The following is a 1,101,334-nucleotide window of genomic DNA, read 5'->3' on the forward strand; positions in this document are numbered from 1 at the left end:
TTCCAAAACAGTTGGAGCCAAATGGTATCATAAGACTCCGCCATCTCTCTGTCAAAACTGGGAAGAAGCTGCTCCTAGCTGGGGAGCATTTCAGGCTGTAAGCTGCAGTTTGCTGGTACGTATTCCAGGCAACCCATGGTCTTTGCACGGCTCTTGTAAAATTGCAGCTCATCCTGTCCTGTGGCTGCTGCACAGCTGCATTTTCAGCCCTTGCGAAGGTTTAAGACCTGAGACCCTGCTGCTGCTCCATCCCTTCTCCTTGTTGCCCGAAACAATGACTGTTTCCCTGCCCTGAGTAACCTGCGGAAGGAGAACTTGGCCAGCCAGTCGTACAGATCCCCAAATCTCAGGTGGGGAGAGGCAGCTGGAGAAATCAGGACAAGCAAAGCCATAGAGGCTGGAGGAGCTGGGGAAGGATGAAAGCTCAGTAACTTTTCAACCTTAACATGGCTTTGAGCAAACATCGCTCTCCTCCACTTAGTGTCCATCAGCAAAATCAATGGCAGATGACCCGGGCTGACTTCAGGCTGTATTAAAAAGCGTTGTGTCACTCAGTAAGGACCCAAAGGCTTAAAGGTAAGTGCACAGAGGCTACCTGTGCATCTGCTCACTAAAGCACTGAGTGCATCAGGCTTCTGCACGAGCAAGGGGTCACCAGACGTTCTGCTCATCCCAAAACAGGACAGTTGCATGCTCATGGCAACAGGGCTTGTCAGCCAGGCTTACGTTTCTGTGAATTGTCATGCACTTTAAGCATTTTTAAGAGAGGCCCATAAGGCCAAGTCAGACAGAGGTAAGCAGAGAGACGCCCACTGGGAGACTCTCAGGTTTTGTCCCAATTTTGCAAGTTCTCTTTAAAGCAACACCCCTAAGAAGATGTTATTAAATAAGAAGATTTGCCTTCATTTGAAATACAACTGTATCTAAAATCTTTGCAGTTATGGGGAGAATCTAAGCCCTGAAAGGCTCAAACAAAACATGACTATTGTTGTAAGTGTCAGCTGATCTTTTTTATGCATCTCTGCAGTGAGGAACCCCCTTTTGTGGTGCTGGTGCTTGCAAGATTAGCAGTGCTGTCCAGTTCCCACATGGGCTGGGACCTTGGTGCCTGAGACACCCGGAGGTGCAAGTAGCACATGTGGAAGTGACTGCCTGCATTTGCAGGATAACTCTTCTGGAGATTTTCATATCTCACTACAATCTGGCTGAACTTTAAATAGAAACCTCGCTGAAAAGGGGCTTCTCACTGTGTTTCACAATACCTGGCACCGACTTCTCCAAGAGTGAGCACAAACACCCTAAGAAAAACACAAGTTCAGCCATAATTTCCTGTCTCTCTGTTTCTGCTTTTCGGGGTTATGCATACCATTACCCAGAGCTTAGCAGGATTGTGAAAGACGCTAACCAAGTGCAATGACTTGGGGAATTCAGTTCACTTTAGAGTTTCCAGAAATCTTTCTGCCCCAGGAAGTTTTTCCATTTATTTTATAGGCACCAGAAGGAAAAACAGTTTGCCTGGACAGCAGCAGCGTGAACTGCTTGTGTGTTCACCCTGTCCAGCACAGAAGGCATTTGCTGGCAGCTCGCAAGCTGCGTGTGCCACAAGATGAAATCAGGGAGGCTGGGGTTCGTGTCCTCTTTCACAAGAGCATATTCCCCGCATCTGGAAACTGTATGCGCTTCGGTGGGGCGCGGGCACTGCTTGCAGCAGCAGGGGCACGGCGGCAGCCCAGGCAGGGCGTCGCAGGGAAACGCCTGCACAGGCTCCTTTGGAATCGCTCTGGGAAGGGGACAGGACCAGGTAGGGCCTGGATGGGAGACCTGGAAGGTGCTGCCAGCATGGCCTGGGAAAGGACGCATCCAAAACAAGATGCAAATTCACGGGTTTTTTTGCAAATGTCGCTTTTTTTTCATTGCAGGATCTTGATCGTTTTTTCTCTCCCTCTCCATCTTTGTCCTAGTTATGATTACTCCTCCAAAAAGCCTAAAGCCACACACACCTGGCTCTTTTTTTTTGAAGTTTGGATACAATGGTCTGTATCTGGCTCATTATGGATCTGTGCAATTACAAGATATTTACGTACCAATACATTACCAGGCTAAGGTAATACTGTAAGCCCTGCTATCAAAATCATGCCCATCTATATTTATACTAATGTCCTTCTGATGTCTGAAGAAACTCTAGAAGATTCCTCATAGTTGTTGCAAGTTGTCATAAATATTCTTAGGTTTTTGCTTCTTTTGTTAGACAGACAACTTTGATTTAGTTTCTTCAGAAGCAGACAGGCTTATTTGGGAAGCCCATTCTATTCCATAAATGATGCTAAGGTTATCCCAACCCAATCATAAAATCCATCAACAACCAAGTCAGGGAAGAAGAGAGAAACTCGTTTATTTTCACTCAGCTAAACTAGTACTTCTGTAAAAATAACTCAATGGAAGCTGACAGCTATTGAATGAAGAAAAGTACCAACATTATAATGATAACCAAATAACATGGGAATCCCTGCTTTTGTAATAGAGAAAATGAATGTCAAGGGTGATGATGATCAACATCAATAATGGGCAAAGTATGCTTCTTTTTAAAGGGAAAACATCTACTCTGTTCTGGCTTTCCCTGAACACCATGAATATTGTTGGTTTTGTCTGGGAGGCAGGAAAAGTTTTGCTCCTCTAATCATGCCCTCATTTTTCTACTGATCCCTGGGATCATTAATTGGGCTTCTTACAAAGCCAGTGTGTAGGTACATTGCATGCATAATTAGCCAGCTGGGTTCCCTGCCAAGAGTGTGTCATTTAGTATCTGTGAGTGCCAACAGGGTCAGGCACGACACATGGCACGTTTCAGGAAAGCAAACAACCTTAACATCTTGTCCGTAAAGCAGGGAACACAGTCAGGGCTGTATCGGGCTCTTTCAGCAGTTTCTCATGCATGACCAGAGGTGTGGATTTTATGTGCAGCTCATAAAGAAAACTCTCCAATTTGCGCACCACATGTGCCAGCAGGTGATGGCTCAGGGTAGCAGAGGAGGTGAAAAAAGTTTGGCAAAGCCATTAAATTGTGTGTGCATGTAAAAAATATCCCTTTCCACTTCATGCAGGTGGCAGTTGCCATGTGATGGCTTAAGGAGACAAGCATCAGATCTGAAACCTGCTCGGGAATCACTGCTTCATGTCCCTGCAGGACTGGCTCAGCCCTTTGGGAGGTCACATTTTAGCAGTCTCCTTGTAAGAGCATTTTAATTTGTGCGAAATGCGCTGGCAGGATGCACCGTCTGCTTCCAATGCCAAACGCGGGGCTTCGCACAGCTACCAGAGAGCTGGTGGTGTCCCGGCCCCAGTCCCGTGCCAGCTGCCGTCGTGGGAGCTGGCACGACGTCCTGAGTGGATTTTGCAGGAGGGTGAGCCGAAACGGACTCCAGGGATCTCTGCAGCCACTTCAAAAGCACTTACAGTAACAGAGCTGAATTAAGCTCTGCTTCTGCCTTCACTTTAAGTTATCAGTCATAGTAGGGTCTGTGACAGCGAAACACGGAGATGAATCTAGAACTGGTAAATGGAGAAACCATTTCCTGGCCACGGTGGATTAAGCTAATGCATCATTATCATACCATAGCTTCTGTCAGGTCACTCATACCTCAAATATCCGCCTTGCTTTCAATTCACTTCCTTCCAAAATCCAGAAGAGACTTTCATATGTGATAAAACATGACCCCCCTGCACAGGGAGGAGCCATCAGGCATCCTCTGCTCCAAGAGGCTTCTGTTTTTATCAGTCACCTGGGCTCTTCTGCCTGGTTAGCTCGCATTCTGCCACAAGGAGAATCATCGGCTCGTTCAAGGGTTTAACGGAGCATGTTGCCAAGTCCATTGTCATTAAATAAACATTTATTTTGATGAGGAGGACGTTCACACTTACTGTGGGAAACAGAACACTGGAAACCCTCAGAAAAGCAGCGATTAAGAAATCTGTTGGTGTTTGTACCCGAGTCGTGACAGCTCCAGAGCCAAGGCGCAGCCGTAGATCCCAGGCCACCAGCACAAGCAGTCTGGTGCTTGTTGAGTGTTCAGGTTGTACCTCCTCACTAGCTCACAAAGAACTGTGTAAACACACACACCAAATACCTGTGCATTTTCAAAGACTCAGGCAAAGGATGAGCAGGGAACATTTCAGATGCTGTCATCACCCCAGGCAGGCTGCACTGCTCCCTCCGGCCCACGCTGCTTCGCTTTACTGTGGACACTTACAGTCCACACTTATTTGTTGAGCTACGGATTCAAAATATAAAGATCTGCTAAATCAGGAACGGTGACTCTTTGCATTTGAATCCTTTAGAGCCTCATTTCCAAGCTTTCTCCACAAGTAGGAAAGCTCATGCCTTGCTTGTGTGCTTGCTTACGCAGGGTAAGTGGAAATGCCCACATGCTCTTTGATTTCAGAAGCTGGAAATTTAAGAAAAACACCCGTCACTGTGAAACTCTCAGTAGTCATAAGACTTTAATGTTTTGAGTGATGGAGTTTCCACCACTTCCACTGGAGACTATTCCATAGTCTTCCTGTTATTCCATAACAGGTTCCTGTGTAGTCATGTTGCCGTTACTCAGCAGTTTTGCATTTTCACCGCAAAACCACTCCTTTCATATCATTCTTGACATCCAATACAGAGGAAGGTCGAAGTATGGAGGTTGCTCAATTCTCCACAACAGTTGGGGATATGAGATTAATACATTTACACGGCCCACTTAAGGTTATCACATGATTGTCCTCAGGAAATGAAAGGGGCCAAAGTTTTTACACATTTTTAAGCATATACCAATAAAAATAAGTCTCCAATCTTCTTGCTTAACAAAGAAAATATTGTTTGGAAGATAGAAAATAAATTAATTTTCTACTGTGACCGCATTAAATTGGATTTATGTTCCAACCCAAAAGAATTTTAGAACAACATTAGTCTCTTGCCCTTAAATCTCCATCTATTGAAGCTGGTCTATTTATTAATTTCCCTGCCAGAAAGCATATTTTGACTGGCTGCGAGCTGAGCAGACAGTCTCTCCTCAGAAGCTCACACATGAGGGCCATTTCCTTACTCATTTCTTCTCGGCAAAGAGGGTGTTTCCAACCATATCATTTTTAATCAAAGCATTCTTGACTCAGACACAATTGTTCACGTTGACAGACAGATGGGGATTTGATCCTGACCCCAAAAAAAAACCAAACACGGAAAGGGTAGCGCCTCTCTTATCTGCAACGAATGAACAAGATCAGCCATAACCTGTTCCCGTCTCGCCACACAACAAATCCAGTGTGTGCTCTCAGCACAGCCGTAGATTCTCATCTTGTAATTTTTAATACAAGACATATACCGCCTGAGGGAACAAATTACTCTCTGTATCCAACATGCTTCAGTGCCTTCGGAGGGCTGCGCTTGAGAAAGGCACTTACTTTGCTTGGCAGGAAAAGCCTTTCCAAACAAAGGAGAAGGCTCTCTGCGATGAAAGTAGAGTTCATCCCAAAAGCAACAAAAGCAAGCAGTTTGGGAAGCTGGACGTGCTTTGGTGGAAACCTGTCAAGGCACACGTTCACTTTCTAAGCGGCACTGTGCGTCAAATTGGTTTTTCTGCACAATCCCCAAGCACTGCATTCTTATAAAAAACACAGTTCAAAATCCGCAGGACTCTGTACCCCGCGTGTGAACTTCCCCGCTAGAAGCCCTGAGGGGAGAAGGGAGAAAGGCCGAGGCCGACTCTTTCCCGTCCCACCTTCTCCCTGTCTTCTGTCAAAGCCAGCAGCTCTTCAGCGCCGGCACCTTTTCCCATGTCAATGCGCAGGAAAGTGGGATCTCAAATGCTACTGAAATAAAAACACCAATTAGAGGACGAAAAACTTGTGCGTTTCTATAAATAAAACACCCTGGGTTTGCTGCTCCTCCGCAGCTGTGTCAACTGCATGGGTATTAAATCATAGTGTAGGCCTCCACCCTCAAAACAGTGACATTAATTTAAAAATTGTGAGATTCTGAAAGTTATAAAGTTTGAGAGATTTTGTTCATTTCATTTGCTGTGCGGTAGGTTTTGAGCCTGTGAAAGCAATGGAAACTAGAAACTTATTCTATCATTAAAAAAAAGAAAGAAAACTGAGATTTTCATGTATTTGCCTGACTTCAGAAACAAAAAAAATTGCAATATTTGGCAATAGTAAATTTACCTTTACTGAGATAGGAAACTGGGGTGTCTTTTATCAGGTATTTGACAAACCACATCAAATGCTCCATTTGAATTCAGTTCCCCATACATTTGCTACATGAGGATCTCTATAGAACTGCAAGTGCCAAATACACAAAATGTTCTTATTTCTCTGACAGCTCTCTTCATTTGTTCACATTAACCAACTTATTATACTTCTTTTTTTTTTTTTTTTTTTTTTTTTGCATAAAGAACTCATTATCATTATTAGAGGAGGCCATAAGACTCAATTTTCTTCACAAGAACCTTTTCAAAAAAAAATCCAATTACAAAGATTGCAACTTTTTTTTCCAGAAAGGTTTTCAAATGCGATATAATTCTATTTCCATTTCACTTCAAAAGAAGATAAATGAAATAGTACTGCTTTATACTGAACATCATTTCAGATTTTTGAAACTGAATGATTTTGTTTCCCATCTTTGCTGGTGGGCCAGGAGGGCATCTCCCCTTTCTTCATTTTTTCCCTCATTAAAAAAAAACAGTGGCTTTTAGAGAACATGAAAAGAAAGAAAGCTGAAGAAAAGTAGTGTTGCTTTGCCTAGAGAATGTTTCCAATAAAACATTATTAAAAGTAAATGGTGTTTATTTTCCCCATTTCTCTGTTGAAAATATTTAATTTAGAAGAAATTCTCTGATAAGGATTCTTTATTTTTCCACAGAATTGAGATTTCCGTGTACATTCAAGTCCAACCTACTGTTCCATTTCCTTTTAAAAACGTAACCTAGTTCTACATGCCCCTCTTCCTAAACTGTTTTTAAAAACAGTTTTTGTTTCCTAAAAAAACTACGGTTCTGTGAACAATGGAGGCTGTATTTTTTTGGTTAGCCGGGAGCATGAATGCACAACTTCCAGGAAAGAGATCCCGGATGAAGGGTTCTGTCATCTTTCTGCACCGTGGTTGGTATAGTTGTTTGCAGGACTAAGTATGCAAAAATATATGCAGACGTTAAATGTAACTGGAGTGCATGGGCTGTTGCATGGGTAATGGTGATACTTTTGTTTGTTAGTTTATGAGCACATTTCTTTACGTGCAATATTTTTCACTCTGTTTAGAAAATCTGAATTCACCTACAAACAAGTTCGAATGTCTATCTTCCTTACTAGCGATTGTCATAACAGAGAAAAAACATATGCAAGTAGTTTACATATACAGTACCTATTTACACAGCTACACATATACCAAAAATCTTGCAAAAACTCTGTATCTGCTCCCTGCAATGAGCTGGATTTTGTCTGGTCTGTTAACTAAATTCCCCTGATACTCCACTTTTATGATGGTGTGATGTAGTGGTAAATCAGAGCCATACTGATGATCTAAATCAGAATAACTAGCATGTTTTTCATTTCAGAAGCAAAAAAAACTTTGCAAGAGAAAGTTTGCCAGTTTCAGCACTTCCTGGCCGCCAAGAACATTTACTGAAAATCAATGGTCTGTCCAAAATCTAATGTGAGCAGGAATCACAGTGCAGCTGTTCAGAATCTATACTGCTTCCTAGGCAAAGTTTCTAAGCCCTTTCAGTCCTTTAGAATAATAAAAATGATTAATGGTCTTGAACACTGTGAACCAAGTGTTTTGAAGTGTAACCTGCTACTTGTAATGCACTCAATATTTCTGGTCCGTATTGCACTGGCATAGAGGGCCTCTGAAAGTTAGCGTTAAAATGGGCCATGTTTGAAATGAATGAAGTGAGGATCATGAAATCTGACTGAAAAATCCATTTCTCCCAGACTGAGCTGTTACATGGACACTTTCTACCGGTTCACAAAGGCAAAAAATAAGCGACTGTGTATATATATACTATTTTCTATAAATATATATTCTAAGAGAGTGATGGTGATACCACGCTACATTTTTTCAGTGAAATGATCAGTCTCCTTCAGTTCAAGCATCTGCCATAAAGGGACATTGATTTGTTTTGGAGAAACAGAAATAGGTTGGATCTTCTCAGAGACGTTAGGCAGCATAAAGAGGCTTAGAAGTTTAATGGAACAATTTCTTCCACCTGGGCTTTCCCATATTTCTGCCCCTTTCGAGTATAATTGCAGTCATAAGCATGACCCTTGGAGCCAGGTTGATCTAGGTCAAGAGCTGGCAGATTTATCTAAACAAGAAAATATGTTAATTAAACTCTAGTGAGTTAATTACACTCTACAGTAAAATGCTGGTGATTAGATGTCAAATACGGGGCACTTCTTTGGTTTGCATAGAGCCCTTCTCCAGCCACCAGCATGTCTCATCCGCAGGTCCGCTCACTCCGAGCGCTGCAGTTGCACAAGCACCTTGTTCTGAAAAATTGGACTCAAGCCTAAGTTGTCAGTTGGCTCTGAGTTTATCTCAACTTGTTCACTCATGTCCAGTACCAAACTTGGGCAAATAAACTGACAAATTTGGACTTCACCTATTTCCAAATATTGTCAGGGCCCCAAATGCACCCACAGGCCTTAATTGCCCTGACCAGCCTCACCTGGAACCCTGCAGCCCCTATGCCCATGGCCCAGGAGCTCTATTTAAGCTCAGACCTGGGTACTTAGCTGTTTCCTGAGCTGTGCTGCAGGTGAACTTGTCTTCAGCTCTGCCTCTGGATGGACTCAGACCTGTGCTATAGGCAGCTTGTCTCCTGATGGGACCTCAGACCATCACTATAGGTAGCTTATTCCCTGGACACACATCTCACAGGTATGTTGTAGCTCATCTCCAGTCCTCTCTTGCCCCTTCTGCTTTTACTGCTGGACAGGCTCCCTGGAGGGACCCTTGACCTGGTTCATTGCTTGCTGTGTCTGGGGCTCTTGATGGACCTTGCTACCAGCACCCAGCTCTGCCCGCTGTGTTCAGCCCCTGCGGGATGGTGCCCCATTGGTGTGGGCACTGCCTGTCCTGGGGTCACCCTTGGCTCTGGGTTCACCTTCCCCTGGAGAGCCTCTGGCCCTCACTGGTCCTGAACAAGTATGAACTTTAAAGAAAATGTTTGCTTGAGGGAAGTGATGGGGAGGACAGTAACAAAAACAAATGGAATGGGAGAAAGCTTGACTGCCAGACTGACTCTCCAATGTTGCTTCATCATCCCTGCTGCCTATGCTTCCCCATGTGCTTTTTGGGTGTAATAGAAGTTCAGAAAAGCATTACAAGGAACACTTATTAACATTTATAGAGATGTAAAGTGCTAAGTGCTTTTATGCAACTTCTTATTCTAGGTTTACAGGCCTTATATGCAACATTATTTGGGGGACAGCATATTGTATTCATTATATATTTCAAGTGGTATAAACAAGGCAGTAGAGTACTCAAATTGCCACAAGCCAGATGGAGATCTTATCATGCTACCTCCCACAACTGGGAATGGAATAACTTCTTTCTCAAAGTCCCAAGTTGTTCTCCTTATAATACAGCAGATGAGTGAATCTCCTGGGCCAAGGAGGGGACTGTATGATATAGAGCAGATGTTTGCTTGTCCTCTCCCTCTGCTGGGGAAGGACATGGTCCAGCCCCGTCTGAGCACCCACCACACCATGGCACAGCAGTGAGTGAAGGTTGTGTGTAGGAACAAACAAACAGAGCAGAAGTTAGATCAGGAGAGCTCCCATTTTTGGAGCATAAGGGAACATTTTAGTCTAATTATCGTGAGCACAGAAAGAAAAGGAAATGTTTTACCCAAATGGGTTTTTGAAAGAATTATCCTAGGTAAATTGATCTGCAGAGAATTGCTCCCAAAACTATAAATCATGTTGATTTACTTTCTTTACACTTCTAATGGGTGACCAATGAGTTATCGGAAGGGTGCATGGAGTGCTCAGATTTGTAGATTGAGGATACGGCTTATTCTTGCCTTTAATACGGATTAGCAAGATGTCTCTGGCAAATGATCTCTCAGTTTTGATAAGCAGTGAATCACTTTTTCTCCTTGACAAAACAAAATGAGAATAGACTGTATTTATTGTTGGTTTTCTAGCACTATCTGACTAGATCTGGGTTTAAGTTTCTGTGTGCTTGCATGGCAGTTAGGAAAGAGTGTTTATTCTCTTAACTTGATGTGTATCTTTACAGCTTGGAATCACCTATGTTCATTAATCAAAAGTAGTATAATGGCACAGTGGAAGCATATTTCCTCTGGTGCTTTCCAACTCCATCATATAACATTCTGCCCTTTCATTAGTTTGTAAAACCAACTAAAAAGTCCAACCAGTGCTAATGGTGGGAAAATGGCAAAATAGATAACCAAGGATAGTGCATCTATATTTTTCTGCATTTGTTGTACAGAATTCTTAGTTTGCTTTACAGTATTAAGCATGTTTTGGATTTTTTATTTTATGTTTTTTTTTCTGATTGAGAAATTTTGAGGCAGCCAGGTTAACTCATCTGAACAGAGCAATTAGTTTGGCAGAACTGACTCATGGTCATTCCACCTGACAGCGTTCCCTTTTGTGGGAATGTAACTCTCACTGTGAAAATGTTGTACTAAGCAAGCCTTAGTTCCGCTCGTAAATCAGTTCGATGAAAGGTTTGAAAGCCTGTTTCTATGGCGTAGTTAAATTACATTCAAAGTACGACTGAATTTGTCCCTAGTTTTTCCATCAAGTATAATGTGACTTAAAGGTTACTTAAAGCAAGTGTTCAGTTTAGAAAGCCAGATGAGATTTCTTGAGTAAAAGTAAAGTAGATAGAATTTGGATAAACATTCTCCTCATTTAAAATAACACATTGAAGCACTTGTCTTTTAATTATCAGGTTTAATGTACATAATAATGAGACTTTATTCCCACCAGAGACAGGCATGTTTTAAAAGTTCAAGAGTGCCTACACTGAGTCCCAAAATCACCTCCTCCCCCCACCCACAGTCAAAATTAGATGTAAAGCTGAAAAAGTTTGGCGTTTGGTTCATGTGTGAATGAAGTCCCCAAATACTTGCCAGTTCCACAAGATTTCTGTAAATTAACCTCTGGGGAGCCGTTCTGCCCCAGGGTGCTGCTGGACTGCCGTCACAGCAGCAGCCAAAGGGACTTCCATGCTCTTGCATCAAAAGCTAACCAATGCCTAACTTGGAGCCCACCCAAAACTCTGCTTTTTTTGGCTTACTATAACATCAGCTACCTGGAGGCAGATGCAATGCTATGTGGTTTAGAAGCAACTCCAGTGATGTCCCTGAATTACATTATGCCTTATGCATGCTGCTCCAGTCATAGAGAATGGAGCCAAAAGTTGTAATTTATGAGTGGGTTTGCCAGTCTGTGGAATTCACAAGCCTTCCCCAAGGAAGAAGTTGATAGCTACAAAATATTCACTGGAAGTGTTTAAAAAAAAAAAAGAGGGGAAAAAAAGCTAGCAACCCATGAGAACGCAACTGCACAAATACCTTCTATTTTCATTCACAGTATGATCACTGCTGCATGAGTGGACCATGCATCTTCCTTTCAGACCACAAATACATCCTACTCTTCAAAGAGAAGGTTCTTTTATTAAAAATTAATACAAGGTTTCTTAATCTGACTTACAATGCACATATTGATTACAGTTGAGAATTGGCTGTTTTTCAGCCCTGCTCTAGCACAAAAACACTTGCTCACCACCTTTCCCAGTGGATCAGTGCCCAAACTCTTCCTAACGATTTTTTTTATAACTGGTAATTGAAATAACATATCAAATCTTAACTTAAAAATATTGCTCTGGCTCTGCCTCAGGTCAGGTTTTCAAATCTCTGTACTGAACTGCTTTGCTGCAATCTAATTCCTTCCACCAGCAGAGCCGTGGCCATTTCCCATGTTCAAAAAAGGGTTCATCAACTGCATGTGCCAAAGTGAGTCAGCAGCAAGCCATCAATATTTGCATATAATGCTCAGCACCTGCTAATAAGGCAGGAGAACAGAAGTTTGCTCTCTTGTTTCATTATTAAAAGAGCTCATAAAAAGCTTGTGGAGGGAGAAAATGATAAATCAACCCATATCTAAAGAAAAATATTTTTTGAAATGCTTGCAAAAAAATAATTTTGGTTTTAATACCTTTATATGCAAACTAGTTGCTGTGCCATCATGGTCTCAATTCCCAGCGTCAGCTATGGCTGCCCCCAGTAGAGTGACAGCATTCCACCCTGCAGTAAATCCTAAAATTTTGGGGTGAATGTATTTGTGAAATTTCATTGTCTTCATAGTGCAAATAATTTTTCTGCTAATATGTGAGGAAGTAGGAAGGATAGAGTCGAGAGCGCTTTTGTTTCTACAGGACAAATTCCAAGCAGAATTAGTGGGAGGGTTTAAAAAAAATTGAAAAATGTTTTTAAAATTTCAAGCCAGTAATGAAATTGATTAATAAAGCCCATCTGTAGCTGATACAAAGGGCCAAATCTTCAGCTATGTAAAATATCAAGCTTCCACTTTAATAACCAGAAAGAGGAAGGGGACATAAAACTAAAAAAAGGCATATTTGATCATTTAGTGGTGAAAAGATCAGGCACTCCTCAGTTGCAGGCTTTTATTTTTGTGCATTGTGTCAACGATTGCAAACCATATGTTTTAAGACCAGCTTCAATAGTATCAGTAGCTACAGTCCTCCTCTCAGATTACTTTTTACTGCCTGCCTAATTTTGAGCTTTAATAGCTAACATGCATTTTGTTTATCAGTTACAAATGTTCTGAATTTTGATGAAGCACCAGGCTAAACAACACATACTGGTTCATCATCAGTACCAAAGAGCCAGCTAACAATTTGTTTAACATTATGGCCTGCAGCTTTGCAGACAAGTATTTTTTTTAGGAATAAGAAAAACCTTAAAATTGACAGCTCCAGTCCTAAATGATGTGAGATGTCAGCACAGGGGTCCTTGCAAAGCTCTTGGGTTGTCCCTTGCAGAATCCATCCTACAAGGTGCTGAGTGTTTTGGCATTCAAAGTGTAAAGAGGTCTAGCACTGGGTAAGCACCCTCAAACACCTGTGTTGAACAGCCAGTCCTGCGTTAAGCACCTTGTTGCACTGAGGTCTTTGGCAGTATTAAAATTAAACCTATGCTTAAATTCTTTCCAGAATCAGACCCTTAGTACCTTGCAGGACTGAGCTCTAATTTGTGAAATAGCTTTTTTAAAGTAATTCCATTTAGTTGTATGACAGATTTAAAATAGTCTTTAGGTTGTGTTGTTTATCCTCTAACTACTTGAGGACAGGGTACCTTGCCTCTGTCTTTAAAGCACTGCGTAAATTAATGATGTTCTAACAAAACCAGCAGCAATTCAGGGCATTTACCAGAGGAAGCAACCACTAGCCCTGAGAATGAAATATCACTCTAGTCCACAAAATGTGTTGGGAAATATGGTTGCCAACTCTGGCAATTTTGTTGCAAGTATTTTAAAAAGTGGGTTTTTTTTCACAAAGCCTGAGCTCTGGCATCATGTTTTCACACAAGAGTCTTGGTTTTAATTTTAGAAGACGAGTGAGTTACCCAGCACTGTGGTTGCAAGGAGAAATTGAAAACATGAACCCAAGAACCGGAGAGCAAATAAGGGCCCTAAATGTATTGCTTTTAAAATCTTGTGATTTGTAAACCCACTTTATGACACTTGGGGTCTGTCTCAAGATGTTTGCATGCCTGAGACTAAATGTTCAATACCCCCAATGAGTCCTCTATAGGCCTTTTGAGGGCTTCTCACCTTGGTTTACACTGGAGGGAGGCAGAAGACCTTAATAGTTACAGAGGATGTTAAAATCTAATATTGGCTTCCCATTTCTTGGTTTGATAGATGGAAACGGTTGTACTCGGGTAACAATGTTTTGACTGTGAGGTGGACAGTAGAAAGTGGAAATATTTCCTCAAGGCAAACTCAGTTTCCACAGTACCTGAACTTTTGGTTTTAGCTCCTTGGGAACGTACAGGAGAAGCTGAGGTTAGTGGTGGGCTCCCCTGCCTAACCAGCAGTCCTCATCAGATCTCTCTAAGGGACCATCTTTGGGGCCCCAGGCTCCAGGAGAAGGCAGCTCCCAAAACTGCTGGGATGTAGCCTAAGGGCAGGGTAGGGGCTGCCTGCTCTGGCCTTGGGATGTCCAAGGAGCAAGGCCACTAGCTCTGCAGCCTGCCCGGGACACTGTCACCCACCCAGGTGACTGGGAGCATTTCCACCTGGTGAATATGCAAACTTTCTGCGCAGCTTCCATTTAGTATTTAATTTTACGGTACATGGGAACGAGCCCAGGGTGGCATGCTGGGGAAACCCACTTCTAAACCTGACTTACTCTTTGGCAAAAAATTCCATTACTTGGAAAAATCCCTGTTATATTGCTGAAAATGACCCTGTTCAGTGAAAGGGAGACTTTTTTCAGCTGGCTACTGGGACTTGCTCCTCCTTGCCTGGCCGGCAGCCTGGTGCTCCATCTTTCCGCCCCGGGTGGCTGTGACCTACGCTCACCCGATGGCACGGCCAGGAGCCCCGTATTCCCCTCCGCGAGGTAGAAACAATCTTGTCTCCCTGCCTGCCTTCATCACTTTTCAGACCTACAGGGATTTAGCTGTATGTGCTAAATGCTAACAATGGTGAAAAATATTTAAAACTCCTAATTGAAAAATGTCCTTTATCTTTGTGCTCTTTTCCCACTGTGCCTTTATCTGCTTTTCTAAAAATGCATACAATGTTTTTAGTACATAATAAGGATATTAGAGTAGACAAATAATGTTTACCCATCAGCTCAAGAAAGGTGTTTCTGGCACCAATTCACAAGCTACAGAAATTACTTGCCCTGAAAGGCACAAGGAGTGTCTTTTTGTGTGCCGGGTGCTGTACAAACAATGAGGTCCTGGTCTTTGGCTTTCTGTGGCATTACCACAAACAATACTAGTCCTTAAATACCTGCCTAGCTTTAAGCACTTAAGTAAATAATTGTATTGATTGTTGTAGGACTATTCACATGCATAAAACTAAGCATATATTTAAATATGTTGTGAAATCAGAGGTTGAGTAAATTTTGCATGCAAGGCATTTTTCAATGATTATATATGAACTTGTTAAGACCAGCTTCAAAAGCAGCAAATGTGGCAATTGGGTTTCTGGGTGGGGAGAGGGGGAAGGAAAAGGTTTTTTTGGAGACAGGTCCTAAGGACATAAGTGCTTGCTTATACTCAAGAGGCTCCTCACCAAAAGCAAGACTGCAGTTCAGGGCAGCAGGGAAGTCCTAGAAACCAGCGCTCTATCCCAGCTTAATGTGAGAGCGGTGTAAATTCAGACCTGCGGATAATCCGCAGGGAAATCACCGGGGTAGTGCTGAGAACTGATGGGGAATAACAACTGAAAGAGCTTTGGTTTTCCTAGGCCGGCGGGAGGTAGCTCATGCTAGGACGTTTGCCAGCTCTGGACTGATGCTCGGAGCTTTGTCTCCTTTGGACTGCAGGAGCACACTTTGCAGTCAAACTGATCTGAGAGGGTTTGATAGTAAAAACAGCTGTCCAGTTGCAATGATGTTTTTGTTCCATTGTCAAAATTTTGAGTTAAATCCATGAGTGGGCTGCAGCTTGTTCAAGCCCTGAACTCAACACCCTTTGTGCTCCTCTGGCTTCTCCCTTCCCCTGCAGTTGGTGGGGTATCGCTGTCTGGGAGAAGGGGCGAGGTGTAAGAAAACCCAGTGGGTTTTATTGGTCTCCTGGTCTCCTCAGGTGCCTCCCTGCTGTTGGGGAGATGGAAGCAGGGAAGATGCAACTGGGCTCAAACTGGTGGCAGGGGGAAACCCCGCTCTGGGTGGGTGTACTGGAGGGTCTCGGGTCTTGAGTGCACATGGGAGACGGAGCACCTCTGAGTCCCAGCTCCCTTGGGGATGTCGCTGGCCAAAGCGAGGTGGCACTGGGGGCTTCCCCTCTGCAGCTGGCGAGCCCCTGCGTTTGCGGGCACCTGGCAGCAACTCTGCGGTGCGGGTCAGAGGGAACGGCCCCAGGAAGCTGCTCTGTTAATTAATAATTACACGCTGTCGCCAGGCGGTAAGAGACCGCACGCACGGCCTGCGGCGTCCCCGGCAGCAGGAGCGGAGCCCGCGGCCGAGGCGCTTCGCGGCCGCCCAGGCTGAGCCGCCGGCAGCTGTTAAAAGTCGCGGTGCAGCGGCAGCGCGGCCGGGGACGGGGCTGCAGCGCACGCGGCGTGCAGCGCGCACCGGGCGCACCTCTGCCCGCGGCTGCCCGGCCCCGCGCCCGCGGAAGCCCCTCCTTCACCCCCCCCCCCCCCGCGGCCGCGCAGTGCGGCGGGCCGGGCCGGGCGGCCGCCACCCGCGGGGCGGCTCGGCGGCACCGCGCGAGCGGTAGGTGCGGGGCGGGCGGGGGCTGCGCTCGCCCCTGCGGAAGCAACAGGTCGCGCTAAGCGGCTCGACCCCGCGCGCTGCGCTGCGCTGCGCTGCCCCGCGGAGAGGCGCCCGGCCCGGCCCGGCGCGCAGGGGGGAGGGCGGGCGGACGGACGAGCCCCCGGCGCAGCGCGGAGCCGCCGCCCCGCTCCGCTCCCTTCCGCGGGCATGCGCGCCTGCCTCGCACATGCTCACTGCGCCCGCAGCGGGCGCGCACACTCCGCAGCGCCGCGGCTCCGCGCTGCACCTCCGGTGAGTACGGGCGCAGCGCGGCTCGCCCTCCGCGGGGACGCTGGCTTACGCGGCTTCTCCCCTCGCCGCCTCCGTGCGCGCCCGCGGAGGGGCCCGGCGGCTGCGGGCGGGCTCCGCAGCTGGGATCTGCGCGCCCGCGGCAGCGCGGAGTGCGAAACCGCCTCCCCGCGCGAGCGGAGCGGAGCGGAGCGGGGTGCTCGGCCCGAAAGCGGCCCGCGGAGGGCGGCGCTGCGGGCGCGGGGCCCTGTGCGGGCGCGGAGCGGCCCTGCGCGCCCGGCCGTGGCTCCAGGCGCAGCGGCGCTTCGGGTGCGCAGCGCGGGGCTGCAGCGCGGACTTACCTGGCGCAGTGCGAGGGCGCGGCGCGTAACTCTGCCTGAAAGCTAGCCGCGCGCCTTTGATAATCCTTATAGCAACGGAAGCGTGCGTTTAAATAAGATGAGTTAATGCGCTTTTCGCGTTTGGTCGTGTGAGGAAAACTTCTGGTGTGATTTATACGCTTTGAGCTTTTTGAGTGTTGAATTATGCTTGAGCCCGGCCAGTGGCCTCTAAAGAAAATTATTCATGGTATACAGTTGCTGGTTTTTAGATGTTTCAAATAATGATACGTTCCCTTGGATTAAATTTTAATTGCTAAAATACATATGGTTGACCAATAAACAGTTTATTGGTCTACATGAAATTTATTAGCAGGCATTTTATTCAGCGTGCTATCAAATGCACCTATCTCTTAACACTGCTCACGTCAATGGCAGGAGTAGTTTATTGTTTAATCGTTCTTACGGAGCTTGTTACTTTGCTGGGAACTGCCTGCCTCGGGAATGCTCTCTGCGGAGTGCTTTTTGCCCCAGTGCCTTGGAAAACCGTGTCAGAGTTCTGCCGCTTACATCCGCGGGTATTTGGGCTTTCTGGTTCCCAGAAGATAGACATAGACCCACGAAGTTAAATGCTCAATTAATGTTTCTTAACTCCTTTCATATATCTAGTATTGCGTTGTTGCTTGTCTATTAGATGTTGTTGCGCACAGGATAAACTTTCTTCTTTTCCTTTTTGGCTCATATCAACCTTTACTTTTCCTAAAGCTGATATTTTTTATCTGCTCTGGTATTCAAGGCCATATGATGCCTTCAATGCTACATATGCAAATAGGAAAGACAGTACAAATACCTTGAAAATAATTAGTTTGCAGCTTTGGAAACATTCCAGAGTCTCTTTAAGCAGTTCTGAAAATCCATGTGAAGTGATGTAGCATTTGATAACTTGATTTAATTACTTTATCTCTTCAAAAAACAATTTCTTGCTGCATGATTCAAAATTAAATTGTAAAGTTAAAGTCGAGTTGTCCATGCAATTCCATTGCTTCATCCTCTCGTCCCCCCTTCCTCCCCCCCCCCCCCCCCAAATAAAACCTTCAGAGCAGTTGGCTAAATAGCAAGTGGTGTATTTGTTTGCTTTTAGGCTCATGGTTTTGTTTTGCTTTGTTTAGCCCACTCCTCAGCTCATTTTCTTTTAAAGTGCTGTATAGAGACTTGGTTCCCATGACTTGCAAATCTTATCACCAGTATTTGGTTGAAATGTTTGAAATAGGCTGCTGTTTTGAATATCTTACAACCCTGGCAGTCTTAAATTTGATTAAAAGAGCTTCCTTAGGAAGAAGTAGCAACACTGTTGATAATTCTCCCTCCAACAGTAAGACCCACGTTCAGCTGCATGATGTGTCTGGGTGTACCTGGATTATATGAAGGAATTAAACTCCGGTATTCATGCCAGGAACGAGATGCTAGAATGTCACTTAATTCCCCTTGTGTTGCTGTTTTGTAGTGCTTAGGTGGGTGGTTGAACATGCTAGATTCTTCTGAAAATTAAGTAGTTCAACTATTAATCCTGCAAAAATTAGGTGCATGTTTAACTTGAAGCCTGTGAGGTGTCCCTCTGAGGTCAGTGTGATCAGCGTGCATGTGTACACGCTGCGGACAAAACAATTAAATAAGTTAGTAATTTTCTGCTGTCTTCCCAACTGTTATTTATGGTGTGTAGTAGTACAACAGCTATTCTAAAATCAGTTATCATTTTCTTCAGTAAGATTCATTTCTTCCCTGCCAAGCTTTGCAGTAAGCAGATGGTTTTAAGGTGTCTTCAGCTGGAGAACAAGCAAGAACACTGCTGAAGACTAATTACTCTTTGCAGGAAATTTCTTCTGCGATAAATTCACACGTTGTTAGACTTAATCTTAGCAATCATTTCCACAGATTACTCATGCAGTAAAAAATGTTTTTAAAATTTTGTCAAAGCTCGAAAAAAGTTCTCGGAATGCAAAGAAAATATTTTTCAATTAATTTTGCCTGGATGCTGTAACTTTTGTTAGGGATAAACTGTTAAATGAAGTTGCAAATTCAAATCCTTTCTGTATACCGTGTCACTTCACAGTTTTAATATGATGATTATAAATATATCCCGTAAGTGAAGGGTTTATTTGGTAGATTGAGTAGGGAAAGCTTGTACTGCCATTTCAATTCCATATGCATGTGATTATACATAGCAGTAGCTATATAAGCTGGATGAATACATGGCATACTTTTCTGGACTAAGTCTGATACCTTTCATTAAATTCCACCACATCAGACTATACGGGGCAGAATTAATTATACCAAAAGGGAACCAAAAAAATGCTCAAGAGATGTAAACAATGGCATGTGCAAGAGTAAACGCATTCAAATTCGAGATACCTCCTCCTTTTCAATGACTTTATTTAAAAGTACAAGAATTAAAAAAAAAAAAAAAAACTGATATAGCTATTCAAACCTCTTGGCATCGTATTCACTTTGATATGAACAGACAGAGCTGAGCAAGTCTCCTTCCCTCGCTTTTCTCCTGAAAAGCCAGAAAGACCATCCCGGCTGGTTTAAGAGGTCTAATCGGAAAACAATTGTTCGTGGCAGTCTAATTCTTAAAACAATACTTCACCTTTATTTGTAGATCTTACCTCAAGTAAGTATGTTTAACAAACACCCTGTTTTAATCTGGTGAGGATAAGCCCCTCAATTAGGGTGCAAATCATTGTAGCCACCTCTTGGTTGGGTCATTTGGGACCTGGAGCTGTTGCCATTTGCAGGTAGATTTTGTGCTACCACACGAATACTTCAAAGTATTGAAGCAGGAGGGAGGAGAGAATAAAGATACAGGATATAGGAGTGCGCAGCTGTCTTGCAAAATATTTCTGATCAAAGCATTCAAAACCAGGTCCTGTTTCCTTCCTCAGCAAGCTGTTCAGTTACTCTTGATTCAAAGCTCAAAGAAGTGTGGAAGGAAAATTGAATCTAAAATAGTGGTCACTGTATAGACAATTCCAGCAGCTGTGTCAGAGACTGAATATTTGGGTTTAAATAATGAAACCCTTTTTCGCCCGCTCTGCCCAGTTGGGACTTGATTCTCCCCTTGAATTGTTTCAGAGGGGTGTGAATTAGGAGCAGGAAGATTACGTGGGGGTAATCCTTCCCATTTAAAATTATTTGTCTGCAGCGCCTTAAGTCCTCGCCTTAGGAGTCCCATATAAACATGTTTGTTTAGCGGCAGCGTTATCTGCTGGGCCGTACATGGCTCATTAACGAGGAGAGAATACTGGTGGCCGAGCAGCGCGGCGGAGCTGCCGAGGCCGGGAGAGGCCGTCTGCCCGCAGCGGAGCGGGCCCCGTGGCTCCGCTGCCGCGCCGTCCGTCCGTCTGTCCGTCCGCCGGCCCCGCCAAGCACGGCCCCCGTGCCTCGCTGAGCGCTTGCGCGTGGAGGCTCCGCAGAAAGCCAGCGGTCTGCCACGGGCTCGCGGTAAGGTGTACGAGGAATTTTAGGAAGGTTTGTTGTAGTTTTGTGGATGCTCGGTTTAGCCGGGGTGGGGTGAGGGAGGATGGCTAGAAAGGGCGGAGGCCGGGACACCTCGTGCCCCACGCGACGTGCGCCGCTGAAATCGTGGCGTTTCACGGGGACGTGGGGTCCCAGGCTCGGGAGGTGTGAACGTTGTGTGCGCTGTTGTGTGGTGTTTTGCGGCTGTTCACGGGGCCGGTCGCGGTCGTACTTCGTGCTGTAGCTGGTGGAGCCGCTGAGCGCGGGGAGGCCGGCACCCGTGCCGGCGGGACGAGCGGCAGCCGCGGCCCTTCTGTCGCTTCCGAGCGCTGCTGGCTGCTCCTTCTCCCGCGGGCCAGGAGCCTGCGTGGGGTTTGTGCAAGTGCTAGACAGTATCGGGGACACTGGAAATAGCCTTTATAGAAATAACCGCGGCCTCAAGCTTGCAAGGCTGACTTGAAATACGTTAATGCTACTTATGTATAGCAGCTAATAGCCACGCGCTACGCGGCCTTCGGAGGAAGGGGTGCACGCACGCGCTCCCACGGTTTCGTTTGGCTTTGGAGCTCCTTAGAAGTGTTTCGAAGAGTCGGTGAATTCCTCCAGCCCGGCTTGGATCCTGGCGGGTGGGGGCTGTTCGGGATTTGTTTTGCCTCTGAGGAAAATAGGACGGAGCAGAATTTATGATCTTTTCCAATTAGAAAAATACAAAATCGAAATCTATGTTTTTGTCGAGCAAAGACCTGTAGTAGATTATAACCAAAAGGCATCAAATAAAATGAGTGTTACATTACGGATCAAGGTGGCTGTGGAAGATGCAATGTGAATGAGACCTCCTGCGAATGTGTGGACTTTTTAAAAGCAAAACGGTAAAAGTAGAAGGGATTTGAAAAAATAAACTGAACTTGTGTTGATTATAAGTTACAACTGAAATATATTGAGGGCCTGAATCTTGCTTTAAAAAAAAATAAATAAATAAAGCAAGATGGCTATTTCTAAAAAGAAAGAAAAAAATAGGTTGCCTGAGATGGGTAGAGGGGAGGACAAAAATAGGTGCTATGTTGGGGGGAAATGTCTGGTGTGGTTTTTTTTTGTTGTTGACTTATTTTCAACAAGTACTTAGTCTGTTCTGTATTTTTAAGAAATTATGTGGACAGCAATTTTGTTTCTTTACCGAGGCAGTGAAAACACCAAGAATCCTTTTTATAATTTGGAAAGAATGTCAAAAGAATGAAGTAGTTAAACCTAAGTGTATTAGATCATACGCTCTAAATGCATAAATAAGCGTAACTGCAATCACAGAAACCAATGTTAAAACCACCAGGAAAACTCACCCGCAAACCCTAATGACTTGCAGGGAATGACCTCAGCCATTGTGAAATTCGTGCCTGTTTGTCGAGTGACATTTTTGTCGAAGTGGAGGGCGTGCTGCTGCGCGGGGCTGGGGGCTTTTGTGGGCCGGGGGGCTCCTGGGAGGGGGATTTGCTGCTGCCAGGTCTGAATATGAACCCTGGAAATGGGATTCAGGTGGGAGAGCCTGGATGTGGTTTGGACCCGGGTGATTTGAAGCGCAGGTGAAGTGTTTGTTGCTGATGGACAGAGACTGGTCGAAATTGGTTGAAGTTTGCTTTTCAGATGTTGGGAACTTGCTTGCTGATAGCCCATTTCTAACATTCCCAACTGGTTTCCTCGTGAGGAAATGGAGATTTAAAGTATTTGGTTACAAATCTGCGATTTCTTCCCGTGCCTTTCTGCGCGCGAGTGCCGGGTGAGATGTCGGTGTCATTCATCTCCCTCCCCGCTTCGGGGAAGGAAATTGAGGCATGGTGAACCTCAGCTCGCCTTGCCGCAGCACCAGCTAATAACTCAGGGGATGGAAGTCTCGAATTATTTCAACAATAAAAGGCGGCTTTGGGGATGTTCAGAAATAAATCAGCGCTGCAGGCTGCAAGCCCCGTCGGAGCCGAGCGACCCTGCAGCGCCGGTGCTCTCGGCGCTGGCTGTTCCCGGCAGCGGCGCCTGCTGCCCTGTGCTGCAGTCGTTCGGGAAAGCCCAGGCTGGCTTGCTGCTGCCTCTATGTGCAGGCAGTTTTAAGAAAATTTGCAATTTTATGCTGTTTGCCTCATGCTAGGCGTTCGGTCTCATGGCGCAGAAATTCTGATTTGTCCCCCGTCCCCCCCCCCCCCCCCCCCCCTGCTTTCAAGAAGGTGAGCGGCCCAATGGACTAAATAAATAAAAATAATAATTAAAAAAAATCAAGTTGGTACTAGGTATTAACCGGTTAACTGGGCGAGAGCTGTCGCCTCGCTCCGTGCCGAAAAGGGCAGGCTTGCGGGGAAACCGAACCGGGGGAGGAAAGCGTTGTCTTTCCAAACAAAGGCGAGGGGACGCGGGGAAAATTTCTTAAACTCAGCAAAATGCCTTAAAAACTGGAAATGCCTCCAGGATTACTCAGGCACCCACAAGAAACAGTGAGGGGAAAGTGGAGCAGGCCTCTGAAAATTTTTTTGTTTTTTTTAAATAGGTTGAGTAAGCAAAGCGATCTGAGGGCGCCAGTTATTTACAGCGTAGCCTCTGCACCGCACAGAGTCGCTCATCGGCTGTCTTAAAGGCAAGTTTCACATCTATTGCAAAATTCAACCTTTAGTGGCCCTTTGAATCAGGTTTTTGCTGTGCGATAATTTTGCCTTCAAATATTTTGAAGTAACTGATCAGTTTTGAATATAAATCTCTGCTACCAGTTATGATCCCCCTTGCTGCTGCCCTTCTGTGCTCAATTACCCTGTTTCTACTTAAGTTACAACAATCTGTAAGGTTGTAGCAGCAAGTTAAAATGTATTTATTTACTGAAAGAGAGATAAAACATTTTGTGCACATTTATGATATTGAGTTAAACTTACAAAGCTGAAGTCCTGCTGTGTGAATAAGTGATTATTCCCCATTTCTATGGCTCAGACAATTCAAGAAGTTGCTAAATAGTAAACAGTTTTATTTGAAAAGTTATTGTTTTTCTTCCCTTTGAAAAGCAAAAACATTGCTTTTTATGAAACTAGACACTTCTGCAAGTGTAACATTCAAATGTTATATTGGCTGCATCCAAATATTCCCTTTTTTAGTAAGTTAACATTATTTTTCAAATTCATAAACCACTTTGGTCTGCCTGAAGCTTATTTTTATTAGCTAAAGGTTAAGTGCTGCGTTGATATTCCTGTCTGAGACACTGAGTTAGGAGTAAGTTAGCCTTAAATATTGCAGCAAAATAGAAAAAGAGAAATTTTCCCCTTTCTTGTGCTTAACTGTGGGCAAACGTTAGGCATCCAGTCCATCTCCCGTGGCAGTCCCCAGTCACTTCAGACAGAGATTGGTCTCCTTTTGAGAGGGAGCAGTTTTAAATCCTCTGCGCTTGTTGCAGAAGTGCATTTAAAGTTCGCGTTGTAGGCACCGTCTGTGCAGGTCTGCGTTGACTTCGGCGGTGTGCAAGCCTTGCAGGGCGAGAGCCTTGCTCGCGGCGCAGCAAAGGTCGCCAGCAGCAGCAGGTAGCCAAAGCGAATGCATCCCAGCACGCTGCGAGTGCGTGTAACCCTGCGCAAGGCAGGGTGAGATCTCCTGTCCGAAAACTGTGACAGACCTTTGCTATCTCTCTTTAAATGACTTCGCCCTCTTTAGTATCTCTGCACCTGAATATTTAAGCTGTAGGTTGAAAGAAGGTGTATTCCCTCTGCTATGTGAGATTTAATTTTGGCAGCCATCGTTCCCGTTTGTTACAACAGATGACTATGATTTGGGGAAGAGAAATGGATGAGGAGCAAGCTGAGTCTTCTGTGAAATACTTGAAATCTAGTTTTGCTTTTGTGCAAAACTTCTGGGCTAGAATAGTTTTGACACGCCACTGATGCCCCCCTGCAAGCTTGGGCTGGGGGGAGGGACAAACACTTGGTTTTGCATTGAAAATCAAAGTCTGCTGCTAAAAACAAGATGTGTTAATTCTGGAATTGAACTTTTTCCTTCTTAAAGACCCTGGGGCTTCCCCTTCCCCCATCTTTCCCCCCCCCTCCCCCCCGCCACAAATCAGGATTATTCAATTGTTACAGCAATTTAACCATATCTGTGGTGAAACGTGGCAGTTGCTTAACAGTTCGCAGAAGCTTTGCCTCCCAGTTTAGGACAGGAAGTGGGAAAAGAAGGTTGTTTTGAACTTGAGCTTGGCGGAGGGTGAGCAGGCAGCAGGTAGTGCTCAGCACTGCAACTCCCCCAGGATCCAGAGGGCAGCGATAGGTTGCCCTTGGTGCGGGCACCGTGGGCTCCGAAACTGCCTCCATGTGTTTAACGCTTTAGTTCTACGTTTCTGCTTTTCAATTGATCTTCTACTCAGTTTTTGCCTTGGCAAATAGAAGAACCGACGGTTGCATGTGGGCTCCCTATTCTGTGTTTATCGGTAGACCCGTTTTCCCCCAGCACCACCTAGCCCGCGGGAGAGGCAGCGCTCCCGGGTGCCTGTCCCGGTGCAAGCCTTGCCCTTATGGGATGAACTCTTTCACTTAATTGCTTAATGGGTCTATTGGACTGTGAAAAAGTGGCTTAACTGATGATTAAGCACATATAATTGTATGTGAAGTCATTTAATCAGAAGTCCTGAGTAAGGTACTTGTGTGGTATTTAGTATTAATTATAACCTATAAATGTGTTTTATCCTCATACTGAAGTAGAAAACCCCTCTGAAATGATACCAAGTCTGCATAGTTGTGAAGTTAACATTTGGGTATTAACTTTTAACAAAAGTCAACTAAAATATTACTCTTTATTACTGCTTTCTAGAAAAAATATGTAAAGGCAAAGCTCTGTGTTCACTGCATTTTCTGCCATATTCCAATGGCCTGTGAGTTCAGCCTGCTACTCTTTAAGAGTTTTTCTTTCCTGCTTTTGCTGCTGCTTTACAATTTCCTCAACAAAGAAGAATCAGATAGCACAAGATTTCACCTTTTTAACAGACTCTATGGTACCTTCTATATAGTTAAAGCACTGTTCCATATTAAATTAAATAATTAAACAAAGAAGGGAAAACATTTTTGCTAACTTTTTAAAGACGGTACTTCTGACCGTTGTAGGTATGGTTATTTTTTGGTTCCCAGAAAGGAATAACTCCTTCTTTCAAAGATAACATTTATCTTCAATATAAATATTCAAAATAAAATAAAATTAGTGTTCAGTTGCTTTACTGTAATGTCTCCCCGAACAAGTTCACAAGCATTAATTTAATCCTATATTAACACAGTTGTGGGGTTCTTTGTGTGGTGAAATTTTAAAGGTAGTAAAATTAAATCATTTTAAAACAAAATTTTGCAATGATTTATTGTAGCAGAGTAGGAAAATACCTCTGGAGATTTTAATATCTTCCACCTGGTATGAAATGAAAGGAAAATATTCTTTAGTTGGTGACTAATTTGTCACTAATGCCCAGGGGTGCCTTCATTACAATACAAAGATCTCAGTTTTAAGAGAAATGCACAGTGCAAAAACAGAGTGCAGCTTCCTGCTGCAGACACTTGGAGAAAGGAGAAAAATAAAGGTCTGGAAAGCAACTGAAGGAGTGGGAAGGAGGGTGCCGGAGCTATCAATCACGAGGGTCCGGCAAGGATTTTACCTGCAGGCTTTGGTGGAGTTCATTAGGACGTGTTCTGGGAGGAAAGTCACTCGATACCGCTCCAGAGGAGAAGCTCTGATGCCCGGTAATACCCAGGCTGGCTCTCGGCTCGCTTCCCAGCTGCACCTCCTGCCTCCTGGTAGCTGTTCGAGGGGGATCTGTCTTGTGTTTTCAGGGTTTTTTTGCTTTTTAAAGTCTCTACTTTCTCATGTCTTTCATCTTTACCACAGTGTTAGAAGAACTGGATCCAAGGCTTAGCATTGTTCAAATGAAAATGCTGCCGGAGAATATTTATATCTATTGACAGCTCCAACCTGACAATAAAGATCAGGCCTCAGTCATATCAGATGTCTTGACAAGTTACTTTTCCCAGTAGAGAGTTATTCTGGTTTCCAAGCACCTGACTCTTTAGTGTCATCACTTTGGCCTTTGTTACAATAACAAAAGCTTGACCAGGTTCCTGTCCTTCCAGCGTTGCAGTTTCATGAAAGCTCAATATGAGAAGGGGGAGCTTGAGCTGCTGTAGTACCCAGAGAGTGTGGAAGGAGGACTTAATCCACTCTTCCTTAAGAAACCACTTTGGTGCTCTTGTCTGTGAGTAGGCACAGTAAAACATTTAAGTGAGTATTGGATAGAAGACATCTGCTTATGACCTGCTTTGGAGATGGGAGCAGGCAGTTGGCCATGGCAGCAAAACACCTGCACGTGAGCTCCCTAAGCTGCTTTGCCTGTGCAGGAATCCCGAATAACTGCACTTGTTTTCACCGCGAGAGCACATGTTCCCGGCAGGAGCAGGTACCACCATCTGTCCTCCATGGTGGTACCTCCTGCGGCAGGAGCGGCAATCCTGCCTCTCCAGGGCTTCCTGCTTGCCTTTCCCTTCACCTGCCTTTTCATCCAGCCTCAAAACTCAGTTGGGAAGCCTTCGGCTGGCTTTGATTGTGCTTGTTACTTTTGTCTGTGTGTCAGGACAGCAGCGATGTTAGATTTGGGAATGGGTAGTGAATATTGCCCCAGACAATGTCCATGTTGGAAACATTGCATGATAACTTTGTGGTAAAAGTGTCTGTGTAGCAGAGGGAAGCCCTGCTGTGTCCTGCAACTCCAGGCCCTGTTAATACAGTTCTGTTTCTCACTAGAAATAATAGTTTTAATCTCATGTGTTTTATAGTTATTTGGAGAAAAGGAAGACTATGTTCTGTTGAAAGCAAGTCATCAAAAGGGGAATGATTATTGCCGTCATTCTTCTTCCTGTAATTTTAATGTATTCTTCAGTCAGAGCACTAAGGAAAAAGACATGGATGAATAAGAAACACTCTTGTATGACAAAATGAACATTTTATTAACATAAGACTGATCTGGGGAGATGGCACATCTTGTTTTGTGGGAGTAACTGCTGGTTTTAGAGCATTTCAGAACAGAGAAGAAAAGGGAAGGGTGATGCAGAAAGTTAGTCTTGCTTTTTCTCTGTCCAATCTGAAATAAGAGAGAAGTCTGATAATAAGGAGCAGTCCCTGGTCTCTGAAACATAAAATTAGATCCACCTTTTCAAAAGTCTGAGTTGATGCCAAAATGCTGTTCAAGCATCTTGTGGGCACAAATGATCATGCACAGAAAGCTGAGCTCATGGTTAACTGATGTTTAAGGACTGAATCTTTCCAAAATAATCTAATCTCAGTTGTACTGTAATATGCTGGCCGTTGAAATGTGTTGTGTTCTTGTAAAAGACTGTCTGAATGGGGTATACATTTTTCCAGGTGCAGGATATCAATTTATTAGATCTGTTTTGAGAGTGGGGTTTTTCTTAGTTTTAAGTTGTTTGTAACCTTGTAGCTGCTCTGAATATGGGAAAGGCTACTCTACTGGCCCTGTCCTCCTCCTGTTTCTCCAGAGATCAAGTCTTTTTATCTGTTTGGGGAGGTTTTGCCTGTCCTCTCAAATATTAATGTAAAGAGTCTAGAAACAGATGAGATGATCTTGTCCATCCAGTGGTGATCAACCTCTGATTTTGCTGATCTGACCGAGGCCTTAAACTTTTTAAATATTCTCCAGGGACTGGGTTTTTAGAGCATTTTAAATCACTAACCTGAAGCTTGTATGGCATAATTCTTATACCTGATTTGTCTTACAAAGGAAGTAAGACCTAGGTTCAGTTCCCCACAATTCACTTGGTGATGATGATGGCAGGTCTGTGCCTAGGAAGAGCCTAGAGTATGCAGCAGAGATCTTGTATGAGGAGGGCAAAGGATCCTGCTCTTAGTGGGAGTAGGTTTACTTTGGGGATCTTGCCAAAGACTTGCCAGTAGCTGCCAATGAGGTGGTAAGTGAAGAAGACTAGATGGTGTTAGTATTATGGCACATGTTAATGGGTTGGATACTCTGCTGGCAAATTACCGTTTTTTGGGGGGACTCCTTTTTCTCAAGACCTTACCTTTATGGTCTCTAGGATGCAAGTTAGGTTATAACTATGTGATAAACAAAACCCCCCAGTCCTGTGTTGTCCTGCTTGCAGCTGATGCAGTGTTCTGTTTTGCTCAACACCTTCTGCAGAAGTTGGTTTGAAACCCAATCCAGGTTCTGTCTCCCCAGTAAGGATACTATCGATGGCCACAGATGTTGCCTTAATGAAAGTATTTTGTTGTGCCAGCACAACTCTCTGTGCTTCCTCAAGTGGATGTTCTCTGTGCTGATGCAAATACTGTTACTAGAAGAAATAGTATGGAACCTGTGATCTTTTGGTCACTGGAACTGAAAATTGTTTAATTCTTGGCATATACTCTTAAAGGTTAATCCATACTGGGCTTTTTTTCCATAAGTTACTGAAAATAGGTATCACTTTCTTTTGTAGAGCGTCAAATGATTGTAGATAGGTTATGTGCTAATGACCTATGGAAGCACTGTTCAGATTCAAATCCACAAATAAAATCTTAGAAAAGAAAAAATAGCTGGGATGTGATTTGCGGAGATGTTTTTCAGATGGTCTCCCTTAGGCTGACGGGTGAAGTGCATTGAAGATGCAGTTGCTTATGCAAAAGAAAAGGCAGGGGTTAATTGCCAAAATTTGAATTCTTTTACTTGCAAGTTGATTGAATCCCCTAAAGTCAGCTTGAAAGTTGTGCAGCAGTTCTCAACACTAAATTTGAAGATTTCCAGGCTCTTGGGTGTTGTCAACCAAGACTTGCATTCAGTCTTATGCTTTTCTTTTTACTTTTGAAAGGCCTGAAATCATGAGTCCTTGGAAAGAAAGGTGTGTTATTGTGACCCATATTTACAAGTAACATTTGTCCCAGACTGTAAATGTCCAAAACATGCTGCTCAAATTTGGTCTGCTGAATGCTAACACATAATGGTAGAGGTAAGTGACTGTAAAGTCAAATTTCATGTTTAGTTGGATGCATGATTCACATGTTACTTATTCTTGTTCCAGTTTCTCACCAGCCTTGTATTTTTATATCCCTGTCAAGTTATGAGTTTGTATTTTAAGATAATACTTGTGGAATGATGGCCACAGGGTCTCAGCTTCCGTGGACGTAATGATTAAATATATCTTTGAATGTGGTATTTTGACTCTGTAGTCACGAGTAAGATTTTCTTTTTTTTTAAAGAGAATCTAATTGTCTTTAACAATGCATGTAATCTCAGAGGAGGAAAACTAACCTTATCCCTTAAAAAGCTCCTTAAAAGAATTAAATGGAGAGTGAACCTGTGAGGCCATTGTCTACTTAAACAGGAAGAAGCTTTTTGTGCAATGGCCACTTGTTTGACAAAAATCTGTATTTTGTCCATCCTCCTCTGTAGCTGCTAAGCTGTGGGAAGTCCAGCTGTAGCATCTAAAACATGACGCAAGTAACTTGTAGCCAGCCACTAAGTTCACTGTCACTAGACACCAGTCAGCAGTATCCCACCAGTTTTCTGATGCTATTTCATTTTCTAGTCATCTAGTAGAGCATTTTGGCTCTGTTTTCAACTATAGCAGATGGCTGCCAGGGTGTCTGCATGACAAGGAGTAAACCCTCAAATTAGTTTGATACCCTGCAAATAGGACGGTACTGCACATAGCTGAAGTAGGTGTCAAGTCAGCGTCAAAAGCCTGCGTGTGAGCATAGTTCTTGGATGGGGGGGTAGGCATAGTCCTCAAAGCCATGTTATTTTAATTTTTGTCAGTTAATATTAAAATAGTAGAAGTGGTGCCAACTTCAATTGTGTTGGAGTATTTAATTGTAATCCTGTATTTACAGCAAGGGGAAGTAAAATCACCTAAGCAATGGAGTGATTTGGCTGTATTTCTAATGCCAAGACAGCCTGCCCAACCTGGGAGCAATAGGACCTTTCTTCCAAACATTATTTTGATAGACTGAGGGTGTGGTTTCAGGACTGGATTAGGCTGACAGAGAGCTGTGTCACCCTCAGGAGTGGCCTCTCACCCTGGCTGCATGTTCCTGTCTCCTCTGTGTGGGTGCAACCAGATGTGCTACAGACGGGATCTACTCACTGATCCGGGTGAAAAGAAAACCAGGAACAAAGTCAGTTTGCTGGTCTGGCTGAAAACAGACTGGTGTGGTTGCAGGAGCTTGCAGCTGGGGTAGGGAGAGGACAAGGCTGCATTTTTGGGCGGAGGTGAGGTCTTCAGATCTTTAGTCGTTTAAAGCCAATGCAGTCCTGAGGCTGATAAGGTAATTATGCTATTACCATTGATAACTGAACTTCCAGGCAAAAATTAGGGGAAGAAGTCACCAACTTGCAAGGTGTAGTAACTTAGTTGTTGAAGATTAATCAGCCTGATGTTTTAGTTTAGGTATTTTCTCAGTTCTCTTTTATTTGATGCATTTAATGTATAAAATTCCACCCCTTGCCTGGCTTGGATTTCTTCTCTTCCAACAGCACGTGCTAAGTCCTGTCCTGTTCCTTCACCTGCTTCCCAAGGGCACTTTCTGGGAGATATTTCTGGAATGTGCCTCCTAAGCACATCTCAGGTGAGACTCTGAGCAAGACGTGAAGGTTACCGCTGCTTTCTTTTCAGCAAGCCAAAGAAGCAGGGGGAAAGTAGTGTTCATGTCTTCAGTGGTAAGAGCACTTGCCCAAGGTGTAGGAAACCCAGGAAACCCAATTCCTTCGTCTGCCTGAGGAGGCTCAAACTAGTCCAATTAATGTCTGCGATACATAGGGCAAATCCTAATTGTTGAAGGATTATGATCTTTTCATTGGAGTTTTAAGAGCTTTCTGCCTCTTCAGCTGTGCCACATGGAAAATCAACTGTTTGTGTGATCTCACTCACAGGACAGGGACTTCTTGCAGGAAGGGGTGGAACATCCATTCTACTTTTCAAAACTTTGAGTCGTTTACTGACTCTGCTTAGGCAAAGTATGACTCTAAGGTGAACCCCAAATTTTCCATCTCTGGAGAGTCCCATAATCGCAAGGACCCAGACTGTTCTAGATGGACGCAAATGTTGCCCACCCACCCTTCCTTTTGAAAGGATTTATCATTTATTAGATTGAAAGCCAAGTGCTTGTGACCCAGTGGACCGACTGGTACGCTAATGGAAGAGCTCTGCAGCCAGGAGCTGGTCCCACTGCTGGACCTGGCTGTGTGCAGCATCTTCAGCAGGTGATAATGTGCAGGGCCTGATTTCAGTTCTGCTTGGCATCTTGCCTGAAATGACTTACCCAACATTTAATACCCTGCTAGTAGCAGGCCTGCTGATGAGAATCCAGAAACCTTAATTCCCAGGTTCCCTGGTAATCAGTGCATTGACTACTTAAATGCCTCACAGAAATGAGCTATAGCAATCCCACTTTTTTTGGTTGTAATCTGTACAGCTTGGAAACTATTTTAAAGTAACAGCAACTCTCTCCAAGTGGGGTTGCTAGGATTGACTAGCTATTTTAATTACTGAATGTAGGTTACATATCTACAAGAAAAACTTCTCTCTGACAAAAGCATATTATATCTTGGCTCTTAGTAAGAGCCAACTCAACTTTAATTTCACAGCCTGCTGCCAACAGCTGCCTTACTAAGACAGAGTACTCATAATAAACGAAATTTTAAGGAAAAAGAAAAATGAAAACCTTGTTCCAGCTGGATTGAAAAGGCAGTTGGAGCATTTTTGTCCTGCATATAAAGCTGCCATCCACATAAACATTTCAGATTACTTTTTCATTTTTAGTAATCAGGATCAGACCTTCTCTTAACATTGAGGCAAACACAAGATATTAGAAACATACAATCTCATTCAAAGTCCATTAGTTATTGAATCCTATCCAAAGTTATGCATTTGAAGTGTTTTAGGAGAAACTCACCTTTGAGTTTCAGGTTTTTGATGACCTACTTGGAGGAAAATCCTGAAACGAGCAGGCTGCCCTAGTTGTGCTCGGTACCTCTTGGACGTTTGTATGCATCCGTGTATGTGTTACATCATTTGTTCCTGGAGCCGTACGTAGCTCTTGCGTCGTTGAAAGCCCTGCAGCTGATGAGCATTTGCCCAAACTACCCGTGGGGATCTCGGTTAAATTATCACAATCTCTCTGCACATGGAGGAGATTAATTTTCAGAGCCACAAACAGAATGAGCACTTTGTACCTGGTACCATAATGTTGAAATGCAGTGCCAGTAACCAACTCCTCTACCAATAAATTCATGGTTCTAATAGCCATGTGCTTTTATAGCATCCTGATCCCAGAGGATCGAAGAAATCTTGATTAGTTTAGTTTTGGGTCCCATGCCCTGTTGTTCGCTCTCCTTCCTTTGCTCCCCACAAGCTCAGAGCCATACGTGAGATGAAACCCAACTGTTGTTGTAGAGTCCACAGCAGGGAAGGACACTTTGCAAAACTGCAGAAAACATTTTTGCCAGTTGAAATGACAGAAAGTGTTGTGGGCAAGCAGAACACAAACACTAGGGCTGTTTTGGTCAAGACTTGATATCAACCTATCTAAACTTTGTCTTAAGTTTTTAGGTGACAATAAGCAGATTAAGAGTTACAGATTCAATGTCTTAAAAATAATATCATGCCTACAGCAGTACCACTTTGCTACTGTTCAGAGAAGTTCATTGAAAATATTCATTTTTTCGCATACATTATTTAGGATGTAACCAGCAGTATTAGCTAAAGATGGTGAAGTCAGACTTTGGTATGAGCATCTGATCAGGCGGGTATGCCTTACCTGCTGCAGGTGCCAGCAGCTGGTGTGTTTGGTCCTTTAATTAGGAAAAGGTGAAAAACTCACCACCCTATAGCTGAGCTTTCGGTGTTGTGATGGGGTTCCCAGGCCTCTGTAATGGCCTCTTGTCCTGTCGCTGACATGTGCTAGGACATGTAACATCCCATCTCTTGTAATTCATCCTGGGGGGCCGTTAGGATGTATACCCCAGGGGTCTGGGAGGTTAGAGAACTGGCTGATACTCCTCGTCAAAAGGCCAAGCCAATGCAGGGAGGTTTGGGAGAATGTGAGTTGTCCAAACTTTTTAGCAAGCATTATGGAAACTGCTTTACGAACGGGTGTTTTGTGGTGCAGGCAGTATTTGGTGCTGCTGTGTCAGAGCAGCAGGCAGAACTCCCGGCCCCACGGCGGGCGCAGCGAAGGCGGTGCCTGCCCCAGAGTGGTGCTGGTGACCGGGAGAAACGTGTGGGGAGACAGGGTGGATGTGAGATACAAAAATTGCTGTGATAGGGTAATTTTTTGTTACTAGGTAAACCACATTTATTTTTTGCTTCTGAATTGTACAACTTTGGGGCAGCTCAGTAATTCCTCATAGCTGAAATGTACTATTTGCAAGTCTAGAAATCCCACTTCTTACAAAACAAATTCTCTTTTTAAAAGAAGAGGCTGGTGATGTGACTCTTGCTGATTTTTAGATGTTCTTCAATCCCAGCCTAGACCAATGCAGTGAAAGAGGCATTGGTTGCATCCAGGCATATGGGTCTGTTGGAGAGCTGGAAATTGGGGAAAAGCAAACTGAAACACTAAAAGTCCCTGCCGCCAGTTGGAGAACATCCTCTTCTGGCATTCTTCCTTTGAGGTGTTTATGCTGCTGGAGTGTCTTGTCACTTCGAGCTGTGCCTTGTTTACTGCTGTCTGTGGTCTATAAAGTAGAAATTGGTGCTGGTAATTGAAGCGGCATAAGGGGGGATTTTTGCCAGCAAGAGGCAGAAAGTGTTGGGGAGGAGGGTCAGAAGGGAAAGTTTGCATTTTTGTATGCTCAAGAAAAGCAGGACATTTCTTGCTAAGATTTTTGAATGGGAAGGTCCAAAAATGTGTGCTGCAGAAATGGCATTGCCTTGTGTCTTTATAGATGGGAATGGTAGAGTTGACGTACATGTGCATGTGTTCATATATAGAGAATATATATTAGAAGAAATTAAAAATGAAAATAAGTATCTAAAACTATTCCAAACTCTATTTTCCCCCACATCCAACATATAGTGCAGACCTTTTTTGACATTTGATCTATACTGTCCGTAGCTCTTTTATATACACAGAGGGATTTACTGCTTTGTAATCAAGCTGCTGAAGAAAAACATTGTCCTTATATTCACCAGGGATGACTGTAATAAATTAGAATGGTTTCCCATTAGCCTTAGCTACTTAGCTGAACTGCTTAAAATTACTTTGGACTTTGCCCTTGTCTGACCTCCTCACCTTTGCTCAAGCGTTTCTGCTTCCAGGAGTGCCGCAGCGTTGGTCCTAGAGCCTTGCTCTTGCAAATGAAGTTACAAATCATCTGGGGCTGGAAGCAGAGCACATTCAGAGTTGAAAGAAATGTTCAGTAGTTTCTAAAAGCCTAATGCACTGCCCAGTGTGCAGGCAGCCTGTGGCCTCCCGGCTTGCTGTTAGCGTTCAGAGCTGATAGGGGCTTAATTGCATGCATGTCTTTCAGTAAGACTGTGTGCATACAAATGAAGATAGGTTGTTTGGGGTCTTTTTATTGCTTTTCTGAGGTTTCTGTGGCAATAATGGCTTTACCAGCCTCTAGACAAAACTATGGACTTGCAGCAACCAAAACTGAGGCTTGTGTAAAAACAGAAGTATGTTTGAATGAGTATATGTAAAATTTCTCTTCTCCTGCCTATTAAATGCAGCTAGAATTACTCATGTACAAAACAAACTGCAGGTTTAGGGTACCTGTTCTGTCAAACACTCATCTCTTGTTTTATGACTGATACTAATGTTAAATGCATACATATGAATCAGTTGTGCTAAAGCAAAATGAGAGTAACTATTTTTAAACAATAAGTCACTAGACAGAAATGCAGTTCAACTCTAGATTGTCATTTTTAGTTACGATATGAAAGTGAGAGCTGGATTTCGTACTGAATTCCTAAGTCTTGCGTCCTTGTGGCTGTTGCTTCTCTTTGTTCGGTTTCTAAATTCAGCTCTCGCACACCTGTAGCCTTCTAGAGATGGTGTTTGAGATGGTCCCAGTGCAGCCCCGAGAGTGCAGAGAAATGCATGGCATCGCTGGGTGGGATTCTTTGAAATATTTCAGTGAAATGAATGTATGTGAGGAATGGAGAGAGGAAGAGTGATAGGATCGAGAAGCTCTCCTTAACTATATATTTAAAAAAAAAAAAAAAAAAAAAAGCACTTGTTTACTCTTAGAAGTCTGACCAGATTAACTTGTTTCTGTGCCAAGAAAACGTGCAGCATAGTCCCAAAGCGACTCCGGTGTCGAAGGTGGTGCAAATGTCTGGCTTTTTCCCACCAGCTACTCTTGGACGTGAATGCCCAGATAGATGTCATGCGTATTAATGCTTATAAAATAATGGCTTGTTTTATGGACAATGAAGCTGGACTAAGTTCCAACTTTACCTCAGCACAGCCATATTTAGCAACAGCTAGGTGAGCTAGGGAGAGATGGCACCGCACCCTTGAAAGTCCCAGCACACTTGTGCGAAAGCAGCAAATGAAAATCCAGCTCAGATTGCCTACAGCAAAGGTATCTTACAGGAGCCTGGTTTTCTAGGAACTGATACCTAACAGCAGTCCATAGGATTGAGGAAAAGTTCCAAAAGTGTCCTATAAATCCCTGCTATTCCAATTTTGAAAAATTTTTGCTAAGCAAGGTCTAACTAGTCCGAACAGAAAAAGCAGCTGTAGGACTTTTGGCCAGTGACAGTGAAGATCTCTCATGTTAAATATTTTGAGCTATCTGTGATTATTCCACATGGGTAAAAATAACTTATCTGCATAAATTTGAATAAACACAAGGAAACCACAATCTGACTGCAAATGTTGCTTGAAGGAAAAGGTCCTGTAGGTTGTTGATGAGAGCCATCAAATCACAGCTGAGAGCAGTTTGGTGTCATGGGTGCTTTTTGACCAAGAGGACGCGGGGGCTCGGGTAGCATGTGGTGTGCGTGGTGGGGCATAGGGACTTTCTGCCTGAGAAATCTGGAAAACTACAGACATTTCTGAGACTATTTTTGGAATCTTTATTGATGCATCTCTGGCCACTGGGGTGCCAAGGGCAATAGTGTGAGCAGCTGAGAAGGGGAAACACATTGCTGAGTTTTGCAATTGCTGGTAGCCGCTGGCATCCTGGGAGAAGAGCGGAGCGTTTGCCGAGCAAGCCTTGGCCGCACTCCAAAGCAAATGCTGCCCTTTATGCATATGAGGGTACACGAGCATTCATAATCTGACCCTCTGTATTATTTGTGTGTATACATAACCTGTGATTCGTTAAAGAAATCCTTGCTGCAGCCCTGAGCTTTTTCCCTGGCTGGGGGCAATGCAGGGACCAGAATGTTCTTAACATTTGCAAGAAATTTCCTATAAACCACCAGCTTGCAGGAGCTTATCGCTGCTGAGAGAACCATCTCTGGCATTTCATAAATCATCGGTGGCACTAACGTGCTGTTTGGAGATTTGTATCATTAGCAAATTAATCATGTTCAGGAGCACTCCCGTAGCAATGTTGGATGAGACGCTGCGCTGCCTGTCTGCCAAAGAGCCTGCGGAGGTAGAGAGGGGCCGGAGGGGATGGGAGGCAGAGGAGAAGCCAGACCTTGGCTTTCATATTACCTCAGTGTTGCCCTCAATAGCGGCCTTTAAAAATATTTAAATACAATGAGAGTGGAAAGCTTCTTAGCAGCTTGACTTGTGCTGTTGGCAGAATATGAGGGTGAAGTGATTTCTGGTTCTGATGTCTTTAGTTTCCACCCTTGCAGGGAGCATCTGCCGGCTCAGGTGTCTTGCAAGCGTGTGCCATCCCTGCCGGCCCCAGCCCTGGGGTGCACAAGCTCATCCGGCTGCTCACGTGCCGTGAAGAGCGGAGGTGCTTGAAGGTTGCACAGCAATATTTGTATGGACCATGAGAGAGACCCTTTTGGAGTGAGAATTAAACCCAGACTCCTGCCCACCTGAGGACTCCTGTCTGAAACCATAGTGCTTTTCTTGGCAAGAACCCAGAGTCTTGGCCTGATTCAGGGTAGTTTTGCCAGGCTTTCTAGAATTTCATTTATACACACAATTCTTCTTCAGTTACTCTTAGATTCAGCCGGAGCTCAGGTAACTGTTTTTCCCTTGAATTTGTTGAGCTTCAATTTTGAACCCTGTTTTGAACACTAAATCTGATTTGTAGCATTTCCCACATGTTGCACACCAAAACATGTGCGTGGTGGGCTCAGATTAAAGGATAATGCTCATACCACTGCTGCTTTGATGTAATCTTCTCCTCCTTTAGAATTTAACATAACCACAGGTGAAAAGTGCTGGACTCCTGAAACGTGCTGATGTTTAACCACTGGGTATAACCTACAGATTTTGTGCTTCTCACTAAGAAGCAATGTGGCAAACTTGAGCAGCTGGGAGGGTGTATTTTAGGTGTTGCCATATATTGCATTAGGCCAGAGACCACTGCTACTTGTTTTGTGTTCTGGCATAACTGTAATCCCACTGTATAAAGCTGCTGCATTTCAAGCTGGCTGGTAGATCAGTCCTCTTGATTCTTCTCCTATGCCAGTGGGTGCCGGCAAACTCCAAACTTAAATGCTTTTTAATGCTTTGTACGACACTGGCCCCATTTTATAGAGCTGAGTATGAGATACGCTATATTGTGCTTAATAAACTTTTTAAAAATATCCATGATTCAGCTGCTTTTATGGAAAAATGTATGCTTAGCTTTTGGGAAAAATCTTAACTCTTACAGCTGTCAGGATCAGGCTATTGCTTTTAAGGCCTGGGTTCTTACGTATGCATTCAAATGTGTGCAGATGCTTTTCAAAGTATTTGTCCCACATATCTAGCGACAAAGTGGCGTCTGACGGAAGATGAAAGTTGCCTGTTTCAAATGGGTTTTCCTAATCTTTTCCCCAGCAAGCCAGCAATTAGCTAGAAATCTGAGTTCTTGTGGACAGTCCCATGATAAAGGGAAATAAATGGAGTGTAATTCTAGCAGAGCAATGCCTGGTTTGTTTACAAACACCACTGGAAGTCTTTCTGCACTGCGCGGAAGCGGCAGGGCTGTGGCTTGCAGTAGTGCTCCCCAGCGTTTCGGTGGGCTTTTCTCAGGGCCGTGTCCCGGGACCCCTTTTGACTTTGTCTCACACTTACAGTTTTGTGTCATCTTTCTCACTGTTTTTGTCTTTCAGCTTCCCCTGTTCTGCCACATGCACATACGCACTGAGAAAGTATCTCCTAGCCCAGTTTTAGAGAAGTGCTGGTACAGGCTGTCCTGTGGTGTGAAAGATTGTGTTTTGGGGTCCTTGAATAAGAATAAAGAAATAAATACTGCAGAATAAAGGACTTTATTTCTGAAAATGCACCTTAGTAACACTCAGGATCCGTGTCAGAAATGAGAGATGCAGGATTTTGAGATGTCAGATGAGCCCCAGTGCTGAATTGTGATAAGAAGCTAAAATAAGTGAAGCCGGCTCTCCAATTGTGGCATTTCAGGCCCTTGCTTCAGTTTGCAGCCAAACTGGGTAAATGCAGTTGCTGGGCTCCCAAAGAAGCCGTGTCCCCGTGGCGGGCCCACAGGCTGGCTTTGACAGCATGTAAAAGCAGCAGCTGTCCAGGGGTTGGTGGGCTGGTTATGCTCAACGCGAGCTGTGGCAGGACAAGTACTAACAGAAGATGCATGATGTATCCAGCGCCTTTTGCTCAAGGGTGAACGCTGGCCAATGGGAGCAGAATGAGGGAGAGAAGAGTTTCACAGTCAAATGTAAATTTAAAGGGAAAATTTTGCCATGCAAAAGTTGGGTGTAGGAAGGAGGGAGCGTAACGTGCTTGGGCAGAATATAGGAATTTATGAGTGTTTCCGTTCTGCATTGACAACTGCAGGCGCTGTCTACTCTCTCCAGTGGCAGAAGAGCAGAGAAGGGTTGTGAAATAATAAGAAACATCAGAAATAAGTGTCATGGCATTTCTGTGATGTTGTGGGGTGGTTCTTCTGCCTTTGGCATTTGAACAGTTTTCTCCCTCGCCCCTCGTGCTGACTCATCTGGGTGCAGCACATTATCTTCATGGCTTGGAGCTCGGCATGGCCAGAAGCAGAAAAATGCAGTTATCTGTACTTTATGGAGGATGGAAATAAGAGGTAAACCAACTAAAGATGAGTTGGTTATGTAAAATACTCAGCAACAGAAAACCTATGGCAGACAGAACCATATCCAAGTCTCCTTAATGAGGGTCCTAACCACTGGTCTGTGGCCTCAAATCTGCCATTTCCGACTAGTCTGCTTTAGAAAAATTCCTAATTACAGTTTTATTGGTGTTAGTATTTTTTAGATGACTAATAATTCAGGGAAATTCCCATAGCACTGTAAAACAGCCTGACAAGTTATCTGAGCTCCAACCCCTTTATTCCAAATTTTATTTTACTCCTGCATATGCAATAGTTTAAAAAAAAAAAAAAAAAATGGACCCAGGTGCACTGTCCTTTTTCCTTGTGCTCCCCCTGGAGCAGTTACTAAGGCTGTTCCCTCTGGGAAGAGGGAAGAGGCGAGCAGCCATGTTTTCTTTGGGGGCCAAGTAGCACTGCATTCAGATATTTTGCACTCTTGTTGACCTTTTTTTTTTTGCTGGCTCCTTGCTGCTGGCAGCGGGGGTAGGCAGAGCACCTTTGTTTGCTGCTTACGAGTGAACTGGTTGCATCTGTGTCATCCTCCAGCAATGAGAGGGAGGAAATTATTTTGATTTTTTTTCTGTTGTAGAAGTCATTCCACGGAGGCGTCAGAGGTACGTTGCAGTGACTGTGACAAGCTGAAGTGAGCCCGAAGTCGGGAAGCCCCCGGGCCGTTGAACCAGACTGCCGGGCGGTTTGGGCTGCGAGAGGGGAGTGCCTTTGAAGTCCCCTGTCCGTGGGAGGATTTTGCCCTTAAGCCAGGGATGTTACAGATCAAATCTGAGTTTCAAGTCTAAGGCAGTCACCTTCTTAATGGCATGTATAAACTTTTACTTGCAGCGGGATCTCCTGGTTGCGCAGGGAGGGAGGCTCTTTTCTTGGATCGTTTGAGTGCGCGCGAGGGAGCTGCCAGCTCGCTGTTTTTGTGAGCTGCCTCGCGGTGCCGTAAGGGAAGCTGTCGTCCCAGTTGCTGTTTCGAATCCCTGCGCTCGTCCCAGTTGCTGTTTCGAATCCCTGCGCTCGTGGTCGGCATGGTCTGCTGTGGGTCTGGGCCGGTGCTCGGGGGCGGGTGCTGCCGGCCCCCCCGAGGTGGTGGGCTGCACGGCAGAGCTGCTGCGTGGGAGCCGGGCTCGTGGCCCCGGGCAAGTGCGGTGTAACGTGATGGGAGGAGACTGCTCGCCAGGGAAACCAAGTGGGCTTTAAGATGCTAGTTTTCTTAGTGAAGTTGTAAACATCTTCCAGTAAGACATATCATAATTTGTGGTCATTTGAAGTTGTCCTCTGCTTTTAGATTTGTTGCTTTTGCTTGGAGAACCTTAAGCCATCGGGGGGAAAAAGTTGAGTCACTGATCATAGTAGTCTATATGCCTACCCATGCTACCACCGGACTGGGTCTCCCATTAGGAGTGCTTGTCCTTACTATATGAAAACTTCATGGTTATAGTGAGGATCAGATTGTGTAGCTTGAAATCTGCTGTCTGCTTTAAATGTCCTTGTAAGCTTTGCTGCTAGCCAGATTCGTGGCAGAAAGCTGCTACGGCACAACGCACTTCTGCCTCTCATCCAGATTTTGTCTACCTGGTGAGGCTGGTCCCTTGTTTGTGAGTTGGTCCTTATGGGAATCTAAAATTTAGGGGAGTTTTGGATGGAATCTGGAACTTCCCTGCTAGAGGTACCAAAATGAAAAATAAAATTAGTGACAATTGAAAAATGCTGCTATTGCGTGGCTGTCTAGCTGACTGTGTGAAAGCTGGTGGCATCTGTCCAGTTGCAAGCAGACAGATGTCCACATCCTCATACAGAGCAGAGAAAATCAGTCCACGGTCTTTCAGTTTGAGCCAGGGAAGCAACACAGTGGAGATGAAAATTTGCATTTCTCTTCATTCTGTCTACCTTTAAAAAAGAAAGATGTGTACACATCTGTTACCAGGGCACTGTTCCTGCATCATTCATTAGGGACAAATTCCCTCCCAAGAAAGCATAGCTGAAAAGTACTGGAAAGAAAAGTTTGAGACATGCATCTTGTACGCACAGGTATTTTCTACAGAGTGATCTGGTAGAACTTGCAGTTGTGCACAAAGGGTCTCCTGGCTGATAGCTACCTGGTGGGTTTTGTAGGCTCGGTTTGGTACGATGGACATAGGAAGGGCACTGTTTTGTTACACTTTAGCTCCTGCTAGTGCCCTCTGTTTTGATATGTCCTTGTAAAACCCTCTAGTTTTCCTATATGAGTAGGTGCTAGATTAAACAGTTAGCTAATGGGCATCTTTGTTTCAGTAACAAAACTGTGGTCTCTTTCAGCACCTCCATTTACTGTGCTGTATGCTGTTCATGGCAGCAGTGGCAAACCTCTGCCGTGTGTCTGCCAAATTTACTTGAAAGATCCCTGTGGTTGGTGCCAGCCTAGCTGCTCAGCACCAAGCTTGGCACCGGTGCCGGTAGCGCTGCTTTGTTGGGCTTTTACAACACTTGCTTTACATCATGGGGACAGGAGGACGAGGAATTTTAAAAAACCCAGTTATTCAGATGTACTGGTCACGGTGGGGGGGGACAGCCTGGAAACGAAACTCCTGCAGTTCAGATGTCTGTGTCCCTCTGCGCTTTGGTAAGTGGATTGAGGTCTGTGTAATATCATAAAATGGCACTTTCAGGAAGCGCTTTTCTTTATCAGATGAGACTTTGCAAAGAAAAACAAGGACTTTTGCTTGAATGGGTTTGGGTTGGGGTGTTTGTCATTAGGCTTTTTTACTTCGATTGCCGCCCCGTGGCGTTTCGGTGGCTGCGTGGCAGGGTCGCTGCAAGGGGGCTGCGCAGCTCTTCTGCGTTTGATAATATCCTCTGGTCGTGCCTGCTGAAATCCCTTCTGTGTTGAAAATAAACCAGACATGAACAGCTTTCTGATCTCAGGCCCAGGTTGGCTTTCACTCAGAGCTTCCAGCTACTGTCACGCAGCTCTGGCGAAATCGGAGCTCAACCCGCGTGAGCCCGTGAAGTGCGTCGCGCTGTTCCCGGTTTGCTGTTTCCATGCTGTCGCTTAACCTAACTCCCAAAGATCCACAGGAGTAGCTGAACTTTCAGGGCAGATGAATATTAATAGGATGAATATTAAGGAAATTGCTGCATGAATGTTTGCCCTGAGTGAATTCTTCCTCCATTTTGCTGTTTTCACGCTACTGATCAGCATGAGTGATAAAGCAGAGCAGCAGGCTAGCATTGCCGTCTTGGGTGTCTGTTTTCTCCTTGCCCCCAAGACAGGCAACAGTTAGATTACATTACTTTGTCCACTGTTTTTGCACTGTAGCTCTTGCAAATGAGAAGTTTGCACTTTTTTTGGTAAATAGTCATTGGCCAGCCTCCTGGTTCAGAGTATCCCTCCTGAAACTTCCAGGAGATACAGGAACAAAAGGTTACCATTTGTTGTTGCTGCTTCATTTCTAAACCAACTTTCACTACAGAAATAATATTTCCCAGCAGAGTAACTGCAACGCATTTCACACAGGTTCCTGAAGACCTTAGTCTAAACAGTAGCTTTCTCTTGTGATTTTAAAAGCTTGGAGCTCTGTGCTGTAAAAATGCCTACGTGGTATGCATAGGTAAGTGCCAGTGACGACAGCACAAACCTTTCTGTGTGTGCGTGGGCAGATGGAAACCTAGCACTTGCGCATGTAGATGCCCAAATTCCAGTAACCAAAAATTACGGGTGAGCAGAACCACTAGCGCCTAATTTTAAGTAAACTTTCACAGCCCCAGACTAGGGGATTGGTAGAGGTGGCACACTGTGCATGGCCACCGAGCTCGTGTCAGAGCTGGCAGTGAAAACCTTTGACTTCCTGCCTGTGACCTGTAGAAAACCCTCTTCAGATGATTTTTTTTTAAGGTGGTTATTCATGACTCTTTTTGAGATAGAGTCAAAATTTTAAAAAGATGGTTTAACTAGATCAGTGGACAAGAGGAGAGGAGGAGAGCTTTTTAAGGTTCAGTTGAGTGACCTTTTCTCTTCCGAAACCACCACGTCATCTTTTCAAATAAAGAAGAAGGTTTGTGACTAAGTTTTTAGATTTTTGGGTGGGGTGGAGGAGTTCCCACCACAATATTTACTAAATCTAGATTGGTGTCCTGACTTGTTTGAAATCACAGCAGAGAAAGCCTATCTGAGTACACTTGGCTCTCATAGTTTAGGAACAAATTAGCTGTACATTCAGGCCTTGTACTTGGAAAGACACTTCAGGGTCAAGTGGTACTAGACAACCAGCCACATGCAAAGTGATCTTGATAGCAATTGCGCTAATGCTATGCAAGCTTTGCCTGCAGCATATGTGAAGAAAGATGTGTTAAGCAGGGTTAAAAGGAGCGAGCGGCTCTTCTTACATTATTAGACTTAGCTAGTTTGACTCAGCCTAGTTGAAGATGATCCAATCAGAAATTTCTTGTTGACCACAGAATGGTCTAAATTTGTGTCTGATGTCTACATAAACATAGCACCAACAGAGCAGTTTTATTCCGAAGTCTCATGGGCTTATCTCCATCATTCCCATTTTACAGACAAGGAGAACAAGACAGGGAATCAAAGACTGGCTTTCCCTAGCAAGAACACACAGGCCTCTTGATGTCTGTAATTGGATGTGCTGTCCTGGTTTGCAGAAGTCCTTCCCACCGGGGCCATGGTAGGCGTTGGGGGCCGGGTGGGGGGGTCTGTCACTTGTCAGACTCCCCTCGAATGTGGGAATGGGATCTGCGTTCCAGTGCTTCCACAGACGTGCTCAATCAGCAATTACTTAGTAACCGCAAGTCCTGATTTAGTGATGCTTAATGAAGACCACAGTAAGGAAACCCCAGGATAAAAAAAGAGACAGTTCACCCCCCTCCCTCTGCCCTGAAAACTCCAAAAATCCATTGGGCGAAGAGAAGCAATTAGAGAAATTTGGGGGGGGGGGGGGTAGAACTTTTGTTCTCCCTCATGTGTAGTAACAAAGATCTTTTCTTAACATAAGGAGCTGAGGGATAGTTGGGAGGCTGTATAAATTCCAGACTTCAAGACCAAGCCAAAACAGTACCGGGTTTTCAGGCACATTGTTAAATTATATTGCACTGCCAGTTTCTTAAGAAAGTGCCTTCGGTTTTAAAGAGCACAGACTCTGCATTTCCTTGTGACACACAGGGCATCAGTTACCTTTAGGACTATGAGGGTGGCACTCATGTTTTCCCCTCTTAAAGTAGCTTATAAATAGATGAAACATCTTAAGTAGGGCATTCAGTGCTGCTCTTATGAGACATCTATCCTTGAGACTGGTCTTCCTTGGCTTATTGCTGCAGATGGATGAGATGGTCTTCCCTTGCTAGCAGGAAAGAAGAGAGTCTAAATCAAAGGAAGATGCTTCCAGCCCTCTGTGTGCACAGCAGACCTTCCCCTTTGCTGTCTTTCCTGGTCTCCCATTATGTAGAAACTCTTCTAGGGAGGCTTTAACCAAGGAGAGGGTCTGTCATTCCCACTCCCGCCTCACCTATACTGTTATGCTTAACTTTTCCCTTCCTTTGACTAGCTTCCATTTCAGAGGTCTTTTCCCATAGCTGCTCTTGAATTATTGTTCCCCGAATGCCAGTCCTTTGCAGGGTGAGAATCAAGGTGCTGATGCAGGCATGTTGTAAAGGGGCAGCGTCACCTTCCTCGTTGGTTTGCTGGAGCCACTGCAGGACTCTGAGAGCTGCCAGGAGTAAATCACAGGGGTGAAGAAATGCTCCTCACCTGGGCATGGAGAGCTTTGGGGCATACCCTGATGGACAGCTCTTATGCCTCACCTCTTTTTTGGCTATCTCATGTTCAGGGTTTTCATTATTCATTGGCAAAGCTATTCATAGTGCAATATTGCAACAAATTTCACTTGGAGATTTCAGAGCACTTTCCAGCCCCTAAAAAGAGCTTAATTAGCAGCTGTTACTGTGTTTCCTGATTTTGCAGAGGCCTTGACACAGTGGTGAGAAACTTGCCCAATCTGTTAGCGATGGAGCTTGGAGCGAAACCAGAATTGCAGTTTTTGGTTGCCTCCTTCAACGGCTAAACCCCGTTCTCCCGGCTGGCGTCAGACCTGGCCGTGTGAGGACGTGCACCTCGGTACTGTGTCGTTGTTGGTAGGGCGCCTGCCAGCCCTACAGCGCGCGGTGCCCCAGGCACAGGGGCGGCTTTGGCTGCCTGCAAAGCCTACGTGTTCCTCGGCAGGCAGCGGTGAGTCTGGGCTGTCCGAGACTTCAGTCTGTCTTGTTTTCCCAGGACCGTTCACATGACGTAGCTGCAAGGGTAAATAAGATACCTGGGCCAGTGCAGACTGTGGGCCAATGCATGCTTGGCTTGAGCCAGGGTTAGCACAGGGTCTTAAGATAGTGCTGAGAATTGTCCTAGTAAAGCATCATCATATGGACAGTGTGGATGCTAGTGCACTCAAGATACCCAAAGATATTTTCCTAATATCTCCCAGTATTAATGCAGTGCTGAGTGCTAGCGTGGTCCAGGCACAAGGGACAAAACAGAGCGCTTTGCAAATTGGAAGAACTTGGCAGAAGCTGCCTTGTGTTACTTTGAGATAAACTGCATCTCTCACAGAAAATTATGTATTTTTTCCATTGTTGCTGTTTATTGAGCAGCGCAATAGCGGGAGGTCCCCTTGGGAGGAGGACCCGCTTGCCTGGGTTGCCGTGAGTTGTCCGCGAGGGAGCACATGCTCCCGCGCACAGCGACCGGGGGGTTTGTTAACAGTTCTCTCCCAGCTGTTACGAGCAAGTATTTTCTGGTACGTTCCTTTTCTGTGGAAACTGCGTAAATGAGGCATCGCTCCCCTTCGACTCAGGGCTTCTCCCTCAGGAGCTGGCTGGTGTGTGTGTTTACGGGTAACCAGGCACGTTGAACCCACGGCAGCGCTAAGCCCTCCGTCTGTGCGGAAAGGCAGCCTCCGGCCCTCCGCCCCCCGGGCAAAACAGTCCCGCACTAGACTTGCCGGAAAAAGCTTCCCTCTGGCACTTGTTGTGGCTAATGGCCGAGGTTTACGGAGTGAAACGTTTCTCTTGGTGTTGGGAAGCTGCCCGGCTCCTCTGCTCCCTGACTGCTAGGCAGCAGTGGGAAGACCGGAGTTGCTGCTGCCGATCAGGTTGGAAGCAAAGCGAGGGGAAGGCTCGCGCGGGGCGGGAGCGTTCGCGCAGACGGGGGGGAATGCGGTGTGGGGGGCTCGGCTGGTGCCCGCGTCTGCTGCGGCAGCTCGCTGCGTCCGGCAGCCTCGCAACGGCGGCTGCTGCGTGGGCTTCGTGCTGCGCTTTCCCCCAAGCCCCTGCCCTTGGGGTGGCTTCACTGCCACCGCCCGCTACGCAGGCTGCACGGTTTTGCAGAAATTACCATCTCCACGTAGTTCCCCTCGGGCCGTGCTGCGGCTCGGCTGCGGGTGTTGGGGCCGGGGCGCCCCAGGCTCTGCGCGAGGGAGGAGGAGGAGGAGGAAGAGCTGCGCTTTCGCTGCAGTGTTCGCTCCTTTTTGAGACAGATGCACTTCCGTGACGGTCAGCATGGCGTTGCGTCCGCTTCGGCTTGCTGTGGTGCGAAGTCTGTAAGCGGGTGTCCAGCGCCGGCAGGCAGGATAAGCCCCTGCCCTCGCCCTGCGCGTCGGCGCTCCGGGCCCGCGAGCCAGAGCGCTCCGCGATGCTCGGCGCTGCTGAGGCCTTCGGGGAAGGAGTTGCTTCCTTTGATTTTCTTTTTTTTTCTTGGAGATAATTACTGCTCAAAGATAAAGCACAGGAATTGTAGGTGACTTAGCTTCTCCAAACTCATTTTTAATTTCAATGCTAAATCAGTGACTTGACGTAAAAGTAACGGGGCTACAAGGCAGAAAACATTCCTGCGCGCGCCAGTGACAGGAGCTGGAGTACTTCTGCGTGAATATCTGCTGTTACTGCCTCGTCTCAAATCTCCTATTTCTTCTTAAAGCACTATTACTGGAATCATTATTTTTGTTATTTAGTTTTAAATAAGTTTTTAGCCGTAAAGGGGCCTAATGGAGTTAAAAATCCTGTTAATGTCAGAGAAACACAGAAATTGAAAGATTGTACATATGTGTACACACACACACAAACAATTTTAATTGCCAAATGGCCGCAGGCTCTGAGCTCAGTGTTTCTTTACCAGCTCGGTGTCCAAGTGGTACTCGACTGTGCGCAGTGAGAGCACGGAGTGGTTTTATTCACTTTTTGGTAAATAGTAAGTTCTTTTGCAAAAACGTTGCTCAATTTAGCAAACAGGTTCAATAGAAAAAAAAAAAAAAAGGAAAGTATTTTGAAACATTTAACTTTTTCCATTTTGACTTATTCTAAGTGAAATACTAACATTGAAATTAATTAAAAAAACCAAACAAACAATGGCTCAAAGCAATCACACACATTTCCTGATTAGGCGGCCAAATTGGAAGTCCCTGGTGCAAACCCTGTTATTATCCCCCTCCAATTTTCAAGCTCTCCCTCATCCGTCAGACCGTGCCCTCCTCCCGCGCAGCAGCAGCGACGGTAGCTCGCCTTGTTTGTTTGTATGGGCCCTCGGTCCTTTTCAGGTGTTTATCCCCAGGTTTACCTGGGGCTCATCAGCCTGAAAGTGCCGATGCTTCCTCCGGCCTATCTGTCTTGGATCTCTTCCCGGGTTAATTGCAGGAAGCGCGGGGGCATCGCTCCCAGCTGTCCTCCTCTGCCTCGCTCCGCGCCGCCGCCTGGGGCGGGGAGCCTTGCTGGGAGCGGGGAGCACAGCGAGTTACCCAAAAAGAACCTGCTTTGTTTAAATCAACAGGTCCGAGGCAAGGAAAAACTGGTCTGTTTAAAAATATCTCTATTTAAGAATATATACGTATGTATATCACTGAAAAGCAGTCCGGTATAGGAGGTGATGAAGGCCGGCGAAGGAAGCCAAGGCTCCTGGAAATTCAGAGCTTGCAGAGGAACAAGGCGTGCGTGGCCCCGGCCAGTGCCAAGCGCTCCCAACTCACAAGGCAGGCTTCCCTCAAAGGGAAAAAAAGACGTGAAATTGGCTCCAACTTCATCAGGCAGGCAGGATTTTTCATCTATTTTTTACTGTCTGGTCTATGAGTTAGGGCAAGACAGAAAACTTCCAGTGCAAGTAAAATTTCTATCAAAAAGAATCTCATTTAAAAAAAAATCGTGGGGAAGGATTTTAAAGCTGTCAAAATACTCTGGGTGTTTTTAAAACAATAGTGGCTTCAGAAGCGTGACAAATGATCCGTTTTGTTATTTTCTCAGTTATTTTTCTTAAAATTATTTAGAAATTGACACATTAAGGAAGAGGAAAATGTGAAAATTTCAATGTAAACCCAAACCAAATTTATTATTTTTACATCACGGGACTCAATTTAGACTTACATGGCATTCATATAAAAAGGGAAGGGCTGGTTTTCTTTGTGGAAAATTTGTTTTTCCTTTGGTTACTGAATTAACAGGCATATTGTATTTCTTATTTGGGTGCTTGGGCCCTTAGTTCAAGCTTTTTTTGTACAGACTGAAGTGCTGCAAAGGTATCTCTTTTTTTTTTTCTTTGCTAGAATCGTAGCTTTTATTAACCACATCTCGAGTTCAGCTCTTCCAGCATGGACTAAGCAAAAGAGGAAAGTGTCAGACGCTGGACAGTGAGTGAGGTTTCACGGTGGGTGCCACCGCGTGCCGCGCTCTTGGCCGAAGCGAGCAGAAAACGCGGCTGAGCCGGCGGTTGCGAGCCGTCGGCCCCGTTGATCGAAATATCAGAAATACCATTAGTTAGTGCAAAGTCCTCAGTGAAGTGCAGGACGAAATGAAAAATGATCCCTGGCCTGAAGGGCCTCGATACAAATATGGTTTTAATAGAATCACATGCAACTCTGCGAGGGGTTAAAGGAGAAGTTAAGTGCAGGGTCCGTGCAATGAGTCCCCGTGCAGGGCGGCCGGCCCTGGGGACGCATGGGGACGTCCGCACGCAGGGCGAGGGCCGTGGAAGGAGGCCGTTTGCGAGGCGATGGGCACAGGTCAAAGCCAATGGGCTGGGGAGTGATAGATGCAGATATTTACTGCTGCTTTTATTACTTGGCTGCGTCAGCGCGAGGCAGCTCTCGGGAATACAAGCTGCCTGGGGCACGCTGCCCTGCAGGTCACCTTGGAGGTGTATCTTGTCATCGCTGCCTCGTACACGAGCATTTATGCCAGCTCGGGTTTAATTTTATGCCTGTTCAGGCCTTTCCTGCATACGTCTATCCGATGTGCTAGTGGATGAGGTAAGATGCATTATGGAAGAGCAAATAGCACGGTGGTAAGAAGCATTATGGAAGAGCAAACAGCACGGTGGCTTTCACCTGCTGAGGCATTTCTGAGTTCTTGAAGTCAAAGGAACAAAGACTCTGTTAGAAAACACCCAAGCACGCGGGGTGGGCTGTAGTGACAGAGGAAACAAAATTACTTCCCTTTACTTGGAATATGTGGATAGATGTAGCCAAAATCTTCTGTATAGGAGATTCCGAGTTCCTGTGCAACCTGGAGGGTGACCACGAGATGACAGGGTTTTTCCTACTGACAAATGATTCTTTCCATGGGGAAGAGGAGCGGGGTGAAAGGGGAGGTGTAATTTTGTAAGCAGGTAGTGCTTGGAAAGCTGGCTAAGCTGTTGTGCTTCCCAAGGAATTAAAACATCAAGGATCTTAATTTCCGATGAAAATTAATGTGACGTAGTCAGCATGTGCTTTTGAAAATTTTACCCGAGATGCTGAAAAAGGAGCAAATCTCCTGGCACTTCCTAGGAGTAAAGGAAAAAAAACTTTTTAGCATTGGGGTTGGGTTTTTTTGTTTTTGTTTTTTTTTTGGAAAAAAGGTGGGAAAGCCATCTTCTCACTTTTGTGCAGATTTTTTTTTTTAGGAATTTTTTAGGAATTCACTGCTGCAATGGACTAAGTAGAAAATGAGGCTGTCATCTCCTTTACAAGGAGAACCACTGGAGATACAAAGCTGCAACTTTCTACTTAGTGATCTATGCCAGCTTTGGAGGAGAAAAAAGGTGAAAATAGTTGATTAAATAATTAAAAACAGATAAAGTCATGAAAGCAAGACAAAAATGCTACTTTTGTAATTAGGCTGCAGTCCCCGTCTCTATTGCTCACCTTCCCAGCGAAGCTGAAGCAGAGGACTTGGCTCCTACCAGTCCTGCCTAGGGCTGTGTGTTGGCATGTGCGTATGGTTAGGAAGATCTAGTGGTTTGAGCTTGTATTTGGCCTCTAGCCAGATATTAGTACAAATTCTTGAGAAGATCCCTGAGACAAGGTTGTTGCAGAGTGAGTAATTTCTGGGTTGGCCTCTCCCCTCATGGGCAAATTTTCTGTGAATTTTGTGGTCCGCTGAAGTCTCTTGCCTTTCCCTCTGTGGGATCTGGGCAGCTTTTCCCAAGGGCTGGAATCTCTTGTTTCTCACCTGCGTCGTCCTGCAAGGCTCCTGGCTCATCGGCTCGTCCGCGGAGGGCAGATGCAGAGCTCATTCTCTTTATTTTCCTACAGCCATGTCAGCTTTTTTTCCCCATGTTATATTTTACTCATGGCATGTCCTTCCTGAACTGGACCATCAGCCTCTGGTCACTCAAATACCCTCCTGCAGACCCCTGACATTACTGGACAGATAAGCAGCTCTTCTTGCCCATATTGCCATTGAAAACTCTTCATCACTTGGCCACCAACTTTACCCCCTGGTACTACTCACCCCAGCAGTCTTATTCACTGCGAGTGCTCTGGAAGTGCTCTTTCGTTTGTGTACTTGTACCTATTGAATCCAGAGTACTGTCTTCTCACTCCGGAAATGTAATAGGGATCAGGAAAATACAGAGACCAAGTCTGTTGCCTCCAAGGCAGGGATGGAAATGCCCATGGTGCAGAGGTGATGGCTTTAGTGCTTTAAGTTATGTCTGAGGAGGAGAGGCCTAAGCGCCTTGGGGGCTGTGAGCTGTGCTGGGCAGGGTAACCATGTGGTGGCATCTGCCCACAGCACCGAGGCTGGGGTCCTGCTTCATCCTTTCAAAATATTGTCCATCCAGTTGCTCTCTGGTTCTCACCACCGTTAGCACCCAGAGCGCTCAGCGGGTCCTGCTTCAGCATTGCACTTGCACCTGTGTTTAAACGCTTCACCAAGGAGAGAGGGGATTGCTCACTGCTCTGATCTCCAGCTCATGTCTGAGTGTTTTGAGTTGGGGCCTGGAGTTGCTGCCTTCAAAAGTCTGTAGTAAAAGAAAATGTGACTGGTAGGTTACCCCAAAACCTCAATCAAAAATTTGAAACCTTAAGATGTTTAATTTAGCATTCCTAACTTCAGAATGACTGAGAAGGCTTTTCTTTTTCTTTTTTCCTTCCTAAAGTAAAGAAAAAAGTTTGTTCTTGGCAGAGATTTTTTAGGCCAACTTTGAGGGCAAAATACTGGTTTTTGTGTAGGGGATTCTAATGGAAAAGCTGAGCACCAAATTCACACAAGGTGGTTCTTAATTGTAGAAGCCAAAAGCTCTTCCAGATGTCTGTCAGCCCAACATGCTGGATGCTGCCATTGCTGGTTTTAATAAAAGCTCACGTTCAGCAAACTTTATTACTGATTTACTGTACACTACTCAAGCCAGAAAATGTTTTTGCTCTGAAAAGCTAGCAAACAAAGACCTAATAGGTTCACTGATTGCACTCCAGCATGTCATTTATTGTATTAAATGCCATCCAGGTTCCATTACTTCACGAGAGATTTTCTCTAGATTGCCATTGTTAAAGCTGGAATTTCAGAAACTCTCGTGGAGAAGTACACGAGCAAGAAATGCGCATGAACAAATGGGGAAATGGTGCGTGCAAAGCCACTAACGCGAACACATACATGATACGCACAGCCAGACAGGCATTTCTGAGGCAAGTTACCTGTTTGCACATGCAACTAATAAATACTCCAAAGTAAAATGGAAGCTGCAAAAAAGTAGGAAAAAGGTAGAGGACAAATACAGGGAAGTGTGTGATGTGACTTTGTGAATGCAAAAGTGAACAGAACAAAACCAACAGAAAAATCATCAGTCGGAGAGTAGCTAATGAAATCTCTGAACAGTGATGTAATTAGAGTACATTAATCATTATAAAAGATCATTTCCCTTTAAACATCTGCTTCCCTTCACTTGGCAGCAGTCTGGGCAGTGTCGTGAGTGATGGTCTTTTGGATTGTGCTGAAGCGCATGTGTTATCTGAGAAACGGTGTCGACCGTCCCCTGCCTGACAGGATCTGGGACGGCACTGCTTTCCTCCAGTTCAGGTAGAGCATGGAGGAAATGAGAGAGGGGGAAAAAAAGAGGTTGGACATTGCTCGCAGTGGAAGGGAAAACCTGGTTTTTAGAAAAACTGAACCCAGCCTTCTCAACAGTGCAAGCAAAATTTAATTTTGGTGCCAGAGGATCTGAACAAAGTGATTCCTCTAGGAGAAGAGCCACAGCCGGCTCAGCCCGCCGCTGCTTCCCGGGGCAGGGCAGCAGGAGCAGCCGGCGTTGCGCCTGGGGAGATCTTCCTCCTTGCCCGGCCCTGAGAAATTGGCACCACCAAATCCTTCCCGGCCCCTTTCCCTGCGGCAGCCTGGCCATGCGGGCAAGAGGGCGATGAGCCATTTTGGGAGGACACGTCTTTCGTCCGGCACTGGCGAAGCACGCAGAAGGGCCGCGACTCCCCTTCCTGCCCGTCAGCCTGGTGCTCCAAACATCTGCCACCTTCCCCTGGGCCTGGAGCTGGCTTTGAAGCAGACGCACGCGTGGTGCCGTGAAGCAGCCTGCAGCGGAGAGTTTGAAATGTTCCCATTAGAGCTGAGGAGTCCCTCTCGTGCTCACGGCCCTTTGGGGCCAGCGCTGGTCTCCAGGTCACGCTGGCTTTCCTGGAGGAGCCCATCAGACGGAGGGGACCCCGGGAAGCCTGCTGCGTCTTCGCCGTGTTTGGGAGCCGCGGAGCTTGTGCCAGCTGCCGGCATTGCCCTGCTGGAGGGGCAGCACGCTTTGACGTCCTTGCTGATCCTCCTTTCCACCCCGAGGAGCCCGGTTTGCATTTGCCTTTGAGGTCCTGCGAGTAAATATAATTGAACAGCACATGGCACCGCGGAGGTAGCCACGTGCACATGCGGAGTCACACAGGTAACGTGTAAAAACATACCTGGCTCCGTTACCCTTAGGACTGGCAGCACTGCAGCGTCAGTCCCTGGGTTTCCGGGGTAAAGTTTCTCGTGGGTTGTGTTTTATTTAGGGTGAGAGTCAGGGGTCTTGGCTTCCTCTTTGGCCATTAGATTGAGTCACTTGGGGAGGCATTTTTAAAGTCAGGAACTAGTTTTTTTTACCCACATACAAATCAGACACCACATTGTGTTTGCATGCAGTTGGTAGCATGGGCAGCGATTGCGGGCGCAGCTGGTGGTCCCTGCGCGCCTTCATTCTTGCACGTGTCTTGCTGTGCTTCAGTGTCTGAGGCTGTGGTTGGGCTGGTCTTGCAGGGACACGTTGGAAGTTAGAGTGCTTTGAGATCTCCTAGCAAGAGGGGAGCTGCAAAGCAGCACTCGCTTGTACGCTCGTTTTGTTTTCTTAACAGATTTCTAAGGCGCAGTAGTTGGGGAGCAGGGATCTGAGGAGCTCTGCGTCGCGACTCCTGTATTTCTACCGTGTTGGTCGGTTGCCGTTGCACCTGATCAGAGAGCGTTCACTAGTCTCAGACTCGAGTCCGTACAGGTGGCAAAAATTTCTGTGCTCCCACGGATTTCCAAGGGGAGCCCCCATCCCATTTGGAGACTGGAGGGGGACCGGGGCGGCGGACATCGTACGCGGTTATGCCACTTGCTCGCCCTTCTCGGCAGGTCTGCGTATTCCCGGAGGGTGGGCGGCTTCTCTGCCGGGCACGGTGCCCTCGCAGCTGGGGACCCGCGGGCGCGCTCAGCTTCGCGGCCCCGGCGAGGCGGGTAAGCGCTGTTACGAGCAGGCACGAACCAGATGAAACATTTTACCTGTGAGTGAACAGACCAGAGCTGAGCTCAGCGCAGCAGATGGCTCGGCAGCTGCAGGCGTACGGCTTGACCGGCTCTGGCCTTTGCTGCTCACTCACAGGTGAAGTATTTCGTCTGGTTGGTGCCTGCCGCCCCCACGGGGCCTGGGGTCTTCGTGGAAGTGGCTGGAGAGGGTCGGGTAAAAAGCACCCGTTTCTTATGCTCTGCTTCTCCAAGCTGGTTTCTCCAGGCTTCCCCAAGTCACGTGCCCGTGTATAAACAGAAAATCAAAGCCAGCCTTCTCACTTCTCGGAGAAGTGCCTGGGTTAGTATCGCAGAAACCCCGGGTCGAGGTTTCGGATTTGCGTGCTGTTGTCCTGTACTCTGTGCCGTTGTCGCTGTGCTGTGCTGTGCTGTGCTGTGCTGTGCGCATCGCTCCCAGCCTGCCTGCGGCTGCCCCGCCATCCGCTGCCCCCCCAGTCCCGACGGGTAGCTCCATCGCTGGCGGAGGGCAGGGGGTCCCAGCCGCGGGCGGAAAGGTGAGTCCCCGGGGGCTTCTGGAAGTAGGTCCCTGCTCCTGCTTTGCCCCGCGCCCTGGCTCCTCCCTGCACCCTGCCTCTATCCCTAGCGTGGGGGGGACTAACTGCGGGGGACAAGGTGAGGACGCACGTGATGTGGCTGCAGAAAGCCGGGGAAAAATAGCGTCTTTGAATCCTTTTCATTGTTACAGATCTGAACCAAAAGCTGCAAAATACATGGGTGTAGCCTTAGAAAATTCATGCAGGTTTCCATAGCACTGTGTGCGTGTTAAAAAAAAAAAAAAAAAAAAAAAAAAAAAAAAAAAAAAAGAAGAAGAAGAAAAAAAAATTGGCAAGTTCAGCTTCAGATTGTCTTTGGCCAGTGGGTTTTTCATGGTAGTTCAAGTTGGCTGTGTAGCGATCAAGGGCAGAACATTTGGGGGGCGAAGTTGTCCAGGAAACCTGCCTTGCATAAAAACATCGTCGTGCCTATCTGTGCGTATCTAATATAACACCAGGTTTCCTTCCAAACTTCAAACGTAGGTATGCAAATCTGCGCACTTAATGCCATGGTTTGGATCGCATCCAGAAGATCTAACGCTTCGAGCAACTCTCTTTGAAGCAGATGTCTTTGGAGCCCACTTCTGAAAAGGTGTCCCGGTGGACTTAAACACGTATATTGAATGTTGTGGTATTTAGATGAATAGATCTATTCGTTCTGCCTGTAGGGTCTGAAATAATGACACAGTTGTTTTTGGATTGCGTGGTGTAGCGTTTGTACGCTTTTGTTATTGTGCGAGTCGTGGGTGCGCACTCAAGAGAAGTGTCGTTTTCTTCAGAAACGCGAGTCCTGTATGACTTAAATCGTTCATCTGAGATTTTCACATGAGGTTATTTATACGCGAAGGACTGTCCTTGTGTCGCTGCCACCGAACGGTCAGGACGTTGTAGCTGGGATCAGTTTTCCAAGGGATTAGCCTGGACACCTAAAGCGCTCCCACCACCTGTAGGAGCTTTCTTCCAATCTTGTAAGACAGATAATGCTGTTAACTGCCCTCAACTTCATTTTCAGTCCGTGGTGCTCTGTTCTGGAGCCTCACTGGACACTTGTGTGCACAGCCTTGCTCTGATGGCATTTAAGTGATAAGGAAATTTAATTTTCTGATGGCAAAATCCAGGAAGAAAAGCAAAGCCTTACTCAGATGGGTGTAATCTCCAAGGGAACAAGTACTTCATTTTAATTCTGCGTTTCCCTTTGATGAAAACTTTAGTGAATGTTATTATGTGGAATTTATATGAAGCCTGGGTTTAGGTAATCGTTAGGTATCAAATTAATATTTATACTCTTAGGGAAAAAAAATTGAATCATTAGTAAGCATGCATAATTAATGAATAAATTATATTTTCCTTTGTTTTCCTTCAGGTATAAGGAAATGCTAGATTTAGTGATATCACCCAGCCTGACTGTAAATAGAGAGTGCCCCGACAGACTGAAGCTCAACCTTTCTAACGTTTATGCCGCGGCTCCAGATGACATAGAAGGTAGGCTGCCTCTTCTGCTTGCTGTTTATTAGCTTTAGCATAATGTATATGTACCTGTATATCTAACCAAAGGGAGCTGGCCACACGTGAGGCCTCCACTGGTGATGATTAGCTCTCCAGTGCAGTGAGCAATCTAGATCTTTATTTGCATATTTTTTGCAAGATGCGGCTGAAGCCATTAGTTCAGCAAAGCTGTGAGTAATAGAACTGAAATGTTACATATACGTGTGTGTGGTAGGTGTATACATATGCACACACATGTCCATATGCTCCTCGGGAATAGCTGCACGTATAAAACATACTTTGTGTAGAGCTGGTGGTTTTGGTTTGGACGCCGCGAGGGCAGCGGCCCCGAGGGTGGCATCGCGGTGGCCGCGGCTCGGGGATGGTGGTGGCGAGTGCCAGCGAGGGAGCGCTCGGCCAGGGCAGCCACTGGTCCCCGTCGCTCCCAGATCCTCACTGTCCTCCCCAAACAGCCCTCTGGTCCGTGCTCTGGGCTTTCGCATTTGGCAGGTACCAGGGACGAATTCTTTCAGTGGCTTGGGGAGGCTCTGATGGAAATTCATCTGCTCTTCTCCTCCTCCTCCTCCCTTTGCCCCCCCCATCATACTCTTCCAGTGAGGGAAACAGAAGAATGTTAAATCTGTTAAAAAAATTATTGGCAAGTGATGCAGCTGAACTAGTTCTTGCTAGCACAATCCCAGCTATTGTTTGCTGTGGTCGGGATCTGTCAGCCTTCCTGTTGGAGGGGAGCAAGCAGAAGGCCCCAGCTATTATGTTTTGGAGTGTGTTTAACCCTTCCTTTACAGGCCCCTAGAAGCTGTTAAGGTGTTTTGTTGCGTGTTTGCAAGGCATTAGAAATTGCGTGATTAAGGCACGTCCATCATATCTACCTGTTTACAAGAATGTGGGAAGGACAAGAATCTAAAGGAAACGTCCTTTTAATGTATGTGTTTACACAAAAGATTAGAGCTAGAAATGATTTTTAAGTGCATCATTTTGTAAACTCCTTGGTGCAGGAACTATATGTTGTTATGCTGTATAAATAAGAGCAGCACAATTGTACCGTTGGGCACCACCGTGCTAGCGCAGCTCGTGCCGAGAGATTTCTTACAGACGTTTGATACGGCAGAATCTAGTACCTGCGCTACCAGCATTATGTATTGTGTTAATTTGGAGAACAGGAGAACGCTTGTGTGATTGTCAAGTCCTAGGCCTCTAGTGCAAGAAACGCACTCAAATATGTGCTCTGTATTGCAAATAGTTTTTGCTTTATCAAGTTTAGCTGTAATACGTATGTATGTAGATGTCCACTTAGACGTCTGGCCTGCTATTTTCGTGGATGTTTGTCATGAGATGTGAAATTATATGAATGTATATCAATTTTCAAATACACGGTTTGACAGCAGTTCTGCACGTTTGGGCTGAAATGCTTGTAATTTTAACTTGCCCCTTTTTGGCAATGGCAGTAGCGCATTGCATATTCATAACTGCTAAATCCCTATTTGGCATTCTTAACAAATGCGTTTACTCTGTACTTAACTCTTTTAGAATTAAATTTGAAGATGTAATATTTTTCAACTGTAACAGAAGTTAAGCTCTGCTCAAACTGTCCATTATCCTGCAGTTTTTCAAATTTGAAAGCTGTGATAATGAAAACCAAGAAATATATTCCTACAATGCAATTGTATTTGGTAATGAGGAACAGCTTGACAGAAAAGGTATAGTTTTTTTGTTTCCACAGTCTAAAAATCTAATTTTCTTAACTGTTTTCTTTCAGGTAAGTCAAAGCAGACTTTTCCTAGGGAGTTAGACGGTGAGTCAGGTAAGCCCACCTGTGGATTTAAAGACAGTCTTTTTTCTATACCTGCTATTCCTGTACCTGCATATATAAATCTATATGTAGATTTGTATAACCTTATCCTGTTTCAGTATTTTTTTTTAAATCTTTAGAAAAAACAAACCGTTGCAGCCTCTTGCTGGGGGATTAGGTTAGTGTAACCATGTTTTTGAGGTAGAGGACCTGGGGCAGGGATGTTTGTGGGGTGTCTCAGGGATGGAAGTGCCTAGCTGGGTTTGGGGTTTTGTGGGGGTTTTTTGTTTGTTTTTTTTAGGAGCCCCCTTTAATCTTTAATCTTTGTCCAAAATTGGAGAAGGAGCCCTTGTGGCTTGGTGGCTGTCAGCACCCACGGTGCATTTGGTAGGCAGCCCAGTACACCTACTCCAGGGGGATTTTTTCCCTTGGCGGCAGTGGGAGGTAGCGCCAGCGGTGCGCAGGCAGCAGCCCCGGGCGACCCCCAGGCAGGGACCCCGGCAGACGGGTGCTCGGGAGAGGGTCGAGAGCAGCCGGCCGGTACCGAAAGGGGCCGCTTGCGTTCAGGTGCAGAAATTAGTCGTAAGCACGAACACCTCTATTTTCATGGTTTTGGTCTAGTCTAACCGAACGCGCAGTTATTATTAAGCGTTGCAATTATCAGGGAGAGTAGAGGAAGGAGTGCGTGGATATTATCTGAATTTTGTTAATTTTGAGTGAGGTTATCTGTGAACACTTCTGAGTTTGGGGGAAAAAAGAACTCCCTTTCCGTTTCAAATGTTTCCGTCTTTTAATCAGATATAATTGTTTCCTTGGAAATGGAGTTCTTTCAGTAGCATACATCTACATATAGTAGACGTTACACCAATTAACATTCTAAAAAGAGAATGATATCTCTTATTAAATATTTTTAGTTAAAAGCTCATACACCACCATTGGGGGTTTTTTTCAATAAAGAAGCAAAGATAACAATGCATCTTAAATGAAATTTAGTAAAAAAAAATTCATATCAGAGTAAGTGTCTGTTTTTTAAAAATAGTTAGGTGTACCTCCATTTTTTGACGTAAAATGATAAAGCCACATAGACTACTGCAAAAAAAGGTTGTGGAGGAAGGGGTAATTTTTAAAGAGAGTTAAACCAGGAAGAATGAACCTTTCCTGTGTGAGCATGCTTGATCATTTTGGAAATTCTCTCTAGGTTTCTGGCATACCAAGTTACTCAAACCCATAGGACTGTTTCCATATATTTAGATTGTATAGGTATTTGCATATTTCATTAAATAAAACATGCTTCAACTGTTTAATTCACCAATTTACAAACTGCTGAGCGAAGAAAGCGGTGCTGCTTTAGATGGCTTCCGATGGAGGATAATCCTTCTGCGGCGCTGGGGTTGCGCGCCGGGAGGAGCCCTGCGGATGCTCCCGCCTGCCGGGGGACCTGCCGGCTTGGGAAGGCACCGCAGAGCCTCCCTCTCCCCCCGGTCTGTGCCTGCGGTGGAGGTATCATCTCTGCCCGAGACTGGATGGTGTTTGGTGTCCCCCACAACAAATCACAGGATGGGTGCCACCAGCTGATGCTCAGGGTGGCGGTGCCATCAGCGGATGGCCTGGTACCAATGTTCTCCCTGCGTGGAGAAAGAGCATGCAATTAATCTGGTGTGCTGATTATTACAGCTAGCAGACATTATTGATGTTTCGGAGGGTATTTTGCTATTTATGCTGTTATAATAACATCTAGAGACTCCAAGCAGGACCTGAGAAACAAAATTTGGATGGCATTATGGAGGCAAGCTGTATACTACTCATGATGGCATTTAGGCACTATGTTTTCAGTACAACTTGCTTCAGACAACTTGCAAGTTTAATTTAGTTTTTTTTTTATTTTAATTAATTTAAACCTAAACTCATTTCTCAGTATAGTGGCATGCTTTTCTCCATTAGTGTTGCAGGGCACAACTGTATGGTACATTGGAAGGCACCCTGCACATTAATTTGTGTGATACATTTTCTACTGGTTTAATATTTTGATTACTGCCAGGTCGATAAGGTAGGTTATAACTAACTCCAAAAATTCAAGAGTAAGGAGAGTTACAACATTGTATTTTTTATTTCTTTTGATTTGATGTATTTTTGATAAACATGTAACTAAATTCAGTCACAGTTTACGACAGTATGAAAAAAAGGAAAAGGGCAAAAAGTGCAGTGATCTTAAGTCACCTCAGTAATCATAGTACTTGCTTTTATAGCCCGTAGTGCGTGAGCCATCCCACCAAAGCCGAGCTTCCTGATGGATACCAGTCCCACGAGAAGAAGAACCGGGTAGCTCAATCAATCAGTAGCACCCTCAGTTGAAAAATAAAGCTATATTTATTCATTGTTAAGTGGAAAATAGCTTGTAGTATCTACTTCAGCTCTTTAGAGATTCCCTGAAAAACAATGTCTCTAATTACTGTGTAAATCTTGCAAACCAGCAGTTGTAAAAACAGTGGTATCAGCTTGGCTGTAGAACAGAATACGATGGAAATCTAAGACCCTTCAATTTTGCTTTCCAGGCAACAGCAAAGCAGCACCACAGTGTCCTCTCCATCTGTACTCCACAAAGTGAGTGCTCCTGCCAAGTTCTCTAGTTTAAAAGCCTTGTTTTGCTGAACAGCCATCTTGTGGGGACTGCTGTCGCCTTAAAAAGCATGTGCCTTAGGCCCATCCACCTGTTCCCCTGCATGTCTTGGGCCCAGGGGAGTAGCCGTTTCTTAATCTTACTAGATATGGAGTGGGAGAAGGTTGGAGGTGGCAGGCGCCATATGCTCAGACCTCTGGGAATGCAAACCACTTCGAATATAGGTTTGTTTATGAGCGACCATAGTGGAATATGTTAAAATGTCAGGGGTTTCCCGTGGCACTGGTTTGTTTGGGAAACACAAAATGAAGAGTCAAAATCAGACTGTGATTTTGCACATATTTTGCACAGTCCTCAAGTCCCCATGCATTTAGGTAATTTAATCTTAATAGATCATACCAGGAGCCATATACTGAAACAAACATTTACCCTTGTCTAGTAAACTGCGAGTTCCCAAAATATTCCCCATCACACTTCGAGTATTATTTTATGCAGATGTCACTAGAAGTGTCTTACCTATGCTTTGGAAGACCATGTACGGTGACTGTTGCCTTAGACCTTCTGTTTTCTTGTTCTGAACAGGCATTATCCCCATATAGTGACAGTCCCGCCCTTCCCAGCAATGGCTACGTATGGACAGACTCAGTACAGCGCGGGACTCCAGCAAGCTGCTGCTTACACGGCCTACCCTCCTCCGGGACAGCCCTATGGGATCCCCTCCTACAGTGAGTAGTCCGACATCGTGTTGTTGAGCACATCTTCTTCCTCTTCCTCCTCGAATACGTTTGAAGCTTAATACTTTAAAATGAAGGGTCATTGCTATCTTGGCAATGATCTCTTAGGCTTAGAGGGAAACCTGAATTTGTTAAAAAATGTTAGGATTTCTCTGAACTATCCAGCAGCTTTTGATGTCTCGAGCTATGATTTTGCAAACTAAATTTGGAGGCCGTTGATAGTAGGATAGGAGGCAGCATGAGAAACTCAGGTTCAGAAGGACATACCACTGAAGAGTAGTAGCTAGTGAGGGTTCCCGCGACTCACTGCCAAGACAGTCTCTTGCAGTAAATACGATATTTAGGTAAACTACAGTTTGCATTACTTTGCCTTCATTGGTTCTTTCTTGAGTTTCAATGATTCAAGCTACTGTAAAAACCTGATTGGGTGGTATTCCAGAAAAAACAAGCCACAGAACAGAGTAAGGCATGGGTGAGATGATACAAAGTACCTTGGTTTTGGAGGACAACCCATATTTAGGTGGCCGATTGTAGGTGCAGTAAGCTTTTTTAACCGCAGTCAGCGTCGATGCCTGGTTTCATGCGCAGCCTCACCAGCAGCCGTGGGGAGACCACCGGTGCGGGGACAGCTGGGGGGATTTGGGCAGGGGGACTGGCGGAGCGGGCTCTGCTGACGCTAAGACTCCTTGCTAAGTCTTCAGAGTATCCTCAAGCTCTGTGTGGAACCACCGAGAACCAGGAAGCTCTTCCCACTCTTGAAGGCTCTCTCGGCTCTTGCCAAGCTGCAGCTCCTCGGCAGAAGGCTTTGGCTCCTCGCCCCCGGGCGATCCCGTGCGTGCTGAGCCTTGCAGCGCTAACGGGGCTTGGTAGCTCTGTTCCTGGTCACGCTCGAGCTCCAAAACACCTTTGTTTGCTCTGCAAACACGCTGTCGCTTCCCAGCAAGAAGCTTTTCTGGAGCCGTGGACAGGTCGTTCCCGAAGGGCAGGTCCCGCCATCGCTTCCAGGCTGGGGAAACGGCCTTGGCAGAGGCCGAGCGCTGCTGGCAGGGCTGGGGAGCAGTGAGCCGAGTCCCTTTGCTGGAGCTACTGGTGTGTTTGCAGCAGCTGGCTGCTTTCCAAGGCAAACTCGGAGCAGTTGTCCTGCTGGAGCAGGTGAAAGTACAGCCATTTGCTGCTGCCCAGAGTCTTTAGGGCATACATGTGTCAGGCCCATATGCTGCTTATAAATCCTGCGGGTGACCTCAGCATCCGCGAGCAGCGGTTCCCTCCCCCGGCCCGTACACCCTCGCTGCGACACCCAACACGTATGAAAGACTCCACCTGGCTGACAACCAAGAACAATGAAGCAGTATTGTTTTCCGGCACAAAAATAAAACTAGGCCAGTTTCTAGACAAAACAGAACCGTGTGTGGAAATTAATTTGGTGCTAAGTTATTTCACTGTCTGACAACAATTTTCAGGCTTCCAGAGAGGCCTGGTCGCTGCAGATTAATTGTAGCCGGGGCAGGTTGAGCGTTTGCAGGCGGCGCGCTGATGCGAGTGAAAAGCAGGGGATGTTGTGGGAAGGAGTGAAAAGCAGGGGATGTTATGGGAAACGGCTTCTCCGCGCGCTCTCGCAAATCCCCGGGCAGCCGGGCTCCCCCAGCCGCCAGGGAGCCGACCCGGGCGGGAGCACATGGCCGCTCGCTGCCCCGGTGAAGCCCCTGTGGCTCTCCGGGCCCCTCGCTGCTGACCTGGACTTCAGCTGCGTTGCAGCTAATCCCACCTGGAGCCAAAAGAAGTGATTTTAGTAGAGAGAACATTATTTGGGAGCCTTATTCCTGACGTAAGCAAATGCAGCCTTGCTGCTTTTAAGATCCGTTAAGCTAGAGGACAGCACGCTCGGTGACGGGCACGTGAATTTGGCTTGTCTTTTGGCAAGTTTGCCTAAAAGTGCTAAAAGATGGCAACAGCCTGGGAAGTGCATAAATCCAGGAGCAGAGCATCGACAGGGTCTTTGCTCAGCCTGGGCGCAGGGGGTGCGCGCCCGGCCATTTCTTGTTTTGTGCAAATACGCATGCAAAGCAGCGGAGGATCACGCCCAACGGGCTCGTAATGAGACGCACCTTTCGGCTGTTTGTTTTAAAAATACAGCTGTAGGATCTCAGCAGTGTCTCGGGATAAAATATCAACCCCCTTTCACTACCAGCAAAGGTTTCATCTTGCAATGTTTAATTCAGCTAGTGCCTCTCCCCCTGTAATTTGTCGGGAGTTTTAATTGCCTGATTTTTGTAACGAAAAGATTCTGTGGCCTCAGGATTTACCTGTTGTTCCTGAACTGCATATTACATCTAACTGAATAGGTGATAACCCTCCTGCATGACTTGCCCATAAATATTTTGTTACAAAAGCTGAAAATATAATTTAACTAAAGTGATAGCTCTGAAGTGAACAGAAGTCTTGAGGTTAGTTCACTGCAGTTCCTGTTGCTGTGTTAATCATTGCTTGCATCTGAAAATTGTTCAGAAAAATGTTCATGAGTCAATGGGTTTAATTAATTCTAAAACAAAGTTATTTGTCCAGAAATTGTTTCTGAAAACAGTATTATTCATCGTTGTTTCCCCACGCTAGCTAAAGTTATTCAGCTATGGATGCAGGATGTAGCTGACTTGAATGATTTGTGATTTAATGTATTTGGCTCTATATTATTTGAGAGAGTTGTTCGTGTAATACTGATACATTTTTAAAAAATTTTAGAAATTGTAGAAAAAATGATCATCTATTAGGCTAAAATCTAGCTGAAATATTGTGAATTCCTAAACTTGTTTTGTTACATCTTTGCGTGTCAAACCCTCACGTTCTGCTCTTGGTTCCTGCTGTCTCCTCCAAAGGCATCAAAACAGAAGACAGCCTGAGCCATTCCCCGGGACAGAGCGGGTTTCTTAGCTACGGGTCCAGCTTCAGTACGCCGACAGCCGGACAAGCCCCGTACACCTACCAGATGCACGGTGAGTACGGCCCGGTTCCCTGCCGGGTGGGCCGTGAGCAGCCAGGCTGCTACGCCCGGTCCTAGACCTGCTCCTTTTCTTCTGCTATTACAACAGAAACCGGTAAGCTACAGGCAGTCGGGGCTGTGGGAAGAGGGAGTCTTTGGGGTTGCTCATCAAGGAATTAATTCCTGGTTGAGGTACTGGATTCAGCAGCGGTGTGCCCTAGGAGAGCTTCCCATATGACCAATACAAGCTTTGCCTTTCTGCAGGAACAATGTCTTTTTTCTTTTCTTTAATGAATTTTGTGATGTCTATCAGGGACTGTTGTTGCGTGAGAGTGAATTCCTAGATTCTTAGTAGAAACAAAGCAGAGGTGCTTTTCTGCTTCATGCAAACAGCGACGCCAGTGTTATGCTTCTGCCCTAAGCTGTCCTGGGCAAACTGTTTCCTGGTAGAACTGCTGTGTATTGTCTCCACTGAAGTTTAAAAGCAAGCTAATACTATAAGAACATTTGGTTTTGTAACTATTGAGACATAAGTAATAACTGCCAAGATATATCAGCCTGTTTTAACCCCCAAAATACCAACACCGTTAAATAACTGAGGGTTACTGAGGTGAGATTCAGAACAGCAGAGCTGGAAGCAGCTGGTTTTCCCCCAAGGTTCCTGAGCTTTAGTAAGTTTAGAATAACTGTTTTACTGTTGTCAAAATAATAATTGATTATAAAATAATGAATTGAGCCCCCTTGAGGCTTCAAGGACAGTGCCTTGTGCTTTGAGCTTTATAACACGTTTTTATGTTTTGTTGTACAGCCATGAAGGTCAAAATACATTTTCTTTTTTCCTAAAAATAAGACTTGAAGCTCTTTTCTGATCATTTAATTCCAGAAGCCATATGAAACATCAGATGTCCTGAAACTCAATGCTCAGTTGCCAACTTCCTGAAAATCATGAAGGAGTTTAAATCTGAACTGACGTGAAATAAATGAAAATGGTGGAATTTTCATTCATTTTAGCCCATTTCTAGCATGGTAGAATTTGATTTATTTGAGCATTTTGGTGCTTTTGGTCAGAAACCTGAACTGCCCACAGGAGATCTTCATTATCTTGGCTGCTATTCTGCTTGCTCTTTCCTCCAGTGTTTACAGTTCCTTTGTGAATTATGTTGATTTTTTTTCTGGGATGTACTGGGTCATTAAGCATGAACTGGAGGGTCTGTCTTCACTGAAGAAAAGGAAAAGGGGAGCACTAAAATTTGGATATAACCTATGTAGTCTGAACTTAAATACACCTGTCCAGAAAATCCTGCAAGGAGTGATGACCAATTCTAATGTAATAACAGATGAGAAGAACCATAGCTGAATTAATGCTTTATCAAACACAGCCATAGCTTTATCAATCATTTTAGACCTGAGAAGGATAATGAGCTTGTTCTGAGAAGTCCCTAAAATATTGCTTCATCTCTGGCCCTCTACCTTCAGTCCAGAGGAAGGGCAGGTTCGTTCCTCATGCCCTCATGCCCTGGTTCTGCTTCAATGTTTGGACTGGACTTGACTATTAAACAGTAAGAATTAGCTTTTTGTCTCCTGCTAAATCTCAGCACATTGCATTTGAAAGTGCCTTGTGCTGCACGTGAATAGCTGTAAGTGCGTGAACTGAGCCAAGCATTGAAAGACTGATTCCAGGAGACCAACATGCGCATGTTTTTCCTGTTTCTTAGAGGCTCCCCCTTTATTACAGTGCAAGACGTGACTGCAGCTCACGCGAGCATACCCCCGGTCATTTGGAACCGGCACGTGGGAAGGGTGAGCAAGCCTGCTCGCAGCACAGCCTGTTTGGCTGTGGCTGTCCATGTCCAGATGCGCTCGTTTAAAGCCATCTCCGGTCTGGCCACAGCAGCTCTCCAGACAGCAGCAAAGGCAGTCAGTACAGCGTGCACACAAGCTCTGCCAGCGGCTGGTGCACTGGAGGAAAACCGCTTCCAGGATGCAGCTGGGAGGCAAGTGCCTCTGCTGGTAGTGCTCTGCCTTGGCGTTGTCCTTCCCTCAGAGGTCCTCGATGGGGAGGAAAACTGCAGAGGAATTACACGTCTAGCCCAAGGTCACATAGAAGCCACAGGAGGGGAGGAAGAGATCAGGTGTCTCGCTTTGCTTCTTGGTATTTTTGAGGGTCTTTTTTAAAGCCTCTAGGCTAAGTGCCTTTTGCATCATTATGAGCTATCCCCCAGGTAAGAAGGAAAGAGAAAATGCGCTTCCTCCACAACGCTGGATGTGGAAGGTAGATGGACATACCTGCTTTGATTTTCAAGTCTGAAAGCAAGCAAAATCCTGAACAGTTACGTGACTGAGAAACAAAGTGAAAACCGTTTTATTCTAGAAGTGATTTTGTAAAGCTGAGGACTGCGAGGTGACCTTCTGCTGATGCTTAGTGTGCTAGTGTTGCCAGAGCTAATGTCTCTTACTCTAAGGTGATTTTTGTGGCTTGGATCCCTAATTGGATATGTTGGAGGCAACTGGGTTGGATGTGTCACAGAATCAAAAAGTGGGGCCTGTGGTTTTCTTCACCTTGACTCCTGCAAGCTTCTTCCATCCTGCCCCTAAGAGGAGTCCAGTTTTTGGCTTCTATTTTACTCCTTGAATGTCTCCATCTTGTCCTGAAACGATGTTATGCTCAGTTAGCGATGGAAATCCTCTTTGGGAAAACTGTCACTTGCAATTACCAGCAGTTGTAGATGCTGGAGTATCATTGCTGCTTCATTTAAGATCTGCAGTGCTGTGTCTATGGGCTCTTGGAGCAACAGCAGCTGTGCCGTTTCCTGGCTAGCTACTGGATGATTAGATACTCATGGCTGTAACACCACTACTGAGAAAGTACAGGCATTTTCTATTGCTGCCTTCTAAGACTGGTATATCCCTGTCCAGGTTTCTGTTGGTTTTTGTTTCTCCCGAACTCAGGCTCCACATGTGCTTTGTGTTAGGCTGAAAGAATCTGAGCTGGTTGAGGAGGCAAACTCTTGACTCACTTGGGACTGAAGTTTTTAAGGTGGCCCCTTTGTTCAACGAAGAAGTTTAGACAAGCAAATTTTGTGCATCAGCACTTGAAAATGTTACACTTGCTGAAATTACTGACACAACAGGGCATGTTGTAAAATAGCCCGGGAGGAACTTCATGCACACGCGGATGAGCATGAATGTGCTCCAAGTGCTTCCAGATAATGTTCCCTAGGGCAATGCTATGGTATTAGGTGAAATCACTTCATTTCGTTCAGATTTTTGTGTCAGGCAGATCATTTCAGCCAGCTCTCTAAGCCCTTAATGCAAAAGAAAAACAAAGGAAAACAGTTTCTGCAAGCGGCAGGTGCTTACGCCAAGGCAAACGGAGCAGGAATAAATGTGTCTTCCTGTTGTAAACAAACATTTCCACCCTTCTCCTACTCGCTCAAGAGCAGAAGAGGCTGAAGCGCCCTGACCGTAAGGTTTATTTACCTTGCTGAGTGCTGCTGAAAGGTCTGAAGGAGAAGGCAGGAGCCTTCCTGTGCTGATTGCTACCGAGGAATGTGCGCTCGCGCGTTCCCACGCCGCAGCACCCGGCAGCAGGGAGGTGCCTGCTCGTGCTCCCCCGCGGGCCGACGAGCGAGCGGGAGCCTCGCCACGCCGCCCCGCGTGGACCCTCGCCCCGCTCACCATCGCCCTGTTGCTGACCCCAGGAAATGACTCCGGACGATGGGCTAAAACAGCTGAAAGCACAAGGTTTTGTTTATGTGTTTTTAAAAAATGAAATTTCAGGGAGACTTTAAAAGTCAGTCTTTACCACGCTTCAAGGAAAAAATGTTTATTATGTCATGTCAAAGGCGAGCAGAGATCCTGAGGACGGTGACGTGTGTGGTGGCTCAGCAAGGAAAGGTGTCTCCAGGAAGGGTGTGCTGCTCCGTTTTGTCTTTTGATGTAGGAGGAAAGATTATTTTCTCAAGCTGACTTCTGCAGGTATTGTAAGATGGTAATAGCTGAAGTACATGAGTGGAATAACTTTGCTGTTTGCCTGCATTTGGCACCAGCTCCTGAGAGCTATCTAATGAAATCATCTGCAGGCAGGAGCATTTGGTTAGACCATAAATCTTCAGCAGATTCTGCGGAGCCTCAAATCCTCACACGTCGCAGGTGTGTTATGCCGGTCGGAGGAATACATGACCTCTCGGGTGACAAATGCTTGGTCTCCCAGGACTTTGGAACAAATATTCTTCCATAAGCGCAGATGTCGTTGGTGCTGGTGGCTTTGCTTTTCCGTTTCTTTGGTTCCAGCAGAAGTTCTGGCTGAGATATGCATGTCAGGTTGAGGCCTCTCCTCCTTGGTGGCTGTTTTTGGTAATAGGACACTTTTCAGGCCAGAGTCTGCTTTCCTTTATGTCTGTTCATTTTCATGACAAAAGCAGATGGTGCAGGTGTAATCGGGTCGTGTTCAGCTTTTCATCTTTAACTCCAATTATCAATTGTATTCTGGTTCTTGAGCTGGAACAGAATCCACTGAATAGCAATCATGGGAATGGGACATTCTTTTGGTCACTGACTGGTAAACAAAAAAAACTATTTTACAGACAGCCAGAAGGGGAAATCTATTTTCATGCTTCTGTAGCATGAAAATAAATTAAATGTGGAAGGGTTTAGAAGCCAAATATCTAATGCAGATCACACACATATATAAGCATAAAAGATGAGATTGGCAAGTTCCATAGCTTACAAAAATGACGTGAAACTTTATCACAAAGGTACTGTAGACGGAAGTAATTTAATTGCCAATTTATACTCCTAACCTGTCAAAAATAATCTTACCTGAATAGTTCCATGCCTCAAAGAAAGGAAACCCTAATATTTTCTGACCAAATCTCCCTTGTGTATCTCCCTGTCTGTGGTACTATGCCTGGTAGAGCTAATCAAAAAGACTAATAAAACCACACGCTCCTGCAACTTGTGGTAATTCTTAATTTCCATCCACTTTTACCAAGCTCTAAATAGCCATTCAGGATGTGAAATGAACGTTTCAGTTAAAAATGCTTTTTTTTAGAAAACCTGAGTCCCATTATTTTTATAGCCGTCCTCAAAGACTTTGTTTTATCCATTCCCTCTGCAGCCATTGGGTTATGGCACCCTGTGCATATTAGCTTTGGTCTTATCTAATTTTACAACACTTTTCCAGGTGTATTTAACCCTGATTACTAGAGGAGGCTCTTGAGGCTGCAGACTGTTACTTTGGCGTGGTGTAGGCAGTAGGAGCTTTAAGCAGCATTTCCATCCAGTCTTGCTAGTAACTAGCCATGTCTCATCTGTCTGCTTGCCGTTCTCTGATGTTTTGATCTTCCTGTGCCTTGGTTTCGTTATGAAGAGGGGTCTAAGATTATAGTCCCATGAATGTTAGCACTTTTGGCCCTTTGTCGACTTGGAAAGAGTATTTCCAAGAAAGAGGCTTCACATTAGTATAACAGAACAGAATTTGCCTATACAAAGGGGCAAGATGGCTATCAGATGCTTAAGGAAATCATTTAATCAGCTATGTAAAATATGAGGAGAAAGCTCTGCCAGCTCATTAGCTAACGTAGAAAGCCACAGCTCTGCAGAGAGCGTACTCGCAGCCAGCGTATAGAGCGTTTCTGGTGGCTGGCTGAGCACGTGTTATCCCTTCACTGCACATCAGGCCATCCCTTCCCAGCTTGTCATTAATTCCTGGACAAGGCCCTGCTCTTCAGTCATTATTGCTAAAGTGGCAGCTGGTACGAAACTATGGAATTGCACAACAGTTAAAACTGTGGCCAAAGACCACTGCAGATACTGTCTTTGGGTAGGAAAAGATTTGACCACCATATTTTTTTTCAATATCCAAATCCATCTACCCACAAAATACTTTTTACATTACAAAGGAAAATTCGGTTACGTAACTGGGATAACTTGCATTTGCCAAGGAATTGCAAGGCAGTATTGAGTTCAGTGCAGACATAAATTTGGGGCCAAAGACCTATGCACTGAAATTCGTTGCTACTGCTGAGCATTTGTTTTCTTTGTAAAGTGCGTTTTGATCATCTGTCAGATAATGAACGAATAAAAAGCAGCATTTCTTTTGTGCAGTGCTGATTTGAAGTGGACTAATTACATATGTTGCTTATGTTTGTGGGATGAATTGCCAATGAATTGTTCTCCTTGCTTGAGAAAAGATAAGGTTGAATACTTAATTAATCAAAATGTTTTCTTATGCTGGAAAAATTTTAGCTCTTGTTAATGTCTGGATAGCATAGATTTTTTTTTTCCAAAGAGATGCCTGAATTTCTTGTAATTGTGTGCCAGTTTGTGTGCTACATATGTAAATTGAATCCATAAATATCCATTTGGCACAAGTAATTAGCTCTGCATGCATGAATTTTGCAAAGGAAGTGGCATGTTTAATTCTAAGCTTGATTCTTTAAGAACTTAGTGATGAAATGTGCAAGATGGGGAAATTTCGATTTACACTTGAGAAATGTGGATTACACTTTGGCACATTAGATAGTCAATCCATCTGAAGTCTCCGAAAACAGAGGGAGAGAATGTTCTCAGCAGACTGTCACTCAGGCACTTTGGATTGGTAAAATTAAAATCTTGGTAGAAACTGAGTAGCCCCTTTCAAAGCTTGTGCTTCACAGCTGGTTTGCATTACTTGCAGCCTAAAACCGTGGCAGCAGAGCTGTGCTCCACTCCGTGGTGAGTTCAGCGGGGAGAGGCCTCTCTTCAGGAGGGGTCAGACCTCACTTCTTACAGTGTAAATACAAGTTCCCCCAGAATAACAGCACAGTCACCCTTTCAAAGATTTCTAAACACCAGGGGCTGACCATGCTAGATTTACTTTGTTTTAAAACTAGCCATCTTACAGGAGAGGGAGCTCCTGGGGAGAGGCAAAGGTGTTGACAGCGATGCACTGTAAGCTGCAAGGATCTGTGCTACTGCTACTCAAGGAGAAAGCCCTGTGCTTAAGTTGTCCTCTTTGCTGCTTATGCAGACTTTTTTGGTGCATCCTTTCAGAAATCTTGTTGTAATTGTAATAAATAATATATTTTTAGATCCTTACTAAACCAAGATGGACATGGGAAGGGATATGCCGTGGGAAGGAATATACACCAGGGTGGACGTTCCTAGAGCTAGAGGAGCAAATGCCTGTTTACAAGAGAGGGCAACATGCCAACAAATGGTTTGTACATCTGCACTGTCAGGCTGGTCAGGGGTTTGACCAGTCAATGGCTTTGTCTCTGAGGAGCACCAGGGTTTGTGGTAAAGCTTAAAGCTGTGTGAGGACACAGGTTCTTATGGCCAAACAGTACACCTGGAAACTCGGAAGTAAAAAGTTAACTATGGAGATGGTAATGGTACAGGGAAAACTGGGAATCTGTTTTGAGACAGAGTATTCACTTAGGAGATATCTCAACTCTGCTCTCTACTGAGGTGCTCAAGAGGAGGTTTTGTCAGAGATGTGCCAAGGAGAGCTCTGCCCACACCCGTCTGCCTGCCCGGAGCTGACCTGTGCTTCATGAGTGTTCATCCTCTTAGCTGGGTTCTTAATTTCAAAGTATCTGTCCAAATCTCTATGCTAAAGAAGTATTTTTAGAAGGACAAGCTTGAGTTAAATACAAGTCATTGGCTCACTGCAGAAAGTGCTGGATAAAATTGAGGGTTGTGTTGTACAACAGGTCAGACGAGGTGTTCCAGACTTGCTGCCCATAACATCTAGCTGCCCGCCTAGCATTCACACTGAGACAAAATGCGTGAATGCTGCCCAGTAATGGTGATGATGCTGTTTGTACTTTATCACTGCAACTATGAGCCCTGCTCATGGATTAAGACAGATAAGGAGATGGGAAATGTATAAAGGAAGAAGGAGAATAACATTAATCTGCATTAAAAGCAGCATTTTGGGCATCCTGGCCTCCTGCCAGCGTGAGGAGTTTTGGAGGAATCATAGAAGAGGAGAATTCTGAAGCATTAGCTTTGCAAATATTTAGGAGAAATGCTTCTTTCAGTGTGAAGAACAGCAAGGGAGGCAGCTTGGAAGTTTTGTTTGAATGTCTACCATCTGGCTGGCATCAGGGAAATGGAAGCAGGCATGACAGTTGTGAATGAGAGAGATTCAATAAGGGGAGAATTGTGAAGGAACTGGATAAAGGAAATATGGTTTATATGTGCTGTGATGAGGAAGTGGAAGCCAGAAGAGCGATAAGAAGAAAGAAGTGACATTGTTTCTCTATTCTGCTGCTTTGACTATCTTGGGAGCAGCAGTTGAGATGTCCAGCAATGGATCAAGTTTACGTTTGTGAAGATCTGCTAGAATTCTCAAGACATGTGATAACGGGATCTTGGATGAGAGGTTAGGTGCCTGGATGGATTGAACAGACCATTTCTAAGGCAGAAAAGATCTTAGTTTTGGTAGAGCCTAGATGGCTGCAAGAGATTTACAAGGTTATGGTCCCGAGCAAGAGACAGAATAATAATGATATTCATAGTGATTAAGAAAGAAGGGTACAAGAGGTGATAATTAAAGTCTCTATTTTAGCTATTTTGAGCTTTAGTTAACGATTTGACATGTGCAAAGATGTCCAAAAGAAGAACCAAGATTCTAGTTTGGCCTAGAAAAATTGCCTCATTCCTAGTTCTGTATTCTCCTTTGTGCATATTAATACATTTATAAGCACCTGTACATTTAAAGAGATGAGGAAAAATTATGAATGATGTAACAGTCAAACTTTGCACTTAAATTGCTTCCCAGGAAGCTACGCTGAGTTTTGTGTTGAGATTTCTGTTATAGACTAAGTGGGTCCATGTATTTCACAGCAAACAATACATCTTTGCTGTGCCATCTTAAGTCATAGTTCAACCTCTCAAGTGAGCAGTAGAGCTATATAGCTAATAAGAAGTAGATGAGAAAAAAGAACGTTTTTCATGCATTAGAGGAAGTTTGGTGGCTAAGAGGTGGGCATGTGCTTGCATCAGCTTATATTTGCAATTCACATTTCAATTTTAAAGCAGCTCTGTAATGGAGGTGGCAGTAGCATATGTTAATGAATTCTGAGAACTGGCTTAATTTCTAAATGTGGAATTAAATTACACGGAACGTTTTGCTTTTCTGGAATCATCTGCAAGAAAAACGAAGGGAGCTGGAATGCAATGTGTACTACATGCCATGTAATCTATATTGCATAGAGGATGGACATCTAATTTTAAAATTGTTTATTATTCTCTTTCATATAGGTGTAACATCAGTGTAGAAAACAGTCATGTTGCAGAGATGTTTGGGGGACTTTTGGTGATTTTATTTTTATCACTTTTGTAGGCGGTAGAAAAAGCAATGAAGGATGGTAACAGCTAGGGAAATTATCAGCTTGGTCTTGGTAATTCAGCTCAAAATGAAGCTGGCAGAGAATATGCTAAAATGTTACAGGAGCTTCACTGAATACTTGGTTTGGTATACCTAATAGTGCTTTCTTGAGAATGTCTGCAAGGTACTAGAAGAGCTAGTATAAAATTACATATAAAAATCTGCATCAAGAAACATACCCTGCATAGTCAAGCACTTGAAAGTTAGGAAATGTCAGATTCTTGGTGCGGTGCAGTCTTTGTGCTTGGGTTTTTTTGTATCTCATTTCCAGGCACCGCATGAGATAATGGTCTGGTGGAAAATAGAATACAGTCATATGATCAAAGGTTGTGATAATGTTTGAATACAAGTAAGGTCTGACCCTGTTTCAGTTAGCACAGGCTGTGTAAATCAGGAGTTTCTTAGCGGATGTGCTAGCATCGGTAGCACTCTTGCATGGCTTTTTGTATATAGTTTGTAGGCAGTTTATATTGGCAGTGTTCAAACACTGAAACTTCTGCAAACACTATGATGTTTAGAACTACGAGAATACCTGCGCTGCCTGAAGAGACCACTGAGGGTTATGAAAGACAAAGAGGAGGATGTAGGCTTGGCTTAGAAGTCTCCAAGTGGCAGACTACTGGGAGCTGAGAAGGCTAACTGGGGAAAGCTCTCTCTTGTCCTGTATCTGCACCTTTCTCTGAGCATCCACTATTGGCCACTGTTTTTTTCCCTGGAGGCACTGCAGCACTGAGGCAATGCTTGGAGGGGCAAGCAAAGGCCTGGGGCAATCATCTGGGCCCGGAAAGTGTTCAGCAGGGAGTTAACTTGCTGTGCAGCGATGGGTCAAAGAGTGGAGGCCTATTGCCCAGCTTGCTCGCCTCTTATCTCCTGCGTTTGTATTTAGAAATCCTCCTTGCTCAAGGGTAAGGGAATTGCTAAATACGTGGGTATGCACAGACCAGGTTTCCGACCCCCAAGAGCGCATGACAGCAGAAGTTATGGGACTAGTTAGGTTTTAATGCTGACCTGGGAACTGGAATCTCTTAATCACTAAGCATGAGGCAGCACAGAAGGTGGCAAATCCAACTTGCCTTCACCGTGTCCTGTTACCTGTCAGTGGGTCTGACAGGTGATTGTGTCTGGGTGAAGCGGCAGCTGGAGGATTCTTTATGCCTCCATGGAGCCTTTATGCCTCCATGGAGCCTCCCAAATAAAGTCAGGTTTGCTGGTCATTTTGTCAACAAGGCACTGTACAGAAACAAACTACATTTTTCTTGTAACGTTCACTTTTTGGCACAGAATGTTTCCTTGCAATTTGTTGTTTCAGGCAATCCAGTGTGGTTTCCATCTATAGCTGCAGCATCCTTTGACAGGAGTGGTTAAAAGGAGCACTTTCTCAGAAGTAATAAAACAGAAATGCTTTCCCAGGGCTCAGATCCTGAGAATAAATATAAACCATCCCAGCGCTTTCAACACCACTGCTGAGTTGCATCGAGCTGTACAGTTGACTGGGCTCAAAAGGATGGTAAAAGCCAGGCCCTTCCAACTGCTCCGGTCATCACTTGTTAAAGCTCTTTGAGGCTCTGTGGGTTGAGTACTCCCAGAAGCAGGCAGCAGTGTAAGAGCTTTGGCTCAGAAAAATTGTGCCGTGAAATGTGTTTTATATCACCATTCAAAATACCCACAAACACCTGGTCAGGCTAGCAGGACTGAATGGGATTGCAGTGGGCGACCAATGGACATATTTTAAATGGGTAACATATCAGGGAGTATTATCTACAGAAGGGGTTCATATGCTTCTGGGAGCAATATGCATTAATAGATGCTGCTGATGTCAAATGCCATAACGCTGCAGAACCACCCTTTTTATCTGGGTTAATATAGTGTGCTCTTCCCTGTCTGAGCCCTTCCAGACAGAAATACAAGACTGTTTTTGGAGAAGGGTTCATTATGCCTAATGGCAAACAGTTGAGCAATATGCCGCAATGTACATATGGGTTGAGTTTTTCTTCTCCTTTAACAGGTCAGATAGTCTTGAAATACCTCCACAGCTGACAGCCATGCAACATTTTATGAGTTTTCTTGCCCAATAAAGGCAGGCAGATGTTGTAGGATTTGGAACCTTACAAGGCACTGGAGTATAGCTGGTGGGAGGTAGTTTTGATGAGTGCTTAACCTCTACCTAAAAAAGTAGCAGCTTGAAGAAGGCAATATTTACTGCAGGAAACATTAGCTTGTCAAAGAGCTAAAGCACTGCAAAGAGCCTTTTGAATGACCATGCAAGTCTTCAGCCAGATGTTGTTCATAGCGTAGAGTAATGCACGCTCTGCTGGGAGTTAGACTAGGGCCTTTCCTTGCATCACTCATAGCCAACATTGTTTCCTGTAGGAACAGCTTGCTAATGTAAGAATATACAAGCCATTATAGGCAGTCTTATAAAATACCATGCAATTCAACTGAACCCTGTAGGCATTTATTTTATTAGTGCTAAGTGATCAAATAATCCTTTGAGAGAACTCTCACTGGAACCACTGTATGATTCATCTACAGGTTAGAAGAAACACCTGGGTCATAGCTTCACTGTTTTATTTCAGGCATATTCAGAAGTGCCCATAGTAGACACCCACTGAATTCCCTAGCCTCAGCCCAGCTTTCCATCTTTTGGAGGTTCTTGGGCTCTCAGTTGCTGCTGGCTACCCAAGTGGCCATGAAAGTGCCTGGCTGTCCCAACCCTACTGAGACCCGGCTACCTCCTCCTCTGTTTCTTGAGTATTTCATTAAATATTGTAATGGAAATGCAAACTATCTGTTCTTCTCAGTGTAGCAGTTTGTCCTTTTTTGAGCAGCACAGGAGACTGGGAGAACACCTTTCTGATGACAGATCTCCTCTGACCTGTGAAATGCAAGGAAGGGCACAGACCTAATTTTCAGAGCTTCCTATGAGACTGGTCTGAACTATACCACAGGTCCATCCTATCTCCATAGCCACAGCTCCTCAAGACGCTGATGTTACTGTGATGCACTCTGCATTCACAAGCTGCTGCTGAAAGAAAACTCTTTTCGACAATGCCAGAGCTTAGTCCTGAAGATACTGAAAATAACCCTGAACTTTCTTTTATTTTCTTTACTTGTCTGAAAAGAGGGGGGAGAAATGCAGCCTGTTACTGCAGTGTTGGAAAGAGAGAAATGGAGAAACTGAGAGGAAGGAGAAATTGTCATGACAGGTTTTGCAGGAGTCCAGTTCCCACACCATTGAAACTGTCCTTCACAGTGGCCTAGATTACAAAATGTTTGAATTAAAAAAGGGGTTGAGGGAAAAATAGCAAATGAAATCCATCTGTTATGAAGAACAGGAATATAACATCAATCAGCTCACAAAAATTTCTCTTTAAATGTTGCCCTTAGACACTTAGAGAAGGGCTACATCTACTTAGCAGGGAAAAGCTGTGGCACTAAGTATGTACAGCATATGCACAGCCTTTATGCATGCAAGTGTGTTTGTGATATATATTCTTTACAGGAACATTTACAGTGCCGTACATCTGAAGAGCTATTCTTCTCTAGAATCCAGATTGTTTTATTACCAGCTAAATGTTCTTTAAGCTACCTGTGAATGAGGGCATTGTGACATGTAGCAACTGGTTTGATTGAACACAGATGTGAACCATATTCCATATGGAGAAGATCCAAAGGGAGAGATCCTAGGGTTGTTTCTGATTTGCAAGTAGGAGTTTGAATGCAATTGTTTGACGCTGCACTACCAGGATAGATGGAAACAAATCACTCGCTCACCCATCTACAGTAGAGCGAATGTAAAAAGCGGCTGCAGCTTGGGCTGCTGTGCTGTCTTCAGAGGGCAGCAAAAAATGCCAAAGTGTGTGAAAGCGAAAGCCCGGTGGAAATGGGCAGTATCCATTCAGAAATGGGAGGGGGCGTGTGCCTCGCTCATCTAGAGGCTCCCTAGCACTGCCCCATTTCGTATGACCACTGCTTTTCTCCTGTCATTCAAGGCCATCTCTGATTATTACAGTAAGTGCTGTTACCTGGGAAAGCATTTGAAACGAGTAGGTAAATGGCTGGAAGCAGCTGTGGGGAATAGGGATAAATTGAGAATGGCAGTGTTAGAGGGTTGTTGATCTTTTTCCAGAATTTCTTGAGTGTAAAATTTACTTATGCAGAACTGAAATTTCATGCAGCCAAATTCATTATGTTGCTGAAAAAAAGGAAACGTTTAGGGCCAGTTCTGACGCGCTCTTGAGCTGCTGAGTTCTGAGAGGCGGCTCACAGAAATTGTAACTAGCACGTTCCCCCGCGTCTTCAGCTGCTGTGGTGCCTGTTTGTTTTCCTTCTACCTGAACTGCTTGTGCATCACTGGAAAAGCGGGCTCTCCGGCAAGTCTAGCCTGTAAAGTGGAGCTGGGATTGAACTGCAGTCTCCATGAGACAGCTGTAGTCCCCGAGACAAAGGTTAATGCTGAACGTAGTTAAAATGAAATATTTCTGAGCCTGAGTCTCTCAGAACTTCCTGCTCTATGCAGGTAAGTGATTTGTTTTCTCTTAACTTTTCATCCTTATTCAGCTGGGAAGAAATTCTGAGTTTTTAGTAGCTTTGCTTGGTTTTCTAGAGTGTCCTTATCTGTATCTGTTCTGCCATAACAAGAGCGAGGTGCCAAGAGATACCGAGCTTAGCAGCGGCTCTGGAGCTCCTCCCCGGGGTTGCCTTCCTGAATGCAGTGCTGTAGGGGGGAGAAAGGTGATGGTGTTCGATCTCAGTTTTGGCAGAAGAGGCTCAGCTCATCAGGAATGTGTTTCAGAGTTTGATTGCTGGGTCAGATCCCGCCCAGCACCCCGGATAGGTAGCCTCGTGGATGTGTATTTAGTGCTGCGTCTTGCTCAAGCTGCCGACAGCTGGTGGGTCCCCATCGCCTCCGCCGAGTCCTTCCTCCGTGACCAAATACTCCCACTGGGTCAGGACACAATGACCAGAGATAGCATGTATTTGAAAAACCTGCGTTGCCAAAACCTGTACCTGCACCTGCTCTGAATTTAAGGTTTCAGAAATGCCTGTTTCACCAGTATTTAAGTAAGTGGGTAAAAAACTAGGAGTTTTGTCTCCTCACCACAGCTGCCTGGGCAGAGGGAGCTGCGCTGGAGGGGCCGGCGGGGAGACCCTCCTGGGACACGCTCGCGCTGGGGAGTCTCTGCAAAAATTTCCACAAAACTGCAGTGTAAAATGCATCATGCAGCTGGTGGCAAGTTTAGTGCAAGTTCATTCTGATATTGCAGGTCTCTTCTTTTTTTATGTAATTATCTGAAATAGTTTGGAAAAGAGGAAGCTGCAGTATCGTTTGTGGGTAGCACAGCAAAAAACATGTTCTCATCACAATTTACACATAAAGCATGAGTCCCTCGAGGTAACTCATCCCCCTCTTGACAGCTTTAATAAAGGATGATGGATTGTTTCTAAACAGCAGTTTGGGAAGATCAGAAATTCCCCTGTGTTGTTTGGAGCGCGGGTGTACAAGAGCTGCTGCGCGTGCCGCCAAAGTTGTTTGTGCCCGTAAGCAGTGGGGCTCTGCTCCTCCCCTTCACCCTGGTGAGAAATGCATAGTTACCGCAGAAACATGCTCATCTTAGTCACTTTTTGGAAGAAAAATGTGCAGAAAAGGGGAGGCTCGTGTGGGCGGGAGGGATGCTGCCCGGAGGGGCCGGCTGCTGCGCAGGCTCTCCTTCCAGGACTGCGTTTTGGGGTAGAAAGAGGAGGATGCACCACCCGCGCCTGCCTGCCGTGGCTCAGCTCCGTTTTGGAGTGAGCTGTGCCCATGAGGGCTTTGGCTTGGGATACCTGTACCCCCTCGTGTCCCCTCCATCCCCTCCCCTGTCCCCGCTCTTGGAAGGGCGCATGTGGCGGTGGATTCGGTGTGGAGGGCAGAGCCTTCCTCCTCCTCCTCCTCCTCGTTCCTCCTGGGCATGCGGTTTACTGCTGGCCGCGCGTGCTTTGTAGCCACGCTTGGCAGAGCAGAGTTTGTTCAGCTGCCCATTCCCGAGCTAATCTGGTGTCTTAAAATAAAAACAAGCAGCGGGTCTTGGGGGAAAGGATGCCACATGAAGGCACGGAGAGAGGCATCTGGCTAAAGCGGCTCTACTCAAAAGCAGTCCCGCGGTAAGAAACCAGAGAGGAAAACAGGCTCCTGCGTGCCTGATGAGGGCTCAGTCCGAGAGCACGTGGAAGCAGAGCCCATGCAAGAGCCCGCTGTGGCCACACAGCCCCCAAATTGTACCTCTTTTGCTGTACTTAGCTGTGGAAGTAGCAGGTCAGAGCACCCTCCGGAGCCTGCCGCCTTCCGCTGCCAGCGTAGCCCAGCTTTCCCCCCGTTTGTGAGCGGCAGCCCTCGAGCAAGCGCTGTGCAAACCCGGGAAGGAAACTTTTGGTGTAGCTTAGCATCGCACCACACTGGCTCCGGAGGCAAGTCCCACCTGCGGGAAGAGGGAAATTTGGAAATAGGAAACGGCAAAGGCTGGAGTTGAGTCAGGGCTAGCACTTGCCAGTGGTGCCAGATGCAGGCAATGAGAAGCCCTGAGCTCTCCCACCACTTCCCTGGTGGGAGGTGAAGGAGGCCTGTCCCTATAGATCTTCTCTAGACTTTTCCTGCTCCACCCAAAAAATCCTGGTATCTGCAGTAGTGTTTACCCCAGCTAAGGAGGCCTGGCTGGACATCGGCTGTTTTACTCAGGAGGAGTCGAGTCCTTTCCCTTTCTCGTGTCGCGGGATGAAGCAATGCTTTCGCTCCCCGCTGGCCCAGAAACCTCAGCAATACCATTCTTATCTTTGGGATAGCAACACTGGGGATCAAATTTTCAAACAACTTTCTGAAATTCACATGTGCCTGGTCCACCAGGACATACCTGTGCATGACAGTGTATGTGTGCATGCTGGGATATGTAATCTGTGGGGTCTTGTGGCATAAGAAGAGCAAAAAACCCTGTTCCGTTATTTACAGGGAAGAGGAAGGCGCTGAACTTTAAATTCAGGTTGAATCCTTGTTTTCCAGCTTTGTTTCCCAGCTCCCTAAATGGTTGTTTTTTGGTGTACGTAATGGTTGTCTTTGAATAATTTTAAGCAGACCTCAGTAATAGCCCCAAATCCTCAAAGTCTGTATTTGTCACGTGAAACACTTTTTTTTTCTAGGGTACAAATACCTCACCCACTGTTGTTGGCTCTTTATATAAATATAGTGTTACTGTGATTCCTGGTGTAGTTTATGAGCGTGATATTTTTTCTCTTAGGCACCACAGGGATTTACCAAGGAGCCAACGGCCTGGCCAATTCTGCAGGATTCGGCGCTGTGCACCAGGTACGGCTGCGCGCTTAGTGCTGGCAACCCCGCCACTTGTTTTCGGTGAGGGAGGGAGGACGGTGCCGCTGGCAGCCTCTGCTGCGTCGCTGCACGGCAGTGCCGAGAGTTTCATCCTTCTTGTGCCGTCTCACAACTATCAGAAAGGTTTCCCATCGTCTCCAGAAAGCTCGCTGGTGACTGAGGGCTAATGAAATAGCAGTGTCGCAGCCTAAGATGTAAACAGTGAGGGAGGAAAGGATCTTGCTGGCTAGCATGTATTTAATACCAGAAACTAGTTAACTTTTTTTTAAAGAAATACTTTTGTTGAAAAACAATCCCTGTAGCGTGAATACTGCTATGTGTGAAAGCAAATAGGTGGACTAGAGCAGGAGTTGTGAGCAAAAACAAACAAAAGAAATTAAACTTTTTATATTTCACTTGCCCAGAGAGAAGTTTCTAATCTATCCAGGGTCCTTCTCACAAAAAAGCACAGATAGAGAGAATGGTATAAGGTTCATGTGGGATCCTTAAAATCAAGACAAAGGGTATCACAACACCCTTTCTTGAGTTGATTCAACTACTGCACTTCAGCTCTCTGAGATCACTCGCACCTCTTGTTATTAGTTCATGTTTCTGTAGGCAAGGACGCTCATTCAGGCATTTAGTTGTTGCTGAGCTAGCTGGAAAATCTCAAGCATGAACATTTCTGCAAAACAATTATTACATTTATTTTTTCATTTTTGTAACCCATTCAAACAGCCGATCAGAAAATGTTGCTGATCATGGGAAAACGCAGCCTGTGTTGCTCCTTCCCTCACCCAGTTGTTCATTCCGGCTTCCTACTTTCTCAGGTGTAGTGTTGTCGTGGAGATGGCACGTCCCACTGCTGTCCTCCTCAAAATACAGCCCTGCTCCGCTCCTATATGAAGTTGTTGAACCCTGTAATACCAAATGCGTCAGCGGTGATAAATAAAATCCTACAGAAAAAACAGGACTTTCCTGATTTTTGACCTCTTGTTGATTCAGCTGATCTTAATAAAGCAGGAGCGTATTTGGGAGAAGCAGAAATGTAATTTCCGAAGTGACTGAAACATGGTCCTTTAGTGAAGGCGTTGGCTTGCTGCGTGCTTAGGTAACGCTGCCTTGCTGTGTGCAGTGCCTGGTGCATTTATTTATCAGATGAAAACTGTGATACGCAGAAGGTACGTGTTTCTTTTTTCCCTGAAGGAATACCCATCCTACCCAAGCTTTCCTCAGAGCCAGTACTCTCAGTATTACAGCTCTTCCTACAACTCTCCCTACGTGTCGGCAAACAGCATCAGCCCATCAGCCATCCCCACGTCCACTTACTCGCTGCAGGACTCGTCCCACAATATCACCAGCCAGAGCACAGAATCGCTCTCTGGTAGGTGCCTCTTACATTTGCTGCTGGATTTTTGTAAGTATTTTTATATTTGTTGGATTTTTGTAAGGATTAACCCAGATAAACCAAATTTCCCGGCTAAGTCTTATTACTGACACTTAACAGTTCTGCTCACGCAGCACTACACAAAGTTTAGGGAAGAGATTAGAAAATGCAGACTCTCTAAGACCAACCAGTGTTGTTTTCATGAGTGTGCGTGGTTTGATCTCCTCTATTTAAAGGTAGTACAGAAAGAAAATAATTACTTACAAAAAACAGATCAGTACTGTGTGTAGCAATGGGGAGTTCAAAACAAACGGCCATGCTCTGAAAAAGCCCCAGATGTCACCGTATGCTGACTTTGTAGCCCACATCTCCATCAAGATTTACATTTGCCTCCAACAACTACATATAATCGATGCGTTCATAAATAAGTACATGAAGAGAAAGTCTTTCTTAAAAAAACAAAAAAAAACAAACAAAAAAAAACACACAGTCCAAGTTGAAAGTTCAGTATGAACTCTATGCAGAAAAGCACCCATACCTCCAATGCTTGTGGACTCTCTTAACTCTTGAAAGTCTCAAGGCTTAAATGGCTTATGGAATTACTGACGGATTATTATCCTCCTATGTACTGTTCAAATGCAGCCTTCACATATCGTTTCCCTGCTGAAGTTTTCATTGGCATGCGGCAACATTTATGTAAAACACCACATAATTTGCGGATGAGCACAGCATACGCCCATGGCAGGTCTGCTGACTTATGGAACAAATCTGAACATCTGTGGTTGCTCTGAAAGAAAAATAAACTAATATTGGTTTTTAAAAAGAAGCGATCACAGATTGCTCTAAAAGCAGTTGGAGGATTTTCTGTTCTTGAGATCTTATCTCGGCCTTTTTGAGAAAAGGTGATTTCAAATAGGTGTCTTAGCCCCAACCCAGGCTTTTCTGAAGTAGCTTGTGGCGGTTCTGGGAGGCCGCAATTTAGCGAGGGGAAAAGAAAAATATGTTTGAAAAGGATGTGTGGTGTAAGGCAAGTGAAATCTGGGCAGGTTTATGAAACTCAAGCCAACAAAAACAGATACTTTATACAGGGAACTTCACCTTTGTTTCTTCTGGGTTATTTCTAGACTACTGTCCTCTGTGAAATGATTAATTAGGGCTGTGTATTTTTAGATAGAAATTGAGGTTGGGAATACCTTTTTAACCATGAACATTCATTAAATCAAAAAGAAATTGTTTTTTACAAAAGTTGGAGGGGTCCTAGTATTCTTTTTTTACTGTCTTTCTAATTTCTGTCTTCGAAAAGTGGGCGGAGGGGGGAATAAAATTCAAAAAGGTGCTGCTTTTAATTGAAAAATATGACAAAGTTTTTTAATGTGACATTTTGAAATTATCCGTATGTATAATCCCAGCCATTTTTGAAATTATTGTAACACAAACCTTTGAAATGAAAAATTAGATGAAATGAATGAATGAAAACGAGCGAAAAGCCGCTGAGTGGTTTCTCTAACAACGTATGCTGGCATGAATACAGTGAGTTTTTCTGAGTGTGTTTTCGTGCGTTCCTGTCGCTCTCCGCTGAGAGATCTCCTGCTTCAATTTTAACGATACAATGCAAAATTCAAGTCCGCGGTGGCATATCGTGTCTTCGCAACAGGGGAGTACACCACGACGCCAGCCAAAGAGGCGGAAGCAGAGAGGCACCACCGAGGGGCAGACGGCAAGGTACGGGCCCGCTCAAAAAGAGGCAACGATCCTTCCCCTACCGCTGACAGCGAGATCGAGGTAATGACACCGGCTCGCGTTCCCCTGGTAAATCCGGCAAAGCAGCCTGGCGCAGCAGTCGGAAAATAAGCCGCCATCAGCCTAGCGCGTCCTCCGCGCCAGAACGAAACCTCTAGCATAGCTGGGGCCTACAAACACGGCTAGTCAGACTTGTGAAACCAGGACAGTTGTTCGGTTTCTGTAGTAGTGACGTCTCAGGCGATTTGTCGCCTGTCAGCGATTTTTTCCTCCTCTGGGCTCTTTCTCGGGCTGCCGTTGTCCCCCTGCTCCGCGGCGATGGGCTCTGGGGAGATGCGCGGCGGTGGGGACAGCAGCCGGGCAGGACGGCGAGCGCCCCTGGGGCCGCGGCTCCTCGGCTCGCGCCTGCGGGAGACCTCGCTGCTCGGGGCTCCTGGTGGGTCTGACGCCTTGAAAAGCTCCAGCCCGATAATACACGTTTCCTGACTGAACCAGCTCCTGCAAATGCTTAATGTGTGCCTGTGTTTCTTTTTTTCCGGCCCCGTCCTTCATCGCAGCGTGTGTTTGTGTGGGACTTGGACGAGACGATAATTATTTTTCACTCCTTACTCACGGGAACGTTTGCATCCAGATACGGGAAGGTAAAATTTGATTTGTCTTTTTTTTTTTTAATGTTACTGCTTGTCCAGCCAAATTGCATCGGGAACTGTGGGGGCAGCTAATAAGGCAGCTTTTCAAACAGATGCCGGTTTTATTCAGACACATTCATGTAAATATGTCCTGTGGTATTTCCTCCGAACATGTGAAAATTTAATTTACTTCCCCTTCATGCTGCAAGCAGCCCCTTGTTTTTCCAAAGCTGGTATTGTCGAGGGCTGCTAGGTGGGACACCGGGATGTTCTTACACGCTCTTTCTTCTCTAAGAGCGCGCTTATCCGGCAGCCAGAAAGCAGTAACTCTAGCCCGAGTGAGGTAACGTATCTTTTTGTTAGACTGGTGATTTCATAAGAATCTCAGACAACTGTTTTTTGGAGAGTTTTTGGGCTGGTCGGTCCAGGTGGCCAGGAGGAAGAGCGGCGCTCCTTCCCACGGGGCTGCCGGAGCCCTCATGCGTAAGCGGTTTTAGGAAGACTACCTTTAGACCCCCGTCCCTCAGCTGGGGTTTTTAGGCAGCTCTGTGGCTGAACTTGGCTGCTAAGGAGAAAACGCTGGCACTTGGATTTAGTACCATGTGCTTCAGTTTCTTCCTAAGGCAGTTTTTTTTATGATAAACACTTGAGTCACTTTGAATTACAGAATGTCAAATACTTTTAAATGGGTAGGAAAAAAGACAATATCATTACCTAATTAAAGGTGGATGACTATTTGGCAGCTGTTTCCTCACATGGCTTTGAACAGTCAGCTTCATCAGGAGACTGGAAAATAAGCATGTTTCTCTTGAGAAAGTAGAAATATGATTTGACATCATTTCATGGCTTTCCCAGCTGTACTTGTTTTACGATGGTTATAACAAGCCGAATGTGTAATTAGCAAGATAGATTTATTGTTCGCTGTTAGATGTGCGCAGTTGTAAAGGATATAAAACGGTGTTTGTGGTGTGGAAGTTTACTGAGGCATTGGGAAGGCTGCTAACACGTCCAGCAGCACCCTCGGAAAACCAGGCACGTGATTCCGAGCAGGGATTTGCTTGGACCTGCGTTGTCCAGCGTAATTGACAGTTGCTTTTCCCAGGGAACGGCGCTCCCAAGACAGTCCGAGGCATATGTGTGCAAGCTCAGACCTAGCTGCCTGCATAAAATAGCAGGAATTAGGCAGGATCGGGAAACATAAACTTGTGCAACGTGGAGCTGCTACGTGGGCACCGCTGGGCTGAGCGGAGGCTGCAGCCGGCACGTGGGGAATTCCCGTCCCCGCACTGGAGGGCCGAGTCGGGCCCAGGCCAGGCTCTGCGGGAGCTGCCGGCCTCGGGCACCCGTGAGAGGGGAAAGCGGAAACTTGGGGTTTGTCTGTCGGGAGGCCTTCAGAGCTCAGAAATGACAAATTTCTCTTGGCTGATTCTTTTATACAAATGTAAAGAATGGTACAAACAGGGTTTTTTTGTTTGCTTGTTTTTGGAATGGATTATCTTTTCTAGTAAGTTGCAACAGGCTTTTTGGAGAAACTTCTGTAGAAGGATTTTTCATACTCCTTCACTTGTTTCATCAGTGTTAAATTCCTCGGGCCTTTTCTATAAGGGAAATGATTGTGTTATGAAAGTATTAGAGGCTAACAGCTTGATCCAAAGACAACCTGAGGCTTCACTGGGCTTTGGACCAGCCCTTAAACCAAGAGGGAAATGGAGCCAGCGCAGGCAGGCTGTCCTGGGAACCATCAAATACTAAACACAATTCAGAAATGTTTAAGTGAGCTCAATTATCAAGTGCAGGTGAAGCCGTGAGCCAGAGTTTCTTAGAGTTTCAGAATTTCTGACTTGAATAGTATAGGAAGAGTTAATCTCAAAGTCAAGTCTTAATATCAGGGCCTAAAATTCGTACTTTTTTTTTCCGTAATGGATTCACATGTCTCTAGTTAGACAAGTACACACTTTGAATTGAATCTCACTCGCAGAGGTCTTGGTTCCCTGCGTGTGCCTTCAGAACAAGTGCCAGCTTATGTGATCTTCACCATTCCTCCGGTGAACATTAACCTCCCTATCTCATCCTCTCTGCCGTGCTGGTGTAGCTGCTGTGCAAAGCTGATAAAGCTGAATGTTTCTAGAGTGATTTTCTGGGCAGAGGAGAGAGGAAAGAGGAAGAGTAACTGTGGCTTCAGAGATGTGGGGCTGGGTTCTTCAGCTGCAAAATCCCAGAGCTTCTGCCTGTTCTGCCTGCCTTGGTGGTCGTGGTAATAGGGAGCTTTCCAAAAAACCTTGCTTTGGGGGGAAAAAAGAAAAAATGCTGAGAAAAACTCACGAAAGGATTGTCAGCTATAGTCAGATGCTCCAGTGGATGTTTTCTGACGAGATTTCATGTGAACTTTACCTTTATTTCTGATCTAAAACTCACCATGGGGAAGCCTCTGACACAAACCTTGACCTTGCCAGAGGTCGTGGGCTCCTCAGGGCATGGACAGTTCAGCTCGAGTGTTAAGAAAATACTTTGCACACAGCATTCGTAGAAGTTAAAGCATAAGACTTACTCAAGGTTGATGCATGAGTTAATGTTCCAGCCTGGGTCGCTGCTTTTAGTCCCTTTACCCAAACTGTTTGCTCTATTCAGGGCACTTGCCCGGTCCTCCTATGCTGGGTCCTAGTACCTTTCCCATGCAGCCCCTGCGGTACAACCTTTGCGGTGGCAGGCAGAGTGGCCCGCAGCGTCCCCTCACCACTTGCTCAGCTGCACGGCTGCAGACCTGCCTGAACACCCCACGTCACGCTCGAGGTGGCCGGGGCAGCCGAGCTGTCAGGCCGGGCGAAATCTCCCCACCCGTTCATTCCTTGGCGGGAGGCCCTCTGACAAAGAAAAGGCGGGGGGGAGAAAAAAACTAAGTCCCATATCTAATTAGCCCTGGATATTATGTTCAAGAAGGTTTAGAAACCTGTTCTGCAGGCTTCCTATCACCATATGGGTGCAGAATATTTACCCTGTGCCTAGAGACCACGGCAGACATAGACCATTATTACGGCTTAATGTACTGTCCCCACAGCCCTTCTAATCCCCCGAGCCGTGCATAATAGAGCTCCCATTCAAGGGGGGGATGACTGCAATCCTTGCTGTGTCTGCGAAGAGCCGCATGTGAAATCACAAGCAAAACACAATGGGAAAAATGGGTCAAAATGCATCACGGTACTGCTAGGGTTTCACAGGAGCAGGGCGAACATCGAGGGGCTTTGGCCATTTGTTTGCGAGAGCGAGGCACAGTACAGAAGGACTTTTTTGATGGCATTAACTTCAGACACAATAAAAAGAGATTGCAAGCACTCCCGTGCCAAAGAAAATCATGAGTCTACTCCCCTTTCCCTGACTCTTGAGCAATTTGCAAGCTTGTTTCATAATCTGTGTTGTCAAAGCATTTAAAAAAATATTTCTGCATCTCTGTCAGTCAAGGAAATTTAAGCATTATATGACAGATTCAGTCTCATGCTTTTTAAAGGAGTAATATGGAGAAGAAAGGGGCACCAGGTGCGCTTTTTTCCCTTGCCAAGGGATATGTGTGAAGCTAATAGCTTTTCCCAGTATTTTGTGCGTTTCCCAGTATTTTGTGTGTTTCCCAGTACTTCCCCAGTGTGTGCATTGTTTTGTTCAGTGTTGTTACGCTTCTGAGAAAAACGTGGCCTCAAGACTTTAGTCTCAAGCTGAATTGTGATTGAAGCAAAATCTAGAGCTAAAATTCATGTGTCCATGAAACAGTTACTTTGAAATCCTGGAACCAAATGGAAAGGAATTAATTTTAGCACTGAATTAAAGAACTGAATGTGGAGGTCAGTCTAAACACTTGAATTGCGTAGAATCTTTATCAGGCCTTTGACAATGCGTGTTCATACCCAGGGCTGTGATCTCTAAAATTCCCCTTTCGATGCATAGCATCTTCTGAAATTATTCAGCATCTTGCATTGACTTGAATTTAAGACAAAAAAAAAAAAATGCCACAAAAAAGTGATAGAATACTTTATAGCCCAGTTTTAAAAAAGGGTCATGCAAAGTCATATTCCAAATACTAGTTAGCTTAACTGAAAGATTTTCCACCTGGCTGTATTGCACCGCGTCTCTGTGAGCCTTGCCAGTGCGGACGCTTGCCTCAAGCGGCTGCTCTGGCTTTTCTCAGCTGGGACTTGTTGTTGTCCACAGAGCTGCTCCACACTTGCTTGACCGGTATAGAGGCTATTTGTTTAAGATGACCATATTTTATATTGTTTTTTATTTTGTATTTTTATTTGTTTTAATTTTTTAATTGCATTTCAACATTTCCAATTGCATGAGATATACCCCAGTGCAAGCAGGCTCTGCCCCTGGGCTCCTGCAGCAGCCCAGGCACGCGGGGACGGGGGTCTCCAAGGATGGTCAGGCCTCAAGATGTTTTGAACATACTAGGGACATGACAGCTAAAGCTGCCACTTGGCCCAGGTGAGGACAGGACCTGAACGTGATTTTCCATTGTTTCTTGCAAACAGAGGTGCACATCAGCGCACTGCAAACTGGCCTGTCTTGTTCTCACCAGAAACAACGTTGTGGATGTAAGAAACCATCTCCTGCAGAAGTTTGGCTGGCAGTTGTAGATTCTCACCAATTTTCCTTTAAATGAATTATTTTCAATTAAAAAAAAAAAGAGAGAGAAGTTCCTGCTTGGCTGTACTCAAGATGCTTTTAAAATCCCAGGATTGATTTTTTTGTTTGTTTGTTCCCCCCCCCCCCCCCCCCCCCCCCCCCCCCCCCCCCGCTGTCACCGAATGCTTCAGGTAGCTCCTGCTTTTCCTGCTTTGTTCTCTCGCAGGACGCCAGAGCCGGCACCTGCCTGAAGTGCCACGGAGATTTAATCGCATCTGAGGGTGATTCATGCTTTTAATGGCCGAATCTGTCCTTTACCGCTTTACAAACTGAGAAGGCATAAAAACCCATTTTATCGCTCAGCCGTTAAAAACTATTTGTAGGAGTTGCTCAGGTTCAAACCGAACGTGCCCTCCCTCGAGAGCCCTTGGTTAGTGCCAAGTGCCATGGCGCCTCTTTTCCTCCTCTTCCCTCGCTGGAGATGTGGCCTTGTATCACTACCGCCGGTCGAACATCTGAGAGTTTTCCGTTCCTTTGACAAACATGAGCCAAAGTGCTTAAGGACATCTGTTTATTTTATTTCTTTAATGAGAAAACCTTCCAATTTCGTCCCGGCTCAGCTGTGTTTATTTACATTTTGTTAGTCAGATGTGTGGGGCACCTTGGGACGCCGCGGCGCAGCAGCCGCGCGGGCCGGGGGCTGCTGCGGCCTCCTGGGCAGAGGCAGCGTAAGCCCTTCCGAAGGAAAACACAGGCCTTGGAACGCCATAAAATAGATTTTCAAAACAAATAGAGCCTAATTCACTCAGTAGATCATGGATTAAGCCAAGATGAATACAATTTGGAAAGGATTTTCTGAGGAAGTTGGAGATTTTTTTGCCCACTGGAGGCTAACCCTTGTATTTAATGCCTTTTTAAGTTAAATTAAAAAAGCATTCAATCACCACAGGTAATAAAAAAGTCTGTTACTTTAGACATGCTGCTATATCAATTATTAGTTCGTTATTGGAGAGAGGGGAGTAAACGATGCCAGCCACCTGATTATTCCCGGCGTGTGTTTTGGGAGCAAACGTCTGTGTTCATCGCTCGTGGAGCCTGATCGGCGGCGTGGGGCCGGGCCGCGGGCACGGCGGGCAGGGAGGCACCCGGCACCCCCCTGCCTGCGCCCGTCGCCCAGCCTAGCTGAGCCCGGGGCTTCCTAGGCGCAGCGCCACGTGGCACTTGGGTGTATTAAAGGATATTTTCTGACATAAAGCGTGCGCCAGGACCGACGCTGGCTTGTCGAGCGAGCAGGGCTTGGGGGAGCTGCTCTCCAGGGTCACCGAATCATGACTTTCAAGAGAAAAAAGTTTTGAAAAGGGCACAACTTGCGTTAGGAAGTGGCTGTGCAAAGTGGGCGGTTGTGCTGCACGCCGCGACACCTTTCCAGCAAGCTTCCTGGGCGCGTGGTGTGTTTCCTCCTGCTACCGAGAGCTTGTATAGAGAAGCGATTCTCCTGGGAGCAGGGGAAGGGGGTGGAAAGGTACGTTTACATTAGCTCTCCCCCTATTTTTTTTTTGGTGTGTGTGCTCTGTATGGTAAAAAGAAAATACTTGCAGGCTTTGGGGCATGAACCTTTCATATTACTTTATAAAAATAAATTCCACTTGTACTCAAGCACCACGGCCGGGCTTTTATAAAGTATTTAAGTGCTGTATTCCCACAAGGCTGGAATCCATTTCAGAGCTGGCGGGTTCAGCTGCTGGAGAAACTAGGGCAGTCACTGCGGCTGGTCCCGGAGCATCGTTCCCGTTCGGAGGGAGGGGAGCCCTCACAACCCCGTGTGCTGCCTGGCGGGAGGCGCTGCTGCCCGGCGTGCCCGCTTGCCTACCGGGATAATTTCCGACGCACTGCTTTTGAACAGACACATGCAAGTAGAGGTAGAGCCCTGCAGCAGGCAGCACTGCAGTGGAAGTACCCCCCACGTCACGGCCCTGGCCGAGGTGAAGGGACAGCTTAAAAAGTCTTTTCTCTGTCTGGCGCAGACTTGTTGGGAAAAGTCCACGCTGTGGCGACTGTAGAAGCTGTACATTCATTCAGATTGAGTGAATTGACTGATAAACCTGAAAAATTCAATATTTAGGTAAAAGAGTATGTCTTCAATTTTTTCTGGAAAAAAAGTTTAGAGCCTGAGAATGAGAAAGCTGGGGTGTGCTATTTGGAAGGGGACAGTCCTCTCCCAAAACGCTGGAAATGTGGTCACTTCAGTGGGTTGCCTTTGAAAATGGGTTTCAGCTCCTGAGCTCCTGGGGTGCTTCAAAGAGCCGCTCTCGCGAACGCCCCCACTCCCTGCCTGGGCGAGCTCTGGGAAGCCGGCTCCCGCGGCAGCCTGGCTCAAGTGAAAAAGGTGAAAAAAATGCAAACTAAGCCACTGAAGTCTAGTAAAAGAGCTAAATGCGTGCTCCCCCTCAAGCAGACAGGGGCTTGCTTGAACTCGAACGGATGTGCACGGCTAACTTTCCATTTTTATGGAAAAGCCTTGTTCAGGTCTCAAATCCTGGTGGAGGTATAAGGCGGTAGAGGCACAGAATGGGTGTTCTCGCCCGTGGTCCTTGTCCAAACACGTGGCCCAGCCATTGGTGTCTGAGCTTTTTTATTATTATTTTTTTTATGCTACAACCAAGCTGGCCTGATTTTTCAGGAGTTTCCAAGTAATTAAACTCAATTAAACCCCTTAAGTTGGTTGCTTTGGTGACAGCGCTGTTATTAGCAGGTAGGCGCGAGGCGGCGGCTTGGCTGGGAAAGCCCGCGAGCGCGCGCTAATCCGCCGCTCACCTCTGGCTGACACCTGGGCCAGATAAACCCTGCAGAATAGGAGTCTGACGAATGCTCTTAATTAATACCTTCTTCCTTGTAGAAAAGTAATTATTTGCTCATGGCACAAACAGGTATTTGGCAGGGATTTTGAGAGACTGATTGGTTTTAAATAGTAGGGCTTTATTTTGGTTTTTTTTTTGTTTTTTGTGGACCGGCAGCGGCGTTGGGCGTTAGCAAATACGCGTCTTTTGAGTGCCCGCTTCGGGGCAGGTCGAAGCGGTTTGGGGAGACGAGGGCTGCAGGGGGGCTGCAGGTGGGAGGAGGCCGCGGGGCCCCGGCGTGCCCCGGCTGCCTCTCGCCTCCCGCTGCCGGCGGGCAGCGCAACTCCGCTTCGCCTTCGCCCCGAGTGTTCATGTCGGTAGAGCCGGGGGAGACTGCCGGTAACACCGAAACGCAAAGCGATCCGTCAGGCTCGCTGCTCGGCTTGCTCAGGGCTAAGCAGTTCTGGTTTTCCTTCCTTTTAACTACTGGTAAAGAAAAAGCTCTACTTGTGGAGTCAAAATTTTCGATAGAAAATTTTGCTATTTCAAAATTAATTTTAGGTGGGATGTTGTTAGCTTTCGGGGCGTAATTTGTCTCAAATTGTAATTTTAAAATGTAAATGACTGCAAGTCTGCAGAAATAGGTTGAGGATAACGAACAGGGCGTGCAGTTACCCAGCGTACAAGCAGTGTTGAGAACGAAGCATCAGTGATGCCGGCGGGGTGCGAAGGGAGCCATTCCTCTCGCAGGGCGGACGTTTTTGCCTTCTTTTGAAGGTGGTCCGCGGGCTCCTGTTGGCAAGGTGTTCCTCTAGCGCAGCTCCCTGTTGAAAAAGCAGCAAAACAAACTTACCCGCAAACAAGCCGATACAGAGCTGGGAGATGGAAGTGCCCCACTTCTGATGGAAATGATCTTGCAACGTGCAGGATCTGGCCGATAGCAGTGGGCAACAGCAGGTCAGTCCTCCCCAGCGAGAAGTCATGACGGGCTCCGCAGGGAGACGTGTCCGAGGTTGCTCTCTAGGGCAAATGTTTTTGATCCAAACGGTTAAAAAAAAAAGGGTTTATCTTGATCTTTGTGTCTTTTGATCAGGTAGCGCTCATGAAGGAGCGATGGGGGAGGAGGCTCCTTTCCGCTCGCAGATCGCTTGAGCCAGGCAGCGAGAGCAGGGGGTGCTGGGGAGGGGGCACGAGGAGGCAGCGCTGCCGCCCCAGCGGGTGGGAGACCCTCGGGGCGCCGGCTCCTCCGCCTCGACCCTGGGGGAGCACCACGTTAATCCGGCGTGGCGGAGGGGAGGCGTTCGGGGTGCACTGGGGTGCCGGAGGTTTTATTTGCAAAAGGAGTTTATTAGTAGTTTTCCTTCCCTGCCCCGCATTGTCCGTGTTTGCGAACGCCTGACGGGGGGATTAGCAAAGGGGTAGGACCTCGCTTTTCTGATGTTACCGAGCAAGCGCTCTGGGTTGAGTTTTTCAGCGAAGCTCTTTGCACGGCAAGCGGTGGCTGCGGGAGCAGGTTCGTTCCCCTGCAGCCCCTTCTGCGCTTGCTCCGCGTGCGGCAGGCAGATGTGCCGTGCAGCGTGCGGGGGGCACCTCTCCGTCCAAGGGAAAGGTCCTGACGGTTAGCGGGGGCCGTCAGTGGGGATGGGGCAGGCGTGCGTTGCTCTGCTAAACTGACGTTGTTCTAATGTAGGCGTTAGCCGTCCGCCGGGGCATCCCCCCGCGGCACAAAGGGCGCCCGCCGGTGGTGCGGGACTTCCGTGCTTCGGAAGACCTCTCCCTTACCACTGTCTGAAAGACTTCGTAATTCTCTTTCAAATCCTTTATAAACTGCACGGAGAATTTTGACAGCTTGTTGATTGAAAATACTCGTGTCGTTTTGTGCTTTCCCACCGGTCTGATTCTCCTGTTTATCCCGTACTTGAATTACAAGCTCGAAGCCTGTCTCTTCTCTCTGTGCCGGTGCAACCTCTGGCACGGTGGGGTTCAAGTCTGGGACTAGGGCTTGTAGATGCTGCAGTAATGCAAATAAATAACTACCAGTGGAGCCCCGACGTAGCGCCTCTCGACACCTATAGCATACTGAGAGCACTGATTTGCTTTTAACTTTATCAGCCTGTTTAAGGCTTGGAAGCATGCCTTGCTATAGAGGAAACGTCCAAACTGTGAAAGCACTGATGCCAAATCGTTTCCCCAAACGGCTTCCCCTCTGGGTGGTAAAGTGCATTTTTCTGCTTTATTTTCATTCCATCACATTCTCTATCTCAAGAGAAAGATTTTTTTCCCCTCATCTACAGTTTAATCCCCTTATTGTTTGGTTTAAGAGAAGGTAACTTCATACACTGTGGAAACATTCTCTACTCTCCATTAGTGATTAATACCAATAAAGCTAAAGACAAAATTTGGAGAATAAATGACAGATACCAACCAGTGAGACTTCCTAAAAGAGGTTTTAACAGCAAATGATCCTTGAAACGTATAAAAATAAATTGCTTCATTAAAAACTATTTTACAAAGTCGCTCCTTCCTAGCAACAGCTTTTCTCCAAAACAGCTCCCCCGTGTAACCACACCTGGGTAGTGAAACTTGATGGAGTGCTGTTTGCATGGGGCTGGAGTGGGATGCCCCGATTCCCCCGGCGTCCCCGTGCCTCGTCAGGGGAGCGCCTCTGGGCTTCAGAGGCGTATTTGGGAGGGTTAAGTGAAGGCAAAGCGTGGAGGCTCCTAGAGCAAACTAATAGGAAACACTGAGCGGGAGGACAAATGTGGAGCATGGCCCACCTGAACTTGAGTGCTGAATTACTCATCCAAGCTCCCAAGCCCCAGCAGGCCCAGGAGACCTGGTGCGCTCAAGCACGTGCCGCGCGGTGAGTGCTCGACTGAGACTTGTTCCAGCTTTGCCTGTTTCTCAGCCCCGTGCCTCGGTGTTTGGATGCGACTTTCTAAAATGGGCAGCTGTGCTTTGGGCAGGAGCTGTCACGCCAGTTGTACCTCCACAGGTCAGTACACCAGGAGTCCACGAAACGGGGCAGATACCCCTGCAGAGGGATCCCAGATACACCTCAAACCCCTTGTTACTTAGTAGTGATGTCCCAGTAGAAATATTTTTAGAAATAAATTAGTGTATGTGTTGGAAATAGACACTGTTGGTGGGAGAAGGGGTAATTTAAGCATTTTACGTTAAAATTAGAGAAGCGTTCACGGGAAGTCCGTTGAAGTTTACTTCTTGCCCAGAGGAGCAAGTGCCCTTTTTTCTAGGACACAAGCAGCATGTTTAAGCATGAGTGACAGAGCTTTTCTTTAGAGGGGTGCAGCGCTTGCAAGTTGTGCACATGGCTGCGACCGCAGCTCTTCTGCCCAAATTGCCGACCCCGACCCCAAGAACACGTAATGACGAGGTTAGCGTGCACTGCCCGTCCGTGTCAACCGCATCCACTGCAGAGGTTGATGGAAACGTCCTCATCCTCCAAACATGGTGCGCCCTGTTAGAGCTCCTCGACTAATGCGTTGCTGTCCTGCCATACAATAACGTGCCTCCGCAGAAATCTGCAGAAAATTAGAGCAAAGACTGCATATAAATCTGCCTCGTTTTAGCAGGACTTGAAACTACTGTGAAGGGGAAACCACCCACATAAACATAAAGATGAGAGGTCCCTGTCCTAATGAAGATGAATTGCAAATAAAAGCCTGTTGTGGGAACGCTCTTTTTCAAGTTGTCGGTTGTTGTTTATTTTGAACAGGCGCAATGCTTTTGCACTGGGAGTGCAGAGATTATTAACCACAGATTACTTTTGCTTGCATTTTTGAAGTATTTAACGATTAAGAAAATGTGCTGCTGGAGAGCCTGATGCAACCAGGCATGAGAGATGTGGAAAAGTGACTGAGACTCATTTAAAGCAGAGTGCACTGGGCGAGAGGCTGGTGCAGCAGGTGTCTTGGGCGTATTTCCGCGTGACGGACCTGCAGAGGGTATACGCAGCGCCCGTGTGGCAGCTCTGTAGGGCTGTGTTAACTCTGCGGCAGCTGGTTCATCCGTGACCCACGTCTCCTGCGAAGTCCTGAATTACGGTCGGGCTGCGAGTAGCGCAGTCCTATGAGGCAATTCAGCTAAGGTTTTGCCACCGGCTTTGGTAGGAGCAAAGGCGGGACGTGAGGAAGTTCACGTATGCTTAAGGGTGTGTGGAAGGCGTTTTGGAGCTGGTCGTACATCTGTTTTCACGTTCTTTTCATCAATAAAAAAGCGCATTTTGAAAACGCTGCAGGCAGCCTGCGCTGCTGCACAGCATCCTTGCAGTCCCCACGCAGGCAGCAGCTCGGTACCCTCTGGGGACGGGACGGGCCAAGCTGGACCCGCGCTCGGCCGAAGGGAGGGCTGGCGCTGCCAAAAACCCACAGAAAGGGCAAACTGTCACGCTGTCAGTGTGCCCATGTCAGACGGGCCAGACTGGCCAACCTGGCAATTTACTGAGCTGTCTTGTCTTGTGGTTTTCTTTTTTAATGCATGCAGTTATTTGGGTGCGACTGCCAGCAGGGCTGCAGTTCTGGCTCCATGAGCCTGTGTTACACTGCCGTAGAGCGGTATAACCTGTCCTGAGCGGGAACAGTCATTTCACATTAAAGATCTGTGTTAACCTGGGAAGACTGATGCCAACCTCCTATGGCAGGTTTGAAGGAGAGGGCAAGAGAAGATCACGCGCTGCATGCTCTGTTGCTCTTTTTTTTCTCTAACCACTCTCTGCTGACACTATTGGAAATCAGTTCTTGGTCCAAGCTACTGAAGCGGTTCTTTTATAGCCTCAAGTGTTTAAAGCTTCTCGTTATCCGCCTCTGAAACGTGTGGGCTATTCCTGGTCAAGAAGAGCCATATGCATCCTTGAAACAACAGAATTTGATTATCTAGGAGAGCAAAAGAAAGGGTGGGAAAATCACATTAAGACACACTTGGGAAATAAATGGCTTTAATGAATGTATCTACAGAAACAGCAATCTGTAGATCCTGTGTTTGTTCTAAGACATCCCACCTCTTCCCCCCAAAAAAGGAAAATCAAAATGATTGGAAAAAAACTGATTTTCCCCTAACAGGACACTACAACGTCTGTGCGGATAGGTCTTATGATGGAAGAAATGATCTTCAACCTTGCAGACACGCATCTGTTCTTTAATGACCTGGAGGTATGTAGCTGCTTATTTTATTTAACATCTCTCTTATTAATCATTTGCATCTGGTCTACAAACTTGTTTTTCTGGCCAAGAAACTTTCATTAGTGACCCCAAAGAAGTGGGCCTTAGCTGGCTTATTGGAAGCATACTTTACTGTGTCTCTTTGACATCTTCATTCTGTTAAGGAACTTTTTTCTAAATACAGAGTAACAATGATGGCTTTTGGCAGTTTTCCTAAATCTAATAATGAGGACATTGCTGCTGCTTCTCCTGAAATTTGCTATTTAATAATTTTATTAAGCTGAATTAGCAGAGATCCTAGGGGCAAGTAGCAATTAACTATGAGCCAGTGCAGAGGTTTTAAAACTGGTCCCTGTTCTGGCGGGAGCTCTGTTCTGCACACAGAGATGCTGAGCAGGGGGCCGCTCGTGCGCAGGAGGGAACCAGGTGAGTTTCTGCATAAAAGGCAAAGAACAAAAAGTCCTTCCCATCTGGGGCAGGGTTAGGTCTGACAGCGCCGTCTACAAAACCAAAACCTTTTTGAATGTGTGTTCAAATCCAAGCAAAGTCACACAAGCAAAGACGAGCAGCAGCTCTGTAGGGCTGATGAGGAGCCCTGTGCATTGGTAACCAGTAGAAATGGTCTGAAGCTTGTAGCACCCGAACAGCCTTTTCTTCCTCTCTCGGCTTTTTCCAAAGAAGGGCTTGGTGAGGAAGGTACAGAAAGTGCAAAGTGAAAATCTTTTTCCGACAAAAAAAGAGAGCTGCTATTTGGGTGTCCAGGGCGTTGTAGAAATAGTGATAGGATTTAACACACCTCCAGCGCTTTTCACCCATGAGATCTCAACATGTCCTGCCCAAAGCCGCCCTTCAGAAACCCTCTGCCAATTCAGACTTTTCCCCTGTTTGTAAAGGATTTAAGTGTGCAAATCATTTTAAAACAAGCTTTTTTCTGGCTTCACTTATCACTCTAAAACATGAAATAAAGCAGCAAATTGTCTGGCCTCAGTCAAATTCTGCACATTTGTCAGTCAGTGACAGCTTTGGCTTCTGGAAGCAGAGTCCTTGGGTCAGTTTTGTCTCCCAAGGCCTCTCAAGTTCTTCTTTAACCACTGGAGCAAAGCAAAGTTTTTAATTAAAAGAAGTTGGTTTGAGGTTTTTTTCTTCTGTGGTTTCTAGACATTAAGGCAGCAAAAGCTAAACAAAAATTCACTGAGAAATGGGACTTCTTATCCAGCAGGCCTAGGTAGCTGAGTAAGAACTAGTCCGGTGAAGACCTAGATTTTAGCACTGCTTCTCCAAGTAGCATTCAGAAAAATGCAAAATATCTGGGCTCCACATCTGAGAGCGGAGGAGAGCCAGGTGCTGCAGGCACATCTCTTCACCAAAATGCTAAAGGAGATCTTCTCTAAATAGATTGGGCTACAAAGACATTTCTGTTGCTAGTGCTATTTTGTGGCTACATGAGAAATAGAAGTGATTTTGCTGATTTCCTGGAATGTCTTATCAGCTTCCCTTCTTTAATTAAAAAATTGAGGAAACACAGAATGAGCAGCTGACTGGGCAGGTCAGCATGACCTTTGTGGCCTTGCCACAGGGAGTAAAGTGGCAGCACAGGCGCCTCGAGGGGAGAACATCGCCCTGCTGGATCTGGATGGTTCAAAATGATGCAAAACGTTTGAGAACGAGATAGTGCTCCATCCGGCCAGAGCACAGAGCAGCCGAGAGAGCGCCTCGTGAGACGACTTTATCTTAACTCCTGCGCTGTTTTAAATGACTCTCCTTAACAAGTATGCATTGCCCAGCTAGCTGGAAAGAGAAGAGTATTTTCTATTCAAAAATTTCAGTTTTCCCTTTTTGCCTGTGCTTGGTGGGTTTTTCAAACCAAAACCAAATGAAGGTGTTTTGTTTTTAGCTGAGTGCTTTCAATGAAAAAATGAGGGATGAGGGACAATTGAGAAGTGAATGTCCTTTGCAAAATTTTTCTTTCGAAAAAAAGGCCATTTCTGCTTTGATGAAGTTGCAGCAATGACAACAGCAAAACAGTCATCCATCTCTGTTCTCTAGCCATCCTGCACCTTCATTTTGGATGATAAATGAAAGTCTTTCAAGGTGGAGCGTTCACCGAGTGATATTTAAGGATCATATGTCACCAAGTGTTAGGTTCGAAGAAGATGCAATGAATGGTATTCTTAAAAAGAAAAAAAAAGCAGAAACAGACAAAACCCCAGCACGGTAGTTGGTGCAGTTCTCGACCCTCAGAGATTACCATATACGTTAGCACCATCATGTGGTGTAACGCTGCCCTGTACAAGCGCAACAAGCCGAGGCTGCGCGGGGCTGAAACCCTTTCCGGCCGCATCCCGGGTTCGGGCAAGTGCAGGCTGCAATGAGAAGGCGGCAGAATAGTTGCACCGTTCAAGACCAGAGCATGAGGATTCTTGCTAGGAAATATCAAACACAGCAAAACGTTTCTCTGGCACAAATCCATAGCGCTTTTGGCAGCCGGGCGGCCCGGGGAGCCCTCCCTGCCCTGCCGAGCACGGCTGGCCCTGGTCCCAACAGGCGGAGCCTGGGGGAGAGGTGTGCTGGGGGGAATAACGCTCGTCCTAACCAGAGGCATGGTGGACTAGGAAATCAGTTTTTACCTTGTTTTAGCAACAGGTGAATGGCTAAACTGTGTTGGCTGCAGTTTTCAGTGCTGTGCAAAGCAGGAGGCGCTGCCAGGGGTTGAGTCCTGTTGAAGCATTCCCTGAAAGTGCCTGATGAGGATGAAACATTTGCACATTGATGCAGCAAGATTTGCACAGCCCTATCAGCACTTGTGTGACGATCTGAAGTCCAGTGAAGATGTGACATCCTAGCAAAGTCCAGGCTCCAAAGACCAAGCGAGAAGCCCGCACTGGAATACTTCTTTTTTGTATCAAAGCCACGTGGTTCATGCCTGGTGTGGAAGCAAAGCTGTCAGGCTGTGGAGCAACGCACCAAATGAAATGTTTTGCCAAGACTGGAGAGAGCAGTAGAGTTTTCCTCTATGGCAATGCAGAGACAACTTGTCTACAAAACTGCTCTCACACTGAAAAATTAGAGAAACTAATAGGATGGATTATTGCGATGGATGCAGACTGTCAGCTCAGCAGGGGACTGGCAATTCAATAGCAGGTGTTTCCAGAGCTTGCCTCTTTAAAGCTGAAGGAAATGGGCACAGGAACCAGGCCAGTGCTACTCTGACCCTCTGTGCTCCTTCCTCCCCTGTGCCATGAACTTGCAGAGCCTCCTTGCAGCTCGCCGAGCTCGGCTGTGTTTGCTGCGCACACGGTGCCATCCTGCTACCTGGGACCTGTCAGTAGCCAGGGCTTCGCAGGCTTTCGGGATTTTCCTGGAGGGGATTCAGGCACTTGTTTCCTCCCCTTCTGGATACATTTCTCTGCTGTGCTCCAGCATGGGAATCTTGAACATACGCAACAAGGGAAATCAGCAGTCAGAAAACCTACCTCAAACCATCCTCTCGGGGTGCCGCAGCCCAGCACAGAGGCACGTTTCTTGTGCGATTCACCCCAACCCTCAGGCTAGCGCCTGGACGGGAGGCAGCTGATCCCTGTCCTCGGGGCTGCTGGTGAGTGAGGAGCCCCAAACCCGGAGACCTTCCAGCCGCTTTCGGTCTTTATTGATAAGAAAGGGATTCTCTGCGGGTGAGTTAACTCTTGAGTTGTGCAACTGAGAAGCTGGCCTGCTTTTCCAGCTGATTTGGGGCAGGGGGGAGTTAGGGTATTTTCTGTTTTTCTGTTTTTCTTCTCCTGTGCTTGTTGGAGCACGGCTTAGTGGTGTGGCTGCACAATAACCCCCCAAAAAAAGACACCAAATGTTGACACGGGCCAGCCATCGTGTTGCATTTCTAGGGCAGGCAGTGACAAAAGCTTTGCCCCGTTCTGGTTGCTTTTACCAGCACAGCCCAGGCAAGCAAGGGTCTGTGTTTGCTGAGCCATACATTCAAACCATACGTGTATGTTTTTGCCCCACTAGTTAGCCCACTCGTGTAGCGCTTACATGCCCCTCTAGCACATCATCTGTGCTTGCACTTGCAACAGTACTGGCAGATTAAATTGCTGCAGTCTGCTACAAGGTGTTTGCTGCAAAGGGCTCTGATCACACTGCCAAACAGGAGCAAATACCCCCTGGAAAAGCAGGTATTTGCACGCTCGGTTCCCCGTTGCGGGGGAGGCGCGCGAGCCTGGCTGCCCGCGGAGGCAGGCTGTGCGTCGCGGCCCGGCCCGGCAGCGTGGCCGCGCTGCAGGCAGCTCAGGTCTGCCGGCTGAGAGGTCTTACCCCTTGGCTGTGGGCTGTACGCGCCGCACGACACATAGCTCTGGCGTCCTGGGGGATCATTTTAAAAAGCCAGCAGATGTGGAGACGGGGCCGTGTCCCCCTGGCTGACTTCCGTTTGGACAAGCTGGCCCTTCGTTTCGGCAGCCCAGGTGTCCTGCCCCGACTCCCCACTCGCTGAGATTTCAAGGAAATTCTGCAAGAATGAAAAATTAGTCTCGTAACCAAGTAGTAAAACACAGTCCGCATTCTTCCTTTAAGCAGCTTCCCTGTGTTTCACCCAGTAACACGATAGGCTCAGCCGCCGGACTATGAGGTAGCGTCTCACCAAGTGTCATGGTATTTTATTAAGTCAGAAATGTGATAGCTACTGTTGTCACACTTCAGTGTACAGAACAATTCATTCACAGATGAGAAAAGCAGATCCCTCCGCAAATACCTTTCCCCTGACTTAATGCTCTGCGCTGCATGACTGCAATGGAGTGGGCTGCATCGGCATGGTCCCAGCGTGGCTCGCAACAGCGGAGGGGGGCAAAAATGATGTGCAGGAGAGAGAGAGGTGCCCAAGGAGAGCTGCTGTGCTGCCACTTGGCTCCACTCGTGCAGAATATACTCTCCGGTGATGCATTGATAAGAGGACCAAGGTAAAATTGGATGTCTTTCTGAGAATGATCTAAAATAATTGCTGCAGCAAATGTCATGTTTGCAGACAGAACAAGGTCATAGTCATCTCTGACATTGTGCCTTGTAAGTCAAGCTTGGTGGCTTGTTCGGGGGTTTTTTTTTTTTTGAAAGGGCCTAATTTAAAGCAATTCATAAACTCCTCATTGTGTAAAGCAGGTAATACAAACTGTGTAGTTTAAAGGACACTGAAAGTGGTGAAGGCAGTGGATGCTGGTTAGCATCAGTTAGGGTGGTGTTCATCAGCTTGAAGGCTTTCTGTTAGGTCCTTACCTGCAAGGGTCATGGAGAAGGAAGATTAAGGTGCTGGGGAAAGCTTCCTGATTTTTCTCTTTCTACTCATAATGTCAACTCAAGGAAAGAAACCATAGAAATAACGTCTCAAGTTTTTGAGGTAAGGCCTCCACCATTCAAACAATGAAGAATTTGGGATGATAAGATCTCAGGTACATACCTCATGCAGGCTTAGCTCCAAGGAGATACTCGGTTTAAATTTCCTGTGCACGGATTTCCTTGTTGCTACCACATATGATTTCTTAGCAGGGTCTGTGGAGTGGGGCTATGAAAGGTGCCTGCCTTAGTGCTTCAGCACATCGGAGGGTGCTCAGCGCCCTCATACGTGTTGGGAAAACACCAGCAGGATAGGTGCCTGGAAATTTCCGTCAAACAGATCTCCCCTTGAAATTGTGAGGGCACACACCTCCTGTCCAATGTGCTCTTCTCCCGGGCGAGAGGCTGCCAAATCCATGCCTTATCACGCATGCAGATTTTACAAAACAGTCTTTCTGGCTAAAACACAAGCGTCTCCCTCCTTCTTGTCTGTATAGGAAGTAGTTTCACTTACTGTGTTATTCAAGAGCTGTTGTGTCCTTAAATAACCATTGGTCACGCACACCGTTTCTGTTCGTGTTCTGCGCAAGCACTGTGTGATACTTGTTCTTAACAATTAAGTGGCCGCACAGTGCTAGGCAGTACTGGCAGTGCGTAAGGCTTTCGCTTCTCAGTATTATCCTTAAAGTCATTTTTCATGTTCTTGCAGATTTTTTTTCAAAGCACTTACTTCTTGATGTACTTTTTCTTCATATACTTCTCAGGACTGTGACCAGATCCACATAGATGACGTGTCATCTGACGATAACGGTCAAGACCTAAGGTACGGGATCTCCAGCCTGGAAGCGGCAGGTCAGGTAGTCCCCAGCTGTTTGAGAGTGGCAGGGTGTTCTCCAGCGGTGAAAAACAGCATTCTCGACCGCGTGCCCTCTCCCCTCCCTGGCTCCGTACTGTCTGCAATTATTAAGCACACAGAGCACAAAGTCCTCTTTCGCACATTGAGATGCCTGTGCCTACTGTCAAGCCCTGACCATGCTGAACTTTGAACCATCCTGGGAAATGTGTTTAAAATTAGGTTGAACTAAAGTCTGACTGCACCAGTTTCTGGTGTGATTTGGCCAGCCAGTTGGCACAGGTGTGGCCAGACCATTTCAGACTGTGCCCGAGCCTCACAGGCATGTCACATTTGTACCCTGCAGCAAGGGACTCCTGCTGCCTATGGGAAAGCAGAAAATGAACAATAGTAGCATGAAGCTAAAATAAAAGCACAATCTAACGTGAACATCGTAGTGTGATTTCAAGCCAATTTGGCAGAAACAGTCGTGTGCATTCCCAAACCAGACTGAAATGTTTACCCCTGCCCAATCTGTAATGAATGGGTTTAGTAGTAAGGGTTGGGGACCTTGCCAAGCCGGGTTGCTGTCAATGGTAGAAACTTGTACTGAAACTGCACCAAATATTATGTGTATGACTAAGATCATCATGTATACAAAAGCTACTTCTGTACAATTACATATTCCTTTCCCAAAAATGTTTTCTGCAACATCATGGTAGCTGGTGCAGGAATGAGATGTGCAGAGCTCATATAGAGCTTTATGATTTGTGTTTTTATGGATGGTAGTATAATTGGTATAAAAGTTGGTATATATAAACTGATACAGAAGCAGCATAGAAAACAACATAAGTGTTTTAGGGAAAAGACTTTTCCGTCTGCAGAGAACGTCACTTAGATTTGAGTGTACCTGAAGCGCTGGTCTGTGCTTTGCAATGCACTGAACCTGCCAGTTCCACTGGCTCCAGCAGCCTGTAAGAGGGTGAGTCTGGATATCCGTTCAGCCATGGATTAAAACAATAATTTGAGTTTTCTGTCAAATAAATCACTGTGCTTGCCCACGCTGAGTGAGTGAAAAAAGCCATTATCTAACAGCAGCTCTTAGATCCTGTGACAAACCCAGACCTAAACGGTTGCAGTCATGTCAGAAGTGCTCCTTAGCTGCTTATGGCTTGTCTGTGTGGGAAATGAAGCCAAGTTGACTGAAGTATGTTTAGCATGTTAAACTCTTATTTGAATTCTCTGATTTAGAAATAAAGTGGCCTCAGGGCTTTCTGGAAGGGGAAATTACTGTGCAGTAAATCAGGTTGTGAGTGTACAGGCACCGGCTACTCCCGCAGTAACACAGGGCGCAGCCGGCGCTGCGGGTTTGTGGGCAGAATGAGCTGAGCTCCCGTCAAGCTGCGCGGGGAAGGGCAGCCTGGGGCGCTGAGCCTTCCGCCCCGTCCCTGGCTCCGGCTCTGGCGCTTGGGGTTACTGAGATGGACTCACCGAGTTTCGCGCGGATGTTCAGCCCGGCGCTGGTCGGTCCTGGCCCGGCTGCCTGTGCCCGGAGCCGCAAGCGCCGCGTCTGCGTGGGCTGGCGGGAGCAGGATCACCCTTTTCTGCAGCAGCTCGCTCCAACGTCTGCTTAAACTGTGAAACGCTATCTTGAGGTTGTCATCCGGCAAACTTTAAGGTGCCATGAGTTGGTGCCGCCTCTCTCCATGTCCCTCTGCCGCCAGGCAGGGAACCGATCCAGCTGAAAAGCAACTTCTGTTGTTAAGCTGTACTGGAGCTGAACAGGTCCCTGAGCCGCCTCACCCCGGTGCTGAGGAAATGCTAGTGCTGGTACAGAGAAAGGGTCAGTGAGGAGGAGTGCCAGGGAGAAGGCAGCGTTGTTTCCTTCGGAAAAAAGTGCTAGTTCAGGGTGTTTGTGCAACTACCGCTTGCCCCCGCTCGCTCATAGGGGTAATTACTCGGGAGCTGCTTGGAGCTATCAATCAGCTCAGTTTTTGTTAGGAAAGCTTTACAGTCCCATGTTGCAGACAGTCAAGGCTCCCTTAGTTCACTTCTTAATTTTTTTCTTGATCTAATGTGTTCAGAGCCTATTTAACAACATGCCAGGCAGTCGGAGAGGTAACACCAGCATTTTCTCCTTTAGGATTTGAGTACTTCTGCAGTTACCTTAGGGGCCCACGTGAGAGGCAGGTGAGGTATTTCAGTGACCTGAGGGCGGTCGGGGTGTTGTTTTGTAGTCCGGAGAACCTCAGCATCGTCAGGGAGTGCTCGATAACATGCATCATATTTACATTAAAAGCGTTTTTTTAAACTGTGCTAGTAACTGTGCTGGTTGTCGTTGGTTTCAGAGATGAGGCTAAGGACTGTAGGGAACCACGGTTCTGGCAGTCCAGTTGATTTCCTAGCTATGTCAATAAATTATTCAAGTTAAAGCAAATGATAGGCCAGAATATTCCTTTCTGATCCTTTGGCTGTTCTAGTAGCACACAAAAAATTATGCACTGGAGGGTGCCGGCATTCGTCAAGATGGCACGTGCACTTCTGGGGCACGGAGGTGATGGGCAAAATATACTCCTAGGCCATTTCCACGTGTGCTTCCTTCAGCAGTCCGCCCAGGATGAAAACAAGGAGGGCCGTGCATGGGTGTAGGTGTTTACACAGATTTGGGGCTGAACTGGCTGAGGAGTCCACCCTCGCAGTGGCTTCTGTAAAATAAACCCAGTGCTCTTTCACGCGCTTGCAAATGTTCGTGTAACACTGTAAATGTTAGCAGCAAATGCCCAGGGGCCATGGAGATGAACTCTGCTTCTGTACCGTGGCGTCTGTGTCCATCTCTGCTGCCGCTTGTCGCCACGTTTCTTTCCGATTGTTGCCGCTCCCTGCTTGAACCGCGTCACCTGTAATTGCCCTGACCTCGTCCCCTTGCCTCCTCCCTCTCCCAGCACGTACAACTTCTCAGCAGACGGCTTTCACAGTTCAACGGCCAGCGCAAACCTCTGCCTGGGCTCTGGCGTTCACGGGGGAGTCGACTGGATGAGGAAATTAGCATTCCGCTACCGTCGGGTGAAAGAGATGTACAACACTTACAAAAACAACGTAGGCGGTAAGTGTCCGCTGCCGGGCACCCGGTGGGCCTTTTATCGTCCAAAATACTCCTGACCCCGTTCTGCTAGGGACGTGCTCTGGGGGAGGCACGGAGAGCAGCCAAATCAGAGTACTTCACAGTGAGCTGAGCAAGTATCTCAGCCATTAGCCTTCGGTAAGTGTTCCGTATGGGCTTTGCAGGAGGTGAGCTGACCTACCTGCTACAGTGGTTGGAGAAGGACCGAAGTCTGAGCATGGGGCTTTATTTTAGAATTTCTTCAGCAGGAAAGCAACCTTTCCCAGTTTTCCAAAATGCTTAGTAAACATGCAAACAGTCCAAAACTAAATATAGTGGCTTTTCCTCAGAAGAACTCATGGCTGATCTCTTGTTCTTGTGGCATAGCCACTTGTTTTTAACCCCCCCAAAGCAGTATCACCAGGTAACAGGATGCCCTAGGTTCCTTCTTTTCAGCTGGTTACAGCTAGTTGTTCACCAAGTTGCTCTGCTTCAGGTTCAGAACATTATTGCCAGGTCTGTGACTGGGTAGGGAAAGGACCAAAAGTAAGAATACCTCTGCAGCCTTTTTTTTTTTTTTTTTTTTTTTTAACTGGAGAAATATCCTATCCACATGACTGGAAATGGTGCACAGCTTTTCAGTAGAAGCAGCTCCTTCTTGGCTTCAAACGTCCCTCAGCTCAGGCCACAGCCCCGCCACGCTGCTCGTTAGTCCTCTGGCTCGTTTCACATACAAGCTTACCGGGAATCCCAAGAAAGGTGTTACAGCGTGGTTCTGCGGACCGCAGATAGCCAGTACCATTCACGCGGGTTTGAAGGAAGCCGAGCAGGAGAAAGTCGTTGCGGTAGCGTAGCAGGGTGCTGGGGTGGGGACCTGCCGCAGGGCAGGGCAGAGCTGTGCCCCCACGGGGCAGTGGGAAGCAGCTCCCATCCCACAAATGGGAGAAGGGCGGTGGGAAAGGCCGGACGCCGAATGCAACCAGGGGAAAACAGGAGGCCACTGGCATACAAAGCTATGCGACTCCCTTGCTGTGCACCTACAAAAGATGTTTCCTTGCTTGCAGGTTTAATAGGCGCTCCTAAGAGGGAAACCTGGCTGCAGTTGAGAGCAGAACTTGAAGCGCTGACTGATCTCTGGCTCACACATGCTCTGAAGGCTCTGAATTTGATACATTCCCGGTAAGAACAGCTTAAAGAATTGCCTACAGGCTTGATCCAGGATCTCCTTTGCTTCCCTTCTTTTCCCCCGTCTAAACAAATTGAGACACATTTATGGGACTTTGCTGGCCAAACCTGTGGGAGGCCTGTCTGCACATGTTTTGCAGACTTGTATTATCAAGGGCTGGGGTGAGCGTGAGATGATGAACTGAGCAAAAGAAAAAGCAGTCCTTTTTCCTGCCTGTCTTTGGCTACATCATTTGTGGCACACCTGTCGTGAGCAGATTTACGAGAGACTAGGAAAGGGAGAAAAGGGCCCTTCCGTGCCTGAACATGTTCATTCAAAGAACCTAGCGTGGACATTACTATGTGGTGGTTGAATTTCCACAAAATAGATCCTGGCATGCATGCAGTAAGGCTGCATCACTGCTGCTTTCTTTCATGGAGTTTTTTTCATTCCGCTAGTTTATTAAAGAGACATGACCAGTACTCAAGATGTCTGCCCTGAGCTGCAAAATCTGCAATGGCTTGGGAACTTCCTTGCAGTTGCAGGAGAGGTTTGCTTCCTGCCGTCTTTCAGCTCAGAGTAGAAGAGGGAAACACAGACTGCCACTCCTACTAACGTTTTTGTTTTCTAGGTCTAACTGTGTGAATGTGTTGGTCACCACAACTCAGCTTATACCAGCTCTTGCTAAAGTGCTTCTCTATGGACTGGGCACTGTCTTCCCCATTGAAAACATTTACAGTGCAACAAAAACAGGTAAGATCAAAGTGACTAAGGCCTCAGCCAATGATTGATTGAAGTTTTGTCCCTGAATCAGGCACATCTGTCCAACTGATTGCAACGAGCAACATATGAGCTTTATTTTTGGCACTGTTTGCACATCGCTAATTTGCAGCCTGACTGCTCATACTTAAGCTAGCACAGGCTGCAGAAAATCTAAGTCTACCCAAATGTCTCCACGGGGAAGAGAGCCTGAAAGATAACCATCCTTTGGAGCATCTGTGGCATGCAGGGATGTCCTACTGCACACAGCTAGGAGGAAGATAGTCTGGTTCAACCTGTTACAAAAGCGCAGTTGGGATGCTGTTACTAAGGGAGAGAGGGATGGAGTGTGCTGAGTTAGCTTTATGAAGAATTGTGTGAGTACTGAATATTGGTAGGACTGGTTACAACTGGAATGAACAGAAAAGGTCTCTCAAAACTGAATGCCATGACTGTCACATCACTCTACCAACTGTGGGTCTAAGCAAAGCATCAGATGTCACATAGCTTATGGAAAGCTTCCGGCAGCACTTGGAAGTTCCCAATTGATAAAGAAAGTGCTAGTAGCTGTCATGAGATGGAGAGACTCCATCTCAGATGGAGAATCAGTTAGGTTCTAATTTCAACAGAAAATGAGAAATGTAGAGGCAAGTTTAATGAGGTCCCAGCTGCAGTTCCAGCAGCTGAGTGCCAGCCCCACCTGCCATATGTGTCCAGGTAACAAATGTGTCTTCTCTTCTGTTGCTCAGGGAAAGAGAGCTGTTTTGAAAGAATAATGCAAAGGTTTGGAAGAAAAGCCGTGTATATTGTAATAGGAGATGGTGTTGAAGAGGAACAGGGAGCAAAAAAGGTACAGTCTGTGGATGCCATCCTGGATTCTTCCAAGTTTTCATTTCAGTGGCCTTTTCTTTATTTAAGCTTTTAATGAAACTCCTTCCCTTTGCAACAGTTTACAATTGGTCTCATTTCTTCATATGCAAAATACTCAACAACCTTGTGAGAAATTTCTTACTGTAAATCTCCCCACCTTGGCAGCTAGTGCAATTTTCCAGGTAGTCCCTCTACTGCCACATGTTCCAGGACTTACTCTTGCTTAATAAAGATGGCTTTGAACACATGAAAAGGAAAACTCCATGTGTGTGATCTCAGACCAGCAAGCAGGGTCAGCTTCTGATCTATACACATTACTCCTATAAATTCCAAACTCTTGGGTTTTTTTGAGTGATTTATTAAAATCTGTATGTATATACATACGCACATATACATATATGTGTGTGTATATATGACTTAGTGTGGTCACAGGGCCTAAAGTTATTAGAGTAAATACCAAAGGGACATTATAATACTGAGTTGCTGCCTTTATTAATGATTTGTGGGCCAATGCGATTGATTAATTTCACAACCAAAATGAAATAATGGAGGTACACCGAACGCAAAGTAAAGTGGAAGGCTCTGAAAGCATTATGGTCAGGAATAACAAGCCCAAAGTTTGGGTAACACTTCATGCTCACTGAACAGATGTGTCCCACTGACATTGGTAGCCTTAGAAAGAATTAAATGGACTAACCTGTGTATCCCATTGAGTCTTCCAGTCATTAGTATCCACATTCCAGTCACTGGGAAACTTGAACTGTATTTTTAGGGATCAGCTGAAGCTCCTTTGTTTTGGGTAGACTGTAAGAGGAGAGAAGCTGGAACACCAGAGCTTAGAGGAGATAAGAGCAAAATTTGAGACCAAAGGCTTTCTGATTACAGTGATTTAGTGCGAAAAGAGAGATTTGAGAGATGCGTTAGGGAATACCATCAGTCATACACCAGGGATATCAGTGTATCAGAGAAACCCAAGAATGGTAGAAGAATATGGAGAGGAAAGACCAGACTTGAAAGAAGGGAGTCAGATACATCAACTGAGTTGTAAGATGTGAGAATTGAACTGCCAAAGCTTTCAGTTCCTAATCTTTAGAATGGAAACTGCCTGGAATCTGCATTTACTTGGCTTTATTGAGACAGGAATACAATTTGTTTGTGGAAAGCATCATTTGCAGGATAGGCTGACTTTGTGCATCCTGGGTCTTGTGCTCCTGATGTGACTGCAGAAACGTGACTGAGCTGCATTTGCTCAATATGCAAAGAGTATTGCACGTAAGTTGAGATGCAGGAAGTGACTGCATGAACCTCATCTCCAGCAAACTAGTGAATTTTTTAATAGGCACCCAGATGACTTGCAGCTTTGGTGATGTACGATAATTTTAGCACAGCAACTCAGCTATGCAGCTGAACTTTGTGCTAGAGGACCTGACATGCCATTCTGAATGAGGATTCTGCAAGCACTTGCCGAGCAAGGTAGTCCCATTGGGTGCACAAGCCCAGGGAGAAAGGGATCCCAGCAAGTAAGACGGTAAGCACCTGTTCTGTTCCCCAGAATTGTATCTTTAAAGCAGCAGAAAAAGCAGCAGAAACCCTCTCTTTTATGTATCTATTTCCTCTTGCCAGTGGAAACAAGGACAGTAAAACTCCGTTTTGAGAATTAGCCAGATCTGTAGATGGTTCTCTAGTTCATGAAGGGTTAAGGAGCCCTCAGAGAAGAATCCAAAATGCCTGACTGGGAATGAAGTGGTAATAGCCTGCTGCTTTTGACAGCCCAGTGCCATACTTCAAAGGTAGTGGGTCAGTGAACATGACTGCATCAAAGGCTGCCAGGCTCTCTGGCAGTATGAAGAAGTGGGAAGGTTCAATAATCTTCTATAGGCAGGATTTCAGAATCCCTCTTGCCTGTGTCTCCTGGCCTAAGCAGCTCTCCCGTTAATGGACCACATTCTTTGCTGGGCTGTCGCCTTGTTTGATTGATGACAATCATTAGTCAAGGCTGCTACACACCTGAGCTTTATTAAAAAAAAAAAAAAAAAAGGCCAGAGAGCCTTTCACTGTTTTGCCGACAGCACTGATAATATCTCCATTTTAGTGGGTCGTTTTTCTTCACCTGTCTGAAGAGTGATAAATCTGTAAAAGGTGAACAACAGGAGTGGCTGGGAGGCCAAGTTTTCTTCTCTTTAAGGAAAGAAAAATAGATAATTTAATGGAAGGGATTTAATAACCACCAGCAAAGGGGGAGGAAGAAGGAAATAACTTTTCTCTTCTGAAGTGAACATACGGAGCAATGGATTCCAGTCACTTCAGATGTCTGTGTTTGCTTGCTGTCTCCACACACACTGATAAATAGCTTCAAGGAAATAATTGTTTACTGATAGGCAACATACCGGAGAGACGATGAGCTGTATTTAAACATTAGAGGAGTGTAAATAGACAATCTGTAAAATAAACATATGGAACCACTGGAGATTTTTTACACAGGTAGGTACACTTGGTAAAGGATCTTCCTTCAGCAGAGTCATCTATCTAGGAAATACATATTGTGTAAAGCTTTGTCCAGGCTTTTTATCTGAGGCGGTATGTTTATAGTAGAATTATTTAGTAATTTTTTTTTTTTTTTTTAAGAAATTATGCCCACACTGGAAGGCAAGTAACATCTGCTGATTATGGCTTTCTGTACCTTTATAACTGTGTACATATCAGTGACCATACAGATACCAGCTTTTTGGGAGGAGGCTAAGAAAAATCAAAATCCCAAATGTTGTTACAAATTCTATATGCAGATCAGAGCTGTGTCTTCGGAGTACTGTTTATACTGTACTAGATTACTGTGTCTATCTCAGATCCCCTGTGTCATTGAACCTCAGTAATTTCATAGCACTCACAAAAAGCTGATACTTCCTCCTCTTTCAGATGCAAGTCTTGTTTTCCAAGAGTGTATACACAATTTTCCTGAACTGAATCAAGCTACTATAAAGAAGATTTAGTAGGTCACAGACAGTTGACCTTTCCAGATTTAATCCAGACACAAGAGACATTTCAAGAGGAACTGACTGATTAGAACTTGGACATTTGCATACATGACTTCAGATTTAACATAGTAAATCTGATTTGAAAAAACAGGTAGGCTGGGGAATTACATAAGAGTACATTAGTAAGTGGGAATTAGGAGACTTCCTTTAAGATAGGTTATCATATAAGCCTATTGCACCTATCTTTGAGGCAGCAGTAGTACACTAAATGAACAACTGATCTGACTGATCACTGATACCAGTTTCTGCATTTCCAGAAGATGCAGTATGAGCTACTGTTCCATTTAATTTGGAAAGGAAATTAATTCTTAGAAAGCATTTTTGACTTTGCATGATATTACAGCTTTTGTTTATATTTCAGTAAGATTTATTTTATGATTCTTATATATACATTGTTTACTTGTTTATGAAGCACTCACAATAGCTTTCAGTAGTAGTAAATAGGCCAGCATTGGAGCATGTGTTATAGGAAAAGATTATGACACTTTCTGGAGAGTCTTTGAAGATTCTAGTACAGCTTATTACTGTAGACAAAACATCACTAAGTGGCATGGAAATTGTTTCTAGGAATGCTGTAATTCTAGACACGTTCCTAGTTAATCTAGGAAAAAAATAAGAGGGTGAAGTTTAGTAGATAGTACATTCGGAAACTCTGCCCACATCCAACATCTCTGAAGCAGGACATTCCCAAACTGTGGAGGATCTGTTTTCCTCTCTGCATAGGAGAAACTTAATCAGCAAATAGGAACTTCCCACTCCCTCCCTTCCTCTCTAAGATAAGCCTCCTTGCCTGTGATGGCGTGACAGCCTGGTGGCCCAAGTACAAAGCTCTGTTCCTGAGGGTGCGAACTAGGAAAGTTATTTTGCTCTCAGTATAAAATAAAAAAACAAACAAAAAACCCCACCTCTTTTGGTTTCACTCTAGCACAACATGCCATTCTGGAGAATCTCTTGTCATGCTGACCTGGAAGCTCTTCGGCACGCCTTGGAACTTGAATATTTGTAGCAGACCTAAACATCTTAGTACTGTGAGGGCTTCACTCAAAACTATTACATCGGTTCCACCTATTCCTCAGCATTTTCTTATTAAAAAAAAAAAAAAATCCTACAGCAACTGCAGCTTTTCTTTTTTTGAAGGAGAACCGTTTCAGTGGAAGCCTTTAAGAACTTGCAGCCAAAGAACATTATATCAAGTCTTTCTTCCTTTGAACAGAGGAAAAGTCTTCAGATAACCCACTGGGGATCCTGCAGTTCTATGGTTAAGCTGGATGCATAGAGCCGTAACTGCCTTTTTACCATCAACGACAAACACAAAAGACTAGAAATTTTGGGTCTGCTGTCAGTTTTCTCACTTTTGAAGGGGGAAGAGGACATAGTAAGGAATCTCTGAGCATGCTCTGTGCACAATACATCACATCACATGGGACCTTCTGAAAATAAGAGTGAAATTTTTTTTTTTTGTATTTTTTAATTTATGAACTAATCTCATTACTCTGGTATTAAGCTCTGTACCTGTGTTTTTAATCTGGCTTTTTGGGGCGGGTGGGTGGGGAAAGTCCTGCCATTCTAAATTAATAGTTCACTTCTCCAGGACAAACGCTGGAGAAAATCATATCGTGTACATTAATAATAATGACACATGGGATTGTTGGTAAGAACTATAGCTGTGTTTTTAAATCTTATATAGATGGTATGTGGACTGTGCATGTGTCTACACGGTGCCTTATGCTGCCATCTTGGGTTTGGGGGTTGGGGTAGGGGAAAAAATACCTTGTGATGAGTGAAAGGCATTAAATAAAAAAGTGTTTACATTTTGGGGGACTAGATTACCTGCCTTCTCTTCTCTCCAGCCACTCTTGGATCTAGTGATATATGTAGAATACATACTCCCCATTTCAAGCTGGGGTTGGACTGGAAGGACTCCGAGAGCCAGAGCCCCTCAGATGTAAAACAGTCTGTGGCCCACTGTTGTCTGTTGGTAGAGCAGTCGGCTGGCTCTGTCCACTGGGAGAGAGCATGGACAGTCAGCAAATCCTACTCATCTTGCAAAGGAAGATAAAATGCAAGCAAATATTGCAGCTGTGCATATTTATTTCTATGTAAATAAATGCATCTACAAATAAGATTCAGCTTTAGGATTTCTGCTGAGCTGGCTAGTTAATCCTTGCTGTCAAAACATTTTAACTGTCTGGGCTTGGATGAATCTCTGAGCCACTTTCAAAACTGTTCTTGCTTGCTTGCTTGCTGTGGCACCCAAATAACCTCAAACGGATCAGGGCCTCACTGGAAAAGGCATTAGAGAGAGATGTAGCAAGTAATGTAATCCCCTTGTCCATCACATGTGAATCAGGATGCAATAAGTAAGTGTTGCACAAGTTGCTGGTGTTACCTAAGTGCTACACTGTTAAACAAGCCTGAGGGATACTCCCAGGGTCTAACAACATTCACCTCAGGAAACAGATTCATTGCTAGATTTGAGAGGGATTTTCAGCAAGCCTAAAGCAAAGAATCTGATCACAATAATCTGGTCTCAGCCTTTGGCTCAAAAAAGTAGCAGCCAGGCAGCAGCTGTAAAACATGTTAGCTATACTTGTCTACAGCAGGCATGAACAAAAACATCCTTTAATTACATGCTTTGGAGGCATTTGCTTCTCTCTGGGCTGAGTACAACACAAAACAAAATCAAGTGTGTTTTTTTTCCTAGAAGAGGTGTTGCTTGTCTCAGGGCCTGCTGAGAAACAAGTCTGGCAGAATCTTTCCCCTAAAGGTTTTCCAGCTGTGTGACTGTCACAAATAATAGAAAGTTTTGCCACAGGTCAAGGAAATCAAACTCAATGGAAGATTGACAGATGTTCACAAGATAAGCACACACCCATTTATTAAAAGAACACTGAAAGAAGAACAAATGCTAGGAATGGCAAACTCCTAAGAAAGCAAAAACTTCAGTTTTTAACAGCTTGTCAATCAGTTAGTTAATTGCTCTTGCTTGAAATTGCAACACTAACACCTGCCTCATTTGAGTCAACAGCACAGATTTTTCTGAAGCTTCTTAGATTTTGCTGTCTGAACATATTTAAAGATTCTCAAGTTCTCTCATTTTTGCCTCCAAAGTTCCTGGCGGAGCTTTGGGCCTGTTCTCTGTTAGTGCCTGCCCATACTCTGCTTGTCATTGCTGGAAGTGATTTCTCCATGTTCCTCCCTGGTTTGACTCAGCTAGCGACATTTACTTCCCCATGGTAACTCTGCTGATCAGGGTGGCATAAACCAGCATTAGGAACACTTGTTTATCAGCCTTGGCATACCACCACCTTCCAATCGCAATGGTGGGTGTTCATCTCTCACCAGAGTATGAGGATTTGCTGGTCCCAGGAATCTATGATGGCCAGAAGAAGGAATCTATAACACCTATTTACTCATAAACATCTGTAAGCAGTGGGAACTGGCTGGCACGCACACCCACACCCCAGGCCTTGCTCAGCATTTTCACCTGACCATGTTTTAAGATATTTGTACACAATGTTAGAGCATAAAATCCTTTCTCAATCACATCACTAACCAGAGTACAAGAAGTATGCTGTGATGAGGTTCCCAGATAAGCGTTAGTATAGCTCAATCCAATGGTGAGCAAACCAAGCAAATCATGTTAGTAGCATCATTAAAAAAGAACAGTTGATACCAGACTGTGTTCTGCCAAAAAAAAATATTAGTAGGTTAGTACACTTCTCAACCTGCAATGTAAACATTTTGTATCTTAAATGCAATAGAGGAGGTGAGCGAGAGGTATCTGCAAACGTTTTGTATCTTAAATGCAATAGAGGAGGTGAGCGAGAGGTATCTGGTGAGATTATATTGGTGCAAGTTAGGAATGGGGCTGTAAGCATGAGGATGCTGTAGCTGCTATCATTACGACTCAGTTCTAACACGTTAAGGACCTGCAAACAAACAAACAAAAATACCCTGCACACTGACATACCACATTCATTGCATTTCCAAGGGTATCCTTTGCTCCATCATTTACCAAGTGTTAATGTTCCCATAATTTCGTGTTCAAAGCCTTTCCATGCCATGGTCTTAACAGGCTTCCTAATTCTTGTAAAAAAGCAGAGACTCTCACCTGGAAGCCAGAGGGAAGACTTCACTGCTAGTGTGAGCCCACGCCAACACTTGGGCCCCAGACATACATATTTTCTTACTGAAAAAATGGGACTTAAAATACCACCAGTCCTAGATACAGTAACAGTCCACACCTGCAATCATGTCATGAACTCCTAACAATGTTCATCCCCATTCTGCTGTATTAGAGCTTAGGAGCCACAGCAGATCCTTTTCCAGAAGGGTGAATGAGGAATGCAGTAATTCTCAAGCAGTTACAAAATAGCACAAAGCTATGGGTTAGCAGTGCGCATATAAGCCTTCCTCGCTAAGCTTCTGCATGGAGCCGCATTACCACATTAGTCAGGACTGGGTAACACCTGCTGATTAGAGCAGTTTTGTGACAAGCTACCACAGTCTCTATTTTCCTCTGTTCACATAAGCACCATGTACAGATGCTGAAGCCCATCAGAAACAGTGAAAAGCCTCTCCATTAATTTGGAAAAACTGCAATCAAGGAAAGAAACCAAGCTCTTTTTTTCCCTCAGAAGTAGGGTTTAGGGGTTTTGTTTCTTTGGGGGGGGGGGGGGGAGGAGGTTGCTTTTTGTTTTGCCGAAAGTGGAAGGCAGACTGAGAATTTTGTTGTCTTTTGTAATAGAGATTGGATTTAAGTTAACAGCAAAGGCATATACTGGAAACTTTTTAAAAAATATTTTATGGCATTTTAAAGGTATTTTTCCAAGCTGTTGCACCCTCACAGCATGTTTACTGTTTGCATTTGCAATAATTTCTAGAACAATGAAACAAAATTTGGATAACACAGGTTGCTTATTTGGGCCAGAAATTTCTCAGAAACAGGAGAAAAATTTGCTCTAGTTTAAAATAAAGGACAGCAATTCCCTTGCTGTGTACTTTAGAAAGGATGGAGTTTCAGCTGCTCATTTACTTACTGTAGGTGTGCTGCTGGATCTATTGCTGTAGGAGCAACACAAGTGCTGAAGGCCTGCTGCAGACACTTGAAACGCTGTAGTTACAGGAAGATAAATTACTTTAGACAGATTGTTATAGCCTGTTACCACAAAAGGTAGGTTCTAAGGGTCAGAGAAATTATTCCTGCTTTTCCTGGAAGTGTTTAATATTACACTATTACCTGTTCTGTCTCATGGTAGGTATATCTCCATCATCTCTTCTCTCAGTCAGGTAAGGACTCTCTGTACTTACTGTAGTTATTCTTAAGTAATATACTGTAGGCTTCATCAGAGCCAAGGTTTTACCCCTGAAGCTTTTATTAGCTTCAGTATGGCCAGCGCTTCACATCTAATACTCAAGAGACTTACAAGGTACTGTGCAAAAATTTATCACAATAATTCATAGTATCATTTGTCTTCTACTTTTCACAATGATGTTTTCCTGCATGCCAGGACTCTAAATAAGAAGATAATAGTTTGTTTTTAGCAGATACATTTTATAGAAATCATAGTATATATTAAGTAGAAAAAAAGCTGGAGATTAGTCACCTTTTCTCAAGTTGCAGTTGTTTATATATTGTTGAAAAATGAGCAAAGAGTGTAGCAAACTCAGTTGTGAAGACTTCTTGTCCTGCAAACAGGGAACACACCGAATACTTAAAAAGAGAAGTAACAAAGTAACACTTGCTGAGAAAACCTACAACCAAGACAAAGATTATTCAAAAATGGAGATAGATTAATGACCTAGGTAGCCACTGGGAACGAGGCTTCAGGGAATTCTCCCAGCAGATAGAGATGGGCTTTCTTGGGCGTGGCAGCCATTCCCTTCACCTCTAGGTCCTACAAACACTGCCTCAGATGGTAATTTAGTATGGAATTGCTACTGTTGCTCCTTTTTTCCAAGACCACCTTCTGCTCAGGACATCAAATTTCAATTCTGCCCATGCTTTGGCCTCACTTAAAGCTCAGCAAGCTACATTTCCTAGTTTAATGTGCTTTACCTGATGAGCAGTATTCATATATCCATCCATACCCTTGAGCTTCTTCCCTGTAATGACTTCCCAAACTGCACCCATTTAATGCAGTTGTCTTGTGAAAGCCTAACTCTTTGAGTTTTAAAAGCACTAATAATCCATATCATATACCTGGTTTTCCACACATCCACTTCAGATGAAGGACTGAAAGAAAAAATATTTCTCCCAGGTCGACTTCATCCTTAGAGTCTCTCCACCCATCCAATCTCAACTGCCACTTCTAGCATGTCTTTCATTTTGTGGACTGTAACACAAAGCAACCAGCTCCTAACAACCAAAACACAGCATTGAGATGAAATGTACCAAAACAGGTTATCTTCATAGGTCTCTTTTTCTTCAAACATTTAGGTAGGCAGTTAAAATAGAACCCGGATCTGAACCCATTTATGAAAACAGCTTTGGCAAAAATCGCACTTGGGCCTTGCCCAGCTGTGAATAGTTCAGATACAATAGAATAGCACTTTGTCAAATAACCAGAAAATTGCAATGAAAATAGTTGCAAAATATACTTCATTGTTGAGGACGAAAAACCACATTATGATTTTTCTGTTTTACCAGTTCCTTAAGTTGAATTTCTTTCCCTGCAGTTCTCACGTTTAACCACCTGAGGGCAGCTGGACTTCATAGTAAACCACACAATGCAGAAAGGTGGATGTACCTCCTTCCTCCTCCAGACAGTTGTGTAACAAAATCTTTGTTTAGTAAAGTCCATTTCAAAACTCTTGAGTCACAGCAGTCTTACTTGTATGTAAGCAAAAACAAATTCTCAGCATTTTGCCGTTTTCCTATGAAAGATACTAGTGGACAGACAAGGCAAGCATAGAAGAGCTGACACTTGACAGCTTGGCAAGTGCAAGAGTACAAGTGCGAGAGCACTTTCCAAAACATCTTCAATAAAGGAGCAGCTGTACAGCCATTTTAAAAACTAGGGTAGTCCTTGCCCTGCATATTCATATGAGCCACTAGCATTCGCAAAGCACAGGTGTTAGGAGAAAGAGGGAGTTTGGTCTCATGGTTCTACCCCTTTGTGTAAAGGACAAAATGGGACATGAGCCTAGACTGAGCACTGATAGCAGAATTTATAGCACTCCCTTTGAACTTATGATGTATCTGTACTGAGCCTATGGCTCTGGAAGGACTGTGTTGCACCTAACTGCTCCATGTTCCTCCACTATATAACCACTTATATTTCTGTAATTTGAATATGGAGAACCAAAATCAATTGGCAGCAGCACAAGAAGGTGACAGCACACGGAGGATGAATTCTTAAATCCTGCATTCTTAGCCTGCTCATAGTTTCAGTATGAGCATATTCACCTCTCTCCAGCCAAACCTGTCCGAAGCTAGGCTATGACTACTGCAACAGTTACAGATGTATGGACTGATCCAACTTCTGGATCAGCTGGTCTGCTGCTCACATCACTATATTAACATCAGACTTCTATTATGAAACCTTATCATGTTAAAGTTCATCCAGATCATGCTATTTTGCTACAACAAAACCTCAGAGCACCTTGAATGCAGTGTTAGCACATACTTTTTGAACAATGTAGGATTGCTAAAGTTACACTACAGCTTTTTTTCCCTCTTTGCTCAGAAACCATTGCCTACAGAGCAATCAAACCTTGAGTTCACTGGCCCAGATAAGGAATGCCAGTGTCATTCTCTCCTCCTTTCCTCACTGAAAGCCCAGGTGATAATGAAGACCATGGTATAAAGGTTTCTAAACTAGAACTCCAAGACAAGATAATTTTGTCCCCCAGAACCAAAGGAATCAGCAATAATATGTCCACAGGCCATTTAGTAGATCATAATAGAGGATGGCAAACCAGAGAGAGAGCAAGTGCCTATGGCTGAAGACATGTTTTGCCAGGATGGTATGTTGGCCAAGGCCAAAGAGGTCTACATGGATCAAAACTCCTACATCAACAAAAGAGACACCCTCCACACAGTAAGGGGATACTCTATACACAAGTGATGGATGCAGCTTATGCCTAGCCATGGTTATTTGTCCATATATTTAAAAAAGTTGTAGCCTATCTTTTAAATTTGTATCACATGCCAGTGTGTCCTCCTCTCATGTGTCCAATCCAGAGATATATTCTTGCTTCACTTTAGCTAACACTAGATAAAATATAGTAAAAACAATGTATTTCACACTGTAATCAGCTAAAATGTGAAAAACAATACAGTCACTACACTATCAAGATTCTACCTTCATCTTGACCCAATAAATCCTGTTAAAATCACAGCCTTCATTGGGATTGTGTCAACAGAAAAACAAGAAAACGACCCTATTACAGAAAAAACAATACCTGTTAAAGAAAAAAAAACCATAAATACTGAAGTAGAGGCTTCAGAAAGCATCCTGGTTTCCCATAACATTCTTTTTGACTTTTCATCTTTTTCATTTTTCCTTCTAACAGAAGATCCTATTTCAGTGATGGAGATTACAAAATCACTAACTCAACATTCATAATGCATGATTTGTGCTTCTCTCTAAAAAGCAGCAGTTGGGCACATTAATTGTAATTGTTTTACAAATGTATGTAGTAAAATAGCTACAGGAGTGAGAACTTTTAAGACAATATTCATATTAAGATTTTATAATGAGATATTTCACTAGCTCCCTGTGTTTCTTTTAACAGATAATTAAGGCACATAGCAGTCTTGCCCAATTCACGTGCTCTTAGAGGACTACAGCAGTACTCCTCATGGAATCCTCTATCTCTAACTCACAGATATAACTAACAAGACTATAAATACCAGTCCATAATGTCCAGCTTCAATCAAAGTAATCAACAAATGTTACACCATAAACACTGGATCTTTGCTGCTATTAAAAATGAGAGAAAACGAATGCTATGGAGTTTTATATATAAATGGCTTCTTATTTACAGACTGCCCATACTGCTTTGATTTTTCTCAATTTGATGGGCTTGGATTCAAAAGTCCCACACTTCTAAGACTGAACACAAATAACTATGATCTGGAGACTATGCACAAATATACATTCATCCAGACTGAAGGAAACTGGAAATCCAGGAACACAAACCATTTTTCTAAAACAGTTTAATAAAAAATTGTGAAGTTTCTTGAAAAATTGGAGAAACCCAAAGCATATTGTGTGTGTCACCTGTATCAGTCACAAAGAAACACAATCATCGAAAAAGATATTTAAGTTTAATACAAATTTTATACAAAGAAAATGTGAAAAAATACTTCCATATGCTAAAAGCAATTATGCTTCACAAATAAGGCCAGCTAGGCTATTTTTGACACAACTGCAATTCACGAATATTCTGTTCTCGCTTTTTTCTTCTAATACTTTTTTCCCTCTAATATGGGTACTAGCTGGAGACTGTACAAACCGCATTCTTTTATAAACAATGGGAGAAATCAACATGACTAAAATGTACAACAAAATGTACTGGAATGATATCATACAATTAATTTTCTCATATACATACATCACCTTTGCTTTGTTCAATGCTTTCGTTTTACACAACATACAAAATGGTACTACAGTATAAGTGTAACAGACAGCATTTTCATGGGTTACTTTCTCTCATACTGTACTGTTTCATGCTTACATAAAAACATAAATTCCATCATATAAATAATACATGCTCTGACCCAGCATCAAAAGTCCTTTGCCCATGTTTCATGATCTATATTTTTCTCCACACCTAGTTCTTGTTCCATTTGAAAAACACTTCAAAGTCCTTTTTATAGGATTTTTAAAAAAAGAAAACTGAACTGTGAAGCATAGGAAAAAGCTCTACTTTTCTTGTCTTTGATATCACTGATCAGAAATCACGCTACCAACCAGCTGGTGTTACTCTTTCCAACTTCCTGATATTAGGCTGAATGAAATTTTAATTTGTTTCCTGTAAACAATATAAATTTTAACAGTCTGGTCACTGTAAAAAACAAGGTAAGTACCCTCTTTATGTACTGGAGGTCCACAGATTGGAAATGTCATAATTTGCCTAAGACAATTAACTGAACGGATACACTTCATCATTTGGTTGCACAAAAAGAAATTCTAATAGAGTTTCAAAGTGCAGAAATTGTTCTCAATCCAAACGCAAATTAAGTTGTTCAGATTCTCCTGATTACCAAACATTAAGTGATCTGATGTGCAACTGCAATTTCCCAAGACCAGTTTTCAGTGTTAGCTTGTGATAAGGCTGTTTAAACCTTCCTTTACCAACTTCAAACACTCTTTATAAGTTAAAGTCAATACAAATATAAAAAGGAGATGGTATTCTAACTTTAATGACATCCACAAATTGTACATTATTTACAAAAGAAGCATAGATTTAACATGGATCTTACCTGTTGTCTGCTTTTTTAAGCCAGCGCTAATGCTTTACATTAATGTAGTGTAGTAAATGCTTTGTACACATATACAAAGCTAAAGTCTGAACCTTTGAGGTTAATCCAAAGAACTGTGTTTATTTTTCACATTTCTATTAGACAGATTTATTTATTCCAACAATTGTATGGACTTCTTGTTAGCAGTTAGACTCTTCGTACTTGGACTGGCATTGTGGTCTGAACATACTGAACTCCAGTTCTCATTGCCACTGTCCCAGCAGAAGGACTTACCACTACAGGAATGGTCTGTGGATTAAAACCAAGAGAAACATATTGTTATGTTAAAGGTCACATAAACATGACCACAGAAATAGAGATTTATTTTCCAGGGAAAATCCAGAGCAAGTTCTAATTTTGTGCAAGAATTAATACCTTTATTACCGCAGTATTACCTCATTCTGAGACAAAAAGTAGTGTCTTACTCACTTTCCTATAATTACAGAGGAAGGTGGTCCTATAGGTACTGTACATACTCTGCCTAGCTTGGAGAAGTAGGTTTCCATGGGTTATTAAATCCAGTTATGTATTCTCCCCAAACTAATACACAAGAAAAGCGAAAAGGGCTAAGAAAATCCTTTGTCATTTGAAAAAGAGTTTTGATGAATCAAACTGGAGTACAAAAATACCCTTATTTAAAAGTATATTCTCATTACACATTACTTAAATCCTTTTCCCCAAAAGGAACTCCTCCATGCATTCAGTTGACACAGAAGAGAACATAAAACATTTGTTTGAACAAAAAAGTACTTTAACTTTTGCACAAATCAATAACAAAACCATCAGCATTACTGGAAACTGTCTTGTACTCCCTGCAAAAATACTAATATAGAGTAAACTTTGCACTTTCATCATACAGATCATGATTTAGAAATCTTAACAATGGAAGTTTCAGGATATCTCTGTAGTAATTGATTCACTCTAGAGTAATTGAGTCTACAGATGGAGAGACAAAGGCACAAGAATGTTAAACAATCTGGTCAAGGTCACATCACTCTGGAAGATCTGGAAAAGGATTTATTGAATCTTGAGTTTGAATCTTAACCTTCCTCCAGAAACATGAGGAAGTTTAGCAATTCTATACCATACAAACTGCAAGCACGTTTTGATACAGTTCCACTGATGCACAACTGGTGATCAAACAAATGCATCCATTTCAGTTCACAACGTTTTAATGTGGGAGAAACAGGAAGTGAGACTTTGAGGAATCTGAAAGGGATGCACAGGCCTTTCCCATGATGTTAGCGTAAAATTCCAAAGAGAATATGGAAGAAGAAATACAAGTTCACTGAAGCCCAATGTTTCCCCACACTGTTTTAAGGAACTACATTAGTGTCTTGATAGCATTCAACAAAGGTTGTGAATATCCCTATGGAGATTACAGCCTAGAGTGTTTATCAGTGCCTCTGCGACACAGTCTATGTCTTCCAGAAGCCTACCATTCCATTCTCTGGAATGCAAAGATGATGAATTCATATTTTCACAATATTTTAACTGCAAAAAGAATAAAAGCCAAACATGGAATCAATTTGCTAGATAAATTCAAGATTACTGCTATTTGGTAATGTAAGGATTTCAGATGTGTAAAGAGAGTTCAATGGAAATGGTACAAAGAAGATTTACTGGAAGCTGTTCAGAGGAAGAAATTCCTAGTGGGAAACAAAGTGCAAGTTGAAGCCTAAAGAAGCCATCGTATAAGTCATTATTAGTACTACAGGTGGGGAACTTAAGGTTGCCACAGTGATCTTTTAAATATACACACTTAGACAAATGAAAAAATAAGTTTCAGTTCTTATAGTGATCAGGATATGGAATGTGCAAGACTCCTTAAATGTGTTAGGATCATTCCCTGAGAGGTAATTTTTCCACCTCTGCCAGTTTTTCACAAATGTACATTCTGCATACATATTAACATGCACTAAGGTTTAAAATTATTTAAATTGCACGTGCAATCATTAGCATACAGAGGTGTCTGTAGCTGTGCAAGACTTAGGCAAATATGTGTACAAAGTTTTAAACATGCACAAATAAAGGCTGAAACCTTTCAAACTTTCCAATTATGTTTTACATGACTCAATATGCTTCGTATTATAGAAAACTGATGAAGATAATGGCCATTTTTCTGAATATTACATGAAACCACCTTAGGATCATAAAACCTCTCAGCTATTCACAAAGAACCTAACTTGTTTGATGCTTGCTATTGATTTGAAAACACATATAAAACCTCATTGTTATAGCAACTCAGTCCAAGTAACTTAGGGCCAATCTTGTGAAGATGCACAGTGCTCTCAGTTGAGATAAAATGAGTTAAAATGCTGTTAGGAATGTGAAAAAAATCATGATACCCACTAAAAGCAGTAACATTTTTGTATGGAGTATGATGGTTATGAAATACTGTATGTACGTGTGAGTGTATGTACACAGACATATATACACATCCACATATGTATGTTGCAGCTGCCACATATGTATGTGTACATATATATATATATAAATAGTAACTTTTATAGCAAATTAGGCTTCACAATCACAGTATGAAAATTAACATAAATTATTTAACTTCAGTCAGAAAATGAACTGAAGTTACCTAAACATGGGCTTCTCCTGTTGAACCCACCATTGAGACAGGACATGCAATTCAGTTACAAGTGCAATATGAGCATTTTTCTTTTTGGAAAGAAGAATGTCAGCTCAGATCCCATGCTGCCTCTGAACTGAGCGCTGCAGAACATGACCAGTTAAAAGAATGTGATATTATGGCGCATTAAAATACAAAAATGAGCTCACTTCTGTCCCATCTCTGGTGACTGACATTAGGGAATTTATGTGTCCTTGGTTGATTTTCAATGGAAGAAAACCAGGACTGATTCCAATGCTATTTCTCATAATTTCTTAATGCTAATGTACAAGACTGCCTAGGAGATGCACTACTGATGAATGTGTACTTTCCCTCATAGTTACTGAGATGTCACAGGAATATCAAGCATAGCCCAGGATTAGTTAAATCTTTTTAGGATACCACAGACAAAAAGATACTTAAAAGATATTTAAAATGAATTCTATATATTTACATTGATGTTGTGGTCAAGTAAGTACATGAAGCGGACAAATAACTAACATAATAATGTAAAATGGAAGTCTGACTGTCCTCAGTGCCTCAGCTATACTTAATGACAACATCTGAATCTTTGTTATAATCAATGATGAAATGAAAGATATGCCAAGGTTGGAATGTTGCACAGCAAAATAAGACATTTTGCACTGCAAGTTGAGACTATACCAGTGAATTCATATCTTGATAGAACAGCAGACGGAGACAACCCCCCAGAAATACTGAGCAATTTTAATGCCAGGAACAGTGCTACTGCAGACTTTAAATGATGATGTTGTACTTACAATTGTGGGTTGAGTAGTTGGAATATAGGTGGTGGTCTGCGGTACCTGGACCAGTTTTATAGGCTGGTTGCTTGTCACACCTGTTGCTATCTGCAGAGACAGCACAGGCAACCTCAGTAGAAGTCTCAGCTTTTACATAAATTCCACCTAGTTATTATTATTATTATATGAAATTTATGTTGGATGTTTTGTTTGTGTTAAAAATTTGCATCTTAATGAATTCACAGGTTACTTCTTTGTTAATAAAACAAAATTCAAATTATGAACATGATCAATGTATACAGCATGATGTTTCAGCCTATGTGAAAGCAATTCCAGATCTGTATAACTGGAATATTCCCTGGCAGAAGTCTTGGTAATTTGACTTTCTCCAATCCCCTGTTCCCCCAGTAATACAAAGGATGTGCAGCCACAAACAATACATGTGAACACTGACGAATCCAGAGAAGTTCAATGAACTTCACCAAAGCACTCTGGTGGAACAGCACATCCTTCTTTGCCTCTTCAAATCTGTTTCCCAAGTTACTCCCTTGGAGGACATGTCACGTCCAGAGATCTAACAGCAGACAGTACCAAAAGTGCCAAGAAATGAACAGAGCTCTCTAGTTTACTATGCTTCCCAATTCTAGATGACTATCTCAATGAGACATCATGCTGGAATCACAATACTATTGAAAAACATTAGTTTGCTTTTAATATTTTAAAATACAACAAGGCTCCTACTGATGTGGGGGATCATGTGAAAGGGACTGAAAGATCAGCCCCCTGTAAAATTTTTCGTTTAATAAATCTTGCAAGGACAGAAGAAAAATGCTGCTGAAATTGGTAATAGTCAAGCCCTACCTATGAAGCAGAATCTTTTCTATAAACATTTTTCTATATATGCAATGTTAAGTCCCTTTTATTAGAGCATTTGCTCATCCTTGCCTACTGAATGCTATCAGAGTAGATGCTATGGAGGATTTCGTAACTGCACATTGCTCCGTTAACTGTAGATCCAGGTGAATTGCTGTATCAGTGTTATGGAACATTGTGGTACCCTAGTGGCAGTCTGTTGTGATAAAGTAAGTTGATTTGAATGCAGGTCTTGAGCTTGGCCTCTGAACCCCCAGGCAAGAAGGGCTTGGAAGTGCTGCAGTCAGTATTGCTTATCAGAAGGCAACTTGTATCGAAAGATCCAGACCAGAAGCTACACTGATGGGTCCTGGAGAGAGAGAGAGAAAGAGGTCCAGTCCCCCTTGGCTGGAAGGATGAGTCAAGCCAACACAAGGTTTTATTGGGAATGAGTGGAGGGGAAAGGGTGTTCCCAGAGGACAGAAGGAGTTTTTTGCCAAGATGAAGAAAAAAAAAACACAACTTCCTATCTCACTCCCCAAATCACACTTTCTGAAATATGCAAATGGTCAAGAATTCCTGGCTGATCCAGGGAAACCTTTACGGGTAGATTTAAGAGAAATCTTACATATTATTTTTGTTTTGAAGTGACTACAAAGATACTCACTGTAACACTCTCTTTGCTTTTATCGGCTGAACCTTCCTTTTCCTTGGGGGTGCTGGCTGTTTCTGTCGGTGTAGGCTGCACACTTGAACTGGGCTGGGATGATTTATTTAATGTTTCTGTGCTAATTTCAGTATCTGTTTCTTGCTGTGTTGCAGTAGCTAAAATAAAGAAAAAAAAAAGATAGAAAATAGCCACTACTCGTGTGCCAGTCCACAGTCACTCTTCTTCACAGGCACATCTGCACCCATGCAAATGAATCATTGTAAATTCCATCCACTCTAACTCCCTCAGTTGTGAAATAAACAATCCAGAGCAAGATTACCTGACTGTGTGCAGGATTTCATATGCTCAGGCCAGTGAGCTTGTTGGCAGGGATAATCACAGTAGCTGGTATTCCAACAGCAATAAAAAATGGCCTCTTTCTTGCAGTTGGCACACCACTGCTTCTTTTTAGTTTCATCCACTGCTTGCTGCTTTTCCAATTCCAGCTGCTTTTTCACCTCAGCAATCAAACGATCTCGTTCTTGTTCTAGACTCTGACGCATTTCAGCCATTGTCAGTTCTACTCAAGATACAAAGAAAGATGAGTTTGCATATTTTCCCAACAGCAATGTACAAAGCAATAATTTCTATAAGTTTAAAAGTCAATATGAAATCGCAACTAACCGCAACTTAAAAGACTCTGTGAGCTTGGGAATTTCTGATTCACACTTCCTGAACAAATGAGTCTTCCATTCCCTTTTCTTATTCTGCCACCATCATTTCTACCCTGAATCATTACCAACCATTTATTTAACACTTTATTCCTAGATGTCCTGCAAAAGATAAGAATGCAGGTGTACCAGGTGCAGCATAAACACAAAAAGCTGCTCTTAACCGACTTTGTCTTTAAAAGACCAAAATGTCTCTGCAGAGAATCATATTTCTTCTCTTTCCTTATGAATAAATAACAGCTGATCACTTCTTCCTTGTACCTTGGTTTCTTTACAAAGAAAAATACGGAAGTTGCAATAGGGACACCGATAAAGCTGTGAAAGCATACCACTATAGGAATAAAGCTGTAAATTTGAGCCTAGCTTTAGGATTGTTCTGAGGGGCACCCATTATTGATGAAGCTGTAAATGGGCACCTCAGTCATTATGAGTAAGGAGAGAAAGAGAGCTTGACATAAAACTTAAGAAAGCGGGCAAAGACGAATAAAGCATTCCAATGGCAGCTACCTTGACTTAGGATGAATCTGAGTCTTCTGAAAAACTCTGAAGCTGACATACTTCCAAAATACTATTAAAGGTGTTCATTTAAATCAGTACTGTAAGATTGGTGACCCCAAAGGATTTTAAAGGTTTTTTTTTAATGTCTGAGCACACCTAGACATCCAGTCATTCTGTGAGATGCAGCCAAGTTGTTGCCGTACCCAAGTAATTCTGATGAGTGCTATAACTGGATTGCAGAGGTGGAGAAACTGGCCTGCTGATTTGAAAGAGCAAAATGCTATGAACAAACCAAAGGCATGAGTTTGAATATGGACCTACTCAGCTGCAAAAATTCAGCCCTTGACCCCTACTTCCATTCCAGATGTGCTCTGCAAAAAAAAGGCAAAAGGTGGACTAGGATAGCATTACACAGTCCTAGGGTTGTTTGGACTGCACATAGGTTAAAGGAGACTAACTTTTTCTCACTCAATTGCAATCTTCTTCCCACAGTCAGTGTATTCAATAAATATAATTTAAGAGGAGTCTCATTTTAATCATGGTTTCACTCCCTGCCCATACAGTTCAGTGAATGTAGAGGTAAAAATCTCCCTCTTTGGAGGAATCCTATCTATTTCAGCCAGTATTTTGATCTCTTTTCACTGACAGACTGACATCAAGATTGAGTCAAGGCTGTGGAATTTCTTTAAAAATAAAATCTACTGCCAACTAGTCTGAACCACAATGTTGGCTACAAATTCCACAGATTTCAGAGGACGCATGTGATCCTGGAGGCTATACTGACAGGACCTATCCTACCGTATCCAAATCCATATTACTATGGATTTTGTTCATGTAAGAATTAGTACAAACTAATCAGCATAAAATATCTCTAACAGAGTGTCTTATAAAGACAGGTTATCCAATGATCCATGAATTAAGAAATGAGTTATTCTGTCCTAACAGAAGTCCTCTGTAGCCGAAATTCCTCTTACGGGGCTAAAGCAACATCTGTTGTTTACTAAGATGCACAGATAAAAGTAACTTTGAATACGTACTGAAAATGTGCCTATTAACATCACCATAGCACATTCTGTAACATTTTCTATCCTTCACATGGACAATTTGTAGTACCATAAGATGAAGATAATGTATACCACAGGTATTTAAATTTTCTGTTTATGACCAAGACTGACACGCTATTTTGGACTGCTGTTTTCATACCTAGATTATGCTTCATTTCTGAGAGTTCCTGTTGATGTAACCATTGAAGTTTTTCTATTTCAATCCTCAAACGACGAATCTAAATATTAAAGAGTTAAGATTTAATAATAACAGTGTGCAGTATATAATACTTAATTATTATATAAACATGCCCAAAATAAAAAGCCTGATTATCCCTTACACTAAGGCTCCTTTTCATTAGTATGAGGACAAGACCATAGTCAACCAAAACCCAAAGTCTAAAGTATTCTAAATGCCTGCTTGCTAGATTTTCCTACCATAAAAACATACAAGACTATTTGAAAACATAAAGCATTTCTATTAAACTTGGTCATGCTTCCTCTGAAATTAGTTGAGCCTCAAATTTCTCTGACTGGATTCAAAATCCATTTGAGTCTCAGGCTTTCTTTCTATTCATTTGTATGCCATTTCATATTTTTAACTAGACCAGGTTTAGGAAAGTATGTTTTTCATTCACTGTGAATATGTGAATATATGGATTGGAAACAGAAATATCATTGCTCATAATGGTAACTTTCTTATTTTGATTAAAACAAGCAAACAAACCATCAGAAACTTCTACTCTGAGCTTTCTCTTGTTCACATTTGTACATAGGTTTACACTGTATAATCAGCTTTCTCCAAGTTAAAAAAAAATTTAAAAGATACTAACTATCACCTCTGAAGAAAATGACAAGCAATGCATTTCATACTAAATGTGCAGTAAACAAAGGATGAAAACATAGTCTTTAAACTTAAGGAGAAGTATTAAAAACTATGGTCATAATTACATAACTGGATAAGCTATTACACTACAAGTAAATTAAAATCCTCTTGCTCTGGTAGATAAATACATGCTTTAAAAAATTATACTTAAAAATTACTTCATTTCTGATACCACTCTGGTAAATCCACACAGAAGGAGACACAAAAACAGATTCTCAACAGAAGCTAGACAATTAAAATATCTTTAAGGATCTGGGCTTGATGGCTTACTGCTTTTTTCTGTCTATCGTGTAGAGCCCCCATCTGATATTTTTTCACTGTATTTCTCTACCAGACTAGTCATTACTTATACAAGAGCACAGCAGCTAGGATCTCTAGACAGTCTTAACTTAGAACATTTTGCAGGTACAGATAAAAGATATGTATCTCAATTTAGTTACTGAATACAGAATTTATATATATTATTTTACAACTTTCTAAGTTAAATATAAGCAGTATTATTTTGCTTTTTTTTTTTTTTTTTAATCTTACACTAACCTCAGCTATTGTACTTCCAGTGGTATTTTTGGAAAGATCATTATATATTTCAGTCATTGTTCCTTTGATGGCATCCATCATCTGAAAGACAAAAGGAAAAAAAGCTTCTTTGATATATGTTCTTAATAGATACCCATTTTATCCTGCTTTTAACCACTCTAATATGAACTTAATATTACTATCAACAATGCCACATATACATATTTGTGTGAGTCTATTTAGAAGGTAGAAGAGAAAATTTTAGATCAGGATTCTGATTTTTAAAGTGATGCTGCCAAGACTGACTGTTGCACCACAGTCCTGAGCTGGTAAGCTGGTTTACCTTCTTCCCTCCAGGAAATGCCATTGATATAACTTCTGAACAAAAAATATAACCATAAATTTAGGGAAGAAATGCAACGCAAAAAAAAAGAAGAAAAAGAAAAAAAGACATTTACTAACAATCCTGATCACTGACAATCCCACCAAACACATATGGTTGAGGAGGATATTGAAAGTTGATAGTCGAGATTAATTCTGCTACTTTTAACTTCTGGGTACTCAAGTTAATTACCTTATATAGTATTCTCTTTGGCTTTTTAATTTTAAGATCTAAGAAAGCATACCAACAGCTAGTCTCCCTCCCCTCACTGTCACTATTCATTATAATGACACATGTATTACAATACATCTCATTTACAACTTGGCTTGTTTTAATGCATGAATACACACAAGTTACCATCTGATGAAGCTGTACAGTGTTTTAAAACAGAACTACTTTTTTGGTATGTATTACTGAACAGAAATGATGAAGTATTAATGTTTATTGAAAATTTGTCATTTTTCTAAAGGGATACTGAAGGGATCTTTACTGAAGGTAAAGGGATCTGAAGGGATATTTATCTACACCTTTAGGAGGGCATACAGAAAAGGGTCCAAAACACAGTGCAAGGTAACAAAAAAAAAAAAAGCAGGTAGGGGAACATGGCAGGCAACAGATTTAAAATATCTGGGCAACTGAAGTCTATCCTATATAAACTATGGCATACAATGGCAGCATGCAGCCAGCTGTACAACGATGGCTCAGCACTATCAGCTGATACTGCCCATCGGATATAAATCTGCCACACACAACAGCCTAATGCTTACTAGTTAGGAAATTTTTATTTCAGAATTTGAAATTTCAAAAGAAAATTTCATGAAAACCTTGCTCAAGAACTTACTTTGCTAGTATATTTAGCAATATCTGCAGCCACATCAGCTGAAGCTGTTGCTATTGGCAAGTCTGTATTAACTGAAGAAGAAAGTGTACTTGCAGATCCAGAACTGGTAACCATAGAAATAGGTTGAGTACTTGTAACCAAGGTTATGGTTGATGTGGAAGTGCTCTGGGTGATCTCTTTTTGTTGCACAGCTATGAAAAGAAAACATACAGATGATCATCAATCACATAACAAATATGAAAATGAACAGGCAAACTTCTAACTTTAATGTCTATTAAATGTATGCACACAGCCATTTCTAAGGCTTGTATTACCTATAAAATAGTGCCATTTACTCAATTATACAGCACACAGCCACTGAACACATAAATAGTTATAAGGCTTGAAAGTAACTAAGTAAATACAACTTCCAAACTTAAAATTTTTAGTCTGGCGAATACAAAAATCTCCCTTGAATCTGCATTTTTCCCAGTTTTGGACTTCTCCATTCCACTTCCTAGGAATCTATTTCCTAACCTCTCAATCTGGAAAATTCCCAACCAGTATCATACATATAAGCACAGGTTAGTCTTTGAAACTTTCATCTGTCACGGCTTTGAAGTTTATTAATGAATCATTTTCTTTTTGCTTTGAAACAAGATTTTGTGAGCCACTGTTCAAGAAACCCTGTTTTAGTCTTACTTCCTGATGTTATTTCCATAACTAATGCTATTAATATTGTTAGTTTTCTGTTGTGATATGTTTGCTATATATAAATCCAGCTCAACATTAGCCTTTGGTTGGCTGCAGAGCAAGGGATGCAAGCTTAGATTAACTCATTAAAGCAGTTTTACTCAAAATGAGAAAAGCCTCACCTTTTCATTCCTAACGAGTTATCTACCTCAGTTCTTTTTTTTTCTTTTTTTTTAAGGAAGACACATTTCAATCTATTTTTAATGATTCACATTATCAAAGGTCTCTCAGTTGCTGACATCCTCAAAACAGAATTCTTTGAAGTAAAAGAAGTTCTTCAAATTACCTGTATGCACTATTCTTTCATTTACACCAATTTAATATATAAGAAAACTATATATTTTACAGTATTTTCATCTGATATATTTCTAGCCTATAACACAGAACATAGCTATGATGCACTGAATAGTAAATATCTTTATAAAACAAACTTATATACTGAATATTTAAAGTTCAGTCCATACTATTAAACTCTTACATAAAAGTATGAATCTAGTAAAAATAAGAATTCACAGAGTTTCACATTTATTTTTCTCAATGAATATTTTGTATCAAAGTCACACAGTCTACACGAGAAAGATACTGCTTCTTATTCTTAAAGGACTGTCACAAAAGCAGTTTGGGAACAGACAGATGTCACTGATATATGTCTGTATGTGCTCCCTGTTACTTACACCTCTCTTCTGTCAGGAATTACTGCCTTGACAGCAGTGTTAGGAGAATGGAAAATACTTGCATGTATCAGGCACACCAGTCAACAGTCCAGTTTATTAACCTGAAACTACTAATAAAGCTAGATTTGCATAAAGTTGTTGGTCTGTGAAGTGAAGCAGTTAAGGCACGGGCTTACATTAGCAAGTGCCTAGTACTAGGGAAACCTCTGGCAAAGGGATGGTAAGAGAATAGCTGTGGAAACATTTCAAAATGCCATTGCTGTTTCAGTGTACTAGCAACACAGTCCTGTCAAGTTGATTATTCTCATTAGCAACAGGGATTTCAAAGACCAATGCAGCCTGGGCAATTTCTCTGTCCTCAAATTATACTCAACGAAAAACTGAACGAATCAGCTTCTGGTCGGATAAAACTAGACCCAGTTTGTAGATAATGAGATAAGAGTAGTAATCATGCAACTGGAACAGAGTTAATTATCATGTAATCTAGAAAATAATTCAGTTCGCTCTCCCAGATCTATGATGGCTGAGAATGGCAGAAATATATATACAGATACACACACAAACTTTTTGTCATTATAATAAGCAGACATGACTCTAAATACACACCAGAAGGAGCAGGTATGGTGAGTAAGTTGTTGTATTTTTAAAGTCACTTATCAGAGTAGAACCACACTTTGAGATTTTGTTTATATGGAGGAATTCCCGGTTAGGCAGCCTTGGAGCACTGAGATCACTACTGGGGAATTATGGCATCACAGGCACATTGAGTTAGAAAGTGTATACCTTTAACTGCTTGTCTTGTCTGATATCTTGTCCCTTGAGAGGACTGAGGTTGCTGTGACTGAGACTGCTGGCTCTGCTGCTGTTGCTGCTGTCTCTGCACCTTCTGCATGTGCCATTTCTGAGAAGATGTCTGAAATTTATTTGAGGAATTCCACACTACTCGCTGCACAGCAGGCGCAGTTTCCTTAGGTAGTAGAGGCCTCTGCTTTTTCACAGGGCTTCCAGTGGCTGCAGATGGAGCACTGACAGTAGAAGTAGCACTAGTAGTTGCTGTTACGCCAGCGGGCGGAGTCTGGGCTGCGGAGCGAGTAAGTACTGGAGTTTCTGGTGGAGGCTGAGAGCTTGCACTGGAAGAAGGTGGAGTTTTACCTACAACTAAACAAACGTAAAATGTAAAACGAGCTTTTCATCATCACATCTGATTCATAATTTTCCATCTTTTTTTTTTTTTTGAAAGAGTCGTATGCACCTTTCAGTCTACTCTGAATTATTTTCCTCAAAAAGTAATTGAAATTCTACCAGTAAACTCATTTCAGTGTAGTTTAAGCTAGTGGCAATTCAGAAGTATTAGCCATTAAACAAAACAAAAAGCAAAAAATTCAGAAAATCAGCCTGACCTTCTCTGGAAGGAATGTGAAAGATTAGCATCTGTTAGGATGTTTCTGAGTTACCACTAACATCTGTTATCCCAATTTCTTTAGGAAGAAAAGTCAATACGCTCAAAAGGAACAATCAGCTAAAGGGAAAATAATTTTTCTTCAAATTTAACATTGCAACCATGGCAATACCAAATAAATGAACGCACAGCATGCTAAAAACCTTCAAAACAAAGGTGAACTGGCAATGACCATCAAATATAGTGTGTTTAAGATTTCTACACTACTGTGAAGCCTTTCAGAGTTTATAGCTGACTGTTTCACATACCAGAACCCATTCCCCTGCTATGCAGCCGGGCAGGAAAACATTAACAGTGGTCAAAAAATCTCTTCACTGCAATGGCTTGTGAGTTACTTGAATGGATGTTCTTAAATATATTTTCTTGCTATGACTGCAAGTCTTCTTCTGTGAAATGGTAAAAGACAAGTAATTCTTTCAGATACCCAGCCAGCAAAGCAGCTGTTATCTTGTAACAAGTTGCATCAGCTAGATTACAACTGCTTACAGATAGACCTTAAGCAGAAGTTCTTAAACAGGCAGTGTAATCAGGCCAAGAACTGGAATATACTATCCCATCATTACCTGTTTGTCAAGTCAGGGAACAAAAAAGGCAAGAATGTTTTTAGCTATAACAAATAATAAAAAAGGTAACACCGGACACACAAAATCCTTGTGCAGTCAAAAGGAATATGCGGGAAAATTATTCACACTAGAGTTGCGACACCCATTCAGGACCTTTATCCCGTCAATAAAGCATGGCAATAGTCAAGCTTTGTTCTGTCTAGTCAACTCCTTCACCGCTGAACCATTTGCAGCTGAGAGAATCCTTACAGAGCAATTAAGTAAATTTAAAATCAATTTCTATGTCATGTACAACAAGATTCTCAAACTGGCAAAAACATGAAAATTAAATTGTTTTAAATTTAATTTTAACTTACATTTATAAGAAAAATGGCATATTCTCTAGTCAGGCAGTTGCAGGTGTAAGGTTTGACTTGGATCAGAAATGGCAAATTATTCCTCATGACTCACCACTGCCCACTCTTACTGAGGATTTATTTATCACTTGTTGAATAACTAGTATACTGGGGCCCACTGAAAGGTTTTATATACCTCAGCTCACCTTGAACATGTTAATTTATTTTCAAAATCCAGTGGCTAGAGAACCCTCTTCCCTCACATGACCAAAACACTAAGAAAACTGAGAAGCCCCCTTGCTAGAGGTCTAGAGATCTTTTCCCCCTGCCCCTGCAAAAGCCAAAAGTCGTCTATTGCCTTTACAGCATCAACAGCAAAGGGGTAATGAAGCTGGATGGTTCTCTGGGCGACCTGTCTGAGCTTGGGGCAATTGATAAAACGGGACTCTCGAGCCCACTGGCAAGCTCTAGTACATTCAGATGCCCACGAGCTAATCCTCAGGAACAATGCATTTTAAGAACTGGATGATTCTTCCTAAGCTATGGCCAGGAAGATGATGTCTGAAAGAAAGGGCTGCTGCCTTGTCAGTTTTCAAAAAAGGGGGCACAGACCTTCAGGTTTGCATGCATCAGGTCTCCTTACTGAACTGAGGGATTTTAGTATCTGAGAGTCATGCATAAAGGTATGAGCCTTGGAATAATGCATAGGACAACTTATATCTGGAGTATATTCATACAGTTTTTTATATGAATATTTAAACCCACTTTTAATTTCATTCAGAATATGTGTTATCCTTTCGCCTATGTATCAGAGTCAAATTTTAGATCTACTTACTATTTCAACCATCAGTAGTTTAGGTCACTAATTACAGATGAATCAGTGATTTGGAAATTAATACAGCTACCTTGATTAATCAGTTTTTAAATAAAACAAGAAACAGAGAAATTATAAACCTCCCCAAAATAATATTTCTACCATTTTTAGTTTAACATATATGTCTATTTTCTTGAATATCTCATAGTAATATTTATCCATTAAATTCCACTTTTTAAGATTCAAAATACAGAAGCACTACATAAGCAGTCTTCTAAGTATACTTAGCAAACTGACTGAAAACAGTATAAATGTTTTAAATAAAAATGATTGAGTCAACGTGCTATATAACATAGAAAAGAAGAGAAAATAATATGAAGAATATTTATTTTTAATCTTATAATTTCAATCTGTTTTATTTTTCTATTTTGTTTTGTCAAAAAGCTAAGATGCAGAGCACAGGTAGCAACAGCATTTTAATCAGTAGTTCAGTTCTCTTTACTTTTACTGACACATGAAAACACTACCTAAGGTACAATACATGTGATTTACCTCTTCTTGTGATTACAGTTGAGAGCATTTACATTGACTTTAACTGGACATTATACAACTTATAGTACAGATTTAATTCCAACTTCTGCTGCTGCTATGATTTTGGGAGGTCTATGGAAATGTTAAAGTTTCAGCTGAACGTCATAAAAATATGCAAAAAGAATTATAAATTGGTGTCAGAACACATTATGTATGTTTGTTTATAGTTCTATGCTGCTGGAAGGAAACTCAATGAAAGATTTTTTATTTAAATCAGAAATTACAGTGGGGACTGAAAACCTTTTCTTCATAGTCACAAAGAATGAAAAATCATCCACACAAATTATTTGTTCTGCTATAGGTCTTTTTTAATATTTTAATGCAGTAATAAAGCTAACAGCTAAGGCTTCATTTAACTTGGCTTGATAATAGTCCTAAAGGTAAGGAAAAAAAAAAAAAAAAAAAAAAAGGTGTGGGGGGACAATTTCACCCTACAATCATCTTTAAGAGGCATCTTAATGCAATAATGAAGCTAAAAGCTAAGGCATACTGTAACTTGGATTGGGTAACAGTCCTAAAGTAAAGGGGAAAGAAAAAAAAAGGAAAGGAAATATTTCACCCTACCATCTTGTTTAGAAGGTGGTTCTTTAGGTTCTTTCTTGGTTTTCCGTCCTTCACGCCCACAATGATCATCTCCTAGATCGATGACAAGTTCACTCTCAGAGTCAGAGTCCAGCCCTAGATGCACAGTTGGAGAGTCTGTTTCATCTTTACCTTTCAGTTTTTCTTTTGCAGGATGTTGCAAACATTTTCCCTTTTCAGAAAATTCTTTTTCAGTGTCTGTAATTGCCTTTTCTTTAACTGGATCATCTGTTTTCTCCACTTCTGGACTTGTGCATTTAAGTTCCTCCTTGTCTTCATTCTGAGATGGGGGCTTAGGTTTTTTTTTCAATGTCAATGATTCTTTGTCACTTCTTGCACTTTCCTTGTCTTCTCCATCTTCCTGATCATTCTTTGATTTCTGATCCTCATCGCTATATTCACTGTCACTGGTGTCAGATTTTTCAGAATCTTCAGAGTCACTGTGTTCTACTGCAGTATAAACAGCTTCAGATATTTCATTTATTCCTAATTGTGGGAAGGAAAGTACATTCCATGCTGACATCAGATTGACTGACATTACCAAAAAAATACTCTATATACTGGAATAAAGTACATACATACCATTATCTTAACTGTCAGTCCTTAAGCTATCAATACCTCCCTTAGTGCCCTATCTCAGTATCAAAATATGCAAGGATCACCTTCCACATATTCCAGATCATATTTTTATTGGATTTAACAGCCCTCCTTTCACTGCTTTTTTCTATTACCTGCAAGTTGTAGATTTGTTTAACCTAGGACCAATGCTGGAAAATATGCACAGGAATAATTCTTAAACACGAAACCACCATAAAAATCAGTAACACTATCTGATTGAGGTTACTTACATAGATGTTTGTGCATACAGTTTTAGACCCCGTAAGTTTTGTTAGAAGAAACTATAATTTTTTAGTGCCTACAAAGTCTTTAATACCTGCTAAGTGCTATACAGCACTAATGTTTTGTAACAACATCCAGCTCCTGTGCGACCAGATACATCAATAGTATGTGCAACTGAATGAGCTAGGTACAGTTCTTGAATTTTAAAAATTCAAGCAAATAGTAACACTATAATTCTGTCATACTATCTAAATCAGCATGGCACAAAATCAGATTAAAAGATGAAAGCTTTCTGACAAAAATTTGAAACATCAGGTCCTACTACGCTTTAAATTAAACTAGCTAAGTGTATTCTATTTGCCCTGAGGAGTTCGAACATCCTCTGCTCTCATTTTAATGCATAAAATATTTAAGGTTTTACAATTTGAAAACTTTTTTCAAACTCTAACTTAAAGTTTCCTCAAGTGTATCTTTCAGGTTTCCACTCTATCCTTGTAACATACTTACCGAGTTGTGCTTTACAACTCTCTATTGTCTTGTCAAGATTAAGCTGGAACCTACTACGTATCTGTCGTTTTGGTGAAATGAGTGGCACAGGGGTGGACTGTTGTTGGACTGACTCACTCAACTCTTTCAGATCCATTTCAGCTTTGCTACGATCTGAGAAAGAAAAAGGAATCAAGAAAAATATTTTACCCCCCAAAAAAGTCACTACCTGTGTAAGACAGAAATTTTACTGAGCAACAATGTAGACAATCTGAAACACATCTAATTTCTTTTATAACTATGGGCTGCAAGTCCTAAACAATAATTCTAAAATGACTTAACTACAAACAATGGTTTTCTCCTCTCAGATACTATGTATTTCACATTCAAATTGCATGCATTTGTTATGTGGAAGTTATCTCTGTTACGTGAAATTATCAAGAAAGCATCGGTCTAGGTTTGTCACTTATCTGACAATACTTCCAGTAAGCTGCTGCTGTTATTTACTGCTAGTAGTACATTTTTGCAGGGATCGAGAAATGGCAAATAGAAATCCTTATAGTCACAATTTAAAGTTCAGAAGTTCAGGGGAAGAAAAATATAAATGTGGATGGCTACACCAGAAATTAATGATTCAAACTTTCTCAATAGATGCCTGCAAAATCTTCTCTTGAGCTCTCCTATACACTTAAAAGTTTTCACTCTCAAACATACAGACTTGTCTGCAAGGAGTACAGACTAGACTGCTAAACCTAAAAATATCTTACCAACTAAGTTTCACTTTTTTGTCTCAATTTTTCCACACAGGTGATATTTCTGTTCCATAGTCCTATCCTCCACCCTTTGCTAAAACTGCTGTTTGCCTGACAGTCCATCAGTCACTCAGGGCACTAAACCAGTTTTGGGTTAGTTGCTTGTTTGGGGAGGGCATAGAGAAGGGGGAAGGACTGGAGAGAGGAATTGGGTTCTGCCAGTTTAGCTCCCTGAAATGGATCATCACAGGATCAAGTAGGAGCCAATGCCATAGGCTGGAAAAGGTGAGAGGCCATGGAGGAGAGGTGGCAAGGTAACACTGGCACAGATGTGAATTTACGCTTCTCTTAAGACTGTCACTGTACCACAGTTAAAGATGGTCAAGGTCAGTGCTGCCATTTTTTATTTTTTCATGTTTAAACATATAGGCAGGACATTTTTTGATGTGCAATTCATAGAGAATAAAAGTGAAACAAATACGAAGGGCTGAGCCAATGTTTCCTCTGGTCTGTCATTCTTTACAAGTTTGGGCTTAATATCAAGGTACCTTCCAAATTTAAAATTTAAGAGTCATAGTACAAAATGGCTCAACCTCAGCAGTGTGGGTGTCAGAGTCAGATTTTGCCACTCTCTCCTACCAGGTTGCAAACCGAATTTATGTTACAGTGAGAGCAGATAAAGAAGGAAGCATTCAAGCAGTTCACGCAGCTCTTGTTTACCGGTAAAATAACAGTTCCTCATCTCCAAGGGAAAGGCAGCAGCTTGTAGGTAGCAATCCCACAAGCCAAACACACAGGCCACAGTTCGGACCATCTTCGCTTATAATACACATGCAGTCTAGATAAACCAAGAGTCAATCATCCTTTCTAAAACCAGTGAAATGATCATAAAAGTAATGCTGAATTTCACAGGCCTCATACCACACTTCCATATTGGAAGAAACTAAACATAATACAAACTCAAGCATCACTCAGTGTGATGTAAACTTTTAAGCTTTTGATCGCTTTTGAATAAAAAAGACAAGGCTCTAACAAATTAGAACACCAAAGAAATTAAGTCAAATCACAATTGCAAATCACAGTTTAACTAAATTCTAGCTTTTCTTTAACTGTCCCAGAGAGGCTGAAATAAAAATCAAACTTCAGAGTCTAACTTCCGCCTAAACTGTCAGCAGGTAACTTTTTGCAACATACAAATTAAAGTTTCCTCAACTTCTAGGCTGGAGAGGCAAGCTATTGGTAAAGTTTAAATTTTGTTGTGATGAAAGAAATACTATAAGAATTAACTGTGTTAGTCTATTTATTTTCTAAAACTGCACATTTTAAGAAACTGCAGTGAACTGCTTTCAATGAATGTCATTAAAGTGCATGTAGCTGCAGTGCATATGCAAAAAAACTTAATGTATTTAACCGTTCCTTCCCATAGCTATTCTAGATAATGCCAGAATAATACCCTACAAATACTTACAGCACTGTCTCATACATTCTGTTCCTAAATGCTGTAAGAATGTATAGGGAGAAAGTCATCACTCTACTAAGATAATGTCCTATCCCCGAGCTGATAGCATGGAATGGAACAGAATGACATTGAGAACTCTGTAGCAAAGGACCATGGAAATTCATTTCCCTGACAAGATACACAAAATGCACCAACTGCTTAATCAGAGTTTTAGCCACGGACAGACTCTGAACTAGTCCACACCCCTCCAGAACAGAAACTGACCCTACAGAAAGGAAACCACCTGGGAAAAAGGCCAATCTTAGCACTTCACTGACATTCTGATATTCCCAGAAGCAAACTCAGGAACCGCGATCCAGGTGCCACTGTTACCAGGTGGGTGCATTGCTACAGGAGGATTACAAATCCGACTTCAATGCACTCTGTTCTAAAGCACAACTCTAGTCAACATTTTCATTCATTATTGTGATGATAAAATAGCATAAAATCTGTGGATGACACAGAAATGGAGGTTGCTCCTAATTCTTTAGAAAAGGGGTCAGAATTCAAAATGTTCTTAATAAATTGCAGGTGATTTCTGAAACCAAGAAGCTGAATTAATAGCTATAAGTGAAAAATTCAGCATTTAAGGAGTGGGGAAAAAAAAACTTTTTAAAATGAGGAGTATCTGACTAAGGAACAATACAGCAAAAAAGAGCTGACGGCCCTATAGTAAACATGAGTCAATATGATGCTACATTTCTATGGTTTTGTAATAAGCTGTTTTATTACGAGCTCGTTTTCAAAAAAATGTTCAGTTTCCTTTTAAGCATGAAAAGGACAGAATTTCAAAAGGAATGAACACTCACAATAGTTCTTATTGAAAGCATCGGAGTGGTGAATTTTTAAAAATTCTTCCACATACACACACACACACACACACACACACGTATATATATGAAAAACATTGTAGAAAGTTTTGCTGTAGAACCTGGCAAATACGGAATTACTGTTAGTTAACTACATGGCAGGATACAAATACAGGCAAAAATGGAAGAAAGTGAGGAGGATGAAGACAAGAGACACTGTAGTATTTCCCCTGGGAACCCTATATCTTGACATATGAAATAAATTTCTATCAAACCAACTAGGAGGTCTCACTGAAGACCTGGACTTCCGATTTGCCCTATTAATATCAAACTATTAGTAGAAAGAAAGCAGAGTAAAGGGCAGAGAAACCCATTGAGGAGGAATATTCAGGTTCTCATCTCCAAACTCTACATTTTCCCATCACCCATCTAAAAATTTTCACTCATTACTGTGTCAGAGTTGTTCTATCTTTTCTGCCTCTGCCATTCATACAGGGACAGGTCTTGTACCATCTGGAATATAATTTTTTTTCCAACCAATCCATGTTTAGTATAGCTTCATCATTCACACTGTCAATTTTTCACTTCTGCCAGTCTACCAGTAACTACAGCTGGCTTGCATCCATTATTTTTCTTTTCTTACTGCTGAACTGGAGGACAATCATAGGAGCCCTTCTAGTTCTCTGCCCAATATATGTAAGTGTCCTTCTATTTTGGAATTTCATTTCTGTTTCTCAGGGCAAATCCCTGTTTGCATTATGCTTGACAGTAAGACACAGTGAGTCATATCTGAAAGCCATACAATTCACAGATGAATCTGTCTGGCACAGCTGACACTCATCATCTAATGAGAACGGGCTGCCATTTTCATTCCTATTAAAAACAGCATATTTAGCAAAAGAAGCTTCCCTAAAGCTGAACAAATAACTGATATTCTATCTGAAAATGTGCTGCTATTTCACAGTGATCCTCATGAACCATCACACCAGATTTTCAGTTCCACCCCATTTATTCAAAATATTCTATGTCCCAGCTAATGTCTCCCATCTGTGATTCACGCTATTTCAGCACCACATTATTTCTTAAGATTTGTTGCAAATGAATCATACCTCAGATAACAAGACAAACAGCTGCAGTACAGCGGAAAAAATGATTCTATGGTTATGTCAAACAGCTTAACACTGAAAAAAACACTATAAGCTTGTGTCCACAGTGAAAAGATCTGTAGCTCACCAAAAATGTGAATTCAGTATTCAAGCTCAAGCCCTCCTGGATTTGTCTAAGACCCAGGGGCAGGATCCTGTCTCTTCATGAAATATCACAGGAATGTAAAATGTAGCCAGTATTCACTGAACCAGAACACAGCATGATTGAGGAAACCTATTTACATCTGTTTGGCTTTCAGAACTACTGTACCTAGTTAGGACTTACCCATCCCACCCTTCAAAATACCAGAATCCCCAAATTTACTTTTTAGGAGTTCCAAGACATCTACTAATTCCTTTCATCTATACCTCTACCAAGAGAGGGCTGGTCCAGTGAGGAAGTGATGGCAACGTTGCAAGGCAGAAGACACCGTAGTAAATCCTAAACCTAACAACCATGAGAAAACCTTGCCAACAATTCACTGAAGAGACTGAGGGCTGAAGAGTGGCAATGTTAACGTACCTACAGCCTTTAGAACCTAACCCATTATTTGGAAACAGTAGTATGCACAGTCCAAGTAAAAATCATCCCTGAACTACTTCCTTTTATCAACAAGAAGAAACAGTAACTTTCAGTTCTGCTTTAAAAAACAATAAATAGCTTATTTGATGAAACAATAATTACACACATGCTTCATTTAAAGCCATTTGTTCATTTACAGCCATATACAAGAAAGTTTGTTCATATTATCTTGTATTGACACCACTGTAATTTATTCAGCTATAACAGTATTAGACTTTCAAAGGCCAAAACTAACCAAGATTAAGATTCAGAATGCTTCCTGGAGTGGAAGTTCTTTCTTGCTTAGCAGAAATTGGTGTTGAAGCTTGAGGAGAGAAAGGTTTGGGGCTGCCTGACAAGCTCCCTGCTTGACCCGTTCTTGTTGGTGCTGGAGAAGCTGAAAAAGCACAAAATTAATAAAGACAGATTTAAAAATAATCAGAATAAAGCCACTTTCACTGGGACAAAACAGCTTTTAAACCCTGCAGAAGCAGGGAAAGGATTTTTGTTTAATAATTTCAACTTCGTATTATACCTCCATTATAAATTACAATTACTGCTTTAATATTAGTTTAATAAAAAAGAAATTGTACTGAAAATAATTGTATTGCAACTGCTTTGTCAGGCCAAATGTGTGTTTATCCTCAAAAACACTCTGTTTTAAGTTACTGAGAGTTTCTAACCTTCAAGATTTGGTTATTTTAAATATTAAAAAAGTCTTCACACACTGAATTGGCACCTTTTTATTTCATGTATGTGGGTAAACATAAAAAAAAATCCTACCCCAGTTTCTAGATACTTTAACAGAGAATTAAAAGCACAAATCAGAGCAAGCATAATGAGAACAGCTCAAAATCAGCGACCAAATCTCTCAGATAAGGTAACAGGATATTCCTATATATACACACAGTATAAGCAAAAGCCTGTGCTTTAAGTATTCAAAATATCCATGAAGTAATGCTTCAAAAACATAAAACTGGGATCAGCCAGACAGTCTACAAAAAGAAGCATCTGCAGGCTGTTACCTAAAAAAAACCCCAAAACCAAAAAAACTCCTTTCCGTCTCAGCAAGACTCATTTCTGTCTGTTTAATCTCTGCCTAACGCTTTGAATATGTAATCTTAAACTCACTACTGAACTCTCGCTCTTTCCCTGTACATAAACCATTGTCTGTATATTTTCAGATTCCTAAAAGGTAGTGATATCTGCTGTTTCCATAACTATTTCAAAGTTATTTTTTTCCTTTCACTCACACAACAGACGTCAAAACCGAATACAAACATTCCTGTTGAAGCATAGGGCAGTGACACTACTTCAATGTTTTTACAGTCAACAAGCAATTTCATTTAAATTTTACTCAGAACACACAGATTCCAGTGCTGGGGCAACTAAGTTTACACATAATGTTAAGTATTACAAAGTTAGTGTTTATAACAATATTCAGGTAGAAATGCCAGGTGAGAAACTGAATATACTAGTTAGCTGCTGTCAAGTCAAATCCAGCACTTCCATATACTATCAGAAAGGCCTCACAAAAAGTTAGAAAAAAATCCCCAGAATTACCGCGATAGTCAAGAAGCCAAAGATTAGGGTAATATCTACCACCTTCTTTTATCTTTATCTGACAAAACAGCTTTAATATGACTTTCCATGATCATGTCTACTATTATATATATAAAAAAAAGTAGTATAATAAAAGCCTTACATTTTAAGGTAAATAACACTATTTGGCAGCTACACCTTACGTATGAAAGCCATACACAAATATGTTCATGATAATTTATGTATAAAATAATATAAATTGGAAGAGTTTTTCCTGAAGCCAGTGAATAACTCAAATAATTGATGCAAGTCTAGAGATTTTCTGAGATTTTCTTTACTTTGTTACATGAAAATTTTGATGATGAATTCCTATTGACTTTGTATTTTCTACTAAGAAATCCATGTGTTTTGATATATTTAAATTTATTACACTTACCATGACATCACTTTCGTAAGAGGGACAGAAAGTTGTGCGTGCAAATTTCATATCACAAGATAATTTTTGAACCCAAAGTTAGTTTCATGTCCTATCCTTTACTGGCTAGGAAGAGTAAGATTCCCAAATGGCTACCTGTCAGGGCTAAAGCACATTCTTTTTGTTTTTTGCAGGGCTACTTGTCCATCTGGATTTTCATGTTTGTCTGTCTGTTTTTAAGAAATTGTTAAATAATACTGCAGAACAAAGGAATAAGCATGACAGTTTTATTTTTTAAGATCAGACTTATCCAAAGGCAGGTGTGGCATGCCTGTGTTTTGGCACTGATTATTCTAGCTGCAATACTAATCTCAAAAGCAAAAATTAACTAAATCTCAAGCTTACTTTTCCCAGTTTTGCTTCCCTCTTTCATATGTGCCCATCACTAAGTAATACAGGACTAAAAATCCACAAGTGTAAGCTACTGGTACCCTATACAAAAACTGAACAAATTAGTCCATGTTCCTACTGTAGAACACCACTTCCCTAAAAAGGTACATCCACTAGTTTGAAGGAGTCTTCTACAACTTCCACAGAGGTTACTTTAATATTAAACTGTCTAAAACAAAAACTCATAAGGGAAAAAAAAAGAGCTCTCTCAAGATTTATATAAATAAAGGGAAAAAGAAAAGAAATATATCATGGCTTTTTCTAAATGGATTCTTCTTTTGGGTTACAATCTCAAACAACATGAAATAAATTCTATGATGTCGTCCACATCAAACAAAGTTTAATTTAGGAAACTTTTGCTCACTGTCAGGCAAGTTGAACTAATTTTTCCAGGCTCCAGATTTTTAGATATATTCATGTATCTTTTATATGTAGTTTTTAAAAGTTTCCTCTATTCTTTCAGCTTTCAAAGTCAAGAAATTTTTGCTTCCAAAACTGCAACTCACAACAGACTGATTTAGCTTTCTTTACAAAGAAATCCTTTTATCCAAAACTGAAGTCTTATTAAGTCACATTAATGAATATATCATATCATTTTTTTCACATAGTGATGGTCATTATTTTATGGATGACAAACATAAGGCCCATTCAGATAAAGAGGTTTGCCTGAATGTCCCCAAATTAGCCAGCAGTTGATCTGGGACTACACTGTAAGTCTGTGAAGTCCAAATTCTGTATTTGTTAAACCTTTTTTCTCTTTACCTACTGCGCCTATTGCAACAGTAGTTTTGCCATATTTTAGCACTCTGTACTAAATGGGGGAACACTGTGACTGAATTAAGCTCATTGCCTTGAAAAATAGCTATCAAATTTTAAATAGAATGCTCCTAATCATGGCAATTTAAGCTTTTTAATATCTATTTCCACCCTTCATTCACTCTGACAGTCACAACTATTTCCTGTCATTTAAACTAAAGGTTTTTGGTCACTTTTCAAGAATATTTATTCCTTCTCAGTGCAACAGAAAGGACTGTTATCTCTTATGTGTGAAACTGAAAGTTAAGTTGGTCTTTTTTTCTAAAATTTCTTTGCAAAATGATTAATAATAACATCTGTCTTTCAAAAATACATGTAATAAAACTAGTGCATTAACCAAATGCAGTCAGGTCTCCCCATTTTTTTTTTACCTGTATTTTTGTCAATAAAGTCCATGGATTCTTCACTTGCGCTAAAATGACTGGAAGTTGCTTTTTTCTCCGCATCCTGTTCAACATCAGATCCAGTGTGGACTGATGAGTTTGTACTCATTGGTGACCGTGGCATATCTGTCAATGAAATCCTACGACCTGTACTACTGCTCAGCATCGGCTTGCTCATTAGAATCTTGGGTGATGCTGTCATATCAAAGTTCAGCTTGATCTTCTCTTGTTTGTCTGTTTTTGCAGTTCCAGCAGTTGGGTTTGCAGGGTCTAATAACATTTGGTATTGATTGTTGGGAGTATACGGTGTCCGGAAAGGTGCGTAGTTAAATACCCCAAACTTTCTACGAATGTTATCAACATAAACCTCCATCTCTTGCATTGCACTGTTGAAGATGCTTTTAGTCTTTTTCACAGAAAAAGGAATTTCTTTAGACATGAGGTAGCAATTATTTATTGGAACCCAGGCCCTATATATAAAACAGAAAGATAATCAAATTTAATACTGAGGATTTGACACTGGCAACTTTTCTGCACATCTAATTTATTTTATCCGAACTCTGAGGATATGCACACATCAGGTACTATCAAAGGACCATGTGCACTTTCCTTTTCTTTTAATAATTAATTGCTTAGTCTTGGTAAATAAGTAAACTGCATGTCTTAGACTACTGCTAGCTTATTTCTTCTACTCCAGTAACACATACAACACAAATGAACACTGGTCAAAAATGACAAGACATTCCTAATCAGAATATTCTGTATAACTGTAAGAAGACCACTACTAAACAATCTTTCAATCGACATGTCATAGTTAGCAGAAAAGTAGAAAAAGCAGGTCAGAAAGTTAAGACTTCCTAAGCACATTCTTAAAAACATAAAGTTTTATTTTTACACCACATGCCAAGGTGATCAAACTCCACAATACTAAGAAAATTTTTATCACCAAGTTTTGGACATATTTCATTTATTTTTCAGCCAGAGTCTAAAACCTTGCCTTCCAAGACAAGAAAATTCCAGGAACTTTGACCTAAATATGTCACGGCCATATACAGTTTTAAAGTACCTGTTTTAATAACTGTATAGATTCATATTCTTTATTCATGATAAATGAACTAGTATTCACCATGGCTACTTCCATCTAAGCAGAGCGTTGACAAGCATAGAAAACACGAACTCCTTCCTAGAGCAAAAGTAGCACTTGCAACAAGTATTACATTTTCTACTTCTCTTTCATTTTTAAAAAATACAATTCTTTGTAGCACAAAACCACAGTCACAGGAAATAACTTTTATATTAACTAAATGTTTAAATATCCTTTTTTAATCGTGTCTTTAAAAGTTTATTCTAAAAAAGCAAACAAATAGGTGAATTTAAGAATAAATGAATATAGCTTAATTGATATAAAATACGTAATTGTAAGATTATACATGTATTACTCTGGCAAATACGTGACTTGTATTCTAGAGAATTCACATAGGAGATTAAAATTATGTATGCTGAAGTATTACATAGTTTATTAGGATCAAGCTTCAAAAGACAGGACAGCAAAAACTCTCAGAGTACAGAATTACAACAACAATTTCTTAAGCACAGACAAAGATACCCTTTGGTTAAATTCCCACCTGTCATGTTGGCCAAAGAAACGGGCATCAACTTGCCCATCTTTATCCCTCAGTGCTTTAGCAGGCCAGAATGGAAAGCCTTTGAGTTTAGCCCAGACCAAAGGGTGAGGATTGCTCTGGAGGAAGAGGCAAATACACAGTAAGAAAATATAAGCAGTTTTACCTTCAAAATCAGGTATATAGCATGATTTTTAAAAATTGTATGTATTACTTAGAGTCAATCAAGACTCAACACATGCAAGGCATTTGCCAAATACAAGATATCATTTTAATATATATGTGATATATACTTAATATATAAAGAGAGAAAAAAGAATAAAAAGATTACACATAATATCTTAAGTATCTCAAATAAACACATCTTGATAGCACTTTTTTATTTTTACTTAGTCCCTTCCAAATATTTGTTTAACATAACCTAAATTAGGCCTAATCTTTCAAAATCCCTAATTTCCACTCAAGCACAAGATGATTTGACAGATTACACACTTCTGCTTAAGAATCTTAAGAAGCCTTTCCAAGTCTGGTACATTATTAAAATCAACCAACCTATTAATAGGTCATAAAACAGAATAAAGTCTAAATTCTCAGATCCACACCTACAGAAACAGACATTCGTATTTCAAAAATCTTAAGTATCACCAGGAGTAGATATCCTATATTTGAGGGCAGAGAAACTGACAACTGGGTGTTGACATCATCTGCATCTTGCTTTGTGAAAGAAAGTCGTCTGACAGCTAAACACATTGAGATGATCTTCCGACTCCACAAAATGAATGATTTGCCACCACAAGCCACTTTGTAAACTAGAGTAGCTTTCCTTGACTCAGTAACCACCACAGGTTTAAAACAATGGAGGGATAACAAATGGGAGTCAAATGGAAGTTTTAGTTTAATGTATTAGCTAGACTACCATAATCTTCAACTTACACAAGGCTCACAAAACCAATTCTCTCGTTTTTGGCAAGCAGCTAAATAACATTCCGGACATACTTCAATTTCATTCATCTGAAAAGAAAAAGTAGTTACTGAAGAGCTTAAGCACAATCAAAGGTATGATCAATAAGTATTATTATGGTAGCCTGTTCATATTACTAACATCAATTTTCCAAAAATTCATGGCTATAAATTGACCTGTGCAGAATTTTACTTCCTGTGAAATCAACAGGGTTTTGAGTGACACCAATCTTTTTCTACACAAGGCGCACATTCCAGTTAATAAATCAGTCATATTTTTGCAACCCTCTTCAGACTACACTCTGCCATTTACTCCAGTGATAAAAATACATCCTTACTTTGACAAAAATATAACCTCACTGTGGGTATTTAATTTCATAAAATTTGTGCAGAATCAAAAATATTTTATTCCTCATACTCATATTACATAAATTAGCTATGAAATGGAGCTCTAGTTATATATTTAATTTCTACCAATAAAAACTGATATATTCTCATGATTTATATGAATCATGGATATTTCTGTGTCAAGTGGGGGTCAGGAAAGCGTTTGGCATAAATAAAAAGGGTCAGATCATCGTATAAATCGTATCAACGAAATGTAGTTCAAAAATACTACACTTAAAATAGCAATTTTTTTGTAATACAAAATATTATGGAATATCACTGAAATAAAATCAGTGCAAATGATCAGTTAAAAATGGATGCAGTCATTTTTGTATTCAATAACAGGGCTTTGCATATTGTTACAGCATCTATGAACCAGAAGATCTGAGTCTCTTTTTCCAGCTCCAAATATTCATTTAGAAGGTAGTATTGCTACAGTGTCCACATCTCCTTTCTTTTTTTTCCTCACTTAAAGTCTGAATTACACATAGTGAGTATTCTAATAGAAGAGACATTAGCAATGCCCTTGCCAAAATCATTCTGAAGGACATAGTTATGCATATCTAAATGCAAGAAATACCATACAGATTATACTTATATAATACACATGATATAAAGCATTTAATATTTCATTTGAGTATCTGAAATAGAATTAATGTTTTAAAGATACAGACAGGACAATTAGGTCAACTGGGATACACATACCTCATGCTCACAGATTTTGATGATGACTTTTGCCGTTTGTGTTAATTTGTGATTTCCTGAGGGAGCAATAAAAAGAAAAAGCTTTAATCAAGAAAACTGTTATGTTAAAATTATAATTAAAAACAACAGATTTTGTTTGAAAAGAAATTTGCATTAAAGACAAAAGAGAACATCTGAAAAGACAATTTAAAACAACTATGTATAAAAGTAGTGGGTGGGTCCATCCACAGGAGCATAACACAGTAACCACTCTTTAAATGTTACTTTTTAAGTCTACTGCAGCCTGCCCACCACTGATATGCTCTTCTTAAGCGACCAACATGTTGTATCATTCATTTCCTCAGTTAAGTTTCCTATAAAGCACTGCACCATGCAAAATACCAAAATAACGCATACTTTCTATTTGAAAATTTTTAAGGTGGAATGAGCACAGACAATATTTGATCCTAGAGATACATGTAAGCCAGTTGTTAAAAAATTCATTTGTGCTTAGGAGCTACAGTAATTAGCAGGAAGATAATTTCAGCCAACTGGAAATCTACAAATTGCTCTATGACTACACTCTTTCTGAAGTTTTATATTCCAGGAAATAAGTACATATCAATATTTACCCCCATTGTAAATAATGCAGTTGTGCAAAATCCATTTGGCATCAGCCAAAAATGCTTCAGTGCAACCGTACATTTTCTTTTTAACATTCTGGAAAGAAAAAATTAAGAATATATCAGGAACCAGACGTGAATTAGAAGTGACACCTTCTTCCTGAACAGCTTTTCCTTATCAATTAGACTACTAACAGGATTACTTATGTTCAGTAAGACTTATGATTCTAAATACTGAAGAATCTGTCAAATTCAGCACATGTTTTGACTATCCCAGAACTGTAGGAACTGTCTAAAGGAATTACAAATAATAAATTATTTAAATCAGTATCTTAAACTTTTGAAAAAGTTTATGTTAGTTTCATGAAGCAGTACTCCACTCAATGTCTCTGCAGCAAACTGAGTACCTGATTTCTTCAACTGGTGTATTACTGCTTCTCAGCATTTGTATTTTTTAACTTTTCCAAGACTCAGACAAAATTATAGGCCATGTTATATATGACAGTAGGCTTGATTTACCAATCTACCCACTGGGTAAAGTAGCTTCAAGTAGACAAAATCAGTACAGTTGGCTACACCTTTATACCATAAAGGCATCAACCTCCATTGTAAAGACAGGGAAAAGGAAAACTCTTGGTATCATTTCACCTTTTCACCAGGTCCTAGCAGAACAAAACTCTGCAATGTTCTGCTCTTTATTAAAGCAGTGGAAAACGGAAAATTTTTTCATAATTTCAAACTGTTAATGTATTATTGGACTGAGAATCAAACTCCCATAGGTCAACCTCTTTACTGTTTCCCTTTTCTCCCACATCTCTGGGCACAGTGGAGATCACAGTATTTGCTGAATGATCAGTAAAATGAGTGTGGCATGGTCCCTGCATACACATGCTCAAATGTTTCTAAGACAAATTAATAGAACAACGATCCATTCACAGCTAGTAAAGATCATGGTCACACGCAAACTCTACTTAATGAAGTCTCCTCACATGATGATTACAGGAATCAGATGGATTTATACAGGTGAAGATCATCAGTGTAAGTTCGTTTGTTTTCAGGCTATTTTTACTGAGCATTTGCTACCAGTTCAGACAAAATCATGGACTCGCTCGGTTATCAAATGATTGTTTTTAAGCTATAATGGTACTAACATTTGCAATAACAAAAAACAGTATCAAAATAATTACAAGCAGTATCTCTCCCCTTCCCACCCAGAAATCTTAACAGCAGCAATTAAATTCAATGAACTTCTCTCTTTCTGCTTCGTACTAACCTTTTCTAATGTACAAAGGTCCATTGGATGAAAGATATATTCTGCATAATCTGGGTGCTGATCCAGTGAAACTGGCTTTTGAAATGGCTCTGTCTGTTTGAAGAAAAACAAAACCAAAAAATAATCAGACTGTTTATTAAAACTGAACTGTTTCACCAACCACATGGTAGTGATTCTTCTTTTAATACTACTTGCAACTGGGATGTCAGAGAAAATTCTTTGAAGGCAATTAAAAAATTTGGTAAATTAATAAAGAGGAAAAAACACAGGCAGAAAAAGAGGAACTAAATGGTCTCATTTAACAGATTTTTACATATGCTGAATGTAAAGAACTACAAAGTTCGGATTTTTGTAAAATGATTTGGTGGGGAGCGAGTATCAAATCACAGAATAGTTGAGGTTGGAAGGAACTTCTGGAGATCATCTGGCCCAACCTCCCGGCCCAGCTGGGTCAGCTAGAACAGGTTTTCCAGGACTTTATCCGGTTGCATTTTGAGTTTCTCCAAGGATGGAGACTCTACAACCTCTCTGGGCAACCTGGTCCAGTGTTCAGCCACCTGCAGTGGAGTTCACCACCAGTGAAGAAGTGTTTTCTTACACTCAGATGGAATTTCCTCTGTTGCAGTTTGTGCCCCTTGCCTCTTATCCTGTCACTGAGCACCCTTAAGAACAGTCTGCCTCTGTCTTCTTTATACTCTCCCCTCAGATATTTGTAAACATTGATAAGATCCCCCCTGAGCCTTCTCTTCCCAGGCTAAATAGTCCCAGCTCTCTCAGCTTCTCCTCATATGACAGATGCTTCAGGTCCTTAATCATCTTTGTGGCTCTATGAGACTTGAAAGATCTTAGCAGGAGGAAAACACCTCTTTAAATCTCCTGTTAACTAGGCTCACAATACCTCTTTTTCAGGCTCTCATTAGAATCATAACTTTCGTAACAATGGTGATTTGGTAATAAAAACACATGCAAACTTTTATCACGGGGAGCTCTAGATTTTATTTGCTAAAGTGGGGGGAGTGCAGTTTTCTGAAGATAATCAATTCAAGTACTCTGGTAGGAAAACAAAAGGTTATGAGTTAAGTGCCTAAAGGGCAAAAAATCTCAATAGCATTCATTAAACGTTATCTCTCTAATTGCATTTTCAAAACACCTTGATTGGGAATTCAATATAAACTAACACTGACACTTTGCTTCTGAAAAACAGCACTTAAAACTTCTAATGGCTCATTCTAATAGCACAGCATTTACCACTCCAGAGTAAAAGAATTCCAAGAGCCAAATTTTGTCAGTACTTAAGAGTATCCTTCCCTAAAGCTGCCACTATTGTTCTGCTAAAATACTTATCATAGAGAGATCAGAATTGCAAAGAGCCCATGAGTCTGTACATCTGGTTTTCCCCAACATCTTTTACGTAGCAGGCACAGAGACACTGCTTTTGCTCCCCTAACTTGAACAAGAAGGCAAGTTAATAGGAGTTAAGAGAATTTGGCACTTTATCACAAGACCATCTTTCTTCGATCTACATTTTTCTTCACACATGAAAACTAGACAAAGCTTCCATAGTGAGGAATGGGGGAAGGGAACACTTGAAATGTACAGGCATTGTGATTTTGAGGAATAAATCTAACACAGATATGAGGAGAAAGGCAGAAGTTGGATGAAAAGCTTAAGTCAATTTTGCCTTGTGATAAAAATTCATAGATCAGCAACCTCATATTGCATGAAAGCTGATGGCACAGGTCTTCAGCATAACAAGGATATTTTATTCAGTTTCACAAGTATATGGTACTTCTCAAGTGTATCGCAACTTCTGTGATAAGCACAACTTCTACTGACAAACAGAAGCTACATTTTCAACTGGTGTAACCAATAATTCAGGAATGTCTGCACCTAATCTTCCTGCCCATGTAGCCAGACTGGCAAGAGATCAAGTCTTTTCGTTCCCCTGATGCTATGCCAACAGCCCCTTGTATCAGAAAGATGGCCCTGTCCACTTTCGGTGAGTGAGAGAAAACAAGTTTCACTGGAAAGGCATATTATATTTTCACTAGACTTACTGAAATATTAACTTAAGTCCTTCAATTGCTCAGTTAATTCCAATAGCTTGTATAGGAACACTACATGACAAGAACTCAACTTCTGTTGCCTAGGATGCATACTGACATTATCACTTCCTGTGTAACCACAAGCAAATTACTTAATCTCTCAGTGCCAGTTTTTCCTATTAGAAAAGGGAAGGACATGTAAGAACATCTAAGAACAATCTACATTGTGAGGACAAATCTGTTCATACTTTAACATAGATGGACACTATTGGAATATCGGGGGAAGAGTGTAAGTAGAATAAACAAGCAGAAGAGCCATACTGCGACTACAAAGATGAGCCAAACCAGATCATAAACATTCTCCATAAGTTGCATCAAAAAACTACATTTTAAATGCACTCCAATTCAGTATATATAGTCTAAACTAATCTGTCTGTATCAGACAGGTGGCAGACAACATAGCCCACTGATTACAGATAAAGTAACCTAGGATGATGATCCACAAAACAGAGCAAAACTCAGTATCATGACATTCTAATATAAAAAAAAAAAAAGAGGAAAGAAAATGAAAAAAATTCTCCTTACCCCTGGCTGTTTCATTTTCTGTAGTGCAAACTTCAGTAAATATGATAGCTGTTCAATGGTGAGCATTGTCATAGCTTTACTCTGTGTTTCTATGCATTCTGCTACAGTGATTTTCTAAAAATTAAGTTACAAAATATTTTATTAGCAAACATTTCTAGGTGAATTCTCCTCCCTTAAAACATTCCAGCATTATTCAAATGGAGGATAGTAACTATCTCATAAGAAACACAACATTTCTGATGATGCAGCCTAAGTTCTTCAGGTATGTGTTTTATTCAATTTCAATTCTGGTTATGCTAGTCAAAAAAAAAAAAAAAGAGAGAGCGAGAGAAAAGTAGAAGAAAAAGGAAAAGAAAAATTATATCCACCTTCTAGATCACACGAACTGAATGTGTGAAATACAAAAAAATCTCAAATGCAATGCAGGTTCACAGCAATGTGAAGAACTGAGAAAGTCACCTGGGCTTTAATACAATAAATGCCCTCTCCCTCCCCCCCCCCCCCCAAAATATTAAGCAATGTTACTTTCATTAAGGATATTATGATGCTAAGTATTCGTTCCCCAAGAATCACTGGAGATGAACGGTTAAATTCTTCCTTGGCCCTACAGAAAAAAAAGTAATAATAATACCCACTTGTCTAGGTAGACCGTACAGTGCAAATTTTTTTGTGCACTGCTGCAGAGCTGATCGGCCCACTAGTAAAAGCATAAACTAAACTATTCAAAACTGCAGAATGTTTTCATAATCAGAGGTGCCTGACGAAGAGATGACCCTCTGGAATGGTGCCTTCTCTAGAGATGGGAACAAAAAGGAATGTGAAGATTCATGCTAAGAAGGCAAACACAATCTAGGCAGGCACGCACAAACACACGCGTGCACACCCATAGTAGGGAGGCAGCAACAGATGCCTCCTTTCTTGCACAAATCTTTTTGGTTCCTTTTCCCAAAAGGCAATTATAGGAATAAAATAAAAAAATCTGGGAGTTTAAAAAAGCTGCTTAAATCTCATGAACAAAAAAGGGAATCCATTCCTTATATCAAACTAACCTCACATTCTGGGCAAAACCAATCCCCCTCTGGTTCCGCTGTCAGTTTCAGACACTTAGCATGATAAACCCGAGGACAGAGTTCACAGCAGAGGACTTGGCCTTCCCGATGACAAACCCAGCAATAGAAATCATTCCGTCCATCCTGTGGTACAACATCAACAGGGTCTGTGGTGAGTGGCTGCTTCATATAGTAAAACGGACCATGTCTTAGTTCTGACTGAAATGTAGGCAAGAAAAACAGGTTTGGTTTCAAAACAAATCTGCATTTTTCAAATAATAATATTCATAATATATAAACAAAAAGCAGTTTACAGAGCTTAATTAACATTTACACAGGTAAAATATCTTACTTATTTCACAAAATCATTCATGAAGAGGTTTGTTTCATATTCAGGTGCCAAATGCTGACTTAAATTCAAGACTGAAAATAACTATGGCAAGCGAGGGCATCAAGTGCAAGACATGTAAACTAAAAAAGAAATCAGTAGATGCTTTTATATTCAAGGAAAGTGCAGCATTTAGAGGCTGCAGGTCCCAAAATTCTTAATTCCATGAGGCTCTGAAAGCTAAATGTTGCAAGATATTTTGTGGTGGCTAAGCCTGGGATAACTGAAGCAGTTAGTCAGTCCTCAAACAAGAAGCTGAGCACCTTGCAAATCTGACCTAAACTGCAGTAATTTACAACCTTGTACAATTAGGCAAGTGCTGACTTTGGTTAATAAGGCAATCTGCAAAGTAGGATGACACAGGATCGGATTAACATCCTGTTCTGCCACCTCTGCCACAGAAACAGGAACCCTTGGAGAGATATAATGTAAATGTAAATGTATTTCAGAATTTGAGACTCTCAAGGTCCATAGCTTTGCCTGCACTAGAAAACGGTGTTAACTTTTTGAAAAATTTGCACAAACTAGTCTCTTACTTGAGCCCAAAACAGCTCAAAGATGACACAGCTTATGTCAAAAAACAAGAAGCAAAGAGCATGGCACAGCCAAAATGGGTCAGCAGATTTGTAAAGTTCATTAGATCAGATTTGAAGAGCTGCTAATATTTTTTGGAAAATTGCAGGGGGGTGGATTACAAGTGAACTTGGTTTTCTGTTTGGTATTAATTATAGGGATGGTCTGCTGAGGAGGGAAAGGTGGGAAAATCCTTAGTTTTAGGCCAAGTTTATTTATTGTAATTTTTTGTATGATACAAAACCATATGCTCATGAGATTACTTGTAACTATCGAACTGGTTGCTTGTAGTTTGCAGAACTATTCTGTTTTGTTCATGGGTGATTTTGCATGCTTCCTACACCATTTACACATTTGCAGGCTCTTACACACTTGAGCTGTCACATGCCCATGAGACTCCAGAGAACAGCGCAACTATGTGCATGTTCTGTACCTTTGCAGCATCCTGTACAAAATCAGTCACACAGGGCATAAATTAGAGTCACCAGAAACCACCATTCTACCAGCTTGAACGGTGATCTTTTTAGGTATCTAAAGTTACAAAGACAAGGCCTTTCAGAAGGAAGGCTCTGTGAGATCTCGTGGAATAAGATGGACGGCATAAGGCCTTAATCACATTTCAAATTTATTACTATTCCAACCATTAAAACCTAGATAAAAAGGAATAGGTAAACCCAAAGTAGAGAATGGAAAGTTGCAATTTACAGTGAAGAAGCATGTTTTGTTTGCAGTTACGTGCACCACAGTATCTCAGTAGGGTATGCTTGGAGATGCAGCTATGGGGCATTGTCATCAACTGCAGACAAAGCAAATTACTAAGAGAATTTAGCATGTATTCTGACTTTGATGTGGGTATAAGCAGTAAGCCCACATGAACTTCCTAAAAATCAAAGATCTTGTTTTAAAACAAATATCCTATATATCTATTACACAGAAATGAGCATCATTATTTCAAAATAGACTACAAGTCTGTATTTCCTAGAAGATGAGAGGAATTAATTTTCTGTTTGAGGATGCTCACATCTTTTAGACATCTATCACCTTAATTCATCTGAGACAAGTTTAAGGACAAAACAAAGGGTTAGAAAAGAGACTCAAGAAAGACAGGAACAACAAAATTTAAGGACTAAAAATGAATGACTCGACTGCATCAAAGAACCCTTTCACTTGTTCTAATCAGAGTAAAAAGTTTGAAGAGTTTAAAAGTTAGGAAAGGAAAGCTTTTATTCCCTTCAACATTTTCACAACTATTCACTTCCAGCTAACATAGGTGGTAGCTTGTTTTTAAGTCTTTAATAAGGTTACTATGACCTTTATAACAATACAGAAAACTGAAGAAAAACACAACAGTATTGTAGTATTATTTTGGAAAAAAACCCACTACTTTTATTCAGTTCAAATTAATATTGAAGCTATGTAGGAAAACAAGCTGCCAACTTCAAGAACATGATAACTGACCAATTAAGAGTCAGATTTTCCTGACTTTTTAACCTGTCTTAGCTAAATTCTTCAATCAATAACTCTTCATTTGTTAAACACTTTAAATACCTGCTGGCACCACTCTGAAGATCTATTACTGCATCCATAACATGTAATACAAAGTATCATGCAACTATAGTTTTAGTTGACTGTATCTTGAAATACTCACATTTAGTAAGGTAGAACATTAAGGTGGACCTTTTTAGTGATATTGATGTTTTAGTGATCCACCTCAAAATGGATTTATCAGCCAATCAGAATCACAGCTAACAGCTACGTTATACCTGAAACCTAACGTGACAGCAAAGCAAGTAACTCTATGCTTAGCTCACATTTGTTCAGCAGTTTAAGAATCTCTACACATCTGTCTGTCTCAGTCTTTATAGCAACTTCTGCTACCACAAAGAGCAGCTTTTTGTACCTGCTCTAGAAACAATTATCTCCAGGCATGCCCATTTCAAACTTGACTAGACATGCAAGATGATATATAAATTAAAAGCAACTTGTGAAAGCTAGACAAAACAAAACATAATACGCTTTATTGCTAACTTAGGATAAATATAGAAAATCAAATAAGTCTGCTTTCTTTTTGTCATTAGATATACTATTTCAATCTATTCTAAACAATTTCAAATCTGAGATACCTGGAAAACAGAAAAGGATTCACTGAGGGGAATGTATGAAGTTTCAACACCTGTAATTGTCTTTTCACATATTGCCCTCTGAGATTCAATACCACTGTTCATATAATTGTCTCTACACTGCACAGTTAGAAGCTCAGATTTTCAGCAGGGCAACATCTCCCCAGTAAATGTCCAGGATATGGAGGAGTTTATACAGCCTGCACTGAAGTTCAGTAAAATCCGGCCCCATTGAACTAGTTCACTACGCATGCTATTACCAGACCTCTCAATTATCCTTAAATAAAACACTCTTGACACTGAAAGTTCTGTGGCAAGGCCTGATCTATTCACAGTCTTTGTTCTAGAATAACTACAGTAATTAGGAATCTCATTTTCTTTTTTAACCAGTGCAATTGTACCCAAATAACATTTAACATGGAAGCTATTATACTGGGAATAGGTGCCTTAAACCCAGAGAACTTAATCCTGTGTTTATATGACACCTGCAAAATGCATTGTTTTAGCGCACAGAAGTGCTTCAAACAACACACAGGCATGTCATCTACAAATCAGACTAAAAACAAATTCAGCAGGACTAGAGATTGCTTTGTATGTAACCACTTCCAGGATGACCCAGATGCTTTAGAGCATTCACTATTCTACACAATTCATAAAATCTTTTCACTCTCATCATACAATGAACCAGCAATTTTCAAAGTCTTCTGGAGTCAACTTCTTCTAAGAGCTACAAAAAATGCTATAAATTCAGTATTCAGAAGACACCAAACATAATGGTTTCAGACATAAAGAGTGAAAAAAAACACTAGCGCAACCTTCTGATTAAACTACTTTGATAGCAGCAGTAATTTTGAGGAAGGGGAGGAAAATCTATAGAGCATCAAGGAAGCAGCTGGACTTTTGTTAATAATTTGCAATAGGAATGAGTAGATATAAGATGTCCATTTTTATTATCATATCTTTCTTAATCTGGGATATCATATCCTTGAATGTTTCCTTATTAATGGTTTTAATTAATAATAGCTATTATTAAAAGTAAAACTATACATATATTCCTTAATAATCTCTTCGGTCAAAATTCCATTTACTGGTCAAAGGTATTTCATTAGCTTTATGAAATAAATCAAAAAGCACACAGGTGCTCTCTTTCTCATGCAGAACTAAAAAAAAACCCCAAAACAAATGAACGAACCCAACTTATGATGTCAACTCTGACAGCCACTGCATTCAACAAATAATACCTACTTTTTATAGTACAAATATGGAGCTTACTAGAGAAAAGAGCTCCTGTTCAGCTGTCTCTATATCCTTCATTATTACATATCCTAGCACATCAAGACTATGACTTCCTTTACCTGCTCTTTGTTATTACTGTTCAATAGACCAGGCTTCTTTTTCTTTTTTATAGGACTTGTTGATGCATCTTGTGGGGAGTGGCCATTGGAGGAATGTGGAGGGCTGGGAAACTTCCTTTTTTGTGCTGTGCGTTCAGCAGAGCCAGGATCTGTAACACATACAAACAATACAATTAACGAGTTCATAAACCAATTCCTAAATTTTTCAATGAAAAAAACATTCAGTCAAAGTTATGGTTTGTCATTCACACTCCTTCACTGAACAGACTAAAAATTCTCAATTGCCTTTTACCCAGTCACTCTCAAAACTGGAAGCAGAGAGTTGGCTGTGCAATGCTATACCTCCTCTTAAGTAAATTCTCTACAGTCATTCAGACTAAGATTAAACATTTTTTCTTTCCCCAAGGAATTCTTCCTATCCATCTCTCATTAAATTTTAGTATCTTTAAAAATACATCAACAATTAAATTCTGTAATTTAGCAGAGCACTGTTCCATGCCTTTAAAAGCAAAAAAACATTAACAATTCCTGACAGCTTCAGCTCATGGATTTAGGAACCTAACCAACAGAAGTTAAAACATGGTAAGTGATGAGGTCAGACTTTCGTTTTCCTGTATTTAAATAAGTCTACTGATATGTTAATAGAAAACTGGAATTGTCCTATACTCTGAAAATAAATATGCTACTTCAAATATTCAGCCATTTGTAGTACCTCCTTACTGGATTGTAAAAAGATAAAAATTAAGATCACATGACTCCCACTGAAGTAATAACTTCTCACAGCTAGACAGAGTAACAAACTTTAGAAAGTAAAGCAATTTTTAGTGTCCCTCACAGTCAGAGCTCTCATCCACATGCACCAAGCAACAAACTGAAGCAGTTTATTACGTCACAACTTCCATCTATGCTAGAAGTTACTACTTGCTATTAGGTAACAAAGCTGGCAGAAGAGAACATGTGTTTATGTCTCAGCTGTTCCAAGTCATAATTCAGCATCTCAGTGTAAACTTACCAGGGGGCTTAAACATACACACCACAGATTTAAGTAGCCCTGGTGTGTGCATATATTGCCTTCTGATGTTTGGTCACAGGAGCAACACCCTCTAGCAGAGAAGCAGGCAGATAGCTGGATTTGTCTACATCTTAAATCACCATGGTTACATTTGTCAGAGCTCATCTGCCACATCTCTAAGCAGCACATTTATCACTGAGTTTCAGAACCCCAATTAAAAGCAAGTGCTCTTAATCACCAGATCAAGTTCCAGAAAAGTTCATGCTACAGAAGCTCACTTTCAAGTGGCTCTGAACTGCATTTTATGGAACATGCACAAAATTTAAGAAAATTAGAAGGAAATTGAGACACAGCTCTATCAGTTGTCCCAATGGATATCTATTATGTTGATGACCACATCTGCTTCACTCCTCCAATTATCCTAAATATTTTGAGTTCTTCAAAGATTCTGAATCCATCTTTATTTTTATTTGGTCACTGTCTTGTTTCCATTAGAATACTTAGGAGGAATTTACAGGCTTAGAAGACTTAATACACTTGAAAAAGTCACTGACAAGCCTATCAGAAATATCCTAGGTAAAAGCATGAGCATTTGCAACTTCATTTCCTCAGAACAAAATTTAAATGATTCCTAATAAATATGGAAACTTCAGCTCAATTACAAAGATCTTATTGACATTTTTCAAAAGAAACAAGTATACGATCAGCTGTAAAAGACAATCAGAGACCAGTGAAACAATCTTAACATAACACAAGTGAAAACTGTTCAAGAGACTTTTAAATCTGTTTAACTTTTCCTTAAACTTGTCATACATATTAATTAAAATGACAGATAAGACCCTAGGGTGGCAGAAGTCATCACCGAAGTGAAACAACTGAATCTTCCCCAAAGTCATTCTCATATTTTCAATCCCCTACTTGTGTTATTGAGAATGTTTTCATGGCTGTGCAGTGAACGAGTAATGAATAAATCTGTCTGAAAAGTAACTTTCTTCTGAGTAATTTTTCCCATGATTCACTGCACAGCCACACAAATGCTCATAATGGCATCAGTGAAGAAGTTATGCTGGACAGGAACAAGCAGCAAAAAGGAGAAATGATGCTTTAGAAAGTAACACCACTTTGAAGGTTTTTGTGAAACTACAGCTTTTGACAGCTGTTATAAAGAAGTCAAAGTCAATCCAACTGCTGGTTGCCATGATTCTATATACCCTCTCTCCTGGATCTCCCTTCCAGGACTCACTGGACCATAGCCTGACCTGTATCAGGTTGCCAAATAACCAAAATTCATTGAAACATTTCACCTAAAGTCTCCAATGAGCATCAGAGCTAGCAGAACAACAGACTAACTGTATCAGCTTCTCAGGGGGTCTAAGAATGCATGTCTATTATCAATAGTTCTAAATTCACTCTAAAAAGGTCCACTGAAAACTACTGGAAATTCCCTATATGGAAAAATACTGAAAATCACAGAACTAGACAATTTTGCATAGGCAGTGGACAAACACCTTTTGTCCACAAATGCCTCCCAATCAGACTTTAACTGTTTATTGAATAAGGTAATTTTGTTGAGGTACGAGATAGGCCCCAGCTTTCTTTCATCCTCCCAAAAAGCACTTACTGTAACTTTATTACAAAACCTCTAAAGATGCCAAAATGCTGTAATACACTGTTGAAAATATGCAGATAATATAGATACTTTTTTTCTCTCATAATTCTTCGTATCTTTCTTTACATTCATCCCCAAATGACAAAACGACATTACCCCCATCAGAATTATCCACTTATCCCTGTGTGAGGGAGATACGCCTACATTCTACATCCACAAAGCCAAAAACCAATTTATACTTTTGTCAGCTTAACCACACCGGGCATTCTCAGCCTTCTACCCCACCTGTAGCAGATGTCTGGGAACTACAGCAGTTTTTAGCCCAGCCTATTAATCAAAGTTGGGCTGAAAACTGAGGCAGTTTGGACGCTCATTTAGAAGTGAATCAGATGTCTGCCTCAGGAGCAACAACGCTCACTAGAGGAGCTGGCAGATGGTTTTGAGTAGGTAACATTTCAGGCATCTGATTTTAATCCACTGCCACATGTTTGTCAGGGCCCTCTGTTAGCAGGCCAGACTAGTCAAGAGTCCCATCTCCTCCTAGATTTCATTCCTCTTGGGCAGCGTATGTTCCCTATTGCCTGTATTAATCCCTAGTACCTTCAGGAGTCTTTACAGAGGTACCTGAATTTGAACAGCTGTCACCCTAGACTGCCTGTATAGCCATCAGCAAGAGAGAGGTGCAGGCAGAGCATGATTTACATCTTCGGGATCTCCAGACTTACCTACTATTGTACTGGCAGTTAAGGGCCAGCATGCTCCCAATTTAGGTGCTTCAGTCAGGAAACTGAGGTTATGTGGACTGAATACAGATCTGCGAGTTTATACATATGAACCTGTATCAGCGCAAGAAGAAAAGCTTCGAGTGGCTTGTCAGAACAAATCCAATATAATTCCCTTCTACAACAGAGCAAAGGTGTATATAGCAAAGCCACAGATATCAAATAATGTGTCCCCTGACACTTTCTCTTTAGACATTCTTACGAGTGAGCTAAGAAAACACAGTTTAGCTGAAAACTCTACTCAGAATAGTTTTCTGTCAAACTGAAAAGTAAGACTGACTAGCATTCGAAAGTAAGGTAATATGTCACATGGCATCAATCTTCGAGGGTCTGTAGGCACAAAGGAGAACTGGATTAGATTTCTACATGATTTCTGTATTTTGTACATATGTGGAGGGAAAACTGTCAATAAGAAGTAAAAAACTGTTTGGAATAATCATCTGCACAAATGGAGATAAGATCAACAACCTGAGCACATTTCTCTAATTAAAAAAATGATTTGGGACAATAGGAGAGCATGAACTGACTATAAAACAGTGATTTTGTTCTGTTGTGAAAAAGGGCAAATGACACTGTGATGTAAAAATAACAGCGATAAATATGTTGTAATCTTAATGTTAACCTTGAAATGCTTGCCTATATGCTTAAGTTATTGCAAATAATATATCATGTTTAAACAGACTGAGTGGAAAAAATGAAGCAATGTCAATCTCCTACAGACACCCATGAAGCCACACAATGACTAACATAGCAAAAGTTTGAAAAAATACACTCAAAGAACCCAAAGCATCTAATTCTATTCATGATGCAAGCTCAAGAAGTGATCTAAAAGGATATTTCTAGACTAACTATATTTTAAGAGCATAGGCAATTCACATGCATGGGAGCAAATATGTAGAAAAACAGAAAAGGTGCAGCGCAAGAACTTCCTTTTGTGCAAGAAGCTGTACTGGTCCACATTGAACTGTGAAAACACCAATCTTACCTATTACAGCTAGTAATATATTCTTTTCAGAGGGGACCAGATGCATGAAAGATGTAATTGTTACCTAATCAGCTGTGAACAATAACATTTTTTTAGTTCCTGGAGCTTTTAACTTTTTTCCTCCCCCAAAATAAAGGTCTGCACAGAAAAGAGCAGTGATTTTGATTTTTTTCTATGCAATTCTAGGGAAGATTTAGTGCTATATGGTGACTTCTGATTGACCAAAAGCATAGTAACATACATCTAGCTAATGACTGAGCATCAAAAAATGATAAATATGAAAAACATCACTGATGTTTCAGAAAGCCACATGAAAAAAGATAAAGAGAGGGGGGAGAAATTTAGGAGCACTTGTCCTTCTTCAGTTTTTTTCATCCAAAATACCTGCACCACGTTAACTAAACATGTAATTTTGACAATACTAGGAAAAGTGCCTGCCAGTAGAGTTATGCAGGCACAGCTATTTCAGCTGTGTCACCTAGTAGAAATGTAGTGATGGCCATCAGAAACTTTTCTGATGACACAAGTTATAAAATCTGAAAACTTTTCATGTCATAAGTCACCTTTGCCACTAAGGAATGATTTTTTCCTCCCCCCTCTCCCTTACTAAACGTGTAGCTAAGATCTAGAATCAGCTATATTCTGTCATGTCTAGCCTGAATTAACCCAAAACATTCTGTTTGAGACCATTAGTGTTACTTGAATGACTTGTTCCAATTCAAATGAATCTGGCTCCTAGACCTTCAGGGCCAAAATTTAGATTGATTTGACAACACAATGAATTGTCAGATAAGGTACGTCACCTATAAGAGTGAAATATATCATGTCTGTGCCCTTCCTCACTGAAACAATTATGCCAACGAGAATCCTAATATAGACACAACCAGGCTGACAGAAGACTCACTTTTTCAGCTTAGCTAATCACATACAGAAGGTGGCAGAAGAACTCCTTTGGCTGGCATATGCGTCATATATTCCTAGAGAGCTGAGCCAACAGAGCTATACTAGAAGAAACATTTTAGCGTCTGTGTCAGCTAAACCAAAGCCTGCCACTAAACCAAAGTGATCAAACTGAAAACCAAAACAAGTTCTGGATTTTACTTTTTCCTCAAATTGAAACAGAGGTTCTTCAGCACAGAAACCATTTGAATTCAGAGTGATCAGCAAAAACAGCATCATGCCATATCTTTTCTCAGCTTTCCATCACCATGTGGCACAGAACAGCACATACATTATAAGTCCTTGTTTCTTCACTATAATCTGCAGTCCTCAAGAGGGACTTTCTGCACATTCCTAAGTGAAGTCATAGCTAAAATACTCTCACTGTGAAGTGCTGACCATGCCTTTAATCCCTGTTTTCCCAAAGCAGAGATCTGCAGAATTGTCTCTCTCTACTGCAAACAGCATCTTGAAAGTACTTGCAGAACCCTATTAGCCTCAGTCTCTCTCCTGCAAATCCCTCACCATAACTTGCTGAACAGACTTGAGCATTTTTTCCTTGACTGTACATATGCTGGCACAGCTTAACCCGAGAGAGTAACAGGAGAGGGCTGTTGGACTTTTCTGCCCTTTGACTTCCATTTCTTACAACCAGCCACAAAACTGCCACCAGTGCAGCAAAGCTGTTTCCTCTCAGCTGTTCAGCCTCAGATTGTGGGGATTACAAAAAAGCTGCTGTGACACTGCACGTGGTGCCTCAGCTCTGGTAGGAAAAAAGAAAACGGGATGTAAAGTTTCAGTCGTTCACCATTGGTCTGCCTCCATAATGGGACCTTTCTCCTGTTTAAATACTCTTTTTTCCTACATTAACTAATTCAGGGTCAGGTTAACAAACCGTTACTGGCTAAATCAGAACAGAACTGTGATTCAGTCACGGCTGAATCCAAACTGAAAAAAGTACCGATTCGATAGTAACTAAACCAAAGTAATAATGATCACACAGACATATGTGCTTAGTTAACTGGTTTTAAAATCTACTTGCATTCAACCAGTGTCATTTTCTTGTGTGGCTGAAACCTGAGAATACTAGAGATTTTCAGATATACTAGTGGTGATTCATAGATAACATATGAAAACAAACCTGAAATATGCATTTTTTTTCAACTGACAAGTTATTGGAATGCAAAGAAATTTTCTTGAGACAATGTAAAAAGTCACTGAAAAAAAAATTAAGGAACAGAAAGGAAAATGGCAAAGCACGGTCATTTTCTTCCAGATTTAGTTGTTCTAATTGAATAGGCTAATTCCTTTAACTATCACTGTATGTTGCCACTTTACCAATCTGTGAGGGACCTAATCATATGAACAATCTCTAAATCAGTTCAGTCAAAATCAGAACAATAACATCCACCGAAGTTGTTTAAGTTACAGTTTCCAATTCTAATGGGAATAAAGAATGTTCAAGTTCCATTTTTTTGAGAATTTCTGTCGACAGCAGTGCCCAGTTAAGCAACCTCAGCCTTTCGTTCCTCCCTGGCACTTCCAACTGCGCTAGCAGAATTCGTGTAGTTGTGCTGTGAACGAGATCAAGAAATTTATCCATATTAAAATAACCTGTGGGAAGGAAAGGTAATTTCTAACATGGATCATCAGTTCCCCAGTGCAGTTCATTTTAATACTTTTTACTTTTATAAAGTGAAACAAATCCAAGAGGAAAGAATGAAAAAGACCATCCAGTAACTTGGTGACTAGGATACTTACTTTGGAGGTAGATTCAAGTTTCTGCTCAAAAAGGAACATCAAGAATTTACGTCTCTCTCACATGTCAAGCAAATATTTTGAAAAACGTGTTTAATGAGAAAGCATGGTCTCCCTTTGGAGAGTGGTTCACCTGTGCCACTTCAGTTGATTGTCAATCAGCACATATCCCTGCAATCTCTACTGCTGCTTCTAAAAATATTCCTGTCATATACTGGACAAGTCAACCTGAACCAAACTTTTCACAAATTGGCACCAATTGTACACCCACCATTCCTAACTGAAAACATGAAATCTGACTTGCAATTACTGAGCACTCAGAAAGGCATTAATATGAAATAAAATGTCCTGTGTACTAAATGAAGGGCATTAATGAAATGATCATTTTATTATTCTTCAGTAAAGATAATATTATAAACCAATTGTACAACTGAATTAGTTTGCCAAGCAATCTTGCTGTACATATTTCTTGATTTTTTGAGTAGGTAATTTCGCCTTAACGTTATTTTAAGACTGTGTTTCCACTGCAAGTGAAAAAATAGACACTTCAAATAACCTTTTAAATTCTCATTAAAAACTACTTGCTTTTCATCACTAGTTTATTATTAATTGCTCTGTAATGTTGCCAAGGTTGTCATAAGCACTTACAGGTGCTCTCTCAAACCATCTACTGGGGAATGACAAACTAACCTGAGCTTCACGTAAAGTTTGAAATCATTGTTTCCACATGCCATCATGTGACTAAAGGATCAGTAACTACCGCTCCCATGAGACAGAATAAAGCATACTTTAACCCTAAAGCAACTTCATCTGCACACTTTATGACTATTTTAAAAGTCCAATTTCCTATGATGGTAATCCAGTTTTTAAGCAGATAAACTATGATAATGACATAATACAAGGAAATCAAGCCTATAAAAAACAAAAAAAAAATATTCATGCTGCAGCTCTGAGATCTCATCTTTCTGCATTGTATGGTCCATAAGACCATGACCGTATCTTCTACATTCTACACACTGCCAAGTACTGTACTGTATACATTCAATAACAATGATCCCTAACAGCTAATTGAGAAGCTCATCTATCTCAACAGAAGCAGGTACCAACTCAGAAAATGCCTAAAAGTAAAATGTCATTTTTCTTGCTCCTTCCATGATACTCAAATGTAACTCTTTCTGTAAGCAAGTAACACCAGCGTGCCATACTGCAAGAGAACACAGCATAAACTGCTCAGTATTGAAGATTTATTAACAGTAACATACACCTTTATTTCCAAATGCAGATACACAGAGTGCGCAAATTAAAAACAAACAAACAAAAAAACAAACAAAAACCAGTAACTTGACTATTCTAGGAATCATTATGTTGCTGCTTTTTTAATTTTAAGAACTTGCTAAAGCTAAATGCAACCCAAATTAATCCAGACTAAAATCAAAATTTAATGGTGTCCACATATAGATTTCTATGTGTCTAACTGAAACACCATAATTACACTTGCATTAGTTTCTCTGCTATTAAGGCCTTAGCTAATGAGAGCTCAGATCCACAGCAGGTTACAGAGATCTAAGTTAAGACTTCATAGTACCCCTCTACAGATGCACTTTTTTCCTCTTTCCATCCTTTAGCGCTGGTATTTGTTCAACGAAGAAGCAATATGGCTGATATGGCCAAAACAACAAAAACCACTGAAAACTGATTTCTTTTCAACTGCATCAGCATGCCAACAAGTCACAGTGTCAGTGCAAGTATAAAGGAGAAGGACAGAAACATGCGGCTGATATGAAGGAGAGCAGAAGCTGACCTAGCTCAGCTGTAATGCCTTACGGTTTGTACCCTCGGTGCAATGGATAACAAGACAGTCAGACAAAAGCTTGGGTAGATCAGTCTTATATGTCATGGTTTTCAAATTCAATCTCACAAAAAGGTCAAACAAACAAAACAAACAGTTTCCCCAAAAGTGTGGAAATTGCAGGAAAAAAGTTTTTTGTTGTGTAAAGAATTATTCTCTTTGTGATTTGATATGGAAGAGAAGAAACAAATTCGACACTTCAAAATAAAGCACTGAGAACCAAAAAAGTGTCTATCTTAACTTCATCAAATCTACTATAATTCAATGAAGAATATTAGTTATTTAAATTCCTTATCTAACTTTCTTACATCTCAAATACTACTGCTTTAAAAAATGTGCTATTTTAAAGTGACAGTATCTACTGTTTATAGAACAAAAACATTTCTCTTCTGGAAATTTTCAGAGTCAGAAGAAGGAAACCCAGAAACATGTTTGTTTAAACAGGGTGGGGTGGGAAAAGGCTTTTCAGTATGAGTGGTGATAAAGATGATAAAATTAACAGTCATTTGTTTTCCAGGTGCCAGAGACAACATCATGTTTTTTTCAATTGAATTGTTTTTTTAATCTTCCAAGAAGGATAACGGACATCTGTAAACTGAGCCTGAGCTAATTACACCAATAAAAGTTTTCTGTGGTGTAAGCAGGTCTTTGGTGTTTCAATGCAAGGGTGTCAAATATGCAAAATTCTGATTTAGGTTTCCAATTAGAAACCTAGACAATTGTTTTATATATGTTTGACATTTGGCAAAAGCATTACCGAAACAGACCTTGCCCAAGCCTACTTCTCCCAACACTCATTCCTAATCCCATGCTTTTATTATGATGACACAAATACTTGTGCCAGCACTTGGTAAACCAAATCAGTAAACTAAACTAGAACAAATGTAACTGAACAAGAAAACAAAAAATTAATGAAAACAGTTTACCAAAGAGTTCACTTCATGGCTGGAAGAAACAGCTGGACTAGCATAAAAAAGAAGGCAGCATGAGCATAGGAATCACTAGCCAAGGGTGAATAAAGACTGCTTAAGCAGTCATTATCCCACACAAATGTATGCTGAACTATGCCCACATAAAAAACAAGAAAAAAAGCAGAAAACTGCCTTCCACCTAGACTGTCATTTCTCCCTTCCTTCCTACCCCTCAAAAGGTCCTGAACTGTACATATTTTACATGGTGCGGGGGAATATCAATGAAGAATTCTGAGAGAGAAAGGGGCAACGCCAACTCCAATGTCAGTATTATTACAGTCTGATTTGATAAAACAGGTTTCAATTAACAACGTGTATGGATTCCAGAATTGTGAGATCTCCCAATTATATTAGTTTATTATCCAGAATGGTTGCTAACAGATTTATGATCTTTCAAACCCATTACCTGTTATACTGTAACGACCTCTATTATCTTCAAAAAAAATTAACAAAACCATAGATAAATCTGTCAGAAACTGTATTCAAAACTCTGAAGCATTTTAAACTTATGCCAGAATACTGAAGTATGATGCAGTTGCAACCACTAAAGCCTAGTTTACATTCAAGAAACTTCAACTGATGCAATTAACCCAATCTAGTTGCCTAATATAATAAATAACTGAAGTAAGCCATAGTTGTGTAAGTCCTAATTAACTCCTACATTACACTTTTGCACAAGTACAAAAAGACACCGTTACATGTTTCTATAATGTAGGACTCTGGAAGATACAAAATAGGAAACGCTTCCCAGCCTCTTCCAATACAAGAGAAATAAGCTGTATATAAACTACACCCCACCTTTAGGGAGACCTACTGCCCCAAGGCACTCTTGAAGACCCCCTGTCAATTATTAAGTAACAAGGACTCTTCGCTAGAGACAAAAGCCTCAGGCTATACTACTTTCCACTGGAGCATTCTCAAATTACATTTCACATTGGAGTGAGAATCTCATCTCTATGTGATTAAATACTTAGTATCACTGCACAGAGAATTGATACACAGTGTACTATTATGAAATTGTTACAAAATATGTAATTTATTCTGGAAATCCCATTTTGCAAGTCATTTTGCATTCACATTCAAAATGTCTGAACAAACATACAGCCATTTATCACTCTGACAAACCCCTAAGACCAAAACCTTCAACACAAACTTGCAGCAATGCACAAGTTGTACAAGTCAAATTCTCACCGTTAAGTAGCAGCGTCTCAGTATATGGTTTTATGATACAGCTAAAACCATCTAATGACTAGCTGTCACTGACAGGGGTAAGTCTGCTCCCAGCAATGATGTCTAACCAATTCCTTAGTAATCTAGTTCAGGGAGCTAGGCAGGTAGAAAACTGCTTCTACACACAAATCCTTAACCAACTCAGAATAGGATCGCGTAAGCACCAGCGTAGCTGCAAAGGGAGCATGAGGAATGTATGGCTGAGGACAGGAAGCAGAGTGTGAAAAAGCTCCTTTTTAGTGACAACTAATCACTAGACAGGCAAATAGTTATGGTAATAGCTGAAATCCATGAAACCTACGTGAAAGTCCGTCTTCCACCACAGCTAACTGCTGTCAGTAGGTATCTACATAAACTGGCTGAAAAATAACCTAACAAAAAAAAAATCTTCCAAGTTAATAGGCTGAGAAAGCTCAGTGAAGAGTCTACTGTTCTCTAAAGAGAACAAGTGGAAGTGAAGACAGAATTGCATCAGCCAAAAAGTAAAGCTGGCTAGGATGTGGAACCACAACCTGGAAATACTCAGAAAGTTCTCCAGAAAGACTTGCGAGCCCCATCTTGACATATTTATTAAACAAGGTTAAACGGAAGTCCATAGGGCTGGAACAGAAGCACAGCACGATGCTTCTGTCAGACTCATTAATATATCATATGCAGATGACTCAATATTATAATAATCTATCCATGGCCTTTTGCTACATAGCTATCATCTGCTGACTCTGTTTTGTGTTTTCAGACTCCTTATATTCTCTTTAAGACATCATTTCCCATTTCCAGTTCTCATATTCTTTATGCCTTCCTATTTTGATCAAAACTAGCATAATTTAAAATCTCATCTTGAGTAACGTTGCATATCTACAGCTTAAGCAGATCTAAATCACAACTGCTGTGGTTACTTGCCTTCCCCTCTTCCCTTCCTCACCCCACCAGATGTCTGTCCCCACAACTTTTTGCTGACAGGTGCTTGTGTGGAATCACATGATTAATCAGTCATGATGCAGACAAAAACTAATACTACAAAAAGTGACCTATTTTCAACTTCTCAGCTTCTTGATACAGCTTACCATGGGGCAGCAGAAGCATCAGTGCCAGCATAGGAAAGAGGTAAAAGTGTGTACCTGGAGATGAGGGTGTAGGATTGCATAGCTCTCACCTGTTGCTACAGAATCACTCTTACATAGCACATTCTAAAGCATAAGAAGACTTAGCTATGGTTTTAAGCTTTAGCTTCATTACACTTCAACTGATCTAAACGCTGGCTGCCAAAGCTCTATACTTACTGTACCCAACTGGTATGTTCCTGCCCCCTCTCTTACAGCAACTCTGGCATTCTACCAAGCCATTTCAGCACACTAAGCTAATAGAAAACTATTCACATTTTATGGCTCTGTTAGTTTCCTGCCAGCTTAGCTATGGAAGGAAGTGGATAAACCTGCAGCATCCAGCAGTTTGACCAGCTTATGCTGCTTTGAAACCACCACCTTACTTAAACCAATTCAAAAGGCTATGTTGACACCCTTATTATACATCAAACAATGCACATGACAGCTTAACTTAACTTGAGTTGGAACTGATTTATATCAATTAAAATTAAGCTGCTTATACCAAAGGAAGAATGTTCATGAAGAGGTCTGCATCAGGTTAATTGGTTTTAAAGCACTTAAACTCATTTTGGTACAACTTTCTTTAGGTGTGACCTCACATATGTGTATGAACAAACTATTACTGAGCAAGTCAGGCTATGAACTTGCAGCAGATCAGCTTTTCCATGACAAGTGTGAAGTTATACAATGCCACTGATTTATTTCCTGCACAGGCTTCTCAGACCACCAAAAAACCCAAACAAACCAAGCAGAGCTGTATGCTTCCCTTAAAGGTTTGTCTGTATAGGGTCAATTTCCTCATATACATCCTTTCTAAAAAAGCAAAATTCTGAACAAGCTTAATGCTACAAGAGGAAACAGTTTCCTATTGCACAGGTTTAGAACCTTGTTGCACTTTTTCTGCCTTATATATTGTATAACAATTGTTTCAAAATTCTGTTTTTAACTTTTGTATTACAGAAGCATTGTACTGAACTAACAGAGAAACTTACCTCAATCCAAGTTACAGAACCCCACAGAGATTCATTTTAGCTGGCCTATAATGTGACCAACTCTTGTATTAAGCAGATGATATTTCTCATCAACTGCCATTTCCTTTTATTTTATATGCAAAACTACACATTCAACTACTATAAAGTTCTACCACAAATTCATAAATTAGAGTAATACAATAAAAAAAAAAAGATGGCTTATAGGTAAGTCTCAAGGTTTCTTTACAATGTACATCACTTCTTCACTGACAAAAAACATACTTGAGAGTACTTGGGTTGGTTTGTTGTTTTTGGCCCCAAAGATGGTGCTGACGTGGGTTTTCCTCAACATACATATCAAATTTAACAAACCTATTAAAATAAATCAGTAGCTAGTTAAACAAACATCAACTCCATTATTAGCATTCCATTAATTCCACTTCTGTTAAGCTTCATCTTTACCATCATGATATTTGTCAGACAAAGACCTAAACTAACTAGCACTAAATCTAAACTAGCACTGTGGTGATTCTGCCTTTCTCTTCCAAACCACTCCCCTTTCAATTGTTACCAGGGCTTGCCTATAAGCTGGTTCAGGGAGCTGTACCGACAGTATAAAAACATGAGTCATTGTCTGTCAGGCTGACTCACCAAGGGATCAGATGAGCACCAGAACCAAACCAAAAGCAGCAGCAAGATCACATGATTGAGAGTAGGGGTGGGAAGACGAAAGACTGACCCTTTTAATGACAATGAGCTTTTAAATCAGCTCAGTGTCTTGGGAAAATTCATCTTAACTCTACAAAAAAAGCAAAAAGTCTCCTGCGGGCTTAATTCATTGAAACAGTTCACCTTGAGGTCAGACAAGCACTAGAACTGATGTAAGGGAATTGCAACCTGTTGTATAGACCATATATCTCCTTCTGAGCACAGTAAAGCAACAGTGCTAAAATGCAGCCATCTATACAAATAGGTATCAGATGCATAAATGATTTTTAGATACAGAATATCTCAGTGTGACATAAGTGATAAGTTAGCTCACTTGATATATATGAAATTCGTATTAGTACTTATATCTGGGCCAAAGTCTTTCTAAGGTGAACTGATGGTGAGATTTCACGGACAGCTAAATGAACCTAGTGATCCCTTTGTCTCTTTGATCAGGTCCTGGTACTCATCAAACTCTTTCATGAACAAACTGGTCACTAAAGCAGCTGAAGAATGTTCCAGTTTTTAAGTTGGTTAGAAAGTTCAAGTGGCTGGGATCTGACAAGCATCACAGAGGAAGTTGTGGGAGCACAAAGCTGGGAGCAGGGAGGACCAAAAATCCCCCCTTTTAGCAGCAATCATTAAAGCAACAAAAAAGCAGTTAATTTTCTGCTGGCTTAGTAAATTGAAATACGGAGACAAGTAAACATCCAAAGCAGCAGAGGGATGGAGGCTGACATACAAGACTGACATACAGAGGAGGGAGAAAAGGTCAAGAAGAAGGGAGCCACGAGGAGCAAGTCCATCTCTTTTGATCATCTAACTATGTTTTGTAACCATACCATGAGAAAAGGAGCAAGCAAATTGCTGTCCATCAGCACAGACAGGACCTAAATGTAATTTTATAACCATGTTGTCTATCCAAGCTCCTTAAATTAGAACAGTGGAATGCAGATGACCTGTGCCATGCTTTCAAGAAAATTAAATCTACACAGTCAGAGTTAACAAGACTATGACTTCTGTAGTAGAAATGTGAAGAATAAGTGTGTATGTGCCAGAATTTAAATAGAATGGTATTACTCCTTACCGTGGTTTTAAAGAAATGGCTTTTCAGGTAAACTGAGCCACAAAGTCAAGTTCAATGGGGTATGGAAAGACAGCTGGTTGCCAGTTACAATGAATTGGGGTAGACACTATTAGACACAAGTATTCTGGTTGAATGGCATTTCTGTCCCCCCCACTCCAAAAGACAGTGGGATTATTTACATTGACATAAGCAGTTATACATTAGGCTTTCTTTGTACTGAGAGATAACAGCATTTGCCTGTAGTAATTCAATCAACGGAAAACCCCAGAAACCAGAGGGAAAGAGATTCTCAGTTCCCTACAATTCCAACAACTTTAGTTTGTGTCAGGATAAGGCTGAACCCATGACAGTCCTTGAAATAAGTACTGCTCACTGGACCATTTTAGTGGAAACAGAAATGTTAATGTTCTTGTTTGTTCTTAGGGTAATTAGGATTAGTTACTGTAGGAAATGATACCTTGTTATTATTACTTTCTCCTACATTGCAAATTTAGAAGTACTTCAAAGGAAACCAGTATCGGTGAGATGATGTAAGAGGCTGACATTTTTTCAGAAACATAAACAAAGTTTGTTATTCATAAACCAGAAATAACAATGTAGTGGGGGGTGCAGGGAATTGCAGAATGTAATAAAAACTAAGCAAAAATTTAAAAACTTATTAAGATACAATAATGTTTTCCGTTAACTAGGCAAGTAGCCATTATAATACAAGTCTTTACTCCAGATTAACTTCATAGCAGATTATATATATAGTTTCACTATCCTGCTTTACACATATTCTTCTGTGTTGTAGGACATAGATGACATATTCCTTCTCACTCACCTTTGGATCGAGTAGAGATATCCATCCCCTCCACCACCTCCTGCTCTGCCTTTATTTCCTCTTCAGCCAAGCTGCAAGAATTAAAAGAATAAATTAGAAGAGTGTTGGACCATATTATTCCCGTGTCCAAATTCATATATAGAAGTTGAAAACAGCATTGTCAAACACAACTGTGTTAAGATATTTGTGATGAAAGCAAAGGTCTCTTAATTGCCAGAGCTTACACTGATCAAAACATGTAGGGAAACAGTTCTGGTCCACATGCATGCTGCATGCTACCTGTTACAAAGGTAACGTTTTCATAATAAAGAACACGTACTGAAAATTAACACAAACATAACTTCTGTTCCTCATAGTTCATAATGTAAGGCCTCCATAAGCTGTGCGGACAGATTCCTGATAATGTTCAAATGCTCACCAGCATCAGTGAACAAATTAGCAGAAGGAACGATTTATCAACACAGAACAACTTGCAAAATTAGAACCTAACATGCAATTTCAAAAACTATTAAATAAATAATTTCAAGCATTTTGAAACTAGACTGTATAACAGAAAAACAAATATTTATAACTTACTGGCAGTACAACTACACCAATTATTATCTATAATAAAGAATAAACAGAATAGAGTGGTTATCATTCAACCATCCAATTTTACACAGACAGTTTTGTTTTATTCCAGGTAGGATTAAATAACAATTAGACGGCACGCTGTCTCTGACTTGCTGATATTCTACTTTCTGCCAGTGATGCCGTTCAAGAAAATAACTCTCTGTATTTTTCTAGTTCAATAATTCTGGGGAAGGAAGAGAAAAAAAGAACTAAAGTAAGTACTGGGTTAACAGTTTTTGAGGTTTGACTATTATAGGTGAAAGATAAAGAAAATGTGTGGTTGAAGCAAGCCCAAATTCAAAATCATAGACAAATGCAGTTATGGTGCCTTAAGCAGGCATCACAGCTGTCTGTTAATACTACAAGAGCAAAACAGCCAAACAGGATGTAGACCTTTTCCTCAAAAGCGACAATTTACTGTCTAGTTTATTAATGTAAGTTGTCACAGATACCATTTACATTAATCATAGACTGTGAACTATTGCTGCTATGGGGCAGACAGAGATTCCATTCAGCCATCTCAGCTACAAGGACAGCTATTTCCAGCATAGGGGCAAAGAGAACAGCTAGAGACCTCTGATTTAGCTGCTGTGGTTAAAACTGCCTGAGATAGTTAATCAAAGCTCTGAAACAACACTGAGGACTTGGTTACACTTAAAACAGAAAAACTCTCCAGGTGGACAGTTTATATTAGCAAGAGTTTTGTATAAGTTAAAACAGTTCCCTAAACAAAGTAAAACTTACCAGCAGAAAGACTTTTTTGACTGGTATTTGTCAAAACTACTTTCAATCAGCTATCAACTACCAGGGGGATTGGGTTGCAATTGCTTTCATACTTCTAAACAGGATAGTTATGCCAGCAAAATGTATAAACATAAGTGAATCAAGTTCAATGTACAAAGACCCAGAGCTGAGAAGGCCCACTGACTCTGGAAAACATTATTCTATACTTCTCATTCATATGTATCAATAATTTACAAATTAAGCTGTTTAAAGCCATAAAACAACAAAGGGAAATTCTAGTCTACTAGTATCCAATCTCCCAGTTTGTGGGCCATGCAGTTTATTCCAGGAACAAGGAAAAGCACCCATGTGACCAGAATTCTGGTAAATGCATAGCGTAGTTGACCACACTACAATGCTCTCCAATTTACAATGCATGGGCAGATCAATTATACTCACACATTTGTTACACCATTTCCCAGAGGGCCTCCAGCAAAGAGAACCTGGCAGTGTATTGTAGACACCAAACATTTCACGCACCACTTGCCTCTGCCCATTCTCTTTCCAAGGGTTCCCAAGCAATGGAAAGAGACGGGCTTACAGGATGGGTTGATTGTTCTCTTCCCATGGTGCCTTGTTTTTTTTCTCCTCCTCCCCACTTTAAAACCTGATTTCAATATTACCACCAAACAGTAACAAAAACTATTAAAAAAAATTTGTAAATACTTAACAATACACACTATTTCTATCGACAATGACGTAAGCTAGCTGTATGCATTACCTGCTTTTAAAATATAGATACAGGTTCAGCCACAGATTACAACATACAAGTCATTACAGGACTGTTTGAAGTCTCAGGATCATTTTACACAGGTTGCTTCTAAGAGCGATGGGCTCCCCAACCCCTGACTTTATGTTCCAAAAAATCAGATGTTAATTTTAACTGAATCAGTCCTGTGATTAGCTCACTGTGCAGTCACATGAGCAGTAGCGCCATAGAGAAAAGAGGAAATGGGAGTGCACCGCCCGTGGGAAGGGGGGAGAGAGGAAAGAGAGATACCCTTTTGGCAGCAGCTCACACTTAAATTTCATCAAATCAATCATAACATTCCCGACTCATCCAAATGTATCAGGTTGTATTTTGCTGAGATCACCAAACCTCAGGGGAAGGTGATACAAGAGACAAGGATACAGTAGTTGCTACAAGTCAGTATTAAGCACAGAACTATGCAAGAGTCCTGGCTGGGAAATGTGTATGGCAGATCAATACAGCAACATAGTAGCAGAAATTGTTCATACATCCCTGACTGAGGTAGCATGGCATGTTACATAGCTGACCCAGGACGCTTTGCACCTGAGGTCCCAAATCTAGCACAGGGGGAATATTACAGGTCAGGACTCCTACACATTAGTTACAGTACCTAAGGTTTCTCCAGCTCTAAATCTGTCTCTCCCCATCTAAGTTAGGAAATTCAATCAGCTCCTTCATTACCTTCTAAAGTGTTCTTTCAATATATCTATAGCCCCCCCCCAAAAAAAAACTCACTTCATAAATAGTTCCAATATTAACAAAATATCTTAACCTGACACTTCTCTGATGTATTGTATGAAAGGCAGACATACGTGATGTCTGAAGAGAGCTTTTCCAAAGATGTTAAGTTTAAAAGAACAACCAAAAATGCATTCACCACTAGACACAAATGTTCTTCATTCCTGTTAGCAATGGTGGTACATATATCTTATACAAACATATGTACTGCTCTGCTTCACCCATAACTAAAACAAAAATCAACAAATACCTGATATATTATGAAAATTGAGCCTCAGAGAACAGATTGCATCTAGATTTTCTCTGCTACAAGTCATCTCACTCAACTGTTTAAGGGCACAAACTGTGGCCTTAAGTATGTAAGAAAATTACTGAGGTTATTCTGAAAAATTCAAAATGTTGTAGAGGGGGAGGAGTTAAATAAATGCATTAAACACTGTTATAAAAGATATTTAAAACTCACGTTGACCTTCAGAAGCATCTCCCATTGTTTTATGTGCTGTAATGTATTATGACTTGCACAACATGACATTGAATGGGGGCAGTGATGACGGTAGTGGTAATCTTAAAGACTGAAGTTTATAAATAAACGCTAGCAATTCAGAGCAAGTTTACACTAACTTTTCTAAAATTGTAAGATCTTTTCACCTCTGCACCTTCCACCAATATGAGTAACATTCTGAAAATGCTTTAAACATCACAAACTTCCAAACCCAGAAATTTCATTACCAAAAGATTTCAAGTGAAATAATTCAAGAAAAACAGGTCCTTAATGACAGCTTACTACTACCCACAACAAAATAAAAAGAAAATTAAAAAGAGGATCAAAATAAGTGCAGACATGTAGTTCTACAGAAACAGTAACTGTTTGCTCAAGTAGACCATTCTATACAGTTGCATTTGGAAGAGATTTCATTTTTGCAGGACTGAGAGCTGTTCTTTCAGTTAGGATGCATTACTATTATGCATGTGTATTATGAATGTGATGCCCTGAGGTTGCAGATCAGAAATGACACTGGTATATACTCAATTAAGTACCTAGCTGAGCTTATATCATTCTGAGAGCTACTCTTATTTCCTTATTAAAATTAATGAACACAGAGGAACATATTTTAAGAAAATAATTGAAATTTAAGCTTTGCCAGTTTCACTGTCAATTGACTAGAACACACATTAATCATTTAAAACTTCCCATACTCATATTGACAAGACTTACTAAAAAAAAAAAAATTTCGTTTCTTAATGTTAAAACTAACTTGTTTCACACAAATTATTTTAGCATGTCTGAATGAGGGGAGATGGGGTGCAGATTATTCTTTTGAGGGATATTTGGGGACAAAAAGAAAAAAAAATAAGGATTGCAAGCACAGAGGATTTATTGATCCTTAGTTAAAAAATGCAAAAGGAACTTATCTGCATGATATTTAGAATATGTTCTCTATTAATCTAAAAAGAGCTTTTTAAAATGAAATTCAGTTTTTCAAATTTCAGAGCAATAAATAAAATACTGACTTTTCTATTTAGGAAAATCATTCCTGCAGTAGTAGTACTTACCTGAAAAAATGTACATTCACAAAAATATTTAAAACTGCTCTAATCTATATTAACTATGAAGAGCAATTAAAAGTTGCAGATGAACTACTGCACCTTGACATTTAACCAAGAAAAACTGACAGATATGGAAAACCACTCAGAACAGCCAATGCCCACATACACGGACTAGATCTACATATGGGAATAAACAAATTAATTTAAATTCAAGAACTATATATTTATGGAAATATTTTTTCCTTTTAATTAATATAAAACAAAACAAAAAACATTGATTTAAGACTATAAGCACTACAACTAAATTTCATCCTTAGATAATTCCTGTCTCTCCCACATCACATTTGTGAGTAGCAAATATAAATAATGATTTCAAAAAACTGCATTCAATAAAAAATTGAAAAAAATATTTGCATGCCATTGCTGAATAAATAGCAGCTTTGTATAAGCACTCACCTATAACAGTCTCTTACTCATCGGTAGCTATGCTATTTATGCAGGATTCTTAAAATGGCGTCTGACAGCACTGCACTGCCTCATTCCTGTACTGTAGCTAAAATGGTAGCAGTTTATTCAATAACAGTATCTCTTGTTTGAACAGCAGTGCTATATTCGAAGCAAGCATCTAAATATCAGAAATGGTAAAGTATGACAAAAGGACACCTGACATCCAAATGTTTAACTAAAAAGGCACAAGACAGGGAGTTTTGTGAAGTCACAGGTTACTAAGGAAATCGCTCAATTTTAGATTCACTCTCCAGTTTGAGTCTTTCATGTTTTATGTTTCCTTTTGCAGAATCCCCTGCAAAATGCTCAATTTGTATTATGCATTTAACATACACAAAATGCTTGTTCAGCCATATACATACAGCAACGTTTAAGCTAGCCACCTCTGATAAAATGCCAAGTAAAAAAAAAAAAAATTAATTTAAAGACCACTTAGATTCTTCTTAAAACTTTATTCTTATTCAGTGTACATTTAAACTAGCTCCACAAAAAATAAATCAGGGGAGAGAGGGAAACCTTTGGTGACACACAGTCCTCTGTAGGCTATCAACTACAGAGCTGAGGCCCATGCAAGGCAACCAGAAGAGTTAAAGATTTCAGAACCTAACTTAATTTGAGAACCATCATGTCTGAAAACAAAGGTTTATACTGGCAATATTAAGGATATTAATATCCTGTTACAACATGGCTTCAATCCCACAGTATGAAACCCAGATGCCATGACAACTGGCAATAAAGGGTTAACCTCCGAATGACAGACAACCTCTATCAAATAAATAAAATTCAGCTCCTATGCAGCTATTTCTAAGTTAGACTTTAACCCATGAATACAAGACATATTTGTTAATAAATAAAGGGAAAAAAAAGTTCTAAACCCAGTTTAAAGGGCCAAGCTAGATGGCCTACTACAATGGTTTTTAATTTGTGGTTTGCAGACCCCTCAAAGTCCACAGACTACTTCTAATGGGTTTGCAAACAATAATTAAGTAAATCAAACCTATTCTAATTGGCTTAAATTCACTAGAATGGGATTCACATGCCATGGGAAAAATGTTGGGGATCCAGAAATAAGAAAAGTTGAAAACTGCTGGCCTAGTGAACAGTACTACATTCTATTTGGACAAAGGTTTATGTCCAACCTTCAAGATATTTAGGGGATCCAGATTAATAACCTGAATTCCAGACTGGGAGGAGGGGATCTTTTATTGAAATTTATACTCCTTAGCCAATTACATTGGAGTTGCACTATTACTACAGAAAATTGACTGTGACCTATTACTTTTCAGCTATTGGGTCCACATGGCCAATACACTTGAAAACAAAGAAAAAAAAATCAAGAAAAACTGATATCCCACAATGGGAGAAGGCTCAGGAAGAATAGCTAAGTGAAGTTTGTGGACACTAACATAGAGATACAAATCTATATACCAATTTCTGACTTTTTAACATGAAGTCCCTTACAGTATATGCCTCTCTAGTTTCAATTTAGGTTTTTTTATACATTTCGATATTCCTGTCTGAATGGGGGGGGTGGGGGGGATGTCACATTTGGAGTGGTTTATACTCCTCACTTTTTTCATTCTCGGTATGTTAAGTAGTGTCATTTGCTTTAAAAGTCACTCAGTTTTTCCCTAGCACTATTCAGCTTCCAACTAAAACAGTCTGCCTGTGCAAAGAATGAAAGAGGCACATAGCTTTTAAAAAGCTACTGTTTTCATCGTAATTTATAATCCAGATCACTCCTTTGTTTTTCCCCCACTGCATTCTTTGTCCAGCTAATTACAAAAGTAACTGGATGTTGGCACTAAATAATAATGGCTAATCATATTCATCCTGGGCAATTCAAATTCCTCTTTAGTAGCCAGAAAATTTAAAGTGCAATTATACGATTAACTCCTAGTTACATCAGAATAATGGCCATTTACTATAAGCTGAATAAACCTCTGCTAAATTGCTTCATACGTGTTCTGTTTAATTGTGATATTAACAAGACCCAGTCCTGTAAAATCTTGGGTAGAAAGAATACCTGCTCTTTTCTTCCCCTGCGTCTATCACTTAAACAAAACCCCACGTTCTATCTGTCCTGAACAGTAGAAAAACAGCACAGAGTGCATCTTATTATGCAATCTATGAAAGCGAGTGATAACATCATACCTTGACAAAGCACCAAAAATACATGAAATTCTTCAGCTTGGCTGAATTTGCTTTACTTAGATGGAACAAAGATGGTAGAAATTTCCAGAAGGCCTTTCTCAGTCTTGCCACTGCAATTGTCAATCTTTAACCTACCCTCTGCTTCTATTGGCTCAAGCCCTCCATGGAGCAGCGCGATTGGGCTGATCTGTAAAACAACACTGCTGTCTCTACCTTGCCTCAGACATCTTGCTGCAATGCAGACATTTATTTTTTGTGAACTATAAAAGAATTATATTTGAGTGATTAAAAATAGTGAACTTTAACAGACTCATGATGCTACATTTCATTACATGCACAAGGGCAGCTTATACAAATATGCTTCACTGTCAGGAATGTGTCTGGAGGTGCAGATTTGAAACAGATCCTAGTTTAACAAAACCTGTGGGAGCCATTTTAATACAAGCTTTTTGATTGCAGATCACTTACTCCTGCTTCCTCATATTAAACAAATATAATGTTGTGCAATATTTAAGACTCAAAAAAAACTGCTAATGTGTATGAACTGCTGCTATGAAAATTACGTCCAAATGTAATTTCTGCTTTTAGCAATTGAAAAACAAAAAACAGAGTAACTTCCTAGCTGTGTCAGCACCTTTCTCTATACTGAAAAATGCAATAATGGTGCATATAAAACTCCTATCACATGAAACTCAGTGGTACAATCCAGCAGTGTTTTAGGTTGTGAACTGAACAAGACATTCTTATTATCTAATCCTTTGGGGGGGGGGGAGAAGAAAAGTGAGATATTCAAAGAAATATATTCATCTTGGCAAACAAGTAACCAGAGGTATATGGCTAGGTTACAGAATGTTATCAAATACATGGCAACCTTCTATAAAAGTTAGCAAGTAACAGTGCCTAGTAACCGTCATTTGGAAAGCCACCTTAGATCAAAGTTCCTTCTTAAAATCATGAATGCATGTGGACTACTAAAAACTAGGCAAAAATTATATTAAAAGCAAAGAGTACCCCTGCTCTGCTTTCATAACTGTATTGGTGTTCAGTGAAAAGCGGTTTGTTAAAACAAGCATGCAAGTGTTACAATTAAAATGTCAACAGAGGGCACAAAATGTTTAAAATTAGTTATAAATCAAGCAAGTTTATCTGAGATTATATTTCGTATACTATCAAAAACACATGCTCACTAAGCGTTATTTACTTAACTGTTTAAGGTCATTTCATTGCTGAGTACTAGCACATTCATCACACCTCAAAAGCCTAAGGAACGACCAAACTGTACTATACCGTACAAGCATGGTAATTAAGGATCTATGAACAAAGAGCAAGTAGAATATTTTTCACTGGCCTTAGGTAAACAGGAAGTATAAGCTTCAAACTTTAGAAGCAAATTATCAAAAAAACAGTGCATTCAAATTAGAACAGTTTACATGAACAAGTCCCTTAAAATGGATGCTAAACAAATCTCCTAAATTTTTATATGATTAACCACTAACATTACTTCACCTACTGGACTAACTGACCCACTAAAAACAAAATGTTTGGAAAACTATTAAAAATGTTCAGAGAGTAGCATGCTGCTTACTTACCAACTGTTCAAGCACCCATCTCATTTTTCCAGTTAAGAAGATACAACAGGCTGGCAGATTTGGGAATTGATCAAAAAGGAATTCTTTGAAATAATTACGCAGCATTAAACCAAAAGTTAAAAAAAAGGCAAAAAACAAGAACGAACAACATGTACTACTGTCATGAACCACACATGATTTTATATCCTCTGGACTCCACAACACAGAACTGTGGCTGATACAGTGTAAAACAAAAAGGCACAGATAAAAGGTACATTAGTTTATTTGAACTATGTGAAAGAAGAAAGCTAACAGTTCAAAAACATTTTCCATAAAGAATCAGATTTGTAAACAGATGTATTGCTGCATTTTATTGAGCAGCAACCTATTTCCAAAATCTGCAGCATAAAAACTCCCTTTTAAAGGAACAAAATATTAACCATACATTGTCCCTCAGAAAGAGAAACACATTGTATTAATTATTCCTGCAAGAAAAAAAGTTCAATAATCATTTTAAGTTAAGATAAGCTGCATAAAAAACATGATGCAACAGCACACCACCACCTAGGCCCAATATCTACAATCTGCCATTAGCACTTTTTGCTGATGTCTAGGTTTTTAAAAATCCCATATTTTCTCAGAGATAACTTATCTTAGCTATTCCATTCACTGTTTAGAAAGGTAAACTTGCCTGTTCTTCTGTCTGCCATTATCCCTGCTTGACTCCCTGTAGGGCAGTTAAATGCATCTGCTCCCTAGCTTCCATTTTCTCTTCAGCAGGCATGTGACACAACAGACAATAGTGCTGGCAAACTGCTCAGAGAGAGAAAGCTTCTTTGGAATACCAGGATCTTGATAAACTCTAAAAACACCATCCTCCTGTGAAGAAGTAGGTATGCCAAGGTTTTGCCAGTCTGCAAAATAAAGCTGTGGCTAATGGCTACTAACCATGTGACCCAAGAAAGCAAATTTAAACAGTTTCAACTTAATAAAGTGCTGTGGTGTGAGTTTTGCACAACAAATCACAGAGAATCACACTCTCAACCCACAACTCATAGGTCTTAGAGAAAAAAAAATGTAAAAAGTAAGGCTTACCTCTGTGGATGCATTGTTAACACAGTGTTATGTCAATACTTATAAAACATGGAGGACAGGCTCTCAGTACTCAGACAGAAAGGGCTTGGCACTTCAGCTTGATGATCTGTCTTCCTAATAAAAGCTAATCCTGGATTGGCTACTTTGGTAAATCCGAATGTAAAGCTTCAGGGGATTGGCTGAAACACTTCCTGAGCGATTATCTTTGTGCAGCTCTGGCAAGCAGGAGCCATCCTGTGCATAGAGAAGACAGGCTAAGCTAGGCCCGTTTCAGCAGGAGAAACTCGAAAAGAAACCCCAAATGCGGGCTCCTCGTAGAAAACACATAGCTTTTCAAGCAGAGGGAAGTGATCACAAACTGCCTGCCTGAGCAAATGTGTTTCAACATGTCATTACTGAAGGCATTTGGATATTTTAAACCTGCAGAAGGGAGAGTTCGCCCAGGTCACAAAAGCCATTCTTTCTAAACGAAAAGCTAAATTCACTTTGCTGCAGATCTGCAGTGTGTCTCATAGAGGAAGACAGACTTTGCAAAGAAAAGAAAACACTGAAACTGAACAGCCACACAATGGACCAAAATTAAATACTGAAATTTCAGAGAGAATGCTGATACTCGAGAATTTAAATATATTAACACCTATCATAGCAACCATATACCGACAACGTAATTTCTTTAGATACTGTGATAAGCACAGTCTTAAGAAAAACTTCATGTCTGATTCCTACAAAAAACTATTATACAATTGTAATTGCATTATCAAATAGAGTGCTGGCATTCAAAGCATGCCTTCCCTGTTTATAAAAATGCTGCAGAGGGCAATCAAAAATCTCAGTATCACACCAGATACTGTATTCTCAAATTCCCCCCCCTCCCCGGCCCCCACCTTTCAGCCTGCTAAGGCTGTCAGTTAAACAAAAATCTGACTTCCGTATTAGTCGGCTGCAGCTGCAGCTTCCTGTCTTTTAACCCTGTAGGACTTGGTACTTTTTAAGACATGGGCCCTAAAAAGAACTAGATTTCTCTATATGGTACGGTATCAGTCTGCTTTCACATAAAAATTAGTATAGCTCTTTTTTGCTTTAGCTTTTATCTTCTAGTAAAATTCTGCAAACAAAACAAAATGAGAAAATGGCACATAATCTTGAATTAGAATACAATGCATATGAACAACCAGCTTGATCTTGGGCCAATTCCGAAGCATTTTATTCAAAAATGCTTTCATTTCTCTCCTCAAAACCCTGTGATTCAGTTTGTTTTCCTAATGCAGTGAAAGTGGGAGGATTTATCACTATGCCAGGAAGGAAGGAAGGCATAACTCCAGATGGATATTTTAAAGGCCAAATTTTGACAAAGGTCCCAACCAGCCTTTACATTTGTATTCAAAATTCTGCATCTGTATTAGGTAGTTAGGTATTATCATTCTACAGCCATCAACAAATTACAACGGAAGCTGTAGATGAAAAGGCTGATTTGAAGCATATTGCCTTTTATCAGAGAATTATTTACGCAAAAAAAACGAGTTGTAGAGGGAGAGATTTAATATTAAAACAATATTTAGCAAATAACAAGCTAAAATAACCAAAGCAAAATAAGCACTATTACACTACTGAAATGATCTGATGCAGAATCTAGGATAGTGCAAAAGCAGTTATAGAAAAGCATCTCCCATAAATCAAGGCCAGTCGCCAACAAAATACACACTTCACTCTAACTTTACCTGCGTGCTAATGATCCCTAAAACAATCACCACAAATAAAACTAATCCCCTCCTTTAGCTCCCACCGACACCTTTCATGATATAACTATTTTAACACACAAATCTCTTTGCTTGAGAACTGACATGACTCATATCTATGCAACTCAATAAAATTAATAATACTCTGCATTGTCCCATACTGAATTCAGATTATTTCTGAGATAGCAATCACTGTCTCAGGGAAACTGCCAAATCATCCTATCACTGTGCTTACATTTTTTGTGTACTTGCGTTTTAGTCTGCACCAGTGGATTAAGAGCCCAGAGTATAAATGTTCATCTCATAAGTAATTCTGGAGTCCCTGCTGGAAGCATTTTCCCTTTTTAGCTTTGGCACCATTTTTCAGGGCAGAGAGCAGGAAGGCTCATGGATTACACTGGCAGTTTGTTCTGTTTTAGGAATGTAGCAGAAACAGTGCTGCTATAAAGGGAATCGTACAGCCCACTACAGCAGCAAGAACACGCTGGAAATGCGTGACATTAAAGTGAACACTTGCAGCAGTTCTAACAGTTCGAACGATTCAAGACAGGTTTATTTTTTACTGTATACCTAAAACCCTATGCCACTCAGAAATACCAGCCCCCAATGCAAAAATGTCCAAATTTTGATTTGTCCATGCAGTAAATGTATGTAAGACAGGACTATCAGCCATTAACATTTACTCTCATTAATTGACTGTTCTATTCTAATATTATTCTATTCAAAAAACTAAAATCCTAATCCCTATGAAGCACAGAAAGGGAGTAAAACTAAACACACAGTATTTGTCAGTGCTTTGTGCTAACCAAGACCTGACTCTGGGAATGCAGTAATGCTGATGGTGACTGGGAACTCTGCCAAACTGACACACTTGGACCTACGGGAAAAAATCAGCATGCAGCAGACAGAAGCAGAAGCAGCTCTAGAAAAGGCCAAAGGTCCTATCGTCTTGATTCAAGAAAATGGTGGCCCGAACGCAAAACAAAGTTTACAAACCTTGAGTCATCAGTGAACAGAACAGAGACAAAAACCTAGAAAGTCTATCAGACAGAATACAGCATTTGTATTCAACCACTAGGTTACTCTGCTAAGATAAACAAAAGAATTCTATCTGCTCCTTTAGAAACAAATCAGGAGGGGAAAGCTTGAACTATCTTTCTCTTTATTTTCTTGCCCATACACATATTTTAAACAGGAGGTACAAATCCAGTAAAGCAATATACAGGTACTTCTGGAAAACTCAGTAGATTCTGTCTGTTAAGCCACAATTAGTGCATTTCCTACTGCAGCTTGAGCAATTCTTTTACATAGGAGTGGTGAATTTTTTGGAGGGGGAAGGGAAGGAAAGGAAAAGAAAACAAAGGAGAGAGAGAGGGGAAGCTAAAAAGCTTTGTTAAAGCAGAAGAGAGGGCGGAGAGATTAGATTAGCTAGTATTTGACCTTTTCAATGCTTTGGAGATGTTAAGAAACAACAGGGGTTTAGAGCAGAAAAAAGGAAAGAAAACAAGGGAAAGATGGAAAGCAAGAGTACAGTCACAAAGAAATTAAAAGACAACAACGTTAAAAGTGCAACCTACTATATTTAGGATTCTTTGCACAGAACTGCACCCACTGTGCAAAATCTCCAAAAGGTGCACTCATCAAGAATCACTGCCAAAAGACAGGCAGAAACCAATGTTATAAGGGACTATACTACTTAACATACACTGAAAAGCCCCCAAATTAAAGTAAATAAACACCACTAAGGAAAAGACCTGTCTGTGTGATAGAAGCAGGCAGTTTGGATATATGGCCTATAAAGGAACTCACGGGGTGGGGGGAAGCACCATGGGGTGAAAACATCATTGGCAAGGAGGGAACAGTAGGTGATGCACAAAAGATCAAACTTTTAAGGTTAACATTTTGAACAGATACACAAAAGGAAAAGGGGAAAGTCATATTCCCTAAGGATAACTAGAAAATGGGAAAAGAAGTTGCATTAAGGACTTGTAGCTTGGTCCCAGATTTCCAAGTCACTGAATGAGAATCCTAATTTCTAGAATGTTTCAGGTTCTTAACCTAATTCAATATCTTTCCTTTAGGGAGTTTGTCGCACCTTCTCCCCTTAATTCTGAACCTGCCAAGCTATCATTAACTGCTTAGAGTCCACAGGACACAACTACCACCTGATACAGAATCCAACAATAACTATCTAGAAGAATAGTTCTTGAATGTTTAGAATCATGCTGGATGCTGAACGTACTGACCTGCCTAAGAAGGTTGGTAATTCTGTAAATTATCAAACACTTTACTGGGGAATGTGTTTATGCCAAGTTAGCTGATTTGCCCCTAAAGCTTAAAGGCCTTTGTGGCCAGATGCAGGCATGCATTTGTCCTGGTGAACAATATCTTTGAATACTTCTGGTTTAGTTTATTTGTTCTGGCTCACACTGATCACTCATTGTCTGCAGATTGAAAAAGCTGATTTTGTTTGTAATATGCACTGAATATCTGGTATGTTATGAAAGTTTCTCTTGACAGCCATTTTTAGTACGCTGTGTAATATATTTCACGTACATTTCCTTCTAAAGGAAATCTCCATTCATGTTCTGCCAAAAATACCTTAAAAAACCAAAAGTCCCCTTGAGCCCTTTGCTTTATCAGCTGTAGCTTTTTTAAAAGAGATGCTGCAGCCAATGTCATCTTAAGGCATAAGCCCTTTCACCTCCAGTATGAAATGGTCTCTCCAAAATTCAACAGCTGGGAGCAGGGCTGTGAGATATCTTGTACAAAACAGAATTTTCTTTATTATACACTTAAATTACATGTTCTATATGAAAAACCTAACAGATACCTCATATTTCACCTGCAGCCAAATACTTTTTCAAATACCTGGAAAGCAGCTGTGGGACATATGCAGATATATTGCATGTCAAACCTAAAGCAAGTGGAATTATCATGCATTCTCTGTGATAATGTGGTAATGAGTCCAACCCACTCACTGCACATGCAGGCTTTGTGGGTATGGGGATGTAGAGATCCTGCATGAGAACTACATACAAATTCCTAAAAGTAGTCTGCATTTTAGCAAGTGATTCTAATGCCCAAGTGTGAGACATTCTGCATTCAGCACTGATTCTGACATTGTATTCTTCCCAAGAAGATAGAAGAGAGACTCTACTGTTAGGGAAGAATTATCTAGGACTGGCTACAAATAACGCTAAACCCTAGTCCCATTGTTATGGTGTCTTTTTCTCTTTTCATTTTTTCCCATTCAGGAATCACTTGGTTAATGTTTTGAATCGTAAGGTTGATTTTTTTTCTTAATTCACGACATACAAGAGACTTTTAAACAAAAGCTGATTATCTTACAGAAGACTATCAGCTAAAGCTCATGCAAAACATTTAAAGTGATGGAATTACAAAAATACTGTTACTGCAATATTTTTCCTCTCTTCTAGACTGAGAGCTCTTCACAACCCACCACTGCACATCTAGACAATATCACTCTTGTTTGTAAGCTCTTTCTGCTCCTAGACACAGTAAATTTACAGTCTGACCTCAGCTTTAAGGCTCTGCATACTCATACTCACACCTCCTTCTCCTTCCTATCTGCTATTCCCATCGCTATATTCATCTCATTTTTCTACTCTGATTTGCCTCTCACCAGTCTGTTTCTTTTTCCACCACAAAAACACAGTGCAATCACTTTCACAAAGGTTTAACCCATAGTTTCACAAACATTTCTTTTATCAAAAGTACCAGCTTAAGCATCTCGCCATTCCTTCCAGCCACAACAGCCTGCCCAGTCACACATCTAGCAGAACTGTCTGCATGGTTATGTAGAATAGGATCAGTGAATCAAACTTTTTATTTTTAATCTATTGGGTTAGCTTTAGCCCAGGACAGGCACCAATTCACAATAGTTCACATTGCTGCTGCAAAAACATTTGTAGTGGCATGACTGAGAGGGCAGAAATGAGCGGTCTGAGATAATTTAAACCATCACTAAAAGAAACTCTTGTGAAACTCCACACTCAAGCACTGCATCTACATTTCTGTTTTACAGAATCTGTCTTATTAACTCAGGGTTTATTCATGCCTAATGACACTACAGATCTGTCCTTGCCTCTTCAAACCTTGTGAAAGAGCAGGAGGAAAGAAAGAGTTTGAAATATAATCACATCTCTGAGCAGAAGCAACACTTTCCAGCTGTGGCTTTGTGTGCTAACTAGGTACACAAGTAAGTCTTAGCAGTGAGACTTATTCATTATTAAATGAACTTTAATATGTTTTTGAAAGCCACAATAACCTTGAATGACATTAGAGTGGACAGATGTCGGAGTTTACAGTATTCAACATTTCAACCACATAAGGACCTACAGAACAAAAGTAAAAGGAAAATAAATATATATTTGGGTTGAAGTCGCTATAGGTCCAAGAAGAACTCAAGCACAAATGTCAATTTACCTTTTAATAAAGCATTATTTTGACCTCATGTAAAATAGTCTTGCTTCATTCTGGCTTTTAAAGATACCCTGGAATGTAACAGTCTAGGCAGTACAATGCCTACTGAAAATGAGTTGTGATACTACTCTGCATTTCAGGTTGTCATTAGTAATTCAGGAAGTACCAAGATATTTCACAGCAGAGGAAAAAGAATTCTAAAAATGTCTCTTAAGCAATTCTATGCAACATTCATCCACAAGCTGCTCAGTGATAAAAATAGTACTGAGACCCTTGTTTTATTGTGATTCTATCCACCTCTCTGCTGTATTTCTTTTAAAATCACCTCAGATTCCACCCATGAATTTTGCACCTTTTTAATCTCATTTGTGCATTCATCTATCTATAACTATCATCACTTCTTTCAAGGGTGTCAGAATGTACTGGAAAACAACTAATCCTGGATATTAGCACTGTGCAAACTTTTTAACACAGCAAATAAACATGATTCAGGAGAAAAAGATTTGCTAGCTGATATAATTACATGATATTTAACAGTGCATTTTCCTTTATTATGGCAAAAAGTATTTAAAATACAAAATGAAAAACTATACTGACAATTCCAGCTTTAGGATGCAAACCAAAATAAAGTAGATGACCTAAATAAAGCCTGGCAAAAGAAATGTTCCCAGCTCAGCCCACCAACACAGTCCAAAGTGGATTCAATTAATTCCTTGACCACTATTGGATTTCCCATGCTTGTAAACCTTACAGAGAGGCAAACAGCCAAATATATGGAGAATAAGCTTTCTAAACTGCAAATTTATCAAAACAGGGCATTATCTTCACATATATTTAGGGCTCGTTTCTCAGATGAGCCCTCAGTATGTAATTAAACAAGATGGTTAAGTTTATACAGGAGCTTATTGCCCCTGAAAGGGGCTCTCTTATTCATCTCCTCATTCCCAGACACATATTCCCACTCCTTCCTTTGCAGTGGATTTATTATTTGTATGACCCTGCAGTGAGCCAGTTCAGCAGGCTCAATCAGCAGAAAATTAGAGGGAGGAAGGGTGCGGTTAGACCGTGCAGCCACAAATGGTAGGGGGAATGAGTGGGATTGCCCCTTTTAACAGCTAGAGCCTGTTAGATCAATTCAAATAATCTCTTCTGTCTCCTCTCCTCCCCAAAGACATTGCTACAAAAATAAAAGTACATAGAAACATTAGCCAGTTTTCTGTATTTTCTGTAGTTTAACTGCACAATGCTACAAATCTTCCTATACAGCCCCTGCCACTTATCTACAGTGTTTTGGGTGAGCGTAGTACTTTGCATTCCCGTGAGCAAAACGAACCTTTCAGTATTTGGTCTTATTTCTCTCTGTGAGAATCTGTATTAAAAACAAACAAGCAAAAAAACCCATAAAACACAAAACCTACAGTACATTTGCAGCAAACTCTTGGGTTTATTAAAATGTGTATGCATTTGTTTAGGAAAGCTTAGATCTTGATGGAAGGATAACATAGAATACCACCAGCATTTCAGATTGCACCCAGAAATCCATATTGACACTTTTTCTGACAGCCCAGAAAAGAAGAAAGGGCCATGAGTCATGAACATGAACAATGAGCCACGAACAAATACTATTCTCTTTTTAAGAACTAAATAGCATGGCTGTATAAGGCATGACCAGCAGCAGAAAACTCGAAATGCAACTGTCTGCATAATTTAAAATATAAAAAACAGGTCCTACATGACTTGTGTATAATCGTTAAAAAGATTTTCTTTAACATTGCTTCTATTTGCAAAGATTTGTAAAGCAAATGCTTTAACAAACAATTTCTAAATAGCAATTTCTTTGAAAGTTAAAGTTGTCATTCCTGCTTGGTGCCAGAATGTATTTTTAATTAGAAGTAATAATCTACATACATTTTTACATGCATTTGTTCCCCTTGTTAAAACATGATGAAAGTTTACGTAATTGTTCAATGACATTTAAATATTTGTTTTGTATAGTTTTTATAAGCACATAAAAACAATGTAAATTATTTAAAGGAAAAACAAGTTATAGTGCAAAAGAACCAGTCTTGTCCACTAACAACTTAAATTTTAAACCTGCAAGCCATTCCTTGTTTTTGTCAAAGGCCAGTTTTTAAGATTGGGGACCTAGACTAAACATCTCTGTAGCTTTGCAGATAAAGTAGTTGAACTGTTCTTCACCTGCTTTTGCTTGTAGCCTAATGAAATGGGATCCTGATTTTGATTCAGATATTGCTATAGCATAAATATTTAAAAATAAACTTCTCTCTATATAAGCATTATGGACATTTTATCCTGAAATTTATCTTAGAAAAGAATTTTAAAATGATGTATTTGTACTCACTCAGATATGCTGCAATAAAATACCCCTATTATACCAATGACCAAAAGCTGTTTTTTCCTCACTCTAGTTGTGGAAGGAAATGGTAGTGATTTCAGATTTGGTCTTCATCGTTTCCTAACTATGGTAGAAGTGTAGCACCCCCTAGTGTTCCTTTACAGGTCATTACACCGAAATAAAAAAAAATTGGTCATATAATCACATAGAAAATGCTACTCAGAACAGTTTTTGCCATAGGATTCAATATTCATTTCTGATATAGAAATTAAGATTTACATTTCAGAATTATGTGAAATGCTTACAACAAAATAAGACTCCAGTCCCCGGAAGAATCATTCACCAGTAACTGAGCTCTCTGAAAACTGCTTCTACATATTCAAATTAAGATTTTGGCACAGAGACTTCACTGATCTGCCTGATAACCACTGACAATTTGAGGGTGAAGCTTTCCTCAAGGGAAATCAGAAAACTCTCCACTGTGGCAGCATGAAGAGAAGCTATCAAAAGCATGTTTAGACCCTATACTCAAAATCGCATCTACTGGTTGGTGTCAACACCAAGACCAAGGCTGAACCAGCCCACACTGACCTGTGTGGCTCTTATGGGGGTACTCGCCATTCTGGCCCTCGCAAGGAACCCCGGCCAGCAGAGTGTTCAATGCTTTCTTGGTGAGGCAAGCTTGGAACAGTCCATCCTGTACTTTGATGGAAAGGGACAGCTCACGCACTTCTCCCTATGCTAGAGAATAATCTTCTCCTAGCCACATCAGGTGCCTCATGTGTTAATTTAATTCTGAGAAGGCAAACGAGTGTGACGCAAACAATTTTATATCATTGCTACATCTCAGTCAGGACATGTTTCTGCCAATGTAAGTTTACAGTAAAATATCTAGGACTACATAAGCAAATCTTAGTAAACATGAATTAAAAAGACAAAGGCTAGAAGCCAACTTGGAAACAAAATGGTTCTTGTACAATGCAGCAGGAGGCAGAAAGTACTCAGGCAATTAGGACTCCTCTGCCAGAATGTATCAGGCAATGAAAGAAAGCACTACCACCAGGGGACACTCACATAATCCCAATAAATATACATTCAAAACATACATACTTGTGAAAACAATTTTGAAGAACAGGAAGACATATGGGCCTTCAAAACACACCTCTAATTTCATCACAAATTATTACCAAATTTCTTCACAGACCTGTCAACACTAGATGACATTTAAAATTAGCTTCGTCTTGCACAAAACAGATCTGATTTTATGAGTTTTGATATGTCAAATTTTAATTCAGAGTTTTGCTATAAAGCTAACAAAAAAACAGACAGATGTGTCTGAGCTTTTAAATTTACATTTTTCTTTTACATTAAAAGTGAGCAATTGTGACCAGAATGTCACTCACTCTGAACAAACTGAATATATTCCCATGTATCTTAGAAAATAGAAAAAACTGTCATTCTTTCAAGCGGTATTGCAATCATGCTATTACAGTGTTACAAGTTAATTAGGAAAGGACATAATGGCTCAGTTCACAATATCTGTTTTCTCTGCAGTAACCCAACAGTCATAGAGATCTAATTCACTTAAAAATGCCATGCAGAGTATGGCTTGAGCTTAGGGATGGGAGAATCACCAATCACAAACATATTTTCTTAACCTCTGGTCTTGAAAATCTTTTAAGGACTTTTTTTCCTGGTGATGGGAGGAAGTCACCTCACTGTGATAACACTGAGCACATAATACACATCAAACTACCTCTCTGAGAAATTCTTATTGAGAAAATTCCCATACAGTACAAACACATTAGCATAATTCATACTTTTCTGGATGGCATGATGGCACTCTTTTGCCAGCTAAACTTACAGAAAATAGCTATACTGGACAAAACAGTTTTAATCAATCCATATAACTATGTAGTGCTTTAGAAATAAACCACTCCACTTCTCAATTCAGGCAGCCTGCCTAAGTAAGCTGTTCAGTTTTGTAATTAAAAGCCCAACTACTTTAATTAGTAAAAACTAACAAAATCTTCCTACTTCAAGAGAATAATTGAGACATCTAGAGAAACATCTAATGATATTGTAGATGTCCTAAGATATCCTATGTGGCCTCTAGCTGCCACTCCAGAGGGCCAAGAGTCTTTCATAAGTCCCATGTCATATCTGTCAGTTCCATGAAGACATCTCAGCTCCCAGAGAGCATTTAAAATTGCACTAGATACCTCTGTTTAGGAAGCTAAATCCCACCCTTTGAAAAACTCCTGGACTAAACATAGTTGTGGTGCTGGTTAATAGCCACCTGGAATATCAATGAATCTAGGTTTCACTCACCCTGGAGAGATGTTATGCTTGTATCACACAAGCAGTACAGAATAGTCAGAATTAAGATATCCAGGCAGACAAAAAAATTTTCAGAACTTTGCCAGCACAACATTGTTCAGAATGGATTAAACTTACAAACATAATTAAAGGAAGAAAGAGAGATAAAACAGATGCAGAGTATTTCTGCAGGACTAACAACATTATAAAATTCCTTACAAAATTCTATCATACCTATAAAGTAGAAAGCATGATGAACACATCTTGTACCAAACTTCATCAATTAATACATTTAAAATATACACATCATTAAACCACAGAAGCATAAAATTAAGTCCCTTAGCAGTACATACAATGATTTCTCCACTTACATTCCCAAGCGTGCACCTTACATTACTACCACTGAAATACTACAAGCTATACCTTTCACTGTTTTGCACAGGTGCATGATCAGGAAACATTACTACATAGGTATCTTATTTTTTCCATGTTTTCTTTTGTGGGTTTAGGTTATACAAGTTGTATTTATAAGAACATAATTTCAATGCTTCTATTTACTAATTCTCAATTTTTCTCTAGTGTTTAAATGGTGTGACCATTGCACAGAAAAGAAATGATGCTGTTATTATGAGAGAGTAAGAACAGATGCTGGTAGAGAACATATTACTGGTCAACAGCTGTGAATGAATATTCCCTCTCATAGGAGAAAATCTAACAAGCAAAAAACCCTTGTTCCTGAAAAAGAAGGGTTTCTGTGCATCTGGCAATTAGCCATTATTAGCTGCCCTGCCCAGGCTCTATTGGCAAATTGCATTTGCATGATCTCAGCCTCATAGTTTTCAATCGTCTTAAACAAACTTTCGGTTTGTAATGCGAATAGTACTTAATCATGACAATAAATCCAAGAAAAAAATTTCTCTTCTCAATTCCCTATTAAAGTTTATGTTTTATTGCACTTTTAGGAGCAATAAAGGTCAACAATGGATTTAATCTTTCTTCATTTTTTAACTCATTTTAGGCGATTTGCTCCTAGGTGTTTCCAAAGCTGAGCAATACTAATGTAATATGTTCACAGGCTACTACATAGATACTAGCTCAACTGCAGCAAAAGAAGTATTTCCAATAAAGAATTAAATGTAATTATAAATATTGATTCATTAGAATGATCTTTAGAATGTTAAGGAATAAAGGCAGCTTATCCACCCAGATAAAAGATAAATATCAGATTTTAAAAAAAGGTTTATTTCCAGGTCCAATTATTTCTAGTCATTAGTTGTTCCTTGACAGAATACTTAATGTATTAATGCATGAATGAAATATTTGTCTTTGCATTGCAGGGTCATCTATTTAAATGTCAGTTTAATAGCTCATTACATAAAACCCGAGGGTGAAATCCAGGCCCTATTATCTCCAGTGAGGCCAGAGTTTCACCCAGGACATTCATCTGCTTTTTCGATGCATGGAAATTACAGTCTTTCAAGGACAATAAAATCTGTTCTAGGCAAATTAAAAATTATTAATGTATCTAAGCCTTTCTTGTGTCTATTGAGTAAGTTCTGGAAAATAATAGTTAATAGAAATGTTAAGGTGACAGAAATGTTAGAGGTATGTGGAAGAGATTTTCCATCCACTAGTCTCATATTTTAACTTTCATTAGCCTGTTTTCTTATATTACTGTTACTGCTCTGCAATTCTCAATACTTTCTTTTTATGCAACACTCTCCAAACACTTTATAAAAGCATTACCAAGCCCATTTAATAAATGGGAAAAACAAGGAGGGGAGAATAATTTACTTTCCCCCTGCATATGACAAGGTAAATTCAATGTTATGAGTCCTGAGTGATCAAGCTGGAATATAAAAGAAGGGGAAGATCAGGTCAAAGGAAAGGGTATGCATTCTGTCTTCCCTTTGAGCTTAAACATCTAAAAGCCTCAGGGAACCGTCCAATATTTCTTCAGCTGATTTCTGTTTTTATGATTCATTGGTGAACCATAAGATGTAGGCACCTTTTCATTCCTCAGTAAAGCTACATGCTACCTTCAGGCCAAAATACTGAAGTTAGACAACACCAGTTATCAGAAGTTAAAGGGTTTGAGAGAGATTTTGAGGGATCTCAGTAAGAAGTAAGACTTCAGCTACAAGGTCCATTCTGTAATAAGCAGAACATGTTGCTTCTGCACAGTGCTATTAGCACCAGCACATACAGGCATGCATTCTGTCAGTATGAAAAAAATATTCAGCTAAATTTACTTTCATTTGACTGTTACAACAAGGTACATGCTGAACAGTGTGAACAAGACTAAATACATTAACACTGGGAAAAGGCTTCTTGGGAAATAAGGCTAACTGTAGGGAGTTCAACTATATCTAAATCATTGTAAAAACATGTCTATCAACTTAGTTATGACCTGTAACAACAGAGCTTTTTACAAGCCAGGCTGGATGGTACTTATGTACTTATTTCTGATGTACACAGGTTTTGTTGCAAAAGGTTACATTTAGGTCTTAATACAAAGTAACACATTTTTGGCTCTGTTAAAAGCCCTGCAGGCTTTCATGGGCTTCAGTCTGACAAAGGTAAACAGAGATGACTACTAACAAATGGTCATGGCTCATTCTCATTGTTCTTTATACACAGTCAATTTATGAAGGCTTGCTCAAACATTACTGCTGACTTGCTTTCTTTTTCTTAAGCTATATTCAATATGTCCCCTCATTCCACTGAAAGTCACCATACTCATTCTGACATAAAACTTATTCAAAGAAAGGACATAAAATAATAAAATAACAAAGAAGATTCTTAAGTGAAGCAGATCCCAATTTCATTGGGATCAAGTGGGAGGAAATGTCTTTATGCAGAAGAATTAAGTTTAGGAATTGGTTAGAAACTATACCACACAGGGCAAATTTAGTTATCTGAAATTTACATGCTTGAAAGGGGAAGAAAAAACATAAAATTTTAAACATTTGCATAGATTGGATTGCAAAATCCTGTTTGTTGTGCAGTCTCCATTCTTGGAGGTTTTCAAGACCAGACTGGATAAACCGATATTCAACCTGCTCTGACCTCATAACTTGACCCTGCTTTAAACAGGAGGTTGGACTAGATACCTCCCAAAGTCCCTTTCAACTCAAATTTTCCTATGATGCTATGATTTGCAAAATAGTACGTATTTCTGTTTTAAAGCTCTCTTCTTTCTACTCTACTAATACACTCTTAAACATTGTCAAAGTTAAAGTTCAAGTGAAGTAAGCCTGTAAGACAGATGTTTTTTCTAGCAATGGAAGTCGAAGAACAGGTCAGATCTGTGCTTTCCTTCCTATTTAAGTTTTGCTGATGCTTTTTAGGTGCTCACAGAGAATGTGATACAACAAAGAATTCAACTTATTTGGGGGGGCGGACAGAGAGAGAAAGAAGTTATTCACAGACTAATCATACCAATAGGATTAATGTGCAGTCTCCATAGATCGTATTGTCAATTACTCCAGACTCGCAGCCCACTTCTAGTGCAATTGTATACACTGCATTTGAAGATACTACGCTTATTCTTCCTTTATTAGCCAGCCATTTTAAAACTATGAAAACAAGTATGCTGTGCAGCTTTTTGGTTTTACTGCTATATCATTAACCTAACAGGGATGAAAAGGAAAGGGATAGACTCATATCAAATTTTGGGAAAAAGGGTTACTAAATACTTTTACAAAATAAAATGCAAATGCAAAGTGTTTTCTGGAAAATTTTTAAGAGTTTTTTATTTTAAATTTTTCCTAAAATAGTTTTTTTTAAATTAAATCTGCCCCACGCATGGACAAAATGTAAAAGCCTGAAAACATAATTCAATAATTTATTATCATTACCAAGCTGCAGAAAAAGCACGTATTACTCTGACGATACACTATTAAATAGAAGTGTTTACATTTTCTGTTTTCCAGAACGTTATTTCTGAGATTACAGTTTTTTATATAATAGTTTTAATCAGTTGGTGATCTTCAAAGCTGTTCTTCCTCTTTGAAGAACTGCCTAGTTAGAGAGACAGTCTCCATTCCAAAAGGGAATGTACGTATCTCATTACAATGGAAACAGCACATAAGTGCATAAGGATGTATGTGGAAATAAATCATCGTTACTTATGTCACTCATATGTCAATAATATCTAAGCAATTACACAGATATAAGAGACAAATGACGATATAGCTTTGTTCTGTTCTACTGTGCCCATTACTCCAGCCATCTAAAGTAGGCTCTTTTCACATCAAAACATGGATTTATACTGTATATATTACTTGATTAAATGATTACTGTTTTTCAGCAAAAATATTCATGTTGTAAAACAATGCAGTTTCAATTCCAAACAGATATATTATGAAACACACTAAATACCAAAATGGGGTTTTAAAACAAGTATAAACTAATATACAGAGTTTTTAAAATGTATAAAATGTATTAAAGTAGATTCTATTTAGACAAGAACCAACTGTATCTAGAGAATTTACTTACTACATTAAAGAGAGAAATGCTTTCAATCTCTCTATTTTTGTGCAACTATACATACCTCTGAAATAACTTAGAAAGAACAACCCACCTAATACCAACAAACAGAACCCTTGGCATAAATAAGTAAAACATAAGCAGTTAGATGGCAAAATCATCTTCATGCCATGTTACATTACTAAGATAACATTTTACAGGATCTATAAAGAACAATTTTTATCTCAAAGGTTTTACTGAAACACCAGTAAAAAATGGTATTTTTCTTGTAATCTGAAAGTTGAATCTAGCACTACTTGTTTTTAACTGTACCGTTAATACAGAACTAGAAAATAAACTAGACAAATAATTTTATACAAAAATGATAATGTGACTTTTCTAAATACAACTAACCCCCACCAAACCAATCATTCTACTTCAAATTCACCGCCTCTCCTTTTCTTCTACAAAACATCTCATGCCATAACAAAAAACTCAACAACATTTGATCTTCCAAATACAGTATTATAAACTAGTTTGTCTTCTTCATCACTTAATAGACACCCTTAAAACAAAGAAGTGACACTAGACTGCAATAGGATTTCTAGCTTGAAAGAAGAGAGCCTCAGAACAAAACAAAAGGTATTATAAAACTACAGAGATCTAGAAGCTTGTATTAGAAGTACTATCTTTTAAGAATGCACTGTGTTAATGTATGCAGCAGTTGTTCCACCTGCTCTGCAAGCAGAATATTCATTTGCTTAATAGATTCTAAATAAAAACTGCAATCAGTCGCCACAGAAATTGCACATCATTACATAAGAGCCAGTAATTGATTACCAGATGCAGACATTGAACTGGATTTCTACTTTTGTTTTTCACATAAGAGTAAGATAGCTTTTCACTCTTATATGCTACCTAAAATCTAGAGCCTGTTTCCCGCCTTTCTTAAGGCTCTACAATTACCATTCAATTACACATTATAGTTAAATGACTTCAACTACTGTCTAATTTTGAGGAGTTTTTTTGATGTATGATTCCCATTCAGCATTTTAATTATAGGGCAGAGGCACAAATCCACACTTGCTTCACTTCCCCCAGCCCAATTATATGACCTACCCTGTACATTATTAACAGTTTTCTTTTTTTGCAGAGATAACAGAGCTTCAAGAAAGAGGCAGATTGCCCTCAAATCATAGCCCAGAATATTCAGAATTCACTATCGTATTTTTAATGCCACAACAACTGCTATTCCTTTTTTGAACAATTCCATTTTTGTAAAACTGAGAAGCACTTTTACGCAATGATTAAATCTTGAATTTCAATTTTTACAAAGTAAAAGTATGCTTTGTAGTGGCTTATGAAAAGGAAAGAAAAGCAAGCAGTATCATGCAGAAACAACAATCATTCGTCTAGTTCAGAATCCTGACTCTGCAACAATGATTGGATCATATACTTCAGAGGAAGGGCCAAAACTCTATTTCCAGTTGTGAAAAATTATACTGTAATAGAAAAACTCCCTCTGAACTCAGCTAATTCTTTTATTCTACAATGGACAACGACTGATAGGCTCCCATGGACAACGATTGATAGGCTCCCATAATTTTTATTTCAGCTACTACTGTTTAAGTAGAAGCTTTTGTTTTTATTTTATTTCTGTTTTTATTTTGTGGCTGTTGCATTTTATTTTTCTTGCCATTAATTGCCAAATATTTAAAATAAGCCTGTCCTGTTCAAGTGTTTCCCTTTAGGTAAGGAATAGGTGAAAACATCAGACATACGTATCTTACAGTTTGTCATGTTTGATATCTGCCATTATCCTTCTCAAACTAAGGTGAGACCTTTCCTGCCACATAAACTTGAATTCCATTAACCTTAGGAAGATTCTGTCCAGGCAGAAAGTTTGGTGTAAAGAGAATATTTTACAAACGTATGGCCTAGAAATCCTGATCCTTTTGTACTTTGCCTTGTAAATCCTGCATACTAAGAACAGACAGAGAGCAAAACAGGCTCAAACAGATCAAGTCCTCACCCTCAAATATTCCTGGGCCCAGAACAGGTCAAAGGAAATCACCCTCATTTCAGTCACACCCAAATGATGCTTCCTCTCCTTGTGCCTTATAACTACAGCTGAAGACTGCAGAGAAAAATCACCTATAGATTCTAACCTGTAGGAGTAGCAGCAGCCAAAGCAGGCCTAAAGGTTTGCCTGAAGCTCTGTTTCTCCCTTGGTTATTTGCTCCAGTCCTTCCTTCCTAATGCTTTACCGTATGTGTGTCCCTCTTCTCTTCTGTTTTTCCCAGCTTGTCTTTTCCTGTGTAATCTTTCTCTTCCCCTGCCCCGGGAAGTCCCAGAAGAACACAATTAATGTGTTTTGATGCCATTGCACCGTTTACTGGTTATGAGGTATGGTTCTTTCTCACAGTGAACCTAGCTTGTCTATTTATATCCTAAATTCTGCTAGATATGGCCTCTGTGCTACTCTGTGCTTATAGAATGCCTAAAAAAAAAAATCCCAATCTTGGCTGGCCTTTCAACACACACCCCCACATATAAAAGGAAATCATACAGCCAATTTGAATGTATTTGCCTAGTGATTTTTAAATTGGGTTTACTCACCCCATGAAAATGACTGGATCTTTCTTCTTTTCTGATTTTACTCAAATTCTGTATTAACTCATCTTATTTAACTGAAGCATAAAATAAAGGAGTCAAGGTGGTCATTCTTAGCTACTTCAGCGTGGTCAGTCAGATCTCTGGTTGATTTCTACAGCTCTGCAAATGGCATTAATACATACAATGATAAATCTACAGAAAAGTTTAAACTGTGGGTTAAGCCTTTTTGTTTTGTTTACTTTTTTAGCAGAAAAAGCGTCTATGAAAACAAGTAAAAATGCAAAGAATATATTTCTTGGCTAAGTTAATCTGTTTAAAGCATAGGACAATGGAAATGACCCACTAGGAGCTAAAAAAAATGAAGCAACCTTACCAACCAAGTAATGGACTACCAGTATTCATAAATGCACCACAAAAGAACCTACTCTGCCCTACCAGTAAAAGGGATGAGGAGGAAAGGCTGTTGCTATGACAGTCATGTAATTTAGAAATACCGATGAGAAGATGCCCATGTATAACGCAGAATTTGCGGAATCAGAGTCAAAATACTGGGGAACTTTAAACCGGGAACTTAGAGCTACGTAACACAGACAGAATTATGAAGTAGGCAGGAAAGCAGATAGCTGAAAAAAAAATAAGTCAGTTGTTTTTACACAAGCCCACCCAGTTTTCTCAGTTTCCAAAATTATACAATCTAAATTCTGAAAAGATACCCAAGAAAAATAAGCAAATATAAGCAACAGAAGCGTGGCTTTTCCCTAGCCTCTTTTTATGCATTCATATAGTACTTTAAACAACAGAGCTTACTTACTTGCCAAAGACAGAGTTCAGCAATCTCAAGTCTTCTTGAAAAAGCACATCATACACACAGTGGAAAGAAGGGGTCACTTCACTTCATTAGCTTAACATGATGTTGCCATCAACTGCCAGAGGAGAAAAACAGAACTTGAACACAGGGTTCCACAGGGCAGGTAAAAAGGTGGTTTGCGACTTCACTTAAGTGTCTTTTTTTCCCCCCCTTGCTTCCCACACACAATGTTTTAATGCAAAAACAGGTTCAAGACTTTTGTCAATTCAAATAATCAGTTCAGACAACTGTTAGCGCCTCTTGTGCATACACAGTCCATCGATATTAGAAATTTAAGTTCATATATGTAGAAAGGCAGAAGTCACTGGATATTTCTGGACGCAGGTTTGAACTAAAATCTGAGTTTAATATTACTATAAATTATCATATCTGATTGCCTCGTGGTATCTCATTGTCCAAATCTTTTGAGTTTTATACCTAGCAAATCTGCCTCAAGATTCATTTTTCTGAGATAGTTTAACTATTAGCTTAATTATAAATCTGAAACCAAGGTAATGTATTAATGAGTTTCTTGTAAGAAAACATGCATCTATGTAAGTGAGGAATGGATGATAAAAGTTATCTGCTCCTAATTTCTTTAGTTTTGTTTCAATATGAAAAGTCAAACAATATTATTTGTAACTTAAGCAAATATATGAGAGCTGAATTTTAATACTGAAAGTGAGATTATCTACAAAGCTATAAATGTAGAAGCTATACAAATACAGAACAATTCTTAAAGCCCTACAGCTTTCTTCTTCTACAAAGTCACGTTCCCAGCCAATAAAAATCCAGACTAGCTTGCTCACTCTGATATTGGACAAAAATGATTCAAATTATAGTAAATGGATATATTCTGGGCTACAAAACCATTTTCCAAGTTTGTGTTTCTTGGAACTTAAAGTTCCCATTTCTATTTGGCATTAGTTGCCCCTATCTCTAGTATGTTTCCAGAAGAAGAAGGGAAAAAACCTGTGAATCAGTTAGTTTTCAGTTGGGGATACTTTTCTAGCTTAAGAAAAAACAGTAATTATAATAACAATTATGAAAGTCTTGCAATTTTATCAATTCATTTTCATTTAAAAAAAATCACTGTTTGTAAACAACTTACTGCAAGTACTTTTACTTAGAATCCCTCTCTTTGGCTGAGGTAAAGAACATGCATGGCTGTTGCTTCCCCAAATGTCCATACAAGCGCTCTGTAGCAATGCTTAGATTCACCTGTAAAATCCAGTTTCTGAATACCTTAGCCTGAAACTCAACATGAGTGTGGAAAAAGGAGCATGAGTATTGCCAAACTGAATAACTAGGAGAAAGTGTAACAGAGAAAATTTCAGTGACTTTCAGTTTCGGTGAGCATAAAACATTTAATAATCAACAAGCAGCAAAACTACCTTTACAAGTGAACTGAATTTTAGGTCCTATCTAGCAACTGGATCCGGATGAATCATCCCTTCACCAGAACCAGCTGACACTATACTCCCTACAGCAGGGGAGGCATCTGGCTGCAAGATGGAACATCAGTTTTATTTTCCCTTTCAACCCTCTTCTCTATGATGCCATCACCTCCTCTGGCCTTCCCTCTTTGCCTTGTCCACAGTTTTTTGATAAATTGGTCTGTTTTGCCTTGAATTCCAGGTAGAGCCTGCAAATGGCCAAATCCTCACATTTCTAGGACTTGAAAGCACCTTTTAACCCCCCTCCCTCCATGTTAGTGAAAATAACAAAAGGGGGGAGGTTTCCCGCAGTTCACCCCCTTTTGCCTAGCGGCGGTGAGTGACCACTGGCCGCCCGTAGGCGGGGAGGACGGCGAGAAGCCGCCAGGCCAATCTGAGAGTGGCACCGGCCACATGCGCAGGCAGCGCTCCGCAGACCTGTGAGGGGAGCTGGCCGCCCAGTGTGCCTCGCACCCCGCGGGCCTCGCGCGGGCAGAGCCGCCTTGCCGCCCCGAGGCTGTGGCGAGCACACCCCCCCCGCCCCACGGAGACCGGCTCAAACCGGGCCAAACCGGACTTGCCCGCTCCACAGAGCCACCGCCCGCGGGGACCGCCAGAGCGCCGCGCCCGCGAAAGCCCGCCCCCGCCACGAGCCGAGCCCCGCCCACTGATCACTGTCTGTGGGGCCTTCCGCGCAAGCCCCACCCACCCGCCCATGGGACTGGTTGGAGCTCGCGTCACTCATATCGGACCCCGACTCCCATCGTGACTGCCCAACCGCCGCTGAAACACCGCCCTCCTGGAAGCCTCTCCTCCCAGCCGCCCAGCGATTAGCTGCTAGGGCTGCTAGTTAGGGGGCTTCTTCAGCTTGATTGGCTGGAGGAGGGTAGGGGGCGGGCCCCGGGGGCCTGCGGTGTTTACTGTGCGTGAGGGAAAGTGGCCGTTGAGGGGAGAGGCGCCACTCCCCTTGGCGGGGCCGCCTGCCTCGGGCGCCGTCACCGCCATGGGGCTCCGCAGGAAAAACAGGAGCCCGGCGGTGCTGAGCCATGAGTTCGTCATCCAGAACCACGCGGACGCCGTGTCCTGCCTGGCGATGGGCCTCCTGCTGGGGCTGATGTTCGAGGTACCGGCGCGGGGTGCGGGGGCCGGTGGCTGCCGGGACGCGCAGGACCTGGCGCGGCAGCCGCGGCGCCCCGGCTTGCCTCCCCGGGGCCGCGCCCCCGCCGCTGCGGAGCGGAGCTCTGCCCCCCGCCCGGCTCCTCTTCCCTGCCGCATGGTGCCCCGAGGCCTGGCCCTGTGGCACGCTGCCCCCGCACCCCTTCCCGCGCCTCGGCTCGAGTTGCGGCTTTGCCCGCTCCCGCCTTGCTGCACTTCTTTTCCCTTCCTCGCCCGGCTTCCCGTCATCTCCGCACCTGGCTCACCCCTCGCAGCCTCCTGCAAACTCCCTTTTACCCAGTTCCGTTCCCTTGAATAAAAAAAAGTCCCTCACACCTCTTTGCTTGAAGCACATTCGTTGTGTGGCTCTTGTTCGTGTGTGAGAGTATTTACTTTTGTTTTTCCCTGTTCAGATGTCCACGTGGTAAAGCATGTAGGAGCTCCGTGGCAAAGAGGGTTTCAGGCAGCCCCTGATGCTTTGAGCAGGCTTAAACCAAATACTATCCAAAAACTGCTACCCGCCCTTGGCACCACTGCTCCCTCTGTTGCTGACTCACCTCCGTGGTAACGGATAATCTGAAGAAAAATGCGGGATTTCACAGTCTCGGACTGATTTCTGAATTCCCCCTCCCCTTTGCATTTGAAAGTTATCATAAAGTTTATATGTAAGCTGCTTATCAGTTTCTTGGGTGCCGGCTGTTCTCTTTTAGGCATCCTTTTCCCACCTTTGGGCCAAAACTCTTGTGAGTGTGTTAGGCTGGTGTTGAGCATGTGGTAGGGTTTTGTAAATGGATAGGTAACTTACATATTTTGCTGAAATATTTCAACATTTTTCCATCAGTTGCATAAGATTTAAAATCATATTATTTTAAAATAAAAATACTTTTAAATTCTGAGAGAAAATACTTCTTTGCAGGTGTCTTTTTATTTTTATCTTGACCCACTTCTGAAACTTAAGGATACTGCATAGGAACAGAGTAGAGAAAGGAGTTGCAACAGTCAGATAATTTCCTTCTAAATGTTGGACAAATCCAGTGTTGGAATATAATGAGTTGTGTCTACAGTATAAAAGTTAGCAAGTGAAATACAGAAGTCTGTCTTTGGCTAAAAAAAAATTAGCTAGGAGTTTGGCAACTAAGGTGATAAAGGCTTTTTAGTTAGCTTTGAAGGAGGAAAGTGAATGCTTGCACCTGGGATAAAACAAATTCAGTTTGGGATTCCTATATATATATAAAACTTGTTATATATCTTGTGTATGTTACTTTGTAATGAGGTTACCTCCTGTGTCTTTGCTGTTAAAAGCAAGTAAGGTTTTTGAATTTGGTCTCAAAATTCCATTTGTCTTAGCTTAGGCTTTGTATGAACACAAAAGTTGTACTTCTGTAAGTCTACCAGTATTTGGAGAGACTGCAGCTCCCCAGTGTGTTTTTGTTCTAGTGATGAAGCTTATCTCTTTCACAGGAAGAGGAGTGGATTGATATTAGTTAAACTCAAGCATCATTAGCAGAATATCTCATTTCTACTCTGAATAAATCTCAAAGTTTAAAATTCTGCAGAATATATTCCAGTGTAGCTTGTGATGTGTTTTTATTGTGCTTGTTTGACTAGACTTGTATACTTATGGTATAATTTAAACACTTTGCATGTCCTTTTTGATGCAGATGTTCTCTGTAGATTGCAACAACTTTCATTTCTTATGCAGAGGAACAGTGTTTCTATATAACAGGTGATAAATGGTTTTGTTGCTAAAATACCAGAAAAAAAGTTCTGTACAACTTTTCATTCTCTTGCCAGATTTTTTCATGTTAGACCTCTATCTCACTCACCACAGAAAAGTGTACAGTAGTTATTGAATTAAATCTATATTTCATTGTTCACTGCGTAGGCCTTATACCATATTTATTATGTGTAATTCAAACTCTACCAAGCAAACAAAACTACTGATGTTTTTGAGTATTTTTGTGACGTTTATCAGGACACAGTATTGAATGTTTCTTAAGTGTTACTAGACTTGCCTGCACAGCTGTTACCTCCATTTCCTTTTGGTCTTGATTTCCTCTCTGTATTAAAGTGAAATTATTTTTAGGTTTTGAGTTTGGGGCACTGAATGACTACTTTCTTATCAATGCTTTTCACAGCATTTTATACATACTGTGATTTTAACTGCAGCTGTCAGTGGCAGGTTTCCAAATCCGACTTGTGGTACCTTAGGTTGTACAGTAATGAACTAAAGAATGTGTAAATGAAACATTTTAGAGTTGACTGCCTCTTAAATGATTTGTTCAGGACTGTGTAGCGATATCAGTGTAAATATAGGGTTTTCTTTTGTAGGTGGCATTCAATTGCCCATATCCGTGAGGCCATCCAAAAAACAATAGGTATGTTAAAATTAAAAATGAGCATTAGTATGTCATTAATTCAATTATAAGAATTTCTTTAAAGGAAATTCTTATGTATGGTTGTTTTTCCACCTTAATTGTGCTTTTCTATACCTTAACTTTGCTTATTATTATGAGGTCTATAGATGTTTGTAATGAGACCCCCTCTGATTATAACATACTGAAAAATGGCAGTTAAATTTAGTACATAAGTGCTATTTTCTTTCTTCTTCCTTCTCTGAGAATCTTTATACAGCCTTTTGTGTGTCCAGTCTTAGTCCTTTTCTTGACAAGAGAGTAGGCTTTGTCTTCAAAAGAAACTTTGCTTTCATCGTCCACGGTTCTTTTTAAGTCACTAGTGTAAGCAGAAAAAGTTCCGCATGATTTCCTTCCTTCTCCTAGAAGAATTTCCATCATCCCTTCTGTGTATCCTGTGGTAAGGTGGCCACAGATGCCACTTAAGGGAGCTTCTGTACTTTCCGTAGAGTGGAACATTTGTAGTGTGTAGTCTGCTTCACAGACAACTGCAAAAGGTAATATCTAACCTGAGGGGCTTTAGCAAAGATACCTGCCAACTTCTTCTCTCAAAGCACGTGAAAACTAGCTTATCCTCGGGAAAGCTACTATCCCAGTATGTCTTCAGGAGATGGTTGTAGTAGATGAATTGATTCGGTTGAAGAGAGCATATGGTTTCAGTCCCTTTTTAGAATGAAATGAGACTGCAGTGAACTCGGAGAGCAACACTTTCAGGTTTTCTTTCAGAAATAATGTTTTTCTCCAGTCTTTGAAGGGCAGCCTTGTGGTAACAAACCATAAATTGAAAAATTGCCTTTCACTGCCTTTTAGCTTGACTGTAACTTCAGGTATCTTTGTGACCATATATAAATTTAACAGTTATGTGCAGTGAGCCTATATTGTAAAAGTAATCTGTACCATTCCTCTAATAATAGTAGTTGTAAGATTAACTTGCTTACAAGTTTTTGAGAATTGTTCCTATACTTAAGGAATTTATGTTAATTAAGTAATGATGAAAAGAGTATTCTGTATACTTTAATAAAGTACAGGCCTCAAGGTTATGGAGTTGTGACCAAAACTTCTGTTTAACTTATTGTCTTTGCAATTTGAGCTGTTCCGGATTTTGTAACCAGGCTTATGGCACAGCCTGCAGTCAGTCCCAATCTCAGAGAACAGCACAGTGAGGGCAGAACTGTTGACCGCTTCAGTATTGCTAAGGCTGCCAGCGAGCTCCCTTCTGGCGTGGGCAGTGACAGGGAAGAGGCATGTCCCCAATGAAAGGGTCTGCAGGACGTGCCATGCTGCTGTCTGAACGCTCTGCCATGAAGGAGACTGTTGCTGTGGGTCCTAAATCATAACTGGCTGAAAGCAAGTGTCATTGTTTTAGCAAGGTGCTCATGGCATCAATGCCCATGTAACTATCTATATTTTCCCTGTCTTCTAGAAGCAAACAGTTGGCAATGAATTCTTTGCACTCTCACTCCAAGGGGGTTTTAAGTTGGTTTTGCTACGTTGGCTGCTTGTTCTTCCCCTCAAGCAGGCACAAGAATTTGTGTAGCTGAGCAGTGCAGCAGATTCAGAAACTCATCTATGTTAAAATTAGTATTTTTTTTACTCCCTCTTGTTTTGCTAGGTCAGTTTTAACTTAGTAGTTCCCCTGTCCAGTTCACCACGCAGCTACTTGTGATGGCAAGTGTGGTACAGAGACAAGAACCAACTGGCAGTAAAGAGAAAGGCCAGATTGCTCCCCTTGATAGTAGTGCTGGTTTATACAAGCCTAGATTGTTCATGGAACTGCAGTGGCTGACAGTCAATTTTGTATGCCAGAAAAATCAGTACTTTTTTTTTCCATTAATGAGAATTCCTTTTAAAAGTGCTCTTCAATATTATGATTCCTCTACTGCTTAATTTCACAGGTGCACTCCCAAACAGTACTTAAATGATGTGCCTCCCCCCTCCCTTTTCTGTTACAGAGGATGTTCTTCCATGTTGTTGTGCCACTTGCTTACTTTGTAGCTGGTTAAATTTGTGCTTGTTTTATATGTTCCTGTATGTTCTTATTTATACTTTTAGAAATCAGGCTGTGTAACATGTGAGGAAAAATAGCTTTCTTTTTTTAGTTTACATTTCCTTGTAAGTCACCTCTATGAAGCTCAGTTTAAGAGAAAATGTAAAAGGTGTAAGAATTTATTCTCCTTTATGTTGATTTTTTTTTCAGTTGTTCCCTGTTGTCTATCTCCGATTTGTGCCCTAGATAATGGAGTGCTTGCAATCATAATAAATGTATTTGCCATTCGCAGTGTAGGATGTAGTTTCATATTGCATTTTCTGCAGCAGTGAAATCATTTTTCTCCTCCACTCACTTATTTCCATGTGTCGTAGCTTATCAGTCTTTCAGTTAATGAGCACGACTGTTTCTGAAGTCGTGAAAACCAGATCAATGAAATGTTTCCACTTAAATATGTTTACCTCTTATCACTCAGGCATAGGGTCTATAAGCCCTACTGTAAGCCAGATAATAAACAGTCCTGTTGCCATAGCTAAGGGCTAAATACACTGCATCATGGGAACGGGAAGAAGTTGTCAGGAGATACAGATGGCTGAAAACTTTTAAACTAGTTTTGCCACCAGAGAAAAAGTAGCATGGAAGTGTGCTATTGGCTACTTGGATTGTGCTGTAGTTTTTAGAAAATGTTTGCTTCTTCTTGCTTTATTTATCATACAGGGAAATTCATGGATGAGCCCTTTAGTTCTACTATTATGCTTTGAATACTCGATTTATTTATGCACACCCTTAGCCAATATGTTGTTCTTTTCAGTATCTTGCAAGATTAGGTCAAACTTTCCATCTGGATTAATTTAAAGGATCTTTTAACTTTTGAAATAAGACGTTTGCACTTCTAAATACTTAAAAATGTTATTTAGTACAACAGTGAGCAATTTGAGCCTTAGCTAAAGGGACATAAATCAAGTTCTGACCCTACACAACTAATATTAAAGGATTTGCAACATGGTGAGCCTCTGCATTTCTGGGAGCTGAATAGCACTGTTGGGACCCCTTTGATTTAAATCACGTGTGGGAGAACATTTGTTGATGGCATAATCTTCTACTTTTGGGTGTTCATAGTCTAGCTTATTTCAAATATCTGATACCTTTTTCTTGTCTCTCTTTAAATTTCAGGTCACAGCCAAGTACGTCATCATCTTTATCACTGTGCAGTACAATGTCACCTATGCCACTGGTAAGATTAAATCAAATCTATTCCGTTTCAGTGTAATGCAAGAACCCAACTATTAAAGAGTATATTTTGTTCTAAAGACTGTTATAATACATTAGTACTCTCATGTTTGCCTGCCAGCTTTTGGGTTTACTAATACTGTATTTGGTAAAACATTCTAGTGTTTTTTCTGTTGCTTGTGACTAATACTCAGCTATTTTTCCCGTAGTTAATGTTACTATAAAATCATATTTTAATGCAAGAAACTTGTTCTTTCCAGTTTTTGAGACAAACAATGGGAAGTTATTGAATAGTAAAATATTTTTTTAACTTCTAAATATCTACTGGTTATTCCTGATTTCTTATGTGCCTACTAACAGATTTTTTTAATATATATTTCAATAATATCACGTTATTATTCTTGAAGAACTGCTATAGCTGATTAAAGACATAATTTTGGATAACAGAATGAGGGAGACTAGTATGGATTTTTTTCCCCTAAATATTTTCATTTCTTCCATCTTTTGTAGCTGCTGTACTAAATACACGAGTGGTAAGCGGCTAGTGGGATTTCTCTATTTGATAACTTACATTTTCATAATAATATTAATAACCATACACTATTTCTGGAAAATCTTATATGGGCATCACTAAAATTTCAGAAATAGAAACTTAATTGATGTTTTAACCTCTTTAAAAATTAATACATGATGAATTCATTTTAGCCTCTATATACTTGTATAAATATGTATTTATAGTAGTGTTTTTTCCCCAGTCTTTTTCCTTTCACCATCATTTAAAACACACTGTCTGAACCTTATGTTGAAAAGAAACTCATAAATTTATTTCATCATAGACAATTTTCTGTGTATTCCCAGAAATTAATCTTCTCAGTGTTTTGGAAAAATAGGTGCCATGATCCACCTACTACAGATATGGAACTAAGGTTCAGATGTATTAGAAGAAACGTCATCAGGATTCTATGAATTTTGGCTTCCAAACCTGAGACCTCTGTGCTGTGACTGTTCCAGACAGTGAAGCACTTTGAATGCATTTAGTATGTTCAAAATAATGCCTTGATCAACTTCACTTACAGTTGTGAATATACATCATTTTTGCAAACTTTTCCTGAGATGCCTCATGTTGAACACTTGAGATGTGCACAGTCAGTGGACTTGTGCTTAACTGGTATTTGAGCAGCGTCAGGTAGGAATCTCATATAGCAGAGATAAAAGTAGAATTCATTTGTCAGAACAGTTACCTGTGAGCCTTCATAATGTATGGCATTTATATATGGTAGATATGATCAAAGCATAGCTTCCTTTAATTTTATAGATGTATATGAGTTCCACACAAGAAATTTTAAGGCCTCAACTTGGGCCCTCAGAAAATAATGAAAATATAACTAGTGGACACCCTTTTGAAAAACAGTGCTAGCTACCAGGCAGAAATAGCATTTGATATGCAATTACTTTTACACTGATTATGTCTCAGGCTGCTTTCAAGCATTGAAAGAGGACGTCTTACATATTTTATAATTCTACAAAAGTCCAGTGCGCTAGGACCTTAGCGTACCATTCACATTACAGGAAACAGTAATTGCTTTCTTGACATTTTCCACCATAGTTTCCTTTAGAAGAAAATGTTTTATGATGACCATATTTCTGCCGATCTGTTTTTAGGCAGCATCAACTAAGTTTGATAAAGGGTAAAAGTCTTAAAGACAACAAAATTCTTTGACATTTATGAAAATTAATAGCTGTATAGAGAAGAGACATCCAAATTAATGACCTTACTTAGGAGAAAGCAGAAGAACACAAGTCTTAGACATGTTAGCCTGCAAATCAGGATAATGTGCTTCTTGAATAGTTGTAGTACAAGTTATTTCTTTTCCATTGTGGTCTCACAGATGCATAAAGAAAAGTGCGGTTGGGTGTTTGTGGATCAAAGGTGACACATCCCGATGAAACAAGGCTTCCTGAGATCTACTTCTCCTCGTACTTGCTTTTTTAATTGAATTTCATTTGTGTGGTCTCCCACACTTCAGCGAAGTAAATGCAAACATTTGAAGTATTTCTATGACAGTAGAATTTTTTAAATTTTTTCTAACAATCTTGTTTTTAATTTATGAAAACATATTGCTAGTTCTGTAAATGTAAGATTACTTGCAACTACGCAACATCTCTTAAAAAGAGGGAAATTACTTATTCGTTATTGACCCATGATGTTGAACTACTTGGGATACTATCCGCACTGTATCATTTCTTTCTCTCTACATGTAGTCATGCTTCTTGAGATATAATTTCATTTGGTCTCTACCAAAGTATAGAGAGTAGTGGTGTTTTTGGTTTTGTTTTTTCTTCTTTTTGATGGCCTAGTTGAAAGAAATTGATAGATGCTACAGCTCAGTGTGTACTGCTCTCAACCATTCCTTCCAGGTTTGTAAGTGTATCATTATATTGAAGGAAAAGAGGATCCAGCTTATTTAATCAGGTACAAAAATCAATTTGTCACAGCCGGAAAGTTTGAATTAATACAGGATATTAGTTCTAACCTAGCTTCCAAAAACACAGGTCATTGGTGCCCTTTCTCAATTGCACAAAATACTTCTTCATAAGAAAGTAAAATATATGTTACAAGCTTTTTTTTCTTTTTCAGATGACAAGAGTGAACATGTTCATTTTTATGACTATGGTCCAAAAGACATTGCCACTATCTTCTTCTACATGCTCATAGCTATTATTCTGCATGCTGTAATCCAGGAATACATATTAGATGTAAGTTTACTACTGGGGTATAATTTACTTTTATAAACATTGCTTTTAGCTATCAGTTGCTTAGCAGGCTGTTTTTGCAGTAAAGTGTATAAGCCATAGTACAAGAAATAGCTTAGCATTTGGAAGCCCTATTATGATTGATCCTTTTGTTCTTTGACAAAAGTGCAAATAGACTTTGATATTTGCATAGTGATATTTCCTCAAATTTTCTCTATTGGTATTCAGTAGTGCTTTTTTCCATAGGCAGATGAAAAAAAAGGTGTACATACCATCCAGTTACTTCATCTCCCTAAAATACTTAATATGGTAATCGACTGACAAAAGGTCTTTTACCTCTTAGATATTTTTATATTATTTATTTTGTTTAGAAAAAAAAAAACATTTTCCTCTCAAGTGTTGTTCATTTGGATATGTTCTGACTCTTTTATGCTCTTTTGTGCATAAACACATGTGCAATCACTCGCTTGTAGTTTGCAACATAGGAAATAAATGCTACCTGTTTTTCCTAATACTGGTTTAAACAAAAAAAAAAGAGCTTCAGATTTTAGATGGTGAATTTTATCAATATTTCTCTTTTTGTGTCTTTTCTCATGCAAATAGCCAAAAAACCCACGATTTTTGCCAATAGGCCTTTCAGCTTGGACTGAGCTTTTCTTTCATTTATTATTATTGAGTTCCATTATTCTACAACAACAGATACCAAATGTTCATGTCCAAGCTCAGAATACCTGTGAATGAGGTTTGCTGCTTTAGATTTTTAATACATTTTCAGAAGATCAAAAAGGAAAATAACTGCAGTGTGACGGATTCTTATTTGTCAGCTGAGCCTCAATAACTTAATCATGTGCTGTTTTATACCAACTCAGTTGCAAAGTAAAATGAACTTGTTAAAGTCATCATGAAGACAAATTAGTATTGAATGGCCTTGGAATGACTTCACAAATAGGTCACCTGAGTCACAGAAGCGTGAATGTATTAAAGTGCACGAAGAGATTTGAAGAATTTAGCAATATGACTTTGATTCTGGAAAAAAAATACGAGTGTCTGGCTTTATTATTTAAATATTTTCCATGTTTACTTTGGCAGCAAGTTTTATTGAACCTAGTTGTCGTATATACAGATCTGTATATTCTGCAAATCAAGCTCTCATATGGTAGGAGCTATGTATTTTGATTGAGGAATGTGAGATTAGGGAAGTAAAGAATACAAGAGTGAACACTAACTGCCAAATAGTTTTCTTGTTTTAGAAATTAAATGTGCTGATCTGTTTTTTGTTTCTAGAAAATTAATAGACGTCTGCATTTGTCGAAAACAAAGCACAGCAAATTCAATGAATCCGGACAGCTAGCATTTTTCTACTTGTTTTCATTTACATGGGGAGCAAGTATTTTGACTGCAGTAAGTAAGTCACCCTAATTGCTTTTTTATTTACAGAATAGACTTAAAATATTAAGAAGGTCCTTAAATCACTGACCTTTTTCTTTAGGAAGAATTCATGATGAACCCAACCTCACTGTGGAAAAATTATCCCCATTCTCGTATGCTGTAAGTGTGTTAAAACCTGATACTTCTAATGATTCAATTTTAAACTGCCCAGAATTTTGGGGACTACTAAAAAGGTATTGACATTAGTGTGTTGCAAGAATGACAGCTAGGTGAAAATAATTTCTTCTGTTTAAAAACTGTAAGCTGTTCTATCCAAAGGTAATTTGCAATGCTTTAAACAACAATCCGGCAGATATTTGCATGTCTTTAGTTTTACCGTGGCAGCTGACTTGGAGTGAAAGTGTTTGCAAGATGGGATGTAGAATAGGACAGCTGAGGTGTTTCACACTAAAGAAACGTGTGTGGGAGGGTGAATGTTTAAATTAGGGGTGATTTATAGCTTGATTGTTATTAAGATGCCTTATGAAATTGTGTTGTTTGTCCCTTTTCCCCTCCTTCCTTTTTCCTCTTTTTCCAGTGTGTGTACATAGAGGGGGGAGGATATGCATTTTTAAGAAATGATTCCCATCGTTCAAGGGATAACCTGTTTTTGTTTTGTTTTAATACTAGTTCAAAAGGTGATTCAGAATATGCTATCAAGAAGTGTACAGATGCTAATTGAACAAACTGTCACCATAGAGTTGTTTTGTTTGCAGTTCCTATGATTTAGAAATCATAATATATAATTAGTCAGAATGAATTATTTTAAGATAGTGGATTAAAATCTTGTATCTCATGTTGAAAGACTGAAAAGTCGTGATTTTGTTTTCTTCATCTGAATTATCGTTTAGTTTTCAGGTAAAATTCTTCTATATTTGCCAGATAGCCTATTGGCTTCATGCACTGCCAGAGCTATACTTTCAAAAGACCCGAAAGGTACGGAGTGAAGTCCTCAGTACAGTTAATGAAATACATATTCTTTCCAATTATTCATATTAATATTTTTGTTTATAGTAACTATGTACATATTTATTTACACATTCATATTTATATATTCAGTTATTCATATTTTGTTAATATATTTTAATTGCTTGTATTTGCTAGCTTATTTAGTCTGTGTCAGAAAATCGCATTATCTGTAGGTGTAGAGTTGGATATGCTCCTAAGAGATGTATACAGCAGTGAGAAAAAAAATCAAGGTTAATGAATTACATGCTTTTTCTCTGGATAATATAACTAAACTGTAACAGTACATTATTTCTCTAATTCTAGGAAGATGTTCCAAGGCAGCTATGTTATATTTGCCTTTACATTGCTCATATCTCTGGTGCCTATATATTAAAGTAAGTGTTTGCACAATCATTTTGAACAGATGAATTTATTTACTTCACCATTTTATTGCACAATTCTATTTTTTCTATTTTATAGTTTGCAGCATTTGGGGCTAATTCTGATGGTACCTCACTATTTAGTGGAACTCATTTTTCATGCCTCCCGTCTTTTCTACTTCAGTGATGAAAACAAGCAAAAAGGGCAAGTCTTGCATGTATTCCTTATTATTCAGAACTTTGGGTACTGTTTGCATATAAATGTATTTGCATGTATGTAAAAATGTTCAGGTAGCAAACCTCACATGTTCTGTGCCTGATGTTACTTGCTTTGAATTCAAGCAAGTCATTGTCCCTGTACAGAGTCAAGGAAGCAAATATACTTCATAGTTATAGTAAGATTTTGTTTAGACTCTTGTTAAAGTCCCCTTTCAATTTGTGTCAGCTACTTCAGCTTCTGTAAGTTGCCTATTTGCTTTAATGTTCATAAATGTTTGTATATAGGGATGCTTGTTTTTAAAACAAGTTAACCCAAGAATAAAAGGAGCATTCCCCATAAGTTTTTGCAGGTGTTTCCTTTTTTAGTAACAGCAAAAAGGAAATAACTATACAACAGAGGAGGTAACGTCTAAAATGTGCGTAGGGGATAAAATGTCTTTAATTATGTATCTCTTGAATAAGATTTTCAACTGTTCTGAGAAGAAGGGGTATAAAAGTAATGTATCCTTCAGGAAAGGAAGGAGATACACTGAGATACTTAACTGTGAGGCATGCTAAGAATGATTGGGTACATTTCACCATCTGAATGCAAAGACTTTGGGCGGTTCTGATATGAATAAAACAGCATTGTCCCCTTTGGGTATTCTTGTCTCTTATTCGGTCTTTCTCTGCTGTGCGACTGCCCACCTGGAAGAGATTATCATGCACATCTTGCTTTCTTTCATGTAATCCCTTATATATGGGCAGCCTCCTTTGAGGCAGTCTAATGGTGCTGCTCCTTCTGATCTTTTCACAGGATCCATTTATGTCACTCCTTAAAGCTAATGATTTAAATATGTACAGTGAATGTTCTTTGCAGAAAATCAATATTTATTAATGCAAATAGGGAAAGTAGGAGAAAGCTTTTTTTTTTTTTCATGTGTGTCATACTTTTTTTTTGAGCTATGAGCTTATCTGCTTTTCATTATATGCCATCCAAATGCATCAAGGCTAAAATACTGATTAGAAGAACATCTTTTTCTGTCCTATGAAGAACATAATGGTCAGATAAGCAACTATGTCTTTCTTTGGCTGGAAAGCAGTTATCCTATATGCATCGTTGCTGCAACTTAAATAACTGGAAATTGAAATTGGACTTCATGAAAGATGATGTGCAGAAGCATTTGGGGCATTTTATTTCTCTTACAACACATAGCACTTGTAACTTTAACTGTAGAAACAATACAATTTCAAAAGCCAGGTATTCTCCTAGCCCAGCGTTTGCCGTTTCTATTTACAAGTTATACATTCAGACACTGTAGCTTTCCTCAAAATCTTGTTTTGGAGGAGGGTGGGAAGAAGGTAGCGCTCTTTTTTTTTTTTTTTTTTTTTTTTTTTTTTTTTTTTCTTTCCTAGTGGTCTTGCTTACTATACTGTGACAGATTTGAAGCATAAGTTTTCTTTAAGTTTAAAATCAGTTGAACAAGCTGGGTTTCCCCCCCTCCCTCCAGTGGAGGTTTTGAAAAGGTACTGTTTTTCACATTAGTAGAGCCTCTTTTAATCCATTAATCAGTGACGTGTTACCAAGTCTCTTGTCTGTAGAAGTCTTTATGTAATGTAGTAGTAACTACCAATATGACCATGTTCATTTTTTTTAATTAATTACTGTCAGCTTGGTAGCATTCTGTGCTTAAAGGTTCTTTGTCGCATCCTAGGGCAAAAATTTCTGGATACTGAAAATCTGTAGGATGACGTCTTGCTCTGTTAACTGTAAAGTGAAAAGGTTGTGATTCGTTATTTGTTCTTACTAGCTAACTGACCATTGTTTTTTCTCTTCTTAATCTATAAATTTCTGGCTTTTAAAAATACATCAAATAGTTGGCAGATCAAGGCAATATATATATGTGTATTATACCTTTAGGGTCATCTTTCTGGCTCTATAACATCACTGCTACTCATAAATGACTCGCAACATGAATGTCAATTTGAGACACGCCTTTTTGCTTCACTGTGCTTTCTAGTCAAAATAGTATGTAATTTTTTAATTTTCCCTCAGTGAAAACTCATTTTCTATATTGAACACTTTGAGGCAGGATTGAATGGTTTGGAGAAGACCAAGAGGTTAATTTTTTTGCAAATGTTGGTCCCTTCCTTTTCCTGTCATTGTTGAGAGAAGTTTAATGAAAAGCTCTTTGTGCACTTAACTTTATTGAAAAGAAATGGACTGAAAGGAGAAAGCACATTAATTTCATTATTTTGTTTTCAGATTTACCATTTGGGCTTTACTTTTTGTAATGGCACGTCTTTTGACCCTAACTTTATCTGTCCTCACGTTTGGATTTGGTCTGGCAAGAATAGAGAATCCAGGTTTTTCCATAGCAGACGGAAACTTCAATGTACTCACTGTGAGGTATAACAAGGCTAGTAGACATTCATGCTTTTGTATAATGTGGCATTTTAAAGTGTCTTTTAATATAAAAATGTGAGATAATGATGTGCTTTGAAGAGGTTCCTTCTCTTTGTGCCTCAGAGGTGACATTTTCCTCTGAGTTTTTAACAGGAAGGGGAATTTTATTCTTTTTTCTATCTTCTTTTCACAAAAGTAGTAGAACAGACTATATGGGAAACATAAGGCAAAAAGAGAATTTCTTTTTAATGAATTTTTGATTATTATCCAAAAACCTGGGATAATCATCTCATGGAAGTTTTTTACTTTTCCTATGTCTATTATGGACATAATATCATTTAGCAATATTAATACCATCATTTTTAAAAATAATTTTTGATTGGGGCTTTCCTAAAATATTTTTGAGTGTCTGTTATTCTTGCTTGTTCATTTTGATATCTGATTCCTTTTTCAATATAAGCTCATCACTTTAACGTTCACTCGTATAAAAATGTCTATAATCAAGCAGGTGGGAGGGATTTTTGAATCTGTATGATTTCTCATTTGTAGTTGATTTGACAGAAGGGGCCTCTATTATGCAATTTCCTATCAGCCACTGAAAGCTAAAATCGTAACTCATTGATAAACGTGATTGCTTCTATCAATATATTTGTATACAAATCCCATTTGTTTCTCATGTGGGCACATACCCTTCTGATAAGAAAGCCTTCTGATACCCCTGTTTTCCTGTGATATGAGTTGTTTTAATGGTAGACATTTGGAAAAAAAGGAAGCAGGTACTGCCTTGCAGTGTGTTCGTGGATAACTAAAGCTTTCATCTAATTGTCTCTGAATTCTCAAATCTTTTATTAGGATTAGCTGCCTGACTGCCATTTGTCTAACACAAGCCTGGATGATGTGGAAATTTATAAACTTTCAGCTGAAGAAATGGAGAGAACATATTCAGAACCAGATTCCTAAGAAAAAAATAACTAACACAAAGAGCAAACCAACAAAGAAGGAACCAAACAGAGGTCAGTAGCATAATGTTCTGAAGCTATTTCTAGACTAAATGCTTTCATAGAAGATGCATCATCTAATATCTTTCCTTTTTGTAAAAGAGCAAAAGCATCCATCTTTTGATATGTAGAAGATGTAGATAACACTACAGTTTCTTCAAAAGTTGGAAAATATTCTTCTCTAATTCCATATTACTAGCAGGACAGCACACTGCATTTAATGTTAGTGCTGAAGAATCCCGGGAGATCTTCAGGGCCAGTGCTATTTGTTGAACTCTACATTAATGTAAATGCAAGGAATGTTTCATGAAGCTGGGCTTAATGATTCCAGGCTGCTTTTCTTTTTAAAATCAGTCTTTTATAATGCCGCAAAAAATTGTTTAACTTTACCTCTACTGTATCTCATAAATTCTGTTTGTATTATGTTTCAGACCATTAAAATTTAGTTTGCTTGTTCTGTATACAAAAAGACAGAGCTTGTAAAGAAAACTATAGCCACTGAAAAAGAACTCCAAAGAAACATTGCAGTAACTGGTAAAGGACAGCTAATGGAGAAAGACCTTTTTTTAAATGACATTATATAAATTTCAAATTCAAATGTTTTATCAATTAAATGACTTAAATAGGATTTCTGAAGATTATAATCAAGAGAAATTTCATATTCCTGTTAGTAAATATATAAAACACTGGAGAGAAATATGTATGAAAGCTTTGGAATTACTTCTCATGAAATTTGGGTAGAGCTTTGAAAAACACTGGGAATTTTACCACATGCTGTCTCTGTCTTTCTCAAGTTATTCTTTATGTATTAGCTTTTACCAAGAAGCGTAGACGCTCTCTACACTCAGAGATTACTAACTCTCTGAGTCAGCATTAACTGAAATCAGTTGGAAGATTCTGGATGAACATAATGTGTCAGTGACGCTGTTTTTTCGTTATCTTTCCGGAGCCGCCTTCTGTTCTGAATATAGCTGCAGATGCATTTGTTTTCCTTCTCCGGTCTCCTAAGTCCTTCTCTCCTTTCCCAATGAATAACTTCATTGCTTTTCTGTGTTGCCATATGAAATTAGTGCAATTTTTAAGTTCCCCAGCTGATTGTGGTTTGGAATAGCGGAAGTGAAATCATAGTTTGACTTTGTTTTGCTCCGGCTGAGCAAAACAAGGAATAGCAAAGGCATTAGAGCTCTCTGATTGCATATATGGGAAGATGTTCATACACTGTTTATCAGTTAATCTTGCTTCTGATTGCAAGAGTACTCACACCTGGAGAGAAATTCTTAAGCATAGCTTGGATTCCACTGAAGCCGGTAGTTTAGTTTTAGGCATTGTCTACAAGTCATTTTCTAAGCTACTGAAGATAGTTGACTCTCCCTGTCTTCCTCCCCTTAAGATAAGAATCCAGACTCAGTTGCAGTTAATGCATCTAGTTAATGGTTAGTCATGATCTGCATAGGCTCCTAACAGTATAAAAAGAGAATACATATTTGAGGTGGTTAGGTGCGGAGAGTTCATGTAGCTGATAGTAAGACAAAATAATCAAGTTCAGATTAACTGGGAAAAGAAAGGCTAGGAGAATTAAGTATGCCATAAATCCTTCACACGCTGCTTTGTTCTGTCTGTCCTGCTCCAACTTCTGTTTGTACTATGGCCTCATCTTCTAAGCTAATGACAGAGAAGGCTAATGAGTGCGAAAGGGCATACTGTCTAGGATAGCATATTTCTTACTGGTGTAATACTAATAACACTGCATCCTGTGTTTACAACACTGTAAAACCCTAAGAAATCAGCAAAGTTGATATAAGAAACGATGAACAACTAAACTAAAATTCCAGTTAAAGAAGGATGTCACAGGAGAAGAGAGGATGTTGATTAATACTTGGTTGATTAGTAATCAGTTAAAAGATAGGAATGGTCAATTGATAATCTGCAGAGAGCTTACCAATGGGGCCTGACAAGTTTCTTTGGTGACATATTCATAAATGAACCAATGAGGTGAGAAAATGTGTAAATGAAGCAAAATTATTCCAAATTCCTGATAATAAAGAGTTGCAGAAAGATCATACAAACATGGAATAGATAAAAATTGGCAGATTTAATATGCAGTTTCTAGATTTCTAAGATACTTAAATAATGCACATTTTAAGGGGTGGGAGAAGGAAATAAATTTATATGTACACAACATTGTACTTTAAATTAGCATTTACCTGTCAGGAGAGATTTTCTAAACTCAGTATTTTTTCTGCAAACATCAGGTTGATGCTTTGCTGCAGTCAAAAAAAAAAAAAAAGAAAAAAATGGCTGGAATGTACTATTGTTTAAATCGCTCTGTGTATATACATCCTGAAAATTGGATGCACTTTTGGTGATCCCATCTGAAAAGACTTAGACTAACACCAGAAAGATGCAAAGAAAGATGACAGTAAGGGGCAAGTTTAAATACCACCTAGCTTGAAAAGAAGTGGCTCATAGGAGATATGATAGAGTTCTAAAACCTTAAGTGATTTGAGCAGGCAAATACCAAATGACTGTTTGCTATTTCTCATAGCATAAGGCTAGAGGATTTTCAATGAAACTATCAAGTCGTATGATTAAAACAAACAAAAGGAGAATATAAAACACAGAGAGATTATAGAACTCATTTCCACAGAAGCTTACGAAGGTATTAATTAAGAGATTTAATTTCTGCAGGTTCAGTCTGTCAGTAGGTATTATTAAAGCAATAGTCTAAGTGCAATTTAGACCTCGAGAGGTCCCTAACCTGTGTTGATTTTTCTGGAACTTGAGGGGAATTATGTCGGTTGAACTACTCTATTTGCACTATTTATATTGTTCCTGAAACCTCTCCTACTAGATACTTTCGGAGACAGGGCACTGGAATACAAGCGACTTTTGTCTAACCCCTGTTCTTATCAACTTTATGCAAAGTTATTAAAAATTTTATGTACCTGACTCCAAGTTAATTTGTACTGAAGCAAATACCTAAGTATTTTTGAGGTCCTAGTCTAATTTCAGGCTTTTTTTCATGTGAAGTCAAGTTGTTCTTCTGCTTACTGTAATTTAATTTTCCGTGTTTAAAATTACAGCTAACTTTGTCAATGGAGCAGCAAAATTAGAAGATGGAGCATCACCAAGAATAAGAAAATCAAAACCAGTATAAGCTAATACTAGAGGGCAACATTTGACAGAAGACTGTGACTTTAAAAAATTGATCCTGCAAAACTATTATTTGGATGTCTTATTATATAAATGGACACTATCAGGTTATATTTAAAACATTTTTGTTATTAACTCACACTTATGACAACAGATCATCTTTAATCTAGGTTAACCCAACAGCCTTCTTCAAATTTCACTTAGCTTTGACAAGGAAAGCAGATAAACGAGTTTGAATTACTGGCTCTATGACTAGAATGCGGTCAGAAATGATCACATTTCTATAATATTTGCATTAGAGACACTTCAGGATTCTATCTAAATCTAAACGATCTGTTCGTTCACTTGTTTTTGCAAAACCTAAATTCTGCACTAAAAAGATCTTACAGTGTCTGGTTTTTATTGTTTGGGTCCCCCCCCAAGACTCTTCTCTAGTTCATTCATGTTACTTGGAGTAAGAGGTATGTCTGAAATCTATCTAGCATGGTAAAAAAGCAAAAATGTTCCATACCTGATTTCTTTCTAAAGATTACAGGTTTAGAGAGAGAGCAAGATACCAAGAGCTAATTCTGACAAGACATCACTAATCTTTTAGCATAAAGGTGACTGTAATATTTAGTAAAGATGCAGATTATGTACTTTGCCATATCTGCTAGATTGCCTTTTGGAGTTAGTGGTGGATGATAGTCTTGTATGGAGGGGGAGGAAGCCAATTAATACCTGTAGTTTAATCTTGGCCCTGTTTGGGGGAAACAGGACTTCCTTGTATTTCCAAAGAGCCAGTATAGCATGCTTGCAGTCACATGTTCCAGAATTTTTTTTCCTCATCTGTTTGTTTTCTTTCTTTTGATATATATTGGCACATCTTAAAAGTCTGGAGTCTACTACTACTTTAGGAAGGTGCTCAAATAATATTGTAATGAATGTTTCACCAAGCATCATTTCAAGACTTTTTTTTCTTCTTAACCTGTAGATAATCACTTATTTTGGTCTGTGACTCAAGGTTTTATCTCTGTGAAGGCATTAACTTGGTCCTTACATGAACACTATTTTTGGGTATTATTTTAATATTAATATGCTTATATTAAAAGTGCTTGTTTGACTATAAAAAGATTAATGGTATTTTTGTAAGTAACTCTTAGATCTGAGGCTGGTATCTCAATGTTGTTTACCTTTCATGAACTCACTTTCTTATTTGCTGTAACTCTTTCCCTGTGCAAATAGACTGTAGGAATATTGCATTAATTCACATAAGCCTTTACATTTCTACTGAAAATGTTTTCCACGTAACTAGAATACATTTGTTAATATTTTTAATAAAGTTGTAAAAATGAATGCCTCATTTGGTAAAAGTATCATCTTTTGAGCCGTTTGGATGACATTTCTTAGCCTTTAAGTATGTCTCAGCATGCTGCTCACAAGACAGTGCTTTCTTTGATGCATACCTGCAACTGTAAGCCTACAGTACCTGCAGGGTTTGGACAGAGGTAGCCACAGACCAGAGATATAGAAAAAAATCTCCCTTACTAAGAAGGGAAATTGACACTAAGTTAAAGACACTGTGACTAAAGAGTGAAGAATGGTTGACTACTTTGTTTTTGTTTTTTCCCTCTACAGTGATGCAGCTCTATTCCCATCAATTTTTTTTCCCTGTCCTCACTCCAACATGCTTGAGCTCAATTTTTATTCAAAATTGGAGACTGGGCACACCCAAGTTGCCAGGTTTTCGAAAGGGAATCCAGACAGTGGCTTATTAGGTGTCAGTATCCATTTCTGGGCACCTAAAACTAGACAATTTTGAACTTAAGACTCTTTTTTACTTTTACTATTATCAGAAAGTATGTTTCTAATGTTACCAGTTGAATAAATTGATAACACTACTCCTGAATGTTCTTATTGCATGACATTCATGATGGCCTTTTCAAAGAAACTTGATGTGGATTTTTAGATTATCATTTTTATTTAAATTACTATTTTAGAAATAAGTTATTTTCAAATACTGGTATCAAATATACTAGTGTATATAGCTGCTTCTGTGTTGTGTGTACACATACACTTGAGATAGGAGCATCTTCCTTACAGCATGATGAGACTCATTTCTCTTGACAATAAAAATCACTGTCTATAATTACATTAAATATTTGGATGCTTACAATAATACCAAATGCAAGAAAATTCATTCTAGGCTTCTGCCTTATGAAGATGTTTCAGAAAACTCCATTTGCAGCAAAAAGGCTGCTTTCATTTAAAACAATGTTTCTGGGGATATCACAGTGTAATTATTTTACAGATACGAAGATGGTTCCATTGAATATACAAATAGTGAAGATTAGCAGGGCGGTAGAAGAAGTAGTTCATTGACAAAAGAAATAAGCGTATATACTTTTGGAAGTAAACTGAATTGAGTCAATTTTTGTGATTGCTCTTTTTTTTTTTTTTTTTTTATTAGCTTGCTAATATAGATTCTGTGCAAGTTCGAATGTGAAATGATTTTAAGCCAGAGGTGGGTGGTGAGGTTTCTTTTAAATCTCACATTTTTCCTTTCTGACTTAGTGGCAATGAGTTGTCAGGAAAGTAAAATCTGCATGGAAAATAATGAACTCGCAGGAGTACTTGCTTATATGTACTATAATTGACTTGTTTATTTTTTGAACTTGCAAGAATAAGGCAATTCCATACTTATCTCTGCAACTATCTGTTGTTAACTCCTTTCACACTGCTAAATTCAAACTTCTTGCTTTATTCCATGGTTAGAAAAACCTCTGTGCCACATTCAGGTATTCTTTCCATGTATTAAGCACAATATTTTATGAGGAAGATCTGAGACACAGGTCAACAACTCTGAATTCTCAAGTGCTTGCCAACTTCTTTTTAATTACAACCTTTGGGAACACTGCCAAAATGTCTAATGTCTTTGAAATGACTCTTCTCTAAGATAGTAAAACCTATTCCAAACTCCTGATGTAACAGCAAGATCCCAGGTCAATCCAAGCATCTGATTATGAAGTCAAAACAAAATACACAGTGGGAGTTGCATATAAAAGTGTTTAGCTGAATGGGATCTAGCTAAAAGGTAAACCTAAGTTGAGGGTAATGAGTAGTGCATACTGCCACTTTGTCCTTTAGTCCCATTTATGTCAAAAGTGATTTTCGGAAGTCTTAGGAACACACATCCAAAGCGGCGTGAGACAGGTCAGGAAAGCCTCTGCTCAAAGTCTAGGCTAAGGACTATGCAACATGTTAGTGGTTGAGGGGAAGGTGGGGATGTTGGGTTTTTTAGTTGTTTCTTTTTAAAGGTAGCTTTGCCAGTTTTTTTCAGACACCTGAGCTGATGGCATTTGTCATTTTCAAACAATATTACAAATGTCAAATACAGTAACAATCAAATTAGATGCTGACTCATTCCTGTTTCAACCACGTAGACTTAACTGAAGTTGCATAAAATCTCCATTAGCACAGATGTTGAGGCATGTGCCCTAGTCCTGTAATACTGCAGTGAATTATCCTATTAAGCTCTTTATATCTTTATTTTAAGACTTTAATTTATGTAAATTGTGAGACTTTTAGAGCAACTGTATGTTGTATCTTGTCACAATCTAATAGTAAATTTAATTTATGTGGTAGAAGTCCTTTGCAAGTAGTCATATATGCATCATAAAATAAAATACTACCATGCATCTGATTTTTTTGGAAACTAAAATTAGATCCTCCTATTTTTAACCCTCCTTTCTTCCTGGTGAGTATGTAAGAGTTGTTTTATCTTGTGAATTTTTTTAAAGATAAAATGGCATTGTTTAGACAGTGCAGAAAAACTTACTTTACCAATTTATATCTCAGCTTTTGAATGGTATGATACAAGTGAACAGATTGTTTCTGACAGAAATGTTACAAAAAAGTGTTCTCTAGCTGATGCATTTTTATCTCCACTTCTTAGGTTCTGAATTGACCACTTGGCGTGGAGTTGAGTGGAAGTTGTATTGTGGCATAAAGATGTGGACAATGCTGTTGCTCTTTCTCACTTCTGTTTAAGTCCAACAAACAGCTGTAATGAATCAAAGTAGGCTCTGAAATGTAGGATGTTTTCAGAACTTCATTAACTCCAGCTCCCAGGTACACATGAGAATTTCTAAATGCTCAGTATTGCACAATGCTACCTAACTCTCTGTAAATAATTAATTAGTTTCATTATGTTGAAGATAAATGGATTGGAGTGGGGGAGGCAATGTTTCATCTACATTTGTTTCTTAATATTATAAGAATGGGTTACTGCATCCACTTAAATTGAGAGAACCTATGCACAATGCCTTTCTTACACCATCTGGATGGTGACTTTCATCACAAAAGTTGCTAGTAGTTAGAGAAATGGGTAGAACAACATTGATATTGTAAGCTTAGAGGTGTAGTTTTAAACTTTTGTAGCTGAAACTGAGTTTATGGATTTATTCATCATGAGCAAGAGAGTAATGTTTACAAACTAATATGCTCGTAACATTTTTTGTTATAATTATTGCCTAAAATTCTTCTGTAGAGTTGCTGTACACTTAAACCAGCAACGTACTCCATATTACATTGATAAATGTGTGATTCAACAAATATACTGGTTTGTTTTTAATGGCTGTTAAACTGTATTTCCATTTCAGTTAATTGATTTGTCTGTCCTTTTCCAGTTAAACAATTAGAGTGTTGAAAGGCTTTTTTGCTTTTAATGCATTAGGAAAAATGAATTTGCGTAAATATCATTTCATCAATCATTGTATAAGCTAAAATTGTGCTTTAGTGAAAGGTTGCTGAAAATACTGTCAGTTATTTTTGCTGAAGCACAACAGAGTGTTTTACGTAGGTTTTGTTGTTTGGCATGTAATCCATAGCACAAGGTCTGTTTTTAATGTATGTAATTTTTGGTTGGTGGTATTCTCCCACTATGTATTTCTGATGCATCTCATTTTAGTCTAATTTTATTTAATTTCCTTTGATGACAGTAGATCATCTGTTTGATTATTATGCTAAATCAATTACTTTTGGTAGTCTGGTCAGTTAAGTAGATTAGCTACAAAAATGGCAGTCAAGGAAGAAGATACGTAGGTAGTCTGGATTTATGAAAAAAAAAATTATATTCCAGTTCTCTAATGTTTTTACTTGTTTCCCATCAACACTCGTTTTCTTTGCTTCTTATTCAATACCAGGAAGACTTTTCTGTTCAATCCCTATGATGCCTGTGCTAATTTCAAGGTCTTTCAAACACTAGATAATTCTCCCGAACTCCAATCAAGCAGTTTGCAATCAATCTGCTGCAAACTATTAGCATACAGAAAATGTATCAAAATAATACAGAAGGTAAAGCAGGTAAAAATTTTATAGTCATCAGGAAGTGCCAGTTCAGCCCCAGAAAGCCTGTGATGATGTGACAAACTAGTTCTGCTTAACCTGCTTAGTTTGGAGGACTCTAAAATAAAATTTCTTTGGTACTTGATCTTTTGAATTCACAAAGTTTTGGTGGGGATTTTGGATTTGGGGTGTGAGGGTTATTTTGTTTCTTTTGTGTTGACTATTGCTAATTATTTGGGGAAAAAGGAAGGGATGGAAAGCTGCTTTTGTCCTGGAGTAATATTGGAAAATGTTGTAGCATTGGAGAGTTATTTTCTGTGGGGATGTTCTTGCTATTTCCTTACAAAATACTTCAGCATTTAAAAAAAAATCCTATCAATAGATGGAACAGGAAAAAAGCTAAGCTCAGGTAAAACTTCATATAAAGAGTGCTTGTTGATCATGCTTAGTGTTTTTTCTATCTCTGAGTGAAAAAAAACAGGCTGAAGAAACAGGAGTTTTTGCTTGCACTAATTGTCTAAATAGAAAATGATCTTGAAAAAATCAGGAGACAAATCGGTTATTGAGAGCGATGCCCTTGTAAAAGGAAAAACATTCTTTTAGGAGAGAATAATAGCTGATAGAAAATGATGACTGACTGCATTGTGGTCACAGTAAAGACGAATGGCAACATCCAAACGATGGACTATGGGTCCTGTTTCCTTAAGGCAGTGCTTCCATTGGCCTTTTACTGACTGAGAAAGAGTTGTGATCAAATTGGATTTAATTAGCATGTTACATAAATCGAGCTTAAATTCAAGCGTGTCTCGTGGTGCATATCTTTATCTTTACATTTGTCCAGACGTATTTACAAGTTTGGCTGGATATACTACTTTAAAAAAAAATGCACCAGTAGGTGGAGCAAATAGGTGAAAATGTTAAATTATACAGTTCTACAGCTACATTTATCATCATCGGTTTTAGGACAAGTACAAATTTTTTTTCATTAATTCTTGAAGAGCATCACCTATCAATGAAAAGAGAAAGCGTTTTATCACCATATCCTTCATTGTGTAAAGTGAGAGCTGCCTTCGAAGTTAGCTTGAATTGTCCGTGTTTATAATTGCTACAAAATAAAGAAAGGTTAAAAGAAAAAACAAAGCATAAACAGTATTTGTACTGTATTCACATATGACGTTCTGGATCATCCTTGAGTCTAAAGTGTGGTAGATACAATGTAAATATCCAAAGACCTTCTGATCTAAATGGAAGAAATATGAGTAACCTGCCATTTGCCAAGCTAACATCTCTTGCAGTTTAGTTGCATTGTTTTTATCGCTGTCTTTAACCTACGCTCTCTTGCACACCCCCTGTGTTCCTTTTACATCACCCTAACAACATTAACTCTTTCCTGTTGTGATACCATGATAGGGAATCTGTCCTTATCAACTGGTTAAATTTGAATTCACAAGGACAAGCATGCATTTATAATTGATAAGGTATTGTGTAGTATCACTACAAGGTGAAATCTAAGGTGGAGCTACAGTTGCTTGTTTTTCCAGAACTAGAGGTACTTGGATTTCTTTTACCTCTGAATTGTCTTGGTTTGTAATGCTTGTTTCAGAGACAATTACAACCTCATAATATCTTATCTTAATAACTAACACTAGTTTGACTTTTAGGGGGAGAGTGGGGGAAAATTACTGGAACGTGTCCTTAATGGCTTTACTTGTCTGTTCCTCTTGAATACTAATTGTGTCCATGTTTCTGTAATGAGCTTCATATGAGTAGCTTGGCAGAACTTAAGTCCGATGCCTTACTGCAGTAAGGATCCATTGCATATTTTTGTTATTTCACACTTTCCACATTTTCAAAATGAAGAGATCATTTCTATATGGCTGCTTTATGAGTACCTAAAACTTAGGTATACTGTGTTCCCTACTTACCCAATTTTAGTCTGCAAAATTTTCAATTCTGGTTCAGAAAACACTTATGAATACAGGATTTACTCAAGCAAATTGAGGCATAAGTAGGTTATATTTTACATCTAAGGCCTTTCATTTATATCTATCTTTCATTTCCTTAGCTTACAGATGGCTAGTGAAATGGTATTATGAGATAATTTGGAAACATAGTCTTTAACATGTATCTGAGGTAAAGAATACCTGTGATATTATTAATGTTCTTTAATATTTAATACAACACAAAGAGTTTGGGATAAAACATTTACTTCAATTGAAATAGAACAAATTGTGCTTGTTTATGGCAAATCCTGCACAAGCATTAGTTAGCTTTAATTTTCACCTCAATGTTTTGATGGAGAAAAATGGGAAAAAAATATGCTTCTAGAACACAGGGAAGTAACACGACAACAGGAGTATATTCAGGTTAAAGGAGGGATTGAAGACTCTTCATTACTGAGAACATACTTTTATTTAATAATACTTACTAAGTATTATAGGTCATTTGTGAATCTTTGTTTTTTTCCCCTCTAGAGTTATTTTTTCTAGCTTGCCAATCAACTTTAAATTGTTTACAGGATGACTTCTTTTCTCAAACAACACACTTTATATCATTTCTCAAACAACACACTTTATATCATTTAGAAGATAATTACTTAATACTTTGTCCCTAACAGATGAACCAGAGTCCAAGTTGTCTTGAATTAGCTCACTGTATGGCACCAATCTAAAATTATAAATAGAAGTATTTTTAGCTGTGCAAGTTTTAATACTTGATTTATATGCTATGAGTTCTCTAGTATAAATTGTCCCAAAATCATTGTGTTGTGACTGTAATTATTATAAATTCCATTATGTAGTTAATATTGGAAACTCTGTTTCCCTTTCTTCTATGTGTGGATGCAGTTCTTAATTACATAATCATTGTGTGGGTTTTTTTAAACCTTTTATGGAGTCTTTGATTTCCTTTCATAGATGAAGGATCAAAAGTGAATTGAGTCCTTAATATCACTCAGGGAACTACTGGGAAGCTAGTTCCAAGAAAAATTAATCTTACAAAGATTTTCTCCTCTTTCTTTGCATAGTGTGGCATAAAATGGTTTTAGATTTTGCTGCCCCAACAACTGGCTTTCCTGCAGGTCTTTTTGAGGCAATGATAAATTACATTAATGGAAGATGTTTAAAAACTTGAATTGCAGCAGCACCAAACTAAGTGGAGTTTTAAAAAAAGAGAGGGATGGCAGATGTAGTATTCTTAATACAATTTCTGAGCGATTTCATGTACCAGGCAAGTCATTCAGACCTTCCCAATTTGAAAAAGGCTGCCTGGAGGTGGCACTTGTTTTTCTCTTTCGTCATGCTAGCTTTAGCTATAAATTTTCATGAATGAACGGGTAAGGCAGCTCTCCCGTCAGTGACCAGCTAAGTGACATCGCAGGCAGCGCCACTGCCTCAGCAAAGCATACGGCACCCCAAACCTCTCCTTTCGTAACAGCACCATGCCCTTTTTTTTTTTTTTTGGTTTATCCTCTTTTGGGGTTTTTTTGTTTGTTTGTTTATCTTATGGGGGGTTGGTTTATCTTTTGGGTTTTTTTGTTTATCTTTTGGTGGGGTCGGTTTATCCTCTCTTTTTTTGTTTGTTTGTTTGTTTGTTTTTACCCTCTTTCGGGATTTTTGGGGGGGTTTATCCTATTTTTGTGGGGGTTTTGGTTGTTTTTTTCCCCCCCTTCCTACTGCGTTGGATGGGACAAAACATTGAGATTGCATGGATCCGCGCCGCACCGTCACCCCTCTGGTTGTTGGGAAGGGACTGGTGGTGCGGGAGGAGGGCGGAGGTGCGCGCGGGCCGCGCCGCTGCTGCCGGGGCCGCGACTTTTAGCCCTCCGCGAAGATGAAATGCCCCTCTGTGAAAGTGATGGCGATGCGGAGCGCGGCGCTGCCGCGCTTGGCCGCGAACACGGCGAGGGCCGGTTTCGAGTTTAATCGAGGGGCCTCGGCCCCGGGAGCGGCCCCCATAACCGACCCCGTCTCGGCTCGGGGCGGGACCGGCCGCCGCCTCCCGCCCGGCCGCGACTCGCGGCGGGACACCCGCGTCCTGCCCTGCTCCGGCCGCCCGCGAGGGCCGCTGGGAGCGGCGGCCCCGAACACCCAGACTCGCGCTCCCGCGCGGCCTACAGGTACCGCGGTGCCCCGCGCGGGGGCGGGGGCGGGGGCGGGGCCGGGCCTCCGCGGACCACAGGTCCCGTGAGCGCCCGCGCGCGGCCGTACTACAGGTCCCGCAGTGCCCCGCGGCGGCTGGTGGCTCCTCTCGGGGAGGCTGGTTCCTATTTAAATCTAGCAGCGAGGAAAATGGCGGCGAGAGGCTGAGTGTGGGGGAGACGGGGAGAAGGCGACGCAGCCGAGCGTTGGCTCCTTTCCCAGGTGAGTGGGGTTTGGAGGGAGGGAGCAGCGAGCGGAGGGAGGAGAGTGCTGGTTCTTGCTCCCCCGCTTCCCGCGCCGGGGTGGGACCGGGGCGGGGAGGCAGGGCTGCCCCTCGCCGGGGCAGGGAGCAGCCCGGGGCTGGCTCCGAGGGGCGCCGCTGCCCGCTGCCCGGCGCCCCCTCCCCGCGGGGCTGTGCCTGCCCGGGGGAGGAGGAAGGGCAGCGCGGGCGGGCTGCGCGAGGCGGGGGCCGGGGGCTCCCGAGGCAGCGCGTAAATGCCGTTACCCCTCCCGGCCGTTGCAACTTCGTGGGGTCCGTGTGCGGCTGGCGGGGGCCGGCGGCGGGCACTGGGCGCGAGCCGGAGGCTCCCCCGTCGGTGCCCGGTGCGTGTGGGGGGGTGAGCTCGGGTGGAGGCGCCTCACGGAGCGCCGAGACTTGGGTTGCTCTGGATTCCCCAGCCGGTGTCCGAGTCGGCAGACCCGCCCCGCGTCTCGGCCTGGGTAGGAGGGGGTGAGGCGCCGGGGTGGCCTGCCCCCGCCCGGCCGCCCTTCCCGGGGCGGTTCCGCAGCCCGCGTTACCTGCCCTCTCCTCCTCGTCGTCCTGTAGCCGCGGTAAGTTCCGGAGGTGACTTCTCTCGTCTCCTTGTCCCTAGTAATAAGGAAATGGATGAGGAATAGTGGAAATAAAGGATGATTTCGATGCCTCTTATCCATTTCTGCCTCACAGCGGTAATGAAACTGCCGTTGAGGGATGGAGGCAAAAAGCATTTATTTATTTATTTTATTTACTGAGGTCACAGACCAGTAACTGGAAAAGGTCCTGCTGATTCTGGGGTACAAATGGGTGCATATGGGGCAGAGGGGGTATCTGAGCCTGACATAATTCCCAGCGTCCTCTTTGTGCAGTTCCGAAGTTGGTTCTGTGTGTGGTTTCTGCTCCTACTCTTCAGGGTAGTCAGGTTTTTTCCTTTCCTTTTTTTTTTCTTTTAAAGAGAAGCTTCCCGCTTTATCAGCTTATCCAGTGAACGCTGTTTAAATTTCTCTCCTTTAGTCAGGCAGCATCTCCTTCCTCTTTAACCTGTAAAGAGAAAAAAGATCTGACTTTGCCTTTAAATGGTTTATCTAAAAGTTATTACAGAAAACGCTAGGTTGGATTCTCTCCAGAATAACAAGACAAAATTGAAACAAATCTGGAAGTGTGACAGTCAGTAATGTCTAGCTATGTACTGTCTGTAACACCATTTACACAGGCGCTTTAAATAAGAAGCCTAATCCATCATCACTATTGCAAAATATTTTGTAGTAAAATATTTTCTGCTTACAGTAAACTGCTGCACATGAAATAAAGGTGTGTGCGTTCTAGACATAAATATAAGATAGCTTCATAGTAACAAGTAAACCTCAGCATTAAAGTCTGGGTTTAGAGGAAACAGACAAAACAGGGTTGCGTTTTTTAACTAGACAGTGCATGATTATATATAGTGATTGTATTTGCTGTTATGTATCATTGTAATAGGCTGTTTCTGTATTGCTCTGGTTCTGAATCTCATTCAACTCTGTTACTACAACTAACATTTGGGGATTTTTCTATGTAGCAGTTAATACCAGTGGATTTGCTGCTGTGAAATGAAGCTAGAGGTTGGGGGGGTGAGGAAGGGAAGTGATGGCAGACAGAATAAACCCAATATTCAGGCTTTTAAGTACCTTGCTTGGTAACAGACTGCTTTTATCTTGGCATACAAGTTGTGATTTTTTTTTTTTTACTTTTTAATTCTTCATTCGTAACCTCTGTTCATTCTGGGTTTTGATTCATTAACTTAGAAGTTTAGACTGTCTGCTTTTTTTTCTCTTTTTGGCATAGTATTACTCAGACTCTAATGTGTAGTTGAGACAAAATGCAGAGTAGGAAAGAGAAAGAAATTTTGTTTACAATAAAATGTTATCTTTTGATCATGTGCTTTTTTCATTAATACTGGACAAGAAATCACAGCTAAAGCCTTCAAGATGAATTTCTATACTACAGTTCCTTAGAATAGATTTTATTTTTTAAAGAACTCTGAAAAAGAAAGGGTTTCTTGGTTATGTTGTGTGCAAAATGAAGCCTCCATTGATAGCATGTAAAATGATATTGGACACTACAGTCTGACACTGGAGGCTGCTTCAACTCCTGCATTTAAATGAGCCTCCCTCTAAGATGTGATCTTGAATGACTGTATGATGCAGGATATTCTGCATTATGTTAATGGTAGCTGTTTGATTATGAGTATTTAGAAATATCTTAAATATTATTGTTCTTATTTGTTTTTATGCTGAAAAATGGAGCTGAGGGGGAGGAGACAAATAATATTTTTCTTTTTATGCTAAGGATATGAGAGGATGGAGAAGAATACCTAAACCTGAATGCCGGGGCAGGGTGCCTGTTTGCTTTTTTTGTATATGTAAATCTGTTGACACTTCTAAATGTAGCATATTAAGGAAGAGGCATTTGTGAAAGAATTTAACCACAGCTGATTAAAATCAGGGTGGAAATATATTCCACAGCAGATTTAATATGTTGTGTTTAGTTCAGTGAAGGTGCATCAAATCCTTTTTCACTCAATGTAAATGGGAGGTATACTTCAGAAAGACCCTATTACTTTTAAAAAAATACTTTTAATTTAAGGGATAATTTTTATTTTTTAATTGACAGTTATCAATAGGCTGATTATCTTTGAGGCAGAACAAAATTAACTTGACTCCAAACTGAATCTCATGAGGGATGAGGGATTTTGAGTCTTTCATATGAATTTTGTGGAATTACTGTTGAGGCTTTATGCTTCTAGATGTACATACATGTTTTTCTTCATGTTGTCTAGAGCCAGCCCTGTTTCTGATGTTGTACGGAGGTTTAAAAAAGGGGGGGGGGGGGCAGGGAGCAGTTGCTTAAGACAGCATGCTGTTTAAGTGAGAGGGAAGAGAGGGCAATGGGGCCACCAGAGGTTTTACCGCCTGTTTTGCTTATAACCTGGAAAGTCAGGCTTGCTGCTGCTAAGGAACAGCTTAGGATATGTTGAAAGACTTCTACTTCTGAGATTGAAAAGGGGTTTTCAGCAGCAGTAGTCACTGCTTTTGCAATAGGCAAGAGGAATGGAGGTGGTGAGGCCAGCTCTACAGTTACCTAGTTAACTTTGTCTTCTCCTTCCCTGTGTGGGTGTGTGGGTTTTTTTTCTTTTATCCCCTCCTACACTTGTCACCTTCCCAGTTAAATGTGAGCCAGCTCTGATCAGATATACTTAAACTGTTTGCTAAACATTCTCTGTTAGGTTATGCATCATTGCCCTCTTGGAAATCTTACTTTAAAGACTTTTTACCATCAACTTATGTTCTTTGAAAGCTATAAGCATGGATTGTGCCATGACTTCAAGCCTAAGACCACTAGAACTGCGTTTTGTGAACAAGACTGTTCTAGAAACCTCAAGTTGTAAAAGTTGTCTAGAAAATATAGTGATCATTAGGTCATGGCAAGCAATTTTTCACTAAATTGTTGCACATGTGGCTAAACTACACAGAAGTCTTGTCCTGGCTCATCAGGTGCACCTGAAAATGTGGGAGGAGAGAGAAGAAGGCCACAGTACAATACAGCTGTGTTATATTGCTGGCCACAATGCCTAGCACCTGCATTTGTGTAAGCTGAATAGTAGTCTTTTTGTCACAAAGCCTATTTTCTTTACTGTTTTCACGCTTCTGCTCATGTCAGGATGTATCGGATCCACTGAATGAGATAATCTAGTATCACAGGTATATCCAGAAGGCCTTTAGTGGCATGTTTTTGAGGTGTGTATGTACAGTTGCATGCAATATTCTGTATGTGACTCTGAGGACTTTTTTTTCTTCCAGCTGTCTGCTACATGGAAGAGAGAAAATTAATTGCTGCTTCTTGAAAAGCAGCACTGAAATGGTTTGCATGGCTAAAAATGTTACGAAGATAATACCTTTCACCTGTCTCTTGTGTAGTTGTGGACTAACACTGTTTTTTCATGGTGGTGGTGGGAGGGGGACTGAATGTTTGATAAGGAGAAGCAGAAGTACTTCACATCTCCCTGGTCTCAGGAACTGTAAGGACATTTAATGCATGGATGGAACTTGCTCATCAGGGCTTGCTGTGTTTGCCCAAAATCTCCACAGGGCTATATAGCTGTATATGTGTGCTCTTTTTCATGAGCTTTTTAGGTGGAATTAAATAGAAATGGATACAGTGGCTTTTGTTGTGATTCCAATGGGTTTCCATCAGCAAACTCAAATGGTAACAATGAAATTTTGTTGCACGTTTTATCGTTAGGCCACTCAGATATGTTTTTGAATGGTACTACAAGTGTTGAAATATTAAGTATAGACTTCAACAAATCCTTCAACAAATCCGATTTTCATATGCTTTCTAATGGAAATGCTTTGTGTTTTAAGTTCCTATACTTGGAAATACACACAGAAGAACAGTTAGTGAATGTGGAAAGGGGAGAAATAAAATGATTTTCAGGAAACCCACCTAGACGAGGAAAATGAAGCAAGCCAACAACTATTGGCTAAGACTATTTGCCTGTTGTCCTTGTTGAAGAAAACAGTTGGCAGATTTGGTGTTTGCCTGCCACTTTCAGTATATCATTATAGAAGATAGTTCATTTGATTTTAAGCTTTTCTTTTCAAATGCCAGTGTTTCTCTGGGTCATGTGCACAACAAAACTGTAATGCATTATATTTTTGGGGGGTGGAACTGTAACAAAACTGTTAATCCATATCTTGCACCCCTTCCACATGTCTTAAACACCTATTTGTTTAACTTTGGAGTTGATCACAAACTAGAAAAGACTTTAGCCCTGTCATGCTGTGTCTAGGGCAGTATCCATCTCTTGGTGTTACTGAGCCAAGTTGCAGGTGCAGTGGTGATGATACTGTGTGATGCTGTATTAAACGAATGTTTCCTTGGAGGTAAGAAGAGATTGCCTTTAGCCAACCACAGATGTCGAATGTCTTTCCTTTTTAAAATTACCTATTAATGAGTATGGAAATTTAAAGGAAAAAACTTTTACTTCCAGACCATATAATACACTTTTATAAACAAATTTAATAGTATGGAATGCTATGTTTTCTCCCTAATAGAGAGGGAGGATAGGAGCTTTAAGGCAAAGGATCTGTCATAATGCTCAATGTGAGACTCTAATTACAGTGATTATTAGTGGCTTTCCTTCACATGGAAAGCTTTATATTAAATACATTGGCTGTATCATAACTTTAGTTTAATGCTTTCAGGTAGTGTATTAAAATGCAAATTGTGCTGCCCCTTTTAGGCTTTCATAATGCTAATAATATGACATTAAATCCCTGAGGAGTTGGTGGAGATTTAGAAAATAATAATAAAAAAGGTGTGTGTGTGTGTGGGGGGGGGGGGAGGGCTGGGTTCTTGAACCTTTAAAACAAGCAGGCCTTTTCTTTATGAGCTACAGGATCCTTGAAGCTTGTTAACCAAGGCTGTGGAAACTAAATCTCAGTGTCCCCTTCCTATCAGAGAGGGCCAGAATATTAAACTGGGTTGATGTAGGCTATGCAGATGCTCTGGTCAAGATGTTCTTGTGCCCTAAAAGTTAAGGTTTGTCATCTTTGCAGTGCATCCAAACATAGGAATCGTGCAAGGTGATAACTTGGATAAAAGTTTGGTTCAGATGCATCCTTGAGCTATGAATCAGCTTTGGTCAGAGGGAATGCTGCTTGCCCTAGTGAAATAAGCCCTAAGCCAACTTGTCTTCCCTATCAAATCAGGATTAAAAACATTCAATATGTAAATGCAGCCAAAACAGGGAAAGAACAACTGTATTTCTGGGGAGGGAATGCCTGGCTTTGATCTGTGGAAAGCGGAGTAGGAAGCTCTTGAAAGGGAAGGTTTAACACATTTTGAGGAGGTAAATCAATAGTATGACCAAAGAATTTGTTTGCAGTAGTAGAATCTCTACCATGTAGTGCTGAAACTTTACTGCATGGGTTATGGTGAAACCTTTTGAACTGCCTGCTGTTTGAGCTGTGAGATTAGTTGGGGAATGACTGGTTAGTGCAACTAAGGTATTATCCTGCTTTGCTGTACTGGTGTTTGGAACTATGAGCTGTAGCTCTGAATGTTAATAGATGTCTTTAGGTCCTCATATATTGTCACATAAATCTGACATGACTTCGGCATGTTATTGTTGCAGTGTGTGAACTTTACATAAATCATATCTTTACATGGGTTTGGTATTCTGGCAACTCTCTTATAGAGAGCTCTTGTCAGACTGCTTTCTAGTTTAGCAAACACTTCAAAGATATGGCAACCTCAAACTAAATCTTCTGTAGAAAAGGAAAAGGCTTCCTCCTTGTCACTGCATCATGGAGCTGTTGACTTTTGCTGTTGTTTTGAAGGGTTTCTTTCTATATGACATTTGAAAGAAAACATGTAGAGTAGACTACATGTTAATCTTTTTATTAGTATTGTGCTTTGAGGGTGCATGTTTTTCAGGTCAGTGTAAAAGGTAACCATGAGCTGTTTTACTGAAGCTTATCTTCTTCTCCCTGGATGCAGTTAAAGACTCCTTAGTCCTGCGAAGTTTCTTCAGAAAGTGGAGAGGCATGGGAACATGATTTAGTTTTTCTGTTGGATAATTCATCAAATTGGCATGTTTCTCATCTTGTAAACTCTAAATTATTGCCTCGTAAGTATTACCTGTTTGTCATACTAGCTCTTCTGTTTTAGCTTATTCTCTTGAGTAGGCAGAAACCACTGCATAACTTCTACCCCTTCTCTCCAGTCTTGAAGGAATTCATGCAGGTGTAAAACTAGGCATGTAAAAATGATTTCCAACTCTCCTAGAGCTTGAAGGTGAAAGAGTTCATCTAAGTGAGATCTCTCTATCTTAGCAAATCAACTTTCCTTTCTTCTTGTAAATTAGCTGCTTGTCCAAATTCTAGGATTTTTCTTTGCTAACAGGGCTTACTATTTTGATACTTCTCAGTCACTTAGAGTGTTACATATATGCGAAGGGCAAAGGAAGCAATTGTGAAGTGTAGAGTATTGTCTACTGGTAAACAGTACTCTCAAAACTTAGCTTGCTAAAACTTTACTTTTTTAAAAACATGTACCAGTTAGTAGGTTTTAAGAAACTGTCTTGTTTGACTAGAAACCTTAACTTTCACAACTTCTCTGACAAATTTGAGAATTGACTTAAATATTTTTCAAAAGCTGTAACCTGCAGGTAACACTCCCAGTTGTCTTCCTCAGACTACCAGATGATGCAATATGGTAATCCAATAGCAACAGGTTGCATGGTTAAATCAAGCAGACTGTTTCTTACCCTGTGCTCTTCTGAACTGGACAAGTTGGGCATCTTCTTTTTGTAAGAGTTTACACTTCTGTAGTAGGTAAATATCTATCCTTTTGATGCTGATGAGCCACCATTTGTGTTGTCCTTGCATTAGCCATTGTACGTGGTTGTAGCCCTCTTAAAAGCCATTTTGAAGGCTCTTTAATAAAAGCTTAAAAGAACAAGAGGATGCTCTCAGGAAGGAATCTGAAAATAGTTGAAGTGATTTTGATGGTTCGCTAAGCCAAAGAATGACTTAGCAATGGAAGCTTACAAGTAGTGATACAGGGCTTTTTCTGTTTTGCTCATCCAAAAGCTTTTTTTTTTTTTTTTTCCTTTTCCCCCCTCTCCTCTAAGCAGGAGGCAGTCTGTCACTGCTCTGAGTTCTAACTAGATCACAAAGTAAGAAGTGCTGTGGCATAGTGAGACTAAGCAGCTGCTTGTACCTCACATTGGCAAATGAGTAATAAGCTCTAAGGGGGTTGCTTTGCCATTTGCTTTAAATAATTCATGGGTGAAATGTAAGTTTAGAAATCTTGTGTGGGGATAAAATCTGCCTGATACAAACAGGCTTCTTTCTTGACTTGCATAAGGAATAATTAAGTTTTTCTTTTAGACCTCTTATTATTCTTTCTCTTACTTAAAAGCATTGTCAAATATTGCTGTGGGTCTAGAGAGGACCTTAACACTGCATGGGTTTAATGCTCTGTTGCTGGTTGTTATCAGCCAAACATTGAACGCGCTTAACTCTTTATATCTAGATACTGGTGTGAAGTCTAATGCAACTTCCAGTGCTGACTCGGCATGAAACGCTTGGCAACAAGTTGGCTTATGAACTTGCTCAAAGGACATCACTCGACTCTTGTTTAACTCTTATATGACTGATCATGGCAGTTGTAAATGTTTTTCAAATGTTTTCTGGCTTAGTTAATGTGAATCTGAGGAAACTAGTTGTCAGGGAAGTCTCTAATAAAATTCAGTAAGATGTAGGTATGCATGGTAGAAACCATGCACGCCTAAGAACTTGAGACCGTAAAACAATGTGGTTGTGTTGCTCGACATATTTTCTCTATGGCTGCTTTGTGTCTCATGTCAGAATGTCCTGCCTCACTGTTTGAAACATGCCAAAGTGACAGAACAGGTAATAGAGCAGTGGATAAGGGGAAAAATGCTTTTGCTGCTGTACCTACTGGCAGAGGAGTTAAGCAGAAGGCAGAAGAAAATTCAACAATTCAGTTGTCAAAAAAACCCTCAAATGACATGTATTCTCTGCTCCGGTACTTTGAGTAAACTTTTTCTTACTGGCTCAGAGTAATCAGTCTGGAGAACTGTTTAGTATTCTTTTTGCACCAGTCTGAAGAACTGAAACCTAAAGCAACGATAGCATTTCTCTCGTTTTGTCTTGTACTCTAATTGTGCTGATCATCCTATGGAGTGTATTAGCATCTTACTGCTGCTGTTCTTGTCAAATATTCGATGGGCGTTTCCGTCAAATTCTCTGTAGGCTAGTGAGTCCCCAGAATAGGGAAACTTCTGTGCTGTATGCTTCTGGCAACTAGTATGTGTGTGAGTGGGTTGCAGCTAATGTAGTCTACTTGGACAGACTTTTCTGAAATGTCTTTGTAGACAACTGTTGGGAGTCTACATGTGTGCATGCACACACAGCCTTACTTTGTATGAGCTCTGGATCTCTTGTTTGTTGGAAGTTTATGAACAAGGAAGTAACACTTAAAATCATTTCTCTTATTCACAGTGATGTCTTTAAATTGATTATCGATTTTTTTTTTTTTTTCTAGTGGCTTGCATCTTAAGGGGATGATCTCAAAAAATTGCTACATCTTTTTGCCAGTGACTCAGATTTTTTTTTTTTTTTTTTTCAGACCTTTACTCTTCCTCTATACTTCCCTTCCTCCACCCTCAAGGCTGTACAAGAGAGGGTGGTCAAAAATAGGGAATTATGGCTCCTGTTCCTCTGCCTTTTTGTGTTCTTTCCATCTTTGCTGGAATGGACTAAAGTTCCATAGATAGCAGCATCTTTTGCAACAGTGCTGTCTTCCCCTGCCTTCCCTGCCCTTTCTGGATGCCTTTTAACATTCAGAATTGGGATGTCTGGCTCAATGGACAGACCTCAGTGTGTGGCCTACTAGAGGACCATGTTCTAAGTAATGCTGTTAGGTATATATGGCTTTTTAAAGTCATTTTAGCCAGTAAATATAAAATACCATTTGCTTGGCTCAGTTATAACTATTAAGTGTTATAAGAGAGGATCCATACAGGTAACTAAAGAAGGAAGTTTAAAAATACTTATTCAAAGTCATAGTCTGCTGTATCTTTTATTTCAACATGATTGTGTATAGCCTTTTAAACAAGAAAATGTACAAGAGCAAATGGACTGAAGACACTTAAAAATTATCTTATTTTAGTTGCTTGCTTGTTTAATGGCATGTGTTGTCATATGCATTATCTTCTCATTTTGTAAATAAATTGTGTGCATATTTAAAAGTTTTAGTTTCCCATTAAAGGCAACATAATCCATGAATATTTTACCTGCAAACTGTTCTCTTGATTAAATACAACAACAGCAGCACCTTTTTTTGACTTTGAATGTCCATTTGACACACATGTGCTTGTGCACGCACACCTGTAAGAGGAAGGCTTTTATTTTGATTGATGTAGAGAAAACTGAGAAAAGAAAACATCTGCACTGTCTGGAATGTCTTCTGAAGATGTTTTGTATTGCACTTGTGGGTTTTTTTGTTGAAACTCCTCAGTTTCTGGGTAATGCATGTTTGTAGCTCATAAATAAGACTTGTAGAAGTGAGGCATAGAACCAGTGCTAGCAGATTTGCTAGACTTGTATCGGCTGGGTTAATGACTATAAGAAGGTAGTGGTGGCAAGGAGCAGGACCCGGTGAGATGCGAAATTAGTGAAAATTTGAGGAAAATTCAAGAGCAGCCTTCATTTGATCATGTCATCCACTCTGTAATTTGCACTTGAGCAGAAAATACAAGGTAGTTTTTCCTGAACTGCTTCATCTCTTCCCTTTAGCCATGCCATCTGTAGCTGGACCTCAGATGACCTCAAAAAAGATTAGTACATAGTATGGTAATATTTCAGACTGGCCAAGCAATACCTCTGGCATCTGAATGATGGTGCCTTTTTTTGATCTTAGCACCGCTCTACTGCGTCAGTGAAACTTTTGCTTAAACTAAGGATTCTGTCTAGGCAGAAGGCTAAGGTTGTTTGGGCTATGCATTTGAGAAAGCTTTGGAAAAAAAAAACTTTTAAAGCAGTGGAAATTTCCAGGCTTCAAAAAAAAAAAAAAAATCCCACCATATGAAGTCCTGGTCTAATAACTGCTTTGCAAGAACAGAGAAATATGAAAAGGAACCGCAGACGTTCTGGATGTCAGCCTGTGAAATTTTCCACTATTTCCTTTAATAACATGCAGGCATGCTTATATTGCTGGAATTTCAGTTAGTCTCGTTCTGACTGAAACTCCAAGCCACTTGGTGAGCAAATGCTCCCTGTGAGTGAGTTGTTAGGAAAAAGAAAATTCTTGCTTGTAAGAACTTATATAAACCAATTGCTGAATATGAACTGTTACATTAATCTTGCCTCCCATTTCTGGGATTACAGTTTGCATTAACTGTTGCTTTTGCTAGTGTATAAGATGATCATCCCAAGTGACAATCCATCTTCTTTCTTTCTTCTGATAATCTAGACTAACATTTCCAATAAGGACTATGTGCTACTAAACTAGAAATCTTAATTTTCATTTTTATATACTAATCAAAGATAGACATTAGGAAACACATCCTGTACTAATCATATTCTTCTGTAAATTAACTAACTTTAAAACATATTTAATGGTTATTTATAAAATCATTGCAGTTTCAAATACACTGGTGAAAATAAAACTGAAGGGCTCTGCAAGTTCAGCCTCATTTGTGTACCTCGAAGCTGTTTTCTGCTGAATCCCTCTTGTTTACCATGAGGCGCCCTGACCTTTCTCCAAGATCTAGAGGACTCTGTACTTGGAATGTACCTTGTCTTTCTGTCACTACAGATATTCATTGTTGACTTGTGCTCTTTTGGGCCAAAGCCTAAAGAATCCTTTATATTAAGTTTTTCTACTTTGCTGAAATGCTGGGGTGGGAGCTCGGTGATATTTTGTGCAAAAGCAAGCAACATCACAACAAACTGATTCCCTTCCAGTATTAGTTGAAAAATATAGCAACAGAGTCCTCTAAATGCATTCCTGTGGAACACCGTCTTCCGGAGGCCGTGCAGTGCACTTCCCCAGCAGCTCATGCCAAGTCAGGGCTCTTGTGCTTCCTCCCTTTTACCTCCCTTCCCATTGCTGTGGAACTGGGGCTTCTGCAGTCAGCAAATGGATTCAGTTGAAAATTGACCTAGCTGAAGCAAAACCAAACCACCCAGACAACTTCTTGCCAAGTCAGCTTACCACCTGGTTGCACAAACACCAACATTGGTGCAAGGGAGGGGGTGGGGTGGGACTGGAGCATCCACAGTTTACAAAAGTTTAAGCTGCATGAAGCTCTTGCAAAACCGATCCTGAAATACGCATGTTACGGAAGAGAGCCTCAAGCAGTCCCTGGGCATAGGAGAAATTCAGCAACTTTTGTCTGCCCTGGGACTTGAAACCTAGAAGCAGTGGTGGAGTTGACAATTATGTATTATTACTGGTAGTTCCTTATCTGTTATATCTGCATTGGAAAATTAACTTCATTCAAGTCAGTAGGGAGTAAGTAGATGTATTTAGTGCCATTCTGAAAATGGGTATTAGGAAAACATCAAGTGTTTAATAGGAGTTTGTTACTAGTGTAATTCATAGGTATTGCTGAGCAGAATAACCTACTGAAAGGGGTAACTACAGCAATAATGCTAATTCAGGGTGGAATTAAGCTATCAAATGGATGGCTTCTGTAGAGACTCAGAAAATCAGCAACCTGATGGCACTGGGTTGAGTGTTGAAACATTTTTTGGCAGAACTGTGGGAATAGAGTATCTGTTGCTCTTTGTTGTGAAAGAACTCCTTGTTTCTTGTTTTTCTCCTATGCTATTGTAATTAGACAACGGTCTTTCATAGGTTACTGCCTATGGACTTCATGGTTTCTAGGTTGAGGTTAAGGACTAAGAACAGAATAAAGATCCCAAGTATTTGGTAATGCATGTTTCTAAATGAATTTGCAGAGTAGGCTGATATACTCTGCAGCATGTATTTAGCCTCGAAGTGGAACTGTCACTTAAGCTCTAGCTTTCACTTCCACAACATCAAGATTAAAACTTTCTTGTCTGAAGACTTTTACAGAGACAAAAACAGAAAGGCATGGGAGGGTGACAGTCCAGAACAATTTTTGTATACAGCTGTGTCTTATTTTCTACCAAGAGTGCCTTTTATGTCTAGGACTAGATTGCTTCCAAAGTTAACCTGCATAGCTAGGCCAAAATAAACAGCCACATGCAAAGCTGAAGACAAATTATTGTACTCTGATAAAGTATGTTTACCCTAGGAAGCTATTGCTAAATAGAAACATACTCAATGTTTATACGAACACTTGTTCGAAAGGACATCTGTCAGTGCCTGTACACAGATTGATAGGACACATGTCCATTTAGTATATAGCCATCTTGCCCGCACCTTCAGACATGCGAGAAGAAGTGGGAAGAGTGGCACACAATAGTAACTGACAAGATCATCAGTCTCAAATAGTGCTTTTTTGAGCCAAGATGGCAGTTTGCAGACCTGAAGGCAACACAGCTGAACCCTTTTGATTGGTGTTAAGTGATTGCACTACAACACACAGTTGCCAAGATAATGATGATTTCTTGGATTTAGGCCCTTGTTCAATGTCTCCTTAGTAATTCTGGAAACTTTCTACTTGTTTTCTGTCTAGCTGGTCTTTTTTTCAGGTGCGTGTTAATTTTTACTAGGCGTTTTATGACAAAATATGTATTTCTTTAGCTTTGTTAATTTTCTTTAATGCTGCAGTACCATATGAGGTAAGGTCGTAATACAATGTGTGACATTCCTGATGAAGTTACTGACTTGTGCAGGGACAACCTAATATTGATATCCTCTATTTTATGCTTTCCTTGAATTATGTTTATGTATGTAGCAGACTTAATTTCCTTGCAGGGCATTAAACAACTCTGCTGCTCATGTAAATCCAAACCTCTTATGTCTGTTACTTCCAGTGTTATCACTGTTCTCTTTTGAGTTACTGAATTGTCTGCCCTTCTTACATCAATGCTGACATCCCCCAAATTTCAGTGATGGAAAACCTCAGGTCTTAAGCTCAGCAAACCAGAGCTACCACACAACTTGATAGAAGTACATGGTCAGCTAGAAGGGGGATCTTATTAGTGCCCGCAATGTGAGAGAGGCTGCAGTGTGAGCTTGTACCTTGTTGGTTATAACATTCAGAGAGATGCTGTGAATTTCTTCACTCTAGGAAAAGCCTCAGTCAGGTGCATGACTTTTCTATTTCAGCACCTGTGTAAAGAGTATCAGAGTAGATATAAAGAGTAGATACAAATTTTATAGGCTGTTGAGATCACCTAAAGCAGACATATTTTCACCTTCCTTTTTGATATTCTCCTATCTGAAACATTTTTTTATTTTATATATTAAACTAAGTAGTTAAGATGAGCTTCACACCACTTAATTTTATCGGGGAAGGGTGTACTTTTATTCTTTCTGTAGCGTTTGTTTAAATAGGTGGCATGTTTTGAAAGGGGCACCTCAGGTAAAGAAATGTGTTCTATTAAATGTGTGATAAGCTATTATTTTGGGCGTAATAAAACCAAGAAATCTGTGAAAATGAGTTTGAGGGGAATGATAAAAGGACAATGAAGTATGGGCAATCTTATTCCGAGTGGCTGTAACTTAAATTTGATGTATTTAAAGGAACTGCTTTATGCTTTTTTGAGAAGAAAGCAAGGTTAGAGACAACTCGTATAGTTGTTGGTTTCTCTGCTTGCACAGCATTCTTATACTTTCTTATACACCCTTTCTTATACTCAAAGCCTCTGTAACTGTGCATGCTATGTGAAAGACGATAGTGTTCTTCCTGAATTTCCCCTGTAAGCTTGCCTAAACGCAAGCTTTAACATGAGCTTATCAATTAGCAAAGTGTGCAGTTTGGATGGAGACCTGGCATGTGGACTAAATATTAGACTTTCTCTTGTGTATAAAACTATTGGTGTTAGAATGTACAAAGTACATTTTTCCAAACCAAAGTAAATGCTTTATATTTTTTACGTATCTTTTAAAATCCCAAACATACAAACCTATGAATTACCTTTACCCTGCTAATGCTTTTTTTAAAACTCTGCAGGTTAAGTTCCCTACTGGGGTTTTATCACAGATAGTATTTCAGGCTTTGTGGATGTCTCTTTCTACCTTTTTCTTTTTCTTGTCCTAAGCAAAGATCGAGAGAGACACAAAAGCTAAGTGTGACTTAACGGACTTGGGCTGTAGGCTGCAGCTGACAAGTGGAGGGGCTCCTCCGTCAGCTTTCAGGGCAGGTAATAGACTGGCTAAATTGACCATGGGCCAAACTCTTTAGGTTGGAGTATTCACAGGCTTGTTTGAAAGTGTGCATCTTTGCTTCTAACTGGAATTAACTCCTAGCTGATGCACCAGTTCACACTGGTGCGGAGACTCTATGCTTGTTGTCCTTTATGATATGGGCAACATTTGAAGTGAGCTGACTTCTTCTGAGGCAAAGCAGTCCTAACTCCTGTTTCTAACTAGAATGCACCTTTTACCTATACTGGAATCTCTTGGACATCAGAACTATGAAACTTATCTGATTGGTCCTTCTAGTTTGAATTTGAGAAAAAGGTGAATCTTGCAACTGCGGTTTAGTTTTAAAGTAAATTTTTAATGTCCTAGGTTGTTATAATTGTCAAATCTGTTCATTAATCCTTTGTCTCTTAAACAGAAATGGTTCGACTGAACATTTCTCTTAACCCATGCTCTTCAGTTCCAGAGGTTTCATTTATTCACACTTCAGCAGTCATTCACCTTTTCTTCTTCTCCCAGATCTCACAAGAGCTGATCGCATCCTATGTAGAGAAAAACACTTTCAGGCTATGACTATTCCAGTTGGTGCCAAGTTAGTTTGAAACTTTATTCAAGCGCCTGAGGTTGCACAGATGAAACAGTCTTCTGGCAAGCAAAAATAATCTGTTGTGCTCCCATTTTGCATAAGTTTGACATAGTAAGGCTCCAGAAAGTTTATTTGTATCAGAGAATTTGAGAAAAGACAACAAACTTTCTCAAAAGCATGTGATACTGCAAGGCTGCTTTGGGAGACTCATTTCCTGGAGCAAGGACTGCTGTCTGGATTAACACACTTTGAGCAGCTTAAGCTTTCAGTATTGTGTGTTTTTTAAGTGTACTACAGTTAACTCTTACGCTGTGTGGACCCTTATAACCTTGGCCACTTGTATTCATACTGAAGTATCAGATGTTTCCCACAGCATAAGAGGTTTTCAAAATAACTCTAAAAAAAAAATCTAGTAACTTCCTCCTTAAATATTGAGGCACTAATACAGGATAGATGTACTTATTATAGATCTGTTGTACCAGATTGGTGGTGTCAGCTGAGGATGTACCACATTTGTGGTGGTGTTACTATGGCAACTGCCTTCTAAGAGCTGTCTCAAGGTCACTCATCAGTTGTAGCCTGGAGTGCTTGCTTCTTAAGCAAAATATCTACACCAAACAGATAATTCGGAAAATGAGCACTTTGCTTTGAAAAAACAACAATAGGGATGCAAAGCAGTATTTTATTTCTGGGTTGAGGGAAAGGAGAGTCTCTTTGATTGCTTTCTGTATATTTGTCCAGCAGCTATTTGAGGACCCTTAGAATCATGGGGGGATTTTTGTTGAAATGTAATCCATAAGTAATCTAATATTAATGATATGTAAAAACTGTTTGTCTTTAAAAAAAAAAAAAAAAACACCCCCCCCCCCCAAAAAAAAGAAAAAAAAGAGTTTTAACTTGCAGAAGCTGAAGATCTTAGCTTCAGGCTTGGTCACTAATTTCTGTCTTAAGTTACCAAAGCGGCTGCCTACATTGATGAAAATTTAGACAAGATGGTGAGAACTGTAATGCTGAGCTGAGAATTCAGTGCTTCTCATACTCAAGGTCGTCTTGTATGAGACATCCAGGTGCATCCTTGCATCTAAATCATTGTGGATGCAGTTAGAGAATGTCAAACACTCCAGCAGTGTTTTCAGTCTAATACACCCTGATTCAGAGACAAGGCTAGAGAAGGAATTGTTCATGAAGCTGATCTTACATCTGAGGTTGTAAGAGATTATATTGTAGGGCATGTATATAACATTAGACTAAAACTTGATTTGAATGAAAAAGTGCTATTTCCTTGATTCAGATAGTTAACTGACTAGTAAAATGCTACCATATTTTAGCTTTTCTTTTTCCTTTTTGCATTTAAACTCAGTTTTTTGTTTTGCCTCATTCTTTGGACTAAAATAGCTGCTTGATAGCAACATAAGCTGCCACTGGACTCAGCAGCTGGTATTATGGCTAACTGCGCTTCAAACCTCTTTTGTAAAGTGGTTAAGCTTTTTTTTTTTTCTTGAGAACTTATGCCCATCTGTTATGTCACTGTACTCTTTAGCTCTTCTCTCTTCCCAGTGCCCATTCTCATAATGCAGTCAGACAGCAGTTTAATCCCTCCTCCTTTTGCCTTTTAGACTAAACAGAGCCTGTTCTTCTGATTTGCTGTCAAGAACATGTACTGGCTGCTTGCTTGCTCTTGCACGCTTGCTCTCAGTCGCTCACACTCTCTGTATATTTTTTTTAACTTCAGATTAGTTTCTAGCTTCAGAGAATTTTGTTATTTCCTAAGAGCGTGATGTTTATATCTTGTACTAAGGAATCTCTCTCTAGAGCTGCTCCTGGAATTGTATCAGTAAACACCACTGGAGCTGTAGACCAGGATTCACTTCCTAGAGCTTGATCTAGAACTGGATCTAGTGCCATTCACTAGAACTAGGTCTAGAGCTGTCTATTGTTAAGTCTCATATTCAAGACCTTTAAGAATTTGAATTACTTGTTTGGAATTTTTATGCAAGTAGGTTTAATAGTTGTGGTCCACAGAACCCAGGTAACCTTCCATAGAGTACTACTTGAACTACACAGAAATAGCAGGTGAGTTAGTACTTCTATTGCCAGATCAGTAGGCTATACATGTATCTAAGGAGGGAATGAAAACACTTAAAAAGCTAAGGATATAAAGCTAGTAGTCTGAACAGTCTCCCTCAATAAAACATGCCTAGACCTTAGTAAGAGGGAAAGTTGTGCATTCCAACCATTTTTTCAATGAAAGGAGGGATATCCATTATCTCTACCTTAAAGTTGGTCTTGAAGGAGTATTCACACAAATGTCTAGACTTCTTTCTCCAAAGTAAGCAGTCAGTTCAACATTAACACATATTATAGAATGAAAATGTTAGTGTTTCCATTGCTATAGTGTGAGGCCATAGCAAGAGAATAACTTTCACTTGTGCCACAGAACAGAGATTTTCAGGATGTGATATATGTCATTTCTGCATAATATGAAGCAGCAGCATACACAAGCACTTCCTGGTCTGCAAAGTAAGCAGTTTTTCCACAGGCAACTTAGAAATTGCACAAAGCAAAGTATTTGCTGACAGATACTTGTGTGAGCCGCAGGGCTGGCACCTATATCACTGAGTACTCAAGGACATGCTTCTAGTTTGAGAACCATGGCAGGTACGGTCTTGTCACCCAAAGTTGTCAGTGCAACCCTGTAGCTATGCCACCATAAGATGGTTACCTTGTTGCTTTGGTTTATTAGCCTGTGTTGAGCTCCAGGACAAGTTTATCCAGGTGTTAAACTGAACTCTTGATGAATTCCACATCTTGGCTACACTGCTGATAGAAAGCAACTTCAAAGCTATTTTAGGTGTATTTGTACACATTTATTTACAAGAAACCATTGTAGAGCAGGTATCTTCAGTATCTGCTTAAGAGAAAAATCAAATTTATGGTTTTTACGTGCCCTCGAGAGGGTTTCACCAAGTAACTAAGTTAAACTTGTGGGTCAGCCTTCCACCTCCATCTCCTATATTATTGTGATTTAAGAATTCTCCAAGAGTTCCTGGGAGGAAGAATCTGATCTTCCACAGCTGTTACGTATTTCTTGGAGACACAACTAGCTGATATCTTTTGACAAAGGCAGGTGAGCTAAGATGTCCAACAGTGGCAATCTTTTATTCCAAGTATATATGCTGACATTGGGCAGAATAGGCCCAGAAGTTTAGCTACACTAATTGCCTCAGCCACTTGAAGGTTTTTTTTTTCTTTGCAGTAGCAAAGCTGTTTCAACTTTCTAATGTAATACTTTAAACAAAAGGTTGGATACTTTCCTGTAGTCGTACTCCCTTGAAAGTTTCTTCTATTATGGAGCTTTGCTATTTAGTAATTGCAGTCCAGTCTAGACTTGTTTTTTCTGGAATAATAAAAAAAATCTTGCAAGTCTTCCAGGCTTTTTTCCCTCCCCAAATAAAGTTAGCAAAGAGATTCACTAACATTGCATGCCCATTTTGGGACTCGGGGGAGGGAAGATTTTAATATACTCTGTTACTGTAAAAACAACAACCAAAAAAAACCAACAAAAAAAGTCGCTATTAGTTTGTTACTGTGCATGAAGTGGACTGTTTCTCTTCTATAGCTGTGCTGGCTCCATAGGATCAACAGTGGAATAAAGTAAGTAACCAGCAGCCCTGTAGTTTAGCCAAATCATTTAAGACTAGGGCTATTGGTTGCAGGGGGGGCCCGCAACAGAATGCCACAACAATCCCCACAAGGTAAAAGAGGCTTGTTTGAACTCGCCTAGGGTATTAAGGTAGCATTTCCAGAATTTTCAGCCTAAATTAAGGACCCCACCCCCAAACCAAGGATTGCAGCAACTGCTCCTTTCTCTGTATACTTGCATAGAAAGTCCTCATGCATTTCAGTATTGCCTTCAAGAACATGGAAGGAAGGAGGGAAGAGACAGTCAAGTAACTGCTTAAGGTCTTAATATAAGACTAGCCATCATCAGTTTTTCTGCCTAGTTTTTAGCTGATACTTCACAGTGGAGGAATTTGCATTAAGATTTGTTATGTAAAACTGTATTGTAAATATGTTTTGCAGAACAGATGAAGTGGCTTTGCAATCAAAACTTTATTACCTTTCTTGAGAGGGCAGACTTGGCCAAAACAGCAAATTTTCCAGAAAACCAGGACCAGTGGATTTTTTTTTTCCCCCTAGCTTGGAAGAAGACTACAAGGTATAAAGCTCTTCCCACACACCTAAATCAACTTAAATTTCTTTCTCTGTCATCAGTTATCTTACCAATTCTTTCCTTGTTCTAACCACAAGGATTTCTTCATGATATCTGTTAGAATGGGATCTGCCACTTTTCTTGAATATGCTTTGCTCCATGCAGTTACTTGCAGTCTTAGAACATATCCCTGTTTGTCCAAAAGCTACAGAAATAGGAGGATAAATTACAGAGCAAGAGTCAAAGCAGAGAATATGTAAGTGGTTAAATAGTTTCGGACAAGAAGAAAATACAGCTTCTAGAATTAAGGTATTTCGCCTTTTTTTCAGTTGGGATAACTTACATACCGTGGTTTTGCTGCCATGTACCCAGATGGGAGTAAACTGTCTTCAGGCCAAAGTTCCCTGCAGCATTATTCTACTGTTCTATCTGCAAAGGTATTACTGTCATGTTAGAAGCATTAAGTTCTTTATTAGTTGTAGCTTACCCCTATAGAGCAGAAACTGCAGATCTCAAAACTGGCAGAAGTTAGTTTAACTGTCTCAGAGAAAATAAGTTACTGTTTACGTGCCAGTAAAATAACTTGGAGAAGATCAACTGACTATTTTGCTAGCAGTCACCTGAAAGCTTTCAACATCTGACATAAGCATGTACCTGTGGCATGGTCTCTGCTAGTGCTAACACTGTCCCTGAGAGAAAGGGGTAGCTCTTACCTTGTAGGCTGCAGTCAGATATCGCTAATAGTACCATACTAGAAAAAAGTGTGGGATTAAGGAACTGGCTAAAGCAAAGGCAGAACTGGAAACAGTAGCTATCATGGAAGTGGTCAAGAACCAGAATGAGCATGTTCCAAACTTTCATTACCTCCCTTAGCCAGCGTAAGGCATAGTGCTGGTTTTGGCTTTAGGAATTAATCTAGAATTGGCTCCAGGACACATTCCAGAAAAAAAATATTAAAAAGGGTTCCTGAAAGCAGCATCAGCTCTAGGAGGAGTTTGAGTGATGGTTTCGGGATGTGGCTCCAGAACTGGTACCGAGGGGGACTCCCAGAGACTATTCTAGAAATGCTGCTAGCGGTGATTCTTGGAGTGCGTCTAGAATGGATCCTGAAAGTCTTCCTGCACAAGGCCCTAGAAGGGTGCCCAGGCACACACCAGATGATTCTAGGCAGGAGCCTAGGAGCAGTTCTAGAGCCAATTCTGAAACCCCTGCAGCTCTGAGTGCTTTTTACAGGTGACTAGAAAATGATTCCAGGCGAGTCTAGGTGTGGCTCTAGATCCCACTCGGGAGACAATAGCTAAGAAACAGGTTCTTAGTGCTCAAATCACCTTGTAAGTTTGCTCTGTTTTTACCGTGATTGTTACCAGCCCTTCCTGAGTTTGGCCCTTTGCTCTGAGGACTTCAGTTTTCTCTTGGTAACTAAGCAGGTGTTGGCTTCTGTTAGCAGACCTCTGAGGTCTGATTTTTTTGCTTCTCATGCATGTAAATTTTTGAATGGGTTCTGGACTCCAAGGTATATATCATGTGATAACAGACACTTGCACATATAAGTTGGTTTTTAACACTCCTGTGTTATCTCCTAAAGATAAACAGCTGCTCACACCTCTTCCCTATTTTTTAACATCCTTGAAGTGTAGAAGTGTCTCAAAGGACAGGCTTGCTTTCACAGGTTTTGTCTCTTTCATATCAGTGTTATGTATACTCTTTCCTAATAAGTCAATTAGGAGATTGTTTGCGCTGGTTTGGCCTTGTGAAATGCTTTAAGGATCTTTTACAGTTCTACAGCAGTGTCCTAAATTTCACCATTTACAAGTTATGTTAATCAAGTTGTTCCATTACTGTTAAACTACATGAATGTGAAGATTTCGTCTCCCCATGAGCTGGACCAAAGGGGGAGGCCAGAGTTTGTTTCTGAAGTTTTGAAATGAAGCCTATGTTTGTGAAGGGGCCTAATGATTATGACAAATAATGGCAAATAATTAATCACTACTTTCTAAAGCAATACGTAAGCCTTGTTTTGGTATACTGTGACAATACGAGATTTTGTAATTTGGTCAGATCTAAGTAATTAATTATTTGTTCAGCTAAAGATTGCTTTTGTAAATCGTACAAAAAAAGTTTCTGCATCAAACCAACTTGTTAGCTGCTCCTAATCACTTCTCAAATATTAAGTTACTGCTAATGAGAAGGGACTTGGCTAAGGTTAAAAATAGAACATGTTGAACTCGACATGAACCTTAATAGCTTTTCCAGCTTTTAAAAGGATTGTATTGCAAATTGTATATTGTTTAGTTTGTTTCTCACTGATTCAAAATACTGAAATGAACTGTGTTACAAAGTTGAACTGCTGTGATTGCATTGTTTACATTTTGGATATCTTATCTAAATATGTTACTCTACAAATTTGATGCAATGTTCGAGCTTGGAGAGATGAGATTTTTAATTCTTACCACCACTTACTTCTGAAGGCAGAAGTAAGTGTGTTGTGGAAGACACAGGACACAACTGAAGTGTGTTTGTTTTCAAAATGTGGGAGAAATGTGCTTTGTTTACCTGGGCTTTGGATAAAGTCAGTGTGGCAGATCAGGTATTTTCACTATATGGAGTTTTTTTCTACTACAGTCTTAAAGATGTTTCCAGTGTTCTTTGAGCTTGATCTTTACAAGGATTCTTCTTTATTCTGCTTAATGTAAATTAATTTATTGACTTAGCTGCTAAGTTCACTAGCTACTGAATAGAAACAGTATGCTGACCTTGACTAAAACACTTCTGCGAAGTTTGTTGTGTGAAGTTTTGGTAAAACTCTTAAGGAAAATAACTGCCTATGCAATACCCCTAGCTCTGGGAGGAGCTGCTGGTGGTGGCGGCTTGCTTACCTCTGATCTCTCTTATCTTTTCCCCGTTCTCCAAGGACGGTACTAGAGGTGTAGTTGCCAGATTTGTCACAGCAGCCTAGAACACGTGAGTTAAGGGAGCTTCCTTTTCTGGGTGAGTGTGTTATGTATCGCTAACTTCTGATTTAGAAGACTTTACCAGAATGGTCTTTAGGGGTGTGTTTATGTGCCACGCTCGTTTGAGGCATGCATGTGGCCTGGGTGGGTAGAATGGGCTCTGTATCTGCAATTCCTGTTTGCCTCAGTTGGAAATTTACAGTACCTCTTAAAGCAGTGGCCTTGACACATTTTGGCTTTGTGGGGGATTTTGTTTCTGACCCTTTTAGGAGCAAAGAACCCTCCCAACCTTTTGTCATGAGAATCTCTCCAGCTGTCACTCTTGTTGACTAACCTTTTCTCCCCTCTTCCTCGATGTGGTTCCCCTTTTAGACAATGTGCCATCTATGCCCTCTGCTGCTAAAGTCAACAGTGCTTTTGATTAAATATAAATCTAAACTGATTCATGAGCTCATTTTTGAGCTTCAGCGCATATGGTAAACTGGGTAGGAGGTACTTTCCTGTGTAATGGAGTTACATACTCGTCCAGCTTTCCCCTGATCCCCTTACTGTTGCACAATGCATGAGAGCAACAGGGGTGCTCTCAGGTAAGTCTGGAGATGTGATGCTTTCAAGTTGCTGTTCATCAAGCTCTGATACAAGTCTTTTAGGGGGACACTTATTAGTTGATGGGGTTTCAATGGTGTCTGGTAATAGCTGATGACACAGATGAAGCTGTGGATTGAGTGCTGTTAGCAGTCCTGTTATTCTGAGTGTGACAAAACAAGTAGTAAAGGACCTCTCATCTGAGGCTGAAGGTGACAATACTCCATGTTTTTAAGTACTCCTAGTTCAGCATTGTTCTCTTTGGGTTAGTATTAGGAAGTAAAGAGTCAGTTTTCTTGGTTATTCCAAATACAAATGTCTCACTGCTTTGACCTCATCTCATTTTCAGAGAAGTACAGAGCATCAAGGTAGCAGCATGATCACAGCTGCACTGAGCAAATCAAGATCCTGTGCATTTTTTTCAGCCCTCTAATCCTCTCCTGTTTTGGGGCAGGATTGATCAAATGCTAGTCAGTCAGCAACCAAATCATGTCCAAGAGGTGGTGCTAGCTCTGACTCTAGGGGTAGCTCTGGAAGCTCTTCTGGGCTTCTGTTCTGTGACTCTACAAAATTACTGCACAGTCCCTTCTGGAGTGGCTCTAAGGGTGGCTTTAATGCCTGACCTACAGCAGGCTCTGGATCCAGCTGTAAAGGTGGCTTTAGAAACAACTTGAGGAGTAGCTTGGTGGCTGGCTCTGGAAGTTGGCTCTAGATCCACCTCTGCATGTTGCTCAAGATATATCTAGATTCAGCTCATGGGCTGCCTGCATGTGTCTAAATCTAGCTAGCTAGATCTAGAGCAAAAAGGCAAGGAGGCTTGAGAGACTGGCTAAGAAACCTGGTGTTAGCACTCTAATCACATCAGAAGTTTACAACAATTTCATTTACAAAATCTTTGCTGCCTTCAGCCCATCTTCCTTTCTTATTTCCTCAAGAGCTCTCTATATAATAGCTTAATCTCCACAGCTTGCAGGTGTAGCCTCAGACTTAACCCCAGACATATGGTAACCTCAGATCATGAGGAGAATCATTAGCTGTTGCAGTGGTGGCATACTGTCTTGTCTGTGATCTCTATGCTTAGTGATGTATATAAGGGAGAAAACAATAGATTCCTGTCTATTTTTCTTCCACTGAATAAAAAAAATTCTTTATACATTATTCTGTGAACATGATAGATCAATGCTTAGTAATGTTGAATGTTGTGGATTATTAGCAAAGAAACAGAATGCAAAATTGAAAATGCTGTATCATTATACATTCATGTTATGCTTTCCTCTTATGTAATGAGTAATTCTAGTCCATGCCATATCAGAAAGAGTATAGTGGACTTAAAGGTGCTGAGAAAGGTAACAAGATCAAAGCTGTGGAACAATTTCTGTATGTGAGGAGAGAATAAACCAGCGCTCTTGTGCCATCTTTTTGGCTTCAGAGGACGAGACAGATCTATATGAAATAATCATGGTTGTCACGGAAGATCAACAGGAAGAAAGTGTTTTGCTCTTCAGTCATTTCGCTTATTTCCCTCCTGTTCTTTATTATCAGATGGCAAAGTTAAAAATAAACTGGTACTTTTTCAGGGTGTAGAGCTCAACTGCAGACCTTACTGTCACCGGATATTGTAGATGCTACTACTTTTCATGGGCTCAAAGTACTTTATGTAGTCTTATAGAAGAGAAATACAACTGCTGGGAAACTCAGTCCTTCTGAACTAGGAAATGCCTGAGCTGTAGCCTGTGAAGTTTGAGTATGCTGGAAGAGAATCATGCACGTACCTTGTTCTTTCTAGGTGTTCCTGCTGGCTTGCTTTGGAGGGAGAACACCGGGCTAGGTAAGTCTTCTGTTTGACTTAATTGTCCTGGACTACTTTGATTTATAAGATATGATCCACAGAAAACTTTGTCTTTTTGGTTTTTTTTCAGGGGTTGGGAGAAGGGAGGAAAGAGTTAACTTTATTTTACTTAGGGAATTGAATTTTCTTATGTTGTATATTAGCAGTGTATATAGTCTGCTCTGCTCTACCTCCCCAAAATTGAGGAAATCCATGGTATGACCTGACTTCAGTATGATGATATCTAATGCTAATAGGCTTTTGGAGATACTTGGGCCTTTAAAGGATGTTACTTTTAAAAGCTGTGGGATGGAGTGACAGCATCTTTCTATGTATATATTTGCCTTGAGTTCTTAATCCTCCATATCGCTGATACTGGAGTTTTCCTATACCTGAAGTAACCAACGATGTAAATGCTTTGCTCAGAACAGTCCTTTTGAAACAGTAGTAATGAAACAGAATTTCTTAATTAAAGCTGTTTAGGGCCCAGAGTGATATGCTAATCACCAGTTTTTAGTACTGATTTTTGTTGTAACTTGGCGGGGTAACCAAAATATAATTTAGCCTTCAGTATTCAAATAGATGAATACGTCAAGCTATACACCTATTGCTGGAGTATGAAACCAGTTGCTTGTCTGGACATCCCTTTCAGGGGGATTTTGGCCTCAGAAAAGGAAGCACTTTGTCTTTGGAGTAGTCTCTAATACTAAGATCAGCCTCCTTGCTCCACACTTTAACAAGGTGCTCTGTAATAAAATTAAAGCAAGCTGGCTTGGTCGGAAGAAGGGAAGGTTAAAGCAAAATGAGGAAAGCAAAGGGAGATAGTGCAAGAAAAAGCTTTGAAGAATGATCTCTTCTAAGCAGAGGAAAGATTACTTGAAGTGTTTTGTTTCAGATAGTTCTGCTAGTTTAAATGTTAAATGTTCCTAAGCAATGATTTGCAGGCAGATGCCACACTGAGGTAAAATAATATGTCGTGGAGAGAAATAATAAATAACTTCTGCTCTTGACTGGATGGAGGCACATGACTAAGCATGTTAGTCATAAATCTACTTGCAGTGAAAAACTAAATTACAGTGTTTATAGTCTGAAAAACAAAATTAATGATATCAGACAGAAGTTTTGTATGCTCTCTGCTTTTCTTGTATTTCCCCGTGCTATGCTGTGTGTATCCTGTTATTGTATGTATACTGTTTTTCATAGCCTTCTTCAGTAGGCTTAGAAAACTTAACAAAGTAAGCTTCCTGCTAATGGGAACCCAAGTGTAGCTAAGGTTTTGTAGCTTTCTTAATTTTTAACGTACTGTTTGGTACACTAAAAGCCTATACAGTGGGCTTTAGAAAGAAGATATTAAAGCTATGCCATACCTACAAACAGCGTTAGTAACTTTTCTACTACATCTAATTTTGACAGAGCCCAAGAATATAAGGTTCTGACAGCAGTGTACCTAAACATAATTTCTCTTTCTTAATTTTTAAGAATTCCATGTAGGACTGATGTACTGTAATAGAGGGTTACTTACCTGGACATACGTCTTATGATCTTTACTGACGAGAAAACACAGAGAATCAACTGCATTGTGTAGGTGGTATATTCCTGTTATATGGCATAAATGCATGATGACTGCTAATTGATTAGTTACCATGTTTGATGTGCTTACCAGCTGCTAATATACCTCTCTCAGGAACAGAGGTGCAGCTGGATACTGGCTTTAAAGCTTAGCATCAAGTTAGACTTTGAATTAAACTGCAAAACGATCTGGCAAAAGAGAACATGGTTTGTTTAAATTACGGTGGATACATATTGGCTGTCTTGTCTGCAGACAAATGCTGAAACAGTGGTTCCCCAGCTCAGGGTTTTACAGAATGTAAGATACAATTCAGTTGGTCTACTTGTATGGAAATTAAAGATACAGTGAATAAAAATAAATAAATAAATAAAATAAAAAAAACAGCTCCATCCTGGCATTTCCTCCAGTGTAGTTTATAAAAATACATAAAAACATAAAATTGCCTCCTAATGTTGTGAAGCTACACAACTATTTAGCCATTTATCTACAAACAAGGAAGCAACTGGATCTGGAACAAAACATTACAAATGTGTTTGGCACTTGAAGGGGAAGGATGTGATCCATTCTTCTGGTTTTGGCAATCAGTGGCCTCTTGTACTAAATTCCAGTGTAGTGTGGCTGCAGATCTTCCTAAAATTATTTGGAATTTCTATGCTAATGATGATATTTTCATTTTGGAGAATTCTTCAGATAAACATCAAAACATCAGTGTTTGAGAAGTGCTGTTTGTATAAAAGCTTTCATGAGCAAAACTGGTTTTCTGAGGGGTAAGTAGCTATTATAAATATGCCTGCTGTGGGAATCTTAGGGAGCTTAGTGTCAGACTTGTAAAGTGTTTTTTTTTTTTTTTTTTTTTTTTAATGAAAGTGAAGGTTTTGTTTCTTTAATAGAACATCAGAAAAAGTAGAAGCTAAGTTTTTGTGCAGTGAAAGTTCTTGGTAAACAGTAGAAAAGCCTGGACAAAAATATCAACAATGCGTTGTAAGCTTCATTCAATAGCATGCTGCTTTTTCTCTTAAATAAAAAAAAATCCTTGGTGGTAAGCATTCACGTTGAGGTAAGGAATATATACTTTGTGTCTGGTAAAGATGGGAATATTAATGGATTTATGCAAAGTGTAAAGAATGACAAAAAATCCAGGAGATGAATAAAACATACCCTGTTTAAATCAATAACAAAAACAATGTGGTGACGCAATCTTGAAGAAAATAAGAGTAGTGTTATTTATAACATACGCTATTATCTTAAACTCATTGACTAATGGTAGCAGTTTATCATGAGGCTGCAGTACATAATTCTCCGCTGGTATTGTGCTTATTCTAATGTTATACTGAAAATCACAGGAAACGATTCTAGCATCAATCCAAACCCTGCTAACAAAGTTAGAGCAGGCTGCTCAAGGCTTTGTTCTGTCAAGTTTTGAAAGTCTCTCAGGATGGAGATTGCACAGGCGATCTGGAACCAGTTCCAGTGCTCAGCCACTCTGTGAAAACTGAAATTTCACTTGTTGCTGGCTGTGAACGCTGCCTCTTCCCCTTCTGCTGTAGGCCTTGGAGGAGAGCCTGCAGCTCCCTGCCCTATACACATATCCTCTTTACGTGCAATTTTCCCTAGTTTGTATAGCATTGAACAAAGACACCAACCTTTATTTCTTTCTCTTATTTTTCCTATTTCAGCTTAGTTTTTAAGGAATTGATCCCTGAAATCTAAGATTTCACTGTAACATTGACATGCAAAACAGTGTTACAGCTTTCAATTTTTCTCAGTAACTTTTAGCAGATGCTCTGTGCCATAAGCATGGGTACACAAAGGATGGGGAATATTTGAAATATAACAAGATAACCTGAGTGTAGTGTGGAGGGACAAACAATTATTCTAATTTGAGAATGATTCTGACTTTTCCTGATTTGACATTATTTTGCAGTTTAGTTGAAAGTAGGCTGATAAACTTTAGTAATTCCAAACATGCCGTATAGTAAAACATACGAGAACAAGTAGAGGAAAAGAGAAAGGATAGTTTGTTTTTAACTGATGAAATCCAGATTTTGAATATTAAGTGTTAGCATTCAACTAAACAAAGGCCTCTACCATAAGTGTACTGTATTCGTGTACAGTGAAATTTAATCATAGGGATATTTTGATTACAGCACTGAGCTGGGAACATCTCCATATTTCAAGGTCAAACCGTGTTTTAGAAATGTCATGTTTTGCATTAAGTAGCTCTACTTTCCATTCTTTACAATGGAACAAATATGTGAGCACTGATAGCGTGCATGGAAAACTTAACTATTTTGGTTTCATTTCTTCAGTAACTTCCTTTGCTTTTATTCTCTGATCTTGTGCTCCCTCTTCAAGTTTCAGAGTTTAGTAACGGGCCAAAAAGTGAGATAACTTTGTTAACATGCTTTTTATTGTTATTAGATTGGAGGATAGCAAGATCTAATTTCAAAAGCAAGGGGAATATTTTTTTAAGCTATTTGAGTAACCTGATGAGGAGGAATATCAAGGAGAGTTCTTGAAAGCCCTCTAATGCATCAGGCATCTAACCATCATTGAGGTCAGTTTGTCTGACTCTGCATATCTAATCTGAAAACTCCTACTAGACAGCTGCAGGGGGGGACCCTGCCTTCTCCCCACAGCACCCAAAGACTTTTTCAAAGTATGAATCTAGGGTTTCTTCCTTTTCAGCTGTGGATTTACAAACTACAGTTCAATATTTTCTTTGTTTAAGCAAATTGAGAATTTTGCATTTTAGTCAAAATTCTGGATACATTACCATTTTAAAATGAGCTGTTTTACAGTGTTGAATAATCTATTTACTGACATTAATTGTATAACTTAGTTCTTGTGCAAACATGTGAATAAATGTCTGTATGTATTGCATCTGCTGGCTAGCAAAATGTGCCTAAGGCAAGTCAGCATGATTTACAGATTATATTTCCTCCCAGCTTGTGTGCCCCTCCAACCCTTATTGGTTGGTGTAAATATTTCCAACTGTTTAAACTGGCATTTAAATCACTGATTTAAAATGTGCTCTGAATGAATATCCTTTATCAGAAGTTGGGAGATGTCATAATGAGGGCTGAATTTTTTTACATCAGTCTTGTTTACTCCTTATATGTTAAAGTGTCCTAAGTTGAGCATCACTGAAACTCCCCATGCACCCAAGTTGGGCAAAGGCCAAGTTAGGGTGCAAGTCCCTGACAGAGCTCGGTTGTCTGTTATTAGACCAATGTCTCACTGTGTAGTAAAGCAAGCAGGGTTACTTTGCTGAGATAGTAACGCACCTTGGAGATGATAAAACAGATGCACCTAAATCTACAGTGGGCTTTTCTGGCCGCTGATGGGTGGCAGCCCCTCGCACTGCCTAATAGGCAGCGACACGGCAACGTGTGCTGGACTCCGTGTGCACAACAGGGGCTGAAGGAAGAAGCGTTAGAGTTAGGACTGTCAATCCTATCCTAAGTTTTTTGAATGACCTCCCACCCTTTCATTTTGAATGTAACTTTGTAGGGTTGTAAAAAGCACACGGAAAAATGTACAATTCGCCATAACGAAATTTCTGCTCTGTTTGCCAGCAAGGTTGTCATCCGGACTCCACAGCGCAGATTGATGCCCCTTTGGCCGCGGGGCCCGGCCTGCCTGCGCCGGGGCCTCGATGCTGCTAGAGTGGCGGCAGAGCTGAGCCCCCGGGCTGCTGTTTGTATGGCAGTCTCGAATTGGAGGGGGGGTCGGCCCCTGCTTATCTGTTGATCCTGCCGCAGCCTCCTGTTTTGTGGATGCTGTGGGAGGGTGGGGCAGCGCAGCCTAGAAAAATGTCCCTGTTTACTCGCTGCTGGGCTGCCAGGCACTTTAACTGCTTCGGAGCTGGCAGGTTATAGGCAAGCTGCGCTTGGTCTTTGTAATGCTGTGATAAAACATGTTCCATCCTGTCAGCACGGAGGAGCTGTGCAGGGACAAAGCTTACTCGGTTAGCTGAAATACTTGGGGGTTTTGGCAAGCGGTTTAAAGCAAAACTGAGCATGTGCAAGGACTTTAAAGGCACTTACCATCTGTGCAGATCTCTTCACTGGGGCAGCAGGATAAAGTTTAGCTTGTTCTAGGATTTGAGCATTTTCTCTTCTAAGGCTTTAAGTGCTCAGATTGCATAAAAGGTTATATATTTTGTTCAACAGAATTCTCTACTCTGTTTTCAAATGTGTCTCAACCAATTTTATTCAAGTCTTCCGGCAAAAGTAATCCGGGGGCGGGGAGGGAGGTGACCCGATCGCTAGAGAATGAGAACAGGGTTCCATGGTGGAAAATGTTAGGCATCCGTAACCACAGATGTAGCTGTGCCTGCGTAGGTAATGATATGCTTTAGTGTATTTTTCTATTTCAGGCAAAGATGCCCACCCTAAACTAAGAATATTCTTCTTCTAATGCACAAGTTTGTAAAAATTAACTCTTTCGGCAGATCCTCCTAATTTTAGGCTAGTATGAAACTTTAGTTGCCATGTCAGGTATATCAAGACTATTTTAAGGGTGAAATATATTAGATTTTGTGTGTTTGTAAATAAAGGCACTGCAGTGCCTTTGCTAGACAAACAGATGTCCTCCCGACCTTGCCTGTTGGTGTGTGGTTTTGAACGTTTCTCAGCAATCCCTCTTTCCCCCTGTTTAGTACTCCAAATTGAAGAGTTTTACGTGTACATACAGAAAGCAAAATAATGATCTCTTTGTTTGGTATAGATCATATTTTCATGACCTGTAAGCTTTAATTATGTCTGGGAATGGAAGAAACTACATCTGTTTGGCCTCATGCATAATGCAAATGTGGCATGTTTTTAAAATAACTTTTTAAATATCTTAGAAGTCAGCTGTGTTCACCTGTATTTTTAAACAGGTTTTGTAAACAACATGTATAGCCTTCAGAAAGTGGAAAAACACATGCTGTAGGCAGACTTCTGGAAAAAAAGCTAGCATGCTTTCCTCAAATGTATTTTTCCTAAGTGGCTTCAGAATAGGACACAGCATAGATTGGGTGGAGCCTCGCAGTCTCAGTAGGATTGAGACATGCTGTTAATTCAAGGGCAGTCTCTCATTAGCTTCATGAGCTGCATAATAAAACATACATGGCTTAAAAAAATATATACATTTTCAAGGGAATTGCATGAAGTTTAGTAAAGGGCCCTCAGAATTATTCATTTGTTACAGACGTGAGTGCATCACTGTAAATTGTTTTTGCTTGAAAACATGTGATTATACAGACTTAGACTTCAGTTAATAGGTTACTTATTATGTGGTGCTCTAGTAAACACTTCTGAATATTACGCAAGTTTTGTAATTAGTGTATTTTTGGAGACTTGGTGTTAGAAATTGCCAGTGCCGTCTTCCCATCCCCCAGCTCTGAGCTCCGAGGAGTCTGGTTTGCTCGCAGCTGCAGTGGTAGGCATCTTTCAGGAAGTGACCTTGGCTTGTATTAATCAAATTCAGAACACACAGAAAAGCTTCTTGGTAACATGCTGACTTGATGTAAAATTTTATAGCATCCATTTTCTTTTAAAATGAGGCCATCTTATAAAATGGGAATATATTTATGATATCTCTATCGAACAGAATTTTTTTCTAGAATGGCATGGTATTTAGAGAAGGTAAAATAACAAAATCAGACTGCTGTTATTGAGAGGAAAATATCCTTTGATTATATACATAATTAAGTCTAAAGTTACTCTTGGCAAAACTATTTAACCTAGCTAGGCTATGGAAATACAGCATCATTTGCTAACTTTTTCATTGGTGTTTTACATTTTTTAAACAGAGTAGAAAAGCTTGGTAATGAGGCATGATCTTAATCAGCTACAATCTTTATGCCACCCCTAGCTTGGTGCATTTTAATCACTTACCTCGTGGTATCTGTGTTAAGCTATTCTGCCTATTTGCATGATTAAGAAAAGAATATACCTGTGCCTGTGCAAGAAATCACTGTTATTTGACCTTGCCCACCAGCTGGATAATGTTTTTTATTGGCTGCTCTTAAACTGAGTGGTTGACTATTCCTGAAGCAGCTTGGAGGAGGACGTGCATGATTTCCTTCATCTTGCCCAAAACTCTTCTGTGAATTGGGTTATAAAAGTGGGGAAGGTGGCTGACAGTATCTTCAGCTGGCATAGCTGTTTGTAAGAGCGTCTGTGTACAACTCTAGCCTTCCTCAGGACCCATGCAGAGGGCTGGGACCAGAGTATCTTTCATCACTACAAGGTGCTGTGAAAGCCTTTAAGGCTTGGGGTAAGAAAATTTACCAGTTTTCAAACTGCATCTTTCTGGAGAATTAGTAATACCTGGCACCTGACTAATACTTTTTTTTCCCTGCAGGTTGTCATGTGTATTATCTCAAACAATCTAACATCTGCTTGGTTTCAGGGTATGGGAAATTGAGTTCTACCTTAACTGGTACCTTCAGCATAAGCCTCTTCTGCATTTTGGTGGCATATTTACTCATTTTTATTTCCTCACAACTGTATTCAGATTCTGTCAGTCTTTCTGCCCGTGTTAGAAATCTGAGTGTGTTAACATACACGTTCTCAAACATTTCCTGACTTGACTGCTCCAAGCTGCCTGTTTGGAATGCTTAATTCCATGGTGTCTATCCCGCAAATGTATGCAATAACTTCTCATTCTGCTCAGGATCATGCCAGAGCTGCTAATGATTCACTTTTAGATTTCTACAAAGCCCTACCCCCTTCTGCTGGATTGAATATACTCTTAGATTCCCTTGCCTACTGCGCTTACTTTCATTTTTTTTTATACCCTTCTCTTCATGCTGCCTTGTATTATATTCTATTTGTTATTGCACTAAACAGAACTCTTCACCACACCTTCCCTTTGACTGCTTTTAGTCCTCTTCCATAGTCTGCAAGGCCAATGAAGGGTGATCAAATCTGTTGCTATGCATGCTGAAGTGTAAAGTTAAAACCTGCTTTCCAAGATCAAGTGGATGCTGAAACATAATCATAGATTGTCATTCCCCTGTTACTCAGTACTTGCTGTCTTCAACATTTTCATCAATCATCCAGACAACAAAGCGGGTCACAGCCCTGATTTTGGGGCACCCCACAGCAGACTGACTTGCTGAGTTAGTAGTTCCTGTGGTTAAAATACATTACCAGAGCGATGATATCTGGACCCTGGAAAGCTTTTGTGATAATTTTGCATGTTATGACAAGCTTAAACCAGAAGTACGGGTTAGAAGACAGAACTCAGAACCAGTGATAGAGAATGGAGGCACGCAGAGGAACCCAAACCTTTTCTGCTTTCTTCCTTCTAGCTCCATGGTCCTGAAATGAGTGGAGACGAAGATGTTTTTGCATAGCAAAATAAGGAAGACAAGATCTATAACAAATGTCTGCTCAGTTTTCAAACCGTTTAGACCCTCTTACTTCTATGGCTAGGTGTTTGCTCAAAAGGTGAGAATTTATGTACTTAACGGCATGGCTGCTGCAAGAAAGCAGTTTCTATTCATGCTTAGTCATATTTGAGCTTAGAGTCCTAATAGACACTGAGAACCTGGACAGCAGAGCACAGTATTGATACACAATTATTAGTCTATTATCCACACTATCATGCAGATGTCAGGTTGCCATTTAACAATATTCTCTTCATTGCCAAGAGTTCCTTAGAATGAAATATCTTATCCACTGAGTAGGTGGTCAAATGACTTCCTGCTACCTAGGATCTTGATCTGATGGTCCTGTGTTTCTCGGAGTGTTCCCATATGCCCTGAGCTTCCCGAGTCTAGGCAACTGATTTATTTTAGCTTGTAAAGTAGGTGATTTAAACTTCACTTTCACTGTGAAATTTTGTACACTCTTCTATTTTTGCTGGGACCTTACCTGAAAGTTATTTCTAAATTGCCATCTAAACCAGCTAAGAACTCCCTATTGCAATTTCTCAGCTACGGAGGGCATGCATACACTCTTTGAAAGTTCCCTCATGACTCTGGCTGTGATTTTCAGTATCATCATATCACTGTATTCCTGTAGCCTTGTGTTTTAATGATCAAGCTACCTTTTCAGAAGAACTCTGAATGGCCACAGTGCTCTCACAGTGTTGCCAGTCATCATCAAGTATCAGGGCACGCTTAATCCGAGGAGGAGCCATCTCCTCTGGAACGCACGTTATCACACCGTGTCAGTATTAGGTATTTTGTAAACCTGCGGCAGGCATCCAGCTTGGATGCCGTAGGTGGCAATTCTTGGGAGCAGTGGACTCCATTGATCAAATGCACCCGAGGCTCCTGATTCCTGTCCCTTCCCTGCGCTGTCCGCTGGCTGCCACAGCGGTCACCTGCCCTGTGTAGTGGGGTCTGTACTGTCATAGTGTGTGACAGGATCTTGTGGGGGCAGCTGTGTATTTGAGTAGTGTGATGGAGGCTGCTTGGTTTCCTGTTGCAAGAGTGTGAAGGCCTGAAGATTTTCATGAGGAAGAACCACTGAGTCAATGTCCATCCTCCTGAGGGTGGATGTAGGGTATCTGTATGCTTTTTTTCTTTACTTTTTTTAAATGAAGTCAATGTCTTGAACCATCATAGTATTACTGATGCTAGGGAGATTCTGGCAGCGTAGGCAGCAGCACTCCTCGGGCTGCCCAGCCTCATGCCAGGGCAGTATTGATTCGTTTTTGGACAAGAAGGAAAGTAAATCATTTCAGATCTTGCCTGCGTGTTAGGAATCCTTTCCGACAATTCTGCTCTGGCTTTCCCCTCGCCCCTGTATCAAGGTCAGTCTTTCCTGTTTGCCAGGACAATCTCCCTGCTGTCACTTACAGCTCCGTGTTTCAGTGCTGCTTCGATGCTGCCCCGTATCTGCCCTGCTCCTGCGCCGACCGACCCGGTTGTCGGGGGGGGGGGGGGGCAGGGAGCCCGCTCCTACAGCTCTTAAACCCCGACTCGCCCCGCCGTACTGCTGCTACGACGCTCCTTTCCCCGTTTCTTTCCGCGCTAAAGGGACTGCGCAGGCGGCGGGGCCGGGCCGGGCAGCGGGGAGCCGCGGAGCGCCCCGGGGCCGGGCCGGGCCGCAAGGAGTTAAGGGCCGCGCTGCGGCCGCGGTCGCCTGCCGCCTCGGCGCTCCCATTGGCTGCGGAAAGGTGAAATTGAAACCACGGTAAACTTTTGACCCTGTGGCAGTCGCTGCGGAGCGCCTCCCCCTGCCCGCAGCAGCGGCCCCCCCCGCCGTCGTCCCGCGATCGTGCCGCGCCGCAGGCGGCCGCGCCGGGAGGGGCCGGGGCAGAGCACAGGCCCCGGCAAGTAGTTCGCGTGTTGAGCTAACGGTAAAGCTGGAAAACGGCTTGCTGCTAGTGCCAGCTATCTCTGAAAGCTCTGATCAGTAAACAAGTAGGAATCCGCTCTTCAGCTTCCAAGATGGTTTCTGTGCGGTTAAAAAAAGGTCCAAGCTGCTGCTGACGCTCGCGGCTAATTAGCGGGCCGGGGGGGGGGGGGTGAGTCACCGGCACGCCGACGGCCGGCTCCGCCGCTGCCTAAGGGCGCTTGCTCTCTATTTCAAGATTGAAATGGCTTCTTACTAAAACCTCGGGTAGAAATGTTGTGTTACTACTTTGTTCCCAGGCTGGTGCGTTAAATACGCTTTTACCTCGCGGACTTTTTTTCTTTGTGCCGTTTTTCTATCCTTACATGTCTTCCTTAAATAAAGGAACGCATTCGTGCAGTCTGGGGAGCGAGTGGCGCCAGCTCAACTTAACGCACAACTTGCAAAGTGTAGAAGGCTGATGGTAGCCGTGGTACTGTGCAGTGTTTTTATTTGGGTAGCGTGACTGCAGCACCTTCTGGAGCCCATTGCATACGGTGCCTGTCGGTTCCGTGCTACACTGATTCTGGCCCAAAAAAATCCAAATATCTGTGGTCAAGTACATTCACCTTCCCTCTGTAGCTTTGCCAAACCAGACGAATTAAAGCAGCATTACGTTTTCAATGGAATATGAATATAAGGTTTAGTTAATTCATGTTTCTTGCCCCTTAAGCATGTCTGTCTCTTTACTGACAAAAGAGGAGCTGCCCGGGTTACCCCGCTGCAGCGGCCCCCCGCTCGCCGCGCAGGCAGCGCCGCCGGCGTCCCGCAGCGTTGGGCGCGCTGAATGTAAAGTGCCACTTAATCAGGGGATCACTCGGCACCGTCCTTAGAGATAACATTCAAAACTCTTCCTTGACAAAGAAACTTGATTCTTGACTACTTCAGGCTGCTGTTTTCACCTCTCTAGTGGCTTGTTTTTGCAAATAGCTTTGTCGGATTTATACAGCCTGCTCATTTTCCTAATGAGATTAGGGTGGGGAGGAGCCCTCGGCTGCTATGATTTGAATTCTTAAAAATGCACTTCAGTGAGCAGCTCTTGGTTAAGAAACGTTTAATTTGCGGCAGCGTTAGCGCAGTAGGACGAGGTGGTGAGGCCTGGGTGTTGGCGTCTCTTGCAGAGTGCTCTTGTCCTGGCTGCGGGTTTCTCTGGGGACCGGGGGGGGGGGGGGAGGCCCCCGGGGCGCCGCCGACAGCCCCGAGGGAACAATGCGGATAACGTGATTAATGGCAGGTCCCCTGCCCCCCCCCCGCCCCCCCCGCCCCCGTGCGCGAGTCTCCCTGCAACAGCACAAGAAACATGCGCTCGAAATGCTGGTTGGTGGCCGCCCTGGTTGTTGCGGTGAGTGTCCCCAAGCAGCAGCGATTATACAGGTTATTGCCCCGCTCCCTGTCACGCTTCGTACCGCGCCCGTGGGCGTGTTGCCGCCCCTCGTCGCCCCGTCCCTGGCGGTTCCCCTGCCTTCCCGGTGGAGCCGCACCGCAGCAACGAATCACGCTGCGTATCGCAGCGAGACGGAGCAGATGCTCTTCTAAAGGAGAGCACAGTGGTCCAGTAACAGCTACTAGGAACTACGAATCACTTGCAAACTCCATTATTTAAGTGTCATTTAAATGTCCCTGTCTCCAAGGTTTCTCTTGCACAGTTGCCTGATTGCATTGGGGTAGCATTGGATGCACATGCGTTTTGGTATTCATCTTTGTGAATTATTCTTCTAAAAGTTTAGCTGTGCATATGCTAGAAATGGGCAATCTCTTAACACGTTCCTGCATGTGCCAGCATTGGGGAAGGACCTGGCAAAGTGAACCCTGACGCTGAAGCTAAACAAACCCCACCTTCCCTAGACTTGTAAATTCTGTAGCTTTAAAGTATCCTTTTTTCAGGAGACTGGGACCTGGCTGATTTATGGCTTTTGAAGATGATTATTGACAGCTTAAGTGTTCAACATTCAAAAATGAGTAGTGCAACCTTTATTTCTAATAAAAATAGCATGACTGGCTAGTGTCGGTGCATTTTGTAACCTAAAAGCACAGAATGAGCAGTCACAAACTGAAAATAAACTACTGAGCTCTCTCCTGTTCCACCCTGTTTATTCAGGGTAGGCTTTGAGGTTGGTTGCATCTCTTCAGTTTCCTTGTGCGAGTTGCCAGCTGCTTTGGAGGCAACAAAATGTCCTTTTAGGATTTTTTTTCCCCCAACCAAGAATTCCAAACTGTGGGAAATTCGAAATGGACAAGTTCATGCTGAGGTGTTCTCATCTACTCTAGCTGTTGTCTGGAGTGAGCGATCCCTGTTGTCCCGTTTCACCAAAGGAATGGAAGGTGCGGAAGAGGAGCTTCTAGAGCACGGCCTGTCAGCTAAGCACGTGGCTTTACATTCCAAAAATTGCCGCTAGTACTTGGCTTCTGTCGTCGGCCTCAGAGTTTCTGCAGGCTTATTCCCCTGGGCCTCCTGGCTCTGGTCAGGTAGTTGCATGGTGAGCCAGCTTCTGGGATCTGGCATTAAAGCTAGTCACCTCGCAGCCCTGCCTCCCCAAATGAGTTCCTACGTCTCAGTTCTGGCATAAATGCAGGCCTGCAGTAGTGGGGTTTTTTTTTTTTTCCTTCTCTCTTTCTAAAACACTACCAACATGTTTCTGCCTTCTCCCCTTTTATTTTCTTTCCAGTTGGAGGTGAAACTTCCTATCTGCAGTCCAGGTGCTGCTCCTGCCACAGGATTCAATAAGCAGCCTTTCCGCTGCCGCTTCCTCCATCGGCCCACGTCCCCAGGCCCCTCTGTTGCGATCCCGCTGGGCATCTCCAGTGAAGAGTGAACTCTTGTCCCTGTGGGTCCTCTGCAACAATGCTGGGTGCAGAGTTTGGGGGATGGAAATCCCTCTTTGAAGAGCTGTTAGATATGGAGAACTGCCTTTTGTAGGAAATCTAATGATCAGGACTAAAGGTCTTAAAAGCACTTTCAACCAACTTTGAAATCAGTTTTGCTCTATCCTTGGAGCAGGTTTATAAGAGCAACTTCCTGAAAGACAGTGGATAAAATCAGTGGGTGTATTCTCTTACCTTCCTTGCTAGTATCATCTTAAACTTTCTAAGTTCTCTTGCATGCCGTCAGGATGTAGCAAAATGGGTAGATGCAAAATTTAAGCTGTAGACATGTTGATTTCTTTAAGTGTATGTGTACATACCTACGATCTTGTTTCTCCAGCACTAGAGTTCAGGAATCAGTGTCTTTGAAATTTATATATATACATATATATGTTTGTGTGTGTGCATGTACACACAAAAAACCATGCAGAGCAGAGTGGTGTGATCCTAGTGAAGCAGATCTTCTCTAAATACCTGTGAACTACGTGTAGCTTTCTGCACTTGCTAGAAAAATGTGATAAATATAAGGGTTGGTTGCTATACTGAAAGGATTTTATGCTTTTCTAATCTCTGTGGGTGGTATCTGCAGGGTTGTTGCTCCTACATGTCTCTGGGTTAATATGTCCTAATAGGTCTTTTTAGGTAGAGATCTTCTCAGTCTCACAAACTGCAAGGATGGTAAATCGTAGCTTTGCTGTTGTCTTTTACTGAAGGAGCAGACCAAGATGTTTATTCTGCAATGTTTTTTGCAAAGTATGTTTTATTTCTAGTATAGCTTTAAAATCTATTTTCCGGTTGTTTGTTTGTGGGGGAGTTTCGGGGCTAGAGGCAGAACTGGGTAGGACTGCTCAAAGAAATTCCATTTGCTAATGTAGAGCTGTCCTTGTCATTTACCTCCAGCTTTTTTTTTTTTTTTTTTTTGTATTCCTGAAAGCTGCTCTTACCTATCCTAAGTGACCACCAGCACTAATTTCTCCAAGCTTCCCGTCTGATGTTTATTGAGTAAATAGCACTTGTCTTGTAGGCTGATGATCAGCATAACCCATCTGGCTCTTTCTCAAAGCAGTGCATGAAATTTAAATAATAGAGAGATTGCATCCATGAACAGATGCCAGATGGAAAACAGAAAGCTGGCTGAAATGCTCCGTAACTGTTGCATTTGCCCATTTGCGGTATGTAGCCTTCTTATGATAGTCTGTTGAAGTCGAGCGCAGGGAGGCTAAGACAACAAAAGGGATCAATTTTACGGTTTGTGGAATAAAAACTTCTCCGTGACATATCACTGCACCATGGCCATTGTTCACTCTCTCCAAACAGAAGAATGTGAGAATGCGTAGTTTTCTCCAAGATAAGTAAATTAAAAGCACAATAAAATAAGTAGTCTTTACGCTAGTCAACTTTCATTCTCCAAGTGAAATCAGAGAATGTCCTGCGAAGTCAAGAATCTGATGAAGACAAATAGATTCATGTCAAAAATGATAGGCCAGCAAAAATGATAGGCCTTTTGTCTCGCTGGCTCCAGCAGGATATTGTAGCTGCTTGGTGATGATGCTGCGAAAATAGAGGATGAATATTTTTCCTTTTGGATGTTGCTACTTGAACATACTCCTGTTTTGAGCAGTGGAACAGAGAACTGTAAACAGTCCTTTATAATAAATCTCAAGGCTATGATGTGATAGAGAATAGGAAAATTAGCTATGCTTGCTTACATTTTTTTCTAGCTATAGGCTCTGTCTGTCCTAGGGAGAAAAAAGGGCCACGTGCACAGAAGATGGAAGATTATGAAAAGAAGTTTGTTTTATTTTCAGGAAGGATTTCTTATGTCTCACAGTAGGAGAAATAATTTTGCTTTTCATTCAATGCCTATTTAACATAATTATAAATTGAGAGGGCAGAACTGAATTATCTTGGCTATGCAAATGGAGGAGGAGGAGGAAGGGGAATTGCAAGCTCTGTGTTGGTCTCTGTATCCTTTTAATTTATCTGTGATTGTTATTGTTCACAGGAAAAACTTGTGCTAATAGTGTCGTCTTCCATGTTATGTTGGTGGTAATGTCAAGAATTCTGATTTAATACTTTTAAATGGTATATGGCAAATATATAGATAACTTTATGCTTCCTCTTCACTTTCCAGCTTCTAATATTCATTAAGTGATTTGTTATGTCAAAAGCTGTCATTCCCTTTCTCCTCCCTCCAATACTGTTAGAGTAGGAAAGGTGGTTCAGTTACTATGTTTTGGATTTTTTTTTCTGTTTTCATTTTGCCTCTTTACAATCTATGTAATGTTGTTCTCCTGGGTCCTATGTCAACTTTGCTATCTCATTGTTGTGACAGTATTTGAATTGAGGATTTCAATCAGTAAGGAATCTACTGTGAAATATCTTAAAATTGAAGAAAATTCAGATCAGCATGGAAATTCCTTAAATTTGCTGTAAGAGGCAGAAAAAATGTGTGGAGAGAGTAAAAGTTTAAGATTGAGGTTTTCAGAAGCTAAATAACAGGATATGACATGTGAGAAGAATAAATTGGAGTCTTATATGTTTGCAGGGGACAGTGGGGGAATCCTGTTAAATGAAAAGTCGATACATTTAAAATTGATAAAGAAGAGAAAATTCACCTATAAACTTAGGCACATTATATTAGACAAGTTATTAATATCTTAATAAGTATTTTGCATTTTTTGGATAGGAGAATATTTATAGCTGTAGTTAGTAGAACTTATATTTAAAGGATATTCTATGGTATATATTAGTTTGCTACTAATTCCTAGAAGCTAAACCTCCCTTTGTAGACTTGTTTTCCTCCTCACCCTCTTTCCATGCTGAAGAGTACTGCGCCTCCGATAGCACATGGCATGATAAATCTTATGACCTTATGGCAAACAGCTGTTGATAATCAACACACTAGTGGTTAAGGAAATGCCCCTTCTCTTTTCCTTTTCTGTTACTTTATGGGCATGTAACATCAAATGTTAATTAGGTGTCTTTAGAAGCCCTTTCTGGTCTTTCTAAAAGTAGAGCACTCTAAAGTTGCAGTTTTCTTTGTTGCTGTGTCGCTTGCTTTTGCTGTCTGTCGTGATTAGTACATGAGTACATGACGAGTATTGTTCCATGCAGCTTTTTTTAGTAGTATACTATTCCTGATATCTTCACGGCGTACTTCAGTGGAAGGCTTCACAGAGGTGCAGGGGTAGCCCTTGAGAAACTTAGAAGGCTGTTAGTCATCCACTGCCTCAGAAAGTTAGGAAGATGCTGGCTTGCCTGGCTGTAAAAAAGCAAAATTAGTTTTTGCTTTTAGAAAACTTAATCTGATGTATTTAAAGTACAGTCATAAAAAAAAATTCACCCATCTTCTTGAGGAGTGAAAGAGGAAGGGTTTAGTGGTTTTTTAGAGTTGGGGTTTTTTTGTTTGTTTGTTCGTTTTGTCCTGTAAGGAGACCTAAGATGACCTTTTGGTAGTGTCTCAGGACCTCTGATGGGTAACTGGGGACCTGCTGCCCTGCTTGTGCTGCATGACAGCTGTTTGCCAATGCAGAACCACTGCAGTTTGCAGAATCCTGTTTTAAGACCCCACTTTCATTTTGCTGAAGATGCTCTGCTGTGACGTGTGTCACCTGAGCAGCTTGAAAAGGAGCCACTTGTCAGTGACTAGCTGGCCATGTGGGAATGGCAGGGCTGGCAGCAGCAACCCCTGCGGTTGCCCAAAAGTGGTAATAGATCCCTTCTCCTCATTCAGCAATCTTCTGCAGAGACCCTGGAGTTTGAAAGAACCTCTAGATGTAGGAAAGATGTGTAATTTCCAAAGCAGTAAGAATAACTGTCTCGTGTTTTCTGCAGAATTCCAGGACTTGTGGCTCTTTCACAATCCGAAACTGTGGTATCCTTTACAAATAGCCGAGTTTTAACTCTTTGATTACAGATGGGTGAAGTTTACCTCTCCTCCAAACTAAATTTCACTTTGGTTTCAAGAGCAAAAGATTTTGGGAAGGAAGTCACCTAGCAGTCTTCATAAAAATTGTGAGGACAAGGGGGAAATTAGAGAATATCATTTAAAGACTAAGCAAAATGTCTAAAATTTCTTCGTGAAGTATTGTATGTCTTCTGTAACATTTTGAGGCTTCAAACTGGAGTTATGACTGACATGAATGCACTGTTTCCAACTTCGCTGGGTATTTTTGCTGGTCAATGGTAGGTCCACTGTGATACTTAATTTGACATTTATTGTCATTCTTAGTATCTCTACCTTCCCTTTTGTATGCCTACATACACTAATATGTAGATACACTTAATAATCTGTCTCTTCGAAAGTAGCTGTTTTGAAATGGTGTGAGGATTATAGCATTCAGAAATATGTAATGTTGATATTGATTCATTTTAAGCAGAGCACACACACATTGCTCTTGAGAACCATACGTCATCTTGTTGGTATTAATAGTTCATCTATTTTAGGTTGCAGCCTTTTCATGAGGGTTTCTGCCTTGATTGTTCAGTACTAGCATCACACCGCCAGCGCTGGCGGCAGAGCAGTTGCAACGAACGCTGGAAACCAAATGCGAACAGGGAATTTTTCGTACTTTGCTGTTCCTTATGCTAAAAAAATCTGAAGAGCCCTTGTATACAGCTGAAACTCTAGTATTTGGTCTGATTAGTGCTTGTAATGACCTTCTTGTCAAGGGATGTCATTTTGATACTTACTTTGCTAAAGATACTGCAACTTTTGTAATAAGTCTAGTTGGTAAGTTGCCATGGTTTTCAGCAATTATTGTTTGATTTTTGCAACAGTGGTGTTCAATGCGAGTAGTGCAAGATGATTTAGATTACCTGTTACAACTATGAAAAAGTGGTCAGTTCTCCGTGTCTTTTTTAAATAAAAAATGTGAACACTGTAGGATAGATAACTATTTTTATTAGGTTATTATTGATGTTCTTACAAAACATCAAATAGACTAGAATAATGAGTTTAAATAGAAATTCAAGTTTAGACACCAGGTTTAACATAGGTCATAGTACCAAAACCTGCAGTTGAGCAAACAGATAGTTAAACTTCTTTTTTTTCTTTTTCTTTTTTTTTTTTGGCTCTGTGTGCTGTCTCTACAGCTATGTTTCTAAATAGCCTGGGAAATAACCAGTTTTCTAAATAAAATTTAGGTCTTCTAATAGGACAAAACGTATTTACTGCATCTTTCTTTTTTATGTTAATAAAAATACTCAGGTAAAAGGTCTTTTTTCCTACTGAAGATAAAATTTTGCATAAATATTACTTTTGGCCTAAGCAGTTCTGCTGGAGCCGATGACAGAATTCTCACCGAGTTCAGATGAAGCCGAGTCAGACCAGTGGTAAGTGCCTTTGAAAATCCCAGCAGAAGTATGTTAAGTTTCAGTGGATCAAAATACTTATATAAGTACAGAGATGGAAAGTGCTTGATACAACACAAGTACTTTATGGTCTCTCAACACACCGAGCTTTTAACCTGCTCAGGAAAACTAGCTTGACACTTTCATTAAAAATTCACAAAAGACTATCACAGTGCTTTAGATGTACCTGCAGAAAAAGAAACCTGCTTGTTAACATGATAATCACAGTGAAACCTTTTCAAGTACATTAGTACCAAGCCACTGCGTGGCTTGATAACGGTAGCTTAGTGATCATTTTCATATACGCAAAATGATAAATTAAATCTGGGTTCAGATGGGGGAGCGGGAGAACCACTGGGTCTTAGTTGGATTGCACCATAAATAGGAATAATTGACCTATTTATATCACATTTGAAAGTAACATTTCTTAATGGTAAGCTCTGACAGTCTGATCCCCACCACAACCTTTTCTCTGCAATTGGTGCTCCAGTGTTTCGCTCACTGCACTGTAGCTCGGCTAATTCTGCGAGGTGCGGTCAGAATTTTATCAGAAGGTGGCAGGAAGTGTTTAAGTTCATGCTGCTGAACAAGACCTTATTGGAAGACGTTTTCTTCACGATTGCTATAATCAAGTCCACAAAAAAGATTTTTTTTAAAATTATTTTGCTCTTGACTTTTTTCAACATTGTAGTTAACATCTTTCTTTAAGCTGTGACGACTTCCTCTGCTTTTGTATGTCAGTCTCATACTCATCAACACGGGAGGGAAAGTGACTGTGTTTTTATGTAGATTGTAAAAATTAACTGAAAAAAACCTACAAAAATTGGCAGTGGAAATAAGAAAAATGATTTTTTCCTCTTACAGTTTTTTTTAATTAGGTTTCATGTTGAATGTGTCTGCTTTGCTAGAGTAATGTATTAGAGTGTAATATGTAGCTTTCACCAGACATTTTGAAAATACTTGCATTAGTATCAGTGTGATGATTTTATCCATGTGGTGTTATGTTGGAAACTTGCACGGGAGGAGCCGACGGAGGGAAGACCCAGACGCTCAATATGAGTGATCAGTGTACTTCAACTTTATTAGGTGTGGTCTTTCTTTATATAGTATAGGACTAATCAGGCTCATACATATTGCAAAAGCTGAGCTCCTTATTGGTAACAGCAATTTGGTTTACCCAGCAACTTCTGCATTACATCACCCGCAAGTTCCCAGGACTAATCATTGATAACACCTTGGAGCCAAGGACAATGTGTCCTTGGCTCTAACTGTTTTTACTCTCATACGGGACTTGGCTCACATCAACTGTGTGCGATATGCACTTAGTTCTGCTTCCTTTAGTTGTTCAATCTTCACATGACCTCTGCCCTCAAGCCAGTCCTCCACAATTCCCCCGTTTTTATTTTGTGCGAGAAAGACCTTTTTAGTTAATTGTTCAAGCTTTTGTGTTAAGCAGCCAAAAATCACTCTTACAGCAATTAAAACTAATACAATTATGAATAGAATACGTAGCCCTTCTTTGATCAAGCTCAAAATCCAGGTACTCACATTACCAAACATCTTTCTAAACAGATCATCAAACCAATTATACTGTACGGTGATTCTCTGGGTGTGGTCCTTTAGCCATTTCAATTGCTCATGGATTGACTGTCCATGATCAGAAAGATTAAAACAACACATTCCTTCAAAATCCTCACACCCGTGTCCCTGTGCCAAAAGCAGAAAATCTATAGCTGCTCTATTTTGCAACACTGCATGTCTCAGGCTATCCATATCCTGTGACATTTCAGAGAGAATTTGTGTAGTAACGTTTGATTGTTTAACAGCCCAACAAGCAAGTTTATTTAGATTAGACATGGCATGCGCAACTGCAACGTTAGGAGCTAAAGCTGCGGCGAAAAACCTTTCCGCAGGCCCCCATAATTCTACATCATCAACACAATCTGAACCTAGTTTTTTCAATTCACGCTTGCCTCGACGATTCTCACTTCTTCTATGTTTGATTGCTGCAGTCAGATTTGACCAACGCTGATCATGTAAGTCAGGGGCGAAGAGTGTCCTAATGAGTTCGGCCAGCGTTGAAATTTTTTCTTGAATAGTTCGTTTTGATTGTAACGGTGGTGCTATCCATTCTAGTACAATGGGTTCCGCCAACCCTCTTTTTTCCCCCGTTTTTATTTTGTGTTGTGTAATGGCTCCCATTAGGTATTGTGGGCCACATAAAATAGTAAGATCAAGTGGCTGATTTTCCAGGCGTCGGTGCGTAGCACGCGTAGTAATTAGCGATGCAATTTCCTGGAGTACCCGTTGCTGTTCCTCTGTGAGCGTGACGGCAGCCGCTGGGTCTGTTCCCTTCAGCAAGGGGCGTAGCAGATTTAAAAGTTCATTAGGAATGCCGACAACCGGACGGATCCATTGGAGGTCTCCTAATAGTTTTTGAGCATCATTGAGTGTTCTTATGTCAGTCCTGATTGTCAATTTCTGTGGTCTGATGGTGGCATTCGAAATATGCCAGCCTAGATACTGCCAGGGGCTGGATTCTTGTACCTTTTCCGGGGCCACTACAAGTTCCTTTTTCTTTAATTGTGTGATTAGATCAAATTTTTGTTCAGGAGAAAAAGGAGGTTTTTTGTGCCAACAATATGTCGTCCATGTAGTGATATATTATGGTCTCTGGCCACTGTTGACGTAACGGTTGAAGTGCCGCATCGACATAGAGTTGACAGAGGGTTGGTGAGTTTCGCATACCCTGCGGTAGTACTGTCCATTCAAATCTTTGGTCTGGCCCCTCTCTATTGATAGCAGGGAGTGTAAATGCAAATCGCTGTTTATCATCTTCATGGAGGGCTATGGTAAAGAAACAGTCCTTTAAATCTATGATTAGCAGGTGCCAGCCTTCTGGGATCATTGCTGGGCTGGGTAACCCCGGTTGTAAAGCACCCATATCATGCATCTGTCTGTTTACAGCACGTAGATCGTGTAAAAGTCTGTATTTGCCGGATTTTTTCTTGATCACAAATATTGGGGTATTCCAAGGGCTGGTAGATAGTCTTAGATGACCTTGTTTGTACTGTTGCTTTACTAGTTCATGTGCTTGAATGAGACTTTCCCGTTTAAGCGGCCATTGCTCTACCCACACAGGCTGATCAGTCCTCCAGCTGAGTGGGATTGGGAAAGTCCAGGCAATGGCCGGTGCTATAAAGGGTGTTCCGAGGTAAGCACCATACCCATCTGGGCAAGGATATCGTGCCCTATTAAGGCTTGCACTCCTTCAGGTAGGGGTAAAATGGAAACGGAGCAATTAACCACCTTGTTCCCTATAGTCCATTGTAGCGTCGATGATTTTCGGGCGAGGGTGACCCCGCCTACTCCAGCTACCGTGGAGCTGGTCTCTCGGGTTGGCCAATGCTGGGGCCAAATCTTAGTGCTAATTATTGATACATCCGCTCCAGTGTCCAATAAGGCATTAGTGCGTATAGATTCTTCTTTATACTTTACAGTCACGGTTTGTCGGGGCCTTTGATGCATTCCGACAGTCAGTAATACTGCACTTCCAGTGGAACCAAAAGCACCATAGCCTCGTGGTTGCTCTTTCGCTGGTGCCACCCCTTCAGTCAGGTGGGGAAGCGGAATAAGTTGAGCTATTCTCGATCCTTGTGGTATGTGCATAGGTGGAAACATTGCTGAAACCACAATTTGTATTTCCCCGAAATAGTCCTTGTCGATCAGTCCTGTCAAAACTTGTAATCCTTTCATTGTAGCGGACGATCTTCCAATCAGTAAGGCACCTATCGGCTCATGATTAATAGTTACTGGTCCATAGACATTCGTCCGGATTCTTGTTGGCTTTGTATCCAATAAGGTGGCGTCTACTGCTGTTGCCAAGTCCAGTCCGAGACTCCCTCTGGTGGCTGGTCGAAGACAAAGGGGTTCATGGCGTTCGGAGTGGAGCTGGGCGCCGGCTGAGGTGGTTGTGTTAACTGCGGGGGTTGCTGAGTTGTTGTGGTGAAGGCCGCCTTTTGTGTCGTCGCGGGGCGGCTCGTCCCGCTTCTTTGGGCGTTTCCCGAACCAGCCTTCCAGCAAGCCGCTCCATCATGTTTGTTGCTTTTGCAGTTGGGACACCATACTCTACTAGCTTGGCATTCTCTGCGAAGATGACCAACAACGCCGCATCGGTAGCAGTGTGCCGATCGTCGATTAGGGGGGGTATTTCCGCCGGGGTTTTGCAAAGGAGCAAGGGCAGCGAATACCTGACTTTGATTCTGTTGCATATTATCCCGCAACGCCTGTGCTTGCTCTCTCATGCTCTCTCCTAATTGTTTCACCGCCTCTACTAGCATAGCTTGCGGTCCTACAGGTACCTGCGCCATTCTTTCTAGCCCCTCCTCAATAGTCCATGTTCCCGGGAGTGTGGCTAAAATACTACGCGTTGAAGGGTTACTATTCTGTATTGCACATTGTTTCAAGATAGTCCCTTTCAGGTAATCTGGTACCCCTGCTGCTTGTATAGCATTGGCTACTCTGTCAATAAACAAGCCGAAAGGCTCTTCCCAGCCCTGCTTTATTCCCATATAAGATGGGATACCCCCTTTTTTTTTTTTTCTTTTTTTTTCTTTTTTTTTTTCCTTTTTTTTTTCCTTTTTTTTTCTTTTTTTTTTTTTACTTTTTTCTTTTTTTTTTCTTTTTTTTTTTTTCCCTTTTTTTTTTTTTTTCCAAACTGCTTTTATTAGTGGTTTCTGACCATTAATATCATAGAGAAAAACTTATTTCACATTGATAGCCTGAGATGGGTGTCCTCAGATAACTGTGGCCAAAGGAAGAGGAGAAGGAGGAGAGGAGAAAAAGGGGGGGGGGAAAGAGGGGGGGGGGGAGAGAGAGAGGGGGGGAGAGAGAGGGGGGGAGAGAGAGGGGGGGAGAGAGAGGGGGGGGAGGGGGGGGGAGGAGGCGCTGAGGGAGGAGGGGGGATCTGCCGCATGGTCAATGTTACTCCTTTTGGCAGGCCTGTGTTCCCAGACCCTCCCTGGGCAATAGTAAAGGTTCGGATCGAGGGGGGCGATGGGTATGGGAACACAGGGGACACCTCTGCATGCGGGGGTTCCTTGAACCCATCGGGGCTTCCCAAACGCTCCGCGGCGGCGGCAGCTACTTTGTTTTTCTTTTTTTTTCTTTTTTTTTTCCTTTTTTTTTTTTTTTACTTTTTTTTCTTTTTTTTTAACTTTTTTTTTTACTTTTTTTTTCTTTTTTTTTCTTTTTTTTTCTTTTTTTTCTTTTTTTTTTCTTTTTTTTCTTTGAGGTGCGAGAGCATTAGTAACTGCCCTCCACGGCTTCATCAGCTTTTTTGCTGTCTTGTTGTCACTTATTACTTCATCAAACAACTTGTCCCCAAATTTTTTCCATTCAGTTTGTTCGAACATGGTATCTGGGTTAACAAAACACCCCTTAGCCACTCCGTAAGCTAATAGCCCTGGGAGTTCCTTATGACATTCTATTCCTTGAGTACCTCGCTTTTCTAAAAAGCATCTTAATAAATAATAAGCCGCTTGTCGCGCCGTGGTTACTCACGTACCGTTGCAACCTTTGCAAGACCTGCGGCGAGACTTTCTGGCAGGACCCCGTCTTGTCCTGGGCACGGACCCCCTTTGTTTGTGTCCTCTCCACCTCCTCTGTAGCTCTGGCACGTAGACCCCCTTTTGTGTCTCGTCGCCTTTAGCACAGCAGGACCAGCTGTCTCTAGCACTCTGTCGACTCCTGAGTTTTTAATCACCGAGTCCCTGACCGGCAGGGTCCCTGTTCGGGCGCCATTTGTTGGAAACTTGCACGGGAGGAGCCGACGGAGGGAAGACCCAGACGCTCAATATGAGTGATCAGTGTACTTCAACTTTATTAGGTGTGGTCTTTCTTTATATAGTATAGGACTAATCAGGCTCATACATATTGCAAAAGCTGAGCTCCTTATTGGTAACAGCAATTTGGTTTACCCAGCAACTTCTGCATTACATCACCCGCAAGTTCCCAGGACTAATCATTGATAACACCTTGGAGCCAAGGACAATGTGTCCTTGGCTCTAACTGTTTTTACTCTCATACGGGACTTGGCTCACATCAACTGTGTGCGATATGCACTTAGTTCTGCTTCCTTTAGTTGTTCAATCTTCACATGACCTCTGCCCTCAAGCCAGTCCTCCACAGTGTTACTCTGCTTTCATGTTTTCAAATGTTAACTTCCAAACTTTTGACCTTGGGTTGATGTTGCCATTTATAGTGCATTATATTCAGTTGGTAAAGTAAAAATTGCATTTTTTCAGGCTCTGATTTGTGGAAAAAAAATAGTGTGTATTGGGCTGCATTACCTGACAACCGATACTTAACAAGGGGAGCAGGAGGTTTACATGAGTAAAACACATTTTTAAGCAGCTTTCAAAGCTTTACATGTATATACGTGTTCAGCATGTGTCTTGCAGCTTTGAACATTTTGATGGAAAACGTTAACTCTCATTAAGATGAATCCGAAATATAAACCCATAACATTTTTTTGCATATTGAATTTAGTAACATTAACATTATGTAAACTGGCACTATAATGTAAACTCTGTAAGAGTAAAATTAAAGATTTAAAGCTGAAAAATATCATATTCCTAGCAAATGTTTTAGTGAACTTCGGAAGTGGACCAGTAAAGTATTTGTACTTTCAATACCTTGGATTGTTTTGAATGTATGATACTGTTTCATAAGTGTGCAGTTCCTAGAAAGCATGGAATTAAATACAGTAAAAATGCTATTTCTTATTATGATAAAATGCTAAAGCTTCTGTTTAACAACTTTTAAAAAATGGAGATGAATTTTCTTTCAATGATGAACAAATTGATTAAATAGCCATTTTGGTATCTCTGTAAACAATTAGTATACACTTGCTAAATAACGAAAAACTTGTTCTACTTGCTTTAAAGGTCTTAAAGAATGATGTGATTGTCTTAAAATGTTTAAAACTATGTAATTATTCTTGCTTAATAATCCCCTTAAAGTTAGCTGGAAGTAATAATCATTTTCATATTTAAAAACATTTCTGCTAGTCTGAATAGTATGCTGAGCTATTTTTAGTCTCCTAGTTTCCTGTTACTGCAGTAATTTAGTATATTGATAAATAGATCACACTGGTCTGCTGCCAGGTAACTTGAAACGGTATGTGACTCCTAAAGATAAAACGCGAGAGTATGGTTGTGATCCTCATCTTTTTAAATTCTGACCAACGGTATTAGGTACATTTCTTTCTCCCGAAGATCTTACTAACGTCCATGCTAAATACTTTCAGTTTGTCACTTACAGATGAAAGTTGTTACAGGTGACCTAAGAAATCATTTTTTTTTCTTCTTTAAATAATATCTAGATTGCTAACATCAAAAGATGAATTAAACCTTATTGTAGTGCTTTACTAATAGGGGTGTTGGAAAAAAAGTTAAGAAAAAGTGTAATTAAGTATTTTCTAAGATCTTTTTTAGGGTCATAACTAGGGATTGTATTCAATTAATGAAGATTCTACTGCAGAATGATCAGGATCACTGAGACCTTAACAAGAGTGGAATCATGCTGAAGAAAGTAAACTGCTTCTGATTTTATATTACTACTTTCTTCTTTTCCTAAACTTTGTATATAGTATTCAGCTTCCCACTGATCTTTCGATATGAGTGTTACTTCTACTGTTACTCTAACAGTAGACTTGAACATGATGGCCTCTTCATCTGTTTGTGTTCATAAACTATTAAAAATTCATAATAGTTACTGGAAATCTGAGGATGTTCATACCAATATTGTAAGTAATATTGAACTCTTTTCACTATGTGTTTCCCTAATGAAAGACTTATTTCATTAACATCCATCCTGCTTTTCAGTCAAATGTAATTTTCTCTTCAAAACAGACAAGATATGTTTTCTTTCTCTCCCTCCATCTGTAGAACAATCTCAATTTGTTTTCTTTAGTTCTTCTGTCTGATAGAAAGAAATTTCTTGGCTGATATACCAATCTAGATGTTAGCAATGAGCAGTATTGGATTCTGACAAAATATCAAGTCACCAGGATGTTTTTGTCTTGTAATGCCAGGGAAATTGCAAACAAAATATTTCACTGAGAAATCTTCAAATCCACTTATTGGGCAGGCTGAGCACTTCATATTAAAAATCCAGTATTGTTCCATATCTACCCCCCTTGCATAAGCTCATGCTGCATGTTGCAGTCTAGTTTTTAAGACAGACTTCAAAATTTCTGCTTTTGTGTCTCTAGGATTTTATGTACCTAAGGCACCTTTTTGAGTTGGGGGGCAATCACAGCCTGGGCTGTTCTGCAGAATTCCCACCCTCACCCCTGCTATTCTCTCTTTTAGCAGAACAGGAGAGAACTCTGCAAATTGTAGTACAAAGAAATACTTCATGAGTGCCATCATAGTTGAAGGCCTGAAGCCAAGCTGGAGCTTTGGTTTTTGCCAGACCAGTTTGTTGAAAAATGGAGATTCAGGATGAGATTTCTTTGCTCCAGTTTGGCGGCAGCAGGTTTTTAAACATCCGTTGATCTCAGACACTCGTGAGAGGTAGAGCAGTTTCACTGCTTATTAGTCTTGTTTTGGACTGATCTCAGCAAAAACTGTGGTGGTAATTGCAGCAACTCTTAAATTCTCCCCATTTATTTGCTGAACTTAAGTGAACTCACTTTGGTCGGATCATTTCAAGACATTATGAATGCAAAACCAGCTATTAAAAGTCATGCAGACAGCAAGTAAGTGAGAGTGAGATGGCATTAGAAAGTGTCCCTTCCTTAGAGGTTGTTGGTCTCAAAATAATCCATGGATTTTAAGTATCGTCATTAAAAGCTTTGCAAATTCATTTAAGGCAATTAATGCGTTGATTTATGACATTTTAAAATTACAAAACAAATCATAACAAGAAAAATACAATTTTATTTAGTAGCTTGAAGATCCTTGAGAACCCTAAACTGTAGTAGTAAAATTTGGCCTTGCAGGCAAAATATGCTGTATTGCATGGCAGAAAATGCCCTTTTATGAACAGAAGCAAAAAGTAGTTAGAGTAGTTGTGCCAGTATTGTTGCTTTTAATTACCTGTGAATGTCTCTGTATTACAGATAATTCAGAAGATCCATGATGTTTCATTTTTGTCTTTAGCAATTAGTGTCCTTGGTAGGATGATGGGCTACTGGATCTGTTACAGATGTTAACTTTATTCCTTATCAGATGTGTTCGTATACTTCTATCCTGTATAGTCTTCCTTCCATCCTCACTACCTCCCGCCCCGCCACATACATATGCCCAAGAAAAACCCTCTTTTGTATGTGCAAACACTTTGTTTCTGAAGAAAGCTTTTGTAATATCTTATATTTTTTTTCTTGAGATATCTTGGGTTACTATTGCTGGAAATCTGGACGATTTCTCATTGCAGTGACAAACTGTGATTTCTTTTTTTTTCCAGCTAGTACATACAATATTGTTGCAGTGATTTGAAACTTGTGTGTCGAGCTTGTTTCTTGGCTAGGCCCATTTTGGGTTGAATTACAGTCTTTATTTCACATTTGTAACACACAAACTGCCAAAGCAGAATAGGGGGAGTGGCGGCAGTGGAGGGAGTGAGAGGAGGATAACTCGAACTGCTTGATACTGTGAGGTTCCTGTAACACTGGCCTTAAAAAAGCAAGAGGAATGTGTTAGCAGGTAGAAAAATTGGTGGTGATCTGTTCAATATAGAAGAGTTGAAACAATTCAGTTTTGTGCTGTATGTGGGAGTGAAATGTTGCTGTTAAAATGGTGAAGTCTGTATGCCTGCACGGATGCCGTGTGTGTGTGTGTACATCTGTATAGTCAACATCAGTTTATGCTTTGCAAGTGCATAAAAAAGGTCTTAAAAGTGAAAACCAGGTGAGAATCTTGCTGTCGGAGTTAGATTTTAGCATACTGTCTTAATTTTGTACTTTCTGTATGTGCTCAGGTACTTGTTGGAAGAAAATACATTTCTGCCTGTAAAATTTTTATTGCTTTATTTTTTCTTTCCTTGTGAAGTAGCTGCAGGCATCATGATACAGAACCGTGGACGTTAAGAATGACTAGGGCTGTATAAAGCCTTTGCTTTAAAAAGCATTCAGTAGTAGCAAAAGTGGGAGATCAGCTTTGTTTTCATCATTGCTGGTCACTGATACTGAGCAGCAAATTCTGTAGGCTGGAGTACGGCGACATGAGCGAGCTGTGCTGAAATGCTGCGCTGTGCTGTACCGTTGCTACAGTGATTGTCTGCCGAACTCGGTTCGCAATAGAGTGAGACTCCTAAAAATACACTGCAGTACAGGTACTGCATTTGCAGTGTATTTTCTTGTTTGGTTGAGTAGTCTTAGATAACTTCTCCAGTTTCGAATGTACATTAATTCACTTACAATCAGTCTAGAAAATGGGGGAAGTGATTAGCCAGAGGTAATTTTTGAAGACCTTGGCAAGTCTGTGTGTTATTCCCTGCTTAAGGAGCCTACATGCCTATTGTACCAGTGTTTGTGTTGCCAACAAGGTAAAATGTAGGTATAAACCTGCATGTTAAACTGTATCCGTGTTACTATGCCGCTACAGTTATACTTTCATAATTATACTGCTTACAGCTTCCCAGCTGAAGGCTTGCTCAAAGTAACATAATTTATAGCATGTTAGCATGTTTTAAGTCCAGTTACTTTTATCTGAGGTATGTATAATGTAGAGATGGTATTTTATTTATATAATAATGCTAATAAGTCTTCTAATGTAAAAAAAAAAATCTTTAATTTTGAGTTTTGCAAATCCTTACTATGCATAGTTTCTCATGATGCAGTGATGGCCAAGCACCTCTTCATTCATTCTCTAAAATATTTTTTGTCTAGGTTCATTTGTTATTTTTGTTTGTTCATGACCTAAATTATTGTAATGTATCTTATCTTAAAGTAATTTTGAAGGACAATTAGAAGTTAGCTAATGTAGTATTTAATATTTTTCATAATAAAATATTTATCAGTCTGAGAAGGAAAACACAGTTGCTTTTTGTTCACATTCATATGTGTCTCTGTTGCAGATTGCAGTACTGCCGTTTTTTTCAAATCTCATTATGTTTGCTATTTCTCTTCAAACCCCAACTGTGACAATGACATGACAAGCAAGCATCTCATTTTTCATTTAAAAAGAAAAGGGTTTCCATTCCTCCAACACCGTAAAAGAGAATTTGAAAATATTGAGAGTTTACCTTGAAGTCTGGCTGAAGAAAAGGGGAAAGCAAAGAAGGCCTCTCTGCTTTTAAATGAAATTATAGGAACAGAAAAGACCTTGTGGTTTATTTACATAATAGGGGTGTCCGTTTCATAATATTTAAAAATATTCAGATTGCCATTGCTAAGATAAAACTACTAATCTGGGAATTCAGGGGTTATGCACTGGATTTCAGTTCTTCTCTAAGTGGAAATCAAAGCCCTGAATGCCATGTGAAGGCCCTTTGACTGCCTAGGTCCACATTATCTAAGAGTCTATATTACTGAGTATTGAAAGAGCTAAACTATCTTTACTTTTACCTCTAACTTTCTGAAGCAGTTTAAGGAGGGAAAAAGACAAGAATGTGAAGTTTCACGTGTATCGTGATACAGATACATGAGGAGCATAGGGAATGCTGAAACTGAGACTCTGCTTGGATAATTTCTGAGTGCTGACAAGGAAGGTGCTGAGCAGCCTGTTGTAGAGGAGAGTCTGAAAGGGACCTGTGAATCCCCTTGCTTATTGCTGAAAGTAGAAACCACTTATTTTTTGAAAAATAGGGTGAGAAATGTGAGTTTTGACTATATGTTTTTGACTATATGTATTTGTAAAGTGGAAACTACAAAAAAAATCGTGAGTTGCACAATTCCGATTTTCACTGAGCTGTTCCTCCTCCTCTCTCAGATTGGCCTTTGGCTGATAAATGCTTGAAATTAGGACTTTTAGAAAATATTAGATGTTCAGAATCATACCACCATAGTGGGATAAATGCTACTACTTTTTCTTAAGCTTAATCTCTACTAAGGAAGCTTCCTGGTAAATCTATATTAACAAACCTCTTAGTAAAATCACATTTCATACTGGCAAAGGAGTGTCTATACAAGTTCTCTGAATAAAATAGACTGTAGGTAAATACATTTTTGCCACAGCACTCAGGCAGTTCAAACATAAAATTCTTTTTACAAGTTTTAACCAATTCAGGATTTCAAGAAATGTTACAATGATCAATCCAAGGATCATACAGCTCATAAAGTGATTCTGTACAACGTTCATTCTCTTTTTCAGGGCCATTTTTTTCCCTGAAGTAAGTTTATAGAGCAAAAGAGCAAAGTTTTCTGTTTGGTGAGTAAATATTTTAAAAATATTTATGTTCAGTTGCTTAGCTGTTACCCACATTGAGGTCTGCAAAAGCCATCTTAATTCAAATCAATCGTATTCACTCTTTCAAAAATCTGTATGAAGAGTACATTCGCAATGTGGATTCGCTCTCTTTTCCATACCAGCTTCCCTCCTTACAATCAATGTAATTTTACTGAAAGATATTATTAAAACTTTCTTTTTTAATATTGCTGTGAATTTTATGTTCATTTCTACTTCAGTGTTTTGTTTTCCATATAATCCGGTTTAATTTGCAAGCACTCTTAGTGTTTCAGGAGATTTTGTTTTAAGGTATACTGAGATCTTAAAGCATTAGTTCCTTAGGTATTCTGGCAGAGTTACGACAATGTATTTTTCCATTTCTCAGTCAAAACGGGGTCAGGCCAACGCTTCATCTAGCACCATCTTCTGTTTCCCAAGAGTGGCAGTAGGAGGTAGCAGACAGGGAGAGTGTGGGAACCTAGACAGTTTGCCCAGTCCTCTCACCTCCTGCTCCTGCGGCATCCGCAGCGATTGCATTAGGGATGTTAGAGGGTAGATCTCTGCCTGTTTCCTTAAGTACCTGTTCATGAAGCTGTTGTCCCTGAATTTGTCTCGTGCTTCTAGAACCCATCCTCACCACCTCCAGTGGTCACAGGCTCTAAAGGTTCGCTATCCACAGGCTACAGAAGCACTTTCTTCATCATTTAAACCTGCTAGTGTCACCTAGTGCCCCCTAGTACTGGGACTGGGACCAGTTCCATATGTGGTTTATGCCCTGTCTTTCTGGTTTTGGAGACTTCAGTCAGCTCCACCTCAGCTTCCAGCACTCCAGACTGAAGAGTCTTTGCCTCTCCTCATAAGGTGGCTGCTCTATTGCCTAGATCTTTGTAGCTGTCCTTCCGTAGCTCCACTACCGCTGTCTTGAGATGCAGAAACCAGAACAGTGCCATCCAGTTGTGACCATGCCATGGTTTTACAGAGTGACAAGACAAAGTTTTAATCTCAGTGTTCTTCCTGATGATGCCCAGCCCTTTTTTGGCCTTTTTGTTTGCTCTTGCTAAGCACGGAGCTGATGATTGCAAGGAGTTGTTGCTGATAACACCAAAATGCCTCTCCTGGGTTGTAACTGCAAATTCTGAGTTCAAGCAGGGTTTCGATCCCTCCCAGAATTCCTGGCAATCTGTGAAGGCTTTCCCTTTTCAGAAGTCATGCCATGTTGGCTCTTCTCCTGCAGAGTTTTTTGATCCATGTGTTTAGTGATCTTATTCTTTAGGACAGCTTCTACCATATGACATGGATGGAAGTCAGACAAGGAATGAATGTCAAATTCACTGGTCCATAGTTCCCCAGGTTCCCTCCGAATTTCTTCTTGTAAATAGGAGCTGCACTGGTCCCCCCGCTTGTTCTCCGATACAGTAGCAATTTGTAGTGACAGACTATGCAGTTTGACCAGCAGTTCTGAAGATTCACATTTGAGTTCTTCTTGGATGAATGGTATCCTAGGGACTGATTAACATCTAGTATGTCTGGTTTAATACTTGCTCTGCATTTCCCTAAAATTCACCTTACTCCTGCAAGCTGTTTGCTACAAAGAACACGCTAGGTATGGGAATCGCCCAAGTATCTTCAAGAGTAAAGACCATCACAAAGAGGCCTCTGAGCTATGGCTTTGTCCTCTCCCAGTGCCCCTTTTGTGCCATTGTCATCAAGAGGTCCACTGTCCCCCAGCTGGCTTCCTGCTTTTGATGTGTTTAAACATGATTTTACCTTCAGTTAGGGAGTGTTGTGCAAGGCAGTCTGCACATTTGTTTTTAGCCCTCTGTTTCCTGTTTACATTCAACTTGCCATGCTTTATGGGCTTTCCTCTGCCCAGGTAGACAAGCTTTCCACTTTTTAATGCTGACCTTTTCCCTGTGGTAGACTTCCTAAGTTTCTTATAGAACCCTATAGGTGTTTTTGATGTCTTTATTCTCTCCTCCGGAATCCGTGTAGGCGTAGCAGCTATTATCAGAAATTCATTTAAGAGCTGGCATCTTTTTTTGTCTCTTCCTCTCTCCCTCGTCACCGTAAGCCGGGCACAGAGTGACAGTGTAATCACTTCTCCATCGTGAGTGCTGGGAGTATGCGGTGGTGTCCTCGCATATCACCAGAGATGTGGAATTTCCTATTCCACGCTGTTCCTAAGCCACATATTGTTCTTTAAACACGATTAATTTTATAGGAGAATAATATTGTCTTTGAGAATTTGTTTGATTTGTGTGCACACACATTCACTGATTAATGTGCTGGTTTCCTGTTCCTTTTTTTTTCTAGTGAAGACTGTTTAAAATATTTGGCTTTAATACTTTGGACTGGAGCTACAAAGGATGTGAAATATTGCAAAAATAAATACAATATCGTAAAGTGTTAGAAACTGTAGAATGTATATTCCATGTAGGCTGTTTGTCTTTGTTTAATGTGGGAGAGTGTTTTGGCAGCATTCTAAGTAGCTTTGAAAATTAAACCTTGACTCAGTGCATACACTTTAATTCATACTTAAATCCTAAACTTGTAAGTTTTAAATAACAGAACTTGCAGTGGCTGTAATATTGAGTATTTTTAGAGTACCTAGGAGTATTTCCAGGAAAAAAGTCTTATTATAAAAATGAAGTTATGAGATTTGAAATGCCTTTTTGCACTTACATTAGATGTATTCAAACCCAATTAATTCAATTTTAAATAGTACTCCTATAGGTCTTATAAAGATCCCCTAAATACTACTTCAAATTTGGAATTAAATTAAGAAGTCATCTGTGTTTTAATCTGTGACCGACATCTGGTGAGCTCTAGTAAGAATATGATCTTTTTTGTTTTCTGCTCTCTATTTTAGCATTTCTCTCCCGTTCTGGTCTAGTTTCCTTGATGCCCAGACAATGATGTTTCTTGAAGTTCATACAAATGCTAGACTTTATTTGTTCCATGGATATGCCCTTTCGTTTGATTGCTTTTATAAAATGTGCCCATCATACCTAGCTGGTTACTTTTTCTTCTCTTCCTGCAAAGACGCCTTGATACTTTTCCTGCTTCTCTGTGTTTTAGTCTGCTTCTCAACTTTCATCCACTGTTTTAAAAAACTGAATTTAGTTAAAAATTCAGCAAGAAGTAAGGCTAATTGAGTTATGCCACATAATGTTTCCTAGCTGCATTTTACAGAATTACTCACATCTTCATTTTGCAAACAGAGCAGGCCTGCTCCCTTCCTCCCCCGCACCCTCCCCAAAGCCTTACGAGGAGTCTCTTGTCTCTGTTTGTGCTGAGATGTCGCAGGCGTGTGTGCACACGTGTGTGCGCGTGCTCCTCGGAGCTCTCGTCTCTCCTGCAGCTCTCATGACCACTGCTCCTTTGGTTCCTTTCTCAGGCAATTTGGCACCGCCTATACAAAAAGAAATTTAGGTCCCAAATATCTTTATGTTATTCTACTTGAGCAAGAGGGAAGAGTTAGTTCAATATGTACTCGGATATGCTGTCAGCATATGGCAAAATATGGCAAAATCAATCTGATCCAACGAATATGAATTTACCATCTCAGATACTATAGGCAAAAGAATCTACAGTTTTAGTGTGAAATAAAAACATGCAGCTGAAAGAGTGTTAAGGCTATATTTATGACTTTTTTTTCTAGAGACTATAACCTGGTTCCTTGTGCTCATGTGCATCTATACTGTTCAAACATTGTATTAAGAATGAGTGGTTTTAAATAAAATAACTTTATTTTTTTATGTAGTTTTGCTTGAAAATGGGTATGACTATGTTTGTTCTCTTTTGAGAGAAGCCTGCTAGCTGCCCCTGGCACCGGATTCCCTTGCTAGCCGTCGGGACGGGGTTCAGCCCTGCAGCTCCAGACGTTGCAGGTGGCTCTCCTGGAGGGGCTGGAAGCGCCGGCGCGTGGCACCCGTTGGGTGGGCACGCGGGCCGGTGGTCGTGGGCAGGTTGTGCTTGCTTAGGGACAGCGTTAGCCACAGCTACACAGATGTTTGAGTTGAGCAGGTAGTACCAGTGGTCTTTTATTCATTCAGAATTCGTTTTCTGTAAGCAAACTAATCCTTTTTTGCATGCTCCCCAGACCTGCCGTTATGTGTAGCAAAAGCAGGCATTTACAAAAACAGGAAGCTATTTTGGGTTTTGCATTACATCTCTGAACTGTCTTATACCAGCATGCCTTTTATGGTGGGCTACTTGATTTTCCAGTTAAAATTAGTGTTGCGTTTAAAGTATGCTAGCGGGTCATGCTCTTTGCCGCTTCTGCGGGCTGAGTTTTGCATGCAGCCTGCTGCGACTTTTTAAGTTAAAATGAGTACTCAAAAGGTAAAAATTCCACCGATACAGCATAATTTCTCATTGTTTTACAGGATGCAGTGATTAAATCTAAACACGTTAGCTAAGTTATTTAAGCTGTTTCTCATTATTGTTTGTCTTTTTTGTTGGCGTTTTGTAACGACAGAGTGCTATTCCCTCAGATGCTTGTGCCCTTGAAAGTGCTGTTTATTCCAACTGGCTGCAAATTCATGGCAGCTGGCCCTGCAGTTCATGAAATGTTGTACCCCTGAAAAAAGGAGGTTTTTGTTTTGTTTTGAAGTGGGTAATCCGTGTTTCTGGCTGTCCAGCGCTGGACCCCTGGAAGAGTGGGAGGTGCTGTGCTGTGGACCTGACTTGAGTGACAGAAAATACCATGAGCATTTTGGGGTGGCTTGTATTCCAGCTTGTCTGCTGTGAACCTGGAGCACCACTGGCAAAGCTCATTTCTCCCTGTTGATTTATTTGTGCATAACTCTACTACTAATACCAAAATCCGTCTTTGATGCATTGTAAGAACTGGCACCAAAGTCTTTCATTAGACATTATATTGTGTTGTGTTCTTGGTACTCCCGCTGTAGAAGCCCTGAGAGACTGCAGTTTTCCCAAGGCTGGTATCAGAAACTATTAATTGTTTAACAACTTAGGTTCTTACAGATGCAGAACAGAATACTAGGCTTGTCTAGACACTGAAAAACTGCAGCACCTGGTGGGTACCTTATACACCTAATTTTGTGGTGTTTGTGTAAGTGAAAGGCAGACGCTTGAGATGTTCCTTTTTGTAGTCAAACCCAAAGGGGATCCTTCTCCTGGTGGCTAGGGCATTCTGTTCCAGCTTGAAGTTGGTCTGATGTAATTAATGTTCAGGAGTTGCGACTTCAGAGGTCTTTGTGCTGGGTGCAAGAACTTGCCTCACTCGCTCAGTTAGAGTGAAAGTGTTTTTTTGTAACATCAGCCTGACAAAAAATTAGATCTATTAGAAGTTTGCAGCATCTCCCAGGAGACTGTGTACAGGGACAGAAACAGTTATATTTTACTGTTCCCCAGTATTTCCACAAAGGCAAAATACAACAGAGCTTTACAGGAATACTCGCAAGCACAAGGACTGCTCTGCAAGGGTTTGCCATGGTTTCCAGCTGTGGATAAACTTCTGTGCCTGTTAATAACTTGTGATTATTGAAGCGCTAGGAAATGCAGATGAAGTGAAGAGGCTGATACACTAAATGTACGGTGGGATGATTAATGCCTGTGCTGCTCAAGGCACACAAGCATCGGCTAGATGACATCTCAGCTCCAAAGAGGAACTGTTGCCAGAAGTGGAACAGTGGAAACAAAACTCTGACTAAAGCTCAAAGATCATTATAAAAGGTCTAGGTTGCTTATAGCTTTTAATTAAGAGGCTTGCTTTTTAAACAAACAGATATAAAAAGAATAGTTAATTTTTTTTTTCAGTAATGCAACTGTAATTAAAAAATATTTTTGCCTCTGCAACTTGACGCTTGAAAGTTTTTACTTCTTCAAATAAACAAGTTTCTTGAACTCCAGCCTCCATACAGACTGGGCTGATGAATACTCTCAGTTCGCATACAAGATTCAAGGATTAAATTGGAAATACTGGGGGGGAACATCCATTATGAATAATAGCTGTAGAAAATGCCACATATTCATCTACTGTGAATGTTTTTCTGAGTAGTTTTTGTAGGGAAGCTCAGAAGCTCGCATTAAGCTTGCTGCCTACTTGACAGAGATCACATGTTAGAAACCGATAGTGTGTACAGTAAATGTTTCATTCTGACAAATAACAAGTCAGTTTTTCTCTTTGTTTGAAGGTAGGTTTTGGTCTTATTAGTTTTTGATGCAAATGTTATTTTGCAGCTGTAAAATGACTTCTGTCCCTAAATTTAAGCTTGCAGTGGGCAAGCTTTCACAAGGATATTGCTCATGTTTTGCCCAATTTTTAATTGCTGCCCTGGAGAAGTCTGATTTTGAGCTGATCTCATTCTGAACACATTTTGTATAAAACTATTGTCTCTGTAAAATGAGTGAGATTTTGGCATGATAGAGTCTGATTCAAGTACAGCAATGCTACAGAGCTGGAATGAGTTTATGCTAACTGTAATTTTGCCTTTCTCTGGAAATCCGAAAAGCAGTGTTTGCTTCCTCGAGACCCTGGTAGAGCAGAAGTGGAGAGCAAAAAAACCGCATGTATATAATATAGAAAAACGTATTTGGACACACTCAGAGTCGTAGGAAGGAGGGGGGACTTGTTGCTGACTTGGGGGGAGTTCACATATATTTAGTGAAACAAACTGAGTTTAGTTGATTACATTTCCTGTTTTCACCAAGAAATTCATGAGCACTTTCTGTTTTTTGAGTATCAGATAGGGTATGGCTACCTCCAAGGAAATGAGAATCATTGCTACTGAAAACTTGCAGACTGAGTTCTAGTGTCCTGAGACTGTCTGTCTGGAAAGTGCCTTCCCCCTTTTAAAGGAAAACTAATTCCCTAGTCATGGTTAAATTCAGGTAAGAGATCTTGTATCTTTGTCTGCTTGTGTAGGAAAATGTCTCTGTCACTGTAGTATCTTACAGGAGCCACTGTATTCTATAATAAAAAAAAAAAAACAAAACATAGTAATTGCCTAATTTACCAGAGCTTTAATTAGTGTAATGATACTAAGGATTTTGATGTTTTTCTCTAAGTATACTATTAAACATATTTTGGGAAGCGTGCGTGAATTAATAGAAGTGTGCTGTTGTATGTAACTGTCAGTGTTTCAGCAAAAACACTGGCTAACCTCTGACAACTACGTTTTGCCAGCTGGTCGCCCTTAACCTTGAGTTCTGGATGATTTGCAAACTTTCTGCTTTAATGTATAAAAAGAAATTGAGACCAAGTGGATGTTAAATTTTTCATAATCACCTCGAGTTGGATCTTAATGTTTTTTATTTAAATACTTAAATGCTTCATCTTTATACACTTCTGTATAGTAATCAAAAAGGCATATCAATCCATATTAAAATAATGAAAAAAAAAGTTTTGTAACTGTTTTGTGCCTCTTTAAATCATGAGGTTAGTTACAGTTCTCCCTTTTCCCCTCCCTCGCGCGTACCCATGAGGCCCATGTCTGCTCAGCGCTTTCCCTTCAGCATCTCGAGCCTTTGGCAGTTTGGGATCTAGTTTTCTTTTTGCGATACAGCAGGGCAGAACAAGTGCACAAGCACAACTTAAGTTTTGTGTGTGTGACCATAAACTTAGGGCATTTAGAGAGATACTGCTGGACTCTTCAGGATTTGTTTTAGATTTGGCAAGAGTGAAAGAAAAATTATTCATTGAAATTATTTCTCTCGTGTGGAGTAGTATAATTTTTTTTCTTTTTTTCTTTTTTTTTTTTTAACTTATTAAGTTAGCGAAGGGAAAAAAGCAAGTTCTGTCCTGTTTAGAACATTTAGTTCTAAATAGAGTTATATTGCAATGAATACTGCAGCCTTGTTGACTGTGTCAGTCTTCAGTACTGCTTACCATACTGTCTAGTTCCATAAACTTACAAGATCTAAATTTTCGAAGGTCTCTAGGTCTCTAGACCTCTAGAAAGTACAGAGACCCTATCTTTGTTGCTGCTAAGGATATCATGGAAATCTGAAAATCCAGGTTGCAGGGAGAAATGTCAGTGTATTGAAATTCATGACAGAGGTAAAGTGAAAGAGTTTTCTTTTTCATAATTGTATTATGAGCAGTTTTAATAAAAAAGCATTGTGGCTGAGATTTACACCATCTCTTCTAATAAATGAATTTTAATTTTAAAGCTGCATATTAATGTGATATTTACATATGGTTTTTTTCCCTTAAGATACAGTGCTCCCAATTTTGTAAGTTGTGGCATGAATCCCATCTAATACCTACTACTAGCTAGCACTTTCTGTTTGCCTCTGGTATGATTTTCTGTGAATCATCCTTCTGTCCTGTGTAACTGCAGTTGTCTGCAGTGCCTAAAGTTCACGCTGAAAAGGATGTCTCATTATTATAAAGGGTAGGGGTCAGGATTGTGCAAAAATTAAAGTCATACATTACCAAGGCATAAAATAAACTTTCATTAGGTGAGATAATGCGTCCACTTAAAAAACAAAATGTAAGAAGTTAGAAGTGGCTAATAAGTGATTAATACTTTCAGACTCAAATCATCAAACTAGTAGTTGCATGTTCTAAGGTTCTCAGTTAATGCCCACTTCTAATTTAGAGAGATCTCATAGCTTGGATTAATAATCTTAATTTAAGTAATTTTTAGCAATATGTACTTCCATCTTAGTAAATTATGTGAATTAGCTCAAACGTGGTCGCTAATGAAGTGTGGTGTAGAGATGCACTGGGCAGCTTGCGTTGTTGCCCTGCTCTGTGGATGGCGGAGCGGGTCAGGCGGCCTGCCGTCACCTGCGGGCGCAGGGCCTCCGGGACCGGACAGCGATCCCTCCTCCGTCCTGCTGTCTTGACGCTTCCGTTGTAAGCTCCAGTAAGGACATTCTGTCCTGTAAACGGAACGTGATTTTGGTAAATCTCCTACTGTTTTGGAATTTTTTTGTTTTTAGTAACTTTTTATTCAGAGCGGATAGCGCGCTGTACACGCTCCTTCCATCGGACTTGCTGCCGCTGCCCTGGGTGAAAGGGCGAAGGGTTTCTGCCTTTTGGACTTCGCTGAGCGTTAATGCAAACGCCTCGCGGACGACGTGCGCTTCAGCCTGCTGCCGCCGCTCCCCAGTTTCTTGCGCTGCTAGAGCGGCTGGCTGCACAGAGAAGCGTGCTGCTGTCTGTGGTTTCTTACCAGCTAATTTAGTTTATCAAGTCCTGTTATAGTCACCCAGGTATCACATCCTGTTTCTTTGTTCGTGGTGTCTGAGTTGGGGATTTTTTCTTTAAATACACTTATTATATCTTAAATTATTTTTTAAAGAAATGTGTACTGATTTTTCCAGATTCAAGTCTCTGAAGACTTGTCTATGTTAAAAACATTCTGAGCATGTTCTAAAGACGTTAATCGGATGCCAGCACCTCTACCGAAAGCCCGAAGTCCTCCGTGCAGTGCAGCAGCTAGGACGTGGGCTGAGGTGAAAGGCACCATCAGTGTTTGCCGGCTTTGCCAGCTCTTGTTGCCAGTGTCGCGTGGGCAGGTGGTGGTGGCAGTATCCGATCCAGCTGCCTTTTCCGCACGAGAGCTGGATCCCGACAGATGCGTTCAGCCAGCCGGGTAGGGTTCCTATGCCAGCGGGGTCCCATGGGTGCTGGATCTGGCCTGTCGCTCACCGGGCTGCGCACCCCTGATGAGACAGGCCAGCAGCCTCCCTGGCCTGCCTGCGGCAGCAGCTGGCAGGTGAGACGTTTCACAAGCGTTCTGCAGGCTCTGGCCGGGGTGTCCAGTCCTTTCCCGTGGCTGAGGTCACTAGAGCCCCTCATTGTGCCTTTTTATTTGATAGAGGAGGCTCTTATAGCTGGGACATGTAGGAAACATATTAGCACCTAATGACTTTCCAAAACCAGAGCACAGGAGTTATTTCTCGCAGGGCGGGAGATGTGCTCGGGATGTGTCCCAGCTCTGCCTGTCCTGCAGCTAGAAGTGTCCTGTCATTGTAATACATGCACAGTGAGCGCGGCTCAAGTTAATTGTCGTAGCTGAAAAGCAGCAGACTAGTGCACAGGGCTTGCTAAACACCGCAGGGGAATTGCTAAATGAAACCTGGCAAGGCCTGAAAAGCTATCATCTGCCTAAGATGGAATGTGTTTTATAAAAAGGATGTGTGCGGAGTTGAAATTATTTAACATGTTGCAACAAGGTGTGCTTTGCTGTCTCCCAGATCAGAGATAGCACCCTTTTATTTTTATTTTTTTTAACTGACAGCCCTGATTCAGTGAAGTCTGTGTCTGAGTTGGTTCTTTATCATCTAGAAAATGACTTTTTTTGGCTGACAGAGTGGGGGGGAGGAGGAAGGGAGGTAAAGAATGGTTAAATGCACCTATTTTGGAAGAGCATTTTGTTAGTACTTATTGTACTGATGGAAATGCTGTTAGGATAATGATGTATCAATACGATTAGCAATAGAGTTTTGCTTTTTCTTTCATAACGTAAGTGTAGATGCTTTAATATTAAAAGATAATTAAGCCTTTTAAGTACGAAATAGTTACCGTGCACCAAAAGTCTTTATTAACACTATGTACTTCAGTTGTGTTACCTGTTTCTGTAGTTCGTTACGTTGTATTGCCAGATTCACAGAGCTGTGGTTACCGTTCAGTGGTATTTGTTCTGTCTGCTCCACCTTTCCCTGCACAGATTTAGAAATAGGGTGTCCTAATGTACAGTAGTTTAAAGTGTAGTACTTTATATTTGATTTTCTTTTTCAAATGGCAGGTTAATTATCTGTGGAACACTTAAGGAGGATTACAGGTGTAATCCTCCTTCTTTCTTCTTTCAAAATGTTGCCCTTGTGTTTAACATACCTAGTACATTTGACTATGAATAGGTAGCATATTTTTAACATTTAAAACAGAGGAGCTTTTGTTATCACATTGTAGCTATCTGTGCCACAGGCAATAGTATGGCTTGTCAAAAAAGTCTTACCAATTTTTATTAAAATTGTATCCAAATGTACTAACTTCTCAGATTTTATTTTATTGCTGAGACTGAGGCTGATGTTTATCCTTCAGCTGATGCTGTCGCTTGTGGTTCAGGTCTGTGATAATCGTACCTTTGTGGGGGTATATTGCTCTAAGAGCAACTGTTTTCCCTTTCCATAGAAATTGGCCAAGTGATTATTGTGCATGTTGAACTTCGAATGAAATCCTAGTATATTCCAAGAGGTAACTTTTAAATCTGCTGTCATCTGAGTTTATCCATTTGATGTTTCTAACACAGGTTCTCCAGCAGGACAATGTTACTTGGCCCCTGTGACAGACACCGTGCTGTGCCCTTGTCCCCTCGCCCTCCCACCCAAAGACTAATGTAATCTCCTATGTATTTTAAACATTTTTCAGCTGGATTGAAGATTTGACAATATGTATGCTTAAATTTGAAAGCTGGGCCGTGTAGCTTGTGAGATTTGTTCCTGTGAGGTGTAAACAGAGTGTATGCGTAGCTGCTCCGGAGAGCGGGGAGATCGGTTGCAGCACGTTGAGCTCATTGAGATCAAAACGTGCCGAATGCTGTTTTGTGTGAGCTGGCTCGATCTTTGGTTGAGCCGTTTTGAGACAGGAAGCAGTGCACACGTGATGCCGGGGGTGCTGGTGTGGCGCGAGCTGCTGGGGCGGGGAAGCTTGCTGCGGGGGCACGGGCGCCAGCCGTCGTAGAGCACTGATGGCTTTGAGACTGGCAAACGCTTCCAGTATGGCTGTGCTTTAACAGAGGCATGCCAGTAGCCTAAGCTGATTCAGGTAAAGTAGACGAGAAAACAGTGTTGAAAAAATATATATATTTAAAATCTTAAGAATTTCCCTGTTATCTCTGTATTCAGAAGAGGAAGTGAGTAGCTTTAGAGTACGGATAACAGAGTTGAATCGTCAGCTTGCAGTAAGGGAGAGTATGGGCTTTAATTAGCAGGACAACACCAAGTGTAGAAAAGAGGGACATACTTTATTTTTTAAATTAAATGTCTTAGATGATAACAATGTAATGACTTACTGGGTTATATAATTTTTATATCCCATTTTACATATAGTGGTACCTTCAGGCGTAATTTACTTTTGATATATGGCAAAATTTTTACTGTACGTTTTGTTTGCTTTAGTGGATAAAGTTCTCATTTCTGTTTCAGCTTGCTTTAATTCAGTCTGGTCCATAGAAGAGCATTCAGAGCATCTGTCTTGGTTGCCCTGCCAGTTGCCAGTCCTCATAGGATGGTCCTCTGAGGTGTTCTGCTGGACTCAGTTAATGCAAATGCTACCCCAGATACTCTCCTTACCCTTCAAAGGCCTTCCTGTAGGGTCATTCCATAGGCAAAAGGTTGCTTTACTGCAGCACTTCTTTTGGAAGTTGTCTTCTGTCTTCTGCTATAGGCAGCTCAAATGTTCGCATCCATAGATTCTACTTGAGGGGAACAGAAGGGGAATATTCTAAAGCTAATTTAAATAGTGTTAAGATTTTTATACTTCTTTGAATGTTTTTAGGGTTTCTCTCCTCCCCCTTGCATTTCCAGTCCCACCGAATGCTTTTGATACTTGTGAGAACTGTTACATGGGGAAAAAAGAGCATCATTCATATGAATGTCGCTACCTTCATAAGCTCGAGCAGTTGAAAGTTTGTAACATTGAGAAAGAGTTGTGGGTCTCACATCTCCCTCATTTTAAGTGATTTTGTGATCCAGCTGTCGTGCATAGCTCAGCTTCTCAGTGGGACCCTGGTTTGCGATTATGCCAGCTCACCTCTCTGCCTGCGCAGATGTATGCACAAGTCTACCAAGCTATCGTAGAGACTTGAGGAAGGAATAGATGGGAAGAAACTGAACGCCACACCACAACACTAGCCTGTGAATTGATTTCTCAAGTGCTTGCGTGCTGGTTGGCGTGGCAGTCTAGTCCACCAAATCAGGTTTGAAATTATGGGAGATGTGTGGTTAATCTCGAATTGTCTGTATCCTTACGTTCACCATCTGAATGTAATTTATACTGCCTCTTTCTTTGATAAATTCTGTCCAGCAGAGACATCAGCAAATGGTTTTTGAAGCCCTTATGGATATAGGATCCCAGTGAAGATAGATGGCAGGCTACAACTGAGTGTAATATAGGATTGTTTTAGCATTTTTACAGAAATTAATAGCCATAAGATTTATTTTTCCATACTGTCCAAATAAACATCTCTGATCCTGCCTCCTAAGATTTTTTTTGCTTGTCGTGCCTTTGTTCTGGTTTTCATTATTAGCAGGGGTTGATTTAGCATAAAATGGTGTTATAGAAGTCTTTAATTAGGAGACAATTTACTCTTGATGCTTATTCTTACGTGACCACGTTGTCAATCAACCTTCTAATTGGTAATTCTAGTTCATACAAATAAAGCTACACTCAGTATTGTGGAAGGGATGGTTAAAACAGTAGTGAATGTATAGGCAACCAGTTGATATGAAAAGCTTCAGTTTAATTTCTTAAGAAATGAGCTACTTGAATAAAAACTCCTTTACCTGACTGCTAATGATTATCTATTAAGTTGTCTGGATAGAAGTATCAATTCTGAAACTCTCGATTTTGGATAGGACTATGGTGTGTGCTTACATGTGAATGTCTCATAAATATTTCCCAAGAGCAATTTATTTTTCTAATTAGCTTGAACAGCTTCTGCTTTACATAGTGCTTCAAGCAGTTTTTAGTAAATCAATTCAATCACACAGCTGTTGTTTGAAACTTTTCTTAAGTTACTGTAATTCTCTGCAGAGACCCAGAATCTCTCTAATTAGTACACTTAATCATACCTTGTATGAAATGCATGATAATAGGTATTAATCATTCCCAGAATTTCGTAGAAAAACAGGGTAACAGAAACCCGAGAGCATTTACAGCTTTGGGAACAGTTTGCTGTTCTCGTGTGATGGTTGTGTGCACGGCGGTGTGCTGGCGTCGCATGGCTGCGCGCTGCGTTTTTACTTCCGGATCATACCTTTGCGAAACATCTAATTTGGGGCCGCAGCTTTTTATATTTAGATCTAAAAGTGCCTGCCTGAAGTTTCTAAGAACAAACATCTCTAGTAGTTTTGATATTTCTCCAAAAGGAAGGGAAATACTCAAGTGTAGCTTTAAAATATGTTTAGTTCTTACATGAAGGAGAACCTGGCTTTCTGGTGGCGTTGGTGATGGTGCGACTCAGGCTTTTGAAGTGTTGAGCACATAGCAGCGGTGAAAATTTGTGAATGGAGCTCCATCACTGCCACAGATGACTTCCTTCGCTTTCTGTAGAGAAAATAGAGGGTAAAAGTAGAGCAAAAGCTCACTGAAATACTGTTCAAGTGTAGCATAGTGTCTGGAGCCTTCCTGATGTCTTACATTTGCTACTTATTGTAGATGAGTTTTAAACTCATTTGAGAGATTAAACTATCTGAATGTTGAGTGTTTTCTTTACTTGTTTGTAACATTATTAATATCAGGTAAAAAAATGCAAAAGCAAGCATTATTTTTCCCCCACATATACAGCCTTTTTTTTTTTTTTTTCCAGGATGTGACTTACAATGACTTCGATTCTGAGGGTCCTCTGAAAACCATGCTGGGCGTGCAGGTCTGCTAAGGACGAGTAAGTAACCGATTTCATTCTTAGACTCTGTGTACCTGAGAAGTTATTCCTGTATCATTTTTAAAGCTAGGAATTGTACATGTAAATATAGAAGCACGAAATTCTTCAAACAAACAAACAAAAATACACTTCACTACTGCCAGAAAGTGAGTTTTCCAAGTTTGTTTTCTTGTGGGTTTCCGTCCAAATAAATGGGAATATTGGTTGTTTCTGCGGTCTCTCTTATAACAAAAGAAACTTTGCATAGTTTGAATAATATTTTGAATCAGAAGTTTCACTGGAAAGCTATTATGCTGTTTATATAAGTGTTTTTGAGGGAAATATAAATTAGAAATAGCACATTTTCACTGAGAATGTGCAGTTGCTGAATCAAACGTCCTCTAGTTTTATTTACATCCAATTAAATGTAAAGATTTGGGGCTTTTTTCTAAACCAGCTAGTTTATTTCAATTTGCATCTTAAAAAGCTCTCTGAATTATGTCTTAGTTTTTAGAAAGGAGGATTGTATTTAAATCTACATAACATTCAAATATTAAAAAAATTCCCAGACATCTTCACGATCCTTTGGAAAGGACTGATTTGATTTAATTCTGCATAATTGGCTTATTCAGGGGAATGCTAAGAGCCAATTTATGCTTTTTCCCTAGTGAAAATTTCAAACAAAAAATCAGCTCAGACAAAAGAGCTTCCAACCATGGTGTTTACCATGCATACTTTTGCTGTAATAAATATGCCATGTGAGCTTATTATAGTGAAAGTTGGTATATTCATGGGACTAAAGAAGTGATGAAAATGTTTATGCAAATAGTATGAATTTTCAAATAGTTGTGATATGAAGTTTTAAAGTAGTATTTTATGGTAGTTCTTTTGGGGTTTTTTTTGTTTGTTTTGTTTTTATATGGTCAACTCTTTCAGCTAACCAAATACAAAAACTGAATCTGAAGCATCTAATTGTCTATATTTTTGGGCCCTAACAGGGCAAAGATTTCCCAGTTGTCATAACCTTTTTGGTGAATAGATCTTTCATCTACAGCTAATGAGAACATGGGCACCAGGGAATAATGCTGGAGTGGGAGGGGAAAACCAGTGTACTGAAAGGCAAAGTGAGACAAAACAATCTAGTGCATAAGAAAGGACTTCAGTCTTTTCACACCAGATACGTCAAATAAATGCTGTAGGTTAGCAGCATCCCAGTGTGTGTGAGGGTAAGAAATGGGTAAGACCAAGGAAGAAACTATTGAATCAGGCTGAAAACTTTCTGCTTAGCGTGTTTAGTGTTTCTTGCTATCCTTTCCACTTGGATGCCCTCTAGTAAGTGGCTTCAGGAACTTGCCAGATTTGAAATACACTGTATTGCTGGCATGTGCTTCCTTTCCTTGGTGGTCTACGAAATGTATTTAGAGGAATTTTTTTAGCCTTTCAAAAAACTGAAACCCTGGCAGATTGAAAAATACTGGTCTTTTAAATGCTGCCGTTTTGAACTCTGCACAAATATTGTTATAATACCTGGATTAATAATTATTAGAACTTGTTCTACCCATCACATGGAAAAAGCGTTACTTTTTTAACAATCCATCTGTAGTTTTTCACTGAGAAAAGAATAGACACAATGTGAAAAGTATGTAGTACACTGCAAAGGACATTCACATGTGTACCTTATTAATATGGGTAGATTTTTTTTTTTCTAATCCATTTACTGATGAGGTCTTTGGTTATTTTTTGTTTCCTTTTTTCTCCTTTTTGGTGAGTGAGAGTCACGTGAGTCTTTTGGAAAATTTAAGATTATATCTGAAAAGATAGAATCCTTCGATCAAACTGTAATGCAAACACATTCCTACTACTTAATATTTACAAATAATCATGAAACTTTGCAATGTTTTATCCAAACGCTGCTGCCTTAGGTTCCACTCCGCTGGTGGAGTTGGGAACATCAGCACGTACTGAGAGCTTAAGCGGGTAGGTGCTACCACCATGGGCGGAATTAAACAGTGCTAGCAATAAATCATACTTCGTGAAGAAAAATGGTGTCGTAGATGTTAAACGTGAAGTGAGGAGCATGAATCGTTATTTTGTTGATAAATTCACACAGTGTTTCAGACTGATTTTCTTAAGTCTTTTAATTTTTATTTTCTAATTTGCTGCAAGTATAAACCTTGGGAGGGCTCTGTTCATACTTCTTTCCATTCAACCCGAACGTCCTCTGTCTCTTTCAGATGCAAATGTATATCTTTGTAAATTATTTGGTGAGAGCTAGGGCTGTGTTTTTCTAAAAATCTTTTCGTTCCCTCAGAATGGCTCAAAAATGCTAAATGTTTGAAAATCACATTGGACAGAACAAAACAGTGGTTTATTCCCATCTGTTTTGAAAATAGTGTAGCATAAAACATTTTTATTTTATAAATTTTGATGTAAATGACAGTGTATTGCAATACAGCTTAGTAACGTGGGCACCTTAATTTAGAACTTAAAATTAGTTGCTGCCTCTGTTGACATCAGACTAGCAAACATTAGAATATTATTATATATGTGGGAATTATCTGTCATAAAGTACCTGATTTTAAAATTTGTCAATCCCTAGAAATTCCCTCCATAAATTATGTAAACTAGGAACAGATAAATTTGAGAAAAATCTTGTTGTTTGTTATTGGATAGAAGTTACCTTCTGCATTCTCTTTCATCCTTACATCTAGTCAATTTGTTGTAGCTTCTTGCACTTTAAGCACATATTTGCATACCAGTTTCATTAAAAAGTACATAGTAGTAGGTATTGATAGCTCAAATTCGTAATTCAGAGACCCAGTGTCAGTTAACCTTTTACGCACTAGCCTGGCTATTCACTTTTTGAACTTTTACACACAACTTTGAAGAAAACTAGCAGAATGATCAGATTTTTCATGAAAGTGGTTGTTGTCGTATCTGTCAGTTCTTCTGAGTAAAAATAGTATTGTATATTGAAAGATTATTGTTCCTGTATTTTGGGTGTTTAATACTGATCTAAAATGTAGCGTGGTTTCTTATACTTTACTGTTTTTTTATTGTAACTGAGCTATGCGTTGAATCACAGAAAGCTAGCTTGTAAATATATTTTCATTAAGCAAATTACAAGAATTTCACTGTATAATTTGTCTCTTTAAAAAGTGCTCTGCTTAGGTCAGTAAGCTGTGCAATATAACAAATAGAGACCTCTTTCTAACACCATCTTTCTAGCTAGCCTTATAGGTGCATGAGCCAGAAATAATGCCATTGCCTGTTACCTCAGTCTGCAAGGATGGCTGTGTTCAATTTTTTCATGTTATTGGTTAAAAAAAAAAAAGGCACTAAAGTTTTAACTTTTGAAAGCTATGTTTCAGAATTGACTTTTAAAATAAAGATCAACTTGAAAAACAAGTCAGTTTATTTTTGGAAAAATACTTAGCCTATTAGAAATTCCAGTTTCGTACAGTGGTTGTTTTTTCATTACCGTCTCAGTGAATAACGGCTGCTGTTGCCGGTACTTCCTGTACCAGGAATATTAGTTTGACTATTAACGATTTGTACTGTAAAGCCGTGCGTATTGGAAAACAACTTCTGTAATTTCCTTAGCTAAGCAGTTAGAGTTGTTCCAGGCTTTGCATGCTTTCTCAGCTTGTAATAATATTCTTAGAGAAAGGAAAATACATGTGCAGGGGACTCAGCAGCTCCAGGCCTGAAAAAACTACCACAAATGAGTCGGGTGTAATTGCAAGGAAACAGCCTACACGAATTACCTAATTTTCCTTCCTTCTCTAAGCTTCTATGTTCAGGCACTAAAAGGTTTTAGTAGTAGTGCTTTATTCTCGAATATGCATTATGTTTCTCAGAGAACATGTAATAATAATTTTGGTTTCCTACTTAATCATATTGTGAGTTATCCATCGATACAGGTAAATGCTCAACTGGAAGTGACATTTCCATTGTAAATAGCTTAATGCAACCATGTTACATGCAAAATTACATTAGGTTGAAGTTTGTATCCTAGCTGAAATGTTCAAGTATTTAATGAGGTTATGCCTATTTGGAGATATCCTCTTCAATAAAAGATTTTACTCTTGGCTTGTGACATTCTTGCTGTGCCCACACCCTTCCTGAGCTGTCCTCGAGTCTTATCGTATTTTAAGCTCTTCCTTTCGCTTTCCACAATAGCTCTAACTCTGCAGCATTATGCTGTGCCTGGGAATGCAGCTTCGGGGAAAAGCACCAATCCTGGATTTTGCGTGTGTCACCTCCAGAAAGACTCTTAGGATTCAGTCTTAGCTGTGAGGTCTGTAGACGTAAGACCTTGTGAGTCATACCTGCTGCTGAGCGTCAGCTCCAGATAATCAGCTGCTTTTTGCATGATCGTAGTCTGTTTATATAATTTGTTTTTGAAACTGCCTATTTGTTCAGATAAGTAGTTTTTCTTTCCAGCGATTAAGCGACAACCTATTATCCCCAGGTTCTTTTTGGTGATATATTGCCATCTAGTGGCTACTATGCCCTTAACAGTTTATTTTTCTTGGGCTCAAATAAGGCGTGCCGCTGCTTGAGCTGTATCGTATTTGAGAGTTTTGCCCTGGAGGAATATCTAGCTGAATAAAAGCCTTCAGGCTTGCTGATCTATCTCTTTGGATATTGGGTTTTGTCTTACTCATACTGTTTTCATAGCAAATAGATATAATACCAGCTTACTGTCTGTGGAGACTGTGACCATGTTTGTGTAGTTAGGTATCTTTTATAATTGTTTATTTCAAATCCAAGGTTATGTTTTACTGCTATTTTTAATTTTATTGTGATTTAAAAGGTTTATTACCCTGTTTTTGTAATGCATATCATTGGGTTGAAGGTTGGTTATATATATAATTTTATGTTAAGCATTGTAACATTCATTTAGCTACAAAGAGAACCTGTGCTTTGAAGAAATGCTGTTTTGCTTCTGAACTTTGCATACCTCTAGAATAACCCAGTGTTTGCTCCTCAGTGCAGCCCAGCAGTTCACTGTCCTGTCAAGCCTTTGAAGGTTTGTTCTGCTGCATGAAGATGTCCTTTTAAATCCTCCACCCATAGCTAACATCCTATGATAACAGTATCAGGTATTGCAAGCAACCCCCATGCTAACATAACAAGTGCTGCTTCACACAAATATGTTCTTGTGTGTCTCTGCCTTTTGCCTGAGTTGACTCAGCCTTGGAAAGAACTGAGCAGTATTACTTTTTGCCACAAAAAGCAAGTAAGCAAAGAACCCAGTCAATCAAGGTTAATACAGGAGAGACAGTCCACACACTTCAGTCTTTCCTCTTTTGACATCTTGTCCTGGAAGCGCTTAGTTGACTCAGGGTGCCTGTCTTAGGCTATACTCCATGTTTGTTCCTTCATTGTCGCAGCTGCACAGAAGCAATCCAGCTGCAAATCACGGAGTAGTATGTTGGTAGTGACCTCAGGAGGTCATCTAATCTAACTCCCTGCTCAAAGCAAGTCTAATTAGAACAAGTTGCTCAGGACATGTTCAGGGGAGTCTTGATCTATTTATAGTCTGATCATGATCTGTTTGTATAAATTTCCAAACATGGGGGTTCCACAACCTCTTTGGGTAACCTCTTCTGGTCTTTGACCACTCTTATGGTTTAAAAAAAAAAAAAAAAAAAAAAAAAAAAAAGTTTTCCTTGTATCTAATCGGAATTTTTATCCAAGATGATAAAGAGTGGCCTCGTGATGACAGCTAGACCTCCTTTGGCACCCTTGGATGTATCCCATCTGTCCCAAGGACTTGTGTATGTCTGATTGGCTTGAATGGCCCTTAACTCTGTCTTCCTCTAAATGAATGAGTGTGAATGATGCGATGAATTGGGACAGGGGTGCAATGTGGAAAGCAAGAGGAAAACACGATAGGAAATTCTACAGTTGCAGGGATTTCAGAGATAAAGAGCTCCCTGGATATCTGATCTCTTAACATAAACTTCCTTTAACTGAAAGTGTATCTGTCAGTCCCTGTGATATGTGATAACCGACTCCTAGAAATTTGGTTAGCCTGAGCCATTTTTTATAGTAATTGTAGTAATGGTGTGATTTTGCCTGTGGAGGTCCTTGAGATTTTTTTTTTCTTGAAAGATTTATTAATGCCTGGCTTCTGTGTTGGGGAGTGGTTTCTCTCCAGCTAACAAGTATAAATGTTTTACCTAAATCTTTGGGACTAGTTCCTGAAGCTGAGATGTTGCAGTATGAGGTAAAGAGCTGCAGTCTGAATTAGGTTTACATTTAATTTGGAAATTTCTGTAAAAAGGATAGAATAATGCTAAACTTCTGACTGCCCAGGTGTGCTGTATTGTTGTTAGGATACATAAACCTGAATCCAAACGATTAGATCATTTTACAGTTGTGATTATGTTCTGAAATATCTTGTCTGGGTAGGTGAGTAGCATGGATCCATTAAAAAGGTTTTTCTCCCTCAGCATGTCGTCAATTGTAACCTGGCCGGTGTAGTTGTCTTCTCTCCTTTTTGATTGTGTTCCTTTTTCCTCATGGCAGTGAGGGGAGATGAGAGTCACGGATATATAATCTCCCAGGTTTGCTAAACGTAACTGGAGTTTAACAAGGGCAACCTATTATTTTACTGGTTTGTGTCCTGATCTTTGCTGCAGAAGCAATGGAGTTGAAAGTGTGTTGCAATCTCCGCTTGCCTTGTCCCTGCAGTCTTTGAAACCTGTGTTTGTGTGGGAGGCTGTAGCAAGGGATATGAAGTTAAGGCAATAGTAACACGTTGAGTTACAAATAGTAATCATAATCTGCTGGTTATATACTAAGTAAAAAACCCTGATATAAGTCCACTGATCTGCTTCTAAGAATGACAGTTTTGTGTGGCTGCGGTCCTTAGGTTACATGAAGAGAGGAAAGGAACATACAAAAAAGGAAACTTTATTCAAAACTTCTGTATTTTCAGTGCTCTGATCACCCATCCTGCACTGCGTTAGTGTATCACTTGCCTTTTCATTAATGGTATCTAACTTTATTAATTGTATTTAACTACATTTTTGCATAATATGTTAAGTTACCACTTTATTTTGAAGTTATCTAAAATTCATTAAAACACTAAGAAATTTTATTTTCACACAGACTGGAGCTATAGGTAGATCCTAGTGTAATGGTGCAAAACTGAAAGGTGTATGTATTTCCAGTAAAAATATCAACTTGTAAGTCTGATAAAAAATGACTTATCTGGGTAGTCTTACTTTTAAATTAGATAAAGAACACTAAAAAGCAAGTTGTGGAGTTTTTACATTTTGAATTATTATTTTGAGGGGTTAGTTCGTAATCCTTATTTTATTGCCTTTAGTTGCTGATGTGTGATCAAGATGAGTGGATTGGGAGAAAACTCCTTGGACAGCTTGACCAATGAGTCCAGGAAGCGCAAGCCATTGCCCTGTGATACTCCGGGTGCAAAGTAGGTTTATACAGACTTTTCCATATTTTACGTTACGTAATTTTTTTAACATTTCAAGTTTTAATTGCAATTTAGAGTAAGTTGTAGCTAATCATTTTGTTCAGTTGAAAAATTCTTTAGGCTAGTTTCTGTTGTTGTGAAGATACAACTTTAATATTATGCATAAAGCTGCCAAAACACATGAACCACACTGGGTAATTAGACTCTTGCATAAATCTTAGTGGATTGAACATGTAAGGAATCACAGTTTGAAACTGTGATTGCAAGACAAAAGAAATAATGCTTGTTGTTTCCCCAAAATTGTAAAGGCAGCATCTTATGTCAGGTAATTCGTTTGGTGGGCCTTATATCAGGTGGTTGGGGTCAAGTGCAGAATGCTGCAATAGGCTGAGCTCTTGTTTGATTTGCCTTTCTCCAGGTTAGTTCTCTGCATGCAGACCTCAAAGCCCGGCGTTCTGTGCTGTCCTCCTGCCCTTCACCCAACTCTCCTAGAGTTTCTGTTACCTGGGGACTCTGTTTTCTGTCTCCCTCCTACCTCATTGTCTTCTGCCATGTGTTAAGGGTTCTGTGCTATCCTTTCATGTTCGTGTTCCCACACAGTATTATCCTCTTAAATTTTTCTCCAGTTTTACCAAAACACCAGATGTTACAAGTGTACTCATATGTCTCCCTTTTATATGCTTCCGCACCACCCCGTGCTAGTTTCCCCATAATGTAAGAGACTGTATAAGACATCCTCACATTCTGCCACCATATCCCAATGTCTATCTGTGTCCCTCATTCCATTTTTCCCTTTCCCTTTCTCTGATGTCTATTTGTCCATCCAGGAATTCTATTTTTCTCTTCATCACCACTCATTAGCTGTCTCCCTGCTCTGTCATATATTTGCTTTCTCCTTCTTCCACTACTGGCCCATGCTTTCTTTCCTTACTCTTTCACTTGATGTCTTCTCAAAGAATATTTATTCTTTTTTGATTTCCTTTGTATGTCCATCCTTGCCCCTTCCCTTTCTTCCGAGTCTCTCCCTTCCTCCTCTTGGCATCCTCTGTATGTGGATTTCGGGCTATGGACTGTGTATTTACTCAGCACATTAATCTATGTAGGAAGAGGAATTTCTGGGGGATACTTTATCCTGCAACATTAGATTGCTTGGGACCCTGATTTCTTGAATGTTGAGATGGTATTTTTGTCCTGACACCTAGAAATTTCTCTGAGGTATTACCTCCCATGTACATCTTGTTACAAGCAAACCAAAGATTTCTCATGGAGTGTTAAAATTCCATTTTATTTCTCTAATAAATTTATAAACAAATCTAAAGGAACTTTTAAGGTTAAAATATACTTTCTGTGTGAGTGTTACAGTTTTTTAACAGACAACTACAGTTGTCATTGAATTTGACAACAGAGAAATCACTGGAGGTTTTTTTTGGATTAATAACCATTTCATATGCTCTTAAGATAAATTCCTACTTAAGATTCTTTTTTTAAAAGAAAAAAACACCCAACACTCAAAGGCGCACACACACATAACCGTTTTTGGTTTATGTTTGCTAGGAGAGTGTCTGCTCTCTAGGCTTCATAGCCTGGATAGTGTTCAGGGTGATCTGAAGTACGTTAAAGCTCAGAGTGTGAGTGCAGCTTTTGCTTATGCTGGCGTGTATGTACATGAAATGCTGTTTCTGGTTCCCAGTCTGACCTGCAGCGGTGAGAAGCGTCGGCGTGAGCAGGAAAGCAAATACATTGAAGAACTGGCTGAGCTGATATCTGCTAATCTGAGTGACATTGACAATTTCAATGTCAAACCAGACAAATGTGCTATTTTAAAAGAAACCGTGAGACAGATTCGGCAGATAAAAGAACAAGGTATGGATTTCCCTCTTAAGACAAAAGAAATAATTTCATTTTCTTGTGGTGTCTTTCCAAAGCAGTAGTTAGTTACTTGGACAATTCAGTTGTGTTTTTTCACCTAATTCAAAAAGACTTCAGACTTTGAGTTGAATCAAATGTCTGATGTGGCTTAAATTATTTTGTGTTAAAAATTGAATAAATATGTAAACTGAGAATTGAGACTTTAAAATACTGTGTGGCCTTTCTTATCAGTTTCCTGAAAATACTGCAAGAGCTTGAGATAGTCCACAGAGAAACTGTTTTTGGAAATACAGATGGACCAACTATCCATCGGCATGAAGAATACAGACTACTGCCTTTCACTTTAAGGGGCTTTATGCTTAAAGGGACTTTAATGCTTTGAAATAAATTTCTTTAAAATACCTAGTTTCTTACAGGATACACTTCCGATCAGATATTTTGATTTTATTACTATTTTTTCCTAGTATGTTTTATGGACTTTTCTTTCTTTTCTTGTGCTGTTTAACACGTGCTTCATAAATGGTTAAGTATTGGACTCCAGTGGTGAGATTAAGTAGTTAAATAGTGTAATTGGAGGAGAAAACGGAGGAACAGCAAATGTTGATAGTTTCTTGGAGCTAGGGTAAGCCAAACTGGTACAGTAACCTTTTTTTTTAAATGAATAGGTACATGCAAAACTTGTATTTTGAAATATATGGTGAGGGGAATATTTTTTAAATGACTATAACCAGCCAAATGTATGTATTTCCTTTGGGCAGTAAATTATCTCTTGAAATAAAGTAAGCTGTGAAATAAAGTGAGTATATTTTACCTGTCATGGTAAATTTCCACATTTTTTTGAAGGCATGTTAAAACAGTTCTAAAAAATCATCTTAACTGGTGTTTTTAAGGTATTTCTAATTTAATCTAGTTCATTCTATTGTAATAATTCTGTTTCATTATAGACTTTAGTAAATGATAATGTTTTCTTAGGATGTTGTACTCCGCTTGTGGTCTGCTTAGCCGGCCAACAGGTACCACAGAGCAAAGTTTATTATTTGTTTTCTGTAATTCTGCTGCCTGATGTGGGTGCCCATCCCTCTGCCCCCTGCAATCCGATATATTTATTTAGAATATTTTGTTTCTTAAAAGCTGAAAAAAGTGGGAAAAGGCTTTTCATTCTTGGCATAAGAAATGTTTAAATACTAATGTTCAGAATGTAAAATGAGATTTTTTTTAAAAAAAATTATTTTGTATAATCATAAAGATCCAAGAAAACAGGTACAGGAGCGAGTCCACTGTCTGTGGTGTTGGTTGGTTTGGGGGTCACAGATTAAGCTAGGATTATGCAAGTTATTTTTGTCCTTGGCTGTCCACAACACCTTCTTCCTTGGAGTTTTCACCTTCGTAGCAGGTCTGGCTGAACAGGAATCTACCTATATTCCTGATTCACCACAGATTACAGCCCAACATATTAATATAAGTTGCCGTGAAATTCGGAGTGTGAACCCCTGCAGGACTGCAAAATGCACGCGTACCCTCTTTCATGCACCCTGCTGCCAAGGTAGCAATGTCCCCTGTAGACAGAAGGGCGACAGGGCAGAGGGTGCTGATGATATCTGAAGACTGTGACCAATGGGCACGAGGTAATTGAAATCAAAACAGAAAGAAGAGACATGCTTAAGGAATGTGGGTAATGGCTATTGAAAGATTCATCAGGGATTCATCAGACAGATGCTCCCAAAAGCAGTAGGAGAAATGTTGTTCACAAAACGGAGTGGTGGTAACTTTGATCCTACTTTAACTGTCAAGTCAATTTATGTGAGCAAAGGGTTTGGCATTATGTAACCGTGACATGTTTTTCTGGTCATAAGCAACCAGCAATATATGAGACTTCTGTCACGTCAGTGGGGTTTTTTTTGTTTTTTGGGGTTTTGGGTTTTTTTTTTTTTTTGCCTTTATCCCCAGGCTTCCCGGAATCTGGCTTGTAATATTAAAATGCAGTTGTCTTATGAAATTTTGCTTTTTTGAAATGTATCTTTTGCATTTCAGGAAAAGCAGTTTCTAATGATGATGATGTTCAGAAAGCTGATGTATCTTCTACGGGTCAAGGAGTTATTGATAAGGATTCGTTGGGACCTCTTTTATTACAGGCAAGTACAAATTATGTCCTAGTAAATCCCCATCGAAACAAATACTTAGGTCAGATGAAACTACTACAGTAAAGCGTCCGATCTTGTAGTAATAAATAGTATGCGAGGACTATACAGAACAACGTTTTAAAGCATCAGAAATCAGTCACATTTTCTTAATTTCCCTTAAATAGGCTTTAGAAGGGAAAAAAAGAATAGCATTTGGACTTTTCCAGTAATGTTGTGCTTTGCTTTCTTTCCTCCAGCAGTCATTACTAACGCAGTGCTTAGCAATTCAAGGAATATTTTTCCTTTGCTTTAGGGGATAACCATTACAATAAATGGATGAAGTTTTATTAAGACTAGAGGTCTTGGAAGTATGGTGGGGTTTCTGTTTCTAAAATGCAGAGCATTTTAAACAAATGTTGCCTTCAAGAAAAGTAATATAACTGTAAAAAGAGGTGTATAACAGATACTTTTTCCTTATGCCTAGAAAACCAATCCCATGCAAGTTTATTAAAACAATTTTAAAACTTACTTGTTTTAAGAATATATTGAAATGTTCTTTTAGTTAAGAAAATACAGTATTTAAAGAAGTAGGTAGCAATTCTCCTCTTATTTTGTCACTTGCTATTGGAAATGTCTTCATGTTCCTGTCTTACTACTTGTTTCCAGTGAATTTTTTCTTATTGCAATTTGCCAGGTATTGAAATAATGTTACAAGTTCATTAGCTCATGTTCAGATTGTGAAATAGCTAAGCTGTAAAACAAATGAATAGATCGATTTTTGATATTGAAATCATTCCTTAATAGAAACAATTTTTCTCACAGAAAGAACTAAAACTTCAGCTTTACCTCTACAGGAAATGCAACTGTTGCAGTTCAACATTTATCACTTGCTTGGTTTTTAAACTAAATTACATTCAGAATTATGTGATATGTTGCCATGTTACTCTTTAGGCATTGGACGGTTTCCTGTTTGTTGTAAATCGAGATGGGAACATAGTATTTGTTTCAGAAAATGTCACACAGTATCTGCAGTATAAACAAGAAGATTTAGTTAATACAAGTGTCTATGGTATATTGCATGAAGAGGACCGGAAGGACTTCCTTAAAAATTTACCAAAATCTTCAGGTAATGAAGTTTGACTTACTGCATTGTTACTAGGCTATTTAAAATCAAGCAGAGAAGAAAAACTCAACTTGTAATGGATAACCTTACAAAAAAATTAGTTTTACAAAGAAAACTTAACTTGAAAAGTAAGTTAATCTTGAAAAATCTTAGTAGGTTCATTTGAGAACATACCATTATAAATCAATGTACTGTAAATTCACACACTGTTTTCACCTTTGCAATTTGTTTGCCTGTAACTTAAAACAAGGATATTAAAGGAACAGGATTCCTAAAGCTTCAAGGATAGCTGAGATGATTTCCTGCTTTTTAGATATGGGAATGACTTTTCAGCTGTCCTGCAAGTAAGGTTGAAAGTATCTTGGAAGGGATAACGTTCTTTTACTTGCTTCTCAATACGACTATTCACAAGGTATAGAAATGGTGGTATATTGCAAAAACGTTCTTTAATCTCTGTAATCAAGTAACAGGGCATCTAATTTAAGAAACATTGCTTATGAATTGATTTTTATCTGAAAATCTTTATATATTTTTACTATGTTATTTTAAGTTAATGGAGTTGCTTGGAGCAATGAAACGCCGAGACAGAAGAGTCATACATTTAATTGCCGGATGATGGTGAAAACCTCTCACGATCTTTTGGAAGATGTAGGCAGCCACCAGGATACACGTCAGAGATATGAAACAATGCAGTGCTTTGCTTTATCTCAGCCAAGAGCTATGATGGAAGAGGGGGAAGGTAGGAAATCCTGTGCAATTCCTGTGCAGAAAAGAAATCTCTAAATAAAACTTCTTATTACTTGGTATATATTATGAAATCTGTAGTTTCTAAATGGAAACTCCATTTTTTTGAATGGAGTAGAAACAAAATGCAAAAACTTCAAATCCTTTATACTTATATTTTAACATTGCAGGACACTTGAGCTATTTTATTTAAATGCTTTTATAGCATAAAATAGGAGAGAAATGAATGCAAAACCATTCTTTTTTAAATACAGATTTGCAGTCCTGTATGATTTGTGTGGCACGTCGTATCACAACTGTAGAAAGAGTATTTCCAACAAATCCAGAGAGCTTTATTACGAGACATGACCTTTCAGGTGAGAAATGTACCCAAGATTAAGGTTTCAAATCTCTTTTGTCGTTGTGCTCTTGTTCTGTATAAAAGAAGTACTCTTGCCATTAGGGTGATGGATGATTACTGTGGTGATATTAGAGTCTTCTGAAGTTTTGCACTGTATTCATATATTGTATAGAAGTATCGGGGTAGTCATAAAGAGTTTATTTTGAGTATTGTATTTCCCGTAACAGGCAAACTTGTCAACATCGATACAAACTCGTTACGGTCTTCCATGAGACCTGGCTTTGAAGATACAATTCGTCGGTGCATTCAGAGATTCTTATGCCATAATGATGGACAGTCATGGTCAAACAAACGCCACTATCATGAAGGTAAAAATCTGTGTATAGCATTTGGCCATACTGCTTCTCTCAGTGGCTGTGTTTTTTTTCCTGAATAACAAAAATGCTGAACTCTACCTGTGTTCATTCTTTTTCATGTTTTTAGTTGGTGCTAATGCTGTGACTCATATTTACAAGCTGAAGGGATGTGACCTCTTGAGGAACAGTAATTCTGATACAGAAATTATTTTGTTTCTGTAGTATGTCCTTTTTGATAATTTTCATGGAAAATACCAGATACCTGATCCAGGAGACTGAAGAAATTTATTTTTCCACGGATGGATATAGCAGTGACAGTGACAAATTCAGCTATATTTCTGTAATGACCTCTTACCCTTGTTCAACATTAGCTTGAATTTATTTTAATTTATTTTAATAAAAGAAAGGATGACTCATTTGTTAACTAGTCTGAAGAGTAGTAATCACTGGTTAATACCTTTTTTCATGTTATTCAAGATAGAAGGCTTCAAAATATTTTCAGTATTCTAATGTTATGTATTTTTAATGCTAATTTGATCACCCTGATATTTAAAACAAAGTACAGCCAAGTCTCCATTAAGAAAGCTGTTATTTCCTGTATGTGTTAACTTTAGCTTTTTTGAAGGATTCACAGAGGAATTCAAAGTATTAAGTAAAGAAAAACTAGTACTGACAGAAAATGGAATTTCCATTCCTTTCGACTTAACTGATTAAGTTTAATCCTAAATGTACAAGAAATTTGGAACTCAGAAATTTTTTTATGAGATACAACATTCCAAAACCATTTGGTATTGACTTTGAGACACTTCAAAGAAACTTAAAAGCTGACTTAAAAACAAACCATTCATCCATATTGAAATGATTTATGTGAATTAGTTTGCCCTGAAAATTTTGACTAAAAGCAATGGTTTCCACAATTCTCTTGATAAAAAGACCTTTTTTTAAAATTAAAAACTCCATTTGAAAGCTTCCTGATTTCATTTTTATTCCATATTAATTACCTGTATATTTTAGTGCAATTGAGATTGAAGTGTTGATGAGATGTTCTCCCCGAGGAGAAGCCATGGAAACCTGCTTACCTAGCCATGCAAGTCTGTTAACAAATTTAAAGCTTTGCCAGATGTGCATGGTTAGCACAAAGTACAGCAGTGTCAAATTAATCTTGCTCGCTTTTTTTCCTCTCTGTACTATTTTAGGGAGAATATATGGGATACTTCCTTTTTCTGAATATCTATCTCGGGTGTGCTTTTCGTTTTTCATCTTGAGCAAATGAGTATTTTGTAAAAATCTATAGAGTGCTTATTAACATTTCTTGGACTTTCGAATATGCAAAATATTTGTGTATTTCTTTTACAGCTTATACACAAGGTCATGCTGAAACGCCATTGTATCGGTTTTCTTTAGCGGATGGTACTATAGTGACAGCACAAACAAAGAGTAAACTATTTCGAAATCCTGTAACTAATGACCGCCATGGATTTGTTTCTACCCACTTTCTTCAAAGGTGAAATCAGCAGCATCTGTTTGTTGTTTAAGTATCATAGCTTTTAAAAATAGATCTGATTTTGGCAATACCTGAAGCAACATTATACCAAAATACTTTATCTGGTTAAAACTAGAACAGAAGAGGAAAAACTTGGGAAGCAGAGTTGCCTAGTGTGCAAATAAATGCATGAATCTAAGAGTTTTTAGTCACCACTGCAGCCTCCCAACTTAACTCTGTGGCAGAATGATAGTCACTGTCAAAAGTGAGGTTTTCCCTCCGTACCTGCTTTTGGAGCCTGTATATCTATTCAGTTTTCTTCGGGGTTAAGATTAATAGTGACAAAACACTGGAAATAAAAGCATGTAACTAAGCATTTCTATCTTATGCTTCTTAATTACAGACCAGTAAAAAAAGACAACAAAAACCCTTAAAATGCATCATGGATGATTCAAAGTTAAATGTACTGTAAATAGCATTTCCTGTGACCTGTTCTTGTTGATGACAAGAATAATTGAAATGCCACTCTGGAGGGAATCTGCCTGCTTCTGGCATTAAAGTGCCTCCAGATGCTGATCAGTGGGTAGCTGAGATTGTTCAGGGCATCCTTAATGTGCACAGTAGAATGGTGTCGTGCGTTGGCTCAGAGAGTGAGTGTCAGAAGGAAGATATTTAAACTGATAAATCTAAATAATGGCTGGTGATAAAAGCATTTTAAAGGGGTGATCCTGTATGCACTTGTAGCTGAAATGACCTAAAGGACTAAACACTTTATAATGAATGAATGAGTGGCATGGTTTAGTTTTGCTTTTGTGGAGATACTCCAATGCTCTTTTTGAAAAATCATTTAGTAATGTTATTCTCTCTTTGTAGCACTTGATCCTGAAAAAGATTTTAATTTATTTTCTTGGGGTGTCTGGGGATGCTGTTGAATTTACAGAGAACAGAATGGATATCGACCGAATCCTAATTCAGTTGGGCAGAACATCAGAGCACCTGTGGCTGGAAGCACAAATTCTGTTGGTGGTGTTATGAACATGTCACCCGGTCAAGGCATGCCGATGCAGAACAGGAGCTACAGCATGGGAGATCCCAGCGCAGTGGGTCAGCTGAGCAGCGCTAGATATGGAGGCCCTGGTAATATGGGGCCAATGAACTCTGGACCAGGAATGCAGTCCTCCACTTACCAAAATAACAATTATGGTTTAAATATAAGTAGTCCGCCACATGGTAGTCCTGGCTTAACTTCCAACCAACAGAACCTAATGATATCTCCTAGGAATCGAGGGAGTCCAAAAATGAGTTCTCACCAGTTTTCTCCAGTTACAGGTATTTTATTTTTTTCTGTGCATTTTTTAAAGAAGTTCTCTTTTCTCACTTTTATCTGAATTGTATCTTCCATCCTTTTTCTCTATGACCTTGCATGTGTTACTTAAATATAGCATGCGCAATTTCATTGTCAAAATTTATTTTAAAGTAATTAACTCAATGCAGCAGTGCTATGTAGTCCAAAAGGAAAAGCAGCTACAGACAGCAATCTAATTGAAGTTTGATCTCTATTGTGTAATACAGGTATGCACTCTCCAATGGGATCTGCCAGCAACACCGGCAACAGCACTTTCTCTAGCAGTTCTCTTAGTGCTCTTCAAGCCATTAGTGAGGGGGTTGGAACTTCCCTTCTATCTACACTTTCTTCACCAGGTCCAAAACTGGATAATTCCCCAAACATGAGCATAGCTCAGCAAAGTAAAACGAGCACCCAGGATTCGAAAAGCCCCTCTGGTTTGTATTGTGAACAAAACCAAGTGGAAAGTTCTGTGTGCCAGTCGAACAGCAGGGAACTCCTAAGCGAAAAGGACAGTAAAGAGGGAAATCTAGAGGCATCTGAAAGTCAGAGAGGACCATCTGAAAGCAAAGGGCATAAAAAGCTGCTTCAGCTACTCACATGCTCCTCAGATGACAGAGGACATTCCACAGCATCGAACTCGCCTTTAGACTCTAATTGTAAAGAGTCTTCTACCAATGTTACCAGTCCTTCAGGAGTTTCCTCGTCAACATCTGGAGGGGTATCTTCCTCCTCAAACATGCACGGCTCGCTCCTGCAAGAGAAGCACAGGATTTTACATAAATTGTTGCAAAATGGTAATTCTCCTGCAGAGGTAGCCAAGATCACAGCTGAAGCTACTGGCAAAGACACATATCATGATGCTAGTAATACAGCCCCCTGTGGAGAAGGCACTGTCAAACAGGAACAACTGAGCCCAAAGAAGAAAGAAAACAATGCTTTACTGAGATACCTGCTAGATAAAGATGATATTAAGGACCCGCTTTCCAAAGAGTTAAAGCCTAAAGTAGAAGGCGTGGATAATAAAATGGGACAATGCAGTAGTTCAACTCTTCCTACTTCTAGTCAAGAAAAGGAGATTAAAATAAAAGCAGAACCAACAGAGGAGGTAGAGTATAATGTAAAACGATGGTAATGAACAAGCCAATATTTTCTTTTTAGAGTGAATGGATAAAAGAAAAGTACTCTTTTTTTTTCTTTCCTTTTTTTTTTTTAATGTGCGTGTAAACATTTTCAAGAAAGTTCTGTGCAAATGGTGTGAAACCATGTGCTCAGGTTTTACTTTCAATGACAAAGCACAGACAAATAGAACTACAGGATATATATAGCCAAATGTGCTGTACCGAAGTCATGTATATTCACAGATTATTATTTAAAATCAAATCTTTTAACATCTGCAATTTCACATGGCACATGTTTATTTTTATGGCTCATTAAGAAATAGAGCTGTTACCTGCCTCTAGAATTTGTTGGTAATGCAGTAGCACAAAGTAAAACTAGCAGAGATTACATAACTTCATTTTTAAAATATAAACACAGCATATGTAATATTTAAAATAGTTATAAATTCATTGGTGTTGGTACTCTTATTTTTTTAAATGAAGGAAAATGTTGTTCCAAATATATTAACTTTATATATATACACACATATACATATACATGTATGTATGCGTGTGTATATACATATATATATATATGCTATTTTCCTGTATTCTTTTGACTGTAACAAAATACATTCACAAAACTGGGAAGATGCCTTAAAGCAAAATTAACCATTGTTTATGCAATTGACTCCAAAGAAAATTATCAATTTGATTGGGGAAAAAAAGCTTTTTTTTTTTTTTTTTTTTTTTTAATCTCAACTGTTAGTGAGTTGGGATGATAAGGAAAATTTGAAAAATGTTCGAATCTGTTTCTAGCGTTGAAATGCCAAGAAATGTCATGATATTACAAACTACATGACCATGGAAATGGAACACTACTGAGATCAGTGGTACACTTGTTGGGAACAGCTGTTCTTAAAATTGTATATAATATTTCTTTTACATTTGGTACCTCGGTCACATTTGGAACTGCTACAACATAAATAACGCTGCTCAGTAGGGCAGAGTTTACGAAAAACAAGTTGATAGCTTAGAACTTGGATTTCCCAAATCACTAATAGCTATGTAAACAAGAATTTACTGTACAATTTTTTATTTAGCTAGCAGCTGACTATAAACTAAACACTTCATAACATTTTCTGAATACTATTGAGGAAACAAGTTGTTAACAACTGTGCAGTAGTGCAGGTGTGTAGTTCCACTACTTGTTGCTGAGAGCTATGAACTATATTCAGAGAAGCTTACTTTGCAAAGATATTAGTCCATTATCTATGTAGTTTTTATTCTGTTAAAACTGCATCTAATTTAAAGACAAATTTTAAAAGAAAGTTAGGGATCTTATTGGCCAGAAATGTCTGTGAGTACTTTTCATATGTTGTTGTGTTTTGCAGTGATCAATTTAAGATATTTGTAAATGCCCGATACATTATTTATTACCAAACAGTACACATTCATGATGTTACTTGCTGTCATTAGTGGTTTTGTAATTTGTGATGCCTGAAATGTTTATATTCAACGGTTATTTTCTTTTTATTTATGTATAGTATCTCCAATTTCTCCTTAAATTTTTCTGTGTCAAAATTAGCCAGGCAGAATGCTCTATTGAAAAGTAGCTAAATGATATCTGAAAATCTTTGGAAATTACGAGAAAGCCTGAGATATTATTGGTGAACTAAACCATTTATCTCTTGGTTATAGCCTTTAAGATTAGTAAGGAGCTAAATGAAAGCTGACAGATGGCAATATGATAGTAAATAACCTTGGTATTTTATTGTTTTTTTTTCAGATGAGTGGAGACTTGGATAATTTGGATGCAATTCTAGGTGATTTGACTAGTTCAGATTTTTACAATAATGCTATGTCTGCAAATGGGAATAGCCTTGGAACAAAACAAGCGTTATTTCCAGGAACTGCCCCATTGAGTAAGGCATTTCATTTAATATCACTTTCGTTTTAAAATTAGTGTTTTCTTCTTACCTGATGTAAACATAATGTATGCTCAAATTCTTAGAGAATACTTTTTTGTATTTCATACATCTTCAAGGGCAAATATAATGTAAAAAGGCTGATGATGCTTCCATAGGCTATTATATTATTAGTTTGAAGGGCAATGTTGACAGCATTTATCTACTGTACACACCCTGAATAAAGTCAACTGTCTCATTTTATGGTTTCTTCTGGGTTTGTCCAACATGGATTTCCTGCAGCATCACCAAAGGCATCAGGAAAAGTATTTTGGCAGTTGTAAATTGAAATAGAGAATTTTATTCCTTGCAGATGACTAGGGAAAGAGCATGGGATTAGTGGCAAGCTTTTGATTTCCCGCTTATTCTGTGTGAAAGTATCTTGTGCCTTGCAAAATCTAATCAATAATCCTACTCTACATTGAAAGGAATGACCTTCTGTAGTAGGAAGCTGAGCAGGAGAGAAAGATAAACTCACTAGTGGACCAGCATCATTACAGTAGACGCTCCCTTTTACAATAGGGGTCCTCTCTTGATTAGGTTGGCAATAGGTTGCTGAGTTAACCTTAAGAAGGTGAAACATGGGTAATGCAAAATGTTAATTCAACTACAAGAACATATGAGACCAGTGACATTGTTGGCTCTGCATCACAGTGATCCCTAAGATAATCAGTTCACATGGTGCAAAGTGTTCAGGAACATACTGTTTCTGGATCCAGCCCGGTTCAAGCAGAGCGCCATTTGACTTCTCTCTGCCTCCATGTCAGAGATATCCAAATGCTTGACAGTCCACTCATATATATTAATGAGACTGTAATACTAGGGTATTTCAAAGTGTTAAACGCGGGTCATTATCAAACTTAACTTAAAAGGAGCCTTTTTATGGTAGGGCCAAAGGAATTTTTGTCTTTGCCAGTGAAAAGTGTTAAGTATGTACTCAAAATGTGACCAAAGTAGTGAGAACAAACAGAATAACTATTCCTGGCCTGTTAAAGGTGAAATATATGTGCCTGTAACTAGTTCGAATTTATGTAAATAATGGATAGTACTTTCTGTTTTTAAGTTTAAAACGTACGGTTGCAAGCATCTTTTAATTCCTTAACAGGTATGAGAAGCCCACAGGCTGTGCAGACTGCCCGCCCGCCTTTCAGCAGAGCCATGTCTTTAGATAGCCCTGTGGGTTCAAGCCCTCCAGTGAGGAGTGTCAATGCATTCTCCATGTTACAAAAGCAAAACTTGATGGGTGGAAGTCCAAGAATGATTGAAAATCAGGAAAATTTTGGAGCAAATCTGGGTTTGTTGATTGTGTACAAATGTATCTCAGAAAGAAAATGCTTTAACATAGAAAAATGTTGCAATATTATAATACGAATTCTTGTCAGAAAAACTCTTAGAGTATTATCAGCACCTAAATACCTTAATTATTATTACCAGCTAAAATTATAAGAAAATAGCCATTTACCATCTCTGTATATTCCTAGGACTTTACTTTTGTTTAGTAGTTAAATATTGTTTGACTGTTATGAGTTCTGACTTAATCTATGCTTTTAATATATAGAAACAAGAACAGGTAAAGATGGCAGTCAGTCATTAGTATTTTTAAATATATTTAGATGATTATACTCTTTGGATGATATAAAGCTTGACATGGTACTCTTTATTCGCTTTTGCAAGAATTCAGTGAATTGCTCTGTCATTGGCAGTTGTTGGTAAAAGAAAAAAAAAGTAATAATTCTAAAACCAAAATACATATTAAATTCTATATGAGAAATCATTATCTTCTCTGCTCTTCATTATAGCAAGTGGGCCCAACAGAAATGTAGCTATGAATCAGCATCCGTCAGGAGACTGGGGCCTGCCAAACTCAAAGGTTAACAGACTGGAGCCAACAAGCTCTGCTTCGATGTTGAGACCAGGACCCGAGTTTAATGCCTCCCTTCCCAGAGCCGCCGTGGGCGGCTCTGTGCCTGGGTTGCCCATTCGTTCTAATAGCGTCCCTGGTACGAGACCAATGCTACAACAGCAAATGATTCACATGAGTAAGTTCTTCCTATTGTATTGAACCACTTAATGCAGCCTCGTTAGTTCCTCCGTAAGCATTCATTATAAGAATCTTTTCAGTTTTGGCAGGATGCTAGCTCTGCATCCAAAGACTAGAGGTGAAGACTGTTGCTCTTCCCTGCCTGGGGCAAGTGCCAATTAGACTGTGGGTTGCAGTGTAAGCTTAGTAACAACTGACTGTATTATATCAAGGAGTGGTGTTATTTGATGACTTACTGGTGTTCTTGCTGTTTGGTGGTATCAGTGTGTTTCATACACAGATAATTCTTGCTGTGTCTCCAGATTTTTTTGGGTAGTTCCAGTGTTTTTCTAGTTCTCAAGTGCAGTACTTCTCTGCTAAATTCCAGGAACTAAATTCCATCTATGATTACCTGAAGAGATGCTAGTATTGTGATTTATTTAATTAATTTTACATGATATCTGATTTGTTTAATGATCTTTAAACTAAATTGCTTTTTGCAGTTAACGTTTTGGTAATCAGATTTTTAGTAGGTATTTCAGAACTCTTGTTACAGGCAGTGTCCCAACTTTGTGTAAAGCCACATCGCAAATACAGGTTCTTTTTTAAATATTTGTATTTGCTTGAAGAAACCAAGCTACATGCCTGAAATGTAAAGAAAGTCTTAAAGTTCTTATTTTGAGAAGCCTGTGGTTTTTTTCTGCTCTTTATCTCTAACAAAGATTTAGCCTAGAGCTGAAATTGTCTCTACTAATGTAACAATACCGGCAGGTCCAAAGATTCACATGCCCCTAGGGCCAAGAAACACCCTGGCACTCCTTTGCTCCATTTTCATCCTGGAGCTCTACGGGGCTGTTACCGGGTGTTCCCTTACACTGACTTGCTGTTTCAGATTGACATGTGGACATAAAGCTAAATCTGGAAAAAAATCTGTGCAGTCGTTAACTGAATTACTGTTCCTCAGTAGCTTCTTGGAAATCGTTACTGTTAGGTGATTCCTACAGCTACTGGGAAACAGCGGGATGGCACCCACTGTGTAGTGCTGGCGGTCTGCAGCAGGTAACAGCGGGTGGTGTGATCTCTGGCTGCCTCAGGTCTGCTCCTGAGCCCTGGAGGCTTTGTAGGGTAGAGCATCAGGAAGGGGTGAAGAGGCAGAAGAGCCACACACCAAAAATCACTGTTATGTAGCTTACATTTCACTTGATTTTTCACTCCGCTTCAGAATGTAAAATGCCAAACACTGTTAACGTCACTATGATGACGCATATTTGCTAGTATCCAGATTTCATTGGCCAGAAAAACTCATTTGGGATGGTGTAAAGTTACTGCATTTGTCAAGTTCCTATTTTAGGGATTTAAAGATTAGCAATAGCAATTCTGTTCTAATAGGGCAACAGCTTTAGATCACTATTGTATTCAGAATCTGTAGTCTATAATATTTCTGAAAAAAGCTGAGTGTGAATTTATGTATGTATGGCGTTTAAAACATGCTAATGGAAAGCTCTCAAAGCTGTCTGATGGTTTCTATAATCATCCATAATGCTTTGTGTGAACACTCGAGAGCAAGGTGCCATCTTTTGTTTTTTTAAAAAAACAAACCTTTTACTTCACAGGGCCGAATGAGATTAACATTGGTATGGGTGGGAATCCTTACGGACAGCCAGGACCGTCTAACCAGCCAGGATCATGGCCTGATAACATGCTGTCCATGGAGCAAGCATCTCGGGGTTCACAAAACAGGTAGAAATGAGGATAGTTTTAAGATAAGTTTAAATACAACTGTTCACTGTTTAAGATGTGGAAAAATCAATGTAGCATGTACAGTGGGTATAAAGGATTGGATCATAGTCTGTTTCCATTTCTGTTGCTGTTCTGTCAACATGTGACACTGCGTATCTTTTAACCCAGTTCCACAAAAAACATTGCTAACAAAATCAAACTATGCTTGAGTTGGGAGGGAAAGCGAGATGGAAAATCCTTAAATTATATCTCTCTCACATGTGCACAAGCTAAACTTTAGATGCCAGGAGAAGTTTTAACTGGAAGCAGGAAAAGCAGAATTTAGGTGCTTGAAGGTTAGACATATCAGGACCTAAATTTGGGTCTTAAGTCTTTCTTCGGTCTTCTGGGTGGTTATAATCTTTCAGGTCGATATGCTATATAAAACTATATAGCTGTCTTTATAGTCCATAACAGCTGTAATTTTTTTTGTATTTATAGACAATTAGTTAGAAGCTCTTTGGATGACCTTTTGTGTCCAGCACCAAACGTGGAAGGGCAGAGTGATGAAAGGGCGCTTTTAGATCAGCTGCACACATTGCTCAGTAACACGGACGTCACCGGTCTGGAAGAAATCGACAGAGCATTAGGAATTCCTGATCTCGTAAACCAAGTAAGCAAACAGAGATTTTGGCCATTTATTTTTCAACAACCTATATTATCTTGGTACTTGAAAAGAAAACGAAGAGAGCCTCCTCACTCGTGTGTATCCCCTCATTTCGTTGCTTCCATTTCCCAAACCTGCCTTTGGAAGAGTCTGCTTTGAGTAGTGATTTTCATCGTAGAAGTTCAGTACTGATTAAACTTCTTGTGCATTATGAAAAGATAAAGTGACATCTTATCTATGTTTATAGAAAATGCCTTGGTATATAATTCGGGGGGGGGGCATAAATCATTGTAATTCTATCAGCAGAGAATGAGTTGGTTTTCTTTAGTTTATCTATTATCAGCAGAAATATGTTGTGAAATATGTTATTGGCAGTAACGTGCTAGCCAGGATGGCACCTCTGTCTCCTCCAATTCCAGCTTGAATTTGCTTGGCTAGCAAGTAGGAAAAAAATTCCATTCGATAATTTGGAATTTACTGGAAAACACAAAACCACACTGTCATTTGTACAAACTGCAGTTTAAAAGTGAAAAAGAACTTAAAGAACTTAAACAATGATATTAGTCCATTCATGTAAGCAGTATGCAGCAAAACTGTTTTAAAGATAAATAATTATGTTTTACCATCACTTCTGCCATTTCTTTTTTCTGGAGACAGAACTAGTAGTAATTTACCTGTACAACTTTCTACTCAAGAAACTATTCATCTTAGCGTGCTGTGTTAGTTTTGTTGTTTCTTTAGCACTTCCTACTGAAAGAACAGTGAAACCCAGCGTCTTCACTAGCAGTGTATTCTTTGTATCTGTTGAAGGGGCAAGCTTTGGAACCGAAGCAAGATTCATTCCAAGGTCAGGAATCTGCAGTCATGATTGACCAGAAGTCTTCGTTATATGGTCAGCCCTATCAGGGGCAAGGGGCAGCAATGCCAGGAGGTTTTAGTAACATTCAGGGACAACAGCCATCCTTTAATTCAGTGATGAATCAGATGAGCCAACAAAGCAATTTCCCGCTCCAGAGTATGCATCCTAGAGCAAATGTGATGAGACCTCGAACCAATACGCCAAAGCAGCTCCGAATGCAGCTCCAGCAGAGGCTTCAGGGGCAGCAGGTAATCTTTTGGTCCTGCTTTTACGTTTTTGTCTCGTTTCAGAACAGAAGGAGGTACGCGCTGAATTTTATTGGTGGAGGAATATGGGAATTGACGCGGCAGTTGATGAGCGAGTGGATGGGCCATTCATTTTAACAGTGCTTTTCACGTTGACCACCTATTACTGTAAAAGTGAAAGAACCTTTATTAGGACAAGTGTTGTTCCTTCATCAGCCTCCTTAGTTACCGATTGGACTAGTTCCTGCAGGACAGGGCATTATTAAAAAGCAATCCTATGCTACATAGCTCTGGATGATCTCATTGTCTTTGTTAAGATTTTGTGAATCTCGCTGAGATTCACAAATTTTGTGAATTTTTTCTGAATCTCACTGAGTGGGACCATTAAATGGATAGTTGCATTTTTCCTGCAGATCGATTCTTTTGTGTTCTCTAAATAACCATTTGTGTTTACTGAAATATTGCTTTGCCTTCACTTTATTAATTTGATCTCATTTTAGCTACTTTCTTCAGATGGAACGAGACAGTGCATAAAGCCACAAAGATCTTAACGCTGTCTTGAAAGCACTGCTTTAAAAAATGATCTATTACTGCATGATTTCAACATTAAATATGCTCCAGTAGAATAGAGTCATGGTATCAGTGGAGAATACAGCATACATTTTTAATATGGAAAATACTTGCTAACGAAAGGAAATGCTATGGCCATTCCGAAATACACTAGGACATGACCAAGTTTTGGATAATAGAAAATTCATAGGTAAGACACAGAAAACTAAGATGATGCTGCATAACATGGAATGGCAACGTTTAATGCTTAAGAAATAGCGTGTTTTGTCTTGGCTGTTCAGTGACACTAAATCAGCCTGTGTAGTTTTGGGGTATTACGACAGAGAGGGAAGGAGACAGAAGTTTATTATTTTAAACAAAGCTGTAGTCTGTTGTTATCCCTTCTGCCCAAAATATGATTTGGAATGAGAATTGGTCTGCTGTATATTTATTCTTAAAAAGTTTTAAGTTCAAAAAAATAAGAAAAGCCAGTTAGTACTAGACTACTTGGAGGGGGTTTCTTTTCATGTGTTTGAGCTTGCTAACAAATAGTTGGCTACTTCAGGTACATGAAACAAGGAAGAATGAGTCATTGTACTTTATAGATTCAGGAGGTTTATAAAGAATTTTTTTGAGGACTTATCATTACTTTTTTTAGATACTGATATTTTCAAGGTAATAGTGCTAAAATGTCTTTTTCTAAGTTTATGAATCAGACCCGTCAAGCGCTCGAAATGAAAATGGAAAATCCAGGCAGTGGCAGTACCTCAGTGATGAGACCAGTTATGCAGCCACAGGTGGGCTCACAGGTGAGTAATTAGGATACTAACCTGTCTGAAGCATTAATTTTTAAATAGACACATCTTTTGCAGGTCTGCTTAGAATTTGGGCCTTCTTTCATGTTTCCAGAGTGTGTATTCATGTTTTTCCCCTGTAAAACAAACAAAAATTGTAAACCTCTCCTATTCATGAGGTTTCAAAGGAATGTGTGTTAGGTCATGCTGTTGACAGAGTGTGCAAATAGCCTTTTCCATGTAGGGTATGCTAGATAGTCTACTGCATCATCCATTTAGCACTAGTGACAACTTAATGAAAACCCTTGTCTGATTTTTTAATGGTTCTTGTACTGGCTGTGGGTTTTCTTTACTTTCTGTTCTGGTAATGGTTGTGCTGGGTCTTAGAGTTAGAAAGAGTCTTTGAGATTTGATTGATTCTGACATGACTTTATTTATAAATAATGTTTTCTAATATGATTTTTTTTTCCTTTGGGGGATAGCAGCAAGGTTTTCTTAATGCACAAATGGTGGCTCAGCGTAACAGGGAGCTAATAAGTCATCATTTTAGACAACAGAGGATGGCAATGATGATGCAGCAGCAACAGCAACCTCAGGCTTTCAGTCCACCACCAAATGTGACTGCCTCAGGAAGCATGGATGGTGCTTTGACGGGCCCTCCAATGGCTCAAGTTCCTCCACAGCAATTCCCCTATCCGCCTAATTATGGTACTAGTGCTAACCTGTTGCTTTTTTTCTCTCATCTTCTTTTCTCTTTCTTCATTTATTATCAATTCCAACTACCTAAATATTGATCATTGTGAAGCATGGAAAATACTTGTACAAAAAGATGACTTTTCACCCCTCCTTTCTTTGCAAGAAGATAAACTAAAAATGCTTGGTGATGCTAACTGGAGTATATTGCCTGTCTGCTCTTTCTCCTGTAAGGACTAAGCCAACAACCTGATCCTGCATTTAGCAGGGTATCAAGTCCTCCCAACCCAATGATGCCATCAAGAATTGGAGCCTCCCAAAATCCTATGATGCAGCATCCTCAGACAGCAACAATGTACCAGTCTCCTGAGATGAAGGGCTGGCCGTCGGGAAGCATGGCCAGGAGCAGGTAAATGTTATAACTATAACCTATGACTCAACAATTTTCTTTCATTTTGGCTGAAAGCAAAAGCCATGTTAAATAGCTTGTAGGAAGAAAAGTATTTCAAAGAAGAAAAAAATAGATTATACCTCTAGTGTCTGTATTGTCCTTGATCTGCTCTCCTTTAGGAAACACACTGTGATTAAATGTATCTTATGCCTAACTCCAGTTATTTATATTGGGCCACTGCAATCATTGTAACCAGAAACAACGTTTAATCTTTGACTATTAAATAACTTGGGAGAAAGATAATTCAGAATAGTATTACAATTGAAAGGGTTGAATTGAAAAGGGTTACAGTAGGACATGCATATACATATTTCTGTATGTATGTAAAAATTAAAAATTCCTTTTGGGATGGGAACTTTTTTTTTTACATTAAACAGACAATAGGTGGAAAAATTAAATGTAAATAGTTTTATGCTTCTGGTGCTTATGTAATTTTTCTTTCATGTGTGTCACAGCTGGTGCAGGGAAGGCAATAGATCATTGAGTAGACTTCTTGGAGGTAATTCTGTTTGTCCTTTTGTGCTTCAGTTCTTTTCCACAGCAGCAGTTCAGCCATCAAGGTAATCCTGCGACTTACAGCATGATGCACATGAATGGCAGCAGTGGCCATATTGGACAGATGAACATAAATACCATGCCTATGTCAGGGATGCCTATGGGTCCAGACCAGGTAAGTTGTACCTAATGATTAATTCTGTCGTTAGACAAAATTGTAAAGATTCAACAGATCTGTCATCCTTCAAGGTCTGGATGAAAAGATCTATTGACTCATTTGACATTGAGTACAATTTGCTTCAAGCTGTTCTTCTGGCACAATCCTGTTCTCAGTTACCCTGTTTGTAATTACATCTGTGGAGCGACCTCTTGTACGTCCCAAGAGATGCCTTATTTTTGTTGATATTTAAACCAAATCCATCATGAACCTAAGCGGTGTGCTGTGATTAGCTGTTGACTTTCAAGTGTCACAGGATCAAGGCTTAAACTGCATGAGGGATGCTTAAATACTTCTGAGCCTGGAGAAACCCTAGAAAGCAAAACACAGAGACTGTGAAAATATCTGCAGGAGATGTAAAAGGTTACATATAACAGCCCTCATGAGTCAGACCAAGAATCCCAGTAACAAAGTGTCCTTCTGGCAGAAGCTAATGATGATAATTATCCTTAGGAGTGTACCTTGTGGATGTTTAGGCCTAGTGTTTAAGGGGAAAGTGAGTTAATAACAGAAAATGCAAAGAAAGCTGAAATTCTGAATATATTTTTGTTGTAATCTTTTCACAAAATACCAAGGGATGAGCAACACAATATTCAGATAAACTAACTTTACTCACGTCACCAGTACCTCACGAAATTTTGTCTAAGTTTCCTAAGAAACTAGTGAAAAAAATCTGAGGACTTTTGGGGGACAAGCCAGCTTGTGGAGGACTGGACAAAAGCAAGCATTATATAAGTCTTATAAAGAGGAATGAAAGGAAGGTGAAATGTCAGATTTTCCAGAAGCACATTCATACTGTGAAGATAACCAAATACCACCTTTAAGCAGCTCTGGGATACCATTTCTTTTCTACAAATTCATCTTCAAGGAGCACTAAACCACTATTTTTCTGCTTAGAACTTGACAATACTTTCCTGTCAAAAGCAATGTTGGCCAGTTTTTCAGCAAAGGTTTTTATTTTCTCTGATGATGCTTTCTTCTTTTCTTTAACAGAAATACTGCTGACACCTAAACCCATGATCTCCAGACAAGAATGCGCTCTATTAATGATGCACTAGTGTTACAAAGGAAAGCCGCGCATTCTTCATGGCAACTAGTACTGGCCTTATGGAAATAAGTGATTTTTCCAGCTAATCACCATGGTGTCCTAAGTTACTTCATTCGGAAGAAAAAAAATCAAAAAACTTTTTTCGTAGAAGCAGTCTCGGTATTACTGTATATTATGTTGTACAAAAAAAGGTCATAAATATTTTTGGCGCTCTGCCTCTAGAAATGTGAATTTGGCAATAGCATTGTGGTAAATATGATGGGTAGACTCCTTGTATACCATGTCTATTTACTGTAGCTATCCAAAGCCCTTTAACTACAGGCAGACAAAAGTGCCTGGAGAATTCATGGTGATAAGAATTTTCTGATTTCTCTAGTAAGAATATCTGACAGAGAATGTAGTTCCTAGCCTTGACTCTTTTATATGAATTCCTGAATATAAATGCTGCTTTGAATCTCTTACCCCCAAGAGTCAGGATTTCCCAAGCAAAGTAGCAGTGCAAAATGAATTGGCACATACTATTCCAGAATCCTGTCCATTGATGTCAAGGGGTAAAAAAAGAGAGGATAATAAATTTAAATTATTTAAACACAATTGTGACTAATATTTACATATTGATGTGCAGCTGAGTGCACTTTATAAAAGACTATATAATGGATTAATGCAATATCTTTGATAAGGACTTAATATGAAGATAGGGTGTACTCATGTTCCTTCTTGAACACAATCTCTTTAGAATTATTTGAAAAGACTGCATAATGTAATGTTTTCTGTGTTTGGAAATTAGAGCAATAATCTTTCATCTTTTTTAAAATAAACTTCAGAAAACTCAAGGCCAGGCACTGCTGTCTGAATCAGAATTTTGCAGTCTTTTTGTGAATAAATTTTGTAAATATGATCTTTAAGATATTGTATTATATATATGACTTTTGTAGATCACTAACTCATTTTTGCAGAGTTTGTGAAGCTAAATATTTAACAAAGTTGATTTCTGTAAACTAAGTGTAGTTGAGGTCCAAATAGAAAACTTTTTTTTTTTTTTAATTAAATTTAATGTCTTTGAAGCTGGGTGACTTTTGCCCACATCTCTCTCTCTCCTTTGGTCTTTGACACGTCATTTATTTTTACATCTTTAACATATAGCTTTTTATAAAAGACCAGTTGTTAAATGCTTTCTCCACCTGTGAGCACTTTGTTACATTTCTTTTTACATAAGGCAATTTTACAAAAAGGCTCTGCATTGTAAAATGTTATGACTTGTCATGACAGTCATAGCTTATATGTTGCCTTTTCAGTTGATTAACCTGGATTATGTCTTTTTTGGTCAATGTTAATGAACTCTAAATGTTCTTCAGAAGAAGTCTGTCTGTTGCAAAATATTTGTTGTTACATGACATCCAGAAATCTTGTAGGTTATCAAGTCACATTTTAACCGAATGTCTGCACCTCATTGGATTGTTCTAATAGTAATGAATGTATTTTCTAAGCAGGTTTCTCTCATATCAGTATTTAAGTTTGGTTACAAAATTATTCATGCTGCTTGCTGGTAGATGTTTTATTTCTCTGTTTCGGTTCCCTAAAATGAAGATTCTATGGCAGTTTTTCCAGTTTCAGGCAGTTGCAGCGAGTTAAACCTTGACACTTCTGTAAGGGGTGACCCCGAAACATTGACGGTGTGTGGTGCTTTAGTTCTCTTGTTCACTGTGTAATGGAAAACTGACTTCTCCCAAGTGAGTAAAGAAAAAAAACCTTTGTTCTTGATTGCTTTTTCTAGTACTGTAAGCGAGAGGTGGTTTTATTTTTCAGAATATTCAGTGATCTTCCATTTTAACAGAAATACCTTTCGCTAGAAGAGGTCTTAGAAACTTCATGCTTAGCATCCAGCCAGTTGTGTTCCAAAGGGAATGTAGATTCAGTCCATCTACTTTATGCAACCCCATTTTTGCAATTAGTACTGAGTATATAGATTAGGTGATACTATTTATTTGAAACCATCAGTCCAATTCATGTGTACTTTTTAATGCAAAACTTCTAAAAGCCTAAGGAACTTTTATCTCCTTTCTTATGTCTCAGAACACGCCTGTTTGTTGAGTAAGTGCTGCCTACCTAAGTTGAAAGGCAACAATCCCTTGTTTTTACATTAAATCAGAGTGGAACAATCTTTATAGTTTGTAGTTGTTCATTATATTGATGGAAGCTACAAACCCTGATTGCTTTCATGAGGTGAGCTCTTAGACTCTGTACTACTTTATACATTGTGCCCTTTTACCATTTTTTCAATGAGTGATTCTGTTTATACATCTATGTATAACTGACTGGTGTCATAAAGGATCATCATTTCTCATCTGTATTTAGAATGTTTGAGCTTTCCAGTACCTACTTTTTTGCTGAATCCAAAGAATTTTAGTTTAAACTTGCTTATGGGGGGGCGGAAAGGCCTTTTTAAAGTGCATTGATGAAATCCTTCTTGGCAACACTGATCCTAAATCTAGTTTGAAAAGTTTATCTACTGCAGTAAATAAAACTTTCCTTGAAATCTGTTGGCATTTAATATCTCCACCAGCTCTGTTTTGATTCTACAGCAACAGAGTTTTCTGAATGTTTCTGTAAAAAGAAAAAGACAGGCGCCTGTGTACCATTTCTCAGCAGTTAAGAGCCCAGTTAGCTAGTACAACCACCTCTGATCACTGTTGCATACTGAACATAGTTTTGCTACGTCTTTGTTATTCTTTTGATCGCAGAAACCATGTTTTTATGAAATTCACATATAGTATTTTTATCTAATCTTGTCCTAAAATTATGCTTTTAAAGTTAGGAAATCAGGACCATTTTTCAGTTATAAGACAAAACTATTTGAATGTTTTACCAATTAGCGCACATTTTATTTTAGACTTCACGTGCAGACTACCGGGTGATAGAACGCTACAGCAAGTATGAAAGCGTGTAATTCTGAGAGCAATACTTTAAAAAAAAATCTCAGGAGAAGGCATACAGTATTGAGAATTGCATTTAAGTTTAGTTTACATTAAGTTTTGCTTGGAATACCTGTATCTTTATTTTGCAAAACAGAAAACCATGGGGACTGATTTCTAAGAGCTGGTTGTAAGGTATTACTGCTCTTCTGATTTTTGTGTTTGGATGTTAATAATAATGTAAATAAAGGTTTCTATTTAAAATCAGAACTTGGTGACATACTGTAATAGCTGTCTAGTATTTTAAGGCTGATAACTGTATCTGGAAAGGTCAGAGAAAATCCTGTGCTATTACAGAAATGCTGTAGCTATGACTGAGCAAAGCTATGTATAGCGAATGATTCTTTTTTTCCTAGTTGGCTATAAAAGCTGAGCGCGTAATGACTTGGACCCTCCACCTGTGAGACATCTAACAGCTAAAGCTGTGCGTACCCTGAATGGAATTAATGTCTTTGTCAGCCTTAACCGGCACTCTTCTGCAGTGCAGGAGGGCAAAGAGTGGTAGCTTTTCCATCTAACTTGGCAACAACCTGCCTTTCATAAAATAAGTTTCTTCTTATATAACATAATAGCCCAGCAGCTCAATATTGTGCATGTATATAAAGGGACACAGTAACTTGTGCTTCTGACGGCTATGCAACAGGAGCCGTGACAGTGGCCAGGCAGGAGTCTGCTACTCCCACCCTCCCCTGGGCAAAATTTTTAGACTGAACACAGAGAAAGGTAAGTCAAAAAAAATTTTTTTTAATCTAACCTGGTATTCTTTCTGCATACTGATAGGTACTGGTAGACAGCTAGTACTTTTGTCTGGAAAGCAGTAAAAATGTGTTTCTAAAAATATGTTTTCTATACAAGTAATGTTTTTGTTTTTAAACTTTGTATTGATTCAGGCTTTCATCATCTAGCAGATGTTTCTTTGCTGCTGATCCACTAAATCTGTAACAGGTTATAAACAGAAGCTATGGTTAGATTAGGAAACACAATCAGTTATTATTTCTGTGATTAAAAAAAAAACTGTCAAAATTTTGGTAAGTATATTTGACTCATTTATGTGTGATACAAGTACAAGCTCAAGCCTAGTTTTACTGTAACACATACAATAAAAGACCCCAGTGCCACTTTTTTGCGAGGGTTTTTTGCTCAGTTTCTACATCCAGGTATATTTTTTGTGTATGGGTATGGTACCAAAGATCTCTATCTCCAGTTAAGTAATTCCACTTGAGTTTCCTAATGTGCAGAAGCAGAAGGGGGTATCAAAATCATTTCCTTGATGTATTTTTTATGCTGTGTTTCTAGAAGTGCAAGTTAAGTCTGCGTTTTGAAAAAAATGTACCTCTTAGTGTTAAGAGAAAGACTCGACCAACTGTGGCCTTTCTATTTTTTTAAATATTCACTTCAGAAAACGTAGGTACCTCTCCCAAACCACAGCAGAGAAGAACATTTCTAAAGCTGTAGGCTAGTAAAAGGAGAAGTAGTAACTTGACACAGTATCGTATGAGCTCCCTCTTGCATGGGCCTCATAACAGGTGGCCTAGTAACTGGAAAAAATTTATAAATATAAAGATCTCACTGTTAGTGCCTGTACTACAATGTGTTTAATAACCTTCTCTTTATGGAAAATACTCAAATAGACTCTGCATGCTGTGCTGCTTTAGAAGACTGGTCGTTTTTAGTCTTTACCTAAAACAATAACTCTTATTCAGAGATCTACTTTGCTGTAGGCTGAACTATAGTATTATATTTTATTGGCCACAAGAGTATTGAACTTGTTGGAGCTGCGTCTTTTAAAAATAAACATAAAAGTTACACTACTAAGAAATGTTGCTTTCTCAAAGGAATTGTTTTGGTTTTGAACATACAATATAATATTACCACATAAAAAGACTTAATACAAATCTGATTTCATTAAAATTTAAGACGTACATTTACTGAAACTTTTCAGTACTTTTAAAAATGGATGAATTCTGAAATGTACTATACGCCATTAAGTAACATTTTGAGAAATGGTATGTGGACATTCCACACTTTTTATTAACAAAATTCTTCACAACCTGAAGGAGTTTATTTTCAAACAGGATATCGATCAATATGTACATACCCCCCTCCCCGAAATCTGGCTTCCTGTTAGTCAAGATTTTCTCTAGAGTTCCTAGAGGTGTCAATAGGACGGACAAGTAGACATTGAACTAAAACGTCTCCTCAGAGGAAATTTCAGAAATACCAGGATGTTGAAACTATTCAATGCTGCTCCTTGAATTCCTGAATCTCAGTAGTTCTTTTCCGCCATTACCTACACCCCAGCTAGAAGCAGAAGTGTCCATATTTTCTCAATCTTGCTTTACAGTTATACTTGGCTTTGAAGTTTTTCTTATGACATTTGAAGATACAGCTGAACCGAAAAGCGTTTTAAGTTTCCTCCCACGGAAATGTCTTTGTGTACACTTTGCCCACTGGGATGGCAATCCTCTTTGGGATGCAGCTGCGTTTCCTCTTCTGTCGACTCCTGGAACAGTGTTAGTGGTGACTTCTTGTCAAATGCCTTGTGAAGCAGGTGAGGTATAATCCAAAGCAAAAAGCAGGTACAATAGTGGATTTCAGAGACCGGTACTCCTGACAGCAGTTCCCAAAATTTCACTGCATCTATTTAATTCACTGAACAGTGCAATCTATCTATCTATCTGAGCTTCAAAAGTTCATCCAGTCCTCCAGGCTACCGTTATAGTTCTTTCTGAAATCATACATGTTTTCATTTAGTCTGTACATGGATTCAAGTTCTGGCCAGTTCATATCCTCACTGAGGTCCAGCAGGTGGAGGAGATTAGCCCTCCCATCCTTCCCACAGTTGTCCTCTTTAAAATAAAACAAATAAATACGATTTAGTGTATAACATGCTAGCAGGAAGTGGTTGCATATAAACTTCTAATAGTTCCATGCAGGAAAAAGCAATTACAGGTGGTCCACAATGTTTCAAAAATGTAGTATATGTATCACAGAAACAATCAACTACGTTTGAAACTTTAACCTGTACAAAACTTGTATCTCATTAATTGCAGCTCCATTTGAGTTCTAAAGGTATCACTTCAACTAGGGACAAAAAATATTACAACTAAATTAGCAACTCCTCTTGGATGAGCTGAGAAAGCCAGACTGTACCTCTGGAGGTACCTGTACATATTTATTTTTTCACTATAGAATTTGAGAAAATGTCTCAACCCTCTTAAAAAGAGATTCAGAAACGGTAAGTCAAAGGCAGCCCAAGAGCCCATACTGTTTTAAGTGTCATGGTATCTTTAAATTTGTATCTCACCTTTGGGGTCTGGCAAGTTGAGAATTGACAGTACTACACAAATTAAGAATATCTTCCAAGTTTTAAAGGGCAGTAAAATAAGCAACAAGCAAATCTGGATTTTAGTATAATGTCAGAATCACCCAAAACGTACACATCTATGTACAAAGAAGTCTCCTGTATGTTCTAGCTTGCCCTCTTTGCTTACAACACGAGGCTATAGTGGGACAAATAACAAGGAAACACATGCTACTCTCTCTGCTCTGAGAAAATGACACTTACTTAACGACAGTTGTGTTACTTCTGGCTGGGGTGACAGCTAGAGAGATTCTGCAAGTTTAAATTTAGACAACACCAACATAATTGTCTCTAATTTTTAATGGCAGTTAAGCATAACCAGTTTCTTCAAGTGAGAGGTCACTTTTGCTTCAGTTTGAAGGTGCCCTGACCTTACTGCTCCCAGATTCCCACAAGGTATGTACTAAGAGGTCCTGTACAGCAGTGGTAGTCTATAATGATGGCAGTATCTTAGTGCTTGTGCAATTTAGAGGACTTCCACTTAAGCATTCCATGGGAATAGGTGATCATGTTAAAAAGGTGCTGCATGCAAAAAAGAGATGTTAGGGGAAAAAAGGTAAGTAAAAGCTAATGCTTTTCATGAACTGCTCCCAACTCACAGCGACTTGGAAGATGATGGTCTCTTCACATCTGGCCACTTTCGACGCTGAAACTGCCTAATTTTCAAGCAGCAAAAGGAGAAAAAAGTTAACCATCACCAAGAAAACCACCAGCACTACAGTCTGAAAGATGGGAAAGGAGAGAAGTTCAGCCTGAATTTTAACTAAAAAGATTAGAATGTGTTGTAACATTGAAATAGGAATAGCTACAGCGTTCCAAAGCAACTGGGATGCAAAGATCTTGCAAATGCAGTTTGAGGCCCTTTCTGTTCACTCGGTTCCCAACCTCACTCTTAGGCATGAAGGTGGTACTTAATGTTTTTTTTTTTTTTTTTTTTTTTTTTTAATATACCTGTATTGCTCGTAGCTTCCATCCTTAAGCCCTAGGTAAGGAAAAATGAACAATGTTACTAAGCATTGCCTGCAACAGAATAAGGTATCAGGTAAGGTGCAATTTTTAAAAAGTAAGAGTTACTTTAAAATATAAACAGATAACTTGTATTGTCATGATAAATGTTTGCATACATGTTCACTAGAACTTTTATTTCTGTATTTAATTCCTTATCTAGGTAAAGGGATAGGTGTCTTTTAAACTTTCCTGGAAATGATCATCAGTGGTGAATCTAAATGCAAAAACTAGTGGATTTCAAAATGTACACCTCTATGGTGCATGTACTGGATAAAACCTGAAATAATATTATGGGCTTTGGGGGACTGAGGTAGATAACAGCACTTTATTTTGGGATTTGGGGGCTTCAGGGGGCTTCAAGCTCTAAGGGCTCTAAGTCTTCTAAAATTGTGTTTCTTATCTCCCCTTAGTACAATTAAAATGACACAGACCTCAGTTCCCAAAGAAGTTGCAGCTTTCTGTTTGCTGGCTTCATTAAACATAAAAAGATCACGAATATAACTGGGATTCACTGAGTAAACCAAGAGAGAATTTATGGGATAGAAAATGACAAAGCTAATCTAGAACGAGAATAAAGACCCATTTGCTGCTTGGAATTTAAAGCCATAGTTACGAGAGCACATCTTTTAGCAGCATAATGCAGCCTGCCTCCCTCCTCAGGTGTGCTGTTACGTTACAGAGACCTCACATTAAAACAGACTGGGGAAAAATGATCAGCTTAAAAAATAGCCTCCTTTTTGTAGTTAAAGTTATTTTTAAGTCAGTTTACCACAAGGCTGCATGGGCTGCACTGTTTCTAAAAAAAATTATGCCTTCAGTTGGAATGCAAAACTAAACTGATAAACTTGTTGCCCAGAGAGGTTACGCAGGCTCCATGCCTGGACGTTTTCAAGACTAGCTGGATAAAGCCCTGAGCAACCTGGCCTGACCCTCATAGCTGACCCTGCTTTGAGCAGGGGGTCAGACAAGATGCACTCTAGGGGTCCCTGCTAGCTTGAGTTATGCCATGATTCTGTGAGCTGTATTCTGTGTGCTGTATTCTGTGTTACTGTATCCTTTTTCACCCTTTAGTTTTGTTCCTCCCTCATATCCCCCTGCCCCCCCAAACCCTTGCATTATGCTTCAATATACTACTTATGTAATGTTTCCAGAAACTGATAACACACGTTGAACAAAACCAAAAAGCTGAACATGCAGCCATCAGCCTCGACAGGACATTGCTAAAGAATTGATACAAATTCCCTCTTGGCAAGCAAGAGACCCATTCCTTTTGAGGGAGTTTTTGAGTGGAGTGGGAAGGGCACTTACCCAGATCCATGTTCCTAGTTCGTGGGTTGCACTGTTTATATCCTTTGCAGCTTCTCAGTTCCATGAGCTGGATGTGCAGTTGATTGAGAACATCTCGATCTAGCGTATTCACTGCATTAATTAGCTGGCAATAAATAGCATTCTTGTTAGAGAACAGAGATTGTTACGGGGTATGGTAACTTTCATGTATGGAATACATATGCGTTTTTTTTTCCAACAGGAAACAAGCCAAAACTTATGTTAAATGATTTATGACTCATCTACAGCTTGCACCACTACTGCACTGTGTTAATATATCATCAATAAACAGCACTGATGTGCTGTGCTACTTATAAACTACAGTTCGTAATCTTAGGACTCATCTCAGTGGGCAGCCAGGACCCTCGAGGTTTTATCAGTCGTCTTCTAAGGCAGAAATAGGCAACACAGAAAAGTTGTTTTCAAAGCAAGGTAAGCTGCCTGGGTCTAGACTACTAGGTTTGTAAAGGTTTGGGAAATTACATGATCCTTGCTCAGGCTGTGACTATAGCTAAACAGTTCTGTCAGTGATGGCTGCTAACAGTCCCCCTAGGACAGAAGAACACAAAAGGCCTGCAACATTTAAAATGTCTGGTTCGGGTCTGCTTGTGATTTTCCTTTTCATTCTTTTTTAACTGGTTTTTGAGAGACTATCTTTCTTGAACTGGGATCAATCTGTGCATCCCCATTAAGTCAATATATAGGTTATTGTTCGTGCTACAAAGACTTCTAGCAAATGCATATTTAGCAACTCAAAATAAATTTTTATTGCAGAAACATATTAGATTGTTACGTTTTGATATTTCCAGAGCTGTTTTATGATCAAATACCTGGTATGGATCGGTATTGAGATCAAAATACTCCAAAAATCCAGTAGCAAATTCACAGAACAGGAAGTTGTGGGTCTCGTTGACTGTCCTCAAACACCAGTATGTGTTGTTGTTGGCACTGGTACAGGCACAGAAAGGGCCCACTGCAAATTAAAGTTTAGGTGTCATTAAGATGCAAGACGTATGTTGCTGTTGTTAGGCACTATTAAGTATTATATCACTTTATCCACAAACAATTACTGTCTTATTCCTGAGCTCTCAGCAGAGATTGCCTTCTGGCAGTAGGTTCTCATCTACGTGTACCTAAGCCACAGGACACAGCTAACTGTATATACAGGCTGGGCTAGTTGCTTTTCCCTCTTTTTTCCACTTGGGAAACCTCCAGCTGTAGGTGAGATAATAAACATAATAGCAGGCACTATTATAACCGATATAGTATCACGTGTCATGCTACAGTTAAAGACTACTGTCCAACATCTGCTAGCTTTTATTTGCGGTCTGTTTTTGTTTGTTTTTAACTCCTCTGCCTTTTGTAGGGCGAAACTGTAATGCCAACACTGAAACACAGATTATTTAGCATGAGGAAGATTGCGTGGCTCTGGCTACCTACCTAGTGATAGTGTTACTGCCAGTAACCCAGAATCCTAGGCCGGCCTGGCCAGTACCTTGCACCCGCCTATTACTTAGTTTAGAGCATCCTTACGTGTCCACAGGGGGGCAGTTTGCCAGTGCTGGTTGTCGTGGGTGAAGCAGGTCAGCCCAGGCATGCTGCATGTGTCGTTGTTTTTTATTCTCTTAAGCAGTTTGCGCAGTTTCTTCTTTCGCCTCTGTTCTCTAAGCAGCCACAGCCTGTCTTTCTCCTGTAGGGCTTTCCTGCACACACGAAACATTAGGGTCATGCAGACTCTGTTATACTTGTACATACCTAAAAAAGGTAAGCAGCTAATAAAATAAGCTGCTTTTAGGCAAAGAAATAATTGGTATTTTTTAAATAAATGGCCTCTCTTCCAAATGGCTATGGAGAGGGCTCTCTGCAATTCCACGGTACTGGAAGGAAAGGAAGCCACTGGGGCTAAGGGCTTTGTCTGAAGTCTCCGATGTAACATTTCCCAAACTAGCAACTTGACTTCCAGAATTTACAAGCTCCGCTTGTAAAAAGCTTGGTTCCTTTCCCAGGTGCCTGGCTTCTTTTTAGTACAGGATGAATGAACTATTACTGCTTTTGCTTAGGTCATAACTTGTGTGCATGGAGCAAATGTTTACATCTTTGCATTTCCTCTTTCAAGGGCGCATGCCTTCACTTACTTGAAAGGATGAAGATGAGATCCTCTATGCCTCAGTTTGCTTTTGTGTTTCGAATGGTAACTGGGGGGGGGAGGGGGGGAAAAAAAAAAGCATTGTTGATGAGCAACAGAAGGACAATTGTGCCTGTTCATGCCACACTTTCACACTGGATTTGAAGCAGATTTAATCCAGTGTCGCTTCTTCCTGATTTACTCATTCAGGGTGTGCGAGATCATGTGCTGCTGCGCCTCGTTGTGTGCCCTGTGCCTCTTCAGCTCGTGTGTGCACAGTGTCATCAGGTGGCCTAATACTGCATTACAACGTGCATCCAAAGGGGATTTCGGCTAAAATTCGCTATTTTAGTTATCACTAGCTCTGGTTCCCCTATAGCAGGCAGATAAAAATCAATATAATGGTATTACATAATACCTTCGACAGAATATTCACTAATTTGTTCAGATAATAAGATGACAAGCTCATCCTGCTGTTTTCCTTCTAAATGAAATAATGAAATAATGTAAAGTATCAGTTACATTTCACAGTTTTTTTCCCTCCATTGTTACTAGCTGGAAGTTTCAGGAAAACTGAAACAAGAGGCATGGACCTGTCCCAGCAGTAGTGGTGTATAATACAGTCTGGATGTAAGCAAATACATACTGCGTTCTAGCTAGGTGGGTTTACAGTTTTAGATCTGTCTCCAGAAACTCTCTTGCTCTGGTTACAAAAGTTAATGCTATTCAAGATTTTGCAAAGATGCTTTCCTATATAATTTGCAAAGTTAAAGCAAAAATCAAAATAGGCCTAGTCAATGGCAATATTTTGCTGACTGATAACGTTCACTATACTTATTAGCCACCCAAATAAGCAAAGACAAATGAAGTTCAATAAATGTTATCTCCTAAATAGCACATCAGAATTGTTAGATGTCAGCCTAAAAGCCTATTCAAAACAAATATTTTAATTATGAAGAGCTGTAATAAATTTAATCCTTAAACCAAATTAACAATATAAGATTATTAAAGAACTTAAATTCAGTCATTTTTTATCTTAAACAGACACTGGGTATTTCACTAACTAATCCTAAATGCTATGTGCAATGCAATTCTGCAAATACTTAAACATGTATGATTCAGATACTTAACTTCACTGATTTCAGTGGGACTATTCATAAGAATAACTATGCACAAATTATAAGTGCTTCCTATATTTGGTCAGAAAAAGGTAAATCTAAACATTCACTAGAAAAATAACTTCCATTTTTACTGTATATGTTAAATAAACTCTGTTGTTAACATTAGTTTTGAAAGCAGTGGCTTGAAAGACTACATAAAGTTTGGGGGATTTGCCATTCGGAGTTATACTGATTTCATTTTAAGTGGGTGTCTACTTTATGCTACAGTTGCATGTATGAGTTGGCATAACCTAAGACTGATGGTCTCCTTATTTTCATGATCTGTTGGCGAAGCTGTATTGCAGAATCAATATGGGCCGCAAGGACTGTGCATCTCACGCCTGTACCTAGCGTATACTGCACCTCCAAGGATTCAAGCGTAATGCTCGAAAATTCATTCCACTGTACAACAAGACGGAGAAGCACCATCCATACCCTCTCGCAGAGGCTAGTTAGTAAAGCTGCTTTAGCTCAAGGTAGTAGCACGGCTGTCTTGTGCCTTCAGGTACATTGTTTCATGCCATTTTTTTTGTGAAACATGTATGACTACTGTCACTGTGGCTGCTGTGCTCCTGGTGCCATCTGGCTCACGGCAGCCTCAGGAGTGGCTCTGTGATCACAGCTGCTCCTGGCTCTTTGAAATAGTTATTTCTGAGCAACTTTCTCAGAGGCAAATTCTATCTGTGTTAACGTTTGATTTTGAAAGATGTTCTGATTTGCTTATTTGTTCAGCAAGAGCTCGCTTGCCCCAGAAGGTTTCAGGTGTGTTTGAGCCTTCTTTCCCTACAATCCACAGGCCTGTTTTACAGCCATTTTGCAAATATTTGACTGTATGAGAAACCAACTGTACAGAGACCTGATATCACAATCACTGTTTTGATACTTTCTATTGCACTTAAAATTCACAAATCATCTGCATCAGGAAAAAAAGATCTGGTGCACTGAAGTCAGTGATGGTTACAGAATTCCAGTTACTCTGCTCTGACTGATAAATACCTGCTTTCCCCTCCTGGCACAGCTGCTAAATATTTTATTTCTGTACCTGCAAGTTATGAGGTGATGCATTCTGGCCTTGAAAAAATGGAATGGGAGGAAAATCTCTTGTCTGATCGCTCTATTAGTCCACGTACATACTTCAGTATTAAAGGAGCTTCATGTAACACTGCAGCCCATTGATAATTTGCCCTTGTGGATGGCAGGTTTTAAGAAAAAAGCCTGCAGCTTAAAATATTAATTGCTGGTATCTATTAGCAGCAGCTTCAGTACAACAGTGTTAACTAGCAAAGTGGCTTAAAAGCCATGATGTTAGGCCTATTGCATCATCACCACTTGACACAGAAGCAATTAAACTGTTGTCTGACCAGAAAATGGGCCCTGTACCTCTACAGCAGTCCAGCTCTCCCAGACACTGTTAGCAGATGAAACATACCCAGCTTATTTTCCTGCCTAACAGAGACAGAATAGTAAGCAGACTAACACTTACAGAGTCTGATCCGTGAAGATATAAATCAGCTACAGCTGCATATTACAATTACTCAGAAGTGCACAAGACATACCTTATCTTGTTACAATCACATTCTTCAGGTCTCTTCTTCTTCAGATGACCTCTCACCTCCCTCAGGTTTTTAATTTTATTTTGCAAAGTTTCAATCTAACAAAAAGTAAAGATATGCATTAAAAAAACAGAGCATGATTTAGCCTTGTTCTAACCCTCTCCAACCCATTCTACTGCTATCAAATGCTTCCTTTTCACCACCTTCCATGACTTGCACTACTAGCAAGCATTTTTCAGCTGATCTGTTTTCACAAACACAAAACACAGGAAATCTCTAGAGGAAATTACAGCCAGGAGAAAACATTTTTGGGCACAGTTTGCCTGCTTTGATTACACAGGGTGAAAGCAGAATGTGGTGCTGGGGGAGAGGGATAGGAGGACATACAGCTTTAGGTAGACAAATGTTCCATGCTGATTTTTCTTCTTGCACAATTCACGATATTTGCAAAGGGAGAAAGGTTACTCAAAGGAAACCAAAGCCCTTAAAGTTCACCCTGTTACCAGCCTGAAAAGGGACTAGAGAGAAGGTGCTTCAAAAGTAGCAAATTTCCATCATTTTACATGACAGTCTTTAGCAACATCTGGCCATATATGCTATAGATTAGCCATTAATGTAATTGTGCCACCCACCCTGTTTATTTTTAATGCCTCCTTCTTCAGCAAATGAAACACCTGCTTTTGTTCAGGCTAGCTCATAGTCAGTCTAGCCCATCTACACTCAAATGCAGATTCCAGGCTTCCACCTTTGTTCTTTATACAGCAGAAAAAACAGAGTCACCCAGTCTGAACAAAGAAGTCACTGCAAAGCTAGCATAAGACTTCAGTGACTGTAAAACTAACGGACATCATCCATGACTGATGAACAGATAGAGAATAGGGTTCAAGGAAAATACAGAGAATCGAAACCTAGGACCCTACGTCAGAAGCACAAAAGGACAGAAATGAGCTCTCATTTTCTTTTATCCTTCAGAGGATGTAGGCTATATGAAGTGCCAAAGAGCTGGAACAGCATGGTGATATTGAAGATGTTTGGGTTCCCTTTTTTTTTTTTTTTTTTTTAAATGCTAGCAAAGCTAATAGGTTTTTCAATATCTGCCTTGTTATGTGCCAATCCGTACCATAAAGGCCAGCCAAGGAGTTCTCACATACAACTGTGCTGTGAGTTCATGGGATTTGCTAAGAGAAAAAGAGGAGGCCCTTTCCTTATGCTCTGCTTTGGCATTTGTTCCATCATTAAATGTAAAGTGTTTGAGCTTATACTCTTCAATATTATCTAAAGTTTTACAGGCAGATTTCATAGGACAGATTCTCTCCAGGTTCTGCATATCCGTAAGCCTAAGGAAAACCAATTCAACTCCCAAATACAGAAGTTAAAAATAAAGAAGTTAAAAATAAAGAAGCAAGCAAAATAAATTGTTTGAGGAGCTAATGAAGCTCAAATTTCCTTAGATTTGTTTTTTAATTCAGAGGCTTTTTTAAGAGGCATGTTGGGGAGCGGCGTTAATAAAATGTGAGACCCAGTTGAAATTTTTCCCAGGAGTGGGACACCTGTAAGTCTCTTTCACTCATCTCATGAGGTTAATGTCATTCCTAAGGTTTTTTCCAATTGCAGTTCTCCCTCCATTCAGCATCTTGTTTTCACAAACCTTGATTATCTATGAAGTCTCTACTCTGAAACCAGCCAGTGAGTTCAAAACATTCCAGTGAGGGACAAAGATACCCAGAGGCAGACAGACCTACATACAAACAGTCAGCATGATCCTATCAGCCCATAGAAACCCACACTAAAAACACACACTGCAAATGCATGACTGATAACATCACTGACCTCATGGTCAATATGAAGTTTATGGTCCTTCCAAGCTTGCAGTGACCTGTACAGATCTGTGTCACACTGAACAGTATCATTCTCCAGGATATAGCACCTGGCCACGGAAAAACAAATGCATTTATTACAGTACACAAAAAAGATCCCACCAATGCAAACAGCTGGTTTGATAATACCACTCGAGGACACATGAGAAGCCAGCTTGGAAATGACATGCAGAATTCAGAAAAACATTGTTCATTCAAGAGACTTAGAAGAGTATCCTATGAGCCAGGAAAGACGCTTGGTTTCGAGTTGCCATGGAAATTTCTCAGAAGGAGAAAAATTAAGGGGAGAAGATCCCTATAAAGTAGACCCTGTTGACTGTTTCATTTCTATATGTAGATTGTTCTGCACAGAGTTCCTGTTTATTCATTAGGCTGCTTACATAAATAATCTCTACTAACTAGCAAGCACTGAAAGCAGTGCTCAGAAGCAATTTCCCTATGTGTAATTAAATGATATGGGGGAAGGAGCAAGAAGAAAATGCTTCTTTGTAAGATGTATTACGATACCACAAAGAAAAAAAAAGGAAACCTTGCAATTTTCTGCAAAAGGGATAAAATTTTTCAAAAACATCTCCCTGACTTCAGAAGCTAAATACCCTTTGACAATATTAAGTACTTGTGTTTTACTAACTTCTAATGCAATCTAGGCTTTTAAGATTCTTTCAAAAAATTGACTCAAATACTAACTTGAGAAGTTTTTTAAGGGATGAGAAATACCATGTAGTTATTTTTGAGTTCTTGTTTAAATTAAAGTTGAGTTTTTTCATCATTATTTATTTATATATCATAATTAACTTCTTAATAAATAAGGAATATTTATTTATTCCTTTATTTTCTGTAAACCACCTCACACATGAGTGTTGTCCCATTGCTATCTTTTCCACAAGTGCTACTGGGAACTCCTCATGAATCATGTACAACCTTCCTGACTGTTCCCTGTATGGAGATGGGATTCACCCAATATGGTGAATAAGGCAGCAAAATCAATTTAACTTGCTCCAGGAAAAAAGCACAAATAGTGGTTTATGGATCCTGAACATTCGAGAGAGCTGGCATAGCTCTGCTCATGTCAGCCTAGCTATGTTTTCTCATGTTACTGAGTCTCTAACCCTGGAAACAGAAGTTAAATGGAAACCACAGGTTTTACAGCAGCTGACTGGCTGATGCATGCTTACATGAGCTAGTCGTTAAACAATTTAACACACGTAATCAATAATGACCCATATGGAGGGATCTAAACAATAAGTTTTACCAAAAGTAACACACCTCTTTTTGTAAAGCAGCCATTCAAGCAGCACTGGCTTACAGACATCTATCATGCGTACTCACCTGTGAGTCACTTTTATTAGGTTAGGGGCTGTATACTCTGCAATGCCACCAGTGCCACTGTACTCCCCCATGTCTCTATCTTCCTCTTCACGAGCAATATCCCTCTGCATCTTGTGTCTTTTGGTGATGTTCCTTGGTAAGACCGGTTGGTATCCATCCTCTAGCCCGAAGTTGTAAACCTCTCCATCCAACTCAACCGACACAGAACGGATAGAGCGATTCCGGACATAGCTTGGTTTGTACTCTGCATGGAAAAGGCAGAGAAAAGCAGAACAGGGTGAGAAACAGCATGTTACAATTTGGTCACCTTTGTGGTTCTTGGAAAAATCAACCTGTACCATGGCATTTGGAATTAAATGAATGAGAAATGGTGTTTGTTGCAGCTGTCCTCATTATCTTTTGCAAGGATGGATAGTACCTTAAAACATGAGAGCAAGGGGCTGATATAATCCAAATGCATAGGCATGGCAGGGGGGAAAAAAGAAAACATACAATATCACTTGGAGAGTAAACAGCTCTTTCAAAGAAATTCTGCTTTTCCCCCCAAAGTCAGCAGTAGATGGCAGTAAGACCTTAAAAACTAAACCTGACAGTTACCATCAGCAGGGTATTAGGTCATCTTCCAGCTAGATCTCTAATGCTCTGCAGTTTGTCCAGCAACAACTGCTCCCATGCCAGGATGCCTGCAACTCTTCCCAAGATTTGTCCCAAGTTTCACAGGGAGTATTCCCAGTGTTCAGCCTGACACTCTTCTCAATTCCATGCTCTTTCTTCAAGGTAAGGTGCTTTATTCTATGGAGAGGGGTTAATATCTGAATCTCTACCTTCATCCACTTCTGCATCTTTTCTTTGCAATTATTTTTCTCATATGCAGACTAGAGTTTCTGTACAAAGCACCACCCTCCAGTGCTATGCAGTCCCTCAGACTTTGCCTCTGCATTTGCAGTCCAAAGTCGAAATGAAACATTTGCTACCCATTATCGCTACACGGTTTGAGATGTGATGTTTTTGCCATTACTGCTTTCCAAAGTTCTCTGTCCCAGCATAAATCCCCGAAGTTCCTCTTCCATTTGTTCCGGAACTGCAAGAACATACCTTAGTTATGGGGTCTAAATCCGTATCTAAACTTCCCTAACATGGGGCAGGGTCCACCTCTGGCCACTGTTTCCTACTCGTTGTCAACAGTTGCTCAGAGTCACTCATTACATTAAGAGGCCACCACATTCCTCGAGAAGAAAGTACAACCAGACAAAATACAACAGCAGAGCCTCGCTTTTTCCACCTGCGCAACGCTCGAGTCTCTTGCTCCATATGTGTGGTTTGGAATCATCTGTGACATTACTGGAAACAAGCAGGTCTCTTGGCTCCTCTGCTCATCTCTCCTTTACACAGAGCTGAAACAGCAAATTGCACTAGAATGGGACCGACTTCTGCAATCTGATGATGAAAAAATGCCATCATTGAGCCAAATGAGAAGACCAATCTTTTTTGCAATTCCAGGCTCCATAAAATAGCCAACTTTCTCTATGGGATAATCTCCACAGCAAAACAAGCAGAGCAAAAAGCAGTGCGAGGTAGAACGCAGCCAAAACTGACAAAAGAAATATTCACATCAATCAGTGTGCTTTGGCATTGACACAGACTGACTTTTTTCAAGACCCTTTTTATGAATTCCAAACAGATCACAGTCTCAAAAGCCATTTTGAAGATTTTGGGAAGAGAAACAAACATCTCTTCCCACCTGAAACTGGTCCCAGCACTGAATTCTTGTCAGCACCACACACAGTAAGTAGAATACCAGCTGGATTGTCTGGCTCAACACATTTTCCACCTGTGGCTCAAAGTTAATTGCTGATATTAAGCCAGGTCAGTCACAGCTGAAGGGGAAAAAAAAGACAGAAAAAAAACCCAAACCAAAAAAACTTATTTCAGGTACCCATTCAGGAAATGTTTGAATAAATGAGAAGGAAACGGAAATCTTTTCAGAAGTAGGAGGAAGTTCCAAAAAGCTACACCCTAACAGTTATATTCAAAGGGTAAATTCCCATTTCTTTAATCGTTCCCTCATTTCATCTTGTCAAGCCCAACCAACTAACAACTTACCTTCCAATTCTAATATGCCAATCCAACTCAGCAAACTGCTGCAGGCAACTACAGCCTACACATGTCCCTGAAGAATGAGAGCCCAGGAGAGTTATTTCTCCCATGGAGCCAATCCTAATCCAACCTGGTAAAGAACAAACTGGTCTGCAGTGGGACAGCTCATGAAGGACTTCTTGTAGAGCTGTGATTAGTGCCAAACTCTATCATTTTCAGAGGAAATGGTTAAAATATTTAATAAGATCAATATTCACCTGTGCTCTCCCATCTACAAAGTGCACTGAAGGCATAGATTCCAGACTAATTACTTTATTCTCCCCCAGGGTTAAGCTTTGCTCTCCAGGTCATTTGCCTGCGCGCATAACCCACAAAGTAGATCCAGGGTTACTAAATATTTGGCTCAAAATACCTATACTCCCCTTCTCAAATTACCGACGTTTGGCTTTGGTCAGTTCTGTGAGTCCCTGTACTTCTTTCTCTGGTCTTGCAGAAGCCAGCTATCCTTAAAACTGAATCTGGAAGTGGAGTCTGGAGCAACTTAAGCCTAACAAAGCTAACCACTTTTCAGTGCCATAGTCATCCTGCTTTGTCTTCTTGAATCACTTGACAAGCGTGCTCGTGGTCTTTGGAGCCTGAAAGGAAGTATCCTGTTCTGATCCAGATTTCCCCAGGCAGTCTGGAGACTCACACCCACCGGATTTTACAGAGCTATTTTTTGGTAGCATCTCAGGTTTCAGCACTGGAGAAGGGAAGCATGAATTGCAGTATCTGAAATAATCATTCAATTGAATAAAGTGAGGTAATGCTTTATTATAAAACCATGAATTTCATATATGACATAAACTTGCCCAGCCTTCAAGGTTTATATTTAACTCTTCTCACATCCTCAATACTCAAGCCTTATTACTTATTTTGCAGCTGCCAAATTCATGATTAAACACTGAGATCATTCAGAAATGATAGTTCTCTCAGGGATAACTGAGAAGACCATAACCAACTGCAACCACGGTATGGCAATTCCCCCAAAGCAGAGACATGACTGCTCAGCAGAAGCATTAGCAGAAGACAGAGGACTCTTGGTCTTCCCTCTTGCCACTTATTCTGTGTAGGTGGTTTGGATCTGATGCATTTTCCAGCACCATAAATGACCATGGAATAAGCCAGTCAGCAAGGAATCTGCTGCTAAACATGTGCCACAAGGAAAAAATCCACCACTAGCCTTATGAATACCAACTTGAGATTTCCAGAATTCAGTAGAGCAGCAGCACCTTTTTTAAACAGCACCAAAGGAAAATTAGGCACTTTAAAGTTAATTTTTTAAAGATATCTCAAGTGTCTAGAAATATGGATAGAAGGATGAAGGTGATTTTTCTTCAGCATTAGGCACACAGGGACTTCAAAAAATCTTATTTTGAATCTGTGTGCTTAGATATTTCCAGCAGAAAAAGAAATCTTCTGAAATCCAGTTTCCTATAACTGCCATTAAGAATTTTACTTCATTCTCTTTAAAGTAATTGACATTCAGGTATTTTGCATAACCAATAAAGTCAGGTCTTAAAACACAGGGATTTTGCTACAACATTGAGATTACCTCAAACGAAAAACAACTACATGAAAATTGTAGTAAAAATGTACTAGCCCCTTTTCACAGACTTCTGTTTCTTGTTTACAGACCTGTGTGGCCTATCATTTCTCTACGTGCAGCTAAGTAACTCCTTTAATCGCACGCACTTGCTCATCACAGTAGGAAAAGATCAAATTCATAGCAAGAAAACATAACAGACCACAACACAGCCCACCATCAACTTTTAAACTTTCCTCCTATTGCAAAGCTTTGTTTCATTTTTCTTATAAAAACAAAAGCACACCAAAGAGGACAGAGAAATGCAAATATTGTAAAATATTCCTGACACCCAAAAGCAGATATGCCAAATCTTAATGCTTCTGGTGCTTCTAGCATGTAAAAGCTTTGCAGGTGGGTTGTGTGTTTGTACATGACCCAGAGAGTATGTTCACAGCATGACTTTGCTACTGAATTTATTCAATTTAGAAAATATTCTCGCTTGCTAAATGCACTGGTGCACCTGACCAGGCGTCTGGGCCATACCCACATTAGAAAGCAATTTGTTTATCAAAACATTTGGTGCTCAGGCCCCGCTATCTAAAATTTATGTGGCCTGTGGCAGGGTGGTAACTTTGGACTACATTTGGTCTGGTCCCCTTGGCCGTACATCCTCCCCATGCATGAGCGGTTTGAATCTTCCAAAAGACTCGTCCTCGTATGCCGTCGGGGGCTGGGACACACTTGATGCACTGCAGCAGCAGAGCTTCCAACTGAGTTTTCTGTGAGTGACTGTATATTAAAACACAGCAAAATTGCTCTGCAAATGCATCCCCTGCTGCACATGGGAAAAGGGAATGCTCAGGAGATTCCCTTCAAAATCACACTATTGCTATGAACTGAAGCATTAATGTAGACAGGGCCTATTCTAGTTTGAAACTTTAATCTTCTGTTTACTTATTGTTCAATCTGACAAAAAGCATTTGCTGGCATTCAAGCAGGGCTGCTGCATGACGCCGTGCATTCACTGGACTTCGAGTACCAGAGCCCCAAGGACTCGTTCAGAAGTGTGCAACCCAACACAGACTACACTATCTCCCATCCAGGACTCATGAAATGGGACATAAAATACCCCTACACGACATCAAAATCCAGGTCACTCTCTATTACCCTTTGCAGAACATTAACTGGATGGGCAGCAAGGCAAGGCTCCATTTTCTCTTTTGACAATCTGCAATCCCATGAGTCAGAGGCTGTTTCAAAAAAATCCCTGGTATGCTACCTTGACTTGTACTGCATGAACATGACTATGTTCATGTCCTTTCAGCATCTAATTTATTAGATAAGTGAATGTGAAAGAATAGCCAACACAAAACCAGTCTGTGTCAACAAGTCTAAGCTAACCTCTTCCACTGTATACCACACCCTGGATGTGGGCAGAGGGAAAAATAAAGCATCTGTAGTCAATTATTTTACTCAAGACACAAGCAATGGAAACATGATTGCCAAGATCCTATCCTACGCTGCTTAAGTTTATGCCTGTGGTTCAAGCAGGCACAGTGAGCTGAAGGGCACAGTACAAACTCTGCCTCTTCTGAGCAGAACCTGGGGGGAAAAGATGTTCCAACCCCTCTGCTGATGGTATCTTTGCAACCTTCACTTCTTTGCCTCAACCTCCTTCATACATAAACTAAAGGTAATTATACACTTAATCACCTCCTCTGGATGTTGTGAAAATTAGTTAATGTTTAGGAAGCACATCGCAGATGAAAAGTACTTAAATAAGTGTTAAGTATTATTAGATAGCATTATGTTGCCCTCAAATTGTTTTCCTCTTCACATTTAAGTGCCTTCGATCTACTCCTGTTATTTGACTCCCCATAACTGAACTTTCTTCTCTGTGACTTATTAAAAAAAAGTTAATCAAACTGCAACCTCTAGTGTTATTTAAAGATTATCTTCTGTGCCACATATGTAAACAGCAAGTATAGTTGAATAATTTCATCTTGGAACCAATAACTTTTTTCAACTAGAAATTAGCTTAGTAGGTACTAATCAGCTTGCAAGGCAAATATAATGGGAGAAAATCAATTTAAACTCTCGGTTTGAAGCTTGTGCCAGGTCATTATAGAGAAAGACTAATCTGCTAAATAATTAAGGCTCTGCATTCGTGGAGTGAGACGAAAGAAACATTACAAGTGAATAATAATTCTGTGCTGCCATTTGCCTCTTTAATCTATAATTAGGCTATGTACTTCAAATATAGATGTTAGCCTAAGGTTTAAAACAGAGCCAGTGGAAAGGGCTTTCTGAAAAAGCACCTGCTCTGTGCCAAGGAAACTAGAAACAGACTCATCCCCTTTGGATGTGATCTCTGGATAAAAGTCAGGCTTGGCTCTGCTGACTGAGCATAAGGAAAAGATGTTAGAAGCAAGCGGCTTCTGTAACAAAGTGCATGCACCCTTATTAAAAATAAATTACTGCAGTAATGGCCCAAAGCACCACAGTGTCTACTGAAAATCTGAGTACTTGCTATAAAACACTGTTCTTGTTTCATGGTCTACGTAAGGATGTGCTGCTTGCCACTTCAGTGTGTGTATGGCGATTCCTAGTTTCAAAAGAAATAAACATATGGCCCTATTTTCGATCACGACATTGCTCTTCCTACAAACTGAGGAGATTTTCAAGTCTGATTGTCCAGTATGAGACACCCATTTTCCTATTTAGATGCATAATAAATAGCCTGGTCTTCAATGACATCTGTAGGTGTTCAGTGTCCGTGAAAATCAGGACAATTATGGGTGCTTGAGAACAAACTCATAACAGTTTTCTAAGGCAGAAACAGAAGACGTAGTGGGTTCACTTACTCTTCTTGGAGAAGAATTTCTTTCTCCGTCCGACATGGCTCAGCTTGTATTCGTTCTCTTCACAGTTGCAGTCTTCACTATTCCTGTTGTAATACTTGGGCAAAAGGTTTGAGGTGCCTTTGCTGGTGCCTGCAGCTGCCAAGTTTGCCATTCCCTTGCACTTGTGTAGCTTGAGCTTCCCACTGGCATCTTCCACACACTGCCATTTCTGGAAGAAACATTTGGATCAATAAAACTCTGCCTCAAACGCTGTATTGTCTAATGGCCAGCTTCTGTGATCTAGCAGAAATTCCTCATTATAGTAAGCTGGAGCTTATCTATTGCCTACTACCAAAACCAATTTCTTATGATGTTCCATTCTCAGACAAAACAGGAACTCTCTGCAACACTCTTGCATTTGTTTCTGGGAGGCAGAACAATGGGAATTGCTTAATAAAATCAGTATTATAGCTAAAAACATGAAGGTGACAAGTCACAGAACACAGACCTCTAGGATGAACCAAGGAACTTCAAGACTCATCCACAGGTCTGAGAAGGATCCCCGCTTACAAACAGGGTGTTTGCCAGGCTGGCAGGAATCTATGCCACTACCATACCATTGCCCCTATCATACCACTACTGCCTTAAACAGAGCCACTACCGTTCCATGAAAACAGAGCTAGGCCTGCATGAAATCTCGGCCCCATTCCCTGCACTATAAAAAGGGAAGCAACTTTTTCTGAGGAATCTCCTATTCTTTCCTAGTTTACATGCTTGATGGTGGGACGAATTTATTCAAGTTGTAGATTCCTTTTTTTTGTAATCAGCTGATCTGAGCCAATTATCTAGACACCTACAGCCAATGGAGAGGAACAGGCAGCAGCCGGGTGCAATTCATTTCATCTTAAAGCAGATATATAAGAGAGATGAGAAAAAGACTGCCCTACAGAAGTGCCTGTTTCTCTTCCTTGACCTTAAAAGGGTCTAGATGACTGGATCAGCTACGGATGTCTGTAGTTAGATGAGATTAATTCCATCTTGAGAGTTTCTCTCAGTAGCTTTTCCCATTCAACACACTTGGGCTTGATTCAGTCTACTGTGGAGCTGAATGGGATGCCTGTAAAATGATAATCCCTCCCCTCTTTCTCTCGGACTAGAGAGAATCTCATCTCTAATCCCTGATTCCTTCTGTTACCTAAAACCTGAAGCAACTTGTTTATAACCCCCTTTTTGCTAATGTCAGAGTTGTGTTCAAGCACAAGGGAGTTAAGCCACCTTCAGTTTGGCACATAAGCATTTACCCATTTCCCAGATGCACCACAAAATAATTTTACCTACTCTTTTATTTACCGACACACTACTAGCTATTAAACTAGGATTTGGGATATATTAACACAAATCGCAGTAGCCTCAAATAGAGTCACTTGGAACCACTTCAGCTTTTTGCCAGGTCTTGAGAGGAGTTCCTCCTTTTCCCTATTACAAAAGCCTAGATCTGTGCCTCCAGGACTCACCGTGGTATTGACAATTTTCCAAACAAAAGAACAGACAGAAAAACAGCAACAGCTCTCAAGTGAGATGACACTTTACAGCCAGCGTGGAGCTCTATGAGGAAGAGCCAGACACCTCTTCCCGAAGAGAGGTGCTCCCAGGCCTGTGCAACACAGCTTACATTTTCCAGTGAAATTGGCCCCATTATTTGCATGACGGTAAAGTAAGAAAAGAGTAACACTGTGCTTGTGCTGTAGAGAATCTAATAGGAGCCAGCATTTGACTGGCCAGTTACAGTTGATTCATGTACATCCAAGGTGAGCTCCTCTCTTATTTCAAAATTTTGGAGGTTTATAGTGTGTCTACTCATTTCCTTAGAGAACTGGACACCAGGTCTCCTGAGCTATAATTATTTTAAAGATGCAGATATTATGCCAAATCTCCTCTGTGATCCATGCCTTGCGCTGGTGTAGATAAACCTGGCTAAACTTTCAGCACAAGAAATCATGAGAAATCAATGACAGACACTGACAAGCAGACATGTAAAACTACATCACTGCATGACTGTCTTCATCTGCAAAGCAGGATATATTTTCCTAGAAGGGGCATAGAACAAAAAATCTTTGAAGAACAAATTGCTAAGTCTTTTTCCTTTTTACTTTTTTATGTCCAACATGGACTGATGCAGTTTGCAGTTTGAAGTAAAAGTCATTTTACTAGAATGAGTCTTTTACAATGAAAAAAGCTGTAAAAATGTTTGTTGCTGTTTCCCATTTTGATTCATATGAAACTTGATTTGGAAAATATACAAACAAATTGCATCTTCTGCTCAGCAGAGCTCTCTGCTATAGATATCTGATATATTAATAATGAAGGCCTTTTCAACAGATTCAACAGAGAGAAAGTTACATGCCATGATGAAAAATACTGCAAATAAATGCCCTGATGTGTGGCCCAAAATATTTATTCTCCATTTCTTTCATCTCCTGTCAAAAAAGCAAGTGATGCTCCTTTTTCCCCTCCAGGGGAACTGGAAGAATTCCTTTAATTTTTTGTGCAGTTTAAATCTTTCCAAGGCAGCTGTATGCTACAGTGAAAACATCTTAAAGGTTTTGCTGGAAGGGCACGGTCCATTGCTGAATGAATGCAATGCAGAAATATGTAAACCACTTCAGAAGCAAACATTGAATACCTATGGCAAAAAGAGAGTCTCAAGCTCTTATTATTCCTCAAAATAGATACAGACGTGTGAAAACGTGTCTGGGATCCTACAACTTACCCCACTTGCTTCTAAGTACAAACACAAATTCTGTAGGTCAACATCATGGCTATATCAGATGTAGTCATTCCCACAGGATGCTTTCAAACTTTGGGAAAAGGGCAGTGGTAGAAATGGAACTGTGAAAATCCCTACTTGACTTGAAGCTTCGAGAAGTGAATTCTGGCATTTTAAATTTATATCTAATGCACAACATAACATCATGCAAAAACCTGTGTCAATCCCTGGAAGCAACTAAAGTATTTTATAAGAGGTAATCATCTAAATAATTAAGTCCCTATATAGAGAACTCTAAGTGCCCCAGAGATACTTTGGCTCACAGTCACAAATGATAACCATCCAGTAGCAAAATATAATTACATATAAATAGTGGATTAACTCAGCCAGCCAAGAAAGCAAAGTGCCCTTAGTTCACAACTTGCCCCCAACTTTTCAGGTCTTTTCTTCACTAGCCCAAAAGATATGTTCCTCATTCAGGTTCTGTGGCTCGTAATATCTCACAGGAGCTAAGTCCTGAAAGGGTGGGCAGCTGTAACACAAACTAGAGACCAGTGGAAAACACGGGCTCTCCCACAATCTCTATCCCAGCTCATGTCAAAACTCCAAAGGAAGAACCTTTCTTTCTTCCTGTGCTGACTTACAGAACAGCTACTCAAGTCATCAGATAAATGGCTTTGCAATACATTCTGAAGTCCATCAAGCTCGCATTGTGCAAAACCTTCCAGACACATTGTTTAGTCATTAAAGCTGTTCCAGCTGGAGATTTCCCACCACCTTTAGGCAAGCAGTGCCAAGGAAGTGGCTGCGCTGGTGCTTTCTGCCACCTACTGCGTTGGGCTTGTTCTAACAGTTCCACTCCATCCTCTACCTGACCTCCCACTGCAAAACATGCTACTGACAGTTATTCCTGCGTGATTCAGAAGAGCCTTGGCTCTATTTAATGGAGAAATTAGTCCTACTTAACAGAAATCTGGTTCAAAGGTACACTGTTAAGTTAAAGACAAGACAGCTTGTAAGATATGTTCCCCCAAAGCCTAAACTACCTGCTACATGTATCGACAATAGCAAATTAGGACTTCGATATCAGTGTAACATGAATTTAACAGCAGCAGTTGTACTCCAAATAGATGCCCTGCTTCTCTCCAGTAAAACGATTAACCTTGAACATGCAAATGACCCCTAATTGCAAAAGACATGTTGTATTTTTCTGTGTGTCAGAAAACCATGATTTCTCTTAACAACCTCCATCACCATCAAGTGGTTTTGCATTATTGTGCATCAGAGCCTTCTTGTCACTACAGCAATTACAGATGTTAATTCAAAGTCATTACTTGAGGCCCAATCAGAAATAAATAGCCATGACCTTCCCAGTAGGCTTTTTCATGCAATTCACTCATTTCCTCAGTGAATCTCTCTCAATCGACATTGTTTCCCTTGAGGAAAAAGGGCTAATCACACAAGTCCTGCTAAGAGAAGACAAAACACACAGATTTCAAAGCCGAGCCCTAAATCATCACATCGCGCCTCATCAACTCCTCTTTTTATTAAGGAAAAGAGATACCATTCCCTCTTACAGAGAAGTGAAAAGTGAAACTGTGTCTGATGTGCTAGCTGCTAGCAAGGCTCCCTCCCTAATGGTTTTAGGATTACAGGCTCTAGGATTGAAAGTTTCTCCAGGATAATGAAGTCCTCTGTCACTGCCAGCAATCCCACAAAATCATTTCAGCAGCATTCATCCTCTTTAGGTGGATGTTTTTTGCACCCCATTCTTGCTGCCACATTGGATGGCGAGCTCAAAACAAACTGCTGTGACTTCCAGTCTAAATTTATTTTTGAGCAGTAGGGCCACATTTTTTCTTGTATGAAAAAATAAGCTTTCTTTAGCTTTTCTCCCCTGCTGGGGTTTGCTCCTTGTGTTTTCTGGACTAATCAGGATAATACAGCGAAATCCATAGAGAGACACAAGTCCCTTCTCTACGAGAGGTAATTCCACGGCTTTGGCTGGCAGCTTGTCCTACCGCTCAGATGTTACAGGTTTCAGGAAACAGCCAACCTGAATTTCCCCTTGTCTGTCTCCTATACATTACTACTTCTCTGTTCTTGTTGACTGAAAACAATTGGCTCCTGTTTTCTTTATAGTATCTCTTAGATTCATGCAGACAGATGTCTCTCCCCTCAGCTATTTTTTTAATAGACTGAATGTGCCCAGCTCCTTAGCTGATCCTCAGAAGGCTTATTTTCTTAATCTTTTATCATTTTGGGGTTCTCTCCTCTGCACCTTCATCCAATTTATCCATCAGCAAAGGATGAATCTAGTTTCCTCTATTTCATGTCATTAGGATATAAATAGTGCTTTCTGCTGGATTTTTTTTCATTCCAACTGGACATTATTTCATTACACTGGCTCATGATTTTTGGAGAATCTGACCTCTGTGCTCCCAGCTCAAGTTCAGTTGTCAAGGACTACATATCACTCAAACCTTAAAATTACAAGAGGAATTGACAGGAAATTTGGGGACTCTCTAATGTCACAAGCTATAGCTGAAGTGAGGCAGGTGGATCAATCGGCTAGCATGCAAATGAAAATTTAGCTAAATACCTGATTTGAGGCATCATAATTTTATAACTAATTTATTATTACTGTAATAACTGTATCGTGGTATCAAACGGTACTGCAGAAGCTGAAGAGTGAGTGCATCCTGCAGCCTCACCAGGAACTGCACTAGTGGTGACGGAAGAGGCAGAAGCACCAAGAGGGGAACGGATGAATATTACGGTCTGAGGTCCCACACCAAGCCTGAACAGTTCTGAGGCTGAAGCCAGTCTCCTGACCTCCAGCTCATTGTCTTTTGAGCTAACCTACAATGCTACTCACGTCAGGATATTTTAAGCATCTGTTTTTTAGTCAATGTTGGTATCGACTTTGGCAAGGTACATACAACATCCCCTGCGGCACTGACAGGGAGTTAAAAAAAGAAAAACAAAACAACAAAACCCCTGTTAACAAGAAATGCAAATTTCTTGGTTTTCTGAAGCAACAACAAGCAAACAACCCATAAAAGTAAAACAGCCTCTGGACATCATTATAGGCTACTTCTGGCTAAAAGAGGAAACCAGTGTTGTTAATTATAATTCTTGATAAGGAATACAACCCTTGAATAACAGTCCTTAATAAATCACCGTGATTTTAATTTTCATGGTTAGTTGCCTCCTAGTATCATCAGTTAGAGGGCCGATAAAATTTTTAATGTATGAAGTTATCAACAAGTCATTTCTTGTTGTAATCGCAAATTAAGAACTGGATCCCAAAAGCTGCTGAGCACGTGCAACTTGTGCTGGAATTCAGGAACTCCAAAGATCCACTTAACGAGCTATTAAAGTTATCTGGATTCTAGCTAGTTTGACATGCTTCACTGTTATCAACAGGACCTAAATTCCTTAGTAACCTCAGGACATCTCTGCTAGCTACAACAGAACCAGAGAACCACATGAGAGGGGGAGATCTAAAACTTTCTTCCCTGTTGTTAAAGAAACTCATTATAAACCCTGATTTAGCTTTCCAGGTCTGACTAACATAAGTAGAAGCTACAGGGCCCTCAGGAAAAGAAGGAAATGTAAACCATTGTTGCTACTGCTCCACCCTTGGCACTCCACAATGGCTAATGATGATTATGGTGGCAGGAATACAATCTAGAGATACTATTTAGAAACTGCCCTAGGAAAGCACATATTAGTCACGATGATTTTCATCACTGCTATGCCATGCTATGTCAGAGAATTTGGGGGACCACGCAAGTAAGTGGCATACTTTTACTTATGCTATCTTCATATCACTTGGTCTTTCCTTACAAAAGAAAATGTCCCCTCATGATCCTGATACAGCACAAAGCAATCAGGGAAGGTTGTATAATCAACGTTTCACTTGCAGACCATGTGCAGAAAAAAAAGCAAAATTTTTGCATTTTGAATCTTCTTTGGGAGAAAATAGTCATATGAAATAAGCTTTTTAATGTTATGTACAGCAAAATTCTACTTGTATTAGATTTGCATGCAAGTAGAGCCTTGAAAAGGGTTTGAAAGGAAATAATATAAACTCAGGCAGCTATTTTTGCTGCAAATTAGAAATACTATTGTACCATACCAAGTCCCGTTAAAGACAAAAATCATATTTTTTAAATGTAGAGCACAGACTCCCTATAGCAATCAGCAGTGCTGCAGGTATCGCATATTTAACAAATATGCATAAAGTTGGCAAGTGACTTAAAGGGAGCTGTTGTGCAGCTGTTGTTATGATACTGAGGAGTTGCTGGGAATACTCTGCAGAGCAGCGCTGATATCATAATTGGCTTCCACAAAAGCACATTAATGCAGGCCGCCAGATAAAAGTGGGTCAGCTTCCACTTACCAGCCAGTTTAGAATGAAAGGCCGAACAACACTGAAGAGAAAGAATTTGTGTGCAAGCCATTAGGTACCAGGATAAATGTTTTTTATTTCATGGGGGAAGAAAGAGCTCATCTCTTTTAAATCCTTGAATATAAATGCCAAGCTGCTCTTTCATCTGAGGCTACAGTCACCCTTTGTCGGATGCAAATAACTAACACAGCCCAAACCCTACTAACTGAGAAAGAAAACATGGCAACACACACATTCCCATTGCACTCAGAAGCATTTACATACATTATGTTGCCAAAAAAATCCCACATAATGGACTATGAAACAAGGTTTTAAACAGCATGAATAACCTCATCTCCATGATCCTGGTGCGCTCTTATCAAAACTATTATAGGTCAAGGAGGGTGACAGAAATTTGCAAAGGAAGAGCATTTTGTGGCAACAGAACAGTATTCACCAACTTGCACGCTCACAGAGGGGAATTTCAAGTTCTCCATCTCACATTCATAGCTTTCTTTACCTCTCCTCTACTCAAAACTCTGTCCTTGTCTCTTCTCATTGACTCCCCTCCTGAGCCTTTGTCCTCCATTTGTGCTTCTCTTGTCTTCCTGCTCACCCTTCACATTCGCTGGCACTTCTCAGACTACTCTGTGCATGGAGCAGCAGCTTCCCCAAAACTCATCTGAATCAAGAGAGAGACTCCGAATGACTTTAGCAAGCTTTCACTAAATCCTGACCCCGACTCCTCTTCATTTTTATACCAGGATGTGAAAATTCATCTCTTGTACTAAACATTCCAGATACTGTTAAATGCATAATAATTAAGTGCCCTGCAGGGTCAGGCGACGCCTGCAAAGTAACCGCTGTATCTGTACAACGCCAACACCCCCAGGACAGTGGCACGTTATTCATCTGGGCACATTCTACTTCCTATGCAGAGCTGCGAACAGCATCAGCAAACAGAAAACAACCATTTGCCATTGTAAAAGTTATTCTTGCTTCACTTTGAAAAGACTTTTGGGTGCACCCACATTTAGGGACAATTTACCCTCAAATAAGCACATTCATTTCCCACTGTTCCTGCTGTCTAGACAAGAGTACGAGGACATATTCTCTGGAGTAAGGGTTAGATGGATTGAGACTCCCTTGAGAGCCCTTCCCAGACTCTAATTGACTTGATTGTTAGGCAATTTTTCCTGATGTCCAACTTAAATTTCTTTTTTTTGCTCAATTTCATCCTATCACTTCCAATTAGGTTTGACTGAACTGTTCAAAACAATTCTCCTCCTCCCAGTCTCCTCACAACGAGGATGCAGCACACACATCTCTTATTAGCACACCTTCACTTTGAAATTTACTGGCAATTTTAAGTACAGAGTTGACATTTTTTCCCCCCTTCTTACAGATGTCGAAGATATTTTATTTTCCACAGAAGAAAATATAAGCCTGTGCATGTGTGCAGACATTACAGGGACGTCTCCCTCTCTTCCACAACTGAGACATGTGGTAATTATAGCAAGAAAGCCTTGAATGTGGCTAAGTTGCCTTATGTAAAGAGACAGCCTCAGTGACAATATGGTCTTGGAAAGTCTCACTTCTCCTCTGTACTTACAATAATGTTTAAAATAATTGGGAAGAAAACAACGGAAGGAAGAAGCTGAAACACCCCTCAAAGAGAAAATACTGATGGAAAAAGAAAAGCTTTATTTCCCCAAACTACTTACTGGATGATGATGAAGCAGAAGGAATGACTTTTCCCCTAATTTCTAAAGAACGTGGCAAACGTAAAAAACAGTGGCTTGCTCCCACCCATCTAAAATTTCAGCTCTAGACATCTGATGACAATAAACTACTGCACAAAAGTTAGTACTTCTTTAACTTCAGTATTTTCGAGAAAAAGAGGACATGATAATCTCTTTGTCCACTAAATATGACAAAGCAGCACAGGAGGAAAAGAGTAACTGGAAAATGTTTGTGTGTATCAGTTGGATCCAAACACTTAAAGAACAACGGATTCACTTCACAGGTACACTGAATTACGTGACCTGTATAGCCAGAAGCAGGAAGAAACCACACACACAACCAAACAGACAGCTTCATGCCCCTTTATACACACAGAGACTGCCTGCAGTCAAAAACTGCGTATGTTTTCACCATATATTTTTGCTAAGAGCAGGGATATAGGAGTAACATTCTGTGAACTCAGTATGTTACACAAATCTAAATAATAATAATGAAATGAATTAAATTAAGAATTCAAAAAAAGGGAGCCACGTGCATTTGGAGTAGGCTAGTCTGTTAGGCTCACTGTAGCTTCTCATCAGTAACGAACCCCAAACCGCATTCTGTTTGGGGAATATAATGTTAAAACAGCCTAGGCTGGTCTCTCTCAGCAGTCAGAAATCAATACAGGGCCACTTGAATCAGCAATTTCTTGACTGACACTGAGTCTCATAAATGCCATACATAATACAGTTTTGAGCAAAGACCACAAAATGAACCGTTTGATTGACAAGCTGGCATTGAGAACAAAGTGAAGGGCATTGTCACAATCTGCAAGAGGTGTTAAGGTTAGCCCAGATACGACTGCTTACATTCAGTCAGGGGCTGGATGTCTTACCTGCCCAAGCTGTTCACAGGCTGTTTGATACTCAGCTCGCTGACAGAGGTCTTTCACACGCTGGTATTTGGGTAGGAAGTTTTCTTCTTGGGCATCTACTTTCTCATTCTCTCTCTTATGCAGTAGTTTACTGGAGTGGAAAAAAAACCATTTATCTGCATTAAGGTTAATTCCAAGATATACGTATTTGGTGGAAAGGCTCAGACGAGTAGGCTGACTTCCAGGATCTCCAGCACTGCTGGTGGCCAAAAACTAATAGCACAGTAGAAACTAGCACTTCTCATCTTTGATAGCACACAAGTTATTCATCTCATGCTCCAAAGCAGCATACAAAGGCATACAAAACTAGGAAGAGTACACATGTGCAGCCTCCCCGTGGGAGGGGGTATGCATATCTCGCACATACCCCCTCCCATTCCAAATTAAAAGGCAAAGCTCTGCAATTTCTGCCCTTCTATAGATACTAACACCATTCATAAAACAACGTAGTTTAGATCACCACACCAGTATGCTACACAGCTGCTGGGCAGGAGGTAACAACTGTCCATAGAAAGGGACCATATCCTCCTCAGTACTCCAGGGCTGCTTTTTGCAAACCTTTCATGTCCGCTGTTACGTACAAAGGCAAAGGCACAGAGGGAATGGCCAACAGCCAGAGAGGAAAGGTTATTCATACTCCCATGCTACATACAGGAAGGTGGAGGGCAGCAGTTAGAGCAAAACCTGATGCCTTTCCACCCCCAGTTCAAGTGTAACCCCCTGCCCCCACCCCAAAGGCACACTTACGCAGGCTATAGGCGAAGGCCATGCATTCCCCCCTATAGCACCACCATTGCCATGGGGCACACTGCAGCCCTGTCCCTGCTGGCACAGCTTTAGGCCTGCGGTAGAGTGCTGCTTTGGCTGTAGCTATTCAGCATCCTTCTATTTATAGAGTGGGCTTTGTGATTAACCCTTTTCTTACCCCCTCTCCACTAGGAATGAGTCTCTCCACACCTTCATCTTTTTCTTTAAATGGAACCTGGCAGGAGAGGAGAAGAAACAAATTTGCACAAAAATTGTAATCAAATCATGCCCCAGCTTTCTCTCCCACCCCCAATTCAGATGAGAAACATTACATTGTCCTCTCAAGGGGACACACAGCTTCATGAAGCAAGCACATATCCCTTTCCAGTGCTAAGCATGAGCAAACGTAGAACAGATTTGTTCTCGTAGGGACAGAATTTGCAACAGATCACACAGTATAACAACTATTTCAGCCTAAGCACTTTTAAGGCACAGGGGATTAACTGAATTGTCCTTGATCACAAAGGATCACAAATTAAATCAGAATTTCCTGAATCGAGTTTGGGCTCTTAACCTGCACACCATTCCCATAGTATCCTATTCTAAAGCAGCTGCTCCTGCTCCCCCTCTCCCTCCACCCAACTACTTACAAAGCAAATCTCTTTCTTTCTGTCTTCCTTTATACTAGCTGCTGATTTCCTCTACCAAGCATCCAGTCTGATTCTCTTCCTCAGCCTTTTTCTAATGAAAGTTTTGATGGAAGGTCTCAAATAATAACTGTGCAATTCTGAGTGCTAGTCTGTCTTTATATCATAGTCTGATACACAACCAACCCTTTCAACTCAATTATTCTACAGTTTATTCAATATGAAATGCTTTGCTACAAATGATGCCACAGAGACATTTCAGATCTATAACTCATACAGCTAAAAACCTTCATGTGCAGCCCACTCACTGCTACACTGATTACATTCAGTATATCCAGGAACTGTATCCCATGTAACTAATATATGAACCTGGCAAAGCAATAAATAAATAAATAAATAAATAAATGAGGTCAGTCACATATTGCTAAATAGGTCTTTAGATTTTCCTATGAATGATGCACTTATTCAGATGGTAATTTTATTACATTTTCCTTTAAGTTTAGCTGCATGTTGCTGAATACTTGGCCAATCTCCTGTCCCCTACCCTGTAAAAAAACACGCATGTTTACATGCACATTTCTATTTCTTACCTATTTACTGGTCTCTCAGAATCCAGAAGTTTTAAAATGGATTTACCGTCCATATCAGATGGAATATCCAGTCCAGCAATATCTAGAATTGTAGGTGCAAGATCAATGTTCAACACAATGTGAGGATTCCTGAAAAGACATGTATGAGAACCCAGTTTAGAGTCATCAAGCAACTACAGTAACTCCAGCTCGCCCACAAAGAGACCAGGCATCTGAAAAAGCTTATTTTGTGACATCTGCAAAGAACAAAAGACGACACATGCAGTCAGTATTAAATGGAATTAAAATGTAAAGTATCGGTAAGAAATTAGCTGCATAATTTCAAGAAGGACTAACACGAAGATTTAAACTTTAGCACAGAGCATTCTTGAGAATGTAAAGTAGTTCATAAGGCAAGGTTAGTTAATTATTGCAAAGGAGGGTTCAAAGCTCTTTCTAAACATGAGAAAGCATTTGAAAACCTCCTTGGGTGTCCTACAGAATCAAAGTTTCTGCCAAATACGCTGATAACTTTATTAAAAAGTAAATTTGGCAGGTAGCACAGGCTTTGTCTGTCTCGAAATATGGTTTAGAAATAAGTACCTCAGCACACATCATAGCAAGTGTGTTCTGAAGAGAACATGGGAAGAAGTACATTGCCAACTACTACAGCAAATAACTAAAAGTGACTGTTAATGTAGAGTGCGACCCAGAAAAAGGTAAGGGGTCAGGAAAGAAAAAGAAGGGAGACGGCAGTTACGGACAAAGCAAAAGGGAAGGTAAAGAACAGCTTTAATTCAGATAATATCAGCCTTTCCAAGTGCAGAACTATCCATTCTGCAAACACTTATAAACAGCTTTGACTCTGAAACTTCAGTGCTGTTTACCATGCTCTGTTTCTTAGCAAAGTAGTGGAATATGCTCCTCAGCCACTACCGCTAACAAGACATTTGAACTTAAACTGATTTCAAATTAAGTTAAAATATTGGTGTCAACTACAGAGCAGTAAAGACAGTTCCCATCCCAAATCCCCTTGAGCTGCCACAGCAAATATGAGAGGGTTCCTGGGTCAGAGCATCTAGTTACACAGGCCAGCATTCAGTAGCTAAAAGAATGTCCAGATTTCTAACCATGTCACTTGTCTTTACTATCAGTCCAGTTTTGTAGAAGTGCTTTCAGTTTATGTTGCACCTTACAAAATTATCTGAAATACACCTATGATGTTATTGTGTAATAACCCATAATATCACATATATACGTACTGTTTATTAGCTGCACACCATTTTTTTTTCTTATTTCTTACAAAAAATACCATGGAAGGCTGTCAATTTTTTAAAAAAAGTGGATGGGAAAAAAGCAAACATAGTGCCGTACTGACAACCTTCTACAGCACTGAGCATCAAGAACGACCCTGCTATGACTTGCAGGCACAAAGGAAGGATAGGACCAGATGGGCTGCTGTACATGCCACTGCAGAACTCCAGCTCGAGATACAGGACAGAAGCAAGCTGCTAAATTAACACTAATTAACAACACGCCATTTATAAATTACTACCTTTTTTGAGCAAGCGGGCAAACAGGCACTGACAAGAGCATGGATGATGAATTAAATCCATGTACCTAATTTGATTTTAATAACTAATAATTGTGGTGTAGCATATTTTGTAATAGAAATGAAAGCTTAATAATGACTTGCTGCAGTGACTACTATTAAATCTTTCTTGGTATCAAAAGGGAGTCACGAAAATTACTCTGCAGGAAAAGCATAAGGTTTATGCAAAACATGGATGAGTGAGGTTCTACCATGCAAAGAAATTCAGGCTGAAAGGCAGGATAAATTTAATATCTGACACGTTCCCTCTCCAAGGTATTTTATCCTGTTTTTCCTATTTGTTCTACTGCAACGGGTTCTGTCCTGTTAGGCTCTGTCAGGCTGACTCCTGCGATTCTAATAAAAATATTTTTTCATCTTCGGAAGCCACACAAAACTAAAATTCAATGGGAAGGTTTCACACGTTTTATGCCTGCCTAGGTGCAAAGATCCGTGAACTATGAGCTGGCTGGTCTCCTGCATCGCACGTTGCAGAAAAACTAGCTCAGTCCGCTCTGGTCACATTAACATGGCCTCCTCATTGAGGCCAAAAACTGCAATTGAAGGGAGAAAGAGAAATACACACACACACACATGTATAAAATAAATACATAGTATAGGCATAAATATATATCTATAACACACACACACACACACACACACGTATTTCTTTAAGAAAGAGCAAGCTCTCAGGACGCTAAGCCATCTCACTTGAAATTCTTTCTTGCTGCAGACAGACTTCTTTCAGCACCAAAGTCACCTGTTTATTTCTAGCTAAAGAGCCCCTTCCCTACAATCCAGGCTGTGGTGCAGGCAGTCCCTGATCTGATTTTCTATTAAAACAAGAGACAGCTTTGACACCGAAACACTTCTTTGTCACTTTTAACATTACAGGAAGTGACCCAAGTATACCTAAGATTTCAATAGACTCCAACCTCCTCTACCTTTCATCTCCAAATTGCAGAATTTCACAGCACTGCTTCTCAGCAGGGTACTGAAGCATCTTCTGTTTAGAACAGGTGCCAGTCACAAAGTCCCTAATGCACACAGCAGCTCCCCAGAGGTTCATCTTTCAGGCTACGCCTATTCCCCTCACTGTGTCTTTTTTATCTCCTATTCTAACCCCTATCTGCTCTACTTTTCTCAGACTCATGGCTTCAAACCTTCTCCTTATGTCACCTCACATTAGAGCAGTCTCCCACTCCTCTACAAAATACACCCCTCCTCCTTTCCCCAGTAATATTACTCACTCAGGTCTTTCTGACAAAGTCACGTGTTTCACTGAGTTGTTCAGTGCTGACTTCTACAGAGGCAAAAAATCAGATTTTTCAGTACCAAGACCTCACAACTTCAACTAAAATCAGTAAAAACTTTGGAAACCTGATACAGAAAATGAAATCATCGCGTCTCAAAATGCTTCAAATTCAGATTCTAGCAGGACTGCACTTTAGGAAGAGAGTTTATTTCACATGCATAATTGCTGCAAAGAAATTACAAATACACACTGCAATACCTACATAATTTAGTACTTTTTTTGGCTTACTGATACTATGACTAAGAATCAGTGAATTGAACCAGCAAATGGAATGACATTTTTTATAACTATTTGCTACTTACACACTATTACTCTATTACACACTAGATCTGGTCCTCTGTAGTGAAGAAAAAAAATTGTGCATTGAAGACTATACATGTTAATTATGCTAAAGCATGCACACTGATATAAAGAAAAGACAGCAAATTATGGCACTGTCCAAAATCATTACTTAAGTGCAAATATTTGATATTGAAATAATTGCTTAGAAAGTATATTTACATAATTTCTTAGCAGATCAAGGCTACCATTTTAATTAACAGTTCTATTCTGCATGCTTGTGTGTATCTGACAAACAGCTCTAACCATGTAATCACAAAGGATGAACCAAGGAGAACCTTCTGTGGATAATACTACATAAAGTATTACACACATTCTTCTTCATGAGCTGAAACAAATGACGCCACAAAATGATTTAATTAACGTCCAACAATATTATCCACTGTGCCAGTGAACATTACACAATGTAGTTTCACCTAGAAAATATATTAGTTATGGGTATTTTTTTGCATTCTTCAAAAGGGAACAAATCAGCGTTTCCTAGGTTAGACACATTTCCAAGTAACTTTTTAAACTGCATCCACAAAAGTGTAGTGACTTGGGCTGTGCAAGGAAAAGGTAGTGGCAAGAACGTTGAGTATACAGTAGCCTGAGTAGACCTACTTTGCTGCCAAAGAAGCGCAGGCAGGCAGTCAAAATGGGCAGAACTTTGTCTCTCCACTTGGATGCCAAGTCAAGATGATTTGAGATGTGAATATAATGGATTTTTCTGGTCACAACATAAACACATGCATGCACACCAGCCAAGAACTTACAAGGACCCAGCTTCCACATTTGGACCTCGGACATAGAAAGGAACTCTGATATCGAACTCATATGGCATGGACTTTCCTTTCACTAGCCCAAACTGCCCAATATGATAACCATGGTCAGCTGTGTATATTATATAGGTGTTGTCCAGTTCACCTGTTTCAACCAACGTATTATAAATCTGAAAAAAAGCAAAACAAAACAAAACATGACATTCTTTGCATTGCATGGTACTCTATATATATAGAATACTGGATACAATTTTCTGCCTATGTGTAATCCAAACATAAATAACAACACTTAAGCTTGCCACTGAGTTATCATGATGGACTATTCTGAATGACATGTAATCTCTCACACACAAAAAATTTACAACTGAAAATTGTGGTTATGCATTACAGGGCAAATTTCCATTTTCTGCATTTAGGTAAACCATTAAGATGCCAGATTTTCAAAAGCGTTTGGGTTCAGTATTTTCTCTGAGAGTTATCAAAATAGTACTATACATATACATGGTAACAAAGATGAGTTTTAGGGTGATGAGCACTTTTGAAATTCTCTCTCCACCTTTATCTGTTTTCTGTAGCAAACAATTTTAATAAAATGAAAGCATTTTAAATCTTATGCTTATTTAAGCAACACTCAGCTAACCTGCCTTCAGACAAATGAGTCCCCGTTATTCAGAATATTTGCAAAATCTCACCCAAATAAACATCACTTAGTCACACTCTCACTAGCTGGAGGACAAACATGGAGAATTAAGAGAAGCTTTAACCATACTTGTGGTTGCTTCTAGGGATTTAAATGGGAATCTTTATGTGAATGTGTGACTTGAACACCAAGGACCAGTTTTTATGTGATATTTTCACTTGCAAAGCTCCTTTCAATTTCTGTCGCACGATGTACATGCAACATCAAGACACCACACAGCAGACCTTTCCAACTGAAAAGTCATTTCCTCTCTGTTAATCCTTGTGGAGCCTGTGCTACAAAAATATAAGCATGGTTCTGCTATCATGCTGACCTGTATCAAAGGAAACTTCTTCGATAGAATTTCAGCAACATAAATTCAAGGTTACCTGTTCCACTAGTGAAAAAATACTAACTTTTGTTTTAAATTTTGAAAGACTATTAGACACACACAATTCAGTGGAAAAGATCAGACCAACTTGGGGATTACAACTAAAAAAATCACAAACCAAAACTAAAAGAAACAAACAAACAAAAAACAATTTTGTCTCCAGTGGAACATAGGCATGATAAACTCATCCAAACTGAAACCATTTTACTAAACAGAAAAATCAAAACAGTCTAGTAAAATAGCTAAGCTCCACTAATGCTGGTATCTGATCCATCTAAGCAGGCTCATTAGTATGAAGTAGAGATCATACTTGCCTGAATCAGTAATTATAAGACATTACTAACAAGCTAAAGCAATGCCATCCAGATAATCTCCTCCTTGCCTTGCAGGATTCCACTTAGTTTATGTGTTACCTTTTTGAATAAGAATGCCAACAGATAAGCAGTACACTGCAACACCTTCAAAGCTGATTTCTTGCAACTGGAAACAAATCCATTCTTTTTTGCAGCAGCTTTTAGCTAGTTCAGGCATTTCTATTCAAGATACCCAACTTGCACTGTAAGATTTCTGTAATCTCACTGTTACATAATGCAGACAAATCAAAAAAAAAACCCTCTACCTATATATTTATTTACTTTGTGTATTTAACATCCTGGACCTGTTTTACCATGGTGTTATTCCAGTTAGGACTGGTCTAGCTTCATTCTTTTTTTTTTTTTTTTTAGAGTTCTCTCAGAAAGCCACAGTGTTACAGGATCAAAATAGACCCACAGTCAGGCTATTCATTTCCAGTAGGTTATAGGATGACTTTTTACTATCAGGATATACATTTTTTAAATTTATGATTCACGATTTTTTCAGGTGACCCCTTCCCCTTCTGCCCTTAATCAATAGTGGGTCTGTGGCAAAAACCAGCTTGCTTACACCACCCAACTCAAAGTGCCTATCTTCAGATGAGGATCCTTCTATCTTGAATAGAGAGACAATATCCTCAGAGGTGAAACGACTGCATGCTGTTTAAAAACTCAAGCAGTCCTCCTCCTCCCTCTTCATCCACACATGGCACAAGCATTCTGTAGCTTAATTCAAGAAAAAAGTACCTGTTGACCTGAGAATAAAGTGACTACTAATCTTACCATCTCCATAGAGTCATCCACAGACATGAGTGTTTGAAGGCGCTTCCTCTGCAGCATGTTAGTGAACTCCATGTGTATAGGTTTCATGGGACCTGTATACCTCATTATCCAGTGCTTGTCTGGGTTTGGAGCATAGTTATAACTAGGAGTGCTAAGGAACAGATGGAAAAGCAGAATAATTTAGCAGTGCAGAAGAAAAGCCATGTATAGCAACAGTCATGTATACCAATAATTTCTATTCGATCAACCCTATAGGACTGACTCTCTGAGGTGCACAGGAAAACATTACATTTAGTTTGGAAAAGTATTATCCTTTCATGATCTATATGAAAGATGGGAGAATGAAAACAGCTCTCTGGGGAATAAAACCCATCGAAAGAGTAGACATACACTGTTTTAGCAGCGTTCAGACTAACATGGATACATTTCAAGGCCAAGAGATTAGCCTCAGAAGCCTAACACCACAACTGGGAAGTATTATTTGAATGAAGAGCATGAACTATTGAGTTCCTACTCATGTAATTGCTTTGCTTTCATTCTGTGCACATTGGCACAGAATATTATTGTGAAGGCTGTTTAACAACAACTATCAAACTTGCGGAAAAGTTACTGATAAGTAACAGCTCTTTTGAATTCAGCATGACTGGCCACTTGAATACTTTAGCACTTGTGTACCCAGAGGAGCACAGGTACCCTACCTGGTAGTATCAAACTGCATGCGAGCTCATGGCAAGCAGAAGTGGATACAAAGCCGGATTTTAAAGACCTGCCAAGAAAAGCAGGGGTGAGGGGAAATAGGACTGTATTTTGTAGATACTTTCCAGCCACCAACTCTTTTGTGATCATCAGAAACTCTCAAATTACAAATTGATGAGTTCACGCTAAAGAAAGATAATTAAAGTCACTGCCAAAACCCCAAGAGCTGGATTTGATGTCCTCCTGGAATCTCACAGCCCCTTCAAGTCCTCATGATCCTGTAACACCATTAAAGTGATGAGGATTAACATCACTGACTGTCCATTAATTCATGTTGTTGGCAGTTCCAGAGATTGCTCTTCTGTGCATAACTATATTGTTCTAGGCCAGCTAGATATAAACAAAAGATTTATTTTGGTATATCATTATCATGATGTCGACTCTTTGCATCACCAGCTCACTATAAAGTTACATTTATATCTTACATTTACAAGAAATATTACTTTTACCTACCACAAATATTTCTAAAAAGTTTGTTATTACTTAAGACTGAGAACCATTTTTGCCTGTTTCTTCATATCCTGGCTCAAGACACCCCACATGCAGATTCTAAAATATTAAAGATTACTTTTTCTAAATGATTTGTTAAGGCTTCCTTTTCTATTCAAAGTGATTAGATCAACCTATGCAAATGTGCAAGCCAAGAAGGTGACACAATAACAAAGGAAAAAATAGCAGACATACAGTTATTTTCTTCCTCCAAACACACGACCTCCTGATAAATTCAACTCATATTTGGAAAATATCTACTGTTGCTTTTACATATGCAACAGAGCAGCAGGGTAAGTTATCAAGATAAACACTAGTAATATAAATTGAAACTTCTCCTTCAAATAATGTGCATCTAATGCATCTTTGAATATGACAGGTAATCCTAAAAGTTTTAATATAAATATAATATTAATAATTTGACAGAGAAATGTTTTATGCAGAAAGCCTTTGCTGGATGCTATCTGAAAAATGTGCGTAGGCGGCAAATGGAGGATTCTTCATATAGGGAGGACAGGGCTGGTGTTTATTCTCTGTGTATTGTTAATAGCCTCTTGAATTTCAGAATGTTATTGTGGCTGAAATAATGACATTGCTCCTTTGAAAATGCTGACAGTTATGGAAACTGTTGCTATGTGATGCCTAGAATGAATCAAAAATGCTTGGCAAACTCCTTTTCAGCTTACTTTGTGATTTCCTGGCTGATTTGAAACCTCCCGCTGTTTAATCCAACCAAAGCCCATGATTTTCTTTGATTACTACAAATGTAACCCTCTTACACTTAACAGATTTGTCTGTCTTACGGACAAAACACACAAAATATAACATTCCTAGAAGCTGGGTAAGACGGCCTCTTCAAACGTACTCAGAAGTCAAGTCCTAGCCTGATTGCATTTGACCTTGGAGAAGCAGGGTGGTAAAATGTACCCTCTGCAGAAATAATATTTGTGATGCCTAGCTGTTGCATCCTCTGCAGCTATCAATACATGCAGTAAAAAAAGGAAAATCGATCATGTAGTCCAGGGATTTGCTATGCAAATGCTGGCTGATGAGGATAATTTTCAGATAAAAAAAAGACTGCAAAGCAGTGTGTCAACTAGCGTGAGCATTACAGTCACACCTTCATTTTGCTGTGTAGATGTAACTTAAGCATCAGCAGGTCCACTTTACCAATGCTCCTGCAGGAAGAGGTACAAAGACACGCTACGTGGTGTATTGCCTCCTGGTTCTGGCACCTGGCAAAGTCTGTTCAGCTACTGCTTTGGGGCAATCCATGAGCACAGAAGCGTTCTACTTGCGTACTTCTCATCATGTCCTACCCGCATCCACGAGGTATTGAAACAGCGAGAACTACCTATGGCTCATTATCGTTGACAGATTTATCTGTCACAGAGGGATTCCCTAGGATGTGGGAGCAGGGGAAAACATGGAAACCAGAGGACTAAGTTGCATATATGGTGAGGGAATGATGTGCTTCTTGCATTTTTAGTTTAAATCTTAAAACCAGGCCAATGAAAATCCTCATAGATTATTTTTACATAGCACTATGGAAAAGTGTCTGAAATCATTTAAGGCTGGCTGTTTCTTTGCACAAGATATAGATGTAAAATTCTATTTTATGTTCATATCTAAAAAAATAATACAATTCTGTAACCTAGTATGATAATTTGTTTCTTTACAAAAAGGACTTATTTCTGCAATGTGATACTTCCTGTATAATCATCCTAAGAAAGGTCACCTTCAACTAAAAATATATTTGTGCAACTGTTTTATAATCAGTAAGATAAACCTAGTTTGCATGAAAATAAAAGTTAAACTATGAGCAAAAGGAAAATAAATGCAGTTTATATTTTTCATTGCTGTCCTTCTTCCAACTCCTTGCACTCCTTTTCACTGGACTGCCATAATTAAATTGCTACAGAATGCTGTTTGATAAATGACTATCATCTCTGAGATAAGAATGCCTTCCAAAGCATTTCTAATAAGACTGAAGTCAATACTGGGTACTAGCAATAGCAGAAATTACTCATTTGGCATTTCTGTAATTTTCATTTCAAGGGAAAAAAAATGAGCACAAGATGGCAAGCAAACATGAAATACTGTATTGCTGTAGATCTAGGATACACATTCTCTTTCGAAGCGCAGCATAGAATAATGAAATATATAACTCTAAATTCTGTAATAGTTAGACAATAGAAAAAAGGAAAACATCGCTCTCGGAGTCTGTTTTAAATTGAGTGAAAAAGCTCAAATGGATTTCACCGGACTTTGGACTAGTCCTGAGCAGCCTTGGCTACCAGCTGATTATTCTTTCAATCAATTCCCAGTTCCTTCACAAATCCAAAGTAAAATGGAAAGCCCCTCGGAGAAAAAATGTGCATGTAGAAAGAAAATTATACATGTTGAACATCAGTGAAGGCACAAAGCCGGTAATTGGAAAAATCTTGGAATGTTTTCAGTTTGGCTAAAACTCAATTTGGGAGAATCATTCACACGAGCAGCATGTGAGGAGGTGTCTGAACTACACAGCGGAGCACTATGGAGGTATGCCTATAAGCAGGCTCTGTGACTATAAACAAGAACCATCTCATCACAGTGTTGCACTGGAGCTAACGCGTTAACTGGGTAACCAGGCTACAGCGTTTCCGGCATCTGAGCTGTTTTCAAGACTGTGTCAGGTGCCACGTAGAGACATGCCAACTCATTCAGAAACAGCTGAACCATCTAATTTGACACTGCAGGCCTCTATTTCCTCTCTTTCCATATATAAAATAGGAATAAAACTATTGCACACTATGAGATTTTTGGTAATACCCATAAGCTAACATAGTTTGTGCATACAGATAGGAAGATACAGTTTCTTCCCCCAAAGAGATTACAACCCAAGAACCAGATTTTGATTCCCCTGCTCAAAACAAAACTGGTTTACTTCCCAAATAGTTTGTCACAACGTCCAATGAATTACACGTACATGGAGGTACACAGTACTTTTAAACTCCTGAACCTGGAAATACGAGGGTTTTTGTTTTCCTTACATGTGTTGTGAGGCATTAGGAAAGAGATGTGAATACTGAGGGGCTGAATCTTCAGGACCATGAGGAGCAGCATGGCTTAAAACCATCAAGACAGGCCTGTGAGGATACATCTTCTTGGAGATTCTGAAGAAGGTAATACTGTCATTGGTGATCAGATCAGTTAGATAATCCTGGAAGTGGAAGGAAAAGTTTAATGAGATACTTTAACAAAAACTGCAAGTTGGGGAGTGAGATGGCAAGGGGTAGTCTGAGGTATCATAAGAAACAGGAAAAAGGAATCTACTTTGCTCAGAAAGGGAGGAGGGAATAAAATTTAGATGTTACAACTTCAAAAACTAAAATGAAATCATCCTCTCTTCACTGACTAAAAATACAAAAAGCAACAGCTTCACCTCAGAAATAAATGACACTAAAGAAGATCACCTGGAAAGCTTTATTCCCAGAGTGCATAATTAAATTATGGAGATCACAATGCTAAATACAGTGACCACATATTAATAAAGAATTGAAAATTACAAGCCAATTTCTTTGCTTTGTGGTGGTGAAATTTTTAAGGCATGTAGTCCCTCCTTACCTTATAAAAGTGCTTTGAAAATTCAAATGCGTTGGTATTCATTTTTCTTAACATCCCTCTGAAGCACTGATCACTAAAACTAAGACACTGGACTAGCTGGACCAAAAATTTCAATCACTTTACAGATACAGTGACAATCTGATAGAGATGTATGTCTAAAAAGTAAGTTCCTGGGAACCTAGAAAACTCCCTTTGGAAGACGTAGACTGTCTATCTTTCTACTTTCTAAAAAGTATCATGTACTTCTGGCACCTCCTGGAGCTAAACAGATTAAAGAGAATATTTTTAATGATATGCCACCTTCCTTTTCTCGGGCTACATTATGGGAACTGCTGCACATAAATACCCCTCACACAAGAGCAGGATGGGACACACAACATTGCAAAGCTGCTCCTTTAAAAACAAAAATAATAACTGTCATATCATAGCTGAATGTAAAATCAGACATAATGGCTGGTTCCGGTCAAGTGAACAAGTACTAAGCATGGTACACACTGGATGGCATCTCCCTTTAAGTACAGCTTTCTGTCCATGGTTCAGACACTTTCTCCTCTTTACCACTGCCAGTGTCTTTGACCTGAGAAGTCAGCTGTTATTAGTCAAAGGAAACCTTTTTCATTGACTGTATTTATCCTTTTTCCCCTAAATTATTTCCTGTATATCCCAGAACCAGGCTGGCAGCCTCCATTTACAATTTTATATATTGGTCTGCACATGAGGCATGTCTGTTATGAGACTGCCACGATTATGACTGTTACTGATACGGTATTTTCAGTCATGAAAGCAGACGTAAATAGACATAATTCCATCAAGGTTAATTGAAGGACCTCTATTCCTAATGACCTGCAGGGGACAGGAGGATGTACAATAAACCATACCAAAGTAGAAATGACTTCTGAATGTCCATGCAATAACTAAGACTCTACCTCTAGCTGAGAATAGTGGAGTGCTCTCAAAAATGCACTGACATTAAAAAAAATTTTTTAATTAAAAAAAAAATTTTTTTAAGCTGGCTGGTCAGCTTCTTAAGGATGTAACTCATCTTTGGTTTAGCCATTAAGAGAGCATAGTTTTCAAATTCCATTTCATGGATGAAGATATTCAACCTGGTCAAAACATCATTCAAATTAAATGTTGCAAAACCAAGTATTTACCAAGCCAAAAGACCGAACAAAAATATTTCCTCTAACTGATTTCTTTTTTTAAGGCTCCAGATTGTGGAGTTGGAGTTGACTGTGCTAATGCATATGGAACTAAAAATTCAATTGATATAAAAAGAAAAAAAGTGAGTAGAGTAATTCTGGCTAGAGAATCTGAAATGATTTTCAAAGTTTTGATTTTCAGAGGATAACACTTAGCAGTCACTGTGGAGCACAGAATTAGTAACGGGTTTTTCTAGTTTTCCACTGGCACATGAATTAACATATTAATTATGTCAAGTAGAAAGGGTCAAAAAATAATCTCTCTGAAGAAACTTCATTTCATTTGTTCCTTACTGGAAAACTAAGTTTTCAAGAGAAAAGAAACAAAAACAGCAGGAAGGAAAGCTATTCAGTCTCATATTTCAGCTTCTGTTTGTTCATTTGAACTCCAATATTAACATCAACATGTGCTGCTGCTCTGCACACTATCACCTGTTTATTATCATAGCACTGTATTATGCAAGAATAGGAAGATTATCAAAATGTTTACATCTTTATCAAGTTTTTTTTTATTATCAAGTTCAGTCAGAAAAACTGAACTAAATGAAAATGTTAACATTTTCAAGTATTACATATACAAAACAGAGCTGAGGACACTTGAACTTCACGTTCCCTGTTGGCCCCTTGTTACAATGGGGAACACACTGCCCTACGAAACCACTTGCCTGACACTGTTTCATTGAAGATTGACTTCTGTCAAAACATTTTTGGTAGCACGGCTGTAAAGATTAGCTCTCTCATTTTTCATAGATCAGAAGGGAAATAAAAGAGAAATAATTCTGTTCATCAGTTGCCCCTTCCCCTTTGCAGCTGGTAATAAAAAATGAAACCTCAGAAGCCTGTTAAGTTTCATCTTTCAACACAAAGCACATTAAATTAAAAAATATCAAATGGTGGGGGAAGGGGGTAAATCACACAGACACCAGTCTCACAAAGAAAAAAGTGACTGTGAACACATTGCTAATGAAGTAAAAATATGGAGGAAGGATTTATGCTCGATAAGTAGAAAAGAAACTGAATTTGTTAAACAAATACACCTTACAAATGAGTACCGTGCAAGAAAGTGAGTCAACTTTAAGTCGTACACTACATAAGCTACAGCAATTTACTGATAAATTTATCTATAATCATATTCCACAGATTGTTCAGGCTATTTGAGGAAATCACAGAAGTTGGTTACTCTGGCAAGTTCACACTTTCGGTTCAAATAAACATACCCCTGACTGCAAACATTTAACTGTTTGAGCTGTAATGTGTGTTAGAATAGTATTGCATAGGATAATGAGTATCTAGCATTTTAGTGAGTTAGGCCAGAGCAGAGCATCCTTGCAAGGAAACATATTTACCTGTAACAAAAAGTGGAAATACATATTTAATAGCTAAATTCTCCATTCATTCAGACAGTAAAGTCGGAATTATCATATAACATACCAAGATCCTATGAACTCTCCACCATATTATGGCTGCGAAACAAGTTCCTTAGATCAATGTAAAAAGGCAGGCCTAGCTGGGGGGAACGGGATTCTGATCTTCCACTGAACTCGGTTCTACACTAGGGGAGCAGATGACGATCAGACTCGGCACACAAAAATTGAAGTACCAAGCACAGAAATAGTCATCACACAGAATTTAAATTCATTTTCATGTCTTCAGCTCATAATATATATTTACAGTCTCAGGATGTTTTGTTTATATTCCCACTGCTGCTAAAAATGTTTTCAGTAACATGACTCTCCAGCAATGGAAGATAACAGAAACACCAAACATGATGCCTCTTGGGCTGCAGCTGACATTACAGGCAGCAGCTTTCAAGTTGGAAAAGAATTATTTTGTCAGACTAAAACCATAAAGTGTTTGTAGCTTTCTTGCAGCTATATACAAATGTTAAAGGATTAGAAATAAATCAGTAGGACCTACCCTGGAGTAGTCAAATCCATGCTTCTCCTTCACTCCATTTCTACAGAGTGTGTAGTTGTAAAATCGAGAGTTTTTAAGCAATCCAACCCATTCTTTCCAACCAGGAGGCACATAGGAACCATTGTATTCATTAAGGTACTTTCCGAAGAAAGCTGGAGGTAGAGAAAGCAGAAGCATGTATAGTCAGAAGGCGCAGCATAAACACCTTGAAGATACCGTATTTAACAATACTCTCATTTCTGTCTCTTTTGACTGGAGCTTTGTTTTCGTCATTCAGATACATACAAGGTAAGAGAGAAACTATGAAATAATTTGTAAAATTTGGCTTTAATTTCTTTTTATTTCTTTATTTCAGAGCTCCATAATGCAATTCTTTTGATTTTCAACTGGACTAAATAGGAGATGAACTCAACCACAATTACAACTATATTTTCCTTAGTGTATGATCGTTCAGACTTAGACAAACAAAACAGAAAACGTTTAATATAGTGCCAGTTGCCACATTATCTCACCCTATCCTGAATCACCAAATTTAGCTACACTTTTCATTTCGGTTACACCCACTTAAGCCATCTCCACCTAGTATCTGGCAGAAGCAGCAAAGCCAGTAAAAGGAGGCTGATTCGGGAGAAATGCTTACAAATGAGGACCATAAATACAATGAGATTTTAAACTTGCTGCATGAAAGAAATGCAACAGCAGCCTGTTTGGCAGAACAAGTGCAGGGAGAGCACAAGGATCCTTACAGGACACAGGGTTGGCATTTGGGCCATCCTCCCAGAAGAGCAGGCTGGCCATGCTCCTGCAGGCCACAAGTGCACAGATACAAATTACTTTGCAGAAAATGGTTAAGAAAAATGCAAAGCATTAGAATTCTATGGGAAAAACACAAATTCCCTAAGATATATGATGTACTCTGTGATGCTTTCGCACCATTCCAGTTAAAAAAGTGAATTTTTTAACAGTACATGCATTTCAGTATTAGTTTATATGTTGTCATCACTATGCAATTACAGGCTGTATCGTACTGGAAGATCCCCTTCCTCTAGCTAGTTATTTAAGGCTTAAAGGCAATATTCTGTTCTTGGGGCTGCAGAGCGATTCAGCATCTGAATTTCCATCCTCTGAGCTCTGAGATCTCAACTTCTGACTGGTCTGGTAATGCAAGTTAGCACTGCCACTACTACAGTGACTAGCTCAAAGATCATTACACTTGTTCCACTTGACGTTACACAGATTTTTAATTCAGAGGCACACAGTGCCTGAAGCAACTCACACTGACAGTCTATTAGTGAACATCTGTGCTTCTACAAGGGTGACAGAAGATCTGAGATTCCTGATCTTAGTCCTAGATTAAAGCTCATCTCAAAACATAGGGGATTTGAGCACACAATTCTCAATTCCCAGGTTCTTAAGGATTCCTTTTTAAAGCTTGCAGCCTGTAGTGTCTGATCCTGCACCCCTTTGTACTTATGTACGTACAAGGAGCAATACTGCAGAAAGAGCAGACCAGGTTTTCAGCCAGTGTAAAAAGGGCTGGCCTTATTGGAGTCAATGGACCTAAGTCTATTTTAGCAGGCTGAATATCTGTCTCAAAGTAAGAAACAAAGATACAGAACAGTATGCGAGAGAGCTCCATATCATTTACTGATCATGTTTTTCCTTTCTGCAAAAATAGGAAACATGGCATTAGTAGCATAACAGTATAATGGAATGGTATAATGGAATGGAAAAATTCTGCGGGGAGCAGGCATATCGTGCGCTGAATGTCCATAAGGTCCAACTCAAAGTGCTTATGTAGAATCCAAAAGCACTTTTTGAATCATCCTCCTGAACAAAATTGCAGTGTATTCAATTAACACGTGTTAGTTGAGCCAAGAGAAGCTGAGCAAATGTTTGACGTCTTTCTAAGCGTTTGAAAGAGATGGAAGTGCTGAGAGAATTAGGATCTGTATCACGGAAGATGAGGAGGGCAGTTCTATCGGGAGATAGTTAGTTAATAAATTATCTGAAATTACACTGTGCTTTTGAACAATTTCACAAAAGTAGGTAAGGTGTTACACTATTTTATAATGAGCCACTTACAAAAGGGTTAAGTAACTGATAAGCAGGCTGCAGAAAGGAATTTCTGTTTCCTTGTCCTAAACTCTAACTCTTGATGCCTTCTTTAATCAAGCAGAGTAAATTAGCAAAAATGAACAAAGCAAAATCTACTCCACTGCAGATAAAAACTATCACATTACTCAGGCAGGAGCTTGTACACACATTTTCAAATGAGTTTGTTCTATGAACAACTTCTAATTTTTAAAAAATGAAAGGCAATCCACAGTGATTGTGGATAATTAAACAATATAGATACACATTTTTTTCTTGGCCTGGTAACAGGGAATAATGGATTGAAACACTGACCACCATCTACAGTAGCAAATATGCACAAGCTGCTCCAAAACCTTCTATCCCTTATCAATATATTACATCCAAACAGAGATATATTTGGCATTTCTACCCACCCTGTTCATGGAAGCTGAGCTTCCAGTTTACCAGTCAGTTCCTAAAACCCTTGGCCGAGCCAGCTGAAGAACTCAGGAAAGAGGCATTCTGTTAAGAATTACTTCATTGTTATTCTGCAGAGGCATTAAAGGAAAGTCTGGCGGAAGTTCCTTCCAGCACCTTTTGCATACCCCCCATTGTACATTCAGGATGTCTTTACAATCTTTCATGGATGTCAGAGTGCTTTAAATAATTTTCTCTGCTGTTTCCAATCTTCCATTTCACATCTTTTCCTTTTCCCCCTCCTCCCTCCTCCTCAGCCCTTGAAAGGCTCATTATTTAAAAACTTCTAAACACCACTCCTCAGTACTACAAAATATTGGGTTACAACACGGCTCTCTTGATGCTGGTGAAAAATTTTGATTTTGGATTGTAAAGATTCTCTCTAACACAATTTTCCACCTCATCAGATTAGTTCACCACCAGAGACAGCTGCTCACTAGAGTACACACGCCTTCAGCACATTCAATTCCCGACCGCTCCAAGACTTCATTAACAAACATTCTCGGAGACTGCTGTTTGAGATGCTCAGCCATGTTTCTATACCCAGGCTATGAACGGATTGATTAAAACACATCCACATGGCTGTTTTTAATAAATGCAGTAGGAATGTGGTTTTCTTTTGCTTTAAATACTACACAAAGCAGTCTCTCCTAAGACTACACGAAACAGGATATACAAGAATTGAGCCCTTTGTACACTGCAACCATTTCCGCTGGAGTTCACAACCTTATAAAGGTCTTTTCTCTAAGTCTCGCCCCGATGATAAGCACCTGGAAAATTCTTTGGTTCAGACTAGAATTTTTACAAGAGGTTTTCTTTTGTTTTGTTTTTAAAGTCTTCCTGAAAGGAAAAAAACTGAACACACAAGAATTTGCCCTGTGCTACCAATTAATACAAAGGTCTGCTCTGAAAATAATGCAGTTGAGATACATGAGGTCCAAAGCTCATTGCTTAGAAAGTAATCTAGCATATTGTCAAATGTTGCATAAAAGCAAAATCAAATGAACAGACATCTCAGTCTCAAAACTGTTCCAAGAGGCTCCATTTACTGGAAAAGATCAAGCTAGTTCTACCTATACCATCTATCAAACTCTGCAAGCTTTTTTTTCTTCTTTAAACAGTAATTCTTTTTTTAATATGTCCCTAAAAAAACCTTTTGAAAATTAAATATACCCCCAAAGGATATTTATGTACCTTCACACTTAATTGGAAATTAAGAAGATAATTCAGGATGGATCAATAAAATGATGCCAGGGATCACTCACTCCTTTTTGTCCCATACAGGCTGCTCAACATTGAGAGTTATATCTGGCAGACCTTTTCTTGCTCTTGCACTTGAAGCGGTCAGAAGGAATGCTGTGGAGGTCAACAGAGATTCACCAGCATCAAGCTGGCAGATCAGAATTAGACCCAGAATTTCAGTCTTTCATTCAGTTTCCTTGATTTGGCAGTTCAGCTCCGATTCTGCTCACAGTTACTCTTCTCTTTAGACACAGCTCCGTTAATTACTGGTCGAGACCACTTACTCATTTCACTAACAGCTTGCTTAACAATACAGTCATAGTACTTATGTTCATTTTAAATAAGGTAAGATGAAATTAAGAAAAAAATGCACGAGAGGGATATTGGCAGTAACTTCCCAACAGCAATACATTCCACTCCGTTGGAAAGTAGCGAAAGCTCGATCTCCTGGGACACGTAAGGCAAGTGAGACCGTGCACTAAACAAATACACTCCAAGAAGCAATGCTGTCCTGGCTTCGGGGGGCTCAGATAGCCCTTTCAATACCTGTGAGGAGATTATCGAGAAAATGGAGCCAGGTTCCTCACAGTGGTGCATGATGAGAGGACAAGAAACTACTGGCATATATTGAAACAAGAGAGGTTTGGACTGGATCTAAAGAAAAACTTCTTCACAAAGAGGCCAGCCAAGCCCTGAAACAGGTTGCTCAGAACGACTCCTCAGCCTCCACCCCCGGAGGTTTTCAAGACCAGACTGGATAAAGCCCTCAGCAACCTGGTCTGACTTTACAGCTGACCCTGATTCAAGCAGGCGGCTGGACTAGAGACCTCCCAGGGTCCTTCCTGAATCTGAATTATCTTGTGATCCTACGATAGACTAGGTGACTTAATAGGCCCATCTTAGTCAAATTTATATGATTCCAGGATTTTTGCATTTAGGACTATATTTGTAAATATTCATACTCTCTTAATAAATACTGAAGCTGAGAAAAGCAAACTTCAGCTTTTTGCTACTGCAGGACAGTAAGCTCAGAATTTATACAACACATCTCTCCTTCTGGAGTCATCCCTTCATCTCCTTCAGGCTACTCAACTGTATCCATCTTCTGTCTTATTAGCACACCATTAAACTGCACTTAGCATCATGAATCTAAAGTTAAACTCATGTTTTAAACTCTTTAACCCCCTATATTAAGTACCTTAATTAAGTACTTAAAACACCTTTTTTTCTCATGGGTTTTTTATTTTAACAGCCATCTTTTCAGGAATCAGCTTGGGTTTTGAGTTGCCAATCTTAAAGTTACTCACAGAGGTTTGTTTACTCCTCTCAGATCTTTTGCTACTCTATTTGATACTAGTTTTTCCCATCTCATAGTTGAACAATTAGCTAAATTTGAACAATTCTTCAGTTCAGAAAGAAAAAAGCATTATTTCTGCTGTATATCTAGCAAAAATTACTTTCAGTACTTTTTCTCCTCTAAAAGACAATCAGAGGAAAGCGGGTGAGAAAGCACTCTCAGCATGGCTAAGTGCGCCTGTAATGAGCATTGAGCCCAAAGGTCATTTCAGTTCTGTGATTCTGTATTCACATCACGGCCAAACATACTCTTAAACTGACAATGTATAATGGAATCAACCCCAGCCAAATTAATGGACTTATGGCAGTATAAGTATGGGGGATCAGAGAGAAAAACCTGTAATTTAGTTTTAAATTTGGTCCCACAGGAGAAATTTTTTCCAGGAGACATCAGTTCTCATTATGTACCAAAATAACTGACCAGAGTTTCAAAAAACAGTAATCCTGAGTGCTGAAGTCACCTGAACAGAATGGTCCCAGCTGGCACCTTTCGTGACAACAGAAAACAGGACATGGCTACAAAGACTAAAAGATGTGGCATTAGTGTCAATACCTCAGTAACTGGACTAACTCTAAAGGGCTATTTAAAATATACAGTGGGTTCTTAAATGTTAGAATATTTTCAAGGAGGAAAAGTGGAGCTTAAGACCACATTTTGTTTTCAGATCCCTTCACTTCCATCAATTTCAGGATGCTAAGGCAGACTGGTCTCCAAGTGCTTTTTTGCTATTTCTTTTCTTTTGTACATCTGGAACAGTCCTTGAAATGATAAATTCATTGAAGCACTTAATCAATTAGGCTAAGAAGAGAAGTATAGAGACACACATATTTTATTTTGGTCTATTGCACATGATGCCCCAATTCTTCTCTATTCTATAGGACACTGATAACACACACTTTTCTCAAAGATCTCATGTTCCACCCACCACTGGGACATTAGAGAGTTTTAATATAGGCTCTTACGCACACCACTATTCTCTACAATCAGGATAAAAATTATTCTTATGATTCATGAAACTAGTTGTAAGAACCATATTTTACAGTGACTGGTAGCCAGTGCAATTAGAACAGCCTACAGGCTTTCTTGTTATGCCAGGAGACTAGTCTGATACCTAGCAAGAAAAAATAACCTTTATGACACCTTTGGTCCTCCTCTTGAGTTGGCATTGCACATTCCTCAGCTGTGGCCAAGGATCAGTGCAAAAATCTATTTAATGAATTGGGAATTGGCTGAAGGGGAGCAGATGCCAAATCTTGAAATGGTCAACAAGGAATCAGATAGAAGAACACTGATAATGAGCCAAGTGCTGCCCATCTTCCTCAGGCGAGCAAACTCCCAGTGGAGTCACTTGGCCAAAGGCCCCTTTCATTAATGCCTATGGCACAGCCTAGGGAAATTTAGCAGAACTAGAATCACAAGGCATAAATATCTTTCTGAACAGCTCTCACACACACACTCTGAGCGCTAATGGGAGAAAAAACACCCTTCATATCATGACTCTGTATTACCATTCGATAGGAGATGGCTTAGAGTATCACAACAGCATCGTTTCCTACCCTGGGCAGCGCGAGGGAAAGCAGGCACGCTGGCTACGTGGTTCGGAGCACTGCTCTGCAACACAGCTCAGCGCCACTCCTCAGTCTGCTCAGTCCTTGGTGGCCAGCCCTGGCCAGGCAGATTTCACCCAGAATGCTTCCCAACATCAAAACCACCACAGCAGCGAGACATTTCATTAAACATTTGCCATGGGTATCACTCCCTCCTTTCATATACCAATGGGCACGGAAACACGCTAACCTTTAGATTTATCCTCCACTCTTCATATGTAACATTTCCTTCTCCACACATAAACAATAAAAACCTCAACAGTGCATTGCCAGGCCTTTTTTAATAACAACAGCCGAAGCAAGAGCTTATCCAGCTTAATGCTGAACCTTTATTAAAATACCAAAGTCTGCACCAAGCTATTTTGTCGACTCCAAAGAATTTCATTCAGATTCATTTCGTCTATAGGATTTGAAGAAAATCCCTGATTGCCAAGTTCCAGGGAGATTCTGAGATAATGCTGTGCAAGAAGAAACATTTGCCATGTTTAACAAAGCCTGTTTTCTTCCACTTAGCAATAAACTTGGGAGAAACACTAGTAAAGGCATTAATTCATAAATAAAAACAATAAACCTTTACTGCATCTAACAGAGAGAAAACTCCAACCCCAGTTCAATCCAACCACAAAATTCCTTTCAACAAGATATTCACTGAAAGAGAAGAAATCTGGGTTCTACAGCTCCAGGTTCTTGCAGAAAGTCCTTCACTATTCTAGCTCCATTTCTATCCATCCTTGACTCTTTAGGTCACTGATTGTCCCCTAGCACACAATTATACACAGAGATCAACTTCAGTTAAGTCTTTAAACATTTCTGCAACAAAACTAGCAACCAGCAACTATAGTGAAAAACAAAATCTGCAGCAGAGAACGGATAACCTGAGAATCTTCTATGGGCATGTATCTGCAAATTAAAATCTGGTCACATATTTTTTAGGTTCATTCTTCCTTTAATAAACATTTACCAGTAGCCTTTTCTCCTCTTTCTTACAATTTAATGTTAAAATCACTTTAAAATGTCAAAGGCTTGGACAGTGAAGTGGAAAAATAATTATTTGAAGGCAGTCAGCCACTGTATCTTCTTAGTCTAATATTAATGGGAGGAAATGGAAGATTGTCACTGAATTTTAATGAATTCATTAGTTAATTATTGTAAAACCCTGTGAAAGTGCTAAGTATGATTATTACTTTTATTCCCAGGAAATTTTTTATAATGGCAGCGAGAGACCTCCCATAATGACTTTTCTCTAGGTTCAAAATATATGAATGGTGCAAAATGGCATTTATTAATTTTTTGCATAATTCAAGTATGGGCTTACCAGCAGAATGAGATATTGAGACATTACCACACAAGTAGCTTTTGCCTTGTTAATAGGTTCATTTAACTGAATGGGGTTAGCTGTACCATAGGGTACCGCTCTACAGGAATGACAATGGTAAGTTGGCCAAAATTTGGATTGCATTTGCTGCATACTGAGCCACATTAAGCCCTAATATAAATTAACAGAATTCTCACAGAAGATTTGCTGAACCAAATGCTTCCTTCTGCCAGGCTGAATTTGGCCCACCATCCCTAATTCTGTTGAATTTAATAAGATAAACATGTCTTTTCATTTCCTGACTGTAGATAAGGCTGACAAAATATTCTGGAATCAGTCCCCAGTTTTAAGGCCTAATCATTCAGACAGCCAGGCAAATGGAAGAGAGAAGCTTTTCTCATTAAGTCACGTCTATGGGAAAGTTTAAATCTGTGTTTCAATAAAACATCTCCGCATTTGTCATTGCAGGACACAAGCATGCAACAATGCACTGTGCATTTTAAAAGCCGTCTCATGGAAAGAGATGTATATATTCACAGAGAACAGCGCATTCTTTCTGTAAATGTTTACACAGGAACCTTTGGCAGAGAAATTCTCTGACATTCAGAAATGTTTGCCACCGGATCTCTTTGTTTCTCTTACATTCGGATCATCTCCTGCTCCAAGCTGAAGTGTTAGTGCCCACTGTTCCAAGCCACTGATGATTCAGATGTGGCTTACATGGACTTTCAGAATGATTAATTCATCAATTGACTTGGTATATTTGCGTAAGTTGTCCTTCTTGCATAATTTCCTGCAATGTGTAATAGGACAATGACATGAGAAGCTCTTCAAAATAGGACTGATTGTTCAACACACTGAGATCAGGAACTTGGTGTCTGCATGTACTGCCTATGCAAAGGGAACACAGCCTTTCAGTCGCTGTTCATGACACTGGCATTTTTCAGCAGCGAGACAGCTTAATGCTGAGGAAGACGTACTTGTAACACCCACAGTCTTAATGGCTTTAGTAGTAGAAGGAAAAGACAGACTTTGCACTGTCATGATATTTTCATTGACCACATAAAGTAACAGAGAGCCTTCTGCATGACGGCTGATATTCCGGCTGTTAAAAATCAATGAAAGAACTTTCCTTGAGCTCAATCTCTTATTTTCACCTCTATTTTGCCTAGTCCAGTGTCTAACACAAAGTAGATCAGACTTTTTAAAATACAAAAGTTGAAAAAATACAAAAGTGACAACTGAGGCTGCGACTGGGAAACAATTATAGGAAAGTCATACCTCTTCTTATCTCCTCTCACATTTTTTACTTTCCAAAAACCGTGCAGGAGAATCCTGCAGCATGCTGTCCCCTCCTGCCTGCATACCATTGGCACCTTTCCCAAAGGTGTCAGCAGCAGCAGCACAAATCTGGCAATCGGACAAGTCTGTACAAATCAAATCCACAAATGCCACTGTCTCGGGAAAAATACTACGATGCAGGAAGAATGGTCACAGCACAGTCCTCTTTTGCAACAGCAGCAAAACATAGGGAGGTCACGATGAGCAGAGATACAGGCAAGGAGATGCGAAATGAGGGGCAGGAAGGAGAAACTGAGGGAAGGTGAAGTGGAGTAGGATAGCAGAATTTCTTCCGTCATGTTTAAAGGAGAGTGAAAAGAGAACAAGGAGACACAAGGAGAAAGTCTGGGTTATGAATTAAGAAAAACCCAACCTCCCTCCCAAAATAATAGCTTCCTCACTCCAGAGTTGTGAACTTGCATACCAAAGCAAGCCTGAAAAGGCTTTATTTCTCATGGTCTTTTCTTAAAAAGAGCAAGAAGCTAAATTATGTTTTTGCAAGGCAAACCAATATCACTGTGGACCTCAAAAAAAAAAAAATCTACAAATGAGCTCCCGTGCTTTTTGATCTTCTTTTGTTCATTGCAATAATGTTGAGGGAGGTTCCCATCTCAGAGAAACTGTATTTGTAACATCCAAAATACTCTCCTGAGCAGATTACTTTTGAAAACTGAGAAACTGAGTGAACAAAGCTTCTAAAGTACAATTTCCTGCTGCTTCTAAAGCAGGTAATTCTGATCAGATCTTTGGAAAAAGTAGGTAAAACACACCTTCATACTGCTGACAGTTCTTTCATATCGGTAAACTCTAGACTTTAATCAGAGATCAGAAATGAACAGAAGTCTCCAATAATGTCAGCTTTCATTAAAATTTGTATAATAAAATACATTTAACTTCACGAGGATCTCATTTATACCTGAAGATTAGAAAGCCACTTTGTACTTGTAAAAGCAATATTTCTGTGTGTTCCAATACCTTTCGTTTGTAAATTAACAGTGGTAGACTGAAAATACAATACAGAGTCACTAAGATCTTGGACCTAAAATTAAATATTAAGTTAATGTAAAAAATATAAGACGTATGAATGCCAGGACACCTGCAACAGCTGTGGAAGTTAGTGGAACTTGCAGGTGCTCGAAATATAATTACTAAATATAACAATTATTACAACAGACAGATATCAGCAAACACAAAAAAAAAGCTCGATAAAGAATAAAACATTAACCTTGGTGTGATGTTTATAAGATCACTGGTATTAATGCCAGGAATAATAAATGGTGGGAAACAGCAACCAACTATCTAGGTATGTGCATTTTCCCCAGTTTATTCCTTTCCAGATTGATTCAGGTCTTTATTTTAGAAAAACAAAACAAGGAAATTACCTATTTGTTTTAAGACCAAGATTTTGCTGCAGTGACGTGCAAAGCTCACGTGAATGATTAAAAGGAAAAAACGCTAGTTAAAAATACTATTTAAGATGTATACCAGTTTTTAGAAGCCTTGCCAAGATCAAGCATCATGTACTATAAATCCAAAGCACAAACACATACTATAAATAACAATCATAATACTATGCTGTACATACTATAAATAACATCAACAGATTCAGGTTTATGCCTGTTTCTCAACATGACAAAAGGTGTCAACAGCAAAGTGACAAAAACACACTGTAATGGGCAAGGTCCTATATCTTATGTCTGAAGAACACAAGAAGAAAATGGGTGTGAAACAAATGTCCCATATTTTCTGAAATCCTTTTCACAGGATCTTTATTCCTAGAGGAGAACTGCACACAAAGAGGATCATTTGTTTCTCAGGAGTGCATTTGATCTTGCAGATTACTCCCCAGTTGTGATTTATCTTAAACACCTTTCTAGGAACAGACTCTCTAGAGAAACCAATCCAGTCGACAGCTCTGCCCCAAAGCACAGAACAAGGAGCAGACCTTTCTCTTGTATTCTTAGTTTGATTAATATATCTTCCTAACAAAAAATTCAAGTAACTAATTCCTTTCCATATTTTCCTTCTTGTCCGTTCTACTCACTTCAGGTAATTGATGGGCATATTTTACATGTGCTGTACCTTGGGTTCAATCGTATACCAAGATATTCTGTTCCTAGAGTATGTCCACTATTTTAACCTTCCCAGCCTCTGAAAAAGTCTTTTTTTTTTTTTAATTTCTACAAGTAAAAATAAAATGAAGTTAAACTTACAGGCACAGCTGAAGCTCTGGCATTCTACATTGCTACAGTCCTTTACGAGAACAAATTAAAAGGTTATAAACAATGGCCTCCGTACTGAGAGGTCTAAGGCAGCTTTCAGATAGAGCCAACCTTGATCTTACCTGTCCTGTATCCTGTGTTGTTGAGGTACACAGCAAATGTACGTATTTCATGCTGAGCCTGCCAGGACGGAGAAGAACAGTTCTCATTGTTAGTGTAAGTGTTGTGGTTGTGCACGTACTTCCCCGTAAGAATAGAGGAGCGAGATGGGCAGCACATGGGTGTTGTCACGAAGGCGTTGATGAAGTGAGCACCTCCGTGTTCCATGATCCGCCTTGTTTTATTCATCACTTGCATTGAACCTAGAAGAAGAAAACCATCTCAGAAGGATTTTCCTGTTTCAGTCACAAGACCTAAGAGCTCCCTCCTCTTAATCAAAGTTCGCCTATTGCTTTAAGAAGGCTCAAATATTGAAGTCCTAGCTTAGATTTGACTCAAACCTGTTGCCAGAGACCATGACACATATTTTTGAATGTCTTTCTCTCTCCCCAAGCTCAACATCTATCACTGTAGCCAAGACGTTACCCTGTGCAGCCTTTCTGGAGCCATTAGTACTGTTCGAGTAGCTGAAGGCAAAATGCAGCATGAACAAGGCTGAGACAGCGTGGCCTGAGGATGAAATTCACTTTGTGCAGCAAGCCTGATTAAAACTTACGTTCTCCTTAAGCATTATTTAATCTTTGGTTTGAGAAGACATCTTTTGTGCCAACCTTCTGCAAAAGGCTGAGAGTTAAAACATTCTCTTCCCTAGTATGAGACATTAGCAGGTATGGATACTCTACATCAAAGTAAAGGCAGAGCAAAGCCCTCATCAGAATTTCCCAAACTAGCCCACTGAGTTCTGTCTATCCATGCAATCAATTTTGGATCAATTTTGGTAATGGTGTTACCCAAAACTCTTTAAATTTTCTTAGGCTTGATTCTGTAAAACTGAATTTTTGGTGACTTCATTTGGGACAGATAACGCTGTGCAGTTTATAACCACCATCCTAAAGCAAACAAACGAGTTTAACTGGCAGGGACTTGGATGACTTGGGGTAATGGGACTCGGCCTTTTTGCCAGCGATTACTAAAAGTCACGCTGCTGCCAAATGGCTATTCCTTTTCCTACTTAGGACAACGCTTTGGACTCAAACTGAATCTTTAGCATAGACATCTATCCAGCAAAATCTGCCAACCATATCAGAATCTTTCTTAAACATGGAAATATCAAGGATCAGAAGAAAAAGGAGATTTAATTTCCCTCATGTATTAGAGTCTTATTGTTAAAACTGCATCAGAGTAAGCTACTCTTGATCTAGGAAGAATTTCCATTTTCCAAAGACATTATAATGATACCTGCCACCAGCATGACCTTGCAAGGGAGAGTAAACCTTTCCATCACCAACCCTCCCTTCCTGTAACGAGCCCGGAAAGCCAACAGACAACACAGCGATGAGGATATGGGTTCATGCCGGAGTTGGTGTGGGGCTAACTTACCAAGGTTGAGTTGAATTAATAGTTCAGCTTTAATCAATGCATCCTGCAACCATCTGGCACAAACTGTATGTTGTTTCTGTCAAAAATGGGTTTAGGTTTCTTCTAAGCTCTTTAGGCAGGGATTTCATTATGAAATTGCAACAGTAAGTCGGTTTGATACAGGGCACATTGATATAACCAGGAGTCAAAACCTAGAGGGAAAATGGTCATAAGCCACATACCAAATCTGACTCTCTGGCACCATGAAGAAAGGTTAATTGCCACTGTAGGTCATTTCATCTTTAAATTGCCATGGCATTAGTTTTCTTGAGATTATTTCATTTGAATGAATAAATAAAAGATCTGTTTGTGCATTTTTCAAAGCAGAACACTTCTCTGTCACATCACTTTGTCACAAGAACGAAGGCAGCTTATCATAGTGCCCCCCTAGAACTTGTTAAACTGCACATATCAAGAGGAAGTTTCTGAACAAAGCAAGATTTTTTGTTTCCCTAAATGCAGGATAGGAAAGTGCGTGTGTGGGAGCAATCTCCCTTTCCTCAAAGGCACTAACTCAATTACAGTTATAAGAGTCGGTTGTGTGAGCCTGAAAACTGTGGACATTTCCTCTGCGGTGTCTCAGGAGCTAGCCCAAGAACAAACAGGCAGACCAAAAAACTGTTTTGTCATTCCAGTATTAAAATAAAATTTAGCAAGCTCTTTAAATAACAGGGGCATCTGCGCATAAATAGCAGTATATGTTAAGTCTCCCCTTGGGGTCAGTAACCTCCTTTAATAAAACTGCTGTAACAACAAGGCCCTATATATCAACAGTCTTTAATACAAAAACATATGATCTAATCTGCTTCCCCCGTTTGAGAACTAACGCAGAGTGACAGATCAGTGAAAGGTAAGAACCCAGCACACTCTTCCGTGCAGTCTTAAATAGGCCAGCTTTAAATATTTTAAACAGTGTTAAACCAGCCAAGCAAAACTTATTTTTTTCAGCTTGCTTCCAATACAAACATGGAATCGTGAAAAAAAAGTAGGAATTGATTTTTCTGTGGCAGAAGATTAGTTATGTATTAATCAGCAACTGGAATCTCATCAAACCACCTTCTCTTGAGTTGGAAAACCTCCTGGTGCGTCATTAGCTGATGTACGAAGGGAAGTTATGCTTTGAAGTGTCAGTCTTTTATTCAGAAAATGGTCTTTTACCTGCTTAAAATCACTGATAGGAAATAAATATGACTTAGTTTAGTCTGAAATGCCTAAGTTACTCAAAAAAAAAAAAAAATCCATGGAACTACTGTGAAAAACATGCACGTTTTAACAAATTGATGCATTCAAGCTGCTCTCTGGACAAAGTGAAGCAAGGAGTAGGCTGAAACTCCATTAGGAATTTGTGTGGTATCCATAGCTTTGCTTAGTGTCTCTTCAAAGTTCACAGTAAGAATAAGATGGATATTTTGACTAATAAAATGGGGAAAACACATTAAAACGGCACATATTTTTAATGAGGTCTTGACACTGAGGAAAAGCTTACACATGTGAAGAAGCTAAAAGGTATCCAAATGCCCATGTAACCTACAGTTACCCCAAAACTGAGAGGGAAGATGGATCATGAACCTCTAATCTTCTCATTCACTGAGAATGGAGGCTGGAAGAGCCAAAGCTATCAGGACGGAAAGAAACTTCCCAGGAACCCAGAAAGTCTGAATTAAACTGACAACAGTAAATGTTTTCTTCAGTACAATCTAGATTTCAGGATATATACGGGCATTCACACGCATACTCCTATTTGAATGCACAAAACAACTTTACAGATTTTTAAATACACACTTGTCATGATTTGCAAGATGCACAATACTGCATATTGTTCATATTTCCTATTAACTAAAGAAATGCCCAATTAGATCATCATCTAATTCATCATCAGTGATAGCAGTGTGAAGCAATTTATCTTGCCCACACTTTGCAACAGATGTGTTCCTGAACTTAACTTCATGTTTTAATATATTAGAAAAAAATTCTGTGCTATAACACCGGGGAGCTGATTATATTTACAAATGTTACAAACAAAAGAATATCTAATAACGAAAAATGTTTAAATATATTCAATTCTCCAAAGGTATTCCTAGATTTCCTATATTATATAGGAAAAAGAATTATGAAAATCCAGTACTGGAATATAATTAGCTATATTACTGCAAGAACACATTATTAACTGCTCAGTATGAGGCTATAATAGAAATTTGCTAAAAAAAAAAATCCCTAATCAATTTAACAGTTATTTTAAAAAATAATATTGACTTTCTCATTAATTGTATTTTATTGTCAGATATCATGTAATTTACGTTTGTTTTAAGGAGCTCTAGTTGTTGAAGAGCTTATATTAAGCTCCGTGTGACTTAGTCTACTCTGAAGCAAAATTTTCAAAATATCCACAGGCAGATATGCTAGCTGGACCCCTGGAATGTTAATTAATACTCTCCCCTAAAGCCTATTAGCATCTTATTTGAACCTTATTAGACAGCCTTTTCACATCTTCAATTCCTCTTTTTACCTGTGTTTCATTTTAACAAAGCTCTAAGACCCTAATCTCCACGTATGATAACGCAGAAATAGTATCTTCTGTGCCACATTTGTAGTTTTTCAGTGGGACAGGTAGGAACGTATGAATCTCCTCTCACCAAGATCTCTCTATCATAGCTGAAATGCCTTCTAAATAATCAGATCTTTCTCCAGATACAACTAAATAAGCTGGTTTGTTAAACTACAGCAACATGGTAGTCAAATCTAATTAAACTGGAGATGCTGAGTCCTGCCCCTCTAATGGAGGGGAAAAGATCTTTGGTTCTAATCATTTCTTCCTCCTCATCAATATATTCCTCTTGTTCTTTATATTCCGCTTGTCGGTACAACTCTCTTGATTAGACAGTCAGCTGAGTGTGTGTTTCAGTAGTTCTTGATGTTCTCATTTGCCTTCTCCCATTTGTATCCATTACAATCTGCGCTGGCCCTCCTTCGCCCTGGAGGTTCTGCATTCCCCTCGGCAGTCCCTCACTAGGCCTTCCTGCTTTCAGGATAACTCTGGGGCTTGCTTTCCCAAGTAAAATGCATGATTAACAGCAGCACAAATAAAGAAAAGGAAGGTGAACTCCTTTCCTGAAAGGACATCTCCCTCTGGCAACCCCCACCTGCTACTGGTACATTGTTAAATCTATCCCAAATTCGCTAAAGGGAAGGCTGCTAGAGCACCTGAATTTGTGTTGCCTTCCCTTCTGCTTCAAAAGTAGCCACAGAACAAAACTAAAAGCTACAACATCCATCAGCTACAGAACATTCTTAGAAATAGCTGAAATGTTAGTTATGCAGAGCTTTCTGTACACTTCGATAGCTTCCATGTTTTCCTTAGCTTTTATTTGTAATTCACATCTTGTTTCCACCTTTCTTAAATATATTAACCACAGTCCCCACAAATGGCAATTTTGATTAACTTGGACAGCTCACCAGACAATAGACAAGAATAAAAATTACTTCAAACAAATATTGGGTCTCATGAAGCCATTAGTGGCAAATGAGGAATATCAAATCTCAGCTTCATCAAATGGATTTTCTTCAGTTAGATCCTAATTTGAGTGGACACACGCCCATTGTGCTTGAAATTGGAAAGCATCAGATTATCAGAGAAGAGAAGTATACTGCCCAAAGGACTTTGACAATTGCATCAGAAACAAACAGGCTAGCACAAAGCAGAAAATGATAAATTTTTCAGGACCACCTTCTGAGCTTGCAAGATAACGTACTTACTTTTTTTTTGATATACATTATTGAAATTGCATTTTTTTTGTATTTTGTCTTTTGTGACCAAAATAATCATTTCTCCAAAAAATAGTAACAACCAAAGAAATCCTTCTGATCTTGCTCATCTGAACTAAATTTGTATTTGTGGAGCTACTTCCGTAACAAAATTTCTCTTTGAAAAAATTGCAAAATCTACAGTATTGCAGACATGTAGTAACACTGATCAAAGGGAAGCACCTGTAAGAATATTGCCACACTGCTGTGATAAACTTCTCATTTAGAAGGATAAATGTATACATAATAAAAATTAACTAACTCTACTAGTTTGTTCCATTTTTTTTCTGCAAGGTCTGTTTTCTGATTTTTTCCACCTACAGTACAAACTTGATGTAGTGACTGGCAAAAGAAACAGACCGCGCATATACAAGCTCTCACCTTTCAGATGAATCAGGCTTTATACCCACTTAAAAGTGTATTTATAACGTAAAATTACCAATATTAAGCTGCCTTGTCTTAATCACTTCTCCTAAATACAGACAACATTGGTAAATACAAGCTTGTTTGGGAAAGAGAACAAACCCCAAACTCTGTTAATTCGTTATTCCAAATCATTAGGCAAAGTGTGTGTTTAATCTTTATCTGCTTTTTTCCACAATTAACATATTGTTGAGCAAGACAGTAGAATCTTTGCATACTCAGTGATTTTGGTCAGTAATTAACTACACATCTAAATGGACAATACCGAGAATAGCATGTATATGTTAGGTAACATTTAAGTAATTGAAATTAAAACTGTAATTGCAATGAACGTCTGCAATTACACAAAGAATTTGGGTAATTATATGGCGCAATAATCATTTATGAATTTAAATCTACTGCTTTGGCATGCAGCTTCCCAGGTTATACATGCAATTGCCAGAAGCATAGTTTAGGCATGTAGATTAACACAGATAGGCAGGAATCTCACATTTCCACAGAAACAGGAAGTTTGACATTTAAGTTGAAACTACCATTTGCTATTCTTGAATTGCATGCAACTGGGAAGCATTTTCCACATAAATGTAAGTTTTAACTTTTACTACTTGTTCTTTCTACCATATTTTCACACTGAAAATAAAAGAAAATAATTAGTTTGAAAGCAAAATCTAGTTCCAAGGAGAAGCAGTACCATAGTCGTTAGCTAAAATTCTCTTTATCTTAGCGTCTCTTACCAAGTTCTACATCCTGATCATCAGTAAGAACAAGGATGATGTTTGGACGGATGTTTCTACGGTCTCTTTGAAATCTTCCCTTCAGACGCTGATTTAACAGGAAAGCTGAACTTCCATCCAACAGCGATAAAACAGTCATCATGAATAATCCAAGGACAATGCTATGCTGTGCCATATTGTGCTGATTTAGTGTTTTCTCTGAACAAGGTGGGTTAACGTCTTCTATTTCTTTTTTGTTTGCAGAGCTGCTGCAAGGGAGAGGAAAAACGGTATTCATCTCCCCCCAAAAATCTTTAAAAAGGAACAGCAAGGTTCTCCTCAAAGAAGTAAAAATACAATATACCTAAAATAATCTAACTCCTAAGAAAAAAACCAAATGACCTGAAGTCTTATTTAGTGCCAGGCAGAAGTAGAAACTTGAAAAATTCACATTTCATAAGCTTTTACCTACATATGCCATGAAATTTTTACTCTATACTGAAATTCAGCAATAGGTTCAAGAATTTAGCAGGGCATCAAAATTTTTGCTTTGATACATGCAAAACCAACCTTCTTCCTTAAGGTTCCGGGATGTTTTGAGTTGACAGTTTTGTTTAGTGTATCAACAATGAAGATGTTGAAGAGGAAAATGTGTCTATCCACATTTTAAAATGGGACTATGGTAAAACTTACTGAGTTAACAACATGTGTAAATTCATAGAGGATCCTCAAACAGAAGGCTATTTCAGCCTTGACATGAACTGTTTTCTCTTACAGATTTCATTAGAGCGCAACGAGCTGCCTGAGTCTTAGAACTGTGGGATGATAGTGTTTGAAGTCCACTACGGCTCTGATGATACTGTAATATCCTTTCACAATACCTATTGGTTTCCATATTTTTTATTATTATTAATAAATACATTTTAAGGTCCATTCCTGCAAATTTTTAGGAATGAAGGCACTGAAACTTTTTGCAATGCCTATGACTTCTCTCCATAAATAAAATACTGCAAAATAGACTTATTTGCAAAACAGAGCACAACACTCTGATCCTGCTGTTGTCAAGAGACAATAAAAAATTCCTAGCGATTCCTACAAGGAGATCCCTAAAAATGAATAAATATATTGAAGCATTTTTGAAATCTTAGTTTGGTTGGTGATCTTCTGGTATAAAAGGATTTTCTCTTGCTTTCAGAAGTCAAAATACCAGTATGAAATTGTATTGAAAATATCAAGTGCTAATTATTTCATCAGATCCATTGATCAGTGAGTCAGTTTTTGATGAATTCCCTACTCGCTGCCTGCCTTTTCCTGGACTGGTGCCAATGATCTCTTGTAATGCAGTGGAAATCAATTAAAAATGACACAAGGGAGACTATCTGCTTTTTGTAAAGACCAGAAATGCCTTAGCAGAAAGAACCTAGCACAGGGTGCTTTACCCAAAGAAATACACTGGCTATTCTGTTCCTAAAGCCACTTGGGAAAACAGCTTTTCCTCCAGCAGATTATTCCACAGCCACATTATTACTTCATCTCTGTCAGCGTCTGTTCTTTGAGATAAACTTTGATTAAGTATGTTCTCCTGCAATAGCAAAACCTCTGGTCTGAAAAATTACACTCAGCTTCAATGCTTATTTAAAAATACATATTGAATGTTTATATAAGTCAACAGATACATCGCTATAGTATGATGCAATATTTATTAAGGCTATTTTCCGAAAACATACACTAACAGGGTTTTGAGGAAAAGAAAAATCTTTCTTCCTTACTAGTCTCTTCAATAAATTTCCTAGGTGGGTGAAATTAGCTTGCTTTATACAAAACAATTACTTTCAGAAGTTTTAGCACTTACTCCAATGGATAGGGAAAGGGGAAAAGAACAATCTCCTAAAATTATAGCTACAACTTCAGTACCTCTGCTGCTGCTCAGAGATGTGCCAGGCTACCGCAGAAGGAATACCAACAAGTCTTATCAATTTGCATTCCTCGTATCCAGAATTCCATCTGTGGCAGTGCAACTGAGAAGAATCATGTCAGATTCAGTGCGTCGCTCCTATCTAGAGTGGTCAAAAGCAGCTTGAGAGGCAAACCTAGATCTGTTTCAAAAGGAGAAGAAAAAAAAAGTTAGTTTAATAGGCACATATTCCTGGACACCAGCTTTGGAGGAGTGGCAGCAGAGCTCCTGCTCTTCAGAAATGACCGAACATGTACTTCCATAAACGAACAAAAAAATAATTAAATGGATAACATAGAGGTTTTCATTACACACACACAATTTTCTGAAGGCCTAAAGGTTGATTTTTTTTTCTGCTCTATACTAGCTAACCGCTTCTCTAAATAACAGCTTTTTACTGACTTGCAGCTTTTAGAAGACTGTCCGTTCTCATTATATGTGATCACACCTATGTTCAGTGAAGAGCACTGTGCATGCAACAGCCTTCCTCGTATTTTCCTCACTTCTTTTAAACAAATGCCTGGGAGTAACCTTGTCACCTCGCTGCCTCTCTCCCCTCAGCCTTTTTCCTTGTAGTTTATTCCCCCACCCTCCCTCCGCTGTATCTAAAAGTAGTCCCCGGCTCAGACTGCTGCTTATCTATCAATAAAATACTTAACACATTTGGGGAGGTACATAAACTGCTCTTCCACAGCTATTTTATCCACGCTTGTATATTTATGGTTAAAAGAGTTACAGTTACCTCTGCGAGAATACTGCAGATGGAAGAGGGATTTCCATGTCAAGTGCAACAGGCATCGCCTACCAAACCTGCTCCCCGCTCCTCACCGCAGATTTCTCAGCTAATCGGATGTGGTATATCCTTATCACCATCATCAGGGCAAGCACTGCTAGGAACCAGCTCGAAGCATATAATTATATGCAAAACTCATACCAATAACTAGGTAAGAAAAATTAAGGAAATTTTAGAAAATAACCTACTTTTCGTAATGTGTATTCACGTGAGATAGATATGGCACTACTAACAGCATATTTTGCAGTGAAATCTAAAAGCCAGCTTTAAATAGCTCTCAAAATAGCAGCAGAAGAGTCCCTTGCACAGACTGCCAGCAGTCAAATGTAGATTGATTTTTTTTAAACCCTAGTCTTTGGTGAACTTCAGGGAAAAAATATGACATAAGGTCTCTCTTAACAATTCTTCCCCCATGTCTGTCAAGAAGTTTAATCTGTGACTCAGCCGAAGTCAGAAGAGCTCCACGGCAATGCCCCGATCTGCCTTCGCTTCTAATAGAGCACCCTCTCCAGTGATGCATTTTGATCGAGGCAGTACAGATGGCCCATCACTTTATGTGCCTCTGCAGGCCGGCCTCCAATATTAGAGATGCTTAATCTGTAGCGGCTCTCATGAGAATTAGGTATGCCTCTTATTTTCTCCCAGCTTACATATATAAACCTGACAAGTCTGCTCACTCCTGTTTTATGTTTAGGCAAGTGCTATCAGAAATTTATGAAATGCTCTTCAGCTGGGGCATCTAGCCAAGCTTTATTAAGCTACGAAACCTTCCAGCAGGCTGCTTTAGAGAAAGTCTGGTCCTCTTATTTTCCATAGTTTACGGTTGAGTTTAACAAGTCCCCGACTCCCTTCACTGTCTAAATTAGATACAGCTGCCTCTTTTTGTCCCTAACTCCCGCTAGCATGGGGAACGAGAATAGAGACAAACTCAGCTCTCCCGCGTGCAACACAGGACATTAAGACTAACTCACATTTAAAATGCTAAGGAGATAAAACCAGATTTTACTGCATTTATTCTATTTATAAAATAATGTAGGTAAGTTCAGTTCCCAAGTAGCATTTACACCAGGGAAAGCCTTTTTCTTTTTACTACTGCCTTCAGCCATTACTGCCAGCTCCACCGTGGCACACGCAGGGTGCACGGGGATGGCTGGTGTCAGCTCTACCCCCAGATGGTCTTTTTTAACATGCTATTGATTAGCATTACTCGCCACAGATGTAACAGGCGCTGCCTGAGAAACTGTAGCAACTGGCAGTGGCCTGGACACACCAGCCCTCCCAGCCTTGCTACTGCTGGTACAGCGAAACAAGAAGTATTTCCTGAGAGTAAACCCAGTGCAACTCCACTAGCCAAATAGCTACATTAACCCAACCTAATCAGAGCAGAATCTGACTCTTGCCATAGTAGAAAGATATAAGCATTTAACAGGCTAATTACTAATCAAATATGTGAGTTATGTTTACATTAACTGAATCTTAAAAGACTAGCCTGCTACAACCCCATACCCGCAAAAAAGGCAAGGCAAGTGGAGCTGGCCCTGCAGCTACCAGGGAAGGGGAGAGCAGCAGGGCAGCCACAAAGGGAGCTGCACAGTGAAGGGAAAACAGGCTGGCAACTCGCCACTCACACCTGCTCCGAGCACGGCCGGAGCCAAAGCCAGGTGTATTATTTAAGTGGACTTAGGTGTGCCATTTGTCCAGTGTTTAAATTCATGGAAATATGTGGTGCCGGATCCATTCCCTAGCAACCAACCCAATTAAACAAGCGCTTTGCCAGTTAAATGGATTCTGAGGTGCTGCTGCTCTCTTAACTCTTGAGTCGCTGCTGTACGGCCCTGGTTCGGCTATGGTACTCCCTTTGTACTAAAACCGTTAACCATCACTTGAAACCATTAAATTGTGTTTGTGGGAGATAAAAATGACTTTAGATGCCAACTGGGAGGATTCTGGTTTGTAAGCAAAGGGGTTGCCAGGGAAGGAAGGCTAGAATCACGATATATGCTGTAACCTAACAGCGTGCTGTGTTTTCCTGTAGTTTTATACTTTCTGATTTTTCTTCCAGTCAAAAGTTTATAAGAAAGTACAAAATCAAACCCCCAGTGCTAAATGTGACTCTCAGGACTACAGCTATACCTTCTTACCGACACGAACTATGGCTGAAGTATTTTTATTTGCAGATATCTACCATTCCCTTCAGAAGCCAGGCACCCAGCCTCCAGACTTGCAAGAGCTCTAAATCACTACTTGCATGTGCTCTTTCGAACTGTTCTCCTTACGCTAGCGAATTCTACATCAAAGCTAAACGTTTATAAAGGGCAAGTTTAATTTCCTTGCAGAATCTCTTCCCTCATCTATAACTTTATTTTAAATAATTATTTAAAAATCCAATTATAATTTTCCCTAGGATTTTTAAAGAAAACTTCTTTCAATAGCATGGTATACTCTCCGTGAATCCACATGATCCTTCCTATTACACCGCTTGCGTATTGCCAGCAGAGCTTCCCAGTGATGCTTGCTTAGTCTCCTCATGTAGGTTAAATTGCTATCTGGATCCCCAACATCCATACCAATAAGCATACTTTTCTGCAATACACACAATGATGACCCAATAACAACTTGATGGAGATTGGCATTATTTCTGCATTATACATATTACCTTCATGTATTTATAAAATACAAAAAAATGTAGCTATCTTTAAAGCTCGTATAAAGTACAGCAATAACTACAGAATTTTACTTCTGAACACACCGAACTGCAGGAATGCAAGGGCTTTAAGAACAGCAGGTAAGAACAGTTCCTGTGCTGCAGACACATCGTACCCAGTAAACAGATTTTTTTATAGTTGCAGGCAGAAAAAAAAAAGATCATAGTCCGTATGCACATAAACACACACTTATAGCCATATATTACCCGGATGCACGCGAGAATTTCTGAAATGAGAAGCAAAGTGCCAAGGCATCAGTTGCCTCCGGAGAGGCAGAGCCCCGCCGCGGGCAGCCCTCAGGCGCCCGGGGCCGCTCCCCCGCCAGCGGGCCGGCCCGGCGCTGCCGCCACCCCCGGGGGGCTCAGGCACCCCGGCGGCGCGGCCCCCTCGCCCCTGCCTCCGCCGGCCGGTCCCCGGCGCCCCCCGCCCCCGCAGCCCCCGCGCCCGACTTGCCGCCCCGCCCCAGGCACCTATGCAGCAGGAGCGCGGCCGCCCTGCTCGCTGCCCTCGGCCCGGGCTCCCGGCCGCCGCAGCCCGCCCCGGCCTCCCGGAGCCCCGAGGTGGCGGCCCCGCGCCGCCCCCCGCCGCCCTCTCACCCGCGCCGCGCGCTCAGCCGTCGCGCTGCCGGCGGCGCTCCCGCCGCTCGCCCGCGGAGCCCGGCGCAGAGGCGCATCCTCCGGCCGCGGCGCCGGGCAGCGGCCGCAGCCGGTGCCAACCCGCCCCCGAGAGGAAGCGCTGTTCGCCCCGCTTCCTCCTCCCGCCGCCGCCTCCCCTCCCTGCTTTTCCCGTCTGAAAAGTTCATTCACCTCGCGAACCCTCCTCCCCGCCTGGACGCAACGCCCCGGCGGCGCGGAGGGAAACCTGTTCCGCCACCCCCGGCTCGGGCGAAGTCCAGCGGCGGCGCCGCGCGCTGCGGCTCTGCCCCCCGCTGCGGCTCTGCCCCCCGCGGCAGCAGCGGCCGGCGCAGCTCCGCGCCGCCGCGCACCGGGGGACCCTCTCCTCTCCCGGGGGAAGGGGCGGCCGCGAGCGAGGGGAGAGGCTGAGGGGGAATTAACTCATCGGCCCCGCGTAGTCCGTGCTCCTCCGGGCTGCGCTTGCTCGCCGGCTCGGTGCAGCCCCGCGCGGCTGCCGCCGGTGGCGCCGGGCCACGAGCGGGGGCTGCCGGCGGGGCAGAGCGGGGCTGCCGCTGCCCCGGGCCGGGCGAGCCCGGGCCGCTCGTGGCGCAGGGCTGGGGCTGCAGGAGACGTCAGCCAGCACGGAAAGCGCCGGGGAGTCCTCGAAGCAGGGGCTGTGGCTCCAGGAGGTGCCACCTAGAGCAGGTTAAGGTCTGCTCCTGGAACTTCATGGGGGCTGGGCTCAATGTTCAACATTAAATAGCGTTAAATAAGCAAATTCTTTAAGTCTCATATCCACCAAACATGCAGATACATTAATATGTTAAAAAAGTTTTAAATTTTCTTCAAGCAGTCCCATACCGAGATAGCATCATCACACGTAATAGAGGCTAGCTCTGAACTTACTGACACCTATATTACATCTAATACTGAACTGGCCATAGACCACAAAGTCCAGTGTGTCTGCAAGTTCCAGGATTCTGAATTTGCATCTTTAAAGCATGCATTAGAAAATATACATCCAAAAATAAAAACAACACTGCCACAATACTTTTATCATGAAATGATGCTATGGCAGAAAGGGTTTATGTGGTTAAAAATGGACAGGATATAACTTTCCTGTGCAAGAAGCACAATCAATGCAAGAAGAGGAGTAAGCACCAGATATAATTTCACAACTGAAGTCAAGACACACGTTCACTTAAACAGCTGCAGAACCAGAGGGGAAACGTGATGCTTCCTAAAAGCTCTTTAGGAAAAGGACGAGTTGGAGTTTTAAGGAGAAAAAACAGCGCAGAAGACTTACAGGAAGAATGACTGCGTTCTAGAAGTAAATATTTTGAAAAGCAATGTAGGATGTAAAAAAATTACTTCTATTCCATCTATGGTTTATTTGGATTTTTACTTCAAAGCAAATGTTATTTCCAATGAGCTAGTTCAGCCTTTCCTGGATAAGGCTAATTGTTTTGACTTTTTCCATTGCTGTTAGGCTTGGTTACGCACAGATTTGAATCTAAATCAGCAAAAACGAAACAGCACAACTCCCTGAAATAGTTGCATCTCTACTAAGGTACCAAGTATGTTCCTACAGAAGCTATAATAAACTATAGGAGCGAAGGCAGTGTGTGTCAGTACAACTGCATCCACACTAGGGGCTGCAACAGTATAACTGTATTAGGATAAATAAACCCCTCCCTTGCACACTGATTATATCAGTACGAAAGCTGCGTGTAGAACAGGGCTGCATCTGGCTAACATACTGATAAAAATTATGTTGCTTTCTAAGGTAGCATTTGACCTTCCACTAGTAACTGTCATCTCCTGAGCAATTCACAGATGACGAAGTTTTGCAGCCCCTGCGAGCGGAGCTGCTCTGATGCCGCCCGTTGCAGAGGTGAGAGACCAGGTGGCAGCTGAGTCACCCCCAGCCAAACAGATTTCGAGCAACAAGGCCAGGCACAGAAAGCGCCAGCTCCCTTCCTCTGTCCTAACCTTGCCACCTGCAACGTGTAAACTCTACAAACTCTTTCTAAAAAGTCTGCAAACAGTGACTATGAAGCAATACAACAACATTAAGTTTGCTATGCAATGGTGCACATTTTCCATTGGAGAAAAAGATGCACCATCTCCCTTTTTAAAGCATAACTCTTCTAGAGCATTGCAAATGGCATTTTCCATTGTAAGAACACGGGACCTAATAAAGCTGTGCTGTGAATTTTCATTAAAATAAAATCCAATCAACAAAGATACTAAAATTAGTATCAGTGACATCAGTATAGTAATCTAAATTTGATTTAACATCGCTGGAAAATCTGCCACAATACATCACTCATTTCAACAAAAGGTTATATGCACCTCACAGTGAGGGCATGTAATTTCCATTAATGTTAATGGGAGTTATGCAAGTGCATTAAAAGGATAACATACCCCCCGGGTTGTGACAACCCTGTCAAGTGTAAGGTGCTTCCTACTGAAGGGAATGGGGTTTCCACCTCATGTATTTCAAAAGAACTTCTTCTGGCGCCCTTACAAAAAACATCGCATAACAACTATTATACATGGTGAATAATTCCACTTGGTGAATAGTTTCCAAAGTTAAAGCATTTCAGTGATTTCAGCTGGTTTTCCCATTGCCAAAAAATTGAAGGATATAAAGGCATTTAAAACCCTGTGGTTTATTTGAGGTCTGGCGTAACAGTACCACATGAAATCACTGGTAAAATAAGCAGCTCTGAAAGCCCAGTGGTGCAAGGGAGAAGGAACCATGCAGGTATCTACTCTTTAACTACAGAAACTCTTCATTCGCTGCCTGGGAAAGGATGCCACTGCTGTACAGGGCTCATCGCATCAGATCAGGCGGTCAAAGGATCAAGGGAAGAAGCAAGTTTACTCCCTTCACTCCCACACTTTCTCAGTGTGCATCAACTACGTTTCTCACAGCAAGCCACTTAAGAGCTTGGAATTATTTTACTGTACTTCAAATACTAATAAATGTTACTGATTATCTAAATATTTTAGCCTATTATCAACTGTATATACAACTTCAAAAACCTCAGCATAACATACAGGCAACAAGACGAAAAGAATGAAATCAAGAGGGGAAATACATGTAGGAGCATAGTTTTACAAAGATGCCGCCTATGAGAAAAACGAGATTTAAAGAGTAACAGTTTTTCTAGCAGGGAAAGTCTGCATGAGATGAAAAGGAGCAAAAGGCAAAGCAAGCAAGCCAAAGAGGGAAAGACTTCACCAGCTCTGAGACTCAGGAAGACAGAGGAGAAAGGAAAGGCCGGATTTTAAAACATGTTGCAGGCAGAAAGGGTAAAACTTTGTATGACCTTCAATATAAAAGAAGTCACAAGTGCGGGTAATGTCTTTGTTTAGAAACAATAACCGAAAACAGGGAACTGAAGAAAGTTAAGATTAAAAAGACAAAAATCAGTGTTTAGAAAGAGTAACAATGAGAAATTACACGTTCTGTAGTTTCCATACGAAGCTTAGTACTGTGCTAGGACACCTCTGTGAAGACTGAGCCCTAGACAGAGGGTGGCATGGAAAGAAGCAGCAGCAATGAGGGAGGGAGAAAGGAGAGCGATTCAGGGCATCAAGTTCTGCTCCTTGCTTCACCAAACATTTTGTGACACCTTGGAAAAGAATTTTAAGAACTTAAAAAAAAATATCCCATGATATACCAATGATCTATCGAAATTAGGGGGAAACAGATGTGCAGACATTTCTTTGAATGCCATCACACACTTATCTGCATTGCTAGACACCTAAATCTCTTTAAAAACTGAGTCTACGTTTTCCCTGCACACCTTACTTTGCACCAGTGCAGCACAGATACATATCCTGAACAACGCATGCTGCAATGTTCACTAAAATATGGATTTGCACATAATGGGGAACCACTTTGAACCAGTTGAACCAGCTGGCAGACATCGGTGCTCCACACCATTATCTTTTCATCAGTTCAGAGATGACAGCTGAAACTCTGGGGTGGAACAGGAACTCCCAGGGACCTGTCCCCCTGCATGGGGCACAAGAGGAAGAACAGTGTGTCAGCAATGCAGAGATGCAGCTTCTGGGAAATGAGAAGACAGTCATAGAGAGTCCAAAGTCCTAAAAAAACCCACCAAAAAGACAAATGAAAGGCAATGCGCTGCATGAGGCATGTGTTTTTCACTGTTACCAAATAGATTGTGCTTTCAGTGCTCAGAATATTGCTTTCTTCTCATGTTACATTAAGATAGAAAAGAAGGGCTGACTTACACAGTTTAAAATATCTCAGTTAATGCCTTACAACTCTTATTCAGACTTGCTAATCTTTATCTTTGAAGTTACTCATCACATGTAAACCTCTCAAATCATTAGCAGCTTTGACTTCTCTTCTGTACTTTCTATTTTTAATATATACACACACACGTTCAGAACTGTCTTTAAAGACCTAGAAATAAAGGCAGCAACAGAACACAAGTCTGATCTCACTTGCTTTTTCTCAGTATAATCCATTACTGTAATCGCTCTACAGTTGCACTAATTACACTGGTCTGAACTTATCCCAACAGAGAGTTTAACGTTTTACTTCTTTAAACAGCTGCAGTTCAGTTGTATATAACATGTAAATACTGCTTCAACAACAAATCAGAATACTATTAGGAGGCCATAAACAGTACGACATGGGATCCAATGCTCAGCTCCCTGATCACACATACTGCATTGGTTTTCCATTGCGGACCCCAGCATCATCCTGCTAAACGTAATTTTATGGTCAATTGCTCCAATGTTATCTTTTAAAGTGAAGTTGCGCTTTCTATAAGTATGCAATCACATTACGGAGAAAATGATTTATATGTTTTGAGGCATTATGGAAATGGAAGAGAAAAACATAGCTAATGAGCAAGGGAAGGGAGAAAATTCACCTTGCTGTACTGATTCAAATGCTAAGCAAAGGAATGAATTATCCTCCTCAGCATGAAAATACGGATTAAGTATAGTATACCGTATGAAATTAAGACAACTATCTGAGTAAATGTTTACATTGTATCAAGAATCCATTAATATAATTCTAGTCTAAGATTAATCAAATACATTTTGATCATAACTCACAACAGTAAATGCAAGTCACTTAGTAAAATATTGAAGAGTAAATGAAAATCAGGCAAAGGTGGTGGGGAAGCTGTAGCCATAGCAAAAGCAATACCCCAGTGCACTGATAAAAAGTGATAATTTATCTAGTCGGATAACAAACCCAAAACAAATCTTTCCTGGAAAGCCAACAAAAATAAGTAAATGGTACTTATTAGAATGATTTTGAGGTTCACATACAAGATTAATATATGTGTACTTAGAGTTAAAATTAATAATAAGGCTCAAAGATGCATCTGAAAATCTATACAGAAGATGTAAATTCAATATAGCATTGTTGGTCATATAACCCATGTAGAGAAGAAAAGAGAACATAAAGTTAGTGAAAAAAGCCTTCCTTTTTTCCCATTTGTAAATAACCTTTAGAAGAGTTATTTGAAAGCCAGCAATGAGTTAATAAAGAACTGGACAGATATTTTTGTACATCCTCATCTAATTTTCACTTGCAGACTTTCAACACATTTCAGTAGGGTGTACACTCAGCCTCTTACTTGGATACCTGGATGCTGAAAGTCTACAGATATAAAACCATGGCACAAGAGTCAACCGAATGCATTGTTCAACCAACGATTAGCTACAATCCCGTCTCATCAGAAAGGGCTACATGGTACGAAATGGCGAAGACTCAAGTTCAAAGTTCTAATGAGAGTGAATACAACGGAGAAGTTGGTAGCCATTGCCCTTACTGAAATAACATTTCCTAAAAATAGTAAACTTTGTTATAAAAACAAACAAAGCATGCAACCACGCAATAACAACCATGCTCAGATCTGAAACTGTTAGAACACCAAAATGAATAATAAACCGATCCAGAATGGATAAAGCAGCTGGCCTCATCTTAATAGAACACCCTGGAGTTCCTCCTCTTCTCCGGCCCGCTGTGCGTTTGAAGTTAGTCAGGGACTAACATGATCTCCCCCCACAGCAGAGCACCCCAGCACTCGGGAACAGTCATCTTCATTTCCTGCCTCTGACCAGCTACCAAATTGGCGAAGATACCTGGCAGACAGCTCGCAGCTCTCTGCCACATGAACATTTGGTTTGTGGCTCTTCGGTTCAGGCGATTTTACTGCACCTGCAGCAGAGTACACGTACCTTCCCTCACGTCGACCTGCTCTGCAGGCACAAAGTCTGCAGAAAAGCAAAAGGCTGCAACTGGAATTCACTTCCATTCGAGAAGGCAAGCTACAGCTCACTGCTTACTTCCTCAGCCCATCATTAAGGCTTTTAATTATAACTGCTTAGCAGCTCCCCTTTTCTACCTACCTCAAACGCTTTTCACAGTAATACAGATATTTGGACCTGACTGAACATTCACATATTCTAATTTGGACTTTGAATGCACAACTTTAAGAAACATTAGGAGGGCACGTGTACACGCTCGCCCGCATCTCGCGCACGCAGAGGGCCAAGCCATTTTCTTGTTCAGCTGCCACAACAACGCAAGTGATGCAAACTTACGGGGGGGTGGTGGAGGGGGACCTGATAGCTTTTACTAGAGCAGCTGTTACACATGGCCAGGAGCAGACACACCTTCAGGCACACCAAGCTCTTCTTCTGGTCCAAAACAGAAGCAGCAATCCTCAAAGCTAAACTGCCAAGTTTAACTGATGCGTTAATCAAGCCATCTCAAAGAAAAGTAGCTGGTGTTTCTGACACAGCAAGGCTTGCTAGCAGGTGAAGAAGAGACCCAGCCTAACCTGTTAAAACAAAGTAACTCATCACCTCAAAAACCTGGATATACTAGAGAGGTGGGGATATAAGAGAAATCAGAAAAGAGGTTAAGAAAATTATAATACTCATAAAACCAGTATTTCTAACAAGTCTATCATTTTTACCTTCCAACTGAGTCATGAATTTTAATATTTAGGCTTATGTTTTGAAGGTGCTTTGTAGGTGTCCCTCGAGGGTCAGAAATGATTCATCAAAGAGAGAGGGGTTATTTTGTGAGAAGTATTCACTAGCCAGTCATTGGCACCTCTGATTTGCTGGTCATCTGCAAGGACCCTGCTGGCTTCTCAACTCCTACAGTTTCTGTAAGGTGATCTGGTGCATTTGGTTAGGCAGGTTATTTTCTCTGGGGACTGTGGAGACATATCAGCAAGTATATATGCAGTTTATGACTCTCAGGATAGGTAATATGAAGTTGTCTGAAAGATTCAATGCATACACTACATCTCTTTTTCTTTTCTTTTCTTTTTTTTTTTTTTTGAAATGGCTGCTTTTTAATCACAGATCAACAATTTTAATTTTTCTCTAGGTGCCAAGCGTAGAGATCTATATAATGTCTAAAGGAGACTAAATTTGTCCAAATGCTTTCAACTTCTTTAAAGATAAGGAAGTAAATACTGAAACAGAAGCATGTCCTACCTCTACTGGTGAATGCTTTACTGTAATTCCCAAAAAATTAAAAATACAGAGTTGAATCCACGTATGTGAGCTTTAACATCACTCCCTTAACTTTAGTGTTTGCCGTGTCCTATAAGGAAGCAACGATTAAGTTCTTGTCTACTAAAAAACCCACTTACCGTGACTATTAGCAATCTCCAAAATGGTTCTTGCCACCCTGTTTCCTACTATTCTCATCTTTTTTTTTTTTTTAATAAGTGAATACATTCATATAAATATGTTCAATTTTTGTTCATCTTTCAAGAATTCCAGGCTACTTTTACAGTTGTCTAAAGCATTAAAGTCTTCCCAAAGTGAAGAACTCTGTGTTCACGGTATTGTGCAATTAGATTCTCCTTTCATACTTTATAAAAGTCAGTAAGAGATTCCAGTGCCCTGATCTGACTAGCATTCTGCTCTTCTACCTAATTATCTTAGTTTCAACCTTTTATTTTCTTTCAATCATATAACTACCCATTCAAGGTGATTTATATCTAACTGTTTTCTTAATGTCCAGAGCATATTACAAGATCCAACAGAGCCGCTTTTGCTATTCAGTACTGTCACTTTGAGTTATTATTTGTAACCATAATTTCTCTTTTCATCTGCAAAAAATACTTACCTCTATATCATTTTCTCTAGATGTACAAGTAGCATCCTCTGCATTTGCCATTAAAAACAAACAAACAAACAAAACCTGTAGCTCATCGTCATTGTAGGAGCATTGCTGGCTACAATTATATTTGGCAAAGAACAAATTGGGCTCGATTGGTCCCTCTAAACATTGTTTTGATTGTGATTTCTCTCTCTCTCTTTTTCTTTTTCTTTTTTTTTTTAAAAAAGAAAAAAAACTCACAGCTGCACTTCCTGGCTTAGAATATATATTATTTTTGCTTTCAATCATTACTTGAAAATGATGGTCTGATCCTGCACTCCTAATTCAGGGAATTTTAGCACTAACTTCAGTAGAAGCAAAGCCTGTATTTTTATAACTGCAAACTCTCTGTATTACTAGTGAACAGCAAATTACACGTCAGATTTCTCCCATATGGTAAGTCCCATTTGCACACCTAAAATGGAGCGAATTGATTTTTCAGAAGTGCTTAGCACCCACTGGAAACAGTTTCAAAAAAACAGTTTCTAGCTTGCTTAGGTCAGGAAATGGTGTCTGAATTTTCTTGCTGTTTGGCAACACAACCTTTTGATTTGCACTTTAATTAGCTTTATGCTATTATTATGACTTATTACTCTCATGCTTGATTACGGTTACAATTATTGAGAAACTTGCTAGTTCCAAAGTATGACAGAGACCAGCTACGCTCCTGCCAAACAGGAGAAATACCGCGGTTTATTTCTGCAGCAATTAAGGAGGTTTCTTTTCCAAGATAGGACTGGATACTCTTAGTCGGAAAAGTTCTTGCCATGCACTATTAAAGCTGTTACTTAAACTGTAGATACAATTGTAGATGCAAATCAGTTCGTTAAAATGTGCTTTTAAATTCAAAATCCCTTTTTGAAGATTTGGCTCTTCAGTTTTCCAAAAATTAAAAAAAATAAAAAAACCAAGCAAGTTGCAATATCAGCGCATAGCTTCTGAAGTATCTACCAACGAATCACACAGATTTTTAGTAGTAATAGTGGTAAAAGCAAAAAAATATAACTGCCCTTCTTTGAGTATGAATGAATATTTGATAATCTGTCAATCAGTATTTATAGCTCAGTATAAAAATGTTTTGCATTTTATCTACTGGCAAAGAAACAGGTCAAAGCAAACTTCAAGCTTAACAATAATTTCCACATGAACCAACTAAAAGAAGGTGGAACTCTTTTTGTGAATTAAAGTGGAAGGTTTTATCTGAAAGCTCTGGTTGTGGTAACATGCAATTCCAAGGTGAATCTCCTATTCTAACAGACTTTTGGCTTGCGTATCTCTAAATGGACACAAGATCACAGGCCAAGTTTTGTTGGGATTTACATCACTTTAATACAAAGTAACTGAAATAGCCTAGCATATCTTACCAGCAAGAAAGCATTTAAACGAACAGAAAAATATTTCAGCAAAAGTAGTGTGACACACTTGCTAAATGAGATTCTATTCAAGACTCCCAGTTTTATGATTAAAAACCTCTAGAGTGCCCTAGAGCAATTTTAATTTTTTAAAAACTATCTTGGGCATAAAATTCTTGCAAAATGTGTGTCCAATATCCAAAATGGGAAAAGGAGAAATATATGCAAATAATATCCCAGTCTGAGGCTCATCAAGTCAAAAGCAAAATGAGTTATATCAGGTAGCACCTGTCTAAAATGTTTGTTTTTAAATGCTGCATAAGTTAGTAGGTGTTTGAATTTTAAAGTAGTGTGTCATTTGCCAGAAGGAAGTTGATAATACTTCAAATGCTAACAACGGTGGAAAAAACATTAAATTTTTATGGGCAGTAATGGTTCTTTATAGTAAAGTTAAATATCTCTGAAAACCATCTCTATTTGAACCGTATTAAAGTTGAATGATGAGAAGTTAAAAGCAATATTTCATCTCCCTTTCCAGTTTGTGTAGGCACTGATAAACAGCATTTACTTCAACATATTGTTTAAGCCCTACAAAGACAGTGAAAGACACTTTTCACTAACAATTAGGATAAGCAAAGAAACCTAATTTTTTCAGAGAACAGTAAGTATTCTTTAACATATGTATATATCTAGCCTAGTAAAATTCTAAACTATTAAGAGAGTCCAAATAATGTTTCAAAGTGTTGCATTATTTTTGTTTAAAATTACAATTTGTGAAGAAAAAAGTAGCATTTTGAAAGTATTCTTAGACTTCAGCTGGTGATTTGTCAAAACTAGCCTCAGAAGCATAGGGATAAATGACGTATATTCATTTCACTTGTTCAACTGAGATTTTCAAAGATAAAAAAGTTAAGTTTGGAAACTTCTGCTCCCAACTAATTCTTCCTCCTCTCCCCACCTGAAAAATCCCCCTTTCTTTTTCCATAGCTATCTGTAATAGCTACATCTAAAAACAACCCTTGCATTTGATCTCCCAATAGACAAGGCTAGAATTTGCAGCTTGCAACTTTTCTAAAAATCAGCCAATTTCATAGACTTCCAAAAAAAAAAAAAAAAAAAAAAAAAAGTTCCCATTTGGAATTCAAATCACCAAGGTTAGTATTGTTCAAGAGCTGTTTCAGGGTTTTTCTGCTATGAAGCATGAGGTTTTGATCCAAAAACTTAGTTCAGAACAAGATTTTGGGGCTGAGCCTCCTTTGTGGCTCAGTGTAAACTTGACATGTTTCAGTATACAAACTGTGCATATCAATCTTCTGGAACAAGCCCATACAGAATTACCTGGATGAATCCAAATGCTTCAAACTGAAAATCTGCAGGGGAAACAACAGCAAAGCTATCCCAGAGTTACCGCTACCGACTGCCAGATTTGAGTATAAAGCGTGAGCGACTGGCATTTCCCTGTGTATTTGACCTTCTCTTGCAATCCAAACCCTAAGCCTGTTGTTTGGCTGATACTGCAAGTCAGGAAGATGACATTTGCATCAGGACATTGTATTATCATATGGCAACATAGTTCAGATCTGAGGTCACTGAACTTTGCGGTTCATTTAAATTTGGCAACGTTTGACTTTTTCTAGATGAAAATATAGAAGTTTTAATTCCGTTAGATTTTTAGCTCAACTGGTTTAACATATCTTAGTTCTATAATAACTTTTATTTCTTACCTATTACTTTCCCTAATTGGATCTCAAAGGGTTTTACAAATGAGGCATGGATTCTTTGTTACATTGATTGAAAAACTGAGCTGTAGAAAGGTAAAGTGGCTCACTCAAGGTCAACTCAAGAGGCCAGTGACAGACCTGGGAACAGACCTCCTGGGCTCCAAACCCTTGGTCTATTTGCTAGGCTAGCAGATTCCAACTTGAAGGCTGTGGACCCTCTGCGACTCCACAGACAAGAGCAAATCTATTGGCCAGAAGGTATAAATTCGCTATACAACTTCTACACCTACACAGCGTTACCAAATTGAAAGAGATTAAAATCTCTAGGCTAAGATTAAATCTCTAGCTACACATAATCTTTAAGTACGTTTTGCTCATAATAGATTCTAAACATACATCAGAACATATTAACTATCTTGTGCTAATGGTTCTTGAAGTGCCAGCACATGGGACATATGGACATGTGCGCACATGCATGTGTTGCGTGGGCACAAAGGTATGCTCCAGCACTTACTAGAGTAAGCAACATGCACATATGTTTCTGCAGAGGTGAGCGGGGAGAGGGGTACAGGGCCCAAGGCAATAACCTTCCCCTGAAACCTGCAGACCTATATCCCTACTGGTGTTAAAAAGAACTAAAGAGGACCTTATCCTGCTGCTCAACACAACCTTAGTGAAACAGTTTGTACCTTCCAGATCTGGTACTCTAGGTTGTCTGAAGACTCAGATAGACATGTCTATATTGATGATGCGTTGCTCAAGTAGCTCAGTTGTTCAATAACCATGCAGAAAACAACTACAAAAGGAAGTTATTTTTTTAAACTACAATTCTTATATAATCACATGACTGTAGGTGACAGATCTACCTTGTTTAGAATTTATTCCAGCTCTTCTCAATTTGAGGGAAAAACAAAAGGCAATGATGAAAATACCAATGTATTTAAGATGGACAGGCACGCTTGAGGATCTCACTATACCAATCCATAGGTAGCCTGTTTACTTTGATCCACTAAGGATCAAAGATACCAGCCCAAGAACAAAAAAAAGTACGTGTGTGTAGGAGGGAGAAAATGCAGCAGAGTGCTCAAGATACGTAAGAAAATACCATGTTCCAGCTGAGCCCCTTTCATCAGTCTTTAATTGGTTTCCATTCTAAAAAGATCTGAAGAGACTAAAAAGTTTTATTAAACTTAAATATAATGCAGATTTGTCTGCTGCAGGACTGATAACAGGCAATGATGATTATTCACAAAATTTGCATACCGACATTTGTTTGTGCCTAACAACAAAATGCCTTGAGGATGCTCTGATACCCAAGAGTTGCACGTACACTTTCTTCAAATCATTGAGAGACTGCACTGCTGCTAACAGCATCTGAAGAAAGTTAGAAACCACTGCACGTATGTTTTTGCCTTGTGATCAAATTTGAATATCAGAAAAACCTCAAGTGCTTGTTTTTGACTTTTTCCTACACAGTTCTTGATCTGACCAGAAGCTTTTCCTTCCAATAGTGTATGCTTTCCTTCCTTCCCTTCTCAAAAAACTCAACAAGTTCTAATTTACCCAAATTCACTCCCAGTTGTGAGCATATGGCTACACATTTGGAGGTACAAATCTCAAGCTGAGTGACAGAAGGCTCCTTGCAGCTAGAGCCATGGCTTTGAAAAATGGTTTATCAAATTTTAGAATGGCCTGAATGGATCAAACACATAACAAAATGTCTGACTTTAAGCCATTCTGCCTGTTCAGACACATTTAAAAATGTTGTAGGGGTAACTTTATCCCAAGAGACTTTATGATAGATCAGGTATCACTTCTCCTCCCATAGTATACCAGAATAAACGATGAGTTTGGCTCAATCTGTCAAAAAGTCAGATCTAGATCTAGCTATATTTCCAAATGATCCAGTACTGCACAGATCTAATCTTAATGATCACATAAACACAGTCTGCAAATGTTAGGGAGTGGGAGTGTTAGCATTTGCCTATCAGACCTAAACACAGAGCAAAAGATGAGACAAACTCTCTAACAGGCTGTATTAGAAAGCAGGTGCTCCTCATACCTTTTACAACTGTAATCTCATAGCAATCTTCTCAGAAAATTTATAGCAGATGTTTCAAGCCCTCTTCTTCCTTCAGTTTGCAATGTGCCAATCTTTCTCCTCTCACTCTAAGTCTGACAAAAGCAAATTTGGGAAAAGACCTGCCCCAGCAACTACAATAGAGATGAACTTAGGTGAGGTAGGAGTTTGTGTTTCTTAGCAGCTTGATCAGTTTAATGGAAAGGAACAAATAAATACTGTGGCAAAAAAGAGTTATAGTGTGGATATGGATACTATTAACTGTAGCTGGATTTTTATATTGTCTAGCTTCTTTTGATTTTACTTAAGATGCCTCCCCATCTTTTTCCTGCATAAACACCCACCCCCTGTTCTCTCCTTTACATGTCACCTCTGTCAACAGAAACACCACCACTTTTACTGAAATAGAGATCATCATATAAACGGTCCAATTACACTGGTCTGAGGCAGTGTACGTGAAATCGCAGGTTATGTTTAGCAGCACTATTAAGTAAGATTAGAATAACCAAGCTCAGTAGTTTTTACAACTTGAAATGTATTGCATTTAAAAATAGTCTCATAGGTCATTCTACATCTGTGTTTATATGATGATGAATCCTTCTGCAATTTAAGCAGTGAAATACTTTGTCTCCATCCTGACACATTATCATAAAGTCTAAGGATAACAGTTAGGATGACTATTCCTAGGGGCATAATACTAGCTGCATATGAGATTGATGTTGGTAGCTACAATGAAGCATAATACCACTTTCTTTACTACAGCAGAACATTAGAAGTTCTCTTGCTGACCTATAGTTCTAAAAATAAAAACTGAGTGACATGAATGGCTTTGCAGTAGTTCCCAAGTTAAAGAGGTTGAACGATAGTAGACAAGTTACATACAGTGCTGTGAATTCTTCAAGTACAATTAAAATGTTTATAATCTGAAGCGTGCATTTTCACATGCTTTCCTACATATCAAATACTCAGACAATGCTACAATTCAATATTAAGTGAGCATATGAAGCTACATGACAAACACACATAACACTCGGGTCTCATGCTAGCTTGATTTCAATGAAGAAATAGTTTTCAGAAGTCTAGAAAACACTCCCATGCATTCAGCAACTACTAATTTTAGCTACATAAATAAACAGTGATGCATCCTCAAAAGCCTGTAAGGACTGTCCAGCATCTTTTATTTCTACAGCTTCGTTAATACTTCTTTTTAATTCCCCTGACTTAATTGTACAGACATGGCTACAGTCTTGCAATGACTTACCACAAAGATCAAGTAGGTTATTAAGTAACTAAACTCTATGGAGCTGGATGAAGTCAGAGTGGGTGCCTTAGTGAGCATCTTCAAGCAAGAAGATAAGTGTTTATTCATAATGATTTTAAATTATTGCTTCAGATTTATAAGAATGCAGGAGGCACCTTGTTCTCCCAGTCCCCCGTATTCATTTAGATTATGGTCAAAAGGCACAGAGGAGAGCAACCAGCAAACCTGCAAAACGTAACAGTAACACAAAGTCACTTTGAAAGTTGATAGCCACTAGTAACCCACAGTAGAGATAAAAGTCAAACTACTTTCATCTCCCTCTCCAAAAGCTTCCTTGAAAGAATTAGACTTGTAAGATATTTCATGCCACTGTAATGTGTACTGCCATTTAGCTCCACCACCCTCTTCCTCCTTGTCCCACCTGCTTTCCCATCATTCAGGAAGTCTTCGGGCTGCAGCCCAACTGTCTGGTACTGGACCCGCTCCTTCAGTCGGCCTATAGAGAGCAGGAACACAGCAGGCTGTAACACTGAAGGCAGGCAAATACAACAGGAAAGCTATGCTGGAAAAAGAAACGAATATTCCTTGAAAGAGTAGACAACTAGACCCAAATAAACGAAGGGAAGAAGCAGTTAGTAGCCAGAGTTTCCTCCCTCCAGTCAGCCGTGTTCCTTAACTCAGTTGACTGAAGTAAAAGTCAACACATATGATTGAAGGTTTTCTGTGAAAGGGAGAGGTTTGATGAACAGTATCAAAAATACACTATATTTAGGTACTAGATGTAAGAGAAAACAATGGACTATTAAGATGCCATACTGGCTTACGTTTGCCTATATTGCCTTACTTTGCTGCCAGCATTTCTTCATACAGCTCATGTATGGCAGAAAACACTGATACAGCCTACTCCACCCACCTGATGTGATCCTGCTGACATAACAGCTTTACATACTGGTATCTAAATAGAGATTTAACAAGTTCTGCCGTCTACAGAGCTTTTAAGGAAACACCGCTTCAGTTGAGAAGTTCATACGTAATACTACTGAATTCAATCTCCTTACCAAGGGCTTCAGGAGCAAAACAGAAAAACCTTATAAAATAAAACTTTTGAATCTCAAAATCCAAAGCTATGGTTCCTAACAGAACAATTTAAACATATAAACATGTGCAGCAGAGACTGGCCTGAAGCATTCAGGTCTGACAATTTCAAACTCTGTCTCAGAAATTGTGGAGTTCTATATACTAGTTACTTCAGAAACCTAGTTATCAACCCTGGTATTCTTGTGTTTGACTACTCTTATCCTCATTTTGTCAGTGGGGAGCCAGGGTGAAAAGGTGGCCATCTGTTCAAGATCACAGTCTTGACTCATAAACAAGCAGCAGAACTTCACCTCTACTTTGAATAGGTAAGTACTCAGTAGGGTGTAAAACATTGCACGTAATGCTGCCCATCTCATTTTACACCTGTACTAATATAAGTAATCATACCCATGCAGAGCAACAGGAAACTGTGTTCAAGAATTCCCAAGTCTTTTTTCTGACAAGACTTTTCGCTGGTGAAAAAAAATTCAAACCTCACCTCCACTAAGAACTAAGTGCATGTCAAACTTTTTTTTTTTTTAATAATAAAAAGCCCATGCTATGTATCTTTAAATCAAAAGACAAATCTACTGAAACCAAGAATTATATTGCACAGCCAATTCTCTACCTAAATGAGGGTGAACATCACAATGAATGCAGGTGACAATGGTTATTTAGGTCACCTACTACACTACTGGTGGATGCTGAAACATTATGCTGATATGAGTGGTATAAGAATTAAACAGGAATGAAATGGTTTCAACATTTGAAAAACTCACTCCAAAATCTGAAATCATTTTGGAAAATGACAAACGATCTCGTCACACCCAGGAACGGCACACCACTTGTTTGCGGCACAAAGCCTGCATCAACTCTACTTCCCCTGCTGTTCTCTCATCTCTCTCTCGCCAGGTGAAGCCCCTATCAGAATACCTTGACAGGCAAGAATTTATCTATGCTCCAGATACATACTTTCACATTTTCACCTCTATTCTTCTGTTCTGCTCCCTTTATTGTTCTCTAGCATATGTGGCACGCTGCACACACCCAGGCAGAACATGCTGAACCTATGAACTTTCACCTTTTAAAAAAAAAAAAAGTACTTGACACAGAGCCCACACTGTATAAGCTCATATTCTCCCAGTCAGGTCTTCATTCAAACTGCAGCACTTTAGGAAACCAGCTTGCAGTTTCTGCATAGTTGATTGTCACTCATGCAATATGAAAAATTGCCACTCTAAGGACCTTTACCCTTTATAAAAATACTTTTCTTTACAGTTACACGAGTATAAAACATATTTTAAATGAATCACTTCCTATAACACATGCTTTCCTCTGTATTGTTAGGAATTATGCTTCAAAACTAAGCAAATTTCAAGCCTTTGATACTGCCTGCACTGCGGCTTGAAAAAAGGCCCAACCATTTATTTTCCAAACTAAGAAGTGCATGGAAAGTAGAACTTGTAAGAGAGTGTATTTTTAGCATATAACAGATTGCAAGCAGTAAGGCTACAATTAGTATTTTATTCTAAGCTCTGTAGGATCATATCAGATGCGAAGATTAACTGCAGACAAGAAGCTACTCACCTAAACATCTGCCACTAGACAGCTGTAAAAAAGAAAGCCACCCAGCATTTATGACAGCAGCACACATGTATCATAGCACCACACTCTCCTTAGTGTGAATTTGGAAAGACAAATAAAAGTTATTGACATTTCTAACAATGAAAATTTTGAAGTTCCACTTCTGCTTACATATTTTAATTTATGCACTGGATGCAGAAAGCTTTTTACCTACGCAGGCTCCTAGGGCATACTTAACTGAACAGTGGGACCAACCAGATGGGGTCATACTGTTATTTTAAATGCTGGGCAAAACAACTGGATTTATTTCTTAAGCAGGCTGCGACAGCATCCCTTTGGTGATGATTCTCAACTGGACTACATGCTGGGCAAACACAGGTTTTTTGCTGTAAAACTAGAAAACACATCCACTACAGCCCTGTAGCATTTTTTCTTGTTTCAGTTACTATAGCTTTTCATTTAGGTCACAGGTACAATATTGTGTTTTTGGAAATGAAGGCTGTTTGCTTAGGTAGCTGGATAGTTCAACATACCTGCAGGTTACAAACATACTTTTAACTTGAAAAGCAGCTTAATTTAAGTGTGTGTGCGTGTGTGCGTGTGTGCACGTGCGTGTTTCTGTGCTGATGTAAAACAAGGAGTTAAAACGAACACAAAAAAATCCCTTGATATCCTGTACATCTCTTGCAGAAGAAAAAAAAAATCCTTAAAATCTATAAAAAGTGAATCATGGCTTGTCCTGTGAACCTCTCCAGGAACAAATGTCATCACATACTGCACTGTCTGAGGGAAAAATATGGCATCTGCAAGACTGTTTTGAGCTTTCAAAGGAAATATGCCCTGACAAGCTCAATAAATGAGCCAAAGTTTATATGTGAGACATTCTGTGAAACTGCAGCTTGGAAAATTCCAGTGCAGAAGAAATGAACCCTTTAGCAAAACTGTTCATTTCTAAAACAAATAAATGGAAAAATGGACAAGAGGGGCAAATTATAAAACAGCTAGGTGTATATGTGAGAGAAATGGGTTAAAAAACAAATTAACAATTTAAGGGGGTAAGATTTTTATTTCAAAAAAGCACTGAGTAAGTGCCAATGTTTCTTTAAAGAAATGAGCCTGTTATTGCATATTTATCAGGCACTCCAGGGATTTGTATAACAAATACATGTCAGTTATTTCACAGGGAACCTACTAATCTGTTTATACTCCTATAAACCATCCTGCTGGGAGCGGGCATAACAGTGTATAAACTGACCTTCTGAGGCAACTCTGAAGCCCTACAAGACAGACTATTTTCCATACTGACTTACATAGCAAATTCATTTTATATATTAATACCCTCTTTTTTCTTGGTATACCTGTAACGAGGGGTTTTGTTCCCTTAAAAGAGGGAACAAAACACATTGGAAACTATTTGGGGGGCTCTTATGTAGAAAGCTGCATAGAAAGCACATAATAATTCAACTTGTACTGTTTGACCTCCAGCCTCACGTGTAATGTTTATAATCAAATTAGACCAGAACAGAGGCGGCATCTTTTTATGCATTTATATGACACTTAGCATCCTGAAGCCTCAATTAAAATACAGCCTTTTTGGCTTTTCTGAAATTTGAATTCATCATTTGGAAGATAAAAATACTATAAAAATCCTAACAGCTGTAAGGCATAATGCACCTGCAAACAAAGCAACCCATTTCAAATGCCCCCTGAAATATATTGATATTTTGTTAGTGGCTTTTATGATATGCCAGGCTTGCGTTTTTGCACATACCTGTCATATCCAGCAGCATTCACTGCTACCCTAACTGAATCAACTCCTTCATTCTTTATCAAGGCACACTTTCCTCCGCCAAGTGTCAGACTGTTTTAATGATTTATTTATTTCAAGTCATTTGGTAGTAGCTGGTAAGTCAATAGGTGCATGTTAAAATGATTTTTCTTAATTATTTAAGGCTTCTGAAGATTTAAAAAATCTTAACGTGAATCAAGCATTCACTAAATAATGCTCAAAGAATCAGAACCCCTAAAGTCTTTTTAAAAATAAATATGGGACCTGACAAGCTAACTTCAAGAATAACCATCAGAATAACTAACATGCCTAGGAACAGCATGCCCCTCCACATGCAGGTTTCTACTGATGCATATTGGGTAAAATCTATTGATATTGGCACACTGACATTGACAGATAAGCAGCAATAAAGATGCATGGACACCTTCTTCTAAGCCCTTGGTGTTGAAATAACATTCATTGTGTGATTAATGGCCGCTGCATTTGTGAAAAGGTGCTGTCATCATTAAGGATTTCTGAAATAATGTCTGTTCCAACATGTTTTTAAATGCGGCTGAGGTCAGCACTAGGAGATGTCAACTAAACACTAGAAACTCCTGAAGCAGCTCCTCAAAGAGATAAACAGTGCTGAAGATACAGCTGACATTCAACAGAAAAAGGCACCTAGGAAACTATAATTTTTTTTCCTGGTTTTGAAGATGCTTGCAAATTGGTATGAGAACATAATGAACTGAAATGAAACTTGTCTTGTAAGGAGTGCACGTAGTGAAATTCTTCTAGTAAGACAAGACTGTCAATAAATAAAATGTTGTGGTTATCTTTCAGGTGGACAGAAAAGCGTAAGTTGGTCAAATGCTCATTCTGCTGTAGAGAGAAGTGTATTAATACAGAGCTTTGTCAATTTGAAGTTCCACATTTATTCCAAATGAGCAGATCAATGTTTAAAGAATGAGAAACGTCTCGCCTAACAAATTTTTCTGTTAGAAGTTTGTGTACAGCAGTACCGTTCACATATCAGCATCACTTCCTACAAAAAAAGATGCCAGCACAGACAAACGTTAACTTACTTTCCAAATCTTCATCATACATCTCTCTCATGCTTTTTCCTGCAATGCCACAGGGGACCTTGAGGAAGGAAACTTGTTTTTTACTTCATAAGAAATTTCTAAGCTGTCCTACATGCCAACTGCTGAGGGTTTAATATCTTCCTTACAGCAACAATAAGACCATGAGTCATTTTGAAAGGAGCAAGATGAACAGGATATGATTGGCAGGGTTACAACATTGTTTGAGATTTCATGAAGCCAGTCCTTCCAAATGAGCAGTAAGGCTTCCAAAGAGATGTAGAAACTATTTTCCAGTATGCGCAGACAGAACTTGCCTTGAGGAGAGAAAAAGTTGCTATAAAGCAACTTCTGCTGCAGACAAAAGACATAATATATTTTATGTGCAAGAGAGGGAAGAAAACCTGAATTTAGCTTTGATAGGTAATGATAATTATAATGGTTATTATAGTTTAACTACAATTAAGCAAGTTGAATTATTAACACCTGAGACCTAAGCGTGTCTGCCCAAGGAACATGAGCAGAACCTATGTCCATGTTTAACTGTAAATCTGCCATCATCTATGCTACAGAAAATTAACAAGACCAGACTGTTTTTACTTTTTACCACAGCTGCTAGATATCAAGACAAAACTCTCTGTAAAATGCTAGTTTCATCACGAATGTCCTCAGTGTGAATAAACACCATGCTGTGCTGCCTTTGACAGCAAAGGCTAAGGTTTGCCTCAAGTTTTAGCAAATATTCCCCTAAACTTCCCTGTGCACTTCTGAATTCAGATGAGCAAAAGCAGGGTGGAAACAGCTTCAAGATTAAGGTGGAAAAAGTTCTTCTTCCTAAGTGCATCATATTGCTTAACCCACACAGGCTCCCACCATACAGAGAAGCACGCTCTCCTTTGTGGAGTGCCATAGACTCTCGCCAGCTCCCCACACCTGACATTCAGAGCCTGCGAGTTAAAGACAACCTGCAGCGTTGTCACTGAGAACACAGAAGCACCAGTAGTACACAGGAGGCAAGCGAGTTACAGGAGTAAAACCTCTAGCCTCCTCTCTTTCTGTCCCAACTCTGTAAGTAGTAATTGCTATTCAGTGTCTCTGTGGGAAAGGTCAATTTGTACAGAATCAGTTTGTGACTTCAGGAAAAAGCCTCGTATCATTCCTGTTTCTCAGGCTCTGAAAGTAAAATACAACGAATTGTTGTTGTTGGGTTTTTTTTTTTTTTTTTTAAGAAATTTTTATTTAGCTATTGTGAGATCCTTAAAGGAAGTCTGCATAAGAAACCTTTTCTCCTACAGTGTTTGAGGGAGAAGATACTACATTTTAAGGAGTTAAAGGCCAGAGGGGCTCCTTTCTCACAGCAGTGTGCGGGTTCCCCCTGGCTATTTTCAGACAGGAAGAAGTATGCTGTCCACCCCAGCCTTGATAAATCAGAGTCACTTTCAAACATAAGAAGTGTTTTCTTACCTGTATGTCTAATCCCCTGATAGTTCAGGTGCACAGGGAATGCAGAGCTCACAGGCCTTTGGTTTGGTCACCGACTGCCTGAAGCACTCCTGATGCTTTAGGAGAGTGCAAGACCACTGAGGGGGAAAGACAGACACCTTCCTTCTGTCTGTTCAGACTCCAAGCCCTCAAAGTGAGAGTCTGTGGAGAGCAAGCCACACTGCTCCCGTATATCCCAATACTGGGTTTCACAAGTGGTCCAGGCATTTGTGAACAGTGAGATACATGGCAGAGCCTAACTGAGAGCACTTTGAAACAGCTGGTGTGAAGAGAAAAGCCCTGAAAACTTTCTTCGTGGCAGGAAGATAAAGAATCCTTTGCCCAATTTTGATGTCACTTTCTTGGCAGCACTGGTCTGTCTTTGCAGGACCCAGAGTCACAAGACTTACCTGTGCTTTAGTGAAACCTGCTTTCTGTGGGACTCCTCTTAGCCAGGTTAAGGCTCACACAACAGAGCTGCAGCTATCAGGGGAGTTCAGAGCTTCCACATCTGTCCAACTTAGAAGCCCATGCCTTCACAGTGCACTTCAGCAGGATCTGACAGCAAGAAAGAGCCTACCCTTTACTGGCCCCTGAAAGGGCCCATAGCCCCCTCTGACGTGGCTCCATGCTCCCCCAGCTTCCATGGCACTGCAGTGAGGTGCAGAGATGATACACCAGATGGAAACAGAGGACTAAAGCCCTGTTTCAGTGACGCTCCACCTCAGAGGAAAAGAGCTAGAAGCTCATATGAAGAAGTCATTACTGCAAGCGAACACACACCAGGTTAAAAGACAAAATGATCACGAGAAGTTCAGCTGGCAATCTGTTCCACTGCTGAAGGCAGAAAAGCTGATGGCCTAAGCTGAAGTGTGGGCCGTAGGCCCAAAGCCTCTAGCAAGAACACTAGTCCACCTCCAAATTCTACACCTGTGAGTGAAGAGTGATGAGACACATCAGGAGACATGATTTTCTTTTTTTTGAAATTAAGAATCTAAATTTGCTTTTATTTTTAAAAAAATTTTACATCAAAAGTAACCCTGGTGTCGGTTCACTGACTGAATAAGGTCATTCCAAGAATATAGCTGCCAGAATGTTTGCCCCAACTATGTTACAAACTGGCAGAAAGAAAGGAATAATTATGACTGATCAAAAAAAAAAAAGTCTAAGCTGTCAATATAGACAGTAAATAAACATTTTTAGATCTCTTCCCCTAAAAAAAAAAAAAAAAAAAAAAAAAAAAAAAAAAAAAAAAAAAAAGCTCTAAAAGGCAGCAAAAGCCAAAAAAGATGAGAAAGGGAGAAAGTGGTACAGAATGACAGCCAGTAAGAAACAACAGAGCACATGTAATAGAATCTAATACAGGGCAGTTTCCACTCAAACGGTGGAGCCTGATTGACCAGATCATAGATGAACTGCCCAGGAACACAGATAAAACTCCACGCTGCAGGATCAGGAAGCAAATCAGTCACAGCCCTTGTTTGTGCTGTCTCGCTTCTCTTTATTGGTGGAATATCATTCTGACAGTGCTTTTGCAAGGTCTTCAAGAAAGCTGCTCCTTGTATTTATTTCACTGTAGCCCAGTCAAGAACATTAAAGAAATAAGGGTGGGTTAGCTACTTGACAGTAATTGGGAAATACCTCAGGGTATAAATTCTGCTCTTCTAAGACAAAGGGTTAAAATTAAAATAGCTGATTTTAATGGGACTGAAAGATCAATGCCAGACCCCATGGCAAATTAACAGCATGTGTAATAAATGAAGAGAGGTTGCCCCCAGACTGCTGGGAACTGTCACTGGGCAAAGGACCTAGGGATCCAAAATGTCTGTAGGCCATGCTGTACCAGCCTTCTGAACTCACTGTGAAAGAGAATTAAAAATCAGAACCATGAGATAAAATTAGATGTAAAGCATCTCAAATTCCACAGAGAAGACCTGCATCCTCCAGAAGAGGTATGAGTAAGATAAGTGGATTCCATATAAGTCATTGGGGTGAGGGGACTACAAAAGGGTAGTAGATCAGAGTAGAAATTTCTCTGAGGAGCTATTGGGAAACACGAGGGAACACATGGGAAACACAAGGAGTGAAGAGATCTCAAAGTTAAAGGATATTTTACAGGGAAGATGCACAGAGGCAGACAGAAGAGGCACGATGGCACTAATGAAACCCTGAATGGTGACACTGCATCTGATTAAAAACACAGGAAGAATTTAAGCATCTAGAATGTAACCGTGTGACAAGGTAGTCACGCAAACAGATACCTCTGAGTTCTTAAATTCAAAATAGCTAAGGCTACCCAAGACTTCTCATGCTAAAGACAGAGTAAGGTCTAACACACCAAGTTTTAGTTTATTCAAAGGTAGAAAGAGAAAACAGGAGCTTCATCACTACTCTATTTTTCTTACCAAATGAAGAGCCTTTAGAAGTCTTCAGTTTTGCTAGGAGAGACTTCACAGGAAAGTGGTGGTTGCGGCCCCATCACTGCTGCATCTCACAGGCCTAGGGACTTTCAGACATTATCCCTGCCCTGGGAAAAGATTTCTGCACTTCCCTGAGCTTGTTCACATCCACAAACTTTTTGCAATGCAGACAGTCATAGTCCTCAATATGTAAGGATGGCTTGAAGCTATCTTAGACCCTCCTCTTTGCTCAGCTGCAAGTTCCAAACTCTTAAAAGTACAGAATTTCAGCCGATGTCCTAACACTGTTTCCTGCAAGAGCTGGGTTGTCCTGGAAGGTTTTCTTTAGAAGCATGGACTACTTTTAATTCTGAGAAGTTGCAGCTACAAATAGCCAACAACCCCCCCCCCCTTTTTTTTTAATCATGTTATATTGACACACTCTTCATTTCTTTATATTTTCTTCTTTGGGCAAAGGCAAATTGTTCTGTCTCTAGTTGGTCTTCTCCTTTGTGAAGAGACAAGCAAAGAATTAATTTAGATTCCTGGCAGTATCTAGTGCTTCTGTCACTAAATTATCCCTTAGAAGCTCTGCTAACTTTTTAATGATCATCTTTGCCGTATATCCCTGAAAAAGTGTCGGTCTTCACTTCTTAATCAATCTTCAGTTTTTCTGCGTCAGTATGTACAATCATCATCATCTCAGTCCTATTTTACAAAACTAAGCTATGTCAGTCATTTTGCATCATTTAAACATTTGAATATCGATATCCTTTTATGCACATTCATAGTAACTGATATCAGCTTTTTTTCCTCCTCTCTGCCAGTCTTAACAGCTTGGAACAGAAAGTTTTATTAATAGTCTTCCTTTAATAACTAACCATACTACACAAATATATATCAAAAAAGACTCAAAATAATTTAGTTTCAAGAATTTAAGCAGAAAATAGAATTTAATTACTTATACAGGACACAAAGCTATTTCTATAATATGCTTTCACCAAGATAACTGAGGTGGTGTGAGGTCTGAGGTCTATGACCTCTGAGCTAACCGTGTTGGCAAAAGCCCCTAGTTAGTAAGGGCTGTACCTGTACAAGCAAAAACGCAAGGTTGCCCATACTACATGCCCATGCAGTGATCAAGTTAGAATAAGCAATACTAGTAAACCAATATTTTGATCCGTAGAAACAGAAACCTGCTATGACTGCTCTGCTAATATCATACCTACTTACCAAGGTTCATAAAGTTATTTAATACTTTAACTTGACTTGAAATCTGTGAGAAGCTGGATGCTTAAATAGGAATATAAATGTGGACCTTGGCCAAATTGCTCCAAGTTCAGACATGGCCTAAATCCGGAATAAAGCCTTTGAACTATTATGTGAAATTTGGAATTTATGGTAGTGCAACCAAGGTAGAAAACCATTCCAGCTTTACTTTCTGCCAATACTTGCCATCAAAAACAAATAAATCAAAATCTCATACATATTTCAGAGTTAGATAAAAATTTGACTAAAGCACCACAGCAAGATTTAAATTTTGATTTTTTTTCCTTCTTTATTTCATCTTACACCCATGAGTTATGCTATTCTGCTGGCAGCCTACACCTTCCAAACTGTACTATGCTATCCAGACCTTCCAGAGACTTAAAGCAAAGAACAGAATTCTACCAAGTTATTAATATTTCCTCCCATATGTGATTTTATTAACTGTACTTTATAAATTAGGCATTGTATTTTAACACTGCCTACTTAGAGCTAGTTATAAGGGGAAAAACAACCACAGACTTACTGCTGTCAAATAAGAGAATAAATTTCAAGCAAAAAATTGAAAAGCTATGTTTATGTGCACAAATAATTTACTACAAAAAAAACAAAAAAAACAAAACAGCTCATCTGTAACTAGAAAGCACTTTGCCCACCAAAACAGTAATATATATGGCAGAGCTGCATAAAAAGCATCCTATTTACACTACAAAGTTTACATGCTGGTTTCCTTATGCAGCATGTATTCTGATACTACAGAATAACTGGACCACAACAGGCAAGGATGAGGAGGTAAGATTTTTTTCTCTGCATTTTAAACTGGCTGGAGCGGATGCCTTTTTTAGTCCTTGGAAGATTGATGATTCCATTATTTGTAGTACTCAGCAATAAATCTCTGAGTTTAGGCTAAAGTGAGCACTTTTCCCTACTTTGCGTCTTCCATTACACTGTTATTCATCATGTTTAATCATTCATTTACCTCTGACTGCTACTGCACTTGGGGAGGACTGGCACATTATTGATTTTTGACTTTTACCCTTTAGAAGCTGGGTAAAGGGTTTTGCGACTGCTTAATCAAAAGTGACATGACCAGGGCAGGGGAGCTGCAGACCTTGGGAAATAGGAGCTAAACAACATGCCAAGTTATGATGAAATGAAATTAAGAGTCAACAAAGAAAGCAAATTATAATAAACTGAAAATTAAAGTAGATACCCCCAGGAGACCACAGAGTACAAAGCACTGCTCTGCCTAGCAAAATACATTTCTGTGAAAAAGGAGACTGAGATTAAGTAGGGAGATTTACAACTTCAAATTCCCACAAAAAGAAAAATGCAAACCATTATCTGCTAAGGGAGTGTCAGGTAACTTAATTTGGCTGAAGTATATTCTCAGCTGCTTATAAACCCTTTTCCTCAAATAAAGAATGTCACTTCAGCACTCCACTAGCAAACATGCAACTGCAGTAACCCACAGTGACTTTTTTTTTTTTTAAATGACAGTTGTTTGGTAAAGAGAAAATAAGCTATCTAATAAAATTCAAAAAACAACTCTGCTCTTACCTGAAAAAAGTAGTTAAAATCTTAACTTCCCCTTAACTTCTACTACAACACATAACAAATTAGTCAATAAATCTATGTATAGTTACCAACTCCAAATCCACAGCATTGTAAAGTTGGTTTCACAGTATTTTACACAAAGAGATAGAAAAAAGAAAAGTGCACAAGATAGTGGTTAAAACCGTGCAGCTTCTTGCAAAACCCAATTATACACATGTTCCATCTTTACATAGGAGGAAAGGAAAGAACCTGTGAAGCTCCTGAAAGAGTTCAAGCTCCTATTACTTTTTCCTGGAATCTTCAGCATCTCTTTTTGTGGCCCTTGCCTTACATCATCATCCTTGTCATAAGTTATGTCTCTCCAGTTCCACTAACCTCAGCGCAGAATATCACACCTTATCATATCTGTTTTTCTTTTCTTTCTTTTTTTTTTTTTAAATACACATTCATTACCATTTTGCCTGTTTCACCCTCAGAACAGAAACAATAAATAAGAGTCATGGGTGACACTCTTGAACCAGATATTGCATATATATTACCCTTTTCTGCTATGGATTTTACAGAGCACCTCAAAGGTATGAAAAGAAACCTCTGCCTGTTACATAGTGGCCATGCTAAGATAAATTAGCAAAGGTCTGTTCATAAGAATGGTCCAGTACTGCAAGTCTCTTCTGTCCCTGTCAAAGTAATCTGTCCATGCAGCACCGTTTGTCTTGAGAGATGTGATTCATCATCTACTAACTCCCATTGCAAACCTATGTCTCCTGTACCGACTTCACACTTCACAGTAAGATTCCCCACTGATAATCCTGCATTTCAGATACCCATAGACATGCAGATACAGCCATGTTCACATCTATAACCTTCACCATCACAGATGATTCAGAATTGCTGTTAAAGAGCAACTATCGCAAGAAACGAGCCTTTAAGTTACTTTCTTATTTTACAAACCTTGGCTCAAATGAGCCATCTCAATGGAATTAAGACAAGTTCTAAACAAACTTGAAAAATGTCAGTCACTCATGCCAGAGAATTATCATTGCCAGCTCTTCTCTGAGCTGTATCACATACTCATTACCTGGGACTGAAATGAACTAACCCTTATTGCACATAGTACTACACGTGCTGTTATTTTGAGCCACAGTTTCCAAAATTGCTCAAACTTGGAAGAGTGATTTTGTTATTTAAATATTCTTCCTCCTGTGGAAAGCTTTTGAGTTTTTGTTGATGTAAGCTAATTGTAAGAGGTACCACTGCCTGTATAAAACATAATGGCAAGACCACCACCATAACAAGACTGAGCACAATAGAGTATTTTGGAGCTTGAATAATCGTTTAAAACTATTAAAGGACTTTAGAAAGAGATGATTAGTTTACACCACAGAGAAGACCATTAGCAGAGTCCTGTGGGAATCTGTATTGAGCCCTGCGGGAATCTGTATTGAGCCCTGCACCATAAAATATATTCACAGATGTCCTAGGAATAGATGAAAAGTGAGATGTCAAAGTTTGTTCACGAAACATAATTATTCAGGGTAGGTTAAACTTTGCAAAAAATCAGAAATAAATTTCTTAATATTGAATAACTGATAATGAAATGGCAGGTGAAATTCAAAGTCAATAATGCAAAGTAATGTATAACCAGAAAAACAAGATTAACTATTCATATACCTTGATGGGCTCTAAAGTTGCCATCAACTTTCAGCAAAGACTTCAAATCACGCCAGAGTACTGTGAAAATTCACCCCAGTGCTCAGCAATGCTGAGCAAGACAATAATGTAAGATATTAACAGGAAAAGATTACAGAACAAAACAGAAAGCGTAACTATGTCACCATATTGATTCTTAATTTGCGCGCACATCCTGAATACTGATTGCAGCTCTGTTCCCCTCCTATCTCAAAAAATGTAGCAGGAGGAGGAGTATAGAGGGAAAAAAAAAAAAGTTAACCAAATATAAGGAATGTCTTCTATAAGAGGTGAGAATTAATAAACTAGAATTTGCAGAGATGGGATATATGACAGCAGATGTAGTGGGTTTTATGACAAAAAAAATCTATAAAGGGATGGAGAAGGTGAACAGTGAATGTTTTTTCACAACTTCAAGAACCGGAATCACATGAAACTATCAACCAATGTGTTTGAACAAAGGAAAGTACTTTTTCCACATATTACATTATTAAATTGTGTAACACACATGCAAAAGATATTCTGGAGACCAAAATATAAGCAGGTTAAAAAGTGACAGGGAAAATTCATGGAAAGCCTATTAAAAGCATCTTTTAATACTGAAGTCGCAATGCCAAAAATGGCCATAAACTGTACAGGTATGGTGGGAGCATGTACCATTGCTTTCCTTGTTCTTCTATTCTTTCCTTAAACATTGGCTATAATCAGCACACCATGCTTTTGTTTGGACCTTTTAGGTCCATTCCTACATTTCTAGTATAAAACTAAAAACAAAGTAGTGAATAGAATCAAGTAATTTTGATTTATATTATACATCACACCAAACAAGCAATAAGGGAATGCAAGAAGCAGAGTTCATAAGCACTGTTCTCATCTTCGCTGTGTTTTTGGAAGGTCCCATAAAACTCCTCCGTTTTGTTGAGCACCTCTCAGGTCTCATACCTGATTACCAAAACAAACAGGGGGGTGGGGAACCCACTGACTGCAGAATATCACGAAGTATTAAAAAAAGTCTACTCTGAAGGATAAAAAAGGTACTCTTTGTTACAGGCAAGAAGTGAGAGTCATCAGTTTGCAGTCCTAAAGTCTCAGTCACGTCTCCTACGCCCGCACCACTCCTCTGTCAATGACTGTTTAGGCTGTGGTTAGTCTGCAGGAAGGAGTTCAGGTTCAGGAGTTCAGGCATGTGCCAGTGCCCACTCCAATGTCTCCATCTGGTAATTAAAATAAGATATTTAGGCAAAGGCCACTGCAGACCTTCTAGCAGGACAAATATTTTGTCATGGGGAATTGGAATACATATGAGGTATCAGCCTCAGAGTGACTGAAATCTGGCTCAAAGAATTGAGAAAAGGTAAGCAAGAGGGGCAAATCATACAGTTCTGGCATAAAAGGTGGTACTATTACAAGGGAACAAAAGGGCTGTGTTAATTAAATGGAGATCACAGATAAACTCTTCATGAAGGTGAATTTGATCTTTTAAAATGTGATAAATGACACAAGAAGCTCAAGAAGGAGGAAAAAAAAATCAATAATGATGAATCTTTAAACATAGTATACACAGCCTGCATGTGCACAAGTAAAGGGTGGGGTGACTCGCCTGGCCAGATTTTCAGATATCTGGCAACAGATACTTTCAAAAAGTGAGACTCCTTTAGAAGAAATGTGAAACTGCGTACTTAAGGACGGTACCCCCCACACAGATCACTCGCTGATTTTCAAAGCCTTGACCCGTTATACCTACGTGCTCTCCGCACTGCCAGTTTCTCACCACCTGCTGCATTAACAAAACAACTTAATAACCCAGGAAAATAAAATGACAGTGATCCTACTCCATGAAGGCCAATAAAATTTACAAGCTGTTACATGAAAACCCTTTTAAAGACAGTTAAAAATATAAAGTGAAAATGAAAACTTAGAAAATTATATTGTTTATGCCACTGTAACTCAACCTATTCATGCACAAGACACCCACTTTAACTATATGATTCAAAAGGGTTTTCACTCGTGCTTCAGCATAGAGAGAACAGTAACAAAATATAACGTATCTGTTCTGGCAGTCTTTAGAGTCCTGGCAGATCGGGGAAACTATTGCGGGAAAGGTATTCTGAGCCCCCGTTGCTGGGGCGAATCAGGTCGAGTCAATCTGAGGACAGCACATTCAAAATCAAAATTGGTCAGAAAGCAAGAACAAGAGGAAATGAAGTTTGAAGACTGCTCATGGATTTTTCCAAGAAAACTGCCAGACAGGCAAACACACCTACCGATCATAGAACCGAACCAAGCTTTTGTTAATTTTCACAAGGGAGCTAAACTGAGGGCCTGCTCCCACATCCTCCTCAAGCCAAAATGACTCCTTGCTTCATACAAAATCACTTTTCAACACATTAAAAAAATAAAAAAAATTGAAAAGACAATTTTTTCCTAACACAATTGTTCAGTCTTCCCCCAAAATTCAACACGGTCAAACTGCCAGAAAAACTCCAGAGAGACATTAATGCACTGCCAACTTAGAAGTAACCGAGAGCTCTTACTCGTAAGGCAGAGTAAGCAATGTCGTTAGGGGTGATACCACCTGCTCCCTCTACAAAAAGAGCTTGTGTTCCTTTTACCATGACGTTTCTTCACCAGAACCATAAGCCAATGTCCTGTAATGGTCATCAGCATCAAGCTTTCAGGGAACTTTAAAAAGACATGTTTTATACATGGTACAAAGACTTCACTTCGTATTTCTTTCTTCATCAGTGTTCTCAATTATTTGCAGGAGCTCTGAGCAGGAGGTCCTTCTCTTTGCTCCTACGGAAATATAGGGGGTGGGATATCTGCGATTAGCGACAACTCTGACGAGCACCTCCAAGCTCTGCCCCCTCCTCACCTGACTGCCACCAAGCCCCTTCGCGAGTTCTCTGAACCCGGCTGGAAGTTCGAGCTAGCTCATAGCAGTGCTGCGACCATCCTCAGCGCAGGGGTTTTGACAAAAGCTGAGGAAATAGCAGGTAGCTCCACAGCTGCACGCAACACTGTTAAAAGGATACTGTTCAAGAAATACTGACTGAGATGAGAGCATGCGATTTTTTTCATGATTTTTACTCCAGTTTAAAAAAAAAGTTTCTCACTGATCACTACAGCACGTCTATAAAATTTAGAGATTTCATTTTAAAAACAAAAATGTCTTTGTCATTAGAATCCTGTATTTTAGACCTCATCAATTCAGGCTCTGCGTGATTTTTAGTGCCCTCGCTGACAGAATCGTTAGCTCTGGAAACTCGCCCTGAGCCAATCCTTACCGTAACTACTGTTCTGATGCTGTGTGGCAACGCACTTCGCTTCTATTGCGATCACATCTCATGAAGTACTCTCAACCGAAATAACAGAACACATTTCCCTATTATATTTAATAATTTGGCTAAGTAGAAGCAAAACGCTCAGCGCTCACACTGTTAACAGCAGTAAATGTCAGTAAAACCAGCTTATCTGCATTGATACTTTACATTATATATATACATTTATCTATATATAAATGTATATAAAATAGTAAAGCCTTTCACATTCTCTTTTACGTGATTGATTTAATCTTGTTAAACTGCAGAAAATCTGAGCCAAGAGGAGGTAGATGAAACGGCTGAGATGATGGGTACATATTTACATATTTCCTTTCTGAATGTGTCACTGTGGTTGGGTGTTTCTTTTTTTTTTTCCCCCCCACCATTCAGCAGACTAGACCACTGTTATCCCACCGACATACAGTATGGACATACGCCACTCATCAGCTGCACCAGTCAGGAACGTCACCTGTGCTAAGCCACATCAACAGCCTCCAGAGCACAGCCAAGATTTCTGAAAACTGTTTTGTCATCACACCTTAATAACTTGCTGAGCATTCACACTGCTAAAAACAGGGGCAAGTCCCACTTCTGCACCGCAGTACTCTCCTCTATGACATCAAAAATCCCAGGAAAAAAGCTCAACAGTGGGATTTACCCAAATTGCCTCACTACCACCTAGGACAAAGCTGGGAAGCTTACACATAGCCACAGCAGATGCTTCTTTATGCAAAGAAACACTTGGGTTTATGGTCTGTTGCTGCTGTCCTAGAGAAAATAACCTGTCACCACTGCTTTTTATATATCATTATCCTACGATGGCAATCTCCGCTCGGCAGCTGAACACACCAGTGCTTTGCTGAGTCTCTGGAACTGCTATACTCCAGACGAATTCCCTTCAGAATCGACCAATTCAATCCTTTGTCTCCCTGCTGCTTCATCCTTAACTTCTTTCACTGCCCCCGTTTGAAAAGCAAGAGCCAAGCCTATTTGCATATATGATTTAAAATGAATATTCCCCATTCTGGTTCAGTTCTAATGATTGTCATGATTACAGCTCCAGCAATTGGTTCTCCATGCTGCCTAATAATCTGAAAAGAGCAGCAGCAAAAATTAATAGAAGCCAGGAATGGACTGATGGAAGCTTGCTTGTTACGTAGACCCCAGAGACCTTGAATTCCAGCGCTCCTGGTTGGTATCGTGCACTGAATCATAGAAATACCCAGCGAGCACAAAACTGATGATGAAGTACACTGCATCATACAATATCTGCCCTGACTACTAAGCAGTTAATCCAGATCAGTGCAGAGTTTTGAGAATGCAACATATAAGCAGAGTATCTAAAGCCAAAATAATAAAGCGTTCAATGTAATAAAGTGAACACATTTCAGTGGGATGCTGCTAAATCATTATACTTAGAGTAAGCAAGCTCTGTTACTACACTGAACAGAGAGATAACCTCAGAGAGAACAGGCGCAAGACAGCCTTATACAATAGTCTTTTACCACATCCCAAACCCTAAATAGCCAGAGTCATGGCACAGCTGGCTCTTGGCACCTGTAAGGATACTAACTGGTCAAAAAGGCTTATTAAAGCAACAGGTATAAGTCTAATGTAGGCAAACAGAGAGCCCCACTATTTACTAACAGAGCAGCTAATGTGTGGGTGGTTGCTCCTAGAAGAGATGTAGCTGTACATTTGCGTCGGTCTTTCAGTGGCTATACATACATGCCTTTCTTGAAACCAGTTGCACGCTGATCCAGACTTTGGCATGCAGCTTGGAAAAAGAAAATAGAAAAAAAGAAAGCACGTTTGGCAACAAGAGACCTTCCTGAAAGCACAGTAACTGAACTCTGACACTGCTCAGCTTCTCTGAATCAACAGAGGCCATTCAATTCAGCATCTGCACAGCAAAGCTAAGCACATTCTAAACTTTGGGGGTGGAGGGCGAGATGAATTAGATATCTGAATTCTTCGCAAGTAAAATGGGAAAGCATTGGTAAGTTTTGGAGAAAACAAACAAACAAACAAAATTTTCCCAACAGCCCCTTAGACCAGAAAAAATAAAAGTGGTTTGCTTGGAGTTTTAATTCTCCGCCCAGAATACATACATTCTTCCATTAGATGTCCAAACAAAAACATCACTCTCCCAAAATCTCCAGTATTTAAAGTTTACTCTGCTTTGTGAATCAACAATTAAAACTTCTCTCTTAGGAAAGAGATTTCCTTTTCAGTATTTATCCCGCATTTACAGCGCTATAAAATGGATTATTTTATGAAATAAGCAGTATTTCCAATGAGGCAAATTAGCCTGAAATAGGTGAATGCGAGAAGGTTTATGCATAATTAAGTAGCTGATATACAGCTGCATTACCACGAGCCCCTTTTTCAGATTGCCATATTTCTCAGCATGACACAGGCAAGACTTTGTTCCTGTAATATAAAGAGACTCTTAATTAAGTCTTCATTCTTTGGTATAGTTTATTTGTATTCATTATTATTATTGATCCTTCTTTATAAGAGCTCAGATTATTATATTTAACTCTGCAAAATGTTCATTTTCTGCTTAATCTGCTAGATTACTCACCATATTGCTGATGGTATTTCTTTGCAGTTCTTTGTTGTTTCTAACTCCTTTAAAATAAAAAGGCTACACATTCTTTAGGTGGAAATAAATTGCACTATCCCAGTCTTCAGAGCAGTCATGTGAAAATTACTGTTCTTGAAAAACAGTAACATTTCAATTTTAACATATTTTTAGTACATTGGAGTGATCTTAACTCCACCCGCAGAGTCATAAAACTCCACATAATTGCCCATGTCTTAATGACCTCGGGCTTTGAATACAATCGTTGTTCTTTGCACACACTCTGTCTGTCACTTTTAATGCGCGAGTATTGACATTGTATCTCTTTTAGGTTCTTTGCAGCCCTTTAATGACCATGCCAATTAATAATGCATCATTCTCTCTCCACTAGCTAATTTTAATTGCTGTAATTTATGTCCCTAGACAATACTTGCACTACAGATGCAATCTATACTACTCTGAGTTAGAAGATCGCACTCTCAAGGTCCCTAGCAGATAAACAACACAATTCCAAGTTCATGGACATCATCTACAATTGACATCAATTACTGTTCAAGGAAACAAGTCATGACATTACAGGTAACAAACAGCTCATTTTTATGTTCTGGAGCAGAGTGAACTTCACCGTCAAGGCTTTGACAATTAATTAGAGCTTCTGAGAAAGAGCTTTACTGAGATGCTTGGATACTTCAAAAAGGGAAAAATCCACCTAAAATTAGCAATAACAGAGGTTCTGCAGTTCCTGAACAGAGACCTATACTGCTGCACAGATATGCACAGAAATATATGAAAGACTCCTTCTAGGTGGTATTAGTTTGTAGCATAAACACTCCGAGTCCTTGCCTAAAGCCTGAGACAACGGTATTGCATAAGACTGGAGCTGCAGCTTTTATTAAAACATGTTTGCAATGCTCAGGGGTACAAATGAAATTGTGGAGAAAAGAAAAAAGAGGCACATAACTAACTTCTACTCAACTCTGCAGACAGCCTGAAATCCAGGGTGTAACTTTTAAGTCCATTTGCCCCATATTAGATTATTCAGTTCATCTCTTTGCCAGCATTAGGGACGCTTCACAAATCATATTCTAGTGCTTCACTCAGTCCAGCCTACTTTGACCCACAGCCCTGCTAGGTTCAGCCCCCCCCCCCTATTTTTACTGTCATCTCCTATTACTTCCAGTCTCCACTGCCAAAACCATCGAGCTCTTTGTGCCGGTTTCTCACACATCTTCCAAACACAAATATCTTTCTGGCCCAGCACAACACACCCTGGTCTCCCTAGTAATTCTCCTCAAGCACATTAGCCTGTTCATCTCTGTCCAAAGCAACAAAAGTATTAAGACAACCTGCCATCTGTATCCGGATGCATCTAACTATGAACAGTATATTCCATTTTGTTTAACTGGTAGATCCCCTCACTGTATTAGGATATAAGCCTTAGTTTAGCATTTGTGTTACCAATATAAGCACTACTTACAGTTTTACAGGATACAGAAACATTAAAATTATTACCCTCAAGCACAAAAATGACCATTATTATTATGCAACAAATACGCACAAGGGTTCCAAACAGAAGCCTGTTAAATAACCAAATAAATTTACTTGTACAAAGTGTAGCAGACAACATAATTTGTCCCAGTCATCTTTATCTGATCCTTCCTCCTCTTTAATCACAGTATTGTTTTATAACATACGGGATCACGAAACCAACAGAAATAGAATGAAGAGCAAAGCTTGTGGCTTGCGATGCATCTATCATCATTCAGCTTTCAAGTGCCTGCTAATGAAGCTTTGAAATAGTATACATCTTTAACTAGTCTCCAGTGAACTATATTCTTATATGGTATCCTCAGGCCTCATCTAAAATGCTCCATAAATTTACTGGCACAGAGCCAACATGTCACATTTCTTTAACCCGCTTCCTCTTTTCTACCAGGACCGACACTTGACTTTGCTGTTAATCACCTCTAAAAGCCAGAAGGGCTAAAGGGTGACAGACAGGCAGGTCAGGTGGAGCAGAATCTGGTGTCCTTAACCACAGCTGCAGACCTTGCTCTGGAACTGGGAAGTGAACCTAGAGCTCAGTTCCTCCTGTTCCTTTTCTGTCGGTGAACAGCTTTTGAGGCGGCTGACAGATGCACCTCAGTCCTTTCCAGCAGCTGGCCCACGCAGAGGATTAGAGCCTGTCACTATTAGCACTCACTGCACCCATCAAGCAGTATGCAATGGCGTGAAGGTTCCCACTGCTCTTCTCACAGACTGGCCTGCAGTAGTCTTCCTCACGACAGCAAAGCAAACCAAAAAAACCAAACCACCAGCCAAATGAGAACAGAACCCTCCACTACAAACAACATAGTGAACTATAAATGATCACATTAACACCTAACTATTAATGTTTCCTGTTGAATGCTCGAGGAATGGCTTAAAGCGACGCTTTTCCACAGTCAGCCAGTTCAGTTAAACCGGCCACCTTTTGCTGGGTGTTCACCTGCCTCCCGAGATGGAGAAGCACTGCACGTTGTAAACAGCAGATGAATCCAACAGGGATGGGTTTATCATAAATATGTTGTAAAATGCCATAAAAATGCCAAATCATCTAGATAAATCAATCCCCCAAATTCCTGTGCTGATCATCCAAAGCAAACAGAAACTTAACCCGAATTGCCTTAAGTCTATCTTCCCCTTCTCTGAAGTGGCGCGAGTAACAATACCTGACTTCAAATCACTCTACTCCTCACAAACTATTTAGATGCTACATTGATAGCTACCATGAAAGAACCAAAGAAGTTAATAATTCCGCATTCAGGTGTACAACTGTGTAGCACCTGATAAAACACACATCAGGACAGTAAAAAGAAATATTAAGTGGTTATCTGATGCAGTAGACTACATCTGTCCTGCATACTGAATGAAGGAAAACAAGACACGGTCACAATCAATCATAATATACCTGCACAAGGCACCGAATTAAAAGAACATTTGAGTGCTCCACTTTACAAGCATAAAATTAACTTTACATTTGTGTGTGCAAGTATTTAAACGCACCACAACCTCAGCTGTTAGAACAGCTGTGACATGTTCACAGTTGGTTCAAATTCAAACTTTCAACTCATACGGACATTTGCATCTCTTTCATCAACCTCTTCAATGTCAATCAGTTTTCACTTCTCCACCTCTCTGAGCTTAGCTTTTTTTGAAGGTAACTTATCTTTCCAGTGAATGAAGTCACGGCTTTTGAGGACCACACACCTTTGCTGTAACACAGAGTCAACATGTATCACAAGCACAATGAAAGTGAATCTGTGCTTGCAAGAGCAGCACATTTCTCAGTGAATAGCTCCTAACAACATTATTGGCTGCAGAGAAGTCAAGGATCAGAGCCAAATGTACCGCTGTCTTCCATTAAAACTTCCCATAAAAAGGGAGATAAAGCCAGGTTCCTAGGGCAGCCGAGGAAATAACCATAATAAAGATGTAGTTCTACTGAGAGCCACACACAATAGCCAGGTTCAGCAGAGTGCTGTCTCTAAGTGGCTTAGAATTAAACTTCTATCAGGTTTCTCTCTAGTAGCTCGTAGGTGAACTGCAAGGCATTTTTTTTTCTTTTTCCCCCTCTTGCCATACCATACTCAGATCAGTAATAAGTCAACCAAAGAAAATGCCTAACACTGCTTTATGCATGAAAAACAAAACAAAAAGAACACATACTAGAAAGCTCCTTCAACCTACTCTGTTGTATTCCTTTCATTTCTGAAAGATTGAGCATAGCCTCTATGTTACTGCAAAAAGCTCAAGTTGTAGCAAAGCTAAATCCTACATGCTCCAAATTCCTAAGACTGGAACAGCTATAAAGGAATTCACTGCATCTATCATTAGCAGCTGCTGGTGTTGTAAATAGTTCTATTTTAATTAGAGAGCTTTTGCAGAGTTCCTCATTATCCATATACTTAAGTACAAGCAGGCTCAAAGGCTGTGCAATTACTTTCTTGGTTACTTCCTTGGCCTACAACATAATTCAAGCTGTGCAAAATATTCACAATGAAATCTAAAAGTTTTGAAAGGTAAAGTCTCCTCATCTCTGTCCCACTTCTTGCAGTGGAAAGTTGTTTTGTTTTGTTTTGTTTAAGTAGAGTAAGAGAGTTGCACAAATGTTATGACTACACAACTGAGTTTATTTTAAAATGTCTAAAAACCAAACAAACAAAACAAAATCCCTCAACCAACAAAACATGCTACAACTGTTGATACTGAACACTACATAAGATACTACATTTTGTATTGAAATACTAGAACATAAAAGTACTGTTTTGGCAAAATTAAAACCACAGCACAATTTTCAAAACTGGTTCATCAGGCATTTCAGCACTTCTCACAGTACCAGTCAAAATGTTAAAGTTACCTACAACAGGCAATCAACCACATCTTGACATTTCCAAGGATTAAAACTATTGACAGCAGCTGACTTTGAAATACACATCCAATACCAAGAGGCATTCAGGTTCAGGTACAAACACACTAAATGTGATAAGGGTCCATTACAGAATCGTCTGAAAGGTGAATCTTACCAAATAAGGAAGGAGCAATGATGTAAATGCAAAGAAACAAGCAGCTTCAGACTGCAATGAGTTGCTTGTATGTGGTGACTCCTACAGGAGTCCCAAGGGCCTAACCTTAGATCTGTATCGCGTGCCACCAGAGCTGTGGTCTGTGAAGACACCCAAGTTAAATGTCCTGAGAACAAACAGTTGTCAAAAGTATACCCTTCCACGTGCACTTGAGTTATTCTCATCATGGCTCCAAGCTACATGACATTCAATGAATAACTAAGGTTAAAATGGATCCCTGGAGGTCATCTGGTCCTGGCTCAAAGCAGCGTCACTTCAAAGCACCTTTGGCTGCTTAGGGCCTTGATCAAAGAAGTTTTGAGCATCTTCAAGGTTGCAGCTTCCACAACTCTCTGGGCAACTTGTTTGAACATTTGATGAATTTGTCAGTTCCAAATGTTTCAATGTTTGACCAAGTTGCTCTACATGACCCATATCATAATTCAAGAGTTTGAGAAGGCTGACAGAAGAAAAAAAATATCTAGAGATAGTGAGGACTGTTGTTCAGAACTGATTTCATGGGACTGAGGGATGGTCTCAGCTGCAAAGGGAGATCAAAGCAAGATCACAAAGGAAAGAAAATAGAAAGAATGTTGCAGGACATCTCTATAGCTGTTTAGGTATTTGGATGTTGTCACCTCTTATCCAGATAAATGCTGTGTTCTGAATTCAAGATGACGTTAAGGAAAAGTTGAGTGAATTTTCAATATACAGAAACAAATTATGCTCTAAAGTGAATACTCCGGTACTCTGTAGATGTGAAACAGATTTGTCCTGGAATAAATGAAGTCAGAATCTAGCAAATATTTTATTACAATAATGGTTATTAATTTAAAGAAGGAAGCCTGTCAAAGCTATCATTCCCAGACTCCAATCCTTGCACATAAGTAAGCTCCAAGTTGAAACTGACATTTAATTTTTAATATATTCATATATTTCAATTATTAGATACTCATTTTTGCCTGCTGTTGATCTGCAGGGAAATAAGGTCTCATCCATTAATATGTCACAAATATTACTGTTTAATTATTGCTTGTATATATCTACACTACTTAAAAATAAGACACAAAAAAATACATACTCTAATTTAACAGGGTATTTTTAAATTTCTTTTGTAAATTTTTGACTATATAGGCCAAGCAATGACTTCTGAGTTAAAGTTAATTTTGTAATATAAAATGCATAAGCCTAACAAAGAATCAAGTTCAGTTAATATACTATCTTAAACATTTAAATTCCATTAGAATGGCATCGAGAAATTGTATAAATCAAGAAGACATTCATATCAATTTTTCTTCTACAGATGTGGCTTGTAACCACTTTGGCTAATTGATTTTGTCACTTCATGAGAAGATACTAGCTTTGAATCAAGTTCTTTGTAAAATGACATAAAACACTTGACAAGAGATTAATAAGGATGTATTGCTAACACCACACATTTAGTTGAAACAAAATTAGAATTCTGAAACTGATACCAAATCCAAATTGATCAATATTTTCTAATTTAAGTCTTTTCTCAGTCATGCCCTAAATTGCAGCATCACATGAAACTTACTGTACTAAAATTCCTCTGTACAAAGGATAAAGGCACATGTAAGGGCAAACGAGATGAATAAAAACCTACCTCTCATATCTCCCGAAGTCCAGATTCCCTAACACTAATGACTGGCAGTGTTTCAGCCTGGGGCACAGTTTGACCTTTCTAGATACATGCTAACACAAGGTGAAATAAGAAATGGATCCTTGTACTCATTTTGCGAGTGCAGAGCAAAGCCTCAACGGGTTCCTTGCAGAGAAGGGACAGAAAGCTACCGAACAGTTCACCTAGTCTTGCCTTACTAAGGAAGCTTCCTCTGCTCCTTCTGTGAGTATTGCCAGTTGCAGCACACTTCCAGACAGGAAAAATTGGTTGGCCAAGTCTTCAGACTGGCAATGGCACAACCCCCAAAGTAGTCACTTCCAGCAGCTGTGGTCACTGCCCTCCCCCTCTTTGCGGGCAGTCACCCTGCACCACGTTCTCCTCCGTCGTCATTGCAGCAGAGTAGAAAGCCCTTGTTGAAACTGTCACTGCAAAACAACCGCGAAGGGCGGAAAGAGAGGGCGAAGGGCGGAAAGAGAGGGCGAAGGGCGGAAAGAGAGGGCGAAGGGCGGAAAGAGAGGGCGAAGGGCGGAAAGAGAGGGCGAAGGGCGGAAAGAGAGGGCGAAGGGCGGAAAGAGAGGGCGAAGGGCGGAAAGAGAAAAACAAAAACAAGCCAAACCGAGTTTTAAGTTATTCAGAAAGCACTGCAAAAGGTGTGACAAATACAAAGGAGATCTCATAAAATACGAGCGAGAAAAAGCAAGCAGTAGAGGGAATATGAACAGCTTGTCTAAACAGAAACATCAGAGCTAATTAGCAGAAGAGCAGCACAGATGTTTGCTTCCCTGCTCCAATAAAAGGTAAATGGACTGATCTTTAAATAGGACATGCTTTAAAGATCCCATCCTGGCCAGGAGCTCAACTATAGTATTAATTACACCAATCTGTCACCGCATTTATTGTAACGGACAACATTTAGGATCACTGTACTGCAACAATTTAATCCACAATAGTTATTCTCACCGCATCTTTCTGCGAGTCAGACATTAACAGCAAGACCAACTCCCAGAATGGGCTACAGAAGAAGATGCACTAGCGCAAATAGTGAGGCTCTGACAAAAGGAAGATGGACTGTATTTTAGTTGCATCTTTCTGGTATGCACTACAGACTCTCATGGTCACAGTTTCAGCTTTGGTCCGCAAGTCTTAAACTAAGCAGGGACAGGTAGTCGTGTGAAAGCACATGCAAAAGATTGTTTTCCATATACACAGGACTGACAGTCTTCAATTTAAGGGAAACGTGACATGGTTTAAAAATGATATCTTAGCTGAAGCTGCATCTCCGAATATTGAAATCACACACCCAACAGTTTCCTTCAGCCCAGAGAGTATATTTTAGTACTCCCTGATTAAGAAGCCATATTATCAGTGAACTATATTCAGAATTTTATATCCCTCCTGACCCAAATTAAGAAACCACCAAATCAGATCATCAGTTGGCAGAAATAAATACACCTGGTAAGTTTAATGAAGCTACACTGATTAGCAATAATGATCATTTTTCCTCAGGTGTTCTCAGAAAAGTGGCAATTTCTCTGTAGATAACAAAAATCAAAAAAACCCCTTGCTTTTCATTACTTTGAAAAAGAGATTTCCCAGAAATTGTGAAAAGAAAATTATTTTTTGCATATAAAAAGGAAAGTTTGAACTATATCCCACAGGCAAAACTACTCAGTGGTTAGCAGATTTTGAACACATCTACAAAACAGCTCATGGAACATCTGGGTGAGTTTTAAGTGATGCAGAGACAAAGCAATTAAAGTAGTAGGAAAGGGTTGGGTGTTTTTTTTTTTTTTTTTTTTTTTAAACTCACAAGGTCAATAACTGTTCTTCTATAGACAAACACGAGGCAGGTAATCAAGAGTTCCAATATCAGCAGCTCTAAGATATTACCATGAACAAATTGTTAAGTGATCTGATAGCGAGCAAAATTTTGCTTTATTTTCACCTATGACTACAGGGGTTCACTTATTAAAATCAGACTTTAGCAACACATGGGCAAAGGCCATAATTTGAGATTTTCTCCAGAGATAGCATGGCAGCACAACTGCATTTGTATGTCCCCCTTTCTAAGGTACTGATTTATTCAGGACACGAAAAACAGTCCCCCACTAAACTACCAGCAGTATTTTGCATACCACCAGCAGGAGTACTTCCATGCAAGCATCAATTAACATTGGTTAAACATCGATGCAAATGATTTCTTTGGCCAAAGTGTCAGACTATCACTTTGCAAAAGTATTCATAAGCGATCTTTTCTTTCCCTTGTTTTAAAGCCAGTTCTAGACAGCTGCTTGTAACGCTGGCCTCTCACGCATTCTTTTATGCCTCAAAACTCCAGAGTACCTTTTTCGCGGCACACCAGACAAGCTGGTTGCCTGTCGCACTTTCCACCCACAAGCGCCCCGCTGGTGTTAAGCAAGGACTGATACGCCACCCTGCTCGCTTCCAAGTTCTTCTACAGCCAGTGTTGATGGGCTTTATTATTCTGTAGTGACGATACTTAGGGACCCCAAGAAGAATTCAAGTCTTACTGAACTTGTTACTACTAAAATAAGCTGAGAAACAGAGAAACACCCTTTGCCAGGACAACTTGCAGTCTCTGTCGGGCACGTGCTGTCCAGCAGGTTGCGACTCACTGACACACGCCAGCAGCACAACCGCTTTCCATCAAGGAGTTGGCCCCAAGCATGGTCTGTATTCCTTGCAATTCTGTTTCATACTAGGATAATCTCCAGATTTGGTACTGAGGTACAGTTTCTAATCTCTGCTACAGCAGCAGATAAAAGCACCAGGAATTATTTTTGATGATGCTAGTTCTAGTGTTGCATGCATAAACCCGAACAACGCAGAAAAAGGCCCCACAAGGCCACTACAGCATCAATACTTGCAACATAGCAAGTGTATCTGCATACACAGACACTACGATTTTAGCAGAGTAATTCCCAGACTGTCCTATTTTCAGAAGTGCAGAACAGTCACACCAGCAGGTAGGGAAGCAGAGTTATAAATAGTCAGCACAACAGAAAAACCCTGGATGATTAAAAACCTGTTCAATAGAGGCAATCGTGATCCCTATGATTCATCTGCTTCGGCTTAGCTTTTACGTCTAAATCAAGCCATGATAGGAATAGGTGACTCACGTAAAAAAAGAATATTTAAGACTTTTAAAATTGTTCTTAATAATTATTGTTATTCAAAAGTTACCACGCTACCAATGTTATTAATTCGCATACCAGAAGCAACAACTGAAAATCAAACAAAATATATACTGCTTGAAGGGAAAGAAGGCTGAAAAAGTGGTACTGGATTAGGAAAGCAGTATTACAAAAAGTGAACTATGTTACACACCCTAACTAAGTGTCTTGAAGTTTGTAACGTAAACCTAGAATTCTGTCTCACGCTTAAATAATTTTTGGTTAAAAGTCCAAATACAAACTTTACAATGGATTTATTTAAACAACAGTAGCTACATACAAATCTCAACTGTTTTCACTGCAGTGTCTATCACAGCAGATATGGAGGGTGATCACTATGGCTTTTTCCCTGAAAAAAGATGCAAGTGCAGGCAGTGACCACAGTTAGCTAACTACTTTCTACTAGAAAGTGGTACTTTGCAGTTGAGCACATTATGTATTTGCTAAGGAGTGCCAACGTAACTTTCAAAATGGATACTGAAAGCTTTTACCATGAAAAATTGACCTAATCTGCAGATACATATTGTGTTATTTTATAGAAGACTGTAAGTTCCCCTTTAAGCTCCTGGCTAGTGCAAATCTTCTAATATCTTATATAAAAAATAGTGGAACCAAGCCACAGTAACCTCTTCACACTTCAGGCAGTTCACGGATCCTATTTCACGGCTCATTCAAAAGGAAGATTAGAAGGACTTTTTCCATTTCATATATTAAATGGTTTAATTCACAAGGGATTCAAGTCAAAGTAAGTATCCAAAAATAGTATGCTTCCTGTATAAATTGTATTTTGTCATCCCAATTAAACCATGGTGCACCCGCACAGTCACCATTTGCCATTGCTTCTTTGCGTTTCAAAGCGTAAACCCTGCAAGTATGGAAAAACTCAGCCTAGACTTTAAAAATCGATACCTGTTTTCTAGTAAAATAATAAATACTTTATTAACGGTGACATAGTAAGTGTCTGTAGTAAGAAAAAATGGTCAGAAAAATATTAATTTACAAAGAACCTGGATCTTAAAATAATCCAAAGAATTTGCAGTTGTGTTTTCTCAGTAAGACCAGAAACTGCTTTTGCAGAAAGTGACACCAGGTAGTTCAGCAAAGAATAAAGACAGTTAAATCACATTTATACTAAGTTTTATTGAGTTTTGTGGCAACTTGTCTATCCTAGTGCAAAATACCAAAGGACCCTAAATAAGTATGACCCCCAACATCCTCTTCGTCACCCAAATGCAATTCTTTTTAGAGCCTATGATCTCAGCATGAGACTGACAAATCTGTTATTCTTGTGTCTTGAGGCGAGAGAGAGAAAAATAAATAAATAAAATCACAGGCTGAGGCAGCATAGCTGAAAAACCATAAAAAAATTAAATACTGTGCTAAGTAACTTGCCTCAGCGATCAGAGAAAGATGTAAACAGTTTACAGCTAAATTCCAGCTTTCATTTTACTTGTTCTCTCTTGACTTTATTATGTGTACTTACAGCTTTTTATGAGCAATATGGTAAATTGCACCCAGCTATTTTCTTGCACTAGTACAAAATGCATAATACACTGATTAGCCAAAAAATTCAATCTACAATTTTTGTCCAGTGATAGCGTTTTTGCTGTTTATATAGCTGTTAGTATAAGAAACAAACAAACAAAAACCACTGTAGGAAGCAAGTAGAAGACATTACACTAGATTCAAATTTTCCCCTCTGCTCTGAACACGGAAGGGACAGTCTGCAGCCGAAGTGTCCCAAGAACAGAACAAAGCAAAAGCCTGTGCTTCCTGAGAATCACCATTCCCACGTTGTCAGCAAACTTGGGACAGACTTCCAAGCAGTATGGGCATTTCATCCCCCTGCAGTGCTGGTTCTAACACAGGCTGACAATTTAATAGTTCAGTCAGCTACTTTTTTGCCCAATAGCAAAAACGTCTTAAGAGGAACTAAGTGACTTGGTCAAATAGGACACGATGCTGCAACATGCTACGTCCGACTGGGCTGATCTGTTTAGATGACACAGTGCAATGCCGTACAGTAATACGCTAGCACCAGAAACGCAAGCAGTGTGAGCACATTAACACATTATTAACACAATTAATGAACCCTGAGTCTGAGCAGGGCTAATTAATCCAATGCAAACGTTGACTGACGCTGGCTGTGTGCTCCTAATTTTCTTTGCAGAGGCAGAGGGATTTCTGGAGCTGGGATTTTTGAAAAGCTGCTGAGAACCTAGAAGCATGGCTGAAAGCAGTGCGTTTGCACTTAGAAAAGTCTGTACAACAGTGAACTAGCTCAAACTGAGCAGCCCTCCGCCTTCTGTAACAGCAGCAACGAAAATGCATAATGGCTACTTTTGATTTGTATTTTTGTCTCGGTTCACAATCTGTGAAGCATGACTCTCATCTTTTGAGTTTAAAAGGTGCACTAGGAAAGTGATTAATTCTTGTGAAGAATTACGATATCTTGTGATTGGAACGCTGGAAAATTTCCACAGGAAATTACATCTGTATTCAAGTAACCTGCTCAGCTCTCACAGGGGGGATAAGACACAAGAGAAAAACAAAACAAAAACAAAAACACCCACAGAAAGAAACCCCACAAAACGGCAACAAAAGCCCCACACCACAGACAGACTTGTTAGACCAGAGGACTGACAGTAAACTCTGTTCTTGAACTCCTCAGCTCTTTAGTGCTGGCTTCTTCAATACTGCAATAGTGTGCTTTTAACCTGTTACTTGCAAAGCTCACTAAAATGAACTTTAAGCACTTCAGTGCAGGGCATACTAAAAGCCCTGAGAACGGACAAGTCTACAGCACATTTTCAACAGTGATTTTGGCAAACAGAACTCATGTTCCTTGAGAACACATTCTACAAAGTCTCTCATATGATTTCTGCTTTTTGGAAACCCTACAGAATTGAGAGGGAGTGAAAGTTTTACACCTTGACAGTGAGAAATATTAGTTGATTAATTTGATAAGAAAAGCATAATTACATTAAAAAAAAAAAGAGGTGTCCAGACATGGCATAATAGAACTTAAGTCCAAACGTAAACACCTATTGGGTTATGGTAGCAAAAAAAGCCAAAGTAAATTAAGATCTCTCCCATACCCTGAGAAAGAAATAGGCTTGTTACAAGACGCAATTTCTTTCTGATTCCTAAGCAGCAGCTAAGGCTTTCTTCCTTATTTAGTTTTAAATTTACAGTGCTCAGAAAGCCAAGCAGTCTTTGCCTAGATTCATGTAGCATTCTGAGTTTCTACACACTTTGCAAGGAGGGTTAGCACAAAGTGATTCACATCGCTGTAACTCTGCATTCCCGATTTCAAATCCAGAAGAGAGACACTTAAAAGGTAACAGATACAAAACTGCCTAGTAGAAAATAATCAAGAAGTAGCAGAGGTCAGCGCTCTTCCCTCTTCAGAGGGCATTTTGGAAACAGAGAGAGAACACTCGTAGGAAAAAAAAAGTCTCTTTCTCAGAAGTACGGTAAAAACAAAAGCATTTATTTACAGTTGCTCAGAGATTCTCACAAACTTGTTGAGCTGCATTTTCAAGAGGCAATTGAAAAGCTTTCATCTTCCTTTCTTCCAAGACATTCTCAGGGCTATCATTGTAGCTATATTATCATCCCTCAATATCAGAAGAAAAGTTGTTACCTCAAAAAACACAGAATTTGGCTCAGAGTTAGAAAGACACAATGTTTGCAGTTTTCTCAATGCACAACTGCAGTAACATTTCACCACAGAAAGCACGTGCATGAGCAGAGGGACAGAATCAGAAACCGGCAGGATTAACGTAATGTCCTGCTTCTTGCAGATCTGATGGCACGACTTACAAATTCCAATAATCCAAGGAGTTTTCCTTAGCTTATTTTTAAAATGGAATAGGAGCTCGCTCATATGTATGCTATATTATACTCCAAAAAAGAGTGAGATTTACCACTGTTTTCATAGTTTTTACTATTTGTAGACTCTTCAGCTCATGGGTCAAAACTGCTTATTGCTTTTGTTATGCTGCTCTGGGGTAGCACAATTAGCACTGAAACAAAAAGCAGTATCTGAAAGGTTAAAAATGTCAAAAAAGAAAGAAAGAAAAAAATCCACACAAAACAAAACACCACAAAGTGGCTATACAGTCTATCTTTCTTTCTTTCCCCATGACATATTCTTCAGTTATCTAAGGCTTGAAAGACCTTTCCTATAACTATACGTGCAATGAGTTTAAAAAAAAAAAAAGAAAAAAGAAAAAGGAAAAAAAGAAGGTGCACGAGCTTCGCATCAGGAAGAATAATCACCTAAGAAACCTAAGAACAACAAACATTCTGCACAGAATTTCAGAATGACTATGAACTATGAAATCCATGGCCAAAAACTTGTAAGCAACATACTGCAGTACCTCCTGACTGAAAAGAGGTGCACACCGCATGCATAAACAGTTGAAATTCATATGCTGGATACTCACCAGGCTGCTTATAAGCAAACTATGATGGCAGCCAGCTAGCGTTAGACCAAATGCCTTCTAACAGTGAAGTCTAGAAATCTTTTTTTTGCTACTTGAACATGCATGTGAACACATACTATGATCATACACTTGCTTCCAAAACATCTAGTAGAGCTTTAAATTAAGCAGTTTGTGAGACATTACTAGCTCAGCTGATCTGAGAAGTAGCTACCTAAACTGCATACACTGGGTGCTGAGAGGATTTGCCTTGCCCACAGTGACAAATTCCCTTAGATATGCTAGTATTTGTGCAGATAGCTCAAACAGAGCTAGTCTGAGTGATAGATTTGCAATTATATTTCTGACTGTAGTACAGCTCAATCCTGAGCAGAATCTGTCTAAACTGCCCAGACTCCTATATCTACTTCACTACCCCCTTTTCTTCCTCACAGCTGGGATCGGGAAGTCAGGATGCAAGCAAGGTGCACACCCCAAACTAGGATACATTAACAAAACACACCTATTCCACAGCTCCTGGAGAACGTGGTATCTCTAGACTGCCATTAGGACTTAAATTGGCCATTCAGTTAAGTTAAGAACCATGATCACCTTGGGTGAATTTCAGGCTAGGTAATTAAGGTCCACAAGTTGTTTTCATAACAAGTTAACGTCCCTCTATTTTGCAGTATATATTGAAGAAAAAAAATGAGAAGTTAAAAACTAATAGTAGTAGCTGCCATTTTTCCTTCTTGATGTTTTATTTCCAAGTAACACTATCTGTTCATCCCTGCATCTGAGACATCTCTGATAAACACAAACATTGCAGATGATGCATGAGAGCTAAGATTGTTTGTACTGCACATCATTGGCCTTATGTACAGAAACTGCAGCTGGTCTAGGACAAGATAAAAAGGACAGTCTTCTTAGATTAATGGTTGTTTGGGGGAAAAGAAAGAAAAAAAATTGCATGTAATGTACCAGACACACGATCTACCATATATAAGCCAAGGAGACTAAATCATTCTGGCAGAAAAGAAAACAACAACTTTTCACAACACTAATTCATAACACTAATTCAGATTAGATACAAACAGGTATTTTCTTAACTAAATTTCAGTTTGTGTTCTTTAAAATACAAAAGCTAGGCAGCTAACTTCTTAAAAATATTAAATGGTTTGTAGTAAGGAACACAGGAAGCCTCAATTTTATTCTCTAACAATATTCTTTATCACAGGAAAAAGCTGCAGTCTTCAGATCTCGCCATTAACATTCAAAGAGTGTTAATGTAATTAAGTTCAGTCTCTTCTTGTTACATGCCTCTTGAGAGAGATGCTTTCTTTCGCATCTTTGAAGACATATAGAGGTGCTGTTGTATTAACATAAAATTTTCCATTTGAGGATTTAGACTGTACTTCCAAAACTTGTAAAAGGCACATACAGACAATGATCAGAGCACAAGTCTGCCGTACATTAACTGATCACAATTAGTATCAAGTTGTAAAAAGAATTTCAATAAGAAAGCTGAATAAAAAACATCCAGTAACAGAGACTAGAGAAACTGCTGCAAAAAAGCTGTAATATTTAGAATATTGCTTGCAACAAAAGGTCATCTGAAGTATACTGAGTGGCTACTCAACTTTGATTAAAAGTTTCCACCATAAAATTAATCTCTGGTTAATGAATTTTCACGTTTCCATCTTAGACCGTTTTGATGACATGCCATACAGATTAACATAAACTCAACATCTTTTCTAATGCTGCAGTGTAACAAGGCCCAATCTAAATGGGCTATGTTAAAGATCAGATAAAATGCAAACTATGTCTTGCCATTCATTTCCCACCATCCTTCAAACTGCAATTTTCAGGCATGTGGTAGGAGAGAGACCAGGAGGTCTGTCATCATCATGTTCGAGGCTATTACAGTAGGGGAGTCTTAAAATTAAGCATTCCAAGAGCAGACAGACAGAAAAAAAATTAAAAAAAAAGGTAAACGCACAAAAGTTTCCTCCTTTACACCTATTGCATACCTCTTTCAGTGTTCTGTAACCAGATTAACTGCAAGGAGGCAGACTTGGGGAGGTTAACCTCTGAGCATCTTACTTTCCAAAGGTTGGCGGCCACACATCCCTTCACACGTACAGAAACTATGCACTATAGGAAAGCTTTATAGAGACATTTTACTTTTTCTAATTTCCTTGCTATAGGATTGCAAAATAATTTTCACTAGAATGTCATTCATTATTAGTTCTAACGTTTTTTTTCATGGGCACTTGTCTATAAAGTTTCTTTCGTCCCAGATAAAAGTATTATTTATAAATAGCCTTTATAAAAACATCGCATCTTTAAGTGCAAAAGGCCCAGTTTCATTAAATTTGACATGAGAACAGCCATCATCTCCATTTTTCCAACACTGCATTACTCTTCACATTAAAATAAATGATGCAGACATCTAAACATTACCAATGCCACAGCTTGAGAATGCAGTATGCTTGCAACTAATAAACTAACTTCTACTGCAGAGAATTATTTCTGTGCTATCAAGGTGCTATTATGTTAATCTGCCTACAGTATCAAGTTTGACTGGAAAGCATTTATGAAGAAATCTTTACAAGTCTGTACATTAAAAATATGGATCCAGATACAGATTTAGCAGAACAGCTTCATAAAATTATGGCATCTTTTATGAATGAATTTTTTTGTCTAATAATTTTTATTTAACATGCAGGCCTTCATGATTTCATTCTAAATGCTATTCCTAGTTCCATGAGGCAAAGAAAGGTAAAAGGATGAAATTATTTAGGAGGTATTAGAGTAATTAGATTTTGTTTACTATGCTTCATCAAGATCTTGTCTACAAGCAGAATAAGTCTGAAGTTTGGACTCCTTTTAGCTAAGAAGTCCCAGTTTCAGTTTGTGACATCACCAACACCTAAAACATTTAAGTATTCTGCAACCTATGTAATAAAATCACATACACACATATAACTAATATGTGGTACATGAGGTCATGCAGCCCAAGACAGATCACCTCTTGATGTTGCTCAAAATTCAACTTCATCACTTCATACTGACTATATTGCATCTCTGTTTAACAGTAACATTTCAGCTATCCGTACTGCAGATGTTCTTCCTCATGAAGAAGGCATGCTACTTAGAAGGTCTCCATAAACAAGTAAAAACAGTCACGGTGAATACAGGTGTAAAAGTTTTCCCTTTTCATCCCAGGTTCTTTTTTCTAGTGCTAACTTTTTATGAAGTTCTTCATGATTTCATAAAGCTTCTCTATTTACTCTAGAAACAGGCAAAGGTGCGCTGAAGGTGTATGTGGCATACACACAATACACAGATGATCATTCTTAAATAAAACTTACATTGCATACCTACGGTATGCCAGAAGTTAATCTTAGTTTATAACAGAAAACATTCTAAAGTGGTGTTACATGTACGAAAACGTAAGTTTCTGCTAACACAGGACAAACACTAATTTCTAGTACAACTGTAGGAAGAAACATGAAAAAGCCATCTAGTTGTATTACTAAGAGACAGAAAGCTTAAGTGTTATTAAACGGTTCATCAAGTCATAGCCAACACCAGAAAGCATGCTCAAACATGGCAGTATTTTGGAATTTATGTTATTCAGGCAGGCAAGTCCTGGCTCAGCAAGATAATGAATTTCACAGGTGATCAAATTTCAAGACTGGGCTCACAACGACCATCTTTCAAAGCAGAATTTTGGGAATGGAGGTGGCTGGGCTTTTTGTTGCTGTTTGAGTGTTTGACTAGAGTGCATTAGAAGGTGTATGTGTACATATACATATATATACACACACACACACACACACACACACACACACACACACACACACTTGTCTCCATCTAGTCAAACCTCCTGCTCAAAACAGGATGGACTATGAAGTCAGGCCAGGTTACTTGGAGCTTTCCCAGTCTGGTCTTGAAAGTCTCCAATGATGATCTCCTTTCTAACCTGAATTTTCCAACAGGAGGTGTGGGGGTTGGGTATGCACGTGTGTGGGTGTGACCTTGCTTAAAGACATTTTCAAATTCAAAGTTCATTCAGAATACCCAGAGCTGCAACAGCTACTACTCATTAGCCAAATACTCAAATATGAAGCCTATTATATTTGTTATGAAGAAGTATATTTCTCCTCATTTTTGCAGAAGTCAAACTAGTCAAAACAGCACAAAGAACAACACATGATTTTCCACACTCACTAAAAAACTAATTATAACATACAGAACGAATTAAGCTGTTATAAAAGAGGAAGAATATAAGAAATGGAATGCCTACATATTATCTGTGATTGGAATAACTAATATTTTTAGCCTTTACAGAGTTACCTGACTGAGCAGCTCTTTTTCTTAGCTTATGTGAAAAAGGAATGATTAAAGTACTATTATCTTCACTGACATTATATTTTAGATAATGCACTTCTCGAATAATTCTGCCAAGGAAGGATAATTTGGACTAAGTAACATCAGAAATTCAATATTAAGAAGCATGAGGAAGTATCTGCTATAATATTAGCCCTCTTATTTATATATCCAACTTAGGATCCTGCATTCAGTGAATAACAAATGGAATAAAGTTTCTCCACAATGTAATTCAGGATCTCTAATTTGGAGCCAACTTTAAATAGAGGAAAAAGCATCATTACAGTCCAGACATATGATTTTACTAGATGCAACTTTTAGTACAAGATCACAAAGAATATTGGTAAATAATTATGCAGTTGTGTTTTCAACATCTAATAAATTGCCTAGATGCCATTGTTAACTCTGTGACATTTTGTTTCCTCAATGTTAGACTCCCACACTCCTACAGAGTACCATAATTTTTTATCCCCATGGCCACTGATAGACCATAAATTTACAGAGTAGCGCAGAATTGCTGCCTGCTTCAAAATCAGGGTTCTTTTAAGGTGCAAGCACCTTTATATTTGCAGTCATCTATTTTTGACAGTTTGCTTCATGATTTCCCCTCACTAATAAATTATCGATGACCAATAGAAACATTTTACTGACTTTCCAGCACTCATAAGAGTGGTAGAGTGTCTAACTTCCTTTTGAATGAACCTGGAAGCCACTTGCTGTGGTTTAATTTCACCACATGCTTTACAGAAGGCAAGCACATACCATTTTTAGCAGAGATGATCTAAGCAGGCAAGAAGTTACCTGAAACAAGTGCTGGTGAATTCAACCACAAACCCTTCACATATATTGATAATGAAGCTATTAATGTCAATAAACAGTTTAAGCATAAACTGCAACAAGTCTTTTGCCTAATGTGATCATAACATAAACCCCAGCTAAATATGTAACAAAAAAATTATCTAAGAAGAGGAAGTTGCCTTTGCAATAGTAATTAGAAGCAAACCAGTAAGGCTAATGAGAATCATCTTGATAAGGGTATATTACAGTGTAAAAGAGACCATCTTCCTCAGTCGAAACTGGGCTCTCTGGCCAGGGGTAACTGACTGCTGTACTTTCTCTCACTTTGTAATCCCCACATCTATTCTTAGCAACAATCACAACAAAAGGCATGGTTAATTTGAAAGAGAGGCAGATCTCTAAAGACTAAGATGAGAGTCCCAAGGAACAGGAACTGTATGTTAACCATCCACAAATTTCAGAAAATGCTATCCAAATGCACTTGTCAGCTTTCAGAACATATATAGGAAACACCACTAAGGAAGTTTACCAAGGTTGGAGGCTGATTAGGCAGCATGTAAGATACTGCACTATGCATGTTAGTTAAAATTTTTCAGTCCATATTACAGCTTTGCCTTCCTGGATTGCTGTGGTAGTTGAGGATTACACTACCAATTTAGTCAAGAAGCAATACAATAGCTTTGAGTACTGGAGACCATGAGAAGACCAAGTACCGAGAGTTAGGAATGCAACTTTTCAGAGGGAGAGTACAAGTAACTGGATTCATATTGTTTACTTTGTGGTGGGAGCTGAAAGCAAAAAAAAAAAAAAAAAAAAAATTTTACAGACCTGCATGAAATGGAATCAGTGTGTGCAACATGTGAAGAATGCCCTCTTATTTAAAAGGTTCCTTTCCATCAGCTACTGTTTAGTCATCTTGCATTACCTCAGAAGTACTAAAGAACTTACTGTTGACTCATCACTCGGGAAGGAAGTATGCTGGAGTGGCTTGGCAGACATGCAGGCAGGCAGAGACACTGCTCTTAGCTTCTGTTCCCCGACTGAGGAAGGAGTGCATGGCAGTCCCTAAAAGAAGTAAGAGGAGATGAAACCTCTTCTAGTAAGCATGGAAAGAAAGTGGGAAGGAGAGATTTTTTTGTCTTTTTTTTTTTTAATTTATAGACACACACACACACTTGCATCCTTACCCCACCCCTGGAGTTCAGGAAGCCGTTTTCTACTGTGAATTAAGATTCCTGTACATTTTGTCCACCACAGCACGGGACCATCATAATCTTTGTGAAACAGATTTACTTTGCCCTTGACCAATCCCAGGAAATTCAAATTCAAGCACACTGCTAGAATTCTGTATTTGTTCAGCAATATTTTTTGTTCAGTTTGACACCCCACACTGACATGAACCCTTGAGAAAATGTTGCTTTGAATTATAAACACCCAAATATCCTCCATTCTATTGTACAGCTCTAATATCACTGATCAGATGTCCTTCCTACAAACCTTTAGATTAGACCGAGCTTAGACAACGTTAATTAGAACTTGCTAACTTTGCTTGATTCAACCTTAGCATTAGTCAGTCATACTAAATATAATTGAGTTTTCATAAAAATGTAAACAAAAAGAGACTAAAAATAAACAAACAAGCTATCTCTTATCAGTTATCATTTCTTTACCTGCTTGCCATCTGTGACCACAGCAGTGCTTTTGGGGAGGAGGGGAAAGTATTAGAAATTGGAATTTCCAACAAATTGTGTCTTAGATGTATCCTTCATGATGTGAAAATTGCTGTTGGTTAAACATTGTTAATATTCATATCACCCCTGTGTTTCTTAAAATGAAAATACATTCATACAATCCTTTACTGCTACAGTAGATTGGTGCAAAAAAAAACTTCAAAAACATCCTATCAGTTTTCTTGCAGCTCAGAATCATAGCCTTTGATGCTGCATGTTAAATTATTGAAATTTTTGTCATTGGATTTTACTGCCTTCTCCTCGATTTGAAGAGTATACATTCCTTCTTTATGGATGGCAAGCAATTCCTATTTTCTGCCATTCCAACTAAGGCTGCCAACCAGCCATGCATCTCAGGAATCCTATTTCTTCCTACAACACACAGTGAAAAGCTTTGTCTAGCCAAAATATTGTAGCCCAGATCATTTGAAAGAAGTAGGCTTATTTTAATAATGTTTTAATGGAAATCTATACAGCACTGGAAAGTCAGGATTCATCTAGCACTGAGAAACACCTAGTCATTCACATCTCTAATTTTGTTGAAAGTTAAAATTTGATAAAACTGAAGACTACACATGAAGCAAACAGATAAAATCCAAGCTTCACTGAAATACCATGAAATCTGTGGAACAGTCAACATTTCCACAGCCAAATCCTGCCCAGTTCTGAAATAATGATGATGATGATTTGTATAAAATACCAGTATTCATCCACTTTTTCCCCAAGGGAATAGAGTCTTTTCATATTTGTTGACAACTTTAAATTCATTTTTACAAGGTATCTTTCTTTAATTCACATAAAGCAACTGCATAGCATTCTGCTTACCCACAGGTAAATGTCTCAGCTATGGAATTTGAGTAATAAAGTCTACATATATTGCTAAGTTTTGAGGAAACATTATGAAAAATTCTGCACCCAGTAACTGAACTGCTGTAGTTGATTGCTCCAGAACTACTTAGTATGGCATGCTAATTCCAAGGATAGAGTCTACACAGTACACTGTAAATTGTTTATGCAGACCACATTTATGATCAAGAGGAAAGATGCTACTAAATTTTATAACTTGGATAAGATTCGATTAAGTCTTCCCACCAGAGTAATGGGTACAGGACTAGGGAACTAAAAATAAATATTTTCCTGGCAGAACTCTTGATCGTTTTCATTTATTTGCATCATCAGGGATTCTCTGGCAAGCAAGCATGCACCTCACAGCAACTGACAGAGAATTCTGAGATTACAAACCATCTTCTACAGAAGATGTAGGTAAAAGAAGTAATTAAATGTATACTTCTGCAATTAGTTTGCAAGGAAATAAGGTAGAGATGTGACAAATATTTCTGTCATTCCTGTGGCCACAAGAGAAAAATACATTCAGATTTGGAGTCCAGCTCTGAATTATTGTTTGTACATATTCATCTCAAGATTAAAATCTCAGTAACTTTCATTTATCATTTTATAGTTTGTCAAGTGCCTTTACCCTAGAACTTCATCACAGAATATTTATGCTTACAGGATAAGTAGTCACAGCAGCATTATATACATATGAGAGAAAGTGCAAGGAAGAGAGAAGGTGCATACAAACATTTTTCTTCTTTACAAGCTGCGATATAGTCACAGCAACACAACAAATACACAATTACAAAAATTAAGCTACGCTTATTGCATTCATGCTCCATTCTGTAGTTAAACATGTGGTCCACCTGAAGAACTGATATCATCTCTATACACACATGCTGCTACTTCCTACTGTTACCATAACGGATTATTAATCACCAGACGCGTGGAACACACATTGCTCATTGCAATTATGAATGGCTGACTATAGCTGGAGTATTCCTATTACCAAACGCCAGGTTTAGAATGATTACCGTTCTGCAAATAAGACAACGTTAGAAACATCAGGAGGTAATTTTATACATCTCTGCATGACTCCACTTTTCCATTACACCAGACACAGCAGAGGAAATTCACTAATTCACATTAATGAACAAGGGGATTCCTTACAAGTTAGTTAGGGAATGTGTGACATGATAGAAATTAATCACATACATTGAATCATTGTGTGTTATGTTTGGAAAACCAGGTTTTCTTTTTAAGAAATTCTTATTAGTGTTCCATGTGTTCAGCAATTTAGCAGCTGAGGTACATCTCTAAAAAAGTAGCAAATTTGCAAAAATACAAGAGTTCTCCATGCTATTTGCTGTTTAATCTGTGATTAGACTAGAATGACAAAACTGTACCTCTACATTATGGGATTTACATCTTACAGTTTCAAAGTTCCATTACAACTCGTCTTATGAGCCATTAATTAATGTCATTTAACTATAGATTTGTCTGCTACATCCCAACACTTGGCTCCCCCAGCTCTCTCCATTCATATATTTACCTCTACACCATCACACTCTTCCTCCTCAACCACAGTCCCAGCTCTTCCTAAATTACTCAAACTACAATGAGATCAATAAGTACTACACTTGATTCCAAGCTGTTTTTGCACTCTTTGATTAATACATACGCAGACTGACAAAAACTGGCCAGTAGAAAGTTGGTTATCTCAAGCTTTTCCCCTCAAGGTTTTCTCTGGAAGAAACCACTTATTTGAACCACCCAACCACCAGTTGCTAAAAATATATCTGTTCATTGCTGATGCCTCTGTTTCTCTATAGAATTTGTTTGGATTAAGTTACAAAAATTATGGAAAAATTAGAACCCAGTTTTCAAAACATCCCCAAGGTTAGATACCATACTGTAATATATTACTAGTGGTACCAATCTTCTACTTGGGCAAGGAAACACTTATCAGTGGGTTCCATGGATACTAGTAGCAGAAGAAAAAGAAAAAAAACTTAAGATTCTTGAGTTTATGGATAAAAGTATCTGTGTCAAATAATACCTGCTTTCCTCCAATCACCCATTCTCACCCCTTTCTTTCCTCTGTTCCCCTTCTCAAGGTCATCTTGCCCTTTATCTTGTGCCTCTCTTCCATTCTTCTCTTCTGGGGAGCCTACTCTCCATTTCTCAGGCTTGTCATCCTAATCCTCTTCTTTTATGCCTTTATGAAGGCTTTGCTCCAGGCAACATTCATTCAAGACCGGTCTTCCCCAGCACCAAGTTTCGTTTCCAGTCCCTCTACAGGGCTCCTGCCTGGCCAGGTTCCAGCCTCCCAGTTCCATTACAGCACTTACCTTGAACTGAGTTCCAACAGAGCTAGAAACACAGGGACTACTATAAGGACAGGGCATGAAGTTTAGTTTTTCCCTCCTCCTTTCTTCAATTTATAATTGAAATTGCATTTTATTTATCCTGATGTAAGATCAGGAGTACTTGTCTTGAAATCTGAACTGCTACACTAGTAAGAGGAGAATCAGATCTATGTTGTATATAATAGGCTTAAAATTGTTTACTGAAATAAATGCCTTCATATATACAGTGTGTGAAATACAGAACAGCCATCATCCGGGAAACAACTCCATCAATTGGTCCCTTTAAAGACCTCATTTTTAAAAGGACAGAAGGGAGGAAATGTGCTTCTTTTTCCTTCTTAACTTGGCAGGTACTGCCATACATTTCAACAAGAGATGTAATGAACAAGTCGTTTGAAGCTTTACTACTGTTCTCCATTTCCCTCCACTTCCTTGAAGCAAAGGGTCCTGTTTAAGATATCCCTTGAAAGCAGAATATCAGTTTGAATACATCAAGTAGAGGTAGATGACAGCTGCGAATCCAGCCCAAAAGGAATAGCTACCGGGCCCACAACCTGGCACTGAACTGGAAGAGAAAAGTTAGCAAGCGTAAGCACTGGTCATAACCCCCTCCCACTCCCCAAGGGTGGAGCAGAGTGTGGGGAGATGAAGGAAGAAAGAGAGAAAACATATCTGAAACTAAAAAAGAATGAAGGAACAAAGGCTTTTTGAAGTCCCTATTTCCACAAGCACAGCTATAATATACTGCCGTACCACTGTAGAATTCAGTTACAAGAGCTAGAGAGATTGCCATGCATATTTTAAAAGTGTGCATTGTATAACTCCATTGGAGACTTAAAGTAAGCATAATTATTTATATACGTGGTACCCAATACTCTCCATTGTTCCATATAGCCTGAATTTATTTTTTACATTTATTAGAATGAAATGCTGATCATTTTTCATTTATGCAAGAAAATCCTGCTGGAAACAAAATACTGCATTGCATTCTATTGAGAAAGGCTAAGGTCAGTGCTATGTATGGACAATACTTGACACTCATGGTGCATTTTGACTTCTCAACTAATATAGGGAAGGAGAAAAAACCCACCACACACACTGAAACTTCCACTCATGACAAGGCTTTCCTGTGTCACTGCAATACTGAAGATAGATATTTCCCTTAACTGTGGAAGTATTTCAACAAATTTAGTTTAGCCATACTTCTCAAAATTACTGCTGGTGCAACAAATAGTCTAATTAATACCAATTTAAAGCAATGCAGCTATTCTTATATCTAAGAATTATTTTCAGAAATGAAAAATTTAATTGCTGATGTTTTCAATTTCTCTTTCTGCGCACTTATTTATTTCCCTTCCTTTCCCTTCCTACATGTTGTGACACATGCCATCATTCACAAGAGTTGGCTTCCCCCCTACCCCCACATTATTACCTATGATCATGCAAGGAACTATGACCTTGTACAAAAAATAAACAACTCATGAATGAGACACCCTCCAGTTCTTAAATACCCAAGAGAGTGGGCATTTGGAGGAGTAGGTGATGTACAAGCTTCTGAGAGTGACTGATGGGGTCTCTTACATGCTACCTACAGGCAAAAGAAAACATCTTTGTAAGCTTTCAATCACACTGATAAAGAGCCACTGTACTTAGCATATAACTGTAAGAAATATTATATTTGGCTATAAATCTTTCCATTACAAGGGGAAAAAAAACAAACAAACATTAATTGTGGCCTAAAGGCCTCTCAGTTTTGAAGCCATTTGTATTTTGCAAGTGTGCAGGGCACATGCTGGGCAGAGTTGTGTCAAATAAACAGTACATAAACAAAAGAAGAACAAAAGGCAGGCATCTAAAGAGACTGAAATACAACATATAGCAGCAACCAACGAAATTTTTACTGAAGCAAAACGACGACGAATACAGTTCTCACATCTAATATGAAACACTTGTTAGGTCGCTTTGGTGACTGGCTATTTTAAGTTGCCAGAAGTCACAATCCAAGCTGACCCTTTATGTCTTAAATTAGTGATTCTGTATCTAAGAGAAGCCTGCCACACAGAGACCTATGCATATATCACTCAATGCCAATCATTTTAAACAGTGCATTATGAAGTTACCAGTATCCATAATAAACACCTATAAGTAGAATTAATAACCTATGACCACAGAAAGAAATCAGAAAAAGCTAAATACACCCCAAGACAAAAAAAAAATCCTTGAGATTCCTGCTTTTAAAGTGTTACTATAGTAAGTCGATCTATTAAAAAAAGTAAGGATTTATAAACATGAAGGGTATCTGATAGATTAGATCTACACCCATTCTGCATTCTCAGTAGATATAAACAGTATGGATTTTGAGAGCTCAGGCTAGCAGCAAAAGCCTATAGGTAACAGAGCTTGAACCCTCTGGCATCAGGCAAGTTTAGTTATAACGTACTCAAAGAATAACTGTTCAGAAATCTCAGCATCTTCTCGTAATGCATGAGAAAACAAAACAGTAAAGTGTTTGCATTTCAAATGTGTTTTTCCAGGATATGGTGTACATTATTAGCACTAAATTGATTGTATATAAAGCACTTACAGGTATAAGAAAAGCAAACACCAATGAAGAGAATTTTGTTTTGGTCAGTAACGTAATTAAGCAGCACTAGGGCTATTAAATACTGTTTTATACAAATGTTAACTACACAATTCTGTTAATAGCATTGCTTAAATCAAGTTCTATCAGTATGCCAACAATACCTACTGTAATACATTGGGACCAGCACCACCAACTTAAAATGTAACCAATTTCTGGATAAACAAAACATATAAACATAGCAACATGTCAGTGGGATTGTCATCTTCTAAATCCAACCTCTATCCTACTTCTTCCAAGTGCCAAGGTACGATACTTCGGAGAAAGGTGAAACTCATTTTCTCCCCAGTAATACACTTTCAGCCGAACATGCAGATTTGCTCAGAAGGCATCTGCCACCACTTTCTGATCTCTTCCACTTATCAATTTACATCCTGCACCGTGATGTTTGCCTCAAACTACTTCAATGTTGCTATGAAATTCATCTAGAATATTTTTTTTAAAGCAACTGCATAATACATCTGATTAGCTCATAGCTAACTCATCTGCTATAGCAGTTCATGGCTAGAGTAAGTTATAAATTTCACAGTTATATTCTTATTTACCATTCTAATGTTATTTCTTTTTAATTTCGTATACCATTTTATTCTCAAGCTGGGGGCAGGCTCAGGTCTGCTCTCAGTTCTGACAGCTCCCTCTGGTTTTACCCCTGAGGCATAAAATGTGCACACATCCTGCACGTGTACATCCTCCTGTCTTACAGAAGAAGAAGAAAAAAAAAAATCTTATGCCAATCTCTACTATCTTCCTTTAACGTCACACACTCTCCCTTTATCTCCCTTCAATCTCTAATCACAAATACATGGCCGACAGCCATCCTTCTTTCAGTACTGCATCTGGGGAGAGCCAACATGTCAGGTCCAAAAAATGAACTAATAATTCCCCTTTCTCTCTGACTACAAACAACTCTCCTTCTCTTGAGTTGAAGAATTAGGATCTTTTCTTCACATGGCTACAGTCTCTGCAAACTGCTGACAACTCAGTGAGAGGCCAACTAAATAAATTATTCAAAATGAAAGAGCTGCTTAAGCTGCAAGTGACCTGAAACAGCTGGTAGATTTTTAGATGTCCACACCTCCTCTAGGCAATCAAATATTCTGCATATGTAGACAGCGACACTTCAGACCTGCTGGACAATCAGAGAACAGGGTTAAGAAGAAAGTACAGGAATTGAGAATTAGCAGGGACAATTAATTTTTCTTGAAGGACTGCCACACTGCCACTAATTTCCTTGCAGCATACAGAATGCAGAAACAGTCTCAATTAAAACTGTTCCAATCCCAACCATGCTTATCTTTTAATCACATGCTTTGCATATTGATTTTGATATCAACAGCTGTTACAGAGTGCCAAACCGTTGTTTGGAGAACCCCTAAAAAAAAATATCAGTTTTCCTCCAGGGGGAAAAGTGTTCATTATTATTCCCTGGATATTTACAGACGTCTATAAATGTCTTCTACAAGTTTTCTCAACAATAATTGTGGTTAAAGCTTAAGCAAACATTTTTTTGCCAGAACAGAAGACCTATTAGAGGTATTTTGTATGGGACACTTTGCCTGCTGTTTGTTCTTGATTTATTAGTGCAAAGTTTCAGTTTAAACTGGAATATGCTTATATTATAAAGATCGATCCTCTGAAGAGCTCCCAAAAGCTTGCTGCTAGCCTCTTTCACATAGCTATTTCATTCTGTGTCCTAGATAATGTGACATCTGAAAAGACTGATCCTTTGAAAAAACTTTCCTGAAAGAAAAGATGACACTGAATGATATTATCAAAAACATTTTTGTAAACATTTTGGGGACCACTTGAATTTTCTAGTGTTGTACAAAGAAATACAGTATTCTCTGCAATAAGCTATCAGTGAAAGGCAGCTACTTTGAAACTAACGGTGGAAGCAAAAAACTGGAACAGACAACACTGAAAAATACTATAGAAGAAGGATGGGGGGGAAGGATTCTAGCTTCTACGATCCTAATACCATCAATACATAGGCAGAACAGATTGTTTGTAACTTTTTATCTTTTGTTACCATTAAGAAACTGCTAGAACAAATCCATGTTATTTAAATAAGAAAGGACAGAGGTATGACATAGGCCAGCAGGTCAGAACAAGTAAGGACAAGCTAAGAAATACAGGGTGTAATTTTTCTTCTTCCCAAAATTCATCCCCTCTATATGAATACTAAATAGAAGAGATGTTACTCCATTCTTCAGTCTCTTGTTCCAGCCAACTATTTTCTACTATAAAACTGTTATTTTTAGCTTCCATGGTGAAATATATTTAATGGCTAAACTAGCTAAGTACAAAATGAAGCTCCAGTAAGAATGGGCTCTCACTGAACACAGCAAAAACTGAAGCAAAGCTAGTGAAGGAGAATAGGAGCTATCAAAGAAACAGCACAAATTCAAGCAAGCACAAAACAGATAAAATAATCTGCAGCCTTTGGGAAACTCTAGTCTAATCGTTACCATTGAAACTCAGACAGCCAAAACCACCTTAAGCATCTTCCTTCCAGCTACAGATGACAAGATGACTCAGTCCAATTCCTTAGAGTAGTATATAACTACCTTCCAGCCATGACAACCAAAGAGCTCACTGTACTCGTATGTTTTGCAGCCTATACTGGATTTAGATCAGCAGACTCTGTTTTTGCAGGTTCAGTACTAACTTTCAGAAGCTGACTCTACCCCACGTTAGGCCGTTACGCAGACGATGCTGATAGAAGAGCAGTGCAGTGATCTGATAAAAATAAGCAAGCTGTGACAGCACAGATCTCCACATAAGCCACGTTATCTCATCACCCTCTTTGGCTTTGGTAAGTGGGTGATATTTGCAGCACAATTCTAAAAATTGCCAAATTGTCATGTAGAGGACTTCGTTGCACAAGTGCTCTAGATTTTCTGTAGTGAGTTCTCTGTCCTTCGTGTTACGAAGGTATTCCTCTGTTGCAGTCACGCATCTGCTGCACTTTGCGCTAGCTCAGGCACCAGGGATATAGAGGGATGCCTATCTTCGTAACAGAGGCTGACTGGACGGAATTAAACAGGCCAGACAAAAATAGTACTTCAGCCCACCTCACTTGAAAGAAGACAGTCAATACTTAAGAGGAAGAGATAAGGAGCAATGAATTATGATTTAACTGTGAAGTCAGCTTTGCTTGGAAGGAGTCCTATCCAGTTTAAATTATCCCACGACAGATACAGAAGTATAGTTAAAAAGCACATACAAGATTTTAGTTTACCAGGATACCACAGAAAACCTTTTTTGTTGGTATGTACAGAGCAATACAATAAAGATTTTTTGCATGTAAAGCTACATAAATTAAAATCTTGTGCACCTTATTTCCAAACAAAATCATCGACTACCACTGACTTTAAAGCAATTTCTGCAACACTGTAAGAATGCTCAGAAGGAGCTCTGAAAAGATATGGTCTCCAAGGATAAGGCTTCTCCCATCTCTTACATTTTTATGCTGTTAATTAAGTACACCACAAGTTTGAAGCATAGTTCATTCAGACTCTCATAATTCATCATACCTGACATACATTAGGCAAGGTCTGGAGAAACGTGAAGAATTGGCACAAGAAGAATCAGAGGTTCTGACACAGACATGTAACTGCAGCTTCCTTTACTATATAGGTGCCATCACAAATTTACAGAGGGAATTTGCTTCAGGGTTTTACTAAGTAGTAGCTATTGTTCCTCTTAAGTATTTGGCTGAAACTAGAAAGGAGTATGTCATCATTTCCTACTAGAGATGAAACTCTCTGTATTTCTATGTAATCATACCAAGTACAGCAGAAGCAGAAAGAGAAATCAAAACTGTTACAACCTGATGTGATAAACAATCACAAAAAAGTCCATCTCTCAAAACCAAACAAAGCTAAATTAAAAAAGCAAACACACACACAAAATTAACATTCTTTCTCAGTAGTTGGTGCTATATTAGCAGGACAAAACTGAACCACACATGTTACTGAAGACTAACAAGTTTCTAGCTATACTATAACCAAGCACAAATATCCAACATTTGAACTTTGTGATCAGCACAGACTCTGATATGAATATTTAATTGCCACAAATATAGTCACAATTATAGTAACTTTGCAAGACAGATGGTTGTCAGAGATAATTTCACATCAAGTGACCAAAAGTCTCTACTGCATTTAGATATGTAGACAGAGTAACAACATACGCAGATTATGTACATTAAACTGTCATTCATCTATATGTAAACATGTCAGTGCTTGATCCATTGAAAAAAGAAAAAACAGGTTTTAAGAATATTCACTTAAGTTTAATTATTTTATCTTGGACATTTTAAGTTGCAGCACTGCCATACACTGTGCATAAGCTTCTTCATTAGTCTGGAAGAATTACAAAAGAAGGAGATTCAAGAGCCACATTAAAAAATACCAAATCAAAGATATGTGTAAGTATGTCTGTTCTGTGAGGTCAATGTGTGATGAGTAACCTAACCCACTGTAACTCCAAAACACTAAGCTTTTCCCTGTTCAGAGGCAAAATGCAGCATTCAGGATTTCTAGTAGTAATTATTATAGATGCTTTCTAAAGCCCTGTACAAATTTAAAATACTTTAACATGAAAAGAGCAAAAAGATCTGAGTAATCAGTTTTGCATTTTCACTTCCTCTGCTTTCACATAAAGACTGATACTAGGACATTACTACCAAGAAAATTCAGATGCACAGTACAGTATAGAGGTTTTGTCCCAAACCATTACATGCCTAAAGTGAACTGATTTGCCCAAGCATTCATACTTTTCACTGCCATCACCTCAGCCTACTTTTAACAGTTTAGTCAAAAGCCAAGTGTGGTCCTGTATTGATTTCCTTGTTTTTTGACAGCTCATCACTTCTTAACATCACTTCTCAGTGCAGGCTAGCCAGATCTGAAAAATGTTCATTTCTCTATTTAAACTTCCAAGTAAACAAAAACAAAACAAGAGAAACACACCGTATTGAGAAGGATTTGTTTCATACACAAGTCATTTATGACCAGCTGTAAACATTAAGAGTGCATCTGTTGCAATATCTAGTCCTTACAAGATCCTTCCCCATCTAATATCTGTTAACAGAAGTAACATTAAAATTCATCAACCATGCACCACATCAGAAAAGAGATTACGGTCCTGCAATCTACAGAAGCGAGAGTATCTGTCTACCACCAATTTCGGCTGATTTGGACTCAAATTCTCCTAAAATAATGTGCAGCACAAATGTAAACAAAAAGATGAAGGAAAAACTGAAGAAAACAGCCAACAAACACAAATTAGGGCTAAATTAAACATTGTTCAGAAAGGGTAAATACAGACAGCCTAGATTATTCACTTCCATTATGCCACTTTTTCAGCTCTTCAAGATGAAGCTTGTAGTATCACAAGCCAGTTTGGTGTCTATCTCTGTCTCCCCCAGCAGCTACACAGTACAAGCTTAAGGGTTATTCACTTACCTTCTGCTGCCTGGGCTGGAGATGTAGCTGGGAGAAAAAACAGATTCAAACCCAGTAAAAAGCTATTCCACCAGCCCATGAGGCAGCCAACCCACTTACACAGAGTTATGTCTGAACTTCCACACACTCTCACTTCCTCACTTTGTTACAAATGATGCAAGAAGCCAGATCCTCAGAACAAGACTTTTCATTGACTGACATCGCAGTCAACCATATTTGATAGCAAGAAAGCTTCCTTGCTGCCATTACGAAAAATACATATATATTGCTATGTTTCTGAGATGGAAGAATGAAAGCAGTTATTTCTGTTCACTGAAAACATATCTTTCACTGCTTTTCCATCACCATTTTTATTTAAGATTTTTACTGGAAAAATATTGTTTCCTCCCCACCCCTTAAGTTTTAAACTTGGATTTCTTGCACCATCTATAGGTTTTACTCATTGTAACCATGTTTGATAAATGCTAGGACACTTTCAAACACAGCTGCAACACTGTAAAAGGGAACAGTGTTAGACCCACAATGTTCTTTGCAGAGTAACTCAAAGAAAGCACATTGGGTTTCACAAACTAACATTTTTAGGACTGCCCAGGAAGCACTTCATCTATCCCATCATAATGCAAGTCTTCAAAATCAGCCCTATTCGATATCAAAACGAAACCAAGACCTGGGCGGGGAAAAGCATGAAGGTGAGAGTTGTTAGGTTAAAAGCAGTATGAGGGTGAGAGTTGTGAGGTTAAAAGCAGTATAAAATTATCTAATGCACCCCCAAATACTCAGCTGAGGTAGTAAATGTTTTAACACAGCAAGGTTTCAAATCTCAGTTCTGCCATTTTCTCCCATGCTAGGTACACAGTCTGCTATAGGCGACTGCTCAAAACCAGAAAATAGGTAAGAGCTACACTAGCATAGCCAGGTATTTCATCCTCGTAGTCAGAACCCCCCTTTTTGGCAAAAGAATACAGAAGACTGTGGCAAACTCCAATTTTTGATGTATAACATATTTATATAAAAGTATTCTCAAACAGACTTAGACATTTGACATCCTTTCCCAGTTGCATATAAAATACCATTGCAAAACCAAGTTTTATTTTCCAAATAAAGGCAAAACAGATGTTAATAAGCTACTTTAGGTGTTATTCCTGCTCATAACAGCCACAGTATAAGGAATTTGCACTGTTAGAATAATACGTTCTGGGCTTCATTCTCCCAGCATTCTCTAAAAAGCAACGGAGTGCTATGATTATAAAATAAAATCTCTAACAATCTACAACATTTACTACAGAGAAATTATATACTATTTTCTTATCAAAAAAGCAACAATTCCCCAAAACATTTTAAAGCTCAAGGAAGTTGTTATTAAAACAAGATTTATATGCTATAAACTATTCACAGTTCCATCCCTGGAGTGTGAAATTAGTGACTGAGGAAAGATTTCACAGGAACTTAATCTGAGTGCAGTGCTGTTGCAAAGGATTTGCAGTTTTGGTCTCCTTGCCAAATCCTTCATATTTGCAAGCTGCTGCAGTTATTCATGCAGAGCAACAGATAATCAGAAGCGTCTAAAGCTTTTTTACATTTATATTAAATATGGAGCTTTTTTCTCTCTATTGATGTGTACCTAATACCTTAGGCACCACCAGGTCATACCAGAAGTAAGCCCTGGGAAAGTTCCTAGTGACAGAAGTCTAAAAATCTTTCAGATTTCATGTTTTCACAAAATTCTGGAAACCTCTTTGAACTCTATTTACAGCAAACATCAGGAAAGATGCACAAGAGGGTAGAGTTAAAGCTTGAAGCTTGAGAAGTGTGCAACTGAATAATAAACATTTGCATTTTAATTGCTTATAGGCTTTGTACATTCATTTAATAACACTTCACAAATCCAAAATAGTGAATACCAAATTTCAATAACACACCTATCATCATATTGAAACCTAAGGATCCTTTGGACAAATGAACACAGCTTCAGCGACACTGGAAGACTGACATGGCTTATTTCCTTCACTGACACGCCTCTATCGAATGCCAGGAACACACACAAATTCACCTGCAGCTCATTTAAGTATCATGACTCAGTAGCTAAACAGCTAAGAGCAAAGACTTCCCAGCCCTCACATTTATACTCAGCCTCTTCTTTCCTGCACTGGTCAGAAAATTCATCAGCTGTATCTGAAACAGCATCCAAGAACAAGAGAACCCGCGTCGCGGTGCGGCAGCAAGGGAGCAGTGCATCTCCTGGACAGCTCTACGGAGGCCATACAGACAGCACATACGTTGTAGTAGAGGCCCTTCACCATAGCCCCCTATGGCTGGACGTGTGGCACACTCGCCCTTATCAAGTGGCCCAAGATTCAGGATGTGAATAAGGGGAGATCACTTTTTGTTCCCTTCATTACTCCTTTCCAGTTTTATTAACGGCAAAACAAAGCAACCCCAAAAGCCCCCACGCAAACACACATTGGAAGAGGCTTACTTGTGGTGCACACACTGATAACAGACACAGCAGAGAATATCTCTGCCAACACACCAACGTTCTGTTCTGACAAGACAGCTTCAAAGAGAAATGGTCTAAAGAGGTAGAAGTAAATACAGTTTCCCTTTATACGGAAGGATACTAGTGCAATTGTACTGGAATAAATTGAAAATTAGTATCTGGGCAAGAAGAGAATATGGCATAGGCTAAAAATTAAATTTAGTATTAAATTCATGGACTAGTGGTTATCTCCCCCCACTTCCACACCACAAATATTTTCTTGTACATCATCTTTTCCATTTTCTGAGTTTTACTTTGACAGTCAGGTGTTCTGGAAAAGTGACATTTTTCAGGCTTTGAGTCAGTTAGATGGGAAAAAAATTCAAATGATTCTATTTATATTCAAGGGCTGAAACTATGAAAACTAATTCTGTAGAATTTGATACAGTCATGCTTTACACTTTCTATAAACATTCCAAACGAGGTACTGCTTTTGCATCACTGTGCCTCAGGAAAACACTGTAGCTGGAGACAAGTTTCCTTAACCGGAGTTATCTTGGGAATCTGCACTGCCTGGAGAGGGCATCATGTCTTATTAAATCCTGCCTTGAAGAAAAGTGGCACGACGCAAATAGCTTACAGAGTGCACTCTATGTTGAAAGCTACTTGGCTAATCGATTCTGATGATGCTCACAACAAATACGGGAGTGCCAAGAGAAGACAGAGGGGAAAGAGGCAAAGTTTAATCAAAAGCTCAAGGATTCTGATTCAGAGTTTTTAGGTACTTTTTTCTTTTCTTCTTTTGGCAAAGCAAAGTAGGTTCCAATACCTTAAATATGTATGTAAGTTCCTGAGAGCGTAGTGGAATCATTATCCCTAAACAACCAACACTAACTTCCTGTAGTCCCTACCCCTAGATATATAGGGTAATTTACATTTTAACTTTTATGAAAAAAGTTTTGAAATTATATCCATCGAGTTTAGAGAGCAGATTCATGATCATCATTAACGGATCATGTACAGCCATGTTTTCAGGGTTAAATCCCTATCCTGTTTATACATATTTGTCATTAAAATAAGAATTTATTCTCAAAATAATGTAATACTGTTTCCACTGCAGTGTTTATACTATGAAGAGAAAGATTTCCAAGGTGAACCCATCTGAGATGAGCTTCTTCATATCAACACCAGTATTACAGAATACTTACACAAAGTACTTTCAATAATTTGAGACAAACTGAGACGTAGCATCTAAATTCTCCTTAAGTGTCCACATTGTAGACAATATCAGTTAAGTTTCCTGTAGGTGTCAATGTAAAAGTTCACCAAAGAAAGAAACTGAACACAAGAGTAGTGGCACTGAAAAATTTAGTCAAATATTTAAAATAAAGAACTATTAGGAAGATAATCCCTTTGAACTACTTTTGTTTATGGAAAAGACGTTATTTCTTATGATAATTATCAAGTATTAAATGAAATCTCTTGTGATTATAAGGGATTACAATATTAAAAAAACAATAAAGGTAAGTCATACTCATGGAATAACATCTCTGAAATATTACTTCAGAAGCATTTCAGCTTTTTCCCTTATCTTTCTTTTGCTTCAGTACTTTCATGTTAGGAAGCTGATCATCACTTATTGCATTGCATTGTAAAGCATGCAGGAACCACTTGTGATAGATGAAGATAGGATGTCAGACTGTCCCTTCAACAAGAGAGCAAAAGTATAGTTTTAACTAGACTTTAAAACTTAAGGAAAAAAAAAAAAAAAAAAAAAGAACTATCACACAAGAGTGCTATCCAGAGTACAGTACAATATAGTCAGTATATATTCTTACCTGCTGTTGTAGAAATTCAGGTTAGGCTTTCAATCTGAAAAAAGTTTTCCTCCTTATACTGGCTCAATAGCACTGATTTCAGATTTGTACGAATCAACAGGAACATAATATACATCTACATAAAACTAACCTCTCACTGATTTCTTTTTAAGCATAGAATAAGGATATCAATATGAGCTTAGGATTTGAAACATCTGAAGAGTATATTCCTTTTCTAACAAAAGCTTGGGATTTGGCTCCTCTCAACCACTAACCAAGAGAAGCAATTTCCTTATACATTTATGAATAAGGGAATTACACTCTGTGTAATTCCAATCTTCTCAGTCACAGTTGCTTTTTTTTCTCCTAGCAGTAGGAATACTCAGAGGTGAAATAGGGAAAGGACCCACAGAGACCACCAACAAGTCTGAAATCCTGTTAAACTGCTAACAATACCAAAACTAACAGACCCTGACAGAATAAGCTCATAAAGCGAAAAGATGAAGGACTTAGCTGTGGGGCACTGTAGCTCCCTTTGTACATAGAATTCTCTGCACTCTGTGCTGACTGTCAGAAAAAGTTTTCATTCTCCAAGACGCTCCAGCTGGTAAAGTGGGAGGGATTTAATATCTCATGACTTAGTCAAAATACAAGGAATTTTATCTTTCAAGAAACACAAAACAAGACTCACGTTGATATTCTACTTTTTCCACGCCCACAAAGAAAGAAGACTACAGAACATTTTTCATCATTTAGGTTCAGGCACAACACCACATATTAACAACATAAGAAACCACAACATCAAGAGTGTTTCTATTCTATGTATTCATGTAACATTTTTCCCTTAGGATGAGAGGAAGAGTTACCCCCTGGATATGATGTGGATCTCAGGAGAAAGAAAGTGGTTCAGTCACAGGCAGAACATATACAAAGTCCTGTTTGAATGGCACTGCTTTCAGAGCAACTGAAAAAGCTTATGCAGTCCTGTCTCAGGAATGTCTTTTCCACATTTAACAGTTTTACAAGTAACAAGGAAATGAAGACAGATAAAAGAATACCAGTTCTTCCCAGCTGGTGGATGTAGCTGGGTCCCTAACAAAACTGCAGAATATACACACATATATAACACAGAGAGAGCTTATTTTGCGTGGTGCTCCAAGCCACATGGCTGAACAAAGCAAGTTCCCAGGAATCTGTTTATGGAAAATCTTCCTCCTTCTCTGTGTTGCATATTCTTAACATAAAAAGCCCCACAATAAAACAAACAGAAATCTAACAAGTGTCTTATAGCTTAACAGAATAGCCCAAGCTTTTCCCCACCACAAAACCCAACTGTTTACATGGCCAATGCAGGAACCGTGAGTGCTGTAGAACTGTTCCCATCTGTTCTCTGCAGAGCAGCTATTTTGCAGTATAAGGCTGAGCAATCAGTGAGCTGTTTCTACCTGTTCTTATTGGTGCTGCAGGCAAAACAAAAATAATGGAGCATTTCATTCCCAATAGAAACATGTGGTAAGAACTATGAGGAACGGGCAGAGCAGAAAGGATTGGCTCTAAGACAGCTGTTTCTCAAGGCCTCAATCCATAAACCCTAGGTGTCCTACATGTCAAAAAAGGTTCAGCCGTTTTTGGACTATGCATTATTTAATAGATCCTTGACACAGACTATGCAGGAAGATACCTGGAAATGGATTAGCCCAGCTGGACAACTGCAGCCTTAGGGGACTTCTACGTATGAGTCGTTCTGGGCAAGGATCAAAGGTTCACCCAACCCAGTATTCTTGGAACACTGCTAACAGATGCTTACAGTAAAAACAAAAGAATAGGCATGAGTATGTGACTCTTTCCTTGGCATACCCTCCCATCTTCTGACAATCTCTCATTTAGAAACTTCCTTATCCAGATTTATGTCATATCATGATTAATAGTTATCAACAGACCTTCAATATATGAATTTAGATAAACCCCTTTGAATCTGCTTGTACTTTTACCTCCTAAAGGCCACTATCAACATGTGGCATTTAAGCTACAGGTGAATGTAGACACCTAAATAGATAAAAATGGACCACCAATTTAAATATCTCTATAGTTTTTGATGGAAATAAATTTCATGGTCCCCAAAATTAATCTTCCAATCAGAACCATTAAAACAATTCTGGAGTGAAAGAGTATTTACAATTTGTACAACTTGTACAGTTTTTTTGCCTGATGTTTCAAGAGTCAGGGCATTCAGTGCTGGTCTAAATTAATGTTGGCTTCTCTGTTCAAAAACAAGCAACACACACACCACCACAAAAAAACAAACAAACAAACAAAACACCCACACCCCCCCCAAAAAACAAAAACAAAAAAAAACCACACACCACAAAAAACCCACCACACCACAAAACACCAGACTGGAAGGTTTCAATTCAGATCCAAACCTTTCTTCTTCTAACAACTTTCGAATACGCACAATCTCCAGAAATTGAATTTAAGAGTAATCCAGCAACTCCAGTACAATCCTTCTCACAACAGGAGATACATGACTCTAGGCAGCCAGAACAATCATGAATCAGGGAGAGGTGTCAGGGAAACAAACCCTTTCCCTGCTATTCACTATTACATCACATCCCTATGCCAACTTCAGCAATTGCTTATGTGGCAGTGAAAATTAGATGAGTAGTTAAGTCGCATTGAATGCAGTTTAGGAGTTGAAAAGAGATCTAGTACCATGCAACTAACTAGTTCTCCATGGACTACCCTGAAATGCTCTGTGAATAACCAGTGATCTCCAGGTTGGGGGTGGCAAGGTGGAAAAATCATCACAACCTATTATGGTAGCAAGGAGGCAAAACACTAAGATCTTATTCAGGAAAAGCCAAGAATTCAACAGGAGAAGTAGATCTGGTCTGGGAAAATTTGGGACAAATATCTGCTTAGCTAATCTATAGGACAGAATCAGCATGCAACATTAGTACTGTTGTGCTGTCATACTGTCATGCAAAATTAATCTAAAGAGGCAGTAATGTAACATCTGAGGGTTCTTTCCCTCCCATCCATGATACAGAACTGATAAAATCATTTTGTTTTGCTGCCATGCAGCTCAGCATACGATGATTTCGGCATCACGGAAGGAACATGCTACTGGGAAGTAATAAACATGACTAGCCACCCACCACCCCACCTACTCTTAGCTGCTTAAGGTTCTTAAAGAATCATTATCTCACTAAACAACTACAACTGCTTCAGATTATACTGGGGATGAAACAGGGTACCATCTGAAAGGTGAGGACTCTGATGCCATCATAGCTATCCTCTCCTAGAGGGATGGGAGTAACAACACAAAAGGCCACCACCCCTGAAAGGAGGTGTTTGTAACAACTTTTCCAGGCAAGCATATGGACTGCTACTACAAATGGGAGTGGATACCTGGTAACCATCCCATCTTGTTCTGCCAGTCCTTGTATCATTAAAATTTAATTTCCTGAAAGAGAAAGTGCATTTCATCTATGAACCCACCCACTTGGAGCAGAATCCTACCTCCATCAGAGAAAAGTGTTATTCAGATCCACCCTTTGATAATATCTTTATTATTACTATATGATTATATTCTCATTTATTTACGTAACATAGTCACATAATAATAAAATCACATTTGTTGCAAACTGCCCTGCCAATATTTGCACCAGTTCTGGTTTAATTTCAGCATGCAGAAGAGGGGAGTCTGGGAAGCTGCCAACAATAATGTCCTGCACGTTAAGCAAATAGTTTGTTTCCTCCAGAGGAGACAGATCAATACTCAAGGAACAAAAACAAAACCAAGAAAAGCTAAAAGCTTAGTCATGTAAATCAAGGCGGAGGAAAAATGAAAGAAAACTCCTCATTGGCATTCTACAACTTCTACAGACCCCCATGGCCCATTAGCTAATTTCTATTAAAACACACAGCTCTAGAATAATAAATGCCAGTAGCACATTTCTAAAGGTTTGTCGCAACTGAAGTAAACATGTCCCTGTTCCCAGGACACCAAGAGACAGAAAATTAACCAGAGGTTAACTGGGTCATTAGCTAGAGCACAATATAGGTCACTGCAGATTTAATTTAGTTTGTATTCAACTAAAGAATCAAATACAGCAACCAGTTCTCACAGCAGGAAAACGAGTAACTTATCAGCATGTTAACGTATCTTGGATACCAAGGCATCAAGTCTGTCATTATGATTCATACCACTTTTTTTTTTTTTTTTTTTTTTTTTTTTACTAATTTCACATTATTTTGATGAAAAGATACAGTATGTACACACATTCCCACAATTAGAAAGGTTCTGAATGCAAATATGCAAACACACACATACAAATACAGAATATTTAACATTGCAAACACATATAAATACAGAATATTTAACATTGTATAGTCTGCTGTTAAATGTATTGCAGAGCAAAAAAAGCAAGCAGGCTTTCCCTTACAAAACAGAACTGGCAGAGTAGTAATGATACATGAATCTAATTGAAAAGAAAAAAGTTAAATAGGTTAAGTACAAAACAGAACAAAAGGTTTCAACGGGAGTTTGATCAGGACAAAAATCACACATACATACATTTTTTGCCTCAATACATTCTTTTAGTAACCCCCAAAAATAAAACAATCCCACAACAGCTGTAACAGGAGGAGCCCAATAGAAAGATCAAATATTGCAAAATTGATAATATTAAATAGATCAAACACTTAGAACTGTTTTTTATCCAGCACATCTGGTTTGCATCATTTTATGGAAGAGTCTGCACTAAAGAAGAGGATCCAGAAAGCAAGACTGCATGAAATATGATGAACGCTTTAGCTACATCGAGGTTAAATAAGTTACTACTAACTTGGTCTGCTAAAAGTACTTAAACTTCCTTAACTTCCATGACCACGTCATGTTTGTAGCTAGTATGCTGTTCTTGGTAACTGTTGTCTCTGATGCTGAAGTTGCTGCAAAAGGATGCACTATTAAATGCAAACAAAACAAAACAAAAAAAGTAGATGAGTAGTAGGGGTAAGGAGGGCAAAATTTTAATTGTAATATGTGGCACTGGTAAAAGCTTTGTGGTAAAAAGATGAACCGACTATTTTCTTCTTCAAAAAGGCTGTCAGATTAAGATCTGAAATACGACCTTTTGATTAAAGGTAGCAACCTGGTTTAAGGAGCCAACAACCACAAATTCCTACTCAGCCTAAAATCCAAAGTTAAAACAGAAAATAAGTCATCACAGGGTTTAAAGAAGTGCTAGGCCTCAGATTAAGTTTAGCAACACAGGTACTGCAGTTTGATACAGCCCAGTACCTAGTGACCCCAGCATCCACCAAACAATTCAAAATACAGTAGCAAATCACAAAGCAAGCTTTTCTTTCCCGTGAATGCCTGAGAAAGGAACAACTCTACTTCAATACTACAGCTGTATCTAATTGAATTTTTATATCTGGATGTAATTAATCAGGACTTGAATTACAGAATTAGACAGGAACAGTTTCATTTGTTCAAAAAAGATATATTTGTATATAAATACAAGCAGATCTCCTCTTGTTCAGGAAGCATTTCCAGAGAAAAATATGGAGGGGGGATCCTCTTTCCCCTTTTATATAGGGTTTTCAAGCATTTCCTTTTCAGCAGCTTTAAGAATGATTTCTGCACACCCCAGCCAAGCACTGAAACCAATATATTCAGTGGCCTGGTTCTTCCATCTCCTTGTAGCTATCTGAACAACCACTTCCATTTATTATAGCTACATTTTTCCACTTCAGCTGGGAACAGTCTCCCTGCTACCTTTCAGCTGAATATCCTAGGTAGCATGGTAGTATCTTTCCTACACTAATAGGAACTTCTTTACTGGAAATCCCCCAGTATCCTCTCTCCTATATAAGAGCTCCACATGTACACACACCGTGGAGACTTACTTACATAAATATATTGATCTCTAATCCTAGAAATTCCTGAAGTCAAACTATAGCCTCAGGTGTAGACAGGCATTGCAAGTCAGAATCTGAAGACCTGGAATGCAGTCAGCAGACAAGACTGGTGGCACTGGGAACAGTACGGACAGCAGAAAAGACCACAAGCTTCAAAGCTAAGAGGGTTTTTTTTGTTTTTTTTTTGCTCTTGGTTTCAAGTCCTTTCACCCCTCTCTCCCTTTAAAATCTTGCAAAGGCTACTTTAAAACAACTCTAGTTCCACCTCCAAAAGTTATTCTGTTTTCTTGGGTTTTAAGAGTCTTAAAACTGTGACTCCAAAGGTCTTACAGTCACTACACCATTGGGCTATGTAATATCCTCTCTATGCTACAGTCACTATCAAATTACTAGCTTGCCATTCCCCAGCATTTGCATTTCTGCACAGATCAAGTCTCAACTCAATTCCTTGCATTTCTGCTAAATTTCTTTCTAACAGGTGCAGAAGAATTTCGGCCTGAAAATTAATAAGGCACCTCACCTAATTCTTACTACAGTTAATCACAACAACGTGCAGAAAAAGCTTGGCACCATGTAGAATTTGGCCATGTTATTCTTTTTTTACTTTGAATACACTTTCTTCTTATGTAGTCCCCATCAGTTATGGATAGGGCTTCTAAGATCACATAAAGCACTATAAATAAGTAAATACATTGTAGATTTTGGGGTTTATTTTTCTTTACAGGCACAATAATACTAAAATCAAACTGCTCTGTACCTCAACTCCCTCCTTAAATTCTATTTGTCCAGCTGAATCCTAGTATGTAAGCTTGCATATGTATACACATATATAAAAACAATGATTTGATTTTTGTCTAAACTGTTCATAAGAGAAACAAGTGTAATGAATGATTTAGATATTTCTCCTGCCTTGGTAATATTGAAGTAGGCTCAGATGCATGCTTTCAGTGATAACATTTGAATCCTCAGATTAAAGATTAATAATGTATCTCACACACCCTGATGAATACATGATTCATGCTAGATACAAATGGCAGGTTCTATTTAAAGCCTTGTGTGGCCATGAATAGAACACTAAGATGTACACACTGGAAGGCAAAGAGCAAAGGTGCAATTTGCTAGAAGGAAAAAATAAAATAAGTTTTGCTTGCATGTGGATTTGAGATCATTTTTTGTAAAGCCATGTCTGGCCAGCTAATATATCAAAAACACTGCTGAAAAAAATAAAGCTGTCAAGGAACATTATTAGACACCACCCATACTTTGTGTCATAGAGATTAGCATACCATTGCAAGGGCAGACTGCATTGACATTTGGTGATTTTCTTAAAGCCCCACCTGCTAGAAATTAGAGATCTAAAAAGTTTTAATGAATCACTAGATTTTGTGGTTGCACAAATATAGAAAAAAGTTCAAAAATCTGTTCCTAAGCAGTTCAAAACACAAAAGCAAATAAGCACTACCTGGTTTTCACACTGAAGAATAATGAATTTCAAATCAAATGTGTTGATTGACTTAAAAAGATTGCTCTTAAGACCTTGGAATGGGATGAGATGGAATAAACAAATCAAAGCAAGTATTTCAAGGTTCAACAAAACCAAAGCAATTAATCTCCTTCCCCACTTCTTTGCAAAGCTACAGAAACATGGCTTAAGAGTTTGTTTCAGGCTCAAGTTGAGGCTCTGTCTGAAACTCACATCAAGAATCTAATTAAAATCAATAAAATTAGTGTTTAACTAAACTCAGTTCTATAGTACTATCCATTCTAGCTTCACAACCATGTGAAGACACACTTTCTCCAGCAGAGTGGTGCCTCGAGCAGATGATATAAAACATAACAGCATTTAAGACACCAGCATCTTCACCAACTGAATCATCACCCCCGTACAATAGTTTCCACACCGTATGCTTTAGCATCATTAACATTTGCTGTTTTTTTCTCCCCCACCTTCAACAGACATGAAATCTGCGGTAATATCTGAAATTTATAGCTAACTAAATGATGTTATGTTGCCAAGACACTTTTTTCAAATATGGTAGTAAGTTACATTTAGAAGTTAAGTTTATAAAGACTTGCTTGGAAATCACTATTAACTGCTTCAGTTCCTTGCCTGTGAAGAGATTAAAGAATGAAATGCTCACCATAGTCCAACTTGAACAAAATCATCTCTAGAAAACACCAAACACATTATTGAGCCATCAGAAGATAAGCAATTTTAATTGCCGTCCCTTCTGAAATACAAAGTTTGCAAAGGACCTGGTAATCTGGTCTAAAAATCTAGTTGTAAATTAATGACTCTAAAAATAAGTTATAAAGAAGAGTTAAGACTCTTAACTGGACACTTGCTATCTTTCAACCTGCCATTTCTGCCTAACAAATAATTTCTTCTCTTTCTCCATGGCCACCTTTTTGTTGTTCTAAATATTATTCTAGCATCTTGAAGTTACTTTCCTGCTTTTCACGTCACCTTAGTGATCCATACTCTGTGAAGGGCTCAGAACTAGGTAACACCACCCAGAAGACAGTTCCAGAAATCACTGTGAAAAAGCACAATCCAAATGCAAATGCTCAAAAAAAATGCAAACAGATTTTAGTGAAAGGTACATTTATTGAGTAAGAAAATCCATCAAGGACTATTAACTGTAATGGTATAAACACAGTGCAAGGAAGTTTAGGAACTTGCTGAGCCAGAGGGATTTCTGAATAGCATACTGAATGCACCTCTACATTTGTGTCCTTTATTTTACTCTAACATGTCTCCTGTTGGCTGCAGTTAGAGGCAAGACACTGCAGTTAGAGGCAAAAGGCTTGTCAGATCTATGTACCTGCCTCACTGTGAGAATGAGAATATTGCATCAGACTAAAGCTTTATCTATCATCAGTGCCTCCAGTATTATTTTCACTTTTGAGATTTCTAAACAGATATTTTTGAAGTTGACTAATAGTGTGACAAGTTATTTTCAAATTTACCTTGAAACAAAACAGAAGTATTCTATTGTCCAAATTATGTATCACTGCCTTTGGTATATTCACTATACTGTTGTTCATGAAACCACCATAAAAATGGAAAGTCTTGAAACACTTGTGCAACATTATTGCCCTATTTAGTAAGGCAGAAACAGATAATGTTCCCCCACCCTGCAACTGAATAAACGATACGACATGTCACAGTAACCACTTTCCGGGCTCCCTCTCTCCTTCTGCCATCATTTGAGGAGACCAGTTACTTAGACACTGTCACACAATATTACGAGTTATTCTAAAAAACCAAAGACAAATGAAGTTATGAAAGTACAAGCCTAATCCTTGATATTTCAGAAGAACTTGCAGTGAACTACATTGTACTGAAACTGATTTTGATCTCAGCCTTATATTTTCTGCAAGTTATGTGTCAATAATAGGATTACTATAATCTAGTGATCAAATCCCACTTAAGAAATAATATATGAAGCTTATATCTACAGTAAATAGTCTCATCTTATAATTCAATTTAAGGTCCCTATCACAAAGAACAGCTGGCATCTTCGTCAGAGGTTTCCACTTCAATTGTAACAACTTACGTAGCAATGGCTTCTATGGAACACATGCTTCCAAAGAAAAGAGAACAACATAGAAAAGAAATTGTTGAATTTGTTCGACAAGAGATAATATAATGGAACAAGTAAACTTGGAAGATTTCCTTGGAAACATGATGCAACACTAAAGGTACATTTAGGTAAAAGAACCCTGACAGTTATTTTTTTCCTAAGGCTACTGTAAGAGAAAGTGAAACAACGCCTGCCAAGATCTAGCAGCAGTAACCGAATCTGGGATCAAAGGTTCAAAGGAAGTTACTTCCTCGGCTACTGGTCTTTCCCTCTTTGCCAGCCAAACACAGAAGGTGAATACAACAAATAAACACTATTTTGCAGTCTTGTGGGCTGCTCTAGCTTGTAACCTCTCTAGAGATAGCTGGAGTTCAGTCTAAAGTAAATGAAGTCTAATTCTTAGAGCATAATGTTTTTGCTTTTTTCTGCACAGATGATGATTCATTTCCTTTGATTGATTCCTCTACTGGAAACATTTCTTCAGCTTGTCAGAATAGTGAAGTGCTGCATTACACAATACAATTCTCTAGGAAGCTGACAGATGCTCAGACATTTCACAGTAATTGACTAGGATTTAACAAGTTTAGTCTATATCGTGCAAAATAAAGCAAAGCTAGACAGAGCATTTCCTCCTAGTTACCAAGCAAGAGATGTTGAGTATGAGACACCAGAAGTAGAGAAATTGGTATACTGTGGTTTGATAGGTGTTTTTAAATCCTGATCTGCAAAATAGTTTAGCTAATTCTAACCAAGACCATCTCGTCGAGGGGGACAGCAGTGGAAATGAGCTGAGAGTCACCAAGACAAACCCAGAGTTCATATTACAACATGCCTTTTATCAACTTCTGGAATATATTTAAAGAGAAATCAAAAGTGTGAAAGCCATTTAACCACCTTTAAAAGAAACTGAAATAAAGGTGGAAAGATTCATAAATAAATTCAAAGGCATAACTAAAAATTCACTTTATGCTATACCCTATAACTTCTGTCTTCCTTACTGTTTGTGATATACGTGCAAGACACCAGTACCAATAGGATACTTAAGTTTTATGGCTGACAAACACATTTCTATATGGACAACCAGCAAATTGGAAAATTCAAACCTTGGTTTAGGTTTGTTTTAAGTTAGCATCACTTTTCTATAGTTTGGAATCTGTCAGATAAATGAATGAGCTTATCAGTTCACTAGACTGAACCTTGCCTGCAGTTTGATGCTTTTTAAGCCTTAGTCGCACCCTGTTCCTATTACAGACAGTACATCAAGAATTAAAAGCATGGATCACTATTCACAAAGGACAAGTAAACTAACGTTTTACTACCCTTCATTGAACAAGGGTAGCGGGGTTTCCTCAGAAAGCAGTCTAGTTTGTCGAGCTCTCCCAGACATGCTCAGCTACACCGAGCCACCCCAACACCTGTTTGTGTCACCTGTTCTTTCCTTTCTCCAACAGAGATTTCAAACCTCCTTCAGCAATCTACCCCATCTTTGCAAATAAGAAGTTTTTCCAACTATCTAGCCTAAATCTCTAGTGAAATATAAGGCCATTATTTCTTGTCTTGTTTCAAATGGATGAGGAAAATAGATTCTTTTCCCTTCCTCTTTGAAATAAGATTTGATATATCTGAAGATTCATGTCTACCCCGAGTCTCAACCTTCCTAAACTAAACACCATTTTTCAGTCTTCACTCATGGGTCGTATTTTTCAGACTTTTGAGTTTTTTGTTACTGATGCGATATCGCCATGTATGCAGAAAGGTTACCTCACCACCAGAAAAGTGGGGAAAAAAGTATTTTGCTTTTATTTCTTTCAGCATGTGAGCAACTATTGTCATCTCAAAGCTGCCGAAGAAATTATGTGATCTTCATACTGGCAGCATCACTAACTTTTAATGGAACATTTAATCATTTCTGAAACTTTTTTTTTTTTTTTTTTTTTTTTTTTTTAAACTCACACCATTAATGAAGTTGTCTCTTAAAGGTATTCACTTTTAAAAGTTAACATGTTCTTCTGGCAGTCAGTACTTCTGGTTCAGTTCCACTGCTCCTTTAGAAAACACCACCCAATCTAAAGTGTTTTCAGAATAAAATAACATCCCTGAATGAAGTGATTTGTTTCACTGGAAAAAAATCTTAAATAACTCAATAAAATATATTTGTCATACGCAATAAACATCACAACTGCTCCTACTTACTGTGCTTTGGCCCATGCTGCAGAGTTGTCTCAAAGCACACAAATAAGCCACTTCACATGAAAGTAAACTGGAAGATGTACCTCAGAGGCCTATTTAAGACCCACTAAAATGTTCATTCAGATTCAACTGAAGGAACCAGACTAGAACTGGTCTAAAGTAAAACACCCCAAAAAGCACATGGAAGGTCCTCAGCACCAGCAAGGGCTGCTTATATTGTGCTGTTCTACTTAAAATGTAGAAATAACATCTAACTACATGCTAGCAGATGAAGGATAATGAGACTTAGCATATGCCAATATGTCAATAAGAAGCGTAAGTTTAGTATTAATAAGTACTCTGCTTTTGATACATTCAGTTTCCTTGACACAAACATATGCTCCATTAAGTTTCTTCAGATATGCAATTAAAGCAAGGGAATGACCTAACTTACCTACCATATCAGTTACAGAAAACATCAGAAGCCTTGAAGGCTTCAGCTTTGCCATCTTTTCTCTCTACAGTCCATAACTAATTTTCAAATCTCTTCACACACACACCTCCTTTCAGAAATAAAGATTATGAATAGACTGAAAAGTCTGTTTCCCTTTTCACAGGCAATACCTTAAGTTATTAAAAAACATTCTTTCTATTTTGGATGTTCATCAGACTTGTTGCTTCAGCTTCTGCTTGACCGCTCATTCACAGTTTGAAAAATTCCTATGTTAAGGCAGGGTCAGCGGTTATCACAACAGTGCATTATACACTAAAAATTCATTTTTTGCTACAGTAGCAAAAAAGACCTTTTATCTTTATTTATCAGAAGACATTTAAAAATAAACTAGTTTCAAGTCAGTAGTTTCACTGTGCTTCAACAGCTTTGAGTGGTATATTTTCAGAACACTAAGGACATTATATGCATCTTCAAAACTCTTTTCAGACATTATATATAAAGATAACCATTAGGGTAGAGGGGGAGAAAAAAAATAACAAAAACAACCCCCCAAAGATACTCATGTGAAAGTGGTTTAAGTCCGAAATTCTGTTTGGATACCTAATTGGTCCAGTCTGTAGAGGTCTCAGCTTTCAGTGAAATCAATACTGCTTCACTGATATTTCAACTTCTCCTTAAGAATTTTAGCAGAGATACTCAACTATGTCTACTCACTAAGTGTAGCAAATCACATTAACCTGCTGCATAAGAGTTAATTCCAAGAGTGTGAGAATCTGCAAAATCCAGAGTATCTACTATGTCTCTGCCAACCATAGCTCAGTATAGAGATACCCACACTAGCTTTGAGTAATTTAACCACTTTAGCACTGAGGTCTGCCAAATGAGATAGGCACAGAGCTCTGCTTAGGTCACTAACACAAGTGCACTGCGTCCAGGACTTGAGGAATCTCATTTGGAGCTAGTTGAGCTGCACTGCATTATGCAGAGCAGCCAGATCTCTTGTCAGGACTCTGTGGCTACCCACTCTCAACCCCTTGCAGTTAAATATCACTGCTCCGGTAGAGCACAGTGGAGACTGGAGGGTGGGAGGGAGGAAGGACAAGAGAAAGAAGGCCAGATGGCCAAGAGTATCTGAGTAATATCAGGGATGGGGGCACAGAAAAAACAGCAAGGGGACCCATACAATGGAGAAAGGTGCTGATATGCCTCCTTCCCATTAACCGGGACTTTCTAGAAGATAGGGTCACCAAAGCACACTGCATTTTTGTCCTTTCCCCACGACACTCCAACGCATGACAAATTACAGATAAGGATTTGAGGCAGGAGATCCAGCCTGGGGAATGCTGCATCAGATCTATGCTAGAGAATTCTCTACTCAAGAGAACATTCCTTGCCTTAAAGCAAAATAGGAATGGCAGGGGACTAGAAATAGATGGGGATCTGGCCCAGAGGTAATTTAAAAAATATTCAAATAATAGAACGACCAAAAATCAGACACCTGTCACTCTTAGTTCAGTCAAGCTCTGTTGCTGGCTCTGAACCCACCCTAACAAATTCCAGTAAAAATGTCAGTGACCAGAAGAGGAAGAAAAAGCCTCACCATTCAGCATGCAGCTTAAAACAGTCAGTTCTTAGAAATAACTGGGCCTTACAGCATAGCAGAAGTGAAGACTTTAGGCAAGGAAAAAAAAAAAAAGTACCACTCTAGAAATTTCATGCCCTAATTTACAACTTAAATTGTGTTGATACTTGATGGGCAGAGGTCGTCTTGTCACTAAATCAGACAGCTAAATCCAGGTGTTAATATCTGATCATGGATGACGTTGATAAAATAGGTAGTGTGCTATGATTTTTACAAAAGAACAAATGCTAAACAATCTGATGTTTGACTGAAAGCAGAATCCAAGAATTCCATGCAAAAACAACGGAGGCAATGAGCAACTGTATGCAATTTTAAATCCTTGAGTGTACACATGCTTGTCCTTCGTGCCTTCATATTTAAGCTCTATTTCACCATGTGTAAGTTGTAGGATCTTTTCTGTTTCAAGATTTGTACGTGGCTGAACTAGAATCTTTCTGGCAACAATTCTGCATCCATAAAAGCAGAAGGCTGAAACTCACTACGGCCTTTAAGCACATACTAAGTTTTCCTGTTAATTAAGGGATTTAGGCTATTCTGCATTGAAGCATTTCTTTTATTAGCATTCAGTACCACATTTTTTAGTCCCTAGAAGGCCTTTGTTTTGGCATGTCTTTGACAACTTTATACTGATGATCCCTGCCCAGTTTGAACATCTTTGGGCTAAAACGTCAATCCAGAGTCAGGTGCTGATCTGACTCATACTAGAGTCAGATACACAACTCCTCCCTCACCCCTAGAAATAGGATGCGATAGGAAAAAAGCTGGTGAGCAAGCATCAAACTACAAAAACAGAACTGAAGAATGTTCTGTGCATAGATAACACAGGAGGTATAATCCTGAATGCAAAATACAAAATTGGTGTCTTTTCTTACGTTTCTTGCAAAGCACTTTTAGAAGTATTTTGTTAAATTCAGCAGAAACAATTTGTACTTCAACATTTCTTTATTAGCCAGCATTAGCCACTTTCTGCTCACTCCTGAACCAGCTGGCATTTGCAAAGGTGCTTTCAAAAATTATGCAAGAATGTGTAGAAGAGAGAGTATCAAACCAAGCTGTTTACTCAGTCACTCAGAGGGAAATCAGTATAGGACATTCGCATTTGGTACCATCTGACAGGACGAATACAAGCTTCTCCAGAGATGGTGACTGTTCAATAAAGCTTAGAACAGCAGGTGTTAATCTTTCCCATCTTTTAAAACAATTGCAAGATAAATCACAAAACAATATTTACAGGCAGCAGTGCTGAATAACCCTCTCAAGATTCTGAGATGCAGTATTACCAGGAAGACTGAGTATCAGTTTGGATACTTCTAACTAAAGGTTAAAAAATGAGAACAAAAGAAGTTCAAATCAGCTCCAAAAAATAAACAAACTGAGACTGTATAATACACTTAGGATTCCTTCGGGTGTTAATAGTGAGGCTAATAAAGCAACAAATATGCTTATAAAATAAGTTGTCTTTATACTTCAAAGCTCTTTCACATAAAAACAGGTCAAAGTACTTGCAGAGGGCGCACACATGTCACACAATAGCTTGATATTCAACATGCATAACCTGAACGACAGTACAAGATGAAGTCCTCATTTCATGGAAGACAAAGTGTTGTCACCAGTGAGGAGAGAGACAGCCATGATCTCAAACCCAAACATCCTACCAGTCATCTGTGCATTGGACTACACCACCTTAAGTTAGTAAATACTAATACAGTACAAATTTCTTTATGCATACAATCTCCCACTAATATACTGTGAAGCTAAACATGGTGAGAAAAGGTTATATTTCATGGAATCCTTTACAAAAAAAACAAACAAACAAAAAAGACACATATGCAACAAGAAAACTCGCATGCAACATAAGAAATTTGAACCATATCAGAAATGTTCATCTCAAGCCATTAAAATTTGCAAGCGAGTCTTGCTACAGATAAGGCCAGGAGGCAAAAAGGCTTTCAGCAGTAAAATATGGGACCTATAGCTTGGCTTTAGGTATCTTAACAGCTAATCAGAATTACCCAACAAACCCAAGAGCTTCAGATTTTGCCATTTCAGGAGGTTTTTAAATAAGCCACCATACAGGAGATATTAAATTCAATTGATAAAAAAGCAACTTTTAACATTTTTTGCATTTTCATTACAATGGTTTGTAACGAAGTCAGCTCTGTTTTCTTTCAGTCAGTTGTAATTTGACAGATACATCTGCAATAACTCCTACTTTATTCATGCAATGCATTGTGCTATGAAGACTGAAGACATACCAAAGAGGATGGGATTAGAAACATTTACCGCAGTATCTTCCGCATCGTGCCATTCTTAGAGAACATCAGCCTGCTGAGCAGTAACCTTAAATAAAAAGGGAAAGAGCATTCAGGAAACATGCATGGGGTTGCTAGCCAGCAAATGGAGAGCTTCCAGAAGAGAGTTCTGAAAGGGTGATTTTTAGATGATATGTAAAAGAAAACTGGAAGCACTGTACTCTGATCTTAAAGGTGTCAGATGATTTGCTAAAGGACCATGAAAAAGATGCTGTTTTCTCAATACTCTTCGCCTTTTTATATAAGGTTACTGCTCAGCAGGCTGACGTTCTCTAAGAATGGCAAGATGCGGAAGATACTGCGGTAAATGTTTTCAATCCCATCTTCTTTGGTGTCTTTACTTCAGTGTGATTGAGAAATTAATGGGAAGACATACAGTACAGCCATAAGAAGAAACCAATTTCAGCCCTGAGGATACAGAGACAGCATGGAAAAGTGGAGGAAAAAAGAAAAATGTCACAGTCCTTGGACAGGCAGGCTTCACAAGAGGGTGGAGGAGAAGCTAGTCTAATCACTACCACCAGTTTGGGATTTTCAAAGGAGTCCAATTCTATAAGTTAGTGACTGCCTGCTGCGGTAACTCCGAAGCAAAGACCAAGTAGATAAAGCAAAAGTAATGACTGCCATCAGAATTGAAAATATGAGTCTGAAGTTTATCACTCTCCTGAATTTGTCTACCTCAGACATCTTTTTTGTTTGAGAAACCCAATAATCCACAGCATCTAGATTTCTAAATGTAGTCTCTTTTAGAGAAAGCACACTGTCCCTGGAGGTTAGTGGCTGTCTATCTAAACATTTATGGCTCCCTTTAGTCAAGGGCTGAAAGCACTATAACCCCAGGAAAGAGATCATGCAAGCCAGGGGGTGTCCATCTGAGATTCCATTTTTGGAACTTCTTACTTGTGCCTACCCTGAATACAGAGGGGTTCAGTGGCCTAAATCCAGATCAAGTCACAAAAGGAATGGGAACTTCAGACAAATTTAAAAATTTTTGGTTTAGCTTCTCTGACTTAGGAATCATGATGTGCTAAATGTGGCTAAGAAGGCTCATTTGGTTGCTGGGAAGGTTGATCAGCTAATGTTTGAAGGGGTTTTGGACAATGAGAAGTCTCAAATATTAACTAAACAGTCTTACTTTTTATCTTGTCTAAGTCCAGCTGTTCTTCTATGCCTTATAGGTTATAAGTTCATGAACAGTTAAGTTCAGCAAGCAAATCAGCACATATTTTTAATGTTGATGACTCACCAGTCCCTATTAACTTAAAAAGCCCATCTTATTGCCTCCTGTGTTATATGTGTTTTTAAACCATTTTGTGTGCTTTACCAAGTATTCAGCTACTCAGTGGAAGGGAAAAAAACCCTTTTCTGGCAAGAGCTGGTTTTTTGAAATTAACTTTAAACATCAAGTGCCCAATAAGTTCTGGAACTCCCTAACAATATTAGGTTTATCAAAAAAGTTTTCTGACATGACTAGTGAATTTCTTAACACTTTCAGGGCAGTTGTTCGCTAAAACATACCTCAAAATATTTGTATAAATAAATACTTTAAGTTAAGAAGGATGACAGACACGAAGCATTTTGTATCTTCTAATATAAATCTATTTTCAATCTAGAGTTAGAGAAAGTGAGCAAGAAAAGAAAGAGAAAAAAAAAAAGAAAAAAAAAAAGAAAAAAAAAAAAAAAAAGCAAAACCGAGAACCAAAGAGGACTTTGTCATAGCTAAAGAAGCCATGGTATACAGCTGAAAAAACTCCCACAAGCTCTGCTAACTGGTCTAACTCTAGCATGACAGTGATGAAAGAATGGGAAATCCCAGCTAGCTACTCAAAGAGATTTTTTGTTCTAACAAATTAGAGATCCCTTTTGCCTTTCCAGTGCTCGCTCATCAATCCTGTCACAGTATTGCCTGAGAATTCACATGGAGATAAAACTCTTACAGGGTTTTAAGACCAGGCCCTGCAAGACAGGCATTAAGTTTCTAAGCATCAGTAGCTCCCAATAAGCATCTTACATATACTACAAGTGCTGTCTCATCATTGGAGATGCTGCGAAAGCAAACATGGAAGGCTAATGAAAGCAAAGACACGAGATAATGTCAGTAGCTAAGCCTTTAGCTAAGACCAAGGAGAACAGCAAAGTTCAGCACAGAGATGACGAAAGAAACACTTACAAGTCTAGCATAGCGAAAAGTTATCAACTATTAATTTTACTGCCTAGCAAGCTGATTCCATGTTGATTAAGACAAAAATAAGAAGATTCTTACACTGCAGTACAAGTAGCAGAGAATTTTCACTTGGAGATTTAAAAATGACTTTGAAACAAATAATTTATCTACAAAAAGATATATGTTTTAAGAACATTTTGAAAATTGTGAGAAGAAAAATCTTCCTTAGCAATTCCATTCTTATTTTATATACGTAAATGGAAAGAGTCAAGTAGAAGTACTGCAAATAGTTTTTTTTTTATCTGATATAGACATCTGGTATTTTTTATCTGTCTTTCAACTATTCTGTTTTGTAGATTTTAATAGATTTCCTCTACACGCATAAATAAAATTCTTCTTTTTTAGTATCACACCAAGGAAAATTTTAATGGAAGAAAACACGTAAAAGAATAACTGCATAAAGATGAGCATATATATATATATGCTGAGGGATAGGAATGGTACTAGCATCTCCTTTATAAGACATCTTTGCAATTAAGATTCAAGGCATCCCAATGCTCCAGCTTACCAAATTACCCAGAAATATCGCTTCCAGGACCTTACTACTACTGTCGCTGCTCCAATTTTAGCCTCAACTCATTTTAAACTGGCTTGCCTTGATAATATTAGCAGCATAAAAATGAACATGTGCTGTAAAACTTCTGAGAAGCCAAGTCTACTCGCAGGTGATTCTGCCATACTGATCTCTTCACCACCATAGCTGCATTGCCTCCAAGCTATGTCAGGAACATGCAACAAGAGATAGAGTCAAACAGTATCCACAGTATAAACACAGTATTCCTTGGAAGGGGACACTAATATTGAGAAATCAAAATGAATAAGCGAATTCAGTAAGAAACATAAGCCTTAAATAAGTCTTGCATAACTGGAAGAGTTTCATTAAAATGCAGAGCAGAAATATTTAAAGAGACTCAAGAAAAATACTATATAGAAAATTCTGTACAGAAATTTGATTAAGCAGGTAACTGTAGTAAAGAGCAAGTCCTAGAATTCATTTCCCTTCAAACTTAGCACTCCCTATTGCAACAATGCTGCACAGTAACGCAGGAATATGCGGTTCTAATAAATAGCTACACTTCCTAAATAACAATGTGGGAAGCCATATAGAAATACATCTCAGCAATTCAATCACGTACCACTCGACCACAGAAGGCTGATTCAAAAAAGAGGAGGGACCACTGGAGTTCATCCAGCCTATGTCTTTCCTTCAAGCAAGAAAGGAGTTATGTTTAGCTCCTATCCCTCTCTGATGCCTGTCCAACCTGTTAAACTTCTTACAAGGAGATTTCTTAACTTTCCTGGGTATTCTACTCCTGTTCTTTGAAATGCAATACAGGAGGAGACCAAGTTCACCTCACAAGTATAGACAAACGTATAGTAGATGTTTGTACTATGAGCTGTGAAGTGCTGTAAGTTTATTTTAAGAAGCTCCTGCTCATGATCACTAGAAACAAGTCACACAACACTGTCTCACAAGAGGACAGAAGAGAAATCACAGACTCTTAAAATATTAAGTCCTGGAAAAGGAAGGAATTGTGTTTGTGTTATCATCTAATTCTAGGAACATGGATATTTCCAGCATATATTAGAGTCACGCTTCTGTCCACAGCCTGCGCCAACTGACATGGAAGCGGAATTCTCTCAGTCTCAAATGTGGCAATCAATTTATGCAAGGGCACAAGAGTGATCTACCTTCAGAACAAGTATCCAAATCCTCCACCTGCCCTCCACTGCAGGAGTTGGACCATGTATAAATCACATATGTTGACATTTGGCAGCACCCAAGAATCTGGAATAAAAAACAAATCCTCTCGGTCCCTAGTAATATAGGGAAGACTTAAACGAGGAAGGTGTTTCACTTCAGGTTCAGCTTTTTGGCACTACCAGTGCCATACTGCTCTGCTCATCTCCTGGTACCAAAACATTATGGGACATACATGATGCTATCCTCCACGAGAATTGCCATATTCAGCCCTTCCTCTTCCCTCTTCTCCCTTCCTACAGTTTAAGTGTTGGTTTGCAAACCAAAGCCTTCACTTTTTGGAAGATTCTGATGTGCTGAAGAACATTTTCTTGCTTAAAGCGTGTTTCAGAATCATATTTACAAAGAAGTTTTGCCTACCGTGGTACGTCCCAGATGCATCTAAATAAGCATGAACAGATGAGATTGCATTGAGCTTTTATTATTATTGAGCTATTAACTATCTTAGTTAATATCTTACCTATACCAAATTGTATGCCTTACTAGCCTGGAAGGCACATTCTAGAAAAACTAGCAGCAACAATATGCATTCAAGAACATTCTAGGCAATGGAATTGATTGGGCCAATTTTGAAAAACTAAAATTCTCTTGCTGTTTAGAGGCCTTATAAAAGGGTTGCTATTGGCAAAGCCAGCTTTCAGGTGAAGGGAAGAAAAATACAGTTGTTACCTAATCAAAAGTTAAATCATTCAGCCATTTTTAAGTTCTTAAATTTAATTTAACAGTTACTGCAAAACTTTTTGCCAACCTTTGCAAGAACAGAGATGTTATAAGCTATTGAAATAACTGAAAATTATTTTTGTCGTTTCTAAAATGAGAATAACTAAGTCTGTCTGGCTCTTTTTAAACTGCAGTGATATTACAGGCAGATAGAAGAAGGATGAACTCACAGTTTGGTTTTATGGTTGGACAGCACAGCAATTTGAGCCATAGCTCTAAAGAGATAAACAGCAGTGGCTGAAGCAGAGCATTCAGTTACACTTCAGAACATTGCTGCAGGAGCTAGAAACTTCACCCACAAGTTGCACTACTGCAACTTTTACCACATTCTGAAGCTGGAGATGTTAATAATCTAAGCTGACACTACAAATTCTATACAGATGCAGTTGGCAAGAGTAAGAAAGTCACTTCAGATCATCTGAAACTGGATTAAGTCTTTTCTTGAAGGCATGGCAAATGCATTCATCAGTTAACATGCACGTCTGTATTTCATACAGTCATCTGATGGAAAAAGAATCAATATGTGAGACCCTAGTTTAATCTCTCGTATAAACAGCTGATAAAAAAATACAATAAAAAAATAAAGACCTAAAGCTGCTAGTAAAAAAGAAAAAAAAAAAACACATGATAAGACAGACACTAAATTATTCAGAAGATTATAGAAAGCATTAATTGAGGCTACAGTGCTCCTTTCTGCTGTGCACTGCTGGAGTACTCACTTAACAAAACCAGGACAAATCCCAATTCAAAAGCAGCGCTTGAAAGAAAAGAAGAGACATCAAGATATGTGTAAGCATGTAAAATAGTCTCTAGCACTCTTCACTGATGTGAAAAGAATATAATGAATCCTTCACTGCTTAGAAGGGAACATTTTTGTCTTACCAGAGGACAGATTTCCAAAGAATGATATTTACATTTTCCTACAACCTGTAATTTTTTTCATTTATCATTTGTCATTGCCCAAAGACCTTTTACAGCACACAGGATGTTTGCATATGTTTAATGATCCTTTTACCAAACAAATGTCACAGTCTGAATAAGGAAATTAGTTAATATCGCTGATGTTGCTAATTTAACACCATTAATGTCACACTGAACAGCTACAGAACCTACAAGGTCTTGTATCCTAGCTAGGCTCTACTGGTTGCAAGTTTGTTTCCCAGCAGACAGCACGGAGGATAAACCATGCAAATATCACATGCAAGGAAATTCAATAAAAATTTTAAAGGTAGTTCTGATTCTGTAGTTAGACTACTGGGTAAGCATGACTAGAGACAGATCTTTTGATAGATATTTAGAGCCACTAACTGGAACTCACTTATCTATACTCTTACAGCTACTTGCATACTAGCGTTTGGAGCAATCAAAAATCTGAGTGGGTCACAGAAACCATCATGGCATTTCTAGACCTACAACAAGATCCAGAGATGTGGTGAATCAAATCGATGGCAGAAGACAAATTGCAATGTTGTCTTCAGTTGCAATTATGCATTTTCATCATCCTCTATGCAAAACTGAGGTATCTTTTGTAAAGTCATTTGCTTCCTCACACACCAACTATTTAAAAACAAACAAACATCTTTCTACTAGCAAACCCATGTAACTTTTCTGGACATCACTAAGCCTACATGCTCCCCTTCCCCCTGATGTAGGGTAGCCAGATTCTTTTGAAAGTCCTTCAAAAGCTGCTGGTACTAGAACACAGGGGAAAATAAAACTTGCAGACTAAAAGGTAAATTATTTTAAAAGAGAGTTAACACAAACTCAACTACTTGTGGAATGTACCAAAAAATAAGTGTGGGGAAGGCGAGTGAAATACAATTCCTTTGCAACAGCAAGAGCTAATAAACTTCAGCATGAACAGTAAGAGTTTTCCAGTAACACATATTTCCCTTAACCTGATCAGTAACAGATACATATAATGCATTTTTGTTGCAAAACCAAGCTGATCATTCTAAATGCTACAGTCAGTAACACAACTGTTTTTTTGCTCTTTCCCTGCCTAAAGGTCTCTGCTAAAATGCAGAAACTGTATGATGGCTTCAAGACTGCAGGGGTGGTGAAAACTGGTGATGAATTTGAACCACACTGTCGTAAAGGGGGAGCGGGAGGGAAAACCACCACCACCACCACTGACAAAACCACAGAGCAGTGCTGTGGAACCAAACCTTTACAAAGGAGTGACATTCATTCAGAATGTGTCTCACTAAACTTGTTTGGACTCTTATCTGACCAAGCTGACTGAATATCTCAATAATGCAGAGCCAATTTTAATAGATTCCACCTTATTTTGCTCAGCTAAGCAGACTTGGTATACCTTTGTCATTTTTGTCATACATGCCACAGTGGACTCTCTTAATTCAAAATTACCGACTTGAACAGCTTCTTCCAAACACCCAACAATGAGGTCTGAGCCAAAGAAATCAAATACTCCATTAAGCAACCAGCTGAGTTTTGTACTAGTCTTTGCTTACCACGCACCTTTCTCTGAAAGGGACTTTTATGTTTCCTTAAGTAACAAATCTCTAGAAACACACTCCTATTCCCAAAAATTGACCCTCAAGGCACACATCACGCATCTGGCACAGTCAGGTTCGGACATCTACAGTATTAAGAGGATTTCAAATCCCAGCATAATAAAAAGAACAATCTTCCTGCCACAGCACAATTTAGAAGCCATCTGCACCTTGAGAAGCTCTCAATTTGTTTAATAATAATAATAATAAATGATAGTGAATAAAGTCCCTACTTTCTGACATACCAAAGATATTTCTTCAGGGCCCTAACATAATTTAGGCAAAAGAAACAAGACAAAACCATGGGTTTCCAAAGTGTACCCATTTTTAAGTTTCACTGGTTTTACACTAATCAATAGGCAGTTTTCCACTATATAGTAATAACAAATTACTGAACTTGACCCAGGAAATGTTAGAGATGTTACTAAATTCATCAGAAATTATTTTAGGATTATATAAGGATATTTATTCAAAATACCCATTCAAACAGTACTGGGAGAGAAATATGACTACTCATACTTCTTACAGCATTCCTTTACAAAGTCCCCTGGGGTTGCAGGCGTATGACATATCCTAACAGCACAAAGACTTTTCTTATTATTTTCTTATTATTTTCTTATTTGACAACACAGATATAAAACTATATGGTCTTGAGAAAGAGATCTTTGAGATCACATACATGCCTAAGGATATGGACTCAAACAATATTAGATATATTTACCTTAGCACTATCAATAGTTTAAACACTGTTACCAAATAATATTTATCTGAGGTACTATCAAAAATCCAAACACTATAGCACTGTCAGGTAAACAAACTTTTTTTTTTTTTGAATTTGAAGCAATCAAAGTTATTCATTGTTGTGGGGAAGGAGAAGAATTCATCCAATAACAGAACTCTAAGTACCAAATACACAAACATTTGTTCAAGAGACAACAGGCAATAACAATTTAATTGCACTGGAGAGAATATAGCAATTCAGAGACAGTTTAGAGCTAGTGAGCCAAACACTGTAAATTAATACCTGGAATTTGCTGGAAATCTTGTTCACTACCCATAAACTCAGGTTCAGATGACAAGATCTTGTAACTAGCTTTTTAGGAGGAAAAAAAAAAAAAAACCCACACACACACACCACACACATTTTATTACTACTTTTAGCTTAAGGTATCTTCGCATCCCATTTTAAAAGTTAACACTGTTATAGCACTGCAACATAATCTTCCTATTACTTTCAACTAAAGTAGGACAAAAATGCAACAATAGAAAATGAGGAAACTGAACTGAACAGCCTGTGAAGACCACAAGCCTGTTCAGTTAATGTTATCACCTTCACTCTTCCAAACAGCCCTACCAAATATTTGGTGTGGGAGATCAGAACTTTAGTTCATAGGTGTGTATTGAGCTTCATGGATTTGGTACCTCAACATTCCCTAGAGGCAAGCTGCAATTTTCTAAACAGCATATTCTACTTCTTTCACACTCACAAAAGTGGAATGTGTTGTGTAAGAATGCTTATATCAAAGCTAAAAATAAGTAAATAAAGTCATATGTGCACATCCTCATGAACTACTGTCATTTTGACCTACATTCTTCCCTTCCATTGAAGGACAAGTAACAGTGGGGTAACATGCAAGGATAATACCGCAAAGGAGAATCTGTAAAGAACTTGACGTTTTTAAACTTCAACCACATTGAGGACAGAATCCAGAGGAAAAATATTAAGTTTATTAGCAGATCTAAGAAAATCTACGCAATAGGTATGTTGATCAGGAATTGCAGAGCTCGCAAGACTGCAAGCTTTCCTCATTCAGTTTCCAGATTCTAAATGACATCAGCTTCTGATACACTTCAGCATCTTGAAGATCCTCATCTTCCTCTCCCAAATATTACTAGAAAATGCAAGTTTTAAAACACACAGAACCCATCTGCTACATTTGGTAGTCATATTCAATGACTTAATCTCAGAGATAGCCAGAATTTTCAGATCACAGCAGTACCACTAGTGATAGTACTTCCCAACTCAGCGACCAATAATCTCAGCTTTCTGCAATGGTTGCTGCCTCTCCAAGATATTCAAATCAGAAAGTCATTTCAATTGCTTTCCTTTCTTTTAGGAAAAGGTGCTGCCTATTCCTATATAGGACATGTCCTTCTGAAGCAATGCGACTTTATCCAATTTTTATGTGACCCCTTGTGAGGTATTTATATTTATAGCTGTTTCACCATGGCCACAAATTTATTACCTCACTTAGTTTTAGAGTACTATATGCAGACGAGAGACAACTCTGCAACCTGTCTAGTAGGCACCTTTCTATTTTAAGACCATCACCCAAGAATCCATTAAACAGAGCTAACTAGGACTAGTGGTTACACGTCAAAACCTGTATTTCATCACAAGCTGCTTAAACTCACTTAACCATGAGGTACTATCATGCTTTTACTGTGGAAGGTGAGCCAATGCTAGAAGATACAGGCAACAAATACAAATCAAGAATCTAAAAATACGAATAAACTCATTAAAAAATTATAACTACATAAGTCTGCTACAGCTTTCATGAAAAAAAAAGTCACTACTATAACAAAACCAGGTTAGAGATGTCAGCATGCCACTCTATATATTCTGTCTTTCTAGTTACTTCAGTTCATTGTATATAAATTTAGATCATAAAAACATTTAATATAAGAACTGTATCTATGTTATAAAGGCTGCACACACAAAATAAGGTGTTATAAAACTAAAATAAAGCCAAGGTAACTTTATGATTCTCATTCTGCTTTACAGAAAGCTCCTCCTAAACAAAGTTGTGTGTGTGTGTTGATTCTCATTCTGCTTTACAGAAAGCTCCTCCTAAACAAAGTTGGGTTTTTTTGTGTGTGTGCGTGCGTGTGCGTGCATGTACACACGTGAGTCTGGGTAGAGCTGTTGAACTACTGCATTCACTTAAACTGCCTTACCCAAACATGTATACAACTGTGTTGATACAGACAGAAAATACAAGTTTCCATTTAACTGTAGTAAGATAAGATGACCATAGGCCCTAACATACACAGGTCAGCTAAATTTGTCTGTGAGAAATCCTGGGGCAGCCATGCAAGACTGGCACACTTGTTTCATGTATTAGCTGAACACTGGAACTCAAATGCAACTCCTTACAAGAGGGATGATAAAAATTCCAGTTTACTGAGGCATTTTTACTGCCTCAGAAACAGCACTTTTTGGAGGCCGAGTCTTGCTGAAGACCTGTGTACTTTCAGCACCTGTATTTGTAGAAAGGTAGAGTTCTATCTCTTATTGAGATAGGTCTGAAGCAATATCCTAAGGAACTTAGGAATCATACATAACTGCTCTCCTTTTACAGAGGTCAGCCACTGATTAGTTGAAATCCTCCCTTACCAAACTTTAATCATCACTCTAGCATTTCTCTGTACATGCTATTTTTGGGCTGAGGGTGCAGGTGATTAGCAATGAAGAATAGTTAGAAATGCAGATGTTTTCCTGAAGTTAAACAAAAACTCCAAGTCTATGAAAGATCAATACTACTGGTAGAAAGAAAGAAGGGGGGAGGGGGGAAAGCCCACAACTGAGAAAAAAAAATAATCAGTCACTCTCATGACAGCTTTTCAGGTTTCAGATTACACTGTAGTTTGTACGGGAATGAAACCAAGATATTCTCACAAACATGAGCATATTGGAACATCCCTTTTTTATACTGAAAACATAGGCCTGTATTTCATTACCCAAAATGTCTACCCCAGCCCTGAGAAATCAGCCCAGCATATTGATAAAAAAAGAGAATGAGTTCATCTGAAAAATTTCTCACCTACAGTATCCTTAATAGAGCAGGCTGAATTTACAAGGCCCATCTTATCTACGCTTCATGGAAATCCGCAATGCCATGGAGCATTCTTCACACAATTATGATCTCACCAAAACCTTTAATCAAGGCCTTGAGCTTACTTGTGCTCTATTCTGAACTTCACAGAGAAACTACTGCTGTAGATGAGTAAGGGAAGGATGCTGAGAGAAAAAAGGAGAAAAAAACAAATATGTAAATTTAAATATATATAGTACAATTATTTGGAGCAGATTTTAATCAGTCTATGCTATCTAGGAAACAAGAAGTTAGAGCTGGTTGCAAGTCAAATTAATTATTTCTAAAGCAATTTTAAAGAGAAGAGTAAATACAAATTCACCTTCCTCCCTAAGTCGTAGGGATCTTGGAGATACCTACTATCTCTTTATTTCTATCTTATACTATAATAACAGAGTGAAGGAGAGTCAGTAAATATGGATTACGGGCCTGTGAATCTTTTTGCAATAGCTCCTCTGTAAAAGTATTTACAGTCATCTTCACTCCTGATATTTATTTTAGCATCTCAAAAATACATATCTGTCATTACGCAGCAACAGTTGCATTCAGATACATAGATCAGTTATATTTGCAAACTGAATACTGCCAATTCCTTCTGAGTTTCTTTTTTGTGGATGACTGCCTATTGTCTTTCCCACTCAGGACCCTCATGAGAGAGATACTTAAGTCAGAGCAGTGCAACACAGACTTTTTTTTTTTTTAAACACACAGAACCATAGCAAATCATCATATATTCCAGCTGAACACTTTGATTAATGAAATACTATTAGTTACTCAGAGCAACTACAATTTTTTTCTAGCCTTTTAGGAAGAATGATGGAGGACCTACTATTGAAAGACAAGACTCCAATCAAGAGGGTTTTATATAACAAGAATTTCAGCTAGAAATTACTTGAAACCACACTCCTTATAAGGAGTCTAAAGCAACAGTGTTACATACCTTAAACACAAGGAAAATGGATCTTTGCAAATAGCAAAGCCCAGGAAAAAAAAAAAGTCCATTAGATACTTTTGAGAATCACACTTTATTTTCTGACTTAGATGCAAAAATCCCAGACATGAAAACACCCTCATGCAAACCACAAAACATATATAGTAGGAAAAACCCAAAATGCCAGAAACCTTGCCTTGAATCCCAAGATTAGAGTTGAAGAGAGTCTAGAGTTCACCTGAAGTACCTAACAGAGATGAAAAATAAGTCTGGCCTATTTTCATTAATATTCTGATTTAAAAAAAAAAAAAAAAAAAAAAAAAAAACACCTTTCTCATATTCCACTTCCCAAAGATCAAATCAAGGTAAAATTGAGGAAGACAGTAGGGGGCTTTGTCTGGTTTCTAAACAGCACACTTCCGACTTTTTAAGTTTCCCTGCTGCAGGACATACTATGAAATGCAAAGATTAGTTATATTCTGTCAAGAGGAATGACTTGGAGGACTCTCATCACGTTTCAATCAAAGCAGATACCATTTTCCTCAAGTATCATCCCCACATGACTCAGTTTTGTTTCCACATAATGAGAGACTAAATAGAAACACTGAATCAACATTACTGGGGGTGTCAAAGTACAGTAATATATTTAAATTAGCTAAAATTATATTTGGAGACAAGGAGAGAGGGAATGAGAGGGAATTGCTACACATAACTAGCACTAAGTTATTGCAGTTGTGTCCTCTGGAGAACTTTATCACATTAAACCCTAGCGTGTAAGTTCTCAAAGCACAGCCCACCAACTGTCTCTCACATGCATTCCACATGCACGCACACAAACCGAAAAGCTGCTGCACTGCAGATTACTTTGGGAATGCAGCTGACACCTAACCAGTTAAGAGGCTTTCCGCAACTACTGCCCTGTGGCATAAAAAGATATTCACTGTGAATCACAGAGGAGTTACTTATTGCCAGCATGAAAGTGAAGAGAAAAAAAAAAAGGGGGGAGGGAGTCATCTTTTCACAACTTGTGTCTTCATCTACTGACCTTAACATTAGCAACAGAAAAGCAGGGGCATGCATGCGCTCATTCACTTGCCTGCAGGTCGGAGAAGGCAAAGGAAACGAGACTCCCAGGGACACTGCACCTCCGTACGGCTCCACGCGCAGAGATAACGCTTTAAAGGAGAAGAGAAAAACAAGCTGCCGAAACCTACCCACAACTCTACCACGTCTCTGCCTGGAGACCCGCAGCCCTGTGGTGCTGTTCAACAGCCCAGCACAGAACCAGACACCAAAAGTTTCTCAGCACAGCACATTATTTCCCAGCTCCGCCACTGCCTCACTGCGTGACCTTGGGCAAGCCGCTTCCCCCGCATCTCGGCTACCCACCTGACGAGCCCGCTGCAGAGCTCCGAGGACGAAAAACCCCGTAATTACTCACAACAGGCGACTCCGCGCCGAAGAAGCTGAAATGGGCGGAGGGGAGGGACTCCCTCTCTCACAGGTGAGGGAGATCTCCCCGCCGCGGGAGGGTCTGCCCCGGCTCCCGCCCCGCTTCCATGCCGCACGGGTTAAACCGGCGCAGGAGCCGCCCCCGGCCGGCCGAGCAGACGGCTCCGGCTCGCCCGCCCCGAGCGCACGCAGCCGCCGGGGAGCCGAGCCGAGCCCCGCGGGCCTCCCGCCCCCGCAGCGGAGCCCTCCCGGCGGCCCAGCCCGGCTGCGCGCGGAGGCGGCGCCACTTACTGCACCCGCCAGGCGGAAAACTCGCAGGTGGCCCGCAGCCGCCCGCGGAGCGGCGGTGGGAGGCGACCTCCGCGCTGAGCCGCGGGGGCGGGAAGCGGGCGGCCGTCTCGGCGCTCGCAGCGAGCCGGGGCGCTGCGCTGCGCTCCCCGCCGCGGGGCCGCGCAGCTCCGGCCGCCGCTGCCGCCCTCCCTGCGCGCGGCTGCCTCCCGCCCGCCCTTCCTCGCGCCGCCGCCGGCCAATGCGGGCTGCGGCGAGGAGCCGGCTTTAACCATCTGTTGCGAGGCGCCTCCTCCAAGCGCTGCCGCCTCCCTTGCCGAGGGGCGCCCGCCCAGACGCCCCGCCGAGGAGGTGGGGAGCCGGGGACGGCGCCAGGCCCGGCCGAGGGGCTCCGCGCCCCTCGCGCCCGCCGGGGCTGCGGCCGTTACCCCGCCGCCCCTCCCCCCTCACCTCAGGCGCGCCGCGCCCCTCCCCCCGTCCCCTCAGGGCGGGCGCCCCTCACCTCACGCCGCGCTCCCGCCCCCCGGCCCTGTCCCCTCACGCTGTCCCTCGCCTCCCCGCCCTTCAGCTCCCTCCCCCCCGGCCGGGGGCGCCTCCCCGCGAGGCCCGCCGCCGCCGTGGGGCGCGGAACCCGGCTGGCCGTGGCCCTGGCAGCGCTGCGGCCCGGCCCGCGCAGCCCCCCGTTAGGTGGGAGGTGGGTTGGGAGGGTTTGGGAAGGGGCAGATGGGGGAGAAGCAGAGAAAAAGCGCATGTGGGGTCTAATCCTCCTCGCGTTGGTGGCGGTAAAGTCCCGACGTAGTAAAACTTCTTTACTTCCCGCTTAATCATCAGGGTTCTCCACATGGGATGTGAGGAGGCTGGTCGTGGTATTGCGTGGAGCATTGTGCCTCAAGCCACTTGAACGGGCATAAAGCAGCGCTAAGATCTTTCTCTGTGTGTTTGGACTTCATGGACGTCTCCTGTGGTGAAGCTGTTCCAGAAGAATCGAGAGTCTCCCTATTAAAGTCCTAGCTTTTCACGAAAAAGGTTATTCATTTTTTATGTTCTTAATTTGAAAATGTGGCACAAAAATGCGGACAGCCTGTATGCAGTGTCCCCTGTTTTGGGTCTCTGTCCCCACCCCATGGAATAGTAGTTCAGCTGTTCATAGTGCACATGTAAACCCTCCCCAAAATGGACCCATTGTGCCTCCTATTTCCCATTCCTTGTATACATTTCTACAGAATTCAAATGCACTGAGAGAAATAGAAAACATGATGAAAGGAGTTTTTTTTTTTTTTTAATAATTTTGTCATTATGGACCTCCCCTAATCATGCTTTTTATTCCAGTCCCTACATTTTCTGTTGATTCTCCACAGAAAATCCAGAGAATGAGAAGCTAATTTTATTTCGGACAGGTTCCAGGATGGAGAAATCCATGGATTATGGAGAAATGTCAGGAAAATGATGCAAATTCTTTTCTGCTCTAAACAACTTGAAGTTAACAAAACACTTGAGATGCATTCTGTGGAAACAAAAAATATGTATTACATGGGTTAGCACAAGTTCAAAATGAAATTGTGTCTTTTTTTGAAACTGTCAGATTCTTGTTTCTCATAAGAGCAGTTTATTGAGTATTGAGTTATTGAGCATTGAGGTATGGGTGTCCGGACCAGAATGTGGACCAAAGGTGATTTGCAGGACCACTTATTCCTATGTAACCTTGTTACAATTGCTATGCTATTTTGAGATATATTTTATTATGCTAGTTTTAAGGTGATCTGTTCTCATTGACATGTATATTGTTCCTAGCTGGGTAGTCTTCTAGCTAAATTAATCATAAGTGCTTTCTTTTTTTCAGAAAAAGTATGATTTCTGAAAATTAAGTCAGCCACCTATTCTATCCCAATGCTGTTGTAGAATTGCTTGTAGTAAATGGTACAATGTATTATCCAAATGAGCACTTCAAATATGAGATACGTTTCTTACCCACCAGGAAGGCTGTATTTTTGCATTAGAGGATCTCAACACAGTTGAGATTTATATCATTTTTACAAAAGATGTCTCAAAAAATACTCAGAAATACTTTAAATAATTTGGATTTTTCTGGTGAGGCTCCAGAAGGATGAAATTTTGCCCTCATGTGTGCATGTGGAATGCCTACAAATCTGAAGGGAGAATTTATCATTACAAGATGTTCTTAAGGAACAGTTTATATATAGTTATAATTACTAGAATGACAAATTAGCTGGTGAATCTTCCATTAATCTTACAAGGCTATTCCCAACTGTAAGTTATTCCCATATATATTCTAATCAAGGCTCATCATAATGACGTGAAATATTGTTTCTGCCGTTACTACAAGGTATTGTCTTACTACTCTAAGAATGTTATTATTACTGATTGTATTAAAAATAAAAATTCCATCTAATGTCCTAAACCAATTTTTCTAGGTACTGAAGATACACATACGGAGACACTCTTCACTTTACTGCTTTGCGTACTATCAGCATATATAGAGGTCAAACAGAGGATGGTAGAAAATGGAACAATCCACAGGCAAACAGCTGGATGCTGAAACATTGAGAAAAGAACTGTTTTTTTTCAGTCGTGCAAGAAGTTTTGGCAGAGTCCAAAAGCATATGCAGGTAAGTGGTGTCTCATTCCACTGCTGTAATAACAAATCTTGTGTTCAAACTACACCTTCGGTTTCAAAATAATGTTTCCCTATGAAGTCTTTTATCTCACAAGTAAAATGTCTACTGCAAAGGTAGTTACTTAATTTTTTTAAAACATTTATTCTTTCACCTGGATCATTACAATTTTTATTACTTAATTGTATAGATTAAAAATACGAAAAATTCTTCATACCTATGTCACCAGTAGTGTGTATTTCATGGATGTGATTAAAGCAAGATTCAAACAGACCGGGAACATGCCATCAATCCAGAGGTTTTCTTCTGTTTTTATCTTTGCTGCTATCTTGGTATGTGACCTTGAGCAAATTGTCGAACTTGCCTGTGCATCAGTCTTTCATCTGTGAGATTAGGGATGGTCACACTTAACGAAATGCACTTTATTAGCAATAACATTTTGTGAATGTATTTGTATGTAAAAAGGAACTAGTAAATAGCATCTTCAAATACAGACATCCAATCACTATCCATCATAATAATATTTTCTCCTGTTATATTGGAAGCAGTATACACTTGACAGTCTATATTACTGAAAAACAAAGCTTAAAAACTAGGCAGTATTATCTGTTAAATATAATAACGTATTAAAATCGCCAAAGATCTGGTGTGAAAGTCTTTTAGAGTAAATAATAAGCTTTTTTTGCTAATTGGTTGAGTAATTCATTAACAGTGTGGGCAGAGGTAAAGCTGTAAGCAATTATAGTTTGAGAGACAAAAGACTGTTCAACAAGAATGAACAGTTCTCCATGGTGTTCAGGGTAAAGAGCACTGTATCCGTGAAAAAGCTTTATGTTTCCTTCATGAAAAAGATGTTAATGCCTAATTATAAGAGTTCAGTGGGAGTACAGTATCACCAAGAAAACTATTCAAAAAACTGTCTTGGTGTGGTTTCCATGTGCAGCAGATGTTCTTCACTGCAGTAAGCCCTGAAAACAACATCTCTTGCCATTCACACATGACATGTTAGCACTAAGAATTTTGGGTTTTGTGGATGCTTTCAAGTCACTTCCAACAACAAGAGATTATGTGGGCATGTTACATATAGTTACTCTATAACTTTCTTCACATATTTTTTCTTTATGCAAAGTTGAGAGAAATGTGAAGTATTAAGCTGATACTTCTGTACAGATAAAAATATTGATATGCATTAGCTGCAGTAATCAAATGTTTTTTTAAATCCCTAATGTCATAGAATATCCATTAACCTTAATCAGTCCAACACTTCTGACTGTGCTTGCCAACTGCCTTTTTCCAAATACAGAGGCATCAAGTTACATTAATAGCATCAGTAATTAAATATTAGTGCAGACTCAGAAACATACCGTAAGAACCAAACGGTGCAAATTTGGGCCATTGATTCTGGGTCTTGCAGCAGGCTATTCTCTGAAATAAACCAGCCAAAAACATGAGAACGGAACTCACCATGTGAGTGCAAAGACAAAGTTTGAAGTTTAAACTCCTGTTTTTTCCATGCAGAATGTTAAGTTCCCAGTGGAAAAAAACCTCAAGATTGAACAAACTAATCAGAAACATACCTTAAAGCCTTAGTCAGAAAGGAGTTGCTTTGTTATAAAGACAAAGCAGATTTGTGGGAATGTTGCCACTTTTTATAAACTGTTGAAAGCTGGGGGTTGTTTTATTTTGATTTTGTGCCAGTCATGACTCAGGAACTGTTATGAAAGTGAATGAGCTATTTCAAATGTTGCAAGACCTAGTCTAGATTTAGCTAGTGCAGCAAATTTACCTAAGCAAGCAAATTCATCTCTGAAGCTGTAGTACTGAAGCCAGTTGGAATGTCATTTAGGTGCTGACACTACTGAGAAAGCAAAAACATTGATGGACAGTGCTAACCATTGAAAGTACCAGGGGATGATAAGAGAAATGTTATGTTCCTACCCCACAAGGCCGCATCTCCTGCTGACAATCAGCAACTGTATCTGTTAGCTGCAGGGAGGAGGGACAACAAGCGACACTGCAAGTACATAGGAAGCGGCTGTCTGTAAACCTTAGAGGATAAGACAGTTGTCTATATGACTTCAAAATGAGTCTTTCTGTCTAAAGACAACTGTAAAAACTTTCAGCTTTCACATATCCTTTGATAATTGTGGTAAATGGTAACTACAGTCTCATGTTTCCTACCTTCTTACTCGGAACACATTAAGGGAAATGGATTATAACTTCAGTGCTAACAGGGGAGTGTTCAGCAATAACAATGTGTAGCTTCTAAAGCACTTCTCTGTTTTGAACAGCTTTGCAAACATTGATTAATTAATCTGTTCTGTGTTCAGTCCTGGGGAAGCATGCAATCCTTCCACTAAACAGTTGGGCTTTGTTGTGGCTTTTAAAGGCTGAACTGTGCTGTGGGGTCGGGTGAGTGAGCACGTGCAGAAGGGCAATACTGGAGTGATAGCTGCTAAAGGCATGCTGTTTGGGGAGCTACAGGGAACAAGCATAACAGTGGCTATAAATCTTTTCCTTTTCTGAGGTGCCATCGGATACACAGAGGTAAATAAAGCCTGATTATCTCTTTTCACAAGTTAGTCTTTCTCTTTGATGTGTGTTGCACATAAAGGCTGGTTACTGTCCTAACACAAGGATGGCAATTATCAAGTTCCTTCTGCTACTCACACATTGCTTCTTTTTTCTGACTTTCCACCTGTGTAAAAGCAAAAACTTTTTGTGTCAGTGTCTACATTCAATCTAAAATGGATTGAATGTTAGTCACACTCCCTTTGTAATGTGGGATTTCCCTTTTCTGTCCAACACATCAGGATACACATGTCTGGATGCATTCACTTGTGCTGACTGCCTTAATTTCAGCTTAGAACAGAGCTTGCATGGGACTGCCCTTTGGCTTTTTACCTTCTGCAGCCTCTGCCTAAGGACACTGATCTTGCCTTTGCCAGTAGCCTGAATGGGCTAAATGATGTATATTCAAAAGTTACACTTCTAGAGCCAACCTACAACATCAACTACTGACAGCTAAAAAATTTTATTAATTTGAGATGTATAGTACATTCATTATTGACTACAAGTATATATCAGTTATAACCAAGCCCTGCCAAAAATACTATTGGAACAATTGCATATATTGCATGTCTGCTTTGCTACAGTATTGCATCTGGCACTAGAAGTTGCAGACTAGAACATATTGTGGAATATATTTTTCTTCTGTCTCCATTATGTTGAGGAAACCACCTTAAGGTGGGAGAGTACAAGGAGTCATTTTAGTGGGGGAAAAAGAGGCAGAGGGAGAAAGAACTTTATATACTTTAGAAATCTCTGCCAAGCTGCTTGCTATAGAACCTTCTGCAGACACACTTTGTAAGCAAAGATTCCTTGGACTCTAGCAAAGGACTGAACATTTTTTGAAAAGATGTACAGCTTTACATTGCAGGACAGGGTTCACATTATTTACCAAGAAATGGCTGGCTGGCTGCCTGCCAAGTTGAAAAACACTCCCTTGCTAGCATTTCAGCTGAAGAAAAAATGGAGTAAAATGAATACCTCTGTATTACTCTATTACAGTGTTTAGACTCTACTTTTCAGATGAAAAAATGAAATTTATTACAGCATTAATGACCCCCTAAAGATCTAAAAACTGCCAGAGCTCTCTGTCTCTTCCTTTCTAATGAAGCTTCGCAATTTCCCCAAAGTCAGAAAGTTGTGATTGTACCAATAGATCATGCCTGTGCATACATATGCAATGTGTATAGAGGAGTGACATGCTTTAATTGTATTTTTAATGGGAAAGATCAAATAATTCCATGAAATATGCTACAGGTCTCATGATTGATGATTTCATTTTGAACAAGGCAAATTAAAAATGAGACTGAGAGCACAGTCTCTTACAGTAACTGAAATTACTCACTTGCATATACAGATTTATGCATAGATCTCATACTTCATTTGGTATGGGTCGAATGTGCATGTGGCATCTTTTCTGGTTACAAATTCATAGATATTTCCTATTATTTGTATCTTTCAGAAGTAATATCAATCAACAAAAGATCAGTTTTTGCAGAACTGCATGGGAATTCTCTGGTTAGAAAATGCTTGCGGAGTTGAACACTATTATCATTGGAAAATTTTTCTTCCTGTGTCTGAAAGTTGTCTTTCACATGTGCAGTGCCACTCCAGGTACACTTGTATGTTAATCGGTGGATCTTTACTTTGTAGTTGAAGAACAGAAAAGTATGTGCTCCTTAAGGCTTTAACTCAGCTCTGAGTTAAACTCTTCTTTCACAGCAAGCACTGGTCTGTTGTGTCTTAAATGACAGAGGTTAATATGCAAGCTGGATTTAAACATTTTCCCTATTAGAGATCTAAGATATAATAGAGCAAACTGTAGCTACAGGCTAGGCCACACAAGCATAAGTTCATAGATATTAAGAGAAAGAGAAAGCTTTGTGATGGCTTCACTTGATCTTCTGGCATCTAGGTTTCTGATTATACTGTAGATCTTTCAAGCTTCGCTAGTTACCAGTGTCTTTACTTTGATCACTGTTCAGTACCTCATACACTGTTAGGCAGTGTCTTAGTTATATATGCCATGTGTCCTTCTATATATTGAGCCTTAAAAGCAAACAATCCCTGATCTTCTGGGCATGCAGTTTGAACCACGGTCACACCTGAATTTAGCTGCTGGCCTTAATAATCTCTAACAGAAATGCCATATACATTTGTGAACTTAGTATCTGGACTCAAACCAGACATGCATGTGTGACTTAAATCTCAATATATATGGAGCCATATTTGGAAACTCCTGGGTCTCAAGGGTATTTGACTTGAGGCAATCTTTTTTTGCTAGGGGCTAGAGATTATATGCAAAAGCAGAACTTCTTTTGGATTTTACGCTTCTCAAATATGTACACTAAATGTGTTTCTATGTATACTTTTTGCATACTCTAAAGGTATGTATAGGTGTATAGGTAACAGTTTTCTTGGGACTAAATATGTCTGTATAAACATGTCTTTTTTTGAAGGACAGGCAAGTGTTGGGTTTAAGTCAAATGGCTTTAAATGTAAGTCGGATTGCCAAGAGTGAAACAGGTATTTGACACAAATGAGACATCTCGATAACGTGTGCTTTTTTGCACATACATTTCTTTAGGTAGAAAGCAAAAGTACAGTCCCATGCTGAATTCTTCCTGCTGCTTGGCATGTTGATATAAAGCAACAGAAATGTTCAAAGATTTTAATAGCTTTCTTCTCATACAAAGAAATTATGATGAATCTTAAGGTTTTGCCTTTTAATTTCGTATTTGCAGAGCAGAGAAATCCGAGTGTGCATATGGAGGGGGAAGGGACTGAGCTGTGCTGCTGCTAGAAAGCCAGAACAGCAAATGAGAAACCCACCCAGAGTTTTCCATTATATGGTTGTTATGAAAGAAACTGAATTGTGGGATAAATGCCTAGACCATTGTTCGGTTTTTAACTCATTCTTCACTCAAATGAAATCCCACCAAAGTAGGTTGAAGTTTCCCAGAGAAAAACATGAGTGAAAAAAACATGATTTGCATTTGGTTTTGGTTTTTGTAAAGGATCAAAGTTATTTTGTCTGGAAAATCCATTGGGACTGAGGTCTTTATTTTTCTTAATCACTTTTCACCAAATAGGATCCTTTTTCAATGTAACATTTATATGATGTCACACAGTATACAAAATATCATTCTTATATTCTCAGAAATTATACATTAAACTTAGTTTGATATGCCTAGCGCAGCAGCAGTAAGGATCATGGTTTGGCTAACACCTGATTTATTACCTTTTCAGGCAGAAGGTAAACATAAGCATTTATAATTATTTGTAATAGTATTTATTTCTATGCTGTGATAGCATTAATAAGAATAATTGCAGAAAGATAGAAAATTACCACACGAGGTTGGCAACCTAAGAGCATAAATTCTATGGGAACTGAGCCCTTGCAAGACAAGAGCTTTAACTGAAGTCTGCACTTTCAAGTTTGGTCCCTAAAATACATAAATCGTACTGTTCTGGCTATTGAATTATAGAAGACAATAAGCATGTGCTGTGCAAAGGGATCAGACAATAAGGTTGATCTAAAGCAGCAAGGATTTAGAAAGGAAATTCAAGTAAATTCCTGCCATTTGGTTTTGGTGGATTCACTTCTGGGTCTGAGTTTTCTGAGTTGTGACATGTTTGTGACACTTTTTTTAGCATAAATACTAAATGATAATGTGCCCTAAATGAAACATTTTAATGTAATGATGACTGCATATAGGCATCATTAAAAATAAAATTCCAAATCCATTTTGCCTTTTATTCTACTGAGAGGCACTTGTCACTTGTGCTTTCATCCGACTGCCTGAGCAGACTGGTTATATGTTTATTTTAAGTGTTTCTTAGCAGAATGCCTGAAAGAACTGAACATGAAGGAATATTTCTTATAAATTTGTTACATTCTTTTCAGTTACATCTGTTGTATTTCTCACTTTGTGGTTGCAACAGGCCAAAATTACTATGGGCAAAAAAGAATAGGCACATGTAAGTAGATCATTTGTTCTGTATTTCCTTCTGTTTGGTTGTAAAACCTGAAAGTCAAAACCCCCATTTTTATCAACTACTGTGAGGCTGCAGTAGGTGCTTCTAAGAACAACAGTGATCAGCTGACCCAGCTGTAAAGCCTGATAACATGGAAAATGTCTGCCTATGCATGTTCAGTGGATGCATATGAATTTTAGATGACTCTTCCTTATTCTCTGAACTTTTGAATCTAAAAGACAGCCCCTCTCTTTTCTGTGCAATACATGATGGCCTTTTAATGCTGGATAATAGAGTAATACACTTAAAGTATAATCTAACAGTTTTGCCAGGTGACATTTCAGGTTTTCTAGAAAAGAGCAGCACAGATAGCTGTATTGACTGTTTGTTGGGTTTATGTCCACTTCACTCCAGATTTCATGTGTCTTGTCTTCCAGTTACTCTGCTATTCGCTGCTTTATGATTTATTTATTTATCTGAATATAGCCTTTTGGTGGTAGCAAAAGGCTCTGTTAGTATAACTAACTGCCAAAAATCTCTTAGGCAATTTTCCTCAGTTTTGACATGACATTTAAGACCTGGTCAATCCAAGACAAGCTCTATTTGTTTAATTTCCCTCTTGTTTATTCCTTATAATAAAGTCTAGTTCTTTATAGCTCAGATAAGGTTAAAGGAGAAATCCCAATGGTACTGAGGACAATTTATCATCTCTTGGAGAACTCGTGAATATTCTTCTCCTATTCTAGAAGAGTAAAATTCTATGTGTAGGAATTGAATTTCTTCTTCTTGCCTCCCCAAGATTTTATTTAGCCTGAGTATGCGATGGGGTCCTTTTGTTGTCCAAACATTTATGGTGCTGTATAAGCAATAGACACATAGGCTAAAATCATAATCGGAGAAATCCTTGTGTGTTTTATTTGTTCTCTGTAAAAAATATCAGTCTCCTTTAGGATTTCCCTGACATCATTTTCTAATGCCTTTAAAAGAGGTTAGGCACATTTTCTTCCAGGTAGGGATGATCTAATTTGCTTTGGATTTATTTGGACATTGCATGTTCCACTTCGCTCATTCATTCTAACCTTTATAGCTGTCTGTTGATTTCAGAGGTAATGAAAAAAAAAGTACAATACAAAAATCAGTAGGAAAAAAATGACTGGGGAGGACAAAAGATGAACAAAACATAAACGGTGGTGGTGAGGAATAGAAAGTCTGCTAAAAGAAATAAAGTCTTTCAACCTGCTAATTCCTTGCCTACTAGGTAATGTCATTATTTACATTTATGCAGAGACACTGCAAACTGTGAAGGAGGAGCTAATTAAAATGATAACATTTTTGCTTACTTTGAATTGGTAGTGGAGAATTAGGTTCCAGATACGTTGTTTAATACAGGACTCCACCTTTCAGCAGCCTGTTTTTTTGGCAAGGGTCTTTGATATGTACTAAATGCCATATGATTCCCTTTTGTAGGAAAAAAAATATTAAGCCACATCCTGGACTATGTGCTGGCTTCTTTGCACCAAAAGGGTCTATAAAGCTTTCCTAAGTTGGCAGCTGAGATTTCTCCTGCAAGAGGGAATGCCTGGCTGAGGTAGAGTTGGCTAACAGACACCTGGGCTTCTAGCTGTGCCAACTGCACATTAAGAAAGAGAAGATCTGGAATATTGTCCTTAAAACTGAACCTCCCATATAAACATAGAGACTTGCACTATTTTTTTAATTAGATCTGAATCTGTATGGCTTACCACTTCCATCTGTGTTAACCTGTTGTGCATGAAAAAGAACTCTTTCAGCAGTGTTGTGATTTTACTTTTAATAGGTTAAACTTGTTTAGATTATTTATCTTATCTATTCTGTGAAGAATTTTTTCTCCCTTTAGATGAATGTTTAACTATTACTGTGAAGAAACTGGGTTAATCTCCCATGGGAACAGTCATGCTCATTCTGTGTAGAAACTTATTTACAGTTCTTTTTGCAAGTCTTGATGTCCTTTCCACCTTAATATCTTATCCATGATAACTGTGGTCCTTTAAAAGGTGTTGATTCAGATGCAGGAAGAGGACATAGATAAAAAGGAGGTATTTAATAAATTCAAATCCCGTTATTTGGAGCTCATAATATGGTATTTTAGCCCACAAAGATACAAAATACCAATCTGAACAGCCTTAGGTTCGGCATATGAGCCAGAAGCACGTAAAACTGACAAAAACCATAAGGTTTTGTTTAGAAAATATGTTCTAAGTGCCAAAGCTTTCACCTGTATTATTAACATACCGTGTACAATCTCTGTAAGGAGCTAAAAACACACTAGAATCTGTGAGTTTACTGCTATATATGTAAAGGGAGTCCTTCTTACAACAGATAATGTATAAAATATACAACAACCAGTTACATAACAATATGACATTTCTATTTTAAATTGTTTTCTGTTTTGTCGTAAAGAACTTAATCATTTGTTCTCTTACAGTTCATATGATTTTGGTTTAAAGCTTTTTCCATGATTTGAACCTGACAAACCTTGAGCATTTTTATTTTACCAGAGGTAGTGGACCTGAGTATTTGTAGGCAAACTGTTGTGTGCCTGCAGATGACAAGTTTGAGAATTTCAGGTGTTTGTGTGTGTTTGTCACTGAGATGCAGAAGAGATTTTGGAGGTGGTATTTTCAAGTACCAGGCCTTGGGAAAGTGAAATCTTTCGTAAGTATAATCTTTCCCTCCAGCAAGGAGTTAGCAACAGAGAGACAATTCACAGCTTTAGGTGAGCCCAAAATGAGAGCACTTTAAGCTGTTTTACTAAACTATTGCATTCCTCCAAAAAACGCTTTAAATAGCATTTATGTTTTACTCACTGTCTTGGTCTAGTCTCAAGCCTCTTCACCTCCATGAAGTATCTGTTAGGATCTGCTTTCTTGCACTACTACTCTCCTAACACTATGTGATGCTGTGTAATAGCACTCCTTATCAGTTCTTTCAGAAATTGTATATGGTATCTCTGGCAGTTCTGTGCCTTATGGTCTCTCCTGGTTTTAGGTAAAGGTCTTTCATAAACATTACACAAGGGTGAGTCTCTTTTTTTATAAAATAATGAAAATTAGAAAGAAAAAGGGAGTAGCAATAACTTGGCAGAAAGTTTCTGTTTTCCTAAAAAGGGGACAACCTTTTTTACACTTAAGCTTCTCCTTGAAGCAATACGGAACCCAGTAATGAGGTTTTGTTACACTAGTGTAACATGTTTTTATGTTTCCCGTTTTTAAAGATGTTTTGTATTTCCAGCTTGTTGGATAAACATTTGCTATGGTTTCTCTTGTGGCTTAAGTGCTTGAAATGCCTTTGGTGATTCATGGGGCATCTCGTTGAAATCTCTCCTGTCTCTTTATTTCTGAAAGGCATTGATCTTGACATTGCCCTCTTATTTCACCTCTCACTCTCTAGTATCCTCCCCTCCTTCAAACAAACAGAAGCCTTGTGCAACTAGCCATACACTTGTATTATGTGTGTTATATAGTCCTACATTTGTTTTGTTTTTTGGGTGTGTCTGTGTTTGGTTGGTTGGTGTTTTTAGTTAATAAGCTCTTCAAGGTAGTGACTATGTTTAGGCTTATTTGTACTATGCATTCTTGCTGTCACAGCACATTTTAAGCTTCAATGATTTGAATAATTATTTCAAGATGTATTTCTCAACTGCTTGACTGTACTGCTGCCATATTGTTGTCTGATGCAGGAGTCCCCCATAAACAGTAGCTTTATCTACCTTACCACTCTAGAAGAGTCCTTAAGAGCCCAAACAGTTCAGTGCTGAGAAATTAATGCAAGGTTGTTCTGCAGTGAGTCTGTGTCAATATAATAGAAACACACTAAGAATTTTCGTTGTGGTACAGCATCGGCACTGTAGTATCACTAGAGCTAAATTTGGTCAGTGTAGTTATGTTAGAGATAAATTTTGGTTCAATAAATTTAATCAGGGATTATCAGCTTTTTTTTTCAGGGTTGAGCCCATGGCATTACTGCACTCAAACCTAGTCTGTAGGTTAGTGGTTTACCACTAATCTTTCAGTTTTCCCAGGTAAGCCATTTAATTACACTTCATTCTTCTCCCTGATGGCCAGTCTAGCCAGACTGTTGAGAAGGGACTCATATATAAATGTGTTATGTTCTATAAATATCTTATGATATTATTATATTGTAATGTGGATAAACAAATTTGCAAAGGTATCTCTACTGTGAGAGGGAAAAAGACTGAGAGATGTTATACCATGAGATGCTTGGCCCAGATCCTCAGCTCCCAGAAGTTCATTTAGCTCTACTTACACAACGTACCTTTTCTCAATATAAATTGTATTTTTTTCTATTTCACCTTAAATCTTGAGAGATTAATAATTTCCTCTACCAATGCTAGCAAGAGTCCTGGTGCAAAAATATTTTGACGTGGCTCTCTTACAAAATTTTTAATGTTGTCTTTGAAAGATGCAGTCTCGATAAGTTTGATGATTAAAACAGAGTATAGGCATAACTTTCCAGCAATTTGTCAGTGAAATTGCAATTTTCATTGAAGAAAGTTTTTCTGTCAAGAAGTACCTAAATTTTCTTTTTAAGTTGCAAAATTTACAGGCATTTTTCTGTATAAAGGTTGGGTTTTGGCTCAACTTTTTTAAATTATAAGTTAAGTAAACTTTCCAGCAAAGGTTAAATAAGTAAATAAATCCATCATAATTTTTCCAGATTATCAGTCTGTGATAATTTTAAAGATTATTTTCATTCTGATTCATGATGGCACAACATTTCAAAATGAAGAAGTAATTTTTTTGTCCAGCTGTATATTTACTGAAAACAGTTATAGTGCAGTGCATTAAGCTAAGAGCTCCCAAACTGGGATCTTGTAGAATCAACTGTAGCATTTAGTCTGTCGTCCTTTGAATCCTTGTCACCTCCTTTGATGCATCTTGCAAGAATTTTTAATTAGCTCTAACTAGCTATTTTTGTTGATGTTGCTCCATCCCCTCTATAATTCATTAAGCTCTCCAACTTTCAGACACTGGTAACATTATTGCTTATTATTTGGGCTTCGATGTATTCTGGTAACAGAGGTGAAAAATTTCCTCACTTACGAGCCCCTGAGGCATCTTATCCTAAATGACATGTTAAGTGAAACCCAAAGTGCCAAGGCCCAAATTTTGATGTTGTGGAAGATGAAATTCCTTTAGAGCTACCAGTCTGGAATAATTTTGTAGCAGAGCTGTAGGGCTGGAAAAGAGAGTATAAAATATAGAAATTGTCCATTAAAAAAAGCAAGAAATTCTGACTCCTTACAAATAGTGTTTTAGGACTTTGGTAATTTCTTTCAAGTACAGGAACAAACATAGTTTGCCATTAATCTGGGCAATGCTTTATGCCAAAAGATCCTTGTAACCATAGCTAAAGCTAATGTGGCCTATTTTCAGCTACTTAATGGAAGACTTCTTAGTGTGTCCTACAAGTATGTTTGCAGCTTATTATCTTTATTTTTTTGATCCAAATTTAAAAAATCATTTTACATATTAATTGGGGGCATAGACAAACTTCTAATTAACCAGTCAAGACCTCTAGAAACTGTGAAAGCGAGGCAACGGTTTTTTCTTTTTACTACCCTCCGTCTTTCACATAAAGACATGGCCTGCTCTTGAATATATCTTGTCTGCCTTTTGATTTAAAGACCTCTTGGTAGTTTTAAGGTGATTTTAAATGTCCCCATCCATTAAAACATTTATCCTTTACATTCCTGCCAAATAATTTTCTTTATGATAAAATATTTTAAAATGTTGTCTAATGGACCCAGAAGGGGAACTTCACTGTGCATTTCATCTTTGTCAAATTTTTACATTCTATTTATTATTCTTCGCAATTACACAGCCAGAAGCCAGTTATATCACCTTTGCAGAGCTGTTTTATTGAGATGAAATGAAAATGAAAAGGGAGAGATTGAATTTTTGGATTAATACTAGCTACGGATCGTGTGTGTTGGATTAAAAAAAATCCTGGTAAATGGGTCAAGAGGTTGAGGATGAGATATGGAATTGTTCATATGGGGCTGTAGTTTGACCCAGGCTGATCACATCTGATGATTGTTACTGCTTTTTGGTCTTTGGGAAGCAAGCTAATGGGTTTTTGGGAAACAAGCTAATCTCTACACTTACATTTCTTCTTTGAAAGAGAATAGATGTCAGGGATGTAACTAGAGCTTACTGAACTCCAGTGTTCCCAAAGACCAACATGCTGTTGAGTACCCAATGTATGATATCAATCTGATGTTGGATATGCAATATGGACCTGTGTTTTCAAAAAAAAAAGAAAAAAGAAAAGAAGAAAAAGAAAAAAGTGGAAGTAAAACCATAACACTACATTCAGCTTAAAAAAATCCAAAATGAAAATATATATTTGGTATGCTGATGAGGAAGAGTGGAGGAATATTTATTTGCAGATCAAATATCAATTTTGCTTGGGCAAATTACATATGTAATTACTTTGATGTAAGCATTTGTCCCAGACAGGTCCAAGGTATATTTGCAGTTTCTTCAAATATTTAAAATTTATAGCATTTGTTTGTAAATTATCCACCAACTTCATAATAGGAATGATAAAAAGCACAAGTGGAATCCTGTGTGTAGGTCGTATGTGTATATTCTTTTCTTAAGAATTCTGTGCAAGTTCAGAGGCAAATTCAGTGCAAATTGGAGCTACATCAGGGAATGGATGACATCATTATGCTGGAAAAGATTTTGAGAAGCGAGACTTGTGTAGCTTTGTGTGCAAACATCAAAGGATAGAGAAGATGATGAATGCTGAACAAGTTTCAGATTTATTTGATTATATTTGTGACTTTTTCAAATTCTTTTAAGAAATGTACTGAGATTTGCTCTTTCGGTAGCAGTTCAAGACCAAATAACCGTGGTTTAATGGTAAGTTTTGTTGTTACTGTTCTACTGACTTAGTAAAGAAGCATTTATCAATCTAAGGTTTGAAATTAACTTCAAAATGCAAAATAGTTTAACTTAGACAGGAGGAGTCTGTAAGTATGTTTTCTAACATAAAAGGAATGTTAGGATCATATTGGGAAGAAAGTTAAATATCTAGGAAAAAATTGCCAAATGCGGTGTTAGGCGGCTTGAAAGTCTTCTGGAATGCATTTCAAATGATCCATTTTCTGTTGCATTATTTTGCGAGGGCTTTTTGATACCAGTTGATATACTTCAGTTTATAACGTTAAATGACAATTTAACATTTTAGTGGCGCTAGCAGAAGTATTATGACTGCAATTATAGTGTATAAAACCAAAAGTTTAAGCGATATTGTAAAGGAACCTGGATTATTATCTTGGTCACATTTTTTAATTTCTCTGTTGTTTACTCCTTATTCCTTTGGTTAACTGTTAAATCAAATTCCTTAGACCTAAGTTCTTTATTTCCCATCCCCATAAAAACCATGGCAATATTTTCCAGCAGTAGTCCCAAATGTATGCAATATTCAAAATTTAAGCTATAACATTTTGGATTATTGCTGTAAAATAATGTCATAGTTTAAGAAGAAAATTCATTATAATTTTAAAAACAAAATGAACCTAAGAACTCCATGATAGGATCTTCCAATTTGGCCCCACCACCTGAATAAGTTACCACATATTTAAACTGTCTTGTTAATTTCTTTACTTGATTGTTATCTTCTTGGGTCAGGAATACTGTCTTGCTATATGCCTGTATAATAATCAGCATAATACCAGCTACATACCATTCTGCTCAGATAATGTTTTAATCCACCTGAAGGAGATAACTTTTTTATCTATTCATCTTTCTCTGTGTGAAAAGTGGAAATATGGATCATAAGTTGTATCTCCCTGCAAAAAACAAAAAGCACCACCAAAAAAACATGAAAAAAACCAACAATAGTATATTGTTTAGAACTTTAAATGGGTCAGAGTAGAGAAGCCAAGATTGCAACAGTGTAGTTTAAGACAAGAAACAACATCTTGGCTGAAGACTAAAACAAAAGACCTGGCATGCCATGCTGTAGCTTCAGTAAAAACTGAGTAATACTGCTGCTTGCCTTGTAATGTATAGACAAAAATAAAACCAAACCTCAGTGTCATTTTGCTGATATTTCTGCTGCCTTTTAAAAAATCTATGAGTGATTGCAAGGTGCTGCCTTTGCTTGTAGGATGCCAGTGCTCTCTGAACTCATTTTCTCCCTTACTGCTTAGATTTTTTTATTGCAAAGGAAGTGAAACCTCCACATATTTACCCATCTTTCTTGCGTGCTAACCAGCTGGAGTCAGAAAGGTACACAGAACTTTCTTGCTCATTTTGTGACAAAAGGTCTGTGTAGCCTATTGACAGCTATTCCCTGCAAAATTGTGTGCCATCCAAGTCAGTTTTTGTTGGTTATTGTATTGTACTGTATGTCGAATCACATTGAAACCTGTAGCAAAAAAGTAAAAGTAATGAAAATAGGCATCTCTTCCATTTGCAGCTGAGGTTTTAATGTCTTTAATGATTACATTCATTATAAAGTTTATAAACAAGACTTTATATATAGAGTATGCCTGGACAGATACATTCCCCATATACATAGGTAATTTGAAAAATTCAGAGTACTACTATCAAGCAATTAAGGAATAACTCTTTCTGTTCTAGTTTAAGGTATTTTCACTAACAACTTGCATTAATTGGTGTGAAAATGTATGGCAAACAAATGTCTTGGAGAACTTGTTATTTTCGTTTTGTGGGTAGACTTTCTGCCAGTACAGTCATCTGGACTGTCCAGAAGGTTGTGTTGTTTTTTGTTTTTCCTTTGAGATTTTAATTTTTAGCTTGTAGTCCTACAGGGTTTGAAAATGTTTTCTGAAGTTGCAGACCCTTTTATGGTCGTCGTCTTAAGCTGCTCTACATTAGAGTTACTGTATAGGTTTATGCAGCACAGATCAATCTCTGAAGAAATTTATGTTAGTACTAAAATGTAATTTATTTTACCTTCTACATATGTCTGACCAGCATTGTAATAAAATGATGTCACCGTTGTGACTGGTGGTATTCTCCTTACTTGGTGACTGAACTTTTTGCTTGATATGTCCAGGAATAATTAGTGTAATAGAGACTTCTGTCATATTTGGCTGATATTGGACAAATCGGGTATTTTTCCAGGTGTTCAGCAGAGGGAATTAATTTGGGCACAAAGCAGTGTTGCTAGCTTTAGCAGCTGAGCTCATTCAGGCATTTCTGGAGAGGAAGACATTGTACTACAGTGACATACATTCAGAAAGGCACTTTATTGTAAAAATAAAAACAGTTTTCCTGGCAGGATTCAAGTATTGTGATTTAAGGAAGGTGAAGAAATCCATGTACGGTGTTGTGAAGATTCAGATGCATGTACTGTTAGTTACCCTTTAGATTCTTTAGTATAATGAGGCCACAATTCCTATCATAATAGGATAATAAATGTAAGATGTTATTGAAATAGATTTAATATATGCAACTATAATAAAATATGCATTACAGGACATAACTTTTTGAGTTGATTTACAAGTTAGAAAAGTGGACATGATTGGAGCACTGTTGTATACAAGTCAGTAGGTGAGAAACTTATACTGCTGACTGTGGATTTTTATAAAATCCAGAGTGCGAAATAAAAATTTCATAAACCAGTTAAAATTGCAGCACAGACTGTGTTTTCTGTGATCAGCCATGTTTAGTTTTGTTTGAAATAGCTGTTAAAAAATCCTTTAACAGTTGGCTCTGTTTCAAGGTCCATTGAGTTACTTCGTTGGAAGGAAACTGCAAGCATGAACCTCATAACCTCTACTACAGATGAAGGGAATATGCTGTCATCTCCTGCAATTATCAGTTTTTGTGAGTGTGAGGATGTTGCTTTGCCATATCTTTCTGAGAAAAGAACATTTGATTTTAAGGTTGAGTGAACCTTAAAAAAGCCTTTAGGCCATCATAAGTCTTACAAAGAAATTCAGGAAGATTCAGGAATGATTACTTTGCACATTAAAATATATTTTTTATGTATGTAAGTATGTGTATACATTATATATAATATATATATTTTATTTATATGTGTATATATATATCTCCCCAACATTTACACAGTTATTGGATACATTTTGAATTGTCTTGGCTGTCTGCCTGTATTCAAGGTCCCCTTCTCTGCTTCAAAGGCCCTAAGAATCAAGGTGGTCCATCTTGACCAGCTGCTGAATCTGGGGCTGTGCTTGAGAACCCTTTTTGTCCCCTTCCACATTATATTTGCCAAGAGAAAACAGCAATCTCCTTCCTCCAGCTGCTTCAGTAGCAGCAGCAGCAGTTGCACTTACCCTCCTGTGCTGACAGATTGGCGTTAGGCTCTCTGGGAAAGCTGCTTTTGTCCTGTTCAAAGGGGTAGGCTGCTCTCACAACCACACCTAGAGAGAGGTGTGGGGAAGAAGAGTAGGCAGGTGGGATGACAGTTCCTGAGGAAGAGCGGAGGAGAAGAATATCTAGTTATAAGGGAATAATGATGTGACTTTTTGAATTAGGCATTGCATATTCAAGAACGCTTGTTCCCTTCTCCCTTAGGGAAAAGTTGAAGTGTTGGGTTGACAGTGTAGGCTGCGGACAAATACTATGGGACACTGACTAGGCCATATATAATTATTTCCTTATTCTGTGTCTTGTGAACTCATTTGTGAATGTCACTCTGAGGATTACTTTCTTCGGCACATCTCTTCAGATGCTGGAAAGAAGATACAGCTGGAAACTGATAATGCAAATGTCATGATGTCCAGATTCTGACCAGTCTGGACTATCAAAATATCTCCAAGTGGAAGGTGGAATAGCCGGTGGTTAGTAGATTTATAGCAAACTGATCTGCCTATGGGCTAGAAACATTGCAAAAACTCCCAGTGTTCAGGGTGATTAGCATCACATCTCTTCATCTCAACCTCTCCTTTGCTCAGATACCAAGGGAAAAGGAATTCTGGCATTCTCCTCCTTTCCCTCGCACTCAGCTCTGTGTCACCAGCATTGCCATAGGCGGGAGTTGTAGTAGATGGAAATCCACTTGAAAAGGTCATTCCATATCTGTTGCTTCATCATTCTTTCTGCTTCTTTTAGGGCTCAGTCACTATGGTTCAGAGGATTAGTTCTCCTCTGTCCTGTGCTTCTTTCTCCATGCCTTCCTTGTCACATACTTACCTTCCCCCCTGATAATTGACCTTCTGCTCCAATATACGTAGTTCCAAAATGAAGCCTTGCTCTTCTTGTATTCTGTATACCATGCTTGATGACATCATAGCATCAGTAAGGCAGTATAATGCCAAGATTCTTGCATTATCCCATCACTATAAAGTACCCTTTACACTGTAAAGTACGAGCGAGCATCATCTGTTTGCTTCATCAGGCTGTGTATAATGATTAAGAGAGTTAATGTATTTTTTTTCTTTTCCCTGTGGGATGCCAATGATCTTTTTTCACATAAGTATCCTTTAGGGAATGTTGCTGTTTAAACCACAACCTCAGAGTTTTGGTCTTGACCACTAGTTATACTTGCCAAAATGGAAAAGTGACAAGGATATGTATAGGAGCTCTCATTTTGATTCCAGAGGGTTTGGTTATCATCATCAAGTTTGCTTGTTACATGCCTTTTTGCTTTCAGATTTTCTGTTCTTAACCATAGCATTCACCCTTAGTTTGTTTGACATTTTTACTGTTTGAGAGGAGCAGAGAAACTACAGAAAGTCTTACGATTAGTCTGAATTTTTAAAACGCATTGTATTACTTAGGAAATTATTTGCTAAATGTTATGACCATATCCTCAACTAAAGTATGAGCAAATCTGTTGGCTCTGATGAATTGCTTCAGCTGTGGCTCTAGCTGTAACATCTAGAAAGTAACCTCATTTATTTGTGGTGATGCTTTGGTCTGTATTTTAGAGAATAAGAAACAGCAACTGCTACTCTAGCTGAGCATGATTCACCTTTGTAACCAAAATGCACTATGTTCTAGAGATGAAGGCTGTTGTGTATACTTGCTATTTCCAGCTGAATACGTTCTGCCTAATTATAATAAGAAAATAGAAAAGGAGATTAAAAGGGTACCTGGAGGGTATCAAAAAAACTGAAAAATACACTAGTCACAGTGCATAAAAGTCTGATAAACAGCTTGCTGAGTTGTGCAAATTAGCTTTAACCTAATATATGTGGTAGCATTTATGGTCTTCCATGCAGGAAATGCAATGTGGGATAACTTTTAATACAAATGGTATGATACTATATGGTATTTCAGAATCCTAGTGCTTTGTTGCACTAGACTCAGTGGGGACAGGTGCTTAGACAAGGTCGTACGTGAATTAACATATTATTTCAGTAAATGAGGCAGACAAAGAAATAGGATACGTGAAATATTGTTAGAGAAACGTTACATAATTTGAGTGAGTTGTCCAGCAATAGATAGGATGTGTTTGTCGGAGACTGGAACTGAACACTCGCTTTGGTTCGTGTTTTTTTTTTTTTTTTTTTCCCCTGAAGGCTCAACATATCACACATTAACCAGAGGAACAAAGCTTGCCTTCTTAAGGAGATTTTTTTATCTGTTTAGGTACGAGTGAAAGACATTATGAAATGACTATGGCCAGGGACTTTAAAGGTAAATGGTGCTGTTCTTAGTAGTCACACTATATTCGTTCTCAGGCTCACAAATCAGCATGTACTAGAGGTGTGTGTCACAGGTATTTAGAATTACCTCTAGAGGTGTGGGACTGCTGAGCTATAAGAAGTCAAGTGAATAGTGATTGAAAGGAGGGAAAGGATATTTGAAGTTGCACACTGGCATACTTTTTTGCTTTCCTGAGGTTCATCTTAAATGGTGCAAAGAATCCAAGTATATCTAGTCCTTGCTGGTGCTCGTTTATTGAAGGTCTCCTGTTGCTAGGCAAGGAGAAGAGATTTGTCCGTAGGCAAAAATACACATGCAGTGAGATGATGAGGATGCCGAGATATACTGATGGGTACCAGCAGCTGTTTCATACTGGAAGTTCCTGTTAGTTTTTCTTTTGATCTGCAGCTATCATTCCAATTATGCAAAAGCCCTGATTGCACAGTTACTCATTAAGTAGACATTTGGTGCCATTTCTTGTGGTGCTGATTGATGACAACAACTTTAAAGCAGATTTCATTTTTCTACAGTAAATTATTATAGTCATTTTGAATAGTATACAGGGCCAGAATATTTAATGGGAGAAGTGCCTTAAAGGCAATACATGCAAGAGTGAAAAAAAAATTGTAGCTTTCCTGATTTTTTTTTTTTTAGATGTATTTCACTCCGTGCTTCACTGAGGTCTTTAGTCAGTCTTGTCTCCTTGCACACTTCAGTTACTATTGGTCATTAAAATACTGGTCCACAATCTTTGCAGGTATAAATTGATAAAATTGTACTGCAGTCAGTGGAACTAAGGTAGTATGCTACCCAAGGATATGGCCCATTAAAATTGTGTAAAATTTCCACAAATTTCTGCCTTCTGACCTAAACAGCTGTTTTTATGAACAACTATTGCTAAACTGTACTTTTGTCTTTGGACTTCATGCACAGAGAAGGAAGACTTTGAATATCATGAATGCTAGAACTCTGAAAACTCATGTAAAAATCACTAGTTAGTTTTAGCTGAAGTTAGTTTTACCTGCTAAGTAGAAAATATAATGGGACTACTTGAGTTTTCAGGCTTTTTTTAATCCTGTGAATGGGAAGTTGCTGAAAAGATATGGGGAGGAAGAGTAAAACTGCAAAACTGAAAGCGGTTAAGTTTCCTAGAAATTGGGCAACTTTGAAACCTTTCAGCTTCATGCAGTTCTGCAACATTTGAGCAATTTTAATTCTGCAAATGAAGCCATATTTAACAAAGAAGTAATTGTGATATCGATAGGGAAGACTCAGAAAGTGAAAAACAGACTTAGGTATTTTCTGCTTTTACAAATATTTTTGACAAATTCACATGTTGTAAAATACCTTTTCAAACCTACTTGATTCAGAAAAACTTTGCTTTATCTAGAGGGACAAGAAAAGTGAGTGAAAACACGTGTTAAATTCAGACTGATGATTAAACATAAGATTTTATGCTGTTTTACATTATCAATAGGAAATCCAAGTGTTCTGTTATCTCTGAGAAAAAGAAAGAAGTGCATTCCTGTAAGATAACAAGCTATATCATATATTACAGGCTAGTCCTATCAATAAGATGCTACATTTCCTTCACTGAAGAAAAAATGGAGAGTTTTTGCATGTAACATTTCTTGAAGCAATATCAGCATATATAGCAAATACCAATCCATTTAAGTCATAATACTCTATGAATTAAATTTAACATAGTAAACTCCTAAGCACAGAGCAGAATGTCTAAAAGATTCAGGAAACTTTAAGTTGCATACGTCAAGATTTTATAATCCTTCCTCCCTCTCCGTCTCTGTCTCTCTTTCTCTCTCTGTCTCTCTTTCTCTCTCTGTCTCTCTTTCTCTCTCTGTCTTCCTATCTTTCTGTCTGGAAGTAGTTATATTTTTTGTGTTGATTCTTGCTGGCGCTGGACTATGGATCCTCCAGGCACTGAGCTGAAATGATTTGTCTGACTGCTCCATCAAAGTTCTGGCATGCACTATTGTTATGCATGTTGATAAAAGACAGATTATATTGGTCACTTTTTTACTGCATGTAATCTGGAGAAAGCTGCATGGTACACAGTCTGAATATAGAGAAAGAGCACATCAGGACTAAAGTCTGGAAATAATTTAAAATTAGTATGAAGTTTTAAAGTACAGAAATTAGAACTCCCATATTCTGTAAATGTGCTTTCTTGCTTATGGTGCCTGTCTCTCCAGCTGTCTTTCTAGTGCCCTGTTAAGGAGCAGAGATGCACACAACAAGCAAAAAACCTTGAAAAACTAAATAATCAACCTAATGTAATTTTTCTAGCTATGTATAGACATATAGATTACCTGCCAGTTAAGCATGAGGATCGTTTTGTGCAGCTATTCTAATGTGATTGGAATAGAAGTTCTAGAGAGGAGAGAGGCCACCAAACTCATGTTTGCCTGCACGTTTATTTTGGGCTGTTTTGTTTAGTTAATTTTTGTATCGCTAGTTGTAAACCGTAAAATTATAGGTAGATTATAAAAATTTATAATAATTATTATTAAAATTATATTATTAATATATTAATATATATAATATATAAAATATATTAATATTATTAAAAATATTATAAAGTTATAGTAAATTATAGGCAGAACAACTTAAGTAATAACGTTAGCATTAGTTGGAACTGCTTAAAAATATGCTGTCAGGCTCTCAAAATACATGAATACTGACTGTCTAAGAATTTCATTGCCAATGCAGATAAAGTTGCCCTATTTTTATTTGCCTATTTTCAAATAGAAAAAATAAAAATGGGTTGCAGATGCATAGGCTCTGCCTCTTCCTGCCAGTAACGGTGCATGTAAATGAAGATTGTTACATTATCAGCAAGCTCTGCATCTGTAGAGTCACCATAAAAGTGTGTGGTCCAGCAGATTAGGAGTGAAGAATTTGTCTTCAGTTTTCATTCTGGTGGCTTCCTGTGTGATCTTGGAAAAGTCATTTTGCCTTTCTATGCTTTGCTTTTCCATGCTAAAATATAATTCATTATCCCAAGATTGTAATGATTACTCCTTATCATTTGCATACTACATTCCGGAGGAAAGTGTGGTGTGTGTACTACTGTCTTCTGATTACAGTGTTACTTTCTGTCCAAAGTGGGCAAATACTTTTATAAATAAACGTTTGTAGTAAGTGATTAAACGTGCAAATCCTGCTTGTCCTTACCTTTAAGAGAAAATTTGGGCTTCATCTCTGTTTTAGATGAAATGTCAGGGCATGACCGTAACCTCTTGCTAGCATGTCACAAAAGGATCCAAATTAGAATGGGAAGGATTTTATGTAAAACATCAATATTCAGGAAATCACTTCTAAGATGGGCTATAGCTCATAAATTACTTTTCTAGGGGATAAAGCAGACTGCTCAAAACATAACAGCTGTACATATGGTGAGGTATTTAGCAGTATGCAACATGACATTAAAAATAGCTGTAGTGCTAGGCAAGCCCTTTCAAATCATCCTGTTGTGAACACTGGAAATAGCTCACTTTATATGGAAAACACCTCTGTAGAGAAGGCCGTTGCAAGGCACTGCTCATTGCCAAAGTCCTATAATCAGGCTGTATGATAAAACCACAGGATACAATGCATGTGTGCAAACTGAAAGACCTTCCTTTACACTTCTTAGAGAGTGTTGTACTGTATTTTAGAGAATCTCCTTCCTTCCTCGTGATTTCTGGAAGGTTTTCTGAGCACTAATATAAGTCCTGTCCTACTGCATATGGAGTAACTATTAAATCTTCCACCTAAATTTGATGCTGTCTCCTGCTTTTCTAGTTTCTTTTATCTCTTATGTTGAAAGTGGAGCCTTTGGATGCCATGTATGCTGCTCAGGAGATGTTTGGAAGATCTGTCAGTCTGACTTCAGGTGGGGCCAAAAAATTCTTGTAATGCTGTATGTTTTTTTCTTAATTGCTTTCAGCCCCACTGCTTTTTGTCACAATGGATTGTGGTAATTGTCTAAATCATACACAGGCATTTGAGGGCCAAAGCACTATCTTGTTCATGTTTCACCTATGAGTAATGCATATGCTCAGATCTTGTGGAGTTGGGTTTCACTGGTACATAAATGGCGGTGTTTTCACCACTTTCCTGTGCTGCAGTACTCCTGATGCTCATGTGTTGTATCTCTGCTGCACAAGGGATAGCCAAAGGGCATTTTGAATAGATAAAACTGCATTGCTTGGAAAAATGCCCACTATTCACTTGAGTGAAGCATATTGAGATAATCCTATTTAGATCTTGATAAGTATCTTCCGGTGTTGTTTCCAGACTTGCATTTCATCACTGAACACATGCTACTACATAGGAGCCTCACCTTTCACATCCTTAGGTTAAGCACTTATTTGTGCTTTTGCTAGTTTGAGATGATTGGATTACTGAACTCCTTTCCATTTAATGGGCTCTGAGACAAGTGCTGTGCAGAGATCACAGTGAAGTCAAAATGACATTGCCTGAGGGTTTTATAGAAATGAAATCTACTAAAAATGGACCAAGCTCTGGCATGTCAAAACAGGGTAAAAAAACCCTAATCCTCATCATCCATGACTACAAAAACAAGGGGAAAAACGTGCAATTTACCAGCATATTTCTGTTTGGAGGTATTGCTGTTAAAACTGCAGTATTACTTGCTCCTGGGTTTTGAGTAAAAGGGGCCTTGTAGTGAACAAAACATGAGATTTTGATGGAGATTTTTGTTAAACTTGTAGATTGTACCTTTGAAGGTAGAACTTCTCATAGTCAAAAACTGTGACGGGAACAAAACTGTGGAAACTTTTTTGGAAAAGTCTGATGTGTGGGATTGATCTGACTGGTGACACTGATTTCATTCTGCTTGTAAACTCTCTTTTTGCAGGAAAAAATAATTGCTGTGTTATAAAATTGGAGGGTAATATTTGCTTGCCCTTCAGAATCTCGTTAACATCCACATTAAATGCAAACTCCTATGGGTGCTATCAATCGCTTTAGTATTGTATCACTGTATCATCACCACTATGGCCTTATTTTGGTTGAGGTTATACTATTAAACACTTTATTTTAATAATATGAGCCTGTTTGCACTGCAGACTTGGAATTATCCCCTTCTGTATGTTTCCTTCAGACTGGAATATACACATTTTCAGCCGCAGCATAATTCCCTAAGGCCGTGGTCTGGGCTGCCGTCTGAAATTTGTCCTGTTGACATTGTCAGTATTTTAAAACTGAATTTTTATAACAACTTTTTAGGACGGCTGTTCTTGATTTTTCACATGTTTTCTTACTGATCTAACACGTTTACTTCTGTCTTCTGTAGAGAATATGTCATAATCCTAATACATACCCTATGAATCCTTACTTGACAATGTGTTGTTTAATGGAGCTGGCAAATTTTATAGGTCACTTCAGGTCAGACAATTGTACTGTGAAATTTTTAATGCTCCAAGACACTGTAGTATTTTGCATGGGAAAAAGCATACTATTTGGATACATATATCTGATGCTTTACTCATCAAAATAAAATTCAGCAATCTTGCCACTTTCTACTGATGTGGGTATCATGAAAAGTTTATCAAGCAGCACTTTTCTCTATGACAGGAAGCAGAGCCCTTTTTCACTGATTAAAGTACTTAATTTCCAGAAACAAATCACCCTGACCACTCAGAAAAACCCTGAAAAGCAAGATGTGTATCTGAAAATATGACCTCTCTTTTTTAGTGAAATATGCTTATCAGTATGGGAGTAAAAGTCTGTTTTCACTTTTGCTAAATATGGTAATTTGCCTTCTACACCTCAATTTGGGCTTAGAAGGGAAGCCAGTGGACCAGCACTGCTGGACTTCAGGAATATACAAGGAACTTTAGAAAGTAAAATAATCTATTCTTCACACAAAGTTCTGCTGACACTGCACAAAGCTATCCTGCAGCAAAGTAACATCCAGAGACCTCTTACCACTTGCGTTTGGACTCAGTACTCCCTGCTGTTGTGGGTCTGGCATGTCGAATAACAGCTGTTTTGCTTTTGACTCCTGATTTGCTGCTCTCCTAGCTTTTCCAGTGTTAGTCACCTTTACTGATGCTTCTTAGTCTTGGTTTATGACTCTTACAACATGGCAGATCTGACCTTCTACTTTGTAAAGATGTTCAAAGATGCTTTTTTGAGGTATAATTATAACTATATCTGGTGACTTAACTTTAAAAGGAGAACTGGCATTCTGCTCAGTTCAGCTAATTCTAAGCAAAGGGAAACTTTGCATTGTTTAAAAAGAATATGATCTTCAGTTATTTATTGTTCTTTGTTCTGTACATAGAAAACAAGAAATAGTTGATCAAATAAGCATATCTGTCCTATAGAAATTGGACCTATTTTCTTTTTATTTGACCCTTCGTGTTAGTTCCCAAAAGACTCCAGACATAAGTTTGAGGATTGAATATCCTATAACCTTTGAACCTCTTATTTTATGGGATAAAAGATAAGTTTAGAAATGCTTTTGAAAATGTGAAGCTAACAAGCCCATTTTTCATTTATGGGAAAAAAATAAAGTATTTAGTAATCAGTACTGCAAGAAGTTATAAAAAAAAGCGTGGATTTTTTTTTTCCTTTGTGTGAATGAGTTACTTGACTGTCTGTAGGGGGCAAAGTTTAGAGGAAAATTTGATTTAAGGGTGGCTGCTCATTGCACAACACACATTTGTGTATAGAAGATACTGCTTGAGCTTTTTACAGATTATTTTAATTGGTACTTTTGCCCTTTGGTGAAACGTTACTCAAGCCATCTTTAATAGTTTGGATTAATCACATTCTACCCTTTGGCAGCTTGTGCTGTGGCATATTTGGATGAGATTTTGGTTTAAAATAGTGCCGTTAAGTAGCAAACACCTATCTTATCTTTGGCGAGTGTTACTGATTTTCTGCCAAACTTGAAAATGAGATTTGAGGAAGCATTGTAGAGAGTTGCCAATAAACATTGTTAAAAAAAAATTGGTAGCCAAGCCAAATGTTGAAGATTTATGGGTCCTTTAAGGAAATAGATTTTTTCTGCTTTTTCTTTATGACTAGGATTAAAATAGTACTGTGTAAGTGAAAAATTAACTTCGTCTGTTACAGTGCAGAAGCAATAGTGTTATGTGTGTTAGGGCTAAAACTGCAGGATCTAGGACCATTATTAGTATTTAGTAATTCATCTGAACCAGTAGAGGGAGCTTCTGGTTTTGGATAACTAAACAAAATTTGGATTTTCTACAGTTAAGTTTGTTTTCTGTTACAAGAGCTTTTGATTGTTTACAACTCTCCTCTACTAAACAATTTTAGGAGAGTAATACAGATAAGGGCAGAACGTGCTGGTTCTGTTAGTTGCCTTTACAGTGACTCTAATAACTGTCCTTGCAAGTCTTCTGGCTAAGAATGACTGCTGTCTGAACAATTTATTCAAGACTGCTTCATCCTCAGTATAAAGGTAATTTTTTCTTGGGTACTACACAGCCAGTACATTCTGTTGTAAAATAATCAACCATAATTTGTGGCCTTTTCCCCCCTCTTGCTCTGTGGTTTTTTATATACTCTACAAATAATAATTTATTTAAAATTTCTACAGATAATAAATGAAAGAATATGTACTTGTGTGTCAGAGAACCATCAAGAGCACGTGCATAAAATTCCAGAAGATTATAAGACTATACTATTAGTGTTAGAACTATATCAAACGTATTTGACAGTCAACATGAAAACCTTCATTTTAAGAAATTCGGTCTGAAATGCTCAGAAGTGCTCAGGTAGCTTCATTTCAGCCAAAATGAAGTAATACTTCAGTGAAACAAAGGGCTGGGGCTGGCCAGTGCCGAACACTTTTGAAAGTTTTCCCTTCAAAGCATAGCATTTTAAAAGAATTGCCTTTGTAATATTCCACTCATTAATAGTTAATTCATCATTTAAATTTATTTGAAGTAATTGGATTTTTGATTCTATGCAGTGTTAGCCAATTGCATGGCAGGCGAACTTCAGCCTACTCCTTTGTTTCCTGCTTAAGCAAAAGTCCCAGCAAACTGCATTTTAAAACTAGCCCTTGTCTGCTGTGGAAATTTATGCCCTGGAAGCAAACCATCATCCACAATTGTTTTCATTTTCTTCCCAGCTTCTTTCCAAGTTCACACAGTGCTTTCTCTTGTTTTCTTAGAGGCATGATGATGTTACTCAACTCTTTATTCAGCAAATCAACTGTAAAATTAATGCACAGGTATATAATTCTTACAATTTTACTGTGAACTGATTTGGACTTACATTTTTCAGATAGAGTGGTTGTGCTTTAACTAGAAAGTGTGAATTTGGGATGTGCAAATATATGCAATGCCCATATGTAAGTATGTGCTAAAAGATACTGATATTGATGGAATTCCTGAAATTAACATTTGAAGATAGAGCATTTGCAGAAAATGTCAGTGTAACTTCTGATGGCTGTGCTTTTAGTATATTTGCAGTTATTTTCTTGAAACACTATTACGTAGTGTTGTCTATATGCCTGCATCCTATGAGGATTGAGTGACAGATTACGGCAAAATAGTGGTAGAGGTCTTTCTAAGGAGGATGTTTTAATGTACTTACAATGTATTATGAATTCAGCTACTGTCTGTATTCTAATTTTATATTTATGTGTATATCTAACTTTTATATATAAGGACAATTAATAAGTCAAACTCAATAAGATGCTCTGGGTCACTAACTGCAGTGTGTTGGCAGCTTAGTATGCAGAGATGAACTATTCCAGTTTTCTGTCTTTTGATGATCAGTATATGGTGCTATGCAAAAGGTCTGGTCTTCAAAAACACTGTAATAATTAGGTTAGCTCGTTCATGGTACACTTACTGTGACTACGTTGGATAAAGGTGTCTCTTAAGTATCCTACTGGGCATAAGATTTGCCCCGCATATCATATAATGATGCGAAGAAAATCCTCTGCAGTAAAAATCTTAGAATATTCCATTCATTCCTCTGTGACAGCTGTCAGATGGAAAACAAGACTAAGTAGATATTATCAAAGGGTTGGTATTCTAGAGGAAAAAATCTTAATGAGGCTAGTAATATAACCAGATTGGGATGCTCTGAAAGAACCACTTCATAATTCATTAAATGTCAGTGACTCTAATGAAGGCTTCATTTTTTTTTAAATGCAAAGCTAGTTATGAAATGTTTCTAAAATTCTAATGCATGATTATAAAATTCTACTGCTTTTTCTGTTACCAAAAAGGAGGAGGAAATGTTGGGAGGAAACAGAGAATTTTCTTCTGAAAAAAGGTACACTTAAATACAAATTTACTCACATTTCAGCCATGGAGCATCCCTTTAGTCTTCCTGACAAGTGCCAGGTAGGGGTATAACGATGACAAGATCAGTCTTCACGAAAGCAAAGTTTTTGTTTTCTTAGTTGCTTTTAATTGAAGGAAAACAGTGGACAACTACTAGTTTAGAAATCTTTGTTTCTTTCTTTTTGCTGTTTCTGTTTATTTAATAAAAGCTACATGTACAGATTGAGGTGCAGCTAAGGTATGTTCAGCTTGTTTTACTTTGTTGGAAACATTGCATCTCCATCAATCCAGTGGTTAATGTCTCTCTACTTGGCCCTGTTGCCTGCTTCTGCAACTATCTGGACCTAAAAATTTGGACACAACATCTAAATAAAAAGGCAGGTCTCTTTGTCAAGACTTAGAAAGACACATTCATCTGAAAGGTTTTTTACAAACGCTCTGTACTGTGGGACCAATTGCCTCCCATTCAGACATTAGCTGAGCTACCTTATCTGTGTGTCCTGATCTACAGGATTCCATTGATCTGGCATGTATCATTGATACTTATTTCCTATAAGTTCCAGGAAACTCTGTCCCTCATCTGAAGAGTTTGCGTTGTTCTTATGCTTTGAACTTATTTAAATTTTGCCCACCAACTGAAGTGGCAAATTCCTTCCTTTTTGTTTTAAAAAGTAGCCATAGTGAGTAGAATCCTTTTTTTTTTTTTTTCAGTATGAAACCCGCTCACCTGGTGATGAGTGTCAGGCAGCTGAGGGGAGAAATCTTGTAATCCTTGGAGGTCACTTTCATCTAGGCCTGTTGGCAGAGTAATTTTTAATGCAGCTTTAGAATTTTGCCTAATCTTCCAATTCCTCCTCATTATGTTGCATCATTTTTCATTTTATTTTCATTAGCACTTCCACATTTGTAGCCAGCTGTGTTTCCTAACTGACATTTTTATGCATTTACTTACAAAACTGTCTTGTTTTAGACTGCTACCTATTCAGATTTCAATATCAGAATACGGTAATTAGTTTCTAAAATAATGTCCTTTTTAATTTCAAAAAGTTTGGAATTTTGCTGCAAAAGATATTATTTTCTCTTTTCAAACAACCTGAAGGAGCTGGCAACCCTGAGGAAGAGCTGGGCAGAGGAGTCTGGCCTGTGTTGGTAATCTCACTTAAATGCATGAGGGCAGGGAAAAAGGACCTGTTCCTATAGCTTTTCCTTACAGATTTTCAATGTCATAAGCATTGGCTAAGAAATATTATGTGGACCTTGGACCAGGAGTGGACCTTGAGGAGAGGCTTGAAATATGAGAGCAATAACTGCTAGGCCTCTTCTTTCCGAGCCTGTTGTAACTCTTGAACAAGTATGGTGTTTAAATCTGGTCTAAATAATCAGTGTTTTGTTGGTAAGAGCTATAAAAATCCAACTATGTAAGAGTCATTTCCAGTAACTGACACTGGATGCAGGATTTGAATCCTGTGGGTTTTTCAAAGTTCTGTACAATTCAAATGGTTAAGTGTTTAGGCAACTGACCTATATTTTCATTACAGTTTTTAAAAAACCTTGTGGACAGATTAACCTGTTTACCCTCCCCGGCCCCCCTCCCCGCCATATTTGCCAAAAAAACATTCCGTTTAGAGACAAGCTCAATTACATGCACTGTTGAAAACAAGCCTTATCTCTTCCTTTCTTTTGCTGTCAGTCTCTGGATGGCTTTTGTTTTTATATTTAGACAAATGCAGACTGGTGGTTGTTTGCTTCATAACAGGAAGGGAATCACGTTGTTGTGTTAATGCATTGCAATAACACTTTCAAGATCTACTTTGTCTTGTTTAATATTTCTATTCTCCAGGTCAACACAGAATAGGAAAACAATTGGTTTAAAGGATATGCAGTGACACTTTGATCTTTAAAGGAAATGAAGCAGTAGGCCTGTACCGTAAATACTAGTTTCATTATTGCTGTTAATAAAGCAAAAATATATTTTGTATCAGTTGGATACCCTGCTATTCCTCCCCTTTTCTGTTGATTTCAAAGTTCAATGGCTTCTGCGACAATTTGTACCTATTTCTTTTTGTCAAAGCTAAATTTTTCCTATTGATACTTCCCATTGCAACCTGCTGAGTCTTCTTCCAAGTTATCCCACAACTACTCCTTAAATATGAAGCTGTCTCCCTGTCTTAATCACCTGCCCAGCCCTTTGCAGTCACTATAATTTTATTGTTTACTAATTCTTTGTAGGTCTTCCAACATTTTATTATGCGTAAATATAAACATGGTTACAAAATCTATTACTATGGATCCTTGTTTCTAAATTATGAATATTCAGAAGAATGTTTATCAGAGGATATTTAAAATGTAAGTGTAGCATTTGAAAATACTCTTTTGATTTGCTTTAGTCTGGGCTTTAGTATCAAGAAATACTGTATTATATTGTTTTCCCTTCCAAAACTGAGCAACATGTTGTTAAAGACTGAAGAGCTATTACTGTTTTTCAAAAGGAAAGGCTGGGTTGAGAGGGAGTGTTACTTTTCATTCTACAGCAAAAAGCTACAACAAAGCTTCAGGTAGTTTACATAGTTTTAGGGATCTACGGTAGAACTGGTAATGCATTTTAAAAACACACTTTACAGGCAGATGTAGATAATAAGAGGGCATATTAGGAAAAGTAGAACTGTTTAAACCTCTAACTTGTAGAAGAAACATGGGTTAAAAATAATCATAGTGATAACTAATCTCTGTCTGTCCCAACCCTTTTTTGAATATGACTAAGTTCAGGTGCTGGAAAGGACAGCTTGGACAAACTATTTCTGATTTCTGAGCAATCCAGCAGCCGACAGCAACATTACTGTATCATGCAGGTGGAGTTCCTCAGACAGCACCTGAAGCAGAAATGAGTCTTATATAACAAAAGTATGGCCTCTCTAAAAGTTTAAGGCATTTAATTTTGCTTATGCAGCTACCCAATTGTCACCCCTTTAGAGTGTAATTTAATGACAAGCTTGTTTGTACCATACAGCGTTATGCCCCATCTCTTGTAATTATTTAGCCTTGGGTAGCACTTCACTAAATTATTAATGTTACTTATTGCTTCACACAACATTTAGTCCCCAAATCCAACCACATGAGTACTAGTTGCTGCTTGGTCGATTTTGATGACAAAAATAACAAATTGAAACCATAACATTTGTTTACACAGAGCACATTAAGCTGGTAGTTATCAAATAAGAAATGTATTCCCACCTTAAATTACCTTGAAAATAAAATCAATAGCTTATTTAAACACAGGCCAGAGGAGAGAAAAAAAAATAATTGCCCCTAGGAAAAGGAGTAACAATTTTTGCTTAGAAAGAAACAATGTTGATAACCAGCAGAAGGGATTTCAGGGTAAGAGTGGGATTCACTGATTGCCAGAGGGAATAAGAATAGCAACCAATTTAATGCAGTCTCTTTATTTTTACCCAAATCCAAATAGTTCAGCAAGCATCTTTCAAATTTGAGGTGCATTATGACAGAAGTTAGAGGAATAAACATTCATGATTCAGCTGTTGATTCAAAGTGAATTTTAAGTGTTACATTTGACAAGATATTTTAGAAAAATAAAATCTCCAGCAGATAGAATGGTAGTTCATCAATACTTATGCTTAGGTAGTAAAACCAGTCTGATTTCAGATCCCATGTTAGTCTGTGATCAGTCTGTTTCAGATTTCTAATTAGCCTGTCCCTTGGCTACTGTCTTCCCATGCCCCTTCCTCTCCTGCCTTTTTTCTTGCTTAACTTTCACCCTGAAATAACAAGATAAGCAATGTCCAATCCTTAATATCTTCTCATGAGGTTGTCACTAACACTTTAAAGTAAAGCGACTTCCAGCGTGTTTGAACTCTTTCTGAAAGACCAGGGCATATATTAATCTTACAGAAGATCTGACTCTTTGGTGAAGACAGAGTTTGAGCCACTTTCTTTTAAAGTTAGTGACAATGTTTGCCACAGTTGGTCGGTGTCTGGTACTGAAGCCGCTGGAGGTGTGATAGTGCTGGAGGAGTTCAGTTTGGAATCATTGCTTGAGCAGTTTCTTCCTCTGTTCTGCCATAATTCCACTATTAGCAGTTGCTTGCCCAGCTAGCAGAGGGCAAGCTCATTTAATTGTTAGTTTAAGTTAGTGGGGATTTGTGCCGTTTATATCAATGACACCTGGCACAGGAATTCATCCAGGTTCCAGATCCTCAGAAGATATTCTTGCAGAGATGTCTACACTCTCTTTGGGTAGTTGGCTGTAGTTCTAATGTATGCTAAGAGCCTTCAGAGGCAGAGGACTGCCATTCCCTGCTGCTTTGTTAGGTCCAATATGAATTGCGTATTTGTGTTTTATTTTGCGCAAGGGTAAACATGCTGTATTCTGACATAGCAGGTTTTGGGCTGACCACCTCAAGCCAGAGGCTGGGAATGCATGTTAGCACCACTAAAGCTAATTATCCTTATTAGGGAACAAATGTTATTTGTCTCCCAGGTTTCAGCTGTCAGCATAGATTTAGGAGTGCCAGGTTTTATTATGGCAGCTTGTGTAAGTAGGTAGATATAACTTGCACAGTAAGTGATCTCCATGGGTTATGGTAAAAGCAATTGTTTAAAGTTAGAATGGAAGCTGAAAGACCACTTGATGCTTAGATGTTAAGAAAGGGCATCTCCCTCTGCTCTTTCTTTCTTATTTCTGCAGATCATGAACATTTAGTAATACGGATCTCAAAAATGCTGATCTGTTAACTTCAAAAACAATGGATGGAGCCATTCTAATGCTTGTTGGTGACATATGCAACTTCAGTGTTTTAAGTGTTGACTGTGTTTGCCGGAAAAGGTTGCCAGTGCTGTCCCAGTCCTTGACCAGGTTACAGAGATGCTCTCCGCTCTTGATTAGGTGCAGTCACCAAAGCTTTCGAAGTGCACATTGTCAGTCTTTAAAAAAGTACAATTTCATCATGAGAACATTTGCCTATCCTAGAAATGTCTTAAGTCAAATAAAAAGCTCAAAGTCTGGCTGCAGCTGGTCTAATCTGCAGCTCCTTCTGTTCTAACTGTGTTTTCCATTTTTAAAGGGCTAATTCCAAGCTTACCTAAATTATTGGAAAAATGCTCAGAAGATAAAATTGAATCTTATTTATTTGGTCAAAACCTGACTGGTATGCAACCCTAAAAATTTGGCACCAGATGAAGGACGAGGTGTATTTTTTGTCCTTAAAATTATTGCAAAGAGCGCTGTGTAGGGAAAATGTAATGATTTGAAAATTCTGTGTGCGGTTTTGTTTGAATGTTTCTTATTTGGATGGGTATTGCTTTCCTGAGCAATCACTTTACACAACTTTCACATAGTGTCAGGTGTAGTAGTTCTGGAGATCACATCTCCATCCATCTCCATTTATCTCCAAAATTACCTGACAACTAACATGAAAAAAATGCATGATGGGAATGCCATTTCTCCCATTTTCCAGAATTCAAGTGTTGTAAGCTGATTCATTTCTTTATCATATGGTTCACAAAGCACTGAGGTATCTCTTTAGGAGGTGCCTATTGATCCATAACTTGAAGTTTTCAAGTTATTTCATTTTTACCTTTTAAGATTGTGCCAGTCCATTCCATGGTATACTGAGTGCCCCTGACAGATGCTGAGTGTGTTGATTTCACAGTGATTCAGGAATCTGGACCTTTGGTTCTAATTCAGAATTCATTTTGTCAGATCTCATTACCTTCAAGGCTACAGAGGCTACCCAAGATCAGATCCCATATATTATCTTTTCAATATTAATGTAGTTTTTTCACTTGTACTATAGATCCAGAATATGTAGCCTTACTGTTCCAGTACATAGACTCGTGTGTAACCGTGATCAAGCGGTTCTCTTTGTTCAACAGGCAGAGTTCTGCTGCTGTTTTGTGTCACAGGCAAAATAAATCTTAAGACTGCTGAATATGTGGAGCATTGCAGATAGAATCGATTGACAACAAAGGACAATTTGACAGTAAAACAGTCAAACACATTTTAAGTTTTAATGAATCACATTGAATGGAACATCATAAAGGGAAATAAATACAATCCCATGACTGTTGTATTGTTTACAGGGATAACGGGCAGAGCAAGCTTTTTCTTTAGAAAAAATGAGTTTGAAGATTTTTTTCTTCCAAAGCCATTTTAAAGGCATATTTTATAGTGTTTTGTTTCCCCCTGTTTGTATGTTCGGTATTGTTTTTTTCACCCACTTTAAAGTCTGACAGCTGTTTTCCCTTTTTTTGATTTTATTCTTCCTAGCTGGATAAATATTGTTTCTTTTCTCTTTAAGTTTAGGAAAGAAATGCCAATTAATTTGGTTATCTTATTTAACAGCAAACATGTGGCTCATAAAACAACAGTGAAACATGGATGAGTTAAATCTACCTTCACTAAATACTACTGTCAATTGCATCATTATTATTTGTTTTTTGGCCTATGGAGTTTTGTTTCCTGAGTGTTTTATTAAGTACCATTGTGGTACAACAGAAAGTTTGCTGCTTCAAAAATATATGTGTGCCTTCCAGTGTAATTAAACAAGATTATACAGATACTTGAGGTAAAAAAAGATACATGAGTTGAGGTGTTTTGTGGTTTGTGTTTCAACAAATAGCACCCATTTTGATAGATCGGGGCTTGGTGGGATTTCATTTCACAAGAAAGCTCCATTATAAATTGCTTTTACGTTTTATAGTCTAATGAAGTTCTTCAGCTACCTCTCCACAGTGTTCTTGCTTTGTGAAGCAAGTAGCTTTAAACAATCACATAGAAACTATCTAGTGCTGAAACATACAGTGCTTCAAATTACCTGGGACTTTGTAAGCAGGCAAAACTCACCTCTGCCTAGATAGCTTGCATCATTCAGGTCTTCTAGAGTGAGTTCCACCTCGTATGGCTGAAATAATATAATTGTATGTAGTCCTTCTAACTGCTTGTGCTATGCAGACAGCCTAGTGTTACTACGTGTAAAATTCTTGGAGCAGGCCTGTTGTTCTGACCCTGGTTTTGGTTAAATCATGGCAAAGAGCTCAAAGAAGAAAGTTAATGTAGAGTTTTCCTTAAAGCTTCAGTGTTAATTTGGAAGCCAAAAAGCTATTCTTAACTTTAAATTGCAAAATGTATGTATTTATTAAGGCTTGGGGCTCCTCTGCAAAAGAACAGTTAATAATATTATAATGAAAATTGTTATAAAGAAAGCATTCTGCACGTTATTTATTCCTCCAGATGACATTTTTTAAAATCAAGACATGTCTGTGAAAGCACTGAAGTTCTGTTTTCTTAGGATATTTGGCATTCAGGATCAGTGAACAAATAAAAATGGTATGGGAAGTGCTAAAAATACTTTATAAATTAGTATTTTCCCAACGTGCTCATTTTTAAATAAATTTTTCATAAAGTTTATTCCATATGATCCTTAAAAACTGACTGAAGCTCTAATTAAGGCATCAAACAGTATTTTTACTGGGTGAAATATTGTACTTTCATAATCTTGATTTTAACTTACTTCTTCTCACAGTAGTTTCATGTTTTTCCTCCATGACTTTCTATTTTGGTGACAGTTGTTTGAAAAAGCAAACACCTTCCAAGAAAGACTTCTTTTCTGGAGCTGCTTGAAATGTTTTTGGATAGGATGAACTCTGCTTTCATGTTTGTGTCCCAGCTATAAATTGATATGGTTTTGATATGAAGGCTAAATGTTAAAGGGCTCACTGTTAAGCCTATGTTGAGAAAACTTGCTCTCATTTATCTGCTGGCTGAAGGGAAATATATGTCATTTAGGTCTTGACCTTCTGTGGATTCCTCCTCTTTAAAGGCTTCAGTGATACACAAGTCACTTCTGGTACAGATAGGCAAATTGAAGAGGTCACATAAAGGATTTTATCCTTGTCAGGGACACGATAGCTTAAAGTTAACTTTTTACCCTTTGAGAAATAATTTACTGCTGGGAAGGGAATGAGGACTAATGGCTTTTACAGCCCTTAGGTCATCAAAGAGTCACTTAGGAGTCTTCCATTGACTTACTTTTACTTTATATTAACTGCTTCTCTATGCCTTAGTTAATCCAACAATAAAATAGATGTTCCTGAAACTTCTGAGGTTTCAAGCTACAGATAATGACTGTAATAATGAACCTTACTGATTCTTCTGAGGATTTTGAGGGAATGCTTATATTGTGAAACATTTATCCATAAGGTTTAATTTAAAGAAAACTTATCAGTCGTATGTTTGATTTTAGTTAGCAGGCAGCATTTTCAACAGTTTGCCTGCCAAACTCTTACATATGCCAGTCAGGTATATGTTTAGCCACATGAAGTGGCTAAATAGGAGCATCTGTTAAGTGTGCTTGCAGAATGCGGTGACCATGTGTCATGACTTGGCATGCTACTGCACTTCATTCTGCGTGCTGGTCCCTATTGTGAATTTGGTTCAGAATGTCTTGTGAAATGCTCAGGTACTGTACATCATTATTACACTGACCATAGAAACTTTAGGTGGATATAGTATATGTAGAAAACTTGCTATTACTACAGATCTTTTTCAGGTAAAATGCATTTGTTTGCAAATTAAGCCCTCATCTTCTGTCTTTTATGAAACACAGATAAAATCTGTGGGTTTAGAGTGATTTAACAGGATTGTGAAGAAAAGTCTCTAAGATTTTCAGGTTGAGATCTTGAAAGCTGCTTAAAGGATTTGGATGCCTCATCCCCATTCACCATGATGGTTTTCTTCAAGGATGGGAAGGATGTTCTGGGAGGAAGGAATTAACTGCGGTTCAAATCCCTGTACTGCTTAGTTGACCTTTAGCTGCCCATGCATTCTCTCTATGCCTCTGTAAAATACAGATAGCAGTATTTGTAGGGGATTATAAGACTAACTAGATGATGAACTGAGTCCTGACAATTTTGGAAGAAGAGCCATAGAAATACCTGAGAGATGTCTTATAGACAGAAATTGTCGCCTTTATAATTCAATACCTAAGAACCTTCTCTAACTATTTGGAACCAGCCTGCAGTATCTATAAATGTATGAATGATTGAAAAAATATCTGTCTGAAATGTAAAGAATTTGCAGGAAGCTGATCCTGAGAGTTACTGAGGAAAAAGTGCATCGCTGAACAAGTGTGACCAGTTTCATTATCTGGTAACTTATGCAGCACCAGTCTGCAGCGTACCTGAGTGAAGCCATTCAAGGATGTTAAGGAGTGTATCATCGTTGTCAGTGTAGCTGAGCAACTGAGACACCGCAATCCCAGAAACTCAGAGACATCATTGCCAAGCCAGTATTTAACCACAACCCCTTCTATCCATAGTGGCTTTATCTGCTGACAAAAGTAATAAGGTGAACATTCGTGTGTCATATTGCATAATTGCTCTCCATTTGAACTGGTTAAAAAAAGTTCCCCTGACAATTCTCATTTTAACAAAAGAATGAAAGTTATTTTTACTGTAATAGTCACCATGGTATCTGACTGCCTAATTTTATAAGCATGTAGATGTGAGACAAGCCAGCGATATTTGCTTTCTGGTTTGGCTTAGTAAAAGATTGATAAAAGAGAAATGTGTTTGTGAAGTACAGTAGAGGCTCTGACCTCATCTTTGTGAGTATTTCAACAGATGTACGTGAACAGGAATGAACTACATGAGTCAAAGTAGATAACATCATTTGGCAAGCAAAATAAATCATGACCTATAATAAAACGAATGTACAGTATTAACTGGGGAAAAGTACCAAAAACTGACCTTTGATTGCCATTTCAGATTTCTACAGGTATATCATAAAGAAATAGCATCAATTGTTACTAAAGCATCTGCAGTTCTCATGTCCGGTTTGTACAAATTATATTTTTGCAGCCCAGATTTGTGGATTTTAATGCTGGGGGATGCAGTTGGTGCTCTGCTTCTTCCTATCGATGGAAACATCAGTCAAATATTTATATAAGTAAATCCAGTTAATCTCTTATGAATGGTTCCCACGTCATATGGAAGAGTATCTGTTAATGCTTTCTCAGCTCCTAATTTTCCCTTGCTATGTGTTATTGATTGGTCTGTCTTTCTTAAATATAATTACACAAACTGGCCTACATCTCCTTGTTTCACATTTATTCCCTGACTATTACATAGCATTATTCACATTTTCCCTGTCTCTTAGGTAAGCTGCTACTACTATGGATTATTTTCTGTCTTATGTTAGTTAACCAACTTTATTTGTCTTTTTTCTTCAAAGAAGCTTGGCTCCTCTGTACGCAGTTTATCATGGATCTGAATGCTTCCCAAGGTGACATACAGTCATACAGTGTTGAAGAACATATAGCTTCACTAAACAAATCACATGATGATAAAATGAAGTAAAAGAATCTCTTCTCGCCATCTACTTTGTTTTTTATTGTTTTCCTTTTTTAATTGCAAGAGATGGTGGATTTACTTGTGGACAGAATATTGCTACAGCAAAGTTCAGGTCTCGGGGTGGCTGCCAGAACTCTCAAATTTGCAGCATTTCCACTTTTTTTTGTCTTTGCTCTTGATGGTTTCATTTTTACTTTCTATTCTGAATGACCATTTTGCAGGTCAAAAATCTGTTAAAGACATAGAGTTTTATCTTATTCTGCATCAAAATAAAACTTGGAAATTAAATCGTTCTGATATAAAGGTATAAATAAAACTGGCTTAATTTTTTCTAGGACCTGGTGTACTACATAGTTTAATAAACCAGCAGTTGGAAGACAAATTTGGCCTGAATTGTTGATTTGTTCTGAAATTGAAAGCAAAGTGAACTCTGCATCAGATATGTAAAGCCTGGTTAATGGTACCCTCTGATTTTTTACTCTGTGCTTTCTTTGACCAAAAAGGTGAGAGTTTTTCTTCAAGTATGATAAAATCTTTCACTTACACAAAGAAATTTAGATGGATGTCTCCCTTTTTTCTATCTCCACCAAAATTTTGCTGAGGAATAATACACACACACCTATTTGTAGATGTGTAGGAAATGCATGCATATAATTTGGCTGGAATAGTTAACACGTGTAATGGCAAAAAGAATTTTGCAATCACTGACGTTAATGTTTGAATTTCATAATATTTGCTGTGCCTTTAAAGATAGCTCATTATTGCGGAATGTTAAAATTCTGCATAACGAAGGACTGTAACAAAGGTAGCTTTTGCAAACTAAAATCCAGCTCTGGTTTCACTATTGGAAAATCAGTGTTTGTTTAGGAATCTTTCCAATAAAGTTTATTAGTAATGTTTTCTGGATTTTTTTTATCACTTAGCCGTGTCTGTATTTTAATGCAACTGTCTTGACTTCACTTCTAATGTCTGGGAGATTTTTGAGTATTCTAAAAATAGGAGCAGACTCTTTCTTGATTAGTGCTTAGTTTCTCTAATTGTTCCAGCAGCAGTTCTTGCACACCTCCCCCTCCCCCTTAGATGGAAGAATTCCCAAATGACTTAGTGCGTTTTGAAGACTGTTATGGTAACTGATTACGATGCATCTGATATGCTGAAAAACAGAACATTGTCCAAATTAGAAAATTGAATGTAATCAGAAATTTCTGAGTTTTTCATATCCTGCTGGAAATCAATCTACAAGCTGTCCTTAGATTCTGTGTTGCCCAACAATAGTCGCCCCTTGTTCTCTAGGCTGGCAAGGGCCAGGTGATATCACTGCCTCTAGCTGCTCTCTTCTTAAGGGTCTGAAATGGCTTCATCAATACTAGGAAAGAGGCATATAAACTTGTTCTGCATACCACAAAAGCTCTGGGGCCAGCTGGTTTTCTTGTCCAAGCTTTCCAAGCTTCTCTTCCCTTCTAGTGAAGATTCTCCTGTTTTCTACAGTGCTTTGTAGTTTTTCACCTTGCCCACAGTGGTTCCTGGTTCCCCAGTGGATGCTCCGTATTAGTTACACACCGGTGATTCCAGCTCCTTTCTGTTCCCTGTGGACAGCTTTCCCGCCTCTGTCTCATAGTCTGTTTTTATAGACAACTGCCTGCCTGTCCAACCATCATTCCCCTTGAAATCAGGCCTGGAGTGCCCTCTGAGCATTTATGCAAACAGATGAGAAGGAGGCTGACCTACATGTTAGTTCACTTCTCTTCTCCCTCTTGTTTCCTAGACTCAAGGTTTGTAAATTGTGCCTGGAATATTTATAACACATTTGCTTCTTATTAAAAGACCACAGGTATGTATCACAGTACAAAATGTTGGTGATACATGTTGATATTTAAAAAAACAAGGAGAAACAAGCCTGCGTTCAGTTCATTTTTAACATCAACACCATTCACCAGTTCTGGATGGAAGGAAAGCTAAATTGAAAGCTGTGCATTATATGATGCATAGCAAACTTTCCAACATTTCAGACAGCTGTTAAACCCAACTAAATGACTTTTTTATTGCAGTGTTGTAGCCATATATTTTCCTTCTATTCAGAAAGACAGACTCAACTGTTCTGCTCTTGAGGTTTCTCTGCCTGATAAACTCTCTGTTCCAGCCACGGATTACCAGGGCTGCATATATAATTTGTCTGAAGGTGAGGCCATATTATTTTAGCACATTTTTTTCAAAACATCTGAGAGATTTGTGTGTTCATTAGCTATTAGTGTTGTGGAGAGAGAACTACTCAGTTTATAAGTTGCAGTAGGACTTTGTGTTTAGATCTCTTCTTTACTTATGGCACTTTCATCCCCCTAGGATCCAATGCTATTTTCATATTTAATCCAAATGTCCCTTCAGTTACTGTATCTTTTGTAAGGCTCACTAAGTGACAGAGCTTTCATTTACATGAAGGGTAAGGTGCCTTCATAAATTCCCAAGTTAATTCCTAAGCAATTACTTTTACTGGCAGCAAGATTAATGTATTGTGAATGATGTGAATGTGTAACAAGATCTCTGGGATTACTCACCCAATCCAGCTGCTCCTGGCTCTAGACAGATTATTGCAAGTAATTATTTTTCTAATTTATTTTTGTGGGAGATGGAAGAGTGAGGGTAATGGTTTGCAGGAGCTTTATGGGGACAAGAGTATGCAACCCGTGCTGAAGTCTAGGCAGCACTCCCTGAGGTATGTGATAGATACTGACAGAGAATTTCATTCCTTTGCTGATATATGTTAACGGAAAGAGCAAGCTTCTGAGACCAGTGCCGCCACCACAACTTCAGTTTTCATGCTGATAAATAGCACTTTCCATCTTTAAACACTTGGCAAGCATCAGCCTGTTGGTGTTGCTAAGCTTGGTCTTTCCTCACTGTTGATACTACACAAATACCAAACCAGTTCTTCTATTATTGTTGCTTCACCACTCCCTACTGCTGGTCCTCCTCTACTTTTTGACTGTCTTGTCACTACTCTCCTGTCAGTTAGAGTAAATCCATTGTGCGTTACATTGAGTTACAGCAGAACATCAGTTTTTATGCAGTTTTGAAAGCAAAAATAGTTGATGTTGTCATCTTCTAGTGCAATTACTCCTCCAACACCCTTTCACTATTAATCATGTGTCAAGCTGCTTTTGTTAAATTCATTGTATCTATCATGTTCACCAGAAAGCCTGTTACTTTTGCCTCCACAGTATTTCCCCTCACTCTATGTGGTATAAAATTGATGAGTATTTCATTTATATGAAATGGACTGAAAGCATGCTGCTTCTCTTCTTTGTCCAGCTTGATATTTTCCCTGATAGCACAACCTTTTTTGCATTCTTGATACACTATCCATTGGAGAGAAATCTTTTTTCTTACCTACTCTATTACACCATACTCATAATAACTGTCTTCTGTATAAGCATTTCAAATAGTAAAAATATATATGTAACAAATCCGCAAATGAAGGTATTGTTAATACCATCAGCACAAATTAGTTAAAGTGGTGGATTATTTTCCTGTAGTCTCTACGAATGTTGTGTGCTTAGGTTAGATTGTCTTCAGGAAAGAACACAATCATTCAGTCTTGCTTTGTGAGGTTCTGTTTTGCTGAAATCGATAGCACAAGTAAGGTAATATTGTCCTGGAAACAATAAACACCCAAATTTAGCTCTTTATTAAAAAAAAAAATCAATTCAGCCTTTGAAAAGATGAAAGAAAGGAAAGAGCTTTCATTGAAAGACTGTACCAAATAACAAACTTTGGGAAATTAACTAAAATGCCCAAAGTTTAAATCTTGTCACCCTCTTTTATGGACAAAACAAATTCTGACCATGGTTGAACTTAGGTGTTTGGGGAAGAGTAGATTCTGGTATGAATACAGAACTATTTTAAAGTAGTTCCGTAAATGTCTTCATTCTCTTTGAACAAAATTCGTTCTCTTGGTTTTTAACTTTGTTTTAAAACTTTAGGATACCGTAGAGTGTTGTTTGTACTTTTCTGGGAGTTTTGTGCCTGTCATCTTTCCTGTTTAACCATTAAGTGCCAACTTTGTATGTGGTAATGTGTTTAGGGTTAAAAATACTTGGCACCAGCATACCACCTCCCAGGAATTGTTGAGAGATTTACAGCTGTTACTCAGTGGAGCTTATAAAAACTCTAGCATTTCTCAGTTTAAAGTGAAAGTAAGGCACAGAGGGGTGAAATGAATGTTCTGAAGTCACTCAGTAAACTGTGGCACTGGGAACAAGATTTTGGATTCCCAGGTTTGCATGCAAACTTAATTTGGGAGCCCCTTGCAATAGTCATTGAGCTCCGTGAAAGGACTCCTGTAGCTTCACAGGTTTTTAGATCAAAGCCTGTGAAGCAGTAATTCACCAGTGCTATAGCAGTGCAAATGTGATGTAAACTTTAGTGTTTTACACTTCTGTCAAGCTGTATAAAAAAATCGTTCCTGTTGGTCTCACTTTGGAAACCTTTCATGTTCTGTCAATCTCATTCCATTAGCTGCTTTGTAATTGTTTTGTTGCCAGTATGCAGCGCACTGAGGTGATACACACTATGGCTGTATGTCTTGGTCTCTGAGCTTTATAGCTGATTTTGCTGTCAAGAATCACGGGAAAGGTTTGGATGCAGTTGATGCTGCATTTTTGTGCCCTAAGTAAGATGTAGTTAATGTTTTTGCTGAAACACTGCATTGTGGGCCAGGGATATATCTGTTCATCTCGTGCTATGACAGAAAAAGAATATACAAAGGGATGAGCTCATGTGGAGAACTCCTTTCAGGGTGTACTGAAGTTGTGTGTGTTTTAGGCTTCTGTCTCAGTGCAAGCACTTTTGGGTTTCTGTGTTGTCACAGGGACTATTCTGCAACTAAGGCCAAATTTCACAAGAACGTAGTTCCTGACTATGGCTTTTGACGGTACCATGCTGCTTTTAAGTGGCGTCGACTACCCTACTGATGCTTTTTTCCTTTCTTCCTCCTTTTTAATGGTAGAGCTATTAAGTACAGTAGACTGCACCTGTGAGCACCAGTCTATAAATCATGCTTAAAGAAAAGAGACCAATATCAGTTTTACCCCCCCCTCCCTTTTTTTTTTTTTTTTTTCCTCACTTAAGGGGCCACCGTTTTGTTTTGCACTGAAGTCACACAGGTACCATCATCATGTACAGAATCCTTGCAGCTTTTAGTCATCAATCTGCCACTCTACTGAGGAGTAGACATTTCAGTGCTAGTTTTGCCGTATGCATTTATTTCCAGTATCGTTAAGAGCCTTGGACATGCACTGGTGTCATGCTCTGCCTACCCAGTTGCAGGAGATGACTCTTTGTTCTGGAGCAAAGAGTATCCTGCTTACCGTGATGGTAGAGCAAGAGACTTTCTGCAGGCAAGTGGTAGAAACAGGCTCATACACATCTGCTAAATCCATTGTTTTACAAACACTTCATACAGGTATTTGTTCTTGCATACATTTCCCCTGAATGTGCACGCTGTTGCTTGGAACCCCATTTTACATGATGATGTTGCTGAACACTTCCTCGGTGCATGTCAGAAACATTTGCAGGTAGCTGTGCCATAGCAAGCACATTACATAGTAACTTCCTGGCCTGGTTCTTCTGTGAAAGAAAGAAGGAGAGGAAAATTATGTGAGAATTGTACTGTTATAAAGCTGTTTAAAAATAAAACTGAGTGCATTTACCTCACTCACAAAACAGAAATTAATTTACTGCTTTGCACTCTGCCAGGATGGGCTTTTTCTTTTTTCCTTTTCTTTTTTTTTTTTAAGGTGAGAGAGGAAGAAAGACAGACTGCTCTTGCTCGGTTCACTGTCTGCCTCTGCAAAGTATAATCAAACTAAGTCCTATATGGAGCTGTGTTTGTTTGTGTACATGGTTATTAAACACATCCTTCTATTTAAGATAAAATAAACCAACAACATAAAGATAAAAATCACCAGCTTGTAGCCTCTGTGAACCCTGATGTCCTGAGTGCAACAAGAACCAAATACTGTTTGCAGAAAACCAACGAAGCATAAAATATGGCAGCATGTGTCACTCCCTGTGCGCATTATTATCTCGCGCACATTATCTGAGGCGCCCCATCTTGTGCAGTGTGTGTCTGAATAACCCCCTGCTGTTGAGTGGATTCATGCCTGCTGTTCATTTTTGAAAAGTCATTTCGTACAATTATCCTGCTAAATATTGATAGCTTTCACCACTCCAGCCACGGCTAATTAAAAGACACACTGTGTAAAATTTTAATTAGGATTCATGTCAGGGTGAGTAATGATTAAAAAAAAAGAGAGAGAGAAAAGAAAAACAAAAGTGCTTGGTGTTTGTGGGGAGAGTTTATTTACGACCTGCTGGTTTGTTGCTGAAGCTTTTTGTCTCCTCAGATTTATTTCCCCTCCCAGGTTGTTCTCAACTCCTGATCTGAGGGTATGGAAGAAAAGAGTTGCTCAGTGTGAGTCTCCGCTTCATGCGTTCCCAGTAGAAGGCTATATGTTTTCTACTGTGTTAGTTGCTATCCTTTCAGTTCAGCAATAGTGATTTCAGGAACCAGACATTTCCTGGGAATTGATGACCAGTGAGCAGACTTGATCGCCCAAAAACTAGATAGCAGTCATTAACTTCAACTGGTCATTAACTCATAGGGAAGCATCCTATATACCATTTTCTATTGCAGATAATTCAAAATAATCATAAAAGTGGTAAGGGGGGAGACAGAAAGAATTGCCCTTTATTTTGACTTACATGCCCTACATTATTTCATTTGCATTACAGTGGAAAGATGATGCACAACTTACATGCAAGTACTTCTCATTAAGTAATGCCTAAAATGTTAGGCATTTGAGGGTTAGCTGTTAGATGTGTGGAAGCTTTGGAAATGCTTTCAGGCTTTTCAGATAATATTGACATTTAATGCATACAGGTTTTAATAGAAAATGACTAGAACAGGAGTGAATGAGAATCTATCAAATGTTGTTTAAAGTCAGCAGGCCACTTTGGGAAGATTGTGCAGTGAAATGTCTGTGTCTTCTCTTGGTGGATTGCTTTGACTCTTTCACTGCTTTCCATATTAGAGATATTTAAATTTATATATTAGTTACAAGTGTGTGCCTCATACCAGTCACTTTTCTCCTGCTAATGTCCTGCCTGAAATGACATTACTGAGATTGTGACAGGCTGTCTTTTTGTGTTAACAGTTTGAGACTGTTATTCACTAAAGGCAATGGTCATTTTTTTTGCAGATTTTGATTAATAGAGACCTAAATTATGTGCTTTCTTTAATGAGAAATTTTAAACCTAAGAGGAACCTGGTTCATGGGTAAAAGTTCTGGGTCTTAGAATATTAATGAAAATAACATTTGTCTATAGCTGAGCCTTTCTACAGAGCTTTTTTTTTTTTTTTTTTAATATGTGGTGTTTGGAGAGAAGTCAAAACCAGGCAAATGGTTTAAAGGACATTTTGTTACAATATTGCTACCAATTTATGTAGGTTATATTCTTCCCCTTGCAAAGGAAGAATGAGAATTGTAAGTCTTGCCAGGTAGAGTACGTAAGTGATCCGGAGTATAACTGATGGGAACTGGTGGAGAGAGTTCATTGTTTAGAGACAAAATTAACTGAGTGTGGAGAAAGAGCAATTTGCATTCATAAAATGCTGAAATTATTAGCTTAATAAATGTTGGAAAAAGACATATAGGAAGGAAAGTTCCAATGTTAAATAATTGCCAGCTGAGCCTTTATTATTTGTCAATATATAATTTATTTATGGGCAATTTATTTTATTGATGATGTCAGGGCTCCATTAGCTATAATTCTGAGACTGTTGCATTCAGTACCACCTGAAGTTGCTGGCCTCCCTGAGCTGAGAGTCTAAGACTGCCTATTTGATCTGTGTTTCCCCACCTTTTAATGTAATGTCGCCACAGTATATTGTTCAATCTTGTATTTATTAGACTAAAATAAGACTGGCAGAAAAAAATACAGATCTCCCCATGTTATGTGAAGGCTTTAATACGAGTGCACCAAGTTATTTATATATGAGGTGACCGTGGACTAAATTTTAGCTTAATTTTATATTCTGCTGTGGTTTGGACTTTCCTTTAGACAATATAAACATGATGACAGGTTCCTAATTAACTGATTTACATCTCTTTTGGAACAAGTGGTTATTAATATTCATAAATGTTTGCAACATTTAAACAGATGTACAACCCTGACATGACAAAAACATATACTAATTTGGAGATCTAAAAAAGCACAGTGCCGCTGTGTTTCTCAGTCTTCCAGCATGAAGAATGCTTCTTTTTAAGTTGATGCTTGTCTTCCCTGGCAAAATAGTAACCCTTGCTAATGAGCAGATGTTTGCCACTGTGGTACATCTGGTAATTTGTTTTTAACATGTTATGGAGCAGTAGGGGGGTAAGCCGTCACCCTCGTAGGCATGGTATGATGCAGTTAACAAGTTGATTTCAACCCATCTAAGCTGGAAGTACTTTTGAAAGGGTCACCTGTATTTGGTTCATTAATCGGTCTAGTGAGAGTTGAAGAAATGTCATCTGCTACTAATGCAAAATAAGAAGAGATCCACTTCAGTCTCAGGTGTGTTTGGATCAGTCTGTAGTTGAATACATCTGGATCTAGCACTTGAATCTATTCTATTCTGTACACAGTTAACTTTTTATCTGCTGGGTAACATGAGGCCTGGATTCCCCCAATTGTGGCAAAAGTCTGGATAGCGTGGCTGCTGCATATGCCATGCCATGGAACCACCTTGGGTCCTTTGGCTTATTAGGTTTGACTGTTTGTGACAACCTGTAGAGTCACTGGGCATCTCAGCATCGTGTTTCTACAGATCCCAGATCCTGCAAAGATATTCTAGCTCAGGCCCACTGCCAGGCTGAATTATCTGTGCATTCACACCATGCTGTCCCCAGGCTAGGCAGCTTTCAGAGCTCTAAGGCACAACATTAACTACCTTCTAGCAAACAGCACTGATTATGTTACGTGCTGAAGGCATTGTCATACTTCACTCTGCCAGTTGGCCCTAATTATAACTTTTGAATTTCCTGTGGACATACGTCAGATGGTTGGCAGGCAGCATATTGTGTATAAACCATGGCTGTGTATCGTTATTGCATATGATTTTATAGCTACTGCTCAACCCAAAGGAAAAGAGTGTTTCCATTTACCTACTCTCATGTAAGGAGAAGTTTACTGGCTAACACTTCTGTTTTTGTCTTCTCTCAAACCTCCCCCTCTACCCAATCCCTTTTCCATTGAAACCATCTGTTGGGATGTAGGTTTCCAAACGTGTAGCAGGAGACCTTACACATAAGTCTGCATCCAGCCCTGTAGTCCTTACAGGACTAAACATGTTGAGTTCAATCCTCTGCTTTAGTGATCTGAAAGTGAGAAGCAGTCACAGTGTTCTGTTATTAGGACTGTCACTTAGAGTGCCTGCGTTTCTTTAGCCTATGCCCTTGCTGCCATGTCCCATTTAGAGATTTTCAAACTGTTGCAAGCCCTGCCCTTAGGGAAATTTTTGTGCAGTTCCCTGGACCTTATAACCACTTCTAATTTGTTTATTTAGTTAGTTTGTTAGTGCTAGATTTGCTAAGTCTGTCCGTCTGAATGGTCACAAAAAATATTGCTTAAATTATTATAGGGAAGTTGGTTTTTTGCAAAATGCAAATAGGAAGGCATTAGGTATCCTTACGGAAAGGATCAAAAGACAGGAGCTCTTGTATGCCCAGTCAAACTAGTCTGAAACAGATGTAAAGCAGGCATTGCAGCGTGACCTTGGGGAACAGCTGTAAGAAATCATTCTGTAACATTGATTTTCTCTTTGTGCTAATTTACATATTCATTAATTATATGTATGGCATATATAATCTCACAGTAAACTCAGAGTAAATCTGTTGGTTACCATAACTTCATTAACATATGTGTCACAGCAACATTAAATCATACTAAATTCATTATTTACTTAATCTTACACCAATATTCAGCCATTAAAATAATAACATTTTGTCTCTTACAAATTCCATGATCCTTTATCTAGTCAAAACACACTCCACTTATATATCATAAAAATAAACCAAATATATTCAAGACCTATCTTTTCAAAGACCTATCTTTTCACAGGATTTATTACCCTCTTCCACAATTAGCAAAAACAGACACTGTCCATTTCACAAGTAAAATCCTTTGCAGTTGAGAGGTCCCTCTTGTAAGAAAAATAATATAAAGAATTATCCTTGCCTCCTAACTAAGAGAACCAGAATGATCTTACTAGTTTAAATCTACACATTTTTTTTAAATCATACTTTGTTGTGTTATAAAGCAATATTAACTATAAAAACAATCGCTCTATCTGTCTCCCATTTTTTATACCACCTCTCAACCAGATAGGTATTGCTAGTTCTAGTCTTTCATTAAAAATGTGGGTTAATACATGGGTTTTGGAATCACTATCACTATCATTTTGGAGTCTGTTGATTCATAGGTTTGCTAATGGAATGTGTACCTTAAATGTAGCCTTAAATGTAGTTAAATTCTCAGAATCATATTAATTCATAGCAGCTATCTTAAAAAAAGAAAAAAGGAATGGGAAAATTTTGTGTGATCAAGGCTTACTGAGAACAAAATAGAAATCTGAAGTGGTGACTGGTGACAGTTAGTCCCATCACAGTAAAACTGTAAATCTTTCGTAACCATGCAATTCTGCTTGTTCGCACTGTATATTATTCTGTCCATTAGTCTTGTTGCACTTAGTAAACTTCACTGGACACACAGCAGAAGGTGATGGCAAACGTTTTCTGACTAGTTTCTCTCGTTACCGTTTTCCTTGAAACAACAGGTAACATTACTGTGCCAAATGCGTCACACCTGTGGGTTCCTGAGAACAGCAATATCTACATTGTGCTTTCTGAATTTGAGTTTCTCTCTGAGGAAGCACTTGCACATGTTCCTTGTAAATGTCAGAAAAATGACAAAATATGTGGTAGCCTGCTGTGTAAAAACATCCATGTCTGGGTCAAACTCTGTTAGGAATACAATGAATGAAAGACATTTGGGATGTTAATGTAGAACAAATTCTATTAAGAAAATAAAAATTGTGGCTTGGGTAAGATGTTGTAGTTCCTTGGGATCTAACTGCCTTTTAAGGAAGTTTATGAAATGATTGCAAATGTTTATCTTTGGATTTCTGTCCATTAGAAAAACAGTGAAGAAATAGAAGTACGTATACTGCGTATTTTTAATTAAGCTTGGAATCTTAATGCCTTAAGACAGTATTCATTGTGTATTCACCATAGGCCAAAGAAATTATTTCCTTTCATACAGATTTATGTTCTGCCTGATCATTATTGAATAATTATTGTACTTAATCCATTCATCTTATTCGGGATTTCATTAAACAAGTGGGCTATTTCATGCATATCCTAAATGACAAATTTTGCTTGTAGCTAACCCTTAGATTTCCTGTATAATTGGATGAATCACTTCATCAGGCTCCTCTCTCACTCCCGGTAAGACACACTTAATGTCTTTCAGTCTTGTCTTATTTATATAATTCAGCATTCACACTCCTGTACCTCAGAAACTTCTAGTCCAATCCAGTTCCTTAATTCTGCATTTGAAGGATTAATTCTTTATTCACCTCTAGGTGGTTGTAGTTTTTGTTTATAAGCCAAATTGGTAATTCCTCTAACTTGTTGTTCCTAAGCTGGTATTAAAAAATCAAAAAATATAGCCTAAAGGAGGATGCTTTGGTATCTTTACAGTATCCAAATTCATTCTGTATGCCAGTTAAACAAATTTAAAACCAACCCCCCCCCAAATAATATGACCACTGGAAGAACCTTCAATTACTCTTGGACAATATTTTACCGGTTGGAGTAATCAAAATCTGTCACAGGATTTAGTTTCTTGTTTAAACTGAAAATTGCTTTAGTTTTGAAACTTAACACACTGCACATGTGCTGTAGAACCTTGTTCACTGGCGTATGCTGCTGGTGTTCCTGCTGGTCTTGATTTGTATACGCTGGGCCTTATTTCTGTAGGTTCCATAAGAACTCCCCTTAGCTAAGCCTGTGTCGTTATTTCTGAGAGCATGCTTTTCTCCCCTTGATTCATTTCCTAAGAGGACACTTTTTCCGGTCTATATAGGATAAAGTATTAGTACTTGTTAAACTATACTAGGCAGTATACTCGCTAGTATACTACCAGATCAGTTTGCTTGAATGGTCTCATAATATTTAAGAGTCTCAGAAATAATTTAAGATGTCTGAAATAACCACTGGGCTTATGATAGTTCTTGGAAATTCTTGATAGTTACTTTTTATTGTACCTGGGCTTCAAATTGTTTTTACTCTAACGGTTCTCACTGTCACAAACTTTTTCACCTTTCCCATTCCTGTCCAAACTCCCAACCTAGAAACTCCAGACACGCATTTTGGCAATTGATGAATTGTCAGATTATTAACACAGCTACACTGTTTCAAGTCTACTGATAGAATTATTTTGTAATTGTCTATAAATCTGTAATTAGGGATTTCTAGTGCCTAGTTTATGAGAGATGGTTTTCTTATTTCAAAACACTGTTACTTTAGAGTATAGCCCTTTTATACCTTGAATTTCAATCCTAAAAACTTTATACAGTCCTAAAACAACATCACTATTAAAAAAAGACTTCAGCTCTACTTTATCTGTAACAGATAATGCAGTTGCATTAAAATTCAGTATGTTATCTGAAAAACATGGTAAATACAAAATAAATCTTCTAAAAATCAAATGCTGATAGGGAAGAGCTGCAGCTTAATCTTTTTTTTCAGTTCCATTTTTGTATTCCTCCTTGGATGAACTTCATGCTTCTGCAGAATGGTGGTCCCTTTGCTGTATGATTTCAGTTGGTTACTATAGTAGCTTTTGTATATTGGTTTCTTTCCTTCATAAATTGTAATTTTGTACATTCCAAAGGTGAAGGTATCTGTAATTCAATAAGGGCCATTCTGTTTGTGATGCAGCTTGTATTTGAACACTGCATAGCTATAATATTGCAAGACCTCTAACCTTCCTGGAATTTTCTTGCTGAATCTTGTCAAAAGAACTATTTGGTTTAAATTCTGATTTTTCCAGTTTAGTACCTACTTGCAAATGTCTCTGATTCGTATATTTTTTTTAATAATTGAGAGATACTTTCTAATTTTACCTTCTCAGGTTGAGAACCGTTAGTATTCTTTATCAGATGTTTAGATGTGAGCATGCTTTGGTTCCTTTGAAGAATGATTTCCGTTGTGGAAGCAGCTAGAGGGGCCCAAAGTGCCAAAAGAATAGAGGAAGCTAATAAATCCAGTAGCATTCACTAGCTTCCATAGCATTTAATTGCCTGTTTTAATTGTCCAATTTACAAGCTCTACTACATTGAAAGACTGGGACTGATAGGATATATGCTAGTCTTGTGAACTTCCCGGTGTCTAAAAGTATTTGTGAAATACTTTGAAAAATATATTCCCTTTGAAAAATATATTCCTTGGTCAGATTTGATCTTAGTTGATTGAACTTGTCCCACCATTCATATGACTGTAGTCAGTACTGCGTTCATTTTCAAAGGAAATGATTCTACTCCTTTAAAGAAAATATATATTAATTAAAATGGTAATTTGTATTTTTGCAATAGGGACCTTTTGTTTTTGATTGTACCCTGACCTGTCAGCATGAATAAGCAAATCTTTTCTAGTTATGCAAGGAGGGGAATTGTTAGTAATTGTTAAACTAATACAATGGGGATCCAAAGGAATACCAGACATGTACTTGCTCATGCAAAGACTGCTAATCTCTTGTCAAGCTCTAGGACATACTCGTCTTCCTTGATGCATATTAATGAGGACAGTAATACCTGATTGGCCTAATTCCTGTATTTTGCACCTGCTTTTTTTTCAGAGTGCCATCAGATGCTCAGACGCACCCCACAATGGTCAGCTGGGAAAGAATTCCATAATTCTTGATCAACACTCAAACAATTTAAGAAGATTTTGGAAAATCTGACTAGTTTTTAATCTACACTCTGTAAGTAACTGTTAACTCTTTTTTTCTCATAACACTTGCAGTTTTTTGCATGGTCTCATCTAAAACACTGATGTCACTTGCAGTTGCAATGTGAAAACTAACAGCAGTGGCAGGAGGGAAGTGAGTTACCATTTCTTAACTTGAAGTCGTTTCCTGGAGCATGAAGTTCACAGAAACTATCTTCCAATGAGAGAAACTCTTTAAGGCTTGAGAAATAGAGAGAAATGTGTGAAACCTTCAGTCTGATTGGTCCCTGTTTTGCTGTCTTATAAAGAGCTGCATTATGTTACAAGAGTGTCTGTAGGGTTAATGTCACCCACTGTGACAAGCCTCAGTAGCCATGGAAATATCTTGTAAGGAATCTGTTCCAGCAGAGGTTGGTATACTGTACCAAGTATCTCTGGGTATCCTAGGCATCTTTAAAGTAGTTTGTGGCAGACAAAATTACATCTTCTTGTGCAGTCTGTGGTGAGATGTGGGAGAGTTTCCCCATTGTCATGAGTGACTATAGGAGAGAAGAGGCCAGAATTAGGGTGTACGAGGGCCACCTGGTCAATTCTAGCATCGCTGTTACTGTGCTGTGTTGGAGATGGTAAATTCAGTGACCTGCAGGTAAAATTATGAAAACTATCAGGTCTGAGTGAAAATATAGTATCTTTCAGTTAAGTAAGATCTAGCAGCATTCTGCATTCTGTAGAGCAGTGGAATGCTTTGTATCTTCTATGCATGTCTGATAAATCACACTGTGATAAATCATGCATTAAAGATATGTATCTCTAGGACACTCCAGGCATGAATGAATAGCGAAGCGAAAATCTGGTAAGGTGCTGTCTCAGGACAATTTTATTGGTTACTATTGCTTCATTAATAGGTGTCACAGTAATATCAAACTATCACTGATTTATTTACTTAACCTTACACCAATATTTTACGATTAAAATGACTATCATTTCTCTCCATCTTATCTATATGAAAATGAAGCTGTTTTGCCTAAGCAAAAGACACTCTAGTTTTAACACACTGGCCCACCTTTAAGAAAAAAGAATCAAAAGACATTTCTGGTCTCTCACTTCACAGGATTTCTTATGCTGTTCCCTGCTTATCAAAGACAGATACTGTGCAGGTCAAGGGTAAGTTACCTTTCTCACATATTTCCCATCACAGTTATAGTTCACTAAGCTTCTGTCTTCCAAACTAAACTCAAACTAATTTCAATCAACTTTGTATGACCCAATTTTCATACCATTGCTGTGAAATAGATAAGTAGCAAATTCATTGTAGGGATGGTCCAAGGTCAGTATCAGAAGCATAATTTATTAATTGAGTATTCCTAGCTCTCAAACCAGTGGAGTGGGCTGGCAGCAATTTTGTGTATTGGAATGCTAATTACATGTTTTACTTAGCAATTTCTGAGAAACTTAATTTGTTTATCAGGCAGCAACAGGATCAGTAACAAAGAAAAAAGGAAAGAAGTGGCTCCGGGCACCAGAAAATTTACATTGTACTCTGTCATGTCTGCTAGCTCATAGGCTGATATATTATTTTGTAAGAGGTATTTACACAGAGGTTGGCAAGGTTTAGGAGGGTTCCATCTGAGTTCAGTTAAAGATCAGATTAAGATGATGTATCCTTTTATTGTTTGGATTCAATCCACAATTTCTGATTCCTAAAAGAACAGCTCTGGAAGCTTGTGCGTGTACGTGCATGTTTGTTTTCTTTGTGTGTGTGGGGGGGGGTTTGTTGGTTTTTTTTTTTTTAATGATACAGCCAAGTGTTTGCTTCTTGTAGCCAGGAATAGTTCAATGGCTTTGGGGAGCAACCTTGTAAAACTTGAATGCTTAGGAATGAATGCCAGCAGTGCTGGCCATAATTTTCTTTAATTTGAAAATATGCAAATCAAATAGAGCATCTACAGAGGCCGTTTATATTGAATATCTTAGCTTTGATCATTGTTTGTGATGTCTGATCTAAGGCACAATCATTCATAATTAGATAAGGCTCTAACCCTAATCAAGAGAGAGAGACCTTTTAGTTATTCCATGTTGCTTCAAATCATTAATGGCAGAAACAGAGAAGATCACATGGATCATTCTACTGTCTTCATTACTCCCTGATGACTTCTCTGCATTATCATTTCCACTAATAATTTAAATTCTTCTTGTAAATCTGCAGTGATAATATGTTATATGCTTTTCCTGTGGAGTATACTTTATTGTCCTTCTTCACAGCATTCCCTAGGTTTTGTCCTTGGTCTCCTTCACTGAAGGATTCTCTTTTATATGTGCCCTGGGCACATACTGAACTTCATGTCTTCATGTCAAGCATGCTATGTTTGGGTTTTCAAACTATTTGGCTCTATGTAACTCGGACCCAGATTTTATCTTTGAAACCCATTTTGTTAGCCGTCATCTAAACCTATAGGCTTCTGCATTTCTTAGGTGCATAATTGCCTCCTAATAAAGTTGTGTGGGAGCTTAAATATCTGTTTTGTAGCAACTTAAATGTCCATTTCTGTACATGTGCCTGTGAAGAACCATTTCAGTCTGTGAATATCAGAGAGATGGGCACAATTTTTGTGTCTGTTATTCCAATTCATAACGCTGATATTTGTTGGTCTGTTTTGCCTAGCCTGCTCCAAGCAGCACACATTCTTGCCAGATTTGGACTTTGCACAGCAACTGAAGGAAACACAAACATTTTCCCTTACAGCTCTCCTCTACCCAGTAGCCTCCTTTAGGATAATACAAGGCAGGATTTCTTTCTCCAGTGGCTGATGTGAACTCAGCTCTCTGCTTTCACAATGCCATACTGGCAGGCAGTAGAGGTTTCTGTGGCTTTTTCAGTCACTCTGTGCAAACTGTTTCATTTTTCATAAATAAATTAATATTTATTAGAGAAGAGAGAAAGTGTGTTAGAATGATGCTCTAGCCTGCTGAGTGGGGCAGTTCTCAGGATGCAGACCTATGTCTTAACAATTGCTGTGTTAAGTGTAGGGGTTTGGGAACCAAGCCTGGCCTGTTAGGATTAAATGCTCTGATTTTTTGGCTATACTTACATAGTCTCTGATCAAGTGACTCTTCATTTAGCCTGTGTAAAGAACAGCTTTTATTGGAGAGTGTTGAGAATACCTATCCTTGGATAGTCTATAGCATAAGAGTTAGGGTACACTCCAGGGAGGTTCAACTATCTTTAGCCATGGAGGGAACTGAACCTGGGTTTTCCACCTCCTGAGTAATTGTGCAAAAAAGGCTGTTTTTAGCAACTTAGTTTCACTTTCTTCCATCACTTTCCCTTCTTATGGTAATACTTAGTTCATATTATTGACTCAATTAGGTAGTAAAGCAGACTGAAAATTAGAGTTACCAACAATTGTTGCTTCCCTCTTTATCATAAGGGCAAACTGGTCGAGCACTTGTATAGCAAGAGGGAATGCAGTCTTGTGGTTAGTACTGAACATAGTTTCTCTGACTATATGCAAGTCCGGTTAGTGGGCATATGAATAGCTTGTGAAACATATATCTTTACATACTTACGTGATTTGATCACAGAAGTGATCAACTGATCACACGTAAGTGTGAATTATAATAATGCAATTAGGTACAATTAAAATATTTTTGTTTTGACTTCACTAACAAGACATTTTGTATTTTTTAAGTTTTGTAATAATTGTCCAGGCCTCCCACTTGGTAATTTTTATCAATATTTCTCATTGCTGTTGCTTTGGGTCCTTTTCCTGGACTGTGCCCTGCCTGTGTACCAGTGCAAATTTAGGAGTGCAATGATATCATGATGCTCCACAGATCAGTAATGTGCACTGACGAAAAGGCTGTCAAGCTGAATGCTTTGTCCTGTATTGCCTGAGTTCCATTTAAAACAGCAGTGCAATAAGGGTAGCTTTGCTGCTTCTTCCACTCCTGTTAATCGACCAAGATGCATCCTCTGCTTATCTTTATGAATATAAATCCAAACTGTCCCAAAAGGCAATGCAGGAAGATTACTATTTACTGCTGGAAACGTGCATTGAATGAAAAGACAGGTCTCTCCTCAGATGGCAAAACTCTACCTGCTGCACATAGATTTGCATTTGAAAGAAAATATTCCCTATTCCCCCGAGTTTGTCTTCTGCTGCCATACCTGAACTGAACGGTGTGGAATTCTTTCTTGTCATTACTATTTGATGTGTTTGGGATCCAGATATATCACTGACACAATTTCAGTGGGGCAGCAGTTATAGCCAAGGACCAAGTTAGTTCTTGCTATATAAAAACATAGGAAATAAAAAATCCCTCTACCTCTCCCCCTTCCCAAAAGCAAATGTAGAAGAAACTATTTTAGTAGAGTTAATATTACTTTTTGTGTAAGTGCTTGTGGGTATTACGATTGTTTTATCTCTGACCGGGAACACACCTTAAAATGACTGTCTATAACTTTCAAATGAACATATGAAAAAATTCCTGCATTCTTGAGGCTTTGCTCATGTTTAGATGCATGCATCACTATTTCCTGTCTATGCTCGCTCACTGGCAGATGGTTATATGTAAGTCAATCAATTTATTTTGTGTTAAAAAGGCTTTTCCTTATGTCTCAAAAAAAAATCAGGGTTTAAAAATATTTTCCTCCCATCATGTGAGAGATCTCTAATACAATTGTCCACATGCAGGCAGCACTACAGACTCTAGCTGCTTACTTTAGCCTGAAATCTTGCCTGTCATCATAGGTCCTCACTGGAGAGGACATACCCTGACCTCAGAGGGACAACAACACACACATGCCTAGAGTGGAACTGGAGAAGCATTCAGCCTTCTGTCGAGTGAGTAGGCAGGAAATGTGCAAATTCAAGCATGGTAACAAAAATGACTTAAAGCTGAAAGGGGAAAAAGAAGTACACTAAAAGTTGTCCAGAGAGAGGTCAGACAAGGAAGTAGGGGTGGCAGAGCGTGGGAAGAGAGAAACCGAATCACGCGACTTGGCTTGGAACAAGAGGTAAGGCAATAACGACTGTGTTCGCGTTTGTAAGAGGGAGACTGGAAAAAGAACACTGGCGTTCCCTGGGCTGGACCTCATATGAACCCTTCTAGAGGAAAGCTACTACAGCATAGCTGCACTGAATAATTAATATTAATAATATGATAATTACATATTCATACTTATTAATGAATTATTGAATATGGACATCCTTCAGATGAGTATATTCACTTTAATCCAGGGTGTTAAATAATATATTCTACAAAATATCACTATTGAACTCTGAAATTCCTACTTGAACATCACTTTATGTCTTTTTTTTTTAAATGTTGATATTTTATTTAGCACAGTTTAAAATAGTTCTACATGCACAGATGTCCTTATCGAGATCTGACACCCATGGCCAAAAATTCTGTGCCACATTGATACTGTTTTTTTTTATGCGGGGTGGAGTCAGATAATCACTGAACTTGAGTTCAAATGGCAATTGCAGAAACCGTTAGACCTAGTCTACACACAGATTGTACTGGTTTAGTTTAAACAGAGTAACTCTATTTGTAGCTACTACTCTTATTTCAGATTTCAGTGGTTAATATGCTTACTTTAAATCTGTTTCTAGTTAACTTTGAACTAAATATACACAGTCAGATGTGGATAGCTGTGTGATAGCTCTGTTCCCACACCAATCTAGTTTGCTGTTTGGACATATTAACAGGTGGCTGTGGTCAAACTAGCAAGTCCTGCACCAGGATTTTCACAGGCTTCTCCTTTTGTTTTGAAACATCAGTGCAGAACTGCTTCTTAAATTAAGCTTCTGTAACTCTTTATGTAAACAAACTAAACAAAATTCTGCTCCGTTCTGTTTATGGTAAATCTGGAGTAATTCTGCTGATGTCTAAACACTAGAATTGTTCTGTTGAATTTAGGAGTTGTACTTGAGAGTAGCCCGGAGTAGAATTTGCTTGATTGTAATCACTAGATTTCTAGGAAGAACATCTGTGCAATGCTGGGTTCCATCAATTTATTGGCTTTATCTGAGGGTTTGGTCCAAAGCCTACTGAGATGAAAGGAAAGGTTCTTTACAAGTTTACATAATGGAATAATAAATATTTAAGATTGCTTCAGAGAAATGAAAATGTTCTATTGAGTTCTTCCTTTGCTACATGGAGAATCTTAAGGGAAGACAAAGGCCTCTGAGAAGAAATTGTAAGAAATAATGTGTTGAGAGTATTTTCCCTCCATTTTTTCTCTCAGGGGTGTTAGCCATGCAACACTATTCCATCAAATCATCGGAAATGTTTCATTTGTTTAGGTATTTTCTACTAAATGGGAGGCTTAGGTGTGACTGGTTGTAGTGGTGTGTTTGTGCTCTGCATGGGCACACGTACCATCAGGTTTCTGCTGTTGACTGTTCCGTAGGAGTTTAGATATGCTTTTCTGTGTTAGTGAAATTCAGCTGCATCTAATTAAGAGAGGTTGCACCAACATTTGAAATAACTGAGTCAATTCATATGAACTAGTACACCTTTACTCTTACCTCTTCACCTCTTTTCCTTCTCTGGCATATGTAATTCAATGAATTTTATGGAAAGCATTAATTTTTTCAGCAATTGTCTCTACATTTGAATTTACGTGACTGCATGTGAATAAACTGAATAAACCATGTCTAAATTATGTAAGATGCATAAGTCTAAATCAGGAGTTACTCCAGTGTTACTCAGGATTTATACCTACAGCTGAGCATGAATTTGACCCAGAATTATTATGCATAAAAGTGTGTGTATGTGTTCCTCTTTTTCGAAAATTGATTTCTGAGTTGGAAATCAAACATCAATGTGAAACAAAGTTTATAGTTCTGTATTGGCTGCACTGCTTCCTATCCATATGCAATCACGTTCCTCACCTGCAAGAGCCATCATCTTTGAGGAGCCAGTGACTGTAATTCAGTTTTTTTATTACTACTATAGAGACAGCCATTTCTCGCTAAACAGTACTGAGTGATGTGTGGTGATTTTATGATCTTATGCAGGGATTAGGGAGTTGGAGCTAAACTCATTTTCCTTAGAGTCACATATTGGCCTCAAACCATGCTTCATGGACCATGCTGATAAAAAGCATTAAATTCAAACTTCAGGCCCTGGAGATCTACAGAAATAATGTATTAACACTTATCTTACAGAGCTGAATTCTTCTAGGAATAGCAGTCCCTCAGCAAGCAGAGCAGAGAAAATGCTAAAGCTTTCAGGAGTCTGGCATTTTGTCCTGAAGTAGGCATTGTGCTATGAATTAAATTTTGAATTTTGGGAGTGCACTTTTCAGAGGACACTGTGCATGCTATTCCCAGGAGAATCACGGCAGTAATATTTGTATACAGTAAAGTTAATTTTAATCTTCTCCAATATTACAGAAGGGAAAAGCAAAGGAGTCTGAAGAAGCCAATATCAAGTCCATAATTTATCTGAGAGAATCCCTTCAGGTTTTAGTGTTTTTTTTCTAGTGGGCAGAATGAGAAGAGGAGGGAGGGGAAGGGGGAAGAAAAGGACCCAGTGACAGAATCTCTTTAAACAGACGTTCTGGCTGATTCTTAATCACTGTGTTTTCCTGTTACATTTGTAGACAGTAGCAGCATAGTTGGTGTGCTGATTTGGAGGAGGGAGGCATTTTCATCTTCAGTATGCTGTTAAGAACATCGTATTTTTACTGCATCCTGATTCGGTGTCAAAAATACACTAGAAGACATTGGAAAATTAAAACCTAAATGATATTTACAATATGGAAACTGAGATGGGTGGATGTATCACAGAAGAAAAGGGAGACAGAGGAACTTTCTAATGCTGAATCAAGGCAAAGAAAGCATATTATGGATCTTAGCAATGAAATAGAGCACATTTTTCTCCAGAGTTAAATGCTCATAAACATCTGCAATGTTCCTTTGGTCACTGAGTATCATGAGTTCACAGGAAGATTAATAATCCACTTGCAGTGGAAGAGCAATAGTCTATTTTTATGGTATCAAGAAATCTTTATCAGCATATGCAATTCCCTTTTCCCAGGTGCAGAAAGAGCTTTGATTTCAGTGCTTGTCACCATTACAAGTTAAGGAAAAGCTTCAGTGAGACTTTGTGCACTATTACACTTGATCAGATCAGTGGATACTATTCCCCTAAATGATCAAAGCAGGAACGAAATGAAAACATAAATTAATGCTTACCACTAGTCAGTGCAACTGGTTTGCTTTTGGAAGGAGACTGGTTCATCCAGGATTCCAGAAAGGATGAGACTTACCAATTGATGCTAATATAACCTACAGAAATTGTTCAGAATACTTTTATATAGCTTGCAAGATTTTTAATGTAATCTTTGTGTTTAAGAAGCCTGCTGGCGTAGCAGTAAGGGTTTGCAGCTGTGCCTGGCGTTCTGTGCTTATTTAGTGAAAAGGATTAGATGGATCCTACTGGGTCTGTATGATTCCTTCGTAATTAGGCAAGGATAACTGGGAGATACAGGTACGGTAGCTCTCACGTTAGCATTCTCTAATGCAGCAGCCACTCTCCCTGTAGCGTGCATTGCAGCACTCTGCCCAGTCCACACAGTGCCTGCATTTGCTTGCTTAGGTTTCCTGTTTAAAAGCCGAAGTGAGAATGAGTTAGGGGCTAATTTCACTGAAACCGTGGAAATGTTAACCACAGCAACAGGAGCAAAGCCATTCTCTAAATTACAAAAAGGAAAGAACGTGTCAGGCAGTGTTGGGTAATGGTAACCCTGGAATCGCCACAGATATGAACAGTCCTATTCTTTTTGATTATTGGCATTTTAGGGGCACCTCGTTTTCTTCTGTTGAACTGCCCCCCTTCTGAAAATAGCGCAGTACGTACTAAACAAGCTTTGCAAAATGGAGGAATTGTTTCTTCTTCAAGGGCAGTTTTATTTTGATATGTTTTTACCAGGGAAAACATTGGCTGTCTTATCCTAAATGTCAGTTAATTTTTTTGTTGAGTTGAAGTTCATAACCTTTTATACCCATAGCTATGCTTTGATCTGCCAGTCTAGATAAAGATCTCCTGACTATCTATCCTTAAACAAAATTCATTTCTATTGTGAAATCTTCTTTTCTGCAGGGACATTTGTTTGGTAGCTCTCATCTCCTTGCATTGCAAGATGCTCTAGACAGTCCCATATTTATATTCTCTGCCAGCAATAGGCTGTGCTCACGCCTCTTGCTGGCCCTGCTCTTCTGGAATGTCTCCAATTCTTCTGCTTTGTTCTTAATCTGGTTCCCAAAAGTGGAAACGCTATCTTTATTTCTCATCATTTCCAAATACAGTGGAATAAATTACATGTGCCTTACATAGGACTCTTGTAACAATGCCTCCCAGACTGAGATTTGCTTTTTTAAAATCAGCATCATGTTATTGATTCACTAGAAGCTTTAAATGTTTCTCTGCTGAACTGCTGCCTTGCCAGATGGCCCCCATTTTGCATTGTGAATTCAATTGGTTCTTCCTAAGTGTACAGCATTTTGCACTTACCTTTATTGAATTTAACTTCGTTGGACAGTCTCAGATTCTCTCCAATCTGTCAAGATCATTTTGAATTCTCTGCTTGTCCTCTGAAATGCTTGCAGCTGCCTTAAACTAGATGTCACGGGCAGATTTTATAACTATTCTGTGCTCCATTATTCAAGCTGACAGAGAAAATATTTTTAAAAACTGGATTTAGGACACCTCCCCCAGAGAATCCCACTTAAAATATTCTCACTGTTTGACAAAGGAACAACTTCTCAACAAGTCCTTATCCTTACGCGATTCCAGTGCAGACATATACCAGTCCTTCCTTTAGCATTTGTCTCATAGTACAACAGTGTTTCCAAGTCAAGCAAGGCTTAGTCCCGAGACAGTTTTGGATTGTTTCACTTTGTGAATCATGCCACAGATGTACCATGCAGTAACAGGTACATCATTGAAACTCCCCCAAATGGGTAAAGGCTTTATTAATTTCCTTCATTTAGGTACCATTTTTTTTAACTGTCTGCATAAATCAGAGCGTTGTACCATCACTAGTCATTTTGAGATTGTCGAAAACTGTCCATCTCAGCAGAAGTTCTGCATTAGCTAGAAACTCTTGGAGAACACAGCAGGAATAGTCTTCACTGGACTTAGTGAAACTTGTGCCTTCGTTGTTTATGCTATTCTTAATTTACATAATGTTCTGATTCTCTGTTATAGATGGGCTAGTCTTCAGCTGAACTATCAGACATTTATCCAGAATAGCCAAACATATTATTTCCTGTTTTAGACATGAAAAATACTGTATTTTCACAAAATAATGCAGGAGAAGGTGAAGAGCAAGGAAGAACCCTCAAGTGCCTGCAGTTCAGTAGCAGTGTGGGCATGATGTGTATGTGTGGGCAGTTTATCCTATGCTCCTTGCTCCTTTTTCCTCGGTACCATCCTGCCTGTGCTTCCCAAAAGCCAGCTTCCCCCAGCAACCCTCTATCTCCTGATTTTTCCCTGTTGCCTGCTACTTCTGCCCTAACAGAGTCTTCCTCCTTCCTTCTACCTTTTTTTCCCTGTACTTTACCTAGAGGTGTGCACTATGCAAGGATATTCTTTCAAGTGTTTTTTTTAGAGAGATATGAATTATCCAAGGTATTTGTAGTATAAGTGAAAATACATAGGTGAGTCCGTTTCTGTGGTGGTAGTTCCAAGTTCACGGAGACAGGATTGTGCATTCCCTCTCTATGTCAGTATTTCCAGTGGCTCGGGTACTTCTCCAAGATGTGAGAGACCTCGGTTCAGACTCTCGCTCTGCTAGATTTGAATCTTGCTTTTCCATATACCGAATTAAACAGATGAACTTTGTTAGGGTGGACAACTTTCTCTGTCTTGAGGGTGACCTACTGAAACTTAAGTATGACATAGAGCCACAGAACTTTCATCTCATTATTTGGAGACTTTCAGAGAAAGAGAATTTATAGGCAGAAGATCATTAAGGTTTCTCCTTTGTTGTTGTAGTGTTACTGCTGGTTTCTGGGTGAGCCTGGTGGTGATGATTTCGGTTGCTCACATGGCTTACTTGCCTAGGGATTTGAGTTTCTTGACAGTTTCTGTGTCAGTATGGCTTCACTGCTGATCGTTTGACTTAGCTCTGCAGTGGGATCATATGTGAATGCCCTGCAAACTATCTGTGGTTCAAGAGCTGCCAGCTGGCCAGCCTTAACCTTCAGGCTGTTTTTAGGTGTATTTGGCTGCTTTTCTTTTTTCCCTTTTGAAGTTTAAAAGAAAGTTAAATCCCAGATTTCTACAGGACAGAAAAAACATTTCCTACACTATTCTGTATTGGAGCCAAGGGTTTGTTTCTCTCTGTGAATCCTTAATCAGTCTATCACAGAACTTTTTGAGTACTGAATTCCCATATTTGAGCGTGTGGCTTTTTCACTAGTCCTGTGCTCATGCTTCTTCTCTGACCCTCTGAGCCACTACTGTTGCTCAGAACAGGGTCAGCACTTCTCCATCTAGTTCACAGTGTGTTAGCTTACTGGGGTGGAGGTAATTTTTCCTTAGCACAGTGTAGTCTCTACTGACCAGCAGCATGTTTGATCAATGTTAATTTTGAAAAAGAGAAACCAGCATGGTATGATAGAATCAGTATCCTTCCGTTGTTTCACACCTCCAGTTTCATTCTCTCAGCAGCATGAAGCACAGACTTGCGTTACGTGTATTGGAAGGGTTGCTGTATCAGTGAGTAGACCCATCTGTCTCTTCAGTTTATTTCCAGACAGGCACTTTCACCAGAGCTTAGCAGTTCTGACATCATTCGCTCAAGGGTGAAGCCCGAATTCTCTTGGGGCACATGGAGTTTTACTCACAGTCTTACCTCTTGGAAACAGTTATTTAGACAAAATCTTGTGCCTCCCTAAAAACACATTCTAGATATCATGACTGTTGGGTGGGGATTAAAAAAATCTCAAAAGTGAATCCTAAAGGCTCTGAACTCCAAGAATAAAAGAATCTAAAATTGATCAATAGATCTAAAAAGCTATTTTAGAGTTCTCTTGTCCTTTTTTTTCCCTGAAAGGCATTAGCTCATGATTTCTGAATGCCTGAGGTTCAGACAACTGCTGTGTAAGAGCTATACATCATTCTTTTATTTCTGAAGTGCTTAGCTAATTGTATGATGGACAGGTTTTTGTTGCACAATAAGCTAGATGGATGTAAAAAATATTTGTATATGCAACTGAATATCTGAATTAATTATGTACACAAAAGGCCAAAACTGGTTATTTGTTCACAGTAATTGTGTGTTGCATTTGATTTCCTAGACTCTGGGTAATGTTCATAGTCAGAACAGGTTTAGTATAAACTAGAGGAATACTGGCCAGGTCCACAGTTATCTAAATCGCTGTGCTGATTTACAGTAATGGAATACTCTGTTTCATTGCCCTGGCTTCTGTCCCAAGCAGTGAAGCCATACCGGTTTGTTTTATACGTGGAGAAGTTCAGTAGAGGCCTGTTACAGAAAAAAATGACTTGAACCTTTTCTCCAGAGGTTCGGGGATTCATGTTTTTCAAAGTAATCATACTACAGTGGTGGCTGTAAAACCAAAGAGAAAACTCTCTCAGTGAAGAAGGAACTGATGACAATATAGTGCTGATGGCCAGATGGATGCCGAATCTCAGTGTGTTTGCTAGAAAGTCACATTGGGAAGGTTTCCTACAAACAGCAGCTGGTGAGGTGCAGTGGTGCAAAAGAGTATACACAGTATTTAGTGCTCTCAGTGCAAAACTAACACCTGGATCACCACTGTTCCACACGGATCAGAAATATTTACTGTGTTTTATTAACTGCTTGCTGATCTTGTGCAGGACGTATTTGGAAGAAAAGGTGAGTCTTGCTTTTAAAACATAGTATCTCACTCAGCAACAGATTCCTGTATGTTGTTTACTTATAACGTGCTTTTAGGCTCAGAGGCTACCCTTCTTTGAAGAGAAGATGAGATATTTTAAGTATCTCTAAATAACAGAAGGAATGAAAATACTTACATCAACAAACATTACAAGGTGACAGAAATAATCTTGAGTATAGTGGCTTGGTGGCGCTTTTTTTTTTTTGAAAACAAGTAACAAAGATTTTAGTGTTTCAGTTGACTTTAATGGCCTCAGGATTTGATGGACAGCCTTTATTGCAATGACCAGATATTTCGAAATAGGCAGAAATATATCCACAAAGGAAGTGCTGGGTTGCTGTGGCACACATCTAATCGAAATCATTGTTGGTGGGACACCACCAGATATCGTGTCTGAAGCTCTCTGCTTTTTTTTATGCTTGAATCTCTCTGGGTCCAGTGAATGTCTTTGGTTCCAGCCTCTCTGGTATTCCTCCTCAATCAAGAACATCTGATTGTGCTTCATGGAAACAGGATTCCTAGGTTGAAGAGTCCTGTTGACTCTTGAAGCGCTAACTCTGAGTGCTGAATTTATGGCCTGCATCTTCAGGGACACAGTCAGCCCTCACCTACACTGTCTCTATGTTGGCCCTGAGCCCAGGCAGCCAAACCTCCAGCAGTGGGAGGATCCACTCAGGGTGCTAATGCTTATCTTTCTTTACCTGATTGTGTCTCAGAGCAACCTCTCTGGTTCTCTGGCTTTGGAGACCCAGCGTTAATACGTGGTTACTTTTATCTCTATTAATGTTTTCTTGTCTTCTGCTGCCTGACCTCTAGCGTGAGTCGAGAGAAAACTAGATCCCTGTATATGTGACCATCTCATCATTTTAAAGTGCTCCCATTTGAAGGAGGGAGATGAAAAAAAGTGTGACTCTTCTGCACTTCTGATGGGGATTACAGCTGTTGTGACAAACCTCTGTTAGGAAATCATGGATTTCACACTTCACATATGCTTTTCATGACTTTTTGCTGTCATTAGAAAAGAGAAATAATTCATAATACCAGTCAGAATGACTACATAGTACATAGACAGACTCTTCGAATTATTGCCAATGTCATATTCTAATTGCTTAGTGTGGCCCAACAAAAGCACTTATTTTATAAAGAAGTTGAACTTTCATTGCCCAGTCTGAAATTTTCCATTCTTTGTGTCTGAAATTAATGAGCAGCAGTGCCGCTTGGCCTTACAGGTTTGAGCTACATTGGTTGTTAAGAATTCTGGGTTGTTTTTCTAGACCTACTATATTTTTCCACTTTCTACATCTATTTCCCTATTTATAAAAGAAAAGATATTGCTACTTTGAAAATTAAAGTTGGCTGGGTAGGAAGAAGGAGAGGAAAATCTTTCTGGGTTTTGGTTAGTTTGTTTGCTGTTTTAAAAACCTGTAAATGGCAAACCTCTTATTAATTCTGTTTTCAAATTTGAATCCTTTTACCTCTTTTTTAATTCTAGAATTTCCTCCAAGTTAACATTATTTTGACCCTTTGGAAGAATATCAAAATACTGAAATATTGAAATATGCTTGAAATATTTCAATAAAAATCTCCATATAGTTAGTGTTCCTTTTTTATTGATATTTGGAAGCCATTTCTAGTGAACTTCCAAGTGGAAAAGCTGTGGAATAAATTTGAACAGATGTCTTAAATTTTGACTAAATACCTCTTCCTGTGCCCCTGAAGCTTTCGACAGAATGGAGATTCTCTGTGAACATCAGCCCTTTTCCCAAGGGAAGATTCGCAGTGTGTATTTGCACAGTAGATTAACTCCTCCCTCAGATCTGTGCTGATGCTTTGCCAGCAAAGTTGAAAAAGGCACAAGAGCTCCTGTGATCCAAGAATGCCAGCTGGGTGTGTGCCCAGAGCTGGGCACTCTCAGACCAGGCAGGTCAGCCGCAGCTCAGAAGCTGAAGGAAAAGGTGATCGTTAGTAAATACCGACTAAAGACTACCCTGGGATGGGAATCCAAAACCTTGTATTTGAGAATAAGAAACTTCTGTTTTATTGAAAAGCAACTCAGGCATTTTGACTTCTATTTTATTCTACAAAAACTTAGGAGAAACTTTTAGCATTTTCCCCAAGGATAATTTTGTATTTTTGTCAAGCAAAGCTTACAAGCTCCTTTCATTATGCATTATGCAGTCAAAAAGTTGACATTATAAAATCAGATTCCTTTCATGCCTTGAACTAATTACTGTGCCCTTTTCACTTTAGGTATTGCCGTGTCATGAAATTCCTTAGCTAAGTATTCTGAAAGGCATAAAATACCACAGCCAATGCAAACAAGCTGTGAAATGACTAATAGCTGCAGCTTTAATCATCCGACCTGTCTTTTGAAGAACAGGACCTCATGTGCATCATTTCTGTGACATGTCTCTGGAAGTTTATGGGACATCATGCATATCCAGTTAGCAATTTAAATACTTTAAATTATATCGTTTGAATACTAACTTGTCTTCCTGCCTATTGTGAGGTAGCTGGTACCTTTCTAAAAAAAAATATTGAAAGTTGAGGTGTTTCACTAGCTTAAAAAATGGCAGCTGCAAAGCTGTTAAATGTGAAACATTTAAATGGATAAACCCAGCACTGAGACAAAGGTATGAATTCTTCACAAGGTGCCTTTTAGTCCTGGAAAGGAAGAGTTTTTTATGTGTTAAAATTCGGCTAGCAAAATCTCACCTTCCAGTTCTTCCCTAAGCGAATTAGAAAGAAGCTGCGTGGTGTTCAGGCTTCTACTGCTCACAGAAGCTTATTTCCAAACCTGTGTAGAATGTTTTAAAATTCTTCTCTTAAGGAAACTGAAAGCAAATTGAAGCAATAGCTGCTTTTTAGAGACCTGTCTGACTATCAGAAGACCCACAAACAACAAATCCGATGCTTCTTTCTTACCTGAGCAGAAGAGGTTCTCCTCATTAGCCTCAGTGCTGTCTAATTGTAGACACTTGATTTTCTTGTTGCCTGCCTTTTTCTGGATGTGAGGTGTATGTTCTGCTCTCACATCACTTGCATACTGTGCTTACAGTTTGAAGACTGTAGGGGATGTCAAAGACCTGTTCCTGTTAATTGCAATGGGTTTGGCAGGAAACTGAAATGTAAGATGCTGTTCATCAGAGACAGGAATTTGCATGATTTAAAGTACTTTTTTCCTTCCGAATAGGAAGCCAAGGTGTGTGTTCTACGTGTGACTCAGGAAGGAAAATGAGAGACGTAGGTGAGAGTGGTTTATGGGTTTGGCAGAGGTCGAGGGATGTATGCTAGAACTGCAGTATACTGTGGTATACTGACTTGGGTTAATTTGGGCTGTTCTACTGGGAAGCCCATGGCTAGGGAGTGTACTGCAGTGAACCACAAGCCATCAGCAGGGTAACATCTCCCTTCTCAGAAATAACAGGCAACCACCTTTTCTCTCCCACACTTAACAAAGCAGGGCTGCTAGAAATGGCAAAATTATGTCATGCCCTTCCAAAGCAGATATTGAAATCGAAGCTAATGGAAGTTTTCCCTGACAGTAGAACTTAAGGTGTGGATTTAGGAATCGTACAATCCGTTATGAGAACACAATATTAAAACTAACCCTTCTGGAAATGTTTTTTTTAGATGTAAATTGTCAGACAGTTTGATCCAAGCATGGTATTCACAGCAAATCTTCTGTTATTATTTTGGCTCTGTTTCAAAAGGGGGTACACATCCTGGAGGTAGCAAAGTTAGGCTCTTTGAGACAATATAAATAAATAAATAAAAATTGCATTTGCTTTAGGGTAAATGTTTTTGTTCATTATGGGCCAAGTTTCCATTATAGTGCACTGAAATTTGTGCTTCTGAACTTCTAGAAAATTCGTGCATCCACACTTGCTTAATTTTCTCAGCCTTTATATACAGCAAACAAAGGTCAATAAAATGTGCTAAAACTGGTATCAGTGGGGAGTTCTTATCTGATAGTCTTTATACTTTGCTTGCACAGATGTACCTGTCTCCATAGTGTGCAGGGCAGCTGGAAACCTAGGTTAATGAGCTCTGTACTTAAACAAGTGCTCACTGACTGTGTCTCACAACAGGTAGGAAGGGGAGGCACAGGGAGTCGCACACCCAGAACTGCTGAAAAAGGACAGAACCTACGTCTCCTCACTCTGCTCTGGATCTGAATTGTTAGGAGGCACTCCATCTGTTGTGTTTGGTTGCTTGACAGAAAGCCATTATTTACTAGTTCAGCTTTTTAAAGCTTTTCTACTACCAGCATTTGTGTAAGGAACTCTTTTTCCTGGTAGTACTTGCTTTAGTTGGCTATGCAACCTGAGATACCTTCCTTCTCAACATATGCAACAGGGCAGAACAGAATTGAAAGGATGTATATTAGAATGCTGCTGAATTTGGGCTATCAGCTAAGAGGAATTATTTTCCTCTGATGTTTTCATTTGTCGTCGTCACAGAATGTGGCCTTTTTCTAAATTCTGATTTAAGATCTTTTATTGATCATCTCTGAGTTTTGATAATTAAGCCAATATAACTGATGGATACCTGTAACTGAAGATGCTAGACATCCAGCTTGCAGGAATCTAGTTCAGTGGAGGGAGTTACTTTCCCCTAGTCCTTTGATTTTCTGATTTAGTGTAATCTCTGACAATTCCACCAGTAGAGATATGCTCTAGAGATATAGCTATCCCTAGAGATATTTTCTTCAGTCTGCTCCAGACACAATCATATGGGTCCATTTAAAAAGTTTAAAAAGGAGGTTTAAGTTAATGTACCTGATTTTTGCCTGATGTGGTTCAAGGAGTGCTCGCACACTCTTGTCAAAGGATCTGGGAGCAAAGAGGGGCCTTTGCCCATTTTTGAGAGGGTGCAGATGGGGAGGTTTGTATTTGCTTTCTATGAGTGCCAATGAACACTGAGAGATGACAGCCTCAACTGGCACACTTTGCAGAGTGAATGTCTGTCTGCAGACTGCCACGGACTGGCTTGTCTCTCAGAAGAGCGATTCAGGAATAACCCACCCAAGACATACAAGTGGAGCTGTATGGAAAGGCCATGGGCAGTGATCTGGAAGAGAATGTCTGCCTACAGCTCCGCAGAAAGAAAAGTGATACTGCTGCTTCTGTATTGACTGTTCCTGCTTGTTTCCCACATGGAGACTGTTTTCTCGCATTACATATGTGCAAAATTTAATGAAGTTAATATTTCTACTCCACTTTAAAGATATAAAACCTTGCAGAAGCATGACATTCCTGTCAATGATAGCTTTTTAGTTCAAGGTTTATGTGCGGGAGGGGCAATGAGAGGTAAACCACAAACCAGTGAAATCTGAAGGTCTAAAAAGCATGGTAAACCATTTAGCGTGTCTCCAGATGCAGCCCCTGAAAATTTTCCCCATTGTCACAGAAGGGTGTAGATCTGTGTCTGTGACCCAAACACCAAAAATATATAGAAGGATGTTTATTTATGAGTGTGAGGGCACCATGCTTCTGCTTCATGACTTCTTTTGTGCTTCGTGACCAATGGTTCCAAACCAAGTGTTTTAGAATTACTTACAGGGCGTTTTGCAGGTAGTTGTAAATATTACTGTTTTCATTATTATTGCAATTATAATAATGAAATATAATTGCAAATATAATAACTAAGCAACATTTATGCTTAGGCTTCTTTTCTTTCATATGATTACTCTAACTCTTGCTATGATAGTAGGTAGTTATTTTTGCCAGGAAGGCATATACCTTCCGAAGAATGCACATCTGTTCAACATAAGCTGTGGGTATGCTCACAAAGAGCAGAGAAATGGGTGCAGTGCCCAGACCTCAATTTCCTGGACAATTTGGAACATTGAGATTGAAAGAAACAAAAGCCAAATTTGATCTGTTATCCACAAGCGCCTCTTTTCTTCTGTCAGAGGAATTTAAATCCATTAAGGTGACACCTCAGAAGTAAATATCAGTTTATTTTTAGGGAGCTGTCTATACAGTGAATCGAATGACACATGTAACAAATTTAGGAGAAAATAGAGCTGGGTATAAATCAGAATATATCATTAATAAGCACTGTCACTAAGCAAACATTTTGAACTGAACAACGTAGAACAGAATTCTAAGGAAACCAATTTTACTAATCTCTGTATAGGGGATTATCATTGTAGATCAGTGTGTAAACTACAAAAGTTAAAATACAGAACAATGACAGTCTAATTATTGGGTTTGCAGGTGTTTGTGCTAATGGTTCAGAGTCTGATTTAATGTCCATTGAAGTTAATGGAAGACTTTTATTTTCATTGGATTTTGATTTGATTTAGGAAATAGGTTTCAGCTACCTACAGGGTTTTTCAAAGGATCATTCTAATAAAATAAAATACATTCCACGAATCAGTCCTTTTGCCGATGCAAAATGTATTGCTCCACTGAAGTCAATAGACACGTTGCCAGTCTGTTTAATACAGGAGCAGCACAGGTTTGCGACATGCTGTTCTGTTCAACTAGAGAGCATTATTCAAGTATACTTCTCTACATTCAGATTCTTCATATTTAATTTCCTTGATGAGTCACAATGTGGAAAACTTTGTTCCAAACTTGAGTGAAAATACAAAGAAATATGCCCTGGGAATACCAGGAACTTCAAAAGCTGCAGGCAAAAGCTCGGGGGCTAACTATGTAGAGTAGCTAGCTAATACTGTCTTCTACATTTGTTGCTTCCTGATTTTTATCACTCTCTCTTCTCTGTCATATGGCAAGTTTTATTATTTTAATTATATGATAAGAGCAGAAAGAAGCTTGAGGTAGAAAAGTAGTAGAAGGAGCGGCTCTAAGGGTCTGAATTATTTATTCCTTTTTGCATGTCCAACTTTGGTGCTCTGTCTTGTAAAGCAAAGAGACTTCCAAGATAAGGGGATTATTTCTGTTATTTGAATGTTACAAAAATAATTTTGCATTATTTTGGCTTCATAATTTGATGGCTTTCTTTAGTAAGGAAGAAAATAATAAGCAACTGAAATATTAAACGTTGCAAAACACTTTATCAGTGTCATTCATTTAGAGACACACACAGAACAGAAGGATGTCTGCTCTGGTTTTTGGTGCTGTGTTTATCTGAGGAGTGCTTAGTTAAAGACAAATGAATATGCTTTATTTAAATATACTCATGCTTTTAATGAAAGGGCCTGAAACTCATATAAATGTCAGCTTCATATATTCATATAGGAATACATATTCACATAAATTCATATATATTCATATAAATGAATATACAGTTATACACAGGTGTTGCACATATACTTTCCACCCCAAAGGTCTGTGCACTGACAGTTATTGAGGAATACAAGGCAAAGATATGAAAAATCCCATCTTCAGTTAGAATTTTGGTGAAGCCTGAGGTGAATTTTAGTTATCAGAATCTGAAGCCCTGCACACTGTATTTGCCACCATCGAGTTAGAAGAATAACACTATATTGATAATCACACAGACCTGTAAAATGATAAGCTATTCAATATACGAGCTAGTTACTTTCCCGATTCTTAATACTTTCCCCGTATAAAGCATACGCAGTGAGCATTTTTTTAAAGCAAACTGCTAGTGCTGTACCAGTCCATAACAAAAAGTCATGGCATTTGACCAGTATTTCTTTAAAAGAGGATTTCTGTTTGTTTACACTGGTGAGGACTTTGTGTGGCAGCGAGTAATCACCTCTAAGAGAAGACACTTTGCAGAAGGAACTGCTTCTCCTTATTCTTCGGTTTGCAACCACAGCCAAAAAATGGTTAGCGCGTCAGAGGACTACTTCATCTTGAAGGCTAAAGATTTCACAAGTGGGAATGATAGATAAGATGCTGGATGCAGGTTAAAGGTTGTGTGGTTGTGGTAAATGTGGTGCATTTTTCAAACTCTGGTTTTGTTAAAAACACTAAAATTCTTGTAGGTTAGCTTAATTTCATATTTCCTCTTTTTCCAGAAAGTGACGTTTGAGAGTGATACTCTTTTATACTCAGAACATAACAAGGAACATGGGACATTTTTGTGACTGGTAAAATCTGCGTTAACGTGGTTCAGGCCTAGAAGGAGCATGCAGCTATTAAAATAATGTTGTTTGAAACTTTTGCTTTCCTTTGCCAGTGCTGGAGTGGAAATGTATTTAACGAGACGAACAAATAAGTTTGACGCAGTTGCAGTACAATCTGTTTTCCTTTTTCATTAACTGGAAATGAATACATGTTGGGGGAAATGAAAAATAAAGTTATAAAAATGTAAAGCAAAGTAGTTTCTGTGATGGAGCTTTGTTGTTGGGTCTCAGGAGGTATTCGTTTGTAGTGGTTACCCAAAAGGGCAACAAGCGTGTAGCAATTGTCGGCACGTTGTGGTATCTTACTGACACTTCGCAATTCTAGAAAGTTGCATGTCACCGATGGCCTTTAATATCCTACCTCTGTGTTTCTTCTCATCCCCTTGCAAAATCAGCTTCGTCCAAACATTAAATTTGAGTAACAAGAGACACAAGCCCTGAGGTGTAAGCTGTGACTTTGCACTCACTGCTCTTTTCTTCTGGTGACACTGATTGCTGATGGAAATCAATTCAACCAGGTCTGCTCTGGTCATTATGATAAAGAATTCTCCCTATTTCTGTCCTGGAATAATGTTTTCTTCCCCTGATGGCGAAGTCTGTGTAGAATGCTCTCATCACAGCGCAAAAAGAAAACAGATGTGTTTACATTGTCTCCATGGAGACACACAGACACAGGCTAAATTCACACTAGCATCAGGCAGAAGATTCCCCTTCCTTTGTCTTCCAGAGATGGAGCCTCGCAGAGAGGATATTTGAAAGCAAACCAGACAGAATCCTCTAGAGACCGGTTTTTCCCCTCGTCTTTTCAGAAAAGGTTTCTTTGTGTGATCCTTCAGCAAAGATTCCTGAATGGGGTGACAGATGCTTGTAGTTTTACTAAGAATTCAGTTACAGTTTAAAAGATCCTAACTTTTAGTAACATTTTAAGCAATAGTAAACAGGTACTTCACTACAAATACTTCATTCATTGGCTCAGAGAGACTAGTTGTTTCAGTTTATTCAGTGAGCACATGTTATTAGTTGGGAATATTCAAGAGGTGATACAGAACCATATGACAATTCCTTCTGTTCTTTTGGGAAGGATCACTGAATAGGTTTCCACAGACAATAACTGGAAAATATTTTTCTGTCTTTTTTTAATCCCTTTGCACTTGTCTGTGTTCATGAATCTTTACAATTCACCACTGTTTCTCAGAGCAGCGATGTTTTGGCCATGCCATGCATATGACAGAATTCAGTTTGAACGTTTTGTAGCTGGTAGTGACAAGGGAAGGGAGAAGACTCTTCCCTTTTTCTGCCCTTTCTCTAAGAACCGTTGCAGTTGTAGTCCTTGCCCTCATCTAACAAGTAAGCTCTTCAGTTTCTGCGGGAAGGGCCCAGCTCTTTACAGTTGCACTGGAGACCATGATTTGTTTACAAGTGACTCAGAACTGAATATTTCCTTATAAAGTGATGAAGTTTTTAAAATAAATCATCTGGAACAAAAGAACAAAGTGTGAGCATGCATAGATGCTCATTCTAAGCTCTTCCAGTCGGCACATAAGTTTTTTCAGCTCATGCATGTTTATTCAAGCTACCAATCAGGAAAATGTTCCTCAAACTAAAGCTAGTTTCAAAAACGGTCATCTAACAGATGAAGAATTTGTTTTGTTTTGTTGTTATTTTGGGCCATTAAATTTAAAAATGAAACAGTACACAGCCATTTTGAAATACTGATTTTTCTTGTTTTAAAAACTCAATCATTCAATTAAACAGCAAAAATAACACTGCCTGACTTAGATGACCAATCCCATAGTGAAAGTGAATGGCAGAAAACAGAGCAGACAATGGGAAAGAAGCCAGAAGTAGGTGTGAGCTCAACAAAAAATGTGTATTTCAAAGAACTCTGTACAGAAAATGATGTGCATGAATAATTTTTAAAAGAAAAGAGTATAGCATACTCAAGTGGTTAAATACGAATAATTCCTCCAGATCTCATCATAAAGCTTTAGTTTAGCTTCAGCTGTGACATTTCAGTGCTGAATGAATACTTTAGGCATGTGAATACCCCATTTAACAAGAAGCTGCTGTTTGTATATATAAAATTGTTCTTGTGCATAAATATTTAAAAAATGAAGGCTTTAAACACCATATATGTTAAGCCTTCTCTTTGAAGAGTATTCAGAAATGAATACTCATAAGAGATGGCTAGAAGTGGCATGACAAGGCTTCTTCAGAAACTTGCCATCAACTGTTTTCCATAAAATAGTTTTTCTGACTAATCAAGGGATCCACCTTCTAATTATACTTTTGACTTTTTTTGTCAAAGATAACCAAATATTTACCTAAATATGGTTTTGCATTTTCATTGTGGTTTCTCCCAGGAATTGTAATTTCAATATTACATGTTCCAATCACCTCTGTGAACCAGAAACCTGTAATTGGACTTCCTCTCCTGTGGTAGGTGATATCCTGGGCTTCTTGTGATGCACATGGAAAATCAGTTAGAGGTAGGACATATAAAACATAGTAAATATAATCTGGACTAAACTCAGGACCGTAGAGGGGAATGAGACTGTTCTTGACTGTTCTCAATATGAGATTGTTCTTCTTTTTTCTTTTTCTTCCCCCTTGAAATAAAGTATTTTAAAGAGGAGTTTTATAACATTTTTTCATTTTTACCTTTTTGTTGATGATAGGAAATCATTGTTTATCAGCTCTATGATACAATTTACTTGATTTAAAATAGTAATTTATGTTGAAAATCAAACAAGTTCAATATTGAAGTAGTTATTTTTAATCTCACTGGTAGACTAAAGAAAATCTTACTGGAGTTGATAGTAACATTCTGAAAGAAGTCTTGGCATTTCTATGCCTGGTAAAAATGGTAATCTTGTGTGGGTGGTATGATTTCTTCTGCCAATTCCTATCAGGTCTACACAGACATCGAAAAGGTAAAACTCCAAGAAAACCTCTAAAAGAAAACCAAATCTACCCATGACTTCTTTACCTACAATGCTTAGAGGCCTTGTCTGCCTTCACTGTCACCTCTTTTCCTCTGTCCTCCCCCAGACTTCAAAAATCTTTTAATGCTATTGAAAGCTTACTTCGCTTCATTTTGCGTTTCATAGTTGCGCCTCAAGGGTTGAAGCCTTGGTGGATCTATTGCCTCTGCTCCAGGACTGAAGCCTTAGTGGATCTGTTGCCTAAGCTTAGATGTCTCACAGGCCCATTTCTAGTCGAGGTAGTTTCATTGTCAAGGTGGTTCTCCGTACTTGGGAGGTGAATGAACACAAGTCTAGCGTGCACCGGGGTGAATACCTACCTATTGGATCTGCAGCCTAGAGCTTCAGGGATGGCTGCGTTTATGTCTAGTGTGGAAGAAAATGCAAAACCTTATTCTGTATACTCGTTGCTGTAAAATCAAGTTTGTGCTTGTGCTGCCATATGAGTTGTATTTCCGTACACATTTTGTGTGTTACATCAGAAGATTTAAACGAAAGCTTTAGACGGTTGCTATGTTCACTGGGTCTGCAGTGAGCTGCCAGGGAGGTTGGCCTCATCATTTCTTATTCTTTCAGATCTACAGCTTGAAACTTGTTTGTATGAAAACCAGTGGCAGATTTATTAAATGCCACATTCAAGATGCATTTCATCCTGTTTCTGTCATTCCAGTCACAAGTTACCCATTTCTTCCTTTGTGATACCCTAGTCGTCTTATTAATGAGGCCTTCCAACTTTTTGTCATCTGCAGATTCCATTGTTTCATCCCTCTCTCTTGTGCTGTGAATGTTAATGAAGATGTGAAATAAGACCAGTCCTAAATTGGAGCTCCAGTGAACATAAATCAAGCTTTTTAGGCAGCTCCTCACCCACCTAATTAATCTCCATCTTTGCTAACTTTAGTAATAATAATTTCTAATATGGCATTTTATCAAATGCTCCCTTAAGATTTTGCTAGATTAAGTCTGCTATATTTCCTTAGAACATCAGTTACCTTAGCAAAAAATATATTGTATTTATCTGGCATGATGTTGGTAAATCCATGCTGTATTTTATCTTATTCCCATAATCCCTGTGTCTTTAATTACCTTTTTTAATCAACTTTTGTTCTAAAGCTCAGTTCAGTGATTTCTGGATTGGGGAATTCTTGAACTTTTTCACAGCGGGGAGACATCCTTAATAGAGTGCCTTGTGGACACCACCTTCCCTTTCGTTACTGACAGGCTTGCAGCCTTTGTGGAGGGTCATAGTTTTGTGTTTGTACAAGTCAGACCTTTGAAACAAGGAAGTACATTTTGTGAGTTTGTTTGTCCTCCATTTATTTCACTTTATTCTCCCCTCTACTCTCTGCCCTGATGACTGGCCAGTTGGCTGTCTTGTTTCTTTCTCCACTTGAACACTGTTGCTTCTTATTTATGGCTGGCAGCTTCAGGTCTTTGGTTGGTGCTTAGTGGATTTACTTTTATTTCTTGCTTAGTATCTAGGGGAAGTTTCCAGCTGGCTCATTTTCTCATCTTATTATGTTGCAAGATCTAAGCTGGTGCCTCTTCTTTCTTTCCAGTGGTTTCTGGGGAGATGAGGAGAGCAAGGCAGCTCCTTGTAGACCAGAACCTGGGAACTGCTGTTGCAGAAGTTTCTTAGGCTTGCACAGAGCAAGGAGATAATAACAACAAGAGCGAATCCTGACCCAGCACCATTCTGATGATCTGCAGATTAGGTATTTAGAGCTGTGTCCTGTATTGTGCTCAAGGGCAGTGACTGGGTCAGGAAAGAGCAATATAGCTTATGTTGATGGTTCACTTTAAAACAGATGTCCTGCACCACGAGCCTTCTTGCTGTGCTAAGCTCACACATTCTGTCTTTGCACTGAAAAATTGATAGAGATTTCAGATAATTAAAATGACATTGGCATCCTGAGAGCTGTTCTAGTATATCTGACACTGACTCCAGTGAGAGTGATGCTGGGCATAGAGATGAAAACAAGGTTTCAAAACCAAGCGTCAGACCAAATCTAGAATCTTGCATGATTTATTCTCTTATGAAAGGGTTTTTGTTGTTGTTGTTTTTTGCTCATGCTGCCTAACATATATAAAGAGTATTGTTTAGGCATGTCTAGTGATCTTGGATTCCAGTACAATCCAGATACACTTGCTGATGTGAATGACATACTTTAACCTTTGTGATTTCATCTTTTGTTTTGAGGGAATGACCAGGTATGCACTGGGATTCATTATAGCTTTAGAAACACAAGTTACAGATGTGAAACAGTAAAAAGATCTGTTGCCAAAAAACAGAGGGATAGTGACAGTGTGTTAATGGAGCTGTATCCTGAGGCAATGCAGAAATGTTTGGAATTCACTGGTGTGCCAAGGCAGCCTTGTCACTGCAGTGTATTGACTTGTGCTTGCATTTGTAGGTCTCTGCTGGAAGGAGGGTATCAAGCCTGTGCATGTTCGTCTAAATGCTCTTTGCTGACTGAGCTAATTGGGATTTCATCGAGCCAAAAGGTCTTGTGTGTTACATTTTCTGCCCCATGGTGCAGTTAACTGCCAGCCATGTTGTGTGCATATGTACTGTAGCAGATTGCTTCCCCTTTGAGAGGACATGATTAAACGACAGCCAGCAGAAGGGTAACGATCAAAGTTAGAAGCAATGAGTATCTGTCTAAAGATGTGCAGCGATCATGTTTGGACTCTTATTCTAGGTCTCTTGTTTAGACAAGCAAGAGATTTGGGACCTGCTGTGAATGTTCAAGTTTGGACAGGTACACTTGTCCTTGAGGGAGCGTGTAAATGTTCGCCTTGCAGGTGTAAGCCTAGCATGTCAGTCTGAGAGCTTAATCAAAATTATGTTTGACAAAATAGACTAGATTTTAAATAGTGTTGGGATCAGAAGGCCATTAAATTTAGAAAGAAACTGACTTGAAAGCAGGAGTGTTTTTTATGTGATGCCTGGGACAGGGAACAGAGATTAGACAAATCCATCAAAATCATTGAATTCTCTAGTCATGCCAAATGCAGTTCAGTAGCAAGGAGCCTCTGCATATGCTTCCCACTTCCAGAGGGGCCCAGCCTGTCTAGTCCTCTTATCTAAATCAGAAGGGCATCTTTTTTTCCTCAGCCAGTAGTTATTAAACTGGGGATAAACTGCAAGTAGAAGTATTTCTTCTTTCGTTCTCTGGTACTGATAATGTGCTTGTGCTGAATGCCAGTCATTCTGGAGTGAACCCATTCCTCCACAGAAGGGCTAAGCCTTATTCTGGTCCCCTTGCTTTTTATGAGAATATAATGTCTTTGGTTTTGAAGAAATTATGCCTGGTCTACATGCTTATACATGAGATCACAGGGTATGGGTTTCTCAGCGTGCTGACAGGCATGTGAGAGTCACCTGGATGTCAGAGCCTATTGCTTTCAGTCTTTACGAGACTTGGCACTGTTAGCACAAAGGTGCTGGTTTTGGCTCTGTTTCCTTGGCTCTTGTCCTGTAACAGCTAGCCAGCTAGCATCCCTCCAGTGGGAGGATTTGCAGCCTTTGCCTTTCCCTCAGGTCGAAGTGATGCAGACTCTGGGCTGATGATGGTATAAGTCTGCTTCTGTAGCCCCTTGGGTCCTAATTATGGTTCCTTAACGCCAGGCTTCCAGCCAGCCAGCAGCAAGCAGCTGTGACGTATGCCAGCTAGAGTTTCCCCCTGCTCTAGACTCTGACTCACAGCTGCCTGCTGCGCCTGGCTTAGATGTTAGGCCCCCTCCATATACTGGGCCATGATCCCAAAGATCTGTTAATCCTTAAATTAGTCAGAGATGCTGGAAAATGTGAGTATCCTGAGAGGAGAGTGGGAATCTTTTTGGGTTTCAGTAGAGTGCTCCTGCAGCATGGCAATTGCAATTTCATAGTGGTGCAGACAAGTAAAGAAAACTCAGTTTGGATTTCAGCAAGTATTTGCAGAAATAGGTTTTGACAGCTTGGAAATTCATTCCACATTTGAAAAGTAAATAATAATAAAAAGGCTATATTAACATTTTGTGTTTTCCATAGAGATGGCAGGGGCCAGGGCTCTTCTTTATCTCCCAGAGGAAGGCAACAAAAGCAGACATGGAGAACAGGCAGAAATGGAAGAGGCAGGAAATCTCTCTTTTTTTATGGTGCCATTTGTTTTCAGAACCACACAGATTATTCTGGCCCAGGTCATAAAAGTGTTGTTAAAACAACTGGCAGGCAAGAGAGGACTGAAGCGTGGAAAGGAAGAGATGGGAAGTTGTGGGCCTGCCGCAGGAACTTCAGACTGCGATGTTCAGTCTATTTACATGCCCCTGGTTTCAGTGGGAGTCAGGAACATAAGTCGCTTTGGGCTGCGTGCAAATCTCCATGCTCCGTTTCCGTTCTGCAGAATGGGAGCAGAAACACTGTCCTGCCTTGCAGAGGCATTGGGGATAAATGCACTGAGGGCTGTTAGGAGTCTGTGCACTGCGGTGAAAGGGGTCACAGTCATAAATTATAAGGACTGAAGTGACCACTGTGACCTTTGCCATATCAAAATTTTTAGGAACGGAGAGACACAAGGCAGTCTCTGCAGCATCTGGCACTGTAGTCTGACAGATTTGCTAGCAGTATTGAGCTCAGGAGTCAAAACTACTTTAGACAGAGTTAAGTTCTTGTCTGCCTCCTCTGCTGTGTGCCAGTGTGGAAAGAAGAGAGGGAAAGTGCAAACCGGCAGTGCTGCTGATCGTGGAGCAGTGAGATCAGGGGGAGCTTTGGGAGGGATCCTGCACTGAACCTCCTTCTTCCATGTTGTGAAATTCCCCTGGACTTTGTTCTCAGGAGCTTGACGTTACTGTGCTCTGAGGGGAGGATATGCTGAAGTGTTTTAGCACCTCCCTGACTTTCCAGATGGGCATTTCTTCCTCTGTGTTTTTCTTACGAGGAGAGAACAACTTGGCACCATTATTGAATGGGGATGGAGGAAACTGTTCAGACTGACTTCATCTGTATGAGCTGAAGCGTTTCTTGAGCTGCAGGGTTTGCTCTCTATGTGTGTGCGTTGTGTCAAAGCTAGGTGCTAAAAGGCTGGATAGTATGAGGTAAGCGTTCAGAGAGCTAGCTGACATCCTGAAAATTACCAGAGACCCTCTCTTGAAACCACTCACATGCTCGTGCAGGGCTGAGTGTGTTGTCGGTTGCCCAAAAGCCCCTTGCAGAGCGGGGGAACATGACACCCGTGCAGCCTGCGTGAGCGCTGCCGGCTCCGCTGTGGGTGCACAGACAAGGCCTGCATTCTTCCCCCCGAGCCGACGGCTTGCAGCTGCGGGCCCAGGGCAGGTGGAGGCAGGCTGGGGGTGGGGAGCGGGAAGTGAGGACATGGGGCAGACTTGTTCTTCAGCATGGGTGGTATTATCTGGGACACTAACTTAGACTCTGGAAGAACTGAAAATTACTTGCGTTTTCGTGCCATTTTAGGACATGCTGTAGGGTTGAATAAAACAATGCTGTTCTTGCTGGAGAATTCCATATGGTTTGTTCTTTTTTAAAAAATAATGCAGAATGCTCCCGTTCCATATCACGTTTTTGTAGATTTTTGGAGTGATATCTGTAGACCTATGTTAACTTTCTGTAAAGCCTGCCTTGTTTACTCTACTAGATTTTTCCCATAATGGAAGTCTTGCCTAAAATCCACACAGTAGGAAACATACATGCATGAGAAAGTGCATAAAAAAATTCTAGATGGAAAAATATACCAGGATTAGCAGAGAATTTTTTAGGTTAACATGTTTGAAATGCTTTATTTACTGCATTTCCTTTAAGAGGATAAAGTTACTGTGGATGAAATTTTTCAATGAGTGGAGGACAGAACAGGACTGTAAGTCCCCCTCTTCTGAGGAATTTGTTGAAGGTTGCACTGGCCCTTTCACAGAAATCAATCTCCTTGTCCCAGCCTGAGATGGCAGTGATGACTGCTCTCGCTGTGAGAGCATGCATATAACCAAATGCAAAGTTAAGGAGGGGGCACTGTGCTCTCGTCAAGGTCAGGGCTGTCGCAGGTTTGACACTTCTGGTTGATTTCATAGGATAACACAGTAAATAACTCTGCAAAGCCAGTTGGTCTAGTTAGCTGCAGCTGTGGCTAGGGTAAGTACAAATCCTCTTTTCAACTTGCTCCAAAAATGTTTCAATTAAATCTGCACCACCAGAGGTGACAGTAGTTTGGGGAAAGAGAAATAAGCTGCCAACGTTTGACTGTAATTGGCAGTTTCAGCAGAGAGGCCAAGGGGTAAATTGGCTACCCAGAATAAACTCCCTTTTCACCTGAAAACGCTGTTCTTCCAGTGAATGGCTGAGGCCCGCTGTCAGGGGACTCAGTGTGGGTTAAGACCATACGCTCCTGCCTGTGCTGGTCTTGTTGTATGGATAAACAGAACTTACGGTCTCCAAGGCTGTCAGTCTGACTTCTTTCAAAAACACGTACAGGTCTGATCTCAAGTCCAAAGAAATTGACAGGAATCATTTGATTGACTTTGGATCGGATTCAGCTTCCGCAGCTTGCTTGTTGTACGTCTCACCCAGAAATCTGCTGCATTGGTTCACTGATTTGAAAGGCTAGTATTTGTGTTCATAAATTCAATACAATAGTATATTCTTGTTCTGCAAGGGACTAAAAGCCCTCAAGTCTCCTGCGCTTTTCCGTGAGCTGAGGCTGGTCAGCGCTCTGGAGGGCTGCGCCCTGACAGGATATGAAGCATAAGTAAAGCTTTTTGTTCCCTAAAGAATCATATATAATTTGAAGATACTTCTGCTCTTTTCCCCCCAAAGTAGCAATGTTAATTGCTACATGCTGGAATGTTTCTTCCAGTCTTTTCATTTTGCTTTGCCTTTATTGTGACTTGGCTCTGGTGCAAGATTTTGTTTATAATCTGTATGTAAACTTTTCTTTTATGGTGAGGTTTGCTGTAACCTTATTCTGGAACTGCATTCTGTTTTTCCCCTCCGTCCTCCTTTTCTTAGTAAACTCACTGTGCTTTCTTTTTGGAAATGTGAAGCCAATGAAAACCGCATGGTGCTGCGAATCTTAAAAGGATTCCCTAACTACAGGATTTGAAACGTCTTTGCACTCCAAACCTTGGCTCTGCCCCTAAAGCATAAACCACACAATCCACATGAAAGCGTATGTCCTTAAGTAGAATCATGTCAGGGGAAAGTTTACAAGATGCAAATCCTTACCGTGCCCATCTTGACAGTCTGCCCAGGCCACCCATTTCATGTTTAAATAGTCATTTTAAGCAAAATGTAAAATATTTCCAACTTTTGAAAGCCATTAGTTTACCCAGTTTTGGTCAACTGGAAATTCCAGAAATAAGCTGTCTAAACAGTTCACCGAAGGAGGTTATCTGTGTAGCCAGAATTCTCTTGTACCAGGCAGCTATTCATTATGCCCATAAGTCTCAAATAAATCAATAGTTAGTGACCTCGCTAAGTCTTTTTCCTTCATTTATTTTCTCAGCTTCTTCATAATGAGCAATTGCTAGAGGTGTCAGTGAACACATTTTGTCTAATTATGAACCATTTCAAACATTGTGGATTGGAAAGTTCAACTCCTGCCTTCAGCGTTTTTGGGAAAGACTGGGTGGAGAGAAAAGCAGAGCAAGCAGAGTGGAAAGTTGTACAAGAAAGGCACAGTGTTAATTAAGACAGAGAGAGGAAATGGAGAGGAATATAAAGAAAACTTCTGAAGTGCTTTGAAAATTTGAATGTAGTAAGCCTAAAAGCCATGTCTATAGGAGGTAAATATTATCATCATATTTGTACAGATGGACTCACAGGAGATGGAGATGGAGAAATTAAGGGCAAGTCACAAAAGGGGATTAGGCACCGCAACCCCAAGCTTTGCAGCCCCAAGTTCTTGGATGTCTGTTTGCTCAGTGTAGCTACAGCTTAGGGTATGTCTGCACGTACTTCTACAAACAGATGCAAATTTGCTCTGTCTGTAATGTAAGCTGGCAGGGTTTGAATTAGCTCTAACCAGGAGCTGCACAGTCATGCAACCTGGTGCTTGAATTAGCAAGCTTCACCTCTTGTAATTATGTCTGCACGACCTCTGTTTCAGAGCCAGCTCACAGTTAGGCAGTTTCTAGTGCAAGCTGGATTTGCTCTTAGGTGTCTGCAAAAGACTTTATAGATGTAGCTGTCCTGAGTCAGATAATCTACACATGGGAAGAGGTCAGCTTTCCTAAGCCTTTCCAAAGGAGACTGTGTGGTTGGCAGGTCCACCTTCTCTCCCCCCACATCGTTCTGTGCATTAGTGGGGTTACCCAGCTCGGGGGCAGTGTGAGTTACCGAAGCCTTAGGCTGTTCTGTTGAATGCCATGCCTGCGTTCAGTTTAGTGCTTTTCCCAGACTCAGGGCAGAAAGCTATAATGGGTTCCTTTTTAGCTTCCTTCTTCCTTTAGTTATGTACAGATGAAACTGGATGCTGCTGAAAACAGTGATCTCCAAAGTGTCAGCACCCGTTGCATACCTAAAGACACCGTTGTTAGTGCTGTTTAATCCGTTAGTATTCCCAGGAAGAAGATCATTACAGATGTCATGCAATTAGGCCTAGAGCTCCAGGGACTGAGATGTAGTGCTGTCATGCTGCTGTGGCAGATCAGTTGTTCAAGTCAAATCTAGCAGTTGCCTAATATGTCATTTGTGGTGCCAGCCATAACAGTTTAACTTAAATTGATCTGAGTGATTTATTTTGTTATATATTCATAGTTAAGTTAAGCTGTTGTGTCTCTGTTTACTGTCGTGTCTCTGTTTACTGCTGTTCACTGGCAGATGGGGGAAAATATGCTGAATTGATGGACTCAGAGAAGATGCTGATGGTTATAGTCTTAGTGCTAAGCTTAGAAGGTAACAATATATTTATATGCGTTAATACATAACTCCTAAGGAAGCCAGATAAGTAGAAAACTTGGCAGAAGGGACTTATGTGTTGTTCTTTATATGTTAATCCCTAAAAATACTTTATCTTGTACTATGTTTTTACTTAATTTGGAGCTGTCTCCTTCTTTATAACCTGTTAGTGTGCTATTGCAAATGTGATTCTAGACATCTAACTTCAGTCTACTTTACCATCCAGAAGGAATCAGGGTTTGGAAGCTGTAAGACTCCACTTATGGATGCAGATTTTGCAACTTGTCTACAGGACTTTTATGTCTCAGTTGTTACTAAAATGCTGCAAATCCTGTGGGAGGTTTTGACCATCGAGCCTGTGTTGTGCAGGTTTATGTAGTCCTTTTCTTCCTCCCAGATGATTTTTAATGCCATTGTGTCAAAAGACGAGGTGACTACTTGATCCATTTGAATCTATTAAATTAGTGAGGACAAATTGAAAGAACTACTGACAATAGACTTGAATTCAAGTGTAACTCTTGCAGTGGTCAGGAGTTCCCCACTTTCAGACTGGTTTTTTTTTTAGTGGGTCTCTGAGCTATAGGCTATGTGAGAATACAGTGTTGTAATTCTAAAAAATACAATAAATAGGAATTTTAAGCCAGCTGTACATTAATTATTAAATGCAGACGAGAACATTGCCTTACCTAGAGAGAAGAAAATAGGTCGTTACCTACGTGGTGTCAAATGAATCTTTGTGTAGCTCATTATTCCACCACCCAATAGTGTTTCGCTTTCTAATAGATCACTGGAATTATAAAGCCATTGAATACGGTTTATTACTGCTACAGTAGCAAGATTGGACATTACTGCAGTTAATGACAGGCTTCTTAGTACATTAGCTGCTCCCTTTGGTTTTGCTTCTGACCATTAACTAATGGGTTTGCTGCTGTCTACTGTCAAAAGATGGCTTTTCTGCAGTCCTAGTCCATTGCTGAGATACAGCACTAAGCAAGCTACCAAGGTTTTTACTTTTTAATGCATAACAAATTATCTGTAGATAGACAGGGATAAGGGACAGAATTAGCTGAAATTTAAACACAAAAAGAAAGTAACTCTTTTAGCCAGTTTGGTCACCTGAACAATGGCTTTCGAAGTTTGCCAGGAACAACCACTGTTTGGTTTATTTTCATTTGATGTGTTCACCCTTCCCAGGAAGCAAATGATACACATGTATTTTGAACAACTGACACAGAGAGGCCATTACTTCTGCAGACACTATCAACTTGTCTTATTTTCCCAGCTAGAAAGACCCAAAGAAAACACAGATCACACTTTATTGGTTCTAGCAATCTATGGCCTGTCAGTTCCAAGACAACCGTGGGACCAGGTCTCTAGGTTAAGCAAGAACAAACAAAAGCCAAATACATTATTCGTGCTGACGTGAGGAGAGTAGTTCTTAAAAAATGAATACATAAATCCAAATTGACTTATGGTCAAACTTGGCTTGTTGCCATTAACTTCTCTTGCCACCTACTGTTCCCTTGATCTTGGCTATTTCCCCCACTAACGCTCCGTATATTGAGATCTGTTTGTTGTTACACAATGGTCTGTGATTCTTTTCAAGTTTTAGCCAATTGTTTAACAAAATTAACATTTTGGAATTCACACTTCACTTGTCTCCATGAAAACAGTTAAATCAAGTTTAAATAGATTTTTAAATGCCTAACTGATTTGCTCATTACACTCAAAGGATGAAGCAGGATGCAGCTGGTACTCTAATTAACAGTTTGTGCTCAGGGATACAGTTTGTTAAATATACTACGTTGATGTCTTTTCTTCTGATGTTTGCGTAGTACAAACAGAGAAACATTATTCATTAGGTGTCACTTCTAAAAGAGAAATGACAAAAACTCTTCAGAATCTCAGTGTAACCTAATTTAACACGAATGAGGAAGCTTTTAACCAAGAAAATAATTTTTGATATTTGAAACAGACCTCGTGTAGGTAGCAAGTTTCCATGCTATTTATGAAGATGAGGAGACACAGGTTTTTATCCAGAAGATTAAAACACAGGAAGTTATCTATATTTTCTCTTATTATGGATCGTTCAATCCACTGTGAGTTGAAGTTTACACTTTCATTTCAATGTGCAAAGATTAAAAATTACTCTTTGGGAGAGGGAGGGAGGAGGATAATTGTTTTTTGTCTAATTCAGAACTTGCTGTTTTGTTTTTCCTTTCTCAGCAGATTTGCTTCATGTCACTTCACAGAGAAATCTCTAGTTCCCTTTCACTTTTCCTATCGTGTATTCTCCATTCTGTCCTTTCATGCTTTTCATGGAAGGACCTTCTTTGCAATTCCTGCAGGCTTTCATGTAGAGTTCATTGATTCTCTAGATCTTTGCAAATTCAATTTTAAAGCACATTTTCTACTTTGATTACACTAGTTCTTGCTGTTCTTCTGTAATTATGGACCATTAATTGTGCCACATTATATCTTAGTCCACAAATGGTCTTATTCTTTTTCTTAAGACTACTTACAGAGTAAGATGCTCTTCAGTATGACCTATGCAGAAACCAAAACTGCAGCTCTCGAGGGCTTACTGAATCCATTTGTAAAATGGCTAGGGAGGTAGAGTATTGCTCACAGCACAGTGACTGCTAAGAATTCACTCAGCATCTTGGATGCGTTTTGCTGACTGTGCAACAATGGGCACAATGCTTGCAGCAGCCGAGCTGCTTGCAATAGTTAAAGGCAGGTAGAAGATGTGAAAAGAAATCTTTGACTGTTGCGTAGATGTGCCCCATCTGCACCTGAATCTGTTTTAACGTCTGTAGAATACAAATCTGTGTTGGGATAAAATTTGCCTGACTGAAAAAAAGTGCAGCATTCCATGCTGATCTTTAATACTGCCAATCTTTGTCTTTAGTTAATTAACCAAATTTCTGAGTGTATGTCAATGTGTTTCTCAGAGAGACAAACAACGCAAGGTTAATTAACTGGGAAAATTTTCTCTGCAATAATTATTCCACTTTCTCTAGTGATAGTCCTCCAGAGAATTTCTCCTGCACTATGAAAAATTAGCCTGAGCTATTCTGAATAAGACCAATCCCAAATCTTCTCTCACTAGTTTGCAATATGACTAGTTTGAATTTTTGATGTCTACAAACAACCTGTTAAGTATGAAATCTGAGATTTTCACTGCAGCTGAACAGATTAGAGGAAGCATGCAATTCTGACTAATATCTGCTAATGTCAAGAGATGCTCTCTTCATGTTAAAATGAAAATAATCAAAGGTAATTTAGCATCCAAACTGCCATTAAATTCCTTTGTCTCCTGGTCTTTGTTATTTTCCTTTAACCTGTTGCCTTTCAATGACTGTGCTGGAGACTTTTCTTTTGACATAAATTTTCTATTAATGTTTATGGAAAAAATAGTCTGGCAGATACTGCACAAATACCTTGGCCTTTCGATAATACTTATTTCTTATCGCTTGGGGAATGTTTGTTTTTTTCCGACGTTATGAATGCTGTAGTCATACTTGAAACACCAAACAAGTAGCTTTGCTCTATTTTTATAATGTAATTCAAGCTCAGGCAGCAATTTAACTTATTTTCTTCCTGCTGTTTTTGTTTTCCCCCTATAGAACCACTGAAATCAAATTCAGTGTTCATTGCTTGCTGGTAGTAAGCAAGAACTAAGATAGACAGACGCTTATGAGGATTCTTTTGTCAACAGGTTGCAGAAAACAGCAACATCCAGAATGTTTTCACTGGTTACTTGCCAGAGACATATGACCGCTCTGGATCAGTGTACATATATATATATATTTATACCACATACACACACATACGTAAAATATGGGCCTGGACTGAATAATCACTGAGCTGTGTTTGAATTCCAAAAGCCAAATCCATATACAAAGATCTATCCCGCAATTACACTTTTTACAATAAGTCAACAAAAGTCTCCTCCATACCCCAATTTAAAAGCCTTAATCTGGCAATACTGAAATCTTTGAATTTGTAATAGAATTCATCATTAAAATAGACTTCATGTTTTGTTTTTAAACTTCATACATCTAGTCTATCTGCTAACATGTGCAGAGTCCAGTAGATAACGAGAAATATTTGCTTGTTGGCTTCACTCGTAATGAAACAAGCTGAAGAGAAACCAGGCACAGGCAAGGAATTCACCATGCCAGCGGACCTGCACACGGACCTCGGGCTACTTTAAATCTCTGTTTCAGGGCTTAATGGTGCATAAGACATTCTTTGGGCTCTCTCTGCTGGGATAATTTCCATTTGGCATCATTAATGAGAAATGGAAAGCTTGGGTTTCGGCCTGATAGTTTCATATTCAAGATGTCAGAAACCTGGATGCTGTCCATAAGACAGAATTTAGACTGATGTTGGCATGCATTGGCATTCAGCTGCGCTTACCACAACAGGTTCATGGGGTGAGAGAGACATTTTAAGCTGAGAGCCATTCACAGAAATAGTTCTGTTCCTTCCACTTCCAAAGAATGATTTTAGAGGATATGCAAGCTGTAAATATGATTATTCCTACACTTCATACAGTCTGCTGAAAACTCTCTGTAGGCTCTTTAGGATACTTACGGATAATGTTGTAGATCTGTAAAATGATATATGCCTGCGAGATGGTGATTTTTACAGAAAATGTTGCAGCAACCGAATACAGAAAAAGAAAATCTTTGTGAATTCAATAACAATTGAAGGCAGGCCTTTTAAAATAAACCATAATATTTTTATTGCCCTCTAAGCATCACTTTCAAAATTTCTAGCTCTAGTGAGGTTACAGACAGAAATAAAAAACAGCCACCAAATAGCCAGATGGTTTTTTTGAGTTGGCAGATATAATAAACTAGTGATTTTCAGTGTGCTAGTTAGTGCAGCGACATTGAACTGAGGTGTTACGCCATTCTGACTTGCTAGCATGCAAACACTTCTCACTCCTAGCACATAGTGCTTAAAACTCAAACTGTCCATCCTCCCATGGGGTATGACCTGGAACTTGACTGTTTCCAGTAGTCTGGCTCGTTGTGCAGTTGGATTATAGCTACAAGTCGATTCACAGCTCAGCATAACGTATTAACTCCTTAGGCTATCAATCTGTACTGCTGTTGAGATCTTTCTGTTGAACTCTAGTGGTGTTTTGTAGCGTGTCCCCCCTCCTCCCGCCTTGTTCACCTGGTCTTCTCATTAAACTGGTGGAGATTATTGGAATGACTCAAGCCAACCCTTGAGGGAAGGAGGTTTTCGGATGTGAATTGGCCAGGGTTCCCAGCGAAGGTGGGGGTGCTTAACTCCAGAGACGGGCTGCTCACCGGGTGTGAAAGCACGCCAGGTGTGAACACAAAAGTGTTCTCTGGAAGGAGCAGTGTTCTGCATAGCTAGAAGCATGAAGGAAAGCTCTTGCTAATAAAAAGTGATTCACCTGGAGGAATTTAGTAGCTTTACCTTTCAGTTCAGCATCTTGTATGGGAATTGCAATTTTTGCAGGGCAAATAAACTTCTTTGACTTCTGCATAAAATATAAGCTGACCTGCAGTTCATCAACTGCTGAAATACCTCATGTACTGTGACTGCAGCCATTTGGGGGGATTCTTGCAGAACTTAGCTCCCGTGTAGCTGCAGTTGTTGCCTTGGATGGCTCCAGAAAGCCTTCCAGTCAGTAGATGGCTGTGGCGATGCTTTCAATTGATTCGATATGTAGATTTTAGTCCAGTGCTGGATTCAGCTTTGCTTTCTAGATCTAGCTGTTTCCTAAACTTTCTTTCTTCTGATAGATATACCTTTCTAGCCAGAGAGAAATTCCAGTGCATGAAATTATAACTTAAGGGAATTTCCACAATACCATTATAGCCATTATAAAACTGTTATACCAGTATAAAAACTGGCATGTTTGGGTGGAAGTTAGTTTTCAAGATATTAGGGTTGCCTGATGAAATGCAAGGATGTAACATTGTGAATGAAGCTGTCCCTAGCATTTAGATGTACAGTGCTGTGAAATATTATCATATTATTACTAATCTTACAATACTTTTTTCCTTAAAGATTTTGCTGCTGGGGTCATGTGATCATGTAATAACCGTAGCTGCCATTAAAAAAAACCTGATGCTCTCCAAGTCACAGATTAAAGCTTAAAAATCTAAACTGGAGTGCCCTGAAACAGAAGATGACATTTTTAATTGTAAATCTCATGTTTTTAAGAATTGCAGGATGCCTGGATTTGTGGCTAAAGTGTGGGTGCCAGCCCCAGGGCTGTTATGTCTGAGATCACAGCCCAAGCATTTTAAGAGCCTGCAACACTGCATGCTGAGTTTTCACATTGTTTCTGAATGTTCATAAGATTTATTTTTTAGCTTGCTAAAGACATTTCCCAATTTCTTTAATTTGTGGTTAAGCATCTTCAGCTCTGCCCCTTCCCTTTTTGATAAATTTAATGGTGTAACTTACTGTTGTATGTTAGTTCCTATTCTGAAAATTCCTTAAATACCCACTTGAAATGATGCACAGCATTTGCCTTTGGAAAGCTAGGTTTTTATCAATAATTGCTGCACAGAGATGTCAGGGGCGTCATGGTTATGTCTTATTATAAATGAGAGGGTGTTACTGGGGTGTTTCCAATGTCACTTTGTGATGACTGTAAACAAATGTGAAATACTCAAAGATGAGCTTTGGGCTGTGCAAATCATAACTAGCATGCACTTTACTCAGCACTTAAGGTGACGCTTAGCCATCCCATATAGAAGATTATCTAGGAAAGAAAAGAAGATTTTTGTATATTTAAATGTTATTTCAGGAAGAATTTAAAGGGTGAATCTATTTACCTGAACTAAAATATAGCTAGGACATTAGTCTCTAAAACAGTCTAGTTCCTGGCTCTCGGTTGTATCCTGGTTTGCACTTGTTTTTTACAAGCACTGTAAATATCAGGTAAACCTAAAAGACTGACCGGGATTGATTTTGAACAAATGCTTTTGATGTCAGTCAAAAATGTAACTCCAGCAGCATGAGTCCATGGAAATGATTCTGAAGATGTCAACAAAGTCATATCAGCCTGACAGTTTTGTTACTGAATTGCTGTCTCTGAGTTGCACGTATTTTGGTCATATACCATTTTGCTTGCCGATTACTTGCTAATGAGGACAACTGAATGGCTGCATTATTATGCAGGGGAAGAAAGATAGCGAACATGTTTGACAGAGAGTACACCAAATAAATTATTGAGATGATACATATCCATTGGAAATAATTGCCGGAAGCCATGGTATAATAAAACTGCATTACTGCAGCATCTTGTGACAGTTGGGCTGTCGACATCCCTGGAAAGTCTAAGAACAGGTTCCTCCAAGTGCACTTGAAATATATGGGAACAAATATATATATATATTTTTTAAGTACACTAAAGTGTGCCACTCCCTCATAAGAAGGTATTCATCCATCTTAATCACTTTCCAGACATGCTGCAGCATGAACAGAAAAACCTAAAGGGAAATATTTTTTATTAGCTCTTTCAGAAACAGAAGATTCTTCTCTTCATTAAATATTTAGGGTACAAAATGAATTGCCTCTGACAAATTTCTATGTACACTGGCAAAACAGACTGATTATTTCTTTTTTTCAAAGCTTTAATGATGGAGCATTTTTGGGTACCTATGGCAAGCTGAAAATTCTGTTAATACGTTATACCACTGTGCTTGGCACTCAGTAGACTACATCTAGACCACTGCATCCCGTTCTGGGTCCCCCAGTATAAACAGGTATTGAAAAACTGGGACTGTTTCAATGGAGGATTGCTGTAATGATTGAGAGATCATGCTCAAAGAAAATAAACTGAGGGACCTGGGCTTGTTTAGCCTGGAGTAGAGAAGGTTTGATAGGGACCTGATAGCAGCCTTCTAATACCTACACAGTAAGTAGGTATCAAGAAGACAGAACCAGGCTCTTTACAGTGGTATGTGGCAGGAGGACAAGAGACAACAAGCATAAATTGAAATGAGCATTGGAAAAAGCTGCCCAGAGAGGTTGTGTAGGCTCTGTCCCTGGAGGCTTTCAAGCAGTCAAGCAGGACATGGTGGAAGATCCTGCTAATCATAGAACCATCATAGAATAAGTCAGGTTGGACCTCCTTCAGGAGGTCTCTGGTCCAACCTCCTGCTCAAAGCGGAGTCAGCTATGAATACAGACCAGGTTCCTCAGGGCTTTATCCAGTTTGGTCTTGGAAACCTCCAAGGGTGGAGGCTGCACAACCTTTCTAGGCAGCATATTCTAATACTCGACTGTACTTGTGATGAAAAAGGTTTTTATTTTATCAGTCAGAACCTTTCTTGTTTCAGTTTATACCCATTGTTTCTTATAATCCTGCTGTGTCTGGCTCTACCTTCTCGGTAACCTCCTAAAAGATAAACTCCTACTCAGTGTGAGAGGAATAACAGTTTCAGACACCTGGTTTATGTGCTTCGCTGAGAAGCCACTGAAGCAAGGCCGCTCGCTGTGGGATTATGACTGAACAGCTCCAAGTCAGAACCTGCCCTCAGTGTAGGGATAGTTGCTGCAATAGTGATCTCCCTGAAATCACTGGGGGCTTCAACTCATCATATGAGCCCAGAGATGAGGGTCAAGTTGGTGCGGAGCTCAATTTGAATATTTCTGAAAGTAGCTCTTCTAAAGCCTCTCCAAAAGTCTGGTTACTGTGGTGTTAGTGCCCTTTTTAAGGAGAAGTAGGCCACAAATGACTGAAGTTAATCGCTGATTTACTCTTTAGAGCTGTAGAGAAAAGAGCAGGTCAATGGTGTGGTAAAGAAGAGTCACTTTACCGCACAAATACAGGCCAGTTAAGATAATTAAATCTCTATGGTACATCAAAGCAGGATTGGTAGGGAGTGAGCGAAAAAGGGAAGTAATTTGTGCAGGAAGTAGTAATGGGATACAGAGCCCTTCACACTCCGGTCAGGGACAAACCCCCCAGCACCGCTGCTTTGCCACTAATTGGCACCTGTGGTGACAGTCTCAGCAGAGGTCAAGGACTGAATGGGCTATGCAGGCTGAACTAGCCACCCTCTAGGTCAGACGTGAGGCGCACTGGTGAGGGTCAGGGGATGTTGTTTAAACCTCACAGTGGCTGTATCATGCCTCTTGTGTGGGTAAAGGGAGAGTCTGTTGGGTTTAGCATCTTTCACGAGTACCAGATGCTCTTTCTCACGTGAGCACTCTCACGTATTTGGGCAAGCAGGATAGAAGCAATCACTGCGTTTAAGTAACGCTGAATTCTGTGTGATAGAATACTACTGCAGGACATGCTATATAAATGCTAGTTTTATGACGTCTCAGCAAGTAGTACATACTCTGAACATTTTATGCTTGAGAATAAAGTAAAACCAGAGGAGCGTATCAAAGTGATTTTGAAACAAGAGAAGCAAAGCAACAATGGCTTAATCAGTCTTTCTATTTACTCCGGCCATCAGCTGCTTTGTGATGCGCAAGTTACATAGTTTGTATTCAGGAACGATTGGCAAAACCAGCTACTGAAAGGTCATAGCAAATTAGGACGTAATGGACCAAAAGAGTCCCTGATGGCAAACTCCTTCCAGTGACCATGAATGTAGCCTGGGTATTTAATGAGCTTGGTTCAAAAGGTAACTAGTCTGTTTTACAGTTCATGCAGTAGGCCACTAGGACCCTCATTTCAGAGTAGACAGAGTACAAAATGCAAGCACTTGTCCTGCAAAACCTCAGATTTGCTTTGAAAGTCTTGCATACAAGTACTAGCCAGTCTAAGTTTCAAGAAATGAGCAGGTATATTTACAGGGCACTAATGTGATCTTTTTTTAAAATTTCTGATTCACAGAGGTGAGTGGCTTGATTAACAGTTGGCCTGCTTACTGAAATGCTTACTGCAATCAGAAAATGCTAGGAAAGTATACCAGCCCTCAGTGCTCCGTGTTAGATTTCTGCTATTCATGCTCTGCTCAGTGGTAAACAAGCAGGAGACATTCAAAGGTGATGGATGGAGAAGCAGGGAAAGCAACAGGACAAAACCACAGCAGCTAGCTGCAAACTGCTGATTTGGAAACAATTTTGGGCCCCTTTCCAAAACACTTAGCTTGAAGTGTTTGACAAGTGTTGAACAGTGATTGCCTGATGTATAGATAAACTACTGAAGATAGTGCTCTTTTAAGCAGTATTACCTCCAGGGAAATCTAAGGTTCGTAGTATACAGAATGATATATGTATATTCTTACCCAGAAACACAGAATTTCATCTGACCAAATGTGTGAGAACGAGACTATTGCCGTTATGCATGCAAATAATTTTTTAAAAAGTGCCTCAGTCCTTTTCCATGAGTGGTATTGGTCCCACTTGCTATTTTGACAGTTAAAAAGTCAACGGTTGCCAGCAGACACAGCATAGTCAACACTTATTCTAAAAAAAATAAAAACAAAAACAGAGAAACATTCTAGCTGCTCAGTTCTGTGGCAGAGTTGGTGGGAAATGAATACAGTGCCTCCAAGTGAATCTTGGGTGTGTATGTCATTTATTCACTTGCGCATGTTTTTCAGCCTTGCTGGATGTATGTGCTATAAACATACTTTTATATGATTCTATGATCTCAAATAGCGATGCCACTTTAAGTTGTGCAGTTACTACAATTACTACAGAATTGCAACCTTCTTCTTTTGCTTCCTTCCAAGGGGTTAGTGTTTCCTTGCCTTGTCAATGGGGAGGCCTCTAACATAATGTGATTTTGTATTTTTTCCTGAAAAGGCTGATTTCAGTCAAAGTGCAAAGCAGCGAGCAAACTATCCTGCTTCTGACACAGCAAAACTTTGCCTAACAAAATTTTAATCAGCGCTTCAGTTTTCAGCATGTCTGCCAAGGAGTGACCGCTTGCTCACACGCCGGGAGGGCGCCTTGGCGGGCTGTGCAATAGCGCCCCCTGGTGAGCACCGCGCGGCGGTTTTTCCAAGAGAGGTCTAAAGCAGCACGGCAGAGGTGCGCACCACGTTTGAGGTGGCACCGTTCCTTGTGCAGACTAAGATGCCTGGAGTCGTGTGTTATGGTTGATAAATGGCAAGAAGAGTGGTTGTTGGCATGATGGGTGTCCAAAAGGTTTTAAGTAATTACTGTGTTTTTACGGATAGCTTGGCACAATGGTGCACATTTGCACCATTCCCTTTACCCTTACCACTTAAGGAAGGTGGAACTAATTTATAGCTGTTTATATACTCTTAAAGCCTTTCCAGCCCTTCCCACCAGCACATCATCATAACTGTGCGAATGCTGTGTTGCTGGATACAATTGCTCTCTTGTTAGGATCCCACATAAAGAGATGCTCAGTCAAAGAAGCAGCCAAAACTTTCAGCAAAAGCAGATAAAAGCAAGATGGCAACTCGAACCAGATGGAGTCACGCTTCTTCTGTGTATATAAGATTTCTTGTGCTGATTGTAGCCCTACCCTGCCATATGTAGGTCACTTGCTGGCAAGCTATTAATGTCTCCTAGATCTGTTATAGTTTTTGCAATGATAAATTACTTTCTTTCCTGGGAAAATGTGTGTTAAGATTAGCTGTGCATTTACCTTCCTGACAAACTCCATGCGGGCAGAGGAAAACAATTAACCTATTTAAGAGCAAATATTTTGAGGAAAAAATTGCATGGAGGAAGAGTCAAGCAGCAGTTCCCTTATATAAAGAGAGCATGTTCAGTTATGTCCAAATAGATCAGTTATTTAGACTGATGAATGGAAAAGATTTATTTAATGATAGTGGCTTTTCAAGTTATTTGAATAATTTCCTTATAGCCAAGTCAGAGCAAGTTAGAGTTGTCAAGAAAATTTCGTGGTGGGGGGGAAGTTTGTCCAAGAAAGTAAGCAGGTGAGTTCACCATCTTAAACTCAAGTGAGTGTTGTGACTATGAAGGAGGTGAGGAACTGGACAGAGGGATTGAAAGTAAAGAAGTTAAGTCCTTCTAAGGAATAGGAATGGGAATGGGAATAGGAATGGGAACTTACTGGCTACCTTCCAGGAATGGAGGCAAAATGAGGCTAGCTGAGGGAATCCAGGGATGAGGCAAATGAGACAATGGATTAAGAATCAGTTAAAATGACCCAAATATAAAAGGTTACAGGGGAGGGGAGATTTCATCTCCCTGCTTCTTGGTGGTTCGCCACATGTGGCTCTGGCACAGAATGCTGCACTGAGATGGGACTCTTATTACCAGCTTGAGAGAGAAAGAAGTTTTGTAATTCCTTTTGATTTATGTTGTCGAGTGCTTTTATTTTATGGGCCTGACAAAGACCAAAAAAGCTTTTGTAAGCTTGACTTTATCTGTGCAGCATCTTTGCCAGGCGAAGTGGAGCTGGCTTGCTTTGACATTGGCTAAGCAGCCATTCACAGGGCTGAGCACATATTTAATCTTCACTTCGACACATGCTCTGGTTATTAAAAGATGCCAGCCCAAACTTCTTGTCATTGATGTATGTATGATAGGTACTTCGGGCATTTTGCAGAAAGGAAGGAAGGTCCCTGGGAGCTTTAAGTCTACACTTCAGATATCATGTGATTAGATTACGAAGAACAAGAAGAGAAGTGAACTGATCAGGAAGGCGGTTCCAGCAATGGGTTTGCAGGGCAGTCGTTCCCATTCTGGGGGTCAGGAGAACCTGGGTACATCCAAGCTAGTGAGATGCAGGAAATACTGGAAAGCATTGCCACTTTGAAGGTGAATTCAGCTTTTCCAGAAGTGAAAGGTGCCTTTCTTGAGGAAAGATTGAGTGAAGTACCAGACGGGTGCTGCTGGAGTCTCCTGGCTCCTGCTAGTCAACACAGAGATGGACAGATCCCAGACCTGCATTACCTCCCTCCTCCTCCCATCACTTCTTTCACAGCTGACCACAGAAGCATCTTATTTGTGCAGGGATTTACGATGGTATCAAAGCTAGCAAATAAACAATGGGATCAGCTGGGGAAGAAACATCATGTGGAAGAGCAATAGAGAGTAAAAATGCATGAATAAAGAGAAAGGAAGCATTCAGAAGGGAAGGAAAGAATAAGACTGAGGATGTAGTTATTAAGAAAGCGAATGAACAGGAAAACTTGAGAACTGAGGTTTTCCCTTGATGGTACAGGAAGGCAAAATTCTACCCCTAAAAAGGGAAAATCTGTCCAAACTAGAGCTGTGTGAGTTGGTTGGCCAAAACCTCCCCTAGTAAAATGCAGATTCTGGTTGACCAAATAATTTTGTGGCTCCTTGCTGAATTGTTTTGTTCAAAGCAGAAAGTCTGAAAAAAGAAGTATGATACTTCTGAAAACAAAGTATTTCAAATTTTTAAATTAAAAAATACAACTTTAAACCCCCTATACCCAGTTTTCTTACAGTGAGTAAAAAGTTTTAAAAAGTTTGAAGTCAGCAAAAAAATTGATTCAGTGGGGGAAAAAATGGGGAGAGGCTTTAAGGGATTAATCTGAAACTAATTTTTTAATAATTGTTTTCTAGATTGGTGATGAAGTAAAAATTCAGCCATTCACCCATGTATTCAAATGACTTACCTAGTATTTGTAATGTTATAACATAGATGATTCTGGGATTTCTGAATTTGCTTTAGCACATAGGATTATTGCTCCATCTGGAGCAACATCCTGCCACTAGCTTTGCCCAGTTCATGACATTTTAGCGGAAGACAAACAAGCTGAAAAAAATCAGTTACTGTTCCCCTCTCAATTTGTGCTGAAGTACTGAAGTTAGGGAAGGGAGGGAAATGCCTTCCCGGCGCTGTAAGTGCTCCCTGGAGCATAATGCCCCTTCTGCTGCTCATTTTCTGCCGTGACTCTGCATTTATCAGTCGGTCATAACATTACCCAGCACTTTTCCCAAACCTATGGGAAATATCTGAATCAATGGCATCCTGATGACAGCAAATGTCACTATATCCATTGTGTGTTTAAAGACTGAAGTACCTAGATGCTACTGCAAGCCTAACCTGTGCTATCGAGGCATGAAAGTGAGAGAACATAAGCGTGCTGAATTCCTACCTGGTTAAGTCAGTGAGGGTGAAAGTGGGCATGTAAGGTTATTTTACACTGCTTAACTTCAGGCGTATGATTTACAAAACTAAGTTAAGAGACTAGTCTCCCTTGGGCTCTTTATGGCCTGCAGAAAGAGATAGTGCCTCCATATCTCTAACAAGAACAACACAAACCAGCTCTGTCAGATTCTTGATTCTAAAATAGTTCTCTTCTATCATTAAAGATGAATCATCTATCATTTAGTAACAGATCTAGACTCCTATAGGAGCAATACAGTTAATTTGCCAGATTTGCAGGGGATTTCCCTGCAATTGCCCTATTTCCTGCCCATTAAAAAAAGGGAAGTGCCCTTATGGGCTTTTTTTTCCCTAAAGGCCAGAACAAGGACCTAGCAATCACCTGAACCTTTGACTTTGCTACATCAGTAAAAATAGTGAAGAGAATAATAGGTGAAGAGAAATTTGTATTGTGGAAATTATCCTTCATGTGACATGGATGAACACAACACTATTGTTAGTAAATGAGATAAATTTATTGACTGCGGATAATGGAGCATGTTAGTCATTGATAAGTGTAGGCACAAGGAAGCTGTATGAGAATCTGAAAGAGTTTTTAAAAAAAGCAAAAAAACAAGTAGTCTAAAATACAAGCTTTATGGAACAGTAGAGCAGTCTTATCCTGTGACTGGTATCCTGCTGCTAGAAGCTACCTTCTGGTAGAGAGGTGCTTGGAGTTAGCCACTGTGTGTGTAAATCACTAACGAACTGTCCTCGGAAAAAATATTCCTATGCAGTAGGGTTTTTAACTGTTGACCAGTTGGGAGATAGATGCACTTGCCAATGTCTTCCTTGCTTGGGAGGGACCTATTTTTGGGACTCCCTGTTGGCTTCTTTCCCAGATTTTGGAGAGAATCCAGGTCTGGCTGGAACCTGGCCTTGCTGGCAGAAGGGAGATACATTTTCCAGTGCCACTTTCATGAGATGCAGGGGAACAGAAGCTTGTTCACTGGTGGTGCTCTTAGAAGGTGAGGCTAGTGCAGAAATACCTCTGGATTTAAAAGACTTCAGTGGCAGCTGACTTACGTTACCAGTTGCTTTGTGCAGTCTGGTAATATATTCAAAATGTTTTTGAAGCATGCAAGTGTTAAGAACAGTTTTACCTGATTAATCTAAAATTACTGAGAAGAGTCCTTAAAACAGAATAGGTTTCACTTCTTCAGTTTCAGGCAGTGGCTTCTTCCTCTGGATGAACATAATTTGTAGAAGCTGAAGAAAGCAAAATGACTTTCAAAAGTATACAGAGGATTTATATGTTTTTGCTGTTTGCCCTGGAAGGAGATTATTGTAATCAGCAGAGGATAAGTGGAACCTGGCTTGCAATTAGAAAAAAAAAAAGCCATGGTGCATTAAGAAGCAGAACTGCAAAATCAGAAAGGAGGGTGAGAATATCAGTAGGAACAATTTGCTCCCTGAATTAAAGCCATTGCTGGTGGCTATTGTAGTCCAGACCAGAGGTGCCCAGCCCTTTCAGGGACACATTTTCTCCAGCTGTGAGTAGGATCCTACACCGTGCCGCGCTCCCTCGCCACCCCACTCGTATGAATGCACCTACTGTGTACACACACCACAGTTGGTCTGTTGCTTCCTGGAGCAGCTAGATATGCGCTGTACAGCTCAGCTGCGAAACGACTGTGTCGGGTCCAGAATAGAAAGCTGCCAGATACAGGCATCTGCAGCCAAAGGATTTCTTCAGCCCGCAGTTGAGGAACAGTCCTAGAAGGCCTCTTGGAGGGACAGGTTGAATTGATCCTATCGGTGGGCTGTATTTGGTCTGCAGACTGTGTGTCAGCCCTGTCTCATTCAAATCAGTTAAGATATTTAGAGACATTCTACCACGGTATTTACTTCATTTATATTGCTTTCTCTATATTCCTTACTACACCTAAGTGGGAGATTTGCTCATATTTTCAATTTTACTCCAAGATCTTTGTTTGACAAAAGACTAGCTAGCCTCTAAACTTCGGAGAATTATGCTCATGTTTTTTGTGGTGCTGACACTCTCAGACTTAGGAGCTTAACTTCACAGTTAGGCATTCAGATAAAATTCACGTGTTTTTACTTCCAAACCCCTGCTGATTGGTAAACTGAGATTGTTCAGTGTTAGCAGAAGGTCCTTGAAAAGCCTAGTCACTTCTAAAAATAATATTTACATTCCTGGTATGCAGATATGGCATTAGGTGCTTAACCTTCTTTATCCAAATTTGAACATACTGGCTTAAACCAGCTTGCTTTATTTCTCTCAGCTCTTCCTACTGACTCAGTTTTATCTTTCTAAATAAACATTGCTCTAAGGTATAAAAATGTTGTATCATATAGGAGAGCCTCTATACATGTAAAAATAATCCTGTTAGTGTACTGTACGAATCTGAAGGCAAACTGCAATTATACTCTGAAGGACTGTGGAAATTTTCCCTGCATATTTTACATAAACAAGTCCATTTGTTCATTCAATAAACCTGGAGCACTTCAAAGCAACTGTTTACATTAAGGATGAAACAGAAAATTTGGGTTGGCAGAATTCCATGCTCATACCCCGAGAGTTGTCAAGCAGATACATAAACATTAGGGAGCTAATATATTCATCCTAAAGGGACAACTCAAGCCAAAAGCATAATTTTTGGATGGAACATCCTGATGTGTTAGTGCGTACGCTCCTATTAGTGGAAACAAAATGACCAGTGTTGGCTGGCAAATCTGTTTTGGAAGACATGCCTTAAAAATTCGACACAAGCAGGTATTCGGGAAGGGCTCCTCCTCACAATACCGTAGGTGGAAGGATTTAGGCTGCTCATTGCCATTTTGCTTTCAGAACTATAGTGAGAAATTTGGGGTCACAGAGTCTGAAAATGTTGGGCGGTCAAGTTTGGGAGGAGGAAAGAGTTTCTAAATGAGAGCAGGGCTGGTGTTTCTTGTATTATACTGCAGGAACACTGGCCTTTCTCGTGAGTCCCTGGGAAAACAAAACCAAGCTAGAGGGTGAAACTAGGTAAATACTGTAAAGCTGTATTCATGGATATTTGTTCAAATGCAGCCAGTTCAGCCACACTCACATTGTTTTTTTCCTTTTATTTTTCATTGCACCTTCATGTATATGGGCTTTTGTTCATCCCGATTTCTGAGAAAAGCTGTATGTGTATATTCATATATTCATATATTACATATATATGTGTATATGTGTGTGTGTATATATATGTATATACACATATATTACATATATGTGTGTATATGTATATATTACGTAAGTATGAATATATTCATATATACATATAGGCAGATACACACAGGCACACACATACACATAGAGGCAGTTGCGAAAAAGGTTCTAGTTACCCATTTACGGCATGAGGGACACAATAACTGACCATGTAATTTGCAGGTAGTTTCACAAACTGCTGAATAGTCAAAATCAAGTAAGAAGCAATGGTTTTTCAAATACTCGCAGACTGTAATATATTTCTGAATAAAATTATACATAACCAACAGCTTCATAAATACCAAAGTCTGTTTGCAGACAATGATAAACAAATGTTTTAAGCATGTCATACATAGTTTATTGCAAGTAAGAAAACCCCATATCTAACTGGAAGATTTGCTCTGTGCTTTTCTCTTGTATGTGTAAGAGAGTGAGGAGATTAATTGCAGGGGACCGTATTTGCCAGCAGAAGAGAAATCCTCTGCAGGAAGAGGGCTGACTGTATGAAGGACTGTCACTAGCTGTAGAGCTGTTTCCTAGGAGCTCTTTAACCGAATCTTTTCATAGGATCCCTCTTTTAGGGAGTTCCTCTTTGTGGGGGAGTATCTTTGAAAAAAGAAACTGCAGACTGACATTTAGATGGTACTCTGCTTATTTTAGAAGCTAATGCGACAGGCTAAAGCCTTCTCTGTCCTTCTCTGACACTGACTGAGAAGCCTCTGTGAGGACAGGGAAACGTGTCCTCGGGATTGTGAGGAGCCAGTTTTTTTCCTCGCTGGCTCTGCTGGTATCGCAGAGAGAGCAGCCCCCTGCCTTGAGCATCTACATTGGGTCCCTAATGTTAGCCAGCTGTGAATGCTTCTCAAGAACAGAAGTAGTTAAGAAATACAGAACTGTGGTCTTGTCTCTTTTACTGAGTCAATGTGAAAATCATAAATTTGTTATTGGTGCAGCATTTCTTGCCTTTTGTCTCCTAGAGGTTTTGAAGTGCTTGAGATTAATTGTGTTGTTTCTATTCTATCAGGATGGCTAATGGATCATCTCTAGTTTCAGCTTTAATAACGGCAGCGGCTTTTAGACACTGTAGCTGCTTCGTGGGGTAGTGAAGGAAGAAAAAGAGGAGGAAAAAAGTTGGATTTCTGACCAAGTGATAAATACATCATGATGTATCAGTTATATTCATTATAGTGCAATTTTTATACAAATATTTTAAAAATTTCTTTATATATTTCTGGTTTTGGATCCTAAGTACTTTGCCTCCTAAGCAATAAAGGGGGGGTGTAGGGGAGGTTCTGCCCAGCTAACAGTAAAGGCTAAGAGTTGTCACAAGCATTATTACTGCTGGTGACAGGCACTGGTGATATGGCACTTTTTCTCAGCTAACAGAATGATACTCGTGCGAGCATCTGTGCATAGACCAGGCCGTGGCGAAGCTGAGTTACCTATCAAACCTTGTTGAGAACAATCTGTTTAAATAATGTGGTTTGCAGCCTGATCCTGTCTTTCCAGATTCCAGTTGAAGCAGTGCAAGCATATACTAAAATAGCCATTAAAGAAAAAAAGCTACTAGGACTTTTGGAAGCTGAGCTGTTGTCATCTGTTACGAAGCCAGCTAAGCTGACGTTCCACTAGTCCTTCTTCCTCTCTTCCCAATGTAGGCAATACTTCAGGGGCCTGAGAGAGAGACCAAACCTCCAGCTGCCTGTAATTTGAAGAACCTGTAAGGTTTATTAAGTTATGGTGAAGGCCAACACATCCCCTGCTTGCCCAGGGGAGCAGGAGGGGGGTGCAGAGTTGAGCACAGTTTAGGCTCTGGCTTTTATGTTGCTATAGCCTGTCTTAGGTCTTGTTTATTCAAGCAGTGAAAGAAAACAAGGTAGTCCCTGTTCAATACAGATAATTGATCCTGGGTTGGGGTAAGGAAGTGAACTAGTAATCTTCTGAAGTCTTCTAGCTATATATTCCACAGACAGTCTTCCAGTGACTACATTTTTCAAATCTAGACCAGAATGATAACTTTCAATTCATGGTGCCTCCTAGTGCTGAAAGGCAAGGGTTCAGACTGATTGAATCAGCATATAAAACTCCCCAAATTTGGTTTCTCATAATCCAAATCTCTACAAACACCAAAAATAATAATAAAAAAATCACACCTTAAATTGTGGAAAGGAATAGAGAAAGAATGAAAGCAGAATAAGGTGATATGAGGTTATTTCTCTGCTTGTGAACTCCAAAGGCGAACTCACTGGCTGCTTGCTCCCCGTGGGCTGGGTCAGTCAGAGAAGCTCTTCAGAAAGAATGAGAACATCAGTATGAGAGAGGTGGCTAGATTAACTTCTCAGTCATTCCGTACACTTCTTTATAGTCTGTTGTGATGCAAGGTTTTTAAAAGGACATTAAGAAAAAGTTGGCAATGGGGGCAGGAGGGGAAAGAGCGAGAGAAAGAAGATTGTAATTCAAACCGTCTGGCTGGCTGTTTTCCTGAAGCTGTGGTGCAGTGCCAAAAATGCTTGCGCGCAGACTTCAGCTGTAATTTTGATCACTCTCACCTCTGATAAATTTCAAGCCAAGAGGTGGAGACGGTAGAGCATCCATGCTGTCAGGAATGCTGGCATTCTCCTCGGTCTTGGGAGCAGGATCCACCTGCCAGGCACTGATTGATTGAACCATCTGGCTCTGCATTATAGCTGCAAGAATGGAAAACTTGCATGAAACCAGATAGGCGTCATCTGTGCAAAGCACTCATTGGATTCAAAATTGCTACATTAACATTAAAAATGGCATGGAAAAAATGACCGATTTGTTATATCTGATATCATCCAAATGATCGTCTTCAGTGAGACATAGTTATAGAGGAAATTCATGTCTGATTAGAAAATTAACCACAGTCATTAGATATTAGAGAGAGAAAAGCTCTATCCCATCACTGGTAAACAAACAGTGCATTGATCTCTAATTGCTGGTGCATATCAGTCCTTTCTCTTATGTGACAGGATATTAGAGGAGAGATGTAAATTTAAGAAGTAATATTTTTAAGGTAATGTAATTTCCTAATAGACAGGTCAGGAAAAAGAGTGAATTAGTTCAGTTTAGGTTTCTCTGTGCTTGTTGAGGCACCTTGGCACACAGGCAAGGTCAGGGATTGCTCTGACACTAGTAGTGTTTATCTCTAGGTGGGGTATTTACTATACCCTCTATTCTTTGCCAAGCCACTCAAGGAGCTCTTACCTGTTTTGTTACATAAAATTAAATAAAATATCTTTTCAGACCCTAAAGTATGAAACAGGCAATTCTGATTCTTTGTGCCTCTTGCAGCAAAATTTTTTCTGCAGGACTTCTTCCTTCACCACCTGCCTGCAATGCCTTAGCATCACCCAGCTTCCGCAAGCAGTGAAAGACAACAGCAGCTGATGAGGAGTGTGAAGCTTTGGAGCCTCTAAGCCTCTCCTCTCCCCAGCACTGCAGGAAAATTACTTTCGTTGTATCACTGTTTTCCCAGGTCAAAAGCAGAGCAGAAATTGGACAGAAATATTACAGTGAAAATAGTGGATTCTTATTTCTAGTGCTCTACCAATGAAACATTAGGAATGCTACAGGATCTGATTAGGGATTTATTTGAATCTGTTGCATATCATATTAGCTAATAGTAGCTAATAATGTGAGCTGGATTACAATATCTGGAAGTACTCGTGATTCTCCATTCATGAAGAACACCCCCAGAAGTTGTCTTAAAAATGCATTTCAAAGTTCTGCATATACGTAGGGAAAATCCAGCATGGATAGATATTACTTTTTCTTTTGAGTCCTTTAATATTTAAAGTGCATAACTCAGCATGCCTTGCAGTCTTTAGGATTTATATACTTATTTAGATTTGCTTAGATTCACAGGGCCAAATGCAGAGGTGTTACTTGAATTCCTTAACAACTAACCTCAGGCTTTCATATTTAATAATACAGCTCCCCGATAGTACATTCACTCTGTTGCTGTTTAGATACATCTAATTAAACATGCAATGTTAGAAGAATGTGATTTGTTGCAAGAAAGAACACTAAAATCAGGAAGTGCCAGTTTATTCATGATCAGTGTAGTCTCAATACAGGCTTTGGCTCTTCTGCTTGTTCCCTGAATTGCAAAGGTCCTGTGGAATAAATATCATACTCTGATGTGATTAAGGACTGTTTCATAATCCACAAGCTCAACGGTGCAGGACTGATTGTGCAGACAACTATACATCTGGCAGGTGCTAATGTTCTAGGGCTTGACTTTGCAATAGCATTAATGTCCTTTCAGGTAGTGTCTGCATATGTGTGGGTATGTGTGTGTGTACATACTCCTGAGATTAAAAGAACAACCTGCATGATGCTCAGTCCCATACTACACAAACAGCAGGGTTTTATCTGGAAAATCCGTAAGCATGGACCAGATAGGTGCCGTGTGAGCTGCAGGACTAGCATTAGGCAGTTGCAGAAGATCGCTGTTTATTGCGAAGCAGAGGGATCAGCCCTGGATCTCAGGAGGTATCATGAGCAGTTCAGCCTCATGTTTTTCTCTCTCTTTAGTTCATGGCACCACGTGTTTTTCCAGGCAATGGTCATAAAAATCTCTCTGATCTTTATCTCCCTGCTCAGGATGTAGCGGCCAGGGAATGGGATGCTTAGAAGGGGCTCTCCGTGGTGAGGCTGTGTGCTGGTCCAGGCTGGCTGTTACACACTGCCCCTGCCCTGTGCCTGCCCGGCAGCACCGTGGCTTCCCCTGTGCAGGTGGTGCTGACACTGCTTTAGTGATAGAACCGTCTGGAAATAAAATGATCCGTGATTTTGGTACGTGGCCAAACATCCTCTGAGGAGGAAGAGGGAGAGAAAGGTAGCTAAGTCAGAATGAAGTTTCAAGAAACACAGGAGTGACGTTTTTGCTGCAGACGTTGTGTGTGTAGGTGAGAGAAATCCTGTAGAACTGGAAGCCTTAACAGCTCCTCCAAAATAACTATTAGACTGTGGTGAATGTCTGCCTTTCTGTGCCTCTGCACTGTGCGTGTCACACCCACGTGCGCTGTCAGCCCTGGCTGTGTGGTGCCTCGCCGCGTCCATCAAGCTGGTGCTGGGAAGCTGCCACGTGTCTTCCCGCTGCAGGCAGGCTGCTCCCTCTCACCTGGAGACCATGGAGGCAGCGGCTCCCTGCCCCGGGGCGTATCTTGGTTCTCGGGGGCTCCAGGAGGAGGTGGCTCCCTGCCCCGGGGCGTATCTTGGTTCTCGGGGGCTCCAGGAGGAGGTGGCTCCCTGCCCCGGGGCGTATCTTGGTTCTCGGGGGCTCCGGGTGTCGAGCAAGGAGAGCTGAGCTGGGCCTGCTGCAAGCAAGGCACAGGGTCAGGCCAGGAGGGAAAGAGCAGCTGCACTATGTGCAATGGGATTATAACCTTGGGAGCCACGCGTAGGAGGACCAAGGTACTTGGTCTATGGATGGCACAGATGACCATTTTTGAGGAAATATTTTTAAGTCAGGGAAGTGGGGATTTGTAAACACACCTACCTAACGTGACAGGGATAACTTTTGTGAGAGGAGCGTCTTTGTAGAACAGAATTAGTGTGTGGAAAGAACGTGGAGCGTGGGGCATTTGCTGGTAAAGAGAAGAGAAACTGGAAACTTAGTTGGAGAGGCAAGGAAAATGAAAAATTTTGCAGGTATGGGTGACAAGGAAGATGCAACATGCAGCCGCAGTGGGTGAGGGGGATGGATTAGTCACAATCTGCATATTTCTCCCCATGTCTGCTTCTCCTCTCTTCATCATCCTGAGCTTTGCTACGCTGATACCTGCCGCTACAGAGAGCACCCTGAACCTGGCGTATCCCGGTTTATAAAAGCTTCTTTATATTGATGCTTTGAGCACTATGGTTATCCCAGCAGGGTCCATATCCAGAATGAAATTAATTTATAAGTGGTTTCTGAATGCAGAAAAAAATGCTCCAAGTTATTTATTTTAGTTGTAGCCTAATACCAGTTGTTTATTTCTACTGGACCCATTACATTGTAAATGTTATTTGCCCTAGTGCAACTGTAATGTAAACCTATAAACCTTGATTTTATTATACCGAGTTTACTTCTCTGGATAGAAAATAATAGACTCTCCCAGCAAAATTCACCTCTTAATCTACATGTCTGATCTTGAATCTGGTATTATTATCTCTTTATCATGCCTCTCTCTCTCATGGGAGAAAACTGTAAGCAAGATTCACAATGAAGTTATGGGAGAATTACATTTTTAGTTATTATTGAATCTTATTTATTACATTCTGAACACTGATGGGGTATTTGGCATTGCCCAGATGCATTTTAGGGAGCTCTGGTCTGAATTTAGCAGCATCAAGTGACAGTTATGGGCCTGTATGTGGGAATATAAACATATGAAGAGGCAAAAGATACAGAAGAGCTGAAAAAGGAAGCAAGTATCTTTATCCTATGTATTTCTGTATGGAACTAGTTGAATAATACTAGAAACTCTAGCTTTTTTAATTAAGCAATGTCTTATCTGAAATATATGAAAAGAAGCTCTTGACTCTAGCTGTTGCTGCACTATTGAATTTCTTCTTCCCTTTCATCCATTTTGTAACTGACAGTAACTGAACAGGCCTTTTGGTATCTTTGTCTGAATGTACATCTAGATGATTAATATGATGAGAGTCTATATGCCTTTTATCTATCCTCTAACAGACATGTTTTGGACTCTGCTTAACTTTTGCTAACGTTGTTGCCAGCAATAACTATTAAACATTATTTCCTTAATGTCAGAATCTAATCAAGATAAGATGACATGTAGATTTACAGTAAACATTTTACTGGGAATCTGTCTTTTTGCTAGCAGCACAGTTGAGAGGAGCACTTCCCAAACAAAGTGACATCCTCTGCAGCTAGGTTCAGCGAAAGAAAGGGAGTGAAAGGTATTCTTGAAAAGAGGTGATCTTGATGTTCTTCAGCCTCCCCTCTTGGCCCAGCATCGGATTAAAGCGGTGGTGCACAGCATCATTTGAGCAGGCAAAGCAGCGATCCCTGCTAATTGATAGATGTACTTGTTTGAAGGCTGCCAGTGAACTGAGGTGCTTTTACAGACGTGCAGTGTCTGCAGATTTGCATGGGCTCTTGGCAATTAAATGGTGTGAGCTCATTCCACACCTCCAATAACAGTTTACTTGAACAAATTTACTTGAACAGCTTTACTTTGCATGGTTTTAATTATTTCTGAGTGTATATATCTCCTCTTCCCATCACTAGAAAATCCCCGTGAGAGTTTGATTCATTTTGCTCGGGATAAATGTGCAGTATAGTTAAATAAAAGGATTTGGCTGTCAGACTGTCAATAGGAAAAGAAAAGTAGAGCAATGGAAGGAAAATATATTAACGTAAAAAGAATCTTTTTCTCTGGCATTTGCTGCTTTCTAAATACAATCTTAATCTGACGTACGTGTGTGTGTTATACCCATGAAATACACGTGAACTCATTTAGTAAGGAAAGGAGAGGAGAGCCTTCCTTCAGCTGGTGATTAGTTTATTACAGTCAGCCCTTGTAGTTTGTATTCTTTTGAATTAAGACTATCCAGAGGCTCTTCTTACTCATTAAAATTTGATTCAAACACACTGCAACCTAACAAAAGATTTTCAATAATATTAATGAGCTTCAGGTCTGAACTTTATGTTTTATAGTCTTTTGAAGGCTTATTGAAGTTGGTGGTGAGTTTTCCAGGTCTTTTTATGCATTCATGAGAGGAAACTAGAAGCCAGCAGCAGTGACCAGAATTCCGTATCGCTGTGTTGATATCAACAGCAAGCCTGATATTTAAATAGGGGAATTGATGAAAAACCAGGACTGCCTTGCAGAGTGCTGTGAGCTTGTTCTCCAGAAAAAAATTGATGAAGGTTGCCAGAACACTCATCTGTTTGAATGTTTCCATTTGCATTCAAAGAAAGTTTTGTGCAATACTGAAAACAGAATACACTTTAAAATATGTATAGGAACACCTGCCTGTGTTTTCATAAAGATCTAGCAGATACGTATTTTGAAAACGTTACTGCATATGCGAAAAGTAGTGGTGTTTAAATGAGGATATGAGGTTGTATCCAAAATGTCATAGCATCACGTGGTGGCAACGATGCTAACATACTAAATAAAATTTTATTTGGTTGGATCAGACTTCATGCCCTTCATTGCAGCTGCGTCTAGTCACATCACTGGAACTGTAGTAGGTGACCAGAGTGGCCAGTGAGACGGCGGGAGTAATGAGTGCTGTAGAGCTCTGAACGATTCAAGCAAGTCCTAACTGAACTGGAACTGTATGAACTCTTTCCAGTGAACCACCTTCCTGACAACGTTAGCCCTTTTTCTGCTTTTGAGAGTAGACCATGAACTTGTTTGTGATTCATTCTAATGCAGTGTACTTGAACAAATTTTGGACTACAGTTATGCATTATGTAGCTGCACAATCTGTAATTGGTCATCTAAGATGCAAATTAGTCTTTGGACTACCTAAGTTTAACAAATAGCTTTTGCTATTTGAAGAATAACTGTTGAGTGATCCTACAGATGAATAATAAAATCTTTTCAGCATGGGCATGTGTGAAGCTATATAATTACTTACAGCTTTTCTTTTCCACAAATATTCTTGCAAGCAAGAGAGAATGTTCACAGATGCGTTTTTGTTTCATTTTCACCATACTAGACTGAAACATATTTACACGAAACAGTAAAGTCTTTCATTATTTACAAGAATGCAGATTTGTTTTCTAACAGTTTGTGAAAGGGAAAACAGATGAAATTTGGTAGACAAGTTATTGCAAAAAATTTAGGCAGTTCATACAAGAAGGATCAAACTGCAGTGATAGTATTACCTTTAAATGAGTGGCTTCTTAAAACCACTCTGTGTGGTTTTGTCATATAGAAAAGTTACTGTTTTCTACTCTAGTTTGTCTCTTGATTTTTATACAGTCAGTTATCACCCCATCCCCATCACAACAGCTAAACAGGTACTCTTATAAAGGGAATTGTAAACTAACCTACGTAAAGTATTCATGAAAAAATTGTTCAGCCTCTTACTTGATATGAAACTCATATATGTCATCTATGAAAAAAATGGTGAGTTCCTAATCTGTATGACAGTTTTTTATTAGCGCTTTTATAAGCCATTTAGTTTCATCAGGACCAGTTTCTAGTAATGTCAGATTAATGTGCCGTTCTTGAGAAAATTCCAAAACGCTGCCAGCTGCCGCTTGCTTTGAAATGATGCAGAACATTAGCTCCCTCGCCTACATTTAGATCCTCTGGCATAACTTCATTCCTGACCTTTCTTGGTTTCTACACCATTTAAACTGTAAGGTGAATCATGGAAACATACATTACACTCAGTGTCAGTCAATGTGCAGTCTGATGCATGGATATGCAGACCTGCCAGGTGAGGTCCGGCTGGCGACGTGACAAACTATCCAGAGCAGAAATCACTTGGATGGAAGAGAGAAGGTTGTATTATTGTGCCTTTGTGGCCCAGTTGGCGTAGATAGTTCCAGTAGGAATGCCCCCCTGACTCCTAAGTTGACTTCTGAGAACTACAGTGGAGATCTTATATATGTCTGTATGTATACATACCCACACATATATACATGTGTATACAAGAAAGAGGAAAACTGTTATTAACATGAACATGCCTTAGCTCTTCACAACTGAAAGATGCTTCTATGTATCAGTGTATCATGAAAAAGAGATGTTACATTTGAGAGAGAGAAAAATTACCAGCTGCTCTGAATTTTCTTCCTGATTTAACTATGAATTATATTTTCTTGGCCCATCTGAGAAAATCCTGTCCTTGGTATAAAACCCTTCTGTAATTTCTGTTCAGTACTGATACAAAAGCAGTTCTTCCCTCTTCTAAATATGTCTATTTCTGCCTTTTTATGCCACAATATTGTGTGATGGAGAAAACATTATCTGGCACAGAGCAATTTACCTGTGAGAACTTCCATTATAATGAGACACAATGCAGTGTCGCTGCAGAATTACTCAAAATTGTTCATAAATAAGATGCAAGAATAGACATCAAAAAGTCGGTTTAGGAGAGGTACCACTGCCATTTGTTTCACCTCTCCTGTTTTACTGTAGAAGGAAATGCATATAATATAGGATTTTAGCACACTTCCCCTTTCCCCTCCCCGCAACACGGAAGTTGTGGGAACAAAATGGAAAGTATATAAAGTACTTCCCTGAATTGACTTATTGGAGTTAATGTCCAATGCTCATAATATTTTTCCTTGGCTTTTAAAGCAGATGAGCTGAATGATGCTTTTCTTAGAGTTTCTTTCGTGGTTTGCATGGGGTTTATTTCACTTCAGAAGGGACGGCCTCGTTCCTGTTCTGCCGAGAGCCATTTGTGGAGGCTTCCAGCCGCTGGGCTTATCCCATAAGCAGAAGAGTCCACAAGCAGAAACCTTCCAAAATTACATTTAGCTAACAATGAAGCCAAAGCAACGTGTTTTGCTCAAGAAGGGAGACATATTATAAAAGAAGTCTGCACAGAGATAAATACAAATATTTTATAAGAGTGCAGAGCACCGCCCACGTTAGATATTTCACCGGCAAAGCTCACAGCTGTGGAGAGCAGAACAAGGACAAATGCTGCAGAAACGGTGAAAGTGGGTACAATACCTTTCAGCTTCATTAGCTCACTTCAGACCTGAATTTATTCTTAAGCCTTTAAAAGCTCTTCAGTATTGATCTTTTCTTACTCTGTAGTTTGCTATGCTTTTTCTTCCTTGTACTTTAGAGAACAAAGAGGGAAGCTGATGACCTAGATTCGGCTCTTGGATTTACCACAGACTACCTGTGTCATATTTGACATATTGAGGCAAATAGTCTCTTTATGCTGTAATATAAAATTAAGAAAATATTTTTCTACCTGCCTTAGAAGTTTTAGAATAAATTCCTTAGTGCTTGTGATGCTCTTCATTTTGGTCAGCACCACAGAAAATAACCGTAACCTCACTAAAAGTTTGCAATGGCAATAAATAATGGATGTCACATCTTTAAACTTTGGCGAAACAAGGTTATGCATCTACACACAGGAAAACCTCATTTGTGCATGCAACTTACAGTCATCTGTCCCCCTTGCTACAAGATGCTTGGAGGCAAAGTAGTTTTTAAAATGACTGGAGAAATTGATGGAAGAAAAATCTGCTGAAAGATATTAAATATCAAGATACTGGTTCTCACTCAGGGTGTCCATAGACTGTAAATTGCTGCAAGCTAGGAGAAAAATTTGAGAAAGTATCTTGTAAGCTTCCCGCAGTCTTCACTGCTAACCCTTTGGTCTGACCCAGGGCAGCCATTCCTACATTCTTTAAGCTTTGTGATCTTAGTTTTAATATTCCTCTGGCTGTATCTGAACAAAGATCAGTGTTACTGCCTTCTCTTGAGCATGTGTGGATATCCAAAGCACTAGGTTCTCCTATAGTATCCTGTAGTCTTTCCTTTTTATATCATAATATGACCAGACACATGTCAGTACGAAGTCCATCAGAAAAAGCTGCAATTAGACTTCACAAATGATATGCGTTGCTTCTGCTGTGCCACAGTTTCATCTCAGAGTCTAAATTGCTGGCACTTTGAAGTGAAGTCTGTGGAATAATAATGCACCAACCATGTGAGTCATTTCAGTGAGCAGAGACCTTCACAAAGAATTAAAAATGGAAAAGAATCCCTAGTATGAAAACACCGTCTCTAATGCACTCGCTCAATCTGTTGTGTCGCGGAAATTTGCTAAGAGTGCTTTACACACGGCTAGAGCTAATAGAGTAGGAGGTGGAACACTAATTACAGCACAAAGCAGTGCTTAAAAACCCTTGGCAATACTCAGCTGCAATCATGTGTCCTACACACTTTTTTCTAGGTTTCAGCATCTCGACCTGGGGTTGAGTCTCACAGTCTTTCCTCAGAGCAGCTTCGCGCAAAGGACCCATTGACGTCAATGGGAGTTGTGCCTAAACAACAGCAGCAGATTCTGGCCCCTGAATTGTAAGTCTTTGTGTAAAGTATTTTTCCTGCTGGTTGGTTGAGGCACACTTTATATACCTTTTTATGGAAGATTTTCATTTTTCAGGCTTGCAGTGGGACAGTGAAAACTGACTAACCTCACACATAAGCTTAATGGAGCCCTGGGGCATCTGGGAGGGATGGCTGGGAGAGCTCGCACCACTTCCCATTTGAATGCTACATTATTTCTTGAATTTAACTGAACTCAAATAATACCACTGTCTCTTCACTTTTATAATTATTGTGGGGACATAAATTCAGCAACATGTGCTTGGTCAGCTGTCCTGTTTTTCTACTAAGCAGTGAATTTACAGCGCACACATGCTCTGAGGTGATTATTCTGTTATAGTTTATGGTATCTAAGCTTTTTTCCTGATAAATCTAATTCGTATGGATTGACAGTTCAAATAATGTGTTTTCTGGGTCTCAGGAGGAAACGTATGGCTCACTTTTGGTTTAGTAACTTACAGAGATTAGGTTTTGCATAATGTAAATCTGAGGTGGGTGCTATTTTGTCTGTAATGCTATGAATGCAATTAGTGAGATAAATACAGAGCTAAATTCATTTTCTCTGAAAAGAGGCAATCTGATTGCTATGCAAAAAGCACCTTTATTTGCAATACTGGCGCTTCATAATGTGGTTAGCATGCACAGAGTGGCATTTTGATTTGCAGCTTTAAAGAATTCTGGGATGAATAAAACATGAAATTAATTGTCAAAGAAGAACCTTTGCCAGACTAGATGAGATCTACTGTGCTGAATAAAAACTATAACCTATGACAGGCTCCGTTCCACTCCCAAAGGAAATGATGTCAATACTAGAAAAGGTTAAATAGCACTTCAAATAATTTAGAGCAGCCAGGGTTCCTTCCTCTTCAGATATAGGATGAAGGTAAACACATGCTCGTGTCATATCGCCCTGCAGCAGGTATGATTAGAACAGAGCTCTGAAAACTATCAAACCCCATGCTTTGTTTTAATAAATTTGGATCCATATGCTAGTTAATTTTGAGCTGGGAAAAGTTGTTAAGAAAAGGGGGAAGGAAGAATAGTCAAATCCGGATGCTTTGTTATACGTAGGATCCTAAGTCCATATGTGGAATTGTACATGAAATGTCCTAAGTACCTGGAAAATCCTGCTGAAATCAGTGGTACGCTCAGCGAGTCCGAGAGCAATGCCCCACTATCAGTTTGGAGTCTTAAGTTTATGCATGTGCGTTTGGAAAGTGTGAAAACACCCTAGCTGTGAATCTCAGCTGAAGTAGCTGTTGTTGAAGAGAGCTTGCTCTAGCCATGGATGGATTTATAGGCGAAATTTAATGAATCAGTTTTGTGTCATAGTGGAAGCCCAGAACAAACAGAAAATGCATATATAATTTTAGGAAACATGCAATAGTGAATATCATTTGGATTCTATTTTTTACACAACTATTAACCTCAGCTGAGGTTTGCTATGGAGTTGCCTAGAGGTGATGGAAATAGATGAATACAGACTGTTTAATAGCTTTAATTTGAAATTGTGGTAATCTTGTGATCATGTTACTTGGGAAGCAAGTAAAACCTGATTGTTTTAACTCAGTTTGTCTTTGAGCCCACTTGAATACCCCAGGAAAGGAAAATCCAGGAAAGCAAACATGTCTGAAAAAATTGAAAAAAATATTCAGACAAACATTTTCAAACAATACCAAACACATATTAAGTGTTGGGAAAACTGGTAGAGGTTTGAGGAGATACTAACACCATTGGCTGGCCCTGCTCTACTCTTTAGAAAAAAAAGGTTGATAAGATTCATGAAGCTACTCTAACAGACACCTTACGGTCTGAAAGAAATTTCCATGTACAGAGTCCACATTCGGTGGCTTCCGGCAGGCCTTCGGAGTGCCTGCCCGGGGGGCATGTCGTACATAGACCGGGCTGGTGTTGGAAGGGGCGTACCAGAAGCAGAATTTCTGCGGAGCCACGAGGCAGCTGGAGGGTAGTGCAGGTTCCCCCCATGGCTGAACGAGTCTGGAAGCCTGAACTGTGTTTCTGAAAGGTGCAAAAGGAGCTTAAAGCTGCAGCTGCACCATCATCCTCTGGCAGCTCTCCATTAGTGGCCATTTCTTGACAAATACAACCGCGCTGAGGAGGCACTATTAGGATAAATAACCTACCAGTCTTGCTGCTTTATTTCTACCTGCTTGTGCTGATGGTGTCTTTTGGTTACGGCTGATACGTCTTCCAGGTTCATTTGGGGAAGCAAAAAGTACAGAAGTTTCTGCAGGTTTTCACAAGCTTCACCAACTGCAGTCAGGTAGCTCATTAATGTGCCTGACAGAGTATCCAGTATCAGTCCCTATGCATTTGGTTCGTTTGGAAAGAAGGGCAGCTAGACTAGCAGAGGAGCAGAACCATGGTGTTCCTATGGGGCCTTCGCTATGGGGGAAATCAGTAGTCAATCAAGGGAAAAGGAACACCACCTATCTTTTTTTCCAGATTCATACACAAAATATACACACACTCCCCCCGCCCATACACACACACCTATCTACAAATATTCATTTTTAAAATTTAATTTCCAAATATGCTTTTAAAAGCTCATAAAACCACCGTGTATGTTTCTAATGTAATATAATATAATAGAGAGGAGGAGAAAGACCAGCAGAAAGAAGATTATTTTAAGCCACTTGCTCTAGTGAATGGTTCCAGGGCTCGCTCATTGAAAAATGCAGCCCTTCCGGAGGCTGCGACTGAAATGCATCTCACTGATGTGGACTGTGAGAATATGAACTCGGTTACAGCTTAATTCTCTTGTTTGTAACCAGAATGAAGATAGAGAGGGGAGAAGATGGGAAGAATTTTGAAGACAGTAGTGCATGACTGAAGATTTTTTGCAGAAGGAGTGTAGATTTTTTAAATTCCCATTCATTTCTATATGAATTATGAAGTAACAGGTTCTTTTATTAATAGTAAGTTTAGGAGAATCATGTGAGCATCTGGCAGAAGAAGAGATAAGCAGAATATTTGTCTAAATAGTCTTGGAATGAATAAGATCCTCACACTAAAGCAATTTTGTTATCAATGTTTGTCATACTTTTATTGGTGTATTTTAGCAGGATGTTTTTCTGCAGCTCTGTGAACACCAATGAGGTGAGGAATCTGTAAAAAAAGAGAGGGAGGAAAAAGCTAGAGCTTTCTAATAAGAAATGAATATCCATACCCTGGGTTGTGTCTGCAGTATAATTAACTAGAATTTGAGTTCTTTCACATGTAAATTAAGTCACTGAGAGCACTGCCAGCTGTAATCCTCTTTCTCTTTGGTTATGGGGCTTTGCAGATTTGCAGGCTACCTTTTTAATTGAACATTCTTAAAATCAAAACTTTTTGTGTCTTTTATGTCATATTGGGGTCTCAGTACTATCACATTATGTTATATGCTTCAAAGCATACCTGGGTCAACTTAGTTTGAGGCTAATTAATATGCCCTCTTAAACTTCTCCAAGGAAAGCAGTTAACAGAAGGGCGCTTCAAAGAACCGTCTTGTTTCAGAATCTCTAGTCCCAGGGGGATTTCCCTAGCGTACGGGTATTGATCCTTTGTATTTGCACTAGTTCAGTTATAACAAATGTCATTTATTTGCGTATGAAAAACTTCAACTGCATCTATCAGAGCAGACATGAAAGAGTTTGCACGGTTTAAAATCTTGATGAAACACGGAACATGAAGTAGGAGCTTGCCATTACGTTCCAGTTCAGAGTGTTGTGGATCAAATTTTCAGCTCTAGCTCCACATGTGTGATTATTTGCCCATGCAAATATTCAGTTTACATTTGCAAACCTAAAAGCTAGGTCCTGGCTGCCGAATATTTCTCTCACTGTAATTCTCACATTTTTCCATTTACTTTATTAATCTCTGTGCAGATGGGATCTCAAAATGATCTAGCTATGAAACAGATATCTGTTTGATGGATTGAGTCAAGAGATGATGGTTTGGGAAACTCTGGACAATGTTATGTTATTCTAGATGGAATCGTAAAAGCATCCTCCTATTCAACAGTCAGGGATACTTTTTTGGAAATCACATGTTTGCCAAAGATTGTGAATTGTTTACACACAGAGGTTATGCATTTTATTTGAGTTTGCATTAAATCAGCACAATATCATATTGCCTGACACTGCCACAGCTGTTCTCATATGGATAGAGGGTCTGTCATACTGGTATAAAGGATCTTTTCTTATGTTTACTGGTGTCCACATTAGAGATTGTGCAAGTATCACATTTTAATTAAAGAAACAAGAATTGAAAGCCCAAATCTTTAAGCCAAATAGTTGTACTGGTTCCAAAACTGGGTTAGTCTGGCATAGAAGACTGGAAAGGGGTGGGAGAAAGTAAGATCTAACAGTAGTAAAATTGCAGGAGATTCTTGAGATTTTCACTGAATTTAGGCAGACTCAGTGACTTTCTAGATTGTAGTATCCTAGGCAAAAGGGGCTGGAAGGGACCTTGAGATATTATCAGAGTATTCCCTGAGTTGCAAGCCAGGAACAACTGTGTCATCTGCAATACATGTTTGCCTAACCTGTGCTTAACAACCATCACAACTCTCCCTTAGTGATCTGTACCACTGATTCACTTTCCTTTCTGTTAGAATATTCCCTTCCATTCCCTGTACATATTTAAAGCCTGCTGCCATGTTTCCCCTTAGTATTCTAAGACTGAAGACAATTTATTTCAGTCTCTCTTCATAAATCGTGTTTTCTAGACCTCTTGTCATTCTTGTTCTCCTCTGGATTTCCCCAGGTTGTTCACATATTTCTTGATATGTAGTGCACAGATTTAATGCTGTGTTCCAGCTGAGGTCTTAGCAGTGCTGAATGGCCCAGAGTTATTACTTTGCCTGTCTTACAGGGGATATTACTGTTTAAGAAGCCCGTGATTATGATTACACTTTTTTGCAAAAGCATGACATTGTTCATGCATGTTGGCTGATTTCACTTTAAAACTCACGTCCCTTATGAACAGATACTTCCTAAACTCTCTGCCTCTTTCTTTTCTTTTCTTTGCACAGTTGGTTTGTCCTACATGTCGTGTGTAGCTATTGTCTGTTTTCACTTTCATTGTTTTTCTAAATTTTCGTCTTGAGGTTCACAAGATCATTTTGCCTTATAATTCTGTCCTCTGGTCTGTGCTACCTCTGATCAATACATGGATGTACTTGCTGGTGGTTAATTTTGTATAATTTATGCTCTTGCCAAAAATACCCCATTTGCTATTTCTGGTGATCAGCAAGGAGGCAGACCTGTGTTCCACCTGCGCCTTTGTTGGGACTCATATGTGGGAAATGTGTGTATGCATGCATGTGCATTTTCTGAGGTATATAATGGGGGATATCAATTTATCTCCTGAAAAATACAGATTTCACAGAGGGTGCCATCAACAAAATGTAGCACAGTATCACATAAGAACTGTGCATTTTGGTGAACTCTACTGTAGAGTGCCTGTACTTGGGCTTGCCTGATCCCATAATGCGTGTTGTATACTTGCCAGCCAAGCTGGTACATGCTCTAGCAGGCGGACCTTACAGCCGGGTAGCCATTTTTCTCCTATACATCTGTTTCAATTGCTTTGTCAGAGGGTTGATTCTGAAAAGCTAAAGAGTGAAAATTTTGTAGTCTTTGGAATTTGCAGGATACATTGATACATGACTTCCTAGTATCATCTGAAGAATGCCAGAGTGAATTAAAAAAATGCTGTTTCTATGCACTAAGAATGTCTGCTAGTGCTGTATATGTTAAACTGCCAGAGGGTGTTTTTCTTTAGTTCTGACAATTGCACAAGACCATTAAAAGCAAGTCAAAAACTATTTCTTTTTCAGCCATTGAAGCCTGCCCGGGTTAGACACATTCCTTCTTCACTTTGTGCCTGTTTGAAGCTCTGTCTTACGTCTGTACAGCCATCTCCACTAGATTGTGATGTGAAAGCCTGCTGCATGTGGCCTGGTGAACTAACACTCAGGGATAAGGTCACTATCTGCTCATATGCACAGAGCTTCGTGCTTAAAACTGCATTTTGCTTTGACAATGACAGTTCATGGATGGCCAGTGTGAAGGGTCAAATGAAAACAGGAAACCAAGAGAAGGCAGCTTGCATTTGCACAGAAACCTGTTGGACAAGTTCTTAGGGCTTAGATTATGGTGGAGTCTTTGCAACCATCTGTACCTTGATTGCAAGTGTGAAGTTCTTCCTGGGTGTCAGTCCATTAACTTCCTTGAAATGAGAACAGGGAAGCTTTTAGCTTTCAGCTCACTTTCAGCATTTTCTCAGCTCACTCATTTACATCTCCCTCATCTTCTGTATTGTTCTTTTGCTCAGTTTGACACCGTTTGCCTGTACTGGAGAAGACAGGACTAACTGATTTGCAATGTAACCTCGGCCTTCTGAAAAACAAAACTAAAATTGGTCTGTTAATTGCCTTCAGTGAAACTTCAGACTTGCTGTATCTTGTCATTAGCTTTATTACTGTTTTTTGTTAATTAAAAATGAACAAAGAAAGAGTCATAGCATCCAGAATTCTTACTGAGATCCCATAGGTTCTCTGTGGGAAGGAATTCTGCAGAATTCATTCTTAAAATTATGTGGCATTAATGATGGAGTAACTGGAGACAGAAAGAGAAGATACAATTTGTGAATTAAGTCATACCAGAAGCTAGATCCTCATCTACAGCAGTACAATTTAAGCAGCATGAATTAGGTCATTTGTACTTGTTGTCAGAATATGAAGCAACAGAATCAGAGCCAGGACCAGAACTGCATGGACCCTCTTTGTCTCGCTCTCACATACATAGGCAGAGAAAATGTATCTCGTTTTGTTTTGGTTTTTTGTAACAAAGATGGTATTGCAGTATGGTTAACCAGGGCTTGACAACCCATGTCTCTTTACAGTGGATTTCATTTTCTCTGCTGATTAGTGGGATAGGCAGGTATCCGGGAATCCATTTTCTAGTGGAGTTTATGTATTTCTCAGCCTCCAGCATTTCATTTTGGCATGGTTTTTTCTCTTTGAGGGCTCATCATATTGGAAGCAGTACAATGGACAAATTAAGCAAGTCCAGCAAAAACATATGCAGGAACATCTCACTGACAAAATGAGTTCAGGGTAAATTTAAAAGTATGTACTACATTTGTATATGGGGAGTAGTAGAATGTTAGTTAAAAACCCTGGAAACGCAACATGTATTGAATAAAATATAATGGAAATTAAATGGAAATATCCAGAGTTGGCACTCTACAAATCTTTCCATTTTGTCTCAATTTTAAATAAGTATGGAAATGTGATCAAAATTCAGAAGCTGTTTAATTAACCATCATAATTTTTGTACATTTATATGTAATTTACATTTATTCTACCAATGGGCCACTGATTTCTCTTCATTCTATTTTTTAGATTTGTCTGTTTATCTGATATAATTACAAGGCTGAATAGCAGGCTAAGAAGAAGCAGAGCAGTTAGTGCATAGCTGTCTGATTTGTGAAACAAAGACAAATTAGGAAAAATTATCTCTAAACATAAATAAAATGGATCAGTTCTAGAAATGTAGTAGGTAGCACTGCAGAATTCAGGCTTTCTCCCTGGAAACACTGGCAGAAAATTGCATGAGGAAACTCAGTCATTTTGTGAAAGCGGTAGTATTTTCTCACACAAGTTTACCATTGCTGTGCACAGCAGCACACTTACTGTCCCTGGAGTAGGGGTGGTGGTGTGTCCCTGTGCAGATACAGACTCATGCATACAGAACTTTGTCTCACTCTACTGTGGTTTCTAAATTATGTGTTAACTCCTGGTGTAACAGAAATTAATGTGTGTAGGTGTGGTGTTGCATTTGTTGGATATAAAACTGATTGTGCGGTGTATATGAGTATAACTCTGTATCTAATTGCACTTCCGTGTGAACTGCATTATATCTTTTGGTACTGAGAATTAGTTTATGTCTCCAAGTAAGTGGAACAAGCTGAGAATGTGGTCCTGCGAAGGTACTGAAAATGAAACCACCTCTCTGGAAGAGCCCAGATTTCCATTCAGGAATTTGTTTCTTGAATTTTTCACAGCTAAATTGCATTTGAACAGTTTAATGTATTTAATATACTCACATACTCTAAAACTATGGGTATCTTATTAGAGCTGGTTTTTTGGCTGTTTTAGCCAGTAAAGCTGAAGCTAAGCAGATGGATAGTACTGTGGAGCCAAATCAAAAACAAAAATCCCTGTCAAGTCAAACAAAAAAAAGCAGCAATAAATAAGCTGAAAGAGGAATGAGAACTAGAAAGAGCATCTGAAATAAGAAAAGGGCCAAGTGAGCACTTTCTGTGCTCATCTTGAGATCCCAGAAATGATGGGCTAGTGACGCCCCAGTCCTGGAGTTTCTGAGTGTCCTCAGCTGCTTCCGACATGAGGGAAGGCCGGAGAGCCTCCGCGTTCCCGGAGGGGGTCATCACCGTGCGCTTAGATCCCTTTTGCAGTTCTCCCCCCGCCCTTTTTTTTGTTTCCCTCTCTAAGAGAAGCAGTTCCAATCTCATCTGCTTGTTCTCACACATGGATCTCATTAGTCCTGCAGGCACTTCACCCGTCTCAAAACTATTTCTTCTTACTATATCTCTTTTAAGATTGTGTGGCCACAGAAGAACATAGCACCCCCGGATGAGAGTAGCCACTTGCTGATACAGAGATGTTACAAGGTTTGAGGATTATTGTTTAGTCAATTCCTAATGCTTTTCTAAACACATTTGATCTTTCTGATATATTATCCATGTCAAACAAGTTTTTCATTGAACTGTCCACAGTAACATATGGGATTTTCTCCTGAATGGTAAAAGTTAAGTTAGTGCTCCTCAGTGTGGATCAGTTGTTTTTAAAAGTATTGCTTTCTGAGAATAAATAGATGTGCAATGCAGGAAGAAATGTTTTTTGAGCTTGTTATTCTATGAACTACCCCAAAAACTTTGAACAATTGAAATCATTCATTGCCATAAACAAGCCATATTATACAAGACCCCTTTCCAACAATAGGCACTATCTGAAAAATTAACCTTAAAATAATCCATGGTGTAGTTTTCTAGTCAGTGGTTATATCAATCTCAGCAAAAACTAGAAAAAGGATGCTTTTTCTTGTTCTTTATGATAAAATTCAAAGCCGTAGGATGAGATTTCATCTCAGCGATACATTTTCTTTTCCTCTGTAGATGTGTAAATAGGCATATAATAATATTTTAAATAGAAGACTAAACTGAGACCCAGGTTCTACTTACTGTAGCGTGCCTGTGTGTCTGTAAGGTGGCCAGCCAGTTCCCCCACTGCCGTCACTCCCTGTCCCTGCTTGTGAAAAGTTGCTGTATCTGGCAGTATTGCTCCAGCAGAGCTAGCCGGTTGTGGGTATACTCTTCTTCCTTTACATCTCCACCATTAAATGCTTCGGTTTTCCTTATTAAAGACCAATGTATTCATGTCCTGTATGGACTTAGTATCTGCTGAAAATTATTTATGTTGAAGCACTAAATTCTGAAATTGAAGCCAACAGAGACAAGATTTATTGTTCAGGCAATAAAGCCCACATCTTTTTAAGCAGCTATGTTGCTATTTTATTAATATAGTCTCATCCTCATTTCTTTCCTCTTTACTTTTTCATTAGGTACACTTTCTCCTTGGCAGTTCAGTGGCATAACTGTGTTTCAGTTATAGATTACGCGGCTTCCCCAAAATTAACTTTTTAGTAGTCTTTTGATACGTAGCTTAGCTTGTGTATCTCTGAATGCCCTGCACATTTTTTTTGCTGCTGACATTAACATTATGACTCTATTGTACATAGACACTGAGAGCTTCTCCTCATGAATGATCCGGAGAAGCCTGAGTCACCAGGAGTTCAGGCTCGATTGTTCAAGATGGAAGTTACTCAGCAGCTCTCCAGTGACATTTTTAATTAAATGCCAGTGAGCATGCGTGCGTCCCCTGGTGCCAGTCCAGGTTTAAAATTTCCATATCAGAGGATTCTTCCCACTCTTCTACCCCACAGGCCATAATAACATAACAGTTAATGGTGTTAGTTGAGACATCTTAATTTTAGTATAATGTATTTCACCTTTTCATGCATTAGCTCTTAATTAAGTAAGAATTCAAAATAATGAGTTGACAAAAAATAAATTGTTTTTCTCCTAATTAAAAACACTTCCAAATGAGAGCAACTCTCAGCAAATTCCATCTAGATAACTCAAGAGACAGAGGAAAAAATGCCAAGAAAAAACACTTTTGAAGTAAGCTCAATTAAAAACACCATAAAAGCATGAAAAGGATAGCACTGAGAATAATATGAGAGGAAGGAAAGTTAGGATAATATAGAGCAGCAAAGGATCCAGAATGACAAGTACCGTGCAAAATGGGAACATAGGCAAGTATAGAGAAAGGAGGAGGAAGGTAAGCTACCAAAGATGCATAGTACTACATGCCTTCTGATTGTAGTGCAATTACCCTAGGTTACGTGTTAGACACATGATCTATCAGAGTAGGGATTCTCCATCATTACTCAGGTGCCAACCCAAGTGGATACACAGTAAAGCATCCCCAGGGGCAGAGGGAAACCAAAGGAAACCAATGAACTAGCCAGATCCCAAATCCATCATGTACAGATTTTGAACCCCCCTGGAAAAGTGACCATCGAGATAACTGCTTACAAAAGGCCCAACTCAAGAAAGAGAGGTTCAAAATGCCAGGCATAAAAATCTCCAAATTAATAATTCTGTCACCATGCATATTAAATAGCTCTATGTGTTCACAGTGAAGGAAATTTAATAAGTATTGCTGGTTAATTAAAATCCCACATGGGCTAACCCCTCAGAGCCTGGCATTTTGTAGATAGTTAGCCTTAGATGATGTTTGTGTATGTGTGTGCATGTACAACTAGTTTCCCAATAGTTAATGGTTTGTCACAGCTACTCAGAGAACAGTACGTGGTGAAAAACAGGTACCGCAGGCATGGCACGCCTAATGTAGCCTTTTCTTCTGGAATGTGTATGCTGCACAGGCATGTAAGGAGAGCTCTGGGCTTTCAGACACACTCATTTTATCCAAATACCATATTAAGCAATCATATAGTCACTGATAGAATCTTTTCGGTATACTCAGTCCTCTAGTAAAATATATTTATCTAAAGATAAAATAGTATAAAAGAGGAATCAGAAGCTTTTTGTGTTCTTTGTACAGCTGGTTAAGTTGCTTTTAGCTGCACTCTAGCATGGAGGAGTAACTGTCTCCTTCCACAAAACTGTGCCCGTGGCCTTGCCTGTTACTATGGAAGATGTGCGATATTTGGAATCAAATGCCTGTGAGTGACTGACACTCGAGCAAGGCAGGTATGCAAGTCACTGCAGTATGTCTGTTCCACTGCAATTACATATACAAGCCCTTGCTTGCACACTTGGTTAGTCTGAAAAGCTGTGAAGCTGAATTGGTGATAGCTGATTTTGGCATTCCGGATTTTAATTATTTTCAAATTACCAGTTACGTACCAATGCGGTCGTTTGCTGTCATTGATTTTATTACAGTGTATTGGGATTTTCTATGTTAAGAATAAAATTGAATACCACATCAATGCACCATGTTGTAAATGTAAAATCGAAGATGCATCTCCTGTATTTTATATTAGTGGGCTACAATGTATGTCAAATATGGTAGAAGAGGCTTAATCATGGAAAAGCTCCCCAGTTTGTTTCCCAGGAAAAAGCCATTGCACTTTTGCAGTACATTTAAGCCTTTGGTCTGGTTATCACTTCAAAATTATGTAATATGATATGACAAGTCATAACTATCATGAACTCCCAGGGGCTCCAGATACTGAAATACATTGCCTGGCTATCTCCTTTAGATTTCCTTGGTTAAATGGGTAAATGACACTGAAAGGACCGTCTATGAAAGCATCATAGACACAGCAATTTGCTTTACAGTTCAGATATGAAAGTTTTGAATAATTAATGTTGTATTTGAGTTCCTTTGGATTTTTATTTATCAGAATATTTTCACATTCTCCATTAGGGTGCTTAAATACAATCAATAGAGAATAACTACAAGCCAAGATTAAAATTCTGCCACTGTGTCTCACTGATACTAACGTGTTTTAGGGATTCTTGTTCTTGGAAGTGTTTAGCATTACCACTAAGCTTCAGTTGTAGACAGAATTATTGATCTGAATATCAGTCCTTGGATCTTTGAATTATTACTTTATGTCTATAAGATACTTCTTTCCTTTCCACCTATACAAAACATTTAAAATGCAGGATAGTAATCCCCATTCCTGCGTCTCCTGTGAAACTGTTCTGCTTATCCAGCTTATCCTGTTCTGTCTTGAATAATCATGTTTGCAAAGATTTAGTATTTTCTCTCTCACACACAAACTGCATAGAAGATTAAGGCATACATTTTCAGAAACACTTGGTACAAGTGTGTAGCACAGTAGGTAAATATACCTCAACATATTTTAAAAGATACAAATTACATAGCTGCAAGTCTGAGCTCACATGCATCAGGTAGATTATTTATTTGTGCGGGTATTAGTGAGGAAGCTGGTAGCTGTATTTAGTTACCTAACACTTTCCAAATACAGGGAGTTTTTTCAGAAACTCTCACTTTGCAGTACATGCAAACAGATGTTTTCTATTTCTCAGGAGTCAGGAAACCCCTTAAACTACAGAAATGTCTTTCAGAAATTCAGAAATGCCTTTCAGCAGAAGCAACTGCATTGAGAATAAAAAAGGCATTACGGAATTACTACTCACAAATTTAAATCTGCAAAGCCCCCAAAATACAAGGCTTAATGTTGACAATTGATTAACTCAATACTTTTGCACACAAGTTACATTTTATGGTGAGTATTTTTAGATGTAACAAAGAGTATGATGGTATACTGTATGCAGTGATATACTTTTAGCTTTGACAACTGTGACTTCTCATGCTGTTTCCCTTTTTATTACTGCTGCTACTATCCATTTGTAAATAATGTGTCTCTTTGCTGGGTAGGCTGATGAGGGTTGGTTGCCTGACAGGATTTGAGGCCAGAATTTTCAAGAATGAATGGTTACTCCGGTGAATCCTGCCTGTTTTCAGGATAGCTGAAATAATTGGCCTGGTCTTAAAAAGGCAACACCTCAAGGAGTTTCGAGTGATTGCGTTAGTAACTGTTTGGTGCTTGGCTGGTTAAAAAAAGAGTCCATTTGCTTATGTGCCTACCTTGGGCTGCTGTGTTTTAGCAGGTTGGTCTCTGAAGCTTGCTCCTGAATGGTCGTAGGCTGAGTTGCAGAGAGGCTCCATCATCTAAGATGTTTCCTAGACTTTTGCCATGAACTATGGAACCAAATACTATTTTTAAAATGTGCTTTTCATTTTTCAGAGTCACTGTTTTGGAAGTTTGGATATTATTTTGTTCAGTCTGCTTTTGTGAGATTTTAATCATTACCAAGGAATTGGCAAATCACATTGAACTTAGAGGGCTTTTCATTGCACCCTTTAAGAGTGCTGCATGTTTTGTTACTGTAGTGGTGAATCTTGCCATGATCTTAAAGTACTATAATGCAAATAAAGTACAACTGTTGTTTTAGCATCGTAAAAAAGATTTAAGTCATGGAAACATTTAGCTGAATGGAAATTATATGACAACTGGACACATAGACATACACAGTATTAATTTCATTTTGGATTTAAAATTGTGTTTCTTATACTATGAACAGATATTACACTAAGCTATTCCTAAAACCAAAAGAGTTTACAGAATAAACTTTAACATCTTTTTCCCAAAAAAATCGATGGGATTTTCTTCCCCTATTGGTGCGGTTTGCTGTCTGATAGAGTGTACCGTTAAATTCTGATCTTGTCAGTCATATGTCAGTTTTTTAAAAAGCATGACTTCATCCCATTTACAGGAATTGCAATGAAATCACCACTGGTAAGCAAGAATCTTATTTATCACATGGTACTTCTCTCCTTTCACCAAAAGTAATTTGTTATGCAGAAATCATATTGGTTGCAACATCAGTATAAAGCACTATTTTGAATTATTTATTGAAAAATTAAATGGCAGCATGCCAGACTGTGATGGTGTAATTCCTCCAATTGATAGATAGTGTATTTTTTAAGTTAAAGATATGTGTAAGGTCCAGGTCAGTTTTTTCCAGTAACTTACTTCTCTAGGCATTACCTACATATTTGTTCAGTTCAGCATTAATTTGAAAGTACTCATATTCCAGGAAGTCTTGTCACGTCATTCTTTCAGGAGGGCATGCTGTAGTTGCAACAATAAAACCAGACAAGGCTTTGACCATGCAAACCCCGCGAGTTATTCCACTGCAGGGTCACGGTGGTAGAGGCAAGGGTTACGGCAATAGAACACTGCAGACCACCTTTTTCAAAAAGCAAGAAGCAAGTTCATGTTTTATTTACTCCGTAATAAATGCAAAATTTTATAATTTTTCCTGTTCTACACAATAATTAGAAAAAAGCCTTAGTTTTCCAGTATAATTTTGCCTATGAAGTGGTGGTGAAGATCATTGAATATTATTTTGAGTGTGCCTCTTTTCTTTATTTTCTTTCTACTTTACCTTTAGAGGGTAAAAGAAGTATGCTAGGATGTTGGTGCCGTGTAGGTCCCTCCTCTTCTCATCTCAATAAGTATTCATCTCTGTGAAGATAAGAGACAAAGTGTACATAGCAAATTCCATATCTGTTAACTGTGTTTACATTATTTTGACCTTGTTACAACAATATACTTTTTTTCCATGAATCATGCTTTATAAAAACTGCATATGTTTGTCACAGGAATATTATCATAGTAAAATTCTTAGGGAAGATTATTTGCATAAATGCTACCCATATGTATCATGTAAGAGCTTTGTATGTGGACAGATTCATCAAAGGACTCTTACGTGCTTCACTGTCATCGCGGTGTTTCCATTGATTTTGGATTGATTTCTGGATGATATTCTATGTAAGGCTGGATCTTATAGAACAGAATTTTTGCATTGGAATGTACTTGATGCCATGCATAGAAAGCTGTCTTGCGAGTATCTTCCGTAGGGGAAATGGCTTTTCACTGTGATAAAACAAAGCCCCCACAAACATAGGCACATGTTGAGAAATGTCCTGTTAAAGGTCTAATGCAGAACTGGAATTTCAATTCAGGAGTACAATGTGGAGAAATACAAGTTGTGAGGTTTTTGTTCTGAAGTCAAGTCCAGAGCAGGTGTTTACCACCTATAAGGGTGCTGAGTAGCAGAACATCATAAATTGGAATCACGACATGAATTTGTGATAAAACAATAGTTGAAAACACCACAAGTATCTGTAGCACTAAATAAAGACAAGATGAACATCACCTAATTGTTCTTCCTTACTTCATTTTTTCTTTACAAAGACTGTTAAGAGTCCTCCAGTCTTTGGGCTGACACATTATTATTTTTTAAGTCAGCACTTAGAAATGTTGCAGAGAATGATTAACTACCAAGTCCAATATGTAATTTAAAATGGCTAGTCAAGTGTGTCAGGAAAAGGAACACCGCCAGCTCTTTTATATAAAGTTGCCACCGTATGCAGGGAGAAGTTGCATCAGACGAAGTTGCTTTGGTGTGTTCAGACCCATGCAAAAAGGCTGATGGAGGAATATCCGCTTGTGAGCTTCTGCTTTCTTCCCACTTATCTTTATCTTCTATATCACAAGAATTTGAATACATTTGCTATAATTATAAATGTATTTACACCACAGGGCACAGCATAGTACAGGATAGTTAAAGTTAACACTTAATTTACATTTCCAGCTGAAGAACCTGCCAGGACACTTCTGACACTGCTTTTGCTTTTGGGATATGAATCTGGGGAAAAGCTTACTGTCCAAGTACTTAAATATTTATCTTTTAGCAAAGTTATCTGGTAGCTTGTTGCTTAAATTGATTTCCCCAAAATACAAGTCTAAGAGATCAAACAACCCATAGTGGGTTATCATAATATCCATGGTGACTTGAATCTCCCGTGTTGTTATTGCTGTACGAGTATACATAAAGAATCTGTGCATGTGCTTATGCATGTGTTTCTCAATGGATATGTAAGATTTTTATAAAAAAATACTGGAATCTGGCTATTTCTCCCAGATTGATCCTAAATTCTTTCAACCTTCTTTATCTACTACAGGGAAGAAAAATAGGAAAAAAGCTACTTCTTTGTAACAGTGTACTTTGCGTGCTCTCTTCAGTCAGGATAGCTGGTTGTACGACTAAGATTAATGACATGAATTTTTCACATTGGTAGCAATAAATTTTGTATTCTCTATTAATGCACTGTTCCATATTCATGGGTTTTTGCAGTAATGTCTATGTTGTGTTGGCTAAAAACAACAGCAAAACAATGTTATTCATCACCACTGGAATTAATGAAGCCTGGTTCCTAATGACATTGTGTCCCAGCTCACACTAGTGCAACAGCCCACATCCCCCTACAGTGCTTCCAGTCCCATTCCGCGTTTCCCTGCTCTTCCGCGTATACCCAGGTTCCCTCCCATTTCCTTACTGTCTGTGGAGCAGGAGGCAGCACGTGCTGGGACTGACGGTGAATGACACGTGCTGCTATATGTGTGCTGACTGGGTAGCCATAAGGCAAAATAAGAAGAGGAAAGGGGGGAGAAATGAGCAGAGGAGGTGTCAAGTCTTAGGACAGACACATTTTAAGTCTGTCTGCTACACTGCGATCTTGAATTTCATGAAGGCTGTGGAAACTTAATTATTTTTGAGACATCCATCTGGATGTCAAATATTATCGGAATTAGTGAAAATTGGATTGAATTGGATTCAAGCAGGCTAAAAAATCATGAGATCTTGAATCTGTTAGGTCTGCGAGAATCGTAGCCTCCCAAGTCTCATTCCCAGGCTGAGAACCCCCCTTCCCACGGTACCCAAACAGGTTTTCCCCACGTGTGCATTTCTGCTGTGGCAGAGTCACGTTAGGAGCAGGTAGGTCTGATGGTGAGTTTAGTGCTTACATTTCAGCTTCTGTTTCTGAGCTGGTGTCAGAACAGATTGTAAGGAAAATTTTTTACTATTTATGGTGGGTGAAGAAGGAGAGTTAGAAATTGCCGTGAGCAACGTGAAGGAGCTGTATATATCTTCTGACCCTGAGTGGGACTCTGCCAAACCCAGTTTGCTGTAAGGAGACACAGTGGAGGGTTGTAAACAGGATGTAATTAAAACTATTTCCAGAACATAATTGACTCATGGAAATACTATTTCATTTTACCTTCGTTCCTGTGTGCACTCCTCTGAGTGTCTCAGTATGCGTTAAACACATACATGTAAGAGCACAATAGCAAAGGAGTGAATTGGAAAATAACATGGGCTGTGCAAAGGTCTTGTAGCACTATGCGACTGAATTTGTGATTCATTGCTCAGCCACAGCCTTTAGATAGAAAGGCAAGTTCAAATTCAGTATTCTGGAGGAGGAAAGAAACCAGAGTAAACGTGAGGCCAGTTCTGAGATCAAAGTTGCTTGAGAAGCATGGATCAAAACCAATGTGGTCATAAATTTAAGAGGGGTGAAAAGTCTTCCCCCATCCCAAGCCTGATGATGTTGAGGCAGTGACCTGACTCCTGTGTTTTATTGACGTGGTTGCTAATTAATCCTGCAAATCTTTGCCTTCCAAACAGTCCAAAGAGAAAATCAATATCTGGTGCACATTTTTCTACTTTAGATGAAGATCCGCTATTGCAGTTAAGACACATTTTTCTTCTTTTCAGTTTAAATTAACAGCTTCCAGGCTATTGTAAATTACTCTTCTTCTGTAATATTTTCTTGCCTGTGAATATTTGAGTTGATAAAGCAAGACACATTCCCTATTCGTGTGTTATTCTGCCGCCTGGGATTTGTGTCATGTGCTTTATATTCTGTCTAATGTGAATGTGTTCATATGCATATACTGTACTGAAAAAAGCGTAAACTAAACTTTTCCTCATTCTACCAATTATCATACAACTCTTCTCCTTGTCCAGAGCAAAATCATGTATAGAGAAGTGTATTTTGTGTGTTTGCTCTCAAGTGACAATTGGAGGTGATTTCCCCAAGAAAACATTTTCTCTGGTATTCCCACATGTGTGAGAGTCTCTGCCCCTGTGTTCTGCATACTCCAAAATCTTCTGGTCTTTCATGCGACTGTTCCCTTTACCACTGACATGACTGTTTCTCTTCCCCTGCGTTTGTAAGCAATACAAGTCATATTGGTAATCTTTTTTTTTTTTTGGAATTAGAATTATAGGTGAAAAAATTAATTTCCATTGCTTTGCTAGCATGAGTAGTGACAGTTTAAATACTTATTGACCGGATCAAATGCAGTAGCTTTCAGTACATATCTAAATAGTACCAACTGTGGAAAAAAATTGGAAATAGTGCCTTGGAAGTGAAAATTTGCACATACAAATATAATTGTTTAAGTGTTACTTTAGCTTTCCTTTGTGTTTTGGGGGGCAGGAGATGGGAGAAAAGGCTTCTGTGTAGATTGCTTCCTATTGCTGCCCTAATCCTTTTTGGATGACTGTGTACTTTAGTTGCAAAAACTAATCTAAAATCCTATTCTGAACCACCTGAAGTAATAAGGGAGAAAGACATCAAGAGGGAAATGGAGAAAACGGATCAGATACTTCATTCTGGTTTTGACATCTCTTTTTCTTTTTTTTTTTAATACAATTTCCCTTAAATTATCATGTCTCTGAAAGCTCAAGGAATTGATGAGTAATCATATGTGACGCTGGTAGTAATTGCTAGGATACCCTTTTTATCTTAGCGCATGATCCTATTCCTGTCGAAGGCAAGGTAAATCTCCTACTGATTTACAAAGGAGGCTGACTTTCCACTCTATAGCAGGTTGTAGCTCTTTTGGCTCCACTCCAGGTATCTGTGGCAATATTCTGGGATTTTTTAATCTCCTTTCCTTCTTTAATTTTGATCTCTGAATATTGTTTTCTTTTAGCCACATCAAACCTACAAATGTGTAAAATGTTTGTTTCTATGAGTCCGTTTATTTGGACATTACTGCTCTTGCCGTAACCATTTCTTCTGGAAACCGAGCTGAAAAATTCATTTGTAATGATAGGTGTTTAAATCTCCATAATGAAATGTATTCAAGCTCTGATCATTTCTGTGCATCGCTGCTACACGGCAGGCCTTCTCTCGGTGTCGGGGACGGCCGTCGTGGTGGAGAGCAGTGGCCCCTTGTCAGGATCTGGTTGGCTCCACCCAGCTCTTGCAGGTTCCCATGTCCCTGTTGCCACAGGACATTTCACCCCTGCAGAAAACCCCAGTTTTAAGAACATATTTGTTATGGAGAAATACTTTCGATTTCTTTCAGGGTGTTAGCTGGAAATCCTCAATGACTTATATTTCCCCACATTCTTCAGAGGTTTTGTTCTGTGTGGCAGGAGTATGACAAGGAAACAGGGAAAGAGAAGGAGCAAGTCAGTGTGGCCCTTTTGGCCGTTCAGGTGATGGATAACGCTGGGAACTGCAGGACAAGGGGTGGGGCACCTCCGTGTCCAATTCTGCTGCCCATCCCAGGGCAGCTCCTGCTTTAGAAGGGGGATGGAGCTCAAGATGTGGGGTGGAGAAGAAGGCGAATGCAGGTGAGAAGCCTGTCTTCTAGGGTCTCTCGCAGAAAGTGTGTGGGAAGATTGTGCAAACCAACGAAAAGGAACAGAGCTGCGAAGTTTTGTTCTATTGTAAATCTGCTCTGATTTCCTTACCTGTGAGTATGGGCATAAGTAGATCAAGGGATTTTTCTTTAAACCTGTCTGGTAAATATTTAAAGTGGAGAAATCCTGTTCTTCCTCCCCTGCCCCTTTATTTAAAGAAGCAGCGCTTTCCTTCCTCAGTCCTTCACCTTGAGCAGCCTCTCCTCAGGCCAAAGTCCCGAACCTGTTTCTCCGGACCTTAGCAAATTCCTTTACTTACGTGACACTAAAGTCTGACACTTTTCATGTCTCCCTTTGGTGCATATGACAGGGCTTTCCTTTTGCTAGCATGAGTGCGTAAGCCACTTTCAGGAATCCTTCTGCTAGCTCACTGCCTGCTGTTGCCTGCTTGTTCCCTGATTGCCAAGAAGATATATTGCCATGAGAATGCCTAGAGCCTAAAAGTAGTTAGACCCTTTAAAACTAATTCAGCAAACATGTAAAAACTTTGTTCTGGAGGATTCCTTTGATAAGTGCTTGGTTTACAAGGCTTCATTGCATAAGAGAACTTACAGTGTATTTCAAGGGGATATAGTAATAATTTACCAAGATTTTGTTCAGTTCTTCTAGACATTTATTCTTTCAGTATTACTTTATTGGCAGTATTTTTCACAAGGAATCATGGTGTCCAGACATGCCATGCGGTTTTATTTAGCTTTCTATAAAGCAGATTTGTTTGTGCAAGTCAACTTTCATCCATATTTATATTAGTGCTAGCATTTCTTTATAGCATGATCCTGCTCTTAAGCTGGTATGCACAATTTTTTTTACCATCTGAATGTGGTCTCATTGTGACTTTCATCACCTGTATTAAAGTGCTGGAATCTCATGACAAACCTTCAGAATAGCTAGACATATATTATTACCGTTTGTACAGGTGAGGAAAGCAAGCATCATGCTTTAATAGTGACAGCTTGATGGAGCAGTAACTGCCATAACTAGATACAGGTTAGTCTGGATCCCTTTTTTATGATCGGACTATCAAACAGGACATTATTGTCATCTAGTCCACCTTGAAACAGTTAATTTTCTGGTTTAAATCCAATTAATTTGAAGAGAACCTTCTAAAAAGGAAAGCCGTTTATATCAATTAGTAGACGCAAACATATGCTAGGTAGGTTTGCAAAGATGCTATTTAGAATTCTCCAGCAAAGTTAGGGCATGTATATATTTTAAAATAAAATATAATATGTTACATATGATTGTGACAGAAGGGGAGCTGCAATGTAATAATGTTATGAATGCCACAGAAGATGCTGTGTAAACATCTAGGAATGTTGATATGTCACCTAGTTATTGAGAGAAACTGTGTGACAGATTTGCACAGCATATGCTTTGCAGGACAATTTCCATGGCACATCAACAGTTAATAGGCAACTCATATTATTTTTTTCACCTGAAGACTGCCAGGCAATACCACAACCAAATGTCTGCCTGACTGCCCAGGACGTATGTTCACGCTGGTTGGCCAGCTGGCCGAAGAGCTGAGAGGTGCATCCAGTCTAACAGAACAACTGCCTGGTGGAAGCGATGGCTCTGCACGAGCCAAAGAGCAGGTACTGCCTCTTCAGGTGCACTAGATTTGTCAAAGTATGATGAATCAACTACTGTACATAAGATCCTTTTCCACATTTTTGGGGTCACTGAGCAGAAGGCAATTGGAAAGAGGAGGCAGGTGATACAGGATTGACAGTGAGGTATTGCAAAAGAGAGAGAGGGTAGGGTCAGGTTTGCTAGTGTGAAAGGGAGAGAGTGGGAGTATGGCCAGTGGTAGGACATTGCAGGGCTGGCTGGGAGTGTCTGGGGACAGGAGAAGTGGGGGTGGGGGAAAGAAGAATAGGGAAGAGAGCATGGGAGGGAGTTGGAAGGTGGTAGAGGTGGGAAGTTTTCTACTGATACAAGAGAAGTAGGGAGCATGGATTGGTTGACAAGTGCAGTAGGAGTATGGGGGCAGGGAGTGTGATAGACGTGCACGTACCTTGCCCTTTGTGTATATATTCAGGTCTGAATGGCCTGAATATGAATGGAACATCACTGCTTTAAAACTTATGTTGGACTTACGAATAAAACTACCTGGTAAGCAAAAATGGGCTCGCCAGATAAAGCAGTGGTACATGTGTGCTCCTTTGCAAGGAGGCAGGAGGTTAAAAGGTTCAAAATAATTGAAATCTTTTTAAGAAGAGTAAGAGTTATCAAACATCAGGAGATGTCATGGGCATCACTTGCAGGGTGCAATGCCTGGAGGACAGTGTTTGGAAGTTCCTCAAGGAAGTGGGCATCCCAGTCCCTTGAGACCAATAAGCATAAGAGAACAGCTAGGTGTATCTAGTGTGCTTCATGGTTTGTAAGATGCGTTTGCTTTCTGCGAACTAATAATTTGTTGCTTGAAAGAAGGGTTCTTTAATCATCACAGTTGTTCTGGAGGAAAGTACCGACGTAGATCAGACTAACTGATGTAACATGGTCGATACACTGTAATCTGAGACTAGAGAAATTTCATGATTTACGTATCTTCTCCTAAAAGAGAGGAGGTGAACAAAAGCCTAAGATGTTAAAGAAACTTGGAGGAATTAGGGTTTCCTGAGTAATATGTTGGTATTTAGCTGAGATCTGAATTAGATCATTGTGAGAGCACTGATTTCAGTGCTTCCTATCTTTCTCAACAGATGGAGATGTATTTCAAACTATGTATATATTTGAATGAGACAAGCCAAACATACAGATAAGTAAAAATAAACTAGAACTCAAAGTACATTTGATTTTTCTCTTTAGAACTGAAATGCAACTTGAACAACTGCTGAACATCTTGTCCTCTTTGAAGCATTTGTTTTCTCTTCCATGAAGCTAGTTTGGTCACATTTCAAAAAATGTTACTGTGTAGTGAGCAGCGTTCTTGGGTTTGATGCATAAATCTCACCAACAGAGTCTCAGAGTACAGAAATAAGAGTGATGAACTATTAAGGTGTTGAAATTTTACATCAGTGCAGTACAACAGTACAAAAATAAAGAGGTGTAATTGTTATTTTTTTACTGTGTACCAGGGAGGCCCATGTTGTTTTCTTATCTGGCACCAAGAAATCACCATCTGGGAATGGACATCTGAATGTTAACTGACTTTAATAAGCCTCCAGCAACAGAAATGTTTCATGTGTAACTCTTGACAACCCTGAAACACTCGAACATTTTTTACTATTTCTTCCAGTCTTCAGGAAAGCAAATTCTAAGGAGTGTAATGTATTAGAGTGGGTGTAGTTTTAAACTGATCTCTAAGATAGTCTTAAAATATATGGCTACTGCACCACTCTTACACACAAAACATGGATACACATGTGCAGACATGATTTTCACTAGCTGCAGCTAGATATACTATATACTATATACTATATAATCTCTCTATAATGAGATTTAGTTCTTTTGTAAAGCACTTTAAGGTCTACAAATAAAAACATTGTATAGCAGCTAGGTATTATTTTTATTACTACCTTCCAAATATTGCTAAGGGCACCTAGGGTGTTGGATGGTGTGCCTTTTATTAGAGACTAGTAAAAATGCAAATAAGTAAATAATGCACTTTGTATGGGTTTACTTTTAGAATCTGAACAATTTCTAATGGAAATGTTGGTAAATCTCTATCATTATTTGTCACTCCATAGAGAGTCTTCAATTGTTTATTTTTAATTTTGAATTGGAATTTGAAAATTCATCTTGGGGTACATGCGTACTCAGTAAATCTGAGACTGCAAGAGTGTGGCGAACAGGGCAGAGACTGCTTGTCGCTCCTGCTGCTTCCTGCGTGAATCCTGCAAATCCCCTTGTTGGGCAGCAGGCACAGATGGAGAGTGGTGTTGCGGTGCCATGAACTTGAAGAAAATAATGTGGGAAATCTTGCCGCTATTAAAGAAAATTGAATTTTTCCCACTCATTTCGGTGGGGCTAGAGCTCTTCTCCATTTGGTTAACATTTCATCATGCTTCGTATAAGATAAATTTAAGTACTCAGTCCTTCCTTTTATTTAGCCTTAGAATTAGAAAAGGATTTTTCAACTCCAGAATTTATAAAAGGCTGAAATGAGCTGGCAGGTGAAGTGTTCATTCTGCCATCAACTTTGTCATTGAAGATCTTCTGAGCATATAAGCACTTACTGGAGTTTTCACATGCATCTGCCTTTGCAAAATGCATGCTTGCTTGCCTACATCGTATTCGTTGTGCTGCCACAGCTGCCTATACAGCATGTGGTTCCAGAAGTGCTCGCTTGTCGTAATTGGTATTCAGAAGGGACTGTGCAGTTTTCTAAGCACCCTGATGGCTGTGTGTGTGGTTGGCCAAGTTTTCAGGTTATGCGAGGCTGCGTGATTTGAGGCACTAAAGCAAATATAAGAAGTGCTATATCCCAAAAATGCAACTCCTTTAATGTGAAAAGTTGAAACCATGCTGCGCTGAATCTGAACGGCAGCCAAACCTGCAGGGCACCACGCTGAGCTGCTGCAGAGCAAGTGTTGCCTCTGGGTCTGGGTCCTGCAGCCCCTGGTCAAAGGACCACTAGGAAAAAGGAATTCCCTGGGAAATCCCTCTCTTTACAGTTTGATTTCAGGGACATGGCTTAAGTCATATGGCTATCAACTTGACTAATGACCTAAGGAGGACGCTTCCAGGAGGAGCTGCTGAGAAGCAAAGCGTTTATTTACAGCTGGACCTCTCTAACTCTGGAGCGGTTCTTCTCTTCCCACATGGTGTTGCTACTTGGGCTTCTGTATCAGCACGACAGTGCCAATGTTGCAAGTTTTTCTTTTTTTTTTCCTGTTGCCTGAAGGGAGACTTTATGTATGAGCTAATTCCACCGTGGTGTAGCAGGTACTGGAGTCTGGCTCCCAAGCCTGAGGGGACACAGAGCGCTCTGCAGCGTGACACGGGTCTCAGCCCACCAGCAGCGCTCCTAGCTGCCATCCCCTCGCTGAGCCCCAGGTCTTGGCCTGGCCACGAGGGGAGATCTGCAGCCTACGGGCCAGGGCTCGAGCCTGCCTTTAATGTGCAATGCAAATGGGCACATCCACGCTTCAGTGGCAGAGATCTGATTCTCTGCAAGAGCCAGGAAGTTTTGTATTTTGCTCTGCGCAGACTTTACAAAGAGAGTAGAGTGAACTCCACCTGATATTCATCAATAATCCAGATACAAATTAGCAAGACTTTGAATTTAAATTAGACATTTTAAAAAGTCAAGCCTATTGAATGCCACTGAGTGGTACATCAATTATAGCAAAATATCTTTTATGAAATATTTAACCTGTGACTTGGGTAACATGGGAAGGCAAATAGTAATTTTTGATGCCTGTCTAGAAATTTAAAATCTGAAAGTAATCAAACAAGTTAAGCTTCCTGGGGTGTTTACTTTCGTATACAGTCTAGAAATACATTATTAGGCTCTAAAAAAAGTACGCACAGAAAGGAGAAGTGTTCACATGAAATATGACACTTTTTTTAACAAGGTATTACATAAAAGGTATCTGTGGAGTTCATGTTCTATAGACACCTTTCTCTTACAGCTCGTAGGGTACCGGTATCTGGTGACATGCCCTTATCTCCGCTGCATAGAGGAGGAAATTGCAGTGTATAAAACTATTCTGATCTATTTGTCACTTGCTGCTGGTAAAGAATTTAATGTTTTGGGTAACAGTGCTCTTACTAGTTTTATGTTGTTTTAATCTTTAATTGAGGGTGTGCTGAGGTTCTCTGGGGTAGAAGAGTGTTTTCATAAGCATGAAGGATTAAAAGTGCATGAAGACTACCACTGTTACTAGGCAACACATTAAATCTTACTGTACTTTTCTGTAGCTGTAGAGTTACATGACTTCTTGGCAAAGTACCATCTGAATCTGATAGAGAGCAGGGTATGACAGAGAGGAGGGAGTAACTCAGTGGCAGCAGGAATTTGAGTATAACTTTGATTATTACGACAAGGTGTCCTCTAAGACTGGTGTTTGCCCACATTGCTGGCATTGATCAAGAAATCTTCAAAAACAGCTAATTTTTCTTTCTTTCTTCTTGCTAAGGAAATTGCCTGTTTAGAGCAGATCTCTGGGGTTGCAGAAATTTAAGGAAAATCAAAAGGGAATGAATGGTGATTCGAGAGCATTACTGGAGTACAATGACATGGCTGCCTGCGAAAAGGAGACATTGCCTGCTCAGACATCGCACTCTATTTGACTTAAATTTTATGTTAGTACAACTTAATTCATAGGTTGCTTAAAACTTTTGCAAGTCTTTTTTTATTTATTTTTTTAAATCTCCTACAAATGATCTTGGATGATTGAGGCTACTTTTTTTAAAACTTGGTAAATGTATGCAGAAAAGTACACTTCCAGTTGTACATACATTTGCCATGATTGTGCGTACAACTAAATATGGGATTGCAAATGTACCTGATTAGCTGATGTACGAGGTCCCTGAATGTACGAGGTCCCTGTACACTATTACTGCAGGTACACTTGCACAACAGACGTGCAATAGTATGTGCAGTAGTCAAATGTAGTTACTAAAATCAAAACCTTTCATCAGCTCATCAGTTAATACAGGTCAGGAATACAAAAGAAAACAATTTTGGAATTGTAGCCTTCTAAACTGTATTTCTTAAATGTTCAATTTATCACTGAGAAGGGCCCTCCATCAGAAGTCTGTTTTGCCACAGAGGTATTGATCTTGTGTGTTCTGAAAGGATATAAATGAATTCTTCCGTAGTTGTTGTGGAAACAGCTCTTTACTTAGCTTGAAAGCAGGGACAATGCAGGCTAGAATGGTGTAAAAATGTAATGAATCCTATCTAATATCAGTCTATCTTCTTGACAACAGATGCAAACTTTGCAATACTTCAGTTGGCATATAATGAGTATGTTATAGAGCTATGCTAACAAACTTCCTCTATGTTTGTGTGGATTTTGAAACACTGTTGAGCGCATGAAAGCTTTTTGTTCCTTTGTACCTCGCTAGGAATGAGTATAAAACTGGATACCACTGAAGTCCCATGCAATAATAAGGTCAGTTTAGATTTGTGTGAAGTTTGATTTTTTTTTGAAAACTACTTTCCATTTTGAAAAGGGTGATCATTAATGACATAACTGAAAACATTAGCCAAATCAAGATTTTAATTTTAAAATGAATGGCACAATACTAACAATTTTAGATCTTAATGGACCATACGTTCCTCACCCCAAATTGTGATAGTTGTTTTAAAAAACACAGTCCATTTACTGTTAATGCAGCAGGGCCAATTTTATCCTTCATGCAATACCCAGCAGCAGCCTGTTGGATTTATGTCAGACACTAGTTTTAAACTGTTTTTTTTCTTTGAAAAACAGTTTCATTTTGCATTCTCCTTCCTGGAGACGACTGTATAGTTTTGGAGTGTTACACAACTTCACTGAAGCCTTGACTGCCAACGTCTGATCCCATTCCAGAGATTCATGCTTGCCAGCCTCATAAGACCATGGTCAAGTATTTTTCTTTTAATCCCACTGGACTTCCCCAAGGAGCAAGGAAAAGAGTTACTTCATCACCTGGCATGTCAGGATTTTGTAAACCCCCTGCTGCTATTTCAGCCTCATGTTCAAAGGGAGTGGGAGAGCAAGTCTTAAAAGCCTTGTCTCCAGAGTGTAGCATGGACCGTATGTGTCAGTTCTTAAAAAACATATTCTAACATTCAACTGAGTCTAGTAAATTAGTTTTATTATAGTACAAAGCAAAATATAGCCAAAAAGAGACTTTTTCATTAAATTTCATTGATTTATTACATGTTTTTCCTGGACTCTAATCCCTCGGTTTGAAATATATCATCACAAGGGCAAATCTGTGTATGGTACATGTAACATATACCATATATATATATGTAAGAACTTAGCCATTTAAAAAAATATATAACTCCATAGTGTATTCCCTATGTAGTATGGGCTATGATTCAGTTGCATAAGAGAAGTTTTAAAAGCTTTCTGGAAAAAATACATTCCGTGTCAGTGAAAGGTTGCTCTGCGGTCTGTTCGTTTTGAGCTTTTGAGCAGAACCATCATCACTGTTCTTACGCAGCATTAGAGGTGTTTTTCATTAACTCTGACTTCCAAAGTGCAGCTTGGAAGATCATCTCTGGCGAAGGCTGATGAAACTTTCTTCGATGCCTAAATAAATAGGATTTGAGAATTTGTTTTATGTGTGAGCACAGTATATTGCTGTTACAGACACAGCACACCTAAAAGATAACCCCAGCTCTGTCTAGCAGAGATTCAGATCATCCATTCCCACTCTGGGCATTCTGATAAATGGAAATACAAGACAAAGAAAAAAAACTGTAGAAACTAAAAATAGCCACAGGTACCTCTCAAGGAAGAAATATTAATTAACCAATTCATGGGACAGCTGTGTCAGCTTCAATGCATGGCTCTGTCATGGAGATCTACAGGGATCTGGCCTATTCAATATTAATCCTAGCAATCTTTTCCTATTTATTTTGTATAGCGAAAGTCCTCTCTTGCTTTAGTAGGCAACAAAGACTTCTGCACTAAAACTCAGAAAAGTCTGTAAAAGTGTATCATTTTTGCCTTTGATCTTTCTGCAACATTTTCACTGACATGACCATCAATAATTTGTAGGGCTCAAAAAAAGTTTCGTGCTTGATTTTAGAGATGAACAAATGTGGGCCCGCAGTCATCAATACAAGGCAACTCGGACGAATATACTGGACCCTTCCTTGCATTTCCTTACAATCTTTGAATTGCATTAGTACCTTTCACTTAGGAATTTTGACAGGCTATAAAATATTAATTGGTGACACTTCACAAGTCCTGGGTGAGGTAGATAAGCACAATCCTTGCTTTTGGGGCAGTTTGGGGAACAGCTGCTGTAGTTTTTGGAAAAAGTGCTGAGAAGAAAGCCTTAGGTCCCAAATGCTGTGTGACTTGTCCCTATGGATGGAAATTAATACAAGTTATAAGTGCTACCAGATTGTCTTCCTTTTTCTACCATGCTAAATCTTTCCTTGAGCTGTTAAAAATCCAAAATCAAATATGATTATTGCAATTTGAGAAACAAGAATACTAAATATTTGCCTATAGACTAGGGAAGCTTTCTAGCTAACGCTGATTAAACTTCAGGATCTTCAAGGGTCATAGGAGCTTTCTCTCTGTTGAGAGATGAGGTTTGCTTAAAAGCCCATTTGATCACCCAGTAGTGATAATAACGATAGACTTTACCTGGTACTCTAGTTTGTTTAACTGCCATAATAATTTTTTACTTGAGGTTTTTCCACATTGTATTACACAAAAAAACCTCCTAATCTGTTTGAAAAAATAACAGTTGGATCCCTAGCCTGCATCAATATCGTATAGCCCCATTAAATTAAATGAAGCTATTCCAATTTATACCTGCTAAGTATCTTGCCCAATAATAGTAAAGCAACAAGATGGTAAAGTGAGAGCTTTAGCACACTAAAGGTAACTAGCGGTGCCTCTCTTAATGACAGGCAGCAGGGAGGATACACATCCATTTGCTCCATTCTCTGCCAAATATTGTATATAGCTTTTCTGTGCATTTCTCAGCCTAATTCTTCACTGTAAGCCCAAAACGCAGTTTAAGAAAGACACTAGGAAACTTTTGTTGACCTAACAAGGCTCTTTGAGTAAGCCCTGTTTCTCAGACTGTTCTCAAATTGATTACAGTTGCAGCATGCCCAAATGCCAGCTAAGAAACAGCAGTTCCAGATGTGAAACTGCATGAACTTCTTAGATTCTGCATAGAATAAATTGCAGTTGCAAGGCTTTTTTTCATTTAGATTTATTTCAGAAATTCAAGGTTTTCTGTCCAAAACGGTCTCCTGTACCTCAGTCTACTCTCTTATAAAACATATATCAAACAATATTACTTGCTCGAGCTCTTGATAATGACCATATTAGTAGACAAGTATATTTTAAAGCATGTAGCTGCTATGGAGCATTGTAAAATACAAATTCTTTCTTTTCTACACTGTGTTAAAAAGAACTTATGATTAGTTTAGATTTTGTCTGGAAAATTCCACCCTCTGGTGTCAGATCTTCATTGTCAAATAAGAATTTTGAGTTCTACTGAGAAAATGGTAAAATCCATTAGTCCGTAAGAAAGGAAAATCGTAGTGACAGTCCCAGGTACTGTGGAGGATCTGGAATTTCATAGCCCGTATGCAAAATTCTGAAAAACACACAGGAATTGTGGAAGCCTTGTGCTCCAAGGTTTTCTTGAAAGACGTTTGAAAGAATAGCCCTAACCCCAACACTGCAAATCTTAAATGGCGATTCTGCTCCAGCTGGGACAGATCCTAGAGTTCTGCTCTTGTGGAGGTAAAGTGAGCTGCTGTGGGCAGGGGAGTCCGAGTTCGGCACTTTCTGTAAATCCGTCGGCGAGCGTCCTGTTTGAAGAAACTTGGCTGGTGGGGCGATTTTGTTGCCCTGCCTCAGAATTGAAATATCATTAGACATGAAAAACACTTTTGTAGTGGATGACCAGCGTTGTTTAATTAAACGAAGCCCTATCTTTTAATACTCTTTAAACTTTTGAATGTCAAATAATCACCAAAACCCCAAATAGGCTTTAACCTATTAACGATCTGCCATCTGGTGGCCTGCCTTGTTTGAGCTGATGCATTTCTGATTTACACTGCTTAATTCCACTGAAGTCCATGGCTTTAATAAGTCCCCTGTGGTTAATGAACGTGGTGTGGAAATAGCATCTGGTCCACTTTTGTCCCCGACGTTATCGCCGTGGTTCATGTGAGACCTAAGTGGTCTGTAGGTAGCCAGGCCACCTGAAGAATCGTTAGGAAGCTTCCTTTCTCCGAAGCCGCAGAAACTGCACTAACCTTGTTGTGGATGAAATCTACCTCCGGCCACCCTTGTTTTAAAAAAATGACAGTCCGAGATTGTGTTGGCTTCTTGGGAAAAAACTGATTATTGAGGTGGCTGATAATCCTCTTCTTGCCAAAGCTGTCGTGTATTATTCTTATTTATAGCTGAAAAGCATTGCAGTAAGTGCTAAATAATTGAGATTTGTTTATATTGCTGTTCTGTCCTTTTCACTTCTACTTTATAGCCCAAAGGCATGTCAGATTTACAGACTGGTTCAGATCTTCATTTCTGTAAAAGGTTAAGATACATTACACAGCTTCTGACCTGAAGCTATGATCATGTATTATCCCAGTGTTATATCTTATCTAAGACTGGTATAATTTAAATAGAGAGGGAGGAGACAAATATGGTAGAATGCTTGTACTTTTAATTAAATATTTAGGGCCATGGTTTGTATACTAGCGGCATAAATAAAAGGGTAGATCAAGATCTGCAGCAGGACTGATCACTCTGTGCCTTCCACGGTCCTGATAGCTTCCTTGGATATATACATTTTAGGCAATTAGCAGAACGCTATTTATGATTTAACACTACTCACACTTAAAAGATAAAAAATTTCCTCTATAGTGAATCTTCTTTGTTTCATAAGATTCAAATACAGCAATAGTAACAGGACTCAGCATTCATACTGGGCAGCACTTTATCTCTTTGAAAGTGCCTCTCGAATACAGACTAATTAATCCTCTGAACACCCTTTAAGGTAGCTAAGTACTACTGTGAATTGGGTTAGGTAATGGCCTTCTGGCACACAGTAAACATAAATGTCACTAACATTAAAAATATGGATGTAACAACTGCATATTGTATTCTGCAGTTACTGGAAATCATTTGACTCCACTCCAAATTAAAGTTATTCAGCCTATTAATACAAAGATGGCTGGTGCTGTCTGTCAGTGTAATTGCGATCTCTCAAGAACATTTCTAGCTTCTGCTTCTGTGTAAATGGTAAGATTGGCCCTAGATGAATGAGGGAAGAGAAAAGTTCATTCATTATTGCTAAGCTATGTTTGAGGAACTTTCCATCCCTTTTTTCCCCTTATTCCATTCAATCCATTTCTTCTCTTTGGGACTGTCCTCTCTCAGTTTGTGTCGCCTAATGAGAAGAAAGGTTGCCCAGCTTTCTAAATGTTTTATGTATTTATGTTTTTTACACTGGGGGGAAGAAGAAGGCATTTAAACCAGACAACTAACAGGGATAGAAAGCAGTGGGATGACAGGAATCGGTGGGACTTGCTAACATCCTGTAAAATAAACAGAGACAGAAAGTCCTTAACAGCTGGTGACTGTCGCAGTAGCACTGATGTGACTTCCACCCCAGGAGCTGCTCAACAGCAGAGTCTGCTTCCTGGAGGGGGACGTTCCCGGGGGTCCCTTCACTCCCTGTGTCTGCCCCGCTCATTCTTGTTCTTGATAGCTTGCTTTACATGAGTCTGTTTCAAATGCTGGACACATTTATATATACTCCTTAATTAAATCGAGCCATAGAACCTACTAGATGAAGAGAAAGTACAATTATGCAGGCACAGCTCTTTTATTTCGTAACGGTGAAATCTCTTTGGCTCGTTGAGTGCTGGTCTCATTTCTTTTATTCCACAATAATTCTCTCTCTTTAGCAAAATCTAACTTTTCTAGGGTTCTTTCTTACTCCGATTGTATGACACTAGAAGGATTCATCTACTGGTAATCTGGAGGGTCACAGACAGTACTTGCTAGAGCTAAGGTAATATTACAAGAAAATTTTGTAGATATTTTGACCAAACTCTCTTTTGTTGTCATGAAGCCTCTCTGCATTTTCAGTACATGAACATTCTCATAAAAATTGAATTTTTGACTCTGTTCAAATGCTGAACAGAGCATTTGAACAGAGTAAAATGAGCTGAATGGCGGCACAAGCGTCTGGTCTGTCAACCACTCCTCCCAATTTTGTATCATCTTAAATTTTCACAAAAATTATTTTGAATGTTGCAAACAGCCAGGTAGGTGATAGAAATAGCGTGTATCTGACACAACAATCACAAGTAAATGGCAGTGCTTAAAATTCGGGTTTTTACACTGGGAAGCAAACCACAAATTTAGTGGTTAAGAAAGTTAGGAAAAGAAGTCAGGAAAACTGCAGATAAATCCATGAAATAACTTCCAATTAAATACACACTAAAAACGTATCCCCATATACATTTTTTGAACAGAAAAATGTAGAAAATGATATCATAATTTCTGCTGATATTTATTTGGCTATATAACAAATTTACACCAAAATGGGAAGATGTTTTGTGATGAGCTTGCAATTACTTAATTTCAGCTTGACTGCCATTCAGCCCTGGAAATTTTCATTATCTTAGCTGGTTCTCTTTCAAAATACAACCAATATGCTATCAGCAAAGATATATTTTTATTTCTCCACACTGGTGCTTTTTCTCCCTCATAAAAATAGGATTAATACATGAATACTTGAAAATCAACCCCCCTGCTGCAATTTCCTTTAGAATTGTGGCATGGACACACAATTTTCATCATTTCACAAACCAGCAACTAGCATGTGATGAAGCTGCCTTAAACGTCTTCTCCTGGCCAGCTGTGAATTCCACTGGCATGCAGAAATATCGAACAAGATAAGAGGAACAGTGTGGAGTCAACTGCACTGATTTTATCTGTCAAGGAAGTAGAAGGAGGAAAGAGATGCAAATAGGACATACCACCCTTGTGCTCAGGGGTCGTAATGACTTCTTAAGCTCTCTTGTAGGCTGTTGTAAATACTGTACCCCAGGCGCTATGTTGTTTTACACAAGGTGGGGGGTGGAGGTGACTATATTCAGTTCCCAGCAGCAAAGGACAAAGTCCACCTCTGCTTGGCACATGAAGCTTTTTGCTTTGTGCATTACAGCCAGGTGTGACCTAGCTGATCACCTTTACAATACAGTTTTGTTCCTTTAGGAGAGGTATCTATTTGGCAGTTTTAAGAAATCAGTTTTTGCAAATAAAAATGATTAAGTAATTATTTTAACAGAATCATCCTGTACTCTCAATAAATTTCTCAGACTGTTTCTTAAGAGTTCATTTTCCCTTTTACTGACATCTCATTCTTTATATGCCAGGAAAAGATCCAACAAGTTTTCTAAACTGTTGGGTAGTGATCCTTTAATTTCTACCTTAGCCCCTCCAATCATGCGTATGTCTTCATCTTCACTCTGTCGTCCATTTACACTTCTCACTTCCTGATATTTTATACCTCCCCAAAGACTCTTTCATAAACTTGATTAGTCTTTCCAAATGGTTGTTCATAAATGGTGACCCTTTGTTAATGTTAGTGTATTTACTGTTGGTTGTGGAATATATAAGCCTAGGGCAGTCGTGAATTTCCCTTCAATTTCCCCACCACACACTTTTCCTGCTTTGGTTCATTTAATTATTTCTCACATCATTGCAAAATTGACTTTCTGGAGGAATATTGCTGTGTGACACTTGAAGTACTCTTTCTATAGTCCTGACTTTAAATGAATGTTAATATTCCAAATGAAGTCTCCAATTTGTGTGCTCAGATACAGCTCACTGAGATGTGACTAAAGATAGTTTGCTCAGTGTCTTGTTCCTCTGATTTAATGTACGTGATCCTCATTTACTCTAAATCCCTTTTGCAGGGCTCTGGCAATATAAAGGAGATTTACATTAACGTTCAATCTGTTGTCATCATAGACTGCTAGCCCTGGAAGTCTTGGGTTGTGTCCAGACAGTCAAAATCTTCCTGTTTCCAGCAGTTTGTTTTTAAACTTTATGAGATTTTTAGTTTATTATCTCAACATGGAGATGCTTCTTTTTCTGCACTGTGTATGAAATAAACATTGTGGTTCATTTGGACTCTTTGCATCCCTGAGATTTTTAGCTATTCATGCTAGCTGTATTGTTCTTTAATGATATTTAAGGTAAGCAGTAGCCTGAAACTTTTGTAATGTTTTTGTTCTTTGATTCTAGTTCATTATTACTTCCTCTCAGTTTAGCCATTGTTTACTTCAAACTTTTTTCTGGTTTCTTTATGATCTCAGTGTTCATTTTTTAACCCCAGAGCTATTTGCCCATCTGTTCTAAGAGTGGTCAATAGTTGCATCTCACCAGCACATTTACTTCCAGATGTCAGCTCTCATCTAGTTTTTGCATAGACTTTCATAGTAAACTTAAGAACTAACTCACTTGGCAAATGAGTATTTTCCTCTATTTCTTATCTTTAATACTGTCTTTACTAATATTTAATCTTTAAGCCTATCCCATAACTATGATTCTACCATATATACAGAAATCATGAACACAAAGTCATTGACAATTATCATCTAGTTAAATCCAGAGTCCTCAGCTTTGAGATTACTACAAGCACAAGATTTCTTTTGAGAAGAATTTCCACCTACCCATTTATCTTTAATTTTTGGACCAGCTTTATTAAAGAGAAGGACCAAAGACTGGATAAAGCCTTGAGTAACGTAGTCTGACCTCATAGCTGAGCCTGTTTTGAGCAAAAGGTTGAACTAGATGAACTAAACAAACTCCTGAAGCCTCTTCCAACCTAAGGTATCCTATGATCCTGTGACCATTCACTGGGTTTAGTGAAAGAGGTATCGTATCCAGTCTTAACTTTTCTACAATAATAGACAATATTCAGAATTAGCAAAAGCAATAGGCAGGTTGTTAGCAGAACATACTTCACCATTCATGAGGTGCCCAGCAGTTTTTGTTGAGCGTCGTATAGGCAGACGTACAAAATTGGTGGGTTCCAGTTTTAAATTCACAAATATGTAGAATGGAGGAACCTTCTTTTCGGCTGTGTGATCTCCTTGCCTTTCTCTGTGCCTTGATAAGTCCAACGGTGAAGTATTTACAGTGCAGCACAGAAGCAGCAGTCTGGGAAGGCTAAAGCAGCTTTATGCTTCTTTTGTTTCATCACAGTTCTGGACTGCTACGTAGTCCTACAGCTCTGTGGACATACGAAAATACAGCAGTTCACCACTGATCTTTCATGAATTATATCTATACATCAAATCTTTCAGTGATATGTACTCTGTCCTCAAGAAGTCTGAACTTAAGTGTACATTGGTCTTACAAAAGGATCCTCCGGAGAGAGAGGCGCGTGACATCTTATGTTTTTGCACTGGGAAGATCCCTCCTTAGTTATATCAAGATCAGGCTTTTAGAGATTTTCTTTTAGTTCTGAGAAAAAGTGCACCTCATTACCCGCTCTGTCAAACGTAAGGCTGCCGCTTTTGAAGCTAGCTATGAAAATATGATCTCTGTAGTCTTTTGTGTGTGCTCCAAAATCTGCATCTAAATTGCTGTTATATTTATTTGGAGCGGAGTCATTTTCCCTCTGAAGAAGCTGGATTTAAGAGAGAACACAACTTTACATCAAGGTTTTTTAGGGAATGTGTTAAGTCTGGTAGTCTGTCACTGTGTGGCACACGAGATGTCCGCTCGTGGTCTCCACGGCGAGCAGCGTTCACCTCCCCCTCTGCGTCTCGTTAGCATAGTTCTGCCCTGAGCTCACCTCCTCTGCAGCCAAGTGGAAACTTCTCTTTTGTCTAATGGCCACATTTTGTATTGTATGTATCTGTCTCTAATGACTAAATTAAAAACTATAGGCATGACAATGACTGTGGAACTGTAAGGGATCATTCTTTCGTGTATATACTTTGAAAATTCCAAATATGTTATCTTGAGATTTTTTTCCACAGTAATATTTACACTGAAATAAAATCTCCTTTGCATTTAAAATGCATCTAGAGGAACAATCAATAAAACTACAGTTGCAGCTGTGCAACAACCTACGTTATTTCCCCAGTGAAGCCAATGCTTTATAGTGGCAGTAACATATAGCTATTTTTTGTGGTGGCCAGAGATAGCAGTTTCTGCCTTTTCTCCCTTTAGGCTCCAGTGAAAATCTTTTGTTAGCACTGAAAATCGCTACTCAGATTCGGGAGATGTATTTGGAGCATTCATGTGCCTGCTACTTTTCAGGATCTACCAACTTCAAACCAAAGAGTATCATGTACTGGTGAATGTAAACACAACAATTTACCGGACGGCTAGCGTACTGTGTGCTCGTACGGAGCTGGGAAAAGGTCGTTCCCCTTCCTTTTATTAGGAGTCCTTCAGGATATTAAGCACAGTAGCCTCCTTTAGAAGAGCAGAATTTAATAGTGTGTTGTCCATGATGTCAGTGAATTGCTTTCATTTGAACTTTGTGAGTTGATTTGTGGGGAGTTATTTAGGATTTTTTTCATTTCTTTTCTACCAGTTGTGTGGAAGTTGGAAAACCAGTCGCAGGGAGCTTAGCAGATGTTATATTTTCTCTCTTCCATTTCACAAGGAGACTTGTGATCATATCCTGAGGGAAATGCTGTTTGATTAGAACCTAGCCTCTTCTCAGAAATGCCAGAAAATTTACTCTGCCTTTGGGGTCTACACATTTAATACCAGGTAAAACAGAGTGAGACTAGTCCTTTCAAAGTAACATATAAAGACTGGAAGATAGCTTCTAAATCAAGAGGAGATGGGAAGAGTTTGTTCTTTTCGCAGAACTGCATACTATAAAAAGCCTGTAAATTTTGTTTATATGTGTTGAGTAAAAATTCAACAGTTAATTGTACAGAACATGATGAAGAATGGACCTTAGAAAGCATGGATTAATATGCCCTTATTTCATACAAACTGCCTTTCAAATTGCAAATCATAAAACTAATTTGCAGATATAATTGTTGTTCTTTAAGAAATCCCCATATTTTTACTATTTTTGAGCAAAAACCTGCAAATTCCAAGGTTAGTTCAGACCTAATTAAATTCATTAAACTGAGTGAAAATTTCACTCTTCATAACATTGAAATTTGTCCTGCTGTTATGAACTGGACTCATTTCCACACATCTGCCTGGTTTTGTGACTCGAAGTTTGGCAGGGAGAGTAAATGAGGTGCAGCACTGTCTCATTGGTACATCAGGCACTAGGATCAGTATGTTTCTCTTTTCAGTGATGCTCTTACCTGAAAGTTGTGCACATCCCTTTCTAAATGGTTAGAAATGCAGTTTATTTTACCCTTGGCTGTTTTGGTAGCGTTGCTGAAGAAGCCATCCCTAGCGCATGGCCATTTGCAGAGTTCTTTAACATGTTGCCTGTGGACAGGGGGTGGCATTTTAAAGAACAAAACCAGAAAACAAATGTGAAATAAAATGTTGGTTTCTGTTGCAATTTTGTGACATGAGGAAGTCTGACTTTGGCTCCTTCTTCTCAAACTTCAGCATTTTGTTTGCAGCAAGACAAGCTAGAGTCATTATCTGGTCTTCCAGCAAGCAGACAGCATTTATTTAGCCGTCCTCAACTGATATGAACGCAAGACTGTCAGGGACCCACCAGGATCAATGTCCTGGTATTGGATGAAATCCTGTCATACAATCTTACTCATTTAGCAAGTTACTTCAGCACATGCTTAACTTTAAATCTCTAGTAAAACTGCATTTAAGTATATGTGTAAAAATAGAGTTTTTAGAAACAGTAGAAACTAACCTAATTTTGAAACCTGTGGGACTTACACCACCAATTTGGCTGCAAACCGTAAGGATCCTCAGTAGTGCTCAGCACTAGCTTGTATAGTTTCTCTGTAAAAAGGAATCTGAGCATACAGTTACACTGTTTGCTAGAGTGGATTTATTTTGTTATGGTTATTGCTACTATTTATAATGCTGAGCAGCTCAGCTGAGAGCAGGCCCCAGTGCGAACGATTCACCCAGTCTGTGCGTTAGCAGCCCCTTGTATGAATGTTCTCAATCTTTTTCAGAGTCATTCTGCTGAAATTTCATAAATGTAAATAACAGTCATAAAGAAAGTAACCCTAGGTTTTTGTATCAATAACAATAAATGCCAGTGTATTTGGGTAATGGGGGAAAAATGGGCTAGTTGTATTTTAACCGTGCACATTACAGCATCTCCTACAGACAACTAAGCGTTCTTTTGCCGAGTTAAGCAGCTTTTTCAAATTTTTGTTTTCTCAAAGTGTTGAGTATCAAATACTAGAATCGTGGAGAATGTATCTCTGTATCAGAGTCCATATTCTTTACATCCATATACAGCAACAATATAATAAACAATTCTTTAAGCAATAGTGTAAGAAATAATGGGCATAAACTACATGATAGTTCAAACAAAGTAAAAAATTCCTTAGCTAAATGATCTCTGCCGTGAAGTAAAAAGTGAGATGCTAAGGGCTGTTATGCTGTGATCTTTGGGATGTTTTTGCAATATAAATAACAAGTGTATTACACATGAGGAAATGGGGAGAATGAATTTTTATAATCTAGGAATCTGTTTGAAAATTCAATATATTTGAATAAAAAATTGGTGGGTTTTGCATACCTGTGGCTGTACCCAGAACAGCCTGAGAAAGGTGGGTAGCATCTTTGCCAGACCAGGGAGAATGATAGATCATTAAAATTTAGGGACAGCTGCTGGGACAGCTCCAACCTTGTGGAGTTGATCTACCCAGGCAGATTAACAAGAGAGTACTAACACCTCTTCTCTGAAGGAGGAAGGGGAACATAGAGAATGTTTATAGCAGAAAAAAAATTGCAAGGAAAGTTTCTTTGAAATGGAAACATCAAACACAGTGTCCCAACATCCAGCGATTCTAGACCAGAAGCTCGCTGAAATTGCCATGTTACCCTGAGCCGGGGCTTTGGCCAGTGCCGTAAAGACAGTGACCTCCCTGGCCGAGCAAGCTGAGATCTTCTCCTGGAAGGTTCTGTGCAACTTGTACGGATTACTGAGAAGTCTGAGAAAGAAAGCAGCCTACAACTGAGACTGTACAAAAGATTTCTTTACATGAAAGGAAGGTGTAGCCCCTGTTTTCTTTAGTTTCCTACCTATACAGGAATTTTGTGTGTTTCATTTTAAGTCTCTTGTCTCATTTGAGCCCTGGCAAGAAAATGGGGCAATAGGAGTTTAATGATTAAATGTGCAGACCATTAATGACTTACTAGATAAGTCTGTTGAAGGGGATGTAGTTCTCACAGGATGCTGTGTCTGAGCGCGTCTGACGATACAGGAAATTAAAGGTTTGCTTGGGAAGAGAAGGCCAGCAACTTTAAAGTAAGCTCCTCAGGCACCGCCTGCAAGACTCCCTTAGGTGTACACAGCGTATCTGGGAAGGCAGAAAAACAGAGAGGTTTTACAGTCTTCTGTCACTGCTAGTACTAAGCAGGGAGCTTGTGGTCATTTGCGTAAGATTTGGGAAAGGTCCATAGTTTGTATAAATCAGTCTAACTCCATTGACTTCAGCATTTTACCCTGACACCCAAGTCCTGGAGTATTCTGATTTCCTGGTTTGGTGCCACATAACGCTGCTGCCGATTTCACCGGAGTTTCTCCGGGTTTACTCTGGTGTTCAGAGGCCCTAATGGGACTCTCAGCTTTGGGAAGCAGACTTGAGTCCTGCCCATTTTATTTTGAACATTAATTCAATCACTACTTCTGTTGTCATCCTCGTTAGAATTCAGCCCAACTTAGTACTGTGTGGGTTCCCTGTCCCGCTGCAATTCACTGCAGCCATTCATCACCATGCCTGTGTTTAATGCCAGATGACAGGAATAGGTACAGCCATTATACTGATTTTTGAACTTAAAAATTTTTTTGAAAGCAATTTATATCCATTGTTTTGAAGGATTGTGGTGACAGAAAAATTGTGCTTTCCTTTCTAAACATAAGTACTCTTTTCATCCTTTTATCCCTTTTTTATTACTATGAAGAAAATTTTAAATTTGCAGTATATCAGCAGTTAATATGATCAGCTCCAAACTACCAGCTTTGTCTGACACACATCAGATTCCCTATTCAAACACCAAACTATTCCAGCTATTTAATTGCTGTTCCTTATCTTTTCATTCCATTACAATGTGACCGTTGGGAGGAACTGGACTCTCACCACTCCATTAGTCTCATTTTATTTGCATTTCTACCTGTTAGTGGATCTGGCCCAACTGCACAATGATCTCCAGCTGTTTCTGCACCTCTCTATACACCCAAATTGAGTGTTAAGTTCTTTCTCTGTAATAACTCTACACTACCTGGCAGTCCAATTTAGGCTTTGTTTATACCATAATTCATCAAAGCTGGGAGATTCTTAAAGCTCTTGCAGAACTGGTTAGGATTTATATATTTTCATGGTACACACTGAGACACAGCTTCCATTTTGTCATGATTAGACAGGTTGCTAATGTGCAGAGAAAGCTGAGAGGAAATTATGTCCATGAGCTGGCTCATTCACACTGTGTCACACATTAAATTATATACACCTTCTGAAAGAAATTTGAGTTATTTCGGTTGGTTTGTCCATCCCATAATCTAGGTTAGCCATTATGAGAGGAAAAGAAATGTGCAAAATTTATTGGCAGCGCTGCTGCTTTCTAGGAACTGAGCTGAGACCACCAACTCATTTAGAGCAGGCCTCCAAAGAGCTGTCAAATGATAATGAGTTTTGGTCATTGTTGACCTGAGGCTAAATTCTACCAGTGCTCGATAGCTGCAGAGAAAGATTCCCTATCCCATTCCCGACCATCTGAGCCAACCATCCTGTATAAATAATTGCAGATATGGGTTAATATTCCTCTGCAGAAAACTGAAAAAAGCAACACAGTAATATATTTGGGTATTATCATAGGAATGATATAGCTTACTTTTATATATTTCTTTTTTAAGTCCAATACTCCAAAAGTAATTAGATAAATGAGACTCTCTAATGCCTGGTGATTGGAGGAAAACTTCACTGATTAAAGACTAAAACTGACGGAGTATCAATCACGGCTCTTTTTGATTAAGTACCTCACTAATCTTTGTCACCGTATAATGACTATCCTGGCAAACAGAGTCTGATTGCTGCAGGCAAATCATTTACATTAATCAAATAAAGTAAGAAAGATAGTGATGTACTTCACTGTTCAAGATGCCGGATGTCTTTTGTTGGGAAAGCTGGATGGACAACATGCCTTTAGATGAAAAACTCTGACCGGACTAGGTTTAACGCTCTGTATTTCAAACGCTATTAAGAGCTCCAACTCATGCTCCTGACCCAGAGCTGGATTTATAAGCTTGTCATAAATAGTTCATCAACAAATCAAACTTAGTAGGTAAGGAATTACAAAAATAGGTAGCAATTAACCTGAAATCACTGCATACCTTATATTTGTTCTCATAGTGTTAAACTTAATAAAAGGAAGAGGCTTTTGCTCTTCTGATCAGACCAACAGAAATAGCAATATTGTCTCCTAGGTATCTTTGTTATGTAATAAATTCTGGAGATTCCTGGTTATTTGAGGATGGAAGAGCATCTAGCTATCACTTTAGGATCTGGGTACAATACTGAAGCATTGCTGGGATCCCTAAACACATGCTTATCTGCAGTAAAAACCTCTTGGAGCTTAGATGCATATAAGGAAAAATGTCTTGTGAGTGCTGAAACTGCCAGCCGTCCTAAAGAAGCAATCTGCGAGTCCCTGCGTGATTCTCAAGCCAGTCTCTCTCTCCCTATCTGATAGCTGTTTTCAGGGCTGCGTCTTGGAGCTTTGCAGAGACAGCAGCTGAGGTGGATAGTCGCTGAGGCTGACTGGTGTACGTTTGTCCCTCATCAGGACCAAGAGCCTACTGTGAAGAGCGCTCTCTTCTCAGGTGTGAGAGATCCAGCTGGAGTTGTAGCAGGGCTTTAATCCAGATCTTCCACATGGCAGGAGAATATTCTCCTACCAGGCTTTTGGGTACTCTGGGCATAAAGGTGTCATCCTTTTGAGGCTGTCCCATCTGATGGAAATAACTAAAATGTACACAGTGAATGCAGAGTGGAAGAGGTGCTTTATACCCTTGCGACGTTGCTCCAAGAGGCCTGACTTAGCTAATTCTGTACAAGGACGTGAAAGGAGCTGAAGTCTTCCGTTCCTTAAATGAGGCACCCTAAAAATTAGATAGTCCATCTTCAGGGCACAGAAGAGAGAAGCTGTGGTGGCTAATTGTGAAAGGGTTATAAATAAATGGGATGTGAGCACATAATTCATTGCTGCTGTGTTGCCATTGGAATCAATGAGGTTACCTAGGAATGAATTTAGTCCAATGCTAATAAAGCTATTGGCAGAGCTGAGACAATAATATTTTTCTTCCTGGCCATGATTGACTGAAATCTTTCTCCTGTCATATAATCGGTAATTATAAGATGCTATGTACACCAGTGGTGCAATAGAATAGAAATAATAAACAGAATAGAAATAATAAACAGAATAGAAATAATAAATAATAGAAATAATAAATAGAAATAATAAATAACCTCTGTACAAAGGATAGATAGTCAAAGACTCAGAGAACACAGCAGCTTATTTGAGATAGCAATACATTACTAGTCTTTAAATTAACAACATGAGAAAAATGAACTCCATTTATCACGTAACTTATCTAATTCAAGTATAATATGTATCAGGCCTTCGTATTACTTGGTCAAAATTATAAACAAAGCAAAGATGGTTTGTCAGTGGAAATAAACCAAGGCAAAAAAGATTACAGAGAAACTTAAATTTAAAACCCAAGGTCTTGGTTTCCATCACATCAGAAGTCTGGCTGAGTAGAATTGAGTGTCCAATTTGCAAGCATGGTTGTTGTAATTTTGTGTGCCTGTAAGACATACATTCGTGTAAATGGATGGGCAGCGTCCAGTTAGTCTGTGCAAATCAATACTCTATTTCTGTATGCCATTGCAGTAAATGAATGTAGCCGTATGTTTTCAGAAATTTCAAAATGACTTTGAGATGCAGAGAAGGTTTGGAAGAAGGGGAAATAAGAAATGAAGCTGTCTAGTAGCATTCATATTTTTAAGAAGCTTAGCTTGACTTCTGAGGTTTGGCCCTGAGTAATCATAATGGCTTTTGCCCTGGTCTCCTTGGTGGCTTAAGCAAGCCAAAGGGGTTGAGAATACAACATCGCATATGTAAGCAAAATAAACCTTAAAGTCACCTACCGGATTAGCTCTCTGCTCTGTACAGATGGTGCAAAGACATCTGCTGGGAAGAGCAGATTATATTTCTTTGTGTGAAGAGTTTTGTGTTTTAATGTTACAGTAAGAGTAAAATGAAACTATTTGAAAGTCAGAATTTGAGCTAAAGGGTGAATTAAAAGACTTAATTTGGTGTAAGCCTTTCACATACATATGAGAGAGAGAGTATTCTTAAGATGACAGCTTTTTATCAGCTATAAAAATCTTTGAATGGGACACTTGATGGTAGGCACCTTTGTATGTGAGCAAAGGCACAAATCTGCTCTTTTTGAAAAACAAGAACAACCCCCCGCCCCGTCCACCGGTGCTCCTCACATAATAGAAATAACTTCAAAACAGCTTGGTTTCGTAAAAACTACTTCTTCAATAAATATGGAAGACATATGTAATAGTGACAGTGAGCATTCAGGCAGTAGTCATGGGATGTTCAAAACTGCAATTCTGGAGTATTTTGGTAATTCTAATCTTACCTTGTCCTTCCTGAAACATACTGTTCCTGTGAAGGAATATGAAAGGAAGACCTAGAAATTAAGTACAACCTTTGAACATCTGTACAAGAGACAGAGAGTAAATTTTTGTTCTGCTATAAAAAAAGGTTTATCCAGCTAGCAGGGAGAACCTATGGCAGGAGGTAAGTCTATATAATCCCTCGGGGATGGTGAGAACTCAGTAGTATGATAGCCAAGTCTTAGCCTGTTCGTTTCGTTCCCTTTCTGCTCCCATGTATTTTTCAGTGTGCCAAGGAAATAGGAAGTTGTAGATGCTATTTTTGTGCACTTGTCATAATAATATGCTATGGGAACAAGGAAATATCAGTGATTATATAGTCATGAGATAACACATTGTTATGCAACTGACTCTAACAGGAACACAAAATGCAGCAGGCAGATCCATTGTTCTGACAGTATCTATTTCGATGAAAAAGATTCAACAAAAGTAGGGAAGTGGATTAAAAGATTGTGGATGTTGTGAGAATTTAGATGTAAATCTCATTTCTGTCATGAGAGGTTTTGGAAAGACTGAAAGAAAAGCAGTTGGATATATTGATAGCTAAAGAAAGTTGGAGAAAATAATCCAGTGAAAATGGGCCAGTACTAGTCATTTAAGATTGTGCCTTCCTTTTCCTTTTTTTTTTTTTTTTTCTTAATGAAAGACAGGGAGGGCTACTGAAAATAAAAGGGATAAAAATCTTTCTTTCTCAAAGGTTTTCTTGCCTCACAGTCCTTACACATAGAATCAATGACTACTGTAGTTTCGAAAGCTCCGATTAGAAGAAACCCCATTGACAGAAAGATACAATCACTTACAAATACACTTTCCTCGTGAAAACACAAAAACAATAAAAGCCCCATTCATTACAAAGCTAAGAGAGCACAGATCTCCCTGGTGCTCAGTCCTTCTATGGTGTCCAGAATAGCATAGCTCACATAGATGTCATCATATGCATCAACTTGCTGATGGAAGAAGGTGAAGTCACCTGCCAGCCACTGAAGTCCTTATGGGAAACAAATTAATTAGAAGAATTAGGTTAGCTGCAGGCTACAGCATAGTTACATAAGCAAAATGTAATTTCTGAGCTATGCAGAAAGTCATAACTGCAATAAAATTTCATATATTTTTTGGAATACTTAACCTAAAGTTGGTTGCAAATAATCCCCTTTTTTGTTTGTTTGTTTGTTTTGATAAAGCACTCCAAGGAGACAGAGCTTGAAAAATTCTTTGCAGCAGATGCCTCAACAAGACCACGCCATCAGTACAGACGTTGCATAAGTTTCTGAAGCTCCCAAAGGATTGTAGAGAAAGTTGTTCCAGAAAACAGTAATGCCGATATGTATGCTGACATGCATGAAAGTGTTCGCCCGTCTTTTATATAAGGTAAATCAGTCCCTTTCTCACCTCTGTCTCTGGATTAGCAGTACATAAGCAAAAGAGATAAAGATAAGATAAACTTGCAGGGCATTATCCTATCTGGTAGTTATCCATATGTATGTACTTACCTATCACCATTCCATAGTCTATTCAGTATAGTTTATTTTTCAAAGTACTTTGCAATTAACATAGAGTGAAAACTTCCATATAGACAATTCGTAAAGAATAATTCAAGTGCTGACAGTTCCTGCCCTTGGTAATCTTGTGATAATGTCACTGTTCATTTATTTCTTGTGTGTCTCCTCTCTGTCTCCATGCTCAGGACTGTCTTTTTTTACAGGCTCAGGTTTTTTGTCATCTTGTTCATTTTCATTCAGGTGAAACCAATCTGAATTTCATATCTAGAAGAGAGTATCTTCAAGAGATTTCTTAGATGCATCATTTCAGCTTTGGGGACTTGTACTGTTGAATCTGTAGTAATTTTTTCTCTCTAACCCCTTGACATGTAATAGCAATCAGTAACAACCCATTAAAGATATATGTGTTTATGATATTCATACAAAAGATCTGAAATGTTTTATAAGTCAATCATTTCTGTAGCTTCCCCTTTCCAAGCAGACTTAGCAATGATGTATATTTGGGACGAGCTTTCTCTCTCTCTCTCTTTTTTTTTTTTTTTTTTTTTGCTATATGGACCATATGTTATTTCCTTTTTTAACTTCAAGTTTCATTTATTCGAATAACTACTTTGAAAGTCCCCTCAATCTATATTACTTATAATGCTGTACAGAGCTGTTTTAAAATGGTCTTAATTTTTCTTTTATCAGTCATACCATATGTCACTTCTGTCCACTGGCATACTCAAATTATTGACCCTTCTACTCTCAGTTTCTTAACAGATTCTAATCAGTGGCAGTATCCCTCTTTCTTTCTTAAGAGGATATTTTAAGCTTATGGCACCGTGGCAAAAGGGGAAAAAATTTTCTTCACTGCATTGTTGGCTTTGTTGTTCAGGGTACGTAACAGTTGAGGGATCCTGATTCTGTGACAAGAGCATGAACAGATAGACCTTGTGAGTTAAGGCTTACAGATAGCTTTGGAATTGCAGCAGGTTCTGTGGGGAGACGGAGACGAACCAGGACACTGCTCCGCTGCACTCGTCCTGCACACGATGCTCATGGAGTAATTGTGTTCCTCATGTACCTGGAGAAGGAAAGCAGTATTTTTTCTGCCATCCTACTCAGGGACACTCCCGTTTTTACAGACCTTGAGATTTGTAGCAAACATTTTCACAATTACAGAAGTAGAGTAAGGAATATTTAAGGAATATTTCATATTTGAGTGGATTAGCACTCAGTGAAATGACATGTTTTGGGGATTGCAAAATGGAAACAAAATTCCATCCAGACACAAAAGCATAGCAACTGCATGCTCTTAGTTCTAGAAATGCATGTATTTCTGTTTGTCTGTACCAAGTGTCTAACTTAAGCTCTAAAGTTTGGATACAGTAGCTTACTTAGTGAGGATGGAAAAAGGGAACCTAGCTGTCAAAGCTCTCAGAGTTCAGTGTGGAGTTCGGAGTTCAGGTTCAGTCTGACCACTTGAACTGTCAGGACCTGATAATGAGGTTCACAGGCAGATCCAGTTACAAGGATTTGAAATCTCTTTAAACGTGTAGGGCTTATTCTGTTTGGCATAGGTCCATTTTTAGTTCCCATGTCTGGCTTGGTGAAAGTTGCTATAATATATACTCCCTGCAGTGCTCAGTTTCTTAAGGAGTCACCCAAGTCTGGAAATTTGTTCAGCAGTACAGCTCTCAATGTATTTGCATAGGATAAACTACGGTGTGCTGCAAGTGCCAGTGGGGATTATCTCACCTTTGATATTTTTGGAAATTTCAAAGATACAAACTTCAATGACTTGGTTAAATCTCTACTAATTAGTTGAAGTTCGGTTAATGTATGTATTCCTCTAGCAATTAGCAGATGTACATTGGTGTCAGTGTCAAAAACTGGATGGGAGCCAGTCCAGGGCTCATTATCCCACCAGAAATCCTTGGTTGCTAATCAGTACTCAATAAAGATTAGACAGTTCCCTGCCGACACTTGGCTATTAAATTCCATTTATACTGTTGCCCCATAAATACTATAAATTCTCTTTCATTAGCACACTTCACAAAACCCTTTGAAAATAGAAGTTACATTTGAGAATGACTGAACGAAGTGGAATCTAATTAGGCCAGAAGACCCAAACCACCATCATTTCTCAGAGTGCAATAATGCCACAGTAATGCTCTCGAAGCTGCTCTGCTACAATATTTCCAAATAAATGTGTAGCCTTAAATTAGGAGCGCTTATCAAGCTAGGATGCACAGTCGTTCAGGTCTAAAGGGCAAAGATTTCTAGATGCCCATGAAGAGAGCTGGAATTTTGTAAGTTAAATTGCACCCGTAGTGCATTGCTGCATTTGAAACAACCATTTTCTGTGATTGTGTCAACTGTGTCAATCTGTCCTTCTAACCATTTATCTGTAGCCACAGCTTTCTGTACTATTGGAAATAATTTTTGAAGATTACATATATCTAAGCATATTTCCTTGGTATTCACAGCAGTGGTAATGCTGAATCTCATTGGCACTTATTTGGGATTGATAGACAAGCACTGTTGATAACTGAAACACTTCTGCAGAGCAAATAGATTCCTGTTAATGCTAGTAATCTTTCATTTTTTTCTTCTTTTGCTTTTTTATTCTCTTCCCTGCTTACTCACCAAGACATCCTTGGGTCATCTTTCCACAGTCCAACCCTCAGGAGATTTAGAATTGTTTTTAAGATGTCTGATCCTTGATCTCAATACAAACCAATTTGAGTGCAGATGAACATTTGGCAGCCATGCCACTGACATTTAATTTTAATTTCACTGAGGGAAATATTTGTTTGTTCTTCATAGAGTCGTTTGTTAATGTGCTGATAAATCTTTCTGTCTGCACTCACTGGTGATGTGTGTAATGGCAGGCCTGTCCTGGGAAATTATAAATATACACTGCAGGCTGTGGAGAATGGATAGGCTAGTAAGCATAAATGTTACTAACTACACCCTGCATCCAGGTGCTGCATTTCTGTACTAGTTCCTGTGTTGACCTACACCATTGATCTTGTTCCTTCTTAATAGCAACCTTGAAACAAACAATCACTGTGCTGGCATCTATCTTCAGCAAGGCTGTGCAGTACTGCTGAAAGAAGAAAGTTACTGGGGTACCGATCCCCAAGGATACTTAGGGACAGATGCTTTTATTTAGATGTAGAATTCTCATTTAAATAATTTGTATTTGGACGGGAAAAATACAAGAAAATTTCTGATATAATCTAGCCTCTCACATAAGCATGCTATATTTTTTCTAGCATTTGGATATTTAGAAAGATATAAGAACCATTAATTTAAAAGGTAAGTGTGCAGTTGCAACATGCAAGAAGTAATAATTATTCATTTAACCATGTTTACATAATTAGATGAATAACATCAATAAAATCTGATACACAATTGAGTTACTATGGCTTAATGAGTTACCAAATCAACTGAGTAATAGTAAAATTACTTGCATTCTTTTAGCCTATCCCAAATACAGACTCAAAAGAATTAAGTCTGTTTCACCAAGGTTTACTCTAACTGATTTACCTCATATTTGCTATGGACTAAGAATATACACATGGTAATTTAGTGCAGAACTAATTGATGCGTGGTGAATACTTAAATAACAGATAATTGATCCTGTATCTGAGTCCTGAGAGCTTTTTTCTTATCTACAGTATTTCTGGAGTGGTTGGATTCATCAAAATGGCTTCATCTTTATGACAGGGTTTGTCAAATCTGTGGGGATGTGATTGAGTTCCCTCAATGACAAAAAAAAATGTCCATGAAACTTTCTAAAAATTTAGTTTTGTCCTGCTGTATTTAGTTTTGTTATTTAGGAAATGCTGTTTTCCAGGCTTCCCTCCCCACCACCCCCTGCCCCCAGCACTGATTTCTGCTCTAGAGACCAAGGGAGAGTTTCCAGGTTCAAAAGACAACTATAGGAGCAGGACTGAAAAGGTGACATACCTCCATCACTCTCCATTTCACTATGTCGTTACCAAGAACCTCCTCTGTTGTCTTTTCTAGCTAAGTAAACACCTTTTGCCTTCTTCAGTTGTAAGGAGCAGGGAAACAAAGAGAAAATGAAATGTCCCGGTGCTTGTTTTGTTGTTACATGATCATTTTCCACTCTTTGGAAATGAGCTCTGGGCAAGCAGCTCAGCTGGAGGAGCTGTCTTGCTGATGGCATCTCAAATGGTTTTCACACCATAAACTTTGAGCAAAAACTGTTGCAAAGAGAAATTGTTCATTCCCAACAACTCAGCCCAGTTACAGCCATTTACTCTCAGCAGCCTCTTAGAGTCAATTCTTGGGCAGCGTCAGAGTCTCAGCAGTGCAGCTGAGTCGCTCAGGATGTTCCTATAAACACTGAAGGATGCTAGTCCTATATAGTTTATATATCTCACAGCACAGATGGATAGATTCTGATTAAACAGAATTCCTTTAAAGCTTAGAAGTACAATATGCTGTCATAAGAATGGTCAAGGCAATCGTATGCAGCTCCTGAGCACTTCAAACGTAGCTGCCCTTCTGGGCTGGGTTACCTGCTCAGCTGACAGCTACACTGTTGGAATAAGATCTGACAGGTATCTTGAATCCTTGCTGTCGGAGAAGTAAGCTAGGAGAAGCTGCTGACACTTCGTCACCCTGGGACCCAGCTGCAGTTACCCCAGATCCTTTCTGTCATTTCATTTCCTGCCTCTGAACTCTTAAAGGCCCATCTCCTGCCTGGCCCTCTGAGCAAGTGTCTTGTGGCTTTTGACAGCAAGGATCATTATATGCAGCTTGTTGCCTACAGAAGACCGATCACCCTGTTCTTTTGGATTGCCATTTCTCATTCAGGCTTGATCCCAGCAGTATGTTTCTAGGGCATGGTCTACTCTAGGGCACATATGAACAGGAAGCCAGACTGAAATATTTTACCAATACTTTTATAATAAATCTGTAATTACCAGAAACTGTACTGCCTCTGACAGCAGACTGAACTTTGGTGACCAAAGGAGCAGAAGAAACTCCATTTGCAAAGGAAGAGCTCAGATATCCCCTTGAACGGTGATGGGCTCACTTATTACTTCATTTCCTTATGTCAGAGTTCATGAGGGTGGCCCCAATTCTGCCAAGTGCTACTAAGAAAACACAAGGTAAACCCTGCTCGTTTAGGGTGTTGAACACAACACCTTCCTTTTTTAGCCGTGCAGAAGCCCTTCATAATGAAATGAAGGCATTAATATTATTTTGTGATCTTGGCAGCAGCTGCATATATAAATCAGGAGTATGTTCCTTAAACTGCAGTAAAGATTGCGGAACCAGTAAAGCTAGGGAAAGAAAGGGTGTAACTTTCCTTAAGTGAAGGGAAATGAAGGGAAAGCCTGTGCAGCACAATTCAGATACCTGGATTACCACCAGGGAGCTGCCAAGCTTGACTTGCGAAGTCCTGCTCAACAAAGTCCTTCTCAACAAGGCTATTCAGCCCTGTGGAGGGCTGCACTAATACGATTATAGGACTTCTGCTGTGCAGGATTTCTTGCTCAAAGGCGGCTAAAATCTTTACACAGGATTAGATCATACTGCATAGAAACACTGTTAAGGAATTGTTTGGCTCAGTCTGAGGACATGGAGAGAGAGTCGGTGTCCTTGAATGCTTAGTAGAGCTCAGAGCAGAGAAATGAAGCAACAGAGGTATGCAATATATTCTGCTTTGGTTTGGATGTGTTCAATGAAATAAATAGGAGTTTTGACACTGATTTTAATAGCAAACACTACCAAAAGAGGATTCTCTTGCTCTATATGTTATGGAATAGTCTATAAAAATAAAGCCTATTTTTATTATTGGAACTGGGCAGGAGCTTAACCGCTTTCAGAATCTTCAATGATGTTTTATTTTGTAGGCTTGCTCCCACCTGGACTTGGTATTTTTATACCAAAGTACTTTCTGCCTTTCATTTATCAATTTGTGCAGTTTCACAAAAAAAATAAATCATTCTGTCCTATACAAAAATCATAATCTGTAATGATAGTATCAGAAATGAGAGTGGCAGTTTGAAAACAGTAGGACACACTGAAGAAATCTCTCTATCCCTTGTTTACAGTGAAATATGTGGTGGGAGGTAAAAGTGGATCATCATGTTCTTGTGTAGAGTAAATGAAAATTGACATACATATCAATTACCTGGAAGGCCTAGGAATAAGCTTATAATCAGGCAAAGCCTGTGATATCTCACTTCTCAAATCCTGTTGTAAGTCTCTTGTTTTGTCAGAGGCCCCTCAATTTCAATGGAGTCCTTAAAAATCCAAGGTGACATCTGTCATTAGGAATACCAGAATTTTGTTGAATAGTTGCATTCTCTGCCTGTCAATGCAGAGATAATGTATTGAATAATGAACAGATCTTGGATTCTGTGTAAATTCAGTAGCTGTATCCCTGCTTGAGATGTCCTCTACACATATGTTCGGTTGACAGATTAACACAGGATATAGTGCTAATAATTTTCCTTTCCAATGGAATGTGGATCATTTGTGTTGCTATATATTTATATGTAGCTTGTTTTAACATCAATGTAGTGCATCACATGGGCTTATCCAGATTTAGTATAGAACAGTAGCTACAGAAGTATTTGGCCAAGCAAAAAATTTGCAACATCTGGAAGAGGTCCATATATTGACTAACTATAGATGTTAAATGGGCATAAATGCATGGATATTGGCTTTGAGACTGAGTATATAAGCTATTCAGTACATGCAGCTGGTACAAGTGCTGAGGTGCATTAAGGTATTGTGCTTACGGTCAGGATCAAGCATCTCAAGACAACAGAATGGTGAATGAAGGTCCTACTGGTCGTTTACAACAGGGGGGCTTGTTTCTGTCCAGAAAAGATCTGCACTCAACTATTTTAAGTATGATCATAGGATATATCAGAGCTATGATTGATGCTGTTGGTCTTTTGCAGACTCATGTGACTGACTTGATGAGGAAGATATGACACAGCCCTGTACTACCTCTGAGCTTTTCTTCTAGCCTTGTGGTAATCTCTTTCTGCTCCTCGTTCTGCTCACAGACTCAGATGGTAACTTTACTTTCCTTAAAGTAAAGCGGGAATGCTAGTGGTAGCAATGTTAAGAACATATGTAAGCCTTGACAGGATGTTAGTCCATATATGCACAGGATGAAGTGAACGTATGTCCACGTTTTGAGCATGTTAGTTTTGCTTGGTGTTTGTGAAAGCTTACAAAGTCAGACTGTTTCCACTTGTCAGGCTTACAAGCAATTAAAATAGTGGCAGACATCACTTCACTACATGGGTAATGAGACCAAATCAGGTCATTAAGTCATTTGAGACTACACTGATATATATGATTAGTCAAGTGTGAACTACTGCTTCACAAATTTATGAAGCATTTTTGCAATATATACAGTGCAGCCACATCCAGCCAGCCAGATCCAGCTCGTTGATGCTTGTAGAGGACATCTGATCAGTTAAAGGCCTCAGCATCTCTTTCCTCCAGGAATTAAAATTGAAATCTTCCAGAATTATATTGGTATAAAGATTTAAAATCTGTACCGTACTTGCAAATATAACTGGTATCCTTAACTGGTTTGTTGATCCCAGGATGTAACCATGATATATTTTTTCTTGTTTAGTGGTTATATTTTCTATTTTTTGGAGTGAGCTAGAAATAGACAGCTGTTTCCAGAGATTTTTTTTCTTATCAAATTTTGAATCTGGGAAGAGTCTAGAGATTCTGTATAAGTAATGTGGCCCCTTCCTCCCTTCCCACATTTTCCTAAAAATAGCATTAGTGAAAAAACATTTATTGTTTTTCAAGACAATTGTCCTTGCCTTGTTTAAATCAGAATCAGTTCAGACACTGCCTTTCTCACTGCCTGGGAGATGATGATCACTTTTGCATTGCACCATTACGATGTCACCCAACGAGACAGCAAATATTGCAGATTAATGCTGCCAAAATTGGAGTAATTACTCTCTGAAAAGTGACAGGCATATTATTAAGGCCATATGGCATTATACATAGTTGGTGTAATAACTAATCGGAAACAGCAGTACTTCTAGGACATGAATGTTTGGCAACTTATACTTGACTAAGAGTCTTAGTTTTATAAATATATGTATTTCTTGCCAGGAAACCAAGGAAACCATCTAGTCTTAGGAGAGAAATCACATCTCCTGTCTAGCAATAGAAATAATTTGTGGGCTTGAGGTAAAAGTGACATTTGCCATCTCTTTGCTGGTCAGGTAAGAGCAAGAATGGTCATTATAACCCATAAAGACAGGCTAGCTAATTGTTTCTATGAATTTTTTTTTTTTTTTTGGTTGCTGAATGAGAGTGCAGCTCTCATGCAAAATTACCTGTTATTATGCTTAACCTTCTTGGAAACTGCTGGGACCTTCACCATCCTGAGCAAGTTGGTGAACTAGGACAGGACAGGTTTCTTGTGGAAACAGGACACCTGTGGATGCAGTACAGTTGTCTTTCTGCTCTGGCATGTTTGGAATAGATACACCTAGCAGTAGTGAGCTTCAGTTTCAGATGGGTCTTGCACCGTTCTCAGTAGAAAGCTGCTTCTGAGAGAAGTCTGTTAACACTGTAATGATACAAGTGCAGTAGGACTGTTGCCTTTCCCCGGTCTCTGCGGCAAGTCTGACTGCATAGTAACAGACAAACTGAACATAGCTAAATGCTTGGCTTTGTCTCTTCAAATAGAGGCTTTTCAAAAGTGTCCTACCACCCTCTAAGAGTAAGGAAAGCTGAGTTAGCTGCCAGCAGACAGACCGGTCTCACATGCAGGGGCACAGCACTCTGTTCCATGAGATAATATTCCACAGTGTAAAAAAATTCCCCAAATCCCATTACTGCAGGCATGGTGTGCACAAAAGGCTATCATAGCACTGGGACCACCAGGGGGAATGGTGGAATATGAATGAACTGTTTTTCAAAATTAAGTTTCTTATCTCTACCTGCTCTGTTGTGAATAGGAATTGACAACAGAAAGATGGAAATTTCAGGTCTGTATTTTTTTCCATCCCTTGTGTCTGACTTTTGTCAAGGCGAGGTACCTCCTGCTTCAGTTCAGGTGGCTGAGCAAAAAGAGTGCCTGTGCTCATGTCAGACTGGTTACCAGAGCTGGTTCTTCTCCACCCGTAAAACTGGGCTAGTAATTTAGCCTGGGAGCTATGAGGGTCATTTCACCACTGTTTGTGCTGTACAAAAGAGCTAATAGGAATTAGGCAGACATTTTATATTTGCTGTATCCATGACCTTCCCCACTTGTTCTCCTCTTCAGCCCTAGAAATTGGTTAGACTGTGAAAAGAAGAGAAAAATTGTTTCTCATGATACTCTCTTTTACTTGCACTTGAATTCAGGTCACTAAGTGGTCATGTATCTGCCCATGCTTTCTTGAGGCTCCAAGATATTTATTTTATTGTTCCCTCAGAGATGCCACAATGCAAACTCTCTGATGTCTTTTTTTAGTAAGTGCCTTGTGCCACTGATACTTCGCCTGTTTCAGTTACAGCATGTTTAAGCATTCTTTAATACATATTCTTCTCTACATCCTTTTAACTCCTTTGTAGACATTTAAAATGCCAGTTGTTCTCATTTTTTCTTAAATGCAGGAAAATGGAGACAAAACTTGACATATGAAAGAAACTACAGAAGGACAAATTAATACATGGTGTTGCTCTGTAATTTGAATGTAGTTAGATCAGAAATTTAAACTTGACCCATGGTAACTCACAAAGTAACACTAATGAAAATAAACATACGCAGATAAGTTGCTTTGTTTTCAGTGAACTTGCAAGCAACTGATTATAAATTTACTCTTCTTAGCATATTCTGAGAAACAAAATCATCTTCTATGTGAGCTGGCATATCATCACTACAGCCACTTTGATTCCAGCATGATGAGGTATTGCTCAGAACTGAGGCAGGGAGAACAGCAGCTCCTCTGTTCTTGGTAGGTCAGAGAGGGGAATGAAAGCTCTGACTGGAAGTCTCTGCTCTGGTAGCACTTTTAGTCCAATATGTAATGAGCAACTGCTGTTCCACTTGAGCAGGCTGTCAGGTTAAATATGTTTCTGCAGCGATGCTCCTGGCATAGCCTGTTTAATGCATATGCAATACATGTATTCAAGTAAAATAAAAATGAAATAAAATGTGCAAGGAGTGTGTGAGCTGAAAAACCTTCTGCCATTTTTATTACTAAGGTTGATCAGCTTGAGTGCAAAGCTGCATTTCCCTAGAGCAGAAGGAGAGGCCTCAGGTGTTTAGAATTGTAGCACTAGTACATCCCAGGTTCCTGGAGATATAAAACAGAAAATGTAAGACTACATGTCTGTCCCCCATGGGAATAAAAGGCAGAGTGACAGATGGATTGTAATAGTTCCAGTCTAAGGACAGAGGGAGGGCATATTATGGTCTTCTTGCAAATGCAGATATACCTGTGGGAAATAAGGGCAAACCCTGCATGGTAAGCTATGTGAAAAAGAGATCCAGAAACCACTGAAGTGAACAGCCATCTATGAGTTTTGGAGTCTTCTTTGCATAGGTACACGGAGGTTTATGCCAGTTTTTAGCAGCTGATGACCAGAAAGTGATACAGATACTCTTATACAGCTGGTGTAGGAACCAGATGTAGTCAAGAAAAGTTGCAGTTGACTTTAGGAGTTTAAATCAGTTGCAAACATAGGAAAGCTTTTCCTATGCAGCACTCTTTCTTGTCTTCATTAGAGGCTTGTACTGAGCACCTTCTATTGCTGAAAGTGGGGCTAATCCCCTAGCTGATGTAAGATCCTAGATTTCTACTTCACGTAGGTAATAACTGCACAACAACCCCCTCTTCCATTTAGAGAGGTATGAAAAATGCTTAAATAAGGCAGACTAGCTTCTGTTACTGTTTAGCAGGTGAATACTTTGTGTGCTGCAGGGCATGGTGAGACGGGGAGGGAAACAGCAAACAAGATTGCAGGAGCAAGGACATCTGCTGCTTAAAGACAAATCTGGTGTAATTGGAGTAACTGAAATGCGGCCAGTTCAGGAAATAGGCTGTAATATTACATTACCCAGATACAGAATTTAAGGACAGGCAATGTTCAGTGAGAAAGGAGAAGGAAATATGACAGTAGAAATAAGGAAGGACATGATGCTGAAAACAGAACAGTCATATGGATGGCAACTTAGAGACACCTTGAACTCGAGGCTAAAGACTGAAGTGGTAAAACAATTAGAATAGAAAACAATTACTGGTCTCCCAGGGCTAGATGAGAAGACAGATCAGGGAACATTTATGCAAATGGAGAACTGTACTAGGGCTAGGACAGTGATCATAGGAAACTGCAATTACTCTGACATTGACTGGAATGAGAATTATGGAGGGACTTAAGAAGCAGAAGCTGTATTTATTGACCAATTTTTTTAGCCTGCGTCTTGACCAGCAACAAGATTAGAGGCCATTTGGAAAAAGTGGCAGTAATTAAGAGAGGGAACATGTCTGCTGACTCTGGTGCTCAGTTTGGATTAACGTTAGCTGAATGTTAGGACAGAAGAAAATTGATGTTGATTGTGAGCATGATTCTTATGTCCAGACATGGGGAATTCTGTGCACTATTGTACCCTTTGATCTGTAACTTTTGGGTGAATTGAAGTGGGTATCATTTTATGGGATGACATATCCAGTAGTTTTATCCTGAACTAGGTTTGAAAAAGAATCCTTAGCTATAATGGGGTTTGAATTTTTTTTTTAATATTAAACTTTTAAGAATATATAGTTGCTGTAAATATGAATTGTGATTAAGATCAAGGAAGTGGACAGCAAAAGTTTGGCCAAAAAGGCAAAGGCTTAGCTTTTGTAAAGGACAAATGGGAAAGGAGAATCATACTTGTTAACTGGGAAATAGGTTACAAAATCCTGGAAACTGGACAGGCCTGAAGCAAATTTCAAATCAGAGTTTTGAATTTGAAACAAGGAAAGAATTTGCTATTTTTAGAGAAAAAATGTGAAGAGGTGGTTTAGTTAAGACATTGTAATGAAATAGTTCCTTCTAAAGTTCAAGTATTGGAGTAAGGTTAAATAAACAGGATTTATTTTCAGTGTGACGCATATATTATTACAGTTATGGTAATCACATCCAACAAAAACACAACTTCCCAAGTTTTTGTCATGGGTAATGCATACCATATAAAGTTGATGAATATGCAGACTAGTTTGAGATAAAACAGTGGCAGACAACGGCTTTTTGGAGCGGTTCTCCAGGATGACATTTCATTTTGCTTGCTCTCCTTCTTGTTTCTGACATGCTGGAGTTGTGCTGTGGCACCCGTCTCTATTGGATCTAACTGATTCTCTCACTTAAAATAGTTAACTTATGATTTGTTTGGTGCATTTAAGCACATACCCTTATAATAACTTCGATAAATTTGTGACTATATGGGTGGTTAAACCCAGCAAGCTGACAATAAAGAAATAAATATTTAGATCTTGATCAGATTGGTTACAATATAAATCTAAACCAATATATAATCAAATGCTGATTATGAAACCATAGAAGGAAAGCAGAGAGAAAAGCATGTACAAAATCAGCCACACACATAAACTTTTAAGTCTGCATTACATCAGTTCTTTTTTACTTGTGTCCTGCAGTGGGGATGCCCATATGCACAAGTTCAGGATTAAACAGTTTCTCAGTACATGCAGAACACACTTTTTCACATAGGCAGTTTCCAGTAAAAATCAGACTGCAGTTCAGGAATCTCACACTCTCTGTGAGCATGCACACAAGGGCATGCAGAAACAGCAAGTGCTTAATTTGCATCTTAGCTAAACAGGCAACTTCCTGAGCTCTGGATTGATGACTACTGATCTGAACAGTGCACAATGGCTTCCAGAGGTCAGCCTGAGCTACAGATCTGTTGATGTGGGCTGTGATACTTTCAGCCTCCCAAGACAGAGCATGTAAGATATGTCCATCGGTTTGATGCACCAATGCTTCTTTTGAGAAGACTGTTAAAATAAGGGAGAGAAAAGCAGTAGCTACAACCTGCTCTCCTTACTCTTTTAGAATTACTATAAAGCTGTGAGAGAAGGGTATCCATTCACTTCATTTATACAATTTCTCATAAAATCACAGAAAAATATAGGTTGTAAGGGAACCTCTAGATTTCATCTTGTCCAACCTCTTGCTCAAAGCAGGGCTAACTTCAGTGTCAGATGAGGTTGCTCAGGGTCTTGCTCAGTCAAATTTTGAAAACCAAGTTTTGAAAATGAAGATTCCATGGCCTCTCTGGATAATCTCGCTCAGAGCTTTACTACTCTAATAATTTTTTTTTCTTCATATCCCATTGGAATTTCCTTGCTGCAGCTTGTGACCTCTTGTCATTTTATTGTGCACCTCTGAGAACCAGGCTCTGTCTTATCTGTGACTCTCCACTAGGTGGTAAAAGAGTGTGGTTAGACTGCCCTTTTACCCTTTTCTTCTTCAGGCTAAATCCAGCTGGTTCCTTCAGCCTCTCCTTGTAGGCCATGTTCTTCAGTCCCTTACTACGATAGCGGCTCTCCACTGGACTCTCTCCAGTTTGTCAGTCTCCCTCTTGCACTGAAGAGCCCCAACATCACACACGCTACAGCAGATGTGACTTCATGAGCACTGAAGGGGGATAAATATTTCCCTTGACTTGCTGGTTAAGCTCTTGCTAATGCAGCCAGGTGTGAAGCTGGCCTTCATTGTCACAAGGGCACACTGCTGACTCGTACTGCTTGTCCACCAGGACCCCCAGATCCCTTCTGAAAAGCTACTGTCTAGTCAGTCAGTTGCTAGCCTGTATTATTGCATGGGGTTTTTCTGTCAGAGGTGCAGGCCTGCATCTGCGTTTGTTAATCTTCATGAGGCCCATTCCTCCAGCTTGTCTCAGTCTCTTTCTATTCCATCTTACATTGCTTCACTGCAGCCTCTCAGACTTCAAGAAAATGTGGAGTGATCTGTGGAAAAGTACTTGGAATCAGTGAAGATGCAGAAGGCTTCAAAATAAAAATGAGGGAGAAGAAAGCATATATTCACGCCAGTAAATTAAACTGCTAAGAATGACAAAAGATTCCCCGTGGGATTCAGTAAATATGCAAGCAGCAGTGTTAAATTTACATATATATATACAATGAATATAAGAAGTATTTAAAGAAGCTTCCTGAAAATAATCTGTGTGAGTAAATACTGGCTAATGGGAGAAAAGCCATCACTCTTTATAGTCATCATATAGTGCAGTCATCTTTAACAGTAACACTTTTTATTGTGCATACAGTAGTACACTATAAAGCAAATAAATATTAATACCAAACCTGTCATTTCTGTCTTTGAATTGTAGTGAGACAGGAAGATAAAAATCTAACAGAGAGATAATGCAGACTCCATTCATGTTTTCAATAATACCATGGCAGCATACTTCCACTCATCTGACATACACTGAGGGACCCAACATAGACATATATTTTCAATTCATTAAGAGACTAAAGGCTACATTTAATTTACAAATTGTGGTTGAAATTGCAGCTGTCTCTCTCATTAGAGACAGACTGCAACAGCTACCCAAACGCAAGTGCAGTCTTGCTGAAACCAATGGAGTCATTCAAAAGCTTATGATCCACTCACCACCCAACTCAGCTGAAGGGTAAAGTCCCTCCAAACAGGGCTGGAGTATCGCCACTGCAAAGAGCTTCCTTGCCCCTTCAGACAAAGGGAGATCCTAAGTGGAGGCTGGTTACGTCCACAGCTGGCTAAAGCTGGACTGTCTATTGTAGAAGCACATGAGTTATTATTGCTAGAAAGGCAATACCAGTCCTCCACATGCCTGAGAGATGTGAATTTATTCCAACACGCTCCAGGTTGTGTTAATGTGAATTTTCAGCTTCTTGGCTTGACATGAAGGTTAGCAAGCTTGCTTGGAGCACACACGCAATACGCTCACATTCACTTGCAAAATACCTTTTTGACATAGCGTGATCCAGCACAAAGCTAATGAGTTTAGGGGGTACTGTCTGTAGTGCCTCATTATAAGCCCAGAGGAAGCTATAACCATGAAGGGACTGGAATTTAGGTGTTTGGGGAATGGGGCAGCGGGTAGTATGGAAGTGGCTAATACCAGCCAGCAAAGAGACAGCACGAGCAGTGGTTCTGTCTGGGGTGGGCTTAGTAGAAAGAGTTCAGACGGACAAGGCAGGGACAAATACTCCTTCTAGGAGAGGGAGGTGATAGCAGTTCATCCTTAGGGATCAGACAGACCTCTGAAGCCATCACATATACCTATAGTAGTAATTCAAGAGAGAAAGCTGCAAAGGAAGTTCCTGTTCCTGTAGTCCTTCCTTACATGGTCTGTCCTGTAGAAGTCTTAAATTCCACAAAACATAATTTACAGGAAGACCTTTGTCTCTTTGCATGTTCACAAACCGTTGGAAACTAACTTGGAGTGTATAGTTGTGATGATGCAATGAATATTTGATTCAAAAAAATGTCTCTTATGGAAGCTTCTGGGAGCTGTTTGCCGGGAATGATCATCATTACTTTGGAAATGTTAACTCTTCTGACTGGACAAAGGGGGAATGTTATATTCCTCTACTCGTTTTGCTGGATTCTCAGTTGGTATAAATCTGCATGTATCTTTTGGATTGAGATTAAGGGAGTAGCATTAATTATACCATACAAGGATCTGTCATGGTAATTTAATAAATTTATAACTCTCACATTCCCAGAACAAATATGATTTTGAAATGTGGTTATCTTTAATTCCCTTTAATAGCCACACCAAATTCACTATAGCTATCAACAGTCCTGCCTGGATAGTCCCTCAGTATTTACAGATTCTGAGCGAAGGGAGGGAAATAAACACAATTTCCATAGAATTGTTGTGCATATATATTTTGCAAACCAGAGAAAAAGAGTTTCAGGCATAGGCAAAGAAATCCGACTGTGTCTTTCAGAAGGTAAGTTCGGGAAGGATGTGAGTAGGATGAAGGGTTGGCTGAGCCTGAGACAGAAAAAGACGTACAGAATATGCACAGGATACGTTCAAAGGATAACGCAATAGTTATCTGTATCTCTCCGTAACATTGCATTGGGGGAGGAGGGATGCAACACGAAGGGAGAACAGGACGAAGGAGAGGCACTAAGCTGCGTGTCCAAGGCCAGGAGACTGGCACAGGAATATTGTGCATTTCACTGTGGAGCTGCCTGGGGGGGACACAGTCATTGCTGCATATTGAAGTTCTTTGTATTATACAAGCTTTAGAGCATATTTTCACCAATAAAATATTAACATACAGCTTCTGAATACCAGCTAGAAATGTCTGTTGTTCTTTCTGCAATATGCAGATGTGATTAGGCCTAAAAATAATCCCTAACTGAAAGCTCTGGGAGCTGTGTATCTTTCCAATAATTCGTCTTTTTCTAGACAGCAAAGAAATAGTGAAAATAGCCACAGAAAAAGAGCTTAGCTATATTCCTTCAGTTATCTGCAATGTAATTTTATTCACGTAGCTCTAGCAGGCTCTTTTCTGCATTTCTCCCCTCCCCCCCCCCACAAATGCCTCGTCTGCATGTCTGATTCTTTTTTTGAGAAGTTTTCGTATGCAAAGGAAGTCACTGCCATCTTCTGGTCAAGCGAAAGAAAAGTAATAAGACACAGAACACATCCACCCACTCGTGAGCTGTGCAGCCCGGCCCGGCGGCAGGGACTCGCCGGGAGCAGCCCGGCTGGGCTGGGCGGTTCAGGCCGTGCTGGCACGAGGCAGTTGCTGGCTGTTCATCGAGCTGCCCAGTGAGCAAGGCACGCTTAACTAATCCTACCCGGGCAGCCTGGCCCCATGGGCCTCGGACTAACCTAAGGTTTGTACAGGGCTCCATCATTGGCTTACTCTGTAAGTGGAGACAAATCATTTATCTGCTCTGTAAAAGGAGGACAATTTAAGCGTTTTTTTTATTAGAAATTGCCTTAGACTTTTCCAACAAAACCCCTTACATGTCAACATAAATTGTATCATCCCCTTTTGTAAAATCTGTGCTTTTATTTTTGCAGTCACCGTTTCTTTGCAGACCATTCAGGAGCTTAAAAATCAGCTGGGGTTAGTGGCTAAAGGCACAGCTGAGGGTCATCAGCTCTCCTCAACTAGTTATTTATCTCCAGTAAATGCCTTATGCTGTCTTTATTGCTTAAATAATATTCCTGCTACTGCATGCGAAGGGGAATGAAGCGATTGTCTTTGATTTATTACGAACGATCATTTCTGTAAGGCATTTATATTTCCCTTTGAAAATCTAATCTTTGGCACGATTAAATCTTCTGTAATCTTTCTTCATCAGAAAATTCTGGCTTGTATGAAATAGTTATTTTTCCAAATACATATTTGGAATTATCATCTCCTATCATCTCCTCCGCAATGCCTTGCCTTCATTGCAACCTCAGAACTCCTAGGCAGCAGTAGTTTGAAAAAAAAAAAACCTTAGGTGTAGCCACCTTTAGCATGAATCTGCCATAATGAATAAAATATGTAATAAATATATTATATATAAATAATAAATAAAATATAAAGGTTGATCTTTTAAATGCTAGTGTGCAATGTGTATCATAGTGTCTGGAAAAGACTAATAGAAAGAATCCCAAAAGGGTGAAACCAGAGGCCTGCAGCCACGCATGGCATTAGGCATAGCATTTAAATCCCTCCTTTCTCTGCTGTAATTCCACATCTCTCTCCATGGTCAAAAACTGTGGCCAGAATTTGACAGTTCTTCCCAACTGCAAGACTAGGAGTAACATTTAATCTTATTTATAGTTAGCCATAGTTTCCATTCATATTTAAAATAAAGTGCAACAGTTGTTTCCTCCCCACTGTGTAGTCTGTGGGACTTTCAGGATGAAGGACTTTGTGTTTAATGGTTTTCATGTTCCTACTTCTTAAAAAGCATGGAGTAATTTATGGGCTTTCTTTCACATGCTCAGTAGGCTTCTGCTCATCCCATTAACTATTTCTAGTAAATTATCTCAAAACATTTGTTACACCCTGAAGATGCACATGCTTCTATCATTTATATTAGCCAAATATTCCATAGTGCAGGAAAAAACAAGAGTATGTGAAAACAAATGCAGCAAAATGGATAATTGTAAAGAGTCTATCACCAGCAAATAATTTAGAAGAAATCAAACCTGATCATGTCGATGGATGAATGCAGATTAAGGTTTTGACCTGTCTTGGATATAAAGCTTGAAAACAGCAGACAGCAAAGCAGAAATGGCGGCAGATTTAATCATGGGTTTCACCCACATTCAGCAGACCAGCAGGGCACTCATTTCGGAGACTCATAAGATTATTCTTTGCCCTCTGTGAAATCCTCTTGATACTTTCTGATTCATTGACAGCATCTAAGAATGTGCTCTGATGTGATGCCACTAACAAACAAATTCTGTCTGAAACTCGTGCAATGGTTGAGCCTACCAAAGGTTTCCCTTCTAGCCTGCTAATTAATCTTTAAACTCACTTCAAAAAATACTTACAAACCTCTCAGAGCTGGGCGTGAATAAAAGAAGATTGCACTTGTTTTCCTATTCTGTTCTACATTACACTGAAAGGATGAAAACAGTGAAGACAGCATGGGTTAATCCCTCAAGTCTATACTTTTCTAAATGTGTAAACACTATGGAGGCCATCATATGTGGTAGGCTCCATAATGTTCCTTTCTACTGAAAAAGAGAACATTATTGTTTTCATCTTTCCACAGGGTCCTTCCTCCCTCCACTGCCCTTCCTTCCCCTCCTCTCTCCAGTGATGTAAAATTGAAGTGCATAATCACTGTACGAAAGATGATGGATGTTACCAGGCAGTTTTCACTATGCCTTTGGTGGAGGTTGCTCTCTGCACAAGCCGAGTTGATAAGGCAGATTAGCTATGTGCTTATTGTGTGTTTTGTCACCAAGTCAGCCCAAATTTACTAAAGAGTGTTCAACAGTGGAAGGAGCTGAGCCCTCCAACTTTGCACTGATGCAGATGAGAAACGCTCATGTAAAATGTTTGTTCAGATATGGGGCCTTCAGCTGCAGCAGAGAGGCAGTGGTAGGCCCCTGGCAATAGCAACATCCTCAGCTGCCAGCAGCCTTCTTCACAGAAATTATAGTGGCCTACGACTGCACTCATCCGCTGGCAACCAGGAAACACTCTGCTCTGGTACATCTGAGTCCGAGTCCAGAGCCTCGGAAAGGTGAGTAGCAGATTTTACTGAAGCACTTCAAAGTGAGATCATAGGACATGGATAAGCCAGTACAACAGCCCAGAGCTAATGAAAGGAGGACGCTCCTCCCTCTGTGCTTCCCTGCTCACCTCGTGCTGATTCACTGAACCTTGCTGTGAGCTGATTCAGCTTGCTAACTGAGCAGGAAAGTCACCGGCTAGAGGATGAATGATTTCTGCTGAGCTAGCAAGTTGAATCAGCTCACAGAAAAGCCTGACGAGGGCCAGAACTGGCACGGGATGGGGCTGGAACTGTGCAGCTGGACCTCGTCCTGGCTGCAGCAGTTCCTCTCTGTGCCCACCACCTACCCTTGCTCTTCCTCAGTTAGGCAACCAACCCCTCTGACCTCACATGTAAGCATAGATTAACTGCTCTGCTAAGCAGCATCCAGAATCAAAGTAAAGGATTTTTCATGGAACTAAATTAAATCAACAGAAATTTGTTGTTTTCTGTAGGAGTTTTGTCTAAGGAAACTAAAGATTTCAGGGTTACAGCCTCTTCCAGGACACATCAATGACATGGATGGATGCCAACCTATCATTTCTCATTGTAGTTAAACAATATGTATAAAGTGATGATGTTTTGTGGTTCTGCAAAGGCAGAATTTATTAAAAATCTCTTCTATATAAAATAGAAGATTATGAAAAAACAATATATAGAAAAAATAATATATTATTATTAAATCTGGTATATTTTCACCTGTGTTCTCCAGCATCCTATATTAAATCACACTGTTGCACTCACTACACGATTGAAACATCTGTGTACAAGGTAATCTGAATACAGGGAACCAAATTCTCCTTTCCATTACACTGACTGTACTTTCATTGCTTTCAGTGGAGATACATTTATAAAAAGAATTAGCCAAAAGCTTTTTAGGTCCAAGGTCCATTGTTGATGAAATTCATCTGTAAGACTAAGTATCCGTTCTTTAGCAATGACTTTACTTTTTGTGTCAAATGATCATTCTTCCTGTAAGAAAGCTGGGTTAAATGAGAAAAAGGGGCATTCTGAAAAGTTTTTTTAAAGCAATTATTCCTTATGGTGTTTTCAAACAGGAAATGAAAGAACTTCTTAGTCTTTGCTTTGATAGTCCCATGCTCTTCACTGTTTTGTGGGTGGGAGGAAAAATCAGGTGATTAAAGCATAACATACCCTTTTAACCTTGCTCTCTCTGAGACTTTTAACATTCTCATTTTTTATTACAAGAGTTGATGAATTGTAAGTGATTGGTAAGAAAGAGAATGGATTGTGCACTTAGCTTTACCATCTGACTTAGTTAATCTTCCAAAAGGCAATTTATTTTGAGTGCTAACTGTAGGGAATTTAATGGAACACGGGGTTAAAGTGAGAAACTGGAACAAATACTGTCTATTTAAAGGCCAGTCAATAACCGAATGGTTTGACAATCCTAAACCTCTGCCACTTTAATGTAATTGGAGTATATGGAAAAGACATTACATTTCAGCACCTACTAGCATCAGCTTCCATTATTGGTGATACCACTGTGAATGCGTTCAAACCACACTTCTGCAATGACATGAAGGGAGTGGGAGTAAGAGATCTGTGCTGTCTTTTATATCTATTCTGAGGGATTTTGTAGTTTTACACAGATTGCAGTTTGCTGTGTATATTGGTTTTGGGACACATATGGAACCTCTCAGTATGTTTGAAGATTTTTATGGGCTCGTCTGTCTAAAACTAATGAGGCTGAACATCTTTGAAGCTGGTTATGTGGAGTCCCTATAGTAGTCCATCATCTGTAGTTTCTCCAAATGAGCAAGCAGGGGAAAAAGTAATATTACTGGAGGGATATTATGCAACAAATCATGTGAGTGACATCATGTGCAAAAGGTTATGAACAGTAAAATTCATTTTTAATGATCACCCTTAATAGTGATCATTCAGTTGTATCGATCAAAAATTGCTTTCTAAGAACTATTTCCTGTGGCTGCTGCTATGTTTGCTCCTTACTCATATTACTAAGTGGGGTAATCCATTTAGAGCAGGAGACTGGGAGAGATTCCCTTCATTTCCTTTGGTTTTCAGAGGTAAGAAACAATTTCACACCTGTTTGAGTGTCGTTCAGCTGCATTAAAGAATATGACTGGGAGGACCAGTTTAAGGCAGTTACAACTAATTATCTACTTTGGCATTATAGTATCTGTTGGATCTCCTTCTGCCCTTGCTAGATAGATGGTTTAGTTCTATCTGCATCTTTGTTTCAGAAAGTTCATTATTTTATGTGTGTGTATAGATATATGGATTATTCTTCTGAATATAATGTATTAGATTCAACGTCCCACTGACAGCAACAGCCAATTTATCCCAGTGGAACAAACTGAATATTTATTTCTTTTCTCTCATTTGGAGATCCAGTGCCTCTAGGCAGCATTGAAAAACCTAGCCTAGAATTCTTAATGCATTCTCCTTTCAGCACTATCTATAGGGGCTTTCTGGGAGCCATAAGCAAGGTGGCTTGGGCCGGGAGAAACCGCTTCAGACGGGGGAAGATGAATGCTGTCCCCTCCTTTGCTATTTTGACACGGACATGTCATTTAACCTCCTGTATGTAATTTTTCACATTTAAAGGGGGTTAATGATATTTATCAGCCAGTAAATGCACAGCGTCTGTACTTGTTATGGATTACTAATGCAGAGGTATGCTGAAATTGTAGCTTTAATTACACTACTAATTGGAAATTGGGAAGTTTCCTGGAATCTTTGTCAGGAATAGATATACTAAATAGGATTGTGGCTTTGTAAGTCATGGCTTCTTGACAGAAATTATTTCTACCTGCTTACTTCTATGTCTGAAAAAGCCCAATATTTCACTTGAAACCAGCAGGGTCTTTACTTACTGCTACTAAATATTGATACTTCCTTGAGATTTAATATATTTTACAATTTTAGGAGTATACATGAATAAAAGCTTCCCAATAATGAGGAATGATGCTAAAAATATGTACTCTCCTGTGAATTTTTTTATCACTCTGAGACCAGACTCAGATAGTTAAGGCAGATTCTAAACAGTGTTTCTGACATGTTTAAATGGAAAAGAATAACTGAAAAAACAAAGGAAACTCACTTGATGGAGGCAGAAACCCAGAGCTTCTCAACAAGAAGGTCTCTGGGCAATATACTGAGAGGGAGGGCAGGAGGAAGAGTCATTAGGATTTTAGAGGAAGGACAGTTCAGGGATTGGAGGAAGCCTAGGCTCATATGAAATGGAGTTATATCTGCGCTGCACAGGAGACTTTCTGTATGGCACTGGGCAAGCTGCTTGGGTGCAGATTCTCAAAATTTTTCAAAAATGTTTGGAGGCCTAAACCATAATTCACGTAGTATTTCAGATGCAGGTGCACCACAGAATTACTCTACAGCTTAATAAGGTTTTCTGCTGTTTTGTCTTCCTTTCCCAATAATTCCGTTGTTCTAGTTTCTTTATGCTTGCCACAGAGCTCTGAACTAATGATTCTGGAGAATGGTCCACAAAAGCTCTGAGAGATTTTTTCAAAGCCCGGGAATCAAATTCAAAGCCTGATTTTGCACATCCAGTATATAACTTTTTTTCATATGAACCGTACTTTGCTTTTAGTGATGCTGAACTTTAGTTTAAGTCACTCATTACTTTGAATTTCTTCGCTCTTCAATTAGCTCTTCTCAATTAGCATCAGGTTTTGTTATCCTCAATAACATTTTATCATTTGAAAATTTTGTCACAAGACCATTTACTGCTTTTGTCAAATCATTGGTGAACATGTCCTGGCAGATGCCAACACATCCAAGTGTACTGCTGGTAAGCCTTATTCCCTGTGAAAACTGTCATTCATTTCTTGTCTTTCAACAGATTTTAATCCAGTCATTTCAGTTAGAGTTCAATCTCTGAGCTCTCGGTCTTCTTTTCCACCTGTAAAGTGAGGAAGTAGTGCTTCCTACTTCAGAGGGGTGCTGTAGAGATAAATAGTTTCAATATTATTGCAAGACAGTCAGAAACTACCATCAGAGGGGAAGTAGACATGGTAAGTGCTTGATCTCAACCAGAGTCTGACGATGACTCAGACTAGGAACTGGAAGCCCTCCTAGGTCTGGTAGTATAGATATATCCTTAGTGAGCAAGGAGGGAAAGATGTTGGTTTCATAACAGTGGATTGTCAGAGGCAGGCATAAAGCCAACATCTTTGGAAAGAGCAGTGGAGTCAAAAGGACATGTAATAGGAGATGAAATATGAGATGACCAGTTAGTGTGGGGATTTGTTTCAGCTCTGCATTGACTGGCAGGTGGCAAAAGATTCAGATGAGGCACTTGGTGACTGCTAAAGCTAAAGGAATATGTTGATAAATAAGAGGATTATTTGTGATATGAAATAGATCTGAAAACCCTAAAGATCACAAAGGCTTAGAAAACTTCTTTTCTGAACTTTGTGATTAACTTGTCTTTAAAAAAACCAAAAACCAACCAAACAAAAGCTAACCACAGTCATGGTCTAGACTGCATCTGAAAATCTTAGTGTAACTCTCTAGTAAGAGAGACTAATAAATATACAAGCAGTTCTGGCTGATGACATTACAGTGGCTCCTCCTCTTTACTGCCATCTGTTAAATTGCATTAAAAGCTAAAACTACTTCTAATACTTTCCTAGTCTTGTGAGTTAGTAAACTCTTTTAGAAGGCAGAACTGATTTTGTGCTGTTGGTAATAGAATATACGATAATTTCTGAAATTGTATATACATAGGCAGGAATTAGACTACTACCTTTAGGAGAAGGTTTGGTCCACACTGTTGAAAACGAAAAGGCTGAAAACTATTGCTTTGGTGTATGCAAATCTATGTTTCTGGGCTTGGGCTATATACACTCTATAGCAATGTGATTGCACAAAATTTACGGAATCTACACTTGATTTATGCCAGAATAGGCAAAAGAAGTAAGGGTCAAGGTTTGTTATTTCCTGCAGCAGGACACATTAGGTGTTGTACTGGCTATAAAATTGCTTATTATTTTACAAAACTTTAATAAAAAAACCCTGAAAAACGAAAGAAAGCTGAGTTCATGAGGGATCAGAGATAAATGATGCATCCTTTCCAAATCACTCTTTTCCAAGCACTGCATTCATTTGATAGCTTCATTAACTTTCATGCAATAATTTGCACATAAATTCCATGCAAAAAAAAAAGCAAGTATTCAAGCACCACTAATAATATAAATTTGATTTTTGCACATTAAAGTTGTGATAAAGCCATATTAATTATTTTTAATTATCTCAAGATGAAAATACGTCACTCATGTAAGTAATTATGTAAGTAATTTAAAGCTGATTAAATAATAATGATTCCTTGCTCATTGCCTTCAAAATGCTTATAACCAAATTTCATTTTAAGCAGGATCAAGAAAATAATCACTCGATTCAAACATTAATTACTAATTTTAATCCCAATTCATTAAAAACAGACCTATTTTTTGCAGACTCTGCAGGGCATTAATTGACATTTTACAAAATGAGTCATTATTTTGGCACAGAGAAGTATTTTTCAGACTGTGAATCATGAGTACCAGAAGGGACTGTGAAAGAGCTCCAAGGGAGCTTTGGCTTCTTGGAAACAGCAGCCCTATTTAACAGCAGTTCAGCTCCTCTAGGGTAGGACTGGGAAAGTAGTTGTAGCTGCTAGCAATTCATGCTAGTTAGGGAGCTGCTAACTACCTTTAATTACTGGACACGTGAAAGTGGGAGTCAAAAGAGAAATGGGTTCTCCTAGCATTTGAGAAAAACTGTCCTAAAGCAAACAGCTCTATTAAGAGAAAGTGGTACAAGGTAGGAGATAGTTTAGATCAGTGTAGAAGTGTAAGAGTCAGGAGTTTTTATGGCTTTCTTTCCTCTTGCTTTGGATTGATATATAATCTGATTTGTTCAGGATTTGATCCTGTAATGTGTAGCCTTAGCACTACAGGGCTCCTTTTGTTGTTAGGGTTTTTGTTTGTTTGCTTTTGGTGGGGTCCAGGTTATTTGGACTAGCTAGCACTGCTGAGGGGATTGTTGGGGACAATGCCACCACCCTGACTGTCACTAGAGCCACAATTCAGATGCCTCTTTGACTCAGACAGTTCTCCAGGTATTTACCTCTATGTTTTATGTATACTTTTTTTTCCCTCTACATTTCTCAAAGTGCAGCCAGTCCTGTTTGTTCACAAAGTGAAAACCTTTGCCCAGGCTCTTACCACATTTTACCTTATGTCAGAACAGAAGCGTGGCCACGTTGGATCAGAGCAGAAGTTCATATAGGTTTGTATCTGACATTGGCCCAAAGTGGATGCCTAATGAAGAGCATAAAGATAGAACAAGTTTGTGTTATTTTCTCTGAGTATTTTCCAGCTTTGAAGAACTTGCAACCCTGGGAATTCCTTAATGAGATGTGCTTTCTAGATAGTTTATAACCTTGAATTTTTTTTTTTTTTTTAAATACAAGTTTGCCAAGTTTTTCCTTAAACTGATGTAAGCTGACTTGATTACCATAACTTCTTTTCTCCAGCTCTAATAGGGCAATCACACTTTGCTGGCATTTCAGAGCCAAGTTTCCTTAGAAATATTATATCATATCCATCCAAATAATAGCTCCAAGCTTTAATTGTCTATATCTATCCTTGCCAAAGACAGACCTTTATGCCTTCTCCTGTACTGGCTTCACTGGTTGAGCACCACTCCCTGAACACATTCAAAAAAACTAACGCGTTTCATTTTCCAGATCCTTTCTCAAAACTCCCCTTAGTCAGGATGCCTTTAGAAAATTGACATTGGAAGTAAACTTTTGGATTGTAAGTTCCTTTAGGACAGGACTACCTTTTTGGTAGGTGACTATAAAGAGTTTAGCCCAATGACTAAGGGCTCCTAGGTGATATATTAATAAAAAATACATTACTGTGTCAGTAATTTCCCCCTAATATCCTTTAAGCCCCAATGGGATTATTATAACCCTAATGTAATCTATTGAATAGTACCAATGATAGATTTTTTTTTCCTTCCCTCCATTCCTGCAGCTAATTTAATAGCTTGTTTTTGCTCGCTCAAGTTGAGTGCTTTGTAAGTCCCAAGGGAGCAGGACTTCACCTGGGGGACTGCACCAACATCAGTCACTTTTAGGAAAGTCTCCTGATGATCAGTCTACATTTTTACACCTATTAGTTTCATCTTAATCAGAAGCAGAACTGGACAAAGCTGCTGAGACTGAAAATCGACAGAACTACAGTTTCAACAAGGAACCATTTAAACTGTGGAAGAAAAGCAGCGAGAAGTGCTGTCATTCACCAGGCCTCAGGATAAAGAGCACACATCTGAAAATAGAAACTGGGATTTTTTCAATGCAGCAAATCCATTATCCAGATGTCACCATTCCCAGCATAGATGTAATAACCTGAAATGGAAAGAAATTAAATGATTTTGTTGAAGCAGTGTAGGTACCAATGGGTCAGCTAGATCTCTGGAGTAATGGTTAGCTGCTGTTGAAGGGGGAAAAGAGATGTGATGGCCTGTGTAAAACAGAGCAACACATAGAAGGCAGATAGTCATTTAATTTATTAGAAAGCTTTTTGTAAAAAGCAAAAGATTAAATCACTGATGAGTATTCTCAGCCTTTTAATGAACACAAATACAGCAATAAAAAAATTGGAAATAACACTGAAGATTAAGGCCCTATGTCAGCTGTAGCAAAAACCCACCTAGCATAATGTAGTGCCCGGCTGGAGACTGGGCAGAGAAGACAAGCACTGTGTCCTCCTCCCAGGCTGTCCTGTGTGCTCGGGCCTGCAGGGGGTGGGCAGCCCCCAGCCTGGCGGGTTCCATATCCAGTTCTCCCCACTGGGGAAGCTGGAAGCAGATGGTCTCTGGGGTGGCCTGGGCCTGGGCCTGGGCCTGGGCGGGCTCCAGCTGCCTCCCCGCAGGTGATCTCGGCAGCTGGTGGGCTGAGAGCAGATAGTGAGCGCAGCATCCGGAGGTGGTCCGCAGCCTCCGCCTGCTCCCCGGGGCCCCACAGCAGCGGCGGCAGCAGCAGCGTGCCCCTGGGTGAGCCACTCCGACTGGCAGCCGTACAGCAAAAAGGGCTCCCAGCGACCCTCCAAAAACATGCTGCTCTGAACTGGTTTTTCTTCTCGCGCGTGCCGTCTTTTTCCCTGTTGTTCTGAGAAGGCCGACTTTTGCTTCACATCACTTCTCTATAGGCTGTGGGTGGGGGGGCACATTGGTGGTACCGGTACTGGGAGTACTGGTGGTACCAGTGCAAGTTCTCATTTTGAAGCTTCCCTGATGGTATTTGTTCTTTGCTCAAGATAACATATGAGGCCAGGCTATTGAACACTGCTGTCAAGACACAGTCCCTGCCCCTCACAACTTCTAAGGCAATAACATGATAAAAAGGCAGACATCTCAATTGATTTCCAGTAAGCAAGCAGTTAACTCCTTTCCAGTCACTTGCTGATTGCCCAGCTGATTAGGATCAAATGGGGCAGCAGGCTGGAAAGGAAGGGCCGATTAAGTTCACCAGGGAAAGAGGACAGGAACTCTGCAAAAACCGATGCTGATAAAGTAGGTGGGAAATATTGATAAAAAGAGAGGGTGTTCCTGGTGGGCTGGAGACCTTAGTGCAGGACTGTTTCAATGCACCTTTTTGATCTCTGTTACCCTCAGAAGGAAAGCTTATTAGTTGAGGTCTCTGTTTCTTAATCTAAATTCCTAACTCTTATTATATCTTATTTTTCTGTTTTTCTCTTTCCTTCTGTGTAGACTCTTTGTATGAGAAGTTCTGACCTCTGCGACTGAATAATCATGTTCCTCATAACTGGAGAAGCGGCTGGACAGCTCTGTGATTTTGTTAGCGAGAGAGGTGAGACTTTCTCTGTTGTTGCTTTCTGTCATTGCTCTCCGGCATAAAATGCTGCTTGGAGAGGAGCCTATCGTTTAGTGCTGCTGTCGAAGGCAAGTTGGCTTTTAGTTTCTTTCTCTTTGGGTCTCTACCTCAATAGCCTATATTCAACTGTTTTTAGACAAAGCAGGTCTCTTGTTCAGGAGCTGTCGAATCAGTAGTGGTTTCTTGCAAATGAAGTGAAAATTAAACTACTGTTAAAACCAGTGTTTAAAGGCTTGTCCTTGCCTTGTAATAATGTTCAGGCTACAAAATTTTGAGGACTTTGGGAATTTGCCAAGCTGATCTTATGTAAGAACTGAAATGTAACATAGCTCAACATGCAGTAATAGAATGAAGCAGGAGTTTGTTGTTTTTTTTCTTTTTTGCCACAGACTTAACTGTTTTTGACTCTCTCCTTTGACAATGTTTCTCTTTTGCTATAGCAGAAGGAAACCCAAATCATATTATCTTGACCAGAGGCTTGGATGAAGGAAGGGCTTTAATTCTATTTTATTCTCTTCTTTCTTGAAAGTCTGTTGAATCCACTCAGGTGTGCAGATTTAGTCTCTTCAGTACATTCTTTCACTGAATGCAAAGTCTGCACAAATGCAAGCATCGGAGAGAAAGGAGAATGACAAAAGTCCCAGTTTAGAGATAGAGCTGAGAGCACTGACAAGCTGAGTGTATCAGAGGCAAGAGGCGTTTATGAGTCCACCACAGTGATTTGATAAGTCTGTCTGGCTGTCCAGAATTTTGTCCTCCTAACTGCTGGATTGCCCTGCAACATAATACATACACCATGGAAACAGTAAATGTTGTCACCAATTGTGATATTCTGAATTAGTGCCAGGATATAGAAAGCTAAGTTAAATATTTTGAGGGAAGACTCAAGTATCTGCCTCAGGAAATTATAGATGCCCAGCTGAGGGAATCAAAGACAGCAGTACTGTTGCCTGCCTCCAGTGTTTGTCTTTCTTTTTGCAGAGGGGTGGGAAAGAGACCTAGTCCATGCTCTGTAAAGACAGGATGCGGTTGCATGCAGCAGGAAAGAACACTCTTAATTGTCCCTTTTTAACCACAAGACCAAACAGGACTTGACCATCGAATACAGTTTTCCATTCTCACTCTTCCTGGCATCCAAAAGGTTCTGCTTGAACATATAGCTCAAGTAATTTTAATAACCCAACATAAATATCCCTCATTAAAATATCTTTCAACCTTCTAAACCCAAGAGGAGTGCTATGAGTCCTGTCCGATAGGAGATGACCCATCGCTTTGACCATCTGGGCAGTGTTTTTGAATAGTTTGATTTTGGCTCTGATTGATAGACACAGAGCATACACTGTACCAAGCACACACACACAGAGCAGTAACACCGAAATGACATGGATTAGACAATACAGCACGAAAGTTGAACAAATTATATTAAGCCTTTTATCTTAATGCAGGATACACATGCTTAGTTAAAAATACATAACATGAGGAAAAATATAACACTATTAGTACGCTAAACTCCCTCAAACTTAAGTGGAAAAACCCTCTCAATTATTCTGTACATTTTTTCTTTTTACAAAACATTTAAAAATGCCAATCCTATAAATTGATATAAAAATACTATCTCTGGACATTTTCCTAAAACCATGAAAAATTTTGTTTCATGCAAAAACATACTGTACAACTTGTGTTATTTCAGCATTGCCCCCTTGCCCAGAAGAGGTAATCGATCTTAGGCGCAAAATGAGTTGTAAATGCGGTAATGGTATAGCAAGCTTACTTCAGCTTGTATAGCTGATCATCAACCAACTTTCAAAAGCCTTTTACACTTGGCCTAATCCATGGTCAAAATACAGTAGCCATTCCTACCCTTTATAAAAGGCGGGGGGGAGGGGGGAAGGCCTCTGGCCTCTTCAATTAGTTGTTTGTTCAGTGGAGTTGTGCTAGTGCAGTGAGTTTCATCTTGTGGTTTTAGCTCATCTGAAAAGGTCTGTGAAAGGTAGCTAGGAAAAGCAAACCTATTGTTCTGAGATACTCAGGGCCTTCATCTTTAATTCAGCGTTGGAGCTGGTGGTGCGTGCTTCAGAATACAAGAGAGTAACCCGTTCAACTGATCAGGGTGCAGGCACCAACCAATTTTTCTCCTGGTACGCTTGACTTGAACAGTGATATCCAAACTGGAATATGTCATGCCTGATTCTCACCATGTTTACAATGAGACTTAGAAGGACCGGAAATAAACAATATGCTCCTCACGCCAAACTGTGTAATAAAAGAAGCAGGATATATAGGGGGCCACGCTGAAATCCAAAATTAATGGCCTTTTGCCAAGACTGTATTTTTAAAAGGGTGTTCATCTAACTTAAGTACCAAATTCTGATATTGCTTACACCAAGGCATAGTGACTGCTGAAAATGAGGGAAACTGCGAAAACTTCACACACATAAATATGACTTTATTTTTTTGACAATGAAAATGTGTTAAATTAGGTTCCCTGATTGTATGTATTAATGTATGGTACTGCTGAGGCCTGAAATGGAGCATAACTACTACATGAAAATATACTTGGTTGTCTTTCCTCAAACCTAGTGTTGCCAATTAATAGTTATGGAAATTAAATGCCGAGGCTTTTATATCCATCTTTGTGATGTTTAGCCTTTTTTCTTTTCTTTTCTTTTTTTTTTTTTTTTAATCTAGCTTCTTGTTTTTCAAGTCATTAGAACTATATAGTGTATGTAAAGCACTGTCAGGTTTCAAAGCAGTTTACAAATTGTATCCATCACTGAATCTTCACAATACCTGCACTAAGAAAGTAGTTTCTTTTTTAACCTGTTTAATAGATGGGGCAGTGACGCAGGGAGGCTAAGTGACTTGCTCAGGATAGCAAAGGACGCTGGGCATGGTGAGCCTGAGAACTCAGAAATTGCTGCCTTAAGGACGCTACAATTTGTTCCTTTTGCATTAAACAGGTAGGTGCCTTTAGTGGTGTAGTGTGGTGATGCTGTGACAGTGCCAGCCAAACTGCTAGTGCACAATGTTATTTAACAGGAACCAACAAAGCTTTCTGCATACAGAGGAACAGAAGGATGAGCCCCCGATGGTGAGATAATGGTCTCTTGGTGTTAAATCAAAACCAGGACTCTTATTCTACAAAGCAAGAAAGATGCCTTTTGCTGTTTGAAGGCCTTTCTCCCCATTAAATTAACTACTGCAGATTTCACATAGTGGCAAATGTGAACTTTGGCTTCACTGTAGTGCTACACAAATACTAGCTTTATATACATATTACACTGGGTATTTTGATTAATCAGTGTTACTTTATCAGTAAACCTACATGCTATGCTTTTGTGCATTTTGAAGCTGGTTTTCATGAGCTTGTGGGGCTGTGTGTTTGTTTTCCTTTTACTCATGAACAAGGACCAGATGCTTAGAAGCTGTTTGCTTGCATCAGATGTGTATGATGCCAGCTATTATGACTGACAATATATTACATTTGCTGTTACAGAAGTAGGAGTGTTTCAGATAGATTGTTTTTACACTGAAATTCTGGTCGTTAGCACTTAGTGTTTTAATATCTTCAAATCACTTTAGAACCATGAAATAATTAGTACCTGAAATATTCTCAAATAGTGGACAAGGGCATGCTTCATGCCTATTGCTATTTACTGATAAGAACATGTGACTGAAGCAAAGGATTTGCCACAGCCCAAGTGAATTTTTCTTTTCAGTTTTTTTTTTTTTTTTTTAACATGAAAATGAGATGCCTATTTATCTAAATCTATACTTTCTCATTTAATATCCCAGTAGTTCAGTCTGCAAGTGAGTACTGGAGTATGAAAAGGTCTAATGTTAACAGATAGCTAGGCCCAGCTTTGCAAAAGCAGCTTCTGGCTTTGCAAATGCCATGGACAAAGTAGGGTAAAGCAGGGGCTGTTTCCACTCGCCCGTGTCTTAGCCAGCCACAGCTGGTGCAGTCTGTAGACCAGCACTGGACTGGGAGGGACCTTCTCGACTCACTCAGAAAAGCTGTGCTGTTACTTTAGGCACCATCGCTTACAATCTTTCTTAAGCTTTATAAGCACCTTCTTAAAAGCTACCTTTTTTTTTCAGAGTCAGATGGAAAAAGGGTTTATAGGGTTGAGAACACTTTTTCAGCCAGTATTTATCCCCAGTTGGTTACACGCTGTTTTTTCCTTGTGGTTATATTTACGATTAGCTTGAACTGTCATTACCATCTTTATAGTTAAAGACATCAATTATATTTGTGTCTCAGACTAAATAAATGAGGCTTTCCCAGTCTAATCTTGCAGGCTGGTGTCTCCTTTATTGATACCATCTTGGTATCTTTTCCCAACATCTGCCTGATGCAATTTCAATTAATTATCTATCTTTAACAGTTGGTGTCCATAACTGTACACAGTTGTCTAGCTAAGAGCCTACTATACCTCTGCACAATGGCTTGAATACTTTGCTATATCTCAGCCAAACTGCTAACCAAGGTCCTTTTATTATCAATTAACAATAAATATAGCAGACTGGTTTTTACTCCTCAAGTACATGCTTTACTATTTGTACTATAAATTTCACCCCATTCAAATTACTTGTCTTCAGAGTCTTCTAGGGTTTTTTGTGTGTATCCTGATTCTTTTCTAGATTGATGGATAGTGCCTCCCAACTTTGCATCAGCCCCAATTGCCTAATATCTCTGCCACAGTGGTAAATGAAAATGTTAAACATATTCAGTTACAAGACCGATGCATAAGAAATTCCACTTGCAACTGCTGCCCAACCCTCACTTTCTTTTCAGTGTTGCTGCCTTTCCTTTAGCCAGCCGCTTATGTGCCTCGTAAGCGTGCTGCTAGTTTCCAGTTTCTCCATCTCAGCTTCGCTTTCCACGTGGCAGCGTAGCAGATGCGCCAGAACTGCGAGCGCTCTGCTTTGCGAGGGTCTGGTGAGCCTAGTTCTGACCTTGCTTTTAGCCATGGAAATTTTGCAGACCTGATCTGCTCTCTTTACTTGCAGGTTAGCTTGTGCATTGCCCTCTTTTTTCCCCTTGAATCTGTTTTTCCAGTTCTGGATTTAAATTTTGCAGTTTTACAGCAGCAAAACAGTTCTTCTGTTCACTTTAACAGGAAGTCTGCAGGGAGACCACATCTATAGCTGACACTGCACAAACAGGAACTGTTAGCACTGTACCTCCAATCTGAGCAGATATCAAAACTTTTCCCTTACAGTTTAAACTTCTGACTTCTCATAGCTGCATACAAATATCAAACAGAACTTAAACTGTTCAGTGTAACTTAGAGTGCTAAAGAACTGAAGAATATAACAGAAAAATAAGATCATACCTTCTTTCCTTATAATATAAACCAGCTTTTAATAATAAAAACTTCTATCACGTTTTTAATGAGAATAACATATACATTTCAACATAAAACAGTGCACAGTGTAAATGCCCTTAGATACTCTTCTGTGCTTCTTTAATGTCTACAGTGACCACATAAATGTGGGTCGGGCTCCTCATCAGGCTGTATAAACTGCTGTGGTTCCCCTCATGTCGACAGAGCAGGTTTAGACAAAGGGAGCATCCTGGTCTGTGTGTTCTTATTATTTTTGGGTGATCCTACAGTTTTTATTTTGATAATATTACAGTTAATTTCAAGTTGTGGATTCAGTAGAGAAACATCTATTTCTTCTTCAAACAGCAAATGGCAAGAATAACTCTTCCAAAATTATCAAGCAGATCAGAAAAGCATTGAAATAATGCTCTGCTGATCTTACTGCAGGACAAAAGGGATAATCCAGTAACCAACCCTTGTATCTGAGAGCTGTTTAGTGATGTGTTTCCATAATTCCCTGCAACAGGTTATTGTAGGTCAGAGGAAATAGTTAAAAGTAAGAGATTAAACAAAAGCAGTTGCTTCCCCAAAATTATTTCAGTCTGTGAGTGAAGAAAATTAAGAAAGGTTCAGAACAACCTGCACCTGCAAACTTGACATCAGCTGTTTGGTGGCTGTTTTGTGCTGATTTGTAGATCAAAAAATTTAAAAGACTTTCACAGCCAAATAGAAAGAATCTAGTTTTAATTCAGTATTTGAAATAGGTGGGATGTTAATAAAATAAAATTAAGTCAGTTAAAAAACAACCAAACCTCACAAATAAAAAACCCCAAACCTTTATTTTCTAGAATATACATCACTGCAAAGCGCTTCTGGGTCTCCTAACGATAAACTTTTAAATGAGATGGTGGAGAAACAGCAGAATAGTTTCCCATACACCCTTCTACTTCTGTCACCCGCTACTACTGAAATAGGTTAGGGATGGGTGTTCATGTTAAGGCACTCACTCCAAAAGAACATTATTTCTGTCCTGAGACTGCTGACATGTTGCAATTAGTTTCAGCCAGTAATCTGGAAAAAATTACTGTGCTTAGGATAATACTGACAGGATGGAGAACATTTTTCAAACAAGAAAAAATAAAGTACATTATATACATGATTCCTTTTTTTCTTTTAACTTAAAAGCATCCCTAATACATCTTAATAACTGTATTAAAGACTACTTAAATATTGAAAGATTTTAAATAATGTAGATTTTTTTCAGTAAACTGGGAGTAGCTGTGTAATTGCCAGCATATTGGTCCCATTTTAAACAATATAATTTTTATTTAAATCTTGTATATATAATAACATGATCCAAAACACATATTCCACTCCACATAAATAAGTATAGTTTTTCTGACCTGTTTTAAAAACTACATCTGTTCAAATAATCAGATTATAAGACTGCATTTTTCCTTTGTAAAGTTTCCTTTAAAATCCTTCACTCTCAACCTCTCCTCTTAAATATTACTGTATTTCCAGAGTACATGATAGGGCATTAGTAAAAAGAGTTAATCCAAAACCTGAAAGCTACAGTAAGTAAAATGAAGTAATGGTAAGAAGTATTATGGAATGTATACTCTGCAGCATAGAGAGATTGGTTCTCACTGGGATGAAGTGGAAAATGACTCCAGAAGAAATTCTGTGTGTTCACATCTGAATAAACCATAGATTGTGCTATTCATTGTTCGAAAGTGCAGGTCAGTACATTAAAAAGTGGTGTTTGGAAGCTACTGCTCAAGGCCACTGACCAAAACTATGCTGGCAATTAAATGGATGCCAGATGCAGTACAGGGAGAGAGATATGCTTCATTCTGGATTTTCTTAACCAATCCATATCTTGAAGTCCACAACTTTTAGGTGGCAGCACAGACAAGTCATCAGTAAAACTTGACAAATAACTGCCATCTTTCCAGGCATCTGGCAAATGGCAGTAACATCCATCTTAGCTCTGTGGTATTTGTTTCAAGAATTTCTTCAACAAGTCAAAGAAATACAAGAATTCCTGCATGTGCTGCAGGAGTTCAAAGGCAGATTCTTGGTGCCTGGGTCCAGCAGGTTCATATCCTACTAAAACGGAGCACAAACTCTTCCTCTCTTGATTCAACACCCTCAGTGTCAGTTAGCGTGGGTCCTCAGACAGGGCTGCTCTTTGATGAATGCTTTAGTGATGCCGTGATGTAGGCGTCTCTCACTTCTATAAATCCCCATCTGTAGGTGGCTGGCACAACCTGTAGAGTCTTAAAAGGCAGATTAAGAGTATGGTATTAAATGTCTTAATAATGATAATCTAAAGTTACAGCATAGTATGAGAGATTTGCACTACCTAATACATCCGCACTATCTGGAGGGATGGCACAAACCTTACTGATCTTTTCCGGTGCTTATTCTTACAAGCTAGAGCTGTTTTGCCTTCTTTATGTGAACAATGCCATTAACAAGAGTAGAAGCAGAAGTTTCCCTGATAATTTATGTGGACTGACTGCACATCTAAATCATGACAATTTGTTCCTACCATTGTGTGAAAATGATTTGTTATAGTTTATTAAAGAATACCCTCTTCTCTGACGTTGGAGGAAATAGGCTAAAAAGAGATGCTTCTCTTAGTAATAAAGGCATTAAAAAAAAAATCCTGTAGAGAAAGTTGATGAACATCTCCAGCTCCCATTAGATGCAGTAGGATTCACGAACGTGCAGTACTTTTCAAAGTTGTATTCTAGACAAAAACAGCAGACATAACCCTGAGCAATGGATCTTTTTTAAAGCTGTATCACTATATGGTTACTCTGACCTGAAGTGCTTTCCCTTAAATCTGCTCTTCCATAAATAACTAAACTGTCAAACTAGTCTAAATACCCAATAGAGCTATAGCCAAAGTATTAGCTTATGAATTATCTTTGCCTAGCTGCAGTCAGATTTACCATTCAGGAATTTTTCTTTCTCAGCATTGCACAGATGGCTGTCAATCATTAGCTTTACCAACTCATAGCAACTGTCCAAAAAAAGACCCTTCTCCCCATTCAGCAATGTCTTATTTAGAAAATTGCAGAAGCCTTTGGAGTTAATGACCTGCCAAGTATTAGGAGCAAAGCTCTGTAAGCTGCAGTGCGCTTTGTGTAGCACAGTGATGAAGAATAGGATTTTTTTTTTCCTCTTTTCCTCTACTGCTACTAAAGAGATCTTTGGTTATTACAGGAACTCTACAATTGGTACAGGAACATAAAACCAGCACTCAGATAAAATGCACAGTACATAATAACCTACCGGGGTGCACTCTGTGGCATTTGGTCCATCACTTTGAGATTCTTGGCAGAAATTTCAACCCTTGGTCCCTAAAGAAACAGAGAATTTATAGTACTGACAATATCGATAAAGCATCTGATCCTTAGAGGAAAATATTATAACGAGAATATGGTTTTTATTTGAGAATCCATTAACTACTATTAGAAGATTTAGAATCCATTGGGTGGATACATTAGTCATCTGTGTTTACTTAAAAGATGGAATTAGTCCCAAAGCACTTTACAAGCACTACTGTCTAGCACTAGGGAATTTCTACCATTTAACACTGTGTGATCAAGACCTTGGTTTTTTGTATATAACGAAATTGCCTTAACTGTACTGGATAGCCTCTACATTCTAACCATCAAGGCACACACTTTAAATAATGTACATTGACTAATATATTTTAATTGCTGCACTGGCTGTATATGCATGAGTTTGTTTCTGCTGAATATATGTGTAGCTGTTCAGACGTTACTAGATGTTTGGCTATATGGGCTCATAATGCACAAAATAGTGCCACAGAGAAACAAATTGGTGTTTGTACAGTGATGCTACTGGAATGAAGATGGTGTCATGCAGCAGACACACAGATCCAAACACTTACTTGCTTTCGCATGATGTCTGTAGCTTGCATGATACACTTGGGCAAAAGTCCATGACTTCGAGCCAGTATGGCTGCCTGCTCCAGGGACACACTCAATGTACTTCTGGACATGGGAATAAGGAATATTAAATTACAAATCATATTTTAAAATGTACAAATATATATGTATATCTTGTAGGACACTTACCTGTTATTTAGGACTTCTATTAGCTACTGTTTTTATATTTACTACTTAGCTTTTTAACTTACAAACCTATACAGTGAGCTCAGTCACCCATTTCCAGTCTCAGTACATCGAGATGCTGCAATTGTTGGAGTCTCTTACATTGTTACCACAGGGCTACGTTTTGCTGTGGTTCTGCATCGACTCATACAAAGACATTCACAAATGAATCTATTCTATGCTTGTTGGTGTTGAGCCACTGGAAGAACAGTGGTGTGTGTAGAACCAAAGCTTGCATACACCAAGATTATAAAGCTATTTAGGAGCAACCTCCTAGATTTTCAGAGTGTGACTGAAGACAGGGTTGACTGAAAGTTATATGCAATGAGCTTGCTCAGTCAATTGTATTAGTGGATCCTATTAGAACACACAAAAAAAGTGTTAATATTAATTATTAAATATTAGAGTGTTAAAAGTTACAACCTACCCTAAAATAAAAATGGCAGTAGATTTGGGCCCTTACAGGACCTGAGAAGGTTCCCTGCCTCAGTAGCTACTTTTCTATTGCTTTGAACAGAATGAAATATATTGCTCATATTTTTAGAGAGGAAAAAAGTTCTCATCACAGCAGTACCAGGTAGGTTTGTTAAATCTCACCTTTGCATCCCAGTGCCACACATAGTAATCTGACAGGCTCCGAGTCGATAACAGAGCTCTGAGGATATAGGCAGCAGCCCAGCTCCCGATGTATTACTGCTGGAATATCCTGATTGGATGGGTTTTGTATTAATAAAAGACTTCATCAGCCTGCAGAGCTCATCCATTGCATTAATGGGGCGAATAAGCTAAACAAAGCAATAAAAAAAATGTATCAGTGGCATATTCACTCCTTCATTTATAAAGATATTTACAATACTTTATCCTATGTGTAAGCACAATACCTTAAATCTGCACAAGAGCAGCTGCCACAAAGTAACAGAATTTAGAATATATATGAACTTTGGAAGTGAAAAAATACAAATGAGGACTGAGCTTTGTGAAAATTTTTTGCAAATGATCACAAATCACATAAATAGTTTACAACGTATATTACTATTACAAAGATAGTCTCTGATTTGTCTTCACTGCAGTAGTATTTACGTCCATCTTTCATGCATATATTCACATATATCACCTGCCCCAGTTAGACAGACTGCCTTTAGATGAGATACTGGGAAGTACTGTTTTCATGTGATTTTCTTCTGAAATTGTGAACAAAGCACAACTTGCAAACTGAATGTTTGTTCATTTTCATACATCTGTGGGAGAGGAAAATTAATTCATTCTGTCTAACATCAGATACCTTATTTAGCAGGGGCAGTCACGGTGATAGGGAATCTTACTAGTGCCTAGATTAAAAGGTTTTTTGTCTGCCCCAGTTTGCCACATTTACTTCTAGACAAAAGAACTGTAGCCGAGCCTCAGAGAAATTCAGATTACTTTTTTAGGGCAGGGAACATTTTTTAAATGGCTTTTGGCTTTGCACAAGTCTGGCAGATGGGGATCCAGACCCACAACTGGGATTTTAAAGACTAACTCATGCAGAAATAAAAACAAGAATAATACCTGGTCAATCTTCACTGCGGTAGTATTGGAATCAGTGGGCAAGTTTGACCTCTCTAAGTAAAATGTCCTGCAAAAAGGCCAGTAAGAACTACATTAGCTGATGATTCTCAGTTCAAACACACACACACACACACACACACACATATATATATAACTACTTTTTATAAAACATCCGAGAATACTATGATAAAAGTCCAGTAGTACAAGATCTCCCTTCTTATTGAGTAATTTACAGATTAATGCAGTAATTTACAGACTCTGTACTGAAATATTCTAAAAAACCCTTTCTTAAGTAATTTTAGCTCTGCTAAAAACTCTGAAGTCAAATTAGATGGGAATGTGTTCCCATACAGTGAACTACTCCAGAGCGAGCTTAACTGTGGAAAGAAAATTAAGAAGTTTCCCACACAGCGAGGATCTCAAAGAAACATATTTGTACAAGACATGAAATAATCAGGAAAGGGATTTCTCTTCCATTTGTTTTAAGGTCTTTAGCAAAGAGGACTCTGTTCAATGTCTCTTAAGGTGAAGGGGAAGCATGAAATACCTGAGTTTACGGTAATATTGCTGCACTTTTTCAAGCGAGATACCATTTATTTGCTGTGGAAGTTCTTCTAGAGATGAACCAGCTGGTTGTGATTGCCCCTCCATACTCTCCAGAGCTGGAAGAGAAAACATTTTACTAAACCTGTGGTTTTTTTTAAATTTGTTTATATCATCTAACTGCTCAGCAAATGACTGTCAGGTCATGTCAAGGTTGATTCTATTAGTGCATGAATTAATGCATTTGCCTGTATGGGGATGTACTGGTAGTATCATAAAGGTGACCTTCACAGAAAGTAGTACGATCTCACAGTAATTACTCCCTCTTAATATCCCCTCGAAGGAAATCTCCGTTGTTACATCACGGTGTGAATATTTGCTTATTATTTATATGTGCTAGTCAATGTTCTTTAATTTCCAGCCCAGATGATTCTGTCATGATGTATGCTTTTAAAAACATTTGTCTATACCCTGGGAACATAGGAGATACCATACTAGATCAGACTGTCCATCTAGTCCAATATAATGTCTCTGACTATGACCTGAAACTTTATGGGAAGGCACAAAAAAGCTCAGAAGAGGCAAATCTTGTTCTCATGACTGTCTAACTTGTAGCACTCCCCAGGACTTCCTAGAATAAAAGCATCTGTTTCTTAAATATGTTTGCAGTTGTTAGCTGCATTATGGTAAGAACTTCATGGTCATTCTTTGAGTCTTTTGACATCATCAGTTAGCTTGTTTTTCTCAAGAAAGCTTTTTATAGACACCTTTTGTAAAGAGCACCGTGTGTAGTTTCAAGCTTCCCCCATTCTGAAACCGAGAAGGCAGTTTGGAGAAGTAGTAGCTGTCAAGATAAAAGATAACCTTCAAGGCCTGACGACTTCCTTCGATGTGGTAGAAGACATGAGTATCTGGAGAAATAAAGATAAAACACTTGCTGCTTTACCAGAGCAGGAAAAATACGAAAACACTGCTGTCTGAGTTCGTCAGATTATCTAATGACATTTCACATCTCCACAGTCAGATGAGTACGAGAGAGTCTGTATTTGGAGAAAGCAGACTCTGAAAGATTGTACTTACAAAGACAGAGCTAGCATGACCTAACACGATGATTGATGCTACTGCAATAAGCATGGTTAATAAGTAAAATCCCATCATGTTTCATAGCAGCTTATAGTCAGTAAGTGTGGAGAGAGATCTGGCAGGGTGGGATGGAGGACACAGGAAGGGTGGGGAGGGACAGTCCTTCTCCCTTAGACAGTCTGGTGAATTACAGCCATCTGTCAGAAACTGCCCATCATCTGTCACATCTCTCCACATGCAAAAATCACATAGGTGAGGAACACTGTCACAGACTACAGTTCCAAATCACTGACCGTGCCACTAGCATCCCGTTCTGTCGGTCCCGCTTTGCTGTGTGTACACAGTAGAAGCTGAGGGAATGCAACAGTGCTTCAGAGAAGCTGCTTAGTAGTGATATGACATGGACCGACACAGTCTGACAGATTTCTAATCGTGGAGGATGTTGACTCATAATACAAACAAGAGAAAAGAACTTCAAAGAGACTGAGAAACTGAGAACTCACTTGCTACAAGACTTTCATCCAGCTGCTTGAAATAAAAGGCAACTTTGTCCAGTTCAGTCAGAGTGACCTGGATGTCTTCTAGCATGGTACGCTCCTCCTTCTGTAGGGCAGAGAAACAGATACAAATAGGTTGTCATCTAGCAGAAGGGGACAGAAGGCAGGAAAGTATAGTCACTACTGCAATGCTTTGATTCAAGAGACTCAGAGTAGAAGCAGTGCTCCATTAACTCCATCCCAGCCAGGTAATTACTGATGGCGCTCTCACTGTGTGGCATGAGCTTTGCTACCTTTTGCTTAGATGTCATTTGATGGGATTTGCAGACAGAAGAGAGATTTAAGGACTGAAGAAGTTTTAAGAGATTTCTTTTTTTTCACTATATCTACAAACGTGAAAAACAGCCTGTAAGTTACTGTGAAATAAATGTCCATACATGCCATTTAATGTGAAGGAATAATACAGCTGCTTATGCATATGGTTTGGATTGTATTTGAAAACGCACTCTTTCTTTAACAAAGTGCAAAAAATGTGGTTTCTCTGTAGAGTCAGAACTATTTCCCTTTTTAACGCTTATTTTTTCTTTATCATTGTTATAGTTACTGTAGCTTATACACTGCAGGTATGGATTTTCTGTCCATTAGGTACAGATGAATTGTACAAGATCTGTTCCTCTCCTCCTTAGATACAGTGCATCCAGCTTAGGCTCAAATCACAGCACTACAGAGCTATCTATCTGTGAGAGACTGCAGTCTATCTATTGTAAAAAAGCAGTCGGTGTATTAACAAAAGCCCAAATTTCCACATTGTTTGGAACTTTAGAAATACTGTGAACTTTTTTGTCTACTTGTTGAAATGTATTTTTTCACCAGAAGAGGGCAGGACACATATGCTTCACAAGCAACTGAGCACTAAATCCTCCATACATGCAGCAAATGACTCCAAAATACTAAGGCAAACAGACTGATCCCTGTAGCGCTCTAATGTGACAGTAGTCCAGTATTTGTGAAGAGATGAAAATGACGGGACATGGCATACTGGGACATGGCTGACAGCAGCGAGAATCTCCTGAGGCTGCTGTAATGAGTCTAAACATGCTGCTAGATGGAAGGGCTCGAGCTGCGCCGTGAGTGGGAGGAGAAGCATACAGGCAAATGTGAACAGGCCCAAGGGGGCCACAACTCTTCATCTTACCACAGCAGGGGAGAGCAGAGACTGGTAGTTTAGTAAAACACCAGTGGCTGCTATCTGTTCCAGCCATTTTCTGCTGGCATCTCGGCTGCTCTCTTCATATTCCCCATTGTTGTTGTATCGATAGTTGAGAGCAGCCAGTAACTGCTCCGAAAAGGTGCAAATAGCAGCCACAAGGGACTGACAGAAGATGGCATCACGTCTCAGCTGTAGCTCAGTATCTGCCAGAGAAGGGGAGAGAAGCACAAAAGTCATGAGGAGTATATTTGTCTTTAATCTCACTGCCAAAGAGGCAGTTTGTATGCATTTGTGTGCATGGCATTTGGCTTCTGCTGTAGCTTTGCACAGACTTTACAGATAACCTCCTCTTGCTGTGTGACCTGCATGCAGAGATAAGGACAGCATAGCTGGGCTACATGCATGTTTGAAAATTTTCCAGTCGACTCATCTGTTTATTTTCCCTCTCCCATCTGCATGTTCATTCTTCTGACTGGGAAGAGCTGTATAAGTGTCCCTGTAACTCTTTAGTGCCATTTCTGGACTGACTCCCTCCTTTTTATGTTTACAGAGGCAAGAGAATTCATGAAAGAGGGTCTCTGCCATTACTTCTCTCCTGGGCTATTAGAAATTCATCTTCCTCCCCATCCATCTGTATTTTGTGGGCTTCCCATATGCTTAATGCATTAACTGGACTTGCCCATACGGTACCAATTGGTTTATGTTTCCTGGGAGAATTTCTCCTGTGTTAACTTTGCTTCCAGTCAGCCTGCCAGGCAGCCACATGCTGGTCAAATCAACCTCGTCACACTTAAGGGGATTGCAGGCCAAAGAGGCACATGAATAAGTGAAGAGCTGCTTCCCAAGCACCCTGGGCTCCTCCAAAAGGCACTGGGGTACTGCAGGCTCTCACTGCCAAGGCAGTGTTCCCCCAGAGGCTTTGAAGATTTGGATTATTTTTATAAAGCACTGAACACAATAGACTGACTGATAGGCTCCAGGCCCTGGGCCATATCCCCAGCCTAAGGGCAAGTCCCCTCTGTACTGCTAGAAGTAAGACAAAGAGCGCTGAGACCTGCCCTCGAGATGAGGGAATCCCAGGTGCCATAAAGCTGGCACAACCAGTTCGGTGCCATCTGCTCCTCCATTCTTTTCACAAAAATGTTGCACGAGATATGGCACAGGTAGAGACTTACGGGATCACTGTATCTGCTATCACCTAAAACAGCCTTTACGGGCATGAGACTGACACCGCAGGCTGGAGCGGACAGACTCGTGGGCCAGCACTGGCAGCAGCAAAGAGCTGATTTAGAGCCACACTAATTTTATGATCATTCTATGAAGACTTGCGAATCAAGCCTGGCACAGTGAAATAATGACAGCCTACTGTAGTTATTTATTACCTCATTTTCAAACAAAAATACACCAAGTAGATGTTTCAGCTGCAAAAATGACTGCACATTCTGCCCTGGAAAAGGCTAGTCAGTTGATCTGCCAATACAATGTTTTGTGTGTGGTAACACATTAATGGTGCTCACAAAGTATTTAGGTGCTGCCTGCATATTTAGGTTCTTAATCTGCTCCTGGCTGTAATTTCAGTATACACAGTCCTAACAGCTAACGTGCCTGCTTTGTCTGGAAAGATGACAGGGCCCATGGTCTTACAGAAAGTTGTGCAATAGGTCTCATTTTTGCTGCATGTCCTCACCACAGCAGGAAACAGCACAGGCCATCTGGGAATGAGAGTTGTATCAAAGGAAAAAGATGAAGACAGGAAAAAGAAAATGGTGTTTGTGCAACGTAACCACCTGCCAGGTGAGACAGCAGCCTGAAGTGAGCTGAAACAATGTAAACTGAAGAACAGATGACAGATGCATGGAAAGGCTGCCAGAGATGAGGAACACAAGAAATGTTAGCCTAAAATGACAGGACAAAAACTAGATGCTAAGAAAAAATCCCCTCAGATGTATGCATGAGCATGTAAAGGTATAAATACTAGGGACCTCTGTGTATATAATAATGTTTTGCACTTATATACAAAATCAAAACCCCTTACCTGTACATTTTAACAACGCCAAAAGCAGCTGATTCTTCCCATCTAAAACAGTAAAGAGAAGGAAAGCTCTAGTCAACATGACACTGAGGTAGATTAGATTGCATTTGCTTAACAGTCTCCTCATTCCCCACACTCCCTGCCTCTCCTCACCCCCTTGCATGATCATTTCTATTTATTCTAGTAGTCCTTACGGACAGTTTAATGATATAAGAAGAAAAAAAGGTGTAAATCAAATACTTTTATAGGCTAAATGCTCCATTAACTACCATGAATTATTGGAAGCAAATTGCACATGTAGCTGAATCCCTGAGGAAGTGACTGCTGTACAGTGCTTTGCACTCGAGTGTAAATATCATCTGATTCAGCCAACCTATTCCAGTTCAACCAGACTGCAATGGTTTAGGATGTTGTAGTAGCTGATTAACATTTTAGAATATACCAGCCATCTCTCACTATTCTGTCTGAATGGACTAAGGAGATAAAATAAGGGAGAGAAAATTCTTCACAATCATTTAGTGCACAGGTGAGATGCTACCATACAGCACTGGAACTTTGCATACAGTCACTTGTTTTATCTGTTCTTCTTTTGAATCCAGGAGTCTGTAGCCTTATTACATACTGAGATAAAATGAACTAGTAGACCTGATCACATAAGGGCTATCTTTTCTCCCAGAAGCTGATAACAAACCTTTCCCTATTCACAGACCTTCCACATGTTTTTGTATGATTTCAACAAGGTTCTTGATGCGCAGCGGAAGGTTCCATGGATCTTCTTGAATGCTGGCTTGAATATTATTCCGGCACCTAACTGTTGTTTCTTCCTTCTGTTTAAATTCTAGAAAAAATGGAGTTTGATAGCCATTGAGGAAATGCTACGTTATAACATGCACACAGATACAAGCGGAGATACAGTAACGATAGCAACAACTCTGAATGAAAGAGGTTCTGAACTAGATCTAATACAGAAGGCAAAAAAAGACTATTCCTATAGTCTCATGGTCAGCAGTCTCCTAGCACTGTTTTCAGGATTGTGGACTACTAAAAATTGTGTTCATGGGTCACGTGCACAGGGAAGGGGAGTCCTCCACTACCTACTCACAAAGCACAAAATTCCCTTCTCTTTTCTATGTCTCTTATAATGTATAGGCAGTTACATCTAGAGTCTCTGGCTGTGCAGAATCAGACTGACTTTTTAGTTGCAGCTGTCACATTTGATAATACTGATGAGAAGTTATGAAATATTCAGCTTTTCTTTCACCTGAAGGAAGCTAACTATTTAACTATGCAGGACAATTAGCTAATTAGCTAAGCCAAATGTCCCATCGTTGGTGGTAAAATGCATACGCAGACAGAGAAATGCAGAAAAACTGTGCCAAAAACCTGCCCATGAACAGGAATGGGACAGCATTCAAATTTCCATCCATCACTGAAAGGTGTCTATTTTAGCTCGGGATTGTATTAAACAGTCACTTTGGTCCAGGATTCCAGCTGAATGTAAGCAGGGCTTGTCTGTTCCTTAGTGTGATGAATGTGGGATTATCAGCTAACTTTGGCTAGCTAAAAGACTCACTGGAATTCATCTAGTTGTAATAAATGAGACTGTTTAAGCAAAATAAAATAAAGGAAGTGAACACAGGCTGTCTATTAATTCCTCACCTCCTTCAAACAGTGCCTGGAAAGACTAACACATATTCTACATAAATGTGAATACGTTTGGTAAAGATGAGTTATGTAAACAAATAGCAGCTATTTGTGGAAGCAGAAAGAAATCTCTTCTAGATTTTGCCACTGTACCCAAAAATAGAGCTTATAAAGGTAGGGGGCACCCATGACTACAACACCTGGAGGACAGTAGAAATAGAGGGAAATTTAGATTTCAATTGAGAAAGGAAATGCAGCAAATGTTCAGAAAATAAAGTCCTGTGTATCTCAGAGAGAGGAGAAACCACATCCTGGGCCTCAAACCCATTAAGACCAAAGTCTCATCATGCTCCCTGAGGAAAAAGAAAAAAAAAACCCAAAAACCCACAGTATCATTTGTTTGTTCTCTGTGGGACTCAGTTTTTAAAATGAATGTCATGTGAGGATGAGTTTACTCTGGCAATTAGCCATCTCTGAAGAAAAGCAGAATAATTCATTAACCAAACTCAGGAAAAACTTTTTGGTGCCTCAGATCTACAGTGATCAGTCCCTCATCAGCTTATCAAGAGTGTTCATTTTCCTTGAATCTAACCTATCTCTCACTTATACCTTTCGAGATGTATGTCTGTGTTTACATCAAAGGATAGGCTTGGAGACTTATGAAAGAGCTATGAGGATTCAGAAATATATTATAGAAAAGTGCTCTGTGCATTTTAGAAGGAATTCATGTAACAATAACCTGCTAAGGATGCAAAATTACAGTGGTCAGACATGGCACCAGTTATTAATGTGCCCTGTTAGTATGACTGCATAGTTGAAGTAACCCCAAGTGGCCATATAGCCTGTGTGCATTCATGTTAAGCTGTTCAGTTTTAGGAAAACATATTATTAAATACAACCAACCTTTTTCTTTACCTTGCAAACTATGGTCCATTGGAAAGTGCTTGGTTTCCTCAAAGGCCTTACTTATTATTGGTCCTTTTAGAAGTGCATTGATTGCATCAACCTACAATAGGAATATTTTCAATCAGTTCTGGTAAGACTTGCAGAAGAAAATTTGGACAGAACTATGGGAACTTGTGGGAAAATGCAAAAGCCATTACACTACTTGATTTTGGAATGATTTCCATAAACATCCCTCCATTAGCAAAGAGCATTAAGCTATTCCAACCAGGAACTCGCATAATATTTTGTACAAACAAGTAATGACTTTCATGTTGAAGAGATCAAAGGCAATACAAAATGATTCAGCTGATGCTCTACATCTATAAAGTCATCTGCTGGCTAAACTTGTAGGCTCTCCCAGTATCCATATATGAGGTCCATCTTGATCACACAAGGTATTAGAGTTTTGCTATCTCTTTCCATTTCATCCAAGCTTTTTTCTCCTTAATCTAATGCATTATATAAGATAGGTCAACCTCATCTTAATCACACAAGGCAACCTGAACGTTGATGAAATTGCTTTCTCAAACTATCCTATAATCTGTTTACTTACACTGTACCCCAAAATCTTCATAGATAGCCTTCCCTCAAAATACCATTTAATTAAACAATCTGATACTTCTGATCTTTTGTCTCGACACTGATAAAGAGCATGCAATCCTGTGTATTAATAATGGTTTACAGACCTGGTTAAAAAGATGTTCCAGACAGCCATGAAGTTTATCTTGTTTGTCTAAAGGAATCCTCATATCATTGGGAAGCTCATCCCCTAATAAAGGGAAGATTAAACGCTTTTAACTGTCTTACTAAAATAATCTGTGATGAGGTCATGACATAAGCATACCTTCACACTGGAGTGGGTGAAAATGATTGCTGAAGAGAAAATGGTAGCTCAAGAGCTTTTTCTGCAACTAATGTATCAAAATATTTATGATTTTTCATATTATGCAAATGTCCAAAACCTAAATAAGCTTATCTCTGCTTAATATCTCTTCCATATTCCAAATTTACCGTGGTTCTTGAGAAAACGAACATATACCTATATCTTCATATTCTTTTGATTAGTTCTGAAGAAACCACCTTGGCAACTTGAACATGCAAGTGCTTAAAATTAGCAAAGACCTATCAGCCCTACTAAAGGGTCTGGTATGAGAAGTATGTCTGCTACCTATGCATATACTCACCTGATCCCATCTCATCGCTGCCTAAGTAAGAGCTGTTACTCCGTACACTGGTGTAGGACAACACTGAATCCCGGTTACTGTTACATTCACTAGAAAGAAAAGCAAAGAAGGTGTTTCAAAAAGCTGTCCTTACGCCCAGTCTCTAATACATCATCATCATTCTGTTTTCACTAACACTGCAGTTGCCAAAACAAATTCTCTTAGGCATATACAAGAAGAAATCCAGTTACATGCAGAACAACCAGCACACAAGGCCTCATGGGCTGGCATTGTAAGAGGATGTCTTTTTCTATTTGTAATGACCACTCAATGCTTAATATATTGCCTGGATCCTATAAAGAATGAAAATGAACTTCCCACCACAGGCCTCTTTTGGATTGCATCATTCAACATGCCCTAGGAAAACAGACTACGGGAAGAATAATTATACTCCATAAATCTGAACCTCAACAGAACCCAGCGTTAATTAGCAGGTCTCAGGATATCACATCATCCAGTTCCAGCATACATTGAAAGTGCAGTAGCACAGATAATGAAGATGGGAGAGGACATCTAAGGAGTCTATACCAATGGAGAACCAGGCGTGACAGCACCTAACACTGTCTCAGGGAGCAGAAGACTCACTTCCGTTGGCTTCACATCAATGCTGGCTCCATGCTGGGAAAATTCTAGCATGAATCTCCTCTTTTTAAAGTTCAGTTTACATTAAGCATAATTTAATAAAACTGATTTAAAAGCTACAGATTTCAGACTGCCCCCTTCCAGGTAAATGATGCAGTATTTTTAATGGTATGAGCCCAATGTAACATCTGCAAAATTCTCCATAAAGATTGGCTCTTCCTCTGTTTTTATTTTGGACTTAGACAAGGAAAATAAGTAAAAGCAATTAAAAGATGCCTGGTCCCTGACCTGGGTTCTTGCCTGTCCTTTGTTAAACCTATTATCAAAGAAATCTATTTTTTCTGAAGAAGACTTAAGGTGACTGCATTGCAGTACAAATTCTTATGAAATCTGAATGACACCTGCTGATGATGCCTGAGAAAGAAGAAAGGCCAACGCAAACAAGACATTTTCTTATCTGTAATTTGCCTGTTTCTGTAGCTCCTCAGTAGTAGTTTTTCAGATCAAAAACTATCAAAATACATTTTATTCCCATTTGGGTAACTATTATCTGTAATTTGTGCTTAATTCTCTGCCTCTCTCTAATAAAGGTAAGACAGAAAAATGTTTCTCATCTTGCCTTTATGTGTAAAATTTTGGAGCAAGTGACAGACCCACAGAGACTCTGGTTTTGATCTCATTTGTTACCCAGAATAGATTACCCTCAATTACAGAATACTTTTAAACTAAACAGTGTTGAGAAATGGGATTCCTATTAACAAAGAAGGAAATTCTTCACATTTCAATAAAACAGCTTCAGAGCATGAGAGCAGATTTAAATCTGTAAGAATAAATAGATGCCTCAGATCTCAACAACTTAAGTGCCGGTTCTGTTTCTTTACTGACTTGCTATCTGCTGTCCTGGGAGATGTTCAATATTCAACTGGACAAGACCCCGAGCAGCCAAACTCGTTGGACCTGTTTTGATCAGGAGATTCGACCATATGCGCTCCAGAGGTCCCTTCCAACCTAAATTAATCTGATTCTATCATTTCTACAGTCCTGCATAAATGTAATGCTCATATTAGTATTAAAAAAAAAATAAAATACCACCACCGGGTAAAGATTCAGGCCTGTAACATGGAAGTTTCAAAGATGTATCATTCATTTAAATTACTCTAATCCTCATAACTCTCTAGAGAGTCTCCTTACTCCTATGTATAGGAAAAGTCCTGCAGTCTTACTATGAATGTTAAAATGACCTGTTAAGGATGCAAAATTGTAATGGTCAGACATGATTACAACTTGTTTCATTTCTTCTGAAGTTCACTTTTCAACTGTTTCCTCACAAGAAAGATAGCCTTGGAGTGTGTGAGATTTCCTTTGGTAGCAAATATTCCAAGAGAAGCACAGTCAATCAAGTCTCAAAAAGAAAATTTTGAGACACCTGAATAAATATTTCTATTTTTGGTTTCAAAGGCCCATTAAAAATAAAAAGCTGGATGTCCATTTCTCTTTCTCAGTATCTTAGACTTCTGGGAAAATTGTTTGCAGACTTGAATGGAAAAGTCCCCTCACAATAGCAGCTATTATAAAATCAAGCAGTCTGCAAACTCTGCTGAGCTTCTGTGGTTCCCAATTATATGGAATAGAAGAGGAAAGTCACACTAGACTATTTTATGTTCTAAGATAATTTAGTTTTCTAAAAGTCTTGGTATTGTGGTATCATTATAAGAAAAGATTTTTTGCTGTGTATGTCTCCATGGCAATAAATGTAGTGAAATAGTTATAGCTAGTTACCACTTTACCAAGTGAATATATTTTACCACAGAATAATTGACTGACTTGAAAATAATGTTATTTCAAACAATCAACCTCAGAAAAACTAGTTCTAATCCTTAAGTGGGTTAGAGTTAGGGTGATATGCAAGTGACCTAAGAGAGCTGGATGTCTAATTTCTGCATGTTCCTTTGAAAAAAGCAACTGGTGAACAAATGGTCGTCACACAGAGGACATGCAGCTGGCCATCATGAATCCTGAATGCAGTCTATCCAGAAAACCTGAACTGAGACTTCCAAGAAGTGGCAAACAGCCTATCAGGAGATTTTATGAAAGATTGTTCTGAGGGACCTCAGATCAGCAAAAATCATCCCTCTAAGGCCAGTCTCCACCGGGGATCTGTAAGCTCTGCTGGTGTTTTGGTGCTTTTACTACTGTATCCTTTGTTGTGATGTAAAGCCTTATGTGAGCAGCATGGTTCAGAATAAGGGTAAGTCAGCCCAAACAGAGAATCCTAGATGCTGTGGTTAAATAAGGCAAGCACAGCAATCGCTTATTTAACGTATAACTCTGTTCCCTAACTTTCCCAAGAATAGGAAAATTCTTAGTAACAGAAAAGCCCTAACAAAATACTAACAACAGGAATGTAGATGCACTTTTGAGAAATCTGGACCTCCTCTCTGCTAGCAAAAGTCACATGGCAATTCATCACTTCTCAGTGCAGAGCCACACAGAGAGTGGTTATCCTCGTGGCACAGCACCAGACGCACGCTTGTGTCAAGGCTGACAATCTAACGCTTTTCGTTTGCTTCTCATGCAATGCAACCTTCAAAACCTGTTCAGATTGAGACTGCATGGAGTCCAACTGGTGAACCTTTGAGAAATGCACCACATTCATGTACATGCACCACACTTTGAAAAATTCAGACTGACACCTGACATTTTAGTCATGCAAGATATACCTACCGGTGTAAATAATGGATAATCTGCTCTGAAAAAAGAATCCCGGTCTAATAATTTGTCGTCTACTACTAAAACATTGAGACAAAATGAGATAGACAATGAAGAGGGAAAGAGTTGCAGGTAGTACTGCATAACTTCAGCAGGAGTTCATGTGACAATTGTGTGATTTTGGGCAAGGGGAACCAGCTATTGCTTGGTTGGCCCGCCTGCTTGGTAAATCCATACCTGGATTAGAACTTCAAAATACTATTTAGTAAGGTGAAAGAGACACATCTATCTCTGGACTAACCTGTAGGAGTCTCTGAAACTCATTGTGTCATGTCCAGAGTCTTCTTGGTCCTCCTCAGAAACTTTGAAGCAAACCTTCTTGATGCCACCATGCTCAGCTTTGTCAGTATCACTCTCTTCTGTTCCCAGGGAAGGTGGAGATGTCTCCTCCGTGGATGGAGGCTCACACGCACCACCTTCTGTAGGTTCTGTTATGGTGGACAAAAGTCTGCAAAAATGAAACATACTGCTCTCAGTGACTAGTGGGTAACCTTGAAAACTAAGTATCATGACTATGGTTGGAATTCAGATATGTGAAATCAAAAGCAAACTTCCCAGTATTTGAACTGTACATAGAGTACAGCTATGTAAAGTTGTGAGCTCTGACAGTAGTTCATGGAAATTCATTGATCTAAATTCATAAAAGGTCAATCTTCCAGTTGTTCGTACCTCTAAATGTAATATTAAACTTGGCTAAGAGGATAAGGTTGGGACTGGTTTATCCACACAAAATTGATCTAATCCCCCTCTTGCCCCAAAACAAAACCAAAAACTCCCAACCCAGGTGGGTTAAAGCAAAGCCACTCTCTTTAACAAGTTCAGCTGAATTCTGTATATGATTTTTCAGACTCCCCTTTTAATGCTGAATTTGGGATAAAAAAAATGCAAAGTAAACCTCTAGCAGTACAGTAGTAACAGAAGGTCACCCAATTTATTCTGCAACATGTGTCTTGGAAGATAAGTGTAATTATTTGCTGAAATAAATTGTGTACAAATATTCTTGCTTCCACTTGCCACCTCCTCCTAGTAACCTACCAAGTTTTTTTTAGACACTAATTGGCACCCCTAAACCCACAAAGTATATATCATAAATCTGCTCATCGCTGACCAGTGGTGGGATGCTTTTAGTTGACATTTTCTAATTCTTTGATTTAGTCTCATTCTATTGAGTCAGGATGAAATCCTTACAGATTTCTGTGCATATCCTGTATTTCCCAAAATATGACCTTGTTTACTAAGAGTCTTTTTCACTTGATCTACCAAAGATTGCTCCAGTGGTTAAAGCTCAGACAGAAAAGGATAGAAGGCAAAGACTGAACCCTTCCTGTTGTTCACTGTAGAATGAAAATATCTCCCACTTCCACAGTAGGGCATGTTTCATTGGTCCCTCATAAAATACAAGACATTAGCTCAATTCCCATGCCTGGCACATAAGCCTTCCTGTGTCATTGATTTCTTTGTCTGTCACCCTTACTCCCATCAGACTTTTGCCTCCTTCTTCTCCCCTCATTCCTCTGTCTTCTTCTACCTTGCACTGCAGTATTTGCTTACCAGACTCATTACTCAAATCCTTCATTACCACTCCTAGGAGACACATGATGGTGAAAAGAAAAAGACTGAAAGGGGAAGGAAAAAAGGAGGTCTCAAACAGAAAGCTACCTCAACTCACAAGTTTGCTTAGTTGGCCTTATCGCAGAAAAATGCTATTGGCAGCAAACAGATTATTATATTAGAATATAGTATACGTGAAGTAGCAGAATGGTGCTTGTTGAATTCAGGTAGAGTTTTAGGAGCAAATGACAATTATATATACACTAGTGGATCTGTGGAGGAGGAGGTGTGACATTTCACAGGCGGCAAGGAGCAGTAAGGCAAGTGTGTGTGTAAATGGGCAAGTACAAGAGAGTATAACAATTGCTGCTGATAGGCACAATGTATTTCCCAGGGGGTAATACCTCCGTTTTGTAAGAATTGCTCTCTGCAGTACATACTAGATTCTCTACTCACTTATTTATCTGAATGACATATTGCTTCATTTCCTTCACTGCAATGTCAAGTTTGTTAAAGAGGTGCAAGTAGGAGTCCTGTATCTCCCGGTCTTCCTGTTTCAGCAGAAAACTGAGTCCCCTTTCCTCCTGACTTGTTCCTCCATTCTGCTGGCCAAAGCTACCATCAAGATCTCCATCTTCCGGGGCCAGGCATCTCCAGGACGGTGCAGCCATAGTGGTGATGCAATGTTGAGTGTATGAGACTGGATTTAAGGTACCTACTAAACATTGAAGGGTCTAGTTAGTATGGCTCTCATGCCTTTCTGCATTCCATCCCAATAGTGATAGTTTGGGATGGCTGAACTTTTAAAAGGAATGGAATTAATACAAAGAAATTTTCCCAGAATTACTTTGTAAGATCACATTCTATGACAGAAGTGTTTGTTTTTTAAAAAGGAGTATTTTTTCCTTGCAAGCCAACTAAATATTTTAAGTTACTGCAGTCTAGAAACAGGCGAAGCTATGGAAGTAATGATAGCCAGTGTCCACCCATATACTATCCATATTGACTGTATGAGTATCAAAAAGCATTTATTGAAATGTTAATGAATTTAGGCTCTCAGGAGTTGGTCAGTATTATTATTCTAGCTTTACAGTCATTCGTTCTCCCCCCACACACACACACACACAAGCACATAAAATTGCATATTTTTTCTATATATAAAAAACTATTATATATATATATATAAACTAAACACTATTACATATATATTTATATATATAAAATAAATGGGGTTATGTCTTCAAGATAAATAAAGTCCTTTTTAATTTAGAAATGCTGACAGGAAGTATATGGTACTTTCTTATCCAACTCAGATCACATTAAAAATACCATGGAATTTTAATATCTTTAAGTGAGCAGGGCTTCTTTATTGACTTTGTTTTGAACACGGTCAACACTATTCCTGAGTACATTGGTTCATCTACATTTCCATGTGTCCTTTCCAAACATTTCTGCACTCTGACCTTGCCAGACAATGAATCTTAAGTATATTATGTGAGATTACGATGATGAAATGTTGGAACTCAAATATTCAGCTTGTAGGACAAATGCTATGTAGTGGCCATTTATCACAAAATAGATCCCCTTGACAGAGTAGAGACTCCTAGCTCAAATAGGTGGAAGTGGAATTTATTTAGTGATGACTAAAGGTAACAGCACTACAGTCTGATTGACTAAGATTTTCCACTTGGATACAACCTCTCTTCATAGTATGAAACTACTTTTTCTAGCACTATTACTAGTCCTCATTACTTTTCTTTTAGTCAGTCAGTTCTACAAAGTCCAAGCAGGACACTTACTTATTATGCGATAACCACACTGCTTAGCTGGTAAAAACGTTTGACCTGAAGCCTCTCGATCCATAAAGACCTTAATATTTTACAGTGCAATCTGGCTATCATTTTACTAGAAGAAAGGGTACTGGCAAGGCCGTGTTTCTTCGCAACTTTTTGAGCAGTAGAAAGACACAACTTTATATGAAGATAATACCGGTAGGTTTTGAAAATTAATTAGCACCTTGTTCTGGATCAAGACCAATAATAGAAGGTTTCCGTCCAATGCGAATGCTGAACGACCTCCCTGCTGAGGTAGTGTTTTTGGGGTATGACACCTCCATGAGGTTAACATGGCAGTTGGTGGGGCAGAAATCCATGCTGTTAAGGGAATGTGGTTCCATGATGGCTTGTTTGAAGGCTGGGCTCACCTTTGTCTTCAATTCATCTGCAAACTAGGAGAAAAAAAGCAAACGTGCTACTTCACTTGCAAAAATTTATGATGTGACATAGACAACCCTTTTTTCTTCCTGCCAGTCTCCTATTTCAGAATCACAGGATTTCTACTGCAGCTGAAATAACACTTTCAAAAAAAATAAAAAAGCTAACAAACAACAAATGAAAGCAATTAATTACTTTCTAGGGGCATCTTTTCAAACAACTCACATAACTGCACAAAAGAGCATATTTAGTTTACTTACACTATTATACACTGTACTTATGCTCATATTAATTCTACAAATCAGATACTGATCACTATTTTGCGGCCACATTTATTCACTGATAAGGTGGAGATGGACCTGTAATAATATGTTCCAGCTCAGCTTGGACAAGCTGAAAGGAGTGCTTTACGAGTTCCTTTCCCCTCACAACTTGCAGAGCTGTCTTCATGCCACTAGGACACCTACCTCTAAAGCAGTTCAGATTCATAAATAAAGAATACCGAGACCCAGTCATCACAATGAAGTATTGTCTCGAGACTTCACCAATAACTAGTAATGTTGTACCTCTTGATAGTTTGCGAGCCTTCTGCTAATGCTTTCCATCTTAGTGTCACAGATTTGCCGGAATTCATACTGGGGCATGGTGGCCACAGCACTGCTTAGGGATATAAGCCTTTTGCAATTCCTTACGAAGTGATTGTCCTCTGCAGCAAAGGCCTCTAAAATCTAAACGAGAAGACAGAGTCAATGATATAAGACTTGGCAGGGAAGGAAAATGCAGTTTTCTTCCACTGAATAAACTATAAAGCCTGTATATTGACATGGTTGAACCACTGGGTTAACTAGCTGGGAACCATTATCATTTCTAACCCTCGATTCACAAAATATTTCTCAGAAATTTTCAGAATAACTGACGTGGTTCAAAACAGCCACTGTGCACTGTCAAAGTTACCTGCTCTGGCATGCTTTCCCTTTCATGGGACATAACTATAATGTTATTGGGATGCGATGGAAACATTTACTATTATCTCATTATTGTGCACATCTGGACCAAAATACTAAGCATTGCTGGTTTCTGATAGCAGCAGTTCTATCTGTTTCCTTTAGCGACCCACCCAGCCCATCAGATGGGAAAAAGCTGCTAGAATTTTTTTTCCAAGGTAAAGCAAGTCTTGCCTGAGAAGATTAACCTTGAGTATCAGCAAAGAATACTTTACCGGACAGGAAAAAGGGAGATTTCCACAGCAGAGGGCCCCCTTCGGGCCCCTAACTGCTGAAGTCCTCCAAGCATTCGCTGACTTGCCCATACCAAGAAAAAGGTGTTATAACTGGGTGCATTCTAGTTAAGAAAACTCCAGGCAGGACTGGGAAGAGCAGGTGCTTCCTCATCAGAAGTGCTAAGCCAAGCACCAGGGGAATGCTGAGATTATTGGCCTCCCTGTTCTGTTCAGGAATGAAGCTGATAGTGAATGATGTCCGGTACCTTTGCAGTGAGATTGAAGCAACCTTTCGGTTCTACAATTTTCTCTAGGACAAAGGATTTGATTCCTGCGCTGCTGACGTATTCGTACACCACACCATGCTCCAGGTGGGTGTTATCCACAGTCAAGCTAACGAGAGGTGTTTCTTCACTAATGATCAGTGGAGAGCTGATGGCCTGTGGTGTTTGGGCTGAAACCAAAACAAGTCATTAGAGGCAGCACACATGCATATAGGCATGCATATGGAAGAAAAACCTTTTGAGAGGTATTAAATGCAAAGAACCACCTTTGGCTCAAGAAGTCTCTGAACCACAAACTGCTAGAGGCTGAGAGAGTCTTCTGGGGAAGACATTTGTTCCTCCCAAAACATTTGCTGTTGGGCACTGCTGGAGGCAGTGAAAGGAGACAATCCACATGCTCCAATCCATATTCTGATGTTCTTGTATGCATGTATGCACACATCTATGCACAGGACACCACTTTTAGTTCTGTTTAGCATTCAGATACACAGTTCCCAGCAGAAACTCTCAAAGGGAAGTGAAGTATGTTAATCTCAGAGTCTAGTTGTTTGTAAACCACCCTCTGGAAGACCTGCCACTTTTCTGTCCAAGCTGTAGGATGTCCTCCAGATGTATTTTACATGTAGATACAAAAGTGAGATGGGAGGAGGAGATAACATTTTTGCACACAGACAATACTACTGTCACCAGAGAATGGCTTTAAGCTCGAGTCAGAATGAGATCTGCCAGAGGACTGCTTACCTGGCTCTACTAGAGCACTGCTCCACCTATTCCGCTGTGGAGCTGCAGTTAGGCCAGTAGCTTACCAGCTCACCAAGGCTTACGTGGGGTTCACACAGGTCCTAGAGAAGTTGCCAATGGTGTTCAGAGAGCCCAGGCTCTGGTTTCTCGAATCTGGTTTTCAGTATTCTCTCCTAAAAGCTACTCTTCCTAGTAAGCTCTAAACATGAAGGTAAATCATGAGTTACACTTTTCTAAGTTGGAGGAAGTACACCCACACATTTTGCTGACACAGTGGCAAAATGCTCCGAAAACATGCTCCAGATCAGCCAAGTCATTTTAAATGGAGGAGTACTTAATCACAGAAAACATATCTTGTTCTAGCTGGAGTTACTCACAGATCCTCCCTCTCCAGCTGTTGTTGCCTGCAACCTCCTGGTTTGCAAGGGCTACCAGGAGGTACTCCTGAGCTATTCCAGACACTGGCTCTCTTGCAAAGATCAGAAAGGATGGGATTTCTTTGCTCTTTTAAGGCATAGCAAGTTAAAAAGTGCCAACAGTGTTTGCAGAAGGCAGTATATCAAGCCTGTTTCCTGCTAGGACCCTAGTTTTGCCAATGTGTGTACACTCTTTCACTCAGGCAAATACAGCTCCACTACAGCAAAAGTATATTAGAATATTAGTATATGTGAGCTGGGTTGTCTACATCTGCCTCTCAGAAGCTAAATTGTGCCAACCCAGACTTGTGCTCACAGTTTTCTTGGCTTTGTTTAGAATTTCTGGTAAGACTAAACACTGCACTAGTTTGGGACAGCCTGTAGTAGTAACCACACAGCTGACATGCCAAATAGGGTCCACATGAGGACCCTCCTTTGTCACCATTTTTGCCTGTTTTTGTCGCTTAGCTAACTTTGTGAAGGCTTGCTAATGATAGTTCTACGTGGCAGTCTGTCTCCCTTATTTAGTAGCCTAATGCGTAAGACCATACCAATTACTACACATGGCATAGGAGAGAGCTTTGTTCCATGAAAATGAATTTCCAGTATGGTATATGTTAACCTAGCTCTCAGACACTGTGTAATTTTACTGGTCTGTGGCTTGACGTCAAAGCTATCAACTAAATAACTCCAATTAGTACATGCCTTCTCAGCATGCAAGACCCTAGTCATTTACTGCAGGACTGGGGCTATTACCAGGAATTTTTTTCCTCTACCTACATAATAAATGACGTTGATACTTATAAAGATTCTCTGAGGCACTAGCAGGAAACAGATACCTAAGAATACACAGTGAATTTCTGTTTTCTCTTCTGTTCAGAGCACAGCACATGCCTCTTCAGAGTCACAGAGGTACGATTTCTATAGGTACCTCAGTTTTAGTTTCTTCTAAACAAACTGCAGTGTGAAACTACTTCCTCTGGCAGACCTCATTTTATTACAGAGCTTTGCTGAAACAAGAGATTTTCCACAATAATAATTACATTTCATATTTCTACTGCAGTTTTCCCTCCTTCTGATTTGAAAGCATCTGAATTTTCCCTAGGTTTCCTTCCCCCATGAGAATCTTTACCTGATTCCTGTTGGCTGTTCTGTAGGAGATCCGATTCTGCACCCCCTTCCAGTGAAGGGTCTTCTTTGCTGGATCCGGGATGACTGCCATTGAGATAGGCACTGGATGTGGATTGCTGAGCTCTGTCCTCCTCAGCATCTTCATGTGTTCTGTACACCCACTGGTACAATCCCTTTCAAAAGATATAGGCTTGAACTATGACCTCACTAAAAATGCTTGATCACTCTAGGTTTGTACTACACATGTGAACCTGGATGTCAATTTTATTTCTTCTAAGCTGGCTGAAATACCAGCATTCCCCCAGCCTTCCTCTGAATTTCAGAGTGTATAAAATCTATATTCATATCTGGGTGCACTTTTAGTTTTAGCAATAGTTAATGATATGTAGTAGTCTATGTAGTATATAAATTGGTATATGTGTTATTTGTAGATATTTTGCAACCATAGCCAACTGTAGGGTTTTACTGTTATCCACTCCCTTAATTGTATCAGGACCTTGGTACAGGAGTAAATAAGTTGAAACTTTTGTTTAAGTTGCTTTGCTGAATATTTAGGGAGCATAAGAAATGGAAGAAGGGGAGAAAATATATTTCCTTTAAGGCCTTGTATTCATACCAGTGCTTCCTGTTGTCTGGTCCTATATGCTGTAAAGTGATCCAGAACTTCAATATAATTTGCATGTGTTGCATTATTCCCATTAACTTTCAAAATACACTGCCCTGGATGAAGGCCTACAGCTGCAGCCTCAGATCCTGAAAAAGAGAAAAGAAAGGATCCAGACAGGGAAGCTATCTGACTATGGAAGGGAACACTGGAAAGGTTACAAAGGGTTCTGGTTAAGAAGAGTAGGAAGAAAAGCTAGTTCATAGCGCTGTTGTGGTTTTGCTAATTACTTATCCTAGGAGAGCTTCGTTGAATGAGGAAAACATTGTGTATCGAGCCTTCGTATTTTCAGTAGTTCTGGGAAAAATAGAGTCCCTCTCGATCTGAATACATTTATGCTACGAATTGAAATTCCTGTGGGAAATCGTTTGGGAATCTTAGATGGTCCTTCTAGCCTTATATTTATATTAGCTGAGGTCCTACTTAAATGTAAACGGTTATATATGTTTCACCTTGTTGCATCTGAAAGATGCAGAATATTGACCTGCTATGCAATTTGCCAGGGTCTAACAATGAGATTAAAACTAGAGTAAGTATAGAGCAAAGTAATCAGCTTCAGTGGATTTACTCTAGATTCACATGAACAAGATCCAGATCCAAAACCAGCTCCTCGAAATCTACAGTTAAGGTGATTAACTTTTTAAGGCACCATAATATAAAATTCATACAGTTTTATTCCAAACACAATTTGGCCTTTGCTAGTAAAGACTGAAAAAGGAAATCGTTTTAGCTGGCACTTCCAGTTTGCACTCTTTAGTCTCTTAAAAAGTGATTATAGGTGCTGATATGAAAGGGTGTATTGATGTGCCTCCCTGAGCATGTTGCTAGGTGCATTTGGGTGTTTTCTGTATTGTAGCTGCGCATATATATTATCGCATGTATTACACTGAAGGAAGGAAGTGGTACACAGCCGAGAGGTCATATTTTCTGCATTTGCTGAAAATAAAGGTTAAAGCTGTGCTTTATTTGCAGCTCAGTTTGCATTTCAGTTACAGAATTGGTAACTATTTCTGGCAAACTGTGTTTTCTCCTTTAAAAGGACCAAAAAAGCAGTTTGCCTCTATCTTATATTGGCAATTTACAGCACTATAAACTATTACAAAGAGAAAAGTAGCCTTCCAGCCTGACATCATATTCTGTGATATTAAAAAGCATGGTCTGTCCACTGAAGAGCCCATCAGCACATTCCCAACTGCAGCGGTCCCCACTATAGCTGACCACCGGCAACAAACTGAGGAAGTAACAGACAGAATCATGCCTTGACTTTTTCTCAGCTACCTTAGTTTTAACTTTTTACTCCCTGTGGTTGCAAGCTGTATCTTAGTGGTCTTACAAGCAAGCAGGTTAGGATCACTATGCAGGCGTGTTTCGAAGTTGGAAGAGCTCAGGTGACAGTGCTTCCTCGAGAGTCGCTCTGCAGTGCTGCGGATTGCAATGCTAGCAAATTTCTTCTATGGTAGAACTAAGTTACTCCTGGTTTGTGTCGATGAGATAGCAACCAACACTCAGCTTATTATCATGAAACAATCTTCTTAGACTGTATTTAGATTTTAAATGTTCTGAGGCAGGAACCACCTCTTTGTTCTAGGTTTTTATATTTGAGTGGGACTTTGTCTATGATACGGGTTTCTAGGCATTATGGTTATTAAAATAAGTCGTCAGAACTTGTTTAGAACTAGTTTGACAATGAAACCGGAATCTTGCTCCAACACACACGCACACGTATATATGTAGCTGTACTCCAACCTTAATTGTACCACAGTCTCTCTACTTACCTCTTCCTACTGCATGAACATACGGTGGTGCTGCTCCCCGTATCTGAAAGCAAAGTACTCCAGGACAATCTGGGATTTTAATAATCCTGCAGGAAAATCAAGGAGAAAAGAAAGCAGCATTTTGTTAGACTGCCAGAGCTCTGGGCAATTCTAACAATGTCTTTTTCTCGCATTCACAACTGTGTTTTGGATTAAAGAAAACACTCACACAGTTTTTAAATAAATAACAAATAAAAGAGCCTGAAAAAGTCATCCAGTCCATCTCCATTCTCCAAGGCAGAAACAGCTGTATCTAGATGTCTCTTTAACCTATTTTTAAGACCTATAAAGATTCTACAACCTTTCTGGCAACGTTTTCACTACTTCTGTTAAAACGTTTCTCCAAATGTCCAATCTGAATCTTCCTTGCACCCATTAAAGCCCTATTTGTCCCGTTCATGGTACACAGAAAGAAGAGAACTTTTGTGGCAGCCTTTCATGTACATATATGTCACTGTCTTCTCTTCTTTAGGCTTAGTAACCTCAGCTCTTCAATCTTTGTTCACAAGTCATGTTTCCTAGACCACAGACCATTATTATTATTACTGTCCCCTGGTCTTTAATCAGTCTTTCCTGAAGTGCAGCACAGAAAGCTGGACAGAGTGCTGCAGCCCCACACTCCCCAGTGCACAGTGCAGTGACCAGATTCCTTTAAAAATGTATGTGAAGGAGCCGATGAAGGAGGTGCTAATCCCAAACAGCAATGTGGTCATCAGGATCTAATTTGCCACTTCAGCTGCTGCTTCTGCAGATTGTAATTTTTAATATTTTATTGCTAAAATGACAACTTCAAAGAATTATTTCAAATATCAAAAAGACTGACAGAACTTGGGCAGCAGCAATGTAGACTTTCTTCATATTTTCCATCCTTTCCAACTTCCCTAAGGTTAGGCCCACAGGCAAATCCACCCACTTATTAGGCTTTAGGAGATGGATGACAGATTTCACAACATTGGTATTAGTTGGGACTGTGAATTTCAAGACAGACATCCATACTCAAGCAATTGGGCTGATGCTTCTGTAAGAAGCCATTCTAGCAATTTCTAACGCGGACTTAGATTTCAGTAATCACTGAGATAAAGTGTACCATCTGCAACGAGTCCTGAATCAACATATCCACACGTGCAAGACAGTTACTTTACACTGTGCAGTAAAACTGTGCAAGCTTGTGCTTTATAGGATTTGGAAGGAATTCAGTATAATTTACTCTACTCTGTGAATTAAAGCAATATTAAAGTGAGGTTAAAGTGACACAAAGTGTAAAGAGCAAACAAGCAAACAGTAAGCAAGACAGTGGTTAGCTCAGTGATCCTGAGCTAAGACTTTACTTCTCCATGACCAGTTTTGGCAGACTGTGTTTCCATATGGAATACTATCTCAGCTTGTGGAAATTTAAAACTAAAGACAGCTGCAATACATGGTCTTGATGCAGAGTGTCAGGAAGATGAATATATGACGGACGAGCTCTTGTCTGAAGACAGACTCAAAGCTCAGGTTCAGTGAATGCTCCACGTAAAACACGGAGCAAACTCTGTGTGTTTACAGAGTGAAAATATACCAAGCAACACCCTTATAATTGTTAACTAAAAGAAATGAATTCTGCTATGTGTTTGCAAGCCTCTATGGACCTGAAAGTCTTGTGGTCTGCAGGTCTTTTCACTTTGAGCAGGATGTTTTAAACCAGAGGAAACTTCAGCGAGCAGAGACAGTGAGCGTTAGCAAGTGTGTGCACACCCTGCAAGTACCTGGTTTCGGTCTGTGCCATTCTGGTGCAACAGATGGGAAATTCTGTTTGTTAATTAAAATTTGGCACTTCTGAATTTATTAAATCTGTAAGCAAATAACACAGGACAGAAACTTTCTATAATATTTATGTCCATATTGGTTTCCATTTCCAGGCAAAGGTCAGTGCAGCTGTGCTGACTTACACCAGCTGATGACCCATTCCATTAAAAAAAAAAGGGGGGGGGGGGATCAAAGGATCCTGGACTAAAATTTTGCAATTCTGCATCAAGTGATAATTGACAGATTTAATTCTATGGCAAATTCTGGGATTACAGAATCTAATAATTCATGAGACCTTAACAGGAGCAAGCCTAATTGTGAGATACCATAATGGACTGAAAAACCATATGGAATGATATGGTCAGTGCCATATAAAAGCGCCAAAAATAAGCCAAGCTCTAATGGAGTGGGAATCACCTTCCCTCGAACAGAGACTAGAGTCTGAATGACTACGATAGCATCACAGTTCTTGTGATTCAGTTCTGTTTGTGCACAAAGAGGTGAAAAGTTAATTGCAGTATAAAGAAAATACATTCCATCTTGTTTTAGAGGCACAAGGATGATCACCGAGAATGATTTGTGACTCTTGCATCTATTTCATTTATCTCACTTGTCTTCCCATTGAACTGCAGCTTCTGCATGGTAAAGTGTTCACACAGTTTTCACTACAAAGAGTAGAAAAAAGATTGAAGTTTCTAGATAAACTTCTTTGTCTGTCATCTTGGCACTTACTCTTTGGATTTGGTGGCTACCAGAAGTCTAAGCGGCCTTCGTGAACAGAAAGACTGGTTTAAGATGGTTTCCACTTCTGAAAATGGGCGTAGGAATATTAGGTCCTCATTGATGGAATAGATCTTCCTTCCTGTCTGCAGGCCAGCCATCTGCAAACGAAACAAATGCCACAGGAAACCGCATCGGCAGCAGGGTCTCTGCTGCAAAGGTGTGCTCTGAGACGTTCAACTGCTCCCTACCAGGGAAGATCCTAGGATCACCGTGACATGGCATACTGTATATACAGAGCTGGGTCATCAAATCATTTGTCATTCACCCTTGGAAGTCATCTGTATTTACATAAAACAAAAGATTTCACCAATATCTGTATAGATATGCCATCTCACAGATGCATCGTACTTTGTACTTTTCTGCTACACTTTTTTAACATGAGGCTTCACACTAGCTGTGCTACCCAGTGAAGTACAGAAGTGGGACTTGCCACAACTTACAGGTGGGGCACAAGGAGCCAAGAACATAGTTTTCAGTCACTAGCCATGCAAAACTAACCCATGCCTAGTCAGAGAACTAAATGTAACCTGTTGTTAAGTGGTGGTAAAAACCTGCCTCTGCTCCAAGTAAAGTATTGGCTTTTCATCATCTCAAAAAGCCAGAACACTTTCATTTCAATGTCTAACTTTAGTTAACTCACGTAACTTTAGTGATTTGGCCACGGTCACAGAGGAAGTCAGAGGCTGCTCCAACAGCAGAACCCAGGTCCCCTGTTCTGCCCACTGGACAGTAACTCTGAATACACTTCTTAATAATCAATACTAGTTAAAATGTGACATAACAGCACCTTGACTAAGTGTTAGGATATCAAGGAAATATCAAATTCCTTTTTACAGAGTAAAAACAAAAATAATCTATGGGCCCAATTGTTCACCCTCCCCAGATTAGGATTATTTCCTATTACTTCAAGGTCTAATTTGGTTCAAATGTTTCATCTTGAATATGTAACTGAAAAAGAAATGATTCATTTGCATTTGAACTCAATGGGCTTTTTTCTAAATGTGACTACAGTCTTAACCATAAGCACTTTTCCTGTTCTGTCTGGAATCCATGGACAAATTTCTTGATTTAGAAAAAGGAGGTCTAAACAATACTGCATAAATCTCATCCAGATATAAAACTTTGGCCTGTGGCAAAAATGAATCCAGAAGTATAGGATTAGAAAGACAGGGTGACTTTGCTGATACTTGGCTTGGCTCTTCTTATATATATTCTGTGGTCTGAATGTCAGAGGTGGGTTTACCTACAAGATCTATGCTTTTTTGCTCAAATCAAAGCTATTAACAGGAGAAACTATAAAGTGCTCTCCTTAGTTTAGTTCTCAAGCTCTCTATGGTTCATAACATCCTCTTGTGTGCCTGGAAATAACGTTTTTCCCTCTCTCTCCATATCTTTTTTTTTTGTTAAAAGAAATCCATAACATGGATAATATGTACAAATAACAACAGAGCTGCATTTTAACTTAGGATAGAATTTTATAAACTTCGATTTATAATTCAGTGGAAATGTTTCTGCTATTTGCATTCAATTATATTTCATCATCGTAATAATAATAATATATATTTATATTTTTAAAGTCACTATATTTTAGGGCTGATTTTCTCAATGTAGCTCATGCAGTTGATTTACGTGCAACTAGCTAAAATCTCCGCACACTTGCAATCACTCTACCTGTTCATGTCCTCTTTATAACTCCCTGTTTGTACATACGAGACAGCAGCCTGCACACATAATCATATTAAATCCATGAATATATGAGGTACACTGTCCCAGATGAAGCCCTACAAGCTAACACTTTCAGATGAAAATCTATTACTTTAGTGGGCTAGAACTAACCAGGCTAAGGAGAATGTGACAGCATGTCTCTCAAACAGTAAAGACCTACAGTGTCGCGGAGCTTGCATTTTGTGAATAATGGATGCTCCTTAGGACGACTCAATGCAGTTGTCTGGACCCAAGCCACGGCCTTTTCCCAGATGCCAGCAGCTTGCTATTTGCTATTCATCTGCATGGCCAAGGGCCAACTGGCTGTTTGTGGAACACGCTCTGTTCAGACACCAGACATCTGCTTGTCAGTTGGCTGCTCGGAGTAAGACAGCAACCGCACCTCCCTAAAGGATAGTTTTTTCACTGTTGCTTCCTTCTGATAGGGTAAGTGTATCATTCATAAACCAGCTCTAGGGTCAAAACTTGTGTGAATAAGCCCAGCTGTAATTGACCTGTAAGTGAACTGGCTTAGAAAGGAAGACAAGGTACAAATTGAGGAGACAATGACGTTTTCCCGAAGACAAAGGAACTTGGGCTAGGCATGGGTCCCTGCAGCAATCCACATCCACCAGCCACTGATACGGGATTTTTTGGTGACCCTCCTTCTAGGTGAGCTGAGCAAGTGCTGCAGTCACAGGCAGGTGCTGACAGGGAAGGGGAGGGCAGAACCCCTACAGGTGAGAGCCCCAGGCTGAGAGCTGCTCACCATTGCAGGTCAGAAGTGGAAGTGGGTGGATAATGCTCTAAATCTTAGGGATAAATCTGAGAAGTTGAACATGCACCTCAGAAAAAAATCCCAAATTGCTATTTGAGTACCCTGTCAGTAGAGGAATTTGATGTTTCAGTAATTCTCAACTTTTGAATACAGTTTGGGAACACTGGCAAAGCTAACAGCTCACAAAAGCGTCTCTAACTAAGTATCAAAAGAAAAAAGACAGTAATAATAAAAAATAATGCTTGGCATTTTTTTTTGAATAAAACCCAAACAGCTCCCTGTTGCATATGCATAAATTCCGGTGCTGTTTGCCACCACAACCTGTGCATGACAATTTTGTTGCTGCTGCGCTAGAGACAACAGATCACAGTCTCAAACTCAAAAACAATGTGTTAATCTTGAATAAAACTATGCAACTAATAGATTTGTCCCCACTTCAACTGGCAGACCTGGAATCTCATTCTGGCCTAAAGTCTGACAGTCCTAATGAAAGCAATGCACTGTGATGGACACTGTGAAGCAAAGCTGCATGTCTTAATTTTTGTCCCTGGAGAGTGTGACAGCAGGCACAGGATTTCTAATTGGCCTGCAGCTGCTGAGCCACGCAGAACCACATGCTGGATATCTTCGCAGTGTCACAAAGCAATTAAAAAAGCTCAAGAATATAATGAAATGTATCACTGTTGGACATCAGGTCTTCCCAAAATGAGCTGACAGCCCTCCAGTTCAGTGAGATGCAATCTAGCTCTTTTCTGCAGCAATATTTTTAAGATCAAGTTGAAGAGATGGGCACATGGTCACAGATAGTTTGTCTTGGAAAGTCTAGAAAAAGATTCCTTAGAAAATTGTGTGCTTCTGTTGTCTTAAAACACAAACAGATTTGCAGGACATTCTACAGGCAGCTAGCCAAAGAAAGGACAGCAGGATTATCTGTCAGGCAATGGTTTACAGTGGGGGTTTAGATTAATAAAGTTTTTGGCCAACCTCTGTTGATTTTGAGCATGAGGTAGAGCAGAGGATCAGTTTCTCTGGTGACCATAAAACAAACGAGAATCAGGAATACTAAGATCATTTATTTCTAATATTAAACTTCACCTCGAAATTCCCTGTTTGACATTCTCAACTCAAAATCAGTCTGTCCACTTCAGCTGTTCGCACTGGGCTAGTCACCCAGTAACTGCATGCAGCCTAAAGCAGTGACTCACAAACAAACGTGGACATTCAAAGTTCTGTAATGGTTGTCCTGGACTTCTAGTAAGAAACATCGTCCATGCTCTACCACAATTTTCTGCAAAACCTTGGGCAAGTCATTTAGTCCTTGATTTTATCTTCATAGTTGTTAAAAGGCACCTAGATACCTTTTAAAAAATAAACCATCAGTCTGTCTGTGCCTAATATCTGTAAAAATAGGATAATGCTATGTTACTACTCAAGGGTTTTGTATGGAGAAATAACTGATTATCAAATACTCAGATCGTATGGCATTTGGACCATTTATGCGCCTCAAAGTAGTAAAGTAAATACATTCTGCAGAGCTGATTAGTACTTTACAAAAATGTCAGGGCTCATGAGCGAAATCAGTATATGCATGTAAGGAAAAAACACAAATCTAAAAATACAGCTTCCCCTCAAATACTCCTGTGTTTCTCACTGTATTTCTCTGTGCTATCCCAAGAAGATTGCTTTCCCTCTGCCCTCAGATTTATGTTGCTAATGCACCCGAGATACACTATCATCACGGAGAGATGCTGCTGTTGTCTTATCACTTAACAAAAATATTGAGCAAGGAAGTCATCCAAAGGTGCCAAAACATTTAGCAATTTACAGAGTTTATTACCAGAGAAACTGTAGAAGACTCCCAGTTTTCTATTAGCTGCCTTTAAAATGAAAATAATGAATTTAAAAGGATATTTTTGTACCTTTTCAATACATTTTACTGTTTCCTTAGCTACCAAATTCTAAGCTACCAAATAACAGAAAGTCTTACCTCTGCAGAAGACCCTCGTCGAACTGACTTCACCACAATTGCTTTGTTCTTTTCTTCTATGTCAAATCCATAGTCATCCTCTTCTGGTAAAATCTTAAAAATAAAAAGAGCACAGTGTAATGCTTCATGAATACGGAGTTAGCTGAAAGATAGAGTTAAGAAATTGGACTTTTCACTTCAAGCCACGATCGACATAGATTCATAAATTTTAAAGTCGAAAGGGGCTATTATGTCATTTGATCTGAATCTCCTACATAACATGAGCCATAAAATTTAATCTAGTTATTTTCACACTAAGACCTTACAATATTAAAGCACAGTTTCCAGAGAGCTACCCAACTGTGATCTGCAATCTTTAAGAAGGGAAAAATCCACTCCCTCTCTTAAGAGTTTGTTCCAATGGTTAATCACTTCCTCTATAAAGAAATGGGTGCTTTATTTCTCATTTGAGTTTGGTTTTAACTACTGGCCCCTCATTCTTGATTAGATTTTTCACTTTTAGATTACAGAATACATTAACATTAGTATTTTCCTTTGGTGAAAGTACTTACAGGTCAAAATCTAGTCATTTGTTTTTGATACACACCCCTGTCCCCCCAAATTTATGTGTCCTATGTACCCAGTAATGAAGAAACAATGACTCCTTTCTGGCTATCAATTTCAGACAAATTGGAGATCTCAGGGTTATTTCTAATAGATAATACTATACACTACATAAATTAAATTGTAATAGTAAGTCTGCTGGTAAGAGAGAACTATTTCTGGCATGCCTAGGTCCTTCCCCTAGGGAACAAGCATGTAAGCTTTGTGTTAGGGAAAACACACAAGACTTGTATGTTGTGCTCAGTTTGCACCTTTTCTGCTTGGCAGAAGATTGCTGCTCTTGCCGTGGGAAACCTGCCTCCCCTTATCTGCACTGAAGTCACACAGCTCAGCCTTATAAACATTTTCTAAAATCGTGTCAATCAAGGCAAAAATGTATTTCACTCATCCTTTTCTAGTGGCTTGCTATAATGAAAAAAGCTAATAACGGTTCACTTCCCATTTTAAAAAATAAAGCAAGTCTGGCCACTGATAAGTGGTCAAGTGGAAATTCTACCAGATAAACATCTTGCATGTGAGCTAACACAAACATTTAAGAAACAACTAGTAAATCAGAATTGAGTTGAAAGGAAAAGCTATCTGTAATCTAGTATGCCACTGGGAGATAAAAATTACAGCGGATCAATCCCTTGATTCTGGTGATTCCTGCACTATTTAAGAATACTGGCCTTTTTCTATTGAAGTCAATGCCACCAGCTTACAAGCTTTGTCCTTTTACAAAAATTCACCTTAGAAAGAGATAAAAGAAACAGAATCATCCTTTCCTGCAGAAGCCATGCAGCCATGTTAACCTTATGTTAATGTTAATTCTTATCAGATGATGTTCAGATTAAACGATGGATAGGAAGGTAAAAAGACTGAAATAACACAATACTTGCAAAAACAATGCTATTTAAGCACATTCAACACAAGTAGACCTTAGCAAAATGGTACATCCATCACTGGTTAGATTTTTACTATTGCAAGTGTAATGAGTTTCAGACCAACACAATACTTTTATCACTTCACATTTGGGATTAAATAGAAAATTGCTAGGACAGCTCTTACATCCAACTCTCATTTTAAATTTGAAGGGACTGTTCAGTTTCTTTTGTTGGACTGTGAAAACATATGCAAAAAAGATCTTTAAAAGTTTGGAGGCTTTGATTTGCTAAACCAGCAAGCCAGCAGCTACACAAACTTACCTGATCTCCTTGGTACAGCTACCATGACTATTCATGAAGATATTTTATATGCTATCATTTTTAATCACCTACCTAACTTCCTCTGGTCCTCAGTACAGCAAAAGGTATTGTTCGAAAGCAAAGAATCAAAACAAATTAAAAAAACCCTCAAGTGCATCAACACTAGGAACTTTATCAGTACTTTGTAAAGAAAGAAGTCTCACATTCTCTATACAGAGTTTCCTCTACTGGGAATGCTCTCTTATAAAAAGGGAGACTATGGATCATATTCTGATGCAGTGCAATACTTGGGAGAAGGCTATGATTCATTCTCTATTATAAAATAGTAATACCTTGCAATTCCGCAGCTGAACACCACTCATCCCTAAGGAGCCCAAAGCAATTAACTTACTTGCCATGTATAAGAATTATTTCTGTGCCCCTGAAATGCAATGGGCTTTTTGAATGTAAGGCAGCAGCTGTTTAATCCTGAACAACGACCACATTAAAAAATGAAACCATATGAGAAATAAGCTTGTTTAATCAAAACCGGAGGGCAAACATAGTCAGAACATATTCAAAGAGAATTTTGGCAAAGAGATGGGGAAGGTAGAGGGAGAGGAGAAGAAAAACTAGCAAGGAACAGTGCATTACACCTGTATATATTATATCCACAAAGCATTTTGGCATGTGGGTCATGATGCCAGCTTGGTAGCTCTTCCCTTCTCCCCTCTCCAATGTGAGGGGGATTATGGAGTCAGAAAATCCATGTGGTGTGGGAATGCTCAATATCTATGGCAGATTTCCAGGAGAATGAAGATGACAGAGACATGAAGTAACTTGGTCTGATGCCAGCTGGTCCTTAGCTGCAGGATAGCTTCCAGCATCGCATACATCTTGCTTGTGGTGATGCTGACGCCACAAGAGCGAGACTTTAACATACGGGGTCTTGTGTCCGGTTTACCTACTACCGCACTTGCTGAACCCTCCCACTACATGTACATGAAGAGCCTTGGGTTGGGCACCAAGACTGCCCCAGTGAAGGAGGGGAAGGAACCCCATCCACCTCACCCCCCGCTGCCTCCCCCACCTGCTGCTAGCACTGGGGCTAAATAGAGAGAGGCAGCCACTCCCAGCCCAAACTCTTGGGGACACCAGCAGCAGAAGGGGCAGCAGAGACAGAGAGAGCACCATTTCCCACATGAGAATCCAGGACTTATCTCCCTCTCTCACAGCCTTCGCTACAGCTCTCCAGTGTAAACTCCTCTCTGTCAGACACGTGAAGAGTTTGAGCTGGGTAAGAATTTCTTATGGAGCAGTGTCTTATTAGATAATGACAGCTCTAAATGTTTCACACACACACAAAATTCACATGGTTTCTGTGGTCCTCGACTGCATTCATTTGAAGAGACCTATGTTCCTGCCACCTCACCTCCCAGTTTGTTCTAGTCCCCCCAGACTTTCAAAAGTTCACAGCTCTGGGCACTAAAACAAAATGAAGAAGCTCCAGGATCTAAGCCGACCTTACAGCTATTATCTTTAAGGGTATCTTTTGTCACGTTAGTAAAATAGGTTTGATACATACAAAACAATTCCAAGTTTCTTCTGGTTTGTGATCCTCCAGATTGAACAGACCATTCTCAACAGTTTAAGATTTACTGAGTAAAGCATGCTTTTTGCTTCAGAGTTCACTGAAATTTTTAGCATCTAAATCACCCCAAAGCCCTTATCTGGCCACGTACACCTAGATGATAGATGCCTCTTGTTATTGACTCCCTGGGAGATCAGAAACCCCTAGAGGATGGGCTCTCACTAGTGGCTCTGTTCCTGGGGGTGTTTTAAATCAATGATTTCAATTCTCAAGCTGCTGTAGACCCTGGTACACTAGTGTAATGCAGAGCAAAGGGGAAGCTCACTCTCTCCTGAAATTTTGCTGAATTAGGTAATTATACATCAGCACAAAACACAAGAATAATTCTCCTGGAATGATTAAAGATGGAAGAAATGTTAACAAGGAGCAAGTATAGCTTTATTTTAGTAATACAAATTACTATTATTTATTTATGATCTGAATAGGAGAAATGTTTTCTATAATTTTATAAGAATTTTAGGGAGAATGCTATGTATATTGGATTATCTGTTTTAAAACAGAAAAGGCATCAACTCAAATGATAATACCACTTAGTATCTAAAAATTTGATGCCTGAGGTGCTAAATCATAAAGATTACTTAATGCTTTTAATTTTCAAAGCTGGTTCAAGACGTAACAGCAGTAGCAAACCCTTGTGGACAGATAAGATTTAGTAGCCGCCTTTTCAGATGGTAAACTGAGGCATACAGTGAGTTAATGTCTTGCTCACGCTGCACTGTGATTTCATGCGAGAAGTTAGATTAAAACCCAGTTATTCCTGACTTCTGTGCTCAAACTACTGGCTTTCATTGAATATGCTACAATAATCGGGCCCCTGCATGACCTGAATTTCAGGACGTGCCACAGCCCTTGCTGTGAACTACAGTGGGACACTGCAGCTCCTCTCCTGCAGCTACTGCAACTCACTGCTGAGAAGTGATGAGGAATAGGGGATGCCCTGGAAGAACACAGGAGACAGCACAGGTCTGGAAGTTTGACAAGGTTTAGACTTTGGCTGGATCTCAAGTACCGTCCAGCACAATAGTTTTGAAAAATCTGCGTATGAGGTACGCAGGCATCATCTTAAGAAATTACACGGAACGCTTTTCTTTTGAGATCAGATAAATGATATACTACGTTCTCCGAGAGACTGTGTATGTATTAAACTTCTTATGGGACCTTGACGGAGGCCCATCTCTACAGGCAACTTTCTTTGCCTGCTATTCAGTTCCAAGATACCAGCTTTAATTTGCATTGTGGTAGGCCTAGGCTAAGGAGTAGAGGTGCCGATCACAAGTTAACAGAACAGCACAGCAACCGAGTCACAATGCTTGGAGTCAACCCAAAATCCAAATTCTCTTGAACTATGCAAAAAATGTTGTATATTTTTTCAGTGTATCAAGATTTATGTCCTTCAATATGAAACAATTGCACAAATAAATGAGTATTAAACTTTGTTTGAAGTGTATTTTTGCAAACTGAAAGCACTTTTTCACTTGGCATTTCTCATTTATACATGCCAAAGCTTTTTGTTTTCTGCTTTTGAGGGCAAGCTCTCCTGTGATACAGCAAAGTTAGATGAGTGGTTGGGGTTTGTTCAATTAAACAACGAGGATTTCATAACAGAAGAAAAGCCTGTTTCAAAAGCCAGTGCCGAGGAATTCCATTAAACTTCCTATGCTGGGACCTGGGGATGAGAAGGATCGATGCCCTATTATAACCATGAAGAGGCAAGACAGCAAAGCCCCAGGAGTCCAGCTGCTCGTAACTGCTTAACACAGCATAAAAAAGAAGTCAGGCACAAATGTGTTTGTAACGATGAGTGCAATGCATTTACTGTACTGCTGTTTGTGGGATCGTCTTCCAAGTATTCAGGGGACTCCTCATTTATTTGTGAAAATGAGTGCAGCTCAGAACTTTAGCACGACTACTGCTCATTGGAAAAAGATCCGTGCCCTCTAAGTGGGACTTTTTTTTATTCAGCATGGGCTGTTCATTTCATACTATTTACTTTTTGAGAAGTGAGTGCATTTTCACGAGTTTTACGCTGCAGTAGCACAATGACACACAGAGGTTGACTGATGCACTTCAGAACTACAATAATAGCAATATTACAATTATTGTTGTTCTAAATATTTCAGTCACCAAATTACGGAGTGACTGAAAGGACCAGTCAGGCACTATGATGAATCCCTAGTAAATGGTCCATGTGGAAGGTTTGCTATTTGCTCCAGAGGCTACAGTTTGTTCAGTCTCTTTAGTGAATACTAATAAATGACCATTATATTTACAGAAAGTGGAATCAAACAACTTTAAACAAATCCCTCATTTCAGCGGTAACATAGCATTGTTGGGTTTTGGCACTTTCTTTTTAACAGCAGTGCCTTGAACTAATAGAAAAAATCGGAAGAAACATACTAATTAATTTGTTTCCTCTAGTTGTCTTCTCTTGGTAAGGAGGAAGATTAATTATACTTGACTAACGACAGTTCTCACCAATTTATAGAAACTGATTTCTGAGTGCTTTGCAAATTGCAGGAAACCCCCCCCCCCCCAACATTAAGTGCTTCAAAGTTAAGTAAATTATACTTTTTAACTGCCTCCTTATCCAATAACTTTTCAAGAGGATAAATGTATTAACCCAACACTCCAATCTCTGTCCCTGGATGCATACGGGAAAAATATTGAGAGCCCATGGTGCTTTAAATATTACTTCTGATCATTGAGACAAACACAAATTGGTCTCCCTGGAGACAAGACAACAGTGAAAGGGTGAAGTTTCTATGAACCACAAGGAAAATTTTCCCATATAATAGACCTCTGGATTTTTTCCAGCAATTCTGCTTTTGTTTTTTCTGACCAAGCTTTCATCCTGCTCCTGCATTCTGCCAGTGTTCAAAGGGAGAAAAAGATCAGCCTGGAGCCACTGGCATTAAACAAGGATCTCAGAACAAAGAGCGGCCACCGATGCAACCACCAAGTCCAAACAGCATCAGAATACCCTCAGTGCAGCAAGGCAGCGATGGTATTTAGCAGAGTGGAAATTTGCAGATAACAGTAATGTTATAAGAGCATGAACATAAAGAACGATTTTGTCTGGAAAATGGTTTCTATACATGGGATAAGGACTGATACTTGATCCAGTCATGCAGGGCATATTTGTGTTGCTCAGATAATGATGCACCAAAATATCTGTGTCTTGGTCAGTCACTTGACTCTCATCTGAATCTACTTCCCATATTAAAGATGTTTAAACTGTGTTTAAACTTGATAGCAGACCTCTGCCGAGACAGTAGCGCCCAATACTTCCTCCTCCGTCACGCTAACACCGTGATGCCCACTCAGCAAACTCAGAGACATACAGTGCCTGCTGGGACAATACCTCTGGCTCCTGGCTCACTTCCAGAATCTCTCTCTCTCACACAGGCTGCATAGGAATAGAAAGGGACTGGGCTGTGGCCTGGACGAACTGGCCCTATTTCTGAGTCTCCTCTTTTCTTAAGACCTGCCAGAAATAGGCAGATACTTGAATGATGTGTGTTAGTGAGCTGTAGATTCAATGCTTCCAGGCAGTGTCTGCGCAACGGGTCTGGTCACATGGTAGAGAAGGGAGCAACTTGCAGATTGGAGCTACACGAGCTGAAAGTCTACAGCAAGGTAGCTCGAGGACTAGCACTGCTGCAGTGAAGGGAAGTCTAGCTACAGCTGTAATTTCCCCATTTTAATTCTGCTCTATCATAATTTTCCTTCTCATTCTGCTTTACTATAAGAAAACAACAATTTCATAGAAAGGTAAAGGGCTACATTAACATATTTCTTACCAGAAGGCTCTTTCCTAGGATGTTTTCCACAAGCTTGAAGTCATTACGTAATTGTTTGCTCTTGGAACTGGTACCTTCCATCTCCTCATCAGCATAAAAGCGGAAATATAAGGATTCATCCTTAAATTCACTCTTCTCCAGGACTGGAAACAACGTATACAAAATGCACACATGCATTTACACAGAGAAAGAAAGACAGAAACAAAAAAAGAAAGTTAAAGGAAGTGCTAAATATTTCCCCTGTTGATGCAGAACAAAGACCAGGTACATCCCATTCGACCAGCTATTCAGCTCTGTATTTTTAAGGTACTGCAGTATTTTAGGTGCACACTTTTCTGCATGTTGCATAGTGGCTCATGATATAATGTTTGACCTCCCTGGCAGGTAGAATGCATATAAAATGTGAAAGATCCTCTTGGAAGAATGATGTTATTATCAATGTCTTCATTGTTATGTCTTCATTATGTTATACTTCTCCCCCATATCAAAAAGCATATGGTAAAACTAGAAAAGGAACAAAGAGGGGTAAAAAGGTTGATTAAAGGAAAGAGAAATGGATAAATAGACTAAGACCTTTCAACCTGAAAAGGAATCACCTGATAGGGAAATAAGATCTATAAAATTCCCATGGAATTGGGAATTCCATGCATGGAAGCATGGCAAAGTTGTTCAACATGTTTTCAAATACTAGAACTGGGGGCATCAAGTGAAACCAGCAAGTGACAGTTTTGAAACTCGAGGAATTGCTTCTTTATTCAACATATATTTAGCTGTGGAACCCCTTGCCATGGCATGCTGTGAATGCCAAAAGTTTCTTCAGAAAGAGAACAGATTCTTTAAAGAAAATTGATTATTCTTACATTCTTATCATCAAGCACTATGCAAACTCCCTATTATAATAACCTGCTCTTAAAAACCACTATTCAAAACATGGATATTAAATGTTATTTATGACTAGAATTGGCCAATTCATTGGACAAATGCTGTTTTATCTTTAGGAGCCTGTATGCCTGATTCGAAACTGATATCGATGCGGTTTGTTTACTTCCCTAGTTTAGCGGCAGCATCAGTGGGGATGATGTTTAGCTCAGCAATTTGGCACTTACAATTTGGAAGCTTCAGGGGTTCAGCACTGAGGCTCATGCTTGTTGTCCAAGCAGCAGGCACTGGACTAGGGATCTAGTATCCTCTTTCCTCTTTTCCAGTGCTCAGCCTAGCATTAGAGGATTCAGCCTCATGTACCTGAGACTATTTGGGTGACAGTTCAGGACAGCACCTGGCTTGTGCATTGGTCTGATGGCCCAGATACAGATGCAGTGAAAAATATTCCCCTTCTAGTTTGTCTAATCACTGCAGGGCTCATCACAGCTGTGAGCAAGAGGGTCCCCTTGGGCAGGAACTAGCTCAGGCATTTTGTGCAGGTTCTGTGTAAGTCTTTGTGCAAGACCACTTTTTAGATGGACCTGCTTGGATGTCTGCAGTTGTCTGCATGTCAGCATACGTGGCACACCCTATAGAAAAGGGATTTTCAGACACTGCCAGTTAATCTGCCTTAAGTAAGAGCTCCTTTAATTGGGTGTGGGAAGGGGTATTGATGCATTACCGTGATGCATGAAGCCGTTATTGCAGAGTCCAACACCCAGTGCGACAGCTTCCTCCCGCGTCTGACAGTCTCCCTAGAAACAGGAGGATAAATATTACACCTCAGACTAGTTCCTAAACTAAATTATTTCCCCTCCCTGCAACACAGCTAGTGGCTCTGAAATTAGCAGGATGCTCTTTGTAGGGAACAATAGCAAGCAATTAAAATAGTCCCCCCCCCCGACCCAATCCCATTCATTCATATATATATATATATATTAAAAAAACATCTTTTCCCTCCTACAGAAACTGGGAGGACAAAGACCAGGATTCTGGAAAGCAGCTGTTGAACCCACAAAGACATATAACATTACCTCAACGTAAAGACTTTTTATTTGCAGTCTTAGTGTGTCTGACTTTAGGACTCCTTAGCCACAGACAACAAAGCTCATTCTTAGAGAGAGTGGTTGAGAGATCCTATCTACATCCAACCCGGAGGAGAAAAACCTCTATGTAAAACCAGTGCATGTGAACTCCGAAGGTCAGGCTGATTAAAACTGCAGTGGCACTCTATATTCTCATACAGCAGACCTGCTAACACATTATTCAGTTGCTCATCACCAGAAGCCTTGAGGGCAGTATTTCAAAATAGGTACCAAAGGTGATCTGCAAATTTACAAACGTATCTGAAACAACAGCATTAACTTTTGCATCTACAATTTGTTTAAATACAATGAATGTCCAGTTTTCTCTATGCATCTTTTTCTTTGTAGCCCCAGGTGAAGACTTTTACAAACGTGATGGCTGTACTACGGCTGACAGACAGATGAATTCTAAATAGCAGCAGCAAAAATCTGCAGGAACCACTGGTCTTTCCCAGATGAAAGATATTGCTGACCAGTGATCACTTGCTATATAATGCAATATTATCTGCTTCTCGGTCCCCCCAGGGACACAGCAGAACCTGAGATCTACTAGCTCACTAAGAGCAGCTGCTCAGTGCACTCCAGCAGGCAGAGGAGCTGCTGCTCTGCAGAGGAGTGAGCTCAGCAACTTACTCCCCTTCCTATGGAATCAGAAGCTGTATCCTACAGAAGTATTATCCTTTCTCTTTTTCCCTCCATTTGGAGAACTGGCCATCCTGAAGCTCTAGCAGATACTGCAAAGTAGTGTATTGAGTCTGTTTCAAACCAGTTTGCAGACCAACAGCCCTCTAATCTTGGTAGTAGGACATCGATGTGGGCTCCAAGTCCTACCTAAAAAGAAGAGTAGTTATTTGCCAAGCTGCTCAGTGGCAATATTGCCAAGGAGCATCACTATGGTGTAAAGATACGGCTTGCATACCGAGTCACACAGGATCAGCCCTTGCCAATCAGCTGCATTACTGGTACTTGAAGAGACGGTGACTGTGCCACTTTCTGAGAGCAATAAAAAACCCTGACACCCACAAACTAAGAACCAAATATTGTTGTCTTGGTAGAAGAGAGACAGAGGTGGTTCTGGAGGAATCACCGAGGGAGAGCCCAGCAAAGGGTTTTAATAAACCTGAAGTTTAACTTTTACTATGAACTAATTTCAAGGCTTTGCAAGTCCTTCCTCATTTTCAACATTCTGCCATGCGACAGTTCTCAACACTCATTTTGTGTTCCTCTGTGGCACAAATGGACAGTTTATGTAAAATGGACATTTTACAGAGGCTGGGACTTCAAATCTAATTCATTCTTTCAGTTGTAAATAAACTGGAGGGGAAACGTCTTTTCATATCATTCTCTTAACCTTTAGGAATCTAGTTCTGTTTTAGGCAACAAAATCTACGAGTAGGAAAGCGCTAAAACAGACGTGGCTACTCCTGGTGATGTTAACCTGGCCTCAAAATATTCCCCTGGCAAAACAGCATTTTCTAAATGTAAAAGATAACTAAAAATAGATCTTATCAGGTACACTGTGAGTACTTGTAATTGTTATGTAGCAATTCTTTCAAATACAGTAAAAGTAGTAACAGAAATCTTAAGGAAAGAGACCCACTTAGATGAAACAATCTTGACAGAATGTGTCTTAGACAACCTCTTCTCACAGAAGTTGCATGTGAAACTAGATACACTAGTTTTGATGTTCTAACTTAGGCTTATTCAAATATAATCACTGAAATTGAGTCAGCAGAATTTAAAAAAACAGTTTACAGCCAGTACCACAGGGAAGGATCATGTCCAGTGCACATTATTATTATTATTATTGTTATTATTACTTCTTGTTTTCTAGTTCTGATGGTGATACAATGTCTAAAGCCCTAATCATGGTCTGTTTTGACCATGGTTTTGAGCTGCATACGCCCAGCGATAGAGATGGTTTCTGTCTCATAGTGTTTACAATCTACGTGTAGGAGAAAAGAAAACAGATGAACACAGGCAGATATAAAACAGCAAAAAGCATTACCAGTGAGCGCATCAGCAATCACATCACTGTTGAGTATTTCGTAGGTATCATGGAAAAGGAGATTTTTCAGATTATGACTGTATCAGGTTTGTAGACAATTACAAAGTGCTCCTTCCAAGCAGGAAGGCAGCCTAAGGAAATGCGGTGCACAAAGATGCAGCGTAGACTGCAGTCGAAAGAAGGGATGGATGGAGAGAATCACTGAAACAAGAGGCCTGAAGGACCTTAGCAGCAGCTTCCTCCTTTGCATTCTTCCCTTTACTTTTATTCTTCCTTTCACACAATTACCATTTAAAGTTTCTTAGACTTATGACTGGGGTCAACTAGTAGCGCTTTATCACAGATCATTTCTGGAGGTCTGGATATAAATCTTTTGTCAGGTGGCAAGGGGACTGGTTTTGCGGCACTGCAACCCTTTAACGTTTCAGAACACCCCAGCAGCTCCTCAGGCTCTGTGAGGAGCAAGAGCTCTGCCGTTTGTAAGTGGGGTCTGTTCTCCTCTTTCTTCTCAACCCAGTGACACCAGGAGAAAGATTAGTTCATACAACGAAGCTGAGGGTCCGGAATCAATGGAACAAGCAGAGTCCCTTCCCTCAAGGATTACCTGTAAATACACATAGGGACCGTAATAAAATTCACAGACACTTTCAGCCTAAATCCCTGGATGTGGTTCAGATATCTTTCCTTTCAGGCTGTAACGGCTGAAACCATCTCTCCCTGACATTCAAAGGGACACTAAAGTAATACCCACAGCAAACTCTATTTATCATAGCAGTATCTGTTTTCCGGGATTTGACTTTGTGCCTGTAAGACAGGCATAAACACTCGCATCTTCTATCAGTGCTTATGCTGGTACACATTTCTCTTCACCATCATACTTAAAGCTTTGTTTTAGTGTCTGATGCGTAATATTGCTGAGACACAGTATGGAGGCAACTGCCACAGAATCCAGGCATTGCGAGGAGCTATAAACAATAATAAAAAAAGAGTCAAGCAAGCTCAGCATTAAATCTCCCAGTCATTAGGAAACCCCTTGACCATCCTCTCTCATGTGTGAAAACTCCCTTGTAGTAAATATGCTGTGCTAGTAAGTCAGAGGACACATTAATAGACCTGGCAGGCAGAGATGCTCGGCTCCTGCAGAGCCCCGATGTCTGCAGAGCCACAAGCCCCCTGCACAGCTGGTAACAGAGCTCTTAATGCCGAGCCCGTCCCAGACTCTGAGCACGTGCCACACACGGGGGATAACAACACGCATCACATTTGAATACAACCATTCAAATGCACACAAGATTAAGCCTCAATTAGCACCCAACTTATTTCTTGACAGAGGCATAATATGTAACAATTTTCAGGTTGGAGGATCAGGGTATGAAATATAGTTAACATCGTCTCTTTGAATAAAATGTCCCTAGTCTTCCACACTGTTCAGTCTTATGAATATTTGTAATGGTCAAGGAAATGAAAAACAGCTTTCTTATTAGGGAAGTGTCCCACTGACATTTATATCCTGAATTGCAAACAGAAATCAGAGACTCCATCCTTCAAAATAGTCATCCTCGTGTCATTAAATCTAACAGAAACAACAGTCCTCACTTTTTGAGCACTATTTCCAAATGAAAATCATGATGCATATCATTTGTCAGAAACAGAAAAAAATATATCCCAGCATTTTTCTGTAACTTGTGTAGTTATCAAATCAGACACCAACCATCACCAAAATGTTCAAAAATAGATGCTTAAATTTGAACTGACAAGTTGATATCTGAGCAGTTTAAAAAAACGCACTGCTTTGCAAAAACCTGAGCATTCAACAGCTCCCACTAAAATCTGCTGTTAGGTAGCACAGCCGGAGCACAAATGGTAGCTATAGTTCAATCTGCTATGAAAACTTCAAGCACCCCCCATGCAAATTACTACTTGTAAGGATCTACAAGCAAAAACTGATTTAGCCATGTACACAGGAATTCGTCTGAGTCCTCGACAGTAATTTAAATGTTTAACAATGTTCCCCTTTAACTAAGCACAGAAGCATCTTCCCTTGTCTTTGCATCTGTACACACGTATACGCATATACATACACATGAAATAAAGTACATATTCTCCTGTATCTCCATTTCTGGCTTTAGGACAATCTGGTTCCATCCTAATGTAAAGGGAAGTTCAGGGAACAGGAAAACCAAAGGCTGGATTAACGTACCAGAATGAACAGGGAAGGAAGTGAACTACCTTTTTCCAGACCTAGCGCTGATCTTTTACTTTGCCATCTGAGTCTTTCTACTGCCTGCAGCACTATGTTTAACTATTATAATGGCCAGATTAGCCTGATTACATCTCTCCTCTTTGGCCAAGGCAGACTTTTTTTATCTCAGGTTTCCATGAATAGGACCCTATTAAATCACATGTAACCGATATGAAAACCTCAGTGCCAATATGTTTGCCCTCCTCTATACTCTTAATAAGAAAGCAATTGACTACGCCATTCCCATTCAGCTGTTTAGCACAGAGTATCTGAAATCTTATCTATCTTATTAACGTAGAAAGATGTCAAATGCAATTGCAGGAAATGTTTCTGAAAGACAACATCCCTGGCTGCCAGGGCCTGATTCTCATTCACCCGAGCGTCCCTTTATGTCCTTCTGACAGTGCACGGGGGCTTAATGTGATCGCAAAGCAGACCATCACTTAAGATGAAAACAGAATGTTAGATTGCTTTAGACTATCAAAGCTAGATTTTAAATTCCCCATTCGTTAAATGAGATCAACGTTGCTTTGAGTGTCTTCACAAAATCACAGGAAATAGGAATGGAAAAGATCTCTGAGGATATCCACTTCATCACTCCCAGGGCTAACGCAGGATTTTCTTTTTTATGCTGCCAAATCCTGAGTTTTCACCAAATGAACAAAAACAGAAAACATGAGTGTAATTTTGAGGAATCTGAATATATTTAATTATGTTGTACTAACTAAATATGTTTTTTAACTTTTAAATGGGACTGAAAAATTAAGCTGTCACGGACAGCAGCATCTTAAAATTTGCTTACCTGTACAATGAGCCAATCCACTAGTTTACTGGCAGGGATTACTGATTTGTAGGTCTTTAGATGGTAGTCACGGTCTCTAATTAAGAAAGAGAATTCAGGGAACATCAGTACAGAAAGGTAAACATTTCTTTTAGACTCTAAACCTAAATATACTCTTGTGACCTACTATTGTGAAGTTGAGGATAAAAGAAGAATTATTGATGGAAAAAAATGAGACTTCTAGCTGCAAATAAATAAAACAAAGAAAGGGGGAGCAGATATTCTATTTCTTTAGAATAAATGACTGTTTATAAACTCTTCTAAGAACTTGAATTAGAAAGATATTCCAGATCAGTACAGATCAGTATTATTTCAAATTTCTCTAGATATTGTTTCAAGCCATCTTCAATGAGCAAAAGATCACTAGGAAAATGATATGTTCTTTTCACGATTGCATTGAGCTTCTTGAACTCAGGTTAGTTTACTGCCACCACAACGCCTTTTGGAAACCTCATTCTTCTGGCTGAAAGTCATCTTCAGGTTGCATTCATGTCCAGTTTATATATTCTGGCTTGCAGCCAGCCACAGTCCTTAGCTTACATAGTTCTCTAATATTTACCCATCAATGTACTCATAGACGTGAGCTTACATATTGCCTCCCTGCCCTCTTTTTGTCAGCCCCACTAAATCAAGCACCTTTTAGCCTGTGCTGTCATGAGACACTCTCCCGATTCTCTGCACCTGCTCATATTTTACTTCCTTCAGCAGGATATCACAGAGCAGCCAGATACAAATAGAGCACAGTGTTCTTTTACGGCATAAGACAATTTCAGCCTTCGTAAATTAAAAAGTAGACGTGTTGGCATTTAGATCTTGTAACACAACTTGCACCATCTCTCACTCAGCTCTTGTTCAGAGCATCACCGTTTCTGAAATCAGGAAAAGAAACCTTGTTGTAACTTGCTGCATTTTGCAGGTTTCTTCCATTCCTCTTCTCAGAACACGGAGATAGTTGATGGTTTAAGTTTCTTATCAAATATGTTTGCATCAAAATTCTTTAAAGAGCTCAGGACACTGGCTTGAACACCTTTCACCTCCAGGTCACTGAATTTAATCCAGCTCATGAGCATATGAAAAGTTCTTTCCATTTTAAGGCTGTTCACTGGCCCATGTGAAGAAAGTTGGGTGGTCTTGATCCAATTCCTAGTTCCACATCACAAAAGGTATTACCACAGTTAATTTGCATTAATTGGCTCCCTCTTGTTGAGTGTTTCAGTAGACAGGCCAAATACTGAACGGGCAACGGAGAATTAATTCCCCTCTCACCCCTGGACGTGGTCCACTATTTCAAGCACGAGGTCCATTGGCATGACTCTGGAGGGACACTTTCACAGCCCCCGTAACTGTTTTACAGTCTGGATGTACTGTATCTGTTTTGCAGCTCAAGAGAAGATTTTAGTCTTTGGTTCTGCCAAATCAACCTCTTTCATTAGCACCACACCATTTGATAGTCCCCTTTTTCTAAATATCTAAAATCAAACAACCACCTAAAATTCATCCTACCCATGTTTTCCTTTCACTGATCATCTACAGATACAAATATGTTGTGACTGGCTTTTGCAAATAAGTGCAACAGAAATGCCTGTGTGTTTGCATAACTCGGGGTGTGACAAATTAGAAAGGGAAGCAGGACTTCCAGAATCTGAAAAAAATCATGACAGCATTTCCAGAAATATGTATCCTCAGAACAAAAGCTTTCCTTATAGTGCTTACACACATTTTTCAGCTTGTCTTCCAGTAATGTGCTAAGCCCAGCACAAAACTGTGGGCGTTCTCTGTGCAATTTTCCCTTGCACGCTCTTATCATAAGAAAATGTGCTTTCGAAATGTCAGAACAATAAAGGAAAGTATTAAAATATTGAGTACTAATGAGTAGGCGTTTCCAGATTTTGAGAAGCAACTCCCAGCATTTTAATAGGGATGCTGACATAGAGCTAGAGCTTTGAATAAGCTAATATTTCACTGGCATTAGGATCTTGGTCCAAGGCCCAGTCTTTCACTGCTTGTATTTAAATGCTTGTCAGGACGAATATTTCAAAATTAACTCACTGACTTTTCCCCCATTTCAATCTATCCCTAACAAGAGTGGAGCAGCAACCATAAAGTGTTATCCAGGTCCATGAGCTGCTGGTGAATAGTCAAATATGGATGTGGGAATCCTTGAACTTCCTGCAGAACCTCACCGCCTCACACAGCTTAAAGGAAAAGGATGTTCCTCACATGCTCCAGACCATCCAGACACTGGAGTATTGTCCATTACACACGTACGTGGGGAGCAAGTTCTCCCACCCTCACAACTTCCACCTGAAGTAGATGAGAGACATATTCAGAACCTTCTCTACATCCAACACTATTCTATACATTTTACTTTTTATGTATCATTCTCCAAAGTAACACGCTTTGTTGCTGGGGGCGGGGGAGTACATCATATTGTCCTCAAAGTACATAAATGTCAGGGTTTATTTAAAGAAAATTTTAAAGGCAACTGCTACATGGAAACTCCCTAGTTTCCAGGGAAGGGAACCAAGGAAGGTTTTGTTCCAAGGATGTAAACAAAAAAAAGCGACTTTTGTACTTCATGATTCTTCCAGTCCTATTGGTACATACACCAGGTACTCGAAGCAGTTTTCCTGCTTTTTTGGAAGGGAAGTTGCACCATGAAAAGCAGGTTTTATCGACCTTGCTAGTCGACCTTGCCATGATTGCAGGGATCAGCAATCTGAAGATGCCAAACAAAGTAGTGGCCTACAGACAGAGCAGAAAGTAATAGGCCTTGCACAACAGACTGTCACGTAAAAGCTGGCTCCAGAAACATGTTAGGCTTGTCAAAGGCAAAAAGACATGATGAGAAGACATGAAAGGAGGAGAGCCTGGGAGATTCACAGGGAAGTGGAAGGAAGGGCAAGTAGAAAAGTCAATAGCTGGAAGAAGAGCCTGAACACACTTAAAATATAGGTCTATCCAGAAAGATGCTAAAACTTCTAAGAGTTTGCAATTTTTCATTGATCATTCACAGTTTAGATTCATGCTGTCATTAACACAGATTAATCCTGATATAGAATCTCAGCTGGAGAATCTTCCTATTACAAAAATAGCACACTCATAAAATACCACAGGACAGGCTTGTGGTAGTTGTTTCCTCCTTGCCAGTCCCTAAAGCACAAGTCTACATCCCTCTCAGTCTGTGGGTACCCTGAGGTAAGAGACATTTTTTCAGCTTCATTTACAATTATTCCTACTTTGCACGTGAATTACTGTCTTAAGAGATGAAATGCACATGTGCAAATACACATGCATTTATATCGCTATTTTGCCTACCCAGAGCTGCATCACCCTCTTCTGCTCTCTCCTTACCCTTTGGGCTGAGACCTACACTACTGTCGAATGGCCAAAAAAAAAAAAAAAAAAGTCACAAACAAACTCAACAACACCCAGTGATCTAATTAGGCAGATTTATGATTGATGAACTGTACCTATCTTTGCAGCTACTTTTAGCATGACAATAACATCTCTTTCTCAGTGAAACATCTGTTGTACAACTTGGAGGTTGTACAACAAGAGGTCAACTTTGTTGAATTTGGGATTTCAGCCATGCCCACCTGAACTTTTCTCTCATCACCAGTTTTTCTGTATGTTAAAATGAAGTTCTGCTGAGTGAAAATGCCCAGTTCTCAATCACAGGTAGCTAAACAGAACACCCATGTAGTTCAGGCTGGTTTCCGTCACAGGCCAGAAATACTCATCTGATGTCACAGCAAGGCCACAACATCTGAAAATCATCTCCTGGGGTCTGGGAAGATAGTTAACTAGTGCATGCAGATTAGCTCTATTCTTTAGCATTTATTTATACAAAGCCAAGTTCTGAAGATTCCATCCAAAATATTCATGTTTTTTTCAAATTATAGCTTCAGGTTGTGTTCCACTTCAGATTGGTTTCTGTTCATTTAGAGTTCTTTGAATGAAAGAATCCTAGCATTCCGTTGGCATCTGTTTACATCACTAACATCTGTCTACTACATCCCTTTAATATCTGTCTACATTTTCCATAGCCCAAATAATGTAGCAGCTAACAACTGCACTACACAATCTGCCCTGAATCAGTGGTCACTTATTAATTGCACTCACGTTAACTCACAGAAAATGTCAGGGTAAACAAATAAACTTGTGCCATGCTAACAGCTCTTGTGGACTGACAGAGGAAGCAAACTCCAGGAAGACTGTGAAACTAGCCTTTCACACTCCCAGGATACAGTTCCAGCATCCTCCAGCAGAAGCACAACTACAGATCCAAACACTGGAGATAGAGTAGTAAAAGAGCCAAAAAAATGTCTATTATAGGTTGTAAGGCGAAAGAAGAAATATTTCATTAGTAACTCGTCATCCCTTTAACAAAGCCAGATAGTATATACAAGGGGATCATGAAGATAAACTTACTTTACCACTGGAGTATATAGACAGTGTAGTCGACAGTAAAGCCTCACACCCTGAAGAAGGAAAGATACATGGCATTATCAGCTTTTTCTTTTCAAAAAAAAAACACTGACTAGCTGAAGCTAGCAAAACCTGGACACTGATGTCTCTACTCAGCCAACATTATCTACCAATTAACTGTTTTTCTAAACTCTTATCCCTCTTTGTCAAACATTTTCCTCTTTCTCTACCTCCAGAAATTGAAAAATCTCTTCTTTTATCTTTAATCTCTTCCCCTCCAACATTTTCTCTATTGATCCTTCCTCACAATCAGCCTATGAACTGATGTGCATAAGGAGTCCAATTTATTAAACAGTATATTGGCAGATGTAGGATCAACAAAACTCATTTGACAAATATAATTATGAGGAACTGCAGTGAAATATTGATCTTTACTATCTCCATAAACCATCATGACTAGATCTTCAACAGACATACTGTGTTATGGCCAATTGTCTTCTTTTAAGACCTTTTGTTACTATATTAGGATTGTAATCAGAAACCCTGGATGCACTCACAAGTGCATTGATATTTATTGCTAAGCTCTGCTTCTTCTCCCTAGAGTGAGCATCTTCTGTGGCATTAGGATGAATAGCTTAATATAACAGAAGTAAAAAGCAGTAGACATCTCCTATACAACAGGTCACCAACATTCAGAGGTAAAGCAAACTCTTTTCATGGTTATTATGCAAATTATTAGGTTCCAACTAAGACTGATAACACAAACCTTGGACATGATGTCTTCCAATTCACTTCTTGGCTTGTAGGTTCCATCATCATAGCGAAACCTGTACATCACCTGCTCATTCTTAAACTGGTGCTTATCTGAAACTAAAACATCAGTACAGTAACTAAAACCAGTCTTTTTTCCCCTGGCATGTCCTTCAGAGGCCATGCACTTGGCCATACACATTTCTATACCTAAAGATTAGCTGGTTTCTGAGGGAAGGACTCAGCTCCTCAAATTTCCTCTTGTTGTGTATGTATACGCATATGTGCATATATTTCTGAATGGCTCCACCAACAAGAACAGTTTTCTGAATAGTACATCTCCAATAAACACTGACATTTCTTCCTTTTACACCAAGTTCAGTTTATTTGTCTTTGGAAGCAGCCTTAGTGAAGGTAATCAGGATCATTTGACTTTTTCCATTGTGTTTTGAACCAAATGCCTCCAAAATCCCACATCAATTATCTTAGCACTAACGCCATTTTTGCAGCTGCCCACAGCTCTGCAATTCCATAAGCACAGAGCATTGCAGTGGATGAACTGCAGCTGTTAGAGGTATACTTCTACCAGGGTTCTTGTATTTAATACCAACTTCCTTCTAAAAATTAAATGGTACTTTCAAGAGACTGCTTCTTTTTTGCCAGAGTAGCTGTGCTACAGTAGTGCAGTTAAAATCTTATTGGGTCATGCTATATACCAATAGGCTTTAAAAGCAAGCACACAAAAGATGCTTCAGTATGGTAAGCAACACCTTCAAAAGGAGCATTGGCCCAAATCAGAAGAGTTGAATTCATAGCCAATTTCATATAGATTTATCCAATAGGCCAAATCATCAGAAGAGGGTTGAAGTCCACACACAATTATATATAGGTTTATCCTGTCTCTGTTCAAATGTAAACCATTTTAAGAGAACATGTAGGAGGGAAACCTCTCATACTGAAGGCAATAATCTACTAATTGGTAGAAATTATTTGTTTCACTGATTACTAAATGAGTGGTAATTTAACTGATAGGTGCCAATGAGTGCTCAAATTTGAAGTAAGCATTAATGTGTCTTTCAGATATCATAATAACTAGTGTAGAAATGTCATTGTCCACAGATTAATTGAATGGAGACCAGTTTACAACTACGCAGAAAAACAAAGGAGGAGGATATCTAGAGAACAGTGCAGAGAAACAAAGGAGGAGGATATCTAGAGAACAATAGTCAAAGCAGACAGCAGATGAGGTAGGGTAGCTTAGTCATTGTAATCTTCCCTGCCTTGCCAACAGAACGAGATAGCCAGGCCTTTGTGGCGGAGCACCCTCAAACATTTTGGATGCAGTCTTTCATAGTGTAGGCACAGCACTGATGAACTGACAAGAAATACGGATTTACACTATTTAAGATGCATCTTAGCTTGAGTTTGACTAATTTGAGACAACTGGTTGCACTGGCTGACCATTTAGTATTCCCCTCGCAGAGGAGCCAGGACAATTGTTTAGAAGGCAGAGACTAGAAATTCTGGGGACTTGTCTTCATTTCATCAGACATCCTGCTCTGTGAATATTATAATGAAGATTTCTCCTGCTTTTGGTGATATTTTCCTAAATTTCAGACAGTAAAAGAAAATGTGCAGGATCAGGTGTATATCCTTTCGTATATGGTGGAATTTGTAATCTGTGTTAGCTATTGATGTCTTTGAGAGTCTGCATGCTCTGGGTTTTGTATTTCTAAATCCAATTGAGAACCAGGTCTGCAGAAAGTACCTTTTAATCTTCTCTGTCTGGCACATAGCAGATCACGTTCTGATCATTTCTGCTCTCTGTGAGGGGTACCAGGACTTACACATCAGCAGTTCCAGACAAAAGAGCCAGAATTAAAGGAGACACAGAGGAAATGGAGTGATAAAATGGACAGAGCTCAGCACTCTGTCACTGAGCAATCTTATTTGGCTCTGCTCCTCAAGCAGGCTGAGAGATCAGCAGTTTTCACCTGACAGTAATGTTATGCCAAGTGAAAACAAAAGATAAAATATATTGCCTAATGTAGAGGAGGGGTAAGGACTTCATTATGGTGCACTGGTTTTACGTTCTTGCTACACTAGGAGACACATAATGAGACACTCTTCTTGTCTAATGATATACCAAAGTTTCAAGGGATATTTCCTTAACTAAATGCAGAATTGCAAATACATCCTAATATCTAGCAATAACTGTCTTTGGAGACAATGACATCAGGAGCTCTAAGTAAAGGCAATATTAAAACCAAATCATATATATCTTGCTCAGGGCGTTTGGATGGGCACGACTTTCCTTGAACTGTAAATTTGTATTTGGAGAAAAAGGGCACTGACGACATGGTCAGAGTATGAAGTTATGGCAGAGTAAAGAGTCGTGATGGAATAACAAGTCTCAGAAGAGCTTTATGCATTGACAGTGCAAGTGCACACATTCAAGATGTAGGCAAGCAAGGGTACGAGTGCAAAAGAGTATTCTTTGTGCAAAGGGGGCTATAGTGTTTAAGTTCTCCAAAGCCACAGTTATGGCCAACTACTCAAAAGAGCTCAATGTATTGGAGCTGACACATACAGAGTGTGACATGAATGTGACATGATATGCTTCTCCCTATACACTTTTGCAAAACTGGACTCTTATTTTGTTACCTAAATAAGCACCAAGTTCTTTCCAGTTTCTGGCACTTCAAAGTCTGAATGTGCCTGAGAGTATGTCTTGGTACTTGGGGGTGGAATTATATGTGCATGAAGGATTACGGAGCTGCTCACATTAGCAGCAAGAGTGATTTCTCTGTGTTTTAGTTAGGCAAAGATAACAGACGGTATTCCTTAACAGTGTTATTGTCACCTGGAAGGCAAGTTTGTGGAGCTGTGATGCCAAAAGATCAAAGCAATACTAGCCTAATTAAATGGTTCCTCTATTTAAATCAGTTTCCAAGAGACTGTGAGGAAATGTAGACCACTGGTGACTTAAGACCACCCGTAAGGCTTATTGCTTTGATGTGCACTTTGCAGCTAAACTCACCTGCAAGTTGAAATTAAGGCATTTGCTGTTTAAATAAAATATGACTATGTTGCTCTGTCTACATTGTGAAATGGGCAAATAATAGGAAACAGCAGGAGAAGCCTAGATTTAAAGGACTTAAAAAGCAGGAGAAAGTCCTGCTTTTTAGCAGAAATGCAGGTAGCACAGAAGATTTTCAAACAGGCATCCTGTGCTGCTTTGCTCATGCGACACTTGCATGCACTATCCTATGCTCCTAAAACATCCACCACAAGACTTCAAGGACTTCAAGGTCATCTGCTCAGTTTGATGAATAAATATGATACATTACTGTTTTAAAGAGACTCTCTTGCAAAATGATCTGGAAAGAACAAATCCTGTAACAAATTCTCCGTCATCTCTTTTCTTTATAATGAGTAATCTCACTAGAAAGAATGACCCAGCATCTGGAGATCCTCACTCTGTTCATACCTATGCCCCATTCTAAAACAGCACTGCTTGACCATCCTCTTTATTGCTGATGTTTCATATGGAAAGCTAGCTATACTTACTGATCACAACAAGATTTTCAAACACACAAAGTGCAAATGAATGTACACCTGCCTGTGTGCAGGTGTTGCAGAGATGTTGCAGAGAAATCAAGCTACTGCAGGCATAAATGCCTTCAGAATACCCAGTGAGTCCCCTTTTCATGACATAAATATGCCCATTCCCATTAATACCAAAGTCATTAAATACTCTAAAGATCTGATGGATACGGTACAGAAAAGCATTTGAACATCAGGTGAACAGCTGCAGCCACCTTTCCACCGTCATTTCCAGGGCATTACTGAAATCTGGCGTCTCTTTATGACACGGAGCACTCACCATGATGAATAATTCCATTTTCAAGCAGCGCCTGTCCCAGGTTGACCCCTTCCTCTGGTTTGCTTATCTCTCCAATCTCTGTGAGCCATGATACAAACTCACTGCAAAGGGAAGCAGAACAGAAGCAATTAGCTTTTCCTCCCTGAAGGTAAGCAGATACATGTCTCTGCAAGTTGGCAGTCACCCACAGGTGACTCTGCTTGAAGAAAGTGCAAAAACTGTTGTAAATTATGACACCTCTTCGAGGTGGATTCAAACTGGAGGTTATATTCTGGAGGAATATAACCTACACTTCTGGAGGAAACACTCTGCAGAAGAATCAAGTCTCCTATCTGGGGCTTTTCCCACTATTTCTTTTAGTTCATCATAATTAGCTGACATGTGAAGCGAAAGAAGGCTTAGCTGGATCTACAAAGATGCTGCAGACACTTATTTTAATGAGCAATACAGACATCCAAAGGAGATCGGGAAAGCAAGATTAACTGACGCCCTTGAAAACGAGTTGCACATGAAAGGAAACAACTACTTCTATCCAAACTATCCCTCCAAGCAATGTCCATGGTCTGAATTAATTACCTATGTTTGTCTCTCTTCACTGGGTCTGATTTTTCCTCTTCAGTGGTGTAATTGCATTGGCTTTAATAGAATCACACTAGGACTTATGACAGAAGATTCAAACTCACTGAATTCAAGCACAGAGCAGTGCAAGTCCCACTGACAGGTTAATTTAAGGTAATTTACTGGAGCTGGTGCTTGGCAGATACAGAAATGATGCTTCTAGTTTATAGCCAAAGGTGCTAAGTCTGCCTGCGCATGCAGCACAAAATGAAACCTCTCTCTGGTGACGGGCAGTGCTGCACATACGGCAGAAAAAAAAGCTAAAAATGTATAGACACGTAGGATGTGACTCAATTAAAAACAGTAGGTACAGAAAAATGGACATTACAAGCCTGATGAATGCAGCACTGCCAGAGTTCTAGGGGGACCCAATTTGTCTGCCAGGTTAATTAGGGATTATACTAGAAATGTGTTAAATTCATAGAAAGGAACAAAAGGAATATTTGAAAGCAGAACAACATATGGGAAATCTGAGTTCAATAAACCACTTGGATACTTGCCAATGTGCAGAGGGTTGCTGCTTATCAGCATCCATGCCTCCAGTTGTGGGCTCTGAATGCAGTATTTTTAGTCTCTTTATGTTTATCAGAGCTGACTCATCTAAGCTGTAGGTAGCATTTGTATTTTGCCTTTAAAATAACAACAACAACAACCACTTTCAGTGTGCTGAGGGGCTACTCTATAACTGTCATAGTGAAGAAAAAGCAGCAGAACTTATTCAACTACGCCAGGGGAATCCCATGGAAACCAGCAGTTTTGTAAAACTCCTAAAACCAGAGTACTGCAGTGATGAGCCAGGCTTGACTGATCCTCTAAGGAAAGCTCATTTTCAATTTCCCAGTAATTTCAAACATTTTTAGAATCATTTTAAGGCTAAAACACAGAATATAAACTAAAGAGGGAAGAGAAGCAAGATTGGTCTTCCATTCCCATTACTGGTGATACAAGATCTGCTACCTACTACTCTGTGGAGTGCCGGATCCCAGGCATGCTGACCAACGACTGTTAAGTGCCCAGGGTAGACCTGCAGTTGCTATACGCTTTTCATTGAGTGCAATCTATCTATGACTGTTTACGGCACAAACCACTGCCCCAAAATCTCAGTGCAATATTACCACTTTTTCAGCCTTCCTGCTTTTTTCATGTTGAACTGTGTCCCCAGAGCTTATTGGGATCCTCAGTATAAAGAAATCAAAGTTTGAAACTCAAAGCTAAAAAGGGAAAATAACTGAATGCTGCTCCCAAGTCCCTGAAGCTTCAGAGCTATAGGATTGTTTTCTTAAGAGCTACTTTAAGATTTCTGTGGCATCTGATTCATGAGCAAAATTAGTAAGTGTTTGCTCTGAAGGCTTCATAAACTCTGAAAAGTGCATGATCTAGAAATATTTTAAGAGCTTTTTAGCATATGCTGTACTGTTGCCAAACAAGCATCTGTCTGAAGGCAATTACAGTACTCTACAGACGATCAAAAAGCCTGCAGGATGATGGAATTTTCACTTCATCCATTTGTTGGGCATGGGGATTTGCATGGATTCAGCTACCACGAATGCGCACAGAGATCGAGTAACTGTATGTACAAATGGCCAGCAAGCCAACCACAGTATTTGGATTCTTTCTTTGCACAGTTGAAGTAACTCTGAAAGTACATGCAACTGAGCTTTTTCATATTGTGCTCACAGAGTACTGTAGGCTTCCAGCATCCAGTTCAATCTCCCATAGGTTTCTGGGACTAGGCTCCTGCTTCCTCTGCTCAGGATTTCTTCTGAGTGCCAAGGAACAGCATTAAATACCTCAGAAAAAGGCATCCCTTTCCAGGATGGAGGAAAGAGAGATGTGGAAACACTCTGGTGGAGTTTACTGTGCTTTCCTCCTTATATATAATTTATTTTGATTACTCTTGTCTTAAGATGTAGAAGGTGAAGGCAGAACTTTATTACAACATCACAGAAAAATTTGGTTTGGAAGGGACAACTGAAGGCCATATAGTCTAACCTCCTGCTCAAAGCAGGACTAACTTCAAAATTAGGAGGTTGCTCATGGCCTTGTCCAGCTGAGTTTTGAAAATCTCCAAGAGATTCCACAACCTCTCTGGATAACCTGTTCCAGTGCCTAACCACTCTCATGGTGAAGTTTTTTCCTTTTATACAATCAGAATTTCCCTTACTTCAACTTGTAACCATTGCCTCTCATCTTTTCTTCGTGTCTTCTTCTATGAACAGTCAGGCTCTGCCTTCTCTGTAACTGCCCATTAGGTAGCAGAAGACCACAGTTAGATCCTGCTTCACCTTCCCTTCTCCATGATAAACAGTTCCTTCAGTCTCTCCTCATATGGCAGACACTAACCAAAACTGGGCCAAAACTGGATGCAGTATCCTATAGAGAGTTTCATGAGGGCTGAGTAGAGGGAAATCACTTTCCGTGACCTGCTGTCCATACTCTTGCAAAGGGAGCCTTCTACACACTTAGCCTTCATCACCGCAGATGATTCATGTCCAACTTGTTGTCCACTGGGACACCCAGGTGCTTTTCTGCACAGTTGCTACTCAACTAGTCAGTCTTCAATGTATCAACCACTCTCCCCCAGTTAGGTACCATCCTCACATTTTCTGAAGTGCTTTTTGTCCCGTTGTCCAGACTGTTGATGTTAAGCACTGCTGGCTCCAGAGGAAGGCCACTTGTAATGGGATGCCAGGCAGACTTTGAACTGTCAACTGCTAGCCTTTGAGTCTGACAGTCCAGCCAGCTGTCACTCACCCTGTAGTCAACCCAACCAGTCTATACCTCCGCAGTTTGGCTAGGAGGACACTACGAGAAACTACGTCAAAAGCCTTGCTAAAGTGAAGATAAATGGTATCCACAGTTCTCCTCTCATCCACACAGCCAATCATTTCTTCATACAAGGCACTCAAAGCAGGAAGAGAGGTGTTTAGAAAGTTCTGCCTAAGCATAAATTGAGGCTAAATCAAATACTCCGTTCTGCTCAGCCCAAGTTGAGTCAAAAAGTGGATGGCAAAGCTTGATTTAAGTTTCATTAGTATTTATCTTGTCCTATGTAGTTCTCCAGTATAAGTGAGAGTACCTCCATTCTCAGTGCGGCCATGCTCCCAGCTATACCTCTGAAACTAGGGATTAGAAGAGCTGGGCTTCTACTCAAGAAATATGCAAGAAAATCCAACCCCTCCAGGTTTGTGCAATCTGAGCAGATATGTTTGAAATGTCTACTAAGATTGATAGATACTCTCTATTACAAGCTCAATACAGTTCAGGATTTTGCAGTCAACTTACTGTACTGCTGAAAAGAAGCAGGGCAAGCATATCATAGGCATACATTGCCACAAACACCCATCTGTCACACTGTATCACTATCACACTATATCACATGCCTGAATGCCAGCACACCTGAAGAGTCCAACTAGTCAGTTTTTGAAGTCAAATTCAATAGATGGCCTTATGTGATATTACTAAGGGATTCAAAGTAGTTCGTGGGTTTTTTTCTACAACCACATTTTCTTTCTTGAATCATTGGATGCTATCAGATATCCAAAGGCCAAGAGAAAAAATATTTTTGTGGCCTTAGTGTTACTCCCAGATGGATGCACCAGAAAACCACTAAATGTACCTCAGCACACTTATTAGTGTCTCCCTTAGGCAGGAATATCTGAAAAAATGCATGTCACAGCTGAAATTCACTGTTCAAGGGAAGCTCCAGGAATGATTTGAGAAGTCTGCAAATTTTGACTGAAATGCAATGATTAAGTTGCATTGGCAGCCCAGGACTGTTGAAAAGACATTGGTGGAGTTATTTTTTATGGAGAGGGCTGGCACCATAGCAGAAGTAATGCTTTTTTCAGAGATAAGGATACCAGTATGTATCTCAGTCCAAGTTCAGTTACCCATTAGCAAAGTTATGTCAGGTGAGTGTCAGGTGGTTGCCGAGCAAACGGAGGGCAATGAGCAAGGCAGATTGGGGAGCATGTAATGAAAAAGATACTTTAAAAGAAAAAGGAGTAGCAGCAAATGCCATGTACAACTTGGAAATAAGCAAAATGTCAGGGAATCCACAATGGATTTACCTATATATCAGCAGTGGAAAAACATAAGCTTCTGATGTGGTACTTCTTTTTGCATGGAAAATAGGAAATACTAGATAATGCCTCCAAATCAGAGCTTAAAGATTTCCATTTGAATCCAGCAAGATAACCGGGAGGGGAAAGCAACCAAATCTCCTAAAGCCAAGAGGCCTTGATAGAGCAGAAATACCACCAGTTCATAATTCCAGGCTGCCTTTTGTCAGGCAGAAAGGCAATGCATCGTTTCCACGCCTGGTACACACAAGGAATGCTGCATGCAACAGAGACGAGCGGGGAGGGAAGGGAAATGAATGGACAATCTGCCTCTCAGAACTTTTTTCCTCCCACAGCTGATCATTTCAATCACAAACAGCTGAAGCAGAAAAGTCTTTTCAGGTCAACTTATGTGTCTCCCTGTGTGCCATGCAGGACATTTCCCTACGACAGCCCGGCTACGAATCTCTTCTTGAATGTCTCCTGTGATGGTGACCTGGCCCGTCCATGGGGTCTCTTTTCAGTGCCCCATACATGACATTCTGAAGAATTGTTTTCTAATGCATAGCCTGAGTGAAAGAGGTTTTTTCCCACCCAGTAAAGAAATTCCTATACTTCTAACAAATATATAGAGTCTCCTGACCACTTTGAATTGTATCTGTTACATTGGCAAATGAACAGGAAATCTCTAAGTTCAATCCTGAGACTGGGACAACTCTGCTGGATTTAAACATCACTTGGTAAGCATCTGCTAGTATACAAAAGAGGAGGCAGGTTGGGCCACCAACAGCCCCGAGCTTTTGGGAATTAAGTATTGTTTCTTACCCCTTTTGCTGATTTGAAACAGCTGCTGTGAGTTACTCTAGAAAGGAACAAGCTGTTACTGTACAGCCGGTGCGTGGTGTGAAATAGAAATTAATGATTAATTTTAATAAACCACAACTGTAATGGAGGTTATGGCCTTTCCAATTAAGCTCCACCAAAGCACATCTGATCTGCCCTTGCAGCACTGTCCCCAGAAAATCCAGAGCCCATTCTTTTAATTGGTATGAAAGAGCTGTTTCAATTCAAATGCCACTTACTTGCCAAGAAAGCACTTGGGAACAGTACTTAATTTTCTCCTCCTGTCTTTGATAAGGTTCACTTTCTTGCTCATCATCATTTGGTACAGCTTCTCTCCTTTCTCTGCAATCATGACGTACGCATCCCTCTCCATTCCCAGTTTCAAACCTGGAATACAATGTAGGAATTCCTTCAGATCCTTAACATTGGATACTGTTTGCTCAAAGTCAAAAGCTGAAGCCAAACACAGTGCTAGACACACAAAAATTACATGACTTATTTTTCAAATAAAGGGGAAACTGGATTGCTTATTGATCTAAGCACAAAACTGTCATTGGTGAGTTTAGCACCTAGATGTTTGCAGCTTTTCTTCTCCATTGTCCAGAAGAAATAACTCCAAACTTACGGTCCCATCACATCACACAAAATAGAATTGTCTACAAAACATGGACAAGCAAGTTCCAAATAAAGAAAGATAAAAATATATACCTTTTGCAACTGAATTTCTGTTGCAATTTCACTTCTGATCCTAAAATAACTGCCTTCGTAAGACTTGTCCAAGGCAGCTAAATGCTCATCAGAGCAGATGACTTTTTGAGTATTCTATTACTTGAAGCCAGAAATACAGAACTGCTGAAATCAAATTCATATCCTTGAATAAATCGAAAGTTGACAGGAACATTATTTTCTCATCCTTTCTTAATTAGCCTATTTACCAACACCCCTAGGCTAAAAAAATAGAAATTGACAGCCATCTTATCCAGTTAATTATGAGAGATACTGAACGGCTTAAGGAATGACAGATAATTGGATATAGAGAAATTTTCACCTCCACTTTGTACGAGCTTCCACATAGCCCATGTTAGCTGAGAGCTGCTATAGTCAGGGTGATTATCTGAAAAGAATAGGTGTTTATATTACAATAACTATCATCGGAACCAGCATTTTCTGGCACTCTTCACTTCAGATTTGTGAAAAGACCCCGGAAAATGTGCTTTACCTAGAAATAAAGAGCAAGTTGCTTTAGGAGGACAGCACATGAGAAAAATTATTTGCTGCTGTGCATGCATTGCCTCTTCTAGCCTGAACAAATCATTTTGCTTTCTGGCTATGTTACTCTAAAATCTTTCCAGGCACTAAGTGCATATATGTAAGTTAGGGATTGGATTTAGACAGCCTACTTTAGGTCCCAAATTGAAGTGGACTCAGATGAGGAGCTGAAACTCTGTGTTTGAAACTTTTAGGCTAAGGATGCCCTAGATCCAAGTCTCTCACTTCCCAAACGAGTGCTCTAAATACTGCTCTGCTCATACTGCCTTTTTTTCCTCTCCTCTTTGCCTCATTGCACTGAAAAATGACCCTGACTGACATGCTTGGTGTTGAACACACCAATGTCTAAATGCATTAGGGTGAGCTCTGATCACTCCTAACTGACAGAGCAGGAAGCAAGACTCAGCAGAGATTACTTGTCTTTAAGTACATCTCTGAATCATGACTGGGACAATTCTGAATATGGACAGGAAAAATTCACTAGGGGACTCTGGAGTCCAAAACAGAGGCCCAGATTTTAGACATCTCTAAGACTAGCTAGTCCTTGAGAATTTGCAGCCTGAATTGGTCTTCGATTTACGTACCTAAATTTTACAGAAATTGGCATTTGACAGAATTTAAGTGATCAGTATCATACCGTAAAGCAACATAATTTATGTTCAGTTAGGGTGAGCAGCTATTCTCAAAGAATGTACACTTCTCATTTTCTAGCTTTACACTGAACTTCAAGAATTAGTAGAATTAACAGTCTTCTGTGTCATCAGAGCTGTTTTTTTATCTTTTTGAAAATGCTTAATGTGTTTGTTTTAGAGATTTGCTGTGTGTGTTCCAGAAAGTAGTCTTGTGCAACATTTTGTCTTGCAAACATAGCGTTTCTTTCATGTGTCCAAAATGTGCCTAAAGGTTTTGGCTCTGCAAATCCCCTGGCTTAGTGCCATTGTTCTTCCATCCTCTTCTTCCTCCTCCTTCCCCTTCCCACAATACCGCGATTCAGTTCAATGTTCAGGCTGACACGTGTAGCCGAGGCTAATTTGCAACGCGAACTTATGATAGAAAACAGCCTGTGTAATAGCACACATGTTTCATGCCGATCTTACATCACCGAATTCCCCAGGCTCTGATGCAAACGGCAGACTGGAATGCACATTCTGCCCAGCTCATCCTACAGCACTGGGAATCTCACCAGGCTTTCTAACGCAAACAGTGACAGCTCTGTGACTCTGCAAGTACTCTGACCCAAAGAAGATTTTCCAATAAGGCCTGGAATGTCTGCCAGAATATCCATGTTTATCCCGAGTTCCTGTCATCAACTGCCACATCATAAAACTACATGACAAAAAGCATCAGAAAAAAAAGTGTCAGAGTAGCCAATGCTACATGGAAAACTTTCAGAAACTTTCTATTAAAGAAAAATTCTTCTTTCCTCCCTAAGAATTTTTTAGTCTCCTCCCCATATTGTCAGGATTCCTGTTTAAATGTGATTTATTTTTCTAGTCCTGTCTTTTTACTTCTTATCAAATCTTCTCTCTCCTCACACATTTTCCTTGATACATAGGAAATTCCAAAGAGCACTGGCAACCTCATAAAGCTCACTCTGAAATGAAAACATGTTGGATCTTTAGCACTCTGGTATGATTTAGCACTCTGAGGGTAGAGCTAAGAGCCAGGAAATGTATTTTATTAAAAAAAATGCATGACATGGACAAACAGGATCCTCATAGTATGGTGAGATGCAGAATTGATCAATGAGAACAGATCACCAGCTCAGAACAGCAACACACTTCCTTTAAAAAAAAAAAAAAATCAAGACTGATTCTCTCCGTTGCCTTCAGGTGATTTCTAGCTTTTAATGCAAGCCTCGGTTAAGACTTCTTTTAAATTTAAACCATGCCTGGTCTATGTTTTGAAGCTAGATTCCTTGCTATTAAAAGGTACATTGGGGTTCACACATGACAACGTATGTTATATACATTTACTATTCTATCATAATAGATAATACTGCAATGTGCATTGCATTTAGCAGATTAGATGTTTTCCTGCTGCAAAGTACTGCAATACAAAAACTAAGGTTTGGATTTTCAAAGGAGCTTAGATTCTCTGCTTTCATCAAATTTCAGTGACAGGTCTGTAACTTTCTTAAAGTACTTAAAAAATCCAAAGCAACGTTGCTTAGCAAGTGCAAATCCTGAAAATGCACTACTAAAAAGGGTTTCAGACTGACCTCTTTCAATATTAGCATACATGAGCAATTATATGTTTTTAATGGAGATATGTCTGCAGAGAGGGGAACCACTTCTAGAAGTCAAGCGCAGAACTTTTTAAAATAAGCGTCATTTCCTCTGGCAATGAACTATTATTGTTCCCATTGAGCAGAGAGGGAAGCAGGTTCACTAGTGAAAGACTGACTTATAATATAGATAATGTGCCTGTATACAATACATATATTAATCCAATTTATAAAGGAATTCAGAACTTTTACCACTCACCAATTTATGGCTCTGCGAGCTGCTATTGCCTAACACTCTTTCAAGACAAGCTTAGTTCTTGTTTCATTCCACAAGAAAAGATAAGTGACAAACGTCTGCACACATTTGTCACTCTTCTTGGTCTAAGAAGTTTAAATATTCCCAGAGGTTTTCTCCATGAATTGTTTTCTTTATTTCAAGATTATGGAGGTTGAGTTTGTGAGAATGTAAAAAGTTTGTACCACTATCTCTGGAAAACGGCTGCAGACTGCATTTCCCTCGTTGCTTTTACAGATAAATACAAATACATTTTTATCTTACTTACAAATAAAAGACCAAAAAATAAAGTTGATTAAATGTAATATTTTCACAGTAATTCAATTCATTAAAGAAACTGACTCTGATAAGTAAAAATGTGTGGTAAATATGACACAAGTGCATAAGAAACCCAAGAAACACATTCAGAAAAATTTGTTTTCAGTCACTTCAGTTTCTTTGTCATTAAGGCTAGATTTAAAGTCTGCCACAAAATCATAACCTTTTGTTTTCCTATCAGTCATATACTTAAACACGCACTTACAACATTTTGTCTTTGTACGCAAGTTCATTCAGTGCATGAGAACATACTTTATCCACTTACTCTCTCTCTGCTCCCTTTCCTTGATTATAGCATCCAGCCATTTCTGCTTGTCCTCTGCAGTCTTGGCCATACAGACAAACCATTTGTTTTTGGCCGTGTTGTGTATCTTCCAGCCGTTTGTCACTGTGTAACCGTTGCTGTGGTAATCTGCTGTAAAAACCCGAAGCACAATGCACACAGTGAATGGCAGGCCTGCCCCTTCAATGAAAACAGATCTGTGTGGGACACCTTTCCTCAAATATCAGTATTTGAAGAACTTGATTTTTGGAGGTGTTCCTCATGCATCCTGATGCATCTCACTGACTCTGCATATTACTGGCTGTTACTTACCACTCTGGAAGTACAAATATTAATGGAAGTACCCATAGCTAGGCTGTTCAACTTGAAAAATCTGTCACTTTGTACAAACTATGTGAAAAAGGTCTGTGAAAAGGAGTCTCGGTGACTCAAGGAAGTGGAGCCTCACATTCAGAAAAAGCCCAGGCAATTCTTCCCATGCCACGAGCCAGGCCAAAGGGGAAAATCCAAGCCGGGTGCACTGGTGACTTAAGTCTCATTCAAGATAGACCAGTATTTTTATCCTTGCCACAATGCTTTGCCCAGAAAAAGTGAAGAAGAACCAAAACACAGCACATCTTCTGCTTGTGCCCAGAAGAGCAAATACTTGGCAGGAAGCGTGACTGCTATGTAATTGCCGAACCCAGACCCACTGATAATTTGAATCCCTTTAAATCTCTGTATCCATTTTCTCTATGGTTTCAGTTCTAAGAGCGACATTTTGTAATTTCATCTTGCAGGAAGAACTAAAATATTTTAAATACAATGACATCAGTGAAAAAGTCCATGAGGTTTGTTAAGATTATTTATTCTGAACTTTCAGGGGATTAACTAGCATCTTGCACTGTAAGAATTTTTGTCCGCAGGACACTGGAACTCGTGAGATATCACTTGTTGCCCAGAAGGACATAATATTAATTCCTGACTTATTACATTAGGAGAAGGGGCAGCTGTGGCCCTTGTGGATGTAATCAGAAATCCATCTGTTCTACCTGTCTAGGTCAGAACACAAGAGCAGTAAGCAATGGCCATTCCCATATTTCATTCATGGCCACATTCCCATGCTCCTGATTTGATGCTGAGGCTAATACTTGGTAGTTCTCTAAATGAGAAGACGACTCACCAGTTACGTTAATACAGCTGTAATGGCTTAAGACATAAGAAAGGAAAGGATGGAAGAAAGATACAGTATCTTTTTTTAAATCAGCTTGGATTAGGAGAGAAAATAGACAAGCTTTTGCATGCTCTTTGCTCTTCCATGAGGTCACTTCAGAACGAAGGACTAATGCCTGAAAGTCTGTCCATTCTTCTAACTCTGTAAGTTAGTCTAAAAAGGAGACATCAAAAGTTACACTGGTTACCTAAGATCTCATTAAAAAAAACATGAAGGACATGGATAAGTACTTTTGTACCAACTTCCAACACAAAATATGGACTTGTGTTGTTAAAAGACAGAATTTGATCCATACCTGTTCCATCCTCCACATTCTCCACCTCCATGACTTCTGTATTTATTCGGCCCCTGAAGATATAAAGGGACCCATTGATTGACTTTGTCCGTTTAGATGTTTTTTTCCCAGCAACTCTGCAATTAGGATTTAGACTGTTAGCAACACTTCGTATAAGTAAACATTGAAACATATGCATTATATGTATAATACATATTATAATAAATAGCTTTTTTTTAAATCCAGTGGTCACAAGAAACAATAGCACCAAGCTATCTGAGATGTGACTATAAAAAAAAAAAAAAGACTCCAAAATAGTGCTTCCTGGTATTTGACCACTTCTGTGATTGTAAATAATACGAATACTCAGTCAGCCCACAAAGATAATTGGGCAGCAATAACAGTACAGTGATAACGAGCTGCTTCTGCAAGATTACATGAAGACTGGGACACCATTAAGATTTACATTCTTGAAGACTGAACTAATTGAAATGTCAATAAAACTGAATTGCAAGTGGCTTTGGGATGAAAAATCTAATAACATCTGACAAAATGCCACATTTGTCCCGTTTGCTCACCTACTCTTTTGGGAAATTTGCAGTACATGTACCAAGTTCCCAACTCAAAATGAAACATATAAAGAGACTAGTGTCACATGGTCTGTTCTAAGTACATTAGATGTCTCTGCATGTGGCATTTACAGAAGTGCTGCTGCAGCAGTTTTGCACCAGCGTTACATCCTTATCCATAAGTTTAAATAAGTGTCTCTGTTCTAGTGCCTTGTAAAAAAATTCAGGAAAGCACTCTTCTTTGCTATTTATGTTCAGGGTTTTTCTGTCTAGAATAGGTTTAAAACTATCCAACTGACACCCGCTGAGCTTTAATATCGAAGAACAACACTGCTATGTGAACCAAAACACAACTGGTCAAATGATCATCATTTGAAATAGCAGGTGTCCAAAGTCTGTACAGTGAAGGGATTGCTGTGGCAACTTGCCAGGAGCTCATAACATTCAAAGAATATTGCAATAAAAAACAGCTGTGGAGAAAATTACTGTCAAAGTGAAATGTCTATGATAAACTGAGGCGAGAAGAGAATCATCATGTTTTTCTGAACAGTTTTTCTTTTTACAACTAGCTTTAGTGACAAATATACCTTTGGTGATGACCAGATACTTACATCCAGTAAGACTGACAGGGACTGAGATCTCGGAGCTATTAGATCATTTCCTAAAGACGACTGTTGAGTCAAAAGAAAAGCTGTCCTGGCAGCCTTAATAAAACCCTTCAGATACTCAGCCCATTTCCCCACATGAAACATATTGTTCCTGACATCAGGATTCAATTTAAAAGCAGTCTATGATACTGCTAAAAACACAAAACAATACTCAGCCCTGAAAATCTATGTCATCAGTTTGTCAGACTTCTCTAAGCTTCTGCAAAAGATGAGATTGCAATCTTAGATCTAAGAACATAGATTTGATTCTAAGCATGTCTGAAATGGGTCTCAACAAAGCTACTTATAATTTATGCTATTGCAAAAAGATGTGATGCACAAATTCAAATGGCTACATAGCTGACACTGTAATGAAGACTGAGCTCTGAATTCTGTTTCCACTTTTCAGTCAAGAATAGCTCCAGTGACTTGAATCTGATAAGCATAGTATGAGTGAGATAAGAATCAAGTCATTCAATTTCAAATTGCCAACAGACTCAGTTTTTTCAAAATCTGTGTCCCGGGAACAAGTCAGTTGTCTGTCAAGCAGCTGGCCAAATGATCATGCTATCACAACTGGATAGACATTCACTTCCATCCTGGACTAATTATAAATAGCAGCTAGACAGAGGAAAGATCCAAAATTAAAGTTGTTCAGCAATCCCTAAATATATCTTTTACATTAGACAATACTCAACAGACTTTATATATATCTTACTCTGCTTCTAATGGAAATCAGATTCTGGACAATTTAGTCTGTTCAAACTCCATTAATAAAGAAAGATAAACAATATTGATCCTCTGGGAAAATCAAAGTGTTACAGCAGCCTCCCCTTACACCAAGCCAAACTACAGAGTAGCTCAGTAATGTCTCCTGCACAAAAACAGAGAGAGTTGCTTAAAAGGCATTGGAACATTTTGTTTCCTAAATCTCAGTATTCCGGGAAAAGTGCCTGGACGGTGGGAGGGGCTGGCTAACCTGAACTACAAACAGAACTAGAAAGACAGTTTCTAAGAACTCTGAAGAAGTAAAAGATTAGATATCAAGTTGAGTTGACTTTTTTAAAGAAGTAGTTTTCTGGTAGGAGACACACAGATTTCTGAACTCTGCTTCACATGGAAGTTTAGATTTTGACAAATCTGGAAAAGTGTCAAAATGAAATGTTTCATCTTGTTTCATTTCAACAATGTCAGAATGCTTCATTTAGATAAGATTAAAAGCCATATAAGCTGCATGTAAGACTGTGCTATGTACATGTTTCTTTTAATTTAAATGTTTATAGTATATTTTAATAATTTCTAATGTAGATTTCATCTAACAATTTATATTTTCTATTTTATAGCTTCAACAATAGCCACACAAGAAGTCTGAACATTGTGGAAAAGAACTGATCTTTTCCTGGCTGGATGGTTCCAAAATTTCCATTCAACAAAAACCTGGTAATTAAACCCAAATTTTGAAAATTGATTTTCGAGAAGTTCTAATTGGGCTGGCAGTTCAACTTGGCAAGCACCAATAAAGAGGTACAACTTGAAGAGCCAGGAGAATATAACAAGAAAGGAAGGAGGAGGAGAAGCTGAAGAGCAGAGAATGCAAGGCAAATTAGCAAAAGACCAAGATGTGAGAATGAGACTGGAGCTGTGAAGGTGGAATGCTTAAGAACTGAAATCCAGTTCTGGTGCAGAAACAAACTGCCCTCCACATTGCCAGTGCTATTTTAATAATAAGCAGTAGGCGTTAATAATGTTAAAGCATTATAAGGTGGAATGATGCAAAAATTAATGTTACTAGGATAAGGAAGGAAGACAATGCACAGAGCATGTAGGCTGCAAATGCTGAACAGCAACTTGCTGATCTTCATCTCTTCTTCATTGTTTTGTGCCCTGCATCCACCTACTGTTCTCTTAGTCTTCCACTTTGCCCCTTCTCGGCTTTATATCATTTTTCATGTCACCTTCTGCTTAGAATAACCTCACAATGAAAGTTGGCAAGGCTTTTCTTCACATCACTCCAGATCCATCTAGAAGCTTTCCAGATATAAGAATTTTCTGTAGTTTCTGTGTTTTTTTCTGCACTGTATCAACTTCTGCCTTTGGGCACTTCTCAACAAGGGGACCCCATTACTGTCTGCCATATTTACCCTACCATGTAGAGAGTCCGTCTGTTCATCAGTCTAAGTGGATAGCAACATCCACAAACAGAGGAAAGGAATAGATGATACACCCATCATTCAGCCTCACAGAGCAAGAGGGACAACAGCTGATGAGTGATCCTTTCTTCCTATGTATAAAATGTAGGTCCCACCATAAAACTACAAAGACAGAGGGACTCACCTGGATTTCCTCTTGCAATAGACCAGTAGATTATCAAATAAAAAGAACATTCTCTCCTGGATATTTCCTGCCGAGATTTTTAATAAAGTCCCTTGGAGCAAGAGCTGCGTGCAGATATCTGTCAAATTTGACCCCTAAAACACAGAAAATAAATCTTGTTTATCATTAACATTTTTGTGTTCACAATGAAGCATTTTTACTAAAACTTTATTATTTTTTCTGCATGTCATCAATGTGCCCATAAGCAGGAAGTCCTCAATTTCTTAATGTGGCCAAACACATCATGCCTTCTCTGGATTACAAATATTTTTATGGAATCCTCATATACTGTGATAAATCTTCCCTATCCAACTCAAGACTTTTTTCCAGAAGAAACCTTCCACTCCTGAAGCAGCTGTATTATGATTATTTTTAGAACATTAATCTTCCCTTTGTAGCCTGAGCTACCATTGCAAATATCACAAGTGATGGCTTTAGGAATGCTTTATAAAAGGATGATGGTATTTCCCTAATGTTGTAGCTCTGATAGTGACATAAATTGGTATTAACTGTCTCTCTGGCCATCACATGCAATAAACAGCGATAGAGACAGCTGGGCTTGGTGCTCAAGGACTCTTTATCCTAGGAGGATCCTAGGAAGCTGAGGACCACAGGAGATGGCTCTAAGCCATTCACTCCCCAAAATGTTATGCAGATTATTCCTAGGAAAAGTGATCCCATGATTCTTGAAATAGGGCTGTTGAGGACCAAAGCAGTTGGGTCCAAATTAAAACAACTATAGGAATGTCCCAACTTGCCCTCAGAAAGAGGAAACTCCACCTGTCCCCACAGGTGCATAAAGTGGGGATTCTGCACCTCTTTAACTGCTCCACTGACCAAACAAGATTGATTTGGCTAGACATTAGTTACTAGCCCTAAATTCCTTGGTCTTTAATTACGTCCTATGTACAAAAGAATCTTATTAACGAAGATCACTTTTCAGAAAAATACCTTGAGGCATAGGAAACATTTATCATGCAGTTCTAGAACACGTTTTATTTTTTGCATTTCTATTTGAGTTGGAAGGAAGAACAACTTCTTAGAGGAACGGTAACTTCCTTCCATGGTCAGCATGCAGATAAGGAAGTACATTAGATAATCTGACCCACTGCCTTGAGGCTTACTGGAAAAGAGAAATGACTTTGGATTGCAAGACATCCATTATCAACAAAACTGCTTGATTTGCAAAGGTGCATTAACCCTATACCCCAAAATACTGCAAAAATTCTGTAAAACACAATCAGTTCCACTTAAAACAACTGAAGATAACTCTGTGCACAAGTATGAAATTTGGCTCCAGCTAGAGAGTCACCCCAAAAGGATTTGTTTGAATGGTTTTAAACATTACATGAGTAAATTCTGTTCAGGAAGGCAGAGACTGCTGCCATCAAGCTATTCAGGAATAATCACTGAATTTAAATCAGCCTTTCTAAATGCAGTGCAGTCACTCTAGAGGTGTGAATGAAGCTTTGATTACATTGTTTTCAAAAATCAAACCTTGCCAGCTGTGCTGTCCTCTCCTCACTTTTAGTTAACAATGAAGCAGCTATTCTCTAAAGGTTGCCAAGTTCGTGACACTGGTTTTGTGTGTGCCACGTATGTGTTTCTGTACATTCTGCATTTAATGATGGGAGAACTAGCTAGATGTAGTATCTCCATCTGCTGTCCTGATATGTTTTTCTTTTCTTAATCATTCTACAGAAATAGTTAATACGTGTCCAGAAATAAGCACTAGCTATTTTGAAAATGACCCATATAGCCATACGACCAAATGACCTTGGCCATATCCAGGAGAAATCACTGTATCTCAGAATTATGAACTATAATCCCTATTTACAAATACATAAATAGGAGCAGAAACTGTCTGCATGTACAACATAAAAAACCTGCTGCTCACATAGTTTACCAACATGGAAATCAAGGTTTCAGAGCTCCTAAATATCAAGTATTTAATTTTCCAAAAGATACCCAAGAAGAGAAAAGACAGTAAAAGCAATGAGCACAGTGACATTAATAATCAGAGTCAATCTTTTACTGATACAGGAATCACTGGGTAAAATAATCTAGCCTATTTTGTGCAGGAAGTCAAAGCAAATGATCACAACGGTTGCTTCTTGCCTTAAAATCTAAGAATCTTTATTTTTCCATCAGACCCATCATGATGGTATCTGAAAACTGTGATGCATTTCCTGTTGTGCTGTTGACATAGTTACTTCACATTTATACCAATCTGAGACATTTTTCAAAACCAAGAAACATAGTAAGAAGATTTATTTGATATTTTCAGGGACAAGACAGGATTTCTCACCTTTCAGACTGGGACTAGGCTGCAGGCAAAAAAAACCCAAAACAAAACAGAAGAAACCCCACAACCCATAGCTGGTGGAACTGCAAATTACAGCCAATTATAAAATGATTGATCTGCCTGACTGCTAACACATCTCTTACAACTCATGCTGTTCTTCTGTGATGGGGGTTTTGCTTCCTTCCACATTTCAGACTGGGAGAATGTAGGGACTTTCTGCATGTCGCAATTGTTCAGTGAAAATAATTCATAAGGACTGATGAGAAGGAGCTCTCCGCACAGAATAATCAATATATAATTAATAGAAACAGCATATTAACTGGTTCTTCACTGAAGAAATAAAAATATTCTATACAAAAGATGCCCTTCTCATACAACTTCTATTTTTTCCCCTTTTTTTAAACTAATCTGTGTTTCCCAGAAGGATTAGCAGAATCAAATTGGCCAGCTTGCAATTAATCCACAGCATACATCCACAAGGGTAGATGTACATTCTGTGCATTCCAGAAGAATGAATCTGAGCTGAGTTCATTTTGATGAACAAACCTCTGATCAAGCTGCAGACCTTCAGAGGTTTCCCAGACCTGATCTACTACAACATGTCCGGTCATTATAGTATAATTTAGAAAGAGATGGATAGCATGATGCCAGTGTCTGCTCTGTGTATGACAGGGGGAATGGTTGCATTAGAGAGGAAGGTGCAGTCTGATAGGCAGGGGCGTTGAAGAAAAAATGTGGAACTGAGGAAATGTTCTAAAAAAATATTTACTGCATTTAGTGAAATTACAGATGACTGAAGAGACCAAGAAGATAAGACACTGCAGAAGCAAAACGATGTTTTATCATTCTTCATGTTGGAAATCTTGACAGTGGCACTGAGAGTCATAGGACGAAGTCAAGAGCAGGATGGTCCCATTGGGACAGTTGGAAGAAAGTGCATAGTCATAGAAACCAGTGAAACTGTGCTAGTTTGCTTAAACAGAAACCCTAGGCAAGATGAAGCTTTTTCCAAATTAGGTGAAAATTTACAGTAGAACTTAGGGTGCGGCTGCTTGCACACTCCCCACGGTCAGGCTGCTTCCCTCATAATCATAAAAGCCTTGGTCATAAGTAAGTTGATGTTTACTTATTTTTCACAGTTTAGATGCCTTTGATTGAAATGGTTAGAAGCACTAGGCCTTGTCAAATTATTATGTATAGTATATACCTTATATACGGGCCATTAATGTTTCAGAATTTATATCAATGCTAATGGAAAAGGGAGATTTTCCTATTTCATAGGAGAGACTGCCATCAGATAAACTGAAAATAGGCACAAATCTGCCTTATATGCTTTTTCCACCTACAGGCAGCTCTGTGGCTGCTATCACTGCATTGCTAAAGCTAAGTATTTAATTCCGCAGTTGCAACTTTCTTCAGGATAGGAGTCAGCAGCCTTTCTTCTTAGGGATGAACTGTGAGATACATCTGAAAGGACTAAAACCAGTATTTATGAACACAGCACTTTGCTCCAGAGTCATAATTTGCAAGACCTTGGCAGTATGGTAACCCAAGATAGGAAGCTGTCAATCAATTTCAACTTTCTTTATGTGTGCAGAAGAAAAAAAAGCCATCATGTTTGGCATTGGCCTGTATCTGTGATGTATAAAGCTGTTTTTCTTCCTTTTAACATACCAGTAGCAGATTTAGAAATGTTCCACAGCTTAATGGGAGCGAAAAACACTCCTTCCTTTTTGAACTTTTGGGCTGAGTAACCTAGGTGACTTTGTTACAAAACAGGATATATAAACAAAACTGAAAGAGGTTTCAGCATCAGAATGTTGCTGTAGATTAGTTAAACCCTAAAAAAATACATGCAGTAAGTTTGGATATTACTTCATGTATGACATCATGGACACTTGCAGAGTCATGCTTGAGGCTCCAGAGTTCAAACCATGCCTCTTGCTCAAATGACCCTGAGTTGCATTGAACTTGAAATGATTTTAACTGCTTCTGGAAGTCCTGCTATACAGAACATTATATGACTTTGTTTGCTGAGCTTGCTATCCAAAAAATACACAGCTGGATATCTAGGTTGCTCTCACAACTTTAGCTGGATGCCAAGAACATCCTTTAGGGAAAAAATGAGCAAGGTTTAAAACATACACAAAAGATAAAAAACAACCCCAAAAAGAGTCATGGAGAGCACCCAAGAGTACGAACATGAGGAAGTTTACATGACCTCTAAAAAGATGTCCTCAGCTAAGAAATCCTCAGCTGGCAACAATCAGCCTGGACATTTTAAATGTCAGTCTCGCTAAATACCGACGCCAGTCTCTCCATGAGACCATTTAACACCACTGACTCCCTATGGTGCATCTCCCAGAGGCTTCCAAACTCCACTGATTCAAGGTCCTCAAAGACATCACAACACAAGCTGCCAACATTTTGTGCATCATCCCAGCTTCCCAGTATTTCCACTGGATGGCTCTTTCCAGATTTCCTCTTCCCCCACACTTCATATCCTACTTCTCTCCCTCTCTTATTTTTCTCCCTTCCACAGTAAATGGCTCCACCTACATAGTTCCACCTACTAATAAACACAGCACTAGAAACACATCCATGAGTAACTTAACTAGAGCAAATACAAATATACCAGTTGCTGTCTAATCTGATCTTTATTTTTTATACAGGAAATCTGTACGAAGCTGAGTGAGCTAGCTTTCAAAGCTCCTTGAAAAACTAGAGGCTTGTAGGAATGAAGAAAAACCACTCCTGAATTTCATCTTCTGGATTGTCTTTCAAATGAAATCTGCCCGCCCATTTGAAATTTCAGTCCTTTCCAGCTCCAATGCTTTGCTTTTTTTCACGATCCATTTGTTCTGCTACAATTTAGCAGCAGCCTGCACACCCAAAGTAAACACTAACTTCTAAACGCATCAGAATGATGCCACCCACACCTCCAAGTGCATTTACATATCCCGTAAGACACCGAAATCTCTGTACACAGTATGAGTCACTAAACTTCAGTTCGTCAGGCTGTGCAGTGCACTTAACTGCCTCCAGGGCACTTGCTAGTCCCACATCATACCTCCCATCCTTCAATGTGGGACTGCAACTGTTCAAGGGCTTCCAGTTTCTCCATCTGTCTCTTGGTCTCGTTGATATTTGTGCAGACTGTCTTCATTGCTTGCAATGCATTCTGGACAGCTGGGTGATCAGGATGCTTAGAGGGGGTCCTCTTAGCTAATTCCTTTAAAAAAAAGAAAACATGCAATGTAAACTTAGAAGTGGCACATGGAAAGCCCAAACACAAGCACAGCAGTGAAACACAATCCCATAGGAAAATGCCAGAACCACTGCTAAATTAAAGAGGTGGGAGCACATTACTGCAGATGCTGTTCTCCAAAAGGCTGTTCATCTAAGCAGGGTTGCTGCTTTATATGGATTCTGCTAAATAAATGAAGGTATCACATGCTATTGAATATGTCAAATACGAGTTCAAACAAAATATGTTTTGTCGTGCCACATATGTTTGCTTCTAGCATGAACCAAGGCCAAATAAATTAAAATATTGCATAAAAAAACAAACTCTCCACTTCACAGACATGTAATGGACTGTTACGCTAGCCATGGGCTAGATCCTGTAACAGTCCCAGTGACGCACGTTAGTAATTCAGGGAAGCTGGATCTTGGCCCTTCAATCAGATTTTCATAAAAATTCTGCCTGTAGCAGGTCTCATCAGGAACCATTGGAGCTATGGAAGCTGGGTTTTGTGAGAATTGTGACCTTCTGGAAATAAAGCCAGGCTGTATACTCCATACGTAATATTACACAGAAATGTTCAGATGTGGATTAATCCCAACGCACACGAGGTGTTAGGACCTAGGTTGTTTAGATCTATAACTAGCAGAGAAAGATGCTACCAAAGGGCAAATCAGATTCACCTAAGACTTTAACTGCCCTCATGAGGAGCCTGTCTATTTATTGACTAAAGAGGGATTCTAATGAGACACCTCTCTTAATATAGGTACCTCAGTTAAGTTTTTGGGTGTCAGGGAAATAAAATGCTCATTTCATGAAGGAGGAAATTCGTTTACAGAAGAGCAAATAATTTACCCATTAGCAAGTGATGTGCACAACCAAGACCTCCTGGTTCCGTTTTAACCTCCAAAACAGGCACATAGCAAGTGGAGAGGGCTCCCCAAAAGACAAATATGCTAGAGTGGGAAGAGAAAGGCCAAGCAGGAGTTTAGCAGGGACTCTTCCTCAGATTAAGATTAGGAAATTGAGGCACATATTTTGACTGGCAGATTAACACAGAGCTGAACAACTTGCCTGCCCTGAAGGAGCTCCTAAGAGACACTGCGTCACTTGATTCAATGCACAATAGCCCAGCTAAACAGTGCCTGCTGAAGTACAACAATGGGAAAACTTAGAACTTAACAATATTCACCAGAGTTTGGCAAAAGGGGTAACCACTGTCAACTCACAATTAATTGGTTTTTAGACCAATGGTATTTTATAGCTAGCCACAATTGGATAAAAATACTTTAAAAAAACCTTAATCAAGGCTGGTAATTTCCTCTTGATACATAATACGGTGTTTAACACCCACATTTTTAGGTTGGCTGGAATACTTCACTTTTCCCCTATGTTCTGTTTTGCCTCAACATGTTATTTTGTTGTTTTAAAGTCCAGTGACTAAATGGCAAACTGCTGCTCAATTGCATCATTTTGCATAAGAGATGAGAAGGAGTCTGAATGTAGCCAGAGACCTGCACAGCAGCATGGTCTGTGAACAGAGCTAAATTGCTTCAATCCATAGCTCCCACAGCTAAGGGCAAAGAGCGTCTAACTGTTCCAGCTGCTGCTCATCCAAGATAAGAGATTACAGCCCCCAAATGCCTGTCACAGGCTCCAAGAAGGTTTAATCTGTAGTCTGATTTGCCTTTTGCTTGGCCACATCAAGATGTTAACCTAAGCAAGTAACTCACCACCACACTAAATTTTGCCATATTGGCACTGGTTTAGAGGTCCATGTACCACACAACCTTGCATGGCACTGACGTGCTCTGATTTCCCGTGTGATTCAGAGTATCACTAGGGCTTGCTTCCCCTGAGTTGATAGCACAACCTGTAATCCAAGTGCTGCCCCCAAAGTGACTTACATCCACACACAACCTCTAAACGAAATTCTAGGCTCAAGTTGCATGGCTGTCAGAGAGCGGAGGGATGCAGGCTAAAGCTTACATTAGCTTGTAGTAACTACAACTGCTGCTAATCCAACCATTCGACTAATCCAGTCATTCTGTGCTGCTAATCAAGGAACTTGGTGTGTCCCAGAGTCCACAGATCTGCTCTACAAACTTCTGTAGACACAAGTTTGCCTTTAGTGTGTGATAGGTGTGTATGCACCCAGCAGTACTTTCCTACCAGCAGGAATATCTTCAGAACAAACAATTGGACTGTGAAATGCTCAGATACCAGCACAAATATAAGGTATATTTTAAAGGAGGTAGCTAGAGCTAAAAAGAGTAGATCTGTCTCCACCTTTGTGCTTTCTGCATGCTTCCTCACACCAGTTGGAGCAAGGCTTAATTCATTAGCACTAGCAAACTATCTTGAGACCCAGTATTACAGAATGCAAGCATTGCTATTATTTATGCATTAACTTCCTGGTTTTGCAGAACCTTTCAAAGTGAAATCCGCATCTTGAGATTAAACCACTTGGCCACTGAGACTTCTTTAAATAATGCAAGAGACAGCCCTCCTGAGAATTAAAGCATGAAAACGGGACATGCTCTCATTCCCAAAAGAGATGGTGGAGACAGAAAGGTCTAAAGGAATGGATGGGAATGCCATGTTTGTTCAGGAAAATGTGGCTACATGGTACTATGCACAGATTTGGTATTTTGAGAATTTACTCACAGCTACAATTTCTCCTTCCTGAAAATTATAAATGGTGATTGACAATTGCTGGTGTCAGATGGATGATGGAGGAGATGGGTAATGTGCTGACAACTAGCAAGCCCATTAAGAGACAGGAGTTAATGATCTTAAGCTCCAGCGTGCATATGTAGCAACACGTGCAATGGAAAAAAGAAGCTGGCTGCTACAACTGCCAATCACTAGCGCAGACGAAATTCCCTGGGGAGGTTCTTACCCCACTTTTGCTCAAGATAAGGCCAAGGAAGGTAAGTATTCGGAAAGAAAGGCAGAGGAGAGGTGTTGCACCTTGGTGACACTACCCTCTGCTCCATGCTTCCAAAACAGAGCGCAGAATTTTTGCTACGTGACTCTCATTAAAATCAATGAAGTTCTGCAGCTCAAGTGTCACCCACACTGCTTTGGGAACGGATATGTGTACATTAGCACTATCTAAACATCCCTTCACAAAATATCACCAGGACACAGAGAAAAGGCTCTTCATTCACAACAGGCCTGTGCTGCACTGAACGTAAACAAGAATCCATCCTCCGCTGTAGAAACTGTACCTACATGTATAAAAACATGAACTACCTCTCCCAAGATCTGCCTGTAGGTAAAGGGAGACAGTCTGCAGCACACAGGCAGGACTTCTCCCTCGTGTCTGGCACTGGCTTGAACAGCACAGTAGTCAGCAATGTGGATCAGGCACCGCCGCTCACTGCACCCTCACGCTCCGGAGGCACAGCATCCCTCAGCCTCTCCTCCGCCTCCCAGTGCCTGCAAGCGGGGAGGGAAGATGCTCGAGCTGGTACCTGCTTTCTGCCTCCATGCATTTTCTGCGGCAGCTGCTGTTGTGGGGAAAAGGAAGCCCTCTGAGACTCACTCACCTTTTTCCACATCTCCCTTCCTCATTTCTTCTGACTGAGGCTGCTCTGGGTGGCCAGAGGAGATTTTGAGGAGAGGAGGACTGAAGGGGGCACCTTCCCCCCTCCTGCCAGCTGCTGCCGCCCCAGGGGCAGGAGAGGAGGCTGTACGGGGCGGGGGGGTGCTGGCTGGGGCAGCCGGTTGGCTCAGCAGCAGCGCAGACAGTCAGAGGTCGGGCAGCCCGTCAGGGCAGGTGCCTCTCTTGCCCCACTTACGCCCACGCTGGAGCCCTCTGAGGAAGAGCCACGCTGCTCCAACACGGCCATCCCATGAAAGGGGAGAGCCCAGCACCTCTGAAATACAGCCAGGGTGCTTTTCTATTTTAGCGACAGATTTATGATGTGTAGAGTAAACCCAGAGTATTTGCCAAGACTTTGAAAGGCAGTCGAGAGAGAGAGAGACCAGATGGCAGAACTCGGGTATCACTGTCCTGTCCTCCATAAAGCTCATATACGTTGTTGTCTGGACAGACTATCTTACGTATTACAACTTCCGCAGTACTAGGGCTAGGAAATGAGGCTGCTGCCACTTGCAGCAAACTATTCCTTCCACAGGGTTTCTTAAACTAATTCATAAAACACATTGACTTTCTAGCCACAGACTTGTTAGTCCTTCAGACTAGCCATCAATGGAGAATAGAAAAGTCAGTATTTTCCACAGCCTCTCTCATCTTCAGCATTATCCTCCAAGTTCTCTCTTTCCATTAAAAAAAAAAGTTCAAAGACATTCTCTATATTAGCCTGAAAAAAACCCTCCCTCCCTTCTTTAAAGGACTAAGGTGGCAGTGGGAACTGTTTCTTCTGGGCACAGCATTTTCCTTCTATCATTACCCTTTCACAGCTGCGGAGCCTGAGGATGTGCCACTGATAGCAGCCACTGCACCAAACACTGATTTTGCAAAGAGACCAACAGAGCTCTCCAAGACACCTACATCTAGCTATAGGGTCCTCCCAGCGGCATGCACAAGGGAAGGAGGGGCCGGTGGGCAGCTAACTAGCTTGGGATGACAAATCAGTTCCCTCTCCCACCGGAGACTTCCTGCGTGACCCTGAGCAGCATCCTAAAGCTCTGTGGGCTTTAGCCCCCTACCTGTTAAACACAGATTAATGCACAGACCTATGTTAAAGGGGGGTATAAGGATGACTACATTGAAGACTGTAAAAGATTCTCACGCTGCATTATCTGGGGCTGTATAATTTCCACAGTGGCAGGATATCCACTCATGACACTTTGATATGGAAGATAGGCACCAGAAGCAAGACTTTCACAGATGTGACAGATGTGATAACCTGTAATGTATGTACAGGAAATATTTAGAATATCTATGTTGCACTTTGTAATTCATACTGCTTTGTGCTATTCTGATTTCTTAAAGCCTTTCTTATGCATTATAATTTGCACTTCATATTTACTATTTTATTACCTGGTTTTGTCTGTGTAATGAGATAAAGCCAATTTCCCAGACTGTTCAGCACACCCATGACCCACATTACCTCCCCTGCCACCAGGCAGCCTTTCTGTCTTGGCTCTCAGTGTTGCAACAGTGGAAAAGGAGACCATTTTTTCAGCATGCCTCTTGCAGTGCTCTCACCCAGTTCTCCCAGAGAATTTTAACACTGCAGAGTTTTTTATTCATGGTGGGCAACCTTCTCTCGGGACTACCTTGAACATGTCCTTTTTAACACTTGTTTCAGATTTCTGGATATCTGGCAGCCCAACTGGAACTTCAGAACAGATGCAGCAACATCTGAGATGGGCTAGACCTGCATTACCCATGCAATGAACCTGATGTTTTCAGGATGCATCAGACATGTTTTATATGTGCAGGTCTGATGTATCTTAAATATTTTAGACTCGCTGTTCATACCAGACCAGGAATTATGACAATCAGAAATACAACAAATTTGTCTGTTTCTTCCATTGCCAATGCTTAAAAGCTACTTCCCAAAGTTCATAAATTACTGGAGCTCCACCTAAAAATCATTTTTTACCTGCACTATTCCTGTCACAAAAATTAGATGCTAAAATAGCCTTCTATCAGATCCCTTTTCAGCTTTCATTCTACCAAGCTGAAGTACTTTCCGACGAACCTATGCAACAATTTCATGGACTTCCGTGTGAGCAGGTTTGGATCCCTAGATAACAAATGGCAGTTTGCCACAGACTCATAGAGCCCTATTTGGAAGCTATAATTTGTGCACTTATCCTTGGAAGAAACAGTGTAAAAACAGCAGGTCCCCAGGCGAAGCTCTTGCATTTGGATTCTAAAAGCTTATTTGGCTTCCTATTTCCATCCAGATGTATTAATGCTCAGGAAATGAGTGTGCAGGAAAAGGCCATGTTAATGACTGGAATGCTACCTTATTTCCTATTAACTGTACCCAGAGAAAAGGAATTCTACTCAGAAACACCAATCTTTGATTATGCAATGTAATAAAAGGATTCCCAACTTAAGTATTTGAGTCTCAGATGCAGCTTTAAATAGCTTAAGGCTAAAAGGGTTCCAAACATCTGATAGAGTCCAAATACAAAAACTGAATCACATAAAAAGAAAGACACATCAGCTGTTCACGCATTCGTCTGTTCTCTAACTGTGCTTAACCCAGAAAGGCTACGATGGGGAGAGAACTCAGCAGAAAGAACATTGCACAGGAAGGTGCAAAGAGGTGGCAGGAGACATAACGAGTGAACAATGCAGGCGAGCAGAGGAAACCAGAGGTTTTTCAAATGTAAACAGAATGTTAATATTTCCTAGCAGAAAGGATGTTATTCTGCTGAACTGATCTTTTTTTTAAAAAGAAGCCTCCGTCATCCTTCCCCATGTCTTCTCTTGCCACACAAAACTGATTGTTTGTATACTTAAAACTGACAACTGAACACATGTTTTGCAGCTGAAATGTGCAAGTCTCTATATTTTAAAAATTCCTTCCTCCGATCTCCATACTCTTGAGGACACTCAGACATGGCTTAACATGGATTTTGCACAACGGATGCTAAGCCTGTGCATTGATGGGTGCGAATCATTGCTTGCCACGCTGCCTCACTTTGCAATACAAACCAGGGCATGCAGAAAATACGGTTTCAGATACATCCGTTACGTTACATACTGAACATCTTAGGATTACAGAGATAACAAAGACACCATATTTCTTTGCTTATCAGTTCAAAAGGTTCTGTTAATAAACAGCTCTGCTCCAAAATGCGCTTTAAAAAAAAAAAAGCCTTCTATGAATATAAATGTTTCCATGTGTTTTGTATTTCCCTTTTATAGTTTTTATATTTTCTTCTACGAAAATGTGTTTTCCTCTTAAACTATCCAGAAAATAAATGTTACACCAGGCACTCTCTGGGCACTTGCCAGTTATAGCATTTTTTTAATCCTGTGTATTTTTTAAAAATTTGTAATTTATGTTGCTGTTTCTATGGGGTAAAGACTAGACAAACTATGATAAACCAGTAAAAATGATTGTATTTTATGTGCTATCAGATCTACAACATATGTTAATTTAAAACTTAACAAAAACACATTTTCAGTTTTATAAATATTACTCGTTACTTGTGATTATATCTATAAAGCTTCGAAGACAGAAGTATGTTTTGTAAATTGGCAGTCTTCCTTACAACCCTATAGGGTATATACAGTTTTTAATGTGATACACGAAGCTGGATTTCGACCAAGCAATGCTACGAATCCAAGCGCAACACCACTTCTCTGGTCCTAGAGAAACCCAGCCCGCAAGGACTCGGGGCATTCGCCGGTGGCTACGCGGCAGGTTCTGCTCCCTGAACCGCGCCGAGAGCACCCGAGCGCGAGCAGAGGGCAGCGGGCGAGCTAAGCGCTCTTCATCCCGCTCTCCATCCGCACCGCTGGCTCCCCACCATTCCCTTTCCAAGCTGAGGACCGGCACACACAGGCCTGCGGGCACCCGGCCGTGGGGCGCTCGCTTGCGAGAGGCCTCTGCGTCTGGTCACTCAGCCTTTTGCCTTCGGCTCTTCCTTTCCCACCAAGGACCTGCGAGTCTTCCATCACATGAAGCCATACATAATTACTGTCCTAAATCTTCCATGGAGTTGTGCGTATTTTGACATTTTTTAAAGGATCAGAGGCGGAATGTGCACTTCTGGCCGCAGACTTAGTAATTCCCGAAGAGAGGAGACATCAAACACGCAGCACCCTCGGCGGCGGCGGCGCTGGGGAGCCGCAGGGGCGCGGCTCTCATGTGCTGCACATTCCTGGTGCGCTGCGGGGAAGGAGACAGCAAGGACTGCTCCGAATCCCCACCCCCAGTGGTGTGATTAACTCATGATCACCACTCCCCAAGGGTTTTCTTTCTTGCTGACAAAAATGCTCTTTATTAAGGGAAAACAGCAATTTTTGTTCAGCATTTGGTTTACACAACAGCTGCTTCTACTCCTAAGAAGTGTAGTTCCCACTAATTAAGAGAGTCATACAATTACTGTCAGCAAGACAGAGATGCCTTAATCCAAAACATAATGCTAGAGATACCTACCCGGCAAGCTTTCCAGCGCACACGTCCGCATTGGAGCTTAAGCCGCTCGCACAGTGTACGCTCGCAAGCTCTGTGCATCGGTTTGCCTTTGCTTCTTTTTCCTTTACCAAATCACACATCCATCTCAGAGCAAGCACAGTTCTGCTCCGCTCAAGCCTTTCCCAAGCCCCTTTCCCAGATTTAAGGGAAAATTTGCAGTGAAGCTCGTTGCTAACAAACATTCAGAATATCCCCAAAATAGACCTCAATTGCTTTGCTGAAGTGCAACAGTAAGAAAAAAGGAAAGGGAAGAAAGTCGCATGAGTGAGGTTTAGCACTGAGAATAAAATTAATTTGCCGACCAACAAATTCTGTGCTAATTCTCTTGCACACCGTCTGAAGCAGACAAAAGTTATTTTAGGGACAAAAATATTACTATCAGTACTACTCTGTCTGCACAGAGATAATGAAAGACAGTGGTTAGGTTCGAGTCCCACACTTCACCCATACACAAGGCCTGCAAACTGGACAGACTTCCACAGAAAGCAACCAAAAAAAAAATTTTGTTTACACTCAACTACTCCAAAGCTGCACTGTTTGTTGGTTCAAAAAGCCAAATAGCTTCATCAGAGAGATGATGAGAAAACAGAAGATTACCAATTACAGGATATCATATATTACACTGGAAATTATTGGTAATACTTGCTTAAGGTGCATTTGGAGATATTCCAGTATATTATTCCTAATCAAGTAACCCAAACTAACTCCATGTTGGATGCTCTTATTCCGGAAGAACAATATTCACATCTGGTATTAATCAAAAATAGTTCAATCATTTTAAATATGCCTCATTCTACTGACTTTCAAGCATAGACAAGTCTGAATTACTATGTTCATACACTCTTTATCAAACCTAACTACTTAGCGATATTAAACAACTATACAATAACAAGGTCATGTCAAAGTTACCGGAAAATCTGGATGTGTACAACCTCTTATTAAAAAATTATTAAAAAAAAAAAAAAAAAAAAGAGGAAAGTAGGATAGCTCTTGGTCTTCAACTTTTCTAATCAGTTGGAGTACAATAGTATCAGTTTGCCCTGGGAATTAGGTAAAATAAGATCGAATCCCCAGGAATACAAACCAGCTATTTCAGGAGCAATAACCGCAGTTCGGTAGCAAAAGGAGAGCAAACATTTAATTTGAGGGTTGCGTTCTTTTAAAATCTACTTTATTTTTTGATTGGGGAGTTGCATTTTCCTGGTCAGCACTAAGAGAATCACCCTGTATTTTCTCTTAGTTATTCTCATGTCTGAAACATTCACGTCCACTCTGGCAATTTTGTGCTAACAAGCAACAAACAAGTCTTGAATGGGACACAATTTATTCACCACAAACTCACCAACTTTGAGAATCAGCATCAGTTATACCTTCTAGTGATCACAGATATTTCCTGAGCTGCACAATCCCTAGTAATGGCATCATCTCACTGCCTGAGGCAGATCTGTTGCTTAACAGAAACAAAATTCCCCTCAGCTTTTTCTTAAAACTTTGATTTTTTGTCCAGGAAATTTCAAGTAGGGAACAGCGTGTGGTTTGTATCCATCAGGATACAAAAAGAAATCCATAGACAAATGGAATGCAGCAACACAAGACTTCATCGGGGCTCCTCCAGTTCGCTCCCTTCACGTCTACTCGTTCCACGAACGCTTCTGGGTGGACAGTGCCAGATCCAGACACCAGAGTCCCCACCCCAGAAGGCAGGCACAGCGCTGGCATCAGGAGGGCAAACTTATCCTCGTTCTGCTTTACGATGGCTTGAAAGTAAGAGAGGCTGTTTCAGTCTTAGCCTTGCTGGTCTTATTTTTGGCTTTCAAAGAATGGAGATTTGTGCCAGCAGGGTTTTTCAACTGTGTATACGTGAGAAAGCGGAAACCACCAGTTTATTTCCAAAGGCCAATATTTGATCCCCAGAGCATAATGACTTTGGTTGCCACTGAACTTGGAAAGATTTGAACTATGGTTTAGATACGTATTTTGTTCTGGTCTTTAGTTTGCTCCCCCTTTGCAAAACAAATGCTTAAAAAAAAGCCAGAAAAACTAGTCCATTCATAGCTCTTCCAAACCCTGATACCAAATCCCATATGTTCTGGAAGGCTTGTCCTAGAAAGTTACAGAGGAGTGGGAAAATGTAAGCTGAAGAACAAAATGTCATTGTATCAATGATGCTACTACCTTGCAATCAAGTGTCTGTCTCTTTTAGGTGTGATCCTGCAGCAAACATCTTCATGGCATTTGAGTAATAAAACATATCTCGTTCGTTTCTGAATAAAAGTTCTGCAATTCCAGCAAATTTTGTAGCATTTGCAGCTTATGCCGTTCTAATATTTTGACGGACTTTTAAAACAGAATGGAGATTTTGATTCACAAGTCAAACTTCTGTCAGTAGATCAAACATCTACAGATTATCCACACTGGTAGAAATCTACCAATAATAATCATGTTTTCCAGAAAGCTTAGAAATTAAGCAGCCCTAATTAGCAATAGATGATTCAGCGACCAAGTCTTGCTAGATGGATAGAGAAAAAGAAGAGGCACTGAGTTTCGGAAGAGATGTCAGGGAGTTCCTTAAGCCAGCTACATGCATGGCTTAGAGCTGTGATCCCCAGCCTGTGCTTCAGAGATCACTGGTCGTCCACGTTTTGAGTGGTCACAGCTGATGCATGAAACTGCGCTGACTTTAGAGCTACTAAAAGCTTAGCAAGAAAGGCACAGAGTAGAATATGAGAAATACTGAGTGCTAATAGTGATCTTATGGTCCAAAAAGTTTGGAAAATACTGTGACGAAACTGGTTAATGATCACTTTAGATGGACATAGCAAGGCATAGCAAGCAAAGATACTGACCACTCTGGCTACACACAGATGCCTTTAGCATGGAATAAGGAAGGAGATGAAAGAACCTGGTCCGCGGGTTCTGTACCTGCTAACAAATCCCCTCATACAAAGGATAACCATGCCAGGAAATCTTCAGGAGGTTAACACTTTGTCATTTAGTAACAACACAAATGTGCAGAACAGTTCAAAAGTAAGAATTCAGCCACTGCTTTCCTCTGGTTGAAGTTCCTTGGAAAATACAAAAGAGACCTCTCTAAGGAATCAAAATAATCTCCAATTTTCAATCTTGAGCACACAGCTAGATAACAATCACAGGACATACCCAGAATGAAAACAAGAAAACATAAACACTAGCAATATATTTGGCCAGGAACGTGCATTTCAAGATCTCCACATTCTCTGGTCTGTTTACCATATCAGATGCCAGAGGAGCTCTCTTTCTGTACACATGGATGTTGCTCACAGTCACTGTGCAGATCCACTGACAGAACAAGCACCAAATCCTCTCCATACAAACCCCAAATAAACAAACCCAGTAGACTTCACCTAACCATACCTCAGGTTTACAACCATCTCTATGTAACCACTCTCCTCTCTGAAGATACATCAGAGCTGGAGACACATATGTGCTTTCCTGATCTTGACAAATATCATTGCCCTGTCCTGACTATTATGAATGCTGTGGAAGAAATAGTCGTAGCAGTATCACATGTTAGCTTCTCCTGCTATGTGCCTAAATTGCATGTGCTTTTGTTTGTTCAAAACCGCATGCGCAGTCTGCACTAGGGTGGACTGACAAACTGCCTGTGTGCATGTAAATCCTAGCAGGAAAGGACTGGTGCGTGAATGTCTGCTGTAAGATGGGTTTGTGCACATCTGCACAGACAACAAATGATCCTACCTGTGGGAAGGATGTATTCTGAAAGTTTGGTTCTGAAAGCTCCAATCAGATGGAGAGAAATAATTTAAATCTTCATCAGATTAAATAAACAGCCTTTTAATAAAGTGCACAACATGCCAGCTTCGAGCTGACCAGCTTGCCTCTGTGAAAGCCCTTATTCATGCTGAATTTATGAACACAGCACTGCAATAGCTTTACATGACATACAGTTGATTCATGCAGTCAACCTGTGAGCAAGAGATCACACCAGCTCATCACAGGATTGTTACTTTCTTCCACAACTGAGGAAGCAATCTTTCTTTTAAGATAAGAGGCAATTGCTTCTTACGCTTTTTATTATTTTATTTTAGCAAGCAGAATATTACTCTGATGGAGAATGTGAGACTGATACCACTGGAGATGGACAGCTTTCAGCTACAGAGTAGCTGCAAGGCCATTGGTGATAGAAGCACTCCCAGAAACTGCCTTCTCCTTTTCCCTTCCCTTGTTCCCACCAGGAGCGTGACCCAGCCTTGACCTGAAGGGATGAGAGGCAGGTTAGCTCCTTTTTGGTCTGCCAAGAAGGGGGCCAATTAGTACCAACTGCAATAGTCATTTCTGCAATGACACCTGTCCATTGGGACCTCAGGGAGACAACCAAACAGTTTTCAAACAAGCTGCCAAACAGCTGTCAGATGATAAACGATTTTGATCATTACTGACCTGAACACACTAAAACTGGAGACCTACTGATGAAAGATATATCCCATTTCCAGTCCCCGGAGCCATCCAATGCCCCAGAATACTGATACAATTCTGTTTGAACACAGCTTTTCAGGAAGTTGCTAAAATAGCACTCACAAGTCTTAGTAAACATCAGAAGATATCTGAAGTCAAAAGGCATTACTTAGTCAGTAAGTCACCCTGCCTGGTCTGCCCACATCATTACAGGACTTAACAGCCTGTCAGCCTCCAGCCAGCTTTTTGACTGCACCCATAAAAAGCCATTTTCTGCAGACAGGATACGACTTGTAGATGTGCAAACCAGGAAGGCTGCTGTGACAGCAAATCCAGGGTTAAAAAGCTGCAGAATCACTCTAAGAATAAAGCAACTAGCTGGAGAAATTCTTTCCTTGATTTACCTTAAGCAGAAGTGGATATTTGCAAATTCTCTGAATTGGAGTCAGCAGATAACCCTCTAGTGGAATATCTGTCGTCTTTCTGCCTCCCAAAAGCATACAACTCTGTAATCAAAAAAGAAAACAAATGTTACCTCAGACATAAAGCTTTCACATGCTCTTTAACAGTCATTTTTTATTTCCATAATATTCACTATGGTCACAAAGCACTTTGCTGTATTGCAGTGGTGAATGGAGTCCTGCTTCCTGTAACTTAGGAGTGGCAATCAAGTTAAGCCTGCAAAACTCTCCTTACATCAGCAAAGAAAAATCACTGTGGATAACTGTGGCTGTGTAGAAAGATATCTTCCCAGAGAAAATACTATGCAGTTGGTGACTCAAAAAATGTCATAACAATAGGATGACAATCTGCAAAGCTAGATGTGCCATTAGCTAAAGGAATCCAACTTACCGCCACAGTCAACATGACCATTTGTTAAAGTCTTCATTCACTCCGCAAAGTTTGCAGTATTGGTCCAGAAAATACTCAAGGGCTAAAATAAAGCCTACTAACTAGGAATGATATTAATAACTCAAGTTCAACCCTTACGCCTGAAGGAAATTAAGGTGGAATCAGAATAAGCGAGTCATCTGCATCGCATCCACCAATTCTCAGACAAAACATTATGTCTAAGCCCAGCTGGCCAAACAGCATGTGTGCACTGGCTGGCTAAGCAGCACACATAGCGCTGAAGTAGGCACTCTGCATGCTGCTATTTGCCAAGTAAAAAAAGCTATGGGATGTGCAGGCAAGACTGCTTTATGGTTAAGAGGACACTGAGGCAAGGGGCAGCAGGACAAATTTAAGGAAACTGGATTTCACTAATTCTGATGCTCATGGGAAAATCCATTGGGTTTCAGTGTTAACTTTCTGCGAGGCCCCATGGTTTCCAGACACAAAGGCGGCCAAGGGCATTTCTCTGCCCAGGACAATGACCCCTCCCCCTCCATTTTGCTTAAACATTATAAGGAAGGGGACAATATAAATGCTTTCCAAATGCTGGGCCAATACATCAAACAAATTCATGTCTGAACAGATTTCAGGTTGAGAAAAAGAAACGGCTACTGATCAACCCCTGTAATACTCACATATGAGTCCTCACACATTTGGAGAGGCCACGACATTCCAGAATAATTTCACAGATAAATTTGTGCACAGTACTAGGAAACAAGTGATGCTCAATTCTTCAGGGGATTATAGAAATTTCTCTCTCAGGGCTGATGTGGAAGGGGAGTGTAAGAATTGGGTGTGGCATAGGGAAAGAAAAAAAAAGTCCTTCACCTGTCCTCATTTCTCCACAATAAACTGTAAGCCCTGTGTGATAATCAAACATTAGCCTACTGCAGGCCTTTTTAACATTTCCCTGAAGATGCTGGTCCTGGTTGCTGCCAGAGATAGGTGGATGCAGATGGAGTTCATATTGGTTTCAGAAAAGCTAGTTCTACATGCCTATGTTCAACCATGAATCTTGTCAGTTTTGATCTAAAAACCACCCCAGTGGCAAGCCCACCCACCATTAACAGAAGCTGAAATTTAAGCCCAATTCAGCCAAGATGTGCTTGCTTTGGGGCATTACTGATAATACTTTCCCCTGTGAATTGTGTGCTGTGGCTCAGACACACTCTGAAATTTAGTGGGTTTTTGGCTGTAGTTCAATAATCTTCCTCTTCAAGAAATGTTCACAGACATCATACATAAATCTCATTAGTCCTAAGTGGTATTTTTACAGACAATCGTCTGTAAAATAACTCTTCCCCAGGCTATTCTAGATCTGTGGCATTGGCCACCAGCTCACAATGCTCCCTGTCCAATTTTCCAAGTCTCGGGTGATTCAGTCCTTCCCGTCTCTCCTTTCGGCCCTCCCTTTAGCTCTGGGCTCAGAACCGCCCTTTAACACTTACTGATTTTTCAGACACATTCCCACATTCTGTATTTCAGCAGCTGTAAGGGGGCAACCAGGCCAAATCCATCTTCACAAGCAAAGCTTTGTATTTTAATGCAGCTTTCACTGCATGGTGACATGATAGAATTGGCTTTGGGAAGAGGTGGAGGTCTGGAAGAAATTACAGCAGCCACAGCAAAGACGACACTTCAGCATTGCCTGTCCTCTCCTACTTACTGCTATTTTAAAAATCTCTTGGATTCAGGTGCTGCAGCAAGCCACGGCTGACAGTGTGGTATCTCTTACGTACCTCGTAATCAGTTTGCCAGCTGCTGCCAGCAACACAGCCTGGGGGTTTTGCTAGTCCAGCAGCAGTGCAGAGAACACTCCCGATGTCAGGAAGGGTGGTGTTTACACGCACTTTTGCCTCTTTTCCTTCTCATTAGTTGCTCTCAGGAGAAGCACCCAGAGGAGCCAAGAAACAAGGAAAGGGTCCTTTGGTGACTCAAATTAATGTTTTAACAGAGCTTATTAAAACTCACAGGTGATAGAGATTGAGTACCCGATGCCATGAGTGCCTGTCCCTGCTGCTCCCTCTGAGGCCTATGTTTTACAGTGAAAAAGTGCTCTGGCCCTGTTCGTGACAGACATATATGCAGAAGCTTTCTTCTGCTGTAGGAAAGAGCAGAAGAAGAAAGGAATGAAGGTCCTTTGCAAAATGACAGCCTTTCTTTTACTTCATGGCTTTTACCAAGAAAGAAAACTAAAGTTTAGATTAGTGCCTCATCTACATGCTAACCCTGCATCCATGACCAGGAAGCAACAGACACCAAAAATCAAAAAGAATTGGAGAGGAGGCTGGAAGGAGAAATATTGGGCAGGAGACTGCCTATTGGCTAAAGCAGTAGTGCCTAGCCTCTATAGAGATATTTGAAGGCTATATGCCACAGTCCTGCCCAATGTGGATACTAGGACAACCTGGGCTGTAGGAGGAGCTGGGTAATTTTTGATCAAGTAGCAACAAAACAGCCAAAACAATTCATCCAACCTGCAATGGTTCTTGCCTGCAACTGGACTCATGGGGAAAAGAGCATCAGAAGCAGGCCAGATTTTTCTGGTGGGTCTGCAGATGGTGAATTGGTCAGAGAACTGCACAGGGAATCAGATCAACTGGGAGCTAGTCACAGTTCTGCTGCTGACTTATTGCATTACTCCTTTCATCATCTTTGGTCAACTTTTCCGTGGCTTCTTTAAAAAAAAAAAAAAAAAAAAAAAAGAATTCTTCCCTGTTTTCACTGAAATTACTCATACCAGAGCTAGGCTTAGTTCTGTCTCTGAAGTCACCAGCCATTTCAATACCTATCCTTCCCAAGTGCTGTGTAGCTGGAATAGATTATGTCTGCAAAATGCTTGGAGTTCCTAGGATACCAAAAGGGTATTATGAGAATGGTGTAAAGACAGATCATTAAGTCAAGAGTGCTAGAGAAGGTGCTTACCAGGAGGAATGCTCTCACTGTTGGGATCTTGTTCAATTCCATCAGCAGCCTGAGTGCTTTCTCGTGGTTGCTACAGTACTCCTCGTACACAAAGAACTTGTCCTTCTGCAAGGAAAAATATAATAATTTGTTGACTCAGACAAAACTGGTGTGACTATTTTGTCACAGTCTGATACCAAATTCTTTACAAAGGAGGGTGCACTCAGACTAGCCTTAGGGTTGCATTTTATATGAAGTGCATGATACTGCTCTTAAGTCAATAGTGTATAGAGGGGTTCCACTAATTCTTAACTTACTCTGCTGTAAATTAATATCAGCTTTCTGAGCACAGAGGTCTCCAGCATTTTTCCTTTTAATGCATCACTGAAATAATATATTCTTTTGCTGAAAGAATTGATTTTGCTATCTCAGGGACACTTATAAGTATGTCAAGATATTCCAGAAGAGCAGCCAGGAGCAGAGTAAAGCAACGCGCAAGGGTGACCAAAATGGAGGCCAATACTTCTGAGCTGAGGTGATTGCTGCAGAAGGGAGAAGCAAAGAGAGGTGACTGGGAAGAACCAAAGACTGGAAGAAGGCTCAGAGGGCTGAAGGGGAAGTATGGCACATAAATCGACCAGCTGGAAATCCCCCGACTTGCAGGGATGGAGGGAATCCCCCGGGACTTAGCAGGTTCACTCTGTGCTCTGAAACAAGGAGCAGAACCTTTATAACTTCACCATTTCAATGCAACACTAAACAGCGGGTCAGCCGCCCCTACCAGCTTTCCTGAAAAATTTCATCAAATACACACAGTATAACCAGCACATTGCAGAAAAGAAAGGAAGGGAAAGAGAGCTTCACAAATGATATTGCTTTCTAGATTCAGGCATTTACACTGGACCACATTACACCTACCAGCACGTGCACGGGAATGAAATCCCTGTTAACAAACAAGGGACTGCTGGCAACACCACGTTCTGCTTCACTGATTTCCAGAGTCAGTGACAGTAGGATTTTTTTCTAATGAAAATGATCAAACATGCTGAACCCACTGCAAACATCAAAAAATCAGAAAAACACTGAAATGCTTCACAAAAGAAGCCGTAACAACTATTTCCATGCCTGAGTGGATCAGGCGAGGAGTGAGTTGATCCAATCAAGGCTGTTGGGAAGGCCTGAACTTTTGGCAGCTATGTTACAAGGTTTCAGTACAGCTTTCACTGAAATAAAGGGGGCGAGGGGTCAAGAGGCTTTTTTAGGCTTTAGTCGGGTTAAATGATTCAGAAGCCAAAAAGGCCCATCGTTCTTTGGGTGCTTCTGACAACAGTAGTTTCCCTCCTGGCTCAGGTCTGTCTGTATGCCATGCAGAGGTACCCAGACAAGCTGCTTTGCATATCAAGTTATTTAGCTGCATTAGTGTGGCACTCTGCCAGGGATAATATAGCAGGCTTTGAAGAGCTAGCATCTCAGGGCACCGTGCCACACAGATGATGCCCTCCAGAGCTGCTTGTGGCACCCGCACCATCACTTCCCTACTTAGAATATTTTCATGTCAAGACCCTATCTGCCTTTCTCATCTGTCCAGAAATAGAAAGCTAATTTTGTGAGTTTTAATTGGCTTCCCAGCACTAATCAGAGATGTAGAGCTTTCTGTGTTAGCTACAGATACTTGCAGACTCTCAACTGCTTTTATTTAAAACAGCTTATAGTGACCCAAACAAAAACTACAGCCAACTGAAGGAGTTCAGTAACATGAATCCATGGGAATATAGCTGCACTCACTGGGAATTCCCTTCACTATGGTTACATGGAAAAGAAACTGTTTACATTAGTTTAGCAGGAGAACTTGACATTCTGGTCAGATGCTCAATGGGCTAGATGCTCAGAGACTGAAAAGTGCTGTTCGGTTTGCCTTTTTTTTTTTTTTTTTTTAAATCATCACAGGACGACTAATCTGATCAGGCTTTTCTTCCTCTTTGTATTTCTAAAGAAAGAATTGAGAATAAATAGGTATCTGTCCAAGCACAACAATAATGGTGCAAAGCAAATAAAGCAACAGCCACAAAGAGTATGGTGCAAGGAGCTGGAATGCAGATGTTCAAGACTTTTATCCTTCATCTACAGCTGTTCCTATTAGTACTGGAGTTTAATACTGGGAAGTTAGAAAGAAACAATGGCTTCTGACCACCAGATGCAGGAAAAAGCAGGGCTGGGCCCATAGCACAATAGAAAAGAAGCAATTGAGAGGCATAGGATTGTTTCTGTCCTTAAAATGAAGAGTTGCAGAATGAGAAGCCAGGTACTTGAGTTTCTCCTACATTTTCTTCTCTCGCCTCTCCTCAGCTCCCTGGATGCACACAAGCAGCATGCTTGAAACTAAAAATAGCAACCATTAGCACAACAGCATCCGCTACATCAATGCACACAAAATGTCATTCCTTAGGTTTCTGACTGCAGCTCTGAGTACTTGCAGTTTAGGGAGGTTATATTTAGATCATGACAAAATCCCTTTGCTAAACTCAATAATTATACACACACCAGAGTGCTTTCATCAAGTCTTTTCCAGCTGTCCTTCATGCATGAGACCCACAAATACGAGAACTATGCTTTAAATTACTCAGTGTCCGAAGTGTTTGATTTCCTCTCCGGGTGACATTCAGTCCTAGACTCTCCCCTCCCCTGGCGAGGAAATTATCAGTTACATAATTACAGATGTTAAGCCCAGGAATTCTGAACCTACAGTTACTCTACATTAAAGTGCAATTATCGTCAGAGATGTGGCCACGTAAAAATGGCACCTTCTTACTCAGCAAATCTGCTGGATACACAGCTAGACCTTCTGACATTGGGGACAAAAATAAGTTTCTACTGTTCCTAGTTTGGGTAAAAAATCTTTAACCGATAGTTTATTCTCCAAGTATGTTATTTTGGGTCCATTAGAACTGCCTACAAATTAGTGCAGATTTGAAAATAGTTTTAACTAAAAAAAGCATAGAAGACATTTGGAAAATTTTAACTATTTTGTTTGGACATATTTTTAATAAAGTATGACATTTTCTTGTTTCAAAACAGGGTGAAACCAATTTTGCCTATGTTAAAAACAAACAAAAACAGAAGACTTCACTCGGAACAAAACAAGATTTCTGATGACTTAAAATAAACAGTAAAACTGATCATTCATGCAGCATTGCTTCTGAAAATGGGGGGACTGGGGGAGAGACACGTTCCCCTCAAGAGGAGTTCTAGCTACTAGATCACCAAAAGACTTATACCTGCTCTTTGTATTAAACACAAGCATAAGTCAGTCCTAATTTAGGACCCTACCAATATTTGCAAAGTGTTCCAAAGCTTCAGTTGGACCTCAGCACCTCTATCTCCACCACAATACCATTTCATTATACATATATATATACATATATATATATATATATATATATATATATATTTCATTATACTCATGCTTCTGTACTCACCATCAGAACATTCATCTTTGGTACAGTGAGAGGAAGGACTTTGATAAGAAATTAAATTGTTTGATTCCTGGTTAATTGAGAGATGCTATATGAACTTGGCCCAAACTCGAAATGGAACTACCTGATTCTATTCAAAGACAATGGGGCATGTGAATGAATGTAAACGCATGTAATTCAAATTGAAGGGAGTTCAAAAGCTGATGAGATCTGGTAGACTGTCCTGACTGGATGGAAGGTGAGACGTGTATGACATACAGTTCATTTTCAACATCATCCTGTCTGTGTGTTGCCATTAAGGATCCCGCCTAGAGCCCCCGGCACAGTTAGCTTTATCTATGCTGATCCCAGGCAGAATGGAAGCTAAAGCAAATTAGCTGCAATGACAATGTCATAAAAATAGTCTCGTAGATGTTGCCTGGTTACGTGGTGCCAAACTGTTGGAACACTAACTGAAGGTCCCATTCCCTCAACTGAGAGAAGTCCAGGAAAATAATGGAGAACTTCAACTCCCACGTAAACTCTTACATACTGTTCTATTTTTCAGACTACAGGTTATGTGGAGGCAGACACACCTCTTGCTGACTCAGACTTTTTTGCTCAGTCTTTTGAACTTTCATCACCCTCAGTAGGTAGCTCACTGTGATCCCAGAATCTGCATGCAGATTTCCTGTGCTGCTTCCACCCAACATGAGTCAGTTCTGGCAATAAGGCAATGAAAAAAGTTTAGCATCAGTCAATTCTCTGCCTTTCTGTTCTGCAGACAGTCTTATGTTTTCATGGCCCGCACAAAAGAGTTTCTGTTGATGAGGTGTGATGGTTCTAAGTTCAGTGTATTTGCAGATTTGATTTTGAATGAAGGTTGTGTGTGTTTTTTACTGTCTTGCATGATCATAATGAACAACAACTTCAGAAGAAATTCCAGCACCTAGCATCAGAGAAGTAATGAACTTTTGATGATCATCTGATCAAACAGAGTGCACTAGGGCAAACAAGGTCCAACAATTTTTCACATCTTATCACAGCAAGGTAATTAAACAATTCATCATCTGTTAAAATCCTTCAAAAAAATTCAGCCTGCACTAGTTGAAGTGAAAAATGATTGCTCTTTTGGAACCCTTACAAAAATCTGCTTTTTTGCTTCAGCCATTACCCAAAATCTGTATCTTTACAAGTTGGAGATCTAGGAGAGGATATCCTAGCATTACTATGAAGGGATCAACTATGATTCTGGAGGCTCATAAAAACTAAAAGTGGTGTCCTGTTTCCAAGGATGGGTGGACTGTTGATGCTGAATGAGGCTATTCTAGGCCAAGGTAAAACGTGGAAAGAGTCAGGCTTAGGCCTATGCAGATTAAAGGATGTTTAATATACAAAGGTCTCATGAACAGGACTCAACCACTGCAGTCTGCTGGATCCAGATGGAGATGGAGGATCTCTATTAGGAATATGTGACACAAAGAAACTTAGAGAAAACATGCACCACTAAGAAACTGTCTGGAAAAAACAGTGCCTCAAGGATTCTCCAGCTATTCTTTAAATTTATGAGCATTTTTAACATCTAGCTTCTGGAAAAGAACACCTGTGCTAACATCTGTCTGCTGACAGGGAAGTAGGGCTCATAATCAGGACTAAGAATGACCTTGCCAGGTGATCATGGCAGAAGATACACTGATACATGCAAGATTCACAGGCCTTATCTCACTTCCTCACTGCAAGTTCCCCTGAGGATACACTGTGATTTGATGATAATGGAAAACAATGTAGAGCATTGTTACTTCATATTCACAAAATCTTCAGTAATTTGCATATGTGATACACAGTGGGAAATCTAACCATATTCTATCCTACCTGCTCGAGTAGCAGACAGAGTTACACTTTTGTTTAGAATAATTACACTTTTATTTAGAACAATTAGGAAGCATGAATTTTTCTCCCTTCAAGCGCCGACGTTGTTTTCCCCAGCAATTCTTTTAAGTGCATCGCAACAACATGACAATGTTATCCAAAATGAAAAACCAAAGAAATATATTTTTCCCTGGGTTAGCTGGATAACAACACACACTCTAAAAAAAGCTCACCAGCCATATTGCACGACTGCATCACTGGATGACAATGACTGACTTTTTCTTGAAGAAGCCTCAAGAGTGCTGCAAGGGCTTTTTGTGGCAAAATACTGCATATCATTTCAAAAAAACTGATTTCAGAAAGCACCATGGAAACACCTCCAGGAATAACGACCGTTTCTGAGGCACAGTTTTCTTATGAATACCTCTGCTTCAGCAGAACAACCCCAATTAGGGAAATGGAGCTTCAGAAGCCTGAGCAGAGAGGAACTATGACTCACTCTGCACTGCAGTTGCCACTGGCATCTCCCTGTCACTTGCTAGAGATTCACTAGGGAAGCCTGCAGTGTGACAGGGCACAAATCCCACCTCTCCCACTCCCAGGTTTCTGCAGCGCAGCTTGTCTTCTCAAATCCAAACAATTTACATGTAAGGACAGACTATTTCTCTCTCTCTTGCTCTCCTTTTGTTGACTCTTCCCTACTCAGACTTGAGGGCCTGCAACATTCTCAATGTTATTGCTACACACCCTTATGGTAATTACGGATGAGACTAGCCTTTTCTATATATTCTGAACTGAAAGGTGTCTGACTTCCTTCTGTGTAAGCTGCAGGTCTTTCCCCTAGGGTATTGTAAAATGGTTGATGTACACGTTATTTGCAATGCACACCACAGCCTGTGACATGAGCTGATCTCTGTCCATCAGCCTCTATTAGAAAATAAGTTCTCATCAGCGCTCATTGCTTATGCGTTAGTTTCATAGCGCCTGTATTTTTGCATGTTTAATAAATAGGGAACATTCAATTAAATAACTATTAAATTTTGCAGTAACAAAGTTACAAAATGCTATATGCATGTACAAAAAAATACTACCAGTGACAGGGGAATTATATACCAAGTACGAATTCAGTCAAAGGATAGGATGTTAACATTTCTGGTTAGTCAGTGCTACTCTGAAACATAGGAGACAGTTTCACAGTATCACTCAAGAGCATCCCATTTTGATATCCTCAGTTAATGAGTACTGATCTGTTAGCAGAGCATATCCTGTTGGTAGGCAATGATTCTAGTGAGTTTTCAAGGCTTTAGCCAAGTTAATCAGTATGTTTTTCAGCAGCTGACAGTCCTCGCATCTGATACAATTTCTGGGCACTGTCTCAATATAACACATACTTGTACTATTTTAATAATTGCCACAGCATAAATAAAAACTATATAAAGTGAGGTAGTTGGTAAAGCTTTATGAGTAATCAATGGCTGTATAATTGCTGCCCACTCAAACCCAATGAACTGTGAAAGCATGGATTATTATTAAAAAATTGTGACAGAACATATTTTGATAGGAAGCTGGGCCGGGGCTGAATGCAGTTAATAAGAATTTGAAAAAATGCCTTATAATTTTCAAACATCTCAGGAGGGCAGCTGCGTGTTAAAAAATGTGCAATGTCACATTTCTTATACATGTAAATCAGGTACCTTTGCATTTAAATGAACCCGGCTTGTAACTAGGTGTATGCAATAACTGATTTTGCATACACAATCAGTGTGCCTTATGTATAAATTAGTCATAGGACGGTGCACACACATGATTGAAAACCAGGCCAAGTTAAAATAAACTACCACAGGGAGAATTTCATAGTATGAGAAACAAATTCCAATGAGAGAAGAAATGGTAGAATCATAAGCCATAATTCCATGGTTGTTAATACAGGTCTGTGCTTTACTGTATCACCAAGCAGTATAAATCTGACTGGATCAGGTTGGCACACATGGTCATATTATGGATGTATTACCAGAACACTATTTATGAAACACTATACTTTTACATAAGCTGTAGGAGAACAGACAATACTGCTATCTGGCATAAAGTCAAATGACACAAAAGTAACCTGTCAAAATGTTTTGAACAACCTGGAACTGGTAGAGTGAATTTGTACCACAGTACTACTTCGTATTTTTTAGCTCTGACATTCTTGAGCCAGTATTATGAGTCCAAAAGCCAATTTTCTCTATTGTTGAGCCACAGAATTCGGATACTTCATTTATTCCATGGTAACTGGCTGTGTGTTGTAACTTCTGCTGCATTTCAGCAAGTGCAAGATAAGCCATCTCACATTACTTTTCACTTACTGAAGGATAAAGGTGTGCACAGACACTAACTACTGTAGATGATATGTTGCCCTTAGCTTTGAATTCTGACCTTTATGTGTTTCCATTTTTTTTTTAATATTAAAATACACCAAAAAAATATTCATTTACTTAAAATTGTGCTGCTTTTTGAAGCAGCTGGAACCAAAGCAGACAATACTCAGCAATAAAATGTGATCAGCTGGGTGAGAAAAAAAGGGGAAAAAAAATTCAATGGGAAAAGGAAGAGTTTCTAAAAATACCTCGTTGTTTAGCTGGGTTTGATGTGGTTTCCATTGTTCTAACCTCATTCACAAGTTTTTTCCCACCCTACCTAGAATTTTCATACAAGCACACATTGTCATGGTACCACTACAAAACTAAAGATTAGGACCAGCTAAGGGGCATGGGAGTTTATGACAGGAAACTGCATTTTCAGATAGCGTTAAGTCATTGTACTTACAAATTTTAAGAAAACATTTCCCAGTTCATGCTGAGACTGAGGTTCTGGTTGTAAACAAAATTCCAGGGCAGCCAGGAACTCCTTGTGAACGCCAAGAATATCTTCAATGTTAGAAAATAGGATCTGAAATATAAAGAAAAATGCAGTGTTAGATGTTAATAAAACACCCTCATATATATTGAGGTAGAAGTACCAAAATATTGTGGCCCTAGACTTGCCAGGATAGCATCTAAAGCACAGATAGTGACTGTGGAGGGAATGATTAGCGTCTGACAGGGAATGAATGATACTGTACGTGCCACATTCCCTTCCTCCTATGGAAACATTTACTGCCACTGAAGTACCTGCTGCAAATGAAGGTTGACTTTCCAGGTACCTAAGCATGATGAATGTGAGCAGCAGCCTTTGTGAATTCTAGAAAAGGTTTCCTATGAGACAAATCAGCTAAATGGAATCACAAGGACCAAACTCGCTTTGCAGCCAAAAGAAGCAAGAAGTCAATTGCCTTTCCTTCCCACACAAGATAAATCACTTTGTGGAAGAAAGAGATTTGAAGCTATTACATACAAAGATGTACCTGTAAATGAGAGACCAAATGCAATGCTACATCCCACATAGCAGAGATTGACAGGAGTACAGAATCGTGTAAAATGCTTTCAAACCAGAAGAGTAGCATTTTACTCAGAGTTCCCTTTTACTCATGTCAGTGGCTGTAAAAGACATACATACGGGAGTCAGGCCCCTAGAAGGAAATGGTGTAATCTCACAGCTAAATGATCCTTAAAGATGTGGCAATACATGTGCCAAGGGGAGTAAACGGCCAGGGTGAAAGCTGCTATAAACACACAAGCTTTATTAGCTTTGATTATCATATGAAATATGAAAAGAAAGCATGAATACATGCATAGGAGATGGGATGCTATGTGCACAGGGGAGATGAGTCCTGCCACATGGAGATCCAGCTATCAGTATGGACAGTCACTGGAGAATGGCCTGAATGGGCAGACCAATTCCTGGCCAAATCACTTTTCGCATTGGAAGCAGCCTCCCAGCTCTTGCCCAGTGCGCGGGTGGTGGTCCTCTGAACCCCAAAGCCTGCAGCCGGACAGAATCGGCCGTCAGCTTCCCAGCACTGGGAAGTGGTGGGGGAAGTGAATGAGACTAAGATCTTCTAACACTTCCCACAGCACCTTATAGTGACACTAAGCTTTATGACTTCATGCAGGAAATTTATTCACTGGATAAGACACTGATTCAGCCTGGTAGATGGTGATGTGGCAGCGATTCAGGAAAACAATCTGTAAATTAAGTCTGATCATTAAAGACCAGGAATGATTCCTGGTTTAAAGCCACTTTGTCTCTGGTTTTGCAGGGGTAGGCAAGATTAGGGAGTCAAGGAGTCTTCCTCTCTGCATACAGGCAGATACATCTCTATCTCTTGTGCTGTGAAGGATGGGGAGGGTATTTCCCTCAGACTCCTCCTGCAAGCTAGCTGCACATACAGAGCACAGCATGTTGTATCCTTGTATTTGCTCCCCTCTCATTTCAGGAGCACAGAGATATGGTAGTCTGCACCACCGTGTTTCACAGCTCCTTTCTGGCTCTGAATAAATTAACGATTCCAACACACTGAATTTGCACTGATGGTCTCCAAACAGCTTCTTCAGTTCTCCAAAAGAAAGGAAAATTTCCAGTGCAGATTCAAGCAGAGCGTACCACGGTTCCACTGCATGGCTGCAACTGATGTGACGATACATTAGTCCCTATCTGCACGGCTTTGCCAGAAACTGTGCCAGAAAGAGATTAACAAGGAAGAGGAAAACATCTGTCAGGGATGACTTTATCCTTCAGGAGCAGTCTTGGGGGGGGGGGGGGGGGGGTATTTTTTGATCCAAGGAATATCTGTGTAATCTAATGTATTCCGTGATGGTCAGCACAGCTCTGCTTGCAGCAGAATTCAGATAACGAGAGTCACTCAAAAAATCAAGGTGGCAGAGAGACCTAGACTGCATTTGCTTCTGAATCTGATAAACAGTCACCATTTGTGTCATACAGAGAATTTACACCTGGCAGCTTGTCTACACCCTCACGTTGTACTGCCTTCACTCTACTGGATCGGTAGAGTGACATTAGTGCCCTGCTGTGAATGCAGGGTAATACTAACGAATCAATAGAGCTATTCCCATATGGGAAGTGAATAACCTGTTAAGAAGTGTGTGGTGATACTGCTGCATCTGCTGGGATAACTGTTAGTCACTGGAGTGCTTAAAGAAACTGGGCCTGGCACAGGACTCGATGTGGCCATTCTGGAAGGGGAGACAGCGGCCAAGATTGATAGAAATCTCTAGTGCTTAGTACCAGCTGTAGGAAAAACCTGCAGAACCAATACCAAGAGTATGATCCCAAATTATCCTATAAAGCAGTCTCTCCTTTGCTTAGAGGGAGTGACTGCCAGAATACCCTGGATTTTCCTCTAGACATTTCTGCTGCATGAAGAAGGAGAGGAAAAGACAGGCTTTTCTTTACATAAGCTGCCAAACCTCTTTTACACTGTCTGCTCCCATCTTTGCCGCTGCCAGCCACCTCACAGCTCCTTGGTGACTCAAGATAAATAATATTAGCAACCAGGGTTACCAAAAGTCCCAGCACAACCTCACCTGTTCTGCCTCTACCAGCAAGATTTGGCAAAGGGAAAGAAAGAAAAAAAACACCTCTTGGCTGCAGGAAAGACAATGAAATTGGGGTGGGGGAAGATAACATTGCCTCTGGACAAGAAAACTGTGCCTTTGTGATTCTATATCAACTAGCAATAGGGCAGGTCCTTTACTACGACAGAGAAGCTGTTATTGAAAGCTGGGTATTGTAATAGTAAGAATTAATGAGGCCTCATAATGGCCTTGCAAAGCCCCCCCTCCGGCACTTCAAGAATGACACAGAAAGAAAGGGGTTCTTCCCCAGAGAAATGTGATGGACCTTCAAATACAAATACATGTAAACAGCAGAGGAAATAAGGACTCCTTTGCATGGGCTTTGTGAGCAATGCATCCGATTACATGGCAGTCATAATACTCACTTTGATGATATGAAAAATGATAGAATTAATAATAACTTTCATCAGCATCCTTACTTATTCATCAAGACAGCAAAGGGTTGTGTAGATTTATTCCTCATCCAGGACATATTTTTTGCACACTTTTCTGCACACAGGATCTGCTGTCACTAATACTATATATTCAACATCATAACACGTCTCAAGTAAGAATGATACTTCTGGGCAGGACAAGCAAGGTTGTGTTGGCATTTCTGCCAGGGATCTAAATCCCTACTTTACTCTGCCATTAACGGCAGTCTCAGTCGTGCTCTTGTCTACTTCTCCCTCAGGCATTCCCGAACTTACTTCAGGCTGTAGGTGGCAAGCTTCCTGCGAGCAGGGACTTTCAAGTTTGAAGACATAGAGAGCCTTAGCGCCACACAACTGCCAAACCATTTGCGCACCCACTTGCTTCCATCCCCTCCTGATGCCAGTCACTCAGTACTGCAGAATCACTAGCCTGCACAAGGAGCAGCAATATAGGGCCTAGTGGGATCTCTATACATTCTCTATAACCCTAGTGGGATCGCTATACATTCAGGTAATATGACTACATAAAATAGAGGAACTAGTCTTGAGGAAACATGTCAACTGTAGCGTTGCCTGGTGTGACATAGCCATTATTGCTGGGCCCTGTTCCCATTAATGTAAAGAGATTTAGGATGTATAGGATTAAACACAAGCCCAGTAAGCCAGCCCCTAATGGCAAACAAACTGCATCCTATCCCACTGGCCATGAGGTTTCACATGCATATGTGTACAAAGAGGGATTTTAAGCCAAATTACTAGAAGCAAAGAGTCGTTTGCAAAATGTTTATGAAAATGAACAATAACGAGCAGTCCTGTGACCATAGGCACTAAAGGAGCAGGTGCAAATTGGTTAACTGGATGCTGCCAAGCAAAACAAGCATTCCTTGCCTTTCCCTCAGTAAAGACACTGAAAAGTCTCTGTGTCCTCTACCCACCATTTTTCACAAATCTCGCCAAAATTTAGTATCTCTGACAACACTACACTGTTATCAACTTTTACTGGAATTAGTCAGTGGGATGAAAAATTGCTGGAAGATGACAGGTATACAAATGGGCAAACAGCTGATAAACTAACGGATGACATGAGCCTCTTTTCTTTAGGGAACCAGTTTAATAATAAGCATCAGTATGACCTGAGGACATTTGATTTTTATATCCCTGAATCCAGCCTTTCATTACATATCCTTTTGCCTGCCAAGAAAATGAGGATGACGGAAGAAATACCTTAACATTCTCCTCTGTTATGTACTTCTCAGCTTTGTCCACAGCATTCTGGCGGATTCGGTGAAGAAATGCCTGCAGGGAGAAAAAAGATTATGTTCAAATGGCTTGGTACAGTTTGATTTCCCTCCTTTATATCCTCTGGCTTTGCAGTCACAGTGTGGCTGATTACTTTTAAGACTGAAAGAATCTAAACACGCACCAAATCACCACCACAGTTCGTAGACTCCAGGCTGCATTCAGGGCAACACAAAAGACATTGTTAGGTTTTGCCTGGCGATAAATGTCTTCCCTTAGAAGTTAAATGTCTTCCCTTAGAAGCTCTGCTGAACTTTTTTAGACTTAATTATCTGTTACTACCAGTAGACCACAGAGCGGATCTGTTTGTTTATTCCCTTGAAGGTTTCCCCTCTCTCTCCCATGCAGCTGTTGGGACTTTGGGAAGCAGAGGGCCTGACGCACGGCAAGACGTATGTCAGCAAAAAAGACTGCAAAGAACAACAAAAGGACATTCATGCTGCTGGAGCCGAGGCATGTCAGAGCTACGGACTAGGGTTATGGACAAGTTCAACAGACTCAATACTTGGGGAAGAGAAATGGAAATCTCTAGATAACGCCTGGGACACATTATCCTGTCGCTGTGTTTCATTTGTTTACAAACTCAGGCAAGACAATGCTGGAACTTTTCACCCAGGCCAGATTTCGCCTTCTTGTAGTTCTGTACAACTTTCAATGGCAAATCAATAAAAAGCTCCAGGCCATACACAAATGGACAGTGATTCGAATACCAGCCTTTAAAGCATGGTTCTGGCTGCTGGGAGTGGGGTACTGTCTCCATGTGCCCCAAACAGACCCACAATGTATTTGATCCAGCATGAAGGATTTAGCAAAGCTGCTGCCTCCATCTCCACTGCCTCAGCACCACTGGCTGAAAGGCTCTTCTGAAGCGAGAGTAGGAGATTTTACCCTCCAAAGGCATCAGCAGAGAGAGATACGGTTAGCTGCAGGCGAGGTTAGGGGAGACCAGGGAGGACAGAACGGGCTGTGATAAATTACACAGCCCATGCGGGGAAGGGGAGCGGGTTTTCCTCGCTGTCCTTGTTAGTGCTTTCTAACTCGCCTCCCACGCAACGGCTCGAGCCCTAGAGAAGGCTGTGAACAAGGAAGAAAGGAACTTTCTTATCCACCTGAGACAGAGAGGGGAAGCGGGATATTTCTTTATATTTATGGTACAAAGCAGCTTTGTTATAGCCTGATAATAAAAGGCTTTTAAAAGTTAAAACATTCTGCAGCAATGTTCATGTCAGCTGATGCATACTCAGCTTTTTTTTTCTTTTTTGTTTTCCTTCCTTCTGCCGGTTGCACTGCGGGAGGAAGCAGTGCCACTGAGCCAGGCCTGGCGCTCCTGGAGCGCCTCTGCGTCCGGCGCTTCGGTCGGCGGCAGTGAACGTGCCCCTCTGGCCGGCTCGCAGCGCTAGAAGGGGCATCTCTGCACCTTCAGCCCCGGGCTCTCCGGCACGACGGCAAAGGCCAGGCACCACCAAAAAAGAGTGGAATTAATGAGGCCCACCGCCCCTGCGTTTGCTCTGGGCCCTGGATTCTCAACCTGCTTTTTGTGAACAAATTTCAAGGGCTATAACCACCTCGTTGCACTTTTCCTGCTAAACAGCGATGGGATCCTGGCTGGATCCCAGCTAGATAGGGAGAACTTGGAGCAGGCTGTGAGGACTGCCAAGTCTGAAAAACCGGCTACTCCTTTAAAAGAGCAGGACGCATTTGCCAGGGGCGGAAGAGCCGTTTTACAAAGCAGCGGCCGGTCCCCCTCGCCAGCGATCTGGCCAAGAACTGCCGCAACGTCAATGTGCTGCCCAGCGCCTTGGCAACAGTCGAGGAACAGCCTGAGATGAAGCGCTCAGCTCGATGATTAATGGCAGCAGGATTGACAGGAATAGTTGTTGCCCTCCCACTTCAGCCCCGGGTGCGATATCTGAGCATTAGTAATCAGGCGTTTGATTTATAGGAGGGAGCATGTCACATTAAAGTCGCTCGTTCTAAAAAGATAAGCCGGGCAGAGACTTTTCTTTGCTTTAATCACATCTGTTTGGAGACGACAAATCCAATTGGAATGATTAATTAATCCACGCAATTAGCAGCTCCACCGGTGACTAATATTTACCTGCATATTAGTCCTGGTATGTTGGGTCTAATAATAGAAAACTGGTAAACAGAAACGCAAATCACATGAGCTGTTACAGGCTAGTCAGGAAAAAAGCAGAGCCCGTGTTAATTTAAAAAACAGCTTTTCTGTGATGCTTGTCTGAAAAGATCATTTAATGTGTGCATGAAAAAGGGAGGAAAGGAGGAGAAAAATCAAATAGAAAAGCAGAGAGGCAGAGAAACAAGGAGAGAATAAAAGGGATGAAAGACAAGTGGAAATGAGAGAGTCAACTTTGTAAATAGTTTGCCAAGCCTCTCACAGCCTCTGATTTGTCTCGATGTGCGTGAACAACAGTCTCTCCAGGACCAGTAAAACAAGACAGTGACGAGAGATTTTGGTCCTAGAAATTTAACACTCAACTTTCAACAAAATCTAAACTTATTGGATGCAGAACTGTTTGCTACGAGTTTTCATTACCTCCTCCTCTGCAAACAGCATCTTTGGCAACAGTCATTCAAATTAAAAAGCACGATACAAGCTATTGAACAGCCGCTCGGAGAGCTAGCGCTGCATGCCTCGTTCACATGACAACACCTCTTTCCTTCCAACCTTCTCCCAGCTTGGAAAGAGCAGCCCTTTTTCCAGGGATGTTGTTCACAGATTTAGGTCAGCGTTTCCCAAACTTCTCAAGCACAAATTTTTGTGCTACTGGTTTTATCAGGCTCCAAGCTCATCTGTACCAACATCACCTCTCTACTCGCCCGACAGCACAGATTTAAATGCCCGTAACACAAGCAGCATGCGGCTCGCCCTGGGAAGCGTAGCTGCAGGCAGAGGGAGCAGACCAATTGATTTATCTGGAAAATCAGACAAGTTTCTGGGCCTCGGCATGAGAAAGATGATGAAAGTAGAGAGAGAGCAGCATTTTAGAAAACCTATCATGTCCATATTTCATTTATATTCTAGAGTGCATTCTTATTAAACAAGATGCAATTGAAGGGGTGGGGGCTTTTCTGGCTATCTAAAAGTTTCAGAGACAAATGCTGTTGTCTGCTCTCTCTGGCTGCTCCAACCCCTTCACACTCTATACAGCTCACGTATGAACTCAAGGGGCCCAGTCCCTGACATTTTTCACGAGTAACTCTCAGGACCATCTTCATCAATATAACTCTCCATCTGCAACACCTCTGGTCTCCGCAAAAACCAGCTCACTATCCTCAAGGGCAAGATGGGGAAGCGCAGAGGTCAGCTTCCTCGGCAGCTGCTGCAGGACTGTGAAAATCATTTCTAGGATAGCGGGATGACCGTGAGCATTTCTCCTCCGCAATCAAAAGCGGAGCTCTCTTGTATGACATGCTGCAAGTTTCCCACACTTACAAACTCTCCGAGACTCGGGGAAGGACAGCAGCTTACGATAGGGAGTACGTAAAGCAACAGTCGCACATTAGATGGGAAAGGCTAGGAGTGAGCTAGGAGAGAGCTGGATAGGCAAGAAAAGGAGTTTCCTCTCCCTCCCATCTCCTTGTCGCACATTTGTCAGGACTGCTGTAAGGTTAAAAAATTCGCAAAAACCTGATGATTAAAAGATGGCAGATAAAAACTGACACCTTCCCTTCTTATCCCAGTGTACGTTGCATTGGCTTGCTTGCCATTCATGTTTTCCTGTGCTCACACTGGGCCAGACCCGGGTCTCCGAGCAACCCAAGCTGAACGGGGGACTACTGCCAGAAGAGGGGAGGAGGACTGGCAGACCTCATGGGTCCCGAGCAAAGACAGGTCACAGCACCGGGACAACACAATGTATGGAAAGAAGTGGAAAACCAGACTGAGAGATTTTCCTTCTCCCAACAAAGGCCTGTAAAGGTCGCATCTTCCATACGCGCGTGCTAATCATTAGGAAAACAGCCCACAGAGGATTTTTTTTGTTTAAAATTCTGCTGCTGCATCAACATAATATTTATTTGTGCACTGTGACCTGTTGCCCTAGAGGTCTGCCGCTTCCAAACTCAGCAGGCCATGTCTGATGCTGATGATGTCATGCATAAACACAGTTTATGGTTTGTCTTACGGTACAGATGCCTTGCAGGACTCTAGCAAATCTACAACAAATTAGAGTGAGCGGAGTGAAATGCTTCGTTTCTGCACTACGTCATTCTGGGTAAGTATATAATGCCTGGAAAAACAGCCATCTCCCGCCAACAAAGACCGAGAGAAACGCAGACAAATCTAGAATGCAGTTCAGGTACAAAAGTTCACATCACCCACTAAGTATTTTTAATGGCTGCTTTTTTTCATGCAAGTATTATGTTCTTCAGTCCACTCCGCTTGCAATCCAGCAGCGCACCGAAACCTTGCTGCTTTGAATTACGCACCTCTGAAGCACAACCGCCTGCAACGCTCGCTTTAAGGACAGGCTCTGCACTCAGAGCTGTTCTCACATGAAAGAGACTGAATCAACTGAGATTGCTCTCAGCTGCTTTTCAAACTGCCCTTGCTGAACTTTGACTTGTAGCTTTAACTTTGTTAGGAAAAATTAGTGTTTTTACCACCTTCTCTCTCTAGCATAAGTTAAGTAACATATGGCAAACACTGGAGACAGGGCAGTGATAGCTTTAACAACTGTGGAGGAAAATGTACCTTAGCATTTCGTTATGAGTTTTTTAACACCTGGGAAATATTTATTTTTCTCCATGGTGAGAATGTAACTTAAGATCTAGAAACCCTTCCCATTCCTGATGGGTCCCTCTGTGAGGAACACGTATTTTTTCTCAGTGGCATCCACGACAGGCAGGCACCCAGCGGGTTAACACGGATCTTTCAGAAGAGACGAGAAGGACGGTCACAGCCTTCCCTTTCGCCGTCATGTAAGCTGCTAGTGCAAAGCGCTAACTACAAGAGCTGCGTTATTTCTTAGTGTGTTAAACCTCCCTGGTGGAGAGAAACTGTGTACCAAACGGCCTCTGATTGCCAGTGTCACTGTTTTACAGGCACATGAAAAAAAGAAATCAAGAAGCATCTTCTTACAGCTTTAAACACTAGATCTAGAAAACTCAGATCAGATCCTAAACTGCCCTGGTCATCCTCCAGATCCTACTTCGTAGCCCATCTCACCTTCTCATGTCTGTGTCCCTGGGACAATAACCAGGGTCCAGCGGTTAACGGCACTTCCTTCCTATGATACGCTCGGGTCATTAGGAGTCAGCTAAATGATGAAGATGGAGGAAGGGGCTAGCAACAGGACAACATGATAATGAATTACATGCATCGTTAGATAACCAGTGGAGGAGTTTCTGCAGCAATAAGACCGGATCTCTTTCAACAATGGAGGCATATCAAATAGGTCAGTGCCTACTACAAATCAATATATCTACAAAGGCAGGCAACTTTTAATGCCATTTCATCAGAGGAAGGAAAGCTCTCTCCCACCACAAACCACAAAGAAAGCTTGTTAAAACTGCATCTGCAGTTAAAACTACTTCTGAAGCAGAATACTGCCAGCAATACTTCCAGACAAGTAATTCTCATAACCGTGTTCAGGAGCAAGTTAACACCTAGCAAACTAGCTCTGTTTGCATTGAAAAGGACCACAAAATATATAAGTAGATAGCACAGAACTTCACTGAGTAAACTACCTCATCATACTGAAACACACCTAATTTACCAAATCTAAGATCAGTGTGAATGAGAAGTAAGAAGAATGAATGAACACTTGCAAATACAGGGCAGAGTAACTATGCATAAAATGATGGAGCAGAGGCTCAGACTAAGAGACATGCTCATGTCCCTTCTCAAAATACAAATCTGCCTAAGGCAGAGACTTCCTCAAATGTTCAGAAATAGCAAGAGATTTCTGATTAAGCAGCAAGGCAGGCGAGCTGTGCACAACCCAAAGGGAAACGAAAGGGAGAACAGAAACAGACAGCGATTACCGTGTCCAAAGGAGCGCTATCTGAAAGCACAGTCCTGTGAAGCCTGGTTTCCACACAGATGACTGGAATTTCATATGGGCCTTCACAGACACGGGGCCGACAATTTTGTTCACCTTGTCAGTAATCGGGGCTGAACCAAAATAAGCCAGAGACCTAGACAAGCCTAGTACTTCCACTACTGAAACGAACAGATTGCTTTGCGCTTGTGCAAGCAATTGTTTCAGGCTCTGTGCAAGGGCAGACACATACCAGTTTTGATTCCATAAGCAAAAGAAAACGTGCTCAGGGTGAAAAATGAAGAGGTGAGGTGACCAATGCGTTTCCTCCTTTGACTTCATCCCTAGCATCTTCACCACGCGGCTGCAGCACAGTAGCCGTGTCTCAGCCTGGCTCTGACAATCCAGAGCAAAACCTGCCATAAGGATACGAACAAGAACCTCAAAGGGTAATTTCATTTTCTTTTTCTCATCACTCAAATAAATGCTGCCATTAAATGTGGATATCAGATATACTTTTGGCTCTGTTGCAGGGCCAGTTTTACACCAAAAAAACTCAACTGTCTTCAGCAAAGCTGCTGTAAAGTCCTGTGGGAACACGGCTCTACTGAAATATTTGGATGGTTTGAAACGAACATTTGCTGAAGTCTGAGTTTTAAGAGCAGGTGTATCCTTGTTCATGCTACTCAATTGTTAGCTGTGAACTTCACCCCCAGGATCGTGTTCTTTTGCTTTCTATCGGATAAGCAATTTATAACCTAAAGCCCTACCCAAATGACAGGAAACATGAATATCCTGCATCCCACATGTGAACTGCAGCTCTCACCTGCACTGAGCTCTGAAAGACAATACAAGAAATAATCTCAAAATAACGTAACAATGACTCCACCAGCCTATTCGCACACAAAAGTCCCATCACTTTTTTTTTTTATTCATAACAACTAAGTGTGCATTTCTATGAGGAAAAAAAACATGCCTTTTGGCATTTCCTTATAATTACGTTGTAACTAGCTGAGTGCATTTCCCTGAATGCTAGCACGGCTTTGGGTTACTAATCAATCGGGAACCAAGTCATTTCGATTGCAAGCGGACCTACTTCAACCCTGTTGTCCCAAGAGCGTCCTGCAGTACTGCACACCAGGAATAAAAAGCTACTGAGCTCCCTCCGTCCTAGAGGAAGCTGGATTCTAGCAATGGATGAAGTCATTCTTGCGGAAATTCAGACAATTAGTTTTTAAACCTCTCTTATCCTTCTGCACAAAAGCCGGCATACACATGCAGAATACTGGGTCTGGTTCAGGTTTTCACTGGTACAATTTGAGTTAGATTTGTGTAAATCAGAAGTAACTCCTCTCACGTTACTAGTATTACATGTGCAGAACGGTGTAAGACGGAAGGGACCCTGCTACCTACACAGAGTACATTACTGTAAGTCATACTATAAACTGGCGATCCAGTATTTGCTCATTGCTCAATTACTGGCTACTATATTAAGATTTCTATAAAAACACATTTTAAATTATCAGTCTCTAGTGAAAGAAGAAAAGACCTTAAGTATCAGATGAGTGCATCATAGTGAAATTCCTATGCAGACTCTTTCACCTATGAAGAACATTTTTCTTTAGATCCTTTTGAAACAATAAAGAGCCACAGCTGGGAGGAAGAGCAACTCTGCAAAAAGGAGCTCAGATCTACAGCCAAATTAATTCATCAGCAAACAGCTGAACAGGGACTTGCCCGGTAGGCAGAGGTGTTTAGTAAGAGGAAATAGCATTAGAAATATCTTTTATTGCCCTAATTTCAGGCTTCCTGTGTATCAAATTGGCTTTAAAGCCTCAAAGCTTATTGGCATATATTTATTTTTTGATCTATCCCCCAAAGAGGAACTAAACTATTAACTAACCAAAATAATTTAAGAAAACAGAATGGAAGTCATGTACATGATGGAATATCATACGTATTCCCTGCAACAGCTCAGGCAGGCCGAGCTGGGGCTTGCACCACTGCCTGCTGCCGAGCAGAATGTCCAATTAACTCCACAGTGCGGTTTTCAAAATGACACTTCTTTGCCAAAGGTCAAAACCCTTGCATAATCTTGGGCTGTATTAGACATGAAATGGGGTGAACTAATCATAATGATCACCTATCCTCTGTGATAGGCACTTCGCTACCTTTTGAAAGCAAGCATGAAGATCTCCGTATCTTCAGAACTCTTATTCCCACACCCCAGGGACACTGTCCGTCTTGCTCATATGCCCAAACGCCTCTCTGCACACACTCTTCTTTCTTTTAAGAAAATTTTTTCATTCCAGTGTTCTCAATCTTTAGACTAACGATCACTTCACACAAACAGAACATGGATATTACAGTATGAACCATCTCTTCCTAAAAAAACTGCACAAATATTTTCAGAAAAGTAGATCACAGGTGAAACTGCAAAGATCACCAGAAAACAAATGCAGCTTCAGCTGCAGAAATCCACATGCAACACAAGGGAGGGATCTTATCATCTAAAGCATACTTATGAGAGATCTTTTTTTTAACTCTATAGATACATAAGCAATAAATACACCTATACATATTACAAAACCTCCCCTAATACTGACAACTTAATAAACATGAATTAGCACAGATCCTGGCAATTTGAAACCTCTTCCTCCCCACTTCTTAGTCTGACATATGATGAATCCTGATAAATACCAAATGAAATATGGAGAAGCATTCAGAAACTCAGCTGTTTAAAATCATGGAACGGTAGGAATAAAGTGCTTGAATAAGCAAACTGGATTATTTCTTTATATATGAGATTAGAGAAATGGCCACTGCTTATGTAAACTATATGCCAGAGATATTTCCCAAAAATCAAACTAATTTGTCCTTAATAAATCCTGCACTTTAAGGCCCACACAGTTATTAGCACGTATGGCTCAGGTATCTTACATCTGTCTTGCCATTGAGTGTTATATTGTATGTAACATCAAAGCTAATGAACAACAGTTACAAAATACCAGCATTGCATAGCACTGATATTTTCAGTGGTGCTCCAGGGATTCAGACCTTCCGGTTGCTTTTTTACTTACCTTTGACTCTCCTGACAGAGGTCCACCACAGGACAGTTTGTGTCAACAAGCTCCTGTGTCTAGGATTTATCTCATCTAATCGCATCCTCCCTCTGCGACCAACGGCACTGGACAGGCAACTTCACAGGATCACACTTCATTGCACTCTAGGAAAGACGTCTAAGAAGGAAGGCCGAATTACCCTCTACAAATGCCTCTCTCTTTCCATCAAGAGAGATCCTGGATGAGAAGTTTAGATTAGACATCTGACTTTCAGATGGACCAAGTTACATGAAATGACTTCCACCACTGCACTCTCCTGCTGACCACCCTCCCTGCCTGTGCCAATCTTGCAGCATCTGCGAATACAAAATTGCAGGGCAAAGTGTGTAACTGGATCATTTCTAAAAGTGAACCAGTGACTTGTGTCTCTCAGCACGAATGTGTAGGAGCATGGAGGCACTGCAAGCTGATACCTGCAAAATTAATGTGCACAGACACTCTCAGCATGGTTGTACTCTGGGACTCATCACAAGCAAGCTGATCTAGTAGCGCTTCCCACTGAAAATAACTTACAAAGGAAGCTCCGAAAGGATCCCAGGCTGTATCTCTATTTCCAGCGTACTGATGTTTACACTAGAATTCTGCAACAACAAAAAAGGGTCAGATCAAATTCATTCATGCATTGATGATGAAGGAAGGTGAAACCAAAGGGAAGTGAGAGTGAAATATGTTGCCGTGTTTCTCACTCCAAAGAGAGATCCCTTTCTTAAGGAGGGTTTGTTTTCATTTGAATTACAAAAACCTTTTTGTGAAGTGAAAGAGAGGCTGGTGCTGCAAAGGGGCCCATTGTCTCTTTTGTACTATTGCATGACCTCTGCTATCCCCTCCTCCCTTCTGGTCACTAATATTTGCATCCTCAGGCAACCCGGAGTCTGAAGCTCCCAATTCTTTTCAGGGTCCAACAAAAGCTACCTTCTTGATTTTTAAAAGCCCTCAGAATTCATTTCCTCGTATCTCCTCTATCTTGTCTCTCTTGACTCTTCCTGCTCTCCCTCTTCTCCAACACTACCTCTAAATCACTTCAAATAATCTCACTACTATGGATATTAAAAAAAAAAAAAACCCTTCTTTGCAATCCCACAACCTGAGCAAGCCCTTCTGTGAATATCTATCCCTGTCCTACTTTGGCCCACTCTTATCATCACCAGAAAACAAGCTTGTTTGGATTTTAAAAGGAGTCTAAGAAAAACATGTGCCTAATTCACTTAAGCCCTTGGAAAATTCTCCCTTTTCTTGGTCTCTTCGCGTCTCTCTCTCTGTTCTACAATCAGATGACGACTTTCATCTTCTTACTGCACTGTGGAACTCTGCAAAATGATTTTTTGTTTGAACAGTGTGTTTTATTTTGTTCCTCCTTTATGCAGAGGACCAAATCCCGACAGCCTTAGTGTCTGCTAGCCCTTATGCTGATTTTAACAGATGTTTGCTTCCGGAGTAAGGGCCCAGTAAACACTGGATAAAGCGTAAGGATTTGACCCATATTACTTGCAATTCACTGTAACTGAAATAGGGCTGCAGACTGCGACCAGTTCTAGACCACTGATGTCTCCAGCTACAAAGATCCTACCAGCATCAAGGAATTCTTAATCAGGTTTCAGGCTCTATACAGCTACTGCATTTTCAAAAGGGAGGTAAAAGCATCAGAGTGACTAGAAACATCAGATGGTCCCAAACAAAGATACTAAAGTCCAGTTGTTAAATGGAATTTGCATCAAAACCTGGAATTTCTTCTGTTAATGTTTCAAGCTTCTGACCTAAGATAAAGAGCTGAGACATCAGAAGGGTTATTCTCTCTCTTTTCTACTCCTCCTCTTTCCAGTGACCGGTTCTTACCTCAGTAGGTAAAGGTCACAGAGAATAGATAAAAGTTAATAAAAATGTTGAGTCTTTTCTTTTGTATTCAATTTCTGTATCTGTGTCAGAAGTTGATCATTTCAGAGCTAAACCAAAGTTAATAATTTTCCTTCAAGTGGAAGGTCAGGCAAACAGAATTACCAAAATCTGCAGAGGTGTGAATCCGCGCAACTCTGCTGACCTGCATGGGAACAGACTAACCTGGCCCTCAGTCTTCCAGCTCAGTCTATGTGACAATATCAAATAATACATATTTTCAAGCTTAGATTGAATCTCTGAGCTAAGCGAAGCAGACCAGTTCAGCTTACTGCCACCAGGTTCACTGACAATTGCTCTAAATTACATCACCAATCTACCCCGGGCCAAGTATCACGATCTCGGATGACCCACAAACTTGATCTACATTTCAAACGTAACAAAATCCCAGGTTCCTATTTCACTAGGAACATTTTGTCCGTGTCCAGCTGATGGGTACTTAAAGAGTCTCAGAAGTCTGTTTGGCATCAGACATTGGATCTAAATATTGAGATTGCTTCTATGAGTCTATGCTATTTTCTTAAGGAGATGTCTATCTGATCTTGATTCCTGCATATGTAAGTGGCTAATAAGCTGAAATGAGAGTCTTCTGCACGCTGTGATTTACTGACCCAGAAGGCTGGGTTTGTATCAGGTTTTGTGGCAGGTCAAACTCCTCAATGCATGCATAATGTAGAGCTCATTGTGCATCTCCTTCAGGTGCGCACGCATTGCAGTTTCCATTTCCATTGTAGTACAGAAAAATTAGGCCACCAGTTTTCTAACATGATTCTTTGGTTTAAAAGGACCCAAGCTGACTGAAAAGAATTGTACCATCTTAGTTGCTGAAATTCAGAGCTACAAAAGAATCAGATAAGATCTCAAAATCGGACATTTCACCTTAGAGAGGTCCTCAGAAGTATCTCACTAGGACCTGTTTATGCAAAGTTTCCTTTTAATCAGTCTTCAGCTGATTAAAGCCAAAGACTAATTTATTTACCTGATTAATTTATTTAGCTGACGTAAATGTGAAGCACTGATATCTGTAGATGCCTTATCCACACAATCAGAACTGGAATTGGCAGCAACTGCCACGAATGCTGCCGAAGCTGTCCTGACGTCCTGTGGGCACACTGGCCACCAGCTTTCAGGCAGCGAGTAGCAATGACGGCACTTGGCAGCCTCCACGCAGGTCTGCCAGACACAGGTGCAGGAATGCGTCAAGGGCCTTAAGTTGCAAAGCTGTGATCTCTAGTTTAGGAGTACCTGCCTGTGCAGCAACCGCAGGCCCTGCAGGGAGCTCCCCCTGGGCTCCTCGCAAGGTGCAGAGGGCCGTATCAGCCCCCAGCAAGGGCTGTAAAGTCCTACGGCACTTTTGCTCCTTCAGACCTAGCAGCTGGCGCTCTGGGGCTGAAGGCAACCACCAGCATCGCTGGCCCGCGGTGCCTGAAACATCCTGCTGGGCAAAATCTGCTCACGCGCCTGCGGAGCGGCGGCAGGGAGGGCCACCCGGCACGGCCTCGCGAGGGGCCCGGACATCCAGGGAGTCTCGCCGCCGGAGCCCAGGCAGGGCGGCTCTTTCTCTACAGCCTGTGAAAGGTTTCCAAGAACTTCAAATGCATGGAAAAAAATGTGTGATTCGGTTAAAAGTCTGAAGGAGGAGCAGAGTCCCAGAAGGCATCTAGGCATTCGGGGGGGGGGGGGGGGGGGGAAACGGGGCCTGTCCTGAGCCTTTCCTGTGACAGGCAGGATGGGCTGATGCTCAGGGAACCCAGGAAAACAAAAACAAAAACAAACAGGCAACACATAGCTCTCCCTCTCCCAGCAGTGTGTTTCATGCAGCCTGGGCCACTTTCAAGAAGCGAACTGCACGTGAAGTGTTCCCTGCGATGAATCCTCCCACCCCATAAAACCAGGAGTCAGGCTAGGTCTATTTGTGAGCAACGGATTAACCTCCTGGGGTAAACGGGAATGAAAATGAACCTCAAGAAAGACACTGCTCTGAACTGTCACCTTCCCCAAGCAAAGGCCACGAGACTACGGGACGCAGCACCCCCGACACCACGAAAGCAACGTTAGGCCTCCAGTGTGTTGCCTTTGTACACACGGCTGGTTACGCCACGCTGTCCACCACTTGGGAAGAGAATGCATCCATTTACAGCACTACCTTCTTCTGTGATTTTACTACATAGTAAATATTTGTCTGCATTAAAATTTCACAATTCACTACAGAATAAAACTGTGAATAAGAGTGAAAGGCTTAACAATATAATTTGGGGGAGTGATTCTGGCCAAGTCAAATGGTAGACAGAACATTTTTAGTGTTCAGTGAGTTGTTTACGGGGGGTTTTTTTAGTATTTATTTTGCAGACTACTAGTCCCTGTGGCATGCTTCCCATCCCAGCACTCAGTTGCTCCTACTACCACAGCAATGACTACTGCTAACTTTAGAGCATGCTTGTGCTGCAACACAGATCCTGAAATCGGTTCCTTTGCAGCTGCCTTTGGCACTGCAAGCCGTCTGCCAAGCTTCCCGGCAGCACGGACCAGCCCCAGCCGAGCCCCGCACCGCTGAGGCGGGCTGCTCTGGCGCTCAGGCAGTCGCGTTGGAGGTCAGCTCAAGCGCCGTCAGGTTTCACTATGGGCTGCAACCGTGACGTGCAACCCTGAATCATTACCTGCTGCATCCTACCACTTCTCTCTGTTCACCTCTTCATACCTGCAGTTATATTTTTTGTCTTTATCACCCTTTCCTAATCGATTGCTGTCATCCCAGCATAGGACCATTAAGCACTCTTCCATCAAAGCGGCTAAGTCATAAGTGACTGTATACGATAGTCAAGTCACTGACAAACAGATAGCCCACGAACAGATATATACACACCAGAGAGTTTCACAAATACTGACTTTAGCAAGGCTTTACTTCATGAGGAAAGCATCCTCGTTCTCTTTACGGAGAGGGGAAGAGGAGCAGAGAGCATTACGACTGATCCAAGGCAACGCATGGAGTCAGCGTGCGAGAGAGACCTGCGATTCCCTGGTCTCGGGTCTGACCACTGACCTGTCTTCAAGCAAATACAGCAAAAGAGCTTGCAAAAGCGACCGAGCACGTGAGGTGCCTGTTCTCTCCAAGCAACTGGGCTTTTTTCTCAGCTTGGGATTCCAACAAACGCAGGGCGTTTTGGCATTTGCTTCAGCCATGCCATGATTTCACCTCAGGAGAGGTATTGCCATTTCAGGGCAACACAGACAGGAAATACTTCAACATTTGACTAAATCTTAACTAGGCAAAAAAGCTGTGCATTTAAAGCGTCTTTTGCAAGAAGCACGATGCATTTGTACTTCCTACCACAGAAGAGAAAGGAAGACAGCTTCGGAGCGGCTGCTTTGCATGCGCTTCGCCCCCAGCGCTCAGCCCTCGCGCACAGCCTCCGCTCCGCCTGCCCACAGAGACAGCCAGGCTGCGCACACAGCTGCACCTTGCAAAATCTGCCCTGATGTATTTGCAATTATTTACACACAAAAAAGGGGAAAAAAAGAAAGAGTGTCTCTCACATTTTGGTTTAAAAGAGGAATTAGAAAAACTAACCTCACCAGCACATTTTTCGTCACTAGCCCTGAGCAGGAACAAACAGTTCAGCTGATGAAAAGCTGCTTGCTGAAAGTACAGTAGCCTGAGCTAGTTTCCCAAACTGAGCCCCGTCCAACAACGCCTGCACCGTTTTAAAGTGTGCCCCGTCTGCACGCAGCTGTTCACGGGGCTGGACACTGTTTTCCACCCATCCTTCCTCATTGGAATAACGCAGTCAGCAAAGAGCGAGCTGAACGAACAAGCAGGAGAAAATCCTCAGCTAATTATGAAATATGATGCCAGATTTTTAACCAAACTAAAAACCTCCCTGGAGGCAGACAGTGCGGTTTATGGGACTTGGAGTCTCTTCCTCTCTCACAAGCGCCACGGCCCCCCTACGCTGGCTGCAGCGCGCGAGCCCCTGCCATGAGGCGGCCTGGAACCGGCCTCCGTCCGCACGGCGCTGCGGACGCGTCCTGCGAAGGTGCCTCCACGTCACGGCTCCCGCCCAGCTTCACCGACTTGGGGCTATTCAAACGGCACTGGTGTGAAGGGCCTGGATTCTGCGCCGCATCCAGTGCTTACCAGGGACCTGTCCCATTCCTTCTCAGACAAGTGGAAAATTATGTCATCTTGCCAGGTCAAAGAGCCAGACAAGAGCACAGTCTAAAAATACCCCGTCCCACTGCCCCGCGCCAGCCAAAGAGCTGGCTTTCAGAGTTCCCTTAAATGCACATTTTTTTTGTTGCGACAGATTACAGACAAGCTGCCTCTCATTGTGGCATTTCTCCTCTGCACACATGTTCTTGCAGAACACAATCATATCACACACAGTCTTCAATCCCAGCTTCCTCTGAATCAGGGCAAAGAATTAGACCATTATATTTTAAACATAGAGGGGAAGTTGAGAGAGAGAAGAACTTGCTAGCATGCCCTGCACTGAATGGCTCCAGCAGGCAGACTGCCCTCCGCGGCCTTCCCATGGCCCCGACTCGCTTTGGATGTCCGCAAGAACGTATCGGTGCCCCGCTGGGACGCGTGAGGACGCACAGGGCTCCACAGCACGTACAGGCCATATTAAGAGGTCACCTCCACCAGAAGCTATCTAGAACAGACAGATCAAATGTTTTGTGCTGTGTTGGGCTGGGTTTATTGCAGATGGACTAGTGGCAGTAATCCTAATTTATATCTATCCAGAGCAAAGCTAAACATGCAGTTTTGGTATCCTTTTGCTCTTCCTTTACAGAGGTGAAAATGGATGGAAAAATTTAGAAGAAGTTACTAAAATTTTAATTTTGCTAAAAGCAGCTTTGCGATCAGAACAATTTGTTCAAAGTATCCTGCTGTTTTTAAATGAAAAACAACTAAAGTTTGAGTTCCCTTCATCTCAAGTCAACTGATCTCCAGTGCTGTGAGATGCAAAGCAGGCCCTGCTTATTCAACAACAGGTCTCCCCTCCCACACCTTTCTGAACGCAATCCAGCTCATGTTTCGGCAGCCTGCACTTTTTTGAGTGATGCTGCAGATTGCTTCCTTGTGCAAAACTGCATTGCAAGAAGTATGATGAGCAGCTGCTTAGGGTCCTACTACCAGGACAGTCCTCTGAATATCAGCATAGCTGTTTCAAAGCAGGCTACTTAGTATCTGCACACTTGGAGTTAAGATTATTTGAAGCTTTGGTCCCCCATCGAGGCTTGAGAAACAGCACTGGCATTAAGGGCGTTGACCATGTTGCCTACGTGCCAGTGCACCGACTGGTGCATTTGCAGTCTGTTCATTCAGGCCTCCATTTTCTGCTCTTTCTTCCCCTCAGCTTCGTTTTCATTAGAGACTGTACAGTAGCACCTCCTGCCTGGCCAAGAGATTCATACCAGGAGCTCCCTTTGGAGCTCACACTCCTGACGTTCAGCCCATCTGCCAGCGCAGGAAATCTCCATCCAAGTCCATCAGCATCTTCAGACACCTCAGACACTGCTGGTACTACATTCCCCACTAAACCATCTCTACCAGTTCAAAGAACAAACCCCTAAAAATATGCTGCTGAAGCCCAGGTCCCCCCACTGCCATGTGCCGGGCCAAAGCAAATAACTTACTTAACACTTCATCTATGGAGTTTACACACTGGATTGAATTTAGCCTTTGCAAGAGTCCTAACTGCATCTGCGAACCCAGCTGATTGCCAGTTAGTGAGCACTCACACATAGCAGGGCTTTTATTTGTAATAAAATATTTAGAATGGAAAAATAGCCCAGAATTTAATAAAAGCAACAGTCTCGGATTGCCAGTGACTTGCGGTGCATCCATTCAGATGTTCGGAATTCCCTACATAAATAAAGCCGGACTTTCAAGTTCTGCCAATTAAATAAATGCCTGTTTTAACTCAGTTTTGTATTAAAACAGTAACTAATTTTACTTAAATAAAGTGTGAGGTCCTGGATTGTAAGAAATAGGCTCCATTTGTGGATGTTTTTTCACACAGTTACTCTGTCTAAATAGCTGACTGTTCACAGAAAAAAACATCCAATTTGCATACCTAAGCACAACAGCAGCATAAGCCAACTAAAAGGCAAAACGTGCATACAAAATTGTATTTAGATATCTGGCTTTTTAAAGGTTCATCTTCCCTATGGAAAATACAATAGGGATGATACCAAAATAGGGCTTTTTAGGGATAAGCGCTTATAAAAATTACTCTGAATGAAAGGCAGTAGCTTTTCTAGAGCGTTTGTCAGCCTTCCTGTACAAGAGAAGAACTCTAGATGCTCCGTCAACTATCACCTCAACACTGCAACCTTTATTAAAAACTTTTTCCTTTGAGCCACGTACCAAGTTAAGAAAGTATGTTTAAATGCACCACAGGTGGTGGATAAGCAGAGGGGAAGTAAAAGTGGGACTGTAACTCCTCCTTCTCTGCTAACAGCCCAAGTTGAGTTCCCTGCTCGCCTTGCTCTGGGGAATCATTCTTCCCGGACCTGGAAAGAGCCCATCGTCCTGTTTCAACCTATTTTAATCACTGCAGCCACTAAACACTGTCCTGCGGCTTACTATTAAATACAGCTTATTGTTACCGGCCTAGCTATTAAAGAAGAAATACCAGAGAGAAATAAGGGTGCGAGTCCACGAGCAATTACAACCACACTCTCCCCCCGCACCCAGTCCCGGGCTGCACAGTCCTGCCTTCTCCCACGTACCCACGCTGCTGCCTATGCACCTAGGCAATCACAGCCTCATTGCAGCCAGCCAAGGTAACTCAAACGGCCAAACACTAACCACACAAAAATTAAGTGATTCCCTTTCAGACACCTTAGCTCCTGAACTGCCTCACCACCCCCTCACCTCAACACCAGTACTAATATTCTGCAAGGCAGATGCTAATCAGAGCAGTTTAAGCTAATGCACTCTTAGGTCTCTTAATGCCTTCCACACCTTACCCGGACTAAGCTAGGCAAGTTGAACTGGAAGATGGTGAGGACAGGGCTACAATGCGTAGTCTCAACTGGATTTTACACATACACCCTTAAAAGCTCAGGATAGCCCAGGGGAGTGGGACAGTTGGCCATCCTGCATATGTCAGGCCCAAAGGGACAGGAGAACTTGCTACACTAATCTGCTATTGTGTACACTTACTTTTAGACTGTAAATAACAGAGGCTTACAGGTTTCGCTGTAACATCCTGTGGCTAACAGCCCCGAGGATGTGTGCATGGGAAGCGGTGTTAATTGAGCCGCCAGCGCATGTAAGAAAGAAGCAGGGCTTGATATTCAGAAAGGGGGAGGGGACAGTGCTTTTCCTGAAAATATTCAAAAGCAAAGATGTGTGTCTGTTCATAAGGATTCAGTGCGAAGCCTTCTCCAACCACTCAAGCATGGAGAGTTTTGTTCAGTCCAACTCCATGGCTTATTTCTGTTACAACAGCAGCCTGTTTGCCCTTAAACTAAACTGAGTAAAGGGTAGTTTGGCAGTGAAGAAGCTACAAACTCTGGTATCTTCCCCTCAGCAATCTAAGGACCTTCTCTTTACTTAATAAGGGCTTCCCCAAGTTATGTCATACAGTGCCCTTGGTTCATTTCCACTGTTTTCCCCCAGGGTACAGTGGGCTCCTGGAATTTGGAGGCATCTCACTCTGCACCTGTGCAAGCTGCAGCACAAAGCAGTGGGCAAAGAATCAATAACTCTGGATGGATGCTTCCTGCTTTCCATATTTAAGCACAGGAAAGGCTTAGATCTAAGTTAGGTCTCATCCGTGCTGAGGGACTGACTTTGGTTACGACCGTCAGCAAGCAGACCCAAGCGTCTGGTTTTGTTTCGGTCCTGTTTTACCAGAGTTAAATCCCTAATGCACACAGGACAGGGTGCTGCAAGCCTCAGCTGGCGCTGGAGCAGTTTGCTCTGGTTTAGTTAAGGAAGCCCGTGCAGCTAGGAGCGTTGGTGCTCTGCAAAAGGTCTGCACAGGGGCAGCCTTATCTGAACCTCAGCATTGCTCAGCAACGGCTGCAAGCAGGGCAAAATCATGGCCTCAGTGTGGTCAAAAGCCTGACTTCTGCTAGATGTCCAGGGAGGGGAGACCCACCAGTCTCCCAGACGGGATGCTGAAGAAGGGGAGCAAACTGAAAAGTAAGTGAAGGACCTTCAAGGCACTTAAGTGAACCTTGAAAAAACAATAAAAGGCTCTGTAGAAAGAGCAGATCAAAACCCAGATCACCCCAGCACTCTGACACCAGCATTCCTGCCAACAAGAAAAGTCATGCCAAAGAACACGGGCCTCCTCTTGCTGTTGGCCACCCACTACAGACAGAAAGTAGGCAATACAAAACAGCTATGCAAAACACCAAGACACCACAGTGGGAAGTAATAAGCATCTGATGTCACTAGAAGTCACTTCGTATTGATTTTACCTATTCTTTAATTCCCCTCCAGAGAAACGCAAACTTCCTTCAAGATGATCCACCAAGACAAGCACCCACCTGCATGCCCTGTGGAAAAGGCCTCACGCCTGGAAATACACCACCTTTACAGCTAGTGCCACTGTACGATTCTGACACTTGCTGTCTTTTAAGTTTTGATAAAACACATATTCCATCACACAAAGAATGCCTCTTGATTTGAGCAGGACCGGTAAGACATTAGCACTGCAATCCCTCCAAATACACCTAACAAGGTGCCTGGTTTTCTCTCTTATTTTCCCTAATAGCACAGTCCTCTGAGGCCATGCAAGACACCTAAATGGGAAATGGCTGCTGCCTACTCTAATACTTTTCCAGTGACTCCTGGATCTCTCCAGCTAGGAATCCAAACACTTGACAGCTTGACTTATTGCTTTGGAAAGCAACATATGGCAATTTGTGTTTATGCGCAAAGGTCTGTAGGTTGCTTCTTGCATTATGAGCGTTGCATTATGAGTCTTGTGTTATGATTTCTAGCAACTGGAGCAGAAAATGGAAAAAGCAGCTTTTGGTTTAGCTGTTTGCTAAATACAGAAACTGTATAGAGCCTCTTTATTTATTAAAGACAGCTGTAAAGCTATGCATGACCATATATTTTTAAAGGTCAATTCAGGTGGCCATGAGGAATCTGCAGCGAGTATCCATTCCACAAGTTTCTGAAAGCTATAAACAAGGAAGCTGGATGACAACAAGAATATACTCTATTTAATTCCATTAGAATGGGAGAACTCCCTGGAAGAAACAGGAGACAGCACCTACCATAAGATCAGAAGCGGGCACCCTCTTTCAAGGAAAGACTATGAACTGCTCAGAGCCAGCATTTTATCTCAGCCGTGCTGCTTGAGCCTTCAGCACTACAAACAGATAAACGGGGTGGTGTACAGCTTCCCGCATGGGGATTTCTCTCCAGTAACAGAAAACAAGGCTCAGTCTGTGATGTACAGATTAGAGAGATCCAAGATATCCTTAAGAGGAAAAGTGTCATCAGCTTCCTCCTCCTCTCCCCTGCAGTCTGGATTTCCCTTCTTTCCCTGTTCTGACCCAGGGCTGGGTGCACTCTTATGGTGTACCTGAATGCCAGTAGCACAAAAATACAAGTCTGGAAGGCCTTTTCAGTTTGCAAAGGTGTCACCAAAACATATACTATTTGTTAGTTTGGAAAGTTGGTCAGATGCGGTGCCACACTAAGGGTAATGATCGGCACAGTTGCGCAGTCTGCACCAGCCACCACAGCCAACATAAATTTCACGATAGCCGCTGTCTGTATTGACCGTAAGTTCCCTCCTTAGCACCATGCAATAAAGGATCGATCTCTGTTTGAAATGCACATGCTGATTGAATTGGAATAATTCTAAAGAATTAAGAAGTGTTGACCTCAGCCTTAAAGGTGACAGCTCCTTTCCTACTGCCGGCATTGCTGGCTCATTAGCATAGCGCTCATTTACATAGCTTTCATCCCCTCGCTCCTGACGCCTTGTCAGTCCCTGAATGCAGCGCCAGCCTGGTACGTCAGCTTTATCTTATCCCGTGCCCTGAAGCTGCCGGCAATGCTTCTAATTACAAAGGAACTGTCACAAACCAAACGTCATCCTTAGGGCAGGACTGAAGCATACATGTAGGGATGCCAGAAATCTTACGAGATCTCACCCATGGTCCTGGCTCCAAGGTCCTCATGCACATTATAATGCTGCTGGCACCTTACGCAGGAGGCAGGGAGCTGATGGCAGTGACTATTCAGCGTCTAGATGATTAATTACAGTTCCATACTTACAAAACCTTCCCATTATCCTGGCATTCCTTTCAAAATCAGATGTTTTTAATTAAGTAATATTAAATATTTTTATTAATATAACAAGCCTTCTATTCCTCAAACTAAGTACTGCAATTTCTAAGATAAGTCTTTCTTCCATCATGGAGATGGTGAAATTTTTTGTTTTCCAAGTATTTTATTTAATAATCGTGTCCATTTACTTCAAAAAATTCGTTTTTGAAATCTGAATGCTGAAGCCACAAAATAACCACAGGATTATTACAGGAAAAACTGTCTTAAGTGGTTCTCAGTTTTGTTATCTTTCCTGCAAGACGTTAATAAATCACTCTTAATTTGCAAGGAAGGGAAAATGTCTCAAAGGCTGCTGAACGCAAACAGGGTGGAGTGGTTCAGACAAACTCTCTCCATAACATTAGAATATTTCAGACTCTTCTGTAAAACAAATAGAACCTGGATCATATGTAAATTGGTAGAAACAAAAACTCTTTTAATATAATTCTGAGAGGAACTTTGATCAGGATCTGGGTAACAAAATAAAAAAATCATTGGACAGCTAAGTACGGACAAAGGCACATTAAAGATACTGAAGCCCTCTGTCCTCATCAAAATGGTTTCATGATACCTATATAAATGTTTCACCTTGACATGCTTATCTATGGACAGCTATCCAAAATGGCCTGTAAAAGGAGATACAGCACAAGTGACAATCTCCTTCCTAGCATTCAAACTCCTTTTCCCTTCAGCCTTTTGCAGAAACAGCAGAAGGAACAACAGAGAAGATGGGTGAAGGAGAAATGCAGACCTGGAAAGAAATGAAGGAGGAAAACAGAAGGCCAACTTTTGCTTATGAACCACTGCATATATTACCCTGGCATAAGCAAGCACTGGAGTACAATTTAGTCCACATCTCAGTGATTTCAGTGAGATATAAACCTTTGTTTAAAATTTAACCCATGCCTATATGTGGTCCTGAACACAAATAATTAATTATTTTTGTCCTAAACCAGAACTTTGACATGGTATGAAAGCTCTGATGGCACTGCCTAGAAACATGTGCACATACTTTTGCCAAGATTTCTGTGCTCCATTGTTTCTTTTACTCACTCTCCAATAAATCCAGTTATAATGTCCTTGCTTTGGCTTCACAACACACGAAACGATGTTTTCTCCCAGTTTAATGGTAGAGGGAAGCACATGCATCGCTCCTGTATCTGGTAATGTTGCACTGACAAGTCAGAAGGAAGTTGCTCTTCTGGTGGGGCCGTCTCTTCTCAGGCCTCACGGGGACAGGGAGCACAACACACTGGCTCCATGAGCTCAGTTCAAGGAGGTCTCTTTAAAGACAGAGGCACTTGGCTGCTCTGTCCCTTCTTGTTCACATCACTCCAAGGTACGCTCTCAGGGTTTAGGTCTGGCAGAATCCCTCTGCCCTTCTCTGCCCTTGCTGCCTCGGCTCAGCCTCGGAGCTCCGAGTTTCATGCTGAGCCCTCACCTCCTACCTCCTTGTCAGTGAGACATGCTGGAAAGGGCTTGCACATCAGCCCACTAATGCAACTTACTGAATGGTTTGGGGTTGGCCCATGTAGTCCATGGACACGCGCCTTCCCGGGTAAGCACTGCAGCCAGCTTGGTTTGTATCAGCCGCAAATTAGGGTTGTGGGTTTTCTGCTTCACTAGTAGCGGGAATTGATGCATTTGGAAAGAGCATAAACAGTTACACACGTGCTGGTGATCAGCAACCCAACCGGCTACAAAGGATTCTGATTTTAGAGAAACTAAGAGATCTACGGCTTATACCAAGGCTTGTATTTTTTGTATTAACATATACACAAGCACATATACATCTTCACTATATCCTTTAATCCTCTCTACACTTTCCCTCTTTTCAGTCGTCCAAGACTTTTGTTTGGGTAAAGAATTTCAAAGGAAGTGTCAAGAGATGTTTTTCTCACTTGCTTCTCTCCTGAGAGTCCTGTTTATTTTTACTCTTTGTCTTTCTTGTGTATTGTTTCTAGAGACTTAAGCTTCTTAAATCAACATGACTAGCCCACCATAAGGGAATTACTCACCCCCCGCCCCCTCCACCAGAATACACAAGATTGTTTAGAGAAAAATATTTTTGCCTTGCTTAGAAAGTCATTGTTCTTTCGTGTCAAGGGTTAATTTTTATTGTTCTCTAGTCACAATCGATTTAGTGTTGTGAAGCTTAAACACAGAACTATAAACCAGCAATGCCCAAATTTAAATTCCACACTTAAACCGTTGCCACCTATAATCTGGAGTAAGTCACTTAACTTCTCCACTTGTATTTCCTCATTTGTAAAATGGAAAAAGTGTAATTTGCCTATATGCCTCCTGCCTTATGCTATATGGATTTGGACAAAGCCTATCCATCCAACCTCTTATAATGGCTAGGAGCAGCTGCATAAGGAAGAAGTATAGCAAAGAGAGCAAGTACAAACTACTCATTCTGCCAGCATACTGTCCTAGTTCCTGATAATTTCCAGAGACGACATTCATACCATAACATTTAATAGTCACTAGGGAACCTATCCTCCATGTACTTGGCAGCCAGTTTGGGTGGATGGATCAGGTGCTTTCATGTGCAACACGCTCCATATCTTGCAAGTGAAATCCCATCAAGCCAACAGGGCACTAGGTATGTCATTGAGGTGACTAGTTCACCCCTAAGCAAGCCTAAACTCTGACAATTTCTATTATTCTGCCTCCTTTATCCATTGCATCTATTACTTCTTCCTCCCGGGGGGTTTATGTGTTTTATCATCTAGTGAACAATATTAGTTTTTCATGAACAGTTTTCCATGTACTACTCAGTCGTCTTGTTTTTCCACATTTGATATGCACTGAGAAAATGCTTTTAAACAACACCAAAGTTATGCGAGATATACTAGCTGGTGAGCAGCAACTCATTAAAGAAACAACACACAAATAAGCTAGACCCTTCAGAGAAACCACAGTCTGCCAAGAAATACCCTTGTACAAAGCTCATTCTAAATTAGGACCAACAGAGGAACATGAGCAGAGGAGACACCAGTCTTACAGTTCTTACTCTGGCAAAATTCGTATCGACTTGAGCGCAAGCAGTGGCAGTGACCACCTGTGGAAATTGGACAGTCGACAAGCCAGATTGTCTAAATTGTCTAATTGTGTAAAGCTGGACGATTAAAAATGGAAGCATGCAAATTACAAAAACTTGTTATGAAATGTAGGCCCCTGAAATTATTACAAAGTCAAACTACAAACTAGCAGCAGAGCTAGAATTCGAGTCCCGCTATTCTAATCACAAATCTGTTCCTGTCTATTTAGTACTTGCTGTCTTCAGTTACATATATTCTTAAGAGACAGTTTAAGATACAGATTTTTGGCGTAGGTAAAAATAAATGTCCCTTCAGTTTTCATTTCTTCTGGCACGCTGGCATAAAAGAAACCCAATAAGGGAATATGAAAAAAAGGTTCCAAAAACAAAAGAAAACTCACATCCTAGGGATGGCTAAAGCATCCATTTTCAGTTGTGAAAAATAAGTAACTGTGCTTCCAGGATAACATATACGAACCAAATCAAGGAAAATGCAAAGCTACTTTTAACTTCAAGAATGAACACAAGAATATACGTCTCCTATAATGGAGCTGTCCTGGACACCAAGTACTTTCTATTCATGAGATTCATTGCATACTTTTCATGGAGCAGCTTGAGTAGTCCTTATGAAAGCAGTTACCTTTCAGAGAGCTGCTTGGACACAATGTGGAAGTTGCGCTCTTCAAAACTATTCCAGGTTAAATTACTCAGGATAGACGTTATGATATACCACCGACGTATAAACCACAGAAACATCATCTAAAGACACTGGCAAAGCCAGCAATTCGGAGCAAGTGTCACCCCTAACTCTTCCTCCTTACCATTCCACACCCCAAGAGTAGTATGTATGAAGTTTTACTTGCATCATCATTTTTCCATTTTAGTAGCCATTTCCAGCAGGCTGGAAAGCAAAGCTCTCAGACATTAAAAACCAAAACAAAACAAAAAACACTGAACTACAAGGCCATAGAAGCTATCTGCTTAAGATGTGCAGGGGAAATGCTCCTGCCCTTCAGGGGAACTTTTTTTGCTGACTCCCACCTGGCGTTCAAGAACTAAGAGTACAGTTTATAAAAAAGCCTCTCCTATCTGCCACTTCCTTCTGAGTCATCGCACCACTCACTGACACCCTTCAAATTCAGCAGAAAAGGAGTAGCGGGGGAACAACATTTTCCAATTGTCTTCCCTTAAAAACACTTCATGTTAACAGATTTAAAAGATTCATTCACATTTAGCAATATAGTCTGGTCTTCTCCATCACATAATCGATAGAATAAATGGTTAAAAGACATATCCTCTTGTCCGAAGGCTCATCACAGTGACCACTAACTACGGGAATGTTTACGCCAGGTAATACCAGTGAGTCAGGCAGGATGTTTTAAATGCCCACACTTACCACATAAAACTTCAGTCATTATCCTATCTTCAATCATTGTCCATCTAAACATGTCCCAGACACAATTCTGTGACCAGCTGAATATCTCACGAGTTATTCTTTTTCCATGTCCTGCATTCTAGCATCTTATGTTTCTGATAGTGTCTGTAAGATGTGCACTTACAATTGGCTTTTGTGAATCATCTTCCAGGACTAACAGATTGCTTCTGAACTGGCTGCACGGCAGAGAAATGGCAATTTTTTCTTCAAAAAAAACAAACCCTCTATATAATGTACACCAGAAATGAGAAGCTCCTCTGAGAGATTTATAGCTTCTCCATGTAAAGCAGATGCTCTTAAAAATCCCTGTTTCCACTTTTCCTTTGGCCTCTCTTTGACACCATCAACATCCTGACAGCTGAAGGTGTGAGCCAACCGTGCTCTTTTCTCCGTGAAGTTTACCACCAGCAGGATAATGTTGTATTGAACTCTATTCACATCTTGTTCCATTGTAATGAAGAAGGAAGCATCTTATCTACTATCTAGGTGGAGAACAGAGGAGATAAAATTAGGTATTGTTACTCAGAGGTGACACCAGCTACTGGAATGACCATGAGCTGCATCCTGGCACTTGGGGAATTGTTTAAATTCCATGACAATACAAGAAAAAAAAAAAAAAAAGTCACATCTGTTTTGAGCCTTTCATCAAAGGTGCTTAAGGCATTTTGCAAAACCTGTGACAGTATTTTTACAGCAACTAGTCCTCTGCAAAGGAATTTCAAAGTACAAACACAATAAGAAAAACAAAATAATTTTGATAACAATAGGCACATGTTGCTCTTGAAATGAGATGTAGAAAATTAAACCAGTTTGCCAAAATGGACATAGTTAAGCCATTTGCAGTGATCAGCATGGACCCTATGAGCCTAGCAACCACAACACGCCAAAGACGAATAAAAGCGATCTCCTTCTAGCATAATCTTTCTGTATTTTTCCTGTGCAGAAAACCAGTGGTAATATCAATTATTTTAAGAACTCAGGCCTTCTAGTTTGCAAAACACTTTATTCACTAGCTCAGCACAGAGTTATCAGCTCTTCTAGACTGCTAACTCTTATTCCACCTTCATGGCTCTACACAAGAGGTCTTTTTCAGCCACACATTCTTCCATGCAAAGTCTGTGATGGGTAAACACAGGGTCAATGGTGAAAGCTATCCCCAACGCAACCTTCTGTAAGACAAGTACTCTGGTATACCTGGAATCACACGGTCATTTGAGAAGGAAGTCATTTTTCTCAGAGACAGAGGTCTCTTGCTCCTCAAAAAATTGGCAGAATCCTGATTTGATATTTATTATGAAGTCAGCTGGAGACATCCATGCAAATTCTGGTCATCCACCCATTAGCCTCACAGCCAATGTTTCTAACCTTTCCCTTTAAACTAATCATGGTAAAATGCATAGCTATTTGAAAACAAAACAAAATGCAGAAAATCCGAAGCAGAGTGTCAAACATCAGAGAGAGAGACATGAGCTTCAGCATTTTCTTTAATATCATTTGTAGAATCAAACAGAAGTAGCGGAAGTCGTTTGGTGAAACTTCTGCTGAGATAAATGCCTCTCCTGCTGGAAGATGTGATGGACAGATAAACCTTCTGAATGGATGTTACCATTTAAAAAACAAACAAAATCAAAGACAAAATAAAATTTTGCAGACTATACAACCTATTTTCCTCCAGCAGTGAATTTCTGTAGCATCTTTGAGAATAACATATTTTGCTGTAATACAAATGCAGAAGAATTTACACTAATGTTGCCAGAGAAGAACCAGTGTGCGAGTGAAGCCGGTTTTCCTAACTGCATCTTCAACAAGCAGGTACAGGACAGCTTTCTCAGAAAGCAAAAACAATGAAAGACTGGAACTACGGCCTGATGGCAAAAAAAGCCACCAGCCCTGACCTCTGAGCCACAGCCTGTGGTCAACATTATTTTTAATTGCGTAATGTTCAGTTATTTTTTCCTCTTTACTCCTTAAGCTCACATATCTCTGAGTTTCAGTGTTGCAAACATAAGTAAAGAAATATAGCAACATCACAACAAAGCCAAGTAAGAATTCATGCAATTGCTAGTCAAACTTTGCAACAGAAAAAGGTTCAGAGGCTTTAGCTAGAAGTCACTGAGCACTTCAGTGCTTATCAAAATCCTAAACCTCTTAAGCTCATCCAGTGAATTTTAAGAGTTATTTGTACAGTATGGTCTAAACCTGTACAGACTATCCAGACAATCGAGTCTGTAAAACTGTTTCATCAAGCCTTAAACTAGTGTTTCACTGCTCCAGCTGCTGAGAAAGCTCTCATAGCTATGTCTAACGCCTTGCAAAAGTTTAGGTTTACTGACCTACTGATCTGTCTTGGGCAAATTTTGGACAAGTGGCAGGAAAGACAACAGTTATTACTGAGGCCAGAAATGAGGCAGTTACAATAACTGATCTGAAGTGATCAATAATATCTAGACCTTAAGGGACAATGAAAAATATATGATTTTTCAAATGTGGGGAAAGGACAGTATTTTGGTCTCATTGATTTAAAGCAATTCAGATAAGCAGGTGCAAACCTCTATGTGGATCCTTTGATTTCTATACAAGTATCTTATTTCTGGTTAGTTTTAACCTGTTTCCAGATGATCTAAGTTAAACTGCAAAAAGCCTGTCCTACAAAGAGGTTCGCATAAGAGTAGTGATTTGTTTTAAAATCACATCTTGGGTTACATAAGCACATCTGTTTGTGCAAACAAGGACTAAAGTGACAGTTTCTGCATGTAAGGAAAAAGAATAGCAGTCACGGATTGTGTGGTTGGGAGGAAAAAACAAATCGGAGAAGAAATGGATGTTTTTCATGTAGGGCTAGATGAAATTAGAAAAAAGAAGCAACAACCCCGCTCTATGCATCCTGGCAAAGCTGCTTCAGGTCACAGTGAGAGCACCGTAAGCGCAAGCCCTTGGCCGGCTGACGTTGGCATAGCATGGCCAACGGTTGATCCGATGCAGGTTCTGCTCAAGGCCCGGGTCCGGAGCCCACATCCACCTGTCCTGGCTGCAGCCATGGCTGCTCCGGGGGGGCTCTGATTCTAAGAGGTGCTTCCTCGTCCCATTGCAGGGTGAAATCTGGAAAGGCATTTCCAATAGGATACATGATTTTATTGCTCAGGTATCAGTGCAACACTGGTGTCACACAGCAACACCGGGATGGATTCCAGCCCTCTGTCTCACATAGCAACCATCATAACTGATGCTACCTCCGAACTGTCTCAGAAGTACGGCTCTTTCCTCACTGTTGCAAAGCTCTTTAGTTATTCATTAAGGGCCACATATTCAGAGGGTGAAAAAGGACCTTGTTCCAACATCCGAGGATTCATGAAGTGCGTGTAGCTCTGGGTCCCGAATCTCCAGCACTCCCAGGACTTTGGGCATTTAACTAACGAAATAAAAGCATCAGAAATGCTCAACGGGACTTTGGGCATTTTTCTGGAAGCAGAGTCTCCAACTGTGCCAAATTTAAGGTCTCGGCAGTGTCTCGTAGCTCAGTAACTCTCCCTTCCTGCAACTGAAGGAGCGCTGGCGCGATCAGACTGGAACTCCCGGGTTCCCGAGCGCCTGCAGAGCCGCCGCCACGTTCAGCAGTGCTGTCAGGACCCGCGTCCCCAGCGCTCTTCCGCACGCACCCGCTCGGGGAAACCCGAGCAGCTGCGAGGCTCCCTCCCTCACAAAGGGAGATCGGCTCTGTTACCAAAGTGTCACACAGCAACATAAGCTGTCACTGACCCAGAAGCATCAATTTTACATTGCAGTAACTACAGGAGATTGAGGTTAAGTCTTCCATCGCAAGTGATATTCCCAGCACTACATCTGCACCCAGCAGACTTTTTCACTGCTCGTTTGTATTTCTACCTTTATTTCTGAACTCTTACCAACAAAAAACCGCTTGCAACTTCAGTATCCACATAAAAGCCACAGGAAACCTGACTATTAAATACAAGCAAAGCTAACCGTGCTCGGAGTACTTAAAAGCAGAAGCGTACATGCTATTTAAATTTTGTCATAAATAAGACAAGCAACTGATCAGCACAGACGTCCCTAGGAAAAAAATCAATTCTGCTTTCAAGAAGTGTGGTTATAAATTGTTCTGATAATCAAACTGGGACATACAAAACAACCCAGGGATTTTAAACGTAATGTACAGATGACCGAATGCTAGTCAAATGCCCACAAGTCTCTTAATTACTTCAGCACAGTGAACATAAAAGAATCTTGAAATCAATATAAAATGTTACAGACAACCAATATAAAGACTGAAAAACTGCAGTGATCAAGGTCTTTGTGTTCCTACGGAAACCAGCCACCTCTCACCCCCTTCCTTTCATTAACATCTCCCAGAGAAATGGCAGCTCCGAGTTCTTCCCAAGCATTCAGCAACACTTGAATCTTGGAAACTTGCCTAGAAAGTTGTATCCCGTCCTGATGCGAGGGGTATCCTTCCCTTAGAGAATTTACATTTGCTTATATATAAGGAATTCCACTACACTGTCAGAATATGATACCAAAAGGAGAGGATCGAAGACATTATATCACCTCTCTCCGCTGTGGGCGAGAAGCACAGTTCCTCTGACCCAGAACGATGGTGCAGTAACAGGTCACTTCAGGCTTCGCCTTAACACAACAGTCCACTGTCCTGGACTTAGACCAAGGCTTACATCGCATTGCTTGCTTCTCACTTTCTGTCGTCCTAGTTACGGCATAAGCATATGAATGTATTAGCTCTGGGCATCAATTATCTGTAGCAATAACCCTGATTTTGCAAAGCATAAATACCATGATTAAAAAAAAAAAAGGAACTATGGCCTAAACAGATATGGAAACATATTGCAAAAGGCAATCTGACCTTAAGAGCTGCAGCTCCCTGACAGCTCCGACTCACATAACTCATCTCTACAATGATTAGAAGAAATGGTGATTCATCCTTCAGGTTAGAAGCGACATTTCTCATAATTAGAGCTAGGCAGCTAGTCCTGATTTGGGATGAAAGGGCCTTCTGAAATACTGGAATTTAACATATAGAGGAAAATCTGAAATTCAGTCAGCTCTGCATGCAAGATACTCAGTCTGCTTTATAACAACGCACTAGAGAGAGAACTGCACAAATTCCCACAGATGTAGTATTCCCATCTTCATCCATCCAGCTTACAAATAAATAAGAAGATCTTACTCAGGGTTTGTGGAGGCATGAAACTCAGCATTCTTCAGCCTTCCACCTAGCAGAGAAGACAATCTGTTGGGAAAAACAACTATATATGCAAGTAGCAGCCCTTAGGGTGAGAACATCCCAAGCCCTATACTGCTACTGCACTTAAAAAGAAATTTGTATTGATTTATAATTGTAATCTGGGGTTCTATTAAGAGCTTTGCTTTGTTTTGATGCTACTAATGACTGGGGTTCTTGTAATAAGCAAATGCAGCTGCCCTTGACAATGGCCAACAAGTCCCTGGGGAAGAGGCGAGGCTTTGCATAATGACCTTAATGAGGTTAGCGCAGAACGCAACTCCAATTCTGTCAAGCAAGCAGCAGAGGACCCAGTGTTTCATAGAGGATCTGTATGAAAGCACATTCAGTCTCCTTCTCATCTCAGTAAATGCTACAAAATGATTTCACAGTTAGAGACACTGTCAGGCCCCAAAGCAGGTATGTTTCACAAAAAATACATTTGTTACTAAAAATGAAACCAGCTCAAACTTTTCCATTACTTTTTTTTTTCCCCACTGAAAAGCAATGAAACTCCATTGCTTGGTTTATTTATGTATTTACTAAGCACCTAAGAAGTGAAAGTGAAACTGCCAGGACTATTTTCAAGATGCAAACCTTGTTTTTACAATAAAAAATAATGTTGAAAGCCAGCATGAATGATGACCTGTAAGTTTGATTTTTAATACTTTTGAAGTTGTATTAATAGGGAAACAAATAATAACATATAAAAGCAGGTTTAGGCCATCAGTTCACAAAACAGGAGTCAAATTTTCACTTGCCCCAACTAGCTTTAGACACCTGATTTTCCAATGCCCTGAGCATGCACTAGCTCAGTGACATCAACGATACCTGCTGGTTGCCAAACTGCTCTGAAAATCAGGTTTAAGCAGATCTTGTGGTTTTTGCCTTTCTAATATGGAACACGTTATAAGATTCTGCCTTCACGGAGCTGGGTTACATGATCTACCCCCACTTCCCACTGCCCCCGCAACAGACTGCTGGGCTGGGGAGCCTATCTAGGTGACGAGAAGGCGTGCAGGACATCCACCACCTTCACCTCCTCCTATTGCCTTGGCACCAAAAGCAGAAAAACATTTCTCTCTCCTGAAGGAGCATACTGGAATATGCTATCCAAATAAGTGGAGCATAACTGGACCACCAGTTTAGAAAGAAGAGGTGGGATCTCCACATACAATCCACTCATGGTACCAAACGAGATGGTGCTCCCGTTAAAGTGTACAGCAGTTCCCCTTCCTTTTCCTTTCGTATCTCAGGAAATGTGCTAACACAGTTGTCATTGAAATTATCAACAGTGTTACCAGAATTAGTGCAGCATTTAGATGTATGATATGGTTCACATCCTCAGGTGTGCTCATTCAGGCCGTCTGCCGACTCAGAGGCACGTCTCTGCTGCGTCTGGCAAGACATGACCCACGTATAGCCACACCTATGCACACCCATCAGCTTAAGCACCAGAAGCGGTCTAGTCACAACAGCCTACAAGCTATTTTTTCTGCTTTTCAGTAGAATTGATCACCCTGTAGACAGACTGTCATAGAGACATTTCAACTATTTCCTATGATGCTCTTCCCCCCCACCCCACCCCCCACACTCTTGCGGGGATAAACTGTGGCTTATTTTTTTAATAAAATGGAAGCAGATACTATACAGGATAAGACAGAATGGTAAGGACTATAGGGAGATCCACGCTCTGACATCTGGTGCAGATGCATATAACTTCACGAAGTGCAACTTCAGGTCTAAGAACAACCCTAGGGTCTGACTAACTGAGCAAAATATTTTACCTTCTTTGCTTCTCTTTCCTGTTAAGATGTCCTCTCTGGCTTACAGTGCAAAAATCTGTGGATTGCTGCTGATTTACGTTGGGCTCCTTAATTCACTGATTTAAATATATTTATATTGAACATCTTTTTATATTTTTCAGCTGTTTGTAGGTGTTAAATTTTGTTGTATAGAAATAAGCTTTTGAATAACAGACCCATTGTTTCTGGCAAAGAATTCACCTCGGAATCTGTTGGTAAATATGACACCAAATCATCCTTGGAGGAAGACAGACACGCTTACGTCAATCTGTCATTTTGCTTTGTTCATACTGTGCCTGTACAAAAGTTCCCATTCAAGTGGCTCCCTGTTGTGAGAATTCTCTCTGCTTTAATAAAATCCATCTCAGCTCATGGGAAATCGCTTCCAGAGGAAATCAGAGAGGCCCAAAGACCCACAAAATGGATTCACCCTCATCCTATTATGTGCATAATCACGTATCTGCAAGGGCTGTGCATACAGAATTGCTCAGCTTGACTTCATGCTCCTGAGAACATGAGGCCTTCCTGTTCTTTAGCTAGGAGAAAAAAAGGTCAAGATTACCTAGAAAAAAGTGAGGTGGCAAGACAGGCTGCCTCATGGAGGATTACAATTCCATGAACAACACGGCCAAAATAATTTTGTGATTTTCCCATAATACTGATGGTGTTCACATCCAAGAGGAGCACCATCTTTTCTCAGCCACGTTCCAGTAGCCAAGACCAAAGGTTTTGTACAAGAACATTCAGCTGATCACCTTGGCATCACCCACGTACAGCAAATGTTCAGTGATGTTTTGCAGCATTGTGTGTCAATACATTTTGCTTTGATATCTCCATTGCTTTTGGAATAGGGACTCTTTTGCAGTTTGATTATTCACTGTCTCAGCAGCAAGGCGACTAATTCTCACCTGAGGCAAAGCACATGTAAATCGAAGACACAAGCTGATACACCCTGCTGCTGTAGCTGTTAATCAATTACAATAGAGGGAAGAGAGGACTGGGGCCTGGTGCTGATAAAGAAAAGAGTAAGATATTCATATAAGTATTTTTATGTAAGATTATATAAAAAAATCAGTCATCCAGTTGAATTAAGCTCACTCTAGTAATACCCTATTTTTTTCCCTCATTTGGCAACTGTTTAAGTACCTGTGTGAAAACAGTTGTGTGGGTCACAAATTAATTCTTCCAAAACCACCATGGTTGTAGGCACTAATCAGCAATCTTCATGGTGGTCTAAGTAGAGAGAAATTTAGCGCTCCTTACAAATAGAGACTAACTGCGCTGCACTGAAGGTTAAAGCACGCTGCTACTGCCTGTTTGCCCTGCTGTGAGAATACGTCTCAGTCTCAAAAAGCGTCAATCCATCTGCCTCACCAGAACTATAAGGAAGTAAAACAGAGAAGGCAGCAACAACATTTAAATGTCTGATGATTTTTTTTCCAGCCATACCTAAGACATTTCTAAGGAGGAAAGTGGGGGAGAGTTACTAACTACCCATCCTGTAAGTCCCATACAGTTCCTAATGGCATCCCAATTAATGCGGTGTTTGCTTTCCAGTCTTACACAAGCAGCCACGTGAAGCTCAAGTTTCACAATGCTGTAGAGGTCAACGTCTAGGTTTGGCTAGAATTACAATATTTTGTGGAATTTAACACTTTGGGAGAAGATGACACTCTAGTGATGCCTGTAAAAAAACAAGCCAGATGTTCAGTCTGTAATGCATCACAGCTCCAAATGCATTAGCTGGGAGCAGTGAGTCTAAAGGCCTCTCCTAATGAGTAACACCCATGCACTCACTGCAACACAGCTCAACTTTCTTCACGGCAGCCACAATCATTCCTCTGAACAAAGTCAAGGAGTATTTCCACTCTTACATAATACTCAGAACATCATCAGGCCTGATTCTTCTCTGTGTCACCCCAATCTGCCCATGGGATCTTCAAGGATCCCAGGGGAGTTGCGCAGGCAAAAGGCAGTGGTCTGCCCCGCTCAACGTGTGTGCGTCAGCCAGCACAGACACAAACGAACAGCAGCCACGTCAGCTTCTGCCCAAGCACGAAGAGGAATAATAATCTGGATTTGCCCCAACAGAGAAAAGACCAAAACCCGTGCGCAAAACACTCTGAACTAAATTCTGCTCTTGACTTCTCTGTGCGTAACTTCCACACGGTCAGTTTAACCAGCCTGGATTCTTCCACAATACACCTCAGCAATTGGTCTAGGCTCTTTAAAGTTTGGCTTCTTTTGCAAAAGGATACAGCACTGCATGAGCCTGACTGCTCTCAAAGACATCTAACCTGTGCAGTCACCAATGGCCCCAGAATTCAGCATTGGGCTATTCCTTCCACTCTCGTTATTGCTCTTGTGAGACTAGAGCTCAGTTATCTGCGGTCTCTCGTCCACTGATCAATGTCATTTAAATCCTCCTCTTTTCCTCCTCCCTGAGCATAAGACTGGTAAATACACTTTACTCTGCACTTGACTTCTTCCACGCACCAACCAGTCCTGTTTGGGTTAAACAGTCCAGTGCATGTTACCGCGGTCTCTCCTTTCCCTCTTCCCTCCACCCATGGGAACAGCTCTGGAACCGCACTCTAATTTCGGGTTGGCGCTCTAGGACACTCCAGCACTGCCACTCTTCTACTTATACCACAGCCTGTGATGTGGCAGTAAATAGGCACGTATAGGTCTAAAATATTGGCACTCTGAGGCCTGCTCCACCCAGGCATGCGCTTCAGCAAGGAGGCACTGTGATAGCCCCTCCGGGGGACACGAAGAAGAAGGGGCAAAGGCAGGGAGCTGCGTGGTGGCAGGCCCTGTGCGCTGGCCCACCTCCTCCAGCCCCTGCTGAACTGATGTCGGAGCCTCAGGGGCAAATCTGCAATGCCAATGAGGCGATGTGTATCTACAGGGACATTAAGATTTATCAACAGAGGTGACAGGGAGAGCGAGCCTGCCAGACACTGCCGAGACACCAACACAGAGATAGCGCTGCTCCCTCTGCGGCTGAGCCTGGCCGAGCTGTGAACGATTTCAAACACAGAGCTCTGCGGGGGTATGATAGCACCCACCTGACGGGGGAGGCCCTGGCTTTCAGCCCTCTGTTTTCATTTACACAAATCACAAAGAAGGCCCCCACCCAAGCTAGCACTCTGTATACAGCAGCTCTTAAGAACTGATTTTTAACCCTTCGTGGTGAGAGGACTGAGCCTTACCAGCGTAATCAACCATGTCAACAGGGCGGGCGGGCACGGGGAACAGCTCCCTGTGCTGTCGCGGAAGCAGGAAACCCCGGCCGGCCAGAGGCTGGGGCAGCAGCTCCGCAGGGGCTGCCTGGAGGAGCCTCGCACTGTCCGGTGCTGGAAGCCAGAGGTACCCAACCTGAGGGCCAGGTAGCCTGTCTTCTTTCTGGTTTTGGAAGCTTACGATTTACTTTCACAGGCAGAATTGGAATATTGTATAAGGATCCAGCACTTCCTGGGAAACGCAAGAAGAAGAAGAAAAGGCAGAGATCACTGGACCATGAGAAACAGCCCGGGGGTGTGCGTGCGCGCACGTACTCCCCTCAACTCCATTTCTTTTCCCTCGCTGAAGCTATTCCCAGTGCTGTGCACAAAAGCAGGAGAGTGCTCGCAGTCCACTTCCCGCGGGTTCATCACCTCCTCTGCTGCTCCGTGCCTTACCTGTCCCTTCCTCCTACTGCCTCAGGGCAGTTTCACCCTGTCTGGTCCAATGAAAGAAGAATACAGGAGGAAACAAGCTTTTTGTTCCATCCAAGAAAGGAAGAGATCCCAAAAGGTGTAAAATAATCTTTTCTATACATATTTCGCATTTCGTCTTAGGAACTAAACATACTAGTGCATAAGGCTCTGAGGTGGATATTACTCTTGTTATTCAAAAGGGGAAACTGAGGCACAATGCAGGGCACGAATGTGATCCAGACTACAGCGCAAATGGCACACAGCTGCTTTTGTTGTCAGAGCAGCTACAAGATCACATCCCCTCTCCAGTAACTACTAGCTCTGTGCTAAGGATCACAGACGAGAAGGGCCTGTCTTGGTCCATCTCCCTCTCCCCTGGCTACAAAGCTACAAAGAATATGTATTATTTATCTCTAGCAGGGACATACAGCAGTCAAAGCAAGTGCTGAACATCAACGCGCGTGAAATCAAAGCTATCTGCAAAAGCAGCCCACAGGCCACAAAATGATTCAGAATTCAAAACATCTTTTTCAATTCTCCCCCCAAAAACACATGATTGATCCAGAAATGATTCTGGTAAGATACAAGAATGCAGGGAACGGGATGAGGGAAGAGGAAGAAGGCTCCCAAATTTGTGTGGCAGCATCCTATTTGTTTGATTTCATTTGACCCAGTGAAATGATGTTCACTGAGTTGAGGAATTAATGGGATTGCAAGCAATAAAAACGTAAAATATAGGAACTACATAAGAAAAAAGCAACGGTTAGCTCTGTTTGCATCTGCAAATGTAATCATTGCAGTAAATATTTAGCACCTATGCTGTGTTGGATGCAGAATGAAGCTGCAGATATAAAAACATCCTCTGGCCCAAGAGGCTGTTAAAAAAAAAAAGTATATCTGGGAATGTCAGCGAGAGGTCAGAGCCAGCTTGTTATTACACAAAACATCCCCTTCAGTATTAATGGGTGCTGCATCAGATCTTTAGGTCACTGACTGGACTCATATGCCATGCTCCTTTCAAATCAAGGGCTAATTATGAAATGACATTCAATTTGGTAGTGCACAAAGCTTCTTCAGGAAGGCTACTAGGCCAAAATGACCCCCCTCTTCCCCCCCCCAAACAGAGGGGAGGCTGTGGTACCTCACCAAAAAAAAAGAAATAAAATAAATAAAAAAGACTACATAAATAAAAACTAAAACAGCAATGCGTAAAGAGGCAGACTCCACCTGCCATGCTTTTAGACCAAGCCTGTAATGTACATGTCACCTTCAGGTCTGCTCTGGCTGCCACTTAAAATCAGTGGCAGAACTCCCTGGTGATCCCAAGCTATGATCTGTGTTAACCCTTTAGTTTTCCCTTTCTTCTCTGTAATTAGCAGGGAGAGGTAAATCCTGCGAGCAGCAGCGATTCAGTTCCAAACTGTGGGGTCTTGTCCTGTATTTTTATTATTTATCATTATTTTCTCAGACAAGGCTTCAAATCTTGTAAATGCCACATTAATCAGCTATAAAGAGTCTTTAAGATGTAAATGAATATATGAGGATTTTAAAACTCTTCCATTTTATTCCTGAACTCATTTTGATTTGGCATCCATAACAAGAAACTTTTCGGAAGGAAAAGCAATCATTTTGAGCAGCTCCTCTCCTTCTCCAAGATGCTGGCTGATACCTATCAGCTCTCCTTGCCATCTTTTCTTCCTTCCCCATATGCAACTACAGTTGCATATATGCATTTGTTTTAATATGCTGGTATTTTTACCAGGGGAATTTTGTTAGGTGCTGCATGTGTTTGTATTCTATGCTACATTACCCAGAGCCCTATGCAAAGAGCTGTTAACCTACATTGCAAGTTGTCATTGTGATATTATTTCTTACCAGCTTTAGAATCTGCAGAAGAAATATAATACCAAAACCAGGAAACTCATTCCTATCTTCTTATTTGAAACCTCAATGAAACATGAATAAGAGGGCAATGGGGCATCTGTCTACATGGGGGAGGGAGGGTGGGGAACAGTATGAGAGTTCAACTGAAGGTAGGGACAGTTGGAGTTTGTCTGGTGTGTAACTTCTTTACAGTGCTACCATATGGCTGTTGGTGTGGGACTGCAACAAAAGACATCTTTGACACATGTCAATTCCAGCTGCAAATATGCAATTCGTCTTGCTAGGAACAAACAATTTCCTCAGCCTTTCTTTGATTCCTACCTGAATCTGAATCTAAAGTCTTGTCCTTCTTCCCAGGTTCTTCCTGTTTTCCCAATAATAGACTGCCCATCTTCACCAGTCTCTGTTTCTGCTCGAGCAGAGAATCGCAGGTTACATGCTGGGTACCAAAAATACACACAGCCTAATCCCTGGAAATTAACCTTCTCATTTCTTTTAATTAGGTCTCAAAATCAGCTAAGAAACAGATTTTTTAATAAATCTTTCGGAAAGTGGGGTGTGGAGAAACTGTGTTGCTAAACAACAAATATCTAAAAGATAAACACGGTAATTGCCTGTTTGACTCAAAGCTTTCTTGTCAGAAGAAGTAACAGTAACATCACTGCCCTCGGAGACAACGGATCGGCCTCTGAAGGACAACCTCAGCGGCTTATGAGCAATGCCTTTTCATTTCAGTAAGGATGCTGATCACATACAGAAGCCCATCCCAACTGCATGAAACTACCTAACCATTCAAACCACTACTCCATCAAGCACAGTCATGTTGTGAAATCTGATTAGCAGTTGCTAAACAGAAAGCCAGAAGTGAAGACAAATTCATAGAAGGAGAGATACTCAAGTCTCACAGCACCTGTTACCGCCAAATCAAAAGAGGGTGAACTCATCTCTAGCATAACTATGTCGTCTTCAAAAGAAGGTGTACTATGGCTGAACATAGCCTGGCATATGAAAATATTTTTCCAAAATGAAAGATTAATATTCTGCAGGAGGATGCTCTGGAGAGCATCCACTGGAGCATCCATGCTCTACATTATCCAGAAATACCACAGGGTTTTTCAGTATGGTCTGAAGTGAATCCCCAGGAGCCTGAGATCACTGAGATCAATTTTTGAACTAGAATACTGAGAAAAAAAATCAGTATAGAGGGACAAAAGACAACCCGGATGGAAGCAACAATTTCAAAATAAAACAATTCACACTTATGAATATGTTGAAAAGAGATCTGAAGAGACAGTAACTGCTACTGAGCCAAAGGTGCCACACATCCAACAACGTGGCACCTTGCAGGCTGGGGAGAGGAGAGCTGAGCCCTACTATCAGAGCAGAAGCAGTGGGAGATGCAAGACTCCAGAAGACATCTGGCATCCACTGGAGTCCTTAGGGGAACCTGCCTTTACTCCAGCCTTAGGGGAAGAAAAGCTCCTTCCCACCAGTTAGCTAGCTGCTTTGTTCATGCCATCCTCATCGTGTGTCTTGAACTAGCACTGTCAGTCCCCACTGCTCAGGGAACAGACTGCACCCCGTTCCTGCACAGGGATTACCTTGTTCACTACCTCTTGGATTGACTTGGGTGAAGCAGCTACAATCTGGCTTTAATAAGAACTGTACTGTTCATCATGGCAACTGTGCTTGAAATCTCCTCCTTAGCAAGTAGCAGCCATCCTCTCCCATGCACCCTGCAAAGGGACAGTGACAGAACCAGAACTAGCCACTGCAATTGCGTATTTCAAGAAACAGTCAAATGGCTGCTTGCCATGGGGTAATCATCTTTCCCTGGGATTTGTTTTAGGCAGCAAAGACAACTCATGTGGCAGCCTGAAAGGCCTCATGAGCTAAAACGTTCATGCAGACAAAGCACAATGCAGCCCCAGTAGTTTGTGATTAAATCATGAAGATGACAGTGCACAGCAAATTTATTCAACATTGTTTATTCCACATTTTTTCTATATGCCTGAAAACAGAGAGGAAAGAAATAAAGATTATAAACAGACACTTCTTTCCTCAGACAGGAATCTTTGCACAAGGGCCAAATCACCAAATCTGCCAGGAGTGCTGAGAGCTGGAGAAGATGGAGAGATGAACTACTCTGATTAAAATTCCCAGCAACGCTTTCCCTAACCACAAACAAAAGGTTGGGTGACTCAAGCAGTTTCAGTCTGGGGGGTTGCTTTATTTTCCATTCTCTCCGAGTTTGACAGCGTTGATTACAAGCAGCAGGAATATATTGATAGAGCTTTTATTAGCATATTTGAGACACATCCTGTTCTCTGATTACCAACCCAGTTCTTTTGCAGACCTGATAGTTTCCAAAAAGCATTTATGGGGCTTCTCCAAACCAAAGAAAATGTCAGTCTTCCACTGCTTGCCCAAAAGGAAACCTTAACTGTTCACGGTTGAATCCTGCCCTCGGCTGCTGAAGCCATACCAGAATAAGGCGCGAGCTATTCTATTAGTGCCGGGCTCGACGACTCCGAATGAGAGCACGAGTACATGGTAGGACGCACAAAGCTGTTTTTGAGGAGAGCAGCCTGCATTCCTGACGACTGCGCTGCACACTTGACTGGCACAAATCACACCTCTACCCAGCAGGCCATATGTCCCTGGAGAGAGGCAATTCGAGGCAGCTCACAGCTCAGCCTTCCTTCTCCCTTCTCCCCTGCCTATTATTCCCCTTCGCTGCTGTTCCAGCCGCACTTGCCCTTCTGCTGCTGCGTGTGTTCAAATTACTCCCTCTCCCTTCTGAGTACCCAGGCAGGGAGCTTAACGGTGAAAGAGCAATTGGAAATGCTACAGAGACAAGATAGTCCAAAGTCCCTAAGAGTCTTGAACGTCAAAGCTTTTAAGCAGCCTCTCAGATCAGCAAAACTCTGTTTCAGCCTGGGCTATCCATGTTTTTCAGATCTATACATTGCTCCCATCTTTGATGAAACTTCAATGCACATCTTTAAGACAGACATAAAAATGAGACGATGCAGCAGAAAGCAATGCCTTACAAAGATCAGAGCAGCAATCCACACTTAGCTCGACTGATCTACATCAAAATGTTGTTCTGGGATACACCCTAACTACTCAAGAATCATGATCTGATTAGAAAAAATAAAAAACTCTATTGCCACGTTACCACAGATTGTCTTCTGCTTTAAAAAATAGGAAGAAAAATCTTTAGGATTTAAGTTTTCAAGCTTTTACTTACGACCAAGAGGACTGGAAAAAAAACTTCATAAATGAAAGTTAAGATGTTCTCCTAATCACACAAGTACAGCAGCCAATGCTATAAGGACAAACAGGTACTGAAAAACTTAATAAATCCTGATGGTGGCAAGTCATCAGATTAAAAAGGTTGGGCAGACTGTAGTGATCTCTCGTCAGTAAACACTTAACCGGTTGCGTCCTCATGCTTAAGACTGCATGTCATTCCCAGACTTCCAGTGACACCACAGTTTGTGATCAAAGCAGCTGCTTACATTGACACAAGAGGTCAAATCTTCGACAGGCCGTCCCGGTCACGCCTGCGAAAATCTCTGGGTGCACCTTGTAAGTGGATTAGTATGTGGATAGCCAGGTGCGACGGGCACAGAATCAGAATCTCACAAAAAGCCAGTCCCACCAGATATTTGTAATTACGAGGCATCTGTATTTGATGCTGGTTAGGGCAGTATGTTCTCCAGAGCTAGTATACCTGACTGAGAATTTTAAATGCAACAGAGGGTTATTTAACAGCTGCATTTACATTGTAGAGATAATTTGCAGATAACTGGCATCAGGCAGCCAAATGTCTCCTTTACAATGCCTAATCCACACAGGGCTGTAACAACAAAAAGAACTACTAGCTTTGCATCAGCTTGCTGGATCTCTTCCCTGCCAAATGATAGCAGGAAAAACTGTTTGTTGTCCCTTCCACAGCAGCACCAACACAGGTCAGCCTCTCAGATCCAACCATACATGTGTGAAAGAAATAAAACAACCTTCTAAATAATTCTAAGTACTTTTTCAAATAAAAAAAAATATAGAACACAACCTTGGTAAGAGAACCAAGTTAAAAGAAACTGGCAGCATCTTATGACAGTACCAGTCAAAGAGGCTATCAAAATAGCCATCCTGTTCAAGGGTTTCCCTCAGAGTGATTTCATATGCTGAGGCAAATTGGAGTTGAGTTGTAACACTAAAGTGGAGCCAGAATGACCTACTTTCACTCCCCAGAAGCTGGAGCACATCCTAGTCCCTATTAATAATAGACACACTTCAGTGTAAGTCATGTGCTATTATCTGAATACTGCTTCAGTCCTTAGAGTAATAAAAAACCCCAAAACCTAGTTTACAGAAACATCTTTAATACATGAGCATTTCAGACGCTTGCCACAGATCCATGAGATAAGGTTTGATCCCAAAGAATGCATTTGGTTTCTGTTGAGTCCTTACTCCAGTTAAACCTCCTTTACTTCGGTGAGGTTGGCATGCTGTGAAGTGAGAACTGCCGCTCTGCTCTCTCAGGTTATGGATTTTGTAGATCAGATGCTGTTAAAGTCAGCAAAGCATTCTTTGTGTTCCTCTAAAGTCTTCATAAACGTCAAGAAAACCTTTTCCCAACCTGCCACTCAAGAGGTGCATGACAGAAATAAATATGGTACCTTTTCCATACCTATTTCCCTATCACAGTAAGGGAGGTGCACCTACTGAAAATCCACCAGTTTCCTGCACACGTAGGGCAGACTTCCTGTTCAGCACAACGCGCTGTGTTTTCTTTCAGACCTCAGCAACAACCTTCCTCAGCAAGACCATTTCTATACTTGCGTAGGCCTCCCTAGCACGCACTAAACTGGGATAAAGTCTTACAAATTGCAAATCACTTCCTTCTTCAGCTTAAGGGCAGACCTCACCCTGGGGCTGCTTTTCTGCAGTTAACCCAGTATCACCTTCCTAGAACATGGTCTCTTACATCCCGAAGGCTGAGGCCACCGCTCATCATCCCAGTCTTCCAAAAACCAGGTCCTCCTATTAAGTAATGATGAGTGAATGCACTCCAAAATACTGCTGCAATGAGTGCCTTTACTTCAGAGATGCATCAAACAGGATTGTATCTGCGGCCCTTCAGGTAGGAATTTCCCCTATGTTAAACCCATCCACTATTCCCAGCTATTCCCAGTCATGCAGTATAAAGTGACCTTGCCAGCAGTTGTCAGGTACCCTCTGCTGCCCTGAACCTCCTCTGTCCTGGGAACGAGCAGTCTGAAACGTCATCCACAGAAGCGGCGGGTTTGGGGCTACATGAGAGAGAACTCGAGTGTCTGACCTACAAATCCAGCAGGCTTAATAACACACAGCACATACATCCAACCCACAGGGAGCCTGCGGGCAACGCAGAGCGTGGAGATGCCGGTGACACACTGTGTTGCTAGGTTGAAGTCTGAGTGGCACAATGCGAATGCTTCCCATCAGCATCATTTTTTAAATTCAGCTTATGTGTGTGGACAAGTTCTGGACAAAAACACACCACGATTAGGCTCCCAGTGGTGCAGTTACAGTTACACTGCAAACTACAGTTTCAGATAAGTGAAAAGATGAAAACTGCATTTCTAGTGAGCTTATAAATAGGACCTCACTGCCTCTACTCCAATTAACATACCACACTGCCTCCTTCAACACAGGTTTCTATCAAAACTGAACATACAGTTACCCGGACAAAATCTGCGAATAATTACACTTTTAATCTATGAGTGCCCTTGATAAAGTGTTACATAGAAGTCTAGTAACTGACAGAGTAAATGGTCTTACTTAAAACTATGGTTTTAGCATGGTCTTTTCCATTAAATTTCAGTAATGTGTGTGACTTCAGCAAAAAGCAATGCTAAAGAAGTGGTTACCAAGCATTCTTTGTTCATAATTACAGTTGCGAAGCTCTAAGCTAACTTTTATGCGTTTTAGATATTTTGTGTATTTGCTTCACAGTAACTGCGGCTAATGCTACCCTTTTTCTTACTGGAAAACATCACTGACCAGACTACACCTTTAAAGACCCACAGTGTGACATCCCTTCGGGGCAGAAACCTAGGACATTCCTCTGCTGACCTCTGTCTGCCATGACAAAATCACGGCCTTAGTTATAATTATCAAAGGCATGTGCCGAGCATACTGCCAAATCATTCTGCCTTTGGTTCCCAGGACCTCATACATACACAGCATCCTCTATCGTAAAGGATCCCAAAACGCTTTGCAAACTTTAGCAGATGTTTCAACTACAAGAGTTCATCTTCTGGCCAGAAGCAAGAGGTGGGGGGTTGATTTACAGCAGTAAATGGGGATTACCTCTCACCAGCCAGCGAAGCTTACTAGCATCTCGCACGATTACGTGCAAACTGCCACTAGGAGAGTGGGTGAGCTTTCACCCCGTAACCGAAAAGATAACAAAAACGCTTCAGAACCGCACGGCCAGCCCACAAAGCAACAGTCCTGAGTCCTTCTGTGTCTCCATACTGCAGAATAATCCAGGAAAAACTGACTCGGGCACGTCATTTTCCAAAGCAAAATAGGAACCAGTTGAGGTTATCTAGGCAAAAGATCAAGAAAAATTCAAGCAGCAAACAATGTACTTCCAAGCCAAACAAGCAGCGAGGTTCACAGGAACTCTGCAGAGCTCTCGGAGAGCCTGGCCTGGGGACGAAACCCTTCTCTTCGCAGAAAGAGGCCTGTCGACTCAGCACCATGAAATTGAATAAAACCTCCCTTTGTGGCAGCGTCCAGGGGAGCGGGACAAAGGGCTGCTGCCACCGCGGCGTTTCTGAATGACGGAGGCCTCCAGCACCTCTCCCACCGCCAGCCAGAGCCCAGGAAACTGAGTGCTTATTCATGACTTACGCTCTGGCCATTTTCTGAGTTTCTCCCTGCATCCTTCAATGCTCAGTATTTAACAATATCTTCTTTTAGCTTGTCTATTGTCTGCCACTTCCGCATTTAATTGCAAGTTCATGGATATTAAGTGGCCTGCACAGCTGAACTAAGTCATCTCGATTTGAAGGCTCCCTTTCCTCATAAAAGGGGAAACAGTTCTTTCTATGTCTTTCTGTCTCTCTATCTTTTTCGTTTCCCTTTCCTTGGTCACTTCTCCCCTTCCCCCTCCCTGCTCTACAATTTTTCTCTTTCCTGTTCCCTTTCCCATCCCACAGTTCTTTCTCCGTCTCTCCGTATAAATCAAGCGCACGCTGCTCAGAGACGCTGATGCGTGCAGGGGAGGGAAGACAAAGCTCTCAAACACTAGCACCTGCCAGCAACACAGTTCCCAGCCTCCGAAGGGATTTCCAGCCTGCAAAGTCTGTTGCAGACCCCGCTGCTGCCCCGCACGCGACATCCGTGGGCCGACCGCTTTGCTTTAACTCACCTGAACTGCCAGCAGCAGCGCAGCCAGGTCAGCGAGAGCTACACCCTTGCGAAGGTGGGGTAACCTTTGCATTGCAGAGCAAGTTTCAAAGGAAAATATGGAAACCTAATGACAGTAACCTGTAATAGTTAACTGTGGAGAAGCAGCAGGAAGGAGGGTTACAGACACGTATCCCCTACATGCATGTTTTTTGTGTACCAAGCCAAAGCGACTAGAGGGTTTAAACAAACAAACAAACAATGCACTCCTATTTCCCCCTTGCAATCTGAATTTCGCCTGCAGTGATGTAACTTTCTGCCCCCACTTACTGGGCTAGACTGATTTAATACCACTGTCTGTAGTAAAATGAATAAATAAATAAATAATAAACATGGCAACAGGTGTCTGCTTGGAAGGGACCGGGGCTCGTGGTGGGTTCAAACACTTCAGTGACTACATCAAAAAGGAAAGATCTGGTGGCAAAAGCAAAAGCCACAGTAAAACAACCACCATTGCCCAGGGACACCCAAGGCACAAAGCCTCACAGTTAGTTAGTTAAGTATGCCATATGTTAACCAAAATTTCACCTCTTTCTTCCATCTCCCCTCTTCCCATGCCCTCCAGACAGCTACAACTCCATGACTTTATGCTCAGGGCAAAAATGACAACCCGCAACAAAAAATCTACCTGAATAAAATCATAAAAGGCTGATTTATGGAGTACATGCATTTGCTGTTTCCCTGCTCTTTTCCACTGGCAGCGTGCACACGACGATCCTAGCCCCCGGCCTCTGAGATGCCGGACTCCCGCTTCAGCCAGCGTCGAGAGGGATCGGCAAGAGCTCCCAGGCCCCCGCCCGTGCTGGAGGCAGGCACCCAGCGCAGCAGTTATCACACACATCTGCGATGAAATCCTGTGCCCACTGAAAACGCTGGATTTACTGAAGCTCAAGAAGCCATTAGGAAAACACTGTCTTATAGTCACAACATTCTTCTAGCACAAGAAAGTAAAAGCTTTGAACCAGAAGTTTGAAATTAAACTAATCTTTTTATAGGAAATTCCTGGGTTTTGGTTGAAAACTTTCATACCGAAAAAGAAGTGTTATGATCTACAGAAAAAAAAAAATAGGAAAAATTTTAGCTTTTAACAAAGCTATACATCTGATGATGCTAAGTTTCATTGCAAGTACTTTCCCTGGAAGGACCAACTGAAGAATCTATTCATTGGACAGGCCGAAAGGAAACCTGTACCTTTCAAAGGGGCATGGGGAAAATTCATCCCTTTCTTTATTATCCAGGACCTTCAGAGACTTTTCCAAAAATGTTAATGGAATAAAGACAACTTAATGTTTCAAATCAGCCAAAACACTAGCAGATCTAATACCAGGCACCTCTTTCCGAGTCCCTTTCATCTTTCTTTCACATCCCCGAGCCCCCAACGACTTGGCCCTTTCCCAAGCAGCTCAGGAAGAAAAGACACCACATCTGGAAACTCACAATGACTTCCCTGGTGCAAAAAACAAAAATGACAGAAGCTAGATCTGGATAACAATCTGATTTTAAGACATATTCCCAAAATGGTTTTATTGTTATATTTTATTCTGATTATTTAAAAAGCACAAAGAAGGGAGGAGGCCTTCTCAGCAAGGGTCAGTACAGTACTGAGTGTTCTGCTGTGAGAAAACATAGCTGGCCATATTTTTTAATATGGCCGTTTTGGGTTTTGAGCCAATACCGACATGGAATTAGAAAACTCCTCCTAACTTTGGGGATCTACATGATTTAAAATAAACATTTACAAAGTTTTCTCAGCAGTACGCTGCACAAGATAAAAAGAGAGAGAAAAGGCTATACTCTAAATCACCTGCCTCAGCCCTTCACTAACATGAGGAACACTTGGAGCAGAAGAGTCAGTCCCTAGACGGGGCGGTCAGAACAGCAGGGTGACTGCAGGAAGGCCTCATCAGTTCCTTTTTTCTTTCTCTCTCCAAGTGCATCATCTCTTTTGACTGGGGCTGTTCGTGATGTGCATGATACAGCTCAACCGCAGCCGGAGTCAGCCCCCAGAGGGGCTACTTTGCAGAGAACGAGGCGGCCGACCGTCCCAGAGATGCACACAGGGGCAGGAAAGCCAAATTCCTCCAATGGGCAAATGTGAATGTCAAGGCTGCCCTTTTGTTGTTTGGAAGACGGAACTTTTAACAGTTTGTCACCATCAGACAAGGACGGTGACTCTTGGTAGGATGGATGAGGCAGAAGTGATGCCGCTTCCACTCCCATGTAACAATTTTGACAAATAATCAGGTAGTGTTTCACAAATATCAAGAGCTTCTGCTGTCGCAACTTCTTCCAGAGGCCAGTCTTGCTCACATGTTGCCTGAAGAGCTTTGCAAGGCTTATTTGCTGCAAGGTTATGGAAACATAGCAATCAAAAAGCTGCAACGCTAATGCAAAGCAACAGAAATTCTGCTCTAGGAAAGAGTCTGGCCCCTCTTTTACAGAGTACTTAACACGCTGTTAAGGTTTTGTATCCATTGAAACGGAGAAGCCAAATTGCCTTGACAGTTCTACACATCAAAGTGCGCGTCTGTGCGGTATATGGCAATAGCTGCTGGTAGCAGCCTGAAAGAAGGGAGTTGGGTCACTGTCCTACATGTTTTGGCAGCGCAGCACCGACAGTCAAAAGCAGGTTTTGCTAAGGTCCTCATTCCCCTGAATTTATGGAAGGCGATGGGGGAGGGGGAAAAAAAACAACAAAATTGTGTTGCAGGTCTTTTTTTGGCAATGTAACTACTGTGATTTGAAAGCTCAGGACAAAGGTCTCTCACACTAATTTGTCTTCATAATCACCAGTTATTCACAGTTTTCTCAAGGCCAGCTATTGGTGGACTTAAATTTATGGACAAACCAGAGCTGCGTCCCATGAAGAGACACAGCTCAGGTTTACCACGGAAGAAAGCAATGCCACCCGTGCTCCTCCTGCTGAACTTCCAGTATCTCTGCCTAGAAGAACAGGCAGCTGAATGTGTAAATTAACTGTTAAGGATCAACAAATGAACTACGTGACAAATGATACAAAGCAGAGGCTGGCCAATCATAAGGGTTTAGCCCTCTTTACAGTCGCAAGGTTTTTTTAATTTGGTATTTTAATTCTTTGCCTTGTGGTTTCTGAGCTTTTTGAGTGCACATCCGCCAGCATTTCCCAACAGAAATGGAATTGAAGAAATGAAAGCAGAGATTCCCCTGCGATCAGATGATTTTAGCAGCTGGGACTCAGAAGACAAGCCGAGTGTGCAAGATGTGCTAAATCTTAAGAACTGCCGACTCTAAGTCTCACACACTCTCACTCCACTAGCTGGTCCGAATTTGACAGAAGCACAGACTTCAGCAGACTTCATTACGCACCTCTGCTGAACAATTGGGATTTCTTTATTCTGTTCTCTGAAGGTAAAACCTTGTAAATCTAAAGCTGTCAGAGACCTCCTTAAGGCCTTCTATGATAGTGTGCAGGCTCAAGGAAAAAATGCTATGCCATACTCCAAAGATGCTGTTCTTTCAGTTTGGAGAACAGAGGGAAGCACATGAAGACAGAAAGTGGGGGGAAGTGCAAATGAGACAGCAAGAATGATGCAAGTCCACAAGAGAAGCTGAGAAAGGATAGTGTGTGAACCGAGAGCAGACACAGCCAGTCAGCACATGTATCAGGAAATGTGGCTGGCATCTGCTCTGCATCCAGAGAAGCCACATCCCATACAACAACCTAAGCTACAGTCAGAAGTCTGTCGGTACAAAGCTAGGAATTATTATTAATGGTACAATTATCATTTTACTACACATCACAAAATATTTTATTGTCATTAAGCTAAAAGAGCATTAAGGCTCTTGGAAATGGTTTCATCAAAATAACAATTAAGTCTAAGCAGCTTTTAGACACTCACAGCCTGTGCTGTTCTGGCAAACAAAAAGGATCCAATCCCACTGACTCAAGGCATTTAAGGAAACGCAGCTTTGATACAGCAAAAATAACCTGCAGTCCTGAAAGGAGATCTCCTGAAAACAGCCTATTGGGCATATGCTTGGGCAGATCGTATCTTGCAAACAGATTTCAGAAGCAGACTTTAGAAAACAGCACCATCTGGATCAAATTTGCAACTCTATCCATAAATAAGAAGGGACAGCTTATGGCATCACTGCAAGTGTATTTATAAAGTGTGGAAATACCAGGCTGAGAGGCAAGGATGCTACGGGGAAAATGCTGTCTACAAGAGTGAAAAAGGCAGCTGTACCGCCAAGGAAGTGGTGTGATGAAGCCACTTCAAAGCACAATGAAACCAGCCAGGATAAAGACGACTGGAAACGAGGCAGATGGATGCCAAGAACATTTAAAAAAGGTGAAACCAGCCAGGTTCTGGAGGCAAACTGTAACTTATGAACAATGGGCAAAATTCTCTCATCTGCACAGCAAGCCTCCACGCTAGCGCAGTGCTCCTCTGGGCAGAGATAGGGAGCCAGGCGTGTAGCGAAAGCTGACAGGCAGCGTCTAGTTCCCCCAGGAGGATCTGGAAAGAGAATTTCAATGTACAATTGAAAACGGTCCAGTGATTTACATCTTTGAGAATCCAGGCAGACAAAACATGCTGTTTGCTTTTTCACCCAAGCAACTAGCCAGAAGTCTGGGGGAGTTGCACATTGTTCCAGTTAGAAGGAGAAACCATTTAAAGTTAGGTGATTCTGCTTATCTACAAAAATATAGAGTCCCATTTCCATGAATACATCGGGAATCAAGCAACCAGAGACAGAGATTTTGCTATCAGCATTTGGCTCAAAACCTCTTTCGGCTTCTTCTCAGGGCTCTTCTCATGTTTTAAATGGGAGTACTTTTAAGGTGCTTTCATATTCTGCCTAAGAATGACAAAGCGTGGTGCCAAATTAACTTAATTCTGGTGAAAGCTGCTGGATACAACAGTAATTTTCTTTTTTAGGTGAACAGACAGCTACATGTAGACAGTCATAAACTAAACCTTCCCAAAGCTCTAGGAGCCAGGAAATACACAATATGATCTTAAGTGATCTAGTTACTGAACAAAATAACGCCATGTAATTGGACACTATTTGCAAATCACTCGTATCACAGGCCACCTCTACTTTAAAAGAACTGAGCTAGGAGCAACCAGGGGAACAGAGTGTGGAACATAAAAGAGTAAGGAGGAAAACTGGAACAGGTGGGAGGGAACAAAAGTGCACTGGAATAGAATAGCCAGATGAGATTCCCGGGCAGAGAGCAGAATGATCGAGATTGAAGTGTGTTAGCAAAGCTATGCGGAGAAAGCTTTCCCAGAGCCTCAATAAGAAGTCACCGATACATCCATCCACAACACTATGAACAGGAAAAACACACAGGGAATTGTAAACCCAATAACTGTGCCCCTCATTTGATAGGGGACATTAGCATTCTGACAGTTATGTTACTAAAAATTCTACTGTTGATCTTCTTGATGCAAAGATAGTTTAAATCCAACTGATTTTTTGGGGGGTAAGAATGAAATAGAAAAGAGAGAGAGTTTCCTGAAATATTCTGTTTTTAAACATATTAAAAAAGCTCACTTCAGTAGACTTTGGCTGTTGTTATATTAGGTGAGAGCTTCCAAGCATGACATACAGATTGCTACAAAATCTTTAGGTCACTGTATCTGTGGGAAGCACTTGAAACCAGAACGAAAATAACCTATCCAGCAAAAAGGAATGATCTGGGCAATAATTTTACATGGTTAATCTCCTCCAAATGCAAAACATGCACCTAGTATCACAAGGTGTCACCCATCATACTCTTACCACTTGTGTTTGGCACAAACATCTCAAAGACTGCGTTCCACATTCTGACTTTGGAGAAATTTCTAGTTCCAAGATTACTTTTGATTCACTTGTTTCACTATTACTTTTCCAAAAAGAAAAAAAAGATTACGCGTCTCTAGGGTTTTACTTTGCTTTTTAAAACTGCTAGCCTTTTGAAGAAGTCAGGGTAAAATGTTTAGAGTGGCTTTCGAAACTAAGCCACATTCCCTTTGCTAAGGGCTAGAGTGATTTTTAAGGCTTCACCGTCCCTGCTACGTGGTTACCACTTCTCTGCTGGAAGTTATCGTGCCTGCCCTCCGCCAGTCTATGAGAGCCACTCCTCTGCTTCAGCATCGTGTCAGCCAGCCTAGCTCCGGGCACCAAAGGGACCCTGAGCTAAACTCACTAACTTTTCACACAGGTGGATTAAAGAGCCCTCATTTATTTTAACGAAACCAAAAGGATGAGGGTTGAATATATGAAGTAAGGTAAGAGGAAATAATCAGAAAGGGAAGCTGCCTAAAAGAAATTTTAAAAAGCTGTTGACTAATTCCTCTTCACTTCCTAAAAATCAAAGAACGAAGGAAAATAGGACCATACGAGATCAGAATTCCCCCCTTACTCCATGGCAGGAGCACAATACCTATCTCACTGTTGCCAGAAGTTTGTCCAATTCATTCTTAATGAAAACTGGTTTTGGACACTTCACAGCCTTCACTATCTATTCCAGTACTTCACTATGCTGCCTTTTGAAAGCACCTCCTTATTTCTTTAATTTGTATTCCACTTGCTGCAACCTAAGCCCATTATTTCTTGTTCTATCCCCTGTGGATAGAACAAGAAATAATAAATAATAAACAGCATTCAGCTGTTTATTTAGTAAACTACTACTATTTCCATGCTTATCTTCTGAAGAGCAAAAAGGCGGCTGCATACACTGATGAGCATGGTGTCCAAGCGGTACATTCTAGGTGGCGAATGCAGACAGGGGAATATGGATTGGCTCCATGCTCCTGTATACGAGATTAGGGTTTGCACAAAGGAAAGGGCACGAAGAGGTATGTCAGACAGATAGCACTTCAGTTTCTTCTCATGCTAACAGCTCTTCAATTACCTGCTTTTTTAAGAAAAAGTAAATCTCGCTTCCTGAGTCCTCTGATTGGATCATTTAGTCTTTTTCTTCCCTTTTCAAAAATCCTTTCTTCCCATTTTCTTCAAGAGGCAGGCCTATGCCTTGCTGTGCCTACTCTTTGCTTTGCTGTGAGCTAATCCGTTCTCCAACAGAGCTATCGAGCTGTCACCCAAAAATGAGAGGAGATGCTTCCCTGTCAGTTCCCTCACACCCAACCCTTGGACTGATCACGCTATTGTGTTCGAGTTATTTCTGCCTCTGAAGAACTGCTGCCTCGGTTTCCTTCACTGATTTGTAGCATTCATTTTTCCTTCTTAAAATTTGTTAGCAGTAGAGATTTAAGTTTCTACCCTGTTCCCAGCACTTAAGGGAATCTGTAACTCCCTGGCATTTTATTAAATGAAATATTTTCATAGTAGTATATGAAAAAAATAGCAAATCTTTTACTGCTGTTTTGTTTTGCTGAAGAAATGGCCACTGCAACTGGAGAACTGGAGACCTAGAAAGCATAGATAAGCTGCAGGGGAGAAGCATCGTCATCTAATATTTAGCACCAGACACTTAATGCATGAATACCTTCCATAACTCACTCCAGACTCTGCCAAGATTTCCAGCTCATGCATGCTTTAAGAGCTGGTACCACACATCAGTAGATTACGAATTTGGAGTTATGACTGCTATGTAAACTCATCAAGACTCCACTTGAATCAATAATAGCCAAGAATTCACTACGTCACATTAATATGCAGGGAAAGAATACGTGTGGTGTGAGAGGGACTATCCTGGCATCTGTTTAAGAAACTAAAAGCATAAACACTAAGATCATTTTGGGGAGGTAGTAATTGAAAACTGCTCCAAATTAGCAGCAATTTACTGCTAACCAAGATGTTTAGGTAGGAAGACAGAGCCAATAGACTAGCCAAACCTGCTCTCTTACTGTTCCTGGGTAGCAAGGGAGGGTGCAGCACCCTCCAAACACAGGGCATGTGGACCCTCTGCCCTAGTAAGGCAGGGACTCACACATAACACTTTTTATACTGGTACAAACCTAACTAAATCCTTCCCCTCTTCTCTTGTGCATTTACCACTTATTGCACAGAAGACCAATTTCAGAAATGTTTCAGAAATGTTACCACTCCTGCCTTTGTAACCCTCTGCCTGCAGGATTCAGTTTGTACACCTATACACAAACTTTAAATTCGGCTGAATCTGAAATGTATAAAGACATTTTTCTAAGCTGTTTTATTGCCATCCTCTTTACATATTTGGGTATGTATTTCCTTTACAAACAAAAGGACTGAGGACTTCTACATGAAGGAAAAAAGATACTTTATTTCTCAGTTCACACCCTTCTCCTGTTTATTGCCTTGGAGGCTAAAAACAGCACTAGAGTCACTTTGAGAATGGCCATTTTATAGTACAACTGCTGCATAGGCAGCTCCAATAGGATCTGGCAAATAAACAGTAGGGGCAGACGAATCCAGGAAAAAGCAGTATAGTTTCATGAGAGTAACTCTAACAACAACAAAAATACCAAGGGGGAAAAAAAAATTCTGATCTACACCTAGGAAGAATTTGCTATGAATGAACAGTTTGTCAGAGTTCTCCTATAATCCTGAATCAGGAGTCCTTTATAGGACTACTTGCCTCCAATTTCTGGTTGATAAAAAAAAATGAGCTTAAATAGGTCTATGCCTTTTTGTCTCATAATAAGGCCCCCCTCCACACTCACATGTTTATCTATAACGAGAAATAGAACAAATGGAAAAATGGCATTTCATGGTTACTCTCCGTCTCCCTCCTGAAAAATACTATGCCCAAAACAAATGAGAATATCTTCATTTGGCTATGAAATGCTGGTATGCAGAACACTTCACACCTCAGGTAGATCTCATTTCAGTGCTGATTAAAGAAAGATGCAGAGAGAGAACTTGCGCCACATTTGAAATTTATCTGAAATTGATATACAGCTTTTCTCTTCCTTCTCCCCCACCCCAACAAAGAGAATAACCCTCTCAACAAGGGCAAAGCGTTATAAAAGGATTGCCTCATGAAGCCCTAACAAACAGAATCCCTGTTTTCAGAAAAAAAGAGCTATTAAGGAGATCTACATATCATGGAGCATCAAACCTCCTTCTTCCAACCACCCCAAGGTAAAAATCACCCTTTTGGAGAGGCATCCCAGAATCGTGCCTGCGTTCACAGAGCCTCAGAGGAAGCTCGTGCTGGAGGTGATGCTGGGATTCCCTGTAATGAGGGTGGTCCTGGCAGATGGCATCACGCAGCCTAACCAAAAGTTTCCAAAGGCAGCATCAGAGTTGCCACGTAAGGACGGGGAAGTCCGAGAGCTGAATACCGTGTTACCAAAACACGTAACATGCAGGGAGATTTGTAACAGGTTCCAGTCATTGCCTGGTATTCAGAATGCAGGGAAGGAGAGACTTGTTTCTTTAAGATGGTTTAAAAGCATTGAAAAGGTTTATAAAAAGATGGATGAAGACAGAGATGATTGACTGAGCCAGAATCTACTTGACTTCAGATTAAAATGGGCAGGTAATAAATCTGTAAATAAGAAGCTTTGCAATGAAAAGATTGTGAGATTTCTGTCACTAGTGCTGCAGCTGGTGTATCATTAGCTGGAGTACACCCAAGCCCAAATTACCCCCACCCCCACAAAAAACCCTAGGGAATTTGTTTCTGTTTCTTCTTAAAGTATCAACCCTTCTGACCAATTCCACCAGCTCAGCTGGAACTTGTTTACACAGCAAATATAAAGAAAATCATAATCCAAGAAAACAGAAGCAGACTACGAGAGCAGAGGCTTCTATTTCTCTTCCTCCTTTAAAGCTTTCACTCAATATCATCTGTATTTTAAATTTCTCAATTCCAAAAAGCAAGCTCTGTTCTTATGGCACAGGCTCATTGCAGATGACTCAGGTGACCAGCACTGGCTTGGAAGAGCCATCTGAGCTCAGCCTAGAGGCAAGCAGCCACACAGCAAGGCCGTTCACAACAGAGCAGCTCTGGCAAACACTGCGTTTCAAAGGCCTTCCCTGCCCCTTTCCTAGTGTTTACTGTCTAGAGTATCTGTCAGTATACGTGGCAGAACAGACAAATGCCTAATCCTCAGCCACTCCAGTCACCATCCTACAGATAACTGTAAACTGCCAATTAACATGCATTTAGGCTAAAGACCCTGACTCATATTTGCAAACTGATTTAAATGAGATGGCTGAAGCCAATTACTGTCCTCTACTTTCTCTTCCTCCCTCTCCTGAAGGTTACACTTCCTTCTCAGACAAGGTTGCACAGAATGCGTATCCGTTCCTTAAGCTCTGCCCTTTACAACTAACATTTAAGCATTTAAACAAACCACTGCAGATTTTAATTTGCATTTATACATTGAGCTGTAAAGTGTAGCAGCTAAGGATGCAAACTCCAGGCATCCATTCATACCATGGGATTTCAACTTCTAGGAGGGGAGCAGGATGAACAGGCAGGGTGCTAACTGTTATAGTCACTCCATTTAAACCTGCCCACAAACACAAGTCAAAGCCCTGAGCTGTGAACTAAAGCAGAATGCATGGAACACCTTCTGTTTGGTCTACCCTACTCAGAGGTAATGATACGACATAAAGAATCCAGGAGAATCGGATATCACAGTAGCCTAGCAAATCCAAACGTTTGCAATGGCCACCAAATACCAAAATCCTAATGCCAGGATATCCACATTACTTAGTTCTTGTAGTGCATTAGTTTGAAATGGTATCACCCATCCTCACCATGGAGTGGTGGCCTCCAACAAAGTCAGAGCTCATAAACCAAAGTCTTTTTATGTGAACATAAAGAGGATCAGCACAGTACCCAACAAGAGCGTTGGCTGAAGATGTATCTTTAAAATGAATGGAAAGGAGGCAGCTGAAGCCTCGTAAGATCAAAATTGGATAGAGAGGTCTGAAACATACTAGAAATACAACCCCCTACCCTGAGGGATGGGTTTGTGCAGTGGATTTAAAGATTCAACTACTTCTTTAATTCCTTGTCAAAATGTAAGTCTGAATCTCGAAGATGAAAATTTCATGAGAAGTAGCTTCCTTTCTGTGGCATCTCTGAATTTCCACCCCCCCACACCAAAATCAAGAAGTGAAGAAAGCCGCACAAGTGAAACATTCTGCAAACTGACATTTATAACTAAACTTTTTTTCCAAATCTTCCTTTGGATTCAGTTTGGCCTCAGCCAGCTTTTACTTTGCTGGACCAGGCTAGCCTTTCCAGCTGAAGACAGGGGCAGCACCAGCAGTATGTTCAAACCACTGACATTTTCACTTCATTTCTGCTTTCTACTCCCATTGTGCTCAGTACGGGCTTGATTGCGGAACTCAGGGTTGCACTTACTGCTTAATAAAGTACTTCTCCCTGGTGTTGAGAAGGGTTAGTTTCAGCAGCTAACAGACACACAAGCAGAGTAGGCAAGCGTGAAACAACCAGATGTCTAAGTGTTTGCACTTGCACTTGTTGAGACTCTAGCATAAGCACAACTGTTCAGACAACTGCCACTGAGTAATTCTGAGACATAAGTTAGCTTCTTTATTTTCATTTTTATTACTCACTGAAAGTAATGGGAAGGTGCTCACTGGCAATTCCTGAAGACCTGCGTTCTACACCCTGTGTTCACATCAGAGGGCAACAGCAGGAAAGCTCTCCTAGCACAGACACTTTCATCCCGCGGAGGCACGCCCAGAACTGCAAAACTGTTCATGCCTCCCATCCCCATCGATTCCTGCTGTGCGTACAGCGATTGTCAATTCTGCTTCTGGTTACACCTACGAGTCCCCTTGGAACGGAGCTAAGACCACCAATTCATTGTGTGCCAACTGCCAAGGATGTGTCAGCTGGTTGCCAGAAGACTGAATTAAAGAATTAAAATTCTTATTGTACTTTTTCCATGAAAAAGATGTGTTGCCGGTGTGGTATCTCTTGTTCTGTTTTTTCTCATAGAAGAGGTAAGGAAACGGAGACAGGGTATTTAGCCTCAGTTCCTAGCTGTTAGTTACTTCTGCTCCAACTGTTGGCCAAGTCATTTTGCCTTTCTGTGCCTCACTTTCTCCATCTTCTAAATGCTGTTTTTCTACTTTGAGAAAATACAAATGAAAAACTGCTGCATAAACACAGACTGGTATCTTTATTCTTAATGCACTTCAAAGCAAAATCATTTTTTCTCTAAGTAAAATAGCCTTTCTGAGACTTTTCTTTCCCCATGGTTAAGCTGTTTTGTGATACCATGCTGCCCCAGCAGCTCACCCAGAACCACATTAAAAGAGAACTGATGTCATGCAGTCTCCAAACACACACCACCTGGACACAGCAACTGCTGCCACTGCAATTTAATTCTTGCTGGCTGATTGCAAATTTCAGTTCCTCTGGTTATGCGCTGTAAAATTTTGATTCATACTTTCAAATATTGTGGCTTTTCTTGTGCAACTGCTTAAGAAAGATGCATTGGCCTCTGTTGTGCAAAAGGATCTCCTATGACACACACACACATATGCACCGCATACACAGTATAACAGACAAAAACAGCCAAAAGGCTGGCTGTTCTTTTAGCCTTATTTTACAGCAAGACACATGTTAAGCTGTTTTTAAATGGGGAAGGAAACAGAGGTCAGAGTGAAATTCCCAGATGTGCCTTGCTGTTCATGATGTTTATATTCTACATACATAAAATGCTGATTCTGCAAGGTGATAGGCACCTGCTAAAATAGGTTGAGCTTCCCCAGATCCTCTTGAGCTCAGCACCCTGCAGGATCAAGTCCATGGAGACAGCAGAATCCTCAAAAAGTGCTCTACCAGACATAATGCAAAACGTGATATCATCCTAAATATTCTTCCTCTTTTCCTTTTTTTCTGCTACTCAGTGTAACTGCAGAAAATTTCTCAAACCCTTCATCAACAAATGCATCCATGAGGCAAAGTTTCATCAGCTTGATCTGTTCACCAGGTCAGAATCAAGATGCAGTTGAGCACATTAAATATTTAGAGGAAGAGAGACTTAATACTTGAAAAAGAGAGGAAAATATGCATTTCTTCAGGGAATGTTTTGCTCACTGAGTAAAGAGTAAGAAAGCTTTACCCCATTTTGCAAACAAACAAAAAACCCAAACACAACCAACAAAAGCAACAAGAAAAACCCAGAAGTAATAAAAACTATGCACAACTTTTTAATAATAATAGGAATTGCCCACAGCTGCTTTTTTTCAAGGTCAGATCATGTTTGGTGAATAGTAAAAACACTTTATCAAATGATTTGACATATTTGCATTCATCTGTTCTAATTTCCAGAGGTACCTCTCTGTCCTTCTTATCGTTTTGATTTTCTCCATTCATCCAGAATCAATCTTTTTCTCCCCAGTTACATTTAGCTCAAAAGCCATGACTGCATCTTCTCTGTATGGGTTCATTTTTGTTTCTAAATACCTTTTCCTCTTGCTCCCTAACTCATAAGTACAGTAACTCTGGTAAATACTACTTAAGAGTGCTGAACAGAGAAGGAAGAATGCACAGAAGTGAAAAAAATTGTGTGGTAAGATTATCTGTGCCTGTGCAGAGGCTTTGCAATCCACTGCAAGGCAAAGGTGAGCCCAAAATTTGGGTGCGATGTGAAGGCCAGTGGCCTGGATGCAGCAGAAAAATAGAAATTCGGTGGTGGAAAAGCTGGAGGTCTGGCTCAGCAAAGAGCCCAGAAAAACAGATGCTGCAATACTAAATACACTGGAGTTCATGTGTCCTGGATCACTTAATGACCAAGTTAAAAACTCCAGTGGTACTTCGGTCTTTAGTATGAACATCTTACTTGGTAAACCTCACCTTTCACCTTTACCCACCTTTGGGAAGCACAGTTATACCTCCCCCCCAAAATTCACCTTCTTGCCAAATAGTCTGAATGCCATTATTTGTTTACTGACAAGTTTTCAGAATTTGTTCTCCCCATATGTGAACAACACACTTCCATCAGTGCACAGGAGGAGCCATCTATTCACAACAGGGATATCTGTACGTGCGATGTTTGAGGAGCTGACGAAGGAGCCAGGTTCTGTGAAGAATGTCTCTCCAGTCTCCATCTCTGTTTCCTGTCAGGGGATCATGCCTCTGAATGCTCATAGCAAACACTTCTGCAACTCTCTTTGGAAATCTTCCCCTGCTGTTCTTCTCTTTTTCTGTGTCTTGTCAACACCCTCTTCTCACAAACAGCTGCTTCCCATCTGAGCCGATTTCTGAGCACAGTGTCCGTGACGGGACAGAGACAGAGCCACCAGCATACAGAGGGACATGAGGTATAAAATAATATGCAAGTGCCCAGTGACTATCATTTGAAGCCTTGGATTTTCCACAATAAAAAGGGAAGTAAATAAAACAGAAGTGAGCAAGCAGCACTTCATGTGAAGGACCCAAGCGCTTTAAATCTATTATATCTCAGCTCACAGCCCCAAGTAATGATGCTCAGAACTAGTCTAGTTCCCTTTCACACTGTCCTAAACTTGTTCTCACCCATGCTGTCTACATTTCCTCTTTGTCTTCTCCTCCACAGATCAAGAAGAGAGAAGACCTCAAGCAACAGCAACGACAGAGTCAGTAGTGACACCAATTAGCTAAGGAAGGCTTGCAAAACTTACTTCCAACTCGTCTAGCCTAGCACCTAAAACTTGCACACAACCACAAAGCATGGGAAATAAACTCAGCCCCACCAGGCTGCCACCACAGACAGCCTAGCCCTGGGCCTGGACGTGAGCTCTGCCACAGACATCACTGTTCCACCCTAGTCCTATTTCAGCAAGATGCACCACAGCTAGGAGCAGGTCCTCAGGCCACATCTACGCTAGTAAACTAACAGTACCAGGGCATGGGCCTGAGCGTTAGACTACAATCATCTGTGCTGTTAAACTGTTAAAAAAGTTCCTGGCACACTTTTGGTCCAGGCCTACTAGCACTCTCCCAAACAATTCCCAGGCGCAGTGCCAGAGCTAGGGTGGGCCAAGGACTATTCCCGACAGGCAGTTTGAATGTGGCCATCCTGCTTTGAGACTAAGAGTTCTATGCTACAAGACAGGGCCAGATCATGCCAGTTGGCCTCCAGGCCAGGGAACTGAGCCGCACACTGTTTTGTTTACTATATCTGTAGCCTATGTCTCTTGCTTAACAATACAGTCCATTACCTGCTGATCAGATCTACCATGACCAGATAAACCTTAGCCTTCATGCCTTCTCCTCTACATTTGAGTCTACATATGAAATAATCCATCAGCCCACTGACATATATCTACACCAGGCTTGTCTACTGTTCCCACAACAACATGGATTTGGTTTAAGAATCAGAGTTCAGAATCTAAAACATTTTGCTAGGTCAAAAGTTTTATAACCTCCTGTTATTGCCCCTTCAAACGAAATGAAAGGGGCTTCTTTAGCCACCCAGTGATGAGGTTAAGAGCAAATGGTTCCCTGCAAGGTGATGAACTCAAAGCAGTTGTCAGATTAGACAGAGCCCCCTGGGACCAGAGGCTTTCCTGTGTAGCTAAAACCCACCCACCTAGCTGTGATAAGGACTCACTAAAGTGCAGAATTCTTATCAGCAATCTGTCCTTAAACCAGGGCCCTCTACCAATTACAGAGGCCACTCTCAATATCACATACCTCCTCTCACTGTCAGCTTCCTCAGCCTCCAAAATGATCCCTCAAATGCAACCATATACATTAGGAAAGACAGAAGAAAACATTAATTTCCCTCATGTATGCTACGATGGGTCATTCAAGTTACCCAAACTGTAGTAAGATGCCCTGAGCAGCATTAGGCAGAACTTTCAAAACAAAAGGGTTAACACTGAAGTGATTTACTGTAGATAAGCAAATGCATAAGCAGATGTAGATGATGTCTTTAGGCCTTTTTAAGCCTAGGCCCTTTCTATCACATACAAAAGTAGCCAATATCTGACAGCCATCCAGCATTTCCAATGTAAAATGGGTCTCACAAGTTCAAAGCTGTTTCTCAGTGAACTGCAGTCCACATGACAAAGACAAGCATCACTCCTTGGTGGCAAGCTCAGCAGTGAGGGTCACCAGCATAAAGGACTGTGCTAGCCTCTCTCTTTAATAAATGGTCCTCTCGGGAGAGGACTGAATCGTATCAGCAGGGCAACCTTTCAGCAACCAATAGTTGCACCAGGACAAGATGTATTAGCAGAAAGAAGGTGGGTTTGATATTACTGGTAGTGACACTGGTTCACAAGAAACTCAGCAAGCTGATTTGTGCAAGTCAAGCTCATAGCCCAGTCACATACAATTGCATACCCAGAACAGAGAGCCAAGCACTTCCTAACATACGCTCTAAGGACTCTTGAAAATTTTGGCCATAACTGTTGGACACTGACAACTAAATAACTCATAAATCCACAGGGAGAATATGATCAGCACTCTGCATGCTTGCTCTTTTCTCCACTGAAAGTGTGTTTCTGGGCTAACTGAATGATGACTAGCTTCTGAGGTTTTTAAATGAATAAAAGGCAGTGCTTTTCAAAAGAGATGTGTCCTCATTTTACATAAGCTAAGTGGTTTGGGAACCAACAAATTAACCTGTTGGCACATAACAAGAACAGACCACAAACAAAACCAGAAGTATAAACACAAAGGTCAGGTTGAGAGTGATCAAAAAATTTACTCCATGAATCACATGATGTCGGAGGAGTTGCAGCAAGGTGTTGTTCACATGGCTGGTACGCTTCTATGAAAATAATTTCTGCATGATAGCGATGAGATTCACCCAACAGTCCTTTCATGAACATAAATATTCCTTTAACTCCATTCCACAGTCCCATCAGCTGAGTAACCAGCCTAAACTTCACATACTCAAGGAAATCTATTGCCTTCTCTGCAGCTCAGAATGATACATGACAGTAAACTGCAGCAGTTCCCTGAACTGCAGGAAGCCACATTGCCCAGCAGTTCATGACAAGACCCTGTGCTAGCTGCTTTGGGCGAGGAAGCAGGTGGGGTTTTAGACATATGCACCATGAAGCCCAGAATGGTCAATACCTGTCTTTCTGTCATCAGGTTTTCAGGGACCTATCAGAGCTCCCATTCGGCTTTGGGCAATCACTATGCTATGGTTTGACATACGGCTATCAGCTGTGTAAGCAATGGGTTATATTTCTAAGGAGGAGGGCTCATGAGGAAGAGGGAAGGAACGGTTTGCTCCTCACAGGGCTGTCTTCCCTTACTCTCATCTTGAGATCAGCAGTTCAAAGGGAGCTGAGGGCTCACCAAAATGAGTGGCTTCTACAGAGGGGATACTCAGCAGTCAGGCATTTTGGTCCAGGTAAGCACCCTAGGGTTCTCTCTCAGTACAGGTGTAGACTGGCCAGTTCTGAAAGTCCATTGCAGCTTGACTCAATCACATATGCAGGAGGCAGGGCTAAAGCTTTAATCAAGCTTTGCAAGGCTAGGCAATCAAACAAAAGTTTTCATCTGCAACAGTATTTAAGTCCAAGATTTTGCTCAGGTCTTAGCCACATCGCTGGTGCAACCCCAAGTCCAAGCCTCAGTTTGTGATCCAGCAGGGAAAAGGAGAAGTTAAATGTAGCATTCATTCTGTGCATGAGAGATGGCTTTGCCTGAATTGCATTGCTCCACAATGAAGTCTCTGTAGCTGATTGAGAAACGACATTGTTGCAGATTTCAAATCTTGCCCCTAGCTGTTAAAGGCTGAGAATGCTGCAGTCATTCCCACTACTAAATGGGAACTCTTCCAAGTAGGTAAGAAACATAAGATAGTGATGCCTTCATTCCATCCTTTTAAAAGATGAGACCGGTTGCTTCAGCAGAAGTTGAAAAACAGAATGTAAAATACTGAGAGAGAAATGAAAAGAGAGAAAAGGGGGAGATGTGTGGAAGCCACCGCAATATCAGAGGAAGAAATAGCACTCATCCTACATAAGAAGTCCAGTCCCTACTTTTTAGCTCCCTAATCTAAACAGCCTTCATTCACTCTGAAACAGCACCACCTTACTGATTGCGTTAATCAAAGGGTCATCTGTCAATTTTGGGCATTTAACAGAAATACTGTTATGTAAATATGGATTAAGTGTCCCATCACAATACAAAGAGGAATGGGAATAAGCAGCAGCACTAATGAACTACACATTCTTTCATGTCATCCAAAGCACAAAACAAAAGGTCCTGGCTGAAAAGCGGCTGCAAAAGGAACCTTGCTATGCAGCCAGAGAAACCGGGAGACACATCCATTCAGGACAATGTCAAAGATCTGGTCCACAAGCCAGATTTCTGCAATCCTGAAAACTGCTACTCACAAATGAGAAACATTTACAAACTAGCTGAGCCCACAGAATATCTTTCAATTTGATAACTTTTAGTGTATCTCAAACAAGGAGATGAGGTGCAGAAGATTTTAAAGTCTTTACCACAGGAAAAGCCTGGTCCAACAAGATCTGAGAGGTCAAAGAGAGTGTCTGCAAAGCTTCTGCCCTTCTCCTTTGTTGCTAAATCCTAATTTACTGCAAGAAAACTGATGTTTACTGTAGTGTCTGCAGATAGTAAAGACCTAGTGGATAAGCAGATATATGTGGGTCAGCAGCACTTTCTCTGTCAGCGACCAGTATGGACTGTCATTGCACAGTGCATCTAAAACTCATACACCTCTAAGGCCTTTAACGAGGAAAAAAAAAAAAAAAACACACACACACTTCAGGCTGAGAACCCAGTTGAGACTAGAAACAAAAACAACAGAAAAGAGATTCTACAGCTGAAAACAACAGGGAAATTCACACACAGCCCCTTATATTTCCTTGTAAGTGCCAGAAGAAAACAACAGGCAGGCAACAGAAGTAAGTTATTTCTCAGAAGTTTCATCTGTCACAAACTCACCAGCCTGCAGGCAAACACTACACTTAGGAGATCCTGCTTTTTCAAGCTTGAGATACCCCTCAGAGTGGGATGCCTCTGGAAGTGCCAGCACCTGAAGAGAGGAAAGCTGGCCTGAAGACACATCGCTCTCTTCCCCACGTAGGAAGGCCCAGCGCTGCCCTTCCAGGACACATCTCAGAAGTGTGAAGACTAGACTGCTCCCCTAAATCCTCTATTCAGACACCTAGACAGTGTCACTAGTATGAGTAATGAGTTGTCCTCAACTATAGCTACAGACTCAGGCAACACTTATTCTAAGGCTGCTGCAGTATGGTAATTGGGTTGTATAAACTGGAGTATCATGTACAAAGAATATGAAGTTATCTGTTCCCTCACTCAGCAGTGCCTTGGGCCTATGTTTCAGGCACTACAGTTCAAGAAAAATATAGACTAATTACACAACCCAGATAATAGCACAAGAACTATCAGAAATAAAAGTAAATAGTTCATGAGAAAAAAGTTAAATAATTTGGTAATTTAGTCTAGACTGAAGTGAAATGCGATAATAGCCAAATACTTAAAGGATTAAAGCAAAGAGAAAGATCATCTCTGTGTCCACTGCAAAAAGGCAGATGAGACATTAAGTTAGGCATCAGGAAAATGTTTCTAATGATAAGGACAGCTAAGCACCAGGATAAACCACCTATCCATCAGGAACAACCCTTCGTCACATCACCTTCTGACCTGAGAGCTCTCTCAAGATCCTCTCCAGGACTATTTTTCTTGATTCTATGATATGACGCAAACTATGAAATCGTATTTCCCACCCTGAGAGGCAGTACTCCTGCCCATGGGGCAAACACTGTGTGATGTAGGGAGTGGAAAAGTAATAAAACCATCTGAAACTTTCTCTTGCCCTATATTTAGGGACAAAATCTCTCTCAATGGGTATCAGTCTGCTTCCCACTAAAATCAGCCAGAAATTGTTTCTCTGTATTCAGCTACACATGTAGCAATTCACTGAAATCATTTTTGTGGTCTGTGATGCTTGCTTCCCATTTTGATCCACATACCCTCTCCTACCGAAGCTTAGCCTCTCACACTCGCCCAGCTGCCGGATTGCTATTGCAAGAGAGATTTGTTGCAGAGGCACCAGCGTGGCGCTGGGAAAGCCGCTCTCGCCCTCCCCCCAGAGATCATGACACATGTTCAGACAACAACTGGCATCCCTGAAGTGAGAGGGAGGGACAAATGGCAGAAGGGCTGATTGATGATCTCCCTACAATTGAGGGGAGGGAGAAATGCAGAGCCAGAGTCAGGTCGACCAAAGCTGGTCTGAGATAAAGGATAACGAGGGTCAAATGCACACTAAGCTTGAGTGAGCCAAGGGAAGCAAGAGAAAGGAGGTTTCATTCTCACCTGTGTGGCTGTAAACTGCTGAAACTGGATAGGGGGTTGTTGTTGTGCATATTCTGTTAGAGAGCAAAAATAACTAAAGACCTGCCTTCGTATGAAAAAAAATCTGCTGCGCTCCTCTACGCCTTTGATTGTAAAGCCTTACTGCAAAAGGCATAGGCTAGCCACTCACTTTTCCAAATAAGAGATTATGCTCGTCAGACAAATCTAAGTGCAGAGGAGACCCCTGCAATCCTGTATCCTCGAGCCCTGCTGCTGAAACTGGGCTCTGCGGACCACAGGTGGTCCAAATGGAAAGAGCCAGTGGTCCAGCAAATCACATAACACCTAGAGAGTGTCTCAGTGAAAAGTCTGACAAAGTATGCATGTAGGTTGGTAAGAAAATCTGATAATGGCATTAATTCTCTGCTCCTAAGACTTTGGGAAGTTTTGCCTTAGACTATGCTCCCTTTTGCATTCCAGTCTCTGCTCCAGAGGGAGGGGGAAATGCTACTACTTGCTGGCATTTCAGAAACAAGTGAAAACTAAGAGGGATCCCTCTGTCTTCAACACATGTGGAAGTACAAATTAATATTAACGGCATTCAGCATGCTCTGGAAGATGACTACCATCAGAGTCAGTGGAAGCTTCCAAAAGGCATGAAATAAGTCTCTTCAGAGGAGCGAGAAAAGAGAGATACTTCATTATATCCTCTCCCTCCCCCCCTCCACAATAACCTTATAATTTATAACAGACTGTTATGAGCAAGCTGCTCTGCTACAAGAAACCATCAACTCCACTCATATCCCTGAAGCTTCACTGATTTACACCAGCTGAAATTTCTTCTTTCTGAGCCTAAAGATGAATACATATTTTCAAAGCCTTTGCTTTGCTTTTCTGTTTTCCACTTGTTCCACTTCCTATATCCAGACTGTTCTCTTCACATTCTCCCTTTGTATCCAGAGCAGAAGAACCTTTCCATCTATTTGCATTTCAGCCTTTAGCGGCTGATTTTGCCCAACCCTTATTCAGTCTGAAAGGAAAGGAAATCTTCTATTAGTAGCACTACCAACCTCAAACTTTCAAGAGCTGCAACACAAGCCCCTAAAATCTCATGAGCATTTATTAGCTATGCTAGTGTTATATTTTCAAACTTTGCTTTACCACCACAAGGGCTACAAGCTTGCCCTTTAAAAAAAAGCTGTGATGCTCCTAAACTTACAAATGTCAGGAACCAGGCTTTCAAGAAAAAATGTCCCATGGTGTAAGACTCCACTGTAGAAAATCTTGACTACAGGCAACAGTCACAACTGCCTATAGGTGAGCACCCATGAGTGACTGACTGAAACAACAGAACAGCAAACCTAATTTAGGTCTCTTCTGAGCAAATTTCCTTTTCCATCTCCTTCCTCCCTCCAATTGTTTCTTTATTATGAGGCAGCTAAAAGAGCATTACCCAAACCATATGGTCCACCTTCCAAAATCATAGTTTATCTGTGTCTACTGAGCGTGAAACAGGCAGAGAACAGGGCAGGACAGGAAACCACACCTCACAGCTGAGACAAATGGTCTGTTTGCTTGTCTATCTGAGCACGAGAGACCTAATCTTGGATGCAAACAAGATTGTGAAATATGAAAGAAAAAGGGCCCTGATGCTTATCGTATTTCCAGATGGGTGGAGTGCAAAATCCTGAGATGCTAGATCAATTATAACTATAAGGCAAGCAAGAAAAGGTAGCAGAACATAAATATTTTGAGTCTGTAGGATGTGGGCTAAATTATCTGATGGCACGTGTCCTAACGTATCATATTTATACAAATGATAAGATAGAAGAAGATTTCCAGTTTTCAAATAAAGGATGGCATAACATTCAAAACTAATCATGGTACAATTACTTATCTAACATGATACCTGGCTGACAAGAACAGTTTAAGTTTCACACTGTTTTCATGCTTGCACAGAACACACAGCAATTGCTAAAGCTAACAGAAAATCCTGTCATTCTGATATCAAAATTTACAAGTTGGTGGTTTGTCTTTGGAAAGATGAAAGAGCCACATATATATATACAAAGCAGAACACAGTTTGGCTGCATATACTTGCAGTTACCTGACCAAGTCGTGGGAGCTGCTTGTGCAGGTTAGAGCCAAATGTCCAGTGAAATTACCAAGAGCAACATTGGCCCCAAACCAAAAGCTGCGCATGCCTGTCGAGAAGGAGGGGTTTCGGGGCCTATTGATAGGGTACAATATCGATATCGAACCCTATCGATAGGTCTGGAATTCAACAGGCATCCCTGACGCTCCATATTGAGATGGATCCATGTCGATACCATTCGATGCCTAGCCAAGGCAAACGGGGCCCAAGACCGACAGCGACAGATATTGACGGTGACTGGCAGGGATCGATATTGACAGTTACCGATACCTATTGAGACCTAGTGCTATCAATCCCTGTGAGTAGGTATGGAAAGCGACAGGCCTGGATGCCCCTCAAGATCGAGAGGTATCGATGCGTACCGAGAGGCATCACTAGTTATGGATGTCGTGCCCTAGCAGTACGTATGGAAATCAATATTCAGAAAGGCCCGTCGCCATCAAAAACCGCCAATGTTGATAGTGGGGCCTACCAAGAGCACCGTTGTCCTGCACAGAGGAACTGCATGGTCTGTTCTCCACTGTAGTTAAAATGGCTTGCACAACATATAGAAATATAATCAATTTCAATACAATTCACACTATAAAAAAAAACTAACATCACACAACCATGTCTGAGCGTTAACCAGATACATTCCCCAGAAAGTGTAGTAGTTTACATTTACTTGGCAGTGGGGTATATACTACTCACACAGAACATGAGGAAATAAGAAAAAGAGCCATGGGGCAGAAGTAGCAGTTCCTGTGCAATAACATCAAAGCACTGGTAAAAACAAACTAATGGGAGGAAAGTGGACATTTTTTGGTGAGCTCAAGTAGATTTCAGAATACAGGATCCTAGTGCAACTGCATTATTTTTATTAGTGTCACAAGGCAAAACTTTTGCTGTATAACCACCTGTAATTCCAGCAACTACACAGATCATATTATCCTAGCGGTAAAAATGTGAAAAGTTTGTTATGTCACCTGTCCAGGAGTGTGAGAGCGGGCAGCATACTATCCTTTGTACAATTTTGTTGGAAGGTAATGAGCCATGGCCTTCCACCAAGTTTATGCAGAAAGTGTTTCTCACCTGAAGTTTAACTTTATAAAAATTTCATCCCACTGCTGCTCTGTTTACCATCACATACTGCCACAGACCCTTATTCTCCTTTTTTCCTTGATAACACCATTCAACAATCTGAATCCAGTTGTACAGAGATACTGTCCATAAAAACTAAGTCAACAGTTTAAGAAACTTATTTAGGACAGCACATGAACATGCAACACATGCTTAAAGTTAAGCCTACGTTTGAGTGCTCTTATAAAACTAGGCCTAGAGAGGGGAAAGATCTGTCATATAGCCCATCCCTCAATACTTTATTCAAACATAATTGCCAAAACTCAGACTCCATAGGGGGGTAAAACTGCATCCTCAGAGCCAGTCACCCAAGAGAACACTATAGCCATTCTATACCTAGTGGCGACGCGGCTCTGCAGGCCTCCGACGGCACGCAGCGCTGCCTCGAGACCACGGCCAAGCGCACGCCGTCCGTGTCTTCTCCTGCCACCACCTAAGGCATATTACTCGCTATTGCTCTCAGGAAAACTGCCAAGTTAATGAGAACAAAGAAATAAAAGATTTGTTTTCTAATACGTGAAAATCCCATTAGCAATACTGTAAACGCATTTAGCTATAGAAACTGAAGCTAAAAAGAAATGCAGTTTGAATCTGCACTCCAGCCTGCAGTTGACAAAATCTCAAATTCAGTACTTAGGACAGAGGAGTTTTGAGAAGGGTTTTTTTGTTGTTGTTTTGCCTACAGGGTGGGGCAGTTTTGCAGCCTGCAGCTTTTTTAAGCATCTCCTTACACTGAAACAGAATCTTAGTTTTAAATGAAGCTAACTGACACTTTAATTGGAAGCTTTCAGAAATTATAGACTTTGTGCTCAACTATTTGAGAGAGAAAAAGGAGGATTTAAGTAGAGACTAGTTCACAAAGCAGCCACATCCTTTCCATTTATCTTTTATGCTAGACAGTTTGCCACTTGGGCGATCCTGAAAAACACTGAAGACAACCTGAACTTAAAAAACAAACAAACAAAAAACCTTTCCAGAAAGACAAGTCAGAAAGGGTCCAGGGTCTAAGCCGCTAAGATGAAATGAGGGTTTAGCACTTATCTAGCAAAACACCAGAAGGAATTTCTGCCCTGTCCAATCTTTAGCAATCTCTGCAGAGACTTCCCTCGCTTTGATTCTTGGTCTCCGTGTGATCAAGTAGTTTATTCTTCTTCTTTTTTATGGCATATCTGTTATCTAGTAACTTTTACTGCAGGCTCTTAGCATCAGTTATCCGCAGGAGCGCGGCGGCACGCTCCTCGATCCCGCACCTCGAGTCCGCGCAGGGGAAAGGCAACCTCCCGCGGCGGAGCTCTGCCTCGGCGCCGTCCGGAGCGGGTCTCAGCGGGCGGCTGTAACTGCCTCCACATGCACCGACGCACCCGGCCCCACCGCATCTTTACGCTACCTGAGGCCGAACACGGAGGTATTTATTGATGAATAAAAGGCAGCGAGAGCGGAGCTCCCAGGCAGCAGTAACTTCTGAACAACACGGAGCGGGATGCGGCGCTCCGGGCAGGCGACTCGCCTGCGGCTCCCTCCCCGCCGCGGAAGCACCCGCGCGCCTCGCCGCCGCCCGCCGCGGGGACCCGGCACCGGCCGCCGCTCGCCCGGGGCGGGAGGTGGAAGCCCGCTCGCCGCCCCGCAGGCGCCCCCGCCGCCGACACCCCCCGCCGCCTCCCCGGCCGCAGAAAGTCCCCTCGGCGGCCCCGGCCCCGGCGCTTCCCGCAAGTTGCGCCAGGCGCTGCCGCGCCGCCCCCGGCCCGGCCCGCGCTCGGGGGCTGCCGCGGCGCCGCTCACCGACTGCAGGAAGTGGAGGGTCCCCACGTAGTCGCGCTCGGTGCTGAGGATCTCGTTGAGGACGCAGAGGCGGAGGCGCAGCTGGCGGTCCGTGTCCTTGGGGCAGCCCGAGGGCTCCGCGCCCGCGGGGGCGCCCGGCGGCAGCGGCGGCGGCGGCGCCTCCATGGTGGCGGCCGCTGGGCGAGCCGGCGACGAGCGCGGCCGTTCCGCTTCCCCTCGGCCGCCTCAGGAGCCCCCCATGGCCGCGCGGCGGCCGGGCAACGACCCCCCGCCCCCGCCGCCCCTCGGCGCTGCCTCGCCCGCGGCCGGAGGCGCTACAGGGGCCGGCCGCCGCGGGGAGCCCGGCTGCGGGACATGCCGGCGTAGCGGCGCGGCGGCCCGGGCGGCGCTGAATGAAGAGGCGAAGGGAAGCCCCGGCGGCGGGGAGGCGGGAGGAGCGGGCGAGGGGAGGGGCGGCGGCGGCGGCGGCGGAGCCCGACCCTCGGCGGCCCGCGGCGGGCAGCGGCCTGGCGGCGCGCGGGGGCGCTGTGGCGGGGGAGGCGGGGCCGCGGCCCTCAGGCACCGCGGCGGCCCCAGGCTGCCCCTCGCGCGCGCCGCGCTCGCCCTCACACGCAGACACCCCGCGCTCGCTCCCCCCCCACAGCCCCCCCACACCCCTGCACCCCCCCCACACACCCCGCACACACACCCCGCACTTCCCCTCACACACCGCCCTCGCCGCGGGGGTCGTTGCCCGGCCGCCGCGCGCGCGGCCACGGGGGGCTCCTGAGGCGGCCGAGGGGAAGCGGAACGGCCGCGCTCGCCGCCGCCACACACCCTCACGCCGGCCTCACACCCCCCGCACTCGCTGTTACACACCGCGCTCACACACACACACACACACCCTCACACCGCACTTGCCCTCACGCTCACCCACCGCCCTCACCCACCGCCCTAGCCTTCGTCCTCGCACACACCACACTCACATCACACTTGCCCTCACACACCGCACTCACCCTCACACATGCCACACTCGCCACATTGGCCTGCGCACTCACACTCGCACATACTGCCCTCACGCTCACACACCGCACTTGCCCTCACGCACACCGGACTCGCACACCATACACACCGCATGCACACCGCACACTCGCACAAACCGCACACTTACACACACCACACACCTCACACACACACCCAGCACGCACGCATAACACACACTCCCACACACCCGCCCACCACACTCGCACACGCAGCACAGCGGTACGGGGCAGGTGGGCTCGCACACCGCACGCTCAGGCACACACTCACATGCACACACAGCGCTGTAGAGAACAGGCACACACACACACAGTGTGCACAGCATCTCGCACCCCAGACACGGAGACACACGCACAAATTCACCGTGCAGCGCAGCACCCGCACCGGCGTGACCGAGGCGCGCCAGTCCACGCACCCCGCGCTGCACAGCGCCGTGGGTACACCCTGCCGTGGCAACACACGAGCAGCACAGTCACACAGCAATGCATGCGGGAGCGTGCGTACCGAATAGACACCAGTACGCAGAAATAAGGAACAGCACACTTGGGAGATACCCTTTTGCCATGACCACGTAGGATGTACGTGAGAAACAGATGTTGCATTGTTGTGAAGCGAAAATACCGATTTGTTTTCAGTTGGCCCTACTTGCTCATGCAAAATAAGTTACAAGCGTAAGGGCAGAGGGGAACGAGGCAAACTGTACACAGAAACTGAGTACTGTAGATCAGTGTTGCTCCTCTTGACTTCCAAAAAGCTAACTCGAGTCACAGCAGTGGAGAATCTCCCAAATGTCTTCATTGCACCGTGAGAATGCAGCCAGGCTTTCTCCAAATGGGTAAAACATTTTTATTTCTTTTAAAATAAGAAAAAATATTTTAAAGTGTCAAGAGAAAATGTAAAAAATGTTAATAATGTGAACTTTAAAATGACAAAAGGGTAGAGAGGAAAACACTTCTGTGATCTATTACTTTAAACACTAAAATAATAAATCGTTATTTTTCTCAAGCTAAAACAAAAAAAACTCCATGGATATTTTAATTTGACAGTGAGCTTTTTTTGTCTTGACTAAACTCCTTTATTCTAAGCATTAAGATAGTTTTCTATTTAGGAAAAAATGATGGCAGTCCAACATATACAACTGTCATCTTGAAGTCTGATTTAGGCTTCATACATATCATATTACATGAAATTAAAACCTAGCTCTTCAGTTAAGATACAGTTGCAGCAGGCTGTAGGTCTGCTGTATAAAGGAAAAACCTAAGATTTTTTCAGTCTTAGGTGTGCAAATAGTCTTCACTGAGGAGTAATAACATACTAGTTTGCAAAGTCTCCTTATGAACGCTGAAACGCGGTTGCTTTGGCTTAACGTCACGCATGCATGCACGCATACGGTGCAATGACGGCAGGTGTGCAAGAGCTCCGAAGAGGCATGAACTCAGTTACAATTGCCCAAACTCCTTCAACTCGTCCCAGAAGTGGTGCTGCCCCTCGGCTGCCCGCAGGAGCGGGAGCAGGACGGGGCGCATTGGGTCAGCCTTCTTCAACGCGCACCTTCCCGATCACGACCGTCTCATGGTATGCTGTAACATGTCTGCAGCCGCATCAGTAAGAAATGTTCCCTTCGCTCTAAGTCAGTCTGAAACATAACTGCTCAAATGGGAAGAAAAACACGGGAAAGCTCCTGTCTCTCTAAATGTAGGAGGTCTGAGGGAAGAGCAGGGAGGGAGAGGGAGTAGCAAGAGGTAATTCTGGGTTCCCTGCAGGTCTGAGCGGTACTGAACAGCGCGATGGGAGATGAAGAACACCACACGGCAGGCCTGCGAGAAGGGCAGGGAAGCAAGGGCTTCAAAACAGGTCAGATCAGTCTCTAAAGCAGTAGTTTTTCCTTCAAGCTGATTATATTTAACATTTTGTTTTCCTCTAAAAGTCACTACCACATTTTCTTTTATATAGTGGGTGTGTTTCCAGTGATCTCTGTTTAAAAAACAAATGATTTTTCTCTTTGGGGCACGTGAGAGGACTCTTTTCCTGAAAGAGCCTAAGAGTTAATAACAATATTCCTCTGCTAGAAACATCAGCATCACCCTGTGGCTGAATCAGAAAGCCGGTAGCTTGGAAGTTGTTAATCTGCTAACTCTGCCTCCTGTGTTTGCCTCAAAAGTCTCCTCACAGTTTCATTTCCCTTTAGCAGATGCCGAGACAGGAGACCATCATAGAATCAATAGGTGCGATCTGAGCAATACTTGAGCTGTCGTGTAATGCTGATGCCTTTTTGTTGACACTGTGTATGAAATACGTTGCTTCAAAATACTTTTCTAGCTTTACTGTCAACGTTAAAAGCGTTACCATATAAGAGTAGTTAAAGGGGTGTTACTTGTGACTGGAAAGCTCAACATGTTGACACAGACTTTTACATTAATGCTAAAGGGAGATTTTTCATGGTTTTTTTAGAAAGGTTTTCTTTTAGCCGTAGGAAAATTAATTTTGGTAAAGTGTTTTTTTAAGTTACGGTTTACTTTATTTCTTTCCAAGTTATCTCAGAGATACACATCCTTGCTTAATCCTTGCTTGAGACTGGATATTTTATTACTTGCTAGCATAGCTTTTCATCTTAAAGCCAAAAGTCTGTAATTAGCCAGCAAGCCCTTTTGTCTTTAAAGGGATAGTGTGTTAACTGAATGAAGCTTCAACTAAATATATGTACGTTCTATCTTGTTTTCTTTTTGTTTCTTTTTCATTTTTTATATTTTAAAAAAGGAAGTAGTTTACAACTAGTGTTCAGTTTTGAAGAGAAATTTTACTGCCAGTATTTTTTTTCAAGTGAGTACTTCAAAAGCAAACAAAGAATGCTGCTTCTTTGTAAAACAATCAGGGAGTCAATTATCAGGAGTGTGACATATCAATTACCATGAAATTCAGCATCTTTCCTGAAGCTGTAATTAATTTGCATGTGCTTGTAAGTTGTTTGGGACTGTTTTATTTGTACATTGTCTACCACAGTAGCACAGAGGTGGTAATTTAGTCTCTACATGCTATCACAATACCAAAGAACATAATAATCAGCTATGTGTATGCCTGCATACTGGCTGTATTCCCTTGCATAGGACAGAACATTATTCACTATTGGTCTAGTGAAGTTCCTGCTGAAAGCTCTAAGAAGGCTCCCAGAAAGTTGAGCAGGATGTGGTTGGGACCCTCGTTGCTGTAGAATAAGAGTTAGCAATCCAGAATAACTGTAAAATCTGTTAGTTTATAGTGAGATTGTACCCTAAAGGAGTATAATCTCAGTATAAAGGCCTTAGGAAGGAAGAGCTGATACACTGCCCACCTGTCTTTTCCTCACCGTTTTTTAAAACTCCCTTAACCATTGCTATTCAGAAAAGAATATCTGTTCATCAGTCTTCCCAAAAGTGTATTCTTCTGTAGTATTGCATGTTGTTCTGGGAACTGACCAAGGGTTTACTGAAGTCAACAAGTATTCTTTCTGCTAAATTCCGCAGATTCTGAATGAAATCCTTATTTTTGGCTTGGCAAAAAAATGCCACTCGTGCTTAGTTTCAAAGTGGCTTGATGACAAAGACAGATGTTCAGTGCATTAAACATTTTGCATGACACTTAGTCCGTGCACACATTGTATATATGATTTATAAGAGCCAATCCCATGCATGTATTTATTTCTTGCGGTACTAAATAAACTCCAGCCTCACGTGCTTTGATTTATGAAAATGTTTGTACAGCTTTTCAGTGGAATTTATTACACCACAATTTCACAGTTTATTGAACCTCGCTGGGATGAACAGTATCTGGATAAGAAGAGAGAGTGTTGGCAGCAGTGTGCTTCTAAGAGACAACGTATGTGAATGTTATTTTCCTTAAGGATCTACACTGTGTCTTTTAGTTTGTGTATGTGTTTTGCTTATTGCTGTGTTAAAAGTTGCTGAATTACAGGTTCCTGTACGTTACAGTAAAAGGTGGTTTGCTTGGATCGCTGAGTGAATATGGGTCTCAAACAGTCCACATAAGGCAAGCTAACTTTAAAAGAAGCTTAAACTTGGGTAGTGAGCTTGCTTTATTTGGAGATGAACATGATCTGATGCTACCATTTGGCACACTGGTCACAATTAGAAAAGGTATACAGATTATGTAAATAGACATATCTGCTCTAAAGTTAATTCCAGTCCTGCTCCTATTTTGGTTGTATTAACCTTTGTTGTTGTTCCCCAGTATCTGTCAGCTCTAAACCTGGCATTGCATGAGGCAGCTACTGCCTGGGAGCAGACAGTGGCTTAGTGTAGAACTGTATCTGAGCTTAGTAAGTGCTGCAGGAAGGCAGGCACATCAGAGCTATTAGCTTGGGCATGGACCCACGTGATCACAATTATACCGCTTCTACATCTGATACATGATGTCCGTGGGGCACCCTCAATTTACCAGCTCAGTTCAGCATTAACTCAGCAGCATCCACAGCCCATTTCACTGAGCAGTGTAGAAATGCCCAAGGACTCATGGAAAATCTACAGGTCAGGTGAAATTTTGTTCCTCAGAACAATTTTGGCACTCAGGCCGTGTGTACCTGGCTTAAGGCAGTTTAAGGACTTCCTGAGCTAGAGGTTATATCTGGACCATTGCTTTTAATAGTCATCAATGGACCTATTTCCCAGTGAATTTTCCTAATCTCTTTTGAACACGTTTAAATTTTTGCCTTTCCCAGGATCCTTTGGCAATAGGTTCTACAGTCGAATGATGTGTTGTATGAAAAAAATTTCCTTTGTTTCAGACCTGATAATTTACTTGACTGCACCTTAGCTTTAGTATTATAAGAAATAGTACCTAATCACTGTCTATGCTCTTTTCACTCACCGTTTAGGATTTTACAGATTTTTTTTATATTCCTCCTCAGTTGTCTTAGATCAAAGGGAAATGCTCTGATCTGTTATTCTCTCCTCATATTGAAGCCATTCCATATAGCTGACCATCTTTATTGCCCTTCTCTCTATATATAATAGTTCTGATATATCCTTTTTGAAATGCTAGTAATGGATTTGTGCAATACATTAGATGTATGTGCACCAGGATTTTTGTTCAGTGGTACCATGATGTTTTGTTTCCTTATAAGTTCTAACATGCTGCTTGCTTTTATGGCTGCTGCTGAGTAGAGAATAAGCCCTGACTCCAAGAACTGTTTATTGAATGGCAGTAGCTAATTAAAAAACCATCACTGTATCTGTAGATATGCAGGGTAATTCCAGAAATGTCAGTCAAAATAATGTAGTTAATAGAGATTTCCACCAATGTAATTGAAATCAGATTCTGGCCTGTGTATAGTGGACACGAATAACCTTTCACCTACCCCTATATAATTCATCGCATTCCTGATTTCACTAAAGCCACTGCTGATTTATCTTAGCTAAGAATTAATCCCTTTGATTTCTACAAATGATTTATCTTCAAGCAAGATATATAGAGGTAGTTTGCAGTGAGCTTTGCAGAAATAATTTCTCAGGTTCTCACTTGCCAGGAACCTAGGCTGCTAGTGGAGCATTTGCATTTCCTTTTTTAACATCAGCATAAAAGTAATTAAAAAAAATGCTCAGGTAACTTGACTGCAAAATGACATAGAACAAATACAGAGAGGTGAAGAATGAGCACAGAGAACAAAGAAACAGAATTGCTAGTCAGGGTTGGGTGCAATTCTTTCTGTTTGATAAGACGATAATATTCTACACACATTCAGTGAAATTCTGAAAGCACTTAATTAGACTCACAGCATGTGAAAGAAGGAGATAAGTGTTATTACATACGTTTGAAAATGGGGAAACTGAGGAATAGACAACTGAAGTGGCCTGCCTAAGAACACAGTGTCAATATGTGCAAAACTAGATTTCAGGAGTCCTCAGTTTCAGTCTTTTACCAACAGAACACCCCTGGCAAAGGGGCCCCCGTAATGTCACACAGGTTTGCAGTCAGCTACATGATCTTTTAACCATGCGTGCGATGAGACAGCAGTGCCTAAAGCCTGTGCCGCTTCTCGGGGTCTTCATGTACCTATTGGCTTGATAACTCTAATATCCCAGAGAAAACTGAAGGTTCACACAACTGCACAACTAGGAGGATTCAGGATTTGTAATGAGAGAGGGAGATACTTTGAAGTGTATCATGGCAGCTGCACAGAACATTTTGTAGAATGCTGTATTACAGTTTCACTTTGCAGAAGGACAGTACTATAAGCCCGAACAGTTGTTTCCATCATAAGGTCAGGTGAGATGGACATACCTTTATGACCATATTCTTGTTATTGAACTCTCTAATTAGAAATATAGCCTATTGCCTTTCCATTGGCTTCAGTGAGCTTTGTGTCAAGTCCTAAATGCATTTGAGGAAGAAGCATGCTTTATTTCATATGTTCTATATTCAAGACAACCAATCTTTGAAAACAATTGGGAGTGGTTGTGTTTCTCATTGTTCACTTCTCTGATATCTCTTTTCATTCTACTGCCTGATTCACCCCTTTTGTCCTATGGCCCCTCTTTTGCTCTTCAGTCATACCCACCTGCTTAAAACTAATCATGTACTAAAAAGTGTATAATTAGATTTTCATGATGCTCTTTCCTGACATAATTTTTGATTATGTAATTAAGGGTTCTCACTGGGCTCTTGAACTGAGAAAAGATTTTTGGTTTAATTAATCAAAAGGTCTTGCTTAATTTAGGGTATTTTCAAGCAGTTTTGGTTTTCAGTGAAGTTTAAAAAGCACTTTTATTATTTCTGACCTACATAATGTTATATGGTATCATGCTTTTTACCCTCCGAAGTCAATAATAAAGAAACAACACTGTCTTTAGTGACATCAGGCTTACGTACTTTTTTCTAAAGCACCTAAACTACGGATGGGGAAGATAACTGCAACAAACCAGTATGCTTGAAATAGGATGATTTTTGTATCTTGCAAACTGGAAATTTGCAAGATTTTGCTGAAATGGTCAATAAAACTGGTGGTATTCCAAGCAATTTTTTTTCCCATGTGAAATCGTTTACAAGTTTGCAATTCCTTACATTTTTGCTGACAAATTAACATTTTCTTATGAAATTTATTGTTTTGGAGGTGTACTAAAGGAGGCTGCTGGAAGTTTTGCAGATTGTGTTGCAAATAAGTATTTGCCCTGAGCTAACACAACCAAGCAAAAGGCACACTTGCATTTTTCTCTCTATAAGTAGATGAAGCAAAAATTAACATCAACAATGGTGTTTATTTTAGTTTATAAATTGCTTCTCCTTAACTGCATTTGTCTCCTGTTATTTTCAGCCATCAGTTTATTTTACAAGAAAAACCACCCATCTTTGTGTCAGCACAACCAGTGCATATAAAAAAAGAAATGAAGAGGTACAGACTAGAGTTATGCAGCCACTTCTAAACTTTTGTGTTTTTTTTTAAGTAGAGTCAGAGAAAAAGTCTTCCTCAAGGAACTGAGATTTGGAGATCAGAGAAACATTATTTTATTAGATAAATGAAATCCATGCTATCCATCAGGCATGCATGCATCCATCCTTTTTTCCTCCAGTTTTATTTTCTGCCTTTTCCCATGTGCCTCAGTGGTTTTGATGATGCAGATTCTGATTTTGGGGGCTAGGATTTGGCAATAGCTCAGCAATCTGTCGTCTGCTGGCTTTCAACTGCAGCATGTGTTTAAGAGGTTTGCTGAGAACGAATGGATCATTCACATGCTTAAGTTCAGATCATGCTCAAATGATGGACTAAATTGGCCCCTAATCCCTGTCGTGGTGTAAGGGAAAGGAGCAAGACCTCACACAATATGTGTTGCTGCATCAGCTGCTACTCTGACATTCAAGGCTTCATGCTCATTTGAACAGAGCTATAATTTCTGTTCTTTATTGTCTCCACCTGCACTTTCGTTTTTCCCCTAACCCTAAAATCAATATTTTTTAACAGGAAGGGACCTTGATAACCTCATACACTTTTGTGAGAATGACTTCTGATACGCAAATTTTGTTTCCACTCTACTGGCTGAACAAATTACAGAACATTTTCAGTTTCAAATCAAGCACGCTTACTAGTAACGCCAGACCAGGATAGTTTACAGCTTCTTTTCTCTATGTCAGTACAACATATTGCAACTAAATTTTTGTTCAGGAATTTTCATTGAAATGGCAGCTGGGATTTAAGCAACAAAGTACAGAAATACAGGGGCAAACTAGAGCACTAAAATACAGTTTTACAAAGAAGGCCCAAAGAGCCAGAGTGATGAGACAGAGACATTTGAGAGGGTTGCGCAAGCCTGCATCACTGCAGTGGAAACATTCCCAGTGACAACAGTGTAGAAAAATGATTTGGGAGTTTATAAACTGAACCAGTCCCATTTCCCTATTCCCGACCCCCACCTCACTTCAGGATACTAAATACGATCAGAACAAAAGAAACAGATACTGACAAGACCAAAGTATTTGGGAAACACTGAAAGGAGAAAGAAATTGAAGCTTAAATAAAGTAAAGGTGACAGCTCACTGGACCTTCTGTTGGGTTACACATGTCAATTCTGGTGCAGGAGGCAGAAGATACAAGAGATGAAACCAGAACAAGGCTCTTTTTGTCTAAATGAAGATTCCTCTAAAGAATACCTAACAGCAAATCAAGAATAAATGAATACAGTAATGAGCAGAGAGAGGAAGCCTTTCCTGCTGAGAGGAAAGGAAACAAGTCTTCTTAAATCTGAATCAAGGAGCCAAGAAACTGTCTTGAATGGGCTTTGTCAAGAACACACAGAGCTCTGCACATGAATGAGTAAAATCCATACTGTATGGTAAAAGCCCGGGACATTTCTTGATGACTTTGTAAGTTTCTAACAAGAAATGAAGTGATATGAAGATTAGCTGAAAGGCCAGAGAGAATGTCATTTACCAGTTTGATTTCTGATGCTGTTAATAGCTCTCTCTGTGGCTAAAGTCATTGCACTAGTAAGCAAAATCAGAACTGATGCATAGGCTGTAACCAGAGGTGCAAAGCAATTGCTAAAACCTGCAGGTCTGCAAGCATTGTTCAGTTCTTTTCAGTTTAAGAAATTCTGATGTGATGTTATACTGTACCCAGGATCTTTGGTAGAACTGTATTCTGTTTCATTCATTTTCACTGAATACTAAGGTTCTGTCAACAAAATCTGAATAATTACAATATTTCCTACATGAAAAGCAAAATATAATGCAAAACAAGCTTCTCTGTGAACAAGATAGAATGTGTAACAAGTCAGTCCTGTGGCATTCAAATACATGCAAATCTGACTAGCACATGCTTGCGTGGCAAATAAAGTCTCATTATCACCTCTCAGACAGGAAAGATTGCAAGTGAGTGATTATCCAGCCCTGGGTCTTCCACCTCTCAGACACTTCCGAGTGTGGGAGCTACTCAATTTCATTTGTGGCTTTCCACTCAATTAGACTTCTCACTCTGCAGTCAAAAGCAGTGATTGGCAAAAGTATTTTCTCCATCTGCTCTCTCACTCTGCCTGCTATTTTTTTAAGTAAATATACATTTTTAAAAAAAAGACAAATTGTTTCTAATGCTTCTATGTATTTATATATTTGCAGGCTTTTCCAGCTGAGACATGGTTTTAAAGATTATAAAAGAAAAATAGTCTCAAATTTTCAAGCCTGAGTATGTTAAGCTACTTAAAATATCTTCTTTGTAGGGCAGCTATGCACCAGCAGCACACACTGATGTCAGTAGGAGCAGCGAATGTTCTGTACAGGTAGAATAGGCCACATTCCTGAAGATAATCATATTCGGATACATGAACACCTAGATTTAAAATCTGATCCTCAGATTCTATTGTATCTCTGGTTGTCTAAACCCTGTTGATATTCTTAATAGATGGCATCATTATTATGTATTATTTTTCATTACAACAGTGAAGAGAGACTGCAGTTCAGGACTGACATGTGTTTAGCTGCGTCTGTGTAGCACATCCGAAGATACGGTTTACGGAATTAATGCATGCGAGTTCCATAGTCTACTCATTAGGCACCAGACTACTACTGATTACAGAAAGGAGCCCCTTCTGCCAGGGCTACTAAAAAAAACCTCTCTAGTGTGTTTTTGATGGAAATGTGGGATTTTAACAACATTATTTTGTGTGAGAAGTGTCTGCTTTCTTTGGACATGTTGCTGTTTCTTTGAAAAGCTGCAAACATGAAAACTGCAAATTTGGGGGTTTAGCCAAAATGTTAATTTTTCAGATTTTTTACAAGAAGTCCAAGTTTTTGTGTGAGAGAGACAGATGAAAGTCTGATCTGTCCTGTTGTCTTTTCAAGAAAAGCAGAAATTAATTTTGATTGACTTAGAATTGTATAAATCTCACATAGTCCATATATTGCTGTTATCCTTTGTAAATTACTTCAAGGTATATCACCACTGTGCAGAAATACTGGTGTTAACTTCAAAGGCCTGGCTTTGGGGCTAGAAGAGAATCATTGCATTAGTGAAATGCTGTATGTTGGCTAATTACAGAAACAGTTGGACTAATTCATCTAGGATGGCACTGTATAAATACAGCTATATTCTCTCTCCCACCAAATGGTTAACTTTTCATATCATGACATTGGCTGGTGCTATTTAGATAGGTGGTCACTGCCCTTTTCTCAAATTACATATCTTTCCTGGATAGGAATGGAAATAGTGTGTGAGACTGCTGCCCGTAAGTCGGTTAGAAAGACACAGAAGGTCCGAGAGCTGGATTTAAAGGAAACTCAGGGAATGAGAGAGAATTGTATACAAACCTCATGATGAAATGTCTTGCTACTTCCACCTGAATTCTCATTTAAATACCTGCTTGATCATTTGTTTTACTAATCCTTCAATTACCTTAATTATACTGTTAGCAACAGGAGAACTCTTTACCAAACCCCAAATTTATTGACTTTAGGACATGCAATATTGAACTGGAAAAAATCTAGAGGGCTGAGACAGTGAATCACTTGTAGAGTCCCCTGGGAAATTTACTAATACATTACTGGGCAGCAGAGAAAACAGCTAGAAGCCAAGCAGAATAAATAGAGTCACTCCCCATGGAAATGATTAAAAATGGGCAGCAGAAGGGAAAAGAAGATCTATAAGGAATTTCTGCTAATGCTGGGCTAGGAACTGAGCTACTATACAGACCAGTGCTGCTTTCTCAAGAATTTTTCTGTCCATTCTGCATCTTTCTTAGGGTGAAGTTTCCTTCCTAAAGTAAAACATGTAGCAATATGCCAGTGGGGGAAGTGGTATGAGGTTAGTCCTGTCAATCAGCAAGGAGCACCTGGCCTCTGGGCAGACATCCAGAGAAGCTTCTTGCCAAGGAAGTAGCTTATACAAACTGTGAACTGTGTCCACCTGTTAGGCATTGTATGTGCTTGATTTATGTTTTGTGCTACAGACATATCTCCTACAACTAGCTTTTTACATCAGTTTAATAGTAATTCTTGTGACTGGCACTATACTCGCTCTCAGACGCATACATGCAGATACTTGTATGCTTTCCCTGTTTATCTGTTTTGGTTCTCTCTGAAAGGCTTTCTTTTCTTGTACACCTCCAACCATGAACACACCCCATGCAGTTAAATTCTGTAGGTAGCATGGTGCTGGATTCAGTAGTAATGTTGATCTAGTCTGTATTGCTTTTAAATTAGCCAAAGAACTTGCATTCTCCCCTTAGAAAAAAAACCATCAAAACCTTTGAAAATAGCTCTGAGTGATATCAAGCCTGTTCTTCTTCCACTGCAGTCAATCACAAACTCTTATTTCTGCGTGATGAGAGGCCAGTTTGCTGAGTGTGCTTAATTTGACATTAGAATTATGTGTACTGTGAGATCAAGACACTATGTTTAAACCATAGGCCATGTGCTAGAAAGCCCAGGTGCATTTGGTGCTCTGGTGAAAGAGGCACACTTCAAACTTAACATAGACTAAACCATTTTTATTATGGTTTATTGTACAGGTAGAGATTTATCAGGAGGGCAAAGGGGCTCCATTAACACCAGCCCACTTGTCAACCCATCAACCGAAAACATCCTTAAGCATGTAATGGATAAAGCCCTTAGGCTCTCCCAACTTAATCATGTTGATAGCTATTCTTTCTTTGACAGGCCAACTTCATGGTAACATTTTGACATTTTTGGTTTTACTTTGGAAGACTGTAAGAGACATTATATTCATGTGCAAATACGTGTATACACAGCATATTCACAATGCTGCGCCTAGCAGTTCAATTACCTGCTTGCACGCTGTGTAAGTTTGAAGGCTGCATGTCATTCTTCCCTTTTCCAGGGTGATAAATGGTCCTTGGCTAAGAAAATCGATTTGCGGCTCCCTTGCACTGCTTGTTCTGGAAGTTGCGGAGAGGTTACCGTGGGAATCATAACATTGTCCTATCTGTCCCAGTCATTTAAAAAATAAATATTTCCTGTTTTCCCATTAAAGTACAGAGATGTTAAAAGAATGGTGGAAAAAGAGTATGCAATCACTTTTTTATGCAATCTCTGGATGAAATCATTCTAATTCGGTCTCACTGGTCAGAGCTATTTTGAGTGGCATTCTGGTCTGAAACAAGCAATTTCTAGGCTTGGCTTCACATATCCTGTCATTGAGGATATGCCACTACTGCTTTAGGAAAATAAATATGATTTGTGAGAGCATTTCTTAAATTTTTAAGTGGCTGCATAGCTTTGGGGATGGCAGAGAAAATCTTCAAAACACAAATTCTTACAATCAGAACATACCAGTTTTAACTTCTGTAAAATTTCATGGTAATCTGATGGTTTGGGAAGCTATATTCCTGCTTCACAAATGCTTGGATTTTGTAACAAAGAAAAAGCTAATTAGTGAAAAATGATGCCAGGTTTGATCTCACCCCAGAGAAGTACCTTCTTCAGCTACTGTAGTAATTTTACGGGGACATGTTGACTCCTTGCATTGGCACAGGAAACAAAAGACTGGCACATATCTGTATATTGTGCAAACTCTGGTATGTACTACAGTGTTAGAATAGGGAAAAGATTGTTATTTTATTTTCTGTGTTCTATATCTTTAAATGAACTAATTTGCAGGCTGCTGAAGAAGCTGCAGGTTCTTCTGTGCATAATTCAAGGTATGTGATAGAGGAGGGGTCACATGAGAGACCTGTATTTATCCGTTGTTGCCTTCCTTATTCTGAAGTAAAAATCTGTGTAGACTGACACATCAGTGTGAGGTTGTGGTGTACGGAAAACACAGCCAAGCCATGAGGGGCTGAAACAGATAAGGTTGGGCAATTGCATATAGAGAGGAGCCATAATCAATATCATCCAAGCCATGTTATCAGCGAATCTGGAGGCTTCAGATAAAATGTGAGCCAGATCTAAACCAGGTCTAAACCACTGGCCAACAAATTCTTTGGCGTAAACCAGCCCCACTGCACATTCTGCCTCACTCCGATGTCTCGCCATGGTGGTGTACGCTCTATTCCAGCAGAGCCTAGAGGTGGTTGCATCGCACTGAGGCAAAGTCACATTACATAGCAGCGGTCCTCATTGCTTCAAGAATAGCTATACTGCTAATTCTAGTTCTCTTTGGCCAGCTGAACTTTTAGCAAAATGTTGGGTCTTGCAACTGGCATAGGAGACAGAACGGATCTGTGGAAATGCTAGTGAGATGCCCAGAAGGCTTCTGCTTTCTCAGCTTCTGAATACATGCAACAAAATTACAGGGGATTTCACTGCTTATGAAACCGTGTAACCATGGTTGTCTTTCTGCTCAGACCTCACAGCTCCCCGAGTGAGTAACACTGTGGCCTGGTCTGTGGCCTCTTCACAGAGCAACAGCAAGGCACCCGTGCTTTCCAAGCAGGTGAAAATCAGGTTATTTAAGGTCTTTCCCATCAGATTGACCACAGTGAATGGCATAGTGAAAAAAAGTTGTTTGTCTCCAACATCTTGGTGGTGTTTGAGTTTTGTGTGAGTTAGTTGGTGCAGAAGGGAAGTCCTGTTTCCATTTTATTTCTCTCTTATTCCTTCCACTTTTTATTACTTACTATAAAAAGTGACTTAACCATATGGTTTTGCTAAATGTATTTCTAAATTCCCAGTTCTGCATTTTAACATAACAAGCATGTGAAGCCATTGCAAGCATTTGAAATTATATAAATATAAAACATACAAATTCATAGATACATACTGATCTGAAAGAGGCAGGGACAGGACACCACTGAAAGTCAATTGTCTGTCTATTATCAGGAGAACAAGTATCACTTTAGGAATTTTTAAAGCTTTTAGAAACAAAAGGATACATCCTATTGTATACCTGGTAGGAACAAGGCAGTTTTTTATGATGTAGGAGTCTATGCAATATACTGTAAGAAAGCAGCCATATTACACTGAAGAGAAACCATATTTTTCATTATACATATCTGTAATTGGAGGCAGAATCTGGTTTTTGCCATGTATTTCTCTAGAGCCTGATACGGAGAGTCTGTAATTGAGGACATAGTTACAACATTTTTATTTTTTCCATGACATTTTTTGTTCTGTTCCGCAGACAAGATATCTGATTCAGGTTCAGTGCTCCTAGGCCATTTGGTTAGCAACTGTGTCACAACTACCAAGTGATGGTAAATTTTAATGATTTACATGTGCCATCTCCATAACTGCAAATTAGATATACGCCCCTCTGAAGATCTTTTTTGATACGTGCTGACATGAGTGTCACTGAAAACAACTCAGTTGGTTTTAAATTTTTGGGTGGATACAAGTCTCTGGTCAATACTGGAGTTAGAAGGAATGTTGATTAGATTAATGCCCTATAGACACAGTCCAATATATGCAGGTAATGTAGCTCTGTCTTTGGCCTCATGTATTGCACTGTGGTTTCCATGCCATGTAATGGGGACAAGGCTGTGCTGCTGTGTATGTTCCCCTGCTGTGATCAGCATCACAGGTACAGCCACTGTTGACAGTGCTGTCCTGATTTCCCTGTGTGCAGCATGCGAGGACATGCTCTTGGAGTATCTCACTTCTCTCCTCCCGGGAGACCCTAGATAGCTGAAGATCTTCAGAGGAATCATCCCCTTTCTTCCCACTTTGCCTTACAGTTCTTCTGCATCATCTGTAATCACAGACGTGCTGGAGATGCCCTGCTTAGTCAGGAATGCAGACAAGCCTCCCATCTGTCCAAGGGCAATGTGCTTATAAGCACATTTAGAAGAGGCCGTAAAGGCATAAAGCTTTTCCGTTTTGACAGTTTTTGTGCTCACAGTCCTCTGCCAGCTTTCTGTGCCCAGTTCAGTGAGACCTGGGAATTCAGGTGACCATGCAGAGCTCAGTGTCTCATAACTGGTGGGTGGGAAGCCAGCCCCTCTCAGCCGGGTTGCATTTTGATAGCCAGGCAGCAGGACAGGCAGCAGAGCGAGCCGCACGACGAAGGACGGGGACTTCCTGTTCCAGGTGCTGAGCTCAGTGTTTGCACTCGGCTGCATGGGCACTTGACCCGTCTAGTTTTTAACAGCATAAATAAATGGGGGAGCGCGGGGGACTGTAACATATGCCTGCCTCTAGCCCAGGAAGGAGGTGTGGGGAACGGCCCAAGCTAGGCACAGTGGCAGGAAAATGTTAACAATGAAACCAACATCTAGAGGACCCACAGGTTACAGGCACCCTTGACTCAGCTGCTGATTTTGCATGTGTGATAATTAACACATTCCTATCGTGTTGTTTTCTCATTTGTGTAACATTGAAGCAAAATCAAGCTACAGTTGAAAAAGTCCCAGAGGGCAGAGGGGCTTGAAATATTTGAATCCGTGGTGGGAAGTAGTCTTCTAGTTCAAACAGACTGTAAATGCCAGATTATTCTTAAGCAGTAGTCATATAAAGAGTTACTGAATGTCATTAGAAACATTTAAAATACAACCCAGCACATCAGCATGACCAATGTATTAGTCATATGCGATTTATCTATTAAAAGTGGCTTTGCTTATGACATCAATGGAATATTGCTTTTGTCACCTCTTGTGTTTAGCAAGTACGTTGCAGCTTGAGTGGCAATGCAAATTGAGAAAGGAACGGAAAGTTGGTGTTTTGCCTATAGATCTTCAAAAGATAAAATAAAATAAAATGACTGCTGTGGAGATTAATGCCAAAAAGGGTTATTGAAAAGGAGGAGCTGGAGGGAGGAGAAGGAGAGAAACTGAATGAGGTGAACTCTTTAGGTCTGTGACAGAACTGGATCTGCTGCTGAAGCAAGTATTAACTCCTGAAACTGAAAGGAACTGAACGGTAGCTGTGAATTGGGACATACATGCGTCGGGAGGGACTGGCAACACATCTGATGGTGGCAAATAAAAGCAAAATCTTCAGGGCTGTGTTTAATGTAATGGGCTAACTGTGGCATGTGTCTGTCTACTCACCTGTAAGGAAGAGATACCGTTCGTAGAGAAGCAGATAGGATATTGTTCTCCCGGGTGAGCTGCTCCTGATCCAAGGCTGACAGCAGAACACAGCCGCGTGTGAAGTAGTCTCTTCCCACCTCTAGCGCACAATATTTCGTCATGGTAATGCGTGCGACTAAAAATCATTATTTGCACTGTAGTGAGCAGGAGGTGTGATTTTTTTCGTCGTGTGATACTTCCAAGGAACGCTGCCTGCAAAGTGAGGAAGTTCATTCGCTTTTTGGAGCTAGACCTTTGGCGCCCTCAAGTGAAGACAACTAGTTTAAACAAGAGCTAAGATACATTTGGGGGGTGGGGGGAATACAACCTAACAAGAACCCAGTTCCAAAGGATGTTATTTGCAGGAAACAGCGCATCTTTCTCAGCATGGGCATCCAGCCGTCTTAGTATTTTCAAATTAGGAAGTCTAATGCAAATATGCTCCCAGCTACTAACAATACTTCAGATGCTATGTCATCTAACCACCAGGATAAATTTGAATAGCTTTTATGACTACCTAAATAACAGGCTTAATTTTCAAAGTGCTGGTTACCTGTCACCTTACAGTGACACCAGTGGGAGCTGTGAGCAAAGGTTAGCAAGGAAGTCAGGGGGATGCTGCCCATTCAAATAAGCCCAAGCAGACCTGGATTTTAGGCAGTCTTTCAAATTCCTCTATTTTCTGCCTGTTTGGGGTCTTGGTTTTCACTCCCTGTATTGATTCTGTGACATTTTTTTTTTCCGCTGTGGTGACTGAAGTTTTGGGATTTACAAGTGCAGCATGGTTTGCATGATGATACACTTGTGAAAGGAAGGAATATATATATTCTCTCTATAGGTCATTTTCTATCTGTCACTTGCTGTCATCGCCTCCATCTGACAATTTATGTTTGAAATTCAAACTGCTTCTGCTAGTTGGCTATGTAAATTGCACGGAAATATTTCTGTTCCCCAGCTGGATGAATAGATTGCACTTAGCAGAAGTGGTCTGGAAACCTGTAAGGGCAGTCCAGGCACAAGTAGCAAGAAAAAAAGGTTGAAAAGTATTCTAGAAAATGTGAAAGCACTTCCTTTCTGCACCATGCAACAGATTGCACCCCACTATGCTGTGGATTGTTGGCTTGTCATAGTGTTGAGTGAAATTAATTCTCATTTCATACTCCCCAGTTTATTGCATGTTTGTAATGTTACTTGCAAAGGTGCAGCAAGATCCCTCTCTGTCCCACTGAATTGCTTCTGTTAAAGCAGTCTGTTCAAGAAGCTGTACGGAACCTCTCTGTTAGCTGTGTCAAGCAATATTTTCTCCAATAAAAAGCATACTGCTCCCAGTGTGAATATTGAAAAAGACATCTGAGTATTTTGTGCAAATAAAACTAAATGGTTTAATCTGTGCAGCCTTTGAATAGCAGCCATAAGACTCAATGTGCACATGGCATGCTCTGAAGCCTGCACGCCTTCCATATACACGGCTGCCTCACAGAGCCTGCTCTTAGATTGCTTTCAGACCTATTAAACCACTCATTCTGCCTGTGTATATAGGTAACTGTGTTCTTTGCAGCATAGCCTCCAGTTGGGCTTGGGATCAGTCCTGCTGCCTTGCTGCAGCATGAACTGTTTTGAAGGAAGACTTGAAGTGGCCCATAAAATACAAAATAAAGACACCCATGATTCCCAGTTTGTCAAATCAAAACCATCTAACTATGTGAGCAAGGATAGTTGCATTAGCAATAAGTGACGCTTCAAACAGGCATGGGTGAGAAAAGAGATTTGAGCCTTTTGAGAGGCCCATGTTGCATGCAGACAACATTTTTTATTCAGAAGCGGTCTGACGGTTAGCTCACAGTTCTTAATTTTCTTAAACTCCATCCAACAAGATCCCACCCAGAACTGACCCATCTTTCTGCAGCTGCTGTCCTCATATTAAGTGAACATGGAAAATGCTTTGTGGGAATCACTTGTCTCCAGTTGTGAGTGCTCAGAGTATTACCCAGGGAGGGCAGAGGAACATCTCAGTATATCCAGTCCAACCTTTTGGTCTGGGAGTCATGGAGAAAAGCAATAATCTCTCCTAAAAGCTGCATCTATGGGGCTGCATTTTCTTCTGAATTACAGTTTTTTGAAAGAACTATTCTCCACCTCTTCCCCATTTTCCTTCTTGTATCCTCAAGCAGTCTTTGGTTTAGTTAGCTCACTAGTTTGCTATGAAGATTCATGCATTCTTTGACCTCTATATCCAGTCACTGCTACCTCCTCTTTAGCCAGTTTATCAAGGAATGTGCTTCTATTTTAAAAATACTCAGATTTTTATGAAAGAGAAACAAAAAGGAAGAAGGTTCCACTTCAGGAAGACAGAAATGCGAGTGCTTCTGGGCTCTGGGCTGGAGATCCTGGCCTGACATTGTCACGTGTGTGCACAGGTGGTGAGCCTGGAAGAGCTCAAACAAGCGGAGGACAGGTAGGTAACAAAATGGGAAAGCATAAATAACAGCCTTGATATTCCTTGTCAGGGATTCCAGCCTGGGCAGAATATGACCATGGGGGTGAGTGCTCTTATGGCATAAATACTAGTATTTCTGAATTATTTTCATTATGGCTGAGGAAAGCTCTCTGCTGGAGGATTATCTTGTCCTCTAGGTTTTGTAAGCTATGGTACTGCTGAAAGGATTTAATCTGCTTTTGAATACTGCTGCAGATCACATTCCTGTTTCTCAAATTTATTATTTTATTATGTTTTTAAAGAAAAAGCTATAGATTTTTACTAGGTGTGCTATTTTGGTGAGTACACATTGCAAAAAGTTTTCTTAGGGCATTAAAAGCAGCACAAATGCCAACTCGTGAGAAAATGGAAAAGACTGAGGGTAAGTCAAGCAGAAAGAATGGGGCCCCCAGATAAACTGTATGGGACGTGCATGATCCATTTGTACTGCACTGGGGCAAGTCCAAAGAATTTGCTAGGGACAAAAAGGACACCTGATTTTTTTGATGCTGATTTCTAGAAATGAAATTCACAAACCTGTTTTAGGTGCCTAGGTTTTTTTATATAGTGAATGTGGAAGATAGGCTTCTGGGATGGCGGTATTTACACCACTCTTCTCCTCCAGTGAGGAGTGGCATATATTATTTCTTCCAGATTATACTGCATGTGCAAAACTGTTTCGCTGGAAGATGTTCCTTTTAGCATGGATTACTGACTGACTCTTTTGTATTAAAATAGTGAGGATGGTTCTGTGCAAAACAGGGATTGCTAAAAGGTTATGAGTCACAAAAGTAAACATGGTTTGCTGGCTTGTAACAGTAACAACCTAAACTTAAGACTAAACCTAAACTCAGCTGTCCCATGTAAGCTCAGGTCTAACTTTAGCTTTAATGCTAATTATATGGTAAACTTTAAGCAAAAAGACCCTTTCATCTTCTAGGTCCTTGACTAAATGCATTTTCCTGGACAATGAAGGGATCACCCTACTGATATTTAAACTAAGATCCATCTCCCCTGATAACTTCAAGCAGTCAGTTCTCCTCCTCCACAAAACTAATCTGCTTCTCCAAACGGCTCTTATTTTATCCCAGTAAATGAAGGCCTAATCTTACCTCAGCTTCTTTGGCAAATTTAATATCTCGCCCTAATCCTAGCATAAGTATGACCTCACTGTTAGCTCTCAGCTGGTGAGCTGTAGCAGTCCAAAAAAAATTGTTCATCAATGCCCGAAATCAACAGTAAATTTGTCTTGCCTGCTTTTTGCATAGCTTTATGCACACCAGTTTATATATCCAGGAGAATTTGAATCTTACCCTGAACATTAACCCCTGTCCTCTGATTATTATGCTAACCCTAAGCAGGAAACTCATCTCCAGCCCCCTCTAAAACTGCATACAGTCTGCATCATCCCAGTAGATCCTGCCATAAGTTTAATGTAGCCACCCCTTTCAGACTCAAGCTTATTAATTCACCTCCCTTGGTGAGTCCAAACTCTAACCCTGATTCTCCCTTGACCATAATCTTAATGCTAAGAAAAGATCTTTATCATCTCCAGAGATAAACATAGTTGGTAAGCTTGGATGGTATGAGCCCTACTGAGAGCCTAGAAACCTATTGTAAATTTTGGCCTAACCTCACTGCATCTCCCTTAGTGGGTCAGGACCCGAAACTTCACCTGAATCCTAATCCTAACCCTAACCTTGATCCTTTTGTTAATTCAAAGTAAGCTACCTCCTTCAGCCTGGCAAATGTATATCTGTAGCCACTGATGATACCAGCCCTCAATTTATGGAAATTTCTCCTTGTAAAATAGGCAAAGCAACAGCCTCAGTGAGTTGAAATCCTAACAAGAATCCTGACCACAACTCAACCCTTGACAAAAGTTCTAAAACTAAATATACTTCAGTACTGATTGGCATTTCCTGGCTTAATAGCCAGATACACTCTTGGAGACCAGGTCTACTAGCTCTTTTTTCTTAATAAGGCCTAACCCTTTCCCTACCACTGAACTTGAACTTACTATTAATTCAAAGCACCATATTCAAGAGTGCCTTTTCCTCACTGCTCCAGGCCTAACTTTAGTTGCACAACCCTAATGCTTCCAAACTCTAATCCTAATCACAGCAGTGATTCTGACCCTAATCATAAGGGGGAGGTGGAAGTTGTCTGAAAATTAGATGAACTCCACCTCTCTCTTAGCATAAGCACTTGTTACTCGCTGCAAGCCCATAGCTAACTTCATTCTTTAATCTGTCAGTCTCAAACCTGAGCCAACCTATAACTCAACCTAAATTAGGATAGCATGCCATTCACTGACTGAATGTTCTTCGCTTGCCACGGACAGTCCAAGAGCTCACTGTAACTGAGGCCTAATATTCACTCTTCTCCCTTTCACTCCAAACCTTAACCTCAGTTGTAACCTTACATCTAGGAATACAGATACAACTGTATGATTTGAAAGAGAGTGTTTTTGCTTGATAATTTGCTTGTAAAACTGTCTGTGGAATCCAGTCCTTAAAAACTAGCCTGTATCCCTTTTGCTTCTTCCATCAAAACTAATCCTGTCCCACAATAAAGATCCTAAAATCAGAACTGATCATTTGGCTGACAATACATGAAGAGCTTCTGCTGCCTAATTAGTTCTGCAATGCTGCTGACAGTAATTACAGCTTGTTTGTGTCAATAACCAAGTCAGCATCACTCAGAAAAGAATCAGGGCCTCATTTGCCTTTTAGTTGCGTCACTTCTGCACTGCTGTAACTCCACTGATCACAGTAGAATTACCCCGATTTACACTAATGTAAGTAAAAGAAGAATCAGATACATGGGCAGCAAGAGCATATGTGGACGGTTTCTGGGGATCATTTTTCCAGTCATTTCTCTGATTGTGAGCTTCAAAAATACACATTTATATATAAATATAATATATAATAAATATATAAAATACATATTTATTTTATTATTGATTAATTTATTGTTAATATGTTTATATATAGAAGGATTCATATAAGGATATATAATAATTATATATATTATATATAATTGTGTGTTTTAATAAATATATAAATATTAGCATGAGGAGGTGTAATATATCAGTACAATAACACGAGCATTGGATCTTTATATAGCATCAAGCAGAATCCTGTGTAAAATACACCACTGGCTTCAGAACTTCTCTGTCTTTCTAACACTGAGCAACTGAATTCTGGAGGGATATACTTGCTCTTTACTGCAGATTTTGGTGGTGAATAAACAAATTTGTATAGGAGACAGCAAACTAGACAAATGGTGTAAATGAGCACATCCAAAGTGAAATCAATATAATTTTGTCTACATGGGTTGATGATCTGCCCCAGTTCATTTGAAATAAAATAAAATATATACGAAGATGCATGAATTCCTGAAAACTTAGTTGTAGAACTGGAGAGAAATCAACTACTTCAATCTTTTAGCAGATATATCAGTTATAAGAAAGGTTAAATTGCATCTTTCTGGGCTAAATTGGACTCCAACTCACACTGCTGTAAATCCAAAGTAAATCCATTGAATTCAATGTAATACATAATGGATACATCAGTGAAGATGTTGTACAGCAGTCTTATTGTTAAATAGTCCAGGTCTGTGCTTAACAAAAATTGCAATGAGGTGTGATCTGTGATTAATACAGCTATGCTGGCAAAAGTTCTTCATGTGGTCAACATTATAAAGGCAAAACTATACTTTTACTGCAAAACTGTACTATGCTGGTAGCTGGAATGAATTGCCAGCAAAGAAGTTCCAGTGGTTTATTCAAGGAATACTTTGCTGGTACCACAGGAATGTGAATTTATCAAGGAGGGGAAGAATAGATATCTCATGTCATATGGCAGAACTGTATCTCTGAGCTGTTATGGAAAATTTAGCAGATTCATTGCTTCAGGCCTTCACCATTAATACCACTGCTAGAATTACCCCTGTAGTATACTGATATGCTTATACTGGCAAAGCACTCCTTGTATAGACTTGGCCCTATGCTTAGCCAAAGACCATCTGAGTTCCAAGAACTTGGGGCAGGTTTATGAAATTCCACTCACTTAAAAAGTCTAGAAAAACTGCTTGGGAGAGTGTTTGTTCATTTGTCTTAGGATTTGGTATTTGAGATAAGTAATTCTGGCAGATTAGCTAACATAATATTTTACAGAATTATAGCAAATATTTTCATCTGTGGGTACTTACAATGCCCTAAATGATCTTTGCAACCCATTATTTTTTTCACAGTGATGTTGCTTATTACTGTTTATGTATACTTTGCTCCATTTCATTCCTTTCCAATGTAATGCTGTGCTGTTTGACTTGCTAGTACTGAAGGAAAAGATTTAGGCTACTCCATTCTTTCCTCTCTATTAGATTTTTTAAAAAAATTTTTTAATTGATTTTATTAATTCATTAAATTCAGATAAGTTTAAAAATGTCATGGAAGCATTTCCATCCCCATTAGAGATGATAAAAATCTTGAAAACAAACTAAGAACCCAAACCTGTACTTCAGCCAGATGTACCTCACTTCACCTCACTTGTCATTAAGCACTTAGCTGGTATGCTTAAATGAGGAACCTATACTATTTTGGCTCAGGATTTTAGTTTGGGGACTTCAGTTAAGCCACTGCATTTAGGTGAGATAAATCTGAACTCTAATAGCAAAGGCTCCAAGTATGAGCATTTTAAAGGAGACAGAATGCTAAATTGATGTCTCACCCATATTCTATCACTGTCTGCATACAGGGAGAAGGCTTTTTGTTGAGGGAGAAGAAACAAAATTTTGTTTGGGTAAAACTGTATATGGGTGGGAAAACCTAATCAGGTTACATCCCTGTGCACTAAGCCTGGGGGTAAATGAAAGGAAAAATAAGAAAGTTTCCTTTAGGAAGCATCATGAGAATGATCTGGTTATTTGCACTGGTGCATTGCAGAAAGGGCTCTCAGCTGTGAATTCTCATAAAATCCAGTCTTAGGCTATGGAGCATCCAATCAACTGTCAGGCAGTTAGCTATTTTGCTGGAAAAAAGTTGGAAATATTGCTATCAAATATACAACACCAGAGAACAGGCAGTTCCAACATGATCAGAACTTGCCTTAACATTTTGATAATTATAGCTGATCACTTCAGCTAAGAGAAACCGATCAGCGTGATATGTTAAGCCCCACTGCAGAAATTTGAACTCCAGGATATCAATTTAATGCTGCTGGCCTGGAAATAAACTCTCCTGACGTTCACTGCTTCTCATATTAACCTTTCCCTCCTTGCATGAAGTCATGCCTGTCAGCACCATTTACTGCCAATTGATAGTCAAGAAATGGTATCCTTGTGCTTGGAGTGAGTTGAACATGCTGCAGCACCTCTAGTTATTGTAATCAAAGTGTATTTTGAAATTCTGATAAAAGCCTCTGACTAGAGGCATTAAACCTAGATGCTCTGAGCAATTCCTCAAGCCACTGGACCAGTCTGCAAACTAAAAACTAAATAGAATGGCACAAGCCTTTCTTTAAGTTTTTATGGGCTACTGTAGACATATTTTCCTTTGTCATTCCCAAGGCCTATCTGCATCTTAGGCTGATTCACAGAAAACATCTTAATAGATTTTATTTTTTCTAGCTTTCTGTGCTCTGAGAAGATACTATGTTTTGTTTTCTTTTGTTTTGTTCTCCCATGGATATTACATCCTGCGTCATCCTCTGAGATTTCCTTGGTTGGGGATATTAGAATATTGCTGAGTGGGCTGCACCTGCGAGGAAGAAGAAAGATCATGACTCTTTTTCCAACTCCTGTCTCATGTAACAAGACAGATGCCACTGGCAAGGTGTTCCACCATCTTTTTCTTCCCAGACTTGTAAGTTGACTGGTGTCATTGCTGCCTGCTAACCTTAATTGGGCTGTGTCCTGCCTCTCATCCTGTCTAAAAGCTGCAATGCACAGTAAAAGACACTTCAAGAAAGCACAAAGGTCTCTCACCAGCATTTTGAGAGGGAAAATAAAGATTTGCTCTGTACTCCAGATCTCCTGGGTAATGTGAGGTCATCGGTGTTGGCAAGGAGACAGTTTAGCTTAGCTGAGAAACTCAGTATTTGTTTACAGCATGATCATACCAAAATCAAAGGCAGGCGTTAAGCCTAATCAAGAGGGAAAAGTACGTTTCTGCAAAAAAGGGGTTAGCAATTAGAACCATCTGCCTCTGTGCATGGGACTCACTGTTGATGAGGGAAGGGAGGAGGCTCTTCCACAGACAGCTTCTTCAGAAGCTACTTGTAGGGCATGAGGGAGCAGTCCATACTGCTCTGACACTGTATCTTGCATATATGCATTTCTCAGGGTGTGTGGAATAAACTTGTACATTTGAAACAACACTGTGGTCAACTGTGGCAACTGTGCACATCTACCTAATCGGTCTGTGTCAGGAGTCTGGTTTCTTTTGCCTCAGATCCCACAATAACACAGGAAGGTGAGGCGAGGCCATCCTAGATGCTAGCAAAGATCTGCAATGACTTATCTACACATTATCTGCAGCAATAAAGGACGAAGTTCTCTGGGAACTTCTGAGTATAAAAAGGGCCCTTCCATAGGAATGTACATAAGCATAACATTCCTTAGCTGTAAATGAGAATGAATGCCCCCCCTCTTCTGAATAAACATCCCTTAATTCTTGAGCTCTCTGCTCCCTTTTCTACACTACTAACCACAAATTTTATCTTGTTGTGGCTGAACTAATAGCTTTTCAAGAGACAGGGCTTATTTGCCTTACCACTACTACTTAGAAGGAAAAATAAGTGGCAGCTAACATTCTCCATCACATTCCCAGCAAGACTTTTTTTACCCAAGTATGACTAGAAGTTAACTTACATCAGCTGAATGTTCGCTTCTGACTTGGCCCAAATGCAGGGCCATCATGTTCTCCATGGCACATTCTTACCTATACTGAGACTACAGATCTCAGCATTGAAAGGAAGTGACTCTTGAGTCCAAGCACAATCAGTTTTCCTTTTAACTACTGAGCTCTCAGTACTCGACTCTGTGACAGGTGATTCTGTTCTCTCCTTTTTGTGTATTATTTCTCCATCTGTCCCTTTTTCTTAGACAGGAATTGTTAGGGAGACGTATTAAACCTTTTCTTATTTTGGATGTGCTAAATTAGACTAGTCAGGAAAAATCTGAAATTGTCCCTTTTTTGTCATTTTTTCTTTTTGTCAGTAATGAGGCTCTTAGGTTTATCCTGAATTTCTTGCTCTCAGAACAAAGCAAATGAAATTAGATGTTGCCTGGTCAGTGAGATAGACAGTGAGGTACCCTGCGGAGACGGTTTGAAAGCCTGCGGTATAGCAGAGCTACAGTGGAGCTGTGGTAGGAATTAAAGGAGGCAGCTGAGTCATGCGATGCACAGCAAGCCACCTTCCTAATTCCCTTTCAGAGACACACTGAATCAGCATTAACCTGAAAAGCCTATTTCTCAGGCTTTGCCTTTTTGGAACAAGGTTTTGAAAAGTGCAGTTAAACCCCATCCAACTGTCTTTATTTTAGTCTTTAATGCAAATGAATTCAACCACCTGGCATGTAAACTGTCTTGGTACCCAAAGTGGTCTACTCAGAAATGGCACACTTCCATGACCCCAGACATACAAAGACATACAAACAGGGTCTAAAACTGTAGGATGTTTACCAACCTGAAGCATATTATCAAATATCTCATGGAACTGGATACCCCTTACAATATAACAGGCCATGTAACGAATTAAAACACTGCCTTTAGATCTGCAGACATATTCTGTAAAATAAATAGCAAATATAGAAAATGATTACACAGTTGCTTTTATTTAAAGATAGTAGCATACCGAGTTCTGCTAGGAAAGCACCGGGAAAAAATAGAGGCTATTTCAGCATTCTGAAATCAGATGCATTCTTCTAAATGTTTAAGCAGCATATGAAGAAGCATATGTTAGGTGGTTTCACATACTGTGCAATGAGTTAGAACTAATACGCAAAGTATCAGCGCAAAACATGAGGATGAAATCTAGTCTTACTGTAAAAACAATGATGCTAGTGGGGCTACAGTAAGAGTGAAAACAGTACACCTATATGATAACAGGAATTCATGTCTTTTGTATAAGAAACCAGAAATTCAAATAAACTATAGGAACAACCAGAGTGTAAGATACTTTCAACAGAAAACAAAATCAAACTGAAGCCACAATCTGAAAATTACTTCCTTTTAAAAAATCATTTGATATTCTGATCTATGTGTTATTTGTTGCTATTTTTCTGATATTCCCATCACCATGATATATAGCTATCAGAGTCTCCTTCCATCTGCTAATGTAGCTGTTAACATCTGGACTGGATATTAGGCAGAATTTCCTAATTGGACAGCTAGTGAAATGCTGGAGGCAGCTAACTGAAAAGCTGTGGAATCTTCTTAGAGATTTTCAAGAACGGGCAACATTTTGCCTTAGTGCTTGGAGATGGACTGAATGATCTATGGCAGTGCTAACCCACCTGGCATTTCTAGGATTCTGACTCGGAATAGCTTATTCATTCCAAAACCTGCTTTATTCACTTGATGCAGAGGAAAGTTCAAGTCAGTTGCCTTAACATCTGCTTCAACTGACAAACTCTCAGAAGGACTTTAACCTTCTGACGTTGTCCCACCTTTGTTACACTGTACATTTTCTGGTGGCAGACAAGGCTGAACATGCTCTTAGTGGCAAGAAAAAAATAGCAGATTACACCCAGATAAACTGTGATCTTATGACCAGCTATGAGATCACACTTATATCACACCCATACTTGAACTGTTGACCTCCAAGGAAAACTGAAAGTCTTCGGACAGTAACAAGCCTTAAAAATTGTTTTCAGATAGAGGTACTTCTCCTACTTCTTATCCTTCCTTGTTAGTGATGTTTGATTTCCCCTTCCTCTAATTCATATTTTTCAATGTGAGTGGAGTCCTGAGCTCTCTGTAAACCAGTCCGCAAAAACCTCTAGATAGCAGAGGTGATCACATAGCACTGGCTGTTTTCCCCGTGAAATAATACTAAACTAATGCTTTGCAGAGATGTTTGGACTTGAAGCTTTGTTAGGGGTTTTTAGGATAACACTTGCAAATCTCGACAATGTGGCATTAAAAATCCATCAATGGCATTTTAAAGGAGAAGAGCATGAGTCCTGCTGTTCGGGAAATAGGGAAATAAAAGGACAATCTAGACAATCTAATGTGCTCCTGTAATGCCAATTAGACAGCATATTCTTAATTTGATTAAGAACATTGTGGACTGACGCAGAAGAGGTCACTGCATGCCAGTGATGGCTGCAACTTTCTGAAGGAGGGTGTCAAAGGAAAAAATTATCTCCAGGGCCTATCTCCATATATAATACCAGCTATAATCAGAGACTCCAGAATTTCATTTTGAGTATAAAGGTCTTCCTACTGTGTAGGCCGAAAGATAAAGGGAGAAGAAGCAACTGGGCGTAGGGTTAGAAAAGGAGACTGAATTTCTCGACAGTTCTCAGTGGTTCTTCTCCAATGTATGACTTTGTCTCGGTCTTTCAAGCGTGCAGTTTCTCACTGCCTCTGCACAGGCCTCAGTCTGGGAAAGTTAACGGTGATCATGCAAGTGTTGAGATGCTTGCATTAAAAGCTTTTTAAAGTGAAGAGTATTATATTAACGTGTCCTCCCTTTTAGTACTTTAATCAATATAAATAATTGCAGTAGTAATTGTACCTGTAATTACTATTGATATTGAAACTATTACCTGAGACCCAACAGACCGATTTCCACTTAAGAATTTTAAATTATAGCAAGGAAGTTTGTAATCTTTTGCCCTGACAAAGCGTAAGGACAAGAACAGGAACCAAACTTTTTTTTTTTTTTTTTTTTTTTTTTTTTAAAGAAACCAGACAGCGTGCACGGCTCTGGAGACCACGATTTTCTCAGGAAATCGGCCGAGACGGGCAGGTCCCAGGCACAGGGCTGCTGCGCTGCTGCACCGCCCGGTGAGGCAACAGAGGCCTGAAGCCACAGCAAAGCCCTGCTAGTTTTATTTACGCTCGGCGCTTTCATTTTTAACCGGACAAGCTGCAGTGCAATTGCCGGGTCCGTTACTAGCACTGTTGGCACAGGCAGCCTCATCTCTCGGGCGGTTTTATTGACCGCTGGCACCGACGCAACCTCCCCACACGGCGCGCTAACGCCGCGCTGCGCCACGCCGCCCGCTGGCGCCACGGCAGGGGCCAGAGGTCACCCCCGAGCGGGCGGGGGGAGGGGGGAAATGCCCGTGTCACGTGACGGTGCCAATATGGCGGCGCCGTGGCGCTGGCGCGGGGGCCGCTGCTGAGGGAGCCGCGTCTCTTCCGCGTCATGGGGCCGCGGCGCGGCCGGAGCCTCTGAGCGGCGGCGGCGGCTGCGAGCCCGAGCGCGGGGCGGCCATGCAGCCCCCGGCCCGCGAGCAGGACACGCGCACCAAGAGCATGTTCGTGTCGCGGGCGCTGGAGAAGATCCTGGCCGAGAAGGAGGCGAAGCGGCCCCCGCACGGGCAGCTGCGCAGGGCCTGCCAGGTGGCGCTGGGTGAGTCCGCGCCGGCCGCGCCTCGCCGGGGCCCCGCTGCCCCGGGCCCGCCGAGCCGGGGGGGGGAGGAGGGGGGCGAGGGGGAGCCCCGCCGGCTGCGCTCCGCCGCCCGGAGCCGGGTCTGAGGAAACTGTGCCGGGTTTCTACCCGGGAGGTGGGCTGCCCCGGAGCCCCGGCCGGGGCTGCCGCCCCCGCCCCGGCTCCTGCCCGCCGAGCCCTGCCGGAGGGGCGGCCGGCGAGGTCGGGCCTCTGCGGCGGCCTGGGGAGCTGGGAGGGCTCCTGCCAAGCGCAGGCTGCTCCGGTCTGGGCTCCTGCGCGCACGAGCCGGCCTCCGCAGCAGCGCGCTGCACGCACAACTCCTGAAAGCGTGCGGTGCGCGGGCTGGAGCAGGGCAGCTGTTACAGCCGGAGACGTCCAGGGCCTTTCCTAGTTGTAAAGCACTTACGCTGTGAGTCTGTTACGTTTTGGTTGCTTCGCGCTGGTATTTCGCCTTTATTTGGGGGGAACTTACTGTATTAGCATCCAAATTCAATCCAAAACCGGAACAGAAGACAAGACCAGTTGAGTAGGGAAAGGGACTGCATAGATGCAAGTCCTGTCAAACATGCTGTGAAAGCAAGCTGGGAAAACAGCTGCCTCCTTTACCACCTCTGCCACAGTCCTTACCTCGAAGAAATTTGCAGGAGCTGACTGCAACACTGGTATATCCAGAGAAGGATAGCCAGACAAAAGCGTATGGGTTTTTTTGGTTTTTGTTTTTTCCTTTTTAAAGTTGGCAGTATTAGCAACATATGTGTGTGCCACAGCAGTTTGACTTTTTTTTTTTTCCTCCTTGCTTCCTTCTTTTTCTCCCATGCTTTTCCCCCCTGCCTCACCCAAAAGAAAAGAAACGAAACAAAAAACCTCCCTACCCATTTACGGGAGTGGGAACCTGTTCTTCTGCTATGTAAAACACATTTAGAGGGCGAGAAGGGGAGCCTTCTTGGAAGATTACTAATGAATGTCTTTATGTTTAACTAATGTAACAAAGATCTTGATTTGGGGGGTTGTTGTGCAGTAGCCACCTATTAGCGCTTTTTGGATTGTAACTGTTCTGTCTCTCTATGTTTTAAGGTACAATAAACTTGCAGTTCTTTAATGCCCATGATAGAAATGACCTAAATTTTTTGCTAATCTTGCTCACAAAAAAAGTGTTATTTGCTGGACTAAAGCAGAGGTCAGCATGAATAGATAACCTTCTGTTGCCCAACTTGATTACTATGCTAAAGGATTTCTGTTATATCTGGTGAGTGTTGTTGCATCATTTTAAGTGGTCAGCATGAATGCAGTGCCTTTTATCTATACATGTGATTTTCAAACCTTATTTTGTATAGATTAAAATCCTTTTTACTCAACTGAAGTAAGTCACAGTTTTATTTAACTTGAGTTTACTGAAGTTAATTAAGCCTATACTTTAAGTTAAACAAAACTGTGACTTACTTTAATTTAAAAAGTGTTAGCTTAATTATCAAGCCTATGCTATAGTAAATATGCCAAGGAACGTGGGAGGAACGTTTCTTGCAGTCTGAGGAATTCAGGCCAAACTTCTTCATCTGCACAAATTGCTATGGAGGAAAGATGCTTCAGAGTTTTTAATAATAATAAAGTTCAGTTATCCTTTAGTGATGAACTGTGAGTAAAATTAATTCAATTTGAGAGAAATATAAAGTTAATTTTATGTAACTGGTAACAGTGTCTGTCAGATGTTGATTTCCCTCCCCCCTCCTTTAAGTGTCATAATTCATAATAATCCTTTTCTACCTCTTACTAAATTCTATTTGCTGTACTGTTGCATTTGTACAATGGCCTCTTTAATGAAGCCTTGAGGTATTATACCACTTATAAAGCAGTCAGCAAAGGTATGGGTCATATGTAAATGCTATGTCTGTCTGTCTGTATGGGGGAAGTCTGTGATGCATCCTTATTTTAAATGCAGAGGAACTGGTGTATTTTACAACTGTCTAATCTAAACTAACCTGCAGCTATTTCTGTTTCCTGCAGTAGTATTACCGCAGTAGTGTTTCTGTTAATTACGCATACTTTAAAATTACTCTTTGGCTATATTCTTTGCTTCATTTCATGCCAAAGTATTTACCTGTAGTGATGAAAACTCAGTGGTATTGGAAAAACTTTAACTAGCTATAGAAGTATCCAGTGATCATCAATCTCACAGGAAATAAGTTCAGTTTTGAATATACTTCTAATTGTGAGAATGATGCACTTATTTAAAATAAATGAAGAGCACATATAAAAGAAAATGTTAGTCAAATGCTGAGACTACTTAAGTGAACTACTGCTGAAAACTGCTGTTTTTCTTATCCAGGGGAAAAAAGGTATTCTTTGATTCTAGTTTTAAACTGTTCTTATGCTCCTCCACTTCCCCTCTCAATAGTATACCTGTTACTACACCAGTAGTCTGCTGTTTTGGACTGCAAAATAGCTTTATGACACTGTAAAAATGAGAAGTATCATAGGCTCAGGCAGGACTTAAACATGGGAAGGGTGAAAGAAAAGTAGCGCTTATTCATTCCCTGAACTGTACAGGGCTTGTTAGCTCACACTGGTGGCCCAAAGCAATATTAGGTATCTGTTGTTGGAAAGGGGTTTGGTAATGAAACCGGTTTCTGTAGATTTCTGCTCTTCCCTGCTGCCTCCTCCTCCTCCCCCCACCATGTCTGAAATACTCAGTGTTAATATTGAGTAAGCAGAGTTTGAATGGATTCCTTCATTCAGTCTCTTGCTTCATCGGTAGGTGTAATAGTTGTATACTGTATTCTTAGTACCAGTAAACCCCAGGAGAGACTGGGAGAAATGGAGTTTTTCAACAGAGAAGCTGTTCTGCTCTGCTATAGCGAACTGTGATTTTAGGAAAACTGGTTTTCAACAGACAGCCAGTGTATTGTATATAAATAGCTGATTAATAAGCATTTATGTGAAGCTCTAGATGCATGTGGTTCTTACTAAATCTCCTGATAGTCTCTATCGTGAAGAATTTACAGTGGAACACAGATAATATGTAATAGAGCAGTTCATATTGGTGCAATGCTAATTGTGCACCTGGGTGTCTCATACAAACTATTTAGCCCTCTCCTTTTTAATGAGGTACTTTGCAGCCAGCCTGGTTGTGTCGCTGCCCTTGCTTAGGAACCTCCAAGTATGTCTATTTGTGAGCTTTGTAAACAGCATAATTTTTAGTTAACTTGTTAATGAATGAAAACATCTTTTAAGCCTTGCCTTCGCTCTAAGAATCTAGATGGATGTTTTAAGAAGTCTCTTGGTATAAAAGACAGATGTCTAAAACACCTTGCTCTTCTTAGTCTAGTAAAGCCTCTTGACTAGCACGTTTTGAGAATGCCGGGGCTAACAGGAGAAAGTCTTGCGTCACTGTAGCAGCTTCCTCTAAAGGTTTTCTGATAGCCTGATAGAATCAATAAATGGAGATGACCCTTTGATTAAATTTAAGGTAACCTGGAATTAGGCAGTGCAAGGGCTGGGGGGATGGGAGGAAGGTGCTTTTGCTGCTTTCTGTGTATTTGTACTGGCAGTGCTCTCGAGTGTTCTGACCAGCTGCGGAAAGACAGGCATTGCTCATGTCCTTGTGCTAACAGGCACTATGCCATTCTTGGCAGAGGAACTTGTTTGTTTCCACTGAGATGAACCTGACTGTTCATTAACATAGGATACATCTAATTGCAGGCAGGCAATTATGTCCTTCATTTTAGTATATAGTTTTCAGTACAAGCAAACTTAAACCATTCACCTAATATGGAGCAGTAGCTGCTCTCAGTATGAGCTGTGTACTGCTGCATACTTGCTTCCACAGCAAGAAGCTGGGGAAGCAATCGCTGCATGGCCGTGCTGGTTATTCCAGTTGTGTTACTTGGTACGCGTGCTAAAAGGCCTGGTGTGTAGTGGACGGGATGCACACGGTGCAGAGTTGAAGAGGATGCTGCTGCCTGAAGTAGATGTGATCTCTACCTGTGTGCTCTGTCCTTGACAGTAACAGTGAGCTCTAGTACCAAAAGCATGGCATGGGGGGCCAGCATTGTTCTGTGATGGCCAGAAGTTGACCCAAATTCAGGCCGTGTTCTCCAGCTGTGGAGGGGACTTGGGCCATGCCCCTCCCCTTATACCTGTGCGTGGAACAGAAGAATGACAGCGGCAGTAGGTTTCTGGAAGGTGGCTGTGCCTGGTTGTGGCTCGGCATGGTAATAGGGACTTCAGTTAGGCAACAGCTTCTGTTTCGCTCACTTTTGGTGGTCAGACCACCAAAAGAGCGCTTCAAATGTGGAGATTTCCAAACCATTTTGATGCAACCAGTAGCAGCGGCATGCCTGTAACTTGCTTTTGCCCACTTGTTTATTCTTTTCTGCCAACGTTATTTGTTAAAATACTATTGTGATGCAGATCTTTTTATACTGCTTTGGAAAACCCTTCATCTAATAAAAATTATGGGAAATTTGGTCAGACCTTGGTTGGATTTTATTGCTTTAAACTTGCAGAGTGTTTCTGAGAGTGAAATTGTTGAAATATGTGAATCTATTATATATTTTTCTTATACAGTATCTCATATAACTATTGAAAAGGTATCATTACAATATCAAAGAATATAAGAAAGGTCTGATTGAGTCTGCTTATGGCTAAAATCTTAATGAAGTTTACATCTAAAACTTTTTTTTTTTTTGGCTACACTGCTTTATTAGTGAATGCTTTGGGGGGGAGTGGGAGGACGTGATCTGTCTGAAGAAGAGACAAATTCTTTTGAGCAGGTATAGAAATTTGTAAAAATAGCATTGCTTGATCACTCCTTGAACTTGGAAGTGAGTACTTCTGTGGCTGAGAATAACAGTCTGACAGTGAAACTTGTTTTCTTGTGCAGTGTCAGATTTTACAAAGTAACTTCTTTTCTTGGTGGACTCATGGTTTAATACTACTGTAGCTTGAAACAGTTCTTTTCAGAGAACAGTCTCAAATGACTTAATTTTCAGGTGAGGAATTTTTAAGATGGGAGAAAGTGATCATCTTCTGCCAAATAGTATGGCAGAATGAAGATGGCAATGAAGATGGTGTGTTTGGCCTTCAGTTTTCTTTCTGCCAGCAATTTGGTGCCTATGGGAAAGAGGATGCCAAAAGTCAACTGGATGACCTGAGATAAGCTTGGGGTAATAGGGTGACCAGACCAGTCGACACTAGGCAGGTTTCAGTTTCTACTGAGAGATCATGAAAGTTAGGTGCCTCAACAGTTCAGGAAGTAGCAACTGCTGAGGAGGATTAGGAGCTGGATAGGTTTGAGGGCAAAGAAGCTCCCGAAGGGAAAAAATGCACTCAGTGAACTAATGTATCAAGTATGGATTTTTTTTCCCTGCATCTCTGCGAATATTCATTTTGTTGATCTGATATTGGGAAAGAATTTGCAGCAACTCTTTTATACATAAAATAGCTTTTCTATTTCCTGTGCTTTAGAAATACTTGTGAGAATTCACAGGGTCTAGTCTGGCTTGACCAAAGCAGTGTCAAAACAATTTTTTTTTCCCAAACTAGACAAATGGTCTAGTGCAAGGACAACCACTTGACTATAACTTAGGCATAGTTAGCCTAGTTCAGAGAATGTTTCATTCCTGCAATCATTTAAAATCCTATAAACCCTGGTTCTACGGGGTGTCTGAAATACCAGCATCAACTATATTATTGCTGATCAACCTGGCATCCTGCTGTTCTTGGGGTTGTGACTGTAGCTAAAATATGCCTTTCTTTGCTGAGACCCAGAGGCAGGACTAAGCATTCTGAACATTAAAAGTGTGCCCAGAAAGCTGTGTGTTAAGCAACCAGGTCCTTTATGCAACAGTAATACTCTGTTCTAATAACATAATAATACAACAGAATAAATCAGATCCTTTAGTGTGTGCTGCTCTCAGTAGCTCTGTGGATCATAATGTGCTGTTGAAGGTGGGAAAATCATTTAATAAAATCAAGAATACTTGAATTAAAATTTTGCTTAACTTCTGACTAGCACTCTCATCAATTAAACCACCTGGATACTGGAATGAAGAAAATAATGATCCAAGAAGTGGTGCTTTGTTAAGATTTACGCTATTTAGCACCTGAAGCCTTGATTATTTCTTGATCGGCCATCAAAGTCAGTCTGTGGCCTCTATTCTGTTGACCCTCTTGATCAGTTGAACTCTGAAATAGCAGGGAATTACAAAACTAGATTTGTACCTTAACAGAGCTGCTAAATTAATTCTGTCTCCACAATCGCAGACACGGGATGTTGTTCTGTACTGCCTGCTCATTGCCTTGCAGCTGACTTGTGTAAGACTGGGAAGTGAAAATGGTCTCATTTTGTAAACTTCTGTTACATGAGGAACTGCTCCATGTACCATGTTTTCGTTACTTGAGACATTGAAGTTCAGTTGTAACATTTGTCATCTTGCTGTTCCAGTTGAGTTGAGAGGGCTGACTAACAGAGGCCATCGCGCGATTGCGTGTGAGGAGGTGGAGTGCCCTCAGGAATTTCCCTTCAGTGTTTTCCAAGTAGTGGCTGGCTTTTGTAGCACAGTGTCCTCATTTTGGGTTGGGTTTTTCCTGGAAAAGCTGATAGTCTTGGGCCCTTAATAATAATGCTCTCTGATTATATCCAACAGAAGTAAGTGGAAATGTGTGGTTCTACCTGGGCATCAGTCTCTCTTCTCTTGATACAGGATTTGAGTCTCCTGCCTCAGGAGATTGTATTGTGAAGCTGTTGTGTAGCTCAGGTTTCATGAGTACCGCTCTAACTCCTCTGTACATTCGACAAAAGGTTGAAAAAAAAAAATCTGTAAACAGTCCTAACAAGAAATAAATACACTAGTAGTTTCTCCGTTTTAAAAAAGATGAAACTAGTAGAATAGTTCAGTAACGGGTCTAAGCCTTTTCTGTAGCTGATGACAGTCAAGGTTAGAATTTAAATAATCTTTCTCCTGGTCTTCAAAAAATATAATTTTTTCCCCCTCTTGAACAGTCTTTTAAACTTTAACTTCAAGAACCTGCTTTGGTTCTTGGTAAAGTATTCTATGAATGGGATACAATCAAAGAGTTGGTGATAAAACCTTACCTGCTCAGTGTTTGGAAAATATGGATTTGTGCCTAGTGTGACTGGACATGCAATAGCATGGGGGAAGCAACCAGACACATGAACCTCTTTAAACTTTTGGTGTCTATGAGCTCAGTTTAGTGGGAGAGGTAAGCATAATCAGAAATGCCTTAAGCAGCTGGGATGGATATAGCTTATGAGCTGGGAAATGGCAAGAGAGGCATAAGCTATGACTGGTCTGTAGTGTTTTCTGAAAGTAATAATGAATAGGTTATTTTAGGCTTACTCTGTTTTTATGGTTGACTTGGAAAATGGGGGGCTTTTAAACAGAGCAATGACATATTGTGGGTCTGTAACTATCTTAATTTTGCTGTTTACTTTTTAGTAACATATAGGTTGGATAGTGTTCTTGTCGCGTCACTCCTTGCTGATAGATGCCGTGTCACTTCTCTTTCCCCACTGCTGAGCGTGTTGGCCTTTGTTCATGTGAGATGATGGCAGACAGAGTAGGAAGTTCCAGTCCTAGATGTAGCTTGTGTAACTACAAGCTGGGAGTGACACCTTTCTCCCTCTTGCTTCTGTTTTCCCTATGAAATAGGGATAGTAAAGCTACAAAATGGGCATATTCTGCAAGGGTTGATTCTTGTAACATTCCTTGAATAAAACAACTGTGTAAAAATCTATAATATGTATTTGTTGCAATCCTTGTCTATTACTGTCCTTTATATATAAATGTTTCTGAGACAAAGGAAACTATTGAGGTTCATGGGTAACACTGAAGCCATCTGAACTCCACACATCTAATCCAAAACATAGTGCTACTGCAGCAGTTGTGGAGAACAAGCATGGAGTGAATGATACAGTGCAAGTTCCTGGCTCTCATAACTTTGTAATTTAAACAAATTTTGTTGGTATGTTATTTTGCAGGAGGGATAAGATAGGGTGGGATGCACAGGATTCTGTATGATGTCACAAGCAATTGCAGCTGTGCAGCCTTACTATTTTTGTTATTTCTTGTCAGTGTTTAGTGCGTGCTTGCGCTGTGTTCAGTGTAGTGCAATGTTGGTCTGTATTGTACATTGTGGTGATGCATTAGGAATCCTCAAGAAGCCATACTAGGATCTCAGTGGATTTGTTGTTGTGTACAATAGAAATGACTAAGAAACAAGTTTAAGTATTCTGAAAACCTCCCCTAAAGTGAAAGCTTTCAAAAGGGAGGGCGGAGGGGGAGAACCCTACTGGCAAGATGACAGCATGCATTTGAGATGTCTTATCTCTGGGACTTTGTTTATTCAGCTGATGTCATATTGTAGAGTTTAACATGAGTAAGCTAACAAGCACTGTAATAGGAACATCTGTTGCGCTGGATTAAATGGTGTGTGCAGTGGCTTAAAGACTTCAAACTTGAGCTATCTGTATGTAAACTTACTCTTGAATAAAAATTATGTACTATACTCTTGCTTTCTAAAGGTATCTTTTTGTTAGGAATATTTGGAAAAAACAGAAGTTGTAGAAGTTGATATGCCTTTCAGCAAATGGGAGAGTTATCTTTCATCTCTGGCTTAGGAAGCCGAAGATGTTACAGGACAGGAACAGCAAATACTGAAGTGCGAAGCTTCTGTTTTGAAACAACTTTGCTTTATTACACTTTTCATATTTTTGTTATTGATAATTATGATGGGTGTCAAGTATTTTCAGTTATTTTCTTTTCTTTCTTCCAGATGAAATAAAAACAGAGCTGGAAAAGCAAAGGTAAGTTACTAATTGCTGTAAACTATACCACACAATGGCAAGTTAGATAATGTGGTAGTGGAAATGTGAGAGTGTATAAAAGTTATGGCAGTGAGCTTGTGAATACCCAGTGACACCCCTTCCGTGCCAAAACACATGGCACGACCCATGTGTCCTAATTACACAATATTTGTGGCTCTGCATACTCAAACCATAACTGCCACTAAATTTCATTATGGATAATTGCAAAACTTCTAAAAGGTGCTAGTTTTCCACTTCCTTTCTTTTACTGGACTTCATATAGCCTGATAGGAAATCATAAAGAGCAGTGAGTATCTTACATTTTTTAGTTTGCTCTCTTAACTACCTAGATCAAGAATCCAATTTAAATATTATGTAAAAATCCACCTTTTTAACACTTTGTAGCACTGTGCTATGATTTAAAAACAGAGTCCCAAATTGTGTGTCTCTTTGTTTAGTATTGTTCATACAGGCCTAGCTTAGGTAAGTTTACCCTTAAGTTATGTAGGAGTTCCCCTGCGTTTCAGGCATTGGGATGGTGCTGGACTGTAGTGGGGGAAGAGGTAACTCGAATATATGAAGGAGATCAGGTGCAATATAAGAAAATGTAAAGCTGTTTTTTATGATTTTGAGGAAAGTACAACTTTTATAAAAAAAAAAAGTATGCATACAAGAAATTTGCATTAAATTTGTGTGCTTCTATGTACCATTCAGCTTTAATCTGAAAATGGAGGCAGTGTAGTTTGTGATATGCATGTTTAGGAAAATTAATAACTCTTCTCCTCTGACCTAGAGAAGGCACTGCTGCTCCACCAAAAGCAAACTTCATTGAAGCAGATAAGTATTTCCTTCCGTTTGAGCTGGCCTGCCAGTCAAAGTCTCCACGCATTGTCAGTACTTCACTGGATTGCTTACAGGTAAGTGTTCTGGTTAAACTTGGACAGAGTTAAATGGGGAAACAGGCAGTTACAAAAACTTTGTGTGCTTTTGGCATTCTTCAAATGAAGAAGTGAAAATATCCTGAGTATGTACATGTGTGCAGATAAGCACTGTGGGTACTTACATGCATAAACCATGCAAAATAGGTTATTATTAGACTTGACAGAAAGTGGGTCTTCTCACAGTGAGAAGTGCATGTGGTTTGTTTTAGAATGAAAGAAGCATGTTCGTTGCAGCTCTTGGATGTTTATGCTATTCTATGTTGATGCAACAATATAGAATGTTTCGTGCAGCTCTTCTAAAGCAGTATTTACCATGGGTCTTTCTTGTGGTGATGTGATGGCAGATCAGACTCCAGAATCTTTCTACCTTTTCCTCCCTTGGAGTCTTACAGGAGAAAACAAATGCAACTTAATCTCAGCTAATTAGGCAGAATCTCTGTTGCGAGTAGGTACAAAGACTGACAAAAATTTGGTCTGGTTGCAGTAGGCAGAAATTGTCTGAGTGGCAGAAGTGTGTGCATCTCAAAACCTGTTTTGTCTAGATGTGTGAACAGTCCAAGTATGTGTTAGCCAGACTACTGATGATGGTGTTAAATCTTTGTTACAAATGGCTAAGTGAGGCAGGCAATCTAAAACAGTCTTCTCTTGCTCTACTTAACTGTATTTTACTTAACAGTATATGACTGTCTAACCTGTATTCTTTCTACCCAGAAACTCATTGCATATGGACATATCACTGGCAATGCTCCAGACAGTGGAGCTCCTGGAAAACGACTGATTGACAGAATAGTTGAAACAATTTGCAATTGCTTTCAGGGTCCCCAAACAGATGAAGGAGTACAATTGCAAATAATTAAGGTATTTGGTGTATTTTAAATGTTTTTTTCTGTCTCTGATTTTTGTAACTGAAACAAAATTGAATGTGAAGTGCTACTCAGGACCCAGTTTCTCCATCTCCTATACAGTTAGATGTGTCACTGAATTTAGAGAGGCTTTCGTAGTGTCTGAATTGGTATGTGGAATGCATTTTCTCCTGCTGAAACAGAGCATATGGGAATAGCTTACTAACTCTTGTCCTTCATTCTGGGCTGAGCCATGGTCTGGAAACATTATCTTGCAAAAATAGGACAGCTCGATGGTAGCACTGTTCATCTTCTAGGCTAGTGATGCCTGTGTTCATGAGGCTGTCGAAATACTGTCAGCCTTCAAGCTAATATACAGTATCTCCAGAGAACTTCACCTGAAGGCACTGTAACTGTGATGCAGTGTCGTGGACCACTGCTGTAGCCTGTCTGCTCTCATATCTGTTTTTCTCAAAATTTGCAGTGTATGTTCTCAGCAAATCATAGTGCTACCAGAAGTATGTGTTCTGATTCTGGAACTTACTTGGGCAAATATAGCTGAGATTAGAAGTTGGTTAACATTACATAAATTTAATTTTGTGGAAGCTAGGCCAAATGGCTGTTTCACAGAAAGGAAACTATAGAATAAAATAACTGCTAATAGTTTGGAGGTGGAGTATCTCCCTCAAAGTTGTGATGTATTCCTCTTCCTTTAACAGCTCAGGAGAGAATACTGCTCTATGGAAGCTCTGTTAAACTTTTCTCTGATTTGAAAAGCACTTTCAAAGAACTAGAAGTTTCTTATGAAAAATCTTATAAACAGATGTACCTGTTTCATAACAAAACTGCAGCTTATTGTCGAAAAGACCTACATGATATGTATTGCTGCCTGCTTACTTAGGTTTCAGTCTTATTGTTTTATGTACTCTTTCAGGCTCTCCTTACTGCAGTAACATCTCCGTATATAGAAATTCATGAAGGAACAATTCTGCAGACTGTTAGAACCTGTTACAACATCTATCTGGCCAGTAAAAATCTCATTAATCAGACAACTGCCAAAGCTACCCTTACACAGATGTTAAATGTCATTTTTACACGGATGGAAAATCAAGCTGTATGTAGCTGTTATTTTTGCTCATCTCAAATGTTTAAGCTTGAAAAATGAACAGGATATTTTTATGTGTCTATTTCATTGTAGCTGAGTACCTATTGATTTGTTGTTTAAAAGAACCTGCCAAATGCTGCAGTGAAGCATAGCGAACCCTATAGACTGAATAAAAATAAAGTATGAGTCTTATTGCTGATAACAAGGTTTGCTGTAGTTTCTGACAAATATTCTGACAAATGATGGGATGCTTTTAAGATAAGCTTGTTTCCAGAGTAGCTAAACTAGAAGCAAATCTTTCTAATCAGACTGGCTAAATGAATATATTTTCATTGTCTCTTTCTTGTTAGCACTTGAATTTGTAAAGGAACATCAGTCATTGTAGACATCTGTTCCCCTTATGTTTTCTGCCTCAGATTAACTTTATCATATTGGTTTTTCAAGATACAAGAAGCCAGAGAGGTGGAAAAAACAAATCAACAGAAATCTCAGTCTCCTGTGATTCAAATGGTGACAAGGTCTCCAAAGACTGGTCACTTAAAGCACAGCTATCAGGAAAGCAAACCCACTGCTCCTGTAAGCATAGAATTAACTAACGGTGAGCCTGAGAGGACAGAAAATGGAGACCTGAAGTCAGAACAAGATCTGATTCCTTCAATATCAGGTGAAAAATAATACAGTGTCTGTTGTCTTCAGTTACAATGTTTCTACTAGAAAATGTTCTTTTGTACTATTTGGAGGAGGAACTTTAGGGGTTGTTGGCTCAAATCATGTTCAGGTCATCATGGTAGTTATTCAGAGTACACAGGCCATCCTATTATTTCAGACATGTTTAGATATTATAACCATTGAAGAAAGGCTCATGTTTGCCCTAGAATTTTAGTAAAAGTATATATAACTTTTGTATACAGAACTGTATTGGAATTTGACTGGATTATGTTAGGTTGATCAGATGGAAGGAAAGTAAAGAGAATAATCATGGTACAATTATAAGTGCTAAAATTGCTTTGGGATAATTGAAGTCCTGTGGTAAAAATAATGTGCATTACAAAGACATTATCATAAGCATAGACTGTATCCAAATTAAGAACACAAGATATTCCAGTATGAAAACTTTGTAACAGTTCATAAATACAAGTGACAAATTTACTGCAGTCAAAAATACAAGTGCTTTGATTTAAACTATGGAAATAACATCAAAGAGTATTTTTGTATGAATTTTTGGAAATGGCTTTAAAGGAGAACAATTAAAGGAAATCTACTTTTTTTTAACCCTTTTGCCTCCTTTCCCTTTCCCTCTTCTTACTAAACAAAAGTACAAAGTACAAAACTATCTTTTTGTGTGTTTCATCAGAGGAAACAACTGATGGAGGAAAGGAAGTGGTTAAAGGCATCTTGGAAGATGTGGTCAAATCAGCTGTGAAAGGTAATGAAATATTCTGAAATAAAATAGGTGTGTGTAATGCCTGACACATACTCCTGTGATTATAAAGGCAAAGAACATATTTTTTTCACTATGAAGCATCTTGTTGAGAACACTTGACTAAGGCAATAAGAACAGACTTTCACTGCCTCATAGGAATACTTACTTTGGCTGAGAGACTCCCTCTAATTTACCAGTTGTAGAGCTTCACAAATACCATTTGATTTAATTAAAAAAAAAAAAACCCTCAACAGATGAATTCAATTATTTTTCTTTTTCCCCTTCAGTGGCTGAAGAAAAGCATGTAATAGAAACAGTTGAGGCTCTGCCTGCATTAGAGACTGCAGATAATGCTCTTTCTGGCTCTAGTAATGAAAATGTGCAAACAAATGGGATTCCAGATGACAGACAATCTGTTTCCTCCACTGATAACTTGGTAAATAACTTCACTGGATGTTAATGTATGTATAGGGAGAGAGCAATCTCTTATTTTTCCTACTAATTTTAGTGGGATTTTGGAGGGAAGAAACAGAAGCTTTTAATACGTAAGTCCTGTTCAGGTTTAGAAAAGAAGCCACAAATTCAATTTAAGTACATTTTGAAAGTAACTGCTTTGAAATTGGTTATGTTTATTGTATTTTAACCCTTTGGGGTGGGAGGGGAGTCAGTCAACACTATGAAAAGATCTGGATCACTTGTGTTCCTCTTTAGGTTTGGTTTAAATATTGGCAAGTATATTGTTCTTTAATCTGTGGCTGATTCTCTGAGGAGATGAGGAGCTGTGGAATCTTTCCAATTGCTCTGTTCCTTTGCCTTACTGAGGTTTTAACATTGTGTTTCTTGCTTGCTAGGAGACAGATGTACCTGGACATCAAGCTGCTGCCAAATTTTCCCATATTCTTCAAAAGGATGCCTTCCTTGTGTTCAGATCCCTGTGCAAACTCTCCATGAAACCACTTGGTGATGGACCACCAGATCCCAAGTAATAAGATTTTATTTATTACATTGTTCTCTCCAGGCAGCTTTTAGAGGCAGAAGAAGCACAGTTGTGCAGCTGTTTTATACAGAACAGGGGTTTGGAATTCCCCTGTTCCAGTTAGGTTGATTTATTCTAGAATTGAAGCTTGCTTCAAATAATTAAAAATTTAATACTTGAGGAATTTTTTGTGCAATGGGCTTATTAATCTTGTCAGTTGAAGTGGTCTTGACTATCACATTTGTAAAGCTTTTTTTAAAAAAGTTTCTCAGTAGTTGTGAGCATCTGTTACCCTAGTCCAAGATGATAATCTTCTGGATGTCTCCAAATTAAGATGACCCAGCATCACTTGCAGGCTGATTGTCTGCTTGAAATGGATAAAAACAGCAGTCATTTCTTCTTGATGTGGAAGAAATACTATAGTACTTAGGCTGAATACAAGTATGTGTATTCAGAGGTGTAATGAAAATCTTTGTGGTGAATTTCTTCTAGATCCCACGAATTGCGTTCCAAGATAGTGTCTCTCCAGCTTCTTCTCTCAGTATTGCAGAATGCTGGTCCAGTTTTCAGGACACATGAAATGTTCATCAATGCGATCAAGCAATATCTTTGTGTAGCATTATCTAAAAATGGAGTCTCCTCTGTTCCTGATGTATTTGAGCTCTCTCTTGCCATCTTTCTCACGCTGCTCTCAAATTTTAAGACCCACTTAAAAATGCAGATTGAGGTAAGAGGTTTTGTGTGATTTGTATGATCCTCTAGTTCTTAAATCAAAATACTGAAATGATACAAAGCCAGCTGTGACATAAATAATGGCTTAGTTTTGTTTGCTAGGTAAACTGATGTACTACTGTCTTTAAATTATAATATGTTAGATGGATACTAGTCGAGAAAGTACTAAATAGAAATGTATCTGTGCAGTTAACCTATTTTTAAAAATTCTCAGAAAGCTGCAGACATCGGATCCTTTACCTCATTTGTTTTGCAGGTGTTCTTCAAAGAGATCTTCCTGAATATCCTAGAGACCTCTTCAAGCTCTTTTGAACACAAATGGATGGTGATTCAGACTTTAACTAGAATTTGTGCAGGTATTTTCATTGTTGTAAAAAGTGGGCTTTTTCTCTGGAAGCTGAAGAAAAATCTTTTTGAGACATGCCGTATTTAAATGTGAAAAAATGAATTCGTTCCCATAGTTCTTGGGTTAAATATCTGGATTCACCTCCACTGCTTGCTCTAACTGGCTGATTTCCTTTTATAAGATGCTATTTCACTGAATTTTAATACTCCTACTTTCTCTTATTTTCAAGATGCCCAGTGCGTGGTGGATATTTATGTTAATTATGACTGTGATTTAAATGCTGCTAATATATTTGAGCGCCTTGTAAATGATTTGTCTAAAATCGCACAGGGACGAAGTGGACATGAGTTGGGAATGACACCTTTGCAAGTAAGAATAACAGCTTTGTGGATAATGTACTATTTTTTTCATAAATAGCAATGTCTCATCATTACTGGCACTTCCAGGGGTTCATGTTATGTGTAACCTACTGGTGTTACTTACTTTTTATTAGTTAACTATATTAGATTAGTTGTAATTGGAAGATAAAACATGATTGACTTTTATTTACTCCTGCATACTTGTGTTGTGACACTAGACTTGTTCTGAGCTCTTTTTTGTTGGACTGCAAAGGCAGAGAAAAATTAAGTGAGCCTTCCTTTGCCATAGTCAAATAACTTTCCTTCTGGTGCTTATGCCCCAGCAGTATGTTCCTCTTGCATTTGCTTTGCACGGACAAGCTTTTTGTGCTATGTCTCCACCACAAGTGTTTTATTTTTTAAATTGCACTTTCCCAGTCCTTGGACTAGCAATGGAGTGTAGACATTGCTTTCAGCAAGAGCAGGTCTTTCTGACATTGACCCTATCGTACAGCAGTGTGTGTGTTTTTTATTTTTTTTATTTTTTCCCCAGCCAAGCACAAATGTCTTTTAATGCTGTGAAGTGAACTCATTGCTAGTCTTGTTATTGGAACTGAGTGCACCTCACTGCTTTGGTCAGAACTACAGAAATACTTGCTTCATTTTGCTATATTTCTTTCATCAGAAAATAGAATACCCAGAGATCTTTATTTCAGTGTTTGAATAGAATTGTTTACTATATGACTAAGGCAGTGAGTCTTGCTTATGGAGAGATTTGACTCTAGAAACTTGCTAGATGTTCATAACAATTCATACAATAAAAGGGTTGAGGTTGCATTTTGGGTTTGTTGTTAGTCACCCCTTGGTTGTAGTCATCAGCTGTCAATAGATCATCTACTTAAAGTAGCTGGAATGTGTCCTGGTGTCAGTCTAAACTATTTTATGCAGAGTAATAGAGGTGCTTCTTTACCAAAAGCTATGGTTCCTTTTGGCCTGGGTGTATTCAACCTAACTAGTCAAGGAGGAGGAGCTTGCTTTTGTACAATCAGTCAATCTCCTTCCAATTAGTAAACTTACTGAGGTTTAAATGATGTGATAGAATGCCTCCTGAAAAGTTGTATGTATACATATTTTTACTGAAAGGGAGAGAGAGCAAGGTAGCACATGCTTTATTTTGTCACTGAATTTTGTAATTTATCTGTATAATAAAGCAAAGTGTATTGTTTTTCAGGAACTAAGCCTGAGGAAAAAAGGACTTGAATGTTTGGTTTCTATTTTAAAATGTATGGTAGAATGGAGCAAAGACCTTTATGTGAACCCCAATCATCAGACTACCTTAGGTAAGATTGTTTCTCTATGGAAGACTAATTAATCTAGTAAGTTGGTCCCTATGTATATCTAGTGTTTAGAAGTTATGCTGGGTTTTATGTGAAGATTTGTTTATACAAATGAAGTGTTTTACATACAGTTGTTACTGCTACTGCAGTAATTGTCACTCCAAGTGTCTGGTTCAAATATCTAGGCTCTGTTTTCAAAGAGTTTTATCCAGGCCACCATCAATACTGTAAAGGCTGGTTTATGTAGAACAAGAAATGTGACAAATGTTGCGGTTAGTAGATTTAAGTGGAAGAATCTGTCTCTGTAGCTGCTGCTGCTGTTCTCTCTCTAAAGAGTTTGGGTTGTTTTAGAATTGCATCCATATAACATTCAGGGGCTAGACTGCTAAAAAGTGTACCTGATAGAATAAGAATATTGTCTCTTTAGAAACTTCTACTAAAAATTCTTTTGACTAAAAGTTTGTTTGACTGAGCAGGACAGTATAAATCTCACTCTGTTTGTAAATAGGTTCATATAAACCATCTGAACAGGAAATGAGTGAGGGGAAATGCCTTGACAGTGGAGGAAGACGAAGTAGTGTAAGTTCCTTGGATTCCACTGTGTCGTCAGGAGTTGGAAGTATTGGTACCCAAACTGCTGTCCCAGATGACCCTGAGCAGTTTGAAGTCATCAAGCAACAAAAAGAAATAATTGAACATGGGATAGAACTGTAAGTCCAGTAGGACAAGAAAACAAAACTTTACTAGTAAAAAACTATGTATGCAACCGTATTGTTTCTTACAGTTCTTATGCACTCAGATTTGTAGGGATGCTGACACTAAACTTACTGCTTAAGATGCTTGCTGTTGTCAAAAGCTGACACTGGAGATGACTGTAGTTTAAAGGAATTCAGTAAAATCTTTGGCGCGAGTGGGAGTGGAGGGGTTGTTTAACAGATTTCATTTGTGCTGGTTCAGCCACAGAGAGGACAGTGTGTCTACCTAGAGAGAAATCGATTTGAGCAGGCAGGCTTAATGTTGTCTTCCAGCCCTTACACCATTTGTTGCCTTTTACCAAAACAAGGTTTGGAGAATGAAACGGTTGTCCAGCAACACTTTACTAACGTTTCATTAACTTGAAAATAAATCTTTGTCTGTAACTATTATAAAAGGTTTTGAACAGCAACTTTTTTAAGATTTCAAGGAAATTCTCCAGTTTTAGTATTTGGAACAGGTCAGTTTTTAACAGTCTGACTTTCTTAGCAGTAACTTCAAAGCTTATCAGCACCTGAATATATCTTACAAGATGTAGCCTAGGGTATGATATAGTTAATACAGTTACATCATGTTCTTTGACCTTCTAACTTTTTAAAAGTGACATAGAACTACAGCATGGAATCCTTAGTTTTACAGAGCCCTTCTAAACAAAAATTGTATTGGCAGTTATATCTTCAGTTGCATGACTCACTTTCCCCTATGTTTGGTCCGAGTAGGTTCAATAAAAAACCAAAGAGAGGAATACAGTATCTACAGGAACAGGGAATGCTTGGCACTACAGCAGAGGACATCGCACAATTTCTGCACCAGGAAGAACGCCTCTGTTCTGTAAGACTACATGCAACAAAATAGTTAATGATGCTTTTACAGAAATACTCCTGGCCCTCTCTTCTCTTCCCCAGTCCTCTGAAGTCTACCTATGCATTCTCTCTTAGTCGCTGTTTCCTTAATAGAGAACTCAAAGTGTAAGGGTTCTAATGGAGTTACTTCAACCTCCATTCTAATTGCTATTTACTTGCTGCCCCAGGCTTTTTGATAAAATAGCTGCATTTACAAGAAAGTGCAGGAAGGATTCCCCGTACGTGGGAACATACACTTTATCTATATCTACGTTAGCGATACATTGCCAATGAAGGAGTGTCATGTACTGCAGTGGCAAAGCATTCTCCACTGCAGGTGAAATTTGACACAATGCTGCTTTCCTTAATTTTAGAGTAAATACATGCACCACCTTGGGGAATTAGGGAAGCAGGAATATGCAGGCTAAAGCAGTTTGTTTAATGACATTAGTGTGTGTTAGTTTTTAGATGCTGCCCTTCTAACAGTTGCTCTGCCTACTCGGTGAAGCACATCAGTCTTACAAGTCTTACAAAACTGACTGCTGTGCAACTCTTGTGCCATAAACTTCCTTGTGAAGCTGTCAGTTGGATTACACACTCATAACTGTCTCTTGTGTTTTTAGACTCAAGTAGGGGAATTTCTTGGGGAAAGCAACAAGTTTAACAAGGAAGTGATGTATGCCTATGTAGACCAACTTGATTTCTGTGGGAAAGACTTTGTCTCTGCTCTGCGTATATTTCTGGAAGGTTTCCGGCTGCCAGGTGAAGCCCAGAAGATTGATAGATTAATGGAGAAGTTTGCTGCTAGATATATTGAATGCAACCAACGGTAATTCAAAACCTGTTTATTTGATAAATGTTTGAGGAGTGACTTTTTTGTGTGTGTATATGGCCTTTGGAGATAAAGTGTAATTCCTACTTATAGCACAAAAGTTGGGCATCTCTACAGATTTGTGTGGAAGCAGATCTTGTTGCTTATATCTGTGCTGAACGTCTTCAGCAGCCAGGCAAAATGGTATTCTACCAGGATTTCCTGGAGGCAACTTCTTAACTTCCAGTTTTTCTACTTAAAGCTTCACAGTACCAATGGTGGCATTTCATTAAATGCCACATATTTGTTAAAAGAAATTCTTGAAAGAGAAGTTCTAAACATGTCAGAATTCTGTAATGTATTGGTTATTCTCTTTTTGATCAAATCTAGATTAGTCAAATATTAGCTTACCTAAGCCATTTATTTTTAATTTTTGCAATTGCTACTGCTAGTTACTATTGTTTATAAGATGCTGCGCTTTTTTGCCTGCTGTTAGTCATTTAACAAAGATGCATATGTCACTTACATAAAGTAGACCGTGTTTCTATTATTTCTAATACAGTAAACATACTAGCATTAATGTGTAGCTAGATATTCAGTCTTAATCGGTTCCCAGTTAGTCCAGTTGGTGCATCACTGGGTCTGATTTTGTGTAATTCCTTATGAAACGCTGGGAATTAAGAATGGCCTGTTCTTTAGCTTTTTCTCGGAGGATCCAAAGGAGGATAGTACATGAGGTTTTGGGAATGGGTTTGAAAATTCCAGTCATCCCTAGTACTCAACCTTGTGAAGATGATGCTTTTATAGTCTTCTCTTTTTATTTGCATTGTAAAACATTTGGGGCTTCATGCATTTTTAAAGGCTAATTTTAGGCTTTATTGCTCTTTGGTTGAATGCATAGCACTCCTGGGTATTTCTTTTCTGTATATGAAAATAGAGCTAATGGATTGAGGAATTAGGGCTCTAAAACTTGTTCGTTTTGTTTTTTCCCCTCAGGCAAACACTATTTGCTAGTGCTGACACTGCCTACGTTCTGGCATACTCTATTATAATGCTGACTACAGACTTGCACAGTCCACAGGTAGAAATACCACCCACCCCACGCCCCCTAAAAAAGCAAAGCACCTGTAGAAGTTCAAACGTCTCTGGAATTCGTATTCAAAATCTGATACTAATTTCCATTCTCTTTTATAGGTAAAGAATAAAATGACGAAGGAGCAGTACATTAAAATGAATCGAGGAATCAATGACAGTAAAGATCTGCCAGTAGAGTATTTATCTACCATCTATGAAGAAATAGAAGGAAAGAAAATTGCGATGAAAGAGACAAAAGAATATGCAATTACAACCAAGTGTAGTAAGCCAAGTAAGGAGGAACTAGAACCTGAAAGAGCACAGTGCTCTGAAATATTGCAGTAACTTTCAGCGTGGCATAGTAGAGTTCAGATGCTTTTTACAAACATCTGTGCAATACATAAATTACACTTATGACTAATACAGATATCTGGAATGAAACTGGCTCAGTCACTATTTAATACTGCTGCTTTTGTGATGGAAACATAGCTGTGTGAGTTAATCCAGCACCATGGCAGAGAGGCAATAGAAACTGTAGATTTTTTTGAAACAGAAATGTGGGGGAGATGGTTGGCACCTGCTTTGCAGGTTAACTTCTTGCTTTTATGTACTAGGCAACTATTTTGTGCCTGCCTGTCAGTATCATGTCATAGTTCAGAGGCTGATAAATCACAAGGGCCTTGTGATAAAGTGTTGGAAAAAGGGAGAGATTGGAGAGTTCATCATAACTTAGTCACCTTTCCTCATCTAGAACAAACATGGACTTCTGTGTAGTGTATACCAGAAACCAGTATCTCCAATTGTGCTCTGCTCTTACACAGAATGCTGGGCATTCATTTGGTTCAAATTAGTGAATTCTGGATCTTTAGCATGTGTTTTCTTCAGTGGTTTAGATGTTGTTAGCCAGTTTCCTAGATCAAAACAGGAACAAACTGATTTGCCTGAAAAGTGAGGTTACAACCTTTAGTATAAGGATAACTAAATTAATAAATTATTGTTTCTTTATCTAATTGGTGATGGCTAGCTCTCTTTTGAGAACTTCAACCTAAGAAAACAAAGCATTTTATGTCTTTTTTTACAGAAGGAATGACTTAGAGTATGCCTCTAACTTTCTGTGATCAGGTCTTAGCACCTGGCATATAAATGAAGGGCTGAATTAGTTATGTTGTTTAGAATAAAGTCTTAAGTTGGATTTTAGTGCTGGAATTCTTTGCCTGCGTCCTGTGACGACCTCTGAATTGTAATGCTTCTAGGAGATTTTACCATTAGATTTCATTTTTTACAGCTTCATTTAACATTTGTAATACCCAGAGATAAGTCATGGAATCTGCTATTTAAAAAAAAAGAAAAACCAATGCAACTGTGTGGTGTTCCCCTTAGATGTAGCTAACGAGAAGCAGCGGAGGTTGTTGTACAACTTGGAGATGGAGCAAATGGCTAAAACAGCTAAAGCCCTCATGGAGGCAGTAAGCCACGCAAAGGCTCCTTTTACTAGTGCCACTCATCTGGATCATGTCAGACCCATGTTTAAAGTGAGTGTGTGAAATTCTCCTTGTATCTTCATTGCTAAGATAGTTTTAAGCTGAGAAAGGTGGAAAATGACCCTCTAGAGTTAGATAATGCAATAGGTGGATTTTTGGATACATTTAGTCTGCCTAGTGCTTTGGAATAAACCCTTAATAGGTTTCTAAATGTAGTTTCTTCCTTTCTTTAGCTTGTATGGACTCCATTGCTGGCTGCTTACAGTGTGGGTTTGCAGAACTGCGATGACACTGAAGTTGCATCTCTTTGCTTGGAAGGAATACGATGTGCAATTAGAATAGCCTGTATCTTTGGAATGCAGGTTTGTACAAGACTTTGCATGGAGCTCATTAAGGGCAGTGTAGGCTCTGGGAGGGAGGGGGAGAATTGTGAACAAGCTATCTCATCTAATTTCTTGAAATGTGCGAAGAAAAATAACTGGTTTCCCTCACCATCTCTTTAGTTTGTTTTGAGATCTTGATATCATCAAGCTTTTCATAAATTGATTCCCTTCCATTGCTGAGCCTTTTATTAAGTGCATTTGCGAGCTTGCCTCCTGCTCTCCTTCAGATGGAGAGTGCTTAAAATGTAATTGCCAACTATATGTGGAAAGTGGAAAGGAAGTTGTACAGGCATGCTGGGGAAGTGGCCTTCTCTAGCTCTTGAGGAACTTAATTACATGGCTTGTTTCTTTGCCTTGTAGCTTGAACGAGATGCTTATGTACAGGCGCTTGCTCGTTTTTCCTTGTTGACTGCCAGTTCCAGCATTACAGAAATGAAACAGAAGAACATAGACACCATTAAGACGCTTATTACAGTTGCTCACACAGATGGCAACTATCTTGGGAACTCTTGGCATGAGGTAAAAACTGGAATAGTTTAAATAGTACAGCTACAGTGTCCTCTGAAAACTTGCAGGATTTTTTCTTCTAGTTTGCTTATTACTTTCAGCCTTCAGTAACTGCATTTAGCTCCCTGCATTTATCAGAACCCTGCTTGAAACTTGGATTCAAGTACATTAATTGGTAGGATTTTTTTTAAGATTACATAATCTCTAGCCTTCTTTGGGCAGACAACCTATTGTAGTATTGGTCATGTAAACAAAAATATTCCAACTTGCAGCTCCAAACCTTTCTGTGCAGTGTTTGGCAATGTTTACACCACAATCACATAAAGTAGGGTCAAAATAACTTGCTCAGGGACAGATAAAGATAGCCTATTAGGATCATGTGTATTTTCTAGAAGGCCTTTAATCTGACCTAAATCTATGCTACTGCTAAAAGGGGCATTCCTGTTGCTTTATCTTCTTTGGTGCTAGTCTTTGGCTGTGTGGTAGCAAGAGCCAAAAAGTACTCTTGCTGAGAGGTTATTTAGACCTGGTTTATAGCACACCCCCACAAATGCTTGTGCCAGCCCATGCAATGTTGGAGTGGGGTGGGAGAGAGAGAGATGGTCCACTTTGTGCTGATGGCAAGGCACAACTTTGGTATTTTCACTGATTTATATTGAAACTTCATTGCTACAAGTCGTAGCTATAGTTCAGTCTTATCTCTCTGGGTCAATGAACTGTTAGGATGATCAACCTCAAACTGTTTATAGTATTGAAAGGTGATGACATGCAAAGTAATTTAAAGGTTTTATTTTACAGATCCAAGTTAGATTTCTGGGTACTGTTTTTTTTGTTTTTGTTTTCCTTGGGTATTGCAGTGATTCATGGCAGCTGGTGATCTCAAGAAAATCAGTCAACATAACTTCATTTCCAGTTACGTTAGTAATGGTGTTTCAGCTAGATCAAAACTAGTGGTGTTGCCAGAGTTAGTTTAAAGGTTGGAGAACCTGTGAAGTGTTGGGAATACAAATAAGATGGTATCCTGAAACAAAATATTTAAATATCTTTTTCAGATCTTGAAATGTATTAGCCAGCTGGAACTAGCACAACTTATAGGAACTGGAGTGAAAACTCGGTATTTATCTGGCTCTGGGCGTGAAAGAGAAGGAAGCATTAAGGGCTATTCATCTGGAGGGGAAGAATTTATGGGCCTGGGATTAGGTAAGGTTATTAATCTGGGACTTCACAATCCTGCATTTATAAATCAAATATGATGGATAAGAAAGCTCTATGTTGTAAGATACAAAAATATATATTTACCTGCCTTAATCTGAGACTAATGAAACTAAATAAAACTGAATCTGATATTTCAGCATCGTTTAGTAGTTACCAAGCATGTTCCAACTTTGTAATTGATTTAGGATATCTAATAAAACTCCAGACTTATTTGTTGGAATGTGAATGTTGTCAAAACTGTTCTATCAGATTAGTAAACTACAGTTTTAGGTGCTATCTCTCTTTTTACACTCTGTTTAGAAGTAAAACTATAGAAATGGTACATCTTTAGGAACTAACAGTTGTTTTGATGATTGATTGGTTTTCCAAATAGTTTTCTTATCCCTGCATGTTGGGTTTGCTATTTCAGTTCATATTAATCCATACAGGATATAAAACAAACAAATCTGGCTCTTTTAATTGTAAATTAGAGAAAGTAGGTTGTCTTAATCTTTGGAAAATCATTGAAACAGCCTTTCAATTTCAGAATGTTACAGAGTTAATGCTATACACAGTGATGACAGTCATGAACATAACAAAACTCTGCGCAGCATGAACTGTTCATATCTGACTTATAATGGAAACAATAAAAGATTTTTAAATAATCTTAACAGCATTACAGCTTCTTAAGTTCATTAACCTGAAGGTCAAAACATAACACCCTAAGAAAAAAAAATCCTTTTTACTGGGTGTTCAATTTCGTAGTAATTTGGCAGAGATCAGGCAAAGCACTATCTGATCCATGTAAACTACAAGCTAATCATCTCTCTTTTATACACTTGTATAAAGTTTGGGATTACTTTATATTTAAAGGTCACTATTTCATGATGTTAAATACTGATGTTGAATTTTATTTTGTTCTTATTGCAGGTAACCTGGTTGGAAGTGGAGCTGATAAACGGCATATGGCAAGCATTCAGGAGTCGGTGGGAGAGACCAGCTCACAGAGTGTGGTGGTAGCAGTAGACAGGTATTGAGAATACGATCTTTCTGCGGGAAAATATGACTTGAAGTTACTGGCCATCCTCACTTCATCTGCAGGCTCGGTCAGGCACTTTGGTTCTTGAAGCCTAACTTTTTTTTTTTTTTTTTTTTTTTTTAAGATGTTGTCAGAAAGGCTGATTAGATGCCAGTTTCTCTGGACCAAAGAGAGCATCTCATCAGTCATTGGAAAACCCACGAAAAAAACCTGTCATTAAATAACAGTATAGCTAATGTAGTGGACTGTGAAAAAGGGATCTATATGTATGCATGTATATTTACACCTTTTGTTTCAAGCAAGCCAGTGGAGACCAAAATTAAGTTGGTATAATGGTATCCAACACAGGAGACCACATTAGCTGTTTATTTTGTAAATCCCTCTCATGATTGTCCCTAATCTATGTGCACATATTCTGTGTATGTGAATCTTTCTTGAGTTAGGCTGAGCTGGACAGGTATCTGAAATGGATAAATACCCTTATTAAATCACACAATTTTCTTTGGTCTTGTGAACTTCGATATTTCAGCATTTCTTTATTTGCTGTTCTGCAGCTTTTCATCCATTAGTCACAGTGTTTTTGTCTAAAACGTTATCTCTTTCATCTGTGTCTCTACGATGTTGTATGAAGAGACATTTTCAACATAATGTGTTGGAAGAGGACTTTTTTATAATTATAGAAACTATCAGGCAAGTCTGTGGAATCATATGTTCAGCCTTCTAGTGTTTCTTGTAAACTCTTCTCAAGACTCTGAACACCTGAAGGGGAGGGAGGGATGGCTGTGGATCCATAGCCTTTCTGATATCCGTTTTAACAGCCACAACTTAAACTACTCTTGAAGTGCATAAAAATCAAGGAGGTGGTGGCTAGCATCCAGTAAAGCCTTGCAGGAAGGCTTTCTTAATGTCTCTTCATTCTCCCTGTCACCCAAACGGGTCTTCTAGCAGTACATGCACATGCGGAAAAATGTGAGCCTGTGGTGGTGGTTTCCTGCAATGGAGAAGGAGCATAGCAGACTCTGGTTTGCAGCAGGGAAGTGAATGTTCAAAACTGGAAGGAGAGAGACATGAACTTCTGCCAAGGAATAAAAATAGAACAGTTGCAGAGTTCATGGCATGGAGGGTTATGAGCTGCCTTTAGGGGATGTGATGATGTTTGCCTACAGCACTAAGATGTGATTGACTCTTGGAGATGTGCAGCTAAAATTGCAACTTGTTTTACTTGTTCCATAGGATATTTACAGGATCAACTAGGCTGGATGGAAATGCAATAGGTATGTATGCTGACCATATGGTGGTTTACAGGGACTATTGCAGTGTAACATCCTGAACTTAGTTATGTGTTTTAATGTTCAGTTGACTTTGTCCGATGGCTGTGTGCTGTTTCCATGGATGAGTTGGCTTCCCCACACCATCCACGCATGTTCAGCCTGCAGAAGATAGTGGAGATATCGTATTACAATATGAATCGCATTAGGCTACAGTGGTCAAGGATTTGGCAAGTGATTGGAGATCACTTCAATAAGGTAATCTAAAAAAGTTATAGTATATACATGAATGCAGCAGGACTTGTTTGATCAGCTTTTTTTATTTGTGTTCTTGAGTAGTGTAGGTTGTGTTGCGACAACATCAGGATCCATTGAAGGCACTAAGTTTCCAGCGTTTGAGCTGGAAAAATCTGAACAATGTTTAATTAGTTACCAGATTTTAATTCTAAAGGGAACAGATATTTAAAAACAAAGGGTATAAGTAGAAATAGAATTAATGGAAATAATCTTGTTAACTATCTCGTTATATGGTTTTGTATTTGTGCTCTTCCCTGTGCTGTTGTCTTATCCTCCTGATCAAATGTGTAAGGATTGTTTCCCTCATATATAGAGATGATCCTGAAACGACAAAGATATCTTGTTTAGGAACTTTGACCATGTTATCCTTCTAACCTAGTAGTTTTGTGTCTGGTTGGTAATTATAGTTGTTCTTCTGCACTTCCTGCATACAGGATCTGTGCGGCTTTTTACATGGATAAAATGGTTGAGACAGCCGCTTCCAAAAGTAACCCCTAATTTTCTAAATATCTGAAAACTAGAAATGTGCCAAAGATCCTCAGCTGACTGATATGAAATGTGTATGATGAATCAATGCAAGTTGTAATATGTTAGGTGGTAAGTGTCTGAAAACATGCTTTTCTTCTAGGTTGGATGTAACCCTAATGAAGATGTTGCCATCTTTGCAGTAGATTCATTAAGGCAGCTGTCAATGAAATTTCTTGAGAAGGGAGAGCTAGCCAACTTCCGTTTCCAGAAAGACTTCTTAAGGCCTTTTGAGCATATTATGAAGAAAAACAGGTGTGCATGCACTGAAATTTCCGTGATGGCTTGCTTTAGTCCTATTTAAAGATGTGCTCCAATGTGGCTTGCATTCTCTTATATGTGGAAGTGGCAGTTGACATGTTAACTTCTGCTTTTTAAGATCTCCAACTATTCGGGACATGGTAATACGCTGCATTGCTCAGATGGTCAACTCTCAAGCTGGTAATATTCGCTCTGGCTGGAAGAATATCTTTGCGGTTTTTCACCAAGCAGCTTCAGACCATGATGGGAATATTGTGGAGTTGGCCTTTCAAACTACAGCACATATCGTTAGTAAGTAGTACTTGACAGTTGCAAGTACCTAAATTAAAACTGCTGTGATTCTGGTGAAAAAGGTCTGTCTGAGTAAGACTTTTGTATTACTAGATAGATAAAGATAAGATCTTACAACCAAACTGTTAAAACTCTGCAGTTAGGTCTTATCTGTTGTATTAAGTCTGTTTTCTTATGGATGGGGGAAAAATAGCTACAGTAACCTCCTATAGATGGCTAGTATTAGTAAATTTCAGTATTAGTAAATTTTTAAAAGTACTTTCATTTGTTTTCCACAGCAAATATTTTTCAACAGCACTTTCCAGCAGCAATTGATTCATTCCAGGATGCAGTAAAATGCCTTTCTGAATTTGCCTGTAATGTTGCATTTCCGGACACAAGCATGGAAGCTATTAGACTTATTCGTTATTGTGCAAAATATGTTTCAGAAAGACCACAGGTATTTTCTCACGTTTACCCTTGTGTGTTACTGCAGTATTTTCTCCTGTTAAATAGCTCTCAAAGTTCAGTCTCCAGGGAGTGAGTGAATGTATTAAGTTTATTCAGAATTAGGCATCATTTTGGTATTGCCTAAGCAGTAAACTAGGAGTAGTTAAAACATTCTTAAGGTCTTTAAGTCTAGAATGGAAATAACTGAATTAAATAGTCCTTTTACTGCAGTGTTAGGATAATGTGGGGAAAAAAAACTTCATGTTTTGTCACAGTAATTATATCTAGTTAAACTGGCTCCAAACATGCTTTTTTTTCTACATCAAAGTCTATTGTGTAAATATGTAATATAACATTCACTTTGCTGAAAAGAGACTGAGGTTTAGATTACAGTTGCATGTGAACTGTTGCAAGATAGGCATGGTGTATGCCAGAAAAGCATATAACTAGTTTATGTGCAGCTGCTAAAATTTAGATTCTATTACCTATATACCTATATCTATAATTTTTCTGTCACTGTTAAACTTGCTTCTTAATTGCCAAAGTCTGCGAACTAGAAACTTTTACTAGGTCTAAAATAAGTATTTACATCGAATCAGTTTTATCTTCCTATATTTTTCCAGCTATCTTCACAAGTAGATATTTCAGTTTTCTTTTTGAAAGAATTTGAGTGGTACAGTAGAAACTGAGCTAACTTTCCAAATCTACTTATAACATTAGAAGTATCTAAAATGCTTCAGAATTTTTTTTTAGTTTTCTTTCTTTTTTCCTGCCCATCTCTAAGGTATTAAGAGAATACACAAGTGATGACATGAATGTTGCTCCTGGGGACAGAGTATGGGTCAGAGGATGGTTCCCTATTTTATTTGAACTTTCTTGCATCATCAATCGTTGTAAATTAGATGTTCGAACAAGGTAATAAGGCTCTTCTGCTTTTTGTTTGTATTCAATTAGTGAAAGAATCACAGGTAGCCATTTTAACGTCTCTTCCTGTAATTGTTTTTGTTGTTTACAGAGGCTTAACAGTAATGTTTGAAATAATGAAGAGTTATGGCCATACTTTTGAAAAGCACTGGTGGCAAGATCTGTTCAGAATTGTGTTTCGGATTTTTGATAACATGAAATTGCCTGAACAACAAACAGAGGTAAAAAGCAAATAAAATTTTGAGTTATATTTTTGCGAGAATGAAAGGGTTACTGAAAATCTGGGAAATAGAAACAATTTTGGTTTATTATCCTAAAAGGAATCAAAAGAATTAGTCCTATTTCTTAGAACTTATACAATCCAGGCAGTTTGTATTGTTTGCCTTATCAGTGCACTTCACTCCTCCTGGCATTTTATTTGTCATCATGATACTACAGAATGCAGCAGAACACAACAACGTGTGTATGAAGCTACCGAAGCAGGTAGTTTCCAGGTGGAAACTTGTCACACATATCCAGTGAACTGTCTCTTCCCAGGGAGAATAATCATCCTCTGTGAAAACGTATAGCCTTCTGCACAATGATCATGTGGCTACCTGAATGCTTCTGACAACAGACATCTGCAGTAGTGGGGCTTTTTTTTAGTTTTTATCTAAAATCTGCTCTTCTCTTCAGAGGTTAACTCCTTTTTCAAATAGCTGTTCGAAAGCCAAGTGGTATCATAATAGAACCCACATAAAAACAAAGGCTTCTCATTTTCTAACAGAAATCTGAATGGATGACAACTACATGCAACCATGCACTTTATGCAATCTGTGATGTATTTACGCAGTTTTATGAAGCTTTAAATGAGATCCTTCTTCCTGACATATTTGCACAGTTACACTGGTGTGTAAAACAAGGTAGCTTATTTACTTATCTTTTGATGAATGTATTTGTAGAATGCTCATTTTTTAAAGGAGAAAGTTAACTGAATTTTGAAGGAATAAAAACTACCATTAGAACAATGTGTTATGTAATAGATGCGCACTGTATCTTAAATATTCAAAGATCATTCTATTTAATCAGTTAGGCAGCTCTTCTTTTAATGTGTTTACAGTGCTATTGTAACAGAGCAAAACCTCTTGAAGAGTTTTTTGCCAACAGCTTTTCTCCATTTGGCTACTTGGATAAAATACTTCGTTTATTTACGTGTGTGTGTGTGTGTGTGTATATATACACACACACATATATACATATGCACTCTGTTCTCCCTCCCTCTCAGTACTTCTAGAATGGCTTTCTAAAAAATAGTTTATTTTGGGCTCTGACTTCTGTGCCTGAAATCCTGCAGTTTGCTAGCATGGATCATGAGGGGCTACCTAGGAGGAAATTCTAAGAACCTCTAATTCATGTTTTTCTTCTTTCATCCCACTATAAGCTTTCTTCCTGCTTCTTTCGTTTGTCTTCCCTCTTTGGATTTCAGGCCCATGATGTCTGTTTTTAAACAGTATTTTCTATTCAGTAGGATCCCAAGCTTGGTGTTACTATGAAATACTTTACAAGTAGGTTTTGAGCTGTTGTGGGCACTTTGTACAAGCACGATATATCTCTATGAAAAAATGCTTAAAGGAGCTGTAATAAAGAATAATTTTCATTGTTATTGTAGAAGTTGATAAATATGGAACATATCATTCACAGATAATGAACAGTTGGCTCGATCGGGTACGAACTGTCTAGAAAACCTGGTAATACTAAATGGACAGAAATTCAGCCCTGAAGTCTGGGGCCAAACATGCAATTGTATGCTAGAAATCTTCAAAACTACCATTCCTCATGTGTAAGTATGTGAAGTATAATTCTAATACTAACAACTGTTTCAGAGCAACAGTATTTATACAATTTTTCTTTTCCCTGTGGAGGTTGCTTACGTGGAGGCCTGCAGGAATGGAGGAGGACTCAGCTGAAAAACACTTGGTAAGAGTTATTTCAGTGCAACAAACTAAGCTGAAGGCTAGTGTGTTAGGTTAGCTTTAGAAATACTTTATTTCAGTAAATACATCTGACAACAAACACTGGAATTGACATTAGCTTTTATTTGATGGCATTGTGAAATAAGATACAAAGAATGGATGGAGGAAGCCTTTGAATCTAAGATTAGTTAAGCCACCTGAAAACCGATAGTTGGGTGATAGGTTTTTTGGATTATCAGAATTCTTCTACATTCTCCTTTAGGATTTGGACCTAGATCACCAGTCCCTAAGCAGCATGGATAAAAATGCTTCAGAAAGAGGACAGAGTCAATTTTCAAATCCTACAGATGACAGCTGGAAAGGTGGTCCTTATACAAGTAAGGATAACATGCGAGTTAATCAATAAACTTTTATAACCACTCAAAATCCATCTCTGCAGTCTTTCAGGGGAAAAAAATAAAAGCTTTAGGGCACTTGATAACTTCAAAGGTAAGTTGTAAAGACTTGATGTAACCTCTTATTCTTTGGAGAGAAAGTGTTTCTCTTTCATGATGCTGTGAATCATCTTATAAATATAAAAATGCTAATGGTAATGTGGAATTTTGCTAACCTGTTGTAAGTGTATTGTCATAAATTACTTCTAAAAATTTTGTTCTATTTCATTAGACCAGAAACTGTTTGCTGGCCTTCTTATAAAGTGTGTGGTGCAGCTGGAATTGATACAGACCATTGATAATATAGTATTTTATCCAGCAACAAGCAAGAAGGAAGATGCTGAGCACATGGCTGCAGCTCAGGTACAGTCAGATTTATTTATACTTGTGGCAGTTAAGTGCAAAGACTGAGTACCTGTAAGGTGTGTTTACACAGTGGAGTATATATAGTCTCTTGCTTTATCTAACTTCCAAAACTACCCTGAATGTATTGTTTCTCTTTGCCAGTGATTCCTTGGCAGTCTGCCTGTTTGTGCATGTTTTATAATAAATGCATATTCATTAAGGATGTTTTTGGTTTGGGGGAGATGGTTCTGTTATTTAGCAAGAGAGTCTTTATTTAGCTGCAGTTGGGGTTGTGCTCAACATCTAGGTGTTTGCACAGGAGGAGAGGCAGAAGTTGAACTTCAGCAAGGTTTAACAATCAAGATTTAATTTGTTATCAGCCTTGGAGAGGTCCTTGTCTCTGAAAATGAAACACTGATCCAACTATTATGATTTCTAGGGAATAGTGCAAGGTAGCTCTTGCTTCTCTATGTTAATAAAGCCCTAGGCTGGAAGTTTAGGCTTAGTGCATTAATGTTTTGGTGGATGGTAAAGTTAGATTTCTAATGAAATTAGCTCAAAAATTTGAGAAACTTTAAAGAAACTTCTGACATTAGCCCAAGATGGGCAATTCCTACACTGTGCAGCATTTAAATCTGCATTATTTTGGTGAGTCATTTTGATATTCAGAATTCTGCAGTCAGTCAGTTCCTCAGAGAAAGGAAATATTCTCAGTTGAATGCTGTAACCTCACTGTGTCTTGATATGAGAGGTCCTTCCCTTTTGTTCTGGATTTTCATATCATTAACCAGGACAGAGCATAACTTTTCTTAAAATATCTTACTGAAAAAAATACAACTTTGACATATTTTTAGACACTGGTCTTGGGATTTTTTTTAAAGCTCTGTAAGTCAAATCTGCTGTTCTGTATTGCACTAATATTTCACTTGTACCTAAAAATGGAATCTTGCTGGAGTTAGTGTATGGTCTCTGAAGTATCAAAGTCTTTCAAGACTATATAATAAGGCTAAATTATTGATGCTCTTCTGTTTTCTTTAGAGAGATGCATTGGATGCAGATATCCACATTGACACAGAAGACCAAGGAATGTATAAATATATGTCTTCACATCACCTCTTTAAGTTACTAGATTGTTTGCAAGAGTCTCATTCATTTTCAAAAGCCTTTAATTCAAATTATGAACAGCGAACAGTCTTGTGGAGAGCAGGTGAGGCTTTTATTTTTAGCTTGGTAGAAAATGCTGAGCTCCATTTATGGTTTTAAATATATCTTCTGATAGAAAAGAATACTACTGCAGTAGTCTCTACAATTAATCTGCAACTGTTGCATGCTTTTATTACTTGTCTCCTTCCTAGTGATTTAAGAATAGTTATTTTCTAAATTTTGCATTAAAGCTGCATGGTTTGCACTGCTGTAACTAGAGGTCTTTAAAAAAAAAAAATAGACTAGGTGTCCTTCAAAATCAGGAAGGAGGAAATAGACTGTCAACACAAGAAATCAGATTCATGCTACTGTTCATTAGTCAAGATATTGCTGATAAATTTTACTACTTGGCTGGTAACCACAAATGTGGATGTTCCCCCTTCCCCGTCCCTTCACCTCTTCCATGTGTAATTGATTTCTAGGGTTCAAGGGTAAATCAAAACCTAATCTCTTAAAACAAGAGACCAGCAGCTTGGCTTGTTGCTTGAGAATACTCTTTCGAATGTATATTGATGAAAACCGCCGAGACTCCTGGGATGCTATACAACAACGACTGCTCAGGTAAAAGCATCTTGTGTGGACATACGTTGGTTATGGTGTGTGCTGTTTTCTATTGGGTGGCTACTAGTGTTCTGTTTTAAGTTGTTGAGCAGAGCATGCAAAGTATACAAAGATAGATAAAAGACTGCTCTTTATTAAAAGTGAATTTAGCAATAAGGAAGTGATCCATTTGGAGTAAACAAAGCAACTTCTTGCAAGACTTACCACTACTCTTGCAAAGAAAAGTTTGAATAAATATTTTTGGTATCTGTTGAAAACAGTATGATACTCAAAGGTATAATGGATACAGTAACTGAAACAGAATATAGCATAAGGTATAGTATACATGGAATTCAATGTAAACATAGCAAATGATGGTAAATGATACCAAAAGGTATTGGGGGTCCCCCTCTGTTTGAAAGGTGAGTTCTTGCTGCTGAACAGTTCAGAGGACTAATCTCGAATCAAATGTGAACAACTCTCAAATTTGTAGGTCACTGGCACAAATTCAGTGGAGTTCAGTAGCATTCTGATTCACCAGAATGGGCACTTTAATCTTTTTAGTGTGTAAAAAGGGAGACCCCGCTTTTTAGTTAACAAAAAAATAAAATGGCACAGATCATGCCTTGTGCTGACAGTCTTTACAGCAAGGACCAAGAATTTATTAATATTAATAGCAAACCCTCTTTAATCCATAATGCTAGGGTCTACAGATCCTTATTGAAACAGCTTAGATTTGGAGAGAGAACTCTTTCATGTTGCTGTTGTCTGTGTTGTTCCAGCATAAGGATCAGGAAGGAATGTTTGCTACAGCTTGAACGTGACAACGCTTTAATAAATACAGAATGTTCATAAAGCAAATCAAACTCCATTTCCAACTTGCTGCTTCTTTATTAACAGCATGAAAAGTAGTTCAGTTCAGTTATCTGTAACAATTCCAGTAACTGAAAACTTAAGGCATATTTATGTAATTAAAGTTGTTGCATATTATTGAAAATTTTCCCATAGAATTGCATATTATTTGAAAACAAAATCTACTATGAGAGGACAAAAAGGCATGTTACAGAAACTTTTTTTTAATGGATTCTTTGAACTATGTTATCTCTCTAGTGTATGCAGTGAAGCCCTGGCATATTTTATTACGGTGAATTCGGAAAGCCACAGAGAGGCTTGGACCAATCTACTGCTGTTGCTTTTAACAAAAACACTAAAAATTAATGATGAAAAGGTAAGAATGGGCTGGGAGCAGTGTCTGTTTGCGTTCAAGCATTTTTCTGTATCTTTGCTATTCAATTCAATCTTTGCTCTCATATGACATGCTGCAAGATGGCTAGTTCAGTTAATCACATAGGATGCAATCTCTCCTTGAAATACAGGAATCATTAAATCTCCATGTTGCAAGCATTCTACATTGTAGAAATGGGACTGTATCCATGAAAGTCAGAGCTGTTTATATAAACATGTTGATACATTTCATATAGGAGCACCCTGAACATACAGCAAAAGGAACTTGGGCTGTATTATAGTGATACAGAGTGGTAGAGGTAAACTTTACCAGTGTGAAACTGGGATTCTTGTCCCTTGACAGCAATGGTGAAGAATTGTCTTCAGGGTTTCAGTCCTTCTGAGGAACGTTAATGCAAATGTTGATTAGTTTAGCACATGCAGAGAAAGCTCTGGAAGTTGTTCAAGCTTTTTTTTTAAACCCCCCCCCCCCCCGAACTACTTTTCTTTTCCTTTTGAAATTCATCTTATTTTAAAGTGGTGGGTTTTTAATTTTTTTGCTTTTTGGGTGTTTTTGTTTGTTTCACTGCAAAGGGTGTAATTCCACTTTACTCTTGCATAGTTTAGAATGTCTTACTGCAATTGACCAGTATCTTAAGAAATTGGTCATAGTGAGGTATAGTTCCTCAAGGAACTATATGTAGGTTAGAATTTTTCTCGGTTATCTTTTATCCGGAGAAGAAAAGTGAGAGATCTGGTGGATGTAGAGTGTTGTAGATGGTATTTTGGGGGCTTGAGGGGCGACTGCACAAGTTCATACTGGAGAATGGCTTTCTATAATGTATAGGCTCTGATATCACCTCTACCACAGGAAATCTATGCCACAAATTGGAGTCTGACTGTGTATTCCAGGAAAGTATTGCCATACGCTTGCTTTCTGTGTGTTTTTTCTGTAGGCATGTGCTAAGGCTGATGTGGAAAATGGACATTGGGCTTGATGGCCCTTTGGTCTAATGTAGTGAGGTCTGTTCTAACAAATGGGCACAGCTGTGAATGTGGAAAAAGTGAGCTCCCCTGTAGTAATGGAGAATAACTGTCTTTTTTTTTTCTTGTATCTTTTTTTAATAGTTTAGGGCACATGCTTCAACATATTATCCATACTTGTGTGAAATCATGCAATTTGACCTGATTCCTGAGCTTCGAGCTGTGCTTCGGAAGTTCTTCCTGCGTATAGGTGTTGTGTTCAAAATCTGCATAACAGAGGAGCAGATACGGACAACTGGGACAAAATTACCTTCATGGTAGCCCAAAGTAGTTAGTTACTGCTGCTTGTACATAAAGCTGCTTTCCACAAATGGATTAAAGTGGATGGCGGGAGAGTGTGTGTGTGTGTGTGGGGGGAACGGGACCCTGGTAAATCAACAGAGCAGCAAGTTACTCTTACCATAATGACAACTTTGGGGGAGGAAAAAAAATCTGTTCTATCCATCCTACAAAATTATCAGCAGTTTATTTTATTTAAATTGTTGCTTACACAGCTAATACCGTAGATGTAAAGTCTGTTTGTTTCAGTGCTAGTCATACTTATGATCAAGTCTGTCTCCTCTAATCTTTGAGAAATTGTTCAGTCTTACATCCCAGCTAAATCTTAAATCAGCTGGAAATTATTCCTTAATGGAAATTATGCCCCTTGGAAATAACGAATATAGTTGTATAGCCTTGTGATGTTAGCACATGTGTTCAAAATAAACTATATTGCAGTGGCTAATGACCACCTAAGATCATTCTGGGTTTTTCTTTGTATGCACCTGACTAGACCAGGTAGTGTGTTTTAGTTTGACTGTTGTGGACTACCTGTAATATATCCCAGTTTGGGGAAAGGGTTTTCCTCCTGTTTAGTAAGTCATTTTAAAACACTTTTTTAATAGCAGTGCTTCATATTCTGAGATGTGCTTTTGTTTTTATGGAAGGTTTTACATCAGGAGTATTCAGTAGTGTTTATTTAGGTCATTAGTCTTGAGTTAGTTGAAAACATTAAAATATGGAACACTTAAACTTCCATTGACTTTCATATATTGCTGGATCATGGACTGAGCATCTAAAGTAACATGATAAATGGGGTTTTGAACAAATAACACTTTCTTTACCCTCAACTATAATATATTTAGCAATTTTGTCTGTTTAACCAGAAGTAGCCTATCCTTAATACATAACAGGTTTGTCTTTTTAGTGCAGATTTGAAAGTGCTGATTGTCCTTGTGCATTTTTTTTTTTTAAATGCATCACTTATTGTTCCTGTTGTGATCTGGAAAGAAAAAGAAAACTGAGCTACCATCAGAGTGCTCTAGCAAACTTCAACTTAAGCTCATACATGTACTGTAACAGTTTTCCAGTATGCTTCTGTGCTTGGTTTGCCCTATGAATTTTTCTTTCTTTCTGAGAAAAGACTTCAGTTTTGTGACACCTATTTCCATGATATAATACCAATTTTAACTGAAGTACTGCAGGGCTGAGTTCTGTCCTTTGGACTAATTTTAATTGCAAGTTGAGCTTTCTCTAAACAGAGTATGGCAGGATAGGAGGGTAGGTGCCACTTCATGAAATATATTAATATATTCAGCACTGTGCTAGCTGTATTGGGAACCCTGAAGTATAACAGTATTTTTAAAAACTGAATGGTATTAAGTACTAGACTTTTTTTCATTAGAAGTTGAGTTTTCTGGTAGGGCAGCCATAGTTGAAGTAGTGTTGGGATATTCCCCTTTCAGAGCTGTGGGTTTCATTGTTGTTTTTTTTTTTTTTGGGTGGGGGGAGAGAGCTTTTTCCAAAGGTACATATGGTGCTCCTTCAGTAAGTCAGTTTGTCCTACTTAGCAGTGTTTGGGAGTGTTTTGCAGTCAACAGTACTGGTAAGGTTTTCACATTATTATTATTATTATTTTTTCTTTTTAACCAAAGAAAAGTAAATGGTGGTTGTGGCTTTTTAATATTGAAATGCCTGTTAAATGTATACTAACATTTAGTAGAAAGGAATATATATGGCTATATTTTACCATAAGGAAAGACTGAAAAATAAGGAATGTCTATATCTAACTTGCTGTATTTGAGATGTCTTTTTGTGTTCACTCCCTGGTAATGTCACTTCATCAATTACAGTAAAAATGAAGTATTTATTTTGATACTATTTAAATAATTTAAATAAACTATTCTTTTTCTTCTTGTCCTAGATAATCCTAAAGAAAGTATTTGAAACTTTATTTTCCAGATTTTGAATGTCACAGCCTCATTGAATGTACACCCTTAGCTCCTGTCAAAACACAGTTTTTCTAAGTTGCATGCTTTCTCTGTACATTTCAGTTTTGAAAGCCTTACAACTTGTCTTGAAAATGGTCTCTAATTTTCAGATCTTAAATTATTTTACACATCCACCATAGGCTTTAAGTAAAGCTTTTACTGTATTTATACCATCTGTAAACTGCTGAAATTAGGAACATGACATCAGAGCTATTCTAGATTCATGCTGTAGTGCATGAAGGAGATGAGGACTGGAATGCAATGTGATTCTAACAGCCTTAATCCTGTCATGGTTTTGTGGAACTGACTGTACACAAAGCAATAAGAAATGATGTTAAGTGTAATATCTGAAACAGTTGTGTTTACACCAGCTGTTTAGTTTCCCTTATACACTCAAAGATCATAACACATAGGCATTTTAATGAAGCTAATAATGCTGAGCCAAAACTCCTGAAGCCATCGCTGCTGGTTCTGATCTTGTACTGGACTCTGCTGACACTGACTCTAGCTGCCTCTGGTAGTTTTATTGGCTTCAGTGGAACTGTATGAGTGAGAACAAAGTTCTCTGTCAGCATATCCTGGGAGAGATCAAGGCCTCTATGTGCAATACATGGAGAAACTATTAAAAGTTAGCTCTTGGACACTTTGAATGGTGTTATGCAACAAATCATAGCTAAAGAAGCTTATAATTTAATGGTAGAAAGAGGGAGACTCTGCATGGTATTTTACTACTACTTACTGTGCAACCCTCTATGAAATGAGTAGGCACGATGCTAATGAGGAAAACCCTAAAAACTCCCTTTGCAAGAAAGAACATAACAAGACCTCTGTTTGAAAAATTATCTGTGTGTTTCATAACTTGCTCAGTTAACAGAACACTGGGAAGAGCTTTCAGTAATACAGCCAAACACCCCTGAATGTTCAGCTCAGTCTTACTGCCACTTTAAGGATGAGGAAAAACTTAGATATAGTACCTTTACTCTGAAGTAAAACTAAGCTCTTTCACTGTCACAAGTGCAGCTTTAATATGTAAATTGTTTGTTCTGCCCTTTTAATGTTTTTTTTGTGCAAAATGTATGTTTTTACATATTTAAAATGTCTAAGTTGGTTTTTTTTGGCGATCTCCATATTAAGTGCATTTACTATCAATAACTTAAAAGAGCATTCCTTGCCTAATGGATGTATACATTTTTGAAAGAATAGCGACTTATATAATATGAAAAGCTATGTAAAGTTTTCTACATAAAAAAATTATGTATAATACTGTTATAATATTCCATGCTTTAATCAAGTGGTAAATCAATAAAGTTTTGAAAACTGTGCCTGTTTTTAATGTAGCTTTTTGAACAACGCGAACGGTCCTGGGAAATACCTGCGCCTTTTGCTCTTTCATCACCCCTTAAGCACCGCCCTTCCCTTCACAGTTTGGGGGGGGGGGGGGGGGCTACCCTTGAGCCCTTTTCTAGGAGCCAGTGCAGAAAACCACCTTACATCCCCTCTTTAAGGAAAAACGGGAATAACTCGACTTCCCTCGATTCGCGCCGCTGGTAGCTTCCGCCCGGCCTCCGCCGCCAACCCGCCTCCCTCCTCTGCAGCTACACCGCCTCTCTATGCGCCGCCCCCGACGGCCGCGCCGCCCCCGACGGCCGCGCCGCCCCCGACGGCCGCGCCGCCCCCGACGGCCGCGCCGCGCCTGGCGAGGCGGGGGAGGGGCGGGGCCCGCGGCGCCCCGCCGGCTTCCAGAGCCGTCCCGCGCTCTGCCGCGGCCTTGTGGGAAGAGTCTCGCCATTGGTCAGCCGCCGCAGCTGGGAGCGCGGCAAGGATTGGTTCGCAGAGGAGCGCGTCGAGGTAGGCGGGGCCGCTGATTGGCCTAGCGGCCGGACGGTGGCACCGCCCTGCGTGATGCGGTCACTGTGCCGCCGCCGCGCCCTCTCGCCGCGGTTTGAATGTGAAGCGCAGCTGGAGCTCTCGGAGCCGCCGCCGCCGGGGGAACTCGCCAGGTGAGGCTGGGCCGCGCCGCCCGGCGCTGCGGGCGGAGGGGCGGCCGCGCCGCGCAGCAGCCCGGCGTTCCGCGTTGCTTGCAGCTGGCTGCCGCTCGGTTCCGAGCCGGGCTCGGGCGCTGGGCCCGCGGCGCCGCGGAGAGGCGCAGCTCACCATGCTGGGGCTGCTTCGGCCCGCCTCCCGGTGCTTGCGATTGGCCCGCGGAGCTCTGAGGCTCAGCAACGTCCTTCTCTCATTGGCCCCTGCCGCTGCCCGTCTGGAGGCGGCGGTGGGGGAGGGGAGCAAGCTAGTGTGAGGACGGTGGCGCCGTTTGGGGCTCTCTCGCCGCGCCGCGCCGCCGGGGTCTGGGGGGAGGCCGCGCGTCCCCTCCGCCCTGCGGATGCCGCCCGCGGGAGGCGGCCGCGAGCGCTGCTGCCGCGGGGGAGGCGCAGCCTTTGGCGGCGGGCTGCTGCGAAGCGCATGAGGGGCGAGAGGGCCCGAGCGGCGCCGTCCCCGGAGAGGCCGCGCAGGCGGCGCGGGGGGAGCGCTGGGCGGCGCGGCCCCGCGCCCCCGGAGCGGCTCCCCACCCTCCCCGCTGCCGAGCGGCCCCCGAGACCCGCGGCAGTGGGGTTTCGGCCTTTGGGGAAACCTGTGGTAAAGTAGCGCCGGGCCGTGGCCTGGTGCGTCTCGCGTGCTGCGGCGGGGTGGCCGGGTGTAAAACCCTCCGTGGTGGCGGAGGAGGAGGATAACGCTCGCCGGGAAACCGGGACCGCCCCTAGCAATACGGCCGGCGCTTGGTGAGTGTTGTGGAGAGCGGGCGCCGGAGCGGCGTGCTCTCGGGTTCCGTACAGCGCCCGGTTTGGAGGGGAGCGGCGTACCCTTCCCTTCTCTGCTGCGGTCTGTCACTGATTTGACTGAAATCGTTAATGCGATAAGTGCGTTTTGTGGGTCCTCTTCCGAAGAGAGAGCTTGAAAATACTCTGATTTTCTGTAACCTTTGGAGGCACCTAGCTAAAAGCCATAGTACTGCACTGGCAGTTACCCCCTACTTGTAATCTTGCAAATAGACCACTTGCCCTTCAGTTTAAAACAGGCGTGGGTCTTTGGTTTTAATTGAACTGATAATGTAAGGAGGATCTGACAAAAAAAAAAAAAAAGAGACCGCAGTGGGTTTTTTCTTCTTTTTTTGGCATCATATTTTAATTTTTCTATGCTCTGTAATACTGCTATGAAAAAAAGCCAGTTCTTTCCTTCTTGTGAAAAACGATGGGATATGTGGTAGTCCTAGGGGATGACACACTGCCACAACTGTCAGATGCCAAGGCCTGTAAGCTGTTGCTCACAGAAGCAGCATGTGATTGGTGAAGTTGAATATAGGATGAAAAAGTGGATGATGCTGTGGGAATAAAATACTAATTTACTTGTGTCTTTATGTGTGTGTGTTAAGCTAAAATATTTATTTCCTAAATGTAGTGGAAAACCAGAAAATGAATAGCTAGAGGAAGAGAAGGATGTAAGAGTAAACAGGTAGCAGGTAAAAAATTAGTAAAACTTCACATAGTTTATGTAAACATCCTACGTATGAGTGATTGAGTGATGTGTTCAAATCTTCAGGCTTGTCCTGCAAAGTAAAGCCACAGTCAGCTTGAGGTGTTTGGGTATATTGTTTTACATGGACCCCTATATAATATAACCATGTGAGATATTTTTAAAAGGCCATTCAGTATTGAGTCTCCTGTTTCAGTTTGGTTTCCTAGCTGAGTAAAGTTTAGTCTCCATAAATGGTTTCTACATGGGCTTGCACATCAGCCTTGCCAATTTTCCTGGTGTAGATATATATTTTTACTTTTAATGATGAAAGACATAAATATTAGTTTCAACATCATAATAATGATGTATGGAGCCACTTTGTAGCAGAACAGGTGAGCCAGCTCTTATTGGTGCTGACTGATAATCCTGCACTTTATTAGGATTTTGGTGATTAATGTAGATTGGTGAATGAGGCTGCAGACAGAGAAACCCAAAAAGAGAGGTGAAATATGGGAGGTAGGACTTCTGGGGTGGTCCACCCCCACAGTGTATCTTAATTACTCATTAACTTTGATTTCAATCAGGAGGATACAGTTGCATTCTTTTTTAGTGATATAAATGCCGTAGTTAAAAATTGAATCATAAAAACTTGCTGCCTTTGCAAATATGCTTAAATAGCAACTTTTTTCATTGCACTGGTCACAGACCAAATCCAAAGCAGGACAGACAAATTTTACTCTATGTTGCTAATTAGAAACTGTAGAGGAAAAATAGAAGCCCTCCTTCTACATTGCTTCTGTAGTAAATGAGTTGTACTGCTGGTGAAGAGAAAGATGGGCAGAATGGGTGATGCTGTCCTAAACAAAATGTCCATTAAAGCATGCCCTGATAGCGTTTTAGTGTTACTGTAATGTGAATGGTTCTAATAAAAGCTGTGAAGTTAATAGATAACTGTAGTATGTAAGAGAATATGTGTAGGAGGATGACTGGAGAGAAGTAATTTAGACTTATTTACACGTAGTTATTCTGTAATAACTATTGCAGTTCAATTTCACGCCTGTCCTCATCTAATTTTACAGCATGGACAAACCCTTTGGCTTTGTACATTTTTTTTCTCTCTTAAAAAAAATCACATAGGGTATTTTCTACAGATGACGTGACAAGTATGTATGTTTAAACAAAACTTGACTCTCTAATACACTTTGAATTATTCTTTTACAATTCTCTAGAGCACGGCTATTCAACTTTTTCAACCAGGGCAGATTTCTGGGGCTAATAGTTGTTCTCAACAGCAAAAACAAACTCATGTTGTCAAGTAGGGAAGAAAAGATCTTCTGGTTTCCCCTTGTTCATGGAATGTGTTGTGTTTGTGCCTAGTTGCATGCTAACTCTTGTTTTATTGAATCAGACGTAGGAGATAGGACCATGGTCTATGAGGTATAATCAAAAAAAAAAAAAGCTGATTGCATCTTCTGTGTAATCTATTTCTACAGATGTGTCACCTACAGGATAGATTTCTTGATTTGTGTTTTTAACAAAATTATTTGTGGGTTTCAGGTTCTGCCAAAATGGAGCTTAGTGATGCCAATTTACAGACTTTAACAGAATATTTAAAGAAAACACTAGATCCAGATCCTGCTATAAGGCGTCCTGGTAAGTGATTAAGTGCCACATGTGACCAAAAAGCTTGGTGTTTGTTTGCCTCTTTAGTGGAAGTTTGTGCAATAGTCTCTTTACAGAATTACTCAGTCTCCTAAAAAAAAGTTTATGAAGGACATATGTAAATGTAATTTTTTCCCTCATTTTTTCTAATTTTATTTTCCTGTTCTCATACTGTTATTAATTAAAACAGTGATGCTGTTGCTAAATGTAGACAGTGCTGCTAACAATAAACTAGGATTTGCTGCTGTCATGTTATGGCTTTTAAAAATGGTGAGGAGGCAAAATTTCTGCAGCCTGCTCTCAATTCAGAGCTTTTGTTCATAGCAAAAGCATTAAAATGCTCAGTAGTAAAGAAGCTACAGTGTGTTTTGCCCAACTTGTCCTGTTTATGTTTCTGTTCTTGTGAATCTTTGGAGAAATGTTAATCAGTTGTTCATTCTAAATAGACATTTGAGAAAAGACAGAGCTCCAGCTAGAAAAATCCGTTCAGTTTTGACTAACCTTAGCATATTCTCTTACAGCGGAAAAGTTTCTCGAGTCAGTTGAAGGAAGCCAGAATTATCCATTGTTACTCTTAACACTGCTGGAGAAATCACAGGAAAATGTCATCAAAGTTTGTGCATCTGTAACATTCAAGAACTATATTAAAAGGAACTGGAGAATTGTAAGTATTCTAGTGAGTAGTTATGCTAAGATTTTGTAATCTTTTTGAGCTACAACAAGACACTAAATTTGGAGAATGCATGCATGTCTGGACTTTGAGAGAGAAGATAGATCATCTAGAGAATAAACACAGGTCACTTATAAATAAGGAACTAAAACGTGGAGTGTTGGAGTCCATTTTATTCAAAAAAAAAAAAAAGCTGGGTGATAAAATGCTGAAGGAGGAATTCTTTGCAATAATTGAATGTATCTCTCTGCAGAAGTACAATATTTGAAGCCCATTTAACCAATTGTAATATTATTTAAGGTAAAATGATTGTAAAGTGTCTATGTTCAGGAGTTGGACAATTTGTCTGGTATATACTGTCATAGTATTACAAATATTTCAAGCCAGCACTGCAGCTGGAAGAGATCATACTAGTTCATCTTCATGTAAATGCTTGTGAGACATGGAAGGATGCGGACAGTGCCACTTCATGACACTTAAAGGTATTTGTGGAAATAAAATAAAAAATATTGCCATTAATCACATTTTATCTTTTTTTTTTTTTGAAGAGTTCTGAAATATTTTTGATTCAGAACTTTTAGTAATCATGATATTTGATTTATGGTGGAAGTTATTACGTTGGAGAGCTCAACCCATGCAGTAGGAAGAGATTTTCATTGCTACCTTTTATACCTTATTTCATAGAAAGTGTTGTTTCTATCTCTGAAAAAGTATCAAATGTATAATCTTGTCTTCCAGCAAAACTATTTGGTAAGTGTTTCATCACGATTTCTTAGCTGGTGCCTGTTAAAAACTTGCAGATGCCATGGTCCCCCGCCCTTAGTATTAAGCAGATTTGAAACTGCTTAGCTTACTATGTTAGGTAAGATCAGTGCATTGTCTGGCACAAAATTTCTAGGCCTTTGTGCCTGTAGTACTGCATTTTCAGTCATTTCTCCCAAATTGCATCTTTATCTGTGGCGTGTTGTAAAGAGAAATAATGCTCTGTTATGGAAAAAATTTGTAAGTGGCTTCCTTGTTATGGGTTACTGATGTAATTCAGGATGAATTTTGTGTTGGAGTGGGTGGAGATGCTATGTAGTAAGTGCAACCAGAGGACCATTATGATTGCTGTGTGGCTTCAAGCACATTCCTTTGTCCAAAAATGAAGCTTTCGTTTCAAGAGCCTCTGTATGAGCATAAAATACTGCCCTAAGGCTAACTTATCTAGATCCCATGGTTTAAGTTAACAACCTTGGACTTGACAGATATAAAGCTCAGAGGAAGGAAAGTGGTTTTGCCCCTCCAAGCCCTTTGATTGATGGGGCCTGGAGAGCCCTCCTACAGGGTATTTCTGGAGATAGGGAAGAGTTTGTTTTTTCTAAAGTATCTGCAAAATAGTCCCCGCTGTGCTGCCTTTAATGTCTTATCAAAATGTCTCATTTCTTTGAAAACTTCATAAATAAATAAATAAACCCAGGATTTGCTGTTGCTGATCTTGCCATCATTTCTGCTTTCCTCACCCATGTAAATGGAGCACAGCAGAGCTGTGAGTCCTACCTCTCTACTTAAAGCTTGCCTGTTACAGTTATTGCTGCCTTTCACATCATATAACTTTTAATGCTCAGACTTTAAAGATCATGTTTTTCTTTTGGGGTTTTTAAATGTATGTACGTACCTCTGATTCAGTGCAATGTGATAGAAACAAAAGAAAAACAAGTTTTCAGTGTCTTATTTTTATAACTGCTTGCTTATAGCTAAACATAGCTCTTGAAATTGCTAAACTATTTTTTATTATTATTTTTAAGTTTATAGGAAGATAGTGGAAAGGAAGTGAGAAAGAGGGTAGTGTAAAAGCGCTATTTGGTTTAAGGCATCTTAGAAGCATTGAATTATGCTCTGGAGGTGCTTGCCTCTTTCAATAGCTATAGACGACTCTTAGGTTTCTGAACTTTTGTGCTGTCATCACAGATGCTGTGACTATTGCTGTCACTGCTTTTTTCATTTTATTTGTTTAATAGAAACATTCTAATTTACTATAGAAATAAATTTTTATTTCTTTAATAGAAATATATATATATAAAACCTTATTTCTTTAATAGAAACATCCTAATTGGCTTTATTGATATCTGTGTTTAGAACTGATTGGATAACTCTTAAAGTGAATTTTATGTTTTCGTGTGTAACATACACTCATCTTAATGTACTCTTTCTAGAATGTAAGGTTTGAGGCAGCTGAAATAAAATTAATTTTTAAGATTGGTAGCAGTGAGAACAGACACATGGTGCTGTGGAAAAGGAGACTGTTGGATAAACTTGTGTGTATTATTGGCATTTGCAGCCACCCTTATAGCTGGTGTGTGCATGTGTGTTGTTGTTGGTTTTTTTTTTTTTTTTTTTTTTTTTTTTTTTTTTTTTTTTTTTTTTTTTTTATAAATATTCCCTGGGTTACACATGTGATAAGTCAGTATTAGTGAAGGAAAAAATGTAGTTCAAGGTTTTATAGAAAAGTATATTTTTTTTCAGCTTTGTTCGGGTATTAATATTACAGCTCCATGGTAGGCCATGGCTTATCTTTAACAGAATTTCTTTTTAGTTTCTTTAACAATGTAATAGTTATGATTAATTTCTATAAATAATTGACTTCTGAAATACCAGTATTCTCTCAGTGCCTAGAATATACTGATACACCCATGACTTACTGTTTTAATTTTAGATTGAAGATGAACCAAACAAAATATGTGAATCTGACCGGATAGCCATTAAAGCCAACATAGTGCCCTTGATGCTCAGCAGCCCAGAACAAATTCAAAAGCAGGTAATATGACATTTTCTGGTTGTATCCTTGAGACTTTTAGAAAAGTAAGTGTCTGGAAGCTCTGGTTATTGGTACAGCAGAGCTCAGCTCCCTTTTCAGTGATGTCATCCCAATCTAAATATCATGGAGTATATAATTATAGCTGCTTCTGCCCACTTAATGCAATTATTTTATTGGTAAGTAATCTTAACGCTGAGTTCCAGCATTAGCCAATTACACACACTAATTCCATGAAGGAAGAGTACATGTGCACATAGGATTTAAAGTGAGATTTATTTGTGGTGAAAACTAATAGATCTTTAACCCAATGATTTTGAATCTGACAAGAACAATAAGGATTTTTCTTAGATATTTGTAGTTGGCATGACTGATGCATTCTTTTTAAGTAGTGTGTTTATTATAGTATGTAATAGTTATGTTTCCTTTCCAGTTGAGTGATGCAATTAGTATTATTGGCCGGGAAGACTTTCCTCAGAAATGGCCAGACTTGCTGACAGAAATGGTGAATCGCTTTCAAAGTGGAGATTTCCATGTCATTAATGGGGTCCTTCGCACGGCTCACTCTTTGTTTAAAAGGTACCAGGAATATTGGAGTCTATATATGGATTGTGAAATTTCTGCTTAACTCTGTAAACTTTGATCATTAGAATTAGTTGTGTGTATTTACAAAGTCTGCAGTTGTGGCTTCTACTTATGCTTATTGACTCTGTAATATGACCTTATTTAAGAGGTTATCAAATTTTACGCCTTGCATGATCTACTTGAACTGTGTTGTTTAGTTCTTGTGTCTGCTTGACAGGATTTGCCTCAAAGTTCAGCAAGAAAATTAATTGTATGCAAGTTGATTTAGGAATAAGCATTAAGACTCTATTTTATTTGTGTGCTTAACTCTTTCACTTGTCAGGTATCGCCATGAATTTAAATCAAACGAGTTATGGACAGAGATCAAACTTGTCCTTGATGCCTTTGCGTTGCCCTTGACAAATCTCTTTAAGGTATTCATTGTTAAATCATTCCTAAAGCAAGCTTAACATTCTCAATTGCTTGTTGTGAGTGCCTACGAAATGAAAACTTAAGAGCAGTTGCTTTGAAACTGATAATGGGGTTCAAACTAGATTCGGGAGGTGAGACGTGACAGAACCAGGAAGGGGAAGAAAAGTATATTTTCTATAAAAAGAAATTTAATACATCTTACACATCACTTTTTCCATACCTCTTGTAGATATGGTTTGTGTGTGTTACTTGACTGATTCTTTTGTCTTTTTCTAGGCTACAATTGAACTTTGCAGCACACATGCAAATGATGCTAGTGCTTTGAAGGTTCTATTTTCTTCTCTCATTCTAATTGCGAAGCTGTTCTACAGTTTAAATTTTCAGGTGAATCTCCTTGTTTTTCTAATTACTGATTTTGTTTTGATCTCACAAAGTTATTATGCTCTTATTTATAGGATCCATTTGAAGCAGCCTTTAAGGCCATGCTTTGTGGCCAAAATAAAAGCTGACAGTCTGCATCAACGCTGGAGTAAAGGCACAGTAAGGATGGGGTTAATTAACATGTTAGCTTGGCCCTATCTGTATAGAAGATTGAGAAGAGAGGCTAAACTCTTGTTACAGCAAGGAGAAGTTGCGGAGGTAGTTCTCTGACCATGAGCTGCAAAAGACAGAAGTCAAATGTCTGAGTTTGTTACCTGCTGTGCTCCTTTATAAAGAAGTCTGTACTGACATGAGTCTTCAGTTGTGTAAATGAAAGTCAATTAGTTTAAAACTGGTAGCTCTATAGCACTACAATAGCTAGTAATTCTGGTAGCACTGATGGTTTTTTGAGACCAGACCTAAATTTCTAATATTAAATAAATGCCACTGTATGAAAAATGGTAAAACCAGACTCTGCTGGGGTTCCTTATATATTTATTGTATCAACATGAGCAAAAGCCTGTTAAGTGTGATGGTCTTGCCTTGATTGTTCAGGCTGCTCTTTCAACACTGGCGAAAGAACAACTTGGAACTAGAAGGGGGGCTTGTGCTTTTTTTGCTCACAGTGAGGTTCATTCTTTAGAAAACTGTAGGCTAGTTAGGGTGTAACAACTAACAGAATGGAGAATTTTGTGTTCTGAAGCCTCTGTTTTGAGGAGAGGGGTTGTATTTTTTTTTTTAATGTTTTGTCTTGAAGATTATTGTCCGCACTTCAGCTCGCAGCAGTAGGCTGTGGTATGAATCCACTTTATAGTACAGAGATTATCTAAGTGTTGCAGTCAGATATTAAAATGTGGATTTATGCTTTTCCTCCACAGGATCTTCCTGAGTTTTTTGAAGATAACATGGAAACATGGATGACAAATTTTCATAGCCTTTTAACTCTAGATAACAAACTGTTGCAGACTGATGTAAGTTTTGCATAAAACTTCCTATTTTATCTCTGTGTACTCGCTGAACAATCCCAAGTTTTCTTTGTTGTGTAACAACAAAGGGATACAGTGACTGTAAGGATGGGATTTAAGAGAAGTAGATAGGCCAGTTGTTTAAGAAATCTGGGGTCCAGTTCTTAAAGTTCTGTATCAGTTACAGGTATGTGCAAAAATGAAATCAGATAATATGAATGAGTAGATTCTTTTGAGGACATCTGCTTTACCTGGCTTATAGGAGTCACAGGGCTCAGATTTTCTGTACCATTCAGTAGTCCATGTACTATGTTTCAGAAAACAGGATATCTTAAAGAATCTCAAACAGTTGAACATATAAGGCGTGACCTTCATAAGTACTTGTTTAGCACTTGCTGTCACAGTTTGTCTAATTATGAGAACTATTTTCCTATGCGAGAAGTGATATCAAGTCATCAAAGCACAAATTCATTTTGTGCATGCTTTTTTATTTTAAATGCCTTCCAGATGTGGTACAATAGCTTGCCACACGATGGAGCCAAAGCACTGTATAAATTTATTGACAATATTTAGGAAGATGTGTTAAAAAGTCTATCTCGTGCCATAGTTTCATGGTCATTTTAGGCTAATGCTGCTGTTAAAATAGGCCTTCCTCCTCTTTTCTCTTGCTCTTCTTTTGTGTCTGTGGGTCATCACCCAGCACAAGCATTTGTATGGCTGTGGGCTCAACCCATATCAGGGAAGTGATATGGGTTAAAACTGAAAGATGAGGTGTGCTTTTGGTTTTTTGTTTTTTTCCTCCCCAGCTCAGTTTTCCAATTTGCTTTGCTCTGTGTTGTGGCTCCACAGACATCTGTGCTGGTATGGGGAGGGTTGGAAATAAGTAGCAGAAGGTGTGTGTGTGGGGGGAGTACTTTTAGCAAAACAAACCAATTTAAAGTAACAAAATATAATGTCTTCTAAGCCTGTTTTTCAGTGCCTTGTGTTACCTTTTTCTGCTGCAGCTGTAAATGAATTTTATGTCAAACTTGACTCTAAATCATTTAGGTGTGTGTAGTTCTTATGTTTGAAATACAGGTATATAGCACAAATTTGTGACTTGTAGTGGAATTCCAGCACAAATCAGAAAAATGTGATCATTCCAGCAAAGTGAGAGGTATTTCTTTAAGCTTTTTAGAACATGGTGAAATAAGACTATATAACCTTCAAATATGTTGATAACTTTAATATTAAAAGTAGTGTTGGAGTTTGGATGTTTAAGTTCTTAACTTTTTTTTTAATGTGAGGATGAAGAGGAGGCTGGATTACTGGAGCTCTTGAAATCTCAAATTTGTGATAATGCTGCTTTGTATGCTCAAAAATATGATGAAGAATTCCAGCCCTACCTGCCACGTTTTGTAACAGCAATCTGGAATCTGTTAGTCACAACAGGCCAGGAAGTTAAATATGACTTGGTAAGTCGTTATAAACTGATCTTGTAAAGTTTAATAATGAATTATAAATTGGTGAGCGATGCTAAAATTGTGTGAATTTTGTGTGTGTTGTTCTAGTTGGTTAGTAATGCAATCCAGTTTCTGGCCTCTGTTTGTGAGAGACCACATTATAAGCATCTGTTTGAAGATCAGAATACATTGACAAGCATCTGTGAAAAGGTTATTGTTCCCAATATGGAATTTAGAGGTAACTTCTTTTTTCTTTCCTCCTCTTTTTTTTTTTTTTTTTTTTTTTAACTGTATCTTTGAAAGCTTAATGAAAAGATAACTGTGATTATAATGATATGTTACTTTACAGGTTACAAGTCTAAGAATGGAGGATTACCATTTGTGTACTTTAGTACTAGATTCAGAACTAGATTCAGAACCAAGTTTCTACAACAGATTCCTGTCATTTGGGCTTTGTAGAATTGTTGTATGAGTATGTTTGATCATTTTTCTACTTTACTATGATCTCAAATTGAAACGCATGAAAAGTTTAGGTCGTGTGCTGAGTGCCACCAGTAAACTTTTTATGCTTAACATGAGTACCAGAATAATTCAAGGAGTCTAGGCATGGATATCTGGCCTGCTAAATTGCAATGCTTATTCCTCCTTGTTTTGATCCTGGTGCCTAAAATGCAATGAAGGTGTATTGCAGCAATAAAAAGCTTTTTTTTAAGTTTGGCTCTGGAAGCCTCTTTAAATACATTTAATATTGAATGCATTCTGTTTTTGGTTTGGGTTTTTTTTTGTTTTTCTCCAAAAATACATCAGATCATGAATGCAAAAGAAAATGTAATTTGTGAGGCAGCAAGCTAACTTTGCTACTCTGGGTAGTTCTGATTTATTTCTATTAATGTTACAGAAAACTACCTGGAAAAAATACCAAGTTGATAAAGATGATACTGCTTTTTACCATCAAAAAGAGAGATCTTGGTATTTAATCACCTATGTATTTTATATTTTCAGCGGCTGATGAAGAAGCATTTGAAGATAATTCTGAAGAATATATAAGAAGGGACTTGGAAGGATCTGGTAATCTTCAGCTTTATACTAAGAATACTTGGTCTTTAAATATAGCTCTGAAGAACTAAAGTGATTTTCTGAGGCTCTTGTAACTTATTTTTGGAATTGGGAACATGCTTTTCTCCCAAGAGATTTTATCCAAATTTTGATCAGATTCCATGTCATGACCCGCCCCTTCTAGCAGCTTTTTGTTTTGAACAGTTCTGAACACTGTCTATAGCTTCTTATCTTACTCAGATTGTTATGTCTTCTGTACTGCACTGTCATTTCAGCAAATGTAGCCTGTAAGTCATTGCTGAATAATGGCCACAGTTCTGTATTTAGTTTCAATATGTAGAATTTTAAATAGCAGATAAATTCATACCTAAATTTAGCCTGTGATGTTTTAATTTAAACTTTGCCCAATTTTGCATGTAGATCTATGGTCAAGCCAGGTGGATGCCAGCCAGCCTTTGTGTGCTGGCATTCTATTCAAACCAATACAGTAACCTTTCTGAAAACATAGAGCTGTGCTAACAGAGCTACTTGATTTTCAGATTGTAGCTGTCTAGTCTTCAGCCCGACTGGAGCATAAATGAACCAAATGTAAATCTCTGTGGCATTCTGTATATGCTGTTCTGTGCCACAAAGTGGATTACTGACACTTTGTAATAGGTTTGAGAAATTACTGTACCCTTGCAGTGGAGGACAAAATTGGAGGAAAATGTTTTCAGACTTTGTCAAGCAAATATTTCATCATACTCATCCACAGTTGGCTGCCTTTTAGGTGTATGTGGAGCTCTTTTGTCAGCTACTTGTGCTTTTAAGTTAATTTAAACGAGAAATATTTTATGTGTATTTCTGAGGCTACTCTAGAAAGGTACTCTATTGCAATTAAATTCTGCTTTACTTTCCTATGTCCTTTCTGTTTGTATACCATGTTCAAGGCCAGATTACGTTTTATTTTTTCCTCTTGAAACAAACAATTTTTACAAATCTGTTATGAAAATTTGCTATTTTGGGTGCATAGTTATCAAAAAAAAAAATAGTAAAATATGTCCCCCTGCATGCTTACTGAAACTTTCTTTACAGGGTAGCAAAACCTGCATATACACAAGCAGTACAGGGAGATGTCCATTCCTCTTGTTGTACAAAAGAGTGAATAAAATATACTTTTCTAGTCTCAATTATGACAGTAAATAAAATGCTGTTCTTATACATCAATGTGGAGAATTGCAATCATTAGCAAAAGATGGAGATGTGGCTTAGAGGAGTTGCTTGTATTCTCATCTAAAGAATCTTTGGTTCTTGTGCAGATATTGACACCAGGCGCAGAGCAGCTTGTGATCTAGTCAGAGGCTTGTGCAAGTTTTTCGAAGGGCCTGTGACAGGGATCTTTTCTGGATATGTTAATTCCATGCTGCAAGAATATGCAAAGAATCCATCTGTTAACTGGAAGCACAAAGATGCAGCTATTTACCTTGTTACATCTTTGGCATCCAAAGCTCAGACTCAGAAGGTACTTCTGCATTCTGTTTGTTTTAAGCCATATACATTTGCATATTATAGTGTGTATGAGGATTGATGTGATTCATTTTATGCTGCTTCAAAATGGAAATAATTGTATTTGCAGTATTTTAATATTGATGAGATTAAAAGCTGTCCTTACACTGTGGACGTGGTTTAATATGCCATCAAATCTTCATTAACTGAGCGAGTTATCTGATCTTCAAAGAGATTGGGCAAAGTCAGCCACCGTGTCCGACTACTTGTCAGGGCTTATTAGCGTGAATGCAGCAGCCCTGTAAAGAAAGAGAATTGGCTTGGGTTTAGAACCTCTATGCTTTTACATCATACTGAGTCAGAGTTGTAAGCCCTGGAAGGCCAAATTTAGCTGTGCAGGAGGAGATCAGAAGTGTTGAGAAGGAGAGACTAGAAGGAATTCAAATGACTCTCTTAATTCTTCATATTATATTTCCCAACACTTCCTGTTCCCTAAATACTTATTATCTTGGAAATAGCACATGAACCCTACAGTTAGGCTTGAAATGAGTCTTATTATTTGTTCAGGGGGAAGCAACTAATAGACTGGATATGTTGGAAAACATACCTGAGCTTGACTGTATTTGGGAACAGTAGCCTTGTACCATCTGCCCATCATCCTGCGGAACAGAATTTAATATACTGATATATTTAAGTACATTGTTGTTCAAATGTCTGTGGCCTTACAAGGCAAATTTGAGGCAAATATAATGAAAAATGTTGTAGAAGCTTCTTTATTCAGTTTTGCTAAAGAGTCCCAATCTCTTCCTGTAGCTTTGATACTCCAATTCTGTACTGCTGCACAGGAGATGCTAATAATCATGATGCATAATGTGAACCACAATCTTCTAGCAGTTAGCAAACTGCGAAGATATGCATCTTACCCTTTCTATGCTCTTTAGTGGCAAATATAGAATAATATCACTTAGAACACCTAAATACTCATATGCAAATCTGTTGTTCTGTGTGTATTAGTTGCATTTTTCATCTGAGAAAATTGAAACAATGATTATTAGCGGCTCAAATTCAGAATTCAAATTAGTCCTAAACTTTTCCTTTTTAAAAGGCCTGTCACAATAAAAGTATCAAGTTAATAAGCTTCTAATGTTTTCTGTCTAATACTTTGATTTGTTATTATAGGTGATCCATGTTATTGCTTCTCAACTTGGGGCTAATAACTTTGAATGTCAGTACAGTTACAACTGAGAACTGGACACTAAAAACAACAGGAAAAAATAATTAGAGGGTTCTCTGCTTGAGATGATTGAAATTGCATCTCTGCAGTGTGCATGTATGCTGTAGATTGCTTTTATTAAAAACACATGAAAATGAGTGAGAAAAATAGCTGAATGACATCTATTATAGAGCTTTCTTTTTTTTTTTTCCTAGCATGGAATAACACAAGCCAATGAACTTGTTAATCTGACAGAATTCTTTGTGAATCACATTCAACCTGACTTAAAGTCTGCTAGTGGTAAGCTTAATGTTAATTTTCATGCAGCACACTTTGTAACATGCTAAAACCTCGACGCTGGCCACTGTCTCCTAAAGCTCAAATACAAATTGAAATGATCTCACGTCAGAATTCTCTGAGGCAGAAGATGGTGTATAGACTGGTAACACGTGGCACACAGGAAGTAATTCAAATTAGTTTGGCTTGCAATGAATGAGCTTTTAGACAAAGATGAATTACCTGATACCATCTTCAAGATAAGGGCACGTACTCACATGGTTGCTATCAGCTGACATGCTTAAACTTGTTGAGTCAAATTAATTTGATTTCTGTATTTGTGTATCTCTTCTATTGTGTACAAACTTCTATGCTAGACAAAACTCAAAAGTTAAAATACTGAAAGCTAGGCGACAGCCTGTATCAGCCCATGCTGGTGAGATTACAGATTTATAGATTTAAGCCACAGACTGAGTGATTAGTTTATACTTCAGCAATTATGTTGTGATATTTGGAGGGTAGTGGGTGGTCTTGGAATACTTAATTGGAGGCTGTTAGAGCTGAAAGAGGAAACTTTACACGAAAGAGTTGTGCATTTAATGGTGTCAGAGTGTGATTTGCATGCAAAACTGATATTCCACCTAAAAGTGCCTGTGTGGTAATACACTGACTAAGTAGTGTGGAAATGCATTGCATATTGTCTTTCTGGAAAAAAAAAAAAATCATGAGCTGATGTCATGTCTGTATGCAGTACTAAGACTTACATATTTTTCTTTTGCAGTGAATGAATTCCCTGTTCTAAAAGCTGATGGTATCAAATATATCATGATTTTTAGAAACCAAGTAAGTTTTTCCTTTTTTCTTGTGGAAAAAACTTTGTAGTTTGTCACTTTATACTCGCTAAGCCTGCTTAACTAATTTAACATATCAGTGATACTTAACAGGTGTTTGATAACCTTATATAACATTATATGCTGAATTTTTAGTTTTGAAAGTAAATGATACTGGTATAAGTAGCTAATTAATACATAGTCTGTGTGCTGTCCATATCCTGTTGGAACACTGAATTTAGCATACTTCTGTGGAACACTGAGATTTTTCAAGTGATTTTTAGTCTAGATTCAGCTAATTGCTTGTATCATGATAACAGTTGTTAGGAAGAGTACAGCAAATTTGTCCTCTGTTACCTTTTCTGATTTGAGATGCAACCAGACACTTTTTTTAATATTATTTTTAAGCTTTATGCTACTTTTATTCACCTCTTTAAAACATCTGTGATTTTTTTTTAAAAAAAAAGCTTGATAATTTTTAATTGCTGCTTAAGACAGAGTAGAGTGGAAAAATAAGTATTCTTTAGGAATATATGCACTCATTATCAGATGTGATAGTCAGGGGTAAATGTACGAAAGAGGACAAATTGGTACCTCTTGGTTGTTGATGTGTGACTTAGCAACTGGAGAAGACTTCCAGGATTTCTTCCTTTACCAAGCTTTCAATTTGCAGCTGAGCTTGGAGCTGATAGGTGTTGAACCATCTGTATTTTTATGTAACATTTATACAATTTGTTGCTATATTTTTGTAGGTACCTAAAGAACAACTGTTGGTATCTATTCCTCTTTTAATCAATCATCTTCAAGCAGAAAGTATTGTGGTCCATACTTATGCAGCCCATGCTCTTGAAAGACTATTTACCATGAGGGGGACTAGTAATACTACCCTGTAAGTTTTCAAGCAGAAATAAATTCATTGCTAAATAGTTTTTGTCCATTAAGGATGAAATATCTGTAGGGATCTTGTATTTCTCTGTATTACAGTATTGTAAAATGCTTGAAACTTGTGAATATGTTTCATCATTAAGGAGCTGTGTTTTACTTACAGCATTACAGCTGCAGAAATGATACCGTTTGTAGAAGTGCTGTTAACAAACCTTTTTAAAGCATTGACGCTTCCTGGCTCATCCGAAAATGAATACATTATGAAAGGTGAATGCTTTGAGTTCTGCCCTATAAGTGTGACTTGGTTAACTTGAGATAAAGGCTCAACTTATTATATAATAGCTTATATATGCTGGTTTATTTATATTCAGTTACAAGCTACTGAAATTTTTATTTGAAAAAAACTGATTTATGCAGACCTATTAAAATGGTATGCACAGTCTGCAGTTATTTACCAGACTTTGTTAAGTCATTTTTGACTAAATTTTTGGAATCGAAGAAAAACACTATACCTAGTAGGATTGTGTGTGACAAAGTAGTTCTCAAATGGTAGTCTTTGTAGTTGGGGCAGCCACCTCAGCGGTATCAGTAGCAGATCTGAATGGCATATTGCTAATAGTGTGCCAAGATCTGAGACTTTGCAAACACCCTCTTTTACTCTGGGCAAGTTGCTTAATCTTTCTGTGCTCCATCTATAGAATGAGGATAACAGGACTTTGCTTTATCCTTTGTTGTAGTGGTAGATCTGCACCTTGCATCAGATGCGCTTTCTTACTTCTTAATTCCTTGGTCTGATTTTAATAGTAAAAGAGTAAGGATTTAGTCACATGACAGAAGCACATGTTTGTCTCCAGAAGATAATGCTTTCAATCTATTTGCAGCTATCATGAGGAGTTTTTCTCTGCTACAGGAATCCATAATTCCATACATCCCTTCTGTCATCACACAACTTACACAGAAGCTGCTGGCTGTCAGTAAGGTAAAGAAAAGATTATCTGAGCAAAAGGTTCACACTTCTTTCTTATCAGAGCAATCTTTTTAAAGATTTAATATACTATATTGTTTACGTTTTGTTGAAATTTTGCTAGTTGTTCAGTACTTCTCAATTAAAATAAGCAAAAACAACCTTCCAGTGAAGTACTGTCTTCCTTTCGAGATGTACTTTCAAATCATTCTTCTCTGCTTTCCTCTGAAATTTCAAAACTGCGTATGAAGTCTTTTTATAATAGCTTTTTATAGTATAAATGTTTCCCTATGCAGAGGGCAGCATTACAATAATTTAAATTTCTCAAAGCTCCTTTATTCTTTGACCAGGAAACTTCTCAGGCTAATGTCAAACCTAAACTCTGAAATGTGGGCTTAAATCAAAGAAATTACCCTTCCACTTTTGGTGGGCAAAATTCTCTTAATCTTTTTTGTTCAAGCTGAGCTAATGTTCTTGAACACTGACTTTAGAGAATGCTTAAAGATACCTTAATCAACTATCCAGAAAACCTTTTTTATGTATAGCTTAAACTTAGCTGCTGAATATAAAAATTATCTAATAAACAACTGAATAGACACCTTACATGGAAGAACTTTACTTTTTGGCCTGGTTTTGTTTTCTGATAGTGTAACTGTTTAGTTTATTTGATTCTGATTTTTTTTCCTAGAAATACATATTAAAAAAAAATTTCTTTTATATTTTACAGATTTTTGTTTATTCTTGTACCTATGGAATTAATTTCACTAGCATATTAATAAAGCTTAGTATCCCTATTCCCAGTTGCTCCTTTAGACTTCAGTTGAAACAAAAAATACATTATACTAAATAAATGACATAGCTACAAGCTTGGGTTGATTTATTTGTTCATAACTTGTTTTTAGAATCCAAGCAAACCTCACTTTAACCATTACATGTTTGAATCAATATGCTTGTCGATAAGGATAACATGCAAAGCAAACCCTGATGCGGTCGGAAGCTTTGAAGAGGCTTTGTTTATGGTGTTCACTGAGATACTACAAAATGATGTACAAGGTAAAATAAAAGTAGTAAGTTTTTTGTGCTCTCTCTCTGCTATAATTGGTTGCCTTGATTAACCTCATGGCAGTTTTTTTCAGTAACACAGGAGACCCAAGTAAGAATGCAACATGTTAAAAGTCCAGATCAACTTTTTTAGGAAGCATCTGGGTTTCGTTTGTGTGCCATAGAGCACACCTGCTTCATTAATTTATTTTTAAAACAAACTATATTTTAAAAGTATTTAACAGCCACTACCCCAAATCTTTGTATGATGTTCTTAATTGCATTGCCTTGTTTGTAATGCTTTACTGTCCATGTTATATTCTGAAACATTCACAAATAGAAGAAGTAGAAGCTGGAAGTGCTTCCATATGTTGGAATAATTAAATTTGAGATGCAGTGTACTTTTTCCAAGGTCTTATTTGTTGGAATCTTTGGACTGAATCCACAAATCCAATATATTAACACAGAGATATGTGGCTCTTACAAATTGATTATTCTTGCTGATTTTTTTTTCCACTGTATTTTGTCACCATCTTTTCTAGAATTCATTCCGTATGTATTTCAAGTGATGTCTCTACTTCTGGAAATGCATAAAAATGAAATCCCATCATCCTATATGGCATTGTTTCCTCATCTACTTCAGCCAGTATTATGGGAAAGGACAGGAAACATTCCTCCTTTGGTCCGACTCCTGCAGGCTTATTTAGAGCGAGGTGCCAATACGATAGCAAGTGCTGCTGCTGATAAAATTGTAAGTTGGATTGATTTAGTAGGAATTTGTGTCTCCAAACATGTTGATTTAAGATTTAAAAAAAGAAAGGGGGGGGGGAAGGACTTTTTCCTTTACTGGTTAGCTGAATTTGTGCAGAATTTGTGCTTGTACTTAATATTAATGGGTTCTTACATAGAAGGACAAAGAATACCATGAATTCAGACTTTCTGGATGCTTTTCCATTATGGCAGTCTGGGATTTATTTTTTCCACATCCTTTTATCAATGGAGATGTAAAATTCCTGCATTTGGTTCCTGTGGCTTTTTGCAAGCAGATAAATTTCCACAGTTTTTCTGTCTTATTTGCCTCATCTGGAACATGGGGGATCAGGAAAACTCAGAGGTTCCTTTCAGAACAGTGAGCGAGGAGGAGCAAAGATGTTGGGAGATCTGAGGGTTAGTAAATTCAGTGGGAGACTTGTTCTGTGTACTTAGCTTCTGTCATTTCTGCTGCATGATCTGCTGTAGTCAGAGTTAATTAGGTGTGCAGGTGTTTGTTTATTCAAGGTTAATCTTAATGCTTTAAGGGAACATCACTTGGTCTCATTATAAATTTACCTTGTTGTCCTTAACTGCAGAAATTAAACCTGTGTTAGGTTATGAAAGCTTTTGCTTTGATATGTGTTTTAGATCACAGGGCAAGTTTCTGGTAGATTACATATAAAGAAGTGTAGTGCATAGTTTTATATTTGCTTTTTTACAGCCGGGATTATTAGGTGTGTTCCAGAAGCTGATTGCCTCTAAAGCTAATGACCATCAAGGATTTTATCTTCTAAACAGTATTATAGAGCATATGCCTCCGTGAGTATGAGCTGAAACTATGTTCAGAACTAATTTCTGTAGTTCTCAATAGTTGGTGTGTTTGTACACTTCATATTTAATGTTTAGCAATTTAAAAAGTCACATTTGTCAGTAAAATAGACTTGAACTATTCTGTACATATTTTCTGTAAAACAACACTAGTAAAATGCTATTATGGCTTGATTGCTGTTTTAAATTTCTAGTGAATCAGTTGACCAGTACAGGAAACAGATCTTCATTCTACTATTCCAAAGACTTCAAAATTCCAAAACAACAAAATTTATTAAAAGTAAGTTCCTTGCTTTATGAAAAGTGTCATGTGCTGGTGATGCTAACTGTTTAGAATATGCAACAGTGTTGAATAAGTATTATGTAGTGTCCTGTGACTATGCAGATAAAGAGGGAATAGTGAGCTCTTGGCATCAGTGACTTGCTTCAAATTATTTGTATAATAAAGGGTTGCATATAGGGGACTTGTCACAGCGGGTCATACTTAGTTCACCAGAGCTTAGAGAATGGAACTAAAATGAGGGGAAAAGTTTGTGTATTCCTTTCTACTTTCATACTCTAGAAGGCGTCACTAATTATCTGAAACTGTCTCTGTTTTCATCTCTAATACCAGCAAACTTTCATTCTCAGACAAAATAATATTGACCTCACTTGTCTTTGTTACATATAGTTGTTCTATTGTTAAATTTTCCATGATTCATTTATCATTCTTCCTAATATAGCTTAAGTTATTGATAAGATTTTTGCATTAAACAAGCAAAAATGTGACAAATTACTGAAATATGTTTTCTGATTATTCCTCCTATAATTTGAAGATTATCATCACATTGATTAAGTTATTTTAATGTTACTGCTACACAAATTATACAATATCCTTTTTCAATCCTGTAAAACCTGGTTAAAGCCTTCTACTGATAACAAGAATATGATTGCTTATAATGCTTATCTTCAAACTAAAATTAAGTAGTGCTCTTAATGCATCAGACCCACTGTCTAGTACAAAGACCACTTAAAGCAGTTCACAACTAAACCGAAAAGCTGCGTTGTATTAAGAGTTTCCAATTAAAAACATTCAAGAGACCTTGTGGTTCGTGATCTGAAAGGTTTGTCAAGAATTTTTCTAGTGCTTTATGATTGCTATAAGGGGAAAAAGGATTGAGGCTTTTTTTAGTGGTTGTGTCTGTGTTTAAGTTTTTCAAATAATTGTGGTACGTGAAAAGATCAGACTTTTTGAAGTTTGTCTAAAAAATTGCTAGGTAACAAGTTAATGTAATTAATACACTTGATTAATACTTGACGCTTATTTGGAATGCCATTGCTAACCCAGTCAAGAACTTTATAACCCTGTAATCTGCTGCTGATTCTAGAGCTCATGTTTTGTTTGCCTGTTGATTTTAACTTGACCTTCTTTTTGTTACAGGTTTCCTAGTCTTCATTAACTTGTACTGCATAAAATATGGGGCATTAGCTCTTCAAGAAATATTTGACAGCATACAACCAAAGTTAGTATGATTTTTATTCAAGACTGATATGTAATCTTTGTCTTTTAAAGTTGGAAATCGTTGGCTCTTTTAACTACAATGGAAAAGTGTATTTGTTGCTAATTTGACTAGACAAGCCCAATTTGGCTAGCCAAACTGGCTTCTTCTACTGTGGAGACAGGTTAATTTGTCTGTGTAGCAATTTTTCTTTCTTTTTCTCATTTGGTGCCCACAGTTCTTCTGTGGTAATTCAAGATATTAATCACATGAGCAGATTATAAAAAGGAACAAGTGGTGGTTTTTGTATTCTCCCTTTGTGAAAAGTGCTGTCAAATTTATAGCAGGTATATGCTGGCAGCATCATTAGTTATCAGGTTTTTGGTGGGTGGCAGGGTTGTTTGTTTTTTTTTCTAGTGACTCCCATCAATGTTATTTTTGTTACCTTAAGGCTGATATACTCACTATCTGATACTTTTACTTTTAACATCATAATAGGATGTTTGGAATGGTTTTGGAGAAAATAATAATTCCTGAAATACAGAAAGTGTCTGGACAAGTTGAAAAGAAGATCTGTGCTGTTGGTATTACAAAAATATTGACAGAATGTCCTCCTATGATGGACACAGAATATACGAAGCTGTGGTATGTAGAACACTTCAAGGTTTTTAAGTGAAACCATTTGTTTTTTGAAAATGTGAGCTACTCATCAAAATACGTTCTTCAGAAATCACTCTGATTTGATTTCTTCAGACCTGCTACTTGTTATGAAGCTGAGTTTCAGGCTTTTCATACCACTTTCTCTTCTAGCAAATAAAAAAGCTGTATTTTCAAAGCAGATGCCAAACTTGTCTGAGAACTCTATGATGGCCATAGAGCACTGACCTAGCATAGATGGGCCTGCATTTAAGAAAGAATATTACTTTTTTTTTATCTTCCTTGTATTGCTTCTGAAAAGTTAGGCCCAATTTTGACTTAAAACTGTTCTGCTAGCCAGACGAGCTAAGCACAGATATTAATAACCTGAGAGAGACATTTTAAGAAGTTAGCTTGACAATGCAATTTTGGTGAAAGCTAACTGGGAAAACTGTAGACCATTCCAGCTGTAATGAAAATAACTGGATCCCTAAACTAGGATTAAAAAAACCCCAAAGAATTAGAGCAAAGGAGTACTCTAGCAGAGAACTGTTTTTTAGATATATTAAGAGAATTTGGTCTGATCAAAAATACATTTTTTTAATGCTTTTAATAAGAGCATCTCTCTTATGCCTGTAAAATATACAGATCCATTTTACATATGCAGCTCCTCAAGCCCAACTTAGATTGGGTGCTATAAGCTTTCAGCAGCAGAGGTAGTACTTGCAAGGGGTAAACTGTAAAGTGTTCTGAGTAATTTGGACATCCTTATCAAATATATCCTGTTCTAATACATTAAGCACTCTGACTTTATTCTCCCCCCTTTACATGTAGGACTCCTTTGCTGCAGGCCCTAATTGGCCTTTTTGAACTGCCTGAGGATGACACTATCCCTGATGAAGAACACTTCATTGACATAGAAGATACTGCAGGATATCAGACTGCATTCTCTCAGCTAGCCTTTGCTGGGAAAAAAGAACACGATCCTGTAGGTCAAATGGTGAACAATCCTAGAATCCATCTGGCACAGTCTCTTCACAAACTGTCTACTGCCTGCCCAGGCAGGGTAAGTGACTTTTATACATAGTATGCTAATCTCAAATTCTACAGAGAAGAAATGCCCATTTGACAATGGACTGCTTTTGCTAAAGTTTGATAATCAGCAAAAATAGAGTATGTCATAATCGGAAAGCTAGGAATTGCTGTCTTTTATTCTACAATTGAATATAGCTTTTGTAAAGTTTTTTTTTCCTGCTAATCTAAGAAAGGCCGCTATTTTCATACTATTTCATATAACAATAATCTTAAACATACCATTTCTTAAACTAAAATTTACCCCTTTGGGAGGTGCATAATTTGGATTTGTCTCCAGTTCAATTTTATTTATCAGGGAACTTCAGGTAATTCATGTTGCATGAAACAAGTTAAATTTACAGTTAATTATTTTAACCCATAGCATATTTGTTTTCAAGTTTTTGGTAAGTAAAGATTGCCTGAAAGATCCGATGCTTGCTGCATCCAAACATCTGCTTTAATAACTTAAGGCTTGCTATATTCCTTCATATTTGATTTGGGTAAGCAGCAAGTAAAACTGCTATGCATATTTCAGTTGCAAGACACAGCATGGGGTAAACCTTCTAGGTACACTGCTGCCAGCATCAGGAACTGTAATTCCAGGAACTGCTTTCACAGTGAAAAACTGCTGCTGTCAGGATGTAATTTGACTTTGTACCTTATGTTGACACAGTGATTAACAGGATATAGTGGTAGTTTAATGTATACACATGTTGACACTTCTGCTCTCTCATGTATTTTAAGGTTCCATCAATGCTGAGTACTAGTCTGAATGCAGAAGCATTGCAGTATCTCCAAGGATACCTCCAAGCTGCAAGTGTGACACTGCTATGAATTGCATTTATTTCACAAGCAAGATCAAAAGCTGTTTTGCTATACAGAAGGTTGACACTGATTTTTTTTTATAGCAGAGCTCAGACAAAATGAAAAATGCTACTTGAAAATGTATTGCAGAATCCATCTTGTAAAAGATAAATGTTGCTTTAAGCAGAAACTGAAAGAATTAGGTGGTTCATGTAATCATAGATAAAAGGTGGCTAACTTCCATTCCCAGTTTAATTTCAAAGGGAATAGTCATAGCAGTTTATTACAGGATTTATTTGAATTCTGTGCCTGCAGTGTTTGGATAACATTTTGAAATGTATGGAGAGCACTGGCTGTAGAAACTCACTTTGGTCACTAAAATTCCTTTTCATTTTGATGTTGTCCTTTGTATTTCTTTTGTCTTTCTTTAAACTTTATCTAAATTGTGAATAAATAAGAAGTACTTGTTTAAAATGCCTGTCACTGTGCGCTTACTGTCGGTTTAGAAAAAAAGAAAAATCATGTTTTAAACTTAAGATAGAATATACAATAGTGAGACTGTGCGGATGTTTCTTTAAGTATTAGTTTAAATACACTGTAGCATCATACAGAGCAAATGTAAAACTTTGGCAGAAGATCCAAAGCAATTATCACCCATCTGATATTCATCAACATGTGGCAGTAAGCTGCTGAAAGCACCTCTTCTCTTTGGACAATGCATGTCAGTATAATGTGCCAAAAGCAAATAAAATACCCTCTTAGAGTGAGTATCAGTTTCCAAGTGGATTTTTAGTGATGTATTAAAACTGAAGCAATAGTTTTCTCTGTTTAACTAGGTTGCTTTCCCTGTCTCCTCATAAATACATTGATTAGGTTTGGTAGGCTTGAATTCTAGGTGCATCAGTTTACCTTGTAGTTATGGCTGCTTGAAAGTAACAAGTGAATTGCCTAAGTCTCATTGTGTTCTCAGATGGCGTGGGCACAAAACTGCTAGACCTCAGACTTTTAGAGCGCTGGTACTGCAGGTATACAAATAAATCTACATCTGGAGACTGAAAAATTGCGTAGATTGAAGTCTCAGACTTCTGTGATAGTAACTGTCATACATGATGCATGTAACTGTCCACAGAGATTCTGCAGATGACTTGAGTGTTTCTCTTCCACACAGGATAGTGGTTTCTTACTTATAATGTCTGTTGAAGCTGAGCCTTGTATCAAGAAAGTTAGTGAATTTATTGAGGGTAAAAAGTAGGGCAGAATCAGCTGTCTTTCAGTTCCTCCTTAGTGTCTTTGGCTGTCATGTGGGAATATGTGTTGGTCGTCTCTTAAAGTAGAAGAGAGTTGCCTCTTAGACAAGGGATCTAAAGTAAATGAAAATGTGTCGAATGAATCAGCATCAACAGGTTTTCTTGAATCTGGTCTGTAATTCAGCGTTAGACCCTCTTCGTGCACAAATATGGAGTGATGGCAAGTCTCCAGGTCTGAAGTAATACAGTGATAATCATGAAAAGCATTTGTCTTAATGCTGATGAGAGAGAGACTAATGAGTTGTTGCCAGCTTGCAGAAGCACCCTGCAGGATGAATTTCAATATAGATAGGCTGAAACCACATGAGATGTGTGACATTTGCAAGGAACTGAAGAACACCTTCATAAAATATCGCTGTTAATTGAGCTGTGGTCATTCGTAAGCACAAAGCCAAAAGGATGCTCAGAACTCTGCTGTGTAGCTTTGTCTTTTTTCCTTTTCCTTGGAAAACGGGGAGAACAATTCTATAGAGAACAAGCAGACCTCTCTTTCCTGTCAATTTTAAAGAACCAAAATGAAATGGATAGTGGTGGCCGTGTCGCAGAGTAATCTGACATGCTACCTTTGCTTCTATTCAAATAGATGGCCTATGAATGTTAGATAATCTTGTCTGAAATGGAGCTCTTTGGCATGATGCAATATTAAGGGTCTCATTGTGTTAGATTTTAGTTCTGCAGTTCCAAGTAAGACTTCTTTAGGGTACAAGTAGTTCAGATATACAACTAAGTGAATGGATTTTTCCTATCTTAGGAGTACCAACCATAGATGGAACTAGACAGGATTTTCAGCAACAGGCCAGAACCATTTTGGATCTTTTGAATGGAAAATCAGTAGATCTTAATCTTTACTATCTTGCATGTCTTGCAAAGTGTGACTTTTTGTGCTGGGACAGACATTCCATGTGAATAAGTGCCTAGGTGAATATCAAGAAGAGCTCAAATCAACAAATAGTGGCTTGACTGTCCTTTAGTTCACTCAGAGTTGAATGTCTTAGACTTTGTAGATGTGGCTGTGGCCCTGTTAGTGATACGTAATTTATTCCTGATATGTTCTGCAGATTTCACAAGACATACAAATGTTTATGTAGAGCACTTACTCTTTCAGGGAAATGAGCTTTTTCAATTGTAGGGCAGGCAAGATGCAGCTCTGCTTCTGAGTGCAAGTGTTATTGGTAGTGTCCTCACCCTTCATTTAGGTGGAAACCTTATCAGTACCTCCCATCCCCAAGATTCAGAAGGAAATGCAGTATTCCCACCAGATTTATCTGTCAATTTTAGTGGAAACTGGTGAAAGCAACTTGGTAACAGTTTTCTCAAGATTTTTGAACTTCTGTATGTCACGCTTTAAGTGTATTTCATGTTACTCAGTTGGGCAAATACCTCTTCCATTAGAAAGCTCAGGCCCAAATCACCTGCTAACAATCTTTTGAGGAGTTGGAGTGTCTAATTCAATTTCAGATGATTAAATACTGCCCATCATCTGAGATCCTTTTCTGAAACACTTGTGCAAATAAGAAGCCAACTCTCCCTTACAATTGATAGTGGCAGAAGATGACTCAAACTCGGGGGAAAGGATTACTTGCTCCTTTTTGAATACAAAGTGGGTAGTTGGACACCTGTTTGGGTTCTTTTGACATCACAGAGGTCCAATCTGCTGTTTCAAATTCATAACCCTTCTTTGGATCCTATTGGACTATTTGTGGTTCTTGGCTTCCAAGTAATTTTTTGAGGTGTTTGCAGTGGAAAAGAATAACTGATTCTTGGTGTAAACACCTCAAGACGAGTACATGTTCTTGTTTGCTTGGGTTGTGAGTAGACCAAGATATTATCAGTATTCCTGCAATGGTAGCAGCACATACAAAAGTGAAGTTCTTTTTCTTTGTTTCTTCATCCAAATATGCAAAGATGAGACTTATCCTCCTACTGAGTCAGACGCTTCATTTTGAAATTCTCTGATGAGGACCAGAACATATTCCTTTTCTCAGCTGACTCTTTCAAAAAAAACTTGGTTTCCTTCAGGCTCTCAGTAGCTTGCTTGAAGGTGCCTTCCTTCAGGCTGTACTTCTCTGCTTCTTCCATACACTTTTCTGCTCATTCTATGACCTTTAAATGAAAATAGTCTTCCTGAGAGCCATCATATTGTCAAGAAGGATAGGCCAGATTAAAGCTATCAAAGCAGGTCTTTATACTGTCTTTCACCAGGACAAGATAACCACAAGGCACTGTGTGAGGTTTCAGCTTCAAGTTTTTCACAGCAAGCTATTTGTCTACAATTCTTCACGTTTCCCTGAAGTTCACTTCTTGTTCTTAGACAGAAAAGGGTTATCCATTTGGTGATCTTCCCTTTATCTGTCCAAAGACCATGTGGTTCAAGCTGTCAAAAGTGCTGTTAAAATGCTGGGAAATCAATTTGAAAACACTTTGACGAAACTTTCGAAGAACAGAGATGTATTTCCTGCGGCATAGTATGCATATGCTGACACTGGTTTTGCTGCTAGAAACGGTCTAGTTGTAGCAGCATGATTTAAGCATCCTTTTATTTTGGGTGGAGTAGATTGTCTCACCTGACGCTGGCTGCCTCTGCCAGGCTGCTTCCGGTAGCTCATGTAAAGCTAGTTTGGATACAGCTATACCGTGCTACGAACTGGCTTTTCCGTTTCCTTGTCCCGAAACTCTGAGTGCCTGGATGCCTTGATTATTGTCTTAAAACAGCTTTATCTTTTCTTCAGAGAAATAGTAGTATCTTGTTCAAAACCTGTTATCTGTTTTGTTGATTCTTTCAACAAAAAAAAAAGCTCAGAGAAGAGTCATGCGTTTCTTTCAGTCCTGAGCGGAAGTATTGCAAAGATGTTTCCCCATAAGTGTGTTTCAGGTATTTGCTTTTAAAACTGAGAATGTTAATTGAAATAAAGATAGGCTCCAGACATGACTTCTCTATGAAAATTTAAATACATATATATATAAAGGCAGGATAAATGTTTTTTTTCCCCTTAGCTTTCTACCTTTAATAATCAAATGAAGTCATTATCATCATTAATCTAATTTAGAGGAAATCTGAGATGTTCCTGGGGTATACTGGCTAAAATAGTAGGTACCAGCTGGTACATAAAAAGCTCTGTAACTTGGGTTGACAGCTGGTTGCAGAGTGACTAAAGGTCTACGATTTATCTCAAAATAATAATTTTCTAATTCATATGAGGTCAGAGCTTGTGCTAGGCTTACTGTATTGTATTCAAGATGAGACCATATAATATAGAAGTAAATATTAAAGTAATAGATCTTAAAAAGAGTAGAAAGTGACAGAGATGATATTTTGTTACAAATGAGTAGCATGTCAGAAAAGCAGAATAAAAGGAGTTTTAGCAAAGCTAGTTCATATATTTAGCTTCCTGGTTTAAAAAAAATCTGGTTTTGTGCCTGATGTAAGGAATATTTTGACGTATTTAAAAAATATGCATTACAAGTATCAGATTTCTACATGAACATCTGAAAATATTGTAATTACAATATTGTTTCCTTAAAATTTTCATGCAAGAAAACAAAAGTATCAAATATTTTGCAGATTATTAGCTAGAAATAGGTCTCTGTCCCTCTTTGTCTCTTTGTCCCTCTTTAAAGCTTTGTTTAAGCTGCTGCATAAAGAAGCATGGAAAAGTCTTTTGTAACATTTTTTTAAAAGTAAAAATCATATGCATACTAGAGGAGTAAAAATCTCATCCTTCAAAAGAAAGGACAAATGTGTTGGATATTTGAGATGTTCTGCCAAGTGTTCCTCAGACTTTTGAATTACATATGTATTTGCTTTAAATTATGTTCATCTTCGTATTCTGGCTGCAGATACTTTTCAGCCCAGTTATGTAAGTTTTACAGTTACCCAGATGCTTACAATCTTCTGGGAAAAAAAAGTAAAGTTGAATTTTTAATATAATTCAATCTGAAAAAATCTAGCTTTGTATTTCCGTATCTCCACCTAACAATCTACAAAATGCACAAATGCTGTTTCTTTTGTAGATAACATTAAGCCTTGCAGTAACAATTACACAACAGTTGAAGTTTCATTTCCTTCTGAAATACAACTGTTGCTGGCCTGACATAATTAAAGCATCTAACAGCACATATTATTATGCAACAGACCACAAGAACATATGAATAGGTGTTTAAATGTGATATGGGTTATATATATATGCTTATATACTGGAGAATGTCTTTTAAATGCTATATTGTCAATTATTTTAAGTGTACGATGTATTTTCTTTATGGTGTCTTTGGCATCCATACCAGTATTAAAGACAGAAATGGATATGGAACTTTAGGTATAATGTTTTTTATTTCTAATTTGTTTTTGCTGAAATGTTTGTACTTGTGATTTTCCCCACTAAGTATGAAGGCCTTCGTACTTACTGTAGAATTAAGCTACATGTATTTGGTTAATAGACGAGGTGGGCTGGATGCCACATTTTATTCACTGAACAGAGACAGAAATTACTGATTTGCAATTTAATGATGCCATGGGGTTTAAATGCAAACCTTGTAACTTAAAATGTATTTTTACCTATTAAGAAAGATAAATTATTTCTAAAACAAAAAGCTCTCATAGTATCTTTTTCTGACAGAACGGATTGACTTATTCTAACACGACTGGGGACTGTTTGATACTGTACTGCATTTTTGCTAGCTTTTTTGCTAGTGTAGACTTGTTATAAAAAGAAAGACATACTACTTTAAAAATCATACAGGTTAGGAAAGTGTTGTCTTTAAAATATTTAAGCTTAATGGTAACATATGTTTAAATCTTGTAGGGCATTTTGATTGCTACAGTGACTCAGGAAGGGAAATGTGCCATGTCAGAGGTCAACTGGTCAGCCGCGTGCTCCTGTTACTGTAGTTTTCACTCTTCTTTCACTAGCTAGGGATTGATTGTATCTGAAGGAACATGGCTCGATTTATATGACAAATCTAAAATTATTAGAAAATACAGGCTTCAACAGCAGCATGTTGGAATTTTTGCTTTCCTAATGTGAAAAAAACACATTCCTGTCTTCCTTTTGGCTTAAACTAATACATGTGAATTTACTCCAGGCAGTGATTTCAAGAGGGAACAACAATCACAAAGTAACTGAGAGCCGAGGTTAACTTAATGGCAGTTAATTATTGGCAGTGTTGGGGGGCTTGGGGAAGCAGGGGGCATAGCTGCAAAGAGATTAGTGAAGATCAGGGCGGATTAAAGCTGTGCATAAAAATTAAACAAACAGGTTTAGCTTATACGCCTTTTACATACTCTCTTCAGATTCAAGTGTAGGGCTTGAACTGGAAAGTACCACAGTTTGGTGTGAAACTAAAAAATGGCAGTTGTGTACCAGCGTAGGCGCGAGCTGTGCGTTTCTCCTGGGCAGCATCTGTCCACAGCTTTTTGTCTGCGCCCACTGGTTCTACTCGTGTGGTTTCTTAGGTTCGGCACGACTTTTCCTTCCCACCCACGTTTTGAAATTCGTGGGGGGGGGGGTTGTTTGTTTGTTTGTTTGTTTAAGTCATCTTTCGCGGTTGTGCTGGCTGTCATTAACTAGTTATTCGAGGATAACTTTCCGCTCGCAGTTAGCGCAGGGCATCGCCGCTGCTGCCTCCAGCCTCGTTCTGAGCGGCCGAGCAAACTTCCCGGAGGGCGCCCAGCACGCGCGGTGCTGCTTTTCCTCCAGATTTGCATTTCCGCCGACGTACAGCAGCATGAAGCAGAAAATGGATATTTTAAATACATTTCTTGGCTTTATTTAAACAGAACTGAGGCGCGAGGCACTGAAGGGCTGGAGGAAAGACCTGCCGGTGCCGGGCTATCGCCGCAGCGGGCACAGCTTGGATCGCTCCCGGGAAGGGGCTCCCCAGTCCGCGGAGCGGCGCAGCGGGAGCAGGGAGCGAGCCGAGCCCTCGAAGGAGGCGGCCGAGAGCGCCCGGAGGAGCCGCCCGCGGCGGCGGCGACCCGGCCCCGCTCTTTCCCTCAGGCGCCTCCATCTTGCCGGGCACGAAGGCCCGGCCAGCGCGGGGCACGCCGGGAGCTGTAGTCTCCCCCGCCCCGAGGCGGGCCGCGGTGGTGCCGCGATGCATGCCGGGGGTTGTAGTCCTCGCCGAAGAGGCGGTGCTCCGAGCCGGCCCCCGCGCTCATTGGCTGGGAGCGCGGCGCGGGGCGTCGCCCGCAGGGGCTCGGCCGCCTTCGATTGGCTCCCGGCCCGCTCCTCTTCCCACCCCTCCTGGCGGCGCGGTGCCGTCACTTCCTCCCCGGCCGGAGCTGGCCCCGCTCATTCTCTTTAGTGTTTGCCCTGTGCCCGCCGCCTCCCTCCGCCGCCGCGACTCGCCCCCCGGCCCCCCGGGACCCGGCCCATGGACTGAGCCGCCCGCTGGCCCGCAGCACCAGCCGGCCCGGGAGCCGCAGCCCAGGCAGCCAGGTGAGGGCGAGGCGCCGCGCCGCGGCTCCCCGGCGCCGCGGCAGCGGGGCGGCGGGTGGCGGCGGCGGCGGGGCCTAGCGGGGGCCGCGCCGGCGGCGCCCGGGGGAGGGGGCGGCCCCGCGGCGGGCGGGCCGCGTCCGCGCCCCCTCCGCGCCCTGCGCGCGCGGCGCTGCCCCGCTCCCGCCGCGGCCCCCGCCGCCCGCCCCGCCGCCGCCGGCGGGGGCCGGCTGGGGGCAGCGCCCCGCGCGGGGGGCGCCGAGCGGGCCGGGCCTGCCCGGCGGAGCGGGCGGCGGGAGCAGCGCGGCCCCTGCCCCCTCCCGGCGCCGCGGCCCTCCCTGCCCCGGCGGCCGCAGCGGCGCCCCGAGGCTGCGCGGACGCGGGGGGCCCTGGCGGGGGAGCGGCGCGGGACCGGGCTCCCCTGAGCCCGTGAGATGGGGCCGGCGGCGGCGCCCCCCGTTCGGCCCGCGACAGCGGCGGCGGCGGCGGGCTGCCCGCCCCGGGCAGGGCTGGGGGCGGCCCGGCTCTGTCAGGCTCCCCGACCCCCGGAGCGGTGACTGCAGGCGTCCTGCTGCTCCAGGGTCCCCAGAGGAGGTGACAGCGGTAACAGCCTGCTTCAGAGTCCCTGGGGCAGACGGTTGTGGCACCAACCCCCCTTGGGCCGAGCTCGGCTAGTCCGACGTCGCAGGCAAAAGGTGTAGCGAGGGCGTCGGAGGTGACGGCGGCAGCATGCCCCCAGGCTCGTCCCGCGCAGGCTAAGCGCAAACGCCAAGGCGGCCGGCGTTAACGGCGCTGCCTTTTGTCTGAGCACCCGCAGGCTGTCTGCTTCCCTCCTGTCAGGGCTGGCAGCCGTGGCTGGCCCAGGCTCACGTATTTTCCCCCCTCTGTCTTTTGGTCATGACACTAAGTTTTTGGGGAGATGTGACAGCAACAGGTTTCTTTTAAACGTTTGTGCTGCTTCTGTCTGTCCTGCAGGTTATAACGGGGTTTGATTTATGAGTTGTCTACCTAGGGGAAACTGTACCTAGTAATGTTGATAGCTGTTTTTTTTCTGATTGATCTCTGTGTTGGGATTTTTTTTATCTTTGTTTTTCTGTCTGGTTTAAGGCACACCTGGGAGGAGCGTGGGGAAGAAGGCTAGGTGTAACTGTAAGAGTCAGAGCAAAACTGGAAACTCTGCTCTTTGCATCCCATACAGCAGTGAAGTGAAATATCTGAACAGAAGTAACAGCCCTTTGTCTGCTTTTGGGATGGTGTATTTATAAAATCTGCTTTCTGACTAGACCATGCAACTGCATTACATTGTTGCCTTGCCCATACTGGTAGAGATGCATTTTTTTAGTACTAATGAGCATCAAACCCTGAGTTTTAATGATGCAGCTACAATGATGATGTAGTAAAGTGATCTCCAATTATGTATTGATCATCTTGTATAGGCAGCAGATGTGTAGATGCAAGCTATTACAGATATATTAACTATCGTACATCAACTGGATGTTTGCCTTGTCTAGGTGAAAGTTTAAGAGTAGATGGGTTGAATTCTTTGCTATATATTGCATTTTCTGATTTTGGATCAGAATTTCATTTTAAAATCTCTTTATGGGATGTATGTAAGAAAATAATTCCATTAAAGTTCTTTTTTATTATTACTTTAAGTAGCCACTCTTTGTTTGAAATCTTTCGTGATGTTTATCAATACTTATTTTTAACTGTCTGTTATCAGCACCAGTCAGTCAAAAATCAGGTGTTTTGTGTCAAAATTAAAATATTTGTATGTGGAAATTAATTTGTGATACTGTCTTACTGTAACTATACAGGGTCAAAACAAAACTGAAAACTGTGCTCTTTGCCTCTCTAACTCACTGAAAAACAGCAACTTTATTCTGAGATTATACAAAGTTTTTAAAGCATTCTTTTTAATTTTAATCTCTTTAATTTGTCTGGAATCTTACTCAGGGGTTTGATTATTTCATTAAATTTTTTGAAGATATGACTGGAACAGTAGAGAAGATCTGTGCATCAATTATGTATGTTAATTGTAGTCTGTATCTTTACCTTCAGACTTGTTCTATTTAATAAAAATAAAAATATTAATTAAATATTTTGCAACAGTACTAACTAATTCAACTAGATGTAAGCCTCTAGCCGCTTACCTTTCTTCATGATTGTCTCACCACTTTCTGGTTTATTCTTTTGCATTGTGTGGAACTGTCTGGGTTATGTGTACATCTGCTAGGTCTCTCTTCTCTCTCATATTTTAGCTTAGAACTTTAGCTTTTCATCAACCGTTCTCTTAGTAATGATCCATATCTTAACTCCTCAACTGATTTGCTTGATATTTACTGTTTTCTTCCCTTGGAAATTCATCTACTCTGTACTCAAAAAGCAACATGCAGATTATGAACTGTGTGAATTTTGAGCCTCATCTTTTTCTTCAGTGAATGCTGCCTTTAAGTTGTACCTTGGCTAATCAAAACCTTGCCCGAATATCATAGAAAAAGATGGATTTTTGGAAGTGTGTCCTTCCTGTTCCAAAATGATTGAATGTGGGACAAAAAGTTCAGACACCATGTTTGAGTTATTTGAAGTTCCCTTAAAAAAAAAGGGAGGAGGGAGGGAATGCAATATTCTATTCTAGCCAGTATTTTGTCTAGGTAATGATGTGCTATGGTCTTCCTCAGCCTCCAAACAACAGGTGAAAATTGCTAGTTTTGCCCTGAGCAGTCAGTCTGTCTTTGTGATACAGCCATAACTTCTGATTTGAGCTGTGGGAAATTTGCTTCGTTTGTCAAACCAGATCCACAAATTGTTCCTGGGTAGCACATAAGCACTGATGCATTTGCTCACTTTTACAGAAAAGATAATTGGTTGACATTAAGTCATAACAGAGCTACAGACATGTAAAAATACAGATGACAAAGGAGTTAAGTAGTAAATCTTGTGCATTCCACAGTGCATTTAGTTGTTTAAATTCTGCCTAAGCACCACCTCAGATACCTACATCCTTTTGCAGGGATAGGACTTCAATTTCTTTGTGTTTTGGTTCCCCAACTCTGAAATAGGGGTAAATGAACTTCCCTGCTTTGTGACCAAAGTTAGTTGTTAATAAGGAAAATTAGTCGTCTCTGCTGTGTAGCTGAAGGGTCCGTAACTATTAAGATGCAATATACTGTGAAGCGTCCAGTTTCAGAAAGAAATCAGTGTTAAGTTTAGTCTCTCAGTTCCTGTTGGTAAAACTCTTTCTTGGATATTGTTTGTGACATGATTTTAGTCGGTGATCTCAAGAAGTGCTTGTAATTTGAATCCTGATGGGTTTATCTGGTATCCATTCTGTTCCTCATTGTGCTTTGTTCTCCTTCCATAAAAAGCTCTCTCTGATGCTGGTAGTTCATGAATGAATGCAAAGAATGTTTTAATGGGATACATATGCAAGTTTGTAACAAGTAGCATAATTAGAACCTAATAACTTGTGGCCCTCCAAACCTGCGCGTATTGTAAGGAATAGGACACCTTTCTGCATTCTGGTCCTGACTACGAATAAAATGAATTTCTGTGAGAATTTAGTCTGAGTTGTATTTTCAAGTCACATGTCTGAGTTCAGGGCAAGTCTGTCGTAGAACCAGTATTAGAAACCAGATCCCCCTTTTTGCCAAACCTGTCATTTAACCGCGGGGCTGTTGTCCCTCTCTGATAAGAGTAAGAAACAGCCGAGCAGGAAACGTACTACTGCCGTCAGGTAGACAGAAGTATATACGCTGGTGTAGGAATCTAGGGCTGGAAGGGGCTTCTGCAAGAAGTGAAGTAGTCCATCCTTCTGCAGTGTCAGTTATAGCAACCTCCTTCTTAATGAATGTTTATCCACTGTTTTCTTAAGCTTTGCCAGGAACGAAGTCACCTCTGTCACCCAAAGCAGTATTTTGTAGCATACTTCAATAATTACTATCAGAAAGCTTTTTCCTGATGCGCTGCTTATACTCTTTATATGTCACTTTAAGCATAAAGAGTGGATTATTCTTTTCCCTGCCAACAACCTGCGATGTGCTGGAAGACTGGTTGTCATGGCCCCAGCCAGCCCTCTGCTCTTTAGCACATACAAACCCAAATCCTTCAATGTTTTTCTTATAGATTATATTTTTCTAAAGCTCTGATTGGTCTCTGTTTTTCTTTATTGTTGTTGACTGGGCTCACGTCTGTCCTGAAACGTGGTACCCATGTATGGATACTGTGTTCTAGCTCAGGTCTCACTAATGCTGAGTAGACAGACTATTTCACATATTTTAAAACTGCCTGGCAGTGTTGGCTTGTGTTAGGCTGTGATGTACTGTTAGTTGTAACTTCTTTCCCAGTATACTAGTATCTGTGTTTGGTCAGCAGACTGTTCCTGTCTGGAACTTGGCACTTGTTCCTGCTGAGCTTAAGACGTTCATTTCTGAGCCTGGTTGGACCATCAGACAGGGCAGGAGAAAATTCAGTGGTCCTTATACAAGTTGGTTTTGACCCTCCTTAGGAATGTTATCCATTTCCTTGTTTTCCAGGTGCTTAATTTTTTCAACCTCCAGAAAAAATTATAGAAAAAAAGTTGAACTGATAGAGCTGCAGTCCTGTTGTCTCCCTTCTTCATCCTGCAGTTAAAAAATAGACACCTGGCTGCCTTTCCTCAGACTTGTGTATCCTCATCTGCTGTCCATGATTCCTCCAGGATAACTGGTTACAGTCTTGAGAGTCATCGTAGGATTTTTAAATGACTATCTGAAGTAAACTTGAGTGCTTGCTTATCTTAAGTCCTCTTCTAACCTTAATCAAGGTTGAGATCTTACTGTTTTGTTGCTGGTAGGAATGCTGCTAGCCATCCACATGCTGTTGGCTTTAGTTACGGAAAAGACAGATCAAACACTTTGTGCTGCATTACAGAATAAAAGAAGTTTTGATTTCCATTTAGAACAGCCCATGCAAGTAATAGGTTTCATATATGGTAGAGAAAAAAATTTGTTCTAAAATGTTTTCAGCTAGGTTGCTTTCATATACCTATTTGTGAGTGAAATCATCGTTAGACTGGAAATGCAGCCAAAATATAAAAATTTGTATGAGATTTTTGCTGTTAATAGCTGCCAAAGTTTCTCTGGTTGTTGCCTTGCTTTTAGTTTGTTTTTGTGAATTAAGGTTTGGGTTCAATTTCAGCATCTGATCTTTAGGGCTTTTAGGAAGTAGGTTACCTTCTATAGCACTGGCAGGAAGCCTTGCAATGGAAAAACAAATTTGCAAGTGACCCTTAATAATCTTGCAAAGAGCCCCATTGACAGACTCCACTGTTTGTGTAAGGAGGATCGCTTGGGTTTGGGGAAAGAGCAAGGAGAGAGGATTGTTGAATCAAGTTGGAATTTTTGCTTGGAAAAACACAGCTCTGTTGAACAGTCTGTCAGTGAGAATTTAATGCTCATAAGAGTTCTTGTCATCCAGAAGGGTGAGGCAAGCGGTGCAGCGACGAGACGCTTACTGCAGAAGTTCTTGTAGCTTTAGGAAGCAAAATGCTAACTCCCTGTTTTTCCTTTTAGGCGTTCTCCATCATAAATATCCTTTTCAGAACTAAATCCAAAACTTCACTGTCTGGATCTCCTAAAGGTACAGGAAACTTACTTAAAGTTTCTTACCTTTTATTTGCATCTTATTAAAGAAACCACAAGTTGTGGCAAAGCATGGTTATCCACAGGAAGTGGCTTTTCTTGTGTGTGACTCCTAGCTTCTATTTGCAACACCTTTGACAATTATGATACTAAGAAGTCTCAAGAGAAATTTTGTCTGAAAGTATTACATTCTTTTTTTATACAGGAGGACTTCTATTGTGGGTTTTTTGGGTTTTTTTTTTTTTTTTTTTTTTTTTTTTTTTTTTTTTTTGGATTGAGTGGAGCCAGACCACATTCACATCTTCTTGCATTTCTTTGCGTGCCTGTTGTTTAGCGTAGTGACTTTTGGACTTTTCATTTTAATGTAGCCAAAAATTCTGGGAATGTGCCAGGCTTTGATCGGCCAAAAAAAGGGAAAATAAAAACCAGAACACTGAAATGGGGAAAAGTGCTCCTGTCCATCTCTTGAAGTTTATTATCCGCATATCATTGAAGTGTTTGATGGCAGCCATTACTATCATGAGGATAATATTCTAGCACAAAAGTCTTGATGAAGTTTGAAATATTACTCTGGATTAGCACTTTACACAGGTCAATGGAAAAGTGTGGAAGGGTGAGAAAGGAGCAAGTTGTGTGATTAACTTCTGAGAGAGAGATAGGGTGGGAGCAAGACATTTGTTCATTCACCTCTCTGTGAGTCTGCGCGTGGTCATAAGTTCTAACAATGTCTCCAGTATTGTGTAGGGGTCACTTACTCTGTAGTAGTATTTATCTTGAAATGTCTGAGGTAGCCAAGTCCTAATTACAAGGAAAAATCACCTAAAATACTAGGATCTTGTTAGCTTTTCTATCCACTAAGACAGCCTTTATAAACTGTTAGTCTCAACTTTCTAGGTTATGGTGCTTTTTCTTGCATAGTTGGGGGTTTGTAAATCTTATAGGATATCGAGCACAATACTTTGTAAAAACCATTGTAAACCCTTTTATTATTCCAAAATATAGCCTCTAATTAAACACATGCAATGCGGAATGGTAAGTTCTTATACCTGAGTGCCTTGCCTTACACAGATCAGCTACGGTATTGTAAGCTACACAAGTAGCTGAAAAATTAGAAACAAATTTCTGGTTTGTTTTCTCAGACAGTTCTTTGTCTGTCAAAGTCTGAGCCAAATGTTTTTTAAAAGAAAATAGAATATATCTCTGTTATGTATAAGCTTGTTATGTATAAGCTTGTAATATATAATCTTGTAAGTTATTGCCTAGTTTCTAAAATCATCAGAAATTTATAAAGTAGAATTTTAACAATTCACAAAGTATTTTAAATGTCTACTGATGAAGGTGAATTTGTGAAACATTGCTTTGGTGTAATTAACTCTGAAATAGTTCCAGCTGGGGATAACTTGCAGGATGTAGATTCAATTTGATTTGAATATAAAAAAACATGTTACACTGATTTACTGGGGACTGAGGAGAAAGGTGTTGATGTAACAATTTACGTAGAAACAAGCACTCACAGAGGTAGGTTAAAAAATACCTTAATTGAAAATCTTCATGTGCATTCCAACTCGATGTTCTCCCTGGTAATAAATTCCTATTCAGCTGTAGAAAAAGACTGGCATACCCAGGTATCCAGCTGCTTGAGTGTCATGGGGATAAATCTGGAGGAACAGTCTGTTCTACAGTCTTCCGATTTCTATTTCAAGTAAAGATTTAGCTTATTGATTCCTTGAAATTTCTTTTCTGGTTGGCATTGTTGCTTTTCCTTACTCTACTTTTAGAAACAATCATGCATGTGATCCTGTTTCCTCATCCCCCCCCCCATTTCTTGCTAAACTAACTGTTCTGGAGCCCAGATTTTTGCATATTAAGTTTGGTCATCAATTCCTGGTAGCATCATTCATGGTAACACTTGTAATTTCAAAGCATTTTACAAAGAAGGGTGGGTGGGAGGGATTGTTGCCATTTTACAGATGCAGAAATTGAGCTGTGCCTAAACACTCGTTGCTTGCTTTCTTGTGAGACTGGAGTCTTTTGGACTCGCAGAAGGTACACGAGGGCTGAACTCTTCCAGTTCGGTGTCTGGCAGGGCTGGGGAGGCCCGTGGTGAATTCCCGCGAGGTGTGCTTAACCGCCTTCCTTGCGAGGCTGCTTGAACGTGCCTGAGTGGCCAGACCTTTTCTAAGTTGAGCAATTGGTCTCTAGGTTGAGAATAAGCAGGTTATGCCCTATGAGCACGTCTGCAGTGATTTTTCTTGTCTGGTAGTGGAATGTGAACAGCTGATGTCCATTCACGATTGGATCCATTTCCAAAACCTTATTTTTTCAGGCAGTAGGATGTGAGCTCAAGCCTCCGTAGATTTTGTGGATAATGGCTGAATTGTCTGTCCTGAATATTATTCTCTCCAGAGGTGTTTGAAGAAAAGCTTTTTCAGACTTTGCATTGGTGGTTTCTTGATGGGTAGATCTAGGTGCAGCAGGCTGAGGCTGAGCTTGCTGGTGTGAGGTGCTATTCGCTAATGCTCTGCAGTAAATATAGAAAGTGAACTAGTAATATCCTTGTCAGGGACTTCCCTTCTTGGAAAAAAAAATACTAGGGCACTTTAGGGACATCAGTATAAAGGTTCGACTAGTATCACGCGAGTAAAAGAGGATGAGGACAAGGAAAAGGCGTACAAGTAAACTTTAAGATAATTTGTTACTAACATTTTTAAGTTGAACCACAGCCTATAAAGAGCTCAGCATAAGTCAAATGATAATGTTAGATTTTGCTGTAAAGTATGTACTGACATCCTGGCTGTAAAATGTCTTACAGTTGTTCTGGGGATGTACTGATTACAGTTCAGTTTGTATTCTGCAGTAGTATTTGTTTTCTTTGCATCCGGGAGGCTGAGACTTCTAGCAGGGCAGCGAATTATAGTATTCCATGCTGAACTGTCTGTGGAATGAGCAGCCTTGTGTTTTCTATATGATTTTTAACCACCATCCACAGCCTCATACTATTTCTTTATGAAATTGCAGAGTGAATTTTTATTCTAAAAGTTTTTAGAATAGGCTTTCATACATATCCAAAATATTGAAAAAATATTTAAGCTACAAAGAAGCTTAAGCTAGGTAATATTTCCAATTTCTGTGGAAGTCTTATTCTGCATTATTGTGTTGCTTTGACAAAACTGTGGGTTTCTTCACCCCAGCTTTCTTTAAAGTAACTTTAAAGGTGCATTCACTGTGGTCCATGAACATTTAGCAAAATGCATTTCTTACATGGTGAGATATATGGTGAATTTGTGTTACTTATCTGTGGCCCTACCACTTGGTATTGTGTGTTTTGGGTTTATTGTAAGCATCTCTGATCTTGCTGAGATCCAGAATCTCCCTCATGGTAGCTTATGGAAGTATTTTTTGTACCGTAATGTTTGTTTGGAGAACTAGATGTAATCAATTAATTTTGCACCACAATTTATCTAGAATGTTGTCTCATGATAGTAGCTGAATAGTAGATTTCATTTTTGGTGGCTGTAATGGTCATGGGTTATCCAACTGCATGCATCAGGGTTTTTTTAACCATATGAAGCTGAGCAGATCATTTTGAATAATAATTGGGTATCACACAGAGTAGATCTCATTTTTACAGCGAAATTTAACTAGCTAATTTTTAAAAATTCTGCTTATTTGTAGACCTAATAACCTTCTTCAAAACTCCAGAGTATTTCTAGGTGGAGTGCAACTTTAGAAACATATTTATAAAATCACACTGTTCACATTCTTGTGAGCACAATAGTTTTTTTTAATAAAAAAAGCGATGAGGATTGGGGAAATCTGCCTTTGTACCCAAAAGGATTGCTTTGGTAACTTAATAACTAGATTAGGTACCGCACTTCATTGCAAATAATACATAACTCGTAATGGTGACAATGAAGCTGGAATGTCTTTTGCGTACCAGTCCGAAGTAGAAAATAATAAGAGGAAAATGTCCCTAGACTTCAAATACCCAATGATAAGAGTCTGCCTGAATCCAGGAGACCTTTGGGGAATTCTAGCCAGAAATGGATTTGATGAGGTGCTTTTTTTTTTTAGTGGAGTTTACCGCTTGTAGTAAAACTGTTCTTCGCTGTGTTGTGTAACAGTTGACTAGAAAACCACTTTAACGTATGTGTTTTGCAGCTGAAATCCCATGTTCCCTAAAACCAGATAATAGCAAATAAATGAAGGATAGTGCTTTCCTTTAAAAACGAAACATTTACAGGCAGAGTGTTTTTCAGAAGAACTTAAAACTTCCTTTCCGGCTTCCTTTGAAAGATCCTGATTTTATTGGCTTCAAAGCCCAACATTTTTGTGTGTTCTCAAAATGTGTGGGTTAGAAACTGAAGTTAAGTTGCTTTGAAGGACGTTGCACTTCAACAGGAAAAGAGAGCGTTTCTTATTGCACCACAGGCTTTATAGTCTTACCCAGGAAATTATTGTTGTTGTATTATATTTGAAAATTTTCAGAGTTTCTAGTGATGCTCCTGGGAATGAAATTTAACAATTATAAAATTACTGCCCTGGAGTCTTACTCTAAATACTTTTCCTCTTCGCCTTTCAACCTCTTGGAGCTCCATTATATTCCTAATACTACTCACAATTACAACGTACCTAATGTGTAACTTCTGCAAATTTAATAGTGAAATATAGGATTTGTTTTGAGTATAATCTGCGTAAATGGAAGAGGTTTTCTGAACTAATTTCTCTCTAGTAAAAAACAGTTATCCAACCAGTAATATAATAAGCCTGACACATTTATGCTAGTTATCCAAAGTAAGAATATTCCAGGTGGTAGGTTTGTGTATACAGAGGGATGGGGAGGGGTTGAATATTACAGATTATTATGTTGTTTCCCAGAGTGTCTTTCCTCTACTCTGATCGCATAACACCTTTGTATGCATGGATGTATTAGCATAAGTTCTCCTCTCAGATGTTTTGTCAGTAACTAGCTAAAAACTTTGCCTTGACTCATTGCTGCTCCTCTTGCTTTGGAAGTCCATTCACAGGTTCTGAATTTGGAGCTTAGCGAGCACTTGCGTAGTTGTGTTGCTACTAATAGCTCCCGAGGGGTATCTGGAGCAGTAATCTTACTCTTCATCTGCAAATTATGAGAGAATAAACTTTTGTTTGCTGCCCTAATAGAAATCTGCAGTTGAGCAGTGTGTGTGTTTCCATGTAAAGTATATTTAAATTGGCTGTAAAACTTATTTTGAGTAGATTGATGTGTGGCTCGTAAGTGGATAGGGGCAGCTGGGCTCTGGCAGCAATGATAGTCTTCAAACTGGCAATCTCTTAGTATATATTTAGGTTGAACTGTCTGAGTAAGAAGATAGTGTTGCAGCCACGTGTAAGAGAAATCTACCACTAATTTGTCAGTGGAGAAAAGATCTATCACAGTATGTCACAATGACTGGTGTAAGTTCATTATTTGGAGGGTTTTTTGTTTTTGTGTTTGCTTTTTTTTCTAATTAACATAGCTGCTTATGAGAACTTTCGACACTTGTTTATAGGGTTGCAAAGCCAAGTAACTCTAACCTGACGCTTGAACTGTGAATGAGACACTTTCTGACTCAATTAGAAGTAACGTTCAAAATGCGTATAGCTTATAAAGTTTATAAGCTTTTCTACCTTCCTTTCTGCCTATAATGGCCACTTTGGCGTTTTCTGCTAGACACCAGTTGTGTTCCTCTCATAAATGTTTAGGCATTCTCCTTGTTGATTATGAAAAATGCAAAAAGAATATGTGTATATGATTATAACAGGATGTATGCTCTGAATAATTGTTCTATAAAGACTATATTTATTGCTTGCCTTTGAGTTACAAACTTCAATTTCAAGTGGCAAAATGCATGAAATAATCTCATCATGAAAGTGTTCAATATATCAGCAGTGGCTATCAGTTTAGGTAACTGGATTTGCTATGTAAATGGATTCAGTGATGTAGAAAGCAGACGGATAGATAATCTTAATTGAGCAAGGATAAATAAAGCTTCTATACTATATGAATATTTAGTCTAATTGTTGGGTTTTTCATCTTTACAACATTTTAGGTCAACAATTTGGCTTCATCGCATTGAGTTTGCCTGCATTCAAAGCTGTTTACCTACAGTAATTTGCTCTGGTTGGAAGTGAACATGTCTCAAGTTCAAATTCAGAATCCTTCTGCTGCCCTTGCAGGGAACCAAATATTGAATAAGAACCCATCTCTTTCACAGCCTTTGAGTATTCCTTCTACTACTAGTTCTTTGCCCTCTGAAAATGCAGGTAGACCTATCCAAAACTCTGCTTTACCCTCTGCATCTGTTACATCCACCAATGCAGCTGCAGGTAAGATTGACTTTGTATTAATGAATGTCTGTATTCTTAGTGTCTGTAGTTTGGCATAGTATAGTCCTGATATTAGTACTTAAAAATATCTTTCAAGTAATATCTACGCAACTACAGTGGCTTGCCGTGCTTTATCCCTATTGAATGAAATTGAGACAGATATAAGGATACTTTTCTGCAGAGTTCTAAGAATTAGTTAAAATATTTTTTATAGTAAAGAGTACTTTAAAATGTTGTATAAAAATTAAATTTTTAAAACATTGCTATCAATTTTTTGCACAAGTAATTTGTTTTAAATAAAGTATTTCAAACAATATGTATTTTTTGTATGTCCACTAAAGGATCGGTGCATGGGCAAAGATCTGCTTGTATCAGGAAAGCTGTCTTCTGTTTTGCAGCATTTGTTTAAACTAGTATTCCTAAGTGTCTTTAATGCATGTAAGATTGCATATGCTTTATTCATTAAAAAACTATTAATAAGAATATTGGATAATAAATGGAATAATAATTGGATGCTTAAAAATAAGGTCTCTTTCAGACTTCCATGGAAAAGGGGAAATAATCATAAATAGAAGAATGCAGTGGCTGGAGTTTGAAGCAATGTAAAAGCAATTTGTCCTGATCTAGCTCAACTACAATAGGTTTATTGATAAATATGCAGTAGAGCTATTAAAAAAAAAAAAGACAATAGAGCTAATTAAAGTTAATAAATAAAAATAGATAATAGGCAAAAACAAGAGAAAGAAAAAGAAACTGACTTTTGGGAAATTATTCAAAATGAATAACCATGATGAATATGTTCATGATTTGCTCCTTGAAGTATGCCATAAGATTTAAGCTGACATCTGTTAACTTCATAACTATGACTTTCATTAAAACATAAAATTTAATGATACTGTTGTAGCACGCATGTTGCTTGGAGACCCCAGAGTTCAGTAGATTGTCACCAGTTTGGCTAATGGCCAGAGACATCTAACGTGGCAGATCTCTTCTGCAAAAGGGTGTATTGCAGACAACTAGGTGCTAGGGCAATGTGTGTTTCTTTAAACTAAAAACTGTAGGAGCATTCATTACTACCTGCCCATTTATCTGTTTTTTTGTGTAATCTTTCAGCTCCTTCTAACATGGCAAACCCCAAAGAGAAAACCCCAATGTGTCTTGTGAATGAGTTAGCCCGTTTCAACAAGATTCAGCCTGAGTATAAGCTTTTGAGTGAGCAAGGTCCAGCCCATTCTAAGGTAAATACTCATATAAGGGTTTCTTGTTGTTTCTGTTGCTCATGCTGACCTTTGCAAGTGGAAAGGCAAAGTGTATGCTTCTGGTGCAAGATAATACAGAATAATAGAGAGGAATAGGAAGCTGATCAAAGTACTGGAGGTAATGAAGTGTGAAGCTGTTACAGGCATCTAAAAGGCTGGTGTCCCAAAGTACATCAAGGTTGAACTTATCTGTTACCTGAAGCTTAGGCCTTTTGGAGAGTTATGTTAGCACCTTTGCGAGGTGAGTGTCTTTATTTGCAACTTTCATTTAATAATGCAAGATTTGCCCCTTCCGGTCTTTGCTAACAAATTTCCTATTAAATGTGGGATTTCGTTATGAAATCACTTTATAATATTATGCTAATCTTTTGTTCTGCATCTTGCCTCTTGTTCTGCAAAAATCTTGTGTTTTTCCTCTGGTGCATTTTAATATTTTGAGGTAAATCCCACCAACTTTTAGTCCAAATTACCCTGTGAGATATGGGAAGACTTATGGCAATTATTATTCTTTAGAAAAATACTACTTTAGTGCTTTTGTATGTGCATATAATGGTGAGGTGCAAATCTAAATTCATTGTTTTGTCCAGAGGAGTTTAACTGCTTGCTTTTAAGAGAGGTTGTCCTCCTTCCTTATGCATATCATAACTTAATATTGCTTTGCCGTGTCTCTTTTCTTTTTCTGAACATTCGTCTGTTCCAAAACAGTTACTTTAGCAAAAGAATCTTTAGTCCCTCATAGAGATAGTATAGGGTAGACCAGCATGTGTGCATCCCAAGTCATTGCATATCTCTTACAATGTGTTAAAATTTCAGTATTATACAATTCCTGTAGTGTTCTATTTGTATTCAGGCAGATAATTTTACAGGCATATAGCAAATATACAAGCAATTTGTGTTGCTTCAAAGAACAATGAAGAAGGGAATTTTAGCATTATTAAACTTTTTATCCTTCCTTGAAGATCTGTATTGTATGAATACTGAGGTTAAGACATACAAGGAAAATCAGCCTGATATGTGTCTATTTAATCTTTCATCCTCTCTTTAAGTTGTTTCATGGAACAGTTTCAATGTTGTATAGTAGAGGAGTTGCCTTGGAACTGAATAATATTAAGAGCTGAAATCTTTTGTCCAAGGTATATGTAATGCCAGCTTCAATGTGCAAAAGCAGGCGAGGTTTGCATTTGAAAGCAAAAGTATCAGAATAACATTCAGAGCATCTGTTCACATGCGTTTTCATTCTGATTAAAATTAAACTTCATTTAATTACCAGGGAGACCTTGGCTTGCTGTTGTATGATTAATTTGTGAAAATTTAGGGCAATATATATCTTTCCTTATCCCACATACTTACAGTGAAGTGCCACGGAGCTTTGCTTTATAATCAAATAGGCTTGTGCACACCTGTGGTCATGTAGGAGCATTTATGGCTCTACATAACCTTATTCGCTATATTCAAACTACTGAAAAACATAGTTTTAAAAAAAAGTGTTAAAGCAACAATTGAGTTATGCAAAACAAAAATGAGATGGTCTGAATTTCAAGGCAGCTGTTCAGGATAATGTTGGCATACCAGCTATCCACGTAGCTGTCACTTCTGTATACATTGCCTCTTTTGTTTTCTAGCCTATATGATCTCATGCAGAATGCAGGAGGATAGTTACTAGCTACAGTTTTTGTGAAATGCTTAGTTCAGTAGTTGGAGAAACTGGTAGATGTCCCAAGTGTTTAGAATCTAAAGACAACGTGGTACTTAAGCATATGGCAATCAAAGCGTTCCTTTAAGCTTTGCATTACTAAAAAAGTCATTGTTCAATGTAAGACAATCTAATAAACAATGCGATTTCTGATGTAGATCTTAGTAAAATTTGTGTTTTCTATTTGTTAGGTGTTTACAGTGCAGTTGACTCTTGGGGACCAGCACTGGGAAGCTGAAGGAACTAGTATTAAAAAAGCGCAACATGCGGCAGCTGCCAAAGCTTTGGAAGGGACAAAATTCCCTAAACCTACAGCTCGTCCATCTCGTAGCGAAGGAAAGAATCCAGGTACATACCAGGACAGACTCATTATGAAAAGAACCCAGAATATGACCATCTGATTTTGATGTGTTTTTTAAAGTTGCATAAGGATGAATAAACCCACTGTTCAGCTTAGTGTTTTGTTTTGTAATACTTAGTGGAATCCTGGAATAGTTGCTCATCTAAACCTTGAAATAAGAATCCTAAATAAAAAGTCCAAACCAAAAAAATGAGGAATTTCATCAAAGGAAAGAATAATTTTTTGCATGGGCAGATAAATGTGTTTAGTAATTCTGATATGAATTTAGAAGCTTAATGGCAAAGATTTCTTTGTAAACATTATAATTTAGTGAAAAATAAACTACTGAATGTGTCTTGAGGGATTGGATCAGAGCTTTGAAATATGTATCATTTGTACCTCTCTAAAGAGAGGTTGGTGTTCATTTGTATAAAAGCAGTTAAGTTGTAGTTAGTTATGTTTCTGGCATTACTGAGACTGCTTATAAGCTATCTTTAGAATGTAAAATTAAATCTAAATTAGCTTCACATCTCACCTGCACGTGTGATTGCTTTGCATTTTCCTTTAGTCAGTTGAATTTAAAATTATTAGGATAGTGTTATAATGCTCACCAAAGGTTAAAACTTACCACAATACAGTTGGTACAAGAGTTATGAATTGTTTCTAAAAAAAGGATTTAAAAATAAACAGAGAAAATATTAAAAGTTAGCAGCAGTTTCTTTTGGCTGTGAATATCAGTTCTGTAATTTCATCATCTTTTGGCAATTGCTCTCTAACAAAATAGTGCTGTCTAATAGACACTGATTTTTCAGCCAGTGGGGCCTGTGTTAGAAAAATGACCATTTATGTGACTGCTCTTTCTCAGATGAGAATAATCAGTTAGTCAATTTTTCATCCACATGGGGGGCTCTCCTTGGAAAGAAATGTTTATGGCTCTCAGTGGCAGCATACCTTCTTTGTTAAAAGACAAGTTATTTGAAAATGAAGGATCATAAAGGCCCTCTTTAAGTTGTCGAATACAAAGAGAAACATCTGGTCGTTATCAGTAAACACCAGAAGTAAAGGATATGTAGCATGCCCATCTAATTTAAATTTTTTCTCTGGGAAAAGAAACTTGTCTGTTCTGCGGACCACTTTGTTAGTCTTTTTTAAAACATCAGTAGCTTCACAGTTTTTCAGAAACCAGCAAACTTAATTTTTGTAAGATTTGTCACTTTCACAATCATATTAGGATCCTAATTTAATATGCATTGTACAGACATTTTTCTTTGTGTTCATTGGTATTCATATTCAGAACTCATTTACACGAGAATAATGTATATGGCAAAATTTCAGCCCACTTTTCCCTGCTTTGAGGCAGCAATGGAGTTTACATTGTTTCAGTGTCTTATGACACTTAGACAACTTTCTTTATTTTCCTATTTTTTTAGACAGTGTAACCCCCACAGTGGAGCTAAATGCACTTTGCATGAAGCTGGGAAAGAAACCTATGTACAAACCTATTGATCCTTATACGGGGATGAGATCCACTTACAACTATACTATGAGAGGTGGTGCTTATCCTCCACGGTACGTATTGTTTAAGTTTTTGGTTTTGTAATCTTTTATCTTTGTACGTCCGCTCTGTTGATCTCAGTGCTCTTTTGATGCTATCTTCTGAATACTAGCTAAAAGTGTAACGTGCCTTAAAGAGATATTCAGCTTGAAGTATAGCCAGCTTATGATGTGAAAGGCTTTAATGAGCACACCTCATGAATATCTACCTACAGTCTACATGAATATCTATCTATTTAAAGATTTTTCCTTTGGCGGGGGGGGAGGAAGAAGGGAACTGAACCCATGGTGAAGTGCTTTTGAGAGCACTGACAAATAGCCAGCTTCACTAAGTGAACAGCTAAAAATATTTATGTGAAAGAAAAAATGAGGAAAACAGTTCAACAATCTTCCTAAAACTGACTTTATTTAAATCGCATCTTCAGTTTAAAGGATTATATTTGAGCATAGGAATCAAGAATTCAAAACTTACTGGACTGCCAGGTTTATAAAAGCATACTTACGCTGTCTTTCTCTGTTCTTCTGGTTGGTTAGAAACATGTTCACACTGTAAAACAAGAAACATTGATACTCTGTTTCAGGGTCTCTCACTAAAATCTTTTAGACTTTAAATCAAAATTTAGCTTTTTAGTATTCGTGCTTCAGTGCTCAGTATCGGTTACTGATATCCAAGAGACTCATCCACGTATAACTTACATTTCTAATCGTTTACCTTATAGACCAAATTATTTGCTTATTTAAATCTTTCTCTTTGTAGGTACTTTTACCCATTTCCTGTTGGGCCCTTACTTTATCAAGTTGAGCTTTCAATTGGAGGGCAGCAGTTTCATGGGAAAGGAAGAACGAGACAAGCTGCTAAACATGATGCAGCTGCTAAAGCACTGAAAGTTCTGCAGAATGAGCCCTTGCCTGAGAAACCAGAGGTGGGAATCGATCTTAGTGTTGTAAGCATAAATTGCTAAGAGAAACTGAAATATTAATGTAGATTTTTTTTCTAATTGGAAGACTATAGTTGTGAAATTTAATTCTGTGTAGTAGTGTTGACCTATTTGTGTCCAATAGAAATATTTTAATTTAAAAAAATCAATGGAAATAGAATTTTCTTAAATTAGGTTATATTAATTCTTTTACTGTCATATTTTTCCACAACAATGCTATAGACATCTGATGGATGTGAGTGCTGGAAGCATTTATAGCAAGTAATATTTTATCAGGTACAGATGATGTACAAACTTCTGAAGAAGAGTCTGATCAGGGTACTTAGGTTCTAGTAGTTCTAGTACAGGCAACATGGAGATCACATGAATTGGAAGTGATGTAGGAATTTTGCTTAAGAAGCAGAAAGAACCATAGAAGTTCTAGAAGAACAGGAAGTTCATGAAAGTAGTAAACTCATACACATATTGCTAAATGAATGTAGGAAGTAAACTTGTAGCCCTTTGTATATTTAATGTTGCCCAGCACATCCTACTTTAAGACCCTGGGTGGGTTTTTTGTTAAGTTTCTTAGGCTGGAAGATTCACTGCTTGCATGTGAGTTACTTATAGCTCCTGGGGCTGAGCTGACTATGTGCCGTGCACCCTCTCTCTCTGTGTTGGCTGACTGCTCCAGCCAAAGACTTCAAGAGTGCATCTAGTCTTTCCTATACGGGCTCATTATAGACGTCTGAGTAATAGGGGCTTGGTGTTAGAACTAAGAGGAAGACATTTATTGATGTAGTGCATGCTAGCATCTGGGCTATGCTGAGAAGGAGGCCATGGGATACAAACTTAGAAGCAGGAGAGAGACTAGGACGCTGCCAGTGAGGTTAGGAACAGGGAGTGGAGATTAGTAATAACAGCTTGTAATGTGGAGAGCCTGAGAACTTACTGGATATGGAGTCTGGCTGTGTGCTGAAACAGGGAAATGAAGAATAAAAGAAGAAGGTTAACAAGAGGTCTGAGACAGAAAAACTATCTGGGGGCTAAGAGGATTGACAGAGCAAGAGCTCTGAGGCAATGTGTTGTGAAGTCAAGGGAGATTGAGCAAAGAAAAAAAGTGCGTTTGTGAGAGAGAACTTTGCCCAGGTAATTAGGCAAAGATATTGGGCCTGTTGGTTAAAGGAGGATGCCTGGGAGGCTCTGATGATAGTGGTTCAGGTGACAGAAAGCTTTTCTGGAGAAAGGGGAGATGTAGATAATGGAATGATGGAGACCACTAAGAGTCAAGGGAATATAAATGCTAATGGGGAAAAGAGTGATGCTGGGAACAGAAGCTGAAAGAGTGGAGATTAGTTCTGCACTGAAACCTAGAACTGGTGGAAGGGTAGAAGCTGTTCAGAGACAAGCTGGAGGTATTCAAGCAAAGGAGGTCAAACCTGATGGGGATAGTCCCCTTCAGTGTAGGGGAACCCTCAATTCCTGAGTGTGTCATTCTGTGCCACTGATACGTTATATCCTCTCCTTGTACTCATCTACCTAGAAGACAACCTAGTGTCATCAGTCATTTTTCTACCTCAGACAACAAAGGTCTGTGCACTGAACCTAAGGAGTGCAACTCTGCAGAAAATCCTATGATGACATGTAACTGAATTTTTTTCTGTTCACTTTTTTTAGAATGGTTTATGTGCAGGTGACTTTTTGAATATTTGTAGAGTTGTGTTTAAAGGTGGGAAACGTGAGATCTTCAGCACAAACACTGTAATTGTCTTTACATGATCATGTATTCTTTTCTACAGTATCTCATTCAGTGTAAAGGGGATGAATTGAGAGGCAAAGGAAGGAAATCTAGAGCGCTTCTGCCTTTTCTTGGGGGTGGGGGGATGGGGACATGACAAGGGAAATAGTATAGTGAATGAGGCAGGAAATTGCAAGAAGGCAGAATTATTTTAAGAATAAAACAGTTGAAAGTTACCTTGGGAGTGGAATTCTATTGTGACCCCTGTCACAGATGCTAGACCAGTCCCTTAAGCTAGACTTTCATGTGAAACATGGGTTTGGCATTTTATTGATGTCTGACTTGTCTACAAACTGAACAATAACAAGTACAGCTATGTTTAAGGAGAGCAATTCTTTGAATGCAAAGTACTGTGTTACATAAGCACTCCAAAAAGTCAGATCTTCAGCCTTTCAGATTTGGTATTTGAGTACTAAGTTCATTAATATTTGTGGCTTTCAAATATTATATTGTTACGGACATCGATGAAGGAATTATTGTCTTCATAACACGCATTTATTTTTGCAGTGGACAGAGAGATGATAAAATAGGGAATATTTTCCCACTAAGTGAGCACTGTTCATTCTTGCATTCAGTGAGGCAAGATTCTTGAAGGATACAATAATGTAAGATCATAAGAAATAATGTTATAATGCATGTATACAATGGAGGTAAATTAAGGTTGTACAAGCAGACTTAATCTTGATACTCGTGCCTGTGATTTGACATTGCCAGTAATATTCCTTTTTAATGTAGCTGTCTCCATGTAACCTATAAGTAAGTGTGTATGTGTATCTTGTTTGAGTACACCTGAACTCCTGTATGTTTAGTCAGTCCTACTCTATACATTAGAAGAAATTGTTGAATAAAATGATTAGGCTTTAATGGTAAGGAAGACTGTTTCCCACACTTTGAGTGGGATTTGCACTCGGAGTACAATCCAGAAGCAAGTGACAAGAGAAAGAGATTTTAATAATACGTGCTCTCAGCTGGGCAAAACCCTGAGCAGCCCAATTTAATTTTAAAGTTGACTCTGCTTTGAGTAGACAGTTGGATTAGGAGAGCTCCAAAGGACACTTCCAACCTAAATTAGTCCAGTTCTAAACTGGAGTTAAGACATACGGATATGGAGACAATACACGGTTACTTTGCACATTCAAAGACAGAGATAACAAAGCATAGGTTTACCTTTCTAGCCCAAGATTTAGATAGGAATTCTAACTTTTGTCCAAAAACACTAAAACCAGCATTGCTTTTATGGTTGGGGTTTTTTTCCCAACTTACCTCTTAAATATCAGCTACTCTGTACACCCTTGACCTGAAAAAAGTGATAGCCATATTGAAATCAATGTAGCTCTCATCAGCAACTCCATTGGTGTTCAGGTTTTGTTTATAAGCAGTCTTTGGGGAACTGCATGTTGAAACAGTTCCTTGAAAAGCACAAATCCCTCTTAAAGGAGCATATTACTTTTAAAATTTGTTTGGGATCTTTTTAGGGTATCACTTTTGTTTCCTTGTGTGACTCTTTTCACTTGTTAAAGTGAACAATTTGATGAAAGCTAAGAGTAGTAAATGCTCATATTTGTGGTCTCCTTTTGATTTACAGGCATAGATCCCTTGGAGAGTTTAGTCTATGTACACATGCAAACTATTTTAAAAGCAGAAGGCTTCATAGATCATCTACCTTTAGGTATGGGGGAAGAGAGAAAGGGAGCATGTGCGTGCATATGTGTGGTTATCTTTGACCTTTAAAATAAACTGATCCAGAACTCAAGTACAGGCAAACTAATTTGCAAAATAGCTATAATCTGTTAATTGGTATTTTACTATTAACTTACTCAGATGAATATATTCAGGAATGAATCCCCCTGCTTTAAACCATATGAACAGACTTCGAATAGGTCAAGAATATACGCCATAATATAGCAGATAATTTCATAGTATTTCTTCACTGGCATTCTCTTGAAAGGATTTTAAATGGAGAAAATCTAATCTGATAAACAGAAGACCTGGTTGGTCATTTTAGCAAGGAAAAATATAAGAATTTGTAAACTGTTTTGAAAAACTAGAATAAATCTTAAATTATAAGGAGGGGAAAAATATTTATAATTAAAGTGATTGTGCTAATGTTTTGAGAGTAAAGGCAGTGACAAGCTATTCCTAGAGATGCTGGTGCTAAACTTTCTGTAACACTTAGACCCTAATAAAATAAGCTCTTACGAGTTCAAATAATTTTTCTGGGTATATGATTCTATTCATTTTGAACGAACCACTTGCATTTGAAATAGGTGTTAGAATTTGATGATCAAGACTTTTGACTCCTATTTTCAATCTTAATTTTGCCAAATACCATCTGCTAAGATGTTGGTATATGGTTCCTCTGGTGTAGATTTTGCCTCTACATTTCTCATGTGCTTGATAATGCACAGCGCATTATGCCTGTGGGAGTGGTGCCATCATGTGGCCTCAGTTTTTGCAAACCTGAAGATTGCGCTATGTACATGTGCAGCTCAGAGTTTGGAGGCTGGATGCTGTAGTGATATTAGAAGATGGGATAGATCAGATGTTTTCATTCTAAAAAGAATATTGGGCTGTCTGCGCTCTTCTGAAGCATTTGTGACTCAGACCTGAAATGCAAGGCCAATCCATAAAAACTGTAAAAATCTGATGGGACAGTGTGAAGGAGTGAAGCCACAGATTAATTTTATTTATTTTGGAAGAAGTTGCTGTAAGTGGTGAAAAAAAAAAAAAAACTTATCATGAAAAACAAACTATTTTTTCATGTTTTGATCTAATTTGTTAGTAATGGAGATTAAGGATGCTTGCTACCATCAAAATGAGTTTTAATCAATGATGCCTCTCTAGCGTATTTCTGCTGCTCCAATAAAATATATAATCACTTTTGTAACCTGATTCCATAACCGCTATTGTGGCCTGATATAATCAGTGAAATTATTGCTGTTCATCTTTATCATAATCTTTCCAATATCACTGCTGGACACTTAGTCTTAAAATGTCTCTGTTGCTGTTACCATGCCTTCTTAGCTCATGTTCTTATCAACATCAGTGAAGACATTTTTGGAATCACAATCAAAATTTTACCTGGTGATACATAAAAGTGCCTGTAGGTAAGCTCCAGCTGGCACTGCTGTCCTCTCAGCAGGTGTAAGACGTCAGAGACATACACCATTTGATTTAAGGCAAGTTGTGCATAGTACGTTCTTCTTAGGATTGTTCAGAGGAGAAAAATCTGTAGATGAAGCACTTGCAAGGGAGCATGTTGAAAGACAGGAGGGCTATGCCAAGGTCTAATTAGCCATCATTTATTCATGTCAGTCCCATTCTCAGAATCTTTATTTTTCCTGCCCTTTCTCTTATCTGATACTGTCTTAGTGCTTTTGGTACAAATGTCCAATCAGCATATGTAAATGGTATTTCATAAAGGTACTTCCATTTGGAAATCAGTTCATTTAAAACTTCAGTTTATCTTTCTATAAACAGATTTTAAGCCTATTGGCCCTTATTCCATTTATTCTTCATTGTACTGAGCACATGCAAATATGAAGGTTTACTAGCTTTTACACATACACCTTAAATGAGGTACTTAAATTTCAATTCTGTAGTATGCGTGCTGCATTTTCACACGTTCATGTAAAACAGCAGTAAAGGTTAGACTACTTAGAAATTTGAGAGTTCAATAAACTGGTTGGATGAATAGAATTCAGTTTAATAGGATCTTTATTTTAAATAGAGTATGCTTCTTTTAGGTTAACGGAAAAGAACCAGATGATGAAAATCTCAATAAATCTGAAATAAGCCAAGTTTTTGAGATTGCACTTAAAAGGAACTTGCCTGTGAATTTTGAGGTATGTTTATTTTACAAGCTCTAGATTTGTTTTTACTAGAATATTAAGGGTACACAATAATTTAAGTAGCCTCTGTCTCAGATAACCCAAACAACTGACTTTTAACATGGCCTGTTAGTTGTGAATATACTTTTACCTTTGACAGTCACCCTGATTGTCTCAGAGTTTATATGGTGAAGTGAAGGAAAAAAGGAAAAAAAAAGTTCAAATTCACACACTAAAATCATATTATGAGTGAACAGCTATGCTGTAATTGTCTGTGCAATCTTTTGTCCAAGCTTTTTGAAAAATCAATATTATAGTCAAGAAACAAAACACAACTCCACATTAATGATTAGAATACTGGAGTACAGAGTCAAGGCAAATGAGTGCAACTCACTCTGAAAGATTATTTATGGAAGTATTTACTTAATTAAGCACTGATGTGGACTACTTGCAAGTTGCAGAATCTCGAATAGGTTTCTTTTCTTGCCATGAGGTGACCTCATGTGCATCTTACTTTCCTTTCCCTTTGGCCTGGCTGCTTGCTGCCTCTTTGCCCCTCCTTGATCATTTTAGTTATCTTAAATCAATAACTTCCATAGGAACATCTTTGTTGTACTAAAATATTAATTTATTGTGTTGCCTCCCTGAGCTGGCGTATTGATGTTTCATTCAAGTATCTGAGTTGTTATAGTAAGAAAATGCAATTGTGCTTAACTAAATTGCTTCTGAAACTGTTCTGTGAAATTCTATATGAAGATTTCAATTATTGCAGATTAGCATGAGCATCACCAGTAAAAAAATATACTGTCACAAAAAAGCCAGTTGTGGGTGGAAGTTCTTAATTCATTCTAACATTTTGACTCTGTTAATATTTTCAAGTATGACGTGTTATGAATGGAGTTAAAGAATAAATCTGTAGTAGGCAGCTGTCCCTTAGATGTCTCCAGAATTCTTGATTTCTGAATTAAAATGCTGGATTCTGAAGGATTGCTTTCTCTGTATTCATCTATTAATGTAACATGAAGCATTTAATGAGGTGATGTAAATCGGGTGGAGGTACGCATTCGTGATATAGAGCAGTTGTATTTCTCTGTTGAAAGAGTAAATCAGTAAATTAATAAGCTGGGTTAATGACTAAAATGTAAATATTATTTACTGTTTGCTGTATATGAACTTTTTAAAGTATATTTCTATTTGGGTTGGATTATGTTACTAGAGTAAGCATGATTTAGATAGCTACTTTTTGGATTGTATGAGAATGTATATTCCCTTTACCCATAGTTCTTGAGAGAAGTTTGTTATAAACAATGTGCCCTACCATTTTTAATAAGTGTTTATCACGCTTTCACTCAGTTTTTCCCTCTGAAACAGGTGACCAAGGAAAGTGGTCCTCCCCATATGAAGAGTTTTGTAACCAAGGTGTCAGTTGGAGAATTCATGGGTGAAGGTGAAGGAAAGAGCAAGAAGATCTCTAAGAAAAATGCTGCAATAGCAGTCCTAGAAGAACTGAAAAAATTGCCACCCCTTCCTACAGTTGAGAAAATGAAGCCACGAATCAAAAAGAAAACAAAATCAATAGTGAAGGTAAGAGACTGCTTTAACAGATTGAAATCCAACTGATATTTTACAAAATATCATCAGATGAGAGACATATCTGAGTCAATTATAAACACTCTTCAAGCGCTGAACATTAATCAGCAGTCTGGTACTACAGATAAAATGATATTTTGCACCCACTCTAAATGGGGTTCCTACACCATTGTTACAGTAGGAAAACAATGATTACAGTAAATTCAGGATCAAAGAGAAACCATATAAAAGAATGGGTGGCATATAAAAATCAAGCTCTGACCTTCAAGCCTTAGACTTTATGGTTTGAGGTTTTGAATTATTCTACTTCTGCAAATTCTACTGCAAGCCTTACCCTTCTAATATAATCTGATTAAAAACTGTGAAACTCTTACCAGTGGTAGGTTACCTATGGTCAACTATAACAGGAGAGCCAAATAATTTGAACATTTTTCTTTGGCTGTGATGGTGTTTCATTAAGCAGCTTTTGTTTTAGTGTCTGTAATTCCTAGAGATGAATGAGTTTATTGGCACACTGCATTTTGTATATTAAATCAAATATTCACAGAGTGTTGGCTTATTTCCTAAACGTTATTCTACTTAGCTGCAAACAAGTCCAGAATATGGTCAAGGAATGAATCCTATTAGCAGACTTGCCCAGATACAGCAGGCCAAGAAAGAGAAGGAACCAGAGTACATGCTCATCACAGAACGTGGTCTTCCAAGGCGCAGGGAATTTGTTATGCAGGTTTGTATGTTAATTTGAGAAATCTAGTTGCTTGGCTTTGTCTTACTTTTTTGGCTATCATAACCAGATTGTCACAATGATATACAAATGTTACAGAATTTCAGCTATACTTCTGTGAAATTTATTAAGAAAATATCCAGTGGGCTCTACTCAAGAAAGATAAGGCTTCAAGAAAGATGATCTAAATTGTGTGAGGAGAATTGCATAGGGCACTGAAAGTTTGTTATAACTGCCTAATGCTTTTAATTAACAGGAATAATAAGATACTGGTAAGAGATGCTGAGCTTCTTGTATTTTTATAAAGTAAGATTCATTAATATAAACATGAAAATCCTTCATTTCCTCCTTCCCCCAAATCTTGTTTTGCTTATAACACAGTACTTTCTGCACTCTGCACTGCAAATTCCAGTACCATAGCAGTATTTTTGATACTGAGTATCTACAAGTCTCTAATAATTAAAGTGCATCCTTCAGTCTTTTCTGTTCTGGCCAAAGCCGGAAAAGAACTGCTAAGCAGAAATAGTAGTTGTTTCCCTTCCAGTGCATTAAGAAATCTGCTAAACCTATAACTTTAGTTTAGAAAATTTACATCCACCATGATACCAGTTTTGAGCACTTAAGCTGGTGCCAGTGTGTGATGAGGAAATACAGATGATTATGCCATTTCTGTTTTTTGTTCTTGGAAGCCAATGATCAATGATAATAGCAGCTTGCTTAGAACAATAATCATTGAACTATTAGGTGACTTATGCCATATTCGAGACATGGGTCACTAAATGGGTGAATTCTAATGCCACTTTTATAAGAATTTATGTGCTTTTTCTTCCTATTTTGTCCAGGTGAAAGTTGGTGTACACACAGCTGAAGGAATGGGCACGAACAAAAAAGTCGCTAAACGCAATGCAGCTGAAAATATGTTGGAACTTCTAGGTTTCAAAGTCCCTCAACCTCAACCTCCAAAGCCAGCATTAAAGACAGAAGAGAAGGTAACATTCTTTAAGTATCTCCACTCTGATATGACAGCAAAAGCTGAGACAACAGCAGCTTTGCAAGGCAATAACAGTATAGCAAATTCATGCTTTCTGTACCAGCCAGGAAACAGTTGTGTTGAGGCAACTGTTCCCTAAATAGTAGTGCATTTTGGATATATTATGGATTCAATTTATGCAAGTAAATCAAAGCCTCATCAGAAGACAAAATGAATGTATTTCTTTATCACAGAATAGCTCAGAACCTGTGATAGCTGATGTATTTGATCTTGCAAACTTGCAGACATGTATGTTATATAAGACTTTGGTAGCAATAGTTTTATGTAGTGTTATCACTAATTGTAGTCAAAAGTTTACAATGGGTCTCTTTGGGTCCCTTAGCAGGGAAGGAGCCTTGCATTCTTTTTCTGTTGATTCAGCAGTTGTCACTGGGGAGTTGAAACACTAAGACCGTTTTTAGTTTTCCCCTTGTTTGGTACCTGTTCACCTGTATCCATGCATGTTGCCATCAGCAATGCTAATAGCTAATGCTAGTTTAGTTATGGTTTATGCTAGTTTATTATGGTATCTAGTTCTCAACATCTGTGTTCTTAGTAGCACTTCACTAGTCTGTAGGTAAATAATTTTAGTCAGTCTGAATAAGAATCACTGAACTCATCTTATTCTTGACAGCTATGTAATATTTGAGGTTTTTGAATAACAAATTCGTTAGTAAAGCTTTGACTAGGGAAAGAAAAAAAAAAAAACACCCTAAGGGATATTGTGTGGGTGTGTTTCACCTTTTTTTAGACACCAGTGAAGAAACCAGGTGATGGAAGAAAAGTAACCTTCTTTGAGCCGGGCTCTGAAGAGACTTCATCTAGTAAGTGGCTTTTTTGAAAGAAGTATAGCCCTTTTAGGGTGTGTATGTAAGGTATGCTTCTCAGTCCCATGAGCAGTGTCACTGAAAGCATTGTAATGAGCAGAGGTATGCATCTGCCATCCTGCAGACTAAATCCATCCCCTGGGAGAGTTTGGTTCACATACCAAAGTGCTTATTCCTTCCACATCATACAGTATTTGGCTTGCTTGGCCACCTGGTCACGGGAGGAAGGAGATGGCTTAGCCAAAAAGAAGTATGTGCTAATGGGTCAGCTGAGCAGTTGGTAGAGGTGCAGCTGCTGCTTCCTGCAGCTTCCTGGCTTGTCACGTGTACCTGAGGGATCTTTAGGCAGGCTTTAATGAGTGTCTAGGGCTTTCTAGGATAAGAGTGAATGCTTGGGACTGGGTTTGGCTCTGGTCCAGGGAACAGGCTCCTTAGATCAGCAACAGAAATGAAATAAGGACAATTTGTGGGGGGAGGAAATAAGGGGAGGAGAGATCACCCTTTTGGCTCAGGAGAAAGTTTCTGCGGTACAGGGTGCAAATGAGGCTGGGAGGAGATTCCCTGGGAAAAGGGTTGGGGACTTCTGCCAGCTGGGGCTAGCCTTCCAGCTTGGAAGAATGGTTGGGTGCAGGGTGGAAGAATGCCTCAGGGATGCATTTCTCATAGCCTGGGGTAGAGTGTTGATGGGAGGGTGATGCTGAATTTGCTGAGGCAGAGTTAGCTGTGTTAAATTTGGCTGCGTCACCTTACAGATGTCAAGGGAATAACTATAGTGTGTTGAAGACAGTGTTCCTGGGATGAAAATGGGAAAAGGAGTCTGTTCTAATTGAAATTAGTCTTCCTAAAGCAGAGTCAGAGAGGAAAGGAATGGCCTTCTCGTACAGATCAACTTCTTCATCTGTGCTCAGTCTCTAATGACTGAGAGCAAGGAACCGTGCCTGCATTTATTTCAGACATTTGATGACTATAGTGGTCTGATCTATGGATGACTGGCTGGAAGAAGAAGGAAGGGGGTTTCAGGGGGAACGGTGATCACCAAGCATACAGAAGTTGGCTTCCTCTAGTGTAAACTGTTGAAAGTAGGCTTATAGAAAGTTTGTCTATCACAGTAATTCTGTTCTGGATAGTATGTTTTAGGTGCTCATGTGTGTGTTTTTTAGAATGATGCTTAAATTATAAATAGACGGGATTGATTTGGTCTTTAGTAACATTTTCCTGTATCTATAAGATCTTAGATAAAGTTCCTGGCTTCTTACTCAAACTTTGCCATCCCTGCTTTGTATCCCTTTTCCTTCCACCTACAGATTTTGGCTTTCATCCTTAGATTGTAACAGCTCAGTCCTGCTGAACCTCAATTACCTATTCTGCCATAATACTGACTCCTGTTTTTATTCCAGTGGCACTGTCTTCCCCATCTTTCTTAAGCACACCTCTTGAATTTTTCACATTTCTGTGTTAAGTGAGTTCCCTGTAAAAAGCTATTGCTATTCCTCTTAAATCTAACTTAGGCCACAATGTCAGTAAATTGCTATCAGTTGCTAGTAGTTAGATATCTGGTGTAAACAGTGACTCCTGCTTGCTTCATACTGTGCTGGTTTTACATTTAATCTTACCTACCTGCTCTGTCTTTTCACAATATACAGTATAAACTTTGTGGACTATCTTGTCACTGTCTTTACAATATTTAACAGTGGCTCTGACCATTTCATGGTGTCATTATTTGCTTCTACAGTTTAAATGATGAAATAAAAGATTCTGAAACCAAAAGATACATCTAGAATGTGGTTACAGTCTGAGATGTCTGTAAGCTTGACTAACCTGGAGAAATTGCTCCTGGAGGTAAATGTGCTCCTTTGGCAGAAGCAGGTGTTACACTGAATAATTTATTCAGTAAGCAAACTCGGTCTTGATGGTGGTGAATCTCTGACCCAGTAAAGGTGAATCAAGTTCACTAAATTTGTTAGTGTTTCAAAAGTAGTTTGAAAGAAATTATTTTTATTTCAAAAGTGGCTGCACTTCATATGCTTTTAAGTGCCTGCAAAAGGCCTCATAGAAATAGCTAGTATCTGTTTAATCTGTACCTCTCTCTCCAGATAATAAAGACGATGAGTTTAGGATGCCTTATCTCAGCCATCAGCAGCTTCCCGCTGGAATTCTTCCCATGGTCCCTGAGGTTGCACAAGCTGTAGGAGCCAATCAAGGACACCACACCAAAGAGTTCAATAGGGCAGCCCCAAATCCTGCCAAGGCTACAGTAACAGCAATGATTGCTAGAGAGCTATTGTATGGTGGTACTTCTCCTACTGCTGAGACCATATTAAAAAATAACAACTCATCAGGCCACGTACCCCACGGACCACTTACTAGGCCCTCTGAGCAGCTGGACTATCTTTCCAATGTTCAAGGAATCCAGGTAAATGTTCAACTTTGCAACAGTTCTTCCAAGGCCTGTTGTTTGTTTTAAAACTTTTTAGTTCTGCTGTTGACTGATTTATTCTGAGGCTGGTAAGTTGAAGTTCAAGTAGACATTTCACTTTGCCTAGGAAGCATAGAGTAATTTACAGTTTTTTATTAAATATTCAAATATGCATATCTACTACATCCCCAGCCTTAATTCAGTGCTACTTTGAAGTTTATTTGAGGAATGAAATTGAAAGTATCATTTTCCAAGTATTTTCATGATGTGGGAATGTAAGGTGAACTCAAACTTGGCTGATCTGAATTCAGTTCTTTGAAAAATCTTTGGTAAATTAATATTTGCTGTAAGTTGTACATTTTGTGTATAGTCCCTTTAATCAGAATTGCATTTCAGTTACTATATTAATACATTAAAGGAGCTCCATGGATAATAATAGTATAATAGGAAAAAAATTAAATGCAGATAGCTATAATCAGCATGCAACTTGCAGCAGCAATCATTTTTTATATAGCGACTTTTATTCAGAAGGCATACAAAGCTCTCATGATTGCAAGTGAAATCAGGCTTCAAAGTACATAGTTCTACTGGTTAACAGAGAGAACAAGTGTAAATAGGATTTTGGCTTCATATAGGAGCAGAAAATCTCTAGCAATTGTGATGTATTTCCTTTACTTCATTAACTGAAAAGAACTAAATTATTTTCTTTTCTCAGGTTGAATACAAAGACTTTCCAAAAAATAACAAGAATGAGTTTGTATCTCTTATAAACTGTTCCTCTCAGCCACCACTGATCAGCCATGGAATTGGAAAGGATGTAGAATCTTGTCATGATATGGTACGATGAATATTGCTGGAATGCTTTCTCTTTGGACTTCTGTGAGCTAAGCGGTGCAGCTAATAGACCAAGATGTCAAATTACAGCTGAATAGCAATGAATTAAATGCTGTAAAATTTTTTGCCTAATTTGTCTAATGTATCACACGTTGCTGAAATAACTGAGGAATAATACTAGAATCTAATACTGTGTAGCTGTAGATATAACCTTTAAAATGCAAGAACTTGTCACTGTTTTATTTTTCTTTAATGGAAGGAGCTATCTCACTAGGAACTGTAATGCTCTTGTTCACATTACCAGACTTTCTGCTGGAATGGAATCCAGATTGAAAGAAATGCAGTTCACCATTAGATTGTAAAACATTGTAAGAGACATTGTAAATCTGTTAAACTCCCTTTATAAAGAAGATCTTTTATTAACAGTAGCTGAAATATTTCTTTGAAAGAATGAATCTTCTAGGCTGTAAACTGTAAGGGACTTTGTCTTCAGGTCAGTCTATAAAATATCTTGCATGTTGTTGGCAATATGTACACAGTCTACTACAATTTGAAAAGTATTTAGTTCTTTTGGTATCCAGTGGTGAGCTATGTAGTGACTGCAAACTAGTTAAAATGGTAGTTTGTAATATGTAAATGCACTTATGAAAAACAGTTTTTATTAATTTTTGTACTAAATTTTTTTGCAGTAATCTTGTAATGCTTATATTTTGATAGAGATTTCTTTGATCCAGCTTTGTCACTTAATTCTGACATTTTCATACCCATCTCTACACCCTGTTGTAAAGAGCTCCTGTAAGACTCAGCACACAAGTCAGTGTAATAGGTGAAGGGAAAAGGACTGCTACTTTGCAGGTTAAACGTTGCGACTGGGCCTATGTGAGAACCTTCCTCTATTTGGATGTTCAGCTTTCGCTAATGCATGTGCCATAACTAATCAGGGATATTCTAAAAGTTGAACCTGGAACTGATCAGAATAAAACTGAAATACCTTTTTACTTTTCCCAATGAGATGGCTTACATTAGCATTAGCCACGTCATATTGAGAAAATACTCTTTTAAACAGTCACACATGCCCTTTCTATATTTAATTTTGGATTTTTGTGTAACTTGTTTCCTTTTTCCGCAAAGGACTTTTTGGTTCTGTTTATTTTAATGTTCTTTACCTAACCTCTCTATGGTTTGAGCCATTACTAATTCAGCGTCTTTTTCCAGGTTACTGATAGTACTGCAGAGTTAATTTTTCCCCATTGCTAAAACAAAAGCAATGGGAACCCCCTTAGCCACAGCACCATTCTAGAGTTTAATAGGATGAAATTTCACACTATTGCATTTTTTTCACCAGAATTACACATCTTAATAAATATGTTACCAAAATTAGAATGTTTACTCTGTTTCAAGTGAATTTTAGTCCTGCTTTCACTAATTACATGGATACAAGTTGGCTTACTGAATTCTGTCTCTTCTTTAGGCTGCATTGAACATTTTAAAGTTGCTGTCTGAGTTGGACCAACAAACCACAGAGATGCCAAGAACAGGAAATGGACCAATGTCTGTGTGAGTGAAAAGTGAAAAGCAGTTGATTGTGACACATTGACTTTCCCTTGCATTAATGGAAAGCTGTGACCCTATGATGTGTTAAAAACAAACAAAATGTGAGGGCTTTTCTTTACCAGAAAACTTAAAATACCAAGGGCTGTTATCTTCTTGGGAAGGCCGAGAGGGTAGGTTTTATGATCAAGCTTGTAATTTTCATGTGTCAACTGTAAGTGACTAGGCTCGATGCAGGGGCAAGTGGATAAAATGTACTGGCTATGATATACAGTAGTTCTGATTAGGTGATGCCTCTGATTAAACTAGTTATACATATTTGTAAATAGTGAGACTTTTTTCAGAGTGCTTAAGTTATAGCTGCACCTCCTTTTCTAGAAATCTTCTGTATGTAAATTGTAAACAATGTATAAGTTTCACAGCTTCCTTTCAGCACAGCAAACATGGAGGGTTTGCAAATTACTCCCTTTGATGAGAAAAAAAAAAAATTAGACTGTTACATAATAAGCTACCAAAATGGTGATGCTAGCAAAGTGCTAATTTAAAGAAAAAAAAGAGGCAAGTTATATGTAAACAAATTGTAATATGTGCATCAAATCCTGTGTGTCAGATTTAGAAGCTGTTTCTTGGTATAAATTGTGTTTTATCTTCTAAGTAACAAGTGTCTTCTCATTTACAGATGTGTGAAACAAGAAATGGAAAGTGACCCTCTTCTCAAACCGGCTAACTCAAACACTTTGGGACAAACACTGGACAGCACTGCCTAAAAAGGCTTTTGACTGGACCCAAACGTGAAAGCACCAGAGAAAATCAAATGCTTCCTATTAATGTAACCTAACTGTTTTAGAGTGCTACAGTCTTTACAACCTACTGTAGTGTCTAAATCATAACCGTTGCTTTTTCTTCAAACAGTGATAAATTTTTAGTTTCATTATGTTGTTTTGATTGAAATGACACTATAAATTTTTCATTTAAAAGTTTCTTAATTGTATCTAGAACAATAGCACAGTTTAGAAACTTTGTCTTCTGAGACTGACATGTTATCTGTGAACTAACTTGGGAAGATCATATCCATGTATGTGGTTATTTTGTTTTTATTGAAATAGCAGTTTCACTGGAAACAAATTGTGTGCCCACCATTTTAAAAAGTCAAACATTTCCACAAACCTAGCCTAATTCTCCAACGGTTGAATGAATTAAAACACTTTAGGAATTTTAAACTTTGTTTGATCATTTTTGGTTAATTTCTAGTTTTTTTGAGCGGGGGAGGGGAACTTGGATGCAACGTGAATTAAAATGATCTCTGATCTATGTTTTAAGGATTGTGTGTATAGCTGGCACACAGCTCACTACATTACAGGATATGATCTCAATGTAGTGCATATAAAACTGCAGATTGATTTTCCTTGAGTGCTTTATACTGTTTAATTACATCTCCATGTAGGGCTGAAAAAAATTACCTATGTTTATATATAAACTGTGTTGCTTTTGATGTTGTGTTATTGCGCACTGAACTGTGCGCAATAAAGTTTTTTGCATATGGTCCAGGTAAAGCACGATAGCCTTGCAAGTTAAGTACTGCTTCAGTTCATTGTTTACGCTGGAATTTTTTCTCCCCATGGAATGTAAGTAAAACGTAGTGTTTGTCACCAATAAATGGTAATACTAAATTTTTTTGGTTAATTTATTCTTGTATGCCACTACAGGGCCTGCTTTTTTTTATAGGATTTGAAATGCTTGTGATATAGTACGGGCAGTATTGTAAAGCTATGGAGTAACTGTAATGTGGAGGATGTGACAAACTGGCAAGGTCAAGGAAATTCAAAAGTAATGTGGGTACACTTTGTTATTTGTGCCACAATGTGTTAGTGCAACTGTATTAATGGGAGCTTAAACTAAAGCTACAATTATAAAAAGAAACCTGGCGCAACAGGTTGGAGCAATTTCAGAGTTTAAGTCTCTACTTTTAAGTTTCCTTGTTTGCTTGTAATTTGAGTCATAACCTTGCCTTGCACTTAGTAATTTTTTGGGGGTAGTACTTTAAAAAGGAAACAAGACTTTCCCTCTAGCAACAAAAACTGGCACCATAGACTGACATATGACAGTGTATCATTTGGATGTGAAATACCTTAAATGTGTATTTAACTGGTTACCTGTAGCAGCACTTCCTAAAAAACTATTTGCGGTGTGTGCAGTAATTGCCATAGAAAGCAGTTACGGCACATGCTGTCTCTCAAAGCTAAATGTCTCGGCCATTTTATTCGCATTAGCAAAAGTAATTGGGCGACACTAACTACATACCAAATTTTATTGAATCAAGTTGGTTTTGATCATTATAAGCGCAAAAAACATTGTAAAGTGGTTTTTTACATTTGTAGAACTAAAATGCTGTACATTTAAAAATTAAAAGAAACTTGCTAGGCTGAGGCTTTGTATTGCAAATTCTTAAAACTTAGAAACTACTTAGCAAACAATTTATATTGGAAAACATATACCTTATAGTGGTGTAAATGGTCTCCCTAAGTTTATCTGCTGCAACTTAATAGTTTTCTCTTTGGGTGGGACGAGAGTCTATTTTTCTGGTTATTTTGCAGCATTTATTTGGTGATGCTATGTTTCGTATGAACCTTAATTAAGGTAGTTTACCATAGATACCTATATGTTTTAATGCTGTTAAATGCATCCATCATCTTAGAGGTGCTATTTAAGAGAAGGTTCCTGTGTCAAAGACCCTGTAATCTGAGCCAGATGATGGAAGACTTCAGATCGCTACGTGGATTCTAGGTGAGCCAAAGTGTGTTCCAAAGGAAAGTGTTTTTCACAGAGCACTACGATCACTTGGCTTTTTATGTTGTCTTCTGTATGCTTGATGCAGCAAAGGCTGGGAAGAATGATTACATATAATATGTAATCCTAAAGTTTTATATGCTTTTGTTCGGCAGATATTAAAAGAAATTCAAACAAAGAAGTCAGAAGTGAGGTGTCTTGCAGGCAGCACTGGCCTAGTACTCAGAAATGTATGCTTTATACCAGTACTAGCCTGCTAGATTACTGGCGTCATGGCATTTCACCTTTGTGCCTCTGTTTGCCCACATTTGCCTTCTTTGTAGAACACTTTACTTTAGTTCTTGGATCTTAAAAAACCTTTTTGGGTGCCAGTGAGTGAGTAGGTGCTTATGAATGTGATTTTTCAGCGTTTAATAGCTTGGACATAATGCCACTTTGCAAGTCTTACCTTTCATCAATGAGCCTGTTATAAACAAACCAAGTATAAGATTTACTCCAAAATGACTTTTCTTGTATTCAAATCTTAATTGGTTGGGGTCATTTTCCCACAAGCTGATTTTTGACAAACATTTTTTTTTCTCCCCATTAGTTTATTTGACTCTGCTTAAATTAACACAAACATTTTAAATTAATGCATTTTTGTCCATTTCTCTGAAAGTGTTTGGCAGTATGACACTACTAATTTCAGTGCCCAAGAATCTGATGAACATTCAGTAAATCATAAAATTTTCCACTTAAACTATCTTCCAGTTCAGTCACAGAAAACTTCCCTTTAAAAATTTCACTTTCAAATAAAAGTAAGGAAAACAAAATATTTTGCCTGGCACATCAGTCACATAACTATTATGCTAACAACAACTGGGATAAAGATCTTCATTCTTTTCAGATTTTGCTACAAGTTATTATTCCAGCCTCTTAAATCATACAGCCACTGTTCTGCAGATTGAGCTGCCTTTAAGCCACTGCTTCAAAGTGTGGAGGAAGGAGGTCTGATCCCAAGGGGCTTCCAGTAACGCTTTAGTAACTTGTAACTGAGGGTGATATCTGAGGACGCAGATCATTGGGTGACAGAAAATGTGATGTGGCAGAACAGACTTGTTGCTGAATTCCAGTCCATGTTACAAAAGCAGTAATGTGCAAAACCTCTTCTTAACAGGCAACTGACTTTATTAAACAAGCAGACAATATTTGGTGCTCAGATAACATTCTAGGTAAACATTAAGCAGGCAGTCCACAGAGTGAACAAAGAGGCGATCAAATGTGGGGTACAGTGATGATTCATGCTCGTTTGGACCTTTTTTAGTGTCTCTCCATTCCACCTCTGAAGGACAATGCAGAGCGTAAAAGCTCAGAAGTTTGCAAGAATTTCGGAAACCAGACTTTGGAAATATTTTGTGTTAATTTTCCAGTAGTTCAGCTTGTCAGTAGGGTCAGTGGAGACCAGAGAGCATAACTAATATTTTTTCCTTCACCAAAGAAAATGTTCTGTTTGCCTGTACTCTTCCACATGTCTAGATTTTGACAGACTTCAGGCATCAGGTCTTTATTTTCTGGTAGCAGCAAGAAAGTACTCATTACTGCTTTCTAAAACTTCGCAGCCTTAAGACAATGTCTAAATTCTAGTTGCTTTCATTTGCACTGCTTTCCTTTGTACCCTTTCTTACAAGTATGTAGCTGCATTTATTTGTGGCTTTTGTTAAAAGAATGGTATTGTGCCACTATTCCTTTGAAGAGGTGCAGTCAAAGGTCTCATGCTCCAGTGCTCTATATAAGAACCTGAACGGTGGCGTGGTAGATGTGCTACGAGACTTAAAGAAAAAGGGGAACTTTTCCCTGGTCAGAGAACTTTTTTGAGCAGAATATTTTATTTGTTAGGAAATACTGACTCCCCAAAGACCGCGATAAGAATCTTAGTTTCAGGATGGAGATCATGAAAAGCCGTAAGAATAATGGATCCTGAAGAAGAGAAGGACTGGTACAAAATTTGTTTTTGAGAATACTGACCTGTAGGATGGCTACAATGTGCCTACAAAATGAGCAGCAGTCTGGATTCATTGAGATACCCAGTTGTTCCATGATATTAAAATCTATCCCCATACCTTCAATTGCTTTTGTTTTGCAGTCAGCCCTAGCTGTAACTACAGTGCTATTGCTGAAGCTCTTATGCTGGCTCACCTTGTGTCAAATAGACTTTTTTAAGACTAGACAGCTGGTATTTCCTTAGGATTAGCCTATCTGAAAGGACTCATTTGGGGAATCTGCACTCAGCAGGGTGGTTATTCATGTTCTCAATTCTCTGGCCAAATTTTAGTAATATCTGAGCTAAATGTAGCTATACTTGAAGTTCAACTGCAATTTTCTCACCATTATGTAAGGCATCAAACCAAAATCCTGTTCTAACCTACTGATTAAAGTTAAAAAAAGAACTTTTATTCTGTCCTAATGTATGAAGACAAATGGTGGAGGTTCCAGAAGTGCTTAACTCCAGCAAGGGACAGGATGTGTACATAGCACTCCACTAATCTTGTTTTGTGAAGCAACTGTTAATGTTTCAGTGCTTTTATTTTGAAAGTCTGCAGATAAAAACCAACAGAACAAGTGTGAATCAACAGAATATCTTCCTTAAGGGCTTCTGATCTTATTCAGATGACTTCTCCATTTACATTTAGATGAAGAAATGCTGTTCCAGAGGTTGTTACCAATCTGAAAATACTCGGCTTCATCTCTGTGGCTGTGACATGTATTTCTTCTCCTTATCTGCTGATGGGATGCATACACTTACTAATACTCAGGAACTTGTGAGCAAGAACCTGAATATCCCATGGAAGGAGTTTGGGGGTTAAAAAAAAAAATTGTTGAAGCAAATTGAAATACCTAGATTATCCACTTGATCTCTGAATTGGAGCTGAATAAAGACATACTGATAGTGAATAATACTTATCCAAGAATATATTATATTCTCTAACAAAAGGAATGATTTTATATACCACTAGCCGTATCCTAACATAACAAATTTTATTTGATCAGAAATGAAAAAACTATAAGCTTTTAAACTACAAGCATTCTCCCCCTTCCAATTTCCCAGGGGTTTTTTGCATCCTGCTAATAGAAGATGTTTTAGATCTTGAATGCCTTGTGTTAATGATGCAGAAAATATCCTTCACAGAGTATGCTTTCAATACTTTTGTCCTACACTAGCATTATTCCATTATCTTTGCTATTTCCAACTAGAAGATATAGAGTCTCTTATGTTTAAAAGCTTTTTTAAGTAGAAGAAAGATTAGTGTTCCATAAGGAGGTGATCCCAGCCCTCTGTTAAGGGACAAAACCTCTGATATGCTTTGCGTCAAGTCTAAGTGCAGAAGTCATTTGGGGACAACTGGGCATCTGTACAGACACTAATCCCTATTTCCCCTATTTTAACATGGGTGAAATCTCCCAAACTGTTGTACTTACCATTTTAAATCTGCAGTAAAGTACATCATTGTAGGCATATGTATTGTGGTCTGACTGCTAAGTATTGCTTTCATAGCTGCTTTTACACAGCAGCTTGATTTTAATGGGGAAAAGACCGTATTTATCTCTTGCCTAGAAAAAACAATTGGGAAAGGTATCACTGAAAAAAGCAAACCCATCAGTACTTTCTGGTAAATGAGATTCAGTATAACTGAAACTGCCACTGTATTTGCATAAAAAGTCTGTGTTTCCCTTTAAAGCTTGTTAATACATAAGCTCCTGTGTATCTATTTAAAATGTTCAGCCACCAAATTATTTAATTACTAAAGTGGATAAAAACTTGAAGAAAATGTGCTACTTCAAACTCAAAAGGGCTAAATGCATTTAAATAATTGGCTCTTCTAACAATAATGGTGTTGTGCTTTCTTTTGTACTACACTAACTTCAAAGATAACTTGTTTTTGGTGAGTGTTTTAACTACTTGTACTTTCATGTACTAAAGGGCTGATTTAGAAATCCAATGCCAATTTGTATTTAAGAGAAGAAAGGGTTATGTAAGAGCTTTTGCTCTCTAACTCCTCCCCATTCTACCCCATTCTACTGGTCCATAATAGTATGCAATTAGGGAAAATGTACCTGGATTAAATTGGTACTTAAACTGGGCCAATGCAGATTTGTTGCCATTCAGCAATCAGCTGGATATAACTGCATTGATTTTGATGGCCTTTTTGCCATAGGCTGAATTTGGTGCATTTTTAATTTTATGCTGGACATTCAACAAAGCTAATGATTTATACATGTCTCACTTTGAATGTGAGCACTTGTGTGGAGACTCTTGTGCCCCTCCAGTCCTGCTGTCAGCTGAGCACAGCGAGTGGAGGATGCCATACAGCTGCCCAGGGAGGAGGGAACCAGGCGGTTCACTGAGGGATGTTCCCAAGTTCCTTGTGAAGGCTGCCATTACTTCCTTTTTTCCCTAGATTTACTTTATTTTCTTCTTTCTTTCCCTTTTTTACTTATGAAGCTTAAAATAAGTATTTGGGGGGGGGGCACTTTCCATTCAGAAGCTGTTTTAGCTTTTAGCTATGTGGTATTACTCACCCCTTCCCTCTTATGAGTGGTTTTACTTCATAAAGATGCTCACTTCTTTCCCTTCCCTTTCTCTCCATGAAATCCTACACCTAAAATAATAAAATGTCTTAAAAGCAGGCTTTAAGACTATCTGACTCTTGATGGACAGATTCCTGCATCCATAAGGCATAGGAAATATCTTTCCTGCCTTAGAAAAATATGCCAGTGAAATGTTTCATGGTGTGTTCTTCCAAACTGGAAACAGAGAGCTAAAGGTATGCTTGCAGTCAGGAGGGCTGCATGGCGTCCTGTGCTCTTCACTTGACTACCCTGGAGCGCTGTTACCCTTCATGCAAAAATGGCGCTGTTGAAAGATCACTCCAGGTATTGCTCTGAAAACAGGGGAGCTTCTAAGAGAGAGATTTTCTTTTCTTCCTGTCCTGACTTCCTCAACACCTCCTGATCCCAAGGAGCTACCAGGAAGTCTTGTGGTGCCTTCCTGATTTTAGCTAATGCTATACTGCTTAGCTGTATGATACTGTTTAAAAATGGTAAAACTAGGACACAGTTGACTTATTTCAAGTTTGAAATGAACCAGCAATAAAGAACTGTATGCTGGTTCTTACTGTAGCTGGACATAACTGAGAAAATGAAGAATGAGAAACAAAGGAACAATCTGATTTCTTTCAGATTTATTTTGCCAAAACAGTGGTTTTACAGCCAGTCTTACTTTTCTGACTTTGCTTATTTTTAAGAAGTTTTCAGTGGGAATGGCTTAAAATGCTAATAGCTTAGCAGCACCCTGAAGGAAGCACCTGAGGCAAATTAAGAGTAGTCATTGAGCATGGAGCTGGTGTTGAGTTCAAATACTGGTCTATCTGCTGATTCTGTTTCTCAGCCAGCTCAGTGCCTGAGTTGGTCAGATTCCTCCTAGATCAGGACATTCCTGCAAGGTGAAGCAACAAGGATGGATGGTCGTGTCTGTATGAGTGGATTAAAAATATTCTTTTTTAATGAGTCTATATCCTGTTAACGCACTGGATTCAGTAAGAGAGGACCACACCAGGGTTGTCTTCACACCATCGATGTGTTTGGCTTTCAGCTCCTGGCTAGGAGCTTCATGGAATCCAACAGCAGCAAACTTACCTGCTGGAGGAAACAGACATTATCTAGTAATGAAAAAAAAACTAATGCCTATTCCAAATTCCCAAGGGGAGAATGGTGATTGTTGACTCAGCTAAGTCAAGTGAAGACTGTAGATTTATCTGTAGAACTGAAGCACTTCCTGGTGTGGAAGTGGAAAAGGAAGTCTTGTAATGTGTTTGAGTTCCTGCACATTCTCTTTAAACACTGTGGTTGAAAAGTTTGTCCCATGTAAGTGGACTAAAAGCAGTCAGTTATTTTTGCAAGATAAAAATGTTTACACCCTTATCTAAAGTCCTTTTTAAGTTACCACCATATTAATCCATAATCTCCTTTGTCTTTTTGCTCCATCTCTTCCTGATTGAGCAGTATCTTTCATCACCAATGCCTATGTAAATTCATTTACCAATAATCTACGGGAGTAACCTGTCAAATGCCCATCAGTCAAATGTTCCCTTCTTCCTCCAAATATGTTTTTTGTACAGCTTAGTCAATTTTTCAAAATTTTCTCTGGTGTCATGCAGCATTAGAAATTGCTCTGTTCTGTGTGAAAAGCTGTAAAAAGGCAGTTGCTTGTCTAACAGGCACTTTCTGTGCATCCTTTTTAAATGGTTTCTCTGAACTTGGAAAAACTGTAAAATATTTTGATGCATTTTAAAGCTAACCCTGAATAGATGCATTAAATCACTGAAGGACCCAGTTCTGCAAGGCAGAGCATTCTGACTCACGATGAGACTCCCTGCAATGGTCATACCCTGAAATACTACAACATCGAAGATTTGTGGTCATAAGAAAATGAATGCTTGGATTTCTCTAAGAGTGCTCTGAGACTGTGGTGGTGCATAGCTACTGACCTCTAAATGCGGTGCTGTGAATTGCCTGAAGTTCCTGCTACAGTCGCAATGTGGCCATGATCCGTTTCTGTCATTTTTGGAAGAAAAGCCTTGGTAGTCTGTAAGGAACAAAAGAGAACTTAATTTATGTGCAAATAAGCCTATTGGTAAATGTGAGTACATCTCCCTAAGGTCTGTTTTGCTGAAGCTCAACTGGGTCACTGTCTTCATTTATTTCCAGTCTTAGCTGCAGGCTAAGTTACACCAATGGCAGTTTCTTTCTTGTTGCCCTTTAATCCATTCTGTGGAATTTGCGTTTGGGATTTTCTTATTCCAGAAGATCAGTGTGGATGATATGGCAGATGCTTATAAAAACATTTTTTAACACACTGTCAGTGTGCTGACTGGTGTATTTTGATTACCATAGCATTCCACAATGAGATTGCTGACCTGACAGTTCAGAAGAGAGTGCTTTTCATGGTTTCTTCAGGCATTTTTTTTTTTAGGTCTATTAGAAAAGTATTTTATGCTGGAAAATTATAATCTGTACCAGAAATGTCCTGAATATGGGAGCATTTGGTGCTGGGGTTTTAGTTTTGATCATCACATTGAGAAGTCAGAGGTCTCAACTCAATAAAAGTTTGAATTTGTTTTTATCTAGTTCTGATTTAAAAAAAAAAAAAGTTTAGCCATTGGAGGCTGGCACGTGAAACATTTAATGATCCCACACAGATGAACAAGGTCTTTTTTTGGCAATTAAGAAGCATTTCTTCTTTTACCATGTTTCCCCTTCCTTGGGCACTTGAGAAAAAGAATGATTGTATGCTAGTACTCAATGTTGGCATTTAGCAGAAGCTGAAAACATGTCCATGTGAAGGTTTGTATAATATAAAAGCATTCTCCAGCTGCTGTGGTACTGTGATAACAATACATGTTACTAGCTGCCTCTTAGCCATAATGTTAGCTTTGGCCACTCTTAGCAAGGTTAGACAGTGTAACTGGTCCTGCATGGCTCTTCCAGGTGGAGCTGGAATGTCATGAGAGCAAACACATGGACATGAGACCAGAGAGGCTCAGCGCGCTGCTGCCTGCTGCTGTGGTGAGTAACGCCCCGTGTGCAAATTCTGAAAACGGTGCATAATTGTCCTTCACAAGATGTGTCTTGTTGGCCAGTGTCCTGATAATTGGCTGTGAAGCAAAGCTTCCACAGACTAGCTGTTCTGGCCAGCGATGCACCGTGGAGGTGTTCCCTCAGCATCTGATGATGAAAAGCGAATGAGGCCTGAGTATGTTCTGACCTTTTGCCACGTGCTAAGGAGCACTCCTGTGTTTAAAGAGTCTTGCTACGATGAGCCCCAGACTGAGTTAAGGAGTTCATCTAGCCAGCAATTTTTAATGTGGTTCTGCCAAAAGAAAAGCACTACACTCTAAACTCTGCTGCAGCTATTTAACATCCGAGCCCTTCCCATTGCTCATTTCCTGCCAAGCTAGGCAACACAGATCACATTTATGGCTCCTTTAGAGTTGTGCATGTGACGTGAGTTTGCAGTGTAACAAGATTAGTTTTCCTGGTAATCCTCTTAAAATGTCCTTCCTTTGATTGTCTTTTCATCTTTTGGTGTTCTGGAACTTGGATTAATGGGATTGAGATTTATTGCACACAAGTCTTGTTTGATAAGCTGCTTTCAAGAATTAGTTGCCTACAAACACATTTCATTTGGAAAAAGCATTTTAATGGTAGCTGACTTACACAATGGTATGTCAAGCATACTATAATGTCTGTTTATATAGATGCACAGCACTATGTACGTTTTTAGATCCTACAAGATAAAGAAGTGAATAAAAGGCTTATTTCACAGTGTCTCATGTAGCTTCTCTATACAGATTTGCAGAGGGGCTTGGTCATATGCTTGCAAATTTGTTTACAAATTTGCAGTGTCTTCTCCTGTTTTCATCACATTTCAAGCACCATCAACTACCCCTGTCACTGATCCTACAGGGCATATTTACCTTGTGATCAGTTTGGTCCATTCCCTTTCTGCTGAATCCATTCTTAGTTAGTAGAAGTTTGATCCCAAAGTAACAGCTGGTTTGCTTTGGCTGTGATGTGACAAGTGGTACGGTGTGAACACTTCAGGTTCCTCAACCGAGTGACTGGACAAGCTTTGCCTGGTGCCTCAACCTAACGCATGTCATGAACAGACACGCTGAGGCACAGAGCAATTACATGATTTTGACCTATGGAGAGTCTAGTACAGAGCTGGTTGTTGCAGAGCTTAGATCATTCAATTCCTGTATTTAGCCCAAAAGACCACCCTGCAGATGTAAAACTAATGAATGACTTTCACTGCCTTTTTCTGCCTGTTAAACTGACTGTTTCAATCCCCTCTCTTTTGCTGCAGTGACAAGAGATCCCACCTTCCTTGGGAAGGGCTGAGGACGGCTGATGGCTGCGGAACAGCTCTGAATCGCACAGTGGCACCTCTGGCAGCAGCAGCCGTCGGCCAGAGGGAAAACGCTCTGCTTGGCCAAGCTTTCCGAACAGGAATACCTGCACGCACGTAGTGAGGATGCTGAGAAACACCTTCAGTGTGCTTCCAAGACTGCCATGGGGCATTCTCAAAGTGTCTCTGCTAGGTATGGATGGCTATTCACATCTCATTTCTAAGGTGAATTTATAGCTATAAAATCACCCTACCCCGCGGTGTCTGGGTATACCATTTACAGGCAGCTGCTCTCGCTCAGGATGCGTACTTTGCTCTCCATTCCTTTCCTCAAAATTGCTCCATAGCAAAATATTTAATGTGATGCAGTTTGCCTGTCTGTGGCCACCACTGTCCCTCTTAAGGCTGAATAAAATACACTTGCTGTTGAGTTTGGGATCTGGAGAGTTAGGCCTATGATTAGTGTCTTCCCTGAGCTTTGTTTAGGATCTGTTCGACAGTTTAAAAGGACACAGACCATCTTTTCAGTCTGTTTCTGTGCTTGCCGGCAGGAAGCAGTGACAGTCCACTGGTCTTGAATTAGGTGTTTGTATTTTTTAATATTTCATCTTAGAAATTTAGCCCTTAATACTTGTCCAATTGAATCAGTGATGTTTTATTTCATTTAGCATCTGATCTCTGAGAATCATTCTTCAGAAGGGAAGATTTAAATTCAATTCATATCGTACAAGTTTGCTACTATTTAAAGTAAATTTTCTGTCAGTTAAGTGACGCTTTTAAGTTTTTGGTTGCCAGGACCAGTAGCTGCTGCTTTGCATTTGAGTTGGTGGATGAGCTGCTGCAGATATTATTAATGTGAATTTTCAGCATGAGCTGGTGAAATGATAAATATGTTGGATAATAAACCTGAGCTAAGATGAGATCAGGTCATAGACCTGATTTTGCCACTGTGTTTGGCATGCCTTTGGACAGATCACTAAACATCTCTGAACCTTGTATTTTCTTTCTAAGAAAAAATAAGCCAGAAAGCTAAATGAAAAAATCATAGTTGTTCATCCTGGCGAAGCATTTTAACACGTATCAAAGCTACAAGCCCGAGGTGTGCAATGCGCTCTCCTGATTTAAATCTCTGGAAGTTTCCTGCATTGTGAAATATTTCATTGCATTGACTCTCAGTTATCGCAGAGTGAGTCAGAGCCCCCAGACCCGGAGCTAACGCTGCTGCCAAACTGCGAACAGCACAGGAGGAGAGCTGCTGCCGCACGGCCCAGCCGCAAGTCAGCCTGAGACCGGCCAGGTGAGTGAACTGGAAGCATCTCCTCCTCCTCTTGGCTGAATTTACTTTCTTGAAATTTATTTTCTTGAAATTTGGTCACAACAGTTGTTTCGGGGGTCACGTTGCAAGCAGCAGCCCGGGGGTGGGGGCGCAGGGCCGGCAGCGGCACGCTTGGGGCCAACATGGCGCCGGCTCCCGCCTCCGCGCGGCGGGGGCCGGACCGGCTCGGGGCGGATCGGGGCGGGCCGCGCCGTCCCTATAAAGCGCGTTGCGCGGGCCGGGCCTGGCCTCTTGCTCCGGCGCGGCGGAGGTGAGTGCTGTTGTGCACAGGGGGGTCTGGTCTGGGGTTGTTTTTTCCCCGCTCTGCCCGGGCTGGCGGCTCCCCCGCGCCGGGTGGGCTCCTGGCGGCGCCTCCCGCTGCCGCCTCCCCCGCCCGCTGAGCGGAGCGGCCCTGCCGGAGCGCTGCCGCCCCGCCTCGCGCGGCCCATCCGGGAGTGGTTTCTCCGGAGCTTTCCGCGCGGCGGCTCTTCGGCCGTCCCGCTCCTCGGGGGCGGCGGTTGCGTGAGCTCGCCGGGTCCGCGTGGGCCTGCCCGCCGCGTGGGGAGCGGGCGGGCGGCGGCCGCCCCGGCTGCAGCCCTTACCTGGCGGCCACTCGCTGGTGTACGTGATGACCAAACTTTTTTCCCCATCAGAGCGACAGTGCTGATTTCTCACCACTCTAGCCAGATCCTGTCTGACGCACCAGCAGAGAAGTGCTGCAGTGTCCGGTGCCCTCCCAAGGCTTGGGTGCTGATTGTTCCCTTTGCTCTTAGTCCTAGGCTTCTGCAAAGAGAGACGAGGTCTCAGGCCTGCTGGGGACCTGATGTGAAGGCTGTAACAGCCTGGAATTGGTCCTGGTGGCTCCACCATGCTTGAGCTGCTGGCAGCGGGGATTGGTAAGTCTTTAAGCTGTGTTAACACTAGTGAAACAAATATTTTTGCAAGGGAATTGCTTCTGAAATGCTTTGTCAAGTTACTCTCACTGGAGACTTGGCTGATGCATAGATTTGAGCATCAGTCTAGATATCATGGGCCTCCTGCACAGAGGTTCCCTAATGCAGAAGCATCGCCGCAGGGCACCCTGTGCCACGTGTTCTTTCTGTTCCCGGGTGTCCGAGGGGCAGGTGAGGCCAGGGACCAGCATGGCAAGGAATGGGCCTCCTGCACTGGGGCAGGATGGCGGGATTACAACTCTGTGTCCTGCTTATGTCCCTGGCAGGTGCCACGTGTCCGGGGGGCTCAGGACAAGACTATGCAGCGTGGAGACGTGTGGGCAGTCTGCTGTTCAGAACAGCTGCCCCAGCATGGGATGGGAGCCAGCCTGGCTGAGGTAGATCCCTTTGGAAGAGGCACTGGTGAGTTACAGCGTTTCTGTGCTCTGCCCCTTGCTGGCAGATATGTGGTAGTGTTCACAGGGGAAGCCACGTGTGTTCATGGCTTAGCAGTTTCCTCTGCATGGGGTCTGATAGCTGTATGGAATTTACTGCAGCATGTGGTGCTTTCTTTACACAATGAAGGCACAAACCTCACATGGCTATAAAGGCTGGACCTTCAAAAAGCACATAAGTTGACATACCTGGATGCTTCTTCTTTGCTTCTTGTCTCTGTAGTCTCTTGCTCTGTCCCAGGTGGCCCATCTTTAAGTGCTTTTTTTCTCTAGTGTTTTGCAAAAAAGTTTTCCCCTGTCCTGTGTGCCTATTTAGCTGGCCAGTTCTTTTGGGGGAAGGATTTGCATGAGTTCATTAGGTCCACATGTATGTGCTGCATGGAGAATGAGCATGTGTCATGGCCAGCCTGGGTGTGCAGCCATGTAAATGAGTAGCGACTTGCTGGTGTACATGATGACTAAACTTTTTTCCCCATCAGAGCGACAGTGCTGATTTCTCACCACTCTAGCCAGATCCTGTCTGACACACCAGCAGAGAAGTGCTGCAGTGTCCGGTGCCCTCCCAAGGCTTGGGTGCTGATTGTTCCCTTTGCTTTTAGTCCTAGGCTTCTGCAAAGAGAGACAAGGTCTCAGGCCTGCTGGGGACCTGATGTGAAGGCTGTAACAGCCTGGAATTGGTCCTGGTGGCTCCACCATGCTTGAGCTGCTGGCAGCGGGGATTGGTAAGTCTTTAAGCTAACTGTTTTTCACTAGTTTTGCAAAAACTTTTTTGTTTGTTTTTTGTTTCTTAAGGGCTTGCTTCTGAAATGCTTTGTCAGGTTATTCTCACTGGAGGCTTGACTGTGATGTGTAGATTTGAGCATTAGCCTAAAGATTATACAGAAGTATTGCAGCAGGGACCCTTCATGGCTTGTGGTGTTCCTGTTTCATGGTGTCTAAGATGGGAGGTTTGGCTAGTGAACAGGGACCAGCATTGCAAGCAAAGAGCAACCTGGAGGCAGTGGTGGTCTCTTGAAGAGACTTGCTTAGGTGTGTACAAAATACTTTTTGAGCTTTGGTATCTGCCAGCACTTTCCTTTATCATCTTTCCTGGAGGGAGTAGCGCCTTATCAGTAGTTATGGGCATGAAGATTTTTCAAAAGTAATTGACTGTCTTTAATCTGAAGAGCAACTGTTATTCTGTGGTATATGATGACTTCAGACTTTTTTCCCCATCAGATCGACAATGCTGATGCAAACTTGTGTTTAGCCAGATTGTCTGATTCCACAGATGCGAGATGCTTCTTCTCAGTTCTTTATGTGGTTGTGTATTAAGACTACATGCACGTGTACCTGGATGTTGAGGGAAATTACCCATATGCTGCCTGCTTTGAAGGCAGGCAGCACTGGAGGGTGCTGTCTGCACATATCCAAGTAACACTGATTGTGTAACACTGACATGCATAAAAGATTTGTGGATCAAAAGTGAAAGAATTCTTGCTTTCAGGAAATCTCAAGTAGCAGAAATGGCTGAGAGCTCAAACACACTTCAATTAACTGTAACTTAAGTGGCATAAGCATAGCTTGTTTGTTACTCCACTTCAGCAGCATTAAAATGAGATACTGTTACAGAGTCAGGAGGCTTTCCTCCCCCACTTTTTTTTTTTTAAGTGAGAGCCTTTTGAGTTTCCATATGCCTCGGAGAAGCGTGGAAGTCAAGTTTCAAAAGACTCTCTTAAATTTGGGAAGGATGGAAGGCGGGGGTTTTTGTTGTTTTTTAAAAAAAGGATCAACCTTGTCTTCTGAAAAGTTAACTGATTAGGACTGACGTCACAAATGCTCTAGAAAATGTGCTTAATAGAACTTTGTGTCATTGGATGACCAACTACTGTTACTGGCTTCATTCACTTGGAGCCTGGTCTTGCTGTTCAGGTATCTGATGTGTGGCTATCACAGCTCTAAGGAGGCTGAAGTCTCCGTGGTAACTCATATTTGTAAAGAACATAAATGGGACCCTTTCGTTTGGCATACTTGAATTCAAAAGGAGTACGAGTGGTCTGTGTACTTTTCTCAAGTACTATTCTAAAAGGTCCTCAAATACAGTTCTAAGTACATTCTCTTTGGAGCATGCGTCAGTGCAGGAGTTCTTGGCGTGTCTGCAGAACAACTCTAAGCATCTAACACAGTTTTGGGGGTTTTGGAAGCTTTATAGTTGTGCTGTTTGAGGCACTAAACTGATAAAATGCTGACTTTTTTCTTGACAGGTTGAGATTTGTCAGAAGTTGTCCCAGGACCTGCTGTGATCTCAGTGTACTAGCGGGAAGCTGTCTCCTGCTAATGATGCCCCTCTTGTTGCTACTGTCCGTGATCCCTTGTCCAAGCTACAACATCCATGTCATCCTGCAAGAGCTCTTTGGTCTCTTTTCAGAGTTAGCAGGGAGTGATAAATTGGTGTCCTGCCAGCTCACAGATGAAGGGTAGTGTTTTTTTCTTTTTTTCCTTCCTCAGTTTGAGGCATTTAATTGTAATGGATTCTGGAGCTTGCTGCAAGTTCAGTATAATCCGGAGCTTTTGCCTGCAAGGCCTGCATTCACCACCTGATAGTTAATGTTACCTTGCTGCTATCAATAAAAGTATAGAAGTCTCACCTTAGAAAGTTGCTGTCCTGTATGGGAGGATGGCCTTGCATTTAAGGCCTGTCCTTCTTTTCCAAGAGTTGAGGATTCAAATCTTGGCTATACCAATTTGTCACTGTCTGCCTGTAATGCGGGAAAGGGACCTTATGGTTGCTGCAGTGCAGTCTGGGTTTCTGTACTGTTTAGAGCTTACTATTGAATAAAATCTGAGTATTGGGTGAACTCAGCTTTTGGGTGCAATTCTCTCTTTCCACACTTCAAGCAGCCAATTTCTAGATGTCCTAATCTTTATTTTTGGAGTCTGATGTCAGCAGTGCTTCTGTGTAGTGACCACTTACATGGAGCTGCCTGCTGCACCAAGCTTTTAAAAAAAAGGTGGGAGGGGTGTGATCTTATGGCACTATAGCTAATATTTGCATGACCTGTGGTAAAAGGACTTAGCTAAGGTTTCTGGCTGCTGGTCTGCCCCAGGAAACAACAGTAGGGCACCCTTCTCTGCTGGGTGCTAAAGATAAACAGGTCTGTGCTCTGGACCAAAGGGAGAGGCTTGGTCTGGACTTTGGATCTATTGTCATGGCAAGGGCTGTCCCTTAATTTTTGCCTTAGCTCCTGGATGGGGAGCAGCTAGTGTGGTACATTAAATCATTGAGGATTTTTGCTGACCTGGTGAAAGATGTGGATTGGCATGCTCCCAGGTAAGTCACTAGCTCTGCAAATTCTTTGTGCAGGAGCCCTAGAGAAAGGGCAGTATAGGAAAGGAAGCTGATGTCAGGGCTGCTGTTGGATTAGGACAACAACAGGATTAGGACATTTTCATCACATGTGTAATTTGGTCAGCTATCAGGAATGACTACTTCTGGCTAGAAGGACTGTTCTAGTTGACAGATCTTTATTCACATCCTCCAGCCTTCCTCTGGATGCTGTTTTACTGTCTCTAGCAGCTCTCCAGAATATACACATCTGGTCTCAGTGGGAACAGAAAATCTGTCAGTGCTGTGTGACATCTGCATTATCATAGAGGGGTTGAATAGTGGTGAGTCTGTTCTGCAAGGAGAGAGAAGGCATTCTCCATCTGCTGTGCCTGCTAGCCTGGCAGGCAGGAGTGGTGTCTGCATGGTGCACAGTCAAAAAGGCCTTGACAGATGTCTCGTGCAGGTCTTAGTCTGGTAAGATTTGTACACCCTGCTAGCAATGCAAATGAAGTAAATATCCCCTTCAGTTCAAGCTGACATGAAGAATTCGGATATATGTTAACCTGCAGTGTCTAAAACAGCAGGTTCAGCTTTAAACCCCAGGCCTAATGATGAAAGTAGTTGTTCCTCCTGTACTACTGTTGGGAAGTCACGCAGCAGGTATGTCCATTAGGAATGGGGTTTAAAACCAGTTCTCCTGCAGCCTCATTAGGTTCCTGAGGAGCAGGGCCACCTGGCAGCTGTTGAAAGTTAATGCGTTGCTACTTCTGGGCCTGTGGAAGCCTGGTCATACATGCTAAACACCGAGTGAGCAGCTGTTCCCTGAAAGCAGCTAGGTATACAGGCGTTAGGGCTGCTGCGAGCTAGCCAGCCCAATGGCGACAAGTACCCTCGCTTAAGTAGTTGAGGGGCAAATGCAAGGAGCAGGTAATGGGCTGAGGAAATATTTAAGGAATGATTTCCTGCAGCATTTAAAGTATTGCCATGTTATTTTTAGTGCCTGGTAGCAACAACCTAATTAATGGATTGGAAATTATTTATGGCAAGTACAAGTTTGTAGAGCATTTCTGCTATTTAGAACCATAAATAACAATTTCTGTGGTTATGGGAGGGAATTTGGTAGCTGAGCTGGTGGTGGCCTTTAGCATGTTTAGCAGTGGTGGAAAATGAGCTATTAGTCAGCATTTAAAGCAGTCTTCCATTAAACTGAGTAGAGCCTTTTTTTTTTTTTAATAATATGAGCAGCATAATCTCTTGAAATAGGACATATTGAGGAGGGATCAGAACTGCTGTTCATATTACTTTACTAATATGAGCATATCTAACAGAAAGCATCCTTTAGATTTGAGATTGAAGGCTGCCAGGTGCCCAGTGGGAGCTGTGAGGACAGGCTTAAATGGAATTTGTGTGTTTCATTATTTCTCTGCAAGAAGAGATGATCAGGTCAGGATTCAAGCATTGCTGTTACTGCACGTACAGATGGACAACAAAACTCTCTGAAGATGACTAACCCACTGTAGGCAACTCATGAATGCTCTCGAGTCTGGCTGCAGGGAAGAGTGAGCTGGAGGAACTGCATGCCATGGGAACTGAATCCAGAGGTTTGCTCTGACTGGGGAGCTGTAGGGGGGCTCAGCGTGCATGTGTTTTCTAAGCCTTATTAAGGGCCAGGTGGGGATTTCTCCCTCAAACTGTCCATTTTTGAGTTACTGTATATATATAGCCATCACTCCTTTGTATTCCTGTACTTGGATGCTTTCACCTTATCACTATAGCAGTGTGTTGTAATAAATAAACCTTTGGATCAGTGATTGCTGGCATATCTGACAAGAAGTCTGACAAGTCAGAGACAAGCCCCCAAAGTAACCTACAGGTAAATCTGAGCTTGTCAGAGGCTTTTATTTAGGTGGTTAGAGCTGGAGGAGGATTTCTGTACTGACAGGCTTCTATTCCAAAGTTTGATTCTGCTGTAGTTCCTGGTATGCCTGCAAACCACTAGGCACCTTAGGTGTATAGCTTGATTATTCATCTGCTTTGATGATGCTTCTTCTGGAACTAGCTTGGGTGTAGATGGCCTGCCTGCCACTCCTCCCAGACCTCTGCTCTGAACTCCCATACGTCCTAACAAGGCTGCTGAGAAATGTGAGAATGGATGTGTTTACCAAAAATTTGTCTGGATAGACCTTCAGGAAGATGAGGACTTTGGTAGGCCCAACTGGCAAACAGTACAGGTATCACATTCTCTGGTACCACTGCATCTCCTTTCTTGTTATACAGGATATTCTACCTTCACCTGCTGCTTCTCCCTCCTCCCAGCATAATGGAGAGCTGGCTGAGCTTGGTTGTGGCCAGAAAATTCAGTCCTGCATGTATTGCATCGATATAAGCTATTCCAAGATTCGGGCTGCAATGGACCTCATAGTACAACTGTGTTACAACCAAGTAATGAACTAGGCCTCCTGGGCGATAAGGGAACTGTAAAATGAACTTTCTACCAAGAATGGGTGTACAATCACCCCGTTTGAAAATCTCTCAATACAGCCCTCTAATAAAGGATGGGAAGGGTTAACACTGAATCTAAAGCAAACAGTATCTGAATTCCTTTCCTTAGAGCTGTCACTGGCATTTCCTACCCCAGTGCTTGCCTGACTTCTGCAGGCACTGGTCAATACCTGCGTGTGGCTGCTGGGTGTTTTGAATGAAAAGATGAAGGCAGGTATGTTTTGGACAAAAGCTGATTTACAGCTTGTTCAGCTTGTGTCTCTACACAGAGAGCTCCATATTAACTCTCAGAGGCAGGCGAAGAAAAATCCCAGCACGTCCAGAGCTCTTGTACTGCTGCTCTGAAGTAGTTAAACAGGACACTGGGGACAAAGACAAAACTGTCAGTTCCATCAGTTATAGCAGAAACAGACAATGCTGTATATATACACTTGTTTAACTTTGTAAACCCAAAATTTGGAGTCAGTCACTGGACTGGTATGTTTAAGCAAATGTTTACTTTCCTCAAACAGCGCTCTTTCTTGGTGCCATGAGGGTTTGAGAGGAAAATAGCACAGATTATTTCCCTGGCTGATGCTGCTTTTAATAGATATGTATTTTCATACACAGTGAAGGTTTAACATTTATATTCCCAAACACCCAGTCATCTTTTTGACCACATGTTGATTATGATATTCTTTTTATACCCATCTGTTAAGCAGCTGCATTAGCTTATGGGATAACACAGTCCATTTACTCTTTGCTGCTAGTACTCTTCATGGCATTATTTCCTCTGCCTGCATTTTGGCTCAGTGATATATTAAATTATCTGACACATCAGCTGTGTCGACTGGCTAGATGCTATCATAGCAATGAAACAAAACTTGGTTCTGTCATTGCTGTAAGAGATTTTTGCATCCTTTATGTATTATTTATTTTCGGAAGCAGAGGCTTTCTTCCTCCTAAAGCACCTTTCTAGGCCAGTGTTTTTAAAGAGATGTCCTACAGCTGTAGACTCTTACGTGTCCATTCCACCTTTTTTGCCTGTTCACCAGCAGTGGTGGGGTGAAGTCTCTTGGCTCAGCCTGGGTCTGTGCTTTGGCATTGTGGGAACCACTGGCTTGTGTTACAAAACCTGGGTTCCCTGGCAGTTTCCCATCCAGATGTTAGGCACGAGGCACAGATAAGGCCATGAGCATCCCTCCTGCTATGGCTGAGGCAGCAATGGTTTAAAACTCCTAATCAAGAGTGAAGAGTTAGTTCTGTACAAAACACTTTTGCCTTGCCTTCCCCTCCTTGGGCCCATGCCAGTCTCTGAGGCCTCTATGTATGGGGCAGATTTTTTCCATTTTCCATTTTTCCAGTAAATTTAACTCTGGAGAAAAGTCATGGAGTGCTGGAGACTTGTCTTCATGTTTACAGAAATAGATACTCTGGGGTCTGAAGGAATTTCCTAGGCTAGCAAGGGCTGGATGTAGCCCCTGTTGCTCAGGGGCTTGAAGAGCCTGTTATGTGGGTGGAGACCACCCAGCAACTTCCAGGTGGTGGCAAAGGGAGTTGGCTTGGGTGGTGATGGGGGAAAATACTCTTTGTGCCAGACTGTATTCATGGTGTAGATTTGGAGCAACTCCATTAAATTCCCTGAGATTGTTTGGGGTTCATAGATGCAAGTTCAGGACTGGTTCTATCTGTTAAATGAAATTTCTTTTCTGTTATATTTAGAAAATATACAGACACTGGGAAGTCTGGACTTCGCTTGTGCCTGTTGCATGCTCTGTTCTGCAGTTTTAAGTGCTGTGCCTGGGTCACCTTGAAGTCTTCCCTTCAGTGCTGAGAATAAGTTTGATGACTTTTGCTTTTTCTCAGAGCAAATATTAAGTCAGGGGTTGCCCTGATTTCTCTACTTTGCACAGCGTCCCTTGGGTTTTTGTAACCTTCCTGAGCAAGGATGTCCAGAGCCAGTAAGATTTTTTTGGCAGGTGTGGTTTCAACACTGACTGCATGAAGAAATACGGCACTTTTTTCATCTTAGGCAGGGTGACAAATGTCCCTGCAGTGGGCTGAGGACGCTCATCTAGTACGTGAGAGTGCTAGGTAGGCGGATGCAGCCCTACGTGGTGCTACTTGCCCAGATGGATTCCCTGAAGCCCTGTTCCCGAGAGCTGCTCTCTGAAGATGGGGCGGTATGTTGGCACCCACGGGCTGGCCCAGAGTAGCACTGGCTTTCCACTTCACACACACTTGTTTCCCGCTGTGGGTGGTCATGATGTCTTCAACAGCCTACTGCTTCTGGTTCAGAGCTGCTGTTTAATTGAAAGGGTGAGGCTCGTGCTTTTGATCCTCCCACAGATACTGGAATGCTTGCACATTGGTCCAAGATTAGCTGCTGCCTAAGGGCCAGGCTCTATCTGGATACCATTTCTCAGTGAGAGAAGCAATACTAAGCCCTACCTCTGCCCTTGTTTAGCAGCTGTGGGTATGTGTGCTTACCTCATGCTGCACAATTGCAGCAATTGCAGGCATTGCCTTATTCCACCAGTTTCCCCAAATCTAGCTGGAGAATTTAATGGCCTGCTAAAGAAGAAAGACAGCTGCTATCTCTTGCAAACGATTGCAAGCCATCTGCAGGCTCATGAGATTGTTGCTGCAATGGTTATGCTGGCTTAGTCTCCATTCACATTTGGAAGGATTTTGTCTATCTAGAAGAGACATTTTTTTCCTGAGAAAAAGCACTCACAGAGGAAGGTCTCTCTTGGGAGTGAATCTGTTTTCCAGCAGCTGTGGATCAGGCCCTTAACACCAACAGTTCAGAGCAGACTTTTCCTTTGAGTATTCACTGTCACTTTTTTTCAGGATATTTATAGGTGCAATATTCTTGGAAATCTCCAGAGGAGGAATGGGAGTGTCTAAGAAGTTTTGTTAGTCAGCAATTTGCATTGCTGTGGAAATGCTTTAGCAGGGCTTGGGAAAATTGCCTGGAGAAAAAGATGGTTGCTAAAGGTGCTAAGAGCAGTTTGTATTTCTCGTTGGTTCCTAGGTTGCTGAACCTGTACAGTGCGCATGTGCTGCACAACCGCTGCTGTTGTATCACCAGTGTGACACGTCTTATGCTGCTGCTGATGATTTTCCTCTGTAAACCCTCTCTGTTTCTCCTCTGAACTGTGAGACATACTCTCTGCCATCCTGGATAGTCTGCTGGGTGCCAAAGTGCTGTTGAAGTGGCTGGATTGCTGGCTATAATGGCAAGTAGCAGCATCAGTGGGGATAGGAGGGAGGCTGATGAGGTCTCATGTCTTGGAATGAGTTAAACAAGCTGGTGAATGTGTTTGCATGTGAACACAAACCTGTTTTTTCTTTTTTTTCCTAGCAGACTTGTCCCAGGTAGACCTGCTGTTACATGGCCCTTTGGCCAGTGGGAGGCTTGCTGAGGAGGAGTCCAGTTCTGGGTCATCTTCTTAGTTTATGCAGCAGATACAAATCTGCCCCTTGCTGTTCTTTCCTTTACTCTTTTTTTTCCTCCTCTGGTGAAAACCACTTATCAGAACAGAGCAGAGCAGGAGGGGGCGTACAGGAGAATTTCCTCGGTGAAAGAAAGCAGGCAGGATTAGGGCTGCGAGTGTCAGGCTTGCAGCACAAATGCTGGGTGTGGGGTTCACGATGCTGCACTGACTGGATATGATAGGCACAAAGCACGTTGCAGCCTGGTGCCGGCGAGAAATGATGCAGCCTTTTCCTTGCAGGTGGGCATCTCTTGTTTTGCAGGCTGCTAGAAGTTACACCAGTGGCTTCCTCCCCCTGCCCACCCCCCTTTTTTTTTAACACAGGTGGAAAGGTAGTGGTCTCCCATGAGCTGCTGTCTCCCTGTCTGAATTGTGATAAGGAATCTGACAAAGAAAACTGCCATTCAGGGAAGAGCCTATGATGATTTTCCCTCACACTAACAGGGAATCTCATCCATTATGCCCAAATAGCTGGGTGTTGAAGGTTCTCACCGCTTTCTGCAGAAGGGAGTCTGTCTGTCCATCACAGCATTGCAATTCTCCCAGCTGCGGCTCAGAAGCTGTGAGGAGGGAGAAATGCCTTGCACAGGGGATCTACAAGGCTAACAGAAGACAGGATCTCTCCAGGGCCTTTGGAAATGCATCACCGTGTTGAGCCATGGGTGGCAGGTCTGTCAGTGAGTCGTGGTTTCCTATAGGTTTGCCCAGTCATTAAGCCTATGAAGGGTTCCTGAGAGATGGTGGGACATTTGGGGTTGGCCCTGTAGAGAAAATTCTAGCGATGAAAGTGTTAGGAGGATCTCATAGGGTTTCTTCATCTTCAGTTCCCTTGTGCTGAAAGCAAAGGCCTCAGGAGTTAGAAGAGCATAAATAGCTCCAGCATCCTGTGAGGTCTGTATGTATGTGCATGGTGCTTTTGCTCTCAGCTCGCGTGGCTGTAACACGTCCCAGTTGCTCTCAAAGTCTGTTTTGACATGGGGCTTGTTGTCTAAAGTGAATCCGTTTGCAGTGCACCTTTTGTTGTAGAAGCAAAAATTGGTTTGGGACCCTTTGTACCATTTTTTAAAAAGATTGTATACAATGGTGTAGTCCTGGTAAGAAATGTCACTTGGGTCAGCTCCTGTGTTTTTATGCTAATGTCGGTCTAGCAAGATCCAGATTTATGCTGGTATAATGAGCTTAAATGTGTAAGCGGGGATCTATCCAGGAAGCTCAGCAGCTATGTAAACCTCCAAATTAGAGGATGGCTAAGGAAAATTTTCCTCATTACAATAGTGAATCTGGCCCCTTAGCAACAGCCTTATAATCTTCATGTCATCTTGCTCAGAGACCTGTTATTATCAGCGCACTGAGCATGTGGAGGTGGAAAGATCCTATGGGGTGAACTTGTTTTGTTTTGTTTTTGCCTTGAAGTTGCTGGTTAAGTAAACAGCAGCTACACAGTTTCCCCAGAGCTGAGCTTTTTGTACAGAAGTCAAGACAATGGTTGCAGGGAGGAACCTGGTTTCATGCTGAGTGTTGATAACATGTTGTGCTGTGTAAATGTAACGCCTGGGAATGTTACTCCAGTGGCCTCTTCTGCGCCTAGTTCACTGAGGGTACAAATGAGTTACAGCTTTCAGTCTGAACTATAACAGCTCATGCTTTCAGTTCATTTCAATCCATGGTATTCAAGATGGTAAGTGCTTTGGAACAGGGAATAGTTAGTCAGGATATGAGTCACATAACTGACATACAAGGCAAGAGGAAAGACTGAGCTTCAGACAACTCCTGTCTAACAGACTGACCACATAGGTCAAATATTCCCTACTGAAAAATGCCATTTATTGTACATCTAACATGGATCATCGGTCAAATCACTGCTGCATTCACAAACAAATTACTCAATGCGCAAATATGCACGTGGAAATTGGTAATTGCTCCAGTGAATTAGATACTTGATTGTTCATCTATTTTTGCATGAAAAATGAGTTATGCATTTAGCACATGTCAACTGAAAGACCTACCAGGAAAGGGCATGGTACGGGTGATTTTGAGGTTGACGAGGAAGTGGTTGAGGCCATTGTTAACTTTGAGTGTCTACGACTGCCCCACTTGTTGAAGCTGTTCCTTCTCTATTGACAGAAATCTGAGATACTGATAGGGGAAACATAAAAGGATGCAGTTCAGCTCCAAAAATGTATTCTGGATTCATTGACTGGAATGGAAAAGCGAGTGCATCTTGAACACTGACATCCAAGGAGACTCAGGCTTGATGAGATCACTGTTACAAGGGCATGTGGAGGTGGAAAGATCCATGCAGCTGTTATGAACTGGGTTCAAATCACCAACTCACTTCATGAAGGCTAGCAGCAACTGTCAGATTTATTGACATAAATCTGGATTCCTGAGTGTCTTGGCCACAGCCATTAAAATCACCCTGTCTAGCCCCTGCAGCCATGGGATGGCATGTGAGCAATGACCAGTAGCTACAAGCTGATTGCATGGAGCCAGGCATTGGAAAAGCCTAGATTATTTCTTATCCATCTCCCTCTCCAGAGCAGTGGATATTCCTGTAGGTTCAAAACATGATTACCACCAGCATTATACTTTTTAAAATCTGAATTTCACACCTGTAAGTTTCCTTGCACTGTGGGTTTGTGGTGCCTATGAACTGCTTCTCTGGCTCCCTTTCCTTTGAAAACGTGTAATACTATTAAGCATTATTTCCATTATTGGCAGAGATACAAAAGGAAGTATTCAGTGATACTATTAAGGTGATTTAGGCTTACAATGCCAATTTCTTGGACTTGTTAAAAACATTATTAAAAGTCCTTAGTTCTTTTAAAATATCATTATTTAAAGTCTAGTGACCTCTTTTGCCATTTAGATCTCTCCTCTTGACTGTTTTCTTTAAGACTCTTGGCATTGCAAAAACCCCGTGGTGATTGTTTTGTTTAACTTTCTTGCTCCAGGAATGTAAAATGCATTTATTAAGATTAATTGTGATAGGATGGTAATTTGTCAAAAATCACCAGTGATTTACGCCACTGTGGAATATAAGTAGGGACTCATGGTCCACATGCTGCAGACAGTAAACTGAAGGACAGATCTTACCAGAGGACCCAGGGAGATGGACTTGGTGGTCCCAGGGCAAAAGCGGTTCAGAGAGACCGGAAAGAGAAGGTGCTGTTAACCTTCCTCCCCAAAACTTAGCATCCTCTGTTTGTGTTGCTGCTGTAACTTCCATGGTGACCTACTGTGATTTCCATCAACAAAAGAATATACCTTCACGTATAAGAATAATACAAAGCTCCTTTTTTCATGCAGTTGTCCTTACTGTTCAGAAATAAAATGCTCCCACACCCCATTCTTCTGAATATGTTGTCTAGAAACATGCTTCATCTGCAGAATTGTTTTAGACCAATCTTTTTTTCACCCTGTACCTTTCCACAAGCCCCTGGGAGGTCTTTAATATATTCCTTCCTACAGTTACTGTAGGAAAACATAATATATTTCATAGTAATGAAACCTAAATTGCATTGGAAATGCCTTGATGGAGTTTTACAGCCTGTTTGTATAAAACCCTGCAATAATGGGGAGGAAAAACTATATTCTGCACATACTTAATTTTTTATCTTGTTGTTTACAACATTTTTCTTCATCTTGTAATTTATGGCAACATTTTTCATGGATCCGAGTAGAAGCCTGCGTATTGCAAAGAATAATGTTCTTTAGTAGGAAGGTAAATTAAACTTTTACCTAGAGTCCTGTAATTCAGACCTGGGTATAGCAGAAGTGTGTTGAAATAGCAAAAATGTTTAATTTCTAGAGAAGAAGAAAAAAATTTACTGCACCTTGTTGCAAGTAAAACAAAGTAAAATCTCTTTCTTTCAGCATTTACTAAACTGCAAGGTGCAGAAAATGCTGTAGCATGGGTTTGCCCAAAGAACATGAATACTTGATTGATCAGTGCCTTCCTGTGCCCTTGATGGCTTCTGCTCTCATTTTAGAAGATAAATGTGATCATTTCTGCCATGTAAACTATGCCAATTGAAGAAAAAGGTTAAATGCCAGAGCTGGTATTACAGGTTGTAGCTGCAGCTGCACTGTTACTGCATGCTGTTCTGCAGTTGCAGTCAGAAATGCCCATCACTAAAAGGACCCCATGTGCTGAGAGATGCCTGTTGACTTCAGTGAGTTTGGGTCAGTGCTTTCTTTTTGACTCTGTTTCACGTTACACTTCTGTGCTGCTTCTTAATGTTCTGTGAACTGTCTAACCATTGTCTGCAGAGACTGAATTTGTGCATATGGGTGTTCTTGAACCTCTTGTGGAAATATAATTCGTGTAGATAAGGCCTCTGGTTTCTGGGAAACTGGGTAAGCTACCTCTTCTCTCCAAAATCAAGTATGATGAATGTTGGTGCACTGTATATCGCTGTCCTGGTGCTAGCTCCACCAGCAGCTCTAGGAAGGCTGTTGTCAATTGTGGCTTGAGTCGAGGGTCAGTCTGGCCTCGCTTTTGGGCCAGTCTCAATTTTAAGAGGCAGTGTGGCTCCAAGGCTGAGAAGAGGGCTGGGAAATCAGGACTCATTTGTTCTGGGTCTAGTCCTGCAAATGCTTGCTCAAGTGAAAAGACCTAATGAAGGCAGGGAACTGCCAGTCTGAATGAGACTTGTGTGGTAGACAGGACTTAGCAAGGTCACACTTTACTCACAACACTGAAATGATGATTTCCATGCTGCTTGGATGGCAGGTTGCACCAGATGTGTCTGACTCATTGCAGCCATGAGAAGTGCACAGATTATCTTTGGCAGGTGGACCAGCATGGACCAGAGCAAGAGTCCTTCCCCTTGGGCACTCCTCCAGCCACTCCGCACAGCAGAGATGACACTGGGTTCTGTTCCCTGACCTCTCTGGCTTTTTGACGATGTGACATATATAAAATAAAGCCAGCATGACTGTGTGATACGTGATATAGCAATAACCAGGCAACACCTGGACTGCTGACTTCCAGACAGTGTTCAGATAAGTTTGATCCTGACATTATAATCAGAATAAGTTGCTTTTTCTGTTAATGTGGCTACAGATGTCTGCTAAAGGCTTAGCTGATAATGACAATGCTCAACCTGTTTTTGAACTTGGTATTTTAAATTTCTGAAACTTAGGTAGATACCAGACCAATTGTCTTTCAAATTTTGCTTGGCTCTGTCAAATATTAAGGCTTTGCATCTTCAGTTTACTGGAGAGATTTATTTAAAGCCAAAGTTTCTAGAGATGTGCGGTCACTGGCAACTTAAAAACAAGGTTTTGTTATAGAAAATACATTTGCTTTCTTCTGCAGTTTGTATAGCTCGTTACAGAGCCTGGTTCATCAGGAGAATTATGTCTGTATGTAGTGTAATATTTAGAATGTAATATGTAAGCATGCTCTAAAATTTAAAGACATACTTCAGTGTTTCAAGCAGTGTCTATATCCTGCCAGGATTTGCTTTACATTTGTTTTGCTTTTCTTCCTAACATCTAGGGAGAGATTTAGCAGAGTCAAATTCATGGCCAGGTGAATAATTGTATTGAAGATGATTCCCAGCTGTGCCTGTACTGCACAGGACCCTGGGGGACAAGTGGTGCTGTGTCCACTGGAGTCTGATGCTGCAGTTTACACATGGTCCCCGCTTGCACTCACTGCCTCCAGATAAGCCAGCTCAGCTGACACTTCAGTAAATAAATAGATGGGCTTTTCTTTAGCTGTGCTGGATTCATTTATCCTGAGATGCAGCAGGGTACTACTATAAATCCCAAGTAGGTCCTATGCTGCATGGAAGAAGAACATCCATTTTTCACCGTCTCTTTTAGGAAAATCATTGTACAAAAACCTGTACAAAATGTTCCTCTTAGCTTTATCAGTCAAAAAAAAAAGAGAGATGTTAGCTTTTTCATCTTAATCTTATTAATAACCACAAATGAAAAATAATCAAAGGGGCCTGGGTTCTAGTGTATGCTAAATTGCAACCGTTTCCTTGTGACTAAAGAAAACACAGAAGGGTGGCCTGGAGTTCCACATCTTTATGCAGAGAATACATTAGCTAACGTGATTAACTTATGCAGGGCAGGATGATCCAGTGTTGGCTGGGAGGCCTGACCTTGTGGGGTTTGAATAGGTTTCTGAGATCAAAATGCCAAAGACTGTAACAGTGAGGAAGATGCCGAGCTGCAACCTGAGTCAGTCGAGGAGGCGATGCTGCTCCTGCCCGCCACTCCCGCAGGACCTCCCAGTGTGGTGTAGGCTGGAAGAGGAGCATTTCTGGAGGAGGACGCAAAGATGCAAGGCCTGAAGGAGGAGGCAGTTGGTGAAAATGTGGGAGTGGAGCTAGTTTGGAAGGAATCTGAAATGTGAGGCACTATTTTTGATTTAATGTGGGAGAGGGTCATGCAGCTTCTGGAATAGTTAGTGGATTTTAGGCATCCTATTTCCTCTTCTAGATACCCTGCCTTGCCCTAGGGTTATCCAGGATTTAAAAGATTTTCATTAAGGCTTTGTGGAGTCAGGTGCCACCCGCTGCCACCACAGGCTAGGGGAAAATTCCAACTTCGACTTGAATGCAAATCTGTTCTGGACTTTTCTTCTGTTCAGGGGAAGGAATGTGGCTTACCTTATTCATAGGGTTTCTTCTCATAGCCCTCTCACAAACTGTTCATTTATTTTCTCTTAGGATAAAAAAAAGTAGAAAACAATTCAAACACCAAAAGTATTGTGTTTAGAAAAGTTGGCTGATTTCCTTTCTTTTTCTTCTGGGAAGCAGAAGACCCAAAGTGAAAACCACTAAAAGCTTTCTATTAAAGCATTTATCTTTCCTATTTTTTAAATAAGACTGCTGGCCACTTTGAACCTTGTCCAGCTTTCGTTAAAGATAATCGCTTTTTAGTGACAATGAGTTTGTTTCCCTCATGCCCTCGGGTGAGTCATAGCCCTGCTCTCTATGGGAATGCTATATGTGATGAGGCTGCAGAGCTGTTGGCAGAGGACAAAAGGAGAAAGCTAAAGCCCCTGTTCTCTATGTCCAAGGCCATGCCTGAATGAGAAGAGAGGCACTTCTCCGCTTCTAGTCTGACTTCTTCGCATAGTTTCATAATGCGGCCTTATGTATGAGAGGAGAAGGCAGAACAAGCAGATCGTACTCCCCACATGCTGGTGTCTGAGCTGGACCAGCTTTGCTGTGTTGAGGTGAGCCCTGCATGAAGGGCTCCTTGGGGTTTAAATTCAAGAAGGTGCTTGCTGTTCTGATAAAGTTGCGGCAATCACTCTGCTCTGCCCTGGTGTGGTTTCTTTCTGCAGTACCCCGAGAGTCGGCGTCTTGAGGATGAAACTTGGGAGTTGAGAAGTAGCAGATACTTTGGACCTAGCTGGTTGTGTAGTTTGTTCTGGGGAAGACTGTTGCCCTCTGCTAGTGCCCTCTCTGCGCTCTGTTGTCTGGGAAGCTGATGATTCTCCTCTTTGCAGCAGGGTGAGTAGAGGTTTCCAGAGTGGTGAAGGCACTGACGCTTTTGAAGGGGTGTGCAGCAGTTGTTGGCCTCCTGAACGTGCATAGAAAAGTCCAGGTCCAGCAAGAAGGGATTTTTTTCTGGATGAAGTGCTTTTTTGGTCCTTGGGTCAATGGTCCAGTTCAGATGTGCTGACCAAAACTCCCCTCAGTCCTAACGGATCATATTCCCTTTGCCAGATTATAGGACTGTTGGAGTGGGCTTTGTTTGTGGGTGGAGTTCAGAGTTTTCAAGTTCTTCTCTGCTACAGTAAGACATAAAATCTCAAATCACACGGACCCATAGTCTGATGTCTTCATGTGGCAAATACGACAAGAAAATCTCTGAATCCTGCTTGGTATCAACTCTTGTCCCAGCTTTCTGCTTGCTAAGAACTAGCAGGTGTGCACAGGGGGGAAGGAATGCTATTCAGAAGTCTTTTCACTTCTGTTCTGAGATCTCCAAGTACAATGCAAAGGAAAGAATCAAAGTTCAGAGTGAGGTTCCCTGCAGATGTATTCTTTGCTTACTGGTCTTGATAAAAGAAAAATCCACCTGAATCTTTTCTAAAGTAAGCCTTTTTTAATATTCAGTGCTTAGTCGTCCTCCCTTTCCTGACCCCCCAACACTTTTTTAATTACAGCTTTCTGTACCGAGTGCCTGAGATAAGCAGGCGGTAGACATTTTAAGAGAGCAGAAGCAGGTGTGAAAGTAAATTGGCCAGCTCCTCTGGTTTTTACAATGATTTTTTGAGTTTGTCAAAAGAAAAAAAAGTCTTAATTCCTGCATTTAGATATTTTCACACATGAGATTTTTTTTCTTTTTCTTGGCGCTAAGCCCTTGTTATCTGCCTGTGTGAATTTGTTTTTATCTTGATCTTAAGTGCAGGAATTTACACTGTGAGTGGTTTGCATGGGGCAGCAAGACCACTTCTGCAGGAGCTATTTCTCTTGCTGTCAAGGGCGACAGCGGATGCAGAGATGGACTGGGGGTGAGCGTGGGTGAGGAGCTGCGTGTTGGAAACACAGCTACTGCACGGAGCTCACCGCGGCAGCGATGTCGGGATAGGAGGGAACTGCGGCACCTCTTCCCAGCTGAGACCGCCGCCAGGCAGCCCCTTCTAGCAGGGTGATTCTTCAGCCTAGAAGAGAGGTGATTAAGGGAGAAATCAACGGAGAGCTATAAAATCCTGAGTGATGCAGAGAAGGTAAATGGGGATTGATTGTTCACTGTCTCTTCCAATACAAGAACTAGGGACTCAAATTACATTAGCTGATTGCAGGTTGAAAACAATCAGAAAGAGCTACTTCATGCCCCGTGTAGCATGCCACGCTGCCGGGAGAGTCTGTGGGTGCTAAAAGTTTACATGGGTTCAAATGAGAGGGATAAAATTTATAGAAGATAAATTGACTGAGGCATAGGCATCACCTATCAGGAAATCCCTCAGGTGAAATAACCAGAAGGCGTGAGAGCATTCTGGGGAAATATCCATATATATTCAACCTGCCTTATACTCCTTCCTGGGCGTCTGCTATTGGCGACCGTTGGAGACAAATACTGGGGGAGACGGATCATCGTTCTGACCCCATACAGCTGCTCTTACGCATGAATAAATGCTCAGCTGTGTCAAAACAGGGCTTGTGTCAGCAGCAGTCAGCTCAAATCCTGATTTCTGCTCTCTGCTCTGGTATGGTTACAGCAGCCCTGAGAAAGGAATAAGGACACTAACTGGCTTGTGCAAAGGACATCGCTGACCTGTCTTAGCTGTGTGCACCGAGTTTGTTAGTTGAGAGCCGGGGCAGGGCTACGACAGGAGCATCCTCAGGGCCTGGGATAGGGCAAAGAGCTGAGATGCTTTCCTTTTCCTACTGGTAGGGTGTGGGTAAGGAGTTAAAAACAACTGAATGAAACAAAACAATAAAACTTTCTCAAAGGAACGGCTGCAGTGGGTATATCCCCTGAGAGAGCAAATCCTTCTTGCGCAGGTTCCCTGCCTCTCTGGAGCTGGAGGCTTTTTTCCTATCTGCCACCAGAGGGGAAGATCTGGGATGGGAAAACACTCAGCAAACTACAGAACCAGAGAAGTGGCACAAACACAAAACCCCAGTGGTCCCTTTGGCCTTGGCGTGAGGCCAGCTTGCCCCTATCCTGCCTGACCAGTGAGGCACACGCGTTTGAAAGGGAGAGTTAGTTATGAATAGCTACGAATAGCATGGGGCTGTGCAGTCTCTCTGGATTCACGTTGGTCCTCTGCTCCTTTGCTGCGCTTTCTCCCTAGCTCAGGCAGGCAGGACATAAGAGCAAATGCTGCTGCTCAGCCAGAGGCCTGAGTCTGCGCCTGAGAGGAGTGAAAAGAAATACAGGGCTTGCTTCTGAACTGAAATACTGTTGAAGATGAAACAGCCTGGCTCAGAGGATGCTGAAGCATCAGTTCATGAAGGGGGACATCCCCAGAAACAGGATGATGGGATAGGAAGAAAAGGGTTAGAAGGTTTTTCTATAACTACAAGTTGGCAACTTGGCTTCCAAGGGGTGGAGGGGATGATGAGAGCTGGCACCCAGTTTTGATTTGTACAAATGCTCCCTGTGTTTAGAGCGGTAGAGCCAAGCCCTTGATCGTCAGCTTCTCTCCCAAAAGGCCTCAGCCTCTTTCTGGTTTTCCCAGTTTTGGAGTTTTGCAGCTTCTCCCAGATTTGTTAGTTGTAGGAAGCTTGATTATTTATCCTGATATTTCTTTGAAAATGAAATGAAAAAAGTTTCTGAGGGTTTTCCTGCTTCCCTGCTGATATTTAGGAGCTGAGAACAAAGCCGCTACATGCAGTTGGGTCTTCTCTTGTGCTCTGTATACTCAGCAGGACGTTGCCTGTGTAGCATCACATGTCCTACATCCCTCACCGGCAAAGCCCGGAAGAGTGAGCCCTTGCGTGCTGCTCAGCTCTGGGCATGAGATAGGAAATGCTGCAGGCCAGCCACCAGCACACCCGGGATCAGACTCTGCTGCTGCAACTGATTTTCAGGTTGGTACCAATTCACAGCAGCAGAAGTGCTGGCGGAGATACTGACCTTTGTCTTTTTTGGGGCGAATTTTGTTGCCATTTCTGTTGATCTGCACCATGCTCTGTAAAGCTCGTGCGAACTGGTGGTCGTTATTGCTGGCAAAATGGCAAGCAGAGCATCCCTTGTGATAGCCTCTGAGAAGGGTTTGAATGAGCTGGCAGCCAGTTCTCATGTGGCCTTCGCCTATCTGTAGAAATCAGCTCCAAGAAATCAGATCACTTGGTTGGCTACTTTCCTTCTATGCTTTTACAGACTTGGCTGTCATAGTGGAGAGTAAAATCAGACACTTCAAATCAGGACCAGGCCTTTTTGTCCTGCACACTGATAGGTCTGAGTTTCCTTTTGGCTGGAACGTGTAGGAACCCAAGTCCTGCACTGGGGACATAATGTGCAAGAGTCTGAGTCTGTACAAACACGGGACAAAAAATGCTGCTGCCCTGGAGCACTTGCAATATGTTTATAACTCATTAGGTGATAGTGACAGGCTAGTGACAAAAGGGCGAACATTCAGGAACAGCATCAGGCTACATAAACATCACCAACTTCTTTTTTTTTTTTTTGAAAATCATGGCAAAAGACTGTTTTTAAGAAGGGTTTGGCATTGGACAGTGCTCCACGTTCCACGCATGGGTGGATCTGCCCGCGGTGCAGGCAGGGAGAGTGGTTAACCATCCCCGGCATCACCCGGAGTGCGAGTGAGAATGAGCCTCCCTTTGTGTCGTGGAAGGGATGTCCCAGCCGCTGGCGTCCTCCTGCCCCTCAGCACTAACGAAGGGGACAGGGGCCTCTGGGAACTGGGTCAGTGGCAGCTCCAGTGCCGTGCAGCTTAATTAACACAGGGAAAATGAGCGAGAGGGAAGGAATCCCGCATGGCCGGCAGGAAAAGCAGCTGTGTTTGAACAAGCAGATAAAGATGCTTTTCCACCTGCCCCGGTGAGCTGCCTCTTGAGGTTCCCTGCAGGCTGGAAGGCACAGTCCCTGCTGCCGAGGACAGCCCTGCAAGTTGCTCTGCTACTGAACCTCTCCATAACATGAACTAGTCACATTTCCTTTCTGCGAAGCACGCTTTGGTTGCTCTAATATTCCTCAAAGGGCCAACAGCCCAGCTTTTAGACTCTGCAGACCTCTTGCAAGAAATCACTTGCTGCGCTGGTGTGGTCCTGCACGGCTTGGGTTCTGTTTTCCTTGGCTTCGTTAACATGACTATATTTAGAGCCTGTCAGCAAGCAAAAATCTAGGGCTCTGTTGAACCCAGAGCAAGGGAGAGCCTTTGCTTTCAGACCAGGAGTGAGATAAGCAACAAAGTTCTCTGCCGAAGAGCTTTGGGTCAGGGTGGATTGAACATGGAGCCTAATGACATGTCTGGACCCAGATCAGATTTTCCTGTTAGCACAGGGTCTGTCAAAGTTGCAGTCTTTATGCAGACACCTTGCTTCCTCAAACTAATTTTCATCCACCGAGTTCTCTGCGTCTCAAGCAATGCGAGTGTGTCCCTCCTGCCCCGACACGGTTGGCAGGGGGATGTGGAGTGTTGTAATATTGGGAGCATCAGTGCTGGAAACAGAAACACTTGGAAATTATCCTGTTACTGTCCCTCCGTTCACTGTGCAAGCGCTGCCCAGACCTGGGGTTTACGTTGACTAATCGGCTGAGTAACAGAGTCTCCTCTCGAATGCTCCTCCTGCTCCGGAGCCAGAAGGAGCCGCACACCGAGGAACGGGAACGGCGTACCCGTGGTTACGCAGTGAGTCAGGCAGAGGCGGGAACTCACACCTGGCATCTTTAAATTCCTGCTTCCTACGTCTCACGGCCTCTTATTTTTAGTGCTCCTCCTTTTCCTCTCCCGGCCTTTTTGCCTCTTACCCGCTGCAGGATTCGTTACATGTGTGATATCCAAGGTGACGGTGTGTCACTTGTGACCACTGCCAAGAAAACGAGACATCTGCCCTCTGCCACAGAAAGCCACACAAAGAAACTGAAGTTCCGTTTATTTCTTATCTTTGTGGAATATTTTACCATGCTCTGCCTGCGCTGGCGAGACGCCAGGTCTCCTCCACTCCCATGCCTTCAGCATTGCACGCGTGATACTAGTTTCTGTTTTTCTGGAAATGCCCTTGCCGCGCTCTCCCCGGAGTGGGACCGCTGCCCGTGCCCACCGTCGGTGCCGTCGCATAATCGCTGGCAAGAACCCGTGGGTGGATTTCCCAAATCCCACTTCAGCGTTCAGCAAGGTGTAACAGCTGCTGTGATCAATGTTTTAAAGCAAGTCTGTCTGATTAAAAAGTTACAGTAAAGCCTTTAGCTTCCCCCTGACTAGCTAAATAATTCACGGGAGTGGCTCTAAGCGTTTTAAGCTTCTTGCATCTGTGAGTAAGCAGAAAATTCACAGTGATTCTGTGGAGAGGCAGCCCGGCCAGCTGGGTCACGTTTCTACAAGCTGCTGTACCGGGAGCCAGGTGGTTTCAGGATTTTATTGGTTTCTGAGGTATACTGGAGTCAAAGCTGGAAAAAATGCTCTCTTTTATCACCCATTTTTTACTGATACTCTTTATGCTAATATAACCGGTTTGTGCTAGCAGTCAGTGCAGAAATTATACTCTGTAGTTTAAAAAATCAGCGTAAATGGAACTATGCGTGCGCAGCATGAGATGCCACGGAGGTGAAGGCAAAGAGCCGTTCTGGGGGTGTCAGGAAAAAGAGGGTATGTGTGTAAAACCCTCAGCCGTGGTGCCATTCCCACAGAAATGCCAGGACAGATAACTTGCTGTAAACGCGGCGTGGCAAGGGGAAGCCGTAGCGTTGTTCCCCCGTACAGCGCCGAGCGCAGGCGCTGCTCCAGGAAGGGGGCTCGGCCCCAGCTGCGGCTGTACCGGGGCGGCGGAAGGCGAGAGCCCCGGGCCGCCAAGGGCCGCGCTGCCCTGCGCGGAGCCGCCCGCGGCGCCGCCTCCCGCCGCTGGCAGGCGGCGGCGGGAGTGAAGGTCGGCGGCGGGGCCGGGCGCTGCCGCGGGGGCGGGCGCTGCCGGCGGAGCGGCCGCGGCGCTGCTGGGCACCTGCCGCCGGCGGAGCGGAGCGGAGCGGAGCGGGGCGGGCGGGCGCGGCCATGGCGCGGTGCCCCCGCTGCGCCGCCGCGCTGCTGCCGCTGCTGCTGCCGCTGCTGCTGGCGGCCCTGGCGCGCCGCGCCGCCGCCGGCTGCGCCGCCCTCCGCCTCTGCTGCGCGGGCCGCGACCTGGGCTGCCGCAGCGCCGGGTGGCGGCCCGACGGCTCCCACGGCCCCTGCTACTGCGACCAGGCGTGCGCGCACACCCTCGACTGCTGCCACGACTACGCGCAGGCCTGCCCAGGTGAGCGCCGCCCCGTGCGGCTCCGGCCGCGGGGAGCCTCGCGGCGGCCCGGCCCGGCCCGGCGGAGCGGGAGGGGGCTGGGGGCCGCTGCGGCCGCCGCTGCCGTGTCGGGCGGCGCTGAGCCCCCCGGGCCCGCGCGGAGCGTGGCGGGGGCCGGGGCACCCCGAGGGGAGACACCCGCCGTTCCCAGCGCGGGGGCGGAGGCGCTGGGAGGTTCAGCGGCGTGTCAGGCTGCGCGGGGCAGCGGGCGAAGCGGGACGTTTCCTCGTTGAGTCAGGACGGCCAGAGCCGTTCGCCCCTCGGGGACCGAGTTACTATGGACGGGGTCGAATCCGCCGCTCGTTTAATCCCTGCAGAAGGCACAGACGGCCCCGGCGTTTGCTGTTCTGGCGTTTGGGCCGGCAGGAGCCTTCGCCGCGGCTGCTGTGCTGCGGGGAGCGGGGCAGCGCTCCGGCAACGTGCTCTGGCAGAGAGCGCTGGACGAGGGAGGTAACTTGTTTCAGCGAGTGCCGCGATCTCATACTTCTTTCCCACAAAGCATCCTTAAAGAGTCCTATGCACTCAGATAATGCCTTTTTTTAATTTTAATATCCGTGCAAAAGTTTTTAAAGCAAAGTTTTGCTTTAGGCAGATAGGCAGTTGTGCCAGTGATTTGATTTAATTCCTTTCAAAAGAGAGCTGGAAAAGAGGTGGGAAATAACTTCTTAAATCATTTGGGAATGATCTTAATGTCAGTGAGTGAGGACAGGTTCACAGGTCTGGAGACTAAAAACTCTTAACTGCAACATAAATAGCAGCAAGCATAAAAATGACATGTATGTAATCCTGTAAATCTGCCTCCGCTCTGACCCGAGGCAGCCACCTCCATGCAGGTCTGACGGGAGGGTGCAGCTCGGCTGTGCTGCTGTCGAGCATGTCGGCGGAGGGGCACGTTGTTGCGAGATGCAGACACATCCTGAAAAGCCCCGAAACCGAACCATTTCAGGCGTGGAGAACAACTGCAGCACTGGCACCACGCATGGCCCTGTGGCTCTACTTTGCTGCAGTCCTGGGGCTGCTCTCTCAGAGACACCCTGTAGGGTTAAGGTTATTAATTTCCAGTTTGCTATGCAGTTTCAATTCGCCTTCGTATCCCCTCGGAGGGCAGAAGGTGACGCCTTATTCCGTGTCCGAAGGTGGCTGCGCGTTGGGGTGATCCTTCGGCGCGGCTGTATCCGAATCCCGCTGCTCTGCGAGTTTCCGGGCCCTGGGGTGGGCAGGACCCTCGTGTGCACAAGCGGAGTGAGAAAAACGTGTTTGCAGACACTTGTTCTGCATCGCGAGGAAACAGGAAAGGGCAGTTACAGCTCCGCGTCTGCGCTGGTCGCTTCCGCAGCGCTGAGCCCTTGCCGGTGCGGCGCGGTGCTGCGCGGTGCTGCGCGGTGCTGCGCGGTGCGGTGCGGTGCGGTGCGGAGCGGAGCGGTGCTGCGCGGTGCGGTGCGGAGCGGTGCGGTGCGGTGCGGTGCGGTGGGCGCCTGCCGCAGCGCCGCCCCGTGGCCCGCTGCGGGTACAGCAGCGCCCCGGCCGCTGCGGTTCGGTCACAAACGTGGGTGTGCGCCTGGGGAGGTGTTGCTCCCTGGTTTCTTGTGACTGGTTTGCGTTGGATGTAAGGGGTCCAGTTCTACTCCACCGTCTTGAATCATCTCTTTTTCCAGTGCTTTTCTTTCTCCTACCACTGCAGAGCGCTTTATTAAACTGACTTTAAAGCAAAATACTAAGACAAGGGCATTAGTATCTGAAGCCAAATGAAAGTGAAAAGAGCAGAAGATCCAAATATTTATTTATTCCAAATAAATAAGATGCATGAGAGGATTAATTTTGGTCAGCTTATGATCCGATACACAGGCTTTCTTGTGGTGTATTGCTGCATATATGAAAGGTCTCAATTACTTAGATGATTGATTTAATTCCTAATCTTTTAATAGGTTTAAAAAAGATGTTTATGGTGCCTTGAGACAAAAAGAGAAGAAATAATATTGAAATATCTTTCTAAACTTTCTAAAGACAAGAAGTTAATTTGGTAATTAGGAGTTATTTGTGTTCCAGTGGAGAATAAAGTGAGGTATCAAACTTGGGCTGCTCAGCAAGGCTGGGATTCACAACAGTGACCAGCAGCATCCCCACAAATCAGAGGGTCTCAGGCTTTTGAATGCCTATGTAAATCTGAGTGCAGACGTACGTTATTGTAAGGTGCTGAGCATCTTGGCTCTCAATTGATTTGAATGGGCTCCTCCACATCTTAAAATTGAGCGGCAGATTAGCAGCAGAGCTGGATTTAGAACTGAGGAATTCCTCGTGCCTGAGCTCAGCATCATGGGTCAAGTTCTTCCCGCCTGTGTAGTTTGCTCCCTGAGTGCTCACAGAGACTTTGGTGGAAGCTGGCTTGCAATGGGGCCTTTTTCTCAGTGACATGGTAGATGCTGTCTCTGAACTAGTCACTGTATGCAAGAGGCGGCCAGTGGTTGAACTAGAAATGTAGGAAACTTGGTAGGGCACCTACTTGCTGCTACAGTTGAAGTGTCTTCATAGATGTTTGATGTCCTGAGAAGTGCTGGTATGGTATATTTTCATATACTGTCCCCTTTCAGCCACTGGTGGGACCATGGCCAGTTGAGAATATACAGAAAGCATGAGTAGATTTCTCAGCAGAAAAGAGCCTTTGGCTTGAGGAAGGGCTCCGTAATTCCTGTGGCGATGTGGCACAACACAGCTCGCTGTTTGGTGTGTCCAGCGATGCATGCTGAAAGCTGCCTGAGATAAATCAAATAGAGGCCAGCCAAACCTCAGAGAAAAAGGGATGTAACCAAACAGGGTAAAGTCCGGCTTGTCGGGTCTGTGGGCTTCTGTTACCGTTCTTTGTCAGGCAGGGAAGGTTGTGAACTGTGAGACACAATTGGTTAGAAAAGGCATGTGAGGCTGCGTGCTCGTCGATGCCCGCCGGCCAGGGAGAGCTGCTGGGAGGCGGTCCAGTGTCCTGCCTGGGGAGGGATGCTGGAACAGCCACGGCTGAGATCCCGGTGCCCTTTTCTTCTGCTGCGCCAGGTGCACGGTGGGATGGTATGGTTCACAGATAGAGAGGGGAAATGGGTGCAGTAAAATGTTTTGGGGAGTTCGTGTGGCAGGTAATCTCTTCTGTGCTGTAATAATAAATCTATGGGCTAGTGTCTGCAGAACTGTCTCTGAGGATGCAGGAAGAAATGTCTCTGTAATGCAATAGGGACAGCGAAGCTGAGTGATGCTCTGTAATGTCTCCTATACCTACCTCTGCTTTCCTAAGGCCATGGAAGGCTTGTTGCATTCACTGCGTCCTGTTAAGACTGAATAGCTCAGGTTTCTGCTCAGTCCAAATTTTGCTTGCTGGATGAAGCTGCCACCCAAGTAGATGAAAGGCTCTGGGAGGACAGAACTCACCCTTCTTCTGTCTAAATATTTGCAAAATTAGCAGTTACTAGTGGCAGTGGAAAATGTGAACGCACACATACTCAACCCGCTTCTAACGCTTTACGTGACTGTATCGAGACCCACCAAATCAACCACACTGACCTGGCGACGATGGTACAAATTTCTCTGTGCTTTTTTTCCTGGCAGGGTGTTTGCTTGATATCTAAAATGCTTCTGTGAATAATACTGAGAACAACTACTATGCTTTGTCCAGTCTGCTTGGCTGTAAAGAAATAGGCAGCACGTGGTGGGAGGTGAGTTGAGTGAATAATTCTGCTGGTGGAAAATCGGAGCAAAATCTGTGATTTCCTGCTGTTGTATTTCTTACATGAATCCAAAGGATGTGGCAAGTTTTTTAGCTCTCCAGACTGACCTCCAAGTGTGGTGGGTTTTTTTCTTATTTTTCCCCTTAGTATATCATTCTGGATGGTTAGGTTGCGTTGGTTAGTTACAATCGATCAAGTACACCAAGCTGCCTTTGAGATGGACTAGCAGGCGAACGGAACGCTCTTGTGCACTTCTCTTGAAGGTTTCCTGTGTTATTTTTGATGGGTCTCTCCAAAGATTCAATCCTACGAAACTCAGCTATGGGTACGTTGATGGGAAAAGATCTCAGAAAGGGTTACATGACACAGGGACTGATACCAATGTATTTGAGAGTGAATGGATGTGATATTGAATGCTAAAGGAAGAGATTTCTTCAGCTGTTTGTAGGCCAAAGCTTAGGAGTCTGTTATGGTGGGTACTGAGAGCAAGCAGAGATGCTCAATGATGCAAATATTTTTTGAAGCATTACTTAGTACTAGTTCCCAAAATTCAAAATCATGAGTTAGATCCTCAAAATATTTTGTGGTTTGTACAAGGTAAAAGCCATTATATTGTATTTTGCTTCCTGAACTTTCTGCTCTCAACTCTAGCATGCTGTGAGATGGTGCAGATTCCCTGGCTGCTTGTCGCTTGCCGTGTGATGTCTGAAAAGAGAAGTCGGTGGGATTTTAGGCCTTATCTGCATGAAAGGTCTACAACACTCTCCCTTCCCCTCCTCCTCATTTCTTGAAGACTCAGTGTGACCTAGTCTCATTTTAAAGCTTCTTTTCAGTCCATCTGGTGCAAGTGACAGTTTGCGCTGGTGGCTACAGAGAGATGACTGGCCCCGTGCGGACTAGCTTCGACCACTGGACCTCCTCACCAAGTACTTTCCTGGGAAGGAGCTCCTAAGAGTTTGGGAGCTGCCCCACGCAACTTTGGGGCAGGCTAGAAAGGAGCTGTGAAATCAGGAAGGCTGTTGTGCTGAGCTGTGTCAGAAAGTGCCTTTCCTGGGAAAGTTTATCATTTGTGTCGTTTCTGTAACCTTCTGCACTGCTGTTTCCTGCTCTTCCAGTTATCTCCTGTGTCGTGTCGCAGTGGAGCGTGTGGAGTGGCTGCGCAGAGCCTTGCAAGACAACGTATCGCGCTCGGAGGCGGCACGTCATTCAGGAGCCCAGGAACGGCGGGGAGCCGTGCCCCGCTCTGGAGGAGAGGGCGGGCTGCGTGGAGTACTGGAGTCAGCACGGAGCTGAGTGCAAGCAGTCGCTGAGTGAGTCTGCTGAGAGCCTGTCTCAGAAATGGGGGAGGACTGCGGGCCAGCAGCGTTGGTCTTTCTTGCATTTGAAAAGAGCTGTTTCCAGACGCCAGCGTATTTGCTCTGGGCCTCTCTGGTGTGACTGGGAACTGAACCCTTCACACAGGGGCTTAGAGAGATCCTTCCCGGGACAATACCTAAGAATAGCGCCTGCCATTCGCTGTAAACTGACATGTTTCAAAAGCGAAATATCACAGGTCTGTTGCAATACTGCTTTTATGAGTGTAAATCTCTAGTAATTTCGATAAAGTTGGTATATTTATGCCTGTTTAGAACTTCTGTAGGTGGATGTTGAGCACTTTGTTGATGTTATGAGTCATCTTTAAAAAGTCATGAAGGAACAATAGCCATCGAAGGCAAGGTAAGACTTCTCCACTCTGAAGGGAGTGGGAGCAGGGAAGGCCTCCAGCGTGTTTCTGAAGAGAAGATCCAGTTTGATTTTGTTCAGTTCAGCTTTTCATGACATGCAGCTTTTCATGACATGCAGCTTTTCATGACATGCAGCTTTTCATGACATGCCTTTCCTGATTTTTAGAAGAGCTGCTTCTGATTTGTGATTTGTGCTAGTATTTCTGGGTCAAAATCTGTCCTTTCTGGAAGTTAGCCACAACTGGCTTTTTCAAACCTGTTGAGAATTGGCATTAAGTGAATATTGCCTCCCTTTCTCTCTTTTGGGTGCGTCTGATAAGTAGGGCCACTCTGCTGAGGCAAAAAATTGTAAACAATACAGATTTTCTTTTCAGTGGAATGGTTGGTAGTCACTGATAATATGAAAATTCAAGGTTAGAATTGTTTTCGATTTCCTGCCAAAGATAAAAAGTGCGTGACGTTAAAGGCCAGTCTTTACTGTTTTGCAGACTTAAACAGCCTTAGTGCAATACTGTCGCTTACCCTGTGTGCTCTTTCTCTTTGATATGCGCAGTCCCAGCATTAATAACAACAGGAGGGTTTGGAAAAGCGAGGAAAAAAAGAGCTGCAGCTGATGGCAACGAAAGAGCAGGGTAAGTTGGGGATCAGCACAGGGGCACAGTCATGCTCCACCTTCATCTTTTCTCTCTGGTTGTGGTTTTGGGCCCAGCTTTCTGCTGAGTGGAATCAGCTTTTCCCAGCAGAGCGAGGCCCTTCCCTAGGGCAGGGAGCCGTTCTCCCCCCCCCGATGGCAGCATCTACAGCGAGTCTAAGGTCTGTCTTGACCTAAAGCCAGTACAAGATGGAAAATCACATCCTAGTTCATGACATCACTGCTGAAGGATCATTTACTGACTAAAACTTTTAACACCAGCCTTACAGGGCCCTTGATCCCTACTAGTTGCCATGGGAGAGAAGAGTATGTTCCTAACCCACGGTTTCTTTTCCATTTAGACTTTTCATTTTGATCCTTGTTTGCTATTTGGGGTTGTTTTCAAGCTCTGTACTGAAGACAGGTGTTCTGGATTAGAAATGGGCTATTAGAAATGTGCTGTCCTTGGCCTCAGAGGGTTAATGCTGAGTCCCAGTAAGTGTGCTGGGAACTGTGGTGCTGAGGGATGCTGCCTCAGTAGAGGACGTGGAACAAGGTGCAGTTTGCACTGGTTTTTGTAAATCAGGTGAGTTCTCAGGCGGCAGAGTTTGCTGTCGTGTTGCACGGGAAGTTCATCCTACTGGGTGATTTGATTGCCTCAGGTGCTTGGGAGAGATCCATCTGCTACTCTTGGCCGTAAGACTGCCCCTTTTCCCCCCATAGCGTAGGTATAGGCAGGGTTGTAAGGAAAGCTCTCTTTTGCATTTTGCTGTCGGAGACGCAGCTGTGTGTGTATGCTGCTCTGCCTCCGGGCTGCTGCCTCAGACAGGAAGGAGCTGGCATCAGCCTTCCCGGTCCTCTCTTTCCGTGGTTGGGGTCATTTCTTGCCGTGTCAGTGACATAAAGGTTGTCTCCTATCCTGTAACCCGCTGTCACACAGCTTTGTAGGCTAGTTGTTCTCTAGAGAAACTTCTTGCAGTCCCTAGCAGGTTTGTGTGTCGGTCGTTGAGAGCTGCCATTCCTGGAAATGCCACGTGGAGTTTCTCAGAGCCTCCCTTGCAGCGTGAAGCAGCCGTGCACTGGTTGATTTATTTCCCCACATGATCTTGCACGTGTATTTCCACAGCGTGTGGGTGCGTCCATCCCCCTCGCTTCAGTGTCTGAAGGAAAGAGCATCTGTTCACCCTGAGCTTCTGTTGGGCTCCTCGCTGTTGAGCCTTCTTTCTGTGCAGTCCAGAAGTGTAAGCACAGCTCCGTTGCACACACGTTTATTCCTTCTCTCTTTCTGTCAGATAAGACAAGGAAGCAAACTACTCACGCGGTTCCATGTGCTACTGGAAGGTGTTTGGAAATCCCCGTGATGACTGATAGGCAGCCAGTCTAGACTAGAATCCAACTCTTTGCTGTGTTTACAGACAGCTATTGTATTTCCTTGGTTTTCCCCTCCAAGGAGGCCAGTTCTCTCGGGCTTTCCTCCCAGGTTTGGTTCAAAGCAGAGCAGAGCAGTCTGAGCAAGGCAGCAGTGTTGTGTCGGTCTGGTCGTCCTCCTGTCAAAACATGACTACTTCTCTGTGTCTTCCAGGAGGGAGAAGATCACCAGAAAAACCTTTACAGGCCAAATCTTAGCTCTTGTCAAAAAAATACTGCATAAAACCATTATAAATAACTGAGAGTAGATGATGGGGAAAGTGTGGTTCAGCAAATAAATACCAGGCTTGGAATCGGAAGACTCGGTTTTGTTGTTTTTTGGCTTTAGTCAAATGCTTGACCTGTCTGTGCCTCTTTGTCCCCATTTGTAAAAGACATGCCGATAGACCTGGCTGTTCTCTGACGTGCGTCTGAAAGCACCAGCAGAGTTTAGCACTCCGTTTAGTCTTGTCAGAATGCAGCACACCATACATTTTGTTTCATGTGTTTTTTTTTTCTTTTAAATAATAATCGGTGGTCACCCAATTTAGTCTAATTCTCCCCGTCCTGTGGAGGGCTGTAATCTGATTGTCGAGCTAACCCTGTCTGTGGTGTTGGTTGCAGGTACTGCGTTGAATTCCAGCTCGCGGCCATCACACCAGGCTGCTTGCACGGTCACCGCTCGTACACCCACTGGATGCGGTACCTCCGGGAGGGCCACACGGTCTGCGTGGAGTGTCAGCACCCGGCGCTGGATTCCAGGAGTCTGCATTGCTATGGGGACGGCAGCGGGAGCAAAAAGTAAGAGTTTGGGGTTCTGCCTCCTTTAGCACAGGTTTTTCATGTTGGATTTTTACATTCCTCCCCCTTGCTCTGCTTGGAGAGATTTGTTCCAATTTTATAATGCACTGCACTCAGCCAGCATTTTACACCTTTAGAGCATTGTACATATATTGACTCAGTTCTTGTTGTGTACCACAAGTTAGGCTGGAAAGACTCTCATCACTTCTCTGCAGAGGTGAAATGACCTGGTGAAGCTTGCGTAGTAAAACAGTGGCAGAGCCAGGACTGGAGTGTGCGAGTCGCTGCACTTAGCGGGCTAAATCTCACTGTCTTTTCTTTTTAAGTGGCACAGTTGTGTGTTTTCTGTTTTAACCTTACAGGCATGGCTGGAATGTCTTAAGAGGCCTGTCAGATGGCAAGTTAAACCAAACAGACAAATCTGTTGGTGATTTTTAAGCACTGTTAGCTTAACTGGAATGGCTTCATCTTGATCTGGACTTTGTTTCTGCAAGTGACCCTTTATGGATATTTCTGGAGAGTGGCAGCTGACTCAGGGACATGGGTTAGTGCTGGCTCTGAGGCTGGATGGAAGTACTGCTAAATTTTTGCACTTTCAGCATCCTTTCCCTGGAAAGCTCAAGAAGCTTTGGGGTGATTGATGAGGACCACACAGGTTTTACAGATGAGTAGATTCCAGCAAAGATGAAGGGAATAGCTTGTTGCTTCAAGCTGTGAAATATGCCTGTGGCAGAGCCAGCAACAGAGCAGAGGGGTCCTGACTCCAAACCTTCTGCTGTGGTCATTGGCGGCACAGCTCTTCCAGTTCTTTTATCCTGATACTCTTGGAATTTAAACCTGTTTTGAGTCTATTAAAAGCATCCTGCAGAACTGCATTGCAGCCTTGCCTGAGAAATCATTGCCTGTCAGTGCTGGGCAGGGGCATTTTTGAAATTTATATACATGTTGAAATAAATATGTTCATTTGAATTAGCAACTCTATACTAGGTTTATTAGACCTTAAACACACAATATATCACACTACCAGGACTGCCAGTAATGGCCTTTTCAGGCAGGGTTTGTCTCAGGCTTTTAAAAAGAGGAAATCATGTTAAGGTCTTTTTCCTTCCTTGCCTCAGCTTGTTATGTATAAAGGTTCCAAAAAGTTTTCAGATAAAGGAAAAAAATTTAACTGGTGTGGCCAGGCTAAGCTCTTACCTGCATCCAATATGTAAATGATTATAAAAGCTTACAATAACATTGTTTTACTGAAACCCTGGAGCCAGACAGGAACATCAGATTAGGTGAAATAAAAATATCTGCAAGAATTCATTTCCTAACAGGGCTGCAAAAAGAGGGGCTCCGTTTTCATTCACCTGGTTATCTGGTGAACAACGTGCTGTACAGGGAACGGAAGCACTGAGAAAATCTCATTGCGTCTCCTAGGAAAGATGAATCTGATCTGTGCTGGCAGGCTGCAGGGCTGCAGAGGGGTAGAGTTAACGGAGTTGGGGTGGACGGGGACTGTGAGACTGTGACCACTGACTTCTGTCATCCTGGACTCAGTCCACATCTCCGCAGCTGGCTTGACTCCATCCCAGTTGAGCAGAGCCTAGGAGTCGTTCCCAGAGGCTTGCTGTAGGGTGGTCCGTGTGAGACAAATTGGCAGGTTCGTTTCATTACGGGCATGTGAGAGCCAACAGGGAAACCATCTTTTAACGCAGTGAGCTTTTACCCATCCAGTGTTACTGCCCGTAATGTCAAATGAAGTCATGTCTACGTGGCATTTTGTAGGCAGATGTGAGCTGTGCATGTATGTGTGTGTGCACTCACTTGGGTTCATTACTAGGGTAGTAATGTGGGCTTGGAGGGGAAGCAGAGCTGGCCTGGGCTGCCTGAGGAGTGGGCAAAGCTCAGATCTGCAACAGCTTGTCTCTGAGATGCACTTTATGCCTCCTTCAACTCTCAGAGCTGGGCAGTTTTGTCAGAGAGGAAAGGGTGACTGGCAGGTGGAGCGTGAATGCTGTCGCTGGGCTGCAGCTTCCTCATCGAAACGGCGTTTTTGTGTGAAGCGTACGTTGCGTTTCACGTGTCTTGTAGATAACCCCACCTGTCTTGTAGAAACCTCCAGGGCTTCATCTTGTGTTCTGCATCGCTGCAGAACCTTACAGTGGTGGATCAAGGAGGCTGTTACCTAGGACTGAGCTTCTTGTGTGATTTACTTGGTATAAATGTCCCAAGTGCCAAGTATAATAAGGTATAATAATATAGGTATTATGTACATGGACAGAGCTGTCCCCTAATTGGTTTCCCGAAATAATACACTTTTTTTATCAGGTTGCAGAGAGGAGAAAACTGTCCTCCATGATCTCAGAGAAGAGACTGGCGTGGTGGTGGGGACAGCCATTGAACGGGATGAGGGAAACGTCTATGCAAAGGCTTCTGCCTTCTGTTAGAGCAAGGGGATGTATTAGAGCATGGGGTGCTGTGAGGGAGCAGCGCTGTGCAGGGGTTACGTGGTGAGCTCCTCATGTTGGGACTTGCTAGCCAGATGTGGAGGCCGTGAATGTGATGCTTGTGAGGAAGAGTGGAAGAAGAGGGTAGGGCAGCTACTGCCCCGAGGAAGAGGATGCTGGAGGCATGTGAGGCTGATGTCAAATTTTTGCCTGTGTGATGCTGCCAGTCGCCCTGCCAGGGAGACGTGGAGAGTTTGCTGGTGACCTCAGGCCGGCGGTTGCGTAGGCTGGCCCGTGCCCCTGCTCGCTGGCCTGGCTCGCGCCAGCGCCGGTGGGAGCGTCGTGCTGGGGGAGCGAGCACAGCTGCTGCTGCTGGTGCACCCACGCCGTGCCTGCGCTCTGCTTCTCGCGCCGTCGGCTTGGCAGCTTGTGCCAGCATTTAGTTCCCCGAGATATTGTTCCAAGAGGGACTCTCAGGAAGGAAAACATCTGACAGAGTTTATTTTAAACTCAGCAATACTGGTATATTTTGATGAGTATTTCCTAATTATCTTCTTGTGTCTAAGTGGAGTCTGGTTTATAAATGCTTCAAGTTTGAGAGAGGCGCATGTTATCTGTGCCTTCCACCTGTCTCCCACTCTGCAGAAGACACTAGTTCATTTTAACCCTTTTGGGGAAACCTCAGGAGCTTGCATTCATTTCACAAAGTCCTTGGTTTACAGCCAGATCTGTGGCCATCAGGTGAGGACAGCTGGGATAATCCAATAGCTGTGGTTGGCTTCTTCCTTCTAGAAGATTGTGAGACAGACAGGGCAGAGCACTGAGCCAGGAAATCGTTCTGTTAATTTTGGATCATCTTCTAAAAGATCTGCAAACAAAGCACAGGGTAGCAAACCTGACATCTGTGAAATTGTTACTGCGCCTGTGTCTAGGAGAATCAGCTGCTCTTCATCATCTGGAGCAAGATGAGGCAGTTGAAGCATATAAATGCCCAGACTGCAATAGTTTATGTCCATGCTGATGGCGGGGGGACAAAGTCAATACTTGCTTTCCCCACCAGCAGGACTGGATTTGGCATGTTTACCTTATGTTTAAGGAAGAGATTCTTTTAAAGGTAAAGCTGCAGCCCAGAGTTTTGCAGAGTGTGGGCCTGCTCTGTGCATGCCGCCTGCTTTATCTGGGATCTTAATTCTCCCTGTGCAGATTCTGGTATTTCAAATGACCCCAAGTCAGAAGAAAAACACAGTGAGCTTTTTTCCAACCATGTGTGATGCATAAAACCCTGCCCTGGAGCATGACATCTCATTAAACCGAGGGCAGGGTTATCTTTGTGGAGATACAGCAATAATTCCAGTTTCCACAGAACTGTAAAGCAAGCAGGCCTTAAGGATTTATTGGGCTATTCTACAGACAGCTCTCTGCACAGGGCAAGAGCTGATCAAATCATGGTGTCTGTGCTTCTCTATAGGTCAGGGCGGAGACACGCTGATGTGAGGAATTCCCCTAAACCACTTAATGCTAAAATCTGGGAAGGGGTATACTGTGCATGTCTTGTTCCTCATGCTCCATCTGCATGTGGAGACAGGTTTTATAGGTCTTCTGTTCACGCCCAGGTCTATGTGCTTATGAGGCAGTGAGTATCTGTGTAATGAAGATGGTGCTGCTATTGCCTGCAGTGAACCTTTGCTGTAGCAAAATTTCAGCCTCTGTGGCTATTAGGCCAGTACTTTTTTTGCAGCTGCTGATTGTGAAAAATAGCCTGTGGCTCTTTAGCTTGGTTGTTTTAATAGGATATTTCTCTGTTCAGTTCTGGTCAAGGTATTCATGGATTGCCTTGGAACAAAGAGGCTAGAAATGATGCTCATGTTTTTATTCTTTTATTCTGCCTCCCACCTGGCAGACCCATCAGTAGCCTTGTTCCAGCACACAAAGATCTAGTACCTCCAGCCAGCTGCAATCCAGAAATGCATGGCTCTTAGCAAGGCTGGAAAGCTTGGACAAGGGTTCCACTAACGTGCTTAAGCAGAGGCGCTCATGTGTCCCCGCACCTGCTCGCACAGGCATGGGTGCTGTGTGGCATACTGGGTGCTTACTCAGCAGCTGGATGTCTATGGATGGCAGTAGAGCTCTACTAGCTGAGAGGAAGCATGATGCCTTAAAGAAAAATGGAGAAAGAGGGATTTTTGCCCACTTCGCAACCTGTCAAATGCTTCAGTGCGAAAGTTACGGGGACGTTTTGTGAGTTGTTGCATGCAGTGATGGGTACCTTGAGGGAATGTTTCTGTGATTTTTCTTTGGACTTGACATCTGCAGTATGTGCTGCTTCTTCTAGTTCTTCAGTCCAGTGTTCCTAAGAGGACCGGTTGTGGCTTCACTTCACACTATTATAATCCTACTGCGGTCACTGCAGTTGGTTCTTCTTCACAGATGTAGAAAGGCAGAATTGGGGCCATTGAGTGAAAATGGATGTTAGCAAACTAAATGGCATTTACTGGGTGACTTAAGCCCTAGTTGTACAAGTGACTTGCTGCAGCGGGAGTGCAGCGCGTTAACCTTCTCCCTTTTCTGATTACATTTCAGGAATCAGCTGCTGCACTGGCAGGCTGTGGGGAACCCTCAGTGCAGGGGAACCTGGAAGAGAATTCGCCAGCTGGACACTTGCTCCTGTCCCTCTGTTCACAGCTTCTTGTTCATCTAAATTCTCCTGATGGTCCCAGCAAAAGAGTGGGGTGACGGCTTGTCTGGCACAAACGTGCCGTAGCGGTACTGACCACAACCAAATCGGTGACTCCTCAGGGTCAAAGGCTGTGCCGTGTGCTTCCAAGAGGTTGCTGTCTGCCCTGGGGCATTCCGAATCCTCTCTGTCATGGGTCCTCCTCAGTTTTCAGAGAAATCAGGCTGGCTCTGAAGCATCCATCTCTTTCTCTCAGCACATCCATCCTTGCTGCTTTCTGCCTGGGAGAGGACTTTCTGACCCTGATGACTTCTTTCACATTCCCCTTTTCTTGAGAGGAGCAAGAATTCACCAAATAGGAAAGCAGACAGAAAAAAGCCAATATAAACCCATGATTAATTATTATTTACCAAAGTCTCGCTGAATAATCAACAATGCAAAATGAATTAACTCAAGTGCCTCCTTTACATGGCAATAGCACTTCTTTGTGACTGCTTCTTGCTTGTGTTTATATATCTTTTCCTTGTGTTTTCACCCTCCCTGGTCTCATCATTTCATATTGGTCCTCAGTCTTATAGATGATACTGCCCTGCTGAGGTAATGACAAAACTTAGAAATGAGCCTGTTCAAATCTGAGAACAGAAGGTACCCGGGATAGTTATGTCCTTGGACTTCAGGTTTCAAGGAGCATCTCTGGGTTTCCTCAAAGTGCCTTGCAGTCCTGGGGCTCTAAATGTCAAGTCATTCTGGCTGCACCAGGAGGGGCTACCTGTAGCCTTGTATTTTCTACTGGAAAATATTTGGAATATTTTCTTTATATTCTGCTGATTTATATTCATGTTTTTCTATAAATGAAAATAAAAGAGACTAGAGATGTTCCCCCAGTGTGTATCTATGTGATTAATTTGTGTAGTGCCATCTCTTCAGCTCCTGAACCTGCCTAATTTGTTCCAGCCAATTTTGCTGTCAGCTCCTCTGCTAGCACAGACGAGACTGGGGGAGACGTTGCTGCTGTCGAGTTCCAGAACCACTCCGAATTTCCTGAAGGTAGTTGAATACCGTGACCTACCAGCATGCAGAAGTGGATGTGATACTTCTTATAATATACACATTGTTCTAAATATACTTAAAGCAAATTATAACCTGAAGGCCAGGCACAGAAAGAACTTGTACTGTGTGACAGAGTAGTGCTATGGCAAGCATTTTAGGTAATTAAATTTGTCACAGTCCCTTTACATGGCTGGGGGTGGGTCCAGAACAGAGCTCAAATGCCAAGCCAGATGCTAGTCTAGCCTATAATTCGGATCATGAAATCCATGTAGGATTCATGTGGGATCCTCCATGTGTTGAGAATCTTTTGTGAAAGTACTGAAGGGCTTGGAGGGTCGGTGTTTGAGATGCAGAGAGGCATATGTGTAATAAAGCGTTGAGAGGCCTGACTGTGCCTGATGCCCCTTGGCCAGTACAGTCGGGCTTTCAGAGCACGACTGCGCTTTTTATTGTATGTTGCAAGCTGTCTCTGGGAACCAGTGGCTCTCGGTGGGGAGATCTCATCTCAGAGTAGCAAGATGGAACAAAATGACTTGTGCTTTACTGCCTGACATAATCCGTGACTAACCTGTGACTAGCTTGCCTTTGCGGCCTGCTCAGGAGCACTCGCTGGTTGGATGCAATCCTTTGGGGAGCGGCTTATTCATAAGTAACCAGTGTACAGTGTTTTGTTTCTTGTAGTGAGGAATTTCTATCAAGCTGGAAGGCAGCTTCTTTTTTTTTTTGGTGGAGATATGTAATCGTAGTAGCACTTAATCATTGGAAGGTTTTATTTACCCAGGAAAAGCCCTCTCTTAGGCCACAGGAATCCAAAGAGGTTGCCATTAATTTCAGGAGCAGAATGGAGCCATCACTGGAAATGTTTTTCACTTCAAAAATCAGCCCAAACTTTCGACAACATTAATCCCTGCTCTGACCCAGGTGCGTTCAGAATTGGGTACCGAATCTGTAAAATATGCAATTTTTTCTTGATAATGCTTAATAAATACAGTCTTCCAAAAGTTACATTCACCCCAGTGCTCCTCTTCTACGATATCAGAGCCAGTCGGGTAGGAGATGACTGTATTGCAAAGTTATAAATGATAGCATCAGCTAAGACTGACTTATTGTAATCAGAGAAATGATGTGGCATCTTAGAGCACCTTAATTGCAATTCCTTTCAATTATCAAGTACTTAGGCATTAGCTGTACTGCATTTATGCATAAAAATTTTGTTAGATTGTCATAGTATCTGTTGTCAAGTACGTAGTAGTTACATAAATCCATTTCGTTGTTCACCTTCCAGGAAATGGTGATTGGCACCTGCCATGGGTAAATGGTGTGAAAAAGCCTCCCCAACCCCAAACCTTCTTGAAAAAAGTCTTCAGTCTCTCAAGAATAACTGAGCCTTGAGAGAGATTCCTTGGGCAGTACTTCATTCTATCCTGACGGAAAATAGGAAACTCTAGCTCATGTCAGTATAAATTTGGTGTGTAGAAAGTTTGCAGAATCAGTCTCTTGAGTGAGTGAAGCTATGGAGACTTGAGAAGTTTGAGGAGAGGCTATTTCAGGAATAATGTTCTAGTTCAGAATGCTATAAAATTTGCGATGGATTATCTTTTTTGGAGGTTCACAATAAGTTTGCTAAAAATACATTTTAGGTTGACTGAAACTGCTTGTGAATTCATACCATATTTGATGATTAGTCCTCTTAGAGACAGAGAAAGGAGGGGGATTTAGAAGCGATGAAATGTTTTTATACCTCCTAACTAAAATATTTTGATCTCTAATTCTGGAATTTTATTTCAAGATTGAAAGAATCTGAGTCAAACAAAATATTTTATTCAACCTCCTCATTATTTTCAAGTTTCTGTTTCAGAGAAAATACTGGGGTAAAAAAAAAAAGCCAGTCTGAATTGATCAAAATGACTTATTTTCCAACGCCTTCCTGCCTCCCCATCCGTTCTTATATCAGAGATCAGCTATTTGCATAGCTGTTTGCTAGGTTCGTGTGTGGTCACGCCTGCCTATATCTGAAAGCTGCTACTGCCTGAATGAAGAGAAGGGATCATGTTCTCTTTTGTGAGATAGCCGTGATATTAAATCAATATTTCAGTAAGCACAAAATAGTCTGTCGCTACAGTCAGTGACCTGTTGGTCGTGGTTTTCTTTGCTGCTGTCTCAGCCCCTGAGAGCTGATAACATGAGGCCGTGACAAGAGGTGCTGCTGGTGGCATGGTAGGACTTGCAGCCTCCCTCCTCTGCCCCTGTAGCCTGGGGATGCAGGCGCATGGGAGAATTAGCCCATTGGGGACCCTCAGAGCAGCTAGATTTCTACCCAGGCTATGTCACTTGGTGAAACATGACGTTGCAAATGTCCCTCGGCATGGTCTGAAATGGGCAACGCAGTGTCCTGGCTTCAACTCTGCGCCTTGGGTAGCTGTACAAACAAAGCCGGTCAGCAAATCCTGGGGGAAGGAAGGAGAGAAATGCAAGTGTGTGCGCGTGAGAGAGAGAGCAAGAGTGAGCCTTTCCAGGAGAAGATAAGCTGTCAGATCACTTTTCCTGCAAATCAAAACTAGCTTATGGTGTAGACGAATACTGGGTCCTGCCTGTTCCCCTCTAGAGACTTTATCACCATCTGTCATCATAATCTTTGTAGTATCTACAGCCTGGCTTTTGGGAAAGATAAGATGGTTGGAAACCCAAACCAAAATACTCCTGAAAAATGGCTTTGTACAGTAAACAAGAAAGGCAGCCTCACATTGAGGAAAGGCTGTTCACTGAAGATGACAACTGTTCCCATGACAACACCAAAAACCTTTCACCACTGGGTATCAACAGGAGAACATCTCCCACGGCAAGTAGATGCAGCCAACAGCTTAGTCCTCTTCTCTCCTAAATAATCCTGTTGGGCAGCAATAATCAGGAACTGCCAGTTGTACATGTGCAGCTCACTTTGTGGATGCAAGCCTGGCTTTAAATGAAAGGAACAGCAAATAAACCTAAAACACCAGTGAGCTGGATTAATGTAAATGGAAAATTAAGCTCTACTGGTGTTCCTAGATTTCCGTCTGCATTCCAGCTGAGGGATCACAATTTTTAATGGTGAAAAGCCAGGCAAAAATGCAGGCCGTTTTGCCAGCCACTGAGGAAGCCATGTGGTTTTCTCAGTTGCAGAGAAATCCCTCATCGGCATGGGAGTGAGAGGGAGGAAGGTCCTGTGAATGTCCTAGGGTGCTTCACCCTCGTCCTGTAGTGTCCAGCCTGTGATTCAACCAGTTTTCTTCTACATTTGAAACAGTGGTAAAAGACCATTTTTCTTGTGGTATTAGTCAGGGCTACCAACTTCCTGAGTGTCAAGATGTGGGGCCCAGCTTTTGGAGTCACCTGAATGTATGAGGATCCGCTTCCTTTTTTAAGGAAAAAGCCCTTGCATGTTTGGAAAAAAAAAGCTAGAAAATGGGCCCAGAAAGCTCAGGAGCCAAAGATAAAAAACAGAAAACCCACACCCCCCCAGCAAAAAATGTAATTTTCTCAAATACCCTTATTGCTTCTAAACCATGCTCAACGAGCTTCTTTTTTTTTCTTTTGCTCAGTGACCAGAAAAGTTAGGCACATTCTGCTTGAATGGTAGGAGTTAGCAATGCTTCTCCATAAATGACACTGCTCTGTTTTCTTTAGCTTTTTAAGCCTAATTTTTTTTATACTTCATTTTAGTTAGTATTTAAATACTAACATGCCTGATTCCTCCTTTATTTTTCTTTTTTTGTATGGTTTTTTTTTTGAAGGGGGAAGTTTTTCTGAAGTCCTTTCCAGATTCCTCTGACCTCTGTTATAACATTAGTTGCTTGATGATGGTCATGATACTGCAAACAGAGGAGGAGAGGTGAGAAACAAGAGGAGATTCTGAGCCTGTAGAGCTTACTCTGTTCTGTAAATATGTCTCTTGCAGTTTAAAATTGCAAAACAAAATATTAGCAAGAGAATTTTTAAAACTCTCTAGTTCTCCCATTCCTAGGCTGGGTGAAATGCATTCACTTCTCATGTTCTGTGGACCCTGTTAGTCATCATCTTTGGAGATCTACCAGTCTATGCAGGGCCTCCAGGCTGGTGGCCTGTGATACCAACAGTTGCTTTGTCCAGTGACGTGGGTGCACAGCTCTCTGTGACATTAATGGGACCTAGACACACATTCAGAACAGGATGTGCTTGGCTGCGTCTTAGAAACATGTTAAATGAATATTGGAAAGGAAATAGGTTGGAACCACTGTGCTATTTGTCCACATCTCCTAATAAATATTGCAATATTGCCCTGTTTTCACGGAATTTGGCGCCACACTCCCCTGAAGCAATGACTTCCACATCTCAGTGCACACTGGAAATAGGGCACAACATTTTCGATCTTCATTTCCTAATCCTCAGGGCCCACACTGGCATCTCTGTAAAGGTCAACACTGCTCTGTTTCTGTGCGTTGGATTTTTTGCTGCTCCTTGATGTGCTTGGGGCTTGTTTTCCTTGAGGTCTCTTGTAGCCTTCCAAACCAATAATTGTGTGCTTTTGAATTACTGGAAGGGTGTTGTGGGGAGATGCCAGCGCTAACGGGCTTTAACTTTCCTCCAGTTTCCAACTGATCCTCAGACCAATGGAGCAATTCCAAAGTTATTCCTTGTCCTGTACTCCATCCATTAACCCTTTGCAGGTAGAGCGGAAGCGGTCTGAAAAACGGGAGATGCTCAGTCCGTTCGGCTGGCTGCGAAAGCTGGTGCTGCTGTGGCCTGTCTGATACTGTGTCTTGCTATTCATCCACCAGCTAAGTCTGATCTGTGAGCGCTTGGGGCTCCTGTTTAGAGCACAAAGCACAGCTGGATGCCTTCCCTCTCCGGGTATGAGTGTATCTGTGTCCATTACAGAACCTGTTATCTGTTTGTGTGTCGTGACTGCTGGGAAGAATGGTCTGATGTAGGAGGGCTTTTCCAGTAAACAATTGTCTATTGTGTTAGAAAGATGCTAGCTGGAGCAATTCTGGGTTTTCAGATGTGACAACAGGATGCTGTTGTTTTTTCCCTTTCTCTGTTATTTTTTCCTCTCTGTTTTAACTCTGTCTAGCAGCTGTATGCAATACAGAAACAGACCCCTGAAATGCTTTAACAAGGAGGGTTGCTTAAGGCTGGATTTTAATTCAAAGGGAATAAATGAGTGAGTAGTTTCACAGATGATGCTCAGGCACGATTGTGTAGGCCCATAAGTTGCCTTACCCACTTCTCCCACTCAGCTCCCTACTGTGAGCGTTGCCTATGCGCATTTGGGCATGGTAATACAAAAACATGGGTGGAATGAGCTGATCCCATGTACTTATGAAAGCTCACAGCCACGTAGCTTGCATTCTGCCTGGCTTTTCATCCTAGGTTTACCTGTTTAAGGATGAGCCCTGAAAGGTTTGAACGAGTACATGGGTTGTGTGCAAAGCTCCTCTGCCTTCAGTACTATGAATATTAATGTGTCTGCCCAGTTTGGGAACACAGTCATAAGTCATTCATTTTTCTAAGGCAGAAAAAGCTTAAATATTTCCAAGAAAAGCACCATTTCTTATTATGCTGGGTAAACTGGAAAGTCTCAGCTACGCTGTGCACTGCAGGTCTGCCAGCCAACCAACACATCAGCATGTGCCCGCAGAACCCGGTCACCACCCAGGACGGCACACGCTTATTCCAGCGGGGATGAACGCAGTGTAAGGCCACCTCTTTTCTGCCATTAACAAGTCACCAAAACAGAAAGGAGCCGTGCTGTAAGAGAGGGAGAGCACTCCAGGCAGCGGGGGGAATATCAGGTCTTTGCACGGGAAGAGGTTCCCTTAGAAATGAAGCTATAATCAACTGGGAGGTTGCCAAAATGACTGGCAGTCCCTCATGCAGAGTTCGTCTCGAACTGTTGGCATGAAATGACCCTTTATAGCCATATGGCTGCTACCAGCAAGAGCCTATGAAATATTAACACTTCTGATGTAAGACACAGTTTATTCTTCTTGTTATCTTCAGAAATGCCTGGCTGCTGGGAGGGACGAGGGAAACGGCCCTTCTGCCATGACAGGGGCAGTCTTATTGGCAGGCCAGAGAAAGAGCGTGGTCTTCAGCCTGCCAGGGAGGCTGAAAAACCATAAGGAAGAGGCAGAAAAAAATGAAATCTCGTGGAAAAGAATTCCCCAAACTTCTACCTTCCGCCACTGAAGAGCGAACTGTGAACTGCTGGGCTTGGTGAACACAAACATCGCAGCTTCAGAGACTGGTTAAGCTTTTGCTGTCAGACAGAGTCAAAACAGAAAAGTAAGTATATAAGATAGTATGGCCAGCCTCAGCACTGCTCTTTGTCTGCGTCTCTGTGTCTTCCTTACCCAGTTATGCTGTTTCCCTATACGATCATTTTCTTTGAAAACACTACATACTTGGAGAACACAGAGGCAGAACGGTTTCGTGTCCTGCAAAGCAGTGCTCGGTCCTGCATCGTTACTCCATCCTCGGTGTTTTAGCAGTCCAATAGATCTTTGTTGGCTTTATACCTGTTCTTAGTTTTCAAAGGTCTCAATTTTAAGGAGGCATTGAACCTGGCAGCAATTTCTAACAACCTGTAAGAGCAATCCCCTTGGCTTTAACAGAACTACCTGCGTGGGTGAAGCTAGCTGTGTATCAAGGCGCTGACAGGGGCACAGCTCTTACTTGATGGCTGCATGTCGCCTGTGCACGTAGCCCGGCGGCTCACACGTGGCAGGACAAGGTGGATGTTTGCTGCGACTGTGCCTGCCCGCACACGGGCACCGTCCCGACGTGCTGCTTGGGACAAGAGGTGGTTAATGCAGAGCTACTCTCACTGCAGACTTAGGTGGTCTCTGCTGGCCAGCAGTTGTTCACTATTAATATTGTCCTTAATCCTTAGTGTGCTGGGCAGAATTTATTGTGTCCTTCTCGTATTACATATTTAGCAGTTGGCCCCTGTCTTGATACCGTTCCTCGTGAATGATGGTCCTACCTGCGGAAAATCGTGAAAACCCAGCTATCAAACGAAGCAGGCTCGCGGGGCAAGTGTGGATATTTCTTTAGCATACTAGCTGCGTGGCTGCATTTCTGTGTCATAACACAAACAGACTGACGGCAGATGGGAGCCTTGGGTTTGAGAATTCATTCAGCTCCATTAAGCTGCTTTTTTTGACATTCAGAATTGCAATATTAATAGTGGTTAACAGAGGTTTCCTGGAAACAGAGATGACAACTTAAAAACAAAGTAAAATAAAATTGATATGGCTGTGGGTGTCAAAGAGAGAGGAGTGTTTACAGTAACTGGAGTCAGTAATTATTGCTGCTAACGTAAAGGCGGCGACGGGACTGCTGACATGTCAGAGAAGACGTTTCGGCTGCCCTGAGCCTGGCTGGAACGAGCAGTCATGGGAGGACAGGAGCAGGGCGCGGAAATGCGCTGCTAATAAGTAAGAGGAGAAGTGCAGGATAACATCTGATACCTCCAAACGCACTGCTGTCCAGCCTTTCACACACCCCAGGAATGGCTTCTAAAACAACACTGACGGAGTGGTTGCTACATTCAGTTATTTGAAATGGTTTATGAAACAGCGGTAACTGGGCAAATGCAATGGCAAACATATTTGCTTTATGGTAGCACATTTCAGTAAAAATGGCTTAATGAGTATGTTGAAGTCATTTATTGGGAAATGGGGAAGCCATGCAATTAAGCAAATGCATTTTCCAGCATTATGAGTGTTCAGTCTTTTATGTGCTCTGTGCGCCTGTGATGTATTTATTCAGTCCTGTACACCTTTGATAAAAAGTGGATAAATGTGGCATGAATATGGAGTTTTCCTTTCAACACATGGGTATGCAAAAGAAGTTTTTTCCTAGCTTTTCTTCAGTCTGGGAAGTAATCTCAATTCTATGCAAATCCTTTAGCCCTCTCCACTAATTGACAGCCTTAGGCCAAACTGAAAGAAAATGCACAAACTTAGCAGCTTCGGTGGTCCTGGAAGGCAAAACGCAGACTGGGTCACAGGTGAGACAGAGATGGTTGGGAGAAGAGGCCCCTCGTTCACCTGTCCCTCAGGCAGTTTCCTCATTTGCTGTATTCAGAGTTTGATTAAAAAGCCTAACGCTTCACTTGGGTCTCTGAGAAAGGCTGGACAGGAGATGGTTAGGAAAAACAGCTCTTGAAATCAGGAAAAGAAAAAGTCTCATATGGAATCAGTGGGACAAGGAGATATTCAAGCTCCTTACTAGTTGCAGAAGTGTTTCTGAAATGGCGCCGCGTTTCTGTGCGAGTGGTCTGTGTCCTGCTGCGTATACCCACCGCAGACCAAAACCCACCGCTCGCAGAAAAATCCAAATCGCTTAGACCAAAGGCTTCCCACAAAATCGGGCGGGGGTGGATTTTCCAGAGATGCCCACGGACTTTGAGGCACCAGTGCCAAGGGAATTCAATTAAAGCAGAACATTTAACTACCCTAAATGCTCTGAAAAGCCCAACTCTGTGCAGACAGGAATCTGCCCCCGCTCGAGGGCTGAACCGGAGGTTGTCCAGCCCCTGAATGCGGAGATAGCTGCTTGGAGGGGCTGCTGCTACCCACCTGACCTGGATCCACAGGGTCTGGAGCTGTGTAAAACGGTCTGATCCACAAAAGGATTTAAATGCCTAGGATAAGAGAGAGAGGTCAGTTGTGGAAGGTTTTTGTCAGTATGACTCCATAACCTGCTGACCAAAGGTGAGTGGGAAGAGGGTCGGAGGTTCACGTAAGGTCCCGAACCGCAGTCACATGCGCTTGCTCCCACATCTCACTCATTTGAGAACAAACAGCTGGAAATCAAAAATAGTTCTCGAATCAGCCGACACCGGCTCCTTCCTGACTTTTGTTGTAGTGGGCGAGATGGTAAAGGTTAATAAGGAAATTAATTTTAGACAAGATCCTGGGCCTGTGGATAGCTACGTTATAATTGACTATGTTAATAGAGGCTGCCTCTTTTGCTCCTCTTTTTATCTTTGCATCTATTAATTATTGCAGAGCAGTTCTTACTGATAACTCCCCGGCAGCCTGTGCTGTTGTTCGGAAATTATAAAATGATATAGTTGGCAGGATGGGTACAGACATGCACAGTTAATTGAGTTTTCTCAAAAGGAAATTACACAGTATACTGTGTGCCCAGGGTGCCATGGGAAGTGCAATTTCTTATTGCCTTAGTAAATAGGATTGGGAGAATATGAGCTCTGGCTTATGAATTGCCTCAGAGTTTATCCCAGCGCTGCAGAGGGTTGTAAAGCCCTCTCCCCGAGGTGCCACCCCCGGCTCCCCTCACCACGACCTGTTGCTGTCTCCATTGTGGTGGGGGCTGCTGTTGCTTTTCTCCAGCTCACTCTCTCGTTTCAGAGCTGCGAGGTAGCTGCTTTGGGTGGCTGCTCGCTCCCTGGAGTCGCGGGAATCCTAGAACAAGTGATAGGCTGTGGTTGCTAGATGAGAGGGCAGCTATGAAAACCCAGAGTTTTTCTGGGGGCACCTGAGCGTTTCCATTTGCCACCTCTCTTTTTTGGGTGGAGGTGAGGGGAGGAAGCACTTTTGTAGCAGCGGCAAAAATGTGGTAGTGAGACTGGCTCCCTTCTTGGCTTCCCTTACACCCTTGTGTTTAGCAGCAAGTTTTACTCTAGGAAGTAGGACTGGATTGAAGCATTTCAGGACATTTTTCCAGGTGAGAATGGTTGTTGAGAATCAACATTTTTCATTTCTGGCTAAATGCAGTTCTGCAAAACAGAGGCTTCCCCCCCACCCCCCCTTACCTGAATGCACAACCTTGGGCCAGCCTGAAAGGTATTACACAAACCGGGCAGCTGTGGTGCCCGTGAAGAGCAAACGTAGTTGACTCTCATTTCTTAAATAAAAATATGAACAATTTCAAGGGAAAAATGGAAACTGAAAGTTTACTTCTAGTAGGAAGCCATTTCCTCCTCCCCCAAAATGATGAGTAGTAAATCTTTGATTATAGCTGCTTGCTGCCTTGGCTGGAAATGGCACCGTTTCGATGTCTGCGCAGCGCTTCGGGGCCTTCCCAGCGCTCCCCGCGGAGGCCGGGCCGGGGCAGCTGGACCCCGGTGCAGCCCCTGGCCTCCTGCGTGCCCGCAGGGCTGCAGCTCCTCTCCTCGCCGTTTCAGCTTTTCAGCTGTCAAAAGGGGGATAATAAATTTTACCATTTTTGTAGAGGGCTTCGAGTTCCCCAGCAGACCCCAAAACGTTACAGATGCAGGCAGAGCGCTCGTTTCGTCCCGAGTGTACGATGTGCCATCTCTTCCAGCCCTCTCCGCTAATCTCGTTACAGCTCTGGTTTTGTGAGTTGGGGATTTGTAATTTTTGTTGTTGTTGTTGCTGCTCCTGCCGGTGCTCTGCATCAGCACTCTTTCTTATAATTAAAGTGACAGCTCTTGAACTAGTACGTCAAAACAACACAGCTGAGGCAGAAAATGCTGGGAAGATCATCTTTAATCAGACAACAATGATTCATGTTTAACCGGGTAGATGGCAAGTCCCATATCTAGCTGGCTCCGACTGAAATCAGGTTTCTCCAAGGACGGGGTGTTGTTAAGACTTCTGCACCCAGCCTGGCCCCTAACACGTGGGGGTTTTTTGATGGAAACTGTTTAATATGCAGTTTCTGTCAGCATGTCAGGACTGTAGCTGTGAAGCTCTGAACTCCCAGCAGATCTTTCAGACTCACTTTCTAGAAACTGTATAAAAATCAAAAAGGGAAGAAGATGATCTTGGAGGGAAGCTCCCTCTGCTAGACCATGACAGCTAAGCTCTCAAGCTTGCTTGGAAATTGTTTCAGGGAGTCCCCGCACTTTGTTTCCCGCTCTGTCTCTGTCACCCGTGGGGGTGTGCTGACGCCCGCGTGTGCCTCAGCAGAGACATCCCAAGCACCAGCTCCGCTCACTGCCGCACTGAGAGTGCCTCCGAGTCCGGCCTGGTACCTTGGGCCTGGTCTCGTTCTCACTCTTCCGGGGGCCTTCACTGCTCTGTCCTCCCCCAGCATCAGTCCACATGGCCGTAGGTACCACAGTGTGTGTATGTATGTATAAGTGTGTGTGTGTATGTACACACATACACAAGCCAGTGTCCCACTCCTGACTCGCATTCCTTTGCAGGTCCCTCACCTTGATATAGCTGCTTTCCTGGAAAAAGAAGCTTTTTCTTTTTCCTCCTTGTGCCTCATGCAGGGCCTTGTGATCTGACATACCCCAACAGCTTAATGTTTCAGTGTATTCCAGCTCCAAAACAGCTGATAGCTTCTAGCCAAGACATACTTATTTCCTCTTTTCTGCGATTTGTTGTGAGAAGTTTTGCTGTCCCCACCATTTCAGAGGTACCGCAAGATCCTGGGGGAGCTCGGGACAAGTCCAGGTTATCCTAGGAGACCTCAAAGGCTTGTTTGGCCTTTGGAAACCCTCGGACTGAAAAAGTATGGCTGACAGAAAAGACCCTGATCAGTTCTTGCTCTTTGAAATTCTTGTCTCTCCTAGTTAATAATGTTCCTCACTACAAATCGCATCTGAAGCTGTCTCTTTCTCCTTTGAATTCCCCTGTTTCTCTGCAAAGGCTTTGTAAATACATATGGAAAGCACACGAGGATCCAGCATTATGTTGCGTGTCCCCATGCTTGCTTCCCAGCAGTTTGGGGAACCCAGCAAACCTAGTGGGAATCTTTGTTCCTGGTATTTCCAGCAGCAAAGGCCATATTTTGCAGATCTGTGGCTTTATTGAAAGGATGAGGACCAGGTTAGCAAAACTCCATTAGGCTTTCTTAATATAGGTAAGTTACCTAAAAATGGCAGAGACTTTTCAAGCATTCCTATCTCTGGAAAGCATTAAGGCATGACTCATGCAGTGCAGACTCGCCTGTGTTTGGGGAGGTCATCCCCACGTCTGCAAACACTACAGGTCCAAGATGAGGACGAGCTGGGCTAGCTGGCCTGGCAGAGCATCACCAGCTGTGTTCTTAAAAAAAGATGCGGTTGAATGGGGAAGGGGAAAACTTGCTGCTGTGAAACTTTACACGTCAAAGTCTTCTGCATACCCAAATAATAGGCATGCTGGGGGCCACCTTTTTGTCCAGAGAGCTCCTTGCTCTGGGGCGAAGAGCCCCAGCCCTGGTTTTGGAAGTGTGGCCCGTGGCATGGCAGGAGCTGCAGCTTCCACAAGGCGTTTGCAGCTGCTAGACCTGCTCTGAGGCTAAACTCAAGGATAGCAATTCGGAAGAGTGATAGAGCTCATAAATCAAAAGAAATCCGTATGCCAGCTAGCTAGGAATCATTTAACCATTTAACTGGGGATGGCTTTGCTGTCTGCCCTTGAGGCAGGCTAGGAACTGCCATTTCTGGGCAACGCTGGAGGCCTTCCTCCCCGGCCCATTGCTGCTGGGCACCGGGGCCGCAGCCATCCCACACGTGTCCACGTCCCTGCCACCAGCCCCTGGGAGGAGGGCCTGGGGTGGGAGGTCTCAATGCCTGAATTTCAACCTGTGCTTGGAAACAAGGAATGTGTCTGCACTGTCCCCTTGCTGCTGCCTTCGCTCCCGACCTGGGGGCCGCCTTGCGAGCCCATCCACAGGCGAGAAAAGGGTTGTCCAGATATTTTTGATGGACAGTGGCTATCCATCACTTATACCTCCCAAGTGATTTTACTTCAACAAGGCCGTAGCCTGGTTCTCTCTGCCCCCAAACGTGTCTTGCAGGCTGTACTCAGAAGCCGCTCTGTATTTGGATACCCCCCGCCGTGTGTTCGGCTGGGCCTGTTAACTGGGATCTCTGAGGCGGACCCATGAGGACTGGGAGTATTTTCATTTCTCATTTAAGAGGCCATGTGACTCTGTAAATAGCCATCGTGGCAGCCTGCGTTTGGGAAGGCCTTTGAGTTTATTCTGCTTATAATGGCGGCTATCCAGAAGTCTAGGTTACAGGGCACAAGGACCCTAGATCAAAAGCAGGATTTTTAAATTGCAGTAAATAAACTCTCATTCTTGACCAGAGCATGGTACCTCATTGCACTGGTATGTTAAATGGAGTATTTACTTGTAGTGCCATACAATCTTCCAGTAACGTTTGATGCTCCTTAAGATTAAAAGGCTCAGGTTTCAAGAGCTGAAGGGATTTTGAGCTGGCAGGAATCAGCACTCCAGTCCTTAGGTACAGCAGTATACTATATAGCACTAAGCTAAACTAACAGTTGCTATTCCAATAAAATAGCTAACATTTAAGCTGCTGACCTCTGTTAGAAAAACATCAGCGCAGCTAGGCCTGCTTTGGTCTGGCGCGGCAGTTCCCATGTTCCCGCAGTATTTTACTTTGGAGACAATATTCTCTCTCTCTCCCTCCATCCATATGTATGAAATCTTTCACTCTGAAAGCCCACAAACACTCCTGAATAGTAAATAGATATGTCTGAAGTGAAAAAAGGGAGGGGTGAGTTGCTGGGAGGCTGCTGCTTTTCACACGTGTGCTGCTCTATGAAGGTAGCCGACACGTGAGCTTGGTCCTACGAGTGCGACAGCTGGAATCCTGCAACGGGTAAATGAGGAGGCTCTGGGCAACCCGAGGGCTGCTAGGATCTGTGCCAGAACAGAGATGAATATACATGACACACTGGTGAATCGCTGTAAGAAATTAGTGGGAGGGAGGGGAAAGAGAAGGGGGGAGGTGGGGCCGCCTTTTCCCACCGCACTCCCCGGCAGTGGCAGGCTGATGACTGGGAGCTATTGAAATCGTTGTAATTGTCTCCTTACGGACAGCCAATGTAATTAAAAGGGACAGTAATCTTCCTCCAAACTCAAAACGCTGCAGTCTATCTTTGAAAGCAATTTTGGCCATTAGCACAGGTGGTAACGTCCCAGCAATTGAACCCAATCAAATTTTGGTGTCAAACCGCTAAGGAGAAAAAAAATTGCATCCCCCCCCCCCCCCCGAAGCCGCCTGCCACAAGCGCGGAGCCAGGAGGGCGAAGGGGAGCGATGCCCAGGGCGATGGCGCGGCAGCAGCAGGGCGACTGGGCAGTGGGGATGCAGGAGCTGGTGCTGGCGGCGGGCACCTGCCGAGGAAAAGCAGGGCTGGTGCCTTTGCCAGCGCCGCTCCTTGCCAGCGCGGCCTCCCCCTGCGATGGAAATCAAATGGGTAAACACAGCCCCGAGTGACGCAGCCTGCAGATGGCATTGACTGTATTATTTTCGCAGGGGATGAGTGGCTCAGCCACATGTTCTCCAGGACAATGAATTAAAATCACTCACGTCTTTGTCTTCCTTTGCTTAGATATTAACGCAACTCCATGTCCTGGGAGAAAGGATGTTCCCTGCATTTGTCAATGAAGTTGAGACATGCACGAGAGAGGCAGCTGGGTGAAGGTACACGATCCTTGTTGGAGCCAGCACAGCTGTTTCCCTCTCTTGCTGTAGCGAGGATGGATTCAGACAGCCGTGTATGCAGACGGAGGTAGGTTCATCCAGGCTTGCAGTGAGCCATCTCGGTATGTGAAAAATTAGTACAGTGCGACTGCTGCTTTTTGGTGTTCTTCAAGGCTTTCAGAAAGACGTTCAAGAGCCCTGAAACGGCAAGAAAATTATTTTCACATTCCTCAGGCACTATGAGTCTGAACAAAATATTTTTGGTGGACTAACCGATAGTGCTTGACCTCCACCTTCAGTATATTTTCTTTCAAAGACAATCTATAAAACGCTCCTCTCTCCCTCCATCATTTATTTCCATTTGTTGCTTTTCTTCTGGGATCAAAAGCTGAGGAGCTGAAGTGCTGAGAGAAAATAATTTTCTTGGTCTTCCTCATGCAATCAAAAATGGAGTTATTAGATTTATTGCAGGAAAAATAAATCCCTTTGTGTTGGTCCCCTGTGGCCAAATGCTAGGCTGTGTATCAGAGGTGGGGGCTCTGCTTTGGCTTTAGCAGAGCAGACTGATCCAACCAGCCTTTTTGTTTTCGGCTTCTGTGATGTGGTGAGCAAGTCCTCTAGCAGCCAAAGGCCACCGCTATAAATTGTCTGCTGCTCCTCTGTTTGGTAGGGACTGACATTTCAAGAAACCTTGCTCAGAAAAGTCCATATGTGGAGGAAAGTATTACTATGGGAACTAGTGGAAAGTACCATCTTATGGTACCTGGCTAAGAGCTCATCTGAAATGTGTCTCCATGGACTCTATCCTTAAGACCTTGGATCCTGACTTTTCAGCCTGAAAAGGGGATGGGTGAAGAAGGAAGTGACTAAAAGGAAGGAATTAACAAGAAAAGTGAAATAGCTAATTTTTGTTTCATCTCCTGAGACATGAAGGAAGATTTTTGCAGCTAATGAATTATTTCTGAAAACACTAGTAATAGCTGCAGGCAACATTAACTTCAAGATTCCCAATGAGCAAGCATCACTTATGCACTGATTTAAAATTCTAATGTATTTTCATTTGCAGCAGCTCAGCTCTAACATGACTGTAGGTCTGGAAGGAGGCCAAAAGAAGTAACCATGTTTCTGATAGTTTAGTAATCTCCTCAGATGCAGCAGTAAAAAGCAGTCGCCAGATCCTATTGAAGCCTGGGGCAGCCAATTATCTCAGCAGAGTGGCTCCAGAAATGTTCGTTAGCGCAGGGAGTTCCTAGTTGCTGAAAGCACAACAGTGAATTTGAGCTAACCAGAAAAATCACTTAAGTCATAGGTTAAACAATTCTGCTGCTATTTAGAAACGCAGGGTGGGACCCTGGCCCTGCTGAGTGCCATGGATGTTTTGCTCCTGCTTTCAGAGACACTGGAGTTTCTACCTCATTTTCAAAGAAAAAGTACTGCTGAGCTGGTATTAAGATCCAGGCAAGGAACATGGCCTGGAGCAAAGCAGTCCTGTGGCATCTGATCTGCTTTCCACTCTCTCCAAATGGGAAAGTGGTGACCTGAGATCCCACCTCCCACCTGGACCTGAGGCTGATGAAGATCGGGGCATGGGGAAGAAGAGAGGGCGCTGGTCTGACTGGACCTGAGGCTGATGAAGATCGGGGCATGGGGAAGAAGAGAGGGAGCTGGTCTGACTGACTCTCCAGGGTTGGTTGGCATCCCAGTGGCACTGCTTAGTGACTGAGGGATGTGTCATCAGTGAGAAAAAGAGAAACAGATGGTAGAAGGAGTTACAGTGGGAGGAAAACCCAATTAGAAGTCCCAGCATGGTTTGTGGTAGGGATGTGGAACTTATACCTTGAGTAACAGCCAGGAAAAGAGAGGCAACCCAGCTTTTTTACCCATGGTTGAGTTGAGAAAATTCTTGTTTCAGACAGAGATTGATACTGACAAAGCTTTTGAGAGATGCTTCTCTGAAGGGAGCCAGAGCTGGGGAGACACAAAAGGGAAGACAAGCTCCACACGTCCAGAATGCAGGCTCGTTGTTCCTGTGTAGGGTATTTTTCTCTCTGCCAAGAAGGATGGTTAGTATTTAAGACTGGGCCCTGGGAAGTCTATAATCCCACCTCCGGGAACAGTCCCAGCCCCTGGGACTGAGCACGCCCTGCCGTGGGCTGTCGCTTACGCCTGTGGTTCAGCCTTTCAGAAGGCACCTTTGAGAAGCAGTGAGCGTTTGTGCGTGAGCTGAGGTGAGGCAGGCAGCCTCTCTGGGCCTTGGCTTTTGTAAAATTCCTTGTCTTTGAAACTGAGTTTGTAACTTTTTGCCATGCAGCAGGACTGGGTGCTAGCTGCAGAGGGGATGCGATGAGATTCACCAGATTTTGTCTATCAGAGACTTAAGGACTAGCTCACGGAGGCTCCAGCTGCAATAGGTGGCAGTCCCCTTTGCTCAAGGTTGCAGGAGCTTGCTTGGCTGCTTCTTCAGGAAGATCACAGGCCATAAGCCTCCGATGTGACTTGTGCCCAGGGGCTAGCCCGCACCGTGTGATGGTGTTGTGCATGCCTCTGATGAGCTGAAGACCACATGGTGTTGCTAGCATACAGGATAATATTCCTCCATGGCTAGGTTGCAAATCAAGCGCACCATCTCTCAAAGTCCAGAGACCATGAAATGGCTAAAGAAAGCACTTTTCATGCTCTCAGTAAAACCTTGAGGGGCAGCTGGGCTCAGAAACAGCTGGGACAGGGGGCTCGTGGACAGATGCATGTGTCTGGAGGGGAAAGAAAAAGAAAAGAAAAAGAAAGAAAGAAAAAAAACCTCACACCTTTACCCATTTGTGCATCTGGATGTTATTTAAATTGCAAAATCCAAACCTTGAATTTTAGAAAATATCTAATTTGTAATTTCCTGTGCAATTCTTATGTTGCTTTCTCGTTGCTCATGCACTGTGGTCAAGCATGCCTGCGTGCACATTTTCCTGCAGTACCCGGCCTCCAGCCACACAGAGAAGCCCAATGACGAGACGAGGGCATGACTGCTTTTCTGATGCTTTCTAATGCTCACATGCTTGATTTGCTATCAAAGCAGTCTCCTGTTCCCAGACAGTTCTGTATTTGGGAGTGGTGTTGCTTTGCAGGTGAACTGCAAAGTGTGTACTGTAGCTGACTATTTTTAGGAAGAAAGTGCCTCTCTGTAAGGAAAGGGGTGCATGTCCTGGGAGCTGGATGAGAAAGCAAGAGCTTGAGCGAGAAAGAGCTAGAGAGACACCCTGCCAGAAGGGCTAGGGAGAAAGTCATAAAAATAATTCCTGAATAGCATGAGATATGGCAAAATTCACATATTTTGTTTATTCTTTATCACTATGACCATTCTTTTGCATGAGACTGTATTCCTACCTGCTATTGCATTCTAAATTATCTTGCTGAAAATATTGTACAATTCTTTCTTCTCAGCTCATTAATTAATGTTAATAAAGTTAACATCAGTTATAAAGTCATAATACTCTTCTGAAATAGATATGGATTTTCTTCCTACCGAAGGCTGTCCAAGAATAATAGGTCAGCATTATATACCGAGCCAGAGCTCAAGCATTCTCAGGCCTCAGCATTAGGCTAGGACCATCAAATCATTCTAGATGCTTGTAATAGCGACACTGGTGGAAATGCCTGACCAGCTTTCAAACAGTCTTGCTTTCCATGAAAAAGACCAGGAAATGCTGCTTTGAGCATTTATTCAGGACTTCTATGATAGTATCAGTTGCACGGATTATTCATGAAGTATGCATCTATCAAGAAAATTGCAACACAGTATGGGTTGCTTAGTGTCCTGGTAATCCTCTTTCAGTACCCCTATAAAACCTTCCCTCAGTTCTCAGTACAGTGCAGTCAGCTCACTATCCTATCTCAGCTTCCATTTATCTACCCTGACACCAGAATATCAAAATTATTTAGTCAGGAAACAGGCACTTGCAATATCCTTCCTTCACTTTCTCTTAATTTTTGTTATATAAATTCTGTATTTCCTGGAATAGAGGCGCTGAACTGCTGAACTCAGTCTGAAGTCAACTCAGCTAACGAGCTCATTTGTATTAACAGGAAATCAACTGTTCCTTTTTGCTGGATTCCCAGTGGAACAGCTGGTGGTCTGCTTTTTCAGCACTGGTCTTCCTACTCCATACTGAAATGCCTCAGAAATATTTGTTTGCTAGAAAATGTTACATTTTAGGGGAAACCAATATTGCTGATGTGAAAAACAAATAAATAGAGAAAACCACAGATTCTTCTGGTAAGTTAGACCTTCAGAAAGTGGTCTAATCTTTTTCATAGTATTAGACAACACTTAATAGCTGTCTTCCAACAAACAGCATCACGACTTTTAATGACTTGTCATTAAAAAAGGACAGAACAAAACAGAGTTAGAGTTATGGCCCCATTATTTGCAATGAGCTTGGATGTAGGAGCATGAAAGTTGCTATAACATATCAGACCAAAATTTTTTCTCATCCAGTAGCCTGGCCTGCATGGGCAGCACCAGCTTTTTTGGGGAGGTTGTATAAGAAAAGCTACAGTGGGTAACTGTGGGCTACTCTATTCATGGAGGACATTTCTTCCTAAATCAGCTCATTGTGCCTTATACCAGTAGCTGAAGGGTTTGTATGCTCTATGATTTATTTTCTTTGTCTTGCACTGTGATTTGCTTTTCCATATAGTTGCCTTTTCGAACCCTTCCAAGCTCCTGGGACATCCAGGCCTTCCTGTCAGCGGGGTGGGCAGTTCATAGCCGGCCTGAGACCTGAGAGCTACTTTGACCTTGAAGGTGGAACGGGGCCCTGAGGCTGCTCCAGGGTAGCTCTTGGGTCTTAACAGCAAGCAGATTTGCAGAATGATCCGAAAGAATGACCTGAACATGTCAGGAACGATGCCTCTTTCCCTGACCCTTATTACCATTGTACAGCCCTGGATATTAGCCATAAAGGTTAGAGAAGAGGTCATCTTCCCACGCGTTAACTAAGCCTAGAGATTTTCTTTTCTGCATAATGTTGTTTGAGGCACAGTGCTGGGTGTGAGGGGTCCCTGGGCTCACATGTGGCACAGTAAAACCCTGCGGTCTGCTCTCCACCTTGGCCTGGCTGTTATTACCTTCCTCCATGGCTCAGCTAAATGCCTGGTGTGATCCACCTGATCTTGGCTGTGGCAGTATCACAGCAAGGAAAGGCTGCAGTTCCTGCTGACCAGCACAAGCACTAAGCATTACCGTGGCTTTGGATAGTAAGTGCACGTTTGTGCAGCGTTGTCAGTGTTTGACAGGCTCTGCCTCAGACTCCTGCACTTTGGGGACTGAATTTTTTAAGACTTCTCTGGCTTTGCTAGTCTCTCCTGATTCAGAAAATAACGTCTCCAATTTATTGTATCATGTGGCTATTAAATCTGCCTGTAAAGAGGAGTAAAACTAGACCATGAACATCTATGGGAATTCATTTTTGTTAAATAATTTAAATTTACACTTTTTCATGCCTGGATCAATCTTCATCTCAGTGCTCCCTAGTGTTCTCCTCACCACTGTTCAAGAGTGTTAGAAGCTACATCACTGTGCAGATCGTTTTTAGACTAATTATCATCAAGGCATGAAAACAGCATTTTACATTATGTATTCTTTCTGTTCAGCACATAGACGTCGATTATTATTAAACACATATCTGCCAACAATGGCACTGGGTATGGTAAAATGTAAGCTTACCTTTTAGAGTAGAGATGTGGGTTCATTGTTTAATTATATAGGAATTAAATTGTCTTATACAATGCTGCACAAATTTGCACTTGCTTTCCAAAGCTATGGTTAATGCTTGGTGCTTGTGTTTGTAACCAGAAACCACAACCTTTTATTGCCGTGACACATTTGACTCAGCTGCTGCTTGGATGGCTGCAGGTGATACTCTGGGGCAAAGTTACCTCTAAATGCTCTTGCTTGCTGAGTAATAATGATGTTGCAGCTCTTAGTAGCTCAATTTCTTAATGGAAAGTAGGAGGGAAGAAAGAAAGTAGAAAGAGACAGTGGAAGAAACTACTCCCGATTTTCTAAGCAGAGACTTTCCTGCAAAAAAAACTTGCAATTTATTTAAATCATTACTGACTTTTCTGAAATGATCAAAGTATTTTGAAAACTGAGACCTTTCCTCATGTTCATCTGTGCTGAAAACTCAACATCCTCCTTGGGTTTGGTGACACAGTGTGATGATACATGGGGAACAGAAACGTTCCTCCTCTCCCTGCAGTAGACTGTGAAACCTCTAGGAACGAGGGCCCTGCCGCAACATCTGCATTTCAGCAGCTCAGCGTGCCAGCGGTGCCGGCCAAGTTAAATGCTGGAAAAACTCCACTGCTTTTAAGGAGAGAATTAAAAGTAGTACAAGGCGCCCGTGCCAAACAAAGCTTAGCACTTACTTGCCAGATCTTTCCATAGCACATATTTAATATTTGAGCTTAATTGTATGATGTAAAGCATTACCTAATGCAGTGATATGAGGTCTTGCAGACAGCTGGAGCGAACCCAGCAAGGAGAGCTTGGCACTTTCCTTTGCGACATGAGCTAAGGCTGCCAGAGTGCTGTGCGGTTTTCTTTCCCATGTGTGCAGATCCCCTTCGTGCTCCCTCCGCAGTCAGTGCTGGTCTGGAGGAGCTGGACAAGACCTGCTTCAGGGTTAGCCCGTGCACGTGCACCTTGGTGTGTGAGCTCGCTGGCCGTACGGTTTTGTCTGATCACCCTCGGGGGGACTGTCTGGTGCCCAAATGGGCGAGGGGCGGCTGTAGGCTGGATGCTGCACCGGGGGTGACAGTGGCACAGGGGTCCCTGGCCCTGCTGTTGGGGCCAGGCAGGAGAAGTGGGTTGGGAAGTGAAGGAGAGAGGAGACTTGACCAGTGCCAAAGTGGCTGCATTTCATTAATTTGCATAATGTCTGTAAAATGCTGTGTGGTGTTGGTACTGATGTTCACTGTGGTAGCTTTTAATGCTGGAGCTACTGTTGAGCATGTAATGACCCCTCCATAGCCACCGAACTGCCACTGTTTAGTGGGCTGTGATATAACCTGCTTACCGCGCCGCGCTTCTGCCTTGCAGTTTGGTTAAAAATGCCATTGCGTTGGCTTGGGATAAAGCACCTGAAAGCACCAGGACTTGGAGGGATGTGGGCTGGAAGCTCTGAACAAAGCGAAGACCAATTTCTGTAGCGCACTTTAACTAGGACAAAAAATATTTAACAGCTGAAGAGTTGCCACACAATAATGAACCACAACGCCTCAGGAGATAGGCATTATTTTAATTTACTTGTTAAAGTAAATCAATTCATAGAGAAAATCTCCTTGGACAGTATAATTACAGATATTGGATTATAATTCAGGAGTTTTCATGCTCAGGCTGGCAGGCAAGAAACAACAACAAAAAAACATTAGTAGAAAGTGGAAGAGGAAGACATATGTTATTCGAATTTCTCCACCTTCTAGCTCTTTATTTGTAAACTTCCTCTCAAGTTCAGCGCCTTAATCTTATTAGATTTCATTGCCGCTGTTTGTTGTGAAACACTCAACTGATCATTCAAAAATTTCTAAAAAGATTGTGCTAAACTGAAGATGAACACAGGTAAGTGTAGCAACATGCTGTTGCAATGCAACGCATGTACTTCTATGAGATTTGTCTGCTTTTGCATATAACGTGCTGATCTCCTTTTGCAAATACGGTGAGTGTGCATAAAATAAGATGTGTGACTGTACACTTCTTAGCCTTTTTCATTTGACTTGTTTATGCAGGTACTCTGAGAGGTTGTGTGGCTTGTGGCCCCACACAAACAAGTGATCGGTCTGGGCAGAACTGTGTGCTTATTTCTTCTTTTTCCATTTTTAGAAGGCCATAAATTAAAGCATTTGAGTTAACTCTGAAAGTCTCCATAAATTAGACCATAGAACATTAAAACTTTGAAGAGTCTTACAGAAGCTGCATTCTAGCATAAAAATACTGTTATAATCAACTCAAAGAAAATATTACTGAGCAGGTCAAGTTACCTTTGCGCTGATGACTTGCATAATTTAACTGACCCCCCCAAGTTAACTTAATGGAGAAGAGACCCACTGTGGCTCTAGCAGAAAGTCCAAGCTCTTGACTCAAGCAGCAGCAAAAGCAGCCTATTTGTCTGCTTTTCACACCCGAGGCGCTTTGTTGCCAAACCTCGGCTGTTCTCCCATCTGTGCCTGCGGCTGCAGCAGCACCGGCTCGGGCTCAAGCTGCAGATTTAAGGACGCTGCAGGTCTGGGGGTGGCGGGGAGCTGCCCACGTGCCACACCACAGGGTTCAAAGCGCGGGGTGGCTGGGAAGTGCCCTGTCTCCTGAGCTCAGCTGCGACCACGGTGCAAGAGGAGCTGTTTTGGCCGCGCTGGGTAAGGACTGAAGCACACAGGTTTATGCACTGAATCTGTCAGACTTAAACAGGAGGTGTCAAGTTCGGCACCGCTTTCCTGAATCACGGCCTTCGCCGTGAGCAAATAACATATGTCTAAACCTGCTGTCAGTTGCAATGAGCTAAAGCAGAAGCTCATTGCCAGCTGATGGTATTTATTATATTTTTGGCCAGTAAATATGACCATGAAAGAGAGCAACTAAAGGCTTTGGTTTTATCCATACCTTTTTATTTATTTCTGTAGTCTGTAGTAAGGGACCATTGCTTTAAAATCTGTAGACATTTGGACATATTTTACAAGACAGTACAGTTTCTGAATGTCACACATTTATCACAGTTTCATACTACTACATGCATATAAAGACATTGATTTTTTTTTTTTTTTTAATAATTTTTTACGGAAACAACTGGAGAGGTCAATAAACTTCAACAAAGAAGGACTAAATTAAAATTACAAAAAATGTAAGACTCTAAGTACACTAGTATATGGCTAACATTGCTGTAATCACCCCCAAATGCCAGGGTATTGAAAAATTGCTTAAATGGGGAGAAGACATCTACTGATGCATTGCCCCTTGGGTTGATCCAATATAACCCAATGTGGAGATCATGCAATATGTGCAGAGTCTGCTGGGCAATCGGAGAAAGGCATGAAGCATTGCCCTTCATGAGATACAAGCTGAACTGGTTTTCCCCTTCGCGCAGGTTAAAGAAATAACCAAAGTCCATTGCAATGGAGAAACCTACCATATATTCTGCCCTTTCTTAAACTGGGTCACAGTCGGTTTCAATTTCCAAATACAAAAGCACTTCCGTCCATATGTACTAGGAGAGCTATGGGAAACTCATATTTTCCAGTTTTTATATGTTGTTAAGTATCACATTTTTCTTTTAAAGGAAACCCCATGGCTTTCTCGTCATGTAACGCTTATGGATGTTCACCACTGCCCTTTGGGGACGGGGTTCCCAGGCCTTGCAGGGCTGATGGCTAGGGGAGTATTTGCAGGTCACGCAGCTGGGCCAGAGTTTTTGGAGGAAGAAGGACTGAGGTTTTCCCCACAGCCTACTCAACAGTGCCTCTTTACGTGTTTTCTCCCCATTTAAGGACTGCTTCACTGGCCTGATTAAAAAGCAGCATTTTTCTGCATTAAAGGTGGGACTTTTTTTTTTTTAAATGCTAATTTAGTTGGAAAGTGAGCTTGGTACCGTTTGGTAGCTGTGGCTGGCCTTTCGGATTAAAGCATTGTGGCTTCAAAGTTCAAAGTAATATGGAGATGCTGCCCCCAAAACCAGTGGGGAATGGTTCAATGCAAAAGCAATTTTGTGTACCAACCACCAGAAAGCTGGAAAGAATGGGAAAAATGCTCTCTGTCTTTGACACAAGCCAACAAAATTGATATAAATAAAATAAAACCCAGTGATCTCATGAGCCAAAGTGTGGCTAACAGGGCTTAGGTGCAGTGAAAAATAAAAGAAATAATAGACATAATGGACAGAGAACCTAAATGAAAAATTGAGTGTAGAGCAGAACTGATGCATCCTAAAATGGTCTTAATCGCACCTTACCAATAAGACTAATGGGTGTGACACTGTCAAAGGTAACTGGTGGCCCAGCTGTTGGTAGTGTCTCCCCAGCATCAGCAAGTCTCAGGCCCAAGGGCTGACAGGGTTGAACCGTGTGGCTGAGTGTGCGGTCCCAATGCAAGGACTGTCACTCACATGTCCGGGATGCCACTTGTGGCTTCAAGCCAACAAAGAATGAGCTGACACAGTGTGATGCTCAATCAAGGCAAGGATGATAAGGAAGTGAACTGCCATCCTCCTTCATGAAGGATTACCTCCTCTCACATGCTTTCGATGAACTGTTACTGCTTCCCATTCCCAGCTGGTTTTCTTGTAGGTGCTGTGGACAGACACCTCCATCCCTGAGGTCATGCAGAGCCTTTAGTTTTCCATTAGCTTTTAAAAACATGGGTCCAAATTCTTTACGAGGCTAAATGGGCACAGCTCCATTGATTTCAATGGATCGTTATGTACAGCAGCAAAGAATTTGGCATTTCATGCAAATTAGGCTCCCTGGCTTCTCACAAGGCTCTAGTTTGAGTAGGTCTTTGTTTTGAGCTCGGCCTGATTATTATTTTTGAAGATAGTGTAACTACAGTGTTGAAAAGACCCCTTTAAAGTGTCAAATGTTAATCCTTGTTCGGTCCTACGGAATACCAATAGTATTATCTCTACGAAAAAAAAAAAGAAGCTTTTTCTTCTAAGCCTCTAGAAACACGACTTCTTGTGCGATGAAGCCAGAATCAAGCAAAACAAAATTCTGAGTAATATTTACAGATATGAACAGTTGTGGCACCCTACCATTGGTGTCAAAGGACACTTATTTGTGGTTTAGGTAACACCAGCAACAAAGGGGAGACACATCCTGAATACGAACTTTAATTTTCCTAAGGTTTCCTTTGTCTGGCCAAGACAAAGACTTAGTGCAAAAGCCTAAATATGATCAGGATGGAGCACAAAACATGCTGGAAAAGAAACATCTCTTCTTTGATGGACTGGTTGGCATTTGGATCATTTCTCTTTTGGTGTGGGACTACTGCCTGCAGGTCAAATTTAAGGCTGGTATGAATAGAAGCTTTCTGTAGCTGTAGAATTTTCTTAGAGAAACTTGCTGATATGGAAGGTGCCTTTTGAAGGGGCTTTTTGTGATCTTTGATGATGAAGATAGATAGATAGATATGAAGAGCTATTGCATTAGTTGCTTTCAAAAAAAAAAAAAAAAAAAAAGAGAAAACCAAACCCACTGAGTTTTAATAATGGCATATATAATCATGCATAATCACATGCAAACCTGTGTCTGCTGGTTATACTATTTCTTCAGCTGTTATGCAGGCTTTTTGAAACATATGCACGTCCAAATGAACTCTGTTTCAGATTTACTGGTTAGCGTAGTGGGCATGTGAGAAAATCACACAAAGAGACTGCAGCTCTGTAAATGGGCTAACAAAGGAAATGAGATCCCAAATTACATCTTTTGAAAGAAATTGTCACTGCCCAGACTGCTGGGCTGATTCAAGATAAAATATTTATGCAGAGCCATGGACAAGTCAGAAACTCTTTGTTAGGTCTAACACAGGCAAAAGTCCTGCTAGACTTCAACAGGCCATGAGATAGCTTCAGGATACATGTTTATCTCATGGATTTTTTTAATTCAATTTATGTGACCTTATAGCGGTAGAGGAGCAAGCAAGATCATTAAGTAAGCAGGTACATGGATGGACTTTACCTTAGCCAAATCCAAATCGGGTCCCTTTCTGAATGTGTACATTCAGTGTTTTATTCCTTCATAATTTTTCCTCATTTCCTGATTTTTGTCTGGGACTGAAAGTAGAAATTCCAAAACGCAGTGGGAAATAAAAGTCTTGACTCTTCTGTTTTAAGCCAGGAAAAACTCCCAAGAAGGTAGGGGCTTTGGAGGGAGCTTTGCCTGAGCATCATCAGGTCATTTCCTTGAAAGAACCACCTGCACTTTCAGTTTTGATGCTTATCCCAACTCCATCACAATCATTGGGATTGTCAAATTCGGATCCCATCTCTTCTTTATGCTCTCAGTTTAATCGATGGAAACCTGGAACATGTCCACTGAAGTCCAGGGTATGGTTAACACCGACGCCAGTGACATTTGCACTGCCATTACTGAGGTTAGTCTGGCCCACCTCTGTGTTTCTCAGGA

The 1,101,334-nt window shown here is 40.2% G+C and overlaps 10 protein-coding genes, 7 long non-coding RNA genes and 3 other non-coding genes across 73 annotated transcripts; 13 read left to right on the forward strand and 7 right to left on the reverse strand.

The window, feature by feature from the left end:
- Nucleotides 1–2,367: 2,367 nt before the first annotated feature.
- LOC112979075 (uncharacterized) lies at nucleotides 2,368–17,227 on the reverse strand. Its single transcript, XR_003258098.2, has 2 exons — nucleotides 17,125–17,227; nucleotides 2,368–5,850 (listed from the first exon to the last, which is right to left on the reverse strand). It is a non-coding gene; the product is annotated as an uncharacterized LOC112979075 (long non-coding RNA).
- On the forward strand, nucleotides 16,348–115,005 carry EYA2 (EYA transcriptional coactivator and phosphatase 2). 12 transcript variants are annotated; one of them, XM_064521454.1, is made up of 18 exons: nucleotides 16,348–16,495; nucleotides 23,141–23,227; nucleotides 56,762–56,880; nucleotides 58,661–58,705; nucleotides 61,246–61,294; nucleotides 61,893–62,035; nucleotides 64,915–65,031; nucleotides 81,666–81,733; nucleotides 82,943–83,120; nucleotides 84,778–84,905; nucleotides 85,421–85,504; nucleotides 98,022–98,111; nucleotides 104,198–104,256; nucleotides 107,208–107,368; nucleotides 108,430–108,544; nucleotides 109,162–109,283; nucleotides 110,039–110,139; nucleotides 114,117–115,005. In XM_064521454.1, exons 3-18 carry the CDS (start codon nucleotides 56,772–56,774, stop codon nucleotides 114,195–114,197), a joined length of 1,650 nt encoding a protein of 549 aa, XP_064377524.1. In that variant the 5' UTR covers nucleotides 16,348–16,495; nucleotides 23,141–23,227; nucleotides 56,762–56,771; the 3' UTR covers nucleotides 114,198–115,005. The 12 variants fall into 12 exon arrangements, 11 of the variants coding, with proteins under 11 accessions (XP_064377524.1, XP_064377525.1, XP_064377530.1 ...); XR_010391880.1 differs by lacking the exons at nucleotides 16,348–16,495; nucleotides 23,141–23,227 and adding exons at nucleotides 16,536–16,786; nucleotides 113,073–113,282 and having other exon boundaries at nucleotides 114,117–114,202; XM_064521453.1 differs by lacking the exon at nucleotides 16,348–16,495 and adding an exon at nucleotides 16,541–16,786.
- Nucleotides 96,494–104,202, reverse strand: LOC112979074 (uncharacterized). Its single transcript, XR_003258097.2, has 3 exons — nucleotides 103,558–104,202; nucleotides 102,426–102,618; nucleotides 96,494–97,835 (listed from the first exon to the last, which is right to left on the reverse strand). It is a non-coding gene; the product is annotated as an uncharacterized LOC112979074 (long non-coding RNA).
- Nucleotides 115,006–122,449: 7,444 nt separating the features above from the next.
- On the reverse strand, nucleotides 122,450–209,016 carry ZMYND8 (zinc finger MYND-type containing 8). 10 transcript variants are annotated; one of them, XM_026092969.2, is made up of 25 exons: nucleotides 208,041–208,665; nucleotides 206,894–207,005; nucleotides 206,086–206,241; nucleotides 188,140–188,373; nucleotides 178,384–178,454; nucleotides 162,557–162,705; nucleotides 158,121–158,339; nucleotides 157,072–157,185; nucleotides 154,442–154,534; nucleotides 153,178–153,265; nucleotides 152,567–152,622; nucleotides 151,448–151,525; nucleotides 150,518–150,633; nucleotides 148,881–149,362; nucleotides 145,543–145,683; nucleotides 140,542–140,694; nucleotides 139,177–139,680; nucleotides 135,634–136,008; nucleotides 133,445–133,635; nucleotides 132,243–132,323; nucleotides 130,980–131,058; nucleotides 128,888–129,127; nucleotides 128,566–128,723; nucleotides 127,065–127,154; nucleotides 122,450–123,914 (listed from the first exon to the last, which is right to left on the reverse strand). In XM_026092969.2, exons 4-25 carry the CDS (start codon nucleotides 188,151–188,153, stop codon nucleotides 123,813–123,815), a joined length of 3,594 nt encoding a protein of 1,197 aa, XP_025948754.1. In that variant the 5' UTR covers nucleotides 188,154–188,373; nucleotides 206,086–206,241; nucleotides 206,894–207,005; nucleotides 208,041–208,665; the 3' UTR covers nucleotides 122,450–123,812. The 10 variants fall into 10 exon arrangements, 9 of the variants coding, with proteins under 9 accessions (XP_025948754.1, XP_064377543.1, XP_025948757.1 ...); XR_003258094.2 differs by lacking the exon at nucleotides 122,450–123,914 and adding an exon at nucleotides 128,104–128,268 and having other exon boundaries at nucleotides 208,041–208,658; XM_064521473.1 differs by lacking the exon at nucleotides 208,041–208,665 and adding an exon at nucleotides 208,947–209,016 and having other exon boundaries at nucleotides 122,450–127,154.
- A 231-nt stretch (nucleotides 209,017–209,247) lies between these two features.
- On the forward strand, nucleotides 209,248–228,752 carry LOC112979067 (translocating chain-associated membrane protein 1-like 1). Of its 3 annotated transcripts, XM_064521484.1 has the most exons (11): nucleotides 209,251–209,488; nucleotides 215,095–215,155; nucleotides 217,790–217,908; nucleotides 219,190–219,306; nucleotides 219,395–219,453; nucleotides 220,185–220,269; nucleotides 220,606–220,676; nucleotides 220,762–220,866; nucleotides 223,126–223,269; nucleotides 224,119–224,279; nucleotides 227,348–228,752. In XM_064521484.1, exons 1-11 carry the CDS (start codon nucleotides 209,369–209,371, stop codon nucleotides 227,419–227,421), a joined length of 1,116 nt encoding a protein of 371 aa, XP_064377554.1. In that variant the 5' UTR covers nucleotides 209,251–209,368; the 3' UTR covers nucleotides 227,422–228,752. The 3 variants fall into 3 exon arrangements, with proteins under 3 accessions (XP_064377556.1, XP_064377555.1, XP_064377554.1); XM_064521486.1 differs by lacking the exon at nucleotides 227,348–228,752 and having other exon boundaries at nucleotides 209,248–209,488; nucleotides 223,126–223,279; nucleotides 224,119–224,255; XM_064521485.1 differs by lacking the exon at nucleotides 220,762–220,866 and having other exon boundaries at nucleotides 209,250–209,488.
- An 8,166-nt stretch (nucleotides 228,753–236,918) lies between these two features.
- NCOA3 (nuclear receptor coactivator 3) lies at nucleotides 236,919–341,100 on the forward strand. 9 transcript variants are annotated; one of them, XM_064521466.1, is made up of 25 exons: nucleotides 236,920–237,103; nucleotides 262,136–262,177; nucleotides 293,623–293,679; nucleotides 308,208–308,282; nucleotides 315,607–315,714; nucleotides 317,405–317,577; nucleotides 319,615–319,715; nucleotides 320,655–320,829; nucleotides 321,377–321,565; nucleotides 321,825–321,926; nucleotides 322,138–322,278; nucleotides 323,623–323,770; nucleotides 324,690–325,078; nucleotides 325,322–326,202; nucleotides 327,984–328,119; nucleotides 329,267–329,455; nucleotides 329,961–330,200; nucleotides 331,795–331,921; nucleotides 332,402–332,573; nucleotides 333,378–333,674; nucleotides 334,925–335,029; nucleotides 335,497–335,722; nucleotides 335,942–336,116; nucleotides 336,687–336,828; nucleotides 337,864–341,100. In XM_064521466.1, exons 5-25 carry the CDS (start codon nucleotides 315,626–315,628, stop codon nucleotides 337,873–337,875), a joined length of 4,209 nt encoding a protein of 1,402 aa, XP_064377536.1. In that variant the 5' UTR covers nucleotides 236,920–237,103; nucleotides 262,136–262,177; nucleotides 293,623–293,679; nucleotides 308,208–308,282; nucleotides 315,607–315,625; the 3' UTR covers nucleotides 337,876–341,100. The 9 variants fall into 9 exon arrangements, with proteins under 9 accessions (XP_064377542.1, XP_064377536.1, XP_025962353.2 ...); XM_064521467.1 differs by lacking the exon at nucleotides 236,920–237,103 and adding an exon at nucleotides 237,172–237,712; XM_026106568.2 differs by lacking the exon at nucleotides 293,623–293,679.
- LOC135330108 (uncharacterized) lies at nucleotides 252,380–268,052 on the reverse strand. The gene is made up of 3 exons (XR_010391889.1): nucleotides 267,797–268,052; nucleotides 257,161–257,242; nucleotides 252,380–252,556 (listed from the first exon to the last, which is right to left on the reverse strand). It is a non-coding gene; the product is annotated as an uncharacterized LOC135330108 (long non-coding RNA).
- On the reverse strand, nucleotides 340,777–511,442 carry SULF2 (sulfatase 2). Of its 11 annotated transcripts, none has more exons than XM_064521481.1 (24): nucleotides 511,364–511,442; nucleotides 509,286–509,482; nucleotides 465,758–465,874; nucleotides 407,176–407,357; nucleotides 405,283–405,527; nucleotides 398,869–399,108; nucleotides 387,110–387,261; nucleotides 383,417–383,586; nucleotides 379,137–379,287; nucleotides 376,925–377,100; nucleotides 372,946–373,074; nucleotides 371,887–371,943; nucleotides 370,923–371,052; nucleotides 361,161–361,368; nucleotides 354,633–354,876; nucleotides 353,257–353,353; nucleotides 351,430–351,524; nucleotides 348,724–348,783; nucleotides 348,122–348,291; nucleotides 347,419–347,561; nucleotides 346,571–346,694; nucleotides 345,206–345,236; nucleotides 344,854–344,910; nucleotides 340,777–343,739 (listed from the first exon to the last, which is right to left on the reverse strand). In XM_064521481.1, the coding sequence occupies exons 5-24, from the start codon at nucleotides 405,455–405,457 to the stop codon at nucleotides 343,709–343,711; spliced, it is 2,640 nt and encodes an 879-aa protein (XP_064377551.1). In that variant the 5' UTR covers nucleotides 405,458–405,527; nucleotides 407,176–407,357; nucleotides 465,758–465,874; nucleotides 509,286–509,482; nucleotides 511,364–511,442; the 3' UTR covers nucleotides 340,777–343,708. The 11 variants fall into 11 exon arrangements, with proteins under 11 accessions (XP_064377551.1, XP_064377545.1, XP_064377546.1 ...); XM_064521475.1 differs by having other exon boundaries at nucleotides 405,283–405,530; XM_064521476.1 differs by lacking the exon at nucleotides 509,286–509,482 and having other exon boundaries at nucleotides 405,283–405,530.
- Nucleotides 511,443–511,645: 203 nt separating this feature from the next.
- On the forward strand, nucleotides 511,646–788,030 carry LOC112986976 (uncharacterized). 7 transcript variants are annotated; one of them, XR_010391886.1, is made up of 12 exons: nucleotides 512,222–512,358; nucleotides 512,839–513,033; nucleotides 514,440–514,634; nucleotides 564,987–565,049; nucleotides 567,463–567,588; nucleotides 568,666–568,718; nucleotides 629,603–629,727; nucleotides 675,166–675,352; nucleotides 682,425–682,541; nucleotides 703,525–703,624; nucleotides 781,620–781,716; nucleotides 787,627–788,030. It is a non-coding gene; the product is annotated as an uncharacterized LOC112986976 (long non-coding RNA). The 7 variants fall into 7 exon arrangements; XR_010391884.1 differs by lacking the exon at nucleotides 682,425–682,541 and adding an exon at nucleotides 706,480–706,608; XR_010391885.1 differs by lacking the exons at nucleotides 512,222–512,358; nucleotides 682,425–682,541 and adding an exon at nucleotides 511,646–511,771.
- LOC112986977 (uncharacterized) lies at nucleotides 513,298–516,169 on the reverse strand. Its single transcript, XR_003260152.2, has 3 exons — nucleotides 516,005–516,169; nucleotides 514,858–515,023; nucleotides 513,298–513,511 (listed from the first exon to the last, which is right to left on the reverse strand). It is a non-coding gene; the product is annotated as an uncharacterized LOC112986977 (long non-coding RNA).
- On the reverse strand, nucleotides 709,799–888,834 carry PREX1 (phosphatidylinositol-3,4,5-trisphosphate dependent Rac exchange factor 1). 4 transcript variants are annotated; one of them, XM_064521464.1, is made up of 40 exons: nucleotides 888,328–888,834; nucleotides 817,067–817,138; nucleotides 812,722–812,844; nucleotides 804,614–804,718; nucleotides 801,199–801,300; nucleotides 788,025–788,186; nucleotides 782,611–782,744; nucleotides 779,082–779,197; nucleotides 777,556–777,705; nucleotides 773,421–773,568; nucleotides 767,657–767,757; nucleotides 763,787–763,890; nucleotides 763,024–763,073; nucleotides 758,551–758,626; nucleotides 753,096–753,168; nucleotides 751,493–751,635; nucleotides 744,276–744,368; nucleotides 739,756–739,904; nucleotides 737,200–737,285; nucleotides 735,377–735,513; nucleotides 734,762–734,933; nucleotides 732,455–732,642; nucleotides 731,536–731,697; nucleotides 730,773–730,983; nucleotides 729,213–729,471; nucleotides 727,447–727,653; nucleotides 723,816–723,904; nucleotides 723,318–723,400; nucleotides 722,602–722,692; nucleotides 720,752–720,880; nucleotides 720,046–720,087; nucleotides 717,996–718,213; nucleotides 716,807–716,906; nucleotides 715,988–716,131; nucleotides 715,225–715,339; nucleotides 714,678–714,744; nucleotides 713,730–713,917; nucleotides 712,910–713,012; nucleotides 712,285–712,352; nucleotides 709,799–711,260 (listed from the first exon to the last, which is right to left on the reverse strand). In XM_064521464.1, the coding sequence occupies exons 1-40, from the start codon at nucleotides 888,490–888,492 to the stop codon at nucleotides 711,218–711,220; spliced, it is 4,968 nt and encodes a 1,655-aa protein (XP_064377534.1). In that variant the 5' UTR covers nucleotides 888,493–888,834; the 3' UTR covers nucleotides 709,799–711,217. The 4 variants fall into 4 exon arrangements, with proteins under 4 accessions (XP_064377534.1, XP_064377532.1, XP_064377533.1 ...); XM_064521462.1 differs by having other exon boundaries at nucleotides 722,590–722,692; XM_064521463.1 differs by having other exon boundaries at nucleotides 729,213–729,474; nucleotides 888,328–888,833.
- A 29,689-nt stretch (nucleotides 888,835–918,523) lies between these two features.
- Nucleotides 918,524–958,147, forward strand: ARFGEF2 (ADP ribosylation factor guanine nucleotide exchange factor 2). Its single transcript, XM_026106559.2, has 39 exons — nucleotides 918,524–918,854; nucleotides 927,687–927,717; nucleotides 928,511–928,634; nucleotides 929,370–929,516; nucleotides 930,435–930,614; nucleotides 931,050–931,269; nucleotides 931,960–932,031; nucleotides 932,316–932,464; nucleotides 932,880–933,010; nucleotides 933,497–933,731; nucleotides 933,993–934,092; nucleotides 934,312–934,451; nucleotides 935,652–935,760; nucleotides 936,266–936,467; nucleotides 937,230–937,341; nucleotides 937,976–938,181; nucleotides 939,160–939,244; nucleotides 939,358–939,529; nucleotides 940,618–940,769; nucleotides 940,952–941,080; nucleotides 941,462–941,620; nucleotides 942,661–942,808; nucleotides 943,733–943,832; nucleotides 945,075–945,115; nucleotides 945,198–945,367; nucleotides 946,035–946,186; nucleotides 946,311–946,483; nucleotides 946,762–946,922; nucleotides 947,697–947,827; nucleotides 947,928–948,057; nucleotides 948,603–948,738; nucleotides 949,517–949,655; nucleotides 949,738–949,792; nucleotides 950,051–950,165; nucleotides 950,455–950,585; nucleotides 951,606–951,774; nucleotides 952,193–952,331; nucleotides 953,421–953,538; nucleotides 954,663–958,147. The coding sequence occupies exons 1-39, from the start codon at nucleotides 918,716–918,718 to the stop codon at nucleotides 954,837–954,839; spliced, it is 5,379 nt and encodes a 1,792-aa protein (XP_025962344.1). The 5' UTR covers nucleotides 918,524–918,715; the 3' UTR covers nucleotides 954,840–958,147.
- Nucleotides 958,148–958,675: 528 nt separating this feature from the next.
- Nucleotides 958,676–983,083, forward strand: CSE1L (chromosome segregation 1 like). Of its 2 annotated transcripts, none has more exons than XM_026106560.2 (25): nucleotides 958,676–958,827; nucleotides 961,895–961,990; nucleotides 962,521–962,663; nucleotides 965,365–965,466; nucleotides 965,897–966,042; nucleotides 966,371–966,461; nucleotides 966,736–966,843; nucleotides 967,758–967,850; nucleotides 969,131–969,298; nucleotides 969,395–969,524; nucleotides 970,289–970,354; nucleotides 971,641–971,843; nucleotides 973,256–973,340; nucleotides 974,098–974,159; nucleotides 974,899–975,035; nucleotides 975,195–975,298; nucleotides 975,913–976,010; nucleotides 976,898–977,048; nucleotides 977,579–977,787; nucleotides 978,511–978,608; nucleotides 978,812–978,897; nucleotides 980,038–980,119; nucleotides 980,594–980,740; nucleotides 981,566–981,797; nucleotides 982,550–983,083. In XM_026106560.2, exons 2-25 carry the CDS (start codon nucleotides 961,906–961,908, stop codon nucleotides 982,637–982,639), a joined length of 2,916 nt encoding a protein of 971 aa, XP_025962345.1. In that variant the 5' UTR covers nucleotides 958,676–958,827; nucleotides 961,895–961,905; the 3' UTR covers nucleotides 982,640–983,083. The 2 variants fall into 2 exon arrangements, with proteins under 2 accessions (XP_025962345.1, XP_025962346.1); XM_026106561.2 differs by lacking the exon at nucleotides 958,676–958,827 and adding an exon at nucleotides 959,085–959,604.
- Nucleotides 983,084–990,163: 7,080 nt separating this feature from the next.
- On the forward strand, nucleotides 990,164–1,025,105 carry STAU1 (staufen double-stranded RNA binding protein 1). 4 transcript variants are annotated; one of them, XM_026106553.2, is made up of 15 exons: nucleotides 990,164–990,350; nucleotides 1,002,040–1,002,316; nucleotides 1,003,430–1,003,554; nucleotides 1,005,460–1,005,616; nucleotides 1,007,039–1,007,177; nucleotides 1,007,920–1,008,085; nucleotides 1,013,624–1,013,722; nucleotides 1,015,061–1,015,291; nucleotides 1,015,881–1,016,024; nucleotides 1,016,864–1,017,010; nucleotides 1,017,803–1,017,875; nucleotides 1,019,972–1,020,291; nucleotides 1,021,010–1,021,132; nucleotides 1,022,600–1,022,685; nucleotides 1,023,359–1,025,105. In XM_026106553.2, the coding sequence occupies exons 2-15, from the start codon at nucleotides 1,002,124–1,002,126 to the stop codon at nucleotides 1,023,444–1,023,446; spliced, it is 2,091 nt and encodes a 696-aa protein (XP_025962338.1). In that variant the 5' UTR covers nucleotides 990,164–990,350; nucleotides 1,002,040–1,002,123; the 3' UTR covers nucleotides 1,023,447–1,025,105. The 4 variants fall into 4 exon arrangements, with proteins under 4 accessions (XP_025962338.1, XP_025962341.1, XP_025962342.1 ...); XM_026106556.2 differs by having other exon boundaries at nucleotides 1,015,079–1,015,291; XM_026106557.2 differs by lacking the exon at nucleotides 1,013,624–1,013,722.
- A 5,160-nt stretch (nucleotides 1,025,106–1,030,265) lies between these two features.
- LOC135330109 (uncharacterized) lies at nucleotides 1,030,266–1,035,712 on the forward strand. Its single transcript, XR_010391890.1, has 3 exons — nucleotides 1,030,266–1,033,068; nucleotides 1,034,372–1,034,606; nucleotides 1,035,590–1,035,712. It is a non-coding gene; the product is annotated as an uncharacterized LOC135330109 (long non-coding RNA).
- A 244-nt stretch (nucleotides 1,035,713–1,035,956) lies between these two features.
- On the forward strand, nucleotides 1,035,957–1,049,834 carry LOC112986979 (uncharacterized). The gene is made up of 6 exons (XR_010391891.1): nucleotides 1,035,957–1,035,999; nucleotides 1,036,502–1,036,624; nucleotides 1,036,948–1,037,083; nucleotides 1,037,715–1,037,837; nucleotides 1,039,359–1,047,072; nucleotides 1,048,528–1,049,834. It is a non-coding gene; the product is annotated as an uncharacterized LOC112986979 (long non-coding RNA).
- On the forward strand, nucleotides 1,036,344–1,036,435 carry LOC112986981 (small nucleolar SNORD12/SNORD106). Its single transcript, XR_003260157.1, has one exon. It is a non-coding gene; the product is annotated as a small nucleolar SNORD12/SNORD106 (small nucleolar RNA).
- LOC112986980 (small nucleolar SNORD12/SNORD106) lies at nucleotides 1,037,557–1,037,648 on the forward strand. The gene has a single exon (XR_003260156.1). It is a non-coding gene; the product is annotated as a small nucleolar SNORD12/SNORD106 (small nucleolar RNA).
- On the forward strand, nucleotides 1,038,294–1,038,386 carry LOC112986982 (small nucleolar SNORD12/SNORD106). The gene has a single exon (XR_003260158.1). It is a non-coding gene; the product is annotated as a small nucleolar SNORD12/SNORD106 (small nucleolar RNA).
- Nucleotides 1,049,835–1,059,817: 9,983 nt separating the features above from the next.
- On the forward strand, nucleotides 1,059,818–1,074,598 carry LOC112986967 (somatomedin-B and thrombospondin type-1 domain-containing protein-like). The gene is made up of 5 exons (XM_064521487.1): nucleotides 1,059,818–1,060,301; nucleotides 1,065,163–1,065,357; nucleotides 1,066,325–1,066,403; nucleotides 1,068,434–1,068,610; nucleotides 1,073,626–1,074,598. Exons 1-5 carry the CDS (start codon nucleotides 1,060,061–1,060,063, stop codon nucleotides 1,073,741–1,073,743), a joined length of 810 nt encoding a protein of 269 aa, XP_064377557.1. The 5' UTR covers nucleotides 1,059,818–1,060,060; the 3' UTR covers nucleotides 1,073,744–1,074,598.
- Nucleotides 1,074,599–1,101,334: the final 26,736 nt, after the last annotated feature.

Source organism: Dromaius novaehollandiae, chromosome 16, assembly GCF_036370855.1.
Source record: "Dromaius novaehollandiae isolate bDroNov1 chromosome 16, bDroNov1.hap1, whole genome shotgun sequence".
Lineage (NCBI taxonomy): Eukaryota > Metazoa > Chordata > Aves > Casuariiformes > Dromaiidae > Dromaius > Dromaius novaehollandiae.

Excerpts from the sequence above, each read along its gene's own strand:
- EYA2 (XM_064521450.1), top strand. The coding sequence starts at position 16,722 with ATGCTCACTGCGCCCGCAGCGGGCGCGCACACTCCGCAGCGCCGCGGC. Across the intron at positions 84,906-85,420 it reads CCGCTGACAGCGAGATCGAG|CGTGTGTTTGTGTGGGACTT; the intron begins GTAATGACACCG and ends CCTTCATCGCAG. Across the intron at positions 109,284-110,038 it reads TTACAGTGCAACAAAAACAG|GGAAAGAGAGCTGTTTTGAA; the intron begins GTAAGATCAAAG and ends TCTGTTGCTCAG.
- ZMYND8 (XM_064521473.1), bottom strand. Across the intron at positions 162,706-178,383 it reads TATCTCTACTCGATCCAAAG|ATCCTGGCTCTGCTGAACGC; the intron begins GTGAGTGAGAAG and ends TATGTGTTACAG. Across the intron at positions 131,059-132,242 it reads CTGGAAGTACAATAGCTGAG|ATTCGTCGTTTGAGGATTGA; the intron begins GTTAGTGTAAGA and ends TTTAATATTTAG.
- LOC112979067 (XM_064521484.1), top strand. The coding sequence starts at position 209,369 with ATGGGGCTCCGCAGGAAAAACAGGAGCCCGGCGGTGCTGAGCCATGAG. Across the intron at positions 220,867-223,125 it reads GATGAAAACAAGCAAAAAGG|ATTTACCATTTGGGCTTTAC; the intron begins GCAAGTCTTGCA and ends TTTTGTTTTCAG. Across the intron at positions 223,270-224,118 it reads TTCAATGTACTCACTGTGAG|GATTAGCTGCCTGACTGCCA; the intron begins GTATAACAAGGC and ends ATCTTTTATTAG.
- NCOA3 (XM_064521472.1), top strand. The coding sequence starts at position 315,626 with ATGAGTGGATTGGGAGAAAACTCCTTGGACAGCTTGACCAATGAGTCC. Across the intron at positions 323,771-324,689 it reads TCTACCCACTTTCTTCAAAG|AGAACAGAATGGATATCGAC; the intron begins GTGAAATCAGCA and ends TTGAATTTACAG. Across the intron at positions 332,574-333,377 it reads TTCCTGATCTCGTAAACCAA|GGGCAAGCTTTGGAACCGAA; the intron begins GTAAGCAAACAG and ends TATCTGTTGAAG.
- SULF2 (XM_064521479.1), bottom strand. The coding sequence starts at position 405,457 with ATGGCACAGCATAGCATTGTCCTTGGATTATTCATGATGACTGTTTTA. Across the intron at positions 354,877-361,160 it reads GAAATTCTTCTCCAAGAAGA|AGTACAAACCAAGCTATGTC; the intron begins GTAAGTGAACCC and ends TTTTCCATGCAG. Across the intron at positions 343,740-344,853 it reads CCATCATCTTCCAAGTCGCT|AGGACAACTGTGGGAAGGAT; the intron begins GTGAGTTGGGAG and ends TTTATTTTAAAG.
- PREX1 (XM_064521461.1), bottom strand. The coding sequence starts at position 888,492 with ATGGAGGCGCCGCCGCCGCCGCTGCCGCCGGGCGCCCCCGCGGGCGCG. Across the intron at positions 723,401-723,815 it reads CAGCGATGAGATGGGATCAG|GGGATGAGCTTCCCAATGAT; the intron begins GTGAGTATATGC and ends TCCCTTTATTAG. Across the intron at positions 713,013-713,729 it reads TGTGGCACTGGGATGCAAAG|AAGTACATTGAGTGTGTCCC; the intron begins GTGAGATTTAAC and ends TCCCATGTCCAG.
- ARFGEF2 (XM_026106559.2), top strand. The coding sequence starts at position 918,716 with ATGCAGCCCCCGGCCCGCGAGCAGGACACGCGCACCAAGAGCATGTTC. Across the intron at positions 930,615-931,049 it reads CACGGATGGAAAATCAAGCT|ATACAAGAAGCCAGAGAGGT; the intron begins GTATGTAGCTGT and ends TGGTTTTTCAAG. Across the intron at positions 950,166-950,454 it reads GAAAGGTGGTCCTTATACAA|ACCAGAAACTGTTTGCTGGC; the intron begins GTAAGGATAACA and ends CTATTTCATTAG.
- CSE1L (XM_026106560.2), top strand. The coding sequence starts at position 961,906 with ATGGAGCTTAGTGATGCCAATTTACAGACTTTAACAGAATATTTAAAG. Across the intron at positions 961,991-962,520 it reads TCCTGCTATAAGGCGTCCTG|CGGAAAAGTTTCTCGAGTCA; the intron begins GTAAGTGATTAA and ends ATTCTCTTACAG. Across the intron at positions 975,036-975,194 it reads GGGACTAGTAATACTACCCT|CATTACAGCTGCAGAAATGA; the intron begins GTAAGTTTTCAA and ends TTTTACTTACAG.
- STAU1 (XM_026106553.2), top strand. The coding sequence starts at position 1,002,124 with ATGTCTCAAGTTCAAATTCAGAATCCTTCTGCTGCCCTTGCAGGGAAC. Across the intron at positions 1,002,317-1,003,429 it reads ATCCACCAATGCAGCTGCAG|CTCCTTCTAACATGGCAAAC; the intron begins GTAAGATTGACT and ends GTAATCTTTCAG. Across the intron at positions 1,017,876-1,019,971 it reads CTCTGAAGAGACTTCATCTA|ATAATAAAGACGATGAGTTT; the intron begins GTAAGTGGCTTT and ends CTCTCTCTCCAG.
- LOC112986967 (XM_064521487.1), top strand. The coding sequence starts at position 1,060,061 with ATGGCGCGGTGCCCCCGCTGCGCCGCCGCGCTGCTGCCGCTGCTGCTG. Across the intron at positions 1,060,302-1,065,162 it reads CTACGCGCAGGCCTGCCCAG|TTATCTCCTGTGTCGTGTCG; the intron begins GTGAGCGCCGCC and ends CTGCTCTTCCAG. Across the intron at positions 1,066,404-1,068,433 it reads GATGGCAACGAAAGAGCAGG|GTACTGCGTTGAATTCCAGC; the intron begins GTAAGTTGGGGA and ends TGTTGGTTGCAG.